Below are 862,364 nucleotides of genomic sequence, written 5' to 3'. Positions count from 1 at the left end.
TGATAAAAATCCCCATATAGAAATTGAGAGAAGTGGGAATAATTCGCTTTCGGTATGTAAGGCTGATGTAAAATTTGAAATTATCGCCCCACAGTGCTCAAACGGTTCCAAATTGGGTCTTGATTAGCCTTCCAATATTTGAACTCATTTGGTAAGAATGAAGAAGAATCATTTCGATCCATGTCACTGCAAACAACAGCAGTGACATCTGATGGAACGTGAATGCAGAAGCTTGACAAAATGATTAATTATACTAATGCAATTAATAACTGTGGAAGTGCATCTAGAATACTAAGTTGAGAACACGCAATAAGCTAATATGCAATAAGCAATAAACTTCAAATGCCAAGAAGAAGAATAAGAAGAAGAATAGAAAGAAGAAAATTTCCTATTAAAGTAGATGCCCAGGATGCATACTGTCCTCTTGCATGGGATGACATCTTGGTTAAAGCAAGGCGCTTATTGGTTGGTGTAATTGCTGGCAGATGAGGGTAATGGTACTCTTGTCCGCTGAGATACAAAACCCGGTGGAGGAGTCTCATCGGAAGACCGCTGCACAAAGGGAAATTCGTAGTGCTTTGGCCGTGCTCCTGCCTAAGACAAGAAGCATATGGTCCACATAGACGAAAATGTATATTCCTTTCGGGAGGTAGCTGAAATCTCCGTTCATTCAGATGACGAACAAGTTGACTTAGTCCTGCAGGACATTCGTTGCTTCCCGGAAGATCCCTGAACGATGGTTGTCGATAATGGCCTGGAAGGTTCAGCCATGAAAAATGTTTTTAAGGAAGTGAAGGATGTGTCCGCGAAAGTCCCAGTCCACCAGGTGAACTATGACATATATGTAATCCTTGCGAATGTCCAAGGTAGCTAGATCGATAAGCGGGGGGCGACGCTGGCGTAGTGGTTAACATTCATACCTCTCACGCCAAAGTCACGAGTTCAAAGCTCACCCCCGGACAAGTCACGAATGACCCAAGAGTGTTAAAGTGACTATAATAAAAAAAAAAAAAAAAAAAAGATCGATATGCTGATCGGAAGCGAAGGCGTTGTGTATGGTTTGACCGAGTGAGTTGCAGTACGTGCACAGGCCGGAAGGCATGTTGACGTTGGCCGAGGAGATAGTTGCATTCGAGGAAGTGCATGAGCCGAAAAAATATCGAAGAGGATTGTAAAATTAATGCCAATACTTCATTGGAGCAAACCATTAAAGTGTTTTGCAGAGAGACTGTAGAATGTTGTGGAGAATATTCCAGAGGAATACCAGAAAAAATTTCATTATTTTTTAAATGAAATTTTAAAAAGAACTCTAATGAAATCCTGGAATACTTCTCAAGAAATTATTGAAAAAATTGATTGTAGACATTGGCTTAAGAAACATACCAAAAGTTTTTGAGCAGACTTAACAAAAGGAGTCAAGTTCACCATTTCCAAAAATTGGCTGTAAGTTGATTTTCATCGATTTTTCGTGAAATTTCTAATACAAGCTCGTTCAGCTTGTTATTGTTGAGACCACTTAACATTTTTTTTTATATATTAAATAAATGTTTGTAAATAATTATGAATGTTTGTAAATGTTAATGCTAAAAATGGATAAATACTCCGGAGTAGCTAATAATAAGAGCATAATTTGTTAAGGAACTAGCACACGGCTAAAAATCTCTAAAATAAAGATCTTAAAAAAATGTTAACACAGTTCACAGTCCAACACACACTACACAGCAGTATGAAGTGAGCCAAAGGAGGAAAACTAGAGTTGCCATAGATACAGGGACTGGACCCATAAAAAAGGGAACAAGAACAAAGGGTATAGGAAAAGAAGGATCAGGCTACCGGGTCGAACATTGATAAGCGTCTTTCTTATCCAAAGCTTCGAAGCGTCAATTGGACTTCTAGCGCCTTATACGACACCAGAAGGAGTGTGATACGCCAATTCGGCGTACGATCCTTCCTTCTCAAATTCGGCGCAGGCATTACCCCGACTGTCACGGCAAAGACAACATTATCGCACTTCGAGTGAGTTTGGTGAATCGCTTCCATCCGGTCGTGCTTTTGATTTCTTGATCGAACAAAAATATATGCCCATAGCCGACCGTGAAGAGTACTCTTTCATGCTCGAGCTAGCGCCAACATATAAGAGGTTGTTGTAGAACCCACCCTCAGTGATCCCCGTTGGCTAGACATATACATATAGACATACACAAATTTCATACATTTTTTTTTTAATTTATACAAAAGAATAAATTATGATTTTCGGCCTTATTGATCAGGTACAGACGCCTTAACTTAGTTCTTGCAAGCCAGAGTTACCTAAACAAAAAAATTAAAGCATCCAATTCAAAATTTGGTAAACATTACAATCAAAATATCAGAGCTCATACAGTTGCTAAAAGCGAAACCAACAAACTAAACAGCACCATTACTCTAGTGTCCCATTTCATTGAAAACAATCCACCCGCTGTTCTATTCTGTCTGACAACGGTGATAAGAAAACGTCAACAAACGCGGCAGGCCAGCGAAAGCAAATGGCAAGTGCGTAGGTAAGTGTAACGCAATATTCTTCCATGCTCTCATGTGTTTACGACAACCGGAACGTGAAGTGAAATCTGAGTAGTACCGTGCGGGACCGAACTCCATCCACCTAAGAAATGAATCGTGTATATTTTGTACGACGTGTACGGATTTCGATCCCGCACGGTGCCTCCGCATCCACCCTCGCCACCACCGTCGTGCTCGGTGGAGTGCCAGCGGACATGCGCACCGCGTCAAAGAGAATCCAAACAAGCGGCAAGTGTCTCGTCAATTCGTCATGAGAAAACAGTTTCGTAGTTACGCCATACCACTAGGGCACCGTCGTCGTCGTCGAGACATTCTCACCATTCTCACTCTCTCACAAATATTGATTTCCGGTAGTAACAGCTCCGCTCCCTACAGGGCTGTCACTGTCGCTGACCACCCAATTTGATAACGACGATGACCAAAGATTGCTCGCATCGCGCTGACACAATCGTTCTTTTGTTGTTGTTGATGCTTTGTTTCACTGTTTTGCTCTGTTTCGCGACTTTGCAAACACAAAACAAGTGCATCGGATGCATATTTGCCGAGGAAGCAGGAAGGGAATGAACGGCGAATGTGCAGTGCAGTTATCAGCTGTATATATAGGTTGTGTGGAATGATGCCATGCAGTGAAAGTGATATGAATCGGGGGTGTTTCGTTGTTATGAACGTGTCGGAGGACCAGGTCAGCAGCGTTCTGTTGCAACATGATGGTGATATGATTTTATATGGCCGGAATTCAGTCATTCGAACGAGATAGTAATTGTGATGATAAGCGTTGATGGTGTAGGATGATTAAGAAAGAGTGTATTGATAATTGAATTTGATTCAATCAGAATGTCCAAATGGAAATGACGATGTTATAAGATAACAAGGTTGGGCCTTTCGGTACCCTTGAACAGTCTCCGTTGATTCATTTATGCTTTTCAATTAATCTACTTTATCAATTCTTAAATTGCTGATATTTCCTAATGATCTTGATAATTTCTCGTATTTCAGCTTGGAACTAATGCTTAAAAGTGCTTACTAACCCTTGCAATACTACACATTTTATTCTTTGTAGAATTTCAATCAATTTGCCTGAATCTGATTTCAACTGATCTCATTTAGACTGCAGTTTTCAAACCTTTGCAGGTTGGTAACTTTTTTGGTATCGCTATAGTAAATTCAAAAATCTTATCATCCATCGTTCAATTAGTTTTCAATTAGCTAATTTGTGATCGATTGTTGCTAATTTCATACCAATTGTTACAAATAAGTCAAAATTAGAACAAATCGATTGAATTACTCTTAACTGACATAATCCCAAGCCATTAAAACTTCCTTATTTTATCTTATCGAGGTTCTAGAAGAAATAATGACAAAATATTAGCCCACGGCAAAGTTCGAGTGGAAAGATACGTCATTTTAAACTGCTCGAATGATTTGTTCCACTGACACATAACATCTGTCAATTTCACTTTCAGAGAGTCAAAATCAGCAATTTTATGATCCGTGAGCGTTCATTCCCTTTTTTAAATAGTGAAGTGAATGGAAGCAGTCGTGCCGAGAATCAGTTCCTTGATTCGACCCTGTTTTTATGATAACATTTATTAGAGTCAAGATTAATAGATACATAGTTAAGCTGGTTCAATAATTATATTTTACTTAGAGTAAAGACGGTTTATTAGTTTATTTGCATATCAAGGCCTGAACGGATATCCGTGATAAACTAGCCTAATAGCTAAACATCACGCCAATAAATAATAGAAAAATCCGGAACTTGTATTTCAACTGTTGGTCAAAAAAGAAATCTTTTACAACAATACTCACACCAATAAACAATGTTCCCACCTCTACTGACTCTATTGAACTTGTCTGTAGAGTTCTGTGTGTTGTACGAAATTCACACATGCGCATCAGAGTTCTCCTGGAGCTTCGCTATAAAAGCTATTTCAGTAAACTTGAACGCATCTGTTGACAAGCTATTCACCTGAAATTTCTGCCATCTATGTGAAACTTTCAACTGTTGTGTAGTGAACTTTTGGAGTGAAACATTATCTCATTTCCGATAGGTGCAAGCTGCTTGCTTTTCTCTAATAGGATAGATTTCTTTTGGAAGAATTTTTGGAAAATCCAAAATAAAAGATTGCCCAATTTATAATAGTTATTTCCCACGTACTCTAAAACTACTAATTTATAATTTATTTAGACTGAATTTCGGCTTCGGCACCTGATTATGGTGAAGGAAGTGTTACTGCTACTTAAAGCAACAACAAATTTAAACAGCACTTTTCATTGCTCAATATTACCTGTAAATTTTCTACTGTGTTTGATTCTTATTCCTCTTCGATCCTTGTTTGTACCCTACCCAAGGCAACCTTATAAATTCCTCTTCGACCCTTCAGATTCTTATAGTAATTTGCTTGGTAATCGATTTTGAGACGGAATATAAATTTCTATGTAATTATTCTTTTTAGATCCTTGCTTGGACCTTACCGAGGTAATTCAGCTTGAACATCAATTTGGAAAACTCCTCTTCGATCCTTCGAATTCCTATAGTAATCTGCTTGGAAGTCGATTTGGAGAAACTTTGTTCTGCCATCATGGCGACCAAACGCAAAAGAAAAGGGCAATCGCTTGATCCCCTTCTGATGAAATTAATGTTAATATGATATGCTCGCGGATCTTCTTCTTATTCGCATTTCAAGCTTATTGCTTAGTGCATATTAGCTTATTGCGTGCTCTCAACTTAGTGTACTAAATGCACTTCCTCAGCTATTAATTGAGAGCCTTCGATGCCAATTACCAATGCACGAATTTGTATATTGTGTGGCAAGCACAATGATACTCTATGTCCAGGGAAGTCGAGAAAATTTTCAACCCGAAAGATTCCCTCGAATCTTTTGGGTTCGGCTCACGGATGTTCCAGGAAGAATTCCAATAAAATTTCCCGGCTTAATACCAAGAAGGAAACGGTCCCCCCTATTGTGGTAACCACTTACAATTTCCATGCTCTTCGCACGGAACTTTTGAACTTCGTTAAACTCAAGTTTTCACTTCCAATTTACCGTCGGAGTGAGTGCCGTATATTGACTAAAACCTTGGATCTAGTCTAGTGAACTAAACAACCTTAAGGCCTTAGAAAAAGCAAGCCTTATGCTCCATGTCCACGTGAATCGGAAATTCTTCAGAGAGACTTGGGGAAATTTCCGAAACCTCACCCTGTGCCGTAAGTGCCAGGGATGGGGTCACGGAACAAAAAATTGCTACATGCCAGCTAAATGAATGAATTGTGGTGATTCCTCTTACGCAAAGGACGACTCTGTGAAGAAAGATCCTAGGAAATTTAAATGTTCAAATTGTGGTGAAAACCACACATCCAATTTTCGGGAATGTAAGACTCGCAAAGCGATCCTACAATCTCGTTCTAAGGCAGAACGCACCACGTTCCCGAACAGGTACTGATTCTACATTCGTACACGTAGGTACAAACAGCTCCCCTACTACAAATTCTTCATCCATACCCGCTGCTAACAATGTTCAGCAAGTAAATGAAGCTACATATGCTGTTTTTGCAGATGGTAGAAATCGAAATCCAAATTCTAGACAACGTAATTCTAACGGAAATTCGGATGATTTGGATGTGTGTAGCATTACTGCTCCTAAAATGGAATTTTTTCAGAAATCATTAATCGAAATGATTACTGATATGCTAAAAACTAAATCCATGATCCACGCTATTCAAATTGGAGTTAAATTTAAGAACAATATCGTCATGTCTTTGAAATTCAGCCATGGATTTTAAATCATTAAATATTTTAAATTGGAATGCTCGATCTCTTAAAGATAATGAAGACGAGCTATTTAATGTTTTAGGAGTTCAAAGCGTGCATAGAGCCGTTATAACTTAAACGTTCCTTTAACCGTTAAGGTGAAAAGGGACGTAAATTATTTCATTTATCGAAATGATCGCCTTGATGGACCCTGTGGTGGCGTTGCCATCATTGTTCATAGACGAATCAATATTTTTCATCATTTGAACCCAAAGTGTTTGAAACTTTGGGAGTTACTGTTGAAACAAAATTTGAACAACTTACGTTTATAGCTGCCTATTTGCCATTCCAGTGTATAGACCAGCAAAATAATTTTCTCAAGGGCGACCTTCAGAAATTGATAAATTTAATTTCTTCATTATTGGTGATTTTAATGAAAAACACAGCTCATGGAATAATGCTCAAAGCAATTCTTATGGTAATATTCTGTTTGATGTTTGTTGTGCAGGTTATTGCACTATTCAATATCCAAACAGCCCAGCATGCTTTCTTTGAGCAAAAAATCCCTCAACCATTGATTTGGTCTTAACGGATTGATGTAAAAGTGGTAGCCAATGTTCTGATCACCTTCCCGTAACTTTTGAAATATCCCAAGAAATAATTTCTAATCTCAACAACTCTACTTTCAATTAGCTTATTGGGATAGGGAATTGGGAGATATTAAACATTTATGGGATATAACTTCGATCCAAATATTCATGTGCAAACTAAAGATGATCAGAATTGGTTGGAAATGCTATCTAACATGAAGCTTAAGGGTAATAATTTATTAGCTAGAGAAAGGTCTTTAGAAGAGGTTAGGTAGATAGTTCCGTTAGAGTACGTCAGTATGAAAATTGAATAGAAGTTGAAGAAACTGAAGAAAGCGAAAAGGAACAAGGAAAAGATTATATTTTCTACGCGATGGGTCGAAATATGTTCAAATATGAAATATGTCGGGGGTGTAGAGATTCCGATTAACATTGATTCGGGGGCGGATGCTAATATTCTCACCAAAACAGTTTGGGAACAGATGAAAGAGGTGGGTGTAGATGCGCTAGACATGTCTACGGACATTGATCGCAACCTCATTGCTTACGCATCTACTGCTCCAATGAAGATATGCGGCATGTTTAGTACCAGAATCGAAGCTGATGCTAACAAGACGAATGCTAAATTCTATGTTGTGGAAGATGGTCAACAATGCCTTTTGGGTGATCATACGGCCAAACAGTTGCAAGGACTCAAGATTGGGTTTAATATAAACTCAATCCAAACAAAGCGACCGAACCCTTTCCCCAAAATGCGTGGAGTAGTGATGGAAATTCCGATTGATGAAAAGGTGCAACCGATGCAGCAGCCCTACCGGCGTCCCCCAATTGCGATGGAGGAGAAAATTGAGGAAAAACTCCGTTCATTGTTAGAGCAGGACATTATCGAGCAAGTGAACGGGCCATCTCCGTGGATTTCACCGATGGTTCCAGTAACAAAGGATTCGGGAGAAATTCGTCTCTGTATAGACATGCGTCAAGCAAATCAGGCAGTTCTCCGTGAAGCCCATCCTTTACCACTCGTTGACGAACTTCTAGGATCAGTGAATGGAGCAGTTCGATTTTCGAAAATCGATATTAAGGATGCGTATCACCAGGTCGAGATCTCCGAGCGATCGAGACCAATAACAACCTTTATAACTAAATATGGGCTATTCAGATAGATAGTTTTTTTTTGACCAACTGTTATTTGATTAAATAAAGCCTTGTTGACATAGTTTTCATATTGTTATTTCTAAAAACAAATAGATATAAGCGTCTTATGTTCGGGATAAGTTGTGCACCTGAGCTGTTCCAGAAAGTTATGGAATCACTTTTAGCTGGTCTGGAAGGTGTGATTGTGTATCTGGACGATGTGGTTGTTCACGGTAGATCAAGAGAAGAGCACGACAAAAGGCTTTGCGCGACTCTACAAAGATTATCTGAATACGATGTTCTTCTCAACAAAAAAAAAAGTGCGTATATGATGTCGATACTTTGGAATTTTTAGGACACGAGCTCTCCGTCAATGGGGTGCGTCCCACCGAAAACAGGATCGCAGCCATTCAAAAATTTCGAGAACCACAGAATGTGTCAGAGCTGCGAAGTTTTTTGGGGCTGGCTTGTTACGTTGGTCGTTTCGTACCAGATCTGGCATCCCAAACAGCCTGCTTAAGGGAGCTACCTCGTGCTGATGTACCATTTAAATGGACAACGAAGGAAAGCTCAGCGTTCAAAGCAGTGAAAGAAGAGATCGGCAAGATAGAGTACTCAGGATTTTTCAACCCCAAAGATCTCACCAAACTTATGACAGACGCTAGCCCTACAGGACTAGGAGCAGTTTTACTGCAGCAGAACTCTCATGCGCATATTAGAGTCATTGCATATGCCAGTAAGGCTTTGACGGATTTAGAGAGAAAATACTTTCAAACGGAGCGAGAAACTCTGGCACTGGTATGGGGAGTTGACAAATTTAAGTTGTATTTACAAGGCACGCGATTCACATTACTGACGGATTGTAAGGCGTTAAAGTTCATGTTCAGTCCGAAGTCGAAACCGTGTGCCAGAATAGAGCGGTGGGTTCTAAGATTACAGGCTTACAAATACGACATCGCGCACATTCCAGGAGCAGTTAACATTGCTGACGCACTCTCTCGACTGTCAATGGCAACTTTATCACGAGAATCATTTGATGAGTCGGTGGAGGGTTACATTCACAGTATTGTCGAAAACGCAGTACCGATAGCAATATCCTTCGTCAAATTAGTTGAAGAAACTAACAAGGATGAAACAATCCAAGAAACCTTGCGAGCACTCCATATCAAATCTGGATTTTCAAACGAATACAAACCGTTCGTAATCGAGCTTTGTGAGGCTGAAGGACTTTTATTGCGGGGCAACCGTTTAGTTATACCAAGGACGTTACGTGATCGTGGCCCATGAAGCACATCCTGGAATAGCAGCAATGAAGCGTAGGCTGAGACAGAAGGTTTGGTGGCCTCTGATTGATAAGCATGCGGAAGAGTATGTAAAGCGTTGCAAGCAATGTATTTTGGTATCATCTCTTGGACCTCCTGAACCACTTCGAAGAACCAAAATGCCAGAGAAGCCCTGGAACGACATCACCGTTGATTTTATGGGACCACTGCCTTCGGGGCACAATCTTCTAGTAATGGTTGATTATTTCAGCAGGTTTACAGAAGTAGTCGTCATGAAACAGATAACTGCCAAACGAACTGTACAAGTTTTACATGAAACCTTTTGCAGATTTGGTGTTCCTGAGTCTATTAAGTCAGACAATGGACCTCAGTTTGTGAGCGGGGAATTGAGCTCTTACTGCAGAGAATATGGTATTGAATTGCGTCATACAACACCGTACTGGCCACAAGCAAATGGCGAAGTGGAGCGCGCCAATAAAACAATACTAAAACACCTGAAGATCAGTCAGGACTCAAACAGCCAAGATTGGATCTGGGATCTGGGAACAACCGGAGTTGCGCCTTCTATGCTGATGTTTGGACGGGTGCTGCGGGACAAGTTGCCCACATTTCAGGAAAATACAGTAAGTTTGGATAAGGAAGAAATTCGTGACCGAGACTGGACCCGGAAACTGGAAAGCTCAAAATACAGTGACAACCGTCGAAAAGTCAAACTATCTAATTTAAAGGAAGGAGATGTAGTTGTGACTAAAAGAATGGTGAAGGAAAATAAACTGTCCACCACTTTTACGCCGGAAGAATTCAAAATTACTGAAATATCAGGACCCGATGCAACTCTTCATTCTACACAATCGGATCGCGTCATTCATCGAAATATCAGTCACCTAAAACCAATTGAAATGTATCCAATTCCGAATGTAGAGGTGTTGCAATCATCAGGCGGCACTTTCCAAAATGGACAACCCATGCATCCTGAGAAAACGTTAGTGAGCGTTGAGAAAGAGCAGCAAAGGAATAGATTGCCGGAGCGACCATCCCGTACTGTACGGAAGCCAGGTTATTTGAAAGAGTATGTAGTGAAAGCAGTTCAAGTCGATAAAGAGTAGGAGGGGTGTTGGGTCACCCTATCAGAATAGGCCCTTTATGACGGAAGCAATAAACTAGGGAATTGGCAACCGTGCAGAGAGAGTGAGAATAAGACAGAGAGTTGAGGAGACGAGTCAGTCGGTGAAGGTAGCGCGTGTAAAAGGTGGAAATATATATATTGGATTATCTACAAATCAGTGTCTTAATATTCGATCCGTAAGTCGGAATCCCAAAGTTGTTGCGTGCTGTACCATCATCAGCAGTGTTAACGGCTACTCCTACCGTGAGATGATGTTAATAATGCTCTTGAATCTCTGACTACTTCTATAGTTGTAGCAAGAGCCGCCTCAGTAGCAAAATGCGAGGTTAAACTCGATTGAATTATAATAGATGACAATCTTCAGCTCTTGATCCGCCAGAAAAATGTCCGTAGGAGGCAATATCCACGAACACGCGATCTTGCCATGAAAGCTATCTGGCGGGAATTTACAAAAACAAATTAAATAGTGATCACGTCGAGTTATTAACGAAACCGAAAGTCGATGAAGAGAATCACTTGCACCCCTACTTCCAAGTTTGGTTGCAAGATTACAACTCTGAAGAGCATTTTGTGTGGTCGGTTGTGAATATGGCGATGAGTGTGCAAAATGTTACGCAATTGCATCCTGCCTATTCGCAAACGCCCGAAGATCGGAGGCGAATACCACTTCGACTTGTTTCGTCTACTAACGACTATCTGATGACAGTGTTGGGGAAGCAGCATATGAATGTACGTAAAAAATCAGCAGTCGAAAGCATTAAAATGTTTCTTATCGATTGGTGATAAAATTATTGAAGTTGGTCCAGGGGCCGCTGAGTTATTAACGTTCAAAATCTTTCACAATTTCGTTACATGTTCCATTTTTGGTTCTCCCAAAGTTTATTCCCATATTTAAATCACAGACGTAGTCCTACGTCAAAAAATCCTTAAATCGATCACTAAATGGTGAATTCCACAGGGCTGTGATACATCTTATAATTATTTGCATGACGTTTACCATTAGATATTTATTTGTGTCACTTGTTTGTTTTTTTCTTTTATCAACAAATTCACAATCTTGTTTCCTTTGTATAATATTATGTATTCCATGGATGATTTTGTTTTTTTCGTCCACCTTTTTTATTATTTTTATTGGTATTTATTTTTGTTAAATTTTACTTCAATTAACTATTTACACCGACTTACCCGCTTAAGTTGATTTTTTCTTCTTCATTCAGCTTTTAACCCTTAGCTAACAATTTAAATTGTATTTTACCGGATTTTATAATCACCATCTATTAACCTAAGGAAATCAATCAAAATTCAACATTTGACTTAAATTTTCACCGCGTTTTCAGCGCACCTTTAACATTCTACCTTACATCTGATTTGATTTTCTTTAGCTAAAAATATATAAATATACGGCTTTAGTTCTCATTATTACTTTTATTTGCACAAGGTATGTATGTTGCACCCATTAGATATGAGTTCTCTAGCTTTGTCTGTGGTATTTGATTCTTCCTTTGGCATGTTTGATTCTCCATTGTTTCATGTTTGTGGTTTGTGAAATCTTCATTTGTTTGTTTGTTTTACGTTTATTTTGATTAGCAACACCAACACATACACACATCGATTAGCAGGATTGGTTTGATTCGTATAGGGTTTACTCTGTATGAAAGCTGCCGTTGTTCGTTTCTAGGGTGATCGGTTTTATGATTTTTTTTTTCTTCGGGCCTACTATGATACACATTCCATGGAAATCATTATGGATTTAATGAGCTTCGTCTATACTCACAATGTGTTTGAAGTAACAACAATCAGATGGATCATTTCGGTCTACAGCAGCTCATTTTCCAATTTTGGCTCGAAAGTGGAAAACAAGCTACTCCTTCGCGTCCCAACTGCCGGCCGGCATATGTCTCTCGGTAAGCAGATCCCTATCTAATCAACAAGTTGTGCTTCGCTCGTGGTTGGATCAAACATAGATATAGATGTTGTCACCGTGAGTATTATGTACGGAGGGATGTAGAGATTATAATCTTCAATTAATTAGCCTGATTGTGTTGTTTCTGCTTGCTTCATCGTTTGTAAACGTTCGTCCCTACCTAGTGAAAAGTGGATAAATTTATTCGCTTTTGTATGTACAAGAAACACATCTAGAGAAAGACAGAGAGCGTAACATACAACTTGTTAGGTTCATTCTTATAAGATTACCCATTAGGTACGTGGTACGGTACGTGTGTGCTTACATATACGGCTGTGAGTTTGCGCTTGTGTATGTATATATTTTAGACGAGTTAACAGAATTTCGAGAATATGAAATTTTCTCGGCTTATAAGTGTCTCTAATCCTGAGAGCGTGTTATGAATATGCTAATCTCTTACTTCTTACACGTTGCCATCGTTTCTAGCCGGCCGTGATTTGCTTGGCTTGGATGGACGACACAGCGGTGACAGGTCGAGCGACGTCGCTTCGTAGTTGGCGTCATAAATTTTTACACCCCTCTGGGATGGAATGTTCTCACTGTCAACCGAGTCAAAGGATGCTTGGATGCTTACCGAGAGTGTTGTTACCATGGTGCTCTCGCTGTCAACTTTTGAGCTGAAGTTAAGCTCTCAGGTGACATTTTCAAGCAGCTATTTGGATACGGGATGAGTTTTAATCCCTACTGGTAATGGTGTTTTCCCTCCGAGTGGTCCAGGATTAGATTAAGAACATCCTGGATTAGCTGCATGATCGTTGAAAAGTTTCACCAGTTTTCGTTGGTTGATGAGGATGTTTTGCAGCTTTTTGCCTCCATCTAGATCAACATTTCAAAAGGTCCTATCTGCCTTGATCGATTCTCTTCATCGATTTTCTCTTTCGTTAATAACTCAGCTGCAAAACCTTTCCCTATTGTATTTGACGTTTTGGACGCTAGATAAGAACCTCCTTTATCAAACTATGTGGTAGAATTAGCGCGAAATATGTTTGCATAGCAGTGGTTGTGAAAGGAGAATGTCGATGAAGAGAATCGATCAAAGCAGATAGGACCATTTGAAATGTTCATCGTGACATCATCTTCTACTCGAAACTGATTAAATTCACTTCTGCATTGTAATAGTTTGCTTCCACAAAGTCCCAGCACCTGTTGGGGAATTCTCAGCTGAAAATTGAGCTGAATAAATTCACAACAAATGCAAAAAGTTCCCACGAACACATGCGACGTTTCATAGCTTTTAATTCCTTTTTCGGCATGTCACACGTAACACGCTGCTTTAATTATACGAGAACAGGGTTGTTGGTGCGAATTTGAGTGCACCGGCCCGGAATAATTTGAATCCTCCACTGCTTATTCAGTGCATCCCTACGCTTTGTGATCCTCGAAAGTAGGTTGGTTGGCGCCATGATTAACGCTGCCGTGCTTTTTCGCACAAAAAAGGGTGGAATTATAATCGTGTCTCCAAAACGGGGAATACATGGTATTCTTGTTCCGTGACTTGGCTTTCTAAAAGATTAGATCCCGACTGTTTACTCGTTGGGTGTAATATCACTAACCACAGAAATTACCATGAAATATTTGCTCAAAGCACACGACTGACATCCGTCTTCGTGTTCGCGGAAAACGTGAATTGGAAAAGAACATTCGATTTTTATCATTATCTACCAACACACTGTTCAACGTATTTTTCTGGATTCCCCTACAATAATCTTGAGAATTCCCAAACTTTTGCAGTAAAATTATAAGAGATCCTAGCATTATTGCGACATTTACACCCGTTTAGACTACTCCAAAATACACGATTATCACAGTCGAATCTCGCACACGATTTCGCTACCTACAAAGTTGTTCTACTATCCAGGTCAACTTACATTTTTATATGGGGTTTCAATTACTGGCATCATCTCATTCTAATGGACTTGCAGCTTTGACAGCTGTTTGTTTTTGTTTTGTTTTGCGCATCGTTGATTTCGTTTTCGTATGAAGTGAAGAGGACTTTTTGCTAGCTGAAACCGTTCGGTAAGTTTTCCTCGCTGTTTTCAAGCTTAAAAACACAATTATTAATATTTTTGACTAGTGTTTAGACACTCTCGACATGGAAAATCCTATCCGGGACGACGACCGTTCCATTGAGGAGGATGACGAAGAGGAGAAGCCATACCCGGAAGAGCGCCTGTTAAGATCAAGGGGGGGAGGTGGTTGTCAAATACGAACAATCGTCGCCTACCTCGCATAACTGGTTCCAAACGTAAACAAGTCATAAGAAACCTACAGCGTTTGTTTACGTTTGGAACCAGTTTCATACAAGATGATCAGTAGGCTGATTTGACAGCATGTCCCCCCCCCCCAGGTTAAGATACGTTTAGACTATCTGATTTGTTGGTCTGATTCGAGTGGACTGCTCGATAATTTTGTCGGATACAATGTTTGGATGCGTTCACACTTTTTCGACATGATGATTAGATTTGTTGTTTGACTTGTCGAACGAAATGGGTTTGTGTTTAATTTTCATTCGACTCATTCAGCAAAATAGCCAGTGTGATTGGCAGAAAGATGTCATAATGGCTTTGATCATGGCATGTTCAACTAAACAGTGTTTATATAATGTATTATATAATAATAAGCATGCCAAACGGCAGGTCTGAGAGCCAACTAAGAAATTTCAAGAGCTTCAGAGAGGTTCGGAGATTTACGGGGAAATTTGTTGAACTTTAGGGTAGTTCGTAGATCTTGAGAATAGAACTATAACCTCAGAAAATTTTACAGAAATTAAAAGAAATTTGCAGAAATTCAGAAAATTTCACAAGAGTTCAGAAAGAAAGAAATTTCAAAAACTTCAAGCAAGATAAAGTAAATCTTTTAAATTTGTCGAACCTCTTAACGAAATCCCTTTATGAAGAGCTTTGAGTGTGTTGGTTTATTTGCTTTAAATTCCGTTATGATTGCTTATCTTTTGACAGATACGCCAAGTGGTGTTGCGTACTTGGCACTGATGAAGTCTGAAAGTACACGGCGAATGAGAACGACTCAAATTTGAGTTTAGTTCACTCATAATCGCCAAAACTGCAGGAACTCAGCGATGAGTAAAATTTGCCCCATGGTTTCCTGTGGAAAACCTAAAAAATCTGCCGGAAAATGAGTAAATTGACGAAAATTTTATTCAGTCTCGGAGTTGCACCAATAGACTGAGTGAATCCAATCTTTACTTTACTCAAATTCAAGAATTTTTCCCTGGAAAATCCTGGAAAAGCCTGGGAAAACATGAGGCAAATTAACTCATCGCTGAGATCCTGCACTTTTGGCGATTATGAGTGAACTAAACTCAAATTTGAGTCGTTCTCATTCGCCGTGTAGTAGACGAAATACGCGTATCTGTCAAAAGATAAGCAATCTTTCAGAATTTATGGAAGCCCAAGAAATTTACAGAACTTTAGAGAAGTTCGGAGATCTACTGAGAAATTTATTGAACTTCAGGGCAGTTCGTAGATCTTCAGAGCAGAAAAACAACTTTACATAATTTTTAAGACATTTAAGGAACTTCAGAAAAATTTAGAAAGATGATAGCAAATCTACTGAAAAATGTGCAGATGTTTAAATAAATTTTCAGAATTTTATTGAGTTTCTTGGATTTTAAGAGAAATTTACAGAAGTTCAGGGAAATTCGCTGACCTTTAGATTTTATTTTCTTCCTTTATTTAGGAGATTTTTAGCCGTAGGCTAGTTAATCTCCGGCTGATCTTTAGAGATATTTGCACAACTTCAGAAAAAAAATATTGATCTTCAGAGAACTTCCTTGCAGATATTTATTAAATCATGAAAATCTACGGAGAAAATTACGGAACTCTGAAGGAGTTCGTAGATTATTAGAAATTAAGTGAACATCAGAAGTATTTAAAGATCTTTAATCTGCATGGCGTCAGGAACTTTGTAGATTTTTAGAGAATTTTACAGAACTTCTGAAGAACACACAGGACTTCTATGAAATCTGCAGAACTACCGTGAAATTTGCAGATCTTCAGGAAGGTTTGTAGATCTTTAAAGATATTTTTCCAGAGAACAGAAACAAAAGTTCTGGAACGTCCGAAGGTCTTCAGAGAAATATGCAGAATTGAGATCTTAAAATAAATTTTCAGAACTCAAGAGGATTTATAGAGAACTTTTCCCACTAGTTTGTCGAAAGTTGGTATCCACATCCTGGCCAAGTTTTGAAATCCTTTTTCGTCTTCATATCGCAATTCTTGAAGGACAAGATGAGCCAGATCCCTGCCGGTGTTCCCCCTGAGCAACCATTTCCTACTCCACAAAGTTTACCTTCACCTTCTCATTTTATTTAAAATAATAAAAGCAAATGCGCCTGTGTGGAAGTATTAACTTTTGATTTCTGATACAATTTTGTTTTGAAATTTAAATTGACAGTTCTTTCGACATGTGCAAGCAGTGTGAACGCCAACAAACAGGGAGGTTCGACAAAGTGTGTCGAAAGTAAAATCGAGTTGGCGGCGATCAAAATCAGACCAAGAAATCAGATAGTCTAAACGGACCTTTAGATTCTGACGAACTCGAAAAAGAAGCAGCAAATCGTGATGCACTGAATCTCGGAATGGAAATCGGTGAGGAAGGTGGTACAGGTTGCTTGGACCAAAGCTCAGAGAAGTCTAGTGGATCGATCGACGACGATGAAACTACTTTGTTCGTCGTCAGCCTTGTTGTGTCGCTGCGCGACTTCAAAGGACAAACTTCGGCGGGGGAGCTCGATACTTGGTTCATATACGCTGATACCGTCGAAGAATTCCTGCATAGCGTATGGGAAAAGTCCAAAAAGCATCTCATCCGACACATCATAGCTGTTTGTGATGATGAAGGCAACATCACCTACAACTGGAGCCCGAAGGAGGTAATCGATGAAACCGATTTAGTTCATTTTGCTTTGTTTTACGACAAACAAAATCGTCGAGCAATGACAGTGGATAAACTAACAACTAATATTCTGCAAAACTGGCGCACCAAATCTTCTGTCGAGTTGCTTACTTCACAAATATTCGCTGACAGTCAATTCGAAGACCGTATGAAAAAAAAAAGTAGAGATATCATTAATTGACACAATTTCAAGAAATCGAGGAGGTGCTGCGGCTACGGAATACGCTCAGGAGTTTGCGAAAGAATTACAACTAAAGCACGGACACATCTGGAATGGGCATGAAATAGCGTGGAGCATCTGGGCAAATACAATTTTAACTGCACCAGCTCATCAGCACGAGGCATTGAAGAATGATTCGACTCCACCTGCTAGCTGGTTGGATCTGTTTTCAATTAAAGAAGGCGAACATATTCAGAGAATCCGTCGAGAGTATCGTGTTGCTCACAACGTGAACGATGGCTACCATGCAGATATTACGAAAATTATGGATGCATTCACTGCGGTTCCAGAAATACATCAAGAGCAAACACAGAGGATTTCCGCTTTGGAACGACTACTGGAAAATCTGATGCCAAGGAGCCAACTGGGTGAATCTTTCATTAGTTCTGCTGAGTCAGCTTTAAACGTGAAGGAGAGTGAGTTTTCCGCTTCCATTTCGTCTAGAGTACAAGATGCTGAAGATGTTGACCACATGATGTAAGATTTTACGAAATGGGATGTGAAATAAAATACATGCATTTGTTGTGGCTTATCCGAAAATAGGTACAAAAGAGTTTTATTTGGTCAAACCAGAAATGTGTTGACGGTTCATCTTATTTGAAGTCCTCTTGGTGCTATTTTCTTCAAATTCAAACGCCGACAGGTTCGATTGATCGTTTACAGTAGGATCAAACTTACCACCTTTCATATATCCGCACTTCCGGAACAGGTTGTTCATATTATAGTTGGAAAAATGTTTCATTATTTTAGCAACCATGTATTTGAGGTTGATTTTTCCACTTTCATCGTATTCACGCTGAAGCCGGTTTTTGCACATTCCGAAAAGTACCTCGATTGGGTTCATATGGGGACAATAAGCTGGTAAGAACACCAAATGTATCCCTAGTGATCTAAAATAATACACCAAATTGGGGTCACAATGGATTCGTGCCCCATCGAGAATCCAGAGGGAATGGAACCCTGGATGGTGTTGAACATGTCCACTGTTAAGAGCAAACATTTTACAACACTCAAAGAATTTAGATCGTGTGAATATTCCTTCAGTATGGCAAACTTCTACCATTCCACCTTGCCCTGAAAAACTCAAAAGCGATAAAATGCGTTGTTTAGAAAAGCTGATATGTCCTTCCGAAAAGTAATCGAGATTTGTAGTTATCATTCAGGCAAGGAGCACTTGCGCCATCGAGGCGACGCCGCTACCAGCAGCCAATGATCTCGACGGGAACGACGCGTGTTTGACAGGAACCGCATTCCTACTGCTTCTGCTGTTGCTGCTGCTACCTGTTTACCCGCCGTCCGAAGCGAAAATGAGTTGAGGCACATTAGCAGCGCTGTTTTATAACTTTTCTGATTCAAGCAGCCCGATGTGCAACCAAATTGTACTTGATTATGAGGACTGGGTTTGGGGAGAACGTTTATTTCATGAAAACAGTGATAAAATTATCACTTTTTATTTGTTCATTTTCAAAACAGTTTGTTTTATGAAAAATTGCAAAAAAAGTTTATTGCAACAGCTTACGAAAGGTATTTTCTATCGATTGGTGTATTCGGACTTTAATTTCATCTATAAATGACAAAGCTTATAGCGTTCAAAAAATTACACCTTTTCGTGACGGTCGCAATTTCAGATTTTCGATTTACTCCCAGTACCTTCCCGTAAGACGTACACCTCTATTCCCGTTTTCGTACGAACCGGATTCGTTAGAAACGAAAGCAATTTCCCATTCCCGTTTTCGTTCGAAGCAATTCTAACTTTCGAACATCGTTCGTACGAACGCTCATAGACGTCTTATCACAATTAATTCGGAGTTTTGACTGGAATATGAACTCTGGGGACTACAAGATGGTCCACGGGAAGATCCGGAACATCCGTAAAAGTTGTAAAGTTATGAAACTGATCCTAGAGCTCCGTGAACTTTCCGAAAATACTCATACACGTCTTATCAGAATGAATTCAGAGTTGTGACCTGAATATTGATTGTGAGGACCACAGGATGGTTCAAAAGAAGATCCGGAACATCCGTAAAAGTGGTCAATTCATGCAACTGATCCTAGAGCTCCATGTTTTTGTTTTAACCTTTCATACACGTCTTACTACAATTAATTGGGAGTTTTGACTAGAATTTCGACTCTGGGGACTACAGGATGGTCCACCGAAAGATCCGGAACATCCGCAAAAGTTGTCAATTCATGAGACTGATTCTAGAGCTCCATGAGTTTGCGAAACCACTCATAAAAGTTTTATCAGAATGAATTTGGAGTTGTGGCCGGAATATGAACGCTAAGACGGAAAATGGACCTTTGGGACCACCTGATGGTTCACCAGGAAGATCCTGAACATCCATAAAAACCGTATTTATGAAGACAAAAATATTAGCACCATAACCATCATTTTTAGGTATATGGTGTCTTGAGAAAAGCTTATTCGTATTTTTTTTTTCTTTTTCCTTTGGTTTGTTTTTTCCGTCGATCTTGTTTTCCGTGCTGAGCACCAATGCTACCGACGTGCCAGGAAGGCCACCCTAACCTCTTGTAAAAACATTATTCTAAATACTTTTAGAACTTTTTATGACGCATATTTTTGCAGAAGTCACTAATTTGAATCGCCCTAAATATTTAAAAGTTATGGCTAGTTTTTGATAAAAAAAAAGATTTTTTTTTAAATTAAATTAAATACTTTCAACAAAAACGCTCTCACAGTTTTTCCACAAATACTGAAAAAAACCACAATCTTTTAAATGAAATTGAAAGTTTGAAAATCGGTTTGCTCCATTTAGAGACATTGTCATTTTAATAGAACCATTTTTTCGAAGAAAATCTCCATTAATTTTCTAAAAATAAAAAAGATGGCAGCCTGGTTGCTTCAGCAAAAATATGCGTCATCATAAGTTCTAAATGTAACCAAAACAAGGTTTTTACGAGAAATGAACTTATGAAAAGATATTCGAAGAAATCTGTTTTTATGGGCCATTGTAACCTGCTTGTTTAAAAAATCATAACTCATGAACCTTAAGAGACAAAAATTTGGTGTCTTGAGCAAAATTGCTTCGAATTGATTGTTCTTCAACTTTTAGAAAATTGCATTAGTCTATCTCAAATAGTTATGTATTTTCAAATCTCCAATTTTGTGCACCACCCTAATTTCACTAACATAAAAAGATCGGCCAAACAATATGAAGAAACTTTCCCGAAGACACTATATACCTAAAACGGTTTGGGCGCAAGCATTTTTGTCTTCCTAAATACGGCTTTGAGATCATTGTGCAGTGGATGGTCTTCCGAAAGATCCGAAACATCCGTAAAAAGGCTCAATCCATGGAACTGATCCAAGAATTCCGTTTTTTTTTCGTAAGCTCTCATAGACGTCTTATAATTATGAATTCGGAGTTATGATCGGAAAACAGACCCTGGAGACCATGAACGCTCCTCTGGAAAATAATAGACAACTCATCAGAATGAACTCGGAGTTGTGACTGGAAAATGGAACCCAGGGTCTATTGGATGGTCCTTCGGAATATCCGGAACATCCATTAAAGTGGATAGGTAAAAAAAACTGATCTAAGCACTCTATGGTTTTTTAGAACTGCTCATAGACACATTTTTTTTTTTTATTATCATGGATGATTTCTAGGTGGTATTTAAGTAATTAATAACTTCTAGACACTTTTAACGGAATTTTTGAATATTATTCCTTGGATTTCATGAACTTATTTCCTTTGACTTCTTGGAGATGTTTCATTGGAGTTACAAGTTAACGATGGGCTTGCTTCAATGTTTATATTTTTAATTCATCGCATCAAAATTTAATCAATAAGCCATTTGAAAACATCGTCTTATTGAGTTATTATTAATATTAATTTATGAGTGGTTTTGAAAAAACAACAACCATGGAGCTCTAAGATCAGTTTCATGAATTAAACACTTGCAATGACCTTCCGAATCTTTTAATGGACCATCCTGTGGTCCCCAGTATAAACTGTCTGGTCAAAACTCCGATTTTATTGTAATAAGATGTCTATGAGTGCTTTTTAAAAAATCGTGGAGCTCAAGGATCAATTTCATGAATTGAGCACTTTTAGGGATGTTCCGGATCTTCCGGTGGACCATCCTGTAGTCTCCATATTCTTTATTCTGAACACAATTCCGAATACATTCCGACAAGACGTTTATCAGTGGTTCCGAAAAATCCGTAGAGCTCTAGGATCAGTTTAATGAATTGACCACTTTTACGGATGTTCCGGTTATTTCGGTGGACCATCATGTAGTCCCCAGAGTCCAAATTAAGGTCACAACTCCAAATTCATTCTGATAAGACGTTTATGAGTGGTTTCTAAAAAACGCGGAGTTCTAGGATCAGTTTCATGAACTGACCACTTTTACGGATATTCCGGATCATCCACAGGATCAGACTTGTGTCCTACCGGAAACTGAATAGTCCCAAAAGGTGGCCAACTTTCTGCTTAACAACTTCACAGAAGACATCAGGAAGTTATCTCTTAAAATTGCCCGACAATAAGTGTTTGGACCCAATTAGCTCTAATCCCATATGCTACGTGTATTCGTTAATGCCGGTTCCCATAGTGCGGTCCCTATTAACCGTACTATAGCAATATATATGGACGTAGGTAATTCAAAACCAACCCACTTGGTACCATGAATTGCTTAGCAAAAGGTAGCATGTTAGCATTTTAGCAACAAGTGTATACCTATGAGTTACATGAAAAAAGGTCGCATTTTCTTATTTTTTATTTAATATATTGATGAGCCCTCAAGAGCATTTTTAATGTAAAATTTTCTGATCTTTCCAAAAAAATTATTGTCAGAACTATAGAACCGTGAAATACATTTAAAAATGGCAAAAAACTACCAACATATAATATCTACTTTTAAACCGCTACATCTCGAAGACGGGTGTGACTTAGATTTTTTTTACTTTGGTGCTTTTTTATTGTAAATTTGGTGTACTTTCATTATATAAAGTCAAAACAGTAATTGGACCAAGTTTTGGATATTTTTCCAAAAACTTGAGTTTTTTTAAATTAGAACTTTTTTACCCATTATTTCTCCACCTTGACCTATAGTGCAGAAGATGAAATTTGTTGTCCCCTAAAACATATCAACAAATAAAAAAAAATAAAAATCCTTTTTTAAGAAAAAAATGTTTTTAAGATTTTATTTGAAATTTAAAAAAAAAAGTTGGGTATTTTTAGGGTGCATATTCTTTTCAAATAGTCTCATCCATTATCTGCAATATTGCCCAGTAATTCGAATAAATTGTTTTCTGAATATAAGCTTGATATGTTCATATAGCCCCTTTTCAAAAATAAGGCAGGATTAAAATTGGTGATATTAAGATGCAAAATGGCATTATCGGTCAAAAGGAACGTTTCCGCAAATTTTCAACCAAAAATTTCAACAATGTTATTGTTTTGTTGACACCGTTTGACAGTCCACTTGACCGAAAAATGTCAATTTCGTGCGCGGTCTATGCTTCGAATTGTTAAGAAATGTCAAAGTGCATCTGGTACCACTAACACTGTTTATTTTCGAAAAAGCTTGCGTTCGAACGGGTTCGTACGAAAACCAGAATGCCGTTTTCGAAATCGTTCGAATCGAGTCGTTCGTACGAACGAACGATTCGTACGAAAACGGGAATAGAGGTGGTAGTCTACGTCAAAAGCGATGGGTAAATTTGCATAATGGTTTCCTGTGGAAAACTTAAAAAAATATGCCAGAAAATGAGGAAAATTGACGAAAATTTTAGACAGTCTTGGAGTAGTTCCAATAGATTGAGAGAATCCATCTTTACTTTCCTCATATTCGAGAATTTATTCCTGGAAAAACCTGGAAAAACATGAGGCAAATTTACTCATCGCTGAGTTCCTAATTTTTTTGCAATTTATGAGCAAACAGAACTCAAATACAGGTACAGGGAATAATTAAGCGAATCAATCGATTTATAGAAAATATTTACTTATAGAGCACAGAATTGTGGAGAGTTGGTGATTTTAATGAAATTCATTGAGATTTTTTTTACTTAAATGTTATTTTTATTAAAAAGAACTGCAATTTTTCTAGCTTCAGATGCCAATTTGAAGTTATTTTTTTGAGTTGAATTTTAAATGGACTAAAGAAACATTTTTTTTCAAAATTGTGTCGCTTGGTGGCATTGAACTGACCCAAACATCACCAAATTCAACAAATTAATAGAAAATGATATGCTCAACGACTTTGGCTTTCCTTTTTCTTTCCTTTATTTAACGTCGGTCTCTGTTCCGCAATCTAGTGCCAATCACCGACGGACATCGATTGCCATCCATTGACGGCAATCGAATGTGCAGAAAGGCAGCTTCCACACCTGCGTAGGATATCGCACCTATTCAAACACACATGGGTCGGGACCAACGGCTTTACTTCCCTTCCGAAGGAAGATATTCAACGACTTTGTCGACCGGAAGACGATCCAAGTTGGTGCTGAACATTTATTAGCATTTTATTGAAGCGATGTCTGACTGATTTTTATTGTTATTCTTTTTCTTTTTCTTTTTTTAATCAGTCAGACATTGCTTCAATAAAATGCTAAAATACAGGCCCAACTTGCATCAACTTCCAGTCTTCGACAAAGTTATTGAGTATATAAATTATTATTATGTTAAAGGGACGTTTGCAACGCCACCGAGTGACAACACTTTGAAAATGTATTTGTTTTTTTTTTTTAATACATTCGTTCTAATCGTTCCAACCAGCCATATACGCAACATATTCTCGCAAAGTTCTATCTGACTGGTAGAACCACCTACAACCTCCTGCTCCTTCCAAAAATGAAATTAATGCTACCCATAGGTATACAAAACACTCCGGCGCGTCGGAGCAGCTTTACCGGTCCCATCGCAGCTAGCAGAGCAGTACCTACCTAGTACCAAAGACAACAAATCATGAAGACTGACAACTCTTCCATTTTCTCATACAAACGCTATGAGACAGGTACAATCGCGTCATCTGCCGCTCAAAGGTAAATGTTTCGAACGAATTTGATAGGAAAGATTACATCCTCAGAAGAAGGGTTTGTGTATTTGCTCATTTTTCTATGCGTTGTTTCCACCTTCACTCAAGCGCAGCGCTACTTTATCTGTCGCTTGGATTCCGGCAAAGTTACCAGTCTTCTTGATTTGTTGTCTTCGCTAGTACCCATATAGCAACATCCAAGTTCTCATCCAACTGAAACGATAGAAGTGAGTGTGCTCCACGGGGGAAAATGTTCATCCACTTTAAATTCAATTTCCGCTATTTACTACACGGCGCCGTCGTCGTCGCCGTCGTCGTCGCCGTCGTCGTCGTCGTCGTCGTCGTCGTCGTCCTCGTCAATGATGACGACGTTTTCGTTCGTTTTTTTTTTAAGGTGATCACCTCGTACCGAATTAGTAGGATTTTTTTCCTAATGAGTCGTTATCGTTTGTGATTTCATCATGTATCTTTTTAGTTGGTTTTCAGCAAGGACTCGTTTGACATTATTGCATCGTTTTTTTTTATGGTTTTGATATCTGTGTGTGTCCTCATTATCGTTTATGAGTGTCACTGCCACATGAGTATTCATTAATGTTCGCGATTTATCGCGGTAAACTTTATAACACCCTTAACTCATAACAGCTTCGGTAGGTCCTATTTACACGTTTTTACACAAATTACTCACTAATTACACAGTGATAACTTCCTTAATGACACGTTTGCTTCCTTGTACGTTTAATCGCAATTAAGTAAAATCTACTAACCTACTCTAAACAACATGATACTCCACACGAATTTCTCACTTTCAAATCCCGTCCGACATTGCGTGCGTTGGAAAATCCTTTTCCGATTCCGTTCGTTAGTTTATCACTTTTGAAAACTGTACAATACATACATACCTACCTACCCAATCGAGGCAGCAGCAGTGGCGGCGGCGGTGGCGGCGGCAGCGACGTGACTTGGCGTGGTGCCGCACTTACGATGACTTTTCTAATCCCATCGAAGGTCGAAGAACGCGGAAAAAGATGAAGCACTAGAAGTTATTACCAATTCAACATTCATGACTCCGGGTCCCCGTGAACCGCGCCACTCCGGCATGGCTAGGGGGGTGGAGGGGCAGTCTGGGAAGAGTAATAAAATTTAGCATTCTACACATTTCTTGCTGGCGTTGGCTGCTGCCACCAACCCACTCAACGCCATGAAGCGACAGACAGCAGCGACTCCACAGGTGGTCTTGGCTCAAGTTTTCGGGCAGGGAATTTGCTACTCCGGGTAGTTTCACAGAGAGCAGGCGTTGTTGTTGTTGTTGTTGTTGATGGCGTTGGCTCCCGTACGACGATGGCTGCTGGTGCTGTTGTGGCTCGGCTCTTTCAGTTGCTCCGGTTGTTGCTCTGTTTGGGCGGAAGGAGAAAAACAGAAACGGAAATGATAGGCATTTTCTGGCAGGAGACGAATGGTGCTGTAAAATTTCAGTGTGTTTGTTATGTGTTTTCAGCACAAGCGGGCATCGTAAATTTTTATGACGGTGGTTTAAGTTTTTTTTTGGCTAGATTAGATGTAATGGGACTTGTTTGAGGCAAGGGGTTGCCTGATTTTGATGACTAGAGTTGTTTGCTTTTATCATAGATCAGATTTTTCACAGCAGTTGTTAGTGGATTTCTCTCCTTCAGAATCATCTGGTCATTCCTAGTTATGCTTGGCAACTTGTGATGATGAAATTGACCCTGAGGACCCGAAACAAGCTACCGTATTCATGTAGATTTATGTAATAAGAGGGATAATCCAACTTTTTTTTTGAATGCAATTAGGCAAGAAGTTCTTGATTTATCACTATGTTGTCAAACTATTTCTGACAAAATTGGCCCGTATCGGATGAAGTATCTTAATCCAATCAAAAGCAAATCAGATTTCATTATGAAGTTAATCGAAAAATCGAAACTATAAAAAATCCCAGAATAACTAACTGGGAGCAATCCAACTCAAAACATATAGTTGGAGTCAATAAATTGAGAGGGTGTTCAAAAATTCTCAACAGCTTTCAAGCTTGCTCCAACAAGTTTATTACGATAGCTGTGCTGCAAAGGAACTGCTGCCAGATTGAAAAAAAGTTTATTTCAAAGATCAATCAAATGTCTTTGGAACTCTTAAAGAATGAGGACGGCACTTTTACTATTCCTGGGGAAGAAACATTGAAATAATGATGAAAACACACTTTCCATGTAACGAACATAAATTGAAAACTAGACTACACGTGAAGTGCAAACTGGCTCTGAAAACAGAGGACGGAACTCCAGACAACAATGATATTGCCCGGAAAGACGCTCATAATCTGACAAATAGAATTTTAACAAAAAATGAGTCTATTGGGCGATTGATTCTTTTGAACTTTTCAAATAACCAGGTAGGGATGGAATTTTTCCAGTATTACTTCAGAAAGGAAAAGGAACTTTGACACCCATTCTCACATATTAAGATTAAGTTATACTTCGATAAACTGGCGTCAAGTAAAAGTGGTTCCTAAGGCTAATAAAAATGTTAAAAATTCATCTAAATGCTTCAGGCCGACCAGTTTATCATCCATTATGCTAAAGAGTAAGCAACCAAAGCACCCTTAAGTGGATTAATGAAATACTTTCTAAAAGATAAATCTCAGCAAACCTTAGATACTCATCCACAACCGTTACAGCTCTAAAAGGATGTCCTCAAGGAGGTGTGCTTTCATCTCTATTGTGGTGTTGACGAACTTCTCAAAAACTTAGAAGCAAAGGGCTTCGAGATTATTGGCTTGGCTTGTGATATAGTCATGATAGCACATGGAAATTTGACAGTGTCATTTCAAATAGAATGCAAACTGCTTCAAATTATGCTTCGTCGTGGTGCGCCAAAGAAGGGTTGAATATAAACCCGTCTATAACGACTATTGTACCGTTCACACGGAATAGAAAATTGTCCATAAATAACTTAAAGTTTAAAGGAACATCTTTCGAACTTCCACGCCCAGCCTGCGAGTAATTATTGACAGTTAGCTTAACTGGAATTCACATATTGAGCAGGCTGTCCTACCAAACACTTTTGGTGATCCGATTTATTTGACGATTGCAAGGCCTCATAGCCTAGTCAGTAAAGGCTCGGTATTACCAAGCCGGAGGCGGCGGGTTCGATTCCCGGTCCGGTCGAGGTGAATTTTTTCGACTTCCCTGGGCATAGGGTATCATTGTGCTTGCCACACAATATACAAATTCATGCATTGATATTCGCATCGAAAGCTCTCAATTATTAGCTGTTGAAGTGCATTTAGAGCACTAAGTTAAGAGCACGCATAAAGCTAATATGCACTAAGTAATAACTTTGAATTGCGAATAAGAAGAAGAAAGAAGATCCAGAATATCCTACGAATTATTGGTTCTGTCTAATCTAATCTTCTTGGTATATGTTCAACATCATAGAAGCGCAAAATATATCAAAACGGCTAGACCTACTGTGCAGCATTTAAGGGGTAAGATGATTCAGAAACATCGGAAAAAAACTACGCATTATGGGTTTGGTGGCCGAAAACTAATGAAAAATCAGCTCTGAAGAAGCTGGAGAGACTGCAAAGACTTGCTACTATCTCAATAACGGGTGCAATGAACAGTACACCAAGTATGGCACTAGATGCTACTTCCATTTCATCAATTTATCCAATTAGAAGCTGAAAGGAGCGCTTTAAGGGTTCAACGTTAAATGCCTTAAAATCTAGGCTAGGATCATCTCAGCAATTCATAGGACCAAAACCATTCTGCGGAGTTTCTGCTTGTTCTCTTAAAACAGAGATCAAGAAATGAGAAAAAAATGAAAGTGGAGACCAACTGTAACAACACCTCCATTGCTAGGCAGTTGAAAAGGTCCATAATTCCGAACATTTCAATGACTAGCAGAATTATTGAATTATCAAAGAAAGATCTCAGTGTCTGTACTGGTTTGTTAACAGGACATTGTCCATGTAAATATCACTTGAAGTTAATAGGAAAACTTCAAGAAGATATTTGCCACTTCTGTGGCATGGAAAAGGAAGACTCTGAACACCTGCTATACTCTATGCTTCAATAAAAGACATATTTTTCTGAATTAGAGGCTGGCAGAACTCTTTGATATTTGAAATGCTGGTCAAAGTAATGGTCGCAGTGATGAATATACCCAACACGGAAAAAACCGTACTCACATTTTCATGTGAATTGGAGTAGGTACGTCTCCAGGCTGTGTTCAGTGGTGTTCATCCAATGACCCGTGGCCTACATGCAGTCCACCGAGTGAGTTTGTACGGGAAGCAGAACGCATTCAGTCTGTGGAATGTATGAAACTAGCTTTTATCAAAATAAGATTCCCTTGGATTTCATATCAAAGTGCTTTTGGAACTTCTTCTTTTTCATCCTCAAAATTAATATTCATACATTCTATTGAATTCTCCTCAAAACTTCCATACACTATCCTTAGATGTTGTGAGTTTTGACTTTCATGAAATTTAACTCAAAACTTCTGCTAAATAACCTCTCCTTGGCGCTGTCGAAAATATTCAATTCTTGTTAAGATTCTTTTGGAATTGAATTAACTAACTAACATTGCTTTTGAATTCTTATCACAATTCTTTGGAAATTAATGTCAGGATTCCTAAGAAGTATTGGTCAGCATGGCACAGAATGTACTACGAGTTGTGGAGTTTTGGATATTTATTGTAACTATCCTCTGAATTTTCTGTGAGTTCTTCTCAAAAATTCTTTAAAATTTTACTGGACATTTCCGCACAATCCCTTCGGAATTCTCTTCAGAATTGCTATGTAATTCTACTTATCACTATCTTAAAATTGCCCCTCACAAAGCCTTTCAAATTCTTTTCTGAATTACTTTCAAGTTTCATCGGAATTCCATTTTATTTTTTTTGCTTTGATTTCATCCAAGTTCAAGACAGGTCCCAATTTTGTTTTCAAGCTCAAGGTTTCTAAAGGAATTTCTTACTACAATATTTCACTTTTCAAAAGGCGTTCAGCATAGCAGCCTTTGGATAAGTTTCATGATTCTGTAGCTCGGAAAACTTCGTAAGTCTCGATGAGGCCTTGGAAATCTTTCAAGATTTCCAACTTCAAAATATGAACTTAATTTTAGAGCTCAGAAAATCTGTTACAATTTATGGAAATAAGTTTTTTAATGATTCGTGATCTACCTTTTTTTCAAGACCTAAAAAATTTATTTGTTATTTATGCAATAAGTTATGAGCAAAGTTTTTTTTTTTTTTTTCCTTTGGTTTGTTTTTTCCGTCGATCTTGTTTTCCGTGCTGAGCACCAATGCTACCGACGTGCCAGGAAGGCAGCTCCCACACCTGGACCCTACCTATCGACCCATCAACTCATGAACCGGGGACCAACGGCTTTACTTCCCATCCGAAGGAAGGCGTGATCAGAGATGTTATGCCTCAGAACATCCCGGCGGCGCCGACTGGGATTGAACCCAGGCCTTCTGGGGTGAGAGGTAATCACGCTTACCACTACACCACCGGCGCCGTTTATGAGCAAAGTTGCTGATTAAAAAAAATTTAAATTGCCCCTTTAGCGTGTCTCCCATCCCAAGTAACAATTTGGGTTTTATGAAGGTTCTGTAGACCATTATTTAGTCTTGTAGAATGCTTTAAAACCTCGATAAAACTTGAAATGTTACACCATTTCCGGCCTCTACTCGTCGTCCCCTTTCCGGAAATATCAATATTGTAGGGTATTTGCCAGTTTTTCTTGAAGTGATGGCCGCCATTTTGGATACCAAAATGGTGTCTGGTATCGATTTCCGGCCTCTACTCGTCGTCCCCTTTCCGGAAATATCAATATTGTAGGGTATTTGCCAGTTTTTCTTGAAGTGATGGCCACCATATTGGATTTCAAAATGGTGTCTGGCATCGATTTCCAGCCTCTATACGTCGTTCTCTTTCCGCGAATACCCATACTGTAGGGTATTTGACAGTTTTTCTTGAATCGATGACCGCCATCTTGGATTTAAAAATGGCGTCCGAAATTGATTTACAGCCTGTCTACACGTCATCCCTATTCAGTTTCGTATTCTCACATTGCACAGCCACATCTTATATGGACAAGCTTTCCACACATAACATATTAAGGAAGTTCATGTGCACACTAGCACCGCGTAGTGAGAGAGTTCTCAAATAATATAACCACCATCCGAAAGGACTTGGTCATCTGAACAACTTTGCTCAAGACAGCAACGTTGTATATGGCCAGGTTCTCGAGATACAGTTTATATAGGAAGTTCACATGCACACTAGCGCTGCGTAGTGAGAGAGTTCTGAACTAATGTTTCCACCATCTGAAAGAACTTGGTCGCCTGAACAACTTTGCTCAAGACAGTAACCTTCTATATGGCCAGGATTTTGAGATACAGCTTATATAGGAAGCTTATTTGCACACTAGCGCTGCGTAGTGAGAGAGCTCTGAACTAATATGGCCACCATCCGAAAGGACTTGGTTACTTGAACAACTTTGCTTAAAACAGAAACATGGCCAGTACCACGAAATATTCTATGTTGGACCTAAGATCCATATATTATAACGCCCGCCATAAGTAACATAACAGTGAAGCGCCTCTAGCGGCGTAGTTCCCAATTAAACCTGAATCCAATGACACAGGCTTGTTGGTCTATCCTAGTAAAACATATTTGTCGAGGACAGTATAGCTTTATATATTGAAACAAATGAGATAATCCACCACAGCCCCTATTAGTGAAAATCCCATAAGGGGTATCCTTATTCGAGGATAGCCCGGCAATAAGGATCCAGCAACAAGGATTCCTGACTGTATGTTGTTCACGTTTCATCCTTCATGTCAAAGATTGATCCATCACGTGTAAAATTTATTATTTCTCAGTATGTAGATTGTATAGAAACGCTAAATTAAACCAATACCAGCGCTGCGGTCCGAACATGGCAAAAATAAATATATGCGTGAGCGATGATCCAGGATGAAGTGTGCTACGTTTGTTTGTCTGTGTAAAGGACTAAATATCAGCATTGTGGTTTGGCATTTTGGGGAAGAAATAGATTGATTGTGATGAAGTTTGGGCTCGATCGGTTCGGTTAGTTGTTTGAAGGCAAATTAGTGTGTAAAGCCGAACTCGGAATGATGATAGTGTGGTTTATTTGTTTTCCAGGCCGGTGGGAGAATTTTGCAATCATGGTGTATCTGATTGAGGTTGTGGTTTTGCGCAATGCGATGGAGTTGACGAAAATCCAAAGCTGCTCTGCGAAAGGTTGTTTTAACTGATGATTTGATATATTATTCACCTGGCTGGTTGTGTTTAAGCTACCTGATGATGTAGAGTAATAAAGAAACTGGTCCGAGCATCTACCCGAGCAAAGCTGGAGATCATATTGAAATCAAAATTTGCAGTTATGATGAAACTTTTTTTGATTACTCCTGTTGATCTTGTTTTGTATGAATTAACAGTTAACACAGCAACATTGAGAGCATTATTTTACACCGTTGAATCAAACTGAAAACTAATCCTGCTATCTATTAAATCAATTTGATTGCTGATTTTGATATCATAACATTTAACTGGAAACGGGATTCTAGCGAAATGGTTAGCATCCATACTTTTTACGATGTAGGTCCTGAGATCTTATATCATCCGTCAAACATGCAACAATAGTATTTAGTTTTGTTGGTTTTCAAAATGGTGAGTTGACAACCTGGAAGGAGCGGAATACCTAGCCCTGGTCCTCATAAGTTCCTACTTCACGCCTCCTCGAGTCATATGATAACAAAAGACTACCAGCTGAAACATGGACACAGCTGGGTGGCGTAGCCTGGGCAATGTTGCCAGTCCGGCAATAGCAAAGTGAAGAGGTGCGACTGGCGCGGAAACCATAGAGGAAATGCTTTACCAAACCTGAGCGTCTGTTCATCATGGAGGTGCGGCTCAAAACGGCGTCTGTTCTCCATGTTAGGAGCGGCTGATCACCGTCCTAGTGCCAGCGTGGGACTCTAAACAGAGCTGTGCACGATGGTCCCCCGGCGAGACAGGGGGTTTGGGCAGGCCCAACAAGCAGCCCTGAAAAAAAAGTTGCAAATAGGTTAATCTATGACGAACTTCAACCACGCAACTTCGAAGTCGTAGCACTGCAGGAACTTTGCTGGATGGGACAAAAGGTATGGAAAAGCGGGCATCGAGCGGGTACTTTCTACCTGAGCTGTGGCACCACCAACGAGCTGGGAACGGGATTTGTAGTGCTGGGTAAGATGCGCCAACGCGTGATTGGTTGGAAGTCGATCAACGCGAGGATGTGCAAGTTGAGGATTGAGGGCCTTTTCTTCAACTACAGTACCATCAACGTGCACTGCCCACACGAAGGGAGACCCGACGACGAGAAAGAAGTGTTCTATGCGCAGCTGGAGCAGGTGTACGACGGCTGTTCGCAACGGGACGTCAAAATCGTCATCGGCGACATGAACGCTCAGGTAGGACGGGAGGCAATGTATAGACCGGCAATCGGGCCAAACAGCCTGCATGCCGTATCGAACGACAACGGCCAACGATGTGTGAACTTTGCAGCCTCTCGGCGTATGGTAGTTCGAAGTACCTTTTTCCTTCGCAAGGATATCCACAAAGCCACCTGGAGATCACCTGACCAACACACAGAAAACCAAATCGATCACGTTCTAATCGACGGGAAATTCTTCTCCGACATTATCAACGTCCGCACGTACCGCAGTGCGAACATAGATTCGGACCACTACCTAGTTGCAGTATGCATGCGCTCAAAACTCTCAACGGTGCATAACACCCGTCGAAGTCGAACGCCGCAACCCAACATTGAGCAACTACGGGACGCCGGAGTTGCCCAGGACTAAGCGCAGCAGCTGGAAGTTGCACTACCCACGGAAAAGCAGCTTGGCGCAGCTTCTCTTGAAGATGGCTGGAGGGACATCCGTTCAGCCATAGGTAGTACTGCTGCAGCGACAGTAGGTACTGCGATCACGGATCGAAGAAATGACTGGTTTTACGGCTAATGGAAACTGTTAGTAGCGGGGAGGAATGCAGCACGGGCGAGAATGCTGCAACACCGCACGAGATTGAATGTGGAGCTATACAGACAAGCGCGGAACAGACAAAGCTCGGTTTTCCGAAGGAAGAAGCGTCAGCAGGAAGATCGAGATCGCGAGACGATGGAAAATCTGTACCGCGTAAATGACACACGGAAGTTCTATGAGAAGCTAAATAGTTCGCGCAAGGCTACGTGCCGCAAGCCGATATGTGCAAGGACTTGGACGGTTACCTTCTCACGAACGAGTGTGAGGTGATTGAGTGGTGGAAGCAGTACTATGACGAGCACCTCAACGGTGAAGCAGCAGAAAACGAAGGTGGCACGGCAACAGACCTTGGAGCACGCGCAGAAGACGACAGGCTACCGGCCCCTGATCTTCAGGAAGTTGAGGAGGAGATCGGTCGGCTGAAGAACAACAAAGCAACTGGTGTAGATCAACTACCAAGTGAGCTATTAAAATACGGTGGTGAAGCACTGGCTAGAGCGCTGCACTGGACAATTGCCAAGATTTGGAAGGAGGAGATATTACCGGAGGAGTGGATGGAAGGTGTCGTATGCCCAATCTACAAAAAGGGCGACAAGTTGGATTGCTGCAACTACCGCGTGATCACACTGCTGAGCGCCGCCTACAAGGTACTCTCCCAAATTCTATGCCGCCGTCTGTCACCATATGCAAGAGAGTTCGTGGGGCAATACCAGGCGGGATTCATGGGTGCCCGCGCTACCACGGACCAAATTTTCGCGATTCGGCAGGTTCTGCAGAAATGCCGCGAATACAACGTGCCCACACATCATTTGTTCATCGATTTCAAATCCGCATACGACACAATCGATCGAGATCAGCTATGGCAGATTATGCACGAGTACGGATTTCCGGATAAACTGACGCGATTGGTCAAGGCGACGATGGATCGAGTGACTTGCGTTGTTCGAGTATCGGGGACACTCTCGAGTCCCTTTGAATCTCGAACGGGGTTACGGCAGGGTGATGGACTTTCGTGTCTGCTGTTCAACATCGCGTTAGAAGATGTGATCAGAAGAGCTGGGATAGACACGAGTGGCACGATATTCAGGAAGTCCATCCAGCTCCTTGGCTTCGCCGATGACATTGACATGATGGCACGGAACTTTGAGATGATGGCGGAAACGTACATCAGACTGAAGGCTGAAGCTAGACGGATTGGACATGACATGAGGGACATGAAAGGAAGAGGTTCTAGGGAAGACAATGTTAGCCTCCAACCCCGACTTCAGATTGACGGTGACGAAATCGAGGTGGTTGATGAGTTCGTGTATTTGGGCTCACTGGTGACCGCCGAAAATGATACCAGCAGAGAAATTCAAAGACGCATTATGGCAGGGAATCGTGCCTACCTTGGACTCCGGAGGACGCTCCGGTCGAATAAAATTCGCCGCCGCACGAAGCTGACTGTCTACAAGACGCTGATTAGACCGGTGGTCGTGGAGGACCAACGCGCCCTTGGTGTTTTCGAACGGAAGGTGTTGCGTACCATCTACGGTGGAGTGCAGATGGATGACGGAACGTGGAGGAGGCGAATGAACCACGAATTGCACCAGCTGCTGGGAGAACCATCCATCGTCCACATTGCAAAAATTGGCGACTACGGTGGGCTGGGCACGTCGTAAGAATGCCACACGACGACCCAGTGAAAATGGTTCTAGAAAGCGACCTGACAGGAACAAAAATAAGAGGCACGCAGCGGGCAAGGTGGATCGACCAAGTAGAAGGTGACCTGCGGACCCTTCGCAGACTACGAGGCTGGCGAACTGTGGCCATGGATCGAGTAGAGTGGAGACGACTTTTTCGGACAGCAGAGGACAACAAGGCCTTAGCCTGATTGGTAAGGTAAGTAAGTTTTTCAACAACAGTAAAACTTGAATTTATATACCAGGTAGGTAAAATGTATCTTGATGGATGAAACCAAATCTACCTCACAATCTAAAATAGATTCTCTGTAGCCAAGCTGTCTCAATGTGTTCGTTTCGACTCATGCGGTGGATTCATTTTGGCAGAGACAGACTTAGATTCTTATTCTTCTTCACTCCTTTATTTAATGTCGGTCTCTGTTCCGCAATCTAGTGCCAATCACTGACGGACATCGATTGCCCATTGAGGGCAATCGAATGTGCAGGGAGGTAGCGTCCACACCTGCGTAGGATATCGCACCCATTCAATACACATGAGACAGGACCAACGGCTTTACTTCCCTTCCGAAGGAAGTCGACCTCGACTGGGATTGAACCCAGACCAATTGGGGTGGGAAAGCAGTCACGTTTACCACTACATCATCGGCGCCGGAACTTAGATTCTTGATGGGATCGACTCTGCGGTTGAATTTGCCGAATTTCAGTAAGGATCGATGTCAATCATACAAGGTCTGGCGCAACTGGCTTATTGGTATTAGTGAAATGTGGAAATGTTTAGTGGTGTTCGATAGTTTCATCGCAATCACAAAACTGCATCTATAACACTCATTTGACAGCACACAATAAGCTAATATGCGATAATCAATAAGCTTGAAATGAGAAGAAGAAGATGTTAATTGTTTCGAAACGCATGAATGAGTTCATCCACTGCTGTGTCATGTGATATGGTTTTGTGTACTAAGAAAGACGTTTTCTCGCATGACTGTTTTGGAAAGCATTTTTAAATTTTTTTTCTCTCGCTTCATTTAGATGCAGAATTGCAAAACCGATCGTTGATATCAAGTCCCGCATAATCGGGCAAAGAGCTCACTGTCAGCGGAACGAACTCAACCTTTTGACATTCTACTCCTATATCTTGATGGTCGGTGGGATGCATCAACGAATAAATCACTCGAAATTGTTTCTCCGTCACACCTGAATTCCACTGATGAAAGTTCCAAGAGTTCCAGAACCCTTTCCGAAAGCGCAAAATGCTCCCACAATAGAACACAAATTAGCGGCTTCAAGGAGCAGAACAGAAAAACTCATCTTTATGACTCTTTTCAGTACCTAAGTAGCTGCTGACGGGTTGCACCTTCCCACCCACCATCCGTACTCTTGAGAACAGATTCCCATAGAGAGCTAGAGACCATCATCGTCAGCCGGAATCGTTACCGTTATTTTCTATCAACATTTCACTTCCGGGAAACTGAACGGGGGTTCCGCTTGTTCTACTTTCGCTTCCAACTATCTCTCTCTCTCTCTCAACCCTCAACCTAGTATAGGTACCTAGCAGCAGCTACTAAAGCGCTCATCATAACAAAAGAATACGAAGGAGGAAACTTTATACAGAGTGGCGGTGTAGCTCCATTTAGCAGAAGCACACACAATTGGTGGGCTGGAAGATGCTTCTTCTTTCAAACAACCATGTTGCTCCTATTGTGAGCTTGGTGGAGAGCACTCCGCGAAAGCAGAAATAATAGAAATAGCATCAATGATTCTTTTCAGCGTGAAATGGCAGATGGGAAGGAGGGCTTTCAGACTGTACGAAGGTGGTTGAAATTAGACCTGGGCACCGATTATTAGTCTGCGTGCCACTGTGATTCCCCCACTCACCCCTAGAATGATAGATTTGGCTATGAGAAGCAGTAGCTACACAAAAGAAATTTCTCTAAAAAAATGTTAACCTTATATTATGTATTTTTGAATATATTGAAAAATTCTTCAATTTACTGAAAAAAAAACTTAATTTAATAAAATTAATATTACCCAATCAAATTTAACCTAACACCAACACAGCCAGTTCTTGAAAGCATCATGTAAAATGATGGATTTACCTCCACCATTTTTCTTGTCTATTCGATATATGTTTCACATCAAAGATGCGTCACACAAACCAAAACGGCCAGGCCTACTGTGCAGCATTTAAGGGGCAAGATGATTCAGAAAATATTAGAAATCTTCAAATTAAACACGATGCTTCAGAATCCAATCAATGAATGAAACGTGGACATCTCGTAGCGGACGTTCCGTTTTTCGTAATTATATGATTGGTTGTTTGTTGGAAGCATCTAGGCTAGAAAGAGTAAGTGATGCTACATTTTTTTACTCTGACGGTTGGGACATAAACACTAACTCTTGTTCTAGCCTTGTATGACTTACGATTATAGCGCCATTTCTCGCTTTCTGAAAAATAAGAGGAAAAGGCAAAGGAGAACTCTATGAACATAAACAACATTTTTTATTTGAAATATACCTACAATATAAAAATTCATAACGGCATAAAAATGACTTTCACGACCCTGCCGCCGATGAAAGAACCGGCACCCAGGTCTAGCTGAAAATTAGATTTCAACTTTCTTGGATCAATAAAGAAGCCTAACGAAAAGCTACACTTTCTTTAAGATGTCTAGATTTTATTTCAAATCTTGAGCTCAGCTAGAAAAGTCATAAATTGTAACCGGGAATTTTTTTTGTAACCTCCAGAGTAATAAATGGAGCTTTCCTTTGTCCAAAAAACACTCGGCAAACATTACAAATTCAATCCATGTTCCACACCAGTTCAAACAAAACACTTGTCAGAATTCACACTCTGGCTGGCCACTTCAAGTAAATTACTATCGTCAATATTTGACCTAGAGCAGCAGCTAACAACAATGACGAGGACCGTCTTCAATCTCATACTCATCCATCCATCTTGCCTAAGCATCGCGAACGCGAGCACTAGGGTGGGTCAAGTTTGTCAACCCCCTGCTCTCCACTGCTCGTTCCCTCTGTATTAAGATCGCGATAAAACCTGAACGAATTTGATTACGGAAAATATGCAGAACAACTTTGCCGAAGACTGCAAATTGATTCAACTTCTGTGCAAAAAGCTATTATTCCATACAAACTTAAAAGTTCTCCCGGAAATCCGGACCGTAACCAAATTCGTCCAAATTCGACACAGTTGCTGAGGACGTCAATACAGATCGAAAGAGCAGTTGGTTGTAAAGTTGACCCACCCTGGCGAGCACTCTAAAACCTCTCGTTTCTCATTTTTCACCCTCCAGTGGACGTTCGAAGAAGACGATTTCCGCTCTCTGCTGCCAGGTCTTTTGCCGTTTTTCTTCATTTCGCAGCCGGCAGTCGGCCATAAAAATTCAGCACGCTATCAAGTTATTAAATCAAATCCACATTGAAGTAGCAGAGTATCTTCCTGGCAGGCTACCGTCGGTTTTCCGAGAGGGAGTGAAGGTAGGACAAAATCGGGCAGGAGTATGACCCATCCGGATTGACCCCACTGGCTGTCGGTCGTTCTGCCGTGGCCTTTAAATTATGGTGACGACGATGACCGTGGGATGCAACCCCGGGGGAGTTTTGATTTATGCGTCAGATAAGATTAATAATTGAGTGATTCTGATGGAATTACTGCTGCTCCTGCTGCTGTGAAATAGATTATGCCATACAAAAACTGACATGAATTGTTTGGAACCCGGTAAAGGTTAATGGGGAAGAAAATTGAGAGATATGAAAAATTTGCCACCCACTGTCAATTAATGACCTTGTTGATCTACTGGAAGCAGAGTTGATGTACTGAATATTTTGACATTCTGGCAGCTTCAAAAACTTGATATTCAAAGGCAAGATCTAGGTGAATTTAATTGGATGTTTGCTCAGATCCATATGCAGGTAAAACATCTAGATGTATTAAAATAATCGTTCGCCCAGAAAATTAATCGTTTTGCCGTCACTGACAAAGTTTTTTGGCATAGTTTTTCTATTCTTAGTCTCACGTTTGGTCAAAATTGAGCGATTTTTGAATTTTTGACAAGCAAATTAATAGTTTTGTTTCGTTTCCCATACAACATATAAAATTCTCCCGCAATAACCAAATTCGTTCAAACTTGATACAGGTGTCAATACATTTCGAAAGAACAGTGGGAAGCAGGAGGTTGTGATCCACCATACAAACTTAACCCACCCCCGTGGCCATCCTGTTAGTGAAATTCTCTATCTTTGAACTCTGGAGGGCTTGAATGTGTACTTTTGTTAATTGATACGGTGAAATCAAGAATGAAAAAGATGCTGCTTATAGGAAATTCCATAATCCATGAGATCTTCAGGGAAGTTCCAAGAGAACATCAGGGAAGATCCAAGAGAACTTCCAGGAAGTTCCAAGATAACTTGCAGGAAGTTCCAAGATAACTTCCAGGAAGTCCCAAGAGAACTTCCAGGAAGTTCCAAGAGAACTTCCAGGAAGTTCCAAGAAAACTTCCACGAAGTTCCAAGAAAACTTCCACGAAGTTCCAAGAGAACTTCAGAGAGTTTCCAAAAAAACTTCGGAGAAGTTCCAAGAGAACTTCAGGGAAGTTCAAAGAGAACTTTAAAAAAGTTTCAAAAGAATTTAAGGGAAGTTCAAACAGAACTTTAAGAAAGTTCCTAGAGAAGTTCAGGGAAGTTCCAAGAAAACTTTAGGGAAGTACCAAAAGAACTTCAAAAGATGCTGCTTATAGAAAATTCCATAATCCATGAGATCTTCAGGGAAGATCCAAGCGAACTTCAGGGAAGTTCCAAGAGCACTTCAGGAAAGTTCCAAGAGAACTTCAGGGAAGTTCCAAGAGAACTTCAGGGAAGTTCCAAGAGAACTTCAGAGAATGTCTAAGAGAACTTCAAGGAAGTTCTAAGAGAACTTCAATGAAGTTCTAAAAGAACTTCAATGAAGTTCTAAGAGAACTTCAATGAAGTTCTAAGAGAACTTCACGGCAGTTCTAAGAGAACTTCACGGAAGTTCTAAGAGAACTTCAGGGAAGTTCTAAGAGAACTTTATGAAAGTTCTAAGATAACTTCAGGGATGTTCTAAAAGTACTTTGGGGTAGTTCCAAGAAAATTTCAGGGAAGTTCCAATTAAAGTTCAGGGAAGTTACAAGAAAACTTCATGAAAGTTCCAAGAGACCTTTAAGGAGGTTTCAAGAGAACTTCAGGGAAGTTCCAAGAGAACTTCAGGGAAGTTCCAAGAGAACTTTAAGTAAGTTCCTAGATAACTTCAGGGAAGTTTTAAGAAAACTTTAGGGAAGTACCAAGAAAAGTTCAGGGAAGTTCCAAGAGAAGTTCAGAGAAGTTCCGAGAGAACTTCAGTGGAGTTCCAAGAAAAGTTCAGGGAAATTCCAAGAGAAGTTCAGGGAAGTTCAAAGAAAACTTAAGGGAAGTTCCAAGAGAACTTCAGGGAAGTTCCAAGAGAACTTCAGGGAAGTTCCAAGAGAACTTCAGGGAAGTTCCAAGAGAACTTCAGGGAAGTTCCAAGAGAACTTCAGGGAAGTTCCAAGAGAACTTCAGGGAAGTTCCAAGAGAACTTCAGGGAAGTTCCAAGAGAACTTCAGGGAAGTTCCAACAGAACTTAAAGGAAGTTCCTAGAGAATTTCAAGGAAGTTCCAAGAAAACTTTAGGGAAGTACTAAGAGAACTTTTTGGAAGTTCCCAGAGAACTTCAGTGAAGTTCCGAGAAAACTATCTTGGTACTTCTCTGAAGTTCGCTTGAAACTTCCCTCAAGTAATTGGAGGCAAACCAGCCTCAGGCTGAAAGTCTCCTAAATAAAGATAAATCAATCAATTCCCTCATTATGAAGAGAACTTCAGGGAATTTCCAAGAGAAGTTCAGGGAAGTTCCATGGAGTTTCCAACACTTTCACGTTCATTGAGCTACCAGTTCACGGCACTTCCAACATGTTCACGGAGCTTTCGATAAATTTATGAAATTTGCAACAAGTTCACGGAATTTCCAACAATTCAAGGAGCAACGGACAAGTCCAAATTTAATGAAACTTCCTAAAAGTTACCGAAACTATCGGAATGATGCTGAAACATCCCTCAAGTTCACGCCACTTTCAACAAGTTCACGCCACTTCCAACAAGTTCACGGAACTTCCAACCAGTTCACGAAACATCCTACAAGTTCACGTAACTTCCAAGAAGTTCACGGAACATCCGACAATTTCATGGAATTTCCGACAAGCTCATAGAGCTTACAACTATTTCACGAATCTTCTGACAAGCTGATTAAGCTACCGACAAGTTCACGGAACTTTCAACATGTTCACGGAACAATCGACTAGTTCACGGAGTTTCCAACAGGTTCAGGGAATTTTAAACAAGTTCACGAAACTTACGACACCTCCAAGGAGCTTTGGAAAAGTTCATGGAAGATCCGAAAATTTAATGAAACTTCCGAATCTTTAATAGAATTAGCGTTATGTTTCTGGAACTTCCGACATGTTCACGGCACTACCAATATGTTCACAGAACTTCCAACTAGTTCACGATTCTTCCAACTAGTTCAATAATCTTCCGGAACTTTCAACAAGTTCACGGAACTTTTGACAAGTTCACGGAACATTCGACAAGTTCACGAAACTTCCGACAAGTTCAGGGAACTTCCGACAAGTTCAGAAAACTTCCGAAAAGTTCATCGAATATCCGACAAGTTCATGGAACTTCCGACAAGTTCATGAAACTTCTGGAATTTCCAATAATTTCACGAAACTTTTGAAATTTTTTTGGACCTACGGACAAGTTCATGGAAGTTACGAAAATTTCACGAAGCGTCCTAAAAGTTAACGGAGCCATCAGAAGATTATTGGAACTTCCGACAAGTTCAAGAAACTTTAAAAAAGTTCATTTCCAAGAAACATTTCATGTTTGATCATGACCTTAAAGCACTCCAGAAGTCTAAATTCTAGTCTACAGTTCCTTCATAAATCTTAAATTGTTACTTGGGTTGAGCTACCAACAAGTTCACGTAACTTCTGACAAGTTCACGGAACATCTGACATTTTCATGGGACTTCCGACAAGCTATTTCACGAAACCTCTGACAAGCTGATTTAGCTACCGACAAGTTCATGGAACTTTCGACATGTTCACGGAACATTCTATTAGTTCACGAAACTTCTGACAAGTTCATGGAATTTCCGACAAGTTCATGAAACTTTTGATAAGTTTTCGGAGTTTCCAACAGGTTCATGGAATTCACAACAAGTTCACAAAACGTTTGAAACCTTCACGGAGCTATGGAAAAGATCATGAAAGTTCCGAAAATTTCACGAAACTTCCGAAACGTCAATAGAACTATCGTAATGTTCCTTTAACTTAAGACATGTTCACGGCACTACCAATATGTTCACGGCATTTTCAACATGTTCACGAATCTTCCGACAAGTTCATGGAACTTCCGAGAAGTTCTTGGAACTTCCGAGAAGTTCATGGAACTTCCGACAAGTTCATGGAGTTTCCAACAAGTTCATGAAATTTCCATCAATTTCAAGAAACTTTTGACTAATTGATGGACCTACGGATAAGTGCATGGATGTTCCAAAAATTTCACGAAGTCAGATATCAGAATATTCTTGGAACTTCCGACCACGCTATTTCCGACACGTAGCTCCCGAAATGTTTATGAAACTTTCAACAAGTTTGCAAAAATTCTGACAAGTTCATTTCCAAGTAACATTGCAATGGTCTTAAATCATTCTACAAGTCTAAATCATGGACAGTTCCTTCATAAATCCTAAATTGTTACATGGGTTGAGGTACCGACAAGTTCGCGAAGCTTTCGTGGAGTTTTCATGGAGCTTTCGACAAATTCACGGCACTTCCAACAAGTTCACGGAACTTCCGACATATTCATGAAACTTTTGACAAGCTCATGGAACATACAACATGTTCACGGAGCATTCGACTAGTTTCCGGAATTTCCAACAAGTTCACGAAACTGTTAACAAATTCACGAAGCTACAGACAAGTACATGGAAGTTCCAACAAGTTCACGGCATTTCCAAAAAGTTCATAGATCTTCCGAAGAGTGTACGGAAGTTCCAACATGTTTATGGATCTTTTGACAAGTTCACGAAACTTCTGACAAGTTTATTTCCAAGTAAAATTCATCACCCAAATTTTATCATTGTCTTACAGCGTTCTACAAGTTTATATCATGGTCTACAGTTCCCTCACAAAACCCACTTGGAACTGTTACTTGGGATGAGCTACGGACAATTTCGCTAAACTTCCGACAAGTTTATGGAGCCTCCGAAAAATTTACGGAGCTTTTGACAAGTTTATGGCACTTCCGAGATGTTCATGGAACTTTCGACAAGCTCATGAAGCTTCTGACAAGCTTACAGAATTTTCAAACAAGTTCATGGAATTTTCAACGATTTCATTAAATTTCTGAAAAGTTAACAGAACTATCAGATTGTTCTTGGAAGTTCGGGCAAGTTCAAGGAACTTCCAATAAGTTCACGGAGCTTCCAAAAAGTTCATGGAACTTGCAATAAGTTCACGGAACTTCCAACAAGTTCACGGAACTTCCAACAAGTTCACGGAGCTTCCAAAAAGTTCACGGAACTTCCAACAATTTAATGGAACTTCCAACAAGTTCACGGAACTTCTGGTATGTTTATGAAGCTTTCGACAAGTTCATGAAGCTTCAGACAAGTTCATTTCCAAGTAACAATGCAAGTTTTATCATGGGCTTACAGCATTATTATGGAGTTTATGAAGCTGCCGACAAATTCACGGAGCTTTTGATAGGTTCAAGGCACTTCCAACAAGTTCACGGAACTTCCAACAAGTTCATGAAACTTCCAATAAGTTCACGGAACTTCCAACAAGTTCACGAAACTTCCAACAAGTTCACGGAGCTTCCAAAAAGTTCACGGAGCTTCCAACAATTTCGCGGAGCTTCCAAAAAGTTCACGGAACTTCCAACAATTTAACGGAACTTCCAACAAGTTCACGGAACTTCTGGTATGTTTATCAAACTTTCGACAAGTTCATGAAGCTTCAGACAAGTTCCTTTCCAAGTTACAATGCAAATTTTATCATGGCCTTACAGCATTAGTATGGATTTTATGGAGCTTCCGACAAATTCACGGAGCTTTTGATAAGTTCATGGCACTTCCAACAAGTTTATGGAACTTCCGGCAAGTTCTCGAAACCTTTGACAAATTTACGGAGCTACATGAAACTTTCAACAAGTTCGCGAAGCTTCCAACAAGTTCACGAAACTTCCAACAAGTTCAAGTAACTTCCGTCAAGTTTACGAAATTTCCGACAAGTACACGAAACTTTCAACAAATTCACGGAGCTATTTCATGGATGATCCCAAAATTTCTAGAATCTTTCGACAATTTCTGTTGGGGCGATTCCCATCGATCGGCCGACTAAATGGACTGTATCGTTGAAATAAAAATGCACTGTTTTAACATAACTTATTTGATAAAAGAACTCCGAAAAATTACATGATTGTTCTTCAACTGTGCGTTTTCGTTTTTGTGCGTCAAAGTTGGCAGCGACACAGCGACGACCGAAACACAGAAATCATCGCAGCAACCGTGCTGCTGGTAGTAATAAGTTTTTTCACTTCACGTCAAATCGCCGAATCAAATGGATGGATTTCGGCGAACATCTTGCCCCGCGGCTGCGAAGCTGAAGTCAGGTTCTCGTTGTCCTCGATTGGTAATGGAGCCAGTTTTGAAATTGATCGCTTGAAGATTCCCGAAGAAGTCTTTACATCCACTACACGAATTAAAGAATCTTTTCCTGGGTAAGTGTTGATAACTACTCCCATCTTCCAGGTTTGCGATGGAAGATTATCCTCAATCAAGAACACAAGTGTTCCCGGTTGTACGTTTAAAGTCTTCGTGATCCACTTACCACGAGTCTGCAGTGTCGTTAAATATTCCCGAGACCAATGGCCCCAGAAAGGTTCCTTGAGTTTGTCCAAGTATCTCCAACGAGACAGACGATTGTCCGGTGTACTCAGGCAGGAAGGCTTCGGAACACTTTGCAATGGTCGGCCAATCTGTAGATAAGCTGGTGTGATTGGCAGCGGTTCGTTCGGATTCTCAGACACATGGAATAGTGGCCGTGAATTCAATATGGCTTCGACGTGCGTTAAGGCAGTAGAAAACTCCTCAAAATTAAGACCTGTGTTCTGTAGTGTCCTCTTCAGGTGAGTTTTTACGCTTTTCACCCCAGCCTCCCATAAACCACTGAAATTTGGAAGTTCCACTCTATTATACACACGTACCACCACAAATTGTTCTTCCTTAATGCGGCTGGCAACTGGCCTCGTGACACGATATCAGCAAGATTGTCACTAGTTCATACATACTTCCACGCATAAGCATCGGTGAGGACGTTTATTTGCACTACTCGATTACGAACGAACACTTCCAAGCTACCAGGAGCTCTCTTCAACCAACCCAACACTATTTGGCTGTCTGACCAAAGCACAGTAGCTGGCGGTTTCAGCTGAATAGTGTCAATTACCTTCACGACAAGACGAGATAGTAAAAGAGCAGCACGAAGCTCCATCCTCGGAATGGTCACTTCCTTCAATGGTGCAACTCTAGACTTAGCACACAGCAAACGCGTACTTGCCGAGCCATCCTCCATGAAACAGCGCAGGTAAATGCATGCTCCATATGCTACAAGAGAAGCATCCGCAAATCCATGGATCTCCATGCAGGCGGCACCTCCGGCAACAACACAACGAGACACACTTATTTGGTTAAGTTCAGGCATTGAGCGTTGGAAGTCATTCTAGTCTCGAAGAATTTCTCCCTCTAACTCATCGTCCCAGTTTATTCGACTTGCCCATAACTTTTGCATTATCGTTTTAGCAATCACTATCACCGGAGACACTAGCCCCAATGGGTCAAACAGTTTCGAAATGGTCGATAGCACATCCCTTTTAGTAATCAGTTTGTCTTCTTTTTCGGTGGGCCCAACAAGAAAAAGCAAATTGTCTCCTCGTGGGTCCCATAATACACCTAGGACCTTGGTCGCCTCACTAGCACTACACTCTTGAAATCTAACAAGTTTCTCTTGATCTTCTTCAGGTATGTTTGTTGCACCACTTGTGAATTTGAACACCACTTTCTTATCGGGAAACCACCTTCAGCTAACAACGTCGTGATCTTCCTCTGAAGTTCGACGGCTTCGTCCTCCGTGTTGGCTCCTGACAGCACGTCGTCTACGTACACATCCTTTTTCAACACTTGGGAAGCGATTGGAGATCGCTCTTTTTCAACTTCAGCCAGTTGCACAAGACACCTAGTCGCCAAATATGGTGCTGATGCCGTCCCATTTGTGACCGTAGTCAACTCAAGCACTCGGATGGGATCGCACGGATTCTGGCTCCAGAAGATTCTCAAAAAGGCAGTCTGGCTTTCATCGACACGAACCTGTCTATACATTTTTGCCACGTCACCAGAAAATGCGAACACGTAGCAGCAGAATCGTAGTAACATAGCGAACAGATCGTTTTGCACGGTTGGTCAAGTCTTCAGAACATCGTTCAGCGAATATTTGGTGGATTTTGAACTTGCATTAAAACCACCCTCAGCTTCGTTGACGAACTGGATGGTTTAAGCACAGCGTGGTGTAGTAAGTAATACCTCTTCGTTTGAGGCAAGTCGTCCTCCTCACGAATCTCTTTGCAGTGCCCAATGAACGCTGCGTATTGTCGCTTCAACTCTGGATCTCGAGACAACCTCTTTTCGAGCTGGAGAAACCTCTTCAACGCTAGCTCTCGATTGTCATCAAGCTCACTTACGATGTCCTTAAATGGCATTTGAACTACAAAGCGGCCTGTGCCATCTCGACGATGAGTTTCTAGGAAGTGGCTTTCAACCTCCATTTCTTCACTGTTGTGTGGTGATGAGTCCCCGACCTCTTCGACTGTCCAAAACTTCTCAATAGCATCTTGCAGCGGATCGTGCAATGCAACGTTTGATAGAAGAACAGATTGACTCACCTGAGTATATGGATCGAAGGTACCGGTAATAATCCACCCCAGGTCGGTCTCCCGGAGAGAAGTAGTTCCATTTGACAGCTTCACTTCGTTGGTTCTCAGCAACTCCCAGACGTAGTTTGATGCCAAGATCAGATCCACGTCTTTTGGCTCCAAGAAACGTGGATCCGCCAACTGTATTCCGCTTTGTTAAATTTGTATGTTCATATATACAATTAGGTTTTCCTTCATATCATCAATCGGTGTCCGGCCATTTGGCCGAATTCCATTTAGACGAACGCCAATTGGTTGAATATTCAAACTTCAAGCAGACTAGCACTTTACGATCCTAGACATACACAAATATTTGTTTTCCGTCGACCTTGTTTTCCCGAGTATCAATGGGAGACAGCTCCCACATCAGAATCCTACCTATCGACCCATTAAACTCATGGACCGGGGAGCAACGGCTTTACGGCCGTGATCAGAGATTGTATGCCTCAGAAAATCCCGACGGCGCCAAATTGGGATTGAACCCAGGCTCTTCGAAATGAGAGGCAATTACGCTTACTACTACACCACCGTCTCTGGTATAATCATGTCATTGGCATGGTTAGTGTTCAAGTAGCTGGAGCGCCTCTCGTCGAAGCACCTACAAGAAATGCAAATCACGAGTTTAATACTTTTATGGGATTTTTCCTACCTATAATCATGAGCAGCTCTTTCGAATTTTACTTCTTTCGTTATTTTTACAATGCGAATAGATTTGAACAAAAAATGAAAATTATTGCTTCAGAAGTATGAAGTCAAAATAAGATTTGATAATTTTAGGAGATTTTTCCTTCATTCAAACATGAGCAGTTCTTTGCAGTTTTACTGTCTCTAGAATGTTTCGTTTGAAAGACACAAATCAAAACTGCTTTAAACAGGAATCGACTGAACTGAAATTATATATTAAAAAAACTAGGCCTTGGATGCCGAAGACATCAAATAGCTCCGATGTCATCCCGAGCAGGTAATAATTTTGTCCAGTTTGATTAAATATATGACCCACTGTTCACCAGTAAATACCTACTGTGCTGTTTGCAATCATGGTGGCATTGGAAGACTATCCACTTGTTGTAAAAACCCCACATTTTCAGGGGAAAATTAATTCACGCTAGCAAAGCAAAAAAGCAAACCCGGATCGAATCTCCTTAAAATTCATACAGTTTAATTTGCTCGACCTTCATCGGAACCCGATTGAAATGAATGCCTAATCGGATAAGACTAGCCGGAATCCTACATGTCCCATTACCCATTCTACAATGGGAAGTCGTAGTAGACTCCACCCACAGCCAACCCAACGAACGCTCAGCACGAGCCGAAAAGTTCATTTGCCTAATGACGTTTTAGGAACAACAAAATTTCCAAATTTATCTCCAGACTTTTAACCCGCTTTTGCCAGCATCGTTATCGGAGATGTAAAATCAAGTCGGGGAGGGAGGGAGGGTAGGGTATAGATGGCATAATTTTTGTGTTTTGGGTCGTGTTTCACCCAACCCAAAAACAACTCCAATTTCCTGCCTGTTCGCTTTTTATCTTTTCCTTTCGGGGGTCGCGTGGAGGTCTATCCTCACTCAATGAAAGGGGGTAATTAATTTATGAGGGTACACGAGCTTTTTTCCCTGTTGATAATTCTATCGCTCCGTCCGCCCGACCCGGAATTCTCGTGACTCTTTCTTAAGCGAAGCTCAATCCGTGACGTTAAAGTCGCTCAGCAGGTGTCCACCATCGTGGAGTACTTTCAATGTTTTTAATCTCTTTGCTTTTCCCAAAGGGTTCAAGTTCGCATACCTACTTGACTGTCAGAATATGCTTTTTCGCAAACTGTATTTCCAACTTTGACACACATTCACCGAACCGTCATCAACAGACGTAGACGAACAAGTCATAAAAGGTTGACGTAGCCTTTTATTACGATGTAAATCTGCTGGGAGGGTACAAGCCATTAGCCAAAGGAGCAGCCAATGCTTCCAAATTCTTGGTTTAACATTGCCGGGGAAAGTGTATCTGTACTATCCCGGCACATCGAGCAAACATCCAAAGACGATCCCAAATTTGACCCAGTTCAAGTGCCTTTCAGTGTTGAATTATCCCACTATGCAGCTGCTGGGCGGATGGCAAAACTTTTGTGGTTAAGGAAACGAAATTTACGCACACACTCAGATGCTAACACTGCCAAAAGATCCAATAAAATATAGGGACAAAGTTTCCAACAACCCTCCCTCTACTTGACGGAGAAGAAATGGAAAGTGGTGCTTTTCTGATGGAGCTTCCAGTGAAACAAGTTCTCCCATGAATTTAGCACTCGAACAAGGAACCCTTTCAAAGGGATTAAGTTCAAGATTTCGCTTGCCTTCTGTTCTACGACCATTAAAGCATTTTAATAGCAATTAACAACTGAAACTATGGGGGAGGGGGGGAATCCTTCGAGATGATTTAACATTGCAAGGACGATCCACACTGAACTTGACTACTTCTTGATGATGGCAGTTGGAAATTCAATTAGAACGGTTTTTGCTGCTAAATACTACATACAATTTGAGCTGCAATTCATTACGGCCGATTATATCCTTCACTGCAAAATTGGCCTTCCGCTTGCAAATGAAGTCGTATTCAGCAGCTCTGGTTATGTTTGCTTCATTGCACACATTTTGCAATTGCCCCTTGAGTTCAACTCGATTAAGATGCAGTCCCGTTGTACACCAGTTCGGCTGAATACGAGGCCGTGAGGGACGACAATGATGTGACTGGTGACGCTGAGTAGATAAAATTAAATAACCTGTCAGTGAAATCAAGCGTACACAACTGGACGACTTGTAGATGTGGCATAATTGGGGATAGATTGAAGGACTGCTGGCACTGCAGGGATTGAACCAAGACCGTGGCCATATATCAACATAGATAGGGTAGTTGTGTTTTGCTATGTGGTGATACGTCATTTGGGAATCTGCATCAAGCATTGCACAGCTGACTATTCGAGCTTACTAGGCTCAACTAGGCAAACTAGAGGTACAATTATTCAAAGAGCATATTTGCTTCAGATCAATCATACGACTACAAGAAATTAATAATTCTCCATCAGAATAATGTCATAATCTTAAGTTCTCTTTGAGCAGCTGACTTATTGAGCTTCTTCTTCTTCTTATTATTATTATTATTATTATTATTATTATTATTATTATTATTATGCTTCTTTTTGAAGAGACAAACCAGCCTAAGGCTGAAAGTCTCTATAATAAAGACAAAAAAAAAATCTTCTTCTTTTTCTTCTTCGCATTTCAAGCTTATTGCATATCGCATATTAGCTTATTGCGTGTTCACAACTTACTATTCTAGATGCACTTCCACAGTTATTAATTGAGAGCTTTCGATGCCTGTACTATTTTTGCATTTGTATAATTGTGTGTCAAGTCCAATTATACTTCTATGCCCAGCGAAGTCGAGAAATTTTCCAACCCAAAAAATTCCTAGACCGGACCGGGAATTGAAGCCAGTCACCTCCAGGATGGTTTTGCTTTGTAGCTGCGCCTTTATCGACTGAGCTAAGGGAGGCCCCCAATTCAGCTTACCAGGCTCATAATCTCACAATGATAAAACCAAAACTGCAATTATTCCAAAAGTTCATCTGCCTGCAACTCCAATCAATTTAAAATTCTCCATCGGAACATTTTCATAATCCTAAGTAAGCTCACAATGAAACACTAGAACTACCATTATTTATAAAACCTGATCAACAGACTCTGAGGATGACTCCAGTAGCACACTTATCTCTGAACAGTTATGGTTACTTGTATATAACATATTTCAGTCACAATCAAGTTGCAGCACCATATAAGACCTTAAATTGTCAAGCGTCCACCCAGAGGGGCATCCACCCTTTCCAAGGTTGGATTTAGTCTTTTGTCACTAGATCTAGCGTCGGTTCGAAACACAGACCAGCTCACTCGGAAGTAGGGTGTTTAGCTCGAATTGGATCAATTCCAACTCATAAGCGTACCATCCCACTCAGAGATTGGATTTTCAGATCCAACTGGACCACGCCAACTCACAGCGGCACCACCAAACAAGAGGATGAAATCAGCGTCCATTCAAAGACGCACCAACTCACACAGAGGCTGCTGACTAAGCCTAACGTCAGCTGTCAATGACGTCTGGACAAAGACATCTACACTTAGAACTTCGATTTATCAGAAGAATCACCTTCATCACCCTCATTGCACTAATTCTTCAAATGATATACGGACCTTGAGAAAACATTCAAGAACTTGATTAAAGCTAAAAACCGCAGTTACTGGCGTCGGTTCGTCGCAGGGTTAACGCGGGAGACTTCCATGAAAACGCTCTGGAATGTCGGCAGGAGAATGCGAAACGGGACGTCATCGGTCATCGAAGACACGGAGTATTCGAATAGGTGGATTTTTGAATTCGCGCCTAAAGTTTGTCCTGATTCAGTGCCGGTTCAAAACAACGTACGTGATCCTCCATCGGGTAGAAATGAAATGGAGTCTCCTTTTGACGAAGGACTACGTCTGTGATTTCTATATGGGGGTACACTTTGTGTAAACCAAAAATGAAACATGTAACAAAATTATGAAAGATTTTGAACGTTAATAACTCAGCTGCCCCTGGAACAATTTCAATAGTTTTATCACCAATCGATTAGAAATATGTCTACGCATCTGCCAAATTTAAGACTTCATGATTTTTCAAAATGTCACTACTGAAAATTGCACGGATGTGCAACTGTTGCAATGATATTTAAAATTATCACCGATTGCCTGCGAAAAGCGATTTTCCTAACACAGATTTCAAAGTTGAATTGCATCCGGTGTCACCGAAGGCTGTTTATTCCATCACCACGCCGTTAGTGGTGGTGTTCTACAGTAAACAACGAAAGACTGCCTGCAAGCAGCGATCTGCAGCCCACATGAGCATCCATAGAAGGAGGAAGAAGCCACACCGCTATTGATCGGAATCAGTAGCTCTTCGTGAGTTGCTGTGGGCCATCTATGTCAAACGCGTCATATAAACAGAGAGAACCCCGCTCAAATTCCTATTTCTACACAAAACACAAGCTCCTGCTGCAGTCAACAAATAAGATTTATTATATAAAACCACGTAGTCCTACGTCACCATTGCGTACAACCCCATAGGGCAGTCCCTTGTAGTTTGTCCATGGTGGACTTCTCACTTGCTCTCCTTTCATGCAACAATACTGCTCCGGGAATGGATTGAATCAAGTTCAACTTGCTCGAAAACCTCTCAGACGTCGCGAAGAGGCGCTTGTTTAACTTGTTCAATCAATTTCTGGAGCACAACGTTGTTTCGGATGATTGGAGGCAAATGAGAGTTATTGCCATCAAAAAACCCGGTAAGCCCGCGTCCGAGCATAACTCGTACCGTCCCATCGCAATGGTTTCCTGCATTCGGAAGTTGTTGGAGAAAATGATTCTTCTTCGTTTGGACAAGTTGTTCCAGTCGAATGGCTTACTCTCAGATACGAAATTTGGATTTTGAAGGGGCAAGAGAACGAACGACTGCCTTGCGTTGCTTTCTACTGAAATTCAACTGACCTATGCTCAGAAACAGCTAATTGGCTCAGTATTTTTGGATATTAAGGGGGCTTTTGTCTCTGTTTGTATCGATGTCCTTTCGGATAATCTCCACGATAGTGGGCTTTCACCAATTCTTAACAACTTTTTGAGCAATTTGTTGTCAGAGAAATACCTATATGAGCTTTTCTCATGGAAACTTGACAACTTCACGAATCAGTTACATGAGCCTCCCTTAGGGCTTAAGCCAGTTCTTTATAATTTTTATGTAAAGGACATTTACGATTGTCTTGCTGAACAATGCGTCTCGCTAAGGAAGCTTGCAGATGATGGCGTGGTTTTCGTTATAGGACTCTTAGCACCGGCCTGCAAGGACCATTGCTAGATACCTTGAACAATTTGTCTATTTGGGCTAAGCTTAAGCTGGGTATCGAATTCTCTCCGGGGAAATCTGAGACGGTTGTTTTTTTCTAGGAAGCATTATCCAGCACAAATACAGCTTCAACTATTGAGTAAAACAATCACTCATATATAAAGAGAGAGAGAGAGAGAAAGATTAGTAGCTTTTGTTTTAAATCGGCGGCAAACACACACATTTTGAAGCTGCAGCGGATTCAATACTTAATTTTCGCAATCAAGTACCGCCACGTCAGTCAAGAGAAGCGATTTTTCACAGATGGGTCCACCATAAATGCGTCCACTGGTTTTGGAGTATTCAATGAATTTCATAGCACCTCCTATAATCTTCAGAAACCCTGCTCAGTTTACGTTGCGGAGCTAGCAGCTACACCATACGCGTTAGAGCAAATTGCCTCATTTCCCCCTGACCAAGGAATCAAAAATATCTCTAAATGACAAAATGACAAGCGATCAACGAACCGAATGATAACGCTATGTCAGAAGTGGAAAGCAATAATGATATAATCTTCTTCCTTCTTTTTCATGACAAGCAGCCCGTGCGACATAACTCACTCGGGGCGGTAGAAGGAAACGAGCAAATTGTTGGCAAGCTGCTTCACGAAGTAAAGCCGAAGATGATACACGTGTATTAATGGGAATTTTGTTATGTCTTTTCTCGAATCATATCAAGCTATGTCCTCTTCTTTGTATATTGCAACAAAGCAGGCAAGCAATATATTATTATCCTTCTACAGAGCGAGTTTGTCATGGTAGCCGTAGCAACCGTTTTGTCTGTATCGTTGGTTGCTTTATGTGTTTGGATTCGCTGCCCCTGACCATTACTTCATTTACACGGGCAGCCTTAGCTGCACTGAAGACTATTCGTTCATTGAGGCCGATGAAGCACTCGTCGTATTTCCTGTTTGGAATACGATCTACCCTGAGTGCGTTATCTAATTGCTGTTACACTATCACCTTGGTTTGGGAATGCGGACTCGTTGGCTAAGGTGGGCGCTATGGAAAGCGACATTTTCGAGCGACAAATCGCCTTCAATGATTTTTTTTCTCAATTGCTCATCAGCAAGTCCTCAGCAACTAACGGCGCCGGTGGTGTAGTGGTAAGCGTGATTACCTCTCACCCCAGCAGGCCTGGGTTCAATCCCAGTCGGTGCCGCCGGGATGTTCTGAGGCATAACATCTCTGATCACGCCTTCCTTCGGAAGGGAAGTAAAGCCGTTGGTCCCCGGTTCATGAGTTGATGGGTCGATAGGTAGGGTCCAGGTGTGGGAGCTGCCTTCCTGGCACGTCGGTAGCATTGGTGCTCAGCACGGAAAACAAGATCGACGGAAAAAACAAACCAAAAGGTCACAACGTACGCGACGTGATCCTTGAAGGTTAATTTTGTATCAATCAGAATCCCCAGGTCCTTGACTGTCGAATCACGTTGTAGATTCACACCTTCCAAAGCATAGCTAAAATAGAAGAGTGATTGCTTGCGGCCAAATGAAATAACCGAACATTTGGACACGTTCAGCGACATTCGATTAATATGGCACCATTCAGCGAAGGCTTCCAGTTGTTGTTCCAGAAGAAACGCAACTTGTGGTTGCTTAATCATGTAGTAAAGCTTCAGGTCATCGGCATACGAGAGTTTTAGGCATTTCAAGATGAAATTGAGATCGTTCATATACAGTAAGAATAAAAACGGCCCCAAGTGACTTCCTTGGGGAACACCGGACCAAACCGGAAAGGAGGGCGAAACGTGGTCTCCAATTTTGACGGACATACTTCGACCGGTTAGGTAGGATCAAAGCCACGAAAGCAAGTTACTGTTCATTCCCAGCTTGTCGAATTTAGCAACTGCGATTTGATGATTCATTTTATCAAACGCCGTGGATAAGTCTGTGTAAATAGCGTCTACTTGTTGACCATTTTCTATTTGGCGGATCACGAACGAAGTGAAACAAGTCAAATAAGTTGTCGTCGAACGGTTAGGCATAAATCCGTGCTGAACAACCGAAATGTAGTGTGCGTAGTTCTGAACCAGCTTATGCAGAACGATCACCTCAAACAGCTTAGAAGTGGCGCTCAAAGCAGCTATGCCCCGATAGTTCGAAACAATCCGCTTGCAGCCTTTCTTGAAAACTGGGAAAACATACGACTGCTTCCAACAGTTTGGGAATACACCAGTAGCCAAAGAAAGGTTGAATACTCTTGCTAGTGGTGTTGCAAGTGTATCCGCGCAGCATTTGAGGACAAGTGATGGAATCCCATCCGGACCACATCCCGTGGAGGATTTTAAATCCTTTCAGGCTGATATAATCATATCGTTCGTGATCACGAACTGTAGGCCAGAGGCCGAAAGTCGAGGAACATTTCTGGTGGCGACGGCTACATCCTGCGGGTCGATGTGTTCATTAGTGAAAACATTGCTGAATTAAGAACGGAACAGGTCGGCGATGTCAGTGGTGGAATCAGCTTCGAACAATCCGTTGGTCATCGTAGAGAGCAGTCCGGATTCCATCCGTTGGTCATTGGCGTAACGCCAAAAACTTCTGGAATTTGTCTTGAAGCGCCTTTGCAGATGGTCCTGATATGAGTTGTACAAACGATTATTAAGTTGGTTGTATTCAGTGCTCGCCGCCATATATCTCGTTCTCGTGGAGTCCGTGCGATACTTGCTATGTCGTCTGAGAGCTGCCCACTTCACAGTCTTAAGATGCTTGAGGTCAGCATTTTTGCGACACATTCAACAGGGCATAACTTTTTTACCAGTGGGTAAAAATCAACCAAATTTTGCACACTTTCTCATTGATGTGTATTGTGTACATGCTGTCAAACTCGAAGTCGTGTTTTTCGATTCAACGAAAATGGAGGTGAACCAACGCGAGTTGAGAGAACAAATTCTTTCCAAACACCTGGAATTTCCTGACCTGTCGCACCGGCAGTTGGGAAAAATGTTGAACATTCACCATTCAACCGTCTCCAGAGTGTTGAAGCGGTTCCAGGAGTGGTTGACGTTGGACCATGGCAAAGGAGCTGGAAGAAAACCGGGACCGGAGAACAAAAAGACGGAGGGAAAGGTGAAGCGGATGATTAAAGCAAATCCCAACGTCTCAAGCCGTGATTTGCCTAAAAAGATCGGCATGTCGCAGAGCTACGTCCAGAATGCAAAGAAGAGAGCTGGACTACATACATACAAGGTACAGAACTTCCCAAACCGCGATGAGCGGCAACAATCGACGGCTAAAACTCGGGCACGGAAGCTCTACGAGAAGATGCTGACAAAATATGGCTGCTGTGTGATGGACGACAAAACGTATATAAAAGCCGATTTTAAGCAAATTCCGGGGTTGGAGTTTTTCACCGGCAAGAGCAAGTTCGATGTGGACGACAAATTTAAGAAGAAGAAAATGTCGAAGTTCGCCTCCGAATATCTCATTTGGCAGGCCATCTGCTCTTGCGGACTGAGGAGTGAGCCTTTCGTGACAAAGGGCACAGTAAATGTCGAGATCTACAAATATGAGTGCCTCGAGAAGCGCCTTTTGCCGTTCTTGCAGCAGCACGACGAGTCCAGCGGTGCTATACGCATCAAGTAGCTTCCGTGATGCCAGGATAATCGAGGATCGTGATGTAATCGGTTTACTCGATCAGGGGGAATATACACAACGCATAGGTAGAGTGTTGCATCGACAGTGGCAATTGCGATCCATATTTGCTCAACCGCCGAGCCATCAGGAGGGTCGAGCGTACGGGATTTAAAACTCGAGTGAACAGCCAGCAAAACACCACTTCCAGTGCTTTTGTTGCTATTCGAAGGCGATCGGTCTTGTCGATAAACGGAATATGATTCGCCAAACAACTGATTCGTTGAGGTATGTCCATTAAGCCAGGTTTCGGAAAGTGCGTAAACATCATAGGAACCGTCGCTGAAGGCCAATTGGTACTCGGCGAGAGAGCTGTTGATCCCACCAACATTTTGGTAGTACATCAAGACATTCGAAGAAGCAGGTGCAGCATTACTTGCTAGAGGCGCAGTCCTAGGGATTGAAGATTCGTCAGAGCGGGGATTGCCGTTACTTATAGGATACTTGTCATGATAGGCAGCTTGGAAGACCCCATCGCCAGCGCTAGACTCAGGGCCGGGACGACTTGGATGGCAGCAACGAGAGAACTGCGACAGGTTTTCGATGATGGCTGGAGGCGCGACTGATCTAGGCGGGTCAGGGGCTTCCGTACTGCTTTGTGTCAGGCGTCCCGGGTTCGATGGCGGTGATCTTGGTTGCGTTGGAGAATGGTGTGAAGACGAAGCGTAGAAAAGTGGTGGAGGACTAATTGTCGGTGTATTGTAGCCAATAGTGTCCTCCACGAGACACACGCTGGAAACGGAATGTCGATCAGGTAGTGAAAGTATATGATATTGAACGTACTTGCCTGGAAGAGCAGGCTGGAGGACCTCAACTGCAGACTCGACAACAGGACCGCGACGACTAAGATGAGCGCTGGCAGCAAGAGACGGGACTGTGTCGGGCTGAGAACTCTCTAACACGATCGAAAATGCCATTCCAGGCAAACGAAACATCTTACTTCATTGCTTCTTAAATACGGACCCGGTCAATTAAGCACAACTAATTGTGGGCATTACCAATTAATAGATCGATATTTTAATTTTTGTCCATTGTTAATTTATATGTTATAAAAGACAGCAAAAAAGGCTATCTTCCATTTCATTCCACTTCATTAATTTGTGTATCCATGACAACGTGCAGAATCGGAACCTACCTAACTAATAACTTAAGAATATAGTAAAGCAAAGAAGGAAAATCAGCCCTGTGGCAGGCGCGTAGGCAACATGTTATACCGTGACAGCGGGTCCAGCACAGCAAAATAAACGATTTGAGCCCGGGACATGCTGTCTACTGTCAAACGCTGCTGTTGGTATAGGCCTTGTCACTGGCCTGGAAAATCCCCAAAGACTTTTTAGCCATCATAATGAAGTACAGTACTTGTTCGCTAACTGGGCGTTCTTTAACTGGGCTGCTTTTTAACTGGGCGTTCGTTAACTGGGCTTCAGCAGTTGTACGTCAAAAATAGACATCACATTTAGTTTGACATTTAGTTGTCATAATTTGTGAGGGGTATTCGAATGGAATATTAAGTGTTAACATATATTAATTTGAACATTATTTCATTTCACACTGGAATCAAGTTTTGAAAGCGTTTTTAACGAAAGCGTCAAGCCTTTTTTCTTTCCCGTGTCGTGGACATTTACCACTACGACCAGTGTTTTGATCTATTGTGGTGTATCCTCTTTTTGCTATTTGCCGTGTGTTTTGATGATCAACCACTATTTAGAGTGATCTTTATCATTGTTCATCGGCCTTATCCTAATATGGAATAGCACTTCGAATGAAGTTTACAACTTTATTGGGTATACTGGGCCAAATTTCCACAGGTAGGTAATCTACTAGGACAATGTCCTGTTATTAATCCAGTGTAGGTGCTTAGATCTTTTTTGAAAGATTGAGAAACCTTTGCGATGAATCGTTTAGATTGTCGCTGTTGAGGTGTTATTCCAATTGGATTGCACCTTACTTTTTTCCCAGTTCATTAAAGCCTTCCTAAATTCGCGAGTTGGGATGCTGTGAAAATAACAATAACAAACTTTGCACTGTGTCAATTCAATGAACGTGGATTTTTTCTAACGTCGATCAAACAATCCATTGAAGTTCCCCTCAGTGTTTTTGACGTTTGACAAGCCAGCCCGGTTAGCGAGTGGAATTCGATAACTGGGCTGCTCTTTTAGCCCTGTTAGCGAACAAGTACTGTAATGAAATTGGGTTGTTTTTCGACTTTTGACCTTTTTATTTGTGGACTACACTGAGGCGTAATAAAAAAAAAATTGTATTGAAATAGCGTTAGGTTTTAAACGCTTATAACTTGGCCATTTATTGATGGATTAAAATGCATTTACACCCTTTGATTTTGAATTGATGTAAGATTTGTTTGGTATAAAGATTAACGTGATTTATCATTAGTAAACTATTGAAAACTGAACAAACTTTTGGATCGCAATCAACCAATTACATGCCCGCTTGCTATGACTATCGAGAGAACTGTGGTTTTCGAGCAAGACGTGCCTCAATGTTTTGTGAATTCTTTTTCGGGATCAGTGACTTTACGGCCCGGAAGATCGTAAAGGAAGATTGCGGGGCGAAGTCGAGGGCACGGAAAAAAAGTAGAATGGTCTGTGCCTAAGGGCACGAACGGAAGCTTGACGTAGGACCGCTAGTGGACGGAATAAATGTGAAGAGCATTTAGTTCATTTAATTGATCAATTATCTATTATATAAACTCTTCCCGTTTTTGAATTGTAGGCGTACCAATTTTGTAGTATTTTTTTTAAAGAGAAAGTTGATTAAGAGAATCAATCAAAATCATTCGCACTCCTGCTTCCAAGTTTGGTTACAAGATTACAACTCTGGAGAGCATTTTGTGTGGTCGTTGGGGGCTTGTGGTTCTGAATATGGACAAACAAGCACAGATAAATTCTATTCCAACTCTTAATTACTGATGCAAGCTTGATGGCCCTGAAAAGGGCCGTTTTATTGAAGAGGACATCCATGGCCACTTACGCTTGGCGTGTTTGTAGGTGACAGCATCACGGACCTCATTTTCCAGGAACACCTTCAGCACACCTCGTAGATCAGACCGGAGATACGTTTGACACCACCACGGCAAGCCAGACGACGGATGGTGGTTATCTCGAAGAATTTGCGTTTGGTTCTGAATATGGCGATGAGTGTGCAAAATATTACGCAATTCTATCCTCCCTATTCGCACGCGCCCGAGGATCGGAGGCGAATGCCACTTTGACTTGTTTCGTCTACTTACTACTCTCTGACGACTGTGCTGGGGAAGCAGCATATGCATGTAGGTAATTGGTGGATTTTTTTAGTTATTTCGACGCTTTTGGACAATGCTGGACATTTACCAGTTTTTCAATAGTTTCTTGTTGAAAATCTACATTCGATGCGTTGTTATCGATGCGTAGTCATATTTCTGATCGATTGGTGATAAAATTATTAAAATTGGACCAGGGGCAGCTGAGTTATTAACGTTCAAAATCTTTCTTAATTTGTTACATGTTCCATTTTCGGTTTTCACAAAGTGTACCCCCATATAGAAATCAAAGACGTAGTCCTACGTCAAAACTCACATGATTACCAACCGCATCCGGGAGCTACGAGTCGAACGATGCAAGAAAATCTTGAATTTCCTTAAGCGAAAAAATCCGGTAATCCTGTTCACCGACGAGAGCTTGTTTACCGTCGATCCCGTATCAAATTCCAGAACCGACCGGTATATTAGTTCTCTTCCGGTAAAAGACCGATATGCCGACGAGCACAAGAACGTGTATCTGACCAAGCATCCTGCTAGCGTTATGGTGTTTGGATTGGTGGCTTCCGATGGCAAAAAATGGACCCGGAGTTCATTCCAGAAGGCGACAAGGTCAACACGGAGGTCTACATCGGGATTTTAAGTAAGTATGTTCTTCAGTAGCCATCACTGTTGTCAAAAATAGTGATTTTAGTGACCATGGTGACTAAATAGTGACTGATAGTTGTAAAAATAGTGACTAAAAAGTGACCCTGAATTGAATTAAAAAAAAAAAAATATTGAAAACTCTTGGGAATTTCTGAGGAGCACAACTCCTGTGAACTTCAAAGGAAAATTCCAAAGGGCATTCTGATAATAATGTCATAAAGTGTGTGGGAGAAAACAAATTCGGAGCATAAGTCCTTGGAATTTGTTTGAAAATACTTAAAGAAGGATAACAATTAAATCTGAGAATAACTCCTCAAAGGAATTTGGAAAATAAATTCAGGAGAGTTTTCCAAACAAATTATGAGAAGGAATCTAAGGAAATTGTGATGAGAAATGCCAATGAATTCTTAGGAGTCTTTGAATGTGAGTAGAATTCCAAGGGAAGGAGTGCGATTCAAAAGGAAATCTGAAATGAATTCAATGAATATTCTGATAATCTTTCCAAAGGGTGTCTTATTGTGGAGAATTTCAAGGTAATTCCGATAAAAACTAAAAGAAAACTGAATTCGGAGGATAGCTTCATCAAAATTTCCGTTGAATATGAAATGGACTATTCTGAGAACTTCCCAAATTTTTCCTATGAAGTTCTCGAAATGTTTCTGAATACCACTGTCCTTCTGTGAAGTTTTCGAAATTTTTCTAAATTTCTGGAACTTTTGTGCTCCCGCAATTTTTATGGAATTAGAATGAAATAATTAGGATAGTTTTGTGATTTTCACTTAAGTTCTCATGATTTTTCTGAAGGTCATGAAACTTCCATTAAATTATCGACACTAATTTAAAACTTCTTCAGGTTGCCCTGAATTTAACAGTATTTTGTAACAACCCACAACTTTACTGAAATTAATTGATTTGCCTTGAAGTTTGGACAATTTTCCTCAAGTATTCTAACCATTAAAAACGCTCACTTATTTTCCCTGAACTATGCTTACCTGAAGTTCTCTAAATTTTTTTGTCCGGAAAATTTTCTGATATTTATTTTATATTTAAAATTCCCTGACGTTTTAAGATCAATCATAGAATTCTTGGAATACCCCATAATTCCACGGAATTCCTTGTAAGTCGCTGCAAATTTGCTTGGGGTTATTCTGAAGCTATTTGATCGTCCTCGAAGTACTCGGAACTTCGCTGAATATCATGAAACTATCTAAATTCTAAGTTCTATCGAATTTCTTGAAGGTATTTATCGCTGCTTGCTAAAAGTTCTCGCATATTTTTTAAATGAATGGAACTTCGTTGATATTCTCTAATCAACTTAGCTAAACTTACGTATTTTTAAAATTTCTTGATATATCCATGATATACCACCCTTAAAATACCCTCACGTTTTCCGAATGTCCATATAATTTTTATCACGTTCCAGAAGTTCTATCGGAGCTTTGTTGAAGTTTCCGGAACTTCTTTAAGGTTTCTACAATTTTCTTTAAATTATTTGAACTGCCCTTGATTCTCTGATCTGTCTTGATGTTCTCAAAGCTTCCCATAAGCTCTCAATTCTATAGAAGAAAAAAATTCCCTGAAATTCTTTGGACTTCTTTGAAGTTCCTTAAATATTTATGAAGTTTTCATAAATTATGGTTTCTGTACTTCCCTGAAATTTTAGGAACATTTAAAGGGTTCCAAATTTTCCTAAATTTATGATTATAGATATTTAAATTGCTCTATAAAGTTTGAACTAAAGTCATGGAAACTGCTCTTAAGGTGCTTAGATTTTTTTTTTTAATTTGCAATTCTCAAGTTTGCTTAACACCTGTGATGTGCTCTGAAATTCTAGGAACTTCATAAAAGTTTCTGAAAATTTAAGAATGTTAAAAGAACCGATTTGAGGATCTTAAAGCTTCCAGTAAGTTCCCCATAATTTCAATGTGTTAACTTTCCTTATGTTCCCGCAGTTTGTTTATGGAGCTTTACTGAAATTCTCAGAATTTCCTTTCATTCCTCAGAACTTCTTCAAAGTTCCTACAATTGTTGTGAAGTTAATGGGACTGCAATGAAGATCTCTAATATTTCATAAAGTTAATTACGAACTTGAAATAAATCATTTAATTTTTTCTTTAATTCAGTCATTTTGAAAATTTTCACTATCATGAACTTGTACATGGAATACGAAACTACAAGACATTGAATGTTTTTAGATTTTGGACTTACTCAAATTAGGTACGTTTTTTTCAAACTATGAACAGTGAAAAATTAAGTTCAACATTCATTGGATTTGATTACAAACTTGTTTCTTTAAAACTGATTGCTATGTACTAAAAACGCTTGGGTTAATTACTGTTGATCTTCCAGAAAAAGCATATTTTGAACGCATTTAAAAAAAAAGTTTATAAGCCTTGAATTTATCCGTTAAAGTTCTGGGAAAACCTGGAAAAACCAGGAAATTTTATTAAGAAAAATTAGTAGACAGCCTGTAGATAGAGAGAGACGATTAAACGTCACAAAGCAAACAATGGTCAATAATTGAAATAAATTCACGCTAACATAGTTGAAAATAGTGACTGATTACAAGAAAAAGTGACTTTAGTGACTTGACCTTAAAAAAAGGGACTTTTTAGTGACTGGCTTGAAAAAAGTGACCAAGTCACTAAAAAGTGACTCACTACCAGTCCTGATGTTCTTCCGTGGATCAAAGAACAGTGTACGGTCCGAAGCCAAATGTTGTATTTCAACAAGATGGGGCTCCGTGCCACACCTCGAACCGCACTCAGAAGTGGTTGCAGGGACATCTTCCGTTCTGGGCGAAGAATATGTGGCCGCCATCCAGCCCCGATCCTAATCCGCTAGATTACTCAATATGGCACGTCATGAAGGCCAAGGCCTGTTCTAAACGCCACCCGAGTACAGCAAGCCTCAGACAAACATTGAGCCGTACCTGGAGAGAAATGGATCCTGAGTACATTATTAGAAGCTGTCGTGCATTACGGAAGCGTGTGGAGGCCGTAATTGCAGCAAGTGGAAACTCGATCGATGATTAACATAGTTTAAGATTCTGAGAAACATCCCCCCTTTGTGTGAAATAATTTACATGTCTTCTGAAGGTTTAAATATCCAGAAAAGACTCTGCTAGTTTCAGACAAACAACGCTAGATTAAAGATCTGTTTGTTGAACTCAGTCACATGAAATGATTATATTCACAACAAACTGCAAGTTTTTTCCTAGTCATCACCAAACTACTAGCCAGGCCATAGATGTCTATTCCACCCTTCAAGCTTAAAGTGAATGATAAAGCAACAATCGGGGTCCATTCTACTGCTGGGGAAACCATTTCTAGTTACTGTTATGAATAATATGTAATAATCTATTCTAAAGAGTACACGTCAGATGAACAAAGAGGATAAGGAAGCGCCCCTCATCGTCGTCATTCTTCCGAAAGATGGATGGTGCTCTCGTTTGTGTGCTGGCTGCCCAGCTTGAATGGTACGGTTTTCTATTCGGTCCGATCGACTCCCCTGCAGAACCCAGACCTTCCTCTGTGGACCTCAAGAAAACGATGAAGCCACCCAACGAACCACCGGCCAACAATGAATGAAGACGACGATGACGATGAAAAGCTGAGAATGCACTGCGCACTCTTCCCATCCGCTTCCCGTGCAGAAAAGGGGTTATCCGAAAAAAGGTCCCATACAGCCTTATCTTTCCTGCCCGTTCGCTCCGTATCACCATGGGAAATCCGCTTCCTTTGACAATACATTGCGTTTGGAGGGGTTTGTGTAATAATCCATTTATGATTGGTTGGTAGAGAAACGGCGAGATAGGTGGATAGGTGGAAAATGGAGTAAAGAAGAGCAGCAGTTTAATTAAAATGCTCTCACTCATTTAAAGTTGTTAGGAAGATGACTTAGAACCAGCATCATCCACTGCCGGCACTCGCAAGACGACCAAGACGACACGATGGCAGTACGTCATCTTCAGTTCCGTTTGTCTTTCCTGATTCTGGTCCTGGTATAGAGGGAAGAAAAAACGAGACGGTTGAGATCTCCAAGAATGGCACCCACCACCGACTGACTGACTGACTGCTTGCGGGAGATGGTGGTCGAGTTGAAGAATCTTAACTCCTGGAAGTGAGTAGTTATTGAACGATCTTGATGGCTTCCTCTATCTGGGTATTTTCATCGTAGAGGGAGGAGGTGATGGTGGTCGATGTGTGCTACGCTCGACGGAATTGAGGCTAACGAGGAGATGGATGATGCTTGATAGTTGGTGGTACTTAGTCTAGTATATAGTGGGGGATGCAGGCAAATTCAGTATTGGAATGATACGAGCATTTCCAGAGCCACTTTTGTCCAGACTCTTTCAGATTTGAATGAAACTTTGCACATTTGTTGGTTGCTACCCGAGGTATCATTTTCTATTAAAAAATTAAGTGCGAAGGCTTTGCCTAATGAAGCATTAGAGCTTTTTCAGAAAAATGTCTCAACTAAAATACATATCAACAGTTCTTTTCAGGGCAATCATAGTCATACTAACGAGTATAAACAGAGAGAACCCCGCTCAAATTCCTATTCCTGCACAAAACACAAGCTTCTACTTCAGTTAATAAATAACATTTATTATATAAGACCACGTAATCCTACGTCACCATTGCGTACAACCCTATAGGGCTGTCCCTTGTAGTTTTGTCTTTATTATTCTTTATAACTATGGGCCGAACATTAGGGAACCAGTTACCGCCGCAAGCACGTTAACCCAGATTTGAGTAAATTGAATAACTGAACTGAGTGATTTTCGTATAAAAAATGAGTAGCGCCAGAATAGAGTGTCGATAATAGCTTCTTTTATCGATGTATGTGTTGAAAATAGCTGGAAATGTCTATACATGGCTATGTGGAGGCAAAGAGAAAATCTACGAAGAGAATCTCTCACTGTTACCACATAACATATGAGGAACTCTATCATCAAAAATCGACCCAATTTCAGTGATTTCAAATGGTATGGAAAGACATCGATCTGTCAAATTGATTATACCAGCTGTATAATGAGAAAGGCAGTCAAGGAGGTAGTAAATTCTACTAAAATAATAATAATTGTTCATAATTCTATGACTTCTTAGCAATTCTGATCTTATGTCTTTTATTATCGTTAACTATTTACGATCTTTATTTATAACTATATAGCCGGATTGCACAAATTCATCACCCTGCTGCACACAGCAAATCATACATTAAAGTTTTCATTTTGAAAAGTAGACATTTTTCGCCATTATGTTATGTAACCATATTGTAACTGTTTATAGCCCAATTTTGAAAGCGTATATGTTTTTCTGTAGTTATGGCAAAAAAGTGGGGAAACTCCACGCGAATACTTGTTTAATTCTTCTCAATCTTAAATTGCGCGGGTATACTTTTTTATTTTATTTCTACAAACATAGAAGAAGTGCCATCTTTTTCGAATCGTTTGGAACCAATTGCATCAACCTTTGATTTGATTCGTAAGAGGAAAAATACGACCGCGTAAATTAGGAATTTACTGCATACATTTTAAAGCCCAGAGAGAAGCAGCAACATTTTTATTAACCCGGTTACACACATTTCAGGTCATCCAGGTCTTAAATAAGATGGGATCCGTTCCTTTTATCAACAGTTGTGATATTGCATCATATGCTGAAAATATATGAATTATCGCGTATTTCTGTTGTTCATTACATACCAGGTGAGGGCTTAATCATGTTTTGCCGTCTAGTGTTTTGGTTTTGAGATGCTCGATAACCTTAGAGGGATCGGTTTTGCTTGATGAGCAGAATATCATGGGTTTAATCCCAAGCTCTCGCACAACATAACACAATACAAACATATTAAGTATCATTCTAACTAAAAATATTTATTTGCATAATATAACCTGGAAATTTCAGGGTTACATCTTCCTTATTGGGAGCTGAGGAGACATAGAGCTGCATCATATTGTATGTAAAATAATTATTATTTTCATTGCAGAATACCAGTTTTTTGTATCTATATAAATGTATTTTCATTATTACGTATTTTAATGTTCTGATATATTTCATTTCTCCATTACATATTTTTACTAGATATATAAATAAATACTGGGTTGGGAGGGAGCATCAGGGTATCATTTGACTTGGAACTGGACGATTGGAGTGGTATGACAACCGGAGTCTAGGAGGGAATAAACACTATCATTTTCTTTATCCTACCGATTCGATTGTGATGGTGTGAATTCTACTCCAACAGTTTCATGGAGATTGACGCGCCCTTCTTAACAAACCATCCTGTAGGAAGCTTAATAAGTATTGCGAATTGCGTTATTCGATTTGTTGGATCGTATCGTTGGAAGGAGATTCTTAAATTCCCGTGGATTTCGCGTAAGTGCCTCTGCTTACGGGTCCACCCCACCGTTTTTGGCCCTTCATACAGCGATATTGTGAATTCAGATCGGTAGCTCAAATTGATCTTGCTATTAAGTGGAGCTGCATACAAGACAAGATCTTCGAAGGGATGGTGGCTACCTTACATACATACATACATACAGAGAGAAGCAGCAACATTTTGCAACAAGTGACCCGGTTTATGCGCGCAGTGTTTCGAGGTGACTATCGTTCCAAAGAATTTCGCAAGCAGGACGATAAATCAACTCGAGCGCTTCGATACCTGTAATACCCAAGGATTCAACCCTCCATAAGTTATTCAATTGCGGTCGATTGAAAAATTTTGCTCACATCCGAACACAAAAATCTACTCCAATTACTTTGTACTAAAAAACGTGAAATTGATCTAAAAGGCAAAGAGGGGCTAAACAGGATCCTAATAAACTTTTTTCTACCACTATGGCTAAAGTCCCAGGCTGAGACTCTCAGCTAGCTGTATCAAAGTTACCAGGACCGACTATTTTTTGACTAGCAACAGTAAGCACTATTTACAAACCAAAGTAATCGTTTTGATATATTTTAAGTAGGGTCAGTGTACTAGTTTTGACATAAGTGGTCCAGTTTTAGCCCTAGGGCCTAACTCAAATTTGAAATAATTTTGCATGGTTTTATTTGCGTAGATTTATGGCAAATATATGTTCAAAAGTAATGTAAAAGTGTTAAATTTAAAATAGGGCCAATCCGAGGCCTACTAAGGCCTAAAACGACTAAAATATATACGTACCCTAATTAACAAAGCACAAGCAATAAAAAATCTCAAATTGGCCATTAAACACTACAGGGGTGCACCAATAAACAAACAACAAGTTGCAATAGAAATGAAGAAAAAGGCAATAAACAAATAAAAAGTTTCTTTTAATAATTTGAATGTGAGCGGTGAAAATGGCAAAAAGGGCAATAGTAAATACAAAACGCTCAATTAAATAAGGATGAATCTCCACTAAATTAGGAAACTTGAGCACTAAATAACTCACTTTCGTCACCTGCAGTTGAACATATTTTCCCATAAAAGTGGCAAAATGAGCAATGTCATATTGAATAACCGCAATAAATAAATCTAAAATGTCCCACACAAAGCGCACAGTTATCACTGTTTAAATCCAATTATGCTGTAAAATCGTGATTATTTCCACAAGAAAAAAATGAAAATATCTTTTAAAAACTGAAAAAGTTCCAGGATCCAGGAGATAAATGTATGCTTGAACATGAGGATGAGCCATCGTAAAATATGAATCGTTCTTAAAGAAAAGAAAATAATTCATGCAGGAAAGTAAAAATGAGCAATTAAAAACGAACCCTGCGCAATATAAAATAAAACAAAATTCCAATGATATTCAGGAAATATTCCTTTAAATTGAAAGTTTATGAGCCAATAACCCCGATCAATTTCCATATGGTATTTTCAAGACAGCGATAAGTAGTGATACTGTGTCTTGGCTAACAAAGTCGATGTCGATAAAGAAGATTAACGAATGTGGGTCTCATTGAAAAAGGTACCATTAAACAAAATCAAAAGAGCACTAAAAACAGCTGTTTAAGCAATATATACGTCACAAAAGAGCACTAGAAAATGCCATTTGAGCAATATAAAGGTAAAAAAAGACACAAAAAGCACAATGAATGTCCCAGGGAAAATTTCAAAAACGCTCAACAAAAAATAAGAAATGAGCAAGAAACGCAGTTAATTTAATCGATCACAGACAAACAGACATAACACATTGAATAGTTTCCACTGTAAACCATCTTCACTAAAACATAACCGCCATTTGTTGAGAACACTGTCACGGGTAGCACGCTCAACAGATGGCAGTAGTGTGTCAACGTCTCAATTGCTCAAATTGCATTTTCTAGTGCTCTATTGTGACGTTTATATTGCTCAAACAGCTGTTTTCAGTGCTCTTTTGATTTTGTTTAATGGTACCTTTTTCAATGAGACCCACATTCGTTAATCTTCTTTATCGACATCGACTTTGTTAGCCAAGACACAGTATCACTACTTATCGTTGTCTTGAAAATATTATATGGAAATTGATCTGGGTTGTTGGCTCATAAACTTTCAATTTAAAGGAATGTTTCCTGAATATCATTGGAATTTTGTTTTATTTTATATTGCGCAGTGTTCGTTTTTAATTGCTCATTTTTACTTTCCTGCATGAATTATTTTCTTTTCTTTAAGAACGATTCATATTTTACGATGGCTCATCCTCATGTTCAAGCATACATTTATCTCCTGGTTCCTGGAACTTTTTCAGTTTTTAAAAGATATTTTCATTTTTTTCTTGGGGAAATAATCACGATTTTACAGCATAATTGGATTTAAACAGTGATAACTGTGCGCTTTGTGTGGGACATTTTAGATTTATTTATTGCGGTTATTCAATATGACATTGCTCATTTTGCCACTTTTATGGGAAAATATGTTCAACTGCAGGTGACGAAAGTGAGTTATTTAGTGCTCAAGTTTCCTAATTTAGTGGAGATTCATCCTTATTTAATTGAGCGTTTTGTATTTACTATTGCCCTTTTTGCCATTTTCACCGCTCACATTCAAATTATTAAAAGAAACTTTTTATTTGTTTATTGCCTTTTTCTTCATTTCTATTGCAACTTGTTGTTTGTTTATTGGTGCACCCCTGTAGTGTTTAATGGCCAATTTGAGATTTTTTATTGCTCATTTCGCTTTTTTTATTGATGATTAATTGTGCTGCCTAAAATAATGTCAAGCTTTGCGTGCCTCACTGGTACCATGGTGGAGTGAAGAGCTAAGACAAAGTTCGCACAGATCGTCAGATGCTTATTGGATTTTTCCATAGGAGTAAAGAGTTGCAGAGTCGTCGTCAACGTCAATGCTTACTGAGCATGCAACCATATATCTGCTTCTATTTCATAAGAGCCAATGTCGCAAACGCAATTTTTTCGCGTAAACCACCACGATGATTATGTAGAGGGAGAATCCTCCTATCCGATAGAATCGGTGGCTTATATGGATTGACTGTGAACTACGAGAAATTTACGAAAGAAGGCATTGTTTACGTTTTCGACATTGGTTCTTGCGAACGTTTTTTTTTTTGGTTCTAAACTGCGCTAGATTTTTTTTTTTGAAAATGCTTTATTTACAGTTTTATATATACATTGTCATATAACTTCTTAATGAATCAGTACTTCTATTTTCGTCAGGAACTTCTAAATTGTACATGATGTATCTTATAAACATTTTCAAAAATTTTGATTTAATACTTCTTTCACAATTTATTGTGGGAAAATGTAAGTTCTCAAAAAAAATAATATGTTGCTGACTTATCACGTGAATGTCTCTATTAATTGTTTGCCACATATTGATAACCCTTTGGCACGAAGAAAACTTATGTTCTATTGTTTCACATTGCCCACATGTCTGACAATTTGGATCATCCCTTCTCTCTTGTCGGAAAAGCAGTTGTTGATATTCTTCCATATCAGCTTCCAATTTCTACTGGAACGTGTAGTGGCTCCAACCGCTGGCAGCTGGTTCAAGAAAAGCTGATAGATACGTTTCGCCTCTGGTTCATCTTGAAGTTGTTGTGGGATCCCTTGGAGAGCAGCTTTAATAGTTTTGATGTGCAAGAGATCCGATGGAATGGGTTCAGATTGCATGTATCGATCCAGAGATGGTGTCACGTTTAATGTTCGAAGATAACGATTAACTAATAGAGCTTTTGTCTTGAGATCCGGAGAGTGTAAGCCCAGACCTCCTTGCATTTTCGGCCGAATTATGTCAATCAATTTAACCCTTTGCGCAGGCACGCCATTCCACAAGAAGAAACCAACTTGCTTGGTAAACATAGCTACGTACTTATTTGGCATTGGAAGAATTGAAGACAAGTACCATAACTTAGAGCAAATAAAAGTATTGAGAAGCATAACTTTTTGCGTAATGTTCACTAAACGTGGACGGTGCATCCGTAGCAGGCCATTAACACTACGGTATACTGCTTCCCAGTTCTGCGTGACAGTATCTTTTATACTGTTTTTAAAAAGGACACCAAGTACTTTAATAACATCCTTTTTGATGAGCCCATCCCAGTGGGGCAGCTGTGCTCCGATCTCCATAGCTTCCGTTTTTCTCATATTCAGCTTTGCTCCTGCTGCCATTCCAAAATGTTCAAAGCACTGCAGAATTGGTTGAATCTTTGAAGGACATCGTATTATGACTGTGATATCGTCTGCGTAAGCGATTACACATTCTCCGGGAGCATTGCATATTTCGGCTAGATATAGATTTGTCAACAAGTCCATTAAACGAGTATTAAACCCCATTCTTCTCATGTTCGATAACAGATATGAATGGTTGACCCTATCGAATGCGTTGCTTAGGTCAAAGGCGATAACGATTCCACCCACTGCTTCTTGTTTGGAAATTGCAATGTGATCTCTGATTACACAAGTCGCCTCAAAGATTGTGTGTTTTCCATTGCTACACTTTTGATGAGAAGAAAGCACTGCCGTTGATATTTTTTCAATCCGTTGTTTCATCACTCTGCTGAATATTTTGTAGTCTACATTCAAGAGTGTAATGGGTCTAAGAGAGTTTAGGCCATTGCCCACTCCTTTTTTCCGAACAATCACAATCACTCCGTCCTGTAGATCGTCTGTTACATGCCCGTTTTTAATCTCGTTCAGTACCATTAAAAACTGTAGTTTTATTATTCCCCAACATTTCTGGTAGAACTCCTTTGTAAGGCCGTCCTTACCCGGCGATTTGTTTGCTGCCGAACCTTTGATAGCCGAAAAAACTTCATCTTCTGTCAGATCATCCATAATCCGATCATTCTCGTCGTTATTTTCATCCAACGTTCTTCTAGTGTTGAAACGTGCGTCCGCTTCGATGTCTTCTTCGTCGAAAAGGGTTTCGTAGTGCTGTTGAACATATCGACTGATTTCCTCCTTGTCCGTTATTCGCTGACCATTTATTTCCAGGGATGCGATGGTAGTATCTCGTTGTCTGCTGACTCTATCCGCGATTTGAAAGATTGAGATGTCTACTCCTCCTAGGAACGTAGCATTCGTCTTTTTTCTCGATTCGAAAAATTGCTTCTGCTTTTGTAGCATTATTGCTTTAATCCTGTTGATTTCGGTGGTGCAATCACGATCCTTGTGTTGTTCGTAGGCCCGATTTAGGCAGGAATAATAGAAACCCATGGTGTTGTTGAATGTTTGCACCGAAATTGAATTTTTCCAACGGAAAAATGAAGCAATCTTCCCTTTTACGTATAAAGACCGCCAGTCAACCCACGATTGATAATTCCGTTTTTGGCGAGTCCAGTAGCTCCATTTTGCCCGCAACTCAGTCATGTTTTCTTCGCTCCGTAGCTGATTGTTGAGCTTCCAAAAAGGACGCTCGATAGCTTGAGTCCTCAAAGGTAGGACTATTCGGGAGATAACAGCTTTGTGATCACTGAAACAGTTTGCTTCCAGCCTACAGTATCGTACATTTGGGAGGCATGCCGGAGTAACATATATCCTATCAATTCTAGACATTGACCGACCTCGAACAAATGAATAATCGATCTGTGGATTGAACTGTTTCCATGCGTCTTTCAGGTTTACACTGTCGCATAATCGTTTCAACATTGGGCTCATGTTTGAAACGCCCGTCGCATCATTAGAATCAATGATCGAATTGAAATCAACCAACATTATCGTATGAGTAGGATGATTTTGCAAGTAAAAAGGAACAGTATGATTGAAGAACTCTTCCCGAATGGATCTGTTGTTTGATCCCGACGGTGCATATAGATTGATAATTTTTATCCATTTTTCACCATTTCCCAGGTGATGCATATGACCCGCGAATCCAAACTTCGTTGTACTATCACTGACTACTTCTTGCATTGCAATTATATCTAAATCTAGAGTGTGTACGAACGATCGTAACGAATTAATTTTGTTTGTATTGCTTATAGGTACCATTTAAGTTGATAGTTGCGAAGGTATAAGTAAACATCGGTACAATATTTCCTTGCTCCATTACAAACTAAATCGTTTACTTGCCCTCGTGTTTGCTCTTCGAAGAGCGTCTACTTCGCGTGTTGTACGATTCCGGTGTCTCGTCATCCGATATCTCCATTGGTTTCTCTGGTTTTCTGGTGAGAGAGTTTGATCTGCTGTTGGTCGGTGTGATGCGTAAGCGGTCACTCACGGCGCTCATTCCCTCGTGTCCCTTCGATATGTCCGTTGACTTGGAGTTTGGAGGCAAAAATTTGCGCCTTTTTAAGATCTAAAAGTTATTTGAAGACTCCTTTGCTGAGAAATTCGAAATAAGAAAACTAGAGCAAAACAACTGTTTTTTTAGAGCTACCCTAACTCAATTCAAGAAAATATCTCTAAATCGGCCAATTTAAGAGATACAAAAAAGTTGTTTCATAAAAAGTTGCTTTAAATTAGCTCATCTATAACTTTGCCGAAGAATGTATACCTTAATTTATTCAAACAAATAAGTTAGATTTTTGATTTTAATGATAATAGGAACCACCCTAGAATTCATTGTCATAAAAATGAGGGCATAACTATTAGGAACAACTTTGTAGAAGAGACTTTTAGTCTAAAGTTTCAATTTCAGGCTCAAAACATATCATTCCACCTAAATCTGCATTCTGGACCACTGTGCACTGAGGCAACACAAAAAAGGGGTCAACTTTTAGTCAGTTATTTTGCATGTGGTTCCACATATGTTATGTGCTGTTACTTAGGAGCTAATGCATAGACTTCTCTACCACCGTCTAGTAGTAGTCTAGTAACACATTTTCACTAAAACATGCGTTTCACTGATTGAAAAAAAAAAAAAACAAACCGCTGTCAAGTCGAACACTTTGACAGTGGATTTCGAGGTTGAAAATAATAAACAAATCGATTTTACACGGCTACACTAGCAAGGTTATATTAGTGATATCTTTCGGCAAGAAGTCAATTGTTCGGCTTGTAATGACTTGCCTTGACAGGTCGTTATATGTGTGGTCTTGAGATGATCAATTTGGCTTTTATTTCGATTCTAAAAACATCATGGTTTATGTTATCTCTATCAACCGGATATAAAACACTGTCTCTTTCCTTCTCATAAGAAGTGAATGAAGGAGTAAAAAGAAGCGCGATTTCACATGCCGATCCATTGTAGATCGAGGTTCGTCTTGGAAAGAATGCAGTTGCATCCATTTATAGACCCAATTTGAGTACAGTAGACCAACAGTACCTCCACGTACCTCGCAAAGTTTTCATGTTTTACAATTATCAGTCGTGCCTTATTAATATCCAAATAATAAGAATATCAACACTTGCATGTTGACAGTGAAATATCGACTGCAGCTCAATAATTACAGAAGATACGGCATACACTGTAATAGAAGGCTTCATATTAGACCAAGGTTAGGGACATACACCCTATGTGGCAGTCCGTAAGCAACCACAGCCACTGGGCTGAAGCTGAGCTACGGATGTCAATATGCCGGACGACTAACCACTAGGCAGACGGACGGTAGGACTAGAGTTGGGAGTGTAGAATCGTGGAAGACAACAGAGTATCGTAAAATAAACGTTCTTATAAAAAGCTCTTATTGGCGATGACGACACCGTCGAAAAATTGTCTCTTCTAGAAAAGATTGATCTTATGGGATTTTTCGATGGAGTGAAAGGATAGTACCGTAGAGGTAGCTCTAAGACCAGAAGGTCCTGAAGAAACGTGCTCAACTTTTTGGCTCAGCTCTGGTACTTTCTTCGGTGCCAAGCTAATCGATTCACCCCTCGAAACGTACGAAAATCCACTAACCCCTCATTTTATCTGTCAAAATTTCATAGCGAATCAAAACAAACATTGTGTTGTACTAGAATTTCGACTAGAATGGGGTACGTTAATCGTTTGCTTGGGACCAATAGGCTAGTCAAGTAGTGAGCCAATTAAAAATCGTTAGTTTCGTATTGATTGTTGATAGTACGAAGTGGTGAATATTTTTCACCCAAGCGGCACGAAGCTTTTGAATGGAATTCCTATTGAAATTTGAAACCAATGAAAGTATAGAATTGATAGTTAGAAGACGGCAGTGTGAAAATTGCATATCGATAGGAGATAGCGAGCTAGGACAACTTATTAAGGCAGGTACAAATCGGTTTTGTCGGTCGTTGATTTCACGCAGAAGTAATACTAAACATAGTCAAAGTAAGATAATTTTGTTTGCTCCGGAATTGAAGGAGAAACTGTTGCAAAAGGAGTCCTTGACGCTAGACGATGTAACTCGAGTGGTCAGTTCGTATGAAGCAGTGAAATATCAATCACAGCAGATGAAAACAGCGTTATCGAGAACAGAACGTTCAGCACCTAGCTATTGGATGAATAATGGCACTAATGCCTGCAAGATTCAAGGTTCGTAGAAAAACCCAACCGGCGAATATTACCGTTGCGGGCGCAAGAACCACTACGGAAATGATCCGAAGTGTCCAGCTGAAGATCAAAGGTGTAACAAATGCAACAGAGTTTTCCATTTCTATAAACGGTGCAGAACAATCACACTTCCTCAAAAGCGAAGAGCGAATAATCCTACGGAAGGGGTGTTTGGGAAGAAACTGAAATCCCAGAGTATCATGCGAGTTTAGGACAGCGAGGAGGAGAATCCGGTACCGCCAAATTTCATCTATAGTATCGGAAATGGGGACGAATTTCTCTGGGTCAAAGTAGGAGGTGTCATGATCCAAATGTTAATTGATTCTGGAAGTGCCAAGAGCATTAATGATGACAGTCCGTGGGCTTACATGAACACTCATGGGGTGAATGTGGAGGAGTTTTGGGAAGAAACCGATCAAATTTTCCGTGCGTATGGTCGTGATTCGGAACCGTTAGCAGTAGGTGGAATGTTTGAAGCAGTTATTTCTGTTGAGGATACCGGAAAGCGGACACAAAGAAGCAATCGCATTTATGTACTACAGGGTGGTGCACAGCCCTTACTCGGGCGATTGACTGCTACCAAGCTAGGAGTATTGTCAATCGGTTTACCTAGTGTCCAATCTAGTTTGAACCAGGTTGTAGACGAAAATAGGCCTTTTCCTAAAATCAAGAAAGTCAAATTGAGAATTCCTATCGACAGAACTATAACTCCTGTTGTGCAAGATGCCAGACGCCCGCCTATTGCTCTGCTTTCACGTATTGAAGACAAATTGTCGGCACTTCTAACTACAGACATAACTGAGCCAGTCACCAGAGCCAGTGAGTGGGTATCACCGCTAATGACGATAGTGAAGGAAAACGGAGGTCTTCGTCTATGCGTAGATATGCGAAGTGCAAATCAAGCTATACGACGAGAACACCACATGATGCCAACTATCGAAGATTTTCTGCCTCGCCTCAAAGCTGCCAAATTCTTCAGCCGGCTTGATATTAAGGAGTCCTACTATCAACTAGAGCTCGAAGAGGATTGCCGAGACATAGCGACGTTCATTACTCACAAGGGAATTTACCGGTTTAAGCGATTGATGTTCGGCCCGGGTGCCGGTTTGTAGTGTTCCAAAAATAGTGATTTGCCTTGGAAGCAGGAGTTGAAAAGTGAAATTTCACGAATACGGCGTGGTTTAGTGAGAATCGAAGGAAAATCAAAAAGGTTTTGCTGTGCAAGGGCAGGTCGCTGAAGGAGCTTCTGTCGTTGCCCGACGAAGGCCCCATGGGGCTACCGGTGCAGAAAGGTGATTCTTGAAGTGAGCTTGGCGAATTGTGATCGATTGCAGTGAGTTAATAGCGGAAGCTAAGAGCTTATTGTAATTGTATAAAAAAAAATCGCCATCTTGGGCCAAAAGTGAAAAATCCAGTGGTCCGGCAGTGGTGCGAAAAACGGTCTGTAATAGTGTAAGTGAGTGCAAGAGTACGCAATGCGTGGATTTATGGTAGTGTGCGATTTCTCACGTGTTTCGTCTGACGAGCCGAGTGGAAAAGGAGAAAGAGATGGAAAGCGGCTTTGAAGGAATAAAAAAAACAGGTCAGCAACATACGGTATGAGAAGCACCAACGGTTAGTAAGTGAGAATGTGTTAGTAAAGTTTATCGTATTTATTGGAAAGAAAAGCAGGAAAAGTGATCGAAGCAACAGTGCCACGAGCGGGAGAGCCAAATAAGTTGGCTGCTTGCTCGCACAACGTGCATATGGATAGGCAAGCGGAGGGGAATGTAGTGATATGATTGCATATTTTCAATTGACACACACAGCTCATTGCGATCGTGAATGGAGGGTGTACAGTATACCAGTGTGTTTTAGTGGTATTGGAGTCGCTAAGCAGAAGAAACAGTGGAAATAATTTCATCAGAACTTTAAAAGAATAGTATTGGTTTTAAGGGTGAGTGTGAGTGTGGTTAAAAGTAACCACAAGTGAGAGAGCTTGGTTTAGTATTAGACGGATGCAGAGCGGTATTGGAGAAGGCAACAGATCCAAGATGTTCCTACTAGGTAAGGTAGTCTTATTAAAAATAGGCTCAGACACTGGTTTAGGAATGGCAATATGGTAAGTCGTTTTTTGTTCTTTTTTTTATGGCTATGCGGAATTATGTTTCATTGGGAATACATTGAACAGACTGAATTTACATTGATTGATTGATTTTACATATAAAGACTGATAAAAGATTGAATTTTACATATTTGCATTATTATTTATTTAATTCAAATAAACGACATTTGTCTCATGTATATAAATAATAATGGATAAATCGGATAAAATAACTTTAAATTTATCAGAGATTAACAGGAATCTCGAAATACAACAAATATTGGGGGATGGGGGTTGCCTATTTGGGTCACTGCTACATCAACTTTTCGGCATCAACACATCTGGACGCGAGTACCAAGAGTCGATTAAGGTGCTTCGAAGACTAGTGGTGATGCATATTAGAAAAAACTTAGATAAATTCATGCCAAGTTTGTGCACTGACTACAATGTTCAAGGAGAGGAAGCTGCAAGAAAATTGGAAGATTCATTGATCGCTTTGGAGAAGGGTGAAACATGGGGCGGAGAGGAAACGCTGGTAGCGGTTTCAGAAATTTTCGAAACCCAAATAGTGGTAATTCAAAAATTTTCCATTTTACAATATGGGAATAACAACGGACGTGATAACAATTCGTGTTGGATCTACTATCATGAGTATGGTCAATTTCCTGGAGCAAACGACAGATGCAACCATTACGATAGCGTTATTTATTGTTCGGAAGAAGATGGAAACGTTTTGTACACGCACAAATTACCGAAGCTCAATTGGTGCACTAGAATGCAATCCATTACATCTCGCAACGGGGAAAGATTTAATTTCTTCTTTTATGAGGAAACTACTGACGCGCTATATTTATCGATTCAGCACCAAATGAGAGGAAACTCAACTTTTCCATTAGGGTTGCAAGCTAAGATACTCCAGTACGATTGCGATGTATTTTTCGACCTCAATAAGGAAAGCATTGAGAATAATGCTGTGTTGAGGCAACACAATGAGATAAATAATGCAACCTGGAAGTTTTTGTTTGCATCCTGCAACATTTTGGAAAAGAAATTGCTTATCGTCAATGCACAGGGCGACAAGTTGGCAGAATTATCTCCAGCATCACAAAGAGCGAATCTGATGCAGCGGTGCATTCTATGTTACGATGTAAAGCAAGGTATACTGGGAAGTTGTGTTCGAATCAGGAAAAGAAGATTGGTTGATAGCACTGAGGAATCAAGACAGGAAGCCCCGACGAAAAGAACACTAGGCTCTGCACGAGGTGGTTCACCGGATGAGGAAGACAATAACAACAACGGTATAATAGCGTCGTGGAACGTAAGAGGATGTTGTAGAGTAGACAAAAGGAACACGATTGATCAGATTTTACTGGAACATAACGTACATATTGGCCTTCTACAAGAGGTAAATACAGAATGTACTTCAATCGTTACGGAAAATTTTAGGTGGCATGTAATGAAAGCAACGGAGAATAAGCAGAGAGGATTGGCAGTTCTTATAAGAAAGTCAGCTGAGATAGTAATTGGTAGCATCGAAAGGATAAGCAACAACGTATTGAAATTGAAAATTTCAATAGGAATCGGAACTGCTCGTAGACAATGTACCATTTTTAATGTGCATGCTCCTAATAAGGGTTTATCAAAATTCTTAACTGAATTGGGCGGCGCCCTGTTGAAATGTGTACATCTGAATGAGGTTCTTGTCTGCGGAGATTTCAATTCTCAGTTAGGTTTAGCCGATGTGGGCGCAGATGAGAAGCACCTAATTGGAAAATTTGTGGGTCATGAAAAATCAAACGAAAATGGAATTCAACTTAAATTTTTCATGCGTACGCACAAGTTGGTTGCAAGAAATACCATGTCTCATCCATCATTACTTCAAACATGGATTTGTAATGGAAAATCATCGCAAATTGATCACGTTCTGAATACTACCTCCTCAAAGATTTTCGTTAAGAAATTGAGAGGACATTTAGTACAGGAATTTCAGAGCGATCACAAGTTGATAACTTTTAAAATTCAAATCAGAGGAAACCCTGTTTCAAAAGCTAACAAAGTGTTTACGAAACAAAGAGAGGATTCTACGAATACTTTAGGCGTTTGGGACGTAAAACTACTGCAAGATGGTAATCTGAGGAAAAAATACCAAGAGCAACTGACTAAGGTGTCTATTAACGTTGAAGACCCGTCACTTTCAACTTCGGAAGCATGGGAGCAATTCGTGGGAAAATTGAAAACAGCAGCGAGGTCATCAATTCACACCCTGTCAAAAATTCCAAACTCTCCGAAGCGAAGGCGAGCGATGGCCAAATTGAAAAAGAGTATCTTTTGGAAAAAGAGGCAACCCTTGAGCGAGCGTAAACTACGGAACTTCTTCAGTCCGCATCGTGCTCTCTTGCCGTGCGGATCTATTTGCTTTTTGCTGAAGGAAGTGTTACTACTACCTAAAGCTACAACAAATTTAAACAGCACTTTTCAGTGCTCAACCTGTAAAATTTCTACCTTGTTCAACTTTATTCCTCTTCGATCCTTGTTTGGACCCTACCCGAGGTAATCCTTCTTGGATATCGATTTGGAAAATTCCTCTTCGATCCCTCAGATTCTTATAGTAATCTGCTTGGAAGTCGATTTGGATAATCGCATAATCGCACTTTTCAGTGCTCAACCTGTAAAAATTTTCTACCTTGTTCAACTCCTCTTATTCCTCTTCGATCCTTGTTTGGACCCTACCCGAGGTAATCCTTCTTGGATATCGATTTGGAAAATTCCTCTTCGATCCTTCAGATTCTTATAGTAATCTGCTTGGAAGTCGATTTGGATAAAAATTTACTGCCGCCATGGCGCCTAAACGCAAAAGAAAGGGGCAAACTCTTGACCCCCCTTCTGATGAAATTAATTTGAGTAATCAATTTGATTTGCTCACGGATGATGAGAATGATCCATCATCCAAGAAAAATTCTAGTAAACTTTCCCGGCTTAATGCCAAGAAGGAAAAGATTCTCCCTATTGTGATAACCACTACCGATTTCCATGCTCTTCGCATGGAACTTTTGAATTTCGTGAAAGTTAAGTTTTCACTACAAATTGGACGTCGGGGTGAATGCCGTGTATTGGCTGAAACCTTGGACGGATTTAAATGTCTTCTCAAGTATCTTACTGAGAAGAAGCACAAATTTTTTACTTACGACACCAAAACTGAACGTGTGTTCAAGGTTGTCATGAAAGGACTGCCCAGTGGTGAATCCCTGGATCAGATCAAAGATGAACTGGCAAAATTACTTGGAGTTGTGCCACTCCAAGTAATCAAAATGAAAATGAAATCCCGTCCTGGCGATTCGCGCAACGGGATTTCAAATGATTTTTATTTAGTTCACTTCAAGTCTAGTGAACTAAACAACCTTAAGGCCTTAGAAAAAGCTAGCCTTATGCTCCATGTCCGAGTGAAGTGGGAACACTTCAGGAAGACTGGAGGAAATTTCCAAAACCTCACCCAGTGCCGTAAATGCCAGGGATGGGGTCACGGAACTAAAAATTGCTACATGCCAGCTAAATGCATGAATTGTGGTGATTCCTCTCACGCAAAGGACGACTGTCCTGTGAAGGAAGATCCTAAGAAATTTAAATGTACAAATTGTGGTGAAAACCACAAATCCAATTTTTGGGAATGTAAGACTCGCAAAGCGATCCTACAATCTCGTTCTAACCGACAGGTAAGAAACGCTCCACGTTTCCGACCAGGTACAAATTCCTCTGCTGTTAACAACGGTCAGCGAGGAACAAATTCTACATTCGTACCCGTAGGTACAAATATCACCCCTGCTTCAAATTTTTCATCTGTACCTACTCCCCTCGCTGCTAACAATGTTCAGCAAGTTAATGGAGCTACCTATGCTGCTATTGCAGCGGGTAGAAATCAAAATACTAGCCAAAGTAATTCTAACGGAAATTTTGACAATTTTGATTTAGGAAGCATTACTGCCCCTAAAATGGAATTTTTACAGAAATCATTAATTGACATGATTTCTGATATGCTTAAATCTAACTCCATGTTTGATGCTATTCAAACTGGAGTAAAATTTGCAAATAATATTGTCATGACTTTAAAATTCAGTAATGGATTTTAAGGCATTAAATATTGTAAATTGGAATGCTCGATCTCTTAAAGATAATGAAGACGAGCTATTTAACTTTTTGCGAGTTCATAACGTGCATATTGCCGTTATAACTGAAACGTTCCTTAAACCTGACCATAAGGTTAAGAAGGACGCAAATTACTTGATTTATAGAAATGATCGTCTTGATGGACCCTGTGGTGGCGTTGCCATCATTATTCATAGACGAATCAAACATAAAATTCTTTCTTCATTTGAAACCAAAGTTTTTGAAACTTTGGGAGTTTCTGTTGAAACAAAATTTGGACAACTTACGTTTATAGCTGCCTATTTGCCATTCCAATGCGTAGGCCAGAAAAAGAATTTTCTCAAGGGTGACCTCCAGAAACTTACCCGTCATAGGTCTAAATTCTTTATTATTGGTGATTTTAATGCAAAACACCGCTCATGGAATAATGCTCAAAGCAATTCTAATGGTAATATTCTGTTTGATGATTGTTCTGCAGGTTATTACACTATTCAATATCCAAACAGCCCAACATGCTTTTCTTCTGCAAGAAATCCCTCCACTATTGATTTGGTCTTAACTGATTCATGTCAACTTTGTAGCCAATTGGTTACCCATGCTGACTTCGGTTCTGATCACCTTCCAGTAACTTTTGAAATATCCCAAGAAATAATTTGTAATCCCAACAGCTCTACTTTCAATTACCATAGAGCTAATTGGGAGCAATATCGAACATTTATGGAATATAACTTCGATCCAAACATTCCTTTGCAAACCAAAGATGAAATTAATTATGCTCTTGAATCTCTGACTACTTCTATAGTTGCAGCAAGAGCTGCCTCAGTACCAAAATGCGAGGTTAAATTCGATTCAATTATAATAGACGACGATCTTCAGCTCTTGATCCGTCTTAAAAATGTTCGTAGGAGACAATATCAAAGAACACGCGATCCTGCCATGAAGGTTATCTGGCGGGATTTGCAAAAACAAATTAAAAAGCGATTCTCTGCCCTGAGGAACAAAACTTTTGAAAATAATATTTCTAAATTAGACCCGAGTTCCAAACCTTTTTGGAAACTCACAAAAATTTTGAAAAAACCTCAAAAGCCTATTCCAGCGCTTAAAGAAGGTGGTAAAATTTTGATCACAAATTTGGAAAAAGCTCAGAAACTTGCTAAGCAATTCGAGAGTTCCCATAATTTCAGTTTGGGTCTTACTAGTCCTATTGAGAATCAGGTTGCTCGGGATTTTCTGAATATTTTCTCTCGGGAAAATATTTTTGATGATTCCTGGGGGACTGATTTGGACGAAGTAAGGTCTATAACTAAAAAGTTTCAAAATATGAAAGCTCCAGGTGATGATGGAATTTTCTATATCCTCATCAAAAAACTCCCAGAGAGTACCTTGTCTTTCCTGGTAAAATTATTTAACAGATGTTTCCATTTGGCATACTTTCCTGATAAATGGAAAAATGCAAAAGTTGTTCCAATTTTGAAGCCGGATAAAAATCCAGCTGAAGCTTCTAGCTACCGTCCAATAAGTTTGCTTTCTTCAATAAGTAAACTTTTTGAAAAAATAATTTTGAATAGAATGATGCTTCACATCAATACGAACTCAATTTTTGCAGATGAGCAGTTTGGATTTCGCCATGGGCATTCAACTACTCATCAACTCTTGAGAGTTACTAATTTAATTCGTTCAAACAAATCTGAAGGCCACTCAACTGGAGTTGCTCTTCTAGACATAGAAAAAGCATTCGACAGTGTTTGGCATGAAGGTTTGATTGCTAAATTGAAAAAGTTTAATTTTCCACTTTACATTATGAAATTAGTTCAAAATTATTTAACTGACAGAACTCTGCAGGTAAATTATCAAAATTCCAAATCTGATCGACTACCTGTTAGAGCAGGAGTTCCTCAGGGTAGCATTCTTGGGCCTATATTGTATAACATTTTCACTTCGGACCTCCCTGATTTGCCTCAGGGTTGCCACAAATCTTTGTTCGCTGATGACACAGGCATTTCCGCTAAAGGAAAAAGTCTTCGTGTTATTTGCAGCTGACTGCAGAAAAGTTTAGATATTTTCTCTTCTTATTTACAAAAATGGAAGATTTCTCCCAACGCTTCCAAAACTCAACTTATAATATTTCCACACAAGCCTAGAGCTTCGTTTTTGAAACCTAGTAGTAGTCACATAGTCACTATGAACGGAGTTCCAATTTCCTGGTCAAACCAAGTGAAATATCTTGGATTAATACTTGACCAAAAATTAACTTTTAAAGATCACATTGAGGGCATTCAAGCCAAATGTAACAAATATATTAAATGTTTGTATCCTCTTATAAACAGGAAATCCAAACTTTGCCTGACGAATAAACTTCTAATATTTAAACAAGTTTTTAGACCGGCCATGCTTTACGCTGTGCCAATATGGTCTAGTTGTTGCACTACCAGGAAAAAAGCACTTCAAAGGATTCAGAACAAAGTTCTGAAAATGATTTTGAAGTTGCCTCCCTGGTACAGTACTACTGAGGTACATAGAATTTCGAATGTTGAGACTTTAGAACAAATGTCCAACAAAATAATTAATAATTTCAGGCAAAAATCGTTGCAATCCTCAATTGCAACGATTAATTCCCTTTATACTTAGATAAGATTTAGTTTTAGTTTTTAGTTTTAAGATATCAATTGTTATACTGACATGCAGGTTAAAAAACCTGTTTAAAATACTGAATTGCCAAGACATGAACAATGTAAAAACACTTAGATATATATCATAACAATTAAGGCTGGTACGTTACTGCAGTAACTGGAGCACCTAGGTTAAAAATGAAATGTAATTTATTTTGAATTTGGAACAAATAAAGAGTTAAAAAAAAAAAACGGAACTTCTTCGAAGCACAGCGCAACTACAGAAGTCTTTGTGATGAAAAAGAGCGTAAGGAGGAATTTGAATTTTTTAACAACTTGAAGCAGTATAAGCCAGGAGAGAGAATTAGAAGAACTTTCAAATACGTTAAAAAATTCAGAAGAAAGAGGCCGCAACTGAGGCGATCCGACATCTCTCTTCAGCATTTCTTGGAATCACCATCGATCAACCTACTTCCTGATCTGATTGGAAATCCAAGTCACGAAATAGTCACAGTGGATCTCCCGGATACGTCTTGTATAGATACAATCATCAAAAGCTGTAAGAATGGAAAAGCAGCTGGTGCGGACGGCATACAAAGCGAACTACTAAAGTATGCAGACGAAGGTACCTTGGAAGAATTTAGGAACCTTTTGAAAAGAGTGTGGGTAGAAAATAGCATCCCAGACAGTTGGAGACGAACTACAGTGATCCCGATCCCTAAAAGCAAAAAGGCGAAGCAAGCGAAAGATTTTCGAAAGATCGTTTTGGCTAGCGTAGGGTACAAAATTTATGCGAGTTGGATTTTAGGGGCCCTAATACAAAACACATCACCTATAGGATCACACCAAGCAGGTTTCCTTAACGAGCGATCAACAATGGATCATATATTTACAGCTCGGCGTATTCTAGAGGAAAAGTGGAATGCAGGTGATGACCTGATAGTGATGGCTTTGGATATTGAGAAGGCTTTCGATAACATTAGTCTTTCTGCTCTGCCAGACGTATTGCTGACAAAAGGTGCCTCCGAAGGGATTGCAAATAGAGTGATTAATTGCATCAATGCAGAGGAGCAACAGGTGCTGTGGAATGGGCAAAAAACTGCGCCTCAAATGAGGTCTAGAGGAGTGAAACAGGGTTGTCCACTCTCTCCCTACATATTTGATTTGATTATGGAGGAAGTTCTTTTGACCGTTGAGGATGAATTGGACGGAAGGTTAAAACTAAATCAGACCGGCAGGTTAACGTTCCCAATTATCCTTGTATATGCGGACGATATTTTGATTATCGCTAGGTCATTAGAGGAGTTAGAGAAATTGTTGCCAGTGCTAGAATACTATCTAGGCGAGGTAAACCTTAAGATTAATGAAACTAAATGTCAAGTCATGGTAAGGACGCCTACTGGAGAAGCACCAAAGGAGCTAAAAATTGGAGATCGCATTTTAAAAACAACATCATGCATACATTATTTGGGAGTTCCAATCACAGAACGCTTAAATAGGAAGCTGACGACAAGAAAACGATCTAGAGACGCTGTTGTTGCCTCGAAAGTCATCTTAGACTTTCTTAAGGAAAGAAAGCCATCAGAGAAGTTGGGTTCATTATTATATGAAACCGTAATAACTCCGACGATGGTGTATGGCTCGCAAGCCACGGTTCTTACGAAGCGGTCTAGGAAATCTTTGAGAAGGTACCAAAAGCAAATCTACGGTCAAATTAAATCACTGTGTCAGATGGAGGATAACTCGTCTTCAAAAGATGGTCCCAGATCGATAACAAAGTGGATCCGGATTCTTCAGTTAAGGTATTGGGGACACATTGTAAGAAGACCTGAGAATCATTTGCTCAAGCTGGCTGCGGAGTATAGATTACCACACAAAAAGAGAGGTAGACCTGCTTTTACTTGGTGGGATACGATTGCTCAGAGTATGTGGAGATTTGAGAACATACCAGTTGAGGAATGGTACGAATTGGCAGACGACAAAGAAAAACTGGATACGAAACTCAAAGAAATATACAATTTGCCCGAATCTGAAACAGATGACGAATGAGGATACTCTCTATCTAACCACCAGCATATAAAACTCAACAGCATATTCACTATCTTTCGGAGAGTGCATCGCTAAGATTTTGGATCACAGCTCTTTCTGCATGATGGGTTTGACATATTTGCTCCGCAGTGTTCGGACGGTCCCGGGTCGGGTCCGGATTGGTCTCCCGGGGTTTGGACTCGTTTAGTGGGGGGGCTGGCTTGGCGCAGGCCGTTGGAGGATTGTATGGGGGTTGCTGTGGGATATCCGGACTTCTTGTTTATTGCCTTCTGGCCTTTTCCGTGTTGCGTTGTTCAAAAGCTCTGTAACTGTTCTTGTGGAGAATTTTCTCAGCTATAACTTTGCAGAATATAGGGATTGATAGTCTTGTGGCATGGGGCTGCTATTTTGTGGGCGACACTGTGTTCTGCAGTGTGACATAGTAGCCATGATGCTGAGCTCTATTCTACGCGTCTGAAACACCAGTGTTGCCTGCTGGACAGTTGAATAATGGGGCGGTAGTTGCTTGGATCATTAATAGCTTTTGATGCTTACAGTCTATCGAAAAGTGGTCTTACACAGAGTTGTGGCTGAGAGAGTTTGCTTCAGGCTCAGTTATCGGTTTTTGAAGCGGAGCGATATGGTTAATTGATGGATGGATATGAGCAGAATGTTTGGTTTTCCCATAGTAATTTCCATATAGACTTTGGACGGTTGGTGCCGTGTCTTTCTCTTACCGGATGGGTTCCGGTTTTAGGGGCTAGTCGGGGCCCGATCTGGGGCCGTTTGAGCGCTGTGAAGCGGAAGTGTTGGATTTTGCATCAGTCTAATGGGCACTAAGAGAGTAGGTATATCCCATTATTCAGGTTCGTCTGGCATACGTCAGGTATAGATTGGACTTCGTCTTGTGTATTGATGTTGCGTTAATCGGCGGAGCGGCCTTTGATGATTCGAGGAGACGTTTAATATTTTGTGAACAAAAGTCAAACGTTGGTTCCAATCGTTAGGGCTGCTGCGAAGATTACCGAATTTACTTCTTTTCATGTCAATGTCAATAGTAATGCTCGTCTGCCAAACAACGACGCTGTCAATGTCAATGTCAATTAGTTATATAATAAGCTTATCAATAGAAAAGAGTGTTAGTCAATTCTAAACTTTATCTAACATTACCCAAAACTCACCTTTAAAATTCTATACTAGTTAGTTTGTAATGTGTTTTAAGTAGGTATCATAAGCATAAATAAGAATAGTTAATAATAATTACCAGAATTTACAAATGATAAAAATTAGTTTCGATAGACTTTTGATAGGACGGCCTTTAATCATATGTTCATATGTTGGATTTTCATTTTTTTTTTTTTCAATAACAAGCCTCAAATTTAACGCACTAAAGTTACATCTCGTATTAGATCATTTCTATAGGAACTAACTTATAAGCTTATTAATAGATATGAGTGTAAATCGATTCTAAACTTTATCTAACCTTACCCAAAACTCATCTTTAAAATATTATACTATTATATTTTCCAACAGCATCGTTAAAATAAGATGATAAATAGCATTTTGAAATCATCACCATCATTTACTCTCACATTGACTCCACATAAACAAAACATCAATCATGGTTACACTGTATTTCAGTTTTTACATACTTTTAATTATGTTTATTGTGATATTGATTAATGCTAATACTAATGTTATCTTTTGTAATTATTTTTATTATTTTTTTATGCAGTATAACTAAATAATTTCTCCTCAATATCATCTACCGTATAACACTACATCGACCAAAATGAATTTGAAATCGGTTGACAATTTTATTTTATTTTTACAGAACATTACAGTTTAATTAACACCCTTATTTTAGGACTGCGATCGAGGCCTCAACCCTTCAAGTTTATTTATCTACTTGGTCTTGTTGGTTTGAAAGTTACACTATTGTAGAAGTATGCAAATATTAGCAAATTTGTTGCAGTATAATTTGTATCTTTCAGATTAATGCCGATCGCGATGGAACCTTGAAGACACCTCAGCGGGAGTTCTGCCATGCCATCTATCGTACATTTCATCCATCATCTTCAATCTGCTAACTTTATTGCTTCCACTTGAAAAATGTTTTATTGTTGAAATTTGTAGCTGATTATGATTTAACTTGAAAAGACATAGAGGTTTTGTGCCTACGGGAGAAGAGGTAGTTAAATTATTTTCACTCCCGCGGGTTTTCCCCTCTATCAATAAAAAAAAATATATTCAACACATCATAATTCCTTCCTATTATTCAGCTACGAATGTAACAACGATGGTGAGTTCACCATGTTATATCTTCATTTTATTCCAGCAGACAGCAATTTCAAATTTATAAAAAAAAATCTACATATGCCAGCAACACTGACTGGGTGTATCCTATGGCTTACCTTCCCTACTAACATAATTCCTAAATTCCCGAGACATTTATGAGGGGTCGTAGAGTTCTCTGCATCTCTCTTAAGTAAATGTTGGACTAACATACCTTTCCTATCCCTACCAGTTGTAAGGACGTGGCCAGGACAATCCTTAACTGTTGGAGCGGGATGTTTCTTTATCTGGGAGATAGTATTTATTTCCTACTTACTATCTGTCCAGTTACAGAAATCCGTCTTGCTCTTATAGTTTTGAATTCGTACCACCTACGATATTGTGCAACTTGTTCGATGCTAATGCTAATGCTAATGCTAATGCTAATGCTAATGCTAAGCGATTGATGTTCGGCGTCAGCTGTTCGCCTGAAATGTTTCAGAAGCCTTAGAGCAGATTGCGACATTACAGTCAATTTTATCGACGATATCATCATTTTCGGACAAACAGAAGAAGAACATGACAGGGCGTTGCAACAGGTTCTATCACTTTCAGAGCAAAAGGGGTGCTGTTGAATCATAGAAAGTGTGTTTTCAAGGCAACGGAGATTGAATTTCTGGGACATGTTATTTCGGAGAAAGGCATACGACCAACTGCAAGTAAAATAGAATCCCTAACAAAATTTCGAGCGCCGAAGACTGCTGAAGAAGTTCGCAGTTTCTTAGGAATGGTAACGTACGTCGGACGTTTCTTGCCGGACTTGGCCACAGTAACGGCTCCTTTGCGAGAGTTGACGCAATCGGGTAGAGGGTCATCAAAAGTCGTTAAAAAGATTGAAGGAAATTATCGGCGATATTCGAATCCTGCACTTCTTCGATAACTCACTGCGAACGAGAGCTGATACATTCATTTGATGTATTCATTTACATTCATTTGCCTCTAACTTTTTTCATCACCAGAATTTTGCAAAATGGTGTTTAGAGCTTTAGTAGGTTTTGTTATTAACAACAACTTTTGTTCATAACTCAAATCTGTATCTCTTATACATCACGAATTAGAGCGGGCAGAACTTGATACTGTTTTTCAGCGAATGTAAAATACATTCACTGAAAAGCAGTAGTGGCTTCTATTCGCTCTGGATCTTCATGCATAATTGATACGGATTTAGGTTGTTGACAAAAGTTGGAGTTAATAACAAAACCTACAAAAGCTCCATACATCATTTTGCAGAGTTCTGTTGATGAAAAAAGTTAGGGGCAAATGAATGTAAATGAATGCACGAAATGAATGCAAATGATTTTTTATGCCTGCCTGTGTTAGTTCAATTTGAAGGTAGTGATGATGAAAATCCACGAATTAAATGCTACGCTAGTAAGAGCCTAACCGCAACGGAGAAACGATACTGTCAGACTGAACGCGCTGGCAATCGTTTGGGCTGTGGAGCGGTTGTCTGTTTATTTCATAGGCCGGAAATTTGAATTGGAAACCAACCATAAACCTCTGGAGGTAATCTTTTCACCGTCTTCGAGACCTTGTGGTACGTCTTACGCTTACAATCCTTCACATTTGAAGATAAAGACAGGAAGGGTTCAAGAAGGAAGGTGGAAGAAGATAACGCAGTGGAACTAACTTGAAAAGAATAATAAGTTTCTCATCCTTGCGGTAACGAAATCGGCCGCAGTGGACGTTGAAAAAATAGAGAACGCGGTGGAAAGGGATCAACAATTACGATTGGTAGTTGAAGCTTGAATATCGCATGATCATGGACCAGGGTGGATGTTAAGGCATTCGAACCATTCCAGAATGAACTCGGATTTGTAGGAGATTTGTTAGTACCTGGAAGTAAGCTGGTTGTACCAGATCAGTTGCGGAAGAGGATGCTGGACCTTGCACACGAAGGTCACCCCGGTGAATCTTTAATGAAGTGTAAGCTGCGGGATAGAGTCTGGTGGCCCCGGATGGATGTTGATATCGCGACATATGTCAAGAATTGTGAAGTCTTTTGACTAGTGCGACTTCCTAGAAAACCAATTGCTATGTCACGCAGAATGATGCTCACAAAACCGTGAGTGGATGTGGCCATAGATTTTATGGGTCCACTTCCGTCGGGTGAATTCTTGCTTGTCATCGTAGACTACTTCTGTCGATATAAAGAAGTAGAAATCATGGTTAAAATATCAGCTAAGGAACGTTGAACGTCTCGGTAGAATTTTCACTCGACTCGGATATCCACGTACGATGACACTTGACAATGCCAAGCAATTTGTTGGTAAGGAGTTTGAACTGTACTGTAATACCCATGGGATTACGTTGAACCATGCTACACCATACTGGTCGCAGGAGAACGGTTTGGTTGAACGGCAGAACCGATCCTTATTTAAGCGCTTACACATAAGCCACGCTCTCGGCCGTGACTGGAAGCAGGATTTGCAGGACTACCTAATTATGTACTACACTACACCGCATTCTTTAACGGAAAAGATGCCAACTGAGTTGTGTTTCAGCAGCATTATCAGATCAAAGATTCCATCGTTGGATTACTGTGAAAAACTTTGCTGAAGACTATAACTTTCTAGCTTTTATAACTGCTGAGATGTAAAGGTTTTTTTTTTTGTGGAGAAACCGTTAAAATCAATTTTGTATCTATAACTTTTTCTATAATATTTCTACATGTTTGGCATAATATACAAAGATGTTAAAAATAGCAAATTACACATCTTTTCACAAGACTGTAAATTGCTATCATTAACAGTTGAAAAGTTACTTACATTTTTTGGTTCAAAATTACCCAACTTCTAATACCAATAACTTCTAAACGGGCAAAAATGAGCAGGCCATTTTTTGAGCAATTGAAAGTACAAGAAAATGCAATGAAATTGTGAAGAAACCAGGCCGCCTCCACGTGACTCTTAATCGAAATACTTAATCACTTTTCAGAATTTGAAATTGCGATTTTGTGAAACCACGGGAATTTTATCGAGTAGGTGTGAAAAGAGGCATACAAATGGATAACGAAGCAATCTGGTTTATTTCTTGTGACTAGCAAAATGACTCTGGATCAAAACCAGACCACCCCCAAACGACCCTTGCCTGAATCGCTTATGTACTTTACATATTTTTCGATTTTGTCAATAAACAATACCAATCTCTTCGTCGACATCACTGATCTCGCCGTTGTCATCTGTAATGGCCAAAAGTTCCAGAGCATTCCCGGAGCACACCTCACTTTTGTTTTTCGGTAGTTCCCTCATGTTGGAAATTAACGTCAGGTTATAAATCATATAAATACTTGGATAAATGTGCATCAAACTTATAACTCTTATACTATCATCAGACTACGAAATTAACGGCGAGAGGTGCAAAAGCCACGGAATAGAAACGGCTCGTAAACTAGTCGATCTATATCCATGGTACTATCTCCCCGTGTCTGTTCATATAGTGCTCAAACACGGAGCGAAAGTGATTTCTTCATTTCTAATACCCATTGGGCAACTATCTGAAGAGGCCCAGGAAAGCACAAACAACGCTATCAAGCAATACAGAACCCACCACACAAGAAAGTTGTCCAGAGAAGCCACGAATACAGATCTTCTTCATCGTCGTCTGGAATCCTCCTATCCGTACATTTCCAACAGCTTTGTTTAACACAAATATTTTGTATCTCATCATAAATTTTGCATCTCACTTTTAGGTGGATTAATCTTTAATTTTATTTTACCATAAGAAGCAGTGAGAAACTTCTCAGAAGACACCTAGTACCTTTAATCAGTCACTTCAGCGTAAATAAAAAGCGCGTGTTTTGATACCCTTGGCACCACTGTGCACTGGGCAGAAGCTGAGCTACGAATGTCAATATCTTCTTCTTCTTCTTCTTCTTCTTCTTCGCATTACAAGCTTATTGCATATCGCATATTAGCTTATTGCGTGCTTTCAACTTAGTGTTCTTTTGTGTTTTTATATTTATGTATAGTGTTTGCTTTTTCAGTAAAAATACCAATATTTTTAGTTCATTTATGACTTCCTAAGGCTTAATTATTATTAATTGAGAGCTTTCGACGCTTGTACCATTTTTGCATTGGTATAATTGTGTGGCAAGACCAATCATACTTCTATGCACAGAGAAGTCGAGAAATTTTCCAACCCGAAAAATTCCTAGACCGGACCGGGAATTGAACCCAGCCACCTCCAGCATGGTCACTGGGCAGACCAACGGTACTAGAGTTGGGAGTGTAGAAGCGTGGAAGACAACAGAGAATCGTAAAATAATCGTTCTTATAAAAAGCTCTTATTATAAGTGAGTCAGTCATTAATAAACCGGGTTATCACACCCTATAATGAATAAAATAAGGCAATATTTTGGCTGTTGACAATCATAGCTTTTTGGTGCGTCGCAAAATTTTACATAAATTCTTTCGGTTACTGAGAAAGTAATTCAATATTGGCTTTGCTATACTGTCGATACTGGACTGCACATTTTCCTATCAGAGTGCTGAATTCTGTCCAGCTTTAAAACATTGAACCAGTGCTCACCTACAGCTGCCGTATCATTCCTAATCATCTTTCGACACGGAAATCAGAAATCCAAATAAAAAAAAATCGAATTTCCTCCCGGAAACAAAAGGCTCCATTAGCGGAGAGTTTCCGCTCTCTGAAAAGTAGAGAAAAAAAATGTCCCTCATGCCATTTCCCACCATCCACTTTGCCTCTTCGGTAAGATGATTCACCTAGATCTCATCAGCTTATATTTACTCATCTCGACTGGGGAAAATCTTCGTTTATCTTTGATCATACAAATCCAGCATTGACATTTCCTGGCTTGCACCATACCATTTCCCTTTTCTCCCTGTCTCTGACTGCCCGACGAGACATCCCAGCAATAATTCATTAAAAACCGATCCTCCCACGCCAGACACATGCGAGCTAGGTACATGTCCGACTCAGACAGCCCCCGCAGTATCAGAAGCCGCGATATATCGGAAGTGGGTGGGAGGTGGCAGAGTGCCGGCGAACATTTACATTCATCCAAGTGAAAGCAAACATAAATTTTTCGTCAATGGGCTCGGTAAATATTGATAAAAATATTTCCACTTTTCTTTCGCTGTTTTATTACCCTCTGCGATCAGACCGCCAACCCAGGGTAATGCAGGGGATGGACATGGGAAGATGCCGTTATCTGGCTGCTACTTCTTTTTTTTTTATCAATTTAGTTCAAGGAAAGCTAAAGAAGACATTGAAAAAGCTTGAGGGAGCATGGTATTTGATTCCCAGAACGAAAGAAGCTGGTGTCTCGAAGGAGGCCAAAGCAGTCGCAAATTGAGTGTGGCTGTTTGGTTGGATGCTATCGAAGCGTATCGAAGGAAATTTTCCGTCATCCAACCACTTGCCTTGGTATCGTCCTTGGGTTTTGTGCTCTCGGGAGCCGGATAATCTTCGATGTTTTTCTTCGCATTTCAGTGTGCCTGCCAGGAGTGTCTTAGGCACATTTTCCGATACATTACAGCAGCCTCCGGAGATAGGCTTGCTTCCTGAACCGGATTATCTCGGCACTGTGTCACTGCCATTAGTTTGGATCGGAGCTATAATTGATTCTTGAAGGCAATCTTCCAATTCCACGAGCAGAAAAATGTGGCTCCAACTATAGCACAAGTTTTATCCAACGCCAGCACTTCCCATTCAACAGGAGTCATGACAAACTCGGACCTGTCAACATGGGAAAGTTGCTTCATCACTTACTTTTCATTGCACACAGTTTCAACTAATAACAGTGAACTAGCAAACTATACTACGCCACCCGCAGCACACAAACTTTCCATACTAAACTCATCCGGCCATTTATGCATGGTTCGTTACCTCGCTTGTTCGGAAACTGCTCACTACGGGAGGTCATGGCAGTGCGCGGTGGTGGCGCTAAGGCTTTCGGTTTTCCGGCTCTCGTACGATGATGGTGCAGCTTCGCGTTGCAATCAGCTGTCTGTGGAAGAGGTCTCTGCAGACCGACCTTTTTGTTTTTCTTATTCTAGCAGAAATTTTAGAAAGTCGACAGAAGACGTGGGTGACACAATGATTACAGAAGGCATGATCTGCTAGTTCTAGTTGGCATAGCTAAATATCGCACAACATTCGATGATATCTGGTCATCATGATTGGTTGATCAGTGGAATACTCGATACGAGATCTCCTGCTTAGAGATACTGTTGGAAATTTCGTCAAAAGTTCATTATCGCAAGCGAAACGTTTTCGCTAGGGAAGTTTGGGATGCGAATTTCGCAAAGTGTTATTTCCCGAGCGAACTTACTTGTTTGGGATTAAGGATCAAATGTCAATCAATCAAGCGTTTACTTGTATTTGTTTTCCACATGGATGGTTGTAGGATCTAAGCAACCATTGGTTTTGTAACAACCTTAAAGCATGAGAATAAATATTCATTATCAGTTGTACCTCGGACCGAACCAGACGTTTCTACATTTTGGCGACGAGCGATAAAAGTTACCCACGGATTTGGACACTCCACCCCAGAAAATTTTACTCGGACCCCCGTGAGATGGCTTGGCCTATGGTGAGTACTTGTGATAAAGCAGATTTTCGAGAGAGTTTGCAGTGGAAAATTCTAATGTACCAAACCTGAAATCATTTCCGTGGATAGGAAATTCTTAGGGATGATGTTACCTGAGAAAATTGAATTTCAATTTCTCCCGTAAACCCGGAATTTAACATCCTAAGAAATAGAGGCAGTTCAGGGTATTTTTTTCGGAATGAAAATCCTAATCGCTTAGGGATGATTCTCACTAAAACAATTTTGTTGATGACGTGAGACCCGGTGATTCTGGAAAATTCTAAACAAAATACGCGGAATCCATAGCAACGGGATGAAGTACGCAGTGAAATATGTAAAAAGTATCATTATGTGGAACCCAATGTTTCATGGGATGCAGTACGCAGAAATCCCTAATGTGAAAGAAAGCGGAACCTTTCGTTTGGAATGAAGTACGCAGGAAAATATGAGATATTTTAAGCGGAATCCGACGCTTAAGAATGTAGTACGCAGTAAATCTGAACTTAGAGAATGTTAAATGCGGAACCCAACATTTGGGATGAAGTACGCAGAGTAATACTGTGTATATGTATTTCAGTGCGGAACCTGAGTTTTGTGTAGTACGCAGATCACATGAATTTTGATAAAAATACGTCACAGACGTAGTGTAGCTTGTAAAGTACCTTAAAATGCGTGTTTTCTAGGTAAACCAGTTGATCCCTCCGTTTGCCTACAGTTTAAAGAGACGTTAATAGACGTATCCACGTATTCTCCGTTTGCCGAAGATGCCGACGGACCAGTGTCTGCCCGCTGGGAGAAGTGGCGTGAACATTTTGAAGCATACCTAGCATGGAAGGACGTTGACAATCAGGAGGAAAAATTCAAATCCCTGATGATGTTCGGTGGACCAGACATCCGGAAAGTGGTCAAGCAAGTTCATGTTGACGAATCACACGCTATGGAGAACCGGTACCACATTGCCATGCCAATGTTGGACGATTACTTTGTACCGAGACTCTCGAAAACGTTCGAACGTCAGAAGTTCCGCGAGATGAAACCAGCTGTAGGTGAAAAGTTTGACACTTTTGTCATCAGACTGAAAAAGCAGGCAGCCTACTGTGATTTTGGAGATCAGCTGGAAAGCATGGTAGCTGACCAAATTATTACAACTACAACGGATGTGAGTCTGAAGAGGAAGTGCCTAGAAAAAGACTTTAACTTCAAGGAGATCGTAGCGATCGGTCGTACCCACGAGTCTGTTCAAATACAGATGAGCGATTTGGACAATCGGAACGGAAACTTACAAAAAGTCAGCGCTGTCGAAACGGAGGCCAATGAAGAGTCAATTTTGAAGGTACGCTCCAAACTCGGAGGACCAAGGCGGTTCAGATGTTTCCGATGCAATGGCAGACATGATTCGAAAGATCCATCGTGTCCAGCCAAATCACTCGAATGCAGAAGTTGTGGTCAAGTGGGACACTTTTCCCGCTGCTGTTTTCTAAAAAAGAAGAAGACCAACGGATAACCGTCCCAGTACAATCGTTTCGGAGCTTCCCGTTAACAAAAGCGATTCGTACGAGAAGTATCTGTAGATGGAACCGAGCGCAACTCAGATGTAGTTGATCTTTTCCATCTAGGAGCAGGAAAGAAGCTGGTTCCAGTATCTGTTGGAGGAGTTTGTTTGAAGTTCGTGATTGACACAGGAGCAGACGAAGACGTTTTAAGCGAAGCGGATTGGGCTACGTTGAAACGCGTTGGGTTTGAAGCATACTCTATCAGGAGAGGAAGCAGCAAAGTATTCAATGCTTATGGGATAAAGACACCGTTGTAAGTGCTTGGTGAAGTCGACGCAGAAGCTATGATCGACGGTCGGATTACCGACACTACGTTCTACGTGATCCAGAATGGGAAATGCTCGCTTCTCTCAGGTGACACAGCAGTCAAACTTGGATTGGTGAAATTTTTGCAAGCAGTGAATGATGAATCGTTCCCACATATAATTTATACAGGTAAATTTAAATAAATCTATTCTAAACTTCACATGTGTACAGGTAATGTTGCTAATATCAAAATCGATAAAACTGTAACTCCAGTCCGCCAAAGCCTTCGTCGCATACCATTTCCTCTTGAAGAATTGACCTTGAAAAAACTTCGGGAGCTAGAGAAGCAGGACATCATTGAACGTGTCAATGACGCTTCTGAATGGGTCTCTCCAATGTTAGTAAAGCGTAAAAGCTTCGATGAGGTCAGACTTATTGTAGATCTCCGGGAGGCTAACAAAGCAATAGTTAGAGAAGTCCATCCCCTTCCAACACTCGAGCAAATAACGAAGAAGATGACATGGGACCAGCCATTCCAACTGCTGCTGAACGCACTACGAATCCAACGGAACAACCCTCTACCAGCCAAACTACTACGGAACCTCAGATGGTCTCACGATGCGATGGTCGAAAACGCCCTTTTGAGACTAGCCGAACTACCAGCAAGCGCTCGAAACATGTACCTAAATACTTAGCAGATTACAAACTTTGAATATATTAAATCTTTAAAATATTAAACGTAAGGAGGGAATGTAGGATCTAAGCAACCATTGGTTTTGTAACAACCTTAAAGCATGGAATATTCATTATCAGTTGTACCTCGGACCGAACCAGACGTTTCTACAATGGTATTGGCGTTATCGAGAATTTAATAAATCATGACAAACTAATCCAGCTACATGATACTTTTTTTTAAAGTTTTGATTTGTGGGTAGTATTGAAATTGTGTTGTTTAATAGGAAAGGTAATTTCAGTATTTAAATCCTACTTTGTGTTTGTGTGTTATTCATATGACCTAAACACACTATAGGAGCATCTTAATAAAACGTTTCCGTTTCAATTCAATTGGATTTCTCATGAAGTTTCTGATGGGTTATACGGAATCTTTCTTGAGATTATTTATAATCGATGTCTTAGTGTCTTAGCTCATTGATTCTCCAGAAATACTTTGAGAATTTGCTAGAATGCTTCTTAGAGTGCTTTGGAAAATCAAATGCTAAGATTTTCTATAATTTCTCTATGGATTCTTCAAAATTCCAAATAAGATTTATCTCCTAAATTTCTCGTGGAATTCGTCGGAATTTATTGTTATGTTCTACCTACCCTATTAGCATTCTATGGAACTTCAATTGGAATTCTTTAGAATCTTCCTCGAAGTTATTTGATGCTCCTGTTTGACCGAGAATGACACTTGGAATACTCTAGAATTCCATTTTATTTTTTCGTGCTTGAGGTTCTTGGTTATCCCTCCAGACTGACTCTTGTGAACCTTCAGAGATTGATTTTTTGGTTGTGGAATCATGGAATCCTCCACGGCCACAATATACAAATTTCGATGCCATTTTCTTGCGTTTTTGGCAAACGAGGTTCCACGCGGCTTCGGTGACGATTTCTAATGCTGCCAGAGGAGGTTCTGCACGATTTTTTTAGGTTTGCGATTCTGCCAGCGGATATTCCCGTTTCAACGGAGCTTGCTAGCATTCACGGTGGTGATTTTCGGTGCTTCCAACGGAAGTGTCAGGAAAGCTATACGGTACTTTCTCATGTGGAGCTTCCACAATATTCCGGTGGAGATCTCCGATGCTGCCAACGGAGGTTGTACGGAATTTCGACGGAGTTGTCTCGCGTTATCGGCGGAACAGGTTTAGCGCTGTTTCAATGTTAGCAGTGGAAGTTCTGGGGGAGTTTCTGCACGAGAGATTTTCGTCACTGCCGGAGGAGGTTGCAGGAAGCAGGCTTGCCAAAAGCTCCATCAAGAGTCATCAATAAGCTGAACTCCAGCATATTTTGATGATGATAAATTTTGCTCGCACGGAGCTATACTGCATGCTCAAGCTGAGCTCTTGCCAACCCACATCACGGGCATCAAGAGAGATGCGGAGCTCGTTTTCGGGTGTACATCGATTCTGCCTACCGAGCTGAAATATTAACTTCGTGATGCACTCGCGCAAAGCAGTAAACTTGGAGCTTCGTGATGTATTCGTAGAGAGCTTGGCTCTTGATGGCTGCTCCCAGTGCGCATGAATGAGTGATTTTGTATTGTAATCCCATTTCCAAGGGCGAAGTTTGTTATCCTCACTTTCGCTTCCTAAAAAATAATGGACTATGCATGTATTACGTAACTCCAAAATGGCAATTGTATTCGTAGGGTAGCTCTCTATATTCTGGGCCAACGCCTATATTTTAGGCAAAGCAGAATAGCTTCCATGTTTGTAAACTGAACCACAATTTCGGCATTTCAACTATCTCGTCATCGTATATAGCGGATCTTCCCTTGTGTCGAAAACTAAATACGTAGTTGAGATTCAAGAGATATAGGGCTATTTTGTTGGTATACTTTCGGCGGTTTTCAAAATCTGGGAATCGGGAATGGGGAGAAATTGAAATGGGGAATCTTTTAAATTCATGTTCTCTTAGGACTCAATTCCTCAAAAATCTAAGCACATACAAACAATCGAATACCATCATCTGATAGAGCAAACTTTCTTCATCGAATGGCAATTTTAGTTTACGTGGTAGTGTTTTGATTCTCGAGAATGTTGTGTTTAAAGTAATTGTTCCGCCTATTTCAATTGTTAGTCCAGAAAGATTTCCGAGCTACCGTGTGTGCAGCGAGGGTAGCGAATTGAATGAATGAACATGTTAAAAGGCAACAGGAGAATACGAAAACATCACCAAGGGATAATCCATAAACGGAGTAAATAGTGCTTTTACTAGTTTTTCCATCGTACATTCTAAGTCAGAAATATTATTTCGTTTATACACTCATAAAGCACTTAGCGGAAAAAATGATTAAAGATTTTTGTTACTGAGTTTGAGTAACCCAAAAAGTGGTTGCCAAGTTAAAAAACATCAATCTCTCAAAATGTTACGTTCTCTGGGAATGGTCCTATAGTACATTGAATGTATTGTTGTGTATCATAATATTGAATAGAAGAACCGTGCATCAATCAAAGACCGTGCGTGCTTTCTCCGAATGCATAACGAAGCTCTATATTTTCGCTTTCACCGAGTCCATCCCGAAGTTCAAAATGTTGTTTGGTGAGTAGAGCCGATGTAAATAACGCCTCACCCAAGAACGAGCCCCGCATCACTCATCGTGATGCGTGTTTGTGGAAGTCCAGCTTGAGCATCAATCTGAGCTCGAGCTCTTTTGCGCTCTTTGGATTTGACATCATTGCTCTTTATATGTGAGGGATGAACTAGCTCACGATGAATGAGCATCTATACGGTATGATCGAGTTCAAGGAGTTCAGGCAAGCCTGGCAGGAAGTTTCTCGTGAATTCTGTATGAGAACGAATGAGAACGACTCAAATTTGAGTAGTTCACTCATAATCGCCAAAAGTGCAGGAACTCAGCGATGAGTTAATTTGCCTCATGTTTTCCCAGATCTTTCCTGAACTTGAGAAAAGTAAAGATTGGATTCACTCAGTCTATTGGTACTACTCCGAGACTGAATAAAATTTTCGTCAATTTCCTCATTTTCCGGCAGATTTTTTAGATTTTCCACAGGAAACCATGAGACAAATTTTACTCATCGCTGAGTTCCTGCACTTTTGGCGATTATGAGTGAACTAAACTCAAATTTGAGTCGTTCTCATTCGCCGTGTACTCAACTGAAAGGTACGACGAGTTTTCCTTTCTTGTTTTGTTTGTTTAGCTTCGCATGCATGGAATTTACGTATTCTCGGCAACCTAAGCAGCGACCTTCTTTCTATAGCCTTTTTCTCTAAGGAACGCACACATATGCAGTATTGGTTTGTTTACAATCTTTTGCTGCCAGCTGCTCTAACAATTTCAGTCGAAAGAATTGTCAAAAACTGTTTTGAAACGCTTTTACAAACCTCCAATCTTCTCTAGTGAGAGCGAGTATTGTCGGCAACCAGTTTTTCTTCGGCAACCGTTCCATTTGAACTGCATGTAAATCTGCTGTTCTATTATCGGCAACTCGAAATCAGCTACAATATGTAGTGCGTGTGTTGCATTTCAAGAAAACCTTGCTAGATTGCCTTTCTCAGTGGTAAAAATATAGTCAAATTGAAGCTGAAAGCATAAAGAATCGTTTGCATGCATTCAGCGAAGTGTTTTCGTAAGAAAATCCAGTGAAAATAGTGTTTCAATTTGGGTTGCCGAAAATAGTCTGTCATGCCGAAGCCGTCATTTCCCCTATGTATCTAATAGCGAATTTGTTTATTATCGGAGTTGGAACCAGTTCCAACCCAGTGTGAAACCGAACTTTTTGTCAGTGCAAACCTGAACCTGAGGTAGGTTTTAAAAACAAACGATCAAACTGACGTTTGTCAGGAAAAAAGCAGAGCCGATCTTGATACCCGATCCGGGTTGGAACTGAATAATAAACAAATTCGCTATAAGAGGAGTCAATAGGGGAACTTTAATGAACCAATTTTCTGTCAAACGCGAACCAGTGCCTGATTGGTCGGGCGAACGTATAGACTTCTCAGACGTTTGTGAAAATGAATGGCAGCAAACCTCACTCCCGTTTTATCCCCCTTTGCTCACATGCTGTGAAGCTCGGTGGAATGGTTTGTGAGCAGGGATTCTACTCCTCAGAAAAATGCTACGTTCAGCGAAAAATGCTACGCTTCGCGATTGATAGTCCATGAAGTCTGCGCACCCCTCGCAATGCTGCGTTGCAGTTTCATAATTCAAGCACTATTTTGCACCAGATTTGCAGCTGCTAGACTATTCGGTTTTATTTCTGAGCGGGTTTGAAACACGAATGGAACTCTGTTTCAAATTTCTTTGGATGTATTTATAGATGTTCCTCGTAAATGTTTAGAAAACTTCATAGAAGTTGAATATTCTCAATATAAATTTGGAAGTTTTACAGAAATTTTGGGATTTTCTCAGAAGTTTGACGATATTTTATAGAAGCACGGAGAACTTCATCTAAATGACGAAGATTAGGGGAAAAAAATTAGGAAACTTCAAAGAGAACAGTAAACTTTATGAAAATTTAATTTTAAAAAAAGTTTCAGGGAGTGTCATTGAAATTTACGTAATTTCAAAGAAGTGAGAGGTATTTCTTAAAAGATCGGCGAACATCTAGTAGTTTTAAAAAATTCATAGTATATTATAGAACTTTATGAAAATCCACGGTTCTTCCAAGGGGTGGTCACTATACACACTCATTTTTCACTAACATTTTTCACAGTGTGCCGTAGCTATGCCGGCAGTGCCGAATGTTCCAGTCATCGGACTGACATTGTTTGCTTGTGAATAATGGCATGTTTGGCAACTCGGTTAATTTGACAGTTGACATGTTTTGTTTAGAAGCAACAACACAACTAGCAGTGAAATTAAATCCAAGAGACATGATCCATGCTGATACCGGACAAACTGGTCCGACCTGAAGATCAAGTTCCTCCGACCGCTCAACAAAGGCAACATCGAAACGCATCTAATAACATTCAGAATTTACAGACGCTGCAACAAGCTTCTGCTGATGTTTCAATCGCTGGAACGGGCTCACACTATCGATTCTAACCATCGGACGATGTATTTTTGGAAAACAAGATTGTAAGAAATGAAGTTGACGAAAGCGTGAAGCTGGTCATTGATCAGGCATGGGAGAAGCTCTTCCGGGGAACTAAATCGGCTGCGAAGACCATTGCTACCTATCAACGGACCGAGAAACCGCGGAAGGACGGTTCGAGGTGGCCTAAATCCTGTACCAATGTGACGAAGTGTTCCTATTTCTAAGGCAGGCTGCTTCAGCGGTTTCACCGAGGTGTCAGCAGGTGGATATACGCAAAACGTGGTGCCAAAAGCGATTTCCGATGCATTTGTGTTCGCCGATATTACTGCTCTCACCACCCAGTCGTCGTCGTTAACGTTTTAAGCGACCGTCACTACCAGTACCACTGGAACGGCCATGTGTCCGTTGGAGCAACAGTAGTCGAAAGCCATCATCCCGCAGTCACAGCAAAATAGAAGCCAACTAAAACTAACCTAGACAATTTTGAACTGGCTATCATCGATTGTCTGCAAAAAGCACTTTCCCTAACACAGATTTCAAAATCGAATTCCATCCGGACTCACTGAACGCTGCTTATTCAATTATCGTGTGTGGTGGTGTCCGATCATGCAGCAGCAGCAGCAGTGCTTTCAGCGCGTGGCGTTGAAAATTGTTCTCCAGTACACAACGAAAGGCTGCCCGCAAGCAGCGAGCTGCAGCCCACAAAAGTGTCCATTCACCGAAGAAAGAGGAAGAAGTCGCCCCACTACTGATCGGATTCAGTAGCTCTTCGTAAATCGCAGTGGGCCATCTATGCCAAGCGCGTCACTCTCGTTCCAAACAACATACAGCTCACCAACTTCATCGGTGTTGAACACCGTAATAAGCTCAGCATTACTCAAAATTCTCGCAATAACTGAATACCACATGAACTTGTCAATTAACCAGAACACTTAGAAATAATGTAGCAAAAAATATCTCGAATTTATATTATTGATCGTAATCCTACGTCAAATCTACTGTCAAAATGTGAGCCAAATGAGCATTCTTATTAAAAAATATTCAAAGGATTTCTTATTGCATTGAAAAGCATTGTAATAGGGATGAAATAAATTCAAACAAAACGTTTATAAATAATAAAAAAATAACTTGAAACTTAAAAAACTTATAGCAGCATGTTAACACAAGAGAGTTTTAAGTATAATTAACAATCATATAATAATTTGTGATTGGCTTTATATAGACTTTTCAGTTCGATTAAAATTGCTGATTGCATCTGAAACTGGACAGCCTCAAAACTGCAACAAGTTTGATAGAAGTTTGTATATTCGAAGAACTTATTGCTTGTATCATTAATAACAATTAATTTTAATATTGAAAACGCGCTTTTGTCCACTTTGGTATGAAGTGTGCAATATATCTGTTTTTTAAAGCAATATTAATTTTTTATGAAAATACAATCGCATTAGCTCGAAGTGGTACTGGAAGAAGCATCTAATTTTAACTAGATACCATAAAATATTTTTTTTCTTTTTTTTTATTATAGTCACTTTAACACTCGAGGGTCATTTGTGACTTGTCCGGGGGTGAGATTTGAACTCGTGACTTTGACGTGAGAGGTATGGATGTTAACCACTACGCCGGGGTCGAACCCCTACCATAAAATAATTATCATGTAACGATCAGGAAATTTTGTATAAATTTGTTTTTAACTTAATAGTTTTAAATTATTTGAATTAAATTCCTTAGTGTTGGCAGTAGGAAGACACAAGCATTTTTGCTGAAATCTTTCCTAAGAGGGGTCCATTTAATTTATGGATAAGGTAGGAAAGGGACAGCCGCACGATTAAACGTGTCAAGTTATTTTTAATGTCTTTAGATTCACGATAGGACACGAAGGGTTTCGGGAAATCATGGACTTCCGGTTCGTCCGAGCATCACCTTTTTTAATCTGAGGATCCACGGTCTCGATCATTTCGTCCGTGACTTCCCAACGAACTTGAATTGTGCGCGTTTGTTCGTGGTTGTTGTTTTTCAAATTAAAGTGTGTAATTTAAAGTGATGTCAAGTGTTTAAATTAATTAAATATTTTTGTTCGTTTCCATAGCTAGTAGAAGCTAGAGTTTGTGCGATCAGGAGGCAGACTATAAAATTGTTAGTGATTAGAGTACCCAAGCGCAGCAACTTCTCCCCGACGGACGGAATTTCCCCGGCAATCGTCAACCGGCTGGAAGCGGACAGATCCGTTAAAAAATCTGTCCGAGGAGACTCAGGGGATCTCCGCGTGGACACGGTCCACCCGTCGGTTCGTCAACCTACCGGCACGGCAGAGTAACCGCCATCGCACCGGCGTGTGTAACGCCATTGCTCGAGCTCCATTAATCGGATCACCATCGACGATCACTAACGAGTGCGTCGAACCCGTCGATAGGTCATCGGCTGTGATCACGTTAGCTAACGATCATCTGGTGAGTCAAGCCTTTTTTTTTTACTTTAGAGTGTGGCGTCCGGCGAGAGCGCCACGGAGTGATTTTTGCCAGTCTAAGACTGAGGAGCGAATAGCGCTGAGTTTCCGTGAAACGCTTTTCCGGAACTCGTGATGTGGCATTCCCGCCTTTAAAATATGCGTGCGTAAGGTTTCCGACGCCACTCCATTGTCACCAGGAGCGCAGACTCGTTTAGAGCTGAGTTGCCGATAAGGTGACGTCACACAAATGAACAGATAAGAGCATATGAGCACGTTAGTTGGGAAGAGAGAGATCACACACACAAAGGAGAACGAACACACACAAGTAAATAGAAATTGATAAAGATAACATGTAAATAAATTTACGTAGGATAAGTAATGTTGAAATACCATCTCCCTAGCTTTAATTGATCGAATGCATTTGACATCACTTCGCGTTCTCCGTTGTAGTTTTCGGTTCCCGTCCTCTTGTTTAGAGTTTGAATGTTGGAGAGAGCAGTCCACTTCCAGATCGGGGCGACGTCTAGTGGTAAGTGACGAGACTGCCGATGAGGATAGATTCTCTTTCGTAGAGGTCTTTTTGCTATGGGTGAGCTCTCACCGACTCTCTGAGTGAGTATCGTGTTTGTGATGTTACGGAGATAATAGGGTTTTCCCGTTTTGGACGGTTAGTTGAAAGCCGTAAATCCTGTCTAGGAAATTTAATGGACTCACCCTTAGGAGAGTTTCAACCGGGCAAATTGACATTGGGCGTGTGGTCTCCCTTGTGGAGTGGCGCTTAAGCCACGCGTTTTAAGTCGGATCGTCCGGGCTGGCTACAATCATTGTACATACACTGCTCAAACGAATAGAATTCACTCGAAAAAATTCGACGGTAGTCCGCAACATTCTAGCCATGGTTAGGACAACACTTGGCAAAAATAGTTCACCAGTTCACTGAGATGTCAAACAACGTATGCAAACAAACTCGTAGCGTAGATAACAATAGTCACGCACAAGGCTGGGACATTTTACTCCGTGGCAAGTGTTGGCAGCTTTTGTAAACAAAACAAATCACGTTGCCAAATCGTCAGATAATATTTCCGCGAATCTCTGTATATAGGATTACTAGTTCAGGCTATAGCTGATATCACGGAATTTAGGCTATCTGGATATCTTGTTATAGTACGTGATATCAACAATAGTCTGAACGTAGTTTAATGTCATGACATCAGGGTACGCGTATAAGAATGCATGAGAAAGCTAATAATGTTTGTGACACCTTTTATTTGATTAAACTTATAAATTGATTACAGACTTAAATAATAATGCCACGAATGATTTGTGTGACCTTTCTCGCCGGGAGAGGGTATTACCAACCGGTCAGCACTAGTGTTTATTTCAGTTACCATGGGGATGTAGCCCCGGTCCCTTTCAAATTGTCTCATTATTTATCATTATTGACTGCTTCCGGAAAATTCTGCACAGTGCCCCGATGACTGATTTCACTTAAACCAATGCATGTTTTGAAAAACCCTTCCTTCTGTTATGAAAGTTCACCTAACAATTCTCCATGAGTTTATTCGCGAGAAATCGACGATTGACGTGTTTGTTTACAAATGCAATTACGCCCATATCTCAAATCACTCCGGAATTGACATGTTAACTTTGAAATCAAGGATTTATTTGAAGTTTTCTGCTCGATAGGCCCAAAATGGGCGATTAGGCCAAAGTAGTTCCTACCCTAATCCTATGACCATTCAAAAAAGCGAGCTTCTGGTAAACTTATTTCATGTTTTGATTTGTTGCTGATTTTGCGTTGCGTTTCGCATCGTTCTATTTCGCTTCACTCCATTCCATGTACCAAATGACAAATGGCGTTTGAGCAATTTTTAGTCTGCAGCGGGGTTCAAGCTAAAATGTGTACAGGTTAAAATCGGTCGATTACCGGGGGTTCACGGTATAACCAAAAACTCTACATGTGGGCAAAATTTAATAATATTCTGAGACCCTTCGGCCCATTCTGCCCGAAAAAAAAATCAAAAAAAAATGGTTGCATCTGAAAATATTCTAGGTATCACCCAGTAAGTTACTATTTACACCTCATGCAACACATCAAATTATTCTAAAATTCTTAAATAAGATTAATGACCTGCCAAACTGAGTACCCATGACCATAATGACCGCTTCCGGTAATTTTCTGCGTACCTTCGAGGAAGTTTTCAGGTTCTAACTAGAAAAGACACATCAAATAATATCAGAATTCGAAAACACATTTGTCACATTCTTCCAGGATGTTACCACATTTTTGACAGCTTTTGTACTGTAATGGTAATAAATTAAAAGTAACCCTATTATTGCAGATTTCGAAAGTGTAATTAATTTCATATTTGACTGAGAGTTGATGATTTGAATAGCTCAAAATTATTGTATGTGCTACTAATGTTGCGTGACGTTACAACGATTTGCACTTCTCAGTTTTACTACTCATCAACTACTCATCAAAACGTGTTGATCTACTCAAATCAGAAACTCTCGATCAATTGTTATAGAAAATGTAACGCACTTTTCATATCTCCAAAAATATTTAGGGGTTACTTTTCATTATTTTCCAGTTTTTTTTTTTAATAATGCGTTCATTTTGATAGGCTCATTTGCTGTAGCTTTGCGGAGCCGATATTCATTGTTTAAATCACAAAATTACTTAAAACTAACATTAGTAAAGCGGGGCCGATTACTCGCGGCTATCTCGAGGTTAGGGGTAACAAATAGTAAAAATGGATGGCAGGGAAGGAATTGAGATCACAAGGTTTGGAGAGCAATGTGCTCTTGATCTTAAACTAAGCAACATACTGATGAAAAAGACAAACATGGGGGTACACCAAACGACAGATAACAACTTGGGAGAACACAAAATGACACAAACTACTTAATCCTCAGATCTATCCGTTTTAAAAACACATAAATTGAAATGAAACAGTCTAGATCTCGGCTAGTCAAGACATCTCTAACGGGTATCGCGGGTTGTTTTCGTCGGGCCCTGAGGGATGTGCATAACTCAGATCTGGCAACACGGTATAGGGTACACAACCGATCACAAGTTTAAGAACACCCCCAAAAAACCATGCAAATATGTTTTGTTCTATGATCTCTCATTTTACGTTCAATTTTCGATCTCCATAGGTTATTTGATTGGTATGAATGGTATAGCATAAGCGTCCTACTACTACTTTTATTTCAAAATTTGGCCAACCCAATCCCGAAAAAATCAGTCACGATTCTTCAGAGTAAATTTTGAAAAATATTGTAACTTTGGGTGAACTTTTAGCACACAACATTTGAAAATTATATTAAACAATTTACCTACGAGGAAAGTTCCATTCAATACCTTTCAAATGATCTGAAGAGAACGAAAATTGGACGTAACATGAGAGAGATATGAACATAACAAATTTGTCATATTTTTTGGGGGTGTCCTTAAACTTATGATTGGGAGTGTACATGATCAAACAACATGCTCGATATCACGATAACCACACGCACATAAATTTTTGCCTGAGAGCCCAATTCGATAGAAGTGCGAGTCTAACGAACAGTGATTGGACATAAGCCTTGACATAACGCGTATAAAGTCGCGGCCCATGTCCAACCCTTTGAACCATGGTTTGTTCGACACCAACATCAACAGGCGGCACTGGCCCCAATGATGTAACCTAAACTAGACATGAAAAGTACTAAAACTAAACATCAATAAGTGCAAAGATAGTCATCTATAGTCGTAAAAAAGAGACATTACTAGTCAAACTAAACTGATCTTGGAAAGAAAAAAAAACCAACTAAACCTCTGGCGAAGCAGCTGGCGAGTCAGGTCAAAGTCAAGCAGTGTGGAGACCTCCCGTTGTAACGTCATGTAGAATGTGTCATCTGATGGTAGGCAAATCGAGAATCTCTTGTGTGGAGTAATGAGATATGTAAATTTGCTATCACCCCATTTTCCCCAATGTTTCTACGCTCAGAAATCGAGTGAATGAAAGACTCATGGCGGTGAGCTCCAACTCGGAATAACATTTAATACAGTCCCTGTTTGTATGATCTGCAATGTGTTTGCTTAGAGTTCTGTTGATTAACTCTGATGTCAACATCAAACCAGCCGGACATACTTGGTCGGGATTTAATCCGAGGATAATATTGGTTGGAGCTTACCACCATCAGTGTATTGTATAAGGGGTGATCCATAAATTACGTAATATTTTAGGGGAAGCAGTAGGGGTTTGAGAAAGGTGTGTCCAACCATGTATAAAGTAAAGAGGAGTTTCACTAAAATTTGCAAAAAAAAATATTACATAATTTTTTTTAAATTCCATAAAACAGTTGTTATAAGTAACATATTGACATATAAGCTTCTTCTTCCTCGTCGGTTTCATTGTCTGATTCGCTTTTGGATAAATTTTCACACCTCGCTCACCTAACGACAATTGCATCTGCTGAATCTCTCTTATGAGTCTTGCAGTTTTCAAAAAGTTTGTGCCATTATCCGTCGTAATAGCCCAAGTAATAATTCAGCAGCTACTTGACATCCACTCTGATTTATGATGGATTTATAACAGCAATGAACAATCCATTTAGTTTAAATGCAGCATTTCAATGTGTAAAACATTCCTGGTTAGTAATTCAGCTTATTTCTGATTAAGTCTGTCAAGAATGTCAAAAACTGTCGTGTTTTAAACATTAATTTAAAGCAGCTCTCAATAAACCTGTTCTGTAAATCTACCATAGACTTCATTAGCAATTGTTTATTATTGAATGTGTGAGCAATGCCAATACCAATGCCAATGCCAATGCCAATAATCTGTTGTTGTGTTCGTTGCAAGTTGGTTGTGTTCACAGTTTCGTAAATTTCAGTGTTCGGTTCGGCTTAGAAAAAAGATAGTAGCAGTTGAAAGCAATTATGATACGTTGTATAATTACGTTATGATTAGTCAAAAGCTGTGAAAATTTCCTTATGAACTTGCAACAATTTGTGTCTTGTGAAAATTTCATATCAAAAGAAAGAATTTTTTGTAAGCTTTTTATATTCAAAACAAATTGAGAGGTTTATTTCTTGTTAATTGAGTTTTCAAATCTTTTTTGGATTATTAGCAAGATTCATTTAAATTTTTTTAACTATGTATATTTTTCCAGAAGCGAAAGTTTTTTAGGTTATTTCGATTGGAAATTTCATTTTTGAGTTATGGTTTGTTGTAAATATCAAATATGCCATTTTGAGGGTTTTTTCGCGATCCAAAATGGCCGAATTTAAGTTCAATTGTAAATGATTGATCAAAGCAAACAATAGTGCGTGAGTGCTTCTCACCCAAAGGGCCTGGGTTCATTCCCAATGGGTGCCACCAGAATTTTCTGAGGCATAACATCTCTAAGTAAAGCCATTATTGGTCCCCGGTTCTTGAGTTGATTATGGGTCGATAGGTAGGGTCCAGGTATGGGACCTTCCTCCCTGGTGTCGGTAGCATTGGTACTCAGTACGGAAAACAAGATCGACGGAAAACAAATAAAGGGGAAAAACATGATTCTGATTTGTGCAGTTCTATGTTCAAGCTCTAACAGCAAGTGAACTTCACAAGATGATTCACTTCTGCATGTTTCAATCATACAGCTTTCTCCCACCCTTCAAAACTTCCCCAACAGAGAAGCTCATATTTGATTCACTTCGAATGGCTGCCAAATCAGTGGATAGAACTGACCTACTTTTCACTTCGTTGGAACAGAAAACAAGCAAAGAGCAGCATCAACCCCACAGTGCATAAGTAGATTCGGTAACATTGCAGTTCGCACCGCAACGATGATGTGGTTGATGGGAATTGACCCAATCGGTTTCCGGCTCCGTTGTAGCACCGTCGTCGGTTGTCGTGTAATATGCCAAACCGCCACACATATGGAAAGCGCCATGTACTTTCAGTGCAACCTTAGCTATTGCTCCTCACCTATTTGGTTTCTGATTCTCGTAGCACGGTTTACCAGTTCGATGCTCATCGACCCACCCTCATTGCGGAACCGAACGGGAATGTTCCTTCGCCAACTTTCCAAAAATAGTGTTCGCACAAAGGAACCCGCTTACAAGCCATCATCGTGTAAGGACGTATGCATCCAAAGGGAGTGCATAGAGTATGCTGGCTATACTGTAGCGAACGCGCTGTAATTCGGGGGAGGGAAATTCCGAAACGCCAATGAGAACTGGACCAGCTGCCGGGTGGCGAACATGGTTTTGTTTTTGAGTGAATTGTGCTTCATGTATTAAAGAGTGTACCGGAAGTTTCAAACTTGCAAACTGAATTTGAGACTGTCACAATCAAAAAGAGTATAACCTTAACATAAATTGCAAAAATAAGCTAAAATAATTAAGACACTACACCAAACTGGTTGAGGTGAGTATGAACGGTGCAGGTAGAGACTGGTGTGATGGAAAAACTTGACCAAAATCATTTTATCCGGCAAGTTAATTTTTTAATTTTTGTTTCGCAAATACGGAAATTATGTCCTTCCAGCTTTGTTATGGCAGATGGTTTCAAAATCTTGTTGGCATCAATCCACAGATGACCTAAATTGCATCGATTTGAAAGCTCATGGAGAATTGTTAGGTGAACTTTCATAACAGAAAGAAGGGTTTTTCAAAACATGCATTGGTTTAAGTGAAATCAGTCATCGGGGCACTGTGCAGAATTTTCCGGAAGCAGTCAATAATGATAAATAATGAGACAATTACGCACAAATCTCTCAGGAATTGTGCAATTGGTACGATACTTTAGTTTATAAGCTAAGGAACGAAGTCAATGAGAACGCGTGATATGAAGGTACGCACCCATTATTCCCAAAAACAAAAGAAGCGCTCCGACCGAATCAATTTTTATCTCCATCCGATAGGCAGAAGTGAATTCATTAGCGTTTCAATGCGTTAGGCCGAGTTTGGCGCCAAGAAGCAGCGTCTGATTTTTAACAATATCTCAACGATTGGTTTCTGGTGACCGTTGGCCAAATTTGGATTTTTCATATATAATCCTAAATAGGACCTAGATTATTTAATACTCTAGTAACCTCAAGTCCGTGCTCTGTCACAATGTTTAATTGTGATTAATCAACACTCAAAGGGGTAAAATATAAAATTAAGGGTAAATTTGAAAGAAAGGGAACTTGGAGTGTAGAGCGCACTGCCCACTGGACGATTCTGAAGCCTGGCCAAGTGAGTGGGGTATGGGTTCATTTCCAATGTATATATTGATACATTCAAACCATTGGCATTTGAGATAAGACAGAGATAGGATGCGGAGGGCCCGCTTAGGAGGAGCGTAACTCATGTTATGGCTTCCATTAAATAGTTCAGATAGGCTAGAAATGACAGGTTTATAGTGAGAGAATGTACCATATTGGGAAAGCATAATTTTCATAGGGTTCAGAGCGGCTGAGCTGTTCGTTTGTAGTTTGACCTTCCTTCAAAACCAATTTGGCTCTAGAACAATTTTAAACTTGGTCTGCATTATTCACATGTTGCAATTATTGAAAAGAGCTCGATATAAGATAGCCACAGAGAACAGACGTTAAGGCTCCAAAATTTCTCTAAAAACTTGTGTAAAGATTCCTATTCGACTTAAGCGCCACTAACGGCGACTTCCCCACTTAAAAACCCTCTTTGACAACATGATGGCGCTGGCGTTGCAAAACTTACACTAGACACTAAGTGCTGGATGCGCCAAGCGGCAATTTTCAGCAGATAATTTGTCGATACTAGCGCCAAATTGGTCGAAAGTGATAAATTTATAGAGGAAATCAGGAGATGCTAGCGCTACGTAACGGCAACGTTTCCACTTAACTTTACACAAGTTTCTGACCGAACTTGGACGTCTGGTATCTGTGAGATAGCTTAATACAATTAAATAGAAATGCCAAAATCTTACCGAGTAGTTTAGCTGTTCTGATTTCGGCACAGTTCGTTGAGGTCGGGTATAGTTTCTGCGTATGGATGCCCATTTTGAAATAACTTATATTAGCACAGAGTAATAGTTTTATTGCTACACAGCAAAAAAATAATTTTGAAATCACATCAAAGTGGATGCACTACAATCATGTCGAAAATTTCATGTAATTTTTATGACCACATAAATAAACAAATGCAGTAAAAGCAGCGTAATGTCAGTTCATGCATTGTATTAATGATAATTTTGTTCTTTTTAGCAAGTAATATTACACCATATTTTCGACATGATTGTAGTGCATCCACTTTGACGTGATATCAAAATTATTTTTTTGCTGTGTAGGGAACTTTCTTTTGGGATCGTCTTTTCTTCATACAATTCTCATTAATCATGATCAGTCTTAGAAAATATTATATGTTCTAGCCCCGTTCTAGGTCCGTTTTTTTTTTATTATTATTATAGTCACTTTAACACTCTTGGGTCATTCGTGACTTGTCCGGGGGTGAGATTTGAACTCGTGACTTTGGCGTGAGAGGTATGGATGTTAACCACTATGCCGGGGTCGCCCCCATCTAGCTTTGTTTGTTATTCATATCTTATGCATTGCAGCTCGTGAGAGATTACCAAATATAGGTTCTTTTTCTCATCCACAATAGTTTGGGGGGAGGGGGCGATCTGAGAGCTGAATAGAGGCAAATAAAATAGTGAACACAACACCATGATCCAAACGACTAACCAACACATGCGACTCACACTTAACTTGTAATATTTCTTTCTTCCCCGCATGTACCAATATTATCTACCTGAGAACAAATGGGAACACGGCCAGATTTTCAATAGGAAGAAGGAAAAAAACGAGAAAACGTAAGAGAGTAAGCAGTCAGAAAGGATTAGGCCATTTGGAAACAGCCAATTTATACTGGACGGAACTGGTAAGTAGGATAAGAATTGTTAAAGGTGTGTGCTTGCATGATTTACCTATTTTAGAATTACCTATAAGCCACATGAGAATTAATACTCCATTGCAGCATACACCTTATAATGATCACTAACATTCATGTAGTTTCAGCATTATCGACATTTATAATCAAAAGGTGAGTTGCAAGGTATAATTACCATGCATAGATATAAGTTAATGTACCAGAACCTGGACGGACACGAGCCGACCCAGGGGAGGACCCAGATACGACCACCCATGTGTGTCTAGAGTATCGCACGAGCTGACGAGTGCAACGGGAAGGACAGTAGGTGTATAGTCTAGGGGGTTAGTCCCTAGATAAGCCAACTTAGCGGTTGACACAGCCTATACACTGAACAATTACAATATCTCAACGATTGGTTTCTCTTTATCAAATCTTACGGTATATACGGAAAGGTAAATAAATTTGGAAGCCATCAGTAATAATAACATTCCGTTTGATGCTAGATTATGAAAGACTAAGTGCGGGTTTTGCTTAATAGGCCGGAAATGGGATAATTAACCCTACTAATACTTAAATAAAACAGCAAAAAAGGGTTATCTTCCATTTAATTCCACTTAATTAATTTTGGTATCCATGACAGACTCGTATTTCGACTACAATGTGCAGTCTTCATCAGTGTCATTCCCACTAAAGAACTTATCAAAATCAAACCCCCTTAAGTACTCATCCCATAGGTAAAAAAGTCAAGATCACAGGTTTAAAAGTGAAACTACAATATGTTGAATCGGTACCTACCTAACTAATAAAAACCAAAAATTTAGGTAAACTAAAGGAGGAAAATCTATACAACTCTGTAATAAGGAGAATCCCAAAGGCTTGATAGCCATCATAATGAAGTAATGAAATTGGGTTGTTAGCGGAATGCTTAAATAAAACAGCTACTAGAAGTTCAAAAAAAAAAAAATGAACATCGTTAATATGCACGAAGCGTCGTTCAGATTAACGGAGGTCGACGGTGTGGGTGTGTGTATTTACAGACTAACTCCCACTGACTGGCAGTGACATTATGGATAGATTCCTCTTGCAACTATCTTCTATATAAATAATTGCAAGAAGCTAAAATCTGGGAATTAGAAGGTGACAGCTCTATCGCTCATCCAAAAGCCCATTTCAAGAACGCAAGCATTCCGAAGCAATTTTCGTATAATAAGCCCCACTCCACTACAATTCAATGTGGGAAGCATTAATAATGTACTGAAACATTCAATCAAGCTGTATTGCTTGATTGACGCGTATTTAATGAGTTGGAAATGTTTGTCGTATCACTAGTACTAGTACTCGGAAATTAAGTATGAACATATTACATATAAAGGACAAAATGGAACGAACTCACCAAATCTGGCCAAATGAACCCAACAAGCTGGCCTGATGTGTTAGAGGAGAAGTCGCAATTGTAGGCGGTTCGCTTCATGGGGTAATCTGGTATGTGGTAGAACTTGCACGGAATGTCCCGAATATAGTTTAATTTAGTCTTGAAACACCTCTTGGCCGTCCGACACAATCCACACACTGTGGAACTCTATTCAGGAAATTCAAGTAACCGTTCGTCACCAATATCACTTTACTGTTAAAAAAAATCCGAATCAACGCAAAATCCAAAAATTTGACGGAGAGAAAATTTTTCGCTTCCTGGTACAAGCACAGCACTCTTCGATCTCATCAACGGGAGTCTACGGTATCAATAAAAACAAAAATTAAAAATTGCCCGGAATCGAGCAATGAGATGGGACCCATGGGAAGGTGATGACAAATCTAGATAAACATTTCATAAGGTCCTATCTGCATTGATTGATTCTCTTTATCGACATTCTTTTTTGTTAATAACTCAGCTGCAAAACCTTTTCCGGTTGTATTTGACGTTTTGGACGGTAGATAAGAACCTCCTTTATCAAACTATGTGGTGAAATCAGCGCGAAATCTGTTTGCATAGAAGTGGTTATCTTAAGGAAAAGTCGATGCATGATATTGCATCAATACATATAGGACCATTTTAAATGTTCATCGAGAAATGATCTTAAAGATAGAGCACTTAGGGTAGGTGTTCCAGCAATAGTGGTGTACCTATAGTTGCGGTATGGAGGTTGTGCTGGAATAGTAAGGAGGATCCGGATAAGATTACTTTTCATCGGTAGCTCTCCTTAAATAAAGCATATTTGCATATATAAAACTTAAAATATGCCCAAAAGTGACGGAAAATAATTAATTTTCCTAAAGATTTTCACTCCTTTGCACCTATAGTTGCGGTAGTGTTCCTATAATTGTGGAACCCATAAGAAACCAACGCATTCCACTATTATAGGAAACAAAGTTAGCATTACCACAACTACTGGAACAGTTTTTCTATTAATGGAGCGTCCTCTTTCTAAAATTTTATGCAATGTAATATTTTTCTATCAAAATAGAGGTTGAAAGCTATAGATTGACGTATAACAATTGTGTGTACACGTATATTAATTTTTTAATTAATAAATTGGCTTAGTACCTCCACTACTGGCTCACCCACCCTAGAAGCTCTCGTATTTTCATTAGAAAATACGAGGAGTGCTTTACCGGCCTCATGGAGCGAATAGCCTCGACAGAACTGAGACTATCCGTAAAAATAAAGCAGTGACCTGGTAAAAGTGAGGCGATAGTTTCAAGCGTATAATGTATTGCCGCCAGCTCAGCAATATATACGGAACAAGGAGCTTGAAGCATTCGAGAGGCGCTATGAAATTCGTTATGAATACCAAAACCAGCGGACGCCTCTACTAGTAATCCATCTGTGAAGAACGACCTTGCGTTATCAACTTGGCCAAACTTTGCAGCGAAAATTGACGGAACAATCATGGAACGATGATGTTCTGGGATTCCGCGGATCTCTTGCGTCATAGATAAATCAAAACTAACTGAATTGCCGAAGTCGGAGAAGCATACACGGTGGGTTATGTACCCATAGTACAATGACATAAAACGAGGTTGAGGGTTTAGCTCAAGAAGCTTCTCAAAATTTCCGATTACCAATGGGTTCATAACTTCTCAACGGGTTGTAACCGTTTAGTTACAATATCCTAGGTTTTAATTTGTGCATGTTGTTTTTGGAAACTGTAGTGTTTTTTTTGTGTCAGTGTTGGGTTAGTAGGATTAGGATTGTTGGTAAAATTGCTGTAAATTGAAAAATTTATAAACTTGTGTTAGTAGGATTAGATTGAAATTGATATTTTTATAAACTTAATTGGGCGAGACAGGATCGAAAGGGTGTTGTGATCAACTGTGGTAGAAAAACTGAAAAGGCGAAGAAGATGATATGGATGGGTGGTGATAATCTGCAAGGAAGGACAATGGATGATATAAGGAACGAATTGAAAACTGGTCGGGAAAAGAGGGCTTTTGGTAGCTGGGATGGTCAACCATTGCCCAGAAGAATACCGGCGTTCGTTCAAAGTGCAGTGAACAACCTCCTTCTGTTCCGTTCAGGTAACTTAGTTTGACCAAATTTGATCTAGGCTTGGTTTTAAACAACCATTTGTCCTTCAGGATCTTATTACTTGTTCCGCGAATATCCTCACGATCGACACGATTCAACCAAGTCAGTCTCGACTGTCTTGGTCTCAAACTCAAGGACCTTCCACTGTCCGGCTTGTAATTGCCAGAAAGGAGAGAATCCTCGGACTCGGAAGTCCTAATCGTTAAGGAGGAAGACCCTTCTCGGCTCGACCAAGGTGGCCTTGTCACGGACAGCTGATATTTGCCAACGAAGGGAGACGCCGTTGTCAACAGAAAAGGCTACTTCGGTCGCTACATTCCCTGGTTGCGAACCGCCATCGCAACGCTCAAACACAAGCCTCCGATCCGCCATTATCGTGACCACAGCTCCAGTCGCCAGGCACCATCTTCCACACCAGTTGAAGCCACCGATCCACCATTGTCGACGGAGTGATCAAGCCACGGACCGCCATCGCGGTCAAACAACATCGGCCTCAACACAATCACCACCCGCGAGCGCTCGCCATCGTCGAGAAAACACCACCGGTACGTACCAAAGAAGCAGAAACCCATAGAACACACCCCACAATTGCCCAATAAAACCATCCGCAGCATAATACCATTTTAAAAATTTTCTAGACTTTTTCCACCCACACTTTAGCTTTCAATTAATTTCACCATCACTAGAGAAATCCCACAGTTTCTGCACACTTTGTTTCGCGTAGCACCTCCGAATTACCCAGTAGCATGCCGGCCCTGTGACACAGTTCAGGGGTCTCATGCTACTGAGCTAGTTATCCGGGAGTCTTGGTTGAGCCACTAGGGTGAGTCTCATCCATGCTTGGCATGCACAGTTGTACACACCAACTGCTCATTTCTTAATAACTTTTCACTCAGTTGTTGAAATTGGTTTTTATGCAATGTAATTTATAGATTAGGATCATAGTTTAGTATCGATATGCAAAGAGTAGGTAAATCTTAACATTTGAAGCAACACCAATTAATTTTTACACTTAAAACAAATACAGTTTATTACTAGAATTAAAATCAACTTTTTTCACGTATACATAAGAAGCTTAAACTCAACTCTATCAACTGATTCAAAAAGAACTATGTTTCGTCAACTGTCAGTAAAATTATTAGCAAATGAGCACTTCGTGACCAAAACTGTGTATGCCAAGCATGGTCTCATCTAGTCTCAGGTTGAGGAGCCTGAGGGACAATTCCGAAAACCGATTCGAGACTCATCGTATGAGTCGAATGCATGCATCCTAACGCGATACGAAGACAGCGATACTGGATCCGTTCCAGTTTGATGATGTGAAGATCTTGCGGATGGGCTCCCCACCACGTTCCATTAATTGTACGGAGAAATGTGATCCTTTGTTGGCACTTCCACTTCAGATACTCAATGTGGGATCTCCAGGTGCATTTAGAATCGAACCAGACTCCAAGATATTTGAACACATAGAATGAGTGATCGGTTTACCCTAAATTTGAAGCTTCCTTTGTGCTGGGATATGATTCCTAGAAAAAAAACGACCAACTCAGTTTTCTCCGTAGAGAATTCGATACCTAGATGGATAGTAGAGTGATGCAAAATTTGAAATTTTCGCTCCACAATACTTAAACGATTCCAAATCTGATCCTGAATAACCTCTCAAAATTTGAACCCATTTGGTGAGAAACTGAGATGGCACAAACCATTTGAAGTTTGTATGGGAATTACTATGGTAAAACCAAGATTTTTGTTCATGTCTATCTAATAATTCACCATATCGGTTTGTTTCAAAAACTTTCAACTGTACTTGTAGGAAATTTTCCCAGCTACAACTTTGCTGAAGACCATTTTTTGATTAAATGCAAGGATCGAAAGTTATCCATTGTTCAATGCGCTGATGTCTTATGATCATGCTCAATCAACTGATCAGCAGGCAACATTGGTGTTTCTGGGGCGTTGAATAAGACACAAAAATCATGGCTACTATGTCACACTGCAAAATACAGTGTTGCCTACAGAGCAGCTGCTTGATCATGTCATAAGTTTACCAATCTCTTAAATAATTAATAACTTTTTTCTGTCTCGTTTTACATAGAAACAATTTTCAGCAAAGTTGTAGCTGAGAAAATTTTCTGTAAGAATTGCTATCGAACTGTTTTGCAGCTCAATATGGAAAAAGACTAGAAGGCAATGAACAAAAAGTTGAGATTTCCCATAGTAATTTACATGTAAACTTCAAATGGTTTGTGCGAAGTCTGTTTCTAACCAAATGAATTGTAACTTTTGGAGGCTAATCAGGACTCGATTTGAAACCATTTAAGCACTGTGGAGCAAAAAAGTCAAATTTTGCATCAGTCTAATGGATAGCCCAAGTAGAAAAATTGTCTAAGGTTTCCGGTAAGGGTCCTTGCAGGTCGACCCCTTTGGGCCCTGTCATAGACACTACGCTGTCATCTGCAAGTTGTCTCAACGTGCAGTTGTCACTTAGACATTTGTCAATTTCTCTGACGTAGAAATTATTCAAAAGGGGGCTTAAACATGAGCCCTGGGGGAGACCCACATAACTAAATCGAGAAGCTGTAGAGTTTCCATGAGAAAAGCTCATATGTGTCTCTGACAGCAAATTGTGTAAAAATTTATTAATTAATAGAGAAAGGCCACAAGCGTGGAGTTTGTCTGAAAGGACTTCAACCGATACTGAATCAAAAGCCCCCTTGATATCCAAGAATACAGAAGCCATTTGCTTTTTTTTTAGCAAAAGCCAACTGAATTTCTGTGCATTGCGAGGCAGTCGTTCGTTACCTTGTCCCTACGGAAACCAAATTGAGTATCTGAGAGCAGGTGCATTCCATATGAACGCTAATATCGGCTACTATAAATCGGTAGTATTTAGTAGTGCTCAGTCGTAGAAAACCTAATCAGATTAAAGCTGAAAGTCTAACGAATCGTTTGAATACATACAGCGAAGTGATCTAGTGACAAAAATTTAGTGAAATTATCGTATAAATGTTTGTTGCCGAAAACCGTCAATGGGTGCCGAAGCCGACATTTACCCTGCCACAATTGTAAAAGCGAAAAGATTTTCGATGTCTCTCGTCGTCACTGACACTTAAACGATCTGCATTCAAGTTCGAAAGCACCAACGTCGATTGAAATGTGCTACAACGAGTGCTGTATATCGTTCGGAATATTTATAGCAGTGCCTAATTCCCTTCTGAAATCTCATCACTCCAACGGAACCGTTCTCTCTGCCCCATGCATGAGCGACACAATAGTGTGGAAAATTGGCACACGTCAAAAGCGGGAAATCACTTACCTCCTGATGTGCATCCTGATGGTGATTGCACACACACACACACACACACACATACACACAGAGAGAAGGTGGCAGCTGTTGAGTGATGTGAATACGAGTATATGGTGGTGCAAAGGTTGCTCCTAGTATTACAGCTTTCCCCGTCGAAAAGCGGCGCTCCGGTGCGTCCCGAACAGGATCCGCTTGAACGCCTGCCGGAACTCGGGACTGAAGATGGTATAGATGACCGGATTGAGCGTCGAGTTGAAGTAGCCCAGCCAGAGGAACAGCGACATCACCGTATCGTTGATGTAGCAGGCCTCGCACAGGGGCAGAAGCAGGGCCATCAGAAAAAATGGCAACCAGCACACGACGAAGGCGCCGGTGATGATGGCAAGCGTTTTGGCCGCTTTGCGTTCCCGCTTCGCTTCCAGAGTTTCCTTCCGCTTGGAAACCTGGGCGTGCGGGTTCGGGTTGCTGGCAATGTTCAGCGTCGATCCAATGTGGGTGTGAGACCCGCTGAGCATGGTGGGTGAATGTTGAATCGGGGGCATCAGAGCGTTGCTGCTCGTGGGCCGTACTGGTGCTTGCTGCTGTGGCTGTTGCGGATTTGCCTGAGGGACTGCCGATAGCTGATGAGCATTGGTACCCTCGGATGAGGAGTTGTTGTTGTTGTTGTTGTTGTTGCTGTTATTGTTGTGATTGTTATTATTTGCTTCCACCGGATCTGACAGCTGCCGGTGATCCACCTCATGGGAAACGGTGGGGATTTGACTGTTTCCCATGGCTGTTGTCGGTGTCTGTGAATAGAATGAGAGGAAATACTATGTTAGCGGATTATAAGGGATAATGCCTGCAGTTTGTTTCAAATGACATCGATGGAAATTTTATGGACCATTATCCTGCTGTGTCGGATTTGTGAACAGATTTCAAATACGTCGGATACAAAAAAAACAGCTTGGAAGGTACTGCTATTTGAGCGCGGGCCAAAAAGTTAAAAACTAATGAAAATTTAAAACCTAATAAAATTAATTCGTACTCAGTTAACTTAATTTAATGATAAAAACTACAAGGAACAGCCCTATGGGGTTTTACGCAATGATGACGTAGGACTACGTGGAATTGTTATTTGTTAACTGCAGCAGAAGCTTGAGTTTTGTGCAGGAATAGGAATTTGAGCGGGGCTCTCTCTGTTTACACTCTTTAGAATGACTATGATTGCCCTGAAAAGTACCTTTTGATATGAATTTTAGTTGGGGCATGTTCAGAAATTTATCTCTTTTGGAAAATCTTGGCTCTGAAAAGGGTTGATGGTAGTACAGGTTTAAGGCCTTTGGAAGATGATGATGACGTGTAGGCAGCTGGATAAGCAAATCACACCGGAGCACATTACTTCCAAATTCGATAACAAGATCAACAACAAAATTGAGTGCCTTGGACCACATTGGCCACTTCCGGCATGTTCTGGGTGCCCCCGGGGAATTTAGGGGCTTAAAATGACCGAATATCATAACTTAATTCCGGTTTTATAGTTTTTTTTCTCCTATGAGTTTTTTTTTCGGAAATAGGTTTCAGTTAACAATTTTTAGTTTGATAACATTTTATTCCAAGTTAATTCACACACAGAAGGTGTATGAGAAGTGCTTAATGTAAATTCATATTAACAGATTCTTTCGGCGCTTTCGTGGTAGTTCGGAAATCGGCGGTTACCCTTTCAGCCAACCTGACGATGGAATTCCTCCTTTAAATTTACGCCCAACTAGTGACGCAAGGTCTTTAGCAGCTTCCAAGATCTTTTTGGTCGTCTTGGGACTGCCAGAAGCAGCGCACATACAAACCCAATCCCCTAACTGGTTCTCCAAATCAACACTCAACACTATTTCCCTTCCGTATTTCTTGCCGTGGCTTCCCTTAATTTTTGCGTGAAGTGTCGTTTTCGGAATATTGTACCTTTTCTGTGCCTGGTACGCGGTAAGTGATTTATTTCTTACTAAAAGAACAGCCTCTTGAAGATTTTCGACCGTATAACTCTTTTCTTTAGCCATTTTTTCAATCGAATAAACTGATCACTCGGCCAAAACGAAATCGAATTTCAAATCAGCTGCGCGTAGGATGTAGACAAACCGAAGCGCACCTAGCGGCCGTCTTAGGAAACACATAGGTCCAACCATCATCATGCGTTGGTCCAACCATGATCATATTTAACTATTCGAATTTCGTCAATTATTCAAACATTTTAGTGAAACCAATGGATAAATGGCGTACTAACGTGCTGTTTACACCTTAAAGCAGTATTTTACTGCATGAAAATAAAAATAAATGTAAAAAGTATTCCTTTTTTGTATGTTTGAAAGCAAGGCATAATGACGAGCTAATGCGTGGAAAGTGAACTGTTTTGAAAACTCATTGAAACTCAATTGTTTTGAAGTTTTTTCAATAAAAAACCCATGCAAATTGAAGAAAATGAGTTTTTTATGATAGTAAAGTGATCTTTGAAAAAAAAAAAAAAAATAGCGAAGATTGACTAAGCTAGCGATTGAAAAAATAGGTCCAACCATCATCAGTTTTTGGATAGGTCCAACCAGAATCAATTACCCTAGATGGAATCGGAGAAATTAAAAATGAAGGTGGATTTTGCGAGTCCTGTGCAGAGAGCAAGATGACCCGGTTGCCATTCAACAAGAGTCGACCGAGCACAACAAGCCCACTGGAGCGTGTTCATACGGATGTTTGCGGCCAGATAACACCGAAAACAGTAGATGGGTATTAGTACTTCGTGTCGTTTATCGATGACTATACTCATTTTGCTGTTATATATTTGATGAAACGGAAGGACCAAGTGTTTGATTTCTTCAATGTATACGAGGCCATGGCAACGGCATTTCAAGTTGAATCAACCGTTGGTTATACACCACAGCATAACGGAGTAGCAGAGAGGTTCAACCGGACCATTGTGGAAAAAATGAGGACTATGTTAGCTGAATCCGGAACACCGAAATCTATGTGGGGCGAAGCAGTATTGAATGTAGTGTACACAACAAACCTAAGTCCAACTGAAGCGTTGAAACAAAACTGTACCACGGTTGAATGTTGGCACGGTGAGAAACCAGATGTTGGGAAACTGAGAGTGTTCGGATGCCAGTCATTTGCATGGGTTCCGAAACAAAAGAGGAGCAAGTTGGACCCAACCGGTTTGCGCAGTGTGATGCTGGGCTACGCACCAACCGGTTATCGTCTGTGGAATCCAAAAACGAGGAAAATGTTCGTGGCACGAGATGTGAAATTCGACGAGACAAGTTTTCCGTTCAAGACACCAGAGAAATCGCTGGAGGAAGAATCAACTTCGAAGATGGTGATTCCTGAAGTTATTCCAGCCGTTGAAGAGATCATTACAGATGACGTGCAGCCAACGAATGAATTTGAAGATGACCATCAAGAGCTGTCCGAAGATGAGTTTGAAGATGTTGACGAAGTTGCTGACAACACTAATGAAGAAGGCGCATCGGCGCTCCCACCACACTCGAAGAATGGAAATAACTGTGAGGAGTGTGTTCCGAGGTCTAGTGGTCGGGAGCGCAGGACCCCAGGTTGGTTAGCTGATTTTATTGCCCCCTATAGAGCCCTTTCTGCTGCTGATGAATCCCGACAGGTTCCGACATGGTACGATGAGGTTGACGGTCATCCGCACGAGACGGAATGGAGGCAAGCAATAGCTGACGAGCTAAGGTCTTTGAAGAAAAACCAAACCTGGACGATGGTGAGGTGCCCTAATGCAGTGAAGCCTGTGCCGAGTAAATGGGTGTTCACGTACGCTACGAGGCTCGCCTGGTTGCCAAAGGGTACATGCAGCGGAAGCACGTGGACTATGAAGAGACGTTTGCTCCAGTGGCAAAGCTTTCAACTATACGGACGATTCTAACGATTGCGACGAACCGAATCCTGAAGATCCATCAAATAGACGTAACAACGGCGGTCCTTAACGGCGTTCTCCAGGAAAAAGTGTACATGCGTGTTCCAGAGGGGGTAAGCAGTCAACCGTCTTGTTGAAGAAATCGCTATAGAGCATTTCCAGCCCAAAACGCAAACCGGTTGGACATGAGTGTTTCCGATTTGAATGAAACATTTCTCACGTGTTCGCTGCTACTAATGGTTGCATTTTTCATTTAAATATGATTTTTTCCTCCAGAGTAACTATTAAAAAGGGCGTATAAAAAAAAGATAATTTTTTTTTCAAAAAATCATAACTTGAAAACTATTGATCTGATCAAAATGGCATATGAGAAAAAGTTTTAGGTAGTTAAATTATCTTTGCGAAAAAAAATACATTAAAAGAAAAAACTTCGTAAATTAGTATTTAAAAAACGTTAAACGATGATTATCTCAAAACACCTTCCCTTCGATCTTTATAAAAAAAAATTTCAAAAAAGCTGAGAAAATGCCCTAATATTTGGTGAAGAGTGTATGCTGGTAACTTTCTTTAAAAAAAATCTATAATTTTTGAAATTTTTGTTGGTTTTTAAAAGTTGGTGAAATTGCATATTTTTTAGTAAAATAAAAATTTATTTGGATTTTACGCATAATTTTCAAAAACTTTGCACATCAAACTTTTTTCCTAAGTCCAGCCGTTCTCAAGCTAATGCAATTTAAAAAAAATAATTATAATAATTTTCTACATTTTGGGCTATTTTCAAATGTTAGTCGTGATGTCCAGCAACGAGATGTTTTTCCATGAATATATATTAAAAAACAAACAATTCATTCTCAAATATGGTAGCTGTCAGACTTACCCGTTTCTATTTAGACGCAGCGGAAAAGAAACAAGTTTATAAGTAAATACTCTCAAATATACCCAAATAATCAACAAACCCACTCATGTGCCTTTTTCTGTCCTCTATTAGTTGTATACCTGGATAGAATTGTGTATGTCATAACAGTGGCTCAAAACATAAACAGGTAAACAAATATGTTATTAAACCTGTAATAGAGATAAATTATCTAGGTACTTCTCTGACGTATACCATATTGTGCCTTAAGAGCTCATCCCGCGATATCACAACTACATAAAAAGGCACCCCGTGGAGGCTTCTTACACTCACACTTGAAAAAGTTTGCTATAATCAATTGTACCTAATGAAGATAGGTATACTGTAAACATTGTAATTATTCGGCTACATATATATATGTTGCAACACCGCAGAGGTGAATCTCCAACACCGCTAGATTCACTACCCCACGTCTTTGAACTTTGCCATCAGCGGTCCTCACGTTCACCTGTCGGATTCGTCCATCCGAACCCTTGGTTACCGCTTCCACGATACCTCGTCTCCACCACTTCCGGTTCTTTCCATCGACCACGAACACTAAGTCGCCCTCGTTTAGCGGCTTCTGCTCGTCGAACCATTTCGACCGTTGGTTGATCGTCGGCAGATACTCCTTAATCCATCTTTCCCACATCTTGTCGGCAAGATATTGCGAGCGCTTGTATATATTTCGGAGTGCTTCGGCGAAATCCGTAGGTCCACCATCCACCTGCTTGTCGGCACTGGCCACCGTTCCCCGTAGGAAATGATTCGGGGTCAGTGCTTGAGTTTCGACCGAATCCTGCGGCAAGTAGGTCAACGGCCGCATGTTGTTCATATCGGCCGCTTCCGCCAGCGTCGTCACTAGGATCTCGTCCGTCAGCTTCCTTCCGTCGTCCAGTGCACGCATCGCCTCCTTAACCGATCGTACCATTCGCTCCCAGATGCCGCCCATGTGTGGCGTTCCGGGTGGGTTAAAGTGCCAAGCGGTAGCGGGACTGGCCATACTTTCAGCACATTTCTGGTTGATGCTCTCCATCCTTACCATCTCGTTGTTAGCTCCCTGGAAGCATGTAGCGTTGTCGGATAATATGTTATTTGACTTCCCAAACTTACTATGGAAACGAGTGATTGCCATTTGGCAGGATTCAGTTGTCAAACTGTGCACGACTTCGAGGTGCACCGCCCTCACAGCCAAACAGGTGAATACTGCCACCCAACGCTTCTCTTTTCGTCTACCGATCGTTACTTCCACCGGACCCAGGTAATCTATGCCCACGGAACTGAAGGGCCGTAGATAAGAAGTGACTCTTTCAACTGGTAGGGGAGCCATCCTTGGAGATCTTGGACGGCATTTGTTCACCTTACACCATACGCACCTGTTCATCACATTTTGGATCGATGGGCGCATCTTGGGAATGTGGAACCTCTGTCTTATTTCGTTGAATACCGTCTCCGAATTCGCGTGCCCGAACTCTTCGTGGTAGTGCTGGATCAGTTTCTGCGTAATTTCGTGGGACCGGGACAAGATGATCGGATGCTTCTTATCGAATGAACTTTCCCCAGAATTCGCCAGTCTACCCTCCATACGCAGCACGCCTTCGTCGTCCAGTACCGGTGAACTCTTAGAGATGCAACTGCTCTTCCTAATCTTCTCAAGCGGCTGACCCGGCTGGCGCTGCAGATTGTTCGTGAGCATGCTCATTTCATCAGGGAAACTGTCCCACTGTACCTGCCGCCACAGGATGGTTTCGGCCTGCTGAAGTTCTTCCTGCCCAAGTGGTACATGCACTGCCACATAATTCACCGCTGTCGCTTCGATCAGCCGACGTTGCTTCGTCGTTGCCCATGTTGTCACTATCGGCTCACCTCGTTTTTTACGCCGGCAGTTGACGATGAAGCGTACCATGGTAGCCGTCACTCGCAAGAGTCTTGTCCAACGAGAAATCGCTTCAACGTTGATCACCTCATGGAACAACACAGAACCTCGTGCCTCCTCCTCGGTTTCTTCAAACCACTGATCCTCCGGCTGGTACAGGAGATCTGGTCCTTGAAACCATATTCCATCGCTTTGAAGAGGTGGACCTTGCCCCCACTTCGTCAATACGTCTGCTATGTTCAGTTTGGTTGGCACCCATCGCCAGTCAGTAACCTTTGTGAGCTCCTGGATTTCGCCGACCCGAAATGCAACGAATTGCTTGTAGCGATGTTGGTCGGAATTCAGCCAGCTACACACTGAGCGAGAATCTGTCCAGAAAACAGTACGGAGGAATTTGTACGAATGTGTGTCCAGAACGGTTTGACTCATACGGGCTCCCAGAACCGCACCCATTAATTCCAGACGAGAAATTGACTGACGTTTAATCGGTGCCACCTTTGCTCGAGACATCATCAGGCTGCAATGAACATTGCCGTTGACAACCGCTCGCAAATACGCCACGCATCCGTACGCGTGTTCGCTGGCATCGGTAAAGATGTGAACTTCCAGCGAATCGATTTCGGAGCACTTAGCACCTTCGAGGTAGCAACGTGGAATTCGGATGGCTTCCACCTCCGGTAACAGACTGGTCCACCGCTTCCACAGCTCCCAGCACTTGATATCGATTTCCTGATCCCAGTCGCAGTTGGAACGCTGGATGATAATTTTGCCGTGATGGTGAATGGCGACAATAATCCGAGCGGGTCGAAGAAACCCATTACGCAGCTTGCGACAAGTCTTTTCGTCGGCCGTTTTCCCTCGTACAAGTACGTCAACAACTCCTCGCGATGCGTTGTCGAAAAGACAAATTCGTCGGAGTCCGGATCCCAGATTATCCCTAAAACTCGCTCCTTGGAAGTCTGCTTGTCCCGGTTGAAGTGCACCGGTGCGGCTGGTTTCGTCTCTCCCAGACTCCGAATAACTTCTGGCGAGTTGGACACCCAGTTCCGGATCTCGAAACCGGCTTTCCGATGTACCAAGCGCACCTCTTGCGCCAGCTTGACTGCTTCTTCCACCGTATCGACGCTGTCGAAATAATCGTCGACATAGTGCCGGTTTATGATGGCTGCGGCTGCTGCAGGATATTGAGCGGCGAGTTCCTCAGCTTTTCGGTTTTTGACGAATTGGGCCGAACAAGGGGAGCTTGTAGACCCAAACGTTGCCACGTCCATGACATAAATGCTCGGTGAAACGTCCGGAGTCTTCCTGAAGACGAACCTCTGCTTCTGTTTATCCTCGGTGCGAATCTTCATCTGGTGAAACATTTCCTTTACGTCTCCACCGAAAGCGATTCGCCATTCGCGGAAACCGAAAAGAACTTTTACCAGGGGTACTAGCATATCGTTTCTCCAGTTGCTTCATTCTTCTCACGGCCATGGGCAGGCATGGAAAATCATTTGCATTCTTTTCATACATTCATTTACATTCATTTGTCTCTAACTTTTTTCATCAACAACATTCCGCAAAATGATGTATAAAACTTTTGTAGGATTTTTTATTAGCTACAACTTTTGCTCATAACTCAAATCTGTATCTCCTATGCATCACGAACTAGAACGGGCAGAACTTGTTACTGTTTTTCAGTGAATGAAAAAGAAACATTCACTGAAAAACAGTAGTGGCTTCTGTTCACTTTGGTTCGTCATGCATAAGAGATACGATATTTACTTGCTAACAAAAGTTGTAGCTAATAACAAAAACTACAAAAGCTCTTTACATCATTTTGCGGAATTCTGCTCAAGAAAAAAGTTAGAGGCAAATGAATGTAAATGAATGCACGAAATGAATGCAAATGATTTGCCATGTCTGGCCATGGGAAAACTGACCGGGAACTTTGGATCATCTGTCTTCCACAGTAGCCCAGTTTCGAAGCGGTCGCCGACACGTTTGGTAGTCCGCTCAAGTATTTCCCGTGCTCGTTTCTCTTCTGTTGACTCTTGTGGTACCATAACCACCGATTCCTCCAAAGCGTAGTGGCTTTTGAGCAGTTCGTGCAGGTCCTCGTTGGTGATCGCTTGGTGGTAACCGAAATAATTACCTGCTGCAACCGTGGCGGAGGGCGTTGGACCGTATACCGTCCACCCAAACTTGCATCGAACCGCAATTGGTTCCACTGGTGCACCAACCTTCGCGTCCATCGGTGCAAACGAATGGATGTTATTTAGTCCGATGAGCAGTTCCGGCTGTCCGTCGTATGACTCGATTGACAATCCTCGCATGTGTTGGTATTGTGTGGCAAGCTCCTGGTAATCCAACCTCTGACGTGGCAGCATCAGTTTTCCAACCGTACGAACACTATGCAGCAGCAACTTTTCACCCGCATCGGGACTAACACCAGACGCCCACAGATTCATTCGCCGGGAGTCCTTCTCTTCGCGCGTGATATCAGCCGTCCACTTGATCGTCAGCCGCTCCTGTACGCCAACGACGCCCAGCCGGTCAGCGAGTTTCTTCTCCAACAACGTGACGGTGGCACCTTCATCCAGGAACGCCAGGACCGTGATCGATTTTCCACCACTGTGAAGCTGTACCGGTACCATACGGAACATGGCAGTACAGTTCGAACGAATATGTGCACTCATTCCGAAAGTGTGCCGCACAGGATGCATCAGCGGATTGTGGTGCTCCTTACAATCGCCGATGTTGCAGAAAATCCTGAACCTACATAAACCACCATGCTCGTTGAGGCACACGTGACATAGTTTATCGCGGGTCGCTAGCTTCAGTCGGTTCGTGTACGACAGCTTCTTAAAGTCCGCACAGTGCCGAAGACGATGTTCCATGCTTTGACATAGATTACACGGCTTTAATCTCTTCCGGTCGCTCGAACTTGCACCTGGACTATTTTCTCCACTATGGCAGTACAACGCACCCTTTTCCTTCGGTTTCTTCTTTCCGGACGATGGCCCACCTTTGGGCTGATACGCCGGCTTGAAATCCACGTCGACGTTTGCCTCACAGGCGTCCTCGACTATCTCCATGAGAAAATCCGTCAGCGTTCGCAGCGTTTGTTCTCCTTTGTTTCTCCGGTAATGAACCCATTCACGCTTTTCACGGTCCGGAAGCTTGGCAACCAGAGATTTAATCAACAGTGGATTGACGAGGTGTTGCCGTAGTTCTGCGGCCTCCAAATGTCCGCAGAGTTGTTCTACGGTATTTCCGAAAGGAACGAAACTCCTCAGGTTGTCTGGCTTTGGAGGCTCCAAATGATTAACTTTGTCCAGTAGATTCTGGAGCAGTTGTTCCGGACGACCATAGTGCCGACGCAGCTTCTCGATGACCCTCGGAATCGACTCGGGAAGAAGCAGTTGACCAGACACCAGCTCAAGAGCATCGCCTTTGAGGGATTCCTGCAGTCGCATTAAGTTCTCGTGGTCCATGTAGCCACAGGCTTCGTTCGAAGTTTTGTAGGCCGCGTAGAACAGTGGCCATTGCGCTGGTTTTCCAGAGAACTTGGGGAGTTTGAATGTCAACCCCTTTCTCGCGGCCAGCTGTGCCTTTGTCGGTCCAACCTGCTTATGCCCCAGCCCGTTTTGGCTTCTTTCCTCCACCTTCTTAACTTTCTGCGGAATACTTTTCACGGATGGTTCGGTATGTTTGGAAGCTACCTTCGAATCTTCCGACCATGTATCATCCTCTTTGCTATCGTCTTCATCATCGTCCTCATCGTCGTCGTCTTCGGTATCCTCGTTGTCTCCGGCGAGCTTCTTCAAATTTTCTTTAGTTAGCTTCAGCGGTTTCCTGCTCTCTTTGCCAGAGGGTCCTGCTTTGATCCCGTCTTCATCTTTTTATGCATCATGGGTATCCATGTATCACCGATTACGACAAAGAGGCTGAGAAGCGCATGTTATCCTCAACAGAAAACCAAAGAAATCATGGATGGGGTTAAGCGACACATATTCGATCTTTCGGAAGATGATGACCAAGGAATCCTCAACGCCAAGGCTAAGGATTACGATGAAATGATGAGCCAACTAAAGGAAAAATACGCAGATCCGGAATGCACTCGAGAAGAAAAGACACAAGTATTATCCGTATTACCGAAATCTTGGCCTGTACAAAGAATCATGGATGAATTCGGTGTCAACAGATATACTGCAGCACAGGTAAGATTTATATATTTTTTTAAACACCATAAAGGAAAAATTAAATATAATTTTCATTTTCTTTCTTCCCAGGTAAAAGATTTGGTCGCCGAAGATGGAATATTATGTTCCCCTCGTTCCAAAGCAGGACATGGACTGAGAGCAGAGTTACTAGATACAGTTGTGAAATTCTACGAAGATGACGATATAAGCAGAGTTATGCCGGGCCAAAGAGATTATGCCTCTGTAGTGACGGGTGGTGTACGCCAGGTAATACAAATTTTACGGAAACCCATAAAGATATCAATATTAGCTTTACCTCATTTGCAGCCTTACGGCCAAAAAATTGTAAACTTCTTAGTAAATCAGGATCTCATAATGTTTGTGTATGTACGATTCACGAAAATGTTAATCTAATGTTGAACAGCCTGAAAAAAGATCGCATATTGTGTGATCGCACTATCTATATGGAACAACTTCTTTGCGATTTACAATCTAGAACAGACTTTTGCCATCTTCGAACGTGCATGAATTGTTACGATACGTCATTATCCGAAACAAAATTATTAGAAATATTGGAAGAGAAACAAATATTAGAAGTGTCATTTGAACAGTGGACTACGACAGATAGGTGTAATATTGAGTTGAAAACTTTGCCTTCCGAAGATTTTTCATTTTTCTTTACGGAAAAGTTAGACAAATTAATATATCACGATTTTATAAAAAATAAGCAGGCAGAATTCTTAAAAAAAAAAAAAAAAAACAAACACTAGAAGATGGCGAAGTCGTTGTTATTTGCGACTTTTCTGAAAACTACACATTTGTTCTGCAAGATGAGGTTCAAAGCTATCATTGGAATAATTCTCAATGTACAATTCATCCATTTGTCGTTTATTTTAATGATAATGGTACACTAAACCATTTAAGTTTTATGGTTATTTCGGACATTTCAAAGCATGACACAGTAGCAGTTCAGTTGTTTATCTCAAAATTATTAGAATTTTTAAAGTCGCAAATAACAGTCCAATAGTGTATTTTTATGTCAGATGGAGCAGCATCACAATACAAAAACATAAAAAAAATTGCTAGCCTTTGTGGATTTAAAGATAAGCATAATGTAGATATTGAATGGCATTTTTTTGCAACTTCACACGGCAAAGGTCCTTGTGATGCGATTGGCGGTACCCTTAAGAGAATGGCAACCATAGCAAGTTTAGCTAAGCAACACGAGCACCCTATAACGAACCCTAAACAACTGTACGACTGGGCAAATAGGGTAACCAACTTGAATTGGACCCCTACATATTTTGGACCCTTTTCATATATTTTCCTCGCTTACTGTCTAGTTTCTTCAAATTCATCTGGGTTGATGTTGTAATTACATTCTTTCAATTACTTGCTATGTCTCAAGATCATTAGTTCACCTCAAATTGCTTACAATTGCTCAATTTATGCAGTTTTAGAAAATGTTATCGGAAAAGTTTCATGTTTCGACGTTTGTCAAGAGGAATCGGCGTTAGTGTACTTGTTTTAAATTTGGTCTAAAATATACAATTCAATGATTTTTTTTAATCAAATCAGTTTATCTGACTTTGGAAGATGTATTTCACGTGTTTATAAAGATTTCACCTTAAGATTTTACTTTAAAAGTATTAAATAAAAAGTGTCCAAAAAAGATCGTAAAAAAATGTTACCAACTTATTTTGGACACTTATCAAATGAGAATCATCAAAAGAGCGACAAAAAAAATTTCGGTTGGTCGATCGTGCTATTATCTCAGATTTCTGATTAAATTGGTAAGTAAATCAATCAAAATTATATGAATTCATTGTTTTTAAATATGTTTCTTGTTTATCAGGCGATTCAAAATGGGAAAAACGGCAAAACACGTAGAGTGGTCCACTCTGAGTTTTCCTAGTTTTCCTAGTTCCTAGTTTTCCACAAAAGTTTTCCTATCTCCCAAACGCATTTAGCTAAGGGGCTGTTCATGAACTACGTAGACGCTTTAGGGGGGTGGGAGCGCTTGGCAGATGTCTACGGTCCATACAATTTTTTAAATTTTGTGTGTTGAGACTGTCTTCTACGGAAGGGGGGGGGGTTGAAATCTCTCAAAAACCGTCTACGTAGTTTATGAACAGCCCATACAAAAAATAATATGGACTGCAAGCATAGAGTCAGGTCTCCGTATTAAGATTTACTTCTGAATGAGTTTTTTTTATTGGTATGATCAGTTGTTTCCTTATGTTATATTATATTTCCTCCGTTACTCGCGCCAACTTTTGTAACACGAGTACTCACGCGTTGTACTTTGTACAACAGTGTGAGTTTTCCATTTCCATTTTGCAGCCGAGCTACCAATAGATCTGAAATCAACGAGTATTCCTCAAAAAACTTGCTTTTAACTAAACAAGCTAAATATTTATTACAGTTAACCCCCAAAATATGCGGATAATAGAGAAAATGTAAATGGAAACCGCGTAAATGGTGTCCATACTACGAGGGTTCTGACTTAATTGGTTACAACATGGAATATCTCGAGATCCTGACCAGATAGAAAGTTACTGTCTTTGCCAAAGTAGTTCTAGAGATCATAACCTTTTTGCTGGTGGACAGTAGTTCAAAATTTACTCACTACATAGCGCTAGTATACATGTGAAGTTCTCGCATGTGATATATCTCGAAATCCTGACCAGATAGAAAGTCACTGTCTTCGAAAAAGTTGTTCAGGAGTTTAAAGCCTATAGTTCAGAACTTCAACATGTCCAAAATATATTCGTTCCCATTCAGTGTGTCCAAAATATATTATGGACACTGTCCAAAATCAAATGGAAGGGTCCAAAATATGTGAATATCATGATGTGAAAAGAATTATTTTTCGAGTATATATCAATAAATAAAACATCTAGTGACATTTTACATCCAAGATGAGTAGTTTTCGAACACAACCGCATGTAAATTGCATAATAATAATAAACAAATAATATTATTTTGACATAAACGTGATCTCATTTCCTCTAGGGGTCCAAAATCAGTTGGTTACCCTAGTCGTAAAAAAGATCTTCAAACAAAAATGTCATTTTGTTATGTTTCTACAGAAGAATACAAAAAGGCTGTCACGGAATTTGATCCAATTTTTAAGAAAGTGAAACCAATTCCTGTAACTCGAAAATATCATTGCTATATTCCAGTTTCAAACAACCAAATTGCAGTAAAAATATTCTCAATGTATTCAAATAACATGAGTTGTAAAATAAAATAATAAATATATACTGTTTCTTATCTCAACAAATCTTTCATTTGACCACATCAACGTGCTTCTCTTCCGCTGCCTCTAGATAGAAAAAATGTAGAAAATTATTATTATTATTATTTTTTTAAATTGCATTAACATGAGAACGGCTGGACTAAGGAAAAAAGTTTATATAAGCAACGTTTTTGAAAATTATGCGTAAAATCCAAATAAATTAATATTTTACTAAAAAATATGCAATTTCACCAACTTGTAAAAACCAACAAAAATTTCAAAAATTATAGATTTTTTTTTAAGAAAGTAACCAGCATACACTCTTCACCAAATATTAGGGCATTTCAGCTTTCTTGAAAAAAAAAATTTATAAAGATCTAAGGGGGGGTATTTTGAGATAATCATCGTTTTACGTTTTTAAATACTAATTTACGAAGTTTTTTCGTTCAATGTATTTTTTCCGCAAAGATAATTTAACTACCTAAAACTTCTTTTCATACGCCATTTTGATCAGATCAATAGTTTTCAAGCTATGATTTTTTGAAAAAAAAAAAATCAATTTTTTTATACGCCCTTTTTAAAAGTTACTCTGGAGGAAAAAATCATATTTAAATGAAAAATGCAACCATTAGTAGCAGCGAACACGTGAGCAATGGTTCATTCAAATCAGAAAGGGTCGCGACAAAATTGACATTTTTTTTAACGATTTGAGCTGGAAATGCTCTATACGGTCTCAAGCAATCACCTCGCCGTTGGAACGGTCGCTTTAATGAAGTTCTGGTGAGCATGGGATTTCGTCGTTCCCGACACGACTACTGCGTATATGTGCGTGGACAAGGAAATCAAACCGCTTACATCGTTATCTATGTGGACGATTTGCTCGTGGTTGCGGGCGATCTGCGCATTATTGAGGAGATTAAAGATCGGTTGAAACGAGAATTTGAAATGACGGATTTGAACGAACTACATCACTTTTTGGGCATCAAGATAGAACGTGACGAGGAAGGTACTATGTATTTGTCTCAAGAAGCACTAGTCCGAAAAATACTAATACGTTTCGTAATGGACAGCTGTAAACCTGACCACACACCCGCTGAAACTAAGTTGCAGCTTCGAAAGACCACTGAAGGATGCAACTATCCGTATCAAGAACTGGTTGGCAGTCTTATGTTCCTGATGCTGGGCTCAAGACCAGACCTGTGCTACGTTGTGGACTATCTGGCAAGATTCCAAGATGCTACAGGAGAGGAACACTGGAAGCATGCCAAACGAGTACTGCGTTATATTCAAGCGACAAAAGACCTAAGGCTGATCTTTAAGAGGAACCCGCATGAAGGACCGGTCGCTGTGTTTGTTGATGCTGACTATGCAAGCGACGAGGAGGATCGTAAGTGTGTTTCTGGATTCCTGATTAAAGTATTTGGATGTACTGTCGTGTGGTCGTCCAAGAAGCAGCGCACGGTAGCAATGTAATCCACAGAAGCTGAGTACATCGCATTGAGTTCATCTGTTAGCGAAAAGATTTGGTTTACTGGACTGCTATCCGATTTGTGTGAATCAAACTTGTATCCTGTACCAATCTACGAGGACAACCAAGGCGCTCTAGCTATGGCAGAGAAGGAGGAGACGAAACGTGTCAAGCATATAGATGTCAGGTTGAAATTTAAATCGAGAAGCGGTTGCAGACGGAAAGGTGAAACTTGTATATGTACCAACCCAGAAGCAAGAAGCGGACATTCTTACTAAGTCACTTCCAGCTCCCGCTTTAACACTTTTGAGAACGAAGATAGGATTGGAGACCATCAACTGAGAGGGGGTGAAGAGTTGGATCGAAGGAGCAGTTGATTTCTGTAGTTAAGAACTTATTTACCCGTTATCAACAACTTAAAACTTTATGTAGTATTAAACCAGACTTCCTACTGAACACACGTCTTTCTCTAGAGTTTCACTCAAAATTTCATCAATTTTTACCAATGCAATAAAAAGTTATACTCAAAAGAAAGTACACTCAGGTCTTTTTTTACACGGGGGATACGTACCGTGTAAAAAAAAACAGTGTTTAAAAAAAACCTACGAGATTTTGATTTTTCGCATGCTTAAATGTTTTTAAAAAATCGGATTTTGATGCCATTTGTAATGAAAGCATGATATGGTCCATATAGACATATTTTAAAAATTTCTGTATTTACACCGAAAATTGTGATTTTGTTTAAGTATGCCATTCGATTACAAATAGCTTGAAACGGATAATGTGATTGGAATCAAGTCGATAGGTTGTATCGTTGTCGAGAAATCGTTAAAAACGTACCGTGTAAATCGTGGAAAACCGTGTAAAAAAAACCGTGTAAAAAAAAAACCACGTAAAAAAAACCGTGTAAAAAAAGATTTCAGTGTATTACATTTTTTTCGAGTACAATCTTTATTAATGGGCATCAAAAATTTACCATCAATGAGAAGGCTCCTTTTCTCGCGGAATGGGAGAAAATTATCCTATAAATTGGTATTTCATTCTTATCATGTACATAACTGTTAACAACGAATGGGAACATTCCTCGTTCTGCTTGCGCAACTTCAAGGCCTGTTGTCTCGTCACATGGCATAGCTTTAAAAGTGTTTTCACCGCGAAAAGTTTTTTTTTTTCTGTAAGCTGTTTTTGTGCCTCAGGTGACTCGCGCATTACATAAGGAAGCAGCCGATCCTGGCGAAGCCTACGATCGGACTGTCCATCTTTAACCCACTCGAAGATATCAAATTGATCTTACCGGAGCCATAGTCAGCAGCAAGAGCCGTGTAATACACATCGGCAAACGACAACCACACGGACGGTGTGTACGACTGGAAACAATAACCAGCAGAAAACAGTGAGCCGCCGCACGGACGGTGTGTACGACCGGCATCTATTGTGGCAGAGCAGCAACAGTATAGCAGTAGAAACGGTAAGGGCAAATAGTAGCACGTATCTGTTTTTGTATTCCCATTCCTCTGACTGTTTGCTTGGTTCGTTAATAAAAAAAAGTAAAATAATAATTACTTTTTGACGACAATTTTTAATTTCTAATGGATGGTTCAAAGGGGGGCAGTAAGCCTCCCAATGATAAACTTAGAAAGCGCCATTATCAGGCGTCCTCTGCCTCGCCTTGGGTTGTCTATTTTCGGCAGAAAGAGAAAGCCCTTAACTTCTTAGGGATTAAAAAAATATTGACGCGTTGTTTCCCGGGGACCGAATTTCATCAGGTCAATCGAAACAAACTGCGTATAACTGCGCCTACATATAATATCGCAAATGATATTGCTGACGACGAGGCTTATAACAAAGAGTATTACGACTACATCCCATCTCGAGATGTGGAGATAGACGGCGTGGTCTCTGCAGTGAGCCTGACGTGTGATGACGTCATGGAAGGTATGGGGCGCCTTCAAAATGCTGCTACATCTACCGTGGACGTTCTGGGTTGCAGGATATTGTATTCAGCGACCACGGTAGATGGTCAAAAGACTTATTCCCCTTCAGGCGCACTACAGGTGTCTTTCGCTGGATCGGTTCTCCCAAAGTTCTTAGAAATTGAAAATGTTTTTTTCCCGGTGCGACTTTTTGTACCAAGGGTATATAATTGTACCAACTGCAAAAAGTTGGGACACACAGCTGCTTTTTGTGACAACAAGCCCCGTTGTGGCAAATGTAGCCAAGACCACATGGAGGGTGCTTGCCAACAGGAAGCAACTAAATGTGCTTACTGTGGCAAAGAACCTCTTCATGCTTTGCAGGACTGCCAAGAAGCGTACCAACAATGTGAAGCGTTCAATAAAAGAACGCTCCAAGCTGACGTTTGCAGAAATGGTTAAGTTGCAAAATGGATCCTCTGAAAACACTTTTGAGATTTTGTCTTCCGATGAACTGGACTCTGACATAGCAGATGAGAGTGAGTCTCCGGAGGTACACGCCCCCGGTAAAAGGAAGCCGACTAGCTCCCCGGGAGTGCGCCGGAAAAAAAAATAAAACCACTCTCAAAAGCATGCAAAAATCTGAAGGTAGCGGGGATTCATTGAAAAACCCGAACAAATCGGTAATTGCTGCTCCATCTGATCCTTGCTGCAGCTTTTCCATCCCGCCGCTACCTAATAAAGGTAATCGTAAGAGGTTACCAAAAATAAACACCACGTCTACTCGCAATTCAAAGAAAACTCTTCCGTCCAAGCGAGGAAAGATTAAATTTAAGGACATTGTGGATAATATTTTGAATGCCCTCGGCTTTTCCGACGAATCGCCACTTCGAGGGCTTATTGACCTGCTTGTTCCTATAGTCGGAAACTACTTCAAGCAATTGACTGCATCATGGCCCCTCATTGGTGAATTCATATCTTTCGATGGATAATTCATCGAGTGAGGATCAAGATATGATCACTTTATTACAATGGAACTGTCGTAGTTTAATACCTAAATTAGACTCGTTCAAGTATTTGATTCACAATTCTGATTGTGATATATTTGCACTCTGTGAAACTTGGCTTTCTTCTGAAGATGAACTAAACTTCCACGATTTTAACATTATTCACCTGGACCGAGATGATTCATATGGTGGCGTACTTTTGGGGATCAAAAAGTGCTACCCCTTCTATAAAATCTCAATCCCAATAATTTCAGGCATTGAAATTGTCGCTTGCCAAATAAATGTGAAGAACAAAGATCTTTGCATAGCTTCTGTATATGTCCCTCCAAGGACTTCCATAAACCGCCGTCAGCTTTGGAGTTCAGTTAATATCCTTCCATCTCCAGTTCTAATACTGGGCGATATGAACTCACACGGTACTGGTTGGGGCGAATCATACGATGACAGTAGAGCGGGTATTTTCTATGATTTGTGCGACGATTTCAACTTGACTATTTTGAACACTGGTGAAGCAACACGTATAGCAAACCCTCCTGCTCGAGAGAGCCGTCTTGACATATCTTTGTGCTCTAACTCACTATCATTAGATTGTCTGTGGAAGGTTATCAATGATCCCCATGGTAGTGATCACTTGCCAATTATTATTTCAATCAAAAGTGGTCGTCTAAAAACAGTTCAGTCAATTCAAGTTCCTTTTGACCTCACGAGGAACATTGATTGGCGAAAAATTGTATCGGCGGTAACTCTTGGTATTGATTCTACCGATCCTCTACCACCACTGGAAGAGTATCGTTTCTTTACCGAGCTAATCTACAAAAGCGCATTAGAAGCTCAGAAACGACGTGTTCCAAGTGCATCGCTCAAAAGAAGACCCGCCACCCCTGGATGGGATGACGAATGCACAAAGTTGTATCTTGAGAAATCCGATGCCTTTAAAGATTATCGTAGACATGAAAGATCTGAGCTTTTTGAAAAGTATCTAAAGCTTGAAAAAAAGCTTAAAAACTTACTAAAAGCAAAGAAACGAAACTACTGTCGTACTTTTATCGAGGGACTTTCTAGAGAAACCTCGATGACAACGCTTTGGGAAAAGGCTCGCTATATGCGAAACCGCTCATCTTCCAATGAGAGTGAAGAATACTCCTCCCAATGGATATTCGACTTCGCTAAAAAGGTTTGTCCAGATTCTGTTCCAGCACAACCAACTTTACGGGATACAGCCCGAAGTAACGGTTCTCTGGATGAACCATTCACAATGCTGGAATTTTCAATGGCACTTCTTTCATCAAATAACTCTGCTCCGGGAAGCGATATGATCAAATTTGACCTTCTAAAAAACCTCCCCGATATCGCTAAAAGACGATTACTTAACCTATATAATTCATTTATGGAATTCAATATAGTTCCACCAGCATGGAGACAGGTTAAAGTAATAGCTATTCAAAAGCCTGGGAAACCAGCGTCTGATCACAATTCTTACCGTCCGATCTCTATGTTATCATGCCTGAGGAAATTATTAGAAAAAATGATCCTATTAAGACTTGATCATTGGGTTGAATCAAACAATCTACTTTCAAATACGCAATTTGGTTTCCGGAAGAGTAAAGGAACAAACGATTGTCTAGCGATGCTTTCATCTGATATTCAACTGGCCTTTGCGCACAAGGAGCAATTCGCTTCAGTCTTTTTGGATATTAAGGGCGCATTTGATTCGGTTTCCATAGACATACTGTCAGACAATTTGCACAGTAGTGGATTACCCGGTATTTTGAATAATTTTTTGTATAATTTGCTGTCAGAAAAACAAATGACCTTCAATCTAGGTCAACTGACAACTTCTAGAATTAGCAACATGGGCTAACCCCAAGGTTCATGTTTAAGTCCCTTACTTTATAACTTCTATGTCTAAGATATTGATAACTGCTTAGATAATCAACGCACGCTTAGACAGCTTGCAGATGATGCCGTGGTTTCCATGAGAGGTCCACGTGCAGAAATCTTGCAAAGACCATTGCAAAATTCCTTAAATAATCTGTCTCTCTGGGCAAGAAATTTAGGGATCGAGTTTTCACCGCAAAAAACTGAATTGGTAGTGTTTACAAGGAAGCGGTTTCCAGCCCAACTGCGTCTAAATATTTTGGGCAGAGACATTACCCAATCTTTAACCTTCAAATACCTTGGAGTCTGGTTTGATTCAAAATGCACTTGGGGTACCCACATTACGTATTTGAAACAAAAGTGTCAACAAAGGATCAACTTTCTACGATCAATTTCCGGGACATGGTGGGGTGCTCACCCGGAAGACCTCATTAAACTATATAAAACGACTATTCTTTCAGTTCTTGAGTATGGCTCTTTTTGCTTCCACTCGGCAAGAAAAAGCCACCTAATCAAAATGGAACGTATTCAATATCGTTGTTTACGTATTGCCCTTGGCTGTATGCATTCAACACACAATATGAGCCTAGAGGTCCTAGCGGGCGTAAAACCCCTGCAGACCCGATTCTGGGAGCTCTCTTTAAGAATATTGATTAAATGTAGTGTCAGTAACAACCTTGTGATTGAAAACTTCGAAGAAATGCTCGAATTGAGCATCCAGTCTAGATTCGTGCGAATCAATCTTAATTATATGTCATCGGATATTAGCCTTCCTTGCTATAACCCCTCTCGTGTAAAGGGTGATACGGTCAAAATTTGGTCAAGGGAAAACGCGTGTAAATCGGTGAAATCGTTTATTTAAAAAATCAAATTAAATTTCTTTTTCAAGTTCAATTAGTATAAAATTCAGGAAAAATATTCAGTTAGGCTTCCGCTTTTCCAAATCCGAATTGCCGGGCCTTACGCTTGACCCCTGCCATCAGATTTTGTACAGCCACCTTGTCCACCTTCTTCGCCGCAGAAAGCCAGTTTGCCTTGAACTGCTGCTCGCCCTTAGCAGTTTTTTTGGTCTTCTTTAGGTTCCGCTTGACAATAGCCCAGTATTTCTCAATTGGGCGGAGCTCTGGCGTGTTGGGAGGGTTCTTGTCCTTGGGAACCACCTGCACGTTGTTGGCGGCGTACCACTCCATGGCCTTTTTACCGTAATGGCAAGATGCCAAATCCGGCCAAAACAGTACGGAACAACGGTGTTTCTTCAGGAAAGGCAGCAGACGTTTATTCAAACACTCTTTCACGTAAATTTCTTGGTTGACAGTCCCGGAAGCTATGAAAATGCTGCTTTTCAAGCCACAGGTACAGATGGCTTGCCAAACCAGATATTTCTTTGCGAACTTTGACAGTTTCATGTGCTTGAAAACATCTGCTACCTTTCCCCTTCCTTTTGCCGTATAAAACTCCTGTCCCGGAAGCTGCTTGTAGTCGGCTTTGACGTAGGTTTCGTCGTCCATTACCACGCAGTCAAACTTCGTCAGCATCGTCGTGTACAGCCTCCGGGATCGCGCTTTGGCCGTCGTATTTTGTTTATCATCGCGATTTGGAGTCACTACCTTCTTGTAAGTCGATAGTCCGGCTCGTTTTTTGGCTCGATGCACGGTTGTAGACGATACACCCAGCTTATTTGCGGCATCTCGGAGAGAGAGGTTAGGGTTTCGCTTGAAACTACCGGCAACTCTCTTTGTCGTCTCAGCGGCTTCCGGTTTTCGATTTCCCCCCGATCCAGACTTCCTGGCTGTCGACAAACGTTCCCCAAACACTTTAATTACATTTGTAACGGTTGATTTGGCAACTTTTAGCGATTTTGCCAACTTTGCGTGCGAGTAGCTCGGATTTTCACGATGCTTGGACGGCATTTTGACAACTGAATAGTGAATTCCAAAATCAAAATAGGAGCAACATTCTACACACACACACCTTCAAAATGAGGGGTGTTCAGGTTTTTTAAATGCAAAATTGAAAGAAATACGTCAAGTTGATATTGACCAAATTTTGACCGTATCACCCTTTATGCTTTACTAACTACAGTTCCCCCATTGACTACGATCTCTCCATGAAACAGGCTATTCAAGGAGTTCCAGATCAACTTCGACCTATCTCAATTCCCCACATTTTTGCTGATGGATCACGCATTGATGGATCCACTGGCTTCGGCGTCTTCAATGAATACTCAACCGCCTTTCGGAAACTTCAGGAACCTTGTTCCGTTTATGTTGCTGAGCTAGCAGCAATTAACTTCGCATTGGGGATGATTTCCGATATGCCCATAGACCATTACTTCATCTTCTCGGATAGTCTCAGTTCGATTGAGGCTATTCGGTCGATGAAACAAGGTAGGCACTCATCTTATTTCCTTTCAAAGGTAAGGGAGCAGATGAGTTTGCTGGTCGAAAGATCATATATGATTACCTTTGTATGGGTCCCCTCACATTGCTCAATCCCAGGCAATGAGAAGGCAGACTCTCTCGCATGATGAATTTTTCCCATTAGTACGTCAGAGTTCTCTTTTAAGTTGGCAAAACGATTGGACAAATAATTCTCTTGGGCGGTGGTTACATTCCATTATTCCAAATGTTTCTTCGAGAGCGTGGTTCAAAGGTCTGGATGTAAGTCGGGGATTCATTCGAGTGATGTCAAGACTTATGTCCAACCACTACTCGCTAGACGCACATCTCTATAGAACAAACCTCGTTGACAGCAATATATGTAGGTGCAGAACCGGTTATGATGACATCGATCACGCAGTTTGGTATTGCCCGGGTAATGACGCCTCCAGAGCACGACTATTGGATACCCTAGTGGCCCGAGGTAGACAACCCTTCCGTGAAGTAAGAGATGTATTGGGAACACGTGATCTTCCCTACATGCAAGCGATCTACGAATTCCTTTGTTTGTCTGATGTTAGAGTTTGATGTGACTATCCCCTCCTTTCCAAACAATTTCCCGCCATTGTGTCCCAGTCTTATTATCCTCCTGTTCCTGTGCTACTTGCCCCTGCCCAGCCAGGATTTGGTCAACCTTCCGAGAGTAGTATCTGAAGGAGGCTTCAGAAACCAGTTTCCTACCTAGATCCTTCCAATTGAAATTGTTACCTATTAACCTCGAGCCCGCCACGAGTAATTGGTACCCAATACTAACCTAGAAATACTGCTGTTTAAAATGTAAATCAAACATTACTGATTTTGGCTCCGCAAAGTGTCACACACGACTGAGCCTAGTAAATAAACGAACCAGTTAAAAAAAAAACGAATAGGATGTCATTCTTTTTTTTTGTAAACTGTGCTGTTAATCGACTTAATGCTTTTTTATATAAAATTTACTTTTTAACTTCTCATTCTCACGGACGACTACGTAATCCACAAAGTTCAAAATTAATCTATTTTTGCTGCGGAGTTGCAAGCATCGCGTTTAATTTTCTAATCTGTATGACTTCTGGATGGCGAGATTAGTTCCACTGCAAACGCCATCTTTCTTAGAATCTTAAGAATGCTCTCATGGCGCCTAAATGTCAGTCAACAGTCTCGAATGATTTGACCTATTAGCATAGATTACTATTAGCTTGAGACATTCCCGTCCTATAACTTGCCCCCCACCTAAACAAATTCGCCAACAAATTGGAATAGTTTAGTAAATCCTCAGGGCAAAAGTTGTTTTTCCTACAATAGTCTTCAACCACATCGCCCTCACCTCGTCACTGCTGAAAGCCGTCTCGACACCGGCCTTCCGCTCCGCATTCGAGCTGCCCTCGGTGTCCTCGACCGTGTTGACGGTGTTGGTCGAGTTGCCCTCTACCAGTCCCAGCGAGGACGCTGCCGATTTGGCTGGATTGCCGAACTTTTTCTTCAGCCGAAAGCGTATTTTTGATTTGGTTTGTTTTGGTGTTTCTTCCTGCAAAAAAAAAGAAAACAACAAAGGAAATTAAACATAATCTACGAGGACTGATCGCATAATTGAAAGTGAAGGTAAAGGCAAACAATGCCATAATTGGAAGGAAGCGAGGAAGTTGATGGAAAAAAAGGATAAAGTTAATTCGATTACCAGCTTTGTGCTGATTGGTTAGTGATAAAAAAAAATGAACCCACCACGGGAAACCGCAGTCCGAGTAATTATGCTTCTGTTCGGAAAAAGTAATACTGGGTCGGTCTTCGAGCCGTGAACTTCGAGAGTCTCACTCGAGTAGAATGCCTAATTAGATGTGCGTGGTTGGCGTGTTAAATGAGCAGTAATTTACTGCTTTTACGAGTACGACTACGGCTTTTAGGAATAGGGGCCTCAGATAGTCTAGTTAGTTGGGTATAGTAGTATTAGGCTGCCGGCGGTGGGTTCGATTGCTGGTCTGATTTAAACAAAATTTCAGGTTGGACTTGGCTTGGCTTCACAATATACATAGAAAGCCCTCAAATAATAACTGTGAAAGTCCTTCAAAGAACACCGAGTTGAGGGCATGCATAAGCTCGTGTGAGAGCGTCAACGCCAGGAAGAAGAATGTCGAGTATGGCAGTTGGTTGTTGTTGTTGTGGTTGTCCTTCTTCGACAGTCGAAGAAAGAGTCCAATTGAGGTTTTGTTCAGTGCGCTATTTAATTATGCCAGGCAGGAGGTCTGACCCTCCGACCGCACCGAGTCCCACAGGGAGAGAATTAATGACTGGAACGTACGATCGACAGAACCGTGGAAACGGTCCCCGAAATTAAATCAGATTTGAGTGAAATGGGCAATTGCGTGAGCCTTGGAGGTGGTACCCGCAGGAATCGGAGTGCATAAAGTTGCCTCTCAATTAAATTCTATTTTAAAGCTTGTTCATACGACCAAAGGGATTTATACTGCCAATAAAAGCAAAACAGTTCTGTTCGGACCCTTCAAGAACGCACCTTGGACACCCGTTTTGCTGCAAACTTCTGTTTCGGACTTCGTTATAAAGTCTCGCTTATGGCCGTGGAATTGTCGAGAAACGTTATTGAAAGAAAACACTCGCGAAATTGTATTTTTCTAATTTTACGACAACGGTGACCGATCGACTTGTCGTTTTTATTGGTACTGAGTTAGGCAGAAAAACTATCAACAAAAAATACAATATGTGTGTAGCTCTAATCGAGAAGCGTTACAATTCAGTATCAATAGCTTTCCCGTGTAGACATCCAAGAGAGACAACCGAAAGCAATAGAAGTTATGCTACACGGGGGGCGCTCGGAAGGAACGCATCTGAAGGTTTTTTGTATTGTACCTAACATGCCGACCACCTAAATTATGTTAAGGGATTTATGAATTCAAAAATCTTAACTAAGCTGCTTAAGATTAAAGATGCTGGAAGTTTCACGATATGATACTGTATTCTTCTCAGGAACTACGTTGCACTTTCTGGACTTGCAGCGTTTACATCTTTCGGGGTTGCACCTGACGGTTGAGAATAGCAGGTGTTGGTGGACTGCCCAGTCAAGGCCTTCTCGAATGGCAGCAAACATATACGTGACGCCTGTCGTTTGTAGATGGCACCGTTCGGTGTGGGTACCTACACTACCCTGATAACACCGCCGGGACCGGGATAGACTTCAATGATTCGGTCTAGAGGCCACTCGATGGCTGCGGATCCATCCTCCTTCAGAACCACCATTTGACCCACCTTCAGCAGGGTTGCTTGAGGGAATCGTTGATTCTGGTTGTGCAGCTGTGAGATGTACTCTCGCCTCCATCGCTTCCAATGCTGCTGTACTAGTTGTTGCAGTTCCTGGTAGTGCTGTAACCGGTTCGTAGGAACCTCCGTGTAGTCCGGATCGGGAATCGCCAGCAACGATGAGCCGGTTAAAAAATGTCCGGGAGTGAGCACGTCTAGCTCATCAGGATCTTCCGACAGTGGCGTAAGCGGACGAGAGTTCATGGCCGCTTCTATCTGGGTGAGGATGGTGGTCATGTCTTCGAACGACAATTTTCGTTGGCCCAAGACTCGGAGCAATGACGTCTTGGAAGATTGCACGGTGGCTTCCCAAAGGCCACCAAAGATTGGTGCTCTTGGTGGGATAAATTTCCAAACGATGCCACGCTTAGAAGTTTCATTAGCGATTTCTGAGTTTGCAACTGGATCGGATAGAAGGTCGTAAAGCTCTCGTAGATGGTTGCTAGCCCCTTGGAAGTTCAGACCATTGTCCGAATGGATCTCAGTAGGTAACCCTCGACGGGATACAAATCGTCGCAGCGCAGCCATGAAAGCAGCCGTGGTGAGGTCCCCTACCAGCTCGAGATGGACCGCTTTCGTGCTAAAACACACGAAAACTGCGATGTAGGCCTTCAGCGCAGCTGCTCGACGATGTGCGGGCTTTAGGTAGACTGGACCACAATAATCCACACCAGTGACCGCAAATGCACGAGTGGGAGTTGTACGAGGACTTGGGGGTTGACCAGGTGGTTGGGATATAGGGACAGGGTTGCTTCGAAAGCAGCGAATGCAGTTTCCGAAAGTATAAGTTACCAGTGCCTTACCCCGTAGGGGCCAAAATTCTTGCCATATTTGAGCGAGCGTCATTCGGGGGCCAGAATGGAGCGATAGGTTATGGTATGCGACAGCTACTTGCCACGAGAAAGAGTGGTTACTAGGGATAATCATGGGGTGTCGGACGGCGTATGATTTATCGGCGAGATTTAGCCGGCCACCAACGCGAATTATGCCTTGTTGATCTAGGAACGGATGGAGCAGCTTCAAGGGTGAATGAGCAGGAACGGGTCAATGGTTGGCGAGGGCTTTGATCTCCGTAGCGTATGGCTCCCGCTGAATACACCGTACCAATGCGTACTTGGCCGCCTGCAGCTCCTTCACGCTGACATTCCGAGTTTTTGTAGATGATCTACGGCAGTTACGGATGAATTTTATGCAGTACACCGTAATCCGCAAAAGTTTCCAATAGCATGAGTAATTATCCAAAAGTGGGTGAGGTTGTGGAAAACCCACCGCCACAAAGACGTTCTTCTTTTTCTCCAGCAACTCCTCCGATGGTTTCTCGTACTTCAAGTTTTGTTCGGTATTCCAATGTTGATCAAGCAAGGATAACCAGGGTGGCCCATGGAACCAGTGCTGCATATTGACGAGATCCTTTGGCATTATCCCCCGAGAAACAAGATCGGCTGGATTCTCCGTGCCCTTGACATGATTCCAGCGGTGAATAGGCGAAACACGATTCGCAACAAATGTTGGCCACACGTACGATGGCCGCTTCAACCACGATAGCACAACTGTCGAATCTGACCAGAACCAAGTTTCAGTTCCATTCATCCCGAGTGCCTTGACGGTCGAACGATATAGTTTTGCTGCTATGAAGGCACCTCATAACTCTAACCTTGCGAGAGTAGTCTTCTTCAAACTAGCTGGACGAGATTTTGCCGCCAAGAGTTCCACCTTTATCTGCCCCAGTTGGTTGATGGATCTAGCGTAGATACACGCGCCGTAAGCTGCTTCGGACGCATCCGAGAAGACGTGAAATTGGATCAGAATTGGATGATTAGTGAATGCGTGCCGGTCCACTTTGATATCCGAGAGTTTGGGCAGCTGCTGATAAAAATCCGTCCAGCAACTAGCTAAGTCCTGCGACAATGGATCGTCCCAACCTTGAGAGGCTACCCACAATAGCTGCATGTGAATCTTGTCCACGAGATGACTGGAGCCGTGAAACCGCAAGGATCCCATAGTTGAGCAATGACGGAGTAAACCTTGCGCCTTGTCCACTGTCGGTTTACAGCGAGACCCGATACGTCTACACCCAACAAATCTGGCCCTGGTTGCCAGTGAATTCCTAGGGTTTTCACCAGTTCCTGGTCGAAATTAAGTGAGGATTGAGTTCCCAATTCATCTGCGGCTAGACCCGCCAACACACTCTTGGCGTCGCTGACCCATTTTCGTAGTCTAAAACCATCTTTAGACATCAACTGCTCCAACTCTTGTCGCAACAATATAGCTTCGCTTTCTGAGTCTGCCCCTCCAATAAAATCATCAATGTAGAAATCATTCAAGAGCGCCGCTTTCGCTCGTGGAAACTGACTACCTTCGTCGTGAGCCAGCTGCTGCAAACCCCTCGTTGCAAGAAACGATGATGGCGCCAAACCAAACGTGACCCTGGACATCTCGTAAGTTGCTATGGGCTCGTTTGACGGAAATCTCCACAAAATCCGCAGAAGAGCAGCGTCATCAAAATGTACCTTCACCTGCAATGTGTCTCAATGTCACCAACTAAAGCGATAAAGTACTCTCGGAATCACAGAACCAGATCGAACAACGGATCCTGAATCACTGGACCCGTCTTCAAAGCATCATTCAGAGAGTAGTTGGATGTTGTTTTAGCCGAACCGTCGAAAACTGGCCGAACTTTCGTGGTCGCACTCGACTCTTTGATTACCGGATGATGAGGCAGGTAACAAGAGAGCCGTTTATCACGCTTTAGCTCCTCCTCCGGTACCATCACCATATGTTTCTGGTCTAAATACGTCTGCATCGCCTCGTTGTAACGCCTGCGCAATTCTTCGTTCTTGTCCAACCGCCGTTCTAGTTGCACCAGTCTTCGCACAGCCATATCCTTTGATTCACCGACCATCCGCTCAAATCCCATTCGTTTTGGCAGATGCACAACGTACCTCCCCGTGGCATCTCTAGAGAAAGTAGCTTCAAAGTGCTCCTCGCAATCCTGCTCTTCTTTGGTCCGCCGTGGTACATCTGGCATCTCTTCAATTTTCCAGAACCGTTCGATCTTCTCACCTAGAGTCGGGTCAACCGACACGTGGCAGCATGGAACTGGGTTCAGACTGCCCAAATCCGCCTTGCCAGCTGCTATCCACCCAAATACGGTATTAACGAAGAGCGGTAGACCCTCACCTATTCGCTGAATTTGGACCCGACCTCCATTCAATAACAGGAACTCGTAGAAATACTCCAAACCCAGTAGAATGTCTATTGGAGCCTGTTTGTTGAAACCTGGGTCCGCCAGAACCATATCAGAGGGGAGATTCCAACTACCGATCGAAATAGTCGTCGATGGCTGATCATCCGTCACCTTCTTCAGCACCAAGAAACTCATCGGAACCGCGAAATTATAGTTGCAGACACTGAACTGTTTGTCTGAATCCGCGCGCTACCAACTCCTGATATTGGCACGCTAGTGCCTTTCCTTGGTAGCTTCAAGATCTGACACAGCCTTTCTGAGATAAGATTCGCCTGCGATCCGCTATCAAGAAGTGCTCTCGCCGTGTACAAACGCCCGTTACAATCTTTCACCGACACTAGAACTGTCGACAGAAACACATGTACATCGCGTAGCTCTGATGCAACATTAGCTGTGTGGATTGAAATTACAGAACTTTGAAGGGATTGTTGTGGAGTCCCAACTGCAACTGCCGTAGAAATGCTGGAACCGCCCGTTTGCGATTGTTCAAGGACTTGATCTCTGATCGCTGACCCAGTACTAGTTGCCGCTAATCCCGGATGGAGCAAAGTATGGTGTATTTGCTACACGTACGACAGCGGAAAGTAGATGTGCAATCTCTACTGTAATAGTCACGCCGAAGACAATTGCTGTACAGCTTCTTGGAATTTACGACCTGGAACCGCTTATCCAGAGTCAGCTTCGCAAAAGAAGGGCAGTTGGTGATATAATGCGAACCTCCACAGGACACGCACTTCGACGACGAAGTCTCCGATGATACGTGAACCGATAACTTATGAGCTGGCTTCTTGAACGGGGCGAGTGGACTGGAAAGTAGAATACGTTGGCCATCGGGACGTTGATCAACCGCTATTGCATCCAAAATGCGGGTTTGGCCTTCCAGAAACTCCATCACGTGCAAAAATACAGGATCCTCCTTTTTCAAAGCGTACTCTTCCCAGTCTTTCTGCGTAACGTCGTCTAGCTAATAGCTGTGTCAACATCGCTCCCCAGCCTGCAGTCACTTCCCGTAATTGATCCAAGATTTTTGTGTGCCGGTCGAAAGTAATCGATAACATCATGGATGCCACTTGCAGAAGTTTTCTTCATCTTCGGAAACTGTAGAAGAGCGTTGACGTGCCGTTTCTTCTGTAGATAAACGTTCGTTTGGTCAAAGCAGACCAGGCAACACCGTAGCTGGCTTCACTCATTGGGAATGCATCAACAACCTTAAGTGTCTCACCCTTTAGAGACGCTGGCAGGTAATGAAAGCGCTGAATCCCGCTCAAATCTGGATTGGTGTAGATCAGCGACTTGAAAGTGTCGAAAAAAGGCAACCATTTGTCGAATTCCCCGTTAAATTCTGGAAAATTTATCTTTGGTAGTTGTACACCAGCACATGCCTCCACACGTGTATTAGTGGAGGTAGAAGGGGAGGGTGAGGGAGTGGTGGATGGCAACTTCGCTTTCAACCCTGCCCATACCTGTAAGTACAACTCCTCGAACTCTGACCGAGTCTGCTTGTGTTGATCCGCGTTCTCCTCATGTTCCTCCATTTCCTCTATTTGCATCTGGACGTCCTCGAATTCCTCCCATTTCTCGTCTAATTTGTCCATGCGAGGTTGCACCTGTAGAGCATGAATAGCCGGATCGTATTGCTTCAGAAACCACGCCGTGCGATGGAGAAAGTCCACGATATTGTCCCGCACTTGCAGTTTAGGCTTCAGCTTCTTCCCCATAGCGTATCAGTGCGGCGGCGAAACTGTGGAAAGTACGAAGCACAGCACCACAAAACAGAGGGATACAATTATTGGAGAGAGGCCTTGTATTTATTTATCTCCCAACAGGATTCTCCGTCTAGAGTCCACTACAAATTCTGAGGCTTTTGGCGATAACCTCAGCAGCTTGCGGTGATTTCCAACGTAGCAGAACTCATCCAATGCAGAAACCGAGAAGCAAGAAATTGGTTGCAATATATCCGTCGAAGCAGTAAAATATCAGCTCAGTACTCACCGGGTGAGCCTGGTTCGATAGGCCATGTATTGCAACCGTATGTATCAAAAAACGCGCCTCCGGTAACAAGCTATACGCTGAATCGTCAATGCACAAGACCACCGTTTTGATCTTATAATCCAGTACCAGACTCTCGGTCGAATCTGTCGCCTAATCGATCACCAGTGAACTCAAATTTATCGTGACCATCCAACAATAGCAATCACTTAGCGAGGTTGTATTATTTGTCCCAAGCGAAGTGTGCGATACAAAGACCACACCATCCAACAGTCACGAAAGCAAAAGGGTTGATGAACTGTTCTCCAGGACGTTGCTACTGAAAACGTTAAGCACTCCGTGCACAAAAGCTTTGGCGAACAATTCGATTGGATGAAACAACACGTTTGGACAAAAAATGGTGTCCAATAAGCAACTACCCGCGGCACAATCCTGGTCACGGCACCAATGTTCGGACCCTTCAAGAACGCACCTTGGGCACCCGTTTTGCTGCAAACTTCTGTTTCGGACTTCGTTATAAAGTCTCGCTTATGGCCGTGGAATTGTCGAGAAACGTTTTTGAAAGAAAACACTCGCGAAACTGTATTTTTCTAATTTTACGACAACGGTGACCGATCGACTTGTCGTTTTTATTGGTACTGACTTAGGCAAAAAACCTATCAACAAAAAATACAATATGTGTGTAGATCTAATCGAGAAGCGTTACAATTCAGTATCAATAGCTTTCCCGTGTAGACATCCAAGAGTCAGGCGTCCTCAAGAAATCAACCAGGACGAAAGAAGGACAATACGCCAGCATTCAGACTGGAGGATTTCCCGCCGCTTCCTGCTACGCAACACGGTCAAGCAAATCCACGGGTGCAATCCGGCCCCCGCCAAGAAACATCTGGTGCCTCAGCTGGACAAAGCTCTCCATCCCCCCCTGGATTCTGGAGACAACCACCAGCACAAAACGCCAATCCCGATCTCTTCTCTGCGGATGAGCTGATGAAGATTTTCGGCGACATGACCAGCGCTCTTCGTCAGTGCCGCAGCAAGCCCGAACAGATCCAAGTGCTCGGTAAGTTTATTATTCAAGTATGGTGTCTAAACCGATAACTGTCGTCACATGGAACACATGCTCTGTAAGAGCAAAAAGACTCGAGCTTGCTGACTTCCTCCGCAAGCATAGTATCGACGTGGGCCTCCTAACAGAGACCCATCTTAAATCCGGTGACAGCTTTTGGTTGCCTGATCACCACATTATCCGGCTTGATCGTATTGACTCCAGGGGGGGGGGGGGTGGTGTTGCGATCATCATCAAGAAAGGAATCAAGTTCTGCACGCTGCCGCATATTCGCACTTCTATCATCGAGGCGCTTAGTGTGGAGGTGGAATCACCAACCGGAAACGTCCGGTTCGTCGCCGTATACTGCCCTCGTCAGTGTGCTGCCAGTAATGGATTGGGCATCCAATTCAAGCATGATCTGACCGCCATCACTCGCACGAGCTCACGAATCGTCATTGGGGGCGATTTTAATGCCCGCCACGAAGCATGGCGGAACTATCAGCGAAATCAGAACGGACGTCTGCTCTTCGACCACTCGCAGCATGGGCTGTATACAGTGAAATTCCCTGATGAACCGACATTCATCTCTCCGACGGGAAACCCTTCCACGTTGAACTTTTTTCTATTGAACATTGGACTATCCAAACCGATGGCGATCAACGATCTCAGTTCCGACCATCAACCGGTGGTGGCTGAAGTCGGCACCCACGTGGCACCTGCTCAAAGCCTGCGCAAAGACTACCATCATGTCAACTGGGTGCAGTTTGGGCATGTGGTCGACAGAAAAATCGAAGAAAATCCGCCGCTTAACACCGTAGAGGACATCGACCGGGTACTGGAAGGACTCCACCAGGCCATATCCGTGGCTGACGAGACGTGTGTTCGACAAGTTCCTGTGAGGGGTAAGTTTGTTGCCATTGATTTCCACACCCAATTACTGATTCGCTTGAGAAATGTGCGTAGACGCCAGTTTCAGAGGACTGGAGATCTAGCGAGGAAACGTGAAATGGCCGATCTGAACAGGCAGATTGCTACCAGAATGGACTCACTCCGAAATGAAAGTTTCGGACGTGTTGTCCAGAATCTGGATGACCGCTCCCGTCCATTCTGGAAGGTAGCCAAGGTGCTGAAAACTCATCCCAAACCCGTTCCACCTCTCAGAGTCGGAAATGATGACAATCGACTCATAACCCCACAAGAGAAAGCAAATGCGATTGGTAATCATATTGCTGCATCGCATTTGCTTGGCTCAACTATCCAAAGTCCGCTCGAAAACCAGGTGACGCAATGCGTCCAAAATGTAGATGACTCCCCTTGTGCCGTGCCTCCGGAGGATAGAATTACGGTAGAACAGATTTGCTCAGCGCTGAAATATTCAAAGAATATGAAGGCCCCCAGTTTTGACGGCGTATTTAACCTTATCATAAAAAGGCTTAGCATGAAAGTCTATGCAGTTTTAACTGCCATCTTCAACAGATGCTTGGAGCTGCACTACTTTCCAAGCATCTGGAAGATAGCAAAAATACCGATCCGCAAACCCGGTAAAGATCCAGCATTGCCATCAAGCTACAGACCGATCAGCCTGCTCTCAGCGCTGAGCAAATTGTTCGAGAAACTCATTCTCAATAGATTGCTCAAGTTTGTGGAGGAAAACAATATTCTCCTTCCGGAACAGTTTGGGTTCAGGAAGGGGCACTCCACCACCCATCAGCTAGTACGGGTGATGAACAACATTCGAAGTAACAAGGCTGTATCCAAGTCCACAGCCATGGCCTTGCTAGACGTCGAAAAGGCGTTTGACAATGTCTGGCATGACGGACTTATATACAAGCTTTGTAACTACAATTTACCGTTGCATTTGGTCAAAATTACCCGTAACTACCTTCAGCAAAGGTCGTTCAAGGTATCGTTGAATGGTTGTCTCTCCGATAAATTTTCCATCCCGGCAGGCATTCCGCAAGGCAGTTTGTTGGGCCCCTTGCTGTACAGCTTGTATACTTCTGACATTTCTCCCCTCGTAGACGGTTGCGTGTTCTTCCTGTTCGCAGATGATACCGCGATATCAGTCAAGGGCAGAATGCCTCGCGAAATTACAAACAAACTACAACGATGCCTTGACACCTTTGCTGACTATGCAAAAACTTGGAAAATCAAAATCAATGCCTCCAAAACCCAAACTATCATGTTCCTCCATAGACAATCACCCAAACTGATACCGGCACCTTCTTGCACAGTAGTCATGGATGGCACAAGGGTTGAGTGGTCTGCTGAAGTTACGTACCTTGGAATGGTATTCGATGAGAAGCTCCTGTTCCGCTCGCATATAGAAAAGACGTTAGTTAAGTGTTCAAGCTCAGTTAGGTGTTTGTATCCGCTGATTTCTCGCAGATCCCGCCTCTCTAAGGTTAAAAAACTGACTGTCTACAATCAAATCATAGCACCTGCAATTTTCTACGCTGCACCGGTGTGGGAATCATGTGCACAGACTCACAGGAACAAAATCCAGGTCGCTCAGAATATAGTGCTGAGGATGGTTCTTGATCGTCCTTTCGACACTAGAATAACAAATTTACATGAAGAGGCAGGCATTGCCAAAATAGATTCCAGAATAAACGAAATTAAGACTAAATTTGCACAAAAATGTAATGTATCAGAACATGCTTTGATAAGCAATTTGTATATAGTAGGTTAGGTGCATATAGTAGTTGTAGGTTAGTTGTAGTTGTAAATAGTAGTTATAAGTAGTTTCCCTTTTCCAATTTAAAACAAACCAATCCCACCAAGGTGGTCATTCTTAAAAACAGGCCTGATAGGACTAGAAACTTTAAATAATAATTAAAAATTTCAAATTAACTTAAGTTGAAAAGACGCATCTGTGTCACTTGTTAATTCATACATGTAAAACCACACAAATACTAGAAATAAAGATCATTTAAAGTCAATAAGACATCCAACAGAGACAACCGAAAGCAATAGAAGTTATGCTACACCCGGGGGGCGCTCGGAAGGAACGCATCTGAAGGTTTTTTGTAATGCACCTAACAAGTTCTATATGGGTTTTTATCTCAAATCAGTTATCCATTAGAATTGATTGTAAACTGCTGGCATTTCACATTGTGAATTAAAATTTACACGTAGACATGGATTGCTATTCTTCCAGAAGAGACTGATATGCTTTTATATGCAGCCCAATTTACTCCACTCACCTGATTGTTATTACCCGTCACCGGTTGCTTCGGCCGCCGTCGATGTATCCGTCGCCGTGCGGTCTGGTAAATCTTCCAGTACAGCACTAGAATAACTAACAGAGGAACATAGAAGGTGCAACACGTTGCAAAGATCTGCAATGAAGCGAGAGAAGAAGAAGAAAAAAACGGACGTTTGAAAAAGTTCCGGACCATGATTTGAACGATAAAACGATAATTACCGCCCGATTTAAATAGTAGGTATATAGCTAAGGACATACCTGGTACGCGATGTCCTGCGAAACCATGCACTTTTGCTGCTCTATTCGTTGTAGGTAGTCCGGGTCCTTCCAGCCGAACTGCGGCGCCAGTGACACAATGACCGAGGCGAACCACACCAGGAAGATCATCGTGAATACCCGGCGGCTGGTGCGGGAGTGCATGTAATCGATATTGGTCACCGCCCAGTACCTGCGGCGATTCCCGGGGTGGTAGCATTTCCGTGGGGTAGAGGGAGAAAACGGGGAAGATAACCGATGAGCGTGAAATAAATTTTCAATTTTACATTCCGGTCGGTTTGCCACTGAGTCAACTTTGTTGGCGAAGGTGGAAAGCGAAGGGTTTGTTTTAGAAGATTGATATATTGAGTGGATTATCTTTGACATTACTGTTTGACTTTAAATTTAATGGCGATGTTCTAAGCAGAATATTTGTGCCGAAAACCATCGAAAGCGATAACCGTTTTCGATCGAGACCACCGATAATGAAGTATTAAATTGTGTTATCCTTTGAAAATACCCTCAGCACAAAAAGGATTCCAATTCCAGCTGTCGTTGCAGCAATAAATAATTTGCAACAAAATGTAAAATGTTTTATTCAAAGCGGTTCTCGGAAATTCCCATCATCAGAAGCGCTCCAACCGATACCGTTGTCGTCCCTTTGCTGATTCCCAATTCACGCAGCCGAAACGAAAAAAAGGTTATCGATACTGCCTCATCCGTTAATCCGATTTGCCTGCCGTCGTTTCAGCGTACCAGATGTTCGGAAAAAGGACCTGGCAGCCGAAGCCCCCCTCCTGGTGGCGACTCGACTAAAGTTCATCTAAATTAGATTTTCCATGACGGAATTTGCATAAATTGATAGCGGGTTTGTTTCACATCGGTGGGTTTTTTCTTCTTCTGTCTGTATGTTGACGGTCTGGTGGAGGTCATCTGAACGCAAATTCACAGTTTGGAATCAGACACAGAAGCTACGACCCATTAAACAGCGTACCCAAGCGAAATGTGCTAGAACGAGGATTAGCCCCGCGTCTCAGCGATGATCTTTTTTCTGTTTTCATGAAATTAATTTCCTGTGACATTTATCCTCAGGCTAACAGTTTTCAACGCAATGAGGGTTGGACAGAGAACTTGATTTCTCATCATCTTAGAGGGAATTGCATCAGGATTAAAGAAGCAGAGATGACGTCCAATGATCTCCGCAACCGGTCGGAGGTATGAGTGGATGCATCATTTGACTTGTTTCAATTCTTAAGATCGAAGGTTGGTTAACCTCGAACAGACGTGGCCGGTATGCAGACGCCAGTGAGAGAAGCGCCGTTGTTTCGAATAATGAAAATGGGGTCAATTCCGATGGGACTATTGTAGAATATTCATCTTTTCAGAGAGCTGAATTTAATATTTATTTGGTTTTAAATTGCATCTAAATTGATGGCCCTGAAATCTTCATAAAGTAGAGGGAAAATATGGAAGGGGTCCTGGATACTATACAAATAGTATTCAATCGACCTCATGGGTGCACCAGGGCACTATGGGCCAACTATCGTGGCACAAATAATAAAAATCGATTCAATCGGCATCACATTGGATTCTTTAAAATATTTAAAAATCGAGGAACAAAACGTTCTGGCAAAATTTTCAAAGACAACCCAGTTTAAGACCCTTACAATAATTTCTGTGCCAAAATTTTTTTCTTAAATCTCTGTTTTTAGAAGTTTAAAAAATTAGTCAAAAGTTATTCTTTTAAAAACAAATTGTCAATTTTGAAGCGTCCAAGTTAAAATTTTCAAGAAAGTCAGCATGTTTTATAAAACATTCAATTTGAATTTGCTTCCATTTGCTGAATAATGATCGAAAATCGGTTAAGTAGTTAAAAACTACTAGGGCTAGCCCTATGGGATTGTTCGCAATGGTGACGTAGGACTACGTAGTCTTATATAATAAATGGTATATGTTAACTGCAGCAGGAGCTTGTGTTTTGTATATAGGAATAGGAATTTGAGTGGGGTTCTCTCTGTTTATAATCTTAAGTATGACGCGCTTGGCATAGATGGCCCACAGCGACTCACGAAGAGCTACTGATTCCGATCAATAGCGGTGCGGCTTCTTTCTCATTCTATGGATGCTCATGTGGGCTGCAGCTCGCTGCTTGCAGGCAGCCTTTCGTTGTGTACTGGAGAACACCACCACTCACCACGCGGTGATTGAATAAACACCGTTCGGTGAGACCGGATCGAATTCAACTTTGAAATCTGTGTTAGGGAAATCGCTTTTCCCAGGCAATCGGTGAAAATTTTAATTTTCATAGCAACAGTTACACATTCGTGCAATTTTCAGTAGTGACATTTTGAAAAATGATAGTCTTAATTTTAACAGAATCGTAAAAAAAAATCCTATCGATTGGCGTATTAAGAATTAAAATCCATCATCTCTGGATCAAAACAAGACCACTTTTATGCCGCGACCGACTTTGGTTTTTCAAATTTGCACACCCAATCTTGCCTTCAAAAACATGGTTTGTTAGAGAGTTGGTTGGAAATGCTAACATGAAGCTTTAGTGTGATGATTTATTAGCTAGTGTTCCTTTTTCAGAGGAATAATTGTTTTGCTAGGCTCATTGCCGAAAACATATCCAGCGACCGAGTGTTCTTCGGGTTAAAGTTTCACAACTAACAATATTGCATGCACAAAACACAGTTTATTTTTCTTAAATTACACTACACTCATTTAATCAAACTTTATTTTTGTAACTTAACTAAACACTAAACAAATAATTAATTATCTTCATCGTTTGCTGAAGATTGCGACATAGATTGTCGGCGCGATGAATTTGCGGGCTACGCACCCAGCTGCGACGGTGGATTGATGTGCACTGACTCGTCCTATGGTGTATTGTTTTTCCCTTCGGTGCCGATGCTGTAGAGAGATGACATCGCGAATAGTGGTATGTTCCGTACAGTCGATGTGTGGGATATCGATCGGTGATTGTCCATTGCGTTGTGTTGCTAAGTTGGTGGTGGAGCGTTCATCGGTCACAGATTCGAGGACAGACGTATTGATGGTGTCGAACATCCTGCCCTCTGCAGAAATAACTATTTCTGGACCCTCCGGTATGAGAGCCTTGCTTCCCATAGACCTCCAAAATGTGATCCACGAGGAGGATTGAAATGCCAGTGGATTCCTGAAGTCAAACATTCACTGGCGATGGAGTGGCGAAAGTCTTCGGAGCGCAACAGTCTTCGAAGCTCGTTAGCGGCACCGACGAAATTCTTACCGTTGTCAGTGTATACATCTGCGCACAGACCGCGACGAGAAACGAAACGACGGAAAGCTTGGAGAAATTTCGCCGTACTCAGATCAGCAACAAGTTCTAAGTGAACGGCCTTTGTGCTGAAGCACACGAACACTGAAACGTAGGCTTTTGTTGGTGCGTCTCTCAGTGACGAGGTTTGAGATAGATCGGCCCCCAAAAGTCGATACCAACGACGGAGAATGGCCGTGAAGCAGTGACACGCTGCGAGGGAAGTTCGGCCATGAACTGCTCGATGGCTTTGGGCTTTGCTCGTACGCACGTAACGCAGTTGTGAACAATGCGACGGGTAGTATTTCTACCTCCTAAGATCCAGAATCGTAGTCGGATGGTGTTGGTAAGAAGCTGCACTGCTGCGTGAAGAAAACGTTCGTGCAGACATCGAACAAGAAGCGTTGTAAACGGATGTGATCCTGGGAGCAGAATTTGATGTCGCGAATCGAAAGGTTGGGAAGAACGATCTATTCGTCCACCTATTCGTAAAATGTCGTCGGAATCGATCATCGGATGGAACCAACGGAGCCAAGAATGAGTTGGAACTGTTTGATTTGCTTTCACAGCTTTCAATTCTGCCGGAAAAGCGTCCTTCTGCACCAGTCGCACAAGATCTAATTCGGCGCTACGAATCTCCGAAGTAGAAAGCGGTGATGAGACGACTCGTTCAAATTTTGCCAGATGTAGATTTCTGAAGTACCGCCTCCAGTAGGCAGTAATCCATAGCATGTGCTGATAGTTGGAGAACCGACCGACGTACTCTTCGACGAAAGTAATCGAAGGAGATGCGGTAGCGAGTGATGTTTTCCTTGCTTCTTTTTCGGCTTCTGAATCTATGGCTTCATTAACTTGAACTTTCCACGATTCTTTGTCGTTTTGAAGCCATGGAGGACCTTCCCACCACTGTTTACACTGGAGCAAATCTCCTGCTGCTATTCCTCTGGAAATGATGTCAGCAGGATTCTCACAACCAGCGACATGGTTCCATTCACAGTTTTCTGTCATTTGCTGGATTTTTGAAACGCGATTGCCAACGAAAGTGGACAAGGTTGACGGTGTTGCCTTGAGCCAACATAGAACAGTTGTTGAATCAACCCAGAAGTACGCTTTGGATGTGATTCGCAGTGCAGCGGATACCTTACGATAGAGTTCAGCAGCTAACAATGCACCACACAGCTCCAAACGTGGAATGCTTTGTTGCTTGAGTGGTGCCACCTTCGATCGAGACGTGAGCAGAGCAACCTTTACTTCCCCAAAGCGTTCGTTGATCTGATGTACGCACATGTTCCATACGCGGCTAGAGAGGCGTCCGAGAAGAAATGGAGTTCGGCAGAGATAGAATCAGGGAGCAAAATGAATCGATTGATACGCAAGTCATTCAAACGAGGCAGTTCGGAGCAGTATTCGATCCAACGGCGTTTCATATCTTCTGGCAATTCCTTGTCCCAGTCGTACGGCTTGTCGTTGTCATCCTTAAGACCCCATAACGATTGCATAAAAACTTTGGCAACGACTACAACAGGTCCTACCAAACCGAGTGGGTCAAACAACTTGGCTATGCAGGAAAGAGAACTGCGCTTCGTAATTATTGTATCAGCGTCGACGGCAGCTTCGGGAGCAATGTATTTTAACTGGTCGGAGCACGGCTCCCAATGCAGGCCAAGAGTTTTTATTGACTGATTTTTATCGAAGTTCACCAGAGGTTTTAACGCTCGATTCTCTGGAGGAATTCCATCAAGCACTTCCGGACAGTTACTCGCCCATTTCCGAAGTTGCATCCCAGCTGAATTCAACATGGCGTCCATCTGCTTTCGCAGTTCAATGGCTTCGGCGACAGTACTTGCTCCGGAAAAGAAGTCATCTACGTAAAAATCTTCGCTGGCTGCGCTTGCTGCGAGCGGGAAATTTGAGCTTTCATCCTGTGCGATCTGCTTCAACACTCTAGTGGCTAAATACGGTGCTGAAGCAGTGCCGTAGGTCACAGTCTTCAATTTATAGATTTGGATCGGTTCTTCTGGTGATTGGCGCCAGAAAATCAAATGAAATCGACAGTCTTCAAGAAACAGCAGAATTTGCCGATACATTTTGGCGATGTCGGCGATAAGCATTATTTGATGCATGCGAGATCGCATCGTGATAGCTCTCAAGTCCTCCTGAACGATTGGACCAACCAGCATGGCATCGTTTAAGGAAACTCCACTAACACTCTTGCACGAGGCATCAAATACCACGCGGACCTTGGTGGTGCTGCTGTCTTCGCGAATGACTGGATGGTGAGGTAGAAAGTATGTAAGCCCAGATGCTGCCTCAGACTCGTCGATTCGCTTCATATGTCCTAACTTCTCGTATTCTTCCATGACTTTCTTGTATTCTATAGCTAGCTTTGGATCTCGTCCCAAGCGATTCTCGAGCAAACGGAAGCGGTGAAGTGCAGTGTGTTTATTGTTCTCCAACTTCTTCAAAACCTCTTCTTTGAACGGTATGCGCACCATATACCGTCCATCTTCGCAGCGAAAGACCGTGTCAGAAAAGAATTTCTCGCAGTAGGCTTCAGCCGGGGAGTGTACAACTCCCGAATCATCCTCGATGGCCCAAAACCGCTCCATGTTGCGTTGTATTTCGGCAGTAGTAGCTACGTTGCAGACAATGGGTGATCTTGAATGTTCTTGAGAAGTTTTGCCGCTAATCACCCAACCGAAGACTGAATTCACGAGGCACGGAAGAGACTCGCCCAATGGAATGCGACCTGCTACGCTGAAGAGATCGAAAAACACCTCCGCTCCCAGCACAACATCAATAACTCCGGATTGATAGAAAGATGGATCTGCTAACTGAATTCCCGTTGGAAGCGACCATCTAGAGGCGTCAACGGAAATTGATGGAAGGTCTACGGTGATCCTCGGTAGGACGAAGGCTTCGATTGTGGCAACATAGTTGGAGATTCTGGACTTTATGGTGGACTGGAACTTGCAGTGAACTTTTGTAGCAGCTTCACCAATCCCTGCAATAGGCAGATTCACCTTGCACCGACGAACCTTCATTCGCTGGAGTAGCCGCTCCGTTGCGAAACAACATTCGCTGTCTGAATCCAGTAAGGCTCGTTCCGGATGCTCTATCCCGTTGTTGTCCACCATGATGACGATGGCTGTAGCTAGCAGCACCTTTGTTCTAGATCTGTCCAAGGAAGTGCAACTCGTGATGCCAGTATGTGTCGCTGGGGTGGAAGAAAGTTGTTCGTTGTTGCTGCTTTGCTGACTTGGCTGGATGAGGGATGCGGGTCGTCTGCTGCCCTCTGATCTTGAGGCATAGCACAACTGTGTATGGTGCCGCCCTCTACACTTGCGACAGCTGCTTTCAGATGAACACTCCTTTACCAAGTGGCCTCGTCGTAGGCAGTTTCGGCAAAGCTGATTGCGTCGGATTACACGCTCCTTCTCGTCAACCGACATTTTTGAAAATTCTCCACACTGGTAGAGAGAATGCTGGCTAGAACACGCTGGACACTGGCGCGATGCTTGCTGTGAAGCTCCGTGATTTGCTGAACGAGGTGGATTATGTTTCTTCGCTAGTGTTGCCATCTCCGCTGACTTGCCGCTAACCGTTTCCAACACATTGACTCGACGTTGAAGAAACTCTATCAACTGCTGAAACTTGGTCGTCTCGTTTGCCTCTGCATACTCTTCCCAATCGCGTCTCGTAACAGCATCCAACCGAGTACTGAGCAAGTGAATTAGTAGCACATCCCAGTGTTCAGTTTGCTCCCCCAACTGCTTGAGAATTTTGACATTGGCTTGGAACTTGTCAATAAGCGTGTGCAAGTCCATAGCTGTCTCACGCTTCATACAAGGAAAATCGAAAAGTGATTGGACGTAAGTACGTTTCAAGCGCCGCGTGTTCTGATAATGGCTCACGAGCAGATTCCAGGCTACAGGATACTGTTCGTTGCTAATTGGAATCGTTTGTATGAGTTTTAATGCCTCGCCAGCCAAAGAGGAGCGTAAATAATAAAATTTTTGAATCGTCGACAAGTTAGTCGAAGTGTGCACGAGGGATTCAAATAAATCGTGAAAATTTAGCCAGCTCTCAAAATGCCCATCAAAAACTGGTAATTTAATATCTGGCAGCTTGACATGGGACACTTGATTCATATCATGGGGCCGGGTAACGGGCAACGAGTCATTTTGATTTAGTTGGAGTAACGTACCCTTCGTCTTGTAGTATATCCGCTCTACATCTGTGCGCTCCTTTAAATATCCATCCAAGACGTCGTCAGCTTCTTCTAGCGTTTCCAATTCGCCTTGTACAGCGTTGAATTCTGTCCACAAAGCGATCACATTCTCCAGGCGCACGGGTACTTCGCGCTTATCCCTGTCGACTTGATAACTGGTGACGAAGGATCCAATCGCCGATATTGATGAGAGAATGCTGCGTTTGCGATTCTTCAAACCGCGCAATTTCCTCTCTGCCGCTGACATATCGATGAGTGATGGAAGGATCTGGGAGCAGGCAATTTAGTGCCTTGATATTAATCAAATTTGTCTCCTCACTATGGTTGAGATGTGCAATCACAGTAGACGGATCTCTCTAACGACAAATGGCGCTATCCAACAGAGCAATTGTACCGCTTCAATGGCTACGTGTCTGGGTCATCGACCAGTTTTGAGGTCATCGACCGACTCCGGGAGTATTGACTCACTAGCATACAATAAAGGCTTCCATAGTCAGTCCACCAATTGTTGTTTATAGTTCAGCAATACGAAGATCACAGCATCCAAGCAGTAATGAAGTGCACATGCAAAAAAGATTCCGGTAGAACAACTCTCACTGGGTTAGATTGAATGGAATTGCACTCACCTATGTGAGGCATGAAAATGCCTGGTATTATTTCCAATCAACAGAGCGGCAACGAAATGGCGCATTCGCCATACAGATCATGCGAGGCACGTCGTGTGGTAGGATTGTCGACCTAATGGGACTTTTCTGGCCAGAGCGGATTCCTCTCGACGCTCAATCCAGCTCGAAGGACCATGTTCCTTTTTCAGAGGAATAATTGTTTTGCTAGGCTCATTGCCGAAAACATATCCAGCGACTGTTACGCCCTAATTCCAGCTCTATCTTGATATGGGAAGTGAAATCCGATTGATGACCTTGACAAATGTCCAAAAACTACTCTTTTAAAAATTTATGGTGGTCCTGAAAAGGACCGTTTTGTCGTGATGGTTGAGTAATGCTGAGCTATTCGAGGGGGACGACTCTATCTACGATGCAGAAAAGATTGTGTTTTGCTGTGGCAAGCTGCGCGCACGCTGAATAGATAGAAAGAAGATTGATGACGATTCTGAAGATTTCCTGCAAAAAAATGATGCGCGATGCAAGTAGATGCGAGAAATGAAAGCAGATTTTTCGAAGATTGATTCGCTAGTGTGAGATTTGTCGAGCATCTAGACTTGAGATTTAGATTAGCTCGGAGCTATTAGGGTGTAAAACACATATGAGGCTGGTGAGCTGTATGTTGTTTGCAATGAGGGTGACGCACTTGGCATAGATGGCCCACAGCGACTCACGAAGAACTAGTGATTCCGATCAATAGCGGTGTGGCTTCTTCCTCCTGGGGCTGCAGCTCGCTGCTTGCAGGCAGTCTTTCGTTGTGTACTGAAGAACAATGTTCAACGCCACGCGCCAAAAGCACTGCTGCTGCTGCTGATGCCAACGACCGGACACCTCCACACACGGCGATTGAAACTGAATCCGATCAGCGGTTTAGGCCAGCCAGCTAGCTGCTTGTGGGGAGCCTATCGTTGTGTACTGAAGAACACCACCACTCACCACGCGATAAACACAGTTTGGTGAGACCGGGTGGAATTCAACTTTGAAATCTGTATTAGGGAAATCGCCTTTCCGCAGGCAATCGGTGATAATTTTAAGTATCATAGCAACAATTGCTATTTTGAAAAATGATAAAGTCTTCAATTTAACAGATGCGTAGAAATATTTCTGATCTATTGGTAATAAAATGATTGAAACTGGTCTAGGGCCAGCTGAGTTATTATCGTTCAAAATCTTTCATGATTTTGTTACATGTTCCATTTTTGGTTTTAACAAAGTGTACCCCCATATATAAATCACAGACGTAGTCCTACGTCAAATGTTTTCAATTTTCAAAGTAGAGTATATAGCCAAAAATTTCGATGTAATGAACCGTAGCTCATGAAGGGACTCTAAGGGTGAAATAAAAAAAAAATGGGCCTCAAATTTATCGATTAGGAATACAAGGTTTGAGCGAAATCAGAGCAAATTTTTTTTTCGGTACCGTTCTTTTTTTCATGGAATTGCTGTATGGGCATTTGCTTCCAATAGCTTGATAAATAGTTTTTTTGTTCAGTGGGTTCAACGAAACGGAAGAGCGAGCGCGAGAACGAATGTTTTGACGTAGTGTTAAAGCGTTGAAACGAATGCTATACAATCCAAAACAAATTATAAAGCTTTCCCACAAATTCAGATCGTAACCACCTGCCGGCACCGGTGGTGTAGTGGTAAGCGTGACTGCTTTCTCACCCCAATTGGGGTTAAATCCCAGCCGAGGTCGGCATAAAAATCTCTGGTCACGTCTTCCTTCGGAAGGGAAGTAAAGCCGTTGGTCCCGGCCCATGTGTGTTGTTGAATGGGTTCGATATCCTACGCAGGTGTGGAAGCTGCCTTCCTGCACATTCGATTGCCATCATTGGATGGAAATCGATGTCCGTCGGTGATTGGCACTAGATTGCGGAGCAGAGACCGACATATTAAATAAAGGAATGAAGATCGTAACCAAATTCGTTCAAATTGGGCACAGTTGTTGGGGACCTCAATAAGAATTGTAAGAGCTGTAGGGGGGGGGGGGGGGGGGTTTGTTAACAATGTTGGAATAATATCAAAAAATTAAATCTTACCAAAGCACAAGATGACGCTTAATTTTCGTAGATAGAAATTAATAAGCAAACAACTGCGGTTAAATTTGCAAACTGTGATATCAGAATTGGGCTATTTTGGATCGATCTTTGAATGATCGATCTTTTTCATCCCGATTTCAGATTTTTTGTATCGATTATTTGTCCATCTCTTATTTCGATCTCAAATAAAAAAAAAAAAAACATTATTAAATTTTGTAATTGCTTTCAAGCTGAACATTGAATATACCAGAGAGAATAGGTAGAGAGGCGAAGAGTGAAAAACCGTGGAAACGGCAGCACTCTTTTTATTATGATTCCATCCTACAAGTTCTGGCAACTGTTTCTGAAGGGCACACTTCAAGTGACTTTTTTCAACCATCTATTTGTGTTGTTTTTACCCGCGTCAGAATTGTTTTTTTTTCGTTATTAAAATTTAATGATTGCTGATAATGAAGTGCGTTGCGAGTTTTTGTAAAAACCAGTATGTGAGTGGATACAAAAACATAACTTTCTTTCGATTTCCGAAAAATGAGGAAAGCAGGCAGAAGTGGATTCAGTTCTGTAGGCTGCCGGACGATTACATCATTACTGATAACAGCAGGCTCTGCAGCGTAAGACATTTTCTTGTTTTGAGATTGATTTTGCAATAATAATAATAATATTTCCAGCTTCATTTCAACTACGATGATCTGTATCGAATATCAGAAAACGGCAGACTAATGAGACTTCCAAACTCAGTTCCGATATTCGAATACGTTGCGAATTTGTGTTCGAATTCCAGTACCTGTGATTCGGTTTGATAACCAAATATTTGTATGATACAAACAAAAATATAACGCGTACCTATATTTTAACAGGACACCACCAGTGTAAACCAGTCGGTGTACATTACAAGTGCTTCCAGCGAGTCCCTGGGAACGATATTAACGGCATGCTCCACGGAACGCTCGGGACCATCGGGACCATCGGGACCATCGGTTCGTCTCAAGTTTGTTGTCAATAGTTAGTACATACAAAGCATATTTATGCATTAAAACAACATCTGGCAAATATAATATAAATCATGGATCTCATTAAAAAAAAACTAGTTTTATTTCTGATTCGAAACATCGTAAGTTTTTGGATTTGAGCGCTGTCAAAAAGAACCGAATTCCGTGATTGCAACCGGTGAGTCGGTTTGTTTGACAGCGTTCGGTAATACTTGGGTAAACCGATGTTCGGTTATTCCTGCTTGAATTGACTTTTTGTCAACCGAGTTTTTTCGGTTAGTTTGACAGGTTGTGGGAAAAGAAACTTTAACGAACACTCGGTTGTTTCTTTTTGAACCGAACAGACTACCGAGCGTTCAGCAGATAAAAACTCGGTTGAAATTGAACCGAGTTCGGTACTATTTTCTAAATGTGTATGCTTTTGCAAATTTTACAAAAAATTGATCTTTATACTAAAAGAATATAGAAATAAATATCCTGAATATTACTACATTTTAAATTCAAGCATTACTTTTTATTTGTTCATGTATTTTTCTCATCCTAAAAAGTTTTCTTCCAAATATATTCGCAGCGATTACAATACTTGTCTTCACCAAATTGGGGAACATCAACTTTTGTTTATTTTGTTCGATAGGGTACCAGTTTGACGGTTCGATAAGGTTTTTTTTGCTTCACACTCTTCGCCTCTCTACCTATTCTCTCTGGAATATACCACGCAGTCTGGGGTGAGAGTAAATCGATTTTTCGATTTAAATACAAGTTGAACATTTCATTAGGTCCTAAGTAACATTGACCGATTCTCTTAGTCGACTTTCTCTTTACTTCCCCACCGTGATGTAAGGACATTCCCAGGTATTTGCAGCATACAGATCGATAAAAGAAGTTTTTATCTAGCATCTATTACGACAAACACAACAAGAAACGGTTATATGCTCAAATTATAAACGGAAGAGAAAGTCGACGAAGAGAATCGATCAATGTTAGTTAGGAACTATTGCAATGTTCAGCTTGTATTTAAATCGAAAAATCGATTTACTCTCACCGCAGACTGCGTGGTAAATTTAACGAACATAGCGTCAACATCAGCATCGCTTGCTACAATGACGTCACTAGTTGTGTTTCCGATATTTACGAATACAGCAACATTTGATGGTTTTCGCTAACTCTCTCCTGTGCTCATTACTCCTTACCGCCACGAAAACATTTAATTGAATATTATAAAAGTAAGAATTTCTTGGAATACCAACGTAAACAAGCGTATAATCCATTCTATATGCATGAGTATTGATGGTCCAAAAGTGAGGATAGCAATAACAAACCAACATTTTTGGCTAGAGCGAAAGTAAGGATAGCAAACTAAGCACTTGGAAATTGGATTACGCAAGTGTTCGAGTTATAAACGTCAGAAAGGTTAATTACAATAAAATCCATAAGGTCGATCTATCAAAGATCGATTCTTTGGTACCGATTTAGTCAGTGGATCGATTCTAGAGCCAAATATAAGATCGATCCGTCAAGATCGATCTTCCTCTGAAGATCGCCCAATCCTATGTGATATCGCCGCAATTGGCGTTGACGGCACCGTCGAAAAATTTGCTCTTCCAGCAAATATAGACAGTTCTTATGGGAATTTTTGGTGGAGTGAAAGGATAGTACAAAGTCCGCCATGTTTCACGCACAGTGTGACGTTTGCTTATGGATTTTCTCATAAAAGTAAAGAGCTACAGAGTCGCCGTCAACGCCAATGCAACCGAAAGTTCCATAAAGCTGGGTTTAGACAGGGAAACCTAAGTAAAATTGTAAGTTTTATGGAGGTTTTAAAGCATGCTACAAGTCTAAATCATGGTCTACAGAACCCTTATAAAACCGAAATTGTTACTTGGGAAGTCAATTTATCAAGTCAATTGAATTCAACTGACTTCTACGCGACTTGAACGTGTAAACCATGCCATTCGATTGACTTGATCAACTCACTTGAATTGAAAAAAGTTGAACCAGGCTCAACTTTTCAAGCCAATTGAATTCAACTGAGTTGATCAAGTGACATGCCTAGTCTAAGCCCAGCTTAACGGCTGGCAGCAGTCGCTTCGTGTCTGTCATCGGCGAAGAGAAAAAAAAGATAGCATTATTATTCTCTTTCTAAGAAAACGAGGTGCAACGGAATCATTTTTGCGTCGATTCAACTCTCAGCTTTACACGTTGTGACTAGTCTAGCAATATCAAAGGTGCTTTTAAAATCAATATCAAGCATGATTTGTGCATGATCCAATATCATCCGTGATATTGAGAGCGTTTGAGAGCGGAAAAACATCAATTTGCTAATGATTATGCCATCACTGGTTGATAAGTTGACACACCCTAAGAGGGTGTCTTTATATACAAAGAGGTGGCCAAAGATTTGTTCATGCTTATTCTGCATTATTTGGCAAGTTTTGTATTAGTTTGTGCCCACATTAAACATTAATCAGCATTTTGAGATCCTGAAGCCTTTTGGTCTTTTTAATACTCTCCAAACTATTCTGGAGTTAAGACCTCAATATAGGATCAATATAGTCTTGAACAACGTCCTGAAAATCTTTGTGAGTCCATGAAGCTCAAGAGAGCCTCATGACAATATAAACATCATGGAATGGCTAAGATCTTGAAGTTGTACAAACTCAATGAAGTTTTGAACAACGTACTGAAAACATTTATGAGTCGATGAAGCTGGAGAGAGCCCTTTTTACAAATTTGACAATATACTTCATCGAATGGTTCCAATCACGTATTGAATACACTCCAAACTATTCTGGAGCAAAGATCTTGAAGTTCTTAATGCTGAATGTTGTCTTGCACAATGTTCTAAAAATCTGTACGAGTTCATAAAGATCACGAAAGCCACTTGACAACATGCACATCATCAACATCTCATCAACTGTTCTGGTGATCTTGAAGTTCTACAGACCCAATAAAGCCTTGAACAATATCTTGAACATCTTTATGAGTCCAGACAGTTCAAGGGAGCCTTTTGACAACATGCACATTAGGGTGGGTCAACTTTACCACCCCCTGTTCCCCACTGCTCTTTCAATGTTTCTTGAGATCCTATTCAACTGTGCAAGAGTTGAACGATTTTGGTTATAATCTCGATTTGCGGATGAATTATAATTGTTGTATATGTCTCAACTGCCCTAACTACACCACTGCCGCACTGGTGGTATTTTCTCTCCAACGCTCACTCCACGGAATCGGAATAAAAGAAGAGAATATTAGGTAGCGATAACGATCAAGAGAGGTCGGGATCAATTACGACACGTCGTCTAGTTTATAGGGATCGACAATTATAAGATTATGAAGATAGGACCAACTCTCACAGAAGGTTGGACTCTGACCTGACTCTCACATTTGGTTGGATAGATTAGAGCTACGATTTATCATGTGTTATGTGTTGTGTAATGGATATTGTAAATATTTATGTAAAGTGTTGTAATTAAATTGGATGCTGGACTAAATATATAAGATATGTTGTGTGATTGAATGGATGAATGTGTTTGTGAAGAAATTGTTTGGCAGGAAATCCAAAACTAAAGCCCACCCTGGTATGGCAGTGCTTTTATTACCCCCTAAACGTTGTTGGGAAAGGTCCGAGAATACTTTACAAAACAACTTTTTCGAAGACTGCAAATCGATTGTACAAAAAGTTACTAATCTTTCACCTTAGCTCATGTGTTCCAGCTCATATATGCGCCTGTACACACTTAGATTTTTTTTTGTCGAGATGGTTACCACCGAGCAGCTCGGCATTTGATTTTGCTGGATCCCAATTTCCCCAAAAACTGCAATTCCGATGTCGTTGACTCAGCGGTTCCAAACGCGACCAAAATACACAATCGCATCTTACCTGTCCGTGGCAATAGCCACCAGATGTAGAATGGAAGCCGTACAGCACAGGACGTCGCAGGACGTCCAAATATCACATAGTTCGGGGCCCAGAATCCAGCCTTGGCTTATCTGCAAAAAAAAGAACCCATTAGCGCACGTCTCAGCGGCAAAGACGTTTTCTCAATCCGGTCTTCCGGTTTCCTTTTCAGGCTGCTGCTAATTATTTCGCCAAGTTTGGCGTGCACAATTGGAGCAGTAACAGGAAAACGGAACCGAACCGGCACAGATTCCCGCTCATTTATCTTTTGCGAGTGCGATTGTGTGCATTTTAAACAATGCAGCTGCTCCCCTCGGTCGGTTGGCATGCAATCGGCAGACTGCGCGCACCGACCTTGTATTGCAGTTGTCAAGACACGGGGACGGATGCGCACCCGGCACAGATCCGAAATCTGGCTCCACGTGGTAATTACCTCATAAACAGCACCCAACGGCATAACTAAGCACGCTACGAATAAATCTGCCACGGCGAGTGACGCTACTAAATAATTGGCTACATTTTGTAAATTACGTTCTAATATGATGGCAGCAATTACAAAAACGTTTCCTGCAACGAGAGTGAAAGAGAATATTTTACAGGTGAGTGCACGGAAAAATGCCAGGAAAAGAATGTAATTAATGCGAAAATGATGATGACGGTTTGACTAATTGATTCAAATGCACTTATGTAATGTCCACACTCACCTATAACGGTAACTAGTATCATCAGTCCGAGGATGAGTGACGTCACCGCCATCGCAATGACGTCGGCCAGGGGTTCGTCCAGCCCGGTTGTGGTGCCGTTTCCGACAAGGTCAGTCCCGTTGGCAGTGCCATTGAGCAGTAGAGTGTCATTCATGAAGCTTCCGAACTCGTCGGCCAGGTACGAATCGGGGCTGCCACTGTTGATGAATATTAAATCGTACACATCTGTCCGGGCATCGTTGCGTCCGGGAGAAGAGTGAACCATAAAATATGCATCACATCGGTCAGTTGTTTGTATGTATGTTTCGGAATGCGGTGTATTTGCCCGTGTGGTTGATAGAAATGGAACAGAATGGTGAATTAGTGCCGGTTTGAAAAAGAGTACCAAGCGATTCGCTTCGGGATGCGTTGGTTGGAGGAGGCTGTTGCTTGCCAACTGAATAAATCATTAACAAAATTTACCTAAAGGATTATGCCAAATTGGAGCACGGTTTGTTGATCTACTTTGCTTGGAACCTGGTGGCTATGAAAGTTTGTCTGATTTATGTACAGCAGATGCATATACCGTGGTATTATACATTAGGTTCCTTTTAGGATAAGGTTTGGTACAGTTGCATCCATCAGTTCGAAGTTAGTGTTCCTGTAGATCTTCAATTGTTGAAGTGGTGGAGATCCAAATTTTCTCGGAGTTCTCAGGAGTTATAAGCAGTTCTGGAGATCGAAAGGGTCATAGAGGTACTGAAGGTTATCTTTACCAACAAACCAGAGTGCCAAGTTGTATGATTTATTGGACAGTTCAATTAATGTCAAGGCAGCACCATGAATTTTAGGAGAATTGCAAGAGCATCAGGGAAGATCAGAGAACCTCTGGGTAGGTCAATATACTTCAAGGAAATTTCTGGAACGATACAGAAGCTCAAAGAACCTCAAGGAATTTTGGAAAACATCAGCAAAGCCCCGAGATCCAGCGAACATAAGATAAGTTTAAAGATTTTGTTTTGCAGTTTCATCTGTTTCCGAGATGTTCCGAGTATTTCTAGAAAGATCAGCTTCATTAGTTACTTGCAGAATCATTCAAGAAGTTCCGATGAATTATATATTATTTGGAGACTTTCAGAAATGTTTCATTTTTTATTTGGAAAATTGCTTGGGATTTGCTGCAAATTTTGTTGAAGCTTGCAATACTTCCTTGAAGCTCATGGAATTTCCTTTGAATTTTCTTGACTTCTCAGAAGTTCCCTAAATGTTTTCTTTCTTTCGCTAAATTTGTAATTAGTTCTCGGAACTTCTCTTATTGTCCATCATCTGTTCTAATATCTAAAGAACTTCAAGAATGTTCCATAAATTTTAGAAAAGATTAAAGTTTCCTAAATTTTATCTTAGGTTCCCTAAATATGCAAGTAGTTTTCAGATCTTCTCATATGGTACAATATCTCTTCTAATATTTATGGAACTTTCAGAAAGTTTCAGAAATATAAAAAAAATTAAGCTACTAAATTTTCACTTACGTTCCCCAAATTTGCAAGCAGTTCTCGGAACTCCTCTGGTGGTCCAACATCTTTCCTTATATTTATGGAACTTCAATTCTGTTCCATAAATACTAGCAAAGATCCCAAGTAACATTGCAAGTTTTATTGAGGTTTTAAAGCATTCTACAAGTCTACAGAACCTTCATAAAACCACACTTGTTACTTGGGATTGAAGTTCCATACATTTTCTCTTACTTTCCCTAAAGTTGTAAGTAGTTTTTGGAACTACTTTTATCGCCCAACATCTGTTCTAAGATTTTAAAAACTTCTAGAGTGTTCCATAAATATTTGAAAAGATTAAAGTTCTCTGAATGTTATCTTACGTTCCCAAAATTTGCAATTTGTTTTCGGATCTTCTCTTATGGTCCAACATCTGTTATGAAACTTCAAAGATGTTCCATAAATAATTGAAAAAAATGAATTTCTCAAAATTTTCTGTTAAATTTCCTAAATTTCCAAGAATTTCTCGAAACTTCTCTTATTGTCCAACATATTTTCTAATGTAAAGGTACTTCAAGGATGTGCAATGAATAATAAAAAGATTGAAGTTCCTTAAATTTTTTTTTAGGATTCCTTAATTTGCAAGTAGTTCTCAAAATTTCTTTTATGGTCCAAAATCTGTTGTTCCATAAACATGAGAAAAGATTTTGAACCATTAGAGAAGTTCCGAGAACTTTTTGCAAATTTAGGGAACGAAAGAGGAAATTTAGGGAACTTCAGCAAATTTTATAGATTTTAAATGAAGGAAGTTCCATGAGCTTCAAAGAAGTATTGCAAGGTTCAGAAAAAAATACGGGAGCTTCAGAGTAGATCAAAGAACCTCAAGGCAGTTAATTTATTTTATGAGTAAATTCGGGGACTTTTAGAAAATCCTCAGAAATTCAGGAAAGTCTAGAGAACATTATTAAAGCTCAGAGATCTCTAGCGCAGTTTCAATTACTTCAGGAAACCTCTGAAAACTTCAGAAAAGTGTAGACTTTTGGGGAAGTTTTAAGATCGTGAAGAATCAGTTGTTTTGGCTTATCAGTCGTTAAGAAAAAGTGTTGATTAAAGTTTTAGTATCGTCGATGTATCGATCTAGAAGTTACGATCATCATCAGGGCTTGTATTAATTGAAGATAGTAGAAATTTTTGCACCAAAAGAATTACATACCCTGATGAAGGCCTAGTCCAAAGACCGTAGTTTTGATCCACCGTTAAACTAAAAAGTCAATATTTGAATTTTTTTGTATTTTCAAGTTTTATTGTTAGCACAGCAAGCTCAGTACCCTTGATTTAATTCGAGAACTAAATTATACATACATTTCAAAATAACATTTAAGGGGCGAAAATATGAAAAATCAGTGAGTAACCAGTTCAAAATTTACCAGGAAATGCTACTGAAATGGAACAGTAGAAAATCAAGTTTGTGAATAAATTAATATTGGAATGATCCACAAATCATACATTATATTATTTTTCATGTGCTGTAAACATTTTTTTGATTTTGATTCATAAACCTTGGAAAATTGCTTATTTTACTGCGAGCTACTCAGATTAACTGTGCGGTCCTTAATTATTAAGTAAGATGAGCGGAGCGGCGGGCAAGCATAAAGAATAATCGTCCAAAATAATCTTCCTAAATAATTTTCCAAAATAATTTTCCTCGAACACAATCATGCAAAACCACCTTGCAAAATAATCTTTCAAAATAATCTTCCAAAATCATCTTCAAGCATTAGCTTCCAAAATAATCTCCCAATATAAACTTCCAAAATATGCTTTCTAAATAAGCTATCAAAATGATCTTCCAACATAATCTTCTAAAATAATCTTCCAAAAAAATCTTTCAAAATAAACTTCCAAAATATGCTTCAGCACAAGATAAAAATAAGCTGCCATAATATTAATCCAAAATAATCTTCCAAAATAATCTTCCAACACAATCCTGCAAAACAATCTTGCAAAATAATCTTCCTAAATAATCTACCAAAATAATCTTCCAAAATATGCTTCCAAAATAATATTCCAATATAATCTTCCAAAATCATTTTCCGAAAAAATCTTCCAGAATATTATTCCAAAATAAGCTTCCAAATTAATCTTTCAAATTAATCTTTCAAATTAATCTTTCAAAATAATCTTTCAAAATAATCTTTCAAAATAATCTTCCAAAATAATCTACCAAAATATAATTCCAAAATAAGCTTCCAAAATATACTTCCAAAATAAGCTTTAAAAATAAGCATCCAAAATATGTTCCAAAATAAGAGTTCAAATTAATCTTTAAAAGTAATCTTTCAAAATAATCTTCAAAAATAATAATCTAAAATAATTGTCCAATATATGCTTCATAAATAAAATATCAAAATAATCTTCCAAAATATTCTTCTAAAATAATCATCCAAAATAATCTTTCAAAATAAACTTCCAAAATATGCTTCAAAACAAGCTTAAAAATTAAGCTTCCAAATTTTTTATCAAAAATAATCTTCCAAAATAATCTTCCAATATGACCTTCAAAAATAATATTCCAAAATCATCTTCCAAAATAATCTTCCAAAATAATCTTCCAAAATAATCTTCCAAAATAGCTTCCAAAATATGCTTGCAAAATAAGCTTCCAAATAAGCTTTAAAAAGAAGCATCGAAAATAAGCTTCCAAAATAATCTTTCAAAATAATTATGCAAAATTATCTTCAATAATAATCATCCAAAATATGCTTCCTAAATAACCTATCAAAATAATATTCCAAAATAAGCTTCTAAAATAAACTTCCAAAATAATGTTTAAAAAAAAACTTCCAAAATATGCTTCAACACAAGCTTAAAAGATAAGATTCCATAATATTTATCCAAAATTATTTTCCAAAATAATCTTCCAGAAAATGCTTTAAAATTAATCTTCCAAAATATGCTTCCAATGTAAGCCAAATAAGCTTCCAAAATAATCTTCCAAAATAAGCTTCCAGAATTAGATTCAAAATATGCTGCCACTTGGAAGGTTATTTCCAAAATAAGCTTCAACACTATGTTTCCAACATATTTATCCAAAATAATCTTCCAAAATAATCTTCTAAAATAATCTTCCAAAATATACTTTCAAAATATTCTTCAACACAAGCTTTAAAAATAATCTTTCATAATATTTATCCAAAATAATCTTCCAAAATAATCTTCCAACATATTCTCTTCAAACATAATCTTCCAAAAAAATCTTCCAGGATAATCTTCCAAAATAATCTTCCAAAATAATCTTCAAACATAATCTTCCAAAATAATCTTCCAAAATAATCTTCCAAAATAATCCTCCAATATAATCTTCCAAAATAATCTTCCAAAATAATCTTCCAAAATAATCTTCCAACACAATCTTTCAACACAATCATCCAAAATAATCATCTTAAATAAAGTTCCAAAATAATCTTTCAAAATAAATTTCCAAAATATGCTTCACACAAGCTTTAAAAATAAGATTCCATGATATTTATCCAAAAAATTCTTGCAAAACATGCTTCCAACCCATGCTTCAAAAATAATCTTCCAAAATCAGCTTCCAAAATATACTTCCGATGCAAGCCAAATAAGATTCCAAAATAATCTTCCAAAATAAGATTCCAGAATTAGATTCAAAAATACACTGCCACTATAACCTTCCAAAATAAGCTTCAACACTAAATTTCCATCATAATTATCAAACATAATCTTCCAAAATAATCTTCTTAAATAATCTTCCAAAATATGCTTCAACACAATCTTCAACACAATAATCTTCTAAAATAATCTTCCAAAATAATCTTCCAAAATAATCTTCCAAAATAATCTTCAAACATAATCTTCCAAAATAATCTTCCAATATAAGCTTCCAAAATAATCTTCCAACACAATCATTCAACACAATCTTCCAATATAATCTTCCAAAATAATCTTTCAAAATAAACTTACAAAATATGCTTCAACAGATGCTTAAAAAATAAGATTCCATAATATTAATCCAAAATAATTTTCCAAAATATTCTTGAAAGCATGCTTCCAAACCATGCTTCAAAAATAATCTTTCAAAATAATCTTCCAAAATAATCTACCAAAATATAATTCCAAAATAAGCTTCCAAAATATACTTCCAAAATAAGCTTTAAAAATAAGCATCCAAAATATGTTCCAAAATAAGAGTTCAAATTAATCTTTAAAAGTAATCTTTCAAAATAATCTTCAAAAATAATAATCTAAAATAATTGTCCAATATATGCTTCATAAATAAAATATCAAAATAATCTTCCAAAATATTCTTCTAAAATAATCATCCAAAATAATCTTTCAAAATAAACTTCCAAAATATGCTTCAAAACAAGCTTAAAAATTAAGCTTCCAAATTTTTTATCAAAAATAATCTTCCAAAATAATCTTCCAATATGACCTTCAAAAACAATATTCCAAAATCATCTTCCAAAATAATCTTCCAAAATAATCTTCCAAAATAATCTTCCAAAATAGCTTCCAAAATATGCTTGCAAAATAAGCTTCCAAATAAGCTTTAAAAAGAAGCATCGAAAATAAGCTTCCAAAATAATCTTTCAAAATAATTATGCAAAATTATCTTCAATAATAATCATCCAAAATATGCTTCCTAAATAACCTATCAAAATAATATTCCAAAATAAGCTTCTAAAATAAACTTCCAAAATAATGTTTAAAAAAAAACTTCCAAAATATGCTTCAACACAAGCTTAAAAGATAAGATTCCATAATATTTATCCAAAATTATTTTACAAAATAATCTTCCAGAAAATGCTTTAAAATTAATCTTCCAAAATATGCTTCCAATGTAAGCCAAATAAGCTTCCAAAATAATCTTCCAAAATAAGCTTCCAGAATTAGATTCAAAATATGCTGCCACTTGGAAGGTTATTTCCAAAATAAGCTTCAACACTATGTTTCCAACATATTTATCCAAAATAATCTTCCAAAATAATCTTCTAAAATAATCTTCCAAAATATACTTTCAAAATATTCTTCAACACAAGCTTTAAAAATAATCTTTCATAATATTTATCCAAAATAATCTTCCAAAATAATCTTCCAACATATTCTCTTCCAACATAATCTTCCAAAAAAATCTTCCAGGATAATCTTCCAAAATAATCTTCCAAAATAATCTTCAAACATAATCTTCCAAAATAATCTTCCAAAATAATCCTCCAAAATAATCATCTTAAATAAAGTTCCAAAATAATCTTTCAAAATAAATTTCCAAAATATGCTTCACACAAGCTTTAAAAATAAGATTCCATGATATTTATCCAAAAAATTCTTGCAAAACATGCTTCCAACCCATGCTTCAAAAATAATCTTCCAAAGTCAGCTTCCAAAATATACTTCCAATGCAAGCCAAATAAGATTCCAAAATAATCTTCCAAAATAAGATTCCAGAATTAGATTCAAAAATACACTGCCACTATAACCTTCCAAAATAAGCTTCAACACTAAATTTCCATCATAATTATCAAACATAATCTTCCAAAATAATCTTCTTAAATAATCTTCCAAAATATGCTTCAACACAATCTTCAACACAATAATCTTCTAAAATAATCTTCCAAAATAATCTTCCAAAATAATCTTCCAAAATAATCTTCAAACATAATCTTCCAAAATAATCTTCCAATATAAGCTTCCAAAATAATCTTCCAACACAATCATTCAACACAATCTTCCAATATAATCTTCCAAAATAATCTTTCAAAATAAACTTACAAAATATGCTTCAACAGATGCTTAAAAAATAAGATTCCATAATATTAATCCAAAATAATTTTCCAAAATATTCTTGCAAAGCATGCTTCCAAACCATGCTTCAAAAATAATCTTCCAAAATCAGCTTCTAAAATATACTTCCAATGTAAGCAAAATAAGATTCCAAAATAATCTTCCAAAATAAGCTTCCAGAATTAGATTCAAAAATATGCTGCCACTATAACCTTCCAAAATAAGCTTCAACACTAAATTTCCAACATAATTATCCAAAATAATCTTCCAAAATAATGTTCTTAAATAATCTTCCAAAATAAACCTCCAAAATATGCTCAACACAAGCTTTAAAAATAAGCTTCCATAATATTTATCCAAAATAATCTTCCAACATAGTTTTCCAACATAATCTACCAAAAAAATCTTCAAGAATAATCTTCCAAAATAATCTTCCAAAATAAGCTTCCAAAATAATCTTCCAAAATAATCTTCCAACACAATCCTGCAAAACAATCTTTCAAAATAATCTTTCAAAATAATCTTCCAAAATAATCTTCCAAAATTAACTTCTAAAATATGCTTCCACAAGAAGCATTCAAAATAAGCTTCCAAAATAATCTTTCAAAATAATCTTTCAAAATCATCTTCAAAAATAATCATCCAAAATAATCTTCCAAAATATGCTTCCTAAATAAGCTAAATATGCTTCCTAAAATAATCATCTAAAATAATCTTCCAAAATAATCTTTCAAAACAAGCTTCAAATATGCTTCAACAAATGCTTAAAAATAAACTTCCATAATATTTATCTAAATACTTTTCCAAAATAATCTTCCAAATTAATCTTCCAAAACAAGCTTCTAATCCATGCTTCAAAAATAATCTTCCAAAATCAACTTACAAAATATGCTTCCAATTTAAGCCAAATAATCTTCCAAAATAATCTTCCAAAATAATCTTCAAAAATAATCTTCCAAAATAGTCTTCAAAAAGCATCTTCCAGAATTAGATTCAAAAATTTGCTGCCACTTTAACTTTCCAAAATAAGCTTCAACACCAAGTTTCCAACATAATTATCCAAAATAATCTGCGAATCAAACTTCCAAAATAATCTTCCAAATAATCTTGCCAAATAGTCATTTTAAATAATCTTTCAAAATATGAATCCTTAATAAATTTCCAAAAAAGGGATATGTTTCCAAAGTATGCCTCCAATATAAGCTTCAAAAATATGCTTCAAAATAATCTTCCTATGTAATTTTCCAAAATAATCTTGAAAAATCAGCTTCAGAAATATACTTCCAAACCAAGCTTTCTAAGTAATCTTCCAAAATATGCTTTCAATATCTAGACAGAGCTGAAATTAAGGCGTCACAGCTTTTGTAAACAATGACTTCTCTAGAAAATTTCTAGGAATTCAAGGCTCTCACACGAAAATCAACAAAACCGTCGGGTAGGAAAAGTCTTCCGCTACCCGATGGTGACATTGATTTGCTTTGGCGAGCCATGACTTACTATAAATCATCGAAAGAAGTCATTGTTTACAAAAGCTGTTACGCCCTAATTCCAGCTCTATCTAGATATTTGCTTCCAAAATAAGCTTTAAAAATAAGCGTCAAACATAAGGTTTCAAAATATTTATCCAAAATAATCTGCCACCGTTATCTTCCAAATTAATCTTCTAAGATAATCTTTCAAAATAATCTTTCAAAATATGCTTCCCGAAAATGCTTCCAAAATAATCTTCAAAAATTGGTTAAGAAATTTGTTTCTAATATAAGCTACCAAAATAAGCTTTATAATTTAGCCCCCAAAATAAGGATACGTTTCAGAAATATAAGCTTTAAAAAAAGATTCTAAAACAAGTTTTCAGCCTTTAGCTGGTTCGTCTCTTTAAAAATAAGTTGCTAATCTTCTTAAGAAGAATGGTTTCAAGCTTCTTTTAGAATCTTCTTATGCGCAGATGAGGAGCATTTGTCCATGGTTTATGGATCAACATTTTAAAATAGTGGCCAGAACATGACAAAGCTATCCCAAGTAACAATTCTGCAATCATTTGGCATCCACTCTGATTTATGATGGTTTTATAATGGCAATGAATAATCCATTTAGTTTAAATACAGCATTTCACAATGTAAAACGTTCCTGCTTAGTAGTTCACCTTTTCACTGTTTTAAAAACCTTTTACAGTCTGGCGAGAAGTCAAAAACTGTCTTGTTTTAAAATTAAATTCAAAGTAGTTCTCAATCCCACCATAAAACTGTTCTAAAAATCAATCATAAACTTCATTAGATTTTTTTATTAATGTCTTGATAAAATACTCTATAAACCTGTTCTATCATTTTAAAAGCAATTATAAAACCATTCGGTTTTAAATGAGAGTAAAATGCATATATTGTTGCCTTTAAGGCTTTTAAAAGTTTATCATAAAATCTCATCTGTTTACAAATTGAATATTAAGGATAGATCCTCATAGTGAATAAAAACCAAATTTATGACAAGGATATCTCGAAGGATAAAATGAAGTCTGAGGAAAAATTCAAGCGATGCTAACGACCGAAGGAAAGTCGATTCCAGTAAAATTTAGTTCTTTAGAAGAACCAGCACGTCCGGCGGAACGGGTACCATCAACGACTGAACATCTGGTGGAGAATAGTGAAGTGAGCGTGGTCCTCAAATTCATAAAACATTGTCAAAACAGTTTGAAAACAGACCAGCATTCTCCAGACCTTGCGAATAGATGAAGATCGGAATAACTTGCATCAGTATCGACAGCAAACCACTGAAACTGTCAGTTAGCGGACACTAGTCGGTTTCCGATCCATAGCTGCGATTTTATTCGGTGAAAGGGTCATCACTTGGAAAGAAATTCATTCAACCGTACAATCTTTCATCGTTTGATGGTGCACTTCCAGAACCATCCGGAAGAAGGGAATCTTTTTTGGAAATGATTGAGGTTGCAGCTGTGCGAAATGGGAAATGTTGTAAAACTGTATCGCACACTTTCTAAGCAACTGCTTCCAAGCCATCGGGAGAGAATCGCCTGGAAGAACGCTGAATCACACAGCGCAACTATCGAAAGATAAACAAACTTTGACGTTTAACATTTTGTAGGCAACATTGCCGCCATAAATGCTGCCATAAATCTAAACGAATTAGGATCAAGCAAAATGGCTTTAGATAAATACAATTCAGTCTACAAGTTTTCTTCATAAAAGCCGTTTCAAAACCTTATGAATTTGTTAAGGATTTTTTGAAACGCAAAATAAATTTTTCACAAATGGCCCATGAAAATCATTTTTTATGCCTCCACCATATTACAATTATTTTGTTTGTTTTTTACAATCTTCGATTTTCGATCCATATTTCCTTGGATATAACTTTATTTTAGTTAATTTAGCAATGAGAAAACATTTAGAATGCAAAAATCATGAGAAATAAAAATCTCAGCTAAGCTTAATGATCGATCTGAAGAATATAACTTTTTTTCTTAATGTAAAAGAATTAGTAAAATCGATGTTTTCCGTGGGCGGACTCAAGTTTTACGATGTTTTCACGTACATTTCACATCAAATTTTATATGGCACCTAAAACTAGCCCACTTCATGAGAACTATTTTATAATTTTGGAAATTCGGCAGGATTTCTATACGATCAGTTCTTATTTTAATTATTTTGATAAGATCGGATGGTAATTATGAATCCTTTTTTATCTTGATTGTTGTTTTTCGAGTGAACTTAGCAAGCAGCTAGGGTAAATGGCTCGGTTAAGGGTTGGCTTTTATTGTAGCTAAAATACGGTTTTGAAATGGATCTCCATGCGTTTATCGTACCATTTTGCAGTAAATCAATCTTGAAGAGCTTCGAAAATGTACCCTTCGGAACCTTCTCCAGAGTGGGCCAACTAGACAGATTCTAGCATCAATGAGGTTTTGGTGGATGCATCAATAGCAAAGCAGTCTTGACCAGGGTTTTATAAATGTTGTTTTATGGTAGTATTTCATAATATATCATGGTCATAATGTATCATGGTTGTTTTGTAGTATTTCATAAAAACTTAAAATGTTACTTGGGATGTCTTATTTATGGATGAAACCTATACTTTTTAAAGCGCAAACTTGATTTTCTATAGATCAATGTCGTTAGTTTAAGCTTCATTGTTCAGCGTTCCATGGCTAATTTGCATTATGTTTATGGGTAATTCGTACACTTTCAATGCCGATTCTCAACGAAATTTAGTGGTACATTTTAATAATTGTGTTGCTAAATTTTTCGAGATATATGATCATTCACACTTGCTTATGGGTTTTCACCGGGGTTTTAGGGATCATTTGTGGTTTTTAGGAAGCATTTTTCAGTTCTGTACGGATCGTTTTATCAATTCTAAAGGTGCATACTTAGGGCTGCCATTATCAAACTTCATGGAGAAATCAGCCTGATAATTATCAATCTTATTTTTTAACCCCGCTTCATTTGTAAACTTTCGCTCTAATTAAACCAACCTGGTGCGGTAGGCTTGCAATTAATTATGCCCATCCTCTCATGCAATTTTGAGGCAATCTAATCACTAAGAAAATTCACCGCCCGGAATATAAATTACATCATTAGTAATTTCACATGCTCCATAATGACCTTCTCAGCCCGGTTGCCTATCGAGTACAATACATAAACACACACACACACACACACACCCACCCAATCCATTCCGTAGAGGGATAATCCCACGCGCCGTTCTGCGGTTGCATAGACACGCACTTTTTTCATGCGGTCGGAACCTCTACATGGGCTCGATACGGTTTGGTGCAGAGATGGGTGGGGATGACGATACCAAACTTGATGAGAGCACGGTATTCTCGGAGCTCTAATGAGTGCTGTAAAATATTGCCAGTTACCATGGTGTGAGATAGCGCATGTTCTTGTCGTCCTTTGCCCTTGTTCATGTGGGTCGATGGAACGAGCTTTCGTAAACCAACATCGGTAATTTATGCTGCAATATTCATCACGCCCTCCAGCGAAATTTCTTCATCCAATTCTTTGAAATCCTCCACAATTCGAAAACGATTCCCAACATCCGTCTTGTAGAAAAACGATGAAACTTTTGAGATGATATACATTTTCCCGCAAAAAGTTCACACTTCATTCTGGAAGGTTCCAGGATATCATCGTACGTATTTCGCATCGCCATACGTCAGATAATTCTACCGAAAAAAAAAACGAAAAGATAAACGTTAATTAATACTCTTCATCCGTGTAGCTGGCGATGACGGGCTTCGCCGGAACACATGATGGCTTGTATGATCTACCGCATGAAGTCGTGATGGGAACCGCAAATTGGAGATAGGAACGGTTGCCATAGGTAGGCAGATTGACTGATTTTTAATTGACTTTTGGAGAAGTGCCTTTTCGATCAGATACCGACCATGTTTGGAAAGCAAATGAGAGCGAACAATGTATTTTTTTTTCGAGGGAATTGTTCTGACAACTCAATCTTTTTTCCACGTTCTGCTATATATAGTTCATCAAATAATGCATTGGAGGAAGAGCTACGAGCGGCGTTCACGATTGGGTCTGATATTCGTTGACGTAAGCCCGCAGTCATTTGCCGCGTATAATGTTAGACTTTGAAGTGGTTTTTTTCCTGGTAGTGCAACAACTAGGGCACAGCGGCACAGCGTAAAGCATGGTCGGTCTAAAAACTTGTTTAAATATTAGAAGTTTATTCGTCAGGCAAAGTTTGGATTTCCTTTTTATAAGAGGATACAAACATTTTATATATTTGCTACATTTGGCTTGAATAGCGTTAGCGTTAGCGTTAGCGTTGTTATGATATACTTCGTAGATTGGATACTAGCGACACTCACGTCTCTTCTGAAATTCTCAGTTAGACTACTTTCAGGAATAATGCTGGGGAGTAAACATTGGTTCCAATCTAAACAAGAGTAACAGAAGCATGACTGTCGCTATTCCCGGCCACGCCCATCTTTACCATAACTAGGGATAGGGAAGGAAATGTTGATGTAGTACTTACTTAACGAGAGGCCACCGACTTAGCGACACCCTCATAAGTGCTACGGAGTAGGAGGGTTGGGTAGGGTATTCTGTTAGGATTCACCTCAAGTTGGCGATGCAACCAAAAGTATGTATTGTTTATTTGTTGTTGATTTAATCTCTCGATAGCCGGCTATCGAAAAAACATATTCATTTTGTTTAGTGATAATGAATTTTAATGATGGAGAGCTTGGGATTAAACCCATGATTTTCTGCTCAGTAAACAAAAACGATCCCTCCAGGGTCATCGAGCATCTCAGAACCATAACGCTTCGCGACAATACAGGACTGTGTTTTCGCTTGATATGCAAATAGTTTCCGAGGTGAATGTTCAATATCAAATATACAAATGATGGTGGCGATTTATTGTGCTGTGGATAAGCTTGGGGTTAAATCCATGATTTTCTGCTCAGTAAGCAAAATCGATCCCTCGAGGGTCATCGAGCATCTTATAATCCACAGCGCTTTGAATAACTATTATTTACGATAATTACATGAAATAAATAAAATATAAACTACAAACAAAACGTGACTGCTAAAATCTCAAAAAGATATTCCCACAAATATATTTCACACCACCAGGAATCTCAAAACCATTAGACGTTATAATGATACTCTGCACATATTAGACACAAGAAGAGGCCGAAAAGCAAGCGTCCGACACACAAAACCCGTCAAATCCACTTGCAGTCACAATCAACGATTCTACGAATCGCGAGCGCTCACGAATCATAAAACCGCTGACTGCGACACTCTGAAAGCGAAATTGACAGGCTCTATGCGTCAAACACCCGCCCTCCAATCTCCACCCGCATCCAACAGCACAAATCTCCATTACAACATCTAACGAATTCAAAACTCCGAAAATCACTCATCTATAGCAAGTGAGTGGAAGCAACCCTGCATGCAACGATTCTTAATGATACACTTGTTCTGCCTATCTTTCTATTAGGCCTGTGGACATGCGTTAGCTTCGAAACTTCTAACCAAACTGGGTAAATTTTCAGATCACAAAAAAAAAACTTGAAAAAAAAAACTTTCAAAGGTAATTACAAGTAAGATAAATATTGATTATTTTACGCGAAAACGAGCAAGTAATATTAAATCTCTTGTATCATATGCTAATGCAAATTGACTGTAACAAAAATAATATGATTAAATAAAATAAAATATTAATAAAATTATATGAAAAATTTACAAGAAGATCATTACTTTATTGGTGAGAAGTTTTTAATAAGCCCTCCCAGTTCCTCTGTATACAGAACAAATCTGATACTATAATCAGAATTGCTCAGTCTGCATAATGCAGCCGATTGCATCAAGGAAGTTCTATTAACAACCAAGAATTAATCGTTTGAGGTATACTGAAGCATTAAGAAGGTGATATGTGTCACTATAGGAAATTATCATCGTTGCAAATATAAAGAAATTAAACATAACCCTTTGCTTCAGTACCGTCAACCTCCATGTCCATGGGGAGGGTATTTGCTACATTTGGCTTGAATGCCCTCAATGTGATCTTTAAAAGTTAATTTTTGGTCAATTTCGAATCCAAGATATTTCACATGGTTTAACCAGGAAATTGGAACTCCGTTCATAGTGACTATGTGACTACTCCTAAAGGGCGAACACATTCAACAGGGCATAACTTTTTTACCATTGGGTAAAAATCAACCAAATTTTGCACACTTTCTCATTGATGTGTATTGTGTACATGCTGTCAAACTCGAAGTCGTGTTTTTCGATTTAACGAAAATGGAGGTGAACCAACGCGAGTTGAAAGAACAAATTCTTTCCAAACACCTGGAATTTCCTGACCTGTAGCACCGGCAGTTGGGAAAAATGTTGAACATTCACCATGCAACCGTCTCCAGAGTGTTGAAGCGGTTCCAGGAGCGGTTGACGTTGGACCACGGCAAAGGAGCTGGAAGAAAACCGGGACCGGAGAACAAAAAGACGGAGGGAAAGGTGAAGCGGATGATTAAAGCAACTCCCAACGTCTCAAGCCGTGATTTGGCTAAAAAGATCGGCATGTCGCAGAGCTACGTCCAGAATGCAAAGAAGAGAGCTGGACTACATACATACAAGGTACAGAACTTCCCAAACCGCGATGAGCGGCAACAATCGACGGCTAAAACTCGGGCACGGAAGCTCTACGAGAAGATGCTGACAAAATATGGCTGCTGTGTGATGGACGACGAAACGTATATAAAAGCCGATTTTAAGCAAATTCCGGGGTTGGAGTTTTTCACCGGCAAGAGCAAGTTCGATGTGGACGACAAATTTAAGAAGAAGAAAATGTCGAAGTTCGCCTCCAAATATCTCATTTGGTAGGGCATCTGCTCTTGCGGACTGAGGAGTGAGCCTTTCGTGACAAAGGGCACAGTAAATGGCGAGATCTACAAATGTGAGTGCCTCGAGAAGCGCCTTTTGCCGTTCTTGCAGCAGCACGACGAAGTTCCGCTATTTTGGCCAGATTTGGCATCATGCCACTATTCTAAAAGTGTCCTGGAGTGGTATGAGGCCAATTCTGTCCATTTTGTTCCAAAGGACATGAATGCGCCAAATTGTCCGGAGCTGCGCCCGGTGGAGCAGTACTGGGCAATAATGAAGCGGGAACTTCGGAAGAGCAAGAAGGCAGTCAAAGACGAGAAGGACATGTTAAGAAAATGGAAAAAAAACTGAGAAACTTTTACCGGATGACACTGTAAAGACTTTGATTGAGGGCATCAAGCAAAAATGCGTTCAATTTTACACTCAAGGCTCCATCGATTAACTTTTCTTTTGATTTTTGAAGTAAATATATACATAAAACTACCCTAAAATTTTGGTTTGATTCTAAACATTAAATATAAGAAAATTGGCATGTCATTTTCGGTGTCGCAATAATTTCGTGTTTGCCCTTTAGGTTTCAAAAAGGAAGCTCTAGCAAGATTTTGAAAATATGTAAATTAAACTATAGGTATCTGAATAAATGTAGAATGAACTTTTCCACTCCCAAAGTAAATCAGTATTCAGTGTTAGTAAATTTTGATTGAGAAAATCTGAAGGTTGTTTCACGTTTAGTCATTTTTTCGTTAAATTTGTTGTGTTACTCGTCTTCTAAATCAGGCTTGAATTGATGGGTCATAGGGATTGCTTCCTGAAATGATACCCCTGTTCGGATCGGTTTTCGGTATTGGAAGTTTTCCGGACTCGTTAATTAGGATCTTGGGATTTCGGTGGGTATTCTCACACTTTTCTTGACTCACTCGGGTATGTTGGTCTTGTTCCCGACACTGTTGAATAATTTTAGAACTGGCTCATTGGGCCAGTATCTAGCCGGGCATCTTGAAACACGACAGGTGGTCCTCTTCGGAGGTGGCACTCAAGCCATCCGTTTAATAAACCTATTGGGAACAAGCAACAGCACCGTAGCTACCTCTGGGCCGCTACACTCTTATTGCTCAAGCGTGGCGCTAAAGACCAGGGATCGACCTACCAGAAACTGGCAAAGGAGGTCGTTGGTAATGGGGTGCAGGTGAAGTCGCTAGGCTTGACGATCACCATCCAGGTCAAGGACTTGGATGAAGTGACGGAGGCGGCCGAGATAGTCACGGCGCTCGAAGGTATCGAGGTACCGCAAACAGCTTGCTTTAGATGCTTCGGTCAGGGCCATGTGGCCCGGGACTGTAAGAACACCGACAGAAGCAAGCTGTGCAGATGGTGCGGCTCGGAGGGTCATAAGGCACAAGGTTGCCAAAAGCCGCCGAGGTGCACTATATGCGCGGAGAAAGGGAAATCCCCTACCAACCACATGGCAGGTGGCCCACGCTGCCCATGGGCCAAGAACAATGCTGCCCCGGCCAAGAGCAATGCTCAGCCATGTTCGAGGTAGCGCAGTTGAACCTGAACCACTGCTCGGCTGCCCAGCAACTGCTATGGAAATCGGCAGCGGAATGGGGAGCGGATGTGGCAATCATCTCCGACCCGTACCGCGTCCCAACGGGCAACGGGAATTGGGTCACGGACGCATTGGGGATGGCGGCGATATGCACGATGGGGAGCTTTGCCGTTCAGGAGGTAGTCGTGTCCAACTCGAGCGAGGGATTCGTGATCGCCAGGGTTAATGGAGTATATTTAAGTAGCTGTTATGCTCCGCCCAGGTGGTTTATCGAGCAGTTCTCGCAGATGGTGGACAGACTCACTGTGCTACTTGTCGGCCTAAGACCGGTGGTCATTGCGGGCGACTTTAATGCATGGGCGGTGGAGTGGGGCAGCCACCACGCCAACCAGAGAGGATGCATCCTACTGGAGGCAATGGCCAAACTGGATGTTGTACTAGCCAACACCGGCTCGGTCAGTACCTACAGAATGAATGGTGCAGAATCCGTCATCGACGTGACGTACTGCAGCCCGTGTTAGGAGGGCAACCTACACTGGAGGGTCGTGTGACCATCAGGCGATTCGTTACAGTGTGGGGCCAGGTGAGAGGCGAGTGGCAGGAGGAAATCCTTACTGCGCTCGAGGCTGGCGGACGTCGTTCTTCGAGGAAGAGGTCTTCGGCGAAGCACTGAGGCGGGAGCGAATAACCCCGGATCTGACGGGGGAAGAGCTGGTAGCAGCGCTGACAAGGGCGTGCGATACAACCATGCCTAGGAGAGCCTATCCCAGACATGGCCATAGACCGGTGTACTGGTGGAGCGAGTCGATTGCTATCCTCAGGGCGTCTTGCCTCCAGGCGAGAAGAAGGATGCAAGGAGCTCGTACGAGTGAATCTCGGAAGGAACGCCGTGTCGCTCTTCGAGCGGCTAAGGCGGCCCTCAATAAAGAGATCGCCAGACGCAAGCGCGCGTGCTTTGACAGCTTACAAAGTGGTCATGACCAAGACCCGTGGCGTGGCGGCACCCTCGGAGAGATCACCGGCGATGCTGGGTTCGTTGGGTTCTTGCTTCCACGTAGGGACGTAGACTCCTGGGGCGTTTGAATGAAATGACGTTCGTATTATCTTCGGTTTTTTTTTTTCACATATATTTTCTGTTGCTGATCTGGTCGAAACTACTGAGCTAATTTAACGATTGAAAGTTTCAAGAGAGTGAAATTCTTACGAGTTCATGCTTCAGGCTCTTCGTCCCTGCGGCTTGCCGTTGACAAGTGGTTTCGAAAGTGAGGAGGAACCTCCATCGGATTCGTGACGTTCCATCGCTCTGCGAGTTCACGTCGAGGTGCAAGTTGCAGCGTTGAGCGTGACATTTGGAGCAATCGACCACATCCGATTATCCTGTATTCCAAGCTGGAGGATCACTTCATTCGGGACATTTCAAACAAGTTGTACACCAGACTGCTACGCCAAACGTGACAGGGCTGCTTGCTACGAGTTCACTTAGACTGATTTGGTGAGATTGTTCTTTTTTCTACTTTTATCATTTAAACTTCATTCGCATGAATCCGTATGTAACATCCTTCTTTCTGTTATTATTTAATCTTCTATTTCTTTATATTATAGTTAAATCAGTATTCTTATAAACTATACCAAGTAAGGTCCTAAAATTTCAGTTGAGGAGCTCGGTTTCTGCTGACTGAGATCGTGGGTTTACTCCCAGGCTTCTCCAAAATAAAACAATTCAAGACCAACAACTGAAATGGCATTAAGTCCATTTTGTAAACAAACCTTGTAAGGCCATTTTTTCGCGAAACGAAGTCCGCAAAGGCAAACCAACATAATGAACAGGTAGGGAAAATTCTCCTCTACCCGATTGTGGTTTAGGTTTGCGAATGAAGGTTTCGGTTCACGAGAAAATGGCCTTACAAGGTTTGTTTACAAAATGGAGTTAAGGCCATTTCAATTGTTGGTCTTGAATTACTATGGTCACATCATCGTAGCATATCCTTTGATGGGCGTGACCGGCAATGGTAATTGTCATGCTTTTTATGTTCTGAACTCTGATTGGAGCACTATTAACTCCCAAATAGTTTTCCTTAAGCAATTAGAATAAGAACGTTAAAGTAGATATGTACATGTCAGTTGCCAGTATGTAATCAAGCGGCGTCGGTGGTGTAGTGGTAAGCGTGATTTCCTCTCACCCCAGCTTGGTTCAATCCCAGTCGGTGTCGCCGGGATTTTCCGAGGCTTAAAATTCTGGTCAACTCAACGCTTGAGTTTTGAACCTTACAATGACGCAGAGAAATCATTTGTCCAAAGAACCCCACCTTACTAACAAAACCTCCCTCCTGTGACCTTTGTGAGGACGCAGAGGTAAACACGGCCCCATAACAACAAAGGTCACTTTAACTTTCTTTCCCATCTCCCACCTGGTTGCAAAGACGTGGCCGGCGTCATCATTGATCTTTAATATAAGGAGTCACTGAAACTTTTAGGGGAAATGGATGCAATGTCGGCAAAAATGACCCTAATTTGGGCCCATACATAAATTCAGCAATCGATTAAATTTTCAATAGCGATAAAAAATATCCATTAGTACCGTCCCAATGACGCGTTCATCTAGATAAAACTGATAAAAAGCAGATTTTTAGCTATGGGCCTAATCTTAAACCCATAGGCCAACATTAGAGCCATTTCCCCTACAATGAGAATTTTCGGTCACTCCTAACCCCATTCACTGTGCAATTTCACTGATTCTGGCCAATCACGGAGTAGCAACCATTGATTTGTGGAGTCAGTCTAAGCCGTCTAAGCATGTCTGATGCAGAGAAGCAAGCTACTGATTTAATTTTCAGATCTGTATGACAAGGTTGCAAATACTCATTTCAGCTAAAAAAATGTTTGTTTTTTTTTTTTTTTTTTTTTTAAATTATGAATTATATTGGATAATCCAAAGCTATGTTGATCATTATAGCATTAAATTTTGAATAACAAATGATAAGACAATCTTATTAAAATGTCGTAATAATACCTCTGACCAAGGAAAAATGATTTATATAATTTTCATAAAAGTTGACGATACAAATACTAATGAGGAAAGGAATTCCGCATTTCCTTTTCCCAAGTCCTTTTCCTCTCCTTCCCTTCCCTTCTTCTCTTTTCAGAAAGCGAGTAATGGCGCTATAACCATATGCCATATAGGGCTAGGACAAGAGTTAGTGCTCAGGTCCCAACCGCTAGAAGAAAATGGTAGCGAGCAAGGGCGCTATAACCTAGGCGAATACAGCATTCCCTCCGTATAGGTTACGTCCGCACACCGCTCTCTGTTGTCCTTTGACTGAGGTCGGCTGGATCGATTGAGGGATGGCAGTGGGTTGGCGGTGCCGTCCACGCTTGTACGGAGGGAGGACTGTACGCTCGAACACAAGGGGTAAATACCTGTGTTCCATCCCAGGAGATCGGACAACCAAGGAGTGTACATTAACTTTCTTAGCTCTGTCACTCCCAACGATTTATATAGCCTATTTTCAAATCCTGCATACGGAGCGGTTGGTACGGTATGTCCCCGCTCTTTGATTACCTGTGGATTAAATGTTAACCACTGTCTATACTTATTAAGTAGACATGGTAAACATTCACTTCCACAAAAATTAACTAAACGCTACACAGTAGGCCTGGCCGCTTTATTGTTTGTTTCACATCCTTGATGTGCAGCAGGCATTAATAATGGCAAGAAAAATGATAGATGTATCATTTTCCAGGATTCTTTCAAGTACTGGCTGTGTATGTGTAGACTAGGGACGTAGACTCCTGGCCGCGGATCCCAGTCGCGGATCAGGGAGAAGTGTCTAGAGTAACGAACAGAGCACTTAGCGATATTGCCAAGTCACTGGTGGTGGGCAAGGCCCCGGGCCCAGATGGGATCCCGGTTGTGGCTCTGAGGGCGGCCGTTGCGGAAAACCCAGATATGTTCCGTTCTGTTTTTCAAACCTGTGTGGACGTAGGCATCTTCCCAGATGCGTGGAAGCGGCAGAGGCTGGTACTGCTCCTGAAGCCAGGAAAACCCCCTGGGGACCCGTCAGCATACAGGCCCATCTGTTTGCTGGACACCACTGGTAAACTGCTTGAGAGGGTCATCCTCAACTGGTTGTCGGCTTACACTGAAGGTGTAGACGGCCTGTCAAGTAGCCAGTACGGGTTCCGTAAGGGCAGATCCACGGTGGAAGCCATCCGTGACGTCATCCAGACGGCAGAGGTGGTCCACCGGAAACGAAGCGGCATTCGTTACTGCGCGGTGGTAAGCTTAGATGTGAGAAATTCCAAATTCCCGGAGGGTTGTACAAGATTTTAGAAAGCTACTTCCAGAATCGTGTGTTGACGTACGACACAGAATATGGTGAACAATGCGTAAGAGTCACTGTAGGAGTGCCTCAAGGCTCCATTAGAGTGTTTCAGCGTTATATGGAAAATGTCAAAGTCTGGAATTTCAAACGCTACCCTCTGGAATGGTAGTTTGGGGGGTCAGATTCACAATTTGAAGTCATTTGGTTCACGGGAACCCCTCGCTCAAACGGCTTGAAGTTTGTATGGGGAAAATTGACAAAATGTATGGGGGAGCGAGCCACTTTCACATTCGTGGCTCTAGGTGGCGCTGTAGTGGGTCGATTTTCTTCGTGTACTAAATGTAGCACCTTAGGAGTATTGGGAACATCTTGGCTCAAGACCGGATGTGAATGTGAGTTACCCCCGAAAAGTTATTAGCGTTACAAACGAACACCACCTGCTTTACTTCTGGGGAGGGCCTAACGCGCTTGTGCAGTTTTTTTTTTTTTTTTTTTTATATCTTTATTAAGGAGACTTTCAGCCCTGGGCTGGTTCGTCTCCGTTGTGCAGTTTTTATTTTTACGAACAGGTATACGAATAGCAATGTTTGCATAGGTATAATTTTTTTGTTTAACCATGAAATTGGTTGAAATTTTCACAGTGAGTAGAAAAATGTTCGAAATTATGGTCTACTAAAAATTGGAACAGATTGGCCAAGTGGATCCGGTTTTATTCCGGGTTTCCGAGAGGCCATCGGGGGGAGAAAAGGTACCAGTCGTCTACAACAAGGTGGTGCTGAAAATCCACAGCAACAGGCATCTATGGGTAGTGCTGATTAATATTTTAACAAAATCAACCCATAACCTGGTTCTAAATACTGAGCGTCCACCAGAAGGCCTACCGATGACCTGGATCAACCTTAATCTGGATTATTATGTATTTTTGATCAAAGTAGGCCTTGATTATTCTCTGCAACTATATGAAATGTAGTAAATTAATGATTTTAGATATATAAGCGTTTCAATGGCTCCAAGTGGTCACCCAGATGATCCGCCGGAAGATCCGAAACATCCGTAAAATTTAGTGCTACATAAATTCGATCAAAGTAGGCCTTGATTTTTCTCTGCAACAATGAGAAATGTTGTAAAATGGTGATTTTGCATATGTTAGCTGTTCAATGGCTCCGAGTTATCATCAGATGGTCCGCTGGTAGATACGGAACATCCGTAAAATTGATTGCTGTGTAAATTTGATCAAAGTATGCCTTGATTTTTCATTGCAACTGTATATAATGTAGTAAAATTATGATTTTTTATATATTAGCTGTTCACTGGCTCCAAGTGGCTCGCCGAAAGATCCGGAACATCCGTAAAATGTATTGCTGCGTAAATTTGATTAAAGTAGGCCTTGATTTTGCTCTGCAACTACGTGAAATGTAGTAAAATGGTGATTTTTGTTATATTAGCTGTTCAATTGTTCCGTTGCTGTGTAAATTTGATCAAAGTTGGCCTTGATTTTACTCTACAACTATGTGGAGTGTAGTAAAATGGTGATTTTAGATACATTAGCTATTCAATGGCTCTGAGTAGTCACCAGATGGTCCGTGAGAAGATCCGGAACATCCGTAAAATTGATTTATGTGTAAATTTTATCAAAGCAGGCCTTGCTTGTTCCCTGCAACTAAATGGAATGTAGTAAAATGGTGATTTTTTATATATTCGCTGGTCATTGGCTTCGAGTTATCACCAGGTGGCACAATTGGGAATGACACTGATGAAGACTGCACATTGTAGTCGAAATACGTATCTGTCATGGATACCAAAATTAATTAAGTGGAATTAAATGGAAGGTTACCTTTTTTTGCTGTTTTATTTAAGCATTCCGCTAACAACCCAATTTCATTACTTCACAACTTAAAACTAAAGCGGGGCCGATTACTCGTGGCTATCTCAAGGTTAGGGGTAGTAAATTGCAACAAATGGATTGCAGGGTAGGGATTAAGAACACAAGGTTTGGAGAGCAATGTGCTCTTAATCTCGAACTAAGCGACATACTGATGAAAAAGACAAACATGGGGGTACACTAATAGGCAGCTAACATCTTGGGAGAACACAACCCTAGCAGCACACTTGACACTTAACAGTTGGTGTTACTTGTATGCACCTTATTTCAGTCACAATCAGGTTGCAGCAACCTATTATGATGGATGTGTGTTGCCTGGGAAGATGACACTAACTACTAAAACCTCAGATCAATCCGTTTTAAAAACACATAATTAAATTCAAATAGTTGAGATCTCTGCTTCATGACCTTGAAAACATATCATTTATTGGGAATATTTAATTGAAATACTTACGTTGTCTGTACGCTGGGGTCAATTTGGTCCCAAACTTCAATTGCTTTGTTTGCAGCTTACTTAGTGGACTTTCTGTTCAAGTTATCAGACTTTTTTTTTAGACTTTTGATATTAGAGATGTTTATATCACGGGATCTCAACCATAAAGGATATAGCTTCCTTCGATATTTATTTTTTTATTTTTATTTATTTACTGTCGTCAATCAGATGTAGACCGTTTTGTTACACTAATAATTATATAAGAAGATATTTAAGAATACAAGGTTTTCAAAACTATGGATAGTTTACTCAGTATATGGCGGTAAATCTAAAATGATCAAGTGGCACCAGCTTAAATACACATTATATAACGCTAACAGATCGTGCTCATATGGATGGTTCCCGTCTTGATCAAAGTTGTTCAAATCGACAAGACCTGTCTTAAGGAACAAAGTTTAGCTCAGCATTCACTCAGCAGGCGGCGCTAGTGTTACATTCATTTTTAATTGTTAGCCCTAACTTAACATATGGACTTGATAGAAGGTTGTTTCTGCTAAATTGTCGTTTCAGAATTATTGCACTTATGACTCATCTGAACCCTCATATCACGGTTCTAAAGACGTGATGTAGTTTGTGAATGTTGTATGTATATTCTTGATGACAGCTATCATCATAATGGAGAAAGAAATTCCCTCCAACAAAATTTCCAATTTTGGCATCGTAAAATTGACGCCTTTTACCATAAATCGGAAAGGCACGATACGTGCCCGCACAGTTTGTTTTCTCCATCAATATCGGATTCGTATGGTATTTAGCTCCAAGCTAACGCAAACAAATTATTGGTACCATAAACCAAAAACTTACCTCCAATCATAATCTCCAATATTGCCAACAATTTTGTTCGCATCATCTAACTTCGTAGTTTACTACCTCCTCGCCCAAACAGGCCACGTCTTAAGGAAACAGACCCAATTTGGCGCTTGGCATGCAACCGAGCAGCAGAAAGTTTTGTTTTTTATTCGGACAATTTCCTCGATGGTGCAAACTTATCCAGATGATCCGAACCAACTCCGAGAACACTCCATAAGTTATAATGATTGCAACATCCTCCTCTCCTCCAACTCTCGACCGAAACGACGTCGCTTGTCAGTTTGCCAGATGAGGATAAAAGTCAGGTAGAAAGTGAACGTTCCGACAGTTTACTCACTTACCGTTGGACTTGGTGAGTGCCGTACCGATGCCACCGTCATCGACGAAACTGGGCGGCCGGGGTGGGGGTGCCTTGTGGAAATCCATGATGTTTCGATGCGAAGAGCTTTATTGCCCTCCTCCTCGTCCTCCTCCTGCCCACGCGTGCTAAAAGACTGTGATGAGTTAGCTTCGACTGATGCTGCTGCTGCTGCTGCTGATGGTGCTATTGCTGGCATTGGATCCGTCGTCATTGGCACTGATGCCGATGGTGATGGCCATGTAGCGAAGATTACGACGCAGTTCCACCACCGAAGAATGGAGACAACTATTCGGCCACTGCTGTTCCTGATTGATGGCGGCGATGGCGACAACGGAGATGGTCATGGCGATTTGTGATTGTGCGTCTCGATGCCGGAACCGGTCGGCCTGTCGGCCGTTTTACGCAATTGGTTAACAGTCTGGAAAAGATCCTCTGCCTGTCTGTGTGCCTGGAAGAGAGAGAGAGAAAGGAAGAGAGAAATTGGTACGTGCCTTTAGTCTGTAGTTTTAGGTGTGCGTAAAACAGTATCCATGTTATTTGATTTATCCTAATGGTAATTGATACGGGAATCGGATTAACGCAGTGGAAGAGAGTACTTTTGGTGGCCACAGCGTTGTGTACCGGAATGGGACCGAGGCAACTGGAGTTTCAAGGACCTCCTACGCACGCTCAGGAGCACAGACGAACTCTCCTGAATGGTCGCTTGATTGAAACAGATGGATGGAAACAGCCCCCGGGTGGATCTTGATTAATGGCAATCAACTTTACGGTGGAAACTTCCCCCCGACCCCTTAACATCCAATGAATTAGCGGAGATTTGTTCGGTTTGTCTTGATTTGTTGAATCAAGTAAAAATGTTAGAGGAAACTTTTATCTCCTGCGCGAAACGCTTCATGGCGCATTTCTATGCGGAGCTAATGTGGTGCAACATTTTCCAGTTGGGTTAGAGCAGCTTCAAGAGGGTGCATTCATGGACGTCGTGCTTTTAATGGATGCACTTCAAACCAACCGCAGCGCTCCATCATCAGAGACGAACCGGAACAGCTGCAGGAATACACTTTGCACACACGTGGATAGATGGAACAATTTCATGCCCTGATAATTCCTGCCATTTTTCCGGTTAGAACACATCCATTACCTTCGCTTCGCCGGAACGTATTGTGATAGGGAGCGGAGCGGGAAAGACTGGCTCAACTAGAATGTAATTGATATACGTACACCCGTCGAAGGCAATAATGGAGATGGATGGAAGGTCATCTGTTCATTAAGGTTGAAGATTGATTTTATTTGGGATCCCAATGTCTGCAAAACTTCAAGAGTAAATCCCGAAAAGTTCAGTCACAAGTTTCAGGGGATTGATTGGGATTGGTTTTCCGGATTGTCCTTTCAGCCCGGTACTTTCTCACAAACTCTGTCTTTATTTGATTATTGTGGCATCGAACCCAGAGGAAGGTTCCTTAACAGAACGATGGTGTTCAAAAATAGATCTGTGCGCCGATGCCTGTCAAGTCATCGAAAATATTTGTCCACGCCGGTGTTCAGTGCAGACACAAGCATTATATTCTTGTATTGATTGTTCTTAACAACCTATTTTGCTATAAATTGACTGCACTTAAAACTATCTTAGGTAGTAAAAACATTCAAATTTCGTTGTGAGCGGATTTTAGTTGGAGTAACTTGGAACCTTCTAAAACGCGGGAAATCAATTAAACTGATCCTAGAATAGATCAGATTTTATACAGAAAATTGAATGGACTATAATTGGAACACATCCTAATAGGAACGCATAGTTGTAAATGGAATACCTAGCCTAGATGTGAAACGAATTGATTTAGTGTATTTCCCTGAATATGGACTAAGAAAGTTGGTGAATGGTCCTGTTACATATATGGACCATCCTTGTCTTGATCAAAATCAGATTCTCGCATTACCCATTTTTACGAATATAGGATTGAACGTCATTTGGCCGAAATTTATTTGAACAATAGATTGATGAGGCAGGTTTTTGGAAAGTGAATGTTTTCATGAAGGAAATGTTTAAACACATGATTTAAAAATGACATGAATTATTAAGACTTTAAAGAAAATTCTTTAATATAAGTAAAAATAGCAAGAAAGTGTAGAATCTAGGTGAACTGCTAAGATCAAGGATTTATTAAAAATCTATGAATTATTTTTCGAATTCAAATGTTTAAATTCAAATCAAAGCCGAGATATTCCTGGAGATTATAAACAATTGTACAATACAGATTGATAACCTTATTATTTATTTATTAATTTCTTAATTTATTGATTAACTAGATACATTTTGTCACATATTTATTTATTCATTTATTTATATATTAATTTGTTTTATTTTATTTATTACTTTCTTCATATATTAAATATATTTTATTTTTAATTCATTCATTTATTTTATTCTTTTTTTTATTTTTCACTTTTTTTTCTTTTTATGTATTTGATTAATATTTCTGATTATTTATTTATCTTTTAATCTATTTATTTATTTATGAATTTATATATTAATAATTATTATTCATAAACATATTTATTTATTTATTTATTTATTTATTTATTTTTTCTATCGATCAATTTGTTATTTATTGTAAATATATATTTATATATTCAATTTCGTCATATTTTTAATAAAACTCATTAACTTGCTTTTTTATCCATATATTTAAATTAATTTCAATTATTTATTAACTTTTTTATTTATTAACTAATTTATTTATGGGGGCGACTCCGGCGTAGTGGTTAACATCCATACCTCTCACGCCAAAGTCACGAGTTCAAATCTCACCCCCGGACAAGTCACGAATGACCCAAGAGTGTTAAAGTGACTACAATAAAAAAAAAAAAAAAAAAAATATTTATTAATCGATCGATTGATTTTTTTATGAGTCGATTTATATATTTATTGATCGGTTTATTAAATTATTTGATTTCATATTATTTAATTCATTTATTTAAATTAATTTTATTTATTTATGTATTTGTTAATTTATACATTAAACTTTCATTTTTCATATATTTATTTCATTTTATTAATAAATATCAAACAAATTTACCTATTTATTTATTTATTTATCATCTTCTTAATTTTTGATTCAATAGGTTTTTAATTATTTATTTATTTAAATATTTTTTTCATATATTTATTTATTAAGTATTTATCTTAAAAATTTTTATTTGATATATTTAATAAATATATTATCTAATTATTGAATATTTTATATATTTTTTTTTAACATTCAATTTATTAATTTATTGATGTGTGCATTGTTTTATTGATTTTAATTTATTTGTTTATGTATTGATATATTTATTTATTTATTGAATCTTTCATTTATTTTTTTATCATTTTTTTATTATTAATTTATTGTTAAATTTAATTTTGTACTTATTTATTTATTTATTGAATGATTTATTTATTTATTAATTTTATTGATTTATTTATTTATTTATTTATTTATTTATTTATTTATTTATTTATTCATTTATATATTTATTAATTTATTTATTTATTTATTTATTTATTTATTTATTTATTTATTTATGTATACTTTTTTTTTATTTATTTATGTATTTTTTAATATATTTATTTATTCATTTATTTATTTATTTATTTATTTATTTATTTATTTATTTATTTATTTATTAATTCACTAATTTTTTTATTGATTTATTTATTTATTTACTTATTAATATATTTATTTATTTATTTATATATTAATTTATTTATTCATTTATTTATTTATGTATTGATTTATTTTTATTAATTTATTTTTTCATTTATGTTTTTATTAATTTTTGTATTTAGTTGTTTATCTTGGTATTTATTGATTTAATAAAAGATAATTATTTATTTATTAATCGATCGATTGATTTATTTATAAGTCGATTTAGATATTTATTGATTGGTTTATTTAATTATTTGATTTCATATGATTTAATTCATATATTTAATTAAGGATTTAACTTTATAATTTTATTTTTGATATATTTAATTAATATATTATCTAATAATTGAATATTTGATATATTTTTTATAACATTGATTAATTAATTCATGTTTGCATTGCTTTATTTATTTTTTTATTTGTTTATTCATTGATATATTTATTTATTTTTTAAAACCTTCATTTATTTTTTTATTAATTTTTTAATTATTTTTTTTTTAATTTTGTACTTATTTATTTATTTATTTATTAAAGGATTAATTTATTTATGAATTTATTGATTTGTTTATTTATTTATTTATTCATTTATATATTTATTGATTTATTTATTTATTTATTTATTATTATTTTTTATTTTTTTTATTTATTTATTTATTTATTTATCCATTTATGTACTTTTTTATTTATTCTTTTATTTATTTAGTTATTTATGTATTTAATAATTTTTTCATATTTTTTATATACCTGTTTATTTATTCATTTATTTACTTATTTTTTAAAATTTATTTATGTATTTTTTATTGATTTATTTTTTTTATTTATTTAGTTATTTATTTATTTATTTATTTATTTATTTATTTATTTATTTTTAAATTTTTTATCACTTTATTTATCTATTTATTTATTTATTCATATATTTATAATGTATGTATTTATTTTTTTATTTATTTATTTATTCATTTATTTATTTATATTTTTTATTTGTTATTTTTTTACTGATTTATTTGTTTAATAATTTATTTATTTATTTATATTGTTTTTAAATTTATTTATTTATTAATGTATTTATTTATTAATATATTTTTTTTTATTTATTAATTTATTTATCCATTTATGTACTTATTTATTTATTCTTTTATTTATTAAATTATTTATGTATTTATTAATTTATTTATATTTTTTTGTGTATGTGTTTATTTATTCATTTATTTATTATTTTTTTATTAATTTATTTATGTATTTTTTATTGATTTATTTTTTTTATTTATTTAGTTATTTATTTATTTATTTATTTATTTATTTATTTTTAAATTTGTTTATCGCTTTATTTATCTATTTATTTATATATTCATATATTTATAATGTATTTATTTATTTATTTGTTTATTTATTTATTCATTTATTTATTTATATTTTTTTTATTTATTTATTTATTAATGTATTTATTTATTTATTTATTTATTTATTTATTTTTTTTTTTTATTTTATTAATTTATATATTTATTTATTTATTTATATATTAACTAATTTATTTATTTATTTATTTATGTATTTATTTATTTTTATTAATTATTTTTTTCATGTATGTTTTTTTTTATTTTTGTATTTAGTTCTTTATCTTGGTATTTATTGATTTAATAAAAGATAAATAAAGTAATTAATTATTTTATTTATTTAATTACTTATTAATTTATTTTTAGATTTCTTGTATTCATTAATTTACTTATTGATTTATTTTTTTTAATATTTATTTATGTATTTACTTATTTACTTATTTATTTATTTTTATTCATTTATTTATTTAATGTGTTTTAAATTTAATTTACCTCTTTATTTTATATTCGTTAACTAATGTATGAATTTATTTATTTACTTTGCGTTTTATTAATGTGGTTATTTTTTCACTTTTTATATAAATCTTATTTATTTATTTATTTATTTATTTATTTATTTTGAATTATTATTATATATTTCATAATATATTTGCTTATTAGTTTTATTGTTATTATTTATTTATTTATTTATTTATTTGTATGTGTTGGCGTGCAAAGGAAATGGAATGAAAATATTCAGTTGCTTGTTAAAAATTAATTTGCTCTCCGTGTTCTCTTGGAACTTAAATCTTGAGGCTCAGTGAAGTCTTGAACAATGAAAATATTTATAAGTCTATGAAGCAAACATGCACCACATGGAATAGTACCAATGATATATTAAATCACTCTAAACTAAGCTGGAATGCATATTTTGAATTGAATAAAGGCTCAATAAAGTCTTGAACAATGTTCTGTAATTCATGTAGAGTCCGTGAAACTCAACTGAGTAATAAACACCATGGAATGATGAAGTAATGAAATTGGGTTGTTAGCAGAATGCTAAATAAAATAGGAAAAAAAGGTTATCTTCCATTTAATTCCACTTAATTAATTTTGATATCCATGACAGATACGTATTTCGACTACAATGTGCAGTCTTCATCAGTGTCATTCCCACTAAAAAACTTATCAAAATTTAACCCCCTAACAATGGAATGGTATCAATAAGATTTGGGATGCTCTTCAAACTTTTCTGGAGCTAAAACCATGAAGTATTATCTAGAGCCTCCTGGGACTTTTTTTTAATTATCAGACAAAATGGGCCGATGAATCTCCGAATTTTATGAAGCTTAACCCACAGGTTGAGTTACGGTAATTTGACCGAAAAAAAAAATCAAAAACAGGGAAATCAGTTTCCGAGTAATGAAATGTTTTCCAACATACTTTAAACTTTCAAGAATATTTCTTATCTTTCAATGGTGAATATTTCAGAGTGGTATATCTATATCTGGTATATCTGCGATGAGTAAATTTGCCTCCTGGTTTCTTCTGGAAAACCTAAACAATCTGCCGAAAAATGAGGAAATAGATGAAAATTTTACTCAGTCTAGGAGTTGTACCAATAGACTAAGTGAATCCAATCTTTACTTATTCTTACAATCTTTACTTACTCGTTACGGGATTTTTTTTCTTGGAAAAAACTGGGAAAACATGAAGAAAATTGACTCATCGCTGAGTTCCTGCACTTTATGTGAATTATGAGTTAATTAAGCACACATTTGCCTCGTTCTCATTCGCCGTGTTACACCATTGGAACACCTCCCTACCTACCGAGTTCACAGAAGAATGGTAGTGAAAATCAATGTGAATGTATGGAAATGTGATGTTTTGTTGTTGAAAAAGCACTGTATTTCAAAGAGTAATGAACAGAAAATATATAGTGGGAAGAAGTATTGTTAACCATATATCAATTTCTAATCGAAATGTTGTGTTTGGCCCAAAATTTCGATTTCACTACCACTGAAACAGAGTCGTCTGTTGCAATTTAACGCCATGGTAGGTGCCTGTTCGGAACATTTTCGCATACCTTCACACCCTCGGAGAAAATCTCCATAATCTCAGCATGAAATCCCACCCAAGTCCTTCTACCTGTCATATTTAAATTCCTCAAACAACTCGGAAACACCTTCGCAACGCTAAATTTCTTCATCCGGCCGCCGCCGACTACACTGTAGGTGCTGAAACTAAAATCCACCTTGCTTTAGCCCGGGGTAAGGCATTTGGAAAAGCAGCTGCCAAAAAGTAGCGGCTGTAGAATAAATTAGCCTGCTTCAGCATTCCACCGCACTCTGCCCGTAAGGACACCACATCGCACCTGACCTGTACTTTCTGGCTCCGGTGGGACCGCTTTTGCAGAAGTACAATTTTCACCATCCCTCACTGGTGTTCACGAAGTGTGTGTGTCTGTATTTGTGCAACACCAGAAGCAACAAGCGGAACAAGATTTGAAATCTGAATTAATTACGGCACTTTTTCGTCCGTCCCCCCACCCTCGTTAGAGCCACCGTCAGTCGGATTGCTCCACAAATTCCCAAGTTTAACGTTCATTTGCCAACATTGCTCTGATTACGTGTAAATGAACCCGGTACAAATTCCCAGAGTTTGTCGAAAGTATCGAACGCGCTCGGGTGCCCTGCATAATCAAAATCAAGCGCAGAGAAAGTCAAACAGATATTGCCAGAATTATTTAACCTCATTTCATTTGAGCTGTTGCGGTTTTGTCCTGGCCTGGCAGGCGACCGAAGGGACCGAGAATCCAATTCACACAAACCGACCCTCTGCACACTAATGGAGCATATAGGTAGTGGACGGATGGCGAGTCCCCACTTCTGCTCAACTTTCACCGAGAATAACCACTCGGTTAGTAATGCAGTCTGCCAGTGCCGGTGGACGAGACGAGTTTCGACTCAGCGAACAATGTCAATGCATGTACTGAATGGGCAACGTTCAGGAAATGGAACACAAGAGCTTCCCGTAGTCCGACGCAAAGGGAAAATGCATTTCCGGCATCGTATCGTTAGTAGGGTAAGGTGGGGTAGTACGCGCCTCGGATTGATACGACCAACAGTGGTTTCTATGTGTTTTTTCATAGCCAATTCAAGGGTTGTTCACCCAGAACTACTAGAAGAGCTGCTATTTAGGAAGGCACAAATATTTGCGCCTAAACCATCACGTCATCAAAAGTTCTATAGGGTATTCTAATAGGGATTTCCTTACTTTGACAGTTCATTGTGGCCATATTGTTGAAACTACAAGTGTTAAATTAGCTGTCGTTTCTTCAGCGAATCTTGCCAAATTATAATGGAGAGTTATAGCGTCGAACAGCACGTGCAAATGATGAAATTGTTTTATCAAAGTAAGAGCAACGTTCCGGGTGCTTCGCCCATTTAACGGTCACAATAATCGTCCTATCGAGAGGACTATTTTTTTTTTTCGAGGAAACTGGTTCTGTGAACGCTCAACCACCACCCGGACGTCAACAGAACTGAAGGCCTGTCGAGAATATCGCCACTGTACGCGAAAGTGTGCAGGAGAACCCGCGGCGGTCGATTCCGCGCCGCGTACAAAAACTGGGCCTCTCGCAGGCTTCAACTTGGTGAATTCTGCGTCGAAATTTGGGTGTGCACCCACACAAGATCCAATTGACCCAGGAGCTTGAGAAGCTTAACGATCATAGTAGCAGTTAGAAACAGACCCCGATTTCTTTTTTTCGAAAATCTTTTTCAGCGACGAGGCCCATATCTGGATGAACTAGTATGTGAACAAGCAGAATTGTAGACTTTGGGTCACTTGGGCCAATCCACACATGGTCCACCAAGTGGCAATTCATCCCCAGAAAGTCGCTGTTTGGTGTGCATTTTGGGCCGGAGGCGTCATCGGTCCGTAATTCTTTGAAAATGACGCTGGTGAGGCCATCACCATCAACGGAGAGCGCTACAGGTCGATGATTACCGACTTCTTCTGGCCTAAAGTGGACGATATGGATGTGAACGATATGTGGTTCCATCAGGACGGTGCAATGTGCCACACAGCGCACGAAACAATCAATATTCTGCATGAGCGATTTCAAGGCATGGTTAATTCGCTTGTAGAAAGGAAAATCTTGTGATTTAACCCTGTTAGACTTTTTCTCCGTAACTCCAGCGTCTGAACACCAGCCAGGCGATGGACCTGAGAGTTCCTCATTCGTGGAGGACTGTTGAGGATCATTCTCAAAAACTTGTTTTGGATCCTTTGTAATTTGAGGTGATGGGAATTTGCGCTACTCTCCCAGATTGGCACCCCGTATTCTATTACAGGAAGGATTATTTGCTTATAGACAGCAAGCTTGTTTTTCAGGGACAGAGTGGATCGCCTGTTGATGAGTGAATGTAAGGATCTCATCAGGATGTTACATTTGGTTTTTGTTTAGTCAATGTGTTCCCTGAAAAGCAGCTTGCTGTCGAGTGTAAGACCGAGGTATGCTACCTCTTTTGACCATTCCACCATTGTGCCGTTCAAGTTGATGTTATTATTCTCAGACGGAACAAGTCTGGGTGATTTGGAATGAGGAAAGATGATGACCTGGGTCTTTGCCGCGTTGATACGGATCTTCCTGCTGTTGAAGTATTCTGACAGGACATTTAGGCCTCTCAGAAGTTTGGCGGTCAGAGCTCCGATGACCCTACCCTTAAAGATGATGGATGTGTCATCTGCGAACAGTTGCAACGATCCACCATCAGGGAGAGCCGGCATATCGGAGGTGACCAGGTTGAACAAGATGGGGCCAAGGATGCTTCCCTGTGGGACACCCGCACCGATGTGGAAAGCATCCGATGTGATGCCATTGAGAGATACTCTGAATGTCCGTCCGTGAGGTAATTTTTAATTATCTTCACTAGGAAGATTGGAAGACCATATCGCTGCAATTTGTAGACCAGGCCATCATGCCAAACATTGTCGAACACTTTTTCAACGTTCAACAATGCCATGGCGTCCTTTACGGAAGCCAAACTGCTCCTCGAGCAATATGTTGTGTTCCTCGGCAGATGCCAGAAGTCGATGGTAGACTGTTCTTTCGAACAGCTTGAATAACCCCGAGAGAAGGCTGATGGGTCGATAACTTGAAGGAGAGGATGGATCTTTCCCAGGTTTCCGGATGTGTATGACTTTAGCTGACTTCCAGCACGAGAGGAAGTAGCCAAGTCTTAGGCACTGATTAAAAATTAGTGCCAGATGGTTCAAGAATCTGGATGAGTTCCAGATTCAGGATTTGGTCAAAACCTGGGGCCTTCATATTTTTAGATGATTTGGTATAGGCCAACAGTTCGTCATTCGTAATCACAGATTCCACAGGAAATTTGTTAGGAATTCGAAGAGGTTGGTTGCATTTACCGCAACTGTAGTATCTTATGGACTAGGCATGTTCAGTCCGAGATTATGCGAGCTGACGAAATGTTGACCTATAGCATCAACCTTCTTATTTTTAAGGATTTTGGTTAGCTTTCAGAAGGGCTTTGCACAATATAGGAGAGAGCTCATTTTGTTACTAAAGTCCTCATTTCTGAGGTCCATTATCCTGGAATGCCAAAGGTTGAGAGATGTTATGTCCCATGTTGCTTACGAAGATGTCGATGGTCGCATGAACCCCAGACCGACTCAACCGGGAGGGAGTGTCCGGGGCCAAGATGGTATAGTGGCCCTCTTGCAGGTATTCATTCAGGATGGTGCCGTTTCGATTGCTCCGACCGTTGCCCTAAGCTTGGTGTTTTGCGTTTAGGTCACCAGCGATGATGAAGTTTTCGCTCCTCCGGGTGAGTTTGATGATGTCTTTTCGGAGGGCGGCTGACGACCCGTCCCTGATGTTGGTTTCCTTGGGTTAGTAGGCCGCGATGATGGTGATTGTGCCAAGTGATGTGCTCAAGCTCACCTCCACTCCGATGGCTTCAACTGTTTTTAGCTGGAAACTTGGCAGTAGTCGGCAATTGATGTTTCGTCTTGCAGCGATGGCCATTTCTCCACCCCCGGAGCAGGTGCGGTCAAGTCTGACGAGCCGGAAGTCGGGAATGAATACGTTCAGTTCGGGCTTCAAATGCGTCTTGGAAATCGAGTAGCTTTCTATGCTTGTTCGTCAGCGAGCAAGCGTTCCAATTTGCATTTGTTATAGCTTCACGGTCCATACTTGGTGACGAGTGAAAAGGCAGCATGAAGCTGTTCAGATCGAGTCTTGCAGGTTCGCAGGATGATGATCACCTCTGCAACCAGCGTAACTAGTTCTTCCGATGTGAAAGAAGATTCGTCAACTGAATAGCTTGAGGCAACACGGGCATACGATAGTCCAGGCGCCGAGGCAGAAACATGATCTGGCAGGGCCCCTGGGGCAGTGAGGCGATGCTGAGCTGAGGGAGCGGCTCGTTGATTGTTGATGGGTAGCGGTTAGAGATTTGGGATCAGGCGATGAGGTTTCGATGACGGCCTGGCAGGTTGCTAGTTGCCACCTTCTTCCTGATGTTGATGAATTCCGTTCGCTTGGGGCAGTCCCGAGTAGTGGCACGGTGAGTACCGCCGCAATTCACGCACTTTGGCTCGGTGTCATCAGCTTGAACACAGGTCGCTGTCGAGTGGGCCATAGCACACTTGTCGCAGCGTGGTTTCATATGGCAGTTTTTCGTTCCATGGCCGAAGGAGAGTGCATTGGGTCACATCATGGTGTTGCGGTTTGTAGAATTCCCTGGAGTACATCTTTTACGACAGTCGCTTCGTACGACGGCAGTCCTCGTAAAACTACTTTCAATGGTTTCATCGAACGCAAATCGTGGGTGTAAAACTCCACTGTGCTGTTCTTCAGCAGGTCACCGACCGCCTTGTACTGCCGTAGGCTGGAGCATATGAGCTTTGTTCCAACGCTACAGATCTTGAATTGCGGGAACAATTTGCGTTTTGCCAGCTCATCCCTAAGCTGGGCGACGTCCTTCAACGAGGTGAACAGCGGGGGAATCCGCTGGGGGAATCTTTTTTGACAATTTTAGCGTCGTCACCACCGCCATTTTCTACCTCGAGCACCGGGAATTGGTTGCTCTGTAGCAGCCGATTTGCTGCGTCATCCAAAGCAGCGTTGGCATCCGTTTGGGCCTTCTTACTAGGGCCCTCCAATGCAGGAGCAGTAGTACTAGAAAAAAAAAACTCGGTAGCTAAGCGAACGAACGAACGAACTATTCTGCTAGACTGTCTAGCAATGAATTGTGTAGCGCCGGAAGCTGCCGGAAGTCCGCCATGACGTAAGTGTCATCATCCATGATGAGACAATGAGGCTTCGTCAGCATCTGGGTGTACAGTTTCTTGGCCCGTGACTTTCCCACCGTATTTTGCCGTTCGTCACGATTTGGAGCCTTCTGCACTTTGTACGTATGCAGTTCCTCCCGATCCTTGGCTCTCTGAACGAAAGACTTGGACAGATTCAACATTTTGACCACATCCCTGCATTGGGATTTCGCTTTAACGCTTTCACGACACGCTTGTGATCCTGATCACTAATCATTCCATTCCGACCGCATTTCTCTTCCCGGCCGATGCTCAGAGTGTCGCGTCGTAATGACGTTTAATCACACGACTTACTGTTGACTGCACGATTCCCAGTTGTTTTCCGATGTCCCGATGAGGGAGTTGAGGATTTTCCAGGTGCTTACGCAAAATCAATTCGCGACGTTTCTTTTCGGGTGACGCCATTTTTAACAACTTTCGAAAAACTACAGTGTAAACAATACACTGTAAACTACTTCTACTCAAATTTTCAAGAGAAAATACCCAGTAGGTAATTTTCTACATCGTTTTTATCCGTAATGCGATACGATGTGGGGCACCCATTATTAGACCCGCATTTTTTTTTCTTATCTTAGGGTGAACATTTCCATTTTAGGGTGGTCCAAAAAACCAAAAAATTATTTATATCGACTGTAATATAGTCACGATGGATGGCAGTCTAGTCGCATAGGAGTATTAAGCGAAAACCCAAAACTTGATTACTAAAAAAATATATAAATCAAAAACGAAAAAAAAAATACACATCGCTGATTTTTTTAATTTTTGTTTAAAAAGGCTTAATTTTCAAGGCAAAATAATGACAAACTATGAAAACCATAAAAAATACAATCAATGTTTTTCAATAAAAAATTCCTTAAAATTTCTTAAAAACATTTTTGATACCAGTCATTTGATATGTTGATCTTTGAATTCAGCCCAGAAAAAAATCATTTTCGAAAAAAAAATCGATTTTTTCGCCCTCCCAAGGGACTAACATGAAAATGGTCTGCATAATGACAAAATAAATAAAAGAAATCGGGTCTAATACTTTGCGATAAGGAACAAAGCTACATTTTTTACGCAATACTGAGAACCACCCAACCCAAGTAACAATTTTGGTTTTATGAGGGTCCTGTATACCATGATTTAAACTTGTAGAATGCTATAAAACCTCGATAAAACCTACAATGTTACTTGCAGTGTTGGGAAAATATCAAAAGATCAAATCTCACCAATGAGAATAATCTCATTTGAGTATCGTAAACAAAAATCAACAATCAGACAATATCGGATGATATTGAAACCTGTGATACGGTTGCTCTGATATCATGCTAACAAAACTTACCAGCTACAATTCTCACCAAACTGTGGTGAGTTTGAGCTTCAAGATTTTTGATGTACACCTGAACATGAACCGAAACTTCCATCACTGCTGGTTGTGGGATATGCGTAGATAACCCGTAGCGAATTAACCAAAGCTCTTGGTTCTCCGTTTATCATGCGATGATACACACACTAGCACACCAGCACGTTCAGAGACGAACGAGGCTTCACGCCTCCTTGCATCGTCCGCTTTCGTTCGCAGGCAGTCCTACAGGTAAGACGTAGTTCTCGATAGCTCTGGTGTGTTGGGTGATTCCCGGCTGCTCTCAGCGGGTTTCCGCATTGGCGATCCTGCCAGTTAAAACATTAAATGTGTTTTGATTTAAGAACCAAGGAATTTCATTTTGTTTTTTTTTCACCGGAAACTTGCAGGCAGGGAATCACTCGAGCACCAGAACGAAAAAAAGGTGATTTTTTTTTGGTAAACTTTTGCAGAGTGGTAGCGGAACAAAATGGCGTGTGTTTTAACCTTGCTCGTGTTCAGTGTCGTATTGAAAGTAAAAAAGTGCCGTTACTTTAAGCAGCAGGACGGAAAAGAAAAGTTCGTAGTTTGAATATTGAACACTAAGATTGGTATGTGCAGTGCAATTATCCTGAATAAGTGGACAAAGTGCGCGTTGGGATAACCGCGCTGGAAGTACAGAACATTTAGCAGTGTGTGCGATCGGGATGACCACAAATTGATCGAAAATGCGACGGAATGAAGATACTGCGTGTTAGGATAACCACTCTTAATAAGCTTAGATGGCCTGGTGTGAATTCCAGATGATTACAGCTTGGAAAAATTTGTAAAGCTATAAAAACGGAGCGCGCGTTGGGATAACCGCGCAAGAGGTGAAGTTATTTGAGTTGTATGTGCGATCGGGATGACCACAGTTCAATGGAAAATGTATTGGTATGAAGTTTTTCATAGCAAAGTGCGCGTTGGGATAACCGCCTGAAATGATGCAAAGCTTGCTGTGTACGATCGAACCGGCACAGCTGGAAATAAAGCGAATATGATACAACCATAGGCAAGTGCGCGTTGGGATAACCGCTTTGCTTGCTTTGTGATTGTGCGTTCCTGATGGTTTACTTCCTATGTATGCGTTACCGACCACAGCTCTACAGAACGAATACAATACATCCACAGCAAAATGCGCGTTGGGATAACCGCATTGCTAGCTCTACGTGTGTGTGTTACTGATGCTTTGCTGTTCGATATTAACTTTGCGCTGTTCCAACGCTGTGCTAATGAGAATGTTATAGAGGAGAACAGTCTATATTGTATCCCTGGGGTAAAATGGCCCGTGTGTGTCTGTTTTTTTCTTATTGCTCTATCACTTCTGGTTTTGGGATTTTCATGTGCCGAAATGCTGGGTCAAATACTGAACTAACAGTTTAGTACGTTGAGTTTGCGGATTGTTAATGAAGATAATGAAAAACTGACACATGTTGAATGAAAATGCGAACGTTTATAGTATCGTAAATGTGCAGATACAGATTTGACCATTTTGACTGAGGTTGTTTTTATGTTTATTAAATTTCAGAGTACTAACCAACCAAGGAAAAATGTCTAACGCGGGGAAGTACGTACGAGCGCCCGAATATGAAACGGATTCGGATGAAAGCGATTTTGATGAACGAAGTGTTCGGTCCTGTGGATTGGAAGATCCCGGAGCGTCCGATTTTGAACAAGACGGAGATGAATTAAGTGGTTCCGCAAGCGATTCAGATTTGCCGCCCAAACATGATCAACATGCCAACGTGGACAATGACAACGATTCTACGAGCACAACCGAAGAAAACATCAACCGGACACGACTGGACCAACGAATTGAAGATCGAGGTAGCGCGGAAGAACAACCAGTTGCGGAAGTCATTGGCCGCCGTTCAGATGCATCAAATGCCGAGCTGTACGAAAAAATGGAGAAGTTCGAGAAAGCCTTGTCTAGTCTCGCTGCGGCATTAGACAGTAACCAGCGGCATCAGTATGTACACGACTCAAGCGACGCAGAACTAAGCTGGAACACCGCAAGGACTCAAATGGCATGTGATGGCCCAACACAAAGCATCCGTTGGGATCACATCAAGGTTTTCCCTAAGGACATCCCGGCGAATAAGTTGTGGGAAGCCTGGAACAAGTATATGGAGAATTTCGAAATTGCAGCATCACTGGGAAACGCGTTCGAGCCATCACGAAGAGCACAACTTTTGTTCCTGTCTATGGGAGAAGAAATGCAAGCTATAATCAGAGCAGCCAAACTTCGTCCCAGTCTTGAGGATGCAGATTGCTATGCTAAGTTCGTCAGCAACATAGATTCATATCTGAAGTCTATGACAGATACGAGTGCAGAGCACGAATCTTTCTCGAATATGAGACAAGGCAAGGAGGAATCGGTCATGGGATTCCACGCTAGGCTGGTTGAGAAGGTAAGACTCTGTGGATATGGTACTCAGGATCAGGAACGATTCGTCAGGGCGCAACTCATCAAAGGAATGTCGAATCAAATGCTGGCCAAGTCGGCCAGAACCTACGGTCATGAGACAAACTACATTGTCCAATCAGCGACCCGTGAGGAAGCATTTGATAGAGAAGCTGGTCCGTTGCATCAAGCTGATGTGTTTGCATTGGATGGTCAACGCTATTCTCGACATGAGCCCCCACCGAAACGCAAACGAACTAGCTCAACCGATCGCCGAGGTGTACCACAGGCTAGAACGTCTGTCAGAGGAACGACTCACACTCCCGGAAGACGAGCGCGATGTTCAAGGTGTTATTATACGACCCATCGTAACGAAACCTGCCCGGCCCTGTTACGAAACTGCAATAAATGCGGACAAAGGGGACATTTCGCAGCAGCATGTCGCCCGAAACATGTAAGCCGTCAGGACCAGTGGGATGAAAACAGCAGTGACTTTAAGCATCATGCTCAGGTAAAATTTGATCGCAAAATGTAATATTTCTTAAACAAGATCCAAAAAATAAAGTTGACTTGTTTTTTTTTCTCTATGGTCGATTTGTTTTCTTTATCTTCTAGCAAGTGAATGCTCTCTCACTCCAGGACGTTCTGATCAAGTGCAACGTCGGTCGCTCCAAGCCCATTGAGTTCTTAATTGATTCAGGAGCGGATGTAAACGTAATTGGTGGCAGCGACTGGCAGGTTTTGAAGCGAGAATTTGAGCTAGGTACCGCTACATTGGAATCTACGGAAAGTTTGAACGGAAAAAATGTTCGCTCCTATGCGGCAAGTAAGCCCATGACAGTAGAATGCACTTTTAGAGCTCTCGTAACTGTTGCAGGAAGTTGTGATGCAACCATATCGGCGGTTTTTCTTGTCGTTAAGGATGGGCTTCGATCCTTGCTGGGTCGTTCGATCGCCAGTGACCTAGGACTTTTAGCGGTAGGGATCTCCATCAGCAACTGTGAGCAAAAGCCGAAGATTTATGTTTTTCCAAAAATGCCGGGAGTCCTAGTTAAATTCAGCATCGACAAATCTGTTCCCCCGGTCCGCAATGCGTACTACAACGTTCCCGCTGCGTACCGAGAAGGAGCTAGACAGAGGCTTATAGAAATGGAGGAGTGTGGTATAATTGAGAAAGTGACCGCCGCACCCAATTGGATTAGCGGCATGTCAGCTGTCGCGAAAGGAAAGAACGATTTTCGCTTGGTCGTGAATATGCGAGCTGCAAACACGGCCATTAAGCGCGAATATTTCCGGATGCCTCTCATCGACGAGATGAAAGTGAAGCTCCACGGGTCCAAATATTTCTCAAAGCTAGATTTGAGTAACGCTTATTACCATCTTGAGATTAGTCCAGAATCACGAGAGCTGACCACATTCTTGGCAGAATGCGGCATGTATCGGTTCAAGCGCCTCATGTTCGGGGTTAACTGTGCGCCGGCAGTGTTTCAGCGTGAAATGACCCGAATATTGAAGGATGTTAAAAATATCATCGTTTATATTGATGACATCCTCATATTCGCAAGAACCCTGGAAGAGCTAAGAGAAACGGTGGCGAAAGTATTACGGATCTTAAGGAAGAACAACTTGACGTTGAATGTCAGTAAGTGCGAATACGACAAAACTCAGATAAAATTCTTGGGCCACCAGTTGGATCAACATGGTTTCCATGTCGACGAGGAAAAAGTGCGAAGTGTAAAGAGTTTCAGAAGCCCGGGTACTGCGTCAGAGCTTCGCAGCTTCTTGGGATTGGTGTCATTTATCAGCCCTTACATACAGAATTTTGCGGAAATTACAGCTTCTCTCTGGGCAGTGGCAACTACGAAAACCTGGAAGTGGGGAGCTCAACAAGAGAAAGATTTTGAAGCTGTCAAGGATAGAATCGTTCACTGTGTTCATTCTCTGGGGTACTTCGCGGAAGGCGATAAGACGATCCTGTACACTGATGCCTCGCCTATTGCCTTGGGGGCCGTGCTTGTGCAGGAAAGCAGCCAACGAGAGCCTCGCGTGATAAGTTTCGCTTCAAAGACTTTGACATCCACGGAAAGGCGATACGCCCAAAACCAACGGGAAGCGCTGGGCGCCGTGTGGGGTGTCGAGCACTTCTCGTACTTTCTGCTAGGACACCATTTCGTGTTACGTACGGACGCACAGGGTGTTGCATTTATTCTCAATCGCGCTCGTGAGAATTCGAAACGGGCGTTGACGAGAGCGGATGGTTGGGCTTTACGACTGAGCCCATACAACTATATCATAGAATATGTTCGCGGGCGCGAAAATATTGCGGACCCATCGTCTCGGCTGTACAAACACGAAAATGATGATCCGTTTGACGAAACATCCAGCCCATGGGAAATTGCAACTGTGGAAGCCAAAAGCATTGGAATTTTGACGGAAGCCGAAGTGCGAGAAGCTACTAGAAGAGATAATGCTCTCCAGCAGGTCATGATAGCACTCGAAACCGGAAACTGGTCCAAATCGCTGAGTAAGTTCCAGTCTGTAGCTGAGGATTTGTCTGTTTGTAATGGTATCGTGGTCAAAAGGGGCTGCGCAGTGATCCCTGAATCTCTACGCAAGCAAGCATTGAGCGTCGCTCACAGCGGTCACCCCATGTCCGCGAAATTGAAGAGTATTCTGCGTGAACGGGTTTGGTGGCCGGGTATGACGGTTGATGCCGAGGAGTGGGTTGAAACTTGCCAAGCATGCGCTACTACCGGGAAGCCAGAAAAGCCCACGCCTATGAAACGTACGTTCGCTCCAAAGACGGCGTGGGAGACCATCGCGTTGGATTTTAATGGTCCATACGCAAAGATGGGTGGAGTTTTAATCCTAGTAGTGGTTGACTATAGGTCCCGGTACTTGATTGCAAAACCAGTCAGGTCCACAAGTTTCGACCACACGAAGAGTATTTTGGAACAAATATTTGAAAGAGAGGGATATCCCCAAAATATCAAGTCGGATAACGGTCCACCGTTTAACGGCGAAGAGTACAAGGCATTTTGTAAAGAGCGGGGTATAAACACCATTTTTAGCACTCCTCTTTTCCCTCAACAAAACGGCCTAGTTGAGGGCTATATGAAGCTCGTGAATAAGGCTATGGCGACCGCAATTTCTCGTGGAACCAACTACGTGAAAGAGCTACAAGCTACGGTTGAAGCACATAATGCCGCGGCTCACAGCATAACCAAAGTGCCCCCCGAAGAAGTTATGATGGGGCGTAAAATTAGGCGCCGCTTACCTTTGCTTGTTGGTGGCAGCTCAAACCACGATGATGACCTAATCAACGCCAGAGATCGTCAGGCTAAATTGCTAGCAAAAGAGTACGAAGATGACCGCCGAGGAGCTAGAAAGTGTCGTGTCAAGCCAGGGGACGTCGTAATTACGGAACGACTGGCACGAACTAAAGGGGATGCGAGATTCGATCCAAAGAAGTTTACCGTAATCGAGGAAGATAATGGTAATCTTGTTCTGTGTGACGATGATGGGAAAACTTTGCGGCGCCACGTGACCCAAACCCGCAAAGTCAAAGAATGGAGGAAATGCGAGCCTGAAACTACCGTCGACAATAGCAAGAGCGAAGGAGATGGAACACAGCGCCGTCCAATTCGGGATCGAAGAACACCGGCTTATCTGGATAACTATATACGTGTATGTGAGCTTGAAGCATCGGATCGAACGTGTTCGAAATAATGTAGGTATTGATATGTTGTATGATGTTTTTTTTTATTAATACAATGTGAAGAAACTTTCAAATCGTTTTTTTTTGTTAGAGAAGAGGGAAGATGTGGGATATGCGTAGATAACCCGTAGCGAATTAACCAAAGCTCTTGGTTCTCCGTTTATCATGCGATGATACACACACTAGCACACCAGCACGTTCAGAGGCGAACGAGGCTTCACGCCTCCTTGCATCGTCCGCTTTCGTTCGCAGGCAGTCCTACAGGTAAGACGTAGTTCTCGATAGCTCTGGTGTGTTGGGTGATTCCCGGCTGCTCTCAGCGGGTTTCCGCACTGGTAGCAGTAACTTCGTGTCTGTCATCTGTGAAGAGTAAAGAGAGATAGCAAGGTATGCTTTCTCTTTACAAGAATACGATGTGCTACGGAATCATTGTGGTGGTAAGCCAACTCGTAGCTATAATTTTACATGTTCTGAATTGTCTCGCAATAGCAAAGGAGCTTGTTAAATCAATATCATGCTTGATATTTTATTCCAGTATCTCGCGTGATATTGGGAGCCCTTGAGAGCGAAACAAAATCATTTGAGTGAGGATTATGCCATCACTGGTTACTTGAGAAGTAACCATCAAGCCCGCTAATCGCCCTTTTTGCAATATAATGCTGATATAGGGCTGATATAGAGTTTTAAAGCCCTATAACAACCTTATATTGCAAAAAGAGCGAATAGAGTGCTATTAACGGGCATGATGGATACTTGGGCACTATATCGTTTTGCTATGGAATGGTTGAATAACAATATTCTCTTGGTCCAGGCAACCTCTGAGTATCTGAGTATTTCAAAATCTCGTCGGTTATCGATTTCCGTTCTTTAGACGTCATTCCGATTTCGGAAATACCAATATTGAAGGAAATTAAACAGTATTGTTTAAATCTGGCATCCGTATTGAAATGAATAGATTCTTGTCATGATTCTCATTAATAAATGACATTTTAATTTAGAAATGTCGTTCGACGATAATTTTCCGGGATGATCATCTTTGAATGTATCTTGTCGTGTGTCAATGACAAACGCGACAATTCCCAAGCCTGGTAACGCTTGTAGCGGTCATGATTCCGGTACATTATGAAATGATGAATTTTCATCATGAAATCATGATTCATTTTTATGATTTCATGGGACGTCAGGTTTTTTTAAACCAGATTTAAATAAAATGGTCCATTTGCAAAATAAAAGCATTTAAAGTTTGCTCTCGTATACCTCACCGTGTAAAATTTTTAAACCATCATCACTCTCATAGTTCTTCTATTCTCCACGAGTGCCAACTTTCATGAATAGGCTTTGGATAGACTTTAAATGGATTAGTGACCACATTTGCCGCTCTCGGGACCTCCAGTATGCCCCGGGGGAACCTGGAGCAGAAGACAATTGCATTTTTACACCAAAACATGCCGTGCAACAGCTTATTCTTCATGGTCACGACGTCATTTTCTACTACCAAAACGTAGGCGGAATTAATTCTGGTGTTCTTGACTACCACCTAGCTGTATCGGACCGGTGCTACGATGTCATCGTTTTTGTCGAGACTTGGCTCGATTCTCGAACGCTTTCCATCCAGGTGTTCGGATCCGAATACGAGGTTTTCCGCTGTGACAGAAATCCGAAAAACAGTCGGAAATCTACTGGAGGTGGTGTTCTCGTGGCAGTTCGTTCCGGGTTAAAGGCGAGAGCTATTGAAAACGTCTTGTGGAACTGTGTGGAACAAGTTTGGGTGGCCGTAGAACTGAGCGATCGCACACTGTACCTATGTGCGGTATATATTGCACCTGACCGGGTTCGTGACAACGAACTTATCGATGCCCATTGCCGGTCCGTTTTCACCATAATGGAGAGTGCGACACTCACTGATGAGATAATCGTTCTGGGTGACATCAACCTACCCGGCGTTTCCTGGAAACCATCTCACAGCGGCTTTCTCTACCCAGACCCTGTACACTCTGTATTTCATACAGGATCAGTTAGCCTTCTCGACTGCTATAGTACAGCAACACTATCTCAAATAAACCACGTAGTCAACGAAAACAACCTCTGCTTCGTTAGCGTTCAGGACACCGCTCCTTTCATCTCCACGGCACCTTCTCCACTAGTAAAGCAAGTACATCATCACCCTCCCTTGGTTGTCACTGTTGCTGACAATCACGATCGGGTCTTTGACGACATTTCCACGACCGTGTCATACGATTTCCGGAAAGCCGATCACCGTAGTATCGTCAACGTGCTATCTAGTATAGATTGGGAGAGCATCCTCGATCCTGATAATGTTGAAACCGCTGCGCAAACATTTTCACATGTCTTGGCTTATGTCATTGACAGGCACGTTCCGAAAAGAGTTCACCGTAAAATTTCTCATCCTCCCTGGCAGACGAGTGAACTGCGTAGGTTGAAGTCAACCAAGAGAGCTGCATTAAGAAAATTCACTAAGTATCGTACGCTTTCGCTGAAACGTCACTACGTTAGGCTCAATTATGAGTTCAAGCGAGTTAGCCGTCGATGCTATTCGCGATATCAACGAGGGATTCAGAGGAAACTCAAGTCGCACCCGAAGTCATTCTGGAATTACGTAAATGAGCAGCGCAAGGAATCCGGCCTACCTTCTTCAATGGTGTTGAATGGAGCAGTTGCTTCCACTCCTCAGCAGATCTGTCGCTTGTTTTCTGAGAAGTTCGCCAGTGTTTTCACGAATGAGAGATTAACTGACGAACACGTTACCCTAGCAGCTAGTAATGTTCCACTGTACGGTCAAACACTGGGTGCGATGAATGTCAACGTTGAGATGATTTCCACTGCCGCATCACAACTCAAGTCGTCCTTCAATCCAGGACCCGATGGCGTTCCATCCTATTTCGATTGTCCATCTCGAGTGGTACATTTCCATCTTGTTGGAAATTCGCACATATGTTTCCTATCCACAAAAAGGGCAGCAAACGGGATGTGGACAATTATCGTGGAATTACGTCGTTGAGCGCAGTTTCGAAGTTATTCGAGTTAGTCATCATGGAGCCTCTACTCTCTCATTGTAAGCAGTATCTAAGTGGTGATCAACACGGCTTCACTTCCGGTCGTTCTACTTCCACAAATCTGCTGTGTTTGACACCGTATCTTACGGAAAGCATGGCAGAGAGGACTCAAACAGACGTCATATACACCGACTTGTCAGCTGCCTTCGATAAGCTAAACCATGCCATCGCGATTGCCAAGTTGCATAGACTTGGGGTCAGCGGCAACCTCTTGCGATGGTTTCGTTCATATCTCACTGATCGGCAACTGATGGTTGCCATTGGTGACAACTGGTCCAATATCTATCTAGCTACGTCAGGAATACCTCAAGGAAGTCACCTGGGACCTTTGATTTTCTTACTCTACTTCAATGACGTGAACTTGGTCATCGAAGGCCCACGACTATCGTATGCAGACGATCTTAAAATCTACCTACGAATCCACTCGATTGATGACTGCCACTTCCTTCAACGTCAGTTCGAAGCCTTTGCCAGCTGGTGTAATTTGAACCGAATGGTGGTTAACCCCACTAAGTGTTCAGTGATCACTTTTACTCGGAAGAAAGAACCAATCACATTTGAATACAAACTTATCGGCACTGTAATCGACCGTGTGAACCATGTGAAAGATCTGGGTGTTATTCTAGATTCTCAACTTACGTACAAGCAGCATATCTCGTACGTTGTCGACAAGGCGTCTAGGACATTGGGATTTATCTTCAGGATAGCAAAGAATTTCTCCGATATTTACTATTTGAAGTCACTGTACTGTTCCTTGGTGCGATCCATTCTGGAATATTGTTCTGTGGTCTGGAGTCCAAACTACAACAATGGTGCTGAGAGAGTTGAGTCCGTTCAACGCCGTTTTCTTCGATTCGCTCTGCGGAAGCTGCCTTGGAGAGACCCATTTCATCTGCCCAGCTATGAAAGTCGTTGCCAGCTGATTGATCTGGAGCCTCTCCGAACTAGAAGAGACACCTCTAGGGCCCTGTTCATTGCGGACACTTTACAAGGTGCAATCTTGGGGCAAGTCAACATTAACGTCCAACCCCGTGCGCTACGTAACAACGTTATGCTGAGATTGCCACTTCAGCGCACAAACTATGGCATGAACGGTGCAATAGGTGGGCTGCAACAAGTGTTCAATCGAGTCTCGGGCATCTTCGATTTCAATATGCCTCGACAGCTGCTACGAAGATACTTCTCATCGTTATTTTCTGGCACAGTTAACCGTGAATGATTGTGTGTTTTATTTATGTATTTTATGCTTAGTTTTTATTTTTTGATTTACCTGTATAAGTTACTTAAATCATCATTGGGGCTTCACACAGCCTGTTGATACAGACAAATAAATAAATAAATAAATAAATGGTTTTTCATGAATAGGCATTCATTAAACTTCAAATGGATCAGTGACCACATTGGCAGCTCTCGGAATCACGGAATACCCCCGGGGGAACCTGTAGTAGGGGGCAATTGCATTTTTACTCAAAAACATGCCGTGCGACAGCTCTTTCTTCATGAATTTTCATGAATATTCTTTCTATAGACTTAAAGTGAATCATTGACCACATTGGCCGCTCTTGGAATACCCCCGGGGGAACCTGTAGCAGGGGAAAATTGCGTTTTTACTCAAAAACATGCCGTGCGACAGCTCATTCTTCATGGATTTTCATGAAATTGCTTTCTATAAAGGGTGATACGGTCAAAATTTGGTCAAGGGAAAACGCGTGTAAATCGGTGAAATCGTTTATTTAAAAAATCAAATTAAATTTCTTTTTCATGTTCAATTAGTATAAAATTCAGGAAAAATATTCAGTTAGGCTTCCGCTTTTCCAAATCCGAATTGCCGGGCCTTACGCTTGACCCCTGCCATCAGATTTTGTACAGCCACCTTGTCCACCTTCTTCGCCGCAGAAAGCCAGTTTGCCTTGAACTGCTGCTCGCCCTTAGCAGTTTTTTTGGTCTTCTTTAGGTTCCGCTTGACAATAGCCCAGTATTTCTCAATTGGGCGGAGCTCTGGCGTGTTGGGAGGGTTCTTGTCCTTGGGAACCACCTGCACGTTGTTGGCGGCGTACCACTCCATGGCCTTTTTACCGTAATGGCAAGATGCCAAATCCGGCCAAAACAGTACGGAACAACCGTGTTTCTTCAGGAAAGGCAGCAGACGTTTATTCAAACACTCTTTCACGTAAATTTCTTGGTTGACAGTCCCGGAAGCTATGAAAATGCTGCTTTTCAAGCCACAGGTACAGATGGCTTGCCAAACCAGATATTTCTTTGCGAACTTTGACAGTTTCATGTGCTTGAAAACATCTGCTACCTTTCCCCTTCCTTTTGCCGTATAAAACTCCTGTCCCGGAAGCTGCTTGTAGTCGGCTTTGACGTAGGTTTCGTCGTCCATTACCACGCAGTCAAACTTCGTCAGCATCGTCGTGTACAGCCTCCGGGATCGCGCTTTGGCCGTCGTATTTTGTTTATCATCGCGATTTGGAGTCACTACCTTCTTGTAAGTCGATAGTCCGGCTCGTTTTTTGGCTCGATGCACGGTTGTAGACGATACACCCAGCTTATTTGCGGCATCTCGGAGAGAGAGGTTAGGGTTTCGTTTGAAACTACCGGCAACTCTCTTTGTCGTCTCAGCGGCTTCCGGTTTTCGATTTCCCCCCGATCCAGACTTCCTGGCTGTCGACAAACGTTTCCCAAACACTTTAATTACATTTGTAACGGTTGATTTGGCAACTTTTAGCGATTTTGCCAACTTTGCGTGCGAGTAGCTTGGATTTTCGCGATGCGCGAGCAAAATTTTGATACGCTGCTCTTTTTGCTTGGACGGCATTTTGACAACTGAAGAGTGAATTCCAAAATCAAAATAGGAGCAACATTCTACACACACACACCTTCAAAATGAGGGGTGTTCAGGTTTTTTAAATGCAAAATTGAAAGAAATACGTCAAGTTGATATTGACCAAATTTTGACCGTATCACCCTTTAGAATTGAAGTGGATCATTGACCACATTGACCTCTCCTGGGATGACCACATTGACTGGAATGCCCTGGGGGAACCTGTAGTGCGGAACACGACGAGGACTTTACACACCTGCCATGGCCAGCACAGTCGCCGGATTTGAATATAATTGAGCCACTTTGGTCGACGTTGTAAGCTCGTATTCGAAGCGTTTTTCTTCCTCCTTCGTCGTTGAAAACACTTGAACATCTTCTGATCCAAGAATGGTACAACATGCCACTAGAAGCCATCCAAAAACTTTATGAATCAATTCCCAGACGAATCCAAGCTGTTCTTGAAGCAAATGGTGGTCCAACATCATATTTGACGGTTCCATTATAACATTTTCCTACAATTTTAAATGGCAGTCTTAATTTATAAATAACAATTCATTAATAATACATAGCTTTGCAAATAGCAAATAGCTTTGGAACCCAGATTAATAGCGCAACTTTTCAAATAAGAATGGTCACTATTGTTTATTTGAAATGCAGGAAAAAGCACTAACTGATGGTCACTAGCGAGCACAAAAGTGCTGGCGAACATCTCCAGAGCTGACGTCGACAGTCATTTTGTTCATTAAAGAGTTGTTGTTGTGCTCTTGCTACACCTTACATTAATACAAGAGAGAGAGACTATAATTGGTCTACAACCAGAGTTTGAAGACCTAATCTTCCTATCCACTGCTAGTAGTCAATGGTCCATTTCAAGACTTCAGATAGTTCGAGCTGTCGAACGGCATTGATACAATTTTCCTCTTACATGTTATCCTGGGGCATCTGCTGGTTCCAGAATGAGCTCCCCAATGGCATTGTTGTGTGTAAAAATGTGATTGCATCCTACTACAGGTTCCCCCCAGGGCATTCCAGTGACTCCGGAAAGGTCAATGTGGTCAATGATCGACTTCAATTCTATAGAAAGCATATTCATGAAAATCCATAAAGAAAGAGCTGTCGCACGGCATGGTTTTGAATAAAAACGCGTAAGATCATTGCACACAAAATCAAATTTGTTCAAATCAACACAAAAATACTAGCCCATCTGGTGGCTTGTGCTTCTAAGAAAATTCTATTACAGCGAACCACATTATTTCAATTGATTTATTCGCCAGTTAGTCGTCTGTTACTTCGTTTGTGATTTAAAGCTATAAAGTGTACCTTCGAAAGAGGTTCTACTTTTGTGAAAATCAACATTTTCCGGTTTTCTGCGTGCAAAATAAATCACCGGAACTTTCATCTACTAGCGACATCTGTTGCTAAAATCAACTATGCTGGTAATCCAAGGGGCTTTGAAGAGTAATAGTACGTTCAGGCTACAGAGTTATAACATGTTATAGCGCTATCTTGATGGTGGTTTCTGGGTTGCAATTATTTCCCAACCGTTATAACATGTTATAACTCTCCAGTCTGGACAGCGTTTAAGAGAGAATATGCCGTTGATCATTTTACCCCATTTTTCCCTAGGAACCTAAGAGGAAGAGAAGACAACTGGCTTATTTTTGTCTGTGGCATGTTCTTCTTCTCTCGCGGGAACGACCGTATAAAATATCTCATTATGGGCGACGCAGTCGACTGTCAAAATACAAGAAAATAGTTTTCCTGTTGTAAAAATTCTCGCGTTTCTATATGTTCACACGACCAATCAGACGCTGGTTCGCGTTTGACAGAAAAGGCCCTCTATTGTCTTCTCTTCCTCTTAGCCAGGAACCTACCGTTCGTTGTGTTTTCGCGTAGGGGAGAACGGTACATAATGCACCCTCGGGGTAGGACGCACTTTTTCATTTTATTTTGAGATTTTATTGGAATTTTGAATCCATCTCTAGGATTTATCATGCAATATTTTGATTTCAGATGCTACTTGATAAGACAACAAAACAGTTACGTAAAAGCCATGAAAAACACAAATGAAAGTCAGCTGGTGCGTTTTGCAGGGGGTACCTAAAAGCATGATGTGAGAGAAGAGCGACAGTAAAATGCATTTGCTCGGCAACGACAATAACGACATCGAACGATCCGGTCAGGTCTGGTTTGCTCTGGCAATCAACCACTAGTTAGGGGTGGTGGTGTTGTACTGCTGGTTGCAGTAAAGTGATTCGGTGCTTACTTAATGAGTTGGTTGAAATGATTATGTTCAAGCCATAGCGAGCGGATGTGTTTTCAAAAACGTTGCGAGTTTTAAACCCATTTGATTCAGTTTAGCCTTTAATGCTTTTTTGGTCAATTTGAAAATGTATCTTAATTTAATTTCATGAAATATTGCATTTCCATTACCACTTTTCATATCGATAGCTGACGAGTCCTATGTTTTCTTCAACATCCGGCGATGTCACATTTTTTCTTGTTGCTGCTAAAGGGTGATACGGTCAAAATTTGGTCAAGGGAAAACGCGTGTAAATCGGTGAAATCGTTTATTTAAAAAATCAAATTAAATTTCTTTATCAAGTTCAATTAGTATAAAATTCAGGAAAAATATTCAGTTAGGCTTCCGCTTTTCCAAATCCGAATTGCCGGGCCTTACGCTTGACCCCTGCCATCAGATTTTGTACAGCCACCTTGTCCACCTTCTTCGCCGCAGAAAGCCAGTTTGTCTTGAACTGCTGCTCGCCCTTAGCAGTTTTTTGGTCTTCTTTAGGTTCCGCTTGACAATAGCCCAGTATTTCTCAATTGGGCGGAGCTCTGGCGTGTTGGGAGGGTTCTTGTCCTTGGGAACCACCTGCACGTTGTTGGCGGCGTACCACTCCATGGCCTTTTTACCGTAATGGCAAGATGCCAAATCCGGCCAAAACAGTACGGAACAACCGTGTTTCTTCAGGAAAGGCAGCAGACGTTTATTCAAACACTCTTTCACGTAAATTTCTTGGTTGACAGTCCCGGAAGCTATGAAAATGCTGCTTTTCAAGCCACAGGTACAGATGGCTTGCCAAACCAGATATTTCTTTGCGAACTTTGACAGTTTCATGTGCTTGAAAACATCTGCTACCTTTCCCCTTCCTTTTGCCGTATAAAACTCCTGTCCCGGAAGCTGCTTGTAGTCGGCTTTGACGTAGGTTTTGTCGTCCATTACCACGCAGTCAAACTTCGTCAGCATCGTCGTGTACAGCCTCCGGGATCGCGCTTTGGCCGTCGTATTTTGTTTATCATCGCGATTTGGAGTCACTACCTTCTTGTAAGTCGATAGTCCGGCTCGTTTTTTGGCTCGATGCACGGTTGTAGACGATACACCCAGCTTATTTGCGGCATCTCGGAGAGAGAGGTTAGGGTTTCGCTTGAAACTACCGGCAACTCTCTTTGTCGTCTCAGCGGCTTCCGATTTTCGATTTCCCCCCGATCCAGACTTCCTGGCTGTCGACAAACGTTCCCCAAACACTTTATTTACATTTGTAACGGTTGATTTGGCAACTTTTAGCGATTTTGCCAACTTTGCGTGCGAGTAGCTCGGATTTTCGCGATGCGCGAGCAAAATTTTGATACGCTGCTCTTCTTGCTTGGACGGCATTTTGACAACTGAAGAGTGAATTCCAAAATCAAAATAGGAGCAACGTTCTACACACACACACATTCAAAATGAGGGGTGTTCAGGTTTTTTAAATGCAAAATTGAAAGAAATACGTCAAGTTGATATTGACCAAATTTTGACCGTATCACCCTTTAGTGTGGCTGTTTCCGAACCATCAGGGGTGGCCCTCCATTTTTCATATGGAGTAGTTGTTTGTGTTTGATGATAAACTAAAACGTGGGATAAATTTCTTCCATGAACCTTTCATCTCCGAAATCCGAGTTTCTTTCAATAGAGAAAAACTGGGAAATAGGTACTGTCAAATACTCCAAGATATGCGGATTTTTATTAATCGGAAAATTGTCCACAATAATCACCATCAAAGTTGCGATTTGCAATCGTTAGGTATTCAATTTCCAAAGTCCTTATCCTCAATAAAACCAAACAATCCCATAGCCTCCCACCGGATTCCAAATTCCTCCCATTCACTAGTGCTCGTTTGTGAGTTTAATTAAAATGGGCTGTCATTTGCCTGTTCATTTGTTGATGGCTCTCGGAGGCTGTCTAATTTGCTTATTCAGAGTCTAGAAACACATCGTCGTCGACGACATATCTTTGCAAAACAAATTTCCACAGCTACCGACAGCCGCCTTCCAGTAACGGCTCATCTCCCCCGTCCCCCCTTCCCACTGCCCACACATCTATCAACACAAATTAGAAACACGTCGTGCGAAGCAATTCTAGATGAACATTTCAAAATGTCCTGTTTGCATTGATCGATCTACTTTCTCTTCTGTTGGTTGGAACATTTTTCGACTTCTATGAGCACAGAGTATGATTGTTGTACTTGCCACACAACTAAACTAATGCATAATTGGTACAAGCATCGAAAGCTCTCGATTAACAGCTGTGGTAGTACATCTAGAACACAAAGTTGAGAGCCCGTAATAAGCTAATATTAAGCGATAAGCAATAAGCTTGAAATGCAAAGAAAATATGACCTTTTGAAATGGTCGTCTGGAAATGTAAATGAGTCACGCACGATTGCTATCTGTCAAGCACATTTCCGCTCAGGAATGTGCACGGGCTTGCTGTCACTGTTTCTCGGTGATGTAGAATCCTCGTCGTAGTATCTTCCACAGAAACCAAAAACAAAAAAAATATATCTGTCATTATTTTTCTATCGAAATTAAACCCCATTTTCGTTTATCAAATATCACCGGCACGAACGGAGCCGGAATTGCAAAATTCTATTTCTTGGATACTTACCTTTCCCGTCACGGATTTGACGTTTATCTTTACTCATCCGACCTGTTTACACGTTCCTAATGCTAAGGCTCCCCCCTTTTTTTTTGCCTTCCACCCAAACCAAATTCCCCCGTTAATCCAGGACTGCTGACGAGTGAATGCCAACGGCAAACCTCGTGGAAACTGGGAAAATGCTCTTCATTTATCTCAGCTTTGCTATCTTTCGCAGGATACGGCGGTGCAAAAACAAGTGAATGCGAGAGGATTAAGTGCGAGCAGTACTTTTACTTGATCCAATTCTATGCGCGCCAAAGTGGCAAGATAATTTATTAGAAAAGTTTGCAAATTTCTACCCCCGAAATGCTCTCCCCCGTTGGCCACGTTTCGGTGCTGCGAGGGTAACTGGGGTTGATGTTATGGTTTTCCTGGCATCCATTCATCAGCGCTACTGCTACTAGGTTGGAGCATTTTAATCCAGTGCAAAAGTGCAGTTTGGGAAGATCGGCAACTGGTTTTCAGGCAATTTTAGCATCATTTTTCACCAAGTCACAGGTTGAAGAATGAGTGAAATATTAGCAGTTGCTAGATGTTGGATGGTGATTGTAAGATAACTTTACAAAATGCATGAAAACGAACTGCGATAGACGGGGACTCATTTGGTAGAGTATTCTTCTTCTTCTTCTGTTTTCCTTGATAAAACGTCGGTATCTGTTCTGCGATCTAGTGCCATCCATTGACGACAATCGAATGTGATAATAGCATAGAGGTAACTCTAAGACCAGAAGGTCCCGAAGAAACGAGCTCAACTTTTTGGCTCAGCTCTGGTACTATCTTCGGTCTCAAACTAATTTATGCACCCCTCTAAACATAGGAAATTCCACGAACCCCTCATTTTATCTGTCAAACTTTCATAGCGAATCCAAACAAACATAGTGTAGTGCTGGAATTTATACTAGAATGGGGTACGTTAATCGATTTGCTTGGGACCAATAGGCTAGTCAAGTAGTGAGCCAATTTAAAAGCGTTAGATTCGTAATGATTGTTGATAATCGGCTGCTTTCCATCTGCGTAAGATATCACACCATATCGACACACATGGCCCGGGACCAACGGCTTTATGTCTCAGAAAAATTCCACCGACCTCGTCAGGGATTGAACCCAGAGAAGTGAGAAGCAGCCACGCTTACCACTACACCACCAGAGTCGGCTCCAAGTCTACCTATTGAACGGAAGTCAAGTCTACCTATCGAGCCAAGTAAACAAACATTACGTTGCTATGAAAGCTCCACGAAAGGTATTGCAATAAAATATAAAATATAATCAGACCCCCTTCACTCTTTGGAATTTATAGAGACAGATAACAGCGCCAAACGGTTTGTGACGAGACAACGTTGAACTGCAGCGTTGGAAGAAAACACGCACACCAACATCTATACATGTACGAACCCACACAACTGAGCGGACGGTACAACGCAAATCAAAACACGAAGTGGTGTCATCACTCATCGTCATCATTCAGCTTCGGCTTCTTTCGTTTGCGTTTGCTTTCACCGACGTTGACAAATACTTCCTACGTTATAAAATAGGAAAGTAATGATTATTCCAATATAATTTTTGAATAGAATGCATGCTGCGTTGGCCAAGGAAGACGGCATATTTTATGACGTTCAGCAATGATTTCGATACGTTGCATTTCCAGTCGCTGGGGTGTTGGAATAATTATTTAGAGAGAGTTGTAACCGTTTGGTCACAAATTCATAGGTTTTTGTCATTTATGTTGTTTATCATCAGAACCTTCACGTTTCTTGTGCAAGAACAGCAGTATACCACAGAAGTGATAGGGTTCTGTACCGCTGTGAAAATGTTGTGCCGTTACGTTATGTCCACAATAGAACTACAAACAACCATAGAAAACTAGGATGACGGGATGAAAGAAAATTGGGAAGAAGAACGGCCATTGCCCAAAATCGGTCTCTTTTAATATCAGGCGTCCGTGTGCTAAGACGCATTTTAATTAGCTAAGTGCAGTGGTTGCTGTTTTTGAACGTGAATCAGGACCTCTTTTTTATATTGCACCTTAAAAAGGTCATCCGTCAGCACACGGCCGGCTCGAGAAATATAGGAAACAGTTTCCGAGCCTAATTGTTAAGGACCGAAACGCTACTATATGGCCAAACGTAGGCTATAACCGCTAAGGAGTTTTCCCTTTTCGGCTTGACCAAAGTGGCCTTGCCACGGTCGGCCGATCGTGCCAACGGAGGACGACGCCTGCCATCCCATCGTCCAGCAACGCCCGCTGGCCCGTCATCCGCTCGCTTCGCCAATCTGGCGAGAGTTCCGGCCGCACAGTGGGACAGGAGTCACTGTGTCGGTCATCCCGATTCACCATCAACGGCAGCAGCGGTATGTACCGGTACAGTAAACACGCGATTAGGCTACACGACACATATTACACGAAATTATGAACACAGAACAACACGCACACAACACAGAAAGTGGCAAATAAAAGCATTTAAAGAAAAGTGAAAGTTCTTCGTTTTTGTATCGCGAAACCCTCTGATTACCCGGTAGCTAGCCGACCCTGGGTGTTCCGGAGCTTGCTCTTGTCGCCTGAGTCGACCGGGTGCTGTATGTTTGATCTCCGAGTAGGTAGTTGGTGAGTGCTAAGTTCTTACATCAGTTATACTTGGCGCCTAACTAAAAGTCCGCGAAAGGTAATCAAGGGTCCGTCGTAGTATACAAAAATCTAAGGATTTTTCCGACGGGAGGTGGCAGAGATCCGTGCTTGCACGTATGTTTGTCTCCACTTCACTTTTTGCACTTTGGTGAAATTTTTGCGAAACTCGTGGGATATCTTGTTAATTAGATATCTTTGATATAATCGAAGATAAACACGCAGTGAGCATTACTATACGTTGTCACGGGATACGTTTGGTAATGATCAGTAATGAGAATTTGTAACATTTGATGTTCAGATACTTCGACAAACTCACTGATATGATCATTTACTTCTGCCGCTCATTTGCTTTCTCGCTAGAAGTCATTTGAAGTTGATGCAGAACTTCTCTGTTGCCAAGTGAAGGGAATCTGTCGAAAACCGTGATGCGAGTTCCACCGTTTTTCTCTTGATGTGACTCTTATACACAGGCTCTAAAATTAGGAACTGTCCAATCGAATGAATTGTCAAGATCAGAAGGATGCGAGAGGGACGACTGCAAAATATCAATATCAATACCTACAAAATGCTGAAATTCATTAGCCACTTGATGTCAGTAAAAGTTCTCGCAGTTATAACACAAACTTTGGTGACGAAACTGCTATTGCAATTTTTCAGTGTACCACATGGCAACACCACTACTACTGGATTGTACTAAAATGTTTTGGTTCTATCTTTTTAACTCTACTTAAAACTGAAATGCGTAACAAAATATGACAAAATCAGAGGCGTCGCGTGCCTTATTTGTTTACCTGTGCACCAAAGGTTGTTCGTTATATAGGGTAAATGACGACTTCGGCAATACCTTATTCTATTATCGTCAGGAGGTAACCAACATCCTTGAGAGCTCAATTTTGGCATGTGGATACATTGTGTTTCAGAGCATCTATTGTCCAAATTTGAGTGCTCTAGGACTTTGTTTACCCCCTGACGATAATAGGTTAAGGTAATGCCAAAGCCGACATTTCCCCTATTAGTTTTTGTTTTGTTTTTTTCAATGCTCCATGAATTTGAAGGACATTCTCAATTACTATATTAATCGCTACCTAATGTAACATTTGAAGGTCCTATACCTTGTGTAAGCAAAACTAGGAATTTCAAAATATAACTAATTCTTGTTTTTATCACAAGGCAAACTCTTCCGACTGAAGTGTAATGAAGAATATCCGTCAAAAACTTCCGAAATAAAAATTGATACAAAACAGTGTCAAAATCTAGTGAAAATTCATGAAGTACCCTGGGCAGCAAACTTGAATTAATCAACTCTTTATTCATCAGAATAACACTATCAAAATGAACCAGAGGAAGTTCATAAGTTTTGACCACAGGACTGCAGCGCCTGTCATCTACGTACAACTCGAGTGAAGCCAAAATTCTCTGGTGCTAATTTGACAGCTCCTCCTTTTCCTCTATCATTAAGCTTGGTACATGTCGCGCCGCGTTGCGGAAAATAGATAGAGTTTTCTAGATAACGTTATAAGAAAGCATGATTCACGCAAATTGTGCTCGTCAATTCGAAAACAACTAAATCATTATTTAATTGTCCATTGCGGGAAAGTAAGAATGGGTTTGAAGGCATTACATTTGTTGCCTTCTAATTTAAACTCACACATTCATACCAGTCTGAAAGTATGATACACGTCCGAAGCGTACCAAACTGCGGTTTCCGTGTTGCTTCCGTTTGACGCGTGACTGCAGAAAGTTTCAATTACAATTAGTGGTGCAAATTTGTGGTATGATAGAAGCCCGCATAAACACAAACCATAATAGAAGGATATGCATTGCCGTTTTAAACGATTAACTATGATTACACTACGTCAACCAGAATCATCCGAAAAACGATAAACGTCTCATGCCATAGATAGTTTTCATGATTCAGTATATAGTAGCTGGCAAATGTACCATATGGGAAAAGGGCGGTTAAGTATAGTTACTATATGAAAACAACGATTTTCGGGAACAAGTTTTTGGCAAAATAGCATGGGTAATGGTTACATTTTCATCCTTTAAACTTAAGGAAAAAGGCATGCCTTGTCATTTGCGAACAATTGGATGATAAGAATAAAATTGACCGTCGTATTGTGTATCTATCATTGCTCAATTATAATATTATAAATTGATCTACTATACTTTCAAGTAAGTTAAAAGCCATTAAAAAAATTAATTTCAATGTATTTTTATTCACTGAATTGTTGATTTCTACTTACTTTTGATTTTCATTTTGGATTTATAAGATCCGGCTCCATTTTGTGTTCATTAAGCCGTAGCCTATCAGGGCAGTGAAGAGGTATTGGTCATCCGGTCCGGAATGATGTTTGAGACTACGCGCACCAAGTTTGATATTTTTTATTGCGCCATTAGGGTGACCATTTCCGTGTTAGGGTGGTCCAAAAAATCATTTTTTTTCAAAAATGTCTTTTTTCAAAAATTTATTACTTCTGAACCTGAACCTGACATAGGGAAAGGTAGGATCTGCAATGTTTAAAACTTGGTCTACGTGGTTTATGGACGGCCCGCAGGTTGAACTGAATGTTGCACCCAGCTTGTAAGTTACTCATAGATTTTATTAGTCACAGCTGCTGTGACTCGATGGAGACGCATTGTATCTCCAAATCTGCTTCTCCGACATCGCTTATTTTTTGATATGTTATGTAAAATTAAATGATCTTTCAATTAAAAATACTAAAATAAGAAGTTGTTGAAGACCCTCGCTGTGAAAATCAAGAAAAAGCATTTGTAACATATTTTTTTCCTACAAAATCAAATATCTCTGAGTGTTTCATAATTTTTCTTAAAACCACATTAAAACATCTTTCATTTGAAGGGTCAATCATAAAAATCGGTCAAGAGGTTCAGAAGTTTTAAATTTTTGAAAAAAGACATTTTTGAAAAAAAATGATTTTTTGGACCACCCTAACACGAAAATGGTCACCCTAATGGCGCAATAAAAAAATACGAGTCTAATATTTTTTGATAAGGAAGAACTATACCAATTTTCATGAAATTCTGAGACCCACTATAACTTTTTTCTATGGAATTGCTGTATAAAGGGTGATACGGTCAAAATTTGGTCAATATCAACTTGACGTATTTCTTTCAATTTTGCATTTAAAAAACCTGAACACCCCTCATTTTGAAGGTGTGTGTGTGTAGAATGTTGCTCCTATTTTGATTTTGGAATTCACTCTTCAGTTGTCAAAATGCCGTCCAAGCAAGAAGAGCAGCGTATCAAAATTTTGCTCGCGCATCGCGAAAATCCGAGCTACTCGCACGCAAAGCTGGCAAAATCGCTAAAAGTTGCCAAATCAACCGTTACAAATGTAATTAAAGTGTTTGGGGAACGTTTGTCGACAGCCAGGAAGTCTGGATAGGGGGGAAATCGAAAACCGGAAGCCGCTGAGACGACAAAGAGAGTTGCCGGTAGTTTCAAGCGAAACCCTAACCTCTCTCTCCGAGATGCCGCAAATAAGCTGGGTGTATCGTCTACAACCGTGCATCGAGCCAAAAAACGAGCCGGACTATCGACTTACAAGAAGGTAGTGACTCCAAATCGCGATGATAAACAAAATACGACGGCCAAAGCGCGATCCCGGAGGCTGTACACGACGATGCTGACGAAGTTTGACTGCGTGGTAATGGACGACGAAACCTACGTCAAAGCCGACTACAAGCAGCTTCCGGGACAGGAGTTTTATACGGCAAAAGGAAGGGGAAAGGTAGCAGATGTTTTCAAGCACATGAAACTGTCAAAGTTCGCAAAGAAATATCTGGTTTGGCAAGCCATCTGTACCTGTGGCTTGAAAAGCAGCATTTTCATAGCTTCCGGAACTGTCAACCAAGAAATTTACGTGAAAGAGTGTTTGAATAAACGTCTGCTGCCTTTCCTGAAGAAACACGGTTGTTCCGTACTGTTTTGGCCGGATTTGGCATCTTGCCATTACGGTAAAAAGGCCATGGAGTGGTACGCCGCCAACAACGTGCAGGTGGTTCCCAAGGACAAAAACCCTCCCAACACGCCAGAGCTCCGCCCAATTGAGAAATACTGGGCTATTGTCAAGCGGAACCTAAAGAAGACCAAAAAAACTGCTAAGGGCGAGCAGCAGTTCAAGGCAAGCTGGCTTTCTGCGGCGAAGAAGGTGGACAAGGTGGCTGTACAAAATCTGATGGCAGGGGTCAAGCGTAAGGCCCGGCAATTCGGATTTGGAAAAGCGGAAGCCTAACTGAATATTTTTCCTGAATTTTATACTAATTGAACTTGAAAAAGAAATTTAATTTGATTTTTTAAATAAACGATTTCACCGATTTACACGCGTTTTCCCTTGACCAAATTTTGACCGTATCACCCTTTAAGTACTTTCTGGGCGCAACAAGAAGGGTGTGAATTTGATTCCTTTCGTTCTGCGATGTGCTTGCTGAGCTCCATGATCCAATTTCTTTACGTATTCGTCCGGAGTCGTTGTCACGGTTCAGATGTGAATCGTTTCCTGTTTGCGTTTCGTTCCTCGGAATTATGGTCCGGTTTTGCTCCGCTGGACTGGCTGTCCTTCGTAAGTGGTGTGCGGGAGTGTTCCGAGAAAGAACTTGGAGGATCGTCATCGTTTCGCTGATCCGGGAGTGTGGTTATTGTTTTGGGTAAGGTTGTCCGGTCTACTGTTTAAGATCAGTGCACCAACGGGGATGAGGTAAAATTTCGCTGTGCTTTGACAGCGGAAGACTATTTTATTAGTGTATGCCAGGGCTTGTTGTCCCCTGGTAGTCTAAACCTTCTGATCAAGCATGGGTGGCTGCTGTTAAACAAATTCAGAAGACAACATGGCGAACGAAATGCAACAACAAAGCTTGAACACCAATCCATACACACGCCACTCAGTTATTTGTTATAGGATCTCTCCAGATATCATACAGCTATTATATGAAGATAAAAAATGATAGTGTATGTGTGTCGTCTTCCTCTATGATGTCTTAATAGTGGAAGATAAATACCTATACTAGAAGTATACACTAGATCATTATTACTTGTCTGATCGTTCAATTCAAGTTTTTACCGTTCATGGACTCAGAATTGCCATACACGGATTATAAACGAATATTATGCAACAGTATGTTGTATAATCATCTCATGATACATCATCCTTGTACAATTATTTGTCGTACGCTTTTGGTGGAGTTTTATATTATTTGTATAAAATGAGGACTGTCCCAATAATAACGCTACTGCATTTGTCGTCAGTAAAATTACTACTATAGTGCAAATAGTTTTTGATTATGGCATTTGAACATTCACAAACTAGCCACCCGCCACCCAAAAAAGCTCGCTTAGGTTCACTATTTAACGAGTTTTGTCATGGGAGTGTTATCGACATGCTTAGAAATCAATGCATTAGGGATTAGGCAGACCATCCGAACTGAATTTAATCCTTTTTGAAGCAAACCAAGGTCGCAGATTCAATTGAGCAACACTATAAATTAGTGTATTCATGGTCACTTGTGGTCTGGAGTAAAGAAGTACTGCTATAATGTGGCTATGACATATATACAAATATGAACGATTTTTTTTTTAATTATTCACACCTGTGTCGTGCACAGGTTGCACAAGTGGACGCGACGCCACTCGACAAAATGATACACTCTTTGCACACTGCCAAAGATCATTGCACGCAAAATCAACTTTTTTCAAATCAAAACAAAAATACTAGCCCATCTGATGGCTGATGACACAAGCTTCTAAGAAAATTCTATTGCTGCGAATCACATTATTTTCATTGATTTCTTCGCCAGTTAGTCGTCTGTCACTTCGTTTGTGGTTATAATATCATCATCTTTCGCCTCAACGTCAGTGTGCAAATGACATTGACATCGTAAAGGGAACGCTGTTTCATAGCGAATCAAAACAAACATAGTGCAGTACTAGACTTTTGACTAGAATGGGATACGTTAATCGATTTACTTGGGACCAATAGGTTAGTCAAGTAGTGAGCCAATTTAAAAAATTTTAAATTGGCTCACTACTTGACTAACCTATTGGTCCCAAGTAAATCGATTAACGTATCCCCTTCGTTAGTTTCGAATTGATTGTTGGTAATATCAAAGTCAAACCAACAATCAATACGAAACTAACGATTTTAAATTGGCTCACTACTTGACTAGCCTATTGGTCCCAAGCAAATCGATTAACGTACCCCATTCTAGAATAAATTCCAGTACTACACAATGTTTGTTTTGATTCGCTATGAAAGTTTGACAGATAAAATGAGGGGTTATTGGATTTTCCTATGTTTCGAGGGGTGATTCGACTAGCTTGGGACCGAAAATAGTACCAGAGCTGAGCCAAAAAGTTGAGCACGTTTCTTCGGGACCTACTTGTCTTAGAGTTACCTCTATGGTCAAACCGCCTGATATCATGCTGACTACGTATATCAGTGGTGGAAGTGAAATTCAGTGCTAGACCAATATCTTACGTCAATTGACATTGTTGACAACACGCAGCACTGCTCAGAAACAGAGGCTCAGATCAGAATTTGCTCTCCAAGTGACACTAATATGTCATTTGTTTTCAAATTACTTGGTTTACTTGATGTCGTGACTAGATTAAAGGGTTCTGTTTTAGACAAATGTGATCAAGTGCATAAGACTTATTGGATGGTATTAAGTTATCATCGTTCCCAGTTGACCGAAGCGAGTTAGGTAACTATGGTAGGTGTGATAGGAAGTAGCTTCAGGAAAAGTCGGTAAGTTCTTAGTGGACGTTCGAATGGAATAGTTTGTGAAGTGCTAGTAGATTAAAGGCTGACTAAAAGTAAATTGGTACGCCCTTACGCACCGCTAGCACGCCTCTAGTATTGGGAATCGAAAATCTTTGACTGTGGTTTGTTAACACTTCTATAGAGCTGCTGCAAGTTTGATCAAAGTAGTCGATTACGTTCATAAATAACGTCAAATGGAACTCGAAAGAAGAGAAAATATTGTGCACAAGCACCTGGAAAATTCGGAGCGGTCCGGTTCCAAGCTGGCTAAAGTGCTGAAGATGCCGAAAACAACAGTTTGTCGAGTGCAAGGAATGAGCGGATTTACGAAAAAACTGGTAACAGGGATCGTCAGCTGCGCAGCAAGGTGATGAGGTGCGTTAAAGCCAACCCCGGTCTTTCGATCCGAGATGTGGCCAGAAGGTACAACGCCAACTTTCAAACGGTGCAGAACATCCTTGCCAGGGAAGGATACAAATCGTACAAAGCCAGTAAACATCCGTACCGACACATGAAGCAGAATTCCGTGGCCAAAAAGCGTGCAAGGCTCTTGTACGACCGTGAATTGATGAAACACAAGGGCCACACTTTGATCGATGACGAAACATACGTCAAACTCGATTTTAAGCAGCTTCCCGGTCAAAAGTTTTACATCGCGACTGGACGTGGGGATGTGCCGGGAAGATTCAAGTTCGTTTTAGCCAACAAGTTCACCAAGAAGGTCATGATTTCGCAAGCGATTTGCAGTTGTGGCCTGAAAACGGAACCATTCGTCACATCATCGACGATGACATCCCAAGTTTACATCGAAGAATGCCTGAAAAAGCGTGTATTACCGTAAATCCGAAAGTATAGGATCAAAGTCATCTTTTGGCTCGATTTGGCCAACTGCCACGGTGGTTCTGGAGTGGTATGCTGCCAACAAGTTCGATTTTGTCCCCAAGCTAATGAGTCCTTCGAATTGCCCGGAATTCTAACCAATCTTTTTGTGCGTTCCAATTTACTTTTAGTCAGCCTTTATGTTAAATAATACAAGGAATACACTTCCGCAGATAGAATGAACATTCGTTATAAGTCATGAAGCACAGTAGTGGCGCTAGGTGGCACTAGTGTGTAATTTCACTTCTAATTGATTGCTTTAAATTGGAACCTCGACTATATACAAGTTGGTGGTCTTGAACAAAGCTGTTAAGATGAATAGGACCTATTGGGAAGTGAACAACTCAGTTCAGAATTCACTCACCAGGTGACGCTAAATAATTTTATATATTATTGCTTGTCTTTTTTTAACAACTAGATAGAATATTTGCTGTCCATTTAATAGTGTCCGATTTAATTGTAATGAGCTGGAGGAAATAGAGTCGTGTTCCTCTTCAATCCTCGATTCACCCAGGCGTGATTATGTCGACGATGTTTACGATGATGACAACGATTATGAGGACGGTATTAACGTTACTTTGTTGTCGGTATCTGCTGCTGCTAAGTCCCACGAAGAAATGTATGGAAATAAGAAGATGCGAAAGGAGTTCAATGCTCCTACGGCAGTTGCTGCTGCTATTGATGCTAATGCTGTTACTGCTGACAATTCTGCTAAGCTCAATTCCATGGGCCCTGGAACACCCACGGAGGATGTGGCCCTATCCGATAACAAGGCTAAACGCCTCAATGGATCCGGAAAAAAAGAGGTTTAAATACCTGATATCTCATGGTCATAGCCATGATGACGCTCGGGTACTGGCTGAGAAGCCTTTAAAGTACCATATTCTGATCCGAACAAGCGTCGTAGAAATGTGGACCTGAGCGAGTCTAACTCGAGCGAAACCAATCCACCGAAAAGGGTAGCTCTCCATTCTGAAAGAGGAAATGCATCTCATGCGAAGTCCTCGGTACAGTCAAGGCTGGACACAGGTAGAAGAAGAGATATTAGACAATCGTCTACTCCTAAGCATGTCACTAATGTCTCCAAAAAAGCATCTTATAGCGAGGTATTAAACTCTATCAGGATTGGAATCTTGCCCGATGGTTATCCAACTGACCACACAACAATTAGTTGCTACCCAAAAGGCAATACTAAGAAAAGTAGCAGAGCAAAGGAAGGAAAGAACCAAACCAAAGTTTGGCAATTGCTTTTTCAAACCAGGGCATGGGGGGCGACCCCGGCGTAGTGGTTAACATCCATGCCTCTCACGCCAAAGTCACGAGTTCAAATCTCACCCCCGGACAAGTCACGAATGACCCAAGAGTGTTAAAGTGACTATAATTAAAAAAAAAAGGCCAGGGCATATGATCGTCATTTGTAAAAACCAGGATACGCTGGACTGGTTAAAGGCTACAACTCCCAGCATTAAGCCATGGGAAGAAGCATGCCTCATTACAATTGAAGAAAAAGACATACTTCTTCTTCTTTCCTCGAATAAGCTTGCGTATGGCATATTAGCTTATTGCGTGCTCTCAACTTAGTGTTCTAGATGCACTTCCACAGTTATTAATTGAGAGCTTTCGATGCCTGTACCATTTTTGCATTAGTATAATTGTGTGGCAAGTACAATCATACTTTATGCCCAGGGAAGTCGAGAAATTTTCCAACCCGAAAAATTCCTGGACCGGACCGGGAATCGAACCCAGCCACCTCCAGCATGGTCTTGCTTTGTAGCTGTGCCTTTACCGACTGAGCTAAGGGAGGTCCCAAGAAAAAGACATACCTAGGTCGGAAATTGTACTGGGTTTCTTTCCACGAAGTGTAGAGGACACAAATGAGGATATCCTTGCCTTCGTGGAAAGCCAAAATGAAGGATTAATGGTTGACGCTTGGAAGATCCTTAAACAGTTAAACAGTATCACGTTCAACTTGTATTGACTGTTGATGCTGTTTTCATGGAGACTGTAAAAAAAATGCGATTTCACTGTGGATTATAAATTCGGATTTATCTAATCTATTCTATCTAAGAAAAAAATCCTCCAGGAAATCAGGAACTAACGAGGAATCAGAACAACTTGGTGACAAAAAGGAAAAGGGCGATTCAAAACAGTCCAATACAAGTTCTAGAATTCACGAAATTTCCGAGGACGCTGAGATGCGTGAAACAAATCAACGAGGCACAGAAGCTAGCGGCATCACTAACAGTGAACCTAGTGAAAGCTGCAATGCTACTGCAAATGTTGAGATATGTTTTCACAATGCTGATGACTGTACTCAAGAAAGTAGTGAAACAAAGAATATTGGAAATTCTGCGTTGCCCGCCTTATGCTCCGAATCAAATTCGAGTTTGAATAAAGATGCTTGTCTTGGACATCGACCAAAACTAGAATAAAGGCAGTTATATATGCCCTTCAAGAAATATCAAGCTCACAAAAATGACTGGAACAAGCATTAAGGTTATACAAGAAAACCTTCATCACGCAAAGACAGCTTCAGCTATTCTCAGCAAAACATTTATCAAAGGCAAACTGGATGTAGCCTTACTTCAAGAGCCTTGGACTTATAAAAGCAGGATTTTAGGAATGCATACACAATCGTGTAAGTTAATATATGACAACACTCAGCTTACACCAAGAACTGCAATTCTTGTCAATATTAATGCCAAAATGACACCAATTACAGAATTCATCAACAGAGATATTGTTGCAGTTTCACTAGAGGTGCCAACAACAAAAGGAAAAACGATGTTCTACGTGGCATCCGCATATTTTCCCGGCAATATTGAAGATGCACCTCCTCCAGAAGTTGCAGCGTTCGTATCTCACTGCAGAAGTCAAAATAAGGCTTTTATCATCGGATGTGATGCAAACGCTCATCATACGATATGGAGCAGCTCCGGAATCAACAAAACGGATGAGTGTCTATTTTATTTCATTTCACAACATAATATTGACATATGTTACAAAGGGAACTCCCCGACATTTGTTAATACGATAAGGGAAGAATTTTTGGACCTTACTCTTGTAGTTCAATATTTTCTGATCGAATAGTAAATTGGCATGTATCAGACGATATTTCTTTATCTGATCATAAACAAATTATGTTTGAATTTAAGGCTTATGATATACTGAAGGAGGTTTATAAAGATCCTCGTAAAACAAATTGGGAACTATGTATCACAAATATGAAGAGTCAACGTGAACCCATTTTCAATAATATTGATACCATTACAAAGCTAGAAAAAGTTGTCAATGACTTAATAACTAATATGAATCAGGCTTACAATGCCAGTTGTCCTACAAAGGAGCGCTCGACTAATAGAGATGTTTCCTGGTGGAATGATAGATTTGAAAAAACTACGGAAAAAAGCTAGGAAACTATTCAACCGTGCAAAATCTTCTTCAAACTGGTCTCAATATAAAGAGACGTTAACTGAATATAACAGAGAAATAAGAAGATCCAAGCGGAAAGATTGGAGACACATGTGTGAAAATATAGAAAACACTCCTGAAACTGCAAGACTTCAAGAAGTTCTCTCAAAAGATCATTCTAACGGTCTTGGAATTCTTAAAAAGACTGACGGACATTTTACTGAACACCCAAATGAAACTCTGGAACTGATGATACAAACCAATTTTCCAGGGTCTCTTCCTACTGATGATCAACTACAAAATCATTATTGCATGCAAAATGCCACATCTTCAGACCATGGTGAACGTGATAGATCTACCGAAACAAATGTCTCACTATGTGGGCTAGAAATGTCAAATGAAGAAGCGAAAACTTTACCATTAGAATATTTACAAACTCTAGAATTGTATGGGCGATAGATTATTTTAGTTCTTTCAAATCCCCTGGCCCAGATGGAATTTTTCCAACACATATTCAAAATTGTAAATCTATAAAAATTCCTGTTTTAGTTAGGTTGTTCAAGTCTAGTTTCTTATTGGGATACATCCCAGAAAAATGGAGACAGTTCGAGTGGTATTCATACCAAAGGCAAACAAAAGAGATAAATCTTCACCAAAATCATTTAGACCAATAAGCCTGTCGTCAATATTTTTGAAATTAATGGAAAAACTAATAGATGAATATGTTAATTCAGAAATACTTCTTAATAAACCATTATGTAAGACGCAATTTGCTTACCAGTCAGGCAAGTCAACAATAACAGCTCATCATACTCTTATTAATAAAATAGAAAAATCCTTTGCGGCTAAGGACATTCTACTAGCAACGTTTCTTGATATTGAAGGTGCATTTGATAATTAATCTTTCACGTCGATGATAAGCGCCATGAGAAATAGTGGTTTTAATAAAAACGTAATTAAATGGGTTGTAGAAATGCTATCCAAAAGAGAAATATCAGCTAATATAGGAGATTTAGTAGTGAAAGTAACAGCTGTAAAAGGCTGTCCTCAAGGAGGTGTTCTTTCTCCCCTTCTGTGGTCTCTAGTTGTTGATGACCTTCTTTCAAAACTAAAGCATCAAGGATTCGAAATAATTGTGTTTGCGGATAGCATTGTCATTATAGTCCGTGGAAAACTTGATAAAGTTGTTTTCGACAGAATGCAAAAGCATTCAAATTCACACTATCGTGGTGCAAAGATGAGGGATTGAATGTCAATCCTACAAAAACAACTATTGTACCTTTTACTAAAAGACGTAAAATCTCTATCACTAATCTTAAACTAGGAGACGTTAAGCTGTCACTCTCTTTAGAAGTAAAGTTTTTAAGAGTAACTTTAGATAGTAAACTCTGCTGGAACAAACATATCGATCAACAAATAGGAAAAGCAACAAATGCTTTTTGGACCTGCACAAGAACGTTTGGAAAAAATGGGGTCTGAAGCCAAATATGATACACTGGATATACTCGGCCATAGTTAAACCCACGATTACTTACGCCTCATTTATATGGTGACCGAAAACTAAGCAACAAACGGCACTAGTCAAACTAAACAAGCTACAAAGGCTTGCTGTTATTTCCATAACTGGAGCAATGCGTAGTACTCCCTCTACAGCCTTAGATGCTTTACTCAATATCCTTCCTCTTCATCAATTTATTCAACTGGATGCAGTGAAAAGTGTTCTAAAGCTCAAATGGTCCAGAATTTCTTCGATGGAGATCTTATTGGACATTTGAGCATTCTAAAAGAGTTTCAGATAAGTCCATTAATATTGATGAACGAAGATTGTATGCTAAAGCGACATTATTTCAACCATAATTTCCAAATTCCTGATGTGACTCACATTTACTGGGATGCAGGAAGACTGAATATTAGTCCTGGATCAGTAATTTTCTATACAGATGGTTCGAAACAAGATAATATGGTCGGGGCTGGTATTACCGGCCCTGGGGTTAACTCACATAACATATGTGAAACTTCATACCAAATAACTGACTAAAAGTTGGCCCCTGTTTTGAGTTGCCTCAGTGGTATAACTGGTATAGTTGGCCAACGATCTGTCAAAATAAAAATTCTCATGATATCGACACTGAGCGTTCACAAGTACCAATGTTGAAAACGAAAACAATGGCTTCTTTCGTAAATTTCTCGTAGTTCAAAGTTAATCCATGTAAGCCACCAATTCTATTAGATAGAAGGACTCTCCCTCTACATAATCATCGTGGTGGTTTACTTGAGTGATTTGCCATTCTCGAGAAATTCGGGGATTGGCTCTTATGAAAGAGAAGCAGATATATGGTTGCATGCTCAGTAAGTATTGACGTTTTTCGGCAACTCTGCATTGCAACTCTTTACTCCTATGGTAAAATCCCAATAAACATCTGTCAATCTGTGCATCACATCTAGCGAACTTTGTATTATATCTACACTCCACTACACGGTAATCTTAAAATACTCAATAATGACTATAAAAGACTCGATATTGACTACAACGTAAGCATTTTCGAGGAAGACTGGAACTATCCATTAAATGAGAAAAAAAGATTACCCATATATGAGTATTTGTAACTCACAAATGAATACTTACTACTTATTTTTGTAGTTGTAATTACTCATAAATGGGTAAAATGTTACTCATTTAATGGATAGTCCTAGTTTTCCTCGAAAATGCTTACTTTGTAGTCATTATTGAGTATTTAAGAGCTTCCCGGAAGTTTTAGGAAGTTCTCTGAAGATCTACTAATTTTTCTGAAGTTGCGCAAATATCTCTAAACATCAGCGAACTTACCTGCAGTTCTGAAAATTTTCCTAAAATCCAAGAACCTCAATCAAATTCTGAAATTTTTTTTAAACATCTGCAGATTTTTCAGTAGGTTTACGATCTACCCTCTGAACTTTTCTGAAGTTCCTAAAAAAAATTTAAAATTAAGTAAAGTTTTCTGTATTTCTGCTCTGAAGTTCAATAAATTTCTCAGTAGATCTCCGAACTTCTCTAAAGTTCTGTAAATTTCTTTATGCTTTCTTGGACTTCCATAAAGCTCTGGAGATTTATCTGATATTTTAAAAAATTCCCCAAAACTCTGCATAATATCTGAGAATATTTGATCATTGTAGAGATATTGTACTATGTAGTGCTTAAGTAAAAGTATTTCATAATAAACAGAATCGGATCAAACATCGAAGCGTGACTCCTTATTTGTCTTTGCGTATTACACCTGTAATACAAGATTTACGAAAAAGATTAAAATCATCTATATTTGATGAAATGTCACTCACTAATTCGGTTCACTGGAAATCGTATTATCCTATGATAAGTAGTTAACAAATTTCGCTTGATTAGACTAATTCGCCCGGTAAAACTGTAGCACTGCCTTCGTTTCGCGGACCCAAATCGAAACAGTTCAAAGGCTCTACCGAGCTGTGCAGATTAAATTACCATTCAATAATACACACACCGTAAAATGGGGGAGGGGACACTGATTTCAGCTAGAAATTAATTTCAACAGCACCCATTCAACCACCATAATTCAGCCTCCTCGTCCCATTTCCATTCAAACCCATAATTGGTCGTTTTGTGCTAAGGAAAATCTGCTAAAAAGTTTCCACCTTCTTGAACTTCTGTGACGACGGCGACGGCGATGGTGCTTCGACACGGCTAGGATTGAACAAAACCCCATTCAGTGAACGTGCCAAAAAAATATATAGTAGAGTACAGCAGCACCTCAACGATAAGAGGTTTACTCAAACTCATTAAAATAAACGAAAGTTCCCGGGAATATTTGTCCGCCGGTGTTGCTGCCGGCGCTGATGACGGCAGGCAGGCAGGCAGATTGAACAGCAGCGCGCGTTGCGACGACCTTCACCCTGTGGTGGGCTAACCGGATTTCAGACCGTTCGTGCTGGATGGGGCTGCGTTGGTTCTAGAGTGCTTTTCGGCTCTCGTTAAAAGTGAAGTTTATGAGAATTTGCTCTCATTTTACGACACAATGCTTTTTCTATTAACTAAAGGTACTTTGGCTGCTAGCTGCTAGCTACTTGATGTGAGCGCGTTTTGGTTTCCCCTCAATGCCCGACCGACATAAGTGAGGAGGTTCTTTTTTTTTTTTGCTGCTTCCGAATCGCATCAGTGGCTCGTGAGGAACAAGTGTAACGAAGATGCAACAGCGGTGGCGGCTCCGAACGGACAGGATCCAGGGCCTCAAGTGGCAAAGCTTCTGAAAAGTGGGGCATGGGGCGACAGGACATCGTGTTCAACAACCGAATAGCTGTCACATTTTCCTGCTAGTCATTGATTTTACAGCTGTCCTGGCACCAAATCACTCGCCATCCTCAGACTATAGACGTGTAAACGAGTGCAGTTTAGGCGAGGTGTCCCACTCCACCGACGGCTGCCTGGTTGCTTGCGTCGTCGGTCGCTTCCGGTTTTCCATCACCGCCGGGTTGGCTGTTTAAATGGTGTTCCCGAGTTTATGTTCAGCGGGTGTGGGTGCCGTTTATGCACCGAATATTGAAGTGATGTCAGTCAGGTGTACTCACTGCTTGTTCGGTGTTTATTCAAGACTCAGATTGCGATGGTGTTTCAGCAGTGGTGTGAATGGGAATCATAGAGGATAACAAAACTTCTCGGTAGGTACACGGCGAATGAAAACGACCCAAATTTGAGATTAGCTTACTAGTAAATCACATAAAATGCAGCAACTCAGCGATGAGTAGATTTGCCTAATGTTTTTCCAGGTTTGTCCAGGAACAAATTCCCGAATATGAGAAAAGTACCGATTTTATTCACTCAGTCGATTGGTACTACTCCTAGACTGAGTAAAATTTTCGTCAATTTTCCTCATTTTCCGCCAAATTTTTAGGTTTTCCATAGAAAAAAAAAAGAGGCAAATTTACTCATCGGTGAGTTCCTGCACTTTTGGCAATTATGAGTAAACTAAGATCAAATTTGGATCGTTCTCATTCGCCGTGAACTTTTTTTTTTCAATTTTCGCTTATTGTAATCAATCTAGACAAAATAAATTTGATAGTATTCAGTATTTACAATTCTAAGTCTGATGGAAAAGTTCGCGATAACTCACTATGACTCGCGAACTTTTCCCATGGTGAACTTCGTTAAATATCGTGAACTTTTCCAACACTGTATCAGACTTAACATTTATGTTCGGGAGTGAGCCCAACAATTCAGCCCTGGATTCTGTTGGTCACTCAAAGTAAATCACAACACCCCCTTTTCTCTCACTCACCTCACCCACTTTATCATCATCACGAACTCTACACTGTGAACTATGGCTATAGTACAGTGTGAGAGTATGGAGGCAATAGAGTGGACTCTCTATGCAATCGGAGGCCGATCGGAATTCGAAGACTAACCACACATGCAAGGCCTGAAAGAACAACCAGTCCAACCTGGGTCCTCAATATCGACAGCCGCCGGGTAGGAGGCTCAGTACGACAATTTTTAATGTGTTAAACGTTTCGGTAAATTTTGTATTATAGTCCGGTATTTTGACCCTGAATCGCGTGCAGCAGAATTACATGCAGGTGGACAAAGAGGCGTACGCCATAATATTTGGTGTGAAAAAGTTTTTTTTTCCGGACGGAAGTTTAGCTTGCTTACCGACAATCAAGCTATCTCGAAGACCTTCGGAGAGCACAAAGGGTTGCTACGTATTTGCAGAGTTTCGATTGCGAGATCCGGTGCCAGGTCACTGATACCAGGTCGAGGATTCCGTTAGGCATAACTGATCCCCAAAATTAGATTGAGGAGTCTGATGCTGTGAAGTTGAGTCAAACTGATACTTGACTGCTGTTGAGTTAGGTCAAGCCACTGCGGGGAATCAAGCACGGTCAGCTGGTGGAAGCGAAGGATCGATTCGGAATCGAGCAGAACAAATTCTGTCTTCAAAAAGGATGCTTGCTTCGGGGTATTCGAGTGTACGTGCCTGCAGTTCTCCGGAAACGTGTGTTGGATGCATTCTACTCACTTTGCCTGGATTGAATCGAGAGATCGAATAATTGGTAACGAACTGCACCGAATGCCAGTCGGTGCGTGCGGAACTTGCGAAAATGAACTCCAAGTCAACCGTTCCAAAGGACCCATGTTGATTTTGCCGGTCCTTTCATGGATACCTACTTTTTCATCTACGTGGATACGCTCAGTAAGTGGCCGAAGATCAAAGTGTGCAGATCCACCGCGGTCAAATGTACGGTTAACATGTGTCGCAATATTTTCAGTACGATTGGCATTCCGTCAGTCCTGGTGAGCGACCATGGCGTCCAGCTTACCTCGGAGGTTTGTCAGTGGTTTTTGGCGTAGTTAACAAAATGGGAGCGCCGTATCGGCACAGAATTGAATCCGTTCAACGCAAGTTTGTGAGATATGCTCATCGTTTCCTCAACTGGTGTGATCCAACAAACTTGCCACCGTACGAGGAGCGTTGCCGTCTCCTGGGAATTGAACCATTAGAGGTGAGACGGACGGTCGCTCAAGCTATGTTCGCTGGAAAGCTGCTTACGGGTAACATTGACTGTCCAACACTGCTGGCTCAGCTAAATATGTATGCCCCTGAGAGGCCTCTTTGTCAACGCGGCTTTTTGTTTTTGGAACCACGGCGCCGAACTTATACACAACACGAGCCAATTCGAGCAATCAGCTGGCAATTCAACAACTTCTTTCATATGTTCGACTTCAATGTATCAGCTGACGTGTTTCGTCATCGATTACTTGGCCTTTTCCGTACCGTTGACCGTAACTAATTAGTTTAAGTTTTATTCATTTAGACAATAATTGTCAGTTGAATTTTTCAATATAAAAAAAAATCACCAACAACGAATGAACAAACCGAGCGGTACGTCCAGACGTTCAAACATAAATTGAAGACGTTGAAGTGTTCCAAGACTCAGCTGAACCTGGAACTGTCGACCATTCTTCTTACCGATCGCAAAATGATTCATCCATCTACCGGATAGTCGACAGATTCGATCTAGACTCGACTAACTGCTGCCGAAGAATGATACTTCAAGTAAGGCTGACATTGCTGTGCGTCAGTTCTTGGATGGTGATCGAGTACGTGTCCGAGATTTCTTGTCGAACTGTTTGGCTGTGCTGTCTCGAGAACTGAAACGACGACGATGTCTACTCCTGGCCTGCAGGAGCGTACATCGGCTGCTGCATTAGAAGCTGCTCCAATGCTACATCGATCCAGTCGGGTAATCAAACCTCCCCAGAAATTGAATTTCTAACTATCCTTGAATAATTTAGTGTATCTTACTTTCTACGAGGGGGCGAAGTGTTATATCTTTAAATTAACCATGCACATTAACACTGGGCTACAAAATGGTGCGTTGACAACCTGGAAGAAGCGGAATACCTAGCCCTGGTCCTCATAAGTTCCTACTTCACGCCTCCCCGAGTCATATGATAACAAAAGACTACCAGCTAAAACATGGACACAGCTGGGTGGCGTAGCCTGGGCAATGTTGCCAGTCCGGCAATAGCAAAGTGAAGAGGTGTGACGCGAACACTGGCGCGGTAACCATAGTACGGTGATAGAGGAAATGCTTCACCAAACCTGAGCGTCTGTTCATCATGGAGGTGCGGCTCAAAACGGCGTCTGTTCTCCATGTTAGGAGCGGTTGATCACCGTCCTAGTGTCAGCGTGGAACTCTAAACAGAGCTGTGCACGATGTTCCCCCCGCGAGACAGGGGGTTGGGGCAGGCCCAACAAACCGCCCTGGAAAAAAGAAAAGTTGCAAATACTGAAGAAAGAAATACGGATCGGAGCAATCGACACAAACCTACGCGACGAAATAAGGACAACGATTGGAAACTCGGAACATGGAACTGCAAACCGCTCGGCTTCCCGGGTTTGCAATAGGTTAATCTATGACAAACTTCAACCACGCAACTCCGAAGTCGTAGCACTGCAGGAACTTTCCTGGACGGGACAAAAGGTATGGAAAAGCGGGCATCGAGCGGCTACTTTCTACCAGAGCTGCGGCATTACCAACGTGCTGGGAACCGGCTTTGCAGTGCTGGGTAAGATGCGCCAACGCGTGATTGGTTGGCAGCCGATCAACGCGAGGATGTGCAAGTTGAGGATTAAGGGCCGTTTCTTCAACTACAACATCATCAACGTGCACTACCCACACGAAGGAAGACCCGACGGCGAGAAAGAAGCGTTCTATGCGCCGATGGAGCAGGTGTACGACGGCTGTTCGCAACGGGACGTCAAAATCGTCATCGGTGACATGAACGCTCATTTAGGACGGGAGGCAATGTATAGACCGGCAATCGGGCCGAACAGCCTGCATGCCGTATCGAACGACAACGGCAAACGATGCGTGAAGTTTGCAGCCACACAGAAAACCAAATCGATCACGTTCTATTCGACGGAAAATTCTTCTCCGACATTATCACCGTCCGCACGTACCGCAGTGCGAACATAGAATCGGACCACTACCTAGTTGCAGTATGCATGCGCTCAAAACTCTCAACGGTGCATAACACACGTCGAAGTCGAACGCCGCGACCCAACATTGAGCAACTAAGGGACGCCGGAGTTGCCCAGGACTACGCGCAGCAGCTGGAAGTTGCACTACCCACGGAAGAGCAGCTTGGCGCAGCTTCTCTTGAAGATGGCTGAAGGGACATCCGTTCCGCCATAGGTAGTACTGCTGCAGCGACAGTAGGTACTGCAATCCCGGACCGAAGAAATGACTGGTTTGACGGCGAATGCAAACTTTTAGTAGAGGAGAAGAATGCAGCACGGGCGAGAATGCTGCAACACCGCACGAGATTGAATGTGGAGCGATACAGACAAGCGCGTAACAGACAAAACTCGGTTTTCCGAAGGAAGAAGCGTCAGCAGGAAGACCGAGATCGCGAGACGATGGAAAATCTGCACCGCGTAAACGACACACGGAAGTTCTATGAGAAGCTAAATAGTTCGCGCAAAGGCTACGTGCCGCAAGCCGATATGTGCAAGGACTTGGACGGTAACCTTCTCACGAACGAGTGTGAGGTGATTGAGTGGTGTAAGCAGTACTATGACGAGCACCTCAACGGTGAAGCAGCAGAAAACAAAGGTGGCACGGCAACAGACCTTGGAGCACGCGCAGAAGGCGACAGGCTACCAAAGTTTAGGAGGAGATCGGTCGGCTGAAGAACAACAAAGTAACTGGTGTAGATCAACTACCAAGTGAGCTATTAAAATACGGTGGTGAAGCACTGGCTGCACTGGGTAATTGCCAAGATTTGGGAGGAGGAGATATTACCGGAGAAGTTGATGGAAGGTGTCGTGTGCCCAATCTACAAAAAGAGCGACAAGTTGGATTGCTGCAACTACCGCGCGATCACACTGCTGAGCGCCGTCTACAAGGTACTCTCTCAAATTCTAAGCCGCCGTCTGTCATTATTTTCAAGGAAGTTCGTGGGGCAATACCAGGCGTTCATTCACACATTTGTTCATCGATTTCAAATCCGCATACGACACAATCGATCGTGATCAGCTATGGCAGATTATGCACGAGTACGGATTTCCGGACAAGCTGACGTGATTGGTCAAGGCGACGATGGATCGAGTGATGTGCGTTGTTCGAGTATCGGGGACACTCTCGAGTCCCTTTGAATCTCGAAGGGGGTTACGGCAAGGTGATGGACTTTCGTGTCTGCTGTTCAACATCACGATAGAAGGTGTGATCAGAAGAGCTGGGATAGACACGAGTGGCACGATCTTCAGGAAGTCCATCCAGCTCCTTGGCTTCGCCGATGACATTGGCATGATGGCACGGAACTTTGAGATGATGGCGGAAACGGACATCAGACTGAAGGCTGAAGCTAGACGGATTGGACTTGCCATCAACGCATCAAAGACAAAATACATGAAAGGAAGAGGTTCTAGGGAAGACAATGTTAGCCTCCCACCCCGAGTTCAGATTGACGGTGACGAAATCGAGGTGGTCGATGAGTTCGTGTATCTGGGCTCACTGGTGACCGCCGAAAATGATACCAGCAGAGAAATTCAAAGACGCATTATGGCAGGGAATCGTGCCTTCTTTGGACTCCGGAGGCCGCTCCGGTCGAATAAAATTCGCCGCCGCACGAAGTTGACTGTCTACAAGACGCTGATTAGACCGGTGGTGCTCTACGGCCACGAGACCTGGACTATGCTCGTGGAGGACCAACGCGCCCTTGGTGTTTTCGAACGGAAGGTGTTGCGTACCATCTACGGTGGAGTGCAGATGGATGACGGAACGTGGAGGAGTCGAATGAACCACGAATTGCACCAGCTGTTGGGAGAACCATCCATCGTACACATTACAAAAATTGGGCGACTACGGTGGGCTGGGCACGTCGTAAGAATGCCGTACGACGACCCAGTGAAAATGGTTCTAGAAAGCAACCCAACAGGAACAAGAAGAAGAGGCGCGCAGCGGGCAAGGTGGATCGACCAAGTAGAAGGTGACCTGTGGACCCTTCGCAGACTGCGAGGCTGGCGAACTGTGGCCATGGATCGAGTAGAGTGGAGACAGCAGAGGACAACAAGGCCTTAGCCTGATTGGTAAGGTAAGTACATTAATACTGTACCTACTCGCGCACACCTTGATTGCTGGAAACCCTTACTTTCCCGCGCGATGACTTGTATTGTACTCACTCGCCATCAGCAAGTGCGCTTGTTTTTTCGAAACTAAATGTTGTGAATGTATTCTTCTCAGCCATCACAATAGTTGGACTGACTACGAAGCATCAAATTCAATTTGTGTGCTTCTTTCCCGCACATTAATATAATTTTTGATCACACTGTTCTTGGAACAACCGTAAACACTAGTTCCGCTACTTGTCAAACACTAAGAAATTTGTTGCATAGCAACGCTTGAGGAAATCAGTGTTCACTCGGCTGTCGACAGAAGCAGGCCACTCTCGATCAGCGGCGCCAAATATACAGATATGTCTGTATTTATACAGATTTTTGAAGTCTCGTACAGATTCAAAACAGACTACAGACATTATACAGATTTACCTATTGGTTCCTGAACTTTATCATAAAATGAACAAAATTATTTTCGAGTGTGTGCATCTTGTTATGATTATGATACGTGTTATGATTATGAACAGCTTTTCGACTATTTTAGAGCAACATAACGTCAATAATAACATCTGTTCGGTAAGTTCTGATCGTTTCCCATTTATTTTGATTTGAAATAATAGATTTTCCATTTTTCTAACCTTAGCCACATGCCTTTGTTCGACATATCAGGCATAACATTTTATAACGGCCCAAAAGCATTTGTGAACAAACTTTCTAAGGCTCTTTACTCGCGAAGCACGCCCACGCAAACCAATACCACTTTCTGGAAAGGTCATAGTTGCCCCTATCCGATGATGTTGTTGGTTTGCGAGGGCGTACTTTGGTTCGCGTGTAAAGGGCCTTAGAAAGTTTGTTCACAAATGCTTTTGTGCCGTTATCAAATGTTATGCTTGATATTTTCATTTATTACTTTTTTACGGTTTCACTTTATTCCGATGATTCAGGTACATGGACCTTGAATAGAATATTTATCTTTCTTAAATCTCTTGATTTTAAACAGCAAAATGCTTGTTAAGTATTGACTTCGTATTGTTGTACTAGGAATGAAAAAAATAAAAAAAACGTAAACGCACTTTTTTAAATGCATAAATGTTTATTTATTCAGTTTAGTCTGTGGCCAAAATACATGTGGGAAATAAGTAATCAGCAATGCGGTGATTTTGTCTAGTGTACAGATAAATACAGACATATTTTATGACCCTCATACAGAATTTTGAACAAATCATCTGGCATCCCTGCTCTCGATGTGTGCTGGTCACGTTTTGCGTCTGTTGTTGAAATGGATGCCCTCTGCCCCCGTTGACGATACTGCCATACCTAGCTGTTACGCCCTAATTCAAGCTCTATCAAGAATTCAAGACCAACCATTGAAATGGCCTTAACTCCTTTTTGTAAACAAACCTTGTAAGGCCATTTTCTCGCGAACCGAAACCTTCATTCGCAAACCTAAACCACAATCGGGTAGAGGAGAATTTTCCCTACCTGTTCATTATGTTGGTTAGCCATTGCGGACTTCGGTTCGCGAGAAAATGGCCTGACAAGGTTTGTTTACAAAATAGAGTTAAGACCATTTCAATTGTTGGTCTTGAATTACGCAAAACTAACTAAAGCAGTCTTGTGACAAGTGAAAACACAGTGAATAAACATCGACTGCAATCTAACGAAAGCTTGTGATGAGGTTCCGGAGTCGGTTCCGGACTCGATTCCGATTATGGTGGATGATACTGTGCCTATCGTATCAGGCAGATGGTGATACGACTGCGTAGTGTACCGTTGGTGGTGGGTTGGTATGGCAGTTTCGTGGCTATATGGAACTGTTTCCGATGGTCAGGTGCTTCCTTCTGACTACGTCAGTAGTTGACAACAAGGCTGCGCTTTGTCGAACCGATAAAAGGGGAACCCCTTGGCGATTAGTGGCGTCGGATAAGCATCTCAGAACCCTTCAACCCAACACCTGTGACTCCGTGTTACCATTTCACTAAGATCTAAGATTTTCATTCTATATGTGTGTCATGTATTGAGTTGATGCAAATATTACTCCAAGAAGAGGATGAGTCACCTATTCATGAAGAATGGACCCATTTCTTTGAATAATTTAGTAATAAAACTATTAACATGAAAAGAGAATGTCAGTTTCTTGTTTTCATGAAATCCCAGTTAATACTTGAATTTTGCAAATATCAAAAACAGGAAATTTCTTATTGCAATTTATTTAATGTATTAAGTACAATGTGGAGTTGCAATAATAATAAAATATTGAATATAACCTGCAAGTCTGAAACTGCAACTTTGCTGCATTGAATTCTATCACTGCCCCAGTAAAAATCATTGGAATATTTTGAGAGCCGTGGATATTTCAGTCGAGGTCCAGGGAAAACAAATGTCTTGCAGTAAGTATTCATAGATGTCCAACTTATTTTTAATCTGAAAAAGGCATGAAACTATTAAACGATTAGAATCGATAGGCGATGGGCTAGATCACTAAACTACATTTCGGAGGACGAACAGTTACGTAATTTGGGAATGATGTTCCGGTATGAACCGCGGTTAGATGATATTGCTGTTTGACAACTCGGGAAAGAGAACAACATAAAAGGATAAAAAACATGGTTGCTGAGTCTGTTTGTATTGAATTTTGAGCAACTGGAGTTACCCGGAGTAACACAAAATTAACTCCGTTCTAGCTCATGATCAAAAGCTGTCTTGCCCCCTTCAAGAGGGTCCTTTTGTGATGGAGGAGGTTTATTGGATAGTGGAAAACAAAATATTTATTTGTTGTGTTGTGCCTTTTGACTATAGTTTTACGATGTATTGTGTAGTGAACAAGGATCCTCGGCTCTGTAAAATTAATTCAATTGAGCCTTATCAAATAAATTAATAAACAAAACAAAAACGCTTGGGGAAACGATCTATGCTGGTGAGGGCCAACAAATCTCTCAAAATAGTGTGTCTATGTGTTTTGCGATAAGCAAATCCCCGTAACCTCATAGCACATTTTCCCCCACTATCAGCCCCTTCGGTGTATACAGCTGAAATTGTGGGTGGTACGGTGACTGGCTGGCACGGAATGGAAGCACAATTTAATACCGCGTTTAAATCGTTAACACTTAATAAAAAAAATACGTGAAAAGTTGGCCTGTGAATAACACTTTGTGTAAGATCAGCTACTAAATAACGACGGCCAGCGTCGGTCGTTTGGTTGTTTCGCCCGGAACGATGGTAAACGGAAAATGGAGAATAATCACGTTTAGCACGTCGATAATTGCTCGTCACTTCCATTTTGCAGCGTTTTGTTCTGCTACTGCAGCTGGAAGGACCGAAACTTGCCAGGCTTTTATCTCGCATCCGCCTGCAGCAGATAATGGAATGTCTGGCAACTGGCAGAGAAATTTGTGTCATAAAATGAAGCTTTACAGCTGACGCGTTTCCACGAACGCATTGTACCTATTACAGTTTCGGAGAATTTGTAATTAAATACGTTTTCTGTCACGTTTCCATTTCACAGCACGCAATAACAAGCAGCAATTTGTACAATTTTCCCGACAGCAAACAATTGACGTTCGTTGTTTCTTAACACACCACAGCACAGCTATTTGCATCCATGAACGATCAAATAAAGTGTAGAGCTCACAGTTTCGGCTGGCTAACCAAAATCAAACACCACGTTGAACCGTTGAGCTAATTACGACTCACTGTGGGTGCATCCTGGATCGAGGGTGACTTGTCACCCGAATTAGGCCAAATTAACCAGCCTAAGGGGACTGCCTGCACTCTGGACCCGGGCTGTCACATTGCATGGGAGTTTATCCGCTTCGATTGGTACATTGTTACACCACGCTGGGTATTTCCGGGTCGTTCGTATTTTCAAAATGTGTTCGGTGCATAACTGTAGCATGATGGGCGCTCTATCGAGGGATGTAATTTCATGCTTCAGTGGGCTGACGCGCTGTTGTAGACTTGGCATTGTTGCTGATGTGGCTTTGAGCTTGCATGCTAGTAGAATACAGATGAAAATTTAGCGTATAAGGTAATTCTGAGTACAGTCAAGATTCCTATAGCGCGGATTAGTTAATGCCAGATTCCTATAACGCGGGTACTCCAATATTCATAAAGTGCGGTCGAACCGTGCTATCGAAATACACGTACCAATTCCCATTTGAGCTGATTGGGGCCCAACTCTGAATTTGGGGAACTTTGAAGCGATAACTTCCTGGTGTCTTTGGAAAGTTGTTGAGCCAACAGCTGCATTGAAAATATGTTTCTTACGCTATTTTCGTATATATGGGTCTCGTAAATTGTACGATTTCTGAAGTCCTCTTGCAAAATGCAAATATTACGTCTTATTCGTACATGCGCATGAGCATGACTGACCGCCCGAGGAAGCATCTTCGTTATTGCCAGATCAGCTGTAATTACACAGAGAACCAATAGACGTTGCCAGGGGCTAGCAATCATCCTTAATGTGTGAATACTGGTGATCTAAAACCAGGCAATAGCAGCGCTGGCCACGTCCGAATGCTGGGCATTTCGGGCAAGAAAGGAATGGGTAGGAATATTTTTTTTTGCCTATTGATTTATTTGATAAGGCTCAACCGAATTAACTTTACAGAGCCGATGATTATAGTTCACCATACAATACATCTTAAAACTATAGTCAAAAGGTACAACACAATAAATGCTTTATCTTCCGCTATCCAAAAAGCCTCCTCCATCAGAATGGTTTGTTCAATAATTTAATTGTATGGCAGATTCGCCAATGGAGGTCAGAGCACCTCCAGTGCAGCAATGGACGCAAAACAAGGTCAGCACTTATACATTCATCACGAAACGGTTGCTTACCATAGTCGACGACGCATCGACTGAAAGAACTGCTGATGAAGAAAAATGAGGAGGACCACACAATGATCGCTTCCGAGTAAACAGACGATCGCGTGATACACATTAAGAGTGGTCTGCTTCTGTCAACAGCCGAGTGAACACTGGGGTAGGAATATGTTGACTAATACTCGCTTTAATGAAAGCCGAGAACACCTCTGCACTTCCACGAGAAATCACTGGGATGTTTGATAAAAGGGTTGCAATTGCAGCAGGATTCGTTTTGGTAAACGATACGCTGAATTGACGTCCTAACGATTCAATATCGCAAATGATCTTGGGTTTGAACCTACGGTCTTCTGCTCAGTAAGCAAAATTGGTCGCCACTAGGCCACCGAGCTCCTTATATCAGATGTTCCGTACATTAATGATGGTTCATAAATTTTGAGCCATAGGACGGTACCAGACATGAGGTTTAGGAAATGTCCTTTTTGGGGCCCGGTTCTGAGTATCCGGATGTGGCCAGATCCATCTTTTGGTCCATGGTATGATGTCTATTCACTTCTGGATGAACAATAATAAATTGGGACCCGTCGGACGATACCAGTTATTGAGGCTTAGGAAATGTCATTTTGTACCCTATCGGAACCGGTGCCAGGTAGCCTAAATGGCCAAATTGGAGAAATCCTGCCATTCATTTGAGGCTAATATATCACGAATCAGTTCTGAAATTGATTTTTGGAAGTGAGTTTCTGTTAGGGTATTTTTTGACCCGCTTATGCACAATGTGTAACTTTTTTCTTATGCATTAGGAAGGTGAAGAGGCAACTTACTGTCAGCCCAGAAGTCTTACTTCCGTGAAGTAAGAGATGTACTGGGAACCCGTGATCTTCCCTACATGTAGGCGATCTACGAATTCCTTTGTTTGTCTGATGTTAGAGTTTGAGGTGTTCCCATATAAACTTCAAATGGTTTGTGTCAAGTCAGTTTCTAACTAAATGAGTTCAAATTTTGAGAGGCTAATCAGGGCCCAATTTAGAACCGTTTGTGCACTGTGGAGTGAAAATTTCAAATTTTGCATCAGTTTGATGCCCATATATGTGCTGGTAGCGGGGTGTGGGCAATGTCATCACGATTAACCCATATCGTGATGATAGCAAGGCTGAGGAGGTGCGAATCGTCGAGTGTCTGTCCACCAGGAGGTGCGGCTCGAACAGTTTCTGTCTGGGATCCAGCGGCTGAAAAGAAATGCTGTATTGTGTCATCTAAATCCAAGATGGCAGCCCCATCTACACAATAACCCGAGCGTCTGTCCACCAAGGATTGGTCTCACGATAAATTCTGCCAAAACGAAGTACATGGTCGCCGGTAGAAAGCGTGGGAGCAATAGTGGTGTTGGTAATGAAGTGGTGCTAGATGGCGAAAAATTTGAAGTTGTGGACGAATTTGTTTATCTTGGTACTTTAGTGACGTGCGATAATGATGTTACCCGTGAGGTGAAAAGGCTTATTGCAGCCGCGAACAGGGCTTTCTACGGGTTGCGTAGCCAGCTGAAGTCCCGCAGCTTGCGTACGAAAACGGAATTCGCGCTGTACAAGACGTTGATTCTGCCGGTAGCCCTTAATGGCCACGAATCGCGGGCATTGAAAGAGGCCGATCGGAGAGCTTTCGGTGTCTTCGAGCGTAAAGTGCTGCGAACAATACTCGGCGGTAAACTGGAAAATGGCATCTGGCGGCGTCGCATGAATCACGAGTTGTACCAAGTATATAACGTCACGGATATTGTGAAGCTTATAAAACACGGCAGGCTACAGTGGGCTGGGCATGTGGCACGAATGCCGGAAGAGCGTCAAGCGAAGTCAATATTTAGCAGGGAACCCGGAAGAGGACGTCGGCTTCGGGGTAGGCCACGCACGCGTTGGCTTTGTGCAGTTAAGGAGGACATTAGGTCCTTGAACGTCCAAGGCGACTGGAAGCGATTGGCTCAGGACCGAGACCAATGGAGACGGTTACTTCGTTCGGCGCAGATTTGAATTCAACAAGTCGTCACCCATCAGGTACTCAGGTAGGTACCACTGTCAATAGCGGATTGATTTGTATTCTAAACAAGCCAATCGATTGGAACAAATCCGCTCATTTTATCAATTTTTAATAGGTCACTATTGAAAATTACACATATGTCCAACTGTTGCAATGGTCATCAAAATTATTACCGATTGCCTGCAAAAAGCGCTTTCCCTAATACAGATTTAAAAACCGAATTTCGCCGAACGGTGCTTATTCAATCACCGTGTGTGATGGTTTTTTTTATATCTTTATTAAGGAGACTTTCAGCCCTGGGCTGGTACGTCTCCTTGTGTGTGTGATGGTGTCCGGCAGCAGCAGCAGCAGCTGCAATGCTTTTGGCGCGTGGCGTTGAACTTTATTCTTGAGTACACAAAGAAAGGTTGCCCGCAAGCAGCAAGCAGCTCACATGAGCGCCCATTTGACTGAAACAAAATTAGAAATTTTCGCTCCACAGTGCTTAGACGGCTTCAAATCAGGTCCTGACTAGCCTCCCAAAATTTAAACTAATTTGGTAAGAAACTGTCGTGGCAGAAACTATTTCAAGTTACATATTGCTTTTTCGTAAATTTCTATAACTATTCTTACGGGAAATTTTCTAAGCTACAACTTTGCTCAACATCGTTTTTCAGCCAAATGTCAAATTAAATTGTTATTAATTGTTTAAGAGATTGATAATCTTATGGCATGATCAAGCAGCTGTTATGCGGGCAACACTGTATTCTGCAGCGTGACATAGTAGCCATGATCTTTGTGCTCTATTCTTCGCACCAGAAACACCAATGTTGCCTGCTGAACAGTTGAAAGAGCATAATCATAAGACGTCAGTGACTTGAATCATTAATAACTTTTGTTCTTTCCATTTGATTGAAAAGTGGTTTTCAACAAATGGTTTGTGCCAAAGTAGTTCAAATTTTGTAAGCCTAAGCAGGACCCAATTTAGAACCGTTTAAACACTGTGGAGCGAAAATTTCAAATTTTGCATCAGTCTAGCGTCCATTCACCGAAGAAGGAGGAAGAAGCCGCACCGCTACTGATCGGATTCAGTAGCTCCAAACAACATACAGCTCGCCAGCCTCATCCTTGTTGAACCAAAAAGAACCCCCCTCACATCTCATTTTTATTCAACCATCACGACAAAACGTTCCTTTTCAGGACTGCCATAAATTATTGTTGTTAAGGTGTTAATTTTCATTGAACGTTCGTTCGCTTTGCTGCCAGCCACATCACCCCCAAAGCATGAATTATGATTTCTCACGGCAATTCCAAGAACATTCAGACAAGAGCTCCAAAAAATTCCTGACACTGATTAAAACATCAAATCTGAAGGAGTCCATTTCTATCAAAGTGAGATAGTTGCGCTCATTCATCAAAACTCCATCCCATTTTAGACCCATCGCAAAGAGTGCAGACCCATTCTGGACGCAAAAAAAAATCTTGACAAATGGATTCAGAATTGATCCAAATTGAAATGCACAACGAGCAAAGGCTGCTCACCCTCATCCAATTCTGGTGTATCCTGTCTTGAATTGTCTGTATCTTCCTTCAATGAACGCATTCCTTACATTTGTATCGAAAAGGAGACGGAAAACGAGATCAATACGGTACCTGATTCGATATCTCGCAAACAAATGCAGCTCATTTTTCCAAACACATTCAATGAGATGGTATGGAGAAGCCAACAGTGAATAGCGCACCAGCAATCGTTCCATTCGGATAAGGTTAACAGTTGAAAAGCATAGCTGGAATAGAGATTGATTGAATTTTTTCCCCCAAGTCCCTCCCCCCTCCCTCTTCCCCCTCCAATCGCATCGAGTTACAAGGCATGGTCTCACTTTCAAAACGATATTTCCCTGCCTGCCAGAATATGAAATAAGGCAGCATTCGATCGGGTTGCCTGTAGCATTGCATGCGACAGTGAAAAAGCGATTGGTTTCAATTCGAAGCGACCAATGAATGCACTTGCCATGGTCGTCTGTGAAAACGGATGAAGCACTTGATCCAGGGGAACTATGATTTTACCCACGGAAGAAGCGCGCAATCCGGAAAAGGGCACGTGAAATGCAAATTCTTCATTTTGTTCTGGCTTGACGACGACGACGACGATGACGACGACGAAGACGATGTTCTCAGCACGGCAGTCAAGACAATTTTCTGCAGCTCTGTTGTAAAGGGTGTTACGATCTAAATTGGGTCGACTTTATTTTTTTTTCCTCTGTTTGGGACCAAACATTACTGCGACCAGTAAATTGATCTATTGTAGTATATCCCGTGTCCTTAGTTTAGTGCATGTCGTATTACTCCATCACTATTGAGAAATGATGAAGTATTCGATTTTTTTTACAGTTGCCACTCTTGCATTTATCGCAAGGATCCGACTCTAATTGAAAGGTCCCGCTATTTATACCCTTCGGAGTGTTGAAACACCCTTTCAAAGGCGCGCCCCTTTGTCAGTCAAAATTGGATTCCTTAGCAACAAAATTAAGGTATGACACCGATAATGACCATGCATCAGAACCCTAGTCTTAACCACTTCAAACTCGAACTCAAACGAATATAAGATTAGGAATCACATAGATGAAGACTAACTAACTCATTTTTGCCATGTTTCAAGATCATCCTCGGTGGGCAAAGCCGAGTCTTGTTACTATCAAAAAGGCATAAAAAGTAACAAGGACTAAGATGTGTTCATTGGATTACTGAAAAATCATGTTCCCCTAGTTTGAAGTAGTCAGGACTAAGAATCGGTGGTAGATCTTACATCCCGTAATGTACCACGAAAAGGTGATCAACCCACGTTACGGGGCAAGGGGGGTCGACTTTAACTTGACACTATTTCAATTTTGACATTTGCTCTTCAGTTATCAAAATGGCGTCCAATCAAGAGGAGCAACGCATCAAAATTTTGCACGCGCATCGTGAAAATCCATACTACTCGCACGCCGTGTTAGTGAAATCGCTAAAATACCTGTCAACAATGTAATAAAAGTGTTCGGGGAACGTTTGTCGAGAATCCGGAAGCCTGCATCGGAGAGAAATCGATAGCCGGCAACCGCAGCGATGACAAAAAGAGTGACCAGCGGCTTCAAGCGAATTCCCAACCTCTCCGTTCAAGATGTTGCAAACATGCTGGGAGTGTTGACGAGTTGAACTGTCAACTTATAAGAAAGTGCTTTCTTAGTGACTTCAAATTGCGATGATAAACAAAACAAGACGGCCAAAACACAGACGGCCATTATCGAAAAAAAAAAGCCAATGGAGTGGTATGCCGCCAACAACTTGTAGGTGGTGCCCAAGAACAAGAACCTTCCCAGCACGCCAGAGCTCCACCCAATCGAAACATATTGGACCATCGTCAAACGGAACCTGAAGAAGACCCAAAAAAAACCTGTTGGAAGCGAGAATCAGTTTATGGCAAACTGGCGTTCTGCGGCGAACAAAGTGAACGAAGTACAGAATCTGATGGCAGGAGTTAAACGAAAGGCCCAGCATTTCGGATTCGGTCAACCGGAGGTTTAGCTGAATAGTTTTTTTCTGTATTTTATAATTAAAAAAAAAAAAAAAATTTGTTTAATTTATTAATAAACACCCATTTTTGTTCTACCAAATTTTGATCGTAACACCCTTTAGCATTCCAGGATGATGTCGGGTGGTGTCGGGATTGTATTGTATTGTGAAGACAAATTGCAGGTTCGTTTTGCATGCTGCAGGCACAGGTTGGAATAGTGCAACGTTGAGCAATATCTGTCGTCGTTTTCTTGTAGTGAGTGCAGATGAATTGAGGAAACAAGGGAAGATAGCACGAAACAACTGTTACCGTATTTTGTTGATGCTTGGCTCTGGGAAAGATCAAGTGTTCATTCATGCTGCAAGTGCAACGTAATAACAATTTCATAATGAAATGTGGTCAGCATGTGATTGCTTTCGTCGACAGCTTATGATAATCATTCATCATTTAATCCAACGTCATTGTCTAATAAGGCTAATTGATTTCCAAGCTACTTCACATTGCAATCCATTAATTCCGTAATCCAATTAATCACCGGCAAAACCTGTTCGGCAAACAAACTATCAAAAGCCACACACTGCATGGAAGTTCAAACAACTCCAACCGTCAATCAGTTTCACTTTGATGTGAGCATCTCGGAAAGCCCTGCCAAGCAGCAGTCGTTCACTTCCAAGGATTCCGTTCATAAATATTTAACAACGCCGTTTCCACTTCCTTTCCAATTTGCCTCCTATCTATTTAATAAGTGTTTGACACTTTTAGTGCCTCAGCAGGCAGCCACTTCCAATCACGCACTCACACCTTATTCTCGTTCGAAGGAAACCGTTTATGCGTGTGTCAATTTCTGATTCCTGTTCCATTACAAGCCTAGGCTCCCCTTAGTTTGATTGCCTCTCAGTCCCGGGTCCAACAGCTTGTCGGTTACTCCGTTCTGTTGAAATACCACATCCGGCTGGAACGGTTGCTGACACATGCACACACAGACACGACATGAAGAGGAGAGCATTTCAAATGCTTTTCCCCCTCTGGGTAAAGGGTGCTCTTGGCTTCGGTGCGATAATGTTTTCCGTTCCATGCATAATGGATGAGTCTACCGAAGGCTTCTACTGGTCGGGCTGCCACGACCAATGCCATCTTGTATTGACTAAAGCAAGCAAAGCTTATGTTGATGTGAGCTGTGGCCTGTTGTTTCTGAGAATCTCAAAATTCCAAATTCTATTGTCAAAATTTAATATTGGTCAACTGTTGACCGAGTGATTTACTGCTGAAAATTTTCTTACGAAAACACTTCGCTGAATGCATGCAAACGATTCTTTATGGTTTCAGCTTCAATTTGACTATATTTTTACCACTGAGAAAAAGCAATCTAGCAGGGTTTTCTTGAAATGAAACACATGCACTACAAATTGTAGCTGATTTCGAGTTGCCGATAATAGAACAGCAGACTTACATGCAGTTCAAATGGAACGGTTGCCGAAGAAAAACTGGTTGCCGACAATACTCGCTCTCACTAGAGAAGATTGGAGCTTTGTAAAAGCGTTTCAAAACAGTTTTTGACAATTCTTTCGACTGAAATTGTTAGAGCAGCTGGCAGCAAAAGATTGTAAACAAACCAATAATGCATATGTGTGCGTTCCATAGAGAAAAAGGCTATAGAAAGAAGGTCGCTGCGTAGGTTGCCGAGAATACGTAAATTCCCCTATATCAATTTTTTTTTGTATTTCTTATTTTTTTTTGCATTTATTTTTTTTATTTTTGATACTATTTGAAATTACTGTAATTATTTGTCAAATATTTATTAAAAACACCATTGCGGCGATATTTAACCGCAATGGAAGAAAATGATAAAGGCGGGGGATGGTCGACAGACGACGAAACTCTTAATTCCACCTCACACGAAAGTCTCGAGGAAGTTGTGGAAATGGAAACCCTTGACGTTCCAGTTGACTTGCTCTCCAGCAAAAATACTGAAGCATATCCCAAGAAAAGGTATCGCCCACAACCCTCTCCCCCACCATCTCCTCCTCGTCCACCTGCACCCCCCACACCATTGCCCCCGAAAACCTCTGCGCTCCCCCGCCTAAAGGCTTACCCAGAAGCCTCGAAAGCCCCATGAGTTGTTTTTTTCCGGCCCAAACAAAAACCTTTGAACATTCCGAGGATCTCTAAGGATCTAACAACACATTTTTCGGCCGTTACCGAAATTTTCAAGGTAACACCAATAAAACTGCGCGTTACCGTTGATGACCGGAAGCAGGCTAACCAAATTGTTGCGTGCGAGCTCTTTTCATTGGAATACCGAGTCTACATACCCAGTAGTGAGGTAGAAATTGAAGGAGTGGTCACCGAAGCGAGTTTGACTAGTGATGATTTCTTGGGTCCCGATTCCTTCGGAATCTTTAAAAACCGTGCTCTTCCGAAGGTGAAGATATTGGACTGCCTTCAAATGCAGTCAGTATCCGTAGTAGGCTCCAAAAAAACTTATTCCTTGTCAAACTCGTTTCGTGTGACCTTTTCGGGTTCAGCGTTACCTCACTTCGTCGCTATTGGCAAGGTTCGGCTGCCTGTACGTCTGTTTGTACCTCGGGTAATGAACTGCTCGAAATGTAAACAACTTGGTCATACATCGGACTACTGCTCGAACAAACCACTCTGTGATCAGTGTGGCGAGCAACATCAAGAGGGCCCTTGCGGTGCTCCTCCAAAATGCGTGTACTGCAAGGAAAGCCTACATACCCTGACTGACTGCCCGAGGTACAAACAGCAGGGAGTAAAACTTAAGCGGTCTCTGCAAGCTCGCTCCAAGAGAACACTAGTAGAACTCTTGAAGAATACCGCTTCATCTTCTCAGACCACACCAAAGAGCAATAACACGTTCTCCATTTTGCCAGTTGATGATCTAGACTCTGACTCAGAGGTCGGTGAGGGTAGTCCGTTTGTCTTTAAAGGCAATACGAGAAAACGAGCAAAAAAACACATCACCGAAAAGCCTCGTAAGGCCACTTGTACGGACCACCCTGCCACCTTGGAAAAATCAAGAGGCAACGGAAATGCACCGAAACCCATTCCACCGGGTTTTAAACCTTGTAATTATGACAAGAACTTTCCGTCACTTCCAGGATCATCTAAAACCCCAGATGTCCCAGTTTTTCGGCCAGAAAAGCAGCTGAATAATCAGCAAGAACATGCCCCCATGTTCACGTTTTCTGGTATTGTGGATAGTCTTATGCCAAAACTTGACACATTTAAATTTTTAGTTAACAACTCACTTTCTGATGCATTTGCCCTTTGTGAAACATGGCTCTCTTCAGACAACGATCTTGCTTTCCACGATTTCAACATTATTCGCCTTGATCGGGCAGATTCGTATGGAGGGGTGCTTCTGGGGATCAACAAGCTCCATTCCTTCTACAGAATCGATCTGCCTTCGGTGACAGGCATTGAAGTTGTTGCATGTCAGGTTAATATTCGAGGTAAATGCCTCAGTATTGCCTCAGTATATCTTCCACCGCGAACTGCGATTTCTCGTCAAAGTTTCTCGGATATCTGCACGGCTATGCCGGAGCCACGGTTGATCTTAGGAGATTTTAACTCTCACGGTACAGGCTGGGGGGAACTGTACGACGACAACCGCTCAACCTTGATATACGAAATGTGCGACTTCTTCAAAATGACAATTCTGAACACCGGGGAAGCAACACGAGTAGCCAAACCTCCAGCAAAAGTAAGCAGATTAGACCTCTCACTTTGTTCGAGTTCACTATCGTTGGATTGCTCGTGGAAAGTAATTCAAGATCCCTACGGTAGTGACCATTTGCCAATCAAAATTTCTATTACCAATGGTTCATCTTCTACTCGCTCGGTCGCACAGACGAAACGTGTTCCGGGTGTTTCCGTCCGCAAGCGACCTCCCACCCCGTGGTGGGATAAAGAATGCACCGACGCGAACAGCGAAAAGTCCGCCGCGTTTAAACGCTTCCGATAACACGGTAACGTCGAGGATTTCGAGCGGTACACCGACCTCGAGAAAACCTTAAGGGCTTGACTTAAGCCAAAAAACACGATTTCTGGCGTCGGTTCGTCGATGGTTTGTCGCAAGAGACTTCCATGAGAACACTCTGGAATGTAGGCAGGAGAATGCGAAACGCGTCATCACCGATAAAAGAAGACAAGGAGTACTCGGACAGATGGATTTTCAGCTTCGCGCGGAATGTTTGCCCGGATTCGGTACCGGTTCAAACCAACGTTCGTGATCGTCCGTCGGGTAATAACGAAATAGATTCCCCGTTTTCGATGGTAGAATTCTCACATGCTCTCCTTTCATGTAACAACTCAGCTTCAGGAATGGATAGAATCAAGTTCAACTTGCTTAAAAATCTCCCAGACGTCACGAAAAGACGCTTGTTGAACTTATTCAATCAATTTCTGGAGCACAACATTGTTCCGGACGACTGGAGGCAAGTAAGAGTTATCGCCATTCTAAAACCCGGTAAACCCACGTCGGATTATAACTCGTACCGTCCCATCGCGATGCTGTCCTGTATACGGAAATTGTTGGAGAAAATGATTCTTTTTCGTCTAGACAAATGGTTTACTTTCAGATACGCAATTTGGATTTCGGAGAGGCAAAAGAACGAGCGACTGTCTTGCATTGCTTTCAACTGAAATTCAACTGGCCTATGCGCAAAAACAGCAAATGGGTTCAGTTTTCTTGGACATTAAGGGGGCTTTTGATTCTGTTTGTATCGATGTCCTTTCGGATAAACTCCACGGTAGTGGGCTTTCACCAATTATGAACAACTATTTGAGCAACTTGTTGTCTGAGAAATATATGAGCTTCTCTCATGGAAACTCGACAACTTCACGAATTAGTTACATGGGTCTCCCCCAGGGCTCATGTTTAAGCCCCCTTCTTTATAATTTTTATGTAAAAGACATTGATGGTTGTCTTGATGAAAATTGCTCGCTAAGGCAGCTTGCAGATGACGGGGTTGTGTCCGTTATAGGGCCAAGTGCACCGGACCTGCAAGGACCATTGCAAGATACCTTAGACAATTTGTCTTCTTGGGCTATGAAGCTGGGTATCGAATTCTCTCCGGAGAAAACTGAGTTGGTTGTTTTTTCTAGGAAGCATCATCCAGCACAGTTACAGCTTCAACTAAAGGGTAGAACAATCACTCAAAGTAGGGTTTTTGATCTAATTTCCGTCCTACTAAGGACATCATGCACTTTACCACGCTTTTTGGAAAGGGTTTGAACAAAACACGGAATGTTCTCATCAAAGATAACTTCTAAATTTATCCACCTTTCCATACGTACCGTTGGATTTGATAAAGAGTCAAACAACGTTGAGATATTATTATAAATCTAACACTGCTTCTTGCTTCTAAATTCGTCCTACGCGTTTCAATTCCGTCCAAACGCATTGAAACGCCATTAGATTTTCTTCGTCCTACGGATAAACGCAGAAAAAGGGGATGCGCTAGGAGCGCTTCTTTTGTTTTGAGAACAATGAGCGTAAATATGCATACAAGGCGCTCTAATAGGATTTATGTTGTAGCTAATGAACTAACGCATCGGAACAAACGTATTATTGTTGTATTGTTGTGCATTGTGAAATCATTGATATTATTGATGATTTCTGCTCGATAGAACGGAAATGGGCGATAAAGACGAAGTAGCGCTCTTCCCTATATCTTTCAAGTATTTAGGTGTCTGGTTCGATTCCAAAAGCACGTGGGGAAAACATATTGCGTATGTGAAACAAAAATGCCAACAAAGAATCAATTTTCGTCGTACAATTACCGGAACTTGGTGGGGAGCACACCCGGAAGATCTGATTAGGTTATATCGAACAACCATCTTGTCGGTTCTAGAGTACGGTAGCTTCTGCTTTCAATCCGCGGCGAAAACACATATCTTGAAGCTGCAACGGGTTCAATACCGTTGCCTCCGAATCGCGCTTGGCTGTATGCACTCGACGCATACGATGAGCCTCGAAGTACTCGCGGGTGTTCTCCCACTGACAGATCGTTTCGCGGAACTGTCCATCCGGTTTCTTATCCGTTGTGAAGTAATGAACCCATTGGTAATAGAAAACTTTGAGAAGCTGCTCGACAGAAATCATCAAACAAGATTCATGAGTCTCTATTACGAGTACATTGCCCTGGAGATTGGCCCTTCTTCATTCAATTCCTCTGGTGTTTGCCTCCAAGATTTTTATAGTTCCTCTGTAAATTTTGATCTGACCATGTTGCAAGCAATCCGTGGAATACCAGATCACCATCGGTCGATGGTTGTTCCCTTAATTTTTGCAAACAAGTACCACCATGTTAGTAACAATAAGAGTTTTTTCACAGATGGGTCAACTATAAACGCTTCTACTGGATTTGGAGTATTCAACGAATTTCATAGCGCCTCATATCAACTGCAAAAACCCTGTTCCGTATACGTTGCGGAACTAGCAGCCATATTTTACGCAGTAGAGCAAATTGCCTCACTACCATCTGATCACTATTTTATTTTTACTGATAGCCTTAGCTCGTTGGAGGCTATTCGATCAATGAGGCCGATGAAGCACTCCTCGTATTTCCTGACCGAAATCCGAGCAAAATTGAGTACTTTATCTAACTGCTCCTATACTATCACATTAGTTTGGGTCCCATCTCATTGCTCAATTCCGGGTAATGAGAAAGCGGATTCGCTAGCTAAGGTGGGCGCTAAAGAAGGCGATATTTTTGATCGACAAATCGCCTTTGCGGAATTTTTCTCAATTACCCGTCAGCACGTCCTCACCAACTGGCAACAAAAATGGAATGAGAGTGATCTGGGAAGATGGTTACATTCTATTCTCCCACAGGTATCGAACAAGCCATGGTTCAAAGGATTGGACATGAGCCGTGACTTTATACGTGTCATGTCAAGGCTCATGTCCAATCACTACTCGTTAGACTCGCATTTCTTCCGAATCGGGCTCGCAGGCAGCAATTTGTGCGCTTGTGGTAGTGGCTATCACGATATCGACCACGTACTTTGGTCATGCACCCTCCATTGTGTTGCTAGATCCGAGTTATCCGCATCCCTCAGGGCCCGAGGAAAACAACCTATGCGGCCCGTTAGAGACATCTTGGCGAGCCGAGATCTCGAATATTTTAATTTAATTTATGTGTTTTTAAAACGAATCGATCTGAGGATTTAGTAGTTAGTGTCATCTTGTGTTCTCTCAAGTTGCTAGGTCTCCATCGGTGTATCCCCATGTTTGTCTTTTTCTCCAGTAAGTCGCTTAGTTCTAGATCAAGAGCACATTGCTCTAAAAAACCTTGTGTTCTCAATCCCTACCCTGCCACCCGTTTGTTACAATTTGTTACCCCTAACCTCGAGATAGCCGCGAGTTAGCGGCCCCCGCTTTACTAACGTTAGTTTTAAGTAATTTTGTAACCCAAACGCGAGGGGGGCGACACATCTAAATCTCAATTTTAGATGCTCAATAAATCTCACACTAGCGAATCAATCTTCGAAAAATCTTCTTTCATTTCTCGCATCTACTTGCATCGCGCATCATCTTTTTGCAGGAAATCTTCAAAATCGTGATAAATCTTCTATCTATCTACCCAGCGTACGCGCAGCTAGCCACAGCAAAACACAATATTTCCTGCATCGTAGATAGAGTCGTCCCCCTCGCCCAAACGATGAATATCGGCTCCGCAAAGCTACGGCAAATGAGCCTGGAAAAATAAAACCATATATAAAAAAAGGCCGCTTATGATACTATTGACCGTGAAGAGCTATGGAAGATTATGGACGACAACGGTTTTCCCGGGAAGCTGACCAGACTGATCAGGGCTACCATGGATGGTGTACAGTGCTGCGTGAAGATATTGGGTGCGTTATCGTACCCGTCTGAAACACGCAAAGGACTTCGACAAGGCGATGGTCTTTCCTGCCTCCTGTTCAACATTGCGCTAGAAGGTGTTATGAAACGTGCGGGCTTTAACATCTTCAATAAGTCCAGCCAGTTCATCTGCTTCGCTGATGACGTGAACATTTTCGGAAGAACGTTTCGGGCCGTGGCGGAGCAATACACCAGGCTGAAACGTGAAGCAGAGAAGGTTGGATTAAAGGTGAATACGTCGAAGACAGAGTATCTGTTAGCTGGAGGAACCGAGCGGGATAGGGCCCGACTATCGACGGAGATGAGTTCGAGGTGGTGGATGAATTCGTGTACCTCGGATCATTGGTGACGTCGGATAACAACTGCAGCAGAAAAATTCATAGAAGCATAAATGCCGGAAGTCGTGCTTACTACGGACTCCACAAGACCCTGAGGTCGGGTAAACTTCACCTGCGTACTAAATGTACCATGTACAAGACGCTGATAAGACCGGTAGTTCTGTACGGGCACGAGACGTGGACGATGCTTGAGGAAGACCTGCAAGCACTGGGTGTTCTCGAACGACGAGTGCTTAGGACCATCTTTGGTGGGGTATCTGAGAACGGTATTTGGAGGCGAAGGATGAACCACGAGCTGGCGTATCTCTATGGCGAACCCTGTATCCAGAAAGTTGCGAAAGTTGGACGGGTACGATGGACGGGACACGTTGTAAGAATGCCGGACAACAATCCCGCAAAAATGGTGTTTGCCTCGAATCCAGCCGGTACAAGACGAAGAAGAGCACAGCGAGCAGGATTTTGGAAGTGTGGGACAGTCAATAAATTGGAGACAAGCAGCCACGGATCGAGTGAATTGGCGTAACATTGTGTCGGACCAGGATAAGTAAGTAAGTAATTTTGGTATCCATAACAGATACGTACTTCGACTACAATTTTCAGTCTTCATCAATGTCATTCCCACTAAAGACTGTCGGGCTGGAGGCCACTCGATGGTTGGGGATTCATCCTCCTTCAGGACCACCATTTGACCCACCTTTAGCAGGGTTGCTTGACTGGTTCATTGTTGTTGGCGATTCCCGATCCGGGCTACACGGAGGTTCCTACGAGCCGGTACAGCACTACCAGGAGCTGCAACAACTAGTACAGCAGTATTAGAAGCTATGGAGGCGAGAGTACATCTCACTGCTGCACAACCTCAACACAGGAGTGGAACTTCGGATCAGAAAGTGGCTCCACTTGTCATTTGCGAACACTAGCGCACCTAGCGGTAGAAGGCATATTCTACCTGTAGCTAAGATAGGCAGCATGCTATGATAGTGTGAGTGCACATAGAAAGCCCGTGTGGAACGCTACCACAACACATCGCTTGTTGAGCAGAAAAACGAACCACTTTTTGATTCACCGATTTGTTTGGACTTCCCCTTCTGTTCTGTGACCTCAAGCAACCCTGCTAAAACAGTGGGTCAAATGGTGGACCTGAAGGAGGATGTTTCCGCAGCAATCGAGTGGCCTCTAGTCCGAATAGTTGAAGTCTATCCCGGTCCCGACGGTGTAATCAGGGTAGTGAAGGAATGCATCTGAAGGTTCATGTATTATATCTAACAACAATTAATCAAACTATGGCAGAATTAAAATCGATGATACAGCATGTTTACCTGGGTACACTGAAAACATTATTTCTTTATTTCCTTCACGCTCATTTCGTAAAAATGATTTTCGTAAATATAACAATTTTTTTTTTTTTTTTTATTATAGTCACTTTAACACTCTTGGGTCATTCGTGACTTGTCCGGGGGTGAGATTTGAACTCGTGACTTTGGCGTGAGAGGTATGGATGTTAACCACTACGCCGGGGTCGCCCCCAGATATAACAATTGTTTCGTTATTTGTGTGAATCATTCGTATTGCATTTCAACATATACAATGCCCCAACATAATTTGTGCAATACAAGAACAGTCCTTCGTATGGATGTCAACACTGCCTACAAACATCATGTGTGCATTCGAGCATACTAAGAAACCAAGTGTTCACCTATGAAAATCATTCGTTTAAACTAGCTTTATAAGCACGTTATTCGTGAACATTACGAATCTATTCGTTGAGGCACTATTGCTTTCGTTCGTAGTATGAATGTTCACGAGTCAGGAGTAAACAAACATGGTTCGCTATTTGAGCTGGAACAACATGACAGTTTAAGTCTACTGCGCTGCCACCGAGTTGTTTAAGGTCCATCTCTGAAACAAGCAGTTCACGGTCAGGTGAGTTCGGTGAGAAATTTACAAGAGTGACAATTGTTGATTGAACTTATCTCTTTCTATCTGTTCCACAGCCTGACGATCATTTCTTCGACGAGAATGAAGCCGATTCACAGTGGCTGGCGCACCCGGATCGAAATCTGGACAGCATCCTGATAGTGGGTGCTACCTACTACATAATTCCCTATGATCACCACATCGAAAATAAAAATTTCGAGCTTGATAATCCTCAGGAGAGGTTCAAAGCGACTCAATCGAAGCGGGTTCTCTTCATCGGTGACATGCTGCCGTAGAATATGGGCTTTGGATCTCACAAGGTTTCAGGAGCTCCTAATGCGTGTGGAGTCTCTACAATACTACCATCGCACCAGAAGCCAGACAAGCAGTCCGATTTCTACAAGCCTTTGAATTTCAGCTATCTGCTGGATGGAGAGAGTTGCTGAGTGAAAGATTTTCAATAAAGGTTTAATTTTGGTTAAACTGAAGCGACCATTTTTCATTTGAACGAAATTTTCGCTTCCCTTAGTATTCTTTTTCATACAATGTAAGAACATTGTTTTGTACACACGAATGATTTGTATTTATTATCTGAAACATTCGTCGCGAGTGTGGCAATGTTTCGTAAAATATAAGAATGTAACGAACAAAATTATTTTGGGGATTATAACGAAACTAGCTTCGTATACAAAACGAATTTATTTCGTTGCAGAAAACAACGAATGAATTCTTGGCACAAACGAACGCATTTGTTGTATAGACTTAATTTTATTTTCAGTGTATGGTCAAAATCTAATAATATAAGGCTCACTTAAAATACCTGTTACACATTCAATTTCGACCCGATTTTATCACAACAGGATTCATTTTGAAAGAAAATAAAAAGTATTATGTCCATGTTACTTGCCTAGGTTGCTCTAAACTGTGAAAAAATGTTTATGACATATGTTAAGTGGTTTGAAAAACCAATATTCTTTTTTTAAATGCATACTGAAGCAGTTCGAAAAGGCCACATGCTTATTTTCGATCTTTTCGATCCCAGTTTGCTCCTCGTTGCCCCAAGGAGCTTAAACATTGTGTTTTAAAATTTTCGATACCTAAGTATGGTTCATGAGTAATTTGATTATTTTAAACAAGCAGGTTAGGGCGGCCCCTAGAAAATCGGCTTTCTTTAAATATCTTTCTATACATTCATTTCTCGTAAAAACTCCGTTTACTCCATGTAGAGATATTGACAATTTAAAAAAGCATTTTTTTCGAAGAAAATCACCTTTAACTAAGGGGTTGTTCATAAACTACGTAGACAGTTTAGGGGGGGGGGTTGACAATTATCCACGACCCATAAAAATGTTAAAAAAAATTTGCATGGACAATTGTCTACGCAGGAGGAGGGGGGGGGGTCAAGAATCCCAAAAAAAACTGTCTACACACTAAGATTATTTTACCGAAATCTCAACAGCTGAACATTCGGTAAACAGTTCGTCATCGTTTTGCTTTTTTTTTTTCCTTTGTTGGGTACATTTTTCCACTGCGACCAGTTATTTGATCTATTGTGGCGGGCCCCGGTTTAATGTATGCCACATCAGGGTGTTGTATCACTATTTGTTTGAGTGATTTCCACTAGCTGACTATAGGCATTGTCCCAGTAAGGTATTATAGAACGAATGAACTTTATTGCCTTACTGGGATGAGTCATCCATACTTCTGAGGGCTGTATTAAACCCTTATCGAAAAAAGTTTTCCTTTTATGAAAAAGTGCTGCAGAGTTACATAGTAAATGTTCCGAGTTTTCACTCTCTAGGTTGCAGAATCGACACTTGTCATCTTCCAATTTGCCTAGCTGTTTTAAATAATATTTACTTGAACAGTGGCCCGTAACTAGGCCACTAAAAGTACATAGATCTTTTTTGGAGAGACTAAGAAGTCTTTGAGTTGCTCCTTTATTAGGTGATATAAATCTTTTGGACTGTCGAGCTATTTTAGTGTTTTTCCAAATGTTATCTATCATCGATTTTTCCCAGTTTTTTAGTACCATTTTGAGGGTACATTCTGAGGCCCCACAAAATGGTTCTGGACCTAGGAATGGTTTTGATGATCCCAATCTTGCTAATAAATCTGCCTTTTCATTACCTTCAACCCCACAGTGCCCAGGTACCCAAAATAAGTTAACTGTACTATTTTTAGCCACCTGCTGTAGTAATTGAATGCATTCCCAAACCAGTTTAGAACAACATGTAACTGACCTCAATGCTTTTAGGGAAGCTTGACTGTCAGAGAAAATATATACATTTGTATGTTTGTAATTACGACGTAAACAAACCGTAGCACATTCAATAATTGCCTGTATTTCGGCTTGAAATACGGTTGGCCACTTACCCATAGATATTGACATGTTGACACCAGGACCCGTTACCCCAGCGCCAACTCTGTTGTTTAATTTGGAGCCATCAGTGTAGAAAATTACTGATCCTGGTTGAATACTAGGTCCCCCTGATTCCCATTCAGTGCGACTAGGTTCAGTGACGTTGAATAGTCTTTCAAAGTTATACTGTCTATTCATCCAGTCTTCATGAGTTAATAAAGAATTAATTTTAAATTCCTTCAAAATACTGAGATGACCCCTAAGGTCCCCATCAAAAAACTGTTTTGTTCTTTTTAACCTTAGTGCGTTTCTTTCGGCTTCTAACTGCACAAATATATGTAAGGGAAGCAGATTTAGCATTGTATCTAGCGCTTTAGAGGGCGTGCTACGAATTGCTCCTGTGATGGAAATTGTAGCAAGTCTTTGCAACTTTTCGAGTTTTTTTTAGCATATTTAACTTTTGTTTTTGGCCACCAAACTAATGATGCATATGTTATTCTGGGTCTTATTATAGCCTTATAGATCCAATCGATCATTTTAGGTTTCAGTCCCCATTTATTACCAAATGTTTTTTTGCTTATCCATAGGGCATTTGTAGCCTTGCTTATTATTTTATTCAAATGTAAGTTCCAATTTAGTTTGCTATCAAGAATTACTCCCAGATACTTAACCTTTTGAGAAAGGACTAATTTAGTATCCTCCAAGTGCAAATCTGGTATTTTTATTTTCCTTTTATGTGTAAATGGTATAATAGTAGTCTTATGAGGGTTTATGGACAACCCCTCATCTTTACACCACGCCATCGTTAAATTAAGAGCATATTGTAACCTATCTCTGATAACGTGTTCATATTTCCCACGAATAATGATTACTATGTCATCGGCAAAACCAATTATTTCAAATCCTTGCGCTTCAAGATGTAATAGTAGTTCGCCGGCTACCAGTGACCACAGCAAAGGTGAAAGAACCCCTCCTTGTGGGCAACCCTTCACGGTCCTTACCGTGACCGTTGAACTACCATGACTGCATGTTATTTCTCGTTTTTGCAACATTTCAAAAATCCAATCTACGTTTTATCAAAATTTCGTTTTATCATAACGTTCCTCATTGAATAATGAGATGCATTGTCAAATGCTCCTTCAATATCTAGAAACGCAGCTAACATAATCTCTTTGGCTTCAAAGGTTTTTTCAATTTTTGTCACTAGTGTATGAAGTGCTGTTATTGTGGATTTTCCGTGTTGGTATGCAAATTGCTGTTTATTTAATGGGATCGAATCTAAATTCTTTGACTTAATATAATCATCAATCAATTTCTCTATTAATTTCAACATACATGACGAAAGGCTAATAGGTCTAAAGGATTTTGGACTCTTTTTATCCTTTATGTTAGCTTAAGGAATAAAAACCACACGAATTTGTCGCCAGAGTTTTGGAATGTGGTTCAACCGCAAACTGGCCCTGAACATTTCAGTTAAGCAAGGAATTAGCATTCCTTTGCTTTTTTGAATCATCACAGGACGGATTTCATCATTTCCTGGAGATTTAAATGGTTGAAACGAATTTACAGCCCATTCAACTCTTGCTTGAGTAAAAATACGACTTGCTAGATCTTGCGTGTTCTGCCTGGCCATTTTTTGCCCAGTTATTTTTGCAATATCATGAGGATCCTCGAAAACTTCTGTGCTGGTCTTCTCTGATCCAGTCAGTGTATCTAAGGAAGTCGTATTTTCATTCAAGACCGGTAGAGATGCTGGAAAGTGTACTTGCATCATCAAATTCAAAGTTTCTGATGCATTAGAAGTAAAACTCCCGTTATCCTTTTTAAGAGTACCTAGACAATTAGAATGATCGTTTGACAAGACTTTTTGCAATCTAGCAACCACTGGAGTACTTTCAATATTTTCACAAGTGTGCCTCCAGTTTTTGCGTTTTGATTTTCTAATCTCTTCATTATACAAAGTAAGAGCTTTCCTATACTGCCGTTATACGCATAACTGTCCCATGTTCTATGCAATCCTTATGCACCGTGGGACTCTTATGCGTAGAACGGCAATATATGTATCCCACTGTAAAGTACGCTTTGCTTGATTAAACATTTTCCGAGCCTGTTTCCTTAGATTTTCCAATCTAGTATTCCACCATGGAACATCTCTATCCGTTGATCTTACCTTGATTGGGCAACTGTTGTTAAAAGCATGCATTATTCTGTTTGTTACTTGAAGAGAGGTATTTTCTAGTTCTTTATGAGTGTTAATTCTTTTTTCCAGGAAACTACCCCCCGCTGCTAGATTAGAATAATAGAGATCCCAGTTTGTTTTCCTGGGATCTCTGAAAGTTTCTTTGATAATGTCATTCACTTTATATTCAAATAATATATGTTTATGATCAGATAGGGATACTTCATCTGATACATGCCAATTATGTATTTTTTCTGAGAGTGTGTTACTACAGAGTGTTAAATCCAGAACTTCTTGTCTTATGGAATTCATGAAAGTAAAATCAGTACCCTCATTACAAATATTTACGTTATTTTTTGTTATATATTCTAGTAGCCACTCACCTCTTGTGTTGATATCTGTGCTGTTCCATATTGTATGATGCGCGTTCGCATCACAACCGATGATGAATGCTTTATTTTGTGATTTACAAAATGTAACGAATGCTGATACTTCTGGGGGAGGCACATCGTCTACGTCCCCAGGAAAATATGCAGATGCCACGTAGATTTCCGTTTTTCCACGCGTGGTAGGAATTTCAATAGATGCCGCTACAATATCCCGTTTAATAAATTCTGTAATAGGTAACATTTTTACATTCCCATTTACAAGAATAGCAGATCTTGGAAACTGCTGTGTTTGATCATATATAAACTTACATGATTTAGTAATAATGCCTAAAATGTTTCCATTTTTTGACCATGTCTCCTGGATGAAAGCAATATCCAGTTTGCTTTGAATAAATCTCTTGCAAAGTAAAGGGTGATACGGTCAAAATTTGGTCAAGGGAAAACGCGTGTAAATCAGTGAAATCGTTTATTTAAAAAATCAAATTAAATTTCTTTTTCAAGTTCAATCAGTATAAAATTCAGGAAAAATATTCAGTTAGGCTTCCACTTTTCCAAATCCGAATTGCCGGGCCTTACGCTTGATCCCTGCCATCAGATTTTGTACAGCCACCTTGTCCACCTTCTTCGCCGCAGAAAGCCAGTTTGCCTTGAACTGCTGCTCGCCCTTAGCAGTTTTTTTGGTCTTCTTTAGGTTCCGCTTGACAATAGCCCAGTATTTCTCAATTGGGCGGAGCTCTGGCGTGTTGGGAGGGTTCTTGTCCTTGGGAACCACCTGCACGTTGTTGGCGGCGTACCACTCCATGGCCTTTTTACCGTAATGGCAAGATGCCAAATCCGGCCAAAACAGTACGGAACAACCGTGTTTCTTCAGGAAAGGCAGCAGACGTTTATTCAAACACTCTTTCACGTAAATTTCTTGGTTGACAGTCCCGGAAGCTATGAAAATGCTGCTTTTCAAGCCACAGGTACAGATGGCTTGCCAAACCAGATATTTCTTTGCGAACTTTGACAGTTTCATGTGCTTGAAAACATCTGCTACCTTTCCCCTTCCTTTTGCCGTATAAAACTCCTGTCCCGGAAGCTGCTTGTTTTCGGCTTTGACGTAGGTTTCGTCGTCCATTACCACGCAGTCAAACTTCGTCAGCATCGTCGTGTACAGCCTCCGGGATCGCGCTTTGGCCGTCGTATTTTGTTTATCATCGCGATTTGGAGTCACTACCTATCTTGTAAGTCGATAGTCCGGCTCGTTTTTTGGCTCGATGCACGGTTGTAGACGATACACCCAGCTTATTTGCGGCATCTCGGAGAGAGAGGTTAGGGTTTCGCTTGAAACTACCGGCAACTCTCTTTGTCGTCTCAGCGGCTTCCGGTTTTCGATTTCCCCCCGATCCAGACTTCCTGGCTGTCGACAAACGTTCCCCAAACACTTTAATTACATTTGTAACGGTTGATTTGGCAACTTTTAGCGATTTTGCCAACTTTGCGTGCGAGTAGCTCGGATTTTCGCGATGCGCGAGCAAAATTTTGATACGCTGCTCTTCTTGCTTGGACGGCATTTTGACAACTGAAGAGTGAATTCCAAAATCAAAATAGGACCAACATTCTACACACACACACCTTCAAAATGAGGGGTGTTCAGGTTTTTTAAATGCAAAATTGAAAGAAATACGTCAAGTTGATATTGACCAAATTTTGACCGTATCACCCTTTACTCAGGTTTTGAAAGAAGCCGTTCAGTATATTGGACACCGATCAGACCTGGGACATTGTGATTAGTTGTGTTTCCACCCACTTTATCGTCTCCAGTTTTATTACAGGTCCTTGTGGTAATACTGTTACACTTGGTCCTGGGACATTCAGGTTGGTGATGTTTTTACCCACATCGTCACCAGTACCACAGGTCCTTTTATCAACACTGTTGGCCTCTGTACTTCGTTCAACTTCCATTTTTTCCGATCGATTTATGTTCGGGACTTTCTTCCTAATAGGAGCATTCCCAAATTTGTAATCCAAGACAAATTCACATTCCACTAACGATCTCATTGATATCCCATCAACGCTAAAGGTGAGTTCCACATGACGTTTATTTATTATTTTCCACATAAATATCTTCCAGCTATCAATTACTAAACCTTCATTTTGAGCTTCTAGAAGAGCAAGAATGTCTTCGTTGCTACCTTCTGCACTCATGGGAAAGAACCCAATTAATGTCTCTGGTTGCGGGATTTGATTTTCATCAACCGCAATAAGCTCTGCCCCCACCCAAGGAATTATACTAGAAATTATTCTTTTTATCCAGTCAGATGTTTCCTGGTTTTTACAAATAAGAATAAGGTAACCTGGTCTGAACAAACAATTGCCAAATTTAGGTTTAATCTTTTCTTTACGTTGATGGACCACTTTGTTAAGAACAGCTTTTTGTGTTGCAATCAGCTGCTGCATTGTTAATTCAGAAGTTGGGTAGCCTTTTGGAAGTATGCCTATCTTCACGCTATTAACTACATCCCTATACGATGGTTTGATTCTACCCTCTGTACCTTTGGAATGTCCAGAGGACTCTGCTCTAATTATATCTAAACGATGCTGTACTGATTTGAAATCCAAAGGCAGTTTCGATCCCGTGGGACGACCCTGCTTCTTTGGTCGCGGATTGTCCCCACTACTGTTTGACTCACTGTATCGAAAATGCTTAGCTGCGTCCGAATTGGGAGTGAGCAAAGGGAAGATAGCCAGACGGCGAGCTTCTACAGGGTCTACTCCATCTTCAATTAAACGTTTAAATCGTTTTTTCCCAGCCCCACTGTTGCTAACACTGCCAGTCCGAACTTTTCTACTCGGGTATCGCAGTCGTCGCGCCGTCAACCGTCAGGCCACCCCTGAGCGTAACCATAGCAACAAAAGAACGATCGGGGCAAGCGGGTGTGAGAAAATAGTAAAAAATTTGTTCAGAGTGAAAAAGTTAGTTGACTTGTCTCCAAGTTTGTGGTCAGTTCGTGTCATCTTTTGCTGAGGGAACCCCTGGCGAATAAACTGAAATTCCTTCCCCAACAAATAGCCTGGACACGAACTTCTCTCGACAGGTGAGAAAACACCCGGCCGTCAACGACCAGGACGATTCTTACATTTTGGTCCTTCTCTCGACAGGTGAGAAAACACCCGGCCGTCAACGACCAGGACGATTCTTACATTTTGGTCCTTCTCTCGACAGGTGAGAAAACACCCGGCCGTCAACGACCAGGACGATTCTTACATTTTGGTCCTTCTCTCGACAGGTGAGAAAACACCCGGCCGTCAACGACCAGGACGATTCTTACATTTTGGTCCTTCTCTCGACAGGTGAGAAAACACCCGGCCGTCAACGACCAGGACGATTCTTACATTTTGGTCCTTCTCTCGACAGGTGAGAAAACACCCGGCCGTCAACGACCAGGACGATTCTTACATTTTGGTCCTTCGAATGTCAAACGACAGTTTATATGGAACCGCAGTTACGCCGCTCCAATAGAGAAACTCGGGGCGCAGTACCGAGACGATTCGAAAACTTTCTCGTGGGCCTTCCACGTCATTCGAACATATATCGAACTCCTCCAGTCAACAGCAATCCGCAAGATCAATCGAACCTGCAATCCAGGAACGATGAGTCCGTTCTAGCTTCAAATGAAAATCGCACGGATAAGGTATATGTCACTAGTTCCCGTGGTTCAAATGGAGCGCCCTCGTCTGATCGACGTTCAAGTAGAAGCCGGTCTTCCAAAATCAGCGAAGCTGATAGCCAACTCAGAGCCCTGTTGTTGGAGGAGCAGATTGAGGAAGAAGAACTAAAGGCTTCAATCGAACGAGACAGGATCCTGGCTGAAAAGCAACTGGCTGCGTTGCAAATTCAACAAGATCTAGCGCTGAAGACGGAACAGAGGAAAGTGGAATTCCTAAAGCGAAAGCATGAACGCGAATCGAAGAAGAATGAACTGAGGTCTGGTTCAAGTCACGACTCGAGCATCTCCAGCAGATCGAGTGCGTGCACCAGTACATCGAGACGTGTTTGCAAATGGCTGTCTGAATCAGATAAAATGAAGACAGATAATGCAAACATTGAGCCGTCTAACCAATTGGCCCGACCATTATTTCACGAACCTGGAGCTAGAAATCATGTAACTGCTCCTGAGCCAGGAGTGAATGAAATCTTGTCTCAGGCTTTCAAGGCGTTGCAGAGTCGAAACGTAAAAGACCTGCCTTCGTTTTCTGGTGACGTAATGGAGTGGACGATTTTTGAGAGCGAATTCAAAACGTCCACTGAAGAGTTTAAGCTGACCGATCGCGATAACCTGAGGCGGTTGAATAAGTCGCTGCAAGGTAAAGCGCGCAAGACCGTGGAATCATTGCTTTCATCTCCTGATAATGTACAGCAGATCATGAGGATGCTGAAATCTAACTTTGGACGCACGGAATGGGTGGTGGCGAATAGATTGGAAACACTGAGAAACCTGGAGAGCATCAAGGAGGGAAACATCGAGTCCTTTCGTGTTTTCTACAACGCGGTGATTGGAACCAAGGTTGCGATGCAGAATGTCAAGACGGATAATTACTTGATGAATCCGGAACTCATCTCACACCTGACTGAAAAACTGCCTGCATTCAGCAAGCAGATGTGGGTTCGACACAAGGCCGCTTTGATGAAGGAAGATGTCGTAATCGACTTCAACATTTTTTCTCGCTGGTTGGAGGATGAGATGGACAATCAACTCGCAAGTCTAAATCCTGTCTTCAGTGCCAAGAAATCAAACTTCTCACTGAAGCCGAAGCAGATTGTTCTCAACGTCAACAGTCGTGAGGCGGAAGAGACAGCGAAGTGTCCGCTATGCTCGTCAAGATCGCATGCTAGTTTGGAGAAGTGCGAGCAATTCCGCAAGTTATCTGTTGCTCAACGTCGGTCTGCTGCTAATTCTTGCAAGGTCTGCTACACCTGTCTGAGCGCGGATCACACAAGAAGAAACTGTAAATCCAAGAAGAAGTGTTCGATCTGTGAGAAGAATCATCACGAACTGGTCCATAATGATGAACTTCCAATGACCACCGCGTCTCGCCGACCGGATACTCAAGACAGTCAGATGAACGTATGTAACGTGAACGGTAAAAACGTCAACACACTGCTCCGAGTGGGAAAAGTGAAGATTCGTGGTCCGAATGCCGTCGAGGAAGTGTTTGCCCTTTTTGATGAAGGCTCTTCTCTCTCGATGATGGATGCTGCTGTAGCGACGAGGATTGGAATGCAAGGGCCGATCTCTTCCGTGAATTATAGATGGACTAACGGCATTTCACACAAGGAGGAACATTCCATGATGTTATCTTTCCAAATCTCTGGACCGTCGGAACAAGCGAAATGGTTCGTGGCAAACAATATTCGCACGGTGCAGAGCATCGACTTGCCACGGGTTAAATTTGACGTTGACAGAGTAAAGCTGTTGTACCCGATGTTGGATGAGGATAAACTGGCTGCGATACAAGATGCTCGTCCCTGTATGCTGATTGGTTCGAACAACGCTGGTCTGATTGTACCCCTGAAGACGGTGCAATACTCACTGAACGGTTTGCAGTTGACTCGGTGCCATCTGGGTTGGACGATTCACGGAGTAATTGAACCGAACGCTGCTGGATCAAACGATCATCATGCTTTCCTGATGTGTTCTGAAGACGATGACACCGAGCTAACGGATCTGGTGAAGCAGATGTACAAGGTGGAAGACTTTGGCATCACTGGTCAGTCCCCGAAGATACCAGACGAAGATCAACGTGCACTGGATATTATGAACCGTACAATCACGCGACGAGGAGAACGCTTTGAGGTAGGACAGATCTACAAGTACAATAACTTCGCATTTCCGGATAGCAAGCCACATGCACTGCGTCGACTTCAAATCACCGAGAAGAAGATGGATTCCGATCCTGATTTCGCTGAGAAATACTGTAGTAAGATCCAGGACTACGTGGAGAAGGGATATGCTCGAAAACTGGAGCCTGAAGAACTTGCTGAAACACCGAACACCTGGCATTTGCCTCACTTCAGCGTGGTAACTGCCGATAAGTTCCGATTGGTTATGGACGCCAAGGCCAAATCTCACGGATTTTCGTTGAACGATCTGCTACTGAAAGGTCCTGATTTCGTTCCCGCATTGATTGCGATTCTGATGCGCGCTAGGAAGAAGAAGATTGCTTTTGTGGCAGACATTATAGAGATGTTCCATCAAGTCATCATTCGTAGATTGGATCAGGACTCCCAGCGTTTCTTCTTCCGTGGTATGGATCGCTCTAGCCCCCCCAGCGTATACATTATGATGGTGATGATATTTGGCGCTGTGTCTTCTCCTTCGATGGCACAATTCATCAAAAACTTCAATGCAAAGGAACTGGAAGAAAAGTACCCTGGCGTTGAACGAGCTGTGCTGGAACAACACTACGTCGATGACTATTTTGATTGCGTGGACACGGAGGAAGAAGCCATTGAACTGGTGCAGCGAGTGGTGAAGGCACATGATCACGGAGGATTCAAACTGGTGAAATTTGCATCGAACTCTGAAACTCTTCTGGATTCGCTTGACCCTTCTTTAGTAGCCGAGAAGAAAGGAAGTGACACTCGTGTACTCGGTATCAGGTGGGATCTTCTTTCAGATGAATTTGTGTTCCCGTTGGATTTTCCAAAACTGGATGAGAACTTCCGTACTGGTGGCACGGTGCCTACCAAACGGCAGCTGCTGAAGTTTATGATGAGCATCTTCGATCCATTGTGTTTACTCAGTCCGATTACGATACACCTGAAGATTATGTTCCAAGAACTGTGGCGGTTGCAATCCGGATGGGACGACGAAATTCCTGATAGCCTGGTCCCGAAATGGATGGAGTGGTTGAGCGAAACTGCTAAGCTGGAAGAAATACGTGTTGCGAGGTGCTACTTCCCGGAGGTATCGTCCTTTGCCGATGCTGAGCTGCATGCTTTCTGTGACGCAAGCGATAAGGCTTTTGCATGTGTGATTTACATGGTTCATCGTCGAAACGGTAAGTCACACGTTGCATTGGTGTATGCCAAGGCAAGAGTTGCTCCACTGAAATCATCGACGGTACCACGACTTGAACTTCAAGGGTGTGTTCTTGCAAGTCAAATGATGAAGGTAGTTCAAGACGAACTAAAAATAGAAGTGAATATGCAGTACTTCTGGACCGATTCTAAAATCTGCTTGAGTTGGTTGAAGACGAGTCAGAAGCTCACGGCATATGTTGGTTCTCGTGTCATGAAAATTAAGGAGAATGGTCATGGAGTTGATCTGTGGCATTGGGTTCCATCACAGCTGAACGTAGCTGATTTGGCTACGAAGTCCTCCAAGTTTGGTTGTATGCAGGAATGGTTGAAAGGTGCTGACTTTCTGTATCGGGATAGTGTCCATTGGCCGAACAATGAACCGCTAGAGATGTCCTCGTCTGAGTTGATAAATTTCCATATGGAAGTGATTGCTGACGTTTCCGTGGATCCGATGTGTTGTACCGTGGTTGAAGTTGAGTTAGTTGACCTTCCCGATATTGAGAGGTTCTCTGATTGCAATCGCTTGATTAGATCTACTGCGTACTACCTGAAAATGCGAAAGATTTTAGCACTGCCAAAGTGTAAAAAGCCTAGATATTTGACAATCTCCGTGAACGACATGGATGAAGCTAAGAGTGCCTGGTACAGGAAGGTACAGTCGCAAATTTTCTGTGAAGAGTTGCGCAGTCTGAAGCAGACCGGATTCGTGAAAAGCAATAGTCGTTTGAAAACATATTCGCCGTTTCTGGAAAACGGAATCATCCGTATGCGAGGTCGTGTGCAGGATGATGGAAAGTCGTTTGAAGTGAACAATCCTGTGATTCTTCCTGACAACCACCAGTTTTCAACTCTACTGATTCGTATGTACCATATCGCCAACGCACATCAAGGAATGGAAACCGTTGTTAACAATATCAAGGAACGGCACCGTATCCTGAAGATTCGCTCACAGGTAAAGAAGTACACGATGTCCTGTGTCAAGTGTCGTGAGCTTAGAGCAAAACCGACCGTTCCGCAAATGGGAAACCTACCACCGGAAAGAACAACCCCGTTCGTGTTCCCGTTTACATGTACGGGTATTGATTATTTTGGACCGTTGTCTGTAAAAGTTGGTCGTCGTGTTGAAAAGAGGTGGGTAGTATTGTTCACGTGTATGACATCAAGAGTTGTACACCTTGAAGTCGTGCCATCTTTAGACACGGGCAGCTGCATAATGGCCATCCGCTGCTTCATGTCCATCCGTGGCTTACCACAGTGCATCATGACCGACAACGGTACCAACTTTACTGGTGCAGATGCTGAACTGAAGAAACTGGTGAGAACTCTGGATCAGCCGCAGATTGAAGATTCGCTGAGCGTCAGAGGTGTTAAGTGGAAGTTTATTCCACCTGGTGCTCCTCATTTCGGAGGTTGCTGGGAACGTTTAGTACGCTCTGTGAAGACTGCCCTTCGTGCAATGTTACGGGATAGGCACCCTACGGACTTGGTGCTGCGTACTGCTTTATGCGAGGCAATGAACACCGTAAACAACAGACCTTTGACACACGTTCCGGATGACCCCCTGGACCCTGAACCGATAACTCCAAACATGTTGCTGCTTGGCCGAAACAATTCAATCCAGTTCGACCATAATTTTGATGAACGAGATCTTAACTGTCGTGCTGCCTACAAGCATTCTCAGATTTACGCGGATCGTTTCTGGCGCAGGTGGATAGCCTCGTTCCGTCCGGAGTTGATCAGAAGCCGCAAGTGGCCGGACAGCAGGAATTACCACGATTATCACGTCGGTGATCTAGTGATGATAGTGGACGAATCGCTACACCGAGGAAGCTGGCCGAAAGGAGTTGTAGAGAAGATCTACCAAGGACCGGATGGAAAGGTGAGAACAGTTGCAGTGCGGACATCAAAGTCGACCTACAAAAGACCTGTAAGCAAGGTTGTGCTGCTCCAGGCAATCAGCTCGGTTCCTGGCCCGGAGAATGTTGCTAACACTGCCAGTCCGAACTTTTCTACTCGGGTATCGCAGTCGTCTCGCCGTCAACCGTCAGGCCACCCCTGAGCGTAACCATAGCAACAAAAGAACGATCGGGGCAAGCGGGTGTGAGAAAATAGTAAAAAATTTGTTCAGAGTGAAAAAGTTAGTTGACTAGAGATAAACTGAAATTCCTTCCCCAACAAATAGCCTGGACACGAACTTCTCTCGACAGGTGAGAAAACACCCGGCCTTCAACGACCAGGACGATTCTTACATTTTGGTCCTTCTCTCGACAGGTGAGAAAACACCCGGCCGTCAACGACCAGGACGATTCTTACATTTTGGTCCTTCTCTCGACAGGTGAGAAAACACCCGGCCGTCAACGACCAGGACGATTCTTACATTTTGGTCCTTCTCTCGACAGGTGAGAAAACACCCGGCCGTCAACGACCAGGACGATTCTTACATTTTGGTCCTTCTCTCGACAGGTGAGAAAACACCCGGCCGTCAACGACCAGGACGATTCTTACATTTTGGTCCTTCTCTCGACAGGTGAGAAAACACCCGGCCGTCAACGACCAGGACGATTCTTACACCCACTTAGAGGTTTCATTGACTCTCCCTTCAGTTTAGTACCAGTTTGGTTCTGCCTGGATTGAGTATTCAAAATATCAACTGGTGGTTTTGACAGTAACGTTACATTGATACCTTTTTGCTTAACAACTTCTTCAAAGACATCAGGAAGTTATCTCGTCAAATTGCCGTACAATCAGTGTTTGGTCCCGATTAGCCCCATATGGTACGTGTATGCGTTAATGCCGGATCGACCGTATTAAATATAGGAATCCAGTGGCAACCAAACTATAGGAATCAGGCGAGAACGAATCCGTACTATAGGAATCAAGACTGTTAATGCATACACACTTAGAAATTATTATTTTTACACGAGACGTAATTCAGCTTGGACGTAAATCATGGAACGTAAACAAACATGGCATGTAAAATTAAGTATCCTGAAACTGAAACATATGCAGCTCGACGAAAAGTGCGTTTGATTGAATTGATTTTCTCGTCCTTTTCAACTGATTCTTATGTCAAAAGGGCCGCTTGCATGTGTCGGTCTCAGGGCACTGAAATTTACATGTCTTTTTCGTAGTGTGTAACCAATGGATATCCTTGTCTCACAGACCTTTCGATTGCAAAAGAAGAAGAAAGATGACCATTAATGAGAACCAGTGTTGGAAAAGTTCGCGATATTTCACGAAGTTCACCAAGGGAAAAGTTCGCGAGTCATAGGGAACTTCGATGAACTTTTCCATCACTGATGAGAACCCTAATTTTACAGACCAGAGCAATCACATCGGAGAGAAATGCAATGTCAATGAAGGTTCGATTGGAACTTTTGGTTTAATTCTTCGTGCGTCTCTTATTTAACATCGTCTCTGCAGCAGCCTGAGAGTCTGAGTAATTTTTCTCATTTAAGTTGGTTGGTTCTAGCAAAATAAAAAAATGAAGATAGAACATAGTGGCTTCGCATTTTACCAGTGCAGGAAGTTTCAGTTAATTACGGAAAGATCTCCAATAGAAAACATCCAACTTCAACAGTCTCCACACTATCCGAGTTTCATAATTGGATGCAAATAAACGTAAAAGTACCCTCCCCCCTTTATCACCCGTCGTCCTGAAGGGGTATCTGACTTCCCATTCGGCAACAGCGGAGATTATAAGGCGCTGCGGAATGCCTCCGACAGCAACTTAAACGAACAACACGAACAGAACATCTCCATCGTTGCAACCGAGCTGAGGGTGTTAAATTATGGATAGCATGTTTGGTTGATGTTTGGAACCGAAAACGATGACCGTCCGGAGTAGCTAACAGCTAACACATCCAAACATGCAAGCAAGCAAGCAAGCAAAGCAAGCAAACGTGTCACTTCCGGAATAGTTAAGCCGCTCAAGCCTTTCCGATGTCCGGCTTTGTGTAGCCCGTTCCTGCCCGTTTCTGGCTTCCATCGAACAGGAGGAATGTTTCGGTACCTACAACATACATATCAATATACTACACCAAAGTGTATCTACACCGAAAGCTAACGGCACGACCGTATACCTCGGAGCAAAGGCAGAGCAAAAGCGCTAGATCCCTACACTGGCTGCTGTTTGCCGTGCGCCCCTGTACGACAGGCTCCGGGTTCGGAACTGGGGATGCCTGAGCTGATTTCGGGATCTTGAATGTCCTTTGCTACACGCTGGCACACTGACTGCTGGCTGGGAAAATGCTGCTGGTGATGGTAATGTAGGGGTGATCAAATTTCAGCTGGTGGAAACGATTAATACGACATTTTAAAAGGCAATGATAAGATGACACTAGATAGCTGATAACACAACACCCAAGTAGACGGGGGTAGGTAAATTTTCCTATTGCTAAATGTTCGATCGGTTGGTACAAATCTTGCAAAAGTGCCATCCCAAACGCAAAGTGAGCATAGAAAAGCATACTGTATTCCTCGCGTGTTCCGTTCCAGTAGTCAGTATAATCCCCATCACATTGCTACTCTCGCACCCAGTTCAAATCCGAGGGAAAACTGCAACAGCAGCAGCAAAGAACATAACACCAGCTGGGCTCTACGGCTTTGTCGGCAACAACCGAGTACGTGACCCGGAAAATAGGCAAACACTCTATACACAAATTGCCTGCTTGCCTTCACCACCCAGCGCGCGGCGGCCGATCGTCAGACGATCCTTGCAGTCCTGTTCCAGTCGCGATGAATACATATTTGAACATTCCGGGAAGCAGATGCAGATGTCGAACGGCACATCCACTGTATTCATCTGCCCGCTTCTAATCAAACAGCACGATGCGAACAATCACCAAACCACCAAGCCTGAATCGAACACGGGTGAGCGGAGCGGAGCTTTATTCGATCAGTCCTGCAGTGGGGGGGGGGGGAATTGTGTTTTTCTTGTCAATTTACTTGATTCAATCAAATATGATTTGCAAGCAGCGTTCATCCGAGCGTTGGTTGGTATTTGGCAGGCAAGGCATAAGATTTCTCCTATTCAGCTTATGACGCACGATGAAAGTCAACCCAACTCCGACCGCAAAACGAGCATCTCCCAAGTGAGAAATAATCGCCTGCGGTTTGACCGATGAACTTGGCTTCTCCAAAGCTCACACACACACACACATACACATGTATGGCTATGCTACATGGAAGCTTGTTTTCGGAATAATTCATCATGGCCTTGCCGCGCGCCATGGAGCTCATTTGCTATTTATTTATGTTTATTCATTTGCCACAGAGCATGCGAAATGTTGGTGATGTAGATGACGTAGGCGATGACTGGAAATTGCTCCAGAAGCAACAATGTACATTCGAATCTGATACGACAGTGAGGAAAGCTCAGTCAAGGCCGTGCATGGGGGGGGGGGGGGGGGAATCATGCCCATTTTCTTCAAGTCAGCCAAATTAAATTACATTATATGTAAGGAACAATCATGCTTCATAACCATGTTTGGTGACATGGATATGGTAAACGCATTGCATTAAATTTTATGAAGAGCTGTGAGTGTGTTGGCTCTTCATAAAGGGATTCCGTTAAGAGGTTCGACAAATTTTAAAGATTTAATTTTATATGTATTTTTGTCGAAGGGCATTCTTATGATAATTTTTCATTATGCAATTTTTGACATCTTTTAGAACAAAGTTCTTTTTTAAGATTCGTGTAATCTCGTTCGAAGCTTGAGGATATTTATAAAGTTACTTTAGTAGGTGCATTATGTTCCAGAGAGACTTCATTTATCCCCTGACGATAAAAGGTAAAGAAGTTCCAAAGCCATTATCTCCTCTAAAACCTGGTTAAAAAATTGATTTTTGCGCTGAGATATACTCAAAAGTAGAATGGCTATAACCCAATAACTTCTGTTCGCACTGAAGAAACTTGATCAAATTCATCGTTCTTATAGGAAAAAGAGTTAGTTTCAGGTATTGAATGTAACTAATTGGTTTCGTTTTGTGCGGAAATAAAATGTTGCGGATCAGGCAACTTTTGTTTCAAAAATCTTTTATTTTGTAATCTAAAACTCTCTATGATATAGCTTAAAAAAACTTTATTTTGTAAAAATAGCTCTCATAAGGGGCTGTTTATTAACTACGTAGATTTTTTTTTAGGGTTTATTGCCCCCCCCCCCCCACAAACTGACTACGTAGTTAATAAACAACCCCTAATTTGTAATTATGATGATGAAACTAAACCTAATACAGTTCTTTCTTATGACTTTCAGAAGTCAAGCTGAAACAATTTTTATTTGATCCCTGAGGCTGTGTTTCAATTAACCATTTAGTCAAGATTTCATTGCTGTTGTATGTGGTGACATCTATCGGAAACAATCTGGTTTACTATATATGCATGTAGATCAACATCCAAAGTCCTTCCTTTTTTACTTCCTCTTCACAAAAACATACTTTCCCGCCGTTTTTATGAATGGGGCGAGGCTTAGAAAGTATCTATTGAGCAGAATGTTGGGGGATTTAGGTTCGTTGGTTGAGCTGAATACTCCGTTTGCCTTTCCGTGCTCCAAATATACACCTTGTAAGCCACCTTATGTACCTTAGATCCTACGTTGTGTGTTTTTCCAGAATCGTACTATTTATCCTTCCAATTCCGATCCTTTTCCGAATATCCTAGGTATCCTTTTGCTCCTCTTGTTTCCTTTCCTTCCACAAATGCAATAGAACTGAACCAATTCCACTTCCAAACACTTTATTTTGGGACCAAAGTTTAATACACTTTATTTGCACGGGTTTGTAAAGCGCACGCGTATATATTTTTGCCTTTATTCTTTTGCTATCGGTTGGCTAACTAAATTCACTGTTTCGTTATCTGTCTATCATACCTAGGAATTCATGTAGGTACTGTCTCTTCGTGTTCTATTCGTATTGAGTGTTCATTTAGGTACTAATAGTGTAAGTATTTAGTGAGTATCTTCTATATGTGGTGAATGTATAACAGTTCTGTATCAACCAGTGTTGTAAATTCAATTTTAAATAATTCAATTATTGCTTAATACTAAAACATCCAACATTTCCGCCCTCCTTGAAACTAAGTTTCAATATACCTGAACAAGCCTAGCTTATGTTAGATAACGTCCAAAAATTTTGCTTAATCTCTTTTCGATGAATTCAATTAATATCGGCAGAATCCTCGGTGGGTAACGGGCAGATGCGGTTTGCTGGACGCCTGTAGGTCCCTTTAGACGTCTTGATCGTCACCACTCGTATAACTCCGTCTGCGCCAGGGTGAACCTCGGTTATCTTCGCTAGGGGCCATTGAAGTGGTGGTAAGTTGTCCTCCCGAAGAATTACGATGCTGCCTACACGGATGGTGCTTGGTAGACGGTTCTTACTTGCTTCCTGAAGTCCAGTGATGTACTCTTGACTCCAACGCTGCCAGTATCGTTGGAACATCTGCTGCCGTTGCTGATAGTGGGCTAAGCGGTTAGTGGGTATGGCTGTAAGATCGGGATCGGGGAGGGCTTTCATAGAAGTCCCAATCAAAAAATGGGCTGGTGTTAGGGCATCGAGGTCTCTAGGGTCGTCTGATAATGGGGCTAGAGATCTAGAGTTAAGGGCGGCCGATATTTGTACGAGCAGGGTGCAGAAGTTTTCATGACTCAATTGGTTCGTACCGACTTCCTTTTTCAGGCAACTTTTGGCGGAGCGTACTGCTGCCTCCCACAATCCACTGAAAATAGGGGCACGGGGTGGAAATAAATGCCAGGATATTCCTTGCTGTGACATTTCAGATCCAATGGCTTCTTGGGCAGCTTTGCTGTTGAGGCTCTTGTACAGCTCGTACAATTCGTGTTTAGAGCCTTGGAAATTTGTAGCATTATCTGAATGGATCTGCGATGGAAGTCCATGGTGTCCAATGAATCGGCGAAGTGCAGATAAGAATCCAGCAGTTGACAGGTCCATGACTATAGCTTTGGTCGTAAAGCATATGAAAACTGCAATGTAACATTTCGGTGGGGCTGCTCGACGGTGAGGGGGCTTTAAATAGAAGGGTCCACAAAAGTCCTTGCCAGTTATGAGAAACGGCCGAGCTGGGCGTACTCGCGTAGATGGAAGCTGTCCCATCGGTTGTTCAATCGATGTGGGGCTCGACCGGAAGCACCGATGGCACATTCGAAGTACAGAACTGACAACTCTTTTGCCATGAATTTGCCAGAATTCCTGCCTTGTAGCAGTGAGCGTAGCTTGATGTCCTCCGTGGTGGGTTTGAAGATGATAGTATTCGATGAGTAGGCGAGTGAAGACATGTGATTTTGGTAATACCGCTGGATGCATTGTCGCATAGTTCTCCAGCGAGTGTCGTAGTCGTCCGCCAACTCTGATAATGCCACCCTTGTCTAGGAAAGGGCATAAAAGCTTTAACGGTGATTTATGTGGAACTTGATAGCGCCTTTTCAAGGAGTAGATTTCTTCCAAGAAACATTCTTCTTGAACCAGCCGCACGAGGGTCATTTTTGCAGAGCTTATCTCATGGACACTCAAAAATAACGAAGTGTTTCTTTGGGTGGATTTTCGGCAGTTGGCAGCAAACCGTAAGCATAATGCGACTATTATGACTAACGGAACAAAAGAAGATCGAAGAGTGAAGAAGATGTTGGGCTCTTTCGAGGCAGCGGTTGCTTGAACGACGACTCGGGGTTCCAGATCTACTTCTTCAGGTACGGATCCAGGGCATTCCGTCAGCCATTCTTTCGGCGCCAGCTTCAAGCATGACGGTCCATGCTTCCAACGATCACTTTCCAAGAAATCAATGGTCATTCCACTTGAAACCAGATCTGCGAGATTCTTCTTACCGGATACATGTAGCCATGGGTGTCCATAAGTGGTTGTTTGTATAGTCGAAACACGGTTTGCTATGAAGGTTTTCCATGAATTTGGCGGAGCTTTCAACCAATGCAGAACAACAGTTGAGTCTGACCACAAAAATGCCTGCACTCTATCTAGTGCGAGGGCCCCAATAACTGTCTGATATAGATGCGCAGCTCTCTAGCTGCGCATAGTTCTAATCTCGGGATCGTCAATCGTTTTAAGGGAGCGACCCGAGATTTCGAGGACAAAAGCTCAATGCGTACGTTGCCCTGTTGATCCATGGAACGCACATATAAGCAGGCTCCGTACGCAAGATCGGAGGCGTCAGCGAAACAGTGGAGCTGTACGTCGACGTAGACTGGGGTGAAGGAGAACCTGGGTATGCTGAATTCTGCTAATTTGAACAGTCGGCGATGGAAATCTGTGCACTTTTGCTGTAGTTGTGGTGGTACTGGGGAATCCCATCCTGTTTGCAGTAGCGCCAGCTCTTGCATAATTATTTTTGCAGTCACCACTAAGGGAGAGATCAATCCTATGGGATCGAATAGTTTGGCTATTGCAGATAATATGCGCCTTCTTGTCCATTCTCCTTCTTCCTCTCCAACATTATATAAGAACCTAAGCTGGTCCGCTTTCGGTTCCCAAGTAATCCCTAGCGTTTTAACCTTTTCATCGGGATTTAACTCAAAGGTTATTGTAAGATCAGTACCCAACTGATCCTCAGGAATACCGGATAGGACTTCACGCTGATTCGAGCACCATTTCCGGATTGGAAATCCTCCTTTGGCCATCAACGATGTCAAATTTTTTCTAAGCTCGATGGTTTCGACGACATTTGCGGATCCTCCAATATAGTCGTCGACGTAAAAATCCTTTTGTAGCGCTAGGCGAGCTTTAGTACCTTCAACTCCTTCATCTTCAGCCAGCTGTTGTAGTGCCCGGGTTGCCAGAAAAGATGACGGTGTAAGCCCATACGTTACGGTCAGCAACTCGTAAACATCTATGGGATCATCCTTCGTGAAGCGAAAAAATATCCGTAGACGAAGAGTGTCATTAGCGTCCTGAAGTACCTGCCGATACATTTTTTCCACATCTCCCACAAGCGCCACTTCATGCTTGCGGAAGCGTATCAGGAGATTTAGCAGATCATCCTGAATTACACGTCCCTTCAGAAGAACATCGTTGAGGGAGTATCCGCTGTCTGTACGACGCGCACTTTTGTAGTTGTGCTTTATTCTTTTAACACCTTCCGTTGACCTACTCCGTTGGCCTCTGCCTGCAGTTCCGTTGTCGTTAGCCTTCGCATGTGCCGCATGTCCACGTACTCCTTCATGAAAGCGTGGTATGGTTCCTTAATATCCGGGTGCCGTTCCAACCGATTCTCCAATTTCTTGTACCTGTCCAACGCCGTTGCTCGTGATTCTCCCAACATCCGGTCCCAGCTATTTTGTTTCGGCAGCTGCTCTGGAATGCGTACTCTTAAAATGCTCCTCGCAGTCTTGTTCCTTCTTTGACCATGCAGGTCGGTCGTCGCAGCATTGGTAGCATTGGTGCTCAGCACGGAAAACACGATTGACGGAAAAAACAAACCAAAGGAAAAAAAAAAAAAACAAGCGAGCGATTCCGTTGTACAAACGAAATTTCATTTTCAGTGTATCTTTACTGGCAACACTGAACTTTTTCTGCGCCTGCGCAGTGTGCATCAGCGTTGCCAGATTTATACAGATACAAATTTATACCGATTTCCTAACTAGATACCAATATACAGATAAGGTTCCTCAGAATACTAATTTTTTGAGATTTTATACCGATTTATACCGATTTTTTGATTATTTGATATTTGATTATTAAATTTATTATTGTCTGCCCGTGCTCAAATTTTTGAGTAAATTTTTGTGAGAGACTTGTATCTTTTTGAATACCTCATATTTTTTTAGCCTTCAAAATTCTAAACAATCATCTCTAAAGATGCCTTATGCTTGATATTTTTTCGACTAATGTTTGCATTTCCTCACCGTTTTTGACTACCCATCAATCAAGAAATAGTCGATGGCTCTTCCCGGTAATTCCTAAAGATTCGAGATATATTGTTTGAACAATATTTAACTTCCGGAAGTTTTTATTCATTTTTAAACTTCCTGAAGTTTCATTCAACTTTCCCTGGAATTTTCTTCCACCTTACTTTGGAAGCTTCTTCAGCCTCCGCTCGAATGAATCTTTCATCTTCTCCTGCCAGTTTTTCAACTTTCCCGGAACTTCAAGGATTCTATCAGATTTTTATTGCGGATCCACACTAGCTGCAGAAGCATTAAAGAAGTTCTGATGCTTCAGAAAAGTCCAGACTTTTGTGTAAGTTTCGATAAATTAAAGACAGTATCATTAACTTCTGTTAAAATTTGGGGGTGCGACACATCTAAATCTCAATTTAAGATGGTCAGAAAATCTCATGCTAGCGAATCAATCTACGAAAAAACTTTTTTCAGCTCTTGCATCGAAATCCATCTACTCGCATTGATCGCCACGTTTTTGCAGGAAACCTTCAAAATCTTCTTAAATTTTGTTTATATCTACTCGCACACTTAGCAGCTCACAACAGCAAAGCAAAATTTTTCCTGCATCTTAGATAGAGTCGCCCCCCTCGGTCAAAGTTCGAAAACTCGGAAATTTTAAGAAAAGTCCAACGAACTCCAGTGAACTTAAGGAAACATCAAAGATTTTCTGGAAACTTCACAAGTCCAAAAAACTTCAGGGAAATTTAATGGATTTCAGGAACTTTAGTGAAGCTCAGAGAACATCAGGACAGATCAATTAATTTCAATGAAATTGCTGAAATTATAGGAGTTCCAAGAAACTCTGGCAATTTCCGAAAACTTCAGCAATGTCCTGAGGGGCTCATGCAAATTTAGAAAACGTAAGGGAAGTTACATAAACATTAGAACATTGTGAGAACATTTTCTGGGAAGTTCTATGCTTTTTAATGGTAGAGTTGATAACTTTTAAAAATAAAAAAAAACGGGAAGAGCAGAGAACTTCAATGCTGATGTTACAATAAATTCAAGAAAATTGTGAGAGCACTTAAGAGATTTCGTAATCTTCAAGAAAGGCCAGAGACCTTCAACGATGATTAGAGATTTTCCGGTAGTCTTATTATAATCAGGCAAGTTCCTAGCGCTTCGAGGATGACCAGAGAACTCCAAAACAGCCCCTTATTTCAGGAAAATTACAAGAACTTTTAAGGAATTTCGAAAAATTATGGAATATTCCTATGCATTTCAGGAATGTACCGAAAACTTCAGGGAAATTGCGGCGTCTTCGAGGATGTTTTATGAATATCAGGAAAATGCTCTGGATCATTAGAACAACCCCCCCCCCCCCCAGGAAACTCTTTCTTCCGGAATTATGTCCTTGTTTCTTTCGAGTGTTCCGTAGGCACTCTGGCTTCCAACTTTCTTCAGATGTTTCTTCCAATCTACCTTAGAAATGTTCTGACAGCGTCTCCAAGAAGTTTTTTTTTTGTGTTCTCCAGGAAGTTCAATTAACTCTCCCAGAAATTACTTTCGTCTTCTCCTGGAAGTTTGGCCAAAGGTTTTTTTTGTTAAACTTGTATTGGAAGGTTTTTCCGAACTTCTTCTGGCTTTCCCTGTAAATTTACTTCCGGTTTCCGAAACTTTTCTGGCTTCCTTTGGATGTCCGATTTTTTCCTATAGTTTATTTAAATTTTCATAACCAGTTTCTCAATTCGTGTCTTGGAAGTTTCCCGGATGCATTTCCAGCTTTTCTCGATCTTCATCCAGGAGAGCTTCTTTCGTCTTTCTCTGGATGTTTTTTCAGCTCCATTCAGAAGCTTATTCAAACATTCCCCGGAGTTTTCTTCCGGAATTTTCCGATCATAGTTCAAAAGCTAAAATTTTGCTTTGATTAACGGCTTTCTCAGTCTTAAAACACTGCAACGACTACGATGTAATCTGCCAGACATTTCGGCCATGGGTTGTAGCTTTTTTCAAGGGAAAATATTGTTCGTCATTATTGTCAATAGTTTATCCGTTGTTGTGGCTGATTTTGCATGATGATATTTAATTGATATTTAATTGAAAAAAAAAAACACTACATGGTCACATGGTTTGATCAGCACTTAAGGACAACGATATTTAAAAAATAAATAAATTTAGAAAAATAAAAAGTGTTTTAAGACTGAGAAAGCCGGCACACAAAGCAATTCCCCTCAAATCACAGTCGTTAAAATTTTCACTTTCAGAAACGGCAAAAATATAAATTAAATAAATAGTAAATACCGATAAATACCGATTTTTTAATACCTTTGAAACAGATAAGCTTTAAAACAATCTGGCAACGCTGGTGTGCATGTGTCAAAATTTGTTATTGATATTGCCACAATAAAATCAATTTCTTTCAAAACACGACCGTGAATCTCCACCAAGTCTTGCCATGGATTCTCCTACATCGAATTGTCTGCGCACATCCTGATGCCTGTTCGAAGAACTAAGTATAAAATTTCGCGCCAGACTGCGTACAAATATTCCAACCAACCATCATGAAGAAATCAGGGCAATCGCTTGCATAGCAACACTCCGTTATCAAAATCTTTAAGGGCCACCCACATTAGATCCGTTTGCGTTGCGTTGACGTAAATTTGACAGTAAGACAATAGATTTAGCTGTCACTTTGCCGCAACGCGTCTGATCCGGATCTAATGTGCGTGGGCCTTTACACCGGTGACGGCACATTTCCTCCCAGACAAAGAACAGCTGACAGCGGTATAGTGACCGAACCGATGGCTACACGAACTAGCGTTGCAGCTCCTACGGCTGCGGTTGCTTCTAATGTTGCTGCTGCTGCTGGTCCGTCTCCTACAACATTCTTTTGACGAATTTTAAAAGAGACGGACCAGCAGCAGCAACCAAAGCAGCAGTAGCATTGGAAGCAACCGCAGCCGTGGGAGCTGCATCGCTAATTCATGTAGCCGTGGAATTCATTTCGAGATGTTATTGAAATTATCCTTGGAGTTTGCTTATAACTCTCATTACAATTCCTTTGGAATTATTTGTTCACCATTCGATCCCCTTGGTATTTTTCATAGATCCGGGAATCCTATTTAAAATCGCCATGAATTTATCCACAGAACCTCTTAAAAAAATAACCTTAAATCACATAATGGGCTTGGAGTTTTAATCAAAACTCCTTTATCTTTATCTCGTTTATCTCCCAAATTCAATCTAAAAACTGCTCAAAGTTAAAGTTCTTTAGGGACTGTATCCCGAAAATCTTGTCCAGTCCAAAGTTCTTGACATATTTTAAGGTCCAAAATCGTATTAATTTTCGGCCCGTCTCCACTAGATTCCAAATTTGAACCCTCCCTCTGGACAAACTCCTGTACACGGTCACGTTGTGATTCGAGGATGTTTGGATTCAGATTTCACCACTTCTAGCCAACCACCCAACCAGGTCCGAGGAAGGTACTAACGACCAGGTTCTTTCTGGCTATTAATGAACCAGAGACAAGCAGCTTCTGAATCATTAAACAATGTATAATGTTCTTGGCTTGTCGGATCTCTGTGTGGCTGTCGGCTTCACGCCTTGCCTGCTTGTTTGCACAAGCTTGAGACGACCGATGGGGATGATATCTCGCAGCATCAGCCTGTATTGTAAATATCCCAATGGTTGATTGAATGACTTGGTAATCGTGTTTCTCGGTCGTTGAGTATTCATGCAAACTGTTCGCAATCTGACGACACGTGCGATGTGTGAAAATATACACAGCACTGTGAGGCGAGAGGGATTGTGCTATTTATTCATGCTAAGATTTGAGTGAGAATTTTCCGACTGATGCTTCGGCAACATTTTGTTTTGAAAACACTTAAAGGATTAATTTAACTTCAATTGCACCGTCCGCATCGTGTGGATCTACTTGCTTTTGCTGAAGGAAGTGTTACTGCTACCTAACGCTACAACAAATGTCCCCCTATTGTGATAACAACTTCCGATTTCCATGCTTTTCGCACGGAACTTTTGAACTTCTTTAAATTCAAGTTTTTGAGTGATTGAAAGAGCATCTTATACCCTGAACTTGTTCATGAAGTTCACAATACTAGCTAGGATGGTTCCTAAAACCTTCTATTATGTTCCTCTGGATTGATTTTTTTTTTGTGTTTTGTCAGAATGTCTGATTTGTGCTGAACGTTTGATTATCTTTAATTGAAGTTCTCTGGAATTCGGCTTGTGCTGAAAGTTCTGGGAATTCTCACTCCGATACGTTTTTCTAGACCACTTTCACTGGGTCCATTGGACTCATCCTCCACTTGAAATAGCTTCCAAGAGATGATATTTCATTACTGTGTTTCTACTACCATCTTGTAAGACGGTCACCATCTCCGATTATCTGGAAGACACATACCTAAATTACATTGCTTCGCCTCCGCAGCAGACAACCCCTCATGCAGAACAAATTAACTTACGATTATTGTCCTTACACAACATTCAGCCAAGATATTCCCACACAACCACACACATGCATGAAAACACTGCTGACCTAAGCAGCCTGGCGTAGCATTCTACAAAGGACATGACAAAGCAGACATGGGACGAGCAATTTAACAAAAAAAAAAACACTGTGTCCTGGGACATAAATGGCACCATCTTCCAACGGCAGACCAGACCCAGACCAAGGCCCAGCCCCGGCCTAGGCTCGGACTGCTACTTTGTCCCATCGCATTCCATCGCATTCGTTGTTGTTTGACGACATGTGCAGACCATGCGAAACAACAACTCTCGCGTAACATTTGGAAAGGGCCAATGAGGCAATTTCTCTCGGATCACAAGACTCCCACGCAAACCAACTACACCATTCTTCCTCTACCAGATACTGCTGTTAGTTTGCATGAGTGATTTGTGATGCGCGTGAGAAATTGACGTTTAAAGTCATTGTTTAGACTTGGCTAATTGGCCATTTTGTAAATGTTACGCGAGAACCGTCCTACTTCACACCGTACCACCAGCAACTCCACAGTCTGAGAAATGTTTGGTAAATAAATAGGAAGGTGCTCGTTGCTGTCCGGTGTTGTTCTGCCTTGAAAAGCATGAAATAATGATGCAAAAAAAGAAAAAAATTTCCACTCCATTGGCAGGGTGCGATCCACAGCCTTGAAGGGTACCCGAGTAGAAACAACTTAAGTGTACCGAATTCTGATCCTGACATCAAAATTGACAATGGCCTACGGTATGATGGAAGACTGATACCTACTAATGTATAGCTGTTAGATTGAACTTTGAAAAATAAATCGCATTTTTAAACCTCAAAAAATTCTCGTGTCCGGCTTTTTCGTGCTCAACCTTTATGTTGTGGGAATTTTTTTATGCTATTCTTTGGAATTTCACCGCTTTACCTCATGCCATTCCATTCCAATAATATATTCGTTCCTGCTCGGGTAGGGCTTCCGAATATGAAACGGTCAACATCAATGAAAATTCATGGGAACTGAAAATTTAAAAGCGACCTTACAGCATCCCACACTCCCCTGGTCCTGATATTTACCCATATGACACAGTAATCGTGTAAGACGACAACGATGACGACGATGGGTCCGAGGGTCACGCCAACAACCGAATGCTTCGAACGGCATTCAGTCATATTATAACAAATTGTTGTTTGTTGGAAGCGATTGATCTATCGTTGAAGTGGGTGCAGCATCAAGGACTTTTGCTCGAAACCCAGTTTGACGAACTCCCGGGATCAGGGAAGTGAAATATTTCAATTTGAACTCAATCATCAAATATGTAATTACATTTCCAAACATACCGAGCGGAACTCCACTCAACTGTTTGTCTGATTGTATGTGAGATATAGCATACTGAATTTCCACTTTGGATTTCGATTGCAAAATAGTTTGCTTTCGGCCGTGTGCTTTTAATCCTTGTACAAACTCGCCGAGCATCATTGACAGAGCAGATAGAAGGGTGCTTGTAAACGTGCAGTGTTTGAGTGAATTTGTTCACAATGTAGATTTGTGTTTTCCCGGGTCAAAATTGGTAAGCCACTCGGTCGGCTCCGGTTGACATTAATTCACTTCACTTTCCGCTTGATGTGTTTTCGAACAGGACTTGGGAATGTGGATGATGGAAAAAAAAAGAATTTCATAACCCGGCATCAAAGCAGACTGGATTGCAAGATTTTATTGGGACCATATGGCTAGTTTAAATTTAAGAACTTTTATGTTCCAGTCAATGCAGTTCATCGATTTTAATTAATGATCTATTTCGTATTGTTTAGTCTCCCATTGTTATAGTTTCAATAGGTCAATTCTAAAGGTATGTATTTGTAGTTTTTCAATTGAAATGGTAAATTTTTTCAAAAATTTATAATACAAAGAAATCATGTAAATCAAATTAATCAAATAATTTAGAACATCAAATAATTTAAAGATATCAAATAAATCAAATAAATCATTGAAAAATAAATCAAATAAATGCAAAAGAGTAAACAAAACGAATAAAACAAGGATATAACATAAAACCAATAAATCAATTTCATCATACTACTCTAGTAAATAAAAAAAATCAAATTATCAATAATAAATAAAAAAAATAAAATAAATAAAAAAAATAAAAAAAATCAAATTATCAATAATAAATAAAATAAATAAAATAAATAAAATAAATAAAATAAATAAAATAAATAAAATAAATAAAATAAATAAAATAAATAAAATAAATAAAATAAATAAAATAAATAAAATAAATAAAATAAATAAAATAAATAAAACAAATAAAATAAATAAAATAAATAAAATAAATAAAATAAATAAAATAAATAAAATAAATAAAATAAATAAAATAAATAAAATAAATAAAATAAATAAAATAAATAAAATAAATAAAATAAATAAAATAAATAAAATAAATAAAATAAATAAAATAAATAAAATAAATAAAATAAATAAAATAAATAAAATAAATAAAATAAATAAAATAAATAAAATAAATAAAATAAATAAAATAAATAAAATAAATAAAATAAATAAAATAAATAAAATAAATAAAATAAATAAAATAAATAAAATAAATAAAATAAATAAAATAAATAAAATAAATAAAATAAATAAAATAAATAAAATAAATAAAATAAATAAAATAAATAAAATAAATAAAATAAATAAAATAAATAAAATAAATAAAATAAATAAAATAAATAAAATAAATAAAATAAATAAAATAAATAAAATAAATAAAATAAATAAAATAACTAAAATAAATAAAATAAATAAAATAAATAAAATAAATAAAATAAATAAAATAAATAAAATAAATAAAATAAATAAAATAAATAAAATAAATAAAATAAATAAAATAAATAAAATAAATAAAATAAATAAAATAAATAAAATAAATAAAATAAATAAAATAAATAAAATAAATAAAATAAATAAAATAAATAAAATAAATAAAATAAATAAAATAAATAAAATAAATAAAATAAATAAAATAAATAAAATAAATAAAATAAATAAAATAAATAAAATAAATAAAATAAATAAAATAAATAAAATAAATAAAATAAATAAAATAAATAAAATAAATAAAATAAATAAAATAAATAAAATAAATAAAATAAATAAAATAAATAAAATAAATAAAATAAATAAAATAAATAAAATAAATTAAATAAATAAAATAAATAAAATAAATAAAATAAATAAAATAAATAAAATAAATAAAATAAATAAAATAAATAAAATAAATAAAATAAATAAAATAAATAAAATAAATAAAATAAATAAAATAAATAAAATAAATAAAATAAATAAAATAAATAAAATAAATAAAATAAATAAAATAAATAAAATAAATAAAATAAATAAAATAAATAAAATAAATAAAATAAATAAAATAAATAAAATAAATAAAATAAATAAAATAAATAAAATAAATGAAATAAATAAAATAAATAAAATAAATAAAATAAATAAAATAAATAAAATAAATAAAATAAATAAAATAAATAAAATAAATAAAATTAATAAAATAAATAAAATAAATAAAATAAATAAAATAAATAAAATAAATAAAATAAATAAAATAAATAAAATAAATAAAATAAATAAAATAAATAAAATAAATAAAATAAATAAAATAAATAAAATAAATAAGATAAATAAAATAAATAAAATAAATAAAATAAATAAAATAAATAAAATAAATAAAATAAATAAAATAAATAAAATAAATAAAATAAATAAAATAAATAAAATAAATAAAATAAATAAAATAAATAAAATAAATAAAATAAATAAAATAAATAAAATAAATATAAAAAATAAAATAAATAAAATAAATAAAATAAATAAAATAAATAAAATAAATAAAATAAATAAAATAAATAAAATAAATAAAATAAATAAAATAAATAAAATAAATAAAATAAATAAAATAAATAAAATCAATAAAATGAATAAAAAAAATAAAAAAAATAAAAAAAAAAATAAAAAAAAATAAAATAAATAAAATAAATAAAATAAATAAAATAAATAAAATAAATAAAATAAATAAAATAAAAAAAATAAATAAAATAAATAAAATAAATAAAATAAATAAAATAAATAAAATAAATAAAATAAATAAAATAAATAAAATAAATAAAATAAATAAAATAAATAAAATAAATAAAATAAATAAAATAAATAGAATTAATAAAATAAATAAAATAAATAAAATAAATAAAACAAATAAAATAAATAAAATACATAAAATAAATAAAATAAATAAAATTAATAAAATAAATAATATAAATAAAATAAATAAAATAAATAAAATAAATAAAATAAATAAAATAAATAAAATAAATAAAATAAATAAAATAAATAAAATAAATAAAATAAATAAAATAAATAAAATAAATAAAATAAATAAAATAAATAAAATAAATAAAATAAATAAAATAAATAAAATAAATAAAATAAATAAAATTAATAAAATTAATAAAATAAATAAAATAAATAAAATAAATAAAATAAATAAAATAAATAAAATAAATAAAATAAATAAAATAAATAAAATAAATCAAAGAGATGAAATAAATAAAATAGATCCAATTAAACATTAAAATCAAAAAAGCAAAGCAAATGAATCAAATGAATCAGTAACACCACTCAATTCTTATAAATAATATCAATTAAAAAGGAAATATATAAAAAAAATAAATAAAATAAATAAAATAAATAAAATAAATAAAATAAATAAAATAAATAAAACAAATAAAATAAATAAAATAAATAAAATAAATAAAATAAATAAAATAAACAAAATAAATAAAATAAATCAAAGAGATGAAATAAATAAAATAGATCCAATTAAACATTAAAATCAAAAAAGCAAAGCAAATGAATCAAATAAATCAGTAACACCACTCAATTCTTATAAATAATATCAATTAAAAAGGAAATATATAAAAAAAATCAGATAAATCAAACAAATAAATTAAAATTTAAAAACTACAAGGGACAGCTCTATGGGGTTTTACGCAATGGTGACGTAAGACTACGTCGTCTTACATAATAAATATTATTTGTTAACAGCAGCAGGAGCTTGTGTTTTGTGTAGGAATAGGAATATGAGCGGTGCTCTCTTTGTTTGTACTCTTTATTATGACACGCTTGGCATAGATGGCCCACCGATCAATAGCGGTATGGCTTCTTCCTCCTTCTATAGAGGGTCATGTGGGCTGCAGCTCGTTGCTTGCAGGCAGCCTTTCGTTGTGTTCTCGAGAACAATGTTCAAAGCCACGCATCGAAAGCACTGCTGCTGCTGCTGCTGATGCCGACGACCACACACCACCACACACGGTGATTAGAACTGAATCCGATCAGCGGCTGAGGGAAGCCTTGATAGCTAGCTGCTTGCGAAGAGCCTTTCATTGTGTCCTGGAGAACACCACCACTCACCACGCGGTGGTTGAACACCGTTTGGTGAGACCGGATAGCATTCAACATTGAAATCTGTGTTAGGGAAATCGCTTCTCGCAGGCAATTCATGATAATTTTTATTATCATAGCAACAGTTGCACATTCGTGCAATTTTCAATAATGTCAAATGATAAATTCTTAATAGCAGATACGTAGACATATTTCTGATTGATTGGTGATAAAATTATTGAAATTGGTCCAGGGGCAGCTGAGTAATTAACGGTCAAAATCTTTCATAATTTCGTTTCATGTTCCATTTTTGGTTTTCACAAAGTGTACCCTCATATAGAAATCACAGACGTTGTCCTACGTTAAAAAAAACACATAAATCAAGACAATCAAATATATAAAGTAAATCAGATAAATCAACGAAATCAAATAAATCTTAAAAATCGTTCAATTCAAATAAGTAAATCAAATAAATCAAGTAAATCCAGTACATCAAATGAGTCAAGTTGTTCAAATAAAGCAAATAAAGAAAATAATGCAAATCAAGCAAACCAAGCAAATTAAGCAAAAAAATCAGATAAAGCAAATAAGGCAACTAGAGCATATAATGAAAATAAAGCAAATGAACCAAATACAGTACCCGATAATTTAGTGGTGCCAAAATTTAACGGTTTTATATTGGAATTTAATTCATGATTGCGATGATCTTGGACCATTGTGAGTCATCCTTATGACAGAGACGTTATTAATGATCACCAAAAATTAATTTTAAGTCGGAGATTTTTGAATCTCTCAGCGAATAAATAAACACATATATATTAACTATGTTTTTTCAAAGTATGTTTATTCAACCTCCTCTCCTAGGCTAAATGCCCGCACCTTGGACTTAACGATACCCATCAAATTCTGTGCAACACTTGCGCCATCTTTCTTACACACTTTGATCCACTCTTTCTTCAAATCCTTGTCGTTTTTGAAGAACTTCCATGTTTTCCGGAGCTTATGCCCTTCATAATCGTCCAGAATTTTTCTTTGGACGAAGTTCTGACGAATTTGACGGATTTGCCTCCTTCGGCACAAAAACCGTCGCTATTTTGTATTAAACCGTTGGAAACTTCACCTCAGACCATAAACAGTATCATAGGCTAAATTCAAATTAATCACCCTTAAAAAAATATGCCATAAAAAAACTTACAAAAGTTCACATCTGTTACTCGTTCAGAATCATTCGAAATCTTCCATTTTCAGGCCTTGTATCAAAGGATTTAAAGTGTTTACCAAAGTCATCAGCCACCCCACCCTCTGAGTAAGTTTCCAGCATTAATCCGATCTCAAAAGTCAACCTGATTCCCCTCTGTTCCTTACCTTCAAACTTCTGTCCCGTTGCTCACGATTCACGCTTTCCTAGCGTCCCAGGATATCCTGCAAAAGATAAACAAAAGCGACAAGAAAAAGTAATCGATTAATCTCAAATTCAATATTTCATGGAATTGGATTAGTAGGGGAACTAGGATTTTGCTCGTAGAAAACCCGCTTGCCCGCTCGGGGAGGGGGATAGAGAATTTATCTGATCATAATGGCAAACAAGGAGCAACAAAAAGTCAAACAACACAAAGCGTGTCGGGTTGGGCTGCTGTTGCTCCAATTCTTGGCACCCCCGGCGATGAACTAACTACGTACATCAACTTTTGCCAGGTTGATTCAGCTTTGGCGCTAGAGGTGATGGTGGTATAAGTAAACAGTATCCAGGAAGCAGCATGCTGCAAGAATGGGAGTTAGCAAAAACCTAATTGAATATGCCAAGAATGGCACCAGCAGCACTGCTGATCGGGATCATAAGGAAGTCGTTCTTGAATGATTTATTGTCCGTGCCATGGATGAAAGCGGATAGCAGTATCGATCCAACTGCTCTGCCAGTTGAAGAGACTATGCCGGAAGCAATTTCAAAATCCTTCTGATCCAAGAACCGTTTCCATTTAATCCATCCTTGAGCTCTATCTCATGGTCCATATTTTGACCGTGCCAAAGCAGAGCAGCTGCTCGTTCTTGGGATTTAATTGTTTGAATCGGGATTTGAATCAACAATTTGATAGGAAATAAGACACAGAACCTTTTCAGACAAGTGACGGCTTCACACATTTATATACACCTACTTTAGCACTTCCTACCCGAGATGGCGAGAAAGCGAAGCGAAACTTAACTAGCAACTAAGTAACTCTAATCTTCCTTATCAGCCAAAATTCAGCCTGGCATCCACACCGAGAGCAATGTGAATGTGGTTTTCGCGCGTTTGCCTGGAGCATGGCAATTTGTCAGCCTACACGGATGTGGGAAATAGGCATTTACCATGGTTACGGTTCCAACCAAGTCAAAGGCTTCAAATAGGCGTTCACCTAGAGCAGGCTGATAACAGGACCATTTAAGCCTACGAGTTCAAGAGTATGATGGAATTTGAATGAATCGGTCGTTGCAGTGATGTGGTGCTGCTGTGAAGGATCCTCTGCCTTTGGATATTTCGGTCGTTGCTTGTGGGGAAGGTTGTTGGAATTTTACTAACAGCGCGAAGTTCACGATAAGCCTCAGTTAGAAGATAAATGCTGTTCAGGTCACCCTCAGAATGAGGGTATTAATATTAGCATTCATATCTCAGATTGTGACCATTTAATCAAGTAATAGTAGAATTCGTTGTCGTCTTTTGATGAATCGAGTGGTGCACCACCATAAGACCACCAAGTTGGTCACAGTGGAATAGGAAGGTCGGTAACTTTCATATTTTTCAATTCACAATTTCCCATTATACAGAACAACTTTCTAATCTCGCAAAGTACCCAGTTCAAAGCACCCAATTCCAAATGATCTTAGGCAAATTAAATCCTTTCCCAGTAGATTCATTCCACCCGAAATAACTTTGTTCCGACCAACCACATAGAACAGCTGACCACCCTGACTAGTGAGGTTCCCCTTATCAGAACACTAAACTTTAGAGCCAAGTTAATTTAATTTTCGCCTTCCCCGGTCGGTGTGTTCAGTCTCCCGGAATTCAATTGTCTAGCCCAATAGCCTTTTTCGACTTCCGAGCCACAAATTTCAACCAGCAGTTCAGGTTCAAGCAATCGGAAACGGCAAGATCGAATTTTCCCATTTTGCGTTGCGATGTTTCCCTTTTCCCACCCACTTCGTATTCGGGCACGGACGGATAAGCGAACGAATGCCGTGCCATATCATTAGGGTTCGTTGGAAAAAGTTTCTGCCCACAAATTTTAATCTACCACATTATGTTTGAATGGTTTCAATGCGATTCCATGCCGTGTTAAAAATAAACATTCAAACAACCCCCAGCAGCGAGTTATGGGGATTTCAAAACGATGATGCTCGTTCGGGTGGGGGACGGGACAGGGAGGCGAATTCCTTTAAAACCATTTTCATAATTTTTCGTTAGCTCTCCTCCTTCGGGGCAGGGACTCGTTTTCTCGAGGTTATTGATTTCGGCACAAGGATGTGATGCGTGGGACGTTTCTAACGAGACCATTCTACCGGTCTCGGAGCATGATGGTGAACTTTAATAAAAAAGAAATTGTACATTTTCATCCGATCGAACATGTATGCGAAATGTGGGAAACGTCCGGATAATGGTTGAAAATTTCCATGAAATTTTTTTTCCCGACAAGCGGAAATGGCTGCAGCTAAGCCAAGCCGGAATGATTACAGCCGTTGTGATTGCCTTGCGGTGGTGACGTTGCAGCACGTGTTACTCTCATTGGCATGTAAGGTAGGTGGTTTCCGGTGAGAATATTTTGCCCAAGCACGGGATATTTGCTGAAGAATGAAGCAATTTAGCTGGGAAAGCTCAAACCATACACCTACACATTGCGATGGGTGGCAAGCGATTGGAAAAGTTGCTCCTTGCGTGTGCTGATGGCTGCCGGTGAACGCGTTGAACGCGTTTGGTTTTTTTTTGCGGGGAGGAAATGCAAGCAGAAACAAAGGCAGTCAATATGAATGGTGGTAAATGAGGCGGCTCAATTGTAACTAGTGCAAGGTTTGTTATTGACTTGATGGAAAGTTTGTAAACGCAGCACAATTGGGCGCAAATTGTAACAACGTAAAAATTTAATATCGGGAGATACGGAGCCTGAAACAAAATTAAAGTATCCAGCAATCAATCCACGCATGGTGACCCTTGACTCACTCTCATGTAAAGCGTGTCCGGAAATAAATTTTGTATCATCACACGAAGGTAACACGTTATAGGTTTAACAGAAATCCAATCAAATCTTTCTCTCAACATTTATTTTCCTCAAGTATGTTCCTTTACACTTTTACAATGATAGATTTAAATTTCACCCTCATGCCCATACTTTCGGACAAACTTGACATGACTCCTGCTATCAAGGTTTGGACAAACTTCTCTCCTCGGGTTTTGTAAGCTTTGTGACATTTAACCGTCTTTCTCTATCTACAGGGTGTCTACTCATTTTTTGAATAAAATTACCTGAGTTTTCCAGGTTTTTTTTTCAGAATTTGAATGGATAAATTCCAGGCTTATAAGAAAGCTTTTTTTTTTAAATGCGTTCAAAATATGTAAGATCAAAATCAACAGTAATTAACCCAAACACTCCGGAGATGATCCAGCGTCTGGCTGAAAATCTCTTTAATAAAGACAACCAACCAACCAACCAAACAATTAACCCAATCGTTTTAAAGACATGGCAATCAGTTTTAAAGAAACAGCTTAACAATCAAATTCATTGAATGTTAAAGTTTAGCACTCACTTAATTTCTCACTTTAATAAATTTAAAAATAAGTTAGTCCAAGATCTAAAAATATTCAATGTCTTGAAGTTTCGTATTCCATGTACAAGTTCAAGATATTTAAAATTTTCAAAGTGCCTGAATTAAGGAAAACAAATAAATGATTTATTTCCAGTTCGTAATTAAGAACTTTAAAGAATTTCTGAGGAATGAAAGGATATGCTGAAAATTTTAGTGACGCTCCATAAACAAACTGCGGGAACATAAGCGAAGTTAAGGGGGGAGTACACTTTGATTTTAAAAAAAAAAATGCATTTTTTTTGGCTTAAAATGTTTCTTGGGATGTATAGTTTAATTTAAAAAAGACTCCAGGTCCGCCAGAATATTCCTTACCACTTTACGAAGCGATTTCCTAAAACATGTACCGGCGCGCTGAAAGAGCAATTTTATCTTTAAACGCGTTTATCTCGAAACGGGGTTTTTCAAACTGGCGGAAATAGCTCTAACCAGTTATCGCCAAATTTGGATATCGCCTAGGTTTTCTTGTTCAGAATTAAATTTTGCTTAGAAATACGTATCCACATTTTCGATTTTTGTCAAAAATAGATTTTTAATCCACGATTTTTTAAGCATTTTTAGGGTGAAAAAATGGACTTTTTTTTCCTAAGGCCACAACTTTTGAAAAAATTAATTTAAAAAAAATCGGAATACGTATTTCTAACCCAAATTTCTTTACTAATCAGGATTTTTGTTCAATTTATGTTCCAAGATCACATGGAAAGGAGTATTTTCCCACGCCGTTTTCCGACTTCCGCGCGACCTGGTGCACTGGCCACGGGGAGACGCCAATCGAGTTCAAAAAAAATACAAATTGTAGTTGGAAGGATGACTAATAAATGGGTTATAACATATTTGCCCTCCCTGAGTGTTTTATTGCTTAAAAAAAATAACGAAAATGCCTTACTTTTTGGACGTTCAAAGTGTACTACCCCCTTAACACACTGAAAATATGGGCAATATACTGGAAGCTTTAAGATTCTCAAATCAGTTCTTTTAATATCCGAAAATTTTAAGGAACTTTTATGAAGTTCCTAGAATTTCAGAGCACATCATAGGTGTAAAGCAAACTTGAGAAATAAAGAAAACATGATGGGTATTGTGCAAATTTTTCAAAAGTTCTAAGCACCTCAGAAAAGCTAGATCTAGAGATCTTTGGGCAATTTCAGATCTTAAGAGCAGATCCCATGACTTTAATTCAGACTTTTGGAGCAGTTTAAAGATCTATAATCGTGAATTTAGAAAGAAAATTGAGAACCCTTAAGATGTTCCAATAATTTCAGGAAAGTACAGAGACCATCAGAGAATTTATAAAAACTTCAGAAATATTTCAGGAACTTCACAGAAGTCCAGAGAATTTCCGAGAATTGAGAGCTTTGGGGAAGCTTTGAATATATCAATACAGATCTGATAATCAAAGAGCAGTTCAAATAATTTCAAGGAAATTGAAGAAAACTTAAAGAATTTCCGGAAGCTTCAGCTGTGTTTTGTGTAGGAATAGGAATTTGAGCGAGGTTCTCTCTGTTTATTACACGAAGAGCTACTGATTCCGATCAATAGCGGTGCGGCTTCTTCCTCCTTCTATGGATGCTCCTGTCGGCATTGATGCAAAATATCATGACACTCACGTGAAACTCGTCTTCGCATCAACCGACTATCGCTGACAGATTTTTTTTTGTCACGCAGTGAGAGTTAGAGCCATGGCAAACAACAATCACCAGTAATGGTCGCTGCTCACAAGCAAAACGTTACACTCACTGTTGATGATGAAAAGCACAACGAAAACAGTGAAGACTTCTTCAGTACGATTATAAGAAAAAGCGAAACGACAGAAGAAAATGAAAACAATGCCTACGCATTCCAAGTTCGTCTCGGCAGGCGCGACTGTGTGAGTTACAAACAAAGCAGGCAACATGAAACGGAAGCTATTGGGCTTACTCACCAACACACTCACATAAGCAAGCAAAGCAGCAACTGCTTCAAAATGAGCACAGATGAGTGTCGTGATTGTCGGGAATGACCAGATCGGTGATGGATCACAACAGAAGATGACATTCACCAGTTGCTTTTTACTTCTTTCGTCAACTTGATGGATGGTCATGGAGAGAGCTTCGACGACAACTCGGAGGCAACTTGACAGCTCCAGTATATTGCCAGTGTACCCCAACAATTTGGTGCTGGTGGTTCTGTCAAACTCGCAAATTTCAGAAGTGCTATCTGAAAAGGGCGAATGCGGAATTGAAAAACCAAATTAATGTTTAAAATTCATCGTATTGTCACGCGCTCACTAAACCGCACACGTGACGTTAGCGACATAGGAACTACAGCGATGCCAGCTAAAAATTTCCCCTTGATTCTCAGTAGTATGCACAATACATTATCACTTTATGAAACTTTTTTTTGTGTGTATCGTATGCATTTGAGCAGTACAGTACCAAAATCTTAAACATATGATTTGTAAAACGAAAATATACGATTGCCATCGAATTAATTAGAACACATGGGAATAGAACAAGGATACTTTCGGCATTTTCAAAGCTATTGCAATTATCGTCGATGATGGAAAAAAGAAAGAATGAGTTTGCAGTTAGTAAGAATGTACTTATTATACGCAGCAAGTACTGCAAAATGTTCAATTTAAGGTACTGGCATAAAAGAGTACAACGTTAGTACAACCAACCGGTGAAAACTAACGATTTTAATTTGGCTCACAATTGACTAGCCTATAGGTCCCAAGTACATCAATTAACGTACCCCATTCTAGTCGACATTCTAGTACTGCACTATGTTTGTTTTGATTCTCTATGAAAGTTTGTTAGATAAAATGAGGGGTTCGTGGATTTTCCCATGTTTCGAGGGGTGCATCGATAAGCTTGGGACCGAAGAGAGTACCAAGCTGAGCCAAAAAGTTGAGCACGTTTCTTCGGGACCTTCTGGCCTTAGAGTTACCTCTATGGTAAAACGGTGTACTTTGTACGTATGTCGAAGGCCTTAAATACATTTTAGCTAAATATGTGATATATTATTCAATTTGCCTAAATTTTCAATCTATTGCTACAACGGATCTGTGACCAATACTTATGTGCAAAAATCATCAGAGCTCCATTTCAGCTGATATTCTAGATAATTCTGATTAACAATCACTTCATTTATATGATCACTACATTTTTCAGAGTTCTTCATGGTATTTGAGTTGTCATTGTCACTATTCCCATAACTGTGTAACAACATAATATAACATACAATTTTATGGTCTGATATGCTTCTTGAGGCTTCAAGTTTGGTGAGGAATATCGTTAATGATACGGACGGGTGTAACAAAATACAAACTGTGAATAATTTTTTGTGAGACCCTTATTTGATTTAGTTCATTTAATTTTATGTATTTCTTCAATTTTCAATGGTTCTACAAAATGTTCCTCATCATTCAGCAAAACTTCTACTCACCGCGAAATATTATCAATTTTGTAAGTTTTTTGCGGATACAATTCTTAATGCTTCCAAAGTTTTTGGCCTATTCCTCAAGCCGGAGTTTTAAATAAAAATCTATGCACAATTTTATCAAGATATTGCGATGATTGTTTACTGCATCCTGCTTAAAAATAAGTCATGAAAGTTTCAAAAAAATTTGTTGATTAATGTTGCAGTTACTCATTAGGATTCTATTTTCAAGCCGTTCGTAATATCTTCCAACGTTGAAATATTTGTGATGATTAATGAGTATTTTCAGGTAAATTTCAGAAGTCTTGCATAAAGAATACGCAAGAACATAAGAATAGAGAAACACAGGAAAGTAAAATTTTGGTTATTCATATAGCAAGCCTTTATCGCACCACTATGATCAAAAAAAAAACTGTAGGCTGATTATATTCAAGGGCAAAATAAAATAGAAGTATTTGATTATAAAAGAAAATTAACCTCCATCAATCGGTTTCAAGTTGTTTGGATTATTTAATTTCACCATGAACATAATAAATTCGCTCTTATCATATAGCATTCTTGCTTGTTGTTTGACATCCACACATGGAGAAACAAAAGGTTTGATTCCCATAGAGAAATGCCATTGCGGCGGTGAAGGACAATCCCTTTGTTTATGTTGTGTGGCGACATCTACTATTTGCAAGTGGGTATGTGAAACTAAGGTTATCTGTCACCTTGCCGGGGACTTGTTCGACGAGCACATTGATAGGAATGTACAAAGCGTTACTACCATCAGCTGTTTGGCTTTTTTTTTTTTTTTCTTTATTAAAGAGCTTTTTAGCCTTAAGCTAGTTCATCTCTATCAGCTGTTTGGCGATCCTGCAACTCGCTGCTTGCGGGAAGCTTTTCGTTGTGTACTGAAGAACACCACCACTCACCACGAGGTGATTGAATTAACACCGTTTGGTGAGACCGGATGGAATTTAACTTTGAAATCTGTGTTAGGGAAATCGCTGTTCAATAGTGATATTTTAACAAATGTCTTAAAGTCTTAAATTTAACAGATGCGTCAAAATATTTCTGATCGATTGGTGAAAAAATTATTGAAATTGGTCCAAGGGCAGCTGAGTTATTAACGTTCAAAATCTTACATAATGTTGTTACATGTTCCATGTTCGGTTTTCACAAAGTGTACCCCCATATAGAAATCACAGACGTAGTCCTACGTCGAAATGCGACGACTTTTAGCCAGCAGCGATATCTTCAAACTTTGACCCCATGCTATCTTCACAAATGTTGCATCAACTATTCGTCAATATCTGGGACACCGCGACTTTTCCGGCCGACTGGATGCAGGGCGTCTTGGTAAAAGCCCCCAAGAAGGGGTATCCAATTGTATGCAGCCACTGGTGAGACATCATGTCACTGTGTATTGTTCTCAAAGTTCTGTGTAAAGTTACCTCAATCGGATACAGGAGAAGATCGACGCAACTCTGCGACGACAGCAGGCAGGGTTCCGTACTGGAAGATCCTGTGTGGACCATATTGTCACGCTCCGCATCATCTGGAGCAGGTCAATGAGTTCCAAGAGTCCCTGTACTTGGTATTCATTGACTACGAAAAAGCTTTCGACCGACTAAACCACGAAAACTTGTGGGGCGCTCTGAGACGCAAGGGAGTCCCTGATAAGATCTTCAACCTCATCGAAGTGCAGTACGAGGCTTTCTCATGCAGAGTGTTGCACAACGGAGCTTTGTCAGACCCGATTCGGGTAATCGCGGGTGTGAGGCAAGGATGTATATTATCACCGCTACTGTTCTTCATCGTAATTAGCACAACGGCGCTCTGACATGCAGAGTAAGCTCGACGACCTTGTGGAACGCTCGTCTGAAGCAGGTCTAACCGTCAACGTCAACAAGACCAAATCGTTGGATGTCAACATGGAAAACCGTTCCAATTTCACGGTAGCTGGGCAGGCAGTGGAGAAAGTCGCAAGCTTCCAATATCTTGGCAGCCAGATAGCGTCAAACGGCGGCACCAAGAGCGACATAGGTGCACGGATTAAGAAGGCGAGGACTGCTTTTGCCAGTTTGCGAAATGTATGGAGAGCGAATCAGATCAGTCGACCCACCAAAATCGGAATTTTTAACTCGAACGTGAAGTCTGTGCTGTTATACGCCAGTGAATTATAATATTATTAATAATATTTCAATAATTCGTGCCTGGTGGTTCCACAATTGGATCTCAAATTCCGAGTTTCATCGTTTGTGCCATCAGAAGCCGATAGAGACAGAAATTTGTGAACGGAAGTGGAGGTGGGTCGGCCACACACTACGACGGAGCGGAAACGACCCAGAGGCACGTGGCGGTGGAGCCTAAACAGTGACATTAAGAACGTTGACCGAAATTTGACTTGGGCACAGGTCAAGGCCAAAGCTAGTAATCGCCCAGGGTACTCAAATTTAAAAACACCAATTCAAACCACGAAAATGAAATAATTCTTTTAAATCAACCAAGGGGAACTATGCAATAGCTATTTAAACCCAAACCAATATAACAAATATAAACATATACAAATAACGTGACGCTAAAGATGTGTGGAGTAACTTATCTTAACTAGAAATAATTTTTATTTTATTCGATTCAATTGGACGAAACCAGAATATACTAAATTTAAATTTATCGAGCTAGTGAGTTATTAATTACAAATTCAAGGGAAATAGAAATTTATTGAATTAAGGCAAACCTAACAGTTTCCTACTGTGACGTCACGTTTCTAGTTCATGTGTGTTAGCATAGCCATTCAATATCAAATCAAAGTAATGTGAGCAGTTTTCGGAAAAATCTGACCTGGTTTCTTCAGCGTATCCTGCGTCGGGACCCCTCGTCGGATGTCCCGCGACGTTGTAGTACGCGGACTCAAACAGGATCAGTCGGTCACCGACAGCTTACGCGCCAAGATGACTCGCCCGTGGGCAAGTAAGGGGTATAGGCGTCCCCAAGCGTAGTGGAGTGATGAGCTGTAGTAGCGGTACGCAGCTCACGCCAGCCGCACGACTTGGCGAGACTAGTCGTTCCAACAAAGGCAACCAATTGCGCAGTAGCAGTGGAAAATGCGCAGTAGCAGTAACGGGTGAGCGTAATTGCCGTCTGACCAACAGCTAGCATAAGATGGTGGATGCTCTAGCTGCTTGAAACAGTCCGCTCCAGTTTCGACGATATTTGCCGATTCTAGCACTAGCCAATTGCCGTTGACGGCGACTCTGTAGCTCTTTACTCCTAAGAGAAAACCCATAAGCAAACGTCAGACTGTGCGTGAAACATGGCGGACTTTGTACAATCCTTTCACTCCACCGAAAATTCCCATAAGAAACTGTCTATATTTGCTGGAAGAGCAAATTTTTCAACGGTGCCGTCAACGTCAATACAAGCCCGCCCGCGTTGACTGGGCAAGGAGGGCCTGTTTACGCGGAAATCTCACATAATTTGCTCATCAATTTATTACTAACTAATTAGGCTTAGGGTTGATGCATATATTATGTCACGCTCTGGGGGGGGGGCTAAGATTTTGTGACAAGCAATGTATAAGGTATAGGAAAAATGTAACGGTAGGGGGGGGGGGTAGATTCGTGACATAATTAATGCATGGGCCCTTACCTGAATTTCAAATTTCACAAATTTCGCAATATATACACTACCGATCATAAGTTTAAGGACACCCCCAATGATTGTTCAATGATCTCTCATTTTACGTTCAATTTTCGATCTCCAAAGGTTATTTGAATGGTATGAATGGTATAGCATAAATGTTCTACTACTACTTTTATTTCAAAATTTGGCCAACCCAATTCAGAGAAAATCAGTCACGATTCTTCAGAGTAAATTTTGAAAAATATTGTAAAATTAGAAAAATATATTGAACAATTTGCCTACGAGGAAAGTTCCATTCAATACCTTTCAAATGATCTAAAGAGAACGAAAATTGGACAGTCCGCATCGTGCTCTCTTGCCGTGCGGATCTATTTGATTTTTGCTTAAGGAAGTGTTACTACTACCTAAAGCTACAACAAATTTAAACAGCACTTTTCAGTGCTCAACCTGTAAACATTTTCTACCTTGTTCAACTCCTCTTATTCCTCTTCGATCCTTGTTTGGACCCTACCCAAGGTAATCCTTCTTGGATATCGATTTGGAAAATTCCTCTTCGATCCTTCAGATTCTTATAGTAATCTGCTTGGAAGTCGATTTGGATAAAAATTTATTGCCGCCATGGCGCCTAAACGCAAAAGAAAGGGGCAAACTCTTGACCCCCCTTCTGATGAAATTAATTTGAGTAATCAATTTGATTTGCTCACGGATGATGAGAATGATCCATCATCCAAGAAAAATTCTAGTAAACTTTCCCGGCTTAATGCCAAGAAGGAAAAGATTCCCCCTATTGTGATAACCACTTCCGATTTCCATGCTCTTCGCATGGAACTTTTGAATTTCGTGAAAGTTAAGTTTTCACTACAAATTGGACGTCGGGGTGAATGCCGTGTATTGGCTGAAACCTTGGACGGATTTAAATGTCTCCTCAAGTATCTTACTGAGAAGAAGCACAAATTTTTTACTTACGACACCAAAACTGAACGTGTGTTCAAGGTTGTCATGAAAGGACTGCCCAGTGGTGAATCCCTGGATCAGATCAAAGATGAACTGGCAAAATTACTTGGAGTTGTGCCACTCCAAGTAATCAAAATGAAAATGAAATCCCGTCCTGGCGATTCACGCAACGGGATTTCTAATGATTTTTATTTAGTTCACTTCAAGTCTAGTGAACTAAACAATCTTAAGGCCTTAGTTTTCTAAGCTTTTTAGCTAGCCTTATGCTCCATGTCCGAGTGAAGTGGGAACACTTCAGGAAGACTGGAGGAAATTTCCAAAACCTCACACAGTGCCGTAAGTGCCAGGGATGGGGTCACGGAACTAAAAATTGCTACATGCCAGCTAAATGCATGAATTGTGGTGATTCCTCTCACGCAAAGGACGACTGTCCTGTGAAGGAAGATCCTAAGAAATTTAAATGTTCAAATTGTGGTGAAAACCACAAATCTAATTTTTGGGAATGTAAGACTCGCAAAGCGATCCTACAATCTCGCTCTAACCGACAGGTAGGAAATACTCCACGTTTCCGACCAGGTACAAATTCCTCTGCTGTTAACAACGGTCAGCGAGGAACAAATTCTACATTCGTACCCGTAGGTACAAATATCACCCCTGCTTCAAATGTTTCATCTGTACCTACTCCCCTCGCTGCTAACAATGTTCAGCGAGTTAATGAAGCTACCTATGCTGCTATTGCAGCGGGTAGAAATCAAAATACTAACCAACGTTCTAACGGAAATTTTGACAATTTTGCTGCTCCTAAAATGGAATTTTTACAGAATTCATTAATTGACATGATTTCTGATATGCTTAAATCTAACTCCATGTTTGATGCTATTCAAACTGGAGTAAAATTTGCTAATAATATTGTCATGACTTTAAAATTCAGTAATGGATTTTAAAGCATTAAACATTTTAAATTCTAAATTTAAAATCTCTTAAAGATAATGAAGACGAGCTATTTAACTTTTTGAGAGTTCATAACGTGCATATTGCCGTTATAACTGAAACGTTCCTTAAACCTGACCATAAGGTTAAGAAGGACTCAAGTTATTTAATTTATAGAAATGATCGTCTTGATGGACCCTGTGGTGGCGTTGCCATCATTGTTCATAGACGAATCAAACATAAAATTCTTTCTTCATTTGAAACCAAAGTTTTTGAAACTTTGGGAGTTTCTGTTGAAACAAAATTTGGACAACTTACGTTTATAGCTGCCTATTTGCCATTCCAATGCGTAGGCCAGAAAAAGAATTTTCTCAAGGGTGACCTCCAGAAACTTACCAGTCATAGGTCTAAATTCTTCATTATTGGTGATTTTAATGCAAAACACCGCTCATGGAATAATGCTCAAAGCAATTCCAATGGTAGTATTCTGTTTGATGATTGTTCTGCAGGTTATTACACTATTCAATATCCAATCCCTCCACTATTGATTTGGTATTAACTGATTCATGTCAACTTTGTAGCCAACTGGTTACCCATGCTGACTTCGGTTCTGATCACCTTCCAGTAACTTTTGAAATATCCCAAGAAATAATTTCTAATCCCAACAGCTCTACTTTCAATTACCATAGAGCTGATTGGGAGCAATATCGAACATTTATGGAATATAACTTCGATCCAAACATTCCTTTGCAAACCAAAGATGAAATTAATTATGCTGTAGAATATCTTACTTCTTCTAAAGTTGAATCAAAAGCTGCCTCAGTACCAAAATGTGAAGTTAAATACGATTCAATTATAATAGACGACGATCTTCAGCTCTTGAACTACCTTAAAAATGTCCGTAGGAGACAATATCAAAGAACACGCGATCCTGCCATGAAGGTTATCTGGCGGGATTTGCAAAAACAAATTAAAAAGCGATTCTCTGCCCTGAGGAACAAAACTTTTGAAAATAATATTTCTAAATTAGACCCGAGTTCCAAACCCTTTTGGAAACTCACAAAAATTTTGAAAAAACCTCAAAAGCCTATTCCAGCGCTTAAAGAAGGTGGTAAAATTTTGATCACAAATTTGGAAAAAGCTCAGAAACTTGCTAAGCAATTCGAGAGTTCCCATAATTTCAGTTTGGGTCTTACTAGTCCTATTGAGAATCAGGTTGCTCGGGATTTTCGGAATATTTTCTCTCGGGAAAATATTTTTGATGATTCCTGGGGGACTGAATTGGACGAAGTAAGGTCTATAACTAAAAAATTTCAAAATATGAAAGCTCCAGGTGATGATGGAATTTTCTATATCCTCATCAAAAAACTCCCAGAGAGTACCTTGTCTTTCTTGGTAAAATTATTTAACAGATGTTTCCATTTGGCATACTTTCCTGATAAATGGAAAAATGCAAAAGTTGTTCCAATTTTGAAGCCGGATAAAAATCCAGCTGAAGCTTGTAGCTACCGTCCAATAAGTTTGCTTTCTTCAATAAGTAAACTTTTTGAAAAGATAATTTTGAATAGAATGATGCTTCACATCAATACGAACTCAATTTTTGCAGATGAGCAGTTTGGATTTTGCCATGGGCATTCAATTACTCATCAACTCTTAAGAGTTAACAATTTAATTCGTTCAAACAAATCTGAAGGCCACTCAACTGGAGTTGCTCTTCTAGACATAGAAAAAGCATTCGACAGTGTTTGGCATGAAGGTTTGATTGCTTAATTGAAAAATTTTCCACTTTATATTATGAAATTAGTTCAAAATTATTTAACTGACAGAACTCTTCAAGTAAATTATCAAAATTCCAAATCTAATCGACTACCTGTTAGGGCAGGAGTTCCTCAGGGTAGCATTCTTGGGCCTATATTGTATAACATTTTCACTTCGGACCTCCCTGATTTGCCTCAGGGTTGCCACAAATCTTTGTTCGCTGATGACACAGGCATTTCCGCTAAAGGAAGAAGTCTTCGTGTTATTTGCAGCAGACTTCAGAAAAGTTTAGATATTTTCTCTTCTTATTTACAAAAATGGAAGATTTCTCCCAACGCTTCCAAAACTCAACTTATAATATTTCCACATAAGCCTAGGGCTTCCTTTTTGAAACCTAGTAGTAGTCACATAGTCACTATGAACGGAGTTCCAATTTCCTGGTCAAACCAAGTGAAATATCTTGGATTAGTTCTTGACCAAAAATTAACTTTTAAAGATCACATTGAGGGCATTCAAGCCAAATGTAACAAATATATAAAATGTTTGTATCCTCTTATAAACAGGAAATCCAAACTTTGCCAGACGAATAAACTTCTAATATTTAAACAAGTTTTTAGACCGGCCATGCTTTACGCTGTGCCAATATGGTCTACCAGGAAAAAAGCACTTCAAAGGATTCAGAACAAAATTCTGAAGATGATTTTGAAGTTGCCTCCCTGGTACAGTACTACCGAAGTACATAGAATTTCGAATGTTGAGACTTTAGCACAAATGTCCAACAAAATAATTAATAATTTCCGGCAAAAATCGTTACAATCCTCAATTGCAACGATTAATTCCCTTTATACTTAGATAAGATTTAGTTTTAGTTTTTTTTTTTAGTTTTAAGCTATCAATTGTTATACTGACATGCAGGTTTAAAAAACCTGTTTAAAATACTGAATTGCCAAGACAGGAACAATGTAAAAACACTTAGATATATATCATAACAATTAAGGCTGGTAAGTTACGGTAGTAACTGGAGCACCTAGGTTAAAAATGAAATGTAATTTATTTTGAATTTGGAACAAATAAAGAGTTAAAAAAAAAAAAGAACGAAAATTGGACGTGACATGACAGAGATATGAACATAACAAATTTGTCATGTTTTTTGGGGGTGTCCTTAAACTTATGATCGGGAGTGTATTCAATATTCTACTTGGATCAAAATATGATCCCGCACTCAACAAGTTCAAAAACTATTGAAAATTAATTAAATGGATTTAAATCACCTAAATTCACCAAACCGCCCGAACTTACTTCGAGTTTAGATGTTGCGCAGTAAATTTCAAGTCTTCAACTTAAATCAGCATTTAATAGCTTCTGATAACTTTAAAGCACTCCACTCAAATGATTCGATAGACGTGGAGTAGCTTGGGTTGTGCCTTAAAACTACTCCGTAATTTCTTCATATTGGCAGATTCGAGATAATAAACGAAGTTTTACAAGGTGTTAAGCATAATAGCCAAAATCTATTGAATTGTCTACGACGCAATTGTTTCAAATTAAAATGGTATCTTAACTGCCGTGTCAAAAACTAGGTGGCGTCTACAAAAGGTGGATGTCTATGATAGCATATAAACTGACAGCACGCTCTGAAAATTCATGGACATACAAAGCTTTCATGAAACTTATCTTTACTTGTATGGGTAGTACAAACGAACGGGTAAACATTAATATAAAAATAATAGGGATCAAAACAACGTTACACACCCAACTGCCCTCAATTCGGCCCAATTGTGAAATATTGGGCAATTTTCAAACAGAAGTTGAAGAAGAGTGGAAATTACTCAAGCTTTATCTAATTTTTTATAGACTGCTCTTAAGTCAATGCACCTAAATCAGAATTTTCAATTCAAACGTGAAATCTATCGGTTATTATCTCTTTTCGCCAGTGGTGGCGGGGGTATTACCCCTCACCATCCCTCTCCAACGGGGGAGTTTGGTAAAGAGAGATGATCAAACCGATATGTAACCTGCTAAAAAGTTGTCCTTGCTCGCATACTACTCTCTATATACAATTTTCACACTGCCGTACTCTTACGGAACTATCAACTTTATACTTTCATCTCCTCATCACCTCATCCATCGTATAAAAATTACCACTTTAGTCTGTTATGTGAAATTAGCATCTTCAACTATGTGAAACATATATTGTTATACGCCAGCGAGACGTGGTCTGGATCAGCGGAAGACACTGAAAAGCTACAGGTGCTCATGAACCGATACCTGCGGAATATATTTCGTGCCTTTTGGCCTCATAACTGAATCTGAAATTCTGAGCTCAATCATCAATGTCATCGGAAGCCGATATCAACAGAAATAAAACGTAAGTTGGTTGGCCACACTCTACAAAGAGCGAAATCTGCAAGCAAGCGATGCATTGGAACCCGCCAGGACATCACAGCCGAGGCAGACCCAGGGCCTCATGGCGGCGGTCCATCATCAATTAAAAAAAAGGAAGTAGACTGGAATGAAATCCAAAAATCCTTTAGCTTGTTTCAGAGCATTCCAGTTGTTCATGGTCAACCCTATGACTCAGCCTTATTTGGAAAAAGGTATAAAACTATCTAGGTGAACCAACCCGACTACATTCCACTCTGATCTGCAGTTTAAAGCACAACAAACTGGAATCCTTCCAATGAGATGCCATCCGAGGGAGAACGCAAAACCATCACCATCTCCGTACACATGCTTCACCTTGCAAATGCTCGAACAGCGAGCCCGACGACTGACGAGAACGAAATCGTATATTCATTTGTTGTTCCTCGCTCCCCAAACGTCGTGCCCACCGAGCTGCACGCTTCCATCAAGCTAAAGGTTTTCCGCTTTTCGCAAATCCCATTGTTTCTCCGCTTCTGCAGCTCCCACCGAAGTTGGGTCTGGGGCTTATTTGGTATGTATTTATGCAACTTGGAGCGTATTATTTTTATAACCCAAAGTTCGAAGTCGCATCCTGCCGGGATCCGGAAAATAAAGCACCGTGGTATGCAATGAAAGATTGGAAACAATTGCATTGGAGCGAGCTCGGACCTTCTGCGGGCACATGACTGACTATGCTTCTATTGTATGTGTGTGTGTGTGAGTGTGTGTGAGAGTGGGTGGGGGGGGGGGATAGGTGTATGGAGCGGAGATCCTCTTTGTGTGGTTCCCATCCATGATGGTGTGGAAATCATAGTGTTTAGAGCGCTTCGTCGTCGTCGTCGTCGTCGTTCCAGTGGAAGCTGATTATCTTTGAAATGTGAAATTGTATTTCGAATGGCGATTACACGATGAGATGCGCTTTGAGTGAGAGTGGCTCATTATTCCGTTGTTGTTGTTGTCGGTGTATGTTGCGTTTTGTGGAAAATAGGGCTCTCGTACTTTTACACGCGAATGGGATGGAAAAAGTAGGTCAACAGGGTTGGATGAAGGATTTGACTATCGATCGTGGTTTGAAACATTGACGTTTTATATCCTTCGCTGCAACCAGGCAACATTTTCGATGTGGCTGTTAAATTCGATGAAGCATAAATAACGTTAGCTGATGGCTTTTCGCTGCTCGTAGCCAACGTAAAAGCTTTCCGCACATAGTCGTCCAGTGGGGAATGTGGATTGCCATAGATGAAAAATTCCTTTTGAAGTCTCCTTCCCAGCTACATCACTGACTGGTGCAGCAGAAGCGCTCTGTTGAATGCATTTCCATACAGCTTCCGGTTTCTTGCGTTCACCATATTCCTTATCTAGAAGAGCTGCAACGTAAAAAGCAGCCGATTCACTTTTCCCCTTATTTGTCCCATGTGGAAGTAACATTCGCATACCGCAGCAGCTGCCATTGTCTCTCCCACAGCGATCCATTCCGCGCAGTACAGCACATAAATATAAGTTTATCTCATTTTTCTTCCCGATCTGGCGAATGGTTGCGGGGTGGGTGGCGGATATTCAACCACCTGTTCCAAGGCCAAGCCTTCCAGAGCAACCTACGAGCAGTACTATTCTGCCCGGATGGATCTTAATCCGCTATTTATCTCTTTCCACTTCCTCACAGCCGGTCCGGCGTTTGGAGGAATCGCTTTTGTCGAACGGAAACGTGGTCATTTCTGGTTCTAGTGGTACGTGCTGCAGCATCTTTTATCGCTAAGTGAATGTGAAAGCGGTCAGTAGCAGCAGGCAGAGATTCGTTCCACTCAGGTAGGTACCTACGATATAATGGCGATAGATAGGTTTCTTATGTTTTCTAGATAGCCCTTTTATTTGCTAAAAAAAGCATTGAAAATTGGTTCAGTATTTAAAAAGTAACGAATTTTCGATGTTGGGTGTATACCCAGAATCGAAGATAAGTTATTGTATTCAAGGCCTGATTAACAGGCTCACTAATTGCTGATGACAATATCACCGAGGACCACCTAGTTTGGTTTAGAGCTGTCGAAATTGCCTTCTTTCGTCGATAATTTGATTATACAAGGCCTATTTTCATGGGCTCTCAGGTGAGCCTCTTTCCAAATACTATAATCGTTGTTTTTGGGATCTTCGCTTGTCCTGTTTTTCGGCAAATTTTGGTCAGTATAGTTGAAACTTTACATCGATCATACTAACTAATGGAGGACGTTACATCTTTTTCTGGGAGATCGGTGTCTGGAGATTGAAGTAAATACAAGGCCTATTCAATTTTACGCTAGTGTGTGTGGTGCGTTGCCGGGTGTTTCTCTCCACAGCTGTCATCTAGTTTTCGATTCCGTTCTCGAGGACCGGTGTTGTTAACGCGATAGATTATCGTCGATAGTCGTCATCGTCGATGTCGATAACGTCTTCAAACGTTAACGTTATCGGCGATGACGATAAGTACTATACGTCAACGACTCGATAATGTATTATGGTATAAATTTAGGACAGTAATAAATTTCAACATGTGGTAAGGGAAATGACTCTAATGCTGGCATATGGATCTAAGGTTGGGTGCATCGCTTATAAAAATGTGTGCTACTACTGAATTAATGAATGGGCCCAAATTAGGGACATTAAGGCTGAAATTAGAACCGTTGCCCCTATCTCGAGATTTTGACAAGCTATAAGGTAACTTTCTTCGACAAAGTTGTTCTGAACACCAAGGTCAATAGGATGGGCAGTTAGATCAGAATGTATACACTACGTAGCGCTAGTGTACACGAAGTAATATCTCGAGATATTGGCCAGCTTGAAAGTAGCTTTTAAAAGTAACATAAAGTTGTTCAGGAAAGCAAGGCCATCAGGATGGGCCTAGTTTGTTCGGAAGTTTTTCAATTATTAGCCTTTTATTTTTTTACAAGTAACAATTATAATACACATTGTCTTAGTTATAGTTTATTAATATATCACGAGATATAAAGGGTGATACGGTCAAAATTTGGTCAATATCAACTTGACGTATTTCTTTCAATTTTGCATTTAAAAAACCTCAACACCCCTCATTTTGAAGGTGTGTGTGTGTAGAATGTTGCTCCTATTTTGATTTTGGAATTCACTCTTCAGTTGTCAAAATGCCGTCCAAGCAAGAAGAGCAGCGTATCAAAATTTTGCTCGCGCATCGCGAAAATCCGAGCTACTCGCACGCAAAGTTGGCAAAATCGCTAAAAGTTGCCAAATCAACCGTTACAAATGTAATTAAAGTGTTTGGGGAACGTTTGTCGACAGCCAGGAAGTCTGGATCGGGGGGAAATCGAAAACCGGAAGCCGCTGAGACGACAAAGAGAGTTGCCGGTAGTTTCAAGCGAAACCCTAACCTCTCTCTCCGAGATGCCGCAAATAAGCTGGGTGTATCGTCTACAACCGTGCATCGAGCCAAAAAACGAGCCGGACTATCGACTTACAAGAAGGTAGTGACTCCAAATCGCGATGATAAACAAAATACGACGGCCAAAGCGCGATCCCGGAGGCTGTACACGACGATGCTGACGAAGTTTGACTGCGTGGTAATGGACGACGAAACCTACGTCAAAGCCGACTACAAGCAGCTTCCGGGACAGGAGTTTTATACGGCAAAAGGAAGGGGAAAGGTAGCAGATGTTTTCAAGCACATGAAACTGTCAAAGTTCGCAAAGAAATATCTGGTTTGGTAAGCCATCTGTACCTGTGGCTTGAAAAGCAGCATTTTCATAGCTTCCGGGACTGTCAACCAAGAAATTTACGTGAAAGAGTGTTTGAATAAACGTCTGCTGCCTTTCCTGAAGAAACACGGTTGTTCCGTACTGTTTTGGCCGGATTTGGCATCTTGTCATTACGGTAAAAAGGCCATGGAGTGGTACGCCGCCAACAACGTGCAGGTGGTTCCCAAGGACAAGAAACCTCCCAACACGCCAGAGCTCCGCCCAATTGAGAAATACTGGGCTATTGTCAAGCGGAACCTAAAGAAGACCAAAAAAACTGCTAAGGGTGAGCAGCAGTTCAAGGCAAACTGGCTTTCTGCGGCGAAGAAGGTGGACAAGGTGGCTGTACAAAATCTGATGGCAGGGGTCAAGCGTAAGGCCCGGCAATTCGGATTTGGAAAAGCGGAAGCCTAACTGAATATTTTTCCTGAATTTTATACTAATTGAACTTGAAAAAGAAATTTAATTTGATTTTTTAAATAAACTATTTCACCGATTTACACGCGTTTTCCCTTGACCAAATTTTGACCGTATCACCCTTTATCATAAAAACGATGAGAGTAAATGCAGGAGTGAATATTTTGACAGAAACGATTAAACAGCTGATTGTGATGGCTTCTATGCCTTCGTGAGCCTGTTCTTGAAGAAAAAAAAAAAAATAAATGGATAATAAAATAACGCAATATTTAGAAGCGTACAAATTGACCAAATCCTTATTTGCCTTTAGCAGTGATTGCTGCTCCAATATGGCATCGGAAAGTTGAGATCGCGTTTGGCCTAATATCGAACCGACAAGCGAAAAGAGGCGCTCAACGCTGGAACTAGCAGGGATACCAGTATTGTACTGCATGAATAGCTCTTTCAATCTCTGGAATGGCATTGGGCTACGGTTACTGTAGCACTCCTCAACCGTATGTACGAAAGTACATGCCAAGTAGCGGTTCAGCTCTTCTTGGCATGTTTTCTTGTGAGTTGCTTGCAGTTTGGGTTGACTAACACCGAAAAACGCCGCTTCCTCGTCAAGTTCTGAATTGTCATCGACGTTTGAATCGGCCTCTTCAGCATCGACTTCACGACCGTTAGCTTCAGTCATTCTTAGGACAAGTACTCGATAAATATCATCTCTTTTCATGTTCTTGAATGCACCCCTTTCAAACATGAATGCCGGTATCAATATAGCGGCAGCAATCTTTTCTTTATCGGTCATCATAGTTCGCTTATCGGATTTGATCGATGATATAGCTGCTTCCAACAGTGATAGGCAATGTTTTCGCTTCGCTTCCAATGACCGCAACAGACCATAGATGGTTAAACTTATCTCGTTGTAGAATATCTAATGTGTACGCAATTGCTTGCATCAACCATACATATTCTTTTAAATACGCCACTTCTAACGGCAACAATTTTGGCAACCCTGTGCGTTCTAAAGTGGCGTTCAACTTTTCTGAAACACGAGCAATGATGTTGCAAATCTGGAATGATTGGAAGCTTAATAATGAGGAATCAAACAAAGGTTTGTAATTTACCTGCACAATGGCATCATTTTCTGAATTCCAGGGTGTTTTACTGGTACTATCAGACATACTCCTAAGCATTCCTTTATTAAATTGGCAACTACAGAAGATTTGTTCTGCTGCCTCCACCACGTATTCAATTTTTTTCTGTGCAGTTTCGTTCATTTCCTTCAAATCAGCAACCTCCTCAAATACTGGATTAACGTCAGTAGTGGCCACTAAGTTCAAAATGTGGCACGCACATCGTTGGTGGGCTGAAAGGGGTTCAGAAAACGCACCTTCATCGAGCAGAGTTTTTACATCAAGTACGGTTTTAGAACATTCAAGATCTTCGTCATTTTCATCGTCATCATCAACACCAAAATCTAAAATTATCGGTAAAGTTTAGTCTTCTATGTTGCTTATGCCCATATTTTCGCCTGACATTTTACCGTTCACTGAATACATCATCGCCGATCACGTAGACGTTTGCAGACGTTATCGTCATCGTCGTTAACGATAACAAACGTTATCGTCAACGGAGATGACGATAATTTATCGATTAACAACCCTGTCGAGGACATCATGGGCAAAAATATGAAGCCAGAACTTCTAGTCAGCCACCGCCACCACCAACCAGTTAGATACTCGTTTGGCAAACATGATCAGAAATGGGCTTGCATCGGGACCATCTAAACCGAGACTGTCAACCACGATTGCCGCTCATGTAACATGTAGCATCATTCTCTTCTCCACCCCGGGATGTCTTTGACTGTATCTAGATCAACGGGTACTTCACAGGGAGTAACGCAGTGGGCATCCGGCTCTGCAAATGTCGCTACAGCATCGGGAAATGAACTTCAGCAAACGATACAGAGTTCAGCTGCAAAGATTGACGTTTCCAAAGTTTCAACGGATCTCAGGGAGCATAACGTTTTTCTTACTACGGTATGTGGCAAGGGCACTTTTGGACAGTGGGTCCCAGACCAACCAAACGTTTGGGTCAGATCCTTAAGCTACCCAGGAAGGAAGTCAGCATTCCGAACTGCGACATTGGCAACTCTTAGATGCAAATCTCTCACTCAGTAACCGCCACAATCTTTTCACGTCTCAAAAACTTATCTGTCGCTAAGGAATTCTTGGTATTGAAAAATTTGCAAGTGACCAAGCATCGGCGACATTTCCCATTCATCGTATTTTAACTATTGCATGGTGGCCGTGTACAGATCCAACGGTTTGGCGATGAGCTACCACTTTTTGTTGACACTGCTTGTAGCGTATTTTGGAATCTCAGAATTGGAGACAACAACCACGAATATTTTTTTTTTAATTTATCATAGTCTTAGTCGGTGTGACAAATAAAACGATTACCGACGAAAAAGCGATACAATTTTTTAGTTTTACATTTGATAAATGAACGGTAGTGATGCCAGAAATTATTTTGATCGAGCGTAACTAATTTAACATACACAACCCTGCCTTCAGGTGGATAGCTGCTTGAGAGGCTAATTTTGGCGGGCTAAGCCCAATTCCCAATTGCCACGTGCCGTTGGATCATTTGTTCGAGAAGTTTTGGACGATCGAGATCGAGGAGGTCCAAGATGTACCAAAACTCACTTAGGAGGAAATCGATTGCGAAGCTCATTATGCAGCGACGTTTTCAAGAAACGATGAGGGACGGTATGTGGTCCGGCTTCCGAAGAGGGAGGGTTTCGATTCAATGATCGGTGACTCGAAGGATATGGCGATGCGGGGATTGGGCCAAATCGAAAGGCGATTTAACAAAGATCAAGAACTTCATCAAAGCGGTGCCAGTGGTGTAGTGGTAAGCGTGATTACCTCTCACCCCAGCAGGCCTGAGTTCAATCCCAGTCGGCGCCGCCGGGATGTTCTGAGGCATAACATTTCTGATCACGCCTTCCTTCGGGAAGTAAATTCGTTGGTCTCCGGTTCATGAGTTGATGGGTCGATAGGTAGGGTCCAGGTGTGGGAGCTGCCTTCCTGGCGTCTGTAGCATTGGTGCTCAGCACGGAAAACAAGATCGACGGAAAACAAATCAAGGAAAAAAAAAAGAGCTTCCTCAGTGATGAAATAATGTAATCCAGCAATAGGGGTATTACGGTATTACCAAGCCAGAGGCGGCGGGTTCGATTCCCGGTCCGGTCGAGAGAATCTTTCGTGTTGAAAATTTTCTCGACTTCCCTGGGCATAGTAGAGTATCATTGTGCTTGCCACACAATATACAAATTCATGCATTGGTATTGGCATCGAAAGCTCTCAATTAATAACTGTGGAACTGCATTTAGAACACTAAGTTGAGAGCACGCAATAAGCTAATATGCACTAAGCAATAAGCTTGAAATGCGAATAAGAAGAAGAAGCAATAGGGGAAATGTATCTAATGTCGGCCTAAGTGTCCCTAATTTGGGCCCATACATAAATTCAGCAATCGACTAAATTATCAATAGCAATCAAAATTACCATTAGTACCCTCCCAATGACACGATCATCTAGATACAATTGATAAATAGCAGATTTTTAGCGATGGGTCCAATCTTAGATCCATAAGCCAAAATTAGAGCCATTTACCCTATCTCGATAATATTCGCAAGCGCCTCGTCCCAAAACCGGCTCGTGTGAGACTAGTACAACGACGAAGATTCGACCGGTTTTTGATAGTTCCACGAAGACGACTAGTAACCAATCTCTCAACGATGCTCTGCTAACCGAACCAGTTATTCAAGATCCTCTCTTCGATCTACTCCTTTGCTTCATCTCGATGATACTTCGCTAATTCGAATTGTCTATCGGTTTTCTCTCTACGATCCCATCGTAGCGTACGAATTGCAACGGGTCACTTTCGGGCTGGCACCATCGTCATTTTTGGCGATCAGGACGTTACATCAGTTGGCAGAGTATGAAGGTGACGCATCGGGGTATCGGAACATGAATATTCTCGAACTTGCAGAAAATGGATTTTAGTATTTCACCCTTTTGCACCTAAGAATAATAAAAAAAGACTTAACAGCTAATGCTCATTTTAGCTCCAATTTGGACAATTTCTGCGTCAAATTAAAAATATATTCTCCTCCTATTTCAAGATATGGTTACCCGGATTGCCACCATCAAAGTCTGAAAATTTTATCATCTGTCATTAATTTGCGGACAAGCATGTTCAAAATATCACATTTCCCATTCCATAATCACCCTTCCCTTCCTTTCCCCTTAGAGGTGTGTCGAACTTTGTTACAATTAATAGAGAATTAAAAATATTTAGATGTACAGCAAACACTATATGTATTCATTTAATATGAAGACTGTTATAAGCAACAACGCAACTCAGAAGTTTCTTCGAGAACTCAGCATTGGTTTTGAGAACTTTGTAATTTTCCCACTTCTTTGTGCTGAAATCTTTGTGCACCGCTTGAGTTGTTTCTAGATAGAGCTGGAATTAGGGCGAAACAGCTTTTGTAAACAATGACTTCTATCGATGATTTCTAGGAACTCAAGGCACGCCCACTCAGACCAACATATCCATCGGATAGGGGAAGTCTTTCCCCACCTGATGAGGATGTTGGTTTGCGTGGGTGAGCCTTGAATTTCTAGGAATCATCGATAGAAGTCATTGTTTACAAAAGCTGTTAGGCCCTAATTCCAGCTCTATCTAGGTTTGTTCGGAAAACCTCGCCAAACCGTTTTGTTTGCTGTGGCAGAATTCTGCCACGTGCTGCAGGATCGTATGTTATTTAAGAGTAGCCGGTAGCTGAGCCAATTTTCATGATATGCAAAACTCACTGATGCATTGCTCGTAGTCTTTTTGTAGATTTGCACCGAAATAGGCATCAATAACCTTCTGCAATGCATTGAGAACATTCACAAAGTGTTTCGAGGTTGAGTCACTAGTATCCAACAAGACTCGCCTCGTCAGCAGACTGCGGCAGTGCCTCCCAGTAAACCCGAACTGCCCATGGCGTGTTGCGCTTGACGCTATGGTCCAAGCCTGTGCAAGATCGGAATCGTGCTCTGCAATCGCATTGTATATCGTATTAACCATACCAAGAAGAAGATGCAACGAGGGTGGTGGGCATACATCCAGTATCAAGGTTGCGTCATTTCCGGTGTGAGTACGCAGTTGAAATAATCTTTTGCGTTTATCGTTTTGCCTCTATTTACAATCCACGATGCACTGTTCTCCCTAACGGACCCGATTGTACACAGCGTGCCAAACTTCTCACAAACTTCTTTCTTGTTCACGGTACAGAACTCGCAAGGATACGTTGAACTATCGCTTTTATGTTAATGATCTTGAGATCACCTAGAACGAAAAATCAAAATGAAGAACTGTTTCAAGTATATAAGTCTACCCAATTATGTACCTGTGACAACGATATCGAGTAATCCAAGTTCCAACTTAGACCATATTTTGGCAACGTTCTCATAATTTTCCTGAACATTTTCTACTAATGCGAGAATGAAGCAGCGTTTGACTCCAGAATCCTTATGAACCGACTGTTCTGAACCTTCAACTTCAGCGACCCTTGACCACCATCAATCCCTACTAACATGCGAGCATCCGGTTTATTTCGGCTACCTTTGACATACTTAATCAAACCTTGGGTGCTTCGGCAATAAACTAAATATTGTTGAGTGTAGCTTATTACATTGCCACTCGTTTTGGCAAAAGTTGTTTGCACAACATCCAAAAAATCGTCAAGTTCATGAGCGGAACTAATTAGAACGTTGTACAACCCAGGTTGTATGGAATCCGCTTTGGTTTTTCGAAGCAATTGAGCAAGTTTGGTTGTCTAAAAACTAAATTAAAACAGACTAAAAGCAACAAAACAATAGGTGACATACCTTTTTAGTGCTTAGATCCAGCTGATTTTTGATTTTCAGAATCTGCTCGTGTGACAGATGCAGAGCGTAAAATTATTGACTGCCTAGGCTGGGTGTGAAAGCACTGCACTATTCAATCCATTGCTCTGTGCAGACCGTTTGTACCAAACGGTAAAGGACGAGGCAATGAAAGAGCCAACCAAAACATTCAGTCACTCACGACCGGTGACGAACACCGCTTGCCTTCGCTTACACAGCATGTAATTGAGTCATTTTTCCATAGAAAATGTACGCTCAGTCATTCAAAACAAGTATTGAGTACCATCACGGCCAAATAAACGTGCTGAATGAGCTACTGACTAAGTGCTCGGCTGCCAGTGACTCGTTTACCTCTCAATCATTCAGACTCTCACGAGGTAGTGAATGATGAGGCAGATGGCAGTTCATATTCATACGAAAATAACTCAATGAACCTGACTGTTTTGCGCACTGGACAGATTGTCTTTTTCCGATGACCTCGCCGTACTGTTCAAGATCTTGGCTCTGGTTGCTCTACCCCTTACCCAGGCGAGTAAGAGAGGTGCCACAGTCGGAAGAAGTGTTAGTTTGTTTACTAAAATGAATCACCCATTTTGTTATGGCAAGTTTTGCTATAAGAAATGCTCCTCGTGTTTATTAGCGAAATTCACATCAAAGATTGATTAATTGCGTAGGAAAACAGTTTGGCACGGCATTTGTAACCAGCATACACCTTCCGGTCGTATGAAACAAGTCAAAAACAGTCCAAATCCGCAGATAAAAATTTTTGTTTTGAATTTCTGTACAGCAAAATAGTGAACTTTTGTGAACATTAACGGCAAAGAACTCACCAACACTGGGAGACCGTGAGTTCCTGCCCACCTGTCATAAAACCGTCTTGACCCCTTACATTCTTCAAAGTCACGTCGTTTCTCGAGGAAGCACGCAGAGATCTGGAAAGGAGTTTATCAGCATCGCTACCAGCTATGCGGGCTATATTGTTAAGCTATGTTTCCTTGCAGCAACTGTGGGATTTTCCCTGTTGGATCTCTGTCAAGCATTTGAAGCAAACCTTTACCGCTTTTTGTTTTTCGTGAAGTGAGGATTTGAATTTTCCAATTGTATTACCGGTTTACTTAAAGAATTTAGCCGGGCGACTCCACACAGTTTACAACAATGTTCACTGACATTAGATCCACCGAGGAGATCCGAGTAGGCTCTGCCCGCGAACGGTCGGTTTTGTTTTCGCTGGCGCTGATTTCATCTGTTTTCCGCATATTTTTTAATTGTACCAAATCAAAAAAATATTAGTTTCGCGTATGGACAAGTGAAAATAAAGATCTATCACGTTTTAAGAAGTTTGCTTAGTGATATTGTAATTAACGTGAAAAATCTGGGACAAGAATTTGTTTCGAGTAGCTGTGTTGCTGTGGTGTCGCGTTGGCCGGTTTTTCTTTTCGCTTGCTTTTTGGTGCTTTGCCTCCCTCCCAAGAAGAGTTTTACCGGTTTTTTTTTCTTTTCTTGGTGCTGGTGTTCTGCCTTCCGTAGGATGCACGCAAATGAGGTGTCAGGCAAAAATTCGGTGCAAATGAAAAACTTCGCGTGTGATTCAAAATGTCGTGTTCGGTTGTAAAAACAACGCGGAAGATTTTTTCGATTACCGTGAGTGAACAAACCGGTGCTTTTTCGGAGGCAGAATTTGGTGAGATCCTTCTGATTTATAATCAATCATAAATGCATATTTCCATATTTTACTAAATACGCGCCAGATTTCGAAACATCACATTGAGAAATCTGGAAGTGTGTTTGCAGTACCCATTATTCATATGATAACGGTAGTGTTTACATGCGAGGCTTATTGTATGTAAAAGTAACCTCGGAATGGACGTGAATTACCAGGCATTCTGAAATGGGTTGCAGGGCCTCCCTTAGCTCAGTCGGCAAAGGCGCAGCTACAAAGCAAGACCATGCTGGAGGTGGCTGGGTTCAATTCCCGGTCCGGTCTAGGAATTTTTCGGGTTGGAAAATTTCTCGACTTCCCTGGGCATAGAAGTATGATTGGACTTGCCACACAATTATACCAATGCAGAAATGGTACAGGCATCGAAAGCTCTCAATTAATAACTGTGGAAGTGCATCTAGAACACTAAGTTGAGAGCACGCAATAAGCTAATATGCGATATGCAATAAGCTTTAAATGTGAAGAAGAAGAAGAAGAAGAAGAAGAAGAAATGGGTTGCTGAATCTGCAGTAGAGCTATCGGTTTCTAACTCCCGGACTAAACTTGCTTTAAATTATTACATCAAGGATTCTTGTAAGCAAATTTCTTCGATAATACCACTGCCGGCCAGTGGAGGTTAGATTGAACACACACACACACACACACACACACACACACACACACACACACACACACACACACACACACACACACACACACACACACACACACACACACACACACACACACACACACACACACACACACACACACAAACACACACACACACACACACAAACACACACACACACACACACACACACACACACACACACACACACACACACACACACACACACACACACACACACACACACACACACACACACACACACACACACACACACACACTCACACACACACACACACACACACACACACACACACACACACACACATGTTCACTGACATTAGATCCACCTGATTTCTTTCTTGTAGTTACTGAAACATCCTTACTCTAATCATGAACATGTAGAGTCCGGGGTGCAAACCCTGATTTGAAAAATTAAGCAAGGTTATACGATCTTTTATATTGGTATGCCCGAGCAAAGCTGAAGATCAAATTGAAATCAAAATTTGCTGTTATGATGTAACTTATTTTGAATACTCCAGTTGATCTCATTTTGGTTGACTTAACGGTTAACACAGCAAAAATGAGAGCAAAATTTTACACTGTTGAAGCAAACGGAAAACTAATCCTGCTTTCAATGAAATCAATTTGATTACAGATTTTGCATTCATAATGATTAACTGAATACGGGCCTAGAGTAAATGGTTACCATTCATGTTTCTCAAGCTGAAAGACTTATGCTCCAATCTCACCGCGGGCAAGTCACGAATGACCTAAAATGTGTTAAACAAATCAGATAAACGATAATCATTAGTTCAACGACAGATGAATTTCAATTAAATTTTAAACAAGACGTAAACAGCAGAACTTCAAGTTAAGTTGCTTTCATTTAAAACGTCTTGACTGCATAATGAAAGCACAATATGATATCAGACTTATGTCGCAACATTTGAAATCAAAATGAGTTTTCATTTTGATAGGAACTGCACACTTTAATATCGATTTGCTTTCATTTTGTTAACCGACTTTGCTCGGGTGTCTATTTTGAATTACCTTCTGATCGTCGATAAACAGCCGTATCCCAACTAACAATTTTCGCAATGTAAACGCTTTACTCATTTCATTTATTCAGCCTCAAGCTGTACTCAAATGTTATACGATATGAAGAAACCTTTACTCAACCTCTTTACAAGCTAATCTGGTGAGCTTAGTCAGCTACTTATGGCTGTTGTGACGGTTGGGGCAAGCTCTTATTGCATATCTATTAACGCTTCTATACAGCTGTTATACTGCTGTTTAGTTGTGAGTGAACTTGAAAGGCGCACTCAACCTTTACCCGATTATCCAATAATTACTACGCAGTTTTCTCTTGACGCCAGGTTAAATATTGTTAACGGTTTTTTTTTTTGTTGGATGAATTTATCAAGTATATTTTACTACGAATCAAATTAATCGAATTTACTTATAAGCAACACCACCAAATTATTTACACTGTACCGGAACCTGGATTCGAACTCGAGACGACCGCATTGGTGAACCTTGATACTACCAACTTCGCTACGCCAACACTTTGAACTGACGTAAACAAATTTACATGCCCTTCTACAACAAGATCGCTGAGTAGAGGCTTTATAATAGTGCACATGAATCACTTTTCTCGACTAGCTAATTCATCTTTGTAAAGAAGCAGAGTAAAAGCTGTAAAACTGAACACGTCTAAAAATAAACCTAGTTGACTGTAAAATAGCTTCCAAAGTAGCACTAACACAGTTTATTAGTTGAGTACAAGTTGTTTAGTTGTTGAAAAAGGACTTTTGATGTTTATGTTATTCAACAAGAGTGGTTGGTTGAGTAGAAGCCATCAAATAAGTAATATATTCACTTTATTAGCTTTTTTTGCAGCTAAAAGTTGAAAGTTGATGAATATTTGCATTGAAGTGACATAAGCGTTTATTGGGTGATGTTATTCAGTGCGACTGACAAATTGAATAATGTTTGTGAAAAGGTTGAGTAAACGCTCTCCAAAACTATTTTGCTAGTTTCTGCTTGTAGCTGTATCTGCAGCTTTGTTGCAGCTACTTTACAGCACAACCCTGGAAAAGTTGGCTTATAAAGCTGAAAATGTTTGTTGGGATAACACCTTGCGCATAAAACTTTCGGATATATTTGATCTGAATCACTATATAGCGGCAAAAACTGTCGGACAATTGTTTGCTTCCATTTGTCGCGTATGTTCCTTGGCGATTTGGCTTTGGAAACACAAAGCATAAACTAAATTACGGCACTTCTCGTGATCAAGCTTCATTTTTGAACGAGCGACTAGTCGCGACTGATCATGAATGCGCAAATGTCATGTCACTGTTTACTTATTCACTCGTGTTGCTTAGCAAGCGTTTAGAAACGAACATGAAAATGGATTATCTAAGCAACCTGTGTATATTCACGTTGACTCTATCTGGGTGTGGCCAATTCGGTACAGGAATCTCAATATTACCACCAATCACCTTAGTTTTGAATTTCCATGACATTTTAGGTCTCATAAGATGAATTTCAGCCCAAGTCGGAAACTGACCACTTCCCCGGGGGCATCTGGTCCTAGACACTTTGTTTTGAATTGTAATGTGATTTGATGTGTCACATGATGAGATGATAAAGTTTTGAACAATTTTGTGATGCTGGCCATGCACATCGTGGACATATTCTGGTCATATTTCAGCACCGAAGGACCAAATCAAAATACCCAACTACCATTTTCAGCTTTATAAGCCCACTTTTCCAGCATTGTGCTGTAAAGAAGCTGAAACAAAGCTGTAGATACAGCTACAAGCAGAAGCTAGCAAATTAGTTTTGGAAAGTGTTTTCTCAACTTTCTCACAACCATTATTTAATTTGTCAGTTGCACTGAATAACATCAGCCAATAAGCGCTAATGTCACATCTATACACATACTAATCAACTTTCAACTTGTAGCTGCAAAACAAAGCTAACAAAGTGAATATATTACTCATTTGATGGCTTCTACACAACCAATCACTCTTGCTAAATAACATAAACATCAAAAGTGCTTTTTCAACAACTAAACTACCTGTACTCACCTAATTAACTGTGTTAGTGATACTTTGGAAGCATTTTTACAGTCAACTAGGTTTATTTTTAGACGTGTGCAGTTCTACAGCTTTTACTCTTCTCAAAGCTGAAGTAACTAGTGGAGAAAAGTGATTCATGTGCACTATTATAAAGCCTTTATTCAACGGTATTATTGTAGAAAGTAATGTATATCTATTTACGTCAGTTCAAAGTGTTGGCGTAGCGAAGTTGGTAGTGCCAAGGTTTGCCAATATGGTCGTCTCGAGTTCGATTCCAGGTTCCGGTGCAGGGTCAATAATTTGCTGGTGTGCTTATAGCTAATTTCCAATAATTTGATCCGCACAGCAAAAAAAACAAAAAAAAAAAACGTAAATAATATTTAACCCGGCTTCAAGAGAAAGCTGTGTAGTGATTATTGGATATCCGGGAAAAGGTTGAGTAAGCGCCTTTCAAGGTCACTCACAACTAAGCAGCAGAATAAGAGCTGTATAGAAGCGTTAATGGATATGCAATAAGAGCTTGTCGCAACCGGTTTACACAGTCATAAGTAGCTGACTAAGTTCGCCAGATTTGCTTATATAGAGGTTGAGTAAAGGTTTCCTCATATCGTTTAACATTTGAATACAGCTTGAGGCTGTATAAATGAAATGAGTAAAGCGTTTACATTGCGAAAATTGTTAGTTGGGTATTAGGTGATCTTAAACTTTTAGAAGAAAGTATCCTTAATTTGACGCAGAAAATTTCCTTAAGAGATGCTTAAATCTGAAAAGTTGTTTTATATTATTCATAAGTGCAAAAAGGGTGAAATCCTGAAATCCTATGAAATATTTTCAAACTTTCACAGTTTGTTTTTAACCCTATTGTCTAGCTTTTGATGAAGAAAGATCCGAGGTTCATGCAAGTAAGATATTATTCATGTTCCTATACCCCGTGTGACGGTTTTCCACGAGCAAGGGCTGCTCTCGTGGAGGATTTTTATGTAGACGACTACATTGGCGGAGCGAATACGGAAGTAGAAGGAATCATGTTGAGGCACGAGTTAGAGCAGCTGCTCCCGAAAAGCGGTTTTCGTTTGGGGAAATGGAATTTGAATGTGTAGGAAGTCTTGGTTGGCGTTCCAGAGGATGACTTGAAGACACAAGCCAAGTTTAGAAGCAAAACGTCCAGGCGCTGGGAGTTACGTGAAAGCCGGGATCGGATCATTTAAGCATTGACGTCACGATCACACCATAAACGGTTCGTGGACCCGGTGCCAAGTTTATTCGACTATTGCTCGACTTTCGACCCCCTCGGTATCATTGATCCTGTCATCTCGTGGTCCAAGATACGTATGCAGCGTCTCTGGGTGGCTTCTCAAGGATCGTCCGGCAGCAGCACGAAAGGTATTCATCGCTGTGGTGGTGTATCTGGAACTCGTCGGAACTTTACCATGGCCGCATTCATCGCCACTCTTCGTCGTTTCGTTGCTCGTCGAGGCTTACCATTGAGGTCCACTCTGACAACGGCCTCAACTTCCTAAATTCGTTCAACCGCAAAAAAATCGCTGACAATGAAATACAAGGTATCACGTGGAAATCCATTTCACCGAGGGCTCCATATTTTGGCGGTCCTTAGGAAGCATCCGTAAAATCTGCCAGCGATCTCTCGTGAGGATTCTCGGCCAGCGGCAACTTATACATATTGATGCGATGGTGAATTCTCGCCCATTAAAATGAATTCCACACGTACCATTATAATGACGCTAAGGCGAATTATTGACAATAATATTGATGATGTGAATTTAGAAATATTGTCAATATCGATGTTTTGACGTCAGTATAGAATGATTATTGTCAATAAAAGCAATCGTGTTGGGTCAACTATACACCGCTTTTCGAAGACCCCGACGAATAGGATGTCCTCACTACGGGTAATTTCCTCATCGGCTCCTAACCAAGACGGGTCCGAACAATCTGGTGCACATTAAATCGCGAAATCTAGCGTGCAGTTACAGCTGATATAAACAGGGTGTTCGGTTCCTCAGTGCAAATAATTTAAAGGGCGATAGAAGATCAGATTTGATGAAAAACATTGTCCTTCGCATATGATCAAATTTCAAATATTACTTGAGTTATTGAACTTTTTCTGTTTTGGTCTATGCTTGCCATTGGCTCTTACTCGAAAACTATGCCATTTAGCACAAAACTCTTGCCTTCATTGGACAGCTTTGTAAATTTCCAACTTAAAAGTGTCATTTTTACTTTAAGTAAGCTGCATTTAGACACATTTTAGGGATCTAAAATTTGTGTTTTCCTACGGGTTTTCCCTTATTATTTCAAAAAAAATACGAAATAAAGTGTATTGTTTCGTCCAATCAAAAGAAGCCTCTTAACGCGCTCTACAATTATATCTTTAACACCAATTTTCTATCTTGTTTACTTTTGTCGCTATTTCGTACTAAACACATCATATTGGGTCGTTAATTAACGGTTGCGTAAAACACGAATTCAACCCCACCGTCCGTTGCTGTTGACGTCTGAAAAGTGAAAAGTGTGACAAGAAAAACAATGCTGCGGACGGTTCAATTCAACGCATTATGAAAATTGAAAATGTTCTGTTGTTTTCTCGATACCAATGTAGATCAGTTCATTGAACTGATTGGGTATTTTTCAATGATTAATCAAACGTTTCATGTTTGTTTTCTGCAAGCTATAAGTTTCTGTTTTGATTTTTCTTCTTGGTCTCACTTATCGCACTTCTCAGACCGTCACTCCGCGTGGCGATCAAAGTGTGCTATGCGCGCTGCAAACAGACGTCAACAGCAACGCACGGTGGGGTTGAATTCGTGTTTTACGCAACCGTTAATTAACGACCCAATATGATGTGTTTAGTACGGTTTTGTGACAAAACTAAACAAGATAGAAACTTGGCGTTAAAAAGACAGTTGTAGAACGTATTGAGAAGCATCTTTTGGTTTGACTGAACAATACACTTTATCACGTTTTTTTTTTTTTTTTTTTTTTTTTTAATAAGGGAAAATCCGTAGGAAAACGCAAGCTTAAGACTCGTTTATCCCTAAACTGTGTCTTAATGCAGCTTACTTAAAGTTAAAATAACATTATTAAGTAGTAAATTTACCAAGCTATCCAATGGGAGCAAGAGTTTTGAGCTAAATTGCATAGTTTTTGAGTTAGAGCCAATTTATGGCGAGCATAGACCAAAAAAGAAAAAGTTCGATAACTCAGTACACAGCAAAAAATAAATTTTCATATTACATCCAAGAGGGTGCGCTTCAATCATGTAGAAAATCTTATGTAATTTTTATGGCCACAACAATAAACAAATGCAGTAAAAGCAGCGTAATGTCAGTTCATACAGTGTATTAATGATAATTTGGTCCTTTTTGGCAAGTAATCTTACACCATATTTTCGACACGATTGAAGTGCATCCACTTTGAGGTGATATTAAAATTAATTTTTTGCTGTGTAATCTAATTGAGATTTGATAATATGCGTAGAACAATTTTTTACTTCAAATATGATCTTCTAACGCCCCTTAAATTATTTGCACTGAGAAACTGAACACCCTGTATATTTCAATCCATTCCAAAATGTTCAACCTCTACTCGTTCATGAGCAGCCATATCGCATTCAAACAGATGATTATCCATCCCTCCGAGAAGTAAATCACCCACGTCAAAATGGTTGTCCCCATCCTGTAATCGGAAATAAGCTACCACCCGAGTATGGTCGTCACCGTCGTCGCTGTCCGGAACGGAAATTCAATCTGACATTTCCGAACCGAGGGTCCTCCTCCGTTTAATAAATCTAATCGTCATGGCTATGGCTGCCATTAATCCACTGCGCTACTAGAGAAATAAAACAACCTCCCATCCATAAACCCAACCCGGTGCTGAATCTAGGCGCTGCCTTCGGTACGGCGGAGGCCATTAAAACGCACCAAGGCGAGCCTTTTATTTCCAGCAAATGAGCCGCATTATCTTGGCCGTTATTCGCCAAAATGAACAGTAAAGGGGTAGCAACCAGCAATAGCAGGACCGAGCTCGGCGCGGGTGAAGTGATTAGCATTTATTTACTGCCAACAGGGATACTTAAAAAGACGCGCTTGCCTCCCTCTGCTTCGTTCATAGACGCAGGTTATTAGGAAGGCTAATCAGATTTCCAGAGCCACCTTCCTCCTGCTGCTGGAATAATTTTCCTGGATCCAGGAGAGGGGGGGGCGACGGTTCTGGTTGATGCTGCTGGCCATCTTTTTAGGATGACAGGTGGCAGTGTCGTCGCACCGAAGAGAGGTGTGTAATCTTGCCTGGGGTGGGGCAGGTGTTATGTTTTCCTTGTCAATAGGGTGGAGCAGTACTTCAGCATATGGGACCCATTTCCGTCCAGACAAACCGACATGCTGTACACGAAATTGTACGGGGCTGTCGGGGGACTGCTTTAAGGGGGGGGGGGGGGGGGGTGCCATATTGGTGCCGCACCCTACTGTAGTTGATATTTTGGATGTCCTTCTGTTAAGTGGCAATGTTATTAGTCAAGTATAGCAGATGGTACGAGGTTCAGGGTTGCCAAAACTACAGATTTAGCTGTATTTCTAAAACCAACCGGGAAATGTTAGATTCTTTAAAAGATTTGCATGAAAAGTATGAATAATTTACAATGTTTCGCGAAATGAACAGATTTTGTAATGTGGCCGCCGGAAGATTTTTTGAATAATTTGTTATTATTATGTGAGATTATTTTTTGAACAAAGTGTATTGCGTCTAGAACATCATCTCTTGAAGGTTTATGCACAAACATCCATTACACGAACTGTCATTAAATTTGTTTTATGAAACATATGCAGAGGATGTAATAAATCCATCTTTACATTGGATTAAAAATAAGTGTATTTTGCATGAACAGATTTTTCAAAATTGTTTAACCTAGAATCTGTATTCACAGATCACACATTGAACAGTGGGGATTTTGGCAACAAAAAGGCTTGAAATTGTCTGCCGCTGAAATCACACATTGTTACATATGACTTCCTTTGGGAAAAATGCCAAGAGTTTGATTCTGCATATTTTCAATCGGTCCACGCTGTGATAAGTGCATATTTGCAGCCTATTTTGCCACGAAATCTCATATTTTCTGTAGTTTTTTTCCCCCATTATGATACTTCATTAATTCAAATAGTCAGTAAAGTTATCAGAAGTAGCCAATATGTCTTCTAGTCATCAGCTTGTGCCTTTGAAAATCTATTGAAAACATTTATAGGATTACTGACCCCATGTTTCAGCCAGATTTTGTAATAAATATAAAAGTTTTCCAAAATTAAAACTCAATATTAAAAAATAAAATATGAGATGCACAAAACAATCAGAAAAAGGATCACAATAGTCTTAAGGACAAAACTGATTCAAGTGCGTGTTTTGAGCGTATTTTGCCCCGGTATCAAACAATTCACTAAATTTGAAAGTTCTCTGATGACTAAACAGTTTCGGCTGCTGAAAAGCTAACACGAGATTTAGGTTTTCTTGAAGTAAAAAGGAACCTAAGCATCAAATGTGCTTGTTTTCATACTGTGTACGGACAAATATATACATGTTTAGAGCCTGATTTACCCCAAAATCCTTTATCTATTGACAGCATTCAAACTGGTTAATTGGGTTAAATAGACAATATCTTTCTTAATAAATTTCCAAATATACTATTAAGAAGCCAGTAAGTAAGCTTTGATTAACTATTAGAAACTTTTACAGGAGAATGTGGGATCAGATAAGCCATGAGTTAATTTTTTTCTCATACTGAGTACCACAGCTACTGACACATTTATTTTTTTTAACATGCCATTCAACATGTTAAAAAAAAAAAAATAAATGTGTCGGTAGCTGTAGTACTCAGTATGGAAAACAAAATCGACGGAAAATTAATCAAGGAAAAAAAAATGTTCGAATCACCCTGTTTTATTTGCCTTAACATAAAATGGAGTATGAAAACTGACAGAGACCCATTATCTTTCGCTATATTAATATCAATTTCTGAAGTTTTTTTAGCATTACCTTTATCAGAAGCATACCCAAGTGACAATTCAGTAACCATTTGGCATCCACTCTGATTTATGATAGTTTTATAACGGCAATGAAAAATCCATTAGTTTAAATTCAGAATTTCAAAGTTTAAAACATTCGTGCTTAGTAATTCCGCGTTTTGCTGATTTAGAAACCTTTAAGAGTCTGGCATGAATTTCAAAAACTGCCTTGTTTTAAACATAAATTTAAAACATTTCTCAATCTCTCCTTAAAACTGATCTGTAACTCAAGCATAAACGTCATTAGCAATTGTGTATTAATGCCTAGATAAAATCGAAGACTACAAATCAAGACGACTGGCAACTTTTCCCTTCTCCCATACAAATGTCAAACGTCACTGATGACAGCGCCTCTGTCAGCCAAAGGTGGAACTTTGAAGCACAAGTGTTAGTGAGACTGCTCATAAACAGTGACTGTATGTGTGACCTAATGTCACCGAAACAAATAATCATAACACGGCATTCGTTGTTGTTTTTGTTTTGCTCTACAAAATTCCACGGCAATTTGTATCCTAATTCTAGCAAGCCGGTGGTTATGCAGCTCTAAACCGAAAAACTTGTCATAGTGGATCAAGTAGAGGTTTGAAACTCGGATCGATACCTAGTGAAAGTAACTTTTACTTGTGAACGAGGAACCGAAATATTGTTTATTTTGCCTGTTGGAAGCAATCAATTATAAGGAATTGGCAGCTTCCACCACCATTGAACGAACTACCGTCATTCGGAAGCTGCTGAAAATTCAAGAATTCAAAAAGAAGAAAGATCCGGTACCTACATCACGATCCAACGAAAGGCGTAGCAGGATCTAATGTTGGAGAAAATGAAAATGAAAGGTTGAAGGACTACAATCCCAAACGGTACGTATTGATAAAGAATATATTTCCATTTAAGATGTTGTCAGAGCATGAAACCACCGGATAGTGATCCTCTGTATGCTTTAACAATTCTTGGAATAGACCGACCCCTTCCAGAGAATGATAACAACAGTGTCGAATTGGCCAGTGACATTCAAATGGTCAGCGAGTACTGTGCCAAGCTGCCGAGCGTCCCCCTCCCCCACTGTGGCCAGGTGTCAAAGCCGTGCGGAACGAGCATGCATTTTACTAATGCACCATACGAATGCCCATAAATGCATCACTAAAGGGCTTAGGAAAAGTGGAAGATAATTCTGAGATAGCAAACTAATGATCGAGGAAGGTCCCACCATCATTATGAATGGCATCGAGGGGGACGACTCTATCTACGATGCAGGAAATATTGTGTTTTGCTGTATGGCTAGCTGCGCGTACACTGAGTAGATAGAAAGAAGATTTATCGCGATTTTGAAGATTTCCTGCAAAAAGATGATGCGCGATGCAAGTAGATGAGAGAAATGAAAGAAGATTTTTCGAAGATTTATTCGCTAATGTTAGATTTTTTGAGCATCTAGAATTGAGATTTAGATGTGTTGCCCCCCTCGAATGGCATCATTGCCATAGTTTTTATTTTCAAATCAAATTTAATTACCCATCTGATCAATTTCAGCTGGAATTTTCACTTTTTACGACAATCATAACAAAACCAATAATTGACAGCTATTTATTTCAACCTATGTGTGTGAATGCACTAGTGAATTAACACACACCATCATATACAGGTTCCACTATTGCTCAGAAGAGGCGTTGCTGTTACTGTCTCCTGATGTCTGGCAAAGTTGCCAGTCTTCTTCATTTGTAGTCTTCGATAAAATACTTTATAGACCTGTTCTATAATTATAAAAGCAACCATAAAACCATTAGGTTTTGCATTCGAGCAAAAAGCATTTATTCTTGCTTATTAGGCTTTTTTAAAGTGGATCATAAACTCCCTAATAACTTTGTTTACAAATTGAGCTTAAAAGATGGTTCCTCATAGTTAATAACAGCCTAATTTATGACAAGGAAATCTCGAAAGATAGACGAATTAGGATGAAAAATTCAAGTCGATTTCAGCAAAATTTACTTCTTTAGAAGAACCAGCACACCATCAACGACTGACCATCTAGCGGAGAAGAGTAAAGTGCGCGTGTCCCTCGAATTCATAAAACATTGTCGAAAGTTTAAAACCATACCAGCCTTCTCCAGATCTTGCGAATAGATGACAATCAAAATACTGACACACTGAAACTGTCAGTAAGCGGAGATTAGCTGGTTTCCGATCCATAGCAGCGATTTCATTCGGCGAAAGAATCAACTCTTCAAAAATTTCATTCAAGCGTACATCCCTGCATCGTTGGCTGGTGCACTTCTGTAACCATCCGGAAAAAGGGGATCTTTTCCGGGAACGATTGCACTTCCAGCGGTTCGAAATGCGAAATGTTGTAAAACAGTATTGCAAACTATCTGAGTTACTCACAATCCATCGGGAGAAAACCGCCTGGAAGAACCCTGCATCCCACAGCGCAACTAACGTTTAACTTTTGCAGGCAACTTTGCCTCCATAAATGCTGCCATAAATCTGAACGGGTTAGGATCAAGCAAAATGGCTTTATATAAATACAATTCAGCCTGCAAGTTTTCTTGCACCTTCTCCACCGTATGAATTTGTTAAGGATTTCTTGAAAGCAAAACAACTTTTTCACAAATGACCCATGAAAATCATTTTTTTTTTTTGTTCATAGCAGGCTGTGCTTGTGAACGAACGTCACTTTTATCTTTTCTGTTCTATTTTTTTCTCTACTTGGGTGCTGCTCGAGTGAATTTTTTCGAGGATATCAAAACTTTGGCTCTGCAACTAGAAATCAAGCAAATAGAGATTTGAAGTTTGTAAAGTGTGAATATGAACCATGAAGTCTGAACAGTGATACTCAAATTGGATGGATATGCTGTGATTTTTGTCTAGGCTGGATCCACATTTCCTTTGTGGTTCGTCTTCATAAGGGCTGTACTGCAATGACTGCTTCTGAGACCCGGGCAGCGTGTATTTTTACAAGTGGAAGTGGCTTTGAAACCAAGGTGGTGCCTCAAACGAACTCGTGACTTCCCGATATTATGATGGAGGTGTGGCGGATCGCTTAACCTATCAAAGGAAAATATTACTAGGGGAATTTCAGACAGATGAACCGGAATGGTATATGTTGGTTCCTGTCAAGAAGTGGATCATCTACAATTGGGATTGCTACACTGAAAAGTGGCATAGCGTCTTGTTGCAGACTTGGTGAGATCGTTCTTTTTTTTAACGTTTTTTGTCAGTTTGTACTTTGTTTCCGTGAACCCATGTTTGAGGTGATCATGTGCCAACGGTTTGAGTAGGAGTAGACTGTGCGTGTGATCGAACGTGAAGTTTGTTTTTTCCGTGGAGTTTTTTTTTAATCTATAATCGGTTGCTGATCTGGTCGAAACCAGGCCCAGGAGATGATTTCTAGTTTGTCAGCGAGTTCATTAAGACATAAGAAGTCCTGCGAGAGCTGTATCTCATTGTATCTAGTTCTACTTCCCTGTTATTTCCCGCTGACAAGCAGTTCCGAAGACAAGTAGAACCTTCATGAGGCGTCCCATCATTCGTCCCATCATTCGTCCCATCATTCGTCCCATCATTCGTCCCATCATTCGTCCCATCATTCGTCCCATCATTAGTTCGATCATTCGTCTCAGCGTTGAGTCGCAGCGCTGAACCTGACAATTGGCCACGAAAACGCTTGCCAATGCACATACACTTAGACAAATTAATGTAAATTTATGTGTTCTAAGAGCGACATATACGAGCGTCAATTTTGACATAAATTTGAGTCATAACAGACGCAAAATAGAGCTCAATCAAACGTACTATTCGGCGAGCAATGAAGTTTTCAGTCTCGGGGTACGTAATATTACATGACATGCTTGTTTACGTCTCGTTTTTTATGTCGAAGATGGATTCCGACACGTGTAAAATTAGTTATTTCTAATACCCCGTTCACATTACAGCGTATATCACGTGATATACGCTGTCTTGCGATGAGCACTCATACATCTAGTTTTCACTGGAAATCCTGTGCATCAAAAATCGACTACATACATCTGAACATGTTTTATCTCAAATCGAGGGAAGACATTCCGTTCAACTACCATAAATCGGGCTAGTTCATGTTGATCTTCGTCAAGTTTCGTCTACAATTTGGACTTCTACATCAACACATGTCAAGCTGCCTTCAGGTTCAATTGGCTAAACTTGGTGAGTTCGTTCCATTTTGTAAATTTTTATCTTTTCAAACCAGTAACGTTGGGAGATCACCTTTTTGTGGTGCGTTACTGGTATAAGATCTACCACCGAACTCTAGTCGTGACAACTTCAAACTAGGGAATCAGAATTTTCAAAGGATCACATTTTAGCCCTTGTTAATTTTTATGACTTTATAATACATAGTGACAAGACTTGGGTAGTGACCACCGCCGTTATGCATTGCTATATTGTATAATTCAAATCAAAAATATATATTATGTTCATAGATTCCACATAATCCTTTTCCCTTTGTCCTTCTCCTATTCTTTACCCTCTTCTCTTTTCAGAAAACGAGTAATGGCGCTATAGCCTTAAGTCATAAAAGGCTAGGACAAGAGTTAGTGCTCATGCCCCAACCGTCAGAAGAAAATGGAGCATCACTTAACCTTTCTAGCTTTGATGCTTCCAACGACCAACCAATCATATAATTACCAAAATTGGAACATACGGTACGAGATGTCCACGTTTCATCCATTTGTTGGATTCTGAAGAATCCTGTTTAAATATTCGATTTAAACAGGCCCGATGTTTTTTTAATCATCTTGCCCCTTAAATGTTGGTGCTAGATTAGATTGGGATTAGAATGACCCATGAAAATCAACTTTTAGGCCACCGCCATGTTACAAATAGTTTGCTTGATTTGTGCATTCTTAGATTTTCAATCTATATTTCCTTGGATATAACTATATTTTGGTAAATTTAGCAATGAGCGAACATTTAAATGCAAAAATCATAAAAAAATCTTGGCCAAGCTCGCCAATATATTTTTTTTTTCAATGTAAAATAATTAGTCAAATTGTCGTTTTACGAGAGCGGACTAATTTTTTTCGATGTTTTCACGTACATTTCACATTACATTTAATAAGGGACCTAAAACAAGGCCACCTAATGAGAACTATTACAATAAATTTGGATATTCAACAAAATTTTTGTACCATCAGTTTCTATTTTAATTATTTTGATAAGCTCGAATTCATAGATCCTGTTCTATCTTGATTGATGCTTTCCTAGTGGATTTAGCAAGCGGCTAGGAGCAATGGCTCGGTTTTTATTGTTGCTAAATAGCTTTTATTGTAGCTTTCAAATGGTTCTCAATGCGTTCGTCATACAACCTTTTGCAGTGAATCAATTTTGAAGAGCTTCAAGAATACACTTCTCCTGGGTGGGCCCACTAGACATATTCTAGTCTTAATGAGGTTTTGGTGTAGTATTTCATAAAACTTAAAATGTTACTTGGGTAGTGCAATAAAAAATCCCTTGAATTCCTTGAAAACGTTAATTGGATTTAATTCATAATGTCTAAACACAAATATCATCACAGATTTTCTGTAGCAGATTTCAATTTGGCAACCCTGCCGAGATCTCGATCAAACCAGCACCGGTAGCTACCGTGGCAGTTTCTGCCGAGGCAAGGGTGCTTCTGATTAGGGTGTTGGCTTCTGTTTATGCTTCAAAGGCGGGGGCGATGTTGTGCTTTTTCAACTCGATTGTTATTAACTCCAGCTAGGGTGTGCGTTGGAAACGTCTCCTCGCTACCGCTTAAATATATGCAAAGTTCTTTTGTGTGGGATTAGTGCAGAAGAGATAACATAGTGTGTTCCCTTATTACTTATTCATTGGTGGAGCTCGGAATTAGTAATAAGGTTGCGGACTGCCAGTGACATTCTCCCTAACGATACGATGTTCAGTGCCAGTAAAAGTTATATCAGAGATCAAAGTTTCCAAATTGCTTGACATTGGAATTTACTCAGGTTAATTAGAAAATTACAATGAATCGTTTAACGAACGGCAAGTCGGGAGCGTGTCTCGAATTCAGAACGACACGAGTCGTCTACCCGGCCCAATTACGCCCGCTCAAGGTGTTAATTACAAAAATCATGGTAGCTTTCATAAATTCATCTCTCTCTCTCTCTTTGCATGGGAAGTTACGAAAATTGGGCAACGATTACGAGCCTTGGGCTCAGCCCGGCAAAACGAACGTTGCTGTTAGCACCAGCCATATTTCATCAACCCAATTAAGCATTCTGACAGCGTACGGTGCCGAAAATGACGACATAAACGCCCTGGCAAACTGGCCAAACACACGTCACAATCGTCAGCCACACTCTGTAGCCATCCTGTTCCGTTATTCCGGAATCATGCACAGGCACACGATATGTATTTTCAGCACTTCGTGATATCCACAGAGAGGAAAAGGGAACCCCAAAGGGGATAAAGTCAGGTCTGCACGGACAATTTATTTCGTTACGTATTGAGATTGATGGGCTCGGACGTACGAGCTTTGGACTAGTTCTATTGCGACGTGCTAGACCGGGTTGGAATACGGGATTTTCGGTAAAGGGGCGTCTATTTTCAGCACCTACGTTCAGGAGGAACTTGTTTGTCCACTTGACGTGAATGTGGATGCAGATTTCAATAAGCAGTGCAGTTGAGTTGAAATAATATGTTTGAGAGATGAGTGATTCCACATGGCCCTAGCTGACAAGACGTAAACCATTAACCATCGGTAGTATGGGGGGATCAACAAAATGTCTTCACTTCTACATTTAATTATTATGGGTGGCGAAAGATGTACACTTCTTTCTGATTTTTAAACTGATTTTTTACAGAAGTTCAGAAGCAATGACTTAAGAGATTGAATTCAGGGAACTTCGTAGATTGTTGGGAACCTTTTTAAAAGTTTAGGAAATGTTATAAAACTTCACGAAAACTCATAAATGTTCAGATATTTCATAGCACCTTAGAATTTACATTCAAAGTGTTTTTATGTGATTTCATACGCGAAGTTAGCGATTTTCAGAGTTGGTTGGAAATGCTAACATGAAGCTTTAGTGTGATAATTTATTAGCGAGAGAATGATCTTTAGAAGAGGGTAGGTGGATAGTTCCGTTAGAGTACGGCAGTACGAAAATTGAATAGAAGTTGAAAATGAGCGAAGGGCCATTAATGCGACAGTTTTAAAGTCAAACGCACATCTTTTACCTAACCCGTACGATGTACACGGAGACTTGAAGTATGTCTTCAAGTCTACAGGCAAAAGATGTGCGTCCTCCTTTTGCTCATAACTGACTGCGGCTGTGGAACTGAGTAGAAGTTCTGGAGATTTTCTAGAAGTGCCACAAATTTTATAGAAGTGCAGCTTTTACTGTAAAAGTTAAGCGAACTTCATATGAATACAGTGAACTTCGTAAAACTTCAGTGAACTTGGTAGAAATGCAAATTATCTAGCAGAACTTCATCACGTTGTACAGACATTTGTAGAAATTTGGGGAAACTCGTTAAATGGCATTCACTTCCAATTAGTTTCTTTAAACTTTCGTCACTTTGAAGATGTTGAAGTGAAATCGTAGAAATGCTTTGAATTTAATATAAATTCGGAGAGCTTCGATTTTTTTCTAGGAATACTTCTTAAAAGTGAGGAACATGTACAAGTTGAGGAAAATTCAATGAAGTTAATGAAACTTTTGTTTATTGCAGGAAGCTCTATTAAAATTTCTGGACTAAATATCCTACAACCGTGGATCCCCGTTAATCTGAAACACCAATTTGAGTATCTGGTAGCCTTATTTGCTGTTTTTTTTTAATTCTGAGTTCCGTATGATAATTTTTGACAATACTGGGTAAAATTTTACTCAAATGTGAGTTGTTTTTGATAGCCTTGTTGATATTGAGCTGTCAACTGCTAAGCCCTCAATTTACAGAGTTGTCACCCAGCGTTGCCATGTTAACCGATTTTCAAACATGATACCGATATACAGATAAGGTTTCTCAGAATACTGATTTTTCCGAATTAAACCGATTTATGCAGATTTTTGTTAATAATCACAATGATTATTTTCTGCCCCGTTGAACTGTCCGATACAAATATTGTGAGAGACTTTAATCTTTTTGAATATCTCAATTTTTTTTTAGTCTGCCAAAACAATTTCCAGCTATAATAAAGCTTGATACCCTTTAGACTAATGTTTCCATTTTCTCACCGTTATTAGCTACCCATCAGTCGAGAAACAGCTTATAATTCATCCCGCTATTTCCTGACGAATGTTCATTTTATAACTTCCCGAAATTTATTTAATCTTTCTAGTGAAGTTCTTCGCAATTTCTCGAGGATTTTCATCCACCTTACCAGTGATAAAAAAAAAACAAAATCAGGGCGTCGATCAGGGTTACTTCCACTCACTTGCTATAATATAATGCTTATTAGTACTTGTAAGTTACAAGAAGAGGTCATGAAGTATATGTTTGACACATAAAATCTGACATTATTGCTTTCAGTGCGTCACAATCAGAGATCTTACGACTCGTGAGCGCTCACTCTGAGTGAACGCTCACGAATCATAAGATCGCTGATTGTGACGCTCTCATGGCGAAATTGACAGGTTTTATGAGTCAAACACATACTTTACTCCCTCGTCTTGCTACTCACAAGTCCAACATAGCATTATTACATCTAATGATTGCATAGTTCCGAATAATATTTTTTTATAGCAAGTGAGGGGAAGCAACCCTGGCGTCGATGTCGATTTTCCACTTCTACTCATCGAACCCATTCCGTAGATACCCATATTGCATGGGTTTAGATGCATTTTCACTGTCTGGAGGCCGCCATATTTGATTTTGGCTTGCCATCTTGGATTTGTGGAAGCCATCTTGGGTAGAAATCTGACTTAGATTTTGGAACGTCCCAGACTTTAGAATTTAACATATCTTCTAATCCTATGATTTCGATGATTTTGATCTTGGTTGATATTGATGCTGGTTGATTTTGGGAATCGAAACTCATAGCTGATATTGGTAAAAAATCACGGGTGATTTTCGTGGTGATGATGGCTTGTGATATTGGTGCCTGTGATTTTAAGTAATATTGATCTTGAAAGATGGCTGATTTTGATTTTCTGATCTTGATTTTAGCCAACACTGCATCTTACCCCGTAGGTCATTTCACGTTTCCTACCCGTTACATCAGGGATGCTTCCAGAGTTTTATTGCTCTTCCATTAGCTTCAGGAAAACTGCTGCATCTTTTAAGAAGTTCTGAATCTTCCGAAAAGTCCAAAATTTTGGGTAAATTTAAAGATCTGTAATGGTAAGTTCCGATAAATTAAAATAAGTTTTTTTTTTAACTTCCGTTGAAACTTGAGAAACTGGGAAGTTCAGGAAAGTTCAGAGAACTCCAATGAACTTAAGAAGACATTAGACATATTTTGGAAACTTCCCAAGTACAAAGAATTTCAGAGAAATTTAACGGTTTTCAGGACAGCTCTATTTGTTTCAGGATATTTGAACAGATCAATTAATTTATATTAAATTGCTGAACCTTGAATGGAGTTCTGAGAAACTCAGAACGTAAGAGCCCATGCATTAATTATGTCACGCTAAATCGAGGAAAAGTGCCCCCACCCCCTTCCCCTATCGTGCCGTTTATTCTTAAAGTCTGGAACTCGCAAAAATTGGTCCACTTCAAATTGGTGTATTTCTGTAAAAAAAATGCATAAAAACCTGAAATGCTGCATTTGGAAGTTGAGTGTATATACAATGGTTGCTATGATGAGTTTTCACCGTTTGCTCTCCATTTTTCAAAATGACATCCAAGCAACAAGAGCAGCGTGTCAACATTTTGCTCGCGCAGCAAGAGAATCCGACGATCTCACACGCCAAGTTGGCAAAATTGCTGGATGTGGCCAAATCGACCGTGACAAACGTTTGCAAGGTGTTTGGGAAGCGTTTGTCGACCGCCAGGAAGCCTGGAAGCGGCGGAAATCGTAATCCGGACGTGGCAGCGATGACGAAGGTGGCGGTTAAATATAAGCGGAATCCTAACTCTCTATCCAGGACGTCGCTGGCAAGCTCAATGTCTCACATACTACTGTGCAGCAGGCCAAGAAACGAGCCGAGTTGTCGACGTTTAACAAGGTGAAGGTGGTGAACCGAGATTACAAACAAAACACGTCGGCAAAGCAGCGGTCCCGAAAGCTGTATTCGAATCTGCTCACAAAGTTCGACTGTGTCGTCATGGACAACAAAACTTATGTGAAGGCCGATTTCAAGCAGCTTCCGGGACAGGAGTTTTAAGCCGCATCAGGAAAAAGGAAGGTGGCTGAAATTTTCAAAACCATCAAACTATCGAAGTTCCTGAAAACATATCTCGTCCGGCAGGCCATTTGAACGTGTGGTCTAAAAAGCCGGCATTTTCATTACTACGGGAATCATCAATCAAGAGATCTACGTCAAGGAGTGCCTGGAAAAGCGGTTGCTACCATTCCTAAAGCAACATAATAGACCTGTGCTGTTCTGGCCGGACTTGGCGAGCTGCCACTATGAAAAAAAAAATGAAATCGAGTGGTACGATGCGAACAACGTGGTTGTGGTACCCAAAGACCACAACCCTCCCAACAGCCCAGAACTCCGCCCTATTGAACGGTATTGGACCTTGGTCAAACGGAATCTCAAAAAACTAATAAATTCATGGAAAACGAGCAGCAGTTTAAATCTTACTGGCGTTCGGCGACGAATAAGCTCGATGAGACCACTGTGCAAAATTTAATGGAAAGGGTTAAGCGGAAGGCCCGGCATTTCGGATTTGGCAAACCAAAAGAATAAACGAACATTTTTTCCTTTAAAGATATGATTTGAACTACCAACTGAACTGAACTATCAAAAGAAAAACAAGAAGATTTTTGTGATATGAAATTTGACTTAAAGAAACGATTTTTTTGTCGACCAATTTTTGCGCGTTCCAGTCTTTATTTTATGAATTTCAGGAATTTTCTTTTTTTTCTTTTTTTTTAGAACATGTAAGGAACTTCAGGAAATTTTGTTCGAACAAACTCAAGAAATCTCTTTCTTCCGGATTTTTTTCCCCAAATGCTCCTTGAAGTTTCTTTCGACTGTTTATTAAACCCTCTGGCTTCCGACTTTCTCCAAAAATTTCCTCCAATCTACCTTACTAAGTTTCTTCCAGCATCTTCAGGAAGTTTCATCCGTCTCTTCAAGGAGGTTCAATTAAACTTGTACCGAATGTACTTATAGAATACTCCCAGACATTCTTTACGCCTTCTTCTGTTAGTTTATCCAAAAGAGATAAGGGGCTGTTCATAAACTACGTAGACAATTTTTTTGGGATTCTTGACCTCCCCTCCCCCTGCGTAGACAATTGTCCATACAATTTTTTTTATTTTGTATGGGCCGTGGATAGTTGTCAACCCCCCCCCCCCCTAAACTGTCTACGTAGTTTATGAACAGCCCCTAAGTTACATGAGTGTTTTTTTTTCGATTTCTAATTGAAAGTTTTTCTGAGCTTCTTCTGGCTTCCCTGGAAATGACTACTCCTGGAATTTGCAGCTCAGCTATACCCTATGTCTACACTGAGGAAATTTTCAATACGATTTTCATAAACCCCATCGTATGAATGCATGTAATTCAAAGCTTAATCATTTTTTATATGAGGCTTATGTTTTCATGGTATTCCTGTGAACTTTACATATAGTTGTAAATAATACAACATATACTAAAAATTTGATAGAAAGCAAGATGGCGGAATAATCATGCCACGACGTAAAGATCGTATTTGTTGCTAAATTAATACCTTCATGTACAGTCAGCAGAACTGGTGAAACCCAGAGGCGATGTTTATAATAAGAGACGCGCGGAGAGAATAAAAGTAAATCTGGTTGCTCGGCCAACAAAGTTATTTTGTCTGCAAGGTTTGGCAACCCGCAATGTTGTGTTTACTTCGAGTGACTTTTAATTTGAGCGAATATCTTATTTGTCGATTCGGTAGTATCGGTATTCAAACGAAGTATTTGAATAATAATTTTTTGATAACACTGGGTGAAACCAAATATACTACATTGGAGGGGATATTTTATAGAGCGTTGCGCAAAATTATGCAATCTGCGATTCATGCTTCCTATCCTGTATAAATGAAATCTCGATTTCTTTTTAGAATGGACGAATCTGCTTTTGCTCGTCGATTTGGCGTAACTGGCAAGGTTGCAAAGACTCATTTCAGCTAAAATAATGTTTTTCGGAATAATAAAACCAAAAGATGGTATGATGGCATGTTTTACTTGTATTTTACAAGAAGAGGTTACAAAGTATGCGTTGGAAACATAAAACCTGTAAATTTTGCTTTCTATGAGTCACAATCAGCGATTTGCTGATCGCTGAGTGAGTGAGTGAGTGAGTGAGTGAGTTTGTGAAAAATCGCTGATTGTGACTCTCATGAAGTGAAATAAACAGGTTTAATATGTCAAACACATTCTTTGCAACCTCTTCTTGTATCCTACCAATTCAAAATTTGATCATGGCATCTAATTATTTCATAATTTAGAAAAACATTGTTTTAGCTGAAATGAGTCTTTGCAACCTTGGTAACTGGTAGCTCGCCAACGCATGCTAACACAACCGGGGTGAGCTACCAGTTACGCCAAACCTACGATCAAGTGTATTGTTTACAAAAGTAGATACGTCCCTTTAAAAAGCAATCGAAAAATTCCTCGGATACCCCTCACCATCCCTCTCCAACGGGGGAGTTTGGTAAAGAGAGATGATCAAACCGATTTGTACCTTCATAAAATTTGTCCTTGCTCGCTTTCTACTCTCTATATATACAATTTCACACTGCCATACTCTTACGGAACTATCAACTCTATACTTTCATCTCCATCGTATAAAAAAATACCACTTTAGTCTATTATTTGAAATTAGCATCTTCAACTAAGAAAAATCCCTTTTTAGACATGTTTCCCCACATTCACTATCTCAACAGATTACACCGGAAACGCCTTTATCAACGTTACAGGGCCTGTTTATATGTTTTTCGTTGCACTGGAGTGCATTTTTCGTGAGAACATAACAGGGAACTCGTGATAAGCCTGTTTTTGAGGCATCATAGACCGTGTTCTATTTTGAAGACGCTGAAACCACCCGGAATAAACGAAAGATTCATCTTTCGCACCATTAAACGGTACAAGGAAACCGGTTCGTGGAAAATCCCTCCCAGACCAGGCCAAAAACGCAGTGTCCGGCCTCCGGAAGTTATCAAACTAGTGAGAGACCGAATTCGGCGGAATCCTTGTAAGTCTGGGCGTAAGATGGCCAAAGAACTCGGAATGTCGCAGCCAACGATCAGGAGTATTTTGAAAGATGATCTCGGATTGAATGCTTACAAAAAACAGTGGGTGCAAGGTTTGACCGGAAAGCAAAAGATAGCTAGAGTGGCACGGTGATTGCGAAATTCTGTTTTCGGATGAGAAAATGTTCCTGCTACAGGATCACCACAACCAGCAAAATGATCGGGTATATGCTGCATATCTTGCTGATATTCATCGTGACAAACTGGCTGAACAAAGGTTCCAGAATGTTTCCAGGGTTATGGTTTGGGGATGTTTCTCCAACACATTGAAAGTTCCATTGCTGTTCATTGAACTTGGTGTTAAAATCAACAGTAAATATTACATCGATAATGTTTTGAAGAACCACTTGCTTCCCTTCGTCCAAAAACATTATAAGAATGCCCGTACTGCTTCCAACAAGACTCTGCACCGTCCCATCAGGCAAAAGTTACACAGGCTTGGTGTGAGGCCAATTTCCAACTGCCAACTGCCTCCTCACTCGATTTGAATCCTCTCGATCAGGGCCAGACAAAGTCATTTTCAAATGCACGATGAGGTTGTCAATCTTCACTTTCAATTGAAAATCAGTGTCTTCCTTTCAAGCAGATCACATTTCAACATCAACATTTTCGATCTTATTTCATGCTGTTTGTATTTACCTCATTTGCGTTCATTTCGTTTTTCGCCATCGTGCTGAAGCGCAGGAATTCGCGTTCTGATTCGAGCAGTTTGTTTTGGCGTTTGGCACTTCACTCAGGTCGGTTCATTTCAGAATATCAAAATCTAAGAGGAAGAGGAGACAATAGGGGGAACTTTCATGAACCAATTTTCAGTCAAACGCGAATCAGCGCCTGATTGGTCGGGCGAACGTACAGAAACGTGAGAATTTTTACAACAGGAAATCTATTTTGTTGTATTTTGACAGTCGACTGCGTCACTCATAATGGAATAGTTTTTGCACGGTCGTTTTCGCAAGCGAAGACGAACACGTCACCGACAAAAAGAAGCCAGTTGTCTCCTCTTCCTCTTTGATCAAAATGTGTGCAAATAAGTGCAGCTGTTGAGAGTAAAATTCGTCCCTACAATTTGTGTTTACCCGTTCAAACTGGATGAATCATTCGGTAAGTAATCGAATCTTTAATATGATTATCTATTTTCCAGCTAACTTCTAAATCTACTTAAACAACAGAATTCCAAAACGATTGAAACAACTGAGACAGTCCGGGAGAAGCTAGACGGAGTCTTTTACATTAGAAGCAATCGATCCCAAGGAAAAACTAGATCTCAACCTGAACCTAAATCACAGGAGTGGAACTTTGAATCAGAAAGTGGCTCCACTTGTCATTTGCGAACACTAGCGCACCTAGCGGTAGAAGGCATCTTCTGCCTGCAGTTAAGATAGGCAGCATGCTATGATAGTGTGAGTGCACATAGAAAGCCCGTGTGGAACGCTACCACAACACATCGCTTGTTGAGCAGAAAAACGAACACTTTTTGATTCACCGATTTGTTTGCACTTCTTCTTCTGTTCTGTGCCTAAATCCAAATAAATGTTCCAACCGACAAGCTCTTGAAGAAACATGATACGCGGAAGTTGGTCAAAGGTGAGTTAAATTGACACTTTCTAATTATTCTGTTAATTTTAGGATACATAAAGTACGGTTGAATGATCAACTCTGCAAGACTGGAATAATGATCCGCAATCGACCGTAGGGTAGTAAGATTTCGGTGCAAAATATTTCAAATGGGAGAAATTGCTTTTGTAAACAATTACTTAAACCGCCGATTTCTCGCTAATAAAACCTCATATATGCAAAGTAACGACACCATCAGATCAATGTTTCCACTACTTGCAGGCATCGTTAATTAACAGGAGTGAGCTTTTATTTGCGAGAAATCGGAGGTTAAAGTAATTTCACTGTTTCGCCCTAATGAAATGTTGGCACTGTAGTTCATATTCCTAATAAAGACAAATTCCATTTGTTCGTTGTAAAATGCACTTACGTTTGTAAATATAGTCTCAAATCTTCAATTTGTCGGGCTCGGGATACCTCACCCTCATCAATTAACATCATTCAGATGGGCGGAAATTGTTCGGTGGTGTTTGCGTGGGCGGGCCACCAGTTTGACAAATCTCTTTTTTTTTTTTTTTTTTATTTGTTCCAAATTCATAATAAATTACGTTTCATTTTTAACCTAGGTGCTCCAGTTACTGCAGTAACGTACCAGCCTTAATTGTTATGATATATATCTAAGTGATTTTACATTGTTCATGTCTTGGCAATTAAGTATTTTAAACAGGTTTTGACGCAGGACTACGTCTTTGATTTCTATATGGGGGTACACTTTGTGAAAACCGAAAATGGAACATGTAACAAATTAAGAAAGAGTTTGAACGTTAATAACTCAGCTGCCCCTGGTCCAATTTCAATAAGTTTATCACCAATCGACCAGTAATATGGCTACGCATTGATAAAAATGCTTCCGAATGTTGATTTTCAACAAGAAACTATTGAAAAACTGGTAAATGTTCAGCATTGTCCAAAAGCGTCGAATTAACTAACAAATCCACCAATTACCTACATGCATATGCTGCTTCCCCAGCACAGTCGTCAGAGAGTAGTAAGTATACGAAACAAGTCGAAGTGGCATTCGCCTCCGATCCTCGGGCGCGTGCGAATAGGGAGCCATGTTCAGAACCAAACGCAAATTCTTCGAGATAACCACCATCCGTCGTCTGGCTCGCCGTGGCGGTGTCTGACGTATCTACGGTTTGATTTACGAGATGTGCTGAAGGTGTTCCTGAAAAATGAGATCCGTGATGCCGTCACCTACACTAAACACGCCAAGCGTAAGCGGCCATGGATATCATCTACGTTTTTAAAGGGACAGAGACGCACTCTGTTTGGTTTCGGAGGTAAATCATCACCAACATTGGAAACAAAACGGCTCTTTTCAGGGCCACCAAGCTTATTACAGAAAAGAGTAGGAATAGAATTCATCTGCCTGTTTGTCCATATTCAGAACCACCGACCACACAAAATGCTCATGTAATCAAACTGGAAGCAGGGATACAAATTATTTTGATCAACCTTGATCAACTTTGAATCGCCACGGCCGGATATTTTCGATGGAAGAAGCAACAATCTAGCATCTAATTCGACGAAGACGGCAGGAAACATTTCTGGATCAACAATAGAATAGGGCCCATCAGCATTTGTAAACAAACCGTTCCAAAGCCTCACAAATCGAAGGCCGCTCACACAAACCAACACCAACATCTTGTAGGTAGAAGTTTCCCCTATCCGATGATGGTGTTGGTTTGTGTGGGTGGCCTTCGCTTTGTGAGTAAAGGGCTTTGGAACGGTTTGTTTACAAATGCTGATGGGCTCTTTTCTATTGTTGATCCACATTTGTGAAGCCGAATATTTACGAAAGAGAGTGTCGATGAAGAGAATCGATCAATGTAGATAGGACCTATTGAAAAGTGACGCTAGATTTGTTTTCCGTACTGAGCTCCAATGCTACCGACGCCAGGGAGGCAGCTCCCAGAAATGTTATGCCTTAGAACATGCCGGTGGCGCCGACTGAGATTGGACCCAGGCCTGCTGGGGTGAGAGGTAATCACGCTAACCACAGACGCCGATATCTATCACGGCGAATGAGAACGACCCAAATTTGAGTTTAGTTATCTCAGAAATAAGAAATAAAGTGTAGGAACTCAGCAATGAGTAAGTTTGCCTTATGTTTTCCCAGGTTTTTCCAGGATTTTCCAGCGAAAAATTCCCAAATTTAAGTAAAGTAAAAAAGTAAAGTAAAGATTGGATTCACTCAGTCTATTGGTACTACTCGGAGACTGAATAAAATTTTCGTCAATTTCCTCATTTTCTGGCAGATTTTTTAGGTTTTCCACACGAAATCATGAGACAAATTTACTCATCGCTGAGTTCCTACACTTTTGGCGATTATGAGTGAACTAAACTCAAATTTGGGTCGTTCTCATTCGCCGTGTACGAAAAAAGAAAAGAGCCAGTGTCGCTACTTGATAGCAAACTACTCATAATGGGAGGAGTCTTTGTAGCTTTTATACCACTTGGTTGCACATCATTCTGCTTTAACCTAAAAAATATAAAGGAGCGCTGCTGTCTGGTATCAGCTCATTTTCGCTTCGGACGGCGTGGTCAGCAGTAGCAGCAGTAGGTCGTGGCAAAGGAGGTGCCAATCGTCATCGCAAATTCTTCGAGATAACCACCATCCGTCGTCTGGCTCGCCGTGGCAGTGTCTGATGTATCTCCGGTCTGATCTACGAGGTGTGCTGAAGGTGTTCGTGGAAAATGAGGTCCGTGATGCTGTCACCTACTCTAAACACGCCAAGCGTAAGTGGTCATGGATGTCCTCTTCAATAAAACGGCCCTTTTCAGGGCCATCAAGCTTCCATCAGTAAAGAGTTGGAATAGAATTTATCTGTGCTTGTTTGTCCATATTCAGAACCACAAGCCCCCAACGACCACACAAACTTGGAAACAGGGGTGCAATTGATTTGGATTGATTCTTGTAATCAACTTTCTTTTTGAAAAAGATTACTACAAATTTGGATCGCCTACTATTCAAAAACGGAAAGAGTCGAGATAATAGATATTTCAGGCATAACCTTTGATAACGACACAAAAGCATTTGTAAACAAACCTTCTAAGGCCCTTTACACGCGAACCAAAGTACGGGTCTAATTTAGAAATATTATTTTCAAAAGTTTTGTTCCTCAGGGCAGAGAATCGCTTTTTAATTTGTTTTTGCAAATCCCGCCAGATAACCTTCATGGCAGGATCGCGTGTTCTTTGATATTGTCTCCTACGGACATTTTTAAGACGGATCAAGCGCTGAAGATCGGCGTCTATTATAATTGAATCGAATTTAACCTCGCATTTTGGTACTGAGGCAGCTCTTGTTTCAACTATAGAAGTAGTCAGAGATTCAAGAGCATAATTAATTTCATCTTTGGTTTGCAAAGGAATGTTTGGATCGAAGTTATATTCCATAAATGTTCGATACTGCTTCCAATCAGCTCTATGGTAATTGAAAGTAGAGCTGTTGGGATTACACATTATTTCTTGGGATATTTCAAAAGTTACTGGAAGGTGATCAGAACCAAAGTCAGCATGGGTAACCAATTGGCTACACAGTTGACATGAATCAGTTAAGACCAAATCAATAGTTGAGGGATTTCTTGCAGAAGAAAAGCATGTTGGGCTGTTTGGATATTGAATAGTGTAATAACCTGCAGAACAATCATCAAACAGAATATTACTATTGGAATTGCTTTGAGCATTATTCCATGAGCGGTGTTTTGCATTAAAATCACCAATAATGAAGAATTTAGACCTATGACGGGTAAGTTTCTGGAGGTCACCCTTGAGAAAATTCTTTTTCTGGCCTACGCATTGGAATGGCATATAGGCAGCTATAAACGTAAGTTGTCCAAATTTTGTTTCAACAGAAACTCCCAAAGTTTCAAAAACTTTGGTTTCAAATGAAGAAAGAATTTTATGTTTGATTCGTCTATGAATAATGATGGCAACGCCACCACAGGGTCCATCAAGACGATCATTTCTATAAATCAAGTAATTTGCGTCCTTCTTAACCTTATGGTCAGGTTTAAGGAACGTTTCAGTTATAACGGCAATATGCACGTTATGAACTCTCAAAAAGTTAAATAGCTCGTCTTCATTATCTTTAAGAGATCGAGCATTCCAATTTACAATATTTAATGCTTTAAAATCCATTACTGAATTTTAAAGTCATGACAATATTATTTGCAAATTTTACTCCAGTTTGAATAGCATCAAACATGGAGTTAGATTTAAGCATATCAGAAATCATGTCAATTAATGATTTCTGTAAAAATTCCATTTTAGGGGCAGTAATGCTTCCTAAATCAAAATTGTCAAAATTTCCGTTAGAATTACTTTGGTTAGTATTTTGATTTCTACCCGCTGCAATAGCAGCATAGGTAGCTCCATTAACTCGCTGAACATTGTTAGCAGCGAGGGGAGTAGGTACAGATGAAACATTTGAAGCAGGGGAGATATTTGTACCTACTGGTACGAATGTAGAATTTGTTCCTCGCTGACCGTTGTTAACAGCAGAGGAATTTGTACCTGGTCGGAAACGTGGAGCGTTTCTTACCTGTCGGTTAGAACGAGATTGTAGGATCGCTTTGCGAGTCTTACATTCCCAAAAATTGGATTTGTGGTTTTCACCACAATTTGAACATTTAAATTTCTTAGGATCTTCCTTCACAGGACAGTCGTCCTTTGCGTGAGAGGAATCACCACAATTCATGCATTTAGCTGGCATGTAGCAATTTTTAGTTCCATGACCCCATCCCTGGCACTTACGGCACTGGGTGAGGTTTTGGAAATTTCCTCCAGTCTTCCTGAAGTGTTCCCACTTCACTCGGACATGGAGCATTAGGCTAGCTTTTTCTAAGGCCTTAAGGTTGTTTAGTTCACTAGACTTGAAGTGAACTAAATAAAAATCATTAGAAATCCCGTTGCGCGAATCGCCAGGACCGGATTTCATTTTCATTTTGATTACTTGGAGTGGCACAACTCCAAGTAATTTTGCCAGTTCATCTTTGATCTGATCCAGGGATTCACCACTGGGCAGTCCTTTCATGACAACCTTGAACACACGTTCAGTTTTGGTGTCGTAAGTAAAAAATTTGTGCTTCTTCTTAGTAAGATACTTGAGAAGACATTTAAATCCGTCCAAGGTTTCAGCCAATACACGGCATTCACCCCGACGTCCAATTTGTAGAGAAAACTTAACTTTCACGAAGTTCAAAAGTTCCATGCGAAGAGCATGGAAATCGGAAGTGGTTATCACAATAGGGGGAATCTTTTCCTTCTTGGCATTAAGCCGGGAAAGTTTACTAGAATTTTTCTTGGATGATGGATCATTCTCATCATCCGTGAGCAAATCAAATTGATTACTCAAATTAATTTCATCAGAAGGGGGGTCAAGAGTTTGCCCCTTTCTTTTGCGTTTAGGCGCCATGGCGGCAGTAAATTTTTTATCCAAATCGACTTCCAAGCAGATTACAATAAGAATCTGAAGGATCGAAGAGGAATTTTCCAAATCGATATCCAAGAAGGATTACCTCGGGTAGGGTCCAAACAAGGATCGAAGAGGAATAAAGTTGAAAAAGGTAGAAATTTTACAGGTTGAGCACTGAAAAGTGCTGTTTAAATTTGTTGTAGCTTTAGGTAGTAGTAACACTTCCTTCAGCAAAAAGCAAATAGATCCGCACGGCAAGAGAGCACGATGCGAACTGAGTTTGACAAATCTCGATTACTTTTTCGAAGGGGTGTATCGGATTTTGTAAAAAAATCCATTTGATCGTCGATTTGGCATAACTAGTAGCTTGCCCACGCATACTAACACCACTTTCAGGTAGGGGAAAATTTCCCTATCTGATGGAACTGTTAATATGCATGGGTGAGCTACTACTTATGCCAAATCGACAGTCAAATGCATTTTTAACAAAAGCTGAAACGTCCCTTCGAAAAAGTAATCGAGCAATAGTTGATTGAGCCACCCAGAGTACACCAGATCAAGTTTTGGAATCGGCATGAGTTAATTTAATGAATAAGAAAACTTTTTGCAAATTAAACTGATTTTGATGAAAGTCCAAATTTATTTCTATGAACGATCATTTCGACTAGTTGTTAAGTATAACTAAATAATTTGAGCAATTGCTTTTCTCGTTCAAACTCAAAATGTATATCCTATTGATGCAATAGATACTGATAAATGAATCACTGTAAAGTAGTAACATTACATCTAAGATTGTTTTTACTCTGTCAGTATGTAGTTAGAAATAGGCAACAAAAAACAATAATTCTAAATGGAAATTCACTCGTTATTATCGTCTTTCCAATTACACATAGTTAGCAGAATTTGGTCAAATAACTCCTTGTTGAGTTTAACTAGTTAAAAATTTTTGTAGAGTGTCCCCTCCAAGTGTTGATCGTGCGTAAGTAACGAACAATGTCAATGCGCTGAAAGCGCGTTCAACCGATACTTGATTGGATGGTGTGGCTAGTACGACGGAATCTACCGCAGTGAGCTCAGGGTGGGTTCCTTTACGTTCCATCCAAAATCTCCAGACATCTAAAGTGATGCTTCGCCTTTGCTCAATTTCCACTGCCTTTAATTGCTGCATAAAACCAGACTCTTAGCCAGAAAATGTGGTTACTGTAGAGTTTCCGACGAGTTCTGTAATGAGGCTATCATTTTCGTCTTCCACAGCATAAGATGATGGTGAATCGCAAGATGTTTTTGATTCTGGTGAGCGAATATCGTGGATCCTGTTCCAGGTCTAAACGATGTAAGCCTGCAATTTGAATTGATAAATCATTGAAAGAGTTGGAGGCATGAAGAGTAGTCAACTGATAGAGTGGGAGCTACACAGTAAAAAATAAATTTTAATTTTACATCCAAGAGGATGCACTTCAATCATGTAGAAAATTTCATGTAATTTTTATGGCTACAAAAATAAACAAATGCAGTAGAAGCAGCGTAATGTCAAATCATGCACTGTAATAATGATAATTTTGTCCTTTTTGGCAGGTAATATTACACCATATTTTCGACATGATTGAAGTGCATCCACTTTGATGTGATATCAAAATTTATTTTTTGCTGTGTAGATATATATATACAACTCAAAAAAAGATGCATATTTCACCGACTTACATTTTTTAGCCACTTCGGTCAGTTTCCTCACTCTCTCGTCCGATTTGTTGACAACGTCCAAAATAGCCTATTGCAGTGTATGGACCGCACATCGTACAAGGTTCAGGTGTTCCTGCAATTGATCGCTCAGTCAGTCTAGTGTCTATTGTGGCGTGAAGCGGAATCAATTTTCAACGAGACTAATAATCCCTTCATCTCATTAGCAATCGCATCTTTGATCATATCCGCGCTGACAGTCACATGCCCTTTCAAGATTCGCGTATCCATTGACATACCTACCGCAGCCGTTAGCGGATCATAAAGCTGGCGCATGGCTTCCCACTCGAAACAGCAAACAGGTAGTTATGGTTTGCCAAAAACTTTACAGACACTTCGACTATAAGCCGCTTGTCGATAGCGCATGGCCGTTTTACGACATGCCTTGGCTTTTTTTGTTGATGGTTCTCCTTCCTTCTGTAGGCCTTCGGTACTTGATGTTTGTGTGGCGTGTTCGGAAATGGCGCACGAAATTGTTGATATCCAGTTTTTGCTGGATATAGGTACACCCACTACCGCTATCTATGTTGCAGATCGCTTTTTCTCCATCACGTGTGATAAATTTAGTTGCCTTTTCAGCCAACGTTATACCATCACTTTTCCTTTCCTCTCGTTTTGGAGTCGAAGATGATGGTCCTGGACAATCCATATTTCACCGATTCACCAAGACAAAACTTAGAGCACTAGAAACGACGCGACACGTGACCTGTAGATTCAGCAACGAATTGATGTAATAGTGTAAAAAAAAAACGAAGGAGACAGATTCCCAGTCATTCATTCCGTCAATTGAAACAAAACTTGTATCAAATGAAATGAACTAATGGACTCATACAAAGAAAATAGCCTGCAGCAGAGTCGTGTTTGACAGGAAGCATGTTCATCGTGACTCAATGAAAAGATGCTGAATAGATGACACGAAAATGATACTGCTTGAAATAAAAAGAATGCGTCGTGAGTTCATTTTCCTTGCTATATTTCGAAAATTTTGAACCCTGCTCTCGACTTCTTTGCATGGGGCTACATATTTATTAGGCGAACTAGGGAATACCAAGGGACTAACCGTGGAAACTTTTAAGCAACTTTTGGTGAAAATATGGGACGAAATGCCTTAAGATATCGTGCGTGCCAGCTGTAACGATTTTTAAAAACGGATGCGGCTCGTAATTAAAGGAAAGAGAGAAAGATTTGAATTGGACTAAGTTAAGACAGATGTTATAGATACACGAAACAGAAAATAGACTGAAAATTAAATATTACATCATCTTCTCATTTTTATGAGCATATACTTTACTGACAGGAATTACCTTTCACCCTGTAGTTTAATGATTGTACACAAACAAACAATTTTTCCATCCACACAGCATAGGAAGCAAATAAAACGCGCAAGGTTTTTGATTTTCTCTCGTGAAATATTTAAATAATAAGTATTGGAGTCAGTAACTGTAATCGCTAAGCATGCTGTATCGGAAACGGCTCTTGCCCTTATAGACAAACAAAGAAAAAGCAAAACTACGACAACGTCAGTTAACAAAATGCACTAAGCTTTGATTTAATTTAAATAAATTAACAATGTCAGATGCAAATGTGCAAAGATAATAAACCACTATCCTCTAATGAGTTAATCGAAGTTTATAATTATATCAAAATACGAGTAGCGCTGTATTCCAATGAACACACCTTACGAGATTCATTCGATATAATTATGAAATTGGAAGTGCTTAACATAACAAATTATTCATAGTTCACGAAATTCAAAATAAAATCTTGTCGCAAAAATTCATAAGACATTCTTAAGGAAATTAGTCGATTTGTATTCTCATAGTAGGAAAGTCTAGAAAATGTCCAACTCAAAATGGCCCTTCACCCAGAATGATCTGCTTTATGGCCGATTGCTTGACATAAATGACATGAATCTTGCGAAAAACTTGCAACCACCACGAAAGGCGTCCGAAATGACTCCAAACTTCCCGATCAGCTTCCACTTGTTAATTGATCCATTACGCATAACAATACAAAACTAATTTTTATCTCTCGCTCGAGTGGCAGATTGAGTGTCTTAATTACTTGCGAAACTTGTGCCAAACTGTATGAGTGTAAGTGTCTCATGCTGGGGAATTATCAACCAATCAGCCGTTTTACTATCTCCCACCCAGACTGGTTGGTTACATGGTTGGCAGGCTGGTGTCCAAGGACTCCCAATTGAACTGGAAAGATGTGACATGCGTCGTAAAACTAAACCCCAGTCGTAGGTTACCGAACTTGATGGGCCCATCCACTCTCGCTTTTGCTCCCCTATAATTTAAGGGTTTGGTGTTTATCCAGCACTTAATCCATAAAATGAAAACATGACAATCTGGAGCTCACTTAAACGAAGCTCCACCCTCAATAAACTGTTGCCTGTCCAATAAATAATAACGTCGATTTGGAGAGGGCAAATCTCTTGACCGCTTCCATTCTCGCTTTCTCCCTCTCTCTCCCCCTCCCCCCTGACAGCCACGAAGAGGAGCCAAATTGTCATTATCAACTTAAATTGGTTCGGATATAAAAGGATTAGTGATGGGGATAAGTAAAGCGCAAATAAAATTATGACCACATTAAAACTTTCCCCTAATTGGGTTTCGCCGCCTGAATGTATGTGCTATGCGCTGCTTTTTACGGTTTTCTTTTTTTTTGTTTTGATAGCACCAATTTATTTGTTGTCTTTTTTTCCTGTGCTCCATTCTGGCTGCATGCCGAGAGCACTTCATCCCCATTGCACGGCAGCAGCAGCTTAGCCATGGAGCGATCCATTCAAACCAGTACAAATGGCATTTTAAAGTGTGCAGTTGTGGTGCACTCTTTTTTATGCTCATTTCGAGACATAAAACGACCCAGTATCAGACCTTTTCTTCTGCGTGGTTTCGAAAAAAATAATGATTAAGGCTTTGAGCTGATTATTAGGGATTGGCCAGGCTGTAGCCAGGTTTTGGAAAAAAAAAACGGGCGGGCGCATGTTTTGTAGGTTTGGATGATTATAAAAGCTCGTAAAATTTCGCTGGCAGTGTTGCCAGCTTACTCATATACTTTCCTTCATTTCCGTTTCAGATTCGATCATATTTCGTAAAAAATACGGCATGAAAACTACACTTCATAAATCCCATCTAAATTGAACATGTTTCAACCCAAACAAGACACCGGTTCTTGAAATCCGTTTCCCACTCCCGAAGGACAGCGAAAGATAACAATCCTCGATGAAAAGTTTTACCGTCTCGAAAAAAAAAATGCTCGAAAAAGTTTCGTTCTTCCTGTTCTCTACATTACTCAGCTTCATACCCTCTGGGAGCGACGCACCACATTGTACAGTCGAGTGAAAGCCGCACCGAAACTAAATTTAAAACTTCACTGCTTCATGTTTTCAGTAGTATAAGAGAGGGCCTAGTATAAGAGAGGAGCGGATTCAAAACAAACTGCCTTGGCAACCTATGCCTAGGTGGTTTCTAGCAACACTTCCAGTGCAATCAAGATAGGTGGTGCTCGATTGTCTCTGGCATTGACAGTCCGTTTGACTCAAAACCAGCCAGTCCGCTTCTCTCTTATACTAGACCCTCTCTAGTTCTTACCACTTTAGCATTTCTAGGTGGGTCGGCACAAAGTACCGAATGGTTATAATATCACTTGAAATGTTCGGTTTAATTAAATTTACCACTTCGTTCCGGAGATATATGCCCGCAAAAAACGAGAAAGGTCGCACTCGTCACCGACAGGTGGATTGATATTTCGCGTCTCCTTCACGTTATCTGTCATATTTTCTTCTCCCGGGAAGGCTCCGAAGCGCAAAAGCGGTGTATAAATTTCCAAATTAAATATTAAATCTCGGAAGAGCCTTGACTGGCGTCACTGAATTCCCTATTCAATTTGTGTGCATTTCTGTTTTTTTCTACATTTTTCTCACTGTCTCTCTGCTGTCAGCCAGAGTCATCGCTGTTGACCTCGGTCCCGTGGAGCCTGCTGCTGGAATAAGCGACGAGCTTACGGGTTTTGTTTCATCTCGCTGATAGGAATCTGGGTATGCCAGCTCTCTTTGCGGTCGCAGCCTCGGCCTTCACCGTGACACTTCGGAGTTGAATCAATTGCCTTGGAGCGGAATATATGGATAGAGAGAGAGAGTAGTTTGTTGAGGATGAAAAGAACGGATGGTGGTGGTGTTTTTTTTCAAGTGAACATAAATCAAGAGCTTTTATAGAGCTGGAATAAAAATATGACAAAAGAAAAAGAAGATAAGCAATTAGGGGATAGATTTCTGGCGGAATATAGTGTCTGAGACTCTATTGTGCCTTTTCCCCTGCCTTTGCATTTTTGTCTTGATTGAAGACAAAGGCAATGAATAGGCCTTTCATAATCACAACGGAAAATATTAATAATGTCTTGAAGATTTTGAGGCTGTAAAAAGCCAAGGGAAGCATAGAAGTTCCATCCTCCTGTTTTTGATTATCACGGATAATTCAAGGATTTCAAGGAAACACTGTCACGCTACGTACACACTTAGCAATTATCACCAACTTCGGTAATGTTTTACCGAACTTTAAACAGCTGTCATGTCAAAAGCTGTGTGAAAGTTTACAATTTAACTCTCAAGGGCCACCCACATTAGATCCGTTTGCGTTGACAGTTAGACAATAAATCCGTAAATTTGACAGTTAGACAATAGATTTAGCTGTCACTTTGCCGCAACGCGTCCGATCCGGATCTAATGTGCGTGGGCCTTCACTGTCTGGCAGTGGCATTATGGGTTTGAGCAATATCGAACATTTATGAAATGTAGCTTTGATCCAAATATTCCTTTGCAAACCAAAGATGATATTAATTATGCTCTTGAATCTCTGACTACTTCTGTAGTTGAAGCTAGAGCTGAGTCAGTAACAAAATAAAAAATAAAATCGATTCAATGATAATAGATAAGGAGCTTCAGCTCTTGATCCGTCTGAAAAATGTCTGCGGACGGCAATATCAAAGAAAACGCCATCCTGGCATGAAAGCTATCTGGCGGGATTTGCAAAAGCGAATTATAAAGTGATTTGTTGCTCTGATGAACAAAACTTATGAAAATTGGTCCAAACCCTTTAGAAAAAAAAACTCAAAAGCCTGTCCAGCGCTTAAAGGAGGTGGTACAATTTTGATCGCATATTCGGAAAAAGCTCAGAAACTTGCTAAGAAATTTGAGAGTGCCCATAATTTCAGTTTGGGTCTTACTAGTCCTATTGAGGTTCAGGTTGCTCTGGATTGTCTTAATATTTTCTCTTGGGAAAATATTTTTGATGATTCCTGGGGGACTGATTTGAACTAAAGGAGAACTATAACTAACTAATATCATCATCATAATCATCAAAAAACTCCCAAAGAATATCTTGTCTCTCTTGGCAAAATTATTTGATAGATGTTTCCATTTGGCATGCTTTCCATCTTTACCTCGATTTGTTTACCGTGCTGAGCACCAATACAACCGATGCCAGGGAGGCAGCTCCCACATCTGGACCCTACCTATCGACCCATCAACTCATGAACCGGGGACCAACGGCTTTACTTCCCATCCGAAGGAAGGCGTGATCAGAGATGTTATGCCTCAGAACATCCCGGCGGCGCCGACTGGGATTGAACGAATATACTGCTATCAAAAAATCTTGCAATCGTTCAATCGTTAAAAAAGGTCTTGTCCATCTGAACAACTTTACTTTACCCAAGGCGTGACCAGAGATGTTATGTCTCAGAACATCCCGGCGGCGCCGACTGGGATTGAACCCAGGCCTGTTGGGGTGAGAGGTAATCACGCTCACCACTACACCACCGGTGCCACTGGCATACTTTCCTGATCAATGGAAAAATGCAAAAGTTATTCCAATTTTGAAGCCGGTTAAAAACCCAGCTGTAGCTTCTAGCTACCACCCAATAAGTTTGCAAGCATTTTCACCATGCTTGGCAACTCGTTTAATTTGACAGTTCGAATGTTTTGTTTTGAAGGAAAAACACAACAATTGGGATTGATTCAGAGGAGTGTAGTTAAGCATGCGATGTTGATAATTAGCGATTACCCTGATATTGGTCTGCATTGCGTGGAATAAATTACTGTTTCGGACAGGCATTGGGATGTGCACTGTTGGGGATTCTCGTGGAGAATCCAACTAAGTTTTGTGAAAATAAGCGCAAATTCTACACACTTAGTTTTTTTCTACCAAGATCGGCTGTGCAAATCTCGGAAAAAAAAAGTTTTACTGATATCTCAGCATACATTTCATTGTCACTTCTGCTGAGATCTCAGTGTAATCATAGAGGTAACTCTAAGACTAGTAGGTCCCGAAGAAAAGTGCTCAACTTTTTGGCTCAGCTCCGATACTATCTTCGGTCCCAAGCTGAATTGATGCATCCCTCATTTTATCTGTCAATTTTTCATAGCGAATCAAAACCAAACATTGTGTAGTAGTAGAATTTTGACTAGAATGGGGTACGTTAATCGATTTGCTTGGGACCAATAGGCTAGTCAAGTAGTAAACCAATTAAAAATCGTTAGTTTCCATCGGATGATGTAATAGTACGTTCAGACTACAGTGTTATAACAACAGTTGTCAAATAGTTGCAACATAGAAACCACCCTCAAGATAGCGCTGCACCATGTTACAACTCTGTAGTCTGAAAAAGACATAACTTATTTTTGCCGAGATTTGCACAGGTAGAAAAAAAGTGTGTATGTTGCATTTCAAAACGTAATAACATTTATTCGTCAACAACAATGATTTGACACATGCGCTGAGCAGGCGCAGAGAATGTTCAGTGTTGCCAGTGTGCCTTCACGGTACAGAACTAAAGAGCTGCAACCAGGCATTGGCGTTGGAATTAGTGTTGATGGGATGCCAATGGGGCCAGGCCCCCTCAACAATTATCTAGCCCCCCCCCCCCCCCCCAAGCTTGTCAAGTAGCAATTGGATGCTTCCCAGGTAGCAATTGGATGCTTAACAAATGTTGTTTAATCCCGGAGCTGAAAAATTTCTAAATAGAGATAATAATAATAATAATAATAATAATAATAATAATAATAATAATAATAATAATAATAATAATAATAATAATAATAATAATAATAAAAATAATAATGTTGTTTAATCGATTTTAATTCAGTCTTAGTTTGAATAATTGATGTACATAGACAACGTTCATTTTTGTTCAGCTTTTAAACATCTAAATCTGGTGTTTTTAATCAGCCAAAAGCTTAACAGTTATATGAATTATAAGCTTTTTAAGGCATTTAATAACAGTCTTATCCAACCCTTGTTCAGCCTTATAGTTTTATTTAGAAAAAAAATACCGCTTCATATCTTATATATTTTTATGGGACTGCAACAAGGTGCTGACTAATTGGATTTACATATTTATATTGCTATTATAAGTATAAAAATTGCCTTTGCTCTTGGGACTCGAACCAGCAATCGCATCAATCATACCTATTGGACCGTTTAAGCATATGTGTGGCAAAAGGTATGATCTTTAACTTTAAACACATCAAATTTAACTTGAATAAAAGCAACCGGAAGAGTATTATACAGCAATGCAGAATTATAAACAACAACTGGTGACAGTAAAACATTCCTCTCATTTTCAAGTGTAGTGAACACATTATTTCGATGCTCATGTGGAAGCTATTTCAGTGCCATAATTGAGCTCTATTTTTGGAATGCTGTCTGCAAATTCAATGCAATATAGCAGTCAAAACACAGAAATACAAATGTTATTGCTTCTGACGTCGTCGCAACCCACTTCTACCTGTAGCTATTCCTAAAAAGCTCCTCTACCTTGTCCCTACTGCTGCCACTGCTTGGGATTAGAAAGGTAGGCAGTGAATTTAATAGTACTAAACTATCGGAAATTCAACGAGTAACACGGACTATATTTAACTAAACTAACATATTGAGGTTGAATTATGGGGATACAATTAGCTTCATGCACTACTAATCAACTATATATTCAGCCCAGTGTTGGGAAAAATATCAAAAAATCAAATCTCATCAACGCCCAAGATCACGCTTGATTTCCGTAGACAAAAATCAACAGGCAAACAACTTCGGTTGATTTTGCAAGCTGTGATATCGCAGCTCGGAATATCAAGCTAACAAAACTCACCAACTGCAAATCTCACCAAACTGTAGTGAGATTGAGTTTAATGATTTTTGCTTTACTCCCGAATGCAACCGAAACTTCCATAACGGCTTGCAGCAGTCCCTTCTGGTCTGCCATCGGTGAAGATTAAAAAGAGATAGCAAACTATGCTTTCTCTTTCTAAGAAAACGATGTGCAGCGGAATCATGTTTGTGTCGAGTCAACTCTCAGCTTGATTTTTGCACGTTGTGAATAGTCTCGCAATATCAAAGGAGCTTGTAAAATCAATATCAAGCATGATATTTTGTTCCAATATCACGCATAATATTGCGAGCGCATGAGAGCGGAAAAATATCAATTGATTTCTGATTTTGCCAACACTGATTCAGCCTGCTGTTAATCAGCTTTGTACACCTTAAATCAACCAATACTCAGCTTCTGTTCTTCATTGGCGTAGCTAATGGGGGTGCCAGGGGGGCAGGCCCCCTCCAGAATTATCTAGACCCCCTCCAGATAAATTATCTAGCTACGCCAATGCTCTTCTTACTGTTCAGCTTGAATGGTTACTTGGGTTATTACTCAAAAGCGCTTAATAAAATTGAACCACACACAAAGATTTTATTAAAGTCCTTAATGTTGACTACTTTTCTTATGCAGGGTGCCTTCCATTCATTTTGGCTAAGAAAATGTTTTATGAAATTATGGAATAAAAGATTATATGATAATATTTTGTTTGTGTAAGCAACAAGAAAATATTTTGAAGTTTGTATCTGACGCATAATACCTGCCAATTTTGCTACATTAGAGTCGCAATAAGCGATTTTGTCATTTATCTCCCCCACTCTTCGCTATTCACTCTTCGACAGAAGATGATGTGAAGAAAGCAGAAGAAGATGGAGAAGAAGATGGTTATGCAGAGGATGAAGTAGAGCGCGAAGCAAAACGAAAAGAGGTCAAAGAAGAGAGAAAGGTGAATACAGGCACAAACACGGATGAAGAAGATGGCGATAAAGAAGGTGAAACCGGGTATCAAAAGAAGATTGAAGAGGATGGAAATTCAAGAAGCAGTGATGAATATGTAGTGGAGAAGTGTAGTAAAGAAGCTAAGTGTGAACTTAACAACTAACACTAACGCCACACAAAACACACTGTACACTAACATTTTGACGTAGGACTACGTCTGTGATTTCTATATCGAGGTACACTTTGTGAAAACCGAAAATGGAACATGTAACAAAATTATGAAAGATTTTGAATGTTAATAACTCAGCTGTCCCTGAACTAGTTTTAATAGTTTTATCATCATTCAACGCATCTGTTGAATTTAATACTTTATCATTTTTAAAATATGACTATTGGAAATTGCACGAATGTGCAATTGTTGCTACGATCATGCTTGGCATACACAGTTTTGGTCACCAACTGCTCATTTGCTAATAACTTTGCACATAGTTGACGAAACATAGTTCTATTTGAAGCAGTAGATAGAGTAGAGGTTAAGCTTGGTATAGATACTTTAAAAAAAGTCAATTTCAATTCTAGTAATAAACTAGGTTTGGTTTTGCGTTGTAAAAATGAAGTGAGAAATGCTCGCTGCATATCTCGGACTTTAAGTGTAAAAATTCATTGGTGTTGATTCAAATGTTAAGATTTACCTACTGTTTGCATATTTATAGTAAACTATGATCCTATGAATTATTTTAAAGAAAAACAAATTTCTACAACTGAGTGAAAAGTTATTAACAAATGAGTAGTTGGTGTGTACAACTGTGTATGACAAGCATGGCTACGATACTTAAAACTATCACCGATTGCCTGCGAAAAGCGATTTCCCTAACACAGATATCAAAGTAGAATTTCATCCGGTCTCACCAAACGGTGTTTATTCAATCACCGCGTGATGAGTGGTGGTGTTCTCCAGTACACAATGAAAGGCTCCCCGCAAGCAGCTAGCTCTCAAGGCTGGCCTTAACCGCTAATCGGATTCAGCTCCAATCACCGTGTGTGGTGGTGTCCGGTCGTCGACATCATCAGAAGCAGCAGCAGCAGTGCTTTCGGTGCGTGGTGCGTTCGTGGAGCTTCGTGAAAATCAATAGGAAACGTATAAGTGCATCAAACTCTGTAGAAGTTTTGTGAATTTCGTAGCATTTTGAGAAGCTGCGTAAACTTTGTCTAAGTGTAAGGAATTTAAAAAAAAAGTTCAAGAGTTTGTAAGAGAGCTAAAAATCCTCACTTCAGTTTAGGGAACTTCGTTGAGATTCTACTTAAAAAAAAAGATCCATGCACTTCTTGGGGGTTTTGGGAACTTCGTAAAATTTCAAGGAACTTTTTGGATGTTCAAGAATATCTGTAGATGTCTTAGGTGTCTTTGCAGAAGTGCAAAGATATTCGTAGAATTAAGAGAGATGGAAAAATTTGAATTTTGTTGTAGAATTTCGTAAAACTTAAGGGAGTTTTGTAGATGTTCAGGAAACGTTGCATTAGTTACAGGATATTCTTTCAGACATCCTTCCTAGACAGCAGGAGATATCCAAAAGATCTCCATATCAACGAAGATATTAGTAAAGTTTTCTTAACATTTTTCCAAGGAGGATCTCCTGCTGTTTAAAAATTCAAATATTCTTTCAAAACTGTAGGTTGTTCAGGAAGTATCAAAAGTTTTCCAGCAAATTGAATTTGATGGAATCTTAGATGATGAATCTACATTTTATGGACATGTTTGGACATTATCTATAAAGAAGACCCGTGCCTTGGTGATCTAGCTGTACCATGCACCCCCGGTTATCTGGCCGTTCTTAATCTGAACCTTTTTTAGATTGAACCCTTCTTATTTCCAAGCCTATGATATCAAAACTTTTGTTTAATCCCTTACATTTATTTTAAACAAAATTTCGTCGATTTTTTTTTCGGGCATATTTGTTTTGTGAAGTCTTTATGAAGCTTTTGATTATGTCAAACACATTACAATTATTAAAATTCTTATTTCATTTGTTTTTAATATTCATGAGATTACTGTCTAGGCAGAATCTTGCAATTTTATCTTAGTCTTATAATTATGACAATTTATCTAATTTTACTGAGTTTTATTTTCATTTGTATTCGAAAAATTAATATCTACAATCTGTATCAGATGCATACAAAAATTTTTTTAGTTACAAAGTATTAAAAACAAATGTTTTGGGATCTCAAAACTATTTTTATTTCAACATTCCAAATGTTAAGAATTGTGCATGGACATATATCTAGAACAATTTCCCAAGTCCTAAATGTATGACATTTATTCTGGTGCACTTTACCTTGAAGCATGGCAAGCCAGAGTTTTAGAAAATAATAAAATTCAAACTACTAGCATTTAATTGTGGTTCGTATGTTTGAGATTGCAAAATTCACGGAATGACCTAACTCTGAGGATTTACTTATGTTTGAGATGCTAAAATTTATGAGATCCGGGCGCTATGTAATGTCATTGCAAAAAGCATGCACAATCGATCATTTCTTGTTCAAATCAGTAAGCTTTCAAGGCTCCCCCAATCGAGGTTCCAATCGTTGTTATGATATAAATAGAATCAAATTTATTGTTTTACCATTAAAATAATGGGAAGCCTCAATGCCATATTGGTCACAGAAAAAAAATGTACGCAAAAGCACAATGCCTTGACGCAATTTGATTGAATAGCATCGTCGCGAGTTTCTATTTGAACGTAGTTTAGTGACATAAAAAAATGCAACAGGCCCCCTCTAGGCCCCTTCCAGATAAATTTTCTAGCTACGCCAATGGGCGTTGGAAATAATGAATGATGTTAAAAAGAATTATAAAAGGGAACAAGTCATGCTCGACCATGAATTTTGAGTGCACTCGTCTGTCAAAACCCTGCGATGTGTTGGCTAAAGGCGTATAAGAAGCGTTAATCGATTTCAGCTGCCCTTTCTGTTGCAACATAGCATGCCTCGATGTTCACACTTGCGTACAGGTACGAAGTATCACGTTCGATGTGCAGAGTACATCTGAGTTCTACTGACTGTTTCTTACCATGGGTGCCAAACTGTGTCGGTGAGTGTGCCCATGTGTGCCCAATTCTGATTTTGGCACACTTTGCGGAGTGACCAACCCCTTGTTTTCGTGACAAATGTGGGTGTGTGATTTTAATTTAAGTAAGCTAGGTTGAAGGTTATATATGTAGTATATCTGAAATATACTGATATCAAAATTTGAAGTAAGTGTTCAGTCGTTATGACCGTTTTGACAGGTGAAAGTTATTCCGAACCATCCTGTTATTATACCTGGCTAAAAAAGTTCTCAATTTAAAATTATGGAAGTACTTTAAAAACAATTTAAAGCTTGCGTTGAGTTTCTATTGGCACTTAAAAGTCAATAAATGAAAATTATGATATTATTTGTAAAGTAAGAATTAAAATTAGCCAAAATTGTGGTCTGAAAGTTTGTTATTATTTAATTTGCAATAGTTTCAGGTCTTAATCTATTCAGTTTTCCTACTATTATCAAGCAGGAACTAACTCAACACCAAGATTATACTAGTTAATATGAGCTCAGCAATTGATTTCATTTATAGTCATTTGATTATTTACACCATTTTCAACATTTAGTGAATTATTTTATAACGTCTAATACATGTCACACTTTAAAAAACATGTAAATGTTTTTTTTTTTAGCTCATATCTCTGCAAGTTTACGACCGATTTTCGATGTTTATATGTCATTTGAATTGTATTGACTCGTAGATAACTGGTATTTCGTGGTACGTTGTGGGATGTAAGATCTACCACCGAATTCTAGTCCTGACTGCTTCAAACAAGGGCAACAAGATTTTTCAGTACTCGGAAAAAAAATCCGTTCCCGAAAACGGGAACGGACCGTGAACTAAAAATCACGGCCAGCTATCCAGAACAAAATTTTCTCAAATATACACCGTGAACTATGGTTCACGACTGTGGTTCACGAATATGGGAACTCTTTTTTTCCCGTGTAACCAAAGGTCTTGAGGGTATGGTCCTTGTTAAATGTTATGCCTGATAGTGACAATACTTGGCTTTGTCCACCGAGGATGAACTTGAAATAAGGGGAAAAAATGAGATAGTTAGTCTTCATCTATATGATTTCTAATCTTCTATTCGTTGTTCCCTAGTTTGAAGCGGTTAAGACAAGAGTTATTATCGGTGTCATTGCTTATGTTAGTTGCAAAGGAATCCAATTTTGACTGACAAAGAGGTGAGCCTTTGAAAAGTGCTTTCACTATTCGAAGTATATAAATAGCGGGACCTTTCAATTAGAATTGATTTCTTGCGATGAAAGCAACTGTATCAAAACCGAATACTTATTTCTCAATAGTGATGGAGTAATACGACATGCACTTAACTAAGGTCGCAGTGGTTTTATGTACCTAACAAAGAAAAAAAAACTGGTTTAATATATTTTAGAATTTTGGTATATTAAACTTTTACTAAAGTCACAAAATTTTCCAACATTCACACTGATTATTCCAATGAATCAAAAATATCTCCAAATGACAAAATGACAAGCGATCAACGAACCAAATGATAACGTTATGTCAGAAGTGGAAAGCAATAATGATAATCTTCTTCCTTTTTATCATGACAAGCAGCCCGTGCGACACAGCTCACTCGGGGCGGTAGAAGGAAACGAGCAAATTGTTGACAAGCTGCTTCACGAAGTAAAGCCGAAGATGATGACACCGTTATAGCGAATTCGTTTATTATTCAGTTCCAACCTGGATCGGGTATCAAGATTGGGTCTGCTTGTTTTCTGACAAGCATCAGTTTGATCGTTTGTTTTTAAAACCCAGCTCAGGTTGAGGTTCGCACTGACAAAAAGTTCGGTTTCGCACTGGGTTGGAACTGGTTCCAACCCCGATAATAAACGAATTCGCTATTAGTAAAACTGTTCAATCGCTCGTTCCAACAGCAAAAATTTCCTGCTAGATGGAAAACTTCGTTTCTGTCACCGATTCACAAAAAGGGTGACAAATGTAACGTCGTCAACTACCGTGGAATAACGTCCTTGAGCGCTTGCTCTAAGGTTTTTGAAATAATTGTAAACTACGCTCTCTTTGAAGCCACCAAAAACTACATTTCATGTGCCCAGCATGGATTCTACCCGAAACGATCTGTTACTACTAACCTCACTCAGTTCACCTCACTCTGCATACGCTCTATGGACGCTGGTTCACAAGTGGACGCCGTATACACGGACTTCAAGGCTGCATTCGATCGTGTGAATCATGATATCCTGTTGCAAAAACTTGAGAAGCTGGGGGTATCTTCCGCGCTTGTTAGCTGTTTTAGACCATATCGGTCTGAAAGATCCGTGAAAGTAAGGATTGGTTCGTCACATTCGGAGCCATTTATGATTCCTTCTGGCGTACCGCAAGGGAGTAATCTTGGACCACACCTTTTCTCATTATTCATAAATGACATTGCCTTTGTGTTCAGTGTTCACTCGGCTGTCGACAAAAGCAGGCCACTCTCGATGTGTGCTACGCGATCGTTTGTTTTCTCGGCAGCAACCATTGTGTGGTCCTCCTCATTGTTCTTCATCATCAGTTCTTTCGGTCGATGCGTCGTCGACTTTGGAAATCAACCGTTTCGTGATGAGTGTGTGAGTGCTGACCACGTTTTGCGTCCATTGCTGCAATGGACGCGCTCTGATCCTCGTTGGCGTACAACAATTTGCCATACAATGAAACTACTAGAAGCGGCTCCAGTTCTGATGGAGGAGGCTTTTTGGATAGCGGAAGATAAAGTGTTTATTGTGTTGTACTTTTTGACTATAGTTTTAAGATGTATTGCATAGTGACCAAGAATCCTCGGCTCTGTAAAGTTAATTCGGTTGAGCCTTATCAAATAAATTAATAAACAAAAAAAAAATTGCCTTTGTGTTGCCATGTAGACAGCGAATATTCTATGCCGACGATGTTAAGATCTTTATGATCATCAGCAGAGGTTATAAGATTTGTTCGAGGACTGGAGCAAGCGAAACCTACTCGATTTATGCATAGCCAAATGCAACACAATATCATTCAGCAGAAAGCGGCAACCAATCAATTTCAACTACAGCATGTGTGGACAAACTCTCAAGCGCTGGTATCAGGTTAGTGATCTCGGTGTGATATTGGACCGCGAACCCACTTTTCGACCGCATTACGAAGACGTGATTGCAAAAGCCAATAAACAGCTCGGCTTCATGTTTAAGCTTGCTGATGGATTTCGTGATCCTCTCTGCCTGAAGTCCCTTTTCTGTGCACTGGTTCGATCTATTTTGGAATCTTCCGTGCTGGTATGGTGCCCGTACAACAGAAACTGGATTGACCGTATCGAGGCGGTGCTGAAAAAGTTTGTGCGCCTCGCTCTTCGCCACTTACCCTTACACTTATCTTCCTCCATATGAACATCGTTGTATGCTGTTAGGCATCGATACTCTAGAGAAGCGAAGATCCAATTTGCAAGCCATCTTCGTCGCTAAGGTAATGACCTATGAAATCGATGCCCCAGATATTCTTGCTGAATTGCACGTATATGCGCCGCAAAGACCTTTGAGGCAACGTAATTTCCTGCACCTTGCTACCCGGAACAGCCGTTATGGTCAACACGATCCTATCAGGATAATGTCTTCTCGGTTTAACGATGTTAGTGGACAATTTGACTTCAATGTTTCTGCTGCCACTTTTCAACGCCGCCTCAATGCACAGCGGTGAGTATCTGTCCAATCACTGCTACTTCGAAAGTGTGTATAACCTGCTGTTTTTTTTATTACATGGTCCTTCTAAAACACTACGCCGAGTTTCCAACCCTCCGACGCGTGAGCTGCGACGCATTTGCAGATTGTTGTGTTTAATTATTTTAGATTATTGACTTAGCTTTTAATATGTTTGTCATTTGTATTTATTTGTATTCAACGTATTCTGTGTATTGACTATTTGTAATTTTATTTATTGCTATATGTATGAAAAGACATGGGGTTTTTACGCCTCTTTGAGCCAACTGAATGGTTTACTCAAAGAGGCTTTTCCCCATCCTAGATTTCATTAAGACTGAAAAAAGCCAGATGAAATAAGAATAAAATAAAATAAAAAATGATACACGTGTGTTAATGGGAATTTTGTTGTTGTCTTTTCTCGATTCAGATCTAGCTGTGTCCTCATACATGTATATTGCAACAAAGCAGGCAAGGAATATATCATTATCTTTCTACCACTCTGATCGAGCTATGTTACAAAGCGAGTTTGTCATGGTAGTCGTAGCAACCGTATTGTCTGTATCATTGGTTGCTTTATGTGTTTCGATTCGCTGTTCAGGACTGATTTTCTCAGAATTAGGTCGGCCAAATCAAGACCAACAATTGAAATGGCCTTAACTCCATTTTGTAAACAAACCTTGTAAGGCCATTTTCTCGCGAACCGAATTCCGCAAAGGCAAACCAACATAATGAACAGAAAGGGGAAATTCTCCTCTACCCGATGGTGGTTTAGGTTTGCGAATGAAGGTTTCGGTTTGCGAGAAAATGTCCTTACAAGGTTTGTTTACAAAATGGAGTTAAGGCCATTTCAATTGTTGGTCTTGAAATTTTAAAATGAAACTGAAAGTAGAGATACGTTTGGAGCCATTCCATAGCAAAACAATATAGTGGTTCTCAGAATTTCGTAAATATTTGTTATTTTCTTCCTTATCGCAAAATAAGTGACCTGATGTATTGTTTTTATATTTTGTCATTAGGGTGACCATTTCTAGGTTAGGGTGGCCCAAAAAATATTTTTTTAATTACTTTTTCAGCGGCGTGAAGACTTTCGGTCATCGATGGGCTGCCGACACCTCGTTCGGTGTCAGCGTGAGCCAAAAAAACACCGGTGGTGGCGGCGGTGGCCAACACGACTACATTCATCCCATTTACAGTTACAACTCTCCAAATTAGTTTCGCCTGAACCGAGAGACCATCACACTTTGCCATCTCTTGATTGTGGCAATTTACTGCGTGCCTTTTGTTCCATCCCTGTGATAAAGTTTGGACCAACCGACATTTTTATGTGACGTTTGTTGTAGGGAATAAAAAAAGAACAACCCCCGGTATAAAAAGCCCATAAAATTCCCCGGTGGTGAAATTCCTCTGCCGAAAAGGTGGTGCCTTTTTTGAAATAAATCAAATTTTTGTGGCGTGTTGTTTCCCCGCTCCTCGTTGATTCGTTGACTATCAAGTCCATACAACTCTTCGGCCGGCAGTTGAATGGCCACAGCCACACGGTTTCAACCTGAGTCCTTTTTTCCCGGAGTAGGAATGTTATTCGCTTATATGTGAGCGTTATTTTTCGCTGCTTTCCGCATCAGATCCGCTCCAAGAGGAAGGTTTTTACACCTGCTGAGTTTCCGTTGACCATGTCGAACTGGTCGGGGAGCAGGGGAAGTCGGTCAAAGGTAAATAAACACACATTTCAAACTTCGTGAAAGCCAATAACGCTGCGGGAAAATTCGACTTCTCACAAGCAACGCGAAAAGAGGAAATGTTAAACAAATTTTGCCCTTTTCACGTACGGCTTTGGGAAAAAGGACGTTCTTCTCGGTTCATTAGCTTTACTGAATGGATCAAAAACGCTTCGCTGGAAAACAAGAAGGAATATTTCGGTAAATATGTGGAACTTTTACGTAACGAGTGAAATGTGCTGTTTATGGCAGAGGCAGAATATAACTGACTGACCTGAAAAGAATGGGTGATGCTCTGTCGACATTTTTTGGACATGCTTGCATTGGGATGGGATGCTTTGGAACGCCGTGATGGTGATTTGTGCGATGACCTTTGAGATTTTGATACGGTTGGCTGTGATGGATTGGAAAGGATGACTCAGAGTGAGTTCATCATATTAGCTCGGCCCTATTGCCCTATTTTAGGAGGTATAACGTGAATTGCAAAACTCATTCTCGATATGTTTTGCTATCCCGAGCAGGAACGAATATCTCTATACCTTAAATTGGTATACTGCCCATAATCGCATATCAGTCCCATATGGATTTTCGTAAATTTTAAGATAATAACGCTATCCACTATCAATTGGCATCTACTTTCATATTACGTGATAAAACTAGGTAATCGCATATCAGTCCCCCCATCCTGAAATTCAATCGTCCAGAGGTCAAGTTACAGTTCTGCTTTTTGAATCGCCATATTTTTCGTAATATAACAATACATGCAAACTTTATTGCTACTGATTTTAACTTGACAAAATTATCGATTAATTTACTATGACTGTTTTAATATTTACATGGTAATTGCACTTCGTAACTTCGCCAATAAACAAGTACCATAAATGGATGTTCCCAAGGATTGATGATGATGAAAAGAGAATGAAAATCGATGTTCGACGCCATTTTGAAATCTAAGATGGCAGCTTCCGATTTTATAAAAAGTGCAAAATATTAATTTTCATTTAATTCCACTACCTTATTTGCTAATCCTTGACAGATACGCGTATTTCGTTTACATTATGCAGACTTCTTCAGCGAATGCAAAAAGATATGCGACGCCATTTTTAAATTCAAGATGGTGGCTTCCAGTTCAAGAAAAAGTGGGAAGTACTGTTAAATACCCATCAATATGGTAATTTATGGAATCGAGATGACGTCTAGAGAATAAAAATCGATATCCGACGCCATTTTGAGATCCATAACGGTGGCTTCTGGTTTAAGAAAAGTAAGAAATTATATCAAATACCATACATATGTTTTTTTAGAATCAGGTTAACGTCTAGAAGCCGGAAATCGATATCGCCATTTTGAAATCCGAAACGACCGATTCCGATTTGAGAAAAAAGTATCAAATACCCTAAAATATGGGTATTTTCAGAATGGGGATGACACGTAGAAGTCGGAAATCGATGTCAGACGCCACCTTGCAATCCCAAATGGAGATTTCTGGTTTCAGAACATGTGGGAAATACTATCAAATACTCATCAATGTGGATATTTTCGAAACCCCAGTAACGTCTAGCGGCCAGAAAAAAACTGAACTTGAAATAAAGTCCTGCCCAAAGAACTTCTTTAATTACGTAAAAACCAAATTAAAATCTGACAATTTTCCATCAATAATGCATCTTGACGAACGTGTCGGGGATAGCTCGGAAAAAAATTGTAAGCTTTTTGCAATTTTTTTTCAAGAAATCTATACGACATTTTCCGATGAAGATCGCGACCGCGATTATTTTGCATTTCATCCAGAATTTTCAAGGGACATTGGCGTCAATCAACTTCAAGTGCAGGATATTTTGCAGGCTTTAAAGAATTTAGACGCCTCAAAAGGTCCTGGACCTGATGGAATTCCTCCAGTATTTTTAAAAAGTCTAGCAATGGAACTCACTGCTCCATTGTTTTGGCTTTTTAATATGTCACTGGAATCCGGAACCTTCCCAAAAATATGGAAAAGCTCATTTTTAGTACCTATTTTTAAATCTGGCCGAAAATCTGACGTACGTAATTATCGTGGAATAGCCATTATCTCTTGCATTCCAAAGCTTTTCGAGGCAATTGTAAATGAAAAATTATTTCTTCAAACCAAAAATAGAATTACTGACATGCAACACGGCTTCTTTAAAGGACGTTCGACCTCGACAAATTTACTTGAATTTATAGACTATTCATTAAATGCAATGGATAATGGAAATCGACCCCAATTCAAGTCACCTCAGGAGTCCCGCAAGGCTCTCATCTGGGACCTCTTCTTTTTATTCTGTACGTAAACGACATTTCCTTCATTCTCAAAAAAATAAAATTGCTAATCTATGCCGACGACATGAAGCTCTTTTTGGAAATAAAAAATGATGAAGACATCAATATATTCCAGAGTGAAATACACATATTCTACACATGGTGTAAAAAAAGCCTATTAGAACTGAATGTAAAAAAATGCAACTTAATATCATTTAGCAGAAAAAGAACACCATCAAACATTTCAATTGCATTAGGAAATCAGAATGTAGAAAAATGTGAAAGAGTCAGGGATTTAGGGATTATCTTAGACTCCAAACTAACTTTCATAGACCATTACAATACAATTATTCACAGGGCAAATAACATGCTAGGCTTTATCAAGCGCTTTTGCTATAACTTTCAGGACCCATACACAATTAAAACACTATATATTGCCTATGTGAGGTCAATACTGGAATATTGCAGCATTGTATGGTCTCCATTTTCAATCACGCACGAAGAAAGATTAGAATCAGTACAAAAGAAATTTCTATTATATGCCCTTCGTAAATTAGGTTGGACATCATTTTCTCTTCCATCATATGAAGCACGCTGCATGCTTATAAACATACAAACATTAAAAGAGCGTCGTGAATATGCAATGGTTTCGTTTGTAAACGATATCGTTTCGCAGCGCATTAACTCAGCAGAACTTTTATCAAAATTAAATTTTTATGTACCTACTCGACAACTCAGAAATCGAAATTTATTTGCCGTAACCCATCATCGCACAAATTATGCAAAATTTGGGCCATTAAATCGCATGATGGCGTCTTACAATCAATACTGCGAAACCATTGACTTTTCTATGTCTCGGCATAAACTAAAACAATATTTTAACTCCATACGGAATCATAACTCGTAGGAAGTAAAAATATAATAGCTGACAATATATTTTTTAATATTCTTAAGAAAAACAAATTTGTATATGTATTTGTACTAGTCTACATCGGTTGATGAAATAAATAAATAAATAAATCAGAAACCGATGTTTGACGGCGTTTTAAAATCTTATTCACAAAAAGAGTATTTTTGGAATCAAGGTGACATCTAGATACCGGAAATCAATGTCTGACGCCATCTTGAAATTCAAGATGGTGGCTTCAGATTTCTGCAGAAGTGTTAAATACCCTACAAATGGCGTCGGATATCGATTTCCGGCATTCACGCGTCGTTCCCGTTTCGAAAATACCTAGATCATACGCTATTTGACACTATTCGTAAAACGTCAAGTATCGATTCTCGGCATCTACGCGTTGTCCCCGTTCTGTAGGGTATTTGACACTTCTGAAAACCAATGGCCACTAAATTGGATTCCAAAATGGCGTCGAGTGTTGATTTTCAGCTTCTGTCCCCGTTCCAAAAATACCCATATTGTAGGGTATTTGACACTCCGCATAAAAAATAACCATAAAAAGTACCTATCCACCAATTCGAGATATCATCTCAACTTTAAGTGGTATGGTCGTACCATCTATGATATCGTTAGTGTATGGTACCCGTTTATTAGGGACTTTTGATGAAACTTGATGGCCACATATTGGATTCCAAAATGGCGTTGGATATCGAAATTCGGCATTTACGCCTTGTTCCCGTTCCGAAAATACTCAAATCTTAGGGTATTTGACACTTTTTTGAAAACCTATTGCCGCCATCTTGGATTTACAATTGACGTCACCGTTCCGAAAATAACCATATTGTAGGATATTTGACACGTTCTCTGAAACTGATGGCTGCCATTTTGGATTCCATATCGATTTTCGGAATCTACGCGTCGTCCCCGTTCCGAAAATACCCATATGGTAAGGTATTTGTGGCTTTTCCTGAGCCCGATGACCACCATCTTAGAGACTCCAGAATGGCCTCGTTAATTTAATTTTCGTTTAATATAAAATAACATTTTATTACCAAATATAATCCGGATGCCATCCCTATCAGCAACCGATATTGACTATCTGGATACTATATTTTGATACCTGTTGACGCAACGCGTGAAAATTCGAATGAGCCCTGAATTGAACTGAAAGTGGAAAAATGAAGGAAGTAGTTTTCGAGTCATTCATTGCGTCAATTGAAACAAGTCTTTGCTTCAAATGAAATTAACTGATGCACTTGACGAACGAAACAATCGATAGCCATGTCATGATTGACAGTAGGAGTGTTCATCGTGACTAGAAAGCAAGAAACACAATGACTTACACGAAAATGATTTACTCAAAATGAAGCGATTTTGCGGATAGCTCATTTTCATTTCTTTGTTTCGAAAATGCTGAGTTTGGAGGCGAACCAGCCTCAGGTTGAAAGCCTCCTAAATAAAGATATACCAGGGGGTTGCGTTTGAAATTCCAGACTTTAACTGTTTTCCATATAACGCTGAAACACTCTAGTGACCATTGTTAAAGTTTTGCCGGTAGGTGGTGTGGAAACAATTCCAAACATAATCAAATCCAACATTCTTATTGGAAATTATATGCATACATAAATGTGTCAAATACCAGAAGACGATTCGAGTTGATCCTGAAATGATTTTAGCATTTTATCGAAGACAACAAATCAAGAAGACTGGCAACTCTTCCATTATCACGTACGGACGCTGTGAGACAGGTACAATCGCGTTATCTGCCGCTCAAAGTTAAATGCTTCGAACGAATTTGATAGCAAAGATTACATCCCGTTTGTGTGTTTGCTCATTTTTCTATGCGTTGCTTCCACCTTCACTCAAGCGCAGCGCTATTGTATCTGTCGCTTGGATTCTGGCAAAGTTGCCAGTCTTCTTGATATGATGTCTTCGATTTTATTGAAGCGATGTCAGACTGATTTTGATTTTCAGTAACGACATTCAAGAAGGAATAAAAATAAGCATCAGTCAGTCATCGTGTTTAAAACATGTTAATAGTTTTTCAGGATCAACTCGGATCGTTTTCCGGTTTTTAAAAAAACGACAAGGGACAGCCCTATTGGGTTGTACGCAATGGTGACGTAGGACTACGTGATCTTATATAATAAATCTATTTGTTAACTGCAGCAGGAGCTTGTGTTTTGTGTAGGAATAGGAATTTGTGCGGGGTTCTCGCTGTTTATACTCTTTTGCATGACGCGCTTGACATAGATGGCCCATAGCGACTCACGAAAAGCTACTAATTCCGATCAGTAGCGGTGCAGCTTCTTCCTCTTTCTATGGATGCTCATGTGGGCTGCAGCTCGCTGCTTGCGGGGAGCCTTTCGTTGTGTACTGGAAAACACCACTCACCACGCGGTGATTGGATAAACACCGTATGGTGAGACCGGATGGAATTCAACTTTGAAATCTGTGCTAGGGAAAACGCTTTTCTCTGGCAATCGGTGATAATTTTAATTATCAAAGCAACAGTTGCACATTCGTGCAATTTTCAATAGTGACATTTTGAAAAATGATAAAGTCTTAATTTTACAGGTGCGTAGAAATATTTCTGATCGATTGGTGTTAAAATCATTGAAATTGGTCCAGGGGCAGCTGAGTTATTAACGTTCAAAATCTTTCATAATTTTGCTACATGTTCCATTTTCGGTTTTCACAAAGTGTACACCCATATAGAAATCACAGACGTAGTCCTACGTCAAAAGTTATTGAGCATATAATTTCCGATAAGAATATTGGAGATGTTTGGGACGCTTACTTCGCCACTTAGTTTATTTTCATATATTCTTTATTAAGGAGATTTTTAGCCTTTGGCTACACTGAAAAAAAGTTTTCACATAGTTCATAATAGGAAAGCACTAAATATTTTTCTAATAACAAAATTAATGACTTTTATCTCAATATCACATAACACCATACATTCCACGTTAGTAATAATATAGTTTTCATTGGACACATAAGGTTCATGTGATTTAGTGGAGCAATTTCAAATTATAGGATCACATGAAAGTTATGGGAAATTCACATGAATATTTTCCACTGGTTATGTGATTTATTTTATAAGTGTAGTTCATCTCCGCACGCCACCTAGTGGAAAAACTATAAAACTGTTGATCTGTTGACCGTTATGGCACAAATTTTGACCACAGCCTCAAGATTTCATATGGATCAAGTGTTATTATGGCGAGAGGGGATGGTAATTGTTTTGGTGATACTCTAACGAAGCCTTAGCGTGAAACTTTAAAGGCACAAATGTCAGCTTCCACAAAACATACAAATTTGAAATTGCTACTCCTTGTTTGCTGTGCTACTACAAACAGAGAGTAGCAATTTCAAATTTGTATGTTTTGTGGAAGCTGACATTTGTGCCTTAGAAGTTTCACGCTAAGGCTTCCATAGAGTATCACCTTAATGGCGTCTAAAGCTAAAACATTGTATTGCAAAGTGTAATACTGGTAAACTAAATGATCGCTAACTGAAACATGTTTAATTTTTCACCTGCCGAACGACATCCCGCTAACTGAAATTTCAGCTTAGCTTAGACTAACTGCACACTGGGCAAAAATTGACAAAACCGCAACTAAATTTAATATCTCGGCTGCCAAACAGTTTCAGTCAACACGTTATACATATTCTCAAAGGAAAAACTCTGCTGAATCGATTGGTGGTGTTCGCATTGGCCGGAGACTTTTGCGTACCAAGATAGAGGGCCGGGATCAACCCGAGTTCCCGGTAAAGTAGGAAATGCCACTATATATCGACATATTTTTACACTTTCCTCAACGTATATTACCACCAATCGATTCAGCAGAGTTTTTCCTTTGATAATATGTATAACATGTTGACTGAAACCGTTTGACAGCCGAGATATTAAATTTAGTCGCGTTTTTGTCAATTTTTGCCCAGTGTGCAATGGTTGCTACTCCGTGATTGATTAGAATCGGCGAAATTGTACAATGAAACAACTGAATAAGGCTGGGAGTGACCGTCCTTTCTCATTGTACAAGTTTCAGTGACTCCATATTTTGTAGATCAAACATACGCTAACTGAAATTTCATGTGACAAATCAGTTGGAAATTGCATTTAAAATACCTCAATCTTCATCTTCGTGACCAACTGGTTTCTTTTTACATTTTGTAATGCACAAATTTGCCAGATACATTTTGGCGAACTATCAGTTTAAACACATTTCAGATAAAAGACTTTCACTTAGCGAACGTTTAGAATTTATTCTTCTAATACACTTCTCCAAACAATTATCTGCATCCAGCAAATCGGTTAACCTGTAAGGGCTGACCCGACAATTCCTTTTGTAGTTAATTCAATTAATAAATAACTTCCATGAAAATCAGGGTCAATTATTCCGTATCTTTTATTAATTAGCTGAGGCCTTTTTCAAATGTTATGCATATACTTCAAACAGCTCCTATGGCAACATTTTAATCTATTTTACTACCAAATTATCATCGCAAATGCTTTTACCAACCTTACCATTGAATACCCACACGTGTCCATTTTGCCTCCCTATCTCAAATAAAATGCAAAAAGACACGTCTTAATAAAAGGATCATGATGTTAAACAAGCCGATTGCCTGGCTTTGAAAGGGATGGATCCCTGGTGTTGTGTTTATTCATTGATGGAATCTGTTATTCATCTACCTTTATAATGAAAACTGTGCGCTTTCCGCACGCCCGAAACAGGAAATTTTCCGTTGCCAATTGTTCTGCTACCTATTTGGAGTTTCTTTCATACCTTGAAGATGATGAAATTTTCAAAAACAAGCATTTGCAAGGACGTATTGTTGGCTAAAAAGATACCTATAGTCAAATAAAATCCCTTCCCGAAAATCAATGTCCATCATTCCCGTCCTGAAGTACAAAGCCACAAATCATCCAGCATGAAGCTCGCAGTCTCCTTCCTGGTGCTCAGTGCCACCGTCATAGCTTTCGGCATTAGTGCCCCGGTAGAGGCCGGTCAGCAGTCCAGCAATGAAACGGTCCATCGTGTTCAGCGTCAGAGCGTGGGATATCCCGAGTGGGCCAATTTTCATCCGTATTTGTGGCGCTGGGTGAGCACTCTAGAGAATCGGTCAGCTGGATCGGGGAAGCCGAAAACGTCCAGCCACTATGGGTATAAGCATGCAAAGAACTCGAAGAAGTACGCAGTGTAGCAGTTTGTAAAAAGTGAATAATCAAAATAAGAATAGTGCACAAAATGAGTGCATTTTAATATAATTGGGAGAGAAAATTACAATTCAAAGAAAACCAAAGAAAATACCAGGGAACAGTGAAAATATGGCCGTGGAAATAAAAATGACAACAAACATGAAATAGTTGGCTATGTGTATTTTTTGCATCTCGAATATTATGTGCCCGATCCCGATCCGTACCCGTATCGGACAGATATTTAAGTCCAGGGCCATATTCGAGCATAACAAATTCAAAATTAAGCGAACATGTGCTCATGCCATCCTCACTCTGGCTACGTTCATGCCCTTTAAATAGCGGCGCCGATGGTGTAGTGATAAGCGTGACTGCCTCTCGTTCCAAAGGGCCTGGATTCAATCCCAATCGGCACCGTTGGGATTTTATGAGGCATAAAATCACTGATAATGGAAGGGAAGTAAAGCCGATGGTCCCCGGTCCATAGGTTGAAGGGTTAACAGGTGTGGGTAACATTGGTACTCAGCTCGGAAAACAAGCTCGAGGAAAACAAATCAAAGAACAAAAATATCCTTAAAAGCAAAAATACATACCATTCGAGTTGATTTTAGAAAAATTAAATTAAAGTCAAATTTCTCGAACTATGTCAAATTATGTAATAATACAACAATTTATGCACCAAGCAGACATTTTATTGCACACAAGAGTTCTACCCAAAAAGTTGGTCAAAAGTCTGAAATACGAAATGCATGAAGCTCATGCTTTTTTGCCGTTTTAAGTAACCAAGCAGCACACTTGTTACTGAACAGTTTTAGTTATTTGTATGCAACTTATTTCAGTCGCAATCTAGTTTCGGCAACTTATTATGATGGACTTGTGCTGCTTGGGAACAATATCATCACACAATTACCATTCTGGACCTGATTAATGCTTTCACAAACCCACCCAACTGTCATTATTAGAAGCTCTCGAGCAGGACTCTACATTTTCAAAGCTCTAAAATGAACTCTAGTTTTGTTTCTTTCATACAACGTGTTTAACGTTTCATTTCTATAATGCCTAGCTAGACTATCAGCAAAAAACGAAAATGAAAAAGATGCACGCTAAGACGGAAAGGCTGGCTGTGGATCTTCTCGTCGTTTCTTTGCTCATCGCTTTCAATGTAAGTAACATCGATTTTCTAGTTAAACGAAACCTCATTATGGCTTTCAATCCCTTTCACGAGCAATCTATCACCATTCTTTCAATTTGCTTAATATGCGGTATGTCCCCATATCGTTCATTTTGACGTAGAACTACGTCTTTGTCGACTATACTGGGGTGCAAATGAAAAAATATGTGTGGTGAAGAAGTATTAGGTTTTGATCGCTTGTTACTTTGTCATTTAGAGAAGAAATTAAAATATAAATACGCCAATCGATAGAATATTACATTACAAACCTGCTGAAATAAATATTTTTCAATTTTTCTGTAATTAAACTTTTGAAAATGTACAGATGATAATTTTATCACTGTTTATATGAAATAAGCCTTTTTCCCAAACCCAGTAATCATAATCGAATACCACTTGGTTGCACATCATTCTGCTTGAACCTGAAAAGATATAAATCAGCGCTGCTCTCCTCCCTCTGCTCATAACCGCTTCGGACGGTGTGGCGCTAGGTCCTGCAGCAAGCAGGACTAAGTCAGCGGCACGGCGTGTACACCACAATGAGGAATCAGACTTGAAAAAACGTGCATGTAAAACCCCCTCTCCCTTAATAACCTTTTACATGCAGATCCAACATTTTCAAAAACAAAAAAAATTGCTTAACAGGAGACATACATTCGATGAATTACCAACAACTGACTGTAAAACATATCTGGTACCTCTATATATGCAATAATATTAACATTCAAAGTCCATCCTTTTTTACATATTCTGCACAAAAGAAACTTTTTGTTAAGCCCCATTCATAAAAAAACGGCGGGAAATCCTATCAGGTTCGGTTGCACATCGTTCTGCTTGAACCTGAAAAGATATAAAACAGCGCTGCTGTCGTGCTTTTGCTCATGGTCAGTTGAAGAGAAAACATTCTGCATCAAACCGTTGTGCAGTATAGTCGGTTGTTTGATTCGCTCGCTCAGTGCCAGTGATATTAATAGTGCTACGCGTTTGTTCACATTTTCGGTCGTTTCGGTGCATCGCGTGTGATGCCGAAGCGGAAGAAGAAGATAGGCTCGAACCAAGGTTCGAACCCTGCAACCCAGTCTAACGCTGCCCAAGGCGGCAAAAAGACGAAGAGAGACGCATCCGACCGTGGAAGTGTCCACACCCCAATGAATAGTGGTCCCCAGGATAACGCCACAGCAATCAACGGTAGGGACGTCGGTGATTTCGGCGAGTCCGTTGAAAACTTGGTCACGGGCGGCCAGAACGGTCAGAAAGTGAAACTTCCGCCTCTGGTGGTGAAGTCAGTACCACTCGACAAGCTGGCTCAAGAGATGGCATCCCTTGGCGTTGCTGCCGAGTACAAGCTGTGCGGGATTGGCACGAAAATCATCCTTCACACCAAAGCGGACTACAACAAAGCTTTGGCTTCGCTGAAGAATTCCAAAGTGGAATTTTTCACACACGACATCCTGGGCGACAAGCCATTTAAGGTAGTCATCCGAGGCCTTCCGAATTTCGAAACGAAGGTGATCGAAGCTGAAATTAAAGACCGGTACAAGCTGGCCCCCATCGCCGTCTTTCGGATCAAGAGGAGGAACGAAAGCCAGAGGAAGTACCAGGATTGCCTTTTCCTGGTACACTTCAAGAAGGGGACGGTGACGTTTAATGCGTTGCAAGCAATCCGCTCGCTCTTCAACGTCATCATCCGTTGGAAGTCCTACCGTGGTGGCCGCCGCGATGTAACGCAGTGTCAGTGCTGCCTGAACTTCGGACACAGCACCCGAAATTACAATATCAACCCACGTTGCAGCTTCTGCACCAAGGACCATGCCTCCTCCGACTGCCCAGATGACAGTCCTTAGGTTATCAAGTGTGTCAACTGTGGCGGTGCTCATCAGGGCACTGACAGGCAGTGCCCCAAACGCGAGGAGTTCAAGCGTATCCGAAAGGATGCATCGACCACCAACCAACCAGGACGTAAGAAAAATAAGTCCCCGACTTTCGGGCTAGGCGATTTTCCGCCTCTTCGAACCAACCAGCAACCGCGAGTTCAACCCGCTCCCACCCAACCAACGCCCTGTGAACAAATTCCACTCCCCCCTGGATCCTGGAGAACATCGCCAACGCTAGGAGGTATGTACTCGGTGGACGTCCATGTTACCAGCGCTTTCCGCAATTGCACCAACAAGAACGAACAGTTCGAAACTATCGTGAAACTGGCTATGCATTATGGCGTCTAAACCACTATGCATAGTCACATGGAACGCTTGCTCCTTAAGAGCAAAAACCATCGAGCTTGCGGACTTCCTCCGCAAGCATACCATCGATGTGGGCCTCCTCACCGAGACCCACCTCAAGTCCGGCGACAGTTGCTGGTTACCGGACCACAACATCATTCGGCTTGATCGTACCAGCTCCAGGGGGGGTGGTGTTGCGATCATCGTCAGAAAAGGGATAAAATACCGCAGTCTGTCCCATATCCGCACCTCTATCATCGAGGCCCTTGGTGTGGGGGTGTTTAGTCGGCGACTGGATACGTCCAGTTCCTCGCCGCCTACTGCCCTCGACAGTGTGCCGCCAGCAGCGGACTAGCGGCTAAATTCAAGAAAGACCTGGCCACCATCACCCGTACCGGTTCCCGCTTCGTTGTTGGAGTAGATCTGAATGCTCGCCATGAGGCCTGGCGGAACTACCCAGCAGAACCAGAACGGTCGTCTGCTGTTCGACCATTCGCAGCATGAGTTGTACTCCGTTTGGTTCTCGGACGAGCCAACATTCATCTCACCGGCAGGCAACCCATCGACGCTAGACCTGTTTCTTACAAATACTGGCTTGTCCAAGCCGGTAGCCTTGAACGAACTCAGCTCCGACCATCAACCGGTGGTGGCTGAACTGGGATACAACGTAGCTCTTGCTCCAAGCCTGCGCAAGGAATACCATCGCGTAAACTGGGCCCAGTTTGGACGCGTGGTAGACAGGCACATCATCGACAACCCACCGCTTGACTCCATGGAGGACATCGACCGAGCGTTGGGGGGACTTCACCAAGCCATAACCGTGGCTGACGAGGCGTGCGTCCAACGAGTTCTTGTGAGGGGTAAGTTTATTGCCATTGATTCCCACACCCAACTATTGATTCGACTGAGAAATGTTCGTAGACGCCAGTTCCAAAGAACCGGAGATCTATCGTGGAAACGTGAAATGGCCGATCTGAACAAGGAGATTGCTTCCAGAATGGTCTCACTCCGGAACGAAAGTTTCGGGCGGCTCATCCAGAATCTGGACGACCGCTCCAGATCATTCTGGAAGGTTGCCAAGGTCCTAAAGACGCACCCCAAACCCATTCCTCCACTCAAAGATGAAATTGATGACGATCGGCTCATAATAACCCCTCAGGAGAAAGCAAATGCGATTGGTGAGCATATTGCCAAATCGCACTTGCTTGGCTTCAACATCCAAAGTCCGCTCGAAGTTCAGGTTGAGCAATGCGTACTCAACCTTGATTCCTCCCCTTGTGCCATCCCTCCGGAGGATAGAATCACAGTGGAACAGATTTGCTCAACGCTGAAATGCACCAAAACATGAAGGGTTTGACGGAATATTCAACCTAGTGTTGAAAAATCTCAGCATGAAGGTTCACTCTCTGCTGGCTGCTGTCTTCAACAGATGCTTGGAACTGCACTACTTTCCAAGTATCTGGAAGACAGCGAAAATCATACCTATCCGCAAACCCGGGAAGGACCCAACGCTAGCTTCAAGCTACAGGCCAATCAGCCTCCTTTCAGCGCTGAGCAAATTGTTCGAGACACTTATTCTCAATCGTTTGCTCAAGTTTGTCGAGGAAAACAACATTCTCCTTCCGGAACAGTTTGGATTCAGAAAGGAGCACTCCACCAATCATCAGCTAGTGCGGGTGTTGAATAACATCCGAAGCTGTATCCAAGTCCACAGCCATGGCCTTGTTAGACATTGAGAAAGCGTTTGATAATGTCTGGCCCAATGGGCTTGTATACAAGCTCTGTAACTTCAACTTTCCATTACATCTGGTTAAATCACCCGTAGCTACCTCCAGCAAAGGTCGTTTAAGGTATCGTTGAATGGTTGTCTTTCAGACACGTTTTCCATCCCAGCAGGAGTCCCGTAAGGCAGTCTGCTGGGCCCCTTGCTTTACAGCATTTACACTTCCGACATTCCTCCCCTTGGAGACGGTTGCGTGTTTTTCCTGTTCGCAGATGATACCGCAATAGCCGTCAAAGGAAGGATGCCTCGCGAAATAACTAACAAACTTCAACTATGCCTTAACGCCTTTGCTGATTATGCCACCACGTGGAAAATCAAAATCAATGCTTCCAAAACACAAACAATCATGTTCCTCCATCGGCAATCACCCAAACTAAAACCGGCTCCCTCTTGTACTGTAATCATGGATGGCACAAGGGTTGAGTGGTCCGCCGAAGTAACCTATCTCGGGATGTTGATCGATGAAAAGCTCCTCTTCCGTTCGCATGTGGAGAAAACCGTAGTCAAGTGTTCCGCCTTGGTTAGGTGTCTGTATCCGCTGATTTGCCGCAGATCCCGCCTCTCAAGGGTGAACAAACTGGCCGTCTACAAACAAATCATAGCACCTGCGATCCTCTACGCAGCTCCGGTGTGGGAATCATGTGCAAAGACTCACAGGAACAAAATTCAGGTCGCTCAGAATAGATTGCTGAGGATGGTTCTTGATCGTCCTTTCGACACTAGAATAACAAATTTACATGAAGAGGCAGGCATTGCCAAAACAGATTCCAAAATTAACGAAATTAAGACTAAATTTGCACAAAAATGTAATTTATCAGAACATGCTTTGATAAGCAATTTGTATATAGTAGGTTAGGTATATATAGTAGTTGTAGGTTAGTTGTAGTTGTAAACAGTAATTATAAGTAGTCTCCTTTTTCCAATTCAAATCAAACCAATCCCACCAAGGTGGTCATACTTTAAAATAGGCCTGATAGGACTAGGAACTGTAAATAATAATTAAAATCTCAAATGTACTAAAGTTGAAAAGACGCATCTGTGTCACTTAAAAAATTCATACATGTAAACCACACAATCACAAGAAATAAAGAACATTTAAATGGCAAAAATGCCTCTGCTCATAACCGCTTCGGACGGCGGGGCACTAGGTCCTCTGCATCTTTGTATAATTTCTTATTCTAATTTACGTAGTCACGTTTTTCAACTACTCTACAGAACAGTGTTCGGAAAATCATTCTCAAATCTCATTCATTGAGCCTCCTTGCGAGAATAGACTCGCGTGCGAATGCGGCAAACAAAATTCACGCTTGCGATTCTCATGCATATTCACGCACTCACACTCACAACGCCGAGCAATCATTCCAGATTTAAACTCATAAAAAACCACTCAAACGTCAATTGATATCATGCCTATGCCTATTCCAACCCCTGATGCACAAACAATAGTAATAACAACGAATAACGCCAAAATATAAAGCAATGAATTTTTGAACCTGAGGCAAAATATATATATGAGGCAAAACTCATAGGAGCATAAACTCATGCATGAGATTTGAGTTTTTGAGTTTTTCCGAACACTGCAGTACAGAATACCCCCTTGGGGTTTATTTTTAACTTTAAAAAAATTTGATAACCTACCTAACTATGAATACTTTGACTTAATTTCCAAGATCGCGTATGATCTCGTGATTTGATCTCAAACAGACGTCTCTGAACCTTTCGGGGATGAGCATACTCCGCTCCTCCAGTGTCTGACGACCAGCCAGGCGGTGGATCTCAGAATTTTGAGTCCGCGGGGGACTGGGAGAAGGATTTGTCCACATGGGAACGGAACAGCAACTTGCTATCAAGGGTGAGACCAAGGATGCCTTCACTTGACCATTCAATGGAAGTATTATCAAGGTGGACTTTTATGTTACCAGGCGGGACAAGCCGAGGTGAATTGGAGTGCGGAAATATTATGGTTTGTGTTTTAGCTGCATTGATACAAATCTTCCATCTTTTGAAACAGTCGGACAGAAAATCCAGGCCTGATTGTAGTTTTCTCTTCAGAGCACGGATCACTCGACCCATATAGAAGATGGAGGTGTCATCTGCGAACATTTACAGGATACCACCACCCGGCAAGGAAGGAGCGTATGACGTGAAGATGTTGAAAAGGATAGGACCAAGGAGGCTGCCCTGGGGAACCCCAGAATCAACGTTGAACGTATCAGAGGGGACATTGTTCAAGTAGACCTGGAATGATCTGCCCGACAAGTAGTTTTTGATGATCTTCATGAGGTAGATCGGAAAGTTGTATCGATGCAGCTTGTACACTAGGCCTTAAGCCAGACATTGTCGAACGCATCCTCGATGTTCAACAATGCCATGGCAGATGTATTGGAAACGGACTTATTCCGCTTGATGATGTTAGTAACCCGGGCGAGTTGGTGGATGGTAGAGTGGCCTTTCCTAAGCATGAATTGCTCTTTAAGAAAAGGTGTTATTATCATTTGAAAACACCAGCAGAAGGCTGAGTATCAACTTTTCGAATAGCTTCGAGATGGAGGACAAGACGCTGATGGAGGGGGGTAGGATCTTTGGCAGGCTTGTGGATTGGAATGGCTTTAGCTAACTACCAGCAAGCAGGGAAGTAGCCAAGCACCAAACACTTATTGAAGACCGTTGCAAGGTGCTCGAAGAAGTCAACACTCAAGTTTTTCAACTCGAGGTTGACCACTCCATCGACACCAGCGGCCTTCATGTTCTTGATTGATTTAATCGCTGCTATCACCTCATCAGCTGATATTCTAATTTCGTCAGGGACAACTACGGGGTTGGCAGTGACTCCTAGACATTGCCTCCATTACTGCAGGCTCGTAGGGACTCACCATGGCTTGGCTAAGGTTATGTGAATTCACAAAGTGTTGACCAAGAGCATTGGCCTTTTCCACTGGGGTTATGAGGAAGGATGGATCTGAATTCTAATTAGGAGAGGAAAGGGCAGGAATGGGCCTAGGCATATTTTTTTAAATCTTTGCCATTTTCCAGAATGGCTTAGCACAATCTGGGAGAGAGCAAATCTTGTTTACAAAATCGAAATTTCAGAGATCCATTATCCTGGCTTGGATGATTTTGTTCAAATGGTTGCAATTGGTCTTCAGGTTAGGCAGCCCAGTATGCTGGTACTGCCTACGAATCGTGTTGCGGAGTCTAATGAGGTCTTTAGTGGGCCTGTCAAGGTTCAGAGTATTGCTATCCGATTATAATTGAAAGGTCCCGCCAATTATATCCTTCGGAGTGTTGAAGCACCCTCCAAAGGCGCGCCCCTTTGTCAGTCAAAATTGGATTCCTTAGCAACAAAATTAAACAATGACACCGATAATGACCATGCATCAGAACCCTAGTTTTAACCACTTCAACCTAGGGAACAACGAATAGAAGGTTAGGAATCACATATACTAACTAACTATTTTTGACGTAGGACTACGTCTAACACTTTGTGAAAACCGAAAATGGAACATGTAACAAAATTATGAAATATTTTGAACGTTAATAACTCAGCTGCCCCTGGACCAATTTCAATAATTTTATCTCCAATCGATCAAAAATATTCCTACGCATCTGTTGAATTCAAGATTTTATCATTTTTCAAAATGCCACTATTGGAAATTTCACGAATGTGCAACTGTTGCTTTAATAAATAAAATGATTTCTAACACAGATTTCTAAGTTGAATTCCAGCCGGTCTCACCAAATGGTGTTTATTCAATCACCGTGTGGTGAGTGGTGGTGTTTTCCAGTACACAACGAAAGGCTGCCTGCAAGCAACGAGCTGCTGCCCACATGAGCATCCATAGAAGGAGGAAGAAGTCGCACCGCTATTGATCGGAATCAGTAGCTCTTCGTGAGTAGCTGTGGGCCATGTATGTCAAGCACTGCTGCAGTAACAAATTATATAAGACCACGTAGTCCTACGTTACCATTGCATACAACCCCGTAGGGGCTGTCCCCTGTAGTTTTTTCCTTGTTTCAAGATCATCCTCGGTGGACAAAGCCGAGTCTGGACACTATCAACAAGGCATGAAAAGTAACAAGGACTAAGATGTGTTCCTTTGATTACTGAAAAATCCTGTTCCCATTTTGAAGTAGTCAGGACTAGGAATCGTTGGTAGATCTTACATCCCGCAACGTACCACGAAAAGGTGTTCTACTCACGTTATCGGGGGAAGTCTTCCTCCTGGTTCGTCGATGCTATTTTCTTTACAATTATAAAAAAATATGCTGTTTGAATATTTGTATCAACTTTGTTGTTATTTGAGATAGTCCGGTCTTATGCTTGACAAAGTTGAAGAACACGATATTTGAAATAACTTTATATTTATATTTGAAGGCAGCAATTTTCTATCCCTAATGGTTCACGATTTATGCTTGTTTTTAATAAGTAACATAAGGTGGCCCAACAGTATTCGTTCATACATTATTTTCTAAAACTGGATATGTTCTGAATAGGGAAAATAACTCTAATGATGGCCTAAGAATCTAAGATTGGGCCCATCGCTAAAAACCTGCTATTTAACAATTTGATCTAGATGAACGCGATTGGGAAGGCACTAATGGATATTTTTGGACACAATTGAAAATTTAGTCGATTGCTGAATTTATGTATGGACCCAAATTAGGGTCATTTAGGTCCACATTACATCAATTTTCCCTACTTTTTCAAATTTGAATGGTCCACATTTTTACTGATAATGACAATGATATTGAAAGCCCAGTAGAAGGTTTGACATGAACATTTCAATGCTCGAGCCCAACCGGTACCAGATTTATAATATTTTTGTGAACCCGGCCCGAAACTTCATTCCTTTATTTAACGTCGGTTTCTGTTCCACAATCTACTGCCAATCACCGACGGACATCGATTGCCATCCATTGACGGCAATCGAAAGTTTTCGAAGCTAATAACATTTTCTCTGGTAAACTAGTTGATACATACTTTTTCATCATCAAGGGAAAATTTATTAAAAAATTGTTAATTTTTTGGTGGTTTAAAAGAGTTGTCACATATATCAGTCATAGGTAAAACAATTTTATTATTCTGCATTAATTTTGATCGATAATAAAGGAAAAACAGTTTCCCATTTTTGTCAGGATAAAATATTAGAAGGAACTGACAGCATTGTATTGTATTAAATTGAGAATCTTGGCCAAAAATACAAATATACAATATTTTATGTTTGTTGTCATTTTTATTTCCACGGCCATATTTTCACAATGATGTTATTGATGGTAGTATTTTCTTTGGTTTTCTTTGAATTGTAATTTTCTCTCCCAATTATATTAAAATGCACTCACTTTGTGCACTATTCTTATTTTGATTATTCACTTTTTACAAACTGCTACACTGCGTACTTCTTCGAGTTCTTTGCATGCTTATACCCATAGTGGCTGGACGTTTTCGGCTTCCCCGATCCAGCTGACCGATTCTCTAGAGTGCTCACCCAGCGCCACAAATACGGATGAAAATTGGCCCACTCGGGATATCCAACGCTCTGACGCTGAACACGATGGACCGTTTCATTGCTGGACAGCTGACCGGCCTCTACCGGGGCACTAATGCCAAAAGCTATGACGGTGGCACTGAGCACCAGGAAGGAGACTGCGAGCTTCATGCTGGATGATTTGCGGCTTTGTACTTCAGGACGGGAATGATGGGCATCGATTTTCGGGAAGGGATTTTATTTGACTATAGGTATCTTTTTAGCCAACAATACATCCTTGCAAATGATTGTTTGCGAAAATTTCATCATCTTCAAGGTATGAAAGAAACTCCAAATAGGTAGCAGAACAATTGCTGCCTGAAGGCAACGGAAAATTTCCTGTTTCGGTCGTACGGAAAGCGCACAATTTTCATTATAAACACAGCAAAAAAATAATTTTGATATCACATCAAAGTGGATGCACTACAATCATGTCGAAAATTTCATGTAATTTTTATGACCACATAAATAAACAAATGCAGTAAAAGCAGCGTAATGTCAGTTCATGCATTGTATTAATGATATTTTTTTCCTTTTTAGCAAGTAATATTACACCATATTTTCGACATGATTGTAGTGCATCCACTTTGACGTGATATCAAAATTATTTTTTTGCTGTGAAGGTAGATGAATAACATGTTTTGTTTCGATTGGCTTCTAATTGACGCGCCGTTTTACAGTTTTTTAAAACATACAATGTTGAAATCAATTAAGCCAAATCCCATATGCTACGTTGACTCCATATACAGCCATTCCATAGCAAACATATATAGTGGTTCTCAGAATTTCGTAAAAAATGGTAGTTTTGTTCCTAATAGCAACATATAAGACCCATATTTTTTGTCATTAGGGTGACCATTTCTAGACTTTTTACCTTCCATTTTATTTCTGGCCAATGCAACACAAATATCGAGATTACAGCGCTTGCAGAGTAAAATAATGCGTTTGGTTTTGAGATGTAATAGATTCACTTCCTCAACTTTGATGCTAGACGCCTTACAATGGTTGTCGGTGAAGCAAAGAATTGTATATTTGACTATGGTGTTCATTTTTAAAGTAGTTAACGGTTTACTGCCTCGATATTTGTGTGATCGAAATGAAAGAGGAAGTGACTTTCATAGATATAATACTAGAAACGCGGTTGAAATAAGAACACCACATTTCTTCACTTGTGCTTCACAAATTCATTATATTATAAAGGAATAAATGTTTTCAATTCGATGCCTACACATATAAAACGTTCAGCAACACTTACAGTATTTAAAAGACACTGCATTTCACACGTTAAAACTGTCTTTTGAACAGTTATCCTGTGATTTTTTTTATGAATTGTCGAAGTTATCTCTAACGGATTATTTTATATGGATAGCTGTCATAACGAATTTTTTAATAATTATTGTAGCACTGCAAAAACTATTTCTGTTCGCCACATTGGTGATCATGGGTTTTTAATATTTGATTTAATAGTAGATTAATAAAAAAAAAAGGTAGTCTACAAAGGTTTGAGCCGAGGGCGTATAACGGATATAGAGGACTGAATTTAACATTTTTGATAAAAAAAAAATGCAATTTTGAAGCTTATTTGGAAGATACCTTGAGTTAGTAGTAAGTTTTTCTGGCAAATGTTGGGGGTTCGTGAGCATTCCTGACATTGCTGAAAATTATAATAGCATCAAATTGCGGGGTTGCTAGTGTAATAGGATGCTTTGTTGATTGTTCATTAACTCTTGATTGATTGTGATACTTATAAATATTTTAGGTGGGCAAAAAGGCAAACTAAGAGGTGGACGCCTGAGCTTTTCCACATTTATATCGCAGTGAAGCAACTGTAAACGCTAGAGGAAATTTATATTTGTGACTGAAACCAGTTCGATTTTGTTTGCTAACATGATTAAAATGTCATATTTAATTATCTTAAAGATAAATCGTCCAGCTCAAACCTTTGTAGGGGTAAGAGGTGGGACCATCATCATCATCATTATCACCATATATAAGGTAGGGTGGTCCAAAAAATCAATTTTTTTGTCTTCGATTTTTTCAATAATGACTTTTTTCAACTTTTGAACGACTGGGTCGATTTCCAAAATCAAAATATCACGGCACTTAAAACTTAACTGAAATGTACCTGTTTCTTTCACAATGCTGAGGATACTGCACATACCTGAAATGAGAAGAAAAAAATAGAGCAATGTAAGTATATGAATCATTATGATAAGAAGTCTAGGAGCCCATGGCTGAAAGCCTTTTTAGTAAGGAAAACCAAACGCAAACCAAAAGTACCGCAACGAATGATATAAGTGGACCTTGCAGTGGACGATGTAATGATTTTTTTGTCTAAAAAATAGTTCAATAAACTTCTAAGAACTTCAGGGGTCTGCGCTTCAGTTTTGGGAACTTCGTTGAAGTTTTTCAGAGATCTTACTCCAAAAAAGTTGCTTGAACTTCTTGGAGGTTTTGGGAACTTCGCTAAATTTAAGGAACTTTCTTGGTGTTGAAGAATATTTGTAGATGTCTTAGGTGTCTTTCCAGAAGTGCAAAGATGTTCAGAGATCTTTGTAGAATTTAAAGAAATGGAAAAAAATAAGGGATGTGGAATAAATTCAGGGAACTTCAAAGAAGTTGAGGAAATTTTGAAAAACCTAAGTTTAGTAGATGTTCAGGAAACGTTGCATAAGTCAAGGTTGCAAATACTCATTTTTGGTAAAATAATGTTTTTCGGAATAATAAAACCAAAAGATGGTATGATGGCATGTTTTACTTGTAACTTACAAGAAGAGGTTACAAAGAATGCATTTGAAACATAAAACCTGTAAATTTTGCTTTCTATGAGTCACAACCAGCGATTTTCTGATCGCTGAGTGAGTGAGTGAGTGAGTGAGTGAGTTTGTGAAAAATCGCTGATTGTGACTCTCATGAAGTGAAATAAACAGGTTTAATATGTCAAACACATTCTTTGCAACCTCTTCTTGTATCCTACGAATTCAAATTATGATCATGGCATCTAATTATTTCATAAATTAGAAAATCATTGTTTTAGCTGAAATGAGCATTTGCAACCTTGGCATAAGTTACAGGATATTCTTTCAAACATCCTTCCTAGACATCAGGAAATATTATTATTATTATTATTATTATTATTATTATTATTATTATTATTATTATTATTATTATTTAATTTTATTCATCGGACTATTGTCTACATGAAACAACCTTAAAGCTAAAACAATTCAAGTGTTTCTAATCCGTGCCAAAAAGCGAGATGAAGATTCCCCAAATTCGAATAATTCTTCGACAGCCGTAAACGTACGCATCATAGTTGTTAGTGGTTCGTTGTAACCGAACGCCGTTCGATGGTACCGCGGTTGGAGAAGGGTACCACTTCGTAATGTTCTCGGTGGTACTCCGATATCCAACAGCGAGAGAAGCCTCGGGCAGTCGGCCTCACCATTCAATAGCTTGGCAACAAAAACTGCTTGCTGATTTTTCCGTCGGCATTCCGGAGTATCCAAGCTCAGCAGATTGCAGCGATCAGAATACGGCGGGAGATTTTGCGGATCACGCCATGGTAGATTACGTAATGCTATCCTGATAAACTTGCGCTGAACACTTTCGATCCTCAAGCTCCAAGTCAACTGATGAGGAAACCAGACCAAGGAGGCATTTTCCAGGATTGGTCGCACAAGTGAGCAATAGAGAGCTTTCAGGCAGTGTGGGTCAATGAAGTCCTTAGATATTTTCAACACAAAACCTAGCTGGCGATTCGCCTTTGTGATCAGAGCAGAGCGGTGGAGGTTGAACGTCAACTTATGGTCCAGTAGAACACCAAGATCGCTGAACTGGTCGGTTCTTTGAAGAACCACACCGTTGATGGCATAGTCAAAAACAACACAGCAAAAAAATAATTTTGATATCACATCAAAGTGGATGCACTACAATCATGTCGAAAATTTCATGTAATTTTTATGACCACATAAATAAACAAATGCAGTAAAAGTAGCGTAAGGTCAGTTCATACATTGTATTAATGATAATTTTGTCCTTTTTAGAAAGTAATATTACACCATATTTTCGACATGATTGTAGTGCATCCACTTTGACGTGATATAAAAATTATTTTTTTGCTGTGAATCGGCTGCCTGATGCGGTAATACGACATTACCATACATTTAGGAATGCTGAGGGTAAGCTTATTCCGACGACACCAATCAACGAACAGATCCAATACCGATTGAATACGAATGGAATCCTCAGCAGTCCGCACCACGAAGTATAGCTTTAGGTCAACGGCATACGCAAGCTTACAGCCATCTCCAAGTAGAAGAAGTGCGTCGTTGATGTACAACACAAACAGCAACGGGCCAAGATTGCTACCCTGTGGTACACCTGATGAGTTCGTGAAATACGAGGAAGTACTGGAATCGAGTTTCACTCGCAGTGACCTGTCAGTCAAGTAGGAGCACAACCACGAAGTCAACCGGTCCGACGCACAGAGTTTGGATAGCTTTGCCAACATAATGTCATGGTTGATCGTATCAAACTCTGCTTTTAGATCAGTGTAGATGACGTCTATTTGTGCCCCATTTTCCAGATGCTCAAAACATGTCGTGGTAAAATCTAGAAGATTTGTGGTAACCGATCGTCCAGGCATGAAGCCATGTTGGTCACTAGAGATATAGCATTTAGTGTGCTCAAGAATGAAACCACTCACAATTATCTCAAACAGTTTTGATGCTGCAGAGAGATTAGTAATTCCTCTGTAGTTTTTAACGTCACGTTTATCTCCTTTCTTGTGTACCGGAACCATAAATGACTCTTTCCAGATTGCAGGAAATTTCGACTCTACAAAAGATTTGTTGAAGATTCTGCAAAGCGGTTCAACAAGTGCTCCAATGGTACGACAATACACTGCAGAAGGAATGCCATCTGGTCCAGGCGAGAATATTCGAAAGATCTACATATAGTCCAAGACATTAGTAAAGTTCACTGGATATTTGATAGGTTGTAGGTTGGTCAGGAAGTATTCAAAAGTTTTCCAGCTAATGGAATCAGATGGAATCTTGAATGATGAATCTTGATTTTATGGCCATATTTGTACATTCTCTATAGGGAAGACCCGTGCCTTGGTGTTTTACCTATACTGTCACAAATTTGCACTCCAGCAGCATAATTCCGGGCAGAAATTTCAATTTCTGCATATACCTAATATGTATAAATTTCTTCCTTTTCGAATATCCTTTTTTATTAGTCACAAAATCTTGAAAACATATGGGTTTGGGATCACAACATTATTTTTATTTTAACATTAACAATGTTAAGGATTGTGCATCTGCAGCATATGCATGTACGTTAGTTATTTCGACGCTTTTTTACAATTTTTGACATTTCCCATTTTTTAAATAATTTCTTGTCAAAAATCAACAGCACTGCTATCGATGCATAGAAATATTTCTGATCGATTGGTGATAAAATTATTGAAATTCGTCCAGGAGCAGCTGAGTTATCAACGTTCGAAAGCTTTCGTAATTTCGTTACATGTTCCAGTTTTCAGTTTTCACAAAGTGTACTCCCATATAGAAATCACCGACGTAGTCCTACGTCGAAAAATTGTGCATCTTGAACATTTTCCTACGTCCTAAATGTATTAAATTTTATTCTGTGTGCATTTTACCTTGAAAAAGCCAGAATTTTATAAAATTTTAAAATTCAAACTCCTAGAATTTAATTTTGATTCCTAAGTCTGAGATTTGAGTGCTCAATAAAAAATCTAGTTACAAAATTCATGAAATTACCTAGCCCTGAGAATTTTCTTAAGTTTGATATGCTTACAGTTACAAGATCCGGACTGTGATTTTATTACAAAAAACATGAACAAATGATCATTGCTTGTTCAAAGGTCCCAATCGTTGTTATGGAATAAACATAATCAAATTTATTGTTTCACCATTAAAATAGTAGTAAGCCTCAATGTAAGCCAAATTTACCCAAAAATAAGTTGCCTTGGACGCAATTTGAGTGAGTTTTTAATAACCCGTAGTTTTGCAAAATTAAAAAAAGTGCAGCAGGCCCCCCTTCGGCCCCCTCCAGATACATTTTCTAGCTACGCCAATGGTGTACACAGTTAGACAAATTCATGTAAGCGTAGGTGCTTTCAGACTGACACATGCGAACATCAATTTTGACCGTGAAATTCAACTCAATCAAACGCATTTTTCGTCGCATAACGAATTTTCCAGTCTCGGAGCACTTATCCCATTAACGCCCAATGATCTATTTATAGATCAGTTACATTTTTGACTGCCGTCGAGAAACTAGAGTTAAAATGATATACATGGGCTCACCAATAATGTTCTATGGATGAAATTCTTGAAGATGAGGAACAATTTTGGACGGAATTAACTCAATAGGTGGTGTTATTGTTTGCAGAGTACTTAGTTTCATTAATTTTTATAGAATAAAGTTCTTGTGATATGTGTTAGATAGAATGATGGATTTTGTTGTTCAGAATTCTATTCACAAGGACTAGTGTTCATGTGATATTTGCGAACATGCATTACATCATGATCAAGGCTGTATGAAAAGTTGCTATATTCTGCAGTGATGTTCAGCAAACCTACCTTTTGAATCATGGACAGTTTAGTTCGGAATTCTCTCGCTAGATGGTACTAGTGTCTTTTCAAATTCCATGTACATTCAGGGTCGACATCTCGAGATTCTTGCTAGATTCAAAGTTGCTTTGAATTGAGGACAAATTAGTTCAGAATTTTCTCACTAGGCGGCACTCGTATTCTTATGAATTTCAGGTAAATTCTGGGTCGATATATCGAGATCTTTGATATGTGCAAAGATATTATTTTATGCATTGTTGTTCAGGCTGAGACCTATTGAATTGAGGATAACTCAGCTCGTGGTTCTCTCACTAGGTGGCACTAGTGTTCTTATGTTCTTCGTGTACATGCAGGGTCGACATCTCGAGATCCCTGCTAGATACAAGGTTGCTGTTTTCTGCAATCTTGTTCAGGATGTCAAGGTTTTTTGAACTATAGACAATTTGGTTTGGAAGTCTCTGGCTAGGTGGCACTAGTGTTCTTTTGAGTTTTTTGTCAATGTTCAGTCGATATCTCGTGATATTTGTTTCATACAAAGCCACTATTTTCTGCATAGTTGTTCTTGAGGCTAAAACCATTTAAATTGTGAACAGTTTAGTTCGGAATTCTCTCGCTAGGTGGCACAACAATGCTATTTTCTGAAATGGTGTTCAGGAGGTCAACGCATTTTGAATTTTGGAAAGTTCAGTTCTGAATACTCTCGCTAGGTGACACTAGTATTTTTTTTATAAATTTCATGTACATACTGGGTCGACATCTTGAGATCTTTGCTAAATACAAAGTTGCTGTTTTGTGCAATGTTGTTCATGAGGCAAAACCCTTTGATTTGAGGACAAATTAGTTCGGAATTCTCTGGCTAGGTGGTACTAGTGTTTTTACAAATTTCGTGTAAATGCTGAGTCGACATCTCGTGATCCTTGCTAGATACAAAGTTGCTGTTTTCTGTGTTCTTGTTCAGGATACTAAAGCCTTTTTAATTGTGGATAATTTGATGCGGAATTATATCACTAGATGATACTACACAGCTTTTAAAAAGTAGTGTAAATTGACGTTACTATGATGAACATATGTGAATCGTCAAATGTTCTACAAGTTATGAGACATGTCGTGCAATATTCCATATATTGTATGCAACTGTCATCTTTGTTTGCAACATTTCTTGCAAGCTGCTAGAAAGGGAAAAGGAAGTTGACATGCATGAATGTTTAATTTCACCAGTAAAATTCAGTTTTTTCCTATGTATGATATCTCGAGATCTTTACTTGTTACAAATTTGAAGTTTCCTGAGATTTTGTTCATGAGATCAAGACCTTTTGAATTGTGGACAATTTTGTTCAGAAATATCGCACTTGGAGGCACTATTGTGTTTTTATAAATTTTAAGATTTTTAACAATATCGTTTTAACAATATCTCTACAATTTGTGAAACTTTATCAAATCCCTCCCCTTGGCTAGTTTTTGCACCAACGGGGCGGGCTTAATTTCATGCTTTATAGTGGAGTGTTGGAGATGGTAGGTTTATGGCCAGCGTTGCTGACTCATGCCGCGATATAATGGCATCATGGGCAGGCAATGGGTATTACTAAGCTTCCCCTCTCTGATGCACCACTGCATGAGAAAACCAAAGATCTAGTCCAGCAGTGATAGTATCACACTTTATACTCCTTTGTTGTTGTACGCTTACGTATAGGCACTGACGTTGAGTGTGATACTGGCGGGTTTTTCCGCAAATCAATCTTATTTATTTCGTAGTCCCTTGAAAATTTTTCTCATCAACCCCAATCATTGCAATCCTATGGAAAAAAAAACAAAATTGGCACGTATAGAAAAGAAAATAAATTTATAAATCACCTATAGCAGTTTTAAAAACAAATAAAAAGCGTTTAAAATATGGGCGATATTTACTGATATTTTCTTTGAAACCAAAAGTTGAAAATAAATTCAAATGCCGTGATAATTTGATTTATGTGTTGATGAAGAAATAGGGATGTTTTACAAGTTTAGGAAAGTTACTTTGACATATCGTTTTGACGCAATCTCTGAGTAAGATTCGTATCTAGTGCTTGCTTTTTACTCCAGCTTTAAATGCACAGCGTATTGTCGTTGTCATTCGTTTGTTTTGCATTATTTCAAACCACCGGCAATGCGATTCAGTTCTTGAAACTGCCGATAACATCCGCAGCGCTGGTGATCCATTATATATTTAAGCTCCAACCAAGTAACATTGCCCAAGTAACCAAAAGTTCCGCATTCAACGATAAAACTCACTTCCAATGGAAATGGAAGTTCAAAATAAAGTTCCGACCGAATCTTCAAATTCCATAAAGTTCAAATAAAGTGCCGACAGTACTTTCTTCCCAAGCAACCAAAAGTTCCGTATTCAATAATAAAACCCACTTTCAAGTTCCATAAAATGCATATTAAGTTCCAACGCAGCTTTCTGGTTACTTTAGATGCTGAAGAAAGCTCACGAGGAACTTTAGGCTCTTGAAGTTCAAAAAAAGTTCCAAAAAGCATCCCTAAGCACTTCTTAGGAACTTCAGGAAAAGCTGAAAACATGGCCAGAACAAAGTTCCACACAAGTTCCCAGCGGAACTTCTTAGCAACTTGAAAGTTTCTAAAAAAGGTCCGTCATAGCCCACATGAAGCAGTTCGCACAAGTCTTTTAGGTACAAAAATTAATTTACGTGAACATGAAATGATCAGTGGCTCAAATAAATCATAATTCTTATGTTTATTCAGTGCATCCAAACATAAAAAAAGCAATTGCCTGGATTCGAACCAGCATATTTTGCATGTGATCTACGAACGCTAGCCACTGCTGGCAAACACCAATTAATGATATGATTTGAGTAGTAGCTATACTGAAGATCCGAGAGATGTCGCCCCTTAAGTGGTAGGAAAATCAGTTTTGCAGTATGGAGAATATCAGAAAATACACGATTTGAGACTAAACATGCTTTCACAGAATGAAACAAATAAACGAGTGTTTACCTTATCACCATAGTTATGTAATCGTGCAATTTTTGTGCATCTAAAACTGCTCATACAGACAATAATAAATAAAAACTGAAAATTTTCATGCATTTCCAAATGGTTTCCTACCATTCCCATACATTCGAAAGTGACTGGCCCTCTGGATGTGGATGATGTCAAAAACAACAAAACATGATTAATTTAAAAATCATCAAGGTGTTGTGTTTCGCATTCAAGTCAGTCAGCTGGCACCTAAAACTCCAACAGTAAACGAGACACCTGACAACGTGTCGGGGCTCTCACGCAGAAGGACTGGGTTTAATTCTTCAAACAGCTCCAATCAGAGTTGCGATCTATCACAATCACGATCGACAAACAGCTGATGGTTGTAACGCTTTGTACATTCCTATCAATGTGCTCGTCGAAGCTCTCTCCATGACCATCCATCAAGTTGACGAAAGAAGTAAAAAGCAACTGGTGAATGTCGCCTTCTGTTGTGATCCATCGCCGATCTGGTCATTCCTGACAATCACGACACTCATCTGTGCTAGTTTTGAAGCAGTTGCTGCTTTGCTTGCTTATGTGAGTGAGCCCAACACCTTCCGTTTCATTTTGCCTGCTTTGTTTGTAACTCACACAGTCGCGCCTGCCGAGACAAACTTGGAATGCGTAGGCATTGTTTTCATTTTCTTTTTTTTTTTTTTATAATCCATTTATTTGTCAAGGCTCAAATGCGTTAGCTTTGCGGAGCCGAATATTTTTACATAATTGTGTGTGAATATCATTTTCTTACAACTAATGTTAGTAGAACGGGGGCCGATTACTCGCGGTTTACTCGAGATTAGGGATTACATTTATTTATCATTTGGAGGGAGGACAAGGGAAAGCATTTTGAACTAACTTAAAACTTAAACGTAAAGGATGACTAAAACACAAAACACTAAACACATAAATCAACAGCTTTAAGAAAGTCGTAAATAAGCTTCATAAAGTCGATATCACGGCAAGCCAAGACGTCTCTAATTGGCTTAAAGGGTTGTTTTCCTCGGACCCTAAGGGAATCACACAGAACGGATCTCGCCTCATGATGCAAGGAGCAGGACCAAACAACATGCTCGATGTCGTGATAACCGTTTCCACAGGTGCACAAGTTGCTGTCGGCAAGCGTAATACGGAAGAGGTGGGCGTTTAACGAACAGTGATTGGACATGAGCCTGGACATTACACGAATAAAATCACGACTCATATCCAACCCTTTGAACCAGGGTTTGATCGACACCTGTGGGACAATAGAATGTAGCCATCTTCCCAGATCACCATCATTCCACTTTTGTTGCCAGTTGGCGAGGACTTGCTGACGAGAAATCGTGAAAAATTCGTGGTAGGCGATTTGTCGCTCGTAAATATCGCCTTCTATAGCGCCCACCTTGGCCAGCGAGTCCGCTTTCTCATTGCCCGGGATAGAGCAATGAGAAGGGACCCATACCAAGGTGATGACATGTGAGCTGTTTGATAAAGCACTCAATGACGATCGTATTTCCTGGAGGAAATACGCCGAGTGCTTCATCGGCCTCATTGAACGCATAGCCTCCAGGGAGCTTAGGCTATCCGTAAACATGAAATAATGGTCAGGTGGAAGTGAGGCAATACGCTCTAACGTGTACGATATAGCTGCTAGTTCAGCAACGTATACCGAACACGGCTTTTGAAGCTTGTATGAGGCGCTATGAAGATCGTGGAATACTCCAAAACCAGTGGACGCATTTATCACCGACCCATCTGTGAAAAATCTCTTCTCGGTGGGGACGTGGCGGTATTTGTTCGCAAAAATAGTTGGGACAATCAGGGCACGGTGAGGCTCTGGAATTCCTTGAATCTCCTGCCTCATTGTGAGATCGAATCTCACGGAAGAACCACTGAAATGATGGGAGACAGCGCGATTGGGGTTGAACGAGGAGGGGCCGATGTCCAGAGTCATGTACTCGTAGTACAAGCTCATGAATCGTGTTTGAGGATTCCGCTCTAGCAGCTTCTCAAAGTTTTCGATCACCAGCGGGTTCATGACTTCACAGCGGATGAGGAACCGGAACGATAAATCCGCAAAACGATTTGTTAAGGGGAGGACGCCCGCAAGAACTTCAAGACTCATGGTATGCGTCGATTGCATACAACCTAGCGCGATTCGAATGCAACGATATTGAATCCTTTGGAGCTTCAATATGTGCGTCCCCGCCGCCGATTGAAAGCAAAAGCTACCGTACTCCAAAATCGAGAGAATGGTGGTCTTGTAGAGTCTTATCAGATCTTCCGGATGGGCTCCCCATGAAGTGCCGGTAATGGAACGAAGGAAATTCATTCGCTGTTGGCATCTCTGCCTCAGATACGCTATGTGTTTTCCCCAAGTGCACTTGGAATCGAACCAGACACCTAAATACTTAAACGACATGCTGTGAGTGATTGTTCTACCCATAAGTTGAAGCTGAAACTGTGCTGGATAAAGCTTCCTAGAAAAAACAACCATCTCTGTTTTCTCCGGAGAGAATTCGATACCCAGATTCATTGCCCAAGTAGACAAATTATCCAAGGTATCTTGCAATGGTCCTTGCAGGTCCGGTGCTGTTGGTCCAACCATGGAAACCACGCCGTCATCTGCAAGCTGCCTTAGCGTGCAATTTTCGGCCAGACATTCATCAATGTCTTTGACATAGAAGTTGTACAGGAGGGGACCTAAACATGAGCCTTGTGGAAGACCCATGTAGCTGATTCGTGCAATTTCCGTGTTGCCATGAGAGAAGCTCATTCGTTTCTCGGACAACAAATTAAACAGGAAATTGTTGATAATCGGAGAAAGCCCACTCGCATGGAGTTTTTCCGAAAGGATGTCGATGCAAATAGAATCAAACGCCCCTTTAATGTCCAAGAAAACTGAACCCATCTGCTGTTTTTCAGCATAGGCTAATTGGATTTCAGTTGAAAGCAACGCAAGGCAGTCGTTCGTCCCTTTGCCCCTACGGAATCCAAATTGCGTATCTGAGAGTAAGCCATTCACCTCGACCCACTTGTCCAGACGAAGAAGAATCATTTTTTCTAACAGCTTCCGAATACACGACAGCATCGCGATGGGACGGTACGAATTATGATCCGAAGCGGGTTTACCGGGCTTCTGGATGGCGATAACTCTCACTTGTCTCCAATCATCCGGAACAACGTTGAGCTCAAGGAATCGATTGAACAAGTTCAACAATCGCCTCTTTGTGACTTCTGGGAGGTTCTTGAGCAGGTTGAACTTGATTCGATCAATTCCCGGAGCTGAGTTATTGCATGAAAGAAGAGCAATTGAGAATTCTACCATCGAAAACGGGGAGTCCATGTCATCGTTTTCCAGCGGCGGATCGCGAGTGTTGCATCGGACCGGAACCGAATCGGGACAAACCTTACGCGCGAAGTCGAAAATCCACTTGTTAGAGTACTCCTTGCCCTCGTTGACCGACGATGCCGCGTTACGCATTCTCCTGCCGACATTCCAGAGCGTTTGCATGGAAGTCTCTCGCGATAGCCCTTCGACGAATCGACGCCAGTAACCGCGTTTTTTGGCCCTGACCAAGCTCTTAAACTTTTCCTCTAGCTCCGTATACCGCTCAAAGTATTCGCGGGAACCGTATTTACGAAACTGTTTAAACGCGGTAGACTTCTCTTTATTCACGTCGGTGCATTCCTGGTCCCACCACACAGTGGGAGGACGTTTGCGAATGGTAGTGCCAGGAACAGGCTTCGTTTGTGCTTGAAGCGCGCAATCCACTATGAGTCGCGATAGGAAGGAGTACTCATCCAACGGAGAGAGAACGTCGACCGATTCTGAACCGTCACGGACCGCGTTCGCGTATTCTTCCCAATTGATGTTTCTCGTGAGATCGTACGCGATGTTGATTGGACACTGTGAAGATGAACCGTTGGAAATCGAAATTTTGATGGGCAAATGATCACTACCATAGGGGTCTTGGATTACCTCCCACATGCAATCCAATGATAGTGAGTTCGAACAGAGTGACAAGTCTAGTCTGCTCTCTCTTGCTGGAGGTTTGGCTATTCGAGTTACTTCACCGGTGTTTAGAATGGTCATATTGAAATCGTCGCATAGGTCATAGATGATGGTTGAGCGGTTGTCATCGTACAGCTTTCCCCAGCCTGTACCGTGGGAATTAAAATCCCCTAAGATCAACCGCGGCTCTGGTAGCACTGAGCAGATGTCAGATAGCGCTCGCCGAGAAACAGCCGTTCTCGGAGGGATGTATAACGAGGTAATACTGAAGGTTTTACCTCTAATATTCACCTGACATGCGACAATTTCAATACCTGACACTGGAGGAAGGTCGATTCTGTAGAATGAGTGTTGTTTGTTGACCCCTAGGAGCACCCCACCGTACGAATCTGCACGATCGAGACGGATAATGTTGTAGTCGTGAAGAGAAAGGTTAACATCTGGAGAGAGCCATGTTTCGCAGAGAGCAAACGCATCACAGTGTATGTTATGCAGTAAAAATTTGAATATGTCTAGTTTTGGTAAAATGCTTCTACAATTCCATTGAAGGAGAGATACCTTATCATTTTTTGGAAAATTATCCATCGAAGGATACGAATGAAGCAAGGAGGGGCCACTTGGAAGCAAATTGCTTCAGAAAAGGTTTCACGATTGGAAGCATCATGTTAATGATGCTCCGAAGAGGGTCAGTGATGTTGAACAGATCGAGAATGCTGTCCACAATTCCAGAAAGCGTGAACATGGCGTTCTGCTGTTCTGGTTGCAAAACTGGGACATCTGGGGTTTTAGATGTTCCCGGAAGCCCCGGAAATTCTTTGTCATAATCGACAGGCTTAAAACCCGGTGGATTGGGTTTCGGTTTATTTCCGTGACCTCTTGATTTATCCAAGTGGGCTTGGGAGTCAGTTTTTTTAGTTTTCTGCGAGTCATTCTTGGATCGCTTCCTTGAAGGACCTTTGAAAACAAAAGGACTTCCGTCATTGCCCTCTGAGTCAGTGTCGTCCTCGTCAACTGGGAGAAGATTGAACGGATTATTGTTTTCTTTTTCCGGAGTGATTTTGGGAGGAGGATTGAAAGTCTTCATGATCTCCGCAAAGGAACGCTGAGAGCGCGCCTTCAGAGACCGTTCAAGTTTTTTTCCTTGCTGTTTATACTTCGGGCAATCTGCGAGAGGATGCGGAGGTGCCAAACAATAAACACATTTAGGAGGAGCACCACAAGCACCCTCCGCATGCTTCTCGCCGCACTGATCGCATCGTGGCTTGTTGCCGCAGAAGGCGGCGGTGTGGCCTAATTGTTTGCACTTGGTGCAGTTCATCACCCTTGGTATAAACAACCGCACAGGAAGTCGAACCCTCCCAATTCGGACGTAATCTGGCAGAGTCGATCCGGAGAAAGTCACTCGAAACGAGTCAGTCAGCGAATAGATTTTTTTTGTCCCGTCGAGGGATGCTGACTGCATTTGGGTGCAGTCAAGAATCTTGACTTCTGGAAGAACGGGGTTCTTGAAGACACCAACCCCCCTCTTCAAGAAGTCATCGCAGGTCAAACTCGCTTCGGTGACCACTCCTTCGATTTCCACGTCACGACTGGGAATGTAAACGCGGTACTCTAACGTAAAAAGCTCGCAGGCAACAATCTCATTCGCCTGCTTGCGGTTACCAACAGTGACGCGCAGTTTGTCTGGCCTCACCTTCAAAATGTCGGTCACTGACGAGAAACGTTTGAATAGATCTTTTTCGATCTGGTTAACGTTAAGCGGTTTTTGTTTGGGTCGGAAAAAAACAACCCATGGGCCTGTCGAGGCGTCTGGGTATGACTTATGGCGGGGGGCAGTTTTTGTTTTCTTGGCGGGGTTAGGCGGAGTAGGGGGAGACGGTTTTGGCGGTGTGGGGGGAGAGGGATTAGGTGGGGTAGGGGGAAATAGGTTTGGTGGTGCGGGGGGTGACGGTGCTGGTGGTGTTGGTGGCGATGGATTAGGCGGGGTAGGAGGAGATGGGGTAGGCGGTACGGGCTCCGGTGCTCGTTTTCGCCTGGGCCGCTTCGGGATGGTTCCGGTGTACTTCTTCACCGTGGCTGACGTTTCCACGTCGGACAGTTCGTCTTCAGTGGGAAGGGCAGGAAGGGTATTCCCCCCACCATCACTATTACCATCCATTGCGGGGCAACTGCCACCGCAATAGATACAAAACAACTACACACAGGGAACACACAGGGACAAGAGAAAAAGAAGAAGAAGAAGAAAATATTTGCGTGGGATGGGAGAAAGGGGAAACTAAAACAAAGGGGCAATAAATAAAACTTATTCGCTACTTAACTACACCGGCACAAAGCGTGTGTGTGGAAACGCTGTTATCACGTGGTGCGTTGGTGTTGGTCCACGCTGCTATCCGGTGGTGATGGTTGGTGTTGGTGGGTCGGCAAGCTGGTGATACGACACGCTTCACTATCACTTGCACACCCTCGCGACGGCGTGAAAAAATGATGGGCTTGACGACGCCGTTAACTCCGGTGATGGATTACCGGGATGAATTAAAGCTGGATGGTAACTCCAAGGGGCTCGGCCGATGGAATTCCACTTCCTCTGTTGGACACTGGTCACTTGGGGCACCCAATGGGGGGTGAAAAAAAAACCGCTCGGGCGGAAAAAACACCGAAAAAAACTAGATGCCGCGCAACTGAAACCGGGACGTTGTTAACCGACTGAATGCTCAACTAGGAATGTTCATTTTCTTCTGTCGTTTCGCTTTTTCTCATGATCGTACTGCAGAAGTCTTCACTGTTTTCGTTGTGCTTTTCATCATCAGCAGCGAGTGTAAAGTTTTGCTTGTGAGCAGCGACCATTACTGTTGATTGTTGTTTGCCATGGCTTTAACTCTCACTGCGTGACAAAACGTTCTGTCAGCGATAGTCGGTTGATGCGAAGACGAGTTTCACGTGAGTGTCATGATATTTTGCATCACTGGCTCCAATACTACTACTAATGCTGATTAATAAATACACTTCATACCTGCCCTTAGAAATAACTTTCTTAAAGACCTGACTTTAGGATTAACTTTCTTCAAGTGCGAACTAAATATATGATTGATGTAAAGGACAAAAATCTTTTTTACTTTATTTTCTAAAGTTCCGTTCAAATTCCACAGAAGCTGCTTAGAATGCTCTTCAATTGTGGTACTGGAACTTCTTATAACGACTTAAAAATGAGGCAGCTTAGAATTCTATAGACCCCCTTCAACCAAGCTGCTTTAGTCGCAAACAGCCTTTTATCAGGACTTTTGGTTACTTGGTTAAATGCGGCAATGTGGCAACAATTGGAGGCGAACCAGCCTAAGGCTGAAAGCCTCCTAAATAAAGCTAAATAATAATAATAATAATAATAATGTGGCAACAAATGTAATGTCTTCAAAACCATTCTTACTCTCCCGCAATGGACAATTAGAACATAATTCAGTTGTTTTCGAATTGACGAGCACAATTTGCGTGAATCATGCTTTCCTATAACGTTACCTAGAAAACCCTATCTATTTTCCGCAACGCGGCGCGACATGCATCAAGCTTAATCATAGAGGAAAAGGAGGAGCTGTCAAATAAACACCAGAGCACCAGAAAAATTTGGCTTCACTCGAGTTGTTCGCAGATGACAGGCGTTGCAGTCCTGTGATTATTTCTCTATCCATCCGCGTGTGTAGGTACACACCAAAAAATTATGAATTTTAATGGTGATGTAAATATCCATGCATGCTTAAATTGAAGCATGTAAACTTCCTTTTCACGTAAACTAGCAACTTGCAAGAAAAATTGTTTACAAAGATGGATGGTTGCATACAATATTTAAAATATTTCATTAAATGAGTCATAAATTTACACGATCTGTAATGTGTATTTTTATGATATGTGACGCTCCATTTATTTGTATCGTAGTGACAGAAATTTACACTACTTTTTCGAACTGTGTATGACACAGGAACACACATATAAATCTCTATAGGAGAAATGGCTCTAATGTTGTCCTATGGATCTAAGATTGAGCCCATCGCTAAAAATCTGCTATTTATCAATTTTATCTAGATGAACGCGACATTGTGGTGGTACTAATGGATATTTTTGGTCGCTTTTGAAAATTTAGTCGATTGCAGAATTTATGTATGGGCCCAAATTAAGGGCATTTGGGTCGACATTACATCCATTTCCACTATATTTGATATTTTACTAACACTTTCAATACTGATCTGATTCTACGTTTATTCGGTACTAGCTGAGTGTGCCCGGTCTTGCTCGGAATTCAATATTAGATTGAGTTTATGCGCCGATTTAAAAAAAAGCATGCTATATTGTACGTAGCCCCCCCCCCCCTATTATCTAAGAGGCTACCCCCTATGATTATCTCCTTATACCCCCACACTCGCCCCCACATGCCTAATTTGGTTCCATTTGCTTCATTAGTTCTCGAGTTATGCAGAAATTTCTGTTTCATTTGTATGGGAGCCCCCCCTTACAGAAGGGGGAGGGGTCTCGAACCATCATAAGAACCTTCCACGGCTCCAAAAACTCCTGTATACAAATTTTCACGCCAATCGGTTCAGTAGTTTCCGAGTCTATAAGGGTCAGACAGACATACAGGCAGACAGACAGACAGAAATTCATTTTTATATAGAGGAATTTACGTATTCTCGGCAACCTAAGCAGCGACCATCTTTCTATAGCATTTTTCTCTAAGGAACGCACACATATGCAGTATTGGTTTGTTTACAATCTTTTGCTGCCAGCTGCTCTAACAATTTCAGTCGAAAGAATTGTCAAAAACTGTTTTGAAACTCTTTTACAAAGCTCCAATCTTCTCTAGTGAGAGCGAGTATTGTCGGCAACCAGTTTTTCTTCGGCAACCGTTCCATTTGAACTGCATGTTTATCTGCTGTTCTATTATCGGCAACTCGAAATCAGCTACAATTTGTAGTGCGTGTGTTGCATTTCAAGAAAACTTTGCTAGATTGCTTTTTCTCAGTGGTAAAAATATAGTCAAATTGAAGCTGAAAGCATAAAGAATCGTTTGCATGCATTCAGCGAAGTGTTTTCGTAAGAAAATCCAGTGAAAATAGTGTTTCAATTTAGGTTGCCGAAAATAGTCTGTCATGCCGAAACCGTCATTTCCCCTATATAGATAGATAGATATGATATTTTTTTTCAATGGTTTTTGATATGTTCTAGACTCCCTCGCTCCACAATCGTCAATTTTGTTTTTGAAACTTATATGGACCATCGACAATCATCCATCCTCGCCACCTCCCAAGTGTCTACTCAGCTTATGAACAGCCCCTAATTACAATTTACGACCTTCAAATGTATGGAAGCACAGGGGAAATGTATGTTATGTCGGCCTAAGTATCCCTTATATGGGTTCATTTATAAATTCAGCGATCGACTAAATTTTCAAAAGCGACGAAAAATATCCATTAGTACCGTTCCAATGACGCGTTCATCTAGATACAATTGATAAATGATAAATAGCAGATTTTTAGCGATGGGCCCAATCTTAGATCCATAGGCCAACATTAGAGCCATTTCCCCTATGTAAACTTCCTTTTCACGTAAACTAACAGCTTGCAAAAAATGTTGCAAACAAAGGTTGACAGTTGTATACAATATATGAAATATTGTATGAAATGGCTCATCTATAATGTAAACTTGTAGAACATATGAAGCTCTATTTATGTGCATCATAGTAACGTAAATTTACACTCCTTTTTATAGCTGTGCACACTCAAAAATGTAATTCAAATTTGATGATTTTATTTTTATATATTTAGGTGCATATGACCCACTATGGTTTTTTTTAAACATTGCCCAACAAACAATTCCCTTTTAAAGAAACGACCTGTTGACGATTTTATTCAACTGCATGCTTAATAATACTTGTACTATTTTTAATAATAACTTCTGTTCAGGCTTTGTTCACACAAATTTGGAAAATTCATTCAACCACAACATCGAAATATTTGGTGTTGAATAAGGTATGTCGAGAAGTTTTTATTCGACTTACAAGAGTTGTATAATAACAGGATCATTTCTTTGATAACTCAGCGTTTATTAGACATCATTTACTTCCTTAAACAGCGATGGGTATAAAGGTGTATTATAGACGATTGATTCTCATGTGAAATAATGTTTAATTAAACACTATTATACGTTTAATTAAACGATTATTTAACTACGGGATAATTAATCCGAAAATAAGAACGGCACAGAAGAGCAGGGTTGTTTTTCTCGTTCGTGATTGTTGTGTCATTATTTCTGTCGAAGCACGCACCCACCACACACAGATACTAGACAATTAACTACATACATACACACACATGTCGTTAGATGGGATTCGAACCATGACCTTTCGATCACCAGCAGCTTGCCTTGCCATCTGAGCTATCCTAGATTACATCATATGGATAGCTAAATAATCAATAAAAACTTGAATCTGAAAACCTATCAGCACTCCCAGCCGTAACTCTAGCTAATTCAAGGAGATGTGAGAATGATTCATTCATTCATAGTTGTTTAACATGAGACGAACGTTACCTCTCCATCTTTCCAATTTCGATGGAAGGGATGCTATTCTTTTCGATGGATCTATGAATTGGTTGTCGTGAGTGATAAGATCTATGATTACGAGGCGTAGAAAATAAATAAAAAAGGGTTGATGTTGGGATTGAACTCACGACCTTCTACTTGAAAACCGGAAACGGTGACCACTATGCAACCAATTTCGTTTTGTTGTTAGCCTGAAGCAGTGTTGTGGAATAATGAATGAATACGCCGTTTGTAAAGCATTTACAAAGCATGAAATTAAAACTTGGACGCATAATGGTATAAGAGCTATTATGCTGACTGTATTCACCTTTATTCAGCAAATTATTAAGCAATGCAATGGAATCTAATAATGGGGCTAGAAAACAATTATTAGACGTCTAATAAGGCATTTTATTAAATCAATTACAGTCGAATTAAAGCGTCAATGTATGTGCAAATTACACTTATTTAGTATGTTATTATAATAATCTATCTATAGATCAAACTTCTGGTGTTGAATCAGGAAGACAGTCATCATTTGTATTGTATATTGTTAAGTATATTAATCAAATCAGAGAAATCAGCGGAATTGTTTTTTGAGCACATAATTTGTACACTGTTATAAAGCATTTATTCAATCTATATGCTTATTATAAATTTTGGGATGAATCCAACATATTTGTCACACTCAACGGGCAGTATCTGAATCGAAAACCATGTTTTCCAAAATGTTTATTTAGTAGGCTCAATATCTTTGAAAGCTCTGCGGAGCCGAAGGACTAAACAAATATTACAATGGAGATCAAAATCGATTTCCTATATTTTTGTTTGTGCTTGCAACGCATCGAATCTCGACAGATCCGCAAACCCTTTCTGCCGAGGATGCTGATGTTCGTTTTTGCATGATTTATCGGCCTTTTGAGGGCACGTCCATTATCATTACCTCTTCATGCAGCACCTCTACCACTTCCTCTGTTGATTTGCTGGTGCTGTCTGACAATGCACCTACAGCCACTACATCAGGGTACGAACTGCTATCCGAGTTGCAAGGAATTTTGTAGTTCTTCGAGAAACTTTGTGGTACTTCAGGGAACTTTTTAAAAGTTCAGGAAACTTTTTTGAAGTGCAGATTTTTCTTTAAAGTTCAGCTAACTTTGTAGAAGCTCACCGAACTTCAGTGAACTTCGTAGAGTTTCATTGAACTGCTACGGTAACTCTTCTTCTTCGTTCCTCAAAAAGTTATAAGACAACGACACTTCATACACCTCGCAGCTCGTAATTGACAGTATGGGCTGAATGAGGCTATTCACACTGTCGCTAATGTGATTAGTAACACTTATGCTTCGTTTGACTCTAATGTTCCGTTAACTGTTTTCACTAGACACTGTCCTGATTTTGAATGTTTCTATGGTATTATTATTATATTTTGTTTTATGCATTAGGACCAACATATGTCAGATGAATCATGAGCTAAATTTAGTGAAATTGTTTGAAGTTCTGAGATCATGGAAAAGTTCAGAAAACTTCGTAGAAGTGGGAACTTTATACAAGTTTAGGTATCTTCGTAGAAGTTTATTGTTTATTGTTCAGGGACCTTATAAATTCAGAGCTTTGATGAAACGCACAAATTCAGGAAATTTCGTGCGTCGAACTTTGCGGAAAAACAACGAGGAACGTAGACGTGAAGCAAGCTTTGATGAAGTTTTGAGGACTGCGTAATAATTCCAGGAACTGCGTATAACTTCATAGAAGTACAGGGCTTTTCGAAAAAGTTCAGGGAATTTCGTAAATATTGAAGACTTCAGGGATCTTCGTTTCAGTTTAGGGAACTTCATAGCAGTTTGTCAGAGATCTTAAAAATTTCAATGAACTTCCCGAAGATGAAGATTTTGGACCGTCGTTTAATTTCAAGGTACTTTGAAATTTGAGTAAATTTTCTAAAACTTAAGGAAATTTTGAAGATGTTCAGGAAACGTTGCATAAGTAACAGGATATTCTTTCAGATATGCTCCCTAGATAGCCAGGAAGTTTTAAAAGATCAGCATTTGCTGATGTTCTAAACAAAAGGATGATAAGTGTTAAATTTTTGAATATCATAATTTTTCAAACGGATTGATCAACTTTCAACACGGTATTTTCCAAATTTAAACCAAACACTCTAGCAACATGGTGGCAACATGGTGATTTGATTGGTTGATCTGTTGCAGGTTGTAGCAATGGCTGTACCACTTTCTGGTTTGTTGTAGCGAGATGGTGGTGCTTGGTGGTCACTTTGTGGAATTGGTGCCGATACTCAGGCGCTTCTTTCTGACACTGTTGGTATACAAAGGCAAGGTCGCCCATTATCTAACCGAAAAGGTTATTTCTTCTTAGCGATTACGGACATCGACGCGAAAACGATGCCATCAAAACCCGCAGAGCAATGTTCAGCAGAAGCCATCTAGATCGTACCGTGTCTGGTTTGCGATTTGAAGGAACGGAACAGAAGGTTGGTAGACTTGGTGATATTAATAATTGGAATGGTAAATATATCACTGCACTGGTCTACACGCTCATCTGGGTTAAAGCCAACGATGCCCGCTCATGTCACTATTTTGCTGCAGCTATTTAGCATAGACCGTGCCATCACCCAGTGGGTCACCGCTTCTGTTATAGAATTTATCTGAATGCTCGATCACATGAGGCACATTAAAAAAAATCTGAACATTTTTAAAGTAATGGTAACAAAGTACAAGTGAAAGCGTAAAGGTGATACGCCAAGAAAAAAATGTTCTGCAAAAAATTCTTCCACCCATTGAATTATCTTACCATTGCTGCATTCGTAGTATTCCGATATAATCTATTCAAAATACGTAACATCCCATCTAACAATGTATACCAGTTGTGTTGCCGATGAATGGTTAAATTACGTTGAAAATGTGTGAACGTCTTGCAACGGTCAAATCCCCGTACTAAACAATACCGATACACTTTTTGTAGAATTTTTGTCCATTTTATATTTTGAAAATAACGAGTCAAAAGATGTTAGTCATGCAAGTGCAGTTAAGTGTTGAACCGGAAAAAATAAACAACGAATATTCTAATTGACTGGCAAATTAATGGCTTTGGCTGTTAGAGGATTTCAAGAATTTAAGCACTGCAAATATATGCTACATTTCCTCTAAAATAGGAATGGTTTGTGCAAACGCAAATGAAATGTCGGTCAAAGCAACCAAGTTTCAACAGCCTGTATTTCGCTTCGAACTTCGAGCTCTGCAGTTCTAGCATTAATCGTACACTTAAAAAAATCTACACGTGCCGTTCATGTGTTTCACATTTGAATTGGCGCAATGTGGCAAACACATTAATTTCAAATGTATAACTTATGAAATCAGTCATACCTTACCCATGCTTCATTCACTTACAGCACACATGAATTTCATTTGATTTAAATGTCAACGTCATGTGCTTGATTTCCAATCATGAAATGTTTTGCATATAAATATGTTGTACCAGACATGCTAAATTTAAGCGTGATGCACATGAACTTCATGAAAGACCTTGTAGCAATCTAATAGTATAACTATTGGTTTAAGATTTGATTTGTTGCTGTGAAAAAGATAACGGAATTTAATTTAAGCAAATCGTAGTCATGCATACTGAATTCCAATAGTACCGTACAAACAGAAAAATGTTATCCGATACCTTTGAAACTTAATACATTACTACGGTCCTCTTAAAAGATAATTATTGAACGGGTTTCAGTATGTAAAAATGATAAATACGATATATTTCATTTTAGATATATTGATTTATATTTTCATATTGTGTGTACAGTAGATTAATCGTAGTAGATAGCTTAACCTATCAAATGAAATATCACTGTCTTCGTGAATAAAGTTGTACTTTTTTTCTGTATACGTAGTAGTAGAATCAGATGTCCAAAAGAATTCATTTTCGTTCTAGAATTAAAATCATATAAATTTAGGTGCTCTGAGAGTGACATACGAGCGTCAATTTTGACATAAATTTGAGCCATAGCAGACTTGAAATATAGCTCAATCAAACTTATTTTTCGTCGAGCAACAAACTTTTCAGTCTCGGAGCACTAAACATTACATGACATGTTTGTTTACGTCTCTACTTTTATGTCAAAGACGGATTCCGTCACGTTTAAAATTAGTTATTTCTAAGTGTTTATAGTGATCCCTTTATTTAAACATATAATTTCCTACAAAGAATACTCACATACTCACGGTTAATAATTTCGAGGATTTTGTTAGGAAAACCTAACTCCACTAACAAGTCTTCTCTGCTAGCTGTTGCCTACCATGTTTGTTTTGACACTTTAGGTACTCTTCTCATTCTTATAGTAAGATCCATTGCAATTCATGTGTCATGCACGTTAAATACACTAGTAGGAAACAGTAGCGCATAATTATATGGGGATTTCTTTGATTTCGATAAGTTAACACATGAAATCAATGTGTGGTAGTATTGATTTCATAAGCAACAAAAACATATTATTTGTGTGTGTAAATCTCATGACATCCGTGTGAAAAGCACATGATTCTATGGTGACAAGTAATGAACGGTCTTCATATTCCAAAACACATGAATGGAACGTGTCATTTTTTTTGAGTGAGCACATGAGATGAGGCACATGAGATCAGCGCGAGCCTCGCGCACGCCAGGATTTCTGGGTGTCGCATTTGTTTCTCGCTCGTATCTTATTCTCGCGTGTCTCTTTCTCGCTCGTCACATGTTGTTTTCGTTGCGACGGGAGACGGTTTGTTGAGAGTCTCGGCAGCACATTTTTGCACACACGAGGAAAATGTAACTCTGGTTGGGTGTGACTGAGATTTTAATTTTAATGTCATTAAAACAATTCGTAGACTACCTATATCAAAGCGCTCAAAAAAAAAATCACGTGTTAATTATGAATGTGAAATAATGCGGACGTTAATGGGTTACTTTTACATGACATGTTTGTTTACGTCTCATCCTTCTAACTGTGTCACGAACGAAAAAGTCTCGGAATAGTTATTGTACAAAGAAGCGAGCTCTGGACAGCGTTTCCACCTCTATTCTTAAACACGGGGCCCAGCTTGGGTTACAGTGCTAAAAGCTAAGCGGAATCTCGCAAAGTTGAACAACACGTTCGGACTTTTATGGCCATGCGAGTTGTCGGAATTAGTATGCGTCATAGCTGAAATACACCCCATTACCCAGAGTGTGGAATCGTGGAGGAAACATTGGAGCAAGTAGTCGAGTAACACCGCAACGAGCAAATCGTCCTTGGCCGAATTATAATTGTCACCAAAAAAAAAAAGCTACTTCTCAGTTTGAATCGTCTTCTGATCCTCCTAATCCCACCTCCTCGCAAGCTTGTGCCTTCTTCTGTGAAGGGCGGACCAAATAAAATTAATGACGAACATTTTAATCCACCTCCACCGTCCCATCACCACCACCATCTCCAGCACCAGCATCAGTTTCCTTTAATCCAAAACTCATTACATTAAACGATTTTTAATTGCTTTTCAGGAAAAAATCCTTTTTTTGTCGGTCCCTGTCCGCTTGAACGACGTCATTTCGGCAGGCCGCGTTTGTTATTTTCATCTTTCTATTATTTTTTTTTGCGGCTCCCATCGTCCTCCCGTCAAACGCGAAAGGCCATTCCGTAGAACAAAAAGCTCAAACCAGCCGAAATGATGCTTTTGCTTAATTCCCCATCAGTTGACTGCTTTATTTTCGTTCCAATCCGGTTTTTTTTGGGACGGTTGAGGAAGAAAGTTTTGTTTCAACGACTCTCGCAGGCAGCGCAAAAACGGGAATCCGTTGTGGTGTTAATCTACAGGCAACCGGATTTCTAGCGCTTTATTTTCGGATGAGGGGTGGCGAAGAGTCCTGTTTTTTTTTTAAGAACTTGGAATAGCTCATCTTTTCCGGACAAACAGGAAGATGATACAGAGCCACAGGACGGTTTGGATTTGCTTCTGGTTTTTGTTGTTATGCTGTTTACAAGTAGATCTAGTAGCTTAACAGAACGGTTTTGAAGGAGGTGGAATTTCGTTCTAAAAAAAAAGAAAGTCAAAATCACCACATCCGTCGAGGGACGGTGGAGAGCTTAACAGAGGTAATACATCATCTCCCCAAAAGCACTCGTTTTGACAAGTTCCGTTAAGCTTCATCCAACGAGCATTACGCAAGGAGCAAATAGCAAGTCAGCACGAAACTTTCTCTCGCTCTCGGTTCAACTTTCGGTGAAAGAAGATGGGAAAAAATCAACCCCCCGGAAATGGGCACACACAATCCAATCATACCAACATATTCTTGCGGGTTGCTTTATGGGGTGTTTACACTTATGCTAGTTCACCAGCTCAACCAGCTAGCACGAATTTCAGTTCTTCGTGAAATACCATGCTGGTAGAAGCTGACTACTTTTTAGTACAGTTCTAGTACACTAGCGCTAGCAAACCAGCACAGATGTAAACACCACCATAAACGTTCACGAGGGTGAGTCGAACGTGATCCGGAGTGGTGACAAATAAACTGCAAGCACCGGCAATGGCTGAAACAGCTAGGCGACTCCCGGTAGGAAAAAAAAAAGAAGATAACAAACTGTGTCAGAAAGGTAAGAAAACTCCCTTCTTGACAAATGATGTCACACCTGGGAGGCAGCGAGACTCCCGCAAACACTGTTTTTGCACGTCGTTTACCCATCAGATGAAATGTCTTCGCACTTTTGTCAGTTCCTCGGAACGTGTAGGAGGGAGCTTTTCCCGTTCATTTTCTGCTGTGCGGGTATCAACTTGGAAAACGACAATTAAATTGTCGCTCCCCATAAGAAAATGTTATTCTTACCGCCCGAAGTAATCGATTCCAGAGGGGGGGTTTTTTTCAATTGCCACTCTATGAAAGCACAGCTAAGCAAAAGTCGTGCTGATTCAAAAGGGAATTCCAATGAAAGCTTGGTAGTTCAAGTACTTCTACGAACCAGTCAACCCTTGTCTGCGGCTAGAGAGGGTACAGAACTCGACTCTCAATGCTATTGCAGTTGATTTTCACACTTTTCCATTTGTTGCAACTTTCTCCCACTTTCTACCACCTTGTTCACTGCAAATTTGAGTGCTCTGTGGTTTGGCTAGGGCTTTGAAAGGAAAGATTCACACTGGTGTAGTCAGGAATGATTCTGGCTATGATCTCCTAAACTGACAGAACCACAAGCCATCACAACTTCCTCAAAGTACCAAGGCTGCAAAATGCGTGTCGATTCATGGTTGAAGGGGCTGGTTATCTACAACGCGAAAGGTATGGCTATCAATTTTCATTTAGAATAGATGGAAGCCCGATTGGACCTGTGGTTGGCCATCTGGATTCATCGAGAAAATGGTCAATTTCTGAAAGTAGACCTAGAGATCCGCGATTTTTTATAAATTGCATAAAATCATGAGCATAGAGGAAATATGCCAGCACCATATCGATTCTGCTACCAGGTGGCCAGAAAACGGTCCTGTGGATATCTGGAATCACAGCGAAAAAAGGTCTGTTCCTAAAAGAGATCCACGATTTTTCTTAATTGGATGCATAGAGTTTTTTTTAAGCTTTATTAAAGATATTTTTAGCAACTGCTCACTCCAAACAAAAAAGGAGGCCTCAAAAGGAGAACGCCAAAATACAGAGCTTTTTATTTAGAAATCTGGCTCTGTATACAAATAGTTTTTGTTTATTTATTTATTTATTTCTTCAAGCCAGTGTAGACTACATACAATGATTATTACAATGTTTACTTACATACTATGCATTAATTATATTCTGTTTTAGCTTAGTTTTTATTTGCTGCTTGGACATAGTGATGTCAATAGTTCCGCAATGCAAATTTTTTTTTTTTTTTTTATATCTTTATTAAGGAGACTTTGGCTGGCTCGTCTCCGAAAGCAATGCAAATTATATAGGCGCATCATTCGATTGATTGGGCTATTTTTTGCAAAGTTTGTTCTGTACGGTTTTTCTGAAAATGAATTCCGTGTTCTAAGATATCGACAAGGTGTGTAAAAGTTTAATTGTGCGAGAATTTCGGCCGAATCTGTGCGCATTGAAATAATGTCGCTGATGAAGAAAAGCATTGCAAATTGGCGGCGCTCCTTAAGTGTTTGTATATTGATGAGCATGCAGCGCGCTTCATAAGATGGTAATGGAAATGTAGTCCAATTCAATTTCCGTAAAGCATATAAAAGGAATTGTTTTTGGACAGATTCTATGCGTTCTTCGTGTATGGAAATGTATGGAGTCCATACTAGGTGGCAGTATTCGAGAATTGGCCTGACATATGTGGTATATAATAACCTAATAGTGTATGGGTCTTCGAAATTATGACTGAACCTTTTGATGAAGCCTAACATTCTGTTTGCTTTACTAATGATAGTATTATAATGTTCTATAAAAGATTGCTCCTAGATTTCTTACAATTTTGCTTTTTTCTACTTTTTGGTTGCCTAATGATATTTCAATATGCGGTGTTTCAATTTTTCTGCTAAATGCTATTGCGGTACATATTTCTACGTTCAGTTGAAGTAGACTTTTACCACACCAGGTGTGCAATATATTGATTTCATTCTGGAATTCTTCTGCATCGCTAGAATTACTTATTTCCATAAAGAGCTTCATGTCATCTGCATATACAAGCAGTTTTATTTTTTAAGTATGTAGGAAATGTCGCTTTTGTACAAAATAAAAAGAAGTGGGCCTAAATGGGAACCCTGGTTTTGCAAGTTTATTTTGAAAGCGGACTATTTGTTGACGATGTGTTAGGTATGATTGAAGCCAATTCAAAAGTCCAGACTCCATTCCTATTTTCTGCAAGTTGAGGATTAATAATGGTATGTCGATGCGGTCAAAAGCTTTACTGAAGTCGGTGTATAGCGCTTCAACGTGTTTGCCACTGTCCAACGCTTTAAGAATGAAAGATACATATTCTAGAAGATAAGAGGTAGTTGAGCGACCTTTAAAAAAAGCCGTGCTGTTTACTTGTAATTAGATTTTTCACCTGCTGAAAAATATTGCCGTTTACGATTGATTCAAAAAGTTTTGGAATGCAAAAAATAATAGCAATTCCACGATAATTTCAAATGTCTGATTTTGCATCTGATTTGAAATCAGGTATCAAATAAGATGATTACCAAATTTCAGGGAATTTTCCATTTTTTAGAGACATGTTGAAAAGATGCTCTAGAGGAAATGCGAGTTCTTCAGAAAGGTTTTTCAAAAATATGGGTGCGATGCCGTCAGGTCCATACCCTTTCGACGCGTTTAAGTTTTTTAGTGTATTGAGGACTTCATGTTGAGAAAGTTGGTTGACATAGATGTTTTTAGAAATTTCAGGAATGAATGCAAAGAAATCGCGGTCACGATCTTCTTCGAAAAATGTGGTGTATACTTCTTGGGGAAAAATTTGCAAAGAGATTACAAATTTCAGAAAAATTCTCACCAATATTTGCATCCAAATTCATTTGCGAAGGAAAATTGCTACTTTTCAATTTCGTGTTCACATAATTAAAAAAGTTTATAGGACATTACTTGACTTCAATGTCGACTTTGCGGTTATTGTTCTCATATACAGAGTTGATGGCTGTATTTAATTGGTTACGTAAGTTGCGATAGTTTCGCAAATTGGTTTCAGTTTTTTCTTTTTTGTATAGATGAGCTTTCTGTTTTTTATTCTTCAAATTTTTCAGTTGTGGATTGAGCCATGCGGGTAGTTTATTGTTTTGTGTATGTCTTCTGTTTTTTGATGGTACAGTTTCTAAAATTAGGCTTTGAATAATTGAGTGAAATTTTCTACTTCAGTTTCGACATTTCCTTCAATACTTATTAAATTTTGCCAATTTATTGTACATAGTCTACGTTTGGCTTCTTCGTAATTTGCTCTATGGTATTCCGGCACTTCCTCGTATTCCCAGTAGCTGAAGGAAGAAGAATTTTGTACAATTTATTTGATTAAGACCTAAATAAGATATTTTGTCGAAAGTCTGTGTTTCGTTGATTGAAGTCGCCATAAATATGCAGATATGCTTCTGGTTCCATCTTTGACATTATAGTTTCAACAATTTGAAAAAAAAAATAGTTCAAAAGCCTGCTTGTGGGCATGTTCAGGTGGAAAATACACGGAAGAAAAAATTTGTATTTCACCGGCAATAAGTGCTTTGACCCTGACAACTTCGAATTCCTTGTGCTTATTTGCTATGATTTCTTCAGAAGTAAAGTCAGCATGGATGGCAATGAGCACTCCACCAACAGACTTTTTATTACAGAGTTGAAAATTCTTTTCGTGCTGGAATACATTAAAATTGTTTCCAAAAATTCCTTCGCTTCTGACGCTTTCGCCCCAGCTTGCTTCAGTTCCAAGAATTATTTGAAAAGAAAAAAATAGAATATTCTGGTGGTTTTCTTTCATGTTTGCTGGGCTTTTCATACGATTGAAATTTTGGCAATACACCAAAATTTCAGTCGCATTCTATTGAGGAAGTGAAGAGATTTTTGGAGGTTCAGTATAACTTACATTAGCAGGGTCTACCTCATGTAGAGTTTCGTCATTCGATAATAATAATTCTCTTGCATGGGAATAGTCGTCGTTACTTCCTTTAGTAGAGTGAGTCAGTGCCGTTGAAAATTTTTGCAAACTAAGACGCACTGTGTGAGTATGTGTGTATTAGACTGATGCAAAATTTGACTTTTTCGCTCCACAGTGCTTAAATGGTTTCAAATCGGGTCCTGATTAGCCTCCCAAAATTACAACTCATTTAGTTAGAAACAGATTTCGCACAAGCCATTTGAAGTTTACATGTAAATTACTATGGGAAATCTCAACTTTTTGTTCATTGCCTTCTAGTCTTTTTCCATAATGAGCTGTGAAACAGTTCGATAACCATTCTTATAGAAAATTTTCTCAGCTACAACTTTGCTGAAGATTGATTTGATGCAAAACGAGACAGGAAAAAGTTATTAATTATTTAAGAGATTGGTAAACTTATGACATGATCAAGCAGCTGCTCTGTAGGCAACACTGTATTTTGCAGTGTGACATAGTAGCCATGATTTTTGTGTCCTATTCAACGCCCCAGAAACACCAATGTTGCCTGCTGAGCAGTTGTTTGAGCTTGATCATAAGACATCAGCGCATTGAACCATTGATAACTTTCGATCCTTGCATTTAATCAAAAAGTGGTCTTGAGCAAAGTTGTAGCTGGGAAAATTTCCTACAAGTAAAATTGAAAGCTTTTGAAGCAGACCGATATGGTGAATTACTGGATAGACATGAACAAAAATCTTGGTTTCACCATAGTAATTCCTATACAAACTTCAAATGGTTTTTGTCATCTCAGTTTCTCACCAAATGGGTTCAAATTTTGAGAGGTTAGTCTGGATCCGATTTGGAATCGTTTAAATATTGTGGAGCGAAAATTTCAAATTTTGCATCACTCTAGTGTGTATTCACTAATTAAACTAAATCACTTCAAATCTATATACTTGCCTGGAGGTTGGCGCTCCCGAACGCTGCGCCTAAATTCTTGCTGCTCATCAGCTGATCAATTGTGTTGCGGTGAAAGCGCAAGATCCAGCAGTGTTTCGTCGGTCGAGGGACTAGAATGCACCTCTGCATTGACTTCTTCAAAGGCTGTCTGTGTAATTTTCGTCTTCACAACATCTGCAGTTAACTCGAAACCCGATGCTTGAAGACCCATAATCATCGGATTAATATACTCAGGTAACCCTTTCAACAGCAAATACGCCAACCATTGGTCATTGACTTGGAATTCAATTTCGCTCAAATCGTCCACCGTCGTCACCAACTGGTCCACGTAATCTTCAACGGTTTTGCATCCGTCCAGTTTGATTGAAGTTAATTGGTCCAGTAGACCAAACCGTCGGATCAGCTCGTTATCCTGGAAAGCTGGCTGTAGCTTGGTTCATGCTGCCTCGGCTGTTTGAACGTTCTTGATCAGGGTCAAACAAATGGTTACCAACGCCCTATCGCTCATGTCCAGATCAACCTCCGCATTCTCCGCTGACTTTACCGCACGCCATCTTCACGTATTAGGACCATTTTCATCGAAAATGCCCACGATGCATAATTCTTCCTTCCTTTGAGCTTCTCGATGGCCGGTAGACTTACTGCGTTTCCGCAGGTCTGAACAGCAGTTGTTGGCCGCACACTGCTTCTACTGTGTAATCGTCCTCGCAAGTTGCCCGCCAGTGTTTCTTCCGCCTCGAGAACTTGGTCCATCTCTCGGGATCATATCAGGAATTTGCACGAACTGCTGAGTTAATCTTCGACTTGAAAAATTCTTCAGGCTATGGCCTGATCTGGGCCCATAACCAATTGAAAGTTTAAGAATAAACGCGTGTGGACCTATTGGTTGAGAACTGAAGAACTAATGACAATTTTATTTGAATATTCAACTCAGCCAAGGGGTGAGACAGCATCTTTTGCAGCGAACAACTCGCGAGTAACTCAATGTACCTCAACATATATTCGACGATTTTCTTTCTCTGCTTACTCCGTTTACTCTCTTTGAAAAGATTTATCTCATATTAGACGTTAGTTTTGTTAGTAAACATAGTAAGATTGTTCAGATCTGCTATTCAAATGATTTGAATTCCAGTACCACTTGCATCAAAAGGAATTTGTCCGGAAAACGGCTCGAACTATGCTGGGAATGATTCCAAAGGAACCTTCGTCACCAGCTGCTGTAATTGTTTTATAAGTGATTTTTGTTGGTAGTCTTCCGTCTCAAAAAGTTTGATGTGAATTAACTGAAGATTGGTGGAAACAAGCTACTTGTTATCATAAAATAACCAGAGGAATCGTTATCAGATGTCCACCAAGGAGAACGTGAAATCACCGGTATAGAATAGGCCAAGCCGGTGAGTACGATCCTCGATCGTCGCCCGGACTTCAATCTTATCGTTGATCCACTGGACGAAATCGAATCCTGCATATGGTTCAGAAAAAGTGGAAGGAAAGGCGTCTTAGCGGTCTGAAGATTTTCAATAGCAAATCCAAGTACAGGATCATCGCTATGGACTTTTCCGACGAGAAACTGAAGAAAGAAACATGCTCCAGATATAATTCATAATAGAAAAAAAAAAATACATAATTATACTAACGAAAAAAAAAAAAAAAAAAATCTGAAGGAGATATACACCCAGAAATATAGACTTCCGTCAACAGTAATAGTAATCCAGAGCTCGGATCGCAATTTTATCTAGGGCAGGTTGCCATGCAATGGTAACGGGATCGCTTCGAACCTGCCTGTAAAGCAGGATGATTTCTATAACGGAAGGTTAAACGGAACATGGCTTAAGCCTAGCCAGTGTGGATGACCCCATTATATTAGAGTGTTGTTTTTTTATATAACGAAGTCTAGGCCAGGAATGATTCTTAGCGAGAAAATATATATAATCAGCCATTCTAAATTTCATTGTATAGGTTAGCAACCTCGTTCCTCCGTTCGTTAAAGAGACCGAGGGTTCCACGGCGCTCCGTTGGGAAAAGTGAAGAAAAATAAAAACATCCTTGACGTTATTCGGAGCAAAACCCGAAAAATGTGGAAGCTGTGGACAAATCGGACATTTTGCATGTTGCTGTTTTTTGAAGAGGAAGTAATCAAAGCCGGTGGTATATCAACAAAAAGTTCAAAAAGTTCACGAAGCTACTACTGAAAACGGAAACAATAAGGGTGATGCAGTTTTCAACTTATTTCATCTTGGAGGAAAACGTCCCGTCAGAATCGAAGTCGGACGTGTGCCTTTGATTTTCATAATTGACACTGGCGCAGACGAAGATATCTTAAGCGGAGATGACCGGCGCATCCGTAAACAGGTTGGATTCGAGGCCTATGCAGTCAAGAATGGAAGCTCGAAAATTTTCAACAGTTACGGATCAAACAAACCACTGAAAGTTTTGGGAGAAGTCGAGACCGAAGTGAAGTTCTGCCACAAGTCCGTTAATACGAAGTTCTACGTTCAATGTTCACTCCTCTCCGGAAATACGACAATTAAGCTCGGATTGGTGAAATTCCTTTACAAAGTTGGCAACGAAGCATTTCCGTGCATAATCGGTAAGCAATGACTTTTATTCCTTAATAATGGAACATTCAAAACATATGTGTAAAATAAAACAAACGTTTGAATTCATTAGGGATTGAAGTATGCATCAAAATTGATAAAAATGTTCCACCAGTTCGTCAAAGTTTACGTAGAATTCCATTTTCGCTTGAAGACTTCTTCTTCTTGTTCGCATTTCAAGCTTATTGCTTAGCGCATATTAGCTTATTGCGTGCTCTCAACTTAGTGTTCTTAATGCACTTCCATAGTTATTAATTGAGTGTTTTCGATGCCAATACCAAAGCATAAATTTGCATATTGTGTGGCAAGCACAATGATACTCTATGCCCAGGGAAGTCGAGAAAATTTCCAGCCCGAAAGATTCCCTCGACCGGACCGGAAATCGAACCCGCCGCCTCCGGCTTGGTAATACTGTGCCTTTACTGACTAGGCTATGAGGCCCCTCCGCCTGAAGAGCTCACTTAAAAAAAAATTAAAGAAGCCTGAAAATCAAGATATCAATGAACGGGTTAACGAAGCCTCAGAGTGGGTTTCACCAATGCTTGTGAAACGGAAAAACTCTGATGAAGTTCGCATTATTGTTGATTTACGTGAGGTGAGCAAAGCTGTTATTCGTGAAATTCACCCTCTTCCAACGCTTGAGCAGATGATGAAAAAGTTAGGTGGGAACAACTTATTCACAAAATTAAATATCAAGCAAGCTTTCCATCAAATTGTCTTGAAACAAGAATGTCGTACATCACCGCTTTCATTTCTCCAGTGGGACTGATGAGATACAAGCGATTAATGTTTGGTCCCTCAGCAGCTCCCGAACTATTTCAAAAAGTAATGGACATGATATTTGCTGACTTTCCATGGCTTATTGTGTTCATTGACGATATTTTGATCACTGCAAAATATAAGGAAGAGATTCCTGCTAGAACTAAATGGGTTTATGAGCGCCGTCGTCAGTACAATGTCTTTTTCACTCGCGACACCGTGGAATTCGCGATTCCCAACGTTTTAGCGATGGAACGATGCGAGAGATCCTTGTTCTCGTGATGAATGCGCAAGATTTTATCACGCACGAGCTGTTCTTTCGACTCCATTTCCGCGAGTTTTGATCACAGGACTTTAAAACTTGCAGGATGTAAATAATGCACTATGAACTAAATCCACCCAAATTTTCATTAAATTCTACCCAACGATTAAAAAGTTAGAGCAATTTCATAGTTTTGCAATTTCATCGTGGACACACTTTAAAATCATATAAAGTCGAGATTTGCGTCAAAGAAACAGTTTTCTTGCGATTTCACATTTCCGGAAACGGTATTTCCGTTTCCCGTGGAAAGTTAGAAGCAATCGAGAAAATGCAAAGTCCAAAATCAGCTGAAGAGTTACGGAGTTTCTTGGGTCCCATAAATTTGGTTCATCAATATATACCAGATTTGGCAACTATAACTTATTCCCCAAACCTTAAGACACGAAAAGGAACCCCATTTATTTGGAAATCAGAACATCAAGATAAATTGGAACGAATTAAGATTATTCAAGAATACAGAAGCCATTTGCTCTTTTTTAGCCAAAGCCAACTGAATTTCTGTGGAAAGCAACGCGAGACAGTCGTTCGTTCCCTTGCCCCTACGGAATCCAAATTGAGTATCTGAGAGTAGGTGGTTCGTCTCAACCCATTTGTCCAAGCGATCAGGATCATTTTCTCCAACAATTTTCGAATGCACGATAACATCGCGATGGGATGATACGAGTTATGATCTGAAGCGGGTTTTCCAGGCTTTTTAATGCCTATAACTCTCACTTGCCTCCAATCATCCGGAACAATATTGAGCTCCAGGAACTGACAAAACAAGTTCAACATGCGCCTCTTAGCGACGTCTGGGAGGTTCTTCAACAAGTTGAACTTGATTCTATCAGCCCCCGGAGCCGAATTGCCACACGAAAGGAGCACGAGTGAGAGTTCCAGCATTAAAAAAGGCTGGCTGATCTCGTCTACCGAATTTGTCGTTTCGCGAGGAATCATCTGTGCCGGCACGGAATCAGGACATACTTTTCGGGCGAACTTGAGAATCCAACGATCTGAGTACTCCTCGCTCTCCTTGTTGGAAGACCGGTTACGCATCCTTCGCGCCGCGTTCCAAAGCGTATTCATCGACGTTTCGCGCGATAATCCGTCCACGAATTGCCGCCAGTATCCGCGTTTCTTGGCTTTGATGAGGCTCTTGAGTTCGCGTTCAAGAGCCGAGTACGCTTCGAAATACACGGGTGTTCCACGTTTCCGGAAAAGCTTAAACGCGTCGGACTTTTTACGATAAACCTCAGTGCATTGCTGGTCCCACCAAGGGAAAGGAGGTTTCCTACGGAAAGACGTTCCAGGAACCGGCCGAGTTTGAGCTCGAAGCGCGCTGTCCAAGATCAGATTGGAGAGGAAGTTATATTCCTCCAACGGTGGAAGCCCTTCTACAGACGACACGGCTTCCTCTATCGCGGTCTTGAACGTTGTCCAATCGATATTACGGGTGAGGTCGGTGTGCTCCCGAAGAAACGTGCTCAACTTTTTGGCTCAGCTAATCTCGTCGGTCCCAAGCTAATCGTGCACCCCTCGAAACATAGGAAAATCCACGAACCCCTCATTTTATCTGTCAAACTTTCACAGCGAATCAAAACAAACATAGTATAGTACTAGAATTTCGACTAGAATGGGGTACGTTAATCGATTTGCTTGGGACCAATACTCAAGTAGTGAGCCAATTTAAAATCGTTAGTTTCCACCGGTTGGTATAACCCGATATATCGCATATCCATACTATGTAGTGCAATGATGTTCAAATGGACCGACATCGAGGCACCCCAACCTGTGCACTACAAGCAAGTACGTGGAAGCAGTTCTTAAGTTAAAGTTCCACCAAGCACATACACAGTTTAATGTGTCGTAAAAAAGCAAAAGGCGACTGTCAGTTGTATCGGAACGAGGAAAAGTGTGACGAGTCTAAACGTCTTTTCATGCGTTTTTGCACCATTATTTATTTGCACCTCCACCCTCCTATGCCCCACTTTTCCCCTATCTGACACACATCTGCTGTCTTATCTACGTGTGTCCAGTCGTCGTCGTCGTCATCGTTATAGTCCAAGTCGACTCTTTCACGCTTATTGTGTATTCTGCGGTCGGTCCGATAAGCTCCATTTTTCCGGTTCTCCAGCAATAGGAAGTCATGTGTCAAACGCACTTTTCTCGCCTCTAGATGCCAGCAGTAGCGCTGGTCAGTGTTGGCAGCCATCCCGCAGTCAGCGGTGACAGTTCCAGATCGGTTGATAACGACTTCGGTACTCATTGCGGGAGATGGTGCCGGTGGTAGTCGTTGGAAAGCTTTCTCAAAGGATGGAAATAATTTCCAAACATCTTTTCCTGCTGCTGCTGGTTGGTTGTTGGTTGGTTGCTGGGAGTTTGATCTTATCTCTTTAATAATAATATGGCGGTGGTGCTTGGGATGAAAGTCGACACAGACAGCGAGATAATACATGCCAAATGAGGGTTGAATCTGCTCGTTAGTTATTTGCTATCTTACATCTTTGAGCTTTGTGAGTGAAAAGAGACTGTTGGACGTGCACAGGTGGTGGGTGGATCGGTGGGGTTCAACATACCATTGTCTCGCTGCTTAACGATGGGTATTCTGGAGCAGTTTCAGTCATTTCAGGAACTACCAAAAAGAGGAGGATGAGAAGACGAACATGAATGATTTATTGCGTACCAACGACGTCGGTCTCCAGGGGCTGGGAAGTCTGTATTTTTTTCCTGGACTTTTCTCCAACAATGATAAATTCCAACATCGCGGTGGAAAAATGGGTACACTCGGTGTGAGTGTAACAAGATTGTGTGACTTTTGAGATGTATTTTTTTAAATCATCAATCGTGTCGCTGAAGGGAAGCTAGACAGCCGAGCGCGCTAGGTGCAGATTGTTCTTCAAATGGTTGCCCTTTCGGAGTGACCAAAAAAATAAAAATATCTAGTTGCGTCTGTTCGGTGTGATGTGATTACATGTCTGCAAGAATCATTTCTCAACCGCCTTAAATGGAGAAATGAATGATTCTATGCGCGGAAAAAGCACAAGCTTAACCCTTTTTACTTTACTCTACCCGTTTTAAAAACGTGTCCATTTAGCCAATTTTACCCCAACTAGTCATTGCAGTTTATGGCTCCCCACAACGACGCTAGTTACATCCTTTCCTGACTGAAGCTACAACGGCCGCCTTGAAAAGCGGCCATTAAAAAACCAACATAAACTGCAGCCTTCATTTGAACTTTCCCATTTGAAAAAGGCCACCATCCCCCGACCAAGCTGCTACGGATTGTGTCAACCTTGCAGCCAGCACCAGATCCAGCGCATCACAGCAGAAGCAGAAGGTTGTGTAGCACAATTTTAATTTTAAACAATGTTGTACTTGATGTTCCTTCCAGCATCCCTGGACTGGCAGGCAGACCGACAACGGCGGGAAAATCTCGGTGCCTCCCCATTTTTATTAAAACCGACTACCAGACCTTTCCGCTTTCTTTTAAAAAGATTACACTGCCATCGTGAGACCCGGACCTGATTCTGCCGCGCTATCCCTCCTGCTTTTCATTCTTTTTCCTTAGATGAACGGCTAGGCTCCAACATGGCATCGGATGGATGGATATCTTGGGATGCCATTGCGTTCGTCCTTTTTCTTCTTCTTTTGTCTTGCGTCCGGGGGTTTTTTTTTTTGACGAATCATGACCTAACCACCGCAGAACCCCTAACGCAATCACGTCCGCTCGTTACTCAATCTTCCATCATCCGCTTGACACGTGGTCTGAGCCTAGGGGGGATTTCCCTCCACTCACCAACCTCCGCCGACCGGTCAAGGGAAGGCCTTTTCTCGGATCTCCGGAGCGCGCGCAGTGCGGGGAGTTCTCGTCAGTTTCAGGTCGAGAGCTGCGATATGATAAGCTTACGAGTTCATGAAATGATTCCGAGATAGGAATAGGGATGGATTTGAGCTTTGCTGAAGAGCAGCCGCCGGGAGCATTCGGGCGGATTTATGCAAATGGACGGTTCATTATTCTTGGAAGCGGCGTTTGCAATGCGTACGATTTACGAACGTGACATCAGCTGTGGCTCATGTGAGAAGGAAGGATTACCTTTAATACGATCCGAGTCTGATATTTTCTGGCAGGAAAAAAAAACTTTTCCTTATTGAGTGGACATCATGAGTTGTTTTAAATTTTCGATTCAAAGTCCAGAGGCAGATCCGTGCACAGCCCCCCCTCCTCTTTCCACCCAGACCTAAAGCTGGCCCACCCCGGAGAATTTAAGAACGCGAAGTTGAATCTCTTCATTCGGTTTGAACATAGGGGAAATGGCTCTAATGTTGGCCTATGGATCTATAATTAAGCCCATCGCTAAAAGTTGGCTATTTATCAATTTTATCTAGATGAACCCGTCATTGGGACGGTACTAATGGATATTTTTGGTCGCTATTGAAAATTTAGTCGATCGTTGAATTTATGTATGGGCCCAAGTTAGGAGCATTTAGGCCGACATTACATCCATTTCCCCTATGTTTTAATTTTGAAATCTATTGAAATACTGTGAAGAAATGTTTCTGATCTGAATAATACTCAGAAAAAAAAAAACCTTTTAATTTTTCAAGGCGAGATTGTAAGTAAGAGTAAGAGATTGTATCCAAGACACGACCGTAGATATGACGTAGGATTTATTTATTTATTTATTTGTAATTCATCTGACAGATGTGGTCTTAATGAATATGAGAATACATTTTCAAAACAGCTACAAAATTGACAAACTAGTGATTCTATTTTTAAAACGACCAGAAGTTTCGCCGAACTCAAAGAGATCCTCCACCACCGAAAAAGCACGAATCATCGACGATATTGGTTCATTATATCCAAACAAAGTACGGTGAAATCTGTCCTGTAGTTGTGACCGCTGCCGAAGAGGACGTTGAGCAGCACGGAAGTCCAACATAGAAAGTAGCCGGGGAAAATCGACTTCACCATTTAGCAACTTCGCCACGAATGCCGCCTGTTGTAGTCTTCGCCTTCTTTCAAGGGTGTCCATGCCCAACAGTCTACATCGATCGGGATAGGCAGGGAGGTTCAACGGATCGCGCCAAGGTAGATGACGCAGTGCTAGCCGGATGAATCGTCGCTGGACACGTTCAATCCTTAAGGTCCAGGAATTGGCCGTACCAGCGCGCAATACAAGGATTTCAAGCAATATGGCAATTATCGAAGTGTAGTGAGAATTGAACGTCAGTACAACTTCGAGATCAGTAATCACTTCAACTCGTTTAAGTGAAGTACCCTTGATGCGATAATCGAACAATATCGGTTGTTTTGAACGATGAAAGGTCATAACAGAGCACTTCCGTACGCTAATAAAGAAGATGTTGCAAACGGTGGCAATCTTCAGTTGAGCGAATAACTAAATATATTTTCAGGTCATCGGCGTAGATGATCACGCAGTCCAAGCATAATTTCGAAGCAACGTCGTTGAAAAACAGTGTGAACAATAATGGTCCCAAGTTGCTTCCTTGGGGAACACCGGATGTATTGCAGAAGGTCGAAGAAACACAGGAGTCAAATTTAACGCGGAGTTTTCTTCCCGTTAGGTAAGAGTTCAGCCAAGACACTAGGTTAGAGCATGATCCGAGACGTGACAGTTTAGCCAACAGCACATTGTGATCGATCTTGTCGAAAGCCGCCTTCAGGTCAGTTTAGATTACATCAACTTGAGCCTTGCTTTCCATAGCAGTTATGCAAGTGTTGGTGAAGCTTAGTAGATTCGTCGTGACCGATCTTCCAGGCATAAAACCGTATTGAACGGTAGAAATATAGCTGTGCGACTGGTGTAGAATCATATCGCTGACAATTATTTCAAACAGCTTTGACGCAGCTGATAAGCTCGTTATTCCTCTGTAGTTCCTGACGTTTTTCTTGTCACCATTTTTCAAGACGGGAAACATAAATGACTGCTTCCATACCTCAGGAAAAACCCCTTCATCGAGTGACCGAGTGAAAATTGCAGACAGTGGCTCAGCTAAGTCAACAGCACAGCGGCAAAACAAAACCGATGGTATACCGTCGGGACTAGCAGAAAGCGAACTTTTCAACTTTTTGGCAGCAGATATGATAATTGCAGGAGTAACTACGAATGTCGACAGACTAATGAAGTCCATGGAAATGTCAAAAGCAGCAGACTCAGCTTCGATTTCAGAGGCAGGAGTTTATTCAAACACAGAAGCAAAAAATTTGGCAAACAGTTCGCAGTTTTCAGTAGAAGATTTCGCTTCGACGTCGTCAAAAATCACGTTCCTCGGTACAAATGAACTTTTCCGCTTACTATTGACGAACTTATAAAAGCTTTTTGGATTTCTCCGAAGATTAGTCTGCACTCTCATGACATGAGCCTACGAGGATTACGTGCTCAGTATCAATATTCGGCGACTGTGTTAGGAAAACCACTTTTTCCCATCATGGAAACGCCTCGTTTTCTGATGACAAAATTACGCATTTTCGAAGAAAACACGCACGGATTTTTTGGATTATTCAATAGATAATAAAAAGCGAAAATTGATTGGAGAAAGTTCTTGCTCAAATTCTACATTCGCGAGATATTCGCGATCAATCATATAAATTTGAGAGTTTTTTGCTTTTTTATAGCGTCCTGGAGAAAAAAAAATACCTTAATTCGAAATGTTTCTGGTTGATTGACAAGGTCATGTCGTCCCCTTAATGCTACAACTAGGTAACTCGAAATTTGTCGATTTTGAGTTGAGTATACCAAATTATTCATCTTTTGATGCTCTATAACATATCAAAAGATCGTCTTATTACGATAACAAACAAAGAAGATATTTTTAATTTTCAAAACTAGGTATCTCAGCATAGAACAACGATATTGGGTGCTACAACTAGGTAACTTAAAATATCAAGTTTATTTTATAAATTGTCATTGCTATAACTAGGTATCTCAAATCACCAGCATTTTCTATAATATGATTTTTATGCTACAAATAGATAACTGAAGTTATCCAGTTGTTGCACTGAAATTTATTCACGGAGATTTTTTTGTTTTATATGCTACAACTAGGTATCTTCAGCAAAAACAGCAATACCATAGACGCGAGGTCCAAAAAGAAGAAAAACTCACACAAACATACGCTAAAGACAATGAACATCGTTGCTGAGTGACGTATAAAAGCAAAGGACGCATAACATCAGCACCCATTAGCGATTTAACCATTGCGTTGTTCGTACTTCTGGCATTCGTGAATTGCAAGTTGTTATTGTAGAGAAATGGACTCGAGTGAATCGGCATCTGAATATACAACCGACGTGTAAGTATTATGACAGAAAAATGTTGGTAAACAGTGATGATACCAAAATATTCCTTGATGTTTAGTTCGACGTCAGAATCAGAAAATGGTGAAGATACCGAATCTATGTCATCCGATGAATCATTTGGCTCAAGTTTGGTGGATACGGAATCAGGGAAAGGTAGCTTGCTGCTCACTTTAAGTGTTTTTTTTTTTAAATATCTAAAAGCATTCCTTCTTCTTTCTATAAAGATGATTCTGAAAGAGAAATCGGCTCCATTCCTACGGATTCTGATGATGACTTAGACGTAAGCCATTTGTTTTCCGAACCAGATCTGTCTGAGGAGGATTTTGAAGACTTTCTCGAATCAAGTGACGATGATTTTTCCACGGATCATTCAGTATATGTTCCTGAAAACATCGATTCAGAAGAATCCATAGTTGATTCATTTGATACGTCCGGCTTCAATCAGTCTGCATTACTGGAGAGTGACGTGAGCATTGAAGCTACGACAGAAGTCGTTACACACTCAGAAATGTCTGATATACCTGGCGAGGAGATCGAGACTACCGAGACCTCAGAAGCTGGTGAGCCTAGCATTATGCTAGAGGGAATGGAGACTTTCGCAGAAGAAACAAATCGACCACGAAAACGTGCTTGTACCTTACGACCCGAAGAACAGTGCTCTCTTTTACAAGCGGAAGCTTTCAACCTTACGATTTATGACATGGTGAAAAGGCAAGGGAATTGTTTTATGTGGAATGAAACCGAAGGTGGCCGATGCAGTTGTGAAATAGCCAGCTGTATTAACGTCTTCTTAATGTCACTTCCTTCAGAAACTAAGGAAGTAACATTCTACAGTGATAGATGCGGAGGGCAGAATTTGAATAAGTTCGTTGCTGCAATGTTCATGCAGGCAGTGCAGAAGTTGGAACATATTGAGAAAATAGATCACAAATTTCTCGTATCTGGCCACAGTGAAATGGAGTGCGATTCCATGCATTCGGCCATCAGTACCGAACTCAAGCGCGTTGGTCAAGCCTCATGGCCTGAGGACATGAAACAAATAGCTCGTAGCGCACGGAGGGCGAACGATGAACCCTACTTGGTTCATGATTTGAACCAAGAGCAGATCAAGGACTACAAAACCTTCTTCAAGCACAACATGACTTTGCGCAAGAAGGACACCAGTGGAGACATCATTTCGTGGCCTAAAATGATTTGGATGCGTTTCTTGAAATCAGAGCCGTACAAAATGGTCATCAAAACATCGTATGAAGAGGAGTTTCGCAACATTGATTTCAACAAGCGGTGCAAAAGAGAATTACATAAGCCACTACAGCAGCTTTACCGTTCACCGATACCAATCTCGACAGCAAAATACAATGACCTTAAGTCTCTCTTCAATTTGAAACCACCTGCCCTTAAAGATTGCTACAAATCGTTCTATATGAATCTGCCATACGATAATCAAGTCAACGACGAAGATAACAGCTCTGAGGAGAATGAAGAAGATCTTTAAAGTGCGAATAAAACGTTTAAACGTATTAATACATACATTAAAAGTTGCCAAATAAATGAATATTTCGATTTTGCGTTTAACAACTTCTTTCTCATTCATCAGAAAAACCGCTATCTCAGAACAAATGCTCTAGAAAATGTTTAGCTGTGCATTCTACAACTAGGTAACCCGGTATTTTTTTTTAAATATCTATATTTTTTCCCATACATCCACAAAGGCACCGTAATGTTCACCTGGCTAGAATGGGGAATAGTATAATTCATGTATACTGCGTAGAAATAACCTTTTTACGCTTTTTTGACACGTCAGCCATCTTCTTTAAAATAGGTCAAATTTTGAAATGCGTTTTTCTCAAAACTTCGATTTTTGAGATACCTAGTTGTAGCATTAAGGGGACGATGTGGTATTCGGTCATTACGAAAATTTTTATGTATCACTTCAATACTGTTAAAGATTTGACCACAAACGTTTGGTTGTTGGGTACATTATCAAAGAGCTTTGGGGGTGCTGTGGCTCGCAACAAGGTGAACGAACGTTCAATGAAAATTTACTCTTAAGCAACAATACTTTATGGTGGTCCTGAAGAGAACCGTTTTGTCGTGATGGTGAGTAATGCTGAGTTATTAGGGTGTTCAACATGGAAGAGGCTGACGAACTGTATGTTATTTGGAATGAAGGTGACGCGCCTTGCAAAAACGGCCCACAACAGCTCACGACGAGCAATTGAATCCGATCAGTAGCCTTCTTCCTTCTTTTTCGGTGAATCGAGGGCTCTTGATGGCAGCTTTGATAGCTAGCTGCTTGCAGGGAAGCCTTTCGTTGTGTACTGGAGAAAAATTTACAACACCACGTGCCGAAAGCACTGCTGCTGCTGATGACGACCAAACACCACCACACACCACACACCACACGCGATGGTTAAAAATAAACACCGTTCGACGCAGCGTTGCCAGGTCGATTCCAGAAAAATCTAGAACAGGTAAAATATAAAATCTGGAAAAATCTGGAATGCTCCAAAAAATCCTGTTTTTAACATAATGCTATTGAAATCAAAGTTATGTGCGTAAAAATTGGTCAGTATGATCATCTGGAATGTATTTAAAGTACTAGAATGGTTATATATTACATGTTTAAATAAATTATATAAAGCAAATAACTTGTTAGCCTAGCTAAAAGCATCCAAAAGTTGAAAAGTATTGACACGGTGTGCCAAAAAGTTCAAATATCCATTACGCAGCATTTCAAAAATTGAGTTAAATGTGGCTTAAATACTATAGACAATATTTTTCGAATTGTTCACTTTAACTTAAAAAAAAAATGATAAGCAAAGAATTCAGCAAATTTGATGAGATGGATTTTTTTTAAATAATAGTCCTTACTATTTGATGCAGTGCCAGAATATAAAGATTTCATTAGTTCTAAATAATTCTAATATTACCCTGAGATTGATCTGATTTTCAATTTAATTATTGACATCATACAAAACACAACACCCAATAGACCAGTAGACAATTTAATTTTGAAGCAAAATTCACCTGGCTGAAGTGTGAATCAATGCCAAAAATCGTGGTACTCACACAAAGTTTACCTAAACTACGGGTAACTTCACTTTTCGCATGACCATTACGAATAATTTGATGCCAAATAATAATTTTATTATATTACTAAAATGAAAGTCTGATAGCGTCATTTGTGAAGTCTCAGGATCTTGAAATGATTATAAAATCCGGAACTTCTATTTTTGCTGGGTCCCAGATCATGAAAATTTTTGTTAGTCTGAATTTACTTGGAACTCTTCACAGGATATCTTCGCCCTTTTTTCGAGTTCCATTGAAATGATCGTAGAATTTCATCGTACTTATTTTCTAGATTCCCCTAAAATAATGAATCTTGATAATATCAAAACTTTTCCAGTAGCATTCTAAGAGTTCATAGCATTACCTCTTGTAATCTATTATAAATTACTCTCCAATTCTACAATTCCCTCACACTGGTAATAATTCCCAAGAATTGGCATAATTTTGTGCCCACTTTACCTATGAAATGATGAAATGTTCTTATGAAATGCTTAAACTATTCTTAATAATTTCCTTGGTGAACTCTTCAGAATGACCGTAACACTCTTCTCAGACTTATCTGATAATTCCCTTTGAACTGCTTTGTAGGTAAGGTCAGAATTGTTTTGCAAGTCTCCCAGAAATTGCGCATAATTCCGTTAAAATGTCTAAAAAGTTTATTAAAATTAATCTCTATAGAAACATTGAACAGAGTTCCATTGAAATTATTCTCACGATTCGTATCAGCATACTCCTTAAGTTTCATCAAACAAAATTCTATGATTTCTCTTCCGGATTGTATTTTATATATTCACAAAATCTCCATGCAATTGTCATCGGAGTTGACACGACAATTGACACCGTCTTCAACCAGAGGTTGCACAGACTGAATATTTAACACTGGACAACGGACAACACACCACACCCAGTAGGGAAATTTTAAGCTTGCCAAAATTTACACAAGCTGGAGCGGGAATCGAACCCTCACTTCGTGGCACTCACAATTGTGACTATGGCATGACCAGACACTCCCGGGTAACTGCTCAGTAGCATGAGACCCCTGAACTGTGTTGTGGGTGTGGGTTTTCACATATATGTGGCGTGTATGCGAGAGTTTATAAACGGTACGGTACTCACTGTTGCAGCAGATTCTCCTTCGGCGTCGCGACGCTGGCGTTGGCCCACACGGCTGCTCCTGCACTACCGTGTGGCCGGAAACTTGCGGCGCGGGCTGCAGACAGTGTAGTTGCCGCTTTGGGAGAATGGCGGATCTGGTGGCGTTCATCAGCCACATACGGCTCAGCAGGCGTTGCTGGCTTGTTTGGCTGGCAGGCGTCTTCCGTCGTTGATAAAATCGGCTGACCGTGGCATGGCCACCTTGGTCGAGCCGAGACGGGACGCTCCTTGGCAATTAAGGCCACCGGCCTGAGGGAATCGTCCCTGACGGACGATCGAGGATCATTTACTATTAGGCTCGGAAGCCATCTTGACTTCCGAGCCGAGCCGTGTAAAACCGTTTTGTTTACGGTACGAGATGTACAAAAGCACAAGAGCACAAGAGTTCCTGAACGGAGGTAAGCTTTGCAGCCCAAACCCCACAAGGGGGGGGGGGGTTGTATTATATATGCGCACTACACTTCACGATACCGGTCTACACGGACGCCTGATTACTTCTGCCAATTAGAAGGTTATTTCTTTTCGAACATGGCCACTCGCATGCCTTTTGCCGATCATTCTCCATTTTTAGCTTAAGACTACGATTGTCCTCCCTTTAGTATCGTTCGAGTGTTTTTGCAGCGGTACTAACCCTCTCGCTGCTGTGTGTTGCCTTCTGTCTTTGATATTAAAATATGTGAATTTTCCAAACAACAACAACTCATACAAACGAAAATCCACGGATTGTAACCAACTGGTTACACAATACGCCTGAACGACTGGTGACGGACACCGCACGACCACGAAGCCTACACAGATAGATAGAACTCTATTCAGAATTAGCTTGCAGTTCTCCTTTTGATTTCACAATAAAATTCGCCTCACGCTTCACTGTGAACTATTTTCAGAATTACCTTAAAATTCCAATAATGTCCAAGGTTGATGGAGTTTCATAATTAAAGTAGCAAGTTTGGATTTTTATTTTTTTTTATTAGAGGGTAAATCAATTGTAGTGATATTTTTAAAGCAACATGTTTAAAAATCTAGGAAAATCTGGAACATATTTAAAAAATCTGGAAATATAGGTGGTTTGTCTGTGTATCTGGCAAGACGACTAAAAATCTGGAATACTGGCAACGCTGGTTCAGCGAGACCGGCTGGAATTATAAGTTGAAATCTGTGTTAGGGACAGCGCTTTTTGCAAGCATTCAGTCATAATTTTAATTATCATAGCAACAGTTGCACATGCGAGCAATTTTCAAAACTGACCTTTCAATAGAGTCTTAATTTTAACAGATTCGTAGAAAAAATCCCATCGATTGACGTATTAAGAATTAAAATCCATCCTCTCTGGATCAACATCATACCACTTTCATGCCGCGACCGACTTTAATTTTTGAAATTGCACCTCCAATGCTGCCTTGTAAATACATGGTACATTATATTTAAACTTATGGGAACTGACATCCGATTGATGATCTTGACAAATGTCAAGAAAATAGTCTTTAACAAATTTATGGTGGTCCTGAAAAGAACCGTTTTGTCGTGATGTTTGAGTAATGCTGAGCTATAAGGGTGTCCAACACAGATGAGACTGGCGAGCTGTATTTTGTTTGGAACGAAGGTGATGCGCTTGGCATAGATAGTCCACAGTCACTCACGAAGAGCTACTGAATCCGATCAGTAGCGGTGCGGTTTCTTCCTCATTCTTCGGTTAATGGACGCTCATGTGAGCTGCAGCATGCTGCCTGCGGGCGGCCATTCGTTGTGTACTGGGGAACAATGTTCAACGCCACGCGCCGAAAGCACTGCTGCTGTTGCTGCTGATGACGACCGACCGGACAACACCACACACGGTGATTGAATAAGCACCGTTCGGCGAGACCGGATGGAATTCGATTTTGAAATCTTTGTTAGGGAAAGCGCTTTTTGCAGGCTAAACTTCTTCCCAATGAATTTAATCCATTTCCCTGAGTCTCTATGAAGTTCCCCAATTTTGTGAAAAGTTCAGCAAATTTCTGGAAAGTTCATACGAAGTTTTCTTAACTTATGCGATTCTTTTTTTAGTTTGCCCAAACTACAACCATTTTTTTTACCAAGATTACTGAGATGGGAGTTTCTACAATATTCCCATCTACAAACTCCATGAATTTCATGAAATTCACGAAAATATATTAACGCAAACACTAGCAATGAGTTCTCTTTAGTAAATAAGAACTACATTGATCGCTCTCGATCAGTACCTAGAATTTAGCCTTCCTTATCATTAGCCTTCGGATAAAGAGAGAAGAGAATTTTGAATAGGCCTTTCGATCCTTTATCAATCTTCTGAATTCGCATATATCATTTTACACGAGCCAGAATGGTATCAGTCAAAAATAAACCTACCAAACGTACACGGTCAAACTAAGGACTGTTCTGTTCATAAAACGGACACATACTTTCATTCACAATTTTATTATTTGACTACTTAGCTTAATGCTTTCTTTAGTAAATTTTACGCTCTATTGTGACATGTGAAAAATGATAAGCAATGTATTTGAAACGGTATGTAATTTTCACGAAATTTTAAATCACATATGCTCTAAAATGCAATGTTTATACTCATGAAAATTTAACTATAACCCGGATAAGTTTTCCAAAAACCCCAACAATTCAATAAACCCATTTGAAACACTTAAAATACATTTAGTTCTGACTATCGTATATCACTCATTGTTGCAGGGCACAGCCATTAGACAGTGGATTGTTCACCTCGTATGACTTGAACAAGTACGATACCTGATTGCATTCAATTTACCATTGCATGAAGGGCCAAACACGGATAGTGAACTGGTTACAGAGACACGCGGGAAAAAATCCGATTCAATGTTCATGAAAAAAAAAAAAAATCATGAAATTAAAAAACTTCCCATCCATTTGAAATGATTCATGATTTCGTTATGGTAATTTATGATTTCATAATGCAGCGGAATCATGACCGCTTCAAGCGTGACTCTTATTCGCCTTTTGCCTTCCGTCTCATACGAATATACGCTATTTTCAAGAAATCATGAGTAATTGATCTCATTTCGAAATTTTGATTTGTTCCCGTGCACTTACGCGAGATCCACGAGAGCAAGAAAAATGTTCCAACCCGATTCAGAACAAGCCAAAATACGAGGGGATGTCCCAAAGAGTGGAGAGAAGAGCCCACCTTCAATTCACGAAATGTTAACAACAGGGAGTTGGCAATCCCACTATCCCCATCCAAATCGCTTCAACCATCTACCCAATGAATATGTTTGTACAGCCATTACATTTAGAGTGCTCCAAAAAGAAAGTTTGTTTTTTTTTTTCTAAAATCACTGTTTTTAATTCATAATTTTTGAATCAAAGATCAAAATATCAAATGAAAGGTAAATGAAAATACTTTTCAGAAGTAATATATTAATATTAAAAAAAATTGTATTCAAAAACATTGATTGTATTTGTTTGTTATGGTTAACATGGTTTGTAGATAAAGGTCGCAATATATTTTTATATTTTTTCTTGAAAATTTAGGCTTTTTTACACGTTATATCACAAAATCAGCCATGTGTTTTTTTTTTTCTTTTTTTAGTTATATTTTTTAAAGTTATCATGATTCGCAGTTCCGCGATATCACAACTACTTGAAAGGCTTCTCACACTCACACTTAAAAAAAGCTTGCTATAGTCAATTGTACCTAAGGAAGATAGGTCTAATGTCAACATTTTAATTATTCTGCAACATATATACTGGCCAGAGATGCCAGATTTGCAGACATGTCTGTGAATTTACAGACTTTTATTTCTTTTACATACATTTTTTTTCGTTCAGACATTAGACTTTTTAGTTTTTTTCACAGATATTTACAGACTTTTGCAATCAAGGGAAAATTTTAAACATGACAGGTAACGATGACACCCGTTCTTTTATACGAAAGGAATGTCGTGAAATCTCAACCAACAATTCAAAAAGATGGATCAGCTTTTGTAATCAAATCTTGTAATGATCGAAAATCGAGGCTCACCTTGCCTAGAGATGAACTAGCCTGAGGCTAAAAATCTCTTTAATAGAGATTAAAAAAAAAAGCTTACCTTGCCAAATCAACAACTCCTGTTCTCTCCTATTCGATGGTGGAATTGATTTGCGTTGGCGTGCTTCAGTTTGCAAGATAAGGTCATTACATGTTTGCTGATCCACCATTTAGGATTGTTGGTTGATAAATCTGTTCGAAAATCGTATGATCAAAAATCATGAATGGTGATTCCTTGAAGAGCCCACAAAGTGCCTGATGATGGCTGAAATGCCCTATCACTTCAAGTGTTCTAGAGAACAAATTTTGGACACAGTTGTGACATCACTCATGAAATTGGAACTCCCTGTCTGCTGCATCAAATGTGAAGTTCCAGTTTCATTGTTGTATGTTTTGTGGCAGCTGTGCTCTTGTAATTTTAAGGTGAAAGTATAGCGCATTACACACATTATAGGAAGTACGGAAACGCAAATGTCACGAATGGGAAGTCTCCGATATCTCCTAGGTGATTTCTAATTTCCATCGCTACCTCAACAGACTCAGGCATCCAGTGAAGATCAGCATCGATGGCACCTATCGTTTGGTCTTGGGTTTGATCACGTTTGGCCATCAATTCGGTTGTCAAATCTCCGGGAAAATATCATTGCTTCCAGAGTTTGAGCATGAGTCATGAACTTTTTGAGCATGAAGTGTTTAGTGTCGTTTGCTTATAAATTGCTCTTTTGATTGTCGATTTCTCAATATTTAGGTGGTGAAAAGTTGAATCTCTCACTATGATATGCTCGTTCTTACGCTGCTGGCGTGCAAAAGAACCAGTACTAAATAACTAACGGATTTCCACACTACATGGCATATAAAATCGTCTCAAATTAAAGCTTAAATTACTCAAACTCTAGAAAACGTAGTTTACTTGCAGAATGAGTAAAGTTTTCTGAGTCTCATAAATCTTTTCGAATATGACAAAAATCGACGAAAAATTTACTGATTTTAAAAGTACATACACACTAAAAGAATAAATCAAACATCCAATGGAAAATATTCATTGGAATTGTACCACAAAATCACATGAACCTTATACGTCAAATGATATTTAAGTGATTTATCATATAAAACTCCTTTGTCCTCTCCCGATCCAAACAATTGTCATCCACTAGCCGCGAGTAATCGGTCAAATCCTTTAATTTTAGATTTAAAATATTTATAATCTATAATGAAAATGATAACTTGGCTAACTGTACAAATAAAATAATTAACAAAACAAAATCATATAGAACTCATGTTTTGTGAAATTCAGATCGATATCGTTGGTTTTGTCAATGGAGAAATATGATGTGCATGCCGAATAGAAACTATATGAAAACTTTTTTCCGTGTACCAATTTCATATAAGAAAACAAATTCCTGTAAAAGCTCGGGAAGTGTTACTCAGCCTATGAGTTTAACGACGTTTTTAAGATTATAAGTGAACTAATCTCAACTTTGAGTTGACCTCATTTGTCTTGTAATCGTAATTTATCTTTTTTATTAATTGTTATTAAATTATTAAATTCGTTACAAGCAGGTCATTTTTGCTCGAACATGACTTTTACAGACATTTAAAATTTCGTATCTATTTCATGACCAACCCCTACCCCCTCCTTTCTTCATCACACGCCAAACTTCTGCTAATTTAATGCAGCCCAATTATCTACAGACATTTCTAAAATTGACAGACATTTTTCGCAGACTTCTGAAAGAAAGATCTGGCATCTCTGATACTGGGAAGTCCTTCACCTGTTCCATTCAGTTCATCTCTCTTAGCGTTTCAAGTTAACAAGAAATTTATTCTTTGACCATGGATAACAATTTCAAGTGTTGTAAACCTCTACATAAAGGCTGACTAAAAATGAATTGGTACACCCCTCGCCAGAGGCGTAACTACCATGTTGGGTTGGAGGGGGCCATGTCCCTAGCTGACAAGACATAAACCATTTGTAGTATGGGGAGGGAGATTACTTACAATATTTTTGCTTCTAACATCAGCAAGCGCCTATTGGCCCGAACCTTATATAAACGTCATTGGATGACATAGACTTCTTGCGGGGAAATCTCACTAACACAATTGTGCTAGTCTAACAGAGTAAAAACGATTTTGTTTATTTTTTTAACCACAAAATCAACTGTCAAAGTGTCTGACCCGACAGCGGGTTTTTTTACTCACTAATACCATAGAGGTAACTCAAAGACCACTGGGTCCCGAAGAAAATCATTATTATTTTTGGCTCACTCAGTAACAGAACAACGGTCCCAAGCAGTCCCAAGCTATTTCACTCACCCCTGCATGTTCTGCATGAATCCACACACCCCTGATGTTATCTGTCAAACTTTCATAGCGAATCAAAACAAACATAGTGTAGTAATAGAATTTCAACTAGAATAGGGTACGTTAATCGTTTGCTTGGGACGAATAGGCTACTAAAGTGGTGAGCCAATTTAAAATCGTTAGTTTCGTATTGATTGTTGCTAATACCAACGGTGTCAGAGAAGTCTATGAAGAGTGAAGTTGCAGTAACGGTATGCCAATTTAAAAAGTTAGTTACTGTACCAAGCGTCATCAAGGCATAACGTTTCTACACTAAAGGGAATCAACGAAACAGTAAATAAAAGATGAGAACCAATTATCAACCATGAATATGCAATATATTAAGCAATTTAAAATCACAGCAAAATTTATTCTGAATAATCTGAAAAATAAATTGCTCCGGTAACCCCGGTAACCCAGGCAACCCAAAGCCTGGGGGCAGCCCCCCCCCCGGCCCCCCTCTATTTACGCCAATGCCCCTCGCGCACCGCTAGCACGCCTCTAGAGTTGGAACTCGAAAATATTTGACAGTGATTTGCTTACACTTTTATAGAGAACAACTGGTTCAAGTTTGATCGAAGTAGTCGATCGCGTTCAGAAATAACGTCAAATTGGATTCTAAAGAAGAAAAAATATTGTGCACAAACACCTAAAAAATTCAGAGTGCTCCGGTTCCAAGCCGGCTAAAGTGCTGAAGATGCCGAAAACAACAGTTTGTCGAGTGCTCAAAACCTACAAGGAAAACCTGAGTGTGGAAAGGACTCAGCGGACATACAAAAAAACTGGAACCAGGGACCGTCAGCTGCACAGCAAGGTGTTGAGGTGCGTTAAAGCCAACCCCGGTTTTTCGATCCGAGATGCTGCCATAAGGTACAACGCCAACCTTCAAACGGTGTGGAACATCCTTGCCAGAGAAGGATACAAGTCGTACAAAGCCAGTAAACATCCGAACCGGCACATGAAGCAGAATTCCGTGGCCATAAAGCGTGCAAGGCTGTTGTACGACCATGTTTTGACGAAACACAAGGACTGCACTTTGATCGATGACGAAACATACGTCAAACTCGATTTTAAGCAGCTTACATCGCGACTGAACTGCCGGGAAGATTCAAGTTCGTGTTTGCCAAAAAGTTCACGAAGAAGGCCATGATTTGGCAAGCGATTTGCAGTTGTGGCCTGAAAACGAAACCATTTTTCATATCCTCGACGATGAGATCCCAAGTTTACATCGAAGAATGCCTGAAAATGCGTGTATTGCCGTTAATCCGCAAGCATAGGGGCAAAGTCATATTTTGGCCCGATTTGGCCAGCTGCCACTACTCCAAGGTGGTTCTGGAGTAATATGCTGCCTGCAAGCTAACGAATCCTCCGAATTGCCCGGAATTTCGACCGGTCGAAAAATACTGGGCAAATTGCCCAGCAGCGACTTCGACGAAGCGGCGAGACAGTCAAGGACATCCAGCAAATGCGGGGAAAATGGAAGAAATGCGCTGATTCCGTGTCCGTTTCCACTGTGCGGGCACAGATGGGCTCCATCAAGAGGAAGGTTCGAGATTTCGTTAGTACTGGAGAATTGTAACCATCTTATGCTGTAACTTTGAAGTTAAAGTAAAAATACTGTAAAGCAACTATAAATGCACTGTTTTTCGCTTTAAAATACCTCTGGATAATTCTTTGAAAATTTATAGTAAATGCCGTCTTCAAGTTTATCGTTTGCCATCAACCAAAACACCTGGATTTTTCATCGGCGTGACATAAATTTATTCGGCGGCGTGAAAGATTTTACTGCGGCGGCGCGCTGCCTCAATTTCCTCGGCGACGGCGGCGTATGAAAATCGACGGTGGCGGCAGCGTGGCGCAGCGGCGCACAGGTCTAGTTCAGAAAAACTGTCACTGTCTTCTAAAATATGCAATTGTAAATAGGTTAAATGGGTATATTAGTTGATCATTTTTGATTTAAAGCGTGTACAAATATCAGCTTGTATTGAGAGTAGGATTTGAAATTTCATTTGTTTGTGGTTTCCAACAGCCATGGACGTGAAAATGGAGCATGTCATAAATCTGTATAAAACCGTGTGTTATCTTTTATAAACTGAAATCCTGTCAGGGGTCAGGGACTTAGAAAGTACTTTTTGTTCCTTTTATAAAAAAGGAGGATGTTGAGACAGGATATCAAAAGTAACGCATTGATTTTTGCAGCTAGATTTGTATTCGCTTCAAAACTGTAACACCAGTTGAATTTAAATTTAAGGATTATTTTTGCATTACAACAGTGACTCATATTTCAGTATTCCTTTCAATGCTATAGGCTTTTTAATTTCATTGTTCAACTTCAGGTTTGGTTTAGGTCCTTAATAGTTCATAAGATTACATTTGTTACATTTATATTCTAGTTGAGTTATTAAATCAGTACTCTTACCTCCATCCGTTCATTAGTGTATAAGGAACTGTATTTTAGGCATTAAATAAGTAGCACTTGAATAGGATAGTAAATTTATAATCTAATTTTCACTAATTTCCACTTGATTTAGGCTTATCAGCAACGACAGCCTATCAGTAAAGCGGGGGAACCAATTGAGATAGGCTAACCAACTGACTGATCTTTTCAGTGCTAGGTACCCAAGGAGCATGCTTGGCATAAACAGTAATACACACCAACTGCTCATTTGTTAATAACTTTTCACTCAGTTGTTGAAATTTGTTTTTCTTTAAAGTAATTAATAGATTAGGATCTTAGTTTACTATAGATATGCAAAGAGTAGGTAAATCTTAACATTTGAATCAACGCCAATGATTTTTTACACTTAAGGTACAAGATGTGCAGCGAGCATTTCTCGCTTCATTTCTACAGCGTAAAAACAAATACAGTCTATTACTAGAATTAAAATCTTCTTGTTTTTACGTAGCCGAAACTCAATTCTATGTACTGTTTCAAAAACTGTGTGCGAAGTTATTAGCAAATGAGCAGTTGGTGAGTACAACAGTGTATGCCAAGCATGCCAAGGATGAGAAATATACGTTACGAGTTTTACGTTCTTTATGCTATGTTAAATTAGATGAGGTAAACGTTGTAACGTCATTAAAATAATTACCAAGCAGGAAAAAAAGTCGTCACTTCGAAGTATATTTGAATTACACTTATTTCCAGGATGTTGTAATCACCCGAGTTAATATTTACGTACCGCCCAACGCAGCCCCCTGAAGCAAAGCTCACATCGCATTCCGAACGCATTTCTACTAAATTGGTCTGGGGAATTGTGTGCGGTCCGTTTGTAGCTCGGCCGATCACAGGAGAAGGTGCCGAGCAAGGTGTGGCACATTACTACAACCCGGAACATGGTAAACCGCTGGCAATATGGAAAATGGGGCCATTTATTTTCAACCAAGCTGCTGCCGGTTCGAGAGTACGTATAAATTTACATCTAATGCCGGTATAGCATTGGTACGGAAATGCTCGGGGATTATAGTATTTGAATTCCTGCTCGGTTATTGTGAGAAGCTTTGATAAAATGCTTATTACATGTTAATAGATGAAAGTGCTTTGGTAAATTGTGTCATTTAAAATCTTGAGATGTCGGGCATCATTCTTCACCGCCATTCCCTTGAAGGATAATCCAAAAGCAATTACCATTTACCATTTCAAATTGTTACCGCACACAAGGTACAGGAAAAAGTTTTCCCTTACATCAATTTGGATTATCCTCGCAGCGAACGTACAACTCGGTATTAGTATTCTCCGAAGTTTCGCATTAAACGGGCAACGAGAATGTTTGTTTGAACCAACCACTAGGTTGTAAAATTTTCAAAAGAACCAAACGACCCTCCGCTAAGCGCGTCTCATAACTGGTCCCATAAAACGAGTCTCCACAGTAGGTACACATAAATCATAATCCCCTTTTCGCTTGGCCGTCGCCGGATGTCGCAAAGTCCGCCATAATGTTAAGGGAAGGCACCCAACCAATAATCGCCGAACAGAAGGCCAATAAAAGCCAACCCCCAGCCGCTTGCTTACCTTCCGAGAAGGGTCCACGGTTCGGTCGGGGATAAGCAAGTCTATTGAAATTTGCGTAGCATTTCGGGAGAAAGATGACTGCCATTTCTTCATTTTCCCTTCTTAAGGTAGGGCTTTGTTCAGGGTGCACCAATTCAGTACCTCTTTTTTTTTTGAGAAAATTTTGCAATTGATCGCGAATATCTTGCGATCACAACATTTTAGCGAGGGATCCTTTCTACAAATGCATGGTACATCTTATATCTACGGATTGAGCATCCATAATTTTGCATGAAAAAGGGGGCGTTTCTGCGAGGGGGGCGACACATCTAAATCTCAATTCTAGATGCTCGAAAAATCTCACACTAGCGAATGAATCTTCGAAAAAACTTCTATCATTTTTCGCATCTAGGGCGACCCCGGCGTAGTGGTTAACATCCATACCTCTCACGCCAAAGTCACGAGTTCAAATCTCACCCTCGGACAAGTCACGAATGACCCTAGAGTGTTAAAGTGACTATAATAATAATAATAATAATAATAATAATAATAATAATAATAATTTTTCACATCTACTTGCATCGAGCATCATCTTTTGGCAGGAAATCGTCAGAATCGTCATCAATCTTCTTTCTATCTAGTCAGCGAGTGGGCAGCTGACCACAGCAAATCAAAATCTTTCCTACATCGCCCTCCTCGCGCTTCTGCGGTGGAAAAACTATGATTTCCCTTTCACAGACCTCAGAATTCAGTACCTAGCTCTAGTTAAAAGTTATGTCCAAGTTGTGTCCGTAGATTTGACGTAGGATTACGAGCTTGGTATCAATATTTGGCGACTGTGTTCGGGAAACCCCTTTTTCCCATCATGAAAACGTCTCATTTTGGGATTACAAAATTAAGCATTTTTGCGTACAAACCGCGCGGAATTTTTGGTTTATTCAATAGATAATAAAAAAAGCAAAAATTGATTGAAAGAATTTCTTGCTGAAATCTTCCAATGACGCCAGGGCTGCTAGCAGGTCACTTTTTAGTGACTTGGTTACTATTTTGAAACCAGTCACTAAAAAGTCACTTTTTACCCCAAAATTTCTCTAAAAATAGTCACTAAAGTCACTTTTTCACTACTAAAATACAGTGAAGTTTAAAAAAAACAACAAAATGTTTAAATTGGCTACTTGGCACTAAGAAAGTCTACAGTAGTTTTAACAAAGTAAACATATGTGTTAAAAAATTGAACATTTTAACCAGGGTGACCAGTGAATCGCAAAACTTTAGAACACCAGGAAAACTATAGAGAAATATCTGTCATTTTCGATTAAAAATCGGGTAAAATTAATTGTAAATCTTGGAAACTTTCCAAATGTATTTGTCTGTAATAGATTTTCAAAAGTCTTTCAAGGATGATTAATAATTAAAAAAACCAAAGTAAACTAAGGAGAATTTTAAAGGATTCTAGGGATGGCACCAAGATATATCAGAGAATAAGCCAGGTTTACCTACAAAGTTAAGCTTGGCTCAACAAATACGAGCGTCGCTTTTGATTATTGTTTAAATTATTAGGGACGCAAAATTCAGCTCCGAAACAATTTTGGAAATAATTCCAATATAATTGAGAGTGAATTTTAACTATAGTTCTGAGAAGAATGATTGGATGGGAATTCTAGGTCCAATTCTAAAAAAAAATTCAAAATTAGTTCTGAAATTTTGCTTAAGGGAGCTCTAATGAAAATTCCATGAAGATCCCGTGAACTCCAAATATGCTCTCTGCTGATACTTCAAAAAGAATTCTGGGGTGATTTCTGAAGATACTTACAAGAATTCTTAAGAGTTCGAAATGAATTTTGAGGCTTCAATCGCAAAGGAATTCTGATAAGATTTTCAAAGTTATTCTGTGATGAATTTTTGTTTTGAGAATTCTGAGTAAATACTATGGGATTTCTAAGGAGAATACGAATTGAATTTCCAATTGAATGCAGGGGAGCAGTCCAAGATTATTCTTAGCAAAAATTTATGAAATTGAGGTCGGTTGCATTGAAATTCTGAAGAGAATCAAAATAAATTTAAAACGGATTTATGGAAGGAACCTTCAGGGAGTTCCTAGAAGAATCAATAAAAATCGAAAATAATCTACTTTCACTAATCATAGGTTATCACGCGTGAATTTAACGATTTACATAGTCGAAGATGCTTAACGTCAAATATCAGACATAAAGTGGAGATTTTATACGATAGATGAGGAGATTTAATTATAGAGAAGATAGTTCCGTTATAGTCCGGCAGTGTGAAAATTGTATGTACAAAGTAGAAAGCGAGCCAAGGACAATTTTTGTGGAAGGTACGAAACGGGTAGATGTTTACGTCAAATGGCGACTTGAGTGTGAAACAATCGATAGAACTGTTTCCGCACATCGGAGGTACATGAGCAAATCGGCGATCATCCCTTTTGGCAGGGGGAAACACCCCTCACTATCTCTAGTTAACGGATGAGCTTGGTAAAGGAGATGCTCAACCCGATTCGTACCTTCCTCAAAATGGTCCTTTGTTCGCTTTCTATTTTCTATAAACAAATTTCACACTGCCGTACTATAAAGGAACTATCAACTCTTTACTTTCATTTCCTTATCTTTCGTATAAAATGTCCACTTTTATTCTGATATTTGATGTTCACCATTTCCAACTACGAAAATAATCTATTTCCAAGCATTTTTTTTTTCTCAAGAGTGCAATATTATTTTTGTTAAAGCTTATTTGCCTCTAAGTTTAAGATAAGGGGTATTATTCTAAAAAAAGTTCTTGATATCATTCTGAAGCAATTCTGTGAAATCAAATCACTTAAAATGCTCTTTACAGGAGATTCTGTTATGAAATTCGATTAAATTAGAAGAATTTATGAAATTTGATTTTAAGTTCCATGACATAAAAAGTTTATTTCAATATGAAACTGTATTTGAAATTTTAAGTTACCATGTCAAGACCATGTTGAAGAAAAAAGTGACCAAATAGTGACTTATAGTTGTAACAATAGTGACTAAAAAGTGACCTGAGAGAAGAATGTAGTAATCATAATGGCACACAAAATAAATGTTTGATATTTTGGACTTATATGAACCTTTAAAGCAAAAGATTCAATAGAAAGTTTATGGTCAAACCTACGGTATTAGTCAGGGTGTCTAAAGGGTGATACGGTCAAAATTTGGTCAATATCAACTTGACGTATTTCTTTCAATTTTGCATTTAAAAAACCTGAACACCCCTCATTTTGAAGGTGTGTGTGTGTGTAGAATGTTGCTCCTATTTTGATTTTGGAATTCACTCTTCAGTTGTCAAAATGCCGTCCAAGCAAGAAGAGCAGCGTATCAAAATGTTGCTCGCGCATCACGAAAATCCGAGCTACTCAAAATCGCTAAAAGTTGCCAAATCAACCGTTACAAATGTAATTAAAGTGTTTGGGGAACGTTTGTCGACAGCCAGGAAGTCTGGATCGGGGGGAAATCGAAAACCGGAAGCCGCTGAGACGACAAAGAGAGTTGCCGGTAGTTTCAAGCGAAACCCTAACCTCTCTCTCCGAGATGCCGCAAATAAGCTGGGTGTATCGTCTACAACCGTGCATCGAGCCAAAAAACGAGCCGGACTATCGACTTACAAGAAGGTAGTGACTCCAAATCGCGATGATAAACAAAATACGACGGCCAAAGCGCGATCCCGGAGGCTGTACACGACGATGCTGACGAAGTTTGACTGCGTGGTAATGGACGACGAAACCTACGTCAAAGCCGTCTACAAGCAGCTTCCGGGACAGGAGTTTTATACGGCAAAAGGAAGGGGAAAGGTAGCAAATGTTTTCAAGCACATGAAACTGTCAAAGTTCGCAAAGAAATATCTGGTTTGGCAAGCCATCTGTACCTGTGGCTTGAAAAGCAGCATTTTCATAGCTTCCGGGACTGTCAACCAAGAAATTTACGTGAAAGAGTGTTTGAATAAACGTCTGCTGCCTTTCCTGAAGAAACACGGTTGTTCCGTACTGTTTTGGCCGGATTTGGCATCTTGCCATTACGGTAAAAAGGCCATGGAGTGGTACGCCGCCAACAACGTGCAGGTGGTTCCCAAGGACAAGAACCCTCCCAACACGCCAGAGCTCCGCCCAATTGAGAAATACTGGGCTATTGTCAAGCGGAACCTAAAGAAGACCAAAAAAACTGCTAAGGGTGAGCAGCAGTTTAAGGCAAACTGGCTTTCTGCGGCGAAGAAGGTGGACAAGGTGGCTGTACAAAATCTGATGGCAGGGGTCAAGCGTAAGGCCCGGCAATTCGGATTTGGAAAAACGGAAGCCTAACTGAATACATTTCCTGAATTTTATGCTAATTGAATTTGAAAAAGAAATTTAATTTGATTTTTTAAATAAACGATTTCACCGATTTACACGCGTTTTCCCTTGACCAAATTTTGACCGTATCACCCTTTACTCGCTGCAAAAACTGGAAAACCGGGATTTTTTTCCCTAAAATATCTGCCTTAATAAGGATATTTTAAGGAAAAGAATGAATTAATATGAATGAACTTTATAGATAGATCCATAGTAGATTGATCTTCAATAACAAATGAATAAATAAACACAGAGGCTTAAATGTTTTTTTCTTTTGTTTTTGGAACATGCATATATCCTAGAAATTTCAAATTTGAGCTAGTTCTGAACTTAAAAACTATTATACTTCAAGAAATTTTCAAGAATCTGGAGTCCAATTCCATGCACTACTTTAAAGATTCGTGGAATTTTATTATAATTTGTAATAAGTTCTCGGAATTTTTCGGAGAACCACTGTTCTTCTGTGAAGTTTTAGACATTTTTCTAAATTTCTGGAACTTTTATGTTCCCTCAATTTGCATGAAATAAGAACGAACTAATTAATTAATTTTCACTGAAGTTCTCAAAATGTCTTGAAACTTCCCCTAAATTATCGACACCAATTTAAAACTCCTTCAATAGTCTAGACATTCCAGGTGTTATTAAAACTGCCTAAACGGTAACTGAGTTTCTTTAAAGTTCTCTAGACTGTCCTGAATGTATCAGTTAAGAACCTACAACCTTACTGAAATTAATTTATTTGCCTTGAAGTTGCGACAATTTTCCTTAAGTATTATAGCCATTATAAAGCCCACTTATTTTCCCTAAACTTATCTATGCTTACCTGAAGTTGTCTAAATTTGTTTGATAAACCGGCAAATTTCCTAATGAATAATCATAATTCCCTGACGCTTTCGAATCAATTATAGAATTCTTGGAATACCCCATAATTCCACGGAATTCCTTATAAGTTGCTACACATTTGCTTAAGTTTATGGAATTATTCAGAAGCTATCTGATCTTCCTCGAAGTATTCGGAGCTTTGATGAATATCATGAAACTATCAAAAAATATCTTAATTTATTTGAAGTTCTTTGGAATTTCTTTAAGATATCGCTGCTTGCTAAAACTTCACGCATTTTATTTTTTTTTTTAATTAATGGAACTTCATTGATGCTCTTATATCAACGTAGCTACAATGACAAACTTTTTGTAAGTTCTTAAAATCTCAATAATATAACATCCTTTAATTACATTCACGTTTTCCGGATGCTCATATAATTTATATCACGTTCTCTCGGAGCTTTACTGACGTTTCCGGAAATTCCCAGAGTTTCTCAGTTTTTTTTTTCCTTGATTTGATTTCCGTCGATCTTGTTTTCGTAACTGAGTACCAATGCTACTGACGCCAAGGAAGCAGCTCCTACATCTGGACCCTACCTATCGACCTATCAACTAATAGACCAGGACCAACGGCTTTACTTTCCGAAGGAAGGCGTAAGCAGAGATTTTATGCCTCAGAAAATCTCGGCGGCGCCGAATGGGATAGAACCCAGGGCTTTTGGGGTGAGAGGCAATCACGCTCACCTCTACTCCGCCTGCGCCGCTCTTCTCGAATCTTCTTCAAGGTTTTTACAATTTGCCAGTAATCAACTGCCCTTTGACTCTCTGATCTGTCTGATGTTCTTGAAGCTTCCCTAAAGCTCTCAATTATATTGAAGATTTCGGTTCTGCTCGGAAATAAATAGATTTCCTTTATATTTCCCTTAAATTATGTGGACTTCAGTGAAGTACCTGAAATATTTCTGAAGTTTTCATAAATTCTCTGAAGGTCTCTGTACTTCCCTGTACTTCCAGGAACATCTTATCGCATCATGGAACTATCCAGAATTTTTCTTAATTTTCGATTAAAGATATTTAAACTGCTCCAAAATTCTTGTCTAAAGTAACGGGAACTACCCAATTACCCAAACATCACGAGATCTGGCTTTTCTGAGGTGGTAAGAACTTCTTCTTACAAATACCCCTCAAGTTTTCTATATTTATCAAGTTCGCTTGACACCTGTGAAGTTCTCTCAAATTCTAGGAATTTCATAAAAGTTCCTGATTTTTTCGGATGCTTAAGGAACCGCTTTGGAGTTTTTCAAGCTTCCAGTAAGTTCCCCATATTTTCCGCAGTTTGTTTATGGAGCTTTGCTGAAATTCTCAGCATTTCCTTTCATTCATCAGAACTCCTCCAAAGTTCCTACAGTTGTTGTGAAATTAATTTGCAGTCCGATCTCAAATCATTTATTTTTTCCTTAATTCTGGCAGTTTGAAAATTTTCACTATCTTGAACTTGTGCATGGAATACGAAACTTCAAGACACTGAATTTTTTTAGATCTTGGATCTCAGTAAGTTAGTTTTTTTAACTATATTAAAGCGGGAAATTAAGTAAGTGTTAAATTTTAACATTGAATCGATGTGATTGTGAAACTGTTTCTTTAAAAATGATTGTCATGTTCTTTTTTTTTTTGTTAATTGCTGTAGTTTTTTATTTAGAAAAAAAACAAATTTTGACGCATTTAAAAAATAGCTTTCTTATTATAAGCCTGGAATTTATTCGTTGAGGTTTTAAGACTAAGTAGAGAAAGACGATTAAACGTCACAAAGCAAAGAATGCTCAATCTTGAAATAAATTCACGCTTAAAAAAGTTGAAAATGGTGACTGATTACAAGAAAAAGTGACTTTGGTGACTTGGCCTTTAAAAAAGAGACTTTTTAGTGACTGGCTTGAAAAAAGTGACCAAGTCACTAAAAAGTGACTCGCTACCAGCCCTGCCCAACCATCATAGTAGTCGTAAGAAGCTGACTTAGTTCGCCAGATTTGCTTTTAGAGAGGTTGAGTAAAGGTTTCCTCATATTGTATAGCATTTGAATACAACTTGAGGCTGTATAAACGAAATGAGTAAAGCGTTTGCATTGCAAAAATTGTTAGTTGGGTTGGCAAGGCGAACGAACGGTCAATGAAAACTAACTCTTAAACAACAATAAGTTATTATGATCCTGAAAAAAAACTGTTTTGTCGTGATGGTTGAGTAATGCTGAGCTATAAGGGTGTTCAACACAGATGGGGCTGGCGAGCTGTATGTTGAAGTAATGAAATTTTTCTCCTTTAGTTTACTTTAATCTTTGGTTTTTATTAGTTAGGTAGGTCCCGATTCAACACATTGTAGTTTCATTTTTATACCTGTGATCTTGACTTTTATACCTAGGGGATGAGTACTTAAGGGGGTTAGATTTTGATAAGTTCTTTAGTGGGAATGACAATGATGACGACTTCACATTGTAGTCGAAATACGAATCTGTCATGGATACCAAAATTAATTAAGTGGAATTAAATGGAAGGTAACCTTTTTTGCTGTGATGGTTGAGTAATGCTGAGCTATAAGGGTGTTCAACACAGATGGGGCTGGCGAGTTGTATGCTGTTAGGAACGAGGGTGATGCGCTTGGCATAGATAGCCCACAGCGACTCACGAAGAGCTACTGAATCCGATCAGTAGCGGTGTGGCTTCTTCCTCCTTCTTCGGTTTGTGGACGCTCATGTGGGCTGCAGCTCGCTGCTTGTGAGTAGCCTTTCGTTGTGTACCGGAGAACAATGTTCAATGCCACGCGCCGAAAGCACTGCTGCTGCTGATGACGGCTGACCACACACCACCACACACAGTGATTGAATAAGCTCCGTTTGACGATACCGGATGGAATTCGATTTCGAAATCTGTGTTAAAGAATGCGCTTTTTGCAGGTAATTGGTGATAATTTTGATCGCCATTGCAACAGTTGGACATTAGCGTAATTTTCAAAAGTGACCTTTTGAAAATTGATAAAGTGTTCATATTGGCAGATTTGTAGCAAAATTTCCTATCAACTGGCTTGTTTAGAATAAAATTCCTTTCACTATTGACAGAGTTATAAGTGGTCAAAACCTGACCACTTTTCGTAACGCGGTTGATTTGAAACCCACAATATGTTGCTGAATAAACATTAATTAACCACCTTGATAGCATCAACCGACGTGCAAGATGTGTTGATTAGAATAGCAACTATCAATGTTGTAAAAAGAGCAGTCGTAATAGCAACGGTTATTCTTAGAGCTACCGTCCGATTTATGTCGGTGCTAAGTACTGAAATTTGGGTTCTGTGAAAGTGGACGCACTCCCCAAACAGGATTTCTAACCGTTTTTATGAAGAGTTGGGGCTTGGAAGTATATTTGTTCCGAATATGCAAAAATGGAGGGACATATAATTTGAATCTAAAAGCGTAAATAGAAGGTCTGATATTTTTCAGTACTAGACATGAGAATGATTGACAGCCCGCGGTTGCTACTCTGTTATTGCCAGATCAGCTGTAATTAGATAGAGAACATATAGACGATTTTTTTCCTCTGTTCGGACCTAACACTACTGCGACCAGTAAATTGATCTATTGTAGTATATCCCGTGTCCTTAGTTTAGTGCATGTCATATTACTCCATCACTATTGAGAAATGATGAATTATTTGATTTTTTTAAAGTTGCCATTCTCGCATTTATCGCAAGGATCCGACTCTAATTGAAAAGTCCCGCTATTTATACCCTTCGGAGTGTTGAAACACACTCCAAAGGCGTGCCCCTTTGTCAGTCAAAATTGGACTCCTTAGCAAAAAAAACAAGACATGACACCGATAATGACCATGCATCAGAACCCTAGTCTTAACCACTTCAAACTAGAAAACAACGAATAGAAGATTAGGAATCACATATAGATGAAGACAACTAACTCATTTTTTTGCCTTGTTTCAAGATCATCCTCGGTAGACAAAGCCGAGTCTTGTCACTATCAACAGGGCATAAAAAGTAACAAGGACTAAGATGTGTTCCTTGGATTACTGAAAAATCCTGTTCCTCTAGTTTGAAGTAGTCAGGACTAAGAATCGGTGGAAGATCTTACATCCCGTAACGTACCACGAAAAGTTGATCTACCCACGTTACGGGGAATAGACGATACTTGGGAGTTGCAATCATCCTCAATGTTTAAAAACTGGTGATCTAAAACTAGGCAATACCAGCGCTGGTCGCTCCTGAACGCAGGTCAAGAAAGGAATGGGTAGCAATGTGTTGACGTGACACTCGCTTTGATGGAAGCCGAGAAATCCTCTGCACTTCCACGAGGATGTTGGGAAAGAGGGCAGGGTTTGCAGCAGGGTTCGTTTTGGTAAACGATAAGCTGAATTGATGTCCGAACGATAGGGAGGGGTTACTTTATAAATAAATAAACAAAAAGGAAGGAAATGATCTCAGCCAATGTCTGATAGTTTCAGTACTAGGTACGAAAATCTTAAATCTGTGATAGGGAAATCATTATTTTCCACCACAGAAATGCCTTAGGCAAAATGATGAATGCTAGTGCAAAACGGACGACATCTTTTGAAATATGTCTTTTCCTTTGCTTAAACGGTAGATACAAGATGTACCGAGAATTTGTTGGAAGGATTTACCATTAAAATGTTCAGATCGCGAAATAGGTGCAAAATTGTGCACCCCATTTTCTCTCTTTCTTCTTTCTAGCGTCCTGAACAAAGCCCCTCCTTAAGGTTGGTTCATGGTTGTTGTTGTTGTTGTTGTTGTGAGATTAACCTGGGGAAAATAGCAAATCAAAGTAAAACGACGGAGGACCGGTAATCATCGAAAGACGTTTGAAAAAAAAAGAAGGCAAACGGGCCGGAAATGAGTTAATTTCGAAGAATGAATGAAGCGACGTAAAATTGCTTTCGGTTTTTCGGGCTCGAAAATTTATCCCGAGTGAATATGAAACGGAATGCATTGGGGGTGGGTTAAAATTACGTTTTATGTCGGGCGTGAAAGAGCCCTCTTTTGCAAGGGGGAAACATGGAAAGGCTCCTCGGGAAAACTTTAATCTAGAGGAAGAAAAATTATGCATCTGTGGTAATCTGGGCTCGGTGCCATAAAACTGGTATTTTTTTTTTTTGAGATGATTACAGTTCGGTATATGCACCCAATCGGGAGATCTGTCTTCAGACAAAACCAAGCGTGTGTTCGTGGGCGGCCTTTGCATTGGGTTCTATTGTTGATCCAAATTTTATGATAAGCTAATTTTTTAAATTTTTGAATTGAAGCATTCAAAGTAGGCAGTATTCTAACGGCAGTGAGAAGCAACATCAATATCATCAAATTCAGTCAGGCAAACTGGCTCCTGTTATTGCTGAAAATGGACTATTTGACGTTCTAAGTATCAACGTTCTCCTGCTCTTTAAATGGTTAATGAAGTGTTTTGTTGTAATCGTTGGGCATGGACTTTTGATCTCATTTTTGAAAATTTTGTGTATTTTTTCGAAGAAAATTATTTTAAATGTTTCAAACATTGTTTGTGAAACCTAGGCCGTACAGTAGCTTGGAAGTCACGAAAGCTGAACCATGGTAAGGAGAGTTGAACAGTTGCTTCTCACTAGACGACGTCCCAAAACTCGAAGTAAGTTTAATCGCTGCACACAGCTACGTTTGGTTTGTGCAAAGTGCTGAAGAAGATTAATTTTCGCATCTATCAACACACCAAGAATTCGCATCTTTCTAACACGTGGTATAGGAGTACCATTGACTTTGATAGCCCGACCACGCTTTCGATGTTTCGTATTGCAGATGTGTAATAACTTTGATTTTTCTGGAGCGATAGCAAATCCAACGCTCGTAGCCCAGTTGGTTAATTCAGTAACTGCACTTCGTAAGTGTTTCCGTATTTGTGAAAAGTTTCGTCCCTTAGCAATCAAAATTACATCATCAGCGTAAACTACAATTTGAACATTTGGTGGAATCTTTTCGAAGATAGGTTGCATTGCAACTAAAAATAGTGTGACCGACAGAATAGATCCTGGTGGTACACCGTTTTCTGCAACACGCATGCTGGATGTTGCTCCATTAGCTGTAACCCTAAATGTTCTGTGGTTAAGGAAACTAATGATGATGTTCAACAAGCGGCCGTTTATTTTCCATGTTGTCATAGACTTTGGAAATGTCGAGTGATACTACTTCTGCATATTGGTTCTCGCTGCGCCAGGTGTGAATCAGTGCCTTTGCCAGCACGGAAAGCGTGCTGGCGAGGGTCAAGTTTGCCGTTGTTTTCAAGCTCTGTGAGGAGTCGACGGTTCACCATGCGTTCGAATGTTTTTCCTAGACAGCTTAGAAGGGCAATCGGTCTGTATCCGTCTGCTTTACTCCGATCTCCATCAGGTTTTGGAATTGGAATAACTATGCCTTCTTTCCACTCATCTGGGAATGTGCCACTTGTCCATACTTGATTGTACAACTGCAAAAGCGACAACTTCGCTGAGAATGGTAGGCGTTGTAGAAGAGGATAACCGATGTTATCATTCCCAGTGGAAGAGCCTCCTCGTCGATCTAGGGCCCACATCAATTCATCTATCGAAAATTCTTCGTTGTACCGTTTATGGTCCTTCGGGCGTAATCTTTTTGATTTTACATGCTTTTCCTTTAGTTTTGTCCTTCAAAACTTTTCTGGGTAATTTTCGTCAGATGATTTTCTTTGATATTCGTCTGCAAGCGCGTCAGCTACTATTTGTGCATCGTTGGTGACTCCTCGTGGGAGCTTCAGAGTTATCGAGTTGTTTTTTCTTTTCCCCTGTAGTTGATTGACTCGGGTCCATATTGGACTGCTAGGACTATTGGGATTTATGGTTTGTACAAAGTTTTCCCAACTTCCCTGCTTTGCTTCACAGATCATCTTACGACATACTGAGCGGGCAGCTTGAAAAGCTTGGAGTGCTTCAATTTTCCGGAGATCGTCGTTGCTAATTCGCCGAAGTGTACGTATTTCTTCCTACGATGTTTCACTGCTTTTCCTACTTCGGAATTCCACCAAGGGACGGCTTTTACTCCCACTTTTCCACTGGTTCTAGAGATACTAGCTTCAGCGGCGGAAGTGATGAGGTGGGTGAATTGTTCTACGGTGAAGGACTCCTGAGGGCTCAGAGTTCTGCTACATAATTCCTCATATCGTTTCCAGTCTACATGGTCGTAGATCCATTTTTTACGAAATCTGGGTTCAGTCGGAATACCGGGGATATCAATCAGGATTGGAAAGTGATCGCTGTCTCCATAATCTGAGATTATTTTCCATGTAAATTTATTGGCAATGGAAGCGGTGCAGATAAAGACATCGAGAGTTTGTGTGTATCCTGAAGCAGGGTCAATACGGGTGTGCGATCCGTTGTTCAAGACTACCATGTCTTGATCAATTACTAGTTGTAAGATTTGGTTGCCTTTTTTCTGAGCCGAGTTTGTTTTGTGCGATATTCGGCTTCCCCAAGCAGAGTGGGGGGCATTCAAATCGCCTAGAAGAACAATCGGCTTTGGCAACCAAATTACGAAGTTTGTCATCAGCATTCTTATCATTAGGTGATAAGTATACTGAAACCAGTGTCATTTCCATTGGTACATACAGCCTTATGGCTACTGCTTGGATATCAGCATGCAGTTGAAGTCTTTCAAAGGGTGTACCTTCTTTTACTGCCAGACCGGCTCCTTGCCTACCGTGGAATGAGCAAGGACTAAGTAGAAGCTGATAGTTTCCCCTAAGGTAGTTGGCCGCAACTTGATGTTCCCAGGTGTTTGTTTCTTGAAGACATACCACTGTTGGTTGATATTTTGTAAGGAGAAGTAGCAATTCGTCACGATGCGAGCGGAGCCCATTGATATTCCATTGTACAGCAAAAGTACGAGATACTCTTCCTACTTCACTGTACGAATTGGAACTGGATGATTCTGAGAGGACATCGTCGTTAAGTGGTGATGACTCACGGTAATCATTGGTGTTGGTGAGTATTGGTGTTGATAAGGATGCTGGACTAGTGTGCTCTGAAAGAACGCAAGTACACGAACAGAGCACGAATGCACTTGAAATAGAGGAGCAAGAGAGGGTACTTGCCTGTGGAGCTAGGCGGCCCACGTCAGCTGCCGCCAGAAGCTCTTCGGGTAGACCCGGTACATCCCTGGTCAGGGCCGACGTGGGATGCTTCGAGCTTGGCATATCACACAGTGGAGTCTTGTAGATTTGAGAGATTGTCTTGTTATTCTTGCAGCTGGATGATTCTAAGAGATGCTTGTCGTCATTTGATGGTAACTCGGGATTTTCATTGGTGTTGAACGGTTTTGGTACTGATGAGGATGCTGGATTGTTGTGCTCTGAAAGAACGCAAGTACACGAACAGGGCACGAACGCACTTGAAGTAGAAGAAGAGTAGAAGATACTTGCCTGTGGAGTTAGGCGGCCCACGTCAGCTGCCGCCAGAGGCTCTTCGGGTAGTCCCGGTACATCCCTGGTCAGGGCCGACGTGGGATGCCTCGCGCTTTACGAATCACGTAATAGAGTTTTGTTGATTTGAGATGTTGTCTTGTGACTGCAGATATCTCTGCTTACGCTTTGCTTCTGTGTTTGGTGGTATAGTTGATCATACAAGTCCGCATTGCTGAGGACATTCAGTGGAAGCTTTAGCACTTTGTTTTCGGCTGATCCCCAAGAGGATTTGTTGGACACTGGGTGTCTGCCGTAATCCCCCCAGGTGTTCATTCCTGACAATCGGTTTCCAAGGTCATGGTCCATTTTTATGCCAGAGTATTCGTTGGTTTCAGAGTCATATCGGGGGTCGTAGATCGTGTCAGGGTCCATAGCCGGGTCCAAATTATAGAGTTATGGTTGTTGGTCCATTAATTTCTTTTGGATTGATTTCGGTGGGTTCTTCCTAAATCCGAAGTCGAACCTCCTCTTTACCTTTCTGGGGAGTCCGGTGGGCTGTCTTTCTTGTTATCAACACCTTTTCTCTTACTTACATATGATCAGGTGTCTTGTCAGTATGCTTCTGGTCGATCCTCTCAAGACTAATGTGAAACGCTTTGGATGTTGCTTTCAGAGCCGATTCTCTCGGTTGACTAGGTGCCACTAAGCGAGCTGCTTTCACAGTTGCTGCCAGAGGTGAAATTCTCGGAGCATCTGTAGGTGCATCCTCACTGAGTCATTGTTTGACTGATTTGTCGAGCGATGAGGGTCACGACGGTTTTTGCCTATCTGAGACTTCAAATTCGATACCATTTGTTTCAACGTTTCGATTTCTGCTTTGAGTAGCCCAATTGTACGATCCTTATCCTCTGCTTCGATACGGAGTCTTGATTGCACAGCGCTCGCGTAGGAGGAGCCTTTATTGGCTTCACGAAATTCCCGTCTAGCTTCTGCGTACGTTAGGCCACGATTCGTTTTTAGCCGAATAAAAGCCACTTCTTCGCGATAGATTGGACATTCCTTGGATGTTGGAGAGTGTTCTTGTTGACAGTTTTTACAGTACGCTGGTTTAGTGCATGGGGTTCCCTCAATCAATTTGTGTGTACCTGAGCAGTTTAGGCATATGAGTTGATTTTTGTTATCGTCGCAGTTCTTTTTTGTGTGGCCGAAGTTTGCACAGCGGTAGCAAAATATTGGAGATTGATAATATTGCCGTACATTAATCCGAAGTACACCAAAATAGATGTACTTTGGTAAAATCGATCCACGGAATGTGACAACAAGCAGTGGTGTGTTGGTGACGGTGTTTGCACGACGTTTTGTGATACGACGTACACTACACACACCTTGCTCTTGTAGGTGTTGCTTAATATACTCGTCAGATTTGTCTATAGTATCCAGATCATACACTACCCCTTGAACAACATTTAACCCAGGGTGTGATCCACAGGAGTGTGATCCGGCAGTTCGGAGATTTGTTTCAGTTTTTCGCAGATTGATCGTGACTTTGTTCGAAGAATGTATCGGCTACCTCGTGCTTCCCCCATGCGGTGGGTCACTGGGGGGTGCACGGTTGTGGCCGACTATGGGGCCGGAGAAGGGCACTGCGGCTTATGTTTTCACACTCACTTAAAAACTTCTATGCCAAAGAACCGAGAGCTTCACGGGTTCCCAGCTAGTTACTATACACTACTTGTTGCTAATATCAATAGAGATATGATGGTAATTTGTTTGCTTTGTAGCACTCCAGATTCGTCATGAGTCTAAATAATAACACAATTCACAATTTTCAGGCACTAGTTGATCCGTTGAAGTGATTTTCGTGAAAAAATCCACGTTATATACACAATGATTTTGATATTATTCACAGCACGAAATAAACAAAACTGTAGCTTCGTATGGTGATAATTTGCGACTGCGATTTTTATTTCTTAGTTATCTCAAAACATACTTGATTTTTCTCAAATTTCAAGAAAACCGTGAAATATTTCTAGAAATTTTCCTAAACAATCCTGGGAAATATTTCAGGCAAAACTAAGTTCCCAAAACTACTAGTAAGTTACCAAATCCAACCGTAAAGCTTTTAAGAAGTATGCTGAACTTCAAAAGACCTGAGCTGAAATTCCCAGAACTTCTACCAAAAGCACTGAGTTTCCCCAATTTTGGCAAAACTTCCCTTGAATTCAATTGGTGTCGGTAAGAGTAATTAAGACCTTCTAAGAATAGCACAACGGAACACCTGTTCCGATGGAAGAAGTCTATCACACACGTTTATCAAAAATCCAATTGCTAACGGAGCCTGTGGAGTAACAGTGTTTCCCCCCCCCCCCCCAGTATGACTAAAATTGTACACTTGGAATGATCACGGACATACAACATTTTACAAGCCGGCGCCGGTGGTGTAGTGGTAAGCGTGACTGCTTTCTAACACCCCGATGGGTCTGGGTTCAATCCCAGCCGAGGTCGGTGGGATTTTTCTGAGGCATAAAAATCTCTGGTCACGTCTTCCTTCGGAAGGGAAGTAAAGCCGTTGGTCCCGGCCCATGTGTGTTGAATGGGTGCGATATCCTACGCAGGTGTGGAAGCTGCCTTCCTGCACATTCGATTGCCGTCAATGGATGGCAATCGATGTCCGTCGGTGATTGGCACTAGATTGCGGAACAGAGACCGACGTTAAATAAAGGAAAGAAAAAAAAAAAAAATACAACATTTTACGTACTTTTATAATTTAAAATCTCAATCTTGATCAAATAATCAATTATGTGAGATTCTGGGATTTTAGAGATAATGATTTATTTTTTATAAATTTTATATAATTTGATTATTTTTAAATGGTGGGACTCAGAAATTCTCGATCCCGAAAAATCCTGGAATAATTTTTGATTTAATACTATAATAAACAAAGAAAAGATTTCATGATCTATAAAAACATATATTTTTTTTTCTCAAAAATCTAAGCTGGAAAATGTATTGATTCGGGACTTACAAAAAATACACTTAGAAAAGCAATCAAGATACTGACACATGATTGTTCGATGTTTGGACAGACACTAAAGGCTTCAAAGAATGTTCAAAATTCAGGGCTTTGAGAAGTCTCTAGAGCTTAAAATTTCCTAGACCATTTTTCATCATCTTAGGCTTGGAAAAATTTCACGATGACAAAATTAAAAAGATTTTTTTATTCGGATGATAAAACCATTACTTGAGGAGTTCCTTTTTTGCCGTTCGACGACGACGGGTTTCATTGCAGGTGTGCTTGTGATTTTCATTGTCTCCCGGGAGACCGGTTCACCGTGTTCGGATGTCACGCTTTCGGCGTGTAGTTCTATTGAGAGTCTCGTCACCGTATGCGAGCTTGAACACGGTCCGGTTGGTAAATTAGCCGGGGAAAGTGCTGATAATATGTCCGTCGCGAGTTTTGGTGGTGATTCGGTGGCCGACGTTTACGGCTTGCAAAACTGCTCGTCTGCTGGTCTCTCGCCAATGTCGGAGATTGTGAACAAGCTGAAAGATGCCACGCTGGATACGCCCACAAGACTAGACGGGTGGTAGCTAGTGGCTGTGAACGGTTTCTGGGAAAATCACTAGACGCAAACCTCCTCCCAGATGACCATGGCAATGCAAGAAAATTTGTTTTCGTTGAAGTAAGTATTACAACAAAGGTAATTGCTATTAGAAATTTGTGTATACAGTGACAGATAGCAGACATGAAGCTCAAGTGGAGGTGCCGGGCAAAGGTGTTATATCCTAGACAAATGGTAAGTTACAAATTCGCTGTTGCTGTTGTCGTCGTCGTAGTCGTCGTAGGCAATACCGTTAGAAAATTTAATATTAACCATCAGCCACTGAAGCTATGCGAATTATCGCGTATTTCTGTTGTTCATTACATACCAAGGGAAAACATAATCATATTTTGCCGAGGTTTTGAGATGCTCAATAACCCTAGAGGGATCGGTTTTGCTTAATGAGCAGAATATCATGAGTACAAAACCAGGAGGTCTCGGTGAACCTTTTTTTTTTGCCGGGATTTCCGCTTCCAGGCTAGAACTTGGGTAATTCGTGACTTGTCCAGGGTTGAGATTTGAACTCATGACTTTGGCGTGAGAGGTATGGATGCTAACCACTACGCCGGAGTCGCCCTCGAACTTGTTAATCAGAGGCGCAAGTGTTCGAAGGCAGCTTAGTTATGTGCAGAGTATTTTTTAACATTTAGCATTTACGGTGAAATATTGCTCTCATTTAAGCGTGTATACATACTTTTTCAGGATTGGATTGCTCTCTTTGACCTATTTGTAAACCTTTTTTCGGTTTGGAGCTACGTAGTGCATTTTTTTTTGAGAAATTTCAAAGACTTTAATTTGAAATTTTTATAAATTCTAAATGACCGCATTTTAGCAAAAATGTGAATCATTGACCATAACAAATAAATAGGAAAAATCTCATGCAAATTCGAGACGGTCGAGTTTTTCCAATTTGTTATTTTCGTGGAACTGCTCCATACTATCATATGATTGGATTTGTACGATCGCATATACTATGCTATGTTATGCTTAATTTGATGTTGCCTACAGCATCAATTGATCACAGCTATAGAGAAGATGAGAAGGATTTCATCAGCTTAGATATCATAAAATTCTTTGACATTTCCAAATGATGATTGACATTAGGGCTCAATTCATAAACCTAATGCGCCCCAAATCCGACCTTTAGCCTCATGACCTAACAACGCGTAAAAAGTTAATTTTTTTTCTCTGAAATCACCCACCCTTGCGTTCGAAGAAGCCATTTTCTCCGTCAGACACTAACCGTATTCATGATTTTATCTTATACAATGAGCTTCACAGCATCTTGTGTCTACTGTTTTTTTTTCCATTCTGCATCCACGTCTCACATTGTTCCAATTTTCCTTTACCCGTCGAAAAAAAAACAAGAAAAGTAAGAATACATTTTTGCTGGAGTCTCGTCGACCGACCCACCACCGACCGTCAACGCGCTTAAGGAGGCGTAATAAATTATCCTGGAGAGTGAACTTTAGCGCCACGTTTATCCTTTTCATTCTTAGCATTTATCAGCCTCCATACCCACAACCACTGACAGTGGCCAGAGCTCGGCGTTTCTGTTACTGACACCGAGAGTCGGCAAACTGAGGCCTACTCGCTGAGTTCGCAACTTGGCGTCTGCCAGTTCCCATTACGTTGAAATTCTTTACATAACTCGGGATCTGTTTCTAGTTTTTTTTTTCTCCTCCTGCTCTCGTTATCGTCGTACACCCACAGTCGGCTCCTCGGCAACTGTTGATTAAAACAATGCGGAAGTAATTAGTCATGGCACGGTGGGTGCCGCTCGGCCGCTTGAATGAACGGCTAACTGCCGCAGGTTGGCCAGCTGCTGCTATAAATAAAAGAAGCAATTTCCTTTCGACTGAGTGGGAAGTTTCGAACATGAAACGACTTCAAACAATTTACCGGGCACATCGTGAAGGATTACGAGCTGAGTCTTTGCTCGGGAAAGCTCCACTCGTTCCGATGGAAATGAATTAACATAATTGGAGAATTGAAAGCGTTACAGACGCTGGTTTTACTGAAATCCACTTGAATCAATCAGCGAAATTAATGTTTCTACTCAGGTTCGTTAGCCTAGAGCTCGATCGGTAAAAGACGGTGGATAATCGAAAGGAAAACTTTTACACTCGTCGATGCAATTTCAAATTTCAATTTGTTTGCAATCAAATGTGCAAACTTTGTGGTATCAATTTCCTCGCTTTCATCATTTCAATTATTACATTTTAAATTCAGATTACTTTGGAATTCTCGTGTAACTTTTTTTTTTCAAGAGTACCAATGTAGCATTTCCCATGAATAAGTGCGATGAAAATTTAGTAGGAACGAAAAAATCATTATTTCACATTGAATTTCGCGCTACAATTCATAACAAATCACATAGGACGTTTTGACTAGTCAAGTTGTACTTCGGACATGTTACATTGGACGATTTTTCTCAATGAAATGTTCAATGGGTATTACATTGAACGTTTTGTTTTACATGATACAAGATTCCCTTTCACAGCCTTCAGAATAGAGTACCTAACTCTGGCAATTTGTCTGGTACCCTTACTAATACCTTTTTAGAGAGTACACTAATATCTTTAGATTAGTTTTCTACGCCTTCTGAATATGAGCACCAATCATGTTAGGCAGACCAAATGTCCGAAGCAGTTCTGGTAAAATTAAAAAAAAACAGCGAAGCCTGTGGTGTAGTGGTAAGCGCGATTACCTCTCACCCCAGCAGGCCTGGGTTCAATCCTAGTCGGCGCCGCCGCGATGTTCTGAAGCATAACATCTCTGATCACGCCTTCCTTAGGAAGGTCCCCGGTTCATGAGTTGATGGGTCGATAGGTAGGGTCCAGGTGTGGGAGCTGCTTCCCTGGCGTCGGTAGCATTGGTGCTCAGCACGGAAAACAAGATCGACGGAAAACAAACCAAGGAATAAAAAAATTTGCCGTGAGATCGTAGCTACGAATATCAAGCTAACAAAACTCACCAGATATAACTCTAACCAAATCGTGGTGAGTTTGAGTTTCATGATTTTTACTTTACTTCCGAACTGGCAGCAGTAGCATGATTTTGCCAACACTGGTCTGTCTGTCTGTCTGTCTGTCTGTCTGTCTGTCTGTCTGTCTGTCTGTCTGTCTGTCTGTCTGTCTGTCTGTCTGTCTGTCTGTCTGTCTGTCTGTCTGTCTGTCTGTCTGTCTGTCTGTCTGTCTGTCTGTCTGTCTGTCTGTCTGTCTGTCTGTCTGTCTGTCTGTCTGTCTGTCTGTCTGTCTGTCTGTCTGTCTGTCTGTCTGTCTGTCTGTCTGTCTGTCTGTCTGTCTGTCTGTCTGTCTGTCTGTCTGTCTGTCTGTCTGTCTGTCTGTCTGTCTGTCTGTCTGTCTGTCTGTCTGTCTGTCTGTCTGTCTGTCTGTCTGTCTGTCTGTCTGTCTGTCTGTCTGTCTGTCTGTCTGTCTGTCTGTCTGTCTGTCTGTCTGTCTGTCTGTCTGTCTGTCTGTCTGTCTGTCTGTCTGTCTGTCTGTCTGTCTGTCTGTCTGTCTGTCTGTCTGTCTGTCTGTCTGTCTGTCTGTCTGTCTGTCTGTCTGTCTGTCTGTCTGTCTGTCTGTCTGTCTGTCTGTCTGTCTGTCTGTCTGTCTGTCTGTCTGTCTGTCTGTCTGTCTGTCTGTCTGTCTGTCTGTCTGTCTGTCTGTCTGTCTGTCTGTCTGTCTGTCTGTCTGTCTGTCTGTCTGTCTGTCTGTCTGTCTGTCTGTCTGTCTGTCTGTCTGTCTGTCTGTCTGTCTGTCTGTCTGTCTGTCTGTCTGTCTGTCTGTCTGTCTGTCTGTCTGTCTGTCTGTCTGTCTGTCTGTCTGTCTGTCTGTCTGTCTGTCTGTCTGTCTGTCTGTCTGTCTGTCTGTCTGTCTGTCTGTCTGTCTGTCTGTCTGTCTGTCTGTCTGTCTGTCTGTCTGTCTGTCTGTCTGTCTGTCTGTCTGTCTGTCTGTCTGTCTGTCTGTCTGTCTGTCTGTCTGTCTGTCTGTCTGTCTGTCTGTCTGTCTGTCTGTCTGTCTGTCTGTCTGTCTGTCTGTCTGTCTGTCTGTCTGTCTGTCTGTCTGTCTGTCTGTCTGTCTGTCTGTCTGTCTGTCTGTCTGTCTGTCTGTCTGTCTGTCTGTCTGTCTGTCTGTCTGTCTGTCTGTCTGTCTGTCTGTCTGTCTGTCTGTCTGTCTGTCTGTCTGTCTGTCTGTCTGTCTGTCTGTCTGTCTGTCTGTCTGTCTGTCTGTCTGTCTGTCTGTCTGTCTGTCTGTCTGTCTGTCTGTCTGTCTGTCTGTCTGTCTGTCTGTCTGTCTGTCTGTCTGTCTGTCTGTCTGTCTGTCTGTCTGTCTGTCTGTCTGTCTGTCTGTCTGTCTGTCTGTCTGTCTGTCTGTCTGTCTGTCTGTCTGTCTGTCTGTCTGTCTGTCTGTCTGTCTGTCTGTCTGTCTGTCTGTCTGTCTGTCTGTCTGTCTGTCTGTCTGTCTGTCTGTCTGTCTGTCTGTCTGTCTGTCTGTCTGTCTGTCTGTCTGTCTGTCTGTCTGTCTGTCTGTCTGTCTGTCTGTCTGTCTGTCTGTCTGTCTGTCTGTCTGTCTGTCTGTCTGTCTGTCTGTCTGTCTGTCTGTCTGTCTGTCTGTCTGTCTGTCTGTCTGTCTGTCTGTCTGTCTGTCTGTCTGTCTGTCTGTCTGTCTGTCTGTCTGTCTGTCTGTCTGTCTGTCTGTCTGTCTGTCTGTCTGTCTGTCTGTCTGTCTGTCTGTCTGTCTGTCTGTCTGTCTGTCTGTCTGTCTGTCTGTCTGTCTGTCTGTCTGTCTGTCTGTCTGTCTGTCTGTCTGTCTGTCTGTCTGTCTGTCTGTCTGTCTGTCTGTCTGTCTGTCTGTCTGTCTGTCTGTCTGTCTGTCTGTCTGTCTGTCTGTCTGTCTGTCTGTCTGTCTGTCTGTCTGTCTGTCTGTCTGTCTGTCTGTCTGTCTGTCTGTCTGTCTGTCTGTCTGTCTGTCTGTCTGTCTGTCTGTCTGTCTGTCTGTCTGTCTGTCTGTCTGTCTGTCTGTCTGTCTGTCTGTCTGTCTGTCTGTCTGTCTGTCTGTCTGTCTGTCTGTCTGTCTGTCTGTCTGTCTGTCTGTCTGTCTGTCTGTCTGTCTGTCTGTCTGTCTGTCTGTCTGTCTGTCTGTCTGTCTGTCTGTCTGTCTGTCTGTCTGTCTGTCTGTCTGTCTGTCTGTCTGTCTGTCTGTCTGTCTGTCTGTCTGTCTGTCTGTCTGTCTGTCTGTCTGTCTGTCTGTCTGTCTGTCTGTCTGTCTGTCTGTCTGTCTGTCTGTCTGTCTGTCTGTCTGTCTGTCTGTCTGTCTGTCTGTCTGTCTGTCTGTCTGTCTGTCTGTCTGTCTGTCTGTCTGTCTGTCTGTCTGTCTGTCTGTCTGTCTGTCTGTCTGTCTGTCTGTCTGTCTGTCTGTCTGTCTGTCTGTCTGTCTGTCTGTCTGTCTGTCTGTCTGTCTGTCTGTCTGTCTGTCTGTCTGTCTGTCTGTCTGTCTGTCTGTCTGTCTGTCTGTCTGTCTGTCTGTCTGTCTGTCTGTCTGTCTGTCTGTCTGTCTGTCTGTCTGTCTGTCTGTCTGTCTGTCTGTCTGTCTGTCTGTCTGTCTGTCTGTCTGTCTGTCTGTCTGTCTGTCTGTCTGTCTGTCTGTCTGTCTGTCTGTCTGTCTGTCTGTCTGTCTGTCTGTCTGTCTGTCTGTCTGTCTGTCTGTCTGTCTGTCTGTCTGTCTGTCTGTCTGTCTGTCTGTCTGTCTGTCTGTCTGTCTGTCTGTCTGTCTGTCTGTCTGTCTGTCTGTCTGTCTGTCTGTCTGTCTGTCTGTCTGTCTGTCTGTCTGTCTGTCTGTCTGTCTGTCTGTCTGTCTGTCTGTCTGTCTGTCTGTCTGTCTGTCTGTCTGTCTGTCTGTCTGTCTGTCTGTCTGTCTGTCTGTCTGTCTGTCTGTCTGTCTGTCTGTCTGTCTGTCTGTCTGTCTGTCTGTCTGTCTGTCTGTCTGTCTGTCTGTCTGTCTGTCTGTCTGTCTGTCTGTCTGTCTGTCTGTCTGTCTGTCTGTCTGTCTGTCTGTCTGTCTGTCTGTCTGTCTGTCTGTCTGTCTGTCTGTCTGTCTGTCTGTCTGTCTGTCTGTCTGTCTGTCTGTCTGTCTGTCTGTCTGTCTGTCTGTCTGTCTGTCTGTCTGTCTGTCTGTCTGTCTGTCTGTCTGTCTGTCTGTCTGTCTGTCTGTCTGTCTGTCTGTCTGTCTGTCTGTCTGTCTGTCTGTCTGTCTGTCTGTCTGTCTGTCTGTCTGTCTGTCTGTCTGTCTGTCTGTCTGTCTGTCTGTCTGTCTGTCTGTCTGTCTGTCTGTCTGTCTGTCTGTCTGTCTGTCTGTCTGTCTGTCTGTCTGTCTGTCTGTCTGTCTGTCTGTCTGTCTGTCTGTCTGTCTGTCTGTCTGTCTGTCTGTCTGTCTGTCTGTCTGTCTGTCTGTCTGTCTGTCTGTCTGTCTGTCTGTCTGTCTGTCTGTCTGTCTGTCTGTCTGTCTGTCTGTCTGTCTGTCTGTCTGTCTGTCTGTCTGTCTGTCTGTCTGTCTGTCTGTCTGTCTGTCTGTCTGTCTGTCTGTCTGTCTGTCTGTCTGTCTGTCTGTCTGTCTGTCTGTCTGTCTGTCTGTCTGTCTGTCTGTCTGTCTGTCTGTCTGTCTGTCTGTCTGTCTGTCTGTCTGTCTGTCTGTCTGTCTGTCTGTCTGTCTGTCTGTCTGTCTGTCTGTCTGTCTGTCTGTCTGTCTGTCTGTCTGTCTGTCTGTCTGTCTGTCTGTCTGTCTGTCTGTCTGTCTGTCTGTCTGTCTGTCTGTCTGTCTGTCTGTCTGTCTGTCTGTCTGTCTGTCTGTCTGTCTGTCTGTCTGTCTGTCTGTCTGTCTGTCTGTCTGTCTGTCTGTCTGTCTGTCTGTCTGTCTGTCTGTCTGTCTGTCTGTCTGTCTGTCTGTCTGTCTGTCTGTCTGTCTGTCTGTCTGTCTGTCTGTCTGTCTGTCTGTCTGTCTGTCTGTCTGTCTGTCTGTCTGTCTGTCTGTCTGTCTGTCTGTCTGTCTGTCTGTCTGTCTGTCTGTCTGTCTGTCTGTCTGTCTGTCTGTCTGTCTGTCTGTCTGTCTGTCTGTCTGTCTGTCTGTCTGTCTGTCTGTCTGTCTGTCTGTCTGTCTGTCTGTCTGTCTGTCTGTCTGTCTGTCTGTCTGTCTGTCTGTCTGTCTGTCTGTCTGTCTGTCTGTCTGTCTGTCTGTCTGTCTGTCTGTCTGTCTGTCTGTCTGTCTGTCTGTCTGTCTGTCTGTCTGTCTGTCTGTCTGTCTGTCTGTCTGTCTGTCTGTCTGTCTGTCTGTCTGTCTGTCTGTCTGTCTGTCTGTCTGTCTGTCTGTCTGTCTGTCTGTCTGTCTGTCTGTCTGTCTGTCTGTCTGTCTGTCTGTCTGTCTGTCTGTCTGTCTGTCTGTCTGTCTGTCTGTCTGTCTGTCTGTCTGTCTGTCTGTCTGTCTGTCTGTCTGTCTGTCTGTCTGTCTGTCTGTCTGTCTGTCTGTCTGTCTGTCTGTCTGTCTGTCTGTCTGTCTGTCTGTCTGTCTGTCTGTCTGTCTGTCTGTCTGTCTGTCTGTCTGTCTGTCTGTCTGTCTGTCTGTCTGTCTGTCTGTCTGTCTGTCTGTCTGTCTGTCTGTCTGTCTGTCTGTCTGTCTGTCTGTCTGTCTGTCTGTCTGTCTGTCTGTCTGTCTGTCTGTCTGTCTGTCTGTCTGTCTGTCTGTCTGTCTGTCTGTCTGTCTGTCTGTCTGTCTGTCTGTCTGTCTGTCTGTCTGTCTGTCTGTCTGTCTGTCTGTCTGTCTGTCTGTCTGTCTGTCTGTTTATTACTAGAATTAAAATCTACTCCTTTGTTTACGTACCTATAGCAAGTTTAAGCTCTATTCTATCGACTGCTTCAAACAGAACTATGTTTCGTCAACTGTGTTATTAGCAAATGAGCAGTTCGTGACCAAAACTGTGTAGTAAATTTGAATGCGTGTTTTAGCATCGCATTCAATGAGCATCGCTTTTATCGATTAACTCGATATTTGACAAATGTAACTTGATAAGTTACGCAAAAATACCTTCAGTAATTTCGCTTCTGTAAATGTCCAGAATTTCAGAATGCCTTCGTCAGTGTTGTCAGATACACCGATTTATCGGTATTTGTAAAAAAAACTTAAACTTTGTAGCGGTATACAGATAAAGTTCTTCTGAATACCGATTTTTGAGATTTCATACCGATGTTTTTTTTTATAATCAAAATGATTATTTTGTTCTCAAATTTCAGAGAAAACTTGAGACACTATTATCATTTTGAATGTATGATTTTATTACGCTTGATACTCTTTCCAAAATGATTATTTTGTTCTCAAATTTCAGAGAAAACTTGAGACACTATTATCATTTTGAATGTATGATTTTATTACGCTTGATACTCTTTCTTCTAGTGTTTCCATTTCCTAGCCGTTTTTGGCTACACAAGAATCGCGAAACATTCCTGATGGCTCATTCCAGTTATTCCTGGGAATCAGGAAGTACTTTTAACTTTTATGTGATCTAAAGATTGTAGTCGAAAAATATCAACACTTTCTTTTATTTATAACTTCTTATTGCATGCGTAAAAATTGAGTAAAACTATTTTAGAGTGTAATGTTTGCATGTGCAAAATCTCGTCACAACCTGTCAAGTGGTTATCGAGATGGCTTCCAAGCAAGAAGTGCTTCGACAAAAAATTATGGGAGCGATCGTGGAAAATCCAGGCCAGTCCCAAAAATGGATCGTGAAACAATTTGGAATCGACAATTCACCCATGTTTCGTGTGGTAAAATCGTCCAAGAAGACCCAGTCGATCCAACGGCGAGCTGGCAGTGGAAGAAAAGCGAAAACGACCGACATCGTGAACGCAAGGGAGGTGAGGGATTACTTCAAGCGCAATCCGAACCTTACGATTCGGGACGTGGCCAACAAGGTAAATTCTTCCGTCTGGTTCGTCCAGCAGACAATGCAGTGGGCCGGACTTCATGTCTTTAAGGTAAGGAAGGCGCCTACTGAACCGATAAACAGAATACGGAGGCCAAATCCCGCGCCAAGAAGCTGTACCGCGAGTGATTGGTGCAGCCGAAATGCATCGTAATGGATGACGAGACGTACCTTAAAGCGGACGCCAAGCAGATCTCCGGTTCGGAGTTTTTCCAAATTCAGGAAGCCGGAGTTTGCCAAAGTCAGCAAGCCGTACATAACGACCGGCACCATCAACGCCTGCTGTCCTTCCTCCAGTGCAACGAAGGTGACACTCTGTTTTGGCCAGATCTGGCATCGTGCCATTACGCAAAACCGGTGATGGAGTGGTACGAAGCCAACGAATGAAGGGCAAGCTCCGGAAAACAGGGAAGGTCTTCAAAAACGACAAGGATTTGAAGAAGGAGTGGATGAAAGTGTGTAAAAAGGTAACGCAAGTGTTGCACATGAATTGATGGTAGCGTTAAGTCCAAGATGCGGGCATTTGTACGAGGAGAGGAATGTGTTTATTTATTCCCTGAGAGCTTCAAAAATATCCGACTAAAAATTAATGTTTGATGATCATTTTTGTCTGTTGCATTTTTTTCGAGTACAGTCTACCTTCCGTCTTTTCCTGGAAATTCCTTTAAACTTCTACCGAAAGTATCTATCGATTTCTCCCAGAAGTTTGTTTATCTTCCTCTGGAAATTTCTCAATGGCCTTCTTCCCGAGGAGAGTTTTCCGAGAGTTTCTTAAAATTCTCCCTAAAAGTTTCTCAATATTTTTCTTGGAATTTCCCTGTGCGTTATTCGGAGTTTTCAAACTTCCTCCAGAAGAGCTTCTTTCTCTGGAAGTTTTCTTGGCTTTCTTCATAAAATAATTTAAACATTCCCCGGAAACTTCATAGTCCAAAAGTTTAAATGTTCGCCTCCAAAAGTGTCAAAACTATAAAATTATTAGTAGGGTAGGTTTACCCGTTATGGCCATATGTTCCTTTTTATGGTGTGTTCCAGTTATGGCCTGTGGAATTCCCATAGGCCATAATTGGAATACACCATAGTTCCTATTATAGCCATAACTGGTACATCTATCCTAAATTCCAATAAATATCGATATTTTAAAGCCTTTGAAACCGATAAACTTGAAAAAATCTGGCGACGCTGGTCCTCGTGCTAGTGTGGGACTCAGGGTGCGTAGGATGTTTCTTTTTAGTCGGTCACTAAAAATTTCACTTTTTCACATGCAATATACTGCCGTTCTACGCAAACAAAATCCTGCCGTCTCCGAAAAAAATCTAATAAGTATTCAAAATATGATCTGAGATGAATTTTATGAGAGTTCTGCTGACAATTCCGAGGAATTCCCGTGAACTCCACAGGATAGCATCCCATGAATCTTTAAGGAATGCTGGGGTGATTTGTGAGGATGATTCCAAGAGTTTTCTAAAGAAAGTTCTTAGGGAATGTTGATACGAATAGCGATGGAATCCCAGGGCACCGATACTTACTTGGTGGAGTTGAATAGGTCACTGCCAAACAGAAGTGAACATTGCTGAACATCGATCTCTCGAAGACGTACGACACCACTTGGAGATTCGGCATATTGCGTACTCTACAAAAGTGGCACATTTGGGGGGGGGGGGGGTTTGTTCAACGTACTGAACAGTTTTCTCGCCGACAGAACATTCCGGGTGAACGTGGCAGGACATTCATCGCGTGAAATGCCATTGGAGAACGGCGTTCCTCAAGGGTCAGTACTTTCTGTCACCCTGTTCCTGGTAGGTAGTGCAACCGATCTTCAGAGGTCCTCCTGTATATACGACGATATTTTGCTCGTAGTACGGACGAATGAGGAGCAACCTCTGAATCGTGAACTACAAGCTGCGGTGAGAGCTGCCGACAAGTGGGCTAATAGCGTCCGTTTCAAAAGCTCCGCAACAAAATCCAACAATTCCTATTGCAGTCCAAACTCCCGCCGGGTGGTTGTACCGAAGACGACGCGACTGAAGATCACAGCGTTACTCTCGACTGGACGCTGACTTTCAAACATCATTGTAAGACAGTTTAAACTGCATGAGACGCTAGGCTGTGAATTCTGAAAACTGATCGGGGCTAGGATTCCGCGTGTGCAACTTGACTCTTTGTTGTGCATCGGTTCCGCAATCATCACTTCGCGGCTTCTCTACGGCATTGTACTCGTCAGCAGAGCGAAGGACTCCTTGATTCAAAATCTTGCACCCGTCTACAACCGCATGGTCCGGTTTGCCTCTGGAACATACGTCACCAGCCCGATTCCAGCGATTATGGCTGAAGAGGGGACTTTACCGTTTGATCTCCTGGCTCTTCAGGTTTTAGCTCGTGTTGCCATTCGTATGCTGGAGAAGGAACTTAGAAATGTTGACCTTCCACAACAACGAGCAACCGACCGTCTTACCAATGGTGGATCAATGACTTCCGAATATCGCTGAGCGGACGCGTTTCACCAACCGAAGGCAGGCATGGATGATTTTCCATGCCTGACCGAAGGTGGCATGAACTCAAACCACGTATTGGGTGGGACGTGAGACGGCAGGTGAAAGCTGGAGATCTCCCGGATACAGTGTGTGCAGGAATTACTTTCAAACCGGTTCAATCGTGCTTCGGTTGTCTACACTAGGATTGGGCGATCTTTAGTAAAAGATCGATATTGGAGGATCGATTTTACTTACGGCACTAGAATCGATCCATCGATTTAATCGGTACAAAATAGTCGATCTTTGCAGGATTGATATTTTCTTCATAATGCTGAATTACCGTAATGCACCGAATGCTGGATGGTCGGTTAACCCGGACCTTTAAATTATAATTAAATATTACGTCTACTTTGAAAGATAACTGATAGACGTGTGATCCAGATCAATGATAGATTGTAGCTTGTAGGTAGCACGGAAACTTAGTCCGACAGCAGTGGGCTCTCTTCTCTGTTTGTCTTGATCAAGCCTTATAACCTCTGATTGTCCTCAACATGTCGCTGTATGAAGGGCCAAAAACGGATTGAGTAGATCAATAGGCAAAGTCGCCTATACGCATCTACGGAACAACAAAGAATCTCCTTCCAGCAACTTGATCAGCCAATTGGTCAAAAAGACAAGCCCTTAAACAGGAAGATGCCCCAATGAGTGGGGAGAAGAGCCCGCCCTTTATCCACGAAGTGTTATCAACAGAGAGTTGGCATTCCCACTCTCCCCGTCCAAATCGCTTCAATCGGGTGAACTGTTGGACCGTCCCTTCCCTTCTATATATGTATTTCAATGTATATAAAGCTCGATTCAAAGTAAATCTGGACGCACGGTTTAATACACCAAAAACGTTTGACAGACATTTGTTGATGTTTCATTGACGAAGAAATTGGTGAAAAGTTTTTCTCGATTTATCGACCCATCCCGAAATTACGGATCGTGGAACTTGAGAAAAGAATATTAATTGTGCACAAACATCTAGAGAACCCCTCGTGGTCTGCCTCAAAAATATCAAAAGTGTTAAAATTCCCACAGTCATCGGTGAGTCTTGTAATCAAACGTTACAAGGATATTCTGAGTGTGGATAGAGCACAGCGCATCTATCATAAAAGTCGCACTAGGGACAAAGAGCTGAGGAGCAAGGTGTTGAGGTACGTGAAAAGCAACCCAGGTGTCTCCATACGTGATTTGGCAAAGAAATACGATTCCAACTTTTCCACCGTGCGTAAAATCCTTTCAAGAGAAGGATATAAGTCTTTTTGTGCCAGTAAACATCCGAATCGCTTCCTGAAACAAAATGTAGTGACCAAAAAGCGAGCACGATTACTCGTGATACTTATCATTACAGAAACCAATCTTGAATCCAGGTCCAGGTCTATCAACAATACACTCGTTCCGTGAATGAGTTCATGGTAATCTTCTTCTTCTTCAGATTCGCTCATCACCCGGAATGAAGGCTCAAAGCGGTTAGTAATATCAAACAGTGTTACATGCAAACGAAAAAGAGATACAACTAGGATTAGTTTTTTAAAGTAATACCCAAGTAACAATACAAGCTGAACATTAAGAACAGAAGCTGATTATTGGTTGATTTAAGGTGTACAAAGCTGATTAACATCAGGCTGAATATATAGTTGATTAGTAGTGCATGAAGCGAATTGTATCCCAATAATCCAACCTCAATAGGTTAGCTGATCCAAAGATTGAACAAGCCTTATATAAGCTTAACACAACTCCACAAATCAGCAATGAGTTACACATATTTTGATAGCTTGATTTGTTAAATGTCGTCAGTGTCTGTGTCACTCGTTGCATGTCCGGCATTTTAGTTCTACTAAATTCACTGCCTACCTTTCTAATTACAGGCAGTGGCAGCAGTAGAGACAAGGAAAAGAAGATTTTTAAGAATAGATTCAGGTAGAAGTGGTCTGCGAGGACGTCGGAAGTTTTAACATTTGTACTTCTGTGTTTTGACTGTTCGCCACTTTATATTGCACTGAAATTTCAGACCGCATTCCAACAATATTACTCAATTATGGCACTAAAATAGCATCCAAATGACCATCAAAACAAATCGCGTGCTTGTGTCCAGGCATGGTAAATCAGTTACATTCATTTCGTGCATTCATGTGAATGTACATGAATGCACGAAATGAATACAAGTGATTTGCCATGCCTGGACACAAGCACGCGATTTGTTTGCCTCTAACTTATTACATCAACCAAATTACGTAGAATGGTGTATGAAGCTGTTGTAGGTTTTAATATTAGCTACAACTTTTGCAAACAATTGAAATCTGCATCTCTTATGCATGATTAACCAGTGCGAACAGAACCCATCATTGTTTTTCAGTGAATGTAAAGTTCATTCCCTGAAAAATAATAACAAGTTCTGTCCGCTCTAATTTGTCATGCATGAGAGGTATAGATTTGAGTCATTGACAACAGTTTGAGCTAAAATAAAACTCTACAAAAGCCACAAACATCATTTTACGGAATTCTGTCGATGTAAAAAGATAGAGGAAAATGGTATATAAATGCATGAAATGAATGTAAATGATTTGCCATGCCTGCTTGTGTCTACATTGTGTTAAAGGGTGATACGGTCAAAATTTGGTCAATATCAACTTGACGTATTTCTTTCAATTTTGCATTTAAAAAACCTGAACACCCCTCATTTTGAAGGTGTGTGTGTGTAGAATGTTGCTCCTATTTTGATTTTGGAATTCACTCTTCAGTTGTCAAAATGCCGTCCAAGCAAGAAGAGCAGCTTATCAAAATTTTGCTCACGCATCGCGAAAATCCGAGCTACTCGCACGCAAAGTTGGCAAAATCGCTAAAAGTTGCCAAATCAACCGTTACAAATGTAATTTAAGTGTTTGGGGAACGTTTGTCGACAGCCAGGAAGTCTGGATCGGGGGGAAATCGAAAACCGGAAGCCGCTGAGACGACAAAGAGAGTTGCCGGTAGTTTCAAGCGAAACCCTAACCTCTCTCTCCGAGATGCCGCAAATAAGCTGGGTGTATCGTCTACAACCGTGCATCGAGCCAAAAAACTAGCCGGACTATCGACTTACAAGAAGGTAGTGACTCCAAATCGCGATGATAAACAAAATACGACGGCCAAAGCGCGATCCCGGAGGCTGTACACGACGATGCTGACGAAGTTTGACTGCGTGGTAATGGACGACGAAACCTACGTCAAAGCCGACTACAAGCAGCTTCCGGGACAGGAATTTTATACGGCAAAAGGAAGGGGAAAGGTAGCAGATGTTTTCAAGCACATGAAACTGTCAAAGTTCGCAAAGAAATATCTGGTTTGGCAAGCCATCTGTACCTGTGGCTTGAAAAGCAGCATTTTCATAGCTTCTGGGACTGTCAACCAAGAAACTTACGTGAAAGAGTGTTTGAATAAACGTCTGCTGCCTTTCCTGAAGAAACACGGTTGTTCCGTACTGTTTTGGCCGGATTTGGCATCTTGCCATTACGGTAAAAAGGCCATGGAGTGGTACGCCGCCAACAACGTGCAGGTGGTTCCCAAGGACAAGAACCCTCCCAACACGCCAGAGCTCCGCCCAATTGAGAAATACTGGGCTATTGTCAAGCGGAACCTAAAGAAGACCAAAAAAACTGCTATGGACGAGCAGCAGTTCAAGGCAAACTGGCTTTCTGCGGCGAAGAAGGTGGACAAGGTGGCTGTACAAAATCTGATGGCAGGGGTCAAGCGTAAGGCCCGGCAATTCGGATTTGGAAAAGCGGAAGCCTAACTGAATATTTTCCTGAATTTTGAACTAATTGAACTTGAAAAAGAAATTTAATTGGATTTTTTAAATAAACGATTTCACCGATTTACACGCGTTTTCCCTTGACCAAATTTTGACCGTATCACCCTTTAATAGATTTCACATAATCCTTTTCCCTTTGTCCTTCTTCTTTTCCTTTCCCTCTTCTCTTTTCAGAAAGCGAGTAATGGCGCTATAACCATAAGTCATAAAAAGGCTAGGACAAGAGTTAGTGCTCATGCCCCAATCGTCAGAAGAAAATGGAGCATCACTTAACCTTTCTAGCTTTGACGCTTCCAACGACCAACCAATCATATAATTACCAAAAACGGAACGTCCGCTACGAGATGTCCAGGTTTCATTCATTGATTGGATTCTGAAGCACCGTGTTTAAATCTGCGATTCAAACAGGCCCGATGTTTTTTAAATCATCTTTCCCCTTAAATGCTGCACAGTTGGCCTGACCGTTTTGATGTGTGTGACGCATCTTCGATGTGAAACATATATTAAATAGACAAGAAAAATCAAGAACAACATATGAAAAGGGCAAACAAGCTTTTTGTGAACAAACCTTCTTATGCCCTTTTCTCGTCACCCATATGACACCATTGCAAACCATCAACATCACCGGGTAGGGGAAACTTTCCCCGTCCCGATGAAATTGTTGGTTTGCATGGGTGAACCTCGGTCGTGGCTCTTGAAATTATGTAGGTAGGGGAAATGTATGTAATGTCGACCTAAGTGTCCCTAATATGGACCCATACATAAATTTAGCAATCGACTAAATTTTCAATAGCAACCAAAAATATCCATTAGTACCGTCCCAAGGACACGTTCATCTAGATACAATTGATAAATAGCAGATTTTTAGCGATGGGCCCAATCTTAGATCCATAGGCCAACATTAGAGCCATTTCCCCTATGTATATTATTTTCCAGGATGCTTTCAACAACTGGCTGTGCTGGTGTTCGATTAGATTAGATTAGATGATTTTTACTTTACATCCAAACGAGACCCGAAACTGCCGCAGCAGTAGCTTCGTGTCTGCCATCGGTGAAGAGTAAAGAGAGGTAGAAAACTAAACTTTCTCTTTCTGAGAAAACTATGTATATCAAGTGTGATATTGACGGCGTGTGAGAGCGGAAGAATATCATTTGATTTATTATTTTGCCAACACTGGTCCGAAGTTACATTCAAGCACCCAGCATTCCTAATTTTACATTGAACCAATATTTACCTAAGATTATCTTAAATAAATGAGAGTAAGTTTGATTGCGTGTTTTAACATCGCATGCAATGAAAGACGGTCAATCGGTTGTGAGCATGAGTTAGAGGTGGGTAAAACAGCTCATCTGGTTGAGTGGATAAAACCCATTCAGCACACTAGAGGGAGTCGATTGTTTTGAACAGCTCTTCAGCTCACATTGAAATTATAGAAATTATGACACAAAACTGCATAAACTCGTAAAAGTAGTCTAAACCAATAAATCCGTACCTTACAACATGGCTTTAATTTTCAATGGAAAACGCTACTAACGCAACAGCTGATCAACCATCGCGTAAACCAAAATGCAAGCCAAATATGCCAACAACAAAGCAGTAAACAAAAAATGTATGCGAGAGAGCTACACCCTTTTCTCAAGCTATGCAATCCAGTCTACATTAAAATTTTATTTCTGATGTTAAGCTGGATTTAGACTAGGAAAGTCAAATGATCAACTCAGTTGAATTCAATTGGCTTGAAAAGTTGAGCCTAGTTCAACTTTTTTCAATTCAAGTGAGTTGATCAAGTCAGTTGAATGGCATGGTTTACACGTTCAATTCGCGTTCAAGTCAGTTGAATTCAACTGAGTTGATCAATTGACTTGCCATGTCTAAGCCCAGCTTTAATTCTCAAGCAGAATTTCTTTCACTATCCTCGGCATCAGCTCCAGATCATCAGCTCAGATCCGGATCCGGATCCGGAGCTGAATCGTGAAAAATCGAGAGAGAGAAAAAAAGATCCGAAGAACTGGACGGGTCCGAGAGTTGTCATCCAAAACAGCTCCCAGTGAATCATTCGAGTCGATGATTCGGATCCGGAGCTGAGTTGATAAGTAAACTGGAGAGCTGAATTTTGCTTTTCGGTTATTTGCTTTTGTGCGGATCTTCCGCTCTCCCAAAGAATGATGGGAGGAGAGGTGAGAGCCAATATGCTGGAGGAATAACATCTACGATAATACCAGTAGAAAATTAAGATCGTGTAGCGCATGTAAATATTTCTCTCTCTCCCAAACAGCCGCTTGGAAGTTTGCTTTTACTGTTGGTACTGTCGATCAGTAGGCACATGTTGTATTACGCGGTGACTGTTCAATCCGTAAGTGGAGTAATGAGTCCTTTTTTGAAAAGTTCCACTATGAGTTATTAGACTTGTGATATCTGTGAGCTGATGAGATGCGGTTCCTAAAAAATGAACCACGGGTCATCAGCTCACTTTAGAGAATCGGGTCTATCGAACAGCTCGGGAGCGGATCGCCCATCTCTAGCATGAGTATGAGTATCGCTTTTATCAATTAGCTCGATTTTTGGCAAATGTAACTTGACAAGCTACGCGAGAATTCCTTCAGTAATTCCGCTTCTGTATATGTCCAGAATTTCAGAATGCCCTCGTCAGTGTTGTCAGATACACCGATTTATCAGTATTTGTAAAACAAATTCAAACTTTGTCCCGGAATACAGATAAGGTTCTTCTGAATACCGATGTTTGAGATTTCATTTCCAAGATTTTTTTTTAATAATCGAAATGATTATTTCGTTCTCAAATTTCAGAGAAAACTTTTGTGAGAGACTATCCTTACCGTTTGATCTCCTGCTTCTTCAGGCTTTAGAAATGTTGACCTTCCACAACAGCGAGCAACCGACCTATGATGGTTGATCAACGACGCCCGAGCATCGCTGAGCGGACGCGTTTCACCAACCGAAGGTGGCATGAACTCAAACCACGTATTTGGTGAGACGTGAGACGGCAGGTGAAAGCTGGAGATCCCCCGGATACAGAGCGTCCCATTGTACAGGAATTACTTTCAAACCGGTTCAATCGTGCTTCGGTTGTCTACACTAGCATTGGGCGATCTTTAGTAAAACATCGATCTTGGAGGATATTTTCTTCATAATGCTGAATTACCGTAATGCACCCAATACTGAATGGTCGGTAAACCGGGACCTTTAAATTATAATTAAATATTACGTCTACTTTAAGAGATAACTTATAGGTGTGATCCAGATCGATGATAGATGATGATGATAGTGATTTACCACCCATTGTAGCACGGAAACAGTGTCCGACAGTAGTGGGTTCTCATCATCAAGCCTTATAACCTCTGATTGTCCTCAACATGTCGCTGTATGAAGGGCCAAAAACGGATTGCCCGAGTAGCACACTTTTATCACAATAAGTTACAGCAAATTGTTTATGAGTGAAATAAGTCGTAAATAAGTTTCTACAATTGATTTGTGACAAGCGTGCTACTAGGGTGGGTAGATCGATAGGCAAAGTCGCCTTTACGCATCTACGGAACAATAAAGAATCTCCTTCCAGCAACTTGATCAGCCAATTGGTTAAAAAAGACAAGCCCCCAAACAGGAAGATGCCCCAATGAGTCGGGAGAAGAGCCCGCCCTTTATCCACGAAGTGTTATCAACAGGGAGTTAGCATTCCCACTCTCCCCGTCCAAATCGCTTCAATCGGGTGCCCTGTTGGACCGTCCCTTCCCTTCTATATATGTATTTCAATGTATATAAAGCTCGATTCAAAGTAAATCTGGACGCACGGTTTAATACACCGTGGGTGGTTGGAACAAAAAACGTTTGCCAGGCATTTGTTGATGTTTCATTGACGAAGAAATTGGTGAAAAGTTTTTCTCGATTTATCGACCATTCCGAAATTACAGATCATGGAACTTGAGAAAAGAAAATTAATTGTGCACAAACATCTAGAGACCCCTCGTGGTCTGCCTCAAAAATATCAAAAGTGTTAAAATTCCCACAGTCATCGGTGAGTCTTGTAATCAAACGTTACAAGGATATTCTGAGTGTGGATAGAGCACAGCGCATCTATCATAAAAGTTGCACTAGGGACAAAGAGCTGAGGACCAAGGTGTTGAGGTACGTGAAAAGTAACCCAGGTGTTTTTGGCAAAGAAATACGATTCCAACATTTCCAACGTGCGTAACATCCTTTCAAGAGAAGGATATAAGTCTTTTTGTGCCAGTAAACATCCGAAACACTTCCTGAAACAAAATGTAGTGACCAAAAGGCGAGCACGATTACTCGTGATACTTATCATTCCAGAAACCAATCTTGAATCCAGGTCCAGGTCCATCAACAATACACTCGTTCCGTGAATGAGTTCATGGTAATCTTCTTCTTCTTCAGATTCGCTCATCACCCGGAATGAAGGCTCAAAGCGGTTAGTAATATCAAACAGTGTTACATGCAAACGAAAAAGAGATACAACTAGGATTAGTTTTTTAAAGTAATACCCAAGTAACAATACAAGCTGAACATTAAGAACAGAAGCTTATTGAGAACAGAAGATTATTGGTTGATTTAAGGTGTACAAAACTGATTAACATCAGTGTTGCGGATCTTGATACTCACTTGATCATGTAATTAGAATTCTTTGCATTTGAAATTAAACACAGTTGAACATTTGAATTAGCTTGTAAATCCGTTGAGCCCACTGTACTCTATTACAACAAAACTGTTGTACTTACCTTACGCACACGAATACTTACCTAACACGACATATACGGAGAGAGAATAAATGAAAATCAGAATTGAAAAGTACATCAAGCAAACCAGACGCATTTTTTCATCGACTGCCCGAAAAGTGTCTATTACACCCAGACCACCGATTTGTCTTCTGTTCCGTTCGCCGGTATAGTCGTTGGCCACCAAACTCGGCAAGATCCACTACATTATTTGGTGCCGAAACCCGGGTCCCGATTCGTCTACAACCAAGATAAGAGTCGTGTTCGATGGCTCGGCCAAAAGCAGCAATCAGCTCTCCTTGAACGACCTTCTGTTAACAGGACCAACAGTTCAGCCTTCAATGTTGTGCATCGTCATCAACTCTCGTTTCCACCGATTTGTCATGAAAGCAGACGTGGAGAAAATGTATCGTCAGGCTTTGGTTCATCCGGACGATCGACTACTACAGCAAGTTGCTTGGCGCAGAAAGGAGTCAGAGCCACTGAAAACCTACTGTTTGAACACCGTCACCTACGGCACATCTTGTGCTCCATATCTGGCAACCCGGGTCGTAAATCAGTTAGCTGACGATGAAGGGCATGACTTTCCACTGGCTGCCTCCATTGTCAAGAAGGACTTTTATGTTGACGATGTCTTGACCGGAGCCGACAGCATCGAAACACTAGTCGACACAAGCACCCAACTGGACGGCCTCCTAAAGAGAGGTGGTTTCAATCTGCGCAATTGGAGCGCGAACCATCCTAGTATCCTTGAACACTTTCCAGACGACCTCAAGGAGAATCAACCGTCTCTAGAGCTTGATCGCACCTCATCCATCAAAACACTTGGTCTCTTATGGTCCCCGGAAAACGACGATTTTGCGTTCAAAGTTCCTGATCTTCCACACTACAACGAGTTACAAAACGCATTGTCCTGTCGGAGATGTCGCAGCTTTTCGAACCTTTGGGTCTCATCGGTCCAGTAGTCGCCAGTGCGAAGATGTTCGTTCAGTGGCTATGGCAGGAGCAACTGAATTGGGGCGATGGACTTCCGGAGACTCTTCAATCTTGGTGGCTGTCCTTTCGAGAATCGGTTGGTGTCATCCGAGATCTTCGTATACCACGATGGATATTCAGAGATGATGCAGTAAGGTACGAGCTGCACTGCTGTGTCGACGCTTCTTCGAAAGGATACGGAGCATGTATCTACGTAGTATCGCAAGGGCCGACTGCCACGCGAACAAGCAATCTCCTCATAGCGAAATCCCGGGTCGCTCCAATCAGTGGCTATTCCACGCCACGCTTGGAACTCTGTGCAGCTGTTCTGGGAAGTCAGTTGGCTGACAGCATCCGTAAAACCACTAAGTTTAACGCCAAAATCACCTTCTGGTCGGACTCGACGATCGTTTTGCACTGGATTAATTCCCCGCCGTCCGCGTGGAAAATATTCGTATCCAATCGAATAGCAGAGGTCCTCAAAACCACAGAAGGCTCTCAATGGCGGCACGTTTCAACGCTGCAAAACCCTTCCGATCGAATTTCTCGCGGAGTTCATCCCGAAGACATCAGCGATGATGCACTTTGGTGGCATGGGCCACCATACCTGCTCTCAGGACCAGAAGCCTGGCCAGATCCAATAGTACCATTAACCTCGACCGACATCCAACAACAAATTGTCGAGCAGCGGCCGATGGTCGCACTCTTTTTTGTCATGTTCGACGATTCGCTCATCCAGGACTTTTCGCAACTGTCTCATCTTCTTAAGGTTGCTTCGTACTGCCTTTGTTTCGCGAAGAACTGCCAATTGCCGAGCCATGCTCGAACTTTCGGGCGAATCACACCGGTCGAGTACAACAATGCCCTCAAATCTTTCATTCGAGTTGCACAAGGAGCAACCTTCCATCAGGAATTGCGATATTTACATAACCACGTCCAAGAGTCTCTGGCTCTGCGAAAAGCAGACTTCAAGTCTCCGCTCAAGGACATTGACGTGTGGATCGATGACGCAGGGCTTCTTCGTTTGAACGGCCGCCTAGCGCAATCACCTGGCACCTTCGACAGTCGCTTTCCGATCCTGTTACCTGCCGATCATCATCTCTCAAAGTTGATTGCCAGATCAATTCATCATCAAACTCTGCTTGCTGGACCAACACAACTGCTCGCAACCATCAAGCAGCGTTTCTGACCGATCCGTGGTAGAGACCTCGCTCGAAGGACAGTCCATCGTTGCGTGACGTGTTTCCGTTGTCGTCCGAAAGCAAGCAATCAATATATGGCGCCATTACCTGCTGCGCGCATTACACTATCTAAAGTTTTCGAACACACGGGGCTGGATTACTGCGGGCCGTTTCTCGTTCGTCAACTTGCGGGAAGGGGCGCTTCGGTCAAAGTCTAGGTCGCAGTGTACGTGTGCTTCGCCGTCAAAGCCGTTGTGCTGGACATCGTCGCCGGGATGCCAGCTGCTGCGTGCGTCAATTCGTTGAGGCGCTTTGTGAGTCGCGTCGGTCGCGTTCGCGTTATACACTGCGACAACAGCACCTCGTTCGTCGGCGCGTTTCGCGAGATAAAGGAGATGCGATAGCAACTCGTCCAGCAGCTGAAGTCCAACGAATGGGCTAACGAGTGCCTGTAAAAAGGTATCGAGTTCCAGTTTATTCCCCCTAGAGCACCGCATTGTGGTGGGCTGTGGGAAGCTGCGGTGAAGAGCTTCAATCACCATCTCGTCAGGATCATCGGCTCATCACCTTACCACTTTGACGATTTTCGCACGGCTGTCGCTCAGGCGGAAAGCATCATGAATTCCCGTCCTTTAACTCCACTTTCCAATCATCCTGAAAACCTCTCCGTGCTCACACCTGCACATTTCCTGCTGGGTGAACCAGCCGTCTGGCTTCCCGAGCCAGACTACTCAAGCATTCCCCTTAATCGACTTTCCCACTTCCAGACGACACAGCGAGCCATGAACGACTTGTGGAAGCGCTGGTCTAAAGAGTACATCGGCCTGCTGCATCAGCGTCCAGCTAAGTGGAGGAAGATCCCTACCGACTTCGGGGTCGGTGCTATGGTTGTGTTGAAGACCGACAACGCTCCACCCAAACATTGGCCTGTCGGACGCGTTGTAGCAGTCTACCCAAACAAGGACAACATAATACGGGTAGTGGATGTCCGCACTCAAGCCGGAATTCGTCGTCGTGCAACAACAGAGCTGTGTCTGCTACCGATTGATGACATCCCAGGTAACACAGCAGCAGGGTCGACTGATTCAACCCTGCTGACCGATGAACCTTCCTCATCTTCTGTCGGTTGAATGCTGCGCTTCAACGGGGGCCGAGATGTTGCGGATCTTGATACTCACTTGATCATGTAATTAGAATTCTTTGCATTTGAAATTAAACACAGTTGAACATTTGAATTAGCTTGTAAATCCGTTGAGCCCACTGTACTCTATTACAACAAAACTGTTATACTTACCTTACCTTTGTATTTGCCTTACCTTGGTACACGAACGCTGAAATGAAATATGAAACACGCACACGAATACTTACCTAACACGACATATACGGAGAGAGAATAAATAAAAATCAGAATTGAAAAGTACATCAAGCAAACCACACGCATTTTTTCATCGACTGCCCGAAAAGTGTCTATTACACCCAGACCACCGATTTGTCTTCTGTTCCGTTCGCCGGTATAGTCGTTGGCCACCAAACTCGGCAAGATCCACTACAATCAGGCTGAATATATAGTTGATTAGTAGTGCATGAAGCGAATTGTATCCCAATAATCCAACCTGATCCAAAGATTGAACAAGCTTTATATAAGCTTAACACAACTCCACAAATCAGCAATGAGTTACACATATTTTGATAGCTTGATTTGTTAAATGTCGTCAGTGTCTGTGTCACTCGTTGCATGTCCGGCATTTTAGTTCTACCACAGATGTGTCTGTGGTTCTACTAAATTCACAAGGAAAGACAAGGAAAAGAAGATTTTTAAGAATAGATACAGGTAGAAGTGGTCTGCGAGGACGTCGGAAGTTTTAACATTTGTACTTCTGTGTTTTGACTGTTCGCCACTTTATATTGCACTGAATTTTCAGACCGCATACCAACAATATTACTCAATTATGGCACTTAAATAGCATCCAAATGACCATCAAAACAAATCGCGTGTTTGTGTCCAGGCATGGTAAATCAGTTACATTCATTTCGTGCATTCATGTGAATGTACATGAATGCACGAAATGAATACAAGTGATTTGCCATGCCTGGACACAAGCACGCGATTTGTTTTCCTCTAACTTATTACATCAACCAAATTACGTAGAATGGTGTATGAAGCTCTTGTAGGTTTTAATATTAGCTACAACTTTTGCAAATAATTGAAATCTGCATCTCTTATGCATGATTAACCAGTGCAAACAGAACCCATCATTGTTTTTCAGTGAATGTAAAGTTCATTCTCTGAAAAATAATAACAAGTTCTGTCCGCTCTAATTTGTCATGCATGAGAGGTATAGATTTGAGTCTTTGACAACAATTTGAGCTAATATAAAACTCTACAAAAGCCACAAACATCATTTTACGGAATTCTGTCGATGTAAAAAGATAGAGGAAAATGAATGTATATAAATGCATGAAATGGATGTAAATGATTTTCCATGCCTGCTTGTGTCCACATTGTGTTAAGTGCACTTGAAAATGAGAGGAATGTTTAACTGCTTAGGTACAATTCTGCATTGCTGTATGAAACTCTTCCGGATGCTGTTATTCAACTTAAATTTGACGTGCTTCAAGTTAATGATCATACCTTTTACCACACATATGCCTGAATGGCCCTGTAGGTATGATTGACGCCTATGAATCAGCGACTGCTGGTTTGAATCCTGAAATGCAAAGGTAATGTTTAGACTTATATTAACAATATAAATATGTTAATCCAATTAGTCAGCAACAAGTTAAAGCAGTTCCATATAAATGCATAAGATATGAAGCGGTCTTCCATTATTATTTTTGAAATAAAAGTAGAAGGCTGAACAAGGGTTGGAAAAGACTGTTATTCAATGCCTTAAAAAGCTCATAATGTATATTACTGTTAAGCTTCCGGCTGATTAAAATCTCCAGATTTAGATGTTTAAAAGCTGGACAAAGGTTAACGTGGTCTATGTACAGCATTTATTCAATCTAAGGCTGAATTGAAATCGATTAATCAACACTTGTTAAGCATCAAATTGTTACCTGGGTAGTCATCTGAATACCCAGCTAACCATATCTTAGTTACATTTTCTCACTCTGAACTTACATTAAAAGTTATGTTGTGATTATATGGTTACTTTGGTACTCACATGAAATGTTGTGCAAGTACCACATGTTCAACAACGCTCAATTATGGACAGCTCAATGTTAATACTATTTCCTTTTTGAATCAGCGTACACCAACATGATAATCTTCTAAGAAACACCTAAGAATGTATAGAGATAAAGCTCAAAATACAGTTTTAACTGATGGTACAGCGAAAGAAATTAAGTGATGAACAAAAGGAAATCTTCGAAAAAGTAAGAATGATCCTAAAAAAGAGCATACGAAAGATACAAAGTATTATAATTTGAGATCCACTGTAAAACCTTTCGGAAATAGTAGTGACGAAAAACTATTTCATTTACAACAAAGCAAGCATTTTCAATGAAAAGCTGACTGACACATACTCACTTTTCTGCAAAAATTATTGATAAACTACACTCATAAGATAAATCACATAACCAGTGGAAAATATCCATGTGAATTTCACATAACTTTCATGTGATCCCATAATTGGAAATTGCACCACTAAATTACATGAACGTTATGTGTCCAATGAAATCTGTATGATTTCTCATATAGAATTTCTAATGCTATGTGATATTCAGATAACAATCATTGTTTTTGTTTTTGGAAAAATACTATGTGCGTTCCTAATAGAAACTAAGTGAAAACTTTTTTCAGTGTCGGTTCCAATTGAGGTGATTCGAAGGAAAGGGTTGTAAGTGACTTTGATCGATTCTCTTCAAAGACTTTCTCTTTTGATAGCCACAGCTTTATAAACAGATTTTACGCTATTTCTGCCACATAGTTTGATAAAGGAGGTTCTCATCTAGCGTCCAGAAGATAATAATCAAGGAATTTATTTGCAGCTAAATTATGAACGAAAGGGAAAATCGATGAAGAGAATCTATCAAAATCACTTAGACCCCTTTCCTTATAACCCCCTTAGTTGTTATGAACTGGAGGATCCGCTAATCAGCAACATCCGGAATGAATAGGACTCCATCATCACTTTTTATCCACTAGGAATTCCAGCTTCACCGTTAATAATTTTGATTCTGATGAGTGCTCACTAGCAAGTACACTTCTTGCAAAAGTACCGCCAGACTTTGTTCTACCACTATCCGTAAAAAAAAATTCAATTGATGATGTGTCGTGAAAAAAATTGACGATTTTTTTATAAGTGTGATCCAGATCGATGCTAAAACACGTTAATGTGCTTTTTTCAGCATAGGAAGCATGGTAACTTTTAAAATTATTCGAATTTATGGGCTGAGTATCTGGATTTCGAGTCATTACGGTATATTTTGAAAATTGAAATTTAATAAGAAAAGTAACATGTTTCAATTTTCATTTACTCGTGTTTTTCGAGAGATTTGTTTATTTGTCAGAAAAATTGATTTAGCAGTCCTGAAATGATATTTTGTATTGGTAGGTTACAACAAGAGATTATAAGGAATGTGTTGCTCACATAAAACCAGCCAATTTTGCTTTCGAAGAGTAACAATCAGCGATGCTCGGATCGCTGCTTGCGGAAAATTTCTGAGTGAAACACAAACTTCACAAACTCTTCTTGCTACTAACAAATACAAAATATCATCATAATCATAATTTCTCATGATTCCATTATTCCATAAAACATCTATTTATGCGAAATGAATTAAAGTAGCCCTGTGGTCAACCTAACTGTCATAATGCGTAGAAATGAAAGAGATAACATATCAAATTTAAATTCTCAGTCCTATTTTACACAACATTAGGAGCGACTATGCTAATGCTAAATTCATTAAATTTAGGTTTGGGGTGAATGGAAATCAGTTTTTCGTTACACAAACATTACAATCCCAGTCTACACTGACGGTACACAGTGTGACAACGCAATAGGTGCAGGGGTATTTTGTGGCAGTCTGCTTAGAGCAATAGGCCTTCCGTCACACAGTTAAGCGTTTTTTCGGCGGAGGCCTTCCCAAGTAATCAAAAGTTCCACATTCAAAGATTAAAATCACTTCCAAGTTCCGTAAAGTTCAAATAAAGTTCCGACAGAACCTTCAAGTTACATAAAGTTCAAATAAAGTTCTGACAGAACTTTCAAGCCACATGAAGCAATCCGCACAAGTTTTTATTAGTAACAAAATTTAATGTACGTAAATATTAAATAATCAGTGGCCCGAATAAATCATAATTTTTTATTTTTATGCAGTGTATCAACATTCTATCCAAACATAAAAAAAAATAATTAAAAAGTAATTTCCTGGATTCTAACCAGTGTATTCCGGCATGCAATCTACGAACGCTAACCACTGCGCCACAAATGTGTTGAATACCATGCGGGCAAACACCAACATAAAATTCATCAAGGTGTTGTGTTTCGTATTCAAGTCAATCAGCTGGCACTTAAAACTCCAACAGTAGGCGGGACAACAGCTCACTTTAATATATCTCAGATGACGCAGCGGTTCGTGCTGGGGCTCTCACGCAGAAGGACTGGGTTTAATTCTTCAAACAGCTCCAATTCTACTACTAATGTTGATAAATCAATACACATTAAAACCTGCCTTCAGAAATAACTTTCATAAAAGTGCGAACTTAAACATAGAATTGGTGTAGAGGACAAAAACCTTTTTAAATTTATTTTCTAAAAGTTCCATTCCAGTTCCGCCAGAAGCTGCTTAGAATGCTCTTCAATTATGATACAGGAACTTTCAAGTTCTTATAACGACTTAAAAATGAGGCTGCTTAGAATTCTAAAGACCATCATCAACCAAGCTGCTTAAACCACAAATAGCCTTTTATCAGAACTTTTGGTTACTTGGGTTTGCTATCAAATCGGCCCTCAACATGGGTATATCGAACGAATTGATCATCCTGTCCGATTCTGAAAGTTGCTTTTTAGTAATAGAAAGCATCAAATCACTGCATGCCTGGATCCAAGAGATTGAAGGGCTGTTATGAAACCGGCATTTGTGGCAACGAAGAAGCAGATCGATTCACCGGCGAAGCACGCAACTGTCCGCCACTTAACGCTGCCATCCCGAAGAAGGATGCCATCTGCTATGGGAAGAACGCCGCCGGTTTGCGAAAGCTGTTGAATTGTCGTGGATGTCCGTCACGTGATCATGCACTGCAGAAAGTTTGAAACAGCCAGAGTCTTGATTCCACCAGCGCCGTTATGCAACGACGATGACAAGGAAAAGCAGTTGTTGAAGTTTCTGCAGGAAATCAATGTGTATCGAAGAATCTAAAGTAAAAAGAAAGGAAGTGAGAAGATGACGAAGAAGAAACAGAAGAAGACGAACCAGATGAAATGCGGTGAAGAAGACGTAAGAAGATGAAAAGGATAACGAGAAGATGATAGAGAGAAAACAGAAAAAAAAAAGATTAAAGGAAAATGTTGCTGAGCGGAAATGAATGAAAAGAAGATGTGCATGAAGAAAGTGAACCAGAAGAATTTCCGGAGAAGGAAAGAATTTTTCACGTGAACCATACGTTGTAATTTGTGCCATAAATTGATAAATGTTGAAGAGGCATCCATTTCAAACAGCATCAGTAAAAATGAAACAGCAGCCAATTAAATGTGACGAATGTCACCAGGAGGCTCAAGTTTTAAAAAAGCAATCATATCCTCTTGCCCCCCTGGGTCGATTACATAAATCGTCTAGACGCGCCCCAACCAATCAACGGCTGCTACTCCATTTGAAAAACGTGCCACCAAGTACCAACAGTTTTAACACTCCCCGGGGAGCCAGAACAATAATGATAAGGGTGACACTTGCTCTTGGCTCACATAGGCATCGCTGTTGTCGTAAAACTTTATGTTTGGATTTTTTTTTTCGCTTCACGGGTCCGAGATAAGCTTGCGGTGGAAATGACTCTCGATGATGACGACGGCGGCATTGGACGACTTCAATCACTTCACTCGATCCGAAAAACACGCAAACACACACACCCACACATCCGCCTGAAACCAGAGTGTTATTGCTCATTTTGGGAAAATAAAAATCTCAGATCCAACCCGCTGTCAATTTCAACTTCGATGCGGCAGGTCATTGGCAGCTTTGAACGGTGAGAAGTGAAATGAGACGTGACAGGAATTGGATTTTTTCTTACGACGATATAAACGCCGAAATGGTTATTGTTTCGAAGAATTCGGTGAAGGATAGGTATTTGATATTTTGAAATTTGATTGGCAAAATTTTAATGGGACCGGGGTGACGTCGATGGCAACAGTACACAGTGTGTTTGTAAGAATAACATTAGAACATTAAAATCAGGAATCTCACATTTAGACTAGAAATGAGTTTTTTTTTTTGTTTTCATCGGGAACGCCTCTTCATACAAATCATAAGTCAATCTGAGGCTTGGTGGTAAGTTAGGTTTCACAAACAAAAAATCTCTTATCATTGGTACACAGTTAAAGGTGGGTTCCATCCTGTGCGATATTTCACCATAATTCAGCGTCTCTTAGTAGTTAGCTCATAGTGAACTCAGGCAAGCGTTCCATCACCCAAGCATCCATTGAGAAACTCTCTTGAATTCCGGTTCTTAGTGTTGTTATTCAGAGTTGCAAGGAATTACGCATGAACTTCAACGAGATTTCAAACGAATGGAAAGGCGGTAGTGCACTTACTAATTCGAGCAACGGGGAAAACCGCCTTTGCGAACGAATGCTCACCTCCTTACAGCAGCCACTTACTACGAGAGCCCGCAATCAGTGCGTGACATACATGTTTAAAATGCGGAAAATTGTACTCCCTCGTTTGCGTGGCTCATGATGCATTCAATTGCGCTGGGTGGACTAATATGAATTCATAACGGATCCCTTAAGTCATTCTAGAGTCAACACGGATGTTGTTTTGTATTTGTGAGGGACTTTAAGCAAAGTGCTAGTCAACACAGTCAAATTGGTTTCCAGTTAAATTTCCAATTTGAGTTCATATGACATGATTGTTTTCCCTGTGCTTTTTACTCATCACTTTTCGACCTTCATTTCACTATTTTCTATACAAAACAGGCTGAGAGAAAAGTTATGATTATAAACACACGATGACCTCGTGCTCGTCCGTCAAATTACTTGTTACTGTCACCTAAAACTCCAACAAATTTAAACAGCACTGCTCAGTGCCAAATATTACGCCTCCCGTACACACCGTGACCAGTTGTATTTGGTCCACCTCGAACGAAACATAACGTATTTGAAGGACCTGCAGTGTATTCGGGCGCTTTTTCACATCGTGGTTAAGTGGGAACGCTACCAACCTTGCCCCGTAACGTCATCCAATGCTCAAACTGCCTCATGTTTGGGCACGGGACCAACAATTGCCACATGGCTCATCGCTGCAACGAATGTGGCAAACAGCACGCACCTGAAGCATGCGACAGGATGGAGAACGCCGATTCACACATCGAGCTACCAGCAAGTCTTGTCCGAAGTGTGCGGAATTCATGGAAATCCGCAAAAGAGCCTCCACGTAGAACCACCCGGGTCGGAAAAAGGTTCCGCCACGCAATTAGCCAACGGCGTCCAATTCCGGTTCTTCCGCCACTTCCGCTCAACAATCGTTTGGCTGTTGCTGCTGCTGCTGCATCGGTCCCGCCATCTGCTGAGATGCCAATCCCTTCGGCTTATGCAAACCATCAGTCCTATGCAGAAACGGTTTCGTCCTCTCTGCCGGGACTATCGTGGCGTCGAGATGATGCCCCACCATGGAACGAAAACGAAAAGCTGCCCACAACAGAGGAACTCATAGCCATCATGGCAGAAGCAATCGTCATCAAGCGCTCCTGCAGAACCAGAACCGAGCAGATTCTTGCTGCATCACGTTTCATTGACAATTATGGACCGTGACGCCATCAAGATCGCCAACTGGAACGCTTGCTCGTTCAAGAACAAGAACATCGAGTTCGTTGACTTCCTCAACGAACGAAACATCGACATTGCCGTCATCACTGAAACCCACCTGAAACCAGACTCAAGTAACATTGCAGGGTTTATCAAGATTTTATAGCATTCTACAAGTCTAAATCATGGTATACAGAACCCTCATAAAGCCAGAATTGGGGAGGTAACCGTCTACCTTCCTGACTTCCGGCTTCTAAGACTTGATCGAACCGGGGGAGGAGGAGTGGCCATTGCTGCAAGTCCACTGTCGGCTTCTGCCGAGCTTCTAGCTGAAAACCATCGAAGCTTTAGGGGTAAAAGTCTCCACTCCTGTCGGCCCTACCACCATCATTGCGGCCTACTGCCCCAAGCCTGTCAACATCAGAGACGAGTCGGCAGCAGACTTACGGAGGGACATCATCAAACTAACTCTACGACACGAAAAGTACATCATCGCTGGCGACCTGAACGCCAAACACCAGGCTTGGGGCAACAGTCGACGTAACCAAAACGGTACAATCCTGACGACTCTCCCACCCGCTTGAGCCGGTCTGGCGTACACTCCATCATCGACATCTTCTTCAGCAACATGGGAGACAACATCTCGCAACCTGTGACCTACCAGGAGCTGAGTTCGGACCACTATCCGGTGGTAGCCGATGTGAGCTCATCCGTCAACCGATTTCAAGCTTCCCGACGCAGGTTGTGCAAAGCCGTTCTGGAAACTAACGAATATCCTTAAAAGTAAGCCATGACCCATTCCACCACTGACCCCACTGGATCGTCCCGGCGACCCAGTGGTTCATCTAATAACTCCTGAATAGAGGAATAGAAGGCTGCCGCGATAGGTCAACACTTCGTTAGCTCCCATAATCTTGGACAACACATCGTCAGCCCTCACGAAGCTGAAGATGCTGGAAATGCAACCAATCTTCATTAGATTCCCAACATTTTCCCCGAGGCTTCCGAAATTACGGCTGACGAACTGTTGGCCTATATCAAGTCATCTAAAAACATGAAGGCCCCAGATTTCGACAGCATCCTGAAACTGGAACTCAAACACTTGAGTTCCAGATTCTACAACCATCTGGCACTGATTTTTAATCTGTGCCTCCGACTTGGCTACTTCTCCTCGTGCTTCTGGAAACCTGGGAAGGATCCGTCCTCTCCTTCAAGTTATCGACCAGTCAGCCTTCTCTCAGGGTTATCAAAACTATTCGAAAGTCTTTCACCGGCTCCTAACATCTGCCGAAGAAAACAACTTGTTACTCGAGGAACAGTTTGGTTTTCGCAAAGGTCGTTCGATCGTCCGCCAGCTGACTCGAGTGAAGAATATTCTCAGACGGAACAAGTCTGTTTCGAAAACATCTGCCATGGCGTTGTTGGACGTTGAAAAAGCGTTCGACAATGTCTAGCATGATGGCCTGGTGTTTAAATTGCAGCAGTATGATCTTCCAATCTTCCTAGTGAAGATAATGAACAACTATCTATCAGACAGGACGTTCCGAGTCCCTCTGAATGGCATCACATCGGTTGCTTTCAACATCGGTGCCAGGGTTCCACAAGGAAGCATCCTTGGCCCCATTCTTTTCAGTTCGTCGATGCACCGTACCGTCGTATTGGACGATCTTACAGGCATTTGACCAACCGTTGCAGGAGAGAGCCCATTTTGACCATCTTGACTGCCGTATCGACCCTCTTAACCGACCATGGTGTAGAAGAACGCGTGTTGGCGTGAAGCTATTCTGGACGAAACCACGAGCCGCCGGGATTTTTGCTACGAATCGGATGAGATAAACTTAGTTTCATGGTGCAGACAGGTGCAGGCAATACGCACAGCATTTTTCCTTGGAATCCGATCCCAATGTGAAGCCCAATGGAGTAAACAAAGAAGTCAACCTTAGCATCGATTGGCAAAACGTCAACTCTCGACAGTGATGCCGTTTTATATTATGTTTATTGTATCCTTGTATTGTATCCTTGAACTGTTATAGAGTTTTTTTTTATACGTTTAATCATTCTTTTCTATCTACAGGGTGTCCACTCATTTGGATAAATAAAGTTCCATGAGTTTTACAGGTTTTCCATAACTGTACGAGAGTAAGACCCCCAGAATACTACAACCCTGGAATATCACCATCGCTGCTACAGCTGATCTTCAACAAAACACGAGTGAATAGGCTACGAGTCGAGATGTGTCTATTGTCCTGTACGTAACACGTAAGGGATAGCGATCATCGTCAGCTAAGTATTAACGGTCGGCGGACATCGAGCAGCTGCTGAGATGACCAACGAAGAGCACAGAACTGTTCGAAGCGAAGTTGGACCGATCGGACGGAGAACGTGAGAGGGAGATTTGGTCTACTCGGTCACGGGTCAAACGATGACCAGATCAGGAGACGAGAGACAGTTGTTTTCGGTCGCCGCATAGAATGGTTGTATCCCATCGGGGATGAAGAGTTTTTATTCATATACAATTAAATGTCATTAGTGTAGTCAATGTACTAAATGTGTTTTTAATATAATACAGTCAGGAATCCTTATTGCCGGATTCCTTATTGCCGGTATCTCTTATTGCCGGATCCTTATTGCCGGGCTATCCTCGAATAAGGATACCCACAGCTTATGGGATTTTCTCTAATGGGGGCTGTAGTGGATTATCTCATTTGTTTCAATACATAAAGCTATACTGTCTTCGACAAAGTTGCTGTACTGGGTTAGACCAACAAGCCTGTGCCATTGGATTCGGGTTAAATTGAGAACTACGCCGCTAGAGGCGCTTCACTTTTATGTTACTTATGACGGGCGCTATAATATATGGATCATATTTCCAACATAGAATATTTCGTGATTCTGACCATATAGAAAGTTACTGTCTTGAGCAAAGTTGTTCAGGTGACCAAGTCCTTTTGGATGGTGGCCATATTAGTTCAGAACTCTCTCACTACGCAGCGCTAGTGTGCATGTGCAATTCCTATATAAACTGTATCACGAGAGCCTGGCCATATAGAAAGTTGCTGTTTCCAGCAAAGTTGTGCAGGTGATCAAGTCCTTTCGGATGATGTTCATATTAGTTCAGAACACGCTCACTACGCGGCGCTAGTGTGCAAGTGAATTTGTATCTCGAGAACCTGGCCATATAGAAGGTGACTGTCTTCAGCAAAGTTGTTCAGATGACTAAGTCCTTTCGGATGATCGTCATATTATTTCAGAACTCTCACACTACGCAGCGCTAGTGTACATATGAATTTCCTTAATATGTTATGTCTCCAAAGCTTGTCCATATAAGATGTTGCTGTGCAATGTGAGAACAGGAACCGGAAAAGGGATGAGATGTAGAGGCCGGAAATCGATGTCAGATGCCATTTTGGAATCCAAGATGGCGGCCATCGGTTCAAGAAAAACTGTCAAATACCCTACAATATGGATATTTTTGGAAAGGGGACGACGTGTAGAGGCCGGAAATCGATGCCAGAAGTCATTTTGGAATCCAAGATCCATAGGGTAAAGAAAAACTGTCAAATACCCTATAATACGGCTATTTCCAGAGAGGGAACGACGTGTAGAGGCCAGAAATAGATGCTAGACGCCATTTTGGAATCCAAGATGGCAACCACAGGTTCAAGAAAAACTGTCAAATACCCTACAATATGGATATTTTTGGAAGGAGACGACGTGTAGAGGCCGGAAATAGATGCCAGACGACATTTTGGGATCCAAGATGCTGGCCATCGGGTCAAGAAAAACTGTCAAATACTCTACAATATGAGTATTTCCGGAAAGAAAACGACGTGTAGAGGCCGGAAATCGATGCAAGATGCCATTTTGGAATCCAAGATGGCGGCCATCAGTTTAAGAAAAACTGTCAAATACACTACAATGTGGGAATTTCCGAAAATGGACGACGTATAGAGGCCAGATGTAGATTCCAGACGCTATTTTGGAATCCAATATGGCAGCAACATGTTTTCCATTGTCACCATAGCCAATCGAACTCCAAACGAAACTAGAAGCGCACTACCGTTCATACTGGTGACAACGCTCTGATGAGACAACGAAACCTTGCCCCCAAGCTCCTCCCCTGATCCTATCCTTCGACAATGTACCTCTCTTACCTCGAGTAAGCCGCGAGTATTCGGCCCAACTCCTACTAGACATAGAATTAAGTGAATGTTGTTACAAACAAAGAACAATGAACTATCGGCTTCGTAAAGCTAACGTGATTGAGCCTTTCAAATAAACGAACTAGTTAAAAAAAACATGTTTTCCATATATAAGGCTTACCAAGAATATTGCGTATAATTTATTGTGTATAGCGTATCACTGAGCAAGATCGCAACATAACGTGGAAAATTCCTCAAAACAATAAAACGCTTTTAATTGTTTTGTTTTATTTTTTTTCTATCGTAAACTACAGATTTATTCCTGGACCCCTCTACAGTGAATATGGTTGATATTTTCATCCACCACCTGGTGCGGCAGAAATCGAGTTAAAACTAAATCAACTCTCCGAGGTCGAAAGTTTCTGCACATTGGACAGCAATGTTGAACGGAGTGCAAAAATGCAAGATTTGCTAAGGGAAGTCGAGACCCATCTCACGGTGTGGAAGAACGAGAGTGACTAGATTGCATAAAACATGACAGCGCTGGTTGGTTCTTTGTTATCGAAAGAGAAAATAAAATGTGGAATAAATCTGTAGCTTACGATAGAAAAAACAAAACAAATCAAAGCATTTTATTGTTTTGAGGAATTTTCCACGTTACGTTGCGATCTTGCTCAATGATACGCTATACACAATAAATTATACGCAATATGCTTGGTAAGCCTTATTTATGGAAAACATGTTGCCGCCATATTGGATTCCGAAATAGCGGCTGGAATGTATATCTGACCTTTACACGTCGTCCCTTTTCGGAAATTCCTACATTGTAGGATATTTGACAGTTTTTCTTAAAACCGATGGCCGCCATCTTGGTTTTTAAAATGGCGTCTGGCATCGGTTTCCGGCCTCTACACGTCCGGAAATACCCATATTGTAGGGTATTTGACAGTTTTTATTGAACCAATGGCCGTCATCTTGAATTTCAAAATGGCATCTGGCATCGATTTTCGGCCTCTACACGTCGTTTTCTTTCCGGAAATACTCATATTGTAGAGTATTTGACAATTTTTCTTGACCCGATGGCCGCCATCTTGGATTACAAAATGGCATCTGAAATCGATTCCCGGTCTCTACATGTCATCTCCTATCTGAAAAAAACCCATATTGTAGGGTATTTGACAGTTTTTCTTGACCCGATGGTCACCATCTTGGATTCCAAAATGGCGTCTGGCATCGATTTCTGGCCTCTACACGTCGTTCCCTTTCCAAAAATATCCATATTGTACGGTATTTGACAGTTTTTCTTGAACCGATGGCCGCCATCTTGGATTCCAAAATGGCATCTGACATCGATTTCCGGCCTCTACACGTCATCCCTTTCCCGGTTCCTGTTTTCACATTGCACAGCAACATCTTATATGGACAAGCTTTGGAGACATAACATATTAAGGAAATTCATATGTACACTAGCGCTGCGTAGTGTGAGGGTTCTGAAATAATATGACGATCATCCGAAAGGACTTAGTGACCTGAACAACTTTCCTCAAGGCAGTAACCTTCTATATGGCCAGGTTCTCGAGATACAGCTTATACAGGAAATTTACTTGCACACTAGCGCCGCATAGTGAGCGTGTTCTGAACTTATATGAACATCATCCGAAAGGACTTGCTCACCTGCACAACTTTGCTGGAAACAGCAACTTTCTATATGGCCAGGCTCTCGAGATACAGTTTATAAGGAATTGCACATGCACACTAGCGCTGCGTAGTGAGAGAGTTCTGAACTAATATGGCCACCATCCAAAAGGACTTGGTCACCTGAACAACTTTGCTCAAGACAGTAACTTTCTATATGGTCAGAATCACGAAATATTCTATGTTGGAAATATGATCCATATATTATAGCGCCCGTCATAAGTAACATAAAAGTGAAGCGCCTCTAGCGGCGTATTTCTCAATTTAACCCGAATCCAATGGCACAGGCTTGTTGGTCTAACCCAGTACAGCAACTTTGTCGAAGACAGTATAGCTTTATGTATTGAAACAAATGAGATAATCCACTACAGCCCCCATTAGAGAAAATCCCATAAGCTGTGGGTATCCTTATTCGCGGTTCCTTATTCACGCCCCCGTTACCCCGGCAATAAGGATTCCTGACTGTAAATGTAGTTTTTGTGTATCCACCGCAACCTCGCTTCCCCCAAAAACGCCATCACCAAAACAAACGTTGGCGGTACTAAGCCAACTGGTATTTCCCAATCAGTGTTGGAGTCGGCAGATCATCTCCACTGCCGAATATCGAAGGAGGTAAGGACCGACTAACCAACAATAATTTTGGCGGATAATTTCTAGGTTTATAATAAGAATGCTATTTATGAAATGCGCTAAAAATATATTTTTAACGCAAACGTGTTTAAGATATGACTATCATTTTTAAAGAAACAGCTTTAGCTCAAATCCATTAAATGTTGAAGTTGAACACTTACCTCATTTTAGTAAGTCTAAGATCACAACATTTTTAATGTCTTGACGTTTCCTACGATCAAAAATGAGGAATCTTTAAACATATGAAAACTTCAGAAATATTTCATTTTATTGTTAGAAAATTTACCAGAACATTTGATCAATTAAGAGAAATCAAGGTAAGCATAGAAAACTTCTTGTAGGGAAAATTAGTGATTTAAGGCAAAGTTCCGTGAGCGTTTATAAACTTTATAAAACTTAAGGAAAATTTTAGAACTTAAAGGCAATTAAATCAATTCCAGTAAAATAGTGGCATTTATTTCGCTGCGGATCGGAAAATTCTGAAATTTCAGAATAATTTCGAAAATTTCACATAAATTGAGAGATCTTCAGATACATTTCGAGAACTTCATAAAATGGAACTTAGGTAGATCCGAGTACTTCAGGAACTTTTATGGACATTTCGGGAGCATCTCAAATAAGTTTAGTAAAACTCCAAAAACAAAGGGAATTTCAGGGGAATTCAGTTCAATTCGTTTCACTAAATAAGCGGGAAATTTCAAGAAGTTCTCAGATTTTCAGAGAACTTTAGAGTTGTTAAGAAAATTGAGGTTTACACATATGTCCAATAGTTTATGCCTTGCTTAAATATTATTAGAACAGTTCAATTATATTCATGGTAGTACAACAAGCTTCATGAGAATTGCAAACACTTTACAGAAGTTTAAAGCAACTTAAAGAAAGAGCGGATATCCTCAGAGCTGAGATATTCCAGAGCAGGTAAATAGCATCAATTTTAAAAAAGTTTCGAGAAATTCAGTGAATTGTTAACACTTTAGAGAAGATTCATGATCGTTAGGAAAATTGTGGAAATTTTAGGAAGTTCCAAAAAATTTAGAGAAGTTAAAAGAAATGATGAAAAGTATTGCGAGCATCAGGTTAGATTCTTGAACCTCAGATTAGTCCATTCCATATTCAAAGGAGATTTCTCATGAAAATTCGCATTGAGCTTAGGCTTCACATGAAGTCTAAAATTCCTCAGAAGTACCATGAAAGCAGATTGCAGTTGACATTTTTCTCATAGATTTTTTTCCCAGAGCTCCCGTGGAATCAGGTCCTTAAAAATTATAATAACATTCCATGAGCCTTAAAACTGTGCAAGGAATTTGACTCTAGATTCTTGAAAATTTCTTGAAGTATTTTAACTTTTCAGTTAATTATAAATTTATGTATTTGTTAATGTTAGATTAATCCATTCTGGATCAAAAAAGTTCAATGTGTGAATGAAAATAACCAGGAATATTAAATGTTTTTTTATTTTAAAATGTATTCTTAGCAAGGTATAAAATTCCCTGCGAATTCCCGGTTGCGAGGTAGAAGAAGCTTGGAGGTTAAGTCATAATCTTTCTATTTAATCTCTCGCTTTAAAGGTTCCTATCGTACATATTTAAGCGTTATGAGAATCTTATAAACCTCAAACATCAGAACGACTAATTTTCTTCCCTTTTTTACTACTATAAGTCTCTATTTGGTCACTTATTTCTTCAACATGGTCACTAAAATCACTATTTTTGACAGCATTGAACGCTACCAGCCCTACTTCTACGACATAAGCAACATTCAAATTGTTAATCCACGTTTGCTGCACAGCATGAAGTAGCAATTTCAGGTGAAATTGGGCACTGATTTCCGACATTTGTGCAATTGAAAATTTGAAGTGAAGAATGTACATGTATAGCCTACGTAGCGACCATTTTTCAACTCTACAAGGAATCACCTTAAACTAAACAAATTTCTCACAAAATATCACCCTGTACCGCAAATGCCACGGAACAACAAATTGCTACATGCGTTTCAATTAACATTGATTTAAATTTAAGAAGAGAAAGATTTTTGATAGACTTTCGGCGGTTTTGAAAATCCGGGAATCGGGATTAGGGAGAGATTGAAATATGGAATCTCGGGGGGGGGGGGGGATCTCTTAGGACTCAATTCCTCGAAAATTAAAGCACATCCAAACAATCTAACACCATCATCTGATAGAGCAAACTTCCTTTATTGAATGGCAATTTTAGTTTTCGTGGTAGTGTTTTGATTCTCGAGAATGTTGTGTTTAAAGCCATTGCTTACGTTGGGTTGTTCCGCCTATTTAAATTGTTGGTCCAGAAAGATTTCATAGCTACCGTGTGTGCAGAAAGGGTAGCGAATTGAATGAATGAACATGTTTGTTGCGGATCTTGATACTCACTTGATAATTAGAATTCTTTGCATTTGAAATTAAACACAGTTTTTACAATTAGCTTGTAAATCCGTTGAGCCCACTGTACTCTATTACAACAAAACTGTTATACTTACCTTACCTTTGTATTTGCCTTACCTTGGTACACGAATACTTACCTAACACGACATATACGGAGAGAGAATAAATGAAAATCAGAATTGAAAAGTACATCAAGCAAACCACACGCATTTTTTCATCGACTGCCCGAAAAGTGTCTATTACACCCAGACCACCGATTTGTCTTCTGTTCCGTTCACCGGTATAGTCGTTGGCCACCAAACTCGGCAAGATCCATCACATTATTTGGTGCCGAAACCCGGGATTTGTGTCGGAAAGTTAGAAGGTTTCGGGGTCGTTGATTGTGGAGCATCTAGAAGCAAGAAGATCTTTTGTTCCGCTAGTGCATATCGAGTTCTTTGTTCGCCGTGAGACCTCGTGCATCGAGAATCGAGATAATAATTTCTGCTCGCGGTCGTCGGTGGCAACTGCGTACGTTGTCTGAGAGTGAACATTTTCGTACCGTCGGTCGGTTTCAATTTCGTCATCGCTGACTGAAATTCGCGATTGGGACAATCCCAGTTCTTGTGACAAAATAATCAGCCGGACGTGAAAAGTGTTCAACACCACCATTTTGAAGAAGTGCTTCTTTTTCGAGCTTCTCACAATAACAGCACGCGCAGTGGTTTGCCCTGTTATCGACTACTGTGAGCTGCTTCCTTGGTGCCGCTGAGGATAACGGAAGACTTGTCGTTCCTGCAGACCGCATCAGCGCTTGGATAACGGAAGGCTTTGTTAAACCAAAAACCAACTTGGAGGTTAAGTACGCCGTGAGCAGGTGGGTGCACATTTTCTTTCTTTACTTTTTTTGAGTAAAATGGCTACCGCGACTCGGAACAAAAAAGCCAAGCAAATCAAACAACTGCACGCCAAGCGTGCCTATATTTTGGGATCACTTGATTTGATCCGTGATTTCGACGATAATTATGACGAAACAAAATCGCTTGAAATTCCCTTTCGTCTCGAGCGGCTGGACAAGCTTATGGAGGAGCTTGAATATGTGGAGACTGAGCTAGACACACATCGTTCTGGCGATCCAGTCTTTTCGGATACTCGTGCAGAACATCAGACGATGTATTTCCGTTTAAAGGGTTCTTTGTCAAGCAAACGACCTACTCCTCCACCAGCTAATCCTCCTGCTCCCGTACATGAAATTCCGGCAGTTTCTTCTGGTGTGCGTCTTCCGGAATTAAGACTTCCCGAATTTGATGGGAGTCCGGAACATTGGTCAGGATTTCACGATTTGTTTAAGACAATGATCAATGACAACGCGTCACTCTCCAGCATCCAGAAATTGCATTATCTCCGTTCTTCTCTCAAAGGAGATGCGGCGCGCATTATTTGCTCTCTTCCAATGGCTGCGACCAGCTACGTCATCGCTTGGAAAATGGTATGTGATCGCTTCGAAGACAAAAATCTGCTCATCAAGCAGCATATTTCTGCCCTGTTCTCGATTACACCTTTACGGAAGGAGTCAGCAAGTGAGTTGTTAGATCTTGCTGATGAATTTGAGAAGCATGTGCAAATTTTGGATTCCCTGGAGACGAAGGCGCAACATTGGGATTCTGTATTGGTGGAACTCTTGTTTAGCCGGATGGACACTGACTCACAGAAACTATGGGAAAACCAGCGGGACAAAACAATACGCCCTTCGTACGAAGAATTACTGCAGTTTACACACGAGCATTCTCGTACTCTGCAGTCACTTAAGCTCTCCCAAAACGCTATTTCCTTCGTGGAGGCCAAGCCTTCAAAATCTCGCTCGATAACCAACCACTCAGCATCTGAGCAGGTTCTGAGATGCGTAGCTTGTAAACAATCACACTTTTTATTCCAGTGTGAGTCTTTCCGGGCCCAGACTGCCCAGCAACGCTTCGACCTGGTCAAACGGAGCAATCTTTGCCTCAATTGCTTGAAAGCCACGCATCAAGCGAAGAATTGCAGTGGCGGAGCCTGCAAATATTGCCAGAGAAAGCATCACACACTGCTTCACCTCTCACCTAGTTCCACATTAATTGCAACAGAAGCTCCACCACACACCCAACCTACCAACACCCAAATGCTCCAGCAGCAAATGCACTCTGTCAACACTCAACATATGTCGCATTCTCCTATCGTGCCGCAATTATGCGACACCGCAGTCGCTTCGGTCGATCGTTCGGTCTCGTTGTTGCCGCCGCCGGTTTCCGCGTCCTTTCTCGCACCGTCCGGTACAGTCTCACCTCCCTCCAATGCCTGTCCAACAACCTCATCTAATGTTGTAAGTGATTCCACAGTGATGTTGTTCACAGCACTTGTCAAGATCCGGGACAACCGTGGACAATACCAACTCGCTCGTGCACTCTTGGACAGCGGGTCACAATCAAGTTTCGTGTCCGAAGCGTTATGCCAACGGCTTGCGTTAAATCGCAGAAAAGTGAACGTGCCGGTGAGTGGCATCGGACAAGCTCTAGTAAACGTTCGCTATATAGTGATAGTACAATTCTCCTCTCGTTTCGGATCACATGATCATAATTTAGAATGCTTGGTGCTACCCAAGTTAACCGTTTGTCTACCAACAAAGACGGTTGATATTAGCACCTGGAAGATCCCTAAGCATCTACCGTTGGCAGATCCTCAATTCAACGTGAGTCACGGCATTGACCTCATCGTTGGTGCCGAGTTGTTCTCGATCCTACTGCAAGCAGAGCAAATTTCGTTCAATGACCACCTCCCGGTTCTACAGAAAACCAGCCTTGGATACATCTTTTCTGGCAAAGTTCCTACGAGCACACCCGCTCAAATTACGTGTCTAGTGTCTACTCTTGACAGCCTAGACGCCCAAGTGAAGAGATTCTGGGAAGTGGAAGACTTCGACCACGGCAAGACTTTCACGGCCGAAGAACAACGATGTGAAGCTCACTTTGCCAAAACTCACACCCGCAACGCTGAGGGACACTATGTGGTCCATCTACCAGTTCGCCAAGAGATGTTACCTCTCATCGGGGAGACATGGCCAATGGCCGCTCGACGATTCACCGCTGTGGAGAAACGCTTTCGGACCGATGATGCTCTTCGTACAAGCTACGTGCAGTTCATGGACGAGTACCAACAACTCGGCCATATGGAGGAGGTGAAGACGCGCGTCGCGTTGCCCCAGTTTTTCTTGCCCCATCACGCAATTCATCGTCCCGATTCGTCTACAACCAAGATAAGAGTCGTGTTCGATGGCTCGGCCAAAAGCAGCAATCAGCTCTCCTTGAACGACCTTCTGTTAACAGGACCAACAGTTCAGCCTTCAATGTTGTGCATCGTCATCAACTCTCGTTTCCACCGATTTGTCATGAAAGCAGACGTGGAGAAAATGTATCGTCAGGCTTTGGTACATCCGGACGATCGACTACTACAGCAAGTTGCTTGGCGCAGAAAGGAGTCAGAGCCACTGAAAACCTACTGTTTGAACACCGTCACCTACGGCACATCCCGGGCAACCCGGGTCCTAAATCAGTTAGCTGACGATGAAGGGCATGACTTTCCACTGGCTGCCTCCATTGTCAAGAAGGACTTTTATGTTGACGATGTCTTGACAGGAGCCGACAGCATCGAAACACTAGTCGACACAAGCACCCAACTGGACGGCCTCCTAAAGAGAGGTGGTTTCAATCTGCGCAAGTGGAGCGCGAACCATCCTAGTATCCTGGAACACTTTCCAGACGACCTCAAGGAGAATCAACCGTCTCTAGAACTTGATCGCACCTCATCCATCAAAACACTTGGTCTCTTATGGTCCCCGGAAAACGACGATTTTGCGTTCAAAGTTCCTGATCTTCCACAACTACAACGAGTTACAAAACGCATTGTCCTGTCGGAGATGTCGCAGCTTTTTGACCCTTTGGGTCTCATCGGTCCAGTAGTCGCCAGTGCGAAGATGTTCGTTCAGCGGCTATGGCAAGAGCAACTGAATTGGGACGATGGACTTCCGGAGACTCTTCAATCTTGGTGGCTGTCCTTTCGAGAATCGGTTGGTGTCATCCGAGATCTTCGTATACCACGATGGGTATTCAGAGATGATGCAGTAAGGTACGAGCTGCACTGCTTTGTCGACGCTTCTTCGAAAGGATACGGAGCATGTATCTACGTAGTATCGCAAGGGCCGACTGCCACGCGAACAAGCAATCTCCTCATAGCGAAATCCCGGGTCGCTCCAATCAGTGGCTATTCCACGCCACGCTTGGAACTCTGTGCAGCTGTTCTGGGAAGTCAGTTGGCTGACAGCATCCGTAAAACCACTAAGTTTAACGCCAAAATCACCTTCTGGTCGGACTCGACGATCGTTTTGCACTGGATAAATTCCCCGCCGTCCGCGTGGAAAATATTCGTATCCAATCGAATAGCAGAGGTCCTCAAAACCACAGAAGGCTCCCAATGGCGGCACGTTCCAACGCTGCAAAACCCTTCCGATCGAATTTCTCGCGGAGTTCATCCCGAAGACATCAGCGATGATGCACTTTGGTGGCATGGGCCACCATACCTGCTCTCAGGACCAGAAGCCTGGCCAGATCCAATAGTACCATTAACCTCGACCGACATCCAACAACAAATTGTCGAGCAGCGGCCGACGGTCGCACTCGTTTGTGTCACGTTCGACGATTCGCTCATCCAGGACTTTTCGCAACTGTCTCATCTTCTTAAGGTTGCTTCGTACTGCCTTCGTTTCGCGAAGAACTGCTAATTGCCGAGCCATGCTCGAACTTTCGGGCGAATCACACCGGTCGAGTACAACAATGCCCTCAAATCTCTCATTCGAGTTGCACAAGGAACAACCTTCCATCAGGAATTGCGATATTTACATAACCACGTCCAAGAGTCTCTGGCTCTGCGAAAGGCAGACTTCAAGTCTCCGCTCAAGGACATTGACGTGTGGATTGATGACGCAGGGCTTCTTCGTTTGAACGGCCGCCTAGCGCAATCACCTGGCACCTTCGACAGTCGCTTTCCGATCCTGTTACCTGCCGATCATCATCTCTCAAAGTTGATTGCCAGATCAATTCATCATCAAACTCTGCACGCTGGACCAACACAACTGCTCGCAACCATCAAGCAGCGTTTCTGGCCGATCCGTGGTAAAGACCTCGCTCGAAGGACAGTCCATCGTTGCGTGACGTGTTTCCGTTGTCGTCCGAAAGCAAGCAATCAATATATGGCGCCGTTACCTGCTGCGCGCATTACACCATCTAAAGTCTTCGAACACACGGGGCTGGATTACTGCGGGCCGTTTCTCGTTCGTCAACTTGCGGGAAGGGGCGCTTCGGTCAAAGTCTGGGTCGCAGTGTACGTGTGCTTCGCCGTCAAAGCCGTTGTGCTGGACATCGTCGCCGGGATGCCAGCTGCTGCGTGCGTCAATTCGTTGAGGCGCTTTGTGAGTCGCGTCGGTCGCGTTCGCGTTATACACTGCGACAACAGCACCTCGTTCGTCGGCGCGTTCCGCGAGATAAAGGAGATGCGACAGCAACTCGTCCAGCAGCTGAAGTCCAACGAATGGGCTAACGAGTGCCTGGAAAAAGGTATCGAGTTCCAGTTTATTCCCCCTAGAGCACCGCATTGGGAAGCTGCGGTGAAGAGCTTCAAGCACCATCTCGTCAGGATCATCGGCTCATCACCTTACCACTTTGACGATTTTCGCACGGCTGTCGCTCAGGCGGAAAGCATCATGAATTCCCGTCCTTTAACTCCACTTTCCAATCATCCTGAAGACCTCTCCGTGCTCACACCTGTACATTTCCTGCTGGGTGAACCAGCCGTCTGGCTTCCCGAGCCAGACTACTCAAGCATTCCCCTTAATCGACTTTCCCACTTCCAGACGACACAGCGAGCCATGAACGACTTGTGGAAGCGCTGGTCTAAAGAATACATCGACCTGCTGCATCAGCGTCCAGCTAAGTGGAGGAAGATCCCTACCGACTTCGGGGTCGGTGCTATGGTTGTGTTGAAGACCGACAACGCTCCACCCAAACATTGGCCTGTCGGACGCGTCGTAGCAGTCTACCCAAACAAGGACAACATAATACGGGTAGTGGATGTCCGCACTCAAGCCGGAATTCGTCGTCGTGCAACAACAGAGCTGTGTCTGCTACCGATTGATGACATCCCAGGTAACACAGCAGCAGGGTTGACTGATTCAACCCAGCTGACCGATGAACCTTCCTCATCTTCTGTCGGTTGAATGCTGCGCTTCAACGGGGGCCGAGATGTTGCGGATCTTGATACTCACTTGATAATTAGAATTCTTTGCATTTGAAATTAAACACAGTTTTTACAATTAGCTTGTAAATCCGTTGAGCCCACTGTACTCTATTACAACAAAACTGTTTTACTTACCTTACCTTTGTATTTGCCTTACCTTGGTACACGAACGCTGAAATGAAATACGAAATACGAAACACGCACACGAATACTTACCTAACACGACATATACGGAGAGAGAATAAATGAAAATCAGAATTGAAAAGTACATCAAGCAAACCACACGCATTTTTTCATCGACTGCCCGAAAAGTGTCTATTACACCCAGACCACCGATTTGTCTTCTGTTCCGTTCGCCGGTATAGTCGTTGGCCACCAAACTCGGCAAGATCCATCACAATGTTAAAAGGCAACAGGAGAATACGAAAATATCACCAAGGGACATGCTTGGCATAAACAGTTGTACACACCAACTGCTCATTTGGTAATAAATTTTCACTCAGATGTTGAAATTTGTTTTCCTTTAAAGTAATTGATAGATTAGGCTCATAGTTTACTATAGATATGCGAAGATTAGGTAAAGCTTAACATTTGAATCAACAATAATCAATTTAACATTTAAATTCCGAGATGTGTAGTGAGCATTTCTCACCTCAATTTTACAACGCAAAAACAAAGTTTACTACAAGAATTAAAATCTACTTTTTTTTACATATCTATAACAAGCTTACACTCTATTATATCTATTGCTTGAAAAAGATCTATGTTCCGTCAACTGTGTGCAAAGTTATTTGCAAATGAGCAGTTTGTGACCAAAACTGTGTATGCCAAGCATGCCAAGGGATAATCCTTAAATGGAGGAATTAGTGCTTTTACTAGTTTTTTCTTCGTACATTCTAAGTCAGAAATATAATTACGTTTATCCAGCCATAAAGCACTTAGTGGAAAAAACGATCAAAGATTTTTGTGACTGAGTTTGAGTTACCCAAAAAGTGGTTCCCAAGTTTAAAAAACATCAATCTCTCAAAATGTTACGTTCTCTGGGAATGGTTCTATAGTCCATTGAATGTATTGTTGTGTATCATATTATATTGAATGGAAGAACCGTGCATCAATCAAAGGCCGTGCGTACTCTCTCCGAATGCATAACGAAGCTCTATATTTACGGTTTCACCGAGTCCATCCCGAAGTTCAAAATGTTGTTTGGTGATCAGAACCGATTAAATCACGCCTCACTATCCACACGCCTGCTTGTGGAAGTCCAGCTTAAGCATCAATCTGAGCTCGAGCTCTTTTGCACTCTTTGGAATGGACATCATTGCTCTTGTTATGTGAGGGATGAACTAACTCACGATGAATGAGCATCTATACGCAATAATCTGAGTTCAAGGAGTTTAGGCAAGCCTGTGCAAGACCTGTCATGATTACCTGAGTTTTGTCAAAAAAACGTAAATATTAACGCTGTATGCAGCGAAGAATTGATGAAATATCTACCTTGACAAAAAATACAACTATATCGTAAATTCTCCAACAATCGCAAAATTGTATGCCTAAGACCACTTGTTAGAACCCTAATCTACCCAACAGTATCAAACATTCTGCCCTGAAATGCCCGAAAAATAAACAATTATACCTTTCAAATATAAACACATAAGCCAAAATCATTACATGCTTCTACCTTTATAATTACTGTTAGCGCTTTGAAATGCATTGCTTCTAAAGTTCAACAGGCCTCCCTTAGTCGGTAAAGGCGCAGGTACAAAGCAAGACCATGCTGGAGGTGGCTGGGTTCGGTTCCCGGTCCGGTGTAGGAATTTTTCGGTTTGGAAAATTTCTCGACTTCCCTGGGCATAAAGTATGATTGTACTTGCCACACAATTATACTAATGCATAAATGTTACTGGCATCGAAAGCGCTCAATTCATAACTGTGGAAGTGCATCTAGAACACTAATAGCGAATTCGTTTATTATTCAGTTCCAACCTGGATCGGGTATCAAGGTTGGACCTGCTTGTTTTCTGACACACGTTCAGTCAAGCCGACAACGGTATAAAAACAAAACAAAGGAACCCAAAATGGCTGCCACATAGTGCAATGGAGAGTTAGAAACACAGTGGCGGGCAAAATGATGTGCTAGCTTTTTGAGTTTTACCATTTTGGCCAGCTTTCTTGCCCAAATACTCCTCTGTGTAATGGTCCGAATAATTCATTGCAATAATCACTAATGATTATACACATCCTCAACAAAGAAAACTTAAACATCACAATAAACGCGTCGGAGGAAAAGTAGCAAAAGTATATTCAATCGTTTGACTTGATGTTGATCAGTTTCTGACTTGATAACCATTTTGAAGCTTATTCCGAACTTTACAGAATATTGGCTCAATCAAGCAATTGTTAACAAATACTGAGAAAGTCACGAACGAGTTCTCAATTTTGCGCTGGAAAAAAGGCGCCAAAGCAAATGCACACGGCGAATGAGAACGACTCAAATTTGAGTTTAGTTCACTCATAATCGCCAAAAGTGCAGGAACTCAGCGATGAGTTGATTTGCCTCATGTTTTCCCAGGTTTTTCCATGATTTTCCAGGGAAAAAATCCTGAATTTGAGAAAAGTAAAGATTGGATTCACCCAGTCTATTGGTACTACTCCGAGACTGAATAAAATTTTCGTCAATTTCCTCATTTTCCGGCAGATTTTTTAGCGTCCATGAGACAAATTTTACTCATCGCTGAGTTTCTGCACTTTTGGCGATTATGAGTGAACTAAACTCAAATTTGAGTCGTTCTCATTCGCCGTGCAATAAAATTAATATTTTTCAAGCAAAATAACTGAAAGTAATCGACTCCGACTTGACTCAGATTTAAAAATTACCTTCCACCGCTCCAAGCAGTAAATTTCAATCAACATTTCGTTCGCCACCAATTGCTTTCAACTGAATAACCACAACCCACCCAGAGCATTCGAATTAAACAAATTAAACAAATTCCACTTGGAAAAACTAAACATTGTGGACGGCCATAAATTCCAGCATGCCACTCATCGGTCCTCCTAATAGTCCTGTTAAACATCATTTTGCTCAATCGATTTCCAATAAAATCCCATTACCGTTAGGCGGCACTCAGCGCTACCATGAATCATTCATGGGGCATATAGCATCACGCCCCATTGAGCCCGTTGCCCAAAAGTGCTCCCATTATCCCCCAAAACGGCGACCGTGGCCTTCCAGCAGGCAGTACCCGCTTCAATAATCCCATTAAAAGTTGATATATTTATTTATCTAATAACAGTTGTGGCGAATGATGGAAGCTAATCCCGTAAATTACATAAGCTGGAGATTTGCACGCGAGTGAGCAAGCCTGGAAACCTCCTACCCATCATCCACACCTGCGCCGGAGTCCATCTGTCCCAGCGCCGGAATGGTCGGGCTTAAAATTTTAACAATCGCAAAAACAAACATTTCGCACGCAAACGGCCGCGGCAGCGAGAGAGAGAGAGAGAGAGAGAGAGAGAGAGAGACAGAGAAGAAAAAAAAACTGACCGAACCGAACGAGCGAGTCCCGTTCCGTTTATTATCGAGAAAATGATTTACACGAAAAATTAAGGTGTGAAAATCACGAAGTCGTAAACATCTTGAAATTGGATGTTCCGTACAGCTTCAGGCAGCACTCTCCTCCAGAGGGCGAGCCGAGCCGCCGTCGATCGTATGGGCTGGTGGAAAATCGATTTAAGAATTAATAAAATATATCGATAATGGTACAATCGCATTATTACAACGAGGAACAAAATTAGACACTTTCTCATCGAGTGAAGTAGAATATGAAGCGACATTTTCTGAAAATCTCCATTCAGAATAACTGGTTTATCCACTGCTGTCGATGCGACAACTGTCGGATTTGGCGATGAAAAGTAATATTACTAAGAGTTGTGTTTGTTTGTCTGTGACTAAAGTGTGTTCCTTTGATTGCATAACAAGCCTGTTCCCCTAGTTTGAAGTCGTTCGGACTAGGCTTCGGGGTAGATCTTAATGTCAGTAGGCACCACGAAGAGGTAATCTATCAAGCGTTGCTGGGTAATCTTAATTTTAATCTCCTGCACTGAGGCCAATAAACTTAAGCATTTCATAAGGCTCGACTTTAAAACGACACATATGAATTTCATAAGCGTGACTTATGAATGATTTTCGTGTAACATGAGTTAGCTCCTCTACGCCTTTAACCATTGCACAGTGGTCCAGAATACAGATTTAGATGGAATGATATGTTTTGAGCCTGAAATTGAAACTTTAGACTGAAAGTCTCTTCTACAAAGTTGTTCCGTATAGTTAGACCCTTATTTTCATGACAATTAATTCTAGGGTAGTTCTTATTATCAATAAAATCAAAAATCGAACTTTTTTGTTTGAATAAATTAAGGTATACATTATTCGACAAAGTTATAGACGTGATTATTCATGTTTGCAAGAATCAGAACAGATGTCGCAATCTGCGTTGTTTGATTTTTTTCTCCCGCACCAGAAATTAGTGGCATTGCTAGTGATAATTTGTAATTTCAGTTCATATACGCGCTGCATGCTGAATAACACAGTAGGCTGCGCTTGAAAGCTGACCTGTTTTTCTTCTGATGTGTATTTTTCGACAGCGAATTAAACATTTTTTTATTTTAAATTTGTTAATATGTGTGCTGAAATTTAGTTTCAAGTGTTCATAAATTTATCATCTAGTGATGTATCGTGTTTTGCCTGTGATTGCCTTTAGTGACTCGATTGACCTTGAATCTAACCTCCAGAATCTACGACGCAGCTTCAATTATATTGTTCGATGTAGGTTCTCATTGCCTCCCGGGAGCCCGATTCTTCGAGTTCGGATGGCACACTTTAGGCGTGTAGTTCTATTGAGAGATTCGTCACCGTGGGCGATTTTGAACCCGGTCCGGTTGGTGAATTAGCCCGGGAACGTGTTGATAATGTGTCCGTCGCGAGTTTTGGTCGTGATTCAGCCGTGAATCTGTAAATTTTCCACTTGCAAAAGTGCTCGGCTACTGGTCTCTCGCCGGTTCCGGAGATTGCGGGCAATATGAAAGATGCCTCGCTGGATACGCCCAAGACTGGACGGGTGGTAGCTGGTGGCCGCGAACCACCTCCCAGATGACCATGGCAATGCAAGAAAATTTATGTTCGTTGAAGGAAGTATTATGATAAAGATGCATCACGAAATGAGCTGCAAAGCTTAGAGAAAATCAAAACTACGGAACGCATGGACTGAAGGATCAAGTGAACATGGTGAGACCTGTCCATATACATTTTACAATTAAAAAAAACATAAACTAAATACGTGCCTGGTTCGAAAAGAATATTCTGATCTGTGCAGGAAATGCGGAGAGAAAGGCCATATTGCAAGAGGCTGCACGAAGCATCCGAGGTGTATGCTCTGCAAAAAAGAGGACGGTAACGATCATACGACGGGAGGCTTCAAATGTCTAGCATACAAAAAGGCGATGGCAGGCCAACAGTAATGGAGGTAACCCAAATAAACCTCAATCATTGCGACATTGCTCAGCAACTGTTGTGGCAGTCGACAACAGAAACAAAGTGTGACGTTGCAATCATTGCGGAACCGTTTCGAGTCCCTCCCGATAACGGTAACTGGGTTGCGGATAGAGCTGGGATGGCTGCTATACAAGTTATGGGCAGATACCCCATTCAAGAAGTGGTTGCGAGCTCATACGAAGGCTTCGTGATCGCCAAAATCAACGGAATCTTCATGTGTAGTTGTTACGCACCCCCCAGATGGACGATGGAGAAGTTCCACGAGATGCTGAATGGACTTACCGAAGAGCTGGTCGGACGACGACCGGTAGTCATCGGAGGAGACTTCAATGCTTGGGCAGTGGAGTGGGGGAAGCAGGTGTTCCAATGCAAGAGGGCACAGTCTGCTGGAAGCTCTGGCAAAACTGGAAGTTATGCTGGCCAATAAAGGCACCAGCAGCACTTTTCGCCGAGATGGCCGAGAATCCATTATCGACGTTACTTTCTACAGTCCGTCGCTGATGGCAAACATGGATTGGAGAGTGTGCGAAGGATATACCCATAGTGACCATCAGGCGATACGATATGGCATCGGCCAACGAAATACTGTGGCAGTACGGAGGACGAGAACTTGTGACCGAAAGTGGAAGACGAAAGCTTTCGACAAGGATTTGTTCGTTGAGGCACTTTGTGTGGACGGGAGTCCGGTAGATCCAGTCTACTGGTGGAACGAGGCACTTAGCACTCTCCGCGCTAGTTGTCTCAGATCCAGAAGACGTGTTCAAAGAGCAAGAACGGAAGCAGACAGAGAGGAACGAAGAGAAGTGTTTCGAGCGGCCAGGGCCGCTTTTAAACGAGTGATAAAGCAGAGCAAGTCGAACTGTTTTAAGGAGCTGTGTCGAGACGCTGATGCCAACCCCTGGGGCGACGCATACCGAGTCGTGATGGCGAAGATCAGAGGTCCAACCATGCCCACTGAAATGTGCCCAGAGAAGCTGAAAGTCATCGTGCAAGGACTTTTCCCGAAGCACGACCCACCAACCTGGCCACCTACACCGTACGGAGAAGGAGAGGGAGATAACGTCGAAGTCACCAACGAGGAGCTCATAGCAGTGGCGAAAGGATTGAAGGTGAAGAAAGCTCCCGGTCCGGATGGAATCCCCAACGTAGCGTTGAAAGCGGCGATCCAGTCATCCCCGGACATGTTAAGGATGGTGCTGCAGAAATGCCTGAACGAGGGTCACTTCCCTGACAGGTGGAAGATACAGAAGTTAGTGTTGCTACCGAAACCAGGAAAACCACCGGGAGATCCAGCATCATACAGGCCTATATGCCTGCTGGATACACTCGGAAAACTCTTGGAGAGGATCATCCTAAACAGGCTGACGAAATACACGGAGAGTGAGCACGGATTGTCGGAGAGGCAGTTCGGATTCCGGAAAGAGAGATCGACGGTGGATGCAATTCGGACAGTGGTCGAGAGAGCTGAAAAGGCGTCCAAACAGAAGCGGAGAGGAGATCGTTATTGCGCCGTGATAACGATCGACATCAAGAATGCGTTTAACAGCGCCAGCTGGGAGGCCATCGCCGAAGCACTGCATAGAATGAGGGTCCCTGACTACCTGTGCAGGATCCTGAGGAGTTATTTCCAGAACCGGGTTCTGGTCTACGAGACAGACATGGGACAGAGATCGATTAGGATTACAGCGGGAGTTCCACAAGGCTCCATCCTTGGTCCAACGGTCTGGAACGGGATGTACAACGGCGTGCTAATGCTGAATTTGCCCAAAGGAGTTGAGATCGTTGGCTTTGCGGACGACGTCGTCTTGACGGTAACAAGTGAGACGAAGGATGTAAGATTTGCTTACAATTACAGTCAAGATTCCTATAGTACGGTTAATAGGGACCGCACTATAGGAACCGGAATCAACGAATACACGTACCATATGGGATTAGAGCTAAATGGGGACAAACGCTTATTGTAGGGTTATTTGAAGAGATAACTTCCTGGTGTCTTCTAAAAAGTTATTATACCGAAAATTTGCCACCGTTTGGGAACATTTAGCATCCGGAAAACCACGAGTCTGATCCTCCGGAAGACCCGGATAATCCGTAAAAGTGGTCAATTCATGAAATAAAGGGTGATACGGTCAAAATTTGGTCAATATCAACTTGACGTATTTCTTTCAATTTTGCATTTAAAAAACCTGAACACCCCTCATTTTGAAGGTGTGTGTGTGTAGAATGTTGCTCCTATTTTGATTTTGGAATTCACTCTTCAGTTGTCAAAATGCCGTCCAAGCAAGAAGAGCAGCGTATCAAAATTTTGCTCGCGCATCGCGAAAATCCGAGCTACTCGCACGCAAAGTTGGCAAAATCGCTAAAAGTTGCCAAATCAACCGTTACAAATGTAATTAAAGTGTTTGGGGAACGTTTGTCGACAGCCAGGAAGTCTGGATCGGGGGGAAATCGAAAACCGGAAGCCGCTGAGACGACAAAGAGAGTTGCCGGTAGTTTCAAGCGAAACCCTAACCTCTCTCTCCGAGATGCCGCAAATAAGCTGGGTGTATCGTCTACAACCGTGCATCGAGCCAAAAAACGAGCCGGACTATCGACTTACAAGAAGGTAGTGACTCCAAATCGCGATGATAAACAAAATACGACGGCCAAAGCGCGATCCCGGAGGCTGTACACGACGATGCTGACGAAGTTTGACTGCGTGGTAATGGACGACGAAACCTACGTCAAAGCCGACTACAAGCAGCTTCCGGGACAGGAGTTTTATACGGCAAAAGGAAGGGGGAAGGTAGCAGATGTTTTCAAGCACATGAAACTGTCAAAGTTCGCAAAGAAATATCTGGTTTGGCAAGCCATCTGTACCTGTGGCTTGAAAAGCAGCATTTTCATAGCTTCCGGGACTGTCAACCAAGAAATTTACGTGAAAGAGTGTTTGAATAAACGTCTGCTGCTTTTCCTGAAGAAACACGGTTGTTCCGTACTGTTTTGGCCGGATTTGGCATCTTGCCATTACGGTAAAAAGGCCATGGAGTGGTACGCCGCCAACAACGTGCAGGTGGTTCCCAAGGACAAGAACCCTCCCAACACGCCAGAGCTCCGCCCAATTGAGAAATACTGGGCTATTGTCAAGCGGAACCTAAAGAAGACCAAAAAAACTGCTAAGGGCGAGCAGCAGTTCAAGGCAAACTGGCTTTCTGCGGCGAAGAAGGTGGACAAGGTGGCTGTACAAAATCTGATGGCAGGGGTCAAGCGTAAGGCCCGGCAATTCGGATTTGGAAAAGCGGAAGCCTAACTGAATATTTTTCCTGAATTTTATACTAAATGAACTTGGAAAAGAAATTTAATTTGATTTTTTAAATAAACGATTTCACCGATTTACACGTGTTTTCCCTTGACCAAATTTTGACCGTATCACCCTTTAATCCTAGAGCTCCGCGGTTTATTCGAAACCGTTCATAGACGTCTTATCAGACTGAATTTGGAGTTGTGACCTGAATATGGACACAGAGGACCACGGTATGGTCCACTGGAAGATCCGGAACATCCGTAAAAGTGGTCAATTCATGAATCTGATCCTAGAGCTCAGCAGATTTTTCGAAATCACTCCTAGACGTCTTATCAGAATTAACTCGGAGTTGTGACTGGAATATGGATACTGGACACCATGAGATGGTCCACCGGAAGATCCGGAATATCCGTAAAAGTGGTCAATTCATGAAACTGATCCTAGAGTTTCGTAGATTTTTCGAAATAACTCATAGACGTCTTATCAGAATGCATTTAGACTTGTGACTAGAATATGCACCCAGGGGACCACGGTATGGTCCACCGGAAGATCCGGAACATCCGTAAAAGAGGTCGGTTAATAGGGACCGCACTATAGAAACCGGTATTAACAAATACACGTACCATATGGGATTAAAGCTAATTGGGGACAAGTTCTTATTGTGGGGTTAGAACAGGGGTTAGTTACAGAACGGTAAAGCCGAATGCCAACCAAAAGTGACCCCAATGGGAACCGGAATAGCTCCAGAACCATGTATTGATCCAAATGTTTTCAAATGGATTCAAAAATTTCAATAGATTTCCGACGAAAAGCAACTTGTTGTGAAGAAAAAGATTGAGTAATTATGTTTTTAGAGCTAATTGAATTTTGAAATCTATGCAAATTTAGACGTTAGGCACGCAAAGGTTAATGTCTTATCAGAATGCATTCGGAGTTGTGGCCGGAATCTGAACCTTGAGGACCACGGTATGGTCCATTGGAAGATCTGGAACATCCGCAAAAGTGGTAAATGAATTAAACTGATCTTAGAGCTCCGTGTTGGTTTCAAAATCACTCAAAGACACCTGTTCAGAATTAATTCAGACTTGTGACCGGAATTTGGACTCTGGGGACTCTGAGATGATCCACCGAAAGATCTGGAACATCCGTAAAAATTGTCATTTCATGAAACTGATCTTAGAACTCCGTGGTTTTTTTATAAACCACTCATAAATGTCTTCTCAGGATGAATTCAGAATTGTAACGGAACAGAACATCCGTAAAAGTGGTACATTCATGAAACTGATCCTAGAGCTTTTTCGATTTTTTGAAATCCCTCATAGATGTCAAAATGGGAGCTATGACCAAAAAATTAGCCCTTGGTTCCAGGAGATGGTCCACCACACGGCGAATGAGAACGACTCAAATTTGAGTTTAGTTCACTCATAATCGCCAAAAGTGCAGGAACTCAGCGATGAGTAAAATTTGTCTCATGGTTTCCTGTGGAAAACCTAAAAAATCTGCCGAAATGAGGAATTTGACGAAAATTTTATTCAGTCTCGGAGTAGTATAAATAGACTGAGTGAATCCAATATTTACTTTTCTCAAATTCGGGAATTTTTCCCTGGAAAAACCTGGGAAAACATGAGCCAAATTAACTCATCGCTGAGTTCCTGCACTTTTGGCGATTATGAGTGAACTAAACTCAAATTTGAGTCGTTCTCATTCGCCGTGCAGGAAGATCCGAAACTTCCATAAAAGTGTTCAATTCATGAAACTGAGCCTAGAGCTCCGCATTTTTTTTCTATCAAAACTACGCATTGGCGTCTAATAAATGCATTTGGAGTCCTTGCCAGAAAATTTACCCTGGAGACCAGTGGACGGCCCTCCGAAAGATCCGAAACATCCGTATCGGGTCCATAATTCGATCAAAACTCTGAAATCATAAGGAAAGACGTCTGTGAGTGCTCTAGAGATGAACTAGCCTAAGGCTATAAATCTCTTAAATAAAGAATTAAAAAAAAAAAGTCTGTGAGTGCTTTTGAAAAAAAAAACCCGTGTAGCTCTAGGATCAGTTTCAGGAATTGACCAAGTTTATAGATATTCTGGACAGCGCTGTAAATTTTCATATCATTCGATTGAAGATGAACCACTACAACCATTCAATCAATTCTGTGTAAACGAATTCTCACATGACCATAATTTGAAGAGCCCCTTTCTCATTCGAAGCTCATTGTCACTGTCAATTGAGTCACTCAGTATCATTTGATATACGACAGTGGAGTATGGAAGAAATCCAGGAAAATGGTCCCGAACAGACAAGTCGACCCGATGTCGGATCAATGTAAGGCTTATTTAATGTCGATGTCGACCCAATGTCGTGTTAATGACGGGTCAATTTTGGGTTTATGTCGGGTCAATGTCGGGTCAACATCGGGTTGGGGTTTGATAGAAGTCAGGTTGGTGTCGGGTTGGCTTAGCTTTTTCGCCGGAATGTCGACCAGAGCTCCGTTTGTGTGTAGGTTACACTCAATCGAATGATATATAGCGTTTCTCAAATGAGAATGATCCATGCCTTCGTCAAATGACTAAGAAACTGATATCACCCATTCGGAGGAGGTCCCCTTTGATAGCGAATAGCTACTTTTCTCATTTTCATCAAAAATGTTCAAATGATTTTGAGAATTTACAGCACTGCCAGAAATTCTGGATCTTCCGGATCTATCGCGCAGTCCCCAGAATTCATATTCCAGTCACAATTCCGAACTCATTCTGATAAGATGTTGGTTACGCGAGGGTTAGTAGGGAGAGCAAACATGATCCACACGTGTATAGCTGTAGTTGTCTTTGTTCATCGCATGCATTTGTATATCTGTTTCGATCAGTTGACAAGAGATTAGAGATATGGGCTATTGAGGATCTCTCATCCGCTAGCTGAATGTAGGTAGAATAATAAAATCAGTTAACATCATACCGCCGGGGAATAAACTCGCCCTTGTCCGCAATAAAATAAGTTTTTTGTGAAGCTAAGTGTTTTATGTTTAGTGTAATCCAAGAACAGAGTAAAACGTGTCCGAAATCGATCCGGTCCCCGTGCGCGCGAAACCATTTTGGTCATTCGAACCGGATACGTAGGACGGCCAGGACTGGTTTGTGGATACTTGTGTCGAAGACTGTTGTCTATGTGAATAAGAACTCTGAACAGTGCTCGCTCGCTAGTGTGCGAGAAGTAAAATCTGCACAAATTTGCGACCACAGAACTGTCGAACTGTGAAGTCAGTGAAGTCGGTGAAAAACAGTGAATATTACTAAGAAGTGATTGGAAAAGCTGCAGCTGTGAAGACGGAAGACGAAGGCCTAAATAGCAAACTATTTTGGAAGCTGCAGTTCGCCATCGCACGACTACGGTGACGCCATCGAGATTGCTGATGCTGAATACGAGGAAACCGGTTGATGGAGCTTGACGCAATTGAATGAAATCAGGAAAGTGTTGTCCATGTAACGGTGGCTTGATGCATGTGGCCAACCTTCGAAAAGCTGAAAATAAAATTTCTGAATCGCATGTCCCAAGTAACCAACAAGCCCGCTAATTTGCTTTTTTGCAACATAAGGCTAATATGCAGGAGAATTTTTTGTTTGATTCTTCAAAATGTGCAGTTGAACCCGATGGACAAATTCACATACCTGAAGTCATCGCTTACGGGAGATGCCCTGAAGGAAATCAACACTATCGAACTATCCGCTGCAAATTATGAGGTTGCATGGAAGGTACTTCAAGATCGATACGAGAATAAAAAACTCATTGTGAAGGCGTACCTGGATGCACTCTTTTCGTTAGAACCACTCAAGAAGGAGTCATACGAGGGATTGAACCACCTCATTAGTGGGTTCGAAAAGAACTTGCAAATGCTAGACAAGATCGAAGAACAAACTGCCAATTGGAGCACTATTCTTGCGTACATGATGTTCTCTAGATTGGATACAGCAACATTGCGTTTATGGGAAGCTCAGCACAACAGCAAAGAAGTGCCAACTTTCCAGAATTTGATGACTTTCCTGCGCAATCAGTGTTCGGTATTACAATCAATTGCCCCACCAAAGTCTACCAGTTCCGATCAACGCCAGTCGAAAGTTGCGGTTTGCAATGCTGCGGTGAAGATGTCCAATAGATGTCCTTTTTGCGGTGAATCCTGGCACACACCCTTCCAATGCACCAAGCACCAGAAAATGAAGATCACGGAGCGGAATGAAGCTGTCGTCAAGAGTAAGCTGTGCCGAAACTGTCTACACTCTGGTCATTGGTCACGAGCGTGCGAGAAAGGAGTTTGTCACCACTGCATGCAAAAACATCACTCCATGCTGCACATAAACACGGTAAGATCCTCCGTTCCACACGCGCATCACAGGAATTCTGATTCAAATCTACAGCAACGACAGCAAGCGGCGCCGGTGGTGTAGTGATAAGTGTGATTACCTCTCACCCCAGCAGGCCCGGGTTCAATCCCAGTCGGCGCCGCCGGGATGTTCTGAGGCATAACATCTCTGATCACGCCTTCCTTCGGAAGGGAAGTAACGCCGTTGGTCCCGGTTCATGAGTTGATGAGTCTATAGGTAGGGTCAAGGTGTTCGCCTCCCTGGCGTCGGTAGCATTGGTGCTCAGCACGGAAAACAAGATCGACGGAAAACAAATCAAGGAAAAAAAAAATACAGCAACGCCAGCCACAGCCACACTTACAGCAACCGAAGCAACAAGCACACACTCAGTCAAGCAGTGCCCCCACCAACACTGAAAACTCACAAAGCACAAACACACAGCCAACAGGTTAAGCATCCACAAGCCAAAATTATATTGCACTCCCCAAAACACCTACACACAACATTCTCTTGTCAACGGTACTCGTTCGAGTTAAAGGCCGTTTTGGAAACGTCATGCTAGCTCGAGCATTGTTGGACTCTTGTTCCCAACATTGCTTGATGACTAAGGAGTTCTCAAACAAACTCCAATTTCGAGTCTCACCCACCTATCTGTCTGTGCAAGGAATTGGATCAGCACAGAGTGTATCAACGAAACGGGTCAGTGCAGACGTAGCTCCAAGCACGCCAGAAATTTCACCCTTCGACGAAGAAATGCAGTTTTTCGTCCTGCCGAAGCTCACTACAGCCAGTTTCAATCCGTCACTCTGCCGAAAAAGGACTTCCTCATCAAGAAACTCCACTGCAGTACGAAGGTTGCTTAGCTTGGAGCGTAGATTTTCAGCAAACCCCGAACTGAGAAATATGTACACGGAATTTATTCAGGAGTATCTGGACATATGGTTGAAGTTTTCGAAGAGAATGCTGATAACGGAGTTGAATATTACATGCCACATCACGCAATTCTGAAGCCCGAAAGCACTACAACGAAGCCGCGAGTGGTCTTTGACGCCTCCTGCAAAACATCAACAGGAGTCTCGTTAAATGATGCTTTAATGGTTGGACCTGTCGTACAGGATGAGTTGGTCAACATAAATCTGCGCTTTCGTCTCCATCGCTTTGCAGTAGTAGCTGATGTTGCCAAAATGTACCGCATGATTGGTGTATGTGTGACAATCAAATCATCCGAACGTTTGAATTGACCACCGTAACATACGGAACCGCATCCGCTCCCTATCTGGCTTCAAGATGTTTGCTGAAACTAGCAGAAGATGGAAAGCACATCCAGTAGCGGCTGAAGTGCTAAAACACGACTTCTATGTTGATGATATGCTATCAGGAGTTGACGACAAACGATTCGTCAATGAAATGGTAGACTTGATGCATTCGAGGGGTCTTACGCTGAGAAAATGGAATTCAAATTGCGAGGAGATTTTGCTGCACGTTCCGGAGCATCTGCGGGACGATCGAACTATTTTGACTCTAGAATCAACTTATCCTACTGTGAAGACTCTGCTATCACTTCAGCACACTGAAATGGACAGAATCAGGATTAATAACCAAGCGAATAGTCCTCTCGAACATCTCTAGATTTTTCGATCCTCTGGGATTGATTGGTCCTGTTATCGTTCAAGCCAAACTGTTCGTCCAGGAATTGTGGAAGCGTGAATGTAACTGGGATGATCTGCTGAGCTACGATCTACTAGAAATATGGCTGGAGTATCGGAGGAACATGATCGGATTGGATGGATTAACGGTTCCACGCTGGGTTGGAATTACCAATTCGTTGAAAAGGATCGAGCTTCATGGATTCTGCGATGCTTCTAAGAAAGTCTACGGGGCTTGCATCTACATCAAAACTATTTCGGAAGACGACACAGTTGAAGTTTGCTTGTTCACAGCCAAATCTCGAGTTGCACCCCTCGAAAATCTAAAGAAGAAGAAGACGTCTCTTTCAATACCTCGCCTCGAACTATCATCAGCACTACTACTCGCACACCTTTTCGAGAAGGTCATCAACAGTATTCGCATGACTGTGGAATCGTACTTCTGGACGGATTCCGCTATTGTGAAGTACTGGTTGGCATCGATACCATCCAGATGGAAAGAGTTTGTGGTAAATCGCGTATCAGAAATCCAGCACATCACCAAGGACGGAACCTGGAATCGCGTTTCCGGAACAGAGAATCCAGCAGATATTATATCTCGTGGGATGGCTCCGCCACAGCTGCAGTACGAGTCCCTTTGGTGGCATGGACCTCACTGGTTGTTGCAGGATGAAGCAAACTGGCCAACATCCGAGCCAAGTCAGAGCGAACTCCATCCGTCGATTCTGGAAGAAAGGAGCGTAGTAACCGCAGCATTACAAGGAATAGAACCAAGTGAAATCTTTAGTCTACGTTCATCTTTAACAAATCTCGTATGGTTGATAGCGTACATTCAGCGTTTCAGCTTCAACGCCAAGGTTTCCAATCGAGGTTGTCGGAAACAAGGTTCTCTAACACTCGTCGAACGCGACGATGCACTTCGACTGCTAGTACGCTTGCAACAGAAAGAATGCTTCCCCCAAGAGTATGCCGATTTGTTGAAAGATCGCGAAGTTCAAGGTTCTTCGAGAATTGCATCTCTGAATCCAAAGATTTTAGATGACATTATATGCGTTGGCGACCGGCTACGAAACGCTAAGATTCCAACAAGTAGAAAGCATCCGTACATATTAGATCATCGTCATCCAATTACCATGCTCATCATGACCGAGTATCACGAGAATCATCATGCTGGCCAGCAACTACTGGTCTCATCTGTTCGTGGGAAGTACTGGCCTACAAACATCCGAAATCTAGCGAGTAAAGTAATCCACGGCTGCGTACGCTGCTTTCGTACCAAACCGAAAGTTCATGAGCAGCTAATGGCCGACCTTCCATCGGAGAGGGTAACACCATGCACTCCATTTCAACGTGTTGACATTCACCTCTGTGGTCCATTTACACGATAAAGTGCTTCTCTGAATTTAGTAAAAATTTGTAGTTTTGTGCCTTATCGCAAAATATTAGACCAATTTTTTTATCTCGTCACTAGGGTGACCATTTCCATGATAAAGTGGCCCGAAAAATCAATATTTTTCAAACATGAGTTTTTTTTTCTCAAAAAATCATGACGTTTGAACGACTGGGCCGATTTCAAAGATCAAAATATCAAATGAAAAGTCATTGAAAGTTCTTTTTAGAAATAATGAAATTAAAAAATTGGGATTTGGAATTAAAAATCATACATTGATTTTTTTTATGGTTTTCATTGTTTGTGTACAGAGAGTGCAATATGTTTTTATATTTTTCCTTGTAAATTTAGGCTTTTTTACGCAACACATCAAAAAATCACCGGTGCATTTTTTTTTCGTTTTTGGGTTGTTTTTTTTTTTAAGTTATCAAGTTTTGGGATATCACAGACAACGATTTTTTTTTTGGAAAATTTACCCATTAGTAATTCAAATAGCAAACCCTTGACACACCTGAAAACGTAGGGAAAACCCTCCAGCTAGGTTGCAAATACTCATTTCAAATAATAACATATTCTTTGGAAGTAAGAATTATTAGATACTACATATCATCATATGTTTTATCAGTAAGATAAAATAAGAGGTTGCAAAGAATATGTTTTACACAAAAAAGCCTGTCATTTTCACTTCCTGAGAGTTGAAATCAGCGATTTTATCAATTTTCACCCACTCACTCAGCGATCATAAAATCACTAATTGTGACTCTTTGAAAGCAAAATTGACAGGATTCAACCTCTCCTTATAACTTACTACTAAGACATGTGATTATGCCGAAAAACATGTTTTTATGTAAAATGAGAATTTGCAACCTTGCCCTCCGGACGTGAATGCGGACGGTTCAGCGGAAGCCGGTAGGAAGGAAGGAAGAGCCCATAACCGTAGATAAGCCGAATGTGAGAAATGTATTCCCAACCAACGACGACGACGACGACGACGGCTTCGATGTGCCATTACTGGTGCGCTGGAATACGAGCGATCAAAGCAGGATTTTCCCCTTTGCTGCCACCCTGCTGCAGTCAGTCCGTGGGAAGCCTTGGCGGAAAGAGCGGAAACGGATGGTACGTGGCATTGGTTCGCGTTGGGTGCGGAAAGACCAGGATAATGGCAGTAGCTTTTAGAGGTTCGACCACCAGCGGATGGGTTCAATGCAGCGGTTGGAAGCTCGGCACAGTCAATGTGGGGTCATCTTCCGATATGCGTAGCCCTCGTCTCATTCAGTTTTAATGAATGCTATTAACATAATTGATTAGATTCGATCTACGCACGCACGGACCTCTCGAAGCTCGATCCACAAACCGTAGCTAGGAGATGATGACGGTAATGGACGGTCGGTTGGTCGAATGAAACGAACGAACAAATGGCTGGACGTGCTTCTCCGGACGGTGATTTCGGAACTGGTGTCCGAGATGGCAGGGGCGAGGATAAAAATCAGGGAAAAATAGCGACCGTATGCTCCGAATCGAGGTGATTTTCGGTGCCGGCGGGCGTACGTGTGAATATAATGATGGTGGAGCTTTTCAGGGAGGCGTTTCACAGGCAATTCAGTTTAATTGTATGGAATGGAGCCGGGTAATATCTATAGGAAGGTACGAGCACGGAAGGGTGGCTTCGGAAGAGGAAAGCAAATAGCGAACGACGGCAGTGCGGTGTTTAAAGAGCTTCACTGTGTTCACGCCACAGTCGGTGGCAATGTTGTCGATGTGCTTCGATAACAGGTTTATGCTTTGTTTGCGATGGTTGTTCAATTATGTTGTGCGGTGGGTTTATTTGGGCGTGCTTTCGTTTCCGTTGTGTACAGTGCACAGCGGGCCAGAAATGACAGTTGGAAGGGAATAAATATGCTGATCCAGAAGTGCACAGTGTTACAACAAAGTTTTAGAACTGTTTATTTGAACCAAATTTGCTAAAGAAACCAATTTTCTAACTCCAGTAGTTCACGTTTTATAACAAGTTTTAATAAGTAACTTGGGGTGATCTTAAGGTGATGAAGGTTTTATTGAGTTTTATTTTTTTCTGCATTGATTTTTCGAAAATTATGTATTCTATACTCGTTCAGAACTTTTTATTACGCATACTTTTGCTCAAGTTACCAATTTGATATCTACTTTTGTTGCAAAGCTTACCGATTTTCGTATAAAAAAAACGATGTTTATTAACATTCACATTCAAAAAGTGAATTGAAACATCACTGTCCGATTTCTACAAAAAGTGTACCCCTCTTCTTGCCGCAACTGAAGATAACTTAATTTTTGAGAAAATTGGTCTTAACTTTTGATGCATTTCAACCTTATTGTTTATCGCATGGCACTCAACTTAGGCACTATGCTGGTAAAGTTGCAATTTAAGGGTCAACATAATTTTTTCCCCCTAATTTTCATTTCTGGACCACTGTGCAGTGGATTTAGGCTAGGTAAACAGAAATTTCCATTCGACAAGAGTCAATTAGCATGGCGTGCTCTATTGAGGGTTGATAGAGATCAAAGCCAACGAAATTTAATCGAGCTAGTTGGTTTCTCGTAATAGATCCATATTGTAGACCATTTCTGCAGAGCCCAACAATATCAAGTGTTTTCCAAGGACTTGATAATAATTTATTTATTTCACCATCCTTGGCATGTGATGGCCCACCCTTAGGCATGTCAATGAAGTTATCCAGTACCATACCATCTAGCATGTACACATTTTTAGTACAGGGGGCCATCCAGCACATAGGCGCAACCAGGGGGGCAGGGGAAGGTCAACTGCCCCCCTCATAACTCAGCCGCAAAATATATTTTTTTTAGATTTCATGTAGGGGAAATGTCGGCTTCGACAATACTTAACCTATTATCTTCAGGGGGTGAACAAAGTCCTAGAGCACTCAAATATGGTAAATAAATGCTCTGAAACACATGCCGAAATTGGGCTCTCAAGGACGTTAGCTACCCCCTGACGATAATAGGTTAAGGTATTGCCGAAGCCGTCATTTACCCTATCTAGAAAAAAGTTTAAATTTTTAGTTTAACTACCCAAGTAACAATTCAAGCTGAACAGTAAGAACAGAAGCTGATTATTGGTTGATTTAAGGTGCACAAAGCTTATTAACAACAGGCTGAATATATAGTTGATTAGTAATGTGTGAAGCTAATTGTATCCCCGTAATTCAACCTCAATAAGCTAGCTGATCTAAAGATTGAACAAGCCTTATTTTAGCTTGACACTACTCCACAAATCAGCAATGCACTACAAATATTTTGATAGACTGATTTTTTAAATGTAGTCAGTGTCACTCGTTGAATTTATGGCATTTTAGTTCTTCTAAATTCACTGCCTACCTTGCTAATTAATCATTTTGTACGACCATTTTCCATAGAGATGGCGCTGTTCCGCTGGTAGGAAGTGATAAAAATCCCCATATAAAAATTGAGAGAAGTGGGAATAATTCGCTTCCGGTGCATATTCAGGTAAAAAAAAGTGAACGACAACCTAAAGAAATGAATCAGGGACTTTGTCGTTCAGTTTTTTCCCGGAAATTATTGTTAAACAAGCTACAATTAAATAAAAATGATTTTTCCCCATACAATTTTACCTGCTTTACTACCAGTCCCCAGAGAGCCAAAAAAAATCAAATTTGAGAGAGAAATACTCTCTCACGACCTCAATTTCTTAACAGGCCATGTATTTTGTTGACACTCGATTTGTGATTTCCCTTTCACAGATTACAAAATAGAGTACCTGAAACTACAAAACATGTATGGTACCTCTATATATGCATTTGCTTTAACATTTGAAGTCCCTCCTTTTTTCCATATTCTGCGCAAAAGATACTTTATGCCCCGCCCCATACATATAATTCGGCGGGAAATTCTGTGAGGAGTAAGCTATTTTGTGTGCAGAATGTGTAAAAAAGGAGGGACTTCGAATAATAATCTAAATGCATATATAGAGGTACCAGACATGTTTTGCACTGCAGTGTCCTCTGTGAACAATTATAGGAAAACAGATTGTGTCTAGTTTCCGATAGATGTCACCGCAAACAACAGCTGTGACATCTGATGGAACATGAATGCAGAAGCTTGACAAAATGAAGAATTCCAAACAGTAGCAGCAGTAGAGACAAGGTAGAGGAGCTTTTTAGGAATCTCAAGCTGTTGCAGCAGTAGAGACAAGAAAGAGGAGCTTTTTAGGAATAGCTTCAGGTAGAAATGGGCTGACATTTGTAATCCTGTGTTTTGACTGCTGTATTTCACTAAATTTTCAGACAGAATTCCAAAAATATAACTCAATTGTGGCATCCATCTTCCACATGACGATCGAAATAAATCGCGCACTTGTGTTCACATTGTACTAACTACATTTGAAAACTAGAGGAATGTTTTACTGTCACCAGTTGTTGTTTACAATTCTGCATTGCTGTATAATACTCTTCCGGATGCTGTTATTCAACTTAAATTTGACGTGTTTCAAGTCAATGATCATACCTTTTGCCACACATATGTTTAAGTGGTCCAGTAGGTATGATTGATGCCTGTGAATCAGCAACTGCCGGTTCGAATCCCGAAATGCAAAGGTAACTTTTAGACTTATAATAACAATTTAAATATGTCAATCTAATTAGTTAGTCAGCACCTTGTTGCAGTCCCACAAAAATATATGAAGCGGTCTTCAATTATTTTTTTTCTAAATAAAACTAGAAGGCTGAACAAGGGTTGGAAAAGACTGTTACTTAATGCCTTAAAAAGCTTATAATTTAAATAACTGTTAAGCTTTTGGCTGATTAAAATCACCATATTTAGATGTTTAAATGCTGAACAAAGGTTAACGTGGTCTATGTACAACAATTATTCAAACTAAGGCTGAATTAAAATCGATTGAACAACACTTGTTAAGTATCAAATTGTTACCTGGGTAGCTTTTGTCAACTTTTTTTTTCAATGTTTATATTCCACATTTGTTTGAATTACAGACTACGAAAATCCTCATGATTTTTGGTTTTTGTTGAAGAAATGAGAATTGTTATTCAGATTTTAAATTTTAAAATATTTTGTTCTTTAAATCCAGTTTTTAACTATGAATTTTTTTTCTCTTCCATGAAACTCCAATGACTCTAAAACCAGCCTGGCACTTCAAAGATTGAAAATGGTGGCTAGAATTCTAAAGAAATTTTCAGCTTGAGAAATATTTTCAAAGGGATTTTAATAAATGTTAGGGAATTTTAAGGAGAACCGAATAGTGATTAATGTACCTGGGGATGGAAACGGCATGTTTTATGCCATTGTGCAGCAGATCACGGGATGGATGGCGTTTAACAACGAGTTCAAGGAAAAGGCAACGGAATTAAGGAAGCAAACGGCAGAGTATCTGTGGAATCTGTGGCTGGAGATGAAGGAAGAAATTATGGCTGAGATGATGGATGGGATCGGATGAAACACCTGAAGAAAGCAGCAATAATTCGTGCCCATGCCTCGTTACACTACTGATTTGAAAAAAATCGTGGAGGTGCCGGGCAAAGGCTTCGTAGGCGCCGTCGTAGTCACCCTCGTAGTCGCCATCACCCGCTGAAACTATATGAATTATCACGTATCTCTGTTGTTTATTGTATACCAAGGGATAACTTAATCATATTTTGTCGCGGAGTGTTGTGGTTGTGAGATGCTCGATAACCCTAGAGGGATCGGTTTTACTTAAGGAGCAGAATATCATGGGTTTAATCCTAAGCTCTCCCACATCAGAATAAACCACCATATTTGGCTTCCGAGAGCATAAAGCGTGGTTAATAACCAAAAGTTGAATAGTTTAAACCATGAATTTCGCCATTCCTTGTCGAACGTTCGGCTGATCAAGTTCACTTTGTGCTACTCTCCACCGTCATCACCGTTGATCCACTCCCCTGCTAGTGACTAAAGCAAAAAGTGCCACTAGCGGACCAAGACGCTCAACTCTGGAAGCAGCGGCCTCGACGAGACCGGAGGTTCACCCGTCCAACTTTAACGCCATCAACCGAGTCATCCCATCATCGCACCATCACATTTGCATCGTTCAACAGCAAGGTCATCAGCCGTACCTACAACACAACAACAGATTCGGGCTATCCAAGCGGGCCCTTTGTTAGCCAGCACGTGTTTTTGCCTGCATCTATAGAATACCCACTGCTTCATCGCATAGTGGATTTCTTCTCCGTTGGGAAGACGCGCCATCCCGGTATAGAGAGATAAGTAATTTTTTTTTTTCATCAGAAGTTTTCTTTTTCTCTGTTTGGTTTGTTTTCCGATTTTTAAGATCTGATTAATTCCCCTGCAGCGTTGCTTACCCTTTCTTGCTTATTATTTAATTTGTATACCTAAGTTTCCCTTGTTTTTATTTGTTTTTTTTTTTTTTATTATTATTATTTTTTTTGCTGAGCAATTTACCTAGAGTGCGGTAGATTCTATCCCATATACTTCTTTTTTTTTTCTTTTTTCATTTTTAATTATTGATTGATTTCAAATTTGTGGCAAGGAAAATATTTGAATTATTAACATCAAAGTTTTCTATACATTCCATTGCGGTGATACCTTAAGGCACCGCAATGGATGACAAAAATAAAGGCGGGGGATTGTCGCTTGACATCTCAGATGATGAGTCAATTAAGTCTCCATCATTTGAAAAGCTCGATTCTTCTGAGGAAATGGATATCCTTGAAGAATCACTTGATTTGCTCACCAACAAAAACACTGGAGCCTAACCTACAAACCACTGCCTCCTTCTCCTCCTACTCCCCCTTCTCCACCATCGCCACCTCGTCTACCTGTTCCCCCTACTCCACCCGTTCCCCCAAAAACTTCTGCGACCCCCCACCACAAGGCATACCCTGATGACTCGAAAGGTCCGTGGGTTGTATTTTTCCAAACAAAAACCTTTGAATATTACTCGGATTTCAAAAGATCTGACAACACATTTCTCGGCCGTTACCGACATTTTTAAGGTGACGCCAAACAAACTGCGAGTTACCGTTGACGACCGGAAGCAGGCCAACCAGATCGTTGCATGCGAGCGTTTTTCGATAGAATATCGAGTCTACGTCCCCACCCAAGCAGCACACTTCCATGAAAATAAGTTTCTGCAACTTGTTTGTGACTGGAATAAGTTGCATACAAGTAACAACAATTGTTCAGTGACATGTGTGCTGCTAGGGCAGTTGTGATGTAGAAATTGAAGGAGTGGTCACCGAAGCGAGTCTAACTTGCGAAAATTTCCTGCACGCCGAATCCTTCGGCATCTTCAAAAATCGTTGCCTCCCAAGAGTCAAGATACTGGACTGCATTCAACTGCAGTCAGTGTCGCTCATAGGCACGAAAAAAAGGTATACCTTATCAGACTCGTTTCGTGTGACCTTTTCAGGATCGGCATTACCTGACTACGTCACAATTGGGAAGGTTCGACTACCTGTACGCTTGTTTGTACCGAGGGTAATGAATTGCTTAAAATGCAAGCAACTAGGTCACACCGCAGACTATTGCTCAAACAAACCGCGCTGCGATCAATGTGGGGAGGTGCATACGGAAGGTCCTTGTGGTGCTGCCCCAAAATGTGTTTACTGCAAGGATACTCCGCATGCTCTGAGTGATTGCCCGAAGTACAAACAGCAGAGAGAAAAACTTAAGCGGTCATTGGAAGCTCGCTCTAAGCGTTCACTAGCAGAAATTTTGAAAATGACCGCTTCATCGTCCCAAACTACCCAAAAAAACAACAACACATTCCACCTCCTGCCAGATGATGAGGATCGTCCCTTTGTCTTTAACGGCAACCCGAGGAAGCGATGCAAAACAAACGTCATCCAAAAACCTCGTAAGGCCTCTCGTTTGGACTCTCAACCAACCTTGACAAATTTAAGAGGTAGCGGAAATGTACCAAAACCCCCACCACCGGGATTTAAACCTTGTAATTTTAACAAGGACTTTCCGCCACTTCCGGGATCATCCAAAACCCCAGATATCCCATTTTTTCAGCCAGAAGAACAACTGAAAAATCAGCAAGAACATGCTCCCATGTTCACGTTTTTTGGAATTGTGGAGAGCATCTTCAATATATTCAATGTCTCTGACTCAACGAGGAACATTATTAATTTAGTGCTTCCAATTGTGAAAACTCTTTTGAAGCAACTAGCTTCCAAGTGGTCCTTCCTTGCATCGATCATATCCTTTGATGGATAATTCTCCAAATGAGGTCGGGGATATGATCTCAGTCCTGCAGTGGAACTGTAGAAGTCTTATACCAAAACTTGACGCATTCAAATTTTTAGTTCACTCCTCACTTTGTGATGCATTTGCTCTTTGTGAAACATGGCTCTCTTCAGACACAAATCTTCCTTTCCACGATTTTAACATTATTCGCCTTGATCGAGCAGATTCGTATGGAGGGGTGCTTCTCGGGATCAACAAACTCCATTCCTTTTATAGAATCAATCTGCCTTCCGTGACAGGCATTGGAGTAGTTGCATGTCAGGTAAATGTTCGAGGTAAAAGTCTCAGTATTGCCTCAGTATATCTTCCTCCGAGAACTGCGATTTCTCGCCAACCTCAGATATCTGCACAGTTTTACCTGAGCCTCGGTTGATATTAGGAGATTTTAACTCCCACGGTACAGGCTGGGGGGAACTGTACGATGACAACCGCTCAACGCTGATATACGACCTTTGCGATAGCTTCAATATGACAATTCTAAACACTGGGGAAGTAACACGAGTAGCCAAACCTCCAGCAAGAGAAAGTAGATTAGACCTCTCCCTTTGTTCGAGTTCACTATCGTTGGATTGCTCGTGGAAAGTAATCCAAGATCCCTACGGTAGTGACCACTTGCCAATCAAAATTTATATTACCAATGGTTCATCTTCTACTCGCTCGGTTGACATCGCGTACGATCTTACGAAAAACATTGACTGGCAAAAATTTGCGTCCTCGGTTATTGATGCCAGTCAATCGGTTGAACCACTTCCTCCACTGGATGAGTACTCCTTTCTCGCGCGTCTAATCATCGATTGTGCGCTGCAAGCACAGACGATACGTGTTCCGGGTGTTTACGTTCGCAAGCGACCTCCCACTCCGTGGTGGGATAAGGATTGCACCGACGCGAACAGCGAGAAGTCCGCCGCGTTTAAACGCTTCCGCAGACACGGTAAGGTCGGGGATTTCGAGTGGTACACCGACCTCGAGAAAACTTTTAAGGGCTTGATTAAAGCCAAAAAACGCGGTTACTGGCGTCGGTTCGTCGATGGGTTGTCGCGAGAGACTTCCATGAGAACACTCTGGAATGTCGGCAGGAGAATGCGAAACGCGTCATCACCGGTCAACGAAGACAAGGAGTACTCAAACAGTTGGATATTCAGCTTCGCGCGGAAAGTTTGCCCGGATTCGGTGTCGGTTCAAACCAACGTTCGTGATCGTCCGTCGGGTAGTAACGAAATAGATTCCCCGTTTTCAATGGTGGAATTCTCACTTGCTCTCCTTTCATGTAACGATTCAGCTCCAGGAATAGATAGAATCAAGTTCAACTTGCTTAAAAATCTCCCAGATGTCGCGAAGAGACGCTTGTTGAACTTATTCAATTAATTTCTGGAGCACAACATTGTTCCGGATGACTGGAGGCAAGTAAGAGTTATCGCCATTCGAAAACCTGGTAAACCCGCGTCGGATTATAACTCGTACCGTCCCATCGCGATGCTGTCCTGTATACGGAAATTGTTGGAGAAAATGATTCTTTTTCGTCTAGACAAATGGGTCGAGTCGAATGGTTTACTTTCAGATACGCAATTTGGATTTCGGAGAGGCAAAGGAACGAGTGACTGTCTTGCGTTGCTTTCAACTGAAATTCAACTGGCCTATCCGCAAAAACAGCAAATGGGTTCAGTTTTCTATGACATTAAGGGGGCTTTTGATTCTGTTTGTATCGATGTCCTTTCGGTTAAACTCCACGATAGTGGGCTTTCACCAATTATGAACAACTATTTGAGCAACTTGTTGTCTGAGAAATATATGAGCTTCTCTCATGGAAACTCGACAACTTCACGAATTAGTTACATGGGTCTCCCCCAGGGCTCATGTTTAAGCCCCCTTCTTTATAATTTTTATGCAAAAGACATTGATGGTTGTCTTGATGAAAATTGCTCGTTAAGGCAGCTTGCAGATGATGGCGTTGTGTCCGTTATAGGACCAAGTGCACCGGACCTGCAAGGACTATTGCAAGATACCTTAGACAATTTGTCTACTTGGGCAATGAAGCTGAGTATCGAATTCTCTCCGGAGAAAACTGAGTTGGTTGTTTTTTCTAGGAAACATCATCCTGCACAGTTACTGCTTCAACTAAAGGGTAGAACAATAACTCAAAGTATATCTTTCAAGTATTTAGGTGTCTGGTTCGATTCCAAATGCACATGGGGAAAACATATTGCGTATCTGAAACAAAAATGCCAGCAAAGAATTAATTTTCTTCGTACAATTACTGGAACTTGGTGGGGAGCACACCCGGAAGATCTGATCAGGTTGTATCCAATAACCATCTTGTCGGTCCTACAGTACGGTAGCTTCTGCTTTCAATCCGCGGCAAAAACACACATCCTGAAGCTACAACGGGTTCAATACCGTTGCCTCCGAATCGCGCAAGGCTGTATGCACTCGACGCATACGATGAGCCTCGAAGTACTCGCGGGTGTTCTCCCACTGACAGATCGTTTCGCGGAACTGTCCTTCCGGTTTCTTATCCGTTGTGAGGTAATGAACCCATTGATAATAGAAAACTTTGAGAAGCTGCTCGACCGAAATCCTCAAACAAGATTCATGAGTTTGTACTATGAGAACATGACGCTGGATGTTGGCCCTTCTTTATTAATCTCCAATCGTGATTGCTTTCAAGCCTTCTATAGTTCCTCTGTAAATTTTGATCTGACCATGATGCAAGAAATCTATCGAATACCAGATCACCATCGGTCGATGGTTGTTCCCTCAATTTTTGCAATCAAGTACCACCATGTAAGTAACGATAAAAGATTTTTCACAAATGTGTCAACCATAAATGCTTCCACTGGATTTGGTGTGTTTAATCAATTTCATAGCGCCTCCTATAAACTGGAGAAACCATGCTTCGTATACGTTGCGGAACTCGCAGCTATATTTTACGCAGTAGAGCGAATTGCCTCACTACCTTCTGACCACTATTTCATTTTTACGGATAGTCTTAGCTCATTGGAGGCTATTCGTTCAATGAGGCCGATGAAGCACTCCTCATATTTCCTGCCTGAAATACGATCTAAACTGAGTGCTTTATCTAACTGCTCCTATACTATCACCTTAGCTTGGGTCCCATCACATTGCTTAATTCCGGGTAATGAGAAAGCGGACTCGTTGGCTAAGGTGGGCGCTATGGAAGGCGATATTTTTGAGCGACAAATCGCCTTCAACGAATTTTTCTCCATTGCTCGTCAGCAAGTCCTCATCAGTTGGCAACACAAATGGAATGATGGTGAATTGGGAAGATGGTTACATTCTATTCTCCCACAGGTGTCGAACAAACCATGGTTCAAAGGGTTGGACATGAGCCGCGACTTTATACGCGTTATATCAAGGCTTATGTCCAATCACTACTCGTTAGACTCGCACTTCTATCGAATTGGGCTCTCAGGCAGCAATTTATGTGCGTGTGGCAGTGGTTATCACGATATCGAGCATGTTGTTTGGTCGTGTACTTTACACCGTGTTGCCAGATCTGAGTTATCCTCAGGGCCAGAGGAAAACAACCCGCGATACCCGTTAGAGATCTCTTGGCGAGCCGAGATCTCGACTATTTGAATTTAATTTATGTGTTTTTAAAACGGATAGATCTGAGGATTTAGTAGTTAGTGTTATCTTGTGTTCCCCCAAGTTGTTAGCTGCCCATCGGTGTACTCCCATGTTTGTCTTTTTCATCAGAGTGTCGCTTAGTTCGAGATCAAGAGCACATTGCTCTCCAAACCTTGTTTTCACAATCCCTTCTCTGCCATCCATTTGTTACAATTTGTCACCCCTAACCTCGAGATAGCTGCGAGTAATCGGCCCCCACTTTACTAAGTAATTTTGTAATCTAATCAACGAATATTGGCTCCGCAAAGCTATAGCAAATGAGCCAGGAAAAATAAACGCATTATAAAAAAAAAAAATGAATTTCGGAAACGTTGTGTGCGTGATCCAGTTTGGAAGACATTGTTGGCTGCTTTCAGAGGCTGCTTCATTTGAATAACTTTTCGTTGAGTTGGTCGTAGATTGTGATAATGTAAGGGGCACGGTGGCTAAAGAGCAACTGTTTTTGCTTACTGAGCAGAAGATCGTGGGTTAAAACCCAAACCTCTTTACATTACTAAGTTAATATATTCAGGCCTCTATTGTAGAAAATTGTTAATAACAGGAATTGGAAGAACGATTCAGAAAAGTAATACGTATATTGACAAATATGACGTACACATGAATCGGTTTGGAAGATATTGTTAACTACTTTGGATGATTTCATTTTATTGTAATAGCTTCTGGTAACCGATAATGAACGATCGTCGGTCGTAGCTTGTTGTGATTTAAGGGGCACGGTGGCCTTAGAGCGACCGTTTTTGCTTACTGAGCAGAAGATCGTGGGTTAAAACCCAAGCCTCTTTACACTACTGAGTTGATGGGGTCGCGTCACTTGCTTAGCAGGTTTTAAAAGATCGCATCACTTTCCACTAACAACAACGTCCTTCCCGTGACAACCGTGGAGATGCAGAGGTACACTTGGTCTCTAGTAGCAACGGTTGTTGAAATAACAATCCTTTCCCTCCCCGATGACCGTAAAGACGTGGCCGGCGTCGTTATTGACCTCTAAAATATGGATTGACCGGATTTTGTACACTGAGAATGGATTGCTAGTCCCAAGCCCCATTCATATGGTTCTCTGTGTTATTTCGCTAAATCTGGTCAATCACGGAGTAGCAACCACTGAAATGTATGGTCGTCAATGCTCATGCTCATGTTAGGGAATTTTAAGGAGAACCATCTTGTTTTCCGTGTTGAGCACCAGTGCTACCGACGCCAGGGAGGCAGCTCCCACACCTGGAACCTACCTATCGACCCATCAACTAATGAACCGGAGACTAACCCTTCCGAAGAGTTATGCCTTAGAACTTCCCGGCGGCGCCAACTAGGATTGAACCCAGGCCTGCTGGGGTGAGAGGCAAACACGCTTACCACTACACCACTGAGGAGAATCCTTGCAACAATCTAAGAAGAATTTTAGCAAAGTCCTGAGGAAATTTTCAGGAGTGCTCTGAAGAAAGTTTCAAGAAAATGATTAGCAAACTTCAATAGCAGGTGGTGGGTGAATTTCAAAATTATTCTGAAAAATGCTCAATGGTAAATCTGAAAAAAATTCCAAAGTAACTGTAATGCATATATAACAAGAGTATTTTATACATACATAGAATAAACTGAGCTGTGAAGTTTCATTAGAATACCAACAATACTGTAGAGTGAATATCAAAAAAATTCAGTAAATGGTGAAAATTTGAACGGAATTTCAATACGAATCCAAATTGTTTCTAGTGTGTCAGAAATTCTACTTGTGAATATTTTTTTTCATTAATTTATTTGATAAGGCTCAATCCCATTAAGTTTACAGACCCAAGGATTCTTATTCACTTTACAAAACATCTTAAAAATATAGTCAAAAGGTACAACACAATAAACACTGTATCTTCCGCTGGCCAATAAGCCTCCTCCATCAGAACGGGATCCGCTTCCAGTGGTTTCATTGTATGGCAGTATCGCCAACGAGAGGCAGAGCGCTTCCATTGCAGCAATGGACGCAAAACGTGGTCATCACTCATCACGAAAGTCGACATCGCATCGACCGAAAGAACTGCTGATGAAGAACAATGAGGAGGACCACACAATAGTTGCTGCCAAGTAAACAGACGATCGCGTGACACACATTGAGAGTGGCCTGTTTCTGTCGACAGTCGAGTGAAAACACTGACTTTTTTGACGTAGACTACGTCTTACGGGAAGGTACTGGGGGTAAACCGAAAATCTAACATTGCGACCGTCACGAAAAGGCGTCATTTTTTGAACGCTATAGCTTTGTCATTTATAGATGAAATTAAAATCCGAATACACCAATCGATAGGGAATACCTTTCGTAAGCTGTTGCAATAAACTTTTTTTCAATTTTCATAAAAAAAACTGTTTTAAAAATGGGCAAATAAAAAGTGATAATTTTATCACTGTTTTCATGAAATAAACGTTCTCCCCAGCGAAATCTGGAGAGACGATTAGCAATTTAGAAACGCTGACTAGGAACGGTTCGTGAGCACAGAGCACCTCCCCAGCTCATGTTGGAATGCTTCCAATCAAAATAAAGCAACAATCCCTCCTTACAACGGCCGCTGGAGACGCATGATACCTTTCAACGAATGAAAACGCAAAACCAATCAACTAGCCATCGCCCTTTGATCTCGCCCCATTCCCGAACCGTTTCCAACTAATTAATATTTCGACATCTGTGGCATCAATAAATTCAAAATCCTTCTTTCGACACCCCCGCTTTTCCCCTGTAGTTCCCCTGCTGCTGCCAGAGCACTTCAAAAGAAAAACATGACTGGTAATCCACCAAAACGACACACTACTACTACTACGACTACGAGGACCATCGCCCGCCGACCGTCACCATCTGCTGCAATACGATAAAAGCTCGAACCGGCTAATAAATCAGCTAAACCATCAAGCGGCAGCAGCAAGTGTTATTGCTTTCCCCGCCGTGGTGACCAACTTCCGCGCACCAGCAGCAGCATCAGCAACAGCAGTGTCAACAACTGCTCATCGTACATGCCGGGGTTTACTTAGCTCGCTGGCTGGAAAGCGGCCAAGCGGGGGAGTGCATTAAATTTGCTCGTCAACACGTGTTGTTTTTACTTGGTTATTCGTCGTTTTTTCCCCCCGTGCACTCCTTGGGTCCACTTTTGCACTTCGGTTCTGCCAGTCAGTTTGTCGATTCTCGTCTCGTTTTTTGCTCACGTTCTGACTTTGTAACGACAGGAAAAATTGTATTATAAATAAATAAATCATAAATCGTCTGGCAGTTCACATGGTCCGTGGGTGGAGACTCTGGACACTGGGCGAACGAGCAGAATACTGAAACCATTTCGTGCAGCTTCCTGCTCGATGATGTGATTTTTTTTTCTGGATGCGCACTTAACTGGGTGGGGCACGGTGGGTATCATAATTTTTAATTTTCCACCCAAACAAGGCCTTCAGTTAATTTTGAAATATCAATCAAGCACTGAATTGAAGCAAAGTTATTTAATTATCTGGCACATCATTAATGCACGGGATGTTATTAGTGTAGTATCTGTGGGACCTCGGGCAGGCAAACAGGTTCATCCAGGGGGGTCAACTGCATTAATGGCGTGGGAAAAGTTCACAACAACGGATATTGGCAAACCAAACAACACAGCACACATTGGCGATGCAACAGAATGCAAATAGAGTTACCAGATTTGACCTACAAAGGATGTGATCTGTGATATTTTGCAAGGATCAGTTATTAAGTTCTGAAATTGTGGGCACTTAAATTATTATTTTTTGTTTAAAAGAACATTAACTACTGATTCTCTGCTTGACCATCAAGCAAAGCAGTTCGGTTTTTGCTCGCTCGGTTGAGTTGTTCGATAAGTTTCTAGTTTGGTCCAAACGTTCGCAGGTTACTGCGCGTTTATTCGCGTTGTCAGTATTGTCGGTCTCATCATCAGGGATGCCATAAATACAAAATAATCTGTATTCATACAGATTTATTAGAAGTTATTAAACCAAGAATCTGTATGTACAGATATACAGATATTTTGATTGGGTATATGTATATTAGACTGATGCAAAATTTGAAATTTTCGCTCCACAGTGCTCAAACGGTTTCAAATCAGGTCCTGATTAGCCTCCCAAAATTTAAACTCATTTGGTAAGAAACTGACATGGCACAAACTATTCGAAGTTTATATGGAAATTACTATGGGAAAACCAAACTTCTTGTTCATTGTCTTCTACCCATTTTCCATAATGCTTTTTCAAAAATTTCAATAACTATTCTTACGGGAAATTTTCTAAGCTACAACTTAGCGGAATATCGTTTGAGAGATTGATAATCTTATGGCATGATCAAGCAGCTGTTCTGTGGGCAACACTGTATTTTGCAGTGTGACATAGTAGCCAAGATAATTGTGCTCTATTCTTCGCACAAGAAACACCAATGTTGCCTGCTGAACAGTCGAATGAGCATAATCATAAGACATCAGTGACTTGAATCATTAATAACTTTTGTTCCATACATTTGATTAAAAAGTAGTTTTCAACAAAGTTGTAGCTGAGAAAATTTACTACAACCACTGCTATCATTTTTAACCCTCCGTTACTCGCGTCAACTTTTGTAACACGAGTACTAGTGCGTTGTACTTTGTACAACAGTGTGAGTTTTCCATTGCCATTTTGCAGCCGAGCTACCAATCGATATGAAACCAACGGGTATTCTTTAAAAAACTTGTTTTTAACTAAACAAGCTAAACTTTTATCACAGTTAACCCCCAAAAAAATGCGGAAAATAGAGAAAATGTGAATGGAAACCGCCTAAATGGTGTCCGCACTACGTGGGATTTGACTTGATTGGTTACAACATGAAAAATCTCGAGATCCTGACCAGATAGAAAGTTACTGTCCTTGGCAAAGTTTTTCTAAAGATCATAACCTTTTCGTTGGTGGAGAGTAGTTCAGAATTTTCTCACTACGTAGTGCTAGAAAACATGTGAAATTATCGCATGTGTTATATCTCGAGATCATGACCAGATAGAAAATTACTGTCGTCGACAAAGTTGTTGATGAGATCAAAGCCTATTTCATGGTGCACAATAGTTCGAAATTGTCTCAATACGCGGCGCTAGTATACACGTGAAATTCTCATATAAAATATCTCGAGATCCTGACCAGATAGATAGTTACTGTCTTCGCCAAAGTTGCTCAGAAGGTTATGGGATTTTTTTATGGTGGACAGTAGTTCAGAGTTTTCTCACTTGGCAGCGCTAGTATACATGTAAAATTCTTGCAAATATAAAATATCTCTAAATCCTTACCAGATAAAATGTTACTGTCGTCGACAAAGTTGTTGATGAGATCAAAGCCTATTTCTTGGTGCACAATAGGACAAAATTTTCTCAATATGCGGCGTTAGTATACACGTGAAATTCTCATATAAAATATCTCGAGATTCTGACCAGATAGAAAGTTACTGTCTTCGGCAAAGTGTTTCAGGAGATCATAGCCTTTTTGCTGGTGAACAGTAGTTCAGAATCTTGTCACTAGGTAGTGCTCGTATACATGTTGAGTTTTCGCATGTGATACATCACTAGATCCTGACCAGATAGAGAGTAAATGTAAGATCTTTTCGTTGGTGGACAGTTGTTCAGAATTTTCTCACTACGCGGTGCTAGTATACACATGCAATTCTCGCATTTAAAATAGCTCGAGATCCTGAGCAGATAGAAAGTTACTGTTTTCGGCAAACTTGTTCAGATGGTTAAGACTTTTTGGCTGGAGGACAGTAGCCCAGAATTTTCTCACCACGTGGCGCTAGTGAACGTGTACAATTCTCACGTATAGAAAATTACTGCCTTCGAAAAATTTGTTCATGACGTAATGCCTATTGCTTGGTACACAATAGTTCAAAATTTTCACACTACGTGGCGTTAGTGTACACGCGAAATTCTCGCATGTAAAATATCTCGAAATTCTGATCAGATATATTTCGCTAGTGGACAGTAGTTCAAAATTTTCTCACTACGTAGCGCTAGAATAAACGTGAAATTCTCGCATGTGGTTTGTTTCAAGATCCTAAGCGGCGCTAGTATACACGTGAAATTTTGACATGTAAAATATCACGAGATTCTGACCAAATAGAATGTTACTATCTTCGGCAAAGTTGTTCAGGGAGCCAAGGCCTTTTGGCTGGCCCACAGAATTTTTACACGTGCAATTCTCGCATTAGATATATTTCGAGACCTGATAAACTGTCATCGGAAAAGTTGTTCAGGCGATCAAAACTTTTTCGTTGGTCGACAGTACAGAATTTTCTCACTCACGGCGCTAGGATATACGTGAAATCTTCGCATATATAGTATCGAGATCGTGAACAGCTAGAAATTTACTGTATTTGGCAAAGTTGTTAACGAGATAAAGAACTTTTGGCTGACGAACAGTAGTTCAGAAATTTCTCAAAACTTGGTGGCAATTCTCGCATATATTTGAGAATATACTGCTAAATATAATACAATTTACATCAGCCTAAGTGGTATAAGACAAATATATTCTGGATTTCTTTTACTGGCGAAGATTTTCATGCAGATTTGTGGATACATAAATTGGGGTGAGTCTTCCACTTGTATACCTCTGATAAATTAGTGATAAAACGTATCTCAGATGGAAAACATTATCTTAAAAGATCAATATCGCTGAAACTTCCACCAAATGAATGTTTAGAGTCTCCCTTTCATTCGAGGCTAATTTCAAAATGGCTTATCGAGGGGTCTAGAACAAAAAAAATCCCTGTATTTACGTGTGCACGGACAACGAGACCAACTCAGAGAGTGAGGCACTTTTGCTCAGTTGAATAGAGAAATTTATAAAACCGTACACTCCCAATCATAAGTTTAAGGACACCCCCTAAAAACGTCCAATGTTCGTTCTTTTTAGAACATTTGAAAGATTTTGAATGGAAATACGAAGAGGTAAATTGCTCAATATCATCTTCAAATTTTGTATACCAAAGATTCACCCAAAGTTACACTATCTTTCAAAATTTACTCTGAAGAATCATGATTGATTTTCTCATAATTGACTTGAAAAAAAATTGGGAATTAAAAGTAGTAGTAGAACCCTTATGCAAACCATTCATACCATTCAAATAACCTAAGGAGATCAAAAATTGGACGTAAAACGAGAGAGCTTTGAACAAAACACATTTGCATGTTCACCATCCGGAAGAACTTTGCCGCATGTATAACTTCCTGACCTTAAGCTTTAGCATATACAAATATTTTACATGCACACTAGCGCCGCATACCGAAAATATTATGAACTATTTACTGTTCACCAGCAAAAAAGCTTTGATCTCCTAAACAACTTTGCCGAAGACAGTTATTTTCTAGCTGTTCGTGATCTCGAGCTGTAGCATATATGAGGATTGCACGTGTATACTAGCGCAGTGCAGTGAGAAAATTCAAAACAACTGTGCATCAGCCAAAAGATCTTGACCTCCTGAACCACTTTGCCGAAGGCAGTAACTTTCTATTCGGTCAGTATCTCGAGATATTTTATACGTGAAAGTTTCACGTGTATACTAGCACCGTGTAGTAACATAATTCTGAAACATGGTGCACCGAACAATAGGCTTTAACCTCCTGAACAACTTTGTTCAAGACAGTAACTTTCTATCTGGTCAGGATCTCGAGATATATCACAGACAAGAATTTCACAATTCACTAGCGCTAGTAGTGATAAAATTTTGAACAACTGTCCACGAGCAAAAATTTTGTGATATCCTGAACAACTTTGCCGACGACAGTAATTTTCTTTCTGGTCAAGAACTTGAGATATTTTATATGGGAGAATTTCATATGTATACTAACACCATGAAGTGAAAAAATTCTGAACTACTGTCCACCAGCCAAAAGACCTTGACCTCCTGAACAACTTTGTCGTAGACATTAACTGTCAAACTGATCAGGATCTCGAGGCATGGCATATGCGAGAAGTGTACCTGTATACTAACGCCACGTTGTGAGAAAATTCTTAACTACTGTTTACCAGCCAAAAAGTCTTGACCCCCTAAACAACTTTGCCGAAGCCAGCAACTTTCTAGCTGATCAAGATCTCGAGCTATTGAATATGCGAGAAAGGCACGTATTTCAGCGCCGCATAGTGAGAAACTTCTGAACTACTGTCCACCTGCGAAAAAGCCTTGACCTCCTGAACAACTATGCCAAAGACAGTACCTTTCTATCTGGTTGGGAGATATTTTATATGATAATTTCACGTGTATACTAGCGTTGCGTAGTGAGCAAATTCTGAACTTTTGAGTACCAAGCAATAGGCTTTGACCTCCTGAAAAACTTTGTCAAAGACAGTAACTTTCTATCAGGTCAGGATCTCGAGATATATCACATGCGAGAGTTTCACATGTATACTAGCGCTACATAGTGATAAAATTCTGAACTACTGTCCGCCAGTGACAAGGCTATGATCTCCTGAATAACTTTGTCGGAGACAGTAACTTTTTATCGGGTCAGGATCTCGATATATTCCATGTTGTAATTAATTAAGTCAAATCCCACCTAGTATGGTTACAATTTACGCGGTTTCCATTTACATTTTCCCTATTATCCGCATTTTTTAGGTGTTTACTGTAATCAATGTTAAGCTTGTATAGATCAAAACAAGTTTTTTGAGGAATACTCGTTGGTTTCAGATCGATTGGTAACTCAGCAACAAAATGGCAATGGAAAACGAAGTACAACAGCGCGAGTAACGGAGGGTTAAAATCATGGTGATGTGGTGAATTGTTAGATAGATATGAACAAAAACATAAATTTTCTCTTAGTAATTCCCATATAAACTTGAAATGGTTTGTGCCAAGTCAGTTTCTTACTAAAGTAGTTAATATTTTGGGAGGCTAAGCAGGACCCAATTTGGAACCGTTTAAGCACTGTGGAGCGAAAATTTCAAATTTTGCATCAGTCTTATGTATATACAGATACTTTGAGGTCTGTCTTAAATTCAGCTAGATTTTTGCGTCAGTTTTACTGTCATGTAACCGTATGATTTATAACCTTGCCTCGAGAGTGTAGAACTGGATTACCGGGGTGAAGTAATCGGGCACACATAACTGCATGACAGCCCTGTACGTAACGGGTGTTCAATAAAAAATGAGAATTTTTTCAGTCATATACTGCCCATAAAAGCATAGCTGTCCTATATGAATAGGAAATCAAGCAAATATAGGACAATTATGCGAGTATCGGAAGTATAGCTAGTGAAAAAAAATTCAACGAATTCAGTATTTTTTATTAAAAACGTTATGTTTATTCTGCAAATAAACTGACCCCTTTAAGTACTCATCTCCTAGGTAAAAAAAAAGTCAAGATCACAGGTTTAAAAATGAAACTACAATGTGTTGAATCGGAACCTACCTAACTTTAAGATTAAGACCAAAGATTTAAGTAAAGTAAAGGAGATAAAATCTATACAACTCTCTAGTAAGGAAAATAAAACGTATCTGTCATGGATACCAAAATTAATTAAGGTTCAATTTACTTTGATGCATTTTTTAAAAATTCAAAAGCAGTTTTTTCGACGCATTATTTTAGATTGCAAAAAGCTCGCGTCATTTTGTGTAAAATATCAAAAGGAATCGAATAGTGCGAGCTTTTTGCAATCTGAAATAATGCGTCGGAAAAAACTGCTTTCGAAATTTTTCAAAAAGCATCAAAGTATATTGAACCTTAAATGGAAGATAACGCTTTTTGCTGTTTTATTTAAGCATTCCGCTAAAAGCCCAATTTCATAACTTCATTATGATGGTTACCAAGCTTTTGGGATTTTCCTTATTAGAAAGTTGTACAGATTTTTTCTCCTTTAGCTTACTTAAATCTTTGGTTTTTATTAGTTAGGTAGGTTCCGATTCAACACATTGTAGTTTCATTTTTATACCTGTGATCTTGACTTTTTTACCTATGAGATGAGTACTTAAAGGGATTAGATTTTGATAAGTTCTTTAGTGGGAATGACATTAATGAAGACTGAACATTGTAGTCGAAATACGTATCGGTCATGGATACCAAAATTAATTAAAGGGAATTAAATGGAAGATAACTCTTTTTGCTGTTTTATGCATACATTGTTATTTGGATTACTAATACTTGAATGGTCTTATGGCGGTAAACACCAACTGGTATTTACCAATTAACCAATTAACCAATTCAATCTTAAGGGGAGGTTCTCATAAAAATGGCCAAAAAGTAAGCAAAGTTTGGCATATTGTTGTTGGCCAATAAAAAAAAAACATAGAAGGATGTGGTTTTGAAATTCAAAAAGCTTAAAATTTCGTCTTTGTTTCCAAATTTTTACAAGGCGATAAAAGCAAAATGGCGATCGTGGCCTCGAAACATACCGTATGCGTGATAATGTTTGCACCATTGAGCAATGTCAAAATTAAAACAATTCTCAAAAATTTCGTTTTCGAGTTTATTTATTTAATCAAAGGGGGGATGTTTCTCAGAGCCTTAAACCAGTCAGGTTTTGAGGAGATCGCATATCCTAATTCCTTGTTGAGAAGTGTCAAATGCAGGGAATAACATTCCAACGACTTACTTACCTTACCAATCAGGCTAAGGCCTTGTTGTCCTCTGCTGTCCGAAGAAGTCATCTCCACTCTACTCGATCCATGGTCACAGTTCGCCAGCCTCGTAGTCTGCGAAGGGTCCGCAGGTCACCTTCTACTTGGTCGATCCACCTTGCCCGCTGCGCGCTTCTTCTTCTTGTTTCTGTTGGGTCGCTTTCTAGAACCATTTTCACTGGGTCGTCGTGCGGCATTCTTACGACGTGCCCAGCCCACCTTAGTCGCCCAATATTTGCAATGTGGACGATGGATGGTTCTCCCAGAAGCTGGTGAAATTCGCCTCCTCCACGTTCCGTCATCCATCTGCACTCCACCGTAGATGGTACGCAACACCTTCCGTTCGAAAACACCAAGGACGCGTTGGGCGAGCATAGTCCAGGTCTCGTGGCCGTAAAGGACCACCGGTCTAATCAGCGTCTTTTAGACAGTCAACTTCGTGCGGCGGCGAATTTTATTCGACCGGAGCGTCCTTCGGAGTCCAAAGTAGGCACGATTCCCTGCCATAATGCGTCTTTGAATTTCTCTGCTGGTATCATTTTCGGCGGTCACCAGTGAGCCCAAATACACGAACTCATCGAACACCTCGATTTCGTCACCGTCAATCTGAACTCGGGGTGGGAGGCTAACATTGTCTTCCCTATAACCTCTTCCTTTCATGTATTTTGTCTTTGATGCGTTGATGGCAAGTCCAATCCGTCTAGCTTCAGCCTTCAGTCTGATGTACGTTTCCGCCATCATCTCAAAGTTCCTTGCCATAATGTCAATGTCATCGGCGAAGCCAAGAAGCTTTATGGACTTCCTGAAGATCGTGCCACTCGTGTCTATCCCAGCTCTTCTGATCACACCTTCTAACGCGATGTTGAACAGCAGACACGAAAGTCCATCACCTTGCCGTAACCCCCTTCGAGATTCAAAGGGACTCGAGAGTGTCCCCGATACTCGAACAACGCACATCACTCGATCCATCGTCGCCTTGACCAATCGCGTCAGTTTATCCAGAAATCCGTACTCGTGCATAATCTGCCATAGCTGATCTCGATCGATTGTGTCGTATGCGGATTTGTAATCGATGAACAAATGATGTGTGGGCACGTTGTATTCGCGGCATTTCTGCAGAACCTGCCGAATCGCGAAAATTTGGTCCGTGGTAGCGCGGGTACCCATGAATCCCGCCTGGTATTGCCCCACGAACTCTCTTGCAAATGGTGACAGACGGCGGCATAGAATTTGGGAGAGTGGCATAGAATTTGGGAGAGTACCTTGTAGGCGGCGCTCAATCCAACTTGTCGCCCTTTTGTAGATTTGGCATACGACACCTTCCATCCACTCCTCCGGTAATATCTCCTCCTCCCAAATCTTGACAATTACCCAGTGCAGCGCTCTAGCCAGTGCTTCACGACCGTATTTTAATAGCTCACTTGGTAGTTGATCTACACCAGTTGCTTTGTTGTTCTTCAGCCGACCGATCTCCTCCTCAACTTCTTGAAGATCAGGAGCCGGTAGCCTGTCGTCTTCTGCGCGTGCTCCATGGTCTGTTGCCGTGCCACCTTCGTTTTCTGCTGCTTCACCGTTGAGGTGCTCGTCATAGTACTGCTTCCACCTCTCAATCACCTCACACTCGTTCGTGAGAAGGTTACCGTCCAAGTCCTTGCACATATCGGCTTGCGGCAAGTAGCCTTTGCGCGAACTTTTTAGCTTCTCGTAGAACTTCCGTGTGTCGTTTACGCGGTACAGATTTCTTCGGTCCGGGATTGCAGTACCTAGTGCCGCTGCAGCAGTACTACCTATGGCTGAACGGATGTCCCTCCAGCCATTTTCAAGAGAAGCTGCGCCAAGCTGCTCTTCCGTGGGTGGTGCAACTTCCAGCTGCTGCGCGTAGTCCTGGGCAACTCCGGTGCCCCGTAGTTGCTCAATGTTGGGTCGCGGCGTTCGACTTCGACGTGTGTTATGCACCGTCGAGAGTCTTGAGCGCATGCATACTGCAACTAGGTAGTGGTCCGAATCTATGTTCGCACTGCGGTACGTGCGGACGTTGATAATATCGTAGAAGAATTTCCCGTCGATTAGAACGTGATCGATTTGGTTTTCTGTGTGTTGGTCAGGTGATCTCCAGGTGGCTAAGTGGATATCCTTGCGGGGGAAAAAGGTACTTCGAACTACCATACAACGAGAGGCTGCAAAGTTCACACATCGTTGGCCGTTGTCGTTCGATACGGCATGCAGGCTATTTGGCCGATTGCCGGTCTATACATTGCCTCCCGTCGTACCTGAGCGTTAATGTAGCCGATGACGATTTTGACGTCCCGTTGCGAACAGCCGTCGTACACCTACTCCAGCTGCGCATAGAACGCTTCTTTCTCGTCGTCGGGTCTCCCTTCGTGTGGGCAGTGCACGTTGATGATACTGTAGTTGAAGAAACGGCCCTTAATCCTCAACTTGCACATCCTCGCGTTGATCGGCTGCCAACCAATCACGCGTTGGCGCATCTTACCCAGCACTACAAAGCCGGTTCCCAGCTCGTTGGTGGTGCCACAGCTCTGGTAGAAAGTAGCCGCTCGATGCCCGCTTTTCCATACCTTTTGTCCCGTCCAGGAAAGTTCCTGCAGTGCTACGACTTCGAAGTTGCGTGGTTGAAGTTCGTCATAGATTAACCTATCGTAACCCGGGAAACCGAGCGATTTGCAGTTCCATGTTCCGAGTTTCCAACCGTTGTCCTTATTTCGTCGCGTAGGTCTGTGCCGATTGTTCCGATCCGTATTTCTTTCTTCGGTATTTGCAACTTTGTTTTTTTTTCAGGGCTGCTTGTTGTGCCTGCTTGCAACACACTCAAAGTTCTTCATAAAGGGTTAAGAGGATCGACAAATTTAAAAGAACGAAATTAAGTTAAGTTCGGAAAAGTCTCAAATGCCCTACAAAAGGGTATTTTCGGAATGAAGACGACGCTAAGGTGCTGAAAATCGATGTCCGTCGCCATTTTGCAATCCAATATGGCCGACATTGGGCTCAGAAAAAGTGTCAAATACCATAAGATATGGGTATTTTCGGAACGTGGACGACGCGTAGATGCGGTAAATTGACATTCGACGCCATTTTGGAATCCAAGATGGCAGCCATCAGGTTTCATAAAAAAAAGTTTCAAATATGGGTATTTATCGAACGGGGACAACACATAGATGCTGAAAACGATATCCAACGCCAATTTGCCATGGGTATTTGATATAATTTTCCACTTTTTCTTAAACCAGGCTATCATGGATTTCAAAATGGCGTCGGATATCGATTTTCATTCTTTAGACGTCATCCCGATTCCAAAAATACCCATATTGAGTGAATTTTACAGTATTTTCCACTTTTCTGAAATAGAGACCACCATCTTGGATTTAAAAAAATGCCGTCGCATATCTATTTCATATCTCTAGACGTCACCCCGATTTCATAGAAATGGATTGGCATTAGTGTTTCCCCTCTTTTTCGCGGAAATCGGAAGCTGCCATCATGGGTTTAAAAATGTCATCAATTTCCGGCCTCTAGACGTCACCCCGATTCCCGAAATACCCATATTGATGAGTAAACAAACCACCCGACAGTGATAAATTTGACATCCACGTGCACAGATCTTGTATGCGCTTTAATTAACCGAGTGAACAATCAACAAAAGTCAGAAAAACTGTGCGAATTTGGATTGAACAGCTTCGCTTCAAAGCGAAAGTAAGTTCAATTGACAATGATAGACGAAATGAACACGATTCTAGCCGAAGCAAACAGGACAAAAACTGATCGAAAATGGTTCTGTTGATGTCGAAGGGGATCTGCTCAAAGAGAAGACAGAATGACTTTCAATTGAAAGGGATGGTTGGCAGCTTCGTCGTCGATTTCCGATTGAAAGTGACTTTGTGACTTTGGCCTTGGTTAGAAGGAAGAGAATGTGAAATACTACACGAGAGCCGCACAGAGAGACGATTAAAGTGCTTTTTGATGTTTAGTCAGTGCACACTACTGCACCATTTAAATCGAATGAGCGTGAGGAAGAGGGGAATTGCTACATGGAGAAAAACAATTAAACGTCAAAAAAGTATATAATCGTCTCTGGAGCCCCAGATTTTCTCATTCTCGTTCTTGCCTACTGAACTGTCACACTGGTTGTTTGCAGAATCCATGTTCAAGGCAAGTGATGTGCAAAGGTGAAGACAAAAAAAAATCAATATTAAATTGCAAATGCAAATCAATTGAATTTTTTTTGGACCGAAACAAAAAATGGATGAAAAAGATCGATCCACTCGATTTTTGTCGTGTTTGAGATCGATTCAAAAATCGATTAATCCAACCAAAAGAATCGATCTTTTCTGTTTCGATCCAAGATCGCCCATTGCTAGACTGCATACACGCTATTTCAAAACTACCCAAATTTGGGTGGAATCCACCCAGATCGGTCAAAACTGAACCTACCCAAAAATGGGTAAACATGTATTTACCTAAATCTAGGTAAACGTACCTGCGACTGAAACTGGGTTACGGTTACTCAGATATTGACATTTGATAACAGGGTAAATTTTACCCATTTTAATAGCAATTGGATGGTATGACCGCTGCAGTAGCTGTATCAAACATAACCTCACCCGACTAGCTCTCTAGCCTGTTATATATAACTACGGAATACGACATTGAAATACCCAAAAAAAAACGATACCGTTACAAATGCAAACCATTTATTGAGATTTAATTTTTAATGAGATCTTCAAATTAGGAGCACCAACAAACATTTGGCTTCGAGAAAAGCGTCACCTCGAGCGTCACAGAATATCTCGGTAACCTAGAATTAGGAGAATGTTCAAAGTCGAGAATCTTACAATATACTTACTAACTATATCTGCTAGTAGCATTCGCCATGATAACAGTTCCAGTTTTTTTGCATCAGTCTTATTTATATCTTCCTTTCATACCTGCGTCATTTTTTACCTTGGGAAAATTTCGTTTAGAATTATTTACCCAAAATCTGGGTAGATTGTACTCATTAGAACAAAACTAGTTTACCCATATTTTGACAACTCCTTACTGGACCCAAGAATGGGTGCCATCTACCCAGTCACTGGATAGATTCAGAATAGCGTGTACGTACAAAGTGCAGAAGGCTCCAAATCGTGACGAACGGCAAAATACGGTGGGAAAGTCACGGGCCCGGAAACTGTACACCCAGATGCTGACGAAACCTCATTGTCTCTTCATGGATGATAAGACTTACGTCAAAGTGGACTTCCGGTAGCTTCCGGGGCTACTGTTCTTCACCGCCCAGCACAAGTTTGATGTTCGGGAGGAAGTAAGGAAGCAGAAACTTTCAAAGTTTACCAAGAAATACATGATTTGGCAAGCGATCTGCTCATGTGGCAAACGGAGTGCGTCGTTCGTGACTAACGGGAGTGTAAACGGGGAGATCTACCTCAAGGAGTGTCTACAAAAGCGTCTGCTTCCTCTGTTGATGCAACACGAGAGTTCTACGATCTTCTGGCCGGATCAAGTTTCGTGTCACTATTCAAATGTTGTCCTGGAGTGGTACGAAGCCACCGGGTGCTACGAAGCCCCCCCAAACGCACCGGAACTAAGGCCCATCGAAAAATACTGGGCTATTATGAAGCAGGCACTACGGAAGCATCCCAAGGAGGTCAAATCTGAGGAAGACATGAAGAAAATGTGGGTTTCCGTACAGAAGAAGCTGCAGCCAGATGTTGTACAGAATCTAATGAGTGGAGTTAAGCGTAAGGTGCGAGCGTACGGTTATAGTATTGGAGTTGAATGAAATAAATATGCCAAAAGCTTTCTAATGGGTTATATTTTATTGTCTGAAAGTTTGAAAAGGATCGGTCAACTAAGTAACATTCTGCCGCGTTTTTTTCCGTGATGCAATTTGATGTGGGACATCCTTTACATGGCTAAACAAAACAACCCAACGGTTGAGTTCTTTGAACTTACTATTCAGTTCGTATCTCTCATTCGCTTGTTGTCAAAAATGAAAAGAGCAAATCAACCCAACTGAGGTCTTCCGTGCACCAAGTTAACGTGTAAATCTTAATACTGAATAGTTTGAACTTGACCTTGGCCTACATGCGAGTAAATGAAAACAATTCGAGCGTATTAACTTAAAATTAAATGTCGGAACTGGCAACCTGGGTGAGTGTGCTGAATGCGGATGCTACTTGGATTGACGAGAATACGTATAATCCCCTAGGATAAAGTAATCCGATGAATTGTTGAAAAGATTCGGATCACCCATATGAATGAACCGGTTCTGAGCGGTTCACTTAAGTGATCCTTTTTTCCCATCTCTAACTCGGACAGACTCTCCACGAGGAATTGCGATCTTTCAATATTTTCCTTATCTACCAACAATACAAGCCCCACGCTATTCAGTTCAATCTAATGAAAGTTTATGATTCATCAGGCGTCTCCATCAAAATAATAATTCCACTGTTTCAACTAGCTACAAATCTCCATAGACTCGGAAATGTATGCCCAGTGAATCAATCAAAACATTTACATATTCCCAAAATGTATTCCAGCGAACAGCTTCTGGCCAGATCCAAACGCATGGCAAACAACGGCCCTACGATTTTGACGAGATGATCCATCGGCAAACCATCCGCAAACAGCAGTATTCATCGAAGCATAATCGAACCTGAACCGGCCGACCCCGAGTTCCCCGAACGTCCCAAAATAGCAAAAGCATTACCAATCACACTTACCTAATCCTAGATCTAGCTTCTGCTGCTGATATCGGTCGGTTGGTTCCACTTGGTCCTTTCACCGTATATAATCAGAAATAAATCCACTTCTGGTTCGATGGAAAACTAAACAATAACAACTCAATCTTCTTCAACGAACGCTCGCTCGCTCGCCCGTTTTTTTTTCTTGTTTCTTGAATGCATAAATTTTTCACGAACCACCAGCACCACATCCAATTCGCATTTGCTACCGCACACTTCCGGGGAAAGCAGCTTTCCCGAAAAACCACAGAATTCCCCCCCGTCTCCGATTATGTTGTTTCAACTTCAGTTTCGACGTGGCATCCAATTGAAGATAACTGTCTTTTGAGGGAAATTTTCTTCTTTGGGTTCTTCTTTACATACACTCACGTGCTCAGGCACACACAATTTGACGAACTCGTAAAAAGTTGTGCCTTGCCCGGTTCAACTGGGACTTTCATCACACACAATTTCTATCTGTTGTTTTTCTTGGCTTTTTTATTTCGCCGGAAAGGAGAAGGGTTCTCGAACTCCCGGCTGTTAGCTCGTACAAGGTTTGGTTTTTATGTGTATTCTGTACCCCCACAAGAGCGCCTACGATGACGAGGACGGTTGTGGTGGTGGTTTGACGGAACAACTCTTGAACGTTGCTTCTGTGCTCCTAGCAGCGTTGGCCAAAGTTATGATGAGCTTGTTTCCTGCAAGAGTGTTATTTTATGAAGCACACTGTTTGGTTTCGGTTTTTCGCATTTGGCATTTTACGACTTCTTCCGGCAGTGTTCTAAATCCCTTTCGAAATCCGCCGCACTCGAAATGGTTAAGCGATTTAATCTGAATTGAATAATTTCCTGTCGATCTCCTGTGCAGCAGAAGAAGCAATTTTGGCAAAATTGATTTTGGCCTGTGTCATCGGATCCGGGCACGAACTAAGATGGGTCGCAACCATAGCACAAAACAAACTCTTCACATCATCACTCACCACTCGAGGCCAAAGCGACGACAGATGGCGCACGTCTTTTACCCCCAAAGGACCCTCTTCTCGAGCATCAGGATTGTCTTTTCCGCCTGAATCTAGCCTGGGAGCGTGTGCTTGGCTATGTGACACGCCTGTAGTTATGCTCTCATATGTACACAAACGCCGCCACTGACGACGTCGAGGACTATGTACGTCATCACGGTCGCCCCAACCCCTATCGTACGAAATCACGGCCAGCAACCACTTGCCACATCCAAGGGATCTCCCGACGACAAAAAAAAATCAACAACTTCCACATTGAGCCACAACGCCGCACAGAAAAATTCGGGAAGGAAATCAGCACACGCCCGTCCTTAATGATATAACATACATACACACTCGCACTGTTGGGTCGGGGGGGAAAAAGGCTAAAAACGCGCTACTGATGATACTTTGATTAGTCCCTACAACAAATCCCGTCCCGGCGACATTAGCGGCTTTCAGGCGTTCCCACCGATCTGAATTTAATAACACCGTCTCAAAAATCCGTCCGAAAAACTATCGTCCTTCCTGAACGTCCAGCCAGAGGCTCCCATTGGAAGGATGATGCACCGCACTCGCACAGAGGATAAGAATCGAGAAAGGAACCCGAACGTACACGACGGTTGCTGCCTGCGAACGCATCGAAAGCAACACCCTTACTGAGCTTTTGTTAGCTCGGGCAGGGCGGAAAATCATGGAATCCAGCTTCTGGCCGCCTCGATACACTCTCGGTTACATCTGGAGTGGAAATCGTCGTCGGCGTCGTCGTCGTCGTCGTCGTCGTCGTAAAAAAGCGTGTCTTATCGGTGTTGCACGCGCGTCCCATCCGATGAGAGGAGTGGAGCCGTCCGTACGCTCTCTGTTTTGTCAGCCAGTAACCGATCCTAAATAGAGCTCCAAGGGTGGTGGTGATAAGCAGTCAGTCAGTGATGTAAAGAAGAGAGGACTCGTGAGAGCACATTGCTGGATGATGCACTCTGGCGGTTCAAGGGAAAATGTTGCTTGGATTCGGATGAGAACGTGAGAGTATCATAACAACTAGTTCTACCAGCATAGATGCGAGAGGCGAAGATCAAATTGTCAGCTGTGCTAAATTGGAGACTGGGTGGCAGCCCGAGCAGAAAATATCTCATAGGAAAATTGATGCAAGTATTCATTTATTATATTGAGTGTTTTGATTATTGTTAGGGTAATTTTGAAATCACAAATTTGAAAATATCGATATGGGATGAAATTGATGAACCCCTCAAATGCCTTGCGAGTGATTTTCTAGTAAATGTTCTTATTAAATTTGGGTTCCCGGAATTCAAAGAGAGTAGGCTGTGCGTGTGATCGAACGTGACGTTTATTTTTGACGTAGGACTACGTCTTTCGGGAAGATGGGGGTACACTTTATGAAAAAGGAAAAATGAAATTATGAAAGATTTTGAACGTTAATAACTTAGCTGCCCCTGGACCAATTTCAAAAATTTAATCACCAATCGATCAGAAACATTTATACGCATCGATAACTATGATTATGATTGTTGATTTTCAAATTGAAACTATTGAAAAAGTGGTAAATTTCAAGCATTGTCCAAAAGCTTCAAATAACTAACAAATCCACCAATTACGTACATGCATATGCTGCTTCCCCAACACACTGATGACTGTGTTCTGGTTCCTAGATGAAACAAGCCGAAGTGACATTTGCTTTCGATCTTCGGGCGTGTACAAATAGGGAGGATGCAATTGCGGAACATTTTGCAATTTAGAACCACATGTCCTCAACGACCACACAAAATACTCTCCGTTTTTTGTTTTCCTTGGATTTGTTTTCCGTCGATCTTGTTGTCCGTGCTGAGCACCAATGCTACCCACACCTGGACCCTACTTATTGACCCATCAACTCATGAACCGGGGACCAACGGCTTTACTTCCCTTACTAGGCGTAATCAGAGATGTTATGCCTCAGACTGGGATTGAACCCAGGTAATTACGCTTACCTGGGTAAGAGGTAATTACACTTACCTGTACCAAACTTGGAGCAGGGGATACTCTAAACAAATTCTGTTCTAACTCTTTTCTGAAATGGCTTCTAAATTTTCAGGGCCACTAATGTTACGTTGGTGATAAGTTTTAACCTCCGAAACCGTACAGATTGCGTCCCTGTCGCTTTAGAGCGTAGACGACATCCATGGTCGTGACGGTTTTGCACTTGGCGTGTTCAGTACAGGTGACGGCATCACGAATCATAATTTCTAGAAACACCTTCAGCACACCTCGGGTTTCCTCGTAGATCAGAACGGACATACGCTTGATACCACCACGTCAAGCCAGACGACGGATGGAAGGCCCCGGATGTTATCACGCAGAATTTCCCAATATCGACAAAACTGCATCATCATGACTGTATATAGCCAATGGGAAGCGAGAAAATATGGTACCGGCAGAGCTGGTTAACTATATAACAGGTTGCTAACTACGCTATTGGTTTAGTTTCGATTCACCCGTTCAACGACAAACATCAAGCAACTGGTCGTGTCAAGGGAGGCCAAGGTCTTGGAAAAGAAGGCGCCAAGCGTCATCGGAAGGTTCTGCGCGAAAACATCCAGGGTATTACCAAGCCTCCCATCCGTCGTCTGGCTCAACATGGTGGAGTCAAACGTATTTCCGATTTGATCTACGAGGAAACCCGAGGTGTGCTGAAGGTGTTCCTAGAAATTATGATTCGTGATGCCGTCACCTACACTGAACACGCCAAGCGCAAAACCGTCACGGCCATGGTTTTCGTCTACACAACGTAACAAAACGGCCCTTTAAGGGCCACCAAGTTCATTTCAGAAAAGAGTTAGAATAGAATTTATATATAGTAACCCATGACTCACTCATTCAATGGGTCACTAAATACATCAAAATGATACAAAATCAAATAATTTGTTAGGGAAATAAATTATGTTCTATGTGTAGTCTTATCGGTGGGTTAAATTTATTCCGATTCACTTTCATAAACTGAGAAACCCTCATCGTATGCATTCTTCTGCTGCGACATCTTCGAAATCGTCCGAACCGTTAAATAATACAGAGTACAGACTTAAAGTACAGAGAGTACAAAAGGAGAGGAGCCAGTGTCGCTACTTGATAGCAAACTACTCATGATGGGAGGAGTCTGTGTACTTTACCGGCGTCTTCAAAAAGAAAAGCAATCAAAATTTCATTTTGTGATTGTCTCCCAAACACAGACATCATATTCAAAGAACATCGTGATTATGCATTGCAGCATTCGCTGTAAATTCCAACTGGCACAGTAAATGCTTCAGTGTTTACACTCCGCGTTGGATAGAGTCAATATTCGAAGCGAGACAAGTGTTGATTGAGAAATTCTGTGCAAATCTTTAAAATGTCTCAACACATGGCTGCTAAATATCTCCACAATTATCGAAAGCGCGTGAGAGACCAGGAGGCAGGGAAATCTGCGTAACAGAAAAGTTCGTCTGAAAAGAATGAAATTATTTGATACAATTATTTCTCTCTAAAATTTTATTTTTTGTCAAAACTACATATCAATTAACATACATTGTTAAGGATAAACATTTTTGTCCAAATCTCTTTCTTGTATTACAAATAAAGTATTCAATATTATTTATTTAATTTGATAAAACAGAGGACACTAGCAGCACTCATTGAAGTGGAAAATTATTCGATAAAACACCACAGCAGCTTCAATTTGCAAAATGAAAGTTCTGTCTTCCCAGCTCTTATTTGAACCACTAATCAAATATATAAATATATTTTTAAGAATAATTTGAATTCCAATTCCCGATATTCATCTGTCATCGCCTTTTCTATAAGGTGATCAAAATATCGGAAAAAGTGTGTTGTACACCAAATCACATGCATGAGGCATGTAACAAAAAGTGTGTTGATGAGTTCTTTGGCGTTAATGTTCCCGAAAAGTTCACTATTTTGCTATAAGCAAATGCAAAACAAACAAATGTCCTGTTTCATGCTACCGAAAGGTATGCTGGTCACAAATGCCGTACCAAACTGATTTCCTGCGCAAGTGATATGTATAAACGCGAATAAACACGAGGTCCAGTGATTATAGCAAAGCTTGCCATAAAAAAACCATCACAGTTCAGGGCCACCACAACTTTCTGCAAAAGAGTTGAGTTATGAAATTCACTTAATTCCAGAATAATATCCGAAACAACAAACTAGAAAATCGAACAAAAATTTCGTAGTCCTACGTCAACAAATGCGGTCGTGTCTTGTACAAAACTCTCCAACTTTTTTCCATCGATTTTTTATTTTTCTTTAATCGGTTGCTGATCTGGTCAAAACCTGGCCTAGGATACGATTTCCAGTTCCTCAGCGTGTTCATTAACACCGAGAAAGTCCTGCGAGTGCTGCAGCTCATTCTATCTAGTTCTACGTTCCTGTTATTTGCCACTAACAAGCTGTTCTGAAGCCAAGTAGAACCTCCATGGTAATCTAGACGTCCCATCATTTGTCCCATTGTTGAGTCGCAGCGCTGAACCTGACTGATTGCCACGAGAAGGCTTGTCAATGCACATAAAAAATCGACTGCATCCGAACATCTTTTATCTCCAGTCGAGGGAAGACATTCCGTGCAAGCCGGACTAGTTCATGTTGGTCTTCTTCAAGCGTACTGCCTACAATTTGGACTTGTACATAATCACATGTTAAGCTGCCTTTAGGTTCAATTGGCTAAACATGGTGAGTTCGTTCCTTTTTGTCTATTTTTATCTTTGCAAACCACCCCCGTTATGAAATTTGATATTGTATACTCAAAATCAAAAATATTGTTTATGTTCATAGAGAATGTCCTTCTTCGTTTCCTTTCGCTCTTCTCTTTTCAGAAAGCGAGTAATGGCGCTATAACCATAAGCCGTAAAAGGCTAGGACAAGAGTTAGTGCTCATGTCCCAACCGTCAGAGGAAATGGAGCATCACTTAACCTTTCTAGCCTAGATGCTTCCAACGATCAACCAATCATATAATTATCAAAAATGGAACGTACGGTATGAGATGTCCACGTTTCATCCATTTATTGAATTCTGAAGCATCGTGTTTAAATCTTCGATTTAAGCAGGCCCCATGTTTTCTGACTCATCTTGCCCCTTAAACTCTGCGTAGTAGGCATGGCTGTTTTGATATGTGTGACGTATCTTCGATGTGAAACATATATCAAATAGACAAGAAAAATCATGTAGTTATATCCATAATTTTCCAGGATGTTTCCAGAACTGGCTGTGTTGGTGTTAGGTTAAAGACTATACTAAAAAAATGCTACAGACAAAAATGATCACAAAAATTCATTTCAAGTCGGATATTTTTGAAACTTTCAGTTTCTTAGTTGGTAGTACCGCCACTTGTGGCGCGCATAATCAATTCCCATGCGTTTGTCGTTTACACACTACAGTCAATTTAGTGCATACGACAGATGGCGGTAGTGTTTACAATGAGAATTGCAATATGTTGTGTCTGTTTGTCTGTGTTATAATATTGAGGTAACGTTAGGATAAAATCAAAACATTGATAAATATATCGCATCACATTCAGGAATACTTCACTTTGCAACCGATGAACCATTCTGACGGCCATATGAGTACCCAAGTAATTATATAGAAATCCCTTTCGTAATTATTTCATTTTCTTTTCGCACTTTGCATATAACTCCATCTCATACTTATCTCTACATTAATTCAATGATGTACGGAGCGCTCATTCCGTGTGCTCGGTGGACCAGCGACTTTAGTCCCTAGGCTCACAGACAAACAGACATCACTGTGTATCTTCGTTCACGCATTTAACGATTGATTTGAATATTATAAGTTCCGTGAACTACTCGCCGCAGCGCTGGCATCGGATCACTTTGACGTTTCTATTCATTCTATAGAACTTTTATCCAATATTATTTGTGACTTAACGAGAAAGCTTGTTTCCCGTGAGAAGCCCGGGAGATGTCGTTACTGAGGTCCTATGTTCTGAGATACTATGTTTTCAAGAAAAACTTTTTCAAAGAGTAACGTCTGTTTGTCTGTGCTAGGGTCTTCCCATATGACCATGGCAGTGGGAGAAAGTTTTTTTTTTCGTTGAAGGAAGTATCATAACATAGGTAATTGCTATTAGATATTTTTGCAGACAGTGACATGAAGATCCATTGGTGTGCTGGGCAAAGGTGTTATATCCTAAACAAATAGTAAGCTCCAAGTTCGCTGTTGTCGTCATTGTAGTCACCGTTGGCAAAACCATTCGTATATTTAAGATTAACCATCAATCGCAGAAACTATATGAATTACCGCGTTTCTCTGGTGTTCATTTACCAAACGGAAACTTGTTGTGGTTATGAGATGCTCGATTGCCCTGAAGGGATCGTTTTTGCTTACTGAGCAGCAAATCATGGGTAGTATTATATTCTTATATTCTACATATTTTCATATAAACATATACATTAATTGGGACAATTTTGATGGAGAGAGTGGAAGTGCCAACTCCTTATAGTTAACATTTCTCGAATTGAAGGTTGGTTCTTCTCCCCACTCATTGAGAGATCTCCTCGTATGATGGCTTGTTCTGTATTGAGTTGGAACATTTTTAACATTGGAATGAGATTATTCTTGCTCTCGTGGATCACGCATCAGTGTCTCTGCTTACGGGTATCCAACCAGGTATCGTACTTGATAAAGTCATACGAGGTGAACAGTTCACTGTTCAATTGAAATCGTCATCAAAATGAAATCATATTTCGATATGCATACTGACAAATTCGATGCTAACTTTTGTTTTTATTTTGCTGTACATTTGCTCCTCAAAATATGTTGTTGCGGGTTTGTTCTCATTGCTTTAGCATAACATCAAGTTGAATACTTGTTTTGTTATCAACAGGAAAAATGGATATCAAATTGAGTTTTCAGTTAGCTCTCACTGAAAGCAGAAATAGTTTTCAATGTGATGTCACAGGAAGATTTTTTTACTCTCAATTTTGATATTTTAACCGTTAAAACGACCAAAACGACAGCAACCTGAGTAATCTTTATCAGCAAAATCACATTATCAAATTTAGATTTCAATTTGATCTCAGACTTTGCTCGACGAGAATGGTCCAAGTAGTCTGGATTTCCATCAAGTTATCAAGAAATCGAGTAAATGAGAGTGCACTACTCGATTACTGATTTTCACTTTACTGATTTGGAAAATTTATGATCTTTAGAGTAAAACCTGATAAACCAAAAATCTAAAAATATTAAAAAATAAAACCAAAGGGCATTATGAAGATTATTGTTGACATGGAAAAGTTGATGAGAATTCTGGTAGCATGTGAGAAAATTTAAGCATTGAGATTTCAATTGTTCTGTGGTTGGAGATCTTCAAAATAATACTTCATACAGCTGATTCAAGGCTCAGCAATATCCAGTTGATTTGATGGAGAACTTTGATCTTTCAACGAGGCATTATGATCGAATATCTGAGAGAAGTGATTTGAATGAATGGACAGCGTGGAGGCGAACCAGCCCCAGGCTGAAAGCCTCCCTAATAAAGATAAATTAATTAATTAATTAATGGACAGTTCCATCATTTTGAAGATCTTCAACTACCCAACAGTTTAAATCGCATCTCCAAGATATTCTCTAAGATTCCAGGTTGCTCATAAATTATTTAAAATAACACAAAGTGCAAAGAGATCAGTTTGAAAACGTCAGGATTTTTCAAGATTTTAGATTGATCAGGTATCATTCTAAAGATATCCAAGTATTCCATATTCCATATCGCATCTATCATATCATGGCACGGAACTTTGAGACGATGGCGGAAACGTACATCAGACTGAAGGCTGAAGCTAGGCGGATTGGACTTGCCATCAACGCATAGAAGACAAAATACATGAAAGGAAGAGGTTCTAGGGAAGACAATGTTAGCCTCTCACCCTGAGTTCAGATTGAAGGTGACGAAATCGAGGTGGTCGATGAGTTCGTGTGTTTGGGCTCACTGATGACCGCCGAAAATGATACCAGCAGAGAAATTCAAAGACGCATTATGGCAGGGAATCGTGCCTACTTAGGACTCTGGAGGACGCTCCGGTCGAATAAAATTCGCCGCCGCACGAAGTTGACAGTCTACAAGACGCTGATTAGACCGGTGGTCCTCTACGGCCACGAGACCTGGACTATGCTAGTGGAGGTCCGTGGTGTTTTCGAATGGAATGTGTTGTGTACCATCTACGGTGGAGTGCAGATGGATGACGGAACGTGGAGGAGGCGAATGTCCACATTGCAAAAATTGGGCGACTACGGTGGGCCGGGCACTTCGTCAGAATGCTGGACGATGACCCAGTGAAAATGGTTCTCGAAAGCAACCCAACCGGAACAAGAAGAAGAGGTGCGCAGCGGGCAAGGTGGATCAAACAAGTAGAAGGCGACCTGCGGACCCTTCGCAGACTACTAGGCTGGCGACATGTGGCCATGAATCGAGTAAAGTGGAGACATCAAGGCTGGTTGGTAAGGCAAGTGTCTCTGCAGCCATGTATAGACGATCCAGCTATTTTCAACACAGTTTCTCATTAGTTTTGTTCGTGATTAACCAGTTCTGATAGCGATTGTACCCTTGCGTTGGACTGGTCGGTTAGACGTGCCGCAAGGGCTCAGTAAGGGTTCCTACTTGTAGAGACCTGAAGCTAAGTGCTAGTTCCAAAGTGACAATATCATATCATTAAGTTTTCCCAAATTGTTGTACTAACCCTTCATTTCGATGACTGTATGATTACCGAAATGATACCGAAATGGGTTAGTGATGTGATATTGTTTATACAAGCTGAGCGTGGGATCCTAGGTGACATTGATCGAGTCTCTTTATCGATTTGCTCCTTTGTTAATTACTTTGCTAAAAATACCGCTAATGCGCTAGACAATAGCTGCACATATCGAACTGTGTGCTGCAATGGCTGAAAATGTCTTTTCATGGCCGTGGGGATGCAGGGAGGGGATCGATGAAGAGAGTTTGTCGGTGTCGCTTGGGACCTTATGCAGTTATGCAGTTCCGCTTGTTTTATTTTCTTTATTTTATTGCTAATATTACGGTTTTCTCTTTTTGTTGTTTTCTATGTCACATTACAAACCATATCAAATGTACTACGGACCGAGCGCTCTTTCGGATGCTGAGCGGACTGTCATCTGGAAGGGTTGTGCACGAGGAGCGATTTTAATCCCCCCAGTTTTTAAGACATTCCGGAGCGAGGATCCATTATCTTGTGTCATAGGAATATGGAAGTGGCGTATCCAGAAACACAATACAACAAGAGAAGTAAGTAGGATTGAAGGTAAACAAGGAGTACATGGGAACGTCGAAAACTGTAAGGGTCGCTGACGCTCATTGCACGCTCTTTCGTTCTCCGGCTGATTGAATGGATGACGGAGTTTGACCACCGACGAACCGACGTGACAGCTCATACAAGCTACTTTCAAATTATTGCCCAAGACGCCATATTTAAAATACGTTAAACGCTACCCATTCATCGCATCAACGAAATGCTCCTGTGGCATGTCGGTTCATCGGTGGTTTGACGTCACACTCCTTCAGACGTTTAGGGCGGCGGGAGGGCGAGAGGGATGGCTGTTCAGTGCACGGAGACAATTTTACAAATTTATACAGTTCAAAACTCACTAATAATCTCTTTCAATCTCTTTTAATTTATTTTTCATTGACGGTGTGATGTAATCGATGCGCTATGTGACGAGCCTTTTCCTTTCTACAATCCCTGAGCAGCTCGTTCGCCATAATGCTCGGTTTAGACTAGGCAAGTCAAATGATCAGTCAGTTGAATTCAATTGGCTTGAAAAGTTGAGCCTGGTTCAACTTTTTCAATTCAAGTGAATTGATCAAATCAGTTGAATGGCATGGTTTACACGTTCAATTCGCGTTCAAGTCAGTTGAATTTAACTGACTTGATCAATTGACTTGCCCTGTCTAAAACCAGCTTAAGTGTACCTTGCAGAACTTTTTTAACCCCCATGGGTAAAGATGCGGTGTTGCTCACTCCTCTCCTTTTCCCTGGTGTATTATGGTGCACATATGTACATCATGAAATGAAAATGAAAATTAAATGATTTACCAGTTCTGATAGCGATTTTAAGAATGAGGATGATGTGTTGACCAAGCGCCAGTTACACTTATCAATATATTGATGCAAACATTAGAGATATATTGTCAAAAATATTAATGGCATAAAGTTAAACTGTCATTATTATTGTCACTCTTAAAATATTGAAGAAATCGAAATTGAATACGATTATTGTGAATCTATTGGCATGTGTAACGTCCGATTTAAATGCTTAGCCAAAGGTTATGCGAATTTCTCAGTTTATGCACGGGTGCAAGCTATTTCAAAGCAACCCAAATTTGAGTAGGATCTACTCATATCCACCAAAATTGAGCCAACAAAGTTGGGACTGACAAGATGACGAATGAAGAACATCGACCTGAATCCGAATGTTAATTTGTTATCTTGTCAGTTACAATCTTGTTTGCTCAATATTGGGTAGCCCTACTTCTAATGGAAATGAGTACATCTTACTGAAATTTGGATGTTTTGAAATAACGTGTGCAGAAAGCTTGAAAAAATTGGTGTGCATGGCCAACGAGATCAACCCAAATTTGATTTTCCTATACTCATAAATCGCAAAAAGTGCATGAATTCAGCAATGAGTAAATTTGCATCATGTTTTTCCAGATTTGTTACGCTTTATCGAGTAAAAAACTCCAGAATATGATAACGGTAACGATTGGATTTTCTACGTTTATTGGTACTAGGGTTAACTACCCCATTTCCGGCCTATTAAGCACAACCCGTACTTAGTCTTTCTTAATCTAGCGCAGTTTAGCACCAAACGGAATGTTATAATTACTGATGGCTTCCAAATTTATTTAACTTTCCGTACGTACCGTAAGATTTGATAAAGAGAACTGCTTCTTGACGCTAAACTCGGCTTACGGATTTTAAACTCGGCCTAACGTATTGAAACACCAATGAATTTACTTTGGCCTATCGGATGAAGATAAAAAGAATTCGATCGGAGCGCTTCTTTTTGACGTTCTCATTGACTTCATTCTTTGCTTATTAACTGAAGTACCGTACCAATCGCATAATTGACTTGTTAATTCTGAAATCATGGATTTATTTGAAGTTTTCTGCTCGATAGGCCCAAAATGGGCGATTAGGCCGAAGTTGTTCTCTACCCTACTACTAGACTGAGTAATTTTTTGTTAATTTTCCTCATGTTCCAAAAATTTATTGAGGTTTTAAAACATGGGTATAATTAATTTATCGCTGAGGTGGAGTTTGTTTTTATCTATAATCGATTACTGATCTGGCCAAAACCAGGCCCAAGAGACAATTTCTAGTTCCTCAGTCCCTATTATTTGCCACTGAGAAGCTGTTCCGAAGCCAAGTAGAACCTCCACGAGGTATCCCATCATTCGTCCCATCATTCGTTGAGTCGCAGCGTTGAACCTGACTATTGGCCACGAAAAGGCTTGCCAATCAAAAATCGAATACATCCGAACATGTGTTTATCTCAAATCGATGGAAGACATTCCGCGCAAATACCATTAACCAGACTAGTTCATGTTGATTTTCATCAAGCTTCGTCTACAATTTGGACTTCTACATCAACACATGTCAAGCAGCCTTCAGGTTCAATTGGCTAAACTTGGCGAGTTCGTTCCATTTTGTAAATTTTTATCTTTTCAAACCAGTAACGTCAGTAACCTTTTTGTGGTGCGCTACTGGTATAAGATCTACCACCGAACCACAGAACAGAAGGGGAAGTGCAAACAAATCGGTGATTCAAAAGTGGTTCGTTTTCCTGATCAACAAGCGATGCGTTGTGGTAGCGTTCCACACGGGCTTTCTATGTGCACTCACACTATCATAGCATGCTGCCTATCTTAACTGCAGGCAGAAGATGCCTTCTACCGCTAGGTGCGCTAGTTTTCGCATATAACAAGTGGAGCCACTTTCTGATCCGAAGTTCCACTCCTGTGACCGAACCCTAGTCGGAACGACTTCAAACTAGGGAATCAGGATTTTCCAGTAATCAAAGGATTACATTTTAGTGTTTGTCACTTTTTATCACTAGATAGTAGTGACAAGACTCGGGTAATGACCACCGCTGTTATGCATTTCTATATTGTATATTTCAAATCAAAAATATTGTTTATGTGCATAGAGCTTGCATAAACCTTTTCCCTTTGTCCTTCTCCTTTTGCTTTCATTCTTTTCTTATCAGAAAGCGAGTAATGGCGCTATATTTTTTTTTTTTTTTTTGTCTTTATTTTAGAGATTTTTAGCCTGAGGCTAGTTCATCTCTTAAATGGCGCTATAGCCATAAGCCATAAAAGGCTAGGACAAGAGTTAGCGCTCATGTCCCAACCGTCACGCACATACAGACATCAGCAAGTTTCATCTTGCCAGGTTGATTTTTCATATTCAATCTGATTCTACGATGTCTTAATCAAACTGTCGAGCCAGATTGAGCAGAGATCTATCGATTGGAAATGTTTTATACGGGTAAGATAGCTTGTGTGGATGGCTATCGGTCACAGACGGCAAGACGTGTGAAATCCGATGTTTACGGTGGTAACAAAGGTAATACCATCTTCGATAACTCAATTTAAGGATATTTAAGCAATGTATCGAAGAAACGAAACAAAATAATTTGTTACCATAAATAGTATGTCCGTTTTCTGCAGCAAAGCCTTAAGTGTCCGAAATATCAATCAGAACGGTATTGAAACATCTTTTGACGTAGGACTACGTCTTTGATTTCTATATGGGGGTATACTTTGTGAAAACCGAAAATGGAATATGTAACAAATTAAGAAAGATTTTGAACGTTATTAACTCAGCTGCCCCTGGTCCAATTTCAATAATTTTATCACCAATCGATCAGAAATATGCCTACGCATCGACACAATGCTGGTAAATGTTGATTTTCAACAAGAAACTATTGAAAAACTGGTAAATGTCCAGCATTGTCCAAAAGCGTCGAATTAACTAACATATCCACCAATTATCTACATGCATATTCTGCTTCCCCAGCACAGTCGTCAGAGAGTAGTAAGTAGACGAAACAAGTCGAAGTGGCATTCGCCTTTGATCCTCGGGCGCGTGTGAATAAGGAGGATGGAATTGCGTAATATTTTGCACACTCATCGCCATATTCAGAACCAAAAGCAAATTCTTCAAGATAACCATCATCCGTCGTCTGGCTCACCGTGGCGGTGTCTGACGTATATCCTGTCTAATTTACGAGGTGTGCTGAAGGTGTTCCTGAAAAATGAAATCCGTGATGCTGTCACCTACACTAAACACGCCAAGCGTAAGCGGCCATGGATGTCATCTACGTTTTGAAGTGACAGAGACGCACTCTGTTTGGTTTCGGAGGTTAAATCATCACCAACTTTGGCAACAAATTGGCTCTTTTCAGGGCCACCAAGCTTATTACAGTAAAGAGTAGGAGTAGAATTCATCTGCCTGTTTGTCCATATTCAGAACAAACGATCACACAAAATGCTTATGTAATCAAACTGGAAGCAGGGATACACATTATTTTGATCAACCTTGATCAACTTTGAATCGCCACGGCCGGATATTTTCGATGGAAGAAGCAACAATCTAGCATCTAATTCGACGAAGACGGCAGGAAACATTTGTGAAGCCGAGTTATTTACGAAAGAGAGTGTCGATGCAGAGAATCGATCAATGTAGATAGGACCTATTAAAAAGTGATGCGAGATTTGTTTTCTGTACTGAGCTCCAATGCTACCAACGCCAGAGAGGCAGCTCCCAAACCTGGACTCTACCAATCGACCCATCAACTCAACCGGGGACCAACGGCTTTACTTCCCGAAGGAGGAAGGCGTGATCAGAGATGTTATGCCTTAGAACATACCGGTGGCGCCGACTGAGATTGGACCCAGGCCTGCTGGCTGAGAGGTAATCACGCTAACCGCCGGCGCCGATATCTTTCAAGGTGATATCACGCCGAATGAGAACGACCCAAATTTGAGTTTAGTTATGTCTGAAATAAGAAATAAAGTGTAGGAAGTCAGCGATGAGTAAATTTGCTTCATGTTTTCCCAGGTTTTTCCAGGATTTTACAGGGAAAAATTCCAGAATTTGAGGAAAGTAAATATTGCATTCACTCAGTCTATTGGTACTTCTCAGAGACTGAATAAAATGTTCGTCAATTTCCTCATTTTTTTTCAGATTTTTTAGTACTTTGACTATATGTTTTTAGTATTACTTCTACGTGAAGTCAACGATTTACATAGTTGAAGATGCTAATTTCAAATAACAGACTGTAGTGGTAATTTTTATACGATAGATGGAGTAGATGAAAGCATAGAGTTGATAGTTCCGTTAGAGTACGGCAGTGTGAAGATTGTATATAGATATTAGACAAGCGAGCTAGGACAACTTTTAAGGAAGGTACAAATCGGTTTTTTCATCTCTCTTTACCAAACTCCCCCTTTGGAGAGGGATGGTGAGGGGTGTCCCCCCCCCCGCCACCACTGGCAAAAAGAGATGAAAACCGACCCGCTCATGTACCAACTGTGTGTTTGAAACAGTTCTACCGATTTTTTACCGCACTTCAGTTGTTATTTGAAGTTTACCCCTACCACATATCGTGGTAGGGGTAAACAATAGTTGCAATTTCCAAACCTACGACTGGATGCCTTCCTTCAAATAACAACTGAAGTGCGGTAAAAAATCGGTAGAACTGTTTCAAACACACAGTTGGTACATGAGCGGGTCGGTTTTCATCTCTTTTTGCCAGTGGTGGCGGGGGGGGGGGGGACACCCCTCACCATCCCTCTCCAAAGGGGGAGTTTGGTAAAGAGAGATGAAAAAACCGATTTGTACCTTCCTTAAAAGTTGTCCTAGCTCGCTTGTCTAATATCTATATACAATCTTCACACTGCCGTACTCTAACGGAACTATCAACTCTATGCTTTCATCTACTCCATCTATCGTATAAAAATTACCACTACAGTCTGTTATTTGAAATTAGCATCTTCAACTAAGAGATTTTTTAGGTTTTCCACAGGAAACCATGAGACAGATTTACTCATCGCTGAGTTCCTGCACTTTTGGCGATTATGAGTGAACTTAACTCAAATTTGGGTCGTTCTCATTCGCCGTGTACGCAAAAGGAAAAGAGCCAGTGTCGCTACTTGATAGCAAACTACTCATAATGAGAGGAGTCTTTTTAGCTTTTATACCACTTGGTTGCACATCATTCTGCTTTAACCTGAAAAGATATAAAAGAGCGCTGCTGTATGGCATAAGCTCATTTTCGCTTTGGACAGCGTGGTGAACAGCAATAACAGCAGTAGGCAGGTGGTGGCTAGTCCACTCCTTCACACCTAACAAGCAACAATTGACTGGTCGTGGCAAAGGAGGAAAAGGTTTGGTAAAGGAGACGCCAAGCGTCATCGCAAAGTTCTTCGAGATAACCGCCATCGGTCCTCTGGCTCGCCGTGGTGGTGTCAAACGTATCTCCGGCCTGATCTACGAGGTGTGCTGAAGGTGTTCCTGGAAAATGAGGTCCGTGATGCTGTCACCTACTCTAAACACGCCAAGCGTAAGTGGCCATGGATGCCCTCTTCAATAAAATGGCCCTTTTCAGGGCCATCAAGCCACACTAAATGCTCTCCAGAGTTGTAATCTTGTAACCAAACTTGGAAGCAGGGGTGCAAGTGATTTTGATTGATTCTCTTAATCAACTTTCTCTTTGAAAAAGATTACTACAAATTTGGTACGCCTACAATTCAAAAACGGAAAGAGTTGAGATAATAGATAATTGATCAATTAAAAGAACTAAATGCTCTTCACATTTATTCCGTCCACTAGCGGTCCAACGTTAAGCTTCCGTTCGTGCCCCTAAAGGGTGTCCACGATGAAATTGCCACACTATGAAATTGCTCTAACTTTTTAACCGTTGGGTAGAATTTATTGAAAATTTGGGTGGATTTAGTTCATAGTGCATTATTTACATCCTTCAAGTTTTAAAGTCCTGTGATCAAAACTCGCGGAAATGGAGTCGAAAGAACAGCTCGTGCGTGATAAAATCTTGCGCATTCATCACGAGAACAAGGATCTCTCGCATCGTTCCATCGCTAAAACGTTGGGAATCGCGAATTCTACGGTGTCACGAGTGATTAAGCGGTTCGAGGAACGGTTGACCACCGATCGGAAGCCCAGAAGTGAAGGAAAAAGTATTCCGTACAACATTAAAAATCACAACCGCGTAGTTGGGGCCTTCAACCGAAATCCGAACGCCTCCGTTAGGGATGTGGCTAAGAAGCTGCACCTAAGCCGAAGTTTTGTCCAGAAGGCCAAAACTAAGGCTGGGCTTCGAACGTTCAAGGTACAAAAGGCCCCTAATCGCGACGAGAAGCAGAACAAGTCCGCTAAAACCCGTACCAGGAAGTTGTACCTCAACATGCTGACGAAAGTTGAATGCTGCATCATGGACGACGAAACATATGTGAAGGCCGACTTCGAAAAGATCCCCGGCAACCTGTTTTTCACGGCCAAGGATAAGTTCAGCGTTCCGGAGCATGTCCGCACTCAGAAGATGTCCAAATTTGCGAAGAAATTCCTGGTTTGGCAAGCCATCTGCACGTGCGGGAAGCGGAGTGCACCTTTCGTGACCCAGGACACGATGAACGGACAGGTGTACATAAAAGAGTGCCTCCAGAAGCGGCTGCTTCCTCTCCTGAAGGCCCACAACGTCCCAACAATCTTCTGGCCGGATTTGGCCTCATGCCACTACTCCAAGGACGTGCTGAAGTGGTATGCGGACAATAAGGTCAATTTCGTGCCGAAAATGTTCAACCCTCCCAACACTCCGGAGCTCCGCCCCATCGAGAAGTACTGGGCGATTATGAAGCAGCACCTTCTTAAACGACCTAAGGTAGTGAAGACAGTCGAGGAACTGAAGAAAGTATGGGTTTACATGCAAAAAACGGTTGATTCACAGGTTGTGCAGAATCTTATGGCCGGAGTAAAGGTGCGGGCATTTGCGTATGGACTGTAAATAAAATACGAGTAAAATGGTAAAATGAAGTTTAATAGTTATTTCTCAATCCCTGAAAATTTGATGGCAATCGGATGAAAACTCGAATTTTGCGAATCAATTTTGTGTGTGGCAATTTCATCGTGGACACCCTTTAGGTACAGACCCTTCTACTTATTTTTTTAAATGAACCACACAAGTCTATATTCCAGTTTTTGACCGTCATTTTGGGAACACCCCTAACCCCACGCGAATCAATGATTGCTTTAAAAAAAACACAGCTGATGACTCGCATCTCCGATCTGGCTCATGTTTACAACCGCACATCCACTGATAGTTTCTCCCTTGCTCCCAAAAATAGAACACTCTCGGGAAAATTCCTTCCCACCATCCCAATTCGGGAGAGCAACCATGCGTCTGCGTGAAAATTGAGAAAAGCGAACCACCACTCTCTCGCTCCCTCTCTCTCTCTCTCACAGTCACTGTGACCGTCATCATCATCGCGACAAAAAGTCGATGATCCCGCTCAACTCAGTGCATTTTCTCTCACTTAAATTTACCCCAAACGAGTGAGAACGAGAGAAGATTCAGTGAAGAGAGAGAGAGAGCACCGATGAGTGGACTGTGGTGGGTGATAAATAACCGAATTGAATTGAAGGGCGCCTACATCACCACAACCATCGGCAGCTGACTAGGGAAGTCGTCCCATTGGTGGGAAACGCACTATCGTGCGGTAGGATATTTGCCTTGCCACGGAGCAGAGTATAATCAGCGTTATGGCATGGCAACGGGAGATGGAGGGAAAATGGGAAAACGAAAATAAAAAAACGGGGTTGATGGGAGCTGTTTTGTAGTGAATTGTGCTAGTTGGGGGGTTGATTTATTGTTTTGTACTCGAACCTGCCAGTCAGCAGAGCAGAGCAGAGCAGTATGTAGGTATGTAGGGTAGGATGGTGCAAAACGCACCGTTTAAGCAAAATCGTCAATTGCTGGCGTATGGAAGCTAAAATCAAGAAGAAAGTAATGGTGTTTGGTTCATTACCATGTTTTCTACGAAGATCAAGTGATTTCGAACTATAGAACTATGCATTTTCATGATTTTCAAGGTATTTTATAAATTGGTTCCAATATGATAGCGGGGCAAAACGCCTGATTCATGGTGATCTGACGCCTGATGATTATTCCTTTATGTTACATCAGAAATAAGGTCGCAAGAGTGTTAAGCTGTGATGCATTAAGTAAAACATCTAAAAAATATACGAAAAGTGAATTAGTTCAATTTTTTTGCGATATATGCTGTTAAAAGCTTAATTTGAAGTCGACGATTTTAACAACTGTATCATATTTTGCACAAAATGCTATTTTCTAAGGGAATCAGTAGGTCAAAATATGATTTTATGATCAAGAATCAACTGTGAAACCTCTAGTTGAAAGCAAACACAATCCGTTACCCGGAAAATGCATCTGAGGAAAAGTTATCGCTGTTTTTCTATAAGTGGGCATTTTACCCCAGGGGTGCATTATGGGCTGTTCTCCCTTAGGTAGGTACTACGTATCGCGAAGGACTGTTGTGGTTTGAGTGCGGGATGAATTGAGCGGAAGGCGATGGGAAGCGATTTGCTGGGATGATCGAATGGAATGAGAGCAATGCAGCTCAGCTGTTGCATGCGACTGAATAATGGTAGTGCCCTTCATTCAATCGAGGTGTTTTGATTTTCATTTTACTTTTTTCTAATCGGAGAATGGTAAGGGTTCAATTTTCAGGTGAGATTTTTTCGGTTGCTGAGCAGTATTGAAATCTGGAGCTTGCAAAGCAGCTGTTGTTCAACCTGTTGTATTGCATAAACTCACAAAAATATCTTGGTCACAAGCCACCATCAGCGTCAATGCACTTTCCTGACATCTCATTCATAAATATGACTCAATCGATGCTTAACGCCTTACTCAAAAAAAAAACACCCATCGTCCACCATTTGGTCAGTACAACCTACCCGATCATGTTCCACTGAGATCAACCGTGTATAAATAAATTCTCACATTTACAAACTCCGAGTCCCGAACCGCTCGGCTTAGGTGAACCGACAAACACGGATCGTGTGTAGCAAAAATGCCGCCATCATAAGACTACGAAGATAAAGACAACACGAATGTGTTACATCACATTCCGACATTTTCCCAAGTCCCACTGTTACACACGCAAGATCGGTTTGATGGGAAAATTTTCCTCAAACAACTTCGTCGTCGTCGTTTTTCGAAGCCGGACGAGTTGAACGAACACACGGCTACACACAGAAGCAGCTACCTGCGTGCTCGTCGTGATGGGAGGCCATGTCGTGTTATTTTCGTCTGAGAGGCCGAAAATTGCGAGCGATCTGGATGTGTTTTTTGGTTTTTCTTGATCCTCACATGGGACAGGATTAGAGAACGTAAATTGTTAATATTAATTTCGATGAGACAAATGTACCATGGACACGCACTTTATTTCTTTATTTGTTTACCTTTAAAACATTGTCGAGAGATCTTTTAATGATTTTCAGGCACATTTCAATTTTGACGTAAGACTACATCTATTATTTTTATATGAGGTACACTTTGTTAAAACCTAAGATGGAATATGTAACGAAATTATGAAATATTTTGAACGTTAATAACTCAGCTGCCTCTGGACCAATTCCAGTAATTTTATCACCAATCGATCAGAAATATTTTTATTTCTATCTCTATCTTATTATATTATTCCGCGAAGAGACGGGTGTGCCCCAGGGGTCCGCCCTTGCGGTCACCCTGTTCCTGGTCTTTAGCAACCTGCCAGCAGGGATCCTTATCTTCGTTTACGCCGACGACATAGTGCTTATTGGTCGTTAAAAATACAATAAAAATCCTCCGCATTAAACTTTCCCAAGTCGTCAACCACATTTACCGCTGGACCATCAATGCCGGATTTCAGCTGTCGGCTGAAAAAAGCGCTTTCGCGCACATCTGTACCCGTAGCCACCGATCCCTGACGTCACTGGTCACCATTGGATCTCAGGCCATCCCGCAGCATAAAACCGTCAAGATTTTGGGAGTTCGAATTGACCGCAGCCTTTCGTTCGTACCCCACTTCGATAAGGTGAAATCTAACTGCCGGTCAAGGTTGAAACTTATTCGCTCGATCGCCAGACGCCACCCAGATAGCAATCGGCACCTCCGGACCTGAATTGCCAAAGCGATCATCAACACGCGGCTCATCTACGGGATCGAGTTAACCTGCATGGCCAAAACAGCTCTCATCCAGAAACTCACTCCTGTTTATCAAAGGGCCATCCGAACTACCTCCGGTCTACTCCCGTCAACTCCGGGTTTGGCAGCATGCGTCGAGGGAGGAGTTCTTCCTTTCGACCGACCGTCGAGCCGTCAGCTTCCTAGAAAAAAACTACTGGATTGACCGACGGAGTGTTCCTCCTAGAGGAAACAAACCAGCTACTCGCTAGGATTGCTGACCAGGCGCTCCCCCCAGTGTCCACGGTCCACTGGGTTGGAGCCAGGGCACAGTGGTTTAAAAGTGCAAATTCGTGAACTTAATTGTTTTCTGAGATGTACGTACGTTTTAGCATTAAGGTGTCTTCAGAAGATTTTCATAGTTCTAGATTCCGCACCTTTTGGAATGTTCACCTTAATTTTTCTTAAGGTGCAACTGCACTTCAAAAAACTAACTTTTTTATATTAACAGATATCGAGATGATGTCTTGTACAAATTTGTAGGGCTTTCAATTTCAAGAAACTTTGCTTAAGACATCAAGTTGCCATGACTTCATTGTATGAAGATTTAAGAGATTATTTGCCAGTTGCACCTTAAAATCAGTTGTTTGAGTTTTTCTATGTCTTATTCACGTTGTATCTCTTTGGTGTATTCTGCAAAGTTTTAGATAATATCTAAACACACAACTTTTCTGAAGACACCAAAGTGCTATGATTTGATTGGCGAGAGATACAGTGATTTTTAAGCAAAAAATCACCCTTTTTCAAAAAGCTATCACTAAGCTGGCCGCAAATTGCCGCACTTGCAACAAGTTTCATTTGAAAGCTCAGAATTTGTACTTGAAATGTTGTGGAGATCATTAGTATCCGTTAGTATCCTGGAAACTGTGGTGGATTTTAGTAAACAAAGATTTAAGATTTTTGTATGGGGCTATTCAAGTAAAAACGATATTTTGCTAACTAACAATGGTCTTGATTTTTTGTTTAATTTCTAGTTTGTTTTTACTTATTTTAAACTAACTTAAAAGTAAAATAACATGTTAAACTAATCCAAACATAAAACCAAAGTAACAATTAAAATTTTCTGATAAACAAATTAAACTTCAAAATCATCTGAAACATCATGTTCATCCTCCGAATCCATTTCTTCTCCATCATCTAAGCTCAACAAGAACTTTGCGTCTTGAGACAAATTTTTTGTCTCCTTTTTGGGGCTTTTCCGCATGCTTGAGATTAGTGGATCTGAAGACACTAGCAAACGGCGAATCAAATCAAGATTCAAGATCGTTCTGGAACATTTTCTAGTGTGGTCTCGGCGGTAACGTTTGAGGTCTTTATTCCTCGATTCCTGTGCTTCTTCGGTAAGCTGTCCGATAGGAACCGTGAAATGATTGATGACCTGGGCACCATGAATCAGGATTTTATGCACTGAAGCTAGCATGTAGTACCAGGGGTATAGGTCCACTAGATACTTTGCTGTTTCAATGCAATAACTAGAAAACCGTTCCGTGTTGATTTTGTGCCCTGACGCTAATACCTAAGAATATTGTATTGTTTGTATGTACATCTGGTTTTTCAGTATTCCATTTTATTACCTGTAATATGGTACCACATCGTTCCAGTGCTGTCACATCCAGTCCAGTTATTGCAGCTGTTTTCTTGGGATCGGAAAATAAACGTCGGGCAGTATTGCCGTCGTTGGACGTTCCAGATCCTCCAGGCTTAGGCTTGTCAACAATCAGGCCAGTTTCCACTTTGAACCGTTTTTGGATTTGATTCTTTCGAATCTTCATGGCTTGAACATTCTGTCCTCTTACCTGCCATTTTTTAATTTCAAGTCGGTAAGACAAGTGAAGAAAGTATTCCATAAAGCTATAAAATATTGATATTGTATCAAACCATAATACTTAACACTTAATTTTAATAAATCTCACCGGATCCAGGCATGCAAAGTTGAAAGCCCAAACTGGAAAGCATCGCTGTTCTCCACGCGTTCAGTTACTGAATCAAGATTGTTCATCAATTTCGGGGTTGCATTACAAATATAGCAAGTTTGTGACGATTTGTTGCCCGTAACAGCATTGCAGACTTTTCCGTCTACCATTGTCAAAACCATCTCATAGCGCACAATAATGGTACGGCCTTCTACCGTAATTACTGTTGGAACAAGTTGGTCAATCTAATTCTCTATATGTTTCTTCTCGTTGATTGATACTTCCGTAGTTTCACTCACGAGCTGAATCCTCACAGGTCTACAGAATCGGGTTGATGATGGTCGGGGATTTTGGAACAAAACTTTTCCGTTTACATCTGCCTTATTAGGAACTAAGGAAATAATAAACATATTTGAATCACTAGATTCTCCGTCGTCATTCTCAAATTTTTGTTTGTATTCCGCATGTCCGCTGCTGCCATCGAATCCCCATTTTACCAAAAGTACAACCTGAGGAAAATAAATTATTGGTTCAAAGTCTCTATAATGAAAATAAAAAAGGTACAACCTGCTTGAGCTCGTCATCTGAAAAATCTTCAAGATGCTCCTTTTTTTTCAAAACAATCCTACTTGAGGTATGGTCCAAAAGCTTTTGAAGATTTACTTCGGCATTTTTTTCATCAACCATAATAAATTGATCTTCCGGATAGCACTGTTTCTTGGCATTGACAATTTTGTTGTACGACGGGTAAATATTCTCAGTTTTGCTTCTCCTTGGATTTTGAGGTATTGTGACTTGGTCAAGTTGGCATCTATGATCATTGCTAGTGCTTCCAGGTCAGAATACTGTAAGGGCTGCTTCTCCTGAGAATTTCTCCACGAAACAAGTATCTTTGATGCTCGGGTAGGGGTTGTCATTGTTGGTTCCTTCACTACTTTTGCCGCATCTACGGATCCACCTTCACGCAACTTCATTTGAGTAGCGTAAGTCAAGTTGCTAACGGAATGACCCCGTCTTAGATACGCAGTCTTTCGGCGTTTTACAGCATCAGAACTATCTCGGAAAGGTGTCGTTGTTCTACCTCAGCTTGTTGAAGGAAGTTCAGAGAGCAAGAGAGTGGGAAGATTGAAGGGTTTTTCGAAGTAGCGGATACTGCATTTGATCATTTTTGTCTCGGATCGGTGGAACTTGATGTCAAAATATTTTTGTATTAAAAACATCACTTTTAAATTCGGTGTTATGTTTTGATTAATCTTACATGTTATTTTACTTTAAAGTTACTTTAGAATAATAAGAAACAAACTAGAAATTAAACAAAAAAAAAATCGAGACCATTTTTAGATAGCAAAATATCGTTTTTACTTGAATAGCCCCATACAAAAATCTTAAATCTTTGTTTACTAAAATCCACCACAGTTTCCAGGATACTAACGGATACTTATGATCTCCACAACATTTCAAGTACAAATTCTGAGCTTTCAAATGAAACTTGTTGCAAGTGCGGCAATTTGCGGCCAGCTTAGTTATAGCTTTTTGAAAAAGGGTGATTTTTTGCTTAAAAATGACTGTATCTCTCGCCAGTCAAATCATAGCACTTTGGTGTCTTCAGAAAAGTTGTGTGTTTAAATATTATCTAAAACTTTGCAGAATACACCAAAGAGATACAACGTGAATAAGACATAGAAAAACTCAAACAACTGATTTTAGGGTGCAACTGGCAAATAATCTCTTAAATCTTCATACAATGAAGTCATGGCAACTTGATGTCTTAAGCAAAGTTTCTTGAAATTAAAAGCCCTACAAATTTGTACAGGACATCATCTCGATATCTGTTAATATAAAAAAGTTAGTTTTTTGAAGTGCAGTTGCACCTTAAGAAAAATTAAGGTGAACATTCCAAAAGGTGCGAAATCTAGAACTATGAAAATCTTCTGAAGACACCTTAATGCTAAAACGTACGTACATCTCAGAAAACAATTAAGTTCACGAATTTGCACTTTTAAACCACAGTGCAGGGGTTGGAACCTGCCCAAAATCTCCATTGACTCAACTATCAATCAAGCATACCTTTTAGGCAGGCTCTAACCCTCTCGCCGTTACCCAAGTACACAGGGACCTAATATACCGTCGCTACAACAACCCTAAGATCCTCTATTCCGACGGCTCGATTGCACAAGGGAGAGCTGGGATTGGGGTATCCGGCCCCGATGTAAGTGTGTGCCACCGTCTCCCTGACCAATGTAACATTTTCTCCGCCGAGGCAGCCGCCGCCTACATCGCCATCACCACACCGTCTAGCAAACCCATCGTGCTGTTCACGGATTCCGCCAGCGTGGTAGCCGACCTTGACGCCGAGCACCCCACACACACCCGTGGATCCAAGCCATCATCCGGTCTGCTCCACCCAACACCACCGTCGCCTGGATACCCGGTCACTGTGGGATCCAGGGTAACGTCGAAGCTGACCACCTCGCATCTTCAGGTCGACAAATGAGCAAATTAAAAAGAAAAGTTTCAGGCCCGGATCAGAAAACCTGGCTTTCCAAAATTACATAAGAGTCTTGGAGGCAGGACAGGCTGGACTCACAAAATCTGTTCATCCGTAAAATTAAAGATGAGACACGCTGGGAGGACCTACCTGACCAGCGCTCTCAAGTGGTGATCTCCAGGCTTAGGTCAGGACACACTGTGTTAGGTCCACTGTGCCAGATCAACCATTCGGTGGAACACTTTATATGTCACTGCCCATAATACCAAGGACATCCCTGGCAGCATCCGAGACGCCCTCAGTGAAGATCCTTGCCGCTCAGCGGCACTACTGGCTTTCCTCCGCGAGGCAGGCCAGTTCTCCCGAATATTAATACAGCTGACCGAGACATTGCCTCCGAAAGCGGACCCCTCAATCATGCATGCTGACATACCCTCAACTCCGACCATGAGGACAACTACCTGTACACCACACCACGACTAGCCCGAACACTTTCAACAAACACGACCACAGCTAAGAACAAGGACTTCCTCTCCGCCAACCATCCCAGGAAACCCACCACCTCCCAACGTAAAATGAGTCAGCATCAAAAGACAATAACCGTACCTTAGATATCACTCTGTATCACATAAGTATTCCATTTTTAAAGGACTCCCTTCTGGAGCCTCCCTCATCTTTCAGAAATGCCCCCTCCGGACACTTTTTTCAATTTTTCAATTCTGTAATTTAAGGAAACCCCTTCAAGGGTTCCCGGAGATGAACTAGCGTCTGGCTGAAAATCTTCTTAATAAAGACAACCAACCAACCAACCTATTATTTTATTTACTTTATCATTTTTAAAAATGTCACTATAAAATGCACCGGTTGCCTGCAAAAAACGATTCCCTAACACAGATTTCAAAGTTGAATTCCATCCGGTCTCACCAAACAACACCGCGTGGTTAGTGGTGCTGTTTTCCAGTACACAACGAAAGGCTCCCCGCAAGCAGCTACACACTTAGAAATAACTACTTTTACACGATACGTAATCCATATTGGACGTAAATCTTGGGACGTAAACAAACATTTCATGTAAAATTGAGTGTTCTCAAACCGAAACATAAGCAAGTCGACGAAGAGAACGTTTGACTGAATTGATTTTCACGTTTCTTTCAACTGATTCTTATGTCAAAAGGGCCGCTTACATGTGTCGGTCTCAGGGCACCGAAATTTACATGCCTTTTTCATAGTGTGTAGTTATCAAGGCTGCCCACAACCGCTGTTTGGATTCAGTTCCAATCAACGTGTATGGTGGTGTCCGGTCGTCGGCATCAGCAGCAGCAGCAGCAGTGCTTTCGGTGCGTGGCGTTTAACATTGTTCTCCAGTACACAACGAAAGACTGCATGCAAGCAGAAAGCTGCAGCCTACATAAGCATCCATAGAAGGAGGAAGAAGCCGCACTGCTATTGATCGGAATCAGTAGCTCTTCGTGAGTTGCTGTGGGTCATCTAGGCCAAGTGCGTCACCCTTATTCCAAACAACATACAGCTCACCCTAACACCCATATAACACCCTAATAGCTCAGCATTACTCAACCATCACGACAAAACGGTCCTTTTCAGGACCACCATAAATTTGTAAAAGAGTATTTTTGTGGGCATTTGTCAAGGTCATCAATAGGATATCAGTTCCCATATCAAGATAGAGCTGGAATTAGGGCGTAACAGATTTTGTAACACGACAAGAAACGGTTCCGTACCCAAGATATTAACGAAAGAGAAAGTCGATGAAGAGAATATTACTTAGGACCTTTTGCAATGTTCAGCTTGTTATTGTCGCTTTCATTAATATTACCGGGTCAAATTTTTACAACTTTGTCGGCAATTGAACCTGGCTTTGCAGAAGACAAAAAAAATTATATCTCCCAAGTGAACGAAGCTATAGCAACCGGTGGAAACTAACGATTTTAAATTGGCTCACTACTTGACTAGCCTATTGGTCTCAAGTACATCTATAAACCAAGTAGCAATTTTGGTTTTATGAGATCCCTCCATGTAGACCGTGATTTAGACTTGTAGAATGCTATAAAACCACGATAAAATCTGCAATGTTACTTGGGAAGCCTACCCTATTCTAGTCGAAATTCTAGAACTACACTATATTTGTTTTGAATAGCTATGAAAGTTTGACAGATAAAATGAGGGATTCGTGGATTTTCCTTTATTTCGAGGGGTGCATCGATTAGCTTGAGACCGCAGAAAGTACCAGAGATGAGCCAAAAAATTGAGCACTTTTTTTCGGGACCTTCTGGTCTGAGAGTTACCTCTATGGTAGTACCCCCTTAAAAAACGTTTTTCACTATAACTTTTTTGTTTGAATTTTACCATTTTTTAAAGTTGTACAAACTTGTAAGTGCTTTCAAAATGCACCTTTTTGCATAAGACAGCAAATCGGTATCACTTTGTATTAAGGATTAAAGTTCCTTTTTATAACTTTTTTACAATATCTTTAAAGGGGTGTATCTTACAGATCAGAAGGCATTAGCAGCATATCTCAACGTCATTTCGTGAAGAAACCTACAGTTACATATACAGTTCATATGGGGTCCTGAGGGGATATCTAATTATTTTTGAAAAAGAGTACCTAAATTTTATGTTATGTTTTGGTGTTTTCAAGACCAGTAGGGAATAGATTTCTGAAATACATCTCCTTGAAAATTGTTTTAAATAAATATTAAAATGGACGTAGATCCTTAAGACAACGGGATAGCGATTTGTTTTCTCCAGCAAAAATGTGCATTTTAAAACCACTTCAAGGGATAATGAACTCTGCACACTGTGCCGAAACACAGCATGGCACACTATTCGGCTCTTTAGGACAAACGTTGACAAGTAGGATACAATCAACATAATATAAAACGGCATCACTGTCACTCTCGTTTTGCCAATCGTTGCTAAGGTTGACTTCTTTGTTCACTCCTTTGGGCTTCACATTGGGTTCGGTTTCCAAGGAAAAATGCGGCGAGTATTGCCTGCACCTGTTTGCACCATGAGACTAAGTTTATCTCATCCGATTCGTAGCAAAAATCCCAGCGGCTCGTGGTTTCGTCCAGAATAGCTCCACGCCAACAGCGTTCTTCCACACTATGGTCGGTCGAGAGGGTCGATACGACAGTCAAAATGAGCTCCCAACAGCAACGGTTGGTCAAATGCCTGTAAGATCATCCAATACGACGATACGGTGCGAAATGCGACACAAATCCTCTCTGAACGTCGACAATATTGTGCCAGCTGCGGAGGATTTTTGTTTTGTTTTTCAAGGTTGTTATGCAGAACGAACGATAAAGAAGGAGGGATGGGTTTTTTATTTCGGTCAGGTTTGAATCCCGGTCTTACCGAGGGTCTTCCGGGATGAAAATTTTATCATTTTCTCCTACGTTTTTCCTCAGGTATCCTTGCCAGTCATTGGTTTCAATTGGTGGACTTCGATGGGAAATCTACAGAACTTTATAGGGATGTCCATACAAGTCCCGGGGCCACATAGCCTAGTCAGTAACGGCACGGTTTTACCAAGCCGGAGGCGGCGGGTTCGATTCCCGGTCCGGTCGAGGGAATCTTTCGGGTTGGAAATTTTCTCGACTTCCCTGGGCATAGAGTATCATTGTACTTGCCAAACAATATACAAATTCATGCATTGGTAATGGCATCGAAAGCTCTCAATTAATAACTGTGGAAGTGCATTTAGAACACTAAGTTGAAAGCACGCAATAAGCTAATATGCACTTAGCAATAAGCTTGAAATGCGAATAAGAAGAAGAAGATACAAGTCCCAGTATTTATTGGGGGATTTCGATACGTATTAACCCCAAATATTCCATCAGGTCTGGACGGTTCTAGAACATTAGCGAAACAGTATAGGATTTATAGGAACAGATCAATGCAATCAAAAATGCAATTACATTCTACTCCATTCTATTCTACCCCATCACCACCGATACATCTTCCACTCTTCTGTTGCACAAGTTCGTCTCAAAAAGATCCGGTGCGATGGGTGGCCTACCAATCAATCAATTATAAGGCCTTGCTTAATCTCGAAAGTGTATGACACATGACGACAATAAGTAATTTGCTGTTCGGCAAGATGCTGTTCGGCATGGGCGTGCAGATGAACAACAACAACCACAGGGTCCAGTTGAACTTCAGATGCTAAGTATATCTGGATCGTGCACCATTTCCGAGGACCGACAGATATGAAGTGGGGGGAAATTTGATGGTTTTCACTGGAAGGAATCACATCTGTAAAGGATCGTGAACTTGATAGACTTGAACGTGTCAGAACTGTTTCGAGGATGTTATTTCTACACACTTAGAAATAACTACTTTTACACGAGACGTAATCCACATAGGGCGTAAATCGTGGAACGTAAACAAACATTTCATGTAAAATTAAGTGTTCTCAAACCGAAACATAAGCAACTCGACGAAGAGAACGTATGATTAAATTTATTTTCTCGTTTCTTTCAACTGATCCTTACGTCAAAAAGGCCGCTTACATGTGTCGGTCTCAGACTATGTGCTTTACCTATAGGTGAGGCAGTGCCTCTTACGAATGTATTAGTAAGCGGGGTAAACTTTATGGGTGGTAGTGTGGTCCCGTGTACCCGAAGCTTAAGGCACCAGAGACAATAAAGTTGCGACGTCACAATCACGATTTTTGTTCGGAGAGTTGGTTGTTGTGTCGTCACCACTTTTCATCTCCGAAAATGTTTCGTAGTATTGCTCTCAACACACAAACAAACACTAACATGTGCCACTCCTGTATGTATATCTCATTGGGTCTCAGGGAACCGAAATTTACATGACTTTTTTGTAGTGTGTAGGGTGGAAGTGAACTTTCGTCCGTTTGAGCGCTGGGTTTGATTTTGTCGGGGAGCTGGCAACTGGTGAAAATTTCGTCCACCGTCCGTTTCTTGTGGACGGGCCGTATAGGTTGTATTGCTTCCAGTTCCTCATCCACTGCACAATCCGCTCTCATTCTAATGAGAATTAAGCTTAATATTTGCCATGAACCATGGTCATGAATTAGATAAATTGAAAATGTAAACACAATCACAAAAGTGTAACTTCAGGGTTGCCAAACTTATGGGATATTGACACCTGGATTGATACACTTCAGCCTACTTCGGAATGATCGACACAACGTTTTGCACAGCTTTCGGCACTGCCAAAACTCTTGGCACAGATTCAGGTGTGCAGAGTTGAATACCCTTTGAACCACTTTCAACTATCCAGAACATTAAAAAAAAAAAATCAAACAAAAAAGGTATGATAAAAAAGCATTTTAAGGGGGTACTACCATTTGTACTTTATTTTCACTTTAAAACTTCGTTCAGAGATAGAAAATTGTCGCCTAGCACAAAGTCTTTTAAAATGACTTCATCTGCAATGTTTACAAAGATTTTTCATATTTTTTTTTCTTTTTTATCTGGGTGTGTAACCACCCCCTTAAGTAAAAAGTGAAGTTCGTCTGATCATCACCGCTTTGATCAATTCCAGTGCACTTACACCAAAATGATCAATTCGTACTGCGAATGCCACTGGGTCTCTGCGACGCCGACGATTGTTCCGTAAACCTGAAGCTGCTAAACGCCGTCAATATCTCCATCTTTCGGCACTTTCGCTGTACCACCACCACGGCAACAGTTTTGGCTCGCCTTTCGCGTATTTCTCGTGACGTCACAGTGGAACAAGTACGTGAACTGGCGATGCAGAGATACAAATGACGCTGAGACATTTAGTCTGGTCGGACCATTACAAAATGTTGGAACCCTTCTCGAGCGCCAAATGCCAATTTATCCCCCAGTACGGAGTCAACCAATCACCGGATCACCAAGAGAACTCCATGACAGAATAAGTACAAACAAACAGGATGTTTCAGCGGTGCCGGTGGTGTAGTGGTAAGTGTGATTACCTCTCACCCCAGCAGGCCATCTCTGATCACGCCTTCCTTCGGATGGGAAGTAAAGCCGTTGGTCTCCGGTTCATGAGTTGATGAGTCGATAGGTAGGGTCCAGGTGTGGGAGCTGCCTCTCTGGCGTCGGTAGCATTGGTGCTCAGCACGGAAAACAAGATCGACGGAAAACAAATCAAAGGAAAAAAAAAATAGGATGTTTCCTGAAGCCCCGTCGACATGTTCCGAACCTAGCCCTGCTCTCGCTCAACAACCAACAAGCCAATCCTATGAGTACACAAATGGCGCCCAACAGTCGGACAGTTCAACATCGCCTCGCTGCTGCTGCGGCCCAGCCAATTCATCCACCGCCCCTGGTTTATCATACGCTGGTGCTGCCTCAGGTGAGCCTGTCAATAATTTTCCGTTCACCTCGGTGGCCGAGGTCATCATCATCATGCGCACCTGAAAGACTCGATCTGAACAGCTACATGCTGCCCTGTCCCTTGTCACTAAGTATGGACCGTGAAGCCATCGACATCGTAAATTGGAATGCTTGCTCCTTGAAGAGCAAAAACTTCGAGTTTGTTGACTTTCTCACCGAACGGCACATCGACATAGCCGTCATCACCGAGACTCACTTGAAGTTCGAGGTGAACGTCTTCCTTCCCAACTTTTGGCTCGTAAGGCTTGACCACACCAGCTCCGGAGGAGAGGGAGTGGCCATCGCTGCGAAACGGAACATCAGCTGCCGACTACTACTAAGCTTCCAGTTGAAAATTATCGAAGCCATCGGAGTAGAGGTGAGCACATCGCTTGGTCCAATCACCATCATCGCGGTCTACTGTCCCAAGCAAACCAACATTAGGGACCGCAGACCTCCGAAGAGACATCATCAAGCTAACACGACGGCGGTGAAATTTCTTCATAGCTGGCGACCTAAAGCCAAGCATCAAGTCTGGGGCAATAGTCGGCGAAACCAGAACGGCACAATCTTGTACAACGATCTGCAGGAAGCCCACTACAACATCCTGTGTCCAGACACTCCCACCCGGTTGAGTCGATCCGGAGCGCATGCCACCATCGACATCTTCTTCAGCAATATTGGCGATAAAATCTCTCAACCTGTCGCCTATCAGGAATTGCGCTCTGGACCGCCCCACTTGAAGACCAATGCCAATAGGTTAACTAAAATTATCCATGCCAGGATGGTGGAACTAAGAAATAACGATTTTGCCAACAAGATTCGCTCTCTCCCAGATTGTGCAAAGCCATTTTGGAAGATGACCAAAATTTTGAAAAATAAGTCGAGATCGATCCCTTCGCTTTCCTCTGTTGACCAGAACTCGGACCCATCCCTACTCCAACATTTTGTGATTTCACATAATCTTGGCCAAACCATGGAGATCCCCCCCCCCCCATGAGCCTGCCGTACTGGAGGCAATGTCTATAGTTGTGTTTGGCATGATGACCTAGTGTAAAAACTGCATCGATACAACTTTCCGATCTACCGCGTGAAGATCATCAACAACTGCTTGTCGGGCAGATCATTCCAGGTCTACTTGAACAATATCCCCTCTGATACGTTCAACGTTGATGCAGGGGTCCCTCAGCGTAGCCTGCTTGGGCCTATCCTATTCAACATTTTCGCGTAAGACATTCCTCCCCTACCGGCTGGTAGTATCCTGTCAATGTTCGCAGATGACACCTCCATCATCTATATGGGTCGAGTTGTTCTCTGGTGAGTAAACTACAATAAGGCCTGGATGTTCTGTCCGACTATTTCAAGATCTGGAAAATTTGTAACAATTCAGCTAAAATACAAACCATTCTGTTTCCACATTCGAATTCTCCTCGGCTTGTTCCGCCTACTAACGTCAAGGTCCATCTTGATAGCACTCCCATTGAATGGTGGAGTAAAGTAGTCTACCTTGGTTTCACCCTCTATAGCAAATTGCTATTGCGATCCCATGTGGACAAAACATCCACAAAGTGTAATATCTTGATCAGGTCACTCTACCCTCTGATAAACAGGAAGTCCACCCTGTCCCTCAAAAACAAGCTTGCTGTCCACAAGCAGATCATTCCGCCGGCTATTGAGTATGGTATGCCAATCGGGGAGAGTTGTGCTAAGTGCCACCACCTAAAGCTTCAGAGGATCCACCACCTGGCCGGTCTCCAAACACTTGAGGAGCGAAAGACGTCCACGCTGGAAAGGTTCAGAGTCGCCTGTCTGCGATCAAACCACCAGATCATTCGTGATTTGACAACCCAGTTCAAGTTGTTAGGTAGGTTTAAATTTTTCAATTCAAACGGAAACAAGCCATTAAAAGGGTGTCCTGTAAACTAGCGCTAAACGCAATCATCATATTATAATAACCAATTAACTAGAACAAACATGAAGAGCCAAAGGCTAATCAATTGAAATGTTAAACCAAATGTTGAAACACAAAAAATCAGCAAATAAATGTAAAATTTACTAAGACTGTTAACCGTTTTACAAAAGTGCTGTTGCCTTACATGCTATTTAAAAATTTACATTTATATTTGAAATTGTCAACCAATTCCTTTCGGATGATGGTTATATTAGCTCAGAACTCTCTCACTACGCAGTGCTAGTGTGCATGTGCCATTCCTATATAAACTGTATCTCGAGAGCCTGCCCATATAGAAAGTTGCTGTTTTCAGCAAAGTTGTGTAGGTGACTAAGTGCTTTCGGATGATGATCATATTATTTCAGAACTCTCACACTACGCGGCGCTAGTGTGCACATGAACTTCCTTAATATGTTATGTCTCCAAAGCTTGCCATATAAGATGTTGCTGTGCAATGTGAGAACAGGAACCGGAAAAGAGATGAAGTGTAGAGGCTGGAAATCGATGTCGGATGCCCTTTTGGAATCCAAGATGGCGGCCATCGGTTCAAAAAAAACTGTCAAATACACTACAATATGGATACTTTTGGAAAGGGGACGACCTGTAGAGGCCGGAAATCGTTGCCAGACGTCATTTTGGAATCCAAGATGGCGGCCATTGGGTCAAGATTTGGCATAATTTGTGCGATAGTGATTTGTAGTAAATATGTTTCGAGTTCGAAGTTGCCGAGAAGGTATGTGTTTAGTTTAGTTTAGTTTAGTGCTATTAATATCCCTATAAAAATGCAAAGCTTCCGCACCGTAGAACCACACTCAGTATTTTCACTGAAGGTGCACTCGAGAGCGCTCTTAAGTGAACCTTCAGTGAAAACACAGGGTGTGGCGCTGCGGTACGGATATTTTGAATTTTATTAGGCAGATTAATAGCACTAAACTTTTTAAAGAAGTGTAAATTGAAACATCAATTGGATTTAACAGGATTTGATGTCAATATCTCCATCTTTTGGCACTTTCGGTTGTCATAGCCAGACATGGAAAATCATATATATTAATTTCGTGCATTCCTTTCCATTTATTTGCCTCTAACTACTTCTGTGAACATATCGAGGACCAATGCAATAGGAAATTTTTCTCGAATGACACGCTTCACTCTTCCATATTTTACTAGCATCAACATTAGATTACCATCTGCACCCAACCGGGGGATGTATGATTCGCTTACAATTATGTGGGATTCATCATCAGAGGATGTAAGTGGAGACCGCATGAACCGAGGATGAGATATACCTAGCTGCGGTCCAATGCAAGAAAATTGGAGACCGAAAAATGTAGAGTGTATTAGTGAGGTAAATTAGTTATGTTGAAAAAAATAGGAGACAGATTGCCGGACTGGACTCGAACCACGAACGTTGCGATTATCAGACCTGTGCTTTTTCCACTGCTCTCTCTTATGCTTCTGAATATGGATAGCCTAAAAGCAAACATAGAGCGCTCATTTTCTCGCATACTCGACTTCGTATGCTTTTTCTGCTGGAGAGATTTGAGCAAATGTGTGAGTCGTTCTACAATGTTCTACAATGTGCGTCGTTCTACAAGCTTACTGGTATAGTCGAGAGCGTAGATAGAACACGAAATAAAAAAGAAAGAAAAACCATTACATCGCCTGCATGGTCAATTTCTAACATTCGTTTGGATGTTCATGAACAGAGGATGATAGGAAACGGAACTAACATTCATTGTAATAGATTTTTGGTTTGCGTGTGGTACTTCTGTATTTCACGTTGCCCATGGCAAGCAACATTCGTACCTCCACTGATTTTCAATTATCATATTGGAAAGTTAGGTGCTCCGCGTTATGCATCAGGGCATAATGCATACTTGCATCACTTTTAAATTTTATGAAGATCGCCTTCTCTTCAGCAATTTAAAATAAGTCGTATATGTCACCATGATTCACGATCAATGATTTTAACGAAGTTTGCAATCTCGCCCATGTTAGGCCTTGAACTCCCATCTGGATAGACAAAATAGTTATCCGATGGCCACGCGCAGGATGAAATGTTTGGAGCAACGACTGCTGAAGTCACCAGCGCTGTTCGACAACGTTTACAAGCATATAAAGGAGTATCAGCAGAAGGGCTACGCGCAGAGGAGTATCAGCAGAATTAGAAAAAGCTGAACCGAGAAAAGTGTTGTATCTTCCGCTCAATGTCATCCTCAACCCAAAGAAAGCGGGACAAGTACGACTCGTGTGGAATGCAGCAGCAAGTGCGGAAGGAATATCCCTCAATTCCTTACTTCTCACAGGACCCGATTTGCTGGTATGGATGATGCTGAAGCCTGGGTGCGTGAGTAATTAGTTTCATTTTGCACTTATGTCTATTAAGAAAGTGTCCTACTAACAGTCTTAACATACGCTATAGGAGGGATGTAGGATCCTTATTCTTCTTCTTAACTTTGTTATAGAGACTTCCAGCCCTGAGCTGGTTCGTCTCTCATGTAGTATTTTCGTCTAATGAGCCTTGACTTGAGGACGATACACTTATTTTTAATTAGCAATTTGTGACTGAAAATAGCTACTTATTATAGACTAACTGTTACGTTTTTCATTTACAGGTAAAATTTTCGCGCATTTGATTTGTGTGGAAATAATAAAAAGTATTTTTGCAGAAGAAAAAGTTGTCAAGACCAGTGGCTATGACAAATTCAATTATTCATCGGGTGATAGTTCAATAATCGTCGGATTAAAGACGCCCCAACATCGATGTTTCTCACGTCGCACTCAAAGCTAGATAAAGTGGCATCCGCACGCGCATTGCTCAGCGAATGAAAAACTCGGCACCAACCAACCACCAAACCAACGGCCAAGCCAAGAGCCCCCCGTGTCTCAAGCAAAAGATGAAAAATAAAAACCCGAACGCACGGCGCGGCGGCGAGTGAGTGGCCAACTTTTCACCTCGACAAAAAATCGTCCTCCTAGCTTCAATTAGTCGACCACTGGCCTTCGGGCCCGCCTGTCTAGTAAAAGTAGGAAAATTTTCAATCTCTCTAGGCTTAGACCCACCGGACGCGAGCGACGACCGGACAGATCGTAGGACTTTCGAGTGACTTGACCTTTGCCGTCGAACTCAACCCGCACGTGGTTTCACCGTTTACTCATCGCTCCAGGGATCGTTGCCCTTCAGCGGGACCCCCCTGTGAGTGCGAGTGCCGTGCTAAGCCGTGCAGCGTTGCAGGTCACCACACTCAGGTGGTCGTCGTCGGCCTTGCGGAAGTGGGTGACAATTTATAATTCCTACGCGTGTGCAGAAGAATATTTTCCTTATTCAGTGCGAACGAAGATTTGTCACGGTTTGAAATCGGTTCAGTGTCGGTGTCGGTGTTTGTGTGCGTTCTGTGTCATGAAGAAGAAAATGCGTGCGCAGATCTGGGCATGCGCGGAACGATATAATTTAGCACGAGATGCCATGCATACAGATGAAGCAAAATAGAATTTTCGGAATTTCTCTTCCAACTGTGGGTTTCATCGGGGAATAGCGAAGACGGTGCCTTGGAAGTGAAATTGAATGCAAAAAAAAAATGAGGAGTTCCTGATGAACTACTGCGTGGAAACGTAACTTGATTAAGGGGTCATACTGCTTGGGTAGCCAAATCTGCAAAACACGTTAACTGCAACTGCTTTCACCAAAATCGCTGGCCTGTGATTCCTTAGCTACTTCGGTCGCAGTGAAGACAAGCTGGATTCAATAGAAACTTGATGGGACTCCATGACAGGGATATTGATATATCGATTCTCACCTAAATAAGTCGCATTTTGTGGAAGAAAGGCTGTTATACCGTAGATTTGAGCAAACATCTTCACTTTTATCCCAAATCTCAAAGATTTCTTTTCAAAAATGCGGCGATACATGTTGGGTTTCTGGCTTGATTTCCTCTGAAATTTTCTCCACAAGACTCTAGGATTTCTTTGCATAATATTGTTTAGGTTCACTCAAAAGAAATCGTGCGATTCAATTTAAAATTTTCTTCTATATTTTTTATAAACTGATTGCAAGAATTTGCTATAATTTATTTCTTAAGCTTTCTTTAACGTCAACCCAAATTTCGTAAAACAGTTTTTCTGAGTTCCCTTGCAATTCTTATTCAAATCTATTCACAAGTATCTCATAATTTCCCCAGAGATCGCTTCAGAGGATTTGTTTTACTAGTGTACCGTTGAAATTTTCTTCGAAACTTTTAAGCATTTGTTTGAAGAACACTCCAAAAATATTATCCAGATAAAAAATTGGCATTCACTATACAATTCTGTATGAGAAACAAAAGCAACATGATTTTAACCCTCGAAGAATATTTCTTAGATCTTCATCATAAATACCTTAACAGAACTAATTATTTTAATTATTTTGAAATTCACCACACAAATCTTCAGTCAAGTACATTGAAATGTACAAGATGCAGCATTCGTCCAAGTAATCCAACACAATTTAAAATTTAAGTATTCCGTATTCCAATTTCCCATCATTTTTTGAAAAGTTGCTCAACTGTAGGGTTTATGATTAGGCTGAAGCAAATACTATTCTCATTTAATGTCAGACCTGACCTGTCAATGGTCGCATGGTTACTCCATAAGTAACCAACTCCGAAAACCGATTTCAAGAGCCACATGTGAAAAGGGCATACAAGCGTCGATGCCGGCACGTTACATCGATTTTTGGACGAACTAGATGGAAACATCCGCCTTCTTCGTCACATCGCGGATCGAAAGATTCGGCCGACGCTAGAACAGTCTCAATACTTTGTTGGCCTTCCTGGGTCGTTTGGGTCTCCTTGAATAACTTCACCACCAGAGGAATCGTCGAATGATGGATTCCCAGGTGTTTCCCGATTCATATGTGGGACGTAGTCAGTTTTCCACGACGGCTCTTGCACCGATGCCATATCGATAACCACTTGACAGATTGTGATGAAATTCTGCCAGTGTAAACATTGTACTCTTAGCTAGTTTCAGGCAAAATCAATTTTTGCCCACACGCAAGCTACAAACTAATTAATGTGTCTCACTTTTTTCGACTGCAGTCTTTACATATCGATCTACATGCGCTTGTCTTAGCAAATCTGTGCATCAAAATGGCTAAAGGAAGTTTTGACGCCCACTGTGCATTTATATGAGCAAAATCGCTTTGCAAATACAGGGTGTTCGGTTTTTTAGTGCAGATATTGTATGGAGTGATGAAAAAAATTGTTCCACACACATGATGAAATCTCAAAGATTACTGAGCTAATTGTCATAAATTGTCTCTAGCTAAAAAAATATGCTACTTAGCACCAAATTATTGCCTCCATTGGACAGCTTACAAAATCTCCTACTTAGTGGTGTCCCTTCTACTTCAAGTAAGCTGCATTTAGTTTGGTTTTGTTGTAATATTGTTCTAAACACATCATGTTGGGCTGTTAATTAACACTGAAAAAAGTTTTCACTTAGTTTCTATTAGGAACGCACATAGTATTTTTCCAAAAACAAAAACAATGATTGTTATCTGAATATCACATAGCATTAGAAATTCTATATGAGAAATCATATAGATTTCGTTGGACACGTAACGTTTATGTGATTTAGTGGTGCAATTTCCAATTATGGGATCACATGAAAGTTATGTGAAATTCACATGGATATTTTCCACTGGCTATGTGATTTATTTTATGAGTGAAGGGTTGCATAAAACACGAATTTTGAAGGAGATCGAAGCAACTCGATGAAATTATAATAATCCTAGTATGCTATAAATGTCAGTACTGCATCAATAAAGTCTAGTTTAGTCTCATGTTTCAACCCAACCGGTCGTATTAACATCCTCCTCTAAGAAGTTATGGGCTATTGCTAGAGAGGACGTTACCATATCACCGGAAAAAAACAACTGAAATTTTTTTCACGATGGAGAGATTGGGAATAATGAAACTCAACGGAGCGAACTACAGCGTCTGGAAAACCAAGGTTGAGTTCCTGCTAATTAGAGAAGACCTGTGGCAGTACATTACCGGTGACGGACCGGTGAACACCACGGTCAATCCGGCCACTGAAGCTACCAGGGCAGCGTGGAACAGCGGTGACCAGAAGGCGCGGGCGACGAGCGGCCTCCTGCTAGAGGATAACCAATTTTGCAAGGACTGCAAAACGGCGAAAGTGACCTGGAAGAAGCTGCGGGGACATTACGAGAAGGCAACACTGACGTCCAAAGTGTCGATTCTCAAACGAATCGGCGAGAAGCGCTATTCCGACGGAGAAGACATCGAGCAGTACATTTTTGAAATGGAGGGTCTGTTCGAGAGGCTGACGCTGACTGGAGAGGAATTAAGGAAGAGTCTACAGGTAGCTATGGTGTCGGAATCGTTCTATGCAGGTCCGACGACGAGTTAACGCTGGATCTGGTCAAATTCAAGGTTGCCGACGAGGTGGCAAAACGTTGCTCGAGCGGCAGACTGGACTCGGTGCTCAAGACCCACGTGAAGCGAAAGCAACTTTTGTGTCATTTTTGCCAACAACCGGGGCACAAGCAGAAGGATTGTCCATCTCTGGCCGAGAAGTGGACAAGCGAACGGAAATCATCAGATGGCCAGCGTGATAAGCAAAACCAACCACGGGTGCGAGCAGCTCACGAAGAAACCCCGAAGAAGGAGTATTCGTTCGCGACGAGAGGAACTGCAACGGTATCAAATTCATGGATCGTTGATTCCGGCGCAACGTCGCACATGTGTGTGGATCGGGCATTTTTTGTTGAGCTGAAGGAGAGTCATAAGCAGGACGTAATTTTGGCCGATGGTACTGCGACGAAGGCGGAAGGCATCGGTTCATGCCAGGTAACTATGCTGTCTCCGGAGGGTGAGCCATCACTAGTAACCCTCATAAAGGTGCTGCTGGTACCGAATTTCGAATAGAGCTTGGTTTCCGTGAAGAAGCTGACGGCAAACGGAGTTACGGTCATTTTCGACGTCAACGGATGTCTGACTGTACTCCCTGAAGGTACCCTAGGAAGCTTTGGCCGTGAAGCACCATACGTCAAACTGGCACCGTGTGTTGGGGCATCGTGACCATGAAGCCGTCCGTGAGCTGGTGACCAAGGGTATGGCAACTGGAATCGAGATGGAAGAGTGCGGTTGCCGAGTCGTCTGTGAATGCTGTCTTGAGGGCAAGCTGACACGTCTTCCGTTCCCCAAGAAGTCGAAGCCAAAGTCCAAGCAACCATTGGACCGATGTGTGTGGACCCAAGCGAACCGTGACACCCGGTGGGTGTCGTTATTTTCTCACCATGATTGACGACTTCACCCGGTTTACCGTCGTATATTTCCTGAAGCAGAAGTCCAAGGTTTCCCAGCTTATTCAAGGCTACATCAAGTTCGCCCAGACGGAATTTTGAAAAACCCCGAAAATCATCCGTTCCGACCAGGGAGGGGAATTTCGGAGTGACGTGTTGGATGCGTTCTGCCGAGCGCAGGGGATACGTAAGCAATTTACCACCGCCTACACTCCGCAGCAGAACGGGGGGAGCGGAAGAACCGTTCACTGGTGGTAATAGCGCACTGTATGCTACTGGACTCCCGAATGCCGTTGAAATACTGGGCGGAAGCGGTTAACACTGCGAACTATCTACAAAACCGTTTGCCGACGAAGGCCAGGCTGGTAGCGCAAGGATTCAATCAAAAATACGGAACCGACTGCCATGAGGTCTTTGCGCCAGTCGCCAAGCAAACAACTTTTCGGACCCTGCTGAGTGTCGCCGCCAGACGAGGAATGCTGGTGAAGCACGTCGACGTGAAGACGGCGTACCTACATGGAGAGCTGGAGGAGACCATTTTCATGAAGCAGCCGGTAGGATTCCATAACGGGGTCAAGGACAACGTACTGCATCTACGAAAAAGTCTCTACGGTCTGAAGCAGGCTGGAAGGGTGTGGAATGAAAAAATCACCGAAGTCTTGAAGCAGCTGGGCTACGTGCCATCTGAAGCAGACCCATGCCTGTTCGTAAAAACCTGGAAGAAGAAGAAGACGTTCATATTACTATATGTGGACGACATGCTGATTGTCACTAACACAGAAGCGAAATACGAAGCCGTCCGGAAGCATTTAGCGGAGCACTTTACCATTACGTGCCTTGGAGACGTGCGACACTATTTGGGAATCCGAGTGACAAGATCCGGCGGACAGTTTTTCCTGAACCAACAAACCTGCATCCAGAAGGTAGCCGAACGGTTAGGACAATCAAAAGCGAAGCGCTCGCCGATACCGATGGATCCCGGGTACCCGAATGTACAGCAGAAGGAGGAGGAGCCCATGCCCAGAAACGACGAGTTCCAGAGCCTGGTGGGTGCTCTTCACGAGACCGGACATCGCCATAAGCGCCTCAATTCTGGGCCGCAAGGTGAGTCGACTAACGGAAGCAGACTGGACCGAAGCAAAACGGACGCTCCGGTATCTCCAGTCAACAGTGGATTGGAGTCTACGTCTAGGTTCATCCAGACCGCTGAAGCATACGTCGATGCAGACTGGGCTGGTGACAAGACAGACCGGAAATCAAACACCGGTTTCGTCTTCTGTCTTGGAGGACCAATCAGTTGGGCAGCCCGAAAACAACCATGCGTAACTCTTTCGTCTACCGAAGCGGAGTACGTGGCGCTTTCCGAAGCCAGCCGTGAGCTGATGTGGCTGATAAAGCTACTAAAGGACGTCGCAGAACCAATTCTGGCTCCTGTAGTTGTACACGAAGACAACCAAAGCTGTATTACGATGCTGAAATCTGCCGGCGGTAGTAACCGAACAAAGCACATCGCCACTCGCTATAATTTTGTGAAGGAGTTGGTCAACAATAGTGTGATGGACGTTTGCTATTGCCCCAGTGAACAAATGGTTGCCGATGGTCTGACAAAACCATTGGCTCTCGTCAAGATGGAGAAGATGCGCCTGAAAATTGGTCTACAGCCCGCCGAGCTTGAGGAGGAGTAATCGAAGCAACTCATCGAGCTTGAGGAGGAGTGAAGGAGATCGAAGCAACTCGGTCTTACTGTTGACGTCTTTATGTAGCACGCACAGCACACCTGATCGCCGCGTGGTGAGACGGTATCTCTTGGTCACACTTATCAAACCGTCACTCTGCGCGGCAATCAGATGTACTGTGCGCGCTGCATACAGCGATCAACAGTAACACACGGTGTGGTTGAATTCGTGTTTTATGCAACTGTTAATTAACGACCCAACATGATGTGTTTAGAACAAAATTGCAACAAAACCAAACTATACGTCTACCGTCCCGAATGGTGATAACCGGAGTCCTCCTTGGAGCACATGATATACGCGACTAGGGCGGTGATGTCCATCGTGTCGAAGCTCTTGTCCTTGATGAAGGCTCGCCACGATTCACAGAATTCATCCGGAAAGTTTTCCTTGGAGAAGACGCCCAACATTTTGCCATCCTTGGATCCCTTGATCACCTCAGCAGCTTTTCAAAATAGGCCTTGTCTTTGACGTTCTTTTCCCGAACGAACAGCTTCGCCGACGGAATGCCCTCCTCACCGTCCTGCTCGATCTGCTTCAGGAAATCGACCTTCTTCTTGCTGGTCAGGAAAAAGATTGACTTTTCGCACAGTACCGTCATCGTATCGGTAGCTCGTATCCCAGCAGCCAGGTCTTCAGCGAGGTTGATTTGCTGTAGATGGTTTCCTCATCTACGCCGATCGCCGTCAGAATGCAATCCACCTTCTGCTGTGAATCATTATGGGAAAACTCCGGCTCCTTCCAGCTGGCGTAGAGGCATTTTATTCGTCGGTAGAAGGAATCCTTGTTGAGCACGATACTCGACATTTTCGGGGCCGTTGCGATTGCAAACCTAAACATTCAAGCTGTCAGAATTACCAGGTTGCAAAATATACCATACTATTCGTATTTTATTAAAAATCGCAGCTTGCTCTATGCCCTGCACAATCGGCACACCAGCGGTACATTTGCGGCACACTGAGAAAAATGTTGACCCAAGATTGGTGTGCGGAGTGACCTACCTCTTGGGCTTACTTTTCCCCGCGTACCTCTTAATATTAAATATCAATGGAAGTAAAGCCTTAATATGTCGGTGTTTCTCATCTTGTAAAGTTGATATGTTCAGATGTGTTATTGAAAAATATTTGTTCACTCTAATAGGTGTAGTTGGATAGGAGGGGCTTACTGTATCCCCTTATTTTAGTGTTTAAGGGGAAGCTCACCGCTCCGAAAAAAATAATTACGTTTTGATTTTTCTAAAAATATTGGAAAAAGATATCAAAATTTTAAGAAAATCACATCATTTTTAATTTTCCAAAGAAAATTCACGTTCAAAAACATTTTTTAAAAGTCATTATGGCATAAAGTTGGACTCAAAAAACCACAAAACATCGACTTTTCGGTTTTGCTGAGAGTCCAATTTTTTTTTCATGATGCGATAGAAAAAAAATTTTACATGTAATTTTTGACAAAAATATAAGGAACAAACTGATTTTCTTTGATTTTTGATATTTTTTCCCAATATTTTTAAAGAAATAAAAATGTACCGAAAATATTTTTTTTATTTTCGGGCCGGTAAGCTTCCCCTTAAGTTTACTTTTATTTATAGAAGAGAAGTATCGGAGGGGATACAATAACACCCCCCCCCCCCTCTACTTTATTCAACTACGTTTATTAGATTGAACCAATATTGTTAAATAACACATCTGAACATACTGACATTGCAGCATACATTTTCCGAGCCTCGGTTGATCTTGTAGAACAAATTATCTGTACTCCAGGATGATTTGCGGAACCTAGAAAATTTGATATACATGACAATAGGTCATGCGTGGTCCACGATAGACAATATGAACCTGTTTGGACATATTTCTATGCAGCAGACATTGTCCAACCCTTCTTTGATCTTGTAGAACAAATTATCCATACTCCAGGATGATTTGGGGAACATAGGATATCTGATATTCATGACAGTTGGTTATGCATGATCCAAATAGACACTATGAACATGTTTGGACATATTTCGATGTAGCAGACATTGTCCGAGCCTTTATTGATCTTGTAGAAGAAATTATCCGTAGTCCACGATGATTCGGAGAATCTAGAACATCTGATAATCAGGACAGTAGGTCATGCATGATCCACATAGACATTTTGAGTCTTTTTTGATATATTTCAATGCAGCAGGCATTGTCCAAGCCTTGCTTGATCTTGTTGAACAAATTATACGGACTCCAGGACGATTTGGGGAACCTAGAACATTTGATATACGGGTCATTCCAGCTCAAGTGGGTACAGCATTTTTAAACAGTTGTGGTCGATGTCACCGATTTGAGCCAAACTTGGCCAAAACGCTCATTTTGGCATTCTGAACAAATGCCTATTTTGATTTTGGTCTTAAGTGCCTAGATCCTTCTGGGCTACAACCCTGGATTTTCGAGATTTAAAAAAAAAAATTGCATTTAGAAGAGATTTCTGCACAACCAAATATGCTATTAGTGATCTTATGATTTGGACAAATAGTTTTTGGGATATGACCAGAAGAGATAAAAAAAAATGTGAGTAAACCCATGTACATTTCCCTAATCCCTAATAGCATATTTGGTTGTGCAGAAATCTCTTCTGAAAGATGAATTTTTTAAAAATCTCAAAAATCGCTTAAAAAGAGGGATAGAAAAGAGTACGAACCAGTTGCTGCAAAAACCAAACTTGGCTGGACGCTTTACGGTAATGTTTAAGGTCCAGAAAACAGTTCAACAGTTCGCACACCATCAGGAAGTTTTGAAACGGGCCTCTTATGGAAGTACGATTACATAGAGTTTCCTGATAGTCAGTCTATGGCCGAGCAACGTATGAAATGCCTGGAGAAGAAGCTGTCGAAGATGCCGGAGGTGTACGACAACGTTAAGCAGCAGATCATGGACTTTCAAGCGAAAGGATACGCACACAAATTGACGGAAGAGGAGGCGGTCAATAGTGACCCTAGGAGGACTTGGTACCTACCATTGGGTGTAATTTTAAACCCGAATAAACCAGGGAAAATTCGCATCGTTTGGGACACAGCGGCGAAGGTCGAAGAAGTTTCACTGAATTCTATGCTGTTAACGGGGCCCTTTTGACACCACTTCTGTCCGTTTTGTATCGTTTCCGCCAACGAGAGGTAGCAATATCGGGAGACATACGGGAAATGTTCATGCAGATGTTAATGCGTTCCCGAGATCGACAGTCTCTGCGATTCGTATTCCGTAACGAACCAGAAGAGCAGGTGGAAGTTTACGTGATGGACGTGGCAATATTCGGAGCAACTTGCTCTCCATGCTCCGCTCAATACGTAAAAAACTTAAACGCTGAAGAGTGAAAAATGCAGTATCCCAAAGCTGCCGTTGCTATTCAAGAGAACCACTATGTGGACGACTACCTCGACAGCGTGGATACCGAGGAAGAAGCGGTTCAGCTGATAAAAGAGGTAAAAGCCGTTCATGCGAAAGCCGGATTTGACATTCGGAAGTGGTTATCCAATTCGAAAGATGTCGTCCAGCAGATAGGGGATCCAATTCCTCAGAACTCAAAAAACTTTATAGCCGACAAGACCACAAATTCCGAAAGAATCCTCGGAATAGTATGGCTGCCGGAACAAGACCTTTTCTCTTTCAACATCAACTTCCGGAACGAAATTCTACTGTGAGTATTTTTGACCCACTCGGATTGGTAGCGGCGTTCGTTGTACATGGAAAGTGTATTGTCCAGGATATTTGGAGAACCAAAACGAGCTGGGATGAGCAGATTCCTGAACAGATCTACGATCGTTGGCAACGGTGGGTGAACATACTTCATAAAATCAACACAGTGACAATATCTCGGTGCTACTTTCCTGGTTATGAGCCGAGGAGTTTGGAGAGTGTGGACGTTCACGTTTTCGTGGATGCGAGTGAGACGGCTTACGCTGCCGTTGCTTACTTTCGCATCGTTGATCGTGAAGGCTCTAATTTCTTCGAAGACAAAAGTAGCACCACTAAAAACCTTGTCAGTTACACGGCTAGAACTACAAGCTGCGGTGATAGGGTCCCGATTGATGAAGTCAGTTGTTGAAGGTCATACGCTGCCAATACGTCGCCGAGTGATGTGGAGTGATTCAACAACAGTGCTCTCCTGGATACAGTCGGATCAAAGAAAATAAGGACAGTTCGTTGCTGTTCGAATCAGTGAAATACTATCGGAAACTAACCTAGGCGATTGGAGACACGTACCGTCAACCCTCAACGTAGCGGATGAAGCCACTAAGTGGGGCGAAGGACCTTGCTTCGAAGACGACAGCAGATGGTTTCGGGGACCAGGATTCTTGTACGAGGAAGAAGCGTTGTGGCCATCCAAGTCGTTACCTATTCCTGATACCACGGAGGAAATACGACGAATTTATGCACACCATCGTGAAGCACCAAAACCACTGTTTGCTTACGGTAGGTTTTCATGAATAGAGAGCCTACAAAGAAGCGTATCATTTGATCTACGGTTCGTCGCCAAATGCCGGAAAAGATTCCATACGGAGCTTCCGGACCAAATGATTCTATTTCGGCAAGAGCAACGGAAAGCGGAAACTACTCTGTGGCGGTCAATACAACTGGAAACATATCCGGATGAGATCCTGACCATACAGAAGAACGGTTCACTTCCTCCAGAGCAACAAGTTAAGCTGGAGAAGTATAGCCCGCTCCGAAATTTATCTCCGTTTCTGGACGAAGCGGGATTGCTGAGAGTCGACGGTAGAATAAGCGCAACGGGAGTATCTGATGCAACAAAGTTTCCTGTTACTATACCAAGAAGCCATTACGTAACACAGCTGCTAGTTGAATCGTATCACCGACGGTACGGACATGCAAACAGGGAAACCGTAATTAATGAGATCCGGCAAAAATTCTATATTCCTGCTTTGAGATCGATTGTTCGAAGGGTTGCCAGGCAATGTACGTGGTGTAATGTCTATCGAGCTTTTCCCATGAATCCTCGTGTGGCTCCATTGCTAGTAGCAAGAGTCACACCGTACGTTAGACCGTTCACTTTCGTGGGCGTTGATTACTGTGGGCCATATTTGATTCGCATTGGAAGAAGTAGCGTCAAGCGGTGGGTGAGGTTGTTCACGTGCCTGACGGTGAGAGCTGTGCATTTGGAAGTGGCAAGTACACTGTCGACTGAATCTTGCAAGATGGCTATCAGGAGGTTCATTTCAAGGAGAGGTGCGCCTCAAGACATCTACAGCCACCAGGACACGAATTTTGTAGGAGCAAGTAGAGAACTAAAGAAGGAGATTGACAGCATCAATCGTTCGTTGGCGGGAACGTTTACTAACTACGACACACAGTGGCACTTCAACCCACCCGCTGCACCTCATATGGGTGGCGTTTGGGAACGTATGGTACGCTCAGTGAAGGCCGCTTTAGAAACTCTCTCCACGTCACGGAAGCCTGACGAAGAAACTTTTCGCACATACTTGGTAGAAGCGGAGTCCATTATCAATTAACGGCCATTGACATACGTTCCGCTAGATTCACAGGAAGATGAAGCACTAACACCTAATCATTTCCTGCTTTTGAGCTCTAGCGGAGTTGTGCAACCAGCCAAGATGCCAACTGATGAAGGGAGAGCCCTCAGATCAAACTGGAATCACGTCCAGTATCTCTTAGATCAATTCTGGACGAAATGGATCAAAGGATAGCTGCCGACCATCAATCGACGAACCAAGTGGTTCAACGACATCAAACCAGTGACACCAGGAGATTTGGTTATCATAGTGGATGAAGGTATTAAGAATTGTGTTAAATTGATAGACAATAATCGAGGATATATACAAGAAGTTGCAACACGATAAACACATTAAAATTGGACTTAACAATGTAAGATTTCTATGTATTCTAATTTACACTTAAAACTAATTAAAATAAAATTTACAGCTTAAAGCATATTCCCACAAAACAAACTGGGTTTGCTAAAAAGACGTCCGAAGGTCTATAATTGTCGTGTGCCGCAACAATTCGCATAGACATTTTGAATCCATTTTGATATATGTCAATGCAGCAGACATTGTCCGAGCTTCGGTTGATCTTGTTGAAGAAATTATCTGAACTCCAGAGCGATGTGCAGAACCTAGAACATTATATATTGAATGAACCACATGGACCCCATGAACCTGTTGCTTTTAACCCTCCGTTACTCGCGCTGTTGTACTTTGTACAACACACAAGAGTTTTCCATTGTCATTTTGTTGCTGAGTTCCCAATCGATCTGAAACCAACGAGTATTCCTCAAAAAACTTGTTTTGATCTAAACAAGCTAAACTTTGATCACAGTAAGCACCTGAAAAATGCGGATAATGGGGAAAATTTAAATGGAAACCGCGTAAACTGTGACCATACTACGTGGGATTTGACTTAATTGATTACAACCTGGAATAAATCGAGATCCTGACCAGATTTAAAGTTTCTGTCTCCGACAAAGTTGTTCAGGAGATCATAGCCTTGTCGCTGGCGGACAGTAGTTCAGAATTTTCTCACTACGTAGCGCTAGTATAGATGTGAAATTCTCGCATGTGATATATCTCGAGATCCTGACCAGATAGAAAGTTACTGTCTTTCACAAAGTTTTTCAGGAGGTCAAAGTCTATTGCTTGGTGCTCAATAGTTCAGAATTTTCTCACTACACGACGCTAGTATACACGTGAAATTCTCATCTTTTTTTTTTTTTTTTTTTTTTAACTCTTTATTTGTTCCAAATTCAAAATAAATTACATTTCATTTTTTAACCTAGGTGCTCCAGTTACTACAGTAACTTACCAGCCTTAATTGTTATGATATATATCTAAGTGTTTTTACATTGTTCCTGTCTTGGCAATTCAGTATTTTAAACAGGTTTTTTAAACCTGCATGTCAGTATAACAATTGATAGCTTAAAACTAAATAACTAAAACTAAATCTTATCTAAGTATAAAGGGAATTAATCGTTGCAATTGAGGATTGTAACGATTTTTGCCGGAAATTATTAATTATTTTGTTGGACATTTGTGCTAAAGTCTCAACATTCGAAATTCTATGTACTTCGGTAGTACTGTACCAGGGAGGCAACTTCAAAATCATCTTCAGAATTTTGTTCTGAATCCTTTGAAGTGCTTTTTTCCTGGTAGTGCAACAACTAGACCATATTGGCACAGCGTAAAGCATGGCCGGTCTAAAAACTTGTTTAAATATTAGAAGTTTATTCGTCAGGCAAAGTTTGGATTTCCTGTTTATAAGAGGATACAAACATTTTATATATTTGTTACATTTGGCTTGAATGCCCTCAATGTGATCTTTAAAAGTTAATTTATGGTCAAGTATTAATCCAAGATATTTCACTTGGTTTGACCAGGAAATTGGAACTCCGTTCATAGTGACTATGTGACTACTACTAGGTTTCAAAAAGGAAGCCCTGGGCTTATGTGGAAATATTATAAGTTGAGTTTTGGAAGCGTTGGGAGAAATCTTCCATTTTTGTAAATAAGAAGAGAAAATATCTAAACTTTTCTGAAGTCTGCTGCAAATAACACGAAGACTTCTTCCTTTAGCGGAAATGCCTGTGTCATCAGCGAACAATGATTTGTGGCAACCCTGAGGTAAATCAGGGAGGTCCGAAGTGAAAATGTTATACAATATAGGCCCAAGAATGCTACCCTGAGGAACTCCTGCTCTAACAGGTAGTCGATTAGATTTGGAATTTTGATAATTTACCTGCAGAGTTCTGTCAGTTAAATAATTTTGAACTAATTTCATAATGTAAAGTGGAAAATTAAACTTTTTCAATTTAGCAATCAAACCTTCATGCCAAACACTGTCGAATGCTTTTTCTATGTCTAGAAGAGCAACTCCAGTTGAGTGGCCTTCAGATTTGTTTGAACGAATTAAATTGGTAACTCTCAAGAGTTGATGAGTAGTTGAATGCCCATGGCGAAATCCAAACTGCTCATCTGCAAAAATTGAGTTCGTATTGATGTGAAGCATCATTCTATTCAAAATTATCTTTTCAAAAAGTTTACTTATTGAAGAAAGCAAACTTATTGGACGGTAGCTAGAAGCTTCAGCTGGATTTTTATCCGGCTTCAAAATTGGAACAACTTTTGCATTTTTCCATTTATCAGGAAAGTATGCCAAATGGAAACATCTGTTAAATAATTTTACCAAGAAAGACAAGGTACTCTCTGGGAGTTTTTTGATGAGGATATAGAAAATTCCATCATCACCTGGAGCTTTCATATTTTGAAATTTTTTAGTTATAGACCTTACTTCGTCCAAATCAGTCCCCCAGGAATCATCAAAAATATTTTCCCGAGAGAAAATATTCCGAAAATCCCGAGCAACCTGATTCTCAATAGGACTAGTAAGACCCAAACTGAAATTATGGGAACTCTCGAATTGCTTAGCAAGTTTCTGAGCTTTTTCCAAATTTGTGATCAAAATTTTACCACCTTCTTTAAGCGCTGGAATTGGCTTTTGAGGTTTTTTCAAAATTTTTGTGAGTTTCCAAAAGGGTTTGGAACTCGGGTCTAATTTAGAAACATTATTTTCAAAAGTTTTGTTCCTCAGGGCAGAGAATCGCTTTTTAATTTGTTTTTGCAAATCCCGCCAGATAACTTTCATGGCAGGATCGCGTGTTCTTTGAAATTGTCTCCTACGGACATTTTTAAGACGGATCAAGAGCTGAAGATCATCGTCTATTATAATTGAATCGAATTTAACCTCGCATTTTGGTACTGAGGCAGCTCTTGCTTCAACTATAGAAGTAGTCAGAGATTCAAGAGCATAATTAATTTTATCTTTGGTTTGCAAAGGAATGTTTGGATCGAAGTTATATTCCATAAATGTTCGATACTGCTCCCAATCAGCTCTATGGTAATTGAAAGTAGAGCTGTTGGGATTACAAATTATTTCTTGGGATATTTCAAAAGTTACTGGAAGGTGATCAGAACCGAAGTCAGCATGGGTAACCAATTGGCTACAAAGTTGACATGAATCAGTTAAGACCAAATCAATAGTGGAGGGATTTCTTGCAGAAGAAAAGCATGTTGGGCTGTTTGGATATTGAATAGTGTAATAACCTGCAGAACAATCATCAAACAGAATATTACCATTGGAATTGCTTTGAGCATTATTCCATGAGCGGTGTTTTGCATTAAAATCACCAATAATGAAGAATTTAGACCTATGACGGGTAAGTTTCTGGAGGTCACCCTTGAGAAAATTCTTTTGCTGGCCTACGCATTGGAATGGCAAATAGGCAGCTATAAACGTAAGTTGTCCAAATTTTGTTTCAACAGAAACTCCCAAAGTTTCAAAAACTTTGGTTTCAAATGAAGAAAGAATTTTATGCTTGATTCGTCTATGAATAATGATGGCAACGCCACCACAGGGTCCATCAAGACGATCATTTCTATAAATCAAGTAATTTGCGTCCTTCTTAACCTTATGGTCAGGTTTAAGGAACGTTTCAGTTATAACGGCAATATGCACGTTATGAACTCTCAAAAAATTAAATAGCTCGTCTTCATTATCTTTAAGAGATCGAGCATTCCAATTTAAAATGTTTAATGCTTTAAAATCCATTACTGAATTTTAAAGTCATGACAATATTATTAGCAAATTTTACTCCAGTTTGAATAGCATCAAACATGGAGTTAGATTTAAGCATATCAGAAATCATGTCAATTAATGAATTCTGTAAAAATTCCATTTTAGGAGCAGTAATGCTTCCTAAGTCAAAATTGTCAAAATTTCCGTTAGAACGTTGGTTAGTATTTTGATTTCTACCCGCTGCAATAGCAGCATAGGTAGCTCCATTAACTCGCTGAACATTGTTAGCAGCGAGGGGAGTAGGTACAGATGGAACATTTGAAGCAGGGGTGATATTTGTACCTACGGGTACGAATGTAGAATTTGTTCCTCGCTGACCGTTGTTAACAGCAGAGGAATTTGTACCTGGTCGGAAACGTGGAGCGTTTCCTACCTGTCGGTTAGAACGAGATTGTAGGATCGCTTTGCGAGTCTTACATTCCCAAAAATTGGATTTGTGGTTTTCACCACAATTTGAACATTTAAATTTCTTAGGATCTTCCTTCACAGGACAGTCGTCCTTTGCGTGAGAGGAATCACCACAATTCATGCATTTAGCTGGCATGTAGCAATTTTTAGTTCCGTGACCCCATCCCTGGCACTTACGGCACTGAGTGAGGTTTTGGAAATTTCCTCCAGTCTTCCTGAAGTGTTCCCACTTCACTCGGACATGGAGCATAAGGCTAGCTTTTTCTAAGGCCTTAAGGTTGTTTAGTTCACTAGACTTGAAGTGAACTAAATAAAAATCATTAGAAATCCCGTTGCGCGAATCGCCAGGACGGGATTTCATTTTCATTTTGATTACTTGGAGTGGCACAACTCCAAGTAATTTTGCCAGTTCATCTTTGATCTGATCCAGGGATTCACCACTGGGCAGTCCTTTCATGACAACCTTGAACACACGTTCAGTTTTGGTGTCGTAAGTAAAAAATTTGTGCTTCTTCTCAGTAAGATACTTGAGAAGACATTTAAATCCGTCCAAGGATTCAGCCAATACACGGCATTCACCCCGACGTCCAATTTGTAGTGAAAACTTAACTTTCACGAAATTCAAAAGTTCCATGCGAAGAGCATGGAAATCGGTAGTGGTTATCACAATAGGGGGAATCTTTTCCTTCTTGGCATTAAGCCGGGAAAGTTTACTAGAATTTTTCTTGGATGATGGATCATTCTCATCATCCGTGAGCAAATCAAATTGATTACTCAAATTAATTTCTTCAGAAGGGGGGTCAAGAGTTTGCCCCTTTCTTTTGCGTTTAGGCGCCATGGCGGCATTAAATGTTTTATCCAAATCGACTTCCAAGCAGATTACTATAAGAATCTGAAGGATCGAAGAGGAATTTTCCAAATCGATATCCAAGAAGGATTACCTCGGGTAGGGTCCAAACAAGGATCGAAGAGGAATAAGAGGAGTTGAACAAGGTAGAAAATTTTTACAGGTTGAGCACTGAAAAGTGCTGTTTAAATTTGTTGTAGCTTTAGGTAGTAGTAACACTTCCTTAAGCAAAAAGCAAATAGATCCGCACGGCAAGAGAGCACGATGCGGACTGAAATTCTCATCTTAAATATCACGAGTTCCCAACCAGATAGAAAGGTACTGTCTTCGGCATAGGCTTTTTCGCATGTGGACAGTAGTTCCGAGTTTTCTCGCTTTGCGGCGCTACTATACACGTGAAATTCTTGCAAATAAAAAACTCTAGATCCTGACCAGATAGAAAGTAAATGTATACGGCAAAGTTTTTCAGGAAGTCATGATCTTTTTGTTGGGTGACAATAGTTCAGAATTTTTTCACTATGCGGCGCTAGTATATACGTGCCTTTCTCGCATATTCAATAGCTCGATATATTGATCAGCTAGAATATTGCTGTCTTCGGCAAAGTTGTTTAGGGGGTCAAAACTTTTTGGCTGGTAAACAGTAGTTAAGAATTTTCTCACCACGTGGCGTTAGTGTACATGTACATTTCTCGCATATGCTATATCTCGAGATCCTGATCAGAGAGAAAGTTACTGTCTATGACAATGTTGTTCAGGAGGTCAAGCTCTTTTGGCTGGTGGATAGTAGTTCAGAATTTTCTCACTTCATGGTGCTAGCATACATGTGAAATTCTCGCATATAAAATATCTCAAGTTCTTGACCAGATAGAAAATTATTGTCGTGGGCAAAGTTGTTCAGGATATCATAAAATTTTGATCGTGGACAGTTGTTCAAAGATTTCAACTACCTTAAAAAACTTAGCCGAAGACAGTAACTTTTTATCTGGTAAGGATTTAGATATATTTTATATTTGCAAGAATTTTACATGTATACTAGCATCGCGAAGTGCCGGCGCCGGTGGTGTAGAGGTAAGCGTGACTGCTTTCTAACACCCCAATGGGTCTGGGTTCAATCCCAGCCGAGGTCGGTGGGATTTTTCTGAGGCATAAAAATCTCTGGTCACGTCTTCCTTCGGAAGGGAAGTAAAGCCGTTGGTCTCGGCCCACGTGTGTTTGAATGGGTGTGATATCCTACGCAGGTGTGGAAGCTGCCTTCCTGCACATTCGATTGCCGTCAATGGATGGCAATCGATGTCCATCGGTGATTGGCACTAGATTGCGGAACAGAGACCGACGTTAAATAAAGGAAAGAAGAAGGAGCACCACGAAGTGAGAAAACTCTAAACTACTGTCTACCAACATAAATGCCTTGACCTTCTGAACAACTTTGCCGAAGACAATAACTTAACGCGTATTGAGACAATTTTGAACTATTGTGCACCATGAAATAGGCTTTGATCTCATCAACAACTTTGTCGACGACAGTAACTTTCTATCTGGTCATGACCTCGAGATATATCACATGCGATAATTTCCCATGTATTCTAGCGCTACGTAGTGAGAAAACTTTGAACTACTCTCCACCAGCGAAAAAATTGTGGTCTCTAGAACAACTTTGCGCAAGACAGTAACTTTCTATCTTGTCAGAATCTCGAGATTTTCCATGTTGTAACCATTTAAGTCAAATACCACGTAGTACGGACACCTTTTACGCGGTTTCCATTCACATTTTCTCTATTAACTATGATTAAATGTGATAAAAGCTGAGCTTGTTTAGTTAAAAACAAGTTTTTTAAGGAATACCCGTTAGTTTCATATCGATTGGTAGGTCGGCTGCACAATGGCAATTGAAATCTCTCTCTGTTGTACAAAGTACAACGCGCGATTACTCGTGTTACAAAAGTTGGCGCAAGTAACGAAGAGTTAAATAAGCAAAATTTGTCAACAATCGGTCTTGAAATATTTTTTTGGGAGCAAGTTGAAGTCTGGGTCATATAGACCCGTTAATGCACTTTGTGTATTTTTTTTTTCTTTTCTTAATGCATTTGGAAGGTTAAATCAGCGCTGAGAGAAAAAAAAAACCAAATTTAAAAAAGTCTCCACCCAGTCCGTCGCACAGTTCATTAGGCCGCCGCTTGCTTATCGCGCTATCAAGTTGACACTTACTGGCACAGAGTGCTGCTCCTGATGGCTTCACCGCGATGAAAGCTCACCAAGTTGGAAGAGAAAATTGTCCCACATGAAAAACACTCACCTCTGGGCCGCTCCATGGCTGCCGTGACAACTACTCGAGAAAGTAGAAGCCTTCCTCGATGGTCTTTTTTTCATACTTCCCCATTTTCTCCCATCGAAAGGAAGTCTTCGACAAGTGCAGAATAGTGGAAGTGTTCCGCGCAATCGGCTTGACTGCACCTGCTGCCACCGCCGGAGTGGTGGTACTCTCAAACTAGTGAAAGCTTGGTCCTCCTCCCCAGCCACAGAAGAGCCCCGTCGTCTTCGGTCGGGCGTCGCTCTCACACACAGACACACCGGGAGGGGGAGGTGAAACTGTAACCGTGAAATCGTCAACTACTGTGTAAACTGCCCAACCTACCGTTTGTTTTTTGTGCGCCGCAACTGCCGGTTGTGCTTTGATGATCTGCTGCCTCTGCCGCCGATGTTTGACGGACGAGCTGTAGAGAGCGCAGAACTCGGAACAAGGAAAAAGTAAGTAAGTTGCATGTCGGGGCTTCTCTTTCTCCCTAGGTTAGTGGTTTTCGGGTTGTGCCGCACGGAGCACAGCGCTCGATAAAATTTGAATCGGATTTTTTTCAGGACGTCCTTGGAATCAATGCTCAATGCCCTTCGTATATTTTCCATTATGCTGATAAAGGCGATGATGCTCCGTGACCTCAATAGTTTGGAAGCTTCTGCCTGGGGCTGTTTGTATCATCCCTAGTTTCGCACTGAGATCTGAAGCTAAAGGATGCAACTTGACGGTAATTGTGTGTGGTTGTGTAAAGATGAAATAAGTGCAGAGCGGTGGTTTGGGGGGGTCGGAAGTCTGCTGGGTGACAGCTGATGGATGTTGGAATGGAGAAAAAAACTGTAAGCGAAATAACATTTCAAGGTCGGCACAGCTTTGTAGCGCTGGCTTGGTGGGAAAGTGTTTTCTGCTTTTTATTTGAATTACATTTCCTGAACAGGCTTTCCCCGGGACCGGTGGAACTGAAGGACTCGGCGTTTTGAGATCTTAATCACAGATTGTTTGGAGCTGTAAAATGGAATTATATGGAAACGGTAGTATCTCCTGTTTGTCTAAGGCAAGCTCACCGGTCCGTTTGTTGTTGGTGAATTGTCCGGATCAGGAGTGCACTATGTTGCAGATTGTGGGTGGAGATCAAACGAGCAGTGTTGAGTGGATTGTAAACACAATAGCTGGTCTTTTATCGTGTTTCAAGGTTCCGATGTAAATTTAAGTGCTGTTGTGACTTTACTGAATTGTTTGTCAAATGGCATGGTACAAACTATCTAGGCTAGATCAAGGGATTTTCAAAAATGTTGATGTTATGACATATAACTTAGATTATAAAAATCTCCATGAGCTTATATTATGAAGATATTCTAAGGAAATTTTTGGAACAATTCGAAAGCTATGCTTCCTCCACTTTCCAAAGCTATTACGACAACTTCCATCTAAAGAAAACACAAATGTTATTAGCAAACAAAAACCGCAGATAAAGTCAACTGAAAGCAATAACAAATCCACACAAAAGAGACCACTAAACTGTAAAAGCACATCACGCAAGAAGCAATTGTTTTCCAAGTGATTGTTGCCATTATTAAGGGAAAATTTTCCAGAAACAAGATCTTGTGTAGAAATGTGCTTAGCAGTTCGTTTCCTCAACCACTCGTCGGTTGGTCGGTTGCAAGGCGAATGGAACATCTTGTTATCCTAGCATCAGTAGAATAAATACAATTCTTCTACAGCCACAACAAGCTGGGATATGTCCTGGAAGATGCAGAATCATCACATGGCACTACGGACCACTGTTATTGGCTTCCATTCCAGGGGGTTCGACAGAGCAATCTTCGTATGCCGCTGTGGAGGCCAGGAGAGAATTGATTCATTTTCTGTTCTTCAATTAAACCGTCTGTCAATCAAAGGGCGCATTGTTGTCCGAGTGAGGACAGCAAACATTCCGTCTTGATGCTATTTTTCTCCAACACCGATCCGATGCTTCATGGAAGGCCGACCGAGTAAAATGGTTCTCGAGCTAAGCCTGGACCTTTCAATAATGATACGGATTCCGTTTCCGACCTTTTTTTTTTTTTGAGGGCGTGTTTGATTTGTAAGTCCCGTAATTTGGAGAACCTGATGGGCTCTCTGCTCAAATGCCATTTGAGCTGGTTTGTCCTTTCTGTACCTTTGTATGCAGGAAATCTTGGGAAAATGTTATTTGCTAAAGCATAGAATCTACCATTGTGACCTGTACTGATTGTACGAGTGTTGAGAAATGTGGAGAAACGCTGCTGGAATTCTTGCGGTTTGTTTGATTTGTGAATACAGAAGGGATCAATTTACGGTCAATAGAATGATTCGATTGGAAAACTCAAACAGCTTGTGTTGAATTGTTGGGACAGTGAAATGCCCAGGGGGTGATACAATTTCATAGATGCGCCTCATAGTTTGCAAAATGTTCGGGAAAATAGTGGAAACGTGAAAAGATCCTCGATCAAACTGGAAATTTAACCCACAGTATAGCCCTCTAAATCGTGGCTCACATTCCGACAATAAATGACCGTCTGTACGGCCAATGAGATCAACCCAAATTTGTGTTCAGTTTAGTCTTAAATTGCAAAAAGTGCAGGAACTCAGTGTTGAGTAAATTTGCCTCATGTTTTCCAGGTTTTCTAGGTATGACTGGAATGCGCAAAAATTGGTCGACAAAAAAATCGTTTCTGTCAGTCAAAATTCATATCACAAAAATCTTCTTATTTTTCTTTTGGTAGTTCAATTCATAAATTTAAAGGAAAAAAATGTTCGTTTATTCTTTTGGTATGCCAAATCCGAGCTGCCTCGCCTTCCGCTTAACCCTTTCTAGTAAACTTTGCACAGTGGTCTCATCACTAGCGTGCACAGGAATCTTGTTAAGGAGAGGCATTTTTTTCTAGGGTGCATTTAATCTGGGGATAGGGAGTACTCCAAAGTGCATGGTGTATAGTGCTGTTAACCTCCCACCATTTCCCTACTGTTCAATCTAGCTAATTTTATTTATGTTTTGCTCCGATGGTGGTTCATCTTCTTCAATGCAAACTATTTTCAGACAGCCAATGGAAATTGACAATTTAATCCCATCGACGATGTTGATGACGATCGGTTCGTCAAATGGTTGTGATAGTAGGGCTTTAACTGAAATGATACATTTGCTGCAATGTTGTTGCCTTGGTGGTTGGATTCAGCTGAAGTCACGTCATATGGTGGTGATAGCACCGACAAACCGACATAAATGACCAAAAAGAATCGCATTCTTCTTTCGCATGCACACTGCGTCGACAAGTAATAGGTTCAAACAATGCGCATTAGACTGATGCAAAATTTGAAATTTTCGCTCCACGGTGTTCAAACGGTTTCAAATCGGGTCCTGATTAGCCTCCGAAAGTTTAAACTCATTTGATAAGAAACTGACTTGGCACAAACCATTTGAAGTTTATATGGAAATTACAATGGGAAAACAAAACTTTTTGTTCATTGTCTTTTAGCCTTTTTACATATTGTACTGTTAACAAATTATATCTACAAGCTACAACTTTGCAGAAAATCGTTTTTCAGCCAAACGTCAAATTAAATAGTTATTAATTGTTTAAGAGATTGATAATCTTATGGCAATATTAAGCAACTATATTGTGGACAACACTGTATTCTGCAGTGTGACATAGTAGCCATGATTTGTGTCCTCTATTATACGCGCCATAAACACCAATGTTGCTTGCTGAACAGTTGATTGAGCATAATCATAAGACATCAGTGAATTGAATCATTAATAACTTTTACTCCTTACATTTGATCGAAAAGTGGTCTTGAACAAAGTTGTAGCTGACAAAATTTTCAACAAGTTCAGCTATTATTTTCTAAAGTAGAGTGGACTGGTAAATTTTGAGATAGATATGAACCGAAATTATGGTTTTTCCATAGTAATTCCCATATAAACTTCAAATGGTTTGTGACAAGTCAGTTTCTCACTAAATGAGTTCAAATTTTGGGAGGCTAATCAGGGCCAAATTTGGAACCGCACGCTATGACTGAAGGCACTTTTTTTGCAACATTCATGTACCTCAGTGTTTTCTTCACAGGATGTTAGTATTGATCCTAACAAACAAATCTGTGATGGTTTTAAAATATTTCATCTTGGGTTTTTCGAGAAAGAGTGTTTTGAAGTTTAAAACGCTGTTTATGAAGGCGTATATGGACTATTGACGCTACCAAACTATTAATCCAGGAGATAGTTAGTATCCAAAATTGTTGTGTCCCGTACTCAGTAGGTGGCGAATGTGGCGTTTGCAGTCATGAGAGGTGGTAAATTTGCTTGGATTTTAAAAAATAAATAAAGATGTTTGACTCAACGGCGAGATCGAAAATTAATTCTGGCAACCATGACAAATTTGTTTGAAAATCGTTTAACCAATAATGGCCATAATACAGGAATGAAACCCACACGAGGTTAGAAACTCTTGCCCAGTAAGTTTAGGTAGCCCTCATCTTGAATTACTAAAAAATTGCTAGATATTCTTGCAGTACCCTTATTTTGTCTAAGAAAACTTTCAGGAAGGTTCAGCGACTTTCTTGGAAATTCCGCGAACTATAGGGAACTGTGGCGAATTTTAGGAAAGTTCTGCAACTTTCAGATAAGCTCATTGAACTTCAGGGAGGGAAGTTCTATAAACTTCAGGAAAACTATGCCATATTCAGGGACATTTTGTGAGCTTCAGGCGAGTTTAATGTCCTCCTGGTAAGTTCTACGAAGATAAGACAGTTTTGTAAACTATAGCAACATTATAAGAATTATAATGATGCTCTGCAAAAAGTTCTTTAAACGCCAGGAAATTTTTGCAAACTTTAGGATGATCTGTGAACCACAGGGAAAATTTACAAACATTAGGAAAGTACTGTGAACTTTAAGAAATATCTGAGACAGCCAGATAAAAAAATGACAAACTCAGAGACGTTCTGCGAACTTCAAAGAAGTTCTAAGATCATCAGGAAAGTTTAAATAATTTCATCGAAGTTCAACGAAGTTCAACGAAATCAAGGGAAAATTTCTGAACAGGGATATGAATTTGAATTTAACTTTTATAAGCTGTCTCATCAGGTCGTTGATGGAACAACTTCCACTCCATGTCTTAGAAAACAGGTATGATAGAGAGAATTTGTTGCGATATATCTTTCCCTTTTACGCTTCCTTTATGAAATGTGATCAACGGCATGGGCGTAAAAAATGGGAGTTCGCCACCTAAAAAAAATACCGTGATTACGGCTCACGCATGTTACACACTTTAAAAAATCTACACGCGCAGTTCATGTGTTTCGCATTTGAATTGGCGCAATGTGGCAAACACATTAATTTCAAATGTATAACTTATGAAATCAGCCATACCTTACCTATGCTTCATTCGCTTACAGCACACATGAATTTCATGTGATTTAAACGTCAAAGTCATGTGCTTGATTTATAATCATGAAATGTGCAAATGAATATGTTGTACAAGACATGCTAAATTTATTCGTGATGCACATGAATTTGATGAAAGACATTGTAGCAATCTAAAAGTATAACTATTGGATTTAGATTTTATTTGTTGCTTTGAAAATGATAACGGAATTTAATTTGAGCAAATCGTAGTCATGCATACTACATTCAAATATTATCGTACAAACAGAAAAATATATTATCCAATACCTTTGAAACTCAAAACCTTACTACGGTCTACTTAAAAGATAATTATTGAACGGTTTATTTATAATTTCATATTGTGGGTACAGTAGATTAATCGTAGTAGATAGCTTAACCTATCAAATCAAATATCGCTGTCTTCGTAAATAAAGTTGCACTTTTTTTTCCTGTATACATAGTAGTAGTAAACGCATACACACGTATACAAAAGAAAAAGAATCGGATGTCCAAAAGAATTCATTTTCGTTCTAGAATTAAAATCATATGATCAGTCCTATCCACTTTCAAACATTCAAAGCGACTCCAGTTTAGACTCTGTACTCTGTACAGTCAAATTTAAACTGCACTCTTAGAAAAAAAAATCATGTAAATTTAGGTGCTCTGAGAGTGACATACGAGCGTCAATTTTGACATAAATTTGAGCCATAGCAGACGCGAAATATAACTCAATCAAACTTACTTTTCGTCGAGCAACAAACTTTTCAGTCTCGGAGCACTAAACATTACATGACATGTTTGTTTACGTCTCTACTTTTATGTCAAAGACGGATTCCGTCACGTGTAAAATTAGTTATTTCTAAGTGTGTATAGTAATCCCTTCATTTAAACATATAATTTCCCACAAACAATACTCACATACTCACGGTTAATAATTTCGATGATTTTGTTAGGAAAACCTAACTCCACTAACAAGTCTTCTCTCTTCGTTGTTGCCTTCCATGTTTGTTTTGACTCTAGGTACTCTTCTCAGTAATATCCCATACAATTCATTCATCTAGAGATGAACTAGCCTAAGGCTAAAAATCTCTTAAATAAAGAATTAAAAAAAAAAAAAAAAAAAAAAACATACAATTCATGTGTCATACACGTTAAATACACTAGTAGGAAACAGTAGCGCAGAAATATATGGGGATCTCTTTGATTTCGATAAGTTAACACATGAAATCAATGTGTGGTAGTATTGATTTCATAAGCAACAAAAACATATTATTTTTGTAATTAAATCTTATGACATCTGTGTGAAAAGAACATGGTGACAAGTTATTAACGGTCTTCACATTCCAAAACACATTAATGGAACGCTTCATTTTTTTTGAGTGCCTTGCCATTTACCGGTATAAATAATCAGATCGAGGTTCACAAATATCCAGAAGAAAGATGTTAACAAGAAGTTCAAACTATTTTGACTGTTGAATTGTGCGGCTGTGTAGAAATTTGCAAATCATGTCTGACGCAATTTTCGGGAAACGTCATACATGTAGTGAAAACCAGAAACTTCAAAATCTCTCCGAACCGGCTGACGAAATTAAGGATCACTTTGTTGCCAAAAGCATTAGAGCAGCGTTTCTCAATCTATGAGTCGCGGCCCATCAGTGAATACAGGCTACCCTCAGATAGTTCACATAAATTCAGATTGTTGATCATAAGTTTTTTTTTAACGTACATGTAGAATAAATCTGATTTTTAAATTATGCAGGGGTAATCAATTTAAAAGCCGTTTTGGCATTATACAGCCAGTTTGGAAAGTCTAGGCCATTTTGACTTATTTGGACCAATTTTTGGGTATTTTAGGACCATTTTAACGTGTCATGATTATTATAGGAGTTGTCATTTTTAGACTGTTGATAAGATTTGTAGACCAATAGACCAATAGACGTTTATGATGCAATTCTAGGTCGTTTAATCTTTTTTTTTTAGCAATTGTGAGGCCTTGTTGGTGTTTTGACGTTTCAAAGCCATTATAGTGTTTTGATGCCTTTTTCGCGCTTTAAAGCTTTTGTTTTTTGGCTTTTTTATAATCATTATGGCGTAGGTTTTGATTAGGTTTTTTAACATCGTTATGAGGTGGTTTACTAAATACATTGAACTTTCTTTAGCTCGATATTCAAGGGATCATCGAAGTATAGAATAACAATCCCATACAACATCGCTACTACAGCAGCCATGAAATAAATGTTTACTATTCTACTCAAAATCGAGTTAGTGGACATCGAGTTGTGGAGAGTTGACTGTAGTTTTAATAATAGTTTTTTTATGCTACTCACGTGATTAGATATCTCTTTCAGAGCCTTCAGATAATGTTTGAACGGTTTTACCGATTTACCATAAATTTGTCGATTCTAACCATTTTATCTTGTTATGCATGTTTGGGGTGTTTTGGCGTTTCAAGCCGTTAAAAAATCACGAATTTTCAACATAATGTTGGCCTAATAACATCTCCATCTAATATTGGTGGGTCGCAAGCTCATACAATTCCTAAAAGTGGGTCGCAATCGAAAAAGGTCAAGAATGATCCCAATAATGCTTCAAATGGGGTGACTGCCACCAGTGCTGAGATTTGTCATTGTCATTGACAGACTGTCGCGCGATATTGACAAAATTGTTCGTCACATAGTCACTGACAGACTTGATCCTCAAAAAAACCTTCGTCAAAATCTCATTCATTTTTTCGTCAATGACAAAGATTCACCTGGCAACAAAAAGTGTAATTTAGTACATTCTGTGTCACATTATTGTTATCCAAGTAGCTCAGGACGTAGATACTTGTTCATTAAAATGGATCCATGTAATTGATTTGCTCAAGTTATTTAATTTCGTTACAAATTTAGCTAATAAACAAATTTGCACATGTTCGTCACTGACACCATTGTCATTGACAATTGACATGGTTTGCCTTGACTATGACTGTTAGCTCAAATGAGTGACCAAAGCAGAATTGTCAATATCACCGTGTACTGTCGAGATTTTGCAGCACTGACTGCCACAAATGCGACTGAAATATAGTATTTTGTTTGACTACTTTAATCTCTTTTGAATCATTTTCAGCAGAATTTGTTTCGATACGTAACAGTTGTGTATAATCAATAGTCCATCTACGCCTTCATAAACGGCTAAGTGTACTTCAAAACACTTTTTCTCAATAAACCCAAGATGAAATATTTTGAAACCTTTACAGATTTGATTGTTAGGATCAATACTAAATTCCTGTGAAGAAAAAACTTAGGTACATAAAAGTTGCAAAAAAAGTGCTTTCAGACATAGCGTGAACCGTTTGAGCACTGTGGAGCGAAAATTTCAAATTTTGCATCCTTCTAATGCGCATAGCAGTGAACAAACAGTATATTGCTCTTGGTCAATCCAATCTTGATCAGTGATGTTTAGTACTTGGCACTGATGAAGTCTGCAAGTAGTAGACGAAATACGCGCATCCGTCAAAAGATAAACAATTATAACGGAATTAAATGGAAATAAACCAACACACTCAAAGCTCTTCATTAAAGTATATTGCTGTTTTTGTCCTTGCACTTGGCTTGTACTCCAGCAGTGCTGCCAGCCATCAACCCTGTAGCTAAGCACCGCCAGTTAGGGTGACAGAAAATGATGCCGAACATTCAATATGTTTTAGAGATGATATAAAGGACAAACCCGAATTTATTGCAACGCACATAAGCAGCTGTAACGTTTTAACCACGGTAACAAATGACTTGAAATTTTCAGAGAAGATTCTCAGACGATTTTTTAGTGAGACGACAATCGACCAAGGTTCTATGGCAAAATAATACCCACTTTTCAATTAGGGAATCCAAAAGCTGTCTTTAAACTTTGTACTGTTGCGAAAAAGTCCATCATCAGAATTCCTTGAGGTTCTTTTCGAAGTTTTTAGAACTCTATGAACTCTTTTGAAATTCTTTTCAGGAGTGTCCTTAAATTACTTTTAGAACTCTTCTTGACTTTTACTCACAACACCTTGGAATTGAAATTCCCTTAGAGTTTCAGTAGAATTTCCTCAGTATTATCCAGAAATTATTCCCGGAATGAGCTAGAAATTATCGGTACACGTTTGCCATTTTTTTTTTTCAAAATACCTTTGGAATTTAACTCAAAATTTATCCTTTAGAACTGTCTTCGGAATTCAATATCCTTGAGGTTCTTCTCAGATTTTTTTTTAACTTTCCTAATAGCTCTTTTGAAATTCTTCTCAGAAGTCTTCTGGAATTATATTTAGAACTCCTCATGATGTTTTCTCAGAACACCTTATGACTGAAAATCCTTCAGAAATTCTTACCCGTTTCTAGAAATTATCATCGGAATCCTCATTGGAATTTCACTCAAAATTTGATTTTCTCGGAATTTTTCTCGAAGTTATCTTGAAACTATCTGCAGAATGCACTAGAAATTATCCGCAGAATTTTGTTTGAATTCTCCCCAGAAATATTTTGGAACTGTCCTAGGAATTCAATATCCTTGAGGTTCTTCTCGGAATATTTAAGAACTTTTTCTCAGAATACCTTGGAACTGAAATTCCCCTAAAGTTTCAGAAGAATTTCCTCTGTATTCTCAAGAAATTTTTCCCAAAATGAGCTTGAAATTGTCCTCGGAATATCCTTGGAATTTTCCCCAACATCCCTTTGGAATTTAAATCAAAATTTGATTCTCTCGGTATTCTTTTTGAAATTATCTTAGAACTATCTGCAGGATTCACTACACATTATTCGCTGAAGTTTCATGTAATCATCCCCAGAAATATTTTCTTTTGGAACTGTGCTCAGAATTCAATACACTTGAGGTTCTTCTCGGAAGTCAAGTTTAAGTTGTCCGTCCATTCACCAAAACGTTGTAGTTTTTCACCAGAAATGTCCAATAAAGATTGCCCCTCCATTCACCAGAACTGTGCAATTTTTACATCAGGAATTTTCATTTCAGCTTGCCCCTCCATGCAGCAGATTGTTGCAAATCTTACACCAGAAAATTGCAATGCAAATTTGCCCCCAGAAAATTTTACACCAGAAAATTTCAATTGACCAGAACAATGCAAATTTTCCACCGTTAATGTTCAATAAAAATTGGTTCGCCAATCTTCTGATTGGTGAAGATTTCCTTTTTCCATTTTCCACCAAATATTTTCAAAGCTTGCTTCTCCTATCATCAGAATGTTGCAAGTTTTTCATCAAATAAAGCTTGCCCCTATTTTCAGATTTTCCATCATAAACGTTCAGTAAAGCATATTCCCTCCAATCATCAGAATATTGCAAATTTTACACCAGAAATAATAATTAAAGTTTGTTCCTCTATTCAGCAGAAGGATGCAAATTTAAGACCAAAACTTTTCCGAAAAGCTTGCCCATCCGTTAACCAGAACTGTGCAGATTTTCCACCAGAAATTTAAAAAAAAGCCTAATTATAAATACAGCTTATGCCTTCATTTACCATTGCAAGTTTTCCACCATAATTTTGTTATTCATTTCATTAATCAATTATAAATTTTGCACCAGAAATTTTCAATAAAACATGCTCCTAAATTCACCAGAACGGTGCACCAAAAATTGTCAGTGAAGTTTGTTTCACCATGCACCTTTGTGGTTAAATTTTTCAGGTTTTGCCTCTTCATGCACCAGAATGGTGCAAATTTTCCACCATAAATTTTCGATGAAGCTTGCATTCATCAGAACGATGCAAATTGCACCAGAAAAATTATTAAACCTTGCTTCTACATTCGCCACACTGTTGCGAACTTTCCACCAGAAATTTTCAGTTAAATTTGCACCTCTAAATTTTTAGCGTGATTCAATTTTTTTCACCAGAGTTATTCATTATCCCACTATATCCCACCTTGATGATATATATACACCATAAATATTCAATAGAAAGCTTTTTCTTCGATTTACCACCACGAAGGTGAATTTTATCAATCTTCAATTCACCGTCTTATTTTAGCCCTCCATGAAAAACCTTGAAAAAAAAAATTACGCCATAAATGTTTTGTATGCACCACTGTGGTGCAATTTTTTGACCAAAATATTTCATTGAAGTTTGTCCCTTCATGCACCTTTGTGAAGAAATTTTCAGGCACCATCTCAAAAGAATTGATGCAATAAAAGGTTTTCAGTGCCCTTATATTATGAAATGAAGTTATTTTACCTTCAAATCAAGTTATCAAGAAATCAAGCTATTTTATATAATAATTTTGTAAATGTGGAAATAAAAATCTTATATATAAAAGGAGGGGCAATTGCCCCCCCCCCCCCACCTTGCCCCACCCTGTGCACGCCAGTGGGTCTCATCGTTCTTATTCGCCGGCGAACGCCAGTTAGATTTAAACTAGACCTGTGCGCCGCCACGCCACCCCGCCACGCCACGCCGCCACCACCGACGATTTTCATACGTCGCCGCCGCCGATGAAATTTATCTTCCACGCTGCCGAAAAAAATTATGTCACGCCGATGAAAAATCCGTAGCACCTTTTAGGTTAAATGTATCTTGAACGCATTGACATTAGCGTGTGGTGCTGCGATTGTCATTTAGTTTTTTGACGTTTGTTTGCACTTTCTCGATCTAGCACACAGGAATGAATCATTCAAGTCGGATTTACATAAAGGTGAATAAGTGAATATAAGGTGTCCCAGAATGTCTAAGCACGAGTTTCGAGCACCCTTGCTTGTTTCCGATGCCGTTTAAACAGCTGATTATCACGGTGAATCATTGTTTACATTTCGACCAACAGTTTCGTGTATCGCAAGTTGTGGTTCTTTACATTTCCGTTACAATGCGAAGCATTTCTCCGGAAAAGCGCAAACAGATCGTGCATTTTCTTTTAAATATCATTATTAAGGAGACTTTCTCTCTGAGTAAATTAGCGAAATTGGAAGGTGGTATGTATGGAAGTATGGTGATGAAGCAACTTTCCAGGACAAGCAAAAATCTGGACGTAAACCGAACCCTGTTGACCAAAATCTGAACCGGAAAATCTTGCAAGCTTTCACTAGCAAGACGTGGCTATAAAAGTGGGATCCTCGAAAAGTAACGTCCAGCAGGCCAAGGCAATAATGGGTCTAAAGGCGTTTAAGAAGCAGAAGAAGTCAAATCGAACTGAAAAACAAGCCACACCCGTCAAACCGAAGGCTCGGAAGTTATAGAAAGTGTTGACGTTTAATCGGTGCACACTACTACACCGACCGCTCCTTGGCTTACGACTCGGATTTTCTACGTTTAACTGTATGCTAATGGAATTTGCTGTAAACAAAGTTACGATATCGTTTTTTCAAATCGTGCTTAGACATTCTGCAACATCCTATATTATTAACAACATGTTGATGTTTGAGCTTTTTTTTTAATCTCTTATATTTAGGTCCAAGCTGTGCTTCAAATACATAAACCAAAAGTTGTATGACTACAATGCGTGTACATTCAAATATGTATCAGAGTAGTACAAGCATATCATTTACCGCTATCAACATATTTATAACGTGTAACGCTCAATAAATGAAAGAATTCCTGAGGCCCATTAAAATGTTACATAATGCCACAGATTGCTTTTAAATATTATCCACCCCTACATAACGTACTTTTCTTATAGTTAATAGAAGGGTTGTAACAATTTGCAATACGACTTCACCAACAAGCACTTGACATACGGTTCTATAACATTCCCCAGAAAACCATTTCCCAGAATTCCATTCCCCAGAATGCACAAATCCCCAGAAAAGCATTCCCCAGAATGTACAATTCCCCAGAAAAGATGATGAAATTAGTAATTTTCACTTTTTTTACTATTGATAAAACACTATGTTTACTTTTATGGATTTATGTATTTATCAATTCCAAACCATTTTTTAGCTCTTTATAAAATGACAACCTTCAAGTTTTCGAGCACTTCGTTCATCATTTAATAAGTCAAAGGGTCTATTATGCAATCTATTTCAACCAGTCGGAAACTGTTAAACCAGATCGAAGAATTGTTCGATCTGAGTTGAAGAATTTCTCGTGATGGATTAAAAAATCGGATTACAAATTTATAACATTATTCCACTCGTTATTATCCCAAATGGTCATTACCCCGAATCCCTTGCGAAAAGCTATTGATTATAAATTTTCCTTACATATTAAAAGAAGAAAATATTCCCTTCTTTATCATACATCCAAAGAATTAATTATTTTCTCTTTTATATAATCAAAGAAGGGAATATTCCCTTCTGTATCGTTTATCTAAAAAAATAATGATTTCCTTTCTTAAATTTTCAAAGAACAGAATTTCCCCTTCTTTATCATATATTTAACGAATTAATTTTGTTCTCTTTCATATATTAAAAAAAAGAGCATATTCCCTTCTTTATCGTAGGTATATCCAAAGATTTGATTATTTCCATTTCTTATATTTTCAAAGAAAGGAAAACGGCTTGATCCATTAAGAAGTTTTTTCTATTCTTTTTATATACGCGAAAGAAGATTCCAGGAGTGACTATAATAAACAAAAATAGTCAATCTAACACATGGCTTACTTTTCTCTGGAATGATACATTCTGGGGAATGGTTTTCTGGGGAATATTTTTCTGGGAAATGGTTCATTCTGGGGAATGAGATTCTGAGGAATGGTTTTCAGCGGAATGGTTTTCTGTGGAATATTATAGAACCTTGACATACTTTCCTAAACAAAGTCCACATGTACGGCCAATAATAACAATTCAAAATTGAGCAGGAGTTACTCATATTTGAGTTCAGTTGTTTATTTATTTTGTGTTGGGGAGTGAAGTAAAACCACTCCATGCATTATTTGACCTTTTGTGGTACCCCTATTTGCTGTTTGTATCATGCAAACCGACCACTATTTAACGAGTAGATAGCTTATTGCCTGGACACTTCTTTTCCCAGTCCGGTATACTATGGTTTATAAAACCAACTACCTTTCCAGGATTTGCAGACTAAATATCACTAGGTTGTAAGCTAATACTTCCAAGAAATTTGTATCTACGCTTGTGTAATGCACCACAACTGCAGAACAGATGTTCCGAGGTTTCACGTTCCAAATTACAGAAACGACAGATATTACTCTGAACCCGACTAATGTTCTTCATGTGATATCAACTAGGACAGTGCCCAGTTACTTGGCCAGTGTATATAAAGGGTGATACGGTCAAAATTTGGTCAAGGGAAAACGCGTGTAAATCGGTGAAATCGTTTATTTAAAAAATCAAATTAAATTTCTTTTTCAAGTTCAATTAGTATAAAATTCAGGAAAAATATTCAGTCAGGCTTCCGCTTTTCCAAATCCGAATTGCCGGGCCTTACGCTTGACCCCTGCCATCAGATTTTGTACAGCCACCTTGTCCACCTTCTTCGCCGCAGAAAGCCAGTTTGCCTTGAACTGCTGCTCGCTCTTAGCAGTTTTTTTGGTCTTTTTTAGGTTCCGCTTGACAATAGCCCAGTATTTCTCAATTGGGCGGAGCTCTGGCGTGTTGGGAGGGTTCTTGTCCTTGGGAACCACCTGCACGTTGTTGGCGGCGTACCACTCCATGGCCTTTTTACCGTAATGGCAAGATGCCAAATCCGGCCAAAACAGTACGGAACAACCGTGTTTCTTCAGGAAAGGCAGCAGACGTTTATTCAAACACTCTTTCACGTAAATTTCTTGGTTGACAGTCCCGGAAGCTATGAAAATGCTGCTTTTCAAGCCACAGGTACAGATGGCTTGCCAAACCAGATATTTCTTTGCGAACTTTGACAGTTTCATGTGCTTGAAAACATCTGCTACCTTTCCCCTTCCTTTTGCCGTATAAAACTCCTGTCCCGGAAGCTGCTTGTAGTCGGCTTTGACGTAGGTTTCGTCGTCCATTACCACGCAGTCAAACTTCGTCAGCATCGTCGTGTACAGCCTCCGGGATCGCGCTTTGGCCGTCGTATTTTGTTTATCATCGCGATTTGGAGTCACTACCTTCTTGTAAGTCGATAGTCCGGCTCGTTTTTTGGCTCGATGCACGGTTTTAGACGATACACCCAGCTTATTTGCGGCATCTCGGAGAGAGAGGTTAGGGTTTCGCTTGAAACTACCGGCAACTCTCTTTGTCGTCTCAGCGGCTTCCGGTTTTCGATTTCCCCCGATCCAGACTTCCTGGCTGTCGACAAACGTTCCCCAAACACTTTAATTACATTTGTAACGGTTGATTTGGCAACTTTTAGCGATTTTGCCAACTTTGCGTGCGAGTAGCTCGGATTTTCGCGATGCGCGAGCAAAATTTTGATACGCTGCTCTTCTTGCTTGGACGGCATTTTGACAACTGAAGAGTGAATTCCAAAATCAAAATAGGAGCAACATTTTACACACACACACCTTCAAAATGAGGGGTGTTCAGGTTTTTTAATTGCAAAATTGAAAGAAATACGTCAAGTTGATATTGACCAAATTTTGACCGTATCACCCTTTGCTAAGAGCTCTTTTATTGAGCTCTAAGAGCTTTTTGGTGTATGTTATATTAGGAGTTATACATCTTTTCGACTGGTTGCAGATTGTGACAGTCATCTAATTGGCCATCACCCTTTGCTCTTCCCAGCATTTGAGTTCCATTTTTACCGTACAGTATGATATTCCACAGTATGGTTCGCTTGAAAAACTTTTGGAAAATGTCCCATCGCAACTGAAATATTTGTCCCGGGGCCAAAGATTCCTGCACCTGTTCGTATTCCAATTTTTGAGCCATCTGTGAAAAATATGATTGAGCCTTGACGAACTCTAGGACCACCAGTTTCCCAATCCGAAAATGAAGTTTCACAAACGTTGAGGGGAATTTCATAGTTGTCCTCTGGTTTCATCCAGTCTCCATTCATACTCATCACTGGTTCTCTTTGGAAGTATTGTAAGATGCTTAGATGACCAACAAGATCACCTGGCATTACTTTTTACATCTTTTGAGCCTTAGATCCCTTCTTTCCGCTTCTAGTTGCACATGTTCATGCAAGGGTAGCAGATTGAGGATTGCTTCTAATGCTTTTGATGCCAATATACCTACGCACCGCACCCGTTATATCAATGCATGCTAGACGTTGAAGTTTTGCTAGTTTCCTCTGTGCAGTAGCCTCTTTTGATTTTGGCCACCACACTAACGAAGCATGAGCGTTCAGATTACTCTAATTCGTAAAATCATAGGTCAGATTGAGTAAATTTTCCGACGCTTTCCGAGGAAAACTTCTCGATAATGAGAAAAACTGATTGTGGTTTTAATCTGTCTTCTAGTACACTTCTAACCCAATTTTCTTAATTTTTCCCATATTCGAGAAGTTTTCCCCGGGAAACTGTCGGAAAGTTTACTTAAACTATGAGTGACCTACGTTTTAGCGATTTTCAGTAATTCGAAATCAAATATGGGTAGTATTTTTTGTCAATGTGCGATTGGTTTGGAAAGATTTTTTTTTAAATCTGTTGAAATAAACTCACGCCGACCAACGCTGACACGCCGCCGTCACCGAAATCAAACGGCGGGACGCTGCCACGCCGCCGCCACCGGCAGAAAATAACATATCACGCCGCCGCTGGAAATATTTTGATCGGCGCACAGGTCTAATTTAAACTGAAACTAAAAATCTGAGATAGTCCTATGGTTCGACTGGCTAACTCGTGTTACATTACACATTTTAGACGAACCGAATAGATTCTTCTCGTTTAGATTTAGGATAAGGTGTATGTAACCATAAATTCGATGTCACACTCCTATCAGCGTAGGAATAGCGGTATCATGGAAGAGATGATAATTTCATATTATTAGGCCTTTTCTTTATGGCTTTGGATGTACCTACACACTTAGATTTTTTTGCCGAGCAGCTAGGTGCCGATTTTAAACACCGAGCAGCTAGGTATTTAATTTTGCTGGATCTCAGCGAAAAACTTGCCACGTGGTGATAAAATTCTTAACTACTGTCTACCAGCTAAAAAGTCTTGACCCCCTAAACAACTTTGCCAAAGGCAGCAAATTTCTAGCTGATCAAGATCTCGAGCTGAATATGCGAGTAAGGCACGTATATACTAGCGCCGCATAGTGAGAAAATTCTGAACTATTGTCACCCAACAAAAAGATCTTGACTTGCTAAAAAACTTTGCCGAATACATTTACTTTCTATCTGCCCAAGTAACATTGCAAGCTTTAAAGAGGTTTTATAGCATTCTACAAGTCTTAATCATGGTCTACAGAACCCTCATAAAACCAAAATTGTTACTTGGGTGGTCAGGATCTACAGATATTTTATAAGCGAGAATTTCACATGTATAGTAGCGCCGTGAAGTGAGAAAACTCTGAACAACTGTCCACCTGCAAAAAGGCCTTGACCTCCTGAACAACTATGCTGAAGACAGTACCTTTCTATCTGGTCGTGAACTCGAGATATTGTATAGGAGAATTTTACGTGTAGTTTACTCAACATAATTCTATGAATTTGTGTTACTCGGGCCAATACTAATTGCTATTGCGATATATTTAAAAATTCGCAACGTGTTTCCCAACACAAAACTGATAATGCCCACCTCACAAAAAAAGTCCGCCTTTCACATTAGTCTGCAGGAATCCCTCCGAGAATTGACAGACCATTAGCGTCGGTGATCAACAGCTTTCTCGAAGGCGGATGACATCGGTCGGCCTTCACACCTTGATGTCTTAGCCGAACCTGAGCCTGAAGCATGAAAACAAAACTAAAACAATCTAGTTTCTTGTTTGCCTTCACCGGTGACGACCCCGTTGAAGGCAATTATTCATGGGAGGACCGAACGATGAAAGAAAACACAGACCCCTTGTGTGCGAATCTTGACAGCCGAATGATACCACCATCACGACACAGACACGGCTAGCGGGGGTGGCTGCAGTGATGGTCACCTTTCTTCTTTCTAAGTCTACTCGTTTGCAAGTGGTCATTCTCGGTGCCATGGTCGACAGGCCTACAGAGCAGTTCCAGGTTAAATAGAAAAAAATAAAAATAATTTTACTCGGCCTTTTCCGATTTGCATGAAACTTTGCATCATTGATTATTATGGGTAACCATTAACATTTTTTGCAAATATTCGGCCATTTTGGCTCTTGTTTTTTTTTCAAAATGGCGTCTGAAATTTTTCAATAAATTATAGCATGAAAACGTAACTTTTGATCGAAATTACGTTTGAAGCAAAGTTAATGAGAACAGTAAAATCTTTCTATTTTGAGTAATCATTTCTAAAATGTGTCATAAACTCAAATATATCAAGAAGTGTCTATTCAATTTTTTTTAAAGAAAAAGCTATGAAAACTGATTTTTTTTTTAATTTCTACACCAAACACAATATTTGAGACATTCTTAAAAGATGTCTGCGCAAAAGTTACATTTAATGCGTAATAACAAAAAATAAAAAAAAAATCTCCAAAATTTGTTTGATTTTTGTAGATTTTCAAGTGTTTATGCTTTTAAATATTTCTAAAGCTTGCAGTTTTCATGGGAATTTTTTTCTATAAAAATTTAAGATATTAAGGGTATACGGAATCAAAATGCATCACAAAAAAAGATTCGGCAAAATTCACCCATTGTTCAAACTTTCAGGGAATAAAAGAAATTATATTATTTAACTTTTTCCATAGTGTTTTATTCAGTTTTAATGCTATTTCTAAATGCACGTATTTTTTTTTTCTTAACGCTACTCATAAGAACTTGTTTAGACCAACTTTTTTGTGTGGAAATCCATTTTTCTTCATGTCTTCCTCTGATTCCACTTCCTTATGGTTTTTCCGCACTGTCTGTTTCATGATGACCTAGTACTTCTCAATTGGCCGCAGTTCCGGTGCGTTTGGGGGATTCAGATGCTTGGGCACGAAATTGACCTCTTTAGCCTTGTACCACTCCATAAAATCTTTCGAATAATGGAACGAGGCTACATCCGGCCTTGAAATCATAGGACCATTGTGTGAATCCAGAAGTCGAAGTAGACGCTTTTGGAGGCATTCCTTAAGGTATACCTGCCCATTGATCGTCCCAGTTGTCACGAATGAAGTGCTCCGCTTTATACACGAGCAAATTGCTTGCCAAATCATGTATTATTTGGCAAACTTTGACATATTCTGCTTTCTGAAGTCCTCAGGAACATCGAACTTATGATGAGCAGTGAAGAACAGGAGCCTCGGAAGCTGCCGGAAGTCTGCTTTTACATACGTCTCGTCATCCTTAACGAGACAATGCGTTTTTGTCAACATCTGGGTGCACGTGATTTTCCTACCGTATTCATCGCGATTCGGTGCCTTTTTGGACTTTGTACGTGTGTAGTCCTTCACATTTTTTAGCATCTTGCTCGAAAGTTTTGCTTAAACGCAGTTTTTTCACCACATCTCTAACTGAACTGTTTGGATTCCTCTTGAACGCTTGAACTACCCGCTTGTGATCTTTTACACTATACGGAGATCCATTTCGGCCACTTTTTCCTTACGATTCCTTGTACCGATTTAAAACACGGCTTACCGTAGATTGTACCATTCCCAGCTTCCTGCTGATCACGATGACACGATGAGAGATATCCGGATTTCCGTTGCTGTTCTTCGGACTCCATTTTCGCAACGATTGCACAACTACTAGGGAAATTTATACAGAGTAAAAAATACACATTGAACTAATTTCACCCAAAATTTTAATAGAAAATACCCAATGGGTAAAAAGTTACAACCATTTTAAAATGATGTAATTTGATTCGGTACACCCTTTATCTCAGAAAAACTTTGTCTTAGACGTCATTTTGATCAGAAGTAACATTTTCTTGCTACAATTTTTTGAAACATAATAAAAACGCAAAACAAAATTCCAAGATCCAAATTGGTCGACTTTTTGCAAAAATGTGAATCATGGCCCACAACACACAATTATGCAAATCGGAGAAGGTCGAGTTTTTCCGATTTGCCATTTGACGTGGAACTACTCTAAAGACACATCGCTTCCTTCCTTTGAATGATTACAATCTCCTACCAACTGACCGACCGACCAACCGACCGACTGAACGCAACGCAGCGGAAGAAGACGTCCTCGATACTCGGCTCATGTGGGCCGCTTTCTTTCTACCGTAGACACCGTAAATAGCTCATTAGTCACTGTTTTGTAATTGGCCATGAGAAATGAGAGCATGTGACGGCACTCGCTTTTATCACACACTTACTTGTGCGTGTGAAGAAGATGGTCCATGACGAGGGTCGGTTCATACGTGGGATGAACAATAATGGAGTCTTTTTTGAATAAGGGAGCCTTCTTGGAATATGTCACGCAAAATTTTCCAAAAAACCAAGCCTCCTCTCCCTTGGAAAATATGTCACGTATCCAATCCTCCCTTCCTCCTCATTCTCCATTACCACCGCTTTGAAATGCTATGATTTCAACGATGTTAGAATTTGGTTAACAGCTGAACAAACAAGACATACCGTGTATTTCAAAATTGATCGCACAGCAGTAGAGGGAGCGCTACTTCGTCGTAATCACCCATTTCCATTCTATCGAGCAGTTAATAATATCAATAATTTCACCGAGCACAAATTAATAATAGGTTTGTTCCGATGCGTTAGTTCATTAGCTACAACATAAACCCTATTTACGCTCATTGTTCTCAAAACAAAAGAAGCACTCGTAGCGAATCCCCTTTTTCTACGGTTATCCGCAGGACGAAGAAAATCTAATGGCGTTTCAATGCGTTAGGACGCAATTGAAACTCGTAGAACGAATTTAGAATCAGGAAGCAGTATTAGATTTTAAACAATATCTCAACAATTTGAGTTTTTTTTAAATCCAACGGTACGTATGGAAAGGTGAATCAATTAAGAAGTCGTCTTTGACAAAAATATTCCATTTTTTTTATCAAACCCGTTCAAAAAAGAAAGGTAAAGCGCGGGTTGTACGGACATTAGATCAAAAACCTTACATAAATTTTAGAAAAACGGCTCTAAAAGCATAAGTTACAAATATACGTCTTGAATTTTTGGCAGCTGACTCCGCATACATTTATTTACTATTAGCTCAGTATTGGGAATATTTGGTTGAGTTTTCAAAAAGTTAGAGCAATTTAAGAGAAACGTCTTTTTCTTGAAACCCCTTATTTTTTTTAAATAAAATGAACATAATTTGTTGAAATTTTGCTCATTTTTGGTAGTGATAAAATCATTCATCTGCCACAAATTTTACTAAAATTCATCCACAAGGTAAAAAATTGAAAATCGAGCGTTTAACTAAAATAAATCAAACTTTATACAGGCTCCTCCAATAAAGACCTAAATTATAGCCATAAATCCATAAACATCTATTCAATCACCAGCCACGATTAAAAAAATATCTAAATGCTGAGTAAATACGTACGCCCCTCGCGCGCAGCTAGCACGCATCTAGTGTTGGGAATCGAAAATATTTGGCAGTGGTTTGTTCACATTTCTATAGAGAACAACTTGTGCAAGTTTGATCAAAGTAGTCAATGGCGTTCAGAAATAACGTCAAATGGAACTCGAAAGAAGAAAAAATGTTCAGTCCGCATCGTGCTCTCTTGCCGTGCGGATCTATTTGCTTTTTACTGAAGGATGTTTATGAGATGGATAATAACGAGGTAGGTCATGATCTTTCATATACTAGGTAGGCAAGGGGTAAGTCACTCAGCACAGTGTGCCGAAAGTAGATTCGGCACATCTTCGGCACAATCTCGTAGGCATTGGATTTATCATTAAATCAAATAGGACCACTGCTCGACAGCTGTTATTGAAGTTGTTCACAACATTCGCTGTGTATTTCAGAAACATACTCCACTTGAATATACTAGAGGAACTCAGACCAGACAATTCACTTCTCGGTTCACATTTATCGCTGCTGGTCACACATTTTTCAGCTACTACGCAAATGGAGTGTATTACGCACCGGAATGCAAGAACCATTTGGATGGATTTGATCATGAAGTGGTGGCGATTGGATATGGGAAACTCAAAGGAGAATATTACTGACTAATCAAGAACTCCTGGTTCAACTACTGGGACAACGATGTGATATGCTTTGATTGTTGTTTCTTGATTTTGTTTTCTGTCGATCTTGTTTTCTGTGCTGAGGACCAATGCTACCGACGTCAGGTGGCAGCTCGCACACCTGGACTCTACCTATTGACCCATCAACTCATGAACCGCGACCAACGGCTTTACTTCCCTTCCGAAATAAGGCGTGATCAGAGATGTTGGCCTCAGAACATCCCGGCGGCTCCGACTGGGATTGAACGGAGGCCTGCTGTGGTGAGGGATATGCTTTGATGGCAGTGAAGGGAAACAACTGTGGCCTTATCACCAATGCGACGTTTGTAAATTTGAAGTGAGATTTCTGTTTAAATTAGAATTAAGTAAAAGAGTAGTTTTATTTTCGGATATGTTCGATGCCACATGGTTAAATGGTTTTCGATTTTTGTAACATACACAGCTAAAAAAAAGTAGTGTAAATTTCCGTTACTATGATGCACATAAATGGAGCGTCATAAATCATACAAATTTACATTATAAATCGTGTAAATTTATGAGACATGTCATGCAATATTCCATATATTGTATGCAACTTTCCACCTTTGTTTGCAACATTTCTTGCAAGCTGCTAGTTTACGTGAAAAGGAAGTTTACATGCATTAATGTTTGCATGCATGGATGTTTACATCACCAGTAAAATTCAGATTTTTTTAGTGTGTAAGATTAAAACAATAGGTTGAGTGGACATAATAAAAAAATCCGTGGCATTGTGCCGTGAAAAGTAGTTCGGTATTGTTCAAGTGAGTTTGGTTTGGTAGATGACCAATTGACCAAGTGCTGGTGATTTGTTGCTGAAAAGAAAGGCCACATCCTGCCTCAACATACAATTTTTGATCGAATTCTCCCGGAACTCCAACCCGATGGCAAAACCGAACGACTTAGTTTGGAATCCTCCTTCTTGGCATAACCCATTCCATCGTCGAAAACTTCCGAGAGCTTCTTGCTCGGAATCACCACCTTCAACAGTTTCTCATCCAGATTAAGCATAAAGTTGTAGTGCTTCTAAATCGTTTCCATCTGATTGACCAGCAACGTTCGGACGACATTGGAGCAGTAGGACTTGTAACGCTCACCTAGAGCACAGATAATCGATCCGAAGTGCAAATAGTTCTTGTCGCTGAATGCACTGAACTTCAAGCTATAATTGTTACCCGACTGATTAATCGCCGGGTAACAGATGTCCAACTAGTTGGTATCCACACCGGAGGCGTCAGAGCCTGCTCGACACCCTCCGACAGTTTGGCATGTTTTACTTTCTTATCGATAATCTCCATGATGTGATCCTTGAGGTACTTATTGAATACGTCTACCGCCACCAGGCAGGCCTTCTTGATGGTGATAACCTCGGAGTCCTTCTTGGAGCACATGATGTACCCGATTGGGACGCTGATGTCCACCGCACCGTGTCCTTGACGAAGGCTCGCCACGTATCACAAAATTCACCCAGGAAGTTATCCCAACGTTCTGCCATCCTTGGATCCCTCTATCGCCTCCATCAGCTTTTCAAAATTGGCCTTGTTTTTGTCGTTCTTATATCGAACCAACAGCATCACCAACGGAATGCCCTCCTCACCGTCCTTCTCGTCCTGGTCAGGAAAAATATGGACTTTTCGCACAGAACCGTAATCGTATCGGTCAGCTCGGTGCGAGGTGGACTTGCTGTAGATGGTTTCCTCGTCTACGCCGATCGCCTTCAGAATGCAATCCACTTTCTGCAGCGAATCACCTTAGAGGCGTTTTATTCGTCGGGTGAAGGAATCTTTATCGAGCATTCGACATTTTCATCAAACCAAACCATTCAAGCTGTATGAAATACCGGGTTGCTAAATATACCATAATATTCGTATTTTACAAAAAAAAAACCGCTCGCTCTATGACCGGCACAATCGGGCACACTGAGAAAAATGTTGACCCAAGATTGATGTGCGGAGTGACCTACCCCTTGGAGGTAGGTCATTTTCTTTCATTTAAAGGTCACTTCTGATAGACAAAGATGTTGAGAAAACAAATATCTATCTAGGAAAAATATGCATAGTAATTTTTTTTATCAAAGTGATGAGTAAAAATTCTAAACACTTCAATATCTTAAAAATGTCTTCATTCGAGTTTTAAAGTTTTTTTTTTAATGGAGCTCCTGAAAAATGGCTGGTAAATCGCTGGACAAAGCGTACCATTGATACCCCGCGTATCTGAAAGTATAAAATAGACCCCAATGTGGTCCTTAGCCTATTGTCCAGCAACTCGTATCCCTACCTCCCCGCGGTGCCGGCTGAGGTACGAGTAACCATAGGAAAGATCGGGTAACCAAACCCGGTGGAAAATTGGTCGTAAGCTGACAGGGAAGGGAAGGCTTCTCTCTCCGGAAGGCGTAGCCTAACCGAGCGTCTGTTCTCCATGTTAGGGGCGGCTCAAAAAGGCGTCTGTTCTCCATGTTAGGAGCGGCTGCCAGCTTGAGACTCTAAACAGAGCTGTGCACGATGGTCCTTCGGCGAGACAGGGGGTTGGTGCAGCCCCTACAAGCCAACCGTAAAACTTAAAAGGTACAGGAAGCAAACAAGGTAAATACGGACCGGAACAATCGGCATAGACTCGGGCAACGAATACGGACTAGCCATTGGAAACTCGGAACATGGAACTGTGAGTCTCTCAATTTCTTGGGCAGCATTCTTTCCGACTAATTGAGGGTCCGCAAGATCGACATTGTAGTGCTGCAGGAGGTTTGCTGGAAGATATGAGATGGATAATAACGAGGTAGGTCATGATCTTTCATACACATTTCCTGACAGTTGGTGAAAGGTCATTTTGGATTCAAGCTGCTGCAAGGGTAAGTTGGACTTTGATAAGCTGCGTCGTGGGTGATTTGCCCATAATTAATATCGGCTGATTTTCACATTTTCTGGCTATCCTGCCAGGAGACGAACCTGGAATCTTGGAGACCCCCTATAGGTAATAAAAGGGCAAATCACCCACTTGCAAGGAAAATAGGATAAGAACGCGACTTCTGAACGCCGTTCTGAATGCGAGTGAGGACGGATTTGCAAAAATCGTCTCCTCGCCGTGGCAAAGTCAAAGGAGAGAACGCGACCGAGACGGCCGTTCTGAGAAAACGAGTGAGGACGGATTGGGAAAAAAAATCGTCTCCTGTGGTGATACTACCACAGGATAATAACGCGACCGGGACGGCCGTTCTGAATGCAAGTGAGGACGGATTTGTAAAAATCGTTTCCTCGCCGTGGCAAAGCCACATGAGAGAACGCGACCGTCCCGGCCGTTCTGAGAAAACGAGTGAGTCCTTCTTAATGCTGCTAACAGAATTGTGAAGGTAACCACACCGGAGGTAACGAAGCCTTCGACGGAGCCAATCTGAATCGCGGTATTTATAAACGCGATCGGAATCGTCAGCAGGGGATAAGAATGCAATTCCGGCAAAACCAAGTAAGGAGGAAAGTTATGAAGGAACAACAAGCAAATGCAAAGAGAAGGTAGTAATCAAACGTTGACAAACGGTATCTAGATCCTAGATACGCATAAATGCTGCTGGAAATTATTTTATGGACGATGAGGATGAACGGATTAAAAGTAAATAGTTGAGAGCCATGAGAATGAACAAGAGCAGCACTATTTATTTTTGTGTTGTTATTGAACGATCTCAGTGATTTCCAGGATCTCCTGTTTATTTATTAGGCTGTTCAAAAGTTCAAAACCATGGACGCAGTCGATTGACTCTCCCAAACTTGTTAAGCAAACATAGATGAATTCAGTACCCAAAAGTTAAGGCTAACACTAGGAAGTAACTGAAGATCTATTGCTGCTTCTACTATCGCCAGTGGGAATTTTAGGTCGAATCCTTCTTGATTTCTAGGTTGTAGCATTGTCCGGGTACCATGATGATAATATAGAGGTATATTTTCCACTAGCCGGGTGGGTCATAAATACAAGTTTCGGCAAACGTCTACCAGATTGAGACACGGTAAAGAATTTCTTGTCCTGGATGGACAGCTTCTGCCATCACTCACCCTTCTCTTTCTTGTAGGGGAGTTGAACTTAATGGTTGGCAACGGTCAGCGTATACTGGCTAACAGTTCCAGCAGTGGCCGACGATCTCACGCTTACCAATCTTATCATTGTTAAAGCAAGAGGAATGAATGTTGTACAAAAAAAACTTTTATAACTTTTATACCGAAGGAGAGGGAAGATATGAGATGGATAATAACGAGGTAGGTCATGATCTTTCATACACATTTCCTGACAGTTGGTGAAAGGTCATTTTGGATGCAAGCTGCTGCACGGGTAAGTTGGACTTTGATAAGCTGCGTCAACAACAAATTTAAACAGCACTTTTCAGTGCTCAACCTGTAAAAATTCTACCTTGTTCAACTCTTATTCCTCTTCGATCCTTGTTTGGACCCTACCCGAGGTAATCCTTCTTATATATCGATTTGGAAAATTCCTCTTCGATCCTTCAGATTCTTATAGTAATCTGCTTGGAAGTCGATTTGGATAAAAATTTACTGCCGCCATGGTGCCTAAACGCAAAAGAAAGGGGCAAAATCATGATCCCCCTTCTGATGAAATTAATTTGAGTAATCAATTTGATTTGCTCACGGATGATGAGAATGATCCATCATCCAAGAAAAATTCTAGTAAACTTTCCCGGCTTAATGCTAAGAAGGAAAAGATTCCCCCTATTGTGATAACCACTTCCGATTTCCATGCTCTTCGCATGGAACTTTTGAATTTCGTGAAAGTTAAGTTTTCACTACAAATTGGACGTCGGGGTGAATGCCGTGTATTGGCTGAAACCTTGGACGGATTTAAATGTCTACTCAAGTTTCTTACTGAGAAGCAGCACAATTGTTTACTTACGACACCAAAACTGAACGTATGTTCAAGGTTGTCATGAAAGGACTGCCCAGTGGTGAATCCTTGGATCAGATCGAAGATGAACTGGCAAAATTACTTGGAGTTGTGCCACTCCAAGTTATCAAACTGAAAATGCCGTCCTGGCGATTAGTACAACGGGATTTCTAATGATTTTAATTTAGTTCACTTCAAGTCTAGTGAACTAAACAATCTTAATGTAAAACACCGCTCATGGAATAATGCTCAAAGCAATTCCAATGGTAGTATTCTGATTGATGATTGTTCTGTAGGTTATTACACTATTCAATATCCAAACAAGCAGCCCAACATGCTTTTCTTCTGCAAGAAATCCCTCAACTATTGATTTGGTCTTAACTGATTCATGTCGACTTTGTAGCCAATTGGTTACCCATGCTGACTTCGGTTCTGATCACCTTCCAGTAACTTTTGAAATATCCCAAGAAATAATTTGTGATCCCAACAGCTCTACTTTCAATTACCATAGAGCTGATTGGGAGCAATATCGAACATTTATGGAATATAACTTCGATCCAAACATTCCTTTGCAAACCAAAGATGAAATTAAGTATGCTCTTGAATCTCTGACTACTTCTATAGTTGAAGCAAGAGCTGCCTCAGTACCAAAATGCGAGTTTAAATTCGATTCAATTATAATACACGACGATCTTCAGCTCTTGATCCGTCTTAAAAATGTCCGTAGGAGACAATATCAAAGAACACGCGATCCTGCCATGAAAGTTATCTGGCGGGATTTGCAAAAACAAATTAAAAAGCGATTCTCTGCCCTGAGGAACAAAACTTTTGAAAATAATGTTTCTAAATTAGACCCGAGTTCCAAACCCTTTTGGAAACTCACAAAAATATAGAAAAAAAAACCTCAAAAGCCTATTCCAGCGCTCAAGGAAGGTGGTAGAATTTTGATCACAAATTTGGAAAAAGCTCAGAAACTTGCTAAGCAATTCGAGAGTTCCCATAATTTCAGTTTGGGTCTTACTAGTCCTATTGAGAATCAGGTTGCTCGGGATTATCTGAATATTTTCTCTCGGGAAAATATTTTTGATGATTCCAGGGGGACTGATTTGGACGAAGTAAGGTCTATAACTAAAAAGTTTCAAAATATTAAAGCTCCAGGTGATGATGGAATTTTCTATATCCTCATCAAAAAACTCCCAAACCTTGTCTTTCTTGGTAAAATTATTTAACAGATGTTTCCATTTGGCATACTTTCCTGATAAATGGAAAAATGCAAAAGTTGTTCCAATTTTGAAGCCGGATAAAAATCCAGCTGAAGCTTCTAGCTACCGTCCAATAAGTTTGCTTTCTTCAATAAGTAAACTTTTTGAAAAGATAATTTTAAATAGAATGATGCTTCACATCAATACGAACTCAATTTTTGCAGATGAGCAGTTTGGATTTCGCCATGGGCATTCAACTACTTAAGAGTTCCAATTATCAATTAAATTCGTTCAAACAAATCTAAAGGCCACTCAACTGGATTTGCTCTTCTAGACATATAAAAAGCATTCGACAGTGTTTGGCATGAAGGTTTGATTGCTAAATTGAAAAAGTTTAATTTTCCACTGTACATTATGAAATTAGTTCAAAATTATTTTACTGACAGAACTCTGTAGGTAAATTATCAAAATTCCAAATCTAATCGACTACCTGTTAGAGCAGGAGTTCTTCAGGGTAGCATTCTTGGGCCTATATTGTATAACATTTTCACTTCGGACCTCCCTGATTTGCCTCAGGGTTGCCACAAATCTTTGTTCGCTGATGACACAGGCATTTCTGCTAGAGGAAGAAGTCTTCGTGTTATTTGCAGCAGACTGCAGAAAAGTTTAAATATTTTCTCTTCTTATTTACAAAAATGGAAGATTTCTCCCAACGCTTCCAAAACTCAACTTATAATATTTCCACATAAGCCCAGAGCTTCCTTTTTGAAACCTAGTAGTAGTCACATAGTCGCTATGAACGGAGTTCCAATTTCCTGGTCAAACCAAGTGAAATATCTTGGATTAGTACTTGACCAAAAATTAACTTTTAAAGATCACATTGAGGGCATTCAAGCCAAATTTAATAAATATATAAAATGTTTGTATCCTCTTATAAACAGGAAATCCAAGCTTTGCCTGACGAATAAACTTCTAATATTTAAACAAGTTTTTAAACCGGCCATGCTGGTTTAGTGGAAACGGTGCTAGATTCAGGACCATACGACGAGCCGGAAGTACAGGAAACGTGGTTCCTCGTGGAAGCCTGTTGTCGGATCTGTATGAAGGCAGCTCGCTTGGGACATCTCCTATCGCTGCCCAGATGGTTGGAATCACAGTTCACGTCCCGGACTGGTCTCGGACTGCACTGGTTTCATCACGTCTCGCAATGGGAAAAATGTTGATCGGTTGCAGATGAAGGTGCTCCAATTCCACTTTAATCTCCGCAATGTTCAGATTGAATAGTATCTTAATTTTTTTCATTGTAGTGCTGCAACAGGTTGTATCAAAAGCAACAGCAAACGCACCGAGACATGTTAATCCAAGCGAGTTATTGACAAAAGAGAAAATTGATCATCCGGTTACGTTCTTATGTGTCGAATTTGTAATCTGTGATAGATATGGAAGTCACTTTTTTCCCACCACAGAAATGCTCAGTGTTCTTATGCCAAATGATGCATGTGCGTCTTCAAAACGTGAACGAAGTCTACAAAAAAACAGTATTTAGTGATTTTTTTTATCAATCGGTAGATAAAAGATGCACCGAGAATTTATTGGAGGTGTTTATGGTTAATCGAGATATTGCCGATCAACTACGAAATGTTGCATAACATTGGTGCAAAACTGTGCACTCCGTTTTTCTGCGTGCATTTTTTTTTGCGTTTTGAGGATGAATCGCTGTGGAAACCTTATATCTATTCAATCTCATTAGGGTTAACTACCCCATTCCCGGCCACAACCCGCAATTAATTTAACCAAGTTTTACTAAGTTGGAAATCCAAAATATGTGCATTAGGGTGTTTCATTTTGAAAAAAGTGATGAATTTTTGATAGGCCACCCTCCAGTTCGATTCATAGCCCCAAAATATGAACCTGTGCAAAAAATGGTAAAGATTGATGAAGGTTTAGAGGTCGCGCCAATGATTTGGATTTTGTATGGAGATTTTGGTGAATTAGTATGGGAAATTATTGATTTTCGTTTACATTGCTCTAACTTTGGTTGTAGTTGTCCAAACGTTGAAAAAAAAAATATGTGGTTGTCATGACAATGATCAACAAGCCTGTTGTTGTTGCGATGAAATTGGCGTTGTTGCCTTGTACATATTCATCTGTCAATTTACCCTATTTTGCCATTTTTTCACATTTTTATAATTCTTGATACGCTGCAAAACTGAGCGTAGCAACTGTAGGCTTTTTGTTTATTGCCATAGCAATAACATACTAAATTTTTTCGACATTTGGACAAGTAGAAGCAAAGTTATAGCGATATAAGCGATTTTTTAAATTCTTCCATAGTAATTCCCATACAAATTTCAAATCATTGGCGCAACCTCTAAACCTTCATCAATCTTTACCAATTTTTGCACAGGTTCATATTTTGGGGCTATGAATCGAACTGGAGGGTGGCCCATCAGAAATTCATCACTTTTTTCAGAATGAAGCACCCTAATGTGCATAGGACCAAAGTCATAGTTGATTTAGACTCATGAACAAGTTCTTTAGTAGAAACATTTTTTTAGAGTTGGTTGGAAATGCTTTATAGTGTGATAATTTATTAGCTAGAGAAGTTTCTGAAGAGGGTAGGTTGATAGTTCCGCTAAAGTACGGCGCTAAAAAACTGAATGGAAGTTGAAAATAAGCGAAGGACCATTAATGCGACAGTACTAGTCAAACGCACACTCCTTTACCTAAGTCATACATTAATGGGTGAGGAGATTTGAAGTAATTGTTCAAATCTACAGGCAATAGAGTAACGAAAATGCACACGCACATCTGCAGACTTTTTTTTTCTGATCTCGTCGAGCTGAGTCGTTTGGTATACGACATTTGACCCTCCAGGTCATAGATCGAAAATGTGTGTTTTAAAGTGAAATCATAGCCGTACGGGAAAGGCAAAAAGGTAAAACATTTTCTCTGGCACGTGCAAACAGCACAACAAGAATGTCAACAACTTAATGATCCTTCCAGTTACACAATGGTTGTTCGATTCCGTGAGCATCGAAACCAACTGAAAATCCAGCAGTCCTAAACAAACAGAATCATCCACTATTCAATATAAAGACGTTCCACCCTTTCACAGAGGGTATCAATAATCATCTCCCGTCCGTGACAAGCAACCTCGGAATTAAGAAGCAAACAACATAATGGGACAAATTGATATGCAACTCGTCGTGCTGGAACTTTTTCCCTGCGGAATGAACAATCAATGGTGGTATCTATTGCTGCCGCAGCAGTTTCATTCAATAGACAGGGAAATCGGATATTGATTGAGTTGCCATTGAAAAGAAGGGAAAGCTCATCGTCATTGCTAGCAAACCTTTCGATTTGATGGAAAACTAGTTTTCAATAGCACTCCTTTTCCCTTTTACCTTTCCATTGTGAATGCGTTGGGGTGCATCTCCTTACGAACAAGTAATAACGGATCGTGACATGCGAGATTTCATTATTTTCTTGAACGGGATTGGATTGTTGGATTCGTTCTGCTTCCTCTTCTTATTGCCATGCGAGCGTTTTACCGGCTCCCAGCGTAGTGCGTATTGAAGCCCTTCCACAGATATTCATTGATAGCAGAGGTGGAAAATGTCACAGAAATTATATGGAGTAAAAATGTCACGACATTTTTCCCCCATACACTTTGTACATTGTGCGGCAAAGCAGTCAAACCCGCAGCCTCCGGTTTAGTAGTACCGTGCCTTAACTGACTAGGCCCAAGTGAATTCGCGTGCGCTTTTTGTACACTTCAAGTGCGCCTTTTCCTGTCGAGATCCTATGTTGCGTCTTGCAGCTATTGAATAGAAGCATCGTACCAAACGTTTGTTTTAGACCTGTGCGCCGGTCCTTTCATCGGCGGCGGCGGTGTGGAAACCATTTTTGCCTCGGCGGCGGTGGCGTGCTTCGGCGTATCACTATGATGGGTTTCATTTCCGGGAAAATTTACCATCCCTGATTGATATTTTTTTCTTTGTTCATGAAACTAATAACTCAACCCGTGTCTAAAATTTAATAAATTTCTTAGAACCTTAATCTCATTGTAACTGATAGTAAAAAAAATGCTCTGAATTAAGATTTAAGTTTGGTAAGCGTGATTACCTCTCTCACCCCTGCAGGCCCGAGTTCAATCCCAGACGGTGCCGCACAGTGGGACAAAATCAAAGAAAGAAAGACATGGCCATTTGCGACGAAAATATTGAGTGTAGCATATTGATGTCTTCTAAAAAGTATCTTCAATATTTAATTACTTAATTGAAGTGGTGAAATTTTCTGCCTTTTAACTTTTTTATGTCTTGTTAAAATTGATGATCATCTATGGAAACATTGAAGATAAAGTCATTTTAAGAAACTTTGTCTAAGGCGTCAATTTTCCATCTCTCAAGTGGACGAAGTTATAGGGGGAAAATGAAGTTCTAACGATAGTACCTCCTAAAAACCGTTTTTACCATAACTTTTTAGATTGAATTTTCCAATTTTTTCAATTTTCTACAAAGTTGTAAGTGCTCTAAAATTGCCCATTTTGCTGCAAAAAATAAATCGCTACCTCTTTGTTTTAAGGATTTAAGTCCCTCTTTATAATTTTTTATCACTATCAGTAAGGGGGTGTATCTTGCAAGTTAGCAGGTATTAGCAGCTAATATCAACATTATTTTGTTCAGCATCATCTACTCTACTGTTACATATACAATTCATAGGAGTATCCAAGGGGATGCCTATTTTTTTAAAAGTTCTTCAATGTTTTATTTATTTATTTATTTCTTCATCAACAGGCTTCTTGGCCCCAATGATGGATAAGTTGTTGCCAATGAACTAAATTAATATACATTAAAACTACACTGATGTTTCAAATTATCTAAAAACATCAAGAAATCTAGCACGTAGCAAGTCACGCGAAACGTTAAAATCAAATTGACTGGAAACCCGGTTGAAAACTCTCTGTATCCCAGTAATGGCACTGTTCATTCCGTAATTGGTGCGGTGAGGTTGAGGTCGTAGCATCGCATTGTTCCGTAGAGATCTTGGTCGCACATACAAGTTGATTCGTTGTAGGATTTCAGGACAATCAACTCGACCCAGCAAGACATCAGAAACCTTAGCAACGTCTCTTCGTGTACTAAGTGTATTCAGACGAATTAGCTGACATCGGTGCTCGTAGTTTGGGAGACGAAATGGATCCCGCCATGGTAGTCGACGAAGTGCGAATCGAACAAACCGCCGTTGCACTGATTCTATTCTCTCAATTCCATTTTGGTAGTGAGAGCTCCAAACAGTCGCACATTACTCCAAGGTCGACCGAACTAAAGGGCGAACACGAAATTATTGCGACACCGAAAATGTCATGCCAATTTTCTTATAATGTTGAGAATCAAACCAAAATTTTAGGGTAGTTTTATACATATATTTACTTCAAAAATCAAAAGAAAAGTTAATCGATGGAGCCTTGAGTGTAAAATTGAACGCATTTTCGCTTGATGCTCTCCATCAAAGTCTTTACAGTGTCATCCGGTACCAGTTTCTCAGTTTTTTTTTCCATTTTCTTAACATGTCCTTCTCGTCTTTGACTGTCTTCTTGCTCTTCCGAAGTTCCCGCTTCATTATTGCCCAGTACTGCTCCACCGGGCGCAGCTCCGGACAGTTTGGCGGATTCATGTCCTTTGGAACAAAATGGACAGAATTGGCCTCATACCACTCCAGGACACTTTTAGAATAGTGGCATGATGCCAAATCTGGCCAAAATAGCGGAGCTTCGTCGTGCTGCTGCAAGAACGGCAAAAGGCGCTTCTCGAGGCACTCAGATTTGTAGATCTCGCCATTTACTGTGCCCTTTGTCACGAAAGGCTCACTCCTCAGTCCGCAAGAGCAGATGGCCTGCCAAATGAGATATTTGGAGGCGAACTTCGACATTTTCTTCTTCTTAAATTTGTCGTCCACATCGAACTTGCTCTTGCCGGTGAAAAACTCCAACCCCGGAATTTGCTTAAAATCGGCTTTTATATACGTTTCGTCGTCCATCACACAGCAGCCATATTTTGTCAGCATCTTCTCGTAGAGCTTCCGTGCCCGAGTTTTAGCCGTCGATTGTTGCCGCTCATCGCGGTTTGGGAAGTTCTGTACCTTGTATGTATGTAGTCCAGCTCTCTTCTTTGCATTCTGGACGTAGCTCTGCGACATGCCGATCTTTTTAGCCAAATCACGGCTTGGGACGTTGGGATTTGCTTTAATCATCCGCTTCACCTTTCCCTCCGTCTTTTTTGTTCTCCGGTCCCGGTTTTCTTCCAGCTCCTTTGCCGTGGTCCAACGTCAACCGCTCCTGGAACCGCTTCAACACTCTGGAGACGGTTGAATGGTGAATGTTCAACATTTTTTCCAACTGCCGGTGCGACAGGTCAGGAAATTCCAGGTGTTTGGAAAGAATTTGTTCTCTCAACTCGCGTTGGTTCACCTCCATTTTCGTTGAATCGAAAAACACGACTTCGAGTTTGACAGCATGTACACAATACACATCAATGAGAAAGTGTGCAAAATTTGGTTGATTTTTACCCAATGGTAAAAAAGTTATGCCCTGTTGAATGTGTCGCAATAATTTCGTGTTCGCCCTTTAATGCACAGTAGAGCGCCTTTAGACAGTAAATGTTCGTGAACTCTTTTGTTAACCGGAAGATAAAGCCTAGAGATGTTGAAGCTTTATTCACTACGAACGACACGTACTGCTTAAAGGTCAACTGGGAGTCGAGGATAATTCCCAAGTCCTTGATTTCGTTCACTTTTACCAGTGGGACTCCAGAAAATGAATAATCGTGGAGTTTTGGATCTTTCAGTCGAGAAAACTTAATAACTGACCATTTTGCAGGATTTGCGGTCATACGATTCATCTGGCACCAATGAGCGAATGCATCAAGTTGTTGTTGTAGAAACTGAGCGTCAGCCTCAGAACGAATCTTGAAATATAGCTTGAAGTCATCAGCAAACGAAAGACTTGGTCCATCCAGCACTGCATTGACATCGTTGAAGTATAAAAGGAAGATGAGTGGTCCAAGATGACTTCCCAATCCAAAAGAGTTCCATGAATACCAAGCTTTTCAAGCTTCGCTACAGCAATTTGATGGTTGACCTTATCGTTACATCCGTTTGTGCTCGTTCAAGCATACTGTCGGTTACGTAAGAAGTGAGACATAAAAGGTTTGACGCGGTTGAACGACCGGGAATGAAGCCATGCTGGTCTGGGCTTAAAGATTGCTTGAAATGAAAGAATAATTGGTTCATCACAACAAGCTCAAAGAGTTTTGTTACGTTTTGATGTTTTCATGACCATTTTCCCAAGTGATTAGAGTTTGTTCCCCACTGCTCTTTCAATGCGTATTCTGGTCTCCAACAACTGGGCAAAATTAGAACGAATTTGGTTGTAATCTTGATTTGCGGAAGAATTTTAAATTGTGTATGGGAAATGGAACGATCCTATTCATTTGCCTACCAAAAATTCAAATATTGCTCGAATTTCACCAAAACTCGGACTTACATTAAGAATACTATACCAAACAACTTTTTTGAAGCTGCAACCCACTTTAAATGAAGAGATGTGCTTCGCTGAGCAAAAATGTGCATTTTTAGAGCACATACAAATTTGTAGTACATTGAAAAAAATTAAAAGTTAAAAATAAAAAGTTATGGTAAAAAACAGTTTTAAGGGGGTACTATCGTTTGTGCTCCATTTTCACCCTATAACTTCGTCCACTTGAGAGATATAAAATTGACGTTTTGGACAAAGTTTCTTAAAATGACTTTATCTACAATGTTTCCATAGGTGTTCATCAATTTCAACAAGACATAAAACAGTTATTTTTTATCGTAGTGTATACCCCTCTTAATCAAAAATCTTTACTACTAAATTGAAGTACTCAAAACTCAGCCACCTATCTAATCCTACACTGTTGCAGGAACTGGTAGCAAAACTTCCAGTGGACCAGACGATGATGTACAGGGTGAAAGGTAATTCCTGTCAGTAAAGTATATGGTCATAAAAATGAGAAGATGATGGGAAATTTAATTTTCAGTGTTTTTCCTGTTTCGTGTATCTATAACATTTGTCTTAACTTAGTCCAATTCAAATCTTTCTCCCTTTCCTTTAAATTATGAGCCGCATCCGTTTTTGAAAATCGTTACAGCTGGCACGCATGTGTCGTGTTAAAATTTGAACACATTCTAAAAGAAAAATATGCAGACATGTATGTGATTAACCCATTTGATACTACAATTGCTTAAAAAACATTGACAGGAATTACCTTTCACTCTGTAGACTGGGTACAAACGTGGTGTCGGCACCGTAGACCTGAGAAGGTTCTGTGCATACATGTAGCAGGTCGTCGAGGATGCTACAAGTGTACTTTCGTTCAAGTCGGACAGAAAAAGATACCATGGAAGAGAGCAGGAAAAAGACAAAGTGAAGAAATTCTTCAACCAACACGCGTCCACCGTCGAAGGATCATCCGAAGTACCTGTACAAAAGCCAGTTGACAAGATCGAATGCATGAACTGCAGCAAACCTGAGCTTTGCAGCCGAGAATGTGGGGAGTTCAAAGCTCTCAGCATCGAGAATCGTTGGTGGAAAAATTGTTCGCTGGGTGTCTGCCAAAACTGCTTGCTTAGGCATGGCAGGCGATCATGTCAAGTCATTAAATCCTCTATTATATTCAACGCCAATATCATCGAATGCAGTCCCGCAGGTAGGGGATAATCACACTCAACGCCTAATGAAGTCGAGGGTACTCTTCAGGATAGTTCCCGTGACTCTTTACCGTAATAGCGGTAGGGGAATACTTCCGCCTTTCTAGATGAAGGCTCCCCATTGACGTAGGTCGAAGGGGGATTGGTAAACAAGCTGGAAATATCCAGCAGTCCACAATCTCTATGCCTGAAATGGACGACTAACACCTCTCGTACAGAAAAATCTTTCCAGGGGGTTTCTATTTCGATCTCTGGTGAAGGTAATGATCGGAAGTGTAGAATCGCCGACACAAAGCTTTCATCTGGAGCAGCAAAGTGCATGGATTATTTGAAGCATCTATGTACGTTTGAAGAGCTACAAGGACGCTAATAATAGGATTCTGATTAGGCTCGACAATCTGCCGTTGGCCCTACTGTTGAATATTAGAGAAGGAGATGGATACGGACCCGTTGCAGCTAAAACCAGGCCTGGATGGTGCGTCTATCGCCAGCAGCAGCAGGTGGAGCAGAGAGCATACCGTTTGCAGGCGTGCGAGTTCACCCCTCTAGTTACGTTACCTCCGAACAACTTGGATTTATGCAGAAGAGATCCACTGCATAAAATCTCGTGCCATACACATCTTTTATAATTCGCGAGCTTGAAAAAGGCGAACAAGTTGATGCTATCTACACGGATCTCTCTGCTGCGTTTGATAAAATGAACCACAAGATTGCTGTTGCCAAATTAGACCGATTAGGCTTCCATGGTCCCCTTCTTAATTGGCTTCGTTCTTACCTCACCGGTCGTCAAATGTCAGTGAAAATAGGTGACCGTATTTCTCAGTCGTTTCCGGTTTCTTCTGGTGTACCCCAAGGTAGTCATACTGGGTTGTTCGTATTTCTGCTGTATTTGAATGACAATTCACTATTCAATCAGGTGTCCGAAGCTATCTTATGCGGATGATTTTAAACTGTATTTTGTCGTAAAGGATCGTAGTGATTCAGTTTTCCTTGAACAACAGCTGGACGTTTTTGCTACTTGGTGTCACAAGAATAGGATGGTATTGAATGCTTCCAAATGTTCCATCATTACTTTCTGCAGAAAAAAATCACCCACCTGCTTTACGTACAGCCTTCATGGTCAGACACTGAATCGGGAGACTATAGTCGAAGACTTAGGAGTCATGTTAGATTGTCAACTAACCTTCAAGGAGCATGTGTCATATGTCGCCAGTAAAGCATCTTGTCAGCTTGGCTTTATTTTTCGCTTTGCTAAAGATTTCAGAGACACTTCGTGCTTCAAAACTCTTTATTGTTCACTAGTCCGTTCGGCACTGGAATACTGTTCAGTAGTTTGGGCGCCATTTTACAACAATGCCACGAATCGACTTGAGTATATTCAAAGGAGATTTGTTCGCTATGCTTTTCGTTGGCTACCCTGGAGAGACCCTGCAAACCTCCCTAATTATGAACATCGATGTAACTTGCTGAGCCTACAACTTCTCAGTATTCGCCGTGACGTCGCTAAGGCTGTCTTCATCGCCGATCTCCTGCGTTCGGACATTGACTGTAGTCCTCTTTTGCAACAGCTTAACATTAACATAAGACGAGCCAATTTGCGAACCCACTTGAGAAGGGGCAAGGTTGGTCCTTTTGAAGTGGGCTTTTCCCTCTCAAATAAATAAATAAATAAATAAATAAGTAAATAAATAAATAAATAAATAAATAAATTTATAAATAAATAAATAAATAAATAAATAAATAAATAAATAAATAAATAAATAAATAAATAAATAAATAAATAAATAAATAAATAAATAAATAAATAAATAAATAAATAAATAAACAAACGACCATGCGAGTTGAAGACCGATACGAAACCGGACTGTTGCGGCGGAAGGATTACGTCGAGCTACCGGAAAGCTATCCTATGGCGCTGAGCCGAATGAAATGTTTGGAACGTCGTATGAAGCGAGATTCGATTTTGAAGCAGAAAGTTCAACAGCAATTTCGGAATTACGTGACGAAAGGCTACGCGACGTCGTAGCGATGGACGTAGAGCTCGACAGCGCGGATCCAAGAAGAGTGTCGTATCTTCCGCTGGGAGCAGTCACGAACCCGAGGAAGCCAGAAAAGGTGCTCATTATCTGGGACGCAGTTGCCAAGGTTGAACAACCATCTACTGGAGGGACCAGACTATATAACCGCTCTTCCTGCCGTTATATTCTGCTTCCGACAGTTCCAAATTGCAGTCACCGCAGACATCCAAGAGATGTTCCATCAAATTTTGATGATGGCAAGCTATAAGCAGTCGTTACGATTTCTATTTCGTTTCGATCCCACACTGCCCCGTAGTCTACGTTAAGCTACGTAGCTACGTTTGGAGCAGCCTACTCACCGGCCTCAGCGCAGTTCGTATAGGACTTATACGACAAGGAGCACTCGCAGCAGTATCGTCGTGCAGCTCAACGGATAGTAGACAACCACTACGTCGACGACTATCTCAACAGCTTCTGGGATGAAGAGGAAGCCAAGTAGATTGCTGCAGAAGTGCGCTTAGTTTATCGCAATGGCGGCTTCGTTCTGAGGAATTGGAATGCCAACAGCACAACGGTCCCGTGGAACAGTCGTGGCGCTCACGGTTAACTATCGGGAAACAGGTTAACGATCGTTGATTCAGTCACACTACCGACGTTTGGCATGGTCGATTCTACGAACGATGAACGGCATACCGTAAGCTTTACGGTGAAACCGCGAGGTTCTGTGGGCGCGATGGAGAATACAAAATGGCGGCTAGTTAGGCACACAATCGGTTCTCAGTAGGCGACGGTCGGGTCTGGTTCGGGATTTTTTTTTGGTGACTGTAATTACCTGTATGTTCAACGGTACGTGTCAACTTCCTCTACTCTTCCTCTCTGTTTAATTCCACTCCGTACTTCGCTTTACTAGGGGAAATGTATGTAATGTCGGCCTTAATGTCGCTAATTTGGGCTCCATTCAGCAATCGACTAAATATTCAATAGCAACCAAAAATATCCATTAGTACCGTCCCAATGACGCGTTCATCTAGATACAATTGATAAATAGCAGATTTTTAGCGATGGGCCCAATCTTAGATCCATAGGCCAACATTAGAGCCGTTTCTCCTATCAGTTGAATAGAAATCTCTGCTTTTCACTTGAAAGTTTAAGTATAGCTTCTAGCGACGGTGCCTCTTGGTGAACGATGACCCCTCACCGTGGCCGTTGAACCATTGCACAGTGGTCCAGAATGCAGATTTAGATGGAATGATATGTTTTGAGCCTGAAATTGAAACTTTAGACTAAAATTATCTTGTACAAAGTTGTTGCTTATAGTTAGGCCCTCATTTTTATGACAATGAATTCTAGGGTGGTTCCTATTATCATTAAAATAAAAAAAAATTAGCACTAACTTTTTTATTTGAAATTTATCATGAAAGTAATTTTCTATAGACTTTTAAAAATCTTTAAGACGAATGTTTTTAAGCTTAATTTGTTGCCTGTATCTCTTCTTATAAAAAAAACATACCCAAATACAGTAAAAAATATGATTAAATTCAAATTGATTTTATGCGAGTTTAAAAAATAACAAATTCTCTTTCAAAGGCCGTAGAAAACTCTTTTTTTTTTGTTTGCCCCAACCAGAGATATTAACATTTGAAAAGTGCATATTTTTAGTATAAAAACGTCAATAACTCTTGATCGGCGAAAGATATTGACAAGCTTTGTGCAGCAAAAATTTGCGCCTTCTTATGATCTAAAAGTTATTTAAAAACACCTTTGCTGAGAAATTCGAAATAAGATAACTAGAGCAAAACAACTCTTTTTTTAAAGCCACCCTAACTCAATTCAAGAAAATAGCTCTAAATCGGCCAATTTAAGAGATACAAAAGAGTAATTTCAACAAAGTTGCTTGAAATTAGCTCAGCTATAACTTTTCCGAAGAATGTATACCTTAGTTTATTCAAACCAAAAAGTTAGATTTTTGATTTTAATAATAATAGGAACCACCCTAGAATTCATTGTCGTAAAAATGAGCGCCTAACTATAAGCAACAACTTTGTACAAGAGACTTTTAGTTTAAAGTTTCAATTTCAGGCTCAAAACATATCATTCCACCTAAATCTGCATTCTGGACCACTGTGCATTGTACGTGCCACGAACTCTGCACGCAATGGCCCCCATTACGCCACCCCTATAGCCATACATTTTATAGGGAAGTGATTAATCTCATCAATGCAATCGGCGCCGGTGGTGTAGTGATAAGCGTGATTGCCTCTCACCCCAAAAGGCTTGGGCTCAATCCGAGTAGGCGCCGCCGAGATTTTCTGAGGCATAACATCTCTGATCATGCCTTCCTTCGGAAGAGAAGTAAAGCCGTTGGTCCCCGGTCCATGAGTTGATGGGTCGATAGGTACGATCCAGGTGTGGGAGCTGCCTCCCTGGGGTTGGTATTATTGGTAATCATACTGTGTTCCATTTGGTGAATTTTCACTTAAATTTGACAGATGGAAAATTTTTCAATAAACCTGCTATTCCAGCAGACTTATTACTGACCGACAAGGAATCAATTTTGACAAACAGCTTCTCGAAAATCGACCGATCCACAACAGAAGGATTTTCGAACATCTTAATTTATTTTGAAGTGTGTAACAGTTGGGGTACTCCCTGCCCAGCATTAATGAGACCCCCCTCTATACTGCCTCATGGTCGGCATACACGTGTGACTATCGCGGCCAAGGAAACACTCAAATACTCTTAACACACCCCGATGAACTCTCACACACAGGTCTCGTTTATTTCCCTAACTTTCCCACTTTCTTATCGGTTATCTCCTACCTTAGCCTTCAGTAGTTCTTCCTTCGTCTTCCGTTGTCGATGGGGGCCCCCTTCTCCTCCGTTCCGCTACACCTTCACCTTCACTTTCGCCTTTCCTTTGCTTCTGTTCTTCGTCCCTCGGTTTCGACTGTGGGTTGCCCAGTCGATTCACCTCTTAACCCTTCACTCTCCTCTTCTCCTACGGGTGCTCCCACGGTACCGTTTGCCGAGCCGTTCGCGAACGGTGTAACGTGTCCACGACGCCCAAGGCCGATCCACAATGGCGATGAACACGGACTAGTAAACGCGGCTGGTTCGCGCCGTAGATAATGATAACGGTAAACGGTAAACTACGGGGTCCTGGATATTTCAGTAGGTTGGCTCCTCCTCCACTACTGATCGAGCTTCGCGCCTCAAGACTCGTGCAGACTAATAACTTTAACTCGAATAACAATCTTTCACTATGATGTAGGGGAATTTACGTATTCTCGGCAACCTAAGCAGCGACCTTCTTTCTATAGCCTTTTTCTCTGAGGAACGCACACATATGCAGTATTGGTTTGTTTACAATCTGCCAGCTGCTCTAACAATTTCAGTCGAAAGAATCGTCAAAAACTGTTTTGAAACGCTTTTACAAAGCTCCAATCTTCTCTAGTGAGAGCCAGTATTGTCGGCAACCAGTTTTTTTTCGGCAACCGTTCCATTTGAACTGCATGTAAATCTGCTGTTCTATTATCGGCAACTCGAAATCAGCTACAATTTGTAGTGCGTGTGTTTCATTTCAAGAAAACCTTGCTAGATTGCTTTTTCTCAGTGGTAAAAATATATTCAAATTGAAGCTGAAAGCATAAAGAATCGTTTGCATGCATCCAGCGAAGTGTTTTCGTAAGAAAATCCAGTGAAAATAGTGTTTCAATTTGGGTTGCCGAAAATAGTCTGGCATGCCGAAGCCGTCATTTCCCCTATATCACATTCGATTTGAGTTTGTCTAGCTTGGTTTTCGACTACCACTTTTGACTTTTGCCAGGCAATTCGCTAGCAACGATGGCGGGTGATTTTCTTGCGCTCTCGATCGTTGATCCATTTTCCTTCAGCCCAATTTCGCCCCATCATGGCCCCTTTTACACCACCTCCGCCTCCCAATCCTGCTGTCAGCGGCATCTGGCTGTGAATAGTGGAACTTCGTGGAGGGGTTGCGTGCTGTCCAGTGGGTGGTGGGCGGTGTTGGCACTAATATTTGAATCCTTTCTTGGCATTCATAACATTTAAATCGAAACACTAAATTCGCGACAATCTCAACAATCTTAGACAGATAGACACACCACTGGTTACAAGTGTCAAATTTAAGTGAATATTTACCAAATGGAACACAGCTTCAGTACGGAAAACAAGATCGACCGTCGAACAAACCAAAAGAAAAAAAAAACTCATCAATCTTGGACGCAACACACTGAAAAAAGTTTTCATATAATTTCCATTGGGGCGAATGCATATGATATTTTTTCAATATAAAAATTAATGATTTTTATCTGAAATTCACATAACGTTCATACGATCACATGAATTGTATGTGATAAATCACATACACTTTATTTGACACATAATTTTCATGTGATTTTGTGGTGCGATTCCCAATAATGAGATCACATGAAAGTTATGTGAAATTCTAATGGATACTTTCCACTGGAAATGTGATTTATTTTTTGAGTGCACTTACGCTTGGTACACTACACGAAGGAATTTAATTCAAAACAATTTAAGCCTATTAAATTATGTACAAATTTATACAAAATTCCAGAACGTTATAGTCTCTACAGTTGAAAAAAATGTAGGATTTTCATACTGGAACACAAATTTCATTATTTCATCGAGGTTGGTCCTTAAGGTGAAAGTGTCCTTGCAAGTAAATAAAAATGTCAAAAATGGTTTTCTCCAAGGTTGCAAATATTCGCATCATTGATTTCTCATTTTGCTTTCTTTGACGATAAGGATTGCCGTACTCACCATGGCATATTTGACCGATGGGGCAATGAACATAGATGTCAAATCTTTAGGTTAAGTGAGTTCTCACCACTCACACTGAGTTGCTTGAGCAGCAAAATGCTCTCACTCTCGATCCAGTTCATCTGTCTGTCAAATGCTCAAATATTCATTCTCAGAGTGTCGAAAACAAAGCGCGTGATAAAATCGAAAACCAGAATCGCGAGTTTTAATATCAATATTTTGAGTGATAATTTGTCACCATGAGTGCAAAACGAACCCTGCAAAAGGATATTGTCCTGAATGTGGTTGAGCAGATAATTGGATCCGATGGGAAAACTCAACGATTCCAATGCCGTGCGAGTTCAGACGAAGAACAACCATGCAGCTACGCACAGGTAACGTTTGTTCCTGGCAACTTTAAGCGCCATCTGATAAGTAGCCATCCGGATATTGCGAGAGAACTCGGATTTTCATTAGACGAACCTCCGGCCAAAAAACCACGCAGCTCCAAATTATCTGTGGACACTTCACGGAACGAAGTGCTGCTGGGGACTTTGCAACTGGCAACTGGCCACAATATGCCTCTTCGGTTTCCAGAATGGGAAGGAGTAAAAACTCTTATCTTGCCCTTGTGGAAGGCAGCTGGATTCAACTTTACTCGCGATAAGCTCGCCAAGTTGATTACAACAGCGGCTCAAATTATGCGATCAATAATCCAGAAGGAGTTGAAACAGAGGATAATTTGTTTGAAGATCGACTCTGCCTCCCGTAAAGGCCGGTCGGTTTTTGGAATCAACCTTCAGTACATAGATGAAAATGGGAACGTGTGTATTAGGCATCTTGGTAAGTGAACATCTGAAAAATCGATATTTATTAGGAATTTTTATGTTTTCTTATTGCGAAAAGATAACAAATTATGAAATTTTTTTTGGTCATGCTTTTTCAGCTGTTCGAGAGATGATCGAACGTCAAACAAAGGAGAACTTACGAAAGGTTCTAGAAGAAGAACTGCAACTAATCGCTGTTAGCCTTGAACAACTGCTAACTGTTACCCACGATAATGGGGCAAACATGTTGGCTGCTGTAAGGTGCCTCAGAGCTCTCCTAAAGTTTTGCGAAGAAAGTGAAGATGTACCTCTGTCCACTGTCTTTCGGAAAGATGATAGCTTGCAGCATTACATTGATGATGGCAGTGCTTCTGAAGCCGAAGATAGTGACAAGGAAGAACTGGTCGAAGATTCAGGTGAAGCGGATGAACCCATTTCTGACGATTTTAGCAACGGACAAGGGGATGCTGAGTTCGATTTGCAAGATGAGCCGGACGATATTGATGTTGATCTTCTTGAGAGCATCAGATGTGGCGCCCATACCGCACAATTGGCAGTATGGGATGTTATTAAGCCATACAAGCGGAGATTAAACGCAATAAACAAATCGTGTATAAGGATGCGGCACAAACAGTTTCAGCAGTTTTTCCGGCTCCACAAAGTTCCACTTCCTCCAAAGGTCAACGAAACTCGTTGGAATGTCTGGTACATCCTGCTAAGGTATCTTCGATCACTGAAGGATGGTCCTTTCTTGAGCGTATTACAAAGCCAGGATTCTTCACTAGGTAAGTTTATAAAAAAAAAGTTAGATTTTGAAGTGTTATGTACCATCTTAAAATACTAATACATGTACTTTTAGACCTATCACGGCACTGGCACTTTGTTGATAAATTTTGTGTGGCCTTTGAACCAATGTTCGTTCTGACTATGAAGTTGCAGAAAGACCACGTGCCTCTCTCACAGTTTTATGTAGATTGGCTGACGTGTATGGCTAAACTGAATGCGGCTAAGGATAATACACTTGCGTTGAAGCTTTTCAAAGCAATGGGATTGAGATTGGAAAAGTTGAATACGAACATGGCTTTCAAGGCATGTTTATACTTGGACCCTCGATTCAATTACATTGGATCCAGACGGCTGTCCAATGACGATAAAGCTTCCGTGCAGGTAAATGAAAATATCCCACTAAATAATGTATATTTTTCAACGTCAATTTGTTTCAGAAATACCTTATTGCTTTGAATAAACGGTTGGACGAGATATCTGGAGCTGATACTCAGGCTACGGAAGGACAAGATCAAACTCAAATTCAAAACGACATTGTTGAAGACTTTCTTGCTGGGCTTTTTGAAGAGGATAAAGATATTGCTGCGCCTGGTCGAGAGGCTTCTGACAGTTTGCTAGGAGAACTCGTAAAACTAGAATCTAGACCGAAAGTCAACATCACTACAACTCATCCAATCGATTCTAAACAAAACTCAACAACGTTCCAAGCGCAACCAGGTACTTCAAAAGATAAGATGTCTCCTACTTCGTTCAGTTCGATTTCTTTTGACATTGTTGACTATTGGAAGAAAAAGAAACTAATAAGTCCAAGACTTTTTCGCCTGGCTAAAATTGTTCTAGCTGTGCCTTCTACACAAGTTACTGTAGAAAGACTTTTCAGCCAGCTGAAGTTTATATTAACAGATTCAAGAATGCGCTTGAGTGACACTTCCGTAAAGGATCTTATGCTGTTAAGAATGAATCAAGATTTGCTTCCGAAGGTTGTTGATGCAATAATCGAAGTTGGTGACATGTAAACCATACTTGTTCAATTCAAAATCAATTCCAAAATGAATGTTTCAATCCTCCGTATGCTTTTAGACTCTACGAAATGTAAAATGAATTAAATATGCGAAAAACCATGTTTTTCAACTACTTTTGAATTAAACTTTAATAAATAAATAAACAACAATTAATGCTTTTTTAACTTCATCCTCACTAGTACACAAAAAAAAAATGAAATGAAAACCTTGGAAAATGGCACAGAGGTCCAACTTGAAGCTTTTGGTTTCCCTTTTATAGTGCCAACACAACAGTTATGGAGAAGATACTAAACTATTTGTATCCATATCTAAGAATTATCAGCTTAAAACTGATCTTAGCTAACCAAACATCATTGTGGTAATGCTCTTCGGCAGAGGAACTTTGCCATTAGCGCGAAGAATTTTTAGTCCACTGAAGATGGCGCCGAAAATAGATGCAGGAGTAAAAATAGGTTGGCTCTCTTCCAATGATCTGTTGTATTGCCCTAACATTAGTTAAAAAAGTAGGTATTAGATTTTGAGATATGCATTGATGAATGTGATAGGGAAAGTTGGTAAAAATGCACATTTTCTGCATATTTTTAAAATAAACTAATGAAGTGCTTTTAAATTAGTTCAAGTTAAAAGTACGCGGTGTTAAATTTATTCCAAAAATATTTTTTTAATTTAAAACCACAAGTGCCCATTTTTCCTGCCGTGTCCGTCTTTACCGGCATTCTCTACAGGAACTTATTAAGTCACGGCATAAATATCATAACAATTGTGTAAAATTGTATGTGGAATAATCATTAAGCCATAGAGATTAATAGAAAAATACAGAAAATACAAACATACCTTAGAGCAAATATTGCAGTAATTTAAACTGAGGTCTTCTTCAATGCTAAACAGGATGATGTTAGTTTTTTGGCTTCATTCAACCTAAAATGGTATGATACTGTAATATTCTAAACATAAATCATGTTTAATATGTGTGTATATATTGCTTTTAATGCCTTGGAACGGTATTTTAACGATTGGTGACAGCTATTCACGCTTATCTGTGCTCTATTTTTCAGTTGAGAGAATTTGAAGCTCGGCGTTAGCTCATTGCACTGGATCTGGGTAAGAAAACTTTCCCGTAAAGTGCTCGTATTTGTGGAACAGATGCCACAGCACTCATAACCATATCAGTCCACCGGCGACGTGAGCACCGACGTGGGCTAGCATCTCCGGCTTCGGTTCAATGGTGAAAACATCGTGTCCATGGCGGACGATCTGGTTTTGAACGGCCGCTGTGGTAGCCGGGAACCTGGCCGCATGTAATAGTAATCGTCCCATCAGAAGAGCACGGGAGAAAAGCATAGCTATTTTCCGGATAAATGGGATAAATTCAATCGGCACTTTTTAATTTCAATTGCAACATGAAAATTAGATGTGGCTTGATATTTTTCAGTTCTGACTTCACAAATTTGTCTTCCAATTTGACAACACCGCTTCTAGGTTGCTATGATGTTTTTTTTTTGATGAAGAATAATTTTTCCCGTTTTTCCCTGATAGATTTTTTCCCAGCCAACTCGGAAGTCACTTTCTGGTTGCCCGATTAAACAGTTGTAACAACACTTGCCAAAACATAGAATCATACTTGGCTAGTACTTGTGAAGCGCTTCGATTTTCATCTAAACAAACAATAGTGGAATTTAGAAAAATTCAATTAATTTTCAGCATTTTGTATACCAAACACTGTGATTAAATTTTCATGAAAAGACCCCTGCTAACTCAACTAAAACTGTCGACTCTGTAAGACCTGTTATTTCTCATTGCTCAAGTTAAAAAATATGCGCTCCACAGCATACCCATAATCGCAAGTAAGTCACTGTATCTTATTATATATGAGAATATCGCCGAGAGTGCTGATCAAAACTCATGCTGAAAATCGGCAGGATATTTTCATGCAACTTTTTATCATATGGATGAACATTGTTCATGCTAAAAAAAAAGAATTGAGAGCTTGAATATGCTATTTATCAGGAGAAAACAGACAGGTAACTCAATGATCGACGAAGTGTTCATCCTACCAGCGGTTGAGTGTGTGAGGAATAAGACGCAGCAGATAAAAACAACCAAATCAATCAACACTGAGAGAAATTCAATGGCATTCGTAACCATTATCATTTGTCAGCAACCTTGGTTTTCTCCGAGGTAGGATTAACAACCCCATTTACGGCCTATTAAGCACAACCCGCACTTAAGTCTTTCTTAATCTAGTGCAGTGTAGCACCAAACGGAATGTTTTTATCACTGATGGCTTCCAAATTTATTTACCTTTCCGTATGTACCATAAGATTTGATGAAGAGAAACCAATCGTTGAGATATTTTCAAAAGTCTAACGCTGATTCTTGACGCCAAACTCGGCCTACGAATTCTAAACTCGGCCTAACGCATTTAAACACCATTGAAACGCCAATGAATTCACTTCGGCCTATCGGATGAAGATAAAAATTGATTCGGTCGGAGCGCTTCTTTTGTTTTTGGAAATAATGGGTGCAAACCTTCATATCACGCGTTCTCATTGACCTCGTTCCTTAGCTTATTAACTAAAGTATCTTACCAAACGAATAATTGACTTGTTAACTTTTGGATTTATTTGAAGTTTTCTGCTCGATAAGCCCAAAATGGGCGATTAGGTCGAAGTGGTTCTCTACCCTATATCATATTGGAAAAAGCTTTTGTCGTCTTGCAGTCTGAAGCGATGTCTCAGAGAAAAGCATTGATTTTTTTATTTACTCACTAGGACAGCCCCGTAACGTGGGTAGATCTCCTTTTCGTGGTACGTTACGGGAAGATCTACCACCGATTCCTAGTCCTGACTACTTCAAACTAGGGGAACAGGATTTTTCAGTAATCAAAGGAACACATCTTAGTCTTTGTTACTTTTTATGCCTCGTTGATAGTGACAAGACTCGGCTTTGTCCACCGAGGATGATCTTGAAACAAGGAAAAATGAGTTAGTTGTCTTCATCTATGTGATTCCTAATCTTCTATTCGTTGTTCCCTAGTTTGAAGTGGTTAAGACTAGGGTTCTGATGTATGGTCATTATCGGTGTCATTCCTTAATTTTGTTGCCAAGGAATCCAATTTTGACTGACAAAGGGGCGCGCCTTTGGAGGGTGTTTCAACACTCCGAAGGGTATAAATAGCGGGACCTTTCAATTAAAGTCGGATCCTTGCGATAAATGCAAAAATGACAACTGTAAAAAAAATCGAATACTTCATCATTTCTCAATAGTGATGGAGTAATAATGCATGCACTAAACTAAGGACACGGGATATACTACAATAGATCAAATTACTGGTCGCAGTGGTCCGGAACAGAGAAAAAAGGGCACTTCCACCTTAAGCTTGTGCTTTTCAACTGACCAATTAAAGTCATAAGACCAGAAAATTAATCTTTAATTTTTTCGAGCGACGATATAACACTCGTTATTTGGTTTGATCCTTCCACACAAACTCTTGCTCGTGGCGCTAGCATAGCAGTTGGCTTTCCATTCAAGGGCAATCAAAACAAGCGGAACAAGCCAAAACGGCAGAAGAAGAGGGCAACATTAATTGATAACATATAAAAGCCATTTCGTTTGCGATGATACATATGAACGCTATCTTTCCTAAGTGGATCACATCCCATCGCCAATGGTTGGAGATTGTTTTAGAAGTACGTCCCAGCTCTGGTTCGTATGAGTTTGTATGTGAGTTTGCACTTCAATTTAAACTTTCCAACCACCACATCCTATCCGAGGAGTAGTTTTTTTTTAAGTGAAACGTAAGCTCCTCTAAATGAAGAACAATTTTCAAAACGCTTCAGAGGGCATCATCCTTTGCAAGATTGAAGTGCGCTATCCCACATGGTACATTTTTACAAAACACACCATCAAGAAAAAAAAAAGATCGTTTAATTTGCTCCAATAGGAAATGATTGATAGTGAATGCTTGATAGAGCATTATGAAATATGCTAACGAGATCGCTTCCAGAGCAATACATTGACCACAGACAAACTGACGTAACAATTTGAATTTTTTTTTTCTTGAAAACATAATTCCACAAAAAATAAGACGTCAGCAATGACTTCTTTGGAGCTTCTCGCGGAAAACAAGCTAGCTCGCTAAGCCATAATATATAGAAACGTCAAAGTAATCTGAGCACTGCGCGGAATTCATAATAATCAAATCAATCGTTAAATGCATGAACGATAATTCAGAATCAAGTCTAGCGTCTGTTTGTCTGTGCTTTGACTGATTGCTGCACTGCCAATGAGATAAACCCAAATGTGAGTTCAGTTTACTCATGAATCGTAAAAATTGCAGGAACTCAGCGATGAGTAAATTTGCCACACGTGAAATGTTTTTCCAGGGAAAAATTCCCGAATATGAGAAAAGTAAAGACTGCATTCCTTCAGTCTATTGGTATTACTCCTAGGCTGAGTATTTCTTTTGCAAATTTTCCAAATTTACTCGTCGCTGAGTTCCTGCACTTTGGGCAATTACGAGTAAACTAAACTCAAATTTGGGTTGATCTCGTTGGTCGTGTGACCGTGTTTCATATCACACGACTACTTGGCAGTCAGCCGAGCCGATCTGAATGGGGCCAGCTTTCAATGCAATCAGATTTCATGCCCTTAGGGCTCGACACTCGACAGGGAAATATCGCCATAACCGTTGCCATCGTCGTCATCGTCGTCATCGTCGTCGAAATGGTCATCCAGCCCTCTCAACGTCGAAGAATTGAATGGGTATATGCTTGTTGCTTCACGTTTGTGGAAATCTCGTTTGCATCTTTTCTCACGTTGACGGCTTTTATTATCGAGAGGGCTTCGACTTTTATGTACCAGGACCTGTTCTCAGTGTCGTTGGGGCTACGATGGAGGACCCTCACCCATAGCAATCGTTTATCGCCTCAGCAGCACCGTAAATGGTAGTACGATAGAGTTATGGTTCGGTCAGTGATGGATTTTTTGGATTGATTGGTGTCGTAAAAGATGGCAGTGATGTCTTCATAGTTCACACGAAGGACCAGATCGGCTGTTATTTTTAACAAGGTTTAACAACAATCGAACTGTCAAGCATAGCTTACATTGACTGTATATCCGGAGAACTTTGAGTTTTCGGCGTAATTGATTTTGTAAAAAAAACCGTCAATCGTTAATTTCTCGCAAATAAGTTCGCAAACAAACTATACCAAATGATAAAGGAATCATTCCTGTACCTGTTTGTGTTGTTAGTTTTTTTTTAGATTGAGCTTTAATTCGCAAATGACGTGTTTGTTTACAAATCAATTACGCCCTAATCTCGAAGTTCTCCGGATATGTTGCTGATCACAATCACTTAATGGGACTGGGAGCCCTTTCCCATTGTACAAGTTTCAGTGATTCATTCCAACAAACCGACATGAATGACCATACAAAGTACCATAAAATTTCTGATCAAAGCACAATACTGACATCTTCTGCCGTGTTCGCGGAAAATGTGTATCCTAGCCACGAACACGCATATAAAATGTATGATTTGGTTCGTGTCTAATCTCTTCCGGGAAAATTATTTTGATGTAGGACTACGTCTGTGATTTCTATATGGGGGTAAACTTTGTGAAAGCCGAAAATGGAACATGTAACGAAATTTTGAAAGATTTTGAAAGTTAATAACTCAGCTGCCCCTGAACTAATTTCAATAATTTTATCACCAATCGATCAGAAATATTCCTACGCATCTGTTGAAATTTAAGATCATTTGTAAAAATGTCACTTTTTAAAATTGCATAAATGTGCAACTGTTGCTATGATAATTAAAATTATCACCGATTGCCTGCGAAAAGCGATTTCCCTAACATAGAATTCAAACTTGAATTCTATCCGGTATCACCAAACGGTGTTTATTCAATCACCGCGTGGTCAGTGGTGGTGTTCTCCAGTACACAACGAAAGGCTGCCTGCAAGCATCAAGCTGCAGTCCACATGAGCACCCATAGAAGGAGGAAGAAGCCGCACCGCTGTTGATAGGAATCAGTAGCTCTTCGTGAGCCACTGTGGGCCATCTATGTCAAGCGCGTCATACTAAAAAGTATAAACATAGATAACTCCGCTCAAATTCATATTCCTACTCAAAACACAAGCTCCTACTGTAGTTAACAAATAAGATTTATTATATAAGACCACGTAGTCCTACGTCACCATTGCGCACAACCCCATAGGGCTGTCTCTTGTAGTTTTTTGTCTGTGTAGTGTACTAGCACTGTACTAAAAAGCTACCACCATAATGTAAACAGGGCGTCAGCATCTACCAGCATGAGATTTCAGGATCTACTGAAATTCATGCTAGTTGCTTGAGGTGGTTGTGTTTGTTAACTAGCATAAGTGTAAGCAGCCCATTAACCAAAACCGGAAAGCAACTAATTCACGAGAACCACAGAAATTGCGACTACACTGTACCAAAACATCATCCTTTGTTCGAATGAGACCACAGACCATTCAAATCGAAGCATCGAAATCGGTTTTTTCGAATGATAACTGCAACCGGACATTGATACGAGAAGCAACCAGACCTCAGTTGAAATACGTAATGCTCTCTGTAAAATGATTGTCATCCCAAATTGAAATGCATATGGTATTGATTCAGCCCCATGATGCAAATCATTCAAAACGATGATGTACACTGTACCAAACCACCGTCCTCAGTTCGAGTGAAACCTCAGACCATTCAAATCGAAACATCGAAATCGCCTTTTCGAATGATAGCTGCAAATGGATGACGGTTGTTTTGAAATCAGATGATTTTCCTCTCGAAAACAATTGGAGTGCATAATGCTCTCTGCAGAATGATAGTAATCTTAAATTGAAATTAATTTGGTATTGGCTCAGCCCCTTAACGCAAACCATTCAAAACGATGCTGTAAATAATTCTATCGAACGTCATTTGTTGTTCTGAGCAGACAAACAAGGTGGACGCATAGCAATCGCTATCAGAGGTGGTACGAGTATTGGTAAACCGTGGAAACCGTAAATTGTCCATTTCATCCGCTCTCTCCCAGATTGTGCAAAGCCCTTCTGGAAACTAAAGAAAATCCTTAAAAATAAGTCAAGACCCATTCCACCACTGACTGATAACTCCTGAAGAGAAGACTGCTGCGATAGGTCAACACTTCGTCAGCTCCCATAATCTCGGACAAAACATCGTCAGCACTCATGAATCTGACGTTGCTGAAAATGCAACCAATCTACATCAGATTCCTAACATTTCTCCAGAGGAATCCGAGATTACGGCTGACGAACTGTTGGCCTTTATCAAATCATCTAAAAACATGAAGGCCCCAGGTTTCGACAACATCCTGAATCTGGAACTCAAACACTTGAGTTCCAGATTATACAACCATCTGGCACTGATTTTTAATCAGTGCCTCAGACTTGACTAAAGGGTGATACGGTCAAAATTTGGTCAATATCAACTTGACGTATTTCTTTCAATTTTACATTTAAAAAACCTGAACACCCCTCATTTTGAAGGTGTGTGTGTGTAGAATGTTGCTCCTATTTTGATTTTGGAATTCACTCTTCAGTTGTCAAAATGCCGTCCAAGCAAGAAGAGCAGCGTATCAAAATGTTGCTCGCGCATCGCGAAAATCCGAGCTACTCGCACGCAAAGTTGGCAAAATCGCTAAAAGTTGCCAAATCAACCGTTACAAATGTAATTAAAGTGTTAGGGGAACGTTTGTTAACAGCCAGGAAGTCTAGATCGGGGGGAAATCGAAAACCGGAAGCCGCTGAGACGACAAAGAGAGTTGCCGGTAGTTTCAAGCGAAACCCTAACCTCTCTCTCCGAGATGCCGCAAATAAGCTGGGTGTATCGTCTACAACCGTGCATCGAGCCAAAAAACGAGCCGGACTATCGACTTACAAGAAGGTAGTGACTCCAAATCGCGATGATAAACAAAATACGACGGCCAAAGCGCGATCCCGGAGGCTGTACACTACGATGCTGACGAAGTTTGACTGCGTGGTAATGGACGACGAAACCTACGTCAAAGCCGACTACAAGCAGCTTCCGGGACAGGAGTTTTATACGGCAAAAGGAAGGGGAAAAGTAGCAGATGTTTTCAAGCACATGAAACTGTCAAAGTTCGCAAAGAAATATCTGGTTTGGCAAGCCATCTGTACCTGTGGCTTGAAAAGCAGCATTTTCATAGCTTCCGGGACTGTCAACCAAGAAATTTACGTGAAAGAGTGTTTGAATAAACGTCTGCTGCCTTTCCTGAAGAAACACGGTTGTTCCGTACTGTTTTGGCCGGATTTGGCATCTTGCCATTACGGTAAAAAGGCCATGGAGTGGTACGCCGCCAACAACGTGCAGGTGGTTCCCAAGGACAAGAACCCTCCCAACACGCCAGAGCTCCGCCCAATTGAAAAATACTGGGCTATTGTCAAGCGGAACCTAAAGAAGACCAAAAAAACTGCTAAGGGCGAGCAGCAGTTCAAGGCAAACTGGCTTTCTGCGGCGAAGAAGGTGGACAAGGTGGCTGTACAAAATCTGATGGCAGGGGTCAAGCGTAAGGCCCGGCAATTCGGATTTGGAAAAGCGGAAGCCTAACTGAATATTTTTCCTGAATTTTATACTAATTGAACTTGAAAAAGAAATTTAATTTGATTTTTTAAATAAACGATTTCACCGATTTACACGCGTTTTCCCTTGACCAAATTTTGACCGTATCACCCTTTACTTTCCCTCGTGTTGGAAGTTAGCTAAAGTCATACCCATCCGGAAACCTGGGAAGGATCCGTCCTCTCCTTCAAGTTATCGACCAATCAGCCTTCTCTCAGGGTTATCAAAACTGTGCAGTGTACCACCGGCTCCTAACATCTGCCGAACAAAACATCATCTTACTCGAGGAAAAGTTTGGTTTTCGGAAAGGTCGTTCGACCGTCCACCAGCTGACTTGAGTAGCAAACATTCTCAGACGGAACAAGTCTGTTTCGAAAACATATGCCATGGCGTTGTTGGACGTTGAAAAAGCGTTCGACAATGTCTGGCATCATGGTCTGGTGTTCAAATTGCAGCAGTACGGTCTTCCAATCTTCCTAGTGAAGATTAAAAATAACTATCTATCGGACAGGACGTTCCGAGTCTCTCTGAATAGCATTACATCGGATGCTTTTAACATCGGTGCCGGGGTTCCACAAGTAAGCATCCTTGGCCCCATCCTATTCAACCTGTTCACCTCCGATATGCCAGCTCTCCCTGATGGTGGATCGTTGTCTCTCGGTGCGCAGATGACACATCAGGGTCATTGGAGCTCTGACTGTCAAACTTCAGAGAGGCCTGGGCGTCCTGTCTGAATATTTCAACTGCTGGAAGATCCGTATCAACGCGTCAAAGACCCAGGTCATCATCTTTCCACACTCAAAATCTGCCAGACTTGTTCCGTCTGAAAATAATAAGATCTGTTTAAACGGCTCAGTGGTGGAATGCTCCAAAGAGGTCGTGTACCTCGGGCTAACACTAGACAGCAAGCTTCTTTTCAGGGAGCACGTTGACAAACCAAAACCAAGTGCAACATCTAGATAAGATCGTTGTGTCCACTCATCTACAGGAGGTCTACCCTGTCCCTGAAAAATAAGCTTGCTGTCTACAAATAAATCATCCTTTCCGTAATAGAATATGGGATGCCAATCTGGGAGAGTTGCACCAAATGCCATCACCTCAAACTCCAAAGGATCCAAAATAAGATCATTAGGATGATCCTTAACAGTCCCCCGCGAACTAGAAATTCTGAGGTCCACCGCCTGGCTGGTCTTCAGACACTGGAGTTACGGAAAGCTGACTCCATTGCAAGGTTCAGAGATTGCTGTAGGCGATCCGATCTACAGATCGTCAGGGATCTGGCACGTTAGGTTAAGTTAGGCCAGGATGGTAGATTAATAAATTAAAACATACAAACAACATATTTCACAAGAAGAAAATTGAAAAACATTACACAGTAAAACACAACATGTACAACACAAAATCAAAAAGTTCACCAAAGATGAAGAGCCCTTCTGGTTAACCTCTTGCCCTGTATTAGCAATTGTAAGTCACATAACAAATCAAAACAGAGAAGAATTTTACTACTATTGTCCATTTCGTCGTGGAACAAGTTTCCTCTACCAACCAACAAGGAATTTTTATATCCATGATGAATGGCTGTTCATGGCTATTCAATATGAAAATGTAAACTGTAAATGTAAAATCGAATTAAAAATCTAATCTAAAGCATTTGCAAGTCATCTTACCCTTAAATTGTTGTCCTTTGAGCCCTGTATGTTTCACAGCCAATTTTCAAATAAATATCATCATTTATTTGGAGGACAGTCATATGGATGCTCATCAGTTGAAGATGAATTCAACCATAAGGAAATCATTCGAAATTCGACAGCATACTGTTGAAGGGCTCGAGCAATACAATACTCACTTGCAGGATGTTTTCGTTCAGTTGTAGGCTACCGATACCCAAGGTGGGTAATTGCAGGTATGCTGGAACTCACGGTCCACTAGTGTTGATGAGTTATGTACCGTTAATGCTTATGAAAAGTTTACTACTTAGCTATAATCAATGCCAAAAAAAAAAAACCAAAAAACAGACGGATTTGGACAGGCTTGGACTTTTTGCATACGACCGGAAGGTATATGCTGGCCACAAAGTAATAAACACGAGGAGCATTCTTTATGGCAAAACTTGCCTTACACAATGGTCATAGTTCATTTTAGTAAACAAACTAACACTTCGTCTTTGTGGGTCACCTTTGTATAAGGCGCCTAGACCGACACCGTCCGAACGGTTGACCGACCGATTCGTGGGAAGCTAAATTTATACCGCCACAACTTCGTTTCACAGCTCGATGATGCAGAAAAATGCTGTGTAGTTGTGCATGCTTACAGGTTCATCCGTGAGTGAGCTCCTAAGCGCAAACAATTTGCGTTACGTTCGAACGTATTTCTTCTTTGAGCGTCAGCCGGACGGTCAGCCGGTCGGTCGGTTGGCATGTGCAAGTGATGGAAGATGATGAGCGAGCGACACATGACCAACTTGGGAAGGAGAAGTTTATTGTGTGCGGTTGATGGTGGATGAATGGCTGACGGGTGTTGTTGGTCGGTCAGTTTGCTTCGTGTCAGCCTGTGTAGGGTAGGAGTGTATAAACCGCCCTCCTGCACAGTTGTTAATATGCGCTTTTTCCATCTCGACTTAAAAAAGGTGTTTTTTACCTCCCTGCTAGGGGGATTACGCCATTTTCTGAGGCATAAAATCTCTGATCAGCCGTTGGTCCCCGGTCCATGAGTTGATGGGTCGATAGGTAGGGCCCAGGTGTGGGAGCTGCCTCCCTGGCGTCGGTAGCATTGGCACTCAGTACGGAAAACAAATCAAAGAAAAAATAGGTGGATTACTCATGGATGCGCTTTTAAACTACTGTGCACCGAGGCAAAACATCCCCTTGAGGATCAATATAAATGCAGAACATACTGATGGGCATTCCAAAAGCCAAGTATATATTGGAACCACTCTACTATGCAAGTTTGATAGTCTGTCAAAAGTAACAAATCAATAATAAAAACAAAATCCTGGAATGCACTGCCACTGTTGAAAAAAAAAACTGATTACAACTTATTCCCAACTCCCAACGAACATACGCGATTGTTTCATTAATCCCAAGAGGGACATATTATACCCGATTACCCTAGCACCTAATGGGTTGATTTTTTCCGCTATTTTCCTTTTTCACCTGGCATTTGAATTAAATGAGTTAATACTTTCTGCACACATGGAAAGTTGCTCTTGTGAGGAAAATTCTCCGACGATGATGAGGGTCCTGATTGTGCAAGCGTCAATCAGCTAGATTGAACGTATACATAGGGTACATGTCTCTAAGCTCGATCTAATATGAAGCTTTAACTTTCATTTTAGGCCATATCATATTTAATAATTAAGCTGCCATCGATATTTCACTGTCAACTTATTATTTCGATATTAATGAGGTACTTCGGAGATTTTTTAAAACTTACCGTTTTAACATGAAAACTTTCCAGGTAAGTGGATGTAATGTCGGTCTACTGAATTCAAATTAAGTCTATAAATCGATGAAACTTCGGTATAACAAAGATGACCCTTGATCTACAAATCACAGACTGTGTCTGTGTACAAATGTTCAGCATGTTGAACCGCGCTTATTTTTCATTCCTTATCATTACCGTAAAACGGGGTATCTTTGATAATGCAGGTTACTTTGATAGTATAATGTAAAGGTTAAATTTACCCGCTGCGCTTTTTCCAAACTACAATCATTGGTTCGATATTGTAGCTAAGGGTATTTCCGTTGATATATATATTTTACAAACATATTAAAAAACAAATTTCGTGTTTTTGCCTGTTTGAAAAAGCACTCAAACCATCACTTATGAAATGTATTTCCTATATTGCATTAGCATTAGCATTAGCATCGAACAAGTTGCACAATATCATAGGTGGTACTATATGGTCTCGAGTATTAGTATAAGACACTGAAGAAGTCTGCACATTGTAGACGAAATACGCGTATCTGTCAAGGATAAGCAAATAAGGTAGAAATATTAAATGGAAATTACTAATGCTTCTCTCTCTCATTAAACTAATATTTGCTTTCTAAAGAATTTGACTATTTACAAATTGCTACAATATTTTTTTAAGTGATGTGTATCTTTTCTACAGATTGAACATATAAAAGATTAAATTCCAGTTGTGAGAGGCGAATCTGTTTCCGGTTGAAGATTTTCTTAATCAAGTGACTATCAAAATTTACCAGAATTTTATTTTTTGTAAGTCTATAATTACGAAAACTTTGATCTGGACATATGTATTATTTTCAACTCCGTAATTTTTCAATAAGTTTTAACACAAAACTTTTACTGAAAGTTTAGTCGAATTGTATGCAATATTCCAAGGGGTGTTCAACTCTGCAAACCATAATTCGTGATGAGTTATTAGTTGTGTCAAAAGCTGTGCCAAGCGCTCTGCCGAACGTACCTATCAGGGACAATTTAAGTATGCTTATCAAGGTGTTTGGCAACCCTGGTAATTTTGTTTACATGCTCAATTTCTCTGATGACCTTCATTCTCATTAGAGCGTTATCGGGTCGGGAGGTGGAAGAGGAACTGCAAACCATCAAACCTTTACGGTGTTTTAGCATAGTTCAATCCCACGCTAGGAGCAACATCTTCGAACCAGTTTTTAAATTATCTGATCTACTCAGAAGTGCGTGTCCTCAAAGATATCGTATCGCTGATTATGATGCCTTCCCCTGAAGAACTGTCATGCTTTGAAAATAGGATTCTCAGCCACCGCAGACTTCAGCGGAAGCGCTTTATCAGGCACCTTAGATCTGTGTAGAACTCGAGAAGATTCCGCCCAATCCAGTCCACACCAATTAAGACTAATGACTGACAATAATATCCGAAAAAAAACGCAGGAGAAAATGTGAAAATTTCCGTCCCGATGATACTCGGCAAGACCGGGGGCCAAATCTGGCCACCCCCTATGATGAGCTTGTTTTCTTCTTTATTGTTCATTATGCATAGCAAAATTGTTGATGTACCTCAACTCTCGCAGAAGATCCTGCTCTGATCCTTCGTTGTACGATTCGAGATTGGATACACACGACAGTATCAAATGTTATGGTCAAAAATAAGAAGTGTGTTCAGGAATAAAGCCTCCAGTGGAATAAAGGGTGATACGGTCAAAATTTGGTCAATATCAACTTGACGTATTTCTTTCAATTTTGCATTTAAAAAACCTGAACACCCCTCATTTTGAAGGAGTGTGTGTGTAGAATGTTGCTCCTATTTTGATTTTGGGATTCACTCTTCAGTTGTCAAAATGCCGTCCAAGCAAGAAGAGCAGCGTATCAAAATTTTGCTCGCGCATCGCGAAAATCCGAGCTACTCGCACGCAAAGTTGGCAAAATCGCTAAAAGTTGCCAAATCAACCGTTACAAATGTATTTAAAGTGTTTGGGGAACGTTTGTCGACAGCCAGGAAGTCTGGATCGGGGAGAAATCGAAAACCGGAAGCCGCTGAGACGACAAAGAGAGTTGCCGGTAGTTTCAAGCGAAACCCTAACCTCTCTCTCCGAGATGCCGCAAATAAGCTGGGTGTATCGTCTACAACCGTGCATCGAACCAAAAAACGAGCCGGACTATTGACTTACAAGAAGGCAGTGACTCCAAATCGCGATGATAAACAAAATACGACGGCCAAAGCGCGATCCCGGAGGCTGTACACGACGATGCTGACGAAGTTTGACTGCGTGGTAATGGACGACGAAACCTACGTCAAAGCCGACTACAAGCAGCTTCCGGGACAGGAGTTTTATACGGCAAAAGGAAGGGGAAAGGTAGCAGATGTTTTCAAGCACATGAAACTGTCAAAGTTTGCAAAGAAATATCTGGTTTGGCAAGCCATCTGTACCTGTGGCTTGAAAAGCAGCATTTTCATAGCTTCCGGGACTGTCAACCAAGAAATTTACGTGAAAGAGTGTTTGAATAAACGTCTGCTGCCTTTCCTGAAGAAACACGGTTGTTCCGTACTGTTTTGGCCGGATTTGGCATCTTGCCATTACGGTAAAAAGGCCATGGAGTGGTACGCCACCAACAACGTGCAGGTGGTTCCCAAGGACAAGAACCCTCCCAACACGCCAGAGCTCCGCCCAATTGAGAAATACTGGGCTATTGTCAAGCGGAACCTAAAGAAGACCAAAAAAACTGCTAAGGGCGAGCAGCAGTTCAAGGCAAACTGGCTTTCTGTGGCGAAGAAGGTGGACAAGGTGGCTGTACAAAATCTGATGGCAGGGGTCAAGCGTATGGCCCGGCAATTCGGATTTGGAAAAGCGGAAGCCTAACTGAATATTTTTCCTGAATTTTATACTAATTGAACTTGAAAAAGAAATTTAATTTGATTTTTAAAATAAACGATTTCACCGATTTACACGCGTTTTCCCTTGACCAAATTTTGACCGTATCATCCTTTAGCATGTGGGCTAGAATGTGAGCAGCAGTTTATCAAGGAAAAAGTTCGTGAGTCCTATAGTTCATCAAACTATAGATGCTTGATGCTCATCGTTACACAATTAAAACCGATCTACGCAGGATGCCCGGATGGTACGCTTCTTTTGAGCTTGAAGCTTGAGCTTGATTGACCGCCCACGGTTGCTACTCTGTTACTGCCAGATCAGCTGTAATTACTCAGAGAACCAATAGACGATGCTTGGGACTAGCAATCATCCTCAATGTGTAAAAACTGGTGATCTTAAATAAGGCAATACCAGCGCCGGCCGCGCCCGAACACAGGTCAAGAAAGGAATGGGAAGGATTGTGTTGACATGACACTCGCTTTGATGGAAGCCGAGAACACCTCTGCACTTCCACGAGGAATCACTGGAATGTTGGATAAGAGGGTTGGGTTTGCAGCAGGGTTCGTTTTGGTAAACGATATGCTGAATTGATGTCCTAACGATCATATAACGCGAAGGAGCTTGGGACTAAACCCACGGTCTTCTGCTCAGTAAGCAAAAACCTTTGCCACTAGGCAGACGAGCACCTTTTTAATCACCGAGTTGCTGTTATTACCATGTAGTCATATTAGCAAATAAAACGATTGACGAATCTTGAATGTGGATGGGCCTGAGATTAGACTCATGATGTTCAGCTTAGTAAGCAAAAACGGTTGCTCTTAGGCAACCGAGCCCCTTATATCACATAATACCGTTGCTCAAATTTTTGTATCCATTCAAAATCGGAACCAACGACAACAACGAGTTTCGCAAAATACACGATACACAAGCGATTTTACCATATACCTGGGACCGCGTTTTTCTGCTCAGTAAGCAGGCCACTGTAACCGACGATCTTTCAAATCCGAAAACTAAAAACTACGAAAAAGTATTTAGGCCTTCATTAAGTTCCACTTTCACGCGACGTTCAATGACAGGGTCCTATCCAGGATTACATCTGAAAAATCCAAATCTGGCCAACGCCCACCTAAACCTGTTCTAATCCACCTGAAATGACTAACGAATGGAAGACTTTGACTACCCAGCCATGCAATAGTCTCATTCCGTGTACTGATGTACCGTGTACCGTGTACTTGATGATTCTATTGCGCTCATCTTTTGGCACCACCCAGGGGAGACTTGGTCCTGTACCCAATGCTTAACTTATCTCCATTCCACTCAGCTACTCGCAATTTCTTGTGATATAGTGGGCGGAATATTATTATATGAGACAATTCAATGCAGACGTCTTTCCAAATTTGGCAGATCGACAGGTAATCGGTGAGTTAGCACGATAGTTGCTATTCAACAACTCGACAACGTCCCATCGTCAACGCCTGCTATGAGAATTTCCCATTGCAGACGCCAACGAAATGACGTCATCGAGCTATCGATCAACTACCCTGGTTATCACCTGGTACCTTATAGCACGATGCTAGGAGGCGAACCGGAAGAATCGATGAGCTACCTCTCCCCCAGCACGGATGGTACGTTTCTTTTCATACGAATAACATAGTGTAGATGTTCTGCCATCCCCGTTGTATAGTTGGGATCCATTTTCTTAATATCGATAAAATTGTTGGTGTGGCCAACGGGCATTTTTTACAATGATTTCATCCGTCTTGACTGCCGTATAGACAGAGCGTCTTGGCCGGCCATGGTGTACATAGATGAACTCGACTGAAGTGAGGCCCTGATGAAAACACGATCCGTGTGTTTTTTGCTGTGATTCGAATGAGACGGACTTAGTTTTGCTAGGTTTGAAGAGATTCACGATTCAGACAATACTTACAGAATTTTTCGAATGATCCCCAACACCGGTGGGTATCTGTTTGTCGTTTGCAACTTCTTGATTGAATCCATGTATCACCAGTTTTATGTATGACATTCTTGTCATGACCGGACCGAGGTTACCAGCCTCGGTCACGGCTACACGAATCCGCGATGTTCTCGGCTGCTCTCTCCTTGACTGCTGTGCCGCAGTTCCTGCTGCTACTGTTGCTGCTGCTGCTACTGCTGCTTCTCCATAAAAAATCGTCACAAGAATGTCCTCAACGAGCTTAGGTACCTATCAAAATTCTCTAATCAATGAGATTCCGTTTACATATGGACTATCACGCTTCACGTTCACTCGATTCTACTCATTATTTATTCAACACTAACTCTATCTACTACAATTCTCTCACTAGTTTCGTTTGTGAGTAAACAAAGCATTGACCTGAGTAGTAAACCTTAGAAACGATCGGAAAAATGTCAACACTCGACAGTGATGCCGTTTTATATTATATTTTTTGTGTCCAACTTGTCAAAGCGTGCCCTTATGTGCCGAACAATGTGTCATGCTGTGCTTTAGCACAGTGTGCAGAGTTTATAGCCCATAATTTCTGAAATTTTGTTAATCAAATATCAATATACCCAGTTGACTCTTCGACAAATAAAAAGGGAATCTTCTATTTCTTCCAACGAGAAATCAGAGCATCTAAAAATCAGAAGTCCATTCGAAGCTAAAACAATTATAATTTATTTAGTTAAAAAGACGATTTGGGTTTGATGCTCAGATTGAATTCAAGCTGTTCAAAAGAAAGAAAAGATTATTATTCGGAATTAAAAAATATAAAAAAATAGCATAACATATTCTCCCCATATTTGAAAAATCTGAAAAATCTGTATATTTTTCAAAAATCTTTAATCTGTATATACAGATATCTGTATCGAAATATTGACAAAAATCTGTATGATTACACATAAATCTGTATATGTGGCATCACTGGCCTGAACCAGCTCGATGAACCAGTCATCCATCCTTTTGCACTCTTGTATCCCAGAGCATCAAAACAATCATTTATTCTATCTCCCTCGTCTGATGTCTGATGTCGTCACGGAGCCGATCTTCGTTTTTCATGACACGAATTACATTTGTGTATTCGGAGCTTTCCGAAGCTCATACTCAACTGCTCTCGGCGCGTATGAATCGTCTAGTTATGTTATGTGTGTCGACTCCCAGTGTTGCCAAATGCACTTTATCGACTCCACACGAAGTATTAGTAAATTATTTTTTATTTTATATCAATGTAGATATGTTGTTAGAGACTTCGGGAATGAATGCAAAGAAGTCGTTAATTTTTGTGTTGAGTTGGTTGCATATGTTATGATAGTGTTGTAAATTTGTGCTAGTGCTTTCCTTTTTGTATAATTTGTGTGCGTTCTGCTTTGTGTTCTTCAAATGTTTTAGTTGTGGATTGAGCCACACTGGCAGTTTGTAGTTCTGTGTTCGCCTTCTTCTTTTTATTGGTAGTGGTATTCAGTGTCGACATTTCCTTCAATACTTATAATATTATGCCAATTTATTGTACATAGTCTACGTTTGGCTTCTTCGTAATTTGCTTTATGATATTCCGGCACTTCCTCATTCTCAGTCACTGGGGGAAGAAGTATTTTGTATGCAGATTGAATATTCAATTGCTGAGTGAAACACTTCATTTTTCCATAAAGGTGATATGAACTGATCCTGACAGTCATAACAGAGGGCTAACATGAAGGACCGCAAAATTTCTTCATGATTCCTCTGTGCGCCTACGCAAGCTGCGTGGAATGTCCAGTTGCACGTTCCATGGTAGTGCCATAGGAAGCGATTGTCGCTCTGCATACAGTTTATAATTCCGCACATCATTACACTCGCGACTAATTGATCCACTGAGTTCGCATTTGCCGGTTTCTTGCTGTGATCTTTCGGACGGTTTTAACTTTTACGGGTTCCTACAAGGGAAAACTTTTCCGAACCGAACGAAATGGACGTTTGCTAGATATTGTCCTGGCAAATCTAGATGCCGATCATCCCGCTCTCGTCGTGTCACTTAGTTTATCTTCGCCGATTGTTTTTACGCCATCATCTGAGTGCTACTCTTTAGACTTTCGCCGAGCTGATTAATGGGTTGTGCCAAGTCAGTTAAAATTTTGGAAGGCTGATCAGGACCTGATTTGAAACCGCTTGAGCACTGTGGAGCGAAAATTTCCAATTATGCATCAGTCTAATGTGGATGGTACAGATGGATCGAAAAGAGTTGGCAAGGTGAACAAGCAGGGTTGATTCATTTTATATGATTGTATATACACTATTACACCGAAATAACACCGGTAAACGAAACAGAAACACTAAACTAACAATTTTAATGTATTCCGGCGCGACAGGAATTTTCAACTCTGTAATAAAAAGTCTGGTGGCGGACCCAGACAACCAGAAGTCGTACAATAATGTACAGACAGTATCGTAAATTGCTACAGTTTTAGTCAAAATCGCACATAAGAATGGCATACCTCGCATTATGTTTAAGTTAAATCGTATAGAATGCAAATTTTCGACCAATATGCGATGACTCAGTTTTCCATCGTACTGTATCACAAATTAAATCGGATTACATCGGAAGACTTTTCAAAATTAATTTGTTATTACAGATTAAATCGTATATGATGTTTAATCAAATCGTTTAAAATTAAATTGAAATATGTACGTATATGGCCTCCACTTTTGTTCGTATAAGCCATTTATTTGCATTATATACGAATTTTTTGTTTGTATATATGTTTGTATATCACGAAAACAACTTTGAATATACGTGCATTCTGGTTGTCTGGGGAGTGCTCATTGCCATCAATGCTGACTTTACTTCTGAAGAAATCATAACAAATAAGCACAAGGAATTTGAAAATGTCTGGGTCAAAGCACTTATTGCCGGTGAAATACACATTTTTTCTTCTGTTTTAAAGAATAAAAAACAGAAAGCTCATAAACTATACAAAAAAGAAAAAACTGAAACCAATTTGCGAAACTATCACAACTTATGCAACCAATTAAATACAGCCATCAACTCTGCATATGAGGACTATAACCGCAAAGTCAAAAATGAAGTCAAATCATGTCCTAAGAACTTTTTTAATTATGTAAACACGAAATTAAAAAGCAGCAATTTTCCTTCGCGAATGAATTTGGATGCAAATGTAGGTGAGAATTCTTCTGAAATTTGCAATCTCTTTGCAAATTTCTTCCAAGAAGTATACACCACATTTTCCGAAGAAGATCGTGACCGCGATTTCTTTGCATTCATTCCTGAAATTTCTAAAAACATCTCTGTCAACCAACTTTCTCAACATGAAGTCCTCAATGCACTAAAAAACTTAAACGCGTCGAAAGGGTCTGGACCTGACGGCATCGCACCCATATTTTTGAAAAACCTTTCTGAAGAACTCGCATTTCCTCTAGAGCGTCTTTTCAACATGTCTCTGAAAAATGGAAAATTCCCTGAAATTTGGAAATCATCTTATTTGGTACCTATTTTCAAATCAGGTGCAAAATCAGACATTCGAAATTATCGTGGAATTGCTATTATTTCTTGCATTCCAAAACTTTTTGAATCAATCGTAAACGGCAATATTTTTCAGCAGGTGAAAAATCTAATTACAAGTAAACAGCACGGCTTTTTTAAAGGTCGCTCAACTACCTCTAATCTTCTAGAATATGTATCTTTCATTATTAAAGCGTTGGACAGTGGCAAGCACGTTGAAGCGCTATACACCGACTTCAGTAAAGCATTTGACCGCATCGACATACCATTATTAATCCTCAAATTGCAGAAAATAGGAATGGAGCCTGGACTTTTGAATTGGCTTCAATCATACCTAACACATCGTAAACAAATAGTTCGCTTTCAAAATAAACTTTCAGAACCAATTTCAGTCACCTCTGGGGTACCCCAGGGTTCTCATTTAGGCCCACTTCTTTTTATTTTGTACATAAACGACATTTCCTACATACTTAAAAAAAAATAAAATTGCTTGTATATGCAGACGACATGAAGCTCTTTATGGAAATAAGTAATTCTAGCGATGCAGAAGAATTCCAGAATGAAATCAATATATTCCACACCTGGTGTAGTAAAAGTCTACTTCAACTGAACGTAAAAAAATGTACTGCAATAGCATTTAGCAGAAAAATTGAAACACCGCATATTGAAATATCATTAGGCAACCAAATAGTAGAAAAAAGCAAAATTGTAAGAGATCTAGGTGTAATCCTAGACTCCAAACTAACTTTTATAGAACATTATAATACTATCATTAGTAAAGCAAACAGAATGCTAGGCTTCATCAAAAGGTTCAGTCATAATTTCGAAGACCCATACACTATTAAGCTTTTATATACCACATATATAAGGCCAATTCTGGAATACTGCCACCTAGTATGGAATCCATACATTTCCATACACGAAAAACGCAAAGAATCTGTCCAAAAACAATTCCTTTTATATGCTTTACGTAAATTGAATTGGACTGCATTTCCATTACCATCTTATGAAGCGCGCTGCATGCTCATCAATATACAAACACTTAAGGAGCGCCGCCAATTTGCAATGCTTTTCTTCATCAGATTCGGCAGAAATTCTCGCACAATTAAATTTTTACACACCTTTTCGATATCTTAGAACACGGAATTTATTTTCAGAAACATCGTACAGATCAAACTATGCAAAAAATAGCCCAATCGAATGATGCGCCTATATAATTTGCATTGCGGAACTATTTACATCACTATGTCCAAGCAGCAAATAAAAACTAAGCTAAAACAGAAGAGAATTAATGCATAGTATGTAAGTAAACATTGTAATAATCATTGTATGTAGTCTACACTGGCTTGACGAAATGGAAATAAAATTACAAAAATTACTAGCAATACAGCCAGAAATTTAGAAATAGTATAGAACCCGTAGCAAAGCAAAGGTGAAATAAGCTGGGCTCTCCGAATGGGAAACTGAATTTCCCTCTCATTTCATAAGCCAGCATCATTCCAGTTACCGTCCTCGTTCACGGACCAACTAACAGCGAGATATGTTGATGCTTGCTTGTGCTGTTGCTTGCGAAAATTTTCCCTACGGAATAAAAATGCTACTACCGTCGGTCTTCCTGCCGACGAAGTTATTATCTCAAACGACGATTAAGGTTGATGGGAAAATTCCGCCTCTGTCATCAAAAGAAATATGAATTTTCCGCCACTTTTCCTCCGGGAATTGCCGTTGCCCGAGAAAGCCTCATAAATATATGCCAATCTCTGTGTTTCCCGACTCCATCCCGATTTCCGATAGCAAGCTATCGAGCTAGGCCGTCATCAACGTCGATCGTTGACGACGTGACATGCACTTATTTTTCTTCTGCTTCTGCTTCTCTTACACGGGAAACGTAGCAGCAGTGGATGGGTCAATAAATGAATGCCTTCCAGATGCGGGCATGGCATTTGTGGCACATCCAAGACTATCCTCGAATATCATCAATATGCTTTTATCCCTGCTTCGTAGGCTTCTCGGAACCTAGGAACGCAGCGCTCTTTTACATCAATCAGATTTTCTCACTCTCTTTCCCTCTATCTCTTTGCTTTCTACTCTACACTGAACGAAAACATCCGCAATACTGCAAATCAATATGGCATTGCTCGAGCTCTTTAACAACATGCTTTCGAATTTCGGGTGATTGCCTTATGGTTGAATTCGACATCAGTTGATGAGTATCCATATGACTGTCATCCAAATAAAGGATGGTATTTATTTGAAAATTAGCTTTAACACATACAGAGCTCAGAGGACAAAAATTGAAGAATAGGATGACTTGCAAATGTTTTGAATTAGATTTATAATTCTACTGTTTACATTTATGGGTAAAAAATAGTTTGATAGTAGAGGAAACTTCCTCCACCACCACGACAGTCTTTGGATTCCAGGTTTTAAGAATGTTCGTACCACCTCTGATAGTGATGACTATGTTTCCACCTCGTTTGTCAGCTCAGATCAGCAAATGACTTTCGATAGAATTATCTACATCATCGTTTTGAATGATTTGCGTTATGGGGCTGAATCAATACCATATGCATTTCAATTTGGGATGACAATCATTCTACAGAGAGCATTACGTATTTCAACTGATTCAGCATCTGATTACAAAACAACCGTCATCCGGTTGCAGCTATCATTCGAAAAAGCGATTTCGATGTTTTGATTTGAATGGTCTGAGGTCTCATTCGAACAGAGGATGATGTTTTGGTACAGTGTAGGCCAGACGACTGGCAGTGGTGGTATTGGAGGCAGGCCGCTTTGACGAATGATTGACTTCAATAAAATTGCGAGATTATGATTGATTCGCTTCATGAAGGGTGTATTTGCGCTGCTGTAGAGAGGAGAGAGTGAAAGTTGGACATGCTGTTCTACGTCGATAGTTATTTGCGATGTGGAAGGAGATTTAGCGATGCTGTCCCTGGTTTTGTGAAGCACTGGGCTACTCGACTTTTAAACAACTCCTAGTTAACCGGGTAAATAACGGGCAAATTTCGTCACGGTTCACTGAAATTAATATTTTATTCGTGAATCCGATGTTTATTCAACTGATAAATGTTCAAGAACTAACTTGGTGATGAAATAAGCACTATTCACACGAACCATATCCCAAAAAACCCGTGGTGAGCGGTTCACCAAGGTTTATCAAAATACAGTATTCTAATTTCGGTGTTACGCTGGCTCTTGAAAACTTCATCAGCCGTATAAACATCTTTGGAAGAATTTCAGGACCCTGGCCGATTTTAACATAGAATGATCACACAGCTTCTGGTTGTTCATCCACTCAATCAATTCACATCCCTAATATCGGAAGTTGCGAAATTGTCACAAACTACCACACACAACATGACGGAAGTCAACCGACGGATGAACAGCGCGGATATTACAGGTTAGGCTATTCCAAGGTGCTTTTGCAAACCACGGGATATTTTGTAAGAGATTCTACACCCTTATTCCCCTCATACACCTTTATAACTATTGGTATGGTAGTGGACACCTTCCCTAAAACTTTTCACGTGATTTGTGGGCAGTGGAAGTGGAAGAAAACGGTTACAACGGCTTACCGTTACTAACCGTGATGTCAGTTAGAATGGAAGTGGCTTTAGCAAAAGAGAAATCGTCTCTGTAGAAATCTCAAGTTATATAAATTTCCACAAACTCTCAGAGGAACTTCTTCGAGGAGTTCAAAAGTCCTCGTTGTGCTTTTGGATGAACCGATCGGCTATGATGTTCAACTTAACAGTATTTTCGTTGTTCTCGTACGGTTTTGCTTGAAGCATGTAGTGCGCCAAGATGAAACTGACTCATAGGTAGTAACATCTGCCGATGTGGAATGGCAATGTACGGATAATGACGCCACCAGTGAGTGACTTTTGAATACCGTCGAGGCTCAAGGAAGACAACCCTATATCCCTGTCAGAGACGTGTTGGGCTCCGTAAAGCTAACGCGATTGAGTCTTTCAAATAAATGAACTTGATGAAAAAATATTCGCCACACTCCCGAAGACTGCCCATTATCAACAGATGTAGGATTGCCTGCTTTATGTGTAGTGAACTACTCAAATGTCGGTAAGCTCCTTGGAGGGTAATACGTCAAATGGAGGCGAACCAGCCCCAGGCTGAAAGACTCCCTATTAAAGATAAATAATAATAAATAATAATACGTCAATCTTGAATTATCCACTTTTTTTTTTGCTTTATTTGTTTTCCGTCGATCTTGTTTTCCGTACTGAGTACCAATGCTACCGACGCCAGGAAGGCAGCTTCCGAATCTGGACCCTATCTATCGACCCATCAACTCATAGACCGGGGACCAACGGCTTTACTTGGCGGCGCCAACTGGGATTGAACCCAGGACTTTTGGGGTGAGAGGCAATCACGCTTACCACTTCACCACCGGCTCCGCTTGAATTATCCTCGATTTTGCTAAGCCTATTATTGTTTGCATATTATCCTCAATTTGAATCTGGGATGTGACTTTAATACGCCGACTTCGGAGTATTAGAGACAATCCGAGATTTTTTGAAAAGTACGCAGCCAAACAAAAATCTTCTATCATCGCTCTCACACAAAGCAACAAAATCAGTGCCAACTTTTCCCATTTTTGAAATTGCTATTCAGAATTTCAAAGATCTTAATATGGATCCGTGACTTCAGGATGATCAGGCATTATTGTGTCCAACAATTCAAATCACGGCTCTCTAATATTCTGTCATGATACCAGATCGCTCAGATTTTTTTTCCAAAGACCATCAGAATTTCCAATGTCTTAATATGGACCTCTGGATATTTTTCAAAGACTTCAGGATAATCAGGCATTTTTCTGAAGAATTAGAACTGTCCAACAATTCAAATCACGTCTCTCGGATAAATTCATGCTAACAGGTTGCTCAGAAATTATTCCTAAGACCTTCAGAATCCTAAAGATCTCAGAAAAGCCCTCTGAATATGTTTACAAGACTTCAAACTGATCAGACATTATTCTATAGATCTAAAACTGTTCATCAATTATATTCATACATGATAGAAGGTTGTTAAGGCATTTATCCTGAGACCTTCAGGTTCCAAAGATCTTAATAAGATCCTCTGGATAAGTTTACGATACTTCAGGATGATCAGGCATTATTTTATAAATCTAGAACTGTTCAACAATTCAAATCACGTCTCTCAGATATTCTTTCATGATACCAGGATGATCAAAAATTATTTCGTTGATCTTCAGGATTTCAAAAATCTCAACAAGGACCTCTGGATATTTTTCCATAACTGATGCTGAGAACTTAGAGTGGTGTAACTGTTCGTTTTTCCCGGCAAGTTCAGTAGCAAGAGACCCCTCGAGCTGGGCCTCAGGATCGGCTTACTACTTGGTAATTACGAGGAACTTCGCGGACAAAATGTGCAGCGTACGGTCACCTGACTAGAGATACTGTGTAGTGGGAATTTATTGATTTAAAGATTTACTTTGACTTTGAGGGTTTTTATTTAACAAATTGGTGTGTTGGTGGGATTGGGTTAGATTTCTGTAGTCTATTTTTCTGTTTGTGGGTGTGGGTAAAATTAACTGTGTTCTTCGGTACGTACCACTGCTTGTTCTGACGATATGGCGACGTCCTGCTGCTGCTGCTGCTGCTACAGCTGTTGACGACGAGCTGGCAAGCTGATTCCCAAAACAGTGGGAATTACCGTTTAGCCGCACGATGGTTTGGCGGGGTTTGTCGATGGTGTGTGGCTGTGTAAGCCTTTCATGCGTCCTCCCTCGTTGACGGAGATTGACACGGCCCAGGACGATACCAGAGTGACCGTGTCAAGAGGGGGAATACTCTTTTACGTTTAGAGGTTTCGCCCCCGAGCTTGAAAAGCCTCCTTACGGGCGGCTGACCCAGAGGATGGAATTGGTCCTTTGCGGTTAGACGTAGCAGACCGAGGTGGACTACGCCGAATCGTATGCACCTGTTCGAACTTCTGACCAGACAAAATGGCGACTTTCAGTCGAATTAACACAATGCAAAAGGTCCTTTGAGGGTAATGGGAGGTATTAAAGAAGCCGTACTAATCTTCTAGTCATTAGTAGTGAGCTAGATTTAGTTAGTTTTTAAGCGTAGGATAGGTCATTAGCGTACCTGACGAATCCGCCGTCCTCTTCCTTTTTCGCTGGATACCACTCACTTAGCAATGTGTTGTTATCACCACCTTTGTAGATTTTGGCCGACTTCACCTGCTGATCTACTCTTCTATCATTTAGTTGTTGTACCCACTGGCTTGCGTGCAATTCACCCCACTTATTTTGTACAAAATTCAAATTCTACTAACCTATAACATTTTAAATAGACACTAGGTACATTTTTACTAACATTTACTAACCTATAACATTTTTAATAGACAATAGGTACATTTTTACTAACATTTACTAGTCCTACTACAAACCCTAAATTTAATCCAACACCACTTAACTCTAGAGACGTGACTGTACACCAAATAAAAGCACAAATTAATAAATACTAACAATTTGTACCAGTCGGTTACAGTCGTACAGGCACTCTTGATCAAAAGGATGATGATGACGGTTCAACTGCTTACCCTAGATGTACCAGAAGTCCCATATGCCATAATTGGAACACACCATAAAAGGAACGTACAGCCATAACTGGTGCATCTACCCTACATTACTTACCATCGAAACCTTCCGAAAAATTAAAATCAAGTATCTCTTATATTCTTTCATGATACCAGGTTGCTCAGAAATTATTCTAAAAACCTTCTTAATCAGGACTTTTGGATATTTTTACAAGACTTTAGGGTAATGAGACTCTGAACTTCTTGGAAGTTCTGTTTTGTTCAGAAAAGTTTAATGAACTTCCAAGAAGTTCAAGGAAAAAGAAATTAGCAGAATTTCAGAGGAGTTCCTGAAATTTCAAAGATGATCGTTTGAAATTTGACGGATCTCCATTGCATTCTAGACAATCTTATCGATGTTTTAACATAACTATAGAATTTCCCGGCGCTTCAGAGACACTCACGAAACTTCTGTAAAGTTTTCAAATGTACATTGAATTCTTGAAAATCTTATTAATTTTTTGACGTAGGACTACGTCTGTGCACTTTGTGAAAAACAAAAAAATGGAACATGTAACAAAATTATGAAAGATTTTTCAGATGCCCCGAACCAATTTCAATAATTTTATCACCAAGCGATCAGAAATATTTCTACGCATCTGTTAAATTTAAAACTTTACCATTTTTCAAAATGTCACTATTGAAAATTGCATGAATGTGCAACTATTGCTGATTGACTGCGAAAAGCGATATCCCTAACACAGACTTCAAAGTTGAATTCCATCACCAGTACACAACGAAAGGCTGCCTGCAAGCAACGAGCTGCTGCCCACATGACCATCGTTAGAAGGAGGAATAAGCAGCACCGCTATTGTTCAGAAGCAGTAGGTCTTCGTGAGTCGTTGTGGGCCATCTATGTCACGCCTGTCATACTAAAGAGTAAAACAGAGAGAGCCCCGCTCAAATTCCTATTCCTACACAAAGCACAATCTCCTGCTGCAGTTACAAAGAAGATTTATTATATAAGACCACGTAGTCCTACGTCACCATTGCGCACAACCTTGAAGCTTTTGTCAAATTTATAGAAGTTACCAGAGCTTTGTAGACGTTCACTGCACTTCCGAAATGTTTTCGGAACTCCGAAGAAGTTCACGGTACTTAGCGAGGTACTTACGAGACGTGCATGGAACATCAGTGAAGCTCACAAAATGTACTTCTAAGAAGTGCACGTAACACGGAATATCATGATTCTTCAAAGAATTCTAGACAACCTTATAGAATCAGTGCTCTATTTACTTTCGAAAATTTTATTCACAGAAGCTCTTAAAAAATACTTAAGGGTAATGCTTATCGCAAGACATTTAATTGAGATGTTGTCGTTATCCGAGGCGAGAAGCAGCAAACAGAAATTTTATCCCCTGGTAGTAATCTCCCTTTCGCCTGTATCACGTTCGGTGTAGAAAATTGTTTATGGTTCACGGAACTTTGATAACTTAAAAGAAGTTTAAGGAACTTCCAAGGATACGGGACTTAAGAAAAGTGCACGGAACAAAATGGTGAGTTGACAACCTGGAAGGAGCGGAATCCCTAGCTCTGGTCCTCACAAGTTCCTACTTCACGCCTCCCCGAGTCATATGAAAACAAAAGACTACCAGCTGAAACATGGACACAGCTGGGTGGCGTAGCCTGGGCAATGTTGCCAGTCTGGCAGAAGCAAAGTGAAGAGGTGCGACGCGAACACTGGCGTGGTAACCATAGTACGGTGATAGAGGAAATGTTTCACCAAACCTGAGCGTCTGTTCATCATGGAGGTGCGGCTCAAAACGGCGTCTGTTCACCAGTTAGGAGCGGCTGATCACCGTCCTAGTGCCAGCATGGGACTCTAAACAGAGCTATGCACGATATTCCCCCCGCGAGACAGTGGGTTGGGGCAGTTGCAAATACTGAAAAAAGAAATACGGATCGGAAAAATCGGCACAGACCTACCCGACGAAATAAGGAATACGATTGGAAACTCGGAACTTGGAACTGCAAATCACTCGGCTTTCCGGGCTGTGATAGGTTAATATATGACGAATTTCAACCACGCAACTTCGAAGTCGTAGCACTGCAGGAACTTTCCTGGACGGGACAAAAGGTATGGAAAAGCGGGCATCGAGCGGCTACTTTCTACCAGAGCTGTGGCACCACCAACGAGCTGGGAACCGGCTTTGTAGTGCTGGGTAAGATGCGCCAACGCGTGACTGGTTGGCAGCAGATCAATGCGAGGATATGCACGTTGAGTATTAAGGGCCGTTTCTTCAACTACAGCATCATCAACGTGCACTGTCCACACGAAGGGAGAATCGAACGGCAACCGCCAACGATGCGTGAACTTTGCAGCCTCTCGGGGTTTGATAGTTCGAAGTACCTTTTTCCCCCGCAAGGATATCCACAAAGCTACCTAAAGATCACCTGACCAACACACAGAGAACCAAATCGATCACGTTCTAGTCGACGGGAAAATCTTCTTCGACATTATCAACGTCCGCACGTACCGCAGTGCGAACATAGATTCGAACCACTACCTAGTTGTAGTATGCATGTGCTCAAAAATCCCGACGGTGCATAACACCCGTCGAAGTCGAACGCCGCGACCCAACATTGAGCAATTACGGGACGCCGGAGTTGCTCAGGACTACGCGCAGCAGCTGGAAGTTGCACTACCCACGGAAGAGCAGCTTGGCGCAGCTTCTCTTGAAGATGGCTGGAAGGACATCCGTTCCGCCATAGGTAGTACTGCTGCAGCGGCACTAGGTAGTGCGATCCCGGACCGACGAAATGACTGGTTTGACGGCGAATGCAAACTGCTAGTAGAAGAGAATAATGCAGCACGGCTGCAACACCGCACGAGATTGAATGTGGAGCGGTACAGAAAAGCGGGGAACAGAGAAAACTCGGTTTTCCGAAGGAAGAAGCGTCAGCAGGAAGACCGAGATCGCGAGGCGATGGAAAATCTGTACCGCGTAAACGACACACGGAAGTTCTACGAGAAGCTAAATAGTTCGCGCAAAGGCTACGTGCCGCAAGCCGATATGTGTAAGGACTTGGACGGCAACCTTCTTACGAACGAGTGTGAGGTGATAGCGAGGTGGGCGAGCACCTCAACGGTGAAGCAGCAGAAAACGAAGGTGGCACGGCAACAGACCATGGAGCACACGCAGAAGACGACAGGCTACCGGCCCCCGATCTTCAAGAAGTTGAGGAGGAGATCGGTCGGCTGAAGAACAACAAAGCAACTTGTGTAGATCAACTACCAAGTGAGCTATTAATTTACGATGGTGAAGCACTGGCTAGAGCGCTGCACTGGATAAATGCCAAGATTTGGGAGGAGGAGATATTACCGGAGGAGTGGATGGAAGGTATCATATGCCCAATCTACAAAAAAGGCGACAATTTGGATTGCTGCGACTACCGCGCGATCACACTGCTGAGCGCCGCCTACAAGGTACTCTCCCAAATTCTATGCCGCCGCCTGTCACCATTTGGAAGAGAGTTCGTGGGGCAATATCAGGCGAGATTCATGGGTGCCCGCGCTACTACGAACCAAATTTTTGTGATTCGGCAGGTTCTGCAGAAATGCGCGAATACAACGTGCCCACACATCATTTGATCATCGATTTCAAATCCGCATACGACACAATCGATCGAGATCAGCTATGGCAGATTATGCACGAGTACGGATTTACGGATAAACTGACGCGATTGGTCATGGATCGAGTGATGTGCGTTGTTCGAGTATCGGGGACACTCTCGAGTCCCATTTAATTTCGAAGGCGGTTACGGCAAGGTGAAAGACTTTCGTGTCTGCTATTCAACATCGCGTTAGAAGGTGTGATCAGAAAAACTGGGATAGACACGAGTGGCACGACCTTCAAGAAGTCTACACAGCTTCTTGGGTTCGCCGATGACATCGACATCATGACCAGGAACATTGACACGATGGCGGAAACGTACATCAGACTGAAGGCTGAAGCTAGGTGGATTGGACTTGCCATCAACGCATCGAAGACGAAATACATGAGAGGAATAGGTTATAGGGAAGACATTGTTCCCGAGTTCAGATTGACGGTGACGAAATCGAAGTGGTCGACGAGTCCGTGTATTTGAGCTCACTGGGGACCGCCGAAAATGATACCAGCAGAGAAATTTAAAGATGGATTATGGCAGGGTATTGTGCCTACTTTGGACTCCGAAGGACGCTCCGGTTGAATAAAAAGTTGACTATCTACAAGACGCTGATTCGACCGGTGGTCCTTTACGGCCACGAGACCTGGTGATGAAATCGAGGTGGTCAATGAGTTCGTGTATTTGGGCTCACTGGTGACCGCCGAAAATTAAACCAGCTGATAAATTCAAAGACGCATTATGGCAGGGAATCGTGCCTACTTTGGACTCCGAAGGACGCTCCGGTCGAATAAAATTCTCCGCCGCACGAAGTTGACTGTCTACAAAACGCTGATTAGACCGGTGGTGCTCTACGGCCACGAGACCTGGACTATGCTCGTGGAGGACCAACGTGCCCTTGGTGTTTTCGAACGGAAGGTGTTGCGTACCATCTACGGTGGAGTGCAGTTGGATGACGGAACGTGGAGGAGGCGAATGAACCACGAATTGCACCAGCTGTTGGAAGAACCATCCATCGTCCACATTGCAAACATTGGGCGACTACGGTGGGCTGGGCACGTCGTAAGAATGCCACACGACGACCCAGTGAAAATGGTTCTAGAAAGTGACTCAACAGGAACTAGAAGAAGAGGCGCACAGCGGGCAAAGTGGATCGACCAAGTAGAAGGCGACCTGCGGATCCTTCGCTGACTACGAAGATGGCGAAGTGTGGCCATGGATCGAGTAGAGTGGAGACGACTTCTTCGGACAGCAGAGGACAACAATGCCTTAGCCTGATTGGTAAGGTAAGTAAGCACGGAACATCCGACATGCCACGGCTCTTCATGGATTCAAAGAGAACCTTTTGGACTTTTGGAACTCCTGAAACGAATTTATGAGTGGTGCAAGTGGCTTCTGATACGTATACGGAATTTTTAACAAGATCTCGGAAAGATTGCTCGGACTGGAACTGCAGGCCAAATTCTGATGATTCTTAATGAGCTTTGATGAGTAGTCGTTCCGAAGCGACATGGAACCGGCTTTTATTTTATACGTCGAAAACGACGTAGAGGGAAGTTATGGGTATTATTCAGCCACCGTCTTTTCACCTCAGATGACACCGTCTACTCGCCTTGGTCCCGCAGATCGTCCTCAGGTTCGTTTGTGAAACACCAGCTGACAGTGCGACACTTGATACGGCAGAATCTAAACTCCAAACTGCAAATAATCCCGGATGGAAACCATCCCGATGTTTGTCGAAGAGGTCGAATCTAATTTCTTACAGGGGTAGCATATTTCAAGCAATTTTGACGTTCTTCTAACTAAGGATGTTTATGTGGTTTACAATGGTCTGTGCATTTTAAAGGCTTTTTTCGTTAACCATTTTAACGTTCTCAAGTTTTCATTTTGACTCTAAAACATGTGTCTTTAATGCTGGTGGATCTCAAGTTTCTTGTACGTTTAAAAATGGGTCGCAACCGAAAAAGTTTGAGAACCACTGATATAGTTTAAGTCATTTACGCAATCAAAATCATATCAAACATTTCTCAAACTCCTAAACTTGACGGACGATGTGTGTACGATTGAGCTAGCCTAAAAATATGGCAATTACTTTCATTGTATGTGTTAATGCCACCCTCACCATTGCTCTTGATTTAATATCGCTCTAACAACATTCCTAAAGTTTACCCTTGAAATACAGCAACACCAAACCCACTCCCCATCTAACGGGCCTGAAAACAATGGCCATCACCCCTTTCATTCGCCGTGAACCCCACCCTCAGGAGCGGTTATCTTGTGTGTTCCCATTTTCACCCGGTTTAAATTTTGACGTTTTGCTAATGATATCCTCTGTCGTTTCCGTCACATGTCGTGCGGGGTCCGCTTCCTTCTCGCAGTTGTTTATTTTCATTTATTTTTTATTTCGCTGTCAAGGACACCACCCGCTGATGTGATTTTCCCTAGTTTTTCTTTTTTTTTTGTGGCTTGGCTTGCGGCAAACCAAACCACAAACCCACTTTCAGAGGATTCGTTTGTTTGTCTGTCAAGGGCGTTTGTTGTCATCAACTGAGGCATTTTTGCTGGTTTTATCTTTTGACATCGGAAATATATGCGCTGAATTTTAGTACGAAAAATAGAAGTGTTTTTGAGTTAAATTGAAATAAATTACTGATGACAATAATTACGAACCAGCTACAATTATTGGTGTCAATAAATAAATGTAACCGTCAAAATGTGGTTTAAAGTAAGTGCGATTGATAAATAAAGTAAGCTTTGTTAATTGAATTTGCTTTGCTTTGAATTCAAACAACATTACCGACCCCATTGGATACCGAAATGACCAAATCAGGTCGGTAAAGAAGCACGTGAGCTTCTGAATTCGAAGCAAAACTGGTCCAATTGACAAAGCTTTCTTTATCTATCAATCCCATTTAGGCCTTTAAGATATGATTTTAAAATTAAAATTTGAATAGTAACAAAATTACTCAACAGTTCTTGCATTATTTGCGAATAAACAGTGCTGTTCTAAGCCAATTCCTTATATCAGAACATTTGATTTGTCAACGGAAACACATTCCAACCCGGTGTAATTTCCACCAATCAGAGAAAAATCTTTCCCTGCCAGCATAAATCAACTGATGAGCTGTCAAGCTGTCTCCGCAAGGGGGCTTATGCGACAAACAAGAAAGTCAATGTCAAAATCGATGAGCATGGGGGTGTTTGTCGCAGTCTATCTAAGTTCGTGCACACACAGCTGTGTGAGAGAGTTTACGAGTATTCTGTAAAAGTCACTCGAGATTTATACCCCACCGTCAAACGCACGATCGGCAAATATTTCCGAAACAATAATGTGCAACCCCTTCCAACAGTGCCGGGAATCGCCAAAAAAAAACGCTGAAACGCCATCGCACGTATCGATGCTTCTTACAGTGTGAAGACCTTTTTTCTCCAGTGAATGCTCCGACGGGCTTCCGCACCAAAAGCCAAACTCCTAAGCCAACGAGAATGAAGAAGAAGGGCAAAAAGTGGCGAGTGCCAGCGAATTCACGTGAATGGACCAGAACGTGTCCTTTCTCTAGTTCTTTGAATCGCACGCACTGAATCGCTGTCACAATTCTATTATCTTACGAGGTGCCACTGGTGAAGAATGGGCGGCAATATGGGGCAACGGAAGGTAGAAAGGAATCGTTCCATTGTTGAGTGTCGTGTCTCATTGATCGTGTTCACTGTTCATCCATCTCGCACCTTTAATGGCGTCTATGTTACCTGACTATGGGGTGCGATTATGAGCTTGGCGGTTAGGCAGGTTCAGAAGGGGATTTTTCTTTTCTTTTTTTTTATTCAACGATTTCCCCCTCCCCAACGATACAACCAATCGACTTGATTCGAATCACTTTATCTGTTTCTAGCCAAAGGTAATCAAATAGCATACTTAAAAAAATCACATTATTTGGTGAAAATACAGTAATTTTTAAAATATGTCTATATGAACCATAGCATACAGGAAACACGAATGGCATTAAAATAATTGTGTTTTTTTAGATTTCAGCATGTGAAAAATCAAAATCCTTGCAGTTTTGTTTTTTTACACAAAGCACAAATGCGGATGCTTTCCCTTATAAAATGTGTATGGTTATTTTGCTTAACGACGTGTCATCCAAACAATTTGTGTAACAGTTCTATCATTTAAGTTATCGTTCGTTTATGGCATTTTTTTTTATTATGGTTACGGAGCCGACATTATTTATAATTTTACAATGTTTCTTAATACTAAAGCTAGTATAAAACGGGACCAAAAGCACGCGGCTTACTTGAGGCTATGGACTACAAGCGATAGACAGTGAATCAAGGCCGTTGCCACCGTCGTTGAATTGCTGTTTTTCGCTGCTGTGAAATAGATGTGAAATTTGAAATGTCATGTTCGAGCAAAACAGACCTGCTTTTAACGAATTGCAAATTGAAGTTGGGAATCATTAAAACCAATAAATTAAAAGATAACTTACGATTACAAGACGAACGAGGTCGACTCTAAGTTGAGGGGGTTAGAAGGAAAGGGGTTTAAGTTACTTTTATCGATTCTCTTCATCGACTTTCTCTTTCGTTAATAATTCAGCTGCAAACACATTCCTTCCTTGATTCGTGTGCCATTCTGGATGCTAGATGAGATCCTCTTTTTTTCAAACCATGTGTCAGAAATAGCACAAAATCTGTTTATAAAGCTGTGAATATCAAAAGAGAAAGCCGATGAAGAGAATCGATCAAAGTCACTTACACCCCTTTCCTTCTAACCCCCTCAGTTGAGATTAGTTCACTCATATTCTTGAAAACGTAGTGCACTCATAGATTGTGTACTTTCCGAGTTTTTACAGGAATTTGTTTTTTAATATGAGCAACATCTCGATGTACATATGTAATTAGTACACGGAAAAAAGATGTCATGTAGTTTCCATTGGGAATGCACATAATAGTCAAAATCTTAAGAATTTTATTTATTTTATTTTATTTATACAATACAAGAATAATAGCACAAGTAATCTACAAATGACTTTCAGAGTATATGCTTCTATTACACTACCGATGTACCTATTAACCTAACTGAAGTTGTAGCTGCATATGTTTTTAAATGTTGTTTAACTTCTTGCTGTCTTGCATTCCCTCGGTAGTTCATTCCATAATCGATTCACTTGAACAAAAAATGGTAGAGCATCTTTGAATAATTAAAACACTTGTTAAAGTTTGAATACACATTCTAAGTTTCATGTAGTTGACGAAATCGAACCCGAGTAATAATTTTGAAAAGTGAGAAATGTGATCGTATTTCCGCAGGTCGTATACGTATCTGGTAACGGCATTAAACACCAAGTTTAATTTCTTTGTATTTGTCTTAGAAGTTAAGCTAAAGAGAATATCCCCGTACAAAAATAACGGAGCGATCAAGAATCTAGTCAGTCTAAGTCTGATATGTTAAGGCGTGGAGTGACGTAACAAAACTAGGAAGTGAAGCGTACAATAAAGTTTGCTGCACACAGCATTGCAGTGCACTGGTGGCGGTGCCTGTGTATAATTGGTTGCACCGGTGGCTTCGGCAAACACCGGAGCCTAGTGTTTCTGACTTTGGGAAAACACGTTTGCTGCTCGCACGATACGGAGTCGGTAGAAGGTAGAATGCGAACCTTCTTGATGTGGTGTTAACACATCATTGTCAACATTCCAAAGGGGCGTAATTGCTTTTGTGAACAATGGCTTTAGCCGTTGATTTCTCGCATATTAAAGCTCACCTTTCAAAATTAAAAGCGGTAGCTGGTGAAGGAAACATTCCTCTACCTGTTGGTGTCATTAATTTTCGTGTGTGAGCTTTTATTCGCGAGAAATTGCAATTACGCCCCTTTGAACTGTTGATTCTGATCTGTGCTTTTTTGCTAGCGCTGGTGATATATAAGTTGAATATCATAGACACTGGATGCGCTAAATGATCAACACAATGCCTTAGGAATGATGGAGGAAGGCCATTTGATTTGGAACCTTTTTTTGGGGTCGACATTACATAACGCGATCTTAGTGTCGTTAGCGGTGATGGATAGCGGAGGAAGATAAATATTGTGCACTGGCAAACTCCTCTAAAAAAACTCAAAACTCTTATAATTTCCATAACCTGGCAGGCTATAAACGCCTGTGAGAAAGTCACCAAACAAGTTTACTGCTGTAAGGGCAGCTATCAAAGTTCTCCCTTGAAACGTGACGTTCAACACTTCTTGCTCTTTACTAATTGCCGGAAAGCACTGGGTTCAGTTTTAAGGTTGCCTTGAAGGTAGCTGGCGTTCACTTTAGTTTTTAACTCGTTTTCCATCCTTCTTGCATGACGTTTGTTATGCTGACAGAGTTGTGTCGAAAGTAGCGCTTCCTCGTTTTTCGCAGTTTGTTCTTCTGGCGACGTTCAGGATTCCACCACTTCTTATTAGACAACATGAAGCGAATTGTAGGAGAAGTGCGTGAATAGTTTCGTAGAAAGTTGAAACCTTCTAATCTATCCCCAGCCAATGGAACATGATATTCCAATCGATCCTATCGAGTACACAGTTGAGTGCACCGTAATAAAATTTCCTGCTCAGACTACGTATTTATAAGCAGTAAGCCATTGATATACTCATCGAAAATCCATGACCAATGCGGAAGGTTGTAATCGCCAAGAATGAGAATTGTGTCAGTATCGTTAGTCAGACCATGAATTTGACCGACGGCGGCCGAGTGTGAGGAGTACAAATACGGTGCGTTGTTGGGTCGAATAGCATTTTTAATAGCTTTCAGAACACCACCCGAACGTGTGAACTCACTAGTTGCATTGCTATAGTCACATCTGTAAACAGAGTATCCAGCTGTTCATTCGGAGACGGAGGATACATCCGGGCGAAGCCACGTTTCTGTCAGAACGATAATGTTATAATCCGATGAGGTTGCCACCAAGTAAAACTCATTGACTTTACTGCACATACCACCGACATTTTTGTAATATATCGTCAAGATGTATTGGGATGTTCGGATACCACTTCGTTGAGCCTATGGCGTAGGCCACAGATGGCATAACATTTTCTGGGGCATTGTCTCAATTTCATGAGTGAAGCCGCAACAGTACCCGAGATTTGTGCTAGATTTGTGCGAACTCCTGAATTCCCCGGAAATGTTTTCCCATTTGGGATGGTCCATTAATTATGTCACGCAAATTTGGCCCATTTTCAACCCCCTCCCCCCTTTGTCACATTTTTTGTATTAACCTTAATTTTTTTTAATGGCTCGTCACAGTTTTCAAAACCCCCCTCCCGCCTAAAGGTTTGACATAATTAATGGATGACCCCTTTAGTGTGAATTAAATTGCCTTAGAAATTTATACTAAGCATGTCTTTTGTGAAATAGTAGCTATTTTCCTCGGAAACCAGATCGAATTTCCGGGAATCATGAAACGTTACTTATAGTAAATTTCTCAGGAATAGTTTATATGGGTTATCCGGGTAGGAAATACTGATTGGAAGCTAAATTGGTGGTTCATCATGCTCTACTTGACCGACAAGCAGAACAGATCGGTTTTTACTCGCTCTCTCAAGTTGTTCGCAAGTTCGTTGCGATAGTGTTCGCGGTGTTTGGTGAAGCATCGCACGACTCCAGTATGAGGAAACCATGAGACTGCTATTCCGGCCGGGAAACGATACCAATCGGACACCTCCAGTGCTCAATTGGCATTGAAGAAGCTGTTGGCCAACAATCTTTACGCCATCGTAGAAAACGGCGATGAACCAAGAGTGGAAAAGAAGGTGAAAGTTTCACCGTTCTTCGTTAAAGAATTCCCGGAAGGTTGCGGAAGAAAATCGACTTTTACATACCAATATTCTTAGGTGGAACATGTCGGTATCTAAAACATCTGCCATGGCATTGTTGACGTTTAAAAAGCGTTTGATAATGTCTGGCATGACAGACTCTTGTACAAATTTCAACGATACGGTCTTCCAATCTTCCTCGTGAAGATCATCCAAAATTACCTCTCAGACAGGACATTCCAAGTCTCTCTCAATGGCATCAGTTCTGATGCCTTCAACATCGGTGTAGGTGTTCCGCAAGGAAGAATTCTAATGCCCATCCTCTTCAACTTGTTCACCTCCGACAGTCCGGCTCTCCCAGATGGTGGAACGTTGTCTCTGTTTGCAGATGACACATCTACAAGGGACCGGTCATCGGAGCTCTTACTGCCCAACTTCAGAGAGACTTGGATGTCCTGTCTGAGTATTTCAACAGCTGGAAGATCCGTATCAACGCGGCGAAGACCCAGGTCATCGTATTTTCTCATTCCCATTCACCAAGAGTTGTTCCGTCTGAAAATAATAAGATATACTTAAACGGCTCTGTGGTGGAATGGTTCAAAGAGGTTGTGCACCTCAGAATAAGAGTAGACAGCAAGTTTATTTTCTGGGAGCATAGGAAGTCCACCTTATCCCTGAAAAATAAGCTTGCTGTCTATTTACAACTAATCCTACATGTTATTGAGTATGGTATGCCAATCAGGGAGAGTTGTTCCAAATGCCATCACTTTGAACTGCAAAGTATCCAGAACAAGATCGTTAGGATGATCCTAACCAGTCCACCGCGGAACCGAAATTCTGAGATCCACCTCCTGGCTGGAATTCAGACATTATAAGAACGGAGGGTATTTATCCTGGAATGGTTCAGAGTCACCTGTCTGAGATCAGATCAACAGATCATACGTCTAGCAGGTCATTTCATATGATCTAGCACGTTAGGTTAAGTTATACTCGTAGATAGGTAGGTTATAACATTTTTCAATTTAAACAAAACACCCTCTCTCCCCCCCCCCCCCCTAGTTGAAAAACGTAAATATTACATTAGAATATCCAATGAAACAAAGATAAAGAGCTAGATAGGCTAACCAATTGAATTGTTAAATCATTGTACCATCTAAAAGAATTAAACGTAATTTTGCTACTACTAACGGAATAATTCGCTTTAGATGCATATTCTTCTCGGATAGTTTATATGAACAAGCTACAAAAAAAACTGTATTTTCTGTACATTTTTATCCGCTTTACTACCAGTTCCAAGAGAGCCAAACTAGTCAAATCCTAGAGCGGAAATTTTCTCTCATGAGCTCAATCTCTCAACGTGCCATGTATAATGATTAATGCCACATGATATGCGATTTCCCTTTCACAGACTACAAAATGTAGAAGCAACTCAAGTAACAATTCAAGCTGAACAGTAAGAAAATAAGCTGATTATTGGTTGATTTAAGGTGTACAAAGCTGATTAACAGCAGCCTGAATATATAGTTGATTAGTGCATGAAGCTAATTGTATCCTCATAATTCAACCTCAATGAGTTAGCTGATCTAAATTTTGAACAAGCCTTATTTTAGCTTCACACCACTCCACAAATCAGCAAAGCACTACAAATATTTTGATAGCCTAATTTGTTAAATGTAATCCATGTCATGCATTTCCGACATTTTAGTTCTAAATTCACTGCCTACCTTTCTAATCCCAAGCAGCGGCAGCAGCAGTAGAGACAAGGTAAAGGAGCTCTTCCGGTTGCTTTTATTCAAATTAAATTTGACGTGTTTCAAGTTAACGATCATACTTTTTGCCACACATATGCTTAAATGGTCCAATAGGTAAGATTGATGCCTATGAATCAGCGATTATTGGTTCGAATCCCGAGATGCAACGGTAATTTTAAGACTTATAATAGCAATATAAACATGTTAATCCAATTAGTCAGCACCTTGTTGCAGTCCCATAAAAATATATAAGTTATGAAGCGGTATTTTTTTTCTAAATTAAACCATAATGCTGAACAATGTTTTGAAAAGACTGCTATTTAATGCCTAAAAAAGCTTATAATCAGTAAGAACAGCAGATTAATTGAATTTTGAATTTTGAATTTTAAATGTGGAAATTTTGAATTTTTCAGCTCTAATGAACCATTCTAGTCCTGCAAAATCCAGATGAAATCCATCGAATCTCACGAGGTGTCACACACATGGTAACCCTTGAGCCAAGCTTAGCCAAGCAGAAATTCCTCGGTGTGATTACCACATTCGACGTGCATAGGGGGAGACAAAATTTTGAGCCCTTGTTCGGGTTGAATCCAGCCGGAACTTGAATGTCACGGGGAGGAAAAAGTACGCACCTTTCTCGATGTTCGACGCAACACCCATCCCGTCGCCGCCGTCGTGGTTCTGTGCGCGGTGATAAGGCACACTGATTGCTGTTTGGAGGAAGCGCACAGGATGTATATGTGTGGTGAATTATGTATTGGGTGGAATAGATTTTCCAGGAATTCAGAATGAAGAAACTCCAGTTTGGGCTTTGGCGTGCTGGGATGCGAGTACGTGAAAATAAATGTTGATTCGGTCTTACCCAATCGGGTTCGTTGTTGATTTTTGATGCCATACATGGGGTGTATGCGTCTTCAATCGTAATTTGTTTGGTTAGATTCCCGGAAGGAAATTGTGGTAACTTTAAAAAGAAACTGATCCGAATTTCATTAATTTCGTTAAAATTCATCGACGTCCGTAGGGGGCACATTTTCTTACGTCGAAAGTATTGACCATCACACGATCTATCAATTAATTACAAAAGCACACGTCATGGATTCACACGCCCTCGGTGATGACCATTTCCACGCCTTGTTAACCGGTGCTAAGTTTCACCCTTTCACAGCATACAATGTGAATGCCCGTTTATAAAACTACTGCCAATTAACCGTAAAACTGACAGTTTCACCAGTTGGAAACTACATGTGAATGTGAACTTTTATTTGTTGAGATTTGACGGTAAATTTACGTTAAAATACAATGTAAATTGTATTCAGTTTTCCAGTTTTTTTCTAAGCTGGAACCATGTTCCAAAACGATTAAAAAGCATAACTCTTTTTTCTGCGTAGCATGGCCACATAGCAAAGGAAAGAAATTTAAATGAGAAATTTTCCTTCGGGTAGTGCATTCCCTACGTGTGAGTGGCATCCCCTGAGGCAACGGCGACGGTAGATAGTGGTGACAATGGCAACAATTAAGAAGATTGATCGAATCGATTTGCTGTCAGTCTGGTTCCCCACCTCTCTTCTGAGCAATGGTCTACGTGGCAGCCGAACGCATCACACTAACACCTACTACTACAACAACAACAACAACAACAACAACAAGGGTGGATCAAGCACACAATTGAAAACAAGTCTGTGGCAGTGAATCTGACGGTGGATGTGATTGTGCTGCATAAAAAATAGCAGAAAGAGTAAGGTTGGAAATCTGAACGTTCCAATGGAAAAGTGGGCGATGTGGCAGGATATGCCGGGAAGTGGATTGGATGAGGAGAGCAGGGTGTTTGTGGGAAATGTTTGCTCAATCGAGCATCACCTAATGTCCCATCACATGTGCCAATTGATTGAAATGACAGACGGCACAAATCATGGAGGGGAGATCGACTTTCACTGGATTAAAGTTGCCGGATCCCGGCGATTGCTGCGCGAATTGGTTTGCTATGGATAATCTTGTTTACCATTCAGCTTGTAGGATGCATCCTAAGCGTTAGTGCAAATTGATTTAACACTGATAACGGAAAGTAGTAGTAAGATTATGTTTCCTCCTGTTGATTATGAGTGTACATTGATTTAACATGCCAATTGATTAGCATATCTGGCTCTTCATTTTTGTTTCATTGGATATTTTAATATAGCTTACCTCAACGTGCTAGATCACGTATGATCTGATGATCTGATCTCAGACAGGTGTCTCTGAACCTTTCCAAGAAGACTGTTCTTCGCTCTTCTAGAGTCTGAAGACCACACTAGCGGTGGACCTCAGAATTTCGTGTATTGGATCGTCCTAAGCATCTTGTTCTGGATCCTTTGGAGTTAAAGGTGATGGAATTTGGTGCAATTCTCCCAGATTGGCATACCGTACTCGATTACGGGAAGATGATTTTCTTGTAGACAGCAAACTTATTGACGTAAGACTGACGTCTGTAATTTTTATATGGAGGTACACTTTGTGAAAACCGAAAATGGAACATGGAACGAAATTATGAAATATTTTGGACGTTAATAACTCAGCTGCCCTTCGGACCAATTTCAATAATTTTATCACCAATCGATCAGAAATATTTTTACGTATCGAATGCTTTAAACTGTTCATTTTTAACATGAAACTATTGAAAAGGTGATAAATGTCAAGCATTTTTCGAAAAATTGCATATGCTGCTTCCCCACCACTGTCATCAGAGAGTCGTTAGTAGACGAAACAAGTCGAAGTCGCATTCGCTCCCGATCTTCGGGCGTGTGCCAATAGGGAGGATGCAATTTCATAACATTTTGCACACTCATTGCCATATTTAGAACCACACGCTACCAACGACCACACAAAATGCTCTCCAGAGTTGTAATATTGTAACCAAACTTGGAAGCAGGGGTACATGTGATTTTGATCGATTCTCTTCATCGACTTTCTGTTTCGTTCATAACTCTGCGGCAAACACATTCATTGATACGTTTGTTGTTCTGGATGATAGAAGAGCATAGCAGAAATAGTGCGAAATAGGTTAGTGAAGCCATGGTCATCAAAAGAGGAAATCGACTATTTTCTTGGGATTCTTAGAAGTCAAATTATTCGATTAAAGATAAATCGTGAAGATTTTTCTAGCTATTCGAATAAATATTTATCGAATTTTCAATTATTCAAGCGCGTAACCGACATCTCTTCTTATTTCTACTCGTTTGATTTAGTGCTGTAGAGAAAATAAATAAAAGGACTAGTTTATCTGAACAAGCATAGAGAAGAACCATGACGTGAAACAGGATCATAAATTCACCGAAAAAAGTGTTAAGCGTCTTTCTGCTAAATGCTAAGATTTACCAACTTGTTGAGAGAAGGAGTTTAACGAGAAAAACTAAAAAGGGGAGGAGCTTTAGCTGGGTAGACACTGATATTTTGCGGCCTTCCAACCTGTCGCAGACACCAGTTCAGCCACTGTCCAGCAGCAGACGGGCCGAGACTCTTGCGAGTACCCAATCATTGAACCGAAAAATATGGGATTATCCGGTCCGATTTGCTGATCCAGCTGCCTACACATCATCATCATCTTCCAAAGGCTTTAAGCCTGTACTACCATCGGCCCATTTTGTAGTTTTTTTTTCAGGGACAGAGTGGATCTCCCTGTTGATGAGCGGATACAACGATCTCATCAGGATGTTGCATTTTGTTTTCATTTTGTCAACGTGTTCCCTGAAAAGCGGCATGCTTTTGGACCATTTCACCACTGTGCCGTTTAAGTTGACCTTATTATACTCAGACGGACCAAGTCTGGGAGATTTGGAATGAGGAAATATGATCACCATTATTATGCGGATCTTCCAGCTGTTGAAATAATCAGACAGGGTATCCAGTCCTCTCTGATGTTTGGTGGTGAGCTCCGATGACCCTACTCTTATAGATGATGGATGTGTCATCTGTGAACAGGAAGAACGATCCACCATCAGAGAGAGCCAGCATATCGGAGCTGAACAAGATGGGTTCAACGATTCTTCCTTGTGGAACACCCGCACCGATGTTGAAGGCATCCGATGTGATGCCATTCAGAAGGACTCGGAATGTCCTATCCGAGAGGTAGTTTTTTTATGGAACCGATCTGCAATACTTAACGGTGTATTAAATGCCAAAATGGAAGAGGTTTTCGCACTAAAACTAACGAGCTCTTTCTGGAACTTTCTGTCTGTGAATACAATGTAATAGTACTCACAGAGACTTGACTTAGTCCTGATGTCGCTAGCTCAGAGTTCGCTGCCAACTACTCGGTATTTCGCTGTGATCGCAGTGCAGCTTCTACTAACAACCTGGTGGAGTTTTAATTGCGGTTAAAGCCAACCTCAACTGCAGTTCCGCAGAGCTCATAAATTGTGCTAATACCGAGTAGGCTGCTGTTTGTGTTAAACTCCATAAGGCGACGATCTATGTGTGTGGAATCTATCTCCGTTCGAACTCGCGACCGGAATTGTACTCAACGCACTCTGCAGCAGTTCACCAGATCTGTGAACGTTCTTCGGATTCTGATGGGTTTGTTATCGTTGGAGATGACTTTGGCGTGAGAGATATGGATGTTAACCACTACGCCGGGGTCACCCCCCGTTGGAGATGGTTGAATCTATGGTTGCCGCCGGTCTGCATCAGCTCAACAGCCTGCTTAATTCGAATGGTCGTACACTTGATTTGGCGTTTGTAAACGAACCAAACCTTGTTGAGCTCATCGAACCTCCGTCATCGCTCCTCATAATCGACAACCATCATGTAGACGTTTTTGTGTCGTTTGTAAGTAAACCTACGGTCACCCGCCGGCTATATATCAACGTTTTACCCGTGTGATTTAGAATTGATTCAGTCGTGTTTCGTGTTGTTGAGTGTAGATTTGTTTGCCGTACCTCAGGAAAGTGGAGGTTTTTGCGTGACTAGTGATTTAGTAGAGAAATTCTGTGATCATAATTATCGTCCCACACACCGGTGGTGGCGACTATCTGTTATTGTTCACTCTATCACTCTTTGTTTGCATCCTTGCTGCACTGCACTGTGCTACCGTACCATAGAGGTAACTCTAAGACTAGAAGGTCCCGAAGAAACGTGCTCAACTTTTTGGCTCAGCTCTGTTACCATCTTTGGTCCCAAGCTAATCGATTCACCCCTCGAAACATAGGAAAATCCACTAACCCTTCATTTTATCTTTCAATCTTTCATAGCAAATCAAAACAAACATTGTGTAGTAGTAGAATTTCGACTAGAATGGGATACTGTAATCGTTTGCTTGGGACCAATAGGCTAGTCAAGTAGTGAGCCAATTTAAAATCGTTAGTTTCGTATTGATTGTTGACCGTACTTTCTGCTCAAGTAGTGTCCCGATCGAACTTTCAGCACTTTGAATGCCGCTGTGCCAATTCCATCTCGAAACTCGGAACGCATCGTAGAAAGCCTCATGGAAGTCCCCAATCCCTACGCCTCAGTCCTGCCACTTGCTGTCTCCGCGCATCATCGTCGTTCCGGGCCTGAGGTCGGATGTGGAGAGGGGATCTTCCACCCAACTTATTTTGGCGAGTATTCTTCCGATCTTGACATTGGTCAGCTACTTCCTGTCGTTCCTGTGATTTCCAGGAAGAACCAAAGCCCGCTGACATGCCGTTTGCAGAACACCGAGACCCTCAATCACAACGACCAATTCTCCGTTTCAAGCCGAACATCAGCCGCCATTTCATCTAGCCTGGGACGCACGTCACAAAGCAGTATGGAAGCCCTGGACCCACCTAGCTCAGCTGCGCCCACTACTGGTTCCAGTCCTGGTCAGTTCACACGCCCCCACCATCTAAGTCGTCCCGGCCCTGAGTCTAGTGCTGGGGACAGGGCTTTCCAAGCTGCCATCCACGGCAAGTACCCTTATTCTTTCGACGTTGCTCTGCCTGTTGCTGCCTCCACTTCCAGATTGCAGCCCGCTGTTCCATGCGTCCCAGCATCTCAAATTCTGCTATTCTACCAGAACGTCGGTGGCATGAACAGCTCACTCGCCGAATACCAGCTAGCATGCAGCGACGCATGCTACGACATATACGCCTTCTCGGAAACTTGGCTGAATAACAACACTTTGTCAAAGCAGTTGCTTAACGATACATATTCCGTCTACCGTCAAGATCGATCAACCCTCAACAGCAACAAGACCTCCGGTGGTGGAGTCCTTCTGGCCATTCGCTCCTACTTCGTATCTCGCATACTGAAACCTCCTGGAGATTCGACGGTTGAGCTCTGTGGGTTGCAATTTCAACTCTAAGTGGTACAATCTATATCTGCGTGATATACGTTCCTCCCGACCGCGTTAACGACCACAGCCTGATTGAGAAGCATGCACTTTCGCTGGATTGGATTGTCTCTCAAATGGATGCCAGGGACAGCATCGTCATCTTGGGCGATTTCAACCTTGGCACTGTATCGTGGCTTAGCGATGCTCACGGCTTCTTCTTTCCTGACAATTCCCGTTCATCGTTCAGACCGGCTTCTCTCTCCTTGCTTGACGCGTATTCAACCGCAAGGCTTCAGCAAGTGAATGGCGTTCTGAATGCAAACAACCGTTTGCTCGATCTGTGCTTTGTCGGGGAGGATTTGGGACAAAGCTGCTCTGTTACCCATGCTCCGGCACCGCTCGTCAAAAACTGCAGACATCATTCACCTCTACTGTTGACGCTTGCAATCGATCCTGAGAAACGCTTCCAAGACCACGCCGAAACCGTCTTCTACAACTTTCACAAAGGAGACTTCGAGCGAATGAATAACTTTCTCGCTAATGTGGATTGGAATGCGACACTAGACTCCGGGGATGCGAATCTGGCTGCCTCGACCATGTGTGGTATCATATTCTACGCTATCGATCAGTTTGTGCCTAAAAAGCTACGGTGTAAACCTGCCAAACGCGCCTGGTCGAACTCTGATCTTAAGCATCTGAAAAAGGTGAAAAGGGCTGCACTGAGGAAACACAGTAAATATCACACAGATTCTACGAAGGCTAATTACGTCCGCGCCAACAACGAGTACAGAGATCTCAATGCAAGCTTGTACAACGCACATCAGTCTCACTTGCAGAGTCGTCTCAAAGCTAATCCTAAGGAATTCTGGCGATATGTGAACGAGCAACGGAAAGAAATGGGATTGCCGTCCAATATGACTGATGGCGTTACTGATGCCAACTCCGTCGCAGATATCGCCAATATGTTTCGCACACAATTCAGCAGCATTTTTTCAGACGAAGTTCTTGATGCTCAGGAAATTGTTGCTGCCACGAGTAATGTCCCTCGTACGTCGGTGTTTGGTTCTCCATTCACCATCCACAGCGACATGGTGATTTCAGCCGGGAAACAGATGAAAACATCAACAGGATCTGGTCCAGATGGCATTCCCTCATTAGTACTGAAACGTTGCTTATACACTCTTTCAGAGCCCTTAGCTAAGGTCTTCAACTTGTCAATGACCTCCGGAGTTTTTCCAGAATGTTGGAAGGATTCGTTTGTTTTGCCTGTTCACAAAAAAGGATGCAAGCAGACTGTCGCCAATTACCGCGGAATAGCTGCATTGAGTGCTATCTCCAAACTGTTCGAGCTAATTGTCCTGGAAAAGTTGGTTCAAGACTGCTCGTACAGTATTTCTCAGGATCAACACGGCTTCATGCCTAAGCGCTCGACGACGACTAATCTAACTGTTTTTACATCGTTCATTATTCGTGAGATTGAACGTGGCCATCAAGTTGACGCCATATACACCGACCTCTCTGCAGCTTTCGATAGAGTGAACCATGAAATTACCATCTCTAAATATGACAAAATGGGTGTTCATGGGAGTCTACTTACCTGGCTTCGCTCCTATCTGACTGGCAGATCTATGTCTGTTAAGATCGGTGGCTACGCTTCTCCACCCTTCATTGTTACATCTGGTGTTCCTCAAGGCAGCCACCTGGAGCCATTGCTTTTCCTGTTGTATATGAACGACGTGAACTTGATCCTCAAATGCCTTAAACTCTCGTACGCCGACGACATGAAGCTCTACTACGTAATAAAAGGGCCTCAAGACGCTCATTTCCTCCACCAAGAACTTGAAGTCTTTGATGATTGGTGCCGGATAAACAGGATGTCTTTAAATGTGTCCAAGTGCTCGGTCATCTCCTTTGGCCGTAAACGGGCGATGCATTTCCACGATTACACCTTAAGAGGAATAAGCTTGAAACGCGAATCGACTGTCAAGGACTTGGGAGTCATGCTCGATTGCAAATTAACGTTCAAGGATCACATTGCTTATGTTGTATCTAAAGCTTCATCGCAGCTAGGATTTTTATTCCGTTTCGCCAAAAGCTTCAAGGACGTGTATTGCCTGAAGGCTTTATACTGTTCCCTGGTTCGACCTATACTGGAATACTCTGCCGTTGTTTGGTCGCCATTCTATCAGAATGCCATCCATAGAATTGAAGCTGTTCAGCGAAAATTTATTCGCTTTGCGTTGCGACACCTTCGTTGGCGCGACCCGCGTAACTTGCCGAGCTATGAAAGTCGCTGTAACCTCATCGACCTGGAGCTCTTGGAAGGAAGGCGTAATGTGGCGAAGGCTTGTTTCGTTGCGGATCTTCTGCAAGGGAACGTCGACTGCTCCACACTTCTCAGTCTTCTTGACATCAACACTCAACGACGGGACCTCCGGCTGCATGCGTTCTTCAACAACCGGCGTTCGAGGACCAACTATGGCGTACACGAACCAATGTTGAGTATGTGCCGCGTTTTCAATAGTTGTTATTATGTGTTCGATTTTAATGTGTCCCGCGAGAAAAATAAGCGTAGCTTTAAGAGATGTTTGCGTTAATTTTGTGTTTGAAGCAGTTTTGATGTTTAGATATAGAAAATTGTCATTAGGGTAACTATTTTATCTGTTGACAAGTAGAAATAAATAAATAAATAAATAAAAGCCGTTTGTTCTTTGCATCGACTTGAACGACTCCTATATGCAACTTGCCAGTGACTCAAGTATCGTCAATGATTTTAAATTTCAACGTTGCAGCTTTCCAGAATTGAACAACGCTATCCTGAAAGTCGATTGGATTGAAATGTTTCGTGCAAAAAATACGGATGAAACGGTACGTATGTTTTATGAGAAATTGTACAACATTCTGGAGGAATTTGTTCCACGTAGACAAAGTAGACCTTATTGGTTCAAGCATCCGTGGTGGACATCGGAGTTACTGCATCTCCGTAACGTACGCATGAGCTAAAGCTATTTTAGCGCTCGGTCTGCTGAGAACCGGATCAATCTACATTCGCTCGAAACAGATTACAGCGATTGCCGGACTGCTGCATTCTGTAGTCTACATCAGACGAATGGAGCTGACCCCGAAGCAAGACCCGTCATCCTTTTGGTCGTTTATACGTAGCCGTAAGCAATCCAATCGAATTCCTGCCGAGATGACTTTCAGGAATTTATCTGCTGATTCACCGCATGAGCTAGCTAATATGTTTGCCGAATTCTTCCAGAATGTGCACTGTACAGCATCGCTGACATTCTCTCCTGACAGTGTAAGAACCTGCCCTGCATACAATCAACCTATGGCTGTGAGCCAGAACGAAATATTTTTAGCTTTGCAAAAGTTAGACGTTTCGAAAGGGCCTGGTGTGAAGTTAGCCTCGATCACTCCGATCTCCAAAGTTGGTAACAGAGGTGTTTCGATTCTATGCTGTCTAGCTAAAGTGTTCGAACAATTGGTTCACAAAGCTCTATATTTCGCCTCCCGACCGCTGGTATCGGACTTTCAACATGGATTTGTTACGAAGCGATCTACGATGACGAACCTGATGTCCTACGTAAGCTTCCTGTCAACAGAAATCGAGAATCGGCACCAAGTTGATGCCATATACTTCGATTTCTTGAAGGCGTTTGACAAGGTTCCTCATGACCTCGCAATTGACAAATTCAAGCATCTGGGCTTTCCTAACTGGATCACCGAATGGCTGCGCTCTTACCTATCCGGTCGGAGGGCATTCGTCAAATTAAACGGTACTCGCTCCCGCGATTTTTCCATTACGTCAGGTGTCCCACAAAGAAGCATTCTGGGACCACTGCTTTTTTATATTGTTCGTGAATGATTTGTGCTTTCGGCTGAAATCGAGCCTACTGACGATCTAAAAATACAAAAAGAGATATCATCGCATCTCGACTGCTGTACTCTTCAGGCCGATGTTGACGAGCTTCTGGTATGGTGCTGTGAGAATGGAATGGAACTTAAGGTGATTCCTTGTAGAGTCCACAGCGATTCACCTTAACATCAAAAAGTCATTTCGTTTTCTCGCCGACAATCCCGAACAGAGTTTGAATACTCCATCAGCTCAGAGGCTATAGAACGTGTTCAAGCAATACGTGACCTAGGGGTCACTGTGGACAGTAAACTCCGGTTCGACGAGCATGTCAGCATAACTACCACAAAGTCCTGGGATTTATTCGTCGTAATAGAAGGGGCTGCACCGATATATAAGCTTTCACTGTACAATTGTTCGCAGCATCATGGAATATATGCTGTTAGTGTATGGTCGCCGTAGCTTTATACGGTATGCTCTTCGACAACTTCCGTGGAATGATCCAGTAAATCTTCCTTACTATACAAGCCGTTGCAGACTTATAGACATGGAAACTCATGCTCACAGACGCACTAAACTTCAGAGGTTATTTGTATTCGATCTTGTCAAGGATAACCTGGATTGCCCTTCTCTGCTGCAGAACATTAACGTTTATGCACCTTCTCGACAGCTTCGTGAACGAGTCTTATTTTTAGTCAGGCGGCATAGAATCAACCAGTGGAAACTAACGAATTTAAATTGGCTCACACTGGACTAGCCTATCGGTCCCAAGTACATCGATGAACGTACCCTATTCTAGTCGAAATTCTAGTACTACACTATGTTTGTTTTGATTCACTATGAAAGTTTGACAGATAAAATGAGGGGCTCGTGGATTCTCCTATGTTTCGAGGGGTGTATCGATTAGCATGGGACCGAAGAGAGTACCAGAGCTGAGTCAAAAAGTTGAGCACGTTTCTTCGGGACCTTAGAGCTACCTCTTTGATAGAACCACGTACGTGATAATTGTGTTAGGGCGTTTAAATATGTTATTGCTGTCTTTGATTTTAATTTGTTAAAGTTTGTATTCAAAAGTAGAATTAGGAACTTAGATTAAGCATCAGTCTGTGGAGTTTTTATAAATTCTAGACGAAGAACAAATAAATAAATGATCTTCACAAGGAAGATTGGAATATCGTATCACTGGAATTCGTAGACCAGGCCATCGTCCCAAACATTATCGAACGCTTTTCAACGTCCAACAATGCCATGGGGTAGCCATAATCTCGGATTACACAGGAAAATTGTTGGGAATTTGATGGAGGTTGGCTGGATTTTCAGCAACCGCAGTATCGTATGGACTTGCCACGTTCAGTCCGAGATTATGAGAGCTGACGAAGTGTTGACCTATAGCATTAGCCTTCTCTTCAGGGGTTATCAGATCGACGACTGAATCATTGGGTTGATTCAATGGTACAAGTAGTGGAATGGGCCTTGGCTTATTTTTAAGCATTTTTGTTAGTTTTTAGAAGGGTTTTGCACAATCTAGGAGAGAACGGATCTTATTGGCAAATGATTTTTGTTAATCGATTACAATTGGTCTTCAAGTTAGGCAGACCAGAACGTTGGTACTGCCTTCGATGTTACGGAGCCTCGGTGTTCCGGAGCCTCATGAGATCATTGATAAGGCTGTCAAGGTTCAGAGTGTTTCTTACCTGTCTGGATACTGGCACGTGTTGTTCCCTGTCCCGGGATATTGCCTCCTCAATAGATTACAGACGTCGTCGGGCGTCTCCGGTTGGACATCGTAATCGATGGTTGTGTCGATGCAGCGTTGATAATGATTCTAGTTGACACGATGGTAGTTGTGCCGAGAAGCTTCGAATCGGTTCACCGAGGAACCAACTTCGGCCACCACCGGATAGTGGTCCGAGCTGAGTTCTTGGTAGGTGACAGGTTGACCATGTCCGGACTCAAGATGTTGTACTGCGCTTCCTGCAGGTCGTTATTCAGGATGGTGCCGTTTTGATTGCGCCGACTGTTTCCCCATGTTTGGCGTTCAGGTCACCAGCGATGATGAAGTTTTCCCGCCATCGTGCTTGACGATATCTCTTCGCAGGTCTGCTGCCGACCCATCCCTGATGTTGACTTGTTTGGTGCAGTATGCCGCAACGATGATGATGGGGCCGACAGGAGTAGAAACTGCCACCTCTACGGCTTCGATTATCTTCATCTGGCAGGTCGGCAACAGCCGACATTAGATGTTCCTCGTTAGAGCGATGGCCACTCCTCCTCCGCCGCAGCTGGTTCAATCCAGCCTCACAAGTTAATCTCGGGCTTCAGGTGTGTTTCGGTGATGATGGCGATATCGATGTTTTGTTCGTTGAGGAATTAAACGAACTCGATGCTCTTGCTCTTGAGCGAGCTTGCGTTCCAATTGGCAATTTTAAAGGTATAACAAGTTCCGCCGTTGAAAGCAGAGTGTCTGAATTCTCGATCGTTGGTGAAGAGGGAGCATCTAAATGCTGCCACGATAGTCCCGGAGGTGGAGAGGTGCTTCGGGATGCAGCGGTTGCCACATATGACTGACGACTTGAGTTTACCGGAGTGTTATTCACCCCAGCTGTTGGCAGCAGCCAAACGGTTGTTGAGTGGAAGCAGCGGAAGAACCGGAATCGGACGCCGTTAGGTAATGTCGGGGAAATTCTGCTCGTGGCATGCCGAAACCTTCTTCCGACCTGGCTGGTTTTGGGTGAAGGCCCTTTTGCGGATATCCATGAATTCCGCACGTTTTGGACAAGAGATTAGCATCCGCCATCCTCTCGCATGCTTCGGGTGCGTGTTGCTTTCCACAATCGTTGCAGCGATGAGCCATGTGACAATTTTTGGTCCCGTGCACAAACGTGAGGCATTTTGAGCATTGGGTAACGATACGGTGGCGAGGTTGATAACGTTCCCAACTAACAACGATGTGGAAAAGGGCCCGAATGCACTGAAAGTCCTTCAAACACGTTGCAGTTTTGCTCGTAGTGGACCAAATACAGCTGGTCGCGGTACTTACGGGAGGTGTCGTGTCGATTAATTTTGAAGACTTGGTTCGGCTTCAGACCATTCTCCTTCAGTTCCTCCGACAGAGCAGTGGTTTCCATGTCAGGCAGACCTCGGCTTGTGCGCCTCGATATCGTGGGAGAAATACTTCACTGTTCTCTGCTTCATCAGCTGGTCAACGGCCTGGTAGTGGTTCTTTCCTGCAACACTCAGCTTGATATCTTCAGTGCATTCACCGTGCGTTAACTATTTTCACTATTTATATTACACCAAAAAATTGCTGAATAATATCTCCGTCGAACGATATATTGCATGACATATTTTCAATTAATGGTTTTAAGAATTATGCGTTTGAAAACACCCCCGATTTTCGTTACAAGCCTTCATATTCAATTTCGTAATGTAATCCCCAGTATAATTAAGAAAGACGTAGAAACTAAATTCCCCGTATACCTGTTATGATTTTGTAGGGGTATTTCTAGGAATTGCTCTTGAAGGGGGTTACACTTTCATTCACTGCCACTGAGAATAAGTCAGATGCAGAGTCACTTCTACTCAGTTGTATGATACATTTTTAAAAACTCCAGGTACTCAGAGCTGAGTTCCTGCAGTTTTTAGAAATTTACCAATACCTCTACGAGTAGAAGCGACTCTTTATCTGAGTTATTCTCAGTTGCCGTGTTGCATGCTCTCTAGAACCCCGCTCGGTCCCGTCAATACTCGTTGCTCGTGGAAACTCGACAGGTATGGGGTAGAACGCTACTTCGTCGTAATCGCCCATTTCCATTCTATCGACCAGAAAATAATATCAATGATTTCACCGTGCACAAACCAATAATAGGTTTGTTCCGATGCGTAAGTTCATTAGCTACAACATGAATCCTATTAGAGCGCATTGTATGAATATTTACGCTCATTGTTCTCAAAACAAAAGAAGCGCTCCTAGCGAATCCCCTTTTTCTACGTTAATCCGTAGGACGAAGAAAATCTAATGGCGTTTCAATGCATTAGGACGGAATTGAAACTCGTAGAACGAATTAAGAATCAAGAAGCAGTATTAGATTTTAAACAATATCTCAACAATTTGTGACTCTTTATCAAATCCAACGGTACGTATGGAAAGGTGAATAAATTTAAAAGTCATCTTTGATAGAAATATTCCATTTTTCGTTCAAACCCGTTCAAAAAGGAGAGGTAAAGCGCGGGTTGTGCTTGGTAGGACGGAAATATGGGAGAACAGCCCACAATGCACCCCTGGGGAAAAATGGCCGTGCGGTTTTTTGTTGCATTCTCATTACTAATTCTGGAAATAGCATGTGTCAGAATGTTAGTTCAAGCACTGAACTAGCAATGCTGATTGTTAAATTCACGAATTGACTATTGGAAAGCTTTGAAAAACAGCGCATGGCCCTTTTACCCCAGGGGTGCGTTTTGAACCATCCTACCCTACGCTCATTGTTTTCAAAACAAAAGAAGCGCTCCTAAAAAATTCCATATTTTCTGTGTTCATTCGTAGACCGAAGAAAAATCTAGAAATGGCGTTTCAATGCGTTAGGACGAAATTTGAAACTCGTTGAACGAATTCACAATCAATAATCAGTGCCACATTTCTAACAATATATTAATAATTTGTGAATCTTTATCAAATCCAACGGTACGTATAGAAAGATAAAAAAAATGGAAGTCATACGTGGTAGAATTACTCCAATTTTGGAATCATATCCATCCGAAAAAAAGAAAGGTTAAGTGTGGGATATGCTTAGTAGGACGGAAATTAGATTCAAAACCCTATGTATTAATATTTACGCTGATGGATATTTATGACTTTGTTTTTCCACCACCTTTCTCCATTGCAAGAAGATTGAATGCTCACTCCTTCATTTCCTCATGGAAGGGGGGGGGGGTTGACATCCCTCTGGTGCCTTCTTCCGTCGATATGTAGATAGGTTGACGGTTATTTGATCTAGATGCAAAGCTAATTCCCATATCACGGCAGCCTCCCAAAATCAAACGCTGAAATCTGTCTCTGTTCGTTCTTCCACTGCGTGTGGGTGTGTGTGTGCATGTGTGACATCACATTACGCAGTATAAAAATATCCATTCTTCTACGGTTTCAAGCTTTTGTCTATTTATCCGTCAATTCCTTCGGCAAAGAGCTTCGCAGAAGTACGGGGTTGTTTTGCAGAATTAATTTCCTGTTTGGATGCCTTGAAGATATTTAAGCGGATTGAAAACTCTGATGGAATACTGGTTTTCGTCATCATCGAAGGGTGAAATACTTTGGAAGTACGCTTTTTATGAACAGGATCTTAATTTGCGAATTTATAATTGGTGGAAGAATGTTCAATTTCCGATTTTTTTTTCATGATGTAGACGCTATTTTGAATCTAGTCATTTACGAGTCGAAAATCACTCAGTTCAGTCAAAAGGGAAGTTACCCAATAAAAAAATGCTAAATGCTCTTCTCAAATTTGAGTGAACGTGTCAATGGAGGAAACTAGGTAAGTTTTACTCATATTTTGACATTTTTCAACTTAGTAAACCTTTCCCATTTCGATATACACTCTCCCCCCGAAGAACGCGAACGAATTCCATTTACGTTGGTCTCGAATGATTCCGTTTACGCGAGGGAATCGTGTAAATGGAGTACATGAAGCATATGGGATTTGACTTAATAGGGACCAACATGGAATATCTTGCGATCCTGGACATATAGAAGTTTACTGTCTTGGGCAAAGTTGTTCAGTAGATGAAAACCTAAAGGTTGGTGGACAGAAGTTCGGAATTTTCTCACTACGCAGCGCTCCTTGTTAATGTCATATCTTGAATTCCTTGCCATCTAGAAGGTTGCTGTCTTGGGCAAAGTTGTTCAGTAGATTAAGACCTAATGATTGGTGAACAGAAGTTTGGAATTTACTTACTACGCGGCGGTAGTGTACATGTATTAGTGATTTCCTTGTTTATGTCATATCTTGAAATCCTTGCCATCTAGAAAGTTGTTGCTTGTGAAGAAGTTGTTAATTTGATCAAGACTTAATGGTTGGTGGACAGAAGTTCGGAATTTTCTCACTACGCGGCCCTAGTGTGCTTGAATGTGTGATTTCCTTGTTGATGTGATATCTTAAAATCCTTGCCATCTAAGAAGTTGCTGTCTTCGGCAAAGTTGTTCAGTGGACCAAGACCTTCATTTGATAAGTCGGCAACTTTGTCCTGCTGCTGTATGTGTGAGATGTTCTTCGTGCTTTATAACAAAAACCTGTCATTCTAGGAAAAAATAACCTAGGAAAATATAACATTATGAAATCTGCCCTTAAACATTGTTCGCTGCAGGAGACGACTTCTAGCAACACAAAAGTCCAACATGGAAAGTAGTCAAGGAGAGTCAACTCCGTCATTCAGCAATATCACTCACTTCTATCATTCCTTCGTAATTTTCATCCAGTTCCTTTTTTTAGTTTGCGTGTAGATAGTTGAAATTTAAATAACAATCATATTATGTATTTATACTTATTTACTTACTTAAGGGTCCTGTGCACCACCAGCGGTGCAAAGGGCCAACGTGAAAGACTTCCATCCTGGGTGGCTGCTCGCTTTTGCCTTGACCTGGGCCCAGGTCAGATTCCTTGCTTAATTTCCTTATTGAGGCTCCGCCGCCATGAGCCCCTGGGTCTGCCTCTGCTGCGATGTCCTGCCGGATTCCAATCCAGCGCTTGCTTGCAGATTTCGTTTCCGCCCCGTCGAAGTGTGTGGCCGACCCACCTCCACTTTCGCTCTCGAATTTCTGTTGCTATCGGCTTCTGATGACATCGACGATGGAGCTCGGCATTCGAGATCCAGTTGTGAGGCCACCAGGCACGAATTATATACCGCAGGCATCGGTTGGTGAAGACCTGTAGCTTTTGAGTGTTCTCCGCTGATACACACCACGTCGCATTCGGATTTTGGTCTTATCTGGTAGGATCTCCATACACACTTAGATTTTTCTACCGAGATCGGCTGTGCAAATCTCGGCAAAAAAAGTATTACTGAGATATCAGCAAATATTTCATTTGTTTGCTGAGATTCAGCTAAGCATTATCCGAGACTCAGCAATCAAATGTCACTTTTGCTGAGATCTCAGTGAAACTTATTTTGCCGAGATTTGCACAGCCGAGCTCGGTAGAAAAAACTAAGTGTGTACGTTTCGTAAACTCGCAAAGGCAGCCCTAGCCTTCGTGATTCGTGCACCTATGTCGCTCTTGGTCCCGCCGTTCGACGCTATTTGGCTGCCAAGATATTGGAAACTTTCGACCTTCTCCACTGCTTGCCCCGCTACCGTAAAGTTGGAAGGGTTGCCCGTGTTGATATCCAACGATTTGGTCTTGTTGACGTTGACGGTGAGACCCGCCGCAGAGGAGCGTTCGGCTAGGTCATTGAGCTTACTCTGCATATCAGAGCGCCGTTGTGCTAGTAAAGCAACATCATCAGCCAAATCGAAGTCGTTGAGATGCTCCATGGTGATAGGCTGCCAAAGCAGCCCACGGTTCGGTACACGGTCAATTGCACCTACCATGATCTCGTCGATTACGATGAGAAACAGTAGCGGTGATAGTATACATCCTTGTCTCACACCAGCGACTACCCGGATAGGGTCGGAATAGGTTCCGTTATGCAGAACTCTGCCCGTGAAAGCCTCCTACTGCGCTTGGATGAGGTTGACGATTTTATCCGGGACTCCCTTGCGTCTCAGGGCGCCCCACAGATTCTCGTGATTGAGACGGTCGAAAGCTTTTTCGTAGTCAATGAATACCAAATAAAGGGACTCTTGGAATTCATTGACCTGCTCCAGGATGATGCGGAGCGTGACAATATGGTCCACACAAGATCTTCCGCCACAGAATCCTGCCTGCTGCCGTCGGAGAGTCGCGTCGATCTTCTCCTATATCCGATTCAGGATAACTTTGCACAGAACTTTGAGAACAATACACAGTAACATGATGCCTCGCCAATTGTCGCACACAGTCAGATCCCCCTTCTTTGGGACCTTCACTAAGATGCCCTGCATCCAGTCGGCCGGAATAGTCGCGGTGTCCCAGATATTACAGAATAGTTGATGCAACATTTGTGCGGATAGCATGGGGTCAGCTTTGAGCATCTCTGCTGATATGCGATCGACCCCTGGAGCCTTGTTGGATTTCATGCTTCGGATAGCTGCTTCAATCTCCTGCAGTGATGGGGCCTCGGAATTGACGCGAGTGATGCGCCGCACCCTAGGCGGATCATGCCGAGATGTTGATGGCTGGTTGGCCGTCGAAACTTGAAAAAGGTGTTCAAAGTGCTCAAATCAGCGTTTCAGCTGGTCAGTGGGTCGGTAAGCAATTGTCCAGTCGTGTCCTTCACTGGCATCCTCGGGTTCATCCTTGCTCCACTCAGGCGTCGTGAGATATCGTAGAGGAGGCGTATATCGCCAGTGTTTGCGGCTTTCTCTCCTTCGTCGGCCAGGGAGCTCACCCACGCTCGCTTGTCCCGTCTGCAAGAGCGCTTGACTTCCTTCTCTAGAGTCGAGTACCGTTGACGGGATTCGTTCTTGGCTCCTCTGGTTCTCGCCCGCTCTATCGCAGCTTTTGCTTCTCTACGTTCCTCAATCTTCCACCAGGTTTCATCTGTGATCCACTCTTTCCTCTGGGTGCGCAGCTCACCCAAGTTTTTCTCGCTTGTTTCTATAAAGGCATTCTTGATGGCCGTCCATTGTTCTTCTACGCTGCCACCTTCTGGAACGTCCGCAGCTCGAGTCTCAAGTTCTTCAACAAAAGACCTTTTTACCGCTGGATCTTCAAGTCGGCGTGTGTTGAACCGCCGCCCGAGTCTCTCCTCCCGTCGCTGGATCCGCGCCATGCGTAGACGGATTTCGCCGATTAGAAGGTGATGGTCAGACGTGATGTCGGCGCTGCGTTTATTTCGAACATCAAAAAGGCTCCGTCTCCATTTTCGGCTGATGCAGATGTGGTCGATCTGATTTTCGGTATGTCCATCACGGGAAACCCACGTGACTTTGTGCATTGGCCGATGGGGGAAGAGCGAGCCCCCGATCACCATGTCGTTATTGCCACAAAATTCTGCAAACAGCTCATTTCGCCGAGACCATGGCGTCCCATGACACGCTCATAGTCCGTGTTGTCGGAGCCGAGCTTCGCATTGAAGTCGCCAGTGTAGATCTTGATGTCACCCTTTGGAACCTTATCCACGACGGCATTCAGTTGACTGTAAAAATTCTCCTTGTCCTGTAGCTCGGCAGCATCGGTTGGCGCATAATATTGGATTATGGTAAGGTTACCCGTGTTCTAAATCTGGCAACGACTTATAGATACCAAATCATTTCGTAACTCGAGTTGTAACCCATCAATCGGTTTTAACATAGGAAAAAATGATATCAGAATCATTTAGCCAGAATCTGGTTAAAATCTAATCATTGGAGCAAAACAAATTTACTCATTTTTTAACAACTCCACACAGCATGCCAAAATGAGTGCGCTCTACCCAGTCACTGAGTAACCTCAAAATAGCGTGTAAAGCTGGATGATTCCCGAGCAGCGGCAACAATCATAAATTAAACATTTTCATATCGCGATACGAATTTTACAAAGGATGATGATGAAAGCCGAATAGAGTGGTCGTGATTGAAAAGTGGCTAGAAACTAAGGTTTTACAGTTTAGTTGTTTGAAAGATGGTCATGATCACATAGATCATACCCATCGGCTCGGGATACGAGCTTATGATTCTTTGTTAAATCTTGGAAAAGTTTCGTGTCCAACGAAGACAATCAAGGGGAAAATTGAATTTTTACTCATTCAATGATGACTATTCCTGGAATGAGGGGAAACAACTTCCCAACGGTTTCCCAGTCGCAGGAAAATATCATTACAAAATTTCAATCGGTCAACGCTCGACGATCCTTAACCCAGTTCTCCGCTGAAAATTAATCTTTCTAAACCCGCATCACTGCATTCTCGGCCATGGTCATAAACACACACACACACACCCACTCAAAAGAGCTCTAAAGACGTCCGTTATTGGGGAAGCACTCGAGAAAAGAACAACATCCGACCGATACCACCACGGAACAGACCAAATTCGCAGTCAGACAACCGCCAAGATCGGAAATTCACTTGACGCTGGCAAAAACAAAAAAAAAAAAACCAAATCGAAAATCACCACCAATAACCATATTTCCTGCCAAAGCAATCGATTCGCCACCGAAAACGACATTGGTGAAAATGTTGAACCCGCGCTGCCATACCGGACAGTCGCACCCGCGTGAGGCACTGGCGGGAATAGGCGTTTATTTTTAGAAGGGAAAATTCAGCGCTGGTTCGGCAAAAAGCATGCCCACTGTGTAAAAACACGGAGAAATCTATTTTTAAGAAACGTGTGTGCTTTCATTGCTTCGCTCGTTGGTGTGCGGTGGGTGGGCAGCGGTGCGGCATTTTGCACGATCGGCTGGGGCTCAGCGAGCGATCGATGTGTGGGATTGTGTTGTGTCGATCCGTGCTATGACGTACGGTGTGGGTTTATGGAAGTTCTTTTTTTTTTACGTTATTTTTTATATAGCAACAGAGTTCTGAGCCATTTAAATTGAATCGTTAAATCATAAGTTGATCCTCTATTGACCGATCTATAGTATTGATACATGTGATAGCCCTGCATTTGTCATTGCGTTCGCCAATAACATGCCAATATGGAAAAAATGATGATATTATTTTGATCTAGATAAATTTAACTGTTCTTCAAATTTGGCCATCTGAAGCTAGAACTCAGTAGGAAACTTTGGTCAATTAATCTGTTTAGTTTGAATGTCATCGATGCAATTTTCTTCTTAGTAAACTGTATTTGTTCCATTTTACTGAAAATCACATTATTTCGAAATTACTTTGTAGAAAGATATTGGTACCAATTAATAAAATGTGTGATGCAAAGTATATATGAATGTTTAATCAATCTTTCCTTAATCTTTTCTTAATTATTTTCATCACAGCTCTTTAAATTACAGCCACCAGAAGGCAGGCTTGGGAAGCATAGAGTTAAGATTAAAATTCCACAACTTTTCTTTACAACACTGACTTAACTTTTATTTTTTATTTTCATTGCAGGTAAGTTGTAACCAGTAGACGTTTACTATTGCATTCATACGTCAACAAATCCCAAAAGTAAGAGATTTATCAAATTAAATTATGGCTTAATATGAAGGTTCACTTAGAAGTGATATCTTATGAGTGGAGTCCCGTAACGTGAATAGATCACCTTTTCGTGATACGTTAAGGGATGAAAGATCTACCACATCGAACTCTGGCGGTTATGAACCTCGGTTTTGCGATTCGATACAAGAAAAGTTTCGCACCAGTGTTCCGTATCATTGCTTGTTTTTCTCACTATGAAGACCCAGCCTTAATAAAAAAATACCATCAACGAACGATAACCCAAACGATTGAACTATTCCACAAATGGTTTGGATGATACCCCAAACACGTTGTTAAGCTAAATAACGATAACAATTTTACTTATTAGGGAGAAGAAGCATTTTTGAAAAGATCCCAGAATTTTTCAAATGATGCGAAACATCACATGAGGATTATATTAATATGTATGTTGTCTTTCTTTGATTTGTTTTCCGTCAATATTGTTTTCCATACTGACTACCAATGCTACCGATGTGGACCCTACCCATCCAATCAAACTCATAGACCGGGGACCAACGGGTCTACTAGGAAAAGGGGAGGAGCTTGGGGGTAGGGTTTCGTTGTCTCATCAGAGCAATGTCGTCAGTACGAATGTTAGTGTGGTTCTAGATTCGTTTGGAGTTTGACCGGCTATGGTGACCAGTGGGCGACGATAAGACTCATCGAGACGGGGGAACAAGACAAACAAAAAGTAAGAGGTTGTATCCAAGACACTACCAAAGAGCTGACGTAGGATTACTTGCTCGGTATCAATATTCGGCGACTGTGTTAGGGAAGCCTCTTTTTCCCATCACGGAAACGCCTCGTTTTCTGATGACAATATGATGGATTCTCGTGCACAAAATTTGATTGCTGGGTACATTATCAAAGAACTTTGGGGGTGATGTGGCTGGCAGCAAGGCGAGCGAACGTTCAATGAAAATTAACTGTTAAACAACAATCATTTATGGCCGTCGTTTAGTCGTGATGATTGAGTTATGCTGAGCGATTAGGGATGAGGCTTACGATTTGTATGTTGTCTGGAACGAGGGTGACACGCTTGGCATAGATGGCCCACAGCGGCTCACGACGAGCAACTGAATCCGATCAGTAGCGGTGCGGCTTCTTCCTCCTTCTTCGGTGAATCGAGGGCTCTTGAGGGCAGCTGTAGAATTTTTAATTTTGTATGGGAAAATGCATGGGAAACGAAACGAACCTATTCATTTGGTAGCCAAATAAATCAAATATTGCTACAAATTTCACCATATCTCGGAAATAGATTAGGAATACTTTGATGCAGAACAGCTTTGTCGAAGACAGCAAATCGATTGCCAATCTGATTTTTTTTTATTATTATATTAATTTAGTCCTATTGCTCCACGTATACCACGTAGGCATATACAAACTTGTATGTACGTGTGGAACACTTAGTCTAAAATTAAAGATTAGTAATTTTTTACAGTCTTCGATAAAGTTGCTTTGTATAGTATTCTCAATCTAAGTTTGGAGATTTGGTGAAATTAGAGCAATATTTAGATTTTTGGTAACCAAATGCATAGGATCATTCCGTTTCCCATACGATGACCAAATTCGTTCAAATTTTGCACAGTTGTTGGAGACCTCAATACGCATTGAAAGTGCAGTGGGGAACACGCATCATTCACATCCGTCATTTTGCATAAGAAAACGTGTCGTTTCTTTGGTGGATAAATTGTGACTTCCCTATTAGAGATTTCAGAAATCAGTACCTAGTGTTGAAAAAATCGGATGGTATCTACATCTCATAATGCTTTTATATTCGAACTGTAAGGTCCTTCTGTTTTACATACTCGAAAAAAAAATCATACCTGAATGGGGCAGGGCTCAGAAAGTGTTTTATTGTACCACGTATGTAAAAAAGGATGAACTTACAATCAAAACTCATACTTTCTAAGCTCCTAACAGGATTTCTTGTCGTTTTTTTTTGTGAATGGGACAGGGTTTAGAAAGTATCTATTGTTACACGTTTGTAAAAAAAGGATGAACTTACAATTCGGATCTTAAAGCATTTTTTTTGTTCCCCCGTCTTGATGAGTCTCATCGTCACCCACTGGTCACCATAGCCGGTCGAACTCCAGACGAATCTAGAACCGCACTACCGTTCATACTGGCGTCAATGCTCTGATGAGACAACGAAATCCCACCCCAAGCTCCTCCCCTGATCATATCCTTCGACAATGTATCCCAATAGCCTCGGGTAAGCCGCGAGCATTCGACCCAACTTTTACTAGCCATAGAATTAAGTGAATTTTAGTATTTGCAACAATGAACAATGAATTATCTGTTCCGTAAAGCTAACGCGATTGAGCCTTCCACATAAACGAACTAGATAAAAAAAAGCATAATGTTGAAATTCTGACGGCAAATGATAATGGTTCTCTAAGTTGGTAGTACCAGTAAAAGAATTAAACGGCATTTTTATTTGTAACAAGAAGCCGCAAACGCCGGCCCCGGTGGTGTAGTTGTAAGCGTGACTGCTTTCTCACCCCAATGGGTCTGGGTTCAATCCTAGCCGAGATCGGTGGGATTTTTATGAGGCATAAAAAAAAAACTGCAAGGGACAGCCATATAGGGTTGTACGCAATGGTGACGAAGGACTACGTGGTTTTATATAATAAATCTTATTTGTAACTGCAGCAAGAGTTTGTGTTTTGTGTAGGAATAGGAATTTGAGCGGAGTTTTCTCTGTTTATACTCTTAAGTATGACGCGCTTGGCACGAGGAGCAACTGATTCCGATCAATAGCGGTGCGGCTTCTTCCTCCTTCTATGGATGCTCATGTGGGCTGCAGCTCGCAAATAGGCAGCCACCACCACTCAACACTCGGTGATTGAATAAACACCATTTGTTGAGACCGGATGGAATTCAACTTTAAAATCTGTGTTAGGGAAATCGCTTTTCGCAGGCAATCAGTGATAATTTTAATTATCATAGCAACAGTTGCATATTCGTGCAATTTTTAATATTGACATTTTGAAAAATGATAAAGTCTTAAATTTGATTGTTGATAAAATTATTGAAATTGGTCCAGGAGCAGCTGAGTTATTAACGCTCAAAATCTTTCATAATTTTGTTACATTTTCGGTTTTAACAAAGTGTACCCCCATATAGAAATCACAGACGTAGTCCTACATCAAAATCTCTGGTCACGTCTTCCTTCGGAAGGGATGTAAAGCCGTTGGTCTCGGCCCATGTGTGTTGAATGGGTGCGATATCCTACGCAGGTGTGGAAGCTGCCTTTCTTCACATTTGATTGCCGTCAATGGATGGAATTCGATCTCGGTCGGTGATTGGCACTAGATTGTGGAACAGAGAGCGACGTTAAATAAAGGAGAGAAGAAAGAAAAAACAAGTTGGAGGGTGGTGTACAAGACACGACCGCATTGTTGACGTAGGACTACGAAATTTTTGTTCGATTTTCTAGTTTGTTGTTTCGGATATTATTTTGGAATAAAGTGAATTTCATAACTCAGCTTTTTTGTAAAAAGTTGTGCTGGCCCTGAACTGTGATGGTTTCTTTATGGCAAGCTTTGCTTGGACCTCGTGTTTATTCGCGTTTATACAAATCACTTGCGCAGGAAATCAGTTTGGTACGGCATTTGTGACCAGCATACCTTCCTGTAGCATGAAACAGGTCAAAATTTGCCCAAATCTGCCAATAAATGTGTTTGTTTTGCATTTGCTTATAGCAAAATACTGAACTTTTCGGGAACATTCACGTCAAAGAACTCACCAACACACTTTTTGTTACATGCCTCATGCATGTAACAAATGAAATTTTGATTGCCTTTCTTTTTGAACACGCCGGTAAAGTACATAGACTCCTCCCATCATGATTAGTTTGCTATCAAGTAGCGAAACTTACTCCGCTCCTTTTGTACTCTCTGTACTTTAAGTCTATACTCTCTGTTCTCTGTATTATTTAACGGTTCGGACGATTTCGAAGATGTCGCGCCGCAGAAGAATGCATACGATGAGGGTTTCTCAGTTTATGAAAGTGAAACGGAATTAATTTAACCCGCTGATAAGACTACAAATAGAACATAATTTATTTCCCTAACAAATTATTTGATTTTTGTATCATTTTGATGTATTTAGTGACAAATTGAATGGGTGAATCATGGGCTACTCTATATAAATTCTATTCTAACTCTTTTCTGAAATGAACTTGGTGGCCCTGAAAAGGGCCGTTTTGTTACGTTGGTGATAAGTTTTAACCTCCGAAACCGTGCAAGTGCTTCAGAGCGTAGACGACATCCATGGCCGTGACGGTTTTGCGCTTGGCGTGTTCAGTGTAGGTGACGGCATCACGGATTTTTCTAGGTACACCTTCAGCACACCTCGGGTTTCTTCGTAGATCAGACCGGAAATACGCTTGACACCACCACGTCGAGCCAGACGGCGGATGGCAGGCTTGGTAATACCCTGGATGTTATCACGCAGAACCTTCCGAGGACGCTTGGCGCCTTCTTTTCCAAGATCTTTGTCTCCCTTACCCCGACCAGTCATTGTTGCTTGATGTTTGTCGTTGAACGGGTGAATCGAAACTTAGCCAAAAGCGACTTTGTTCACTTTAAATGATCTTTATATCTGGTGTTTGTGTGGATAACATGTATGAATTATTAAGTGACACAGATGCGTCTTTTCAACTTTAGTACATTTGATATTTTAATTATTAATTACAGTTCCTAGTCCTATCAGGCCTGTTTAGAGAATGACCACCTTAGTGGGATTAGTTTGTTTCAAATTGGAAAAAGCAAACTACTTATAACTACTACCGTTCCGATTCAAATTTCGGACGATTCAAATTTCGGACACTTTCATTTTTAATTAAATATTACATCCAGTTAGAAACAAAGTAATAATGTTAGATGATTGTGGAGGGCACTAGTCAAAAAAATTTAAAATGTACAAGACATGTGGATCATATTCGCCCGAGATAATCAACTTTTAAAAGTGTCCGAAATTCGAGTTTAAGTGTCCGAAATTTGAATCGGCACGGTATTTACAACTACTACTATATACACCTAATCAATTATATACAAATTGCTTATCAAAGCATGTTCTGATATATTACATTTTTGTACAAATTTAGTCTTAATTTCGTTTATTCTGGAATCTATTTTGGCAATGCCTGCCTCTTCGTGTAAATTTGTTATTCTAGTGTCGAAAGGACGATCAAGAACCATCCTCAGCACTCTATTCTGAGCGACCTGAATTGAGTTCCTGTGAGTCTGTGTACATGATTCCCACACCGGAGCTGCGTAGAGGATCGCAGGTGCAATTATTTGTTTGTAGACGGCCAGTTTGTTCACCCTTGAGAGGCGGGATCTGCGGCAAATCAGCGGATACAGACACCTAACCAAGGTAGAACACTTAACTACAGTTTTCTCTACATGCGCACGGAGGCGGACCACTCAACCCTTGTGCCATCCATGATTACAGTACAAGATGGAGCCGGTTTCAGTTTGGGCGATTGCCGATGGAGGAACATGATCGCTTGTGTTTTGGAGGCATTGATTTTGATTTTCCACGTGGTGGCATAATCAGCAAAGGCGTTAAGGCATCGTTGAAGTTTGTTCGTTATTTCGCGAGGCATCCTTCCTTTGACGGCTATTGCGGTATCATCTGCGAACAGGAAAAACACGCAACCGTCTCCGAGGGGAGGAATTTCGGAAGTGTAAATACCTTTGTTGGAGGTAGTTACGGGTGATTTTAACCAGATGTAATGGGAAGATGAAGTTACAAAGCTTGTACACAAGTTCGTCATGCCAAACATTGTCAAACGCCTTTTCAACGTCTAACAAGGCCATGGCTGTGGACTTGGATACAGCTTTGTTACTTCGGATGTTATTCATCGCCCGTACTAACTGGTGATTGGTGGAGTGCCCCTTTCTGAACCCGAACTGTTCCGGAAGAAGGATGTTATTTTCCTCGGCAAACTTGAGCAAACGATTGAGAATGAGTTTCTCGAACAATTTGCTCAGCGCTGAAAGGAGGCTATTGTTCTGTAGCTTGAGGCAATGTTGGATCCTTACCGGGTTTGCGGATTGGTATGATTTTTGGTACTTTCCACGCCCCGTAACGTGGGTAGATCACCTTTTCGTGGTACGTTACGGGATGTAAGATCTACCACCGATTCCTAGTCCTGACTACTTCAAACTAGGGGAACAGGATTTTTTAGTAATCAAAGGAACACATCTTAGTCTTTGTTACTTTTTATGCCTCGTTGATAGTGACAAGACTCGGCTTTGTCCACCGAGGATGATCTTGAAACAATGAAAAAAATGAGTTAGTTTTCTTCATCTATGTGATTCCTAATCTTCTATTCGTTGTTCCCTAGTTTGAAGTGGTTAAGACTAGGGTTCTGATGCATGGTCATTATCGGTGTCATACCTTAATTTTGTTGCTAAGGAATCCAATTTTAACTGACAAAGGGGCGCGCCTTTGGAGGGTGTTTCAACACTCCGAAGGGTAGAAATAGCGGGACCTTTCAATTAGAGTCGGATCCTTGCGATAAATGCAAGAGTGGCAACTGTAAAAAAATCGAATTCTTCATCATTTCTCAATAGTGATGGAGTAATACGACATGCACTAAACTAAGGACGCGGGATATACTAAAATAGATCAATTTACTGGTCGCAGTAGTGTTAGGTCCCGATCGAAGGAAAAAAAAAGTAGTGCAGTTCCAAGCATCTGTTGAAGATAGCGGTTAGAAGAGACTGCACTTTCATGCTGAGTCTCTTCAAGATCAAGTTGAATATACCGTCAAACCCGGGAGCTTTCATGTTCTTGGTACATTTCAGCGCTGAGCAAATTTGTTGTACTGTAATCATATCCGCCGGAGGCACGACACAAGGGGAGGCATCTAACTTTTAAAGGTATTGTGCAACCTGATCTTCGAGCGGACTTTGGATAGTCGAGCCAAGCAAATGCGATGAAGCGACATGCTTGCCGATCGCATTTGCTTTCTCCTGTGGGGTGATTAAAAGCCGATCGTCATCATTTTCCACTTTGAGAGGTGGAACGGGTTTGGGATGATTTTCAGGACCTTGGCTACCTTCCAGAATGGTCTGAAGTGGTCTTCCAGAATCTTTCATTTCGGACCCTAGTAGCACTCTTGTCACATATCGGTTGTAGAAACTTCTTTACGACTTATTTCAGTCATAAACAAGTTGCTGCAACTTTTCTTAACGGAAGTGTGCTACTTGGGGAGTGAGTCCATTCTGGAAGCAATCTGCCTGTTCAGATCGGCCATTTCACGTTTTTTGTCCAGATCTCCAGTCCTCTGGAACTGGCGTCTACGAACATTTCTCAGGCGAATCAAAAGTTGGCTGTGGGAATCAATAGCAACAAACTTATCCCTCACAGGAACTCGTCGGACGCACGCCTTGTCAGCCACGGTTATGACTTGGTGGAGTCCCTCCAACGCTCGGTCGATGTCCTCCACGGAGTCAAGCGGCGGGTTGTCGATGATGTGCCTGTCTACCACGCGTCCAAACTGGGCCCAGTTTACGCGATGGTAGTCCTTGCGCAGGCTTGAAGCAGGAGCCACGTTGCAGCCCAGTTCAGCCACCACCGGTTGGTGGTCGGAGCTGAGTTCGTTCAAGGCTACCGGCTTGGACAAGCCGATATTTGTCAGGAACAGGTCTAGCGTCGATGGGTTGCCCGCCGGTGATATGAATGTTGGCTCATTCGAAAACCAAACGGAGTCTGTCAGAACCTTGATGTGCACCACCACAGTTGGCGCATTCGATTTCTACGCATCGATAACAATGCTTTTGGCTGTTGATTTTCAAATTGAAACTATTGAAAAAGTGGAAAATTTCAAGCATTGTACAAAAGTTTCGAAATTTGTACAATGCTTGAAATCTTCCACTTTTTCAATAGTTTCAATTTGAAAATCAACAGCCAAAAGCATTGTTATCGATGCGTAGAAATGTTTCTGATCGATCGGTGATATTTTTTTTTGAAATTGGTCCAGGGGCAACTAACTTATTAACGTTCAAAATCTTTCATAATTTCATTTGTCGGTTTTCATAAAGTTTACCCCCATCTTCCCGAAAGACGTAGTCCTACGTCAAAAGAAGCCGCAACTATCCCGCACTCTCGGCAACATTTGGTTTGGTGAGTGCCCGCCAACCCCACCACCAGCTGAGTACGGAGCTGAAGGTTCTGAAAATTGGACCGGTGTCAATCGACACAACTGACAACCACAGACTGCGGTCAACTCGGAGCATTTGAAAGCGCCCCGAAGCGACTAATTTGCATCGTTAATTAAATTGGGCTGTGCAATCAATTCGCAGCCCTGATTTTCCAATAATTACCGCAAAACTCAACTCAAATTATTTCCCCCACACAACTGGTGAAGCTCTGGTCAACCTTTCCCCAATCTCAAATGGTGCCATTTTAATCAAGTTAATCATTACCTGTAACAGAAATTCGAATCGAATCAACTAAAGCGGATAACGGCGCCGGTGGTGTAGTGGTAAGCGTGATTACTTCTCACCCCAGCAGGCCTGGGTTCAATCCCAGTCGGCGCCGCCGGGATGTTCTGAGGCATAACATCTCTGATCACGCCTTCCTTCGGATGGGAAGTAAAGCCGTTGGTCCCGGTTCATGAGTTGATGGGTCGATAGGTAGGGTCCAGGTGTGGGAGCTGCCTTCCTGACACGTCGGTAGCATTGGTGCTCAGCACGGAAAACAAGATCGACGGAAAAAACAAACCAAAGGAAAAAAAACTAAAGCGGATGAAATTACAATTGTTCAGCCCCAGAACCCTCAGATGCCAATCATCTCAGAATCCAATGAAGCTCAATTTGCGATTCAATGTTGTCTTATCAGTAACTAATCACTTGAATTAATCGAGAATTCCATATGAAAACGGGATTATATCATTAGAAAATAATTTAATTGATTAAATTGTCTACTTCTGACGCAAAATCCGATACGTCTATGGCAACTTAGCATTCTTAGCAAAAATTATTCATAAAGAATGAGGTCTGAATAAAATTTAAATTAAGATGCAAGATGCAATAATAGGAAAAATTCTAAGGCTTGTATTCGAAAAAAATGCACCATTTTTATCCGTGTGTAATTTTTTTATCCGTGGGTAAAAATTGATGAAAATCTGGGTATAACTAGTTTGGAGTGAATTGTTTACATGTGCAAAAGTTAATAACAATCGGTTCAGTGGTTATTGAGATGTCATCGAAACAAGAAGAAAAACACCGGAGAATTTTGCGCGCCGTCATGGAAAATCCGACTGCGACTATGAGATGGATCGGTAGACAACTGGGAATCACCCATACAACTGTTTCTTGGGTGGTAAAATCGTTTAAGGAGTCCCAGACGACCGAGCGGCGGGCTGGAAGTGGAAGAAAATCGAAGACAGTTGACCCTGTGAGGGCCCGGAAGGTGTTGGATTATTTCAAGCGTAATCCGAACCTTTCGATTCGCGACGCGGCTCTGAAGGCAAAGTGTTCCGCCTGGTTCGTCAGCAAACCATGAAGCGAGCTGGGCTTCGTGTATTCAAGGTCCGGAAGGCACCGAACCGGCGTGATCAACAAAACACGGCGGCCAAATCCCGCGCAAGGAAGCTGTATCGAGAGTGGTATACGAAACCGATGTGTGTAGGCAAGGCAAGGAAGACGCAAAGCAGATACCGGGGCTGGAGTTCTACGTTGCCAAATCACGGTTTGGTGTCCCGGAAGACCGAAGGAAGAAGAAAGTGGACAAATTCGCAAAAAAAATACTTGATCTGGCAGGCCATCAACAGCGAAATTTACCACACCGAGTGCCTTCAGAAGCGTCTATTGCCCTTCCTGCGGTCCCACGGAGGCGAGAGATTATTTTGGCCGGACCTGGCATCATGCCATTACGTGCGATCGACGCTGGATTGGTACAGAGACAATAACGTTGTTTTTGTACCAAAAACCACCCCCCCCCCCCCCCCCCCCCCACTTCACCAGAGATTCGTCCGGTGGAAAGATTTTGGGCCATAATGAAGGCCAAAGTTCGAAAATCGTCCAAAGTGTTTAAGAACGAGCTGGAGTTGAAGAAAGAATGGATGAAAGTGACCAAAAAGGTCGGCTCAACCATTGCACAAAATGTAATGAGGGGTCTTAAGGGAAAGGTGCGGGCTTTCAGCGATGGAAAGGAAATTGAATAAAGTAATTATGCCGAAACATAATCCATATGTATTAGTTGATTCCCTGAAAGTTTCAAGAAAATCCGACTTAAAATAAGTTTTTGGCGAACACTTTTCTCAGGTGCATTTTTTTTCGAATACAGGCCTTAGAACAACTGATTGCTTTTTCCGTGCTTGCGAAAAGTGTACTTTTTTTTCCTTAAAAGTGCCCATCTCCCATAATTACCCATCTTGAGACAAAGTTTCATCCAAATCAAACATGGCCATTTTCTTAAATCGACTTCAAATTTAAAAAATCGTTTTTTGACATAGGACTACGTCTTTGTTTTCTACACTTTACACTTTGTGAAAACCGAAATTGGAACGTGTAAAAAATTAAGAAAGATTTTGAACGTTAATAACACAGCTGCCCCTGGTCCAATTTCAATAATTTTATCACCAATCGATCAGAAATATGGCTACGCATCAATAAACATGCTTCCAAATGTAGATTTTCAACAAGAAACTATTGAAAAACTGGTAAATGTCTAGCATTGTCCAAAAGCGTCGAATTAACTAACAAATCCACCAAATACCTACATGCATATGCTGCTTCCCCAGCACAGTCGTCAGAGTGTAGTAAGTAGACGAAACAAGTCGAAGTGGCATTCGCCTCCGATCCTCGGGCGCGTGCGATTAGGGAGGATGGAATTGCGTAATATTTTGCCCACTCATCGCCATACTCAGAACACGCTCCCAACGACCACACCACTGTGTGGTGGTGTTCGGTCGTCGAAATTAGTAGCAGCAGTAGCAGCAGTAGCAGTGCTTTCGGCGTGTGGCGTTGAAAATTGTTCTCCAGTAACAACGAAAGGCTGCCTGCAAGCAGCTAGCTGCAGAGCCCACATAAGCAACCTTCAAACAAGGAAGAAGCTGCACCGCTATGGTATGGATCGAAATCAGTAGCTCTTCGTGAGTCGCTGCGGGTCGGTCATCTATGCCAAGCGTATCACCCTCGATCCAAACGACATACAGCTCGACGAGCCCAGCTCAGCATTACTCAACCATCACTACAAAACGGTTCTTTTCAGGGTCACCAAAAATTTGTTAAAGAGTATTATTTGGACATTTTTCAAGGTCATCAGTTCCCGCCAGGCATGGAAAATCATTTGCATTCATTTCGTGCATTCATCTACATTCATTTGCCTCTAACTTTTTTCTTCAACAGCATTCCGCAAAATAGTGTACAGAGTTTTTGTAGTTTTTGTCATTAGCTACAACTTTTGTTCACAAGTCAAATCCGTATCTCTTATGTATGACGTTTCAGAGCGAACAGACCACTACTGTTTTTCAGTGAATGTATTTTACATTCACTGAAAAACAGTAACAAGTTCTGCCCTCTCTAATTCGTGATGCATGAGAGATACAGATTTGAGTTATGAACAAAAGTTGTAGTTGATAACAAAACCTACAAAAGTTCTTTACATCATTTTGCAAAATGCTATTGATGAAAAAAGTTAGAGGCAAATGAATGTAAATGAATGTATGGAATGAATGCAAATGATTTTCCATGCCTGGTTACCGCAAGCAGCTAGCTATCAAGGCTCAACCTGTCTATAGAGGTGCAATTATTTTTTCCTCGGCTTCCATTCCGCACGATTCGTTTCTTTCGTTTAATCAATCACTCTTGTAGTGACGTCAAAAAAATTGTTTCGATCGGCGCTTACATATGAAATTTAATGTGGATTATAGAATTTTTTGTATGTTACCAACATTTATGAATGGTTTGCCACTAAATTTGCGATAATTTATTGATTATTGAATTATCACACTGTATACCATGAAAAAGCAGCCTGTTTGTGAGCTTTTGCCTGTTTTCAAGTAAGGAGTTATCATAAAAAACAAATCGCCAGCTGGTTTTTCCCGGCGACTTTACAAATAAATAAAATCAAACAAAATCATCATGCAGAACTAGCTAGGATTTGTTTTACTTCATATTCCACAAAATTGCTCTCGAGTGTTAAGACATCGTCTCCCGCAAAGTTTACATTTTTCCCTCTACCAACACATAGGGTAGAGCGCTACTTCGTCGTAATCGCCCATTTCCGTTCTATCGATCAGAAAAAATCAATAATATCAATGATTTCACCGTGCACAAACCAATAATAGGTTTGTTCCGATGCGTAAGTTCATTAGCTACAACATGAATCCTATTAGAGCGCATTGTATGAATATTTACGCTCATTGTTCTCAAAACAAAAGAAGCGCTCCTAGCGAATCCCCTTTTTCTACGTTAATCCGTAGGACGAAGAAAATCTAATGGCGTTTCAATGCATTAGGACGGAATTGAAACTCGTAGAACGAATTAAGAATCAAGAAGCAGTATTAGATTTTAAACAATATCTCAACAATTTGTGACTCTTTATCAAATCCAACGGTACGTATGGAAAGGTGAATAAATTTAGAAGTCATCTTTGACAAAAATATTCCATTTTTTGTTTAAACTCGTTCAGAAAAGAGAGGTAAAGTGCGGCTTATGCTTAGTAGGACGAAAATTTGATCAAAAACCCTACATCAGGGCTAGATAGATCTCCACAGGATCTATAGAATTTACGCAATTTCAAAAAACCAAAATGCACAGCATTACGAAAAGAGGTCTGGTTTCGACCAATAGCAGATAGATTTTAATTCTAAACAAGCCAAACGATTGGAAATTTATCTACCAATCTGCTAAAATGAACATTTAGTTAATTTTCAATAGGTCACTATTGAAAAATACCAAATGTCCAACTGTTGCAATGGCGATCAAAATTATCACAGAATGCTGAAAACAGCGCATTCCCTAACACAGACTTAAAAATTGAATTCGATGCGGTCCCACTGAACGGTGCTCATTCAATTACCGTAAGTGGTGGTGTCCAGTCCAGCACCAGCAGTAGTAGCAGCAGCAGCGGCAGCAGCATCACTACAAAACGGTCCTTTTCAGGACCACCATAAATTTGTTAAGAGTATTTGTCAACATGGACATTTGTCAAGGTCATCAGTTCCCACAAGCAGCTAGCTATCAAGGCTCAACCTGGTCTCTATAGAAGGTGTGGAATTGTAGGCCCGAATGTATTGGTGAGATTAATCATCGTCTGACCATTTTCCAGAACACACTGGTAGGAAGTGTTAAAAATCCCTATAGAATTTGAGAGAAGTGGGAATATTTCGCTTTGGTTGTATATTCAGTCCCCAGAAAGCCAATAAAATCAAATTTGTGAGAAAATTAGCTCTCACGAGTTCAATCTCTCTAAGTCCCTCCTTTTTTACATATTATGCACAAACGATACTTTCCGCCCCGCCCCATTCATATAATTCGGAAGGAAATCCTGTGAGGGGTGAACTGAATACACTTTAATACCAAAATGCACAAAACTTAAAAATTCATAAATAACAAAAAATTCAAAATACACCTTTTAAAGTCGGGTAGATTAATCGAAAATGCTCAAGTTGCCAGTCCCTTGGATTCTCTTCATCAACTTTCTCTTTAAAATAAATACTACAAATTTGATACGCTTACAAATAAAAAACGGGAAGAGTTAAGATAATTGATGATTGATCAATTAAAAGAACTAAATATTCACATTTGTTCCGTTCACTAGCGGTCCTACGTCAAGCTTCCGTTCGTGCCCCTAGGCACAGACCCTTCTACTTTTTTTTTCAATGTAAGTCTCTAATGGTTTATTTTTTTGATAATTTGGACAATTTCCTAAAATTCATCCATACAACACATTTTTGTACGAGTTGTCATTTTTCCATAATATTTTTTTTTTTTTTTTGAAAAGTTTGACCCTTCTCAAAGGTTAGTCTAGATACATTTTGGAAAAACTAGGTATATGCAAAGAAGCTTATTTAGTCAAGATCCACACATCCAGAAAGTTTCATTGAAATCTGAGAGGGTGTTGCCAGCTCCGAATACGATTTTGCGCGAAATGCGTCAATAGCTGATGGGGTTACCGAAAACGGGTAGGCTCTACAGCTGGAATTTATTTTGGAAATTACTTTAAAATCAGGGAATATCAGAGAATTTGGTTTCTTCATTGAGTCGACACACTGTTTAATAACTTGAAATTCTACTAACTCAACCATGCCTTGTAGTATGATGAATACATCTTTTAACTCTCTTTTTTTTTTTTAATAATGTGTTTATTTTTCCAGGCTCATTTTGCTGTAGCTTTGCGAAGCCGATATTCATTGCTTAGATTACAAAATTAATTAAAACTAACGTTAGTAAAGCGGGGGCCGATTACTCGCAGCTATCTCCAGGTTAGGGGTAACACATTGTAACAAATGGATGGCAGGGTAGGGATTGAGAACACAAGGTTTGGAGAGCAATGTGCTCTTGATCTCGAACTAAGCGACACTCTGATGAAAAAGACAAACATGAGGGTACACCGATGGGCAGCTAACAACTTGGGAGAACACAAGATGACAGTAACTACTAAATCCTCAGATCTATCCGTTTTAAAAACTCATAAATTAAATTCAAATAGTCGAGATCTCGGCTCGCCAAGAGCTCTCTAACGGGTATCGCGGGTTGTTTTCCTCGGGCCCTGAGGGATGTGGATAACTCAGATCTGGCAACACGGTGCAAGGTACATGACCAAACAACATGCTCGATATCGTGATAACCACTGCCACACGCACATAAATTGCTGCCTGAGAGCCCAATTCGATAGAAGTGCGAGTCTAACGAGCAGTGATTGGACATAAGTCTTTATATAACGTGTATTAAGGCACGGCTCATGTCCAACCCTTTGAACCATGGTTTGTTCGACACCTGTTGGAGAATAGAATGTAACTATCTTCCCAATTCACCATCATTCCATTTTTGTTGCCAACTGATGAGGACTTGCTGACGAGCTATGGAGAAAGATTCGTTGAAGGCGATTTGTCGCTCAAAAATATCGCCTTCCATAGCGCCCACCTTAGCCAACGAGTCCGCTTTCTCATTACCCGCAATTGAGCAATGAGATGGGACCCAGGCTAAGGTGATAGTATGGAAGCAGTTAGATTAAGCACTTAGTTTAGATCGTATTTCAGGCAGGAAATACGAGGAGTGCGTTACTTACATGGTGGTACTTGATTGCAAAAATTGAGGGAACAACCATCGATCGATGGTGATCTGGTATTCCATGGATTTCATGCATCATGGTCAGATCAAAATTTACAGAGGAACTATAGAAGACTTGAAAGCAACCACGATTGGAGACCAATGAAGAAGGACCAACCTCCAGCGTCATGTACTCATAGTACAAACTCATGAATCTTGTTTGAGAATTTCGGTCGAGCAGCTTCTCAAAGTGTTCTATTACCAAAGGATCCATTACTTCAAAACGGATGAGAAATGTTTTTAACTTTCTTGCTCAAGAGCAGAAAACTACATTGCCTGAATGACTCCCTACAACTTCTCCTCAAACACCATTTTGATGCATTCAACGGTTTTAGAACTAAGTATTCCCAGATTAAGTTTGTTTGAATGGTCCAAATGGTCGCTTGGCATTAGGAAAATAAAGTGAATTTTCCACAGCTCAGTATCGGCTCGGAACTCTACCCTATCCCCTTATACGACTTCCCGCATTTGATCCATCCCGACAGGTGTAGCAACCGGCATCTCACCCAGTGATACACCGACCGAGTTTCTTTCACGCACACACCGCCACTTCGCACCGCAACCATATAGGAGATCATTCACTCGAATCCGGAAAAACCCAACGTGACTGAATTATGTGGATCACGAGTACGAAAAACCGTACCACTACAGCAAAATAGCAGCAGCGATCATTCCCTTGTTCCCACCGAGATTACCTATGAGTTGGGTTACACATCAGCGCGAAAAATGCTGGTCCCACTCAGCTTCCCCACGATTCACACAACACTAGCGAAAAACCCGACGACGATCGACACCGAACATGTGTGTGCAGGCAGCAGTTTTTCCACCAGTCGAAAAGTGAAAAACAGCTTTCCCAACTCGGGCTCCACTTGCCTGGCCAACTGCAGTCATCTTCCGTTCGCTCGACCGTAAATAAGCCAATTGCAGATCCCACTCTCTTTTCTGTCAATAGCAAGCAAATCATCCCGGTGGAAAAAAATTGTGAAACACAAAATTATAAAGCAAGACCATTCTGTTGTAAAACGAAGAGACTGCGAGTTTTGACGAAAGGAATGAGTATTTTTTTTTAATTATTTTTTTTTGGAAACGAGAACTGTGCAGTGTAGTGTAACTTCAAAAGGGAACATCATAGTAGTGTGCACAGCAGCGCATATTAAAAGGACTCTTCGGTACATCGTCAGGCATCGAGACGAGAAGCAGATAGGAAGTGAGTGCCTGCCATAACAAGAAGTGAACGCTCGCCAACGGCTTCAATTAAGGAAAGGCGAACAAAACCGGCAGCAGAAAAAAAAATCTCGAAAATTACTGGCTGCTGCTTCTACTTTTTGTTCACCGTTCCAGAATAGTTAAAAACGTGAAAATTACTCAACTGAGAAAAATTCCCATTTTACAGTTTGAAGCAGTGAAAGATCAGGGAAAACCAAATTGCCGGTGCGCTCCGTGAGCGAAACTACTTAGAAAAAGTATTGCGGAACAAAGTTTTCCCGTGTTCGGTAATTTGTACAAGTGCGGAATTATTCAGAGGCAGAAAGTGGAAAACTAGTGATTCACCGTCGAGCTAGTCGAAAGCGAAACGAACTAATACTGAGAGCTTCACACAAAGGAAGAAAGTACGTAAATCGATTTGGGATAAATATAATGCTGCGTGTACAGTTCCACCCTCGGTAATCCGACGGAATCTAGATCGGACTATCCAGCGGTATCTTTTTCAGCCATAAACAAGCCATTGAGTTGTCAAGGAAAGCCTCGTTGCTGCTACTCGCGATGCGTTTGATCCATGGGTATCACTTTAAGGGGAAGTTTACCGCTTCGAAAATATATAAAAATTATCAAAAATACAAAAAAATCAGATTTCTCCTGAGAAATTTTACGGGATAGGAATGTTTTCTATAGCATCATGAAAAAATGAGACCCTCAGCAAAACCGAAAGGTCGATGTTTTGTGGTTTTTCGAGTCCAACTTTATGCCACAATGGCCTACAAAAAAATTTGCTCGTGAATTTTCTTTAAAATATTTATTTTTATTTTTTAGATTTTAGATCTTTTTCCAATGTTTATAGAAAAATCCAAACGTGATATTTTTTCGGAGCGGTGAGCTTCTCCTTGAACTGACGTGTGCGTTTTTTTTTATCTAGCTTTGTCAGTCTATCGAAAGCAGTGTTGCCAGATATACCGATTTATCGGTATTTATACCGATTTCTAAACTTGATACCGATAAGCTTTCTCTGAATACCGATTTTGGATATGATTTATACCGATTCATACCGATTTTTATAAATAATCAAAATGATTCTTGTCTGCCCGCTGAACTGTCAGATGAAACTATTGTGAAATACTTTTATCTTTTTGATTATCTAAAATTGAAACTATTTCGACTAATGTTTCCATTTCCTTGCCGTTTTTGGCTAACCAGCAGTCGAGAAACAACTGATGGCTCATCCTGGTAATTCCTGGGAATCAGGAAATACCTTTATTCCGTGAACTCCATGTTAATTTTATAACTTCCTGAAGTTTATTTATTCTTCCCTTTGAAGTTTATTCCAAATTTCCTGAAATTTTCATCCACGTTACCCTGTAGGTTATGTTTTGTTTTCTGCTTCCCGAAACTTCAGGGATGCTTTCAGAGTTTTCTTGCTTTTCTATTAGCTTCAACAAAACTGAAGGAACTTTTAAGAAGTTCTGCATCTTCAGAAAACTCCAGATTGTTGGGTAAGTGTAAAGATATGTGAGGGTCAGTTCCGATAAATTATAGACAGGTCATTAACTTTTGTTAAAAGTCCAGAGAAATTCAAAGAACTTAAAAAACATAAGATATATTTTGAAAAAAAAAAGATGTTCAAGTCCAAAGAGCTTCAGAGATATTTAATGGTATGCAGGACAGTTAATTGAACAGATCAATTAATTTCTATTAAATTACTGAAACCTGAATGGAGCTCCGAGAAACTTAGGGGATGTCCATTAATTTCAGCTAGGTTACAAGAGCTTCACGAACATTTTGGAAACGTAAAGGAAGTAACACGAACATTAGAAAAATGTGAGAATATTTTAAGGGAAGGGCAGTTTCTAGAACTTTTAAGAATGAAAATTAAATCGGGTAGATCAAAGAACTTCAATGTTGATGTTAAATTAAGTTCAATTAAATTGTGAGAGTCAGGGTTCTGCATTTTCGAAACAAAGAAAAGAAAATGATTTCTCCGCAGAATCGCTTCATCTTGAGAAATATAATTTTCGTGTAAGCCATCGTGTTTCTTGTTATCGAGTCACGATGAACATTTCTCCTTTCAAACATGACTAGACTATCACTTGTTTCGTTCGTCAAGTGCTTCAGTTCATTTCATTTGAAGCAAAGACTTGTTTCAGCTCGAAAACTGCTAGATGCCAAAAATCGATATCCGACGCTATGTTGGAATCCAATATGGCGGCCATCAGGATTCAGAAAGTGTCAACTATTTTATTTTATTTTTTATTTTTATTTAATACATCCATCTGACAATAAGTCTTAATGAACCAGAAGCCATAACAAATACTAAATGTATCTGGAGTTAATAATACGTCTCTGGAATTGAGCAGCAAGTTCCCCAAACTTGAACAACTCTTCAACTGTAGAAAACGTGCGAATCATACTCGTAACAGGTTCATGTTGTCCAAAAGAAGAGCGGTGTGAGTCTTGACGCAATAGGAACGTTGAGCGTAGAAATCTGCTTGGCGCACGAAAGTTCAAGTAAGAGAGTAAGTGGGTAGAGTCAATTTCACCACTTAATAACTTCGCGACGAATGTTGCCTGTTGAATTTGTCGCCGTCGTTGTAACGTGTCCATGCTTAGCAAGCGACATCTCTCAGCATACGGAGGTAAGTTTAGTGGATCTCTCCAAGGAAGTTGTCTTAATGCTCGACGAATGAATGTTTTTTGGATACGTTCTATTCTGATGTTCCAGGAAAGTTGGTAGGGAGTCCATCGAGATGCAGTCTCGATAATCGGACGAACGAGTGAACAGTACAGTGCTTTTAAACAGTACGGATCCGAAAAATCTCTTGAGATTCTTGATATAAAACCAAGCTGACGATTAGCCTTAGTGATTACCATTGAACGGTGTAAGTCAAACGTAAGTTTAGGGTCCAGCATTACACCTAGGTCGCTTACTTGTTCTACTCTTTCTAGTACAAATCCATCAATTGAGTAATCGAATACGATTGGCGTTCTTGTGCGATTAAATGTCATGACCACACATTTTGATATACTGACGGAAAGCTTGTTTAAGCGGCACCAATCAACAAATTGGTCTAACATTGCTTGGAGCTGACGGCAATCCTCGACGTTCTTGACAACAATGTATAGTTTGAGATCATCGGCGTATATGAGCACGCAACCACTCGGCAAGAGGAGCGTCACATCGTTGAAGAAGATTGTGAACAGCAATGGTCTTAAATTGCTGCCCTGGGGAACACCGGAGGTTGCAGCAAATGGTGATGAAGTGCACGAACCCAGCTTGACACGAAGTGTTCTGTTGGAAAGATATGATTTCAGCCAATCAACCAAACCATCCGAAATTCCCAGGCGAGACATTTTCCGAAGAAGAATACCATGATCGATGCAATCGAATGCCGCTTTCAGATCGGTATAAACGGTATCTACTTGAGCCCTATTTTCCAAGTGATTTATACATGTTGAGGTGAACTCCAGCAAATTTGATGTAACTGAGCGTCCTGGCATAAATCCGTGTTGCGTTGCTGAAATGTAGCTCATGACATGAAAGAAGATAGCATCGTTCACAATGATCTCGAATAATTTTGAAGCTGCAGATAGACTTTTTATGCCACGATAATTTGTCACGTCACGTTTGTCGCCCTTCTTATGGACAGGGAACATAAAGGAATGTCTCCATATTTCGGGGAAAACTCCTTGGTGCAACGAAGCGGTAAAGATGCGAGCTAGGGGATCAGCTAAAACAGCAACACAGCGGCAAAAAATGATTGCAGGTACACCATCAGGACCCGGTGAAACAGATTTCTTCAACTTCCTAACAGCTTTAACGACATACATATTGCTAACCACAAATGTACGCAAATCGATGAGACCCTCAGGAACATTGCAAGCCGCTCTTTCTACTTCATCTGCGTTGGCTGCTGAATCCGAAAAAACAGAACTGAAGTGGCGGGAAAATAGATCACACGATTCGAGCATAGAAGTAGACTCCAAATCGCCAAAAAATACGGATGAAGGAATATTCGACGATTTTCGCTTGGAGTTCACAAACTTCCAGAAGCTCTTGGGATTTCTACGTAAATTGGTCTGGACACGCAAGACATATGACTTGTATAGGGTTGAATTAAGCTTACGATAGGCGTTGCAAGCGCGATGAAAGTTGCGTTTCGTTTCAGAAGTTCGATGTCGACGAAGTTTACGCTGCCAGGAATTTTTATCGCGTTTCAAAAGCCGCAGGAGAGGAGAACTCCAAGCAGGAGATATAGGAGGTTTTCGTCTTGGAGTGTTATCGGTGAGCCAATTGCAAATTATGTTGCAAAATTGTGCTGCCATATCGTTGACGTCATTTGTTGCCAGAATACTGCTCCAATCACAGCTCATCAGGAACTCGTTGAGCATGACGAAGTCGATTTTTGAGTAGTCGAGCGTATGTTCACCAGCATCAAGGGATTCCACACGGTCAACACAATCGGATTGAGTTGGTAAGGAGAATAAAATCGGTGGATGATGCAAATCAATAGCCAGCAATGGGGACACCGCTTCGTTAACTACAATGTTGCAATCGGAATCACAGAAAACCAAATCTAGGATGCGCCCCAGGTGATTGCGAATAGAGTTGTATTGCCGGATATTCAGGAAGCTCGTTCCATCCATCAGAGCAGCACTGGCAGCAGACGTCGTGGAAGGATCAAGGTTTAAGATTCCATCATCAAGACAATCCCATGCTATGTGTGGTTGATTGTAGTCACCACAAGCAAGCAAAAGGTCACCATCTGGAGTTGCATCACGTAATTCACGAAGAGTAGCTAAATGGGCATCGATAACACCTACGTCCCGACTACGATCTGGAGGAATATATACAGCGCAAAGCACGAACCGCTTTCCGCGAATACAGGCAGACACACTTACTTGTTCCAGGTTACTACCATTAATAGTCTTTATCTCAACAGACTTGTAAACGCTGGCCACGGCAATAAGCACTCCTCCAAACTTCGCTTTCTTACTATTACGAGCACTGCGATCGCAGCGAAATACATTAAAGTCAGTACCAAAAAGTTGCAGTGAGTTGATGCTGTCGTCAAGGCCCGTTTCTATCAATATGATGACATCGTAATTGCAATCACATACCGCTACAACCAGGTCGTCAATTTTGGTTCTTAGACCACGTACGTTTTGGAAGTAAAGTCAAACATCGTTGTCACCAGCAATTCCACAACTGTTGTCACGAGATGCCGGCGTGTAGGAATTTTCGGCGCGTCCCGACATAGGTAGGGGACGTTCAAGGCGTTGTCCATGTTGGCTGGAGGTACTCCCGGCAGAACAAGTTGGTGATCTGAGGAGGGAATCATCGTCAGGCAGGAAATTATAAAAATTATGTTGATACTTGCCTAGACAAGCAAGCTGGAAGACCTCTTCTCGCACATCAGACACAGGGCCGGGACGACTTCGACTGCATTCACCATTTATCGGCGCGACTGTGCTGAGTGGATAAGAGGCTTCCAAAATGCTTATTTTTGCGCGTCCCGGGGTCCATCCATCGGTTGATTTGCTGCAAACGTCGTCTGCGGTGTCACTGGCGTGGGTGTTAGATTCACACCAGATGGTCTCCGAAATTTTTGAGCCGAGTGATCTTCGAATTCACGGAATAGAACTCCTTCGGGCCAAGATGACGGATCCAAAGCTCTCTTCTTCAAAGCTGGGTCTAGACCGACTTTGAATGAAATAAAGGTCATGTTACTGGTGTCGGTACCTTTGGCGACCAATTTCACAACATCAGGTTCATTTTCGAGTTCCAGGTTGGCTTTCACCATTTCAGAGATTGCTTCGTTGCTCACATCACGTTGGATACGGGACAAGTAGAGCCAGAATTTTGCCGCCGGTTTTTCACATGTAGGTACAGAGATGACGTTCTGACCCAACAGTTTTGAACCAGACTGACACTCAGATGTTTTAGGCACCAGAGATTGGTTTCAAGTGTTGGCCATCGGTTGACAGCAGGTGGCAGAATTGACGGGACAGGCTTTGATGACAACTGTTTAATTTCCGTCTGCAAATTCGTGATAGCTTCCGTGAGAGAAAGCAGCGGTGATTTTTCAACTGCCAAATTGGTGATGGATCGGAGGTGCGAATTCTCAAAAAGTTCCGCACATTTATCGCACATCCAAAAGAGGTTTTTCCGATGGGATGTGAAGTAACCAGACAGGGCACGAGACACTCCGGAACACGTCATGTGAAACACACTGCCACAGTATCCTCGGCAGGTCACATACTCAATGCCAGTAATTTTCAACGAGCACTTGGCACAATTTGTCTCCATGCTGGCAGTTGAACGGTCAAACGCCTTTAATTAGACTTCTTGCAGGAATAAAAGTTGGCGGTAGGACGATGATGACAAACAAGCTCAGGATGATTGAGTGCTGTTTCAACAATAGCACGTAGGTGAAGAATGAACAAAAACAACTCTATAGCACAGCACAGCGCGGACAAAAACAGTTAAATTGTACTTCGAATAACTACTTTACGAGCACAATTTTATAACAATAATGTCCGCATGATTAAAACGAAAAACTTGGTCAAGAAATAAATATTTTTGACTAGATAAGACACGAAAAATAACGAATAAAACTACGACTTGAAATAGCACAAGTAGCAAAGCCACACGATATGGTATCCTACAATATGGGTATTTTCGATACACATACACCGACACCGACACACGATATGCTATCCTACAATATAGGTATTTTCGGAACGGGGATGCCGAGAATCGATATTTGACGCCATTTTGGAATCCAAAATGGTGGTCATCAAGTTTCATAAAACGTGACAACGCGTGGCTGCCGAAAATCGATATTCGATGCTATGTTGGACTCCAATATGGCAGCCATAGGGTTTCAGAAAAAGTGTCAAATACCCTACAATATGGTTATTTTCGGAACAAGGACCAATGAGAGATGCCAAAAATCGATATAAGATACCACTTTGGAATCCAATATGGCGGCCATCAGGGTTCAGAAAATGTCAAATACCCTACAATATGGGTATTTTCGCAATGGTGACAACGTGACCTGACCTGACAATCAGGCTAAGGCCTTGTTGTCCTCTGCTGTCCGAAGAAGTCGTCTCCACTCTACTCGATCCATGGCCACAGTTCGCCAGCCTCATAGTCTGCGAAGGGTCCGCAGGTCACCTTCTACTTGGTCGATCCACCTTGCCCGCTGCGCGCCTCTTCTTCTTGTTCCTGTTGGGTCGCTTTCTAGAACCATTCTCACTGGGTCGTCGTGCGGCATTCTTACGACGTGCCCAGCCCACCTTAGTAGCCCAATTTTTGCAATGTGGACATTCGCCTCCTCCACGTTCCGTCATCCATCTGCACTCCACCGTAGATGGTACGCAACACCTTCCGTTCGCAAACACCAAGGGCGCGTTGATCCTCCACGAGCATAGTCCAGGTCTCGTGGCCGTAAAGGACCACCGGTCTAATCAGCGTCTTGTAGACAGGCAACTTCGTGCGGCGGCGAATTTTATTCGACCGGAGCGTCCTCCGGAGTCCAAAGTAGGCACGATTCCCTGCCATAATGCGTCTTTGAATTTCTCTGCTGGTATCATTTTAAGCGGTCAAATACACGAACTCATCGACGACCTCGATTTCGTCACCGTCAATCTGAACTCGGGGTGGGAGGCTAACATTGTCTTCCCTAGAACCTCTTGTTTCCATGTATTTTGTCTTCGATGCGTTGATGGTAAGTCCAATCCGCCTAGCTTCAGCCTTCAGTCTGATGTACGTTTCCGCCATCATCTCAAAGTTCCGTGCCATAATGTCAATGTCATCGGTGACGCCAAGGAGCTGGATGGACTTCCTGAATATCGTGCCACTCGTGTCTATCCCAGCTCTTCTGATCACACCTTCTAACCCGATGTTGAACAGCAGACAAGAAAGTCCATCACCTTGCCGTAACCCCCTTTGAGATTCAAAGGGACTCGAGAGTGTCCCCGATACTCGAACAACGCACATCACTCGATCCATCGTCGCCTTGACCAATCGCGTCAGTTTATCCGGAAATCCGTACTCGTGCATAATATGCCATAGCTGATCTCGATCGATTGTGTCGTATGCGGTTTTGAAATCGATGAACAAATGATGTGTGGGCACGTTGTATTCGCGGCATTTCTGCAGAACATGACGAATCGCGAAAATTTGGTCCGTGGTAGCGCGGGCACCCATGAATCCCGCCTGGTATTGCCCCACGAACTCTCTTGCAAATGGTGACAGACGGCGGCATAGAATTTGGGAAAGTACCTTGTAGGTGGCGCTCAGCAGTGTGATCGCGCGGTTGTTGCAGCAATCCAACTTGTCGCCCTTTTTGTAAATTGGGCATACGACACTTTCCATCCACTCCTCCGGTAATATCTCCTCCTCCCAAATCTTGGCAATTACCCAGTGCAGCGGTCTAGCCAGTGCTTCACCACCGTATTTTAATAGCTCACTTGGTAGTTGATCTACACCAGTTGCTTTGTTGTTCTTCAGCCGACCGATCTCCTCCTCAACTTCTTGAAGATCAGGAGCCGGTAGCCTGTCGTCTTCTGCGCGTGCTCCAAGGTCTGTTGCCGTGCCACCTTCGTTTTCTGCTGCTTCACCGTTGAGGTGCTCGTCATAGTACTGCTTCCACCTCTCAATCACCTCACACTCGTTCGTGAGAAGGTTACCGTCCAAGTCCTTACACATATCGGCTTGCGGCACGTAGCCTTTGCGCGAACTATTAAGCTTCTCATAGAACTTCCATGTGTCGTTTACGCGTCCTTCGGAGAACCGAGTTTTGTCTGTTCCGCGCTTGTCTGTATCGCTCCACATTCAATCTCGTGCGGTGTTGCCGCATTCTCGCCCGTTCTGCATTCTTCTCCTCTACTAACAGCTTGCATTCGCCGTCAAACCAGTCATTTCTTCGGTCCGGGATTGCAGTACCTAGTGCCGCTGCAGCAGTACTACCTATGGCTGAACGGATGCCCCTCCAGCCATCTTCAAGAGAAGCTGTGCCAAACTGCTCTTCCGTGGGTAGTGCAACTTCCAGCTGCTGCGCGTAGTCCTGGGCAACTCCGGCGTCCCGTAGTTGCTCAATGTCGGGTCTCGGCGTTCGACTTCGACGTGTGTTATGCACCGTCGGGATTTTTGAGCGCATGCATACTACAACTAGGTAGTGGTTCGAATCTATGTTCGCACTGCGGTACGTGCGGACGTTGATAATGTCGGAGAAGAATTTCCCGTCGATTAGAACGTGATCGATTTGGTTTTCTGTGTATTGGTCAGGTGATCGTTGGCCGTTGTCGTTCGATACGGCATGCAGGCTGTTTGGCCCGATTGCCGGTCTATACATTGCCTCCCGTCCTACCTGAGCGTTCATATCGCCGATGACGATTTGGACGTCCCGTTGCGAACAGCCGTCGTACACCTGCTCCAGCTGCGCATAGAACGCTTCTTTCTCGTCGTCGGGTCTCCTTTCGTGTGGGCAGTGCACGTTGATGATGCTGTAGTTCAAGAAACGGCCCTTAATCCTCCACTTGCACATCCTCGCGTTGATCGACTGCCAACCAATCACGCGTTGGCGCATCTTACCCAGCACTACAAAGCTGGTTCCCAGCTCGTTGGTGGTGCCACAGCTCTGGTAGAAAGTAGCCGCTCGATGCCCGCTTTTCCATACCTTTTGCCCCGTCCAGTAAAGTTCCTGCAGTGCTACGACTTCGAAGTTGCATGGTTGAAGTTCGTCAGTTCGTCGTTCCGAGTTTTCAATCGTAGTCCTTATTTCGTCGCGTAGGTCTGTGCCGATTGTTCTGATCCGTATTGCTTTCTTCAGTATTTGCAACTTTTCTTTTTTCCAGGGCGGCTTGTTGGGCCTGCCCCAACCCCCTGTCTCGCCGGGGGACCATCGTGCACAGCTCTGTTTAGAGTCCCACGCTGGCACTAGGACGGTGATCAGCCGCTCCTAACATGGAGAACAGACGCCGTTTTGAGCCGCACCTCCATGATGAACAGACGCTCAGGTTTGGTGAAGCATTTCCTCTATCACCGTACTATGGTTACCGCACCAGTGTTCGCGTCGCACCTCTTCACTTTGCTATTGTCGCACTGGCAACATTGCCCAGGCTAAGCCAACCAGCTGTGTCCATGTTTTAGCTGGTAGTCTTTTGTTATCATATGACTCGGGAAGGCGTGAAGTAGGAACTTGTGAGGACCAGGGCTAGGTATTCCGCTCCTTCCAGGTTGTCAACTCACCATTTTGTAACAACGTTTGTGACAACCTGTGAATGCCGAAAATCGATATCCGATGCCATTTTGGAATCCAATACGGCGGCCATCGGGTCATAAAAAGTGTTAAATACCCTAAGATCTGGGTATTTTTGGAACAAGGACGACGGGTAGATGCTGAAAATCGATATTCGATGCTATTTGTAGGCTATTTGACACGTCTTCTGAAATCGGTAGCCACCATCTTGAATTTTAAGATGGCTTCGGACATCCTTTTTTTTGACGGTATTTCACAGTTTTTCTGAACCAAAGCCGCCAGCTTGGATTTTAAGACGGCGTGACATCAATTTTGGGCATCAACGTCTCATCCCCATTCTGAAAATAACCATATTTTAGGATATTTGACACTTTTCCGCAAATAGGAAGCAGCCGTCTTGGATTACAAAATGGCGTCGGATATTGATTTCCAATCTCCAGACGTGACCCCGATTACAAAAATATCAATATTGATGTAACGGCCTCAGCATTTCCCATTTTTTTGAAACAGGAAGCCGTTATATTGGACTTCAAAATGGCGTCAGATATTGATATCCCGCGATGGATATTAGACAATATTTCCCACTTAATTTGAAATTGGAAGCCGCCATCATAGATTTCGAAATGGCGTCGGATATCGATGTTCATCCTCTAGACATCATCCCGATTCCAAAAATACCTTTATTGATAAGTATTTGACAGCATTTTCCACTTTTTCTTAAACTGGAAGCCATCATATCTTGGAGTTTTAAAATGTCGTCGCATATCAATTTTTGATCTCTAGACGTCACCCCGATTAAAAAAAAATACCCATATTGATGGGTAAACAAACCACCCGACAGTGATAAATTTGACATCCACGTGCACAGATCTATGCGCATACGCATAAATGTTGCTTAAACAAGCAACAAAAGTCATAAAAACTGCACGAATTTGGATCGAACAGCTTCGCTTCAATGCAAAAGTAAGTTCAGTTGACAATGAAAGAAGAAATGAACACGATTCAAACCAAAACAAACAGCATGAAAACTGATCGAAAGTGGTTCTGTTGATGTTGACGGGGATCTGCTCGAAGAGAAGACAGAATGACTTTCAATTGAAAGTGATGATTGACAGCTTCATCGTCGCTTGACGATTTTCGATTGAAAGTGACTTTGTGGGGCCCTGGTGAAAGTTCTTAAAAAGTTTCGAAATGTTCCAGAAATTCAAGAGGTCTTCAATGAAGATTAGAGATTTTCCGGTGGTTTCATTATAATCAGGGTAGCTCCAAATACTTTTAGGATGATCAGAAGAGAATAACAGAACAGCACATATATAGTAACTTCTGGAAAATTGTAAGAACTTTAAAGGAGAAAGATGGGATATTCCGAAGTGTATTTCAGGAATATTCCGATAACTTCAGGTACATTTCGGGTTCGTCAGGATATCAGGAAAATTTCTGAATCATTAGAACATGTAAGGAACTTCAGGGAATGTTGTTCGAACATCCCCAAGAAATCTCTTTCTTCCAGAATTTTTCTTAACTTCTCCTTGAAATCTCTTTCGACTGTCCCTCTGGCTTTTTATGGATGTGTCATCCGTTTTTGTTCCGAAAGCTTCTTCAAATTTTCGTCAAAAGTTTTTCAATATTTGTCTCGAAAGTTCCCGGATGCTTTTCCGACATTTCTTAGAACTTCTTCAAACTTCCTCCAGAAGAGCTTCTTTATTCTTTCTCTGGATTTTTTCAGCATCCTTCAGAAAGTAATTTAAACATTTCCTGGAAATTTCATCCGACTTCTGCTGCAAAGCAAAATTTTCGTTCTTAGTCCAAAAGTTTGAATTTTCACATTCAATAACGGCAAAAATATGAATTTAATTTAAAAAATAAAATACCGATAAATACCGATTTTTTAATATATTTGATACCGATAATCTTAAAAATAATCTGGCAACGCTGATTGAAACTCCGATGCCGATTTAAAGAGCGTCGCATTATCCGTTTTACCTTTGTTACTACCGTAACATAGGTATTAGAATCAGATTTCACACGTCTTGCCGTCTGTGATCGATAGCCAGCCACGCGGTGAAACAATACTAATTCCGTATTCTTTTCATGCAAATCTGTTTTTCATTTCCCGGTTGGGTGCAAGGCTGGTGTTTTAACTTAGGCCTTAGGCAAATAAAACATAATACCATGCCGCAATCAACAGCCAGACGATGGACGCCACGCAAAGTCCACAATCTATGTATTTGATGATGGATGATTTGACTCTTCAATAAACACCGGTTGGTTCGGAAAATTGCGGATTTCAAAACCCAGACACAATCTGCCCATCAAATTATCGTCATTTGCCAGTCTATATGGTTCGATGCACATAAACCATCAACTGACACACACTCCTCCGTCGATCGGGTGCGGTGGTGGCGCTTGACATCGGCATTTTTGACCGACTGATGATAATAGCAGCAACACTCGAGACCGCCATAAAACTCGCGGATAAAAAAGGGAAAATCAGAGCACAAGCAATAGGACTTGTTTCATGCTCTGGGTGCCAAAGGCCCACAAATGTGGTGGGTGGTGTTATTTTACTCTCGTTTGTCACCCCGCCAGCATTTCATTGTTTTTTTTTTTTAGTTCAGTTGATTCGTGATTGCTGAGTGCGATTTTATTTGAAATTCTTTTCCTCTCGCCCTCGATTGACTGACTCATGTCATGTGGTGCAGCTTTGGCAAAACGCGAATCTTCGTTGTTTGGTCGGAAGTAATTTCTGGTGAGTCAAATTTCAAAGGCATTCTGAGGCAACGTGCCATTTGTAAACATCGTGGTTTCGAGCAGGATTGCCGAATAAAGGATGGGAATTGCTCATGTGAATGACGTTGTGTACTTTGTGCGTCATCAAATTTGCTCATGACCCGTTCCATTTTTGCCGTGGGGGTGGTTTTGTCTATCGCGATGAAATCTTGATTTATTTTTGACTGACTTGTTTTTGTTTTATTCTCTGTGGGTTGTGTGTTTAATTAACGATGGTATTTGTGTTTGTCCATTGAGCAGGCATTTGTTGCTTGTTGTGATGTGTTCTTGTTCTCGCGAAACTTTTGAAAAAGTCTAATGCACATGGCTCTGTTCTCTTTTCATCGAGTTTCTTTGAGACAGTTCCGGATATTTTCAACACACAGTTCGATAAAAGAAGCAATGATATAGGTTATAATACGACAAACACGACAGAAAACGTTTTTGCCAGCTCCAGGTTCGGTTGTCTTGATTAAAGAGACTTTCAGAGTGATATTAGCAATGAACAGTATTTTCAACTCCTTTATGACAACTGACCATAATGTTCATTTATTTATTTAAAGCACATCATAATAACCGATCAATGTTAGTGGCCTAAAATGTAATCCCAACAAACTAATCCAGCAGAACATAGGATTCGAACACTGCTGCATGGCGTGATAGTTTTTTAGCCTCTTAATTAGACCAACTCGGATGGATGATAGCTTTCTGTGTTGAATATTGAACGGCACGGGAGCAAAGTGCAAGCTGATCACCATACAAAATGATCCGGCTCATAGCAAGCTATAATTACCGTTCAAGAGTTTCGCTCTGCTCATGAACTTGATGTTCTCTAATAGAACTTGAACGGCGCTCATGAACAGTCTACAATATCGGGTTATGCAGATAATCATTTCGTCTTAAGTTTATTCGAACTGATACTATCTGAAGCAACTTGAAATTTAGTTCAATAAAAACAGTTCATATTTCAATTTTACCTTGAACAGACGTGTATAAAGGGCAATAAATGCTAGCTATAATCCAGTTATTAGTTTGCGTGTTCTCAACTTAGTATCTATTGGTCCATAATAAGTTATTCCACCAAGTTTGATTCAAATCGGAGAGGGTCGATTTACTCGGTCGCTTGAGAGGGAATGACCCATATACAATTCAGGGCCATCAAGCTTATTACAGTAAAGAGTAGGAATAGAATTCATCTGCCTGCCCGACCACACAAAATGCTCATGTAATCAAACTGGACGCAGTGGTACAAATTATTTTGAACAACCTTGATTAACTTTGAATCGCCACGGCCGGATATTTTCGATGGAAGAAGCAACAATCTAGCATCTAATTCGACGAAGACGGCAGGAAACATTTGTGAAGGCGAGTTATTTACGAAAGAGAGTGTCGATGAAGAGAATCGATCAATGTAGATAGGACCTATTGAAAAGTGACGCGAGATTTGTTTTCCGTACTGAGCTCCAATGCTACCGACGCCAGGGAGGCAGCTCCCACACCTGGACCCAACATATCGACCCATCAACTCAACCGGGGACCAACGGCTTTACTTCCCGAAGGAAGGCGTGATCAGAGATGTTATGCCTTAGAACATGCCGGTGGCGCCGACTGAGATTGGACCCAGGCCTGCTGTGGTGACAGGTAATCACGCTAACCACCGGTGCCGATATCTTTCAAGGTGATATCACGGCGAATGAGAACGACCCAAATTTGAGTTTAGTTATCTCAGATATAAAAAATAAAGTGCAGGAACTCAGCGATGAGTAAATTTGCCCCATGAATTTAAGAAAAGTAAAGATCACTCAGTCTATTGGTACTACTCCGAGACTGAATAAAGTTTGCGTCAATTTCCTCATTTTCTGGCAGATTTTTTATGAAACCATGAGACAAATTTACTCATTGCTGAGTTCCTGCACTTTTGGCAATTATGAGTGAACTAAACTCAAATTTGGGTCGTTCTCATTCGCCGTGTATGCAAAAGGAAAAAAAGCCAGTGTCGCTACTTGATAACAAACTACTCATAATGGGAGGAGTCTTTGTAGCTTTTATACCACTTGGTTGCACATCATTCTGCTTTAACCTGAAAAGATATAAAAGAGCACTGCTGTGTGGAATTAGCTCAACACGTCCTCATTCTCTGCTTGAACGTCAAGCAGTTCAGTTCGGTCTTTGCTCGCTTTGTCGAGTTGTTCGATAAATCTATAGTTTGTTACAAACGTTCGCAGATATACTGCACGTCGCGTCGTCAGTAGTGTCGGTCGCATCGCGTGATGGGAAGACAGCGGAGAAGAAGAACAGTGGTGAGAATAGCTCGGTACCTATCTCAAATAGGTACGCTACTCTGCCCACCGATGTTGGAAATACCAACCCAGTCCCTGTGAAGCGGACGAAAAAGAGGAAGAAGAACCAAGGACAGTCCGATGGTACGAGCGGACGCGACGATGTTACCGCGACGAACGCCAGCGACATCGGTGATTCCGGCGACACCAGCGAAACCGAGAATTCTGCCGGCCCGAGTGCGATGAAAGTCAAGCTTCCTCCACTGGTGGTGAAGGTAGTGCCACTCAAGACGCTCATTGGCGATTTCGCATCGCTGGGCATCGCAGCTGAGTACAAGATCAGCAGGATCGGCACTAAGGTGATGCTCCGGACGAAAGCAGAATACGAAATCGCACTCAAATTCCTGAAGGATTCCAATGCGGAATACTTCACGCACGACATCCCCGGTGAAAAGCCCTTCAAGGTAGTCATCAGGGGTCTACCGGATGTTGATCCCAAGGCGATCGAAGAAGAACTCAAGGACCGGTACAAGCTGGCCCCAATCGCTGTCTTTCGGATGACGAGGCGAGACGAAAACGTGAAGACGTACCCGGATTGTCTTTTCCTGGTGCACTTCCAGAAGGGAACGGTGACGCTGAATGCGCTGCAGGCTGTCCGCTCAATCTTCTCCATAATCTTACGATGGGAGCCATACCGTGGAGGCCATCGCGATGTGACCCAGTGCCAACGATGTCTGAACTTTGGACACGGCACTCGCAACTGCAACATCAAGCCACGCTGTAGCAACTGCGCTCAAGAACACGCCACTTCCAACTGCCCTGCGGATGGAGCCGTGGCGTTAAAATGCGCCAACTGTGGTGGTGCTCATCAAGGTTCCGACAGACAGTGCTCCAAACGCGAGGACTTTAAACGCATCCGAAAATAGGCGGCAACTAACAACCAATCAGGACGCAAGAAGGACAAAGTCCCGGCATTTCGAACGGAGGATTTCCCGCCCCTTCGTGCTCCTCAGCAAAGGCAAGTGAATTCGCGGGTGCATTCCGCTCCAGCAACTTCCGGTGATTCTGCTGGCCAAAGCTCTCCATCCCCCCCTGGATTCTGGAGACAACCAACAGCGCAAAACAACAACCCCGATCTGTTCTCAGCGGATGAACTGATGGAAATCTTCGTCAACATGTCCGGTGCTCTTCGTAAGTGCCGCAATAAGCCCGAACAGATCCAAGTGCTCGGTAAGTTCATCATCCAGTATGGCGTCTAAACCGCTAACTATCGTCACCTGGAATGCTTGCTCTGTAAGAGCAAAAGAGATTGAGCTTGCCGACTTCCTCCGCAAGCACAGCATCGACGTGGGCCTTCTAACCGAGACCCATCTAAAGTCCGGCGACAGCTTCTGGTTGCCTGACCACAACATTATCCGGCTTGATCGCACCAGCTCCAGGGGGGGTGGTGTTGCGGTCGTCGTCAAGAAAGGAATAAAATACCACACTCTGTCCCATATCCGCACCACTATCATCGAGGCCCTTGGTGTGGAGGTGGAGTCGTCGACTGGATACGTCCAGTTCATCGCCGTCTACTGCCCTCGACAGTGTGCCGCCAGCAGTGGACTAGCGGCTAATTTCAAGAAGGACCTTTCCACCATCACCCGTAACGGTTCCCGCTTCGTAGTAGGAGGAGATCTAAACGCTCGCCATGAGGCATGGCTTAACTACAGGCAGAACCAGAACGGTCGTCTGCTGTTCGACCACTCACAGCATGGGCTGTACTCCGTTTGGTTTTCGGATGAGCCAACATTTATCTCACCGGCGGGCAACCCATCGACGCTAGACCTGTTCCTGACAAATATCGGCTTGTCCAAGCCGGTAGCCTTGAACGAACTCAGTTCCGACCACCAACCGGTGGTGTCTGAGCTGGGCTGCAACGTGGCTCCTGCTTCAAGCCTGCGCAAGGACTATCATCGCGTAAACTGGGCCCAGTTTGGACGCGTGGTAGACAGGCACATCATCGACAACCCGCCGCTTGACACCGTGGAGGACATCGACCGAGCGTTGGAGGGACTCCACCAAGCCATAACCGTGGCTGACGAGGCGTGCATCCGACGAGTTCCTGTGAGGGGTAAGTTTATTGCTATTGATTCCCACACCCAACTCTTGATTCGCCTGAGAAACGACCTGGACGACCGCTCCAGACCATTCTGGAAAGTTGCCAAGGTCTTAAAGACGCACCCTAAACCCATTCCGCCACTAAAAGATGAAAATGATAACGATCGGCTCATAATCACCCCTCAGGAGAAAGCAAATGCGATTGGTGAGCATATTGCCAAATCGCACTTGCTTGGCTTTAACATCCAAAGTCCGCTCGAAGTTCAGGTTGAGCAATGCGTACTCAGCCTCGATTCCTTCCCTTGTGCCATCCCTCCGGAGGATAGAATCACAGTGGAACAGATTTGCTCAGCTCTGAAATGCACCAAAAACATGAAGTCCCCCGGGTTTGACGGAATATTCAACCTAGTGTTGAAAAATCTCAGCATGAAGGTTCACTCTCTGCTGGCTGCTGTCTTCAACAGATGCTTGGAACTGCACTACTATCCAAGTATCTGGAAGACAGCGAAAATCATACCAATCCTCAAACCCGGGAAGGACCCAACGCTAGCTTCAAGCTACAGACCAATCAGCCTCCTTTCAGCGCTGAGCAAATTGTTCGAGAAACTCATTCTCAATCGTTTGCTCAAGTTTGTCGAGGAAAATAACATTCTCCTTCCGGAACAGTTTGGGTTCAGAAAGGGGCACTCCACCAATCACCAGCTAGTGCGGGTGATGAATAACATCCGAAGTAACAAAACTGTATCCAAGTCCACAGCCATGGCCTTGTTAGACGTTGAGAAAGCGTTTGATAATGTCTGGCACAATGGGCTTGTATACAAGCTTTGTAACTTCAACTTTCCATTACATTTGGTTAAAATCACCCGTAGTTACCTCCAGCAAAGGTCGTTTAAGGTATCGTTGAATGGTTGTCTTTCAGACACGTTTTTCATCCCAGCAGGAGTCCCGCAAGGCAGTCTGCTGGGTCCCTTGCTTTACAGCATTTACACTTCCCACATTCCTCCCCTCGGTGACGGTTGCGTGTTTTTCCTGTTCGCAGATGATACCGCAATAGCCGTCAAAGGAAGGATGCCTCGCGAAATAACGAACAAACTTCAACGATGCCTTAACGCCTTTGCTGATTATGCCACCACGTGGAAAATCAAAATCAATGCTTCCCAAACACAAACAATCATGTTCCTCCATCGGCAATCACCCAAACTAAAACCAGCTCCCTCTTGTACTGTAATCATGGATGGCACAAGGGTTGAGTGGTCCGCCGAAGTAACCTATCTCGGGATGTTGATCGATGAAAAGCTCCTCTTCCGTTCGCATGTAGAGAAAACTGTAGTCAAGTGTTCTACCTTGGTTAGGTGTCTGTATCCGCTGATTTGCCGCAGATCCCGCCTCTCAAGGGTGAACAAACTGGCCGTCTACAAACAAATGATAGCACCTGCAATCCTCTACGCAGCTCCGGTGTGGGAATCATGTGCACAGACTCACAGGAACTCAATTCAGGTCGCTCAGAATAGAGTGCTGAGGATGGTTCTTGATCGTCCTTTCGACACTAGAATAACAAATTTACATGAAGAGGCAGGCATTGCCAAAATAGATTCCAAAATTAACGAAATTAAGACTAAATTTGCACAAAAATGTAATTTATCAGAACATGCTTTGATAAGCAATTTGTATATAGTAGGTTAGGTGTACATAGTAGTTGTAGGTTAGTTGTAGTTGTAAATAGTAGTTATAAGTAGTCTCCTTTTTCCAATTCAAATCAAACCAATCCCACCAAGGTGGTCATACTTTAAAATAGGCCTGATAGGTCTAGGAACTGTAAATAATAATTAAAATCTCAAATGTACTAAAGTTGAAAAGACGCATCTGTGTCACTTAAAAAATTCATACATGTAAACCACACAATCACAAGAAATAAAGATCATTTAAATGGCAAATGGAATTAGCTCATTTTAGCTTCGGATGGCATGGTGAACAGCAATGCGCCAAGCGTCATCGCAAAGTTCTTGGAGATAACCGCCATCGGTCGTCTGGCTCGCCGTGGTGGTGTCAAACGTAGCTCCGTTCTGATCTACGAGGTGTACTGAAGGTGTTCCTGGAAAATGAGGTCCGTGATGCTGTCACCTACACTATAAACACGCCAAGCGTAAGTGGCCATGGATGTCCTCTTCAATAAAACGGCCCTTTTCAGGGCCATCAAGCTTACATCAGTAAAGAGTTGGAATAGAATTTATCTGAGCTTGTTTGTCCAGAATCACAACCCCCAACGACTACATAAAATGCTCTCCATAGTTGTAATCTTGTAACCAAATTTGGAATCAGGGGTGCAGTGCAAGTGATTTTGATTGATTCTCTTAATCTTAAATTTCTATTTGAAAAAGATTACTACAAATTTGGTACGCCTACAATTCAAAAATGGAAAGAGTTGAGATAATAGATAATTGATCAATTGAAAGAACGAAATGCTCTTCACATTTGTTCCGTCCACTAGCGGTCCTACGTCAAGCTTCCGTTCGTGCCCCTAGGCACAGACCCTTCTACTTTTTTTTTTTAATGAATCTTAATTTTAGAATTTTTCCAATAACTGCACAATTTCAAAAATTTGAATAATGATTTGTTCATTTTGGAGTTTAATTTCAAAACCATTTATTATGTTAGCAAAATATTATGGAATGGAGCAGAAAACATAATTTCTTAGTCCTAATTCAACAATGCGGTCGTGCTTTGGACACAACCGTTAACTGGTTTGCTCAACTAATGAATCATTAGCCACATTCCATCCAACTACGATTTTCGTCTCAACCTATCAGCACCAAATCCTTACCCGCAAGAACAATCTGATTACGCTACTACGGGGCAATTGCCGAACGCAGAGCTTACCACAAGATTCGTGTACCGTTGTGTCCTATGTACATTCTAGAAACCGTGACTGCCGCCAACGACATCGACGCCGTCGTCGTCGTCGTCGCCATTATCTATAAATAAGGTTTAGCAGTGGATTACATTTATTTAATTTGTCTCCTCCTATTGGGCGCCCTCACATACGCCGAGCTCGCACTTGACAGCCGTAACAACAACAACAACAACTATAACAACAACAGATATACATCGGGCCGCGAGCGAGCACCGCCAGCGCGCGGCAAGTCCAAGCACCGTTAAGCTCCAACAAGACAGAACAAAGAAACATATCTTACATTAGGATTACATTATGCTAAGCAAAGAGATAGATGCGACATTTGTTTTTTTTTTTATGATTGAATAACATAAAGAATTGATGGCTATCAATTCGGTAGTTACAGTTTCGAAATGCTCAAACTATTATGGTAAAATCTAAATTCTTATGCAGAAAATTATGCAGATCTAAACAATTCAGACTGCCGTTAACTGAAAGCCGTGGGTGAAAGCAATGTGACGTAAGCGCCAAAATCAAAATTGTTCAGGAGAAGCTTATTTCTATTCAGGTAGGGTTGAGAACTACCTAATTGTCCATTTTGGGCCTATCGAACAGAAAACATCAAATAAATCCATATGAATGTGGGCGTCTTAGTGGAATACCTGTATAATGAGAGAGAGAAGAATTAGTAATTTCCATTTAATTCCACTACCTTATTTACTTATCCTTGACAGATACGCGTATTACGTCTACAATGTGCTGACTTCTTTAGTGTCTTGTACTAATAAAACGAAGTACGCGAATTATGTCTCCTAAGGACTTCGGGGTGTTTTTAAAAAGAACTACTGCTCACGTCTACGACTAAAACTGGAATGATTTTTATTGCGTCAATTTGAATTTACTTTGAAATACAAAAGAGCTTCAATTCCTGCAAAAATGCTTACATCTAATTATTATCTATGTACTGTCTACTCCTGCTACCATGCGGTGTCTTGTTGCATCGATGTTGCTGTTGCCATGTGGTGATCGTCGTCGTCACTGTAGCTGCTGCTGAGTTGGCGTTCTTGGTGATATGCTGGTGCATGCTTTCGTGGTCATCGGGGTGCCGATGGGCTGAAGCATGTTACTGATGATGTTGCTATTGTTGTTGTTGTTGTTGTTGTTGTTGTTGTTGTCGACGTCCCCATTCGTACTACGCTGAGACGTTGAGTTTGCCTGGAGATGATGGCCGCGCAATTGAATTCAATGCTAAGGCCACTTGCTGTTGGTTTCGTTGAATTGAGTCCAACCGATGGGTGATGTCTTCTGATGTTGGGATGGTTGCTGATGGGTGGTCCATAACTACACCCTCCTTAGAAAAAGAATCGTCCCGATTCGTATTTGGATGTAATCTGGTGGGGTCTTGGGTAGTTTTTGACTTATTTTTCCAAATCAGGTAGATCGAAACTGCTATTCCAATTAGTATGCTGAAACTAGATAATGTTATAGAGGTGGATGTGTGGAATCTTTGCGTTTTAGTGAACGATTCTAAACGATGCCTGTTTACGATGTTGAGCTTTTCGAAATCTGGTTCTGACTCTATGGTGTCTACTTGAATATTCAGGCCATCCAAGGGAATTATGTCGGGTAATTCGGTTTTTACGATCTCATCGTTTGAAAATTGTAGGCTGTTGATTTTCACTGTACAGTTATGATATTCAATTAGAAATGTGCCTGTCAGTGTTCGGTTTGTGATACCGCAGGTGGACCAGATGGTTCCATTGCTAATTTGTTTCAAAATTACGTAGTTGCTCATGATCGATTTGATTTCATGTGGTTGGCTTATTTCTTTAAATACGCAATTTCCTGATGAGCCTCTTAACAATCTAGAAAAACAGCCATCTTGGGTAGAATTTGACAAATTTTCAAGTCCGCAGACGTAGTACTTATGGATTTGTTGACAATTTCTGGTTATGAAGTACGTTTCCTCCTTGCTCAATATGATTTTGGTTGCGGGCAGCTTGATGATTCTATTTCCTACGATTAGTGGTTCCAAAAACAATATTTCGTATTTATGGGCTTTGAATAATGGTATCGTTACAACAAAAATAACCCTGCTCTGATTATAAAATGCTTCAAGTCCTAAAAATTGATAGGCTTGTTCTGGGTGAGTAATAGAGATGCCCTGATCTTCTAAGTGTTTTATTGCGAAGTGCAACTCGTCTGGTGAGAGGATGTTTTTTGAGATAATGTCAAGTCTTGCCAGTTGAATGGCTTCTGAAATTGTTTCTAAATGTGAATTAAGGATATCGATATAAAGATTGATTTTTATAATTTCTTCAATTATTTGAATGCTTTTGTTTCGTCCTAGCTCCGATCGTTGAACAATTATGTTTTTTCTTATAAGGTTGTGTTGACGTTCTAAATCATTTAGGACTCTGTTTATCCGATTTTGTAGTTGGATATTAATTTTTGCCTGTTCGTTGTTTTCATTGACTAATATTTCATTATCGAGCTCTAGTTTTCTAATAGTGTCTGAAATTTGAATGAGGTCATTATTATCTAAATTTCCTGTGATTTGTTTGATAGCTGATCCTAAAATGTTAACAAGACCTCGTTTGCGTCTAACTGTGGGAAATAGATCATGATACAAATTTGTCATGGTATTGTACTTAGATTCGAGCAAGTGAATGGTATCTGTGAAGTTTCCAATAGTTTTCAAACCATTTAAGGTAGCAGGTAGTTTTGCAAACATTAATTCGTAATTCTTAAAGTCTATTATGTGAAATATTTTATGATTTCCTATCTTTATGAAGCCTTCTCCCAATCTTAAGGTTAGGAGCCCTGGATTTTTATCTAGGCTTTTTATCTCTATGGATTGAGGTGTGGTGTTGGAAAGGGTGATAATTAGCAAAAATGTTATTATGGGGTTCATTTTCCAACACCTAAGGATAGTGGTTAATGATTAAGGAGTTGAAGGAGCGTCTTAGCTAGGTTAGCTTAAGTTCCCAGGGTATGTTCCAACCTAAAATTCAAAGAAAGGATTAGTGGGGTATAATTTGATGGAGAATGAGGTGTTGATGAGGCGTCTTGGTAAGGCTATTTTGAAGTCTTCCGATGCATCCCAAACCTAAAAAGATGAGAAGGTAATTAGTAACGTTCATTTTTCTTGTCTTAATTACGGGCATTCCATTCGAGGCGATCCCGGATATTTTCTACTAGTTCGACTAGCGCCCTAGTAGATCCCCTTTTCATTTCTCGCTTAATTGCGGCTCCTGCGGCTAATTCGAATAGACTATCGACTATTTTTAGTCGAGCGATTGTCTCTTCTTTCGAAGGGTTGAACGGGTTCCGGTTGTAGAGCCGATCTTTTATTTCTTGTAGCTGAATGAAGCAGAGCGTGAAGAGAATGTCTTCGCTCAATGCCTTACTCATATTGACAACGATCTGTAAAGGCATAGATGGTATGTAAACTATCACTTCCTAATTCTGTGTAATTTTGACTTATGCAATTTTCGATTATTGTTGTCAATGTATGTTCGATTGTTGTCAGTTACTACTTGTACTGGTTCAAATTGGATCCTAGTCTTTGATTTTACGCCTTGTACTTTGTTCAGGACGTTATCGCCAGGTTCCAATGCTGGAGGTTCCTCTCTATTTGCGTTGTGATAGAGATTTTGTTGATTTTGAGTCTTTGTAATTTGTAGAACAGTTTCATCATATAATTTGTTTCTGGATGCGATAATGGCGTCCATATTTAGAGGTCTTTCAGATCCTTCCTTCATTCCATAGAATACTTCACGAGGTCTTAATTTAGTGGCTGAATGTATGGCATTATTATACAGGGTGCATGCTATGAGAAATCTTTCTTTATTTGACAGAGATTCATATTTATGTCTGTTGGTTCTGAAAATTTCACTGATAGTGGAATGAAAGCGTTCCACAATCCCGTTCATTTGACTATGATTGGAGGGTGTGAAGTATTGTTCTACGTTAAGGTCATGCAGTAGTCCTCTAACTTCAATAGATTTTATCGCAGGTTCATTGTCCGAAACCATTAATTTTGGGGTTCCATATAATGCAAAATATTTAAGAAGCGCTTTACGAACATCGGAGATACAGCGTGATTTGATTGGGATAAGAGTCCCAAATCTAGACAGTTTATCCACTACTGAAAGAAATAAGTTTGGTTGATTGATGAATATGTCGACATGGATGATGTCTAATGGCTGTCTCGGGATTGGTGTTTCTGCAAATTTAGTTTTATAAGGATGTCTCTCGTACTTCTGTCTATTACATACTTTACATAGAATGACATATTTACGAATCTTTTGCTTCATCTTCGGGAAGTAGAACCGTCTATATATCTCTTCTTTGTTCTCGCGGATGCCTCTATGAGAAGTTTCATGAGTATCCTCGATTATCAAATCTTGTTCGTTCTCGTCAGGGACATCAATAAGTATTTTCTGGGATATTTTTACTCGAAAAGTTCTACACCTACTAAAATAATTCTTATAGACCATTTGTACGGATTGCATCATGCTCTCAGGGCACATTATGCAATTCTGCCTCTTGAGATCCATACATTCTCTGAAAATTCTAATTAATGCGGGGACCCCGAAGTGGAATTTGGTAATAGTCCTACGATGCATTTTTGGAAAGATTGTTTCAAAAGTTTCCGAATCATTTTCTCCAATTTTCAAGATAATTTGATTATGAAAGAAATTAATTGGTTCTTCGGTGAATTCTATAAGATCTGAAGAGTCTGAATCTGCGGAATGTACAGAGTCTTCATCCGTAGGGTCATCTTCGTTAATATTCATTTCATGAGTGATTCTAGAGAGAGCATCTGCCACCACGTTTTGCTTCCCTGGTCGATGTTTGATTTCAAAATCAAACTCGAGAAGTTTTAATCTCCACTTCACTAGTCTGGTGTTTGGTGACCTTAGGTTTAATGCATAGGTAAGTGGTTGATGGTCTGTAAATAGGGTAAATTTCCTTCCGAACAAATATGGTCGAAAGTATTGTGTCGCCCATACTATAGCCAAAAGTTCTTTCTCTATGGCGGAGTAACCTTCTTCAGTCTTTGTCAATGTTCGAGATGCAAACGCGACTGGTCTGTCCCTTCCTATACAGCCTTGCGATAAAACTGCTCCGAGAGCAAAATTGCTTGCATCAGTAGTGAGGACGAATGGTTGATTGAAGTCAGGGTATTGCAATACATCACTTTGTGTAAGCAATTCTTTGCATTTTTCGAAGGTTTCCACAAATAAAGGCGTGTGTTCAATTACTTCACCTTTACGTAATTGAGCTGTAAGTGGCTTGGTAATTTTCGCAAAGTCGCGAATAAACCGCCGATAGTACCCGAGAATTCCAAGAAATCCTTTAAGTTGTTTTTGGTTTCTTGGTAAAGGCCAATTTTTGATACCTTCGATTTTATTGGGGTTTGGTTTGACTCCCTGATCGGTGACAATATGACCTAGGAAAGCTACTTCTTTTCTAAGGAATTCACATTTGTCTAACTGTAATTTTAAATTTACTTTTTCAAGGGCTTTTAATATTTTTTCCAAATTTTCCAAATGTTCCTGCAGAGAGGTAGAGAAAACGATAATATCATCCATATAAATGAGACAACATTTTCCAATATATTCTCTGAGTACATGATCCATAACGCGCTGGAAAGTAGCCGGTGCGTTTTTTAGACCAAATGGCATACGCAAATACTCGTATAAGCCATGATCTACTTGAAATGCAGTTTTTGGTACATCACTGGGATCCACCTCGATTTGATGGAAACCTGAGGCCAAATCGAGCGTGCTAAAATATTGGCATTTGCCCAGTTTATCCAGTATCTCTGTGATATTGGGTAAAGGGTATTTGTCGTCTATAGTTTTAGCATTGAGTTTCCTATAGTCAACTACTAAACGCCATTTCCGTTCGCCAGATGCATCTGCCTTTTTTGGTACGATCCATATGGGTGATACCCAAGGGGATGTGCTAGGTCTAATGATACCTTGGTCGAGCATTTTTGAAATCTGTTTTTGTACCTCATCTTTATGGACAAACGGATACCTGTAATTTTTAGTATAAGCAGGTAATTCGTCGCATGTTTTTATAGAATGTTTAACTACGTTGGTAAATGACAAATTATCACCGTCCGTGTAGAAAACATTGGGATACTTCCGAAGCAGTTTAAGTAATTTCAAGCGTTCCTCTGAGTTAAGGTGATCAGTTCGCACCTCTTTTCCGATATCTTGTGTTATTTTGGTAATTGTAGGGGGAACTTTTGATGGGAAATCTATTACTTCAAAATTATTTATTTCAGTGGTAATTTTTTCATAGTCTATAGTTTCTACAGAGGGTTCTTGATGTATATTGACAAAGAGTAGATTGGTTTTGTTTTGGTGAACGCTGTATAATCCAGACGGGACATACACTTTGGAAGTAATTTCTAAATCGTTTTCAAGAAAGAAGTCTCCTGAGTTAACAGACGTTGGGATTTCTTGAATCATATGCATTGATTCATGAAAATTTAATTCAATTGTATCAGGAAATTTTTTTTTTAGTTGTATAGTTGTATTGTCCAGAACAAGCGTATTTGCTGATGCATCTATAATGCACCCTAATTTATTAAGAGTTTGAAATCCTATCAATCCATCGAAGAAATCATGGAACTTGAATAGGTGAAATTTCTGGCAAGGAATATTTTTAAAATATTTCGAAAACGGGTTGAAGAATGTATATTGCTCTATCTTGTGTGATCCATTTATGTTCTTCACTTTGTGTTGTGAGCCTAAACGTATAGATTGCAAGGGGACGAATTCAGGAGAAATATAATTTTGATTAGCTCCTGTATCGATAAGTAGTTTAAGGGGAGGTTTTGATTTAGAAAGGATTTCCAAATAAGGAAGGAAACTCAACCCATTTCTTGTTGCCCCACATCTGAAGGAAAATTTATTTCTTCCTCCTGATATTGGTTTTCGTTTTCGGTGAATTCCTCAGTGCCGACATCAACAGAATCAAGATATTCGTCATGCATATTAATTTGATTGCCTCTAACTTGTTTGAAATTTGAAGATGATGGTTTTTCCTGCTTTATAGCGGGGAACCGTGTTCCTGGTTGTAAGGTGTTTTGCATGTGTGGTGGGATTTCCCTGTTTTGATTAAACGGTGGTTTTAATGTAGGGAAAGAATTTGTCGAAAATTGGGGTCGATGCATATAGAACGCATTTTTCATTGGCTGAGGTCTAGATAATACAGGTGGATTTTGTGGTCCAGCTGGTTGCAGATTATTGTGATACCATGCTCCATTTTGATTAGGAGGTGGTTGGAATCGAGGGAATCTAGAATGTTCTGAATTTGATTTTTGACTAGCTTTTGTCCTTTTAGCAGCATTGTCTTGATCTAGGGCATGTTGGTATGCCGAAAATAAACTATCAGGTCTACTGGTTCTGGTAAGTGCAGATATCGGATCATGTAACCCGTCAATGAAAGCATTTGTCATCATACTTTCGTATGTTGCCATAACAGTTGTGGAACAGGGCCTGAGGTTATCGTCCAACATAACCTTAGCTCGAATATCTGCTAATAATCCATCGCAGTTGTAGTAAAAATCTTCCACGCTAAGATAACCTTGCTTCAAGTAAGGTATCCTGCTCAAAATTGTTGATAAATCTCGCTTATCGCCAAATCTTTCTTTTAATGTGTGCTTTATGGCTTCCCATTTGCACTCAGTATTGTTGCTAATTAAGGCTTCATTGGCCTTACCAGTGATTTTGTCTCTGATAATTGATGTCCAGATAGGTAGCACGGTGCGCGTATCACTATCTGGTACAAATTTCTTCGCACACTCTAATTTTTGGTCGACCGAGGCAATCCAAGATGGCAAAGCCTTGATTTCACCATCGTATCCTGGGATCATTTTAATCACGTCAGGAATACGCGTTGCATCAAAAATTTGTTGTGGGCGCTGCTCAACACTTCGCGGGGTGTTTTGCAACGATTCGATTTGCCTTCTTTGTTGAAGCAGCATTTGCTCCAATTCTTCAATTTTGTCCATTAGTGTCTCGGACATTTTTCTTGTTAACATGCACTAATAAAATAATTCACTTCACTGCTTATAAATAATTCACTTTGCTACTAATTTAATTAATTCACTAATTTATTTATGTTGCTGATTTTATTATTTATTTGTTGAGTTTTTAAAGTTAGTTCGCGGCCTATCTGTGATATTTTAGTCCATTGGTTACCACGGGTGGGGCCGCCAGACTGTGTTATTAGTAAGGTTTAGAGGATGTTCAGAAGTAGTAAACCTATGCCGGATTTCTATTTCTGAATTAGTTTTGAAGGATAAAAAAAGGTGGGTACTTACGATTTATTTTTGATCGATGTTCCTTCGATCTGGTTCTTTGTCCGATTTTCCCTCGGACTCCTGGTCAGGTGAATTGTAGTTAAAGTTGACTCTCAGCCGGTAAACCGCCGGTGTTCGTCAGTTCCAAAGTGCTGCTCGGTTCAATCCTTGCTCTCCGGTAATCCCCCGATGATTTCGGATTGATCACTTGCACTGCACTTCACTAAACTTTAACTAAATCACTCCAGGACTACCGACTGCGCCAATTATGTCTCCTAAGGACTTCGGGGTGTTTTTAAAAAGAACTACTGCTCACGTCTACGACTAAAACTGGAATGATTTTTATTGCGTCAATTTGAATTTACTTTGAAATACAAAAGAGCTTCAATTCCTGCAAAAATGCTTACATCTAATTATTATCTATGTACTGTCTACTCCTGCTACCATGCGGTGTCTTGTTGCATCGATGTTGCTGTTGCCATGTGGTGATCGTCGTCGTCACTGTAGCTGCTGCTGAGTTGGCGTTCTTGGTGATATGCTGGTGCATGCTTTCGTGGTCATCGGGGTGCCGATGGGCTGAAGCATGTTACTGATGATGTTGCTATTGTTGTTGTTGTTGTTGTTGTTGTTGTCGACGTCCCCATTCGTACTACGCTGAGACGTTGAGTTTGCCTGGAGATGATGGCCGCGCAATTGAATTCAATGCTAAGGCCACTTGCTGTTGGTTTCGTTGAATTGAGTCCAACCGATGGGTGATGTCTTCTGATGTTGGGATGGTTGCTGATGGGTGGTCCATAACTCGCGTATTTGTCAAGGATAAGCAAATAAGTTAGAGGAATTAAATGGAAATTACAAATCCTTCTCTCTCTCTCTTTATATCAAATAAATCTATGACTTCAGAGTTTACAAGTCAATTATGCGTTTGGTACGATACTTAAGTTCAAAAGCTATTGAACTAAGTCAATGACTAAGAAGCACTCCGACCGAATCAATTTTAATCTTAATCCGATAAGTCGAAGTGAATTCAATGGCGTTTCAATGCGTTAGGCCGAATTTAGAATCCGTAGGCCGAGTTTTGGATCTCCTTTACCAAATCTTACGGTACGTACGGAAAGGTAAATCAAACTAGAAGTCATCTGCAGTGAAAACATTTAATTTAGTGAAAAAAGAAATCCACTGAAAAATAGAGGCAAAGGGCGGGTTGTGCTTAGTAGGCCCAAAAATAGATCTAAGCCCTATTATAAACAGGTAAACTTTTCACCGCAGTTAGACTTCAATCGATAATTACAACCCTAATTGATATCCTCATGCAAGAATCTAAATCTGACATTTTCAACAAAGTGACTTTCGTATAACAAGATTACCTATGACGAATAATGTTCGAAATTCAAGTTTTTTTTTGGCGTCAAAATGGAAATACAAAAAAGTGAAAATCTAGCATCATGGCGCATCCGTCACATTGCTGTCACCGGGCAGTATATCCGGGACACACGGTGGCGATGGGGCAGACCGACCGTAGACTAACCGTGAAGCAGTAAGCAATCATGGTTTCAAAATGTCACCAGAAGCTACGTCAGCTGTTCAATGTCGGGGCGGTCGGACTACGAAACGGAATAATTCATGATTTCCGTTTTCTTCCACGCATTCCCATTTATAGGTAGATGAGCTCAATATGCATCCCACTCACAACGGAGCACCACCAACGACACCATTAGAATATGAAAATCATCCATCTTTCCCAAGGGAACACACTCGTCTGACATTGAAATGTTCAATCGTCAGCGAAACACACATGTATGTGTGCCCATCGCTTTTCCAAACTTAAGTAAATGAACTTGAGTGCGATACAGAAACAGGACTGAGACGCACGCACACACCTCACTGGCGCGCGCGCGTGAATGCTATTTTTGGACGAAAAAGGAAAACTAAAACTGGCAAAACAAACTGCCAAGAGAAAAACGTTCGGAAGTCGGGAAATGCGTCGTCGTTGTCGTCGTCGTCTTTGTTGGTTTGTTTGGTGTGTAAAATTTTCCATTGGATCCAATTGGTGCTGGTAAAAGCCAATGCGAAATCTTGAAGTGGCTCTCATGAATGGGGTTTCTTATTGACTTCTAATTCCGGGGCGATGATGTATTGATGTACTAATGTGGCAAGATGCAACGCGGTTGAGATTGCACGGGTGTCCGAAATGGCCGCTTAAAATAGTTTATTTTATGGCTTGCAAGTGTTCAGATGGGGTGATCATGGTCTAATTATCATAAATTTACTATGCCAGTACCACAGTTCCGGGATGAAAAAGGTATTCAAGGTACTTTTAAGACAGTTTTCCGGATGATATGCACTGTTGCAGTAATTAGACACACCTAATGGTGACTGCCTCTTCGAATTGGATGAAATAATACAAAATGTACTTGCTACGGCTTTTTTTTTCCAGTGGTTTCCTGTGCATTATAAAAGGGAACATTTAGTGAGTGATGGTCAAAACTTGAGTTAAATTATGCACACGTATTGTTTGGTTCCAAATAGTGGACATATCAATTCATAATCCTCTCACAACGCGGCCTCAGTGTGCATTTGAACTTCATGCATACGTAATATCTCAAGATGCTGGTCGTTTAGGAAATTACTGTCTTCGGCATAGTTATTTAGGTGCCAAGGTGACAGTCGCTTTCGTCACCCGATATTAACGGTGATACCAAGACACGATCAGGCCGGCGCCGGTGGTGTTGTGGTAAGCGTGACTGCTTTCTCACTCTGGGTTCAATCCCAGCCGAGGTCGGTGGGATTTTTCTGAGGCATAAAAATCTCTGGTCACGTCTTCCTTCGGAAGGGAAGTAAAGCCGTTGGTCCCGGCCCATGTGTGTTGTGAATGGGTGCGATATCCTACGCAGGTGTGGAAGCTGCCTTCCTGCACATTCGATTGCCGTCAATGGATGGCAATCGATGTCCGTCGGTGATTGGCACTAGATTGCGGAACAGAGACCGACGTTAAATAAAGGAAAAGAAAAAAAAGAACCAAGACACGATCATTGCGGTAGAAGTGGATCTCGTGTAGAAAACCAGTTTTTCCTACTTCCACGAACAGTAGTGACACCTGGCGGTAGCGGGCAAGCGTTTTACACGGAAAATAATTATAATGTTTGTTAGTTTTAGACAAACCAACTCGTATAATTTTAAACCGAGTTGCCAGAACTTATTTCCGAATATCATTATTATCACTACAACAAATCGGCAATACCGATAAGTGAAATAATCAGTACTGTTGAGTAATACTTTCCACCTTCAAATTCGACCGATGCCACCCTGCCAATGGTGGACGATTTAGTTTTGCGATATGGAGAAATTCGACAAATTGTCCATTTCTAGTCACACATTTCTTTTTGCGGTGAAAAAAGAGTCTGTTCACAGGGGAACGAAAGGATGCTTGACGTAGGACCACGATTAGTAGGTACAATTGCTTTTGCGTTTCGTTATTTCAGTTGTTTAAAAAACCTATAATGTTACATCATTAAATACTTAACCTGTTGGCCGACTGTGTAAAATGCAGCGTTTATAGTTTTATGTAGTAGCTCATGTATGTAGTACACGTTAAAAGCAATTAATAAAAATATAAATTACGATTCCAAGACAAATGAGGTCGACTCAAAGTTGTGATTAGTTCACTCATATTCTTGAAAACGTAGGTAACTCATAGACTGAGTAAAACTTTCCGAGCTTTTACAGGAATTTGTTTTCTAATATAAGCAATATCTCAATGTATAAATCAAAATAGGTAAACGGAAACACATGTGATCACATGATTTCTATATGATAAGTCACTTAAATTTCATTTGACACATAAGGTTCATGTGATTTTATGGTGAAATTCCCAATCATGATATCATGAAAATGATGTGAAATTCTAATGAATATTTTCCATTGGATATGTGATTTATTCTTTGAGTGTATGCTTCTAGAATGAGTAAATTTTTTGTCCTTTTTTCTCATATTTGAAAAGATTTATGAGGCTCGGAAAATTTCACTCAGTCTACATGTAAACTACGTTTTCTAGAGTTTGAGTAATTTAAACTTAAATTTGAGTCGATCTTAAAAATATCATATAGTGTGGAAATCCGTCAGTTACTTAGTACTGATCCTTTTGCACGCCAGCAGTGGAGGAACGAGCACATCTTAGTGAGAGATTTAATTTTTCACCAGCTAAATATGGAGAAATCGGCAATCAAAAGAGCAATTTATAAGCCTATTATTACGATTCTAATTCGTGTTAAAGAAGTGTTGATGATCAGGATCAGGATTTTTAAAACGATTCAAGTAGGAAGGAATATCGAAGCCAAGTACGATGTTGTAACGATTTTACAAATACAGTTTTAAAATAAGATATATCTAGCAACATATTCATTACACTTTGCAAAATAATTACACACCTGGGGGAGAAAAGCTTGACATTATATAACACAATTTGCTGATATCGACCTTTTTGCCTTTGTCGTACATCAAGGTGGCTATGATATATCTTGAAAAACACAATTTTGTTCTAAGACCCGGAGAGACGAATGGCTTATATCAATAGACCCATCTCAACGGGATCGGAAAATGTTTCTGTATGCGTTTAAATATGTATATTTATATGTATGTAAGTTCGTATGAGTGTAACTTACTCACTTTTCCCAGAGATGGCTGGAACAAGTTCCAGAAGATGTGTTTCAGATCTCCATAGATTGCTTTTGATTTTTTTCCCGACCGAAATTATAGTTTCGAAGATATGAACAAAAATGTGAATTACAGATTTTACTGGGGAATTCGCAAAAGATTGATATATCAAAAACTCATCATGCGACACTTCAAATAAAATTAGAATTTTACTATAATAATTACGTTCACGCAAACCAACAACATCATCGGATAGGGGCAACTCTCACCTTTCCGAAAGTGGTATTGGTTTGCGTGGGCGTACTTTGGGTCACGTGTAAAAGACCTTAGATAGTTTGTTTACAAATGGTTTCATGCCGTTATCAAATGTTACACCTGATATATTATATCACAAGTGACAGCTGTCACAAAATACCCGCAAAATTGCATTAGAGACAAAATAGCCTTGAAAAAGAACAAATAAAGATTAACCAAATAATCGGACCGCCATTCAAAATGCACTGAAACAAATCGACATGTATGGTTTATTGGATCCATCTTATAACTTATCAATGTCAGAAGATTTATTCATTCTATGTGATGATTGATAGATTCCACTTGATTAATATGCAAACAGCCAACAGCAAACATTTGTTTTGGCATGGTTTTTGGGATGAATATCGCTCCCAATAAAATACATAAATTCAAGAACAACATGTGAAAGGGGCATACAAGCTTTTTGTAAACAAACCTTCTTATGCCCTTTTCTCGCCACCCATATGACACCAACGCAAACCATTATCATCATCGGGTAGGGGAATCCTTACGCTTCCCGATGATGTTGTTGGTTTGCGTGAGCAACTCTCGGTTGGTGAGAAAAGGGCCTATAAAGGTTTGTTTACAAAAAGCTTGTATGCCCTTTTCACATGTGGCTCTTGAATTATATGATTGTATTGCAAATAATTTTCAACGATGTTATCGTACACTCATTAAACATGATAGTTAGTCGAACTAAGTACTGTTTACAACAATGATACTTATAATCTTTACTTGTTATTGGTCCATAAAATAAGGGGTTCCAGAAGAGAATTTATTGAAATTGAAAAAAAAAAGTACTACAATATATTATTTGCTAAAATTATAATTGTAAACCTTCTACATGGCTTATTCAGATTCCCCACTAGTACTGGAACTTTATGAACCAGTTCCATGAACGCATATAATTTGGTCATTGTTTTATTGCACACAGGAGCACTTAGACAGATTGGAACAAAAGACGCCACCGAAATGGAACATAAATTTGTCAGTTCTATTTATCTTCACTCTAGCAAAACGAGCACAACGTTGCACTACATTCCACGTTGGAAGAGTTGATTTTACTTCATGCTAATTGAACGAGCTCAATCTCAAAGTCATTCGTGGCCCAGTGGAACCGAACGAAGACACCGAAAGCATCACACCTCAACAGTCCTGGATCGAATCCCAAATCAGCTACAATAAAATAAAAAAATAACGCAACTGTGAAAGCACTCCACCTTCCCACTGTCTGATCTTCATGTTTCGATTTATTTTTAGAACCGATAAAATATATGTGTCAAAACAAGAAGTAAATATCATGTGATTTTCATATAAATTTTAATTAGATTGTTTTATGACATGTATATGATACTGTGGTGAAATATGAAGCTTATGCTGATGGGTTTGAAATCCATTTCAGTTAATTCTTATAAGTTGACCAATTTTCATTTATCATATGAAGATCATATAAAAGTTACCTTCATACCAGCATTGGAAATTTATCAGATATATATTTTTATATAAAATTTACCTGAATGATTTTAAATCATATCGCTTTCATTGGATTTTCTTATAGTGCAAATTTATTAGACTACCCATAACAGGAATATTGGTTCAGTGTGCTTTGTACACCTGAACTAGTTTGCCACAGACATCAGTATTATATGTACTCAAGCAGCAGCTTAAAGCAATCCACTAGAAGTCAAATGGAAAACTACACTGAACGAAGTATACGCTAACATTCAAATTTAATAAGTTCTATATGAATCTTATAATCATTATATGATGCTCTAATAGAGATAATGTGATTACCCCATAAGAACTATATGAGTTTCATATGATTTACAGCTACCATGGAGGATGTGCTAAATCAGATAGAATGTATGTGATTTTCCAATTTTAAAGTGTTTTCAAGATGGCGGCTAGCAAACAAACTTTATTCGCTGATCTCGGATTTCCTGACGATTAACTAGATAAATTTAATCGTAGGTGCATTTTCTAATTAAGGGACGGATAATTTTACATATCTTAAATTCAGACTTGGTAAAAACACCGCTCGGTGCGGCTCGGTGGCAACCTACTCATGTATGCACAGCACTGGGTTTCTTCGATAAAGCACCCGGTGTCGGTGCAGCATATTGGCACGCCACCGAACCAAAAGAGAAACCCGAACGCGGTGCTACGGGCTTCGGCTCGCCACCGTGCGGCACGGAGCCAGCGGTTCGCTCATGATTTCGTATCGTTCGTTGTTGGTGTTGCGCTATGGTTCCATTTGCTTTTTTGTCAAAACTGAGTTTTTCAATAGAAGTGGTAGCAAGTAGCTCATAGTTTCATTATACTCGATGAACTCAAGAAATTTGTTCTGAAATAGTTTAGAAAAATGGGCAAGCAGGTTTTCCCTTTACATAAGAATCCATGGTGCGAAGCAAACTTAAAACGCGTTCTTAATTGCGTCTGTCATTTCTCTCGACAGGAACAGGGTTCGTTCGGATACGGATGTGTTGGCCATTTCCGTTGGCACCGTCGAAAAATGTTCTCTTCCGGCAAATATAGACATTTTCTGATGGGAATATTCGGTGGAGTGAAAGGATAGTACAAAGTCCGCCATGTTTCACGCACAGTCTGACATTTGCTTATGGATTTTCTCATAGGAGTAAAGAGCTACAGAGTCGCCGTCAACGCCAATTCTCGTCTACGATTATGTTTGGTACATATTGTGCCGCGTTGCGTAAACTAGAGAAAAATTTCTAAATAACGTTATAGTGAAGCAAATTGTATTCGCCAGTGAAAAAAAGAACAACCAAATCAACTTTTAATTGACCTTTGCGGGAAAAAAACTATGGTTTTAAGGCAATAATATTTGCCGCATTAATGCTACATGGTGAAAATCGCTGTTGCATTAATTCGCATTGACGGCATTGGCTTTTCACAGAGTGATAGTTCCTTAGGTGCTGTTCAAAAACTACGTAAACAATGACAAATCTTAAAATTTCAGGGGTTTCAAGAATCCCAAAAAAACTGTATACGTAGTTTATGAACAGCCCCTTTGAGATTTTTCATATGAGCGACAGAGTACGGAACAGCCCCCCATGCTTCACGCACATAAAGGGTGATACGGTCAAAATTTGGTCAAGGGAAAACGCGTGTAAATCGGTGAAATCGCTTATTTAAAAAATCAAATTAAATTTCTTTTTCAAGTTCAATTATTATAAAATTCAGGAAAAATATTCAGTTAGGCTTCCGCTTTTCCAAATCCGAATTGCCGGGCCTTACGCTTGACCCCTGCCATCAGATTTTGTACAGCCACCTTGTCCACCTTCTTCGCCGCAGAAAGCCAGTTTGCCTTGAACTGCTGCTCGCCCTTAGCAGTTTTTTGGTCTTCTTTAGGTTCCGCTTGACAATAGCTCAGTATTTCTCAATTGGGCGGAGCTCTGGCGTGTTGGGAGGGTTCTTGTCCTTGGGAACCACCTGCACGTTGTTGGCGGCGTACCACTCCATGGCCTTTTTACCGTAATGGCAAGATGCCAAGTCCGGCCAAAACAGTACGGAACAACCGTGTTTCTTCAGGAAAGGCAGCAGACGTTTATTCAAACACTCTTTCACGTAAATTTCTTGGTTGACAGTCCCGGAAGCTATGAAAATGCTGCTTTTCAAGCCACAGGTACAGATGGCTTGCCAAACCAGATATTTCTTTGCGAACTTTGACAGTTTCATGTGCTTGAAAACATCTGCTACCTTTCCCCTTCCTTTTGCCGTATAAAACTCCTGTCCCGAAAGCTGCTTGTAGTCGGCTTTGACGTAGGTTTCGTCGTCCATTACCACGCAGTCAAACTTCGTCAGCATCGTCGTGTACAGCCTCCGGGATCGCGCTTTGGCCGTCGTATTTTGTTTATCATCGCGATTTGGAGTCACTACCTTCTTGTAAGTCGATAGTCCGGCTCGTTTTTTGGCTCGATGCACGGTTGTAGACGATACACCCAGCTTATTTGCGGCATCTCGGAGAGAGAGGTTAGGGTTTCGCTTGAAACTACCGGCAACTCTCTTTGTCGTCTCAGCGGCTTCCGGTTTTCGATTTCCCCCCGATCCAGACTTCCTGGCTGTCGACAAACGTTCCCCAAACACTTTAATTACATTTGTAACGGTTGATTTGGCAACTTTTAGCGATTTTGCCAACTTTGCGTGCGAGTAGCTCGGATTTTCGCGATGCGCGAGCAAAATTTTGATACGCTGCTCTTCTTGCTTGGACGGCATTTTGACAACTGAAGAGTGAATTCCAAAATCAAAATAGGAGCAACATTCTACACACACACACACCTTCAAAATGAGGGGTGTTCAGGTTTTTTAAATGCAAAATTGAAAGAAATACGTCAAGTTGATATTGACCAAATTTTGACCGTATAACCCTTTATAAGACTCGTTCTGTGTACATTATTTCCACAAATTCTTAATAATTCCCATATATTTTCATTAGAAAATTATAATTATAAGTACTTGATAATCCGTTACATGTCATTATATTTTCCTATACAATCTATTTTAATATCGCATAGAAATCATATGATGGTTCGAATCGCGAGTCAATTGAATTTCTTTGCTCATTTCATGTAAAAGTCATGTGATGAACTTATAAACACTATCTATATAATTTTCAAATGACTGTCATGTGGATGAAATCCATATGATTTTTTTAAATGGTTTTAAGATGGAATATTCTTAGCGTGTAGCACTATGTGGTAGATTTTGCCAAATAATTTTAGATATATTTGGAATTAGGGCGTAACCGATTTTGTAAAGAATGACTTCTCTACATGATTTGTAGACATTCAAGGCACGTGAAAACAGATTTCGGATTAATCTATAATTTTGTCATAAATACCACTTTAAAGCTATTGACAACTATCACGCTCGTTTGAATGCTGACATTGTATGTTTTAGAGCATCTGCTAAATAAAATTGAAATTTATGTAACATAAAAAACATTTTGTTACGGAAAATTCATCAAAACATGCAGACTAGGATCCCTTGATCAAATAAAATTAGGATTTTACTTGATATCTTTCACCTAAAATTTTCTACTAGTCAGCTACGCATGGCATTAAGGTAAATTTCACCCTGGTGATCAATTTCCCCGTGAATTACGGAACTTGAAATGATTTCAAATTATTTGCTAAGAATAAATACTTCCTCAACATTTTTAATGTCTTCATTTCTGGAATCCTTGCCCACTCGTCTAAATGAAACACATCTGGTGTCACCAATAATGTCTGGTAGAGAGAAGTTTGACAGTGAGCATGCATAAGGGCGTAAACGCGATGATCGATTCTCTTCGTCGATTTTCTCTTCATCGACACACGGAAGCTCTACGAGAAGCTAAATAGTTCGCGCAAAGGCTACGTGCAGCAAGCTGGGGGGGGGGGGGGGGGGGTTGGTGGAGCTGACTGTCAAATACGACCAATCGTCGCCTACCTCGCATATCTGGTTCCAAACGAAAACAAAGCAACGATGGTTTACAAATTTACAAATGGAAAATCAATGAGCGTAGACAGGTGAGGCCTAGTAATGTTGTCGTCTCTTTCGTTCTTCAGCTGATTAAATGGATGACGGAGTTTGACGTCACTCTCCTTCAACCGTTTAAAAAGCGGGAGGATAAAGGTGATGACACATTCACTGAGCCTTACATATTTACGTCTCATTGACGACTGTTCAGTAGGCCGATTTGATAGCACATCCCGCCCCTGGCCGCAAGCCGATATGTGCAAGGACTTGGACGGTAACCTTCTCACGAACGAGTGTGAGGTGATTGAGAGGTGGAAGCAGTACTATGACGAGCACCTCAACGGTGAAGCAGCAGAAAACGAAGGTGGCACGGCAACAGACCTTGGAGCACGCGCAGAAGACGACAGGCTACCGGCCCCTGATCTTCAAGAAGTTGAGGAGGAGATCGGTCGGCTGAAGAACAACAAAGCAACTGGTGTAGATCAACTACCAAGTGAGCTATTAAAATACGGTGGTGAAGCACTGGCTAGAGCACTGCACTGGGTAATTACCAAGATTTGGGAGGAGGAGATATTACCGGAGGAGTGGATGGAAGGTGTCGTATGCCCAATCTACAAAAAGGGCGAGAAGTTGGATTGCTGCGACTACCGCGCGATCACACTGCTGAGCACCGCCTACAAGGTACTTTCCCAAATTCTATGCCGTTGCCTGTCACCATTTGCAAGAGAGTTCGTGGGGCAATCTCAGAAGGGATTCATGGGTGCCCGCGCTACCACGGACCAAATTTTTTTGATTCGGCAGGTTCTGCAGAAATGCCGCGAATACAAGTGCCCACACATCATTTGTTCATCGATTTCAAATCAGCATACGACACAATCGATCGAGATCAGCTATGGCAGATTATGCACGAGTACGGATTTCCGGATAAACTGACGCGATTGGTCAAGGCGACGATGGATCGAGTGATGTGCGTTGTTTGAGTATCGGGGACACTTTCGAGTCCCTTTGAATCTCGACGGGGGCTACGACAAGGTGATGGACTTTCGTGTCTGCCAGAAGAGCTGGGATAGACACGAGTGGCACGACCTTCAAGAAGTCCATCCAGCTTCTTGGCTTCGCCGATGACATCGACATCATGGCCAGGAACTTTGAGACGATGGCGGAAACGTACATCAGACTGAAGGCTGAAGCTAGCCGGATTGGACTTGCCATATACGCATCGAAGACAAAATACATGAGAGGAAGAGGTTCTAGGGAAGACAATGTTAGCCTCCCACCCCGAGTTCAGATTGACGGTTACGAAATCGAGGTGGTCGATGATTTCGTGTGGTGGTTTCACTGGTGACGCACGAAGTTGACTATCTACGGCCACGAGACCTGGATTATGCTCGTGGAGGACCAGGTGGTGGAGGACGGAACGTGGAGGAGTCAAATGAGCCACGAATTGCACCAGCTGCTGGGAGAACCATCCATCGTCCACAGCGAAAATTGGGCGACTGCAGTGAGGTGCACAGCGGGCAAGGTGGATCGACCAAGTAGAAGGTGACCTGCGGACCCTTCGCAGACTACGAGGCTGGCGAACTGTGGCCATGGATCGAGTAGAGTGGAGACGACTTCTTCGGACAGCAGATTTAGTGTATTGGATGACATCCTTAACCCCGCATTAATTTATTTTATCAACAATTTGAGTTCAGAAAAAAAAACAAATAGAATATCCTGAAATTCAGAGAAATTAAGAAAAGTACTCTAATGATCAATATTGACTTGATATAATGCTGCAATTTTGTATGGATTTGGTTCAATTCACAATTCTAGTCGCAGAGCTTGTGGCTGTTGTACCCTATAATTTTTAAAAGGACTACATCCTTAAATATGTTTCCATTTTGTCGAGATCACAACTTTTGATTTTAATCTCTTTCCCTTTTCCCGCACAATTTTTTTCTGGATTTCCTTAGCGTGGTAAGAAAAGACCATAATTTTGATTTGATTTGGAAACGAAACCGATCATAAAAGATCCATGGAGCGCCTCAATATGGCACATGTTATTTCCATTTCTAACGATATAAAACAGTCAAAATCACGACTTTCACCGCAATAACAAACGTGCGCCATTACCCATACGCGATACACATATGAAGGTATAAACCTTAACGGTGCAAATGTGGGTGGTGTTTACGACGATGTCGACGACGTGGTTGTAAATATTGTTCGCTCTTCGAGACGCCCGTCACGAATTTACCTTACCGTGGTTGATAAACATCTAAAACACCGTCGTCGTCTTCGTCATCATCATCATTTTGTCGAAAAACTGAAAGATACAGATATGTGTCAGTCAAACTGAGCGAACGATGTCGGTGCCGTGCATGTCAAGGCTAAGGCGAATGGAGTGATGCTCGACATATGCTCGATTTCGTTCAATATCAACCGACTCGAACGGGTTCAGAATGGTATGATTTCGATTGTATGTTTTTTTTTTCTAAGGGGGGAAAGCTTATTTTTATTCGAGCTTGGTTGTAACACTGCTGTAACCACACACACATTAACGCAGAAATGTTCCGATGAGCTGTGCTACCATATTACGCAGATCCTTGAAACCAGAGAAGTCGAACAAAAGAAAAGCATCACTTCTCGTTTCGAGTTCCGATGAAGCAGTTCTCGAGTGCCATCACTGGAGAATTTCCGTAATGGATCCGGAATACGGACGTGGCTTTGAATGGATTTCGGTAGATGCACGAAAAGCACGTCACACCTTCAAAGCAATTCTTCCGGAAAGCACATCTTACGCTTAGTGAAAGCACCACTACCACCATCGCGTGCTATTGTTTTAATGTAGGTACCAGCCGGGCCTGTTTGGGCTGTCGTGTATTTCCATCGTCATCTGGTTCCAACACTTTTCCGTCGAATTAAATATAATGTAGTGGAAATGCCGCCGGCTTTCGCCATCAATTATTGTTACACGATACGCACTGAAGCAGCATATCCCATTGAAGCGTTCTTATTTTTACTGATATGGTTATTTCCCCTTTCTCTCGTTTCAGTGAAAAATGGAGCAATTTGAACAACTTTTAACGTGTTGCGTGTGTCTGGATAGATACCGCAATCCGAAGCTTCTACCATGTCAGCACTCGTTCTGCATGGAGCCGTGCATGGACGGCCTCATCGACTACGTGAAGCGACAGGTGAGTACGTGGGTGGGCTTTCGGTGAATCTCAGCTCGACAGAAGACCGAGTGGTGGGCAATACAAATGATGCCGAGCGAAAACGCACCTGGTACCGCGGATGGGCCACGTTGAATGATAGACAGTCAAAAACATACACTCAACAGATTTTCAAATCAAAGTAGATTAAAAGTTACGCTAAATCGCAACTCTCCTGACCGGCGCATAGCTTGGAATTAAGAGAGAGAGAATACGAACTTAGTATAAAAATATGATACATCATAAGGTATTTTCTGCAAGTATACCAGCCTTGTTTAAACCTGGTTTGTTTGTTTTTGGGGGCTGCCATTGAGATTTTGATTTTATTGCCAATGGATTGGGAAACGAAGTTTGAGGAATCATCGAAAGCAGTTTCTTTTGTTTGTATTAAACTATCAGGTGTCCAAGTCCATCGATGACACAGATCCAACCAGCCCAAAGGTAGCTCCGAGTGCAACAGGTACTTTTCTGGCAAGTCGTAAGAATTATATCCCCCTCGGAAGATTACAAGGAGTTCACTTAATTAACTTAATTGTACTTATTTAAGGAAAAAAAAAATAAAACCCATAAGACGGTAGCCCTAGGTATACACCTTTGGAATTGATGAAACAACCCATAAAAAATGAAAAATATTCCTTTAAAAACATCCAAATGATCCTTTAAGCTCTGAGGTCAATTATCTCGAATATGGTAGAGATGATCGAAAAATCCAACTGACAACCTTTTCTAATTATGCCAAAGAATATTCTGTGAAATGGTTAAAGTCCAGGGGCTTTCCAAATAAAAAAAATGGTGGGGTTGTGTACAAGACAAGACCGCATGGTTGACGTAGACTACGTTAAGCTGCGTAGTGAAATTCTCGTGAATCTTTCTAGATATTGATTTAAAATACAGTAGAAGTAACCTATGATTTCGGTCCTATGTACATATTTTGGATCGGAGAAGAACCAGCCCAGGGCTAAAAGTCTCCTTAATAAAGATATAAAAAAAATTGGATTTCCTACTTAGTAAAACTTGGTTAAACTCAGGACTTCATAAAAATGCGAATACATATTTTATTACATTTGGTTCCTAAATTATACAATAAGATATGAGAAAGGCTTTCTCCAGGTGATTCATTGAAGCATCCAACAATGACCGTCATGACGGCTGATATTCCCTATCACTTCAAGATTTCTAGGGTAGGAGATCGAAGGTATGGTCACCGAAGCAAGCCTGACCCCCGAGATCTTGGCGAAGCAAGCGGTTGGCCGATTCAAGAACCCCTTGCTTCCCACGGTTGAGATACTGGAAGTCCAGAAGCTGGGCTCAGTATCTTTCAGCGAGGGTTAAAAGAGCTTTACCCCTACAGACTCGTTTCGGGTGACCTTTTCTGGTTCAGCCCTTCCTCACTACATCGAGTTGGGAAAACTTCGGCTACCTGTGCGTTTGTTTGTTCCTCGGGTCATGAACTGCCAAAACTGCAAACAGTTGGGACATACGGCCTCTCACTGTGGCAGCAAGGCAAGCTGTTCCAAATGCGGGGAGAAGCACGAGGATGGCGCCTGCACAGTCACTGCACCAAAATGCGTGTACTGTAAGGGAACTCCTCATGGTCTCTCGTCGTGCCCGGCGTACAAACAACGCGGGGAAAAACTAGAACGCTCTCTTAAGGAGCGTTCCAGGCAGTCTTTTGCAGCAATGCTAAAAACAGCCACACCATCAACCAACGACAAAAATCCCTTTGCTGTTTTGTCTGATGACGAGTCTGACTCTGACTTGGCTGAGGAGGGAGTTTCTTTCAGTTTTCCGGAAGGTTCTGCACGGAAACGAAAACGCATCCGTTCGCGGAAAGTTGCAGATAAGGAACCCAAAATCAGATTGCCCAAATCAAGGAGTGATGGAAAAAAGGAAGTTTCAACTCCTCCTGGTTTCCGCAGAACTGACTATACCCAGAATATTCCCTCTCTCCCTTTGGACATCAAAAACCCTTCATCTGGGTTGTTCTCATTTGATAAAATTGTGGACGATATTCTCAAGTACCTCAATATTTCTGATCCTCTCAAAAGCATTGTTCTGGCAATGCTTCCTACTGTGAAGATCTTCTTGAAGCAATTGACATTGTAGTAGCCCCTCATTGCAGCAATCATTTCCTTCAATGGATAATTTTCCAAACGAGGTCAGGGATTTGATCACTGTTCTACAGTAGAATTATCGAAGTCTCATTCCTAAATTAGATCCTTTTAAGTTTTTAGTTCACAATAATGACTGTGATGCATTTGCTCTTTGTGAAACTTGGCTCTCTTCAGATATCGAGCTTCCATTCCTTCTATAGAGTGAATCTTCCACAATTTCCAGGTATTGAAGTTGTCGCATGTCAGGCTATTATTAAAAGTAAGAGCCTTTGCATTGCTTCTGTTTATATTCCTCCTAGAGCCATTGTTAATCGAAAACAACTTTCAGATATCTGTTCGGTACTTCCTGCTCCACGGTTGACTATGGGAGATTTGAATTCCCACAGTACAGGCTGGGGGGAACTGTATGATGACAACCGTTCTCCTATGATATATGACCTCTGTGACAACTTCAATATGACAATTCTTAACAATGGAGAAGTAACATGTTTGGCTGGTCCATCCTCAAATGGAAGTAAATTAGACCTCACACTTTGCTCTAACTCATTATCGTTGGATACAAAATGGTGAGTGACAATCTGGAAGGAGCGATATACCTAGCTCCGGTCCTCACAAGTTCCTACCTCACGCCTCCACGAGTCATATGATCACAAAAGACTGCCAGCTGAAACATGGACACAGCTGGTTGGCGTAGCCTGGGCAATGTTGTCAATCCGACAATAGCAGAGTGAGGAGGTTCGACGCGAACACTGGCGCGGTAACCATAGCACGGTGATAGAGGAAATGCTTCGCCAACCCGAGCGTCTGTTCACCATGGAGATGCGGCTCAAACAGCGTCTGACTGGCATCCAGCGGCTGAATAAGAAATGCTCTTTCCCGGAAGCTACACCTAAGATGGCAGCCCCATCACGGCCGATAGGAGACCTTAGGCCAACCACCTACTGTCTCTGAAACCTTTACAATTGTTACAGAAACCAACAGAGAAAGACATCGAACTGATATAACGGCAACGACTTTTAGCGCAATACAACGGACACGAATTGGATCATGGAATGTATTCACGTTAGCCCAGCAGGGTAAACTGGCACAACTCGCCAACGAGGCGCGACGCATGAAGCTAGAAATCCTGGGACTGAGTGAAGTTCGTTGGCTAAACTTTGGAGAACACACACTGCCGTCGGGACAGATACTACTATACTCGGGTATTCGAGGTGAAAACGCTCCCCGCCATCGTGGAGTTGGTCTCCTACGTAGCGACCAGGCAAGTGCTGCGCTCATCAAGTGGGAGCCTGTTAATGAGAGAATAATCGTAGCCAGATTTAGAACACGGGTTCGTAACCTTACCATAATCCAATGTTATGCGCCTACCGATGCTGCCGAGCTACAGGACAAGGAGAATTTTTACAGTCAACTGAATGCCGTCGTGGATAAGGTTCCAAAGGGTGACATCAAGATCTACACTGGCGACGTCAATGCGAAGATCGGCTCCGACAACACGGACTATGAGCGTGTCATGGGACGCCATGGTCTCGGCGAAATGAGCGAGAACGGTGAGCTGTTTGCAGAATTTTGTGGCAATAACGACATGGTGATCGGGGGCTCGCCAGTGCACAAAGTCACGTGGGTTTCCCGTGATGGACATACCGAGAATCAGATCGACCACATCTGCATCAGCCGAAAATGGAGACGGAGCCTTCTTGATGTCCGGAATAAACGCAGCGCCGACATCGCGTCTTATCATCACCTTCTAATCGATGAAATCCGCCTACGCAAAGCGCGGATCCAGCGACGGGAGTAGAGACTCGGGCGGCGGTTCAACACACGCCGACTTGAAGATCCAGCGGTAAAAAGGTCTTTTGTTCATGAACTTGAGACTTGAGCTGCGGACGTTCCAGAAGGTGGCATCGTAGACGAACAATGGACGGCCATCAAGAATGCCTTTATAGAAATAAGCGAGAACAACTTGGGTGAGCTGCGCACCCAGAGGAAAGAGTGGATCACAGATGAAACCTGGCGGAAGATTGAGGAGCGTAGAGAAGCAAAAGCCGCGATAGAGTGGGCGAGATCCAGAGGAGCCAAGAACGAAGCCCGTCAACGGTACTCGGCTCTAGAGAAGGAAGTCAAGCGCTCTTGCAGACGGGACAAGCGAGCGTGGGTGAACTCCTTGGCCGACGAAGGGGAGAAAGCCGCAAACATTGGCGATATACGCCTCCTCTACGATATCTCACGACGCCTGAGTGGAGCAAGGATGAACCCGAGGATGCATGTGAAGGACACGACTGGACAATTGCTTACCGACCCCACTGACCAGCTGAAACGCTGGTTTGAGCACTTCGAACAACTTCTTCAAGTTTCGACGGCCAACCAGCCATCAACATCTCGGCATGATCCGCCTAGGGTGCGGCGCATCACTCGCGTCAATTCCGAGGCCCCATCACTGCAGGAGATTGAAGCAGCTATCCGAAGCATGAAATCCAACAAGGCTCCAGGGGTCGATCGTATATCAGCAGAGATGCTCAAAGCTGACCCCATGCTATCCGCACAAATGTTGCATCAACTATTCTGTAATATCTGGGACACCGTGACTTTTCCGGCCGACTGGATGCAGGGCATCTTAGTGAAGGTCCCAAAGAAGGGGGATCTGACTGTGTGCGACAATTGGCGAGGCATCATGTTACTGTGTATTGTTCTCAAAGTTCTGTGCAAAGTTATCCTGAATCGGATACAGGAGAAGATCGACGCGACTCTCCGACGGCAGCAGGCAGGATTCCGTGCCGGAAGATCTTGTGTGGACCATATTGTCACACTCCGCATCATCCTGGAGCAGGTTAATGAATTCCAAGAGTCCCTTTATTTGGTATTCATTGACTACGAAAAAGCTTTCGACCGTCTCAATCACGAGAATCTGTGGGGCGCCCTGAGACGCAAGGGAGTCCCGGATAAAATCGTCAACATCATCGAAGCGCAGTATGAGACTTTCACGTTCAGAGTTCTGCATAACGGAGCCTTGTCCGACCCTATCCGGGTAGTCGCTGGTGTGAGACAAGGATGTATACTATCACCGCTACTGTTTCTCATCGTAATCGAAGAGATCATGGTAGGTGCAATTCACCGTGTACCGAACCGTGGGCTGCTTTGGCAGCCTATCACCATGGAGCATCTCAACGACTTCGATTTGGTGATAATGTTGCTCTACTAGCACAACGGCACTCTGATATGCAGAGTAAGCTCAATGACCTAGCCGAACGCTCCTCTGCGGCGGGTCTCACCATCAACGTCAACAAGACCAAATCGTTAGATATCAACACGGGCAACCCTTCCAACTTTACGGTAGCGGGGCAAGCAGTGGAGAAGGTCGAAAGTTTCCAATATCTTGGCAGCCAAATAGCGTCGGACGGCGGGACCAAGAGCGACATAGGTGCACGAATCAAGAAGGCTAGGGCTGCCTTTGCGAGTTTACGAAACGTATGGAGATCCAACCAGATAAGTCAACGCACCAAAATCCGAATTTTCAACTCGAACGTGAAATCTGTGTTGTTATACGCCAGCGGGACGTGGTGTGTATCAGCGGAGAACACTCAAAAGCTACAGGTCTTCACCAACCGATGCCTGCGGTATATAATTCGTGCCTGGTGGCCTCACAACTGGATCTCGAATGCCAAGCTCCATCGTCGATGTCATCAGAAGCCGATAGCAACAGAAATTCGAGAGCGAAAGTGGAGGTGGGTCGGCCACACACTTCGACGGGGCGGAAACGAAATCTGCAAGCAAGCGCTGGATTGGAATCCGGCAGGACATCGCAGCAGAGGCAGACCCAGGGGCTCATGGCGGCGGAGCCTCAATAAGGAAATTAAGCAAGCCGATAGAAATCTGACCTGGGCCCAGGTCAAGGCAAAAGCGAGCAGCCGCCCAGGATGGAAGTCTTCCACGTTGGCCCTTTGCACCGCTGGTGGTGCACAGGACCCTTAAGTAAGTAAGTATTATCGTTGGATTGCACGTGGAATGTGATCCAAGATCCCAACGGTTGTGATCATTTGCCGAACAAAGTTTCAGTTGCCAGTGGGTTCAATCCGTTGGAACCCGTTAACGTCGCGTACGATTTTACCCGTAATATCGATTGGGCAAAGTTCAAGAATGTGATAGAAGATGCCCTAACGTCGGTAGAAGGGCTTCCACCGTTGGAGTAATATAACTTTCTCTCCAATCTGATTTTGGACAGCGCGCTTCAAGCTCAAACTCGGCCGGTTTCAGGAACGCCTTTCCGTAGGAAACCTCCTTCCCCTTGGTGGGACCAGCAATGCACTGAGGTTTATCGTAAAAAGTCCGACGCGTTTAAGCTTTTCCGGAAACGTGGAACACCCGTACATTTCGAAGCGTACTCGGCTCTTGAACGCGAACTCAAGAGCCTCATCAAAGCCAAGAAACGCGGATACTGGCGGCAATTCGTGGACGGATTATCGCGCGAAACGTCGATGAATACGCTTTGGAATGCGGCGCGAAGGATGCGTAACCGGTCTTCACACAACGAGAGCGAGGAGTACTCAGATCGTTGGATTCTCAAGTTCGCGCGAAAAGTATGTCCTGATTCCGTGCCGGTTCAGATGATTCCTCGCGAAAAGACGAATTCGGTAGACGAGATCAGTCAGCCTTTTTCAATGCTGGAGCTCTCACTCGCGCTCCTTTCGTGTGGCAATTCGGCTCCGGGGGCTGATAGAATCAAGTTCAACTTGTTGAAGAACCTCCCAGACGTCGCTAAGAGGCGCATGATGAACTTGTTTGGTCAGTTCCTGGAGCTAAATATTGTTCCGGATGATTGGAGGCGGGTGAGAGTTATAGCCATTAAAAAGCCAGGAAACCCCACGTCAGATCACAACTCGTATCGTCCCATTGCGATGTTATCGTGCATTCGAAAATTGTTGGAGAAAATGATCCTTTTTCGCCTCGACAAATGGGTTGAGTTGAACCACCTACTCTCAGATACTCAATTTGGTTTCCGTAGGGGCAGGGGAACGAACGACTGTCTCGCGTTGCTTTCCACTGAAATTCAGTTGGCTTTTGCTTAAAAAGAGCAAATGGCTTCTGTATTCTTGGATATCAAGGGGGCTTTTGATTCAGTATCGGTTGAAGTCCTTTCAGACAAACTCCACGCTTGTGGCCTTTCTCCATTAATTAATAACTTTTTGTACAATTTGCTGTCAGAGAAACATGTGAGCTTTTCTCATGGAAACTCTACAGCTTCACGATTTAGCTACATGGGTCTCCCCCCAGGGCTCATGTTTAAGCCCCCTTTTGTATAATTTCTACGTCAGAGAAATTAACAATTGTCTAAGTGACAACTGCACGTTGAGACAACTTGTAGATGACGGCGTAGTGTCTATGACAGGGCCCAAAAGGGTCGACCTGCAAGGTTCCTTACAGGATACCTTAGACAATTTGTCTTCTTGGGCTATTCAGCTAGGTATCGAATTCTCCACGGAGAAAACTGAGTTGGTCGTTTTTTCTAGGAAGCATAGCCCAGCACAACCAAAGCTTCAACTTTTGGGTAAACCGATCACTCATTCTATGTCCTTCAAATATTTTGGGGTCTGGTTCGATTCAAAATGCACCTGGAGATCCCACATTGAGTATCTGAGACGAAAATGCCAAGTAAGGATCAATTTTCTCCGTACAATTACCGGAACGTGGTGGGTAGCCCATCCGCAAGATCTTCTAACGTTGTACCGGACAACGATTTTATCGGTTTTAGAATACGGTAGTTTTTGCTTCCAGTCGGCGGCTAAAACTCACATCATCAAACTGGAACGGATCCAGTATCGCTGTCTTCGTATCGCGTTAGGATGCATGCACTCGACTCATACGATGAGTCTCGAAGTGTTAGCGGGCATGTTGCCACTCTCTGATCGATTTTTGGAATTATCCCTCAGGCTCCTCACCCGTTGTGAAGTTATGAACCCACTGGTAATCGAAAACTTTGAGAAGCTTCTTTAGCTAAACCCTCAAACTCGTTTTATGTCATTGTACTACGTGTACATAACACAGGATGTCAGCCCTTCGTAGCATAATCCCTATCGTGTTTGGTTCTCCGACTTCGGCAATTCTGTTCATTTTGGTTTATCCATGACGCAAGAGATTCACTGAATCCCAGAGCATCATCGTGCCATGATTACTCCGTCAATTTTCGCTGCAAAGTTTGGTCAAGTTGATTTCGCAAGATCGTTCTTCACAGATGGATCACTAATAGAGGCGTCCGCTGGTTTTGGTATTTATAACGAATTTCATAGCGCCTCTCGAATGCTTCAAGCTCCCTGTTCCGTATATATTGCTGAACTGGCGGCAATACATTATACGCTAGAAACAATCGCCTCACTTGCACCAGATCATTATATTATTTTTACGGATAGTCCCAGTTCTTTCGAGGTAAAGCACTCCTCGTATTTTCACATGAAAATACGAGAGTTTCTAAGTGCTTTATCTTTAAGATCTTTTGTCATCACCTTTGCATGGGTCCCATCTCATTGCTCGATTCCGGACAATGAGATGGCGGACTCACTTGCTAAGGTGGGCGCTATGGAAGGCGATATTCACGATCGACAAATCGCCTACGATGAATTTTTCTTCATTTATCGTCAACAGTCGCTCGTCAGCTGGCAGAATAAGTGGAGTGAAGGGAGTTTGGGACGATGGCTATATTCGATCATCCCTAAGGTGTCGAAGAGGTCTTGGTTCAAGGGGTTGGATGTGGGTCGAGACTTTATTCGTATGATGTCTCGCCTCATGTCCAATCACTATTCGTTAAACGCTCACTTGTTCCGTGTTGGGCTGGGGGACAGTAATATCTGTGAATGTGGACAAGGTTACCAGGACGCAGATCACATTATTTGGTCATGTGCTGAGCACCGTGGAGTCAGATCCGAGTTGTACGATTCCCTTCGGGCTCGAGGTAGACAACCTAATGTCCCAGTTCGGGATATTTGGGCTAGACGCGATCTGGGGTTTATGCAACTCATATATGTTTTCTTTAAGAATATTAACCATAGATTGTAAGTTTGATGAACCTTGTGTTTAGTTTGTATTTTGTGTGTGTGTGTGTGTTTTTTTTTTTATTTGTTTCTGTAATAATTGTTTAATTACAGAGTTGATATAACGTCGATAGGATTAAGTATATGTTATAGAAATAGTGAAATTTTTGAATCATAAATTATATTCCAAATCTCCTTTTCCCTCTTCCGATCCAAACAATTGTCATCCACTAACCTCGAGAAGACCGCAAGTAATCGGTAAAATCCTTTAATTTTAGATTTAAGACATTTATAATGTATAAAGAAAATGATAACTTGGCTCTGTAAAGTTTATTCGATTGAGCCTGTACAAATAAAGTAATTAACAAACAATGATTTTTAGGGCACAAATCTTGGACGGTTGGGACATCACTCATGAAATTGAAACTCCTTGTTGTGCTCTTGATTTTTGTTATGTGGTGATGAGATTGATCAGAAATAAGGCAACAAAGATGGCCGCAGTTTCGGCGGAGAAAACTGAGCATTGTGGCGGTAGGCTGCTACTCATCGGTGCTGAAAGCGATCCGTCCGTGTATATGTGGGCATGGGTTGGTAGTCCGAACCTAGTAGTTCGGCTACTGTTCTTCTCAGCGCTGCAGAGTTATCTCCAGCCTTGAACCTGCTCTTTATCCGACTCTCGATTTTTGGTAGAGGTATGCGCCAACTTTTGTCTCCGTACCAGTGGACCTTGGCCACAGGGGGGACCTCCGAATTGGCAGTCATGCGGAGGAGTCTATTCCCCTCATCGAGGAGAAAGATCCTGTTATTTCCGGAGGTCATTGCTGTAAAGGCGCTTGGAGGCGAACCAGCCTAAGGCTGAAAGCCTCCTAAATAAAGCTAAATAATAATAATGCTGTAAAGGCAGCGGCCCTCGTTGCAATTACTGCGGTTATGCGATGGCGGAAGGGCAGAATACCCGCTTTGATGCATGCGGCATCGGCGGGCGTTGACGGAAGAAGACCGGAGACAATCCGAACGTTGGTGCTAGTATCTGCACGAGCTTTTCGGTGGCGATGCACGTCATCTCAAGACCGTACAGTAGGCGACTATCGTTGACGGCTCTTGCAACCCGGAAACGAGTGTCGCGATTGTTAGACCAGTGGGGGCGAGAGATGGTGCGGATCAAGTTGATCCTACTGCGGCAGTCATTCTTGATCGCCTTAAAGTGCTGCTTGAAATTGAGGGACCGGTCAACAAGTACCCCCAGAATACGGACCGTCTTCTTCAGTGGTATGGGCTGCCTTGAACTTTGATAGGTGGCAAGCTGATACGGTGCAGGGATGGACACTTGTGGCACCAAACGCTTTTGGTGGTCGAAAGCTGGAAACCTACCGCGCTGGCCCACCTGGCTACAGCGGAGACTGCTGCCTGGGCCTTGATCCTGTTACGTGCTTCTGTTGGGCCGATAGTTACGATAAGTACATCGTCAGCATATACTAAAATGTAAACATTTTTCGGCAGTTCTCTGAAGACTCCGTTCATTGCCACAAGGAAGAGAGTAACGGCGATAACTGAACCTTGTGGGACGCCCGTCTCTTCTCTGAAAAGCTGAGCCCTCGTGTTGCTACCTGTGACTCTGAAAAAACATTCGGTCAGGAAATTTTTGATGGAGTGGACCATGGGTCCACACAGGTCCCAGTTGACAAGCTGTTCTAAGAAGAGGGGTGTCCACGTTCTGTTGAAGGCCTTCGATATATCCAGGAAGACGTTCTCGATGTGGAGACCGCTATCGTTGGCACTCATGAGGACCCTCCCTAATGTTGCGAAGTAAGTTTACGTTCCGTACCCTTGACGGAAGGCGTGCTGTCGATGGTCTAGCAGGTTTTCGGCTTCAAGGAAATACTTTAGCCTCCTGTTGACCATTCGCTCCAGGACCTTGGCAATACAGCATGTCAAGGCTATTGGCCGGAACTTACTAACTTCACTGGTTGTTTCATTGGTTTTTGGGATGGGAATGACTAAGCTCTCCTTCCACGACGCTGGATACGAGTTGGTGAGCCAGAGCTTGTTGAAAAGCTCCAGCATCCGTAACTGCCCTGGCATTGGTAACCTCTGGAGTAGAGAGAACCCGATTTCGTCGGGACCCGCCGACTTTCCGATGCTGCAGCGGAGGGCATGCTGCAATTCCTGCCAGGAGAATGCCTGGTTGGTGTCTGAGTTCTCAGCGTCAGAAGAAACAGAAAAATTTCCACTTGAATTCGTCTTTGTACTTCTCGATGGCTGCGAGATCGGCAAAGAACGAGCTGAGTTCGTCCGCTACAATTGCAGGGTCAGAAACCGCTACACCGTTAATCTGTACGTGGAGCGGTGTCATGCGCCGTTTTCCACTGAGGGCGTTGACTTGCCTCCATAAGTCGGCCGAAGATTGTGACGAATTCATTCCTTCCAGAAAGTCCATCCAGCTGGTTCGTTTGGCAAAACGGATTTCTTGCCGGCATTGATTGTGCGACTCATGGTAGTGACGGAGAGCGTCCTCGTGGTCGGGATGTCCGATAGGAAGGCGTTTTACATGGCGAAGTGCTTTACGCCGGGCTTTAACGGCTTTCCTCGTGAAAATGAGTTGAGACACAAAAGCAGCGCTGTATCATAACTTTTCAGATTCAAGCAGAACGATGTGCAACCAAATGGTACTCGATTATGACGACTAGGTTTGGGGAGAACATTTATTTCATGAAAACAGTGATAAAATTATCACTTTTTATTTGTACATTTTTCAACAGTTTTTAAAATAAAATTGAAAAAGCGTGTATAACAGGGTTATTTCCTATCGATTGGTGTATTTGGATTTTAATTTCATCTATAAATGACAAAGTTATAAGCGTTCAAAACCTTACACATTTTCGTGACGGTCGCAATTTTAGATTTTCGATTTACCCCCAGTACCTTCCCATAAGACGTAGTGTACGTCAAAAAGGAATTCACAGTTCTAATTCTGTCCCCCCGTCTTCACCCACAGGTAAAATGCCCCGAGTGCCGTGCGGAGCACCGCATCCCCTACCAGGGCGTGCAGGGTTTTCCGACCAACGTCACACTGCAACGATTCCTGGAGCTGCACATCGAGATCACCGGCGAACTGCCGGATCCGACGTCTGGTAAATGCCTTCTGCGGTCAAGTTTTTGTTTTTCAAAATGAGAACAAATTTTCCCCTTCCCCCCTCAACAGGCCAAGTGATGGAACGGTGCAACGTGTGCTCGGAGAAGTCTTACTGCGCCCTGTGCAGTCACTGCGACAAGAAGATCTGTCCGGACTGCAAGGGTGCCCACATGGACATCCTGCGGCGAGAAATCAATCGAATCAATAATCAGGTGCGTTAACGGGTGGTTATGGTTTTGGCACAGACAAACAGACGTAACTCTTGAAACAAAGTATTTTTATAATATTTCAAATGAATTTTAAATGCGTGTACGACGATTGAGGAAAAACAGGTTACGTCTGCTTATCTGTGATTTTGGATTCGACGTGAGGTAAATGATTTTCTCATTCCCAAATTTCAGATCCGACGTGGTTTGCACCGTCTGAAGGAGGTGCTCGCGGTGGTCGAGAAGAACGCCCAGAACCTGCAGAACAACTGCGGAAGCGTGTCGGAAGAGATCGATGAGATCTCCCGCCGCCTGCAGAAGGCACTCAAGGACCGAACGGATCAACTGCGTAGCGAAATGGACAAGTACATATCAACGGAGCTGAAGAATGTTCTCACGATGAAGGAAAATCTGGATCTGGAGATTGGCAACATTCAGAGTAATTCCGATCTGGCCGAGAAGTTCATGAACGAAGGATCGGTCGAGTGGGATGACTGTGAACTGATGGATACGAAGGAGATATTCTTGCGAACGGTAGATTTCATAAGGAATTTTGACTGCGAAACGATGGACTACAGCCGGAAGGTGCGGTTCATTATGAACATTGACCCGAACAAACTGATCATGGAGGTGTCGTCGTACGGGGATTTGAAGCTACCGACGGATTTGGCCGGTACGAGTCAAAGCCAGAGTATGCTGCTGCAGCCACCATCTGCACCGGGACTGATGCGATCGAAGAGTGACCACCGATTGGCCGCCCAGTTCCGACAGCAGGAAGCTCAAGGATGGAATCCTGACGAAGAACCCCTACTAGGTGGACGCAAGTTTGGCGAACGGCCTGTTAAACCGGTACAGGAGAAAGAGAAGTACGGAAATGAGTCTCGGTATGGTCGTGGAAACGATTATGACTATGACGATGAACCGTCTAGCAGGACTACGAAGGGACGCTTCCGGTCAAGGTTTGCACGGAGCCACCAGCTGGATAACGATTCCGACAATGAATCCAAACAAGTACGTTTCAACGAGAAGGACGAAAAGTCGAACAAGGTTACCAGCACCGAGGATGTGGCCAAGGGTCCGTTGAGTGGAATCTTCCGCCTGATGGACTCGCCACGTGTGATGAAGCGTCTACAGGATACGGAAAAGGGTAAAACCAAGAAAGCATCTCCCGTTACGACCCCAACAGTGCCGAAACCAGCTCCGGTTTCCGTGAAACCCAAGGTCACGACAGCGAGACAACTTTCCGAAGATGATGAGATTGCCAAGATCAAGCGGCAAAATAAGGGAGCATCAACGAGCTCGACTACCACGACGACTACTACTCCAATATCCCCAGTAGTTACCGAACCAGAACGTCCAGCTGCCGAACGCGTTTCCGCATTGAAAGCTCGGGTTACAGCGGCCGCAGCTGCCGCCGCCAACACCACCAGCGACGACAGTGATAGTTCACCTTCTTCACCGACTCGGCGATCGTCTCCGCATGTTGAGGTGAGATCCGATGACGAAACGTAACTCCTGCTTCGTTATAGAATACAAAACCAGAACTAGTATTATAAGTTATGCAATATGGATACACACTTAGACGAACAAAATACACCACAGTTTCAACGAAAAACGAAAAGACATCCCCGGAACAACCTACCGCTAAGTATTACCTCTTTACCGTATCCCTGTTTCAAGTCCCGATAAGTGTTGAATCGCGCGCTACTAAGCTACCATGTGTCCATTACCTCTATATAAAATCAAACCAGTCGCAGTTTCGCGTGCTAACGGCACTCGGTGTAGTTCACTCCCGGAGGAGGGCCATACCAAAAGAACCGCAATAAATGTCCCACTCCCGTAAATTCCATCCGTCTCGTGAATAACAACCAAATTGAATCTTCATTAGTCCAAACAAAAACCCAGCGCCACTCTCATCCTCTGTCTCTCGCCCTTTTATGTTCAACCGTGCCAGCGTGACCGCAACCTAGTGGCGGAAAATAATTCAATTTGCTCGAATGTCCCATTGTAGTGCCGAGCGACGTCCATCTCCACTTCTGTGTCGTATGCGAAATAAAAAAGAATCAATGTCAACGACTCACACATTGACCACTCGTACATGGCTAGGTACACACTCACTCACACGCACCCGTCGCTGGTGGTCATGCCGACCAACGAATTCCACCAGCAACCAAAGGCAACAAATCAGATGTTCAACTAATTAAATGCCCACCGCAATTAGATCTAACCTCATCAAAGTCTGTCATCAAATTGAAACAAACTATTCCCGTATCTCTCTATTCCCCTTTTCCTTTCCGATCGAACCCAACCCCAACCCGCACCCCGCCACCATCTCGCAGGCCGACAGTGATCAGGATGAATCGGAACGTTCGAGCCGTTCGCGGCAATCTCTCACCGTCAAGGCTGGAACACCGGCTCCGAGCCAGCAGAAGAAACCTACGCGCTCAGCCAGCAGCGAATCGAGCGAATCCAGTGAATCGTCCAGTGCTTCTCCGGTCCTGACGCCATCCCGCGTTGAAGAATCATCCCGACCCAAAGCATCGATCCTGAAGAACGTTGAACCGGCTCGCAATACCGCTTCTCCAACTTCCACCAGCTCATCGCCTACGGAGAAGAAACCTTTCCAGAGCCGCTTCCTGCAACCTCAGGCACAATCCCCTCAGCCCGCGGAGAAGAAAGAAGAATCCGAATCGAGCAGCGAAGAGGAAACCTCCTCCGAAGAAGAATCCGACGAGGAAGAAGAAGAAGTGGTCAAGCCAACACCAAGACCAACGCCAACGGTCACTTCCACTCCTTCTACGCATCATCGAACCGAACAACCCAGCACGCCGCTATTGAGCCGAGTCCAGGCAAGGGAAGCTGCCACAGCTGATTCTCGAAAGAACTCCCGCGAAGAAACCCGCTCCAGTGGCTACTCCAGTCCCACCAGCTACCACCGTAGCAACTACGAGCGTGACGAGAGCCCCAAGTATGGATCGCCGTCGTCGTCTTCCGCCCTGCGTTCCCGAACGACCACCCACGTGGAACCGGAACCGGAGAACAAATACGGCAGCTCTGGGTAATGTTACACGCTTAGCTCAGACCGCACTAGCCGCTTGCTTTTCTTCTTTTTCTTTCTCGTTTCTTCTTTGAATAGGACCTGTTTCCTTCCTGTTACAGATACACCAGCCGGTTCCTGAACAAGAGCAAGAGTACGGCCGTGGTTGCCGATGACGATGCCACCGGAGACGACTCCGACAGTCGTCTGGGAGGCAACAGAAGTCGGTTCAGTGCCCTGGCCGATAGGAGAAATCGACTGGCCCGAAGCCGTTCGTCACACAACTTCGGCAATGACGATGAGGATGATGAGCCGGTTTCACCGACAACTTCCTCGCCGTCGGCATATCTCGCTTCGAGGTAACGTTTCAGATCACTGATTATCGATTACTATGTACTAGCTTTCTGATAACCTTTCAGGTACGGTGCCTCGTCTTCCCTAGCATCGCAACCGGCTGACCTGTCTCGTAGTCGTTCGACCCATGCCCTAAAAGCTCGTGAACCGTCGCCGGATCGCAGCACCGGCAGTGATAAGGACGGAGCCGCCCTCAGCTCGTGGGCCCGCTACCTGAAGAACAAGTATGGCAACCGGTCCACCAAGGACAGCAAAGACACCCCATCCAGCTCGTCGCTGTCCGCCACGTCCTCCTCACTAGCCTCACCATCATCATCCTCGTCAGCGTCGTCTGCGGCAGCCGCCCGACGACTGAGCCTCGGTCTTCCCCTGCGCCAGACCGACATCCTTAGCTCCGATGACGATTCAAAAAACGGGGTAGGCTCCCCTACCTCTCCTACGGCAACAGCAGTAGTCGGTATACCAGGGGCAGCAGGTATGTCCCCTAGGACGCAGTACCTGCAAAAGCGCCGACAGCTGTTCCAGATAGGAGGTCGGGGGAGCGAACCCGGTTCCTTCACGTGGCCCCGCGGCATCTCCGTGGGTCCCGACAATAGCATCGTGGTCGCGGATTCTTCCAACCATCGCGTCCAGGTGTTTGACTCGAACGGTATATTTGTGAAAGAATTTGGCCAATACGGCAATGGGGACGGGGAGTTTGACTGCCTGGCCGGCGTTGCCGTCAACCGCATCGGACAGTTCATCATAGCCGACAGGTATTCCGGGTCCTTGTAATGATTCCAAACTTAACTAACTTGAATTGTCCTGTCCATTCCACCAGATACAACCACCGCATCCAAGTGCTGGACCCAGCCGGACGCTTCCTGCGTTCGTTTGGCAGCCAGGGCACGGCCGATGGCAAGTTTAACTATCCGTGGGGTATCACCACCGATGCGCTAGGCTTCATCTATGTTTGTGATAAGGAAAATCATCGTATTCAGGTATGCCAACAGAATGCATCATCAAAAATTCCACCTAACAACTTCAACCCAATATCGTAGGTATTCCAATCGGACGGCACCTTCATCGGTAAATTTGGCAGCGGTGGCAAGGAGGAAGGCCAGCTCGAACATCCGCACTACATAGCCGTTTCCAACACAAACCGTGTCATCGTTTCCGATTCGAACAACCATCGTATTCAGGTGAGCTGCTCGTGTTGACGGAATTTCATCCATTTTCGGGGTGTGAAATGTTTGATGAAGGAATTGGACCCCAGGTGAATGAAAAAAAAATCTCAAACACACAAACCGAAAAGGAATCCATCGCACACGTGTCATTTATCCCTTGTCAACGATTTTCCGGAATGGATCCGCTCCGATTTCTCGATGTCCGTTTTTCCGCTGGCCTTTTCATGTTTACCGATCCACATGCCGTAGGCAAAGCATCACACATATGTCACACCTTTATCTTGAGGTCGTCGCCGGCAGCAGACAGCTTGTGACAGTGTGGCCATGAAAGGATATTCGATAGCGGTCTGGTGCCGTCTGTGTTTGCCTTGTGAAGCAATTATCATTGATTGGTTATTCCGATTAGCATTTTTTTTTTTGGTTTCATATCAAATGGAGCATTGCTGGACATTCGGATTGATTTCCTCCACGCGAAACGTGAGAAGAAGACACATCTTCTTATCTTAAGGTGGAATTTTCGGAAGTTTCAATCCCAATTGGTTGATGCATTATTTCAGATTCCAAAAATCTATCGTTATAGCATTCTTCCTGTCGTTTTTGATACGATGACGATTGATCTTTTTTTTTAATTTTAATTGGACGGGCTTTGAAATTTTCGAAAATGAATCTAATTTAATTGCACTTTAACAAAGCTTCTAATCACTCCAATGAAATGCCACGCATTTAGTTTGTGACATTTACCGACAGGTTATCCACTTCAATGAGCAAATAGATAAAAAGACAATCAGTCAGACGAACATTGAGAACGAAATATTGGTCAATTAGAAATTGATCAAATGCAAATTGGTCAATTTAAAATTGACCAACTGAAAACTGACCATTTGAAATTAACCGATTGATTTTTCAATTGTTAAAATTTTTATCTAGGTAATTTTCAATGGGTAAATTTTTATTTGGTCAATTAAATGAAAATTTACCCATTGAAAATTAGCCAGATAAAAATGTTAACAATTGAAAAATCACCCAATTTAATTTGTTCGAATTGAAAATTTACCAATTCAATATTGACCCAATTGACAATAAACAAAATTTAAAAACTACCCAATTCAAAATTGTTCAATTTAAAAGTCACCAGCTCACAAAAACCAATTGGAAAATAATTGGCTGATAATCATTCAATTGAAAATTGACCATTTGATAATTCACAAATAAAAATTTGACCAATTTAAAATTGACTTCAATTAAAAATTGACCATTAGAATATCAACCAACTAAAAATTTATCAATTGCCAAACTGAAAATGAACCAATTGAAAATCGCTCAATTTAAAATTAACCAATCGAAAATTGACCAATTCTAGATAGAGCTGGAATTAGGGCGAAACAGCTTTCGTAAACAATGACTTCTATCGATGATTTCTAGGAACTCAAGGCACGCCCACGCAGACCAACATATCCATCGGATAGGGGAAGTCTTTCCCCACCTGGTGAGGATGTTGATTTGCGTAAGTGAGCCTTGAATTTCTAGGAATCATCGATAGAAGTCATTGTTTACAAAAGCTTTTACGGCCCTAATTCCAGCTCTATCTAGAAACTTACCAATTGTTAATTAACCAATTGAAAAATTTTCGAATTGAAAATTTACGAATTTAAAATTGACAAATTGAATTTTTTTTTTCAATTCAATTGACCAATTGAAAATTGACCAATCTAAAATAAACCACTTCAAAAAATTTCGTATTTAAAATTTACTCAATCCATTGATCCAATTAAAAATGAACCCAACTGCAAATTATTTATATTGAAAATTTAACCAATTGAGCATTAACCCAATTTTAAGTTTATCAAATTGAAAATATACCCTCTTGAAATTGACCAATTTAAAATTTACCACATGAGAATCGACCAATTGAAAATTTTAAAAATTAAAATTGCCCCAATCGATGATTAACGGATTTTAAAAACGAATGAATATAACATAAATATTATTAATTTGCCAATTTAAATTATCCCAAACTGAACAATTTCAAATTGAGCCAATGTCAACTTGATCCAACTGAAAATTTACCCAATAAAAAATGACTCAAAAATTTTCACCCAACTGAAAAGTTAATGAAATGAAAATTGTCCAATTAAAAATTCAACAGTTGAAATTTGCCAAATTCCAAAACAATTTTATATTTGACACATTGAAAATTCACCAATCAAAAATTGACCAATTGTAAATTGTCTCGATTCAAAATTGACCAATTTGATTTTAACAAATTGAAAAATTTCCAAACGGAATTTTTTAATTGAAAAATTTACCAATTAATAATCGACCAATTGAAAACAAACCAATTGAAAATTGACCAATTGAAAACAAACCAATTGAAAATTAATCCAATTTAAAAAAGATCCAACACTAAATTGCCATTATTAAAAATTTACCCAATCGAGCATTAACCCAATTAAAACTTGATCCAATTAAAATGAGCTCCAATTAAAAATTAACTAATTGACTAAATACCCTATCAAAAATTAATTCAATTTAAAATCAACCCCAATTAAAAATTTGCCGGTTGAAAATAAATCAATTACAAATTTTCCAATAGAGAATTTACCAGTTGAAAATTAACCGATTGAAAATGTGAGGTAGTGAAAATTTACCAACTTAAAATTTACCAATCTAAAATCAACCAATTGAAAATTGACTAATTGTAAATTGACCAATTGTAAATTGACCAATTGTAAATTGACCAATTGTAAATTGAACAATTGTAAATTGACTAACTGAAAACTGACCAATGGAAAATTGACCAATTGTTTATTGACCAATTGAAAAATGACCATTTGAAAATTGACCAATTGAAGATTGACCAATTAAAAATTTACCAATTGAAAGTTGTTGAATTTTTAATTGACCAATTATATATTGACTAGACCTGTGCGCCGCCACGCCACGCCGCCGCCGCCGACGATTTTCATACGCCGCCGCCGCCGATGAAATTGAACCGGCGCGCCGCCACAGTAAAATTGTCCACGCCGCCGAATAAATTTATGTCACGCCGATGATAAATCCGCAACACCTCTTCGGTAAAATGCATCTTGAATGCGTTGCAATTAGAACGTGTGTGCACGCTCGTTCATGGCTACTCAAAATTTAGTGAAAACTCACTCAATTTCATTACAACCGGATCTACTCTAAATTTAGTAACATAGCCAGAACTAAATTTTGAGTAAAATGGCGAGGTACTTGTTGATGAGTTATTTCTACTCATTTCCATAGCATCCAAAATAGAGGAAAATGAGTCCAAAATACACAAATGGGCAAATATTTCGTGTCTTTTCGTTTTTTCATTAGGATTAATAAACCATAAACTGAAAAACAGTTAAATCAAGCATCAAATAAAGCAAAATGCAAACCAATTACCATTTAAATTGCGGTACGTTTCTGCATCCACGGCGGCTGCAATTTGCATCATTTTCGAATGAATTCTTTCGAAATTTTCAAATTTTCTTCTACGATGGAAAGGAAAACTTCGTATTTTTACATTCTCACAATCAGGGCTGAAAAATTGCATTACAGTTAAAATGCTACTTTTAGAAATTATGAAACTATGGGATATTGAAATAATAATGTTTATATGTAAGATACAAGAAGAGGAGGTAAAGCTTGTGTAGGACACATAAAACCTGTCAATGTCAATTCCAGAGTGTCGCAATTAGCTATTAGTTATAACGAAGGGTATTCACTCATTGAAATATCTCATTACAGCTAAAATAGCTAATTGTGACCCTGTGAATGCAAAATTGACAAGATTTATGTGTCCTATACAAACTTTACCTCCTCTTCTTGCATCTTACATAAAAAAATATTATTATTATTATATCTCATAGTTTCATAATTTTGAAGAGTGGCGTTTTAGCTGTAATGAGATTTTTCAAGCCTGCTTACAATTCCAGTTTGTTTCTTTTTGAGTCAACAAATGTGCTGAAATCTCAAAATTGAGATCTGCTTTTATTTATTTATTGTTGGGTCCAGGCTTGTAATTGCTCATTGCAGCTAAAATGCTATTTTTCGTAATTATGAAACTATGAGATACTATAATGATAACTTTAATTTGTAAGAAGCAAGAAGAGGTGGAAAAGTTTGTGTATGACATATAAACTTTGTCAATTTTGCTATAAGAAGGTCATAACTATCGATTCTATGATCGCTGATTGCTCGCTCATCGCGTTGCTCATCGTTACAGCTAATCGCTAGTTGTGACCTACTGATAGCAAAACTGACAAATGTTATATGTCATACACAAACTTTTCCACCTCTTCTTGCTTCTTACAAATTAAAATTATCATTATAGTATCTCATAGTTTCAAAATTACGAAAAATAGCATTTTAGCTGTAATGAGCAATTACAAGCCTGGTTGAGTCAATGTTGCTCATATTCAGAAATCCCAACTACTCATGCTTTGACGTTTCGAAAGAAGTTATGAAAATGAAAATGTCTGACTCATGTTTGAGTAAACTCAAAAAAGCCTGTATGAGGCAACTATTTAGCGTCATTTATAGCGAATTCGTTTATTATCAGTGCGAAACCGAACTTTTTGGCAGTGCGAACCTCAACCGGAGCTGGGTTTTAAAAACAAACGAGCAAACTGACGTTTGTCAGAAAACAAGCAGACCCAATTTTGACACCCGATCCAGATTAGAACTGAATAATAAACGAATTCGCTATTAGTTTTTTGACGTTTGTTCACACTTGCTCTATCTAGCACACAGGGATGCATCACTATTTGTCCTCCTGCTCGTACTTGTTCGAGATTGCGTTTTGATGCGCTGATCAAACGTCAAAAATCTCAGTTCACTGGTTTCGTCTCGATGAGCAAGAACGGCCAGATCTACAGGTGAGGCAGAAGGAAACTTGCCGACTCTTTCTTTCTCTCGATCCGACGAGAACACCGGATGAATGAAACAGTCGACTTACGTTTCCTTCTGCCTCACATATAGATCCTGCGCATCGGTCTCGTCTTTACGCATTTGATTTTTGGAGGTTTTGTTCCCATTGACGACGACTTCAGCGATGTCGAATTTGAATTTAAATAAAATTCCCTTGAATTTTCTGTCGATTGATACTTCGAGAAAGAGTGACGTGAAGAGAAAGTGATCTGCTTGTTATGCATGTCAGAGACTAAGAAGATGCCGGGTGATACCGAGGTCCGGAATTGTAAGTCGAAATGGATAAAATAAACAGACACATCTTAACCGATATCGAAGAATCTGGAGATTAACTTGATATGGATGAGCAGAACTCGTTATCTTGTATGGAGGAGGAGCTAAATGCTCAACTTCCGAGTTTGTGTGAAACGAATGTCAATGTTCCGTCAAGGACCTAAATATGCCCCAACACTTAAAACAATCAGCGTAACACGTTAGCATTACTTACGTAAGATGATGAAAAGTATTGAACTAAATAGAGCTGGCGTGAATGCTTTATTGAACCGTCTCACGATCTCATATTCACAGCACATGAGTGGGCGCTACTTGAATACTTCCGAAACTTTCTTGAGCCGTTTGAGGTGAGTTTTTTTTTAAGTCGTGGTTCGGAAACTATAATTGTAAACTATTGTTGCTATATCTCTAGCAACTAAGCCTACTAATAAGTTCCATCTGACCGATTGGTGACCATATAGGGTTTGAAAATTAATATCCAACCAGTGCATTGAAGATCAGATGTTTGTTTACTGATACACTAGACATTCGATAGCTGAGAAAATGATGTTTGATTTTCACCTAACGAACGGAATTCACTAATTGAAATGCATTTAAAAAGCATCAGTGTTCATCCAGTTAATCTTGACATTTTGAAATTGCATCATTTTGGAAGAAAATGTACTTCAAATGAAAAATTGTCCCAGCTAGTGGACAAGTTAAAAACGTGCCAGTTAAAAGTCGATCACGTAGCGAACGTCTAGTGTGAAAAGTTTCATTTTAGTTCCAATGTGATTTTACTCTAGTCTGTTTCTAAAACATGGTGACATAATGGTGGTGAAAAGATTGTAGTAAAATTCCATTTTGGTTTACAGATTATAGTAACCCTGTTGTCTGCTGAAAAGAATGCAACAGTTAACATTGCCATGCTCTTGCGATCTGAGATTGAAGCTTGTATCAGTGAAAAAAATGAGACTTGCTTGCCATGACACACATGAATCTGGGGATGAAGGAGCATCTGAATCGAAAGTTTCCTGTTAAGGACCTAATTTTGATTTCGACTTTACTTGACCCTCGATTTATGAACCTGAAATGCATTAAAAGTGCTTTGGATGAACGCTCGATTACCAATTTCTTGTACGTATGATATGAATTTATTGTACGGACATCATTAAAAAACGAATATTCAAATGGGTTTCCAATCGGTAACTACATCAGATGAATGTGCGATGAACTTCCTTCTAACTCAACTTCCTCGTTGCTCAGTCTTGCTATGAAGCACTCAAACGTTGAAGATAGTGTGACCTCTGTCATCAAGAAAGAGTGCACCGCATATTTGGCTACGTCTTACCCGAAAAACGTTGTAGATGGAGATATTCTCTGCTTTTGTAAAATTAGAAAGCTTGGCAGCCTTGATTCGCAAGGTTTCGCGAAAGGTATTGTGTGTGCACACCAAGTGAACGAGTTTTTAACATAACTGGGTCGACCGTATCTGCACGTCGGTCAGGCATCCACCATAAGAATGTGGATAAAACATTCTTAATTCATGACAATTACAGCATTTGCAAAAATAGAATTGTGCAATAATCACTGGCTTACTGACGAGGATCGGATTTACATAAAGGTGAATAAGGGACTATTATTAACAACACGCTGAAATTTGACCTTTTTTTTTAATCTCTATCAGGTCCAAGTTGTGCGGGATTCTACGTATATCCGGAAGACTTCATCTTCAATTACATAAACAAAAGTTGTATGACTATAATCCGCGTACATTCAAATATGCATCAGAGTAATAAAAACACATCATTTATCACTATCAACATATAAATAACGTGTAATGCTCAATAAATGATAAAAGATTACTTTTCAATACTATCCACCTCTACATACGTACTTTTTTATACTTAATAAAAAGGTTGCTTACACTTTGCTATACGACTCCACCCCCTGCAAATGTAAATAAGCACTTGACTTACTTTTCGAAACAAATTCTGAATGCGCGGCCAATGAGAACAACTCAAAATTGAGTAAGAGTTACTCATATTTGAGTTCAGGTTACTCAAATTCGCAAAAACGTAGCTCACCCATAGAATGAGTCAATTTTCCGACGCTTTTCCGAGGAAAAGTTCTCGAATATGAGGAAAACTGAATGTGGTTGTAGTCGTTCCACTAGTGCACTCCTAAACGTGTGTAAAATTTTCTTAAATTTTCTTTATATTCAGGAACTTTTTCCCGGGAAAGTGTCGCAAAATTTATTCACACTATGAGTGACCTACGTTTTAGCGATGTTGAGTAATCTGAACTCAAATGAGGGTAGCATTTTTTGTACATGTGGGATTAGTTTGAAAAGTATTTTTTTCTAAATCAATAAAAATAAACTCACGCCGACCCACGCCGCCACGCCGCCGCCGCCGAAAGCAAACGGCGTGACGCCGCCACGCCGCCGCCGCCGGCAGAAAATAACATATCACGCCGCCGCCGAAAATATTTTGATCGGCGCACAGGTCTAATATTGACCAATTTTAAATTGACCAATTGTAAATTGACCAATTGAAAATTGACCAATTGTAAATTGACCAAATGTAAATTGACCCATTTTAAATTGACCAATTGAAGATTGATCAATTGAAGATTGACCAATTGAAAATTGACCAATTGAAAATTGACCAATTGAAAATTGACCAATTGAAAATTGACCAATTGAAAATTGACCAATTGAAAATTGACCAATTGAAAATTGATCAATTGAAAATTGACAAATTGGAAATTGACCAATTGAAAATTGACCAATTGTAAATTGACCAAATGTAAATTGACCCATTTTAAATTGACCAATTGAAGATTGATCAATTGAAGATTGACCAATTGAAAATTGACCAATTGAAAATTGACCAATTGAAAATTGACCAATTAAAAATTTAACAATTGAAAGTTGTTGAATTTTTAATTGACCAATTATATATTGACCAATTTTAAATTGACCAATTGTAAATTGACCAATTGAAAATTGACCAATTGTAAATTGACCAAATGTAAATTGACCCATTTTAAATTGACCAATTGAAGATTGATCAATTGAAGATTGACCAATTGAAAATTGACCAATTGAAAATTGACCAATTGAAAATTGACCAATTGAAAATTGACCAATTGAAAATTGACCAATTGAAAATTGACCAATTGAAAATTGACCAATTGAAAATTGATCAATTGAAAATTGACAAATTGGAAATTGACCAATTGAAAATTGACCAATTGTAAATTGACCAAATGTAAATTGACCCATTTTAAATTGACCAATTGAAGATTGATCAATTGAAGATTGGCCAATTGAAAATTGACCAATTGAAAATTGACCAATTGAAAATTGATCAATTGAAAATTGACAAATTGGAAATTGACCAATTGAAAATTGACCAATTGAAAATTAACCAATTTAAAATTGACCAACTGAAAATTGACCAATTGAAAATTGACAAATTGAAAATTGACCAATTGAAAATTGACAAATTGAAAATTGACCAATTGAAAAATGAACAATTGAAAATTGACCAATTGAAAATTTACCAATTGAAAAATGACCAATTGAAAATTGACCAATTGAAAATTGACCAATTGAAAATTGACCAATGGAAAGTTGTCCAATTGGAAATTTACCAATTGAAAATTAACCAATTGAAAGTTAACCATTGAAAAAATAACCAATTGTTAATTTCTCAACTGAAAAATGACCAATTGAAAATTAACCAATTTAAAATTGACCAATTGAAAATTGACCAATTGAAAATTGACCAATTGAAAATTGACCAATTGAAAATTGACCAATTGAAAATTGACCAATTGCAAATTGACCAATTGAAAATTGACCAATTGAAAATTGACCAATTGAAAATTGACCAATTGAAAATTGACCAATTGAAAATTGACCATTTGAAAATTGATAAATTCAATATTGACCAATTCAATATTGACCAATTCAATATTGACCAATTGAAAATTGACCAATTGAAAATTGACCAATTGAAAATTGACCAATTGAAAATTGACCAATTGAAAATTGACCAATTGAAAATTGACCAATTGAAAATTGACCAATTGAAAATTGACCAATTGAAAATTGACCAATTGAAAATTGACCAATTGTAAATTGAACAATTGAAAATTGACCAATTGAAAATTGACCATTTTAAAATGGATAAATTTAAAAATGACCAACTGAAAATTGACCAATTGTGAATCGACCAATTGAAAAATGACCCACTGACCCCAATTGAAAATTGTCCAAATTGAATACATTGAAAAATGTCAACTGTAAATTTAACAATTGAAAATTGACCGACAATTCTCGACGATTTTAAATACTTTTAAATTCTCTACTCCTTATAAAAAAAAAAATGATTATGAATATTCAAGATATATTTTCTAAGATATTTAAAATTTGAACAGTTTTTTGATTTTTCACTCAAAATGACTAGAAAAAATTACCATGCACATTTTTTTCCAGAATTCCTTTACTTCTCTTAACAACTTTTTCACAGACGTTTTATTCGATCTGAAGGGACGTTTTAGTGCTAGAATTTATTGAAAATTGTCAAAGGCGCCATTTTGGTAAAAATATATACGATCAAAAGTAGCCGAATTTTTACAAAAATGTGAATCATTGCCCAAAATACATGCAAAAGGTTCATGCAAATTGGAGAAGGAGTTTTTTTTCCGAATCATTTGGCGTGGAACTGCTCATTGATCAATTGGACAATTTACAATGTTGTCAATTTTCATAACACATAATCAAACACATAACACATAACACATAATAAAAAGGTCGAATCTTAAATTTTTGTATTTTATTCTATTTGGCCTGGAATTGGTCCAATTAAGTTCGACCAGTTGAAAATTGACCAATTGAAAATTGCCATATTCAAGATTGTCCAGCTCTTTGCGGACGATACAGTAATTGTGTACAGATCTTCTGAGGCCAGTTTGATTGTACAATACATTCAGCAAGATCTACGGCTTCTTCAAGAATTTTTCAAATCAAACCTTTCATCACTAAACCTGCAAAAGACCACATATATCGTTTTCCCCTCTTTAAGACGACCAGTTCCAGAACTCTCGATCGTACAAGTTGAGGCCATTGAAATTTTTAAAGTGAACCACTTCAAATATCTGGGTCTCACTTTGGACAGTATCCTAAGCTAGGAGCATCACATTGAAAACCTAAGGCACAAACTGTCGTTTTGGTGTGGAGTGTTTCGAAAAATATCACCATTCGCACCTTTACCCAAAGGAATAGCTGTACAATGACCTGCAGAATACGTTTTTACCAATTCGAGGACTTCAAGTGTTGCAGACATTAACACATATGCATAAAATTGTAACAAATCCAGCCACACATCACAACATGACAGTTACAATGAACCTCTTAGAAAGATCCAGTAGATTCAACGCATTCGATTGGTCCGACCTCATTCAGAACTCGGAGATAAGCTGTAGAACGAGATCCCAACAGTAATCAAACAACAGCCATCTACCGATTGGTTCAAGGCGAACATCAAACGACATCTTTGCATCTTCGTATCTCGCTCTATCTACGTTGACGTAAATCGCCAGCGGCCATATCTTGCCTTCGGCCTGGTTGAACACCAGTTCTCTGCCAGGTAACTAAGACTGATATATGTCTGGCCGAAGCCACCAGTGATACTGCGCCCCTAATGGTTTGTCCAATAAATGGTTCCAGATCCCCGTGATTGATGGTTTGGCATCCCATGCTTCTGACGATTAGCTGTTCCAACGCTCTCAGCATTGGTCTGAATGAACACCAGCTCTCTACCAGCATGGCTTCCAATGTCTATCTGAGTCAACGCTCCCAGCTGCCTTCATATGTCCTTTGGTGTGGTTCAGTACCAGATCTCTGTCAGCTTGGCATCCAAGGCATCCTACGTTTCCGACGTCTAGTGGAGTAGTCGCCCCCACCGGTCCTCATCTGTCCTTCGATCGGTTTGAATATCTCTGTCAGCATCATTGATAGCATGGCATCCTACGCCCCGACTTATTTGACGCTCCTAGCGGCCATCATATTCGGTCTGGTTGATCACCAGTTCTCTGTCAGTGGAGTCGACGCTCCCACCGGCCCTCATCTGTCCTTCGATCGATTTGAATAACAGGCTCTCTGTCTGCAACCTTGATATAATGGCATCTTACGCCCCGACATGTAACTGAAACAACGCTGCAAGCGGCCAACATCTTCGGTCAGGTTAATCACCAGGTTTCTGTCAGGTAACTTAGACTGGTATATGTCTGACTGAGGTCTCCAGTGATACTGCGTCCCTAACAAATGGTTCCAGATCCGCAATGTTAGTTTGGCATCCTTCGTTCCTGACGTTTAACTGTTCCAACGCTCCCAGTGGTCATCATCTGCCCTTCGGTCTGATTGATCACCAACTCTGTCAGCATGGTATCCTAAGCGTCCAATGTCTAGCTGAGTCGACGCTCCCACCGGCCATGCTTCACTATGACATCCTTAGCTTGGCATCATATACCTTCGACGTCTGACCGATTCATCGCAGTCCACGTTCCGTTCACTAGCAACTGTCTCCCTCATCTGTTGAACTGTTGAACCTTACTGCCTATCTGTATAAATATTAAAAAAGCTTGCATAAACTCATCTCCTTAAAAGAGTGCAAACTCACTGGAGATGTCTCGTGTCATATGAAAATATCATTGAACTCATTTTTGTAATTTAAGAAAAGATGAGGAGGTTTTATGCCTGCTGGAGGATGGGCTACATTGTAATGCTCCACAAAAAAATTAAAACCGGATGGCTTACACACAACCCAAGAGGACCACCCGTCGTGCTGTGCGATGCCCGGCTAGATTCTGACCAATAAAACAAGCTCTCGAACTGTTTATCAAAATGCGGGAACAGGGGAGCAGGCTCGTCACGAGCCAAGAATTGTATCCCTCTAACTAAAACCGCACTAACTAGACCCAGCAAATCCATCGAATATCCAATTTCTCAAACGCGATCGAGCCCTGATTTTCATTACAGCCAGAAACCTACCAACAACTCTGATTCCTTTCCACTTTGGAAGATGGAGAATTCCCACATTTACAACGAATATACTGACATTCATCGAAACGTGACCTTAGACCCTTTCAATCAGATTCATCCAACACATGGTTTAGGGATAGACGGAATTCAACTCACACGTTTATTGGTTTGCTACAGCGCCATTCCTGATCGTCTCCCTGGTCGACCAGTCTGTATCTCCTAATTATCACTTTTCTGCCTAGTGTGCCATGCTTGTTCATACTAGTTCTCTTGCATGCAAGGCTTGTATCGTATGCGTGATAATGTTTGCACCATTGAGCAATGTCAAAATTTTAAAAAATCTCAAAAATTTAGTTTTCGAGTTTCTTTATTTTTTTAAAAGGGGAATGTTTCTCAGAGTCTTAAACTATGTAAACCATCGATCGAGTTCCCACTTGCTGCAATTACGGCCTCCACACGCTTCCGGAATGCACGGCAGGTTCTAATAATGTAGTCTGGATCCATTTCTCTTCAGGTACGGGTCAATGTTTTTCTGAGGCTTGCTGTACTCGGGTGGCGTTTAGAACAGGCCTTGGCCTTCATGACGCGCCATATTGAGTAATCCAGCGGATTAAGATCGGGGCTGGATGGCGGAAGATGTTCCTACAACCAGTTTTGAGTGCGGTTCGAGGTGTGGCACGGAGCCCCATCTCGTTGAAATACAAAATTTGGCTTCGAACCTTACTGTTCTTTGATGTAGACCCCCGTGTTGACCTTGTTGCCTTCTGGAAAGAACACCGGGTCCATTTTTTGCCATCGGAACCCACCAATCCAAACACCATTACGCTAGCAGGATGCTTGGTCAGATACACGTTCTTGTGCTCGTCGGCCACGTCTTTTACCCGAAAAGAACTAATATACCGGTCGGTTCTGGAATTTGATACGGGATCTACAGTAAACATGCTCTCATCGGTGAACAGGATTACTGGATTTTTTCGCTAAAGGAAGTTCGAGATTTTCTAGCATCGTTCGACTCGTAGCTCCCGGATGTGTTTGGTAATCATGTGAGTTTTTTCCGTGCCATCGACTTCGCCCCGCAATCTTCCTTTACGATCTTCGGTGCCGTAAAGTCACTGATCCCGTGTTCCTTTGCCATTTTCCGGGATTCACCCGAATCTTCCTTTTGATAGCAGCGATAACCCTCGGACGACCTGTGGCCACCTTCGCAGATAGTTGTCCTTTCTATTCTCGGTCTAAAACCCTTTTGACTGTCCACCGGGACACTCCCACGGCGATTGAAATGTCTTTTTGCGACATTTGCGCGTGGACAAATCACGAATACGCTGCCACTTCGTCATGGTTCAACTGTCAAACTAAGTAAATCATTTTCTTTAATACACAGCCTACTACGGTATGAGCTATAGGTTACGCATGCAAAGAAAACCAAGGCATTGTATGCACAGGTGAAACGGGAACCTTATTTGTACGATGGTGCAAGCATTATCACGCATACGGTACTCACGTTCTGGGAAGCTTACGCTTCGAAGCTTTCTACGAAGTTGAAATATTAAATAGGATACCAATGGTTTACACTTATGCTGGTTCACTAGCGCTGATAATTTTTCTGCTGACAAAAATCATCATCAGCACGAAGGAAGTATTGAGACAATGCGATGCGATGCTGATCATCCTGAAACCAAAATGTCAGTCAGTTTATGCTGATGATCATTTTTCCCAGCAGCTGGCCCATCAGCACTCATTTAAATCGGGTATAAGCTATAGTTTTACCCTCGAATTAAATCCCGATCACAAATTTCGGTCTGCTTTGATGCCGATGTCAGTGTTAGTCAATATGATCACAAACGCAAACATTTTGCAGACCGGTGTCTTAGTAGAAAGCGACTGCTTTCTTACCGCTTGAAAGTAATCCAGACTTTAAGATCACAAGGTTCCCAAGTAACAATTTGGGTTTTATGCAGGTTCTGTAGACCATGATTTAGACTTGTAGAATACTTTAAAACCGCGATAAAACTTGCAATGTTACTTGGGTTGGATACTTGTCTACTCAGATAAATTTTAAGATCATAGCAGTGAATTTTTTTTAAGAACTTAGCCTTGGACAGATTTCCAAGATCTCGCATATAGGTATATTTTCTGCTATGGAAATTTTAGGCATTTTACTTCTTTCAATGATATGAAATGTTTTCGAGCTTCAACATTTTCTTTCTCCTGACATGGCTAGCTACATACTATTAACATTATATTTTTCCTTTTCCTTAAATTAGTGGGTTATTGGGGTCAGGGTATATTGCAACAATGGATTCTAACATTTTGAATGAACCTATCGTCGACATAATTCTGACTACAACATTAGCAGCTCATTATTTTAATAATATGGAACAATATGGATGCCGTATTATGATAAGTGGACAACTATTAGAATTTCAGTCTTATGACCCATTCGGCTTTGTGATCTATTCGACCTTGTGACTCTTTCGGCCTAATCACCCATTCGGCTTAAATAATGGTCTTCGGCTACGTCTTCACGCTGCAAGGTGGCACTATTTTCTGGATCATCAAGCGATTTGTAGGATTTATTTCTGGAAACACTGCTCCTTGGCATCCGAAGAAAGCAGACCCCCACCCCTTCCTTCGCCGGAATGTGCAATCGAAAATTCCTCCCTGAAAGGTTACTGACAGAGAAATAAATCTCCTTCCTCCTCCGTCCTGAAGATTCATCACACCAGATGGAATTTTGATAATTTGACAATCTGATTACCATCGTGCTGTCGTGGAGATACACACACACACACACACACTTTTCTTTGCCAAAACACACTGCTACCTTTTGCGAAACGAGATCCTTTCACATCAGCAGCGGAAACGTTTCCGTCCAAAAAACCCCCCTCCCACCCATCCATCCGGCATCCGGTCAAGTTGACTCTGAACTCATCGTAGCTTCATGGCGTAACCAACTGGGCGGGCAAACTATTTTCCTCCCGGCCAGCCCAAGTGCGTGTTTTGCGTTTGTATCCAAGGGTACCCTTATCAGGAAACATTTCATCGATGATGGGCTTCTTCACCGTATTCTTCTTTTCCGCATTGTTGCTCAGTTGTTGCTGCTCCTGTCAGGATGCTGATGAGACTGGTCAATATTGCCTCTGTGCTGGAAAATCATGGGATGCTTGGAGTGGGCGGACACTTGTCCAACAATAGGCGTAGATCACCGTCGTCCTTGTTCCTGGGGGTGGTGTACGGATGGATGTTCAACATGTTTCGTTTAATTTCATTGATTGTTACTCAAGTGGAGTCACATTTTCATGGCATGAAGAATCTCCCTCGTTATCCATCGGCTCTGCCATACGGGGCTCGACTTCAAAGATTAGATTACGTCGATAATGAATTCATGGTCGTTTGCACAGGGGGCTTTGTATAATTAAAATTTATGTTAAGCTTGTTCTGAGTTAATTGGAGTCTAATTCCGATGAATTTCAATTTGCAGATCTTCGACGTTAACGGTCGTGTGCTGACCACGTTCGGTAGCGAAGGCTCGGACGAAGGGCAGTTCAAGTTCCCGAGGTAAGTGGACAATGGCGTGTGGTGAATCACTGAAATCGTAACAATGGCCAAAAGAGTGCATTGCCTTGGGCTCAGCACGGTGTCAACTACAACTGACCAAGCGGTTATGTCATCAAAAAAAAAATGCCGTAAATGAGACGGAAAAAATGTGGTTTGTTAGCCATTCAGTAACTAATAGCGATAAACTCAATCGGAGATAATACGTCAATCTCGATTTATCTTCGATTTTGCTAAGCACCATGCCGTGTTATCCTCAATTTCAATCTCGGATTTCACTTTAATACGCGGATTTTGACGTATTAGAGAAAATCTTCGATTACCAATGAGCTGGATTACCGAGATGAAGCAATTGGATAAGTTGTGTGAGTGAAACCACTGTACAATACAAGCAATAAGGGACATCACTAATTGAGTTTACGTTGATTTTACGGTTTACTAATGCAACAATATTTCACGATCTGCTTCACCTCTCTCTCTGTACTCATTGTTCTATTACGGATCTCACAGACATATATGTATCAGCAACAAAATCAGTGCAAACATTTCAAAAGGGTGAAATCGCTATTCAGAGTATCGCAGGTGTTAATATGGACCTCCGGCTATTTTTCGAGGCTTTAGGATGATCACGCATTATTCTGAAGAACTGTCCAACAATTCAAATCACGTCTTTCGAAAACTCTGTCATTATACCAGGTTGCTCAGAAATTAGTCCAAATACCTTCAGGATTCCAAAGATCTTAATAAGAACTTTGGATATTTTTCCATGACTTTAGGATGATCACTCAAAAAACATGTCACGCTGAATAAGAGTTTATTCAGGTAAAAATATGCTTCTACAGGTAACAATCAATACGAAACTATCGATTTTAAATTGGCTCACTAATTGACTAGCCTATTGGTCTCAGGCAAATCGATTAACGTACCCCATTCTAGTCGAAATTCTAGTACTAAACAATGTTTGTTTGATTCGCTATGAATGTTTGACAGATAAAATGAGGGGTTCGTGGATTTTCCTATGTTTCGAGGGGTGCATCGATTAGCTTGGGACCGAAGATAGTACCAGAGCTGAGCCAAACAGTTGAGTACTTTTCTTCGGGCTTACTAGTCTTAGAGTTACCTCTATGTTAATAACCTTTATTCAGATCAAATTGTTTGTCAGGCAGACATTATCCTGAAGATCTAGAACAGTTCATTAATTCAAATTATGTCTCTGGAACATTATTTCATGATACCAGGTTACTCAGAAATTATATCATAGACCTTAAGGATTTCAAAGATCTTAATAAGAACTTCTGGATATTTTTCCATGACTTTGGGACGATCAGGCATAGTTCTGAAAATATTTTAAACTGTATAACAAATCAAATCAAGCTGTATTTGATCTTCATCACCGGTTCTGGGCACACATAATCGAAAGGATACAATAGAATGTGTGAGGATTTGAAGCTACGTGACATTGACCAAATATTTTGTCATGACAGAAGGTACACCATAGCATAAATGGCAATGCACCCGTGTACTGAACGGGATTTGTGAGTTCAAATCTCACCGCTTACCGTATAGTTCTTGAGATCTCAAGACAATATCAGTACCAATAATTTCAGGAAGGCCCAGATATTTTGGGATGTTTAAAGAGCTGTAAAGTATAATTTCAATAAATTCTGGATAGCTCCATGATTTCTAGGAAAATGTCGAGAAACTTAAGTCCAGAGAACTCATGAGAAATTTAGAAAACTTCACACATAACAGATGTCCAGAAATTTTCAAGGATAAAATCCTCAGGAACTTTATTAAAACTGCATGAACTTCCGAGTAGCTTCAAGAACATCATGGAAGGTAAGAGAACCTCAGTACAGTTCAAATATCGTTACTAAAACTCAGGGAATCTCCAAAAACTTAAGAAAAGTTCTCAAATATTCAGAGAAGTGCTGAGAGCTTTAGAAAAGTTTTTAGATTTTAGGAACTTTAATTATTTTTTTGGAATGTTCAGTGTAATTGAAGGATGATCAGAGATCTTCAATGCAGTGTCTTTAATTAATTGCTGGAACATTCAAGAATTACCGAAAAATTATTTGTAATTCAAAAAATCTCAGAAATGTTTCAAACATTTCATGAATATTTCGGTGTTTTGAGGGAATTTCCATCAATATCAGAAAACTTGTTGGTTATTCTGATAACATCTAGATAATTTAGGGGAGAATACATCTCTGGACTGTTCAGGAATGTTTAGAGATTTTTAGGGACGTTCCATGACCTTAAGTTTTGAAAATCTCAGGAAAACATAGGAATTACAGCAATGAAATTCAAGAAAATTATGGGAACGTTTATAGTGTTCTGAGAAATTCTGGGAAGCCTTGAGAAATTGATTGGAGTTTTGAGATATTTAGGGCAATTTTATCAGAGATACATCGAATACTTCTGATAAGTCTAGAATTTTAAAGATCTTGAAGAATCATTAATTACGCTTGTGTTTCCATTCCACGGATTGGGATATTCATCGCGGCTAGTTTTAGTAGATCGTAAAACTTTTTGCGCTGAACGGAAGAGTGTACAATTTGTTATCCCATGAAGAAGGTCAAGTCCAAAGACTGAAACGTCGAACACTGTGTACTTCCCTTAATTACGATTATGGACGTTCCTTAAAGGGAGCGCATGAATTGACAGCACTGTTTGTAGTTTTCTGTGTTTGGAAATTTCTTTCGTTACTAATATTCATTCTCATATGAGAGACGATGCGTCGAATTTGCTTCGCATGCTTTGAAATTAAATAAATAGGATAATAGGATACTCAGGAGCAGTGAATCTAAACACATACATCAACCAACGATACAGACAAAACGGTTGCTTCGACTACCATAACTCGATCGGAGTGGTAGAAGGATAATGATATACAGCTTCCCCCCAAAGAGCGCGAGCAATACGTACCGCATAAATCGAATTCGCGTAAATGGAGTACACGTAGCATATGGCATTTGACCTAATAGGGACCAACATGGAATATCTCGCGATCCTGGACATATAGAAGGTTACTGTCTCCGGAAATCAGGAATCAGGATGACATCAAGAGACCAAAAATCGATGTCCAGCGCTATTTTTAATTCCAAGATGGTGGCTTCCGGTGTCTGAAAAAGTGGGAAATACTGCTAAATACTCTTCAATATGGATATTTTTGGAATCGGCATGACGTCTAGAGACCGAAAATCGATGCCCAGTGCCATTTTTAAATCCAAGTTAGTGGCTTCCGGTTTCAGAAAAAAGTGGGAAAAACTGTACAATACTCTACAATTCGGATATTTTCGCAACAAAGATGACGTGCAGATGTCGAAAATTGAAATTCCGTATTGGCGTCAGCCATAAATTTTTCGTTCTTTGTAGGGTATTTGACAGTTTTTTTTTTAAACAGGGCAATTTTATCGTCCCCATTCCGAAAATACCCATATTGTTGGGGTATTTAACATAACTATCCAGTTTATCTGTAACCGAAAGCTACCATCTTGGAATTCAATATGGCATCGCACAGTAATTGCTATTCCGTAGCTATCACCGCCAATCCCGAAATTCCCACATTCATAGGTATTCGAGAGTATTTCCAACTTTTCCTTTATCCGTTAGCTGCCATTATGGATTTCATGACACTCATTTTCTATTTCTAGATGTCATTCTCTAGACGTCATTCCTTTCCAAAAAAATACTCATATTGAAGGGTATTTGACAGTATTTCTATCTTTTTCTGAAACTGGAAGCCACCAGTTTTTCTGAAGTCAATGGCAGCCATCTTGCATTACAAAATGGCGTCAGACATAAATTGTAGTTCTTGTTTCGAAAATACCCATATTGTAGGGTATTTGGAAATTTTTCCGAATCTGAGAGCCGCCATCTTGGATTTCAAAAATGGTATCGGACAGCTTTTCAGAATACAACATGGATTTCAAAATGGCGTCAGACATCAATTTAAGGTATGTACGCGTCGAACCAGTTCCAAAAATATCCATATTATAGGGTATTTGACAGTTTTTTTTTTTCTGAAGTCACTGGCCACCTCTTGGATTTCAAAATGGCGTCGGACATCGATTTTCGGCATCTACATGTCGTCACCGTTCCAAAAAATATACATATAATAGGGGATTTTTATAATTTTTCGGAAGTCAATGGCCAATGGTATTCAAAAATGGCGTCAGACCTCGATTTTTGGGATGTACGCGTAGTACTTGTTCCGAAAATACAAAAAAATTGATGGTTTTTCTGAAATTTTGAAGCCACCATCTTGGATTTCATAATGGCGCTGGACATCGATTTTAGGTTTCTAGACGTCATCCCGATTCTGAACATATCAATAATGAAGGGTATTTAGCAGTATTTCCCACTTTTTTTCTGAAATCGGCAGCGCCATCTTTGATTTCAAGATGGTGCTGGACATCGATTTTCGGTCTCTAGACATCATCCCGATTCCGAAAATATACATATTGAAGGGTATTTGGTAGTAATTCTCACTTTTCTATATTGAAGGGTATTTGCACATAACATATTTGGAACTCGATCATCAAAAATCGACCCCATTTCAATGATTTCAAGTGGTATAGAAGGACATTGATTTGCCAAATTGATTATACCAGCTGTAAAATGGGAAAGGAGATCAAGGGGCTTGTCAATTCTTTTAAATAATTCTACCGTGGTTCATATTTATGTTCGTTCTTACCATTCCTGAACTCATGTCTTACTATGTCCTTGGCCATTTATGTGCTTTATTTAACTTTAACAAATTCATCGCCTTGATTCACACAGCAAAACTACTGTTTTCTACTGTGTTTCTACTTGCATCAAACTTTGATTTCATTGGGTTTTGTAGGAGGAAAAACACGAGCGTGCGAATTCGGAATTAAGTGCTTACATTTTGAAGTCCAGAGAGAAGCAGCAAAGTTTGGAACTAGAGTCAGAAGTACTATTTGAAAAATATGCAGTGTTTTGAGCTGACTTTGACGATAAATGAAATCGAACGCTTATCGATACCTGCAATATCCAAGATTTCGACCCTCCCTATGTTTCTCAATTGCAGTCAATTGAAAATTTCAACAAAAATCCCAACAGAACTATTCCATTTACTTTATTACACAAAACGAGATAAGGTTGATCCTTGTTGATCGAAAAGGAAAAGGAGGAGCTACACACAATCATAACAAACTTTTTTCGACCACTATGGCTAAGGTCCCAGGGTGGGACTCCCAGCTAGCTGTATCAAAGTGAAGCATTATTTACTTACGAAAATAATCGTTAATATGCATCAACTGGATATTTCATTATGTAATCATAAGTTGACTCACTAAAAGCACAGTTAACAATATTTCAACATACCACAGACAAAATGAAAGCTATCAACGTAAAGGGTGATACGGTCAAAATTTGGTCAAGGGAAAACGCGTGTAAATCGGTGAAATCGTTTATTTAAAAAATCAAATTAAATTTCTTTTTCAAGTTCAATTAGTATAAAATTCAGGAAAAATATTCAGTTAGGCTTCCGCTTTTCCAAATCCGAATTGCCGGGCCTTACGCTTGACCCCTGCCATCAGATTTTGTACAGCCACCTTGTCCACCTTCTTCGCCGCAGAAAGCCAGTTTGCCTTGAACTGCTGCTCGCCCTTAGCAGTTTTTTTGGTCTTCTTTAGGTTCCGCTTGACAATAGCCCAGTATTTCTCAATTGGGCGGAGCTCTGGCGTGTTGGGAGGGTTCTTGTCCTTGGGAACCACCTGCACGTTGTTGGCGGCGTACCACTCCATGGCCTTTTTACCGTAATGGCAAGATGCCAAATCCGGACAAAACAGTACGGAACAACCGTGTTTCTTCAGGAAAGGCAGCAGACGTTTATTCAAACACTCTTTCACGTAAATTTCTTGGTTGACAGTCCCGGAAGCTATGAAAATGCTGCTTTTCAAGCCACAGGTACAGATGGCTTGCCAAACCAGATATTTCTTTGCGAACTTTGACAGTTTCATGTGCTTGAAAACATCTGCTACCTTTCCCCTTCCTTTTGCCGTATAAAACTCCTGTCCCGGAAGCTGCTTGTAGTCGGCTTTGACGTAGGTTTCGTCGTCCATTACCACGCAGTCAAACTTCGTCAGCATCGTCGTTTACAGCCTCCGGGATCGCGCTTTGGCCGTCGTATTTTGTTTATCATCGCGATTTGGAGTCACTACCTTCTTGTAAGTCGATAGTCCGGCTCGTTTTTTGGCTCGATGCACGGTTGTAGACAATACACCCAGCTTATTTGCGGCATCTCGGAGAGAGAGGTTAGGGTTTCGCTTGAAACTACCGGCAACTCTCTTTGTCGTCTCAGCGGCTTCCCCCGATCCAGACTTCCTGGCTGTCGACAAACGTTCCCCAAACACTTTAATTACATTTGTAACGGTTGATTTGGCAACTTTTAGCGATTTTGCTAACTTTGCGTGCGAGTAGCTCGGATTTTCGCGATGCGCGAGCAAAATTTTGATACGCTGCTCTTCTTGCTTGGACGGCATTTTGACAACTGAAGAGTGAATTCCAAAATCAAAATAGGAGCAACATTCTACACACACACACCTTCAAAATGAGGGGTGTTCAGGTTTTTTAAATGCAAAATTGAAAGAAATACGTCAAGTTGATATTGACCAAATTTTGACCGTATCACCCTTTAATCAACAAATCGCTCTTGATTGGCTTCTGACCGACTTGAAAATACTAGTTAAAAAATCCTTTGAAAAGCCCCCTGTCCAGCTAGTCGAAAAAAGAATGCCCACAAGTCAAACTCCGTCAAGCATTTTTCTAGATAGAGCTGGAATTAGGGCCTTAGCGGTTTTGTAAACAATGACTTCTGTTGATGATTTCTAGAAATTCAATGCTCGCCCACGCAAACCAACATCCTCATCGGGTAGGGAAATACTTCCCCTATCCGATGGTTAGGTTGGTCTACGTGAACGTGCCTTGAATTACTAGAAATCATCGATAGAAGTCATTGTTTACAAAAGCTGTTACGCCCTAATTCCAGGTCTCTCTAGATTTAACTGTAGCGAAGGAACAAAAGAGACGACAAATTATCTGGGCCTCACCTGTTTACATCTAATTACGCATTACCGTGACTATTGACAATTCGCCTCTTCGGTCACTCTGTAACTCTTCACTCCTATGGTAAAATCCAATAAGCAAACATCAGTTTGTTCGTGAAACTTGGTGAACATTTCCTTACCCTAGTCCCATATGATTCTGTCAATCTTTGCGTGAAGAAACGGCGGCTTGCTGGAGGAATGAAGAGATAAGACAAGGTCCGCTATGGGATTTTACCAGGAGTAAAGAGTTCCAGAGTCGCCGTCAACGTCAATGCTTACTTTCGTAAGGGCCAATGGTGCAAACGTAAACAATTACTTTTTGCGTGAATTTCTCGAAAATGAAAACTCCTTCAAGAAAACCAGCAACATGATTGTGAGAGAAAGAGTCCTCTTACCCGATAAAATTAGTGGCTTACATGGATTGGCTGTGACCTATGAGACATTTTCGAAAGAAGCCATTATTTATGTTTTCGACATTGGTCCTTATGACAGATCGATGTCCAACTATGCCAGTTATACCACTGAGGCAAAACAAAAAAGGGGTCAGCTTTGAGTCAATTTTTTTGCATGAAGTTCCACATATGCTATGTGGTATTTGGTAGTATTTTCCACTTTTTCTGAAATCGGCAGTGCCATCTTGGATTTCAAGATAGCGCTGGACATCGATTTTCGGTCTCTAGACGTCATCCCGATTCCGAAAATACCCAAATTGAAGGGTATTTGGCAGTATTTCCCACTTTTTCTGAAACCGGAAGCCTGGCGTAGGAAATCGAATTACGGGTTTTAGGCGTCATCCCGATTCCAAAAATATCCATAATCCATCCATGATCCACTGAACAACTTCGCCGAAGAAAGCAATCCTAGATGGCAAGGATTCCAAGATATCACAAAAACAAGGAAATCACTAATTCATGCAAACTAGCGCCGCGTAGTAAGAAAATTCCGAACTTCTGTTCACCAACGATAAGGTCTTGATCTACTGAAAAACTTTGCCGAAGACAGCAACCTTCTATGCCTTCTATATGTCCAGGATCGCGAGATATTCCATGTTGGTCCCTATTAGGTCAAATCCCATATGCTACGTGTACTCCATTTACGAGATTCCCTCGCGTAAACGGAATCATTCGAGACCAACGTAAATGGAATTCGTGTAGACCGAGTTCACGTTCTTCAGGGGAAGAGTGTATTGCTTGCCTGCTTTGTTGCAATATACATGGATGAGGAAATAGCCATTCCTATTAACACACGTGTATCATCTTCGGCTTTACTTCTTAAAGCAACTTGCCAACAATTTGCTCGTTTCCTTCTACCGCCACGAGTGAGCTGTGTCGCAGCCAAGGTTGTAAATACTCATTTCAGCTAAAACAATGTTTTTTTTTAAATTATGAAATAATTAGATGCCATGATCATATTTTGAATTGGTAGGATACAAGAAGAGGTTGCAATGAATGTGTTTGACATATTAAACCTCTTTATTTCACTTCATGAGGGTCACAATCAGCGATTTTTCACACACTCACTCACTCACTCAGCGATCAGAAAATCGCTGATTGTAACTCATAGAAAGCAAAATTTACAGGTTTTATGTTTCAAACGCATACTTTGTAACCTCTTCTTGTAAGTTACAAGTAAAACATGCAAACGGCGCCGGTGGTGTAGTGGTAAGCGTGATTACCTCTCACCCCAGCAGGCCTGGGTTCAATCCCAGTCGTCGCCGCCGGGATGTTCTGAGGCATAACATCTCTGATCACGCCTTCCTTCGGATGGGAAGTAAAGCCGTTGGTCCCCGGTTCATGAGTTGATGGGTCGATAGGTAGGGTCCAGGTGTGGGAGCTGCCTTCCTGGCACGTCGGTAGCATTGGTGCTCAGCACGGAAAACAAGATCGACGGAAAAAACAAACCAAAGCAAAAAAAAAAAGTAAAACATACCATCATACCATCTTTTGGTTTTATTATTCCGAAAAACATTATTTTAGCTAAAATGAGTATTTGCAACCTTGGTCGCAGCTTGTCATGAACAAAAAGGAAGAACCCAAGCAACACACATCTATTAAAATAGGTTGCTGCAACTTGATTGTGACTGAAATAAGGTGCATACAAGTAACCACAACTGTTAAATGAGAAGTGTGCTACTAGGGAAGATTATATCATTATTGCTTTCCACTTCTGACATAGCGTTATCATTCGGTTGTTGATCGCTTTTCATTTTTTTTTTATTCTTTGCTCAGGAGATTGATTTCTTTGTGATAGTCGCTTGAACATTTTTAGGTTATTCGTGATGGGAAACAGATTTGAAGAAGTGATCGTAAGCATTAAATAAATAATGTTTCTAATATTTATCTATTTATTAACTTAAAACCCCTTGGTACTAGTATAACAAGTTAATCATTAAGAAATGTTTAATTGATTTGAGTTTCAAGAAGCTGCTTCGAATAACAACAACTCCATAACTATCCGCCACGAATTCTTTGCTCTCAACTATTCGAATGAAAAATTAATCATAGTTCAGCACACCACCCTTTTTCTTCTTCTTATTATTAACCCCCCCCCCCCTCCCCCAACCGGAAGGATGTGCTAGTACTGGGGATTCCCTCCATTCTTCGGCAAAAAAAAAAATCGATTGCTGTTCTGCAAATATTTGCCTTTCCTCGAAGGGAGTAATCAAGTTTCCACAACTAAACGAAATGATTCGCTGGAATTCGCTCTGCATGCCAGGCGGAAAACATCCTCGGTACTAACTTTTATCAAAATTAATGAAGCTCCCTGAGACCGATCGCTACGTAACGGTTCGTTTCGACATGCATGAGACGCCATTGAAAGCGCTAGCCCCAGGCTGGGTAAGGGGTGTCGAATTTCTTTCCCAAAGCTGTAATTACAGGCCTCAGGAATTTCGTAATGAAAACATAATGCCCTGGTTTTCGTCGAGGAAAAAGAAAATAATGCAAAGAAGGTCCCGTCATAATGAATGATTATCGTTGTGTGGCGCACTCCAGTTTCGGCTTCCGGAGGGTATCCGTCGATAGAATTTCTCATAACAATGCAATAGCGCGGAAAATGGGCGAAGGCAACGCAAAGAAAATCCTTTTCGCGTCAGGATCCCATTGTTTCTGATTGGAAAACTCATTTCCGAAGGAAACGGCATGCTCCGGTAGGTTTTAAGCATATTACATCGGATGGACAGAGGTGGGACATTTCAAAGAAAGTGGAAAAACTTGCAACTGTCATAACTTAAGCAACGCAACTTAGTTACATGACTATTTTGATGAATTAATCATCATTTTGGATAGATGTTTAACCGAATGGTTTTTTTTTTCGGTGAAATGCCGGATCTTGGGATATGACCTTTGATTTTTCAATTATGTATTAACCTTCCATTCTACGCCAATCACTCTGCTTGGCTACGATATACAAATAAAGTCAACTCCCACCGATCCGTAGCGTGTAATTGTCTTGAAAACTCATTTAAAATTAGTATTAATTTCCACCAAGATCCATAATCACATTTTCAATTTAATTTCAAACTTTTCGTCCCAGTGTGTTTTTTATTCTCTCTCTCTATCTCTGTCTTTCTTTCTCTTTTGGCTCCACGCTCCAGCAAAACTCATAAAACAACTTTCACAGGAAGAAAGTCTTCCACTTCCATCGACACCCACACACATTTATCCGAAAACCTAGGGCGTCGGCGGGTTGTTGCGTGGCACAAAGGGGTATTTCTTCTTATATAGCTGGCCAAAAGTCGATTTTCAAAATTTACCAAAATTTATTATAAAACATCAATTGCACTGGTTTGCTTCTCCATGCGCGGCTTACTCGCATTTCTTCGCAGGACCGGAACCCATCCAAAAGCGTTCTACACACCGTTCTACACACACACAGCTGTGTTGGTTTGGCGCACTTTTCGCACTGCTCGAAATTTTTCATGAACCCATGATTTCTAGCAGGGCAGCCTGTTGATCTTTCGTCTCCTGCAGAGATCTCGAATTGGATGACTATAGCATTGCAAAACGGACTGACACCAGGAGCAGGAAGGTGCCTACTTCGACCATGACAGCAAGTGGTTTTAAGGACCCAACTTTTTGCGACTGCCGGAAGAAGAGTGGCCCCGTATCAAAGAACCAGTGACCGCTACTTCATAAGAAATGCGTGGATCGATACTGTATCACTGTTCGTTCGAGCTTACTATAGACTTCGACCGGTTCTCCTTCTGGGATAGACTGCAACGTGCTACAGGTTACGCAGTTCGATTCTTGCACAACACGTCCAAGAAGCAGCCGAAATACTCGGGACCACAGTCGGAACTTCGAACAGCTGAAGAAACACTGGAATCCTACCCGGATGAAGTTGCTGCACTGTCGAACAAAGCACCTAATTAAACGGGATAGGAGATCATCGGGAAACACAGTTCCCTATACCCGCTAATACCAATGTTGGATGACAAGGACTTACGACGTGAGCGTGACCGAATGGGGGTAGCTGAACACGCCCCTACAGCATACGGCATCTTCTGACCCTGCCGAGGAAATACCGCGCCACGGAACTCCTGGTGAACCGATACCATCGTCGGCATGGAAATGTTGAAACTATGGTTAATGAAATGCGTCAGCTTTACACGATTCCAAGACTTCGTTCGGTGGTAAAGAAGGTGAAACGCGACTGCACTTTCTGCAAAATACTTCTTCGGACCGAGACCCAACGGCAAACGGTGGATCGCATTATTCACTTGCCTGATGGTACGTGCGGTTCATCTAGAAGTCAACGGAGTCATGCATCCTTTGCGTCCGAATATTCGTGGGTCACCGGGGGCTACCAGCCGAATTCTTCAGCGACAATGGAACCAATTTCCAAGGGACCGATCGAGTACTGCGATATCAAGGGACTGTCCACATCGTTCACCAGTACCAACACCAAATGGAGCTTCATACCAGCGGAAGCGCCACACAGAGGAAGCTTGACAATGAGGGGCTGCAAACACTGGTCGCGGAGGCAGAGTATATGCTAAACTCAAGACCTCTGACGTATTTACCACTGGAGTCCGACGAGGCGGAGGCGCTCACACCTAACCATTTCCTATTGCTATCCCGAATCCGGATGGCTGCAATCGAGGAGCTGTTGTGATACGGCTGGCGCAATTCAACGTGATGAAAGGACCTGAAGATCCGAACGACTCCGGACTTGACAATCGAGCTTGTCACTCTTCTTAATGTTCTTGAAAAATGCCCTTCGGAAAGTTGTGCGTGGTGTTTGACGGAGTTGATCAATGATGCTTGGAATGTAAAATATACTTTCTATTTAAATTTGGATTTTATTCGGAGTTTCTACCGCAGCCTAGTAGCTTGCACATCATTTTTGCTCAACACAATAGAAACAACCATAAACAAACAACAATCTCCATCACTTTCCTTTCGGAAATATAAACCATTAACAACGCCATTGACGTCAACATTTATTCCGGCATCACTGCCAGTCAGATTGGTCCGATTCCTCTATTCTTTTTATTCCACGATTGCAACTGTCTAATCAACCAATCAGAAACTGGCTCGGATTTGAGAGCAAATTGGTTGGAAATCGCTACCCGATTGTCAAGTCCCGTCCCAGTGTCAAAGCAGAAAACAAGCTGGCCGCCCTATCTACCGGCGTTTCTAATGGGAGCATGGTGGCTGTCAAAGCGCTGTGACAATACCAGTGACAGACGTCAACGCTGACGGGTTAACCTGTCATTAGGAGGGAAGAAAACACCAGAAAATAAACCTCTTCATACGGTGTGGTTAAGAATAGTTGAAGTCTTGATTAAGGATCCAAATTTGAATTAAGTAGCGCCAAAAATTAATTTTGAATTCTACTTACGGGCTACTTAGATAAAAGGATAAAAAATATAATTATTTATGTTGGGTACCAATTGTACTAAATAACACTTCAATCTACTCAGTTAAGTGAGCGCTAAGTATAACCAACAAATTTGAACGGCACATTGCAAGGCCCTTTTCAATAGAAGAACACTGAAGTTCTTTTTTTTACTTTATTAGGGAGATTTTTAGCCATGAACACTGAAGCGTAAATTTGTACCAATTTCTAGAACTAACCTTAAACTAAAATTACTATTTTTAGTCTACAAGCAAATACAATTATTTCACTGGGAAAATCCCTCCGCCAACAAACTTATGACATTTGGGTCCAACATAGAATGTCTCGGGATCATGGTCATATCACAGACAAACAGATATAAATATTTGAAAAAGATTTTCTTAAAAACATAGTATCTCAAAACATAGGACCTCAGTAACGACATCTCTCGGGCTTCTCGCGGAAAACAAGCTTGCTCGATAGCTCGCAAACAATATTGCATAAAAGTTCTACACACTTAATCTAGCTCGGTAAAATCTCCAACAGCCGATTACTTCGGCATTCACTTTTGCTGATATCCCTGCAAAATATCTGTTTGTTAGCTGATATCTCAGCAAACTGTTATTTGTTAGCTGAGTCTCGGCAATTGTTTGACCGAATCTCAGCAAAATAAATTGCAGAATTACTCGGCTGTTGGAATCTCGGCGAAAAAATTTAAGTGTGTATAGAATGTATAGAATCGTCAAAGTGATCCGATGCCAGCGCTACGGCGAGTAGTTCGCGGAACTGATAATATTCAAAACAACCGTTAAATGCGTGAACGAAGATACACAATGAAGAGTTACGTCTGTTTGGTTGTGGTCATATGCTCATGGTCAAGTTGCCGTCTTGAGCAAAGCTGTTCAGGTGACCAAGTCATTTCGGATGGTGGTCATAATAGATAAGAACTCTCTAGCTACGTTGCGCTAGTGTGCCTTCGAACTTCCAGTATAAGCTGTATCTTGAAATCCTGACCATATAGAAGGTTACTGTCTTCGGCTGAGCTGTTCAGATGACCATGGTTTTCCGGATGGTGGCCTTATTAGCTCAGAACACTCTCACTATGTGGCGTTAGTGTGCATGCGAACATTCCTGAATATGCTATGTCACGAAGCTTACTCTGCATAATATGTTACTGTGCAATGCGATTATTTTCGGAACAGGGGTGACGTGTAGAGGTTGAAAATCGGTGCTGGACGCCATTATGGAAACAAATCTAGATAGAGCTGGAATTAGGGCGTAACAGCTTCTGTGAACAATGGCTTCCCATGCAAAAGCTGTTACGTCCAAATTCCAGCTCTATCTAGAAATGTCCGTCATTTATGTTATAGAAAAACAGTCAAATACCCTACCCCTTTCCGGAACGGGGACAACGTTTAAAACTTGAAACTGGAATCCAAGATGGCGGCCATCAACTATATAATAAAAGAGCGTTTTCAACAAGTTAGAGTGGTTCAATTCAATTTGGCCAGCTAGAATCGAAAGAGACCCCACCGTGCGTCGGTTGATTGTCATTCGAGAACGAAACCGCCGGGGGCAACAAAATTATAAATATAGAAATTCATTTCGACAAGACATGCCCTCGGGGCCTATCGATGTTGTCGGCAGTCCTGGCAAAAAAAAAACTTTCGCTTCCTCGGCCGCTTGTAAGACACTTCCCGTTCCAGTGAATCCAGTTGCTAGCTATTTGGGAATCAGAGCGAACGGGAGAAAATTGTTCAAGCGGGCAAAATGTTTGCCATTTAGTTCGAACTGACCGAGCTTCTTCTTCTTATTCTTCGTCGTCATTACAGGGAACAACTTTTGGCCTTCCGCCTTTCGGAAGTTTCCTCCCATCGAATCCGGAATTTGGCCTGATCTTGGACGGTACGGATTTCGGTGTTCAGCAACTGGGCAATTGGAAGGGCAAGGTTAGAGCCGGACAACTTTTCACTAGCTGCCAGTTGCAATTGCGTTCCGATTTTGCGGTAAACGATTGGAGCACAAGTTTACCGATTGTTGGCGTTGATGTGTTTGGAAGTTTGTCCGTTTGGGCGGTGTAATCAAAGCCAATTAATTAAATCTTCGGAAGCATCTGGTTTTGTCGTTGATTTGTTCTAGATTTGTTTATGAAGATTTTTGTTCGGGCGGCATTCATTTCCCAAATGAATCCAACTCCTGAACGCAATGCTTTATTGGTATGAATTCTCCAATAATCTCGCACATTCAACAAAAGACTGCATTGCCTCTGGCGGTGATTCGATTGTAAATTGGCCATGCAATCGACTCAGTGGTACCATCCTGCCAATAACTGCGATGCCATCTACCGTCGTCGGCATGCAGCATTGAACTGGTGGCACAGTGATTGTTGTTTATGTTGCCCGGATGGACGGCAACGAAACCGAAGAATGATATATTGTGTATCTACAACCCGACCGGCACGAACTATGTTCATCTCGATCAAGCGGAAATTAACTTCAACGTATAGTTGGTCTGGTTCAGCTCAACCAGGGAGTGGTGGAGGTGCAGTGGATTTAGGGATGCTTCTTGGAAAATCGGTAATCATTATAACGCTTTATTTTGGGCCTGAAAATTTTAACTGTGAGTAATTGAACCTCAAATGAACTTACAATCTTTACGAAGACAGTGTGACAGTCTTCGGAAGGAATCTAAAAAAAACTTCATGGAAATGGAACGTAACTACCCGAAATGCTGTATAACGATCAAATCCTATAATCCTATCCCAAATCGGGGGTTCTAAAATAGCGACTCTCAAACTGCCGTTGATTGTAAGCCGCTTCGAAAAGTTCATAACAACTTGCGGCCTACCAATAGCGAAGAAAGATAGTCTAAGACATCAATTTTCTAGCTTCCATTAATTGCGAATCACTAATGGAACTTTCTCAATCTATCAACTAATCATGTGTGCTTGAAGTTTAAAAATGTAGAAGAAGGGTAACAGAGATATGGGAAGATGGTAAGATGATCGCCGATTTGCTCACGTGTCTTCAATGTGGAAACGGGAATCAGAAAAATTATAATGGAAAACGGAAAGCGGAAAACGGAAAACGGAAAACGGAAAGCGGAAAACGGAAAGCGGAAAACGGAAAGCGGAAAACGGAAAGCGGAAAACGGAAAGCGGAAAACGGAAAGCGGAAAACGGAAAGCGGAAAACGGAAAGCGGAAAGCGGAAAACGGAAAATGGAAGACGGAAAATGGAATAATACGGAATGCGAAAATCAGAAAACAGACCAATCAATCAGAAAATCTGAAACGGAAAATGTAAAACGTAAAACACAAAACATAAACATTTAAAACGGTACATGGAAAATAGAAAATTGAAAATGGAAACGTAAGAAAAAAAACCGCAAAATTAAACACGGACAACGAAACTGGAAAACGGAAAAGGAAAACTGATAAAATTACAAAGGGAACACGGAAACGCAAAACGGACAACGAAAAATGGATAACGAATAATACGAAAAACAGAAAACAGAAAACAGAAATTCATTTACGGAAAGCGATAAAAGGAAAACAGAAAACAAACAAATTTTAAAAGAAAACGCAAAATCGAAAACAGAAAAATTTAAAACGAAAAATAAATGCATATGGGAAATATGAAAAAAAAGTAATCGAAAATGGAAAACTGCAATAAGAAAACGGAGTGAAAGTCATAAATGGGAAATGTAAACCGGAAAACGCAAAACATAAAAATTTAAAATGGTAAATGGAAAATGGATAGTGGAAAACGTAAAAATTCAATACGAACAACGAAACCGTAAAACGGAAACGGGAAACAACAGCAAATATATAAAAATGAAAAACGGAAAGTGGAAAACGAAAACGGATTATACGGAATACGGTAAACAAATTAAAAAAAACACACTTTTTTCAGCGCCAGTAGCAATCATCACTTTTCGGAACACGGAAAACGGAAAATGGACAAATTTAAAAAGAACTAACTTAACTTAAAATGGCGAATAGAGAAAAATTGAAATGGGAAACGGTAATCAGAAAAACAAAATATAGAGAATGCAAAACGGAAATCGGAAAACAGAAAACGGAAATCGAAAATCGGAAAAATGGAAAAGAAAATTTAAAAAGTGAAAAGAAAAAAGGAAAACAAACAAATTCAAAACAGACAACGGAGCTGAAAAACGGAATCGAGAATCAGAAAAATTGAGAATGGAAAACGGAAAACGGAAAGATGAAAACGGACGGTGGAAAACGGAAGGCTGAAAACGGAAGGCGGAAAACGGAAGACTGAAAACGGAAGGTGGAATATGGAAAGCGGAAAACGGAAGGCGGAAAACGAAAGTCGGAAAACGGAAGGCAGAAAACGGAAGGCAGAAAACGGAAGGCAGAAAACGGAAGGCGGAAAACAGAAGGCGGAAAACTGAAAACTGGAAAACGGAAAACGGAAAACGGAAAACGGAAAACGGAAAATGGAAAACGGAAAACGGAAAACGGAAAACGGAAAACGGAAAACGGAAAACGGAAAACGGAAAACGGAAAACGGAAAATGGAAAACGGAAAATGGAAAACGGAAAACGGAAAACGGAAAACGGAAAACGGAAAACGGAAAACGGAAAACGGAAAACGGAAAACGGAAAACGGAAAACGGAAAACGGAAAACGGAAAATGGAAAATGGAAAACGGAAAACGGAAAACGGAAAACGGAAACGGAAAACGGAAAACGGAAAACGGAAAACGGAAAACGGAAAACGGAAAACGGAAAACGGAAAACGGAAAACGGAAAACGGAAAACGGAAAACGGAAAACGGAAAACGGAAAACGGAAAACGGAAAACGGAAAACGGAAAACGGAAAACGGAAAACGGAAAACGGAAAACGGAAAACGGAAAACGGAAAACGGAAAACGGAAAACGGAAAACGGAAAACGGAAAACGGAAAACGGAAAACGGAAAACGGAAAACGGAAAACGGAAAACGGAAAACGGAAAACGGAAAACGGAAAACGGAAAACGGAAAACGGAAAACGGAAAACGGAAAACGGAAAACGGAAAACGGAAAACGGAAAACGGAAAACGGAAAACGGAAAACGGAAAACGGAAAACGGAAAACGGAAAACGGAAAACGGAAAACGGAAAACGGAAAACGGAAAACGGAAAACGGAAGGCGGGAAGCGGAAGGCGGGAAACGGAAGGCGGAAAACGGAAGGCGGAAAACGGAAGGCAGAAAACGGAAGGCAGAAAACGGAAAGCGGAAAACAGAAACTGGGAGACGGAAAGTGGAAAACAGAAACTGGGAGACGGAAAGTGGAAAATGGAAAATGGATAACGGATAGGGAGTACGAAAAACAGAAAACGGACAAATTTAAAAACAAAATGGAAAAATTGAATATTTCCATGTTTCATTTTCCCATTTTCTTTTAAAATTTGTCCGTTTTCTGTTTTCCGTAACGCAAAATGGAGAGCAGAAGAATTCATAACGAAAAACAATAAAAATTAAAATGGGAAACGGTTATCAGCATATAGAAAATGGAAAATGGAAAACGGAAAACGTAAATCGGAAATCGGAAAACAGCAAACGGAAATCCAAAATCGGAAACAGAAAACGCAAAACTTATAAATTTAAAACGGTAAATGGAAAATAGAAAATTTAATATAGGAAAAGTTAAAAGGAAAACATACAAACTCCTCATCACAGACTGGTAAACAGAAACAGAAAACAGAACATATTTAAACGGAAAGCGGAAAGCGGAAAACGGAAAATGGATAACGAATAATACGGAATACGGAAAATAGATAAATTTAAAAAGAAAGCGGAAAAATGAAACATCCAAAACGCAAAATGGGAAACAGGAAAATTCAAAACGTGCAAAAGTATAAAATTGGGAAGTTTGAAACATTCAAAATAGAAAACGAAAAACAGAAAACCGATACGAAAAATCTGAAATAAGAAATGTAAAACGGAAAACGGAAATCACGAAATTATAAAAAGCAAACAGAAAATTCAGTACGTACAACGACATCGGAAAACAGCAACGTAAAAAGACAAATTTAATTAGGGAAAACGGAAAGTCGAAAGCTGAAAACGAAAGATGTGTAGCGAATAATACGAAAAATGGAAAACCGATAAATTTTAAATGGAGAAACGGACATGGAAAGCAGAACAAAATAAAAACCGAAAATGGCATTGGTAAATTGAAAAACGTTAATCGTAAAAAATAAAACGGAAAATTTGAAACGAACTAAACATTTTTTAAGGCGCGGTCATGCAAGACTTCGGAAGTATGAAATCAGCTATATCTCGGAATTGGTTCGATGTATACAAAATATACAAACCACACAAAGTATACAAAATCTCGGCACCGGTGTCAGGTTCTAACCAATTCAATTGTTGAACACATTGACAACAGAAAACCCCTCACCGCATATGTTCCACAAAAACAGAATAGTAGTTTGAAAACTAAGTTGTCACGCAGCTTCAGGTTAGGTTAGGTTTCTTTATTAGTATGGGGCTGGTTTGCCTCCACACGCAACTTCAGCTTGATACCATAAAAAAAGTTCAATAAATTACGAATAAATTGTAACGAGTCCGTTGAGGTGCTGGACTTTCTACCGAAGTTTTCAGAATATGTGGGAACTCTGTTGAAATTCTGGAAACACTTTTGCTGTCTTTGTTGCAACAATGAAGCTTGCGAAATTTTTCTCAAATTATGAGGATTTCAGAAGTTTTAGAAAATTTCCCATAACTATTTAAACTTTCTTAAAGGTCTGGGAAGAACTTCCCTGAAATTATGGGAAGAACTTTTCGGAAGTTCATGGAAAATATTTTCAAGAGTTCGTGGATGAACTTGCCAGAACGTCAGTAAGGTTCATCGCTGAAGTATTGGAAGAAGCTCCCTGAAGTTCTTAGATAAACTTCCCTCAAGTTCTGGAAAGAACTCCCCTAAAGTTTCTCAAGCTCTGGGAAGAACTTTCCACATATTCTGTTCATCCGTAAAATTTTGGGAAGATTTTTTTAAGATTTGTGAGGAACTTTTCTGAAGTTCTGCGAAGAAGTTTCCCTCACACTTGGTGCAAAACGATTAAGGCAACTTGTGTGTGACTAAATTTAGTTGCGATAAGATCGTGCCAAAGCTTTGTTGTGTTACTTGAGTAACTGAAGTTCTGAGAAGAACTTCCCTAAAGTTTCGAGAAGAAATTCCCTTAAGTTCTGGGAAGAACATCACTGAAGTCGTTTGAGAATTTTATTAAAATTCTTCCTTAATGTTCTCTGAAGAATTTGAAGAATTTCTGGGAAGAAATTCCCTCGAGTTCTGGGAAGAAATTCTCTTAAGTTCTGGAAAGTACTTCCCTCATGCTCTGGGATCAAGTCCCCTCAAGTTCTGGTAAGAACATCCTTAAAATTTTGGAAACGAATTTTTCTGAAGTTCTGTGAGGATTTTTGCGAAAGTTTTGTGAAAAAATTTCCCTAGCAGCACACTTGGTGCAACGTGTATGTGACTTATTTGAGTCACAATCAAGTTGTTGCAAGATCCTGCCACAGCTTTGTGCTGCTTGGGTTCCTGAAGTTCTGAGAAGAACTTCCCTACAGCTTTTAGAAGAGCTTCTCTCATAAATTCCTTCAAGTTGTGAGATGAGCTTTCCTTAAGTTATTGGATGAACTTCCCCAATTTTTGGGGGAAGAACACTCCTGAAATGGTGGGAAAATTTTCCTAAAGTTCTAGGAAGTACTTCCTTAAAGTTCTCTGAAGAACTTTTTGAATGTTCTGGAAAGAACTCCTTCTCAATTTTTGGGAAGAACTTCCCTGGAATTGTATGACGTAGTTACCTGAACTTGTAGGAAAGACTTTTCTGAGGTTCTGAGAAGAACAGGGAAGAACTTTCTTAAAGTAATGGAAAGAAGTTTCATGAAATTTTGAGAAAAACTCCACTCATGTTCTGGGAAGATTTTAATGGAGTTCTGAGAATACTTTTCCGCAGTTCCAGAAATTACCACCAACCAGCCAGAACTTCTTCTCAAGTTCTGGGATAACTTCCCTGAAGATATGGGAAGAATTTTTATCAATTTCCCCGATCCTTTTTGCCAGTGGTGGCTATCGGTTTGATTGGCTATTATGGAAACTATAATAATGCTCATCGTGCAAGATCAAGCCATTCTTTTGAGCACCCCAAGCAAATTGTGAAGCATTTTTTTTTCGGTTGCTTCCCAAAATTTACACCATTCACAACCCGGAGGCATTCAATAAAGTTCGACAGTTGTTGACCGTGAGAGCGAACACATTGATCCACTAGAAGCCGGGGGGAAAAACGACAACCAGCACCCACATACGAGCACATTCATGGTAGAGTAACCCGAAGCTTACAGCATCATGGACGTGCTCACATATCCCTTCATAAGCGCCGCCGTTCGGTTTCGGAAGACGGTGATTGTCGAGGGATATTGTTTATTTATCTCGTATCGTAGGTGCTTTGTTCGCATCAGATTTTGATTGGAACGTTCCATCATTTTCATTTTCGGAGAAAATCAGGCCTGAATCCTGCTTCGGTAGGAAGAGCAAGAAGAAGGTGACGCGAGAAGATCGAATAGCAAAAGGGAGAAAATCAATTTCGATTCCATCCATCTGCTGCCAGCCTAGAACGTGGAGCTGTTGGGAGGCTTTAAGCAGCTTTTGCTAGTTAACACGCAGCGTATTGGTTCTAGGTTGTATGTTGCGAGAATGGGCTCACGTCGTCTTCGTCTTCGATGAACGCGTGGGCGGATTTTCGCGTTCATGTCTCGGAGTCAATGGATTATTCTTTTGATGAAGACCGGAAAGAAATTCATGGATTGAATTTGTTTTTTTTTCTACTAATCGTTTGAGGGGGGAGGAAGCTAGCTAAATTCGCTCCGGGCTAAGGCTGTTTAGGTAAAACAGGATTTCGATGCTTTTCTGGGAGGATTATCGATAATTGAACAAACGGTAGATGAAGCGACTTAAACGAACTGAATTTCATTCAGTCGTAATTCACCTCAACCAGTCAGCATATCATTTTCGCAAAACGGAGAAAAACAAAATCTGATTTCCATCTTCTCTGACTGCTCGGAGCTCGAAATTATAATTCAATTTTTAATATTTCCCGTATCCCAAAACGGTACCTTTTTCCTCGTGAACTCGTCTTGGTCGGGGAGAGCATCTTTGATCCACCCACTCTGCCTCGGCCAGTCCAGAACACAGCGCAGAACGTGCAGAAAGATACCGGAAATTGCTGACCTCCTCTACCCGTAGTTCCTCGTCCCTTGCCGTTCGATGTGCTCTCTGGTCGGTAAGTCGAAAACAAATTGCAAGTCTAATTTCTGCCTTTGCCTTTATTACATTTCCGCCCGCGAAGTCAACTTTGGCAAACAACCTTTCCTCGGGTTTTTGCCGCACTTTTCACCGTCAGCAGCAATCATCACTTCTCGTCACTTGCCCGATGTTTTGCGGAGGCAAATAGAAAATGGTAGTGTAAAATGGGGTAAGAGGCACCCCCGGGGTAAGATGACTTTTTGGCGTTTAAAATACCTTTCGTACCTCTTTTTTTTTTTTTTTTGAGGATCTGTTAAGAAACAAAGCTAGTTCAATGTCTGAACTAGAAATACTGCATGATAAATTCACGAAAATATGTTTGCAATGTGCAAACGAATCATTTTGCCCCATCTTACCGTAAGCATTTTTTGTTCCTTCGCTTTCATCAACGTTTGCCTCCCACATAACGGTTTCATCATCCCGGAGAAAACCAGGAATCCTGAAGGAGCAATGGTCGGGGGAAAAGAAATATTAAATCAACGTTTAAATTTGATAAATCAGCCTTTTCATTCGATTCATGCACACACAAAAAGCAAGGAATCGGAAAACAGTTGAGGAAACGAAGTGTGTCGATGAGGATCCCCTCCCGGAAGGGGGGGATGGTGGATGGATTTCCCGCGTATTTGCGCTGCTGGTGATCACAATTAAAGTGAATGGTAATTTGCATGGAAATTGATCTTATGCAGACGGACAAATGGATATAGTTTCCGATTGTTTCATTTACCAATGCACAACTGTTCAACTTTGTCAATTTATCAAATGGCTTAAGACAGTGGTTCTCAAGCTTTCGTTGAGTACGAACTACATTGGGAAATTCCATAAACTCTTCTTCTTCTTGTTCATCAAGACTATTTATGCACGGCCACTGAGATCGACAAAAATTTGAGTTAAGTTTTCTCATAAATCGTAAAAAGTGCAGGAACTCAGTGATGAATAAATGTGCCTCATGTTTGTCCAAGTTTTTCCCGGTTTTTCCGGGAAAACATTCCTGAATATGAGAAAGTAAAGATTAGATTCTCTCTGTCTATTGTTGCTAGTCCTAGACTGAGTAAAATTTTCGTTAATTTTCCTCATTTTCTGGCAAACTTTTGAGGTTTTCCACAGGAACATATGAGACGATTTATGAGTAAGCTGACCTCAAATTTGGGTTCATCTCATTGGCCGTGTGCATCTTATGTGAGCGTTTTGTCGACTCGTAACTTCATGTTTTTGCAGCACTTCCACCATAGGCGTGCGCAGAACTCTTTATTAGGGATCAGACAACCAAAAGGGAGGCATCCCATATCTGTAAGTCTCAGCTACACAGTTTAATCAACAATCAATACGAAACTAACGATTTAAAATTGGCTCGCTACTTGACTAGCCTATTGGTCCCAAGCAAACGTTTAACGTATCCCATTGTAGTCGAAATTCTAGTACTACACAATGTTTGTTTTGATTCGCTATGAAAGTTCGATAGATAAAATGAGGGGTTAGTGGATTTTCCTATGTTTCGAGGGGTGAATCTATTAGCTTGGGACCGAAAAGAGTACCAGAGCTGAGCCAAAAAGTTGAGCACGTTTCTTCGGGACCTTCTAGTCTTAGAGCTACCTCTATGGTTTAAACACTTGATTTTGCATATGCACAATCACATTTATTTTAAGTGTGTTGCACCATGGTCCAATGTGTTCTACAAGTTGATTTCTAGTGTTTCAAACATTGAAATGATGATAATCTTTCTCTATCAATTCAAATGTTGTGTACATTGAAGCAAACTACTGTTCAAAACAGATGGATTTGAAGTGTTTTGCATTTCAAAGCAATGTGAATTGCTTGTTCTACAAGGTAAGCATCGAAAACATAAGTTGTGACTTCATCCTTATTAACCAGTCTCATATATGAGAACATCCGTTGCCCAGTGAGATCGAACGTAGACAACGGCAGTAGCACATCCCAACAGTATAGGATCAATACCCAAATCAGACCCATTAAAAAAGGTAAAGCCTGACTAAAAGTAAATTGGTACGCCCCTCGCTCGTCGCTAGCACGCCTTAAAGCTGGGTTTAGTAGACTAGGCAAGTCAAATGATCAACTCAGTTGAATTCAATTGGCTTGAAAAGTTGAGTTCAACCTTTTTCAATTCAAGTGAGTTGATCAAGTCAGTTGAATGGCATGGTTTACACGTTCAATTCGCATTCAAGTCAGTTGAATTCAACTACTTGATCAATTGACTTGCCCTGTCTAAACCCAGCTTAAGTGTTGGGAATCGAAAATCTTTGACAGTGGTTTTTTTACACTTCTATAGAGAATAACTGGTGCAAGCTTAATCAAAGTAGTCGATCACGTTCAGAAGTAACGTCAAATGGAACTCGAAAGAAGAAAAAATAATGTGCACAAACACATGGAAAACAACAGTTTGTCGAGTGCTCAAAATCTACAAGGAATCAGCGGACCTACGAAAAAAAACTGAAACCAGAGATCGTCAGTTGCGCAGCAAGGTGTCGAGGTGCATTAAAGCCAACCTCGGTCTTTCGATCCGAGATGTGGTCAGAAGGTACAGCGCCAACTTTCAAACGGTGCGGAACATCCTTGCCAGGGAAGGATACAAGTCGTACAAAGCCAGTAAACATCAGAACCACCACATGAAGCAGAATTCCGTGGCCAAAAGGCGTGCAAGGCTCTTGTACGACCGTGTTTTGACGAAACACAAGGACTGCACTTTGATCGATGACGAAACATACGTCAAACTCGATTTTTAACAGCTTACATCGCGACTGAACTGCCGGGTAGATTCAAGTTCGTGTTTGCCGACAAGTTCTCGAAGATGGCCATGATTTGGCAAGCGATTTGCAGTTGTGGCCTGAAAACGGAACCTCCTCACATCCTCGACGATGACATCCCAAGTTTACATCGAAGAATGCCAAGCGTTGCCGTTCAAAAGTTGAGCACGTTTCTTCGGGATCTTCTAGTCTTAGAGTTACCTCTATGCTAATGCATCCTCCGAATTGCCCGGAATTTCGACCAATCGAAAAATACCGGGCTAATTCAAAGCAGCGGCTTCGACGAAGCGGCGGGGCAGTGAATGATCTCCAGAAAATGCGGGCTAAATTGAAGAAATGCGCTGATTCCGTGTCCGTTTCCACTGTGCGGGCGCTGATGGGCTCCGTCAAGAGGAAGGTTCAAGATTTCGTTCGAACTGCATATCTAGATATAACTAATTTTACACGTGATGGAATCCGTCTTTGACACAAAGGATGAGACGTAAACAAACATGTCATGTAAAATTGAGTGCTCCGAGACTGAAAAGTTCGTTGCTCGACGAAAAGTACGTTTTATTGAACTATATCTCGCGTTTGTTATGACTCAATTTTATTTGACATTGACGCTCGTACACACTTAGAAAAATCATGTAAATTTAGATGCTCTGAGAGTGACATCCATACCTCTCACGCCCAAGTCACGAGTTCAAATCTCACCCCAGGACAAGTCACGAATGACCCAAGAGCGTTAAAGTGACCATAACAAAAAAAAAAAAAAAAGTGACATATACGAGCGTCAATTTTGACATAAATTTGAGTCATAACAGACGTGAAATATAGCTCAATCAAACGTACTTTTCGTCGAGCAACGAACTTTTTAGTCACGGAGCACTTAATATGACATGACATGTTTGTTTACGACCCATCTTCTATGTCAAAAACGGATTCCGTCACGTGTAAAATTAGTTATTTCTAAGTGTATATTAGGGTGTTTCATTTTGAAAAAAGTGATGAATTTTTGATAGGCCACCCTCCAGTTCGATTCATAGCCCCAAAATATGAACCTGTGCAAAAAATGGTAAAGATTGATGAAGGTTTAGAGGTCGCGCCAATGATTTGGATTTTGTATGGAGATTTTGGTGAATTAGTATGGGAAATTATTGATTTTCGTTTACATTGCTCTAACTTTGGTTGTAGTTGTCCAAACGTTGAAAAAAAAAATATGTGGTTGTCATGACAATGATCAACAAGCCTGTTGTTGTTGCGATGAAATTGGCGTTGTTGCCTTGTACATATTCATCTGTCAATTTACCCTATTTTGCCATTTTTTCACATTTTTATAATTCTTGATACGCTGCAAAACTGAGCGTAGCAACTGTAGGCTTTTTGTTTATTGCCATAGCAATAACATACTAAATTTTTTCGACATTTGGACAAGTAGAAGCAAAGTTATAGCGATATAAGCGATTTTTTAAATTCTTCCATAGTAATTCCCATACAAATTTCAAATCATTGGCGCGACCTCTAAACCTTCATCAATCTTTACCAATTTTTGCACAGGTTCATATTTTGGGGCTATGAATCGAACTGGAGGGTGGCCCATCAGAAATTCATCACTTTTTTCAGAATGAAGCACCCTAGTGTATATATGTCACTCTCAGAGCACCTAAATTTACATGATTTTTTCTAAGTGTGTGGAGATATGTAACCATCTAATGCTGTAACTTTGTAGGTTTAAGAAAAATTCTGTAAATCAACCATTAATGGACTTTTTAAACTTATTGCATCACGAGTTACAGGCCTTTTTGTGCGTACGAATTTACTTTTCGTCAGTCTTTATTTGTAAGCTCTTCCCTTTTGGCAGCTTTGTTTATATATTTGTCGATTCAATTTTGGAGTCGGTAAAGTAGAATATTGTAGAACATTGTGATATCACACTGTGAGGCACATAGACTCCAAGTGCGTCACAATTCAAACCAATAGTGTTGAGGTACAGTTCAAAGCATAAGATTCACACGTGAAGTGGATGTGTTTCACAATAAGTGCAAAAATGAGTGTTCACTCGGCTGTCGACAAAAGCAGGCCACTCTCGATGTGTGCTACGCGATCGTCTGTTTACTCGGCAGCAACCATTGTGTGGTCCTCCTCATTGTTCTTCATCAGCAGTTCTTTCGGTCGATGCGTCGTCGACTTTGGAAAGCAACCGTTTCGTGATGAGTGTGTGAGTGCTGACCACGTTTTGCGTCCATTGCTGCAATGGACGCGCTCTGACCCTCGTTGGTGTACAAGAATTTGCCATACAATGAAACTACTGGAAGCGGCTCCAGTTCTGATGGAGGAGGCTTTTTGGATAGCGGAAGATAAAGTATTTATTGTGTTGTACCTTTTGACTATAGCTTTAAGAGGTATTGTATAGTGACCAAGAATCCTCGGCTCTGTTAAGTTAATTCGGTTGAGCCTTATCAAATAAATTAATAAACAAAAAAAAAAAAAACAATAAGTGCAAAATTAAGTGTGAGACACATGATGATGACGTTTGGATTTTTTTGAGTGTATGGTTTCCACTATTAATTTCCGCGTTTGAAAGTTGCTAGCTTGCTATGATCAACCATTTTCGTTTGTGGTATTACGATCATTGATTTTAATTTTGAAGTTGAGTGAGTCATTGGGTCGCTGATCCAGGTTCATCGCGAGTTTGTCGTGTACGGTATCGTCCATTCAAAATGGTCATCTCTATCGCTACCCTTCATGGCCTCCCAACAGGCAGTTGTTCGTCTATCTGGTGGTGGGTTTTGCAAGTTTCAGTGGGGTAAATTGCTGCGTACACTCTCCCCGAAGAACGCGAACTCGATCTACACGAATTCCATTTACGTTGGTCTCGAATGATTCCGTTTACGCGAGAGAATCGCGTAAATGGAATACACGTAGCATATAGAATTTGACCTAATCGGGACCAACATGGAATGTCTCGCGATGCTCTTCATATAGAAGATTACTGTCTTCGGCGAAGTTGTTTAGTGGATCAAAACCTAATGATTGGTTGACAGAAGTTTGGATTTTTCTCACTATACGGCGCTATTGTGCATGGATTTATGATTTCCTTGTTCGTGTTGTATCTTGAAATCCTTGTCATCTAAAAAGATGTTTCAACCATCGACCATTTGTCACAATGACTGTTTCAGCCAAATTGTCTCACGTTGTTCCTAGCGTCCGTCCACTCTAAAATTAGTCAACAGAATGACGAAACGACCCATGAACGAGCGTGATGAATGCGTCCATACATATCATTCTGCACTCTTCCATCCCATAGCGTCATTTTAATCATACAGTCAGGAATCCTTATTGCCGGGGTAACGGGGGCGTGAATAAGGAACCGCGAATAAGGATACCCACAGCTTAAGGGATTTTCACTAATAGGGGCTTTGGTGGATTATCTCATTTGTTACAATATATAGAGCTATACTGTCTTAGACAAAGTTGTTGTAATGAGATAGACCAACAAGCCTGTGTCATTGGATTTAGGTTTAATTGGGAACTACACCGCTAGGGACGCTTCACTTTTATGTTACTTATTTTTTTTTTTTTTTTCCTTTGGTTTGTTTTTTCCGTCGATCTTGTTTTCCGTGCTGAGCACCAATGCTACCGACGTGCCAGGAAGGCAGCTCCCACACCTGGACCCTACCTATCGACCCATCAACTCATGAACCGGGGACCAACGGCTTTACTTCCCATCCGAAGGAAGGCGTGATCAGAGATGTTATGCCTCAGAACATCCCGGCGGCGCCGACTGGGATTGAACCCAGGCCTGCTGGGGTGAGAGGTAATCACGCTTACCACTACACCACCGGCGCCGTTAAATTATGTTACTTATGACGGGTAGCTAAAAATCTCTTAAATAAAGTTGAACAACTTTGCTCAAGACAGTAGCTTTCTATAGGGCCAGGATCACGAAATATTGTATGTTGGACCTAAAATTCATATATTGTAACGCCCGTCATAAGTAACATAAAAGTGAAGCGCCTCTAGCGGCGTAGTTCCCAATTAATCCTGAATCCAATGACACAGGCTTGTTGGTCTATCTCATCACAACAACTTTGTCGAAGACAGTATGGCTCTATATATTGTTACAAATGAGATAATCCACCACAGCCCCTATTAGTGAAATTCCCATAAGCTGTGGGTATCCTTATTCGCGGATAGCCCGTCAATAAGGATCCGGCAATAAGGATTCCTGACTGTACGTCCTATCTCCCTCACTTCGCGTCCTGGTCGTTTCGTAGACGTACTTCGATTTGCATGACACGAACCGCATTCGTGTATTCGGAGCTTTCCGAAATCATGTTCGATCACTCTTGCGTGTATCTGTCATTTTGTTATTTCATGAATGTCGACTTCAAGTGCTGCCAAATGGACTTTGCCGACATCAAACTAATTAGCGGTAAATTTATGTTTAATTCATTACTACCTTATCATATATATTACATTGCTGTCTTCGGCAAAGTTGCTCAGTAGATCAAGACCTAATGGTTGGTTGACAGAAGTTTGGTATAGTCTCACTACGTGGCGCTAGTGTTCTTGAATTTGTGATTCCCTAGTTTACGTTATAACTTGAAATCCTTGCCGTCTAGAAAGTTGCTTTCGGAGAAGTTCAGTAAATCAAGACATAATCGTTGGTGGACAGAAGGTCGGAATTTTTTCACTACGCGGCGCTAGTGTGCTTGAATTTATGATTTCCTAGTTCGTGTTATATCTTGAAATCCTTGCCATCTAGCAAGTTGCTGCTTTTGGTGAAGTTGTTCAGTGGACCAAGACCTTCATTGTTTTGAATAAATATTTTGATAATTCGGCAACTTCGTCCTGCTACTGTATATGTGAGATGTTCTTCGTGCTTTATAACAAGAACCTGTCATTATAGGAAAATATAACCTAGGAGAATTTAACATTATGAAATCTGCCCTTAAACATTGCTTGCTGCAGGAGTCCAACATGGAAAGTAGTCAAGGAGAGTCGACTTCGTTATTCAGCAATATCACTTCTATCATTCCTTCGTAATTTTCAATCAATGTTTTCTTCGATTTCTTATAGTATACTTTTTACATTTGATGCAGGGGAAATGGATGAAATGTCGGCCTAAATGTCCCTAACTTGGGCCCATACATAATATCAGAAATCGACTAAATTTCAGTAGCGACCAAAAATATCCAGTAGTACCGTCCCAATGACGCGTTCATCTAGATAACCAGCAGATTTTTAACGATGGGCCCAATCTTAGATCCATAGGCCAACATTAGAGCCATTTCCCTTATTTGTATGTATATATAAATAAAAATACAAACATCTCAGTTTCTTCCTTCCATCCCAAAAAAAGGCTTTCACATTCCATCAGCAATCCGTCCGGTGCTCCTCGTTCGTATCGAGAGTGACAAAGCGTTGCAGCTGGTCTTGGTCCTTAAATTCTTGAGCGCTTGGTGCTGGCATCTCATGGATATCGTCCAAATCGCCATGAGTTTCAAGATCTCCAAATACTTCTTCAACCGTTGTTTCCATTTCTGTAATCAGTTCATAGATTTTAACTTGCGTCATATCAAAAACTCCCAGCGCCGGTCCCAGAGCTCGATTGTCTTGGGCGACGTCTGCATTGTCGTTGCTGATTTCATTGAAATTTCCGCTGATTTCAGGTGGCAAAAGAGCATTCCAGTAGTTCTTGAGCGTAAAAGGCTTTTAATCACGAACGGTTTTTTCCAGGCTGTCAAAGCTATCTTTGATAGTGAACTTCTTCCACAATCAAATCAAATCGTCCCCTGTTTCATCCATTCGGTCCACAATCGTGCGGTAGTTATGATGGATGTAACGAAACTTAAAGTTTGCGATTAACCCTTGATCCAACGGCTATAGAATGGAAGTCGTATTTGGAGGGAGCTAAGTCACTGCGATGTTCGGATGGATTAACTCGGGGGGATTGGTTAGGCGCGTTGTCCAACACCAAAAGGACTTTGTTCAACATCTGGAGCGAAAATGTTGTTAAACCAGTTCGAGAAAAGGGATGAGGTCATCCATCCCTTTTTGTTAGCTAGCAACTTTTTAGGAACTTTCTAGCAACTTCCTAGATGCCAAGGATTTCAAGATATCACAAAAACAAGGGCATCATTAATTCATTGCATAGTGAGAAAGTTCATAACTTCTGTCCAACAACTTTTAAGTCTTGATCCACTGAACAACTTTGCCCAAGACAGTACCCTTCTATATGTCCAGGATCGCGAGATATTCCATGTTGGTCCCTATAAGGTCAAATCCCATATACTACGTATACTCCATTTACGCGAATTCGATTTACGCGGTACGTATTACTCGCATTCTTCGGGGGGAGTGTACTAAGAAAACTGTACTACACGGTTAGAAAAAAGTACCCAAAATTAAGTTCTTTTCACTCATCTCGGCACTATAGTGCAGGAACCCAAAAGTAGGTAAAGCGGGTCAAAGTAATTTTCATTTACTTGTGTGCAGTTCGTATGGAATTTTCCACTGGCTTTTTAACCAAAAGTAAATTAGTTGTACCCAACAGTAGATAAATATGATTATACTCAACGTTGGGTTCCCACACTTTACTACCCCTGTTGGGTGGTTTTGCTCCTCTGTTTTTGACAACATTAGTAGGAAAAAAGGAGACAAACTAGTCATAAATAAATAAAAGTGAACTGGCCGTTGGGTACTTCTTGCTTACCATGTAACGTTCTCCCGTTGCAATCTCCGCAGTGTATAAGCTGACTGACTGCGCCATGTTAACTGTTGGCACGTTGGAAAGCCAGTATTAGGTGTTATATGAGTCTCTTCTACGAAAACTACTAAACCAAATGGAGTATCAGCCGTCTGAAGAAATAAAACTTCATCAGCCGGAGATGTTGAAATTAACGCCCAAATCATCACTCTGGGAAGAATTTGCAATTTGAAAATCAATTAAATTCACACCAAATTCTCGTAGCTGAAATACATTCATTGGTTCTTATGGAATTATTACGTTCTTTTGCCTCAGTGTATTCATCAGAAATAGATGCAGCCTTTAAATGGCGAACCCGAGGGCAAACATTGCAAGTTTAAAAAGGTTTAGTAGGCCTGTTCTATGGCCTTGAAAAGGTTTAAATTTGTGTTTGACTGGAACTGGTCGAGATTTTAATTATATCTGCAGTAATTTACGATTATATCTGATTAATGTTATGCCACTTATGGTTGTCTACGATCCATGGGAAGCTCCCACTACTTGTTCAGCCTTCCTGGATTCAAAACCGCAGCTGACCATTATGTCAAATGGCTCCACCGAGTCGTTACTCAAGCGGTACAAAGGTTCCAAACCCATCTTCATTGGCATCAAAAATTCAACTCCCCACCGTTGCAATCAACTCAGTAAATTTAGCGGCACACACGACACCTAAAACGAGCCCTGCTTCATCATGAAGTACTGGTCCATCGATCATAATTTCGGAGGTGTGCTTCATTTTCGGCAACTTTCTATGAGTTACCTGTCGGGAAATATCTTACTCAATTCATCATCAGCACAGTGTGCCATCCTCTGGAGTGAAGTAGAAAATAATGAAACCTCCTTGTCGGATTTTTTCCACCCAAGGTAGAATGAGTACGTTGTTCCTTCCCACTTGTAACACAGGCAGGGATGGCTTTAAATTGAAGAGACTTCGTTGGGCAGGAAAATGATTGATTGTCATCGGCGTCTAATTTCATTAGACACATTTCATGATGCCTCATCCTCGTCTTGCGAATTGTCGTGTCGTGTCATTTCTCCTCTCGGGAGGATGACGACGACGACGACGACGAAACCAATAGAGGCATGTCGCATCATTTCAGTGGAAATCTCCTTTTCGTGTTTGAAGCATGGATTAAAACGTTCCAGCCTGGCTTCAATTGCTTAATTTTGGTCCCATTTTTCTTTGGTTTACTCGTCCGTCGTCTGATCAATTTACAGAGATCCAGGGTGCGAAAGAAGAGATCTGTATTGTCCGGTAATTCAATTTGCATTTTTCATCAATTTGTGACTGCTTATTGCACATTTTGTCTGAAGCAACTTGATTCTGGGTGGGAAAAATTTATGCTGCTCGCATTTTTCTGAAACAAAACAAATGAATCCAAAACCAGGTTTATCATTTCTCACTTTACCCCTCTTCCTTCACTTACAGAGGCGTCGCGGTCGACGATCAGGGCTACATCTGCGTGGCCGATTCCGGCAACAACCGCATCCAGATCTTCCACCCGGACGGAAGCTTCCTGCGCGCGTTCGGTTCCTGGGGCTCCGGTGATGCCGAGTTCAAGGGCCTGGAAGGGGTGGCCATCATGTCCAACGGCAACATCCTCGTGTGCGACCGGGAAAACCATCGGGTGCAGGTGTTTTAAGTTTGTTACGGTAAGTTGAAGACTGTTAGTAGATGTCAACGGCGCTTGATTTAGATTTTTTGAAACCAAAGGACACCCCGAAAATCGAAAACAAGCGTCAGAAATGTTTGTGAACAAAACCATTTTCAAGTGAAAATTAATTTGAAGCCAACCTTCAGATAACCCAACAATGTGTACGAGTCACGTCTTCATCACGGTGAAATCTACAACTTGAAATCGAACAATTTGATCAGAAAAGTTTTATCCAGGAAAATTTAAAATAGTACCACGTCTTTTTCCGATTCAATTTGGCTGGACTTTTGCAGCCGCACCAGGGAGATCGAGCGGCATGGAATGCCAATTTCAGCATCATTCGGTTGAAATTAACAGTCTCTGCCAGTGCCGATTTGTTTGAATAATTTTACTAGTCAGAACTTTGGTAATCATCCTTATCCGTTATCATTTTTTTTAAGCTCACTGTCTATAAGACGTGTATGTTGATGTTGTTTTCGGATTTAACACTGATTGGATCGTAGATTTTTTATAATGAAAAAGTTATAATGATACCAAGTAATGCAAAATGAAATGTAGCAATCAAAGTGAAAAGCGAAAACTTCTAGCATAATAATAAATATTTTTGATTTTTTGTGTTTGAACAGCTAACATCAGATGCGTCATTTGAATTGATTCAGATATCACAGACCCTTTCGCCGTCATGCATCGCAATCATTCTTTACACAGACCGAAAGCTCCAACAGGGTCTTAGTTAGGGGTGGTGATAATGGCCTCCGACAAAGACGACAAGCCAACGCACAGTGGGCCAAAATTGACAAAACCACGACTAAACTAAATATCTCGGCTGACAAATGGTTTCAATCAACATGTTATACATATTCTTAAAGTAAAAACTCTGTTGCATCAATTGGTGGTGGTCTCATTGGCCAAAAACTTTTGTATGCCGGGATCAACCCGGTTTCCCGGTAAAATAGGAAATGACACTATCTATCGACATAGTTTTACATCATACTTTAGGTAAATTACTGGAAATTCATAGTACTAAGTATAAATGAAATATATAACATCATATACAACCTCAGGGATCCTTGCGATCCGTTGCGACCGATAAATTGGTCACATTATAAGACTTGTCCTAGAACCATGTGCGTGTTTTTTTTTTTTAAGTATTGTTCTGAATCACGTAATTAAAGCGTATTGTCAGTCATATCATGGTTTTCTGGATAATCTGGAATAACCGTAAACAATTTCATAACATGTAAATAGTCCTGCAAAATCACGATTTTTTTTCATTTCAATCCAGTTAAAATTAATAATTATTAAACCTATTTTTAGTTTGATAAAATACCAAGTATCTAGCAGTTGCTTTAAAAATGCAGTTTTCAAATCGAAAAATCGATAATATTTGAAGTTCTGAGGAGAAGGTTTTAGCTCAATTGATCGTAAGAGAACTAAGTTATAAAGCCCTACCAGTTTAGAATCAGTACGTTCTCAAGCACATGTATCTAATAATCTGTATGCTTTAGAATGAAACGTTTTTTAAAGAAAATTTTATATATTTTTTGTAGTCTAAAGAGACAATATGGGTTTTGCTATTTTTGTTCTTCTTGAATGAAAATAAGAACTTTGAGATTGATACGTGCAATCAACTTCTGCACAAGCAACGGCTACTCTTTTTCCCAGTATCTGGCCATTGAATTAGCATCCTTGGCCATTTTCCCACTCTTCTTCTGTTTAGCTTTGATGATACCCCAATACATTTTAAATGAACGGAAATCCGGGCAGCTCATGATAATAAGAATGATTTCAGTGTCGTCCAGCGCTCTTGTGAGAGCATAGCGACTAAGTTGCGTCGTACGGCTGACCAGGGCCCCTTCTCTAATATTCATTGACGTTTTTTTTTTGTTGAAGAATTAACATTATGTTTTTAATAAAAAAAATACTGAATACGTTGAAATTTTTTTTTTACTATCTATATGACTGAAAAAAAAAATCATTTTTTATTGAACACCAGTTAGCTGCAGATTCTCTGCCAGATCATCAGCTTACCGGCAAACTTGTCCGCCAAGAGATTTTTTTGGAACATCTCCGTTTTATATCCAATTTGACATACGTTTCATCGTCCATAAAATTATCCGACGAATTTGGTCATACAGCTTTCGGGGTCCGAT

The 862,364-nt window shown here is 40.9% G+C and overlaps 8 protein-coding genes and 2 pseudogenes across 10 annotated transcripts; 8 read left to right on the top strand and 2 right to left on the bottom strand.

Annotated features, from left to right (window-relative positions):
• Window positions 1-17,004: 17,004 nt before the first annotated feature.
• LOC135713027 (uncharacterized) lies at window positions 17,005-18,022 on the top strand (annotated as a pseudogene).
• A 7,584-nt stretch (window positions 18,023-25,606) lies between these two features.
• On the bottom strand, window positions 25,607-570,768 carry LOC135713067 (5-hydroxytryptamine receptor-like). Its single transcript, XM_065236165.1, has 11 exons — window positions 570,696-570,768; window positions 307,533-307,589; window positions 197,821-198,288; window positions 172,787-173,011; window positions 172,516-172,649; window positions 172,065-172,174; window positions 156,966-157,155; window positions 156,706-156,840; window positions 145,234-145,434; window positions 121,142-121,920; window positions 25,607-25,937 (listed from the first exon to the last, which is right to left on the bottom strand). The coding sequence occupies exons 3-10, from the start codon at window positions 197,903-197,905 to the stop codon at window positions 121,270-121,272; spliced, it is 1,731 nt and encodes a 576-aa protein (XP_065092237.1). The 5' UTR covers window positions 197,906-198,288; window positions 307,533-307,589; window positions 570,696-570,768; the 3' UTR covers window positions 25,607-25,937; window positions 121,142-121,269.
• On the top strand, window positions 95,303-97,577 carry LOC135713052 (uncharacterized; annotated as a pseudogene).
• LOC135713026 (uncharacterized) lies at window positions 272,606-285,071 on the top strand. Its single transcript, XM_065236104.1, has 5 exons — window positions 272,606-272,698; window positions 273,469-273,552; window positions 281,658-281,721; window positions 281,793-284,967; window positions 285,026-285,071. Exons 1-5 carry the CDS (start codon window positions 272,606-272,608, stop codon window positions 285,069-285,071), a joined length of 3,462 nt encoding a protein of 1,153 aa, XP_065092176.1.
• Window positions 285,080-287,449, top strand: LOC135713025 (uncharacterized). The gene is made up of 3 exons (XM_065236102.1): window positions 285,080-285,867; window positions 285,922-286,460; window positions 286,587-287,449. Exons 1-3 carry the CDS (start codon window positions 285,080-285,082, stop codon window positions 287,447-287,449), a joined length of 2,190 nt encoding a protein of 729 aa, XP_065092174.1.
• On the top strand, window positions 499,939-501,123 carry LOC135713024 (uncharacterized). The gene has a single exon (XM_065236101.1). The coding sequence runs from the start codon at window positions 499,939-499,941 to the stop codon at window positions 501,121-501,123; it is 1,185 nt and encodes a 394-aa protein (XP_065092173.1).
• On the top strand, window positions 510,707-525,223 carry LOC135713022 (uncharacterized). Its single transcript, XM_065236100.1, has 3 exons — window positions 510,707-510,778; window positions 521,585-523,693; window positions 523,835-525,223. Exons 1-3 carry the CDS (start codon window positions 510,707-510,709, stop codon window positions 525,221-525,223), a joined length of 3,570 nt encoding a protein of 1,189 aa, XP_065092172.1.
• Window positions 570,769-623,800: 53,032 nt separating the features above from the next.
• On the bottom strand, window positions 623,801-650,794 carry LOC135713021 (uncharacterized; the record flags this gene model as incomplete). The annotated part of the gene is made up of 2 exons (XM_065236099.1): window positions 650,579-650,794; window positions 623,801-624,424 (listed from the first exon to the last, which is right to left on the bottom strand). Coding segments are annotated over exons 1-2 (840 nt in total), but the record flags the coding sequence as incomplete, so codon positions are not given.
• tn (thin) lies at window positions 627,064-860,838 on the top strand. Of its 3 annotated transcripts, XM_065236149.1 has the most exons (14): window positions 751,420-751,746; window positions 751,933-752,149; window positions 793,847-793,987; window positions 806,134-806,269; window positions 806,341-806,483; window positions 806,673-807,965; window positions 808,817-809,535; window positions 809,637-809,873; window positions 809,934-810,623; window positions 810,689-810,848; window positions 810,909-811,049; window positions 826,760-826,836; window positions 859,986-860,209; window positions 860,358-860,838. In XM_065236149.1, the coding sequence occupies exons 3-13, from the start codon at window positions 793,853-793,855 to the stop codon at window positions 860,197-860,199; spliced, it is 3,945 nt and encodes a 1,314-aa protein (XP_065092221.1). In that variant the 5' UTR covers window positions 751,420-751,746; window positions 751,933-752,149; window positions 793,847-793,852; the 3' UTR covers window positions 860,200-860,209; window positions 860,358-860,838. The 3 variants fall into 3 exon arrangements, with proteins under 3 accessions (XP_065092219.1, XP_065092220.1, XP_065092221.1); XM_065236147.1 differs by lacking the exons at window positions 751,420-751,746; window positions 751,933-752,149 and adding an exon at window positions 627,064-627,412; XM_065236148.1 differs by lacking the exons at window positions 751,420-751,746; window positions 751,933-752,149 and adding an exon at window positions 627,064-627,412 and having other exon boundaries at window positions 860,347-860,838.
• On the top strand, window positions 670,982-674,005 carry LOC135713057 (uncharacterized). Its single transcript, XM_065236141.1, has 4 exons — window positions 670,982-671,880; window positions 671,984-672,649; window positions 672,724-673,031; window positions 673,088-674,005. The coding sequence occupies exons 1-4, from the start codon at window positions 671,298-671,300 to the stop codon at window positions 673,664-673,666; spliced, it is 2,136 nt and encodes a 711-aa protein (XP_065092213.1). The 5' UTR covers window positions 670,982-671,297; the 3' UTR covers window positions 673,667-674,005.
• Window positions 860,839-862,364: the final 1,526 nt, after the last annotated feature.

Source organism: Ochlerotatus camptorhynchus, unplaced genomic scaffold (assembly GCF_037179485.1).
Source record: "Ochlerotatus camptorhynchus isolate MF236.1 unplaced genomic scaffold, CSIRO-AGI_Acam_v1.1 ptg000530l, whole genome shotgun sequence".
NCBI lineage: Eukaryota > Metazoa > Arthropoda > Insecta > Diptera > Culicidae > Ochlerotatus > Ochlerotatus camptorhynchus.
Note: the sequence above shows the minus strand (reverse complement) of the source record. Positions and strands in the feature narration are given on the sequence as shown.

What these genes read in the sequence shown, in the direction of transcription:
- LOC135713067 (XM_065236165.1), bottom strand. Translation starts at nt 197,905, where the DNA reads ATGGATTTCCACAAGGCACCCCCACCCCGGCCGCCCAGTTTCGTCGAT. An exon ending in GATACTAGTTACCGTTATAG is followed by an intron (nt 172,650 to 172,786) that starts GTGAGTGTGGAC and finishes CTCTCGTTGCAG; the next exon opens with GAAACGTTTTTGTAATTGCT. An exon ending in GTGGCTATTGCCACGGACAG is followed by an intron (nt 157,156 to 172,064) that starts GTAAGATGCGAT and finishes GAATCGCCGCAG; the next exon opens with GTACTGGGCGGTGACCAATA.
- LOC135713026 (XM_065236104.1), top strand. Translation starts at nt 272,606, where the DNA reads ATGGTGGACCTGAAGGAGGATGTTTCCGCAGCAATCGAGTGGCCTCTA. An exon ending in ATCTGGACAGCATCCTGATA is followed by an intron (nt 273,553 to 281,657) that starts GTGGGTGCTACC and finishes TTCTCTCGACAG; the next exon opens with GTGAGAAAACACCCGGCCGT. An exon ending in ACTCGTGTACTCGGTATCAG is followed by an intron (nt 284,968 to 285,025) that starts GTGGGATCTTCT and finishes AAACTGGATGAG; the next exon opens with AACTTCCGTACTGGTGGCAC.
- LOC135713025 (XM_065236102.1), top strand. Translation starts at nt 285,080, where the DNA reads ATGAGCATCTTCGATCCATTGTGTTTACTCAGTCCGATTACGATACAC. An exon ending in TGTACCGTGGTTGAAGTTGA is followed by an intron (nt 285,868 to 285,921) that starts GTTAGTTGACCT and finishes TCGCTTGATTAG; the next exon opens with ATCTACTGCGTACTACCTGA. An exon ending in GTTCGTGTTCCCGTTTACAT is followed by an intron (nt 286,461 to 286,586) that starts GTACGGGTATTG and finishes TGCCATCTTTAG; the next exon opens with ACACGGGCAGCTGCATAATG.
- LOC135713024 (XM_065236101.1), top strand. Translation starts at nt 499,939, where the DNA reads ATGTTCGTTCAGTGGCTATGGCAGGAGCAACTGAATTGGGGCGATGGA.
- LOC135713022 (XM_065236100.1), top strand. Translation starts at nt 510,707, where the DNA reads ATGGGAGACAACATCTCGCAACCTGTGACCTACCAGGAGCTGAGTTCG. An exon ending in ACTATCCGGTGGTAGCCGAT is followed by an intron (nt 510,779 to 521,584) that starts GTGAGCTCATCC and finishes CTACCAACAAAG; the next exon opens with ACGGTTGATATTAGCACCTG. An exon ending in AACTGTCTCATCTTCTTAAG is followed by an intron (nt 523,694 to 523,834) that starts GTTGCTTCGTAC and finishes ACCTTCCATCAG; the next exon opens with GAATTGCGATATTTACATAA.
- LOC135713057 (XM_065236141.1), top strand. Translation starts at nt 671,298, where the DNA reads ATGAGTGCAAAACGAACCCTGCAAAAGGATATTGTCCTGAATGTGGTT. An exon ending in AAGCCAGGATTCTTCACTAG is followed by an intron (nt 672,650 to 672,723) that starts GTAAGTTTATAA and finishes ATGTACTTTTAG; the next exon opens with ACCTATCACGGCACTGGCAC. An exon ending in ACGATAAAGCTTCCGTGCAG is followed by an intron (nt 673,032 to 673,087) that starts GTAAATGAAAAT and finishes AATTTGTTTCAG; the next exon opens with AAATACCTTATTGCTTTGAA.
- tn (XM_065236147.1), top strand. Translation starts at nt 793,853, where the DNA reads ATGGAGCAATTTGAACAACTTTTAACGTGTTGCGTGTGTCTGGATAGA. An exon ending in GATCGTCTCCGCATGTTGAG is followed by an intron (nt 807,966 to 808,816) that starts GTGAGATCCGAT and finishes ACCATCTCGCAG; the next exon opens with GCCGACAGTGATCAGGATGA. An exon ending in AGGAAAATCATCGTATTCAG is followed by an intron (nt 810,849 to 810,908) that starts GTATGCCAACAG and finishes CCAATATCGTAG; the next exon opens with GTATTCCAATCGGACGGCAC.